Source organism: Cardiocondyla obscurior, linkage group LG01 (genome assembly GCF_019399895.1).
Source record: "Cardiocondyla obscurior isolate alpha-2009 linkage group LG01, Cobs3.1, whole genome shotgun sequence".
In the NCBI taxonomy this organism is placed as follows: Eukaryota; Metazoa; Arthropoda; class Insecta; order Hymenoptera; family Formicidae; genus Cardiocondyla; species Cardiocondyla obscurior.
The window spans coordinates 673,810-1,488,388 of NC_091864.1; the positions used below are offsets into that span (position 1 = coordinate 673,810).

An 814,579-nucleotide genomic window follows, 5' to 3' on the forward strand; every position below is an offset into this window, starting at 1 on the left:
ATATCCGACTGTCGGAAGTGGATGTTTCAGTCGAGCAAGACGCGCCGCGGCGTTTTCGAGCTCAGAATCCTTGCGCCGGAGAGAACTTCGGTTGCAGTACTTCGCAAGGAATTTTCCAATTCGATGGTCCTTCGTCGTCCTATGGTATTTACGCTTCGCTCATAGCGCTCCTTTTGCGGATTTTTCTCGGCTGCTCTCCGCCCCCCCTCCCACCCTCCCTGTTTGCCAAACGCCAAGTGCGAAGTGCACTCATCTTCTCCTCCTCCCTTTCCCTTCGACCGAGTAATGTAACTTCATGTTTTCTGCTGACGTCGGCAGCAATTAATTTTCGCTCGCGCGAGTTAAAAAAGGACGATCCGCCGCGGTCGCGAAAAATCGTACCGAGATACTCGGGGGGTGAGGGGAGGGGGGAGGCGCAATTAGAAGCTGTAAAATCGAAATCTTACTCCGATTATGATTACCACGGCGGAGCGTGTTTGCATTTACGTAATCCCGGTGTGGCGATTTCATAGCGGTTTCCGTGTAGCGTTTAGCCACCGCGAATACGCAAGGCCATAAGGGATGCTCGTGGCCGTTGCATCCTGGCAATTACTGATTATGCGGCCAATTGGCACGAGACAGGCGGCGCGACGCACGGCTGGGATGCAGCTTGAGACGAGAGAATGATCGAGCGAGCGGGTTTGCTCTCGCTGCGCTACGACTCGGATGCGCCGATGCAGCTGCCAACCAACCGTCCGTCACGCCGCGGCTATCCCACAATTTCGGTGAATGCGAATTATGCCGCGTAAACGCCGAGATCGTACTACCGTACCCGGAATCGCTTTTAATTAACAGCAAGAAAAGATTTTAAATATATTTATTACGTCAAGAATTATTCGTAAATAAACACTTGGCTCAAGTCAATTGCTGCGTTCTCTTTTTTTTTTCCTTTCTTTTTTTTTTTTTTCCTTTTTAATAATACATTTTGCGCAATGTGTATCTTGAACCTCATACAAAAATTATAATTTTAATTTACGCGGCTGAAAAAAAATTGTATTGAAAGTAGATCATTGTCTTTAAAAATCTATTTCGCTGGCATTCAAAGTGACCATCGTTATCCTCGCGATTTTTTTCGGTTTATACTTTAATCGTACTGACTAATTGTACTGACGAACGAAGATGGATATTTTTGCGAATAATGCCGAGCGTCTTTTTTGACGCAGCGCGGCAAAGGAAATGCGGACCGATATTCAACGATAATTAATGGCCCTTCCATTTTCATGGGATTGTTCCTTCAAGCCGCCCGCGCAGACCCGCGCGCGCGCACTTAGTAATAATTAACCACTAGCCAAGTTTACCGGTCGCCAGCGGCACAGGTCTCTTATCGTTAATTCGAGTTCATAAATTTCTCGACGGTTTAATCGCCGGCGCTACACGAGGATCGTTTCGCTCGCTCGAGGAACGAGGAGGAAGCTACATGCTTCTCCGAGGCGCCTAACGATTGGAGGCTCTTGCTCGTATTGTGCATCCTCAAATTCGGCGATTCCACCGGCGCAGTAATCACCGCGATTATTTTCCCGTAGTGACCGCAATTACGTCGCGTCATTGATAATTTCCGCAATCGCATTGGTCTTCCCGTCACGATCGATCTACATACAACGTTCTAGCCGCATCGCGATATGCTTTTCGAATAATTAAGCGATTAATGCTCGAAACAGTAGCCGAAATTACATTTCACGACGTTCGTCACTCATATTTAAATGTTCTTGGGCAGACAAAAATAAGGTGGAAGATAACAATACTGTTTCCCTTCATTTGTTCCGTTTTAGAAAATTTGATTTATGTAAATTGCGATTTTAAATTCTAAATTTAATTTGTTTTAATAATTTTCGCGTATCTGTAGCTAGTGAGTATTTTATAAATTAATTCGAACATGTGAGATTATCCATAAATGTTTTCATACGTCGAAAGCAAATATTTTTTTTTTATTTTGAACATGGAGTAATAATTGCGCTTTCTATAAAGTTTATACGTGGACGTTGAATTAATTATATTATTAGTGGCCTTCGCTTGAATCGATTACATAACTGAGCAGCGGGTTAAGGCAGGTGGAGTGGAAGAAAAGATTTTCGCGAAAGATAGAGAAGTAAAGTTCCAGAATGGAGTAAAACATGAATAAGGAAGGGTAATTGAAAGTTTTCCGTGGCCGGTGATGGAAACGAGACGACTCAGGTTGCATTTAATTCACGACACCGAACTTCGCCGAAGCGTTACATTCCCCCGCGATTTCGAGCGCTTTCGAAGAGATCCCGCGATTTATTAATTACTAGCGCATATTTCCGATTTTTATATTTATTAATTTTTTTTTAACGCGACTTACGTACCGACGAAACAAGCTACATAAACGAATTAATTTTGGAAAGAGAAATGATTGCTACTCGTTACGAGATAAAATTTTTCTTTTTTTTTTTTAATCGTTTAATATCGCCAGTAAAATATTAAATATTAAAACTTTTAATCGAAAAGTAAAAGAGGAATATTTAATGGCGATATGAGCCGGTGGGAATCGAATCGTAAAAATGTTGTGGCTTTGTAAGCACCAGCGTGATTTAGATAATCTTTGAGTGAGAAACTTAAAGCCGCAGGTATAACCTCTTTGGAAATTTGCATGAAAGCATATTGAATCTCTGGTCGTTATCCACTACGCTCGTCTGAAACAAGACTTGAATGAAAATGGACTGAATGCTAGGTCTCGCTAATTGGCCAAGCTGTTATCAACGTAGATATACCATTTATTTTAATGGAACTCGACTATTCGGCTTAACGGGCGCGAAACTTGAATTCTTCCCTCCCAATCAGTTCTCTTTCGCTAATGCATATATTCTACCGGATATACGCCCGAAAGAGAAACACGCCGCGAAGAATAAACGTTTCGCGGTTACTGAAGAACAGAATCAACAATGCAGAAAATTACTCAAGCTGAAAAACCTTTACGTTTCCGTTCTGCTTTGTCAAGAAAGTGCTCGTCAGCGAGGTTTAAAAATTTTCAGCGTACCCTTTCCTTATTTCGATGTTTTCATATTCCGTCGGGGCGAAGCCTTTTTATAGCGCTTTATCCCGTTTGAAGAGCTAAGTAAGAGAGCTTTATCCGTTCCATTTTTATGTGATTTTTGCATCTTCGTGCCAACTGTCTTTGCTGATGCAACGTGATACGTTAAAACCGCGAGAGTGCAAAATCCGCTATGTTATTACCTTCGTTTCTCAACATTCTTATCGCCCCGCGTAAGTTTCTTTTGTCGAGCCGTGGCGGAGGGGGAGGGGGGAGGGAAAATGCGGTCACGCAACCGTGGGTGAGAATTATGCCGTATGACGACCGTTCGCGACGCGAGTGGCCGAGCACGGGTCACGGTGAGATATTTAATTGATTTAGGTGCCGAGAGCCAGCCGCGGCCTTTCCCATCGACCGTCGAGAATGCGACCACCCGACGGAATTCCCGGGACACCCAGTGGGATCGCTTGCGGTCGCCGCGAGACGTTTCAAGGGGAATCGGCATGCGGTCATCGAAGGATCACGATCCTTCCGTGTTCTCGGTACCTCGGGTTTGTCTCGAAGCGCGAACGCGTTGCTATTTGCCCGGACGTTACCGCCCGAACATCGATCGTTGCGGATGATTCGAGCACCTTTTCTAAAAAAGAAATCCCTCCCTCCCGGCGACGCCGTCATTCTTTCGCGTTAAATATTTATCTCACGTCGCGGGGGGAAAAAAAAGAGTTCGCGCATTGAAGATTAAAAATTATATTTCGTAAATTACGTCCGCGTCCCTTACGTGGGCGACCGAATAGTTCGGTAACGAATTGATTAATGAAGTCTTCGCGCGAACGGTTCAAGTTTGTGTATCAATTAAAAGCGGAATTCCGAAACCAACTATTACGAGCACGTTGTAGCTGAATTTGTTAGTGATTTCGTACACTCATGGTGAAACTATTAGGGAAGCAATTTTACGGAAGTGAATTATTGATTGCAGTTTTGATTAATTATCGAGGAGTTTTATTGCCGTTTACTAACCGGATATATTTGACGGGAGAGCTAATGAAATTAATGGTTAATTAATGAAAAAATGTTACCTCACGACTGTCAGCGCTTAAATAATGCCGTAAGCGTGATGGATTTCTGTTAGAGCTTGCATGAATAGCAAATAATACTTACCACTTATGCAAGCGGACGCCACATAAATTACAAATGATAATGCAAGGTATCATAATTGCCTATATAATGCACCGCTCTGTGAATCCGCTGTGAGCAACATTAGCTACCCACTAACTTTGTGTCAATAACGGAATGCATATCGTTACTGTGATAGCGCGCGTGACAAACGATTCTTGTTTGCGACACCACGGGAGTGATGTGTGATAAATTGCCGCACATACATGTCCTTACGATAGAATTCAATTCTCACATGGCCGATGCTTTTAAACAGTTATTTGCCGAGTATAAAAAAATAAAAATTTGTTTTTAACCCTCGATAAGCCTGATCGGAAGCAAGGTCCGTTGCCATTTTATTCGATTCAGCCTCTGAATCGTGTCTCGATAATCGCACGCGACGAAATAAAGAATACGTGAACGGTAGACTTGCGTTACGAGGTACACAACTGAGTTTCGAAATAGATATGTTCTCCTAAGCTACGACAACGGTATCCGTCGAGAGAAAGAGAGAGAGAGAGAGAGAGAGAGAGAGAGAGAGAGAGAGAGAGAGAGAGAGAGAGAGAGAGAGAGAGGGAAAGAGAGAGAGAGAAAGACCCCTTTACAGATACGACTGCCCTCAGGGAGAGCAAGGGCCTCATTATTTTCGTGATCCGGGAACGAGTAAATTTCACCCTTGGCAGAAAGCTCGTCACGAGATACGGTCTGCGGCTCATTTTGCCACCGGATATGCCGCGATCCGAGGTGGATTTCGCGTACGAGTAAGGTCATCGCTTTGAGGAGATGATGAGGCAGGTTGCGCGTTCCGACGAACGTGATCGCCCGACCGGTCGAGAGGAAAATGATGACGCAGCCAAATGCCGTTGGTTACCCAGTCGTTGACTTCCCCCAGGGCAGGAGACAGGTGATCTTGTAGCTGCTCTATGCAGCTTCCGACTCGTGCGCAATTTCTCAAAAGTTACAAGCGCTCCCCCCGTTCGTATCACGTCGGAGACGAGGAAACGATTAATTGCGTATATTTATCAAAAAGATCCGGCGCAACGATTAGCACGATTGAAAAGATAATGTTTCGTATTCATTTAATCGCTCCACCTCGCATAAATTACCGGGTAATAATTTATAAATTAACAATACGTTTAATTGTAAAACGATCGTAAATGCGTAATTTAAATGAAATTGTAATCAAATTACGCGGTATATTTCGTCTACTAATAACGCGTAGACATAATGATAGATGAAAAACAGATTGAAAAATGTTAATTGTTATATGGTTGTAGCTGTGTCGAAAAATACAAGTCGCAGCTTCGCGGAAAGTTAAATTGATAGAAATAGACAGATATCGTACGCGCGGAAATGAACGAGTGGAACCTACCGATTTCTTCCAGGAGAAATGATTTTTGCAAGGGACGTGCCTCCATCGCAAGTTAACAAATTCCTGATTGTCAATTTTTCGTAGGAGCGTGCGCGGAATATCGTGGGCATACTTCCGTGTCCAGACGTGGTTTTTTTCGCGTTCTTTCAACCGTTTCCCTTCTTTCTTTCCGCTTTCGCTTCTAACTCTCGTTCCGTACCAAGACGTCGAAAACAATAAAGCGGAGATTGCCATGAGGTTTCGAAGAATAGACCCTTGGCACGTTAGTTCTCTAACATTTGCTCTTTCTGTTTTAAACAACTACTTTTTGCGCTACAACAATTGGCGCGTTTATAGTTACGCATTTTTTTTTAATGCACGCGGTCTAATTTTTTATATTTTGTAATAGTTTATTTTTCAATTATAATTTGAACGAGTTACATATTTACTCTTTTTCTTTATTAGTAATTGTTATACGTTAATCATGTATGTTAATTTTATAATTAAAATTCTTCTCGATAAATTAATTTTGTTGAAGAATCTTTATATATGCAGATTGCTTGCGTGACTTGTTTCTCAATGCATTCCTTTTTGACTCTCTTTTCTTTATGAAAGAACGTCGAAGACGATGAAACGGAAATTGCCGCGACACGTTAAAGAACGGAAAGGCGACACGTATCGGGGATTCGTTTCTGAATTATATCGGTTTCTTTGACCGGTTTTTTTTTTTTTTTTTTTTTTTACCTCGTCGTTAGGACAATGGTTTACATCGGAAAGAGAAATATGCCTGACAAAACGAATACTCAATTAATCGGGATTACATCGCGAATATGAATTCAGCTTTTCGATTACATAATTCCTAGGGTTTCTTCGTACTCGGGAAACATGTCATCGAGACACTGCAAATAGAATTGGGAGGAAACCAACGGATTCGTTCCGCAGGGCGACTCGAGATAATCATCGTAGCAACCCGTAGGTTCTATTAGAAATGTGCATGAGGTACGATGTTGTATTTTAGGAAATGAGATTTATGAAGATACAGGGGAATGCTATCCATAAAGCGGAGTATACGAGGGATTTCGCTTGCAAAAGTCCGCCGTCGGGGTCCGACATTCGGGAAGCGTTTTCGTGCCGTCGCACCGCGGTCACGTAGTTGTGGATTTCAACTGCATCCGGATGCAACGACGCATCCAGCAATATTAGATGAGACACCGTTGCGGGGCAACGGTTGAAAATGAATGTTTCAAACCAGATATTCGTCAAATCGAAAGCCGGGAAAGGTTTAAGAAAATACGACGATTTGGATAACGCCGTGTATCGATAAATTAAGCGATCTCGAGATTGAGAAAATCTGTGAGCCCCGTTTACTTTATCTGCCGGCCGAGCTTAATAGCGCCTATAATTTATATCGAAAGAAAATAGCGGACCGACGTAAAAGAGAAATATGTGCTGCGTGATACGAGTTGAAATATGAAATCGGCGAAAGGATATCCTCTCATTTCGCGTGCACGTCACATCGCGCATACGCCGCTAACTTTCGATCTATCGAAAAAATATTTCCCAAACTTTTAATTCTTTAACGAACTTGGAATCAATTTTCCTCCGGCGAAATTGTCGAGGGAGGTTATTTTGCACAACTTCTCAATTTTCACCGTAAACTTACTTGAGAAGTAAGCGCCGAGTGAAGTTTATGTTGAAATAAAGTCGCGTTAAAATTAATCTAAACAACAAAGTTCCGCTATTTGCTATTTACATTCTTGATGCGTGCCTCATGGATGAGGTTTTCATTTTTATCGCAAAAGTAAATTCTATTTAACATTTTGATAATTTTTAATACTAGAAGAAATTATGCGCGCGCTATTTTTTTTAAGACATCCCACCCGATTGCAAATTATAAATAAAAAAAATGGTGCGACTTACCAATCTGCATGGCAGCGGAGTTGTTGAATTCTGCTGTTGGCTGTAACATAAAAAGAAATATATTATTGTAGACATATAAATTATTTATAAAATCAATTTAAAAAAAAATTAAAGTCTTTATTTAATAAAGATTTTATTTAAAAAGTTTATATTTACCTATAAGTTGCTCCGCTGATACAGGATGCCTCCTTGGCCTGCTCATCCTCTCGGATGGGACGTGACGAGCCATCCTTCCGCGCACAAGTAACTCGCGAACGCGTCCGGGTGAAGCTACAATCGCGAAAATTACTTAAAAAATTTTTCGACACTCCCGAATAAAAAAGAATCGTAAAAAAACGCCCGGTAACTATCGGCAGCCCCGAACGACCGACGAACCGGCTGCTGTTCGTATAAATACTTATATCGGCGATAACGGCGCGGTAATATCTGCAACAGAAAAAAAATACCAAATGGAAATTAGTGACATTGTATAAATTAAATCAGTTAAGAAAAAAAAATTCTTTACACGTTTTATTAATTTTACGTAAAGGCAAAGTGATTCTTACCTTCGAGTTGTTGCGTCGACGCCCGATGCCTTTCCGAGGCCTCCTCCTCCTCTCAGGATGTCGGGGATGTAGAGCACACCAAGATCCTGTAACACAAAAATGAATATTAAATTGTAGGAGCATTCATATTAATATTTATTGAAAAATTATTATCAGAGAAATAATAGAATAGAAATAATTCTTACCGTGGAGCTGCTCCGGCGACGCACGATGTCTTTCCGAGGCCTCCTTTTTCTCTCAGAATATCAGACCTCTTATTGAAGTGGCTTGCTTTCTTTCGGAGACTCTGACCCTTGTCCTCGCGCTGGTCACCTGCAACAAAAGCCCAGATAATTAATAAAAAGTTCCGCGAGACTGTACAACACTTCTGAAATAGAAAGATCACCTCAGAGAGATGAGCGAATAAGTAAGGATGTAGCTTACATTAAAGACAGAAGACGTAGCCTCAAGTGCTCCTCACACGGAGAATGAGAAGATAATTATCGTGCCGGGAGGGTTTTCGTTGAATACTCAATACGCTAATACGTACTACTTTCGGTACGGAAACACGTGCTTACTGTACAGCGCGTAGGTTACGTGTGTGCTCGCGCGACCGCTGGAGAAGGACAAAGCGAGAGTGGGAGTGGTGGGGGAATATACCTAGCGCGCGGCACGTAGGCCCGCGCTCGCTCTCACCCCGTCTCCCCCTGCTCCCCTTCGCTCCCCGCGGTTACCTATCCGTTATTCTCGTTAGTTTTACTTGTAATATTTAATTCGTATGTCCAGACAAAGACGGTACTTCCACCAAGTCGTTCTTGATCTCGAAAATCGCCAAGACCGTCTTTGCCTGGGTATATTAATTAAATATTAAAATTATTAAAACTATAATAATTTAGGCGTCGCATCAATTTTTAATAGATAGGAATAAATGATTTATTTTATCGGAAAGGCTGTCTTTAAAATGATTCTCGCTAAATCAAAGTTAGCTGCGCTGTATATATGAGTAACATGACAGCAAGTTATCTTTATATCCATAATCTGTTATCGCAGTTCTTGCCGGTCGAATCTATATTTCTTTTCAATTACGTTATTGGCAATTTCCGCAGCTTATTGATTACGATGGACAGTACTGATAGTTCGAATCGAGAAGACAAATAGAAGGCATTGAGCGAAAAAAGGTAGACAGCCACAAATCGTAATGCGACGCGGTAGCGAGGAGAAGTGTCTCGATTCGAATTGAAGTTTTCTGCCAATCCAGCCACGTATCCAAAAATGAGATTTCCGATCGACTGGAACGGGAGAGGTGAATGAGGGTGATTCTGAATTAAATTTTTCGAAGCGATTGACAGTCTCGTTCGACAGAAAGAACTCGAAACTGTCTGGCGCCCAAGTTTTGCTACCATTCCTTCGAACGTTAACGATAACTTCTTCTCGTTATTATAACTATCGATTCCGTCTTCCTCTTCTTTTACTTTCGCGATCCCGCAATATCTAAGAGCGCAAAATTTGTTTAATCAACCGTGGAATTACGCGCGGCTCTTTACATTGTGTTTATTTCATTGCCACTCGCAGAAATACTCGGTGCTTCTATTTTTTATTTTTTTTTAATTTTGATTTGATTAATAATTTTCATTAGATTTTTGTGAAAATATATTATTTGTTTTTTTTTTATCTCTAAGAAAATGTCCGCGACTCAACATTATCTTCGTCGTTCGTTTTAGTAACTCTTGCGCTCGATATTTTCTTTTTTATTGCGACAGTTTTTTTTTTTTTTTCTTCCATCGCTCTCGAATAAGGTTTTTATGTCTGCGAAAGTGTCTTCTGCAGTTTTAAAGCGTTCATCAACTTCATCGATTTTTTTTTTAATGTAACACGTCGAAAATGTTTCCAACTTTTGTCTTACCGCACTCGTCAATAGAGTTTGTCGCTGCGAGTGCCTTTCGCCTACCCGATTGTTTCACGAAAGTTTGAAATTGCAACTCGTAAGCCGTGCTTTATGCTGGCCCAAGGGTCAGGGCGGAGGGCGAACTGTAAAGTATTGCCCCGTGTAACACGGTGCATGCATCTTGGATGGCCGGTGCTGTATCCCGGACGCGAGGAATGCCGACAATGCTCGGAAAAATTGGAAGGAACGAAGGAAAAGCGAACAAGAAAGCCATGGACAGGCTGATTTAGCGGATATTCGAAAGAAAACGTGGAAATTAGATTTGGAGGGTAGAAGCTTTACTCGATATTTATTCGCTCGCAGTTTACTTTCAGACTGCTAAATTTTAGTTAATCGATCTTTGGCGATTCCATCGCACGTACCTCGCCGCAAATTTTGTTTTCGCGTGCCTGAAACTCTGCTGCACGCGAAACTGTATCGCGCGCACTCGCGCCACGACCCTTGGCTTTGTTTCGCGGTCGCGTTATTACGTAGGGCAGCGCGAAAGAAAAATGACGAAATTGAATTTCGTGGTCTTAATACTTAAACAGAATTCTCGCGCGTTTTGCACGCGGAGCACGGGGTTCTTTGTCAACGTGCGTAGCGAGAAGGATATTTTACGTCCTTTCTTCTTAGCCGGGCGATCGATAGGGTTCATGAATCTATCCAAACCTTTCGGGGTGGAGATAAATCTTCTCGATCTCCTCTCGATATTTCCTTCTTTTTATTTCTTTTTTTTTTTTCTTTTCTCTTTCTCCCTCTCCCTACCCTTCTCTTGCTGTCCTCAATGCGTGCCGATCGTTTTCTGTCTCACGGACGTGATCTATCGGCGGATCTCCGATGATACGATCGAGTTTGCGCTCGCGGACTGCGCCACGGGGACGACGAACTAGGGCATCAAGATACGGTCGCACGTGATTATCCGCAGTCCAACGTTCGTTTCGGAAATTCGGCGACGTACGCGCGCGCCGTATCGTTTGCGGTTAAAAATTCGTGACCTTTTATTTAGCGCGTGAGATTTTTTTTTTTTTCCACGACGATGGTATCGCAATCGCCTTTTGACATGTGGTATTAATTAAAGGAATAATTAAACGAACCTTCGCACTGCGCTGTTGCGGAGTAATAAATGTGTTGTATCCGAAATGAACGAGGCTTCGCGATGAAAGTCGTGCCGTTTCGGCCGGTCGAAAATTAGCCGAATACACGGTCCCCCAGTCCTCGTGAATAGCTCGAACTTCGCCGTGTCATAAAACTGTCGTGCTATTGCACGCCGCGATTGCATCCGCTCGCAATGAACCGCGTGCGCGCGATCGAAATATGCGCTCAGCCATTCATTATGAACATCGAGTGAGTTTTATTAATCGGCGGTTGTGGCGGCCGGGGGAGGTGGAGGGGAGGGAGGGGTAAAGGGGTTTCAGAGTTTCCTCGTTTGCACATTGGAAACTAAACTATAACGCGCGGCTTGTGCCGTGGAAGCGCTGTCATTGTCGCCGGCGCCGACAGACACCACGCCGACTGTCGCGTCGTTGGTTAGCGGAGACAATGCCCACGGCGAGGCACAATGTGCCGCGACGATATAACAGACCGTGAGATACAAAAGCCGCGGACGCGAACCCACTCGTTTAAAACGCTTACGTCGATCCCCCTGGTTCCCTACTTCGCCCGTCCTCACCTTCGCTTCCTTTCGGAACGCGGCTGATACATGATAGTCGTCCACACGTCACGCTGATATGCAAGATATTTCTGACGTCAGTTACAAATTGAATAAAAAAAAGCGCCGTTATTATACAACTATAATACGCTAAAATTTTTGTTACGCCTGTGTAGCTTTGATTTATACTGAGGGCACGCGGAAACGTTTACGGTCTTCTCGAACGGATCTTAGAGAGGCTATAATTTTGATGAGAGCAAGCAGAGACGTGTGGGTTGTAATGAAAAGTAACAGCCGCAGGAAAATTGAAATTTTTGATGAAGGCCCTGAAGGACTCGGCCGACTTTTGAATGACAGCTTAAATAGATAGCCTTCTTTTTTTAGAAAACGAGCGTTCGTCCCATCTTTTCAGACCAAAAAAAAAAAAGGAGAGCTTTGAAAAATCTCTCTTTTATATGAGTACTTACAAAAGCCTTTTTTATCTGCAGTAAAATAGGCAAGAGAATTTGTAGAATATTAATTACTGCATGTAGTTTATCATGCATTATGTTGGACAATAAAATATTGATAAATCTTTTGACGATTAATGTGTCAATACGTTAAGATTTAAATTATCACGTAATTTATCGTGTCGAATAATACATTCCAAATGAATCGGGCAATTGCCACAGCGAGATCTCTGCTTTCTCTCTCTCTTTATCTCTATTTCTCTTTCTCTCTCTCTTCTTCTCCCAGCTGAATATTTCAGCATTAATCAACAGAGATTCTCATGAAGCGTGCAACCGGTTGACAAAATATTTCGACGTGTTGTACGTACATTCTGTGTTCACGGATCCGAAAATCCCGTCTGGAAATGAGTATCGAAATCTAACGGGTTGCACGCTAGTTCAGTTTTCACATTTTGCATGTTTTTTTTTTTTCTTTTTTTTTTATCGCGCGCGAACGCGGAAATTCGATCCACATGGCGACGTTTCACGTTGCGAATTCCGCAAATATGTCGCGAGCATATTGGTTCGAGGTATAAATTTAAACGTTTATTGAAAATTATAAAGCGTAGTTAGTTGGCGAATTGCCGATATAATTTTTGAAGTAATATTTGAAGTATAATTGTAAGAAGCGCAGTTCGACGATTGTCGATTTCAATTTCTTTGAGTGAAATTTAACATATCAACCAATAAAAAATTTTTTTATAGAAAAATGTTAAGTGTAGAACTGATTTTCTTCGATCGACTGAATAGTTTTGGAAAAAAACAATACTTCTTGGAAGTAACGTCGATATACTTGTATATGCAGGTATTCGCATTACGTACAAGTGTAATATATTCACGCAAATATATGTAAATTATTTCATTATCAATTATGTATTTACGTGCGTATGGAAAACAACGTCTGCGTTATATATCTTTTTTTCTTTTTGGTTCAAGCGTATTTATTAGCATGACGTCGTAACGGCACATATTAACGCAAATTAGCAAACTTTTCAAATATCTAATTAATATCTTATAATCTACAAAATCTTTAAAAAGTTAATACATTCAACCCATTAAAAAGTACATCGCGAAATTTGTTTAACTCAAAGCTAAAAGACTTACAACAAAGTTGTAAAAAGGAAATATTAAATAAACTTAGAACTAGAGCACGGAATGCAAACGTATAATAAGTACATTGCAAAAATCAATTTTAACAACTTGTTAATGTTAAAATTATTATAATTAAACCAAGAAACAAACTGATTATTTCAATAGCAAGTTGAATAAATTATATGAGAAAAGTTATTTTTAAAAATGATGTACGTTTAACACGGCGCAAGTAGCCGTGACACTTATAAATTTTTATGTTAACAAAAAACGATTTAAAAATAACTAAATTTAGTAGCTTCTGTTACTTAACTGTTAGATTTCTTATTTCATGACATTAAACTGATATTAATCCTGTAGTACAAAATGTGTGGAGCAATAAAACAATTAATTCAATTTTATTAAATGATACATTTCTTATACTTTCTTGCGAAATTAATTTCTTTTTTATTGCTGCATTTTATATTAGTAATAATTTTCTACGCACCGGTTCTCCATTAAGTTATTTTTGTTTCGAACTTCATTTATGTAATCATACTTAGTAATCACACTTATTAATTATCCCATCTTCTTAATTATTCTTGTTAATTAGTTGAGAAGATTTCGCAATTAGTTTATACTTTGTTTTATTATCCATTAATTTTATTGCAAAATAGTAAAAAAAAATAGTGCAGAATGATTTTACTGAAATTACATTCAAGCCGGAACTACATTAATTTCTAAGTTCGAAGTTCATCGCTCGTTGGTTTAAATACTAGGGCAGTGATTGTTATATGGCAGAATCGATTTAGCGTTCCGAAGAGAATCATTAAAGCCATAGAATCATAAGTAAAGTAAAGCAAGTTACTATATATATAATAAGTTTAACAAGTTTGATATTCTCTTGTATTGTGATAATACATTTATATATTATTGTGACACTGATTACGTTTTTTCTACAATGGGGATAATAGAACTGTATAATTATTTGTTCGATGAATTGTCGGGTGAGTGATTCTTTTTTTTTCTTGTTAAGTTTATTCATGTTTCTAATATATAATAGTAGCTATTTTTTACTTTAGAAATTTAGTGTAATTATTAAAATAATCAGAAAAAAAAGAATAGTACATTTGTTATTAAAATAGAAAATCGTTATAATATCGTATACTTGAAAGTACTGATCACAAAAAATCTTATTGAAAAGAGATGTGGCAAATAATATTTTATTTCATATGCGATAAGTTATCTTATTTTATATTATATTTTTGCAGTTCCACAAACTCGTGAGTGGTTTTTCGTATCCTCGGTGTTTCCACTAATGTTAATAACTCTCGGATATTTATATTTTGTTCTTTACGCTGGTCCTCGTTACATGAAAAATCGACCGCCATATAACTTGAGAAACTTCGTATTAATTTATGACATAATTCAAATTCTGGTAAACGCATGGTTTGTGAAAGAACATTTTACCGCTGGTTGGAGTGCAGTACTTGCGAAATATCAATTTATATGTGGGAAACGTACAATACTGGATCTGAATGCGATAAGAGTAATACTTTATAGTATTTAATAATGGTATTATCGAATCGAAAGATTTATTGAAAAGCCTTTATAGAACTTTTGCCAATAAGTACAATAATAAATTTAATTTTTAGCTTGTAATACGCGTTTATAATTTCTCCGCGTTTTGTATAATAAGTTTTTCAAAGAACGATTAATCAAGTTCTTTTAATTTTTTTTATATTTAGCTTATTATCGTTAATATTTACGCGGACGGTGCGTATCTATTATCTTATCAATTGCAATACTTTATACATTGTATATAATATTTTTGTTTCAGCTAATAGATATAGTATGGTGGTTGATTTTTCTGAAACTTTTTGATTACGTCGAAACCTGCATATTCGTGTTGAGAAAGAAACAAAATCAGGTTTCCACTTTGCACGTGTATCATCATGTATCTAATGTGGTATTTTTATGGTATTACTTAAAGTACGTTTTGGATGAAAGGGCAACGTTTATCTCGATGTTTAATTGCGCCGTGCATGTAATTATGTACATATACTATTTCATCGCTGCATGGAAGCCGAATCTTCAACCAATGTTGTCTCCGTTTAAACGATTTTTAACTAAATTACAGATGGCAAGTATCAATATAATGAATTATAATAATTATATTCATGTTTGTGGCATTTCAGTTTTTAATACTTTTATTTTTTTTTACATGAAATTAGGGTCAATTTGTCTTGATGATAATATTTCTGTTGCAAACCGCAAATCCTAAGTGTGAAACACCACGGGGGACATCTGTACTACCTTTCTTTATTGGAAATTTATTTGTATTTCTATACTTATTTTATGATTTTTATAAGAAAAATTATACACCTACGCAAAAAAAGACGAATTAATATTGTATTATTTAAACGATATAATTAATTTATCAAATTAATAATTAAGTAATAAATATTTTTTGATAATATTTAATTTTTAATATACCTTTAATTATTATATTCATTTAAAATATTTATCGACGTGTGAATCGTCTATTCACTAAATTGATTAACTTCGCAAAAAAAAAAATTTAAAAAAATAAAAAAAAAATAAAAAAAAGAAAAACTTTAATTTAAAACTAAAAAAATGTTAAAACGTGGAGTTAATCGCTGTAGCTTCTGAACAGCTATTATAATCTATTTTGTAAATACTTTGTTCAAGAATGTTACATATTTTAAATAAAATAAATGCTATTTTTAAGTTATGAATATTTTAATCACTTAATATGTATTTAATAGTACCTATAATATTACATACGTTATTAATATATTACCTTAATAAGTTAATTAAAAATAAATATATAATTATAAGCTTTTATTTTTCACTAATTAATAAAGACTTAAAGTAACAAGAAAGAGAGAAACACTTAAATAGATATATAAAACTATACGCTTTTAAGTTTATGTTTAAATAATTTAAATACACATACACTCTGTACAATTAAATGTGAATGGCTAATAAGTATTGCCCTATTTATACTTAGTATTAATTATTCGGATTTCTTAAGCTTAACGGAAATTCATTTTAATTTTACAAAGTCATTTACTTACGTTAGTGATGACTTTTATTTATCTCCATTCTATGTTTATGTAAAGGTTTGCACTTTGCTGCATACATATATTTGTTGTTGAATATGATAAATTTGTATTTATTAGTTAACATTTAACATCGTATAATTTTAGATTGTTTAACATATTAATAACGAAATTGCGTAAAGTAGAAATTTGCTCTTGTTGCCTCGTACATTTTGAAAAGAGCATTTAACAATGGACGTTGAAATAAAATTGGTCGGACAGAATTTTGAAACGAAACGGGAGTGCTAATGTGAATTGACACGCAAGTACGCGCGTAAAAACAGAATATTAATTAAGAAGAGATTTTTAATAGCAATCAGTTGCATTTGTTGTTTATTGCACGTGGTTAAAAAATTATCTTGATTATTAAAACTTAATTTCAACACGTTTCTCGGACATCTACTTATTATTTCTTACAAATAATAATATAATTGATAAGGAATGCAAGTTACTTTATCTATTCCTTTTTCTTTTTAATATGTATTCGCTTTAAATATCAGAATGTAAAAGTATATCAAGTTAAAATATATTAGGATTTTTTAAGAGAAATTATTAATGTAGTTAAGCGATATTAACAATTAATTTTGTAAACCAAAAATGTCACATACCTGATGCACCAAGTTTGACATTAACTATCAAGTATGTGCTACCGACATATATCACGTTTGTCGGCCGAGAGTTTACCGATCTAGTCGAACTCTACAACTATCCGAACGTCGTGCACATTACCGATTGCGATTAAATCGGGTAATATACTTTGTAAAGAGTTAATATTATATAAACGACAATATAAGGGTCGGATTAAATTGACAGTGAAATTACGATACTGTTTGCCGTAAATAGTAAAAGTAACAGTCGTAGATATCTATACTTTCTGCATTTCTTGTATATTTAAATTTCTTTACCGATTTTTACTTGTTGAAGTTGTAATACTTTTTTAAATTTATTAAAACAAAAAAGTTTTTTTTTTAATAATATTTATAACGATTATTAATAAGTAACTAATACATTTAATAATACAATAAAGATAAAGATTATTTTCTGCTTAGGGAGGTTTCTGCTACAGGAGTAAATTGTGATGAGTTCTTTTATATTGTAAATTATTTATAACATATTTCACGTTTACAACAAAATTTATTTGCATTGAATTTTTTACAGCCATGTTAAATTTTAATATTATTAAATTTCTAAATTATATTATAGTAAATTTTGCAGGAAGCAATTAAGTTTTATGTTAAAACTAATTTATTTTTTGTTAAACAGTGTAAGAGAACAATGAAAAAACAATTTGTAATAAACGAAACTGATATTAACAATTAACAATATTTAGATAGTTCAATATACAGAAATATTTTGTTATTTATTTTTTTTTATTAAGTCTTTTTAAGTTTCGTGTATGTCTTTTTATAAAAATTACGGAACATGAAGAAATTAATTACTACATTTACAACAAACAACAGGACGACCCAGTTACTTACGACAGTGCAATTTGGTATTACAAATTGTTGCGATGCGTACAAGATTAGAATAACGAACTGTATCTGAAATTTACGCAAATTAATTAAATTATTTTCGATTTGATATATATTTCTGTTTATCATTTATGTAATGCATATTGAATTTTAAATAGTTCATACAATTATATTAAAAATATATAGAAATGTATAAAAATGGATTGAACATTAATACAAACTACGAAATATTTTTTTAGTATTGAGAGATTAATTGGTTACAATATATTAAATTTAGTAAAGAGAAATTAAATTATGCGAGATAAAAAAATATGGAAATAAATTTAAAAAATTTACCATTTGTGACTTAGTTATCCATGGTTTCATAGGTAAAACAGCTTTTTGAATATCTGGTCCGCAGGCTGCTAGGAAATAGTACATGTACATTATGGCATGTATGAAACTGTTGATTATAGTTACAACTGTCATGGCAGTCACAGCGTAATATCTTACGCCTAACCATGTTAAAAGTAAAGTAGATACATGATGATACAAATGCAAGGCGGATACTTGATTGTTCTTTTTTCTCAATACAAATATGCCTGTCTCGACGTAATCCAATAATTTCAGCAGAAAGAAATAATACGTGCACTTAGCTAGCTACAATCATATTTAGACATTATTAATTTATGATGTATTATTTTGTAAACGACACTATTTACAGAATAAAAAGCTCTTAAATGCTACTATACGCTATTAACAGAAATTGCTTTTTTCTTTTAATTTTTTTATTTAATTTAATTTTAATTTAATTAATTTTTTTGCTTTCGATAAAATTCAAAAACCTTATTATTGTGAGATTTTAACACACGTGTAATATTATAGAAAATAATTTATTTTTTACGGTATTGCTTAAAAATAAAAACCTGTCGATCGCATATATTTTCTCAAGAAGTGGCTTACGTGTAAATTCTTACCTTTGCTGATGTATTATTCTCGGAATAATCAAAATCAGGGCACACTAATTTGACCGAGAATATACCGTAAGCAATATGCTTGTATACTAACCATGAATTTGCCACAATTTGAACGATATTGTACACTTGTATAAACGTTTTTAATGAGTATGGTGGCCTGTTTTTCATAAATCGAGGTCCACAGCCAAGAACAAAGTACAAGTACGCGAATATTATACATGGAACTTGATAGGAAGAAGAAATGAATGGTAGATTGGCCATTCGAGGATCTAAAAATTGATTAATAGCTAGAAAATATTTTCAAACGCGTATATTATGATTTAAAATACACTTAATTAAATGAAACAAAATACAAACTGTACTATTGTAACAAAATTGATTTTAACGAAACACTATATTTTAATCAGTATTTAATTTCGTAAGTAATTAAATCATAATTGATTCGACACAGACAGTCATGACCAACTTAGCAAGTGAGTTATAACTCTGCAAGATTATTTGTTAATTTATTCTTTAGAACACTAATGTTTCGCGTAATTTTTTTTTTTTTATTAATATTTATCACTGAAACTTATTTTAATTAATTACGTTAAGTCTATTTCACGCGTCGCGCTTGTCTTTGAAGTCCCGCAAATGAAGAGACATTTAATCCCGAAGTATTTTTTTAACGTCTGATTGCATTATAGCTAATAATTTGTCGTGCGTTCATCAAATAATAACATCAAAGATTCTCACCGATCTGTTGCGTCCAGTAATGATATATCCCTTGTGATTCCATAACTGATATATGATATAAATAATTTTCTAATTTATAACTTTTGTTTACTTCAAAATATCACTATTTAACTAGTATTAATCGTTTCGTTATATTGCACGGCGGCCGTGACAGTCGGAACTGATTGTGCCCAATCATCTAGCACGCATCGTCATCTAGTCCTCGCATTGTATTTATATCGTAAATGCTACCTTGTACTTTGCTCTTGATTTGGCCTATAAGAACGTTTCCTGTATAACCTTATGAACTCTATAAGTGCTCATGATTATATACTACAATGACGTATGAGTGTGTTAATTATATCAATTGTAACAATGCAATTTTCATTCCAATTAGCATTGTAATTCATAAAAAGAGAACTTTATAAGAAGTACTCAATGGAGAAATTTTTTTTACAATAAATCAAGATAGTTTGTATACATTTTTATTTATAATACTTTTTTTTTTGTTTTTTTTTTATAAATAAATTTTTTTAGGTACGGGCGGTACATGGTCTTATTCTCTAATAAGAGAATATGTTAAAAGGTTTACTTATTTTATTGGCGACATATTTTATTGGTAATATCTCTATTTTATTGGCGACATATTTCATATAAATTTAATAATAAAAAGTAATAAAATTAATTAAGTCTTAAAAATGTAGATAATAAATAGAATTGATAATTAAATTTAACATTTTTTATTTAACATATACTTCTAAATTATTTAATAAGTATTTGTGCAAACTCACTCGCTTTAGTAAAACTCTTGATCATCATGAAATTCAAGTATACGTTGCAATTAAATCCAGCATTATACTTTCATGAATTATGATACTGAAGCATATTCATGTATTGACGTATAAAATCATTACCTATTAACGTGTTTCTAATGAAAAAAAAAAATACATTAAAAAACTGTAAAAAGAAAACAAGCATTTAGGCTTTTTACGTACGTAATCCCAACTTTTTTAATTTCAACGAGTTAGTAAATGGGCACTTAATTATTTAATACGAGATCGCAGCAATATTTCTATTTAATAATTATTTTAATGAGTGCTGTTACGGCCACTCTCACCATTTATTAACTCTGCTTAACACGCGCGTGTTAATTTTATTAAATAGATTTACGTGATCAGTACTTTTTATTATACGAGTCCGCTTCTTTTTCCGTAGTCAAGAAACGTTCATGCATTCTCCATTAATTCAGTTGTAACGCGTTACGATCTCTATGACCGCCCGAGTATTCGAAGTAACATTCCGGAGTAGGTACATACACTAGACGGTGCATACAACGCGACGTGTGACGACAATACGAGCCTCGCGTGCTCGAATAGCTGTTGTTACTTCGTTACAGCATCATTTCGTGTACTGGACCCTGGCCCGGCCGCCGTGTCGCGGCAGCAATAGTTCAGTTCCGGTCGCGCGTGTGCACGCCGTGTGTGCACATGGCTCTTTGAAACACCGCCGTCGCTTTCCGCGTTCAAATGGCAAATAAATGCGCGAAATAATGACGAGGCTAACCCGGCGTGGATTCGTTGACGCTAAACCCATCGTTCCCGCGTTCCTTTTGCGCGCGCGGGCACCCACGCCAGCCCTTCGTGGATCTTTAATGATACGAGCGCTGCTGAGTATCACGGGGAGCCACACTAATTATGTTAACAATAAATAGTACATAGCGGAACGCTCTTTCTCTCTTACTCCATCGCGCTCTTCTCTCCGGCCCCTACGACGTCGTTATACGCAAGCTTTGTAATAATCCGCTTGGCGGAAGCTCGGAGTTTATACTCGGTATGCGTATGCGCTTTGCCGATGCTCTCCACCAGCCCACTTGCATTTCGCTATTTTATGCGCATATAAGTGGGAGATAACAAACGACGGGTCGAGTCTACCATTATTCTGTATTGCAATTCTGCTATCTATATTATTTACCATTTGCTATTTCCGTTGCTTTTCTATTATGTCGTCACTACCATTTTTCCCTGGCAAAATATCAGAAAGCAGGCGTGGCACTTGAATTTTTCAATCTGTTGCGAAATGGAGGGGGGGGATGTACGAAAGCAATTGAAGTTAATAAGACCGGTGTACGTTGTGCATTAATATAAATTTTATATTCTCATAATCCTCCGTTTCTGATATATTTTATGAAATTCGTTTTGTCACGGCGGTATAAAAATTAAAAATTATTTTCGATCGATGTACTTACGAGGGTGATAAATTAACAAAAATAGGAATACAATTTTGCGTTATCGATATTTATTACTTTTTGATCTTTATCACTAACTCATCTTTTAACTGTCGACGTTTACGTCGAATTTAACCGAGAAAAGTAACTAGAAGTTCTCTCTCTATACATACTTTCGAGATAAGTACCAAGATGATAACGAAAACTTTGCTACTAAGGAGCAACTCAAACTGCGACCGGAAAAGTTGCCACGATGTTGCCGGAAGGATGTATTTAGCATGGCTAATCGAGTTCTTCCGTAATCGATCGCGAGATGAGCAGTTCGGAGCTTCGTCGAAGCAAAATAGCAGATTCGTTCGGCGTCCCCCCGTCTGTGACTCTTTAAAAGCGTTTTCTTTCGTGATTTTATCGCAACGATAAAAGCCTAAGCGCAGTTGTCTAAGTAACTCGTCTCAATTAATTTCTATTAGATATCACGAATAAATATATTTAAAAGAAACAATTTTTTTTGTTACTGCAGACGCTTTTAATGCACTTTTCGAATTCGCAAAAGTACTTGCCGCTAACCCATTTAGATTCCGACAATTTCGGGGACTTTAGACAATTGCCGGGGAGTGAGGGACTCGGAATTCGATTTCCGGTTCAATCGCTCGTATCGGTGAAATCTTTTTTCCTCGTGTGCTTATCGAATTTTGTTTTTTTTAAGCTCGGCGCTGAGAAAAGTAATTAGGGAAAATTCTAAATTAAAATTTCTACGATAGTTTGTTTGTTTTATCGTCCTGCTGCTCTATATCTTTGTAGTCGCGGCGAGAACACCGCTCTCGGACGTAATTTACACCATCGAGGGGTTGATCGGGCGTCGTTGTGTATCGACGGGAAAGGCGGGTTCCAAGGGCTGTCGCCGACAAGTCCGTTTACGTTCTCGAGATTGCACGAGTCGGATTTTCCCCCTCGCAGGTCGTTTTTCGCCGGTGCGCACCGACCTGCTGCTTTTTTTTTTTTTCTTTTTTTTTTTTTTTTTAAGGCGACCCGGTCTCCTTTTTTTCATCCTTTTTGCGAATCGCTAGGTAGAAAAAGAGGTCGTCCGGTAGATTGAGCTTGCCCACGCTTCAACGTTAGCATCCATATTCTTCGCCGGCTCGTACCGCGTCGTTTGTGCCGTGAATCGCGCGCATTTACCGAGCAAGGAGAGCGACTTCCAAAGATTCAAAGTCCCTCGCGTATCGAGGTTTCACCGAACATCAACGTGTTTTTCTCATACAGCAAGAGTTTCGACAAAGTTACATTTATTTTCTACCGAAAATTTTGATAAAGAACGTTGGCGCTGTAAAATTATCAAAAATCGAGAGAAATAAAATCTCTTTTGGTTTCTACCCGATCCGGTCGTTTGCCAAATCATGCAGCTAGCTCCGTGAAACAAAGCGAATAAAAAAAAAAAAAAAAAAAAAAAAAACGGTAAACATTATGCAACAATCGATATTAAAATTTATATAAAAAAAAAAAAGAAAAAAATCTCACAAAGAGCTGATTATCTTCACTTGTAAAGGGGTCATTTGTGGAAGGGCCGGGCAATTTTGTCGATACGTAATCGCCGCAATGAAGTTTGCCTCGCGGGAGATATAGCTACGGGCGCAACATTAACGGGCCGCTTTTCCCGTCACAAAAGGGAGGTCCCGTCGCAGTGCGGCGCGGCATGACAGAACGGCAGAAGCGCGGAAGAAAAGGCGGAATTCCGGTGCGAGCCGGAATCCGGCGATAATTTGTCGCGGGATTACCATCGTCGTCCGACGGCGCGTGAAATAATAGTATGCTCATAGTTTAATATGAAATAAATCCAGGCTCGCGCCACGTGCACACTAACGTGCACTCCCGTTCTTTCTCCTTCTTTCGGCGACGTATCAGGACGGGGGAGATAATTCCAGGACGGCATAACTCGCATAATTACGATTTAATACGTTTTAATATATTTTTGTTAAGCTCGGCCGGATTATGCAGATGACGCAATTTGCGATTGCACCTAGGAATGCGCCAGCGGAATTATTACGCAGATTTTTCTTCTTAAAAGAACGACGGCTGGGTAAAGATTCAGGCGGCGGGTATAAAGTTACGGAAATTCATAGTTGGAAACTCAAATTTGGCAGCGCCCAATTAATATACAATTATATTTCGTGTCGTTAGGGCGTATCTATATAGTAATGGCGTGTTTAATTAATGAGCTCGTGCATATAACTAAATTTTCTCGCGAGTGTGCCGTTTATTCGGAGTACTTCGCGCGGCGGACGTGAATACCTGTAAGAGTTAGCCGTTTATTTTCGCAGAAAAATTATTAATCAGCCCGTAACTCGTTGATAATTAATTAATAAAACACGGGCAATCTCAAGAGAAGGTTTGTTCGAGATTGGGGGTCTGAATTACGAGTCGGGGTCGGGAGTGGAAGTCTTGGTAGAGCCATCAAAAGTGGGAAAAGAGCTCGTAGGTTCGGTTCCTGGCAAAAGGAGGAGTGAAACTGCACCTCGGGCGAGCCGGGAGAACGACCGAAACAGTGGCCTCGAATCCTTCGCGCAAAAGAGGGATGAGCAGGGTTGCGGCGTTTGCGCTGACGGTAGCTGAGGAAAGGGTGCGCCAAGGGTGAGGGGGTGACTTTCAAGTGGTAGGGATGAACGTGTAGGTGGTGTACAGTCAGGGTGGGAGCGAATAGGGAAAGGCGTGGAATCGGTGGAGGCAGTCAGTGGCTCGCCGCGCGCCACAACGACGGCCGGACATCGGCGTTAACTCTTTCCACTTGCCGAACGTGCCGTCCAATCGTTCGTGAGATCAATCTTTCACTTCTTTAAGCTGTGCGCGGATACCGTTTCTATCGGCGTGTAAACAAGCTCTCACGTTCTTCATCTACGCGTACCGAAGTGGTTTCCTACTTTTTTATCTCTTTTTTTTCTTTCTTTCTTTCTAATGTGCTTTGTGACGCGATTCGCCAATTGCATTATGTTGAACAGGAATCTCCGAACGATAGGAACGATAATCTGTGTAATATGAGAGCTCGCTCGAGCACAGATGTCTTATCGAGAACTCCTCGGCGTCGATGAAGCGTGTTCAATGCCCAGTTTTGTTGGCTTGATCGAGCGACGACCTCCAGTCGAGTGTGCTGGAGAGATGCTCTCGGTGTTGCGCCCCGTGATCAGTGAGGATAATCTATCTCGTGCGTGCTGAATTTTGTGCCGATCTCGACGGGCCGGGTATAGAATTCGAAGTGGTACTTTTTTTTTCTTTTTTGCGCGAGCTTGTATTACTTAGAATCGAAATTGATGTATAAAAATTCGGGAAACGAGACTCATTAAAAAAAGAGGAAGTGCTTCACATGCAAAATGATTGATTAATTAACTTTCCACCGGTCAGATATTTTATTGTAATAAAAGCTTGCGCGTAAAAAAAAAAAAAAAAACTATTGCTTCGTTTGTGAGCGCGTGTGCGGGAAATTCTTGGGAGAGTTTTTTTTTCACGATTTTGTTTTACCTGACCATACAGGTCCACAATTTCCAGGAGCAATTTTTTGAATTAAAAGACTTGAATATACAACGAGCCGAATCGACCGCTTTAGTGATAACAGTGTAAAAGTAAGGGAGTGCCCGGCAGGGATTTTTATCCGTATGCGATTAGCCTTGCGCCTGGATAACGAGCGCGAGGGTGTGATTTTCTCGCCGATAATTGGCTCACGTGACACATGTGTGACACGAGAAAGCGCCGAAAGGAAGGTAACGTAAATGAAATCGAAACGCGTTTAGAGGAGAATTTTTCTTTCGCGAAAATTTTTATCCCACCCGATTTTTGCGAAACACCCCAGTTACTGATGCTGTTGGCAACTGCTCCGAAATGAAAAATGATATGTTACAGAGTCTAAAAATTGAAACACGAAATGCCGTAACTGTCCGATTATCATGGACTGTCGCGCTCTTCCAATCGAAGAAAACTCATATCTACTCCCGAAAGTCCTATACAATGTAATTGCTGCAAGAGAGACAGAGGCAAGCTCGTATCGATTAAATTTATATTTTTTTTAGAAAAAAAAAAATTAAAAAACTCCTTATTAAGTATATTTAAAATTATAATAATGAAGGAACAAAACATATAAATAAAAAGCGTAGCAGGCTAAAATGTACGCGAACCGTACGCGAACTAATCGCTTCGCGATCATCGACGCGATTCTTTTGCGAAGTAAATTTAATCGACTTACTTTAATCCGTCCGATAATCGGATTAGAAATAAATCTCAATTAATAAACGCGCGGTGCAACTAGTCGCGGTATTTGCGATCGGCAGTACGTGCATTCCCGTCGCGAATCATTATTCCCACATTGCGTTTTACGTGTCCACCGTTTTATTTAGGGCGCCGTGCATATCCCGTGGAAAAGGGGAGAGAAGTAGAAGAAGAAGTTGTTACTTCCGGACGTAAAACTGTTGCACCGCGGGCGTAATGGAACTGCGGCTGCGCGCGCGGGGGACGTGTCTCGTCTCTCCTTTTCTCTTCGGGAACAAGTCGGGGTCCGCGTCGAAAGTTAAGCGAATTCCCGGAACATCGTAACGAGAAAACAGACGGAGCGTGAGCAAGAAACCGTCGCCCTTTGTTTTCGCGGCTCGTACGAAATGTCGCGCCATTGTCCCGACGGTGGAAAAGCGACGTCGGGCGAAGCTCGAAGTATTTTCATGGGACAACATCGAAAGCGCCGCTCCATAAAAGACGTCACCCCGCTCTTCGTTCTCCACGTTGGAATATTTATTCTCTTGCTCCGCAAGTGTAAATCTGTCCCTACCTCTCTTTCTAGCTCTCCGTTTCCTACGCGGATCGGCCGAGCGAAGTTTTCGACAATTTGCGCGACGCAAGCCGGCGTAAGCGGGAAGAAAAGCGATTTTAGATCTTTATACAATTCAAGACTGCGGGAGGGTAATTGTTTGCAATTCCGGCACTGCGAATAATTACGGATGCGGCGGGTTGTGTCGTCGCAATTCCCGTATTGCATTTGTTACTTCGTTACGGCTCTCTCGTGTAACGTATTAGCGCTGTTTACGGGAATCGTTGCTTAGATGTAAAGTGTAGAAAATGTCGTTTCCTTTCGACGGGAAATCGCCGGGGTATCCGGTAATAAAATGCCCTCAGCGGAATGCACGTGGCGGGCGCGAACCGAGGTGAAGACAAACGAAGCTTTTCCGCGTTCAATAAAACTAAAGTAGCGCGGCGATAAATGTCCAATAATCCCACCCTTCTCAGTCGTAATAAAGTGGACCGTTCGAGGGAAGCGCGGGGCATTTATGAAAAACGCCGTCGTCGGTACCTTTTTGGCGCGGAAGGAGCGAAAAATCGCGGAATAGTAAGGGGGAGAAAAAAAAAAAAATTGAAGGAGAGGACGATTTCTCTTACTTGCCGTCATTTTCTTCGTCTGACACTGTTCGGCAGTTTCGTCACGCGTGCGATCGAACGAACAAAACGTGTTCGACGGACACAATTGGTTGGTGTAACGATTTTTATGGCCAACTCTCGGAAGAACGATCAGCCAAATAAATTGCTGGCATACGCGATAAAAAAAAAAAAAAAAAAAATAGAGCGTCTGCCGTAGGTGGCGGGGAAATGGGAATAGAAAAAACGAGACGACGGGGCAATGGAATAGCGGTGGACCGGCACGGGGCCGACGGGCGAGACGGAGGAAACGGGAGAGATATCGCAGTTCGGGGCGAGTTTGGCAAAGTTGACGGGCGATATTACGGAGCGGGCGTGAAAAACGAGCGGGACATAAAAAAAAAAATCATCCCTGGCCTCTTTGTCCGCCCCTACAATTGGGGTCGGCAGGTCAGCCACTTGATAAAAGGGAAAAGAAAAAAAAAAAAAAAAAGAGAAAGAATGAGAGAGATATCCAGTTAGTCTTCTGCGCTCTTTATCGTTCTAATTACGGTGCCGGGCTAACGCGACAACGGGCGATTGAAGCAAACGGTGATCGCGATAACGGCTTAACGGACGGTCGAGAGATTTGTGAAAATTTAATTGCGCGAAATCCGCTGCCCGAATTTCATGAAACGCATTTGAAGCCGACTTATCGTACCGAATGTTTGCTTACTGATACAATATTCATGATGTTATATCGGTATATATATTTATCCCTCTATAACATGCCGCTTGCCAAATAGCTCACGGTGGAAGAATTTTCAGCGCTGATATGGACGTTTGTACGTATAATTAAACTAATTGGGCGGCACCAGCAGCGCTTTGCTTCATTATAACGTTGGATAATTCCGGTCGGCCATACATCCGCGTTCAATCGAATATTGCTTTTATGACATTTGTTGTGCTAATTCGTCGCGTTTCTCGAATTATCAGTTTATCCTCCGGTCTATATATTTGTAGGCAAATGTACGTACAATTTTATATCGACGCGTGTAAAAGCAGACGTTAAATATCCAATCGTCTGACCAATGCCCCGTCAATATTTCCAAGTATTTCGACAAAATAAAGCCGTAACATAAATGTTGCATTTCGATGGCACTACAAAAAGTTATATATTATAAAAAAAATATATATATGTACTCGCAAAACATTTGTAAAGATTATCTTTGTAAAGATCAGAATTTAAATCACAAATATTAATTGTAGAATAAAGTTTTTTGTCAAACGTTTTTTTTTTTTTTTCCCCCGAATTGATTATTTTATAACGATTTAATTAATATTCATCTGTTATTCAGAAAAGTGACAATTAATTGCATAAATTCAGGTAATCGATACGAGTGCGACCGGTGGAGCCAGTAACGGGAATATTCATTCAATTCTATTCCATCGTCGAATCGGATTAGAGGCATTAGCGGAAAACGTTGTCCGTCTAACAAGCTACGATTAGACCTCCTTTCGCGTCCTGTCGCGGTGACATCCTTCGAATTGGGTCTCGTTATCTGCGCTTCAATATCTTGCGGCCGCTTGATACAAATGCATACGTATTTGCGCGGCGCGAAACTAATTCCGTGTCCATGGGTTTGCCACAAACGCGCAAATTTGTAGGAACTGATATTCGTCGGATATGCAAATCGTTGATCGGTCCCACTGATCTTGCTCGAGAACCGGTAAGCTGCGCGGGTTCGAGCAACAGTTTTTGAATTCCGCTGAATATTCTCTCTTACTCCTATCTTTTTTTTTTGTTTCTCTTCCTCTATTTCTCTTACTTTTTATCGGTACATTGTTAAACGGTTCGAATGCAGTTTCACGAAATGCAATAAATTGTAAGAAACCTCGCTGGTTTTGTAATTCGTCGAACAATATGTCTCTTTCTCCTCTCCCTCGCTTTGCGGATCTTTTTCTCCTTAACGCAACTTGGCTTCGCGTCTTCGAATAACGAGGAAAGAATACGCGTAAAGTAAGCTGAGAAATCTACATCTCTTGCACGTTTTCGCCGCGCGCGATTCAAGAGAACCGGGAGAACGCGCGTAACGGTACCTTTCAGGATTTCTGCTCTTTAATGATATATTGTGAGGCAAATTTGAAGTTTCTCGACCCTTTGAGGAGCGCTTTCTTTACCCGGTCGTCGGATCGTTTTTCCGTTTCTCGGCATCGCGCCGCGCGTATAACACAATAATCCGCCGCGGTGAAGGACCGACCGTCTGCCAGGGAGTCGAGGATGCGCCGGAGATTGAACCGCACCCCGAATGAACTACGGTTCTTGCGCAAGTTTATTCAACAAACAACCAATCAGGATGCCACCCTCTCCTGCGAGCGATTTAAAAAGTTAATCCGTCAAAAGCAATTCCGTTTCTCTGTTCCTGTCACGGTGCGCGATCTCGTCCGCCGCTCTTCGTAAACTTCCAATCGATTCCGCGCACCGGTTCCGGAGTAAGCTAAATATTTATCAACGTAGCGGACGGAAAATGCGTTATTTAAATGCGCCGCTGCCTAAACGAATCGACTACGAGCATCGACGTGTACGCGTGTTCTGGCGCGTAACACGAGAGTGCCGCACGCGGCCCGGAAGCGTTTCGTGTCCGCGAAGTGTCCGTGTCACGTCACGCTGAATTCACCGTAAATTGAAAAACAGGGTCAATCCGGCTCGATCGAATGAGGGGAAAACTTTGCTAAAACCCCGAGCGGCGAAAAATCGTCGAAACTGTTAAAAAAGAAAAAGCGAACGGAACTTTATTTGCAGCTATTTATAAACAGAGGCGCGGGATATTCGTTCTAAGCCGCTTCCGGCGGAAAGCCGGGATCCCCCTTATAATCGACTTTGTCGCTGAAGATATCCCGCGGACTCGAACGAGAGGCGGGCGCGCGGGGGATAAATTTGTAAAGTTAATCCGACAAATTTCACGAGCAACGAGACCGGGATTTGCAAATTTGAACCGCTCGAGTTTCACGAGGATCGTAATTATTCCTGCTGGAGCGTCAAGACTGATTACAATGGCCCCGTGGTGGCTCTAATTCAACTGGATCTCCTTGAAGAGAACGTTGTCCCGAGAACGACAGCCCGGCCGCCGCTAATTTCGCAACATCCCCGTTATATTATTCTATCTCACGTCGTTATATGTCCTACTGCCCCGTGACCGTTTAAGAAAGTAAAAAGCAACGACGATAAAAAAAAAAAAAAAAAAAAAAAAAATAAGAGAAATAAAAAAGATAAGAAAAAGAAAGGAGTTGAAATAAAACTTCGGTTCCTTGCGACGCGTATTTGCGCATTCCCGACATTGTTGACTCCGGGATACGGACGGAATTATTTAAATCGAGTTCGGGCGACGTTTCTCGAGAGAAGCGATCCTTTCCTCGTTGTAAATTTCTGGCGAATAATATATGTGCGCCGTGCCAACGGAATATTCAACGTCACGGAGGCGAGGGAGATCGGAACTTTCGTCATATCCTTCCCGAGCTGTAACTTACGGGGCGGGCGAAACGCGGGCCGGAAAAATCCTGGGAAACGCGAAGAAAGCGGGAACCGCGGCGCGAGGGAAGGGAGAGATATAGGGAACAGCGAGTCGGCGGGGCCAGGGGAATAACGAGAAGTGAGGAAACATGGAATGGAGATGAAAGAGCCGAATGAAAAAGAGTGTCTCGTGCACTCTGGAGACAACCGAGGAAGAAAGATGTCTCCGGCATGCTCGGTCGACGACGGCTAGCTAACCCGGGACTTTTAAATTCCACGAGCTCCCGCGAAATTGCGCCGAATGCTGAAAGGATATGTGAATACTTGGTCATTTTTGGCTTCCCCGGGAAAGTTGGTTTAATTAAATGTTTGCGGTCCGGCTTGGGACGTTGTCGCCGCGAGAATTACTGCGCGCGAGTGCCCTCGTTGCGCCAACGGCGGATGAATATGCGACGGGAATTTTCCCAGTGATATTTGGAAGAGCGCCGCGCTGCGCCAAGGATACACGGGGACGATCCCAGAAGTCATTTGCCTCAGCGGTCGGGACCTCACGACGTATTCAAAGAGAAATTAAGCGCGTCAGCTAAGCAGATCTCGCACCGTGATAGTATCATCCAGAGGATGTCCGAATAATAATGACGTAATTACGGCAAAACGATTCCGCATCGATATTTCAGAACGATGACAATCAACGTCATCTCGAATCCCGCGAGAAATTCGTAAATGGATGGAATTCCCATCGGTTGCCGCGCGCATTCTCCGCGTTACTGTCAGACCGTAAAAAGCAACGTTCGCCGTTCTTGTTGCCCGGATATTTGTTTCTCTGTGAAGGCTCTGTCGCGTAAAATCCTTCGATAGCCCGCTCGATGAATCACGGTGGGATAGAATCGGAATTCGAACGATGGCATTCGCGATTCTTTTTCGACGTTTCTTTTGATTTCGCGCTTCCACCGGGGCAGACGTGAGGCGCAGAAAATCACGGTAACCACACACGCCGCACGAAACGAAGGCGGGTTGAGTTCGAAAGGCAAGAATTTGCCGGCGGATTTGTTCGCGGATCTAATTTGCGATTTAGATCGGGGAAGATATTTATGACTCGCGCGGGTGAGGGAGGAGACGTCGATATTCCTCGGGACACCTCGTTCTCGTATTTGCATGCCGGAATGAATAAATACGCGGATAGATCCTCGAACAGAGGCGACGGCGAGTAACTGGCCGTTCTCCTCCGTCGTCGCCGTGAATCTTGGTACCCAAGGTAAATATAAATATGCGAGGAGCGACGGAGGAAATTAAATTAAATCTACGGAGCGTAAGAATTAAGTTATATATACGTGACGTTCGGCAAAATAATTTTTACCAGAGAAAAACGGAAGTTAAATTCAAACTTATTAATATTACCTTTCGGTAAAAAAAAAAAAAAGATCTTCGTTATTTTTATACATGTTTCTGAAAGTAATCACTACGCGAGTACTATTCACGCGCATTTAAAACAAAATTTGCATCCGGTAATTTGAGATGAACGATTTACTCAGGATTGAATAAAGCAGGCGTGTCAGTGTTGAGCGGAAATATGAAGACGCGAACGAACTCTGATGAAGTTTCCGACATAGGGCCGACTTACACCTTTCTTTATACATTCCTTTTTAAGGAAACTTCCTTCTCTTTAATGTTACAAGCCCCCGCTGCCTTGAGTTTTGAAAGTTCATTCCTCCGCCCGTCTTGTTTCACGTCAGGGCTATCCAAGATCGCGACCAAGACGGGGGCGAGTTGTAAGGCCAAGTGGAAGTTTAATAACATTTCTATAAAACATGCTTTACTCGAGAAAGTTTGTAATAATATTTACCGCGCGTTGCAGCTTAATTTATGTCGTTCGCAAAGCACCGAAGCCCTTTAGGCGTTTTGTCACGTATAACTTCTTAAGAATCTTACTTTTTAATCAATCGCGATAAAAATACAAAATCAGCGAACATTATTTTATTACGAAAACCGTACGCGCGCCGCGACATACTTCAATTAATGATATATTTATTTTTGACCTCGCTGACTTACGACTAGTATATTGCGATGAAATCAATGGCCGGACAGATTCAATCGCGATCGGAGGAACGTTTGTTGTTTTTCTTTTTCGCTTTTTTCTTGTTTGGGAGATTTTTTTTTTTTCTTTTTGTTTATCGGCTAACCGCACGGACCGACGAGAGTTTTATCGTCGCGCGTTATTCCGGTTGAAATGCCGCGCCGTGTTGGATACACCTCGGCTTTTATTGAACGGAATCTGTATCGGCGGTGCGCACCAAGCTGGCGCGACACGTCCCGCGGGGGTCCGCTTTCGGAAACGAGGGCCCCGCATACCGACCTAATAGCCAAGCAGTTTCCGGTGTGTTTTGGCGACAAGTATCAGCCGCGGGCGGCTGTCGGATCGGACGCCTGTGTCGGAACGTGTTCGACAACGGGGCAGTGATCCGGGTCTAATCTCTCTTCGATCCGATACGTCGCGAAACGTGGTGGCGCGACTGCAAGTTTGCGAATTGTTTCACGCTGTAGTCCGTAAGCCGGGCTACGATACAAACACGCATACGCGTCGATACATCGCTAATCCTTCCCGTCTTTTCATCACGCGGAAAATTCGACGCGGCGAAATCTCCTCGCGGGCGATTAGCCCTACTTTGTGCCGCGTAAAAAATAATAACGCTGGCGCTTCGGAGTCGCGACCGAAATGTAATTTCGTTAATCGGGGTCGTTTGATCGAGCCGTCTCGTGTTTATCGAGTGTCGCAATATCTAATATGGATCGCGTCGACGACGAAAGTAGGACGCCTGCGACGGTACTAGGTCCACCCTCGCTGCGTGGATGCACTTTTATTATTTTCCTCTCTCTTCCTTCCTTCCTTTTTTTTTTTTTTTTACTGCTATGGATACGTGAGCCACTGGTGTACCCAGGGTGCTTTATGATGTCGTTAAAAGCGTCGCCCCTATCTGCCGCGAGCGCATCCTGGAAATATCGCGCTCGCACGCTAGTCTCAAATTTACGTGCCGAAGACAACGATACGCGTTCGATAATTTTTCTCATCCATTCGCTCGGATAACATGTTTTTACGTGTCTTCTATCACGATACTTTATCTTGATTGGATACCACGTGTGTTAGATGTATAAAGTTAAAAACAAAAAGAGCGGGGCAAATATGGGTAAAACCAATAACAACTTGGAAGCAGAAGTTATGCATTGACGCAAGCACGTATCGCTTGTTTGTCCGCGGCCGTAAATTTATTTAGAAAACTGTCGCAACACATCGCGATATTCTTTACAAGGAAAATGCATTAGGTCCGCGCGTTTTCAAAGATAAATGGACCTTCGGGCACGAATGTTTTTGAGAATTTGCGTGAGCCGAACTCTACGCAATTTCGTAGATCCGAGATCGACTGTGAAAATACGGCCCCGTGAGCCGGGATTCAGCCCGACGAATAGCGAGTATATTGTGGCGTGCTCGACGCGAGTACGGGAGAACAGAAAGAAACCCGCCCCAAATCCAATAAAAAGCTTATCTCTTGTTTAATTAATGGACAAATGGAAGGGAGATGTGTTTTTTAAACATTTAAATATCTGGTGTAGAGATGTAATAACATCGATACGTGAATTGTTTGTTGAAAAATTTCTTTTTCACTCGGCTCGAGTGATTTTTCAATTGTTTCGAGAAATAATTAATCATTAGTACGGAGCGGTTTATGCCGATTCCCGAGCGAAGCAAACGGGACGAATTACGAATAAACACCGGCGAACAGCGGTTCCCCTCAAATTGACGAATCGGCAAATAAATTGATTAGCGTTTGCACGTAATACCGTTTCGTAAGCTAACCCTTAGCTGGGCTGCAAGTACCGCGGGGGTTTGTACTTATGGGATTTAGATGGGACCGCGACGATGCCATCGCCTCATTGTAATTCGAGCTCCACGTTGGAAGTTACTCCGTGTCGAATATCCAATGAGCCTTAAGCGTCTTAACTTTTCAAAGACCAAGAACTTCTTAGCATCGTCGAAGATCGTTTTACTACATATTCATACGCCCTTTTATAATAATTAAATAATGTACACCTTTCCTCCCTCATATTTACGCGCATTTTTGCGAAATTGGCAGCGATGCAAATTTTTAAAAGAAAACAGAAGAGGATTGACGTTGCTATTAACGCGCCATGAATAATTCAGTTCAATCCTCTTTTATTCGCATTTATTATTAAAGACATCTGCAGGTGTTCTTATTCTTACATTTTAAAAGTTTCAAGCAAGAATTTGTAATATCAGTTAATAATAGAAATTCTTATTATAAATGATTAGTAGAAACTGTTGGAGAACAAAATCAGGATGTAAAAAAAATTTTCTAGGGTAGTAAAAAAAAAAAAAAAATGTCTAGGTACGTTTTGAAAACGTAGGACGTCGTTTCTTAAGTTTGATCATGGTTCCAATTTTTTTTTTTTTTCTGAAAATTTACCGTGCATTCGTAATGGTCAGTAATAAACTTTTATTAATTGAAAAATCCTGATACTATCGGTAGCATTCAGGCAGTCATTAAGGTCGGAATGTCATTATCCGTACGTCAAAAAAGTTAACCCATTAACATCCACCAACGCACAATGCATTTCACAGGAGAACAATCGGAACTGTTTTCGAGATTTCAAAAATATCTATATTCTTTTTGTTGAAAACCTTGTATTTCCGGAACTAAATCGTTTATGATCAAACTTTCCTTCGTAATATCATCTTGCATAAAAAGAATCATATTCTCTATAGAGAAAATGACTCTTTTTTTTTTAATAATAATAAACTGGCAAAATAGTTGACGAGTATTTTACGACAGTTGTTAAAAAATACCGATGCTTCTCTTTTTCCGAACTCAAAGTTTAACAATGGAATCTAGTATAGAATTTCGCTGTTTCTCGAAAAAAAAAAAAAAATTTAACTTGTTCGCCGTCAATCACTCGATTTTTTTGAGTCGTGTACATTGTTCGGAAAGCTATCGGCGAAATCTCATCAGTCTTTCTTTGCTCGCGCGCGTTTCATTCATCATCATCACGCATCCGCGGCATCGTTCGAATCGTTAATTGCACCTGTAAACGCATCCTAATTGGAAACCACCGGTCGTCAGGGGGAAATTCTATTGGGCATGCTACGCGGTTCTGCAACTGGACGCCCGTGTGCGCGTTACCCATATTGACGTCATATGACAATAGCTCGATATCCAGCTCACGTGAAAACAAACATCGCTTTTGCATTCCGCGCGCATCTCCACGGGAAATCTAATATCTCATCCGCAAGAATGTCGCTGTTTGCATCGCATCGCCGGTCATTTGCGGATACCGTTAATAAATTCCACGTCCGAATGATTTTAATAGCGCACCGCGAGAATGAAGCTTTGTCGCTTCTAATTCAGAGGCGGCTCTCGTTCGGGCTCGTACGACGGAATAGCGGCAGCTTTTTAACTCGCGCGCTTTTAAGCCTCGATAACGCACGTAAATTATACCTGCGCGGACATTATTTCTGGATATTTTTTTTGAATTATTTCCGAATAATGTTTTTCTATAACTCAATTTCGCGCACGTGCCTCTCGCGCGCGGCGAATATTAAATGATATTCCACCCAGAAAATCTACCTTCTGCCCGTGGAAGCTCCGACCGCCGCGTTTCACCGTCGTCGTGGATGACGTATGCCGTCTGGCGCGTCGAGAAGGGTCGTTCAGGACACTAAAATAGAGGCGATGCTTCGAGGCCTCTGAGCGAAGAAATATCGCCGAAAGAGTCGGGAAGCCAATTTCGCGTCTCCTACGTACCCGCCCCTTCGAGAAGGATCACGTTTGGGCCGAGGTTAACAGAGAAGTCGAAACGTAAATCATATTATCCTCTTTCTTTGCCCCCCTTTTCCCTCGCTCTATCTCTCTTACCTCCGTTGCCTCTGCGGGTGCTGAAGAGGTACGATAATGGCGGTGTAATGTACTTTGAAGTTTGCAGGCTAAAGTGACCGCGGTTATCTTGCCGGCGCGACACTATTATATTTTGCCATTACCTTCCACGCCTCCTCCCCTCCCCTTTCGCCTTTTCCTCCATCTCTTCCCCCGTCCTCGCGCCGCGGTCTACCTCCCCTTGCGAAAGTCAACTAACTGCGTTAATGTCCAGTATCAAAATTCGGAGCGGGTCAAAGTTCGTCGTCCGGGCAGTTCGGCGTTCGAGCATAACGTGACTCTGACGGTCACGATCACAAGTTTCGAATTTCGAAAGCCGCGAACTCACCGCGAAACCGGGATCGCATTTTTTTTCTTTTTTTTTTTTAATTTTCGGTACGCGCGCGACGGGATGCACTTTTATATTTCTTTGGCACTTTTAACGCAGCTGGGGCACGAAGCGAAACTCCCTTTTGATTAATGCGGGAGAGCAACCGGCCGAGATTTAGATTCGGTTATTACAAAGCCACGGTGGCCGTGCCGTCCGCCACGCGCCACGGGCGTTGTCATCTCGTTACGGGGACTCATATTCCGTCCCCCCGCTACGGCGTTCTTACCGTAATGAAATCCGCGGGCTATTTCGCCGCTGCGTTTCGTCATTCTTAATGCTCCTTTTCCCGTCGTACATCCCAGCCCGCGTATAGAATACCGCCGGTCGTATTTCGTCGTTCTCGAGCCCGCTTACCGCAATACGTATTTCTTCGCGCAAGTAGTAGCCGACACGTACGGTCAGACGCGCCGCCGTCTGGAATTCAGAGGGGTCTGCCCGGAAAGTTTTCCGGAAAAATGGATATTGTGCGAGAAACCGTGGAAATTCGACGATGTGGAGCGGCGCGGCTGCGAAAAAGTTTGTCCCGCGCCCTTCGCTATCGAGCGCTACTTTGCCGTGACTTTATTCGCTTCTTTATTTGCGACTTTATTCGCGAGTAAATACATAAATGCGTATTGGCCAAAAATCGAAGTTTCGCAAATCGGCGAAAACAACCCCGGCCCGATTTCGCAAATAGATATCTACGTTATATGAACACGGAATATAAATGTGTACATCGTATATATCTGTCTATGCGCGAAGCGTAAATATCGGCAATAAAATAAAATTCAGGAGAAAATATTTTTTACCGGACACTCTGTTTATCCCTTCAAGAATCGTTGCGTGGACTATACCATTAAATTGCATGCATCGGTATTCAAAGCGACTGCTTGCGAAAGTAAAATTTAACTGTAATTATTAGTTGATAATATTATTGCCAGAATATTATTATTAGTATTTGCGTTAATGATTATTGTATCAAAGCCACGCTCGGCGACTTGAGAATCGAAAGCACAGCCTCGGGGGAGTTTATGCTGTTGTTACCTACGTGTTTTCGATAAAGTATCATCGTTGCTACGCGGAGGTGTTGAAACAATATCGGAAATGAATTATTATAGTAATTAGCAGCGTCCTTTCGGACCGTATTTTCCTTCTGTAATGTTTTAATTAAGCTCGATTAATGCGCCATAAAAGTTTTTGCCATAATAAATCGAGTTTTACATCGCATTAAATTTACATAACTCGCTGAAACTCGTCCCGCCCGTTTTACGCAAAAATCTTCGCTGCATTCGCATTATTAAATAATAATTTGTAATTACTGCAGCGTTGGCTGACGAAATTCGAATGAAATAGGCGCGACGCGATTTTTCTCTTTCCTAACGCGAGACGGGACGTCGTCGTCGCGCCGGCCATTTCCGTTTCCCCGTACGGAGATACGAAATTAACACGATCCTGGGATCATTAAGCCGTAAAAAGCTGTTCTCGCGACGTCTGCGATCCCTCTATCACGCTCACGGGAGGATGAAAATATTTTCTTTCTAAGATATACGCGCTCTACTTTCTTAGCCAGGTAGACTACGTGCGATCTTTCGAACTCCCATTCCACCGATCAGAGGCGATTTACTCTCTGCCGAGAAGCTCTTTAAAGCGGAGCCTTACTCACGTCCGGCCCCGGCATCGATCCGATATTGCCGGGATGAACCAAAAATTTTATCAAACCTCGCCCGGATTCCGGACAAAATTCCAAGGAGATATTTCCTCTACTTTATGAGTTCCCAACCCTTTCACGCACAAGATCTGCGCAATTTTGATAAGAAAAATACTTTACGTGCAACATCTTGCACGAGAAATCGTACAAAAAGGCCGTCGCGAGAAAATTCCTTTCTTAAATTACATTTACACGCCGCAACATGTTCCGCTTCTTTATTAATATTCATCTCACTTAATTACTGAAATTGTTTTCCATTTATTAACATTTTATGTAAGAAAAAAAAGAGAATAAAAATTGATTAAAAATTAACCCTGTTGTAATTAATTACAAATTTTATCGCTACGTTGGATAAAGCTTCAGAAATATTTTATATGAAATATTGCAGTAAAGTGCCGAATAAACGGTATTATATGGGAGAGTGAATGGTTCGAGATTCGGGATAAGGATAAGAGCCGCGTTTACTTCGGCGCATTGTTGCGCGACGAATAAACTTGTATCGACGTACTCTTCGCGGCGGCGACGTACAAAAGGTCGGATGAAGTCGCGTGCATTTTTCTTGCACGTGCCACGTTCTCTCCGCGATACGGGAACGCAACAATGCGTATCCGGCGCGAAAGCCGCGGCGCGGGCGAGCCGCCGCGGACGGGCCATAAATATCGGGCCGACCGTCATAAAGCTTACTTTATTTGCCTAACTTCTGCTAAAGGGAGAAAGAGGAACAGGGGATTACGGGGCGGCACGTAAAGTCGAATGGTACTCTTCCTGCCGGTTTCCTACGGTGGAAAAGGGACGGTGAAAAGGACGAGGAGGCACCGTGAGGACGCGAACGAAGCTCAGGACATCCGCCGGGATGATGCATCGCCACCCCGGGCGCGTACACAATCTCCGGGGATCCCGCGAAGTTGTTTTGGCACAACGCCATAAGCGGGATACTTTGCCGAAAAAAAAAATCTGGTGACCTGCGAAATGAAAAGACGCGAGAAGACCGGCTACCTGAATTATATATGACAGTATCAGGCTCGCTTCGATCCGTATTGTATATTTTTTAAAGTGAAAAAAGTAAAAAAAAAAAAACAATCGACGTTTTTTAATAACGATTTTTAAATTGATCCTCATCAGTGAGATAAATAGATTTTTTTTTTTTTAATAAAAACGTGTAATGATAATTATTATTTGGTCACCAGATTAAATTTAATTTACGTTGAACGAAGCGTGATTGCAAGCTGATCAATAGTCCGTCTTTCGCGGGAGATATATTTTATTTACAATTAGTAGGTGAGTGTAATGGATAATGTGGTAATTGCGATTAATAGATCGCCCGAGGAGTTTTGGAAAGTGTGTCTTTTGTCGGAAGCACGAAGCGCGATAGGAGTCGAGTAATAAGGCCGGGCAACATTATTAATTGGCGCAATAATGGTCAACGTGTCCCACTCCGGAATGATATAAGAGTTAATCCAGCGGAGTGCAGCCGATGTTCGTGCCGTCGCTATACACGTCCATAGCGACGGTATTACGTCCCCGCGTAAAGTATCTTTCGCTACCCCAATCAGCTTATGAGAAATGATTTCTCTGTGCATTGATTGCCGTTTCTAAATACATCCTACACGCCGGGATCACCGCGAGAATATCGATCAAAACTTTATCCGACACGTAATCAGTTCCTTAATTTAACGACAGTTAAAAAAAAAGAAAGAAAGAAAGAAAAAATAAAATTGAAGGAGTCAGTTCTCGCTTCAAGAAAAATATCAGAAAACTTCAAACGACTTCCGAAAGAAACTCTGAGGAAAATCTCCGTAAGACGGTGAGACTGTAGAAGTCGCCGGATCTGAATTTGACGCGAGCATCTCGAGTCACACATGGAAAATGCGACGTCGCGCTCCGCTGCGCTTTGTCATCCCGACGGCCATCGGCGCGGCCGAGCTTCTAATTAATTGCAGCCCGGCTCTCCTCTTCAGGAACAAGTGGGGCGGCAGAGTTGATAGCTGCTACCGCGGTGGAATTCAAATTAGCTAGCGTTACACGGAGAGGTATCCCTCTCTTTTTCGTTCGCCGTTTCCGCCGGGCGCGATCCTTTCTTTTTTTTTTTTTCTCCCTTTTCGTTCGACCGAACCTCGGTTATTTCGCTTCCAAGATACTCCGGAGTCGTGCCCGGCCCTCCGCGCTTTCGCCGCTACCGTTTCGCCTCTCGCGCCGGTAAATTACACGCGAAACAGCAGAGAAGGGAATTGCTATATTGGACGGCCCATTTACCTTTGCTTCCTACCGCCTGCCCTACTATTTAGGATAGCAGATACGGCCCGTATCGGTTCATTAAGCAGCCGCGCATACGGTTACCGAATTGGGTGCATTTGTTCACTCAATAGGAGGAAGGAGGGTCGCTATTTCCTCACTTGATAAATGAATATTCCGTTTAATCATTAATCCAGGCGCATTAACATCGTTCGCGGCGATCACCGTACCGGCGGGTTAATTCGCACGATTTCGGAATATCGACGGACGGGACGCGGATTGGGTTAGTCGCGCTTAAAAAGACTGCCCCGACGGGCACGTCGCCGCGTAGAAAATAAAAATATTATTTAAACGAAAGGCGAACGTACGCGCCGCGTACCGTGTATCTCGGCTCCATAAATCCCGTGCTCTCCTTCCGCGGCGCCGCGCAACGCGCACCCTTATCACTCATAATATTTCACGCTGGAAATATGAACACGTGCGCCCACATTACGGCGAGCATGATGGCGCGTCACTCCGTTGCGCACTTCGCTGTATTATTTATTTTCGTTTCGGTCGGGGGCGGCAGAAGCAGCACCGTTGACATTAAAACCGCCGACGAGCGCGAGGCCGAAAGATGAAACCCGGCGGAGGTTCGTCGCCAATTTGGCGACGGTTTTTCGCGACGCCCGTCGCCGCCGCGGTTATCATTGTTTTCCGGCAAATAAATTTATTACTTCAATTCGCCGCTCTCTTTGAATACCGGCGAATGTTTAATACGACGCGCGTTGTAAAAAGCACTGATAAATCAACGAGCGCGTAACGCGGAATCGCCGGCGCGTATTATTGAGCTGTTATTAATGCATTTTCGACGCGTAAAAGCGCGATGCATGATTAAACGATTAAAAGCCCGCCAGAACGAGCCTCTCGCGTTTCAAACTGGCGCTCGCAAGCGGTTTATGAAAAATTCGCGTGAAACGTACGGCGGAGCAGGAGCTGATACGTGTTTAAGAATTTTTCATCGAGAATACTCGCGATACGTCGCGAAGTTTCGAAGGCGTCGGCGGGACACGTGTGCGTCGGCAGTAATCTCCCGTACCTCCTTTTGAAAATGTTTCTTTGAAGTCGATCAAAATGTCGTACCTCCGAAAATTTTATATTTTACGTGCTCGTAGTTTGTAACACAAATATGTCTATAAAATACATATTAGAATGTATTTTTATAACGCGAAATATATTATGCTTTCAACGTTGACGTGCATTTTCGGTAATAGAATTCGAAATTTTCGAGTCCGTCACTTTAGCGAAGCACGAAATCGCGTAATTCGATGTATACCGATAATGTCGCAATATGTATTCCGCGATACATCTCTGTCACTGATTTTTCTAGCGCGAGTATTCGTCGGTGCTTGTCCTACGAAACGATACTAGCACCGAGCACGCGTCGAAAAAGGAAAATCTTTCTTATTCTCTACTCTGCGTCCATGCGCATATAATACAGTATAAATTAACGCATATAATTATTCGCGGTACAATACTCAAATAAATTTTATTTAAATGTAACGGCGAAAAAAAAAAATGGCATACAAAGTTGAAATATGATATTAAATTATTCTCGCGAATTTTGATTTATTATCTACGCCGACGGTAGGAATTTCTGTACCTATAATTCATCTCTTTCTCGGTGCTCTCGGAGAATACGTCATTCCCGTACACAATGAGCTCGCGTATATCGAAGCAACAAATTAACTAGCGAATTCGCTTCATTCCCACCGGAGATTAATACAAAAGGCCACCACGCGAAGGCGGAATCTAATTCGATTGGCTGGAAAAGACCAAGACGTCTCGGTCTTCGGTAGTGAGTCGGTACTACGGAGAATGGAAAAGTATCCTCGGGAAAATTCGCGGCAGCCGCGCGAGAGGGGAGAAAGGGGGTAAACGAGAAAAGAAGAGAGAAAAAAAAAGAAAAAAAAAAAAGAGGACATTGGTACGCGATGTAACCGTCGAATTTATCGCCCGCACTCGAACAGCCGCGCTCGCCTCCTTTATCCGCTGGAATCTTGGCCGTGAATCAAATCCGTGATTTACGATCCGCGCGCATGTATATCAATTCCGCAACGACCCGATTATCAGGCGGAGACCCGCGGGCGGTCGTTGCCTCTACTTGGGCTGTCGCCAGCGGTATCACTACATTCGCATCAAAGGAAAGACCTGCCGGGTTCCTCTCACGGACGCTTTCGCCGCGCCTTCCTTTTTCCTACGCGATACCGACGTCAGTCGCGTCTCCGTGCGGATTGCCGCGGGATTTCGAGGAGATAAGCGACCACGGGAGAGCAGCTTCGGTCGCCGCCGGTTAGATTCTCAGATGTGTGCGGAGGCCCTATCCCGCCGCGGGTGGGATTTTGTGTCAATAATGCAAATTAGATCCTTTCACGGAGCAGCTCGGTAGCAAGCGATGTGATGATTCAGGCCGCGCAAATCCGAGAATCGCGCCGCGAGCAGATCGGGAAATGCTACTTATTGATCAGTGTTGAGCGCCTGAATGTTCACCGAAGTTATTTAATTAGAGAACGAGAACGATCCCTCCTCCCTCCCCCTCTCTCTCTCTTCCTTTCCGATCCCGTTTCTGTTCCCTTTCTTTCTTTCTATCCTTCCAATATCGCGAACGAGAAAATTTCTCCTACGTTTGCGTTTCTGCATCCTTTCGTGCGCGCTATTTCCACGTCGTTGCGTGCACGGAGGATTTCGGTCGAATAAAATATTTTAGCGGCTCGCGAGGACGGGGGGAAAAAGGGGAAGACGGTAAGTCCGCGATCCGGATATTTCTTACGTCTGCATTCTCCGCATCAGGAAGGGAGGAGGGGGAAAGGAGGAGGGAAATATAAGGGAGAATATATTGTTGTACATGCGGGATTTTCCTTCGACTTTGTGCGTACGTCTTTTTCCAAATTTCCAGAATATGACTGCATTTTATCGGGAAATCACGGCCGATTACATCCGCAGTAATACGAAAATACATTTCGGCGGGCGCGGCGTTACATTTCCGTTACCGCCGCTATCAAAAGAGAAGAGGATCGTCCACGGGAAGACCGTTCCAACTTTCTTTATCGCGCCCGTCCATCTGTTACATGCTTTACGACTGCAAGATGTCGCGTTTCATAATAGCGCTGTCGCTTTTAGATGCACCTACCTCGTACCGTCGGACTATAATCTTGTAGCGGAGTTTGTAAAGCCGTTACGGCGAGCATGTGGAAATACGTGTTTACGGGAGCAGGGTAAGCTTGGCTTAATGACGGGAAGTTTGCGCGAAAGTAAATAGAGAACGTCGCGTTTTGCAGAATGCTCACCGGATCGTCGGTGCGGGAGGGAACTCGATGTTAATTTTATTCTCCGATACATTTAGAAGCGTCTTTGCGTCATGAAATTGACGCGCGAGCGTTAACTATTGAAACGGTATTGAAAGAAGGAGAAAAAAAAAAAAAAAAAGATTAACAACATAAGTATGTTAAACGAGATTATTTGATACGGAAAAGAGATTATAATTATGATACGCATCCAGTCGTAGCGAATCTCGTTAATAACCATAAGGGGATGAAGCGAGATCGTGCGATTCGTCAATGCGGAGCGATGAAGCGGAAGATGAAGAGATCTTTGCCGACAGATTTTTAACGAGCTGCTCAATATCATCTTCTCTACGTATAAACGCGTGTTTGACTCTTTACATCGATGATTCATTTAGTTAATGAAACTGCAAGAAGTATTTAACTCGCGCCTCTCTTTCTCTGTTTCTCTCTCCTTGCTCTTTTGATAATTGCTACATTTCATTAAAGAAATATTTCGAAACGAAAGGATATAGATGTATTTATCACAGTTATTATTTGCAATTTATTATATTCGTAAATAACTTACGCGTTTATTCAGTATTTGATTTATTATTTTTATTTTATTTTATTAATTTATTTCTTTTTACTTTTCATTTTTTTTTTAAAGGCCCTAATTTGTGCGCGTTATTATAATAGGGACATTAATTAATTATAATAGATTCTATGATAATTTCAATTGAGTAATTAATGGTCGACGACGTGTTAGCGGTTCAAGAGACGCAATTACAAAGTAATAAAAAAATCATGCGACTTACCAATCTGCATAGCAGCGGAGGTGTTGAATTCTGCCGGTGGCTGTAACATAAAAAGAAATATATCAATGTAGACATGTATATTATTTTAAAAAATTAATAAAAAAAAAATTAAAGTCTTTATTTAATAAAGATTTTATAAAAGAAATTTATGCTTACCTAAGAGTTGCTCCGCCGATGCAGGATGCCTATCCGAGGCCTGCTCCTCCTCTCAGATGGGACGTGACGAGCCATCCTTCCGCGCACAGGAAACTCGCGAACGCGACCGGGTGAAGTTACAATCCCGAAAATTACTTAACAAATTTTTCGACACTCCCGCATTAAAAATAATCGTAAAAAAACGCCCGGTAACTGTCGGCAGCCCCGAACGACCGACGAACTGGCTGCAGTTCGTATAATTTCGAATCGGCGTGCGGCACTGAGCGATGCGACGCAGCGGAGTTTCTCTTGACCTGAAACAGAAAAATAAAACAATTATTTAGTAGATATAAAATTTAATTAAATAAAAAAAATTAAAAAACGTTATTAAAAATCCAAAGAAAAAATTAATACATACCCATGGGTTGCTCCGCCGGGGCAGGATACCCTTCCTGGGCCTCCTCCTCCTCTCAGGATGTCTGCGGGATGTCGGGTTGATCCTTCGTCAATGGTTGAATATTATCTGAAACAGAAAAATTGTAGTTAGTATTCTGTTCTGCTCAATGTCTTACTGAGCGCGTATTGTTTATCGCACCGCGCGCGTGGTGCGGGGAAGGTACAGGAAAATCGCGAAGGCCGTCTTTGCCAGGAACATATTAATTAGATGTAAAAATTAAACTATATACATATAGAATAGAATTTTTTTTATTTTAGTTTTGGTTTTAGCCTTTGTTTTATTTCCCGTTTCCGCCAGGAGGACTTTATTTCTCGCGATAATTCTTGAAACAACCGAGGCGATGATTGGTGGCCGTGTTAAATCCCATGAAAGCGTTAAAGCGCAAAAACGCTCTGCTCCGATATTCATGATACGCTGCATAGATACATAAATACGCGCGAAAATAGCGGAAAGAGGCGGAAAAGAAAAATAAGAGACGGTCGTTAGCATTGCCCGTAAATGCACGGTGCAAAAATATGCCGCGTGAAATAGCACACTGTATCTTGTACGTATGACTAATTTCTTATCCCGAGACCGCCGGAAGCATTTCCGGCTTATTCGACGAATCCGCTTTTCTGATTTTATTACATCGTTTGCGGGGTGATATTTCACGAAAGGGGGAGAAGATTATCGTTTCCAGAGGAACTTCGGCTAACACCGTTTTCCGCTTTGCCATTATCAATATTGAACAATGCTGCTTTGCAATTTAATTAGCACGCGAGGTCGAAAATTCGTAAAGATATTTTCAAATATAATAAAATTATTATATTCAACGCGAATAACTTTATTTTATGTACGTGTATATATGATATTTTTATTCTTATATTGATTCTTATAATTCATGGAACGCTACTCCATTCCCAGTGCTCATTTGCGGGCTACTTTACGCACGGTACATACGATGAAAGAGTGTTCCGAGGAGATGAATTTCCCAGGCGATTCAGTGAAGTCGAAAGGAGGAATTCGAGAAGACGAATCGACGCCGCGGGTGGGGTTGGACGCCCGTAAGTTACCGGCTTAATGTGGCTCCGCTGCGAGATCGCGGGGAGAGTTTCTCTCTAACGAAGGGCCTCGGGGCCTAGAATTGTTAATTGGCCGCGGACTTTATTAATGATCGCGCTTGCCGCGTCAACTTTCTTAATCCCGTAATCGCGCGAACTTCCCCGCGTGAACCGCCGTCAGTTTTTTTTTTTTTTTTTTTTTTTTTTAAGAGGATTCTCTGCGAGGGAGGAGGGTAAACATTAAATGTTCTTTGGCCCAGCTAACCCTTTTAATCTCGGGATAAACGAACTTGTTTTATTAATTTTGGAGGCGGTTGTCTGCGCAGAATTTAGACCGAAGGAAAGATACGCTCGACAAAGAAACTACAAATAAAATAAATATTGCACGTATTACAGATGAGCGTAAAGATTAAAGCGCGGAAGATTATTCAACGATTTTCATATCTCGAGATTAATTTCCCGTCTAACAATTAAATAACGTATATCTATATTTTAACTACATCTCTTTAAATACAGAGAATAATGTTCAGTGTTCTCTAATATTATCGAAGCAGCAACGCGTTGTGATATTGTTTATTAATATTCATCCGCCATTAACATTTTATCATTTATTTCGCATTAAAACGCATGCAATTATGATTACTGGCAATAAGAGTTTGAATGTTAGATTTTATTCAATGCTCAACGTCTGATATCCGACGGGGCGGTATCGAATATACGGATTCTTGTAAAAACGTGTTTCTCTATCGCTGCCCCTCAGGCGCTCTTGCTTCAAATTACGAATTTCCTGCGATATCAAAATATCCCGAAGATACGAGCCGCACGTGTTGCTAGTTGTTTCGACCGTTCGATATTTCAGGTAGCTGAATAATAGTACAGTCAGATACGCTCTATCGACAGCGCAGCGATAAGCGAGGGCTCCCGAATGCATTTGCAACTCTATTATGGAGCTGGGATATTGCCCGTCTTGATATATTATTAGTTGCACGTTTTCGCTTCCGAAACATTGTTAATAAAATTTAATAATACATTTATCTTTACATATATTTTAATTTAAAGTTATATATTAAAGAAAAAATATTTATATGTATTTAAATTAAATTTGTCTTATAATTAAAGCGCGAATAATCATCGGAGAAAATTTTTGATTGCTTCTTGTGCTCGCCACATCTATTCGGTATAACAACAGTAGTTTCCAACAATGTTATTGCACATATACGTCCGCGTATATTACGTGATGTATTCGACGGAAGCGGGCGTCGGATATACATATAAATACATCCCGCACATGTAAATGCAAAACGGATCCGAGGGGAGGTAGGTGAAGCTGGGTGGGCAAGAAATCGTATTGGGAATAGATATCGCGTTTTTTCCGCATTTAAATGGCAGCGGCGACTAATCTCGGCATTTCGGACATGGGCAGAACGTGCCGTAAAATATTTTCACGTGCACCGCGACGGCGGAGGCGAACCCGCCGCCCGGGAGATTCCAATTCATTGTAGCGCGATGGCATTTATTATAATGGAGCGCGGCTCCTGAATATTTATGCGCGACGTATTTTAAAATTACAGGAAAACGTGAAGTTGTAGTATTAAATCGCCCGTGATGCATCGGCCAGTGCGCGACGCCCGTGCGACGAATATGGCGTTATATTCGCCGAGCAGGTAAATTTACGGGGATGAATGAATCTGTGTACGACCTTCCCTCCCGCGCTCAACGGGAAACGCAATATCGATTCCGGTGATTCCGCGCGTGTTTCGCGTCGTCGAGGAGATGAGAAAACTGACGAAGGATCCCGTTCTCAAGTATCGAATATCCGCGACGTCTTGAATTCTAATTCGCGTTCGAGTCCGCTGGGCGTCGAAGAATTTATGTTTTTATATTAACAAATTATTCACTCGCCCGGTGAAACGTATATCTTTTTTTTTTTCCTTTTACGCGTATCGAGCTTGATGAGCCTCTTTGATCGCAATTATTAATAATGCGCTTAACCGTGAGCGCTATATTAATTTGCTGAAAAGTGACCTTTTCCATTACGCGAAAATTACATACATATGAAACGTATTTGAGGAATCGAATAAAAGCGTTATTGATCGAGCGGTGTTCAGGGAATAACGTTACATTGACATTTGTTGGAACACGATACTGTGGCTCTTTTGCATCATTCCATACAGAATGTGTGAAATGCAGACGAGAGATAACAAGCAAAAATGTTTTATCTGCTTTATCGCGTTGATCGTATACAAAAGGATTGCCTTTCTAGACGACAGGTTTTATTTCTTAAACAATGTTTTCCTATTTCTCGAATAAACTCGCGCTGCATTAATACCCGAATCCACGGCGCGCGTTATTTTAGTTAATTATACTTTAATGACAAGTGTCGTTAAGATAATTACGAGTAATTAAAGTAATTGAGAGACGGAAAACGGACGGTATTAAATACATTGCACATTAAATTTATTTTTCACTCGCTTATTTCGCCGTGCAAACGGAAAAGCGGGCAATTTATCCGTCGAAGGCCAGGAAGGGCGATTGACATGGGATCGAAATAATTAACGCGTTAAAGTCCTCATAGATCCGGGTAAAAAAAAAAAAAAAAAAGAAAAATACTCACATTTTCCTCGCTCGTGCTGCGGGAACGATTATCGGTTTGCTCGTCGTCGTCGTTGTCGTCATCGTCGAGCAACAAGCTGAGTTTAATACCCCCTTCTCCGGTTAATGGCCGCCGCTTCCGGCACCATTTTCGTCCTGAAAGCAGGAGCGCGGTCGTTCGACCATGCAGGCCTCGTCTCACGGGAGCCACCGACGTTTCAAAACGTCCGTACGTATTTACATCCCTCCAACCCTCGGTACGTATTTACATCCCGCCAGTCTTCCCCGCCTCATCTGCAAAAGTAATACCGCTCTAGCTTTATCTCGAGGTGAATACGGTGAGTGGAGTAGCAAACGCACTAAAAAGAAACCGATGATATCGATCTGTTTTCCCTCCCCACGGTACGAGCTAGTTACTCGAGATGTTTCTTATATGTCAACTTACTGTCGCGTCGCGCGCTCAAATGTTACATGTTAAATCTCCCGTTCTCCTTGCTTTTTCGAGAGGAAAGAAAAAAAAAAAAAAAAGGGCGAAAGTCGCAATGGCAGAATCAATAGGGATGGAATTTTGGACGGCTATATAATGCATCAAATATTATCTCGCGCGGCCGTCGCTCATTTTGTATCGTGCTCTTTTTGTGTGTACTTTAAAAAATTATTGCGCCGGAGCCAGGTCATAATTTTATCACCCTGGTGCCATTTGTAGCTTCGCCATTTCACAGTTAAATACATTCTTAAAATTCTGTTTGACAGAACTTCATGTTTCTGGTTCACGGCGTAAATATTGCTATTTTCTTTTCCCTGGTATATCTTACGCTGCGATGTTTGCATGCTAGAGGAGCTCGACGAAGGTATATTTTATTACTCTTTAGCAAATATTTATGTAACCAAGCGGAGATCCATTTGCATGATAACAGAGAAAATCTTCTGAAATAGCTCGAATAATATCTTGGCCACAAGGACAAAGCCTCGGGCCATCCGGGCGAAGAAAGGGAAGAGAAAGAGCCAGGTATATCTTAGAGAGGATTTACTTGCGATTGTCTGGTCTTTGAAACGGGACTCGTACCTGTGTGACGGCTCGCGTACATTTTTTCTGCTCTTTTTTTTTTTTTTTTTTTTACCGCTTGCATATTTTTACGGCGAATTAAATTTCGGAAATTATTTACGAAGTAATTTTGCCGGAATAGAAACGCGATTTTTATCCGAAAATATTTCGCAATGCTTTTAGCCGGACGTTAAGTATACAAACTTCCGTTTGGCATTTGAACAACGCTCGACGTCATATAAACCGTGAACAAACAGAAAATCGATTTATAACGGGGAAATTGGCTGATACAAAAGAGCTGGATAAAATTCGTTTAATATCGCTGGACGGGAGCGGGGTAAAACTGCGAAACGGTTAATTGCGTGAAATTCGTGGAAATCCACTTTTCTTCTGTCGACGCGATCGGGATGACAAAGACCTCTGGCGTGTTGCCACGACGCGACGGACGACTAAAGCGGAAGTTGTTAAACATTAATTATCATCCGAGAGCCGCCGCTTTATCTCCTTGCGTTAGCGCGCGTTTCTACTCATCGGGCGCGTTTTACCGTCGCGCCGGTCAAAGTACGTGTAAATGAAAATGTCGAGTGCTTGAATACCACCCGGCCAACAATTCGATACGATCGTGCAGATCGTTCTCAGTTTTTTTATCAGCCAATTCGATTCGCAACTATTCAAAAGGAAAAACGATGCGTTACTCCCTTCTATCGTAAAAGCCATTTCAGGCGTTGATAAATTTGATTTCTATTTAATTATAAAAAATTGCCGAACAGAAATCGTTATCTTTTGAACCAATTATTTTGTAGACAGATTACAGAATGTCAAAGAGGAACGACTTTCCTCCGGACTTCCTGAAATATCTGCGAGCTGAATATTAAAAATAAGTAACGAGAATGGCATTCTTATAGTAATTTGTATATTATTTTTATAATTAAATTTTCGCGCAAATTGAATTGCAACTCGCTATTTAATTAACCTGATCCTCAAGTACAGGCGTATCTTGCGGTAATTATCGTACGCTTTTTTTTTTTCACGATGAGCGGCTGATTACTCATCAGAAAAATCGAAGTGCGGGCACTCTTAATCACGATAATTTTATTTGTAAAAACTTTCCAATCTCTGCTCGCGCATCTGAGTTTCGTGACAGCGACACGGTCGCGGGATGGACGGACGGCAAAACGGGATAGATGCCAGGGACGAAAGCAAGAAAAGAAATTATTACGGGAAACTTTCCACTCGATTATCTGCTGTCAAAGGCTTTCTAATTACGGGAGATAATTAGTCCCGAGCGTTCGGGATTTTCTTCGTCGGGGCTCACGATTAGGAAGCGATTATAGAGGTCTTTAAAAGCTATCTCTTTTAAGCCCATCCGCGAATCCTCGTTGTCGTTTCATGTGGGACATAAATCCTATCAGCATTTACACCAGGGCACCGTGGACTCAAAAGACCTTTTCCGCGCAAGAGGGAAAAGGGTTTGTCATCAGGAGGAATATTACCGAGCCCTCGAATAGTCATTTCGAATTTTAACATTTTATCGAAACGCTTGGCGAAACGTAAAGTAAATTTCGAACATCACCCCATCCAATTTTTCGACATTATTAGCGAACAGTCTACCGTCGCGAAATTTTAATTAATCGTAAAATAATCACTTTAAATTAGCCGTGCAATTTGTTTGGTTGATAAAAATGCGCTCATTAGCATAAATGCGATCGCAAACGATGGCTTCAGAGATGCTCTCTATTCGAGGCTAATTAACAGGGAAATACATCGCAAGTGTAATAATTATTTTTAACGTAAATAACACGCGATACGAACAAGTTTTCATCTATATAAAATCCCTACATACTCGTGTATATATATATATATATATATATATATATATATAATTAATTTCAATCATGCGCTCTCTGGAATTACGTTCGTTCTACATCTCTTTGTGGCGAATTATTCGACGTAATCCGACTTAGCGCGACTCGTTACATATTTATCAGCGTTGAACTGGATGGACGTGATGGGCACAGATTTTAATTGTTATTTTAATTGTTTGGCACAAATAATTTAAGGGGCCTATCAGAATGCAAAATTTACTTTACTTACGCCATCATTTTGCCAGTTACATTACTTCCTCTCTGCTAATCAAACGTGCGACGAAGGTAATCGTATTTCGGTAATTTTTAAGGCGTGTCGGTTGAGTAAACGGTGCTCGGAATACAGCGCGAGGGTGTTAACGCTCTCGTGAAGCCTGCTCCGACACTTCTCACGGCTACGTTCAGCTAGGAAATCATAAGCGATAGCGGGATCGTAACAATTAGCGATTCTCTTTGTGTATAGGGACTGGAAATATAATATTTCGGCGGCGTCTTCTAACTTCAAAATTCCGGGGAAGCTGTTTAATTGCGAAGTTCAACGAAACGCGCGCCGGGATCAACATAGTTACGGAAATAGTTACAGATATTCAGACGTCCTTTAAATTTCAACGGAGAAGCAACGTCTCTTATTTACGTTCGTATTTACCGGCATAATCGTATCCTAGCCTTAATTGCCTCCGGAATTTCTGTTTGTCTTAGCAATAAGAATCTGTCATGCGAATACACGAGTGTTTGCTCTCAGTTTACGATGTCCTGTTAATCAAATTTTGCGTATAACAGTTACTTTCGGATGTCGCGGTCCTGACGTATGCAGGGAGCGTTTGCTGTTTGCATATTTTATTGCGCGTTTAATTTTATTCAATCCAATTGTCAAGTTTGGCCAACTTTATTTTATTGCGGCGATGTTATCGCGTACACAATATCTGTTTATCCATTTATTACCGTTCGCGTGTTACTCGCCGGTGTACTTTCCAATGCAAATGCATGCTAAAATCTTGTAGAAACCTTTCATAAAATGCGCGCGGTGTGAATTTGATTGAATCGAGATAATTTCCTAATCTACGCGCGAATATATCGATGGCGTATATCGTGAAATTGCGTTTCCAGCAAAATAATTAAATTCGTGGGAACGTGCAACGGCTATATTTCAGCCGATGCATCTCTCGCTCTGAAATTATTTCGTGCAACATTAAAAGTTGAATTAGATTAACTGGCTTTTTATTCCGGCTAGTTACTTCGACCCGAAATTATTTACGTGAATTTGAAAAGGATTTAAATTATTCTTCTATTTCTGCGCACCATAGAAATAATACCGCTCGTGATTTGCGCGCGTATATCAATCTGCGGCTCGAACCTTTGCGGTCGGGTTGCCGGGGACTCGCGTGTGATGGCCCGCAAGTATGTTTCCTGAGCTTTAAAGCGCGATAGCACGGCGAGATGAAACGCCGGTGACAAACGGAAGGCGGAATGCGCGAAGCAAACAGTCCAAGTTAAATTGGTTGACGAGAGAGATATACGGTTATGGAGCTGGATGATGTGGATGTATAACAAATTGACTGAAAGCATTATTACGAGATTGCAGAAACGATCTTACATTTATATTTCCCTTATTTTTTTCCGAACGATGCACCTGGCTTTTGTGATGCTTCTCGGTTTTTTCTCCATTTTCAACGAAACTTTTCTCTCTCTCTCTCTCTTTTTTTTTTCTTTCCCTTCTTTCAGCCTGTCTCTTTTTATTCCAACTCCACCTCGCAGAGAACGTCGCGGTTCATTTCCATATTACCGCGGCGATATAATGGATTGCTTCTTTAATGAAACTGCGACCCTTTAATGAAACCGCGAGCCTTATCAATGCGGAACACTATCGTGAAATTATGGCGGAATCGTCTGTCAAGAGATTACGCTCGACTTTGAATTTCTTATAAATATTTTTTTATTTTAAGCAGATCGTTTTATCAGCAAATTTATACGTGTGGCGTTACGTTCAGTTAAAATATCTGTGAAATTAAATACGGCACAGTTTGTGCCACAAGGAATTTACAAATTCTTATTATTGTTCCAACTTTTTTTTATCAATTTTACAGTACATTATTATTACGCAACGCGAAATGAACATTTACTCAATAATTGGTGTGGAATTTATATTTTAATGCGTTTCTACTGGCAATTTGTTTCCATTTATTCCTCCTTTTTCCCCTCATTTGCGAGCGTCTTAGCGTTGACAAACGATAAGCTTCGTGGTATTACGATAAACTAATGACTTAGCAATCGCGAACCTCCGCGGTCGTTATGAATATTCAGGAAACAGATAGACGGGCTGCAAAAGGGAGCATCGGGACATCAGGCACCGCGCCAGAGAAAAAAGACGTGCTTATTTCACGGTAGCACAGTCTCCGAAATTATTTCGAGAATATCGCCAAGATCTTTTTTTAATAAACCACCCGAGTGGAAATTGTTTTTCACCGCTTACTAGTCTACTGTTGTTTTCTGACCTTACGCAACGCTCGACTGCCGAATTTATCGGGCTGACCGGTTCCTGCCGCCCGCCGCGGTAGTGTGAGTACGTGCGTGTGTTTACGTCTGGCCGGCACCTTGCGCTCGAAATTTGTAAGGTGGAGGACGCGCGAGCGGCCGGCGGCGAGAACCGGTTTGCCCAGCGGATTCGACAGTCGAGCGTCGCGTAAAATCATCGGCCGGCAGGTCCTCGCATTCCAAGCTCGCATGGTGGAGGACGCGCGGGCGGCCGGCGGCGGGAACCGGTTCGCCCGGCTATTTCGGCAGTCGAGCGTTGCGTAAGGTCAAAACAAAACGCAACAGTAGACTAGTCGCGACGAAAAAAGTTTAGATATCTATTTACAAACATGGTCCGAGCTGGACAGTGATCAGACGACCGATACTAGACAGATTTTTGTTTCTTTATTTTAAAGTACCTCGCGTGATAGAAGTAAATCAAGTTTTCTTTTTATCTCAACATGATGCAGTCGAGAAACATATTTCTTAGATATTTAGAAAAATAAAAATAAGAAAAAAAGAGATTATGTTTTATATATTTAATTTTTGAGGCTACCCCGTTTGCCGTTTTTACTTATATTTTTATACGCATTCTTCGAATAACGTAATCGATTTGCAACAATTAATTTTTTTTTTTCTTAATTCAAGAACTTTTTTTCCCGTGCAATCAGCTACGACGCAACGTGATGCAATTCGACGCGGTTGCTGGACAGTGGTCAAAAGTTTTCGGGCAGATTTCGCCCGGCGACGAATCGGATTTCGTTCTATCACATTGCGCCCGAGTACGAGTTGCAAAATCGGGAATTTATTCGTCGCAATGGAATTTTCGGCGACGACGAATTTTGCGGATTATCCCACGACCGCGAAAGTTTCGCTCGTCGGTGTTGCCTCAGCTCTCTGTGTTTTTCTTTTTTTCCTTTTCATTTTTTATTTTTATGAATCACGCAAAATATAAAATGAGAAAATTCCACGAATATCTTTGACGTGTCGTTCAAAAATTTCCGACAACTTCCGCTACTAAAATCTATATGTACTCGCGATATTTTATTGCGCCAGGCTTCTCGATTTGCGCGAACATCGTGAGGTGTTTAAAAAGATTATTTAAAGTTATGCAGATTAATTTTAATTAGCAGCTCTCTTAGCGTACGTTGAAGATAAGAAAACATTGCCTTTTAACCCCGCCAATAATTAATGTAATTTCTATTCTTCGTTAAAACAGAAAATAATTTCCACGCTAAGAATTCGTCAGAATTCACGTAGTTATATAATACGCTGTTATTTTCCTTTTGGTTGTAGAGAAATCTTTGGCAGTTTGTGAATCACAATTAGATACACGTTCATGGTGCTGCATAAATTATGTTATTCGACAGCGTATTTAGCGCGCATTAATATCAAATGCAATTATATGCGACTATATATTAACGTTGCTAAACATTACATTGTATTAACTAAATAACGTGGAATTATCATGATTACAGAATTACATTCGACTAGCATTTATAGTATGCTTAGTGTCGCGCGATCTGCAGAACCGCTGTTTCCATAAATTCAACTTGAACAGAGTTCAGTTTAAAAATTACAAAATAAACCTATTCCGCGCAAAACCGTCGTGAAATTAAAACGAAAGCTATTCACGACAGTATTAATTTTGCGAATCTTCCGTTCCGATAATTTAATCCGGCCAAACGAAAGGGCGAATAAATGAATTCCGCAAATGGTGAATCACTCGCAGCATCAATCTTTTCGCCGACTAACCCGCGTTATTTTTATTTTATTTGATTTTATTTTACTTTTTTTTTTTTTTAATACTCGATATTTCATAATACAGTCGAACGATGGGTCTCGTCGTGCATACCTTCGCGGTTTTGTGATTTAAATTCATTGCGATGGATTTGGCGGAAGTAATAACGCAATGCCTGCAAGTATACGAGTGTTAAACTATATATTGTATAATATTTGCGTGCCAAACGAATTGCGTAGCGCGGGTGGGATCGCTGATGCGTATGAAACCGTCGAATTCGCAGCGTCATAATTGACGGCCGCCGAGATTACACGGATATCGCGAGATCGTGCCGCCGCGCCCTTTGATTCGCCCCGTAATTTGAAGAATGCGGCTTCGATGGCGGTTATTACGCCGCAAAATAGGCGCCGTTAATTAAAGCTGTGACTCCGGCACGATCGTTTTACTCGCGTGCGCGAACGTTCCACGAGAAACGATCGCACGAGGGATAGCTCCAGGCTCTCTCTATGCGACGTGACGCTTTCGCGCTCGCACCCGACAATAGGGTTGTAATCTCGTTTCACGTATCTCGTATCGTTGATGTAAAAACGCTCGAGCGTTTCAGGCGCGTTAAACGTTCGCCCCGACGCAACTTCGCGTCGTATTTTACGACGACACGGAAGGGAAATGGCCCGGCGAATAGTATCTGAAATAATATCTGAGATGCTGACCCGCGCACGACCCGCATGATCCCACGCACTAAAACCGCGCCTGGCTGACTACTGGCTTTCCGCTGCCAATCGTAACTCACGTAACTCGGGCCATCATCTCTAGCCGGCGCCAAACGACCGCAATTTCCAACATTGCACCTGCAGCAGAGGATACGCGACGGAGGAACAAGTGCAACTATCCGGACATTCCTCATGTACCGTAATAGTTCAAAGGCCCGCGGCAAGCGGCTCGTCAATTATCCCGAACGACCGTGGAAAATAACCGCGCTACAGATGCGCGCACGCGTTTCCGGAAAGTGGCAAACGCTCGGCCGAGTATCGAGCAGCGACCGTTTAACATTATGACGGACACTTTCAGCCGGCGATTTATGCGATCTGAAAATTACTATCTACTATAGATTGCGTCGCGAAACCGCGCGCCTTCGATTTGTTGAACGATTAATTACGCCGACGGCGGCACTACTTTTGCCTTTAAAAGAAGGTGATTATTTATTCGAACAGTTTTACACGGTTTTTATTTTATTTTATTTTTTAATCGCGAAAGCGAATGTGAAATGAAACGAATTTTGCAATTGGAGAAAATCCAAATTACATTTGCGGAGTTTAAAAGAAAGCGCAAAGCGATTTCAGCCCGTTCTTGTTAAGCTACATGCAAATTTAGCGACTGAAGTTCGTGGATTTGAGAGGGTGAAGCGATCGACCTGAAGGGGGGGGGGAAAGAAAGGGGGCGCGAACCTTGCCGGACCAGCCAAGGAGAGCAAAAAGTAACACTAATTACAAGGGTAGTCTCGCAAAAAACTGCAAATTCTGCTCCTTCTATGGAAAAACAAGAGTGAAATTCTACCCGCACGTTTTAAAGCGCAGATCGCCACAGGCAATTGTGGAAATATAATAATTGAGGGATATTCTATTTAGTAATAATTAAACGATAACGTAAACAGTACCGTTGTCAATTTTACCATTATATTAATAGAAGTACAAAGCGCTAAAGATCAAATATTGTAGGGCATTCATGTGATTGTTATACTATACTTTTCAGTCAGCGTTTAATGCGTTTTATTAAAATATTCAATTATATTAATCATACGCTTCATAACTCCGCGATAAAATCATAATATCGCGCGATGTGTAATTACGAAAACATTTATTTTGATATTTTGCCGGATATCAATTACAGAGATTTAATCGAATAAAAATATTAAGTCCTTTCACAGCATTTCCATTTTCCTATTTCGCGATCGACCCCCTTTAAATCCTTTGACAATTTTATTGCGCTGTAAAAAATTATAATGCGACAATATAATAATAAAATTTGATCGTAATCACAGTCTCTTTTGTTGCGTTTATTTTCCTTTCGTTCCTCAGCGCTTGTCCTTTTTTTTTTTTTTTTTTACGATTTGACGATCGAGTAAAATTGTAACGCACCGTCGGAGGAGCGACAATAAACTTGTAAAGAGAGCGAGCGTAACGATAATTTTATCTTCATCCGCCGCGGAAATTCCGGCGCTCACAATCGTGAAATTCATTTGGGGTTTCTCTCTGTTTTCTAAATATCTTCCGGCCTCTCCCTTCTTTAGGGGCGGTTGATTCCTGGGAGTCCAACGGACGGTCGAAAGAGACCAGTCTCGTGGCAGCGTGGCCGCTACGGCCGCAGTTACTTTTCCTACACATCGTTTGCATACTATTTGTATAAGCAGCAATGCATATGCATGCGGCGGTGCATCTATTGCTGGAAAGGCAGCCGTTGCAATTGGGGCTTATTCGATGGGGTCGAGCGGATAAAGCGGTTATAATGGCGAGAAAGAGCGAGAAAGGCAGAGAGAGCGAGCGCGTTGTAATATTCCGTAATTAGCGTTAGCAAGCATCGCACAGACGCTCCCTCGACTCTCCGGCTATATATCGATACCGCGTGCGAGTGATAATGCGGACCTCGATAATAATTCGCTTACGATCTACCGAATTCGGGAATATCGAGAGTTTCGCGAAAGGGAAAAAAATCTACGAGAAGATATAATTAGCTATCGCATAGTGCGCGATGCAGGAGGAAGAAGGAAAGAGAGCGCTGCACGAAATGATCTCTGAATTCTCCTAACATCATCCTCGTTCACTGAACAGCGCATCATCAGATCGCGAGCCTATCATGCGTGAGACGACGACGGAAGCTCGAAGAGCCTTGTGTTATCGAGAGCCGATACCTGAAGGCAGCATCAAATCAGCTTTACGATATCCTACCTACGTACTCGTATGTCGATCGATGGGGATTCCCGGCATGGGTAGATACTCGTGCACGCGCTGTTCAAACCTTTGCCCGATGTGCTCGGCACAGATTCCCTCCGGGAGAACCGGGCCCCGACAACAATCTCCGCCGTCGTTTCACGACATCCGGCAGACCGCTTCTTCATTTGGCGGCTTGCGCATCGCTCGAGTATCTCTCTAATAAAACTCGCGGTAGGGAATTACATCGGAGGATCGGCCCAATTCACTATACCGTTCTGATTTCACGTCTTTGCAATTTACAAAGTACATACGCTTTGCCATTATTTTATTTTTATTTAATTATACGTATATAAAATTATTAAAAAAAATTTTTTTTTGCCAAGACAGCGCGAAATGATGCTCATGGAAACTTTTTTTTTATATTAATTTTTTTTTTTTCGTTAATAATATCTTCTTTGATTCGTGACTACTACCCGGGAATGTCATACATATGTATGAGGATCGATACCGCTGCATTCTCGGCATCGCCGGCTGTACGCAAAAATGACGAAACGCGACGGAATGATACGGCGAGGGCTTAGGCTGTCTCTCGTCGATGCTCTTAGCGTCGCGCGAAGAAGATTAAACGGGCACCGTGATAAAAGGCGAGACACGTACAGAGGTAACGCTACGAACGCAACGATCTATCTCAATAAACCTCACGACGTATCATCGGTCCAGGGGGTTAGAAGTAATTCCGAAGAAAACGAATGAGTGCTATAACGAGAACGCTAGTTTTATTCCGTTTCTTCATCTCTCGTTTCGAAAGATCCACTGCGGGGTGTCTGTGTTCTCGAAGAAACCGATTTCTTTTCGATCAACCGTGAATTGAAAAAAGAAGGTGTAAATACGGAGGCGCGGCGGAGGCTGCAGCGTGAACGAGAAAAGTTAACTAAAATTGAGGATGTATATAGCGTCTCACATATCTCGTAGTGGTAGCGGAGAAATAGAGAAAAAAAGAGAGAATGTATCTACACGTATCTTAGATTTGTATTTTTTTTTTATATTATCCACGCAGATTCAACTTTGTAATTTTATTACGACGATACGTCAATTGTTTAAAGTTTTATTCAATCGGCGGTAACAGTGTTGCGTATACTGTACTTAGGATGTTTTTTTTTTTTTCCCTCCTCAGCGAAAGTTTCCCGAAAAGAGGAGACGTGGAGCTCTCAAACTTGCCTCGCCACTTCTTAAACCTTTAACCGGATCGAGCACTCGCTAGATTATCACGCTTTCACATCTTCCGTCGTCGACTATCCGCGGCAAGAGTAGAGTCTAATTTGAGACAGAGTCTCGAATCGGAACGCGCGCCTGTAACTGTAATAGCTGTGAGAGCACTCGCAGATCGCGAGCGGGCGAGGGAGTGATTTTCCACCGTAAGTCCGCTGGCAGTCACTTTAAAACTCCGCTTTCAAAAGTTTACAAGTTATTTAAGACATTCCGTCTCTCCTCGGCGCGATCGTTATTCTCCCGATATCGCTACGGATGTCGCATTGTCGCCGGCAGCGCGGCGGCTCTATCAGTTCCCGTTATCGCGCACTTCACGCAATCCGGGGCTCTGCAATTTAGAGATTTCCTTTTGAATACCTCGCCCGCGAGTTATACCCGCCGAAGTTCAGCTCCGTACACTTTTCGAGTAACATTACGGACGTGACGAAAGTTCGACAAATACTCGGGAGACGCATCCAGGCATAGCGCGGGTAAGAGAGACGTCTCCTCCTCGAGTTTCCCAACTTTTTAGATATACGATATTCCCCGAATACGCGAGGGGGGAGGGGTCGGAGATAATTGATGAAAATGGTCGGGTGTGATCGCACGTCTTGCATATTAAAAGAGACGAATGTGACGGCTCGGGTCTGCGGAGTTAAAGGCTGCCGCAGCCGCGGCGGGTAAGGTTGAATTACGTGATCCCCGGCTACGTGCACCGCGGCCGAGAGTACACAGCGATAACCGATAGTTTTCGAAGTAATGAAGCGCACTCCCTGCTTTCCTTACGGACCGCACGAGACGATTTTCGCGACAAGGAGAGGCGGAAAGTGGAAGCGAGACAGGACGGGGGGGGGGTGTAAGTTTCGTCAGAAATTTCAGAACGTTCAACTACTTGGCTTCCTACCAACCTCACTCTAATTAATGACGTTAGTTTATCCCGCGGTCGACAGACAGCTCCGATCACGAGTGATCCCTGCTGTCGATGATACTTCCTCAATCTCCGTTTCGCTGTCTCTCTCTCTCTCATTCTCTTTGACAAGTGCACAAACAAAGGCGAATAGATGAGAAAAGAAAATTAATTTACCCAAAAGGACAATTATTTGCATTATTTTTATTATATCGTTAAGAGAATTGATTATTGCTAACTGAAAGGTAAGGAGATATCAGTTCAGGATTTCTCGCAAAGATTTGCCTTTGGAATATCTTTGCTGCGAGGGCAGCGAGAGTAGAAAGTAACAAAGATATATACATGAAACGTTTTCCACGACGACATTATGTCTTCAATATTCTCAGCGCGGCAACGATCAAAGAGCGCAGCGTAATGGCTTTCAAGAATCTTCTTTAAATTCCGAACCGCATCTTGGTAACGGTATGTTAGAGGAAAATTGCAACAAAGAGAAATTCCTCATGAAGCGAATAAAATCCATTTCTTAATATCGAAACGGGAACGAATAAAGCAAACTGTTGCTCGTGAAACTATTATTTCTTACTGGCGATAACGATCGCTGTTGCAATGAAAAGTGTGTTCAACGATAATTAAAATGCAATTGATTTAATACAAAATGAATTAAGTGAATTCGTGATTTATGCGTGTAGAGTTTTTTTCTTTTTTTTTTTAGTGATCCTAGTCAATTCCGATTTCTCCACGCAAAGGAAATTGTATCAGAATTAAAATGGAATGTGTTTAATTAATGAAAATTTGGGCTGAAATTTGAATTTCGCAAAATTTAATGAAAGTGCGTTTCGTTTCCGGCAACGGATGTTATTTAAAGCAGCAGCTGGCTCGGAATGGAATCCATTGCAGCGCGTTTTATGTAGGATTGCTTAATAATTTACAATTCTCGTTTATGTCCGACTTGTTTGACGGCTTAACGTGCTTTTCTGCCTAGCACTATGCCTCGAGGTTTATTAAATTCCACGGATGAAAAATGAAATGACGAATCTTGCATAAATGCATAAGAGTACTTTCTTCTATTACGCTTCTGATTATGAAGTAATATCCTGATAAATGTTCGTTAACGAATCTAATAAAAGCAGCTATAACAAAAATCATTCTTGCATAATTTATTTATTTTTTTTTTAATTAGATTCCTTGATAAACTTCACAAAATAATAATTTTTTTTTTTTCATTAAAAGAAAGACTGACTACTTTTTCTTTTTGTCGTGAGTTATAAACACGTTTAATTACGGTTCACGTTTACCTCCGACGTTGCATCTCGAAGATCAAAGCGAGCTTCAGCTCGATCCTGATTCTTTGAGAAAAAAAATGCATGGCTTCATTTTGCAGAAAGGGAGGAAGGTCGCGCAATTATCGAAGGATAACGCTTGAATTACGACGATTACGTCTCAATATCTTAGATAAGCGGCAAGTATTCAGCGTGAGTTTTACTAAACGATTCGATTGATCTGTGCCGAGCCGCTTTTCCCGTTAGTTAGTCCCAGGTAAACAGCTTACGCTTTGGTGTCAATTCGCGCGCAATAGCCTTAAGGTCGCGAGCTCTCTGAGCGACATAAATCCAGTCAATTTCCTGACCGCTTTCCATCGCCGCCAATGTCAGCATAATCCACTCGAGCCGGCGGCCGATAGTGTCAGGCCGTAACGTGTACGCGGACATTTTGAAAGCGTGCGACGCGCCAGCGAAAGCCGTCGAATGATGTACGAGGAGCGTACCCAAGAACGTCAATCCGCCGTGAATGATATGCCGAACGGTGGCCGGTATTGCATTAACTCGCGCGGTTCGATACCGGAGAGAGAACGCGACGCTGCCACGGCGGCGTGACAACCGGCCGTCGAAAAACAGCGTGCGCGGCCACAAAACGCCGCTCGGAATTAATATTTTTTATTTAACCCCCTCGAAAGCCCTACGGTAACATTCGCGCGTTGTCCGTGACACACAAACGACGAAACGTTAACGGATTTTCTTTTCCGCGGCTTTAATTTTCGATATTCTTTAAATATATTATCGTCGCAACGCTCTACGGCCGTAAAGCGTGTTGCGCTCACAAAATGCTTTTGTGAGGATTACAGTAGTTAAAAGATCAACCGTTCTGCAAACGCTGCGAGTTAATTAATAAGTTTTTAATTTATTACGTCGCGGAGAATTATATTTTATATAGACAACTAATGTCTGCTCAATTCTAATCGTATCTTACAAATTTAAGCGTGAATAATTAATTAAAAAATAATTAGCAAGGCACAGATCAACAGACTTACGTTAGTAAAATTCTTTTACAATACCGTTACATTTCTCGAGTAATTATTAGCGCGTTGACAAATGAGGTGAACTCATTAGGGGACTAAAAGAAAGAAAAAAAATGTAGTACCGTGTAACCAGCATTGATGGACGGAAGACACAGACCGGGAATGTAAACAGCGGTCATACGGCAGAGTAGAAAGAGAGAGAGAAAGAGAAAAAAAAAAGCGAAGAACGAACGAATTCCCTCCTACGCGCGCGATGAAATATGCGCGTTCGAGGGCGACAATGTGCGGTGCGACCGCAACTTTCGGCGCACCGCATTTTCCATCGTTCGGAGAGTTTTGTGCGTACATCCGAGAATATTTACGATCCGCGGCTTTTGTGCGGCATATCGATTCGCGCAAACTAGATGTCGGCGCCGAACTCCCCGAGTTCGCACTAATAACAGATGCTCTCGTTTTGCACGCGAATCTCGAATTCCATACGAACGAAACTTCTGTTAGATACAACTGAAAAAGAACAGGGAGGGAAAAAAAAAGTTCGTAAATGTATAAGTCGTATTAGAGAACGGGCAAGAGACAGTCGGCGAGTTACCTTTGTCTTCGTTAATGAATTGATTTGACGAAGCAAGGAACAAGGGTGATATTTAATGCGCTCTTAGTAACGCTCTTAATATTATCCGATATTCATCGCGCGAGCGCCGCTTGAGAAGACGGACCGAATAGGTTTTAATTAACATCGATGGCCGCATCGGAAAATGGGGAAAAGGGGCGCGTCGCGAGTGGAGAGAGCAACGATTGTTGTCGTCGCATAAACTCTAAAATTATCCGGGCGCGTCCGCCGGCTTCCGGGTCGAACAAAAGAGACAGAGGAAGAAAACGGAGTACGACAAAGGCCGGTCGAGAAGTGGGTCCTTTCGCCGAGGTGGAGAACGGTGGCAATTATAGAGATCGGCTCGCTGCGGGGAACTGTCTTAACGTTCTCCTCCGGTAATTGCGTCGTATCGCCCCCCTCGGAAAAATAAAGAAGGACAGCGCCGAATAACCGGAAAAATAGAGAGAGGACGAGAAGAGACGGAGGTTGGGGAGCGAGGCGAGCCGAGGAAATCATAGAAAAGAAAAAGAAACGCTGAAGAACAAAAGAATAGGCGAGGGGAAGAGGGGGGGGTCGGTGGAACGGGCAAGGGACCCTGCAAATTGTCGGCCATCCTCTTCAGAAGGGGGTGCTTTTCCACCCCGGCGTTCCGTCACTCAGAATGACTTTCCCCGTTTCACCCTATCCCCCCGCGCTCCTGTCCATCTCCGGTGTCGCCGCGATCGTTTGTGAGAATTATGAAAGCCGGTATTTCACCTCCCATTGTACCGCTCGACGACGCCCGGCGTCGTTTATTTCTTATGAAGCCTAAATAAAGCGGCCAATAACAGGGAATCGCAAATCAACGTCGACTGGCGGCGACGGCGGCGCTCGCGATTTTTCATGAACTGACGCTTGTGCATACACCGTTACTATGCAGTCTCGTTGAAATTATTTTTGCACGCTACCTTGTTGAATTTGAACAGAAAAGCAATTTATTTTTTCCCCCCTAAAATTAACCTTTTTGAGTTAATTTTTGCGTTAACGTTAAAATTAAGAGAAAAAAAAAATCGTTACATTTGGACGATAGGTGTGGAGCCTAACTAGATTATTTTGTCGTAATTAGTTGAAAAAAAAAGGAGTACCTACGTGAAAATTTTTAACAGTTGGAATTTTTATGAAATAATACGACGTGATATACGCAGCTCTTTTATTAATATTCCATGCCGCGTTTAAAAGCTTGATTTCATCCGAACAAAAGATTATTATGTTTTACATTGAAATACGGCAAATAAAAAAGAAAAAAAAAATACGATTTTATAATACACTTTGCTTCTCCCATAAATGTAAAATAAATGCGGGTCGGATAGCCGAATACATTTTTGCAGAGTTTAAAAAACTCAGCGTAGCTCATGCATTTCCGGGTACAATGATATTGACTGTATTAAAGAAATAAATCTGAGTTTCCGGTGTCCTACGTGTTGCTCGCTTGTGAATGCCTTTCTTATCCCAGGTGGTGCGCCATGCATTCAAATGAGCTGCAAACAGGATCGGGAGTATCGCGAATGGGACGGAAGACGGAGTCGAGAAGGGGGCGCGATCCGGGGCGAGTAGAATAAAAACAAATGCGAAAAATACGACGAGCGTGACGGGAAGAAAAGCGGGAGCGATACGGACGGGCGTACGGGGCCGTAAAGATGAAGGGGACGATAAAAGATACGAAGGATCGGGACACGTAATAAAAAGGGGAATGGTCGAAATGGAGATGGCGGTCTCCCGGCGTGGTAAAACCGCACCGGAGAAAATTAAGGGCTAACGAACGACGACGGTGGGCTGAAAAACAAGACGGCCGTCCCGTGAAATTGAGGAAAAACCCGCGGATATGCGAACGCATGCGAGCCCGATGATAGAACATGCGAGGCGTGGGAAAGGGAGGAACGGGCGTAGGAGATAAAAAAAAAAAAAAAAAAAAAAAAAAATGGGAATGACGAATGGTGCTCGAAAAAGCGCGCAGGTGGTAATGCAGGGCGCGCCGGCGGACGAGAAATAAAAGTGGAACGAGAATAAACGACTGGCTAAATAAGGGGGAAATATTACGACGGCGGGGGGCGAAGGAAGGGGTAATAGATAAAGGTGGACGCGACGAATAAAGGGAATTGTACTAACTGGGAAATATACGAAACGCGGGAGGCGCGCGGAAAGAGAAGAGTTTACTGGAGAGGATGTCTGAGGAACGAGGGTGGCGAGGAATCTTCAAGCGAATTTGCTGGATAACCCGGCGGGATATTCCTCTGAGGATTTGAAAAGATATAAAATCGTTGAGTTCCCGATCGCGCAATGAAAGATGCTGCATTAAAGTGCAGGAGATTGCAAAGTGTATCCGACGGCGAAGGATCAAATATTTACTTGAAGGGATTGCCGCCAGTAGCAGTTTCATTGGAAAACAACCGTACTCGTTTTGGATTTGTAATTATTACGCTTGTTAATAATTTTCCGCGCGACATGAAACATTCTGGTATCTCTGCGCAAATGAGCCGCACGAAATATGATCGTCTTTTCATAATATTCGCCGGTTTGATAAATCTCATTAAACTTCAATGTTTTACCTCAGTATCCTCCTATTATCGAGTCACTAATTATCACGATGCAATTCGCATTAACGAATTCATTAACGTTCATAAGCGTTCCGCCCCCGTATTAATCCCACAATCGGTAATAACTTCTCTTTGAGGCTATTACCGTTACATTCGCGATGAATAAACTTCTGGTTCCATTTTATACACATTCACATTCATGTATGAATGAAGGATTTAATTGAGAATTTAATTTCGTCGGAAGTGATTTTGATAACGGCGATGTAACTATCGTTAGCGCGGCGGTTTTTCGCTTTTTTCCTCATCGTCGTATCGCGGGTAACAAAGAATTCAGAGGCAGAAAAAAAAAAAAAAAAAAAGAGAAAATGTCTGAGACGACGCACGATGAGATATTGGTATTAAAACGCGAGAAGAGGAGAGAGATAAGGGCTGATAAAGTCCCGGAGAGGGTGTAATTGCGCTCAGTCTGGCTGCCGGCCGACGCCGCGGGCCGCTTCAGCCTCCGATGTCTTCTAATGTAATTTTGTTTGCGAATCCCAGAGGCGAACGCGGATGAGGACAAATTAGGTTAGGGGTGGCTCTGCGGCTTGTGGCATTTCGCTCGTAATTCTTTCCATCCCGCGCCACGGCGTAAATTAGTTCGCATCCTCCTCTGTCTCCCTCCCTCTCCTCCCCCTCGTTTCTTTTTCCCGTGGCGACTAGCCGGAGTCCTCCTTTTTCGTCTTCGGAGCTTAATTGCGCGCGCGCGACGCAATCTACAAAATTCTCCTTTATATCTTTCATTGTCATTTTATTTATTTAACCGAAGTTATAAGTCAGCGCCGCCGCCGAGAGCCCTGGAACGACGCGGGCCGGTTATTTCATCACGGGGTCTCGTCGGACATTACGCAGATAAAGCGGACGGTCTTTTAGCCGCGGCCGAATTGAATTTAATCGCGGGGATTTACCGTATCGTTGCGCCCGCTACTCATTTCCCCTTTCATCCCGTTTCCTTTTGTTGCGCCAAGCCCATCCTTATCGCTGCGCATTGCCCCGTTAATTCGAACTGTTCCGGAGTCAATTTGCGGGCCGGAGTAAACTTGTCGGGCGCAACGGGAAACAAAAGCGCCGCACAAATTAGCTACTTGTATTTTTTTACGAGGCCGCATTTCCTTTTTCTTTACATCGCCGTTACACTCCCTGTCTTTTGTCGTCAGATTTTTCATGACCTTATCAATTTCTCGTTTGTCTCACAAGTTTATTCTTACGTCGCTGCTTTTTAAATCGCTCGCGGTATACTTTTACTTGCTATTATCGTACTGACGTTAGCGTTCGATATCTGTTACAGTTGCATAAGAATGCGTTCTTAATGTAGAAAATATTTTTTAATGTAGAAAAAGAAAAAAAAAAAAATTGTTGACTTCGAAGAAATTACACGATTATAGAAATTTATGTGTATTTTAGAGTCTCGTAGAAATATAGTCTAGTTTTTCTTCTTAATTTAGGAACTAATATGGAAAACGGGAACTGTGAATCATAATGGGATACGTTTTTAAAGTTCTCTCTCGCATGTGAAATTATTTATTCTTTTTTCTCGACACGCGGCTTGCACGGCCAGGTGAACTTTTTCCATTAACGGTTGAATCGAAATGTCGACGTATTGTCGTACCGATGCGCCGTCAATGATAATGACGGCGCGTTCGTTAAGCAATAATTGACCAGCTCGCCATTCGCACGTCGCTTATTATAAACGCGGGAAGCATAACGAGGAGATTGTTTCGCGACGGGCATAAAAACCATTCGGAACCGGAGGAAAAGCTAACATCATAAATTCAAGCTGCCGTAAATATCGATCGCAGCTTTTATTCCTTATGTTTTTTCCGTGCCTCGGTACAGAATAAATTGATGCCGATACAATGTCGAGCTAAAAGGCACGCACGAGGAAACTTATACTCAACTTATTCAGCGCGTTTGTTATCGGAACTTGCCGTCGAGCTCGAAAGATTATAAATTCAGATTTTATAACATTTAATCGAAAAATTATCGTAAATTTTATTCGGAACAGTGCTTGCAGCACTACCTGTTTAAGATAACTGTATAGTTACGTAATTGCTAGGATTGTTTTAGTAACTGTAAATTTTCTGCGAATTGAAGTTGATATCCGATTTGCATTTCCCCGTGACGACCTCATTTTACGACTCGAGTGCTTGAACACTTTCTCAAACTGCTATGAGAATCACCATTTTCATGTAAGCATCACCTGTGCATTTGCCTAAAGAGCGGACGTTTAAAAAAAAAGAAAAAAAAAAGAAAGCAAAAAAATAAAGACCCTTTCTCTCTTTCCTCCCGCCGGACGATGGAGGTATATCGTTGTGCAAGTGCGGCAGGAAAAATCCAAAGGGATTTCGTAGCTGCCGCATATCTTTTGCCCGCGATTACGCTTGCCGCTTGTGAAAAAGGACGGGGAGGGGAAAGAGGGCACTACCGCAGAAACACCGCCGTTCGTTTTTCCTCCCGCGGCGTCCCTAAACTTTTGCGAATTTCTTTCTGCCGTTGCGGCAGGCATTGCGGAACAGGTGTGCTAAAACACTGTTTATACGCCCTTATTTCTACGCTATTTCGCGATTACACCCTCGGTTTGTAACGCCATGTATAATTTAGTTCGGTAATTCTCAACTTTTTCTTTAATAACGTCGCGTCTTATGAAAACGCGGACGATCGGCTTTCTTAATTTTCAAGCGAAAAAAAAATTCATATCCCGAGCTTGAATCAACATTATTAAACGTATAAATCTTTACTGACCGTCGTCAATTAATTTAATAAAATATTTTAAAAATTTACGAGTGGTTATCCAGTTGTCGGTTTAATCAATTCTATTCTGGTTATATATGGTTTTAAACTTCGTCCATTTTGTTGGAATGATTGTTCTATCTGCAGTGGACCGCGCGCTCGTTAATGAAACCGCGGCTTAACATATATCAGGAAAATGAGCTGGGCACAACATAATTATCCTTTTCTCCCGTAAACGAGAGGGAGGGAAAACCGAGCTAGTGACATGTTACTTCCCCGCAAATGTGTACACATTATTATATTACGGCCAGTAATGTCGGCCCTATTTAACACAGTATAAACTAGCCGCAGAGTAGGCACCAGCTAACCATTAAAGACGAGTTTAGTTATACGCCTCTGCTTGCATCATCGCGAAAACTTCCTTAAATGCCTGTATCGATAAAAGAAAAACGTAAAATAACCGTAAGTCGGGCCGTAACTTACGTTATTACATCAACGTGCGTTTCCTCTTTTTATTCCCGTATTTCATTCCGGTCTTTAAAATTTTTCCCGACACCATTATAAACTTCAGAAAAATAAATTTATATAGGTGTCGACATCCGCACCTAACCGCATCGTAACTCGCCTACCTACAAGATATCCCGAAGGGCAAAAGAGAAAAGGGAGAGGCGGGGGCGGAGGGGGGGGGGTTTTGTACGTGGCACACGTGCGGATTCACACGCGTCACAAAGAATATCATTATTGGAGACGGAATGATTAGTTCGCCTTTTTCATCGAGGCCCCCTTTCACCGCACATTTATTTCCGATGTCCCATTTTCCATTTCGCTCGCTTCGACCCCTTTGCCATTACGCTCGCTCGAATTTCTATTCACGGCGCGGCGCTTTTAACTTTGATGAATCGCATTTGAATTCAGCTGTGAATCATTATTCGAACTCATGCAACTAAGGCATGCGAGAGAAAAAAAAAAGAAAGAGAGAGAAGAGAACTGCAAGCAGGACTTTTAATTTCTAAAGCAAAGGACCGATAATCATCCGGTGATTTTATGCGAAACGTGAGAATGATTAGGCAAGACTCGAAAATTTTCTGCGTTACTTTTGCGGACGAACGAGCTACGAGCTTGAGGTGCTACGAGCTCGTCAACGTTGACGCGGCCGAAGTAAAACCTGATTGTCGGCACACCTACAAGGGCGCTGTCAACGCTTCACGAAGAACGGGTTAACCGATGGCAGCCTTAGGCAGGATAGATAATTATAGCGGGGAGTTTACCGAATATACCCAAAGTGTACTACGCAGAAGCCTCCGCAAATTGTCGGCGAGTCAGTTTGCCTGGCTTGCTACCGGCCGATGCCGCCATTAACCAGCAGGCTGACACACATTGCGTACACGTACTTGTTTACCGCGTATGCAACTTTAACACGAATAACACGGCCGGCTAGAGCAATTAATGGAACAACGAAATTTGCGAAAATCTCATTGCCGCGAATTAAAGTCGTCAGCGGGACCATTTTTTTTTTTCTTTTTTTTCATGAGTAGATATATGTAGAAATAAATACGCAAGGAGAGTAACATGTAGTGATAAATGAATAAAATAAGACGAATTAAATATTGCCCGAGAAACTCATTCATTTAATATATTACTAGAAGAAACCATGGGCGCGCTACGCGTGTGCTATTTTTTTAGACATCCCACCCGATTGCAAATTAGAGAAAAAAAATGATGCGACTTACCAGTCTGCATGAGTTTCAGCGGAGTTAATGATCTCTGCCGGTGACTGTAACATAAAAAGAAAATATTAATTTACATATATATCAGTTAATTAATAAGATTAATAAAAGAAATATATTTTTTTTTAATTTATACTTACTTAAAAGTTGCTCCGCCGATGCAGGATGCCCCCCGGGCCTGCTCCTCCTCTCAGATGGGACGTGTCGAGTCATCCTTCCGCGTTGGAAACTCGCGAACACCCCGACCGTGAATTTATAATCGCGGCACTCGCGTTTAGAAGAGAGTCGTGTGTCGAAAAACTACGCCCGAATACTCAGCGGAACACGCGGGACGACCGACGAACCGACCGCGGTTCGTATGATTCTTAATATCGACGGTGACGATTGACGAAAGCGGACTCAACTGCGTCGACCTGTAACAAAAAGAAATATAAAGTTTAATGGTAGTTCTCGTGCCGGGAGGGTTTTCGTTGAATACTCAATACGCTAATACGTACTACTTTCGGTACGGAAACACGTGCTTACTGTACAGCGCGTAGGTTACGTGTGTGCTCGCGCGACCGCTGGAGAAGGACAAAGCGAGAGTGGGAGTGGTGGGGGAATATACCTAGCGCGCGGCACGTAGGCTCGCGCTCGCTCTCACCCCGTCTCCCCCCGCTCCCCTTTGCTCCCCGCGGTTACCTATCCGTTATTCTCGTTCGATTTAATTGTAATATTTAATTCGTATGTCCAGACAAAGACGGTACTTCCACCACGATCTCGAAAATCGCGAAGACCGTCTTTACCTGGACATATTAATTAAATACTACAATTAAATTAAATCTCAAAATCGCCGACTTGACAGCCGACGTTGACTCTCGCTTGGCGTGAAGCAAATTTACGCGTCACACGTCAATTTTTGTAAGATAGGAATACATAATGCAAGTCATTTATACGTATATCTATTTTATTTTATTTTTTCCGTTCGTTACGAAACGCGTAGTAACCGTCACAGTCTTGATATATCTTCCCGAGTATTTTACTGACGGAAAATACTTGTTACTCCAATTACGAGTGCTCCAGCTGTGCGCGGGGATCGAAAATATTTTGTAAGCCGGAAGCACTCAGTTTTTATGAATAACTGTCCGTACGCATTCGGCCGCGGAACAGCCCGTGTTTGCCGATTTTTGTTTTCACGGGGGTGATCATAATATTTCGCGAGATGAACGAAAAAAAAAAGCCGAAGCTTCGCCGAATATCTTTCTCATTTTTTCCATTGTTACAAACGTGTTTCGTTTATATTACGCCGCACATTACGAGAAGGGAGGAAAGCGTATCTCCGTCATTAATTCCGAAACTCGGCAGTGTACCTAATCGACATATCTTCAACATCGCCGAGCTCTCGGGGTCGATAGCCGGAACGTATGCCGGGGCGTCGTGTCTAGTCTCGTGGGTGTGAAGGGCAATTCATAACAGAGTTTAACAAATCGCCCGGAGAGAAAACGCCTACGCCTCCTTCTGCTTCGCGCCGTTCACGTATGAGTGTCATCGCGCCGCGAAATTCGTGACACATCACGTTCCTTCGACTGTCTTCGAAGCAATAGCCCAAGACCGGGAAGGCGTGGGCCGTGCCTTTTTATTTTCTTTTCCTACACGCGCCGCATGTGGAATTTTATATGTAACCGGCGGAGAAACGCCCGACACAACCGACGTCGGGGACTGTCGCCGGGAAAAGAATGGCCGTCTGCCTCGTATTACGTTGACTACTACTGCTGGTATTACTTGCAGCCGCGAACGAAAGGAATAGTCGCCTGTCTCACGTCACATTGACCCCCGTGGCTATCAGTTACGACTATCAGACTGTCTAATCTAAGATGCTTCACAGTTAAATGTGTTGTTAATATTAGTATAACGTAGAGAACACTTTACGAGCAGAACTTGGCGCGCTCATAATTTTTTCCGACTGCGCGATGAATAAAAAGTGAACAAGCATTATTTATAAATTTTTGTTTTTTCTTCTTTTTTTTAAATGTAAAATATAGTTTTGTTTTAAAAAATTATAAAAACGTTAATAATTAATATTTATTCAAACACATACGGCGAGAGCTTGTTCAGTATTACTATATAAAAAATAATTAATATACACGTTAAATTAGCCAGCCGAATGAATTGTTGAGAGAACGTAAGTAATGCGCTTTGGACGCAAAAGCGTCCATTTGCATTTTTGAAAAATTAACAAATTTTCATGCAAAAGACGCTTTCAACCGCATTACACATTTAACTTGTGACATGAATTTAATACTCTATGTATGACGGTAAATCGCGGGTACTTGATTATTTATTTTGCTTTTACACCAGAGCAGATATCGTTGTCCGTCCCGACGTACGAAACTTCTGATTTGGAGGCACTGTCTGAGTGCATATATATTTGCAGAATATTCTTTCCTTTCTCGCGCAGCATCAGCATTCATGAGCGCGTGGCTGTATCGCGGGATGAGCCCCGATGTCAAACGCACACGCGTCTTACGCACGTACGGGTAGAGCACGCGTCTGCATAATGCATACGAGTACGAAAACTGGAGTCGGCCCGGTCGACCGGCACTATTACCAGCGAGGATCGAGAGCCAGGAGAAGACCGCGTTTTTGCTCCGCCGTTCCATTATTCCCCCGCATACGAAAGCCCCTCTGCGCGGCCGAGTCTCCCGTTTTACGATGACTTATGTATAACCACGGGACTTTTTATCGTCGGCCACACGTGACGTTTCTCTCTCTCTCTTTCTCTCTTTCTCGACCCGTCATGAATATTTCTAAGCGGCCGCGATGTGACCGCGAAGTTCGACGCGAGATTAATCGTCTCTCCGCAACGTCTTCGTAGAGTTTTATGGGGGACCGTTACAAAATTATCTTGCTGATGTAAGACTAATTCTGTGAAATTTCCAGACTCGAAAGATGAATCCGTACATTATTAAAAAAAATCGCTGGCAATTTTCTACCGTGATCGAGATCTCTCTCTATTTCTCTCTTTTTATTTTTGTTAATTTTCTAAAATTGTGATATATCTCAACGTCGTCGAGACCGCAGATCGATCGCTCGTGTTTAAGAAGCGCGGACTAAGTCGAGGGTACTCCGTAGATCTCGTCGTCGTCCAATCTTATTTCAGACGGCGCTCTTTTATCTCGCTCGTTCGGGAATCGAACGATCTCGATGAGAGGTGGCACGGGATGGGAATGCTTTGGCTGTATTTGCTTTATCTTCGGGCGTATATCTCCGCGGCGATCGTCAGCCGATCGTGCTAGGCGCCGAAAGGGAAATAGACGTCGTTACTCTTGCCCTGCAGCCTGCTGTCTTCGTACCGTGCTGTGCACGATGTGGCTGGCAATCGACATTTCCGAATTGCACGCCACAGCCAAGAAATATACTTACGGTTTTCTCTCGCACAGTCGCGTAACGTCGTTCGCTTAGAAGTTCCGCGCGGCTCCCAGGAGGAAATCGAACGATGAGGGTATCGCGATGAGCTTAAAATACTCGGCATTAAAGTTTCAGTGATCCTGGAGATGCATTTCCTGCCTTTCATCTCGATTTTTGATATTTATTTTTATTACCGATACGGATTCAATCTCTTTATAATATCGAGACTTTTTTAATGGATTAAAAAAAGAAAAAGATAAAAAAAGAACTTGCGCACCGAGAAAGTGCACGATGGAAATTTCAGTGTTTAAGAACATCGTGAAAATACAGTTTGAGCAGATTCGATCTTTTCACGGTATTGAAAAGATAAACGCAAAAGAGAGATATTTGAACGAAACTTTAAAACATTATTTGCATTATTGAAAATTATGTTTTATATGCGTGCATATATATATATATATTTTTTTTCTTCATGTAGTTTATTTTAAATTATTACGAATATTCCGCATTAATAGATTAATCAGTGGGATAATGGGTATTTCGCTTCTTTTATGCGATTTAATAATTCTGTTATCTTTTAATTAAATCGTTGAGTACGAAAGTTAACAAAGAATTAATTTAGACTAGAACATTTACCTTTCAATCGTCATTAAAAGCACATCAAGCTTTTTGAAAAGAGCTTCGAGGAGCGAATTGTATCATTGTAGCTGCGCCAACTTTTTTTTTTTTTTTTTTTTTTTTTGTGATATAACAGCTTCGCGAGTGAGCGAAACAGTGATGCGCTTTTTTACAAATAATAGAAACTGTATCTGAGAGACTATTAGGAAGAAACGGGCTGCGTAAGAGGAAGAACGTAATGGTCTCCTTACGCGTTCCTCTTTTCAGCAATCCGCCTTAAAGGCAAGAAGAAATTTGCCCATTATCCCTCCGGCTTGGAGATACCCACGTCGAAAATGGCATGTAACACTGCTCGCCGAGTGCTGTTATAAAATTTTATTACACATCTACGATAAGATTTTACGATCGGTTAGCGCTGTAAACTCCTTAGCGATTACAGAAGAATACACAATATTAATATTCGTACCTCGTTAATTATTTGCACATACGTATGTTAATTATTTTCCATAACGACGCTTGCGTTGATAATTTAATATATTATCGCGGAAATATTTGTAACGTTTGATTTTTATCGATTTAAATATATCTCAATTTTCCGATGAAGAAAATCCTCAAACTATTTTTAATAATCGCTCCAGAAACGCGTTGTCAATTCATTCATGGAAACCGTGAGATAACATTACCGGCGTAACTCAAATAATAGATTCTTTTATGCAGCAACAAAGCCAGGTGGCGCAATATCGACGCGTGTCTGTTTCTCTATCGACATTGAAGGAGCCGGTGTTATACAAGAACGGCGGGGGCTCCGCGGTAGAAAGGACGACGAGGGGGTAAAGCATTCACAAGGAGACGATGAAGGGCGGGCACGAGAGAGGTGTGTGAAAGGAGAGGAGTTACAGAATGCAACGATAACGCGAGATTTATGCAGCCGCGCGCGGCCGAAGGAACTTGCAAATGCCGCTCGCAACTTTTTCTCCATCCGGCTACCCCGCCCGCCTCGCCGCCGCGGCCTGCTGTAATGCAGTTGCAGCCGGGCGTAAGCCTCGGCGAAAGGAAACTTCGCGAATTGCATTGCGCGCGCTTGCTCACTCTTTTATGTCGCCGAAGTTTATCCGCGAAGATGCATCGGCGGCCCCCGCGAAAACTTCGGTCTTGTCGTCGTCGCGCTGCGCGAATTGTTGCCGCCGGTGAAAGGCCGAAGGAATCGCGGAGACCGCGAGATAACAAAAGTCGACGGGGAAACAGATAACAGATAGATAACGGAACTTCGCTTGCAATTTATTTCTGCGCGTGCTACACTTTGCCGAAAATTTTTCAGCGCAGTAATCTCGAACGCGTCTAGACCGATGACGACTTTTGACGCGAGTCTCTTTGAAAAGAAAAAAGAAAAAAAAAAAAAACTCACGATGGAAATAGTTGCACGAAATCGTATTAAAAGAAAGGACGTTCTGTCTCATTCTCGTTGCACAGAAGCGTCTCAATTCGCTTGTAAATCGCCGTCACGTGCGAGCACGCTCTCCCCTCGCCGTTATTTATCTCTTTCGATTTTTTTTTTCTTCTACACGAAACGGGTCAATTGCGAAAATGTGCGACGGAATTCTGCAGGTACGCGACGATTCTCGCGCGCGAGAATTTTCGAATTCGTCAAATTGCCCGTATCAGTACCATCGGTTGTGCGACAACAACGAGGAATGCCGGCTTCGGCGGGTGCGAGTATCACGCGGTATTTCCATTTGTAACCTGTTTTCGGAACTTCGTGTCTGTCGCTTTTAAAATGTCGGACAGTTTGGCGGGGCTCCAACTTAATTCAATCTCATTTTTCGCAGATCCGTAAGGAATCGCGGGCGATTATACATGATGTAAATACGTCCACGGTTAATATAGTTTTCATAATCACGTTGGAACGTTTCAATTAAATTGGGAATCGTATTGCGAGCGCCCGACTAATAATCATTGAATTTCACTAATTATTATTACTAAACATTTAACTGCCCGGGATACAAACATCGAAATATTTTGTGTTTGAATAGCATTATTTAAAATATATAATTACGGAATATTGATGATAGCGCTGCAATAATGTTGTGTACTAGATAGTATGACAGTGTATTAATAAATTTAACTTCATTACTAGGTAACATTTTACGAGGTATTTACACAATTACCACAATGTATTTATACAATAAATTTGTTAGAATTCGTTTGTATCAAGTAAAGTGACGATCGTTAATGAGATAAAATAATCTACATCGACCTCATTAGGATGCCTGACGTTTACGAGTCGAGAAAACATTTTTATAGAACTCAGAAATTCTGAACAATTACGTATAATTACAAATTTGATATATATTAAAGTGTATATATATTTTATATAATATATATAATATTAAAAATTAAAATTTTCGTTGCATTGCGTGTCGAGTGGCGTAAGATGAATTGAAAAACATCGCGGCGCGTCAGGATAGAATCGTCGTTTATTCCAGTCGCTTCGCTCGCTGAGAACTCCGACATTCTCTCTTAGGGAACCGAATCAGACGATACGTGCAGTCGCGACGGTACGAGCGAAAGCCAGGAAAACCTTGGAGAAAGGCTTCGCGCACCTCATCTGGCTCGTACGTACTATTTTCTCGCTGACTTGGCGAGATATTCTCAGAGTACCTGGCGAATTTCGCGCACATTCACGTCGTCGTTGATCTCCTAAACGCACCATTGAATTCCTGTCATACATACATATATGCAGGAGCTCTATGCACGACGTTAAAATACCACCGAAATGCTTATATCGCTTTCGAAGTAGTAAATCATCTAAAAATTGAGCCGGCAGTTGTAAGAATAAACTTGGGATAAAATTATCACGGCTACAAGTTGCTTTTCGCGTCGACGAGTTATTCGAAAACAATTTGCCCTCCGCGTGAATATTTAATTCGCCATCGATATCGCGCACGTGCGACCCGCGCCGCGTTCGAAACGCGTTTGCCATTTTTCCGGCGTCTAAGCGGCCGTCATTTCTCCCCGATACGCGGCCCGCGTTTCTTTCACAAAGTGTACGACCTTTCCAACGGAGCAATCCCGTGAAGACCATTACAGAGAAAACGATCTCGCGTGCCAGTACGTTCGCGCCGTCGACGAGAACCTCTATAGGTACCGCTATCAAAATCTGCTCTCTTTTTCTCCGCTAACAAGACCGCGACTCCCGGTCGAGCGCAGCCTCGCTTCTTCGTCTTCTTACTTTTCCGCGCCGAAGATCGGTTTTTTTTTTTTCCTCCCCCCTTCCGTCTCCTTTGAGGAGGCGGTAATTGGCGGGAACCTCGACGATCTACTCTTCGAGAACCACTTTGGTGCACCGTCACCCCCCTTTCGTTTTTCTCCACTTCGCCCGCGGGCGAATAAGGACGGCAGGGCATGAGGCGGGGGGTAAACTAAGGATCGTCGAAGACGGCGGAGCGACTGAGGTGGCGAAACGGGGGGAGGGAGGGAGGAAAAAAAATCAATTTTCAGGCGGTTTCTTTATTGGCACCGATAGCTACCAGCGCAAGGATCGCGATAAAAAAAAAAAAAAAAGAGTACGGAATCAAGACCTGATCGGCGAATAATAAAAGGAATTTTTTGAAAAACTCTCTCAAGCGGTGCAGTTTTGATCGGATCCGCGAAGGGCTTGCGCGAGACGTATTCCCCGAGTCGATGGATTAATCGGAATTTCCATTTCAATATAACGACCACAGGCAGTAAGCGGAGGATGTGCGCGCATACGCGTGCGATGTTTAATTGGAAATAGTTTCCTTTGACTTCAGCGCTTCTGACAATATCGCCGGGGTTTTATTTTATTTGCACGAGGTCGGAGCGACAGCGCGCGTCCTCGTTTTGCGATTATGCGGCGCACGGGAATTAATCTGTAAACCACCTGACGTCCCTTTGGCTCTACGTCCCTTCGCTTTCCCTCTCATTCGTCGTTAATAGCCAGGATTATCGCCACTCGATTAGCTTACGTGACTTTTATTGTTTGCCGCAAATACCGAATTTATCATTACGATGCTCGAACAGAGCTGTTTATTCGCGAGATTTCAGGTGATCATTTATGAAATGTCGCTACTCACGCGATCGAGGTTTCGTGGTTTTGATAAAATATTAAATATCTCTTGTGCATTAAATATTTATTTTGCCAGGCTACGCACCGCCGACGTGTCGCTTATAATCTCCCCGGAACACCGTCCAATATTGCCATGTACGACCCTCCGTTGCTCCTCGCGCGAAATATGATCATCTACGTATTCTACATTGCTGGTTGTTAAGCGCTCATGTAAAAGGCGCAACGAGAAAATGCAAATGCTTTGCGCGCGACTTATAAAAGCAGCGCTCGCCGTCGACGAGACGCTGTAGACGGAAAATTAAACTTTGCCTGAAAAGCACGGAGAGAGAAAGAGGGCAAATGGGGAAAGGAGGGCAACGGAGGGGAGCAAAAATGGAAATTGACAGACACCATTACGACGAAACGAACCGCGTGCGCGCATCCCCCGGGAAACGGGGGTGCCAGGGGGTGTAAAGAGATTCGCGGATGTTGATTGGATGGAATCCATGGCGCGCAAGCTGGCTGCTGGACACCTTTTTTAATCATGCGATCGTAGAAAGAGTACTAGACGTCGGCGGGGGAGGGGGGGACCGGAGTTTTCCTTCGTGCGGCGAGAAAAACCGAGCACAAGAACTGGCTTCGTGTACCCCGCAAATATACTGGCCCTTTGAGCGATCAGTCGTTGAATTCGCGCTCCTGCGGATCTACCTTTTTTTTTTTTTTTTTTTTTCACCAATTTTTCCACCCCACGTGTACTATTCCCTTTTCCGCCGAGACGTCCATCGGAATTGAAAATCCGATAGGCCGCTGTGAAAACACGGGCGACGAGATCGAGCTCTTAATGAAAACTCCGGTTAAATGAGTCGCGAAGATTTCGTTACTGATAACGAATGCTCAAAGAATTTTGTTTAGACGCGACATCGCGAAAATGTCACGTTACTTTTACAGAATTTTTTTTTTTCCCCGACATTTCCTCAGCTAAAATTACATGGGGATCTATATCGGGGTCGCAGTTAGAACTGCACCGAAGGAAGAAGAACACGTACGGGAAAAATAAATGTTAAAAGAAGAACAGACATTCGACCAAAAAGTATCTTCAACCGAGCACAGATCAAACCAAAGATGCTCCCGCGTGGAGGAAAAAAATTGTAAAGATTTATAAAATCTGCGGTAAAAAAAAAAACGAAAAAAAAACGGGAGGGGAAAAAACTTTTGCCTCGTAAAAGTTGCGGTGAGGAAATGAAGTGTCGCCCACGGCAATTTTAGATAAAAGTCAACGTTTTAAAAAGTCGCGATACATTTATCTCGGCCGGGGATACGGAGGACGCGAGCGATAGTGCCGCGCGAATATCAGTCGGGGGCGCAAAGCTGATCGTTTATACAGTCAAACGGTTTCGCGACATCTGTCATTAATCCCGACCTGCAGCCGACGCGACGTTTCCGCCGATGTGCGAGCCTTAATATCGACGCGCGACTGCCGTTCCCTCCGAACGCGACAATTTCGAGGTCGACCGGCTGCATTCGGGCGTGCTAACTAATGCGCGGCTCGTTGCAGCTGCAGTCGCAGGCTGCGCCGCGAGAGAGAATTGGTTGATTCATGCAACGCTAAGCAGTCAAACGAACCTTGTTGCGCGTTGTTTGATCAACTTGACGCCTCGTTGTGTGCGAGCCGAACGATTCCCGTCGTTAGCGAACGCGCATTTTGCTCCACGCGGCGCGACGTGACGCGCATCGTGCAATTATTATCACTACATCGTTCTCCGTTCTGTCTATTTTATTCCACTCCGCCTTTCTCCTTTTCTTTCTCATAATTAGCGCTGCGGTCATTGAAACGGCGCGGAACAGGATAACAAAATAATACTGATAACAATGGGGCTCGGAATCTTGCGCGTTTTATCCTCGCAGTCACAATCGCGCTTAAAAATCGTCCTCATAACGACGCGATGAATAATTTATTGAATTTCACGGCTGCTCATCGCGATACGTACGAGATCGTTGCGTAGTCGCGAAAGTTTCGCTCGTACTATATTAATTTTTATGCCTGAGAAAATTATTATCAGTTACTACGCCTGGAGGACCGTGGAAATCGTAAACTCGCGTTATTGGAATCGCTATTCGATTACAGAATAAAGCACCCACAGCGACGTTGACGTACCTTAGGTCCGGCGGATTTTACGTCGCTTTAATAAATGATCGCTGTCATAAATCGGCGATAACGTCTGGCGAGCCGTTCCGCGGAAAGTCCATCGTTAGATTACCGCGGTACAAATGCCGCGCGGGGAGGGTATTTGCCCCTCCCCCTCGTGACGTCATTATGTGACGATCATAAAGATTTTTATGATCGCACCCACCCAGTTCATTTACGAGCCGTCAAAAGAGTCCGGCGAAGGCATCGCGAAAGATTTGCGGCTACACGTCGCAGCTGCGTACTTTTATCTTTCGCCGTTCTCTTTTTCTTCTTCTTATCGGTGCCCTCCTGCTACGTACGTGATACGCCGAGCTCCGCCGCAAATTCGAAAAGTAATCGTCGTAAAAAAAAATAAAAAAAAGAAGTGAGATACATAAAGTTTTTCCTTGACTGTTTCGCGACTCGTGGAAAATTTTAATTTATATGGATTTTCCTCTTCTATTTGCGGTTATTGCGATTTTCTGCGCGCATCGCGCATTTTATTCCCGCGTGTGTTTAATTACTAACGAGTGTAAACAAATTTTGAACACCCCAGTCGACCGGAAATGGTCAACGATTTCGAACTTCACGTGGATGTTAATTAATCGAGTATCCCGTTTCGCTCGAAAATGATATCGCGGCTTCGGCAGAAAGTTCAGTGGTTTTGTTATTAAGGAGAATAGAAAGGGGAAGGGAGATGCTCAATGAAGAGAGTTAAAAAAAAGTTGATTAGTTTGCTTCGCGCAAACCCGCGCGATATTTCTCAGTAGGCAGTGCGTGGCACAACAATGGCGCAATCACGCGCGACGTGGAATCGGGAAATAGGTAACGTCGAGCGAAACTCTGCGATTAAGAAGTTAATCGAATTCGCGACGGTCGGAATTTCGATGGAGGAACAATTCTGGCGCGATTGCTCTCGCGAGAACGCATCCCTACGAACGGAAGACCGCAAAATGAAGGGGATACACGAGGGAAGAAGAAATAACGAACTTTAAACCGTGATCGAGAAAGAGGGAAAGAAAGATGTTAAAAGGAAAAAAAAATTTAAAAAAAAAAATGAGTGAAAAAGAGAGAGAGAGAGAGAGAAAAAGATTTTGATTCGTCTGATAAAATGCATTCGTCTCGGGATCTATTATCAGTTTCTCATTATCCGATTAGAAGCTATAGATCGAACGGGCAATCGAATCGTTCTCGGGTCTCGGTTTTTCACGGAGAATTAACGAAATGGAGAGACGTATTCGCGCGAATGTGACCATTTCTTGCAGTGGCATTTGTTTAACCAGATTGATCAGTGGTATTATCGAGAGCGATGAATCAGCGTCATGGCAAATGAGCCCGCGGGCTCGGATCGATATAGGGAAAGAGGGAGGTGGTCACGGTCGCATTATTAATCATATTACGCAAAACGTAGGACGCATTCTTCGCGCGACGCGTGCGACAGATGGACGAACGGACGTTAAATAGGATCGAGCTGGGAGACGAACAGCCGCGGCTGAATACATATTCCAAATTGTCGGCGACTGTTTTGACGATAAATATATATCACGCGCAGACTGCGCCCGTGCGAATAAATCACGCTGCACTGTAAACAAGTCCCGGACTCGGCTGCACCGAAGTTGGTCTCGCTCGCCGGAACACCGCGGGCGAGTTTCTCGCGTGACCGGGTGGAAATCTACAATTTTTTACCGCCCGAATTAAAGGCAGCGAGAGACGGTTTTTACCGGCGACCTGTCGAAAAACATAGGCACGGATTTTCGAACAAATGTCCGTCATCTCGCGCCAGCGCGGAGCGCGAAACTGTGTTCTACGTTAAAGGATTTGCCAATACGTTCGATGCGTACAAATGTTGTCCGTTTTTTTCCTCTTTTTTTTCTCTTTCTTTTTCTTTTTTTTTTTTTTTTTTGAGGAAGATCAAATATTGCTTTAAAATAAAGTATCACATGCGCTTGGTCAGTATTAAATATTGAACGTTCGCGTACATATTGTCACCTATATTTATTACAAATAAATTAAACTAAAATGTTATTTCTAGCAACGCTTCGGTGCAAAACTAAATAAATAAGTCCCTACGATGTACAAATTTGCGTTCATTCGCATATGCAGCGGTGCAAATGGAATCGTTATTTTACAGATATTTAATTAGATTTACGCAGAGCTGGTATATAGAAATAATAATGTAGCCGTCGTGTCAACCCCGCTGTCACGGTCGCGTTATTAACTCGCATTGTTCAACGTCCATCGACGCTGCGAACACTCGTCCAGCTGTCCGCGGTGATTTTCCGCAAGCTTTCCTTCGCCCGGGCGATAGTGTCAGCCCGACGACGCGCCATCGTCGTTTTCCACGCCGGGGAAAAAGAGAGCGCCGTAATTATCGTTTTACGGCGGCCACGAGATCTCTAACTGACCACCACGTAGCCTTTGTACGTTCGTTTCCTAGCGGAGCGTAACGGTAAACGAGAGAAAACGCAATTGGCGACGCGATGGACGCGACCTTTGTCAACTGCCGAGAGACCGGATGTTGAATTTTCCGCGGAGATAAGAACGCAACCCCGTTTCATCTTCCCCGCGCCCCTCGTGGGGTGGAGGAGGGTCCCTCACTTTCCGCGCTTTAGTAATTATTTGCTGGGCGTTCCCCGTGCAGCCGATAAAACAAAATCGATACTCGCTTAAACAGAGGTCGTGAAATAGAGTGGATGTATCGACGAGAAATTGGGTTAAAAAATATTATTACTTCGCGGCAATTTGTTCCTTTTGCTAAATTACGCAAACCCTCGCGTTGCATACGTTTTTTATTTTATTTTATTTTATTTTATTTTTATTTTTTTTATGTTAATGAATGTTAATACTAAAATTCTCGAAGACTAATATTCTGCTTTTTAGAAATATATTATGCTGCTCTAAATTAATAATAAATTTAATAATGAAGCGGGAGGTAAATTAAAATTAGAGAGAATTATCTCAAAATAAATGTTTATTTTCATTAAACGTGGTTATATCCGCCGTTGGACCCTTCTGTTTTATTTTCTTAAGTTTTACCTCGCTGCAGAGTCGGATGTTATACGGTTGCGTTGTCGCTAACGGTTTTAAAGTCTTTATAGGATTAGAGAGGCGTCTCGGAGCCGGCCTGCCGTACGGAAGATTAACTGGCCGACGACTTTCTCATTTACCTTCCGCCGTTCTAGATCTCATTTCGTCAAGCAGGAAGTTTCCAAATTGCATCTATTACCCTATTACCCTCTTAAATCACATGATTGGGGCAAGTTGTCCAAAATGAAGCAGATATTTGGCGCATAAGGCGCGCGTCTTTATGTGCACGAATTATTAATTACATTAAGTAACACTTCATTATTAGATTTAATATAAAAACGTTAACAGTTGTTCGTAATAATAATATAGTTGCACATTATGCGACAAAAAAATTAATATCTCTAACATTATAAGAAAAAAAAAAAAAAAAAGATTATTAATGATGAAAATGACGAAGATGTCGAACTCGACGAAAACGAAAACGAAAGCTTTTACTAAGAGAGAACGAAAACGTATGAATATGAAATTACCTATAATAACCAGTGAATCACAACTATCTTCGGTCTCTTGGCGAGAATTTTTATCGATTTCACGTAAATATCCTCGTTCTCTAACTGCCCCCGACGGAGTTCTCGCCCCCTTTTTCACTCGCCTCCGTTTGATACTCTAACGCCGACGCGCTTTTCCGGCAAGATTGCAAATTAACTGAGAGAAGAAAAAAGCGGGACCTCTTAACTTAACCCTCCCCCCTCCGCGGATATTTATTGTTGCAAAAGAAACAATATTACATGCACTTCCGCTGAGACTCGGCGATTGAGAATTATATTATATAAATTATATTTGCTTTGAAAATTATATTGGCACAAACCAAATGCACCTCTCCGAGAGATTGTTTGCGACGAAAGCAATTGTCTCCTTGATTTAAAGGATGCACTATTGCCGTCGCGCGTATACACGATGACAAGTTGTTTACTCTCGCAAATCTTAGTTGCTGCTTTGTGTATTCAATCTACGGTATTCCCTCTGCGCAATATTTGGGAGGGTGGTTTTATTAAATATGAAATGTTTTTCTAAGAAATTTTAATAGCCTACGATGTGGCGTTTCAACGTTTAACTATTAATATCGTAATATCGTAGAAACATATTTAATAAACATGAACAAGTACGAAAAAAAAAAAAAAATTAATAAAAAAAAAATAGATTACAATTTTCTTCTTTACTTAAATTTTTTCCCAAGCAATTTATCATGTAATATAAAAGTAAAACGTTTGTATACTGAACGAAAAGTGCGAAGCGTATATGGAACATGTATTTAAACGAGTGCCCAAACGAGGGAAGGTAATTAATCGCGAAAATCTAGATTTTTAATTTCAAGCAAATAATTAGTTAGGTAATTGCGCTGTATTAAATATTCCATGCGGAAAGGCTCGATAACACGCTGTTTTACCAGCTCTAAAGTTTCCTGTCGCTCAAGATGGATGCCCGAGCAGGTGTTCCGTTCCCGAAGAAATTTTATTTCCTTAGAAATCACCCGGGCGCGAATGATTGAGCCTTATACATAATCCCCCAATTACTGCGTTAAGACGAGAAATTTAGTAAACGAAATATTCCCTTCGATCGCTCTCGCGCTAATAACCGTTCGAAAGTTGGCTCGCCTCTCGGAGTCGAGAGCCACGTGTCCTAACAGCCTGCTCCTTTGTCCTTTCTCTCAAGATTACGATTCGGTCAGGGGGATCCGCTTCAAAGCCCGCTTTAGTCGTCGCCGGGAGAGATGGGGGTCGACATTTGATTCCCAGTTAATTAGACCTCCTCAGGCGAGATAGATCTCGATTTACGTTCCGTAGAGCCGATCTGAGTTACAAGTAACACCCCTGTAAGATGAGAACATGCCGCCTCCCCCTCTCTCCCGGCTTCCTGCCCTCTGCAATTATCTCGCGTGGAACGCGGCACCATTCACTTGCACGCGTCGGTCCCTTAACCACCTGTCATGCATTATGCAACCTGCATAATGCGGACACGGCGAACCATTATGTCGAATCGTTGTTCTTTCACCGAAATTAATATCGAGAAGGAAAAAGCCGAATAAATTGAGAAGATTAAATTAAGATTATTTCAATAACGTGCATTATTGCGAAAAAAAGAAAAGAAAAAAAAAAAAGGAGGAAATTGTTACGCTGTAATTTTTTTTCGTTAATGAATACTATTATTTAAACAAAGGCTTGATGACGGGAGGGCTCGCGTTTGCACAACTCGCGGGATCTTTCAGAAACGACGGCGGCGAGAAGGATGATAAGGCGGAATTGAATGGCTCGCGAATTATTGCGATGTAAGCGATTATTGAATTCCTGGAAATGAAACTTTATACGAGCTCGATATCCGTGCCGTCCTCTTTTCCATGGTTATATGAGATTTGTCCGTATAGGTATATCGAGAATGCTTGCGCCGGGCTCAATCGATTGTTTACCACTGCCGTCCGGAACCAACGCCGTCGTATCCCTTAAAGTTTTTCTAACCATATTGCGGACTCGTGCTCGACGGCGCCGTATTATTATTGCAATAAAATAACGCTATTTGCATAATACGGTTATATGGCCCGATATATGTAATTTGATTTATTTATTATATATTGTAATAAATTAATTCGTATATGTTAATAAACTGTTGCAACAAATTAATAGCGAGGTAAAACATTTTGAGCATCTACGAAATTGATAATTATGCCGCGCTCTATTAATCCTACTGCATTAAATGCATAACGAAATATTTGATTAATCGCTTTTCTTTTTTTTTTTTTTATTTTGCCTGTCGTTCGATATCGAGTTCCTGGTTTTTTAGCGAAGTGTAGGAATACGGAAGAGCCCGCAGTTTCTACAAAGCAATAAAGTATCGCGAAAACTTCCGCGGCGTACGCGCGACTCGCGCGAAGCCGTAAGCTACTCGCTTTCTTTCCTCAACGACGAAACTTTCTTTCGGCTAGTTTCCGCGGCGGACTTTAATGCAGCCGTTGTGCATTGTGCTCACTCCGTACAGAATGCGTGCTATTATCGACGTAATGAAAGCGGGCGCCTTTCCGAGTTTCACTTGGCAAGTTTCGCGTTTAATCATCTAGCAATAAATCGCGAGGCACCGCGCGTCTGTTTTTTTATTTATTTTTTTTTTTTTAATCGCTCACAATCGTCGTATATATATTTCACCGGAACACACGGTCGGTTAACTTTAGCACGCGCTATTACATAATTACGAATCAATTGCCGTGTAATCATTATTGCTACGGTGGGACGATTAATTCGAGAGAGAAACGTCGCATCGACAATGGATTTTTGCCCCGAAATATCCTGAACGTTCGGTTCTCCGTTGTGCGAACGTTGCGGCGTAAACTAATTGGAGAACAGGGAAGAAGGGCGACCTCGGCGGGAGATATCATAAAACGCTCGGCGTGATATCTCGCCGCATAATGTTCCACCCCGAGCGGTGTTAATGCGCGCCGTAACGAACACGCATTGCGTCGGCTTCCGCGAGGGCGAAGGGCGGCGGAAGTATGGGTGCACGGCGAAGCGGCCATGATGTCGCTCGGCAAGTTTTAATGCCCGCGTCGTTTAATGTCCGGACGTCTATTGTGCGCCGCCCGCGCGCGGAATGCGATCCATTATCAATTTAATGAAGCCCGGGGGAAGTTTTCCAGGGCCCGGCTACTTTTTAACTACGCGGGCAAATTGTTTCCCAATGACATACGGCCTAGACGCTGCACGCGCCACGACGAAGTGACCGAATAAAAAGCTACCGCGGGATTAATTGACGAAACGCTTCGCGCGGCGTTGAAAGCGACGCGGGGAACGATCGTATCGGCGGGACGCTTGCTCGACAACGGGCTGCCCTAGCGATCGCGCGTTATTAAACGTTTCTGCGATTTGATTGGACAGTAATTACTAATGCGAACGTTTTATCGTATTATCGGACTAATCAATCGACTCCCTAATGAAACAAGTGCGCATCTAATTCACTAAAATGACTCAATAGATCGGTTATTATACCGCTGTAATTGTCAACGTTATGTTCATTCGTGGTTATTGTTGGGGGAAAAAAAAAACAAGTAGGTATGTCGCTGTATTACGCGAATGTTCACGTATACGGAATATGAAACTTGTCGTTCGGAACGTGCGATAAAATGGAATTGCTTCCTTGTTGGCATGAGTCCATGTGCGTAAGACAATAGCGGGGTCATATATTGCGGTAAAATGTAGTGCAATAAAAAAAAACATTGCGACGCTTAGCTCTTTAAAAGTCCTGACTGCACGTAGCGTTCTAAAGAATTATTCTTATCACGGGTCACTTCGATACTGTGGATCGCGCAACAACCTCGTTTACAGCGTCGCCAAAAATTTAGAGACTTGGACGAGCATCAAGGCAGGAACTGCTTAATGAACCGCCTGGCGAAGAAACTCAAATGGCTAACGAGAAGTACAGTTCTCAAAGGCACCGGAAATAGTTATCGGCCACTGTCTACCGTCGGCTGTACCGGTTTAATTTGTGTCGCGTCTTTCTACGAATATTTTTTTTTTACGGGTAAATAAAATAGAAAACCGGATAATAAGAATTTATAATTTTTTCTGCACATGCTGAATTTATTGACTTATGCGCTCGCATTATTTTTCGAAGAAGTCGTGTTTATTATTATTTAAAATCAAAGTTAAAGAAAAAAATTAATTATTTTTAGCGAAAAATTGTACAAAAAGAAAAAAAGAAGCAAATATTGAATTAAATCTTGAAAAGAAACCTGCTTCTTCGTCTTTTTCTCCGCGAAAATTTTGACTCCATTTGCTTGAAATAGGCTATTACGCCTCGAAATCAATTTTTCCGGAGAAATATCAAATGCAAATTGCACAAAGAACACGACTCCATTAGAGACTCGCTTCTTTTCCTGATCGTGCGGTGTAATCATCAATTTATGCGGAACCGAGAACGAAGAGAGAAAGAGAGGGAACGGAAAATAAACCGCAAAAATGTTGGGAACGATGTTGATGGTCGACTGTCTTCTGCAGATCGATCTTGTAAAAAAGGAAAGTGTACTCCGGGGAAGTAATGCACCCGTGAACGCGAATGTACCGGCGCCGTTCCATTACAGGGGTTAACGAACACGTGTCCGTTCAGTTATTATTACTTCATTGCATTATTAATATGTATCGCATATTAAAACACGAATTACACTCGAAGATCAATACTAACAATTTTCTTGTTATAACTGACATAAAATTAATAACGATTCGATTTACGGTATTAAATCGTTTCGAAGCACACGTGTATTTTTTTGCATTTTCCTTTTTCAATAATTATTTTCCACCGAGAATATTCTTACGGATGTTACGTAAGCGGGTCGAATAAATAAAGATTTGTAGTGATCAGCTCGTACCGTTAATCGGGATAATGATTCTACTGTTGTCGAATAATGGGCTGTGATAAATCTACCCGAGGCCGGGAGAAATTTTAATTGAAATTGATCCGGCATTTACATTTATGATATACGAAATAGAAGAGATTGTTGGCGCGGAGTGATTTAATGAGAATATATAGCGCGTTAATTATCAGCGCACGCTTAATTAAATCGTTTTAGTTGCCTTTATCAACGGTATTAATATCCCGCTAATCAGAAATTCGCAGGTTTTTATTTATCCCAACGAGATTACATAGTTGCGCACGTATATCTTGAAGATAGGATTTTCCGAAAGCGCGCAATGCACGGCGCCCAGTTGTTTGTTATTTACGCAGGTGATAAAGATTTCTCGCGATACCCGATGCTCGTTCCGCAGATGAAATACGACGGAGAAGTCATAAATCGAATAAAACTCTCTCACTCGATTATCATTTGCTTAAAATTCATGGAAACCTCGTGCACGAGCAGCTCTCTCTCTATTCCGAAGGGATTGAAAGCCGATGCGAGTGCCGGAGACCGTCGGATCCGTCAAAACGCGAAAGGGGAAAGACAAAGCGGTGGATCGCGATGAGAAGCGACGAAAGAGATCAAATCTAGTGAGTCCCGCGGGGAATTCTACCGGGGAATTTTATAACGAGGTGAGGTCGGATGGTGGATTCGCGTTTTTCCTAACCGCCAATCTGCGCGTGGAAGCCAAGTGGGAGCACTTTAAGGACGGGAAGCCCTCGGGGAGAAGCGGAGTCGACGTCAATGAGGCGGCCAAAACTTCTTCTTGCGATGGCAGGGTGCCATCGCGCACATCCTTCCCAGCCGCGCTCTCTCACGACTGCAGGCATTCGCTCTTTTTGTTGGCGCGCGCGTTTTTTTTTTCTTTTCCTTTTTTTTTTTTCTTTTTCGTGCCGGACGAAAAATGTAATCGAGCTCACGACAGTGAGTTGCTTAATTTCGCGGAAGCTGCGCGGAGCTGCGCGAAATGGGAGCCGGGCGCCGAGGAACGAACGCTCCGTGAATCGACGCGAAAATTCTCGCGTGAAATATCCTTCCGCTATCGGACTATATAAAAATGCGCGGTGCGCCGTACATCTTGAAGGTACTATTTGCAGCAAGATAAATGGCATCGCACGGACACGTCGCCCCAGAAATCACGTGTTTCTGACTGTGAATTATATGACGATGGATATTTAAGATTGATACTCGAGACGTGCCAATTTTTCTCGGCGAGAATATGCTCGCGTACGAGGTTTTCATTGAATTAAAAACAAATTAAAATCTAACGTTGACTAACTTTATTTTGTACTTTGTTAAAAAGTGAAATTTACCATATGTATTTTTTTCCTCTCTCTTCGTAAAATATTATCTACTTTATCAAAGTTTATATCTAAAACTTAAAGCAATTGTGGTCGCGATTTAGGCATCTACGTAACAACGTAGAAAATGTAGTACAATAATTTACTCTACGCGAAAGTGAGATATCGAGCGCGAAAAATTGCAACATAGGTATAGTAAATTATCTTCGAGCATTAATATTTGATTTCACGGCGATATCGAATTAGCGTTGATATCGGATAAATAATAATTAACATATCAGCGACATAATCTGAAAAGGGTGAACGGGGATTCGGGATATAACACGAAATTCAATCTACGAATAAAATTTCAAATTATAATAATGCGATCCAAAATTGTTTCGAGTACCACGGCGCGCCTAAAACGCGTTCGAATGTAAAATCGAGATTTATCTCAGACGCGGTTTGTCTATTGCGCTCGCGATTAATGCGCAATTATTTTCGAGCGTGCTTTGCGCCCGACGTTGCTCGCGCGCGCTCGTCCGATTTCGAGGAGCGTTTTATCGATCTCGCGACACCGCCGCGCTCCTCGCCGGGGATCAGATCAGACCGGGTGGACGCAATTTCCGGCGAGATGCGACGCCCTAATTCAATGCAGAGGCGGACGCGTTGTCCCGGGGTCGGCGCGAACACAATAGCGGCCGCTGTCCGTGTCCCCGTGGAGCGCACGGATCAGAAATTCTCGCGTGTGCGTGCGGGACGGAGGGAAACGTAATCGTGATGACAATGTCTGAATACGTCTTCGTGGCCGAGGCGAGAGGCAGCGTCTAGAACGCGACTCTCGCCCGCGGACGGAAGCTAATTAGCTTCATTTAAATGCGCGCATTATTTCATGCCCGCCGATAAATAATTGCTGACTCCGCTCTTGCCGGATCCCGGAAACAAAATGTCTCGCATTTCGATTTTCAATTTGGTTTATAACGCTACCGTACGAGACCACGCGACCCCGATCGTATTGTTTAACTTCGTTATCTCTGGAATTTTTATTCGATTTTTTTTTCTTCTTTTTTTTTTTTTTGTTGTTCATTACTACGCGCGTACGTGCGTGAGTGCGTGCGATGCGGTAATGGCCGTAATTCGCGCGGTCGGATGAAACGTGTTCGCGTGAATAAGTTCGTTGCCAGCTGTAAAGCTGATGTCTGCCGTGCGGGCGAGCAACGAAGCAAGAACCTCGCGAGGGGGAGGCTTGTGGAAATTTCGTTAGCGGAGTCTGGTTCTGGCAAGTAAATTTGGCGTCATTTTCCGTCGTCTTTCTACATTTCCGGCGAGGAGAATGCGGCAATTGGTGCTAAAAAACGATCTTTCCGAACATTTCAGTTGGATTTGGTGGGAAATAAATATTGCCCCGTGTGAATCCTATCACGTTGGAAGTTACGCAAAGAAAAAAAAGAAGAAAGAAAGAAAAAAAAATGCGAATCGAATGAAGATGGAAAAGATGATCGATAGCGGAGAACTTTAACACGCGTATTCGTCACGACGATTATATACAAAATTGTCACCGACACAATACGTAATCCTCTTATCTCTCTCCTTTCATCTTTTATAGGAACCGCGGTAAATTCCGCGAAAGAATGGCCTTCATCCCTTTCACGGTCGCAATAGAATTATCATTGTGCTCTCCTTTCCGCGCGGACGTTTCATTTTATTTCACGGAGGACCACATAAACATATCGGACGCTCCCTATTCAAGACGCTGTTGCACGAACTTTTTAATTAATAAAAGAATAATTACTATTACGCGAACGGGCTTTGCGCATTCATTGGTTACTCAACAATGCTCGGATTTCGTTTTCAATTACAAAGTTTGTTAATAATCGCCCTCACTTACGTGATAGTCACATCGGTACGAGGGGGAGGAAGGGGGGAGGAAGATCTTGACAATTAGCTTGTTTGTTGCGAACTTTCGTCGTCGAGTAATTGCGACTGCAGTCGTTCCTACAACTTTCCAATTTTCAACGGCGCGAGAACCCTGATAGAATAATAAGAAGGCTTCTTTTTCGTTGAGAATGTTTTATTAGACGTTTTATGTAACGTGAATTATACTACGCCGTTTCAAGAGCTTTTGAAAGTTTTAAATCAACGTCATAAATCGAATTTCTGTTATCTTTCATAAAACATCGGCAAACAAACGAGAAAAGTATAAGTATCGAAATTCATTCTATTCGTTAATTCTTACTGTTATATCCGAATATCACAGTTTGATAAACTTCTTTACACTGTATTGTAAAAAGAAAAAGAGTAACAGAATAGAATGAAATAAAAACTCGAAAACAATATTACATGCAGTGCTGCAGCTTCACTTAAACAAATCTCTTCGTGCAATTTTGCGTGCGAGAGATTAATCGCGATTATTAACGATTAATACGATTTTTCCGTTTTCATCGAAATATGGCTACATAACAGTATTTGCGAATAATTCCCACTGATATGGATATATCGGTTGGACATAACAATATGGTTTAATACCACAGTTGGTTAAATAAAAAAAATTCTAACAAAAATTTAGTGTCCCGCGGTCTTCCAACACAAAAGGGAGAAGCGGTCAATGGAAAGAAAGGGACGAAAATGTAAGGAAAAGCTAGGGAGAAGCTAAGCTTATTTGTGAGAAACTTTTAGATTTAAACATTGACAGCGACACGAACCGCGACTCGTAAAAAAGAAAAAGGAAATTAATAATTAAAAAATAAAAAAGAAAATAATAATAATAAAAATTCTGTGCAAATGTGAAATAGTTTTCATTTCTGGCGACCGAAATTTAATTCGAACGTTGGGGAGGGAGGAGAGGATGACGATAAACCAATTTTTCACCGAAGCTCGAAGAGGCGAACCTTTTTGACGTTCCTACGCTCTTGCGATTTATCTGCGAACGTTGCGGCCGCGATGTACAATATTTTACGTCCGAGATAACTGCGCTGTCTTTTCAAGAGCAAATATATCGATCATGGAGATTAAGATATAGATTTAAGCAATGAACGTATAAATTTTGCTGCATTAAGACATGCACACTAAACGGAATAAAAGAAATTTTTCAAAGGGTCTAAAAAAATATATACGAGTGTTTACGATTAAAATTGTAATAATGAATTATTAAATATTAATTGTGAAAGCGACGTATTTATAAAAATTGTAGGTAGAGATATGAACAATTGAGATATTATAATTTCTTTTTGATTCTTGCTTTGAGACGCTGAAAGAGTATTGATAATTTAATTTCTGGGGAACAAGCGTGCATTGTCTCATGCGCAGATTTATCTAAGATTGTCTTCATCTTCTCTGCGGCGGTGACTATAAGTTTTTGTTCGCACGGTAAACCAGGGACTTAAATACGAAGGATTAAAGAGCGGCGGCCAAGACACCGGAAAAAATATAAAAGTATAGTCGCGATGCAACGATGCGGATGCACCTGTGTCGTGTTGAAAAGCACACTCTTTCCGCTCATTTTAATCCGAATGCGAGCGGCTTCCCTTCTCATTCGCCTTTTCTCGTCTTTTTCTTTGCTCGTGCAAAGCCTCGAGATGAAGCTACTCGGCCGAGAATTATAACGAACTCGTTCGTAAAGAATGTGTTACTTACAGTTTTTATATCTCTTTTAATATCTTTCTGTACAACGACATCCGAAGTATTCTCGATGTTGGCGTGCCAGAAAAAAACGCAAAGCGATGCGAACATGTTAATGTTCACGATTAATTAAACGTCACGGTTTTATTTATTTAAACTGTATTCCTATCTCAAAAAAGATGTCATATGTCGAATCGAATTTTTAGTTGCCGTTTATTCGCGGTGCTAATTTTAATATTTATTATATTTTTTAATCAATTTTTATTATTATTTTTATATGCGTTGTATATTTTTCCCACCCAAAGTGCGTTTTAGAAAAAAAAAAAGATGCGACTTACCGATCTGCATGAGCTTCAGCGGAGTTGAAGAATTCTGCCGGTGACTGTAACATAAAAAAAAAAATATTAATGTAGACAAACATTAACGACGCGCTCAATCAGTAACCTTCAGTTATAAATAAAATCAATCTAAATTAATAATTTTAAGTATTATTTAATATAATTTAATAACAAAAGTAGTAAAGTGCGCTCTTCCTTTAAACTATTATTAAAAACGTATATCGAAATTTATATTTGACTGCTTTTATACATACTCAGAAACACAATGTAAATCGATTGACGTAGAAAAGGTAACGCTGCGTTTCTTTCTTTAATAATCTACTTTTTTTTTTTTTTTTTTTTTTTCCCTGTAACGGATTCCTCTGTAAAAATCTTTATAGAATTTTGCTCTGCCTTTCGCTTGCTGTGTCCGCTCGTGGTTGTAGCCCTTTGTCGAAAAATTATTAACGTACGAACGATCGTCAAAGGGCGCGGGCAAGTTTCGCGGGTTTGTTTGTACTGCCTGCACAAACCGCTATAATCGCGTGCCGGAATCTGCATTATGCTGCCCGTATGCCATCCCCATCCCTGCGTTTTCGAGTACGCTCGGAACAACGTGGTCCGCCATCAAGTTTGCATCGAGTTCACTTCGCCCTTACGGTTGCTCGTTAGATCTATACGACGGCTCCATGTGGCACCCTCGGCCGCAGCCCGCAAAGGAAATTGGAAACGACAGAGACGTTCGTTCCTATCCAATAAATTTCTTTTTTACGATTCCGAAACGTTTAGGGATTGCAAAGGGATTATAAAATGACACCGGCGACGAAGTTTAATCGAGTTTCGGTGAATAATTAAAGAAGAAACAGACCCCGGAACCTGGATATTTTGCAATTCGCTGCATATTTAAAATTATCGGACATTTGAATATCGGAATGGCATTGATATAAATATTAAATTGAAAAAGAAAAAAAAAGTTTGGCGTTACACATATAGATTTACAACTAATTTTGGATTCGTTATTATTTTAAAATATACGTTTTTACGATTTACTTTAGATTTGTATTTGTATTAATGAAATTGAATTCAATTTACGAGATTAGAATTGTAAATATCCCCGACAAATTGAAATGCAATTGCGTTTTCATCAGATTACATATAATTGCAAATAAAAAATTAATAACGTGTGATCACTGAAAATTAATGAATCCTTCGTGTTGCAAATTTTTCTTTTTTTTTAAATATTTTTTATTATTTGATATTTTTTTATAATTAATTAAAGATGAAACCAACAAAGGGGTAAACAACACAATAATTATACAATAGGTTATAAATTAAAAATTACAAATACGTATTTGAACAATAGTTTGTTAGCAATGTTATATGAATAAATATTCCTTTTATACGCAATGGAGATTACAATTTCCATTATTATCTTGAACAGACATGCATTCTAATGAACGCTCGGTTTATTTTACCTTATACATTTCGGAATCACGTAAAATTGTCGATCGAAATATCTCTATTAGAAGGATCGATTTCGAAATACTTGGTATATTATACTCTACACGTGAAATTTACATTCGCGACTGTCGACTATAAAAGTAATTATACTACTGTTCGAATCCACGTCATTTACATGCGCGCTGGCGCCGCGATTGTCACGCGAAGGTGACAAAAAGAGATAAAATTATTTAACACGCGCGCGAATGGCGCATAACGTTTTTTCGATACGTGTCACGGTTTTGGGGGCGTTAACTTCAAGCTGCTCGTCATTAGCCCAGTCGTCGCATTAATTACCCGTTCGAAATACTCGGTTGTGATCAGCGATAAGACGAAAATCTTCCGCAGATTAATGTCTAGATGGATAATTATTTTAATAATTTTAGCGACTTTGTTTTAATTAAAATCGTAAACTGTTGAATGCGAAATTAAATTAAAAATACAAAAACTAAAAAGTTTTTTTTTTAATATTAAAATAAAAGTTTATATTTTAGCTTTTTATTTTGGCGCAACTATAATGTATACAGTTATTTTATTGTGCTGTTCACAAATAAGCAAATTGAAAATCAGTAAGAGCTTCAGGCTAATTTATAAAAAAATTACACATGTAAAATTATTTTTATTATAAATTAATTTTATAATGGAAATGCGGCATTTTTATTTAAATTGGAATTACGGTCAGATATTTTTCTTTTTCTTTTTTTTTTATCTATCTGTTCTTTATTTGAAATAAATATTAAAATTCAGCATTACTTTAGTGCGTCCTTAAAATTCTCAGATTAACTTATCAAGTATGTATAAAAGCTGGGGAAATTGTCGGAGCTTACGAAGAAAGAGAGTAAAGTTGTCCCCATCTAAAAAGGTTCTTCTGGCGAAACTTTTAAAATATATTCCGCCCCTCCCTTCACCTTCATCAGGTTAGCCTGCTTTTGGTTTTACCAGAGTTTGAACTTTTGCAAGCATAATCCAGATCTCAAAACAAGCCGCGGTAAAAGAGTAATTCTTGCCCAACGTCCATCCACGACAGAATTTTAACGCGATGAAAACCGGCGAAACTGTTAAATATTAATAACGACGGAAACTTCAAACGTGTCAATTAACGAGCGCTTGTTGATTGCGCGATAATGATGTCTCCATATGCGATCTTATTTATCGTAACGCGCAATAATATATTGCATCCGGTACCGACGATTAGATTGCGATAACTAATAACTATATAATATTCGCGCGCAAAGCGTGCAGAAACAAATATTAATCTCCGCCGCCGTTGATCGCCGGCGATCCGTAAACAATAATTCCGCGTTGCAGTGCAAAATTAATTTTTACGGCCGCGTCGATTAAACGCGCCTGCCGCTCGAGAGCGCCGGGGACCCGGCTAATGATTCATCAATTTCAATTTCGATGATTTACACAACTGTGAAATTACGCCCGAACGTTCTACCGCGAAGAAATACGATCGGCCCGCGTAATCATCGCGCCCGCGCAATGTGTCGGGCTTCCTCCCTTTCAATCGACCGATCCCTTTTTTTTTTTTCTATTTTTTTCCGCCCATTTCGGACAAACCCTCTCGTGAGTGCGTTATTGCACCGGGCCGGCGGTCGTGTATCGGGGGCGCGCGGTCATCGAGCCGTCTGCTGCATTATTTCCGACATAATCGCATTCGTCCGCGGTTTATCGGCTTGCCGTCGAATCGATACGTCGGGCGCGCGCGGAAGGATAACCGGCCAAATGAGTTCCTCCGATGAAAATTCGCTCGCCCGCAAAATTCGCCACTTGCTCGTTGCGTTCAAGACGAGCTTATTCTCGCGCGAGAGGCACACACGGGCGGCAGTCGCAAGAGAATAAAGAACCGGGCAGAAAATAGAGTTAAACAAACGAGAAGTTTAAACGGAAAGCGAGAGACTCTCAGAGAAGTGACACGCGAGGGAAAAATAGTGCACAACGTACGCGCAGCACAAAGACTGAAAGTATGCTAAATGACCGTGTTGTATAAAAACGCACGCACCGCTGTGCGTTTACTTTTACACGTCGCGCTTTATTTGATGGCACGGAGGCACTTCAATACGTGGCTCATCGCAATACACTTCGCGCCGGAACCGCGGCGAGCGCGTCGTTTTTAATCACCGCGAGTACCGACGCTAAAAGGAAAACCGACAGTTATTGAGCTATTCAACTCGTCGCGGGTGGTAACGCGAATCCGTGTAAATCCCCATGTAAAATCGAGCGTGCGCCGGCAGCGGCCGTAGGTGTTACGATTTACCATGTTTTTACTTCGCCGGCGGCGATATAACGTGGTGAAATGGATCAACGCATCATGGCCGAACGGCGGCGCATAAAATAAAAGCGCGGCTTTCAGAAACATGCCGCGCACCGTCTCGCGAGACGGAAAAGCTCGTCCTCTGTCTCTCTCTGTTTCTCTCTTACCCGACTTGCTCTCGTCTCGACTAACGAAGGAGCAGCGATAGTTGCCAGCAGCGTCAGTGCACAAAGTGCGCGCAAAGTATTTTCCCTTCGGCTACTCGGTAACCTCGTCGTTGTCGTCCCTTTTCTCCGAGTTGCAATTTATAACCCTCTCGACGCGAGCACTCCCTCAACTTCTCTACCTTCCGCTACCTCCCTCCCTTTCGCAACGAAGTCGATTTCTGAAATTTAGCCGGCGCTCCCTGCTTCATTGGGCGCGATCTGTATTTACGATCGCTCCCACCGAAGATGAACCGTTTTATTCCAGTGCCGTTGCATCGTCGACGCGCAATGAAGTAGGTTATTGGGGTGATCGATGAGGGTTACGGCTTTCGTTCGACTGAATGCGCGCTATTTGTTTCTTCCGTGTTATTTGATGAATTATTTTATCACTGACGTTTTCACGTCGTGCACGGTTATAAATTTATGAGCGCGAGTATTCTGCAAGCTGCCTATTCCCGGACGAGAGGAAGCATTTGTTAATATTACGATAATTGATGACGACCGGATCGCATTTTCGCGACTGTAATCGAAAAACACGGTCTTGCAGATTATCAATCAATACGCGGAAGGATCGATTAGTCCGCTATTCAGAGAGCCGTCGTTGCGAAAGTGGAGCTCATTGAAAAATTCTCCTCGAACGAACATCGAGTTCGCGAAGCGAAATCGACCACGCTTCTCTCGTGTCGGTAACGCTCGAAGGTTCCTGCCACGACTTTTCCAGGGTAAAACGGAGAAGTATCGGCCGGAAATCTAAGGCTGCGGAGCCTCCGCGGGAAGGAGTATCGGGACCGAATCGACGATCCGAAGAAAAGAAACCGGTCACTTATCGGGCCTTCTTCACCAATGGTTTTCACCCGCAAACCTCTCGAAACCCCTTTTCACGTCCGGGAAGCTGCGTTATCGCCGGATATCAACCCCGACTGCATCCCCGGGATAACGCCTCCTCCGTTCATACGTATCGAGTGAAGGACCCGCTTTTCCAGGAAGAAGAGGTACTCGCCGATCCCAGTCTAAAGGATCTCTTTGTCGAGAAGAATCGATCTCGATGTAATATTCAGTGGCAAACATCGTTATTTGGAAAAGTACGAGACGACAGTTCGAACGTTCCTAGCACTAATCGATACCTTGCTCGAGACGGTTCTGAATAAGCTACAGAGACAGAGAAGAAGAATACGGCGGAAACGTATTTTCAAAGAAAATTTCCATCTTCGGATTCTCATCGAGCTGCAAAGCGATCGCGAAGTAAGATCGTTAACAAACGGCGAAATTAATATCGCCTTTCGCTGTCAAAGCGAGATTATTCGCTGAAGTATGGGCCGTTAGAGCCTCCGCGCGTACATCGGCAGTTTGACAGGAGCGAATCCATTCAAGCTCTCGGACTCGACAGGAATTGATAACGAGCCACCGCTTGAATCCAAGCAGTCCACTCCGCGTGAGAGTTCCGTTTTAGCTAAATTCTCCGATCGCAAGAACAAAATCCACTCGCCCGAGTGTTCAATTTCCCGCTATTACTGCCGATTGTCGAACGTATCTCTTTTTTTTTTTCTCTCTCTTTTTTTTTTCTGTGGATTTTAAAGAGCGAGGTACGCGCGATCAAAAAGCTACTTTTTATTCACAAATACCGTGTAATCGTATAATAAAAAGTGGAAAGGAATACGAGGAAAGAGGCGAGTCGGTATATCGAACGAACTCTCTTCCCATCCTCCCCCCCGCATTCTGTCCGGGTTTCCCGTCAATCGGGGATGAACGCCGAGCGAAATTCACTCATGCGTGAGAGGTGAGACAACCGCGCGATCGGAAGTACGTGTCCCGATGGGACGGAATCGCATTTCTAGCGCGGTGCAGTCTGAAAAGAGACCGAGAAGAGGAACGAGGGGGAACGCCAGTATCGCATAGCTCGATGGATCACGAAGAGTCTAACGGAAGAAGGAACGGGGACGGCAGAAATCGCTGGAGACGATATCTGAGAACAGTGCTCGGCTGCTGAAAATCGTAGGAGTGAGGCGTAGCCGCGACTCGGGAACGGGCGATGATCACGGGATAGTTCCTGGAAAATATGGGAGGATCTACGGTCCTCGACTACTCGCGGACGTCTTTTGTACTTTTATAAAAGTATCATCGTCGTCGAAGCGCGCCCGGGACCAATCGCTTAGCTTCCTTCCGTATTAAGGCTGTATCGATCATTCTCGTCTTTCCCGTGGCCGATACACGGATAAACCGGTGCCTTGGTTGATTCGCTCCGACATTCGCGTAATCTCCGAGCTTGAATAATTCACTCCGACGGAAATAACGGCGGATTGTAAATTAGAAAATCGCCGGCTAAATGCTGCCTAATTGACAACGTTTGTTAAGAAAACGAACAAAAATTGTGTTCAATATCGACTGCTTAGTATTTCAATTTGCAGAAGAATTGATTCAGAAAAAGAGGAGCCTTTCAAATTGATTGAATATCGAAGAATTTATAAAATGAAATAGGAGACAAGTTCATACAAAGCTGCAAAATTTCTATTTATAGAAGCTCGCACGAATCAAACGCATCGCTTAGACACTTATCGAACATCTATCAAAAAGAAATTAAAAAAAAAAAAAGGTGCCTTGCCGATTTGCTCATTTCTCGGTTATCGGTTAATCGGGCTTCGTCTAAAAATACGAGAGAAAGGAGATTCTCATAGTTTCTGGCGCGTTTTATTGGATATCCAGAATCCTTAACTGCGGGACATACTCATTCTAACGAATCGTCCGCGAAAAATATGAAATGTCACGCTTACTCCGGCAAGAAAATAAAATTAATAAAATGTGAGCGAGATCGCCCGTTAGTTTCCATTGTTTCATAACGAATAAATGGAGTAAATTAAAATACTTCGCCTGCGGCGTGGCGGCATTGACATCGTGACAGGAATCTTGAAGTTAAATAAAAGAATAGAAGAAAAAAAAAGAGGAAAAAAAAAAAAAACTACGCGAAATATCAAAAGCTGCCAATGTGAACATTGATTTTCTTTCGAAAAACAGCGAAGTCCAATAAACGACAATTGTTATTATTATTCAACGGGACTGTGAAAATAGACGAGCTTCTGATTCAGTTCGACACAATTGTGATTGAAGCAGCCGCTTTATGCAACAGAAGCCTAATGACTCGATATCTCGCGAGATGAAAGAAGAGTAATATCGAGGACACAATTTCAAACGGGCTCGGCACTCATTTTTTTTTTCTTTTTTTTATGTTTGCTTAATCGCAATCTCATATAAAAAGAAGTGTATTAGACGGAAAGAAAGAGAGAGAGGCGGGAGAGACGAAACGGTGCAGAAAGAAAGAACGAGAGGTAGACAAATCCGCACCGAAGTCGGTGATATGTGTCGTGCTGGCTCCCGGAGCCTCGATGACCTCGACCCCGCGAGCATGAAGCACCCATCGAGATCAGCGGGTCTCGAGGTTGCTATGGCGCTCTTCGGCATGGTTTGGCTGCTACGTGTCCGCTCTGAGATGCGTCGTTGCTCGAAATGTCGGCACGAGGAAATGCTCGCTCAGCAGCAGCAGCAGCAACAGCAACTTCAGCAGCAGGTGCAGCAGCAACAGCAGCAGCAGCACCACCATCACCACCAGCATCATCAGCAACGCACTCTGTCGCAGGCTACCAGCCTGCTGCAGACGATGTCCGACGACGTTAGCTCCTCCGCCAATACTCTTTTCACGTTGGACACTCCCGGAGCGGCTGGCCCCGCCGGAAGTTATTGCGAAGTGCACGGATACGTTCAGGCGAAAGAAGGTAGAGTGCCTCTCATGCCATATGTCTCTTTGTTCTCGATTCTTTCTTACCGAACCGTTTCCATAACGCGCCAAATATACTTTGTCGCATTAGAAAATTATTTAATTTAAAATAATATCGCGGTATACAAAGCAGGGAAACTTCTGCGATTTCGATGTATCGGTTGCGTATGCGTTATCGTGCCACCGAGTGTCTCTCCTTCGAAAAACCTTCGTCTTTCAAGCGCACGAACGTAAGCTTTCGCGGAAAAGTTTCGCGCTCTGTGGGGAATAAACGGGAGGCAGCGACACGGAACTTTTGCAGAAATTGCACGAAGCACGGCTGGCAGTGCGTGACTTTTATTGTTCGTATCGCGAAAATACTGGCGCGCGATAATAAGAGAAATTGTCTTCGAAGGAAGGGGCGCAATTCTTTCGCGTTAACGGCGTGATGAAGTACGGCTAAATGTTAAATAATTGACGCGCGGGGAAGCGCGTTAAACGGGGGAAACACGTAGCCCGCGCGACGTACCTATGCATTACGGAAATCATCGGCGCGCGATTGTCGCAACCTGTCGCGTAGTGGAGTTGTTTCGCTTGCTCTTCCACGCGGATTATCTCGCGCGCGACCCACTTCGATTCCAGTCGCCTCTCCGCCATAAATTCAGAAAGTTCTTGCGCACTTCCGTTTTTCGATCTCGCCGCGGTAATGCGGCCCCCGGCATATTGCAAGAGCATAAGAAAACTTTACCGAGTACGTGTCGTGATGCAGCCAAAACGCAGAGCGCTCGCTCGTTAGGAAACATTATCGATGAGACAGTGATGGATGGCGCGCGCCCGTGCATTTTAGAGCGCGTATTGCGCGGATGATAGAAAAAAGATCCGCGAAAAGTGGAGCAGCCCGATCGGCGGGCGTCGCGCGATAATGTCCGTCGGGTGAAAATCGAGTGGAACTTCCGCACCGCGGCGGGAGTCGCGCGTAAAGAGAACGGCCGACGAACCGCTCGTATTGTATTTATCTGCGCCCTTCATCTGCCGGCCGCGACTGCATTATGACGAGTTGCGGAGTTTGTTACGCGCGGCTTTTATGCGGCGCCGTTATTGTCCCCGCGGACGGCGCAAGGCTACGCCGTCGCGTTTCCGCTCGTGCAAATGTTCGCGAGAGCGCGAAGAATCAACCCCGATGTATCGGAAGGATGACAACGTAACGGAATAAAGGAGAGCTAAAAATAATAGCCACTACTGCGAAGTAATTTAATTTTGACAAGTGCCACTCGCGCGTTTAATTAATGTTAAATTAATGGAATTTGTTTATTTGTCTTTTAACTTTTTTTTATTACATCGTAACTGCGACCCTTAACGTAACCCTTAACGATCGCGAAGGGTTCTCGTGTGGTAAAAAGAGCGAGAGATTAGCGCACGCTACGCAAGTTAATTAGGAATCCTACTGAAATCTGAAATCCATTTGTCATATTATAATTATATTTACATTAAATAAATCCGGCATATGTTACTTTATTATAAATACGGGCGAAATAAAATGCATCGAATGATTTTATTTTCTACTCTGTAGTATAATTACTTTCGAAAATATGGTGCGAAAGAATGTGTATCTGAGCCATTTTAATTATCAAGCGAGTTTAAATAGCCATTTCAAGAACATATATTAGTTTTTTAATTATTCGACTTTTTTAAAAAAATTCGCATAGCTATATATTCATTTTATTCCGAATATTAATAAAAATACCGATTTTTTTTCTGTAGCTTAATAATTAATTCGTCATTTACTATACAAGATATTAGTTATTTAATCTCGACAGCTTTCCGGATTTTATCGCTATACAGCGCTTGAATTGCGAGTGCCAAACGTCAACCGGGTTTCTATCACGGCAGTCTTGAACTAGAAAACGCAACAGCATGGCGTGCGAGACGCTAATGCATGTTACCGCACAAAACGGAGATTAACGGATGAGTGAGTCGTTTTCGCTTATTGTAACGGCCCTCCTTAGCGCGCAGCTGAAGCTTAGCGAGCGCAAGTCTTTCAAGTATACACGTAGCAGATGTATGATGGTGACGAGAGTTACTTACTGCCTGTAGCTGAGGTAAAGTCGACTTTAAGTCACGGTAATAGGATTAATTTGCGCCTGTATACATTTAAACTGCTATGAATTATTGCGTGAGCGCCATAAAGCAAGCCCATGACAGTTCCTATATGTACGTATAATTATTAAAGGAGAATAAAGAAAAAAAATAAAAAATAAAAACGTTAATCAAGATTCGTTTCACTGGCTAAAAAAATATATATATCGATATTAGCTGACTACGGCCGCGAGTAAATTTATTCGTCGCGATAGCAACGGAAAGAGGGGGGGAAAAAAAACCGGATGTAAAAATGTTTTATCCTTCGTGAATAATCATCTTGATTAATCTCACTGGCGCGTTGACAAAGCCGCGTTCTCGCGTGTTCTTGTTAAGTTATACCGCGACGCATGTGGCTGAAATCCGCGAAGCTTTTCCCAGATAGGGCCGACAGGGGAGAAAAGGGCCTCTTGCCCGGCGGATTGTCCCTTTTCTCCCTTTATCTCGCATCAGTCGGCGACCGCGCCGACACTAACGCGCATACGTACACGTACGTATCACGTACGACCCAGTTACGAAATAGTTTTCCTCGCGCACGCGGCATAACGGCGACTCAGCGATATCGCTCTTTAAAGCTGAAAGCATGTTCGTGTTGCGTTGCGAACGGCGACCGCCGTATTGTTTCGAGTTTATTATCTTCCATCCAGCCCTGCAGCTGTCCCGCGGGGACACAGCGGGGTTAGATAAAATGGAACGGAAGAACCGGTTGAGAAAGTAGAGAGCACCGAAAGGAAGATCGGTAAAAAGTTTCGGAGGTGGGGGGGGGGACTCTCGCGATAATAACGCCGGACCCGCCACCCTCCGCTTCTGCCCCGGGGCGCAATTTTTTCCGTGGACGCAACGCTCCCTAACTGAAAGTAATTCCTACGACACGTGGAATTAGAATCGATTGCGCACCTTCGGCTTGTCACGTTCTTCCCCTGATCGGGATCGTAACGCGATTGTTCGAAAGAAATTGCGAGAGAAGAGAGAAACTACGGTTTCCTGAATATGTATCTTCCAATAAAATATTTTATCGATCCTCAACGTGATCTTTCTTTTTCTTATTATTCCAGAACACGGAAATAAAACCTCACTTGAAAAAGATTTGAACTGGTTACATGCCATTAAACGATTCTGACGAATAAGAGCAACCTGCTCTTTTATCATTTTGAACATATATATATATATATATGTATATACGGTACGCTCTAATTTTGCGAAAATAAAGGTAGTTAGGCGAACCACTGTCCGTTGCTATGCCGCACTAATGAGTATAATTAAAAAAGTCCGTTCCTGAAGCCGCTCAACGCGCATTCTGCGTACGTGACATGTTGTATTAAAAGGGAATTTCACAATTCTCCGCGAAATAATAATGCTCTCTTTAATATTCATTAACACTATTCATAAAGATATAGAAATTAATTCAATTTTTAACACTACGTTAACGAACTCTATTCGAAATCAATTTATGAAACGAGCAACAACACACAAGTTAAAAAAAAGAAGAAAAAAAAAATTGAAGTGCCGTTAATAAAAGATTAAAAAATAATTAATAATTAAAAAATAGTTAAAAAGTGATTATCGACTTTACTATTCGACGCAAAAGGAGAATCTTGTTAGAAAGATATTCAACAAATGTAATCGAGGCAAAAGCCGGAAAAGCTATTTCAGTATTTTCATAGTCAAAGGACAAAGGCTGCACCGATTTCAAACGTTTGTCTCAGTTTTTAATTTTCACCGCCGTCCACCGTGCATATTCCGACGGGAATGTTTAAAGTAGTACGCGTATTATAATACGTAGAGGGACGAGGATATTCTATTTTGCAACTTATGTAAAATAATCGTCGTTAAGAAAACATTATTTTTTTCCACTTTACAAACGCGCAACAAAATTTTAATACCGCATCTATCGGCGAGCGTAATATACATTTTCATATTTTTTTATTTGTACGTTACACCGAGTAAATTATTTGAATATTATCTACGCGATGTTTGTTACGATATTTCTGCATAATCCGTTCTCCCGTTCGCGCTAACGTTAAATCCGCCGTAATGGCTGTTCCTGATTTCGCGATTGAAGCGGTGCTACTTCTAAAATTGCTCTCTAAAAACTTTTAGAGAACATTAGGCACGACTATTATTCCTTGCCGTTACGATTAAACGTGCGGAAGACGGCGGAAAGAAGCTCATCGAGGGAAGCCATTTTCGAGCTACTCCCGATTGATTATCCGCGGAAGATTTCCGCCGAAAGTTATAATCTTCCGAGAACTTTCGTTAGCTCGGACGGTTCATAAAGTTTGCCGCGAAAATTATGCAGCTGCTCATTACATCTCGTGGATTCCGAAAATGCATTTTGAAAATTGAAACCGTTGTTCACAAACGAGACGCAAAGACGGATTTTACACAACGTAATAACCAAATTGTATTTGTCGAAAGTTGTAAAATTTTCTGTTAGTGCTACTCTTTAATTACATGAAAAGACCGCTCTGTTACTTCTCGAAATTAATTAAATTTTATATGCACATTTAATTACTCTGCGCATAGTGTGGAAATAAATAGTATGCTTTCTTTTTAATGAATCTCATATTATGTTAAAATATGAAAACCTTTACCGTAATGTAACAAAAATATTAATAAATTATATATGTTATAAATTTTGAATTGTTTTAATAAATATTTTTCGTGCGTGGCAAAAGAATATCTTTGCATACTTCCACGTTTAGTTTTCCTCTATATTTTTATTTGCATGTTTTTATTATTTTTCAATCTCTGAACTTTACAATTAACTTTTTTTTTTTTCTTTTTTAAATCTATTTATTCTTTTATAAAAATCGGAAATGCATCGCGATGCATCTCTCGATAGAATTGGAATCAATTGAAAATAAACCGAAGAAGTCGCTTTCGAGTCTATTCCAATTAAGATTTAATTCAAAGTTTACGGAAATTCAAACTTAAGACTTAGAGATACTAAAAAGATATCACGAGTTTATCAGATTTCAGATATGAAATTTTCGTTAGGGGGAGCAGAGAGGGAAAAGAAAAAAAAAATTGATTCCGAGCTACTGAAAGAATCCAATGACCGATGAAAGGCGAGAGAGATACGAGTCCTATATTTCACCGCATCGCGCACGTACAGTGAACTCTATTCATCTCCGAGTTTCGCTCCTTACGAAACTAACTGCGCCAATTAACTTACTCTCTCTCTCCCCTCTTTACAAAGCAATTAGCGGCGCTTGTTCGACGTTGCCGTCACTTTCGCGCAAGCTCGTTCTGTCTTGTCGAACACCGCCAGATCTGAGGACTACCTCTGCGCTCCGTTATAAGGAACGATTTAAATGAAAGTGTTATCGATAATAACTTTAAACGATGTTACGAATCTGTCGAGGAAACTTCAATCAATTTGCCCTCCACTTTTACCATGCGGTGTTGTTATTAAATTGATGTTTGCGATATTGCGTAACGGAGATAACGCGCGCACGTGTAACTGACACGAGCCTCGTAGAAATGATCCACTGGAGATACGCGCAGCAAGAATGCGGCTAATTATCCACATCCGCGTAACAATTTGACATGTTATATTAATACAGGCGGCGTTGTACAATCAGATTTGCCTATCGGTGTCTGCAAATCCCGGGCGATATTACGCTCGCGTGAACGACTGTCGCAGACTGAATGGATAATTAGCGCTAATGAAGATGCCGGCATTTTCGTACGAAGGTCACGAGTATTATAGCTCGAGCAATAATCGTTGGCCGCGGTGCCAAGCAATATCACGCTCGATAATGTACAAACGCATATTATATGAACCTGATGTAGTTTGATAATGATTGCTAGCCTGCAGACGTCGAGTGCGAACGCTTAATCGGATGAGCACGGAAGGATCGTTATACTAATTTCCCGAAAACCAAGCTAGTTATATCGTTTCGATTTATTGCGCGGAAACGAAATGCTCTCCCGTGCGTTTTCTCTCTCAATTTGAAAACTAAATTAATATTTTCGATTTAAAGACATCGTTACTAGAACGCTGAAACGAGGATACGTCATGAAAGACATTTATTTCTCGTCTTCGTTACGCTTTTATTCTTTCCTCGCCGCCGCGCTAGATATTAACAGCGTATATTATGCTGTGAAGAGAATAATGCACGCAATGTGCATAGTAGTGTCGCATCTCGTAATTAACACGACGAGATACCCGGGTAAGAATTGCTTCGCGTATTTTACAAGTATAAATTTTTTTTTTTTTTTTTACGAGAGTTATTAATACATATATTTCCTTCCCCATATTTCGTTTTATCAAGACGTTGAGCGCTATATCGTGCCGTATCTCAAAAGCGCTCCGCTATCTCTGTGCTAAGCGACGCAAGAATGGCTGGATCGCGAATCGCATTCAATGACGAAAGCTGCGAATGCATCCGTGGAGCTCGGCCCGCGAGATTCGAGGAAACGAAGTCGAGCAATCCCACAAATGCTCCCGCTAGGATCGCGTCTACACCCAGCGCGGTGTGCTGGCCTACGACCCGATGCGTTTCCGGCATTCCCTCAAACGCAATAATGCATCCGTCAGCCGCCTGATCGGCACACGCGATGAGTTAGACGACCATTTGATACGTCATAATACATGCATTACCGCGAACGACAAAGACGATTCGTGAAACGAAGGCAAAATAATCGACGCTCTTCGTCGACGTCTCAGATTATTTTCTTCTATCTCTTTCTTTTTTTTTAATTATTATTTTTTTTTTATCTAACCATTTCGTGTTACGAAAAATATGGTTCTTTGAAACCGTGAAAATCTCGGCGGTACAAATTGCCGGAGTCGCTAAGTGAAAAACCTATCGCGCCGAAATCAACGCCCGATAACCGCGGAAATCGCGTTCATACTATTTGCGCGCCAGCCACAATGCTCATAGACAATAGAAGTAGTACGATACGATTCCCTCGCTTCTTCCCCTCTACCTCCCTCCCGCTGTCTCTGACATCGAGGAAAACCTATCTCGGTCGTACAATGAAATTTCTTGCACAATATCTCGACGACACTATGCGTGGCGGGCAACAATAGCGGCGTTTCTGGCGGCGTCGTCTTCAAGGATGCTCGAGCACTAAGCTCAACTTGCGATGTCACGTAGGAAACTCGATTTCTCGCGATTAAGTAGCTATTATTATACGTTATGACTCTCGCGAAATTTCGACTACTCGCTGAACGACTCCCGAGGAACCGTCATGCAATTACGGTCAATCTCAGACGTTGACGAAAGCTTTTCTTTCTATCTTGGTAAAAACTCTTGCAACTTTCCAATCGATCGCGCAGATTGTTTAAGAAATAAACTAACTGATTCAGAGGCTATTCGAAATTAATTAATATTTTAATTTCGTGATTCATATTCCGCGCGTTGACACGCCGCAATAAATAGTCCCTTTTTTCTTTTTAAATATAAATTTAACACATTTACGTATTTTATATTACATTGTTAATTACAAATTTGATTTATGAATCTCTCGTTTCCCTCAAATTATTTCATCAATTCCGCAATATGCTTGCTGAACGTCAATTGTGGGCTCGCCGCGGTTATTATCCACAAAATTATTACACGCCTCTTTATTTCGCTGCAATCGAGATAAAACGACCGGCGGAACAAATTATTCTTACAACTTTGAACCGATTAAAAATTTATTGAGGGAAAAAAAAAAGAGGGATGCGATTATCGGTGCGTGTGTGTGCTTCGAGAGGGAGGGTATTGAATAAGCGAGCTCGTAACCAAAGTATTAAGGAAAAACTCGATGAAATATTAATACCGCGTCGATTCGATCACAGCCGACATAATTCCCGGCGAGTAATTAGAAAGCTGCGTTCGCCACAATGGCGAATTCATCTTCGTGGCGTTAGCTTAAACCGATTATCAGCGTCAGTCGGCGCTGCCGGCCGGCTGGCGCTTTAGCCGGCTCGATAATAAATATATGAAAGGTTTGATAAATTGCACCGGCGCAACCGACCTTCAAACACTACTGCCCTCCATGACGTCCACCATTTATCTTATCCAATGTACTTCGCCGGCTGCGTGAAACTTGATCATTTTCGGAAGGGAACTTTCGAATGGAGGAGCGCTCTCAGAGATTAACCGTTGCATAATTCCGTTGACGTGCCTCAATTTTGCGACCCATTCACGAAGTTCAAAGGCATTAAACGTTAACATATGAGATCTATGAAGAATTACGTGCGTGGGTTCGCATGTACAGCATTTGTAACGTCCAGTCGTTTTCCCAACTGTTTCATCGCGCGATATAATAACCCTAATTTTATTTTTCTCGTTTTTCACGTATTTTGTTTTGTACCGATATTTCACGATACGATCCTCTTTTTTTCTGCGAGCGAATTTATCGCGATTAATTAATTACTCGCGAACGTGCAAAATGCGCTAATCTCGGTGCGTCGTTCAGCAAACTTGACGAATGTTAAAAACAAATAATCGCGCGTGAATCTTGTTTGTCGCACGAAAATGAGCGAAGAATTCGAAATGAATTATCCCATACTATTGTTTCATATGTATGTACAATTGTTAACTGGCGGATAAAAAAGTCTTTAGACGTCATAATTCTTTGTAACAATTACAATCGCGAAATGAATATTGACGTTTACTTCCAGAGATTGACTTGTCTCCCCTTCGGAATATACGCGAGATTTTTTTGAATGGAAACATTTTATCATATTTGCGCGTGTTGCCTCAAGCGTTGGCGTTCGAACTCGTGGCTCGTTTTTTTTTTATATTTTTTATTTATTTAATTTTTTTTTTGTTTTAATTACACGGGCAACTATAGTGACGGCCGGTCGGTTCGTCGGCGAATGAAACGGCACTTCTCCGGAACTTGTTGAGGACCTCGAACGGTCCGATACCAATTCCTGTTCAAGATGCGGATCACGTTTATCGGATTATGCGGACGGAATGGTACACAGGCGAGTGTGCTGGGAAACGGGAAGAGCAGTCGGCGGTCGGTAGCCGGTGGAAAAAGGCGGGACGCGACGAGGGACACTTGAATGCTCCGGCGCTGATAGTTCCACGGTTACGTTTTACAACCGGCGATTTAATTACGTGCGGCGCTTCGTTAGCACGCGACCTACCAGTGCGCGACTTGCAAAAATCTGACATAAAGTCAGCGTCGTCAGCGTGATTGCGTAAACGACGCCCGCCGACGTGCGACGACGTCCGATAAAAATAACGGCGAACGTCTACGGTACTCGGGACGGTATTAGCCTTCGTTTCACAAGTACACTCTGCCGCGCGAGATTATCTCGTAATATTTGACCACGTGAAATTCTTTTGATTATTTTGACGCTATTGGGTCGATTGTCAATCAATTTCGGGAGAACGTAAAAATTTTCAACAACTAATTGCTTGATAACGAAACACCTTTCATATGTTTCTCTCTTCGTTGCATTTTATTCCTACGACGCTTATGATAATACAGCTGCCGTTGTTTTTAAACACGTTATTCTCGATTTGCTTTCTCATTTATTACGAATTGATATTTAAACATAGCTGTATTAATTGAGTGCCACCTGTGTTTATTTTAGTTCGCGTTTCTTTTTTTTTTCGCTTTATTCGCAACTTGATTTTGATAACGAAATTGCCCGTAAATAAATGTATATATTTATATATATTTCAGCAACTATACCGTATCGTTAAATCTGTAATATTCTCTCTCGGAGGATACGATTGTCGTATTTAGTCGCTACGCAGAGCTCGTATCGCTACCTTTTAGCAAAATTTGACTGCGCAGCAAAGCCATTAACCGCCATGTACAGATACGGTGCTCTGCACTTAGACGATGCCCTGCGGTCGATTGGCAATATCAGGTCGCATTATGGCAACCTCTCTATTTTACAATGATTAGGATATAATCGTGCGAACGGGAAAGAATGCCAGATAACAAAAAAAAAAAAAAAAAATTTAATGCTTTTAGGATTCTTAACAGGTTGATTAAAATTGAACAATTAATAAATATGATTATCTCTCAAGTTCCTGGTACGAATATATAATTACGTCCGTAGTTATCTTCGAACCGAATTATATTAATTAGAACTTTTTTTTCTTTTTTAATCGAGGGAAAGAGATTTTTATCAAATTAAAGCAATTTATATCTTTACTCGGTATTGTGCATAATGATTATTTAATAATAGAACAGCCAGCGTATTAACTAAAACATGTTCTCGGTTAGCTATGCTATTCAGTGTCTCATGATATAACATCTTAACTAATCACAAATCTAATCAACGAACAGTCTCGTTACGAACCTCGCGTGCGCAACGGTAAATTCGCGTGAGATCATTATGCATAATGCTACCACGTCTGTGTGCGGACTATATATATAGCCGTATTTGCCTGCGACGTTCCAAGTTCTCCCTCGTGATTGAGACAATCCAAGCTCCGTGTCGAAGCTTCACGCGTAGCAAATAATAAATGTTTATTGCGAAACTATCTTCAACATCGGCCGTGCCTTTTAATTATCGCCGCGCACGTCGAGAGTCGTCCCTTAATTATTTGTCGCGTACGTAAATTTCGCGCTGCTTTAAAATGCAAAACTCCATAGCTATCGAATTAGCGGGAAAATTTATATTTACGAATGGGTTCGCTTGTGTTCAATTAACTTTGGTTACTTAGCGTTCTCATTTATCAGCCTGATTCTTCGAGACAATAAGTGCCGGGTGCGCGAATAATTTTGGCCAGCCACGAAAATAAACGCCCGCTGATCGCTGTAAACGATTTACCGTATACAATAGAATTTTCGTTCTATCCAGTCGCACCGCAGGTGATTTAGCTGTGCGCTACGTGTTGCACGTCGCACCGCGCGCGTGGCTTTACAGTGAACATTTCACACGATATCCCAACGAAGCTATGCGAACTTCACCGCGATTCTCTCGCACGACTTCATCCTATCTAAAACTCGCAGCGCACTGCGAAATTGCATTAGTGATGGATAGTTCGAATGACCCTTTTAACGGGCGTACGGGAGCCTAGGGGTTTCTAAGAGCGCCATTCGGGATGAAATAAGACAGCGATGCATGTAACTCTCTTATCAACGTGTGTGAAATTAAATAAAATTAAATTGAGAAAATTGTAGATTATTTTACCGAAATGCTAATTTAATTTTTATAAACCGTACAAAAAAGACTTTTTTTTTTTAAATCGTTATTTATACCCCTATAGAAAATGCGTTGCTCGAGCGTATTAATTATTGAAATACGTGAAAAATTAATATGGCGTACTAGTAGCGTAAAAAAAATTAATTCCACATTTGCTTCGCGTACATAATTTGTTCAAAACCAAAAATTATAAGATTCATAATTAATACATTATATTTTTATGTATTTTAAAATTAATGATTAATAAATTTATATGAATTGTCAATTTTTAGAATTATTTCTTTTTATATGACGCGGTTTTTTTTTTATTTCCGGATTGCATATGCAAGAGTGTAATTATTGTTAGAAATTTCGCATCGACTCTTACAACCCGAATGCATTATTAAGATTCTTGTAGAAAATCAAGCTTTGTGCTCGCAGGCTCAGTAATTACGAAAGGGTGCACCCTAAAGACGCAGGAGCACATTGCTCGATGAGTGAACGACTCGAGGATAATGTCATCTCACCGTACTTTCCCTCTTCTCTCCCCTAACTTCCCCGTCTCTACAGCGCAAAATATGTTGCGGTTTTAGAATCTGCAGGAGCCAAAGTGACTATTCATGCTTCCGAACTCTAGCTATTAGCAGCGGAGAATAGACAATCTCGATCAGCGTTCCTAACGTTGTTACAAAAGGATACGCAAAATGTAACTAAACAATTTATTTAATAAAGAGAGACGTATATTTTTTGTATTTTCAAATCTCTCATTTTTATTTCTTTTTCGATTTGTCGCAGATTTTATCGCGGTTTCCTGGCAGCCGTTTTATCTCGCGACAATTTTGACACGATTACATTACGACGAACAAAAATACAACTGTGCTATTATGATAATTCGAAACTTTGATCGAAATTGTTTGATTACGTAATCGCGTTAGGCTTCAGAGTTTGGGGCAGACGTAACGACGATGAAGTTAAGGAAATATTGAATTAGGGAAGTAAGTTTGTTCTATTCCAGTTTGATTTTGACCGTCGTCGTCCACCGCGCAGGGTTCGCTTGATTATAAAAAAAAGAAAAAAAAAAATGCATTTCGTGGTGTCGCGTTTTGATTAAAGCCGCGGGCGGCACCGGGCCTGTGAATTCACGCGCGGTAAATACAAGCGTGCGAGAACATCACGAGCCATTTCGCACGCCCGGAGCGTCGCGACACCCGACATTGGTCGGCTTGCACGCGGCGTCGAGGCGTTAACAACTTCTCTCGTACTCCGTCGAAGACGGAAGTTTAGCCCCTGCGACACGTAATTTCCACACCGACGGAACTTTCCCGCTTGTGTGCCGCGTGCGGTACGAGGACGACGATGAAGAGACGGCGAAGAGGGCGAAGAGGACGGAGAGAACGAGGCCGAAGACGAGGAACGAGGACGAGGTCGACGACGACGACGACGACGACGACGACGACGACGACGACAGCGAAATCGACGATAAACTGGAGCTCGTTAACATCAACCGTGGAGACCTGCCCGTACGAGACACGTTACTTCTGTAAATAGCTTTTATCCTTCCTGCTTCACCCGCGAACTTTTCTACTTCCGTTCACGGCTTAAAGAGGAAAGCGAACGCGGAGTGCGAAGGCGGAGTGCGAGCGCAACGAGAGGAGATCAGGAGATAGCCACGGTGCTTTTGTGGAACTGGAAACTGCGGAGAATTAAAAACTATTCGCCGCGTGAACGTTCTACCGAGCCGAGTGAAATCGAGCTAATGATGAAAACGAGGACATTAGATTACGCGTAACGGAGATAAAAAGTAGATAAGGGACACTCTGTTTTATCTTTGATTCGTTAATATTCCTCGCATATGCGGAGTATCGCGCGAATTATATATTCGACCGAAGTGCCACGTTTGTTTCTTACCGAAGGTGGAACGACGTTTTTCGAAATTATCATTTTAACATTCACGCATTTCCGCGACGGTGGTATAATGAATTAAAATACGAGCGATGTTTAACTGATTTTATTATACGTTGTTTCATTATTTAGCCATTACTTCGTTATCCCAAATAGAATACGCGCGGAAAGACTCAAATTAATGCGTACGAATATTTACGCATACGTTAGCGACGTTGTTTCATTTCGTCGGTGTGTTGCAACAGGAATTCCGAGCTCATGCAGCGAGCGCGCTTTGACGTGCCGTCACGTTCATCTGATAAACCAAACAAAATGCGTTCGTTAAGCGCGAGGTGCATTAGTATTCAAAAGTATACCAACTGCCAAAGTACATTAAAAAATGTCCGGCGTCAACCAGCGCCATGCAAATTTAATCTCGCCTTTCTCTCACCCCTTTTTTTTGCTCCCCTCGTTTTGCATTTACGCTATCGTAGGAAACGCAAATTTTTTAATGCACCACCATAATACGTAATAAAGCACTATGCTCGTAATTCCGCGAAAGGGTATGAAAAAAAAAAAAAAGAGGGAATACAAAGGTAACGCTGCGGCCCGGTGGAGGGCGAGACGGCGAAACGGCGGAAAATTAACGAAAAGCCGGACTGGCGATATTTTTTCCTGGATGTGCAGCTGCAACTTTTTTCATCGCACGCACTTTGCGGTCGGCAGCCGCGCGGTAGGAAAAATAGGGAAACGCGGGAGCGTAAAATAAATCGTGAACAGAAGAAAAAAAAAGAAAAAAAGAAGGGTCATTTGTGGTCACGCGTATTCCGGCGAAAAGGTCCTGTCCGGAGAAAAATCTCGAGGAATCCTAAATTATTGTCTTTATTTCAGTCAAGCTAATTGCGTTACTTCGCATCCTTTTTATGACGCCGTCTCTTCCTGCTCTTTTTTTTTTCCCCCGTCGTAATCAAGTTTTGCTATAACGTTCGAAAAGCTCGGGTTGGAAGCGTCGAGTGTTACGTACATACAACAACGATGTGCATGAATGTAGTATAATTAACAAATATATGTGTGATGCAGAGGCTACATGACATAAGTGGAACATCAACATGGCCCAGTTGCAACATCGAGGCAGATCTACGTGGTTATGTATATCGCGAATCGGATTTAAGTACCGGTAATCTAATTATTATTCCATGCCCATGGTATGCATCGATTATCGATATGGCTACGTCTCTAATTGCAATCCCAGTCATTGGCCTAGTAAGAGGACGAACCGCGATGGCATCGGTTACATTGGGCTAATTATAAAGGGATGACGCTACGGGAACGTGTGATTGCCTTGCAATCAATTATCGCTATACGATATGCAATAACTATAGCACTCGATAGAGCACATTTGATCACAGGAACGCATGGAAATTCTATGCGCAGCAAACCGGCAATTTTTCTCACGACTCTTAATTACAAAAGCAATGTTTCGCAGCTATTAAATCGTATGTCATTAAATCCCGTTCATAATCAATAAAGCTTATAAATTTTTTCGAACTCAATATCGTCTCGAGCTTCTTTTCTTTTTTTTTTTTTTCGTGCCTTATTCGAGGAAAATAAAGGTAGTTGCTAGTAAAGATTGATCTTTGGAATTCCGTTATCGCTTATGCTTAGTATTTCGAGATTAAGACATGGAATCTTTTTATAGCGGCAATTTTCGCTCACGGTAGCGCTGGATTCTTTCTCTTTTATGGGGGCGAAATGTCAGATAAGTTTCATCACGGCGGTGCCGGCATTCACCCGAAAGGCGCCACCGCCTACACACAGGATGCCCATCATCGAAAAGAATTCCGCGCGCGTTTCACATACCAACGTCAACGTCTCGCACAGAGTAGGGAGGGAGGGGGGGATTGAAATAAGTCTTCAATATATATTTCTCGCATTCCACGTGAGAAATGCGCCGGGTGATATTTAGACAGGGTACCGTCGTCGTATAGAATGGTGAAAGGGCGCCGCCGCCGCCGCCGAGAGCTCGAACAGGATTGATGTACATTTTTATCACGATGGAGAATCGGAACGCCCTTTGAAAATTTATAATGCAATAACGCCGGTACCGTAAATATCCAACTCCACAACGCGCGAGATGTTTGCAACGCGAAGGTGAAAAGCAACGGCGCTCTTGCAAATCGAGATTTTTTTTCCCCCCCCTTTCTTCCTCCCCCCTCCTTTTTTTTTTACCAATATCTCGAGAAAAACGTGCGATATTGTTCAGGCAACTCTATTTCAGGCGTAAAAGAATATACGCATCCGATGCTGACGGGAGTTCTAAAATTCTCTCGCGTGCAACAAATTATTTTTCACAGCGTTGAGCGCGGGGCGTCAAGAAAAAGAAATAGAAGCACCGGCAGATTTGTACGAGTAAAACCTCCGAATTTCCGCTCGACCGGCGGATAAAACGTTTCCGCAACTTTTTAGAAATTTCCCGCCCATTCACATATACCTCGGGGCGAGAAGGCAAATAAAAGTCCTTTCGTAACTAACACCGGTGACTAAGCGGCAGCTAGGCTACTCGTAGTTTTAAAATTGTCGTTGAAAGTATGGAAATGAAAGAGAGAGCGCGGCAAAGCAAATTTATTTCTTCTTCGCGAAATTAAAAACTGTGAGAATAAAATTAAAAAGTCACATAACCGACTTTCACGGATCTCGCGGCGTTACTTTTAAATCAACAATTTATGTGGGAATTAAACCAAAGTGTTTTTAATACGAGATTACCTCTGGTGCATTTAAAAGATTGCTTTGATAACTGATAAGGTACAGCAGTAGTATTGTTTTTTTTTTATTTTTTTATTTAATAACTATTATCTTAGCGGACAGGAAGAAGAAACTTGGCTTGCTTGACCGACTAACGAGCATAATTACAGAAAGCTCAGTATTGCGCGAAACACACAGGTGCTGTAATGATGTAACTTGGAAATTACCTTTAGGAATTGCTCACTCGGGAGCAATTAATACGCGACACTCTCGGGAGCAATGCTTCAAAGCGCTAACCATAATTTCAATTCATTAACGACTACTAACGCGCAAGACACTCGCTAGTTTAATAAAGAAATTGAGAGTAATGCCACAATAAGCGCGGAAAATTGTGGGTTACGTGTTGGAATTAGTTTAACTTGGAGATATTATACGGTTCGCGGGGATAAAATTAAACCGCACAGTAGTCGGCGTCTTTCTTGAGGGGGAGATTGCATTTTTTTTTTTGTGCTTTTTCCTTCACATCGGTACTGATAAAGAAAATTAAAATATAAGAACTCGTTATATTAGTAATTTCGAAAAAGCACTCGCATATTTTACAGATAAGATATTATTGATATTAAAAAAAAAAAAGAAAAAAAAGCTTTTATATTCTACTTTTTTTTTCTTTTTTTATAAATATTAATTTATCTAACTATTAACTTTTATCTACTATTTCTTTAAAATTTTTCACTATATCTCCGGAACCTGCTTGTGTATTAAATAATATAAAGAGTCTGCTGCAGCGCGAAAAAATCGATCCTTCAAAAATTTAAAGCAGCTCATTCCTAATTCATACAATGTCGCGCGTTGTCCGATTTTCGTGTTGTCACGAGACGGCCTTATCCCATTCCGCAACGTCGCGGCGAGAAGCGAGCGATCCTGGCAAGGAGTTACGGGCTCCTTCGACCCAGACGACCTGCGCCCGACGTATCCTAGTGCCGGTGATATATATTCGGGAACGCGGCGCCGCGACACGCGCCGGCTTGAGAGTCCACTCGAGTTACGCGAGCGGTGTAACTATTGAAAATTATGTGACCGCCTTATCGCGGCAGCTTCGCCTTCACGTTTCGGGGCCGACGTTAAAGTCGTCAGCCTGGCCGAGCCGGGACGCGAGACCCGGCTTCCGACCTTTTGAATTGGCGACGTGCACTTCATCCTAAACATACTGTTCATCGCCGGAGATACCGACTTAAGAGCGCCGAATCTATTATTCCATTATTATACAATACGACTTGCGACCGATTGTCTCTCGGTTAGACCCATTATATCATTCCGACGTTTCCTCTATGCATCCCGATGTGAACGAACGGACTAAATCGAGTCCCCGGTCAATTTATCATGGCGTTTGCACGCGGGAGGGCCAGATAGAAACGAAATGAAATCCCCCCGCCGTCTGGGGGATCGCCGCAGGTCATACGGTCCGCGGAGATTTTGCCCCCTACCGAACGTCGGAACTTCCGAGAGGCAGATTGTAATACCTCTTTCTTTTTTCTTCGAACTGTTGCAGATATCCAGGAGTTTTACGAGCTGACGCTGCTCGACGAGTCGAAATCAGTGCAGCAGAAAACGGCGGAGACGATCCGCATCGCGGATAAATGGGAAGCCAGCGACGGGCCAATCACGCCGACCTTCGCCCAGAACGACGTGAGTACAGTTGTAAGTCTCTTTACATTCTCTTTACGTTCATATGCATGCGCCTCGCGCCCTTTGCGAATTTATCCGAGAGAATGGCACAGGAAGACGCGACGCGATGCATCGGTGCCGCGGCGATAGACAAATCTCTAAGACGCCCGAGAACGTATCCCGCCACCCTTCCGCTCGCTCTCGGCCCCTCCCAACGAAATTGTCGGAATTGAAGCTCCCGACTACGTCGGCGCGACGACAGAAAATTATTCCGAGGGCAATTCCGTCGCGGCGAGTGTTGACCGTACACCTCGCGCAGCGGCGCCGTGGGGTAATTAGCGCTGGTAATTATAATCGACGAGTCGATTGGGCCGCAGGATATCACACAGGCCGGGCCAATCAATCGGCCGGTCCGCCGATTTTAATTGCTAATTGCGGACCGCCCGTCCGCAATCGACATGCGCCGTTGCGACGGCATATCGACACCGATGTCATAATGGCGATCGACGTGTGGCGTTCAGTCGGCGTGACGATTGCGCGCGTACAGACGTTGCATACCGTTCAGGCAATTCCGATTACGCATGCTCTGCTCTTCCGGATTAATTCGATCGTTAGAGTTACGTCGAAACGACCGACGGAAACATTTTCGACGCCGGAGTAAAGAACTGGCACCCGACGGCTTTGAAAATGATTTGAAGAACCGCGCGTTATTTTCTATTCATTTTTCGTTACGTGATTTATAATCTAAAACTATATACCTGCACGAGGGTAGAAGTAACTGTTTCTGACAAAAAATATATTATAAATTTGAATATATAAAATTTAAATGTTGTCAAACTCGTTAATTTTTAATTATTATGATTTATAATTAATATCTGCTTTTTTTTCTCCTCTATTTTCAGTTTTTGCAATTGACAATTATTACATCGTATGTAAATTATAAATTTTAAATTTACTTCCATGAAAGAGGCTGTCACGGTGTACGGCAAAACAAACGCGGCGAAATGTTATTACGTTGTTCGGCCGAGCTTCGATTATTTAATCGACGGTGCTTTTTTAAATAATTTTTCAAAACCAATCAAACGTTAATCAAACATTATATGAATGTAACCAAATGTTGTATTGACGTTGGTGAATTACTTCCGTCGAGTGTGCAGCGATTTTCCGCCGAATTAATTTTTCACCGTGCAAGTAAGAAGTCAGTTCGACTCGAATGATCCGGGCAATCGCTCAATTTTTTTTCGAGCGTATTATCATTTTAAGAAAATTAATAAGCAATCCGCAGCATGATCAATCTTCGGCATAATCTCGTCCGAGCAGCGCTACTATCCGCGCATATAAAAAACACCGATACGACAAGCTGTCGACGGCAGTAATAGAAGCGCAAGGGATGCGTTCGAGGGAGAGTCTCGGTATTTTTATCGTCGTAGATTCCCGTGCATTTTCGGCTTTCTTTGAATTCGCGAAACGTTCACGGGGGGAACGTTTATACAACGCATTCCGGACGTACGTTTCAGCACGAAGGCGGATATCCTATTTTCGCACGCGCGTACAAAAAAAATGTTCCGCGAAATTCCTCGCGTGAGGCGGAACGTGAAAGAGCTCCTCGTGTCTTTCCGCGCGATTCTCGCTGCATAAAGCGACGTTAATCGTCCGAGCTTAACGCCTTTTAGATACTGCGCGAAGGAAGGACGCGCGACGGTCCACAATAGCGGATGCTGTTCTATCGCGTCCTGGGTGGTGTCAAGCGAAATTAAAGGAATACAAACGCGCCGTAAAGAAGCCGTGTTTCCCTCCCGTCAACGTTTTCCAATATTTTAAATAAAAGCATATTCCCCGCGTTTTCTTTACGACGTGCAACTGATGGGGGAGGGAAAGGCGCCGTGGAACAAAGCGAAATATTAATGAGATTTCCCGGGTTTGCACTCGTTTTATAATTGCACTGGCGCGCGCGCACGTTGGGGGCGAAAACGGATTACACCACAGATAACAACGCTTCGTCCTGGGCAAAGTATCGTCCCTCCTCCCGTCCCTCCCCTCGCGCACGTAATAAGCTGCGGAACAGGCGGACTGTCGACACGCGCGCTGCATGTGCATCTATCTACGTCGCGTATGCGCGCGTTCTGATACGTAATACCTGAGCGATCACGTAAACGTTATTACAAATATCGATACCATGGCGGGATTAGTCGCCACACACGGCATTTCCTCGATTTGATCGAGTATGCGCCTCATTTATGGATATTACATCTCATTTATTAATCCAATTAATTTGAAAATGTTTTTAGGTTTTTTTTTTTAATTTGTTTTCCAATAAAAAGATTGTTTTAGTTTAATCTTACGATCGAAATTGACAGTGTTTTAAATCTAGAATTACGTTACTTTTTACAATAATGCTCACGCGGGGGATGGGGATATTTATGTGGCACGAATCAGTGCGAAACGTTGTGGCCACGGGTGAATCAATACATTGAAATTCGTTGCCAGCTCGCGCTACATGTAATTCGCAGAAATTGCCTTGTAATTGAAGTTTAATTATATTATCTAGTATCATAGAATATATCGCCCTGAGTAGCTCGAGTAAAATGAAATATTAAATCAGCCCCAATTATTTTGAATGCAGTATCTTAATAAACCACTCTGTCGCCTGTAATTATTATCGAACGTATAATCTTTTTAGATTTTACTCCTACATTTCTCGATTTATTTGCAAATCGGAATATACACGAAGGGATGCGTAAAACAGCTGCTCTCTATATTCAGTATTACAATATTATTTGAAAAACCAAAAAGAATTATGCATAGCATTTTCATATGCGTATGAACAGTTTTGAAATCAATCGAAATGCGACTTTAACCATGCATTGATGAAAACAATTATTACGCGTGAAACACAAGTGATGTTCTCTCGTTATTTGATTCAAAAATAGTCAGGAGTCAGGTATGCAAATGGAAACGAAAAACGGGAGTTGCGGCTTTATCAACCATTTGATAATTTAATATTTTATTGTTCATATATCGAGCGTTCTATTATTCCGGCGATAATTAAAGCTAACCATCCGGCCAGTTGAAAGTGATTCTCGAAACATCACAAAATATTTCGTCCCAATTGCAATTACTGAATGTACACGCTATTTTTTTTTAGGCATTTAATAACAAACGCGTTTAAAACGTGTCAGATTTTTTATGAAAAATTGAAATATTTAATAAAAGATGCGCAATAATGATTATTAACAAGAAAGTAATACAACAAAAATTTAAAATCTTATTTTACTGCTAATTTCTATTGGACAGATTTTCTTTTCAATTACGATTTCGAAAATTGCAAGAGCGTATCGTCGATTATATTTTAAAAGAGAGAAAATAACTTGCTGTTAACAGCGTCGTTTTCCCGACCGAATTTAACCATAAAAAAAAAATCCGTCGGAAAGGAAAAAGTATTTAATTGCCGACTCTCAAAACCAGAAAACGATAAATCGGCGCAACAATGTCGTGCAACGCGTATCGTCGCGTCGCGCGCTATCGTGTATATGTATGTATATATAACGCGACACTCTCCTGAAACAACAGTTAACAACTTCTAATGGCGCATTAAACGCGGGCCATTACCGTCGCGGAACAACGCTGTTTCGTTGTAGTGGTCGCTTTGCCATTCGCTAGCCGTCAAAACTTCGATACACATTGCTGACCGGTTGCGCGTTCGTTCGGGTTTTACGGGATAGTTTAAATTCAAACAAATAGACGGGGGTTTCGAAATAGTGGCGCTCGGTACTCCTAATTATACGGGAAAACAGAGACATTGCGCGGCAGTGAAACGTAACACGCGTACGAGGTAAATGACTTCGAGCAACATCCGTCCGGAAAACGGAGGCTTCACGTCACGTTGCGAGACCCGGCGAAATTAAACGCGTTCTCGAAAATCATCGGCGAAGTCGCCGGGGGAGATCGGCGTCGGGAAATTGTGTCTTACACGCGCGTCACGTCAATTCGGCTGCGACGTGGAAACGGGGTTCGGGAAGCGTATTTCTTTATCGCCGCTCATTGCCACACCCGCGAATATTCGCGAATCCGGCTCTAAGGAGCGTGCCGGGCGTGGAATATCACCGGCATTGTAAGAGGACGATATTTTCCCTGTTTGTTTTCCATTACTACGCGAGAGGTAGTCGTCGCCCTTCGCCGTCGCCGGAATATGCACCGCTATGATAAGAGCGGGTAACCGCACTCGGTGTAATGGAAAATTCTGCGCCCGCTGTTCCCTGAATATCCCTTCCTTCCACGGTGTCCGCCTTCCCGGTTCTTCCGCGTTGAACGAACACGATTTCCCGCGGGAAACGCTGAAATCGATAAGGACCGCTCGCTTCCGCGCTCCTCTGACCTTTCTTTTTAGCGCGACGCCGGGCGGGGGAGGCCGCGGAGAGATTAAACTGTCGGTGCTCGTCGTGTCGGTCGATTTAAGTATCGGTAAACAATATCGGACAGTAAGTAATTTAATTTCTCGAAGGCCGGGTGCCGAAGGCTGAGTTTTCTGAGAGCGGCAGTTTGCGAACGGTCGTCTCTCCCGCGCCATTAACCCTAAAATCTATCGCGTCAAGTACGCGGCCGCTTCGCTTGTTGTGCTATTCGGTTCCAAGTGCGCTTTCGCGTCTTCACCGTCGCTGCCCTCGTGTTATTAACGTAAGCGGGGTCGAACTATATGATAATACGCATGATAACGAGGGCTCTCAATCCCCGCGAAATCCGCGATAAAATTTACATAGGGGGAAAAAGTTTCCCGGCCCCGTAGAAGTGGTTTCTATTTGAGCTGCGGTTTTCCGAGGTTGCTCGTAGAGTCTGGTTAACAACGCGGGGATTGCTTAGACCTTCGAAGAATGCGGAAACTTTTCTCTGACTTTTGGTACCCCGAGCGCGAAGAATTTTAAGCCGTTTCGCGCACAAAGCCGTTGCCGGACAGACGACGACGGGAGAACAAAGCTTTTTTTTTTTTCGTTTGGCAGACGCGACATTTTACGACGCGCAAACGCCGAGGCATTCGGGACAGATAGGAGAACGTACAGCTTCGCCGGCGGCCAGCATCGCTTCAAACGACGTGCAGTTGCACGGATTTTGCGTCGGCGTGATTATTTTCATCGCGCAGGAAAAGTGTCACCGAGTGAAAAACGGATTACATAATCGTGGGATTACAGTCGTTCTCCTTAAAACGCCGCGCGCTCGATCGCACGTTTTTCTCGCCGGCGACAAAGGAAATTTATAGTCCGAGTCGCCTGTGCAGACCGAAACCCATTTCGTTTCGAGAAAACGCGTCCGCTTCCGACAAATGGAAGAAAAGTCCAAACGAGAGCATTACTCGGACCTTCGATCCGTTTAAAAATGCATGCGTTTGCGGGCGGCGGACTTAATGCATTGCGTGGCGAATGCCGCATTCATTTGCGCAGCCTGGAAAATTCGCCGCCGCACCGCTAAAAGGAAACTGAAAAGAATTCCGCAATCCGTATCGCGTTTCAAGTTTTCAAAAGCCGGGGGACGTCGCGGAAATATATATCGGATAACGATACAAAGTCGCGTCTCGTTTTGCGATTTAAATTTCGCGACGGTAAGCTACTTTACGCAAACTTTTCATCATAAATGGTTCTCGGTGGTGCGCGCCCGGCAATTATTGCGCGCGGCGGAAATTCGTTCGACCGATGAAATAAAATCGCTGGCGCGCGAATAAAAGGAGTTTTACATACACGCTATCTCGAAAAGTAATTTATTTAACGCCGTAACGGCTTTCATATTCGGTTTTATCCGCATCGTGTTTGCTGTTTAATTATTCGCCGAGATATCCCATCGCAAATATGCGGTTTGAAAAGTTACGGCGATTTGTTGTTCCACCGGGTTATTTGTTCCCGCCTGAACAAAAAAAGAACGAACGTCGCGCGGGCGTTTATCACGGCGAAGAGGGGAAAGGAAAAAAAAAAATAAATCGCCGATAGAACAATGCCTCCCCCTCTCAAATATCCCCAATTACGACCGCCGCGCTTATCTGACTTCCGTGTCTCCTCCACCGACCGTCATTCGACTTTATCCTTCCTAACGAGGAGCCCGTTATTTCTTATCATGTCAGACCGAACTGTCGTCCGCGTCCGCATTTCTCTTTCGCTTCTTGTCGACGATGAGATAATAAACCGACAATAATATCAGATCCCAGCGATGCTCGCTGCATTTAATTTCATTTCCGCCTGGGTAATGATACGCGACGAGAAGAATTTTGTACACGGTTTTAATTTCCGCGACTGTGAAACACAGGCTCGAAATTTTCACGCTATCGGCGTTATCGACGAATGAACGGATAAGCGTCGAGGAACGAATTCCTTCCACGGAATCCGGTCGTCCCGTCGCCAGACTATTTAGCGATGGAACCTACGACGGCAGAACTAGACGAAACCGCGGTGACTATTGCGTCTCTCTTCGGAAAGGTTTGGCAAACCACCTCGTTGCCGACGGGACATTCATCACCCGACTATCTCTACGTCTTCCGCCCCCGGGGGCATACACGAGACTGGAAGCTAATATCCGCGGCAGGCACGGCGCAAATATACGCGGTCGGTTGCGTTTACGGCTTTAGGGAGCTGTAAAATATTCGTAAATTACTCCCAGTGAGAGCGACGGTATGCGCGCTCGCTGTTGCCCCGCCATCGGACTCTCATCCAACAAGTATCGTGCCCGACTGCTCTCCAACCTGTTCGTATATCCACGCGCGAATTCATCCAATCTAAACTCTCCCAGCGTGGAGAAACGCTCGGAAGTTACTCAGCACTATACTACTTTTCTTAACTTCGCTCTTGAATATTAATTTTTTCAACAATTTTTCTTTATCAATGTAAGTTAAATTTATTGTAAGCTGGCGGTTATGATTGCGATACAACCCGACGTGTACTTAATTACAACTTTTTTTTTTTTAAGGGACTGCGGGGTGATCCGATTTTTAAAAGGAAATTTAGAGATTTGCGATCGTATAAATTGCGTTTTATGCGTTAAGATTTTATTTATTGGTGCATGTAATTTTATATAAACTAGAATAAATCATGCGCACGCTTCGCGTGCGCTATTTTTCGATTTAATCTCAATTCGAGAGCATTATAATCGAGTAATTTATGATTGACGACATGTTATCGGTTTAATTAACAATAAGAGATCAGATTTCAAACTACGAATAAAAAGTTATGCGACTTACCAATCTGCATGGCAGCGGAGGTGTAGAATTCTGCCGGTGGCTGTAACATAAAAAGAAATATATCAATGTAGACACGTATATTATTTTAAAAAATTAATAAAAAAAAAAATTAAAGTCTTTATTTAATAAAGATTTTATAAAAGAAATTTATGCTCACCTAAGAGTTGCTCCGCCGATGCAGGATGCCTATCCGAGGCCTGCTCCTCCTCTCAGATGGGACGTGACGAGCCATCCTTCCGCGCACAGGAAACTCGCGAACGCGACCGGGTGAAGTTACAATCCCGAAAATTACTTAACAAATTTTTCGACACTCCCGCATTAAAAATAATCGTAAAAAAACGCCCGGTAACTATCGGCAGCCCCGAACGACCGACGAACTGGCTGCAGTTCGTATAATTTCGAATCGGCGTGCGGCACTGAGCGATGCGACGCAGCGGAGTTTCTCTTGACCTGAAACAAAAAAATAAAACAATTATTTAGTAGATATAAAATTTAATTAAATAAAAAAAATTAAAAAACGTTATTAAAAATTCAAAGAAAAAATTGATACATACCCATGGGTTGCTCCGCCGGGGCAGGATACCCTTCCTGGGCCTCCTCCTCCTCTCAGGATGTCTGCGGGATGTCGGGTTGATCCTTCGTCAATGGTTGAATATTATCTGAAACAAAAAAATTGTAGTTAGTATGCTGTTCTGTTTTACTGAGCGCGTATTGTTTATCGTACCGCGCGCGTGTTTGGTGCCGCGTGACCTCGTTGCACATTCCAACGCAAGCACAGGTAATGCGTACCGTTCCCCTTACTCCCCGCGCTCCCCGCGCCTACACCCGTTTTTACGACTAAAATTAAGAAGCGCGACGAACGATCTGGACAAGACTTCGATCGCGAACGGCACAATTCGATGCTCACCGTATCGTCGCCCGACAATTACGCAAAGCTATCACATGGCGGAATAAAGAACGAGATTTCACCTGTAATTAACCAGTCGATTGTCGGTGAATAGACAACGGCGGTGTCCTGTGCCGGACACTGCGGTTCATAGGGCGAGGTACACGATGATAAGACGTGAAAGAATACACGCAGATTCCTCGGCATCTTTGTCTCGAGAACCGCTGATCTGCACGTGGTCGGCGTATCTACTCTATTGCGCGACGGGTCGCGTGGATCGATATCGACTAGGCGATCCACGGAGCGCTGTGATTGGTCGGCGCGCTAGGGTCCCTCATCACCCCCCCCACCCACCTCCCCCCGTATAGTCGCCTAGTGCTTTTTAGCCCGAATATGATCTCTGGTGGTTGCGGGGAGGGCGCGGAAAAAATATCAATGCAACCATTATAACCAAAAGAGTTTTAACTAACTCAGAGCGTCTCACGGATTTTTTTAAATAGGACTTTCGGATGTCATTTGCGCACAGCGATATCCGGAAAAACGATTTTGTCAATCAGCGATATCGCGCTCTCTCATGCGTTCGACGTGCTTCGATCGCGCAGTACGTCGTGCCATCAGTTTCGCTGCCAAACTGAATCGAGCAATGGGTTAAGCCCTCGTAGTACGTGGATAAAGCTCCCAGGCGCTCCGTACCTTCCACTATCCATGATAAAGCGAAATCCATTTGACTTACAGCTTATCGACTTGCTGGAGGGAAGGCGGATTTGTGAGTAATTTTGCGTGACGACGCACGCATGGTTACTTTGAAAAATCCTGAGAGAGAGAGAGAGACGGGGGAAAGGGAGAGAGAGAGAATTTTCCTCGAGCTTTGCGACGAAAGAAGCATTTTTAAGGCACGCTGCATGCGCACACATTTACACGCGATACGATACGACGTGTCCCGGAAATATTTTTCTTCCCGCGGAAGAGTGAACGTTACCTTGTAAAATTCCTACTCTCGTGTAAATTTCTTTTCAAAAAAAGTAGAATACATTTAATTTTCTCGACTCATTCGCACATGAGAAATTGCCTGTCGCATTGTGTAGTCTCAAAAGGCGGTATACGCCATATGTTGTACAGTAATTTTCTTTTCGCTATAATTATTTTATTAATTTTTTTTTTTATTAGACAAAACCGTGATTAATTTTTTTAATAATTGAACATTTTTCTTTATATTAAAATTAACGGCCTTTATTGTTAATTGGATTTCGATGTTTGTATCTAGCGTCTCGCAGATCTTTTACTTAACATTAAATTTCCCGACCACAATAGCAACCGAAGTTGGTCCAGACGACGCGACACGAGTTACGAGATCTCGTTACAGCCCCACGAAATGTATGGGCGACACTCGGAACACCCACTTACGAAGGGTTCTTGAGGCATTCTCTGTCCACGGTCACAATTCACCGTGTCCAGCTAGCTTGTTCTCTACTTGTTTTGCAACGCATCCAGTTTTCCTCACTGTGACTTTTTCGTATTACATACATCTAGATATATCTGTCAACTTTACCCTCCCGTTATGTATTTCAAGAAATTACGTTCAACGTTATTTTATCGCTGATAAAATGTAAGCCTCAAAAAAAGTCTTAGAATAAAAATCTTACATTAATTTGTTCCTAATACAATTATTGACCGATCGATTTATAAATTGCTATAAAAATGTTATAATAATTTTGCCAAGAAGTTACTCTTACATTCACGTTTATATTCTATATTGGTTTCATCGCAAGGTATTTCAGAAAATTATTCTAACATTTTGATATGCAATTATTACGCCGGACAGAGGTCTTTTTTTTTCATATTTGATACGAACTTTGTATCCGTCTGACGAAAGTTTGCCGCGCTCGAAGCATATGTGACGACATAGTATTGACCGACGAGAACTCATTGCATAAATTTCAGCGAGCGGGACAGTACCACCTTCGTCGTCGGCGTTAGGTGGTAGGCGAAAGAGCGTCGGTGGTGGCTCGCCAATTAATCACCTTCTGACAAATTGCCGAACCGGTTGTTTTGCTCGTAACATCGGAAGCGACGGCCGGTCCGTGCCGTGTTCTTGCCGGCCGTCTCCTTCCTTCGCGACCTACCGGCACCACCACCTCCGTGTGGATTACGCAAGAAGGATCCCGCGGGATCTACGAAGGCGGCGGAAGCGCAGAAACCGAGGAAACGGGGGATTACAGTGTTTATTAGAGGCTCTCGTCGACAGAGTTAATGGAACCCTAGCCCATTTCCATTTTCGTTGCCGGAAGGATATCGTGCTCGTTTTCTACTCAAACCAGGAGTTAATATCGAGTGGTTGCAATGAGGGGTTGTATCGCGTAATGTTAAATAAAAAAAAAAAATTTTAATCGTAATTATAATAACCGAGACAAGTATTTTGGACCTGTCTGCTTTTAAATCTTGATATTCGTTATATTTTCGCGCACGAAGGAACACCGTTACGAAGAATGAAGTGCGATTTTCGTCGCGGTCTACTGCGGAAAAACGCGAAGAGATTTCAGCAGAAATATACGGCGAATTTCTCGGCGCGCGTTTACGATCGAACTTTCCTCATTTCGCGCGAGCCGAAGGCTTCACGTGTCGGAGTCGATATTACACCGGGCAGATGTACAGGAAAATTAATGAAGTACGACTGACAACGGCGGGCTTGCACTTAGAAACGCAGATCGGGGGCGAGGGGAAACCGATGACGAGCGAAATTTAATAACGGCAGGCAAAAATTTAGCGCGCGTTCGGAGGAAAAATTACGCCCGCGTTGTAAAAGAGATGCACGTTTCGCTGCAATGAAGTCACTTCCGCATAATAGACGGCGGTTCGTTCTGGCGTGATGCTGAACGTGGCGTGCGTGCGTTGACGTTTCGCAACGTTGAAGGAAACCGGTGAAAAAAATATAACGCTGCGCGCCGTCTTGCGAATTAATTTTTAATGCACTAGCCCGGCGCATATATTACACGCGACATTTTACTTAAAACGCGCCGCGCATATTTCTCCGAGTTATTATAATTATCGCATCTGACCATTCCCGTCTTTTAAAGAAATTTCCGCGAGACGCGTATCTCGTTAACGACTCGTCGGCAGCTTCTTTTTTCCGTCACCCCGGTGAAATTTACGATTGTCTTGTAAGACGCATTTAACCGACACGACGACGCTAACGATAATTGTCCGAGGCGTAGAAAAATATGGCAGTTTATCACAACAGGGGAAGTGCAGTTGGACGACGAAAAAGCGCTTCACATAAAATGTACACTCGCCCGTCGTCGGAAAATGTCCCATCGCACTTTACCGCCGGAAAACGTCGCGAAATGCTGCTATCTGGCTCGTTGCCATTTTCACGCGCAGAATAAACAGTCGTGTATGAATAACGCACCGTGTGAAGCGCTAAGAAAAGTTGAGGATAAATAAGTATAATTCCGCGCGACGGGAGCATGGAAATTACCTGACGGAATCGTTAAGAGTTCATAAATAAGCGAAGCACTCGGAAACGCCACGTCAGGATGTTTTTCGCACGTTCAATAAAAAATGAAAAAAAATAGATAAAATAAAATTTTTTTTTTTTTTTTTTAATAAAAAAAGAAATGGGAACATCTGAACAAGTAGATATCCCCGCGATATATTACGTCGCGCGCGCCGACGTGGACGCGAAAAAAGCTCGTAACTCTTCGGGATATCGCGCAACAAATCGCCGTTTTTGCCGACCGCCGTTTTGGCATCGATTAACTACTCGAGAGCCCGACTTGTCGGATGGTAGGAATCTCGCTCTCCTTTCCCCCGCGTCTCCGCGGACTTTAACTTATAGCGGAATGGACGGACGTTATTCGCGCACGGTTGCGAAGTGTCTGAAAGACGTGTCTGCAATAAAGTGAGTCCGACGAGCGGCGGAAATTGAGCGTATGCCGTTCGCGAAGCGTTCCCGGCTGCCGCATCTCCGCGCGCGGCAGACAACACGTAGGCCATCGTTCTCGCCTCTCGCGTAATTCCCATCCTAGCGTAGTATCGCCTTCGACGGCGAGACGAGGGGTAGCGGTGGCACGGTTGCCTTCGCAGCCGCCGCATCACCCATACACGAAACAACGCCGTTCTCATCCCGCTTGATGGATGTGGCGTGCATCGCCTGCCTGGTCGTGGCTGGCTGCTTCCGGAAGCAGAGAGAGCGCCACTCCGTCTCTTTTCGCCTACCTCTCTCCCCCCGTATCTCTCTCTTTTCTCCTACCCGCGGCGAGGCGCGTGAGAAATCGAGGCGAATGAAATTTCACGGTGGCCGGAATGAGCTCTGACTTCCGCCTCGCTCCGTAATTATCCGTTTTCGAGGAGGAAATTACTGTCCGACAGTTTTCGGCTACTTCCCTCTTCCCCCACGTCGTCTCGTCTTTCGCGAGAAAGAATTTGCGGCGTCCGGCTGGATTGATCCCCCTCCCTTCCCCCCCGGGGATTAATTGCCTCGATCCGACGAGATTTCGACCGTCGAATTGCCGCGTGTTTGCGATCAACAACAGCGATTCGTGCTCGGCATGAAACGCACGTTTGTTTAAATATGTCGGAAATTTCGCGAGCATTTATGTAGACATGAGGTCGAATAAAAGAGATAAAAGATTAATGGTACATTTATGCAAATAAAATCAGGTTTTTCTATCTTCTCTCGGTTTTTTTTTTTCCCTTTTTCTTTTTTCCTCCCCCTTTCAACGAGATATCCGCGCGGTGATTTGCGATGCCGATTGCTCAGCTCGCCGCAAGAAAACTTATTATTAATCAAAGTTAATTAATGGCATCGCATTCGTCCGTTCGCGCGCTCGTATTGAACACCCTCGCGAGAGATAATAACGCCATCAAGCTCGATGTGCACGCGGCCAAAGTTGCGCAACGACGCGCGCCGTGTTAAATGACGCGAAAAATTGCGAGACCGCGTCGAGGAGGATTATATTCCTCGCGCCGACGCCCGATAATCTGAGATAAAGCGGAGGAGGGAAAGTCGCCGGGCGATCGCCGGCACAAATAATTCGTGATTGACGACGTTCCCGCGTATCGGTGTCCCGAATGAATTATGCATTCGGAGACGCACGTCATTGTTTACTGGTCATTGGTAACGATCGGAGAGTTAGAGATTGCAACACTCTCCCTGTTTGCCTCGGGTGCTTATAATTATTACACGGCGTTCTATCAATACTAGTTATTGCCGCGGGTCGAAGGGGAAAGCGGACGTTGTGTACGTGTATACGCGCCGTGCACTCCCGCGGCTTTCGGCATACGTACAAACGGTCGAATAGAATTTGGGGATTCGGCAGCGTTCCGCTTCTGTGCCAATATTGACGCGCGCCGTTCGGGGATGCGATTGCACTCGCCCTACATGCATCCTCCACGGTTTCTCTTCGGACACGAATCCGTGGAATTGAATTTTGGCGAAATAATTATCGAACGCTGCGCAACGATAAGCGATCCGGCGGTAATGCCGACGGAGATTTTTTTTTTTTTTGCCGCCGAACGGTTAAACGGATAAATAATTGCGAGCGCCGTCGAGAGGAAAGATACGAGAAAAGAAATAGGTCTATAAATGTTTTGCGTGCAACGGGGCTTATTATAATTCTTGGCTGTTTGCGCGGATTTTCTCCTTTTATGTGCAAATACTGTGCCCTAAGTTATACACGCTCTTGCGTCATTATTGCGAACCTCTTGGACGGAAGTGTTCTCAGGCGAGCTCACGTGAAGATCACTGTCAGTCGTATAAACTCTTTGCCTTTGCGCTTTACACACGACGGCGCATTTTCTCGTTCTGAGCGCCGCCTGTGCTATGGTCCCTTTGAAAGCACTCGAGGAGGGTTACGACCGCGGCGCGGAAAGCTGCAGGGGACATAAAGAAAAGACGGCATCCGCCCTTACCCGTGCGCGGCCCCATTTCTCACGTCGCGCGGCGACAACGGCGGACGGGCCTCCCTATTGTCGTAGACGGACGTTTTCGAATTTTCTTGCACGCGCGAAATTACGAATACATCCACGTGCTTGGGAAAGTACGACGGCATTCACGGCAGGCCGAACCGTTTGTCACAACCGAGTCGAGATGCCGCCATTCGACTGCGCCGTTTGCCCCACCGGTGTGTGCATGCATCGGATAAATTCGGAAGTATTTACATTCACGCCAGTCGCGGACTGCACGTTCGTAGGAACGCGAACGTTTCCATCTTTGCCGTACCGTTGGAGTGATACCGACGCATACTATAAGGTGTCTACCTACTTTTCAGATCGTCTACATTCCCTCATCGTTCACTTATATTTCTTAATTCTTCGACTATTCGCTCGATCTTAGTTTCCGAAACTTTTCCTTAGCGCGCATGCAAAGTGTAATTATTTATCAGAGCCGAAAAGTCCGTGCGAACTAATTGCGCGCTTTATAATAGAGAATTTCGCCACGCCTGAATTCAAGATACTTTATCCTTTCTGCAGCGACAAAAATATCGATTTCGCTGCCTGTAGACTTCGGGGCAGGAATTCACGGTATCCATTTTACAGGACGAAAGCAAATGCGTTTTATTCGAGCTATTTGAACACGCGAGTGCGAAAAGAAGGGAAGGAGAATACGGAAGCGCACCCGCATTATTCTATTTTGGAAGACGACACGAAAAGAGAGCAGTATTTATCTTCCAGTTCGCTCCCGCGAAGCTTTTATTCGGAGATCAGATCGAACAAACATTCGCCGGAAGCAGACTCGAGAGGAGATTCTGGAGGATAGCTCCCGACCGGTGGGAGGGGGACGGAGTGGGAGGGAGCGGCATATCTTAAATCAACTGGATCGTGAGGTAGAAAGCCGGTTAGCTGATCCTCATCGCCGTTTTCCGTCGTCGCGCCGCCTCCGTTGATTTCGAATCTATATAAATCGACTTTTAGATTACACGTTTTCCAAAAATCGGAACCGGCCGGCATTCTCGTTACGTCTCTCGACGAAAGTACGCGGATTTATTCCGCGTGTGACAAATACTCTTTTTGATTTGGAAATAAGTACGGGCACCGCACGTAACCAGATCGTACGTTCGGTAAATTCGGAGAACGGATCTACATTTGATCGTATTTGACTTGCCATATCGATCGGGAATACCGTTTGTCAAAATTATCCAATGTAAGAGCGAGAGAGTCGAGAAGATAGAAGTACGAACTGTGAACGATTACAGAATGCGTACAAAATTTCGCGCGATATATTTTATGTGTCGACGTATGCGCGACATGTTATTTGATTATCAATTAATTCGTTACTCGATTAAATACGGCAGTTCACTTTCTTGCTATTCAAGACGAATTGTGGATCGCAACCTTAGGCTCTCTTTGCAGCAAAGAGAACACGGGGAAAAGAAGGGAAACATAGAAACTTTCCGTCTCTCCGGAGATTCGGAGGGATAGTAGCAGTGGGAAATTGTTTTTACGATAAAGTTTGCTTTAGTGGAAATCGGTCTTCGCCCTCTTTCTTTGTCTTTTTCTCCCCTTTACGAAACCCTGAATGAACATACGTTTTGTGGGTTTCGGTTTGTATTTCGCGACTTTTTTTTTTTTTTGCTCGCTGCTTTGCGAAGCCCTACGTTTAGTAATTTTTCTAGCTAGTGAGATTATTATCATTTATACCTCTATTATTTTTTTAACACAAATTTGAATATTTTTTCTTGTTTTTTTTTAATCTTTTTTTTTCCTTAAATTGAAACATTTTCTGTCTCTACTCTGCTACGAACAAATTAAGATGTGCATACATCTTTTATGTTTGGTTTTGCGATTGCCACTGTTATTTTTTAAAAGAGGTCAGAAAAATAATGTACTTTTCTCCACCAAGTTAAAGAAAAATAAACGACAAAAATTAAAGTAAGCTTTTATCGAGAAGTTGATATAAATCTGTTGTTTCTACTTAATTTATACCATGTATTTATGAGTTTAGCGCTAAAAAAGACAGTGTAGATTATCCTAAAATGCTTAAAAAATTCCTCTTCCTTTCCCCTTTTTTTTTCTTTGCCTCTTTCTTTTCTTCATTTTTTTAGCTCTCTCTCTCTCCCTCTCTTTCATTTCCCTTCTTTACCCCTTCTTTTTCCTTTTCTTTTCTATTTCGCAAGCAACCTAGCTTCTTAGATCTTTTGCCTCTTACACTCTCTTTATTTCCCGTTAAGCTCCATCTTGGGGATTCATTAAACCGTGAGCAACCTCCGTTCATTACTCGAATCTCCTCCTTCGTCTTTCTCTTTCTTTCTCTTTCTTTTCTCTTTCCTTTCTTTTTTTTTCTACATGTCCTATCACTGCCCCTTCGCGTTGTTTTTACTCACGAAATTCTTTTTTCTCTTATTTTTACCGTCGTCTTTTTCCACGTTTGCCAGCGGACTGAACACAAAAGAAAACCATATTTCAGTCCTTTTCTCTCTCTTTCTCTCTCTCTCTCTCTCTCTTCCTCTTCGATTCAAAGCGAACAGAATCCGTTTTATTCAGTTTACGAGATAGAAATAAAAAAAAAAGAGAAACACCTAGCGCAAGGAAGACAGTGAATAAAATTAAGATACGGACGCAAACGTGACCCGTTATTATCTTTTTTGCGAAGGATGAAAATTTATCAGTATTATTTCGATTATTCCTGATCGACGCTTCAACGTGTAGTCGTGTGTTAAAATTAATTTCTATAACTCTCCGCGTTGCCTCTTCGCGAAATTTTTGCCCACTCCGAACGGGTTGTCAAAAGTTATAACGAAAATGCTCGTAAATACCGGTAGCTTAGTGAAAATCCCTTTGTACTAGAATGCCAGGCTTTAATTTTCATTTCTCCCTTTTCTATCCACGCTAATCGTTTAAATTTTTATTTTCGATGCAATAGCCGGTACTGTAAAACTGCCGTTGGAAGATAACCGGCGAGAGACGGAATGGCATTGTTTAATATCGCCTCATTGCGTGAAACCCGACGCAATTGAAAATTAATTCTGTCCAAACGAACCTACAAATTAATTTAAATAGCCGCATTTGTTTGTTGCAACATGTTCTTTATACGTTGAGAAAATCTCGTAAATTATGTTACGCAATAACACCGGACAATCAATAATTTTCTTACAACAATAGAATGATGACATAATTAAGTTCATTTACGTTATTTATACGGCCGATTTTGAATCGGAACCAACTAATTAATGAATTATTTAAATTTGCGGCTTTGCAGGTATATCGTTTCGAATAAAAGAAAAAGAGTGAATTTATGGTGTATCCCGAGGAATATCACTTTAATGGAAATACAACTTATCACAATTTAATAATTTGGATTAAACTCGGTCTGCTCATACATTTTAAATGGAATATTAATTAAATATGAATTTTCGTTAAGTACATGTGTATCTTGAATTAAATATCTATTGCAGCCAAGCAATTTTTATTCTACTACCCTGTCAAATTCTAATTGAACGCCTGTTTAATTTAACTAAATTTGTATTAAACCTACAAAAGTATTTGTCTGTAGAAAATTAACGTATGGAATGCTTATCAGCCTACCGCTTATATGCCTTTTCGCGGAGGAAACTCTACTTCGACTAAGGAGTGGTACAATCACCCGAGCTTAACTCTGCTTACACCCGCGTTAAAAATTTTTTCCGTTTAGTGGCTTTTTGATGATGATTGCCCCGGGGTTCATCGCCGAATGTGATCGAATTAAACTTTTACTCTGACGAACCAGCAAGATTTTCCGCTCTATTAAGCCGATCCAGCCTGGAAACTTTACCTCTCCCGGGGGAAAGAGCGGTTAACCCCACGTCGCGTTCCTCGTGAAAGTTCCATTTCTCGAAACGTGCCCATCTCGACGTGGGTTATTGCCCGAGTTCGAAACCGTCGCGATTTTCCCATCGCCCGGGTACTTCGGCTAGCCATTTTAAAGCATCGGGCACGGAACGTCAAAACTTCCGCGTCGAATTCTGATAAATAAGTAGACCGGGATCAAAATACCCTTCCGCAAATTGTCCGTCAAAACTCTTATACAAAAAGAGTTCGGCAAACCCGGGATCTTTTGCGAGAGAAGCGAGCTAAGCGAAAAATTACAGTATACATAGCTTTGCCCGGTCGGTTTCAACGGATTTGTTAAATAAAAGTTTTTTGCAGCGTTAACTACCGCGCAGAATAAACTCAAACATATTTTTTTTTTTTTTTTTTTTTTCCTTTCTTTCGGAATGGAAAATTTTTAGTGTATTAGTTCACCGAGCTGCGAGCGATATCGCAAACGCCACGAGTTTCGCACGATCGATTACCCGGAGCTCAACCCAGATTCAATTAATGTGATTATTAAACAAATCAGACTATACACCTATCGCATGTCACGAGTAAACAGCACGTAAGCGTTGCAGCGCACCTGTCCGCTCGTTCTCGCGCGTGTTAAAAACGCGGGGGTGCAAAATAAATAACGTCCGACACGCTGTTTACACATTATGGATAATACGGCGCGCCATCGCGCATCCCATGTCGAACGCAATGGCCGCGTAAATTGTTTATTGACGCGGCCTCTCGTAAATTTATTGCACGATGTGAAAAACACCGAAGCGCGAAAATACGCGCGGCGGGCGCAATTTGATTTGCGACGTCCATAATTTGGGATATCGCTTGTCGGTTTGTCCCGGCAAATCCCGCATTCGCCGACAACCATACACACCGCTATCACACCGCCGTAAATTAGTCGCGACGATCCCCGGCGTAATTTCGCCTATCGACAGGCCGGCGCTTGTGATGCATTAGCGCTGACGACGTAAGACGTTAAATCCGTCAGCGACGCGTTTAACGCTGACACGGTCTGCTTGCGACTTGTCGCAACGCGAAGTGGCGCAAGCCGGCGCATTCGCCGCATAGTTGATTTTGGTTCAATTTAATTGGCTTTTAATTTCAGCAGTCTATTTTTCGCTTAATCACGCCCGATACTTATCGCACCGGTTTCTTTACAAGAAATATTATTAATGTTAAATTAAATAAAAAAAGATCCGAATATGATAATGAAATATAAGTGACGCTCGTACTATTTTGCCCAGCTAATCGTGGTTATGCGCTCTGCGTGATAATGCAATTTAATGGTGGAAAATGACGCACGGACGGCACGTAACTTTTGATTACGCGATAATTGACGTACGGCACCCGGCGTGCGCATCATCGCACGCAGCGAGGCGTACTCCGTTCGCTTGTTAAGTGAAAGATTCATGGATCGATAATGACTTCCGAGCAGGTTAACGTAACGCCCGGTAGCGTTTTCCGAGCGAGTTGAATAATCAACGGGAGGGAAACGATGTCGATCGTCGACGCCGAATGGAATCAGCCGGCGAGTTAAACGAGCAAATTGCGCTTGTCGCGGATATCGAGCATACTCGCCGTTATTCGGATGCTGCTGGAAAACGGGAGACAGCCTGGGAGAACTTCGTTCAGCCCGGGTATATCTGATGTGGGACGCGACATTTTACGCAGACAACTACACGCGCTAAACGAGATTGTTTCTCCTTCGCTTCGTCGAAATTATCGCTACCCGGCAACAAACTACGATGTAATTGCGAATCGTTACGGCGACAGCGGTAATAAATATTTAACGCGTGTTCCGAGAGTAGTTGCCCGATTTTGACGATAATAACGTTCATATTTATGTTGCAATTATTATAAATAAATTTTTTTTTTTTCTGCATAATTCACTTAGCAATGCGGAAAAATATATAGCTTCAGATGCACGGTTATGCGATTTACGAGAAGACGCCTCGCGCTCGACGAACTCTGTTGAAAGGCTAAATTAGAACTAACTTCGAGACCATACAATATTATCTCCGGTTGAATTTCAATCTGATTAGCCGCTCCCTAAGTTAGCCAGTTCGTGCGGAATAGTTTAACAATGACACGCGTTACACCGCTACCGCATTAGTCCCGTAAAGACATTACACCAAGTTCACCGTCCGTTTGGGAAACTTTAGTCGATAGCTAACTCGGAACGCGAAATGATCGTCACTTGGACAGATTTCGAGCATTAAAGCATTAGGATTCAGATAACACGGCGTAATAAGAAACAAACTATTTGCGACAATTTTCAAATTTTGCGACAAGTATTCAATTTAACATGAGTATACATTATTTTATTTTATTTAATTTTATTTTTTTTTTTTTTTTATTAATTATAAAATGCTGAGTTATATTTTTTATCTGCACTATTATTTTTTTTTTTTTTTTTAATGTAAAATTGCGATTACTAAATCAAAAGAGGAGAACAAATGATAAGAGAGAGACAGAGAGAGAAATTTCTTCGGCGGAATGGTGGAAACGTCAATAGCTTCCTTACTGTATGCGGGAGTGTAGTTTCACGACGATGTTTTACACCGACTACCCTCGAGCGTATCTCGAGGACTTCTTCCCGGATGGGTACACGCATCTACTCGAAGTATTCGACTGCGACGGGAGAAACTTCGATAGTGCCTCTCTCCCCTGTTTAGCAACTCCCGTGACAAAAGAAATCACCCTTCGAAATTCAAGCGTTTAGCTCGAGGTGATGAAAGTTTCTCAAGCTAGTTGCTCGCGCTGGAATTTGCCTCGTTGCGCGGGATGATTTATGGCTGTGCGTGATACGGCTGGCAGTAATAATGGTATCGTACATCTCTTTAGGCATGGTTAACTTCGGCAGAATGATACGAAATCCCTCCCCCCTCCCCCTTCTGCGAAAACTAATCCCTAAGAATCTAATTTAATTCGCAACCGCGGCTTAATTAAACTTCGCATTACACGATTTATTGACCGTCTTCCCTTTAAGAAACTGGCGAGATTAACGTCTGACTTCAAGAAATGGCGCAAGTGGATCGTTAGACGTAACGTAGGACGAGATGTCGCGTTAATGATAATCCACGATGTTGGTTTAACGCATAAAGGAGGATAACGTCAAGGAAGGCGAGAGGATCGTATCAAGTCCTTATAAAGGTGTGACACGTTCGTGTAGCTGTAGCAGCATAACGAGACGTCACCCTTATCGTGGATCAAAAGCAAGACTATATCGCGTTTAGTTACCTGCTGATTGATGACCCGACGAGAGGGCGTATCCTAAGCAAAACGCGCGCAGACGACCACTATGCGTTTAAGCCGTTTGAAACCGCGGACTGACGACCCGACTGAACTAATTACCCACTACGGTACACCCTAATCCACCTTGTATCCACAGATCGATAACCACCAGCTGAAGGGCCTACACTTCGAACATAAACTTTGAGCACCGCCGCTCTCTCTCCCCCTCTCGTTACGTTGACGCTTGTTTGGCCAAGTTATTTGCAAAATTGCTTCAAGATTCGCTCTTCAGCGCGGAAACATCTTTACGCGGAGTGTTTTATAACGTAATGTAAAAGAATAGAATTATCGACGTTTATTTTTACGATATCTTTTAACAAATTGCTCAAGATAATTTACGACTCTTCGTAAATTATTTCACGTCTCTCACGCGAGTGATTTCTGGCAGTGTAGCCGTAACTTTTGATAGAACGCCGCTTTATCATTTTACGCAATTTGAAGGGCTGACTTAATCTTGCGTTTAAATATCCAGAACTCGTGAGTGAAGGGGGTTATTTGCGCACGGTATACAAGTTTTGTCAGAATGTACTCTCCCTCAATAACCACGAAATTCAGGAACAACATTTGCGTTCGGTGACCAAACATGACGGAAAAAACAATGGTGACATCGTATGCAAAGTGATCGCTGAATAAAAGATATGTATGTTTCGAATTCGAGCAAAATCTACGCGATGGATGGACGCAATATCGCAATATCGCTTGCACGCAAACCGAAGGCAGGATGCGAGAAATTATTTACGTCATCGTAATTAATGGGTCTTCCCAAACTGAGCCGGATCTAGTTCTCTAATTGTAATGCGCGAAATTTAAGCCTCCCGCGAAATTAATTCTATTGATTTCAAATTTTGCTGCCGCTATTTATTTTAATTACGGTTCACCGCTACATAATTAGAAAGAAAATTGGTAATCGAAATACGTTGCCTTACGTTAACAATTTGCAATATGCGACATTTTTTTCTTTCAATCTCGAAAAGCTATTAGAGATTTTTTTTTTTTTTAATCATGCATAAAAAATCGGAGATGTTTTATCGAGTGCTCGATAAAATGCATTCTTTCAAAATTTATTTAAAGACCTATTTCTTAAATATATATGTATTTGAATAATGTACAAGACTCGTATTATTCTGGGACTTCATTGTCTTGTTTCATTATAATTCGCGCGCATGCTAACGGCTGAATCTTGGGAGTCGTCCTGAACTCTCATGCATAACTACGCTGCAGTTCAGTAGGTTTCTACGAGAACTTCCAAGGGATTTGTTCCGCTTTGAAGTCCGCGCCAATGCTAACCGCCGTTCCGAACTGCGAACATGCCAGCATAGCTGGCCAATCTCGTTATCCGACGTCCGGTGGACTTGGGCCACACAATTTCTACAGAATTCCGTGATTGAAACCGCTTTTGCTTTGATTGTCGTGTGACGGGGGGGGGGGGACCGCGATTCGATAAGACTTTCAGGGAATACGACAAATCTCAATCACCGAATTAATCGAACGCAGTTTATTTTTCTACTTTATTGAAATCGATTAAAATTTTTTTTTTTACTCGTCTAAAAAAGTTTTTCGCACGAATCACGCTACCGAGTACCGATATGAAAAATATAATAAAATAAATCAATGGTAACTTACAGCAAATACCTGTCAATTTATTCATATGTATACCGATATCGATTATATTAAACATATCACACTCCGTGTTTATTTTTTTTTTTCTTTTTTTTTTCCTTTTAACATTTTATACTATTTTACTAGAATGTATGGTATTTTTAACTGTTTGCGAATGCTGCGAACATTTTGACAAAATATTTTCAGTGGCATTCGTCATTCCAGTCGTGCGTTTAATAACCATTTTCCGCTCCGCGGGAGTAATGAATTCATGGTCGGTGATAAAGCGACTCCTCGACTTGGTCGAAACTCACGGAGCAAAACGCCGCGCTTAATATCGAGCTGTCGCGACGGCCGCGTTACGTTTCGCGCGTGGCGGCGTTATTAAATCGCAGGGAAGATATACAGGAGCGGGCTCACACGTCGCCGACTGGACGCACGTGATAAATCGAGATCTCGCGCGATTCAATGACGGTGCCCGCACGCGGCTCGTATCTCACTGTCTTTTCGCGCCAGGCACGCTCAGAAATATTCCGGCCTGTCGTCGCAATGAATGCTGGATATACGCCTCGCGCTTTATTCACCGGCCGCGGTCATCTCTGCGTGATCCACGAGCGCACGCGAGATATAACGCGCGCGCATCCCGATCGTCGATGGCCAGATTTCGTGTTCACCGGTCCGATACATCGTGATAGGCCATTAGCTTTACGACGAGACGACCTATGCTGCATTGACTGACTGTTTATACCCTTGCTCCAAATGCGACTCGACGTTATGGCCGATTTCGGGTATTACGAAGTACCACGCTAGACGGAATATTAGCCAGCGGCTTGTCTCTCGAACGATTTGTCGAAAATATATTTTAACACGATTTTGCGTTTCGCGAGGCAGCCGTGAGAGACCCGTATCGCGAATTATACAATGTTCGGCGAAAGTTGAGCCGTTCTATTTGCCTCGATCGCGCGTCACGTACAATTGCTTCTACTTACAATTTCACCGCGAAATAGTCCCGTGCCGTAAACTTCGCTTATAGTCGACTGTAGTTACTTGCAACTACCGCGATTGCCGGAACTCGGCAGTTCCATTCCGCCGTCGTCTTCTACTCTCGGTGACGACACATAGATTCGAATGGATTTTCAAATTGGACAACGATCAGCACGGTAGCGTTTCTCGAACGCGGTAACTTTACAAAGACTGATAACGGGTGAATGCAGTTGCTCAATTTTCGTATATTTTCGAAGCGAAATAATTGCGCTGAGAGAAATCGTCACGTGAATGGAAAGTTTTATTTTAAAAAAACGAAAGGCGTGTAAAGTACATTGCTTAAAGTTATTAAATGCAAAACTATTTTTTTTAATGTAAAAAATTGCGGGAGTAAATAACGCGCGCTTTGTAATATTTAGTTTACATAAGATACATCGGGATATTGCTAACAGATAATCGTTAAAATGGATGAAGTTCGATCGCTACCAGTGAAAGAACGTCATGCGGTCTTTCAATTTTCAATCCCTGAAGTACATTAATCGGGGAAAAATCCTGAATCGTCAAGAAGTACTTCTCGTTTCTTAAGCGAAGGCAGGACGTTTAAAATTTGTTGGAGACTCCGTTTTTTTTTTTTTTTTTTAAGGCTATTGAGATAAATCTTTTCTTGTATATGTTATTTATATCTTTTTCATAAAACATTTTTAAGTAATTCTTTATCAAAATACATTACCACCCTGTACTTTTCGTGCTCATATTTCGGAAGACAATTTTACTCGGTACCACATTACACGCGGCGAAAGAGAATATTTTGCGCGACAATTTGCCAGGCAAACGGGAACGCACGCGGAATACTATTTCAAAGATAAAAGGATAAAAGCTGAGGACAGGGGGGGGGAGTCAAACGCCATTACAAACCGCGGTGCGGCGAATTGCGATCAACGGGGTATAGTAAAACAGAGTACTCGAAGTTGCAAAACATTTATTGACTCGTTCGGCGGGCTTTTGACGCGGATTGCGTACGGCCGCATAACCGCGACGCGAAAGCGCGCGAATGCGCTCGAATCGAGGGATGAAACTCTAGCCACCACAGCCGAGCAGCAACGGGGATTGCATCCCGCTTTGAGACCGGAAGCTGCGTGACAGGCACGAGCCCGGTGTTAACAATGCACTTCGCCGGGGTCTGGCTATATCCGGTCACGTGCCGGTGCGTGATTTCCTTTCATCAGCTTACAAAGCTTGCGGGGACGGGCGGGATAATACTAGCTGACGAACGTGGTCACGGAACTCGTCACGATAGCTTTACTATGACGTCGCGCCCCGTACTGCAAGTAACGCGCGCACTCTCTTTCTCACTCTCTCAAGAGAGAGAGGACCACTCACTTCTTTGATCACCGTTAGTGGTGGTTAATCTGTGCGTCCACATTGCGGTCAATTTGTCTAACTTATATACGCAAATACTCGGTGCTCTGCTCCGCGACGCTTCTACGTAACGTTTATAGAATTTAATAAATTTATAATTAAATTTATTAAAAATAAATATGGTTGGTCGGGTCGTCAGTTGGGTAAAAAAAACTTTTACGTAAAATACGCGAAAGCCACTCGGAACAGATATTTTACTATATTTCTAATATTTACAAGTTAACTAGACGTATCTGAAATAACTCTTTTTCAGCCTTTGAGAAAATAAATGCTTGTACTTGCACCGAGTATTTTCAGATATACCCTGTACATTGCGCTAGAGGTAGTAAAGGTTGACGTCCTAAATCTCCGGCCTATATTGCGGTCGCCGGGCGGCGGTTGCCTGCTCGATCGATGGACCTATAAACCTATCGTACCCCGACTGCCACTTTGGAAAAAGGTATTGTAATCCGCGTAGCGGGCAACCTCGTGATCGCTAAAATGTATTTCAGCCGCGTCACGGGCGAAATCGTGTTTCCCTTTTTGCTTCCTGCTTCCGCGTTTGCACGATGTAACCCGTTCGCCACGGGAATTATCAATTAAGGGGGCCGCGCGTTATTTCGGCTATAAAATATTTCATCTTTGGCACGCGAACGAGAATATCCATTACGAAAGAGATTCCAACGGATTCCAGTAATAGTGATTCGAGTGCGAGAAATGAAAGCGGGGGGGAGGGAGACCGACCCGTATTATACGGTTGACATCGATATCGCATTAAGCGCAGAAATGGAACACGGAGCATTCCGGATATTCGCAAACGTCGGGGACTGCCGGCATTTCCCCGTAGCGTCCACGGGGTGCTGCTCAAAGTGTCCCTCCCCGTTCTCCCGGCAACGGAGATCGGAGTATCTCCTTATGATCGGCTCGATCGCGGATAAACAGTGCGTCCGGCCGCGGTCGTAAATACGAGATTTACTTCGGTGCTGCCAATCAGCGCGGATTACACCGAGTCGTATGTAATGCCGGCTCGCCGTGAATGAAGCTTAGCGCGCCGACAATTGTAATCTAGATCGATGTCCCGGACGTCGCGAAATTCAGTGCTCGGAGTTAATTGCATGACCCACTCGTGCGGGCGCCCGTGCGTTACGTTGCATCGATCGCGTCTGCTTCGGCTAAGTGACGGAAAGATAAGAGCGCCGCCTTCAATTAAGAAAGCTATCGCGTACCGTTCCGTAAGACACGTTACCCGGACGTAACAGTTACATGCAAATGAAACCGTGAAACGTTCTTACCGCGCGTATCTATATCGTGCTCTTAAACCGATAGGCTTCCTGCACGCGAGTTTTAGAACCGTGGTTCGACAACTGAAAGGTGATATAATTATACCACGTGTTATAATTATACCACACCGCAAAGAAAGTGGGTCTATTTCAGCGGCGTGATGAGTCGAAGGCACGGGAAAGCTTGATTCATAATCGCGGGCGCTTGTAGCAATTTTCGAAGTTCCCGTTGTCCGAGTACCGCGAGGGTCTGGTATAATATACATTCTCGTTTCCTCGCGCAAAGAGCACGGGATTACGTTCTAAGCGCGTAATTAGTGCACGGGGCAAGGAAGTATCATTACGAGGGAAGTCGAACAGCGCGACAAGAGAGTACCTCGTGGTAACCCGGTTTTGCTCGTTAATACTGATCATTAATATTCGTCACTAGTGCTTCTCGTACGACTCCTTATATATAACGTTTCTTGCGACGCGTTTTAATTATCGAAAAATTGTTGTTAACGTGTTGCGTATAGCACGCGAATAAATCTACTAGTTTTCCAATAAAAAAATTATTAAATAATAATAAAATAGATAATGAAAGTAATAAAAATTAATATTCTCGCGGCACGAAATGAATCAAGCGAGAGGGCGAATTAACATCGCGAAAAAGCGGCAATAATAATCTAACACGGCCTTTTTTTTTTAATATGAGATAAGATTCAGTAATTAATATGTCAAGATGAGAAGGTGCTAATAGTCATATATACATATACGGTGCATATATAAACACGTAATTAGAGGCAATGTGATATATTACTGAGAAACTTTTGATGAGCAGTGTGCTTCAAAAGTTCACCGAAGTTCGCTCGTTAACACCACGTAATAATATTCCCGATAATATCGGTTAAGATATTAATGCAACTTCTGTAATGTTTCAGAATATAAGTACTTGAGAATACTCCTGTTATAATTAATTTTTGTTTGAAATATTTTAATTTAAAATGCAAAACTCAATTCCACCCGAGATCTCGTTTTAGTCAGCAAAATGTGGAAAAAGTACAACAGAGATCAAAACTTTCTTGTTTGAGGCAAAGTCCATTGTCTTTGAGAGAAATTCATCCGAGATACAATAAAATTCTCTCCCGAGGGGAAAAAAAAAAAAAAAAAAAAAAAAAAAAAGGGACGGTTCTTTGCATTTTATGTTATCGAGAAAGTTTTGCTAAACAGGTGTTCACGCGATACGTTTTAGCAATTTGCAAATTGTTGCATTCGAGCGTCTCTATTTTTCGGACGTGTATTACATTGCTCTCTCGAGACTCCGCGCGAATAGGGCGAGCTGCAGAGACAACGGCGTGTCCCACGAGGGCGTAATTACGGCATAGTAGCTGTATACATCGTCAAGAACGCCGAGGAGAAACACGGCGCGAAAAGAGACACACTCCATTGCCGGCGGGGAGTTATTACGGCGACTTAGGGCGGAAAACATAGGGTGCGATGTGACGAGAGAAAGAGAGAGAGAGAGTGAGAGAGAAGGAGAGCGTGTATACATATATTTTCACGCGTGCACATAGATAACATATACATATTCCGTAAAATAACGACCTCATTATCAGCCACCGGCTGGGTTGCCAGGCGCGCTGGTATTAGACCTCCCGATATTTATGCATGCTTTTATTAAGCTCCGCATTCAATGGCCCCGGCGCCGCGTTTATTCCCGTTTCTCACTACTTTTCAAAAGTTCACGCGCGCCTTGTTATCGCGTTATCGTTAAACACCGCGGGATAACTTTAGTGGCCAAATTTCTCTATTTTTTTACGGCCTATCAAAGAGGCTCGAATAATGCCACCGGTGAAGAAAATCCGATCTAGTTTCTCTAGTAACGTGACGCGAGAAACTGGGGAATCTTCATATCGCGATTGACTCCGCTGTCGTTCCGCCATTTAATGCTAATTACGTTACGCTAATGAAAATTTCACCTGTCGATACTCGTGGCGTTGTAATTAAAATTTTCCGAACAATTTTCATGTTTAAACGAGTATTTTGAAATATGATTAATCCGCCGTGCGCGTGTACGAGCGAGAAAAATTTTAATTCTCAAATCCTCCGAAGTATTAAAAAAATCACGAACTTGTATAAAATCACGAGTATCTCGCTGAGATTTTATTGAATCGAGGGGGGAGGAAGGGGTGGGGGAGTTTATAATGCCGCGCTTTAAAGAGCAATATTTTCTGCGGGTACTTCGATCGCAAGGTATCGCAGAATTATAACAGCGAACGTAATATTCGCGCCGACGCCGCGGAAAATTTTCTCTGTTCATTTAAACGGGGGGAGCGATCTGCCGCGGGATCGGACGAAGGGTGGATCCGATTGACGGGGAGACGCTTACGGTGTAATTCCGCTTCGCCGTTGTAAGGAAGAGTTAAATAATAGCACCGACGATACGAATGGAGCAATATCGGGAGTATTACGACGCCGTGATGGTCCCGAGGCGCACTTTACGGCAAGGAAACGATATTTCATCTCCCGGTCCAGTTTTTCGAAACATCGCCCTTTCACGTCCCGCGATAAAACTGTTACCGGCGCCCTTCTGAGGCGACGTCATCGAAATCGCGCGATAACCTCCGGTGTTATCCGGACAAAATTAGTTTCAACGGTGCAGTATCCGCGGTGTCCACATCGCCGTACAAAGCCGTGTACTCTCGCCGATACTATCGACGCGTCGTCGCCGGAGACGGGGGGAGGAAGGGGGACGCGAGGGGGTGTGTGTGGTCGTTCGATAGTCGAGTTATGTCCGGGTACACGGGGGTTACACCAAGAATCCCATTCCGACTATCGCTTCTATAAGTATTAGATAACCGAAATGTTCGCGAGTCCATTTACAGCCATTTCGAGCTATTGTCTGCACGCTGTTCGTTCTGAGAACATCGGTGGTTTAAAAGGTTCGAAGCCGCGGCGCTTTTACGGAATGTGCTAAAGCATTCTTTATTATTATGTTACCGCTCGTCTTTCATTTAACGTAACTTTTAACTTTTAATTTCGACGAATATGTTTATAACTATCGTTTATTCTAAACCACGACGGGATGAAGGAAAGTATTTCAGTTTTTCAAGCGTTACCTAAGCGGCTATCATATAATCCGTTCGCTGGAGCTTAATAAAATACTTTCTAGTACTACCACTATAGATATATACACGCACACTTTATATTCTCCGCGCAGACGATAAAATTGAGGTTTTAATTTTATCTTCGCCGTATATCTAAAGAGATATCCGTCTAATAAAAATGAAATGCACAATATGCGTTCTATAAATAAAATAAAATAATAATATAGAGCACGTGAAGGTCTTTTACAAACAATCGAGAGAAGACGAGCAGTTTTCGTGAAAGGGTAGACTGCTATTCTGAAAGCTTTCTCCAATTTGCTTTCCTTTCGCTCCAGATCGACAAATGCAACGAGCGTAAACCTTCTCGCTATCACAATAACGAGACAGAATCTTCAATACGATTAAACGCATACAAATCGTAGCGTTTTTTTTTTCTTTTCTTTTTTTTAAGAGAAAGAAGAATTTCCACTTTCTAATCAATTCTTTAATGAAACATAGTCTAAGTAGATCAAACTCCGGCAAGGAGTTTGAGGACGCTGGATCGACTACTTAATTAAAAGAAATTGTCACGAGAATTTAAGATGGTAATGCTGATAGCATTGATACGGAAGAACTTCCCCTTGTATGTAATTTCATAAAGAGCAAGAGAAGAAAAGTAAGCATATCGTTATACCTTTTCCGGGCGCAGTGGAGAAATATTTTAAAGTAAGCTTTTTGTAAAATTAATGTTTTCGTTTCATTAAGTAAAATTGACAAAAGTTGCGGAATCTCGCGTTGAATTAAATTAGTTTTGTCACATCTGTTTCTTTTTAATAACATTTATAAGATGTTCATTCCGCGCGGGACGCAACAATATTGGGAATTCCTCTTACCGCGCTATCCAAAGAACGGACACATCAGTTATTCTTTTTTTTTTAAACGCAAAAAAATTGATAAAGCTACCGGTCACGAATATTTCCGCTTCAAATAAAAATTAAAAAAAATATTCGCCGTAACTCAACTATTATTTTTGGAGCACGCAATTGGAAACGCATGCGATATAACTTGGACGATTGCTTTTATACACGCATTGTAAATATCTGATGCAATTAAAAACCAGGGAATCTAAAGCTTGTTTATTGCGGCAATCTAAACTCGCGATGGAAAACTGGTTTACGGCGATGAAATCGGCGTTGATATCATTTCTAAAAGTATGTCAATTGGCGAAATGTGATATTTCTAAATCACCAAGCTATTTAAAAAAATTAATTCTCGCGCAATATTGATGGCTTTCGTAAAGTTGCTGATAATATCATTTATGTATTAACAAAATGATAAAGAGAAGAAAGGGAAAAAATGAAAGATATGCGTCGATTATATTTTGCTTTTTTGAAGATACGTTCGCGTTAAAATCCAGACAAACGACGATAATCCACGCGCCAGCGGCGGCGTTGGGAGCGATAAGCGCGCGTGTTATCGGGAACAAATTCTACGTTATTGATATCGAGGATTAAAGGGGTTAGAAAGGAAAGAGAAGGCTAACTCGAGAGAGAGAGAGAGAGACGTCATATAGCTCTGCGACTACCTCCTGCGTAACTGCCGAAAGTCGTTGAGCTAAGTTTTCAAGCTACCGATCACAACATATATATACGTTCATTGCATCGTGGCAATGGAATACGTGCTTCGATCGTATCCGCAATGCGCAGACCGGAAGTATCTATTTTCCTCTCCTTTTTGAGAGGGAGTAAAAGAAAGAGTGACTCTAAGGAAATATGAAGCGAAATAAAACCCTTTTCGACACGAGTCTGCCAATCTCTTTGGCATCTTTCAGATCACTACGTATATCGAAACATGATCGCAAAATGTGTGCAATACAATAAATAAAATTAATGAATATGTACTAATGTATAGATGAATATTTTATTAATTTACTTATTATTATAGAGATTGCTTAGGTTTTTTTTTAAAACTTCTTTTTAATTTAATAAATCTCGTGACTCGTTCGCGTTTAATTAAAAAATTGGACGTCTAAAAGAATACGTTGTAACTGCATCGTGTGAGAATTTCGAGGGTGTTTGTCACGTATTTTAACGGCGTAAACTCAACGACGGATTATTGGAAACGTGGTGTCGCATATTCGTCGTCAAGCTCAGTCTGGCTCTACGACACTGTCTTCAGTTTGGTTAGTATTGGCAAGGCAAATGTGGACCGCCACTTTGTGGTCGGACTCGAGGGTGATCAGATTCGACGGTTAGATGCCAATAATTGTTCTACCACGTTATACCGCGCGATTCTGTACGTAGTTAACATCATTGGTTCGATTACACCGTAAATTTACGAACTACTTTTTTTATACTTGTTAGCCTTAATTGTTTCGCGAGCTATTTTTTAAGACATCCCACCCGATTGCAAATTAGAAAAAAAAAATGCTGCGACTTACCAGTCTGCATGAGCCTCAGCGGAGTTGATGATCTCTGCCGGTGACTGTAACATAAAAAGAAAATATTAATTTACATATATATCAGTTAATTAATGAGATTAATAAAAGAAATATTTTTTTTTTTAATTTATACTTACTTAAAAGTTGCTCCGCCGATGCAGGATGCCCCCCGGGCCTGCTCCTCCACTCAGATGGGATGTGTCGAGTCATCCTTCCGCGTTGGAAACTCGCGAACACCCCGACCGTGAATTTATAATCGCGGCACTCACGTTTAGAAGAGAGTCGTGTGTCGAAAAACTACGCCCGAATACTCAGCGGAACTCGCGGGACGACCGACGAACCGACCGCGGTTCGTATGATTCTTAATATCGGCGGTGACGATTGACGAAAGCGGACTCAACTGCGTCGATCTGTAACAAAAAGAAATACAAAGTTTAATGGTAGTTCTCGTGCCGGAAGGGTTTTCGTTAAATAGAAATGCGAATTACTTTTAGCACGGACACACGTGGCTGCCGTAGAGTGCGTAGGAGTACGTGTGCCTCGCGCGACCGCTGGAGAAGGACAAAGCGGGAGTGGGAATAGTGGGGGAATACACCTAGCGCGCGGCACGTAGGCTTGCGCTCGCTCTCACCCGGTCCCCCCCCGCCTCACCCCGCCTCCCCCCGCGCCTATCTATTCGTTATTCTCGTTCGATTCAAGTGTAATATTTAATTCGTATGTCCAGACAAAGACAGTACTTCCACTACGATCTCGAAAATCGCGAAGACTGTCTTTGCCTCGACATATTAATTAAATATTACAATTAAATTGAATCTTAAAATCGCCGACTTGACTGCCGACGTTGACTCTCGCTTGGCGTGAAGCAAGCCAAGCGAGAGAGAACTATTCAGCGTGTCGGTTTAAAGCGGCAACAATTAAATATAGAGAGGAATACGAGAACATTGCTAATCAATAACTGAACAGACAAACCACTAAGCAATAATGCAGCGCGCGTTACGCGAGATCATAACGATCAATTTTACTGTTTATATGAATAATTAATTTACGACCACTCCCGAATGCTGTTATACCGGTGAATCTAATGTCGTGAATGCTGCGAATTTCAATTTGCATCCGGCTGCACGCCCCCGAATGAAACCAACGTTAAATTTATCAAATTATCCCAAAATTCGTCCGCCTGCTATCTTACGATCACGTTCTTTTCCGTCGTTTTTCTTTCGCGTTTTTCCCGTCCCTTTTCCACCGAAACATTTGTCACGGCGCTTCACGCGCAACGTTTTAATCGCATATCATGTCGTAAACGCACTCGGTCGGCTCGCATCAGCCACTGTCACGCAGTTGTCGCCCGGTCATAACTCGACGTGTCGCGACCGCGAGTAGTTATGTTCGCGTTATGGTTAGACGTGACACACGCTCGCACCATAGCGGTCTATCGGCCAGTCAAACGTCATCTTACGAAACCATACCGGATACGGTATTACGCGCATAGAAGTGCCCGAATCGTGAATAAATTTTTTAAATATATTTTATTATACATATAAATTAGAAGCGATTAAACAAAACGTATCCGTGGAAATTACTAGTCGTCGATTATTTCCTTTATATTTGGTAAAAAAAAAAAAAAAAGAAAGAACATCACGACTGCTTTTCTCTTCAATTTAATTTAGAAACGATGCGTTAAATTCAACAGATCCGTGGTGGGGCTAGTTTAATCAGGATTTACCATGCCGAGGTAAATCGCCGGTCTTCCAAATATTCGTTCGCGTTGGCTATCGCGTATTCTATGCAGCCGAATGCAGTTGGCTTTCGGCAACAAAGCTGGCAGTTTCCAGAACGCGACCAGCGGTAATGATCGACGGTATCAGTATGGATTCTCATCAAATCGGGCGAAGCGCCGATACCATTCAGTCGGCCGTTCGGCCGTGAAACGCACCGCCGTAGGATTACTCTCTATTATCGCAACGACGCATATTGCGTCATCATAAAATCGCCGAGGGAGGGAAAGCGCCCGCAGGTAATCGAAAACGCACTTCGCCGCCCGCTCATGTTCCCGCGCACACCATTATCCTTTACGCGCGTTACAGCCCACTTCGCGAAGTTATAAACAGCTGCGAACACCCGCGGATTAATCTCGACGATTTTCCTTCCGTCGGCGCAAGCTCGAATTTCTGGCGAACGCGCGCGGAAGCGCCCGTGTTTTTCGAAAGTTCACGCGAAACCCTCCCGTTACTGGGCAACAAATTAATCCGGTTACGAGAGGGAGGATCCGGCGATAATCGCGCGAATCTAAATAGAGGAAAAATTTTATTACAACGCGCACAAGGGAGATTATTATATTTCCGTCCCGGAAAACCAATTCCGCGCAATTTTATAACGTTAAAAAACCGCGGCGCATACATTTCGTATACGTTTTACGCGGAATAAAGAGCAACGATATGTTTGCTTCTAAAATTTCACTAGCGTCGCACGCGAGAGAAACGAGATAACTATCAGGGGGGGAAAAAAATAATAATGAAAGCCTAGATGCATCGGATAATGATGGAGCAGCTCGATGGGAAATTCTTATCAATTAACCTTGCTTTCGCTTTTTTTTTTAGACAATTGAAGGGGAAAAATCAGACAAAACATATTATTACTTGAAATATTAATGACTTACCGATTCGATGTGCGGCGTCGAAGATGAACAGCCGTGATTTGCGTCCGGTTGATCTGCTGGAACTCTTGTTGCGGGATGTGGAAAAATGTCGCTCGGGTTTACTCCGTTTCCCTGCTGCTCACCCGATTGAAAGTCACCATCGACGGCCACCTGCTCTCGACGTTCGTAGCGTAGCTCACTCTCGCTGGATTTTCACTCGCGTCGTCCTCGATCTCGGCACAAGGAATTTCCTCCGACGTAAAGCGAGGTCCGAAAAGCACTCTTGATCCTCCGATCCATCCTCGTTGGCGGAACAAACGATGCCGAGAACCCGCGCGAAGCATCGGCGAACGAGACGCGGCCGCGATATTAAAAGTTCCTCGCGCACTTTGTCTTTCTCGAGTTTCTCAAAAATCCCTCGCTCGAAACGGAAATGAGAATCACTGCCGCGACGAAGAAGACGGGCGAGGTGCGGATCTCGCCACACTCAGACGGTGAAAGTTACCGGAACCCGCCGAAGGAAATTTTAATGGAAGCTCGGTCGTCGGAAATGTCCGAGGCGAAGTTGCACCGGCGGGCGCTCCGCGCGCGCTTTGCGCCCGTGACGTCACAGTTTCTCGTCGAGGCACTTTTTTCGAGGCCCGAAACGGAGCACTAAACGACGATTAGAATAACGGTGGAGCGCAGAAAACGATCGCTCGCTGCCGACTCTCCGATGTCAACGTTTATTAGCCCGCGATACTTTCCTATCCGCGGCCGAAAATACGCGAAATTGCGGAGCGATTAACGACGCGTCCGCGCCCCCCGAGTCCCCGCAATTAGACTGACGGTTGGCGACTCTGTCGTTAGAGGGAAAGAGAGATCCGTGTAAAAAGAGTGAGACGGCAATAGACGCTGGCTTTCGCTCGGAATTCTCGGAAGCGCTCAGCTGGCCGAGCTCGAGACGTTCTGCTTTAAAGCAAAATAAAATCGACGACGTCCACGCTTATTTTCACGCGATACTTTTCTATCCGCGGCCGAAAAATACGCGAGATTGCAAAGCGATTAACGACGCGTCCGCGTCCCCCCCGAGTCACCGCAACTAGACTGACGGTTGGCGATTCTGTCGTTGGAGGGAAAGAGAGATCCGTGTAAAAAGAGTGAGACGACAATAGACGCTGGCTTTCGCTCGGAATTCTCGGAAGCGCTGAGCTGTCCGAGCTCGCTGAGCTCGACTCCGAGTTGATTTGTTTACATCTTTTTTTACTCTGCTCGCCGAGCTCGAGACGTTCTGCTTTAAAGTAAAATAAAATCGACGACGTCGACGCTTATTCACTCGCGATACTTTTCTATCCGCGGCCGAAAATACGCGAGATTGCGAAGCGATTAACGACGCGTCCGCGTCCCCCCCGTCTCCGCGACTAGACTGACGGTTGGCGACTCTATCGTTAGAAAGAAAGAGAGAACCGTATAAAAAGAGTGAGACGGCAATAGACGCTGGCCTTCGCTCGGAATTCTCGGAAGCGCCGAGCTGGCCGAGCTCGACTCCGAGTTGATTTGTTTACGTTTTTTTTTACCCTGCTCGCCGAGCTCGAGATGTCCAGCTCTAAAATAAAATAAAACGAAGCGTTCTATCGCGACTTAAAGATCTATCGCACTTTACAGTCCTAAATCGTCGCCGTTCTAAAACTCCTCTTAAAGCCAGCCCAAAAAATAATCTAATTATCCGAATATTTTTCCGTTTCGTAAAAATATATATTTCTTAAAAAATCACGCACAGTAACACTTCCAGTCTCGATGCTCGCGTATCGTCGCCCGACTACGAATACGCGAAGCTATTATGGAATATAGAATGAGATGATTTACTTTTATTTGCCCGATCGAATGTCGGTGGATAAACGACGGCGGTGTCCTGTGTAACACACTGCGGTTTATAGGGCAAGGCGAGACGAGGTACGCGATGATAAGGCGTGAAAGAAGACACGTAGAAGTCTCTTCGTTTCGAAAACCGATGCTCCATGCGTGTCTGCCGTGTTCTCTGGTCCGTAGTGAAATAAGTCATGTAGGCCGTGGCGAGCTCGCTATCAGGCGATCCGTAGAACGCTGTGATTGGTCGACGCGCTAGGGACTTCTAATAAGGCGCGGGGTGAGGCGCGGTGAAGAGATGGGAAGTCGGGAAGACCGTCTTTGCCTGGAAATATTAATTAAATATAAAAAATATATAAATATAAACAGGTATATAAAATTAATAAATATATAAAACATATAAGAGGAATTAAAAAATATTAAAATATTAAAATTCAACCGGATTTCAAAATCGCTTACTTGACTAGAGAATCAATCAGACTCGGTTACAAGCGGCAATAATAAAATCGATCAACAGGTAATTCGGGCGTCACACCGATTTTTTTATTTAAGAAATTTACTGATCGACTATTCGGGAGAGCGATTAAAAATTCTTGATAATCAATGCGTTGCGTACATATTTTGTACACATTATATTCCGTGTACTCGTTTAAACTTTGTTCTCTTGGGAATTCTGTTGCGCGGTTTTTTCTTTTTTAACTTTTTTTTTTTTTAAACTGTATTTCATACTTTACAAAGACTGCACGGTAAAAAAAATATAATAATAATTGCATATAAATTACCAACTAATATAAACATTATAAACTTACACTGTAAAAATTCAGCAATACATACTGAATTTTCGCGGGGCAATTTTACATCGTTTATTATAGTTGGTAATTTACATGTAATTTTTTCACAGCGTGCCCCATTTATTATCTGGACAACGACGTGTATAAAAAAATGCGTAAGTGGTAGGTCATCGTTGAGGGACGTTTCGATGTAGCGAGCGAACTTTAAGGACGATGCCCGGCGATGCATATTTGATAAAAGCGCTTCTCGGCGAAAATAAAAGCGATACCCGGGCGCTAAATTTATCAGCGCGCGTCGAAAGTTTTCTATGAATAATTCGGCTTGTTTAACGCTTTGTCGTCGTATATGCGACGGTCTGTTAGTCAAGCCGGTAATTGATCTTGCATCTCGTAGCTTTATTTCCTTTATACCTCTGCTTCGCCTGTTCACTAGCAGAATCGTTTTGCTTGCGATCGATCGGTGCCGAGCTACCCGGGCTAGCGTTGGGAAACGCGATAGCTTAGATATCACATGCTTGCTGTTTGAGCGCAGTTTGTATCAAAGCCGTTGCAACAGCGGGTATCTGGAGTAGTTCGATACCGGGTTTATAGTCGTTGACGTAATATGAAATAAATCCGCAAATACGCCGGAAAACGAGCGCGCAACTATTCGCTACGGGGACGATCGCGATATTGCCAACTGCTCGGGAAGCGAAACCTATAATCTTGTGTGCCACTTGATTTAATGAAGCATTCCTAAGAGAATTATCGATATTACGACGTTATTAATGTATCGGGCTTCAGCCTTAATATTTAAAGTATTCAATATTTTTGCGAAATATTAAGTGTTATTAAACGTTATTACACGTTATTAAATTTTCAATTTGCAATAATAATTTTTAAAAAAATGAGAGGAAAAAAAAAAGAATCCGTTGAAGTTTGTGAGAATTCGAAATAGAGATTGCCTGTTCGGCAATACGCTTTTTCTCGTCGACACGACGGTATGTTTTTTAAATGATGTGATCGTTTCAGGATGGTCCAGCCTCCGCCTTGCCGTTGACCCAGACTCTGTCGAACATTTATGGTCGCAGATCGGCCAGTCCCGATGTTACAGGCTCCGATCTGGACGAGACTCAGGTTCGTAAACGTATAAATTTTGTGAATGTAAATTGCGGATTCTTAAAACGTGTTCGCTCCCGCGACATCATACTGTCTGTTATCTTTAACTAAAATTTGGTTCTAATAAAACGTGAGGAAAATCTCGTAGTAACCGAACACGATTGAGGAATGCGTTTAACGTTGATCTTTCCCGCCAATAAATTGAGCAATTATTTCGATCGAGATATTCGTTGTGCTCGGAACATTGTTCTTGAGCAAAATTAATTAATAATTGCGAATTAGCTAACAACTCATATGTTGGATGTGGATGTTAATTAATGCACGCGAAGTAAGAAACGGCGCAATTAATTATTGTTCGTATTCAAAGCTCGGAGATAATTATTCGCCCGCTTGCAGCGGTAAGCCCGTTTTCTGTAGTTGAATATGCTTGAGAAGATCCCTGGCTTATCAACTTGTTCGTTCGAAATATTCGCGGCAGCACAGCTCAGGTCAGAAATCCGCTTGTAGTCTAAAGTCATCTGATCGATAACGCGATTTGTAAGAAATATATGGAGAAATAAAATAGAAAAAGGTATCTTTGATCTATTCTTGCAAGAGGCTCGTCGTTTCTTTTTTTAGTACGCAGGACGTTACATTAAAATCATTTGCTCGTTGCAAACGAAGCGTTAAAAAAAAAATGGAACAGCGGCGTGTTTTACGAAAACGTTGAAACGTGATGTATGTATATTTGCGGCGCGAAATGTAACGCGGAATGACAATTTTGAAAAATTTTATTTCCGTAACTTGGCACGTATTTACGTACACGATACCCGACATGGCACTGAAAAATTGTCGCTTGCCGCACTTTATATCGTCACTTAAATCTATTCGGCGCGCTCTCCCTTCTGTACTTGTCCATTTGAGCAGTACCCGGGCGAACAAGCGATATTTTCATGGAAATAAAAGCACCGATTTAATGCATATCTATCGTGTCTCGGCATTTCGAGGGAAATCAGAATGAATATGCACAGCGCGTGCACACGTAAATCTCGATGAACACTCGGCGTATTGCGTTTTCACCGGTGCCATCAACAATTTTCACAACTAGCAAAAATTTATGTCCAACGGCTTCCTTTTTTTTTTTACTGGAAATTTTCCTATGCCGAAACATCGATGTAATGTATTGTTATCGGCGAAAGTTACAAATATCGTTGTCTTATTTCGGGGGAAAAAAAAAATTTAATTACAGTACATTTAGACAGAGCGCAATCGTACACTTGATCTAATTAATATAAAATAGCACGTTAAAATGTATCGTTTAAAATTAAATTTATTTTGCACGTGTACTGCAGAATAAATTGTACAATATTGTGATTTAACTCGTTTATATATTTATGTTAAGCATATACGTTGTCGTCGATTTGTGTAGAGCTAATTTAATATTTATCAATGAATTTTTGAAACGCACTGAATGAGCCCCGGCTTCGAATTTGCTATGAATATTAACTTTAACGGGCTGAAACGATTAGGTTTCACTGAAGTATATTAATTAAGCGACGCAATTAATACTCGGTGTTTTTGTATAATCTAACCGCCCTTTTGTTCCACTCGGTACGGTATACTAATTATATTAATTTAAGCCGTGAGGCATCCCCCGGTTTTAAGCTGCCTTTAAAGAGCTTAGCACGCACTTAAAGTTCAGCATGAAAAGAGTATTCGTTTGCTTGAATTTCTTAACGAAGACGATAAGGAGTTTACCCCGGTTAACTATAAACATAGAAATTAATTCGCTTTAACGTCAGCTGCAGACTGCAATTTTCCGCCGTCTTGCTCCTCATCCTTTCGCCGTCGTTATGGCGGCAAGACCTTGCCGAGCAATTCTTCGCTTCGCTTCAGAACACGATCGCGCGGTTCTCGATTATCTCCTCATGTTCTTCCTATCAAGTCCAAGGTTCCTTGGAGCCGCGAGTCCCTGCATTGTGCCCCGGCATTGTGCTCGTAATGGACATCCGATTCGCAGAATAAAACGAGTCCGCGGGGCCATTTCGTGAAAAGACCGGGCACGATAGACGGCTGTGCGTGACGGTTAATTAACTCCGTGCGAGGATATTTTGTGTATTGTTGCCCCCGCGAGTAATTCCGGGGCCGAATTCCGACGCGCGAGGCGACGAGCTAAATGATAAATCGGACAAACGCAATTACAACTCGCCGGACCGCCTCCGACCCCCGCGAACTCCGCAATCCGCTGTCCCCGAGACTGCGCGCGGTAATTGGCGAGCCAAGTTCGCCGTTATATGGCGCGGCCGATAGTCGAGAACAACGAAACTTGTAAACCGAACCGAAAATCAGCAAGTCGTCATTATTGATACTGTTTTGCGGTACGCGCATTTACGATTCGTATACGACGAGGCGCTTGATACAGAAACGGTGCCCCGAGGACGGTTACATTATGATGCATTCCGTTTGATTTACGTAACTTGATTAACTTCTGAATTGGACGCGGCGCTGAGGTTTGTTTAATTCATTAATGACCGAAACGTCGATACCGCCCCGCTGTTGCGCGATACGAAAATATCCATTAACGGAACTTTATTATTGATCGCCGTTTAACCGGTTTTCTCGAACGTCCATCGTTATTTGTTGTTATTTTTTAATTAACTCGTTAAAAAACGGCGATGCTGCACGCGGCAGGGTGCGCCTCGTCAGAAGAACATCCCGGTACGAATCCGATCGAAAGTATTCGTGTACTTATCAAACATAAATTAGAAATTAAATTTTTATAATATTAATTGGTTTAATAAGCGAGCGACGCATGGGGATTATATGTTTCGAAATAAAATTTGCCATAGAAAGAAAAAGAGAGAAAAAAAAAGAAAAAACACGCGATTCAACTATTGTTCATTTGGGATGCAATTCCAAGAAATTGGTCGGAGATCTTAGCGTCCTCGCAGCGCGCGTGAAGTTTAATTAAGCGGGAGTTTAATCGGACCGAACGTAAATTCGCGTGCGAGCACAATTTCTTCGAGGCATCGGTCTTGAGCCGCTATCGCGTCACTATTGTCCAAGAATTTCATTTCGTGTAATGCCGCGGCCACTCGACACTTAAGCCCGGATTTAATCGCAGTCGAGGGTCGTAAAATAAATGGCACGACCGGTTGAATTTATAAATGACGCTCGATAATGAATTGTGGGAGACTGTGGCCTGGCCGGGCTTGACGGAGGGAAAAAAAAGAAAAATAAAATAATTTCTCTCGTGAATTTTTTGGCTCAATGCCCAATCGCGAAAACGGCTGCAGCGTCAGAATTAGGTGGCAACACCCTCTTCGGAGGCATCGACAAGCTATTGATACCAGCGTGTCAGGTCACTTTCGCGTCAGTACCGATGCCGACGTCTTCCACGTCGAGGTGCAAAGTCTGCTGCTCCAAAAAGCAGCCTCGGACTCGTCGCGTAATTCAAGTGCGATCGTTCGTTAAACGCCGTTAATTAATTCTTAATTGTTCGTCAACATTATATATTTTGTCGAAGCAGTGTTTGAGAAATGATTCGGGCTTTGTTTCGAGAACGTCAGAGATAGTGTTACGAAGCGAAGGAGGTGCATGAATTTCCAACGAAAAATCTTTAACACGTCAAACGCAATATGAGGAGTTTCCTTCTAATTTATAGAACTCTTGATATAAATCTGGGAGAGTCTCCGAGATCTATAACGCTGAAGTGACGTTAACTTGAAAGTTTTTCTGTTTAGATTGATATTAATTTCACGAAGTGTACTGTAAGAATTTTCGCGAAGAGAATCTGTTTGAAACAATCCAGCGTTGAGAATAAAGGAAAAAAAAAAATGAGAAAAAAAAAATGTTAATAGACGCGATCACAAATAATTGATTTCACTTCTAAAAGCAATCACGTTTTTCTTAGAAGACTTAAACTCGCGATTCGATGAGAAATGTAGGATGCAGCGAAGGAAGAGAAATCTTCCTAGAAGACTGTCATAAAAGAGGAGTAAAAATAAAATTCTACGACTCTCGGTTGAACGAATCCGATGATATCTGTTATTGTAAAAACTTTGTCCCCCTTTTTTTTTTTCTTAACATAAAAATGCAAGACCGTGCGTCGGGTATAAAAAGGAAGGGACGTGTATAAAAAATGTTTTCCAAAAGAATACGGCGATATTGAAAAGTAACGCGATGCGGGAAAAATTGAAGAATATGCTGTATGAAATCAAAGGATTTACGATGGGAATTTCATAGAATTGAAACGTTGATGGAGATTGCTCGCCGAAGTACCGAGTTTAAACTATTTCTCTCTCGCACGCGCGGCTCCTCCATAAACAATATGCGGCGGCGTTTGGTATTCTTGGAAGCCCGTAAGCGCTTCAATCACTCTAAAATTTTCCTTTACCCGTGCTGCAAATTATACTCGCGTACATAGCAAGTATGTGATGCTGCTGAACATTATCTATTCTTAGATGAATTTCCGCCGGTGCGAAAATTTCCGCTAAAGATCTCAGTAAGACGAAAAACATAAGCACACTCGCGTGAAAATAGTTAAAGTTGAAATATCTTTTTAAAAATAACCAATGAGGTAAAATATACTATTAATTAGAAGTAACAATTAAAATAAAATTAATTTAACACGTTTTTTAAAAATATTTTTTTGTCCGTCGAGCAACAAATCGTTTGCAATTATTATTTTTTTTTTTTTTACACTTGAGAAAATACGTTTTATTTTATCGTTATAATTATCGTAGAACCGCGATACTGTCTATGCGGTTAATGTTCGCGTGATCGATTGAAAGTTGTTTATTAAGAGTGTGCCAACGCAATTAATGCGTTTTACCGATTAGCATTTTGAATTATTTTCACCATCCCATTGATTCTCGATATAAACGCGCGCTCAATTGCAGCATCCGCTGTCAGCAGTTTTATTCGCGTTCGGATGCACTTGACAATAATGATCGACGCGGCCGTGTCGAAAGAATAAAACGCGTGTAGTGGAGCAAGGAATATAGAGACAGCCCGATACTTATGACGTGCATTTAGAAACGTAAGAAAAGGAGAAAAGAGGATTTTATTCGTGACACATATCCGCGACGTTCTCTTCACCATTGGTTATCGATCCCTAGCGATGGGCACGCCCGCGATACTCGATTGAAAGCTACTTCAAGTAGACCGAGCCAACGAAAGCGGCAACCAGCAATTTAAACGGACCGCAAAAATTTACTTCGATGCCTGAAATGTGCATAAAAGTTAAAACGCTAATTGAAAAGTTCGCCTCGCGTTTGCAAGGATTTTCAGGTCACGTAAAGTGGAAATAACAATTAAATCAGGCATTTGTTGAGATTATCATGGAAGAAAAAACGGAACAATTTTTAATTCAGTAAATTGAACCGAACGAAAATAACTAGAAATTGAAATTGCGAAAACTAACTTTTTTTAAATTTACGACAAACTTGTAATTACATGATAAAAAAAAAAGAAAAAAAGAGCAAGCGCTGCGTATAGAAATATTTAAATTACGTTACAAAAAAAAAAAACATATATTGAAATAAAACGTTATAAATATTAAATAACGCGAATTTGTATTTTATTTTAAAATGCAATTTTCAATGCACGAAGTAATAGTTTTTGTAATAATTTTGTGAAATTAACGAAGCGCGAATGACAACTGTTCAACAGATATTTACCGTGTTTCAATTTGCTTTTCTCTTTCTTTCTCTGGCGTTATGTAGCATTTCTATTTCGTTTGAAATTTGCGTACAACAGCAAATCGAGTGGACTTTGACGGACAACGTATACTAAAAAAAAAATATATATATACATATATATGTACGTACGTATATTCGGAATATCACGCGCGGTCGGACTGTTTTAACACGATGATAGACTGGGTGTCGATCGTACGTCATTCAAGGCGTCGATTCAGTGATTACATGTTCGCCGTACCGGCCAAAATACGAAAACGTCGAAGGGCGAAGCGACACGCCAATTCAACGCCGAGCTCTCTGAATAATCGTGGCGCAAATAATGCGATTTCGCGTAACTTTGAGAACGGCAGGGGTGTTTGCGAATGCTGCTGGAATCACGTAAGTTCTAACAAGAAGCAACGCAAGCGTGAGACAGCATTAGATCGCAGGAACGAAAATTGGCATTAAATGCGGGAAAGGCCTCGCGGCAGTGTCAAAAAATTACTTTACATTATCTCGATGACTTCGAGTGAAATACGTGAATAATTAAATAAATTCTATGTCGTTGCAGAAGACGAGGTTCGATGGTATAATGATGGTGGAGCAATTGCCACCGCCACCATCGCCACCCCAATTAAAAGAGGCTGCCCAGCTGGATGGAGTTCCCAGGCTGAATTCGGCCGACCGTGCCCTTCACCCTGATGGTATCCCGCACGTCGGTCACGAAACGCTCAACAAGGTAAGTGTCGTGACGAAAAAAATTAGCGAAACTTTAACGCACGTTTTCCGAAGAGAAACGAGTACCACGTAAAAATTTCATGTGTGTAATTACGATGAATATATTTAATTATTTATTTTATGTGCCATATTCATTTTTTTTTTTTACGAAAAAACATATGCATACGTTTAACGTTTATTTGATGTTATATCCTCCTATGTAAAAAAATGGAAAAAAAAAATTGGAGTTACGCGTGAATTAACCTTTAATTGCTACCGCTTTTCCGCGATGCTGATTGGTTCTCTCGCTTGGGCTCGCTTCGCACCAAAAGAGAGTAAACGTCAGCTGTTAATATTATTGCGTGTCATTTTTTACGAATTAAATTTTTACGATTAATAGATTACTTTTGAAGCCTGGTCAAACACGAGATTTTTAACGGCGACGATTTCGGAGCTCGCACCTGACGGTCCGGCTCGGACGTTTAAGAAAACATTTTCGAGCGTCGAGCTCGTTTAGTTTTATTTTATTTCGGTGGAGGTTGTCTCGAGCTCGGTGAGCGCATAGAAAAAACGTAAACAGACCAGCTCGGCGCCGAGCTCGGCGAGCTCAGCGTTTCCGAGAATTTCGGACGAGAAGGACAGCGTCCAAACGACGATCGCGTCTATCGCTGTCTCGCTTTTTTTACTCGGTCCTCTCTTTCCCTCTAAGGACCGAAATCGCCAACCGTCAGTCTAGTTGCGGAGGCTCGGTCGCGCGGACGTGTTTGCTAATCGCTCCGCAACTACGCGGATTTTCGGCCACGGATAGGAAAGCGTCGCGTACGAATAAGTGTCGACGTCGTCGACTCGGTGTCGGACGATCATTTTCTGTGCTCCGCCGTCATTCTGATCATCGTCTTGTGCCTTATTTCGTGCCTTGAAAAAAGTACTTGGACAAGAAACGGTTAAGTCGCCGGCGCGCAGCGCGCACCGAGCGCCCGCCGGTGAAACTTCGCCTCGGACATTTCCGACCACCGAGCTTCCATTACGATTTCCTTCGGAAGGTTCCGGCAACTGTCACTGTCGGAGTGTGACGAGAGCACCTCGCCATCTTCTTCGTCGCGGCCGTGATTCTCATTCTCGTTTCGAGCGCAGAACTTTTGGGGAACTCGAGAAAGACAAAGTGCGCGAGGAAGTTTTAATATCGCGGCCGCGTTTCTTTCGCTGCTTCGCGCGGATTCTCGGCATCGTTTATTCCGCCGACGAGGACCGTTCGGAGGATCAAATGTACTTTTTGGACCTGGCTTTGCCTAGCGGACAATTCCTTGTGTGGAGATCGAGAACGACGCGAGTGAAAACCCGGCGGGAGAAGCAACGCTACGAACATCGAGAGCACATATTTATTCAAGAAATGATCGTTCGTCGCGCTTCCTAATTTAAATCGTAATTAATCGCCGCGATAATCCCCCGTCATTCTTACGGTCGTTCGTCTCTCGAGTGAGTGTCAGCGATTAGTGAAAGTGAATACAAAAAAAAAAAAAAGCAGAGCAGTGTAATATAGTGTTAAGTGATTTCGAGTGCCACAGGACGTAAGGATATTTCAGGATACCGCCACGGATGGAAAGAAGGAAGGAAGGAAGGACGGACGGACGGACGAAAAGATGACAAATAACCTAACCCAACCGGAGGATACAAATGTAAGTGTGCCGACAACACGCCGGCCGTAAATTACTCAATTTTAATTATCACAAGAAAATTATTATGTTAATTAATGTTTGAATGTACTATCCTGCGCGAATAAAATATTTAAGATGTTAAAAGGGAAAGGAGGAGCGTGTGTTTTGCGTAAATGGTTTTAATTAATTAAAAAAAAAATAAAAAAGAATAAAAAAAAAATTTAAATTTTTACTTTAAAGTTTTAATTCGATTTGAACGGAGTATGGTAGTGAATAAATAAAATTGCTCGCAAGGGTTGACGTGCAGCGCACGCGTACACGAGCTTGCAATGTTCGCCACCTACGTTTTCATCCCTTGAACTCACTTCCACCCTCACCGCGAGATCAATATACCGAGAACCGTTCTCCCGCGGTTGGTAATTGTCGGAAAACGCACCCTCACGTTACCATGTGCTCCAAGTATTGGCAAACGTTAACAAATTTTAGATACAGCACGCCTTGTGCAGTGCAATTTTTCATTTTACTTGCATCAAAGTAATTAAAATAAAATAACCCACGCCGTAAATTTCAGTAAATTAATTTAATTTAAATTAAAGAGCGATTGAGAAAACGGAATCACCAACTGCATTTGAAAGCGCTTTCTAATTTATAAATCAACCATTAATATTCAAATAAAATTATCTCACGACGGTATCGATATTCAGACCTTAATCGGAATAGTTAGAGATCCTTGTTCGTCAAAACCACCCTCGCAGTGGCTTGCTGCACCCTTCGGCAGAGGGCGGAGGTAGCGCGAGATCGTCTCGGAATTCCCCGGAAGGCCGCGCGGTCTCGCCACGGTCTGTTACGCGGTAAGATCGAGGTCTGCATTACCCTGGCCCCGTTGACTGTCCGCAACACGTGGACAAAACAGTCCTGCCGCGGCTTTGCAGCTCGTCGGCCTCGAGTGCCGAGCATGCGACGGTGCTCGCGAACGGCAGTACGGCCGCGATTGTGCTCGCATCGGTACGTTATCCGGTTTCCCATTAGATCGCGCGGCCGCCGGGTGACGACGCGAGCCCATCGCCCGTCGACGGGCTCTCTCGAGAAAGGGTGTTTCCTCGCGCCGGACCCGACTTCCTAGGACACTCGCGGGTGTGAAAAACCGAAAGACCACTATTGATCCTAACTTCGCTTGGGTACAATGTTTTTACTATCCCGCGATCGATAACGGGTCTGATATAGGGCGGGATATTTCGCGGCCGCGTGATCGCTCGATAATCGACGCGGAATGAAGCTACACATCCGTTGTTACGTTTTTCCGGTGTTTAATCGTAGCTACCCCCGATGCTGACCGGAATGACCACTCGCCTGGACACGTTAAATTCTCTCGTAAATGAACAATTGTAACAACCTGGCTCGCTCGCGTATAAATAATTCAGGAATTAGGTTAATTAATTCGCCGCTATCGAATTGCCGCTTTTAGGTAATTACATGATTTTAACCCCACACAAGTTTGATGGAAAGTCACACGAGCTTGCGCGGTAACGTCTGCCATTTTAAAAAATCGCTTGCAATTAATAACTTGGATAAAATTTTTTTGACAATTTTTAATTAAATATATTTCGCGCATTCGTCAATGTTATATTTTTTTTTTATTATTTTTTTTTTATTTTGTAACTCGAAAAAACTTTTTGACATCGAGGATCTCGAATGTGTCGAAAATATGACAGACTTTTATTCCGTGAACAGACTTTTTAAAGACATTGCAGTATTTGAAATTTTTTTTCTCCCGAGCAGAATATTTAAATTTTATGCAGATACGTATTTCACAAACAGAAGTCTGCAGAACGGAGTATGCATTCGATACGTATTGAATTTGAATTTACTACTTCGAAAAGGAGGATCGTTAAGTATAAATTATGCAGACGTGCGGCACAATGTGTGATAGCATCGCGCGAAAATTCAATGGAAGCACCTGCGTCAGAGAATGTGGGTCATTTTCGCAAAATTAATCGTTAATCGCGAATTACGTGCGAGTTGAAGTTGCGAGGAGGAGAAATGTTCTTATCTCAGTCCCACAAACGGCGGTCATTAAGAGAATGGGACGTGCATTTCGCGGGAATGGGTTGTATCGCTGAATCCCTTTTACGTTATGTTAGTGCAGTATTTAATACGACTTGCGTATAAAAGGAAACCAACGATATGAGAAATATAAATAGCAGTAGAAACTTTTTCATTCTCAACGTCGAATTAATTAATCCTGCATTGGGAATTTATTTTATACGAATTTTCATACGAAAAAAAAAAAGAAAGAGAGAAACATAGCACTTCAAGCTTATTTATCCGAGCAAATAGCAACGAGTTCATTTACGTACAATGTGTGTATAAATTTACGAGTCAGTTCATTAACATGAAGCTGTTAAAATTATTGACGTTTTCTGAAAGCATTTAGCCGATCGATGATAGCCTCTCGTACGAGACCGGAAGCAGTCTAATAATTTCCTACGGAACGATCCTATCCGCGAGAAAATGTTCGCTAAAGACCAAGTTTTAGCTACTTAAGACAACCGGTTATATGAAGGCAGCTACAAACTCGCCGCGCGCCAAGAGGGTCGTTTCAACGTTATACATAATTTATGTCGCGCAATAAATTACCAACCCCATCATCCGGTCTAGCACGATGGATTCGCTGCGCGAACAGCGCGATAATATAATTTCATCCCGACAACGATGACGCATGAATTTCCTCTGACGTTTTCTTTATCTATTTTTTTTTTCCCGCTCTCTCTTTTATCTCTTCGTTGTCTCTCCCGCACGCTCGCTTCGATTTTCCTTCTTTCTAAGTTCGTCATGATTTATTGACGTGCTTTTTGCACGAGCCTTTCCAAATGCCATTACTCGCCAAGCCAAGATCAGATGAAAGAATTTTCAAGATCGATTTTTCGAGGAAAAAAAAAATGCCAGAGAAGGAGGAGGTACCGCGTGCCTTTTTAAAAAGAAAATAATATTACAAAGGCTCGTAATTAATAATTTTCTTGCTTAAAATTCTTTTACGGTTTTTTTTTTTTTTTTTTTTTTTTCTTGTTGCGAGATAATTACTCGTTGAGGAAAAAATATTCGGTTACCATCTGACTTATTTTGTGAGCGAGAATGTTGTTAGTGAAAGTAATATGTTTAATCAAAATGTACGTGCAGAATTCGCCGCCGAAACTACGAATTTCCATTAGGATCTCGCAAAAAGCGTGACACCGACTTAAGGAAACGGACATACGAAAAGATTAAGGTAGATGAGGGTCGGGTACGGTAGAATACGCTTCGCTCGCCTCTTGTCTTTTTTTCACGTATGATACCGTTGGATAATCGACCTCCGTGCAACCTAGAACGACCTAGATACTACCTCTGGTGTTGCCCATTTTCCTGGCGCTTCTCGGTCAGTGAAACGTTCTGCGATAAAAGTTACTTTCGTTGTGCCACGAGACCTGATTTTTAAGTCAGCGAAGCGACGGAGAATTTCGATATCTTTTTAAAATAAAAGAATAAAACTGCGAGAAAAATCATTTTAGGAAAAAAATAAAAAAAGAAAAAAAAAAGAAAGCTTTATAAATGCAAAACGCGGTGATTAATGTATTAATAACTATAAAATTCTGTTAAGATTATGAGAATGTGGATAATGATTTTATTGTGTTTCCACACGTCAATTTATATTACGGGAGAATAGAATTTTCCGCGTTAACGTAATTAGCTGCTCCACTCTGATAACAGATTGATTAAAGATCATGGATTATGACATTTGTCACGAAATTATCTTGATCTAGTTTATATCCATATTGAATAAATCTATTACTGTTATTAAAACCCGTTAATAATATCTACTGGTAATTATATCGAATAATAATAATAAGCTAATTGTATATTAATTATGTCCAATAATAATCATCGAATTACGTCTATTAAACCGTACACCGAAGTATACGAAGAAATATTTTAACGGGACTAAAAATTCTTTTGCTAGAGTGCGAGATTTTGATTCCATGTTTTATTCTTTTATCGTTTCGTGTAAAAGGGAATATATTGTTGAGCACATTCAATTTTTACAGATTGACTGTGTGCGTTGTATAATCGCGAAACTAATCATTAATGTGCACGCGATGCGTGTCGCCTGGCGAGGAAATCGTTGAAATTAGAGTGTAACGAACTCGTTGCATGTACGCGTCTACCATGTCGAGCTCCATTTGACATTTCGCTTCAAAGTACTCGGACGTTGCATACACGCGGCGCGGCCGGGAAAATATCACGGATTAAATAATTATCTAATAATCGCGTGTAGTTATTTTTTATTTTCATATATATTTTTTTTTTATCGCGCGCGCCTTTAATCTCCGCCCGCGCCCTTAATCTCCGCCCGCATTTCTCGCAATTTTTCCCGTGTACGTGCGAAAGTTGTAATTTTCGTTGACGATCTCGCCTTGACATTTAACTCCAATCGATTACATTATACTCCCGATTAAATGTTAATTGAAATCTCCGCCGCTGAGAACTTTGCATTATTTATCCGGAGCACTCGTAATCACCTGATCAGTATGGATGCAATTAAAATTTCTTTACGCGCTCGCCGTAAAATAAAAAAAAAAAATTCGTAGGGACTCGCGGACGAACCCCGAGCGAAGTCAGCTCGCAGACTGGCTCTGCAGACTGCAAATCAGCCCGCTGATCACTTGAGTCGTGATTCAAATGAAATACTTACATCGCAAGAATTAAACTCCACTTGCGTTCGGCCGCGATACGTGTCGCGATCGACTCAACCTGCCGCGTTACGTTTGACTTTTCATTTTAATCGCAATCAGTATTAATACTTCGTGTTCGCGCAGCTTCAAGCAATTGCAGCAAAGCTCGCCGTTTAATGCGCGCGATAATCCATCCGAATTGCATTACAATTTTAAACAAGAGTCTTTTACAAGGCTTCTTTGAATACAATTTAATCGCTGCTCGCGTTAACAAGCAACGTCTGGTATTCTAAGCGCGGACAGCGGAAATTGAACGCGGAATACGAAACATGTCAGCGCCAACGAGAATCGATGTATATGCATATTCGCAAAGGAAAAAAAAAAAAGAGAGAAAAAAATTAGGTTACCGCAGGACCGTATCGTGGAACACCAGCAAAAAGAACGCGAGAGTTCTCCATTCTGAATACGTTTAGCGAAGCGTTCTCGTGATACGGGCGAATCAATCGAGGGACTTCGTGAGATTCGTGACTCTTGACTCCGTCGCGAGCACACGTGCCACGTATTACTTGAGAAACGAACGAAGACGGGAATTTCGCTGCTCGGTACCACGACACGAAAGCGAGAATTGCGAGCCTTAAGATTTGATTCGCGAATGATTCTGGCGTGACTTGAACCCAATCATTATTCTATATCATTTTTTTTTCTTTTTTTTTTTGTAAGACTTCAGTTTTCCTTTCATTACCCACCCGCAATGTTTGTATGTTCTTCGGTGAACGCGAAGACAACGCTGTTAATTAATAGTTTTTTTATCAGCGTTTTAAAATAATTTTTCTTCCTGCTTGTAGTTTTTTATTTTTATTTTATTTTTTTATTTATTTTTCAAGCATGTAAAGAACTCAATACTCGATCGTGAAACATGCTTCGTAAAAATAAAAACTGCCGCAACTGCTCGATATCACGATAGTAAAGTAGAAACTTACACTTTACTGCAAGAGGACTTAGTTTTGTATATTATATTATTTGAAGACGGAAATTCCTGAAAGTCTTGGATGTCTAGAATTCTTGAAAGCTTTGGATACCCAGGAAATCTTTTTAGAAAAGTATTTGAATATCTGAAACGTTCAGACGATTCTAAATATAAAATTGCATGGTATTTATATCCGTATATAAAAGAGCCAAATTGAAATAGATATAAAATAGATTCTAAAAGGAACATACGTATATATCTCTCTAATATAAATTACGTTTAAATTAAAAAGAAATTAAATTCAATAATAAAATATACAAATAAAATTCAATAAAGCGTGAAATATTTTTAAAACTATTTTATAGTAAATCATATTACGCGATATCTGAACTATTTTTAGTAAATTTTAACTATACGCGAATATGTGGATTTTTTGAAAGCAGGAAAAATTAGTCTCTTATTTTATTTCAAAAGAATATAATTCACAATCGTATTTTTGTCAATGCCTTTGTCAGTGAATGCAGCTCTTCCCTTTTTAACTGCCGTAAATGTTTGATAAGAGTGCCAGCGATACTCTCGCGCTTCACGGAACTAAATGAAAGAGTAAACACGCACAATGAACGTTACATCTCGTTGAGCGTTACATCAGTGAAGGAAAAATCTCCATTTAGTAATAACGATCCATGAGCGATCGATGTTTTCATTGAGAATGACTTCTCTTATAATGCAAAAAATATCGCATGCAAAATGGGGCATTCTGGCAACCGACTGTCAAATGGTACACGATACAATGGCCGCATTGTTCGCACTCCACTTGCCGTAGATGCTTTTAATTAAAACCTTTCGCAATAATTTCCCTCTTCACTTTTTTTCTCTTCCCATTTTTTTTTTTATTTTATTTTATTTTAAAAAAATTTTTAATTTTTAATTTTTTTTGTTTTTTGTTATCTGTTACATCTCTCTGGTTTATTTTAATGTCGAGACCATTCTCGGATGCATTGTACGTACACGATCCCACCGGCATATCGATTTGAAACGATTGCGAGTGCTTTTCTGTCTGAACCGCGTCCACGGAACCTATGTGTTTTTCAGCGCAAACGTTTCCGGGCATTTATTGAAAACCGCTGGTAATTCAGTTATTGCCCGCTCGAAATCCGGACCTGTTGTCTTACGGACATGTACCGCGCGAAATCTCATTAAACTGATAAGGTTAACTGCGAATATTTATCTGGCGACTATTCGTCACATGATAAAAAGTTTTCCACGACTCAGGCTATGCAAAAGACAATCGGGAGGGCTACGAGATAACGCCTTAACAGACGAACAGTCAGTTTAATTAAAAATTTTATTTTATTTTATTTTATTTTTTTTTGTATTTATTATTTTAATGAATCTTAAGATCGAAAATTGCAATTAGCGCCTTCGCAATAATATCTTTCGGCTGCACAGAACGAAATCGCTCTCAATACTCTAATCTTTAATGCAAACTAGGACTTCTTTGTGATAATTCACGAAAGTAATATTCGCGACGATACGTTGGAAAGTAATCATCGTCGGCGCGATGGAACGCCGGCCAAGGCGGCTCTCGCCGCGATAACAATGCACTCGTCAGCGTCGAAGTGCCCGGCGAGGGGTCGGCGGAATCCCCGAAAGGAATCCGACGGGATTGTCTCAGGGTTGGATGCGGCCTCGCGGGGGTGGATGCAGTTTTCGCGAGGTGGCGGTATGGTTCGCCCCGCCAGTCACCGCGCAGTCGGCTGCACCGACACCGACGATGTTCTCGTGCATATACATAATACGGAACGCGGAGGCGAATAGATATATACGATACGATACGCTCGCAAAAGGGAGAGAGAGATAGGTACGTGGAGAACGAGGACCACCCACACACGTAGAGACGCACTTACACAGCGCAGCCGGCGTATGCCAGTGTTCCAAGTGCTCTCAGTGACGTAGGTCACTGCTCGCGACTACGGCAAGCTCGCCCAGATTAAAGCTCGCGATCCCGCGGGAGGTGAGGGGGAAAAGCGCCTCATTCCCCGTATGTGCGGTACACGCAGAATCCAGAGTCATGCAGAGGCGCGTACGTAAGATGCTTTTGTGCGAGAACGCGGCCGTACATTACGAGGTATTTAAAGAGTGTGTCCGTCTGGTGTGCACGTGTGTAGCCGTGCTTGCGAGTGCACAATGTCGCGCGTTACTATTCCCTTGCGTCGCAACGACCGAACGAGATTCAACTGCGAAGAAAATCCCACCCTAGCTCGATAATCGCTCCGCGTCTTTTCCTACGCGCGACGGTCAGTTTCTTCGATCGGACGGAATTTAATTCGGGATGTTTAACGCGTCGATGTATTGGCCGCTTACGTAATTTTTTTTTTCTTTTTATTTTGCAAGAGTGAACATTTATTTTATTTTATCTTTTTTTTTTTAATTACTTTATAAATTCAAGTTAAAAATTTTCGCGTTCCTAATTTTCCTCGCTATCGGCAAATAACTCTTGCACGTATCGTCGTAACGATTTCATTATCAAATTAATGTACACCGCAGTACCCTGTGTTGACCCTCCCCCCGCTTGTTTATCATTGCACGTATCATCGTCCAGTTCTGATTACCGTCATAATATTTAACCAATCAATTTGCCATCGTCAAGTCATCGATTAATGCTGCAATGTAAAAGGCACTGTGTGCAAGAAGTACAGAAACGCGCGTGTCGAGACTGCGTAATGATTTGCAAACGTTTATACCGGTTCGGCTACTGAAAACTGTCGATGTTCGTAGCGACGGCACTCTTTAAAAAATCCGTCTTTACATTTTGGAAGCCGCGAACGCGGACGCTTGTGCCCGCGATTAAATATAGCGAAATCAATCACACTTTCAGGAAAAAGTTTACGAAAGACAAGTTAATCTCGAAATACGAGTCGATCTTAAGTGGAGTACGGCAGAGTGCGGCGCACTCTTTTTCCCGTTCTGTGCATTTCAATTTGGTTAATGCAGCTCTAAAGCGAAGCATTTATTTATCTTACCTTCACTTTATCTCGTTTTACGTTGCGTTTCCCGACGGTATCGCCTTACCGGGACCAATCAAATAAATTTCTATTTATTCGCGTAATCTATTTACCCGAGCAAAATTGAGGTTGCGGCGGAATTCAATTAAAACAAAACGCAATTTCCCAAATGCAGCTACTCGCGCGGTACAAAGTAGCATGAAACTGCTTAACGAGGTCGCGCGGACAGAGGTTTAAAACGCATGTGCGTGCACGTGTATGCGTTGGCTGATAATGAATTGTCTCGAGACAGCCCGAGATAACGATGTTAATATCGACGTCAATAGCGTGTCTGGCCATCGTGTTTCGGCCATCGCGATTTATTGAACAATGTGCACGTGGTATTTATTATTGATAAGCTCGCTCGCTCGCGGAAGGCGCAATTTCCTGCGATACTCGCGCAGGTGTTTCGCTAATCACGCGCACGTGCGTGTCGCACGAAGTGATTATGCATTTACATCTCGTACGGGAAACGCATCTCCCTAGCCGAAGTGAAGAACAGCGTGGATATAAATCATTCATTGTTAAGAAACTTAAGCTATAAGTCACTGACTTCTCTCGAGAACAGCCGGCGCTCGGAGGCCAGCAGATAGAAATTAGGTATAGCATATGTTAGTCACGCGTGACTACAACGAGATGTAACGTCAATACTTTTCAAAATTTTTTTTTTTTTAATTAAAGCACTGTTTAAATTTGAAAAGAAAATTCTTTTTTACTTAAAAATTTGCACAACATTTACGACTCGATATTTATAAAACGATTTTAATTTAGGTCCTCTCGGATATTTTTTCCGCGTTCGAAATAGAACTGAAAAAAAAAAGAAAAAAAAATGAACGACTCTACGGACTATTTAGAGAAACACAATGACGAGACGGCGCAAATTTAGTATCGTATCTGTGTGCAAGGCTTCGCGGCATCCATCGAGAACATCTGATTGAATAATTCAAATCGTCTATCGATCCAGTGGTGGGAAACGATCGTCCTCATAACTCTTCCTAGAGAGTTCCTAACGTAGTAGTGGAGGACACCTGTGCGTACCTGCACGCGAAGTGTTCCGGATTTCGTTGTCGTATGCGAAATCGGCGGGTAAAGTATTCGCCGAGGACGCCAAGTTCCCCGCAGCTTTGTTAACATACGGGCGACACAATCGCGATCGCGAGTTTTCAATTGGATCGTTACGTTCGTACTCGTGCGTGATAACATCGACCGACCTCCGTGACTTCGGAGCGAGCTACAGATCTGCGATTTCTATGTGGGAGAGCCCGCTTATCGACTGCTCGAGATAATGACACAACTATAGACGATCTTGGCATTTAGTCCCTTTAAACGGTTATTATTCGTTCATTATGTAACTCAGGAAGTAAATTATCGTTGCATAGAGACCTCTTATTGAATTGTTAAAGAGTTGATTAATAATAAACTTAAGAAGAAAAGAAAAAGAAAGAAAAGACATGAAACTTTTATTTTTACGTTTTTTTTTTTTACGATATACTTAGGTATTTAGTACGTATTATCTTCGGTTGAAACGAGCTCGACTGCGTCTAATCCGGAGAGATACGAATGGCATTAAGGGTCAATAGGTCAATCCATATACTGAAGCTACTGCATTAGGTGGTCAATACTTAGACTTGAACAGACGGATATTTGTCATAAAGGTTGAAAAGAAATTGCGACATATAATCGGACGAATTTTTAATAACGCGCTTCGAGCATTTTGACGCATAAAACGTGCTCGTTAGCTCGGTCTCGAGCGCGAACCTCGTCATGAAATATTTCTTCTTTCAATCGCAGAACGCGTACGCACTTCAATTTTATCGCGAAGGTGGATCGTTTACTATCCGCGCAATAACCGTATTTTATCACTTCAAAGTACGCGAAAAAATGCGCGATAATTAAAGTCACTTCGCGGAAAATACGTTTTTACGCCGCGACGTCCTTGTTGCACTTCCCGTAATTACGGGCGCGCGGAAACTTCGTAATCATCTTAAATTCTCTTTATGACCGTCTCTCGTCGTACATTAGACAAATATCGTGCGAATATATCTCTGAAGTGCGTGTATTTTTTTTAATAATACGCGGAGAAGGGTCTAAAACGTTTTATATGGGAAAGGGGGGGACATTAATCTCCATTATTTTCCGCGCTATCCGGCGTTTGCAAATTGTAAACTCTCGTCGAGCGATTAGAGGAAGAGAAAAGAAAATGGAGCACTCGTGAATTACAATTACCAAATTATTTTAAGAGGGTATAGACGTCGAGCCTTAACTTCCAGATGTTATCCAATTAATATCGCGACAGTCGAGTTCATATTCATGATCCTTCTATGTCCCCGAGTCCGTTCTCGCGTAACCGTGTATAGAAACGGCCGGTATTGATTGCACGTTACATTTATTGCATCCGGAGCCGCGATAATGACCGATAACGAAGTTGAGGCGAGGTTTCGAGCGCGGTGACCTGCTCTCGAAGAGTTGTCGAACTTCTCGCTCGTTTCTCTCGTCCGCCCGTTATTCTTCTTCACGACGCGACGGTAACAAACGAATGCTAATGAGGCGCATTAGTACCGAGCGTCAATTAGCATCGTAAAATAACAGGAAGCGCGCGACTCGCTTTCTCGCGGCCGAGATCTTCTTTTATTCGAACGTCTAGCAGCCGCATTTCCGTTTAATCTGCATTCGTGAAATGCCAGTTTACAATCAGCTGCGATTTATTCAGTATGTATACGTATAGCTGCCGCGGATATCTAGTTCGTATCGGCTGGTTTTAATGTTTTCTAGACCTTGTTGGAACGAATGAAAAAATAAATGTGTCGCCGGCGATAAACTTTGAGAATAAATTATTAATTAACCGTCGGTAATGAATTATTATTGCGAATTAGTTGTTTATTTTATTTAATTTTATTTTTATTATTTTTTTTCCCCCCCCCAAAGGAAGCAGATAAATTAGTTCGAACCGACAAGTACAGATATTTCTCAATTTGTAAAATTCACGCGAACTATTTCAATATCCATGTAACGCTACAAACGTCGGAAGTTACGGCCGAGTAATTAAAACAACCGCGTCGATTAGTCCTCCGTCTACGGTAGACAGGCGCGATCCATTCGCGTTTGAGGGAACATCGATTAGTTTCTCACGCGCACAAAGGTATTTTCGTTTGCAATTAATTTGCAAGTTAATCTAGGCGCGTTTACTTGAAAGATATACGCGTGAGAAATTGTAAAGCAGCTGTTTTTTGATCAATAAAAATTAAATAATTTTTTTTTAATTGTGCATATTTTTTTTTCTTTAGAATTTAAAAAATGATATTTTTACTTGCACGATTATTTGATTAGAGAAGTTTGTATAATTTTCATTCGCTCAGTCTTCATCGGATGGCTTTAGAGAAGGAGATAATAATTGAGTCACTGAAATTGACTTGAATTACGAAATCGTGCTAATGAATTATATTGCAATTTGCGAAGAAACGAGAAGCAATTATGTAACAAATTACGACGGCACGTATAAACTCCCAACTCGAACGGCGCGAAAAAAAAAAAAAAATCAATTAGCGGCGATACGCTAAAGAGAAACTCGCGCGCAAACGAAACAAAGTCCAAATAGACTGTCGTTTAAAAAATCGGGACACAAATAAAAAAAAATAATGGAATGGAGGAATTGTTTTTACGATAGAAGAGAAACATAATATGTTAAAACTATTTGCGCTGCATTCGGGAGGGGAAAAAAAAAGTTTAGCTTAAGTAAATCGCTGCGTGAAAGCGAAATAAAATGTTCTTTGTGTTTGTCAAAAACGATCGCACGTTGCACCCTATGATCGATCTTTGATCGAGCTTCCACATGGTACTGCAGTTTCGCGATTGCATGTATAACGTGCGCTTCTCGCGAATTTCTTCCGTACCGACCTCTGTACTTCGGTAGATACCACCGCTATCAGATGTCGTCCCCAGTTTCATCACAAACTCCGCCGCAAGCTCGTCGCAGGAAATCGATCCGAACATTCGAACGAATCGCCTTATAATATACCGTGAATATTCATAAATCCGCGTGAGTCGCGGGGTTAACTTCGCGCCTACTCAAGGAACGTTCGTGCCGTCTTTGCGAAAAGTTGTAAGTTCGGCTCGTGAACGACTAATTAAATACGCCGAACGGACCGAAGGTGAGGTGAATCGCAATGCCGATAATCATGTGAAATCGCGAGGAGACGTTCTCGAAAAATATGCCCCCGACCACGCCGTCAGATCCAGCCATGTGCTCGCTCTGTCCGCGTTCGAAGAAGGCCCACCATCCGAAAAAGCTCGTGCGCTTCGACTCCATCGTCGACACGTTCTCCATCTCGGACTCCAACGCGGCGACCAGCGAGAGGGTAAGCCCAACGATATTTTATCACGTTCCACGTTCTCAGGATTTAAATACATGTACGCAATACTGTTTCCGCCAATCTTATGTTTTAGATTTTAATACGCGAACGGTCTCTAATAAGAACACGACGAGAAGTCGCAGATTATCGCGTATAATTGCGTTGGACAATTTTTAAAAAGCTCAACCCAAGTTTATTCCGGCGTTAGCGCGGTGCGAAGATGCAAAGAAGATAAATGGAAGAGGCCTTTCAAATTTTCTCATATATTATAAAATTCTGGCGGAACTTCGACGACGTGGCTATCGACACCGCTAACGGTTAATGACGTGTAAATGTTAATGGCAGCGGGATAACAAATCGACCATTACATTAGCTGCGCCTGCTCGGCCCAGATTCGCAACTGACGCGACTAATGCACCTCCGCGGCGGATAAAAATCTGATTTCGCAAAGGTATCCCTGCGGGAGAATTTTATGCACGTTCGACATTTCAGTTTAATATTCAACGACCGCCGACTTTCAGATCAGTCGATTTTTTTTTAGCTTTTCTTATAGCTTCGCAATTTTTTTTTTTTTATTTATTCAGAAATAATCCATTTTCTCCGCGAGTTTCGTACTTCGCGAGCCGAAGATTGAACGACCGAAGGTTTGTCTATTCGTCATATTTCCATGCAGATGCATGATACCATTTGATTATTCGTACGTGCATATAAAAAGTGGCTGTTATCGCCCGCGCCTCGGCCTTTCGGCGGGCTGTGCGTCGCAAGAAATATCCACGAGTGCGCTTCCTCGCCAGCTATCTTTACGACTTTCCTATCGGTAACACGACACGAATGCGGGGCACGTTACGTATACGCCCGCGGCATAAACGACGTCGAAACTGCCCGCTTGACTTTGCAAAAACTTCCCTCGAAAGTAACGCGCCCGAGAAGGATGGAACATCCACGCATCTCGTCGGCTTTCCCGAGCAAAAATTCCAAGATATTTTAATTTTCACTTCAACTTTGAGGGTGCCTACAAGCGCCCGACAAATATTATTCGTCGCGCTGCGAACGTAGCTTATTAAATTCTCACGAAATATGCAAATAAATTAGCTTTTGATTCGATTGTATTTAATCAGGAATGTAATTAGATAATTTTATGTTTGTTATAAAAATACGATACTACTCTTATACTTGGTAATTCAGTTTTGCATTCAGTTTAACGTAATAATATAACTGCTTTGAAGAAACGTTATTTTATACATACGTTGGTAACGTCCAAATAGAATTATTTCTCGAACGGTTATATTTGTATGTTAAATGTATAATTATAAATAATACCGAAGAAAGAGAGAAAAATTGTTCGTATCTTGTATAAAATTTTGCGAAATAAACTGTTAATAGTATGTACATAAATTAACAGAATAATCTTATATTTATTTATTAATCAAGCTGCTATATTATTTTAATGAAATAACAGGAAATTCGTTAAATGAAGAACTCTGTACGTAAAATAATACTTTGATGTGTAAAATATATTACAGATCAAACATTAAAAAATTTTTTTTGTTAATTAAATTTAAATACAAATTTTTTTACATTTTTTTTCAGAAATATAACGTTTTCTTTTTGTCTAAATCTTTCTCTGAAAATTATTTTATTTATTTTTTTTTTATTTCATATATTTTCCTATTCTTCGAGAAGTTCCTTTATTTCTTATAAAAAAAATATTGTAGGTTGCGAATACTTTTTACCACTCCCACGAAATCGAAAGCTCCCCGTATCTTTCGCAAAATGTGTAAAAGGCGTGTTTTTAGAGAACCGACAATAGTCGCTGAAACAGCAGGTGGCTGATAATACTCTGTTCCCCAGTAGCTAAACCCACTGCTGTTTTATGATAAATCTACTCGTACTCTTTTGTCCTGATGTTCCCAAGAGATGTAAATCATTAAGTCCCTTCCGCCTTTACGCATGTTGCATATATCATTACTCGACCATTTATTTTCACTTTTCTAATTCCGTGCGGATCTATATTTATTAATAATTAATATACTCTTTTTCTACGCGTTATTACGTTTTAAAAAAAATATTTATTATATCGCTCGTTTAAATTATTATAAACGAACTTCCGTGCTTTTATCTTTACATTTAATTTGAGATCTCGAGCTGATTATACGTGCACGTAACACGTTGCAGCTCCATGTTTAAAGATTTAGTCAAAGTGTTGGTTGGGAGAATGGATGTGTGCGCAGATCAGGTGTAGTTTCTCCCCGGCACGAAATCAACTAGCATGTAAAGTGGCTTAAAGGGTTCTCAAATGACAAAGGGACCAAACGACGAGCTAAAGGTTTTCTTCGCCTTGCAAGAACCTCGTCTGCCAAGGTTCCGCGACTCGTTCCCTTCTGACCTCCGCGTTTCATGCCCTTCCCCTCCTTATTCCTTGGGCGCGAGCGTTTTCACGGTAATGTTATCGAAAACCAATTTATTTCGTCAATTTATCGAGCGATTGGCCGAGTTACGAGGAGACGGCGGACGATTAGCATAACCGCGTTGTCGGCTATTTATGCGCCAGCGAGTTCAGCGCTCGACTAGCGCCTCGAAGAAAAGATCAGTCTCATCAATTCGCTTTAATTCCCTTCTCTGCCCTCGCGAGATCCACCGAAGGCGTTTTTGTCGCCGCTTAATAGTCCGTGAAGCAGAAACGCGCGGAAGAAGGTGAATTGGTTATATCTCCTCCGCGCGTAGCCTCAGGTCTCGTCATTTTATCGCGGACGCGAATCACAACGGCTACAATTACAAAAAATATTATCGAACGGGGAGATTGTTTGTTGCGGCGAACGGGGCTCGTTTCTGATGAAAAATCGCGTAAATTGCGATTTATTGTCGCGCATTTTGCTGCCGTTCCGAGCGATCGTCAAACTGAATGAGCAACGCCGATGAAATGAGTATTAATCGCTGTTCGCGCGTTTATATATTTTTTATTTTTTATTTTTCTTTTTTTTTTTCTTTTTTGTTGTTGATTCTCTACTTTTATACTGAAATTGCGCGAGCTTATTACAAACGCGCTGATGGACATTGTAAAATAGCGATTTCAATGCGAGAACAGTGACTCTCCTGTGACGCAACCCTTTTATTATTTTAATGTCATGCGTTTTGACAATGTAATGCTTTTGTACATACACAAGCCGCAGCGAGAGCGTAAAACCAGTTTAATTAGACGTCTTATTTCCACGTATGCATATGTATATTTCGACGTTAAAAACGAATTTTTTTAGATTAAAAAAAAATTTATTTAATTTAATTACTCGTTCAGCATAAAAATAATCTCGCTTCGAACAATAAACACGGTGATTGCGTATCTTTGCAATTCATATATTTCTAAGGGCTTCTCCGATAATTGTCTATCTAAATCGGGGACAAATAGCGCAGTCGCAACGTACACGGAAACGGCATACACGTCGGCCGCTTTACAGACACGAAATCTTTCATCGCGAGCCTCTCGGTTGTTTCGGGGAAGCGAGTTTCGCGAGGCACGGGGTACAAAGCGCTCGTTAGAATTAATTCGAAAAGACGCATGCCACTCTGTGCGGGAACAAAGTTAGTTCCCGGTGACAAAGGCGAATGCGACAAAGATGGTGCGGAAAGTCAGTTTCAAAGCCCTTGCCTTGCCGGGTGGCTGTGTCGCGTGGAAAACTAAGGCGAAATAACAAGACGTGGCGCGGAAATTGCGGAGCTTTTGTTGCGAGCGCGAGCTCCCGTGCCGTAGCGCGCGATTACTCGTCATAGTTTGCGGCTCGAAACTCAGGATCTATAAATTCTCGCCTCTCACTGGCGCCGTTACCTATTTTGACGATTTCACTTTCGCGCCGATCATAAGTCCGTTCCCTTTTAGAAATCCTCAAAGCGCCTTGCAGCTTCGATTGTCTTTCTCGCCCACATTTTCTCTCCCCCTGACCGATTCCACGTAACGCGGAAACCACGTTAATCGTAACGCCCGGTCTTAGGAGACCGCGATATTACGGTGAAGTTTCTCGCCGTACGTTTGCTCGTTCGCGTCGCGGCAAATATTGGACCGGGCGAAGGGGGGTTGGCGAGGCTGACGCGGAATCTCCGCGCGCGCCCGGCCTCGTTCCGCCCCCGCTTTTTATTTTATTTAATCTCGCCGTAGAGACGAATAAAGCGCGCCGCCCGACGCGAAGGGTAACCGGAAAAATACCCGGCACGTTCCTTATCGCCGTCGACCTAAATTACGACGTCCGCTTCGGAGTCGGACTTACCCCGGCCCGACCGGCCGCCGCTTCCCGATTCTTCCCTTATAATCAGTTTGATGCGACAGGAATTTTAAGACCGGCTCCCGCGTCTGGTATCGCGCGACGGTAACGTACGTACGTACGTGCCCGGCACGAATCGAGCGAGCTTATCACGTAACGAAACGTACGTGCGCGCCCGTCCCGTGTCGGTCGTCTCTCGGCATTAGCGACGAGCTCTCGAAGTCCGCGGCCGGTTTTGCAGCCCCGCAATCCATTCGCCTTCCCTTGTGCACCTCGGGATTTAGAAATCCGGCCGCGCTAATCGCCGCCGGGATAATCCGATTATCGCCCGTCCGCCGGCGCGTTCTTAATCCTAAACTCATCGATGCGCCGTGTCAAACACGTCTACGTTTGTCGTCGCCCGTGGAAATCTATTTAAGTTACGGGAGCTCTAAACTTCCGGTCGGGACGCGCGAAGAAATTCGAAAAGCTCCTTGACTTTTACGTTTGACGTCGCTAGAAGTGAAAATATCAAGGCGACTCTGCGAAATAATTTCTATTATTGAAAAAAGTTTTGTTCATTAAGACCAAAGTGCCTGACAAAATTCCCGGAGGTAAACTACGTCTTACGACTTGGATAATAAACAGACGCATAAACTTCGTCAACTACGTGCGCGTTTGCGAAATTAAATTCCGCCGGTGTCATCGGAAACAATTTTACCCGACAAATGGGATAATCAACGCGCTACAGTCATCTCCACGTCGTCCAACACTTATTCCGAATTCTCTCGTCACTGTGATACGTCCGTTATTCTCTTTCGTCCAAATTCGTCCCGCAGTGAGTTCTCTAAAGACTCGACAAAAATGGGAGGACTTTAGCTCAAATTAGTCCGTCGTATAAATATATAAACGCGTAATAAGGGAATTAACTTAATTTAAAAAAAATGAAACAGCACAGCAGTGATATTTAAACGTCTTTGCACAGAAGGTAATATAACGATTGCCTTAGCGGCCTGAAAAATGATTCGCGAATAAAAACGTTTATTCTGGATTGGTGTAATTATTATGAGAGAACGTTCGGTAGCTTTCGTTTCGTAACAACGTTTCCGCGGTTATTTCGTGATCTCCTGTAAAGCGTTATAAAAGCGAGGCTGTGCGAGAAGCGAGCAGAGGCAGGGCTGCAAGCCAGTAAATAATTGCAAAAGAGCCGGCCGGTAGAGTGGGCGACTCATTTCAGGTACACGCTCCTCTCTTCAGCGGGTAACGAGCTTTGCGTAGTAACCCTAATGGATATTACCTTGTCCGCAATGCATATTAAATTATAACCGAGTCTATCCGAACCACCGCCCGCTACGTTCGCATCGTGCTTTACGACTCTTGTACCAGTCATGTATTTTACAAACATCATCGGCAAACAGACTCGCCGATGCGGCTGACCGTGGATTTTGAGATTTTAATCTTAAATTTTCTCTCGAAAGCAACAACGATTTAACGTCACGAACGTAACTACCGAAACAACGTGAAATTAATACCGGCTTTCATTTCTCGCGCTCTCTGAAAAGTTTTCTGTCTAAATTTATTTTTTAATACATTGACGTTATTATACAATAATTCTATTTTAGTATTTAGATTTGAGAGCTATTTGTCGACGTTTGCATTTACTTCGTAAGTTAAATAACCAAAAAAGAAAAAAGAAAAATTTCAAGTTTACACTGCGGCTATCCGCGATACTGCGTCAGATAGATCATTCATATCTGCTTTTGTGCGCGCAAATGCATTCTCATCTGCGTCTTCGAGAAATCTTTGATCTTGCATCGGAAATTTTTCATACATCCGAATTGCATCGTTCGCATTCCGTTTCTCACGTTCGTACCTTGTGCAACTAATGCACAATGCACTCTCTCCGTGGAATCGAGCGACGAAACGTTTCCACAGCAATCGACATCAGTCGCGAGATCAAAAGTGCCATTCAAGAACGATGGTAGGTGCATCAGAAAATGGCATGAAACGAGAATCTATTGAAGTTAGGCATGCGGTCGTGAAATATAAAAAAGTTTATGAAATATTGGTACATAAAGTATGTGAAGGATTACTTTCCGCGATAAATGTCGTTGGTTGTGGAAACGTTGTAAATGAAATGGCTATCGTTTCACCTTTGCTTCAATTTATCTGATTTATCTTGTATTTTAATAAACGAAATAATTATCATATATGCTAATGAAATGATTATCGTATGAACAATAATTATTACATATAATTTACGAGGGCTTTACAACTAACAGTCACCGAATATCCATATTATATTAAATCTTTAATTATGCGATTTGAAATACTTCATGTAGTTTCGCGCGTGATTTGTCGGATTTTGCGTAAATATACGCTTCAAATAACTTATTGATTGCAATATCGCATGCATAATCGAGTGCATTAATCGTGTACATCCAGATTCATAAGTGTATTTTATGTCACTTCTTTTCTCTACGTGCATAGATGAATTATAACAGCGTAAACAATTTTTTCCAATATTCTAGACAAATTTAATTTAATTAATTGACTATTTTATGCGCATGTCGATTAACTAACGATTCAATTTCAAGTTTTAATTCCGTTCAGCGATGTTCAGAATTTAAATACGAAATTATTAGTTCTATATTAAAATTATCAAATGTTTCTTGTCTGTTGTTTCGATATTTCTTTTTGCCATTCGCCTTTCGCGCATTACGCGATGTTGGTTCAACGTTATTCAACGAAACCGAGCGAGAAAAGATACTGACCGTAGCGGGAATCCGTAAGAAGGGTAGTAGATAAAGCGTTTCACGCACTACATCACCCCTAATGGAAACAAGAGGGTAACGAAGAATCCTCGGCGCGAGATGGGTTGAAAGTCAGGGCGGAACGGGGCCCGGAGCGTTTGATGGCGCGCAACGTAAGTCACTACGCTTACATACGCGCGGAGTGCAAAGGTCTCGGCAGCAGGCGCTTTCTCTCCTTTACCGCCCGTTCTTCGGCCTTCGTCATCGCGCTTACGCGCTATTCTTTTTTATTTCCGACGCCGCGTATAAATTACAGAGAGCATCGCGAGTTACATCTCGTTGCCGAGATTCTTCTTTACGACTCTTGTTCCGCTCTTGCCCGCCGGAGAATATTAGAGAGATGCCGCGGGCGCATAGAGAGATTACGTGTGCCGATGTTTTTTAATTATGAGAACGACGGACGCGATAACGTTACGCTGTAAGCTGCCATCAACTTTCCCGTCTTCGATATTAATTACAAATATATTTTTATTCTCTTTTTTTTCATCCTTTTTCGTTTTTCGTTTTGCTTATGTTAATTTTGCTATTTAAATTAATATTGTAGATACTTCGGATTTTGCATCGCGTTTTTTGTTTTTATGTGAAAAAAAAATATAATCTCGTCTAAAGGGCAGAAAAGCTACATGTCGAAACGACTCTTCAGTTTGTTCTAACCGGAGAACGGAAACGTCATCCCTTTACTTTGCTCGCTGGCTTGTAAAAAAAAAAGGAGTCTTTTTCAACGCGAAAATTCCGCCTAAGACCCAATGCCTATTCCGCGACTGTTACGTTCGTACAGAAAAGCAAAGAAAACGTTCCGATTCGTATTTATGTCATACCGAAGTATGTTCTAATTTACTTTCTATATAAATTGCACGTTAATCTTTAATTTGCAGTAATAATATTTTTATATCAAATACGTATATTAATTTCTGCATTTATCAAAAAGTATAAATGAAAATTTCAGAACTATAACACATCGAACGCTCTTCGACATTTATCTTCGTGGACTAGTTTATCGTTGATTATCAATTAATCAAGCAAAACTTAATTTCTATAATAAGACGATTAACACAAAGCAGCCGTTATCTCCGTTTAAAGAATCCATCATCTCGCGCTGTCGAACAAACGACGCGCTTGACGGACGGCGAAAACATTTAGACGTCCAGCAAGTCGGCCGTAATATCCGCCGCTTTGCCGTCCCTGCCATTCCTGATAGCTACCGTCGCTTACGCTTCGTCGGGCAAAGCCAAGGGATGATTTTTCCGTTTTCTCGTTGCGGACGGCGCGGCAGATGAGCCCGTCACGGGGAGTTGTTTGAAATCCGCGCGACGGCGGGGATGGAGCTGCGCCGCGAGGATACAACGACGCGACGTCGGTGGATACGAAGGGGTGCAGATCGTAAGCGCGCGCGCGCGCGTTCGTGGGGGGTAGATCTTGCGCCGTCCACTCCAGCTGGCAGCATCCCTTGCAGCGCCCCTCTAGCTTCGCAACCCTTTCCAACACTCGGCAGTCACTCGCGCGGATCGCAACCCGCGGGGTTCGCTCCCTTTTCCGGGACTGCCAGTGCGTCCCTCGGCACGCGGCGCGAACGGTCACGTTGTCGTTCGTTTTCAATCTGTCCGATAAATCCCGTCCTTTACCCACGATCACGTTTTTTGGCAGACCTAACGAATAGTGAATCTACGACATTTCGCACTTTTTTACACGTAACGTAACGCTCGCTCGGGTGAATCTCACGTTTAATCATTTAGAATATATTTCTAGACGAAAAGCGAAACCATTTTCGATCTTCGCGGACGAATAAAATTTATCAGCGAATGGTTTTTATCATTAAAAATTTTGCATTTTGTACTTTTAGTAAAATGTGACCCTCGTTCCGGACGGCTTGCACGAATTTCGAAGTTATTCTTGTTTCTCGTTTATAATTAAATGAAATTATCGGGACATTAAAACGTAACGCGGGAACAACGATCCAGTAGAAAAAAAATTTTTTATCGTGATCCTAAAAATGTTACTATTCCCGTGAAATGTTTTTAACCAAACTCCGACTCTGACTTTTGATTAACTAATGCACACGCTTCAGGTTGGTTACTTAAAAATAGTATTTGCTCGGTTTCTCTATTATTAAGCAACGAGATATTACCGCCGCGCGTACCAATCTCGAGCATCGCCGACTGGTACCCGCACGTACTTTAATCTAATCGCGAGCGGGGAAACTTCGTTGAATAAAGATGCACGGCGCTTGTTTCAGTTGTATCAGTCACGAGATATCGAGCCGATCGTACCAGTCAAAGTGTAATAAAGGCATCGATCGAAGTTGCGTCGTTAAATATAATTAAATATAATTTCATGAATCGTCTTGAAGACTCAATTAATTTATTTTGATCGTGTCGTCAAAAAAAATGCTAAATATATTATTGTTTTGAATATAATGACGGGCGCTATAAAATCATCGCGAGTTTCGCGAATTAATTCACGGTGACAAGTGCAACCGCGAAAGACAATTATGTCCAGCTGTCGCGATTGCGGGCAAACAGCGTTGAAAAATGAACCGTTTGTTCAAGGCCGCGCCAGATTTATTTGGAAGTCGCGTGGTATTTTCCGGCTGCTGCTTTCCTCGCTTAAGCACGAAACTCGAAGAAACTTTTAGATTTCTCTTGAGAAACTTTCTTACATGCAAAACGAAATCGATAAATTACAGATTTACATTTTTATCGCCGTTTACTATTGTTTCGTTTACGTCAAACAAGATAAATTCGATAAATTCCAAGCGCGACACTTCCCAATAATTCTTTCACTCTTCGTTAAAATATTGCGAGACTTAATTCTAATCCCTTTAACTGCTTAACCGCGCTTTAATCCATTTTTGTCTATTTTGATCAGCCGCGATCCTAAAATTAGATCTGCCCATTTACGAGATTGATCGAAACAGAGCTTCCGTGATTAACTTCGTTCACCTTTGGCCGGTAAATTCCATTCGAAGCTGATCCCGCTCGCGTTAAAACTTTTTTTCACGAAGTGATCAGCCGGATTGCGATCGCGGGGCGATCAAATCGCGAAAAAGTGCCGATTACCGTTATATTGTTGAATGAGGGTGATCGTCGTGGTGAGAACTGGAGAACGACTGTCAACCTGGAGTGCCAGTGCGGATCACGTGTGGCGCCCGTTTTCATGGGGATGGGATTTAACGAGAAGAAACTGAGGCGATTACGAAGATTGCGGCTCTTCGGCCGCGCCAAAGTCTACCTCACGGTCCACTGGCCGCAATTGGTGGGTTATTATAATTGCTATCGTAATTCGCATAGTTTTTTTTTGTAATATTTTTTTATCGCAATTTTCGAATCAAATAATAGGGTATTAAAATTTACTTTAACGTCAGAAAAAAAGAAAAGAAAAAGGGAAGACGTCAAACTTAATTTTTTTTTTTTTTTTTTTTAGAAGTGAAATATTCTTTACGTTTAGAAATAACGTGGTAATATTTAGAGCGCGCGAATTCCTAAACATTATTAGCGGCGCGTAATCTGAATCATCAGTATTTCATGCATTTCTCGATGTAGCTTTCGGAACAGTCCGCGCCGTCCGGATGTTCAAATTATCCGAGTTCTTGCAAGTTGCGGTACCATCCTGGAATGGTGCTCCGATTGTCCGCGGATAGTCTCAACCAGTCGAGATTATCGAGTCTCTGCGTAAATGCTTGTCGCACAGACATCGATCGAAAAGCATTCTTCGCGGTCTACGGTTCACGCGTACGTCAATGAACGGAAGCCCTCTAATTCCAAACTGATTTTAATCAATTGAAAATTGAATTGCTAATGACGATAACTACGTATATTTGAGCCCTTGACGCGATAATATAACAGTTGTAATAAAACAATAATTATCGCTGCGCGAATATTTCCCTCGAATATATTAAGTGATGTAATTGCGATTCCGCATTTGATTAAAATTCCAGCAGCATTCTGACGGGCGTTCGCTGTAAATTTCGCGAAAAGTTACAGCCAAGCCGTACCCGGCCGTTTCCGCACCGCGAATAAATCGCGCTTTGACGCCTGATATAGAAAATTATACCGATACTCCTTTTGTGCGCTGTAAAGTATTTATGCGTTTGATTTACGCTCAGATTCCGCGCGATGCGCGCGAATCCCACCTATTCCATCGCGAACTTATTCGCCAGCAACAGCCACGGATAACGATCCTCACGTACAATTCACAAATTTTGATAGATTAGTGATACGCAGATGTGAACCACGCCGGGACTTAGAAATTTACTCGAGACGTTAATCTCTGCTCGGGCATTTCTTAATCGTAACTTCTGTCACTTGCCATTACATTTGTTGCAGTATTTTACATAAGTAAAATTTTTTTTTAATTAATGTCGATTTAGACTTGCTGTACGTATAGTATTTAATTTTAGAACGAAATTTATATCACGAAAAATTAGGTCAACTAATTTATTATATTAATGTAAATCGTACATGCAATATTCTGGTCTATAAATCGTATAATGTTACGCATCAGAGATATAAATATGTAATTATATTTTTAATTAATTAATTGTTCCCTATCTATTTCGATTACGTTTCCGATACGTCAAAGAAATCTCGTCGCGCAGCAGCATCTTGAAGCGCAGCCGAGCAATTTCGGTGGCATCGCAAATGCATACTACACCGTGGAAACGTTAAGGTTCTCCTTGTTACGTTTCCGCTCCGATTCGTTGCAATCAGCGGGTCGCGTCTACGGAAGCGGAAACGAAATATAAAGCACCGCCGCCACGAATCATCACCGACAAAATCGTAGAGTGCTTCGGCATATATCGGTGGGTCTTTTACTTTATTTTTTTTTTGTTTCCTTCATCGAAATTTACGCCTCGAAATATATTTTTCTCGTGGGAAGCGTCTCGAGAGCTTAGTAAATTAAACTTGACAAGATAATCTTCGTAATTTAAAAGAAAGAGCGGCAGGCTTTATACATCTATTACGCGGAATACATTTATTGAACAATATAACTCGAGTTAAACGTTAACGTAATCCCGCGCCCGTAAATTATTCTAACTGAGCTTTCTGCTTCCCGGGCTGTTTTATTTACCGCTGTATTTCAATACCGTGCCATTATTAACAGGGAGATTGCGAGACACTCCGTAATACTCGACTCCATCTCGCTTTCAAGGTACTCGGCATCCAACGGGAAGGCTAATAACACGCATCCGTCTAAGTGCGAAACGTCTTCGAATTTACGTCTGTCACGGCGTTTCCTTCTCGGTCGCATAAATAGTACATTTCCTCGCTGTCTTTCCCTCCCCTCCGCCCACCTTCGTCGATCTTACTTCGATTGCACGTGTTTGATTGTCACGTTTACATGCCACCGTTTTGCCCGGCTCTCTCGACGTCGCGGTATCAAGATCGGCTGCCATTATAGGCTGACCTAGTTTTTCTTCAATTTACCCCGTCCGTCGCGGTATGCGCCACACTTACCTACTTATCTAACGTATACGTGTGTGTACGCTTCGCACACGAACGGTTTCGTCCTCCCGTCCAATTTCTGCGATACGTCTCCGTTGCGTTTTCCCCGGCTGCGTTTCGCCCTCATCCCCCTATTCGCGTGCCCGTTTGCGCGAAAAGCGGATACGTTTCTCCGTACGAAAGGGATTCCCGGTCGTTCGTGCGAATTTCAATTTATTCGGGGACGCCTCCCGCGTCCTCTTGCCGAATGACGATAAAAGAACGCCTTTGACGACCGCGACGACGACGGTGAGATTAATTAAACGATCGACCTGTCCGTGACATTTAAGAGTCGATTACCCTCGACGTCGATCTTTACTAGATTTACTCGGATGTTCCTAATCGGGCTCGTTTTTCAGCATCAGACATCGCACAATGTTACCTTGTGAAACAGCGCGAACAAAGAGGCGGTCAAGTTCTTTTAGATATTTCGTCTCGCTGCCTTTGTAAAGTGGGGAAGTGCATTTTTGCCAGAATAGTGCGGCGCTTGTCGAAAGTAGAGAAAATTTTATGCCAACGGCACAGTTTCGCGAAAAGTGGATCGTCGGACTTTCCTCGCTTCTCGCTGATAGTCAATAAACAAGTCGGCTCGACTTCGTTCGACAGCTTTCGCAATTATTAACAATCGTTTACGTTACATCGCGTAACTCACGGGCGGCACGGCGAGACGGTTACTCCAGAAAATGAGGGGAGACCGAGGATCGTGTAAATCCAGCGGCGTAACGACGCGGGCGTAAGTTCGGCAAACCGGGAAGAGAATAGATACCCCGCCGTACGCGGTCTGGTGCAGCTTACCTCGGTTATAATGGATCTCATTACTTTTATCGCTCGGACATACATCTACCCGAACTCCGAAATTACCTTCTTCCGTCGCTTCCTCTTCCAGCTTCGATCCCGCTCGCGCTTCAATCTACATGCAAAAATTTCGGATGAAGCCGGCCGCGCATCCCTCCATCTCGAACGGCCATCTGCGTCCCCTAATTTTTCGTTAAAATTGCCCGCGATAAGACGTACATATTGGAGACCTTTACGGAGCCATTGACCCTTCACGAAGTTTTTTTTTTCCCCCTTTTTTTGCTTTTTTTTTTCAAGAAGTACATTTCTCGTGATGCCGCTTCAGTTTCTCGGCTTCATCCGCAGTTTTTCTAATCCGCCAATTTCGCGCGAAAAATAAAATACCTCGGTTACAAATCACGCGAGCACGAGAGCGCTCCCGATAAATTAATGGAAGTAATCGTTCGGCTGAAATTTAACATTTATTTACCGATGTTAGAATCACGCCAGATAGATCGACGTTCTAAAATTAGAAGAGAATCGCGGTTCGAGTATATCTGCGTAACAAGAGAACGACGAGATGCTTCAAGTGCCTGGTAGCCCGTTGCGAAATAGTAACGTCCGTCTGCGCTTTAATTGCACGAGAGACTTAACTGCGCACACGGCCCGATTGCACCGGGTTTGTTGGATATTACCGGTATATACCGCGGCCGTATATCGAAATTACACGATTACTCGTGTCGCCGCGAACCGAGGGCGTCTTGATTAAAAGCGTTTTGCATAACAATGCTATTGGCCGCAGCAGCCGGAACGGAGTTGCCTGGCAGGACCGTAAATATGAACGTTTTTAATAAAAGCGACTAATTTAACGCGCCGCTGAACCACCGGTAGATAGAGGGGTACCGCTGATTGCATTATTGTCGGATTTCTCCCATTTTTATCCCTCTCCATCTCTTCCCGTTCTCTCTCGCCTATTTTTAGGACGGCATTTTTCAGTGCGTGCTTATTTTATAAATTGACTCGACAAAGAAATGCCGCGGTCGGCAAACCCGCTCTGGTAATCTCCCAAATAAAGGTACATGCACGAACCTTGCTGTTTACCCTAGAATGGAATCTGCGATCTGCAAGTGAGGGCGGCGAAAGACATTTCAGGCTCGCTATAGAACCATACACGCGAAACACAAATGAACGTACGCGTCTCTAAGTTCACGTTACTTGGATTAAGTTCCACGCAATATCGTTCCCGCTCGTAAGCTAAGCTACCTCCGCTAATACGGACCGAGATTGCGATACGGAAGGAGCAATATCTCTTCACCGCCTCCGATTAGCTCATCTTCCAGCCGCGATATTTCTTTCCGTAATCAATTGACGCAAACAGTCGCGCCGACTGTGTAATACCGAGGAAACACGTGCCTTTGTAGGCGCGCGAGGATTTCCCCGCGAGACTCGCTTTGGGAGTAATTTGCATGCCCGACAGGTACGAAAAGCGTTTAAGGTCGTTCGAAGGGAGGAAGGGGAAAGGGGTTTCCGAAGCTAAGTAGTAGATGCTTTTACATATAACCGCGCGCGCGCGAGATGTACATTATCCATGGATCCGTGCGCGCGAAACGAGGAAGGAAGGATCCCGGAAACAGTATTTAGCCGGAGAAGTACGAAGTTTATCCAGATAAGCCGTTCTACGGCATGTTTCACGGCGCCATTGAAAATCTAGGGTATTCTGCCTATTAATATTTCACGAACCACTCACTCAGCCTTTATTATTGCAATTATATCCCTCTTGTGCTGCAGATTTGCGCGGAAAAAGATTTCGCCATATATTTTGCCCACCCGATCGTCTTTCGTCAAAGAATATTTTCGCCCGCGAAAATTAATTTGTAAATGTCATGTATTTTATTTTCGAATTGCTTTTTAGAAGGGATTTAATTAAATAGAAATTGTTGGACAAACGTCGAGGCGCACGTAACATATCTAAATGCTTTTGCCGTTTCACTTCTCGTCAATTGCGTGCATCTGACATATTTGACGTGGCGTTATCTAGCGATATCATCAATATTTATTATCGCAAAATGTGATGTGTCCGCGGCGCGCATTCTGTTGCCGTCGGAATAAACGACGCGCGGGACGTGCGATGGCACCGATACACTTTTCGAAAAGTGCATTCGATTGCGCAACGTGATTTCCAGCAGTTAGCTCGGCCGGAAAAATTAATTACGGATTGATATATTTCGAGCACAACGATATTTCGCGCTGATCGACTTCGTGTATTTAATTAAAATTGTATCGCGGCGCAAACAGGCTTAGATGAATGGAAGAAGCGACCTATAATATATCGGTAGGCCCGCATGTAAACCGCGAAACAGTCGATATTCATTGGATCATTCACCACAATGACGCTTCGGGCGAAACAAATTTCCGGTCCGGGCGAACCGTGGCTATATGTGCGCCGTCCATCGCGCGCTGGGTGCCGCTAATTGAAATCTCAATCTGTCCAAATAAGACTAATTACAATAGTTACGAGGGAAGAGCGTATTTACATTGAAATTTACTGTTATCCGCATTTTAAATAATTTCGCCGACTGCCTCGTTCCACAATTGATCCATCAATTATTTCTAGCTTTTTATCATCCGTTTAATTACCGCGAACCTTTCCCGTCTCACAGGTGCAAATCTCAAAGTTCATCGCAAGCCATTAAACAATACATCAATAGGATGGAAATGAGCGGCGCGTTACTCGTATCGGAATCGAACTACCGCCGTAGTTCGCCGCGCTTTGCAACGCGATGAACTCTCCCGGCAAACAGTATTTACGTGACCGCAAATTTCGCCGTCGAATGGGAAATGACGTACGGCGATGCGCTCTCTCGCGCGGGTCGTTAGCGGCCTCTTGTTTCCGGGACGGCGCGAAACAATTGCCTCGTCCGTTCCACACGTCGTGTATCGTTCAATTAAAGGTCCATTTCGCTCTTTCGCGTCAAATGCCATCTCGTAGTAACCGAGTTCCGTTCCATCCGACTCGTGTTACGGCATCGCCGGGCGGCCGGCTCGCAAACTTTTGACGTTGAACCTCGAAAGCGCCCGCGCGTCGAATGCAAAACGTCCCACGGCCGGGAGTGAGATTTTTCTAATCGAAGTTCGTCGTCGGCCAAAACTGGGAAATACGTGAAATACGATTCCGCGAAAAAAAAAAAAGAAAAAAAGAACTTTTATTTTTGTTTGCTCAAAACCACACTTTTTCCTTTTATCGTGAAAACTTTCCAAGTAAGGCACTCAATATCAGCTTGAACTGTTAAATTTTATTAACAATTTTATAACTGCAGATTGAAAAAAATAAAAAGAAACTCTCGAATAATTTTATCTGCATATTTGCTTCGCAATATTTATTTGTCGCATTTTCAAAAATTGCAATCATAAAAATGCGTTACTTAGGTATATCGTATAATATTCATCAACTAATGTTCAATCTGAGGTATAGTTTAGGACGTTTGTTTAATTTTATTTGCAATGGGTTTTGAAAGAATTCACAGCATCAAAACGTGAATATACACATACTGTCTCATATTAAAATTTTATAATTACGACTAAAAGTTTTTTTTCTTTTTTTTTGTTTAAGGATATTGACGTTAAATAATGCGCTAATTTTCTGTATTCCGTACACATTTCGAATAAAATTTATGCCCGATTTATCTTGAATAACGAAAGCTGAAAATGCGAGAACGAACTTGGATCGGAATTACACGTAGAGACATACATTTTCATTACTGCGATTGCCTTTATACAGCATCCCGTAAATGACACGCACACGCGTGCGTTATTTGAAATATAACTTGAAAAATATCAATCGCCATTGAATACCACGTTTCAAAGGTTTCACAAATATTCGCTACTTTTTACTGACAATGCTGAGAAGCGCATCAAATGCAACAATACAACATCTCGATTTATTTGCTCCTATTGTCACGTTATGAATAATAGCAGTTTCACGTTATTTATTGTACACTTCGGATATTTTAGATGCAAAAGAAGGCATTCCGATATATTCAGTCTCGCCGTATCAAGCTTCGCAATAAATTGTTCGAGTAATAATTTAAGCACGCATACTTTTGCTTATTACGATGCGATTTTAAATAAAGATTTTTATCTTCGGCCGATCAGATATCTTAGATAAACTTGAAGCAAAATGCTCACGGCGCACCGTCGTTTTACAGCAATCGAGACGGGATTGGATATCAATCGTACAACTTAATCGCTCTTACGCCATTGTCGGGACCGAATGCTCGAATGCCGGTCAACGACACTTCGCTATCGCGGGTAATTCGATCGAGAGCTGGTACGGTTCGTCCGTACGCCGGTCAGTGTCCAAATATATTCGGGTTCGAGTGGTCAACTCATCGAAACCGCCGACTAACTCGGTCGCTCGGCATACCGTTCGCTCGCTGTACTCCGGGACTTCGCCGTACCTGCGATGGTATTTGCATGTTGCACTGTATTCGCGCGTGTATTCCGTTCGACACATCGTTTAATTAGTTTTTAATGTAATAAATGTACGTGAGGGAATAAACACCGACAGAAATATCGGATGAGAAAGTTCGAGCTTGTATCTGGCCGTCAGTAAAGTTATCTGGATCATGCGAGGAATTTTTTTAATATATGAACATTATTTTTTCTTTTCTTTTTTTTTTTCTTTTACGTTATTTGACGGATACTTGGTGTACTTAAAATTTTATTTCTTTAATCATCGAATCGTCGACGAAAATGCAAAGACCACGCGGATTCGTATATCGCTTAAAACGACCCCGTGACGAAATTCTTAAAGCACGGCCGACCGAATCGCCGGTTGACTAGGTTCTCGATGGTCCCCGTCAGTTGAAGATCAAAGATAATCAGCGACTACTACCGCGACGTTTCTCCCAGAAGCCGTTTTTGCCACGACTGCAAAAGGGTCTGTTTGACTTTCGTCTTTCTACACGCTCTCTGGAGTGCCGTGAAGTGGCGAAGAGGTCGAGGGAAAAGTGGAAAAATGAGAGAGAAGACCGCTTGCCTGCCAAGTTTCTGAGTGCACTACTCGCCGCGGCGCGACTTTGCCCCGATAGAGAATTTATCGTTTTCGATGACGCGGCCGATTCGACGGCGCTGCATACATTTTTGTTTTGCCGAGACGCGATCATAATCAATGTAAGGTTACGTTGCAGTAATTTGCATTACGGAAACTTTTGCTCATTCAGTGAAAGCCAATCAATTTCGGTAAATTTCCGCGGAAGTAAAGTTGTCATTAAAAAAAAAAAAGAAATAAAATATGTCTAGTATCGGTCGTATAATTTTTGTCCGGTGTGTACCGTGTATCTAAATGGATATCTAAACTTTTTTCGCCGAGTACTTTGTTTACTGTTGTGGAGCTGACCATACGCAACTCTCGCTCGACTGCCGAAATCGCCGGGCAAACCAGTTCTTGCCGTTCGCCACCCGCGCGTCCACCACCTTGCGAGCTTGGATTCTCGGAACTCGAAGACTGCCGGCTGATGAAAACAAACGCACGTACTAAGACTATCGCAGGAACCGGTTAGCCCGATGAATTCGGCAGTCGAGTGTTGCTGAAGATCAGTTAAGGCAGATAGACTAGTACGCGGCGAAAAACATTTCGATATCTAGCCTTTTTAGTTTTTTTAAAATAATTGTGTGGTACTTGGGCGATTCGAGTGTTATATTTCCACTCGGAAATGCACAAGCAAGAAAAAAAAATTAAAAGTAGTTAAATGAAAGTTAAATTTTTCGGCACAAAAAATAATTTTTTAATCGATTTTTGTAATTGCATTAAATATCAATAAATCAGGAATCATCGAACGTTTTACTTTTTATCCCGGTATCGTCGATATTTCCGACGTTCGGTGGCTCTTCGAAAGTTAATCGAGGCAGCGTCCCGATGGGCTTTACATGCGCCGGCAAGCTTAACGAATTGACGCGGTAATCAAATAGAGACCCGTCCTGGCGGAAATCACCGGGAGATTCGCGGGTGGCCGTATTTTCCGCGTATGTTTCCGCGATGCCTTTCCGCTCGGCGATCGATCGATCGCGGATGGCGCTTTGCAATCGGGTCTACCAAGTCTTATTATCAAGTTAACTGAGAACGGCGAAAAGCGCGGCTATTTCTGATAACGTGAGCGTTTCCCTCTGCGAATTGATTGCACGGTGACACGTATGACATGAATTTCAAAGCAAAATACCGCAATGCGGCCGGCAACAATAATATTATTACGTCTCGGTACTTAGTGCAGTTGCTGTTTGATCGATAGCCAGGCCAGAAAATCATCACGCGAGCTTTCAACCCCCCCTGTACAAACGCGCTCTTGTCATTCCTTCCTATGCAGTCATGCGCCGCCAATTGTAATTAATGAATTGTTAAAATATTATTTAGATATTGGACATATTCGGTGTCTAAAGTGCTCGACGCGCTTGTTTGTCTTTAACCGATAGACGGACCGTTATTTCGTCATTACATTTACTTTATCTTGTACCTCGCAGCCGTCTTTACGGTCCGTAATTCGTTTGAATGACGAATTACGGCTTACATAGCGATCCTTAAATCTCGTTCGCCGGCGGACTACAAAAATCTTTAGCTCTGTCCTCTCGAAAAGGACGCTTCGAGGTGCCGGGCTCCAAACGAATTTCCGCTTGAAGGCCAGCCGTTAATTCGAGGGAGTGTCTTTGACATTTTCCTCCGCTCTTTATCAACACACGGGTGTTTCCAAGAAAGTCTTTTTCTTCCTCTCTCCAATTGCAATTCACTGCAAACTCAGTTTCGGACACAGTCGTCGCAATCTCGACACGCCTTTCAGCGATTCTTTTCACCCGCCAAAGAGCCTCTTCACAAACTCTCGTTTAATGATCTTCACGGTGATTCGTGTGTAAAATGCTAACCGAGCAGAACTTTGTCGTATAATCGATAATTTCAATGGCATTGTTATTCGCAGTTTAAGAGCTAATCGTTTCGCTAATTTTTTTTTCTGAATAAAATAATTCAATGTGATTGTCGTAAAGAAAAAAAGAGAAAGAGAAAAACAGAGCTATTGCTTCCGTTGCTAATTTTTCGCCACGCTTGCATAATCAAATTAAATCGGTTTATTTCCTTAGAAAATACGCAGCTACGCACATGTGTGCGAGATCTTTTGACGTGAATGATATACAAATTAGCTGGCTTTACCAATGGTTTCTTGCTTTGAGATATTCAATCTGAACTGACATACACAGGCCGTTCTCGATGCATTTCCGGGTAATTTGGATCATTCATGGTGTGCGTTTAATTCGTACACATGTACGTAGGTACGTCAGGATACGCTTATACGTGTAGTAATTCATTTTCTTTGCCTATAGAATTTTCGAGCTTTGTACCGCGAGCTTCACAATTTTGCGGATCATCCCTACTTAATGTTAACGCTTTAATATCTCATTAGCGAGTAATTAAATAAAATGTTGATAACAATAGGCGCTCTGATGCGCTTTTCATTCAGTTCCGCGTGCTCCCGTTTATAAACGCGATCGCTCTCGTCATCCGCCATCAGCGTCAGAGAAAATTCGTTCCTAGATGCAACTATCTCCGAAGATAGTCTCTTTAATCGAAATCTTCGTACTTTTCGCTTCTCCTCCCTCGCTCGTTAATTGCCACTTCCAATTTCATCTAATTACTTTTCGACGAGTTTCTCATGTTCCTCCTCGGCACATTCTCTTTTCGATCCGTTATCGTCGCCAATACGAACTTTTGTCAGACGGACGGTAATAGGATACCTCCGAGAAATTAACATCATCGACTTTTCTCAACATGAGTGCATAATTTGAAAATTTAGCGACTTCTTTTTTTCCACAAATCGTTCTAGATTCGAGGACGAGTATTATTTTTCTATTTTTTTTTTATAATAAAAGAATGACCTGCAGACTTTACGCACGCCGACAGTGACAGTGTTATAATTAAATTATAAATAATGATAAAACGAAAGACTTTCCTTTTTTTATTTGAAATAAATTTAATTAATAAATCTCGACCGAATTTTAAATTTACGAATAAACTATGTAATGTCAGATTGCCTGAACGATAATGTATTAAATGTACGAGCGACTTGAAGATCATTTCGCCGTAAAAGACGGTATACAGTCGCGTGAGCTTTCGATTTTCGTCATGCGATTGCGATAAATTCGTCTGGACATGTCTCTCGATGACAAAGTAACTTTGACGCAATATCAACTTAGATTGCGCACTCCCGCATTATTCTCCTTGTCACTACGTATATTCGCGCTCCCGTTAACCGAATATTTGCGATATCATCGAGACGATCTCGAATTTCCTTCCGGCCCGTTAGATCTCTCTAAAAAGACACCTCGGTCCAGAAAACACCGCGTGTTAAACATTCCTTTGTTCAGACATAAAATTCAAACTACACATTTTATTTTAATCAACTAATGAGTTTCTATATTGAAACGTTGCGCTGCATTTCCCGAGCTCTCGCGGCGTTCAAAGGCCGAGTTCGTCGACAGATTAGATGTTCGGTTCGGGAGATCGTGCTCGCGGCGTGTCTTAATCTGCGCCGTACGATAAAGTTTCGCGATGCGGAATTAAAGTAAAATGCGAAGTGTATATCCTCGAGCGTCGTTGCGGGCCGCGACGGGACGCGAGGCAGGACGCGCGCGGATGTATCCATTACCCCCGGCATTTTCTCGGGGAAATTCGTTTTCCTGCACCTGCAAACCGGAATACATGGGTCCCGGTCCGTGACTCGCGCGGGAACGACGCGGGGAACGTCTGAAGAAGGGGTTAGTCGGGCGGAAGACAGGACCGGGGGATGGGGAACGACTCGCAACGGAGCCTCTCTTTAGTGGCTCGTAATTCAACGAGAGCTTTTCTCGAATTCCCCGGTAGCTCGGGGCTTGCGCCGGGGATACAAATTTTGCACGCACATTTCCATGGAAACGACGACTACCGTCGCGGCGGATGAGAAAGGTACTAGGGGGCTGACGAGGTCGTCGAGGCGACGGGCGGCGGATTCTTGAAAAGTATACGGGCGTTAAACTTCCGATCGGACCGCTCGGATCCCTATCTCGTTCGAAAATTACACTTAATATCGCGTCGCGTCGCCGGAAAGGAAGTTTCGCGTAAAAACGCCATTTTCCTTCGCGTTTAAGAAAGACCTCGTATTGCGATCGAACAACTTCGGAATATCTACCGAATATTTATTACGAGCGTACGATGATTCTTTCGGGCGAGCGTCGTGCAGCTTGCAATATATATATAACGTTCAGCTGAAAGTTTTACCGGAAAGGATATTCTTTATTTTTCCTTTAGATATTTTATCACATTCTATTCGATTTATATATTTACTGAGCGAAATGAACCACCGTCATCACCTGTGATCGGATAAATATCTCGTCGTCGACGTAACGGAGCGGAAAGCAGCGAGTATGTGACATTCGCTTTTCTCACTTTTGCTCCCTCGGGAGTTACCGGTCGCCCAAGTACATTTATTCATGAGACCGTCCACTCTCCTGGAATCAGTGTCCGCGGCTAAGAACCGTGTCGGGTTTTTATTAAAACGCGGCATTTACGAGACAGACTTGATTGGAGAAAGCAGAAACTTTTAACGAAACTAAGAAAAGGTTCCGTGAGGAGACGGAAAAAAAACGTCGAAGAAAAATTGCTTTCGGACGTGCAAGGTATTTTATGTCTTGCAAACCTACGTGAATGATAGAGAGGCGAAGTAAAAACGCACGACAGTAAAACTGAAAAATTATTACGCGAAAGAACAACATTTCACAAGCAAAATGTTGCTTGACAGAGGTACGTAAGAAACTTCGCGGGAAGACCGTCTTTGAGCGAAGCGCCGGTGTGTCCATTTTATATATCGCGATTTTCTCTTCAAGTCAATTTTCGAGTAAACACGAGGCAAACAGCTAGACTTGATCTATCTTCGCTCTCGATGTCCGTCGACTCTTGTTTGCTTTGTTAATATTAAATCAACGAAATGTTCTACGTCGGCCGGGCGCGCAGGTATTTTCCGATGGCAGCGTTACCGGAATTTCTATATGTGCGGCACGTTTATTCAAGAGTATGCAGTTTCGCGCACCGTGGTTTTGCCACGGACAAACGTAATTATCGCAACACCACTCGCCAAAGATACCGAGAGTCCGATGCAACGGAAACAGGTTTCGCGGTAGCAGCGGGAAGTTTTGTTATTGCTTTTAATATGCGAGCGAGATGTCGGCGGGGGTGAGAGGAGGGGTTTTTTGCACGGAATTACGTTGGCTCGTGAACTTTCCGATCCAGCTTTCAATTGTTAATTTCATGAAAAGGTTCAGAAATGCGCAAACGGAATTACAGAAGGTACCGAAAGACTATTACTGAACGACACCGAAATCAGAACGGAATAATACAGTACGAGAGTAGAGTTAATGAATGAATTAATTTTTTTTTAAATAACTTTGTATTAATTATTATGTAATATAAATTATAAATGCGTAACGTAAAAATTAATTTTTATAATCTCAGATACAGATCCAACAAGAATTAATTAAAAAAAAAAATCGATTAGAGACTTTTACTTTCTCTCTCACTCTCTCCGACTCTTTGAATATTGTAACTTAGGAGTGCAACTGTTTTTCCATTAGCTACGCGATTCTATGACGATGTCAGGTTGGCGCAACGTTTGTCCCGCGAGAAACTCGGGGACGAAGTAATCTCGGGCTGGCAGGTAATATCGCGTGATAACGAGCCTTTGTGGTCCTTTGCTCGCGTAGTTTTGAGCATTCAGTCCAGAAATTCGATCGACCGTCCGCAGAACTGTTCCTGATTTACATCACGACAACGACAGCAGCTGCGACGACGGCTGTCGCGTCCATGTCGTACGTACAAACTACCTGTATCGCGAACGTGTATCTCAATTGTGCTCCGTCAATATTCCGACCGCCTCGGCGAAGTCTCTTTGTCGAGGAACGTTTGGCCGCGCACACGTACGGGGATTAAGCTCGAATCGAGTCCGGAAACTCGCACGAGCGGTCAAATGAAAACGATTTGCATTAGTAAGCGCGTTTCGGTGTCTTTTAACAGCGCGGCCCATCGCATAATGCCCGAATAAATCAAGCGTAAGTGAGCAGCTCGATGCCCGCGCCGACAGTTTCAGCGGGATGCGAGAGACGCAACGTTTGACGTTCCGATAAAAAGAAATAACGTCGATCTCCGTGAAAGGAAATTAATTAAGAAACTTAATGGAATAGTCAAGTATGAGAATGTATCGAGAAAGAAAGGGTGATCAATTAAAAAAAATAAAATAAAAAATTTATAACTTTGAATGCTGCAGCCGTTTGCATCATAAGCCATGCTGCTTTTCCCAATACGTGCTATTTTGTATGCTGTTATTTAAAATACAACCCAGTGCGCGAGGATTAATCGAGCGGGATGACTAAAACGGGGGGGTGGAAGGCTTTGACGGAAAAGGAAAAAATATTAAAAACAAAAAATTCGAGTTACGACGCGGCAAGCGACGCTAATCGAAGGAAAATCGATTTTGCTTTTCATTTTGCCCGTCGCAAAAATCAATTCGAATTCAATTCTGTATTCCGTACTCGCTAACGATTCGCTCACCGCTCGTCGCTTCCGCCGATAATTGTAACAAAACTCATCAATCGCAGCGCGGTAACGCGGTGCCTTTCAGCGATACGGCGCGCGAATTCCCCGGAGTTTCGCACGCGAACCGCGTACGAGAACCACGTTCGAGTTCTAACGTAAGTGGCAGTTTTCACGTTGCAAAAATAAAAAAAAAAAAATATCGAAAAAAAAAGGGAAAAGAAAGGGTAACTACTAACGTGCGAAGGCGGCCGGAAAAATAATTGGCACGTCCGCGAATAATTGCGCGACCGCCCTTTCGTGCCGCTTTTAATTGGGTTACGAAGATATCGACGATTCAAATCTCGCGGCGCAGAAAGCGACGGGTGCTCGAAAAAAAAAAAAATAATAAAAAAAAGTAAACGTTATCGTTACGATAACGTGTGTGCAAACTGTTCTCCCTCGCGCCACCCCTTTTCTCTCTCGCGTGACGAATTTCGCGTAGCGAACAACGCATGGGAGACGTCTCGCAAACGTTTCCGCGTCGATTACACACAGACCAATGCAGTCCGCGACGAAGCATGAGCACAAAGCTGAAGCGTAAGCGATTACTCCGGCGCAAGCCGGTCGACTGGCGTTTTTTCCCTACTTTTTTTTCCCCCTTTTTTTCTGGTTTTTTTTATTATTTTTAGTTTTTTATTTTTTTTTATTTTTTTTTTTTTTTCGCGAACGCGTTACAAAGACGGGCGAGACGCCGGGCGCGAAACGCGCCGTCGGCGTTATCCACGCACAATTTCATCGGACCAGAGACGCACGCGGACGCGCGAATATTTACAGTGTACACAAAGATGCCGCGCGATGCACGGGCGTCGCACGCCCGCACACGCACACCTACACACGTAATTCTCTCCTCTCTCACCATTTTCGCTCGTTTACTACGGAATGCAATTTCGTGCCGACGTGGCACACGGCACACAACGACACAACATCCCGCGCGACAGATTACCGCTTTGTTTGCGCTTCCCGGTACTTCGAAACGCAATAAAGATCTCGGCGCAAGCTGGTTCCTAGCGGAAAAGAGGGCCAAAAGGTTCAAGGGGGGTACGGGATGCTCGAAACGACCGATATAAAAATGAACTTTTAAGTCAAGGGATTAAATATATCAGTAACCTGCACATAAATCCATTACTTATTCATTATTCTTTTTTTTTTTATGTATTTATATAAATTTTAATTAACGTTACGGGACAATCGGGATGAATTAATTATTTTGCCCCTGCATTTTTGCTATAATAAAATACGAAATGTATATAACACGTGAATTCACAGAATACATTTATGTGGTGACGTGAATTCGAATTATTTCGCAATATGGCCCGGCATAACAAGCACATTTGTACAAGATTTTGTTATTAAAACTGATAAAATCGTCAAAAGTAAAATCGATATTTAATTGTTATTAATTGTTGTGAAAACTAGAGTTGATGGGATTTATCAGTATTATTTCACGCAAAGCTACGCGGATTCTCTGCCTTTATGTTAAATGCACGCGCGAGCGTAATCATAATTAATTGCGACTTGTTCACGCGGCCGGTATTATCCGATAATTTAGCCGCCGCTGGAAATGTTGGGCGGACGGCGAGCAGAGAAATATGAAAATATAAATTCTCCGAGTGTGTATCGTCGTCGCGTAGCGCGATCGCGCGTGGAAACGCATGCAAATCCCCGGGTTAATTAGAGCTGCATTACCGCACGGTTCGGCGCGTCGTCATTGTCGTCCCACGCGATATTACCTGCCTGAAAATGGCCGATTTCTCCGTGTGTATCTGCCTCGAAAAATTCGCGCGTACGAGGCGGCGCGGTGCAGCCGCGTTATTAAAAAATATGCCGGCTGTCCGGCGTGGGAGAAAAGCTTTTATCGCGATATTATCGCATACACAGGCATACAAACATGAATATCGTGCACATTAATGCAACGCTTATTAACACTTGTTTGCGTTAGAAATTCTAAACCCGGAATACGATTCTAAATTACATCTATTCAGAGTTTGTTTCATTACCACTAACGGCCGGCATTAATTTGCGGAAAGACGCGTCTAATATAAAACGGAATTCACTTTGTGCCGCGAATATTTGTAAATTATTACGAATGCTTTTTGCACGTGCTTCTGAATTATTTCAAATTAAATATACGTCCGCGATATCGCATTAATTTTTTTATAATCGTCTGCAGATTTGCGGGTAGTGTGCCGGAATGTTGAATATATGCAAAGAAGGAAAAAAAAAAAGCAGTGCCTCGAGAACTAAGTTTCGCACGCGAGAGATAAGAGGAATGTTTAATCGAGCTCAGAACCTACTGGACGAGAAGTCGATGAATTCTTCGCGGTTTATCAGAAATCGCGAAGCGGTCTTACTTTATATACTATCAGACGACACGTAATGAGCGGAGTGAAGTCCCGTTCATTGGATTAAACGTTGGAAGCCTGTTCCATTTTACTTCGCCATTAACGCCGGCCCGGCAGCAGCTTTATGGCTTCTCGGAGAGCCTGTCGTTGAGACATTAATTAAGATGGGATCTTTTCTTGTCTGATCAATCGTGACGCAATTTTTCGTTACTCGACAATCTGTACCCGCCACTTTAAAAAAGACAATTGACGATTTGCGAGACGAGGCATTATACTTGAAGGCTTCTCTATTAATTTTTTTTTTTTAAATACGCCGATTGTTATCAACATTTTTTTTTGTTCGTGAAAAAAATATAGCCGTTCAAAAATGTTATTTTTTTGTTGTCGTACACTCGCTGGTTATTTGAATTTGATGAAACTCGGCGTGCTTCATCTTATTATTATTATTGCAGAAAATCAGAAACGGAATATAAATACAAATTAACGACAAGTGCAGGAAATAATGAATATATTTAGAATTGCGACTTTTAATTGCCAGATCATTGCGCCCTTTGTCTGTCATATCCCTTTTTCTTTTTTTTTTTTTTTTTAATCGTCAACGTATGTCTTCTGGGGCCACGAGGCGATGTCGATAAATCCTCTTTCCTTGTGTGAGGAATAGCGAGCCGACCTCCCGGTGACGGACGACCGCGCAAAAATTGACTGACGACGACGGCGAAACATCGAGACACGTGTCATTCGTTCAGGGAATATTCAACCGTAAATATTAACGCGATATGCTCCGCGCTACGTACGCAATTCATCGCCAAAGCTCGATACTTTGTCTCATATACATTGATAATATAAATTATGCATCTAGCTTGAAAATTCTTTTTACGATTCAGAATTTAAATTCCCGATTGTAATTTTAATCGGTGATTTGCGTTAGGCACTTTAAATTGTTTTTTTTTTTTTTTTTATTTTGAAAGGCAACATTTCGCAGATTTTCGAACTAAAATTTATTTTTTATTTTTTTATACATTTGTTATTTTATTTAGTATTTTTTTACTCCGGGATCCTTTCCACATATTTCACCGCGGATCATGGTAAACATAGTGCAAAAGTATACCTCCCAATAACACCGCTGTTCCATTTTAATGATCGGACTATACGTTGTAGTATAAAAAATAAGGATCCGAGGACTTTTCTCTTTGCGAATAAAAGAAACACTGTCGGGAACTGCATTTCTGCGAGTTTGCTGGTTTTATGAAGAGTCAGATTATGGAAACGCGGAGACAAAGAGCCGAGATCGCGTCATAAAAAAGAAAAAAAGAAAGAAAGAAAGAAAAAAGAATAAGAGACAAAGGTAATGAAGACATGGTGCGCAAGGAGACGGTTACGCACAGAATGAATTAACGAGCGTGTAATTCTTAAGTCCTTGCGTGTCTTTAACGGCGCTTTTACGTTTTCTTTATAACTGCAGTCTTCCATAATCGTAAAGAGAAACACGAGCCTGATCGTGAATTTTCTGCCCCATATTGAAGGGTGGGCGAACAGTAGCGCGTTATGGTCCGCGATTTTATCGCATTCTAACGGCACATCCTAACACCAGTCAGGTCTAAATGTACGCGAGTTAAAGTCTGATCGTTACATATTGCATGAGTAACGCTTTTGTCTATTACAGATACCATAAGTTTTATATTTGATTAATACTAAGTGAGAAAAGAAATAGCTGTAGATGAAAGGCAATGACGCTGATATATTTTTTTTAAATAAATGGCAGGTCTTTAACTAATAATAACTTTATTTAGAAGTAAACTTTCAATTCTAGATTTAAAAAAGTTTGTATTAAATTCACGTTTAATACAAGTGAAAAGAGAAATTATTTTTTACCTGCTTTATCGAAATTTAAAACATGTCAAAAATGTCGATTTTAAATGCCGCTTGTCGTGGACGAATCACACCGCCATCACACGATAAATTCTATGTTGAAAGCTGATTTCCCACCCTGTTTTATTTTTTGAGATTTTATTTAGCAACAAAATCATTTGAAAATATGTTACAGAAGCGGGCCTCGAATTGCAATATCGGGCAGCTGCATGTTGAAATTTATTGAAATATTTTGACGGAATATTTCCGATGAAAAGTCGATTATTCCAGAAATACTGAAAGTCGCTTATCACGTGCTAGTTTTTTTTTTTTTTTTTTACATCGCGTATCTTTTTTACAAATTAATTATATGTAGCATTAAAAAAAAAGCGCCGCATAAAATAAACGTCCTAAATTTCCTAAACTCCAATTAAGTTTTCTTTGCTGCTGATACTGCATTGAAAGCGTGAGATATATGAGAAATATATAATCTGAAAAATGTTTTTTCTTTTTTCTTTTTTTAAATCCATTCAATTTTTACTAAGCCGAATGGAAGTAATCGAAAAGTGACAGTTATGTCGAACGGTAAGCATACGACTGATGAAAGTTTAATCCGGTTCTTCCGGCTCGCACATCGTCGATCTAATCTCTTTAATCATTAAATCGCTGACTTAGAACTTAGAACGCGTGCTCGTAACTCGAGTTTCCTTAGAAAGCGCGTATCCTCGTATCTCAAGTAATTTAAGCCCCGGTCACCGCAAGCGCGTTGCTCTCCTTTTATTAACGATAAATCATAGCGACTTTTCAGGGATGAAAAGTGTACGGGGGCCGGCAATAAAATGTATCGCGCCACATTCACGGCGTACAGTTACGCGATTTATTTCCCCGCGATTCTTTTGCTACCGCAATGTTTAAGTACAATGTCATCATCGGATTGTTCGTTCCATAAATATTCGGCGGTATCTTTCACGCTTTTCTCGCGGCATTATGAAAAATTCCACTGTTTTTTCATTACCGTTATATTGTAACTTAAAATCGTGCAAAACTGGGGAACAATGGGCGCATTGTCATTTCACAGAGTAACCCGACGCTTTCGGTTAACGAGTTTAGATTTTCACTATTAATTTTTTTCAATAATAATAAAAAGAAAAAAGGAAAAAAGAAAGCAGCCGATGTGGCTCGTTAGAAATATGGAGGTTGTCAAAAAAAAAAAAAAATATATATATATATATTGCTCTATTAAAAATGAATTATCACTCGGGGTTAAACGTGAAATAATGAAAGCGCACTTTATGAATTCCGGTTCGATGCTATCATACTTTAAACACCGCGTCGCTTTCCAGACACATAATTTATTTCATGAAGAAAGTAGTACCCTACTTAAGATTATCCCCTTAAACGGTTGAAGGATCCCTGGCTTGCGTATTTCCACTTTTCCCTCAACAGTCTTAACCACCGCGTCTTTCGTTCTTTCTTCCTCGCCCTCCCTTTTTCCCCATATTCTGTCCGATTCCATAAGCTGGATTTACGAGTCTCGTCGCGCGACGCCATCCGCCCGCGGGACGCCCTCCCGTTTTCACTGTTCAGCGAATTATCCCCAGCGAGATCTTTCTTCTTTTTCCGCGGATTATCGTCACACGGCAAATAGACGGAGAGCCGCTTTCCGTTGCACGTCGCCTGTTCGATATAATCACGTCGCTCTCTGTAAATTTACGCGCAAATAATCGTCGTAATGACCGGATAATTGCGCGTTCGTTCGGTACGCGAGTTAAACGAGCAGTAATTATCGTCCGCTACGAACAGTTAATCGTTAACGATTAATGGCGAATAATTTTGAGCTTATTTTTTAGCGCGTTTAAATCTCGTGACTCTGTTAAAGTCTTATCGCGCCTCTTTAGCTCGTCCCGAGCAACAATTTGTCAAATTGGAATCAACACCCTGCTGGTTTTTTTTCTCTATCTTTTTTTTTTCTAGGACAGGTCGACTGTAAATAATTTTAAACGCGCAACCAAAAGAAATCGAAGTTTGCGAAAGTTGAAAATGATAATAAAACGAGAGCTGCGTTTGGATAAAAAATTTGAAATTTTAATAGCCTGTGATACTTACAAGCCAGGGTTTAATGAGTAGATGTTTGTTTTTATTACTTATGCATTCTTATTTTATACCTTCCACTTACAGTTTGTTAGTTTAATTAATTATCTGGCACAGAATATTAATTTAAAAAAAATTTCATTTTAATTATACGCTTTAACCGAGCAATTTTACTTTGCTTTTAATTTCGTTTAACTTTCGTGTTTCGCAGAAAAAGAGGACTCGTTGAATATTTTATCTTGGGAAATCAAAGCTGCGGAACCTTAAATAAAGATAAAACGTAATGCAAATAAGGGTTGCATTTTACCGAAGCCGAGGCTGCGGGAACTGAAAGTCGATCGGAAACGAGAAAACTTTTTCACCATTGTTAGTCTACATGTTCCACCTCGCCCGATTGTCGAAAGTTACGAATGCGCCGATTTGCCTGGAGTTCGCGATTAAATGCGATTCAGCGAGTGGGTCTATTCGCCGATCCGTTATAAAGAATCGATACGACCGGAAAACCAAACCAGCCTGATTGCATTTGCATGCTCAGACTTGACTCTGGACTCCAATATTAATTGGGGAAGCAATTTTATGCAACGCGATAACATTAAAAAAAACCCACCCATGTTATTGGAATGCGCATTTTATTTCAGCACGGATTTCAGTTTGTCTAAAATAAAAATATCTCGCTTTCGGTCTGTCAAAAATAACATTTTTTTTTGCTTGAAATAGCCTTTAATCTAAATTCAATAATCTGCCTATTTTTCATTTTTATATTTTTTTATAACGTGTACGCTAGATTAACGCTGACTACTTTGAGCTTCCGTGAAAAACAAGCTAAGATAATTCATCGACTTGCATACAAGCCGATCTATTGTACAAACATAAGACTCGGGAGTTAACCACAGATTCCTGCATTCCGCGTTCAGCGTCTTACGTGGATCAGCCTCAACAGAATGCATTTAAAGGGGACCTAACAATATATCGCCGTAATATATAGTTTTCTTCTGTCGTATCATAAGACGAACATAAACTTTAAACGGGCGTAAAAATGGTTCATCTAACTCTCTATCTATAGATACGGATTTTTTTAAGTAGACTTGAAAGAATTATGCTCGCGCTGTTTTTTAAGAAACCCCAATTATAATCTACGAAAAACAAACCATGCGACTCACCAATCTGCATGAGCTTCAGCGGAGTTGAAGAATTCTGCCGGTGACTGTAACATAAAATGAAAAATATCATTATAGACATGCCAGTATATTAGTTAATAAAATTAAAAAAAAAGGGGGTAAAGGTTTTTTTTTTATAAAGATTTTATAAAAGAAATTTATGCTCACCTAAGAGTTGCTCCGCCGATGCAGGATGCCTCCTGAGCCTGCTCATCCTCTCAGATGGGACGTGACGAGCCATCCTTCCGCGCACAAGTAACTCGCGAACGCGTCCGGGTGAAGCTACAATCGCGAAAATTATTTAACAAATTTTTCGACACTCCCGAATAAAAAAGAATCGTAAAAAAACGCCCGGTGACTATCGGCAGCCCCGAACGACCGACGAACTGGCTGCTGTTCGTATTCGTATAATTTCGGCGAGCGATCCTTTTCTCCTTCGGATTTTTATCTAAGCAGAATTCTTGTTTCGCTCAGATAAAAATTCGAAGAAGTGCTGAGCTGAAATAATATCAACGTAAATTCCATACAAGTGTATGCAATTTACATTGATATCTGAAATTGAAATTAAGACAATTTATAATTTATTTAACATTTCTTAATTTACCTATAATGACCTATATCATTTTAAAGTTTTATTTTAGATTACCGGCGCGGTGTATTATTTTATTTAGTACTAATATAAGGGTGCCGCGGATAATATAAAAATGTTTCCCACCCGAAATACTAAATTCTATATAAGTTTTAAAAAATTAAACATGCGACTCACAGATAGATATGTTGGCGGCGGAGTACTGATAAGAACATCTGTAACAAATAAGTGAAAAAAATTAAATTGTAGAGATCTCAATTTTTTAAATTTAATTTAAACAGCAAAGATAAAAAAAAAATTGATTCTTACCAGTGGGTTGCTCCGCCGATGCAGGATGCCTTTCCTAGGCCTCCTCCTCCTCTCAGCACTGGCCACCTCAAGGGGGATGTCAGGCTGGTGCTCCTTCGATGAAAGTGGAGTTTTATCTGAAACAAAAAAATTATATTTGATTAGCGAAATTGACGAAAATTAAACGTGCTGCGTTACAAGTAATTACAACTATTTTATGTGAAGTGTTCACTTCACAGATACCCGACATGTATAAGTTATCAATCGCGAAGGTAAATTTGCATCGTTTAATATTTTTACTTGATTACGCATGCAGCCGACCGGCCGGCACACACCTACGTTTCACGTGATCACCGTGCGAGATGTGTATACGCCACGTGCGCGACCGACCGACCTCTACTCTCAATCACTGTGCAGCCATAAAAATATGTTAACAAAAAGATTTTCAGAGCTTGCATTCCTATACCACGAGCGAATATCTTCCGAATCTATCGCGGACTACTTGATCGAAGCCCTCTTCCCTTGAGACTCTACTCGTGGACACTTCGTTTACGGCAAAAAGACGAGACGAATTTAATGTACACGTGCACGAGGTTTTAACTTACTTGGTATCAAAAAGATGTAGTCGCCGGTACGCACAGTTAATGCAGTTAATGCGACAAGATAGTCCACGCCAAATTACGTGCCCCTGGGCCGTCGATTGTGCGTAAGATTTTTAATACGTACGGAGCACGTGCTGCGTACGTACGCTTCGTTCGACCGTTCGAGAAGGACAGAGCGAGAGTGGGGGTAGTGGAGAATCGCAGCTAGCGCGCGGCACGTACGCCGCTCACCCTCACCTTCCCCCCTTCCCCCCAGCTACCTGTACGTCTCTCTCTCTCTTTCTCACCTCTACACAATTCAACGCGTTATAAAAAAATTAATATGCTGAATATTAATTGCAAATTGAACCGATACCGAGTTTCAAAACTTCTTTAACAACTAACGTTTACTCTCGTCCTTTTTTTTAATTACTTGTTGAAGAAACTATTCAACCGGATTAAAGATTCTTTACTCCATACGAAGAAAATAGAAACCCTACAAAGTATATTTTATCGATAACGTCGCGGAGACTTTCAATAAAATTGTCGTCATGGTGGAAGGGAAAGGAGTCGCTGAGACATTTTCCGCGATATTATCTCATCGATCTGACATGATTCTTTGTTTTCCGGTACATGCATCTTCCTTTTTCCCTCCCGTTATCATTGCGAGATTCGTCTGTCACGCGGAGATAAATATCCGAGCTGAGATGATCAGAATTTTGCCACCGATAAATTCGGTTTTCGCAAAAAAAAAATAAAATAACTATGTATAAAAAGTAGCTGTTTGCAGAATTCGCGTGAATCGATTTTTCATAAATTCTTGTGGCCGGTATCAAATGCGCGTGGCAACAAGCGTAATCCGAAGTGCAAGAGGCACGTTTCAACATTGCCTCCGTGACGCCTATATTGCTGTCATAAATCTGACAAGGCGGCCCGACATTAACTCTCCAACTGGCATCGACTCGACCCCCACGTCCGATAAAATAACCGTTTATGCGCTTTCTCGTATTATTTACACCTATTTAATGAACCGCGTTGAAATTGCAGGCACGGCCGCGAAATATCCCGCAAACTATCGGTTAAAAACCGCAGAAAGTCGCTTCGTAAATTCTTTATTTTTCTCATAAAAAATCGTAACGTGATTTCTGACTAGAAATATGCTTTGCTTTCTATTTGGGAATGTTAAATATGGTACTTATCAGATTTATATTTTTATTGGACAATTATTGTAATTACTAGTAAAATAAAAAAAAAAAATTATTAATGGAACTATTTCGAATCAGAACCATCACCGTTTCTACGTTGCAGAAGACGCTTACTTTAACATCGTGAATAAATATAATTGTATTATTATTTAACGCCCACGAGAGGGTGCCGCGTCAGCGGCGAAGACTTTTATGACGCGATCGAATGTTCGCCGCAATAAAAACGACGCGCGCGAGAAACGCCGGAAATATTGTTCATATCGATTTAATAAAACGCTTGCGTTGTGGCGCGCCGTGGAAATGACGGGGTTCCGTTCGCGAGGAGCAAGAAGAAGGAATATTTTCCGACGAAATTTCCTTCTTCCCTTATTCGCGATCGAGGATACGACGCGAAAAACCGCCGCGACCCGCGGCTCGAGTTTTCTTCTCTTGCGAAAACAAATACTTATATTTAATTGACGAAACGTTCTAGCGAAACGCATTGCCGTCGCGTCGCGCGTTCGACGGAAAAACGGCAGGTACCTCGTTGGGAAAAGCAATCGTTTGCCTGCCGTTTTTCCTCTCGATTTTCCGTCGGCGTGATCGCGCGAGCGAGCGAGCGGGCGGGCGAGCCATCGAGTTTCGAGAAATAAATCTCGATGTTGCCGAGATTCGTCGTGGACCAGTGGAGTGAAAAATTGGACTACGTCACCGTGTTTGGTTCGTGCCAACATTTCTTGCTTTTAATATTCAATAAACAAGGAATTTGTGCGCTGTCGTGGGATATTTTCGTGCGATTCCGCTGCGTTCATTTCGCGGGAGGGCTGTCGGAAATCGGCGAATTTCATTCGACGGGTTTGCATTAGATATAAATATAGCTACAACGTATATTTCTTCTGAAAGTGTTTAAAGCTTTTAAATTATTAATTATACTTATAATTATAGAACAACAATTATCCAATGATCGGTACTAGGTCAGCAAAAAGAGAAAATTGCGCTGCGTAATTCTAAATAAACGGATACCTATATATTTTAAAGAGTTTAATCAACAAAAGAAATACCTCGGTATAAATGAAGCCCCGTATGCCATTTAATTCGAATTATCTAGTATTCCGCGCGCGAGGTGGAGTACACGTATGATCCAGTTGTCGACCTGTTTATTCATCCCGAAGACAATAGCGCGACGTTAAACACATGCTACCACAACAGATTCGAAGTGGTATTATATACCAGGCCGATGCATCTTCGTAATGATGATAATACGCGCGAGTATTATTCGCGAAAGTTGCAGTGTAACGTTACAACAAACCTGCTGTTCATTTCCTACGCATTCGTGAAAAAGCGGAAACTCACGCTGGCGACAAACGCTTGAGCTCAAATGAAAGATAAATATACAAAACAGTTAATACACGCTTAAAAAGATCATTTATAATTTACAAATCGATACGTTATTTCGCAACGCGGCGATGACGGTGCATTTATATGCGTTATTGTTTCGTGAATTTAACGATAATCTTTTAACTAATTTTTTCCATTTCTTTTTATTGTTACAGAGTCATGACAGCTGGCAGGGGCACGATAGTGACCAGGTGAGTGTTTAGAAAATGCATGCAAAAGTGCAATTTGTATTAACACGCGCGCAGACGTTCGCTTTGGCCTTTCCCGAAAACTTTCCTTTCTGTCGCTTCCTCTCTCATATGCTCGCACATTTGGCCCGCGACTTCCGGAAAGGCATGCTGACTCGGTGAGATCCTTTCGCAATTTGCATGTCGATGTGCTAGCTTCGCGCAGAAACGCCACGTTCGTTCGTACGCTCGCCGGGACTCCCGTATGTTGCATGAAATTTTCTGGGCAGCGGCAGAATCAGTGGAATGCAAATTACACGCCCCTATAATATGGCGCCCCTCCTCGATCTTCCCCTATCCGTCGTGATTTTCATGGGATTTTTTTTACGACACGCTTGCGACAAGTGCGTTTTTATCTTTACAAAGTTTTCGATGTTGCAATAATAACGAAATTTTTTTATATTTTTTTTCTTTATTTCTCATCGTCGAACTGTTAGGCAAATAAAGTATATTACGAATAATCGACGCGCGCGAGTAATTTAAACTGCTGTAGCTAAAGATGCGTAGCGAATAAAAGCGATTTGTACGCCGACGATGCGTGCTGCCAGGCTCTGGCATCGCCGTTTGGTAACACAGTTACAACGTGCGCACTGTATCGCGTACCGTTATTGAGGACGCAGATGTTTAATGACGTTTATGCAGACGAGAACGCGGCATGGTAGCGCGGCTTGCGAAAATATTTGTCGGATTGAGAGAGAGAGAACATTATGGCGCTCGGTCTGATGATCGATTCTTGATCGTTCCGCGTGCTACTGCTGCAACTGCTGTTGACACTTCCCCGCTCTTACGGAGTTTCCCGGTACAATGAGCTCGCAGGCGGATGCAGATTAATTAATTCCTTATTCCACGCATATCTGACACGCGATTACTTGATTAAACGCAATAACGGTTTACCGAGGGAATTAAACTCGCGGAAAACAGGAAGATTAATCGTTATCATAATTCCCCATCTTACGATATATCTGCCCAGCTTCCGGGCAAGAATTAAAAAAAAAAAAAAATTTGTTTTTAATTCGCAAAATATATATTAAAAAATATTTTAATATTTTAAATATAGTAAATAGAACCCTATACGTATAAAAATTAAGCGAGAGAAATCTTCGATTCTTTTTTTTTTCTTACGTCACGTATTACGGGCTCCATCATTCAATGATGATAATACTAACGTTCGCAGATTTTTTTTTTTATCGCGACGTAACAGAAACGTCGGTAAATGGGTCGCTGGAGCGTATCGGGCGCAACGCTGTATGAGGTATCCCTCTGATAATCCAATGTAGTCCGCGAAACACTCTCTGAGAGGAATCTGAGGGTAGACGAGAGACGCTTAACAATGGCGCGGCGTTGAATGTGATTTAGTGTAGCGTCTAATCGGATCTCTCTTAGTACCTATGCCGCATCTCGTGCCGCTGTTGCATCCCTCTGACGGCGAGGACACTTAGACTGCCATTGCGATTGTTATGCGTCGAATTTGTTGCTCTACCTCGCAGGGTGCTTTTCGCTCCAATCTCTCGAGCTTTAATAAGCAATTAACGAGTTCGTTATACGGATACGTGGGGGCTAGACACACGACGATTTCCTCCGGATCCCCGATCCCAGCTTCAAACGGCAAAACTCTGTGGTATTTGACAAACAGTCGACGCTAATTTCCTTTAATCCGCGGCAAATTTAATGACGATTTTTAAATGTCCAATTAATATTGAATGTATTTGTAACGGAACTAATTGTGGAAGTTAGATGCTCGAAATGGGGAGAACCGAATAATTATTTTAAAGTCGCGTTTCATGCAAACTTTTCTTTTACGCGTTCGCGACTGTGATCGAATTTTAATATCGCGAATGCGAAATTACTTTACGATGAGCGCGGTGCATAAAGATTGTACGTCCCTTGATAAGTTCTCTTGCTGTGGGTACTCTATCGAATCTTGCGTTGTTTTTCAACGACCTCTTCGGGGCCCCTAAGAAGAGAGATGGTACTTCAGGCGCTTTCTTGTTTCGGATGTCTACAATACGCGTCATTCACCGCGTCACCCGTACTCCCTTTGCGAGATTCTATTCTCCGGAAGCACAAAGCGCATCGCCCTTTGTTGTCGTGCATCGACTTCGCCTCTTCCTCCTCTGCGGCGAATCTCGCTTATCTCTCACTCGCTCGCCCTCTTTCTCTCTCCCTTTTTCTTTCTCTTTCTGTGCTCTTAACACATTCTCCCCGCTTTGTGGAAAGTCTCTCAAAGGGACTGGTCTCTCTCCTTCCGAGTCCTCTTTGTTTTCCCGCGAATGAAGCTTTTTTCCTCTCGGCTCTCTCGAATCTCAATCGCCCTGTCACGGACTACCACCGGCGGACTCCGAGGCTCATTGCTAGACAAGCTTCACCACTGTAGGCGATTTAACGGCGATCGAAATTTTAGATTTATTTATTTACGCGATTGGGCGACGCGACGACTTTTGTTGACGCAAGCTGCAATTTTCTTGGGACGTTTTACGAATCGGTTCTCCCCTCAATCAAGAAACTACTTTCCTCGCGTAGTCGGTGACGTTTCCGCGAAACGCTCGTTAAAAGTTGTACAGGGTTGTACAGTCTAACACTGGGGGCTTGACGACAATTCTTTCTTCTTCTTTTTACGTTCATGTTTTTTTTTCTACCCCCCTCCCCTTTCTTTCCTTCGTTTTTCCGCTTTTTTTTTCATCTTCCTACATTTTTTACGACGAGCATTCAGGTTACAAAAAGGATCGGGCTTCTCGCTTAAGTTCTTGTTCTCGTTCTTTTTTTTTTTTTTTTCTTTTTCATTATCAGGACCGTGAGGAATCCTGCCGGGACCATTGGGACCAGGCGGAGTGCACGAATCTCCACAAAAAACAAAAGAGAACGAGACATCGTCCACAGCACACGTGCTAATTACGACGTCATGCGATCTCTCTGGAAAAACCGCGGCGCTCTTGTTTCAGAAAATAAATGGCAAACAAAGCGAGACTCTGCTTCTCCATATCGACGTCAGTCCCTATTTTTTTTTTTTTTTTGTAGACGATAGTTTTCTCAAATGTACCCGACAAAAATTGTGTGAATTAAAGCAAACTTTGCAATTGACTTGCAATTAAATGTTCAACAGGAAAACGTAAAAATATATCTACACACCAACGTATTAATTAAGAATAGATAAAAATGTCTTCACTAAATTATTCTTTCTCCCCCCTTCTGTTCCTCCCTAATTTTTAGTTTTTATTTTAATATAATATAATAATATATATATAATTTTTTTTAATAGATGAAAATGAGCTTCACGGACGTTTCCATGCAATTTACGTTTCTAATAGTTATTTCGGCTGGAGTAAAGAAAACCCAATGTGCATTATCGCTACAGCGCTTCCGCCCGCGAAATAGTCCTGAACCGTCTTCAGTTGTACGGCGCGTTGTAAGACGCATTAATTAAACGTTAGTGTCACTACGCAGACAAAGGTGTTGTTGCATTTCGAGCCCCGCGCTCGAAACTTCGTGGGTGTATGAATAATGCAGGCGCGTCGTCGCTTGTCAAAGTAAACGTCGCGATTTTAGCCGGCGCGACGCGCTTTGTCAATTTGCGTGAATGCGCGTGTTCCGCGATTAATCACGAATTTCAAATCATCCTCGCGTCGCACGTCGGCGTCACCGTTCAGGCTCTTTGCTACTTCGTACAATTGATCGTCGCATTTTTATCGACCGAGCGCACGCGAATGGATCATAGATCCTTATAGGTGTCACCCGCAGTTTTATTTGACAGGCTCAATCTTTTTTCCCGCCCAACAAATTTGATGAGAAATAAAAAATGAATTAATAATGGATTTTCTTTATACTTCATAATTTTTTTTTTTTTTTTTTAATGAGACAAAATTTAAACTTAATATTATAATAAAATTAATGAAGGGAAAAATAGCGTTCTTAAATGTACCAAGAAGCTCGAGTGTTTGAAAGATAAAATATAGCGTTTAATTTGAGATATTACGTGCCGCGAGCCTTTTTATTTACACACCAAATTGTACATAAATACCAGTCGATATTCTCACGCCATTCTTCCCGAGGGTGTAGCCCCGAGCGCGCAACGTTTCAAATATATTATTTTAACATCGCTGTCGAAAATATTTTTCAATATACGGCGCGCTCCATCATGCTTCTCATTTTTTTTTACTCTCTCCTTTCTTTTTTGCGCGATCGATTGGAAAAAAAAAACAAAAAAGCCGTGGACGTCCCGAAACCTTACGAGAGATTTTCGAAGCAATTTCGCGCAGCTGCGACGTGAAATTCGGTCAGGGATCACAACCCTTTCATCTTAATTGGCCGGACACAACGCAGCGCCCCGTTCTCAATATCACATCGGCCGGTGTGTGACGCGAGGTCTAGTCTTGCTCCCGAATTTCCCGGCGATCGGCGAAATTTCCTGCACCGAGGATCGGCCCTCAAAGGACCGCGCAAACGACCCTTCCGTCGTAACGCGATATGACCCCGTCTCGATGCAACGCCGCTCTGTGATCGACGATGAGTTTCGCCGCCGTATCGGAATGCAAATTACAATTAAGCCCCGTCATTGTTACCGCGATACACCGCCTGTTACAGCCTCTCTCTTCTTCCCTGCCTCCCTAAATTTTGAGTAAATCAACCTAGGCCACGTTATTGCGGATCGCGCGATGCGCGAGAAGTATGATGTAATTGTTTAATAAATTGCGGGCTTGGAATAATTGTTTTCGTTCGTTCTGCGTTCTCGGTTCAGACTAATACCCATTTGTGCAGTTTGAAGATTGACTAATACGATAAAGAAACACCTGACTTCTGTGATTTATTTGTCACGTTTATTTTTATCGCATTAAAAAAAAATCTGTTAAATTATTAACGTGTATTTTTTTTATTTTATTCGCGCGAACGCCGAAAAAAAGATTTGACTGATCGCGGCGAGTGGGAATAAATACAATTGTCACATTTGGACTTTTTTATTCATCCTCGTCATGTCTACGAGGGAGGGGGAGAAAAAAAAAAATACGGCGCTCGCACGCCTCGGCGAGCTCGGTGAATTTGAATGCCCTGTGACCCTGTAAAAAACTGGTTCCCGCTATTGACGGTGTACAGTTGACCGGCCGACTCGAACAACGAGTCGTATTCCGTTTTTATTTCCCCGACGCTCGCGGCGCGTTGGAAGATTCATCTCGCGCGAATGGCGCGTTAACGATAAATTAATACTCGCGGCTCGCGATCTCTCGCCGGCGATTCAGTGGGCAGACCGGCCCGGTTAATACCATGAATTTTGCACGCGTTCATCCACGTTTCACAAGTAAACACACGTCCCGGCGCGGAATATCGAATACGTTTGCTCTCTAAAATCCGCTGAAATCCGTTCCGCTGCGCGACAAGTTGATAAAGCCGACACAAACAGAGAAAGCGGAGCTACCCGATCGGATAAAAGCTCGCGATAAAAGCTCTCCGCCCGACCCTGAACCGGTACCGTGCCCTTGCGATTGTGCAACGCCGTTATCGCCGGCCTGCCTCTGCGCGCCGAGAAGGAAAGAGGACGGAGGAAGGAAAGGGTCCGGACGGACCCGGGTGGAATTTCGCGCCGGCGACGATCGCGCGGAATTCACCCGTTGAGTTTTTCGTGCGAAAAGTCACGTTTCGCAGAGGCGTGCGACAGCCTGACGAAACCGAAGCGTTAAACTGCCCTGTCGTACGGCCCGTTCGCTCGCTCGTTCTCTCACGATCGACCTCGCACGAACCTGAAGTCACGGTCTACGTTTTCAGTATGGTGTGTAACTCTTTCGACTCTTGTCTCGCGCGTGTACTACACACGACCAGCTAGAATCGCCAGGAACGGATCCACGGCCGTGCTCTCCACTTTTAGAATTACTCGTTAAATTATCATAATTATAATATGTCGCGTGTTAAAAAAATTATTTGGGGATCGTGGATCTAAGTGAAACTTTTCGAAACGATAAAATTGACTCGGACCTGTCGAAAATTAATAAGACGGATGATGCGTATCATCGGAGGGAAAAAAAAATAAATTTAAAGATCTGTTTAAAAAGTCACTTAAGTGGCCGCTTTGAAATTGACTTGAAATAATAATAGTGAGCGAAGATATTAAACGTAGTAGGAAATCGTGCTCTGTTTGAATAGAACGAGTAGGAACAGGTAATTTTCTGTGGCAAGGTGTCGGCGAATCAATAAAAATTCGAGGGATAGCGGAGATAAAGAGATAAGAAGCGAGAGAGATTAAAAGAATACTTGAGCTCGTAATTCCCGAGGTACGGCCACCCGCGTACTGTTTGAAAAAGAAGTCTTTCATATAGGTATTCTGACTCATCAAGCATGTTTCCGCCCACAATTATACTTCTCAATAATCCCGTTTAACAGGCCTCTGCCATCTTGCACCAGATGCTGAAGTAAATTATGAATTACGATCGTGAAATGACTTCTTCCTGCGGTGCAAAAATATTTTTTTAATCTCTCCGGCATTCCCGTCTTTCGCCTCCAATATTAATTTGCTTATTTTAAGATTACTATCCGTATTTAGTTTGTAAGAAAATCCACGAAGCAGTTTAACATATTAAACCGTACGATCTCCAAGTTCTCCTCAAATATAGCTAGGTTTTATTTCACGAAACTGCACATTATCGAACTCGCTAATTTACCCGGGAATTAAGAAACGTACCGATAAGAAGATAAAAAAAAAATATAATTAACCACAACGTGGTATAGAAACTTTATGAACAATTCTGTGGAAAATAATTCCTTTGCAATCTCACTTGCGTTTCTCTCTTTCTCGACTTATAATTTTACGGAAAATTAATCGATAACACGAGGGGAATATTGCAAGCAGGGAGTCGACGGCCCTGCGGCGGGATCGCGGTTTCCCAAGCTCGTGCGTCTTCGCCGGTGCTCGGCACGGCCCGTACGTATAACGCGAGGTTCACGCCGGTGTCCGGTCGGCTGGTGACGTCAGCAGTGAAGAGGCCCGTCTCGCCGCGAAGCGGCCGACTCCGAGTACGCGTTCGACGAACGAGCGCACCGCCGCCGTTTGCGTTGTTCCCGCTGCGAGATACCGCCGGCCGTTCTCCGCGCGCGACAGTCCGCGCGTCCGCGATCGTCCGATCTCGTCGACGTTGGATCGACCGGTGTCCCGAAGTTCGCCAGTGCCACGCGCTCGCCGCGCGCTTCTCTCCGCGGTGATCGCGAGAAGACCGCCCGCGATCCGGTCGCCGTGACTCCGCCACGCCAGTGCCGCGGACAAAGACGGTGAGAAAGGACGCAGCGACGAACGGGGAGGAAGGGGGACGACGCAGCGGCGACCAGGAGCGGTCCGACCTAACCTAACTCCGCCAACCGGCAATGATCTACCAGCGCTCGGCGTACGCGACCGTCGCCGTAACGGACGATCTTCACCAGTGCCCGTTTTCCCACGCCGCGTCTTGACCGATGAGTGCGTCGCCTCTGGAGCCGCGTCGAAACGCGATCGCCCGGAAAAGAACGAACGTGGGTGCTTGAGGGAAAGGACCGAAGGTACGTGGCGAAGCAGGGACGCCCGCGTTCCGGCAGTCCGCCTCGCGGCTCGCGCGACGTTTTTGTTTCGTCTCGTCTCGTCTCGTTTCGTCGCGTCGCGTCGCCTCCGAATCGCGCGGATCGCCCGAGTGTAACGCGCCGGAGACTAGGTGCAACCTGTTTACAGTGCCCGCGCGCGCGCCCGCGCGTGTGTGTTACTACGTGCACCTGGTGTTACGTGAGTGTTCCCGTCTGTGTGTGTGCTCGCGCGCTCGCCGCCGTGGAATGCGAGGCTCGCGTGTGCATCAGGGCCGGCTCGACGTTCCGACGGGAGTCCCTCAGGTAAAACACGGAGGATATTACGAAGGGCATGCGGAAAGGTCCGGCTATCGCCGGCTTCCGTCATACTTCTCGGATTATCAGATTTACTTCCCAAAGAAAAGAAAAGAAGCGAAGGCGCACCGCGGTCAAAAGTCGTCTCGCCTCGCCACTTCTCGTGGGAATCGCATTTCTTTTTCTCGACGTGTATGAATTATCGTAAAAGTAGCCCGGATTACGGCGGCGCCTAATGCACGTCGGTAATATTCATAATTGTCGCCGGCCCGGGGCACTTAACGTTCCGCGAAGTCTGTAAATTGGGATGAATTCCCGTGTAATTTTCTTCGCCGCGTATTCCGCGCGCGCGTGCGCTTGGAAAGTTGATTTAATTCGGTGAAATCCCTTTTTTTTTCCTTTTTTTTTTTATTCTTTGGGTGGCTCGCTCCATGCGGACACTTTTATTTTGCGAGGAAATATCGTCGAGAAAGAGAGAGAAAGAGAGACGCTGAAGTTGCATTACGTTACTAATTTAGACAGAAGTCTCCTCGCGCCACTGCCCCTTATTTATTTTTCAAATTACTTTTTAAATTACCTCGAAAATTGTTGCCCCCTTCCTGTTCTCTACGGCACTCGGATTAATTTACAAAGCCCCGTTTAGTATATTTCTCTCCTACGTTCTTGTTCGAAAAGTCGCCGTATTGAAAGATTTAATAAGTTTTAATTATAAAATATGTCTATTGATTTTAAATTAAATTTAAAACATAAACTTTTCTACCCGATAGAAACTAATATAATTATCTATAATATATAAACGTATCTTAATGATATATTTAATAACCTCATGTGACAATATAATACGACATAATGAACGAAATAGCTAAAAAATGACTATCGCGAAAGTGGTCTTGAGGTCCAAGAAATATTACGGAATTTTCTCGGAATTACGCGCGTCGCTTCCTCGAAAATTGGGTGACGATTATTCGGAGTGACACTTTATGTACGTTGTAGCCGCGGAGTCGTGTGTGCACAGACAATAGCGCGGCGCTAATAATAACGAGCCGCGGCGGTCGCCCTCCCGTCCGATCGAACGGAGTCACCTCTCGTGGGAAATACGCGCGCGCGTGGGACGTTCCACGTGGAAATCGAGGCCGTTGCGAAGATCGCGGGGTTTTCCCGGGTGCGCGCGCGAAGCAGTCCACCGCGTGCCGGAGCGAGACGGATGGACAACCTGTTTACGATCCCCGGCGCGCGCACGCACGAGCACGCGCGTACGCTTTTGCACGCGGCCGTGTCACGTCCGCGACGGCGTCCCGAAACCGTTCGAGCGGAGAGAATCGCGGCACCAAGAGGAGACGCGCATGCACACGGGCCGCCCCGAACGCGAGCTGGTTTAACTCCGTGAAATTAAAAGCCGGCACAACTAATGGAGTTATAAACTAATCACGCGCGCCCGGGGCTGAAATTAAAAAAAACTTGCTCGAAGCGAAGTCGATCTGTTTGCCTTCTCGCGAAGCTTGCGTGTACGTTTTTTTTCCCTTCTTTCAATTTTAGACGTTAATTTGTAATTACTGGTTTTTCGTGAATATTTATGTGTTTGTTACTGCGAAGAATACTATTTAGCGTAAGAAATTTTTTTTTCTTTTTTTTTTCTTATATTTAAAATTATTTTTTGTTCCCCAAAGATCGTTGCTAGGATGTGAACGCCGTGTTCAGTCATGTATTTTCGAGGCAACAATGATTTCCGAGAACGTAACTATGGAAAACGCGTTGCGTAATCTAGCTTCGGCCTGCCCTAAAGAATCTAGAGGCGATGATTTAATCGTCAATCGATTGATAACACGCGATACGCTGCGCCGTTCCTCGACGCTCGGTATGCCGGAAACTTTTTCGCGGCATGAAATCACGCTTCAATTGCATCGCGGACAGCGCGGAACGTGACGCGAAAACATGAATACCGCTGTTGTAAAGACCAGTTTAAACAAATGGGTTTCTAGCGCATTTGTTGGCCTCGCCGACTACGTCGCATCTCAATTCGCTGCCACTTGAGATTTGCAGTCATTTTATGCGGACGAAGTATCGTACGCGTTAGCACTTGGGCGAGAATTATCACGAACGAGATAGAAAACGATCGAATTAAAATTACTGAGATGTTTCAAACTATTTAATTAAAATTTTACAATTTACTCGACACATTAACGTACATATATTAATGCACATTAATCGTTTTACATATTTTTTTTTACTTTTCAAATTAATTAACTTAGATGTAAGATATTCATTACTGTATTGAGTAATTAGACGGTCGGTTGTTAGAACAAAAAGGATCTTTCGGCATTTTATTTTTGTCTGAACCTTCCTCCGCTGTCGAGAGACGCGCCGATGACTATTTGCGGGTTCACTTTCACTGATCAATCGTCCCGGGCGTTGCAATTCAACCAGTCTATTCGAAGACAGTGCATATTCTCCTTAACGAGAGAATCGTTCGTTAACCTTTTCCCCGTGCGCCTCGAGAAAATCGGTCGCGTCTCGTTTCCGTACGAAAACCTCTCGCGCGAGAGCGATGCGTTTTATCTGCATTTATATCGCGCGGTAATTATCATTATAAAATGAACGAAAAACGTGTATATTGAAACGACGCAGCTTTGCTCGTGCCGGCTTCAAGCGAATATAATCGATTACGATTGAAATTAGAGTTATTCAATTAATTAATTGCGATCGATATAAGTACGTTCGTGTTTTTTTCTCTTCGGCGCGTGCACTTTATGAAACGCTGATTCGTGCAAGGACGAAAGAAACATTCGCTCCACTTTTTCACTTCTGTAACGCGACATCGTTCCGCGACAATCGAGTTCGCAGAAGAATCGCCGCTAAAACGTTGGGAGCATAATGAAACAATTGCGCTATTCAGATTAATTCTTCGAAGCGATTCGTCGTCCCTGAGATTTATCAATTGGGTCACTCGCCGCGGTGGTGCGATACGCAGGTGCGTAGGGCGTATTTTTTTTTTTTTCTCTCTCTCCGTCTCGCTTATCGCGCGCGCCGAAAAACGCCGCGCGGCAATAAATATTCAGCGCGAAAAGTTACACCTGGGAATTCGTTTTCGCGGCCGAGTTTGCAATTCGTTCTCGCCGACGTAAGCATTAAATTAAAACGAACGGCGATACGCGGCAGAAGTCACGTGAGTTTTTTTTCATCACGTGCGGTACGCAATCGGATAAAATTCGAAGTTTGGGCAGATGCGTTCTATTTTTCACCGTCAGAAACCCGATATCTCGGCTCGCGCACCTGCCAGCCGTGGCAATTAGAACCGTGGATGTGAGTCAGACGCGAGTCTTCCATCTAGGCCGTCGCGCTTCTTTTTCGTCATACGACCCTCGCGATACGACGAGGACTAAAGCCCACTTACGGAACGGCATTTGACGGCTCTCGGGACCAGAAATACGAGTAGATAGTATCGCGTATATCGTTTCGTCATGCCGTTTCGACATCGCCGCTCGCGCGGAGGATCCTCAAATTTTAAAGAATCCGGTAGCGTTCTGTAACGAGAGAAAGTCACGTGTTCTACTAAACCGGGGCAGCGTATAATAGTAAAAAAAACGAGTGACCTGCGAAGCGTGAACGATTTAACGCGGTAAAAAAAAAGTAGAAACTAGCGGAATGTTTTTTTTTTTTTTATAATTTTTAATAATTTGAAAATACACTTTGGAGCTTCGCTGTTAAGAGAACTCTATTCTAGTGAATTGACTAGCTGTTCGGCAAGCTACTTCGTACAATGATTCAACGGATGCAACTTCAGCAAATAAGGGATCTTGTTCTCGGCGCAAATTAGTTTAATCGAATCAAGGTTTACTACGTAATACCAAGATCGTGGTAAATAAAATTAATATGAATTCCGCGTGTCCTTCGCATGTATATCCGTGAAGCCATTAGCATTACCCGTTCGACCGTGCGCCTATCTTGTGTTGTGCAGTTCCATGCGTTTTTGTGAGATCAACGAGAAAAGTATGACGCGCCTTGGTCCGATTTGAGCAACGAAATTAATTGGATTATTAAAACGCCGCTGTCAGTGGAACCGCGATAACACAACAGTAAGATGACTACAAGGAGGAAGAAGAAGTCGCAGATTCTGAAGAAGGTCTCGAGCCTATTCAATCTCGACACGGTGAGTCACCCTAACGTTGAGTCAAGCTCTTATATCTCGGCATTGATTTCAATCGAACGATTGTCGAAGTCAACTGCGCGCTCGAACTGCGTTGATTGACTTAAAAGCATCGTAATTATTTCTTTTCGAATATAACATTAATTTTCTATAAATAATAAATTAAAAAAAAAAAAAAGAAAATATTTTTAAAGATATTTTACTAATACATAAAATACTCTCTAATAAAATTTATTTAGAGATCTTGGTTTCTCTATAATTCAACTCTATATTTTTATAATTTATTCAAAATACTTTTCTCACTGATATAAAACAGTCGTCAAATTTCCTCGTATAATCGGTTCTCTAACTCTGGGGATAGTTTTTAAGTGTCGTGGCCTTGTGTGCCTGCCATTCACGTACCTCGACTTGGGAATTTTTTCGAAAGAGCCTTTAAGGCACGAGTCACTCGTATAAGCGGGAGTTGCGTTAGACATAATTTATTATTTAACCGCACGTAGTTGCATAAGCTCTATAAATTTTATCAAGTGTGCAATCGGGTATTTTCAGATTTTTATCGATCATTCAAGATCTTCTTTCCTTTTTTGGACGACGCACGATAACTTACATAATAATTTATTTTTAATTTACATTTCTCAACTTACAATTTATCGAACACAATTAAAAAAAGAAAAAAAGAAATTCTTCAACAACCGGATAATTAGAATTTCATATTTGTAAACGTCAAAAGTGCGCTGGTAAATTATTCCGCGGGGAATTATAATAGTCACGCATTAATCTACGCGACGCACAAAAAAATGTGTATTATCTTCGCACATATTCCGCCTTTTTCGCTGATTCAATTTATAAGAACAATAGCTCGTAAAGCATTCGCGTACCAATTATATGCGGTATTGGATATTGAGTTAATTAACGGTGGAAATTGAATTGAATAGCGAGATCACTCTCGGCCTATAGCACCGAGTATGGCCGTTGAATAATTTCGCGCCGTGATAGAACGAGATGGATTATGAATACTTAAGAAGGCGTCGTGTTGTTTTCGTATCTGAGAGACGGTACAAATTGTCGAACGCCGGGCCGAGTTTGTCAAAACGACGTGTATTACCGTAAATTAATCGTCATTTGCACGCCATGTTAATATCGCGTGCTACTTCTTCCGATTATAATACAGAAACAATATTTGCGCAAATGTTACGCCGGCATGCGCGAGTTTTGCGTCGGTTTGACGCTGCGGCTGAAGGCTCCGCGAGTCTCCCTCTTTTGCGCGCATTTCCATTTTCTTCGTGTTTATTCGAAAAATATGTTTAGGCGGAAAAAGCGGCCATTTTGCTCGCCTTACGACGGTTAACGAATAGAAGCCATTTATTACATTTTTCCCTATAACGCTCGGTGCGACGCGAAACGAAACGTCGTCGCGGAAAAGCTCTGCGGATGGCGGAAAAACGAAGAGTGGGCGCGCGCGCTAAGAGGAAAAACGATTCGCAAAAAACAACCGGGGGAAGAAAGAAGGAGGCGAGCGCCGTCGCCGACGAAAGTTGGAGGATACGCGAGCGAAGAAAATCGCAGAACCATTTTTCTCGCCGGCTTCACAACCGGCTTCGTGCGATAAGAGTGCGTCGAATGGCTCCGCGAAAGCAAGAGCGAGAATGAAAAGAGAAAACAGAGGAACGGAAAATAAAGTACGAAAAAAGGAAAGAGCGGAGAGAGCTGCAGGACATAAACGAGATCGTGGAAACACCTGTCGACTTTTCCTCCATTTAGGAGGTAGTTTTGACGGAAAAGTCTCTTTATTTAGCACGATTACCTCGTCATCGCGATGAATGATTCGTAGTTAATTATAACCTTCCTAACAACAATCAAAATGTACTCACGGTGTTGAAATAATCTCGCTTTAAAAATAGATAAAAATAATCTCTCGTCAATATTAATAAACAATATCGGAAGTTTAAACGGATTTAGCCTTTCACGACCAGACGATTATTTTAAATGATAATTATTTCAACAGACGATACTGCCTCCATTATCAGCGTTAACATTGCCGTTCATTTAATCTTTCTTCCGTGCACAAAACGCGCCCCTTGTCTATAAACGTACGTTTCTGCGGCCAATTTGTTATACTTAGGAAAAGTTGTGGTACGTTAACCAGCTTTGCCGGGCGCTACGCCGTATAGTTTACATTGGCAGCCCGATCCCGACACGGTCCAAGCCGCTTTGAGAATCCTAAGTCAACCCTAAGTCAGTGCGAACACCCCGAGAGTCTCGCAAAACCGCCGCCGTTAGCCAACAAACGTTCGACGCTCACGCGGTGCTCGCAAGCCCGATACTCGCATACATGCGCACACACACACACATACGCGCGCGCATACGGTACCGATATTTACACGGAGCGACTCCTCGGGACGCTTACGTGACACATCCCTAAGCGGATTATTCGATTTTTTTTTTATCAGCCGCCACGCGACTCGACGTTGCGTCAAGTTAAATGATGAATTACGAATCGAGCAGGCAAGTCAATAAGTCTCGCGTGGAACACAGAGCTGATAACGGGAGATTATTTCCGTGATACCGATACCACTGAATTTCAAACATTTGTCGCCGTAGCGCGAGAATATCTCGTCATTTTTCCTCGTCTAAGCCCCAATTCGTATTAATTAATTCCACAGAGACAGGAGAATTAGTCTGAGATAGAAAATGTAATTCTCACGTATGACCGAAACGGTAACTATACTAATTTGGATATATGAGTTTCAGTCTGAGATGAATTCGCGCGAGATACCGAGAAAGTGGGCCGAAGGTTTCAACCATTTTTTTAAATTTTATTTTTTTTTTTACTTTTTTTATTCTCGTAGTGTAAATGATTATCATAAACAGTTACGTATCTATGTAACTATGTGCTTAGAATCACGCGTTGACCTTTCCCTTGGCGTCCACGTCAAAGAGCTTTTTTTCATTCGCTCTATTTTATTATCGTCAATATTTTCCCTACTATTTATATTTCGTAGGAAATATTTTCACGGGAGAGTCTTCGCGTCTTGTCCAGCCCGAAGCGCGCTTTATCTAATGATAGCGCCGCCAAGGTTATCACGGTCCAGTTAATTCCGCTACGCCCTCCAACGCGCGTGCGAGTGTGGGTTACGAAACGCGCAGCGAGCGAACAGGTTGCCGTTAATTGGCTCGGCGGATTGACGGCCGATCGGGAGGCAGCCGCGGGTCTCCGCCGTTGCTGCCGGATGCGTTCTCCGCGTTTCCTCTCAAACGCGCGTTATTTCTAACTCGCGGCCGCGATAGTTACGTAACGCGCAGATGTAACACGCGCGTGTTTGCGTGCGAGTGCTCGCTGCAGCTGGCAATCGGCGGACGGCGGCAGGAAAACGCGGTGCATCGTAGAAATCGAGAGCGACAGCGCGTCGGCCTTGTCGAGCGCCGCACGCGAGATTAGATGAGCCTCGGCGGCAAGTAAAAAAAAAAAAGTTGCAAATTGCCTCCTATAATAGACGTGAAATTGCGCAGTAAAAAAATTCATCGAGCTTACACGAGCAGCAATTGTACGAACTTTATTCTTAAATATGTATTTAATAATCGCGTAATTTTGTAAAAAAAAAAAATTGTGTGTACAATTACGAGATTTATTCCACGATTAATTTATGATTTTATTCTTTCGCGCAATTAATAATGAAGTTCTCACGATTATTATTGTTTGTATAAAACTTGCTGAATTTTTTTTAGTGCAGTTCTACATTATTGTAGTTGGCAATTTGTACGTAAACTTTTTTTTTACCTGCAGCGTGTGTGACATTTTATTTAAATCGATAATTATACCGAGTACGCTGGTTTATTGATCGTCGCCGTTGTCGGAATAATAAACGTTCGCCAGGCAACTTCCCTCGGATCAGGGAGGACCTTATCGAACGAAGCTCTCGGTGTGTTGCACGCCCGATGTTAAGTCGTGTAACTCGCGCACCCTCGACATCCAAACGCCATTGAATGGAGTGTTTCACGGTAGGCTGCCTGCACCATACATTTTGTGCCAGACAAGATGTTCTTGCCTTCCTCTCGTTCACATCTCTCGCGACGTCGCAAAATGCACTCGGGACCTTTATCTTTGATCGCCGGAACTTCTCGAGTAGGAAAACTTACGGAGAGTAATCTGCACTTCGATCGTCTTTGTTTCTCCCGTTTCCCTCTCTCACGATGATATATTTAAGCCTTTACACTCGAACGCGCGAAGAAAAACTTCTCGCCGCTTTTAAAGACGTTAATACGCTACAACCAAATCGTATCGAGGTGTATTTCGCAAAACGCTACTTTACGCATTAAGATTTAGTAACAAAAATTAAATTCGGTATATATTATTTAATTCGATTTATACGAGCGTCGATTTAAATTTGTCGAACAACGTAATGAGGAGAACGATAAGGTTCGCGCGAATAAAGAAATTAAATTATTTAATATAGTTTTGAGATTGTTGACGTGAAAAAGGCGCAGGTGGCTCAATCGATATCGTGATTAAATCGCGAACGGATGTACAACGTTAATCGTGGTTGTTCCGCGGATTATATCCGGGGCTTAGCCGGTTTCATTGTTGCGAGCGAACGACACTACGCCGATCGAGCCGGGAGCTTTAAGTCCGGAATAATGACGCGAATGAAAAAGACCGGCTAAGCCGCCGCACTTGTCAGTGCTTTCGTTCGCCATCGGAAGCCCGGCATACGCTCCACCGTCCATTTTCAGTCTCCAGCGAATTTCCCGGCCTTAACGCGCGTAATCTAGCCAGAGATATGAACCCATTGCTCGAAAAAATAGCCCCGGCAAAAATCTCCGCTCCCCGGGGAGAAGGTTAGACGGATTTTCCAGACGGGCTCTTTGAAACAGGGTCCATTGTTTCTCTCGGGGAGAAAAAATGGATCCTTTTCGTAACTCCGGCGTTCGTTGAAGAGAGCCTTTTAGGTAGTTGTTTGTCACCTACAGCTTTGACGTCGCATCGCGTACGTATAATGCGCGTAACGAGAAAATAAGCGACGCCTAAAAGTTTTAATATCTAATAATTTTTTTATTCTTTTTTTTTTACTCCGTGTCAGATTTTTTATTTTAACACTTTTTAATTTTTATCTAAGCTGCTGCAACGTGAAAAGCAAAGCTAGGAATTTTCGAGGGTAAAACGTTGAGTTTATTGTGTGTTTCTCGATGGCCATTATGCATTAACAACCGATGCAAGTTTGCAGAAGTTGTTTGAAACTGCTAGGGAGACTACTTGTGACACAAGTACCTGCCGCATGAACTAAGCGCCTTGAAGACAGCTCGGTCAATGCTCGACATGTTCGAAGTTCGCGAACTTCTACTTCTCGTTGTATCTCAAGGCAAATTCGTATTCGTGCGTTTCAAACTATCTTCGACTTTTCCGGCTTATTATATTACATTTGATTAATCGTGACTACTCCCGCTTTTTTTATTTTATTTATTTAAATCAAAGATTTATCGAAATGTAACGGAACAATTTGCGGGAAGATGGGTCTCGTGAAAGGGAACGCGTTTCTCCGGAGAGCAATCTGTATCACGTCGCATTTGGAGGAAATGGGAGCACGGAACTCTTGCGGACAGGTCATACGCACGAGTATCGGGTATCGACAAGTGAGGCAAATCCGGACGAATGGATCGGTGCGTGGCCGCGGCAGGCATTTTCCTTAAATTGAACCGCGCTGAGAAATGGCGAGCGTCCCGTGGCGGCGGCCGGGTCGGCGAAGGGGCCGAAGGGCTTACGAGCGACTCGAAGGGAGGATGGACCGACAGCGGACAAATGGACGACCGTTCGTATCCGCGAACGTATTTCACCGGGGACCTATTTCGCTGACCGTACCTACCCCGCTTCGCTCCGAAAGGCAATAGCCAGAATCGGGAGATTCCCGCCTTTTCATGCCCGTCCTTTGGCATTCATTGTTTCAGAGATTCGCCGGTAAATTTGTCCCGTAATCGTCGGAATCGTGCCACTGTCGTGAATGGAAAACTCGTTTCCGTACATTTCACAAAACGGGCGTTCAGCTCTTTCGACATCGCTAACGTCACGCGTTACGGTCTAGATGCGGAAATGAATGAATATTTCAAACTCGTACGTGCAATATGTTAGTTGAGTAAGTAGTATCTTTTGTTGGATCTTAAGTATTTTCCATCAAATTTTTTTTTTTTTTTAGCCCGCTAATAGAAATAAAAAAAAAAAATTATTGCATCTCGAGTCAGAAATTTTACCGGGAATTTTTTCTCAAAGAAATATCGGCGTGCGTTCGTGTATTACTGCGTGCGTGACATTCCATCTCGACAAGAGTGCAACACTGATAAGACGGCGATGAAAATTTACGTGGAATTCTGTTGTTCTTTTAGCGCCGTTGTAGCCGATAAGCATTATCTAAAGAATCCTGATTCATTGGCGACGCAAGATCAATGCTCTCCTCGAGATAACGCGGTGTTCTTTATATCTGTATCTTTTAACATCATCATGCAGATCATCAGCAAGGTTATCGAATATCGTAGGAACCGGGCATCTCGTTTTCTCAATCGCGGAGTTTTGTTTGTGAAATTAAGAAATAACGTGACGTACAGAAAAAAAAAAATAAAACGGGCGGAGGCTCTCGATCTTTGATTTATCGTGGATATAAGATTTTTAAGTTTGCCATAAAATTGATAAATCGCCGAACGTGATGCAAAATGTAATATATAATAAGTTTGCTAACGTCGCGAAATTGCAAAACCCACCTTTAATCATCAACATTCAAAATTGCTTGTCGCGAACAGACACGGCAACAAATCGATCCTTAATTTATACCGCAGTTACTGCGTCACGCCTCGGAAATATTAATCTCCGCTGTTACCGCGCGGTTGTATATGCAAGTAATTATGTCTGCGCATAACGGCGAAGAAAAAGGGAAGCGGAGGGACTTTTGATCGACGAATCTGCAGTGTCGCTTTTTCGCGCAGATTCAGCCTCGTTAATTACCGCAACGCGTAAGCTCCGAGCTTTTTCTGTCGCGTTTCGTGCCTCCTATCGATCTGCCGTTTCAAGCCTCGTAAGTTTTCCCATCCACCGTGCAGCTTGCCGAAAAGCGCTTGAAAGGGGAGACGAATATTTTCGTCCTGGCAGCGCGGGACGTGTCTGTCGGCTAATTAAATTTCTCAGCTTCGCGACTGGCAGGTTGACAAAAAAAAAGGAAAAAGAAAAAAAAAGAAAAAGGAATATAGGAAAAAGAAAATTCTTTCTTTGACCCTCACGTTGACGGCGTAATCTGTCACGAGATGTCCCACTAATGTACATTTTTACACTCATCACGGATGACACAACAATCTCGAGCGGGAAAAATTTTTCTTGTAATTAACGACATTTATCTCCGCATTGTTTTACGTACTTTTGTCCGACCGCATTCCATATACGTACGATCTTTTGCGTTGATGATCGGCAGGCGCAACTCCGCGGATAGAACTTAAATGCCCGAGTTTCTCAAGCCCGCAAACGAGATTTACTTACGCGAATCTTTCTCGGAAATGAATCATTGTGCAGATTTCTGTATCGCCCTCTTGCCAAGATAAGTCCTCCGCTCTTTTAGGTCACGCGGCGCTTCGGCGCGAAACTCGCGGGTCTCTCCCCCCTTACCGCCAGAATTTATTTCTTTATACCGGCGCATCTTGTAGCTCTTCTTTCGGAAGTTAATATCCTCTTTAATCTTTTCACGTCCGGGAAACTTCCCCGGCGAAGACCTCGGCCCTCGCAACTTCGCGCCGCGAACTTTAACGTCGCGCGAACTTCCGCCGTGTGTCTCGCGCGTCCCGTCTCGCGCCAAAGTTAAAAATTTGCCCGACAACAGGAGAGGTTACTTTCAATTTGTTCCTTTTGCTTACCGCGCCTGTTGTCCGCGGATCGATCCGCCTGGCAGCGGGTACGATCTCCTCGTGCGGCTTTGACGCGGACAACCCTCGGGTATGTCTCGTCGACGGCGAATACATGAATAATTTCCCCGCCGCGGCACGGTCCACCGACGAAAATCGATATTCCATAAATGTGTAAATGTGTAACCGAATCCCGGCGATTCTCTTTGCTTCGAGCAAAGCACGCGGCCTTGTCGTCGACGGGGCACGTGTACCCCAAAATGCATTAACGGCGTCGTCGCACATACCACCCGCGCCGTCGACGTCTTCGACATCCCCGGCAATGAAACTGACGTGCATAGATTTTTACTTCCTAAATTCGCTGTCTTGTGAATTTTCCCTTTTTTCTTTCCTATCTTTTGGCCAAGAATCCCGACGCGAAATTCAGACAACGGGAATTTCTCCGCAACTGTAGCGGAAGAATTTTTCTTCGGGTTTCCCGATTCTCGTCACACTTTGTGTTCGCAAGAGGGGTTTTTTTTTTCTTTCTTTTTCGTGTTTCGGTAGATTTTATTTGTCCTTCGCTTCGCGAAGCCGGAATACAATGGCGAACTTTGGGATTTCGAAACGCACGCGGGAAAAGGCAATTCACGTTGATTTTGAAAAAAATAGAAGAGGGAAGGAGAAATGAAATGTTGTCGCAATATATTAAAAAACAAAAAAAAAAGGAAAAAAAAAGATTCCCCGGCGTTTGTATGTATCGAACTGACTCGCGAGAGACAGATTTATGGGCAATATCCGCCGCGACGGAAAATTCGGGACGCTAAAGGGGCCGCGGATGCACGCGCACGTGTAAATGTGTTTCGGGAACGCGCACAGAATATCGCGATCGACGTCACGTCGCCGGAAATCATGGTGTAATAGGTCCACGAACATTTCCGGCGATCTGTGCATCTCTGGCCGCTTGTCACTTTGTCTTTCCGCGTCTGTTTCCTTCATACGCGTATTGCTCCCGACCTACCGGCAGGTAAAAATTCAATTTTCCCGATTTTCCATGATAAAAGGGCCCAATACTTCAATCACGAAACATTGTTGTCTACGAAACAAAACGAGGAAACTGCGGGAGGAAACCGAACGCTTTTTTCAGTTGCACCGCGATAAAAAGGAAAAAAAAAAAAAATAAACTGCGTTGCGTTTTTATTTTAGTATATCTCTCCTTCGTCCGTTTTCATTTCCGTTTCTTTTTACGCGAACAAAGTTTGTTATCCGTGGCGCGGAAATATTTTACGACGCCGAGCTCAGGGCTGCGGTTAAAGACAATAGACGTTATTCCCGTATAGAAAATGTCAGGTAATTAAATTGAGCTGTCAAAACACCTTCGGCGCCACGTTCTCGATAGCTTCATGAAATATGGATACACAGCGTCGAACAATAGGCCCACCCCTAATTATTTGTTGTAATCCATCTACGCCGGGCAGTTCAACAAACTCGTTATTGATTCTCTAGAGCCCCTTGCCGGAGCAAATTGAAGTGATTGCGCGATAGTGCCGTTTATTTATCGAGAAAAAGCTTTCGGCGCGATTGAGCTAATCGCGATGATTCATCTTCATTAACGCGTTTCTCCTTTCGATTCCACACGGAAATAGAACGAGGGGGATATCGCGGTATCGTGTCGAGGGCAAGAAAGGGAAATTAGGACGCTGATTTCGCTCGAACCTTTTTTTCCCTCCCGTCCGTTCCGACTCGCGAACTGTAACGAGAATAGGCTTGAAGGGCAATTAATTACGAGGGGACGTCGGGGCGACGGTCGAAAGCCCGATTCACCGCGCGCAACGAAATATGAAATTCACTTTGATACACGCAGCTCGTGTATTTCCGCGCCTCGACCCTGGAGAATTAAGGGCCGCTATTTCGCCGGTAAGAAATTTGGCGAAAGACAGCGTGTCGTTAACGATAACAATCGTATTAATAAATAATCCCTACGTCTTTTTTTTCTTTTACTCCCTCTCGAAGGTTCCCGGAATTTGTTACTTAAGTTAATTGATTGTGTAATAGAACCGAGATGACGATTTTTCAATTTTCTTGGTTATAATTTCAACAGCGGTCTTCTTATTTAATTATAAAAAGTCGATATTTTATCTCGCGATTCTCCGAACTGACTGATTCGTTCGAGAGATCTTTTTTTAATAAGGACGCTACCCCGCCGGCAGTTTACTCGGAATAGATCGCAGCTTGAATGTAAATTAATTTGTGGCATTGAATGTAATAACTTGATTTAATGAAACAAACCAGTTATAAATTTTCTTTTTTTTTAATTTACTTTATCGGGTCACATAGCAGAAAATACGTCCATCTAAATTATATGTCGATTATAACGTGACGCATCGTACAAATCAATATATCACTTTAATGGCGAAGTAATAATGTAAAATTACAAGTGCTAGCATTTAATTTATTACCGTCAAGTGCAATCTTAGCCGCATATCAATTGAGCAATAATGAAAAAATATTTCCTACGTACTTCGCGTTGACACGCCTCGCATTTTTCTTTCTTGTCGCAAGCCGCGTCAAGATTTATCAGATTTGCAGAATTATACAACCGCGAACGTCTCGGGATCTTGTACATACACGTAAAAATGATTTAGTCGAGAAATCAAGGACAACGTGTCTTTTTTTTTCTCCTTGAGTTTAATCAAAGGAAAATTGCATCCACGCCCGTTTCCTTTTTCGAGCAACCTCTTTCTTTTCTTTTTTTTTTTTTTTTTTTTCTTTTTCTACTCTATAATGGAGAATGCGTGGGACAGGTATTTTAATCTGATAATATTATAGCAACGTGCTCAGTGATTTTAACAATCGAGATTAGACGCCTCGTGGGACGTAATATTTTATTAACAATTGATGTTGAGCATTAAAAACACCCACCCGTTTATTCCGTTACGTCGCAGTGGCAACGACGCTGCACGGCGAAATTCGTTACATTACGGCACGAAGTTTAGTTATCGTGGGCGTAATAATTATGCGAAGCGGAGAATTTCGTGCTCGCACGCACTGTGTCGTCAACTTCCGTTCTTAATGAGCTCGCCGCGTTTAATAAGCGCGCGGTATGCAAAAGGAGCGAATTTGCATTGCGAGGAAAGTGCACCTAAATGTTTGCGAACTTAACCGAATCAGCAAAAACGACGTCGCTGCCTAAAAAATACCTTATTACTATTATTATTTTTTTTTTTTTAATCCAAGTTTGCATGAATAATCCACCCTCCCGATACAAACACGTGTCGTTGTAGCGCATGCGAGCACAAGTTTCTTTGGAACGACTTGCCGTCTGAAACTTCTAAGCTGCACCGTGATTACTTTCAAAAAGTTGGCCAAGTATTTCTGTCCGCACGCAAAATTGTCGTCATTTTCCGTGTACTTCAACTCGCCTTAATGAATTCGACCGTTACGAAGGAATGCTCGGGTTTTGCCGATCGTAGAAACTCACGTGGTAATAATTAAATTGCATATAAATAAATTCGCGCGTTCGGATGCATTTCACACGGTAAAACATTACGCAAAGTTTACGTTGGACTGCACGAGCGTATCCGCGGTGAATTTAGAAACAATTTATATATTTTTATAGTTTGTTTGGCAAAAGCTGTGAATAAACCGTCGGTTATAATCTGGTCAAAGTGAGAGAAAGAGAGAAATCGAGAGAGAGAGAGAGCTGCAACGCGGCGAGAATAATAACGATTTATTTGTCCTCCTGAAATTTAATCCGCGAAAATTCGGTAATTCACCTTGTTGGATAATTTCATAATCACAATTTTGTCGCGCGCTCGTTAAAATTCATCGAGGAATACGCTCCCGAATGTAAATCTTCCCGGTGTGTACTCCGCGGATGTCAGAGTTTGTATAGTACTCGCGACATTTTCGGATAGAAGCGCGCGGTAATTTGGTCAAATTTTTTGGAATCCGACGCGAGATGAATGGCCTTGCCGGAAGCATGAAGTTCCAAGCTAGCAAAGAGCAAAAAGTCACGCGACTTCTCTTCTAATTCCTTGAATGCTCGGTTGTTGCAGGCACACACTCCTCTTCTCGCGGCCGACACGAGACACGTAAGTAGAAAGTTGGCGGCAAAAAGTAGCCGCGACAAGGAGATTGTTAGCGAGTAGTCGCGACCGAGAGAAGAATCGTCACTTGCGTTCACGTCCTCTTTAATTTACGCGTTTCGCTCGGCTGACAAAGTATGTTAGGCGTTACCGCTAACGTGATATTAATTTCACTATCGCGAAGATGTTATTCGCGTCGTAACAATTTGCAAAAGTCTTTCGTGAGTTTGAAAAAAAAAATATTAATATTCAGAATTTATAAGATGTATAAATATAACGAAGATATTATTCGACTAGCATTAACGTGACCGCTACGAATTTTTCTCTCGGCGTGTAAAGTAAACCCACATCTGTCCGTAATTAAACGCGGGCGGTAATATTGCCGCGGAATTGCGACGTATCAGATTTGTTGCGATTAGGTATTAAATTCTGCGAGAGCACCCATGTGCCGCCGCGCCGGCCAGCTCGACTTATCGTAGCATAAATAATTTCTTACCGAACAGACGGAAATCTTAACTAATCGCGAGAACGAAAGCATACATATGTATTGCTAGAAGCAATCGATCAAATTGAAACGCGACGCTACAACTGTTTTATAAAACACCGTGACGGCTCTCTCGGCTCGTAACGTTCAAGTTTATCATGACGTAATTGCAGTTTCATATCGTGGCTGCGCGATGTCTCCTCGTAAATTACACGCGCAAGAAGACGTAACGGATAATTATTTGCTCCCGGGCCATTAGCGCTAACGATCCCTCTTGCCGTTCCCGATAGCGCGAGAATCTAATCTACGAGCGTAACGATTGCGCTCGCGCGACACGCCGTTCCTTAATCGTCGTTTGATCGGTTAACTTGCGCGATTATTATGCGCGGGACCTTCGATACGCGAGCGACGGCACCGAAAGCGTGCCGGTCCGCGGGAAACTTTTAGAAGTCGATTTGTAACGCGTAGGAAATCGCGTCATCTCGGCCTCTACTCGGTTAGCTCGCACGCTTCCGTTCCATCGGGCGGTCTTATCCAATTTGCCGCGAAACTAATCCAATTGCTCCTCGAGAGTTTGCCAGCACTTCAATGATTCTAAGCGATTAGATAACATATTAGATCTTGTCTCCGTAATCTTTAATTGGTGTTGAAACACAATTGCTTATGATAGCTCTATCGCGTATTATTCCTTTTACGTTCCCTCTCCCGTTTTCTTGAACATAACGCTAAACTAAAGAGCGATAATACGATAAGAGCACGCGTGGTTTTACGATAATTTTTTAAAGAAGAGTTAAAAAAATTATAAAATATTTTTATTTTTTTATTTGTCCCGTGGGAGGTAAGGTAAAGAGTTTAGAATAAATTTCTTATTTACAGCTTTTCGCTAGGGATAATAATTATTTTTATAATATATGTATAACTTTCTCAATTTGTTACGAGCGAAGAAGTGCAGTAAAATTAAACGCCGCTTTATATATGAACTTCAATGACAGTGATGTTAATTTTATAAGATATCCCGAGCGCCTCGCTCATTCTGACATTAAATTCCGATAGACGGGGAGCTTAAAATAATTATCCCGCGGCGTGAAAGTTAAACTTTATGTAGACGCACGGCGCGATACACACTTAGGTACCCTTGCACACACGTACAGGTGTTTCCCCTCGGGCACGCGTGTAAATGTACTAGCGCGGCGTAAAATGTTCACCATGGAAATCCGTACATCGAGGTAATTAATTAACTATCACGTCGCATTTCGCTCCGTTGCTCTCGTCCCATCAGCTGGACGGAAATTAACAGCGGGCGCGATTGTTGATATCTCGATTGGTTCATTATTTAGGAAAGCCGATGAGGCAATTAAATTACAAATTATCGAGCTAAGTTGACACATCGCGGTTAACGTCGATAGAGAAGCTCAGCTAAAAATAAATTACGCGTTCTAAATCCAAAAATGAATCTCGATTAGGGCGGCACAGTTAGTCCGCGTAAGTCTCCCAAAGTGCCGCTATTTCGGGAACGTTATTCATTCAATGGAGTTGATTAGCCCCCCCGTCGGCCACCCCGTCCGCCGGGGCCTTTTAAATCACCCTTGTCTCTCGAGTGTGCAAACACACGCCCGTCGCCGCTTCCTCAAAACTTTGCCGGTTTCGTTCTCCTCGGCTCCGCCGGAAGATTCATCGCGGGCCTGATTCGATTTGCAACGCCGTTTGAAATTCAGGCGAGGGTGTATTTCATCCGTCGACGGTCAAAGAGAGAGAGAGAAAGAGAGAGAGACGGGGGGAATCTGATGGAGAAGGCGGCCCAGTGAATATCGAGCTTGCCAAATGGAGTAAACCGTAGCCTCCGGCTCGTGTAATCTTCCGGAAGTCTCCGTCTGCCGTCAATTACCCTAGTCTCTTTTTTTCTCCCCCTGCCCTCCCTCTTTCTCTTTCCTTTCTTGTCTCGCGCGCCTCCCTTTTCGTCTTTTTGTCACTTCCGCCTTGCATTTTTCGCGTTGTCTTTTATTTCCCGCCGACTCCTCCCCGCAACCCTTTGCCCTTGACGGTAAATCAGAGAAAAGGGGGTGCCGCGTAATCCAGCGAAATGAAGTCGAGTCGTTTTTACGAGACGTCGCGGAATCGTATTTCCATCGCGGGGCTCCGGGTGAACTGTTTGCTCTCGTCGTCGCGTGGGAAAAATCTCGCGCCAACGATAAAAACGACTACTCCCGTGAATAGGAAGATTCACGCGCGAACTCTCGCGCAGCTCGGTGAATTCCGCGAGCGTTCATCAATACGCAGCAGGGTATCGGTCCCCAGTATTCATTTCCTTTGGATTAGCGCGCGCGTTACATGCAAGATATACAGATGTATCCGGGGAAAAATCCGCTCTTTATGTAACCACCGTAAAAAGTAGAGGATATTTGTAGCCGGGTCTTATGCGATACGCGAGCAGAGACAGAGGTATTGCCAGACTGACAAAATTTCATTTTTTTCTTTTTTTTTACTATTTTCGTATATGTGGGACTCGCAATTTTTGGCTTTTGAAAATATTATTTCGGCTTCCCGCAGATTTTTTAAGCAATCTATAGTCATCTGATTTTTAATTTACATTAAATGATTAAATTACCGGCAGCTCTTTCTTTTTTTTTTTTTTTTTAATTTTACGCGTTTTTTCTTTTTGACAGAAATATTTTTTGTTTAATTGAATACTTAATATTTTCTAGTAGTAACATAATTTCGTTTTTTATAATGAGAGTCGCAATATTCTGGAGTGCTTATCTGCATGCAACATTCCGAGATCTATTTTCCGCGCGGGAAGTTGGGACTTCGATCGCCGGCTGAAATTCAGGACTCGAGGTTGCAGGCACCGTTTCCCGCGGGAAAACATTCTATCTCACATTATTCCAAGCCGTCGAAATCCCGGTTTCATCAGGGTCTTCATTTCGTTCCCTCCCTTCAATACGTCGTGTTTTCTCCTCGTAATATTACGCCCTAGTCGTCATGTTTATGAAGTCTGGATTAAAACGCGATTAGACCTTCACTTAACTAAGACGCATCGACAGCGCATTGAAAACGTATCTCCTAAAGCCATTAAATCATCGCGAGGATTCACGGAACTTTTCCAGATCGTACGATCTTCGTCGTTAATCGAAATAAATTATTCTGCGTTAATTCGCCTTTAAGTTTATAATATTATTCAACGGTTCTCGATTACGGATTATTCGGACGTAATTCTAATCAACGATAATTTACGTTACGAGATATTCTGTTTTGCAATTAAATTGCGTTCTATGTTATATTATCGGCTGCGTTCATCGGAATAATCGATATCGCATCTCCTCCTGACACGATCCATTAGTGGTTAGGGATCATCGGCCAGTAGCTCATGTTGATTACCACGTGGTGCACCTCCTGGCACTTCCCGCGTTTCCGGTCCTACAGCGTTGTATTATAGGCTGCCGGTATTATAACGGGACACGTCGTATAAATCACGTCAAATGACGTGCATGCATCGCTCTCTCGGCAGTGTCCCCTGGCGTCGACGCAAATTGCCGGCATTAGTCGTTAGTGACGGATCATGACTGGCCCTTCCGTTCCGAGGAGATCACCGGGTGGCGCTGTCCTTCGTGCTAGTTTCACACGTCTAATAATTCAATTCTATTCATATTGTTTTACCCCCTTGTTTCGATTGCCGAACGGTTATTATCTATGAATGCATCTGCCCCGACGAAAGACGAAGTTATTTATTTTCTAACGCTATGTGTGATTTAATGGACTTTAACGAAACAAAAATGAGTTCCTCACAATCTTTCTACATTTTTTTGACGTACTATTCGCAGTTTTAAAAGATAGGAAATTAAAAAAAAATATATTGTTAATTATGTAAATTTTTACAATTCTTTAGTTATATTATAAATAATTTTTTAAAATTGTTTTATTGTCGTAATTTATTTTTTTCTTTATGCTATCTAGTTTGTTCTGCTTTCTCGGTTCGAGGATTCTTTCCTCTCGTTCGTTTTCTACTCGATTTCGCGATGTATTTCGTAGGACAATGTTCGAATCAACGTAGAGCACGAGCGCAACGTGTTTCTTCGGCCCTTGATGATTTTCCCAATACGCGGAGTATATTGCGTGCCGGCGATCATTTATCTTTATTTCACGGAGGATACTCTGTTGCGGTTCGCACGAGGCGCGGAATTTATATTAATGGTGGTACGCATAAATATTAGGAATAATTACATTTTTCCGTTGGAATGCCGTTCCGTACGCAGGGGAGTCGTGTAAATGTATACATTTATTGCCCGGGAACAGCTGAAATAAATTGCGAGGCGCGCTGCTACGCTAATTCGAACAGTATCATTATGTTCGTTCCACGGATTAGCTACGGCTTGTCGTTCCACTTTGCAGCGTATCCTTTGTAGGTTTAATTTTTATCATTCGCTTCAACTTTTACTGCCCGCGTTTTATTAACAAAACGTTCCCGACAAACGTTGGCGAAACTGACGCTTCATCGGGTCCCGCTGTGCAATTAACGGCGCTACATCTGTCGAAACTCCGGAATTATTATCCGAGAAAGTTTCGCTCGCGACGCCGCAAAAATCTCTGCGTAATAGATATTTTCGTTCATTACTCGCGGAAATAATTTTCAGGGCGGATTTTCAGCTGCGCCGGTAAATATCGAAATAAACGATTAAGCGAAGGCTGGGGCATTCTGTCTGTCGAAAATGTTTACTCCGGAATTGGGACACCCGTGGTCCCAGCTCGGGCGGGGGCTGGCACACGCGGATACCGCGTTCTCCGCAGGTGCATAAACTTTAACTCGCAAATTCTATAATCGCCACGGCGCAACCGGCCTGCCCATTTGCGAATCGGACGGATCGCAAACGCAGATTGGCGCCGCGCGATCGTATATCGCCGGCGCAATCAGTACGATCCGATTCGACGGAAAAATGCGCTCGGTGCAGCCGGGGGTTTCGCGTGCAAATTGCGCGCATTACATTCATTTTCAAATAGCGGATGTACACGTACCTAGTACAAACAGTATTATCGCGGAGCTACGAATTACAGTCGGTTAAACTGTCGGAATCGAAATATTTCTGTCGGCTATGTATTTTTCCATCTTAATAAAGTAATAAAAAATTAATATAATTTAACTGCGAATAAAGTAAGATGCGAGATGTACGAAAGGAATAGCAGACGCCGCTGCGAGGCGAGAGCTTCCTAGTGTGGTAAATATTAATCAGCTCGATGAATATCTCTACTGCGTGAAAATAATTAATGCCTCGGCGGATGCGAGTAATCCACTTTTATAAAACGTTCGTTTTCCCTCTGCGATCGATATACCATCCCCTACCCCCCCCCTCACTTCCCCACCTTCCCCCTCAAGTTTATGAATTGATTTATGAAGCGGGGAAACGTCCGAGCGTCGGTTTCTACCGGAGACGGGCTCGCCCGCATTTGAAAATTGGGGAATATTATCATAATGTATTCCACCTCATCTGCATCGGGATTACCGAGCAGATAAGGACTCGAAGTTCGGTACGACTTCGCTCGGAACCCGGCACGATTCTCCCCCGGGAAAATAAGTGCATGGCGAGTCAGTCATCGTAAAAGAATTTCACGGGGACGCATTTGTCGTCGAAAATGTTCTGTATAATATTTTAGCGTAGATTATGGAATTAATTAACTTCCAACGATATAATTTGTTGAATCAAAAGTTGGAGTAATATATATACTGTAAATTTTACAAGCAATTGCTTTTAATAACGATGCAACGGCGGGATTGAGCGAATCATTATTTCGGCGACATGGCGGTGGATAAATTATTCATGATTCACGCCCTTCGCGGGAAGCCTTTATTTAGCGTTAAGTTAACACTACAAGAGAAGCGAAAGCAACCGTGACAGGGGGACCGCGGAGGTGCCGCGATGAAATCTAAAATCTGAGGAGTGTATTTAGGTCGGCTTCGTTGTCTCTGACAGCTCGTTCGTCCTGACTTTTAAAAACTAGCGGACAATTTCCGCGGGTTTATCTTCGCGAAACTTGTTCGGCGCGCGCGTAAAGCTCCGCCGAGTAATTTGAACGAAAAGTAAACTCCGAGGGTCTTTATTTTGCTTGGCTGCGCGCTAGGAAGAAACTAACTGTGTCTCGACGAATCGACGTGAAATCGAGACAAACTCGGAGTGTTATTTCAAGTTCATTATTTGGGTTTGAATATTGTTAAATCTGCTGCTCTTAATATAATATCGTTAAGCACATATGTCACTGTTTCATGAATTAAATTGTGACAGTGTATTTTTTTTTTAACCTGCTTTTAATTTTTTTTTTCTTTTTTTTTTTTTAATTTATTTCCGAGTCAAATCTATTTAAACTTCGCGATTAATAATTGACTTAGACGTAAATGATAAAAAATTTAAGAAGTTTAACGACCTTACGAGATACTTGAGCGTTTATATGGACCAGCTGACCGTCGCGTCGCGGATCTTGGATACAATTAATCTTCTCGGGGAAGTTATTTACGAACCGTGCGATACAGCGCGTCCTTAACTCGAGACCATTTACCATAATGCCGCTGTCGATATCTCGTTGTCTGCGGGGGAGCGGTAGCTATGGGGCAAACACGGAAAGGGGAAGGAAGGGCCGTTACACCTGCGTGGATTTCGGGACGGCAGGCGCGGAATAAGGTCGTAAACTCCCCGGGCGTAAACCGGTAAATGGTACGTGTAGAAGCGAAATGAAGCTCCCCCGACGTTGAATCGGCGGAAGACGCCCGGGCCGATCGCCTCGATCGAGCGCGCGCGCTGTTACTCGAGCTAGAATCGGCTCGCCCGATCTGCTGCACGAGCCATGAAACACGATGCTGTAAGCGCCGCCAGGATTACTAGTCAAAACTACCCGAGGGAGTTACGCGGCGATATGGAATCGCTTAGGTGATCCCCCCCTTTCTGCCCCCCCCCTGCTGCTCACCGGAAACAATCTCTACTTCTGCCGGACGCGGAAATTCAAGTCGACCGTCGCGCGTTCCGGCCCTCAGGACATTACGATACAGACAACGAACTAACGATTCATCACTTCTCCTCGAACAATCCGAGAATTGATATTTCAGTTCGAGTTGTGTTTATTTTAAATTTAATATCGCGCCGGTAAAGTACCGTTGAAACAATCGTATATTATTTTTATTTTAACTCCTACGAAAATATTATATTTCTAAACGTAATATATCCTATTGCTTTTATATCCTTTCCTAATACAGTTTTTTAATACTTCGTGCAACGTTGAATTATCAATTCTATTAGAAACTTAGACGATCAAATGTCGCCGAGCGGGGAATAAGCCGGCATTAATAAATACGTTAGATATTTAGCATCTTCCCTTCACTTCTCTTTTACAAGGCGCCATAAATAAACTTTGTAATTAAATTTGGACCGCTCCCGCCCGCCCTGGGAGCGTCTACTATCCCGGACTATCCAGAGATAATGACGCTCTAAAATGTCTTAATCTCCGCGGAAATTCTCGAGGGCGCCGGCGGTGAGTGAGCGCGACGAAGGGGAGTTCATACTTTCCGCGTCTCGATAAATTCTCAGGGCGAGAGAATTTATTGCACCGCGAGGGCGCTCTCGAGCATTCCGCGGATTAACTCGTCAAAGTGTCCCAAGAAATTGTCCCGGCCGCCGGTTACTCTGCGGGCTGCGTATCCTCGAGGTTGCATGCAACTATGCGGCTCGGGTTGAAGTTCGTCCCTGCTAAACTTCGAGCTTAACGGTGCGCGCAACCATCTCGAATCTCTCTCCGTCTTTCTCTTTCTCTGTCTCTCTCACTCTCTCGGTCCTCTCCGCGGCAGTAATCGAGAAATTACAGACGGCGCAAGAAAGTAATTGGAAATTTCGATCGCGAGAACCAGCGACTCGATCGGTCGCCGATAGTTTTTAGCAGCAAGTATGAATTTCCCAGACAATAAGAGCCGAGTCGAGCCGTGATTGCGCGAAATGAGAAAGCGGCCCGTCATTTCTTCCGCGATAGCGAAGCACTCGGGGCGCATTCCGAGGCGTAAAAATTGAATCCCCAATCGTGGCGGAATGACAATAGACGGAAATAAAGGCGCGATGGATTTGTATAATTCGCTCGATTGAATCGGCGCTGAGCAAGTTATAGAAAATCGGGCCGCCGAGTTACCGCGACAGATAAAAATTTGCATACCGCGAGGAAAGAAATTATGAACGAGGAATTACGGAAATTCTTTGGAAATCATTAGCATTATACGTGCCGGGCGATAGATTCGATTATTTAAACGGATCGCGCGACGATGGGAAATAAAAGTATTTTACGCCGCTTGTATTTCGATCGAACGGGCAGTGTATGTCTGACGTGAACATAGATTGCGCGATTCTGATTGTACCTACTAAATTCTGCTTTACGATGTTACATTCCAAATTCAAGCGGCGTGTTGTTTTATGGACATTCGTGGAAATTCGTGGTTTCGCTGGCCTGCAGCCTCGCGCTATTATTGCACCGAAATCGCTCGATTTCCTTCCCTTCTTCCCCCCTTCCCCTCCCATCTTCTGTAATCCGATAAAGACGTACGGTGCGGAAGAACGGATTTTTACGAGGGTAAGCAACGTTTGACAACCCCCCTTTTGCGCCCCGTAGAAAAACACCGGGCATCGACAGCGGCCGAGAAAGAACGGGGAAAGAAAAGCAGCCGAACGTGACCGGGATAAGGGTTGCTTCCCTTCTTCCGATTCGTCCAAAAACTCCGGATCCTTTAGCTTGCTGACACGGAATACAGGATTGGAATAAATTTACGGCACTCCGTGCCTCGTATTGAGTACCACGACCTCTTTCGCCGTTCGTATTTGCTAAATTTTGTTTTTTAATTCTCGATGGTATTTCGCTTTAATATATTAATTTGACTTAAGTTATTAGAAAAGTATTATTTGCGGATGGGTAATAGCTCGTTAAAATATTTTTTTAAATAAATATTTAAAAAGGAAATTAATTTAATCGTGAAATAATGTGTCTCTCGAAAAAATACTTGCGTATTGTAATGATGACGTCGCTGTTCGCAATCTGTATTTTTTTTTTTGCGTGAGATAATGCCGGGATATCGTAAGATCGCAATTTGTTTATGTTTGTTTCCGCCACTCGTCCGCTGGATTTTCTCAGCCGTGAGCAGCGTTAATGAATATTTATATCATTATCGCAGCTCGTTTCTTCGTGTAAAGAAAGCTTAACGCGCTGCCGCTTATTCGGCCTTCTCCACCTTCGCTGCATATTTTTCAAACCCGACAAAGAGGCAACCGAGAGAGAGAAAAACAGTAAACGTATAAATCCTGTAGATTTCTCCGTCAAGAAAAACGCGAGCATTGAGCCCCGTGACGTGAACTACGATTAAATCGTCCGAATGAATTAGCACGATTAACGATGAGAATTTAGAGACGCTTTATAAGAGGAAATTAAATTACATTTGAATTTAAATAATTGCATTTTTTTGTTCGTTAAATAGAAAATCGTATTGGAAAGCAACAACAGCCGATTCAATCCATTTTACGAGTTAAGTAAATTGACATTTAACCGTTTCGCTGGAAAACGTGTTTCAGCAAAAAAAAAAAAAAAAGAAAATAAAATTGCAAAAATCATATTACGCCGGAACGTCGTTAATATTGTTTTGAATTCTCATCAACTTGAGCTCGTTACGCGTTAAGCGTGTGTGCCGAAACGATCAATTAACTCAACTGTAATATCCGCCGTGGTCGGTCGAATTTTCCGATATGTCTCGGAAAACTTTGCGGGCTTGCTGTTCGTAAAGATTGGATCGTTAATACGAGCTCATTAATCACACCTTCTCAAGCGGCCTATTATGAAATTAATTTCGCGCGTCGTGACTTTTAACGTCGGCCGACAAATTCGGTGCGAGATTGATTTCGCGACAGACGGATTATTTTGGCTCTCCCGTTCGAGTCGATTACGTTGTTCGTTCGCGTGTTTCGTTTTATTCACAAGCTTTTAAACATTTCAATTTGCATTTGATAGGATTTTGATAGCGTTTATCAAGTCAGTTTCTAAATCTCCGCCGTTCAAAAATTTAAAAGCGCGCAGTTTATTTCTTCGTATTTTTTTTTATATTTTAATTTTTTTTTTAATTTGTTGCCGTTTTGTTCTAACTACTTTTATTATTTCGTTAATCGATTTCACGTCACGTGTACTTAAATTAATGCAACGCGCGCAATTTTATTGTACTTGACGACTATAGTTTCCCCGAGATATTATGTTGGTTACGTTATCGGTCACTTGTGACTATCGGAGCGTTTCGCTCTTTCGAGACACGCGATCGTTCGCGTGGAGGTATCAGTGTAAATTCGCGCGTTTTAGATTCCGCGTTCATATAGTGTCCGTGTTTTATGTGCGTTTTGGGTATCGCGAGTTTACGCCCGGGGTAACATCGAACTCTAGTACCAGAGGGAGGGAGAAACGCGGGGGACAGTCGACCGACGTTAAATCCCGGAGTATGCGAGCTTTGTGAATTAAACCCGTACCTGCAGAGAGCTGAAACGCCGCGGCATGCTAAACGCGATCCGCTGTTATCGTAACGCAATGTCGGGCCCCGCGAATGGAGATGCAGATGAAGCGAGCTCAATGCACCGAATTAGCGTTCCACTCTTAGTGAATCATTAAAAAGCGAAATATGGGAAGATTGTATAATTTATGCTTGAATATTCGAGACGTGTATTTCTGTGTTTTACAAGGCATTAATTTGTACGAGGGGAAATTTTAACAACGCAAAATCAGTATTTTGATTCGTCGGTTAAACAATAAGTTGTTATGATATTTTGCACACAAAGATTATTAATCTCGAGAATAAAATATGATCCATCAGCTTTTTCCCCGTTTTAATATACTACGAACTGTTTTCACGCAGGATTTATTTATACGAATTTGTTTTCGTCAAGTAGAGTACAGAATTAAAATTCGGAGCGCATGGTGATAAGAATTAATATATATTGAATTAGTTTAATTAATTTAAATTACGCAATATTTTTCAGAGCATAAATCAGCTTGTAAATTAATTAATTATTAACTTAAACGTCGAGGCAAATTTTTTTTAAACTAAATAAAAAGAACAACTTGACGCGTTAAATTTTACTAAATTATTTTATATTAAATATCGGTAATTTTATCGAAAAATTATTTTTTACGGAAGCTTGAAAAATTCCTAACTATTATCAGTTTTATTTGCGCATCGGCGCGTGTAACGTTTATTTAAGCCGCGGTTTGAAACTCAGAGGAAAATACTTATCGCGGTTAGTATGACAGAATAACTTTCTTGCTATGCAATTTCCAGGCGGGTCGAGTTTAAAGAGAACAGCGAAAAATTGAGCACGCCTGGGTATGCGGAGTCACGATCGCGAAAAGTTCGCCGGACGCGCAAATTTCCGCGCGATTACTGCGCCGAGGAAGAACGCGAGGAGAGCCGCGCGAAAAGCCGCGGTGTGCAAAAAGCGACCGGGCGGCTGCGATTAAACCACGAAATTAAAATACGCCGGTGGCAAATGCGCACGCTGGCTTGAGGCCGCGCGCTTTAATTGTCGCTTTTTTTCCTCCTTCTCCCGCGATTCTCTCCGCGGCGATTCCGTAAATCCGCGACAATGCACTTCGCAACACGCTCAGCACCTAGACATATAGTGTTATCGCAACATCTCGTTTCGAATCGTTAATTAATCGCTACGCGCGCGCTATTTTTTAAGACCGCAATTACAAACTACGAAACAAAAACCATGCGACTCACCAATCTGCATGAGCTTCAGCGGAGTTGAAGAATTCTGCCGGTGACTGTAACATAAAATGAAAAATATCATTGTAGATATGCCAGTATATTAGTTAATAAAATTAAAAAAAAAGGGTAAAAGTTTTTTTTTTTTTAATAAAGATTTTATAAAAGAAATTTATGCTCACCTAAGAGTTGCTCCGCCGATGCAGGATGCCTCCTGGGCCTGCTCATCCTCTCAGATGGGACGTGACGAGCCATCCTTCCGCGCACAAGTAACTCGCGAACGCGTCCGGGTGAAGCTACAATCGCGAAAATTACTTAACAAATTTTTCGACACTCCCGAATAAAAGAATCGTAAAAACGTCCGGTAACTATCGGCAGCCCCGAACGACCGACGAACCGGCTGCTGTTCGTATTCGTATAATTTCGGCGAGCGATCCTTTTCTCCTTCGGATTTTTATCTAAGCAGAATTCTTGTTTCGCTCAGATAAAAATCCGAAGAAGTGCTGAGCTGAAATAATATCAACGTAAATTCCATACAAGTGTATGCAATTTACATTGATATCTGAAATTGAAATTAAGACAATTTATAATTTATTTAACATTTTTTAATTTACCTATAACGACCTATATTATTTTAAAAGTTTTATTATTTTAGATTACCGGCGCGATGTATTATTTTATTTATTACTAATATAAGGGTGCCGCGGATAATATAAAAATGTTTCCCACCCGAAATACTAAATTCTATATAAGTTTTAAAAAATTAAAGATACGACTCACAGATAGATATGTTGGCGGCGGAGTACTGGTAAGAGGACCTGTAACAAATAAATGAAAAAAATTAAATTGTAGAGATCTCAATTTTTTTAATTTAATTTAAACAGCAAAGATAAAAAAAAAATTGATTCTTACCAGTGGGTTGCTCCGCCGATGCAGGATGCCTTTCCTAGGCCTCCTCCTCCTCTCAGCACTGGCCACCTCAAGGGGGATGTCAGGCTGGTGCTCCTTCGATGAAAGTGGAGTTTTATCTGAAACAAAAAAATTATATTTGATTAGCGAAATTGACGAAAATTAAACGTGCTGCGTTACAAGTAATTACAACTATTTTATGTGAAGTATTCACTTCACAGATACCCGACACGTATAAGTTATCAATCGCGAAGGTGAATTTGCATCATTTAATATTTTTACTTGACTACGCATGCAGCCGACCGGCCGGCACACACCTACGTTTCACGTGATCACCGTGCGAGATGTGTATACGCCACGTGCGCGACCGACCGACCTCTACTCTCGATCACTGTGCAGCCATAAAAATATGTTAACAAAAAGATTTTCAGAGCTCGCATTCCTATACCACGAACGAATATCTTCCGAATCTATCGCGGACTAGTTAATCGAAGCCCTCTTTCCTTGAGACTCTACTCGTGGACACTTCGTTTACGGCAAAGAGACGAGACGAATTTAATGTACACGTGCACGAGGTTTTAACTTACTTGGTATCAAAAAGATGTAGTCGCCGGTACGCACAGTTAATGCAGTTAATGCGACAAGATAGTCCACGCCAAATTACGTGCCCCTGGGCCGTCGATTGTGCGTAAGATCTTTAATACGTACGGAGCACGTGCTGCGTACGTACGCTTCGTTCGACCGTTCGAGAAGGACAGAGCGAGAGTGGGGGTAGTGGAGAATCGCAGCTAGCGCGCGGCACGTACGCCGCTCACCCTCACCTTCCCCCCTTCCCCCCAGCTACCTGTACGTTTCTCTCTCTCTTTCTCACCTCTACACAATTCAACGCTTTATAAAATAATTTTATATGCAAATTAAATCGAATCTCAAGTCTCCGATTTTACAGTCGACGTCGACTCTTGCTTGGTGTGAAGAATTGCTAAGCGAGAGATAACTAATCAGCGTCGGTTTTAATTATTACACGGAATTATTGCACGGAAAAATAAAAATGTTAATATTATAGTTTTATAATAAATATGCGAGGATAGATACAGCGTTCTTTCGACGGTGTATCCGATTTTTATTTGCCATCCGGAGTATTCGAGGTGAATGACCGCGATTCCAAAAAGTCTTAGCTGCAATTCTGTTGCATGAAGAGCACAAAGCGTGAACGGAGAACGAGACTTCCGCCAACCCGGTCTCCTCCCATAATTAAATAAAACAATCGCCGAGAAACGCTCATAGACACGACGACGCCTCATATACGCCGGATCGAGGTACTTTTTCTCGCAACGGAATGGCAATTAGCCATCGCGGTGCGCGCCAATCTCAACGCGAGTTTTGCGAGTCTCGCGCAACACGACATAAACCCCAGCGTCGATCTAGCGCCATGCCGATTGGAGGAGTTCCAATTTTGCTAATGCACTTCGCGCGCAAGTAGTTTCGAGTTTCGACGCTCGGATACACTCTCGGGGAGCTCTCTCACCTTGAGCCACGACATCGTTTAATTTGCGACAAAACTCGCGGAACTTTAGGTCGGTGGCACCTTCGAGGCAGCCGTCTAAGAATCCGTACCCACTGATCATGGGATTTTGTTACGGTTTACTCACGCACAATCGATTGTTTTCCCGTCCCGAAGTTTCAGCTTTAATTAAGCTTGTATAAACGGATTATTATAAATATAATATAATAACATAATTATTAAAGTATATGAATAATAAATAAAATTTTTTATAGTAAATTAATAAAACTATCGTACTAATAAATATTTCCCGACGACATGAGGCTGCATTTAAAACGCAAAGTTCATGTAAATTTGTGCGACCAATCTTGCAAGATGCATCATAATTTCTCGCGCGGAAAGCTTCTTTCCCTCAAAAAAAAAAAAAAAAATTCCGCGCGCTATCTCGGAATTCAAGAATTGAATGAAAGGACGTGCTTTTGTTGCGATTTTCCGGAACAAAACGAGACAGCATAACGACTCCCTTCGCAGCGCTCGGGTTACCTCCGGCGTTAATTCCGCTTAACACGCTCCGGTTCTCGCCTTTTAGCCACGCACGTTACTTACGTTACCTTGGCGGCCATTGTACGCGGATACCACTCGCCAGACGTCCACCGCAACGAGAAGGAAGTATTAAATTTAAAGGATTGCACAAGCCCTCCCCTTTTTTTTTTTTTTTTTCTTTTGGTGTTACGTTCTCGCGTTTGCTTTCTCGCGACTGATTGTGAATGACAAATTTTATTCATTGCGTATTACATAAGAAAAGCACGAACGTTTGTTCGATCTATTAATTTTTTTAATATATACATTTATAATTATATTATAAAGTAATTTATATTTCATTTTTAATACGAATTTGTTATGTTATTCCGCAATATATATTATTTTCGCTAAAAATAAATCTTGAATTACTTTTGCATGATATTAAAAATTTTAGTTTTGGTGTAAATTTTATAATTTGTTTTTAAATATTTATGACACATTATAATTCTCTTATTAATGTATTGTATAACATAGTATGTACATATATTGAAGCTTATAAAGATGAAAAGCTACAAATTAAAATTATCATTCCATTAAAAAATCTTGTATTTTTTTTTTCTTTTTTTGCCATCTACCTTTACTTTTTTTTTTTTAATTTATTCTTCTCTTTCCTTTCACCGTCTGGCGTAAATTACAGACAAGATTGCGGAATTTCGCACGTCAGCTACCTCTTAATAACTATCTCTCTCGGCTGCTACGGCAGTCTTTAGCGTCTCGCGGAATTCGGTGTGTGCTTGCTCTCGCAACGAATGAAAGAAAATGAAAAAGAGAGGCAGATTTAATCGACGGTATTTTCGCACACCGTTAAACTCGCCGCTGTGCCGAATCATCGACGGCCACTGGCACTCCGCGTAAAAACTTTCGCGCTGCGAAGTCAACGCTTGCGAAATCTCGCCGCGCGCGACTTAATTGCCAGTTTCTGTTTTAAGGAAAATTCTCGCTCGCGTTTAATCCCGCCTGCTTCAAAGTGTACAAAATGACGGGAACGGCACACTTCAATTTCTCGATCTCGATAAAGGCCCTCGAACCTTCAGACTTCGCCTAAAGCTTTTGTTCCCCTCGAACGCTCTCAAAGAATAAAGTGGACAATGGACGGCGGTTACCTTCAAGGTCGACGTAGCCTGAAATTCGCTCTACTTGCCGTGGAACGCGGCTATCTTTATCCGCCGCGGAGCCGACAAAGAGACCGACACGAGTACATAGATGGGTTTGGACACGGTGAAATGTTAATTCAAAACACGCGGCCACGATGACGACGTGCCGAGCCAAGTTTCCGAACTATGTGGCCCTTCGCGATCACGTCACTCTCGCGATGGTTAAAAATATCGTTTCACGAACGAAAGGAAGAGAGAAAGAGAACGAGAGAAAGCGATACAAGTGGCGCGTGCTATTTTGGCGAATTTCGCGGGGCAGGGCCTATTTTACCGGCGTTAATCTCGGCAAGCCTAATTATAAAGACGCGCAAAGCCGCGAGCGGTCAACGAACGACGCGCGCAATAAACGTTGGGCCATCGATCAAATTCTGCACCGTGTGCCGGTCGACTGGTTAATTTCGGTAGCGGGCCGTGCGATCCGCGGCGGGCGCGTGCCGGGCGTTTATTTTCACAGGCAGTCGGAAATAGCCGGCAGCAAAGCATGCGCTCCACCCGATATTATAATAGCGATGACTGGCGCGGCTCGCGCGACAGTCCGCGAACGAGTAACGTTCCGCGCGCGCGAGATATGACCGAGAGATGAATTGGTAACGCTACTCCTCGACCGCTATCTATCGCTGCCCCGTTACGACGGGAGGCCGCGGTTTCGCGTTTCCCCGCTGCGGCCGCCGCACCGCTCCCGCAATCGTGAAAACCGAACCGCGTGCTCGCTTACTAGTCCGACTTCGATCGCATCGCGTTGCAAGTGTCGCGGAGTGTCGTCGATCTCGTGTTCGCTCGTTCGTCGATGTCGCTATATAACTACAAGTCTTAATTTGCAATAATAATAAGAGTGATCGTTAATTTACAGTTTTTTTTCCCTCCTTATTATGAACGTAATTATTATTTTTAGAAAATTATTAAATCGCGCGAAAAATGTGCAAGTGTTTCTATCGCGCGACAGGTTTCTCTCTAAAATGGAAATCCTCCGAATTTATTTCTAAAAACGTGACATTCGCGGTATCGACGTCGTCAAGTGTTGTCTATCGGCGCACGTACGTCGCGTAAAATACAGTGTGAATTTATGTAACGCCGCGATAAGACGCAAAAGTCATTGCCGCACGCGATGTACAAACGACGCAGTTAGTGGTCAACGTGAATTACGTAAAATATGTAAATGTATCCGTTGCTAATAGTAAGTCGAACATTAGTGGGGTTCATCCGTGTGTTGCTACAATTATTCGGCGGACATTTGTCGCCTCGTGCTATCAGATTAAACGGCACGGAAGTGCGTCTTGCAAATTATCGCACAGCGTTGACAATTTCTGATGGCATCGAAAAGTTACGTTGTCTCGTAACGCAGATCGATAACTGCTAGCGTGGTCAACCGGTCCCGAAAAATGGTAATTAGCGAAAATGACTCGATCTAAATTACGGCGCGCTTAGCCCGGACGTCCAAATATGATTAATGACGACTGTAAACCCTAATTCCGCATCGCGCTCGTTTATCGTTATCTCAGTTTTCGGCAACGCGGTTACTCGAAAGCGAAGGTGTGATTCTATAATTCAAAACGGAACTGTTTTATTCTTTAATTCTTTTAATTATAGAACAGAATTTATATTAACATTTTTTTTTTTTTAATTAGATCTTAGAGAGCAATGTAAAATAATAAAAGGACGCGCGATTTTATATCATAAAATCCATGAAAACTAAGTCAGTTTTGTATATGTATCATGAATTTTTAACTCACGAGGGAAAGGATTAATGATACCGGATCACAGATAACTATGTTTCAATTGATCTGAATTACTAAATGCAGCAACGTGAAACAAGAGGATCCCGCCAATCGACGGTGGTAACGAGTCATCAAATAGGTCGAATAAGCGCGCAGTGCGATGCACGAAAGTGCAGATCCCCGCGTCCGGTCGTTCTCCTCGCTTTATACGATTAATTAGTGCCGCCGTATAATTTCGTTGCTAATCGCCGGCTAATTCTCGCCGCGGCGCATCGTTGACGAGCCGCCCTTCTCGTACCGGCGATCGTTGACGAATGCACGGTTTGTTGCTGTCGCGGGAGGGTGGGGGATCGTTGCGTAGAGTTTCGACGTGCGCGAAGGTGGAGGGTGGGTTTCACAGAATAGCATAATTCCGAGGCGATTAATTCGCAATCGCCGCAGCATGCATAGGGTATCGCATTGCGTGCGTCAAATTTGTCGATTGTCTCGATACGCGCGGCCGGTGCAAGCGGATCGGAATGTATCCAGAGGTGCATTCCGATTTACGGATGTATGTGCGCGCGTGCGAGGGAGAGAGAGAGAAAGGGGACGGAAGAGAGAAAGGCGGAGAGAGAATGCGGAGGTCTGAATCCTTTCGCCTTCCGCATCATCTCTGCGCTGCAACGATCGGAATGGCATTTACGCGGATGGGTAATTGCAACGATGATCGGCCACCGTGCGTATCAGTCTTCAATCCTATACGTTACGTCAAGCGTGATACAACTTCCAACACCCACCCTAATTAAATATTATTTAATTATTAAAATTTACGACGTGCTTCGCTGGAAGTTCAAGCGCGATCGGCGAAGAGTATTCGCGGCCGAGATAATGCGCGGCTGCGTTTTGAGAGATAAAAGGAGATTAATAATGTCGATCGCGCGGCGATCGATCGCAACGTTCCTCGGTCACGACGTTTAGGATAAACTTATTAATCCGCGTCATTTGGCTCAAAGCGTCTCGCTTAATCGCGCACCCAGATGCGAATGTAACTCACCGATGCATCCGGGGGGATACGCAATGCGTCGTACTGCGGTAACGTGTCTCTAGCATATTATCCTACGGCTTAGCTGGCTTTTGATCCGATTAAAATGGTTTTGCACTCCAACGGATTATGCGTAATTGCATTGCACGATGGCGCACGTAAAGGACCTTTGGCGGGTTGCCCTTCTAAAGGAAATTCACGCGATTTCATTAGGCGTACAATCGTCCGGAAATCACATTAATCGTACAAGTGCGCAAGGTTTTTCTCCGCCGCTGATGCGAGTAGCTTGTGTGTGCGATTTTGTAACGCAGACACTGTAGTATAAAAGTCAACTGTAATTTTCTCTGCGCGAAAGAAAGCGCTTTGAAACGATAATTCCTCGCAAATGAATACAAGCAGGGAGTTCTTTTTTTTTTATTTATCCACGCTTTTCGAACGCGATGTAAAAATGTGACGGCAGTCGATTCTGACGCGAGCGATCTTATTTAATGAATCCCGCCGTTATTGTAGAATATTAAAACGGTGTCGCGCGTCAGCGTTGCCTAAAGTTAATTGGACGATGACGGTCTTTTAGCACGCTCGAGTTACGGCAACGAACTTCTTTGCTAACCGAACGCCACGCCTCTCAGAATTTTCCACGTGCGTCGGAAACTTATAACGAGATAAAATTTGCATGAAATTAATTAATAAATAATTATTATCAAGACCTTGAATTGTCAGACTCCATATCGCTTGTTGAGCTTCAATCACTCAAAGCACTGAGATATTGCGCGTTATTTTTTAAGAGATTTTTTTTTTATACAAACTACGAGAAAAAAGAAAATTATGCGACTTACCAATCTGCATGAAGTCCAGCGGAGTTATAGAGTTCTGCCGATAACTGTAACATAAAATGGAAAATATTAATGTAGACATGCCAGTATATTACTTAATAAAATTAATAAAAAAAAAAAAGGTAAAAGTTTTTTTTTAATAAAGATTTTATTAGTGTTTTATTTTTTTTTTGTCAACGCCTTTTGCATTTATCTGACGTTTCTCATCGCGCTGTGTGCAACGTACGACGCTGCTTTTGTCTCCGTGTAACTGACTGCCATCGATCGAACTACGACCTAATCCGCTCTCACGTGAGGTCTCGAAATCAATTAACCGCTTAACCCTCCTCTGGCATGCGGACCCTTTAAGTCTCTCGCGCAATTAAATTGCGGGTTTTACCTCATCGCGTACAACGCCGTTATTAACCCTTGACTCTCGAAAGAGTTCTGCCCTTTTTCGCGAACCAACGCGGGGTTCCTTCCGAGATCTAAGTTATACAGTTTCCGCGTTACCTCTTTAAGTGACTCTCGGCTCTTTCGCCTTTGCTAATTTTCCACCGTGTTAAAAAAAAAAATTTTTTTAACAGGGTTGAAAACAATTCTTGCTCGAACTAGCATATCGCGTTGATACAGTAATAAAGATAGTTGCAAAAAAAAATAGAGAGTGATACTATGTGTTCGCGCTTGTGCTTTCAGGTGAACGGCGACGATGAGTGGGACTACGAGGATATCATTTTGGAGCGAGGCGGGGCGGGACTGGGCTTCAGCATCGCCGGCGGCACGGACAATCCCCATTACGGCAACGATACCGCCATTTACATCACCAAGCTCATACCGGGTGGTGCCGCGTCCGCGGATGGCCGACTGCGTGTCAACGACACGATACTGCAGGTGAACGACGTGTCCGTTGTCGACGTACCGCATGCGGCTGCCGTAGACGCGCTCAAGCGGGCCGGTAACACCGTCAAACTGGTAAGCTTCACTCTCCGACCTTTTCCTCCCCTCCCTCCCTCCCTTCCTTCCTCCCTTCGACCTCAGTGCACCGATACGGGTGTGCACACAAGTTACTTGTTTCTATCGCGGTGGATCGCTTTGTCGCATCGGCGAACCCTTGCGAGCCCTCACAAGTTCGGTAACGAGAGACAGCTCGACATAAACCGCATGTGCTTGGAAAAGCAATTATAAAAAAAAATAATAACGCGACAATTAATTGTTGAAATTTTTATCCGTCTACGAGCAATGAGGTGTAGATAAAAATATTAAGAGCGATGTAATTAACAATTCAGGGCTAAACGACGCGTTAAAGATGCCGCGCACAGCGCGACGTAAACTGACGTATGCAAATGTCAAATCCGAATTTAATTGAATAGTACGCGACGTGCAGTGGCGCACATTGTTACCGCGATTGCGCGCCATATCATATGCACATCTCAAGTGCGCAGATTTAATTGCGCGACAAATGCGTCGGGAATAATTGAATTGCAAATGCTGTAATGCGTATGCTTTCTACTGTTAAACTTGTCCCGCGTATATTATACATATTCAAGTTCTCGGCCATACCTACTGATAGTGCCTAACCGAGTGCTTAATTAACTACTATCAAGTAATATCGCGCTCTCGGTACATTATTAATATTTCTTGAACGCATGGATTTCGATTCGCCGAATAAAAGAAAGCCACAATATTTCGCGTATCTGTTCAGGCCTTATCAACGTTTATCACGCGCCGTCCATCGTCACGTTGCCCGCACCGAATCTCGGCCTCGTTTTCGGAGTCCCCGCGATTTTTTCAATTTTACGAAGTCATTTCAAGTCCCGGAAAGTTCCGCGGGATTGACGGCTTTTCCTGGATTCTATATCTGTCATAAAAACGCGTCGAATATCGTCGGCTTACGCCTGAGAAAAGTCCCGAAGCGACGATCACTCACGCGGGCCTTTCGAGATTCCTGCAGCCGGCCGGAATCGCCAAGGGACGAGGGAAAGTTTCGATGGGATCGTTTGTTACATGCCTCTCGATATACGTTAATGTCACCCCTCAAAAAAAAAAAAAGGAGCCACGGCAATACGCTTGGGATTCTCTTTTTTTTTCTTTTTTTTTTTCTACGAAAAGAGGCCGAAGGTTCGATGTAAAAATCAGAGATATCGATCGTAAATTATTTTAGAAATGTCTTCTAGCTGTCGAAAATTTTTCAACCACTTGAGAAATCTTGCAACCCGACATTCGCGGTATTATGAACTTCCCTAGGCTAAAAGACGCTGAAACGAAGGCATAAAAGCGTTTACTGCCGGACCATTCTGGATATTATTCCGACATAAAGTCGCAACTACCTCTCGTTGCGCGTAAACGCATCTTTAGGACAGGGATACGACCGTCGTAAGCAAATTTGATTTGCAATCTCGATTCCCGGATGACTCGCAATTAAATTTAATTCGAGATCGAGTAAATTACTGCGTCAAACGTGAATTTTTGCCCGACAAACGGATCGTTATGTTCTGATATAATTACATTTCCCGAATTAACACAATTTAGAAATGTTTGCGTAATCAAAAATTAATTGATGCGCGTATAACAGTTTGTTACAAATTAAATTATTCATATTTTTATATAATTATTTCAAGCGTCATAGAATCAATAATCATAAATAAAACGTAGGCAAAGGTATTTCCTGCATCTTTCAATTACGATAAATATTTTAAATGTTTACGTCATGATAAAACGTATCAATTACCAATCGAAACGTTTGCCAATGTTTTTCCCCCGCGGAGTTTAATTAACAACGTACTACCTTCGCGGCGATATAAACGAGCTTTTAAGAACAACGGCGCCGAACAGGAACAAATCCACTTTATAAATCTCACCGAGCAAACGAGAGTAGTTTGAAAGCGGATATATCTCTCCGATCAGCTATCGAGCGGGCATTTAATTACGTAAAGATTCATTGTTATACCGGAAATGAAATAGCGCGATGGCGCTTCTTTCTTTTTAACATTTTTTTTTTTTCTTTTCGAGACGAGAGCGCAGCTATAGCTTAAAATTCGAATTTCCCTGAATTTACTCATTAACCGACCTGTCTGCCACCCTCCACCCCCTTCCCGGCCTCGACCTACGCTCAATTAACGTCATGTTCGCGCATCGATTTTCAGTATGTACGCCGACGGAAACACACGCAGCTGATGGAGATCGAGCTGATCAAGGGTAACAAGGGTCTTGGCTTCAGCATCGCCGGTGGTATCGGCAATCAACATATACCTGGTGACAATGGGATCTACGTAACCAAAATCATGGACGGTGGGGCCGCGCAGGTGGACGGCCGCCTCGTCGTCGGCGATAAATTGGTGGCCGTCAGAAACGCTTTGGTAAGTAAACGTACCGCTCGCATTTCGCGTGGCGGCTTCGTCAAAATATCGGCCCGATGATCGACGGAGATAATAATTATTTTTTTTTTTCCTCGCTCCTTTCGCGGCATTATAATATATTATACCGTTACTCTAAAGAAATTTTGAATATAGTTTGAAGCAAGAGTAGGAGCGTTCTTCGCTTCGTGAGTGCAAAAAAATGCATATCGCCGTAAAAGAACGAGGTAACAGCCACGCCGGAGGAACTTTCAAGCGGAGAAGAGAATCGTTTCGGAGTTTTATAATTACTCCCGAAAACTTGGGGCTTACGCGCGCCCGAAACTAATTACCGTACGATCGATAATTACTTCGCGGGAGAACAAAACGTAGGCGCAAGAAAGTTCCGAGACACCGTCGCGAACAACTGATTGCAAGTAAATTTCTACGCCGAAAATTTAATTGAGTCTCGATTTGTCGTTTCCCTATTGTATATTTTCATTATACAATAATTAGTTACAGTTACGATAAATTTTCTTTATAAACCCTTGAAGAGAGCAAAAGGCTGATTTGAAAGCAATAAGTCCCTCTTGCCATTTATTCAAGATAAATCCTATTTCTCATATTTATATCGGTACGAAATAAAGAGCTTTAAAGGTTCTCGTCATTTTGAGTAGTACGGGAGCACATTAATTACGTCCCTCTCCCCCTTAACTTGCGAGTTTTTAATTTGTTAATGGCCTATTTTATTTTGTTAATGCTGAGAGGGTGGATGTTGACTTTTAGCGGAGTTATTTTTTTATTTATATACGCACAAAGTCTGGATTTTTACTGATGAGTCTTCTACGGAACTTCCTACCATTTATTCAATTGCTCGTCTATGCTGATGAACAGGTCTCGTTCTTTATTTCTTGTGCGCGCTGCCGCTTTACCAGTGCTAAAAAGACGCTTGGTAAGCCGGTATGTATTCTTAATATTATTGGCCTTTGCAGCCTCTTTCTGCTGTTTCCACTACGCTTTCCTATCATTTTCTTTTCCCATATCCGCCGCCGTATTTTATTTGTTCGTATATTTTTATGCGCCTGCGAGTGAACTTTTTCAGCATTTCCTATTGCGTTGGACGTTAGCTTTTTTCTTAATTTTCTTTCTCTCGGCAATATTTACGTTATATTAAATTATATTAAAATTTTGTGCATTGCTATAATAATATTAAAATAAAGAAAAATAAAATTATAATAATCGCGGCATATTAATATTTTATTTCAATTTCTTATTGCGACACGTTGGATGATTAAACTCTGTTAAATTTAGTATGTATTATAGTCATTGTTTAATTTATTTAAATTAACGCGAATATTCAGGAGCAGATTAAGGAGCCACTGGGATGCTCCGCTATAGTTTCCGCGCCGGTCTTTCAATGCTCGTCTGCTTGATAATAATCGCGACCGATTGCCTCTTAGTGCTTCGAGGAAAACAATCGCGGTAGACCAACAAAGGAGGGAACGGAAGGAGACAGCAGGAAATTCCGCTTGACAGGGGAAATTGAATGGGGAAAATCAATTATCGGAGGCTCGTGACATCGTGATCGGGTCGTTTGTGCGCGCCGAGTGTTTCTATGCCAAGTTCGTGTTTCAGAAATGGCCTCTCGTTTCAAAAGCGATAAATATTGGTTGATAAACAGGAAGGCAAGGGGGAAATCTTCCCCAAAAAGTAATATTTGAGAGATGAATAAAACGTGCAAGAATTTAATGCGAATGCCGAACATAATCGTAAAAATTGTATATCTTTCTTTTCTACCATTTGTATCTTGTTTGAGATATCGCGATACGGGCTTTATGCGAGTTTTCTAAAAGCTCATTTAGCATACATCATTGACGATACGTTAAATTATTGTTTGCGAGGAAAGAGGCACTTTGGCAGTGCTCCAATAATTATCTCCGATCGTCGGCGAGTCGGCGTTAAGTGTGTGATCGAAGAAAGACAAATATTGGTTTCAGCAGGGCGATAAAAATCTGGAGAATGTGACACACGAAGAGGCAGTGGCGACCCTGAAAGCGACCCAAGACCGCGTCGTACTTCTAGTTTCCAAGACGGAAAGTGGAACCATCCCTCCGCCTCCTCCTCCGATAGCGACGAACAATTCTCTCTCGCCTCAACCACGTAAGTCGTCAAACGCCTAGCCGTATTTCTCGCCGGCACTTTTCCACCGCGAGATCTCGATCGATTATAATAATTACGGCGTCCTATTAATTATTCAGAGTCTTCTGCGCGACGTATTGAAATTTAAATCAACTGCTTCTCTCTCTCTCTCTCTTTCTACGCCGCGCCGGCTGGAAATAAATGTGGACGAATCGCGGCGATTTCCGCGCGTCGAGAAGTGCGGAAATGAATTTTTGATCCGCGGATTCTTCCCCACCGGCCGGATTTTTCTCGACGATTGGCCCGTAACTTATTCATCAGTCTCGTAAAACGGAGCTCGTAAAACTCACCCTGGAACGCACACGAGTGGTCTCATCTTCCCGTCCCATTTATCGTGTATGTTACGAATACAGCGCAACGCGCGTCGAAAGTATCCGATTGAGAAGATCTCGAGGGCGCGACGTTAAAATTACATGTTGCAAAATAAAAAAAATAAAAAAAAACGATATAGACGGTCTCTCTTTGGTCTCGTTCGCGAATAAACGAATTTATTTTTAATACTTGCCCGTAAATTCGACGAGAGTAGAGAAAAGTCGATTATTATTACAAAACGGCGATGTTTCCCTTCGCGTGTAAGTTGATAAACCGCTTCTGGGGGTATTCAAAATATATCGAGCTTTGTATTACGATTGTATCCCACCCGCAATACTTTCATATTTATTTTTTTTGCCCAAAAGCAGCGTGAAAAAAGTAACGGCTTAATACTACAAGCGTTTTCGTCCGTCTTCGTACGTGAAAAAGCGGACTCGACCGGCAGCGGTTTCATGCCGACTGAATTCAAATTGCCCCTTTAATGCCACGGCATATCGGTGCCCCGCGGGATTATCCGAATATTTGCTTTAATCTCCAAGCGCAGCCGAGAGTTTCTCGGAGAAGCCACCTCGACGCGAATAAACAAGTCTGCTCCAGATCGAGACCGCTATTTTCTGTTGCGATGTACTATCTCTACTTTTTATGATACGCTATTTTTCGTACGAGAAGATACATGAAAAAAAAAATTGTCGCGCAATTCAATCTCACGTAATAATAAATTTTATTTCTTAGTAAGACTAATAATTATTATTAATAACTCGAGCATTCAGCTTGGACTATAAAACTTTTCCTTCAATTAATATTAAAACTATTGGTACCTAAATAATAAATTTTACACTCACGCAAATGTGTATATGTATAAAAAAAAAAAAGCAGTTGTGATTAGAATTCACGTCCCTAATTTTTTTTATTCGACAGGCAAGCAAAATGGATCCGTATCCGCGATGGAGAACAACACCGTAGCTGCACCATACTCGCAAGAATCGCGTCACGCGTCTTCTCTTGCTCTGCACGGTAGCGGGATACCACGGGCAGTCTCGCAAGAGGACGTCTCACGGTGAGTTTATCTCGTTTCTTATTATTTTTTACGAGGCCGCCCGCGCGATTCGTGCCAGCTTTCGGCCAGCATCCAGTCCTTTTAGGAAAATTGCGGCGCGGCATCACCGACACGGTTCCTCTCCCGCGAACGTAAAACACCGCTCGCCAGCTCACGTCTGAGACTTTCGAGATGCACCGAGCTTACCCCCTTTTTCGCAATTCGTTCGTACACTCGTACGTGATTTCGTTTAATGCCGCGTTATACGAGAGGCATCTCGCTTTATACGCTGGCTCTCTCGGCAACAACAAAGTTCGGGAATTCAGAAAAAAAAAAAAAAGGAAAAAAAAAGAAACGTAAAAGCGCCGAAGAAGCGAGCCGTTTATCTCGCGTTCTCGGCGGTTTATCGACCCGTTGATCACTTGCGCGAGGCGCGGTGTTAATTTCGAAAGTAAACCGAGCGAAACGAATACGCTGTATCGGCCGGGTGTGTTTCCGAAGGGCCGAACGGACAACGCGAATCGGCGAAGGGTGAAGAGCTTGCGGTAGGGACCCGGCGCGCACGAGCTAATTGCCGATGGATTAAGGGCTTATCGAATTGGCCCGACTACGCCACGGAGGTGGGATTGGTCCGGACACATTATGTACCTCTGCTCGAGGCTTACTCACGCCAGTTCGGCTCCTCCTATTGACCTGTCCGTTCGTTGTTAACCCTTCTCGAACGCCAGCGAGGCTCCCGTGTTCCCGGGACTGTTCGGGTTAAGGTCGCCGCTGAACATCGCGCGAGCGGAATGGCGGATTAAACGCAACGGAAGCGAGTTTAGATCGATGTCGAATTATCTCATAAAATCCTCCCTCGCGTTTTAAATATTTTTTTTTTGTTTTCTCTCCGGCGCCGACTTTTTTTTTTAAGTCTTTTTGTTCCGCATATGTTGACGGAGAAAATTTACTTTCAATTAAAGGAACAAGATTTTTAAATGACGCGTGAGGAGCAATTAATCGTGCTCTCGACTACTATCCGGACTGCCGGAAGTCATTCCGCAGTTAAACATTACCATGAATGGAATATTTCATTAAGGCAGCCAGCAGCCGCAAAAGTTTCGCGCACCTGTGCACCGTTCTGTCCATTTATTCAGTTTCCCGAGCCGCATATAGACTCTACTCGCGTTACTCTCTGAATTTGAATCTCATTCAGCACTTCGTTCCTCTCCCTCTTTTTTGCTTATTATCTATTAATGATTATTAAAGAAGGCTTTGCGACGAACCCCGACCGTGGTTCGTTTATTCGATCGCTGACGACGACATTTTAATCTCCTTCGAATAATATCCTAAGAGTACTAAGCCGTAATAAAATTATCAAATGGTACATAGTTGTATAATGCGCAATCAATTGATATATGTATAATCACTACTACTGATAAGCAAATTTTTATTTCTCCCGATATACACGATTATGCAATTTAATAATTGCTTACTAATTAAAATTTGCGGCAAACGCGCTCTGGACCCGCGCGTTAATTGAATTTAATCAATATTCCACCGTCGAAAAGAGAAAAAGAAAAAAAAAAGATCCTACTACCCGAGTCAGTCTGTTATCTCGAGGTAAATTTTACGCGAGAGACATCACACCTCGCGTCATGAAAAAACAATTCGCGTGCCGCACACCGAACAGGGAAATATCACGGGAAAGAAACAAAGCTCGCTCGCGCTCGGCTGACTGTAATTTTTATCTCGTTTGATTGGAACAATTCCGAACGTTGATTGGCGAACTCGTCTTTGTTTTCCGCGGCTTCGTTTGACGTGTACGCGTTGCGGTTCGAAAACTTCTCGCCGAGCGAACTTCTTGTTCGCCTTTTTTTTTTTTTTCGCTCTCGTGACTCGTCGAACACATCTCGTCGATATCCACGCCGACCTCGTCGCAAAACGCAGATGCATTTTTGTTACGCAGCGCTACGTATCGCGACGGATGCTCGCGACACGTCCGCAAATGTGCGTTTTTAATTACTCGAGCATGTCCGAGGACGCCCTGTACATCCTGTCGCACGGGTCATAAATACATCGTGAAAGCTTCAACGTAATTTATCGATAGCCAGAGTTCCGTTATATTCGTCGTGTCGCATATAGTCACGCGTTTCCGAAGACGACGATAGATCCTCGCGGCTTAAAGAACTAATTTTATGAGTCTTTTTTTATTTTTTTATTTTACTTTTAATTTGACTCGGGATACGCTAGATCTCCTAAATTTTTCATTATTTACGACTGAGCCGGCGCGAACGGGATCATAATTAGCGCGATGCCACTCCCTGGTGGCAGTGTAATTCGCCATCGTGTATGCATGCGGGTGGGTACATTCGGGTGTACATGTAGCGCCACGCGCACCGCAGCTGCATCCCCGAAATACGGGCCAAGGTTACAGCTGGCCCGGGTCACGAACGAGCTACCAGATCCGACCAATCTCGCTTACGTGATGCAGCAGCATCCTCTCTGCATCGATCCGAATGCGTCCCGCCGCGTCTTTGCCAAATACCGAGTCCTAGTCGTCGCGAGTGTTCGCTCTTTACGCCACGAAAAAAAAATTTATTGCGGAATTTCGCGTAATTAAGCAGTTAACGAACGAACTATTGTACACAGCAAAAAATCAACTTAAGATAAAATTGATAAACCGCGTAGTTAAAATTATTTGACTTCTTAAAAATTATATGTAGTTTTTTTTTTTGGTTTCTTTTTTTTCCCCACCGTACGTTTAATGTTTTAATGACCGTAAATAGGTTTCCGTAACTTTCTAAATCTGCCCGACTTCCTTTGAAGAGCTTTAAAGAAAGAAAAACCCTTCGTCACTTTACTTTTTAAAATTATCGTAACATTTTTATTTTGTGACACGTCCCGAGTACGCGATGTGCTGTGACTCGTCACGAGCGCTTTGCTCGGTAGCTTTTCATGGTCACCGTAGAATTTCTTTATCCTGCTCATTGTGTCGCATCCGCGTGTGTGACGGGGCAAATTTAATTTCTTCTGCGGCTCTTGTCCCGTCGGACGTCCGGACCGGAGATGTCCGGTCCAGAGCTAGAAAGCCCACCGCGCAACTCGTGAACAATGGTGTTCTAGGTGCGAGAAAGATGTCGCGAAAAATTTGCTCGAGAATTTCATATTCAACCGGAAATATCAACTAGGCGAAAGCTTCGCGAATTAGGTGCGCCTTTTTAATGAAAAAATGAATTATTGTTCTCGGGGATAATTTTAATACGCATTAAACATTAAAGAGATATTTTTTATCTGTAATTCTCTGACACTTGTATAATTTTTATTTAAGTATTTTAAATTTTGGTTAACATAACGCTTTACGGTTTTATTATTTAGAGTAATTTTTATCAATTTTAGTTTTTAAATTTTTATATATACATATATAATTTTTTTTTTTCTGCGTTTTCCATATTTTTCCATCTATTCCTTTGTTTTTATATTTTTCTAATTTTGTAACAGTAGTACTTTGTAAAATTTTTATTCTACTCCGCTTTGTTTGATATGAACCAAGTTTTTTTTTTGTAAGATTTTTTATATGTTTTGCTAAAATATAAATATTATTTTATCGTGTAATATAACGTTGAATTGAAACAATGCGACATGTAAAATCTTCTCTTAACTTTATGGACGTTTTAACATTACAATGGGTTCCCGTAATTTTTGGGAATTAAGGATGCTTTCGCGCACAGTGAACGGTTTCCGGAGATGCGCGGCGGCTTTTGCATCGAAGAATAATGGATTCCCTGGGGTGAGATGATCCCATATTATTTGGCGGGATGGCTGTACTAACCGAGAATTTTTCACGAGCTTCCCGGGAAGTCCCCTCGAATTTTTCCCTTTCTTTTTTACCTGTTCTCCGCTTCTTCGCGGACATGACGTCGTGAATTGTTGCATTGTTCGCGGGACTTCCTGAATTTTTGCAAATTTTCTTGTCGCACTATTTTCGTTCACGACTACCTGCACGTGTTTTCGAAAAACTGAATATTTTCTACTTCTAATTTGTGGAGCCCGACGAAGAGAAATTCTCTGTCTTTTATTTTTATATCTTTGTGTATTTTAATTCGCAGATACTTTAGATTTTTCGTAGTGAAGTTAATACGACATTATTTTTTACGGTCAGATCAGTGGGTCAAAATTTATTTAAGCCTCTTTTGCGGTAAACTGTTCTCATTTGTAAAATAAATCTGTTGCCGTGTTACGCACAATGCCATGAGCCTTTGAATCGTGCCATCTGCAGCGAAATATGCGCCAGCTACCGCATAACGGGTGCATTTACACAGTTTGTTTAATTTACAGTCCACGACCCAATTCCGGACCGTTCTGTATAATGTATCGTTTGTTGTGGCACGATCCCCAGAGAGCCGTTGTCTAGGAAACGTGGCATTACGAGACACATTTAATTCGTAGAAATTTAAACGATAAACGCTCCTCGGAATTAAACGGTTCGCCTAAGAAAACTGAAACTTTTTCCTCCTCCGGCTGCGTTACAAAAGTGGAGCGTCGTACATTTCAATTATATTCCGTTCTCAACTTTTTCATATAAAACGCCCGCGTAAATAGAAGTGATATATTAATGAAGAACAAAAGTCAATTTTGCGAATAAAGTATTAGATGGCCGTGCATTTTAAAAGTTACAAGTATTTTTCACGATACGTGCGGAAAGGAAGTGACGTCTATATCCCGCGCTTGACTTTACAGTCGACGATTTTGGTGGGCGCGATTTTTCGCGAGTTTCGCTGAAGCGATCGTTTCCCGCAATCTGGCTGCTGGGGTGGTTAACGAGCTGCCGCGACCGGGAGCGCCCGTGCAGAAATGACTCGTAACCGGCGGACGTCGGTGCAAACTCGCTGGATCCGCAGACCAATAAGTCTTTCGACGGCGGCGACGGCGAGCGACGCGATAACGCTGGCTCAGCCGTCCCCGACGTCGTCGCGACGCCGGCAGACCACGCCGTCGACAGAGAGGAGAGAAAATTTCTCGATCGCACTGTATGATGTTGGCGTCGTTTAGCGGCGTTCATTTTCGCGGACCGACAAGATCTCGCATATCATCGATATCAACGCCGAGTCAGCGCGGTATCGGCCCTACGTCATTTTTCCACGTTGGAAAATGAAGATTTTCAGTTAAATGATACATATTTCATCTACCACCTGTGCGAGGGAAGGAAAACTTCGGTGAAAGAAGAAATAATGGGATAGAAGCGACGTTTCTTGATTTTTGATTGTCTAATTTACACCCGAGAAACATTTTATATGAGAATGTAAAAACGTAAAAATAAATAAAGATATCGATGCTTTGCGAGAAAAAAAGTCGGAGAGAGCGTATCGCGAGGAAATTCAGTTTCTTTCGACGGATTGAAATTTTTTTTCTCGTTGAAACTCGCGCTGTCGCGCGTCACGGTAAAATTTCCGCATTAATTTCGCAATGCACAAGAGCACGTTTTAGGGAAGTTGCGCGGTAGGATCCCGACGTCCGTCGCTGGCAGCGAAGTCGATCATCAAACTCGATATCAAACGAAGACAGAGCGGAAATAGGGACCGGGGTGGAATTCAAAAGTAAAATGAAATGTGTCATAGCGGAGCTAAAACCGAAGCGAAACGGATTCCGGGAGTCGATTAAACTTGCTGCTCAAACCCGAAAGCTGCACGTTCAACCTTCGTTCGATACTTACAACTTCCGATAAAAAAAAATTTTTTTTTTCACGATTAATAATAAAGTTTGTGCAATTTTTATTTGTAGAAATAAATTTTTTAGTGTATAATATCCTTTCGCCTCACCTCCCCGTTAAAGCCGACCTTCGGTAGGACTAGTATCCTGTCGCATTGTTTCGATATGTTCTTTTTGTTCCCCCTTTCCCGGATGGATGAGATCCCCCCCCCCCGTCAGCTTCGCGAAAAAACTCGTAATTAAATCTTCCGACGAAGCGCACGGGTAAGTCCGCCGTTCTTTTTCCGGAAATTTCGTGCACACGGGGACGTGGGCGCAATTGCGGCGCAAAAGCTTCAAGAGAAAACAAGTGGTCGGCGTTATTAATGGCCGTCCTTTCGTCGCGAAGTGTAGACATTGCGAATTAATCAAAAGCGTCTCGCTGTCACGCCCGCGAGATGAAATTGGGGCGAGATAATCTGGCCCTTGCCCTTCGAGGCCCTTTAAGAAACGTGATTAATGGCTTCTTGAGGTCGAATCGTTACGATATCCGAATCATTTTTTACCGCTGACCGGTCGACCTATTGATCTTATCTCGAAGACACGTGAAATGAACTCTTACTGGACTTCCCTTCCGTAATTTGAGAGAGAGATTTAACCGGGTTTTTTTTCCGTCTACACGAATGTTTTCAATCTTATCCCTTTTTTCCTCCCATCATTACACGATTACCGTGTTAAACACTTTTCACTAGTGTACTTTGTAATATTAATGAAACAGTTCGGTTCTAAATTGAATGAAAGAAAAGGTATCGTTTCAGGGAATTAATTTTTTTTTAATATTTAATTGATAGAACACGATAAAATTATCTCGATTTTTCTTTACTTATTTCATCGTATTTTTATTCAACAATTCCGCGCTGTCGTTCGTACGTTTTTCGCAGTCAGCGTTTACCGCGCCTGCAACCCGCTGTCACGCAAAGTCGACCCCTAACTTCCAGCGCTAGTACACATCCTCGACACGCGAGAAGTTACAGCACATCCGAGCGAGCGCGGAATCGCGTTAGACGAGTTCGTCGCGAATGCTCAAAAGATCCTTTTGAGGACACCGCCGGGGAAACCAGAGCCAAGTTGGCGAAATCTGACGGCGGATTTCGCCCAAAAGCGCGCGTCAAGCCAACGCTTCTCAAGTCGCTCTCTCGGCCGACGAACCTTGTACGTTCATTAAGTAAGTTTACTAACGTTCCTAGTGTCCGTTGGATGCGACAGTCGGAGCCGGCCTATCCCGCGCATGTTGGGGTGTGCTATCCCTCGAGCCGAACTCGAAACTCGCGCCGGATACGCGGTAGTCGCCGAGATTCGGCGAATGCTTGGTGATCCGGTTACCGTTGAATAATATCTGTTGTTAGTTGCCGCCGGCGACTCGGCACGTTGGCGAATTAATCGACTCGGTAAACTCTAAGTCCAGATTTGTCAATCTTGCGGCGGTCGCAGGGACGGTAGGGAAGGCTGCGTTTCGACCGGGACGCGAATGTCGCCGAAGTTTGCCCGGAGATGATGAATCTCCTGGGCGCGCACCGACGTTGTGGAAAACGAGATTGTTAAGTAGCGATGGACAACTGATTGATGGACAGATCAAGCGGCGGGGGTATCGCGTCGATAACGCGCGTTTTGTGCAAAATCCGCCGGTCGAGTCAGCGAAGGCGGATCGATATAAATGAAATTACTTTGCGAGCTTATTACGAAAGACTTCGATGTAAATCGCAATTTATTTTTTATATGAAATATATTTATAAATTTTTTTTTACGTGTTCTTAATTATTTCTCCACAATTCTTCGAAACTTCTTTGCGTCGGTAACTGTAAATTACGACGAGTGCACACGTGCACAATAAACGCACGTGAGCGTATAGATCGGAAAGTGCTTACCCGATTTACCTTTGACGGGCAGAAATTCTCCCCGGGGGTGGATTTCGCGATGCGGAATTACCGCGCGGCATAATGGGAGTACTGCGACGACGTATCAATCGCGTGACGTCGCAAATTTACGTAATGCGCCCGACGAAACGTCATAATTCTCGCGCGCGAGAGCGAGTCATTAGCGTCGCGCGGTAACGAGAGACGGCTGCAGCCGCAGATCGGCAAGGCGGCCGGGATCGTTACGTCAAAGCGATCGCATCTCCCGATGCGGCGCGTCTGCGTTCGTGCGTGCTTACGTGCATACGCGGGTAACAATGTGGTGGGAAGGACGGTTGCGCAACCACGTCGCCAGTTATGCGATTAATGCTCGGCGGCATTGTACCGAACTGTGCCACCAAGTGCATACGGAGATCGGGACGCGCTTCTGGGACGCGCGATACCGCGATAGGCGAGGTGCTCCACCAGCGAACAATAAGCCTCAAAGCGCCGGCCGTCTAACAAACGCTGTCCCGTTGCGTTCCCGTCGACCTGTATTTCGCGCGCGCCGCCGGATACTTTTTAATTACCGCACCGCGATTTTATTCACGATTCTCCTCCGGATTAAGAAATTTTTAATTTCAATATAAATTAAAATTTTAAATACGGTTAAGACGGATCCCGTTCACATACGGACGTTTCACCGAATTAGTATTGGTAAATGACGTACTGCGCGGATAACTAAGGTATTTTATCAGATTATAAATACAGATATTTAAATGCAGAGATCGTATTTGTCGAACTTTATCGGGAGAATTATGACGAGTAATGATTCTCACCGAGCCCACTAATAACTTATGAATGACTCACTCGTTTACTGATTCACCGCTACTTCCGCAAATCCGCGTTACATTCGCGGATGTGTCAGACAAGTAATGACAAACGTAAATCAGATACAATTATATTAACGATTAATCGGTTTTGTTTAAACATGTTTCATTAAGCTAAATGTATTCGATTGACCGATGTAATTAAAATTTATAAGTTAGTTAAAATTCTTAGTTTAAATTTCAGTGCGATAAAAGCTAAATGTTATCAATATAATAATCAGAGGCTGTTTTAATATTGGATTCGTTGAGAATAATCGAAATCCGATAGTATCATAATTCGATGAAAGGACGAGAGTCGAATAATCATTAACAAGGACTAATTCCAAATATCCGGTAATGACTCATTCGATGAAATCACGTATTCTCAATTTGAATGGCATAAATTTTCACATTCCAACGATGGGAAAGGAAACTTCAGTCAAGTAACGAGAAAACCGTGATGTTACGTTCTTCAATGTAAAAAAAAAAAATAAAAAAATAAAAACCTCCACCGAATTTTTGAAGTATAATGCAGTATTATAACGAAAAGTTATCGATAAAGTATTTTCTATTCTTCGAGATTGCGATAAATTCCTTGCGAAAATGTCAATCCAAAAATGCCGCAATGCAAAACATGTATGCGATTTATGAAAAATGAGGAGGAATTCTTGCTGAATATTGATCTTTTTACTTAAAAAAAAAATAAAAAATAAAAAAAATGCAAAGTTTTTATATTTATATTAAAATATATTCCAAAAAAAAATGAGAAGAAAAAAAAGCAGTTATCTAAAATTTTAATAACCTAATTATTTTATTTAATTAATTTTTATTTAACTTTTCTATTATTATCTTCTGCGGTTTTTGGTTTGAGGGTTCGCGAACACGTGTATAAGTAACAATTGTACAGTTGTAGAGGGAAATCAAGCGGGTACGTGCTTTCGTTAGGCGTTTCTCGAGGGACGTGACGGAATGCCATATTATACGTGCTTTACCGTTTGCGTTTCGCGTTAGAAATCGCAGGCTCGCTGTCGTCGTTCTCGTTGTCACCGTCATTTGCGGTTGCCGGCATCCTATCGCTGTCGATATACGTACGCGGACATACATAAGATCGGGACGGTGGCCGGCAGCGTGGCAGAGCACAACGATCCCGTTACGCTATAACGGAAACGGAGTAGAAAGTCTTCAATCCTACGCGGCCGTCGCGCCAGATTGATCCTTTTCTAATTGCTCGACCGTCGTTAACCCTAGCGATTTTCTCTCGATACTACAAAATACAATAAAATCTACGCAAGAAACCGACAAGCGGAACTGTTCTCTCGAGCTCTCGATGAACTCACGCCGTATTTAAACGGTTGTTTCTGTCTAGATTAATTTTACTTTTTTCTCTCTCTCTCTCTCTCTCTTTCTCACGTAATAGAGGTTTATTATTTTTTAATATTATATTATTACCTGGATATTTCTCCGATACCAAAATCGAATTGCTATTAATAGTATAAATTATATAAAAACGTTCCAACGCGGAAATAACGGGTCTTTTAATTATTATTTTTTTAGACATTTCTTTTTATTTTTTTAATTTCTCTTGAAAATCTGGATTCCTCGACGCACGTCGCAATGCGACAAGAATGCGAGCACCCCGATAAAGTTTTTGATAATACCGTTCTCTCTCCCTCTCGTCAAACTAAATTCTTGCCATGAAATCTCGGTGTTTGGATTGCGTTTGAATTATCGACCGGCTGATAATTCAAACGATATCCAAACGAAATCCAAGCTCCTCCGGGATTATCGAGGCGTGCCTGGCCGGAAATGCAATAACCGGTCGCGCGATCTCGGGGAAAGGGAGCCGTCGATGAAGACGAAACGTCGCCGTACCTGCCGCGCGCGTTGCATTCGTAATCGAGCGACTCCTCCTCTCCGCTCTGCGGCGGCTATCGTGTCAGAATCGTGACTCAGAAACCGGCGGCGTGGCTGACGCGGTGGCAAGGAAGGGTCCTCACATCCAACTTCGAGGCCGCCTCGACACTTTTCACGATACGTTCTTACGCGGTGCATCTACGCGCCCGACGTCTTTATTGTTCGTTGCGTTTTTCGCGCCGCCGGTGGGTTTCGAGCTACGCGCGGGCACGTGTGATCGGCAAACGAGTGAACCCGAGCAAGTGACCACCTCCGGTGTGCAGCTGGCGAGGAGTAAGTTATCGCGATAACGATCGCGGACCTATCTCGCGAGAGCCGGTGAGCGAGGCGCGCGCGATAAAGACGCGTATCCCCGAGTGCAGCGTGAACCAGCGAACGACGGATAACAACCGCCACGCTATTGTCAAGACACGTGGTAACAAGGTGCGAGAGTGTGTCGCGTGCTCGACGTGTAGGAGACTGCAAGGAACGCTCAATCGCGTTATCGGCGCCGGCGTATGACAAAATGTGACGATCCGAATGTGGGAGTTCGATCAGGTACGCAAGTAACGAGTGCAAACGGTCGTTATTTCACGCCGCGTGTGCGCCATCACGAATTCCAAATAGACGCATTCGGCAACGCGATTATCCGCGCTCGTTCGATCATCGTGATGAATTAATCGTCGATTAACATATCGAATGCGCGCGCCCCTTGTGTACCTAATTTATATTTCGATCGACTATCAATTTTATCGTTAGCAAGGCGTAATTTGGAATTACGTGGCAAATAATCGGGGAAATAATTCCGACGCGGAGAGGGCAAATCGGTGGTCGGGAGAAGGTCCGCGCAGCTTCCCGCCGTCGATCGCGAGGCAATTATTTGCCTTGGCGGTGTCGTTCCGCATCGGCGATTTTCACGACCCCACTCGCCTCCTCTCGTTCCGCTCGTCCGATTGCCGTATATTTTCCAGCAACCGGTATCCGCGCCGGTTGTGCGTGTTGCATTGTGAATGCACGCGAGCGTCGATACAATCGCCGGTGGAATCGGGAGATGCAGCGGCGCGTACCTGCCTGACTGCCTACCTGTCCGCTTTTCCCGTGCACGACATTGCTAATGCTAAAAATAAACTCCGACAATAATGCAATTTATTCCGATTTCGGGAGAGCATGCGACGACGCACTTGTGCGCTGCGTTTCGAAACTGCGGACGGATTTACTTATTTACGACTGATAAATGCGAGACCTTACGGGCAATTTTAGAGAAAAATTATCATACCCTAGGCGGACTTATTAATATTTCTAACAAGTTATCGATAATTATATTTCCGTATAAATATTTATGCTACATTTAAATTAAAAAATGAAAAAGAAAATGAAGATACGAGAACGAGCTATTGTAGCAAAGTGTAATTTACTAGAATTGCCACATTCCGTGCTCGTTTAAAGTAATGGTTAATGACGATTTGTCGATTCGCTCGCGGCAAACAATTCCACATTCACCGCAAATAGATATGCAGTAGCCTAGCCGAGAAAATTCACGTAATTAACACCAAGTCAGGAGTCAATTATACGGCTGAAAATGACCTTACGAGGTATGCGTTACGTCACTTAGATTCACAGCTCGTTAGTAAGTTTGCAGCGTGCCACGGCCGTTTCCTTCGGATTACGTGTATGGGTATGTCAGCTATCGCATATGAAATATCGCGACGAAATGCCAATCGCGATGATTTAAAATTACGCGTAAATCCGGCTCGTATTCCGTGAAAATTTTCACAAAGCGATCGCACGGCGGCCGTCGATGTTTTTCAACGGCGCGAAAATAATTCGGTAATAAATCAGCCTGAAATATTTTATTAGGAATATAATAACGTCGTGCCTATCAAAATCTGTCGCAGCGACAGCAGAAGCCGGCCGTAACTCGCACAGCCGTTTCGTTATGATTTTCTCGCGCGTTATGCAAATGACAAGCGGAAAAATTTATGAAATTAGAGCACAGGAGTGTACGTCATTTGTTTTTACAGGTCACGTGGATTTTATTAATAGTTTTAGAAGAATAATATAATCCGAGTTTATTACACATTTCTAACGACGTACTCGAACCTGTTCGTCACGCGTGCTCCCAATTTTTATTTTATAATAAATATCTAAAAAAAAAAAGTTAATCTTTTTATTGAAAAATATTGCCGTTTCGAGAGGAAAGTCTTGTTACGAATCCCTTTATTTGAAAGTAAAAAGTAAAGCTGTACGATATTACTTGCGCGATTTAAATTACTAAACATTTGAGTTGTTAAATTATGCCATCCGCACGATGACATTTCCTCATAAAAATATGATGTACAACAAAAATCTCACAGAAAATGGACACTGATGATATTAAATTCAACTTTAATGCGTGTAGTTTGCAAGAGTGAATTTATTATTTCACGACGTTTGCATATTTCACGGAGTTTGCGATGCGCGCACGCGGCAGCTGTATTTTCACGGATAAACAAGAATCTCTTTTTTTTTTAAATGTCACCAGAGACTTGTCCGTTTTGGTGTAAAACGCATAAATTTCTCATTTCGGTCGGCCGTAAAAAACAGCAGCATCGGGACAGTTTGGACAGTCCATTGTGCTTTGGCGACCGACTATCAAAGAAAAAAATCAGTGATAACCCGTGAAAAAAAAAAAAAAAAAAAAGCGATACACTCGTGCTCGCGACATGTACGCTCGATATCGGGATTCCCTTTTTGGGCGCACCGCCAACTCCTTTCTGTATTTTTGGTTTATGCGTCGATATCTGGATACTGTATGACAACTGATTCTTTCAAAATTTTCGAGGCTACTAACAATAACTAGTTGCTAGTGTATTAAAAAAAAATAAATAAAAAAGAGTAGATAAGAATTTCTAAAAACTGAGATTTAGAAATAAAAATCGAATATTCTTTGGCGCTTGGAAATTTTAGATAGATGAATCTTATTCGCATTTATTCGAGTAGTAGAGAATCAATGGGGCATCGCGAGAATGTAATAAATGGTGGCAAAAAGTGGGCAAGTGTCGGCGAATAAATGTATAATATCGGTATATTATCAAATGGGCGACTCGCCGTGCCTGCATTCAAAAGCGTTCGCGGGAGCTGATATCACATGCGGGTGTTATCGACGAGAAACGAAAACGCTGTTTTCCCAAAGGTACACGTATCCGCGGTAGAGAACGTTTTCTTTTTCCCTGCCTTTGTGTGCGCTACCAAACGATCTCCGCGGACGCAGCTGCGGCTCGTTTTGCCCGCGGGGTCCCGATATTTTGCGTTGAATAGTAACCCACCCACCAGGTGAAAGCTTCGGCCAAGCTCCAGAGATCTGGGGAGCCAATGCTCGCGATGCGAGAATTGCACAATGGCTGGGGCTTTTATCTGCAGCAACATTAACGCTATAGTTCGACCATATCGCTAATTGGATGAGCTCTTACACGCGCGTGTATACGAGATTTGCGCGTTTTCATATTCCTTTTTTTTTGTGCCACGAATCTTTCAATAATTAAGCCAGAAACGGATTCTCTCTTTTTCTTCTTAGATTTATGTAAATGTTTTTTCTTATAAAAATAAATGCACCGAAGGGAAGACGATTTTATATTTTTCAAACGTTCAAACAGGATTCGGACGACCGTGCAGCAGACCAACACACTTCGCATCCCTCGCGTAATATTTTTTGCATTGTATGCGGCGCGAAATAAATTTCGCGGGGGGCATCATTTCGTCATTTTCTCGGGTGCTTTTCTCGCGCTTACCGAGGAAAAGTAGTGTACGGTTTTCGCTAGCGCCGCGCCATCCGGCGGTAATCGCCCTCAGATACGATCCAACTGCTGTTTTCTCGACCCAGAAAAGCACCCCGCTCTGTTAATCTCGCTCTCTCTCTCTCTCTCTCTCCCTTCCCTCCCTTCGTCCCTTTCGAGAGATGCTCGGTCCGGTCCCGAGATTTACGTATTTTTCGCCCTTGACCTTAACCCACCGCGCGCGGCGACGTCCCGGCAAAAAGTTCACATCCGCAGCCAAGGATGCTGCAGCGGTTGCACTTGCAAACTGGGTCACTAAAATCGCTTCCCTCCCGCAAGCATGCAACGCCTTGCGATTACATCATAAATATCTTCACGCGTCGCCGATTCAACCTTTCAAGTTACACGCTCTCCACACGCATCGTTGAACCTCGCGGGTATTATCGAGCGGTTCTTTTCTATTATCTATTTTTCCTGCCTTTGCTTTTTTTTTTCCAATTGCTTCAGTACGAAAAAGAAAAATGCGTTCGCTGATATTTTGAGATGTAAAAGCCCACTGGTAAATATATTTGTATTCTAAAGTCAGTAAAAATCCATGTAGAACACGTTCTGAAAAATAGCCGCGTCTCTGAAAACCGTCGCATCGAGGACGCGCTCGAGTGCATTTTCCATTTTTGCGGCAATTTTCGCTAACCGTGTAAAGGCTCGCAAGATAATTTAGTTGAAAGAGTTCTTTCGCTTCTAATAAAAAGGACGCCCCGTGGCTCGTGGAACGAGCCCGTAACCCGCAACGAATTGATGGAAATTTATTGATTCCAAGCGAAAGCAAACGTAAAACAATTAAAAAACGCGGATTTAATGTATTTTATGAAATTTTTTTTTATGCGCGATCGGTAGCATTAAAGCGACAAATATTTGTATCATCGACGATCGGTGGTTCAGTAATGCGTCTCGCAGAAAAACGTGCAAACTTTTCCGACACAACGATATCGAGTCGCTGTTTTTCCTTCAAACGATTGATTTCCGCCGCGATAGAAAATTCAACGGCGTTTCATTCATCGTATTGTTTTGCGTTTTACGAAATAGCTTTGGGTGGGCGAATGTTTGCGGTGAGGCTGGTCCGTTGTTGTTTGTCCGCGGAAAATTGGACGACGCGAAGATTACCCCCTGCGGTTTATCGTTACACGTTCTGTCACAATAATGCCCTATTTCGCGGTAAAGCTTTGACGTATGGCGTCGAAGTTCCCGCAAACATCGCGGAAGAAAACTCGCGAAACGGAGGCCGCGCGAACAACTTCGTTCTCTGAATTTCACGTAATTGTTATTATTCATTTTTTTATTAATTCCTTAATTATAAATTATTAATTTTATTTCGGTTTCTAAATATTATTCGAAATATATGGCAAATTTATTCGCTGCGATTCGAGACGGAATATTCCTTGGCACTTTTCTCAATCCGCGGAGTTTTGGCACAGGGACGCGTTACGGGCGCGAATATAATCACGTCGTTCTCGAGGAGCCGACGCCAGTAACGCAACGGCCTGCGTATTTTACGAGGAATTTGCCGTTGTTCTCGGGAAATGCCTGAGAACGGTCGACTTGAGGGACCGCCTCTCGTGAATTCCATCAGCCAGACAATGTGTGTACACTGAATAATGCCTCGGACAATTTCCTCGACATCGGGACGGACGGAGAAGCGGCCTTGCGCGAAGCGTAAACCCGAAAGCACAGATCGGACTTATGTCTACCGTTTGCGTGGGATCGCTCGCGTGCGCGAATGTTTGCTCGCGGCAATCGCGGTTGATCGAAGCGCACAGTTGGCGTCTCGGCGCGGAATTACATATTTGCCCCGGGATCTCTACCCCTTTCCTTTCAAATAAGCATACGGAATCATAGTCGCGGTCTAATCCTGGTGAGCAAACGAGTCTAATAAATGCGAGAACAGCCGGTATTATCTCATTAACATCGCCCAACGTTATTCCGACTTCTGTCTGTGGCATAATATTATATTACATCAAATATTAATTAATATTTTGTATCGCCACGCGATACCGGTCTCAAGATTAAAATTGCAGCTGAAATACTTGACGTTAAGTGACGTACGATACTAATCGTTGAGGGAACTGACCAATGTTCTACAATCGCGTACAATTTGAAGACGTGCACGAAGAAACTACGAAAAATAAAATATCATAATTTTTATCCGGCTTCGACGAGATATCGTTGCTCGTTATTTCGTGGAAGCCATGTGGAAATTATGTGATCGTGTTTTTTACGAGGAATTCGTAACGAGTGCATTGTCGTAATTGGACGTTCAAGAGATTCGTACTTTTATTAAGCCCCGCGCCCGACCAAGCCAATCGTCAGCAATGCAATTCAATTCGCTGTCGAAGTGCCGATTTCGGCGAGCGCCGATGAAATTGAGCGCTGAAAAATATAGACGCGTTTTATCCGACGCGAATTTTTGCACATCGTATTTTACTCGCATTCGATTAAGTATGGAATATTTAAGATTTAATTAATTGAGAAGAGCAAAAGAACTATTACGGAAGTTCCATTAAAGCAACAAGCTTGTCGTAATCACTACTCTCATTAAATTTAAATAATCCGCGTAAAACTTCAAAATTTGTGATTTCGATCTTTTAATTATACGAGCCAAGAGGAGCTTTTTTTCGCACGAACGCGACAAGAAATCGCGCTGAAAGTTTATGAAGAACGTAATTAACACGTTTCTTTTTTTAATTCTTGAAGATACAATTTCTGAAGCTTACAGACTTCTCTGTTATTAGCAGTTAATGATAAAGGTAACAATGATAAGGCGAAAGGAAACCGATTGATCTTTCCGTTCAGATTTCATCACGTAATTTCCGCGTAAACGCGAACTTAAAGCGTGTCTTATAATCGACGGGAAAAGCAAATCAAAAAGCCTTTCAGTCTTCGATGCCTTCCTTCTTTCAAAGAACTTTTTATTGTCCGATTCGATCCCGGACCGAAGTCGGCGCCCGGTATGTTTCTAATTAAAACAATTATAAAGGCGAAAGCTTGTACGAGCGTTCGCAGTCGGCGGCGGGAAATGCAAACAAAAGATAATTAAGTACAGCGTGGGCAAATTTAATTATAATCGACTGACGCCGGCGAATATCGCATCGAGAAATCCGGGAGGAATCTTATTCGAGCGGAAAGACGAATGTTTGGTAATCAGAACCGCCACTCGCTTTGTAAAATTGTACGATTATCATTGAGAGTTACTACAAGAAAGACTCATAAAGTGCTATCCAGAAAAATTTTTTTTTCTTTTTTTTTTCTCATCCATCCGTTTTATCCCTCACTTATTCGATCTCCATTCGAACGAAATTCCTCATTATTCAGTTCACCGTTATCTAAGGCGAATTCGATCGTTATTTCATTACGATTTAATTTAGGTTGAAAGGAACATCTTATATTAATGTAATAAATATTAATGTTAAAACTGTAGGGAGTTTAAGGGCGGAGTTAAAAAGAAGTTAAAAAGGCCAAGCGTTGCGTTTCTTGTCCTTTTAAACTTTATTCAGCTTTTTCATCCGTCGAATTAATTCTTTAATCAAATCGTTGGTTTGCTTAAGAAATTACATCACGTTTATACGCTTTTACATTCCTTTTGCCGGCGACTTGCGGGATCTGTAAGTAATTAGTCCCTTTATAAGCGAGCTAATTACTTACAGAGTACCCGGTGGCCGCCTCATAGCTCGTTTCATCCTAAAGCTGTTTGTTTCTCGCCGAAACTTTCGAGATTGAATCTTAAATTGGATTGAGAAATCGAAGGAAGAGCCGCCGTCTTTTTGCCATTTGCCGACGTCAATGTCTGTTTTCTAGCTTCTAATCAAAGTTAAACCGATGTGCTCTTACTCTTCTCCCGTAGATGGCAATTTAATTTCACGGGCCGCTATGTACGGTAAACTTTTAAAACAAAATGGCACACTTGAAGCATAATAGAAAATCGCGGAGTAGAAATTTGGAAAATTAACACGTTCAACTGTTGCAAACACACCGAAGCGATAAAAACTGCTGTCCGCGAGACCAGAAAATTTAATTAAATTATTTTAATATGAAACATTATTACTGACTTTTTCGTATTATTACATCCCCGCGTATTTATTCCGCGTGTGTCTAGCTGCGAAGCTTCAAAAAAAGAAACAAATGTTCGATGCACATACGCGGCGCGCCCCGCGCTCCATCATTTCCAAAAACCATTTTGTTCCAACCGTCGGGAAATAAATCTATTTAACGCGCGTGCGTTTTCACGGTAGCCGGATTATCGCAACTAAACTGACCGGACGGGCGATTGTGCTCACGCCGGGAATAAATATCAGGCACATCGAGATCGATTACACCGATACGGGACGCGACGAAACGATGCGTCGGATAGCTGCCGCAGGTCAAGCGCATTCGTGATGTTCGCCACGTACGGTCCGAAATCGGGCGAGCCGCCCGGCGGAGCTTGTAACGCAACGAAATCGCGAGCCTAATTTGCATGCCGGCGACTCCGTGTCCGCGGAGATAGGCGAAATGAATAAAATTATTATTAATTCACCGCGACGTGACGCGAATCCTGCTCGTCCCCGATGTATTAATCGCGCGTCGTCGACGCGTACGGCGGAGGAAAAAAAAAAAATGGGGAGTACACGTGCTTAATTCCGGCGTGTAGCGCGCGTCGTCAATCCGGCGCGGGATGAAACGAAAACGCGAGTTCCGAGCGGCCCGTATCGAATGTTACATGCGCTGAAAAAGAAAATTAAAAAACGAGCGTTGTGTGTAATCGCTTTTTCCGATAGCCTTTGATGTGGCGCGCTCGCGCGCGGCCGGCGATCGCGTTTGCCTTTACCGATGTCCCTCCGCGGCCGTTTTAATTCCATGAAAACCGACGAATGTTGCCGGACCGACGAAACGTTCATTATCCCAGATCCGCGTAATGCGCTCTGCTCCGCGTCGTCCCGCTGGTTTAAAACTGCGTTGTTTCCCGCGTAAAAACGACAGGAAGATGAAAACGGCGGGGGCTTGATAAAACGGTCCCAAATAAAATATGATTTTGCATAAATAAACGGAAAATTGAAATCGCTATTGCGGCGAACCGTTAAAGATTAACGTTTCGGTTGAATTAAACCTTTCTTCCGTGGAAACAAAGCGGAAATAATTCCTGCGAAACGATTGTCCTCTTTGTTTTCGCGAAACGGTTAACGATGAATAACGCAGTACAATAAATAACGTGAGTGATATATATTGTGATCTTTTAATTAATCATGACGTTGCATTTGTTTGTTTCAGGTAAGTGCGCTTCAGCGAGTAGTTTCAATCGCGATTGTAAAACTTTGGTAAGTCGTTCGTCGATTTTTTTATTTTTTAATTGCGACCGTTCGATGTGGGTATACATTTCATTCCTCGGTGAGTTTGCGGGAAAATGTAAAAGCTGCTAAAACGACGCGTTTAGTTGCGTGGCATTTTTCGACGGCGAATGTTTGCTCGGCGCATGCTGTGGCGGCACACGAGAAAGGTGAAATATTTGCCGGTGCCGCCGGACGACATGTGAAAATGCATTCTCGATCGTCGCCGCGAAAGTTTGCGCGGATATCGCCGCGAGAGCCGCGTGGGAAGCCGTCCGGGCGGGATTCGTGGTCGAGAGAAAAACGGGGGCCCTGCCATCGCGCCGGGAGACGCCGAGAAAAAAAATAAAAAAAAAAAGATTCTCCGCTTAACGCCGTCGCCTTCTTATATTTCGCGCGCGTCCTGCGGAACGACCAATATTCCTTCCGCGGGCCATTTCGTCCCGGAAACTTCCTCGAAATCCCTTCCCTGTGCTGGACTTTTTTTTTCTTTCTTTTTTATCTCACTCGTCGCCACCGCCCGTTCGAGTGATCGGGCCAACTTTTCAATCGTCCTCCAAGCATGAATGGCGGTCCAGAGGTGGGAAGGAACGAGTTTCGCGCGGATGAGAAAAGTTTTAAATTGTTGTGTGGAAATCTCCATCGCAATTTTTTTTTTTTTTTGTTTTTTCCAATAACCACGAAATATAACGCGACGGTCTTGTCGACGCGCGGAAAATTTTTACACGTCACGTTTTGCAAAATGCAAGCACGCAGGGGGAGGCTCGATCGAATAAACCATGACGTTGCCTACGTAAATATTCCTCGCGGCCAGTAATAACCATCGCGATCGGCTAACTCGCTCAACTCAAGCGCGATTAAAATCCGCCCGCGATCATGCGAATAAAAATATTTGTGAGAATGCGCTCGCTACCGTTGTGTCGCAAATTGGAAAATATTTGCACCGTCGTCTGCGGTCCGGTCTTCCGCCGGCTTTGTCGAAAAGAGCGCGGTTTAAAAATTAAATGCTTCAAAAATTGAAACTTGCACGTGACGCGGGCAAGAGTAAAATTTATTTTTTTATACAACTGGCGGGAGTCAACCTACGATTTGACATCGTCACACTTGGCCATCGCTCAAGCATCGATTGCGGTTATACCGCACTTAGTCCGCACAGGTTCGAGATTTTATTAGAAAATACAAAGACGTAGCGTTCGGAATTGCAAATTCGGGCAAATTATTTTTTTTCAATTAACACAACTTTATTTTTTTAATCCTACACGGTAACGGAAATATATCTAATTTGCGCGATCTAATCACTAACTGCAAAATCAGAATACCTAAATGAATTTCCACTCGGGTGCTTTTAAATAAAACTCGGTCCCGTGTTACATACCCCCCCGAGGTATTTTTTAGATAAATAAATTTTAAATATCTGAAATAAATATCTGAAGCGATGTAGGCAAAGTGGATAAAGGATGTATAAGCGTAAATAAAACGTATAACCGCGATAAACGGAGAAGCGCGCCTTGACGTGAAAGCTTGGGGAAATTGCTGGCACGGCCCGTTTCGAAAAAGCAATTAAAACCCGTTGTTACAAAAGAGCTTATGTGCTTTCGTCTTTCGAAATTGCGTACTCGGAGACTATTAAAACGCGAGAGCACCTATGGAGAATACTCGGCGGACGCTCCTTGAGGAGAACTTATTCTTATTCAAAAGCGAGCCCGTCCGCGACTCGGCGGATCGTTTGTTCTCGTTATAAACGTTCTCGCGTGATTCGGAATTTTATTACACCGCCTCATAATCGAGATTCCACATTTTCCGAGAGAAATATCCTTTTGTATTATTATCTATCATTAGTTTCTCCTATTTTATTTTAACGATTCTTGATTAAGTCGCAAATCTCGAGAGAAAGAAAAATTTTTTTTGCCCTTTCTTGCTTCGATAAATTCAACTTCGAGCATTTAATATTTATTAATAAAATTCCGTATAATATCCTCAGCACAAAACCCGTCACCTCGTGTTGGAAGAACCTATTGCACTTATAAAAAAAAAAAATTATCTAAAAATGTCCGCGAGATTGAGGTCAACGACTGTGCAGGAACAAGAAAAGAGTACCTGTAAGCCGCTTCGCGAACCTCATTACGAGATTTACGACTGTCGCCCTTTAAAAGTACAACTTTATCCAAGAAAGATCCGCTTTATTAAACTTCGCCGGTGGCAGTCTTTAAATACGATCGAAGGAGCTTGCGGAAAGATATTTTATACTGCATCAATATTAAAGAAGATAATCGTATCAAGGATAATTTTGTGATAAAAATTAACGATCGTATTGCTTATTAATAAAGAACAATATTGTTATTTAAATTATTATCATCCGGTATGGCGGGTCGTTTTTCTTTTTTCTCTCTCTCTGAATAATTTTTAATTAAAAGAAAATCTCTGTTCGAAATTCTTGTGCTTGATATTTCATCTTGGTACGTTCAAGTCATCTGCTCGAGCAGGATGTATTAATATATTATAGTTATTATGCGTAAATGTGATACGAAATACATGAGATTCACGGAAAAATGAGACAGGCGGGGGCGCAGGTGGTTGTCGCGACACTTCCGGCGATACGCCGTGAAAATCGCGTTACATCTTGCATGCATATACATGAAGGGAAGGGCGGGTAGGCGGATAGGTACCAGCGTGGAACTAAGCTGTGAAACTAATAATTAAATTCCTTCGCCGCGGCGTGGACGAGAATGGGTAGCGTGTACAGCGCCGGAAGTTTCAGACTTTCCGACCTAGGATGCCTTCAATCCTTCTCGTCATTTGCATACGTGGGGAACGAAAAGAAAAAGTGTCGCTCACAATGATATTCTAAACCGTTTAATTAGCTCGTATTTATCGGCCGTTACCTAATATATCAGTCGTATTATGTACGTACGACTTAAATTATTTTACGAATTTAGACACGTAACTTAATTGTTACTTCATCGTTTTCAAATATCACGACAATTAATACAGCGATTTCAAATTAAAATTTTAGAACGTAACAAAATAATTTTTTATTAAAGAAAAAATTTATGTTTGTAAAAAAAAATAAAATAATAATTTTTTTTCTGTCTAATTGACCAATTTACGAACGTGATTACGACTAAAGAAGATGTGTGTAAAAAAAAAAGCAATAAAGTGGAAATTAAGTTATTATTCCATATCGTAATAACATGTAATATGGGACTCCGGACCCGCCCTAAATGCGATGCTAAGTTCGTTGGAGTGAATTCCAAAATTTCAATGTTCACCGGCGATTCGAATTGCAAATGTGCGTCGCCCTGGGCCGGCCGCGTCACCAAGCGACGTCCGCATTTAAAAGCGTTCGCCGAAGTTTCGTCATCGGGCTGGAAGATAAAATTTAACGAGCGACAAGAGAAGACGAGTAACTTTCGAAAGTGGCGCGGGAGCCCGAGTTTCCACAATTTGCATCCCAGTACCGAAAAGATGTTTATGATAGAATAATTACCACGTAATACGATCTTTATTTACGCGCGGATAAAAACTTTCGTTTAATCACGTGTACCTATCGCTTATCAAAATGAAAAAGTCCATCCTCTTTAGAGGAGTTTAATTTTATTCCCTCGATATTAAGTAATTTTGCGACGTTACATTTAACATTTTAATTTTGTGGTATAAAATTAATTTTTGTCGATCGAACAAATCTGTTAATAGAATTGTCACGTTTACTTGACTGGTTTAAAATTATATTATTTTGAAGACCATTGTGACACAGTATGAGATCGAAGAACTAGCCCGTCCGTTCTTTGTCCGAGAAACCTTTAAAGAACGAATGTTTGGTATGCCGTGTGGAATGCATGTGTTGGCCACACAGAGCGGCTTAAAAGGCAGTCGGATAAATATATTTTTAGAACACTCATACTGAGCAACGGTAACTATATAATTCTACAAAAAAAAACAAATGTTTTGTAAAATAATTTATAAAAATTAAAATGTTAATTTGTACAATTTTTTTTTTTTTTTAATAAAATATGTAAATACTTTATTTAAAATATAATACGCTTCGAAGTTTTGTTGCGAGGTCTTGTGTACAAACGGATTATATAATTTAAATATTACATAAGAAAAAGATAATACCACGAAAATCTCATTTATAATTAAATTATGGAAATTCCAAAAGAGCGATTATTCGAGGATAAAGGCGTTTCGAAGTTGTAACGGTCTTTCCGCCCCGTTGAAGTGGAACAAATTCTACGTGAAAGAAACGCGAAGAAGCGCGAAGGGTTTCCCGCCAGCAAAGTCATTATTCTACACAATGAAAGAGAGAGGAAGTTACTTATTCTATTGAGAATATTTATGGACAAACAAAATGTCCAAACAGTGACAAAATTAAATCAATAAGCTCTTAAAAAAATTTAAATAACAATAGTAAAATTACAAAAAAAATTTAACGTGTATAAGAAATAGATAATCTTTAAATAAAATATCTAATTAAATTTATTAATAAAATTTCTTACGTTTATAAACGTTAACTTATATGAGGAAAAAATGCAGCTACAGAGAAATCGCTGTATTTCTTGTCGTGTGACCTAATTGCAAAAATTATCAAGCATTTATTAAAGACACTTGATTCACACTCGCTGGCGTTCATTCACAACACGCCTAGCATTTAACAATCGTGACAGGTCAGCCATTAAATTGCTACTCCTCGCGGCAAACGTATGTATTTATAGCGAATTTATACGACACGATATGCCTCCTATTTTTTTTTTTTTTACGCAATTTTTTAACAATTCTCTAATTTCTCGGTCAATTAAAAATTGGTATTCTTTAAATAAATCCGAGATAATCGTTATTTGATAAAAAAAAAAAAACGAGTGGGGTCTCGGTATAGGAACGAGTATATCATGAGATTCGAGGTCGAGCCGACCATGGATCGTTAGAAAGGTCGACCGTGTGTGCCATGTGGGGCTGTAACGAGCCAACCACCGAGGGTAGAGGAGCAAGAATCGGCCTACTGGGGGCTTCGCACAATAACGGAACGAATATTCCCCACCGACTTTGTACGAGGGATGGAAACCCCTCGAGGCAACCCGGTGTTGCGTGCCTCTTTCCAACGGAAAGAACGCTTTAGTACTCAACGATACGCCGGGAACGCTCGTTCGAGCGTCGTTTCGTGTTTCTAAAACGTGTGATTTTCAACATAGCACTCGATTATCGTAGGTACGTTGTCACGCGTGAAAAATTAAATGTAGATCTGTCGAATCGGATACGAAAAGATGGCACAGTGAACCGAATCGTACGAATAAGTTCCCAATTACGGAAATCGATTATTCAAGCATGAGAGAAACGTACCGAGAGCGAAATTTACTCGCGACGGTAATTTGACGATATTTCCAACGATAAATATAATTGACTCAACCATTACAATATTCGGAATGATCGTATCAGCTATAATTATTCATCAGAAATGTCGTAAAATTACAATTACATCGCCCAGAAGTAACTATTTTTATTTTATTTTTTTATTTTTTTTTTTCTCAGTGTAAAAGGAAACTAATCGCGTCGATTTCTCACTCCACTTCTCTTAGTCCTCGATAACGACTAGAATTTCAGTTTTGAATATCTGGTAGGGATCGACTTCGCTAACAAAGAACTTTACGGACGTTTCTATTGCTTGGAAATTCGCTACGTATTAATAGAACAATAGCCGCCCAGTCGGTTTTGTGCGAGCGATCTTAGGAGAGCTCAGAGGCGGTGTCACGAACGGCGCGAAGACTCGGAAGTGCACGAGTTACGTTCCGCTATGTGGAGACGCGACACCGCGGCATAATGTACAATACGCGCCACGTAACGGAGCCCGTTCCTCGTGGGAATTGCGTGGAAACTGCGTTTGCAATTGCGGGACGTACGCGAGCAAATCACGCCCTCGGCTTCCCGTTTCGCATACGTGGCCGGGCAGCGACGTTTCGATATTGACGCAACGTTCTCCGACGAAGAAAACACCTGCGTTTTCGGTGACGGCTTTGCATACGCGGAATTTACCGTGATATACGAGCCCATCGAAGTTCGACGCTCCCCTGTCGCTCCGAAAGAAAAATAGCAAACCGGTAGAAGATTACAGTAAACCGAGCGACTTGCATTCAGATTAATTATTTTTTTTATAACCGAGGTATTTTGTCGCGACAGTAAATTTTATTCGATATACAACATCGATCAATGTCTCTTGAAGATAACTATTTTATTTACATGCTTACGTTAACGAGTAAAAAGAAATTTAATTGACGTTTAATTATAGAAAGGAAAATTGAGCGAGAAAGAAATCGGAAAAATTTTCATTAGCCTTATTTCTGTGATCGGAAAGGGGGGGGGGAGGAAGGGGTGATTTTTTTTTTTCTGACAATCGATTGTTGTCTCAGTCGCCTTGGAGGTAGAAAGTACCGTGAAACGAAACGAAGGTTGCGCGACGTAAAGGCAGACGCCTTGTTTCGATCGCGACCTCCTTCTCCGTTCAATTATTCATTTTCGCAATTGCGACATTACTCCCTCGGGCGTAAACGTTCGGCAAGAGGAGCGCCACTAAATCGATTCCAGGCAGCGTTACAGTAACAGTACAAAAACTATATATATCTCATTTTGCGTTAGATCACTTTGTAACCGATGTAAATTAATTTTTTTTTCCTTTTTTTTTCCCCGAGCAAAATTTATTCGCGTCGACTTTATAATTAAGATACGCTCGCGCAGCCTCGGGTTTTCTTGAAATCTTTTCGTTAAATTTATCAGGCTTATCGAAACACATTGGACAATTTGTTTTGGAGTGATAAATGTGTTATTCTGATTTCTCTATTAATTAAATATATTTATCAATCTGATCTGACGTAAGACGTCGATGCATTTATCTTCAGGGCAATTAGAGTTTCTCCGATTGCAACGACATGCCTCCGAGGAATGCATTCGCTGCAATGCGCATCGCGGACAATAGTGAAAGTGCAAACGACCGGGCGAAAGATGCGGAAAAAAGGCGCATCGGTGGCCTGAAGAGCTTTGTCACGCTTCACGGTTATAAATGATGCGCTACTCAATTTTCTCTCTTTCTCTCTCTCCCTCTTTCTTCTCCTATAATAATTGATAAGACATCGCGGTTTTCACGGTTCGCACGAGGGTGACGTCCGCTCGCTAAATGTATCATTTAAAGTTTCACGAGATCCGCTTACTCATAATCGCACGAAATGCGCCACGAATCGCCGCGTAACGAGACCGTCCCGCCATCCACTAGCGGACTCCTCTCTACCATGAAATAAATAACGTAAAATTATTACGAAATCACGCTCGGACTCTGCGGCTCGTTAAAAAAAAAAATAAAAAAAATAGAAGTGACTTAAACGGCGCTTTATTAAACATCGCGAATACTCGGGAATCGAATGTTTCAAGAGGTCGAGCGGTAAGAAATTGCCGAGATACGGCGATATGCACTGCCCGGAGGCTTGAGGTCTCGAGCTGCGGTTGAACCCGCGATTCCCGGCGTGCTTGTACGTCGCCGGGAATTCCGAACGGTGGACCAAACCCCCCCCGCAGCTCGTTCCCAAACTGAAATCGGTCGATCAAGTTCGGTAGACGCGACTTAGTATCGAGATGGACGATGCCAGTCGATACTAATTGCGTCTACTGCTTAGCTGCACCGCCGCGCGATACCGTTGCCATCGGATTAACAGCGGAACTTCGGCCCGACGTTCGAAACCTAAGTAACGTAATTGGCAATTGTAAGCGGAAGCAAATGGGTAGCGATTAAGTTGGAAGTTTACTCGGGCAGTTGCGTTTACTTTGAATTTCTACGTTCAAGACGTAAAATGTATACACGTACATGGTCTATACGGTGCTTACAGTGATGCAAATATTGAACGTTGGTATTTCGCCGAAGTAATAATATTGAAAATCATCGAGTACATTTATATATCTTTTTAATTGTAACGTTAAGGATTTTTAATTTAATTAGATTTATATTACTATTCCTTTTCTTACGATAAATAATATATATGGATGTTATATATAAATTTTGTTCGACGACATACTTAAGCTTACAAAAGAGAAACTCTCGGGAATGCATCTTGCTGAATATCTTAATATTTCGAAATAAAATGTCATGCCATATAAGCGATTCTTTAAGGAAACCTTCCACGGTCGTGGGTGGATCTGCAGGCGTCTACGCTGACGCATAAGAAAACCGTTTCGCGGCGGCGTGAGGGGCACGGACTAGTGTGCGCTTAGGCTCTCACCGTAGGTGAGCTAAGATCGGCAGCGAGTCTCAAGAGAGAAAGAGAGAGATAGGGAAGGGAGAAAAGTCCGGTAACTGTCATTCGAAGAACGACCGACGTACCGTGAAGATCGTCGAATGATCAGTTTCTTTCGTTTCGGTCGGAATGTCGCAAAAATCACGCGAGAGCGTGATCCACGAGAAAAAGAAACAGCAGTTGCTTCTGCGATCGGGAATCGTAGCGAGTTTCAAAGTGCGCGTGCCGTCGTAAAAATATAAAAAAAGAAAAAAAAAAGAGTTCTATTGTGCCGCGGTGTTCGTCGTTATTTTTCATCGTGAAAGTGAAGTGAAGGTTTGCGAAAACATCTTGGGTCTCAGTGATTTAGGACACCGCTGGTTGACGTTTACTTAGCATTTTTTTTCCGAAAGCTTAAACCTCAAATTATACGCCGCTAATTTTCCTAAATAGTTTCAACGTGCGTTTAAAATTTACGTCGAATTTACGAGAACTAGATGCGCCGGAGCGGAACGCGTTTTTCGATTCGATGCCGGAAGTATCGTCGCATTCGCTTTGCAATTCGAATTTTGCGGTCGCATCGCCGATTTCGCAACACAATCAGTCTCTTTCAATATATAAATGCAATCGACATTTTTTCACGGAATAAAAGAACAGTGAAAAAAAATTATATCTGCTGCGAAGAAATATTTTTAAAATTAATCTTATAATTTTTTAAAATATTCTTTTGATGTATAAATTTTTCTATGGAAGGATATCTCTTTATCACTTAAAAATATTATATCTTACGAAAAGCAGACTGAGTTTCCGTAACTCAGTGTATCGTTTCACAGTTAACGTTTTAGTCAGAATGATTTCGAAAATTTGAAAATTGAACGAGACCGCGTGCGCGAACAAATTCAATATCGACACGTACATCAAATATTTATTCGCTTTCCTGTTTGATCGCTTCGTAGATTTATGTTGCGACTGTTAAAAAATCTGCTTTTGTTAGAGAGAAAAAAATAGGAAAGAAAAAGAGAGAAATCCGAAGCGGTACTAAATAGATAAATAAGCCTTGCAAGTTAACAACGAATTGTAAAAAGCAAAGATTTAACACAAACAATTTCTATATCTCGACTACTATTTTTTACGCGTTTAGAATTAAAATTATAGAATTAAAAATGCCTTTTTTAAATATTTTATTAATTTAAAGAATCAAACGTTATTTGGCTTTTAAAGAAAAAAAAAAAAAAAACAAAAAGCTGTGAGACCTACAGACGAAATTAAATTAAATTAAATAATCATCGGGGATTTTAATTCAGCAGAAAGTCCGGCGCGCGTGTTTTAGTTGCAAATTTTCGAGCTTATCATCTGATATACCAACTGCGCGTTGCACACAGATACAGTGCTTTTGGAAAACATTATACATCTGATTGGATGCACCGAGCTGTGTTTTCCCACGGTCAAAGAGAAACCAATCCAACTGCACGCGCGCTCAAAGTCCAAAATTATAAAGCATTAGTCTTGTATCAACTTCGTGAAAATTTTTACAAACGCCGCGCACAAACTCGGTCTCGGACCAATCAAAATATACACTTTTTGAGCGTGAATTTTAAAACTAAAAAGAAAAAAAAGGGCGCCGAAAATAATTTTCGTTTACATTTCGGCGTAATAAAATGCGAAGTATGCGGTTTTAACAGTAAAAACCTCTATGCAAATGAGCGGCCGGACTTTCGGCTATATAAAGATTTCTGACTTTAATGGTGGCTCGACAGTTCAATTAATTTGATCGTACTTCCGACGGAAACTGGTCGCGCGGTACGGCCGACCGGGCCGTGGAATTCGCGATAGCCCTGAGATTATTCAAACGACAACGGCGACTGGGCGCGACAAGAATTCCTTCAAGAATCCCGACCGTCCCAGACGCAGTTCGTCGCATTCACGGCCGCCTTCCCTTCCCGTGTGATTCGTATTCCTGCACGTGTGCGCGTCTCTCGCCCATGGCGTGCACATGGTGTTGACCCCATAAACAGGCTCGGCGGCTAAAAATACTCGCCACGTCGGGGCGAACCAGTTCGGTGAAAGAAAAACGAACGGTGGATGGAAAAGAAATTCAAAACCGAGGGCGAGAGAGGAGAGAAAGAGAGAGAGAAGGGAGAAGTGCTAGAAAGTTCAATGTCGCGTGACACTTACTTTTGCCGTAGGCTAATTAGACTGCGTGCATTTTGTACGTACGGATCGATGAATTGACGAGTTTAGAAGGAAAATCAGCCGGCGTGGCTCCGATAACACGGACTCGTAGAAAGCCGCGTGTGATTGACGGTAGATCTGACCGCGATCATCGCTAACGGGGTTACCCGTAACGACGTTTTGTACCGTATCAGGATTATCAATCCTGTGGTTACTTGATTATCTGAGAATGACGTGAGCATTGATGGAAAAATGACAACGACCGACTCGTGGGGTGTAAAAACATTAATTCATCGTAGAGTATTACGAATTATTTTTTATCTATAAATTATTTAATTAATTTTGAATTAATCTTTAAATAAAAAATTATTTTATTTTATTAATTAAAATTTGTTTTTCAAAATTTATTTTTTTTACGAGCTGTTCTTCTTTTAAAACTACCTACGGTTTGTCGTCTTTTTTTTTTGTTTTTTTTTTTTTTTTAAACATCAATTTAAAATCCATCAAAAAGCCTGCATGTGATTAATCGCTCAGCAAGTCAGAAGCGTTTTGTATATAGAAAGCATCTGCCGTTGATGACAGTAGATTTATAAGATAAATACAGCGGCAGGGTTAATGACAACGCGACCCATAACAGTTTTCTCCGCAAAACTTGAGTGGATGTCGTTTAATGATCGCTCGAGAAATAATCATTATAACGCGCGCTGTGGTAGAAAGTTGCCGGGCGCTAAAGCGAGCGCGTTGATTTTTAAAGGAGCAGCGTCGATTATCCAATGCGCGGTTGACGGATCCGATCGCGAGGGTAAAGAAGGACAGGTGAAAGTAACGGAGGTGTTACGGCTAATAAGGGATCGGCGCGCAGTGCCGATCGTAATCGCTCAAGAAAAGACATAGACGCCCGTCTGGACGTCGAGAGTTATCAGCCCGCTGTCGGGCCGCCGCCTGATTATTTATCATAGTTCATAAACGGGCGCTTGTGGGCTGCTAGTCGGCCGGAACGCGATGTGACGTGTCTCGAAAGTGGCGCGCTTGTATACGTGACTTCACGCGACGGGAAACCCGAAGAAACATGACGCGGAACCGGCAGCAGATCTTCCCGCTGCGACCCCTCGCAACTCTGGGACGACGGATTCTGCGGGACAAGCTGTACAGAAGGTACGTTCGGGCGACGCGGTCTCATTGTGTAACGGTAACGTTAAAAAAGGGAGCGTGCTACCGAACGCGTTCGTGATATAAAATCAAATTGTCAACCGCGAAAGAAACTTTTACATTCCCCGGTGAAACATTTCCATTCACGTATCAGTTGCAGTTCTCGCGTTAACTTTCTCGGTATTAATTTGATTAATTTAATTACACAGTAGGTGTATCGGAAATTAATTGACAGGAAACCAGTAGGGTTATTTATTTTAAATAAAACAGTTATGCTCGGTGAAATAATTTTAGTCCGCGGCCGTTCGATTGTCTTTTAAATTGCAAATTAGGAAAATTTATTCAAACAAGACCGTTCTTAATAGAGGCACTTAAGGAGTAATTAAATCCAATGAGCTATCTCGGCCTAGAGACCGAACCCTATTTTAATATGCGACTGCCGCGCTTATTGATACTCGGAGAAAATCGACGTCTAATGTGGTCCTCTTACACTTGGAGAACCGTTTAACCCGGATTCTCCGCCGTCGCCGGCGGGTTCATAGCGCAAAATAGCCGCACTAATGCGGACGGCGGGGCTCTTTCACTCGAAATTCCCGGCACGCGTTTCGAATTGACACGCGGACGAAAACCGGACGCAACTAAAATTTTAACCGGCGTCGACGCGACGACACATTCTACGCGGATTTTAAATATATTTTTTTGTACAAATAACATCAATGTGACCAATAGAAATAAATTCTATTCTATCTTAAAAAAAGTCGTATTGGATTGAATATAATTTTTTGTTGCCGCTTTTTCGCGATATTAATTAATTCTCTCGCGTGGTTCATTTTGCGTCGCGAAATAAATGTCTCAATTTAATTTTTATTATTATGTTAATTTTAATCATTGCTATTTTGTCGCAAGTTATATATTTTTCCCACCCAAAATGCATTATTAGAAAAATATGTGACTCACCGATTCGATGCGCAGCAGCGGAGTAAAACAGCTGGGCTCCTGTAACATACAAAATTAAAATTTTATTGTAGAGATGCTAGATATATTTTTGACCGTTCAAAAAAAATTATTTGACTCTCTAACTATTTTTTTTTTAATTTTTTTTTATGAATAATTAAAAATAAAGGTATCAATTATTTAAACCACAAAGCTAGTTATTTATGTGAAAAGAAAAACTGATTCTTACCATGAGGTTGCTCCGCTGAAGCAGGATGCCTTTCCGAGGCCTCCTCCTCCTCTCAGTTGTCGGATCCCTCCTTCGATGCACAGGAAACTCGTTGCACCAGTGTTCCTGTAACAAAAATAAAAATTTAATGTAGAAATGCCGGATATATTTTTGACCGCTTAAAAAAAATTATTCACCTCTCTACTAGTCATTAATGTAAAAAGAAAAGAAAATAAAAAACTGATCCTTACCATGAGGTTCCTCCGACGAAGCAGGATGCCTATCCGAGGCCTCCTCCTCCTCTCAGTTGTCGGATCCCTCCTTCGATGCACAGGAAACTCGCGACACTCCCGGATAAATTAATATCGCGCGACTCAACTATACGGCACTCCCGAAAAAACCGACGAACCGGCTACGGTTCGTTTGTTGAGTACCGGCGACGAGAGTTCTCTAATTCAGCTTCTTCTATCGATTCTTTCTTGAAACGAAGCAACAGATTTGCTTGGTCAAAGTATTCGTCCGTACTCTCCGCGTGAATATTCGGTGCGTATCCAGGCTCTCTATCCGTGTCGTCAGCCATCTTGAGCAAGGTCGGCCCGCGCGCGCGAGTCATGTAGATCATTGACTCCACCGAACTTGCCGTAGGCCGCACGATTGCCATGGGTCACACGCGATACCAACTGCGTGACCGTAACCAGCCATATTGTCGGCCATGTTGCACAAGGCGACGGTACGCCGCTCGCGAGTCTTGTATGTATATCGTCCTTGTCCTCTACACGATAACACGACCGCGCGCGAGTCATGTATACCCCCCTCGCCCCCTGCCCGCTACGCCGTGGAATATTCCACTGAATAGGAGACTTAATATCACACGAATTTATCATTACCGAATATATCGCGATGCCCGTCGGTCAAGTCTCTCTTCGATTAAGCTCCGACTGAGCCGATCGACGAATAACTTACGATGATACGAACGATAATTGTCCACCACGTGCAGGGATTTCTCGCGCAGTTATATCTTACTTTTAAAGGACAAAAGCTGTTCCCACGCACTTTCCGCGGTTCGGAGGATGTATCGAGGAAGGTAGAATAGCGCCGGGAAGCATCCTCGGTCGTCAAATGTGCGTAATACTTTCGTTAAGACCGGACCGTCCTTCCGGCACGTGCTCGTACTCGAACGTTCGCAGTGGAATGAGGAGTTCCGCTTCCCCCACTCCAGCACCCCCGTGCGTATCTCATCTTTACGCAAGCTACCGCGCCGTAAAAGAATTTACTCGCGTTCAGTCAGTCGCTTGAAACTCCGACTGAGCCGATCGACGAATAACTTACGATGATACGAACGATAATTGTCCACCGCGTGCAGGGATTTCTCGCGCAGTTATATCTTACTTTTAAAGGGCAAAAACTGTTCCCAAGCACTTTCCGTGTTCGGAGGATGGATCGAGGAAGGTGGAATAGCGCCGGGATGCATCCTCGGTCGTCAAATATGCGTAATACTTTCGTTAAGAACGGACCATCCTTCCGGCACGTGCTCGCGCTCGAACGTTCGCAGTGGAATGAGGAGCGCCGCTTCCCCCACTCCAGCGCCCCCGTGCGTCTCACCTACACGTAGGTTAGCGCGCTATACGAGAATATACTTTAATGCTGAATTTGAATATTACATGGAATATTATATTGAATATTAATTTAAATGTGTGCTTAAATATCGAGACATTATATCGGGTCGTATTTTTCTTTCTCGCGTAAGATACTCGTGAAAACTGAGACCGAATAAATAATAATTGCGAGAACAAATTATTAATTAAAATCTTTTCCGCGACATTAGACGGCACTCCCGTTTATAAAATTCGTTTAACAAGTTGCCCGATTTTTACAGAATTATTCTTGAAGCGAATTGTATTATATTTAAAGGAACAAAGTGTTTAAAATGTTACATGAGATATATATATTCGTAGTTTAATTATTGTTGTAAATTTATTAAATGTAAAGCAAGTTTTTTTTTTTAAAGTAGACGAAGCAAACGACGCGCGCATTAAATAATTTAGTAAATTATATATTTATGAAAGCAATTTGCAATTATAAATTTTTGTAATACATTTAATTAGGGGAGAAAAAATAGAGATGCAAGGAAGATTAATAGGCTTCGTTCGGCCGGAACGAAATGATAATGTAATTGCAATAGACGAACCAATACTCTATTAATACGAAAAAAAGATGTGAAGACGCATGTGGAGTTGAAATTACAATGCTCGTTCCACCGCCGGAGTTTCACGCTTGTTCTGCTCGATTCTCGGCTTTCGGTGTATGTTGCTTTGCATCTCCGCTCTGGGGATCACACGAGCACTGTATGCCGGCAATACTGTCGACCTACGATCGCTTCATTAAGCGCTAATTGCTTCCGTAACTTCTGCGTGAAGCGCGCGGCCCAATTATCGGCGAATCAACGTTCCCGCGACTAATCGGACTAATTTTTGCTTTGGGTGGTCTCGTAACATATTGATCTCAAAATTGCAATAGGCTAGATTGATTTCACGGAAATAGAACCACTCACGCGTACGCTGCGATCGTATAACATTTTACATATTTATCTTTCATTTATTAATTATTATTAATTAATTTTATATGTTTTACTAATAGAATCGTTTCGTTATTAATGTCGCTTTGGACAACCTGTAATTTGCAAAATAAAGTTTACGGACTAGAAATTAATTTTGTTTAGACGTTTTGTGCATATTATGCAGAAATAATGTGTGGGCGTGCACACAAATTCATATTAGATGTATATCGAAAGAATGTACAAAATAACAATTAAATTTTAATTGACTTTGTCAATTATGAGAATAATTAATAATTATGCAATGTTTGTTGCATTTCAATTTTATGCTGTAAATAAATTTTATACTGTGTAATTAAACGAGCGTATAAACGATTGCAAATAAATAGTACTTAAAAAGAAATTTAATTAACCTTTTTTTTTACGATACTTCTTATCTTTTGAAGCTGTAAGTAAAATAATTTTATTTTAAATTTTTTCTGAAAATATATATATATATTTTTTTTTTATTATATGTATAAAGATGTGTAACGTGGTAGTCAGTGTTTGCTCGAATTAACATCGAGAAAGTTTATGAGGATTCTGATATGGATCGTCGTAATACATACTCATTAATTTCTTCGTCCTCTCAAAGCGTCGTTCCCACGGTGTGGCAAAGCTTTTAGTTCCACGAGCGGAAGATCTAACGTAATTTATGTAACAGACACGAGCAGTTTCTACCGTGGCAACCTTGAGGTCAGAATGATCATGCTCGGAGATATTTCGTTGCGAAAGTTCGATATGCGGCTCAGGGAAATCCCATTAAAGTCTTGAAACTTTGGCATGTTGCTCCGTGCTTTCGTTTTCCGCTTCCGTTACGCGCGTCACGAACGGCGGTCCATCGCACAGAGAGATCATTTTTCTGATCGCTTCCTCCTAGATTCTTTTACAAAACGTGACTTCGGGTTAAAGTGAAAGAGCCTTCGGTAATCTTCGATTTTAAAATCTCAATTTCTAGTGCAACTACCGAGATCTATCGTCATGATAAAAGACAAGTAATTGATCAGATTGATGATTTACACGTGAGATGTTATTACTTCATAATTAACGATATAATTAAAAATCGATAATTATATTAAATAAAATAATAAAATAATATTAAAATTATTTAAATCTTAGAAATTAGATTTCCGCGTGTCGTTAGCTTTACGCATTTCTCGTAAAGCGTACGTGTTACCACGTACTGCTTATCACCGTCTCCCTCATCCCTCTCGTTCGGTGGGTGCACCACCTTTCCGCGTCGGTACAGAAAGGAGCACGTGGTGGCGCCAAACCTTGAAATCACCCAAGCAGGTTCTCGCGGGGCGCAGCCGCTCCAAGGACACCGTGTGCGCGGTCGCGTCCTTTAATAAGGAGCAAGGCCAAACGGCACTCCTTGCTAAACACGACCATGACTCCGGTTTCGCATTACTTCGAGCTTTTCGGGTCAAGATCGTACGAGCTTATCCGCCTCATCGCCACTAGTATTAGATTACGCCCGTGCTATCAAACAACGGTTGACATCCTCTATTGATTCGTCGCGAGTAAAGTGCCCTTTCGAGGGAAAATGCCGTCGTCGATTAAATCATATTTAATTACTTAAAAAGGTCGACACTCATACTGAAACGTATTTTATATGCATAAAAATATTAATATCGTGAATATTGTACCGCGTTAAAAATTATCGCAGGCGGCTCTTTAATAATTTATTTTATCAAGGACTCCTGGACTTAAACGTTTTATCTTGTTTAATATATATTATTTTATTTTATCACGTGTCCTCTGAAAAATAGATACCGGATTTACTACAAATATAGTTGGATCGATTCCGTCCTTATAAGTCTGCCAAAGCATCTCACGGAAGAGAATATCGAGTCGTGAGAGATTCATATCTTCGCGATGCTGATCCTATTGTTCCTCGAGAACGTGCTATTGGCGCAACTCTTGACTGGATCATCCACTTCTATCAGCATATTTCTCGGGGATATATAAGTAAGGCTCCGAGATAAATTGAATACAAGAAGTTTTCAATAAATCCGGGACCACCATTTGTCAAATAAAATAATAATAAAAAAAGAATATTAACATGACTATAAATCGCGAAAGAAAATTTAGCTTGATTTAAACTCGAGAGAAAATCATTTTTCTTTCTCGAATTTAAACCGCGTAAATCTATAGTAGAAAGTATTTTTGACATAAAATTAATAATATTACATTTTTTTACGGAGAAAAATAATACAAATGAAAAAAATAGCGACGAGCAAGATATGACGCGCAAAGGTAGCATTATTTCAAATCAGCGATGCAAACTAAAAGCACAATGACTCCGTCGAGACATTATTCGAGCGCGTTTTGCGAACCGTCTCGCGACTATTCTGCATACTGTGAGATGCGATAAGAGAACACTTATCTGCGACGGGAGATGCAATTCCGTTCCATCTGGGGGAAGCCTTTCGCCTTTATTTTCGCGCTTTGTGACGATCCACGTGTCGCAATGGTTGCCGATAAGTATTCATAAAATCGCGATGTCGGCGGATGCTGCGGGATGCTGCAACGGCGAGCTTGTTCTCCCATCGAAACGCAGAGAGCGCGGAGGATGCTGCCACGCGCGCGCACGTGTGTGTTACGTATGTGTGCACGTGTTCGTGTGGGGGTGCGCGCGCGTTTCTTCGCAAGTAGGTCAATCGAAGAAGCGATACGTCGGCAGTGAGTTTCCATTTTCACGAAGCTGGGCTTCGATTACGCTCGCCGCCACAATTAGCGGCGACACAAATGACGATTTCTACAATTGAAAGGGAAGGAAAAAAAAAAAAAAAAAATCTACGCCCGAACGGTTCATCCCCTCTGCCCACCCTTTTCCTGAAGGGGCAGCTTCGCGATCAAACAGCCGCTAATGGCATCGATGCAAATAATGTACACTGAAGGGTCTTCCTTTTTCACAATATTATTTTTCAAGTTCTTTGATCAATTTGAAGTCACATTTTCATTATCGGAAATGTCAAAGAAAGATATTACCACCGTGGCCTTTCGGTTGTTTGCTTCACCTGAAATTAAAAATTTAATTAGCGGTACATTGTGCTTCCTGAAGTACATGTTAGTTAAGGACCTTCCCTCAATCATTCAATAATTCAAGAACTGCGATCCATCTTTCAGAAAAAGAAAAAAAAAACGGGATTAAAAATGAGTTATAATTACTATCGCCTGAAATGTCGTTAGTTAAAATTAAATTAAAACAGTACACAAAGCTAAATTACATTATATACCTATTTCCTTAGTATACTTTTATTACTTTCGATCTCTCTGTCATTTGAGTGAAAATTAAAGCTTATGCTTCCGATCGTTTATTCTTACGAGATTACCCTCGAGTCTTGAGTATAAGAGGGAGTCGCGAAGCAATGCAATTATTTTGCGAAAACATTGTCCTTAAAAGCCGTGAATTATTTTTGTTTCACCAAGCCGCCTTGTTTCAGCCGCAGAAACGGCGGGTATTAATTGCCGCACCCGGTGAAAAGACGGAGAAGGCCAAAGGGAAAGACGAGATGTAACTCTTTAACCGGGAGACGCGTAATTAAATCGTTCCACGATGCTCCTAGGCTTTAATCGCGAGGTGTAATTTTTCAGCGCTTTCCTCTCACGGAAAATCGAGCCTTTTAATCACCGCGGAGTATTCTTCCTAGGTCCGTTTGCGTGCGGAAATGAAAATTTCGCCGAGCACCTAATTGGTTGCCACACTTCGACGTTTTTACGGCACGCGCCTTCGTGTCCGCGACTTTTTTTTTTCTCCGCTGGAATAATTAGAAATGCCGAGAATTCCTCCATTATCAGACGCTGGAACAATCGAAAGAAAGTTCTCATAACAGAACTATCGTGTTTCCCATCCGTTTAAAACGTTTACTTTGTCTAGCAAGCAGTTTTTTTTTTTTTTTTTTTTTTTAATGCCTTTTCTTGCATTATTTTCTCATTTTTAATTTTCACTTGTACTCTGTTCTCTTATTCCGTCTTGCGTTCCATCCGTATCAAGCGCGCAACGTTCATTTATACCGCCGCGCTGTCTTTTTATATTACATTTCTTTTTAAAGAAAAGTCTTTCCAGGCGCCCTAAGAAATTTTATTAACCGAGTGAGATAAATTTACCTTGCTATCTTTACCCACATCTATTTCTGTAGCGCTCTTTATTTTTTTTTATCGCGCGCACGAGCAACAATTTTTGTCGGTGTGTTCAGGTATCGGCCCTGAGAGTGACCGAGGGCGAAAAAGGGCTGAAAGTTTAGCGGATTGCCCCAGTTTTCCCAAAGAGCGGCGGCGGCGGCGGCGGCGGCGGCGATGGTGATGGTGATGGTGACTATGACGGTGGTGCTACGAGGCGGTGGTGAAAAGAGGGTTGCGACGCGGGGCTGCAGCGCGCGCTAGACAGAGTCAGCTTATTTCTATCGATCCTGACGATAGTTCGCAGCGGCCGCCTCGGCGGCGCGGCGCATGGCGACATGACGCGGCGCGGCGCGACGGCGGCCACCCTATGCTCCGCGGCCTTTAATCTGTCGCGACGTCCCCGACCGACGTCGGAACACCGCCGTCGGTTCGTGGTCGAAAGAGAACGCGGGGTGAGAGAAAGTCAGCTACATCGTCGCGTCAGCTGGTCCGCGAGACCGCGCGTTGTTTCGCCCGCGTCCCTCGTCTCTTCCGCCGCTTATCGTCGGCCGCGCTTCCGCTTCCGAGATCGATCAGCATCCGCGATCGCTATCAACGCCGACGCGCTGCAATCCGGGACGTCCGATCCGCGCTGACCATCGACGAGAGCCCACCGGCGACGAAGGCACCGCTCCCTCGGCGATCATCCCTCCGCAGCAGTGTTACGTCATCGCACCCCGTCGTGCGGCGCTGCGGAGGAACAGGTGTTGCGAGTAGATCGAGGGTGAGCCGTCTTCTCCCGCTCGTCGGGATTAATCGCGCCCCGTTCGTTGTGGCCGGTGGATGAAAACTCGGGCGCAGTGAGGGAGTGAGTCCTGAACCGACGTTGCGCTTGTTTCGCGATACCGAGTGCATTATTGACGTCTAGACACACGTGATACTGGACCGCGCAAGACGTTACCCTCGTTGTTTATTTCGATGATGAAATGGGAAGAATGGAGTGCCCTGGGATCGGGAGACGCGCTTCAAATGGTACGGAGGAGTATAATGCCGTCGGTATACATATTGCATTAGGCGGAATCGTGCGTTACTCTTGTGCCGTGAAACGGGAAAACGAAGAATGATTTAAGGGTTGTCGATTACGTAAACAATAGCTCGCGCGATTAATGCGCAATCTTACGAAAACTAAAACATTGACAAATAGATAAAGAAGATATCCACGCACAGATTATTCAGTTCGTATACGATAAAAATTACGTAAGTGATCCACGAATACTCGTACGAATTTTATAATTAAATGTGCGAATATAAAAGAATCGTGTAATTTTATAAGAATTATGGGCAAAATTACGCCAGCTTTTATATTCGCGCGATTAATTCCTCGCAACTGTTATTTGTGTAAGCTCACGGAATTTTCAGTTAAATTTTTCGCTATCCCTTTCACCTTTATCGATGCACGAGTTTCCCTGCACAAGTATCGCGAGGTGCCGCGATTTCGCAAAGAGCGACTCGCCGCTCTTATTCCACCCTTAACGTGTCGTGCAACATTATTCCCGTGACCCGTTTCCTGCGGCGACGTGCCCGTCCGCGAAAGGGGGTCGACACGCATCCGCGAGTACGCGTAATTAAAGCTTGGAATCGGGAGCGCACGATAATGCACCGCGGGCAGTTAGCAACACGCGTCGACGTCGACGCGCGTGTCCGACTGGCGGAAACGCGTGCTGCAAGCGTCTACGCACATCCGGCGCGCATTCTCTTCCACCACACGGAAATGCAGGTGAATCCCCCGTTTACTCTCCCGTTCAACCCGAACGAATCGCAACGAGGGATTGCGACGATCGCATGCCGATCCGGCGGCACGTACAATCACCGAGCGGTCTCATAAATAATTATTATCAATGGCCAATAAATTGCATACGTAAATGCGACGAATTAAACGCACGGCGAGAAACGCGGGGAAGGGAGATAAAAATTTTTATTGACCCTAGGCGACGCTTATGTGTATTATGAGAACGCGAGCACGTGGATTAGTATCCTGGCGACTCGGTCACCTCGATGCGTAAGCGCTTACGTAAGGACATTTCATTGATCGACGCGCTTTTGCGTCACGCTCGTGCTGTTTATACGAATTCATATACGGCCGCTATTATTGCGCCGCCGGCATTCGTCATTTGTGATATCTAAAAATAATTTCTTTTTCTCTTTTGTTAGTAGATAGATAGCAGTGTACACTGTAGAAAAGTTCCGTGTGATCCATTCACTATGCAGACGTAAAATTGCGATGTAACATACGGTAAATTTGCTCGAATAATAGTCGTATTTTATTATTGACTATGCGAATATTAAGGAAAAAAATTATGTAACTTTATTAAATTTACGTTGCATGATTTTTTTTTTTTTAATTAATACAAATATTAAAGAATTTTGTACAGCTGTTATTCGCGTGAATTTACCAATTCTTTTATTCGTGATTATTCGCACAGGTACTTGCGTCATGCGTCTCGTTACGGCGAAGTGCTTTAAATTCGCGATAACTGTGCGGTGTGATGACACGAATTTCCCGACGAAATCTTGTAATTAACGTGATAATCGCACCTATAAGAATCGTAGAAATTTGCATTTTGATTCGCGATTAAAATGCGAACGCGTTGACATGCAGAACGTACCTGAGCACGCAAACCTTAATTCTGGAATATCCACACGCTCGTCTATGATTTATGAATATTTATAAATCAATTTGTTCTCTTGACGCTCTTGGGATTCAGCGGGAGTCTTTATAGGCAACTTTATTTCAGGATATATTTCTACAGAAGCGCATCAAACGGTCGTTGATAATTTTAGTGGCGATTTTACATTACTGGGAATATTTTTATATTAATTAAAAATAATTTCTGTTTTTCTTCTTTTTTTTTCAGAGAAGTGCGTACTGTCGTATTGAATAAAGGCTCTTCTGGCTTGGGCTTCAATATCGTTGGCGGCGAGGATGGCGAAGGCATCTTCATTTCGTTTATTCTAGCCGGAGGCCCGGCCGATCTCAGCGGTGAATTACGCAGAGGCGATCAAATATTGACCGTTAATGGTATCAATCTCCGAACAGCCACTCACGAGGAAGCCGCCGCGGCTCTCAAGGTGAGATCTTCGACCGATACTAAGTTATTAAAAGGAAAAGCCACCCTTTAGGTTTCAGCAGAAAATTATTATCTGAAGAATCAAATTTAATTTACTTGATAAATAAACTTAATTGAATACTAAAATTACTAAAATTCGAATTAAAAACTAATATATCAAAACGCTAAAACGCGATGGTTTTAACATTTCGATGCTTGCAAAATTATTTTCTTCTGAAACATTTTTTCAAGTTGTTCGATAAATATGTACGATTATTTTTATCCATGCGGTATTCAGGGTACTGGCCAAACAGTGACAATCGTGGTGCAATATAAACCGGAGGATTATAACAGATTCGAGGCAAAGATCCAGGATCTTAAACAACAAATCTCGCAACAGAATGTGATGACAGGCACCCTCATGAGGACCTCCCAGAAGAAATCACTTTACGTGAGGTAATTCCGTGAGCGTTTATTACTTTCGTAATTATCTCTCGACGTTCAACGACCTAACGAGTGGAGTCTCGATTTTTATATCACTTCAACACCAATTAGCTCGCGTATCCCCTTAAAAAAAAAAAAAAATGCAAAAATATTTGTTATATATTACATTTTTAAATATACGCGATATGTCGCATATCTTTTAAAATAAACTTTTTTTTTTCCACGGAGATATACATAAAATACGAAAGTTAACATTACAATATTTTTTCTCCGAAGAGCGTTGTTCGATTACGACCCCAATAAAGACGATGGTCTACCAAGCCGCGGTTTGGCGTTCCGTTACGGTGAGATTTTGCACGTCACGAACGCAAGCGATGACGAATGGTGGCAGGCAAGAAGAGTCACTCCGCAGGGTGAAGAAGAAGGTCTGGGTATAATACCCTCGCGCAAGCGATGGGAACGTAAGCAGCGTGCCAGAGACCGCTCTGTCAAATTCCAGGGGCACATGCCGGTCATTCTTGATAAGGTGAGTATGACGGGAATTTCTCAAAGCGGTCCAATTTCTCCGAAAATAATGACGAGCCATATAATACAATGCGAGTTTGTTCGAGAAAGTTCTATAATTACGGATCTTTTATTGTAAAAAATTCCATCAAAAAGACGTATTTATATAAAAATTATTGCTGTTTAAAAAGTATGGATTTTTTTACGAATATAACACTGTTAATTGTATATTTTCTTTAACAAGACATTTTCTGGATATTTTTCGATATCCAGTTTTACTTCTCTTCTCGAAAATATTTGAGATAAACTACTGATGAATCGCAAAATCTGATTAAAGTGATAAAATGATGGATAACGTCATTTTATCGGATAAAAATTAACTATCGGCCTTGTTTCTAAAATTGCTTTCGTAATTTAAACTGTTTTGCAACTTTTTCATGATGCTGAATAATTTGTAATTGAAAAAACCTGTCAATCTGACAATGTTTCATCCAGACTCATTAACGCTAATGAGAAGAGGTGTCTAATTAAATATTCATCATGAACGATAAACACATGACCGTTTCCATTTGCAAATTTGATACAGCTAAAAGAAAGGAACTAATTTCAATTTCGTGTGATATACTTTGCTTCATTACGTTTTTTTTTTCATAAAATACAAATTATAATAAAACAAATTTATTTTATTTACTTTCTTCAACAGTATTTCCTAAACTTGCTTTTTTGTGAATAAATTTATTGGAACGCGAAATTTCGATATGTATATCATATTTGCCAATCGCATCGAGTAAACTTGTTGATTTCAGCAATCAACCTTAGACCGGAAGAAGAAGAACTTCTCGTTTAGTAGGAAGTTCCCGTTCATGAAGAGCAAAGACGATAAGTCCGAGGACGGCTCCGATCAGGAACGTGAGTGTCTAGAATGTGACTGTCACTCCCTTTTCCCCTCATCCTGCACGTTCTGTGCATGTTCTGGCCCATATTTAATGTGTTTTAAATGTTTTTTCTCGCCTATACTTATACCGTGCGATTTAACCACCGAATTACGAAGTTATTCCTCACCCACAAGACACGGGCGGCAATCTTCGCAATCGATTAGTGTTCAATTTTTATTTATAACGAATGCAATATATTATAACTTAAAGTACCGTCAATATTGCAAAAATATTCTTTATCGTCTAATCATAATATTAATAAAGCCGCTTTATCTAGATTTTTTTATACCAGTTATATAAATATTAAATATGTTTACAATTCCTCAATTCTTTATGTAATTACTGTTTTAAAGGGGAATTATTTAAGATGTTGAACGATCACAAAAAGAGGTGAAAAATGGACGTGTAACATAATTTTCCGTGCGAAGATCGAGGATAATTTTTAATCGAGCAAGTATCGACGAGCCCCGATCAGACATGCCCAAGTCCCGAATGAGCTTTTGTGTTTTACAACGTGAAAACGTGACATGTGTTTTGTTTTTGCCTGCTTGTGTAGGAACGCCCACCACACCCGAGAATGAGAACGATCCCACCCGTAAGTATCTTAATTAGACAAGTAATAAGCTCTGTCAATGTGCTTTCGCCATTTCTCACACGCAATGACGCCAGCAGTGGCCCAAGCTTTATTTAAAAGCCACGCCAAAACACGCGACTTGAAGCATAAAATTTCAGCAATTAATTATTACGTTAAAAAGTATTAAAAAATTTTTTTTACCGAAGTAGGTGAATTCTTAATTGCAATACATGTCGGGATAAAAAATTTTTTAATGTAAAATTTTTATTTATTGTATAATAATGGTTTATGACGGAAACTCCGTCTGAGGTCGAACTCAAGTTTTGGCCGGGATTGAATCTCGCAATGTTGCTTCGCGCGCGACATCGCTTGCGGGCGACCACTGTACATCACTTCGCAGTTTCAACGGACTTTATTTGCGTCCTCCGACTTCGCTTGCGCATGCATCCTGCACTTTGAACTTTTCTACCGTGCGCAGAATCTCTAAAACTAACATGCCGACCGACACGCTCTCATTTACGCTCTCGACTCCGCTTCTAATTTTCAGCTTTTCACTATTAGAAATTCGTAGTAGGTAGTCCGTAGTAACGGTCCAGCACGATAGCGATGTTCCTCTCAGCAGTAGCTCGTATTTTTTTTTTCTCTCTATCTCTCTATCTATCTGTTTATCTATCTATCTATCTCTCTATCTCTCTATCTATCTAGTTTTATCTTTTTCTTTCTCTCTCTCTCTCTTTTTTTTTTACCCTTATTTTTTCTTTCTTTCTTTCTTTCTTTTACGAAAGGATAGCGATGCGATAGAAACGCATCCCCATTCATCTCGAAAAATGTATCACGAAGCATATCATCCTCCATCCAGATGCATTCAGCGGTGTTCCGGTAACATTCGAGAAAAAAAAAATCATTTAAAGCGCTAGATGCATGTACGTTGTATTTTCATTGTGCTAGATTGAGAAGAAAATCTCGCTCCTCGAGCGACATGACGCGCAATTCGGCGGATCAGCACGCACGATTCTCAACGCTTAGCTGACGGCGAAAGGAAGAGTGTTACAGAGTCTTGAGTTGCGCACAGCTGATTCTCTCTCTTTCTCTTTTTTTTTTTTTTATTTAATTTTCCTCGTGCTACAAACGCGATGAACTCACAAGCATGGCAAGCGAGACTTTAACGACTGCCCGGCGGTGTCGCGAAATAAAACACTTCGCGGCTACACACGCGACGAGTCTCACGCGTGAACCGTTTCTGCGACTTTTGGTGCAACGGGCTGGTAGCATCCCCCGCAAGAGAATCTAGTTCCGACAATCAAATCACACGGCTTCGAGGCTTCGAATCCGTACGCGCACCGTTTCCTGAATATCTGCAAGCGCACACTCGCATCTTCATGGCTCATCGAAACCTCATATTTCGTGCGTAGCATCCAGAGTCGCGCACGCCACAGTAGGAGAGTCCTCGAAAGTCTAGTGCTTCTAATTAATTCTAGCGATAATTAACGGCCGCTTACTTAGTACGCAACGTATACTGAAATGTATTCAACTTGTTATGTTCTAGCATTCATGCTGTGCTACACCCAGGACGACACTAACACTGAAGGTAATCATGTCTCTCTCTCTTTCTCTCTCTTCTTTCATCGTTCCCACTCTCTTTATCTCTATCTCGCTATCTTCAGTCTCCTCCTCGCTCCTTCAATCTATTTTATCTATTTTTCTCTTTTTTTTTCTCTCACTTTCTGCATACATGTCTCTCCCATACTCTTCCCACATTAAGAAGATTATATTGCCTGGGTCAATCACGGGAGAGGGGGGGAGGGGATAATGATTTTCGGTCGCAAAGTTGTTTCGCACGCGCTTGAATTAATATAAATGGTGTCTCTGAAAGAATTATATCGGTGTTAATTATCGCGCTTTATTATTCGCTACGTTATTGTTTAATATAAAATGTATACGGTTCGATTCTAACATTTATACGGTAGGGAATTCAAACGCAATGTAGCGAGCGCAAATTTGTTGAAAACGCGTAATAATCGCGTTGTAGAATTTATAATTACGATATTTGCGAAACATACCCAATCGAAAGTCTCATCCTCCCCCTCGCTCGTCCACTGTTTTATCTTCACGAGAAATGATCGATCACGCCTGCATTCATTTAGCAGCAATAATTCAGCAAGCAAATATATACGTATGTTGGCCTTTATTATACGTCGCCATGGGCAGCATAGCACACCTATTGTTTAGTTCCAATAGCAGTATACATATTGGGCTTATTCATACAGATTGAAAGGTCAGCACGAAATCTTCATTAATTAATAACGATTCATTTAGTTAAAGCGTATGTATGAGAAGTTTACTCAGGCCTGAAGAATAGGCAGCCTACGCCCGTGAACATTATTATCGATAGAACGATTAATAAAAAATTATATGGTACATTGATAACGGTTGCTGCATTATTAATTCGTAGAAGAAAAAAAAAAAAAAATAAAGGGGGCGGAAGTTTCACATTTTTCGTGTGAAATACTTCTCCGAATAAAAAACGAAATTGACGCCTTACAAATTTGAAATGAGGAGTTTGATTCGGGACTACGTTTGGCAATGTGATTCCGAGTTAAATTCACGGATTCATCACCGAGAGCTCTCGACAGCCCGTTACGAACGCGTTGTCAAACGAGATCTCGCCCTCCGCTCTCTTAGCGACACATTTTAGGACCTTAATCGTCCGATACTCTTCCTCCGTCGCCGCTGTTTATCACTCGCCTTTCATTCATCACGTATTGCCCTTACATCTCTCTATTTTTTTTTTGTCTATCTCTTTTCTCTTTATCTGTTCTCTCTTTTTCTTATTCATTTATCTTGCGCTGCAGGGAGTAGAGAAATTTTGTATCGCGTTCAGCTGCCGTATATGGAGGAACTCACGTTAGTTTATCTGGAAAAGGAGGGCGACGAGCCCGATGATGACTTTAGTAAGTCGTAGCCGAGAGCAAATGTGTGAATCGTAGTGTGAGCGCGCTACGCGCACACCAAGCAGATGTTGTTCTTAGGAAACTAAACTAACGCAGATCGCAGACGATTGTAACCCTGTCGACGGGCGATTATCCCGAATAAAAGAGCATTCGTGAGGGTGAATAACTGAATAATGTTGTTTGCAGTCCGTATGTCAGCTAATCCTTGATGCCGCTCTTTCGGGCTTTCTATTAACACTCTCGCGACTGTACGAATTCGGACTTTACCGCGACTAAGCCAGATAAATATATCTACATAAAATAAATATTAATTTTGAAAATTATACGTACGACGATTGTATAAAGTGCATTATAATTATATTTAAAAGTATCGGCTTTGAAAATAAATTTAATTTAGCCACGAAGAAAGATACGTCGCTGCCTCATCGTGCTTTCGCTATTATTGATTTCACGGTATCTCGTAACGTCGCGAGTTAAAGTAACAATCCGTGGCTCTTCTTTAAATGTATTTCCCAGCGAGAGAAGCTGCGATCGGGATCGAAGAAGCAATCGAGAGTACAACGCCGGTTTAAAACGCCAATGGAGAAGTGTCCATCTACTTCGACAGCCGTTAACTTCCTCCGTGCTTCTCCCGGCGTTAAATTACTGACGAGACGCGCGCAATTGAGACGACCGCGCATCACGATGCCTTCCTCTTTTCCTTCCTGCCACTCTTCGTTCCCTTCTACCGCCGTGATGCTCGTAGGCATTAACAGCAGCAGAACGCAATTAGGGCGCTTAAATAGACGAAAAAAAAAATCGCGCTGCTTCGGAAATTTCGGAGAGAAGCGACGTACTAATATTGAACTGATAACGCGTGATATTGATCACAAATAGCAACCCTAACTTCCCTCTATCTCTCTTTTTCTCTCTCTCTATTTCTTTTTATTTCTCTTTCTCTTCCTCTCTGCCGAGTTCTGGTTTATAGCTGTACATACTAACGACACTTTTGCAACCCTCCATCCCTCCCTCCTTCCTTTCCCAAACCGCTTAAATTTTCTAAGAGGTATAAGCTTGCCTCCTGCTTTCGATTTCGCTCGAACGCTGAGAGCATGCTCGTGACTCGTCCTATAAAAAGAAAAAAATAATAATAAAAAAAAAAAAAAGGAAAAAATGTGTAATTGTCCGAAACGCCAGCGAAGTCAAGTACTCCAAGGTATGCTTGAGATAGCTGAAAGGCTGGTGCGCGCCAATCCATTGATCTGACGTGCCACCAGCCACGAAGTTATTTCAAGTGAGGACCCTTGGCGAACGCATATCGCTCTGTGTGTAACATTGTCCCGCGTCCGTTTCGTGGAAGTGTCAATTAATCAATGCCACCACCGGGAACCGTCGTCGGGGGAGCCTGTCTTTCGGAAGCGGGGTCGGAGGGAAGGCCGCTCGTGGGTCATGTTTGTCCTCTTGAATGACAGTGCTGTCGCTTTTTCTTCCTCCCCTTTTCCCTTCCCTACACGCTGCCTGAGTGGGCGAACTTATACGCCTTGGAGAAGATCGCTCGCGATGACGAGCGAGCGATGACGACAAGCCCCCCCCTCAATCGAGTCCTCTCGGGGGCACGTCGTGGAATCGTCTGTGTACAATTCGATTAAACGATTGCAGGCAGCGAAGAGAACGTGCTCTCGTACGAAGCCGTGCAGCAGCTGACGATACAGTACACGCGTCCCGTTATCGTCCTCGGACCGCTCAAGGACCGCATCAACGACGACCTCATCTCCGAGTTCCCCGATAAATTCGGCAGCTGTGTTCCACGTGAGTTTCTCGATAATCTAACTACTGGCTAACTGGTAAAAGCGTTTTTATTTTTTTTTTTTATTTTTTTTTTTTCCCGCGGCACTATATTGATCATCTTATTTGCCTGCAGACACTACCAGGAGTAGAAGGGAGTACGAAGTGGACGGACGAGATTATCACTTTGTGGCGTCAAGGGAGCAAATGGAGAGAGATATACAGAATCACTTGTTCATAGAAGCTGGACAATATAACGACAATCTTTACGGAACATCCGTCGCGTCTGTGCGGGAAGTGGCTGAAAAAGTATGGGCGTTATTTTAGTAACACGGTAGATCGATTTTATTTCTAGCTGCATCGTATTATATCGAATGTTTTCAGGGCAAGCACTGTATTCTTGATGTAAGTGGGAATGCGATCAAGAGGTTACAAGTAGCGCAACTCTATCCTATTGCCATCTTCATCAAGCCGAAGTCGATCGAGTCTGTTATGTGAGTTTAATCGTTGATTGATTTCTAATGTGAAAAAAAAAAATTCGTTATTTAATTCTGTAAACCTGTGATTTTATAGGGAGATGAACAAAAGGATGACAGAGGAACAGGCCAAGAAAACATACGAACGCGCTCTCAAAATGGAGCAAGAATTTGGTGAATACTTTACTGGTATGTCTCGTTCACATGCTAAAAAAATTATATATGAATTTTACACAGTTAAATAAAATGCAAACATCACGACGAAAGTAGCAATCACTTTCAATATTTGTATTATTTTTACATGATTAATTATATTGTTATTTAATTTTGTAGCCGTCGTTCAAGGAGACACTCCCGAAGAGATTTACGTGAAAGTGAAGGAGGTCATCTCCGAGCAATCAGGACCTAACATCTGGGTTCCCTGCAGGGATCAGCAGCTGTGACGTCCTGCCCCCCACGCTCAGCACGGGCCCAACGCCTGGACCTTGCCACCGAGGCGACAAACTTAATTATTCAAGATAAATATGATTAAGTAATGCTCTAAAATCCTTTCCTAATCCCTCCCTTCCCTCCCATTTCCGATATCCATGTAGCACAAAGTCCCTACTTAAAAACGCGTAACACGATGTAAATCGCCGCGGAGAATTCAAGCCGAAAGAATACTTAAACGATAGGGCATACGATATCACCGACCACTTACCCCGAAGAGAATTGATAAAGTCAATCAGGACGCGCGATTTATTCTCCTTCAGGTTCAAAATCGAAGACGAGAGAGACCGCCGAGAGGGAAACTAGGAAAACTGAGCACGCTCGCTCATAGTATTGAATTTTATCGCGCGACTCGTGTCTCTGATTAAAAAAAAGAAAAAAAAAAGAAAAAAAGAAAAAAAAAGAAAAAGAGCACAGCGGAAAGAATTCGTAACTTTTATCGCATGATTGTCGATTATTCGTGTGTGATTGTCCCTAATTTTATTCATTAACCTCGCGAAATATTTTAGAAGCGTTGTACAATTGCTCGAGAAGATTAGATCGGCGTAAGTCGAGTTGGCGTGCAACTCGGTAGGGTTCTCTCGAGCTTGACCGAGCTATCAGTTGCGAAATGTAAACGCTTTTTCAGTCACGCTCGAGCGTGGTATTTTTTAATGTACTTAAGCGCAATTAGCGCACCGAGAACGTCGAGCGAATTCGACGAACTCGATGGGAAAGGGGTAATCACGGGATAAGAGGGAAAACCGTAGTCCCAACGACGTTGTGTATGTGTTAATGAACCTTTACAGGATTAAAACAAAAAAAAAAAAAGAAACAGTAAAAAAGAAAAAGCTGAAAAAAAGGGAAAAGAAACCTCACAGGACAAATCTTTAGATGCTAGATACACATAACGATATATAATGTTTTGTACAGCTAGATAACTAAGCCAGTAACTGGGTTATGTGCAACATTATATTTGTGGAATGGGCGATGCGAGTAAAAAAACACGAGAGAGAGAGAGAGAGAGAGAGAGAGAGAGTAAGAGCAAAAAAACGCTATTGTAATTTAAATATCATTACTAAATTATTATAGTAGGTATTATTGTAAATATATATTATATAAATATATATACATACTCGCGTGTATTGAAGCGGAGGAGCGTAGTAGGTAAAGTTGAAGATCGAAAAAAAATATATAGAAGAGCCTGGTGAGGTTTTTCTTATATGTGTCTCGGCCACACGATGTCGCACAGTCTCGTGACGAGATAAAGAATTACCGCGCCGATCGTAGGTGTATGCCGCTCCTTCGTATCTTAAAATATAGTTCTTGGCACCGGATCAGCAGTTGCCGCTGATCGAACGTGAGGTCTAGTTCGCACGGGAATTTTCAGTGCATTCGGCTGAGGAGGAATCACGCTCGACAACGTACTTATGATACTGCGAGCGAGTCGCGGAAGGCGCGAGTAGACAAAACTGTGGCGATTCGAAAAGACAAGATGCAGGCTTCGACGAACAAACGGAAATTCGTCGATGAGCTCACGGTTCAAAACGCGGCTTGCTTGGCCTTTGCTCGTTCCTTAAGCTGCAAGTTTGCAATACCACTGCGCGCAACGCTTTTGTCTGCTTGCACCTTCCGTTTCTGTGGCGTTGATCACGCGCGATTATTGACTCTCCCAGTGTAACACAAGCGAAATATCGAATTGTTGCAAACACGAGGTGTCATGACGATAATTTAATTGTAATATAACCGTGTTGTTGATGTCGTGATATGAATACGCAAGTCGCGACCACGAGAGACAATGATGACGATGATTATAATGATGATGATGATGACGCTGATGATCGTAATGATGTAGCCGACGTATGCGGATGCGACACGCGACGATCACTCTGTCGCCTGAAATAGAGCCGAACGTTTTCTTTTCCTTATTTCGTAGTAACGTTCACTCGCGGGGAATCGCGCGGACACGCTTTCGGGCTATTATTTTCCTACCGCGAGTCCTAGATTATTAATTAAGCGCGATTATCATACGAGATAGAACGAGGTACGAAGCAACGAGCTTCGGCTTGTGCCTGAAAGACAGAGGGCCTGGCTTCGCCGAGTTGAAAGATATCTGTCTCGATGTAAAAGACCGTATATAAAGAGAATAATTATCGCAGACACCTATTATACACCTCTATAGTCTATTTAATAATATTACTTATTAAATTGTCAATCTCATGTTCACCTTGTTTCATCGTTTCTAAATAGTTAATAAACGTTTTACCAATTTTACTACTGGTGGTCTGTACATCCCCTAACCATTTCTCTGGTATTCACCTTCCGCAAAACGTGCAAAATTTTACGATAAAGTTATACTAATACGGCATTAATTAATAAAAATAAAATAACATTTTTTTTTAATTAAAAACAATGTACTTTTACATTTGAATATTTAATGCAGTGTGTAAGATTCAAAATCAACGCTAAATAAAAATCATGTCATAACTTATTTTTCACTTTTAATATTTGCATTTTCTGTTAAATATAAAAGAAGAAATAAAGTTTCAGCAAAAGTAAGATTACAGTTTATTAAATTGAAGTAATCTAGTTAAATTTAATATAGTTTTCAGGATTTTAGCGACTAGGGTTGATGGACAGGAATAAAAATTTCAGTAAAAATACTTGTTTTTATTACATCGATCGGATAACTCGTTATTGTTATTAGCGAAAAAAAATCACAAATATTTTCCCCTTCACTTAGAAAGTTATCGGATCCATCGTGACTCGCTTGTAACGACTACGGTAATGACAATAATAACGATTTCCTCTTTACACGAATCACAGTACGACTCTAATTTGTTCAGCTTCAACGTTGTTTCGAACTAAATCTCTGAAATAAAATATATATTTGTATATATATATATTTATTTATATTTATATATTTGTTCATATCTTTTATATATATATTTATATATATATTCATATTCATATATATATATAATATATATATATTTTTATATATTTATATGTAACTTTTGTTTTTCTTTATTCGCATTAAAGCAGCAGCGTTAACACATTTAGAAGTTTTTTTTTTTTTTTAATATAAATACAAGAAGGGGGGGCGATAGAAGGGATAGGCGTTGTGTGAATGTTACACGACTAAGATAATGTACATCCATCGTTTAACTACTACTATGTATATATGGTACAATAAAAAAGCGCGTAGTCGTAGATGATAGCAGCAGCAGCGGCGGTAGTGATAATAGCTAGTTGCGGTAGTGATAGTAGCAGTAATAATAATAGTAATAGTAAAGAATATTTCTAATAATCGTAACGTGACATATATACATACTTATATTATCTCATATCATGTAACGTGACTATTTCGAGGTCGGTTAATGTTTTATATTATACACAAATAGTATACGCTAATATGAACAAATGTCGTAATCTATATTTTAACTACTTAAGAATAAAAGATACGTAGGTACACCACGGGATCTCCCCATCATTCTATTAGAGAGAAAAGTAAACTCTTCCGCGTTTTCACTCTCCTTTATTTTTATTTCGTTTTACCTTATTGAAAATATGTCGATATATACAATCGGTGTAATGTAATCACGACCTCTATTCGCTTCTCGATATAACGCTAGCTAAATAAAAATTGTAAAGGAGCCGCCCGAGTGCATACGCTGTCACTTGCGCGATATCGTATCGTATTAACATTAATTAATATCACTCAATGTTAATTAGATATTAATTAATTATTTTCGCGAAATAGGAGAAACTTCTTTCTTCTCAACTAGCTACTGTACACACACACGTATTGGCATACGCATCTGTAGTCGGTACACCGTCAAGTGTTATCTCCAAGAATACACGTGGATTTTCCCTGAGACTGATTATAACGATTGAAACCTCTGTGCTACACATGACGTGAAAATAAAACGCGTATTACGGCATCCTAAGCGAAACCGAGCTATCCCGCGCACTTCTTTTTTTCCGTTTCCCTTCGCAAACATCACTATGCAGATTATTAATATCTTTGTCTAAAGCCCAACACAAAAATTATCGCGAGACAATAAGTACAATTGATACATTCTATTCAAATTGATTCGTCCAGGTTCAACTCGCCGGTTCTCGTATAAAATTTTCGTTCTTAAGTTGTTTCGCTAAAGCACGACATCGTTTCGGTAATCAAACCCGCTGATTTATCTCCATTTTATCTCAAAATTTCATGTGCCAAGTTTAAATTAATAACAAAAATTTAATTCTTTCATTAATAAACTTCTTCAGTTTCATAAAAAAAAAAATGTATATAATAAAACTTAAATTTTAATACGCAGTCTGACGCAAGACTTTATTGCGTTATTTTTATTTTTTTTTTGCTTCCTGTTTTTTAACTCTTTAAATTCGCTGATATAAATTTTCGTAAAATTAATCGACGTTAAATGCGACTTAGCTAAGTATATATTTAATACATTCTCTTGCGCTTTACAAAGAGTTTCCTTTTTTATTGAACAGATTATTTTCTCAGCGAGTATTCCGATCACCGATCCGAGGCGTGACCACAAAAACAGAAATAACATTAAAGATAACATGTAAAAAGATATATTATTGCACAGTGAGTGTTTTAAACGGCGTTTCGGCCGCTTTTTCGAAACATAACTGGCTATCTTCTCTACGTTCCTAAAAATAATAATTACATACTAAGACCATGAACGAAACAAAAACGTTATTCCGTGAATTGCACTTCCCACATTACGATTGAGCCATTGACATCTGCCGAGACTTTTGTCCAAATTACAATTGTTTCTATTGGAAGCAATACAAAACGGAGAATTTCTCGCGTTAAAATTATTAGTTAAAAATCGCCCTTTTATGTATGTAAGCATATGTGCGCGTATATATGTGTGTGTATGTACTCACAGTCAGGAATGGCATTCGTGGTGCTGCGACGGCGGCTAGCGTACGTGATCTTGGCGTGGGATGCGTTGAATCTCACACGAAGCACGCGCGTAGATGTGTTGCGGAGCACGGGTCACAGAGGACTGAGAGGGAGCGTGGCCGCCTACACCTCCCCGCACTCGGCGGCCGAGAGAGGGGGAAGTCACGTACGCCAGCCGCCGTCGTTGCTCGCCGCAGCAAATGCCATATCTGCTTTTCAACGTACTATGATACACGCACATGCGTATGCACGCACATTTAGCTCATTATAATACGTACTTGAAAGTACATACATAATATACAATATTAAAAGCAGCGAAATACTATAAATAGAACTAGACAACAGATATGCACCTTTATACGTGTGACGGTGTCTCCTTCAATGGTCAATTGTCGAATATTATTCTGGACTTATAAATCAAAATTCAATTCACCTAATTTTTCAAGCACCTATTCGCAATGATTAATTAACACATGTTAAATACAACTCGCACGACACAATGCACAATTTTTCTAACTTAATAAGAGAAACAAAGACTAACTGTGGTAACATTATCATTCGCAATAGCAATTTCAATTATGTTACACTTCTTTAACGTCGATTCTTGTCTTTCAACGATGTGCTTTGTGGCTCAAAGAGCAAAAATTAATATTAACACGCATAGGCGTTCGTTACAGTTTCACGAAAATCTCGGAATAAAGTTCCTTAAAGTCGGAGAAACTTTTTTGAAGCCACGTGCGAGATAAAAATATATCTAGTATGACAGCTATGTTCTCTCGCACCCTTAAAATAATTATTACTCTCTATTTACGTTATTCTTAATTTTATTTTCTATTCCGAGACTTAGTTCGACAATCGAGGAAAATCTACCGCCAGACTTTTTCATTTTCCTGTTGTCGTGATCGCTCAAATAACACGTCTGTCCCTTTTTCATTCGCCTAAAAGTATTACGTTAACGAACTTCTGATCGTTTACTCAGTCCTTAAGAAAATTAATAAAATATCCTTGTTCTATGGGTATATTACGTATATATCCCAATTAAATACTGCTATATAATGTCACAGGTAGCTGTTTCCCCACTCTTAGCTGCGCATTGAATAGTAGATAGTTTTGTTTAATACTATATCTACACAGCTATGTGCTTCCAAGTTTAATTGCGCGTTACGCTCCCGGCAGAATATCATCATATCACCGACTTTCTTTATTTCGATAATTCACTTGAATGAAGGAACAGAACCGATTATGTGCGTATCTCTTTTATCACTTTAGTCAAGCTCCATTTCCGTTAACTGCACTATAAGAGATCGAGAGAAGAAAATCAATTCGATCAGTTCAATCGGTATCGGTTAATTCGATTTACCTTTGAAGCATAAGATAAATCTAAAAGTCAGTCTTTGGACACATGTAAAAGCACCGATCTTCATTGTTGCATGGATCAGTCTTTCTTTCTTCAAGGACGAGCTTTCCAGGCAAATAGATTTACCTTCAGTCGTTTAATATTCTTTTCTATATATTGCGGAAATTAATTTTATCTTTTTAATTTTTAATCCATCATGAAATTACCAAAACTATCTGATCTAATATAATATTATTTACTTGTCAGCGATATAATTTTTAAATCGCCTAACAATTTTATAATTTTCATTGTTTTAATAGATCATTTTACCTACAGAATAAACTGTTCAGTCCGAATTTTTATTACGTGTCTCTTGTCGCTTTTTTCCCTGTTGTCGCTCGCGTTTCATAGTAGTTTTACCTTCAGCTTTCTTCTGATGTTCCTTGGCCGGAATCGACGTCGATGGTTTTGATGCCTGGGGAGATGATCGCCCCAGAGGCGCCTCTTGTCACCTAAGACTAATCAGCACTTTCTCCACATTTAGCAAGGATTTCACTTTGTCGTTGTATTTGATAAGAGTAACTTTGGAGCCACGTACGTTGATTCGTTCGCCGCCGCTCAGTAAGTGACAACAACGAGTCTGCTCTAAGAAATCCGGTAACTTTAAGTCACGCATGACATCACGGTGTGCTATCGCAGGCGGCCCGGAATGAGTTTTCGGATTAATTTGACGGAGAAGAGCATCGCGACTCTTTATCCTTAAAACTGCCATGAGATCTTGAAGCAGCACCCATTTGTCGGGATCGTTATTCAAGGTGAAAAGAACAGGTAGGTTGATGTCGCTTACTTCCATTTCAATATCATCTAATTCATCTGATTCAGGATTATCCAACGGAACATTATCGAACGGATTGTAACCCGTTTCTTCAGGATCTGAATAAAAGACGGTAAAAGAATTTTTATATACGTTGAAAGATAGATATGACGTTCGCCGCGGCGACGGCGATTAGCGTACGTGAATTTTTCCCGACTGAACTTAAAACTCGATTCACATCACGCTAAAATCGCGTAAACTAGCCGCCGTCGCCGCAGCAAACGTTATATCTGTCTTTCAATGCACATATACTATTCATAAAACACTCAATAATTCCGGATAAAAATTTATGCCAACTATGACGTACCTAAAATAGATGATGGACCGACAAATGACCATGGTACAGTAGTACGGCCTTGGATATCAGCCAGGTGGTGTTCTAGAATAGACTTAGCTTCTGTATCAATAGCTAGCATCAACGGCGTTTGTCCGGAATAAGTAGCCAACAACGGATCAGCACCATATGATAGTAACAATCGCACAAGTTCTGTAGCACCATTTTCTGCCGCTTCATGAAGTGGCCTAAAAATAAAAAAATAAATATTAATAAATATTATTCTCTATTAATTTTCAATAATCTATAATTATCTGTATTTGATAAAAATATTACCTAATACCACCGTTAGCACTTTCACTAACATTAGCCCCGTAAGCCAGCAAAAGTTTCGCGATTTCTAAATGACCTTTGGAGCACGCTTCGTGAAGCGGTGTATAACCTGCATTGTCTTTAGGACTCGGTGCGCTATTGAGCTTTTCCAAACAATAAGCAGTCACGTCCTGCAGCGGAATATGAGCAGATTAAATCGTAATTTGCACGAGTCGCCTCGCTAACTTCACCGCATAATATAGCAACATGATCGTTATCTTACCGTGTAACCAAGACGGGCAGCACGATGTAATATGGTTTCTCCGACGCCCTTCTTGATAACCCACGTTCTGATCTCGGATTGAATATCGGCTACGCATTCTGGACTTGGTTTGTTAGCTTGGCTTTGCTGTAAAAAGTATTACGTTTTAAATTAGTTAATTAATTAAACAAATAACGCGTGCATACATTTTTTTTTTAATCTTAAAAAAATTAAAAAAAACTAAAAAAACGACAATAAAATAAGAACATTAATAAAAATAATTAATTTAATGTATACATACTCTCTTCCTGTCTTTCGGCAATGTCTCGTCTTTCTTCAGAGGTTTTTTCTTTTTACGAATGTAATCAAATCCAGAGCGGAATTTTCGTCTGCCAGGGCGAAGTTTCAATTTCTTTTTGTTACGAATATCCAAATCATTTTTATCATCCTCCATTTCGTTATTTTCCTCTTCTCTGGCATCGTTTGTTTCTTCTTGATCAATATCTGTATTAATACGATGTAATTTCTTATTAGCAAGTGACTTGAGTAAATCCTTTCGCCTCTCGGCAGTTAATAAACGACGTTTCGAGTTTACAATTGCTTTTTGACTTCGTAATATACCGGCATTCCTCAAACGAGATACCACTTTTTGTTTTAACGTTCGTACTTTACCCAATGCATTTTCCGGAGTTTCGTTCTGCGAATCATCATCCTGCGATGTGTCATCATGATTCTGCATTGGTGGAGCTGACGCGGGTCTGTCTTCACCGAATACTTCGCGAATAGTCGTTTCTTTCTTTAAAACTTTTGTCTCCATTCTTGTTCTGCTCTTCAATACTAACGTGGAAAATTTATTAGGCAACGTATGATTATTTTTGAACGCGTCACGGAAATTATTGACCGTCTCTTTACGGAAATAACCGAGAAGGACGGAGTTAGTAACTTTAATGGGATTTCTATTATTTTTCAATGCAATTTTATTTTTAGAGCTCTTCGATGTCTCGGACGACAAAAGTGGTGTGAGGCCTGGCGTTGGTAAAAGCTCCGGCTCGTTCGTGCTCTTATTAATATTACTGTTTTTATTACTTTTTAAATTCTGCTTCTTCTTCAAATCCTTCTGACCGCCACTTCCGACTTTCTGCGCGAGAACGTCGACAATAGAATTGTTCTCCGATCGGGAATGTTTTATCATAGCTTTCGGAGGACAGGAAACTGTTGTCGACGAGGTCGCTTCTTCGTCATCAATCTTACTACCGACTCCCATGATACTGAAACTGTAATTAGACTCCATATCGCTGTCTCTTTTATTTCGACCGAGACACACGTCGGAACTATCCATCGATACGGATAACGCCGGCGAGCCGGGATCTAAATCTGGCAGCGACGTGGACAATCGATGAAATCGCGACGGTTTTGACACAGTTATTAATCTGGGTGGCATTCTCAGAGACTTTTTGTATACATAAACCTCTTCTTCCCAACCAGGTCTGAAATCACTACCGTCGCCGAATAACGGTTTCGGTTTTGATTTTTGGGACATTCCACTTTTTGGAGGCGATAATTTTGATTCCTTTTCCGTTTTTATTTTATGAGGAGTAGTATCCCTCGAACGAAGTTTCATACCTTCAGACACGTTAACCATAGATCGTTTTCTAGCACGAAGTCTATCAGCTACTGAGGAACCATGACCGAACTCTGTACTGGCATCGCTGTCCTCGCTCGAGGAATCGCTACCACTAGAAGATTCGAGCTTAATTCTACCACCGCGACGAATTCGTCTCCTCCGACATATTATTTCCTCATCACAATCACTATCTTCCTTTTTTATTTCTTGCCTTGCTCTTTTAATTAACGGAATTTCATCTGAATCATCGCTTGAATGCTTGTCGTCCTCTTTTCTTTCTAATCCAGGTTCCGTCTTAATTTTAATATCCTTAAAAAGATCCGAATCTTTATCTTCTTTACTAGACGGGTCCGGCATTTCTTTTTTAATATCTTCTGGCTTGATTTGAGAATGTGATGCATTGGCATCCGATTCTTTGTCGCTATCATTAGCTGCGTCTTCTAGCTTCGATGTCGCTATATTATCTACTTTTTTTCTACGTCCTCGTTTCTTCGCGGCATCACCTGTGCGCAATTGCTCCATAAACTTATCACAAGTGTTACTCCAAAATGGATCAATATCGTTAATTTTATCATTTTCCTGCAAACAAAAATTACAACGTTTACAAAAATTCATTTATAAAATAAAATAAAATAAAAAAAAAAAATTAATAATAGTAAAAATTAAATTATTTGATTTCTACCACACGTTACCTTTAACTCTATCTTTACGAGATCCGTCGAAGATGCCATGTTCATGCACACAGCATCATTGAGGGGTATTGGAGGTTGTACTTTCGACAACTGTTTCCTGTCTCTTCTCATCTCTTCCAAAGTTTGTCGCTCGAGAACTGGCATCTCGCCTTCAGAGTCACTCTCCCGGAAGTCAAACACTGACGTTTCGGAAGAGCTCCTGCAACCACTCGCCCTAGCCGGGACCGTAGACGCGACCGTAACGGCGACGGGCACAGCCGCCGCCACCGTCATATTGTCCTCGTCAGTTCTCGAAAACAAGCGTCTTCTGGGTGGCAAACAAACCGTCTTTTCGCGCGTTAATTTCGGTGGGCTACCTGCAGACGAACCAGACTGCGGCGTCGATGTCGATGCTGCACTATCAATCTCTGTTTAAAAAAAAAATTACACACAAATATTAAAATTATAAAATAACAGAATTATCACACAAATTGTAATTAATCGAGACAAACAGATTAAATTAATACAAACATAATTTAATATATTTATATATATAATAATATATAATATGTATTTATATGTATTATAATAATAATTACTAATGCTATTAACGTGACAAATTCAATTTTAAAATTTAAAATTACCTCTCGGCGTCGACGACACATCCTGAGGAGGCACGGAAGATGCTTTCGTTGCAAACTGGCCAGTTCCGACCTAAATAAAACATTATAAATCGTGAGGCTAAAGTAATCTTTGCAATCGTGTAAATTAAAGTTAGTTAGAGATAACTACGTACTTGTTTCAATTCCGCCTTCGTCCTGATCTTCGCAGCTAAAATAGCAGCAAGGCCATCGTCCTTGTCACGATGTATTTGATTTTCGGTGCCACGTGGTCCCGCGAGAGAAGCCTCCTTACCCGGTAACGTGGCGGATGCATTCACTCTTGAGGTGTACATACTGCGTGGCACCTCCTGAGTGATCGAGTCTACTGCTCGTGGAACGTGGAACTTGTAATGCGGTGGCGTGTTGCTGTTACGCTCGAGCAAGCTCGCCGCCGTGAACGGTGACAGATTGTGCCTGCCGATGCTCTTAGGCTCAACTGGAGCGACGGCCTAAGGGAATTTCACGGAAATTATCAGAAACGTCAAGCAGACGTCGAGCGTCCGGAGATCAGACGGAGATAGAAACAACTATAAAGATATAAAACCGCTACGTGCATTCATTTTTTTATTACAATTTAAGCTAGAATTAGAATGAATAATTTTGTATATTAAAACAAATAAATAAAATAAAATAAAATAAAATAAAATAAAATAAAATAAAATAAAACAAAATAAAACAAAATTAAATTAAATTAAATTAAAAAAAAAAACAGACAATAATATTTAAACCTAAGATGTTTTATTTAAAAATTTGAGTCTTTTTTTTTTTAATTAATAGTTTTTTACCTTATTCGGGAAACCCTGCTGGCTATGATTGACCAAAATAGGCTGCTGGCTATTAAGCTGTTCATCTCTTTGTTGCTTAATCTCCAAATTGTGCCTCAGTAAGCCACGCACTGTTATGTTGCTGCCGGTGTTGCTAGGTTGATCAACCGGTTGACCACCGGACATCCCGCTCGGGGGACACGTTGTCTTTTGAACTAGTGGCCGGTAACTCGGGTAAGTCAACTGCTGGGGCAAAGGATGTACACTCGCGGATTTCGAAACCGCCGGGTGGTTGTACGACAGCGGCGAGCTTCGTACAATTTTCGAGTCTGAATAAGTTCTTTTATCACAGTATACCGACTGGTACCTCGACGATTCCGACGTCGAGTAGCCGCTGCTGTCGGTTCTTTGATCGTGGACGCCGGGTGTCGTCAGAATTCCGTTCGGCAAAGCAGCCGATAAATTCATCTCCTGCCGTTTCTGCTGTTCGTTCAACGCACTCGTCGTGGATAATTTCGGTTCGATAATTTGCTTCTCGGCGCCTGGCACTCGCCACGCCACTCTGGTCTGTTTGCTGGGGCTTCCCATGCCAAAGATTGCTTCCCCAGGTCTCTTGACCGTCATCCGCTCGCGTTGAGAAAACTGTTGATCGTATTTGGCTCTATTATCTGCTAAATAGTACTTGCTCGAGTCAGGCGGGTAATCCTGGGCGGGCAGCGTGGAAGGACCGAATCGCGGAGACGGATCCATCATCGAGTGATACTTAGAGAATCTCGAGGACACAGAATCGTTTGCCTGGAGGTACGACGAAGACGCGGACGTTGATGACGAGGATGACGAGGACGGGGGAGGTATCAGGCCGTCGTACAGCGGTGACGTGGGGAGCGGACGCTTTTTGAAAGTAGACATGTGCGGTAGCGGTGAGGCGTTCGAGTGATGAGACGAGGGAGGTTGAGCGGACGAAACGTAAAGCTGCTGCGCGGCACTTCTGCGAAGGGAGTTCTCGTGATGCGATTGATGGCGCAGCGGCGTCGAGGTGAAGTCCGGCAGAAAGTCGACCTTGGGTGCGCACACGGTTTGAGGCGTCGACGCCCGGATGCAAGTCACGGACGTGGAGTTTCTCGAGCTGTTGCTTGAAGGCCGATGATCGTACGACGGATATGACGACTGCGCCAGTGCAGATTGATGCACGGCGGCCGGAGGTGGCATCGACCTGTTCACATTGTTCCTAGATATACTCAGGCTGGAGCTGCTAACGTGCTTGTCGGCGGCGATGGTCTCAAGATCGTCCTGCGCCGTGGAATCCGCCGACGTCTTAACCGTCTTCACTGATAAATCCAGAGGAGATTCTCTTTTGCGTACTGCATTGCTCGGTGAAGGTGAGCTCGCTATGACAGCGACCGAGGTGGCTTGAGTGTTTCCGGACGACGTCGGGTTCTGATAAGAAGAGTATTCTTTGTAAGCGTAGCTTTCGGTCGTCATTCGTATCGACGGCTGGTGATGGTGAGAATAGGCCGACGATCCCGCTGACCGATCCGGCTCGTCGGAAGACTGATACACGTGGACCGTCGAAACGGAAGACCTCGCATTACTCGGGCCGCTGTGATTAATAGTGGTCACCGTCGTGCTGCTGGTGGAGTTATTACCGTGATGACTAGGCGCCATCGTAGTGGCATATGATGGCGATGGATAGCCCTGCTGACCACTGTATCGCGAGCTGTACGTCATGTTTGTCACAGTGGTAGTCCTGCCGTTCACAGGTATCGCGTGGTTCACAGCCGAGACTGGCGTCATCGGATACTCAGCTAACCTCTGAGAAGGCGTCGCGGACGAGACTGTCGGCGGCATTACGACAGATTGACTCTTGCTGGTTGCGTTCGCCGAGTGCATTCGTTGTCGCGCCGCCATCTGCGCCGATTTTCCTAGCGACTCTCGCCGATTGGAATGATAAGACGAGAGGGCGGCAATCGGCGGTAAATTATGCGTGTTGCCGTTCCTCTGCGTGGGCGGCCGATGCGTACCATAAGGCGTTGCTGCGACATCTATCATGCCTCTCTTGGTGACGTCCGCGCCGTTATACGTCGCGTGCTTGCCGGCGTTTTGCTGATAACCGCCTAGACTGTTGCTGCCGGACGTGTTCGGATACGCCGTCTGCGGCGGCGCCAACATTTGCTGCATGCCGTAAGACTGGCCGTGGGACCGACTTGGCTGAGAATAATAGCTGCTCCCTTGAGATTCCGGCTGCGAGCTCTTCTGGAAGGAATGGTACGAAGACTGGGACGGTGGCGGCGGTACGTAAGGCAACCCCATCCCCGCGTCACGAACCGCCGCCACGTAATTCGATTGATAATGCTGCGAGGTGGCCGGTGGCAAATTGTACGAGTGCGGCGTTGATCTCGACGAAGCCGACAGTTGTTGTTGCTGCTGCTGATGCTGCTGTTGATGCGGCTGCTGATGCGGCTGCAACGGCGGAGGCGGGTAGGTCGGCGAATGCGGCTGGAAGCTGTTGTGCGGAGAGGGCGTGTGATGCGGAGACGGAGAGGCGTGAGGATTATGCAGGCTGGATACGTGGGGCGACTGCCGCTGCGGCGACGGGGTCGCGTGATGAGGCGACGGAGTGGCGTGGCGCGGCGATGGTTCGTGGTGCGGCGACGGTGTCGTTCCCGCGTGGTATCCGGCCGACGGTGGCGGCATCTGCTGCTGCTGCTGGGAATGACTCGCTGTCATGGCAGCGGGGGAGGACGAGGGGACGCCATGCTGTGGCAGTGGCACCGCGCGATTTCCGTACGAGGAACCGTGCGAATGTGACGACGCGTTTATACGACTAGGATGCTGCTGTTGCTGCTGCAGGGACGACGGCTGCTGATATTGCTGCTGATAGTGCACCGAAGTGGACGGCAGATGCGGCGAAGGAATGTGACCCGGAAGATTCTGCGACTGCGACTGCGAAGGAATGTGATTCGAGGAGGAGCTCCCTGATCCAGGCTGGCGCGGACTCACCGCCTGCGACGACGAAGTGCAAGCGGCGGTGGAAGAGTGCAACCCGTCCGAGCTGTGCGATCTGTCGTTGACGCTCGAGGCGGCCAGACGGTGGACCTGCTGCTGGTACTGACCGGCGGAACGGAAACTCTGAGACGATGAAGACGAGCTGGACCCGTACACGGTGGACCCGCCGACAGAATTCTGAGCGAGCGGCACGTTCCCGCCGTAAGTACCTTGCATTCGTTGCGGTTCCGGCGGACAGTGGCCTTGAGCGACGACGCTAGACGCCGTGGTATTATTTTGTTCTATAGGCGTCGGTCTCGTGCTCGATTGCTGCACCATGCTCGAGGACTGCGCTACATTGGCAGACTGATAAATGGAGCTTTGCGAATACGGAGCCGGTGCGCACTTAGTGATGTCTGGGTGATGGTAACGCGGATAGTACTGAGTCCTCTGCGCGACGATCGGCTGCGACTGCCTCTCGTTACCGGCAGCTTGATAGGCTGGCACAGAGTGCGGAGAGGAAGAGGCGAGCATCTCCGCCGTACTGAAGGACGTCCTGCTGACATTATTAAGCTGCTGATACACCGGTCCGGGGGAATGTGGCGACTGAGGCGGTTGCATTTGATGCAAATGCAACGACGAATTGTTCGACGTCGGCAGGTGAGATTGGTGATGATTGTGATCGCTGGAGGACGAGGTCAACGACGACGACGACGACGACGTCGGCAGCGCTCGCTGCGAGAAGCCCGACGACGACGCGGCGACAGAGGACGATTGATAATTCGAAGGCTGCATCTCGGTTAAAGTGACTGTGCCGGAGGAAGAGGAACTAGGTTCCATGGCGGAGCCTTCGTCGCCTGGCCTCGTATCTGGAACTTCCACTCTGGTCGGCTGCGGCGCGTACGGATCCACGTGCGGGTTCCAGAAATTAGTCCCGCCAGCCGCATTGCTGCTCTCCACGGACGACGAAGGTCTGACGTCGGCGGGATAACGGCTCGACTCCTGGGTATTACCGCTGCTATTGCTACCGTTGCCGCTATTGCTACTGCTATTCGTGGAAGTCGAGATCGACTGGGTCGATTGAACGGGCTGCGACGACGCGTCATGATCGTGCGTCGCTGCCGACGTGGATGAAGCGGGATTCGCGGAGGATGCCGAGTGAAGATTATGATCCACCGACGTGGCCGCGCCGCTACCTGTACTCGGTACGGGTAGTCCCTGAAAGTACTGGCGAGCCCCCTCTAACACGTTCGTGAAGCTCACATCCATGTCACACCAACTGCTAATCTGCAATGATAAAAAAAAAGGTATTTATTATTTATTATTAATTAAAAAAAAAAAAAGTAGCTATTAATTATTATTAATTAACTATTAAAATAATAATCGAAGTAATTATCAATTATTAAATATTATTAACAACGGATTCAGGGTGATAGCTTGTCGAGGATTTAATCTAATCAATTTTAAAGAGAGTCATTTAAGTCTAATCTAACTGATAACATTCGTTAACAATGACAAGTTTGGGTCAAGGTTACAAAGACCGTAGTTCTCTAAATTCGAGCACGAAGGGATACTCTTCTCCTGGGGATTACTGATATGTTCACTCACACGATTATCATTGACTCGGGGAGCGGTCGGCGGGAAAAGAAAACGAGGCCGGAGCATTAATCTTCATTGTCTTGTATTTGTCTGTTACAAGAGGCAGACGTACTCTCCTCGTAACTTCTTCATTTTCATTCTCGATCTCACATTAATCTCGCGACATCGTGGGAGATAAGATCTTAAGAGTGATAAGGGGCGACGAGAAAGATCCAACGATAATTACAAACGCGCGTGAATGCGTACCCTCAAATTAAACGATCGATAAAGAAGACAACGTAATTAAATCGCGCTCCACCAAATTAACGATCGTAAAAATTAAAATTTGTTTAGCTGCGAAAAATTAATTAAGATAGACAAATAATTAGCAACCGATTTTAATGACAGAAATCAAATTTACAATTTAATTCGTGACGTTACAAATTCTACGTATAACATTCAATATTCCGGTAAATTCAAAGATTAATAAATTAACTTCGCTTGTGACACAAAAAAAAAAGAATAAAAAAAAAACAAAATGTCTTTTCACGTGTAATGAATTAAACGCGGTTAAGTGCCACTATCAAGCTACTGTCGCGCAGGAAAAAAAGAAAGTCTCAACACATTCCCGGCTTTTGCTGATAATCGCTTTTTGTTTGGCGAGGGAGGAACAAGTTTTGACAGAGGCTGGGCTGTATCGCGTTTAGTAGTTCCGACAGGAGTTTCGGTTATCATAATAGAGCCGCGGAACTGTGCGCCGTTATTACCACCGCCATCACCGCGAGGCAAATAGCCTCTTCAGCGATCGGCGAAACGTCGAAGGCTCCCCGTCGTCTTCCACTCGAAGAGGAGCTTGTAATATAGATCGTTATCGATCCGGGCTGATCGGGAGAGAAAGAGAGGCTGCGGATAGCGTACGTGTGCACGGCTGGTGCCGGTGTACGCGATCTCGTTCGCGTCGTGGCTTATTGAGATGTGGAAAAAGGGGCGTAGAAGTTAGATATCGGAAAGCTGTAAACGTATATAACGCGGGGAAGCCGTACGTACTGGGACACGCGCCAACACCACCTAACTTCCACCACCGCGACCGAAATAACCTAACCGGCGACGAGGCTAGACAGCGAATAATCGCGAATATCGATGCGAGATAGGATTCCACTCCGGTATCGCTTAACTGTAACACTGGAGGCAGCCCGCAATCGTGATCTCGCCCGGGACAATCGTTAAACCGTAAGCTACACTGTTGTGCGAATATTCAAGAAATCGTGTGACTTCCTAGAAATTTTAAGTGCAAAATTGCATAATTTTTTTTTTTAATATATTTACGCGGTTAATAATTTTAATGAACGTTATTTGTTTATACAAATAAACTCGCTAGGTTTCTTGCAACGTAATTTTACATCTTTTACAGCAGATTTATTACGGTATACGCGTATGTGATAACGCATCTCGTATCTCTTCACGAAATCAGAACGATAACCGCGCGCGTTTTCGGGGCTTCACGGCAAACGCGCGTCTCGCAATATAATACTTTCAGGCTGCGGCGAGAACGCAAGTAAAATTAATCACCCTCGCGGGCGGCCCGGGAAAGTAGCGGGACTTCCTTGGCACGCCGAAATCGCGTCCATTGACTGGAATCGCGAATGTTGGCGAGACTCCGTGTAAACGCTAGGTGGGAATCAATATCGCGCACCCTTGCCGAAGCAACCTGAAGGGCTGCTGGTCCCCTTCGCGCGCCAGTCAAAGGTTCCCTTCCCCCCGTTCATCTCCTGTCCTGTTTCGTCCCTCCGTCCCCGTTCCATTCCGAGCCGTTCTCCATTACATTCTGTCCCGTTACCAGGGCGCGCACACGAACGTAATCCTGCTCGTGTGCCGCATGTGCGGAGGGCGGAAGAGAGCGGCTGTACGCGTGAAACGTGTGCGTGTCTGTGTGTGTATACGTGTACGCGGGGGTGGCGAGGGGACGGTTCGGCTGGAATTCTCACGATTTCAAGCATGGCGGGGCCACTCGATAAGGCTACACCACGGGATAATAAATATCCGGTGCTAAACCAGCGGCCCCCGGACGCCGCGTTTCGGGGGTTCGACCGAGCCGCATTTACGCTCGAGTCGCTTTAAAACGAAGAGCCCGCCCGCCGATAAGATCCGCGACAAATGGCGACCATCCTTCCTCGTCCTTTTTCTTTCCGCGGGCAAAATTATGTGGCGCGCGAGCGCGGTAAGCAGTCTCTATTAATATCGCGGCGGGTAGTATCGATCATCGGCGATATTCGCGATCTCGCGCTCGAAAACGTCCTCCCTTCGTGGGAGTATCATTCATGGTTGATCTGGCGCGATTCTAGATAATGCGAGGTACAATCATCGTGCATGACCGTGCATGTTAAATACACGCCGCTAAATGATTTAAATAATATTCCATTCGATTGTAATACACGGTAATTCGAGTACTTGCGATTAATAATGCCGTCGGTACAGATAGAATTCATTGCATGTTTATGCATAACGTAATTAGACTAATTTGAGCTAATTACAAGCATATTGCAACGAGCCGGACCGGTCACTTCTTTCGGCAATTTCTCCCGGGCTCTTCCGCGTCAAGGATATTGTGTTCGCGCGGATTTATCCGCTATCGTAGCGTCGATTAATCTCGCGTCAAAGGGGACTCGCTCAGATTGCGAGTTCGTGAAACGGGGCATCCGAGTCGCGCGGATAGAATGACGCACAAAGGTCCAGAGTTTGCCGGTGGTTTGCAGGTTGACCGTAGATTCGATGTCGAGATAATCCACCGGCGCTCGATTAAAAGCCGCGCACCAGGGCGGAACGAGGCGGAAGCGCGAAAAGGAGAGCCGGTGGTCCTCGCAAAAGGAGAGAGGGACAGAGCGCAATGCCTTAAGCCGAGTTAAGCCGCGGCTTAAACGACGGCCACGACACCGCAGGCGCGTCTCTGCTTCTCTCGCTTAGAATCCGGCAAGACCAACGAAATCGTTCACGACGTCGCGAACTTGTCTCAATCGGTGCGATTAGCTCGTAACCCGATCTAAACCGCTTCGCCCGATGCAAATCTTGAATCACGACCGAAAAATCGTAGGTTTCCAGTCGAATCAGTGACCAGCTAAATATTACACACTGTAAATTTAACAAATTCACTTAAATAATGTTGGTCAAATTTTCACTATTAATTTTTTTTCCTTTTTTCTTTTTTTATTTTTTTTTTTTACAGTGTATTACGTCAATCACTTAGCGAACGAATACAAAAAAAAGGAAACGTGAGAAATGTATAAACACTAAAATAGAGAATTAGAATTATACAGTCGATATTTAACTGGCACCGACGATGAAAAGTAAGATTATGCTTTTTACGGTCTTGTATGTTTGATAACGTTTATCGAAACGCCGTGAAAACAAAAAGTATATTCCGCTACCACGCTGCACGCTAACCAATAAAAATTTTACGGGCGTAGTTCAATTCGCCCCAGGTTTACGATTCCGATGTAACGTATACGTATTATCGCGATAACTTCCGATTCCGTTTACGAGAGAGAATTTCCGCGAAATTCCAGGATACGCCAACTCTCGCCATCTCGAGAATTACGACGCCCGGTATAGTTGGCCGTTCCCTCCCGAATAACCGCCCTTCTAAAAATGTAATTGTTAATAAAAAAGTAATACGCGCAGCGAACAGAAATTATGAGAACAATAGTTTCAGAAATGTCGGAATCGTGACCGAGAAAAGTCGCGGTATAAGTACTATCGGCGTTCCCCATTTATTGAGGAACCGAAACTGGGACCAGAATGCTTATTAAATATTTCATTAAAGCAGAACCGAAACCGGAATCGTAATTTCGTTTCGTTCCGGGCCTCCGCCTCGAATACGAGTACACTCTTGGCTCGCCAACAGTTCCCTTTTTTTTTTTTTTCCTTCCCCCCCTTTCCGAGTTATCCCTTGACCTCGTTTTCCGAATCGTACTTTCCGACTTCATTGACCATTAAGCCGATTTAAAACGCTGCACCTTTAACCCCTCGGGGTCCGTATTTCACGTCTTACTCTCGCCTCGCTATCAGCGCCGAGAATTTCATCTCTTTATTTCCCGGTTTCGATGTAAATGGAATAACCGAGTAATTTTATGTCAAGATAGATCGAGTCTTTTCATTAAATAATTCAGAATGTTTCTTTCGCAGTATCGCTATCATTAGTATTTAATCGGACGCCGGCATTTAAATCAACGCGATATACAGCGCACAGAGCCTATCCCCCCAGGTTTCTCAACTATTTAAATTATAATTTCACATCGTGGATGCTCTTGCGTTAGTTACGGAGAAGGAGATTCGTAATGTCACTGATTTTTATGACCCGTGAATCTGTCGACATCTTGTAACTCTTCGCGATTACGTTGCTCCCGGCGCGAGATAAGTAATGTAACAAAGAATGATTATGTTCCGATGTACAGGCGCAGTATCTTGGCCGAGTATTCAAGCAGCAAGACGTAACGAGGTCAAGGAAGCTAAAGGGGAGCTGCGAGGCATACATAACCGGCTGCGTAACTCACGACGGAGCCGCAAAGCGTCATAAGGAACTCCGGGAAGAGGAAGGATTATTTCCTCGTTCTCTTCTGCAATTTCACGACGAAGGCAAAGGTAAGAGACTTTTCGAGAAATTATCGCTAAGTGAATCCAGCTTCTCCGTCTTTCTTCTTCGTTATTCGAACTTATCTTGATAGGCCTTATCAAACTCTTTGTTTTCTCCATTGCGTTATTTGGAGAAGTCGTGGAAAAAAAAATTAAGAAACCGATTAAACGACCACTGGATGAAATACATTCGGCGAAAATTCACCGACTCGCAAAATTTTCAGTCCGCTCGACGCGCCCGTGTATTTGGCGTGCACAAATATGTAATATGTGCATTCTTTTTGAAAGAACTTAGGAATGTTTAACGAAATATCGACCCCTGCCAACCGCCCGAACATGTGAATTCCTCCTGATAAATTAACATCCTGCGGAGAGTATTTAAAGGGTGAGCTTTGTGCTGAAATTTTCTGCGCACAACAAAAAGAACTGTAAAATCTGATCACGGTCCGTTACATATTAATATGACGAAGCACGATTTATTAATAATAATATTTGAACGCTACTTGAACACGAATAATTTTCGGGACAGTATTATGACACATTTTCCGCGTTAAGAAATCGCACCGACCTCGTCTTGCAAAGCGACAGTCCGTGATATACCGTCAAAACAACAGTACGCTTCTCCATAAATCTCTACAGTTAGCAACTCGTTATGTCCGCGTGTTAGCACTTCTCGGGTAATAGCTGGTGGCTTCGATGCAGTCCGGTGCAGTTTGTTTAACGAGCTCCTCGTCCCCTGCCAATCGCGCGAACGTGCCCACGAATTCGCTTCAATAAGGGGAAAACAACGGTGTCCCGTGAAATGGAGTAATTGCAGACGCGGTTCTTAACGAGTCGTGAATTCGTCGAGGCGTAAATTCGCGGCACACGCGTAACGCGAAGAGAAAAAGACGCAAGTCCGCCAAGCGTATATTTTTTCAAATAAAAGACCCGCATGAGATTTTTGTCGATAACCGGAATCGTACGATGTTAAAAAGAAAATCGATGAACTTTAAAAAATTTTGTTATTAGTTACGCGAATATAAAAGTTACGTTTAATATAAATATCATAGCGCAGTTTACGTATATTTTTTTTTACAGTGGAAATTCTTGATCGCGCTTACCAGTTCTTTTTTTTTCTTGATATTAGTTTGCTTACTCATTATTTGCTATTTACTGACAAAATTGATCTTTTAACTCGACACTTTATTGCAAAAGCATCGCGGCACAAAAGCGTAACACGCTTTTGATCGTTGAAATATAACACCTTAACTGCTGACATGAGGATTTAAACACGATCGAGTGCCAACGAGAGCTTTGTCAAAGCTCCAAGTAGCGCAAGGACATTCCGGAAGTTGGAGCGCACGAGCGAACGAGGTAGCACGTGTTGCACGTTCCACTGAAATATTTTTCAGGATATATTCCGAGGTACTCCGCTTTCGGCAGTGAATTCACATGGTTTTCCAGTTTTTCGTAGTTTACCACTGCGGTGATAATATGAATTTTACGTAGCGCCCGTAGCGCAACGGTTGGCCGCAATATCGCTATCTCGAAAAGCTAAAACTTTCTTTGCAATTTTTTTATTCCTTTTTTTTTATTTTAGTAAAGATTTGTTTAAAGTGAGATACTTTCATTACTTTTTATTTGTTATTTTTAAACAAAATCCTCTTAAAGATTACTAAGATATAATAAATTCTAATATAAAAAAAAATTATTAAACATCCTGATCATTATTAATTAAAATTTCAAATTACTTATAATACATAAAACAATATTTTTAAAAATAAAGAACTGCCTCTACTTTGAACAATTCTGTTTCACCGAGACGCGTTTAATTCTCCACGAAAACAGATGAAAGATGGAAAAATTCCTAAACGTTGAATTTATTAAAAAAAAAAAAAAAAAAAATCTCGGACAAAAAAAAATAAAACGACAGTATGTCGATCGTGACGTTACAAAGGGCAGGAGAGGAAAAATCTGCGTGAGTGGCTGAGAGGTACAGCGCGTGCTTTGTTCCTAAAAAAAAAAGCGGCTCGGGGAAAAAAAAAATCGTCCAAAAGCTGAGCGCAGAATTAAACACGCCGCGAAAGTGACGAAAAAACGGCGCTTATGATTTTTTCATTCGTGAAGAGTCCCAACAAAAAGAGAGAAATGGGGAAACGGGAAAGAGGAACGGCGTGGTTCCACTTGGCATTACCGCGTAACAGGACCACCACTCGAGCTTGTGCAAGCTTGTCACATCGAGCAGTGGATGCTGCCACAAAGGTGGCGAGTTACAGACCGATTGTACCGAATTTTCAGTTGTGTTTTTGCGGACGTTTGATAACGCACAAAAGCACGGCCACCGATTCAAAAAATTACCGTCGAGAACGCTACTATTGTCGATCGCACGAAACATAATTTTACATTGTCCGTGCACGGTAAAAAAAAAAAAAAAATTACATTGCCAATTTACATATAACTGTTTTTATACAGTGCATCTGGATCTCGGCACGAAAATAAATTTTCTCTTGAATGGAAACGCAAAGCCCACTTACATAAGCGATTAATCCGCGAGCGGGGATTAAACGAGAAAGCTCCGTAAACAGAAAAAATTCGAACAAGCCGGGGAATATTTTCGGCGACAAGTCGCACGAACGTGTAATTAAGTCCGCAGTTCGCGACCTACTTGGCAAAAATTGGGGAGGAAGAAAGGAGAGCAGTCCGAGAGCGGCGGCGTGGGAGATTCTCAAGAATTCGCGGATTGCCGATTCTCTGCGACGCCGGGCACCGAAGGGACGAAGGAACGATTCAACGTCGACGAAGTACGAAACTGCAGCTGCACAGTTTCTTACCACCGTTCGGAACAACATAACTGTACCGTTATGAATAAAAGAGGTTGAGAGAGCCGGACGCGATCGCCGAGTGTCGGTATTCACGTCGCGTTTTCTCGACCGCGGTGAATTTGTCGATCATTTACTCGTGAGAATAAAGGATAATTCCGGAACCGAGTCTGAAAGCTCGAAGGACCTTCCCGGGAAAATTTTCAGAGAAATTAACTCCACAAATTAAATACAAAAGCATTAATTCTTGTTATTCTTTCTAATTTCGTCAAACTCTTCAATCCTCATTTTGGATCATCAAGATACTCACGATTAAAATTCGTAAATTGCGATGTTTAATTGCAGTTATGTTTTCACGATTCTCGATAAAATATAATATACAGCGCAGTTATGACGTACATAGAATTTTGCATCGCGACGTTGTGCGCCAGCGAATTAATTTAACGAAAACGGGAGAATACGAGGATGAAGGTAACCGCTGCGTGGCAAGCACGATCCAAGTCGCTGCTCCATTCATTTGGCGGCTCTCGTTGGAAAATTGCGGGTAACCAAAGTGAAATAAAACGGTCTCGGAATTTCCGTGCGACGAACGCCAGCGCTTGCAACTTCGGTTCAACGAGCGACTCGGTATACAAATGTCACGGATTACAAATGACCGTGGCTTCGCCAACAAAGAGCGTCGGCCGCGTAACCCCAATAATAACGATCTCGAATCACCTGTCGCAGCTAATGAATTAATACCGCCAATCGCGCGAGCTTGCGGCTATTAAATAATCGCGAGCTGCAACGGAATACGTTATCAAATACGCTGTGAAAAAAAAACTTCAATAAACTCGCACTAGTAACAGCTGCAAGAATTTAAGCTTTAGAGTAATCCGTTTTGTAATTACTAGTCCGCTTGTTGTAAAAAAAAAAAAAAGAAACAAAAAAACTTGCGTTATTATCTTCAACTTGCAAAAAACGTGACAAGTTATTTTTTTTTTTAATCAACGCGCGTTTTTTTCTGAATTACGCATCCGCAAGGGATATTTAGGATTTTTAATATCAACATATTTAACAGCGTAACCGGCGAACGGCACGCGGCGGTGACATTGCCACTTCGAGATCTAGTTTCGCGTTGCGCCAGCTCTCTCGCGCCCGTCCTTCCGTAACGAACGTTCCTTTTCCACGGCCACGACCTCGCCCTCGCAAGAGACTGGGAGTAGTTAAATGGAATTAAGGCGAAATGGAGCAGCGTAAAACTCGGCTGCTGTAACGCACGGGGAAAAGGTAAAGCGGGAGGAGACCGTCGCCCGCGCGACGTTAACAAGCAACGGCGTAAACCGTGTGGCACGTATTGTCCATTTAACTTCTTCGAGGCATTCAATTAGCCAAGCTGTAACCGTGTCCGCACTCGCGGCATCAGATATTCAGAAATTATCGATCCTACACCTCGAAAAAAAAAAAAGATCGGCTTCGGACTCGAGGAAAGCATCTGGCGGTATCTGCCGCGGCGATGAGAAACGGGAAGATCGAAACGTCTTGCTGGCGATGCACCAAAGTGGCCAATTGATGGTGCAATCATCCGAATATTCGCGGGTCAACATTCCATTCGCTGACTGGGCGAACTTCGCGAACGGAGAAGACCCATTATGGAAACGGGAAGAGAAAGAGAGAGAGAGAGAGAAGGAGAGAGATTCGATGTATGAACCACCGAGCGAATTTACGATTATTACTGATCGAAATTGTGGAGCGAATATTAGATTACTCGAAAAATGGCTATATTTGGTGAAAATGCACTTACAGATTTACGATAACAAGAATTTAAAATGTATTGATGTCCTTTTAAACGCTCGAGCCAGCAACAAAGAATAAAACAAATTGGTAAGTTAATCAGCACTTACACACACTAAACTTGAACGTGTTAAAAAAAAAAAACAAAAAAATTTAGCCGACAATTAATGCGCTTTCATTAAACCGGTTTTCTGCCTCGTTTCCCGGCGTTTAGCCACTGTCTTCGCTTTGCGTTTAATAAATCGAGCCAGGCTTCACGCGTTCGAGTCTCAAGTCAACGCATTAATTAGCACGAGGAATCGCATCGCGAAGCATTCTCGGCAATGACTCGCAATATCTACGTTTCGCCGGCAAGGTCTCCAATATAACACACAATTCGTTTGAACAGGCAGGATTGTTGCAGTTGCGACACCGTTATTGCGCGGCGATATTTCTTCCGCGTCCAGCTGACGCGGAATTCGCCCGAGTCGAAAGGCGCGCAACATCTGTCTGAAAAAGAAGGAGCCGTCGGCCGCGAAGCGCTCTTATCTAATTTCCTGCCGCGTGTAACTCCCACGTCGTCGCGTGGAAACGGCGCAGATATCGTCTCGAATAATTAGATCCCAAGGCCGCGTCCCGGCACAATGTCTTCTCCCACTTGACGCCCCGCCGTCGGCTCCGCTTTCCGCCGGCGGTTCATACGTGAATGGGAAGTATCGCGAGATGCACGTGCGTCCGATACGTTAGGCATTCCACTTACGCGCGGCAGATCGCGAGGGAAATAAAAGGCGCCAAGCAGGGCCACGAGCTCCCTCATTCATATAGAGCGCATCACGTGCGAGATCATCTTTCCGCGCGTACGTTTTTATCAAGCGCAATGCGATTGATTATCCTTACGATTGTGACGAGCGAGAGGATATTTAATTCGATGAAACTTGCATCAATTTTTCCGGCCCGACGCCGTCTTTTCCTTCTTCCGCGGAGCTGGTCTACAACGCGTCCAGAGATAAGTCATTAAAGCGGACAGCTTCCGCGAGCGAGTTAATCACGCGGGACGAGGTCGAGATGCGGCCGCGCCGGGAGGAGGGACGCGAAGTAATCTCCCAGTGCTCAGTGTTCTAATATCCATTAGTCCTTCCGATATCCGGCTAATCCATCTCCCGCAAGCCGTTTTCCCGATTTGCATACCTTCCTGGCTTTCTTTCCACGGCGGCGGCGAGCTCGTTTGTCTCGCCGGGTCCGCAAGAAAACCGTAAGGTTCGATCGTATATCACGGAGAAGGAGAGAGCCCGGCAGCATTCTCCGGCAAGCTCCGGGAATATGGAGATGCCGCGATAACCTCGCATACCGAATTACCTTACGAGAAAGGTCTATATATCCAGCGCGCGCTCCGTCGAGAAGCGCGCACCACTTCTCGAATCAATGTCACTCCACCTCGCCCCGTTTTGCAGCGGTTTATTAGCATAAAACGATCGGGCAGCTTGGCACACAACGCGAGATTGAAAAACGAAATTCATTAAGCTCCTTAGTAATTTCCGTGATCTTGAATAATGCTGTCGCGAAGCTAAGCTACCCCCCATCTTTTTTTTTTTTTTTTCAATTCCCAAACCACGCACGAGGTGACAATTTCGATAAATAAAATCACGACAAATCCACCGGGAGAAAAGAATTGAATCCCGAAGAAAGCAGCAATGTTGTACTCTTAACTCGCGGACGATTGCGGCGGTCGATCGTAATACTGTTCTCAAAGTTATTAAAACGAGTGGCCAATCAAAATTACTGCGATTAATCGTACCGCTTTAAAATAATGAAAATTAAATTAATAAAATTCTTTTTAACGAAATGCAAAATAGTTTGCAGTAATGGAATTAATAAACGTGGGCCCGTGGGAATTTTTTCATCGAATAATGAAATTCTTTCGTAACGAAAGTTGCAATCGCGCGGTACATACGTCGCACAATTTTGTGTTTAACGAGGTTTCATAAGTAGGGCAAAGGGTAGAGAAGCGCGCGCGTGTTTCAAGGCTCGCCGTATCCGCGCTGTAACGGTCGGCGAGCACGTAGTCGCAAGTTAATACAGCCGATATACTACGAGTGTACCCGTGGCCGGGGTACCGTATAAAGGAAACCTCGTCGTGTCTGCTCTTTACGACTAATAATAAACTGTACCTATAGAGTAAGTCAGAAGCCCTGCGTTACCGCGGCCATCTCATAATTTTCCGTCAAGTTACTCGAAACAGACAAGAAGCGGCGATCGTTAGACGTGGGATCGTTGCGAAATGCAATAACTTGCGTGGCTCATTGTCGCGCGGGACAACGGTGAGTTTACACGCGGGATTTATATATGCGAAATTATTATCGCGCGAATAAATTCATTGAAACGTACGGCGCGAGCGGCGACGCAAGCTCGGACCAGGCGTTGGTGGTTTAGCTACGCGATAACGTACCGTAACACCAACTTCGCATTTATTCGATCGAATCCTGAGATTTTTTCATGTGAAATCTTTTCCCCCCCCCCCGTTTTTTTTTTCTCTCCATGCCTTAAAGCCGACGAAGAAACGGCGAGCTACGCGAATCGAGTCGATTCGCTTCGCAGAGACCGGCGAATATCGACACGCGGCATTCCGTTCGTGATTTCTCCGCAACTGAACGCGTATTATTCGCTACATGAGCACGAAGTGGCACGACTCGCAGTGCTTACGCGAGCTCCAGAACAATCAACTGTTAATTTAATCTCGTTCGAACAAACCATTAAACTCAATCGGTTACAATTATGTAATATTAGTCGTGAAATACTTTCGCCAACTGATCAGATTTTTGTACGCGATATTCCGATTATAATTAAGCTTTAAATTAAATTTTAATCGGTGTAAAGTTTCGCAGAATTTTCCACCGTCTTTACTTCGCCCGGCGCTATCTCGAGCTCCCGATGTTGCACAAATAATTTCTCGGCCGAACGTTAACTCGCGCTCTCGTGCTAGAAGACACAAAGAGACACGCCGCATCCGTGATTGCTGTCGCATTATTTACGAGACATTTTTCGGCCGCGCGATAAACGTCACGTTAGTCGCGGTCAATCGGAAATTGTCCCCCAAGATTGATTTGAATTAATGACAACCGAATTTCTCCTGTGAAAGTTTAATGGCCGCGTCTTGTTTGTCGAGTACAGTTCGCTATCTCGACCGAATCGCACTCGTCTCTCTCCACCAGCGAAGTTAGTTTTCGAGCTATAGCCGAGTCGAAGAACCCGTTACAAGGTGGATGACCGAATTAAAGTTCGAGCAACTCGTGCCTCTGTATGCCACCGCCGGGAAAACTCGTCGAGAAGCCGTCGAAAGGAACGGAGAAAAAGAAGAACGGAGTCTTGCGTAACGATTTTTGCATGGCCGTAGATTAAATTGCATAATATTGAATTGTGAGCTTCACAAGCATAGAAGTAAAAAAAATAAAAAATAAAAAAAGAGAGGGAGAGAGAAAGAGAGAGACGCTTTTATCGTCAAGAGCGATTATTTTTAATTCGCGCAAGTCATTGAGGAAAGCAAGAATATTCCAAAGAAAATATAGCGGCGGTCGATCGAGCCTAAAAATACCGCCAATCTGCAACGCATATTTTAATTATCAAGCGAAAATATGCAAATTCGTGAAGACTTCATAAAGCAGTAAATAATTGTTATTACCAAGCAGTTTAATGATCTGGATGCGATAAAATAATGTTCGCAAAACTATTAAAGAGAAAAAGTGTTGGAAAGTTTATTCCCGTTTGCTTTTCCCAAGCAAAAAAATTCAAACGTTTATTTCAATATATTATCGAAATTCCTCTTCAAAAGGAGGAGACACTTTAAGATAAATCGGCTAACAAATTTCGTCGTCAACCGAGACGTCAATTTATACGGCGTCGGCTTGCAAAAGTAACTGCGCCGCTCTAAAGATATCGCGAGGAATCAATCGGGAGGGATTAATACTCGGAATAACCGGGAGAAGTTTCTGAATTTCGAAATTAACGCGAGTGAGTAATCACGAACGGACGCGAGGTCTCTCGGCGTCGAAAATGAAAGAGACCGAGTCGGTTTCTGAACGGGGGAGAATTCAAAGAAGCGCCGATGAGACGGCTCAGCAGGTTGCGCGAGATGACAATGAAATTCAGAACGTTCTCGAGGACGCGCCACGCCGGAAGAAGTGCTCGGCGAAACGGACAGATCATAAAGCAGCGGCGAGATGGGCAAAAGCGAAGGAGCACGAAGGGGGGGGCGGAAAGCGCGGAAAAGCAGAGTCGAGAGGTGGAACGAGGACGAAGGGCGGCTGGGAAGGAGGAGCGCCGGAAAACTTCCCTCCGACGTCGCCCAGATTTCGCCCCGCGGCGTTTCCCGACCGTGTCCCGTGAATCGTAAAGCGGGTTACTCGTTTCGCGACGAGGAGAGGAAAGCGGGTTTGTCGACGTTTCCTCTTCTTTATACGGTACAAGGGACTTACATCCCCGAGAAGTCGAACGAAATCGCGCTGTGCCGCAATCCGGTGCCCTTTTTCCCTACCGGTAATAATAAAAAATTTTAATCGCACGGCTTTCAATCGGAACTCCACGGCGAAGGTGTAAAGTCGATTTTTCTTCTTTGATTTAATTATTCTTTGATTAAAGGATTAACGTTGTTGAAATATCCGCGGATTGATTTCGAACGGTTAGACTCGTTTTGCGTGAGCGAAATAAAAGCTCGCTGAATAAAAAGGGGTTGGTAACGAACGGTAAAATTATACGCGACGCGTTTATTCGTAAACACGTTTCCTGCGACGAGTACCTGCACGTGAGAAATCTAAACACTAAGCAATGGACGGAAACGCTCGCGTGCAATCGGTGCATCGCTCTTTCGCATTCTGCACGGCTCTGAACGCACCGAGCCAACGATTACCCGGATTGCATCGTATGCAATTCCCGGGTGCAGTGACCGACCTTGCGATCTTCAACCTGTCTTTCCGGCTTGGCCGTAAGTCGCTGTCTAGAATGTAATCGTCAAACTGTTGGCCCGCGCAAATTGTCAAAATGAATCAGAAAGGTCAGATATGATAAAGGCAGAAAAGTGCAAAAGCAAAGTTTCCATAAAAAATTTAAATGCACTATTTAAATTAATTTAGTAAATATATAAAAATGTAATTTATATAATATAAAAATTCTGCCTATTATTAACGTAATTTTAAATTGTCCTTCGTAATAATTAAAAGAAAAAAAAGTATATCTATATATGAATCGGAATAATATACAGAATTTTTATTTGGTACAAGTATGTCGTTAATACTTCAAACGTCGGAACAGCACAGTTTTAAAGTAATTTTAAGCCCGGTTTAAACAACCCGTGACAACGCGTGACAGAATTAAATGGAAAACGAAAAGTCTATAATATATTCGTACGTCGGAGCGCGCGACATATGAAATTATAACCAGAATTCAATTTCAGATTAAACTCTCGAAAATAAATTCGAGATGAAAATCTTCGCTAAAACCGGAAGGATAAAAGAGTCAGTAACGACGTTCAAAATTATTTAATATCTAATAATATAACGTTAATAGATCCAGATGGACTGGAAAGCTGCGGCTATCAAACGAGTTTCTCAAGATTTATCGCGGATAAGCAATCTCAAATAAAAAAAAAAAAAAAAGCGGAAAAGCGGCCGCTGATATCGCGTCGAGAAATATTTGCTCAGACTACGCACCGACCTGCGTGCACCTGCGTGCACGTGTGGTTGCACGTGTATACAAACAGGATGGCTGGGGGATGACAAACGGCCCGGGGGAGGGTTGGCGTGTCGTTTAATCCCGGCATTCCCCCGTTCGACGACGACCGTCCTGTGGCGCGATCACAAAAGCCGTCGTTAGTAACTTCAACCCTCGGCCCGAAACTTACCCCTCCGCGCCCAGGCGTCTCTCGCTTTTCGCCCGCAGCTCCATCCACCCCTAGCAACTAAAACCCTTCTTCCTGGTCCTCGCAGATAGAAGGATCGCGTCCCGGCAAGACAGGTAACATATTTTCCCGATTAATTGTATGACGAGACAGGATTACATCGGAGAATGTATGGCGCAAAAAGTTTTGAACTGCCGCCGCGAACAATTTCGAATATAAAATTAACGCCCCAACAGTTTCCAGCAGCAAAAGTAGTATTAAAATAATCGCGACGAACTTTACTTCTATTTCCGTTTTATTAAAAGTATTATTTTCCATAATGGAACTGTTAAATTGACTCGGAGATCAAATTAATTTAGCGAATATTATTTAAAAAAAAAAAAAAAAAAAAAAACTGTGGAAGACCGAGAATGATTTCTACGAGACCTCTCGACATAATAAATGAGCGACGTTATTCTCAGTTTGAATTAACAAAACCGCGTTACGCAAAAAAATTGCGTAGATGCGAGCGAACGCGCGATTACTCCAGATTCGATTAAGCGAGAACAGCCACGATTGGAAAGTAATTAAGCCGCAACGATAGAAAATCGTCGTCATAGGTCTCCGATCTTTGGCGAGGTCCTAATGGTCGTTTAATGTCCCGGCACGAACGACCAGAGAAAGGGAGGAACATTAATGTGTTTCTCGCGCTAACGACGACGAGAACCACGAGAACGGCGGAGGAAAAGGCAATGACGACTTCACGAGCATGACTCGGTCTTGCTGATCACGAGCCTATTATGAATCGGCTGACAGAGCCAGATATTCGATCGACAATCAAATGGAAAACAGAATAAAGTCGTAGTCAATATATTTCCGCAAATCGCAGCTCTCCATTAGCTTCATTAAAAATGGAAAAATATTATTGAATAAAATATTTTTATTAAACGAAAATCGAGATATAATAAATTCAAAATGTTAACTCTGTTCCATTGCAAATTTAATGAAGTTTAATGTTACACAAGAAAATATATATATAATAAATCTATGTTAAAATATATAGAAACGCAAATTTATACATTTTAAATTTAAAATAATTAACAATCTAATCAACGTACCTTGTAATCTACAAATAAATACCGTGATGCAAGCCATATATCACTTGAAAGCTCGCGATAAATTAAAACGAATATTCAACATAATATTCAAAATAATACGTGATGTATAGATTCACTTATAACACGTTTTAACTTTAGTGCGAAAGAGTGTCGGTCACGACGTGTAAAGTAAACAAATCTCGAGCGACCGATTGAACGCAAGTAAATTCTTTTACGGCGCGCTAGGCTACGTGAAGGTGGGAGACGCACGGGGGCGCTGGAGTGGGGGAAGCCGCGCTCCTCATTCCACAGCGAACGTTCGAGTACGAGCACGTGCCGGAAGGACGGTCCGGTCTTAACGAAAGTATTACGCACACTTGACGACCGAGGATGCATCCCGGCGTTATTCTACCTTCCTCGATCCATCCCCCGAACACGGAAAGTGCGTGGGAACAGCTTTTATCTTTTAACAGTAAGATATAACTGCGCGAGAAATCCCTGCACGCGGCGGACAATTATCGTTCGTATCATCGAAAGTTATTCGTCCATCGGCTCAGTCGGAGTTTCAAGCGACTGACTGAACGCGAGTAAATTCTTTTACGGCGCGGTAGCTTGCGTAAAGATGAGAGACGCACGGGGACGCTGGAGTGGGGGAAGCGGAACTCCTCATTCCACTGCGAACGTTCGAGCGCGAGCACGTGCCGGAAGGATGGTCCGGTCTTAACGAAAGTATTACGCACATTTTACGACTGAGGATGCTTCCCGGCGCTATTCTACCTTCCTTGATACATCCTCCGAACCGCGGAAAGTGCGTGGGAACAGCTTTTGTCCTTTAAAAGTAAGATATAACTGCGCGAGAAATCCCTGCACGCGGTGGACAATTATCGTTCGTATCATCGTAAGTTATTCGTCGATCGGCTCAGTCGGAGCTTAATCGAAGAGAGACTTGACCGACGGGCATCGCGACATATTCGGTAATGATAAATTCGTGTGATATTAAGTCTCCTATTCAGTGGAATATTCCACAGGCGTAGCGGGCAGGGGGCGAGGGGGGTATACATGACTCGCGCGCGGTCGTGTTATCGTGTAGAGGACAAGGACGATATACATACAAGACTCGCGAGCGGCGTACCGTCGCCTTGCTCAACATGGCCGACAATATGGCTGGTTACGATCACGCAGTTGGTATCGCGTGTGACCCATGGCAATCGTGCGACCTACGGCAAGTTCGGTGGAGTCAATGATCTACGTGACTCGCGCGCGCGGGCCGACCTTGCTCAAGATGGCTGACGACACGGATAGAGAGCCTGGATACGCACCGAATATTCACGCGGAGAGTACGGACGAATACTTTGACCAAGCAAATCTGTTGCTTCGTTTCAAGAAAGAATCGATAGAAGAAGCTGAATTAGAGAACTCTCGTCGCCGGTACTTAACAAACGAACCGTAGCCGGTTCGTCGGTTTTTTCGGGAGTGCCGTATAGTTGAGTCGCGCGATATTAATTTATCCGGGAGTGTCGCGAGTTTCCTGTGCATCGAAGGAGGGATCCGACAACTGAGAGGAGGAGGAGGCCTCGGATAGGCATCCTGCTTCGTCGGAGGAACCTCATGGTAAGGATCAGTTTTTATTTTCTTTTCTTTTACATTAATGACTAGTAGAGAGGTGAATAATTTTTTTTAAGCGGTCAAAAATATATCCGGCATTTCTACATTAAATTTTTATTTTTGTTACAGGAACACTGGTGCAACGAGTTTCCTGTGCATCGAAGGAGGGATCCGACAACTGAGAGGAGGAGGAGGCCTCGGAAAGGCATCCTGCTTCAGCGGAGCAACCTCATGGTAAGAATCAGTTTTTCTTTTTACATAAATAACTAGCTTTGTGGTTTAAATAATTGATACCTTTATTTTTAATTATTCATAAAAAAAAATTAAAAAAAAAATAGTTAGAGAGTCAAATAATTTTTTTTGAACAGTCAAAAATATATCTAGCATCTCTACAATAAAATTTTAATTTTGTATGTTACAGGAGCCCAGCTGTTTTACTCCGCTGCTGCGCATCGAATCGGTGAGTCACATATTTTTCTAATAATGCATTTTGGGTGGGAAAAATATATAACTTGCGACAAAATAGCAATGATTAAAATTAACATAATAATAAAAATTAAATTGAGACATTTATTTCGCGACGCAAAATGAACCACGCGAGAGAATTAATTAATATCGCGAAAAAGCGGCAACAAAAAATTATATTCAATCTAATACGACTTTTTTAAGATAAAATAATTTTTCCTGCAAAATTTCAACTGTCGGACTAATCTCTTTCGTAATAATATGCATATTTATTCATATATTTGCCATCAAAGGACCTAGTATTCGAAACGGTACCTCTTGAACTATCTTAGAAAGTACACAACTTCTCCAATTACGCTTAGAGCAGTATGCTGTCGACGTATTCGGTTTCCGCTTACAAAGGACGTAGAAATCGCAGTGTAGAACACGCGTCACACTCTCTGCCAATTCGGCAATCTTTAATGCGACGGGAGAAAAAAAAAATATAGCTCTAACTGTCTCTCGCGACGACAAAGGTGTACACGAATCGAGAATAAGGGTTAAGTGGCCAGTAACTGTATGGCTTATCCTACATTCGAACCGGACGATCAGCTGACCGAATAGTCGCGACACAATAGAGTCGACCCGATAAACCGAGCGTGGGATTTATCGGCGTCGCGCTCGGCCAGGAAACGGCGGTCCTACGGAAATATATAGGCGCGTATCCATTCCCCGTGTAAGCGAGCATCTCCCTTCGAAGGGTACAACGTAGCAAAGAGGTTCGACGTGACCGTTCGATCAGGGATGAATTAATATCTCTCGGGGGAAAAAAAATAATAATTCAGTCGGGAAAGTTATATTTATTTGGTTAGCTATGTGGTGGCTGTAACATCGGCGACACAGAAATATTCTTTTAAAATGTTCAGCGTTACGTAAATTGTACACGATACATGGGAAAATAATATTAATAATATTATACTATAAAATATTAATACGAAATATTTCACGTAATTTTTGTGTCATATGTCGGTCAGTTATTAATCATTACGGAGATAATATTACAAAAAAAAAACCCCCGACGGTATTTTCTCTGGAGTTTAAGGACGTTAAAAGTGATGCGATTACACGAAGCACGGTTTCGTTCCTTTTCTTTTTTGTTTGCGATTTTTCTGTTGGGATCATTTCCCGTCACATTTCTGTCCTCGCAAGATTGAACCTCGATTCCCTCTTTCACCGTTTCCGCCATCTATCAAATTTTCCGCGATTGGAATCTCAATGAACACCGATCGGAAGAAGCTCTCGCAGATATCCTCGCGTCTCTCATAGACACATTATCATAATCATGTCTTTACTCGAGGAGAAAAAAAAAATAAAAAAAATTACCGTTACCACAATCTTACATATTTCAGCTAATTGGAAGATATCCCTTGTCAAATCTTATTATTTTATTCTCCAATAATTAAAACATAGGTAAAAATGTTACAATCTTTAATTATCCAAATTCCTATTATTATTTTATCTGCAATTAGCATACTTTCTCGGACAAATTTCCCTTTCCCCCTCGAGATATTAATGTTCGTGTCTCAATTACCCGAGCGGAATATAGAAGTATACTTCGATACTGAAACTGGTGCCCTCGCGATTATAGGCGTCCCTCGCGAGGTTCAAATCGTGGCGAACGAAGTGCCATTGAAAGTCACCGTGCCGTTGCGGTGGCAGCTGTAGGTCGCGATGACTGGGTAATACTAAAAATAGTCGGCGGGAACGATGCCGGGGCTATTATTAAATCGCGATCGATGCCGAGGCAGTCGCGGCGAGTTATTTCAGCGCGCGTCCCGCGAATCCACGTGCGAGGGAGTCGAGGGGAAGAGGGCTGGGTGAGGCTGAGGGAGAAATGCCGCGGGACGCGGGAGAGCCCTTCGGAGCCGAGTCCGAGATAAGGACGAGGCTGGCGCGGCAAGTTGTCCTGTAGGGCCGATACGTCACGGCGCCGCGGTATCGTTGAACCTCACTATCGGGCGGAGAACTCGCGCGGATCTCGAGAAGTTAATCCGTCAGACGGAGATAATAGTCCGCGCGAAGCCCCGTCAGACTTGCACAGCGGTTACGGAAGTGGTGACTTCGAGATAATTATACATTCCGCTCTAATAATTTCCTCGCTACGCAACATCAAATTTATTGATACGAGAATTCAACATTTTTATTAAACATTACGTGGGATTCAAAAAAATATCTATCTTTTAATGACGATTTAAATTAAAAAAATAAAGTAAATGGGACGTAAGATAACGTTTTGTAAAAAAAAAAAAAAAAAAAAAAGAAATTATAATATAAACTTTTTATTATAATTGCTTCTTTCTAACATGTTAAAAAAAGGTATTTTTAGTATCGATATGTTAACACGACTATGACTGCACGGCACTTTATCAGTATATACAATGCGGAAAATTGCTGCGTCGATTTACGGCCATTAGCAGCTGATTATTGAAACGTTAATTATCATTAAAAATGCAGATATCTCTGCCCCGATTCGACTAAATTATCTCACGACTTTTTTTTTTTTTTATCGTCCATATTATGACTGCAGCTACGATGCGAAAAAGAAACAACTAAATTATACTTAATCACAGTTACGTCACGCGCTAATAATATCAAGCTGTGTCAATAAATTAACATATGAAAAATGAACCGTCAATAATACGGCAAGTGATATCGTACGATCAATCGCGATATCCCATTAAATTTGCCTGCGATAAGGATCGCGGCTTATTCAATTTTAACGAGGTACGTTACAACGTGCACGGCCGCGACGAAATTATGCGCGAATCCCGCGTTAAAACGTATCGTGGGCGCGTAACACGAGCGAAGTACTTTTTGCGAGAACTTCCCGCAATCGCTCTTTGCCGGCGGGCTTTTATCGGCACTTTTAATTCGCGCAGAATAAAGCCTTGGTGATTTATCGGCAACTCCGGACGGATCGAAGGTCCGTCGGCACGGTATTTATACACATATTCATACGCACACACGCGGCCATCTCTCGATTTAACGCCCCGAGCGACACGCACCTCTCCCGCCTGCACTTCGCGGAATTATATTAGGAACCAGCGTCCGATCATTCATCATATCAGCCCCCGTTCTTTCCCTCCCTTTTTTTTTTTTTTTTTTTTTTTTCCGCAAAAGTAGAATTATTATGGGACGAAAGGATCGACTTCGCATCGCGGGCTCATGCTTCGCTCTTTCTTTTTTCCCCCGCTCGTTCTCCCGCCGAGAACTCCTTCTCTAATGAGAAAATAAATGTCGCGACCCGAGGACCGAATCATCCCGCTATCGTGGTCTCCGCAACTTTTCCATCGCGTGCTGCAATTCCGCACGGGCATTTACGACGTCCCGCGACATTTGCGTCTAGATCCACGCGACGCAATAACAAGTTTTTATTTCACATCTCCGATACATTTCCACAAACGCGTCTCCTGCGAGAGATTAATGTAGCGAGAAAGGCAGGTTTATTCTTTTCGCGTGCTACTCCCTACGATTCACGGTCTCTCTCCGATTATTCCGGCGAGCTCATCGCGGATTAATGACGGATTGATCATTCGGTCCTTCCTGTTATAGCGTATAACGACCGTTCTCGCGATCGGCGGGCTCTCAAACGAGTTCCTCGACGCCCCGCGCGCAACGAGAACTCGGGCGACTCGGGCGGTTCGTGACTCGCTGCAAATTAGCCACGGTGGCGTAGATCGTGAAGAACCGCCGGTATTTCCGGAGGCGGATACCCGGTTGGCGGTTAACCGCCGCGCGTTTCAGAATAGTTACGTCGTCGCGGCCGACGCCGACCCTTCCGAGAAAGCTGTCCCGGCGCGAGGAGACGTTTAATTTTTGGCCCCCGCCAATTTCGGGTCCTTCGATCGGCACAGGCACGAATCTCCCTCTTTCTCTTTCTCCCTCGGCACCCCCGCTGGGTCGATCGTGCTATCCCTCGAATTCCCTCTCGTTCATCCTGACGCATATATCATCCCGCCTCGCCCCTCGTATCTCCGCAGTCTCCGTCATCGGACTACGTGAATGTCCCGCCGTTTTGTTCTGTTGTACGCTCGGTTGATTCGATTAGCTCTCGCTTGTTCAAGTTTTGGCGCGATTTTTAGGCAGTTAAACCGCGATTATCGTCACAAATGCAACGCAAACGGGATACGTTTTTTTTATATATTAGTTTTACGCTGCATGGATGGTACAGCACGTGAGAAAATGTCATTTATTTCGTGCATAAATTTTTTTATTCCATAAAATATTAATTTACGTATACATATATTAGGAAATAAAAAAGCGAATATAATTTTTGCAAAATCGCGCTTTATCTTTTTCTTTATTTGTAAATGAATAATGGAGAATCGTGTATTCATCGTGATTTTGTATCTTTTATTTCGATAAACTCTACCGAAACGAGTCTGGTGAAGCCGGAATCAATTTTCTAAAGTTCTTGAAAAGATTTCGATCACAATTACATAGCGAGACAACCCCTCAATTTTACGTTACGAGTATCGACTTAGGCGTTGAATTAGGTACCCCGAGTTGGAAAAACTCTGAAAGATCGTTCACCCTCGACCTTTGCCGACACCTAGTTGACCTTGAGATCGCCAGTAAAGATCCCGTCTTGGTCCAGACTCGGCGCAGCAACGGTCGAAGGGGCCTATCCCCTTTCTAAGGGCACGTCGTCCCCAGATTACGAATGAGGAATACGAAAGAAAGGCACAGAGAGAGAAAAAGAGAGACGGGAAGACATAGTATTCGAATAAATCCATAATTAAATAAATTACACAAAAATCTGTTATTGGAAGTAAGAACAATAATTGCCAACAACTAAAACAGATAAAGAAAAATTTCTTTTTCAATTCAAAAAGAAACAGACGTCCAAGAAAAATGTTCGATACTTCCAACAATAAATGTAGTCGACTCGATTACGAATAGAACGAGCATGAAAAATACTTTTCTCTCGGCGGCCGTGAGATAGAAAACCCGAAATTTTAGGACGCGGAATGTAAGCGTGTAACGCGCGCGACTCTATTCGAATGCATCGTGGCGCAGTGCGCGCACACGCCACGAGTGCATTGACCGCAATTCCCGACATACCACTGGAGCGCGTTTAGCCACCGCCGCTTGCCGGCGATTCGACAATGTTGCAGTGTGTTGCACTGTGCTACGTGCGCATAAACGATACCGTATCCGGGATCGTAATACACCACCCGGAGAGTAGTGATGCTAGACTGTAGACGGAACAGCGCGCTTGCACATACGTAGAGGGCGGGGGATAGCGATGAACGCGTATTATTCCGGCGTGGGTATGCGTGCAAATTAATTTATTAGCAAATAATGCCACTTTCGAACCTGAGCCGGTACGCGATAAGCCAACGATCCTCCGCGCGAACTCTGAAACATTTTTCTCCAGTCGCGCAAATTATAATATCGGTCATTCGGTCTTAAACGGTCTTCCGTCGGGGCAAAAAAATTCATCTAAGCCGGACGATTTCGTTGTAAACGAATATTACCTATATCATCAGTTAGATAAATTAATTATTGCCGCGTAAATAAAAGTTTCTGCTTCTCGATGAATTTCTTTTCGTATTTAAAGCCGCTGTAAAATAAATTAATGTATTATATACCAATTTCTGTATTTAAAATGCATTCTCGGTTATTAACTTCTTTAATATGCCGCTCGGTTGCCGTCGCGCCCGTAAACGAATCCGTAATTGTTTTTATTTCGCGAATCGGTTTATCGAGCGGGCACTTCACGGGTAACGGGGAGGAAAGAGGGTCCCGGGTGTAAACTGCGTTTCGCTGAATATCGGAAGCACGGTAACTGCACTTCCTCGCTACAACCTCGCTATTTGCAGGAATGCACGCACTCCACGAATGAGAGAGAAAAGCAAATGAAGTGAGAAAATTTATTTCGCTTATTTTATCCCTCGAGATATTCGAGACCGGCGATAACGCGATCGTCATATGTAATCGTCGTATCTGCAATAAATGGTAATAGAAATGTGCGATAATGTCCGTCTGCCAAGTTTGTTTAAAATAAAAATACAAACTTCCTGCTTAGTTATTAATTCTTATTAATTCTTTATTATAAAGTGTCTTTTTTTACATTCCGATTATCGATTGCATCAAGTTTAGTCAGGTTTTAGTTCATTTAAATTGGTAAAAAAATAAATTATTAATTTGCCTGAATGCTCGGGTGTTTTCTCTATTATTAAATTTCCCGCGTATATTTCTGTATCTCATTTAAAGCCCGACCATTAATCAGAATTCTTACGAGGAACCACTCTTCGCGACTTTTACGCGAGCCGCTATCATCCCTCTTTCCGAACCGCGCCGCGAGACGAATTGATCGTAGAAAGACAGGCGCGCCTTCGACACGCTGACTGTGACCTTGTCCCAATTGTTTCCCCGCGCTCGTGCTTTCGCAGCTCTACCTAGTCTAGCTTCGAGAGCCGCTTGCCTCGCCCGCTTCCTCGCCCGCAGTGCATAATGGTGCATATGCAACCAACGAACGGCACCCGAGCTCGTTCATTCGACCGCAACGTGACGTGTTGCAAGATCGAGATAAACGTCGATTACCAACAACGAATACAAATCACGATGCTCGAGTTGCTTCAATTATCGGAAAAACACACGTTGCGGAATAAGAAAAACCGCGCTCCCCTCCAATTAAGATTTTTTTTTTTCTTTTCTCGAACGATTTTTCGTGCAGCGAGACACCTGAGAGAAACTGTTAGTAGGGAAAACTTTCCATCTTTGCGTGTAAAAAAGGAATTAAAAAAAAAAAAGAAATTTTAAACGCACGGTAGAAATAATTGCACGTCAAGTACAAGACAATGTAAAGATAATGAAAGGGTAAAAAAAAAAAAAAAAAGAGAGAATGCGTATCGTCGATGTTAATACGGACGGCAAACAGTGGATTATGTAGCCACGGTCATCGAATGCAATATGATTTTCACCCCAGTGTTCTCGTCCCCCTGCATTCCATAGAATATGCATGATATGCTAATGCGCCGTGTACCTAATCTAATTATACAATTCCGCGGGAGCCTCGCCTCCCTCTAGAGCGCCGATCTATCGCTCCTTTATGCGTGCAGACGCACGTAAACGTAGACCGAGACATTTCCCTTTACACCGCGAGGCTCGCTTCTCGGCCTCTCACCCTAATAACGCGTGCCGTCTAATCGGCGAAGCCTGCGGATCATTGATTATCCTGCGCGGAGGTCCTTGACCCATCTCGAGGGTCGCGCGATTGGAAGTTGCGTCGATTATCGGATTCCCTAATGGGGCGATTCTCTTTTAGCCCCGGAAGTCCGGCGACGGTTCGCCGTTTTTTTTTATTTTCTGGGTTAAATTTGTTTTCTGTAACAGTTTCAATTGACAGGAAAAAAGAAGAAAAAAAAAGCGTGCATACTTTAATCAAGATAGGACATATTTAATTTATTTCGCGTAACGAGTTTCCTGTTTAAATGTAGAACCAAAATTGCTTGATGATATGAAGCATATTTATTTTGCAAAAAACCTTTAGACTTAAAAAGTAAAAAGACTTGAATTTGAAATGCTTAATGTAATGAATTTTAAGTCGATACACGTTACTTTCGACCGCTCGTGGACAAAAAAATGATAGATAATATTCTTAAACATTTTTTTTTTTTATTGTATGACGTAAATAATTTTTTTTCAACATTTTATATACCAATGATTACTTCGTTCGTACAAGTAGTATAACAATTTAAAGTTTCAACGTAAAATAATAGGGAAATGGCACAGTTTATAGCACGCGATTTACGCTCCTATCGTGCGAGAAATATAGAGGGGTTATATTATTTTGCAAATATTATTTTACTGTTGTTGAAAATTTCGCATGAATAGTCCGGCGTGCGGTATACGACGTAATGCCGATGGCGATATCCGGCTTTGGCCGCCGTTACCGTATTTTCGCGCGCACGGAACCGTGCGAGAGCCGTACGACGACGCGGGCCGTTTCCAAGAACGTATTATGGGTTTATCTTCTCCTTCTGCGCGAAGGAAAAAGCGCAGACCACGGTCGGACAGCTACGTCTTTCACGTTTACAAGCGGACGTGCGCGAGTCCCGGTATATTTCGCACAAAGGCGCCGACTCGCCGAGCAACAAAAATTCCGTAACGGAATCGCAAAGTTGGACGTAGAGGACCAACCCGTGACTTCGAAAAATATACATTTTTTTCGAGAGACCAGAAATATTCTGTCAATATTAATCGTTTCGTGCATTTATTATTACGATTATTATTACATTATCATATATTTTTATGTATTATTACAAAACGCACGTTCAAAATTCTAATTAAAATTTTAGGAATTATTAAATAATTCTTCAGCGCAGCATAACGTTAAAATTAAAATGTGCATCGAATATTCGTAATAGCACCAGTTACTAAATATATATTATTTTATGTTAAATAACTCAATCAATCGATATCAATAATTTTGTAGAAAATACTTTCGAACGACCTGTTATTGAATGCAGAACGTTTTGCGTAATCTCGGTTAGGAACTTCTACCGTATCTTTCAACACAGTACAAAGATTTCTATTGTTCAGTGATTGCCCAAGGTTGCATGCTCTCCTCCTCTCTCTCTCTCTCTCTCTCTCTTCCTTCTTTGTGCCACAAAAGTTCGGTAAAACTCACGCTGAGAACTGCTGAGATAACACATTTAAGATACCCCGATATTTTCACGGCGCGGCGCTCGGGCTAGAAAAACGAAAAGATAGAATCGCCAGGAGACCAATGTTTGCACTGCATTTGCTTACAAAGGATAATTAAAAACGCGCCTCACAAAGTTTCGAAAAAATAAAAGTTATTCAACTGCTTAATTAAAATTGCCATTTAAAATACAATGTAAAAATATTTCTCATTAAAATTCATCTCCTTGACATTTTCGGAGACATCTCCGATCGCGAACAGTCGATTCCGAAAATCGCCGAGTCGGCATCACGAGATTAACAGGGGCGGCGAGTTCGAAGAAGCGAGGGATTCTCCGAAATCAGACAGCACGGCAGAATAATACACATTAATACGGATTATGTAATTCCGATTTGCATTTGATTAGTGCACTTCCAGCGCGATGGCGATGAGTGACGCCTATGGGCGAACGCGCGGGGGAGCGCGGCAATTCCCCCGGGACGAGGTGGACTGGTAGACGGCCTTATCCCCGAAACGAGAATGGCAAGGGATCGATCTTGTCCGCCTTCTGCCTCCTCGCGCTGCTGAAACGCTCTTTGTTTCCCAGCATCGCGAAGAAGAAGGCGTTTCCACCGAGTTTCCCACCGACGCGACGTACATCGGCAGACACGTTTAATTACAAATGCAATTGTAATCCCAACGTGGGACGGCGCGGCCGAAATTAATGTTAAACTCCCCAGTCCACCTTTTGTTACGCCGCGTACAAGAAATTATTATTAACGCGAGAAATTAATCAATCATCGGTACGTAAAATAAATTATATCTTGTACGTAACAATTTCATTTCGCATAAAACTTCCTTTTTTTTCTTCTTCTTTTTTTATTACAAAAATTATAGCGCTATAAAAGTTTGCTAAACAGATGTTTTATAGCGCGGTTGTTTATAACGATAAACGTTGATGATTAATCGCGCGATTCCGCGATTATCAGACTTGCAAGATGGAAAATGCAGGCAAAAAAGTTGAGACGAGTTTGATGAATATACAAAATGAGAGACGTTACTGATAACGCGGCGGGTGAAAGAGATCACAGCTGTCGATCGTCAACCGATGATTATTACCGCTCGTGGACGATGAGAACGCGAACAAACGGCGTCGATCGCGTTACCCCGATCGATACTTGCCTAACCGCGCGCGTACCCTTCCGGCAGCTATTGATAACCGTCGCCTGTCGGCTAATTAATTCGCCGAGTAACGTAATTACTCGAGATATGAGCGCGCGCACAGACAGCGACGAGATATAATATACAGGCTGTCCCAGGACACCATCTTCCCTGCATTCTTTCACCGCGGATTTAACGACTCGGCTAATCTCGATCTCACGCTTCTGTTTCTCTCGATATGCCGTACATTGTTACGGCTTCAAAAAACTAATCAATTAAAAAACTTACAATAAATATAATAAATTCGCTAAATTAAATTTATATAACAATGCATTACAAATAAATCGCATCATATAAAAATGTATTCTATATGGCTGAAAAAATGTTGCAGTAACATTATAACTTAATTTACTGAATTATACATAATAAATATATTATCCGTAATTAAAAATAATAATTAGTACCGTGCTCTCCCGACGCGGCGATCGCTCGCTACAGCGAGCAAGTTGCTCTTAAACTACTCGGGCAAATCGTGCGAGAAAGGTTACGGTAATCTGGAACACCCAATGTGCATGGCCGTACATATGTATATGAGTATGCATTATACAGTCGATACGGGGCGTCTCGCGCAACGGGTGCTCACGGATTTACGCCCGAGCGAGGATGATCTTGTTAATTCGCCAGCAGATTAATGCATTCGGCGCAGAGGGTTAAGCACTGCGGTGTGCGACGCGCGACTGATTTATCGGCGACCTAATTGAGGATTAATGACGCATTTTTCGCGCGTTACCGTTCACGGGTGAGTTATGAAACGGCGGACGGACGACGCGTCCTGATCCTCGCGACGTGAACTCCGCGTATTAATGCGTGCATTATCTTTCGGAGTGTAAAGTCCGATTCTAATCGGCCGCGTTAGCATCCGATAATCTGAAATGGGCACGACAGATGAGAAATTAAAAAAAAAAAAAGCGGGATAACGCAAGATGATTCGTACCTACGCGGTTTTTCGAATATCAATAATTGGATTCACATGTCGAGAGTGTAATCCCTCTTAAATTTTCATAGATTGTTCAGACGTAATTATTAAATCGGGAACAACAATTATTTACGGTCATTCAACATATGTAATGTCAGTAGTTTTAAAATATTTATAAATTCCAAACTTAATTAATTAATTGAGCATTTAAATATGTATACGCGCAAATCAAAAATAATTTGTGATAAATTTCGCTCAAAACCCGATGTCAATTAAATTTTGATAATATCTTGCCACTTGCATTAGCGTTGCAGCGAAAAAGCGAATTAATTACGTGAAATTCAAAAGGGAAGAAAATCAATTCTACGCTTTTAAACATTTAACAACGTCGACGGCGCAATAGGAATATTAAAATCATAATTTCGGTATACCTGCAAATACTAATTGCAAGAAATCTACAATTGAGCAGCTTCAAGTTTTGCCAAATGTTTTCGTGAGGTCGATTAAAAATTAATTCCCCATCAATGTGCATATTTAAACAGGTCATTAATTAAATTTGGAATTTCTATTTCGAAACGTTTACCGTAAATAATCATCGCCACGATTTAATAACCGCGTCTATTGTCTCCGATGGAGGAAACAATGCGTCAAAATATAAATAACGCTAGAAAATAAATCAAACTCGCCGCGAGTGAAACTTAACATTTATAATTCTTTGAGGGGGGAAAAAACAACCGTTCTGTCGCGACAAAAATATCTTTGCTTAATAATTGATCGATATAAACGGCACAAAAATCAATTTCGCAAGAAAATTTAATAAAATTCAAAAGAGTGATAAATTATATATGTCATAAAGTATTAGAACTTTTATTATTAATACGTTCCGTGCTATGCAAACGTGCAGTTGACATAAAACGAAGCAGCTACTCGCGAACTCGCGCTTGGATCTTGAGATCGGACGTGCTCGACCTTACTTGGATTATCGAAACTACGTGGCCGTGAGGCTCGTCATGGTAACACGATCGATACACGCCGACGTCGAACACGAACCGCGCGCCGGAGTCGTCGCTGTGATCATCGCCGCTGACGCGGGTACATCGCGTTTATCGAGAGCCTAGATCCGTGATAAACCTGCCCGCGAGAAAATTGAGGCCGATCGAGAAACCGAAGCCGCCGGAGGAGTAAAATCCGTCGCGCGCATTTATACACACGGCGGATATAAAATTAAATCTGGCAATTAGCCATCCCGATCTATCAAACCGCGCAAACGTTAGGATACAGTTAATAAAATTTTTTTATTTTATTAATGCTTAGATTAAATTAATTATTCGTTATTAAATAATTTACTTGGGAGATATTTTGAACGTCCCGATATTATACTTTTGTTGAGATCCACCCCCGTATTAAAAAGACAAACGTGACCGACCTTCGCGTCGGTTTAACCATTGTCCTTTGAAGGATGGCAATCGTGCAGAATTACATTTCCGGATGACATTTCCAGATTTTACAACGGCAAGTGCCCTTTGGCAAATGGACGTGTCCATTTTTATTCATTTCCACGTTTATCTGCATTTTTATTGCATCGTACCGCTGCGCCACACCGATATAAATTTCACTCAATACGACACATTGATATTTACGAAAGAAAGGATAAATATACGAAGCGTGTTCACCACATTTAAATATACATGCACCGTCGAGAGCATTGTGGGCTGCTTTCTACGTCCGAATGACGTTTATTCGTGAAAGAATTATCAGGCACAGAATATGATACAGTAAGAGAGAAAAAGTGAGAAAGAGAGGAAAGCGAGTTTCAGAATTCTTTCAACAAAATTTTGGAATATCGGTCGGCGAATGATATAATCATTTCTTTCTAATCATTTATACGTCATCGCGTACACCTCGCTCTTTTTTTATTCCCTCCTTCTCTCTCTTTAAAGTTTCTATTACTCGATTAAATTAAAACAAATTAAAGCGATCGCGTATACGCGCGCATCAAAGTCATACATGGAATCCGATGTGTTCACTGTGCATTAACTCTGTTGCGTAAGGACAGATAAACACACTAACGCCCGTGCCTTTCAGACCGTCGCTATTAGCATATAATAGCATTACCGCGATAATGACATTACATAAAATTAACACTTTTTTCAGATATTATCACAAAAAAAAGCCTCGCGTTTCGCAATTTTAGTTTTTCAAGCTGTTTTACCGGATTATAGAAAACGTTATTTTTTTTAATCTTTTTTTTTTCACGGTTATGAGTTTCCGATAATCAGCGGCCCTTTATATCGGTACGTAAATCTGTATCAAAAGTTAATTGATTAAAATTCTAAAATGCAATAAAAATGTGAGATAGATTTTCAGGTATATTACTCATTTATATAAAATTTATCATAAATTTATATGAAAGGTAAAAATTAACGCGAAGCGCAGAATTACGTCAAGTGCAAAAGTAAATACGCGAGAATTCCGTTTTATTGCGAAATAAAAAGGGACGAATACTCTTAAAAGATTTAACACATTATGAAAAATAGCGTTCATAAAAGAGCGTGATACATATGTGTCAGCACTCTACGGTGAAGTAGTTGAAGTATCGCGAAGTGATTCGCTGATTTTACGCGCCATCCTACGCTCGTTTCATTACACACTTTTGTGTAATCTACCGTAGTCGGGGAGCGCGTGTAATGTTCCCATTGTCGTAGCAGGACGTTACGGGACGAGATCGTAACACGTTGGCGAATTAACTGTCGCATGAATATTAAAAACAATGGGCGGCAGGTCGCCGCGTATTGCTCGCCGCCGCGAAAGCGGGAGTTCCCGGGGGAACAATGCCCACGACTAGATTAGGCCGACGACTGTTCGGACATAATGTAATCGCTCTCGATCTAAGGCGGGGCGTGAAATTTCAAGACGCGATAAGCGAATATCGTCGGTTGCGTTTCTCGCGAGATCGCCGGTTCAGTTCAAAGCGCGAGCAAAATTTTGTCTCAATTTGTTTTCACACCCGCGAAATCGCGGATTTTTCCCCGTTTATCGAAATAAGCAAATTTTTTTTCCTTCTTTTTTGCGCGCGTACTAACTGAGACGCGCGAAGGAAAAGTGGAAGAAGCAAAATTAATTACGCGAAACTTGGACGAGATGGAACTGCACGGCGCAAGTCACCGCGTACTAAATCGAGCGGCATTAATCAACGTATAACAATAGCAAAAGCACCACGCGATCGCGAAAAGATCATAAAAATGCGCGGATAATCAGCGGAATTAATAAACGAATAGTCGTCGTCGGGCGTAAATTAAACGGTGATCTAAATGCGGAGTTAAGGCGAGTCTAATGCGGATGTTTAAGAAAATATAATAAAGAGAAATAATTCACAGGCAACCGATTTAATTTTTTATCGGCAAAATATCCCGCGCTGCGCGTCGACGTTTCCTGTTTCAGAGGAGTTATTACATCGCGGAAATCTTCTATCTTTATCCGACAAAGTTAGCAAATTCTCTAAAAATACGAAACGGGAGACTGCAAATGCCATATAAAATCCAGATCATTTTAGGCGTTAAAGGAGAAACGCCGCGAAGTAACAAAAGCGTGGGATGCTTTTTCCGCGAGCGGGGTCAAAGAAAAGGAGAATGTCCTCGCGAGTCGCGAAAATAAATCTGAGAAACAGGGTGGGAAAAGAAAGAAAGTAACACGACGGTGAAGGGAGACGGCTTCAAGCTGGCAATTTTGTTACCGACCCACAAACAACTACGGGAAGGCACGAGGGCGCGGAAGTAGACGGAGGACTAGCGATATAAATATTTAAAAGCGGTGTGCACGCAGTGTTTAAATATTAAACACTCGCTTATCCCGCGTTGGCCGTTTCCTCCCTCTGTTTGAGTACCATTTCCTGGCGAAAGAAAACCGCCCCTGTGGAGAAAGCGCTTTAAGATCTGCCCGGCAATATTAACTTCGAAAACGTGCGTTCCGTGTTCGTGGCGTGTCTCGGTTTCACGTAACAGAACGGTCATGTATCTACGAAGCTTACGCTTAAACACACCACGGTACTCGAATGCAATTCGGACCCGGCTGGCCCGGCGGACTCGGCAGTCGAGCAGGCGTTGGCATAGGTCAAGTAAGCGCAGTAAGCTAGTACGCGGCGAAAAATGTTTAGATATTTAGCTTTTCTAACTCGTTATTAGTCAGTAATAATTGTGTAGTATCTAGTACGTTTTAAGCGTTACGTTTCTGGCTCAGTACTGGAAAGTTTTGCTAGACAGCCACGAAATAAAACGCGAGCTAATCGTTAAATAACAGTCGGCTCAATTATCACTCCAGGTAGCAACAGACTTGCTAACAAAAATCACAAATGTTTTTCTTTTTTTTATATACATATATTTTTAAGATGTTTTTGCTTTGCCCCAATTCGACAAAGAGTATATATAAATAATCCCAGTTAAAATTACAGTAGAATTAAAATCATCAAGAGGCGTGAGTTAGAGAGCGAGAGAGAGTCGAGGATTAAATCAGAACTACCTAAAGTGTAAAGCCTTAAACTAGGCCGCGACAAAGTCCCGCGACTACTCCGGTCTTCGTGCGCTTCGGAACTTCGACGCGAGCTTGTAAACATCGTTAGCCGACGATCGCCTCACCTCTGCTTGTATATAATTAGATCTTGCGGAAACTCCGCTGGGAATCGCCTCGCGGCCGTGGCTAATAAGGAACTGCGAGACTTCGGGCGGTCTTTTAATTGTGGGTCTTTTCAACTTCGCCTTTAATTACAGCGGAACATATCGACTTCGTTTATCCGCGCCTCGTGACTTCAAGAATCGCAAAGCGCGGCAAAAATCTTTCTCGAGAAATCAATTAGGAAATCTTTCATCGTATTAAACAGCGGACTTCTTGAACAACAGCAAGAAATCCATTAATTCATAATTTCATTGTCGCTATTGTTAATTTTAATCCTTTAATATCGCTTAATTTTATAACACGGAGGGGGGAGGGGGAGGTGCTTTTTCCCAATAAATTTGCCAACGAGCGCCGGAACAAACGAGGAGAAAATCGTTCACGTACCACGACGACCTTCCAGCTGTAATCTAATCGCTGATCGAACTTCCGATCGATCGAGATAATGAAGGGACGCTCGGCGTTCAAGATTTTTACCGATAACGATTGACTCGCGGGCGATTAACCTCCGTAATTGCAAGGGTTAGCCAGCGATCGATACGATCGATGCTCGCGATTATAAAATAACGAAGCGTTATATATTTATGCAATTGTGTTGTTCCACGTACCGCTCATTAATACTGCACGGCAGAATTTCAAAATGTTTCACAGCATTAAAAGTGAATACTCTGAAATGTACGTACATCAAACCGTTCTACGATCTGCAATATTAATCATTTATTTATTATCTAAACTTCAATATAGCATTTTTTAATATGATTTATTCACATTCGGTAAAAAAGATTAAAGGTAATTTTTTTTTTAATTTTTTTTTTTATGTCTGGCATTATCTTCGTCAAAAATTTAAATTAGAGTTACAGATCGCGAACGAAAAGAATTCCCTCCCATGATCGCGTGTGGCCGCAAAACTTGAGCTCCCGAGTAAGAACGATCCGCTCATAAATTCAACGTCGAGCTGTCGGTTCGATAATTCGGCAGAAGTCACGTTCCGCGAAACGCTACAATGATCCGGCATGATTAAAACGAGAACGTCCGCCTCGTCGAATCCCGGGACAAAGCGTCGGCTCTCGGAATATTTCTTTTCCGTTCGCGGGGCATTCATTAAAAACAGGAACGGAGAGTTTTGACAAGCCCCGAGACTGAGTTTCAGAGAGTTTCTACGCGCGTACTTCGAGGACATTGGCCGCGAGAACCTTCCGCCCTTCGCGTTTGCCTCGCCCCGGGTAGAACAGAACGTCGAAGTGTATTACATGCCGTCAGAGTTTGTGCTCGGATTTCCCGATCAATCGAGCACACGGCGCGCTTTGTCAACCGACCTGCGCTCCCCAAGACCGGCTTTAATGGAAATTAACGCCACGAACCACTAATTGATTTCGATTATTGTCGGCGATCGATCTCGATCGTACGTGTCGTCCACGCGGAAAACCAGTTGGCCTCAAGTAAAGAACGTTATTCTCACATATAAGTCGAACAGTGATCGCGTTTAATTTAAATATATATTTTTATCTAAAATTATTTTTTTCTCACTTAAAAAAATAATAAAAAAAAAAAAAAATAAGAAATTTATCTTCGAGGAGAAAACGACTTGAACAATGATTCGACGAAATATTCGCGATTCTATTCATCTTCTCGCTGTTAACGCGCTCGCAGTAGACAGTTGAAATCGTTATCGTTGCATAAAACGAAGAGCCGTGAAATATTTCTGCCCCGGCCTTTCGGTAACCTCCGTCACGTCGCGAACTTTTGCTCTACAGCGACGATAAAGTCAATTAAAATTAATAAGGTATTTCGTGAAACGGGAAATCTCTGGCGAGTCTGTCTGTCTATTTGCTCGAGTGTATTTTCAAAACTTCGAAAGGGATTCGATCGTTCTCGAAAAGAGCGATTGCGCTCGAAACATTCTCGGAGATGCGATCTCGACGTCGTTAAAAACTTTACGTTACTTCCCCCGTCCCTTCCACTCCAATTGGTTTTCCGATATGTCTGGAAAACGGTTAATAGTGCATTGCCGTTGACGATATCGCATTTCTTATCAATTTTTCTCCGAGTCTCGTTTCTCTACCGATTTGTTGTCCCCTCCCCCACCCCTTCGCCTCTCCGCTTTCGCGGAGCTGCGTGTCTCGCGGAAGCAAAAAGAAGCGGGAAAGGTCGGGAACTATTTTTTTTTTTTCTACATTGCGAGAGAACTCGGTTTTCCACGTCGACGCGACTCTCCGCGGGTTTCCCGCTACCCCCGAAAATGGACCGAAGAAAAGTGCCTCGAGATTTTTAACGCGCTCGCGAGAAGCCGCCGAGAGAACTTTATTTACATACGCTCTCGCGCGGATTCAGCCTCGAAATTCGTTCGGATTTATTGCCGCGATCATTTTGCCCCCGTCGCCGAGTAAATCACTCTCGCGCGCGTCGCGAATATATTTTTCTAAATTCCCACCTTCGTCGCCTGCCGTGGTATGCAAACCTTCCATAAACTCGACGCTTCTCGGGGAGATTTATATAAATGCTATTTCGCAGCGTCTTGTTACTGCATCTGCTATTTAATTCACTAGATAGTACAAAAAAAAACGCGCACCCCCGCGCGCGTTATTTATTCTTAGTTCTTCTGCGTTAAAGAGAACTGTTTTACATTTAGTAACTTTCAGCAATGAACTGCAGATGTACATACATGTCTTATATAGTACTTTAAACGCTTTCCATTATTTTAAAAATAAATTTACTTTTTTAAGCAATAATTTCCATCAGCGATTATTTTATATCGTACGTTACTTTAAATTGTAAATAATTCAAGCGGCAGTATTATTTTCAATATTTAACTATATTAAATTATTTATATGTATTTTCCGAATTATTTATGCCGCGAAATAAACATTAACTTATAACATAAAAATTAAAATTTGCAAAATATTTACTGACGGAGCGATCGACAATCGCTATAATCATCGTTTTAATGTCGCGCTTATGTCGGTCACTAATCTTCCGTAAATTAATAGCGACAATGATAACAGCACGGGCTCGTGACGGGTGGGAAACGCGTGTGCGCGCGCTTATCATAGATGCAAATGAACGTTTGCGAGTGTATGCTCACCGGACGGCGAAACCGGTTTCGCAGCGAAAATAGCGAACGGTACAGTGTGATGATACTGCGACCGATTAGAGCGCGGCGACGATATTAAGACCGATTTGCCGGGCCCCGGTTTACCCTTCGCTCGAACCCAACCACGCAGAGGCATGTAACGCGAGATTAACGCAATTGCATCTTCGAGTCGCGGAGCGATCGATGCGCAGATTTCCATTTCCGTTACGTATTTCTATATACTCATTCTCATATTTTATTTCATGTACAAAGATAGTCTTGCGATAAATGTCATATTATTGTTAATAAGCTTATCGTGACATCTTTGTCTGAACACACATTTTCAAATGTTGTTTAAATAAAATATTACGTGCTCATGTAATATTCAATTTCGCGAGATCAAATCGCAACGCCGATCGTCGTTGCGCGTCCGCAATGATGCCGGAGATCTAGATTAGCGAAGGCGCGATTTAATCCCAAGGATCATAACGCTAAATCCTCTCGGGTCGATGTGGTTTCGCCGCGCAGCCACTTTTCGTTGAGGAACTATGCGAACGCTGATAAATATTTATCAGCAGGGAAGTAACCGGAGAGAAGCGATTCGCCTCGTAATCGCCTTTTGCTGGCCAATAATACGCGATTTGAGCAAACAAATGGAGAAAGAGCACAACACGTTTTAACAGCTATGATAAATGAATTATCGGAAAAATTCACTGAAAAAATAAAAGTCTAGGTCGATATTAAATAAAAAAATAAAAAAAATACTAGAACGTTTTAAAAAAAAAAAAAAAATTGAAATAGTAAAAGAGACACGTGTGATAAAAAATGAACAAGTCGCAGTTTCGTAAATTTTAACAAAACGGAATGAATTTCTCAGGCTCCCTGGGATATCTTCCAAAATATCGCGTGCAAACTTGCGAACCCCAACCAGCGTCGCTTCTCTTGTCTCGTGTACCCGACGCGGTCGCAGACACATGTCCCGTGGGGATGAGGAGTGCAGTAATCCAGGCCGGAGCCGATGAATATTCACACGTCGCTTTACGGTGCAACGAGTCATTTGAATTTATACGTACGGGCCGTCTGCCGGTTATTCTTCGCCGCGATAGCTAGCTGTATCGCCCGCGAGTTTTCGCGCGGAACACCGAATTTCGGTTGCCAGCTTTGTACAATTTCAGGATTCGTCATATCAGACGCGTAGAAAAAGATCGGCACGTTCTTTCGACATTTGTCAGCGGAATTTTTCGCGAAACTTCGCTCGAAATATTTCCTTAAAAAAGAAGCGTAGGAAAGCATCTTTTTTTTTTCTTTTTACTATCTCTGACTTTTATCTATATATCTGTTTATTAATTAATCAACTTCATCAACATCGTTATTCCCGTGGCGTCAAATAAATCCTTGTTCCAGAAAGGCTCTCCGACTTTTATCTCTGTTGTTTTATTTCAAAGCTCTCCTGATTGCTCTTTCGAGTGCAAGGAAATTGAATAAAAGCTATGTATTCATTCGCGAGCCGTATCTTTTTGACGTAATACGATCGAGCGATCGCACGGCGAACGTGTCGAGATAACACGTCGATCGCGAGCCGTCACGCGGCCGAATGAAAACGAAACGGCGATCGATTGCGTCCGGGCAGCGTGCCCATCGGGACAGGGCGAGTCCGAGAGAAGAGCGAACGAGCGGAGAATACGCGAACGAGGACCGGGTCGCCCGCACTCGCTTCGTTATTACCCGACGGGATAGATTTACGGGCCATCGCGCACGCTTCGTCACAATCGGCGCTCGTAAATAAACGTTGCCACCGCACCTTTTTTTTTCTTTTTCCCTTTTTCTTTTTTTTTTTTTTTTTTCAAAACGCAAAGCGTACGAGTGAACCCTTACTCGCATGATCCGAACGAAGTAGAAGTCCTTCGGTTGTCCCCGATTATCTGGATTTACGACGACGACGACGACGACGCCGCCGATGAAAGATTGCGCGAAACAGACGCTCATTTTTACGGCTATGCATAAAATAATAGAAACTCTCACTTTTATCTGAGATCTCACGAGATATATGGCACGCTCGGAGAATATCCCCGTGTACCTTGTGTGCTTTTTAATTTTCCACACGTTACCGTGCCCGCTAGCGTGTACCTCTCGCATGTAAATAAACCGTAAAAAAAAGACCCAGAACAAATAATTAAAAAATTATTTCTAGAAATTCTAGATATAACTTGAGTAGTATAATCAATTTTTTTAAATATTTTTTTTCATTAATTTACTTATTAATTCTTTCTTCTCGCGGCTAACTTAGTCACAAAAACGCATTAATAAGCGCAGGCACAGTATTGCGGGCAACTATCCCACGTCCAATCATTCCATCGCGAGAATAGTGACAATCCGCCAAATAAATCGCGCATCTAGCTTGCATTTCCTGGCGGTGACTTTCGCGTATATTTCTGACCCGTTCCACGAATCCGCGATAAATAAACGAGCGGCGAGCGAGCCATCGGTGTTTCGCGCGCGTGTCATCTTCCGCCGTGAATTTCGAAGCGAGCGAAATAGATTTCACCGGTAAAGAATTCACGAGCAGGACAGCGCGGAGCCTCGCGCTTTTAGTCCGGATTGTCGGCGCGCGACAGCGACGATTTACGGATTCGGTGACGCAAATAATTACGGCCCGTCCCCGGGCCGGTCGATCCGCGTTCGCGCGAATGCATCATCGATACGACGTGGAGGCCGTGGTCGTACCTATGACCGTTGGACCACCTGTGCTCGCGAGTTATCGCTTCCCGTTTATCGATTCGTCACCGAATTACTGCCCGAGCAATCAGTAATTAACCCGCCGTTACCGATAAAACGCGCTCCATAAATATTTCTTCGAATTAGCTACTGATCACGCGATTATTTCTCTCCGACTGTTTGCAGAAGGAGATGAAACTTTGTTTCACGGGAATTAATTAATTCTACGGAAAGATGTAAATTAAAACAATTCGCAAAAGTACACGTCTCACTCGTCGAAACGCGGTAAGTGGTTATCGATAGGGTTCGAAGGGACAAAGCGAATTAGAGGGGAAAAAAAAAAAAGAAGAGTTTGCTCGCGCGTCCCACATTGTTTCATCGAGAGCGCATTTCGTTACGCCGCGTCGACCGCACGTCGTTCAACGGGCACGTTTATCGGCGCGGTTATCGCCGATTGTTGTTGCCAGTATCGGGCCGGCGGGCGCGAGCACACGTGTGGATAAATTCCTGGTCCGGCCACCGCGGGCGGATCGACACCGGGACCCCCGAATGTCCCCGCGAGCGTGCATACAAAAGCAGCGACGGCCGCTGCAGCTGACACGTCCTTCCGCCGCCGACAAACGAGCGCGATTGAAGTTCCAGGGGAATTAAACCGGCCGAATTTTAGGTACCGTGCACGCAGTAGGAAAAGCCCCGGTTTCTCGTCTCGAAAGTAAATAAGCCTCGATAATAGCGACAGCTGCTGCAAATAAAATCTTACACCGCGAATCTGAATTTCCTTCCCTCGGAATTTCTAACGAAATTACAAAAAGTAGGATTCAATTCGTTTTGACCCGATAATTAACTCGCTGACTTTATCATCATTATTATTATTATCTGACAAAATAATATCAACCTGATTATAATTAGAAAATTATTGATTTGACTCGTTATGATTTGGTAATTAACGTGCTAGCTTCATTGTCATTATCGTTATCACGTAATAAAATAATATAATGTTAGCTTGATCACGATCCATTTGTTTAACTTTGTGCGCGCGGTTTATTTTTATACTGGTTGATACGATTTGTTTCGTTTATTTTTTAGTAATGATAATGCAATCTTGAAAGTATGACACGTGGTTATTTCATACGAAAAAAATCGGTAAAAATTTTTTTCCGAAGCTCTCGAAATTCTAGCTATGATGTTGCGCAAGATGTAATAATATTATGCGAACACGTGAGAAGCAAATCAATACCAGCGTTCCACCATCACTTGATGTGCTGATTTGAATTTTTAACGCGCACCGATCGATATAATAGAGACGCGGTAGGTTTTTGAAAAACATCAAAAGAGACAGCTAAAAAAGAAAACGATGAGAAAACTGGCGCGAGTAACGCATAACGAATGATCGCTGACCGTAAAAAATTAATAATTAAATAAGTCATATTTAATGATCAATGCTTTCTACTCCGAAGGAGAATTTAGAAAAATAATTAAAAAAAAAGTAGTTTCTACAAATGAATATTCTGCATGCAACGAGAACTCCGCGGCAATAAAAGAAAAGCGGAGATATTGATTTCACGTATATGGAATTATTAAATGATAGACGACGAGGCGGCCAGCATCAATAAAGAAACGCGAAGTAACAAGCAAATAAGCAATAAGCGATAAAAAGAAGAGTACGAATAAACATATCGGCTTTTCCGAGCGACGCGGCGAGATCGCAGAGAGAGGGAGAAAAAAGGGGAGAATTCCTTTCACGGACGGTTATCGATGACGGTGCCGAGCGACGAGAAAGTTTCGATAAAGAGTAGCGGCTTGCAAAATCACGCCGGCTCTCGATATTGAATATTCATGCGAGGCGGGATCGCCTCGCTCCGCCTCGCAACGCGCGCTCGTTCTCCCTCGCTCGCTCGAGAAATCGTCGCTCTTCCGCGCGAAATCCTAAGGTCCCCGATACCCGATACCGCCGATTCGCGCGCACGGCGAACGTGTTTATCGAGGATTTCTGACGAAATGGGATACATCTCTCCCCCGCGACACTCGCGCGTGATTATCGAACGCGCGGAGAGCGCGAATGCTTTTATGAAATCTGCACGGCGCGCGTCTCCTCTCGATATAAATGGCGATAAAACAAAATTCCTACTTCTTTCCGCGTTACATATCAACGCGATGTCGATATAATATTATTGTTAATAATTGCGAAGTATTGTATTGCCGTCAAGAGATGACATATTACTCCAAAAATCTCTCTCTTTTTTTTTCTTTTTTTTTTAATAAATTGTAAAATATAGTTTTTTTTACATTTGTATCGTTTTCATTTCCGGTAATGATTCATTCGATATTTGGTAATAAATTTCTTTTCTCAAACGGCACGTGCGATGATTTAAGAGGGCGCAATAAAATAGACTGGAATAGAAAAGAGTTCGCCGATTTACAAGCCGTCGACTTATTACCCGAGTTCTCTTGAACAATTTCGCGCGGTAGATTGAGAAAATAAAAAAATAATAAAAAAAACAGACGCGCGCCGTCGTGTAAAAAAACGTACTTTTTCATCAGCGAAATTCCAGAAATCCTGAACGAGATCTTAGCCAACAAAGAAAAGCGTGAAGATAGAAGCTTTTCAGTAGCCCAAATTAGCGAAAAATAACGCGAGAGTCCGCCGCATTTACTCCAGAATTCTTCGTATCGGCGAAAATCGCAACAGTCTCCCGGCAAATTTGCGAAAATCAAATTAATATCGCAAAATGCAATTAATTGAGTATTTAATTCTCTATATGAAAAACATTTTGATCGGCGCTATGGATGACATTCATCGAGAATACACGATCGGATCCGCGGTTTTCATACGCGGCGTTAAACCTGTATATTTATTTTAAATAAAACACGTTCGAAGATTGTGCTCGGCCGCGATATAAATTGGCGTCGAAATAAATTGTGCCGAATTACGGCGAGTTTTGCGCGTGTATTGCCCCCATGACGCGCGTGGCACGTTCATCGATCGGAACCGCGAAGCACCCTCGTATCTGGCTCGCGAGATTCGCTTTAACCGCGGACATCGGCACCCATTTGCGCACGAGCGAAGCAAACACGCGCGATGGGAAGAGCGCGAGAGCACTTACGGCTTCCGCGACAGCGTGTGCCTTGAAGCGCGATGAAGGAGCGGCGACAAAACATGAATAAATGCATCTTCTCCGCGCCGCGACAAGAGAAACGGCATCTCTCACTTTTTCCCTCTCTCTCTCTTGCTCTTTCGCGCGCGCCAACCTGGCGGATAAAACTTTGTCTCCCGTGGAGGATGCTGCCCCGGGTCCATTCGACGCGACGGGAAATACCCGGCGCGGCGATCCGGGATGCGCGGCTCGCTCGAAAAGCACAGCTGGGAAGAAAACGGTCGTTGCGCGCGAGAAAGCTCTATCCGCCGGCGACCATGAATTTTGATGGATCTGCATTCCCCCGCGGAGCTTTCGACCAGAACGACGCCGATTTGCATTATGCAATTTACGCGCGCGCATAGTTTCGAGACGTATACGTGGCCGCGCACGCAAAATAGGACGAACGAGTGTGCGCCTCGTCCCTTTTTCTTTTCCCTTTATGTACCCTTTTATTATTTCCCCGAGTCGCGACCCCTCTTCGCGCGATGCAGTTGTATAATGCAATCGCACGCGTCCCGAACGTTGCCCCGAATAAAAATGACGAAAGCGTTCTTAAACAAATGTATCGGGGGGGGCAATAAAGCTCTTTCGCGAATAATGAATTCCAGAGAAGGGAATCATTTTTTTTGCTAAACGCTAATGTGGCAAAAATCGATTATTTCAATCGCACCTCCGTCTTTGCATTCGCAATTGGCAGCCGGCAATAGGAAACTGTAAAAAGTCCGGAGAAGGTGTTCTCATTGCCAAGTAAACGAAATTCTAATGTAAACGAGCCTATTTGTATTCCCTCCATTATTACGCGATAACGGCAGCCACCCAGCACTTTCGAAATTTCTTTTGTAACGATGCCAGTGATAGTAATGCTCACAATGATTTTAGAGACGCAATTAAGGAAATGCGTCGGAGATCCGAACAGAATGCACGGATAATTTTCCACAAATGTTTAATTAAAAAAAAAAGAAGACTAACATCCGATGAATATCCCACCCGAACGTCTTTGTACCGTATAGCGCTTATAAATAACGATTTAATTGTGCAAGTGCGCGCGTTAGTTAACGAACGTATACACGTAATCTCATATTCACCGACATCTGACGCAAGTTACTACGCTTCGACGAGCGTTCTTTAATCTCTCTTTCTCCCCTCCGAAAGGATTAACGACTAATTACCGCCTCGCGTGTAAGGGCGGTGCGCGCGGCGCGGATATTTTCACGCTCGGAAGAACACGGCGGCGATCCTGATTTTATGCAGTAAAACACGGAGAGGCGGACGGGGCAGACTCCGCGCGACGTATATGCGCGAGGTATGTACAAGGTAAACGAAAGATTTCCTACCTGGTGTGGCTGCAGGGTGTCGGGGACGGGCTCCGAGGCTATTAGCCAGCTGTGCTTACAGGGCGCATAAGCGCAACCTCCACCTCCGAGCTACGCCGGCTTTGTCTTTGTATCCTGGAAGGAGAGAAAAATAGCAGGGATGAGTTTTACATTCGTCAAGTAGCGCCGTATGCGTTGTAACTTACTCAATTAAATACAAAAGGGGATGAACTCGCTCTTAAATCACCGACGGTCGCGTAAGAGTTTAAAAACGTCGGCAGGCAACATTAATCGTATCACAAAACCATTAGCTAATTATTTATTCTTCACTTGCACGTATACTTTAAACTGCGTGAACAAGTGAGGCCTTTGACTTCAGCGTGAGAAAAGAAAATCGGGGCTGCGAAATACATTCCACGGCATCGCGAAGGGCTGAGAAAGAGATCCTTTACTCCTCTTTATGTTTTAATCCATTACTTAATGCTGATAGGGCAGAAAATAATTAAAGAATTAGCGGCGGATTGCGCCATTACGGGATACCGTGGACGCGATGTAAGTGGCCAGGTGATACTTTAGATTTACGTCGTTCGAAAGTTTATATTAGATTTCATATTTAATGCAACGCGCACCGTGGCCGTTGCGTCACACCGCGCGGCACCGCCTCCGAGATAAATTATTTATACCGCCGGGCTTTGTCTTCGTCCGCTCGCTGGAAGGGTGGCGACGAGGCACCGGCGCTCGTTGAGAAAAACGGATGATCGGCGTAGGAACTATGATAAAGCCCCCGCTGTGAGTGAAAATCGCGTCGATCTTTACGAGCGCTCGCGGCCGGGGACACGAAGACGCGCGGAATATTTCTTTGTCGAAGGAGGACGTTGAACCTCGGCTCGCCCTTCTATCGTACCCGTCGCGCTGTACCAGCGATCGCTATATTGCATCAAACGAAATCGCAGCGGCATTACGTCGAACTTAAAAAGCTTTCCTTAAAAATTTCACAATAATATAATCTCGGCCAAGTATTTAAGAATCTAAGAATTAACGTCTCGAAACCGAATAAGGCTCCTTTAATTATTTTATATATTTTATGCTTAAATTATTGCTTTATACCATTTTATACGTTTAACTGTCGCTCATGCGGAAATTTGCTTAAAGCGTGGTCGGAACTGCGGGGCGCGTGGCGAAGAAGCATAATTCGCTCGACATCGGGATGCATACGTGACGGGAATTTCGCTTGCCGGTTACTTATTGACCGAGATGGCGCTTACGAAACCATTAATAACGCACAAGAGGGTAATTTCCCACCGCGAGAGAGGGACATTGGCCCTTATTGCCGCGCTTGCCGGGCACTGCCTCGCGGCGGGGCACAATGAAGGGCCATCAATTACCTTACGGGCCCTTCGCGATCGAATGAAGCTATTAAGACGGACCGGAGAGATACCGGTGTCGAGCTCGTAATCCCCGTTACAGCTTTTCTCGCGGATGCCTGGGCTCCTCGCACACCGACGCGGAACGATTTAATAGCTCCCTTCCCTCCCTCCCGTACCCTCGATAATAAAGATCCCACGCCGCTACTCGGTGACTTTTTGCCACTGATATCCGCCGCACGATAAAAAAATCGACGCGACAATCGCGAAAAGAGCGGCCCCGTGTATTAATTAGGCGATGATTCACGCAGTTATTACCTTAATTAACCTCGCGTCAATCGCCATCGAGGCCGATAAGGAAACATATTTACATAACGAAGCCCCACCGTCGGACGTGAAATTAAATTTTCTCACAACTATCATTTGCATAAATTTACTGAATTTGTCACAGCGGAATATTACACCTCATTAAAGTAAGCAATATTTTTTACGGTGCGGTTGCGCGACGAATTGCCTCGTCCAACTCTATTTACAAGCTGGCAAGCAAAGTCTCATTGCAATTACGCGAATTAACCGACGATCGTGACTCGGATCGCTCGGAGAAAATAGATTATGCCGGGTGATTCAATTAAACCGAGTATGCAAGCTCAAGACGGCGAGCCCGAGTCGCAGCTTCGCAACTTAGCAGCGAAAAGATCGTTTTCCGTTCGCTCGGGCGATGAGAAATGTAGAAATCTTTCTCCACCGCTCGATACGTTTTTCACGCCACTCCCCGCGATTCGCGACGCTATCCCCAAATAAATTTAAATGTCCCTGGAACTCGTTCCCGCTGACTCAGCCTCTCGCGTATATGGACCGCGAAAAGTGTGGGCGAGATCTTTTCCGACCCGACAACGAAGACTTTTCTAAATCCGCGCATTTAAAAATCACTCTTTACGAAGAAAAAAAAAAAGAAGGAAAGTTTTACCATTCAGAAGAAATACTGAGAACATTCTCTTTTACACTTTTCTATTAAAGAAGTTAATAAAATACTATTTTTTTTAAATTAGCTGCTTCCGAAATTTTTCATTGCTATAATTGAGCCTTTCGCGTTTTATTAAACCTTGTTGAGATATGCGAACGCAATTTAATGTGCACGGGAACGCACATGGCGGATAAGCGGAAGTAATGAGAAAGTGAGATGAAATAGTACAAGGGAGAACCTGGAAAAGGGTCGGCGGAGTGAGAAATGAGTGGACGAAGGGAGTTTGTTGGAACGGTTGCGACCGCTTTTAGCCACCTACTTCCAGTTCCCGTTCTTTCGCCGCGCTCGATTAATTACTAAAGTTCAGCGCGAAAACATTGGTCCGTTTATTCGCGAACTTATTAGTAGTCTATTACTTACTTACGACCGTTCCAATATTGGAAATCAAAATCGTCTGAGTTGCAATTAAATTCAATGAAATGAATTTAAGTGTTAGCGCGCCTAAATATTTTTCACGCCTAAATATTTATCACGCCCATACGAGTTTGATTGTCAAACTGATAATAAATGCTGACTACGGAAATTTCTCAACGATAAAGAATGTACCGTAATTCGCTGCATGATTTCGATTGATTGACAATACGTAAAAAAATAAAATATTAATTTACCAATCTTTCGAATGCAATAATAAAGCTTTTCTACGACAAAATCGTCCTCTATATCGCATAGTTATAAGCTGCTAGTTTTTCGTATCAAGTCTTTCGTGCCGAAGGGCGCGCTGATACTCGATGCTTTCTTCAGCTTCCGCAACGGTATCGGATTCGCCACAGCGTTTCTTCCTCCGTGCTAATCCGCTTCTCGCATGCAAATGCGGCAATCCTGTTCGTTAGCGCGTAATATCCTCGGCCGTGGAAAACATGTTACTTTCGAAACGCGCGTCATTAGCGCGCTACGTACGATAAGCCAACGCGTGCTCGTTTGCCCACGAACTTGGAGAACGTCGAACGCATGACATCACTCGACCTCGCATCTGCCCCGCTCGCTCTATTCCCGACTCCCGCACACCCATGCGGTTAGGTAATACTTAATGGGTTATATGCGCGGGTAAATACACGCGCTGACCTCGTTACCGCCATCGCCAGCGCGAGGTATCATGCGAAAAAGATCCAATCCGGAGGGAAATAATTCAATTGTGGCCCCATCCACCGAATCACGACAGTTCGCATCAGGAAAAAAAAAAAAGGGGGTCAACCTCAAATTGAAAACGTTATTTATTCTCACATATACGCGAAACAACGATTGCATTAATTTGAATATTCTGAATTCTAATTACCTTCAAAGCGAGAAAAATTAATTTCAGATTGAAGCCTTGCGTATTTTTAAATTGACGGTGCTAATACTCGAAAATTGCGGACTGTATTTTCCGTCTGCGTGACTTTGCGCAATTAAGTGATTTAAATCCGAAGGTGCTGCGTCAAATAAACGAGAGATTATCCGCGATTTCTTTCCGCGGAAGCCAGATAAAGGTTCTCGAAATCGTTTAAGAGCTACCGCGGCTCGGGAGATAGCGAGGGAAGTAAGTGAACAGTTCTGACAGGATAAATTTGCAAGTCCGTGCCGTATTTGTCGCGGCTGCGAGCGGAGTGATAAAACATCATCGAATTTATCGGCGTCAGGAGAGAACGCCGTATCCGGCGGTCAGCGTTAATTACTTCGCGGCCCGGGCGCAAATTAGTTGCCCGTTACAGCCGTAGCGCGCGCGCCGCGGCTCTACATTTATTTCAGGCGTGAGATTCGTTATCGATTTGTTTCCGCCGCGACTGGAGACTCTCGATTACATCGTCAATACGCAACAATACGTCCGCGCCGTCCTGCCGTAATTCGCAAATTTGCATAAACGTTCGATAAATTTACACGCCAAATTAAATTCAACCCGCGGCGGCCGGCTCTGACGCTGAAAAGACTAAAAAAAAATAATTAAAAAAAAAAAAAAGAAAGTTTATATGTCCTTTATTAATTAGAAAACCAAGCAAAAAGAAAGTCAACGCACTTCTCTCTCGAGCGAGCAAAAAGAATCTTAAAAGTCTAATCCGTCTCGTTTAAATGTTCTCATCTCGATTTAAAAAGCCAGGATGTTTCTCGCGACGACCTAATTCGACGGGCTCGAACGGTGACGACAGCATTCGCAACTTTCGCGAAAATCACTCGACGGCACCGAAGTTCGCATACGTTTTTAATTGTTTTATAATAGCCGTAATACTTCCGCGAAAATGATATACTGTTTGCGCGATAAGTTAAACTGCAACACCAAGCGGCGGCTTTCGCAGCGAGCGTTAACAAACACATGAATTACGAATGTTTGCCCGCGATTACGTATCACGATACCGTTTTCTCCCCTACGCTTTTGTGCTCGGTAAATAAATTCGCCCGCGAAAGGGAGTATTACGGCGGTTTGAATATCTGAATATTCCCGCGAACTTCTCCACTTCGCGCGGAAGATATCCCGCGGCGTCCCCTGTTCTTTTAATTAAAAAGTTTCGCGCTGGAGACGGAGGTCCAGGGGCAAGATTCCTGTTGATCGTCCGTTAAACAAACTTATCGAATGAAATTGCGATGTAATCCCCGGTTACAAAGAGCCGCGGCCTGTTAATCCTGTACATCGGTAACGTTCGCAAGGCGGATTCATTTGTATTCATAATATCCACAGAAAAAGACTGCGCATTTATTATCTACCTTCTGTTACCTCCGCTCGCTCCCGCCCTCTTCTTTTTTACATGGATTAAATTTCCCTTTTAAAGCTTAGAGCTTACTTTATTAGCTTGTTATTTCACGAGAGAAGTTTTTAAAAACAATTAGATTTAAAGCAGTGTGTATAGAGAAAATCGTCTCGAGCGAAGACGTCAGGCGGCTAATTTATGCGGAATCGCGATAATAATGTAATCGTATAAATTATCATCTAGAACCTATAATTGCTTTACCGATACGGGGATCGCGTTTCGTGCTTCAGACTTTCCTGCGGGTTATTTTAGTTAATAAAAAAAAAGAAAAAGAAAAAAAAAAAGCATACGTACATAACTTACGTGGTCGCGCGATTGCGTTTCGATTGTTTCGGCCCCAGCTATAATTATTTCGTACAAATAGGTAGAAAAATAATAAAAGCGTTTTTCTCTCCGAATCTAATTATCGATAGATCGGTTCGACGAAACCGCTCAGGTGCGCACAAAAAGAAAGAAAAAAAAAGAGAGAGAGAACGGAGGAATGGAAGTAAAGTTGAAGATACGGGGCGCGAGAGAGAAGATTGGATCGGTCTCGATCCCCCTTTAACGGCGAAGGAAAGTTAAGTGAGACTACCGGCGAAAAGATGAGAGGGTGGAAAGTAAGTAGGCGAGAGGGGGGCGGGTAGGCGGGGAGAAACTGCAGTGAACCCTCGGGCGAAGTCACGGGATAACGGAGAATATTTTCCCCTCGAAAATCGCGTACGGCGCTCTGCAGCTCGTTATAAGTTGCTCGTCCACCGTCTTATTCGCGCGGCGTCCACGTCACATTGCTGCAAGGTGATTCTTTCAGATTTTCGCGAGCGAATCGCGCGAATGGTCGCGGCGGGAGACGCAGTTTATCGCGTTGTATTCCGTAAGGCTGCGCTCTCGCGTTTTGCATGACGTACCGTTTCGACCCGATCGTACCTCGCTCGGGCGAGGCGGAGACACGCTTCTCGCGCTTTTCGAGCTAACAAGCGAATTCCCCGATTCCGACGGACGCGATCTCGGGAAGTAATGGCTTTAAAGCTTCGCCGTGCATTCGGTCTCGAGGCTCTTCTCGGGCGTCGGTGGGATCGGTGACTTCGCCGCGTCGCGCGTTGCTGGAGAGACAAAACGAGAGACGAGAGGGAGTTTCGTCCCACGATTCCACGTACCTGGCCTGACGTCACCGGTTATTTATGCATCGGCAAGTAACGGCTGGCCGCCGATTTCGCCGTCCACCTAAGAATACCCGCGCTCCTTCTCTTCTTTCCCCTCTCGCCCATCTCGCGCCGCCGCGCCGTTCTCTCTGCCCGCGCGACTGCCAACACGTGAGACAGTGCGGCTGACTCGGCCAGCTCTCGTCTCGTGCTTGTACCACGAGCTACATCGGGAGAAAGCCCACGCAACTTCGGAAGTTCATGAGAACGCGGGGCGGCGCGAAGCCGCCAGAATCGCGATACGTAACAATCGATTCAATCCCGCAATTACACGTAGTTGACGGAGGCAGTTTCTCCCGCGCGGACGAAACAAAAGTGATCCTGAACTTTCACAGGAGTTCCAGTTCGCGAAACGAGAAGACGAAGCGCGGGATTTAATATCTCCGTCGGTTGCCTATTACGAAACGTTACATAATAGTACATTGCATCAACACGAAACTTTTTTTTCATTTTTTCTTTTTTCTTTTTTTTTTTTTTTCCTTAACACCTATTGACCTCGAATTTATTATGCTTTAACGTCCCGTTATATTCTTATGTGCCTCGACTGTAAACGGGTTTCTCACAAACGCACGTGTTTCCGTTCGCGAAACTCCGCTTTCATCAGCGTGACAAACGAATTAAATGGTTAGAGCTAAAGTTTTGTTGATAGTGAAATTAAATTTGATTACGTTAGAATTTCTAATCAGATAAAACGTCAAGTAAAATTCAAATAAAAATTCAGAACTAATTAGCAAATTATGATAAAAAAATTATAAATTAATATAAATTAATAGATATAATTAAACGATGCGGAAACGAGAGAACCAAAATTAACTTGTTTTCACTCGCAATAAGTGGCAGGTTTACGAAAAATGTTTCGAGCATCGCAAGTCGATAAAATATTCGATTGACGCGGGCTATTCAGCCGTGAAATTTGAGCGCTGATATCTCGAGCTGTTCGATCATGTAATTCGTTAAAATCCGTATTGAGTTCTAATTGAAACCGCTATGTGAGAATAGCGTACGTTTAATTGTTCCGTTGTCATCGAATAACCAATGGTTGACTGCAATTAGATATTATCATGAAAATGCTAGAAATGATTGTCCGTAGGGATTAATTTCGGTATAAACGACGAGTTCCATTCTCTAACCAAAGTCAATGCCGCGATGCCGCGATGTCCGCAATGTTTGCACATCGTTTATTTATTCCGCGGCAAACGCCGTAGAAAAATTTATAAATATAAAATTGCACTTGAAAAAAAAAAATTTAATTGATTTGCACGAACGATTGTTCGTGCGATTCTACGCGTGATTTTTATAAAATCATCTCTATGGCCCGCAACGTTTAAAGACGCGATATATCGCTTTCATCTCCAAATTTCGGAACAGTATAAAAATTCCCTCGACACAAATAAATCCATCGGGACGGTTCGCGCGTTGCATACCGGCGCAAGCGCGCAGCGTCACGCGACACGTCAATAACAAGAATTATTAACGCTTACGTGTGCAAAGCGGCACGCGATGCCAGGAAATCGGCGCCCGTTAAATCAACGCAAATTACACTCTTAGCGAGTTCTGGGCGTCGCGGATGCCGAAGCCTTTTCCGCATGTTACCATCGATATCGATATCCGAGTTTCCGTATTTAAAAATACCCGAACCGTAATAGTTTTATTTTCGCCGCTCGCAGCGGCGCACAGCTTAGCAAGAGTGGATTTAAATCACCGCGATTGTTTTCTTTTTCTATTTTCCGAGACGCTGCCCTCCTCTTTTTTTTTTCTTCCCCGGGATGTAATTCCACGTGTAAAATGTAACGAAAAAGTATGGGGGGAGGGAAAAATAAAGTGGCTCGCGGGCGGAGGAGCTCGCGATGAACGGGGAAATCCGCGCGATTTATGCACGTCGGCAGATAAAACTAAATTAATGCGCGCACGGCCACCTGCAGCCCGCCGGATAATAATCAGCCATCAGCCATGTCGGAAAAGATTATCGTAAATTCCATCATTTGCCCGACTCGTCGAACGTCGTTCTCGCTCTCTCTCTCTCTCTCTTCCTTTCTCTCGAGTCTGCCGGTTTCGATTCGCCGCCGATATCGAGTTCCGGGATTTACTCGTGCGAGAATGGACTCCGGAATTTTCGCGTAATGTAAAACGCGCACCCCCTTTCTCCCCCTGAGTTCGTATGAATTCCGCCACTGTCTCCTCCTATTTCCCTTCGACCCTCCCTCCCCGTACTCCCCCCGGCCTCTTTTTCCCTCTTTCTCCAGCCAGTTTTCCAGACCCCGGGCTCGCGACTGCAGCAGCGTTTCCCTTTGTTTCTCCGTCCTTCTTCCGCTCACCGTGTCTCTGCTTTCTCGTTCCGCCGCGCCGGTCGCATTCACGGCGCGTCGCAACGGCACCGTTTTCCCGCGGATAAAAGCGCGTCGGCGATTACGAGGCGCGGGTACCCGCCGCGCGGATCTACGCGACCGCGATTTACGGGCCGTTCCGCGGCCCGTCGAGAATCGAATGCTCCGCTCATCGCGAGCACTCTCATGCCTTTTTAAACGAGCAGTTAACAAAATAAAATAAAATAAAGAAGGAAAAAGAAAAGACCGCTCGCGTTATCAGCCACGCGCGCGAAAGGGGTTTCTTGCGAGGGGGAAAGAAAAAGGCGCGTACAATTTGTCAAGATTAACGTTAAAAAAAAATTCCTTATGCTACGCGCCGCATTCTCATCGAATCAATTTAAATCCACTTACGTGAAACGTTAACTTGACATTTTAATAAAAATTAAATTCAGCGGAGGCGCGCGTAAGACTCGCGGCGTCTTGCGAGGTCATAAAATGCGACGTATCCGGCGGAATAACGAGCGAGGCGGTTTCGTTGTTTCATTGCGGTCGGTTCTGCGGTCGGTTTCGCTACTGCGGAGTCCCGGAGTCGCGAGCCGAGTGCTCGGCGCACGGCGCCCGTTACAAATCGGCATTATTTCGAGAGCTGGCTAGCGGCCAGCGGTCCCGCATTCCCTCAGATTGGTATTTTAATAAGGCCGTCCTGCGGCGCGTTCTCATCTCGCGGGACGGGAACGAGAGAACTCCCATCCGATCGTGAAAGTACTCGGAGGCTGAGAGAGTGGTCGAAACAGCTCCGGCGCGTAATACGATTTGTTTGCATTTAACGTAACATCCGCTACTTGCGATAGTTTGCTCGAATTAAACCTGACATTTTCATAACGAGCGAGGAATAATTATGAACGAGAATTTCCCGTAGTCAGAATTAAATTTAAAAAAAAGAAAAAAAAAAAAACTGCGACGAGTATAGACGTTCTTCTAAAATCGCGGGCGTAACGCAAAAATCACGAATTCAACATCTAATCGCACTCGGATCAGTAACGCAATCGGGAACCGCTCTCGCGGTTTACGTATCTCCGACGTTTCTCATTTAGCATTCAATTACCTCGGAGCCAAGAATATATCGTCGAAATCTCGACGTAATAACTGCGGGATTTAATTTCGACTGACGGAGATGATTTTTCCTTTCGGAGATCATTCATGCAGCTCGCGTGTAAGTCACCGGGAGCTTCAATATCGCGGGGTAAGAATCATAAAGTGCTCTTCAATAACCGTGTTCTCGAGATAACCGCGTGTGCTCAATTGCCTCCGCCGATTCGTCCCGCATCGAGACAAGGAATCTCCGGCGACGCGCGCCGCGTATCACAGATCGATATCGCATTCTCTTCCGACCTCCTGGACCCCTCTCGGGAGTGATATTCTTTCTTGCGCCTCGGCATATTCCGAATCGTCATGTACGCCCCTTCTAATCTCATCGACGTCGATAAATAAATGAAAAAAAAAAAAAATATACGGGAGAGAAAGACAGAGACTCGCCGAGCCGTTCTTCCCTTTGTTCTCAATCGGAGATTAATATTATTCCTTCCGCGTATCTGTGTCGCATCTCGCTAGGATTTTCCCCGCAGGAGCGTCCTCAAGATAACAAGAAGCATAGTTTGGACTCGCGAAGCCCCCCAACATCTCCGGGTCGAGGCAGTCGTCCCGAAGGGATCGCTTAAACCTTGTCCAGAACTCATCCGGCGAGTGACTCGTAAATCCGCCACGTGATGCAGGCGTACGTCGGTAAACGATCCACGGGACGCCGGAATTTTCCCGGTCCGATAAATCGCGGCGAACTTCTCCCTCCTCCCCCCCCCCGGTTCCGCATCGATCAGCGGGCGTAATTTTTCGAGCGCGTCCGGTGTCCGCCCGCCGGGTAAAAGCCCCGATTCGAGTTCGCGCCGGAAAAGTATACGGGACCCGTAATCACTGTCAGAGATAATGGCAGCCCCCGGGCGTAATACCCGCGTCGAAATTTTCGCCGCTCGCCGCGGCTAATAACGTATGAAATGAGCGCTCCATTACCCGGAACACACTTTCTCGACGAGCGTTTATTAATATTGGAAAATCCATATTCCGACGATCGCGCGGCGGCGGCCGATAGTAAATTCCGAAACCGCTCGTTACAACACACAGCGACCCGATACCGGGGGATCGGTCCGCCGCCCTCGCTCCCCGGATGTGGCGAGCTATCGTATTCCGTGCTCCATTTTCTTCTGAGTCGCTGAATAAAGTTAAACGCGCGGGAGCGCGCTATCGATAAAACGTCACAGCGAGATCGCGGGCTCGAACGGAAATATATTTGTGGAATTCAAGAAACGATAAGAGATCTTAATACGATCGAAATAAAGAACTGTCATACAATTTGCAATTTCATTGATAATAATCATAACGGGATTCGATATTAAATTATTCAATTTAATTTGGATTTTTGCGAATTAAAAGAAAAAAAAAGGAAAAAAAAAAATTATCATATAAAGAAAGAAATTTATAATTATTATATCACGATTTTATATCGAAAAGTGTAAAATGCATAAAATATCTTCCGCATGAAACGCAGTTTGACAAATACATTTTATTGAACATTAATTAAAAGTGTAAAAGAGAGAAATTACCACTGTACGAATAATTGTTAACGCGACGCATGCTGTTAAATTATTATGCGATAATAATTTCGCGGAATATTCCCCCGCGATGTTACATAATAGAAAAACAATTTCAAAACAGCTGATATGATTTTATTTATTATCTCAATAAAATAAAAAACAATATGTCACTCTTACTGACGTGATACGTCGCAGCGAAAATGAAATTGCATTAAAAGCTGTTGAACTGCAAAAATGAAAACGTATGCGAGTTTCGTCAACGCACCGAATAATTTATAGAAATAAATTTTAAAAAATAAACGCTATTTACGTGCGAATTAATGAATAACGCAGTAAGCAAAGTGGGATAATGATTTATTTATCTCGTCGCTTTGCCGTCACTCGGTGCTTTCCCGCTATTCCTTTTTCTCAGATTTGGCCGTTGCTTCTGTACAATGCATATACTCGCAGTTAATTACGATCGCATACTAATTACCGGAATAGAATCACACGGTACTTTACGCGTAGCCGGGATCGATAGCACGCAACATACATCATCCTTTGCTGCGGTACATTGCAGTAAAATCGAATCAAAGCCCGATCTCAAAACGTCAAGAAAAATTTAATTATCATTAATTATTATTAATTTATTAATGGTTTAATATAATCGGAACCCGGCAAATAAATTAGCATAAAGAAATCCCTACCGGTGAAGGATCTCAACAACTACAAAGCATCAAAATTTAAGCTACTCGACGAACATTAAACATAAGCTTAGTCACAGCCGTCAATTAAACCGTCACGCCGTCTAATTCAAGATCGTTTCCCACGTGTTGGCGAAATAAAATATACCGTAAAGAAAATATGAGTGTCAAACATGCCGTTTGCTGCCCTCGAACACTTCTCGCGGCCACGTTTCAAGGAACAATAACGCGACACATGTGGAGTGGCTTGAGCCGCTGGCTAGCTCGGGGTCTCACTTAAGAGTGGTAACGCGGCGACCTTGTGTAAACATATGCGCTGCACGCCGCAATAACCGAGCCCAAGGCCACGGCGCCGCTACGAGCGCTGTTATCAGCTCGAAATATGTTTTAACGCTTCGTCGTAAAAGATAATCACGCCAAATATTTTTTTTTCTTTTTTTTGCATTCTGACGAAACGAGCTACGTACATATTATCTCGCGACGTGATTACTGTCCGCTCAATGACGATTGATCTCGATTAAAAGAGCCTCCCCGCGCGAATTAAATTTTTATGAAAAGGATTTTTGGTTCGATCCGGTTGATATGCGCGCGTATTAATACCGCGATATTAAATTTTAATCGCCCGGCGAATCGCTTGATTTTTCTTTCGATGATAAACTTGTGGGCACTTTAAAGAGATTAATTAATTAAAGGCGTGTTATTTAGCATTTATTTAGTGTAAAAAAAAAAATTTCTCCTTTCGAGTTTCTAGAAAAATGTCACGGGACTCGAAAACTGTTTATATAGTATATGCGTGGAGTTACGAATGTACAAAGTTTTCTCAAGAATCGATTATCGAGTTGAAATAACATTCAAGCCATGTTTCAAAGCAAACTTTATCTGCATTTTTCCATCGAATCGCAACTTCAAATCTGACGTAAATAATATTCAATTGATTCTCAAGCTCCATTTATTAAAATATCGCGCCTCAAGATTGGTTTCTTTGGCAGAGAGACGAGTGCCAATACGAGCGTAAAAATTATTGAATTTTTTTTTCTTTCGGGTGGGAAATATTCATCAAAATGACTCGTACGAGTCGTCGTATTTTCCCTCCGCGATCTTCCTTCCCTTCCTCTGATATTACGAGGCATGCAAATATTATTTGCATGCGAAATAATAATTCACGTATTTGGTTTTGTTTCGACATCAATCGGAAGTTACGGTAAATGAAGCCGACTTAAAACGATCACTAGCTCCATTATTCTCGCGTATTTTCGCGCGGATAGATCGCCCGAAGGTAACAGATTTAATTACATTTTCCTAGTAATTACTGAAAATAATACTGCGCTATAAAGCAACGGTGCGCTTTTGTTTGCTCGTGTAAAGCAAAAAGAGATGGCGAGAGATGAGTAAATCGATAGAGCGATGAAGAGAGGGCGAGGAAGTAGAGGGTGGTGAAGAGAGAGCTGAAGAATGAAAACAGAATGTAGCGCGGCGTACAATGAGAGGCTGAAAATTATTATCCCGTTATAATACCCTTGATTACGGTTCGATTAGTGAAACCATTTATACGCTATTCATAAAACTCCGCTGCCGTACGAAGTGTGGAAAACCAAACGGTGGAGAAACGGGGGGGTGAGGAGGGGAAAGGGGGGGCGGAGGGGAATAGGACGCAAAGCAAGGAAACACGTAAAAGGACAGGATCGAATTGACGTGCCGAACGTAATGGAATTGCCTCGGCAATGTCGGCACGATTTTCCGCGCGATTCCACTTCGTGATTCGTATTCTCTCGGCTCCGTAATATTTGCGCGCGCGTGTCCGCGTGCATGTGCGCGCCGGATATTCGTTATCGGTTATTATTCTCGCTTAAAAATGCGAAATACAAATCGAGCAATATTCAGTTTTGTTTCGGCGATATTCCGCGCGAGTTCAACCCGGCAGACGTTAAAACGCAACGGCGATTTCGGCCGCGCTTGGCCGAAAAAAGCCGCGCATTCGGTTATTGCTCGCCGGCGATTTTCAACGCGCGCTCCCGCGCGCGACGTCAAAATTTATCGAGGGCCAGAGTCTTCGTATTATTTCCGATTGTTGGAAACGCGTTTCACCCGCCGCCCGCGTACGCGTTTTATACGTGAAAATGCGATATCCCTCTCCCTCGGTCCGCCGCAGCGCGCACACCCGCTCGTAAACAGACCGTAAGTTTCGGGCGAAATTGACTTTCACGACCGTAAAAGCCGAAACGATAAAACAGAGCCGTAATGGGCGCGTCTGCGTCATCTTTGGACGGTGAATTGCAAGTAAACCGCGCATTTTTGAGCGCGCCAAGTTTTCCTTATTTCGCTTTTATCTCGCGCCGGTTCGGCGATAACGGTATCTTTCTGCGATAATAAAAGATCGCGAGAAACGGCGGGGAACGTAATTTTGTCTCGCGAGAAAACTTTTCACTTCGCGCCGGCGGATGGAGTCGAGAAAGTTTCGCGGTCTCTGTGTCAATGACACCGATGGTGTCTATCGAGACTATAGCAACGGTCCCAGACTAATGCAATCTAAGCCTAAATCCCGACCTAATTAATCCACCGTACATTTGGCAGGATCTCACCCATCAAAAACTACCGTAATTAGATTAAACTTTGTAACGAGCGTTTGAGAAAGCGGCCACTCTTACGTTTCAATTATCGAGATCAATTTATAATTAAACAACCGTTTAGAATAACGCCAGTTTAGAAAATAATAATTTAAACATAATATTCCAAAAAGAACGTAACAAAGTTGCGAGCTACACATATTTATTTTTATTATTTTATTTTTATATAAATAAATCGATTGTCTGAGGCATATTAAATTAATGAAAGACAAAAGAAATAATAAAATTATTTCGAAATTGCGGTATCAGTGAGGCAACAATTACGTCGTTTGTGATCGCATATACCTATCCGCATTTATTTAAAAAAAAAAAAACCAATGCGCACGTAATACAGATCCAGTTTTGGTGAAAATAATAAATCGGTTTATGAAATATCAATATCTGTAATTAAATATTTACATATACGTATCATAGGTACGATCATAAAGCAAATAAAAAATTTAGTTTCACAGCTGAACTTTTCGGAATGATTTAAATGTATGTGGCGTGCAATTGAACGCATATATGTACCAAGATTACTTCCGCAATGCGTTATTCTGAGAATTTATCATGCGAATCTATTCTCTCGTGCCGCGTCACGTTCTTAACCGCAGAATCAGCCGTACGCCGGGCCGCGATCGTCGATGCAGATGACAAACCGTCCGTCAAACCGCATACACTACGCTACCGGAACCAAGTCGGGTCGGCCTGGTGATCTATGCCGGAGTCACTTCTTGCCTCCGGCCGACCGACCAGAATGATCATCCGCTGTATTTCGCCGCTCGGCATCGCGATTAATTACCCCCGCGCCGCCGATGTGACCCGTTCAATATGATTTACAACCGTTTTATCGCCCTGACACTTTTGCATCGATCGTCCGCTACGCGTTTCATTACACGCTCCATCCCCCGGGCGTAATCTCTTTTTGAAATCGAGGGATAAATTGACGTCGACAATTAATCCAGAGTAGTTGATAACCCACATGCATATAATTACAAAATAATAAATAAATATATGCCTATTAATAATTTCATAAATTACAATTTGACGTTTTATAAGCGCGCGTCGTTGTGTTGAAACTATAAAACCCACGTACGGTGTTTTCTCTCTCGTACGTTGGAGTATTCGATCTCGCGATTATCCAGGGCGCTTAAGAGCGATTTATCAGCAAATGTAAACAGAAAATGGCAATCGCCGCGTAATCACCGAATGCACTCACGTCGCGCTCGATTCCATCTAGCCGACCGGTCCCGGTTCTCAGGCGCGCGGGCCTCGTGTCCTCGTTCAAGCCGACCTGCTGCCGCTTGTGGGTCAGTAGGTCAGATCGCCGGTGCACGCTCCTGTCTCGGCAAGGTGAAGATATCGATCGCACGCGCGCGTGCTGACCCAGTAAGAATGCGGAGTCCATTGCGCGACGACGGCGGCACGCAGGTGCACCGAGGAAGAGAGAATCACGACTTATTACGCGCGCACGTTGCGACGATGATCGTAAATCATCTCCTCCGCGTCGCCCGGCGACGGCCCGCTTTCCGCCGCGAATCGGGGAATACGCGATCGATGCCAATCATACCGACCCCGCTTGCACCCCGGGCGACGAGCAAACAAGCTCCGCTTCGCCATTTCATGGGATTTCGTAGTTGCGCAAGATGCAACGTATCCGCAACTTTATTAAAAAGTAATATTTACAATTGCCGTAACAGGCAAATATAAACGCGAAACGAAAGCTTATCTCGAATCGCATCGCGAAACAGGTCAGTGCGGCCGCACCGTGCAAATCGTTCTGCTAATTAAATCCGATATCAGTCCGTAGATAATGGTACTCTCTGTTCGCCAAGTATAATCTTCGAATAAGTTAAATCAAACAATTTAGAAGATAAAAACGGTCTTAATTATTAGCAAAAATCGAAAGCTCAAAGATCAACCTAGAGCACTTAGAATTTTTAAGAGGAAAAAATTGCTAACGATGAACTAACGATAAAGCCTTCTTAAAGTTGCGTCGAACAAATGCGGGATGACGTGTATAAAAAAAATACAGCATTGATTCTGTAAATTAAATGTTAGTTATTCGGGCTTTAACAATTTTATTGGCCGGGGACAAAATTTTTATGTGCGATCAGGCTTTAATAGAGAGTCTTTGAAGAGTCGACACGTGCTTCGAAATAAACGTATAAGTAGGTCAATAGGGCACTGGTTCATGCTGTACCGGGGAAAAAGAGTGTGACGCATGATCGAGAAGACATATACCATTACCGGGCACGTTTATCGAACAAGGTTGCTCGGAAAGCTCGGTGCAAAATTGTTACAGATCAATGCGGGATGTTTTCGGAGAGCTAAATCTCTCGATTAACACGGCTCTGCATAAAACATTTCGGACAACTACGATGAAAACCCTTCCTCGTCGAGTTCAATTATTGAATCGTCGGACGAAGGATTAAAAGTTTGAACAAATAACGTAGGACGGAGCTTTCTTTCTTTCGTACTTTATTCAAGCGAATGTTTGCCCGTGAGATTTCTCGCTCGCGAATCGTCCTTTGCTTCTCGTGTGCCGCGTCATCTCGCGATAAAAAGGAGCCGCGTTCTCGTGCATCCTCGCCTCGTAAGCCGGCGAAATAATGCGAGAGAAAGGCAAGCCCGAGGTGGTTCCGGGTGCGGAATCGAGTGCGAAGTAACGGACGTTAATGAGAGAAGGTTATAGCCGAGGGAGCGGAAGGTGCTGTAAGTGGCAAACTGTTGCGGACCTGTCACGGACGGAAGGCGGGACGAAGATTGGTCGACGAGTCGGAGAGAAACGACCAAGCGGCGAGACTATGCGCGATAACGAGATATAGTATATTGCGGACCCTTGAAAATTCGCGGAGGCTGTTCTAGGTTGATCTTGATTTTTTGCGAACAGAGCGATTAACTACATCGCGCGCGAGATGACAAACGTTCGCGTTCGAAGTAAACGTTTTAGTCATTTTTCTTTAAAAAAGATTAATATCTATTTCTAAAATTAAATTACGTGATAATTCGAGTATACATATATAAACTTTATTAATAAAAATTCTTACGTTCTTTAAAATTGAAAAGATTCTCATTTCACTATTTGACGTAAAAGAAGAAGAAAAAAAAAATTGACGCGAACTGTACGAGAGACGCTTAGTAATTGTCATCGCTTCGTGGAAATCGCGAGCTCGGAGTCACGTTTTCTCAAAGCGCGATACGTTGTTCTGGATCCGAGATTCAAAGTCGTCTCGGTGCTGCAAACCGTTACAGATTTACTATTGACTGCCGAAGGAGAGACAAGAATCGAAGCGATGATGAGTAGTCTCTTTGCGCGCAATAATGACCAGCATTAAATTCAAACGAGTTCCTCCCTCGGCTGCATAACTTACCTCGAAGAGCGGCGGTTACCGGATCCGCGTAGGAAGGAACGTAGAAGGAAGAGAGAAACTGTGGGAACTCGAAAGGATAAGTAGGAGAGATCCCGCGGCGCTTCCTAGGAAACGCGCTCCCTCTTAATTGGTATCCATCCTACCGAGAATTCGTTAGGGAATCAATCGTGGATGTTCCGATCGAGTCCTGACACGTTGAACGATAATTATAGTAACCGTAGACACAAGGAACTATTTCGGCGATACACGATAACATACGATAACAATAACCATTTAATCGTACCTACAAAATTGCCGACAAAAAAAAAAGACTAATTCCCTTCGCGTGATAAAATTAAAAATTGATTGTCCACAAAAGCTTTCATATTTCTTGTAACGTTACTAAAGTAATTTTTTTCTGCTTCGATAATTATAATTTTATAAATTTATATTATTAAATTATAACGTTATAGTACGGTATAAATTTATTATATTAATTTTTTTCCCTCTTTTTAATCATTCGATATATTATATCATTGATTTCTCCGAAAATTAATCAAAATTTATGCAACAATTAACGCGTTAGATTTGACACAGTAGCAGTAACAGCTACAAGAGATTTTCTCTTACACGCGATGAAGCTATACAAACGTATCCAGAGGCGACATATACTTCCGATGGAGATTAGAGAGGCATAATCTCGCGCGACGATAAGTGCTCGTATAAATACACATATTACCTTCCGCTTCACTGTAGCACGTGCCACACAACTGCACGCATCGAGGTAATTCAGTGTAACATAAGGCGACGTCCCCAGGCTAAAATCGCACGAAGTAAGGACGGAACGGGCGACACGAGAGAGAGGGACGCGAGATCAATTTGTGGGAATGTATCCGATCTATATTGTACGACTCTCCAACCAGCGAGATCGTCTTGCCGTATAATCGGATTTCCGATTTCTAGATTTCGGTCACACGACAGTAGGATCGCATTAGGTACCTCGTCGCATTAGAAAATATTTCACTCGGTCGGATAAAAATATTCAAATAGAAAACGTTCAGCGCGGTTTTTATCAAATATGAAAAATGACATACCTATTAAAAATTTACTTTTAAAGATCTCGTCTTTTTATAATCGTGATTAATCTGCACGTGTGAATAATTTATTGTTACCAAAGCTAACAATTAAAAATAAAAAGAACATTTTTTTTAAAGTAATAAAAATAATTACGTCGTAAAAAAAAAAAATTTTCGCTGCGCGGAGAAAAATCGATCTGTCAGAAAATAAAGAAATCGATGAAATAAAGAGAACGCCTAACGACCTCGAGATATCCCACGTATAACATATATAATAAAAAAAAAAAAGGACGAGCGATCTTTTCGTGACAGCACGAAGAAAAAATACACAATGCGAGGTCTTTCGGCGGTGCGGGTCGGGAAATCTCTTCGCGAAAAGGGCCGAGGCTGATTTATAAGCGGTTCGGTTTACAAGTGGCGGCGACTCTTCTATTTCCGCGTCGGGGCTCCGACAAGCGGAATCGCAGCGCGCGCGAAAGCAAGGGAACAGATTTCGTTCGCCTATGCCGCTGTTCAATTTCCGCGCGACGTTTCAATTTCTGCCGGCCGACGCGCGCACCCTTTCACTGCATTCAATTCCGCCCTTCATCTCTCTCGACCCGCCGATACATATCGCCGATGCCGGATTCCACTATTTTCGATTCGGTGATGGATTAACCTCTCCTCCATCCGAAACTATCGCGCGCTGTCTACAATTGTTGTATACATTCTCGTCGGAAGCTTAGACTTCCGGTAGCGATGAAGAATGATTTATAGTATAACCATATCGCCGTGTCTCTCCTTATCTGTCTAAAGAAACGTAAATGGACTCGGTACTAGGGTCTATTGAATTTTCCCGAAGCGACACGTCGGATTTTCGGGCTCTCAAAAAAGCGCAGCGAATTCAAAATAGATTCCCGATAAAAAAAAAAAAAAAGTTACTCGGAAAAAATTGCAAGTCACTCCACGTTGCACGCATTGTGTAATTTAGTCGTAACGAGCGTTTATAAGAATCCACGCTCCCTCCAATTTTAGTAACATCAATGCCAGTAATAATCAGTGAGAAAAAAATAATCTCAAAAATTAAAATTTTATACGTCGGTAATTAATACGATCGCGTTAATTGTTTGTTGACGCATATTAATCTTTTTATACACACAAAGCCTACGTCAAACATCAAATGCATTATAAATTGACTTGATATTATTAACATTCAATAATATAATAGTAATAACATCGGTATACAATTGACACTATCGAAAATTGCGGAAAATTTGTTATACGCCAAAATAATTTGATATTCTCGATATTGATAATCAATGTAAGCGATAAAAAAAAAATAGAAAAAAAATAGACACCCGCGATTCCACCGGAACATAATTAGCGTGCACTTGTCAGCGAATTTCTTTCGGTATTCAATCTCTCCTACTAACGGAGAAGGAAGAGCGCGTGCAGATGCGCCAGACAATGCGTCGAGAAAAACGAGAGAAGAAAAAAAAGAAAAAAAAAAGGAGAGTGAGGTGGAAAGGAGGAAGAAGAGCGGAAGAGAAGCTTTAAAACGCCGTTATGTCGTAACTCGTCGCAACGACGATCGCGCAGTGATAACGCGACGCTCGAGTTAACAAAGGCCTTTTCCCCGTTTTGCCGTTCGTGCCGGCTTCTCTTCGTTAATAATAATGCCGTACGGATGCGAGACATGCAAAAGGCCTTGAACGAACGATACTCGACGACTTCTCGCACTGTATTTAATTACTCGAGCATTTAAGAGTAAATTGTTCAACTGTTAGATAAATGTTTTGTTGCACTTGATAAAAAAATAAAAATCAGTTAATTGAGTCGATCGTACAAATCGTTAGAAATGTCTTAAAATTATAATTTAATTTCGAAACAGAATTTCGTATATTTTTTATTTAGTACACATATATGTTTGGGTGTTGAATAGTATATGTGATTTTTTTTCTCTACTATATGTAGAACACAATGTCCTACAAGATTGAAATGGATCGTGCGTGCAACCGTAAAGGCAATTACGCGCATCGACAATGATAACGCCCGGCCATAATCATACGGGTAACTATATCGCGTGGTCGGGTATATATACGACGATGACAATAGACTACCGCATTTGCTCGTATAACACGTTTATGTCATGCGAGGCGACCGAGAAGCAAACTCTCCAGCGGCGAGAGTAGCACATCGAGACGCTGATTTACGATCGCGATCGTAATTACGACCGTAGAAACGGCTATCCGTAAGGAAAAAAAAGTATTAAAAAAAAAAAAAAATTAAAAAAAACCCATTGCACTCGTTGGCATCTCGTTGAGCCCGATTGTGCGCTTATTAATCGTCGCTCGACGATCGGAATCCACGAGATGATCAACTGCGAAACGCGGAACCTTCCACTGAATCAGGCATTAACAGGAACGTGAAATAAAACGCTGAAATTACACGGGTATTGAAAAATAAGATTTTCGAACGGTCTAAATAGAAACTTTCAGAATTACGGACGTAAAAAAAATTTATATGCAATTTACGCAATATATTATAATATATAAAATAACACTGAAATGTTAGGCGAGCTCACGCAGTAACGATAATCTCGCAAATATTAATTGTACGGTTTATCATATTTTTTATAATCTAAGAAAAATAATTCCGACACTTACTTGCTCATCGCAGGGCCATGCGTCAAACGATCGTTGTGCAGGCTATACCATAACATATGGGGCTGACAGGATTGAATTTAACACCTGCAAACAAAAAGAAAAGTTGATTAGAGGCGATGTCCTACTAGTAATTAAAAAAAAAAAAAAAAGAACGAGAGTAAACGTTAGTTGTTAAAAAAGTTTTGAAACTCGGTATCGGTTCAATTTGCAATTAATATTCAGCATATTATTTTTTTTATAACGCGTTAAATTGTGTAGAGGTGAGAAAGAGAGAGAGAGACGTACAGGTAGCTGGGGGGAAGGGGGGGAGGTGAGGGTGAGCGGCGTACGTGCCGCGCGCTAGCTGCGATTCTCCACTACCCCCACTCTCGCTCTGTCCTTCTCGAACGGTCGAACGAAGCGTACGTACGCAGCACGTGCTCCGTACGTATTAAAGATCTTACGCACAATCGACGGCCCAGGGGCACGTAATTTGGCGTGGACTATCTTGTCGCATTAACTGCATTAACTGTGCGTACCGGCGACTACGTCTCTTTGATACCAAGTAAGTTAAAACCTCGTGCACGTGTACATTAAATTCGTCTCGTCTTTTTACCGTAAACGAAGTGTCCACGAGTAGAGTCTCAAGGGAAGAAGGCTTCGATCGACTAGTCCGCGATAGATTCGGGAGATATTCGTTCGTGGTATAGGAATGCGAGGCCTGAAAATCTTTTCGTTAACATATTTTTATGGCTGCGCAATGATCGAGAGCAGAGGTCGGTCGGTCGTGCACGTGGCGTATACACATCTCGCGCGGTGATCACGTGAAACGTAGGTATGTGCCGGCTGGTCGGCTGCATGCGTAGTCAAGTAAAAATATTAAATGATGCAAATTCACCTTCGCGACTGATAACTTATACGTGTCGGGTATCTGTGAAGTGAATACTTCACATATAATAGTTGTAATTACTTGTAACGCAGCACCTTTAATTTTCGTCATTTTCGCTAATCAAATATAATTTTTTTGTTTCAGATAAAACTCCACTTTCATCGAAGGAGCACCAGCCTGACATCCCCCTTGAGGTGGCCAGTGCTGAGAGGAGGAGGAGGCCTAGGAAAGGCATCCTGCATCGGCGGAGCAACCCACTGGTAAGAATCAATTTTTTTTATCTTTGCTGTTTAAATTAAATTAAAAAAATTGAGATCTCTACAAATTAATTTTTTTCATTTATTTGTTACAGGTCCTCTTACCAGTACTCCGCCGCCAGCATAATCTATCTGTGAGTCGTATCTTTAATTTTTTAAAACTTATATAGAATTTAGTATTTCGGGTGGGAAACATTTTTATATTATCCGCGACACCCTTATATTAGTAATAAATAAAATAATACACCGCGCCGGTAATCTAAAATAATAAAACTTTTAAAATGATATAGGTCGTTATAGGTAAATTAAAAAAATGTTTAATAAATTATAAATTGTATTAATTTCAATTTTAGATATCAATGTAAATTGCATACACTTGTATGGAATTTACGTTGATATTATTACAGCTCATCACTTCTTTGGATTTTTATCTGAGCGAAACAAGAATTCTGCTTAGATAAAAATCCAAAGGAGAAAAGGGTCGCTCGCCAAAATTATACGAATACGAACAGCAGCCGGTTCGTCGGTCGTTCGGGGCTGCCGATAGTTACCGGGCGTTTTTTTACGATTCTTTTTTATTCGGGAGTGTCGAAAAATTTGTTAAGTAATTTTCGCGATTGTAGCTTCACCCGGACGCGTTCGCGAGTTACTTGTGCGCGGAAGGATGGCTCGTCACGTCCCATCTGAGAGGATGAGCAGGCTCAGGAGGCATCCTGCATCGGCGGAGCAACTCTTAGGTGAGCATAAATTTCTTTTATAAAATCTTTATTAAATATCAACTTTTACTTTTTTTTTTTATTAATTTGATTAATTAATATTCATGTCTACATTAATATTTTTTTTTTTATGTTACAGTCACCGGCAGAATTCTTCAACTCCGCTGAAGCTCATGCAGATCGGTGAGTCGCATGGTTTTTGTTTCGTAGTTTATAATTGGGGTCCCTCAAAAAACAGCGCGCGCGTAGCGCGCGTATGACTTCTTCTAGTCTTTCTAAATAAAATAAGAAATAACGCGTTGAGAAACTTTTACTAAAAAACCGGTCACTTTCGCGAAATTGTTTCCCCTCATCGCTTTAAATCGACAGTCTGCGACGCGACGCAAAGCGAACGCGTATATCAGGTGTCGTGCGTACATGGCCACGCAATTTCGAACGTGGCCAAAGTGCACGAGCCGGCAAGAGCCGGAGCGCATGCGAACGTTAAAATAATTGCCGCAACTGCTGAACTTGGCTGATGGATTAAGCGGCAATTTGTAATGCCAGGTGATCCATCAAAACTTCGCGAAAGGTTAATCCCGGTTTAAAGACACGCGAACGGTATCGCGTACCCCGCGCGTTACGAGTAATGTTAATCGGTTGCGCCGATAATTGCAGGCGGGCCTCGAGCGCTCTCATCTTTAGCGCACCAAAACTGCAATTAACGCGTTTTCATCATTGCCGCAAATAATAGCCAGGTATTATCCACCCGATACAAATTCATTAACCAACGGATACGTGATTCTCGGTTCGTTAACAGAATAATTATAACAATTTAATGTTATTCGATCAAAACAATTTGGCGGCGTGTAAGTAGAGAACGGAACCGATCCTCTCGTTCGGTTAAAGCAGGAGCGAATTAAAATCGCATTGCCTTCAACGCGAAGGGCCGCGCGTTTCCCGTGGTGAGCTTTCAAAATTTCGTGGCCGCGTATGAGCAACGGCTGTTCCGGTAAGCAACAATGGCCAACGGAGTTGTCGTAATGAACGGCGGAATATTCATGAAGCAGGGACGCGCCGGAGAGGGACGCAAAAAAAAAAAATTCGACGCGAGGAGTTGCGAGCGCACTTCACGAGTACGTGCGCCGAATCGGGCGACGAATGCATTTAGCGTCGACAATCCGCGAGTGCGTTTATTTTCTTTTTTCCTGCAATTTTGCTTTTTTTTTTTTCTCTCCATATACCGCGGTTTTCCGCGTTCAATATCGAAAAGTTCGTTGCCACAACGAGCGCAGAGAAACAAATCTTTTAACGCATTAAAAAACATGCGCATCTATGTCGAAACAAAGCGATTTGAGACATGCGAGAGAAAGTTTTCATATTTGAAAATAAATATTTCCGTTCGCGGCGAACCAGACTTTTAACTAGTATCAATAAAAAAAACCCGAATTAATTATTAAATATAAAATTCATGCCCTATAATTTTATTTCTTTTTATATTTATAAGTAAAATAAAAAAAAAACCGGTTGCCAAATTAATTCGTTAGCTGATCCGGCGGTACAAAAATAGAGAACTGTCCCCCTTTTTCTCTTTCTCTCTCGAAGGAAAGGTTTAAGAAGTGAAACGGCAATTTTCGTTCTTTCGCGGAAATGCGTAACGGTAAGTCGTGTCGTCGTGCTCGTTCCAGGCATTCCTGTCTCCCCTCGGCTTCTTACTCTCGAATTCCATTCGCGCTTACGCCTCGACGCCCGTGCTTGCCAGCACGCAGCGCAGCATCCGGAAAGGAGCGAATCGCTCGCTCGCTCGCTCTCGTTCGTTCGCGCGCTCTTCGTCTTCGCTCCCATCGAATTCATTACGATCAAGAGAGTCTCGCGCTGCACGTACGCTCCGTATATAATCGGCTCATTATCCTCAAGGCAGACTACTTCGCAGACTATCTTCATTATAATGAATTGTAATGCGTGCCAGCCTGAACAAAGGATAAACGCAGTTAACTAATCGCGGCCCGAGAAGATGCTTCTTGCTGTCGAGATGGATGTTTACACGTCTGCGAGATGGAAAGCGATACCCCTCTCGAAAAGCAACGGTCTTGCGCGCACGACAGAAACGCACGCAATACGGAATTGAATGCGGCGCGATTAAATTAATTACGTTGCAGACGTGTAATTACGTGTAATATTGTTCGGTCGCGTACAAAGAGACAAACACAGAGTTTCATGCAATCGGATGTTCAGTTCGTCGCAATAGCGTGGTTTTCATTTCAATAAATTATATATATATTCATCGTTGCAGCGTGCACTTCATAAATGATTCGGTCTATTAATTTTTGGCAAATATTCAGAAAATTTGGTAGATTTATTTTTTTTTTTTTTAATATATTGTTTCACGGAGAAGGTCTCTTTGTCCGGAAAGAAAGGTACGAGGGCCTCTTTTTTTTTTTTTTCACGATGCGACAAGGTCGCAGTGTCCGAGAGTCGGAAAAACCGCGTGCCGCGCTGCTCTACGTGGGCATACCAGTCCTCTTCTAATCCCTCACGCGGGCATCTCGGTATCTGGCCGCGTTGGTACCTCGCCTGCGAGTGGAAACCGAGGTAAACGAGCGAGACTCTCGAGCCGCGACTTCGAGAACCGGTTTCTCCGGGTTTCAGAACGAGTAATTTCGTTACTAACTCTATTCCTCCATCTTTCCGTCTCTCTCTCTCTCTCTCTTTTGTTCTCCCGCTCTTTCTGCGGCTTTTATTCGGCTAGACAAAAAAGGAAAAAGAAAAAAAAAGAAAAAAAAAAGAAGAAGAAAAAGAAAGAAAGAAAAGGAGATGAAAAGAAGAAAAAGAGAAAGAGAAAGTTCGATGGCATTCTGAGATGATCTCGATAGAAAATCGCCTGAATTATTCGGCGAACGATCGGCCCGGCGCTATTTGACGACCCGCACAGCTTCGTACTGCCGGCACTTATCTTCGCTCGATCGAAAGTCTCAACGATAACGGCAGGAGCCCCACCTTCGCGCAAAGTTATCTTACTTTCAAGACCCGCAAATCACTCAATACTTTTTTCCCCTAAAATTTAAATTAGAACCCTATAAAATCCTTCGGCGACGACCGAACGTGTCGGGGGCCCTTAAAAATCATAATTTCAGAATTCAGCGGCTCGCGTAATGTCCACATTGAATGCGATAATCGCGGCGTGAATGTCAATGGCAGCGTGAATTGCGAGCCGCGTTTCCCCGATAAACGCCAAATTGTCGCGTGGGATAAATCGCTCGGTTAGATAACGGCGCGCTGTCGGGCGCAACATTCGTAACCGGTGCTATACTTAAACGTTATGCATATCGATCCGCCAATCGCCCGTGTCCGACTCGTAATAACCGTCATAGGGCGCGCGGTAATAGACTCCGGTCTATTATTAAATTACCGATACGCGTATAGGCGTGGCGCCTTGAGACGTGGCATTGCTCTCTCGCCGCTACGCGGTCCCGTCTCTCTTTTCTTCGCGGCAGAGCCGGCGAAACGTTACTGCGAGATGGCACGCTAAGGAGAAAGCGAAAGCGAAAGCGAGCGGCCGCGGAGACAGAGCGCGGATATAACTAATGCACGCAGATCGCAGAAGAACTCCTTCATCTCGCGACTCTTGATCAACACGCACGCACGATACACGCGGTACGCAAAGCTACTGTTTTACCTCGAGCTCGCCACGGCACGAATTTTAAATTAATTGTAGTACGTGTACTTGCTGCAGTACTTATTTCGAAGTCTATTACTTAATCAGAAGAATATAAAAGCGCCACGAAGGCATTTAAGGTTAAAATTTAAAAAGTTACGTAAAACAGAATGTTCGAGCGACTTCGTCGAGTAAAAACTGCTATTTTTTTTTTTTTCTTATTTAGTTCGCTAAAGAACAAATCACTTCAAGGCAACTTGTCATCAAGACCGAGAAGTAAATCGTGGTTTGAATTAAAAGTACGCTCGCCGACTCATTTCCACTTGCCGTAACTTTCTACTGACCCTTCTGGTCGCTAGGAAGCGATTACTTTTAATCGAATAATACGCCCGATTACTTTCTCCGCAGCGAGCGAGTTGTTAACTTCGCGTCGACTCATCTTTCGATCTTCTTCAAACGCCGTCGCCGTAATAATTCATTATCTGAAAGATAACGCGACTGGCAAACGCGACGCGTCTTCCTACATACGTCGTGCGTCTCTTATTTCCGGCACAGCTGTGATTACATTATTATAGTAATAGACTTTCCACGTGGTAGTAACGTTTCATCAAATCATAGAACGGTAAAAAAAACTAAATATATTTTATAATTAAACGGTGACGCGAGGAGCGCGTAGTTCTCGCGTAAAAATGCCGTTCGCTGGAATCCGGCGTTACTTTTTGAGGCTTAACGGGTACTCACGCGTCGATTGCGCCCGGCTAATCTCGCGAAATCGCTAAAACCGACGCGCGATAACGTACGAGCTCATAAATTAGGATACTTCGCGGCGTTTCCAGCAATCATTTGTCGGAACGGGCGCATTAACATCGCGCGCGAGCAAATAGGAGCAAAAGAGGCCGTCGCGCGATTAATTACACCGATTAAACGGCGTAATTAAGAGCCGCGGCGTTAATCGAACGAAGGATTATATATGGGTCAGAGGAGAGAGAGTATGTGAACTCCGCCGTGCCGTGTCAAAGGCACGTCGCGCCGCCGTCCAGCATCCGCGTGGAAATTTGTAGCCACCGCCGATTAATCGACCCTTTGTTCGCACGCGAGTTCGCTCTCCGCGCCGCGCGTAAATTTGCGCCGAGGTGAATTCACGCGGCGGGGGATCCCCTCCGCGTCCGAGGATTTATTAAGGTTCTCTCGCAGCCGCGCGCGATCTACATACGGATCTTTGAATACCCGCGCGTTTCCCTTTCGTAAGAAGTTCCAGCAACAAGTTCTTCTCGGCGGTTATTCCCCGACTCACCTAATTAAGAGCGCAAATAATCGAGCGGCCGCTAGAATCTAAATTCAGGTATTTAAATAGCCGGCGGAGCTGTTTATTTCAGGTGGTAGGCGCATCACCGGCGCGTTTCGAATCGGTCGCGTAAACAAGGCTCGCTAAAAATCACGCGAAACGGCCGAGCGAAGGAGCCCCGTTAATCGTGGCAAGTAATTAACGTAATGACCGGCAAATTAAAGATCGATATTTATATTCGCGGAAAAACGCCGTTTATACGCCGGCGATCTTGTTGATCGTGCTGGAAACCGCGACAGAGAATCAACCAGTTTGCTCGCCCGCCAGCCTGCCTTCTCAGGCTTTATCTCGATTGAGGATCGTCCCTGACCTCGGTGTGCAGGTGCGACAGGTTTCCAGCACGATCGAGACACTCCGTCTTCTCCATTCAAACATGACACGAATTTCTTCCGGCGAACGCGCGCCCGAGGTAATTATCGCTTCGAATTTGCCACGAGTGCATCGATCGAGCGTGTGAATGCTCTCAACGTGGCACGCGAGAAATCTGGTCGATCGCATTCGAATAAGAGTCCCTCGAAAATTTTCCAAAAGGGAGCGCTCGTTAGTCTCGTTAATATAATTATTACATATTAATTCTTGACGTTTTCGAAACTGAAACACGTGTCTAAATATTGAATGTTAATATTTAACGATCCAACAAAATTGTTTAGCGGGTTTTATCTCAACTTATTCTCGCGTTGATTTATTAAAAATGCTTAATTATTCGCTTAAGTTTCCTCGGGTCCTTTTAACATAATATTTCGCTCGAATGATAATTGCTTTAACGATGGAATATCCAGATTAGAACAGTTGCTAGTAAGAGATCAAGTCGTTTCCATTCGCGCGACGAGTGTCATCTCAATTCGAAACAAAGACATTGTTCTTAGGAACGAGAAACGGGACAGATTCGTGACGAAAGCCACGCTAATGGCGCGAGTTTTGCGGCGGCGGCGGCGGCGACGGAAATCGGAGTCGAGATTGGCTGCGGAAAAGCAAATGTTTGCCCTTACATTAAATTATACGTCTCTCCTTGTACTTTTGGCGCGCGGGCGCGCACACATACCAGTAAAACGTATATCGTTTGCCGATCCGTTTCGCCGAGAAGTTGACGCGGGCGAAACTTCGCCGGCAAGTTTCTCCAAAGTTTAGAGGAATAGCTACCGGGCGAGACTCCTCGGAATCAAAGGGCGCAGAGAAAATCCAACCTTCCGCGATTTCCAGCGTGACAATTACGCGTTCGAGCGGCTAATTTGTTAGAATTCACCGGTGCACATCGGGGGGGGGGGCTTGGATTATCGCGCGATGTTCGCGCTGGTGCCAATCAGGTTTCATCGTCCGAACGGCGCCGTAACGAAATGAAGGAGAAAAAGGTACGCGTCGATTCCGCTGACGCCGCGAAGAACCGCGACGGGCCATCGCGGTGGAAAGGAGCTAGCGGCCAATTAAACTGGTCACGCGACGACAGTCGGCGAACGTCTTCCCGATACCGTTAACCCTATCGCGAGATCCGCTTCCGGCACCGTATTCTTCTACCTTCCAGCGTTCTACCTTCGCCACGGCTTTCTCTCCAGCCGCGTCTCCTCTTCTCCACCCCCCCGTCCCCCTTCTTCCTCCCGCGTCTCCCTTTCTTCTCTACGTCCCGTACCTCGCGTACCCGGAGTTCATTACCCACCGGCGGGATCGACGGTGGTACACGCCTTTAAATCTACAGTTAGGTACCTGCCTGCCGGGAACGCTAATTAGGGCCTTCGTACGCGAGCCACTCGTTACCGTAAAACGTCGAACAGCTCCCCCCCCTCCCTCTCCCCCGTCCGCTATACGTGTCGATGATTCTCCTCGCGCTCGGTGGCGGTCGCAAACGAGCGAAGCCACTCGAGAGCCGAGCTTCTGCTCGCGGAACAGTTGACGCTGTCGTTTCTCGACAAATTCCGAAAATTCACGAGATCGTTTAAGGGCACATCAAACCGGACGATTCGGCAACTAACGTCGGGGTAACGTACCGGTGAAATTTAGAACTCCGCTCGTAACGTTATTTCCGAACGTTTTACCGAGTGCCTCTGAAGTCTCTTCATTCTCCACGTCGATCGATACGCGAGCGATGCATAAGAAATGCGTAAAAAGGTATTAAAAAGCGTTTCAAAAACGACGAGCGCCCCAATTTTCCGTCCATTTATTTTAATTTCATTGCGAGGATACGATTCCGACGAGTCTAAAATCGGCGCGCATGGGTACCCGTCGTGGCGAACGAGGCAGTGACGTTATGTTGCAAGCGTTTGCAACGTGTATTACTCGATTCGTCAAGCCTTCGAGGTCAAGACTGCAAGAATCTTGCAGTCGGGTAGAGTTTATTTGTTTCGTCGATAACCATTTCGAGCGAATTGTATTTGCTCGATGACGCTCTTCTATCGACGAAACAATCAGAAGTGAACTTCGATCAGAAATAAGCGTTAATAATATGCATACGCGAGATAATGAACATACACGATAAAATTATCTTAGCTATTACATCTCGTAATCACATTTCTTGAAAGGAAAAAAAAAAAGGAAAAAAAAACCCATATCAATTTAAATTACTTCATAAAAAATATATTGGAAAATAAATCATCAATTATGATATAACTCGGATTTTAAATTATAATTTTTATCGCGCAGTAATAAACTCCATTAATATCAAGAAACAGTTTACGGCGAAAATATATACTTTTATTTCGAAGTTGCGTAATAATATTTCTTAACTGATCGACGGGCCGCCCTTACGAGTTTACTCGCCGCGGAAACATTTTTACGAGTTTTATCTGTCGATTCGAGTTTCGAACTTTCACAATCCGGAGGCCAGCGGCGGCAGGACTGGTCAAAGATTAGGAATGAAACGATAAAGGCTCGCGCGACGTCTTTTCCACGGATAACATCCTACAAAGGCGACATTTTCCTCGTAAAATTGACACGCCCTTTACGAGTCCATTTGGTCATTCGTAAATATCTGTGGAGTCGAGCATCATTATACGGCTCGTTTATATCCGATAAGAGAGACACAGATTTTGTCCCAATTCCGACAATCGCCGCGTTGGGAAGCCGACAAAATCGATAAGCGTAACGACGTACTTTACGTCGAACTAATAAAGGAGGGTCGATCAAAGAGGTTGGAGAATAGTAGCCAATAAAAAAAAAAACCCCCCCTCTCTCTTCCTCCCACGCGTCGAGGGAGACTTTTTGCCCGCGGGATAAATTGTGGACGAGGGACTCGTGTACTTCGCGCACATCAAAATTTGCCAAACAACGTCGGATAAAGTAACGAGCATTAGAAAAAGTTCCCTTGAACTTGTGAGAGATAAATCAATTCAGGAACATGGACCCGCATTATGTAATAATATTTCCGACGTTATCAAAACCATATTTTACAAAGGCATTAAATTAATCGAAGGAAAGAGCAACTTCGCATATCGTATATTTACTATATTTTTATAACTTTTACAAATGCAAGGGTTCGTAAGGCAAGAGCGGTTGAAAAAACAATGTAAGCAGACATTTGATAACGGAAATCGAAAAGCTCGGCTGTTATTGGCAATTAGCGATTGTTTGTAATATATCGGCGCTATATTATGCGCACAGGCGGCAACGTGATGTAATTAATTGTTACTTTACGCGCACATGCGGCGTAACGTGCCATTAATTATTGCGTTAACTTCGCGCACATTATAAGCAGAAGCAACCCGAGCGGAGGAGCATTATGGATCCAATTTGGTGCTAATAAGATGAAAATAATGATAATTAAATTTCACGAGGGCTTATTACGCGCGATAACCGTGAGTTAAAAATCTGACGAACTCGATTTTTAGTTTTCCAAACACGTCGGAAGTTCCGCCGTCGAATGCGCAGTACGACGGCAGCGTACAGCGGGAGGGGAAAAAAAAAAGAAAAAAAAGAGAGACCATTTTCAGGAGCGAACGTAACTTCTCGACCGTTAAGCCGACCGGGTTGGAATTTTTATGGCGCTTCTCTCCGCCAGCGACTCTGCCGCGGGAAGAGAAACGATGAAATCACGGAGAGACGAAAGGTAGAAAGTCGAGGAGGGAGAAAGATGAAAAGTGCGCGATCTGGAAGATCGAATTAATCTTTCCATTAGCGGTCTCGATTGCCTCGCTTCCCGCCGTCCTACGTTCCGATACTCTCATTGTTCGACCACGTCTGGTCGGCCGTCCGGCAATTCATCAACGCTTCGCGTCGACGTCACCGACGTAAACGTGAAAAACACCGCTAATTACGGCGAGTTAATTACAGCTGCGATTCCTAACGTGCGGATATAAAATTGTTACGCGTTTTCCGCGAATGCTTCGCGAGTAAAAAAAAATAAAAAAAAGAATTAGACGCTTATTTTCAACCGAACTGAGAGGATCGATCGTGCTTAATATCGCGCGGTTAAAAGAAGAAAAAAGCAAGACAAAAACGATTTAATTGCGCGTTCACAAGTGATAAAGAAATTTGCCCTATCGTAAATTGTTCTTACTGTAAACGCCGTGTAGTTATTCCTATCGCGCGGGAACAGCAATAAATAAGCTGCGCCCAGCTTTTATCCGAGCTGGCCTTGGCTGGTCCATGGTCTTCCTGGCTCGTTCTCGCTTCCTCTCCGTCCCTCCGGTTCTTTTTTTTTTAATTTTTTTATATTTTTTTTCGCGCTCACTGCAAACGACGGAACCAAGTACCTCTCGCAAGCAAATTAACCCTGGCGCACGTAGCGTACGAGATCGATTTCGGCGAAGGGCAAGGATCCCCCCGTGCGCCGAATCCGAATATCGCGGATCTGGTAGAGTCGAACGATCGCGGGCGACGACGACGATAACGACACCGGTAAATAATTCATGGCCCCTAGCAAGCGGTTAAGCAGTCGGCATGAACGCGCCTCGAGTAGTTCTCACTGTTATCGATTTCGCGACTAGGCTTGCAGCAACAATGTCAAGACACGCACACCACGCCCGATGTAAAAAAAAAAAGCCCGCGGGGCCTCACTCTCACCTCCCGAGCGAACGAGAAAATCGTTTCGCACCTGCTTAGGCGGCGAGGTTTTACCGCTCGAACGATAAACTTATCGCCGCGCGCGAGAAACAATTCGCCCCCCGTAATCCGGCGCTTTTCGAAAGTTCTCTCGCAAAGTCAAAAGCTACCCCGCGCGGCGATACCGATCCGGTCGATACTTTCGATTGAAGGCCCCATGACCGAGACGATGCACGCGCGCCAAATTGAACCGACGATTTCGGAAGCGCGCCAAGCCGAAGATATTGGACTGCCGCGGGTTGATAAGGAATTCCTTTCTTTCTTTGGCCCCATTGTGACTGACGTAATACGGCCCGTTCTTTAGCGTAATACTGCCGGATTACGTACTATCGTCGAATGAATAAATAATTCGAAGCCATAAAGGATCGCCAGCGTGAATCATTTGAAGCGGATAAGATAGAAACGAATTGACTCGTTTTCGAAAATATTGAGAACCCGATAGTTTGTGAAAATCCGTCGTGTTTGTCAGAAATGACGCTAAGTGGCGATAAAAAAAAAAAAAAAAAGTGAGAGACACGCAGAAATTATCCCTAACCCGCGGTTGGAAGAATACCGTCGTCGGAGACCCGCCGAGGCACGGGATAGCGAACGCCTGAGAGAACTCGGGTACAGTTTATTGCTATGGCTTCGCAATTTCCCACCGTCTCACCCTTCACGACCCCTTTTCCCATCCTCCGGCTCGCTTCTTTATGCAGCGACGCTTCCTCGCGGAAGCGTTTCTTCTCGGCCTCCCGCGCGTATCCGCTCCGATCGATAACGGCGTACTAGACAATTCACAGGCCACGTAAAGAGACGATCGCCAAGTCTTTCCGCGACGCTCATCGACCGCGAGGGCCAGCTGGCAAAGATAATCCCGCGCGCGTTCTTCGCGCCTGCGGCCGAAGTCCGAAATCTCACGCGCGATCCGCCTGCGTTGAATTCGCTTAGAATTTCGAACACTCCAAAGCGTTTTTTTCTTTTTTTTCAACAACGCATCGCGATATAAATTTCTGCGACTAAAAAAAAACTATCGCGTGACGCGTGCAAAGGAAAAGCTGTTTCGCAGCTGAACGAAAGACGCGAGTCCTTTAAAACCCTTTCCGGAGTCCGAGTTCCCTGGAAGGATCGGGCCAATGCTATCCCCCCGCTGCTTTATTGCGGCTTATTTGTTATTCTCCGTTCGCTAAAAGCACACTATTTCATCGCGCTCTCGCCACGGCACGCCGCGCCGTGGTACATTACGCGCCTCGAGCTCGTAAACCACAAGCGCAACACGATGACGCAATATTGTAATGCTCTCCGGGCCCGGCGCATGTGCAAGTCTACGAGACTGAAGGTTTTCCAAAGCGCAGCCTCCACGCGTCCCACGTATCATTTACCAGCATGTGAACGGCTAATAAAAGCCCGTCGCGCCGTTATTTAATTAACGTCCGTTTAAATCGGCGGAAACGACGCGTGAATGCAAGCGAGGCAAATAAAGAACGGGTTACATTTAGATTAAAGAAAATCAAAGCGCCGAGGTGTCTTTCGGATAGAACCGTCTCTGCAAATATAATTTGCAAGCTTAATTGAAAAACTTAATCGTAATTTTCCACCTCCGTCCAAACTGCGTTCTCGGGGAAAAGATAGAAAATTGATTAAATCGCAGCTCGCTCCACCGAACGCTAATGGAAGCGGTTCCTAATATTGAATTAACAGAGCTCGCAGGTTTTACGAAAACAACTGCCGAGGGAATCCAGCTTTAGCGATTTCCGCAACGCGCGACGAGTGTTAAAACAGCGAATCAACCAGCGCGCTGCGACTCGCGCGCTTTCAGTTCACGCCGAAGTTTCCTTTAATTAGTATTGCCAGAGTGTTCGTCGCTCCGGCGAATCGACGCCGTGATTTTCATATCACCGCGCGTGCCAAGCTTTTCTCCGAGAAAGAGAAAGAGAGAGAAAGAGACGCGTCTTCCGGCGAATTCGCGTGCTATTTAAATCGCTCGCGAGCGCACGCACGAGAAAATTCACGTAGACGACGGGGCGCGTTAATAATTCGCCCGGCGAGCTTCCGCCGTCGTCCGGCCCCACCGGCCGGGCCGTAAAATATGATCCCGCCGAGTTTCACGTTCCACGTGCTTCTTCGAAGGGACGCGTGCACGCGATATCGCAGAGAAACACGAGGCCGCTGCATACAAAACGAAGCGCGGTCGGCGGCGGCGGCAACGGCAACGAACGTGCGTCGCGATTTACAGTATCGGGGAATTATTAATTTATCGCGTGGGGCCTCCCCCCCCTCTCCCCCACCCGCGCGCCCACTATTTCCGTTTATCGTCGGTCCACGTTGTTTTCTCCCTTTCCTTCGTCTGTTATTTTTTAATCTACCCTCAGCTCGGTTTATTCTCGGCTGGCTCGCGATAACCGGCGCTGCCGTTCGATACCTCGGCTGATTATTCCGCGTGACGTTATTTATTGGCCGGCCCGCGAATTCTCCGGCCGTTTTTCCGTTCCGCCGTGCGGGACAACACCTCCGAGTCCCGTCCCGGCGTTATTTCATCGTCGGACCGTAACGCGGAAGAGTTATGTCGTAATGCATAAATACGGCGTAAATCTCGCCGTGCCGGTTTTCACGTTTTCAACACGACCAACGATAAATTGCTCACTCCGCGTATTCAGCTAATAAAAAAAAGGAACCGCAATCGAGATCTCTAAGAGGAAAAGGAAGGAAATAAAGAGACGGCGTATGTGCGCGAGTGGGAAAGAGAGAGGACCCTTCTGGCCCTTTTCTCATTGATCGCGCTCTTTTGAAGCGAAATACAGCTAAATTTAGGGCCGTTTTCCTCCCGTATTCTGAACTCTGATTTATCATCTTAAAACGTCTTTTATCGTCTATTATTAAAACATTATCCACTCCAGGCGTGTAATTAATTTGAAAATTAAGTGAAATTGGCATTAATTGAATGTTAATGATCACAGGAATAATTTTGCAATAAAATTCCTCGAGAATAAGTTTTCCTCTTAAAATTAAGTCCACGATTAGAGACCGAAAACAGAGAGCATTTAGTTCGAGCAGCTTTAATTTAGCGACGTATCGCGTACCAGCACATAGCGCATGTATTCGTACGTACTGGTAAGGAGGATATGCCTCCATAATTTTCAGCTCGTGGATGAAAATGTCGGAAAATTGTTGCGGATTACGAACTCTTTCGCAGACCCTAGGAATCGCGCTTAAAGTACCTAACGGGTAAAACGACCCTGCCCACCGACGTTATTACGTGCTGCGCACGTTGTAACCAGCTTACACAATCTACCGTAGCAGCCGCCGCCGCCGAGCACGATGGCGCTTAGACATCGATTTCCCGTCAGAAACTTACTTACTGCTCGTCGCCGTCGTCGTTCGGGTCGTCGTCGACGGAACCCGCCTTGCAAGAAAATCACCGTAAACAAAGACGCCCGCAATGGATCCGATATTCTTGGCCGGGAAAACGGCGCTCTTGACGAGTTACCGAGTTCTTTCTTTTCCCGAATGCGACGCGATGGAACGTACGTTTGCGCGAAAACGCGGGCGATAGATCAAAGTATCGATAAGGAGCCATCGGTGCTTCATAAACTCTCGGCTGAAAGCGTCCCTGACAAGTAAAACGACGGCCAAAACAGTTTGAAAATGCGTGTTTTTCGATCGATTCAATACGCGCAAGCTCTTGGCAAATTTTCTTGGCAAGCTATTTAAAAAAAAAAAAAAAAAAAAAAGAAGAAGAAGAAGATTTTTCTTTTAGATTTTCGAGAAATTATCAACTATCATGAGAAGTACAAAAATACAGAAACGTAACGTTAATAAAATATTAGTCCAACTATAATTCTTTTAAGTATATTCTGTATTGTTCTTAAAATGCTTAAAATAAGAAAAAGAATGGCGGAATAAAATTCTTAAATAAAATCGAGCCTAACGTTAGTTCCGTCTACTGCTAGTTCTCGATATTGTATTTCGTGCTTAATTGTCGTAGATGCTAATTGGTACAGCCAGCCATACGGAAATCGCTTCTGTCGGCGAACCCGAGAGCATGCGCTATGTTTATGCATTAGTGCATAGCATAGTTCGTTGTGTTAAGCGGAACTCGCTCCGCATTCCGCTCGCCCATGAATCCCCTTCTCTCCATCTCGACTATGATCCAGATGCTGCCGTAGAATTCCGAAAAGCGATTTACAACTTGTGTAAATCATTCGAAACTAATCACAACTTATCTTTTCTGTTAATTATTTATTAAAAAAAAAGAAAAAAAAATTATCAACGAATGTACGAATTCTACGCAGTGTATAATTTTTTCATTAAAAGATATATAAATTACCCTAAAAAAAAGAACAAGTGTACATTTAAGATATGCATTCGAGATTATCCGTAAACACTCGGATTAATTAATTAAAGTCATACATGATGCCCTGCATTATAGCAATTAAATTAAAATAGGGCGTAGGAAAGTGAATGTTCACCTGCGCGGTGATCCGTCTCGTTCGAGATACGTCGCGTAAATGCGATAGATTACATCAATTCGCGCGAAAGCACGCGATCATCGATCAGGGGTGTCTGTTTGCGGCGTTAAGTCGACGGTGACATCGTCATTTTGAGCCCTCGCTCCGAACGCTCTTATTTAATCCCACAATGGATTTTCACCCGCGCGCCAGGCGCCTCTCGGACGAGCATGTCTCCGTTCGGTCTCCCGCGGATATTAATTAGCGTCGCGATCCTATTCTCGGTGGCGCGGCGTGCAACAAAAAGCCTCCCCCCCGATGCTCGTCGGGAACGCGTTAACGAGGAGGGATTGCAAAATAGGTGCCGCGAAAAGCGGAATACGCGCGCGATACACAAAGTGGACGGAAAAATATAACGTGGAGAACCGAATTATCGCCCGTTTATCGCAAGCGTGATTTAAGGGCTCAGCGGGCAACAACAGGATTTAAACCATAGGGAGATTCACGCGAGTGACTTAAGTCTACACCTAACAACGCGAATTCCTCTCCTCGCCCCGTCAGTTTCCGTTTCCCATTCGTGCAATAGTCGCGCTCACTTAGCGAAGTCTAAAGCTCCCGAAGCCCAAATGGCTAATTAGTTACGGTAATTGGTTCGCGTTCGACAGTTCGTAGACTTTACGAGCTCAAAGCTCACGGGCCGCCCGAGTGTACGCCCGCGCAGTGATCAAGCGGATTTAATTATCGTACCGGGTCTCGAACGTCGAGAATCGGCGCGCTGAAAAATCCCCGCCGATCACTTTTGAAAGGAATGTAATACGCGACATTGATTAAAGTCGATACTTCTGCACGCGAAGCAACGCGGCGTCTAATTAAAAAAAAAAATATACTTATATATATATATTTTGCTTCAGCGTTGTGCAACTAATTTGATTCGCAATACTGCCTTTAATGACGTGTCACATCATATTGCGTCTATATAATATATTTATAATAATATAACATAACGTAATTATAATATATGATTGATTTAAATTATTAATTTTATTAATTTTAACATTATATATACATATGTATATATTAAAGCTGCCTCGCAACAGTCGCTAGTTAGAACTGCATTTATAAACTCTGACATTCCCAACAATATCTCGCTTGAGAGTCGTCTTCCGGGGTTATAACGCGGGATTAAAAAAGTAACATTACCCACAAGGTACGAAGTACGCGAAGTAAAGCGCGAACAAATTCGCGGCTTATCATTGCGGGGTTTTATGCGTCTAGTCGGTCCGGAGAGATCCGGCAAGAAAAATATTCAATCGCGGCGATTTATTCCGCGCGGGGGCAACGGCGCTCCCGTACGTGGTGTATCTCAATATTTCCCTTTCAACAAAACCGGGAAATATATCGGAACTTTTTCAATTCGACCCAACGAGCTTAGCAGACAAACTTGCGCGGCGAAGAGAGGACCGAGAGCGGCGCGTATCTCGTGAAATAAATAAAATGCAAACTTCTTCCCTCCCTCCCCGCCCGGCGCGAAATGAATGCAAAAAGTGTATCCAGCACGTTCCCACCATCCGTAAATGCGGCTGTTATCGTTAATCATTGCGCCGTGCACTCTGACCGATCGCCCGTGCTTTATCCCGGCCGTGAATTACGATGCCTCGCACGTATGATACTTCCCATCGGCCCCGATAATATAGTAATCTCGTTTTCATTCCGAGGATCTGGTTTCGATTTCAAGAAGGAGAGAAAGAAAAAAAAAATTTCCAGCAAACACCGACGAGAAAAATGAGAGAAATGCATCTTTGGCGCCCAGTTAAATTCCGTCTCGCTCCCGGTTCTAATTTTATTTTGCCCCCCTCCCACCCCTTCGTCAGGTAATCCACGTGAAAACGTCGATCATTCGTAAATCCCTGAATCCCCGAAGCCCCAGAAATACTCCCTCGGTCCCCTTCTGCGTCCCCTGTTGGCCGATCGCTTCTAAATTCCAATCGACGCGCCGTTCTCTAACTGTGAATAATATCACGGTGAACTTAAAGCGCATTATTGCCTCCCGCGGGAGTCAGAAGTCCCAATCAGCGCCAATACCAATGCCCCGGCCATTGTAAACTCGATCGGCAGTCGGGTAACTGTGCCGTAAATTACGAAACAACTTCTGCATTACGTTATTCTGCGTTAGCGATATTTGTCGATATACTCGTTATCGGACAACGCAGCGGCATTAAGTCGCAGTATGTAATTCCACAATCGCCTTGTCGTGAAACATTTGAGAGGCTGATAAGAAACATATAACTCTCCCATTTCCGTCGATAATCCCTTCGCGCGATTTCGACGATTCGATCTCGCGGGTTACGTATTACGCGACAAAGAAACTCAAGTTCAATTTCTTTATTGTTTATTCCTTATTTATTATTTACAGTTTAGTTATTTATTTTTTTTTTTTATTTAATCGGCTCACTTCCCGCTGTAATCGGAGCCGAGGAGATAAGATAAACGCGGCCGGGTGATACAATGAGAACGAGGAGCCGTTCAACGGCCATACGGTTTCTCTGTTTTGGCGGTTAGGGTGCAGTTCCGGGGAAAGTGCAGTCCCGATCGATGGTCGGTCGTCTCGCTTTTACAATTTCCCGCGCACCCTCGCCCTCTCGCTTCCCCGTCGCGGTCGTTCTCTCTTTCTCGCTCCCCCGTCTTCTATCTCGCGTGCGCACGAGTACGTTCACCCCGCGCCGTGCATCGCCTTCCGCGTGGTACCAGTTTTAACCAAAATGACGCATCGCGCGCTCACGCACACACGTTCCCCCTTTCCCTTTTCATTCGACATCGCCCTACGTAAGTGACGGCCGTTTAACCTTTCCCCCTACCCTTCCCTCTGGGACGGGAATACGCGAGACTTTTCAAAGATAAAACGTGAACGGGCTTGCACGCGGCACCGAAGGGCGCGTGATTCCCTTTCGCGAGGGGGCCGCGTTAACGCGCCCCCGACAAACGCCAATTCCGCCCGTGGATATCGACAGATAAAAACGACGCTGCTCGAGGACGAGATAAAAAGTATCGGCAGTTGAACAATGAAGAGGTCGGAGCACCGCGCGTCGCCCGAGAAATTGCAATCTCACGCGATCGTGATGCCGATAACGCCGAGCGGCAGGAGATAGGCGAGCGCGCGTCACGTTTTCGGTTAAGGACTTAATAACCGAGGGCCGCGCGGGCGAGAGCCTTCTATTTCCGCGGAGCGGAGCTGACTTTTGGACGGCGTTATTGCGGCGCATTGTGCATGTGCGCGGGCAGAACGGAGAATACATGGCGGACAACCCCTCGGTATCGCACAATGAGCAGCGCCGAGAGACGCGTCTCTCGCTCTCCCCGTCGTCGCCCCCGTTCGCCTTCGCCGACGTTCCCAAGCCGTGAAAAGCGAAAAAGAGATAGGGGGATAAAAGGGGGAGACGCGGCGGGACATGCTGGCCCTTTATAAAGCGCGCCCAGCAATTACTATTGCGACAAGCGTAATGCGCGCTCCGGTCCACCTCCGTGCCGTTTAAATCACCGGACGACGCTCAAAAGGCAAACGTACCAGATAGAGAATCGCAGCGAGAGAAATAGAGAAAGAGAGAGAAAGACGGCGAGCTCTTTTAACAAGAGCAAAAGAAAACGGACGAGCGTGATCGACGCGATTTATCGCAATACAGAGTGACGAACAGTTCAATCGTTAGAAGCAGTAGGTATAATGAAGTTCTTCGTTTCAATTATCGGCCAAATGTCAATCCGAAGATAATCATCATCGCGATTCACCTCGTTATACCATTATCGACATGCGTTAACGTAATTTGCGTCGTTAATGAACTCGTTTCCCGAACCGCCAACGCGAAAACGATAAGCCATCGTTCGTACAGCGCCGAAAAAAGTCACGTCTCTTATTATTGACTTCTATTTATTTCTAATTACTTCTTAATAACAAGCGTTGTAATTATTACTCCCGCTGCGCTGGTTTTGAATAATGAATGCAAACCGAAAAAGACAAAGGGAAGAGGGAACTGCGTCGAAGAAAGCGACGGTGGGCGTGAAGTAAATGTCGAAGTTTCTTCGTTAAAGTCGGACGGAATCGTCGAGGCGGGCAGCAGCCAGGTAACTCGCAAAAAGGCACGGGGTAAGACAAACGGGGTCGTAGGACACCGACGGTTGATTTAAACCGATTTTATACGGGTGGCGATTCAACAGTTTATTCGGCGACACCCTCCCTCCCTCCCCCTCCCCCTCGGTCGTTGTTTGATCGTAACATTTGCCGAAACTTCGCCGACTATCCCGGGGATTTGTTAGGGGAATCGAGAACAGCCGAGAGTTTCTCAGCTGCTTGCCAGAAAGAAGGGTAAGAAAGTGCGGGAAGAGATGACCGTGACCCGGGCGATGTTTGCGCGCAAGCATATCAATTTCACGAGCCACGATGATAAAACCCATCGGAAACGAGTATTTCTCTTTCGTACGCGGATCATTCTCCCGAGGTGTCTCAATTTGCTGCACGCGGATACGCGATTTTTGAAAAGCCGAAGAGTTAGTCCCGAAGGTATTACAAAGCCCGGTAGACGGCTCGAGTCTGTAGCGAATAAACGAAGTTATTTTTAGACTTACAAAGAGAAAGAGAAAGAGAGAGAGAAGGGGGAGCTTCAAACATCCGCAGCAGTTTCTGTTACAAACTGAAGCGCTCTTGTTGCAATTGCATTTGAATTTATAACGCGATTCCGTTAGTCTGTAGTCGCAAACGAAATAGAACGACCGTACCGACGACGACGACGACTGCGGATGCTGCGCTTTTAAAAGTGAGTGCGTGCCAATTAGACAGACCGCTCGTAAACGCGCACTATGCGTGTCATTCACTGACTTACCTGCCGTACTCGTTAAGCTCGCAGACGGGCTAATGATTCAACAGGTGTTGAGCGTTGAAACGAGCGAGTTCGGCAGCAGCGCTTTTCTTTTCTTTCTTTCTTTTTTTTCTTTTCTTTTTTTTTTTTCCTTTTTTTGTTTCTTTTTTTTGTTTGTGACGCTGAAAGAACCGCTGATACGAAAACGCTGGTTTCAAAAAGCGTTTGACTAGTCGTGGAATCATTTACAAAACGTGAGCAGACTCTTGAATTTACTAAACTGATTGTTTCTCAGCGAGGACTCGCTGGAAAACTGAAAATTTAGTTATCGATTTGCGATTACGAGAATTGACCAAGAAATAATCAAGTAGCATCGAATACCGATAACGGCGCTAGCCGGAAATTTAGTTAACATTTGAGAAAAGATGAATAATGAATGCAACAGATAATTATACATTTTCTCTTATGCAAAAATAATTGATGATTTGTTTGTCGATTGATTTTATTTTATTTTTTCGAAATTTATATTATTTCATCAACGCATTACATAACTTTATTATAATTTATTACAAACTTATTATATTATTTTTATTATTCGAATGCCGGTCTCACTCGTTCATTATTCCTCTCGATATCTAAAATTCCCTCGGACAATTGTCGACCTTCGTGATAAACGCAACGCGAGATGTAAAACACACGAGTTTAATGAGTCCCATTTAATTTTGGTCAACGCGAGCGCGCTTTTATTAATCGGCCCGTGGTTTGCAATGCGATTAATCGGTTCACCTGTCAATTACGTACAATAACGCGATGCACGTGAACGACGAATGGAAATGCGACGTTAATAAGCGACGCTAACGGGCAGTAAACCGCCGCAACCGGATGAAAAGATTCTTCAGAATTAAATACATAATCGTAAAAGCGGTCTAACTTTCATGAGTTTCAAGTCGAAATAAACGAGACGTATTGCGCGTCACGATTACGCAGCGAAATCACAAGTTTTTCTCGGCAATAGTGGCCCTTTTCCCTATTTACTTCGCGACAAGGTGCGGTGCCGAAAAAAAAAAAAAAAAAAACAACGAGACTCGACTTCTCAAACTTCTGGTAGTATTTTACGATTCGTTACCAAGTCGAATCGATTTCCGTGAGTTATCAATGGGGCTTGCACAAAGATATGTTGAACGGTTGCGCAAAGCGCTAATCATGTCGCTCATACAGCCGTGTAGCCGTTTCAATCGGTAACAAGGTCATTGGCTCTGCCGCGAGACAAGCCTAATTGCGTCGAGAGCTGCACGCCATTTTTTAGCGCCGTTCCGAACACTTAATGACGCACGAGCGGGCGAATATCGCATCGTAAAACCGCGGCGAAACAAATCAACGATGACCGCATTTATCGCCGTTAAATGGGAATTAATCGCGGCGTGTCGGTGCGGCGCAACACGGCGAACAGTTATGCAAATAAGTCGCTTCGCGTTTCAATCTACAGCCGCCGGGACGTTGAGTTAAACGCGCGAAACATGGTTGACTGCCAACGGCATGCGGTATTAAATAATAATAAAAAAAAAAAAAAGAATTTTTATTTAATATCTGAAGGAGTAATTATATTATAATATAAACGCGATACAAAATGTTTATAGTCATCTGTTTAATGTTAAATAGTAACCCTTTCTTCATTCAACGTCGGCATCATTATTTTAACATTAAATGATAAGTTTTACGGGCCGTGTTAAATTGACGACGATCGGCACCGACGTAATATTGTGTGGTTTACTCACGTATAAATTCCCATTCGTTGATCCGTATCCCCGAGCTCCGCTTTCCGGGCGACGTGAAAGATCGTCTCGGTAATTGCCGAGGGGCGGAGGGGAAACCCGCGCACCGTTTCCGCGTTTCCTTTCACTCACGGGGCTCCTCCGAGGGGGCAGAGCTCGCCAGGCTGGAAATAAAGGACACGTATACTTTTAGAGACGAGAGAGAGTTCTCGTTTTCGAGCACGGCCGGATAATCCGGCGCGCTAAAGGCGATCGTTACCTCACCAAACAAAAGTGTCATAAGATACGAAAAAAAAAAAGAAAAAAAAAATGCCGGATATTGTTTCAGAACACTAATAACGATTAGATTTCGCTCGCGTGTCCTTCGTGACACGCGAGAGGTATAAAGCGGAAGTAAATACTAAAGAAAAGGATGATTAAAAAAAAAATTTCTTTTTTAATGTTTAACGCTAAAAATATTAAAGTTACGATATTCTAATAATTTTACAAATTATTATATCCGATTGCCTTGTGAAACGGCTTTGCGCCGTAACTATGCCACCGTACGTTCACTCAGGGATCTTACATGATCGGTTTCGTTTTTGTAATTAGTTTTATAATTTCCGCGACGTCACCGATGCGAGTTGACGGTAAAATCGACACGACCCGCGGCGCATTCTTTATCGGGGGAAGGCAGCGAGGTATGCTCACCAGGAATGCGATCGTTGATCACACTCGGCGAAGCGGTTCATCGATTTATTACGAAGTTACGTGGCGCACGGCCACGGGAGACAAGAAAGAGAATCGTTCGTGCCGCGGCGCGGGAACTAGTTCGACGTCGTCTTCTCGCGAGGAAGGGAAAGTACGGAGCAATAAGGGGCCAATATAAGTGAAAATCCCGGTGTTAATACGCGGCATGTAGCTGAGCAAGAGGAATGCTTAATGACCGGCTAACACGCGATCCCTCCAGGCTTCTTTCCTTTTATTTTCTCCCTTTATTTTCTCTTATCTTCCGATCCTCCCGCTACGCCTGCCTCGCGCTCGCTCTTCTTTCCTTCTCATCCCGTTTTCACCCAGTTACTAGATCACTCGCGTACGAAATTTAGAAGCCCGAAGATACGACCGCGCGAGACTGGCGGAATAAAAGTCGATATACTAATATTCCGTAAGCAGATCTACAGTCCTTTTAATTATATAAATGAATATTAAATATACGGTTGCCATCGCTTTGAAATTTTTAATTTATTAAAAGGGCATTTATATATCTATTTAATTATATATATAAGTATTAATTTAACAATAGCCATTTCCATCGCTGCAAATTTAATTGCCAGAACTCTTTCCGAAATAATTTAGAAACTTTCTCTCTCTCTCTCTCGCTCTCTCTCAACTTCTTAAACGACGCCAAGAACTCTAGTTTTAGATTATTCCGAAAATGGGCCGCTAATTTTGAGACCAACGTCGCCGAAGGCGAGAGGATTAATTAAAGAGTCATGATTCATTTAGCGCATTGTATTTTTGCACACGCCTTCGCGTTCACCCCGGCATCGTTCCGGTCCGCGTGGATTTCACGGGGCGAACGTCCCGCTACACAACAGTTTTAGAGGAAAAGTTCGCGGATCGCTTCTCCTCTCGCCTCCGGCGGCAACTCGTTTATTGCGGGCTCGATTCCCGCGATCGACCGTGCAGCGGCAGCCGGCCGGCCGACAGGAACGACCACGCCTCGATTTCATTCACGGCGGCGGACTCGCCGCTCAATTATTCATGCGGAATCTATGCGCCGCGCCTGCCTCCTCGTCTACCGAACGGATTTAAGTCGCGAAAAAGCGGAAAACGAGCGTGCAACGCGCGAAAATGAATATCTCGCTCGATAACGCCGGCTCGAAGTCGATATCCCCAGCAAGGGAACGAGAAGTCGTGCAGATAAACATTGCATGTTCAGCGTTCGTTGTCTAATCGCCGATAAGCGTGTCAAGTGCAAATGCACAAAGAATCTTAGAAAAGAAAAGTCGGAGAGCTTCGCTTCGAGATCGCTGAGCGTCAAGGGGTTAAATTGTAATAAACCGGATGCTCGGAGAATAATCGCAATGAATATATATGTATATATTCATTTCTTTCGCTCTTCCTCTTCCTCTCTCTTTCTCTCCGAGCCCGCTCGGCAGAAAGGAAAGCCGAGCATGCCGTCGCTGCACCGACATCGTTTCACCGCCGCGAAACTGGGACGGGGTTTTACGGGCGGTTATTTACGATCGAGGTTATGAGAAAGGCGGGGGCCCGCCGCCCCGGCCCCCGCGCGCACCTCCGCAAGATCTGCGAAAGGGTTGCGCCGCCCGCCGAATGCAAATTACGCGAATTACGTTACCTGAGATTCCGGGCGGATAACAATCGACGCGCCCGCGCGCTTTTATCGGTGAAAACGAGCGGTGGAGATGCACGAGACTTCGCTTCAAAGAGACTGAAGCGTTAATTCGTAAATAATTAGATAAATTTGTAAAAAAAAATCTCTTGAGTAAGACACGTTGTATATTTATCGGGTAGAAAAAAAAAAGAAGCAATCGCCGATTCGTTGTCACGCGACAAACGTCAACTGCGCGACAGAGATATCGCGAGATACATCGTTCGATCATCCGCGTCGGTTCCGATTGGCGGAAATGCGGAACCGGCTCGCGATGCATCTCCTCCCGCTGACGGTGTATGCCAAATTTACCGGATTCAAATTGCGAATACCACCGGCCGTGTAATGCACGTAACACGCAGCACAAATAACCAGTTCGAAAATTCCGGCAGCGCCGCTCCAGTGCGCGAATGCGCGGCGTGTATCCGAGAATTACGGGATCGAGATGCTGGACCCCGGGCATCGACAAGGTGCGTCTCACGTGAAAAAATTTCTGATCAAAAACATATTGAAAAATATATAACCCGTATTCCGTTTTTCGCATATTAACGCATACGAGAGATAAAGTTAATTTTTTGATTTTCTTTTTTAATTAAATATCTAAAATAATAAATCAACGAATATATACATTCAAATATAAATTTAACCCATTGCGTATAATTTTTTTAAATCTACATTTCGCGCTAACTTTATCATGGGGGGAGTCTAAAGAGCCTCGATCAAAGCGGGGAGATGAATTGCCAAGCGGCGGGACGCGAGGCGTAATTTCACGGAGAGACGATCGACCGTCTAGCGATTCCGCGACCGGGTCGGCGACCTCGTAATCCTCGGCGGTTCAAGGTCGCGATGGAGATCCACGGTGAAAGAGTATCGTGCTCGGTTGTCGCACAGTTGTGAATCCACGGCGATTCCGACGGAAACGAATGAGCCGACCGAAGGTGAGGGTCGTCCCTCGGCATTGGAAATCGATCTGGCGAGATTGCGCTATCACGCCGAGATTATCCGCCGAATGGCGGTGCGGCCCCGCACGAATTTGCTCGAGGAAACTCATCGGCGATACGTGCCGGGTAATTAAACCGCCTCATTAATATCGCCGTTAAAACCGCGCGATGTCTGCCGATATGTATATCAATAATTACAAAAGACGTAGAGAACGAGCCTCCGTTTTACCGCGGCGATATAATAAGCCGAACGAATTGCACGGGAATCAAGCCGCAAGTACCTAAGTCCTTCAGTCTATAAGCGCGTAATAAATATCTACAACGCGAGTAGATAACGGGCCCCGGAGTCGCCGGTCTACGTAAACAAATCAGATCTCTAATTGAATCGCGTCCGCGGCGATGATAACGCAGCGCGGTGCAATTATCACACCGGGCATCCCGCAACAGGACGCGTTTATTCTCGTGAACAACGGTGACGCGGTGATAATCGCGCGCGGACCGCAAAAACCCGGGGCGCTCGCGCGCGCCGGACGTATTTTCCCCGTTTCGAGATCCGATTGTTTCGAACGGGACGGAGGGAAGCGTTTCGACAACAGAGGCCCGGTTAAAAAGAGCACGGGATGGCGAGGCGCGCCGGCTGCTGTGTAATCCCCGAGGCCAGGCGCTGGCTGGCGCGCAGCCAGCGTCAGCATCCGCTCCACAAATGTCGCTAAATATACACCGAACCGTTCCTAAACAGAACGCGAAACTTGGCCGATAGCGCGCGAATTGCCGCGAATCACGGATCGACAATTCGCGCGGAGGTGAAAGGGTTGGCGGTTCGACGATTAATTAGTACGCTATCGGGCAAATCGTTGTAAAATAAAGTTCAGAGGAATCGAAGTGCGCTGAGAAAAGTGCCGCTCAATGTAAAATCGCACTGAAAACAGTGTAGTAAATTTACGCGAGTAACGGTTGTAAGAGTCTCGTTATTAATTCTGGCAACTATTATTTGTGTAAATTTATTAAACTTTTCCTTTCTTTTCTATTTTTTTTTTTTTTTTTTACGGTACTGTTTCGGATCCAGTATAAAAAGCAATTTACATGTAATGTTTTTACATCGAGCTAAGACATCCCCGCGGTATTTGAGAAATTTAATCTAACACGAGCGGAATAAATGAAGCCGATAAATCGATATCCCGATAATACAATCTGAAAAAAGGACTGGAGGATCAGTAGGTTAGCTATCTGGTTAGAACTGTCAACAATGAGCGAAATGTACGTGCAAAATGGTCGGAATGTTAAAGTTAACGGTCAAGTAAACTCGGTCAGACTGTCGAAAAAGTATATAAAAAATATAACACGAGGCACAAAGGGGACACGTGACGCGCGGGAGAAAAAAAAAAGAGAGAGAGAGAGAGAACGCGAAGTGGCTATAACGTCACGCCTTTGTAAATAACAACTGCGGCAATGTGACGAAAGATAATCGGTCATCGTTATCGTCGGCCGATAACTCCACAGCCGCGACTTTGTCAGCATTTACACACACACGTGGATGTGCACACGCGCAAATTGCACACACAGGTGCGTCGCCCGTGCGCGTCGACCTGCTATTGATTCAAGACTCGCGCGATGCGATTCCGGTTTGCGACGAGTCTCTTTGGTCGCACGAGTCAATTGAACCCTCCATATATCGCGATGACTTCCGAGTAATAATACTAAAGATAATCGGGCGAATTTAATGGACGAATCACCAGGACAGATAACTCGATTTGATAAGAGTGAAAAAAAAAAAAGAAAAAGAAAAAAAAAAGAAAGACGGGTTCATTAAAGAAATTCCCGTCTCTCATTCCCGTTTAATGTAATCTCGACATTTAACAGTAATAACTGGAAAACGCTTTTGAAGTGTTTATCTTGTTTCATCATTTACGTCTGTATAAATCGCAGATAAAAATCTTCGGCGAAAGTCTGAATTTAATTTAAATTCGTATAATTTGATTTGAGTTAACTTAAGTTTACAAATTCTTTTATTTTGACTTGTATCATAATTCTATTTTATTATACAATAATAATAATTATTATTATATTTTTAAAATTATTTTTTGATTTAAAAAAAAAAAGAAAAAACATATATTTCGGAATAGTAATGTACATGAAAATGTTTGTGTAAATACTGAAACGTACCAACAAATTCAGCATTTCACGACGAAATAGCGTCATTAATATCGGCTTTATCGCCGCGCGATAGACGGCGTAAAAAAAAGATTCGTTCCGCGACTCGATCTTAACCGAGGCTCGCCGCAAACTCCTTAACGACGTGACTTTAAAACTAAGTTTAACTGGCACATTGTATGCAAACGGTGAAGAGGATATATGCGACAAGCGGTACTAACTATCGATTACCTAAATAAAAACGAGATGCGAGCAATATGAGATGCAGATGTATCCGAACGAGGAGAAACTTTTTCTCCGCGGCAATTTTCGCGATGCGAAATAAACGGTTAGGACGTCGACGCGAGGTGTGCTCGTCAAAAAAAATATTCATGCAGAAGCTGATCATTAAATTAATAAGAGAATTAAACTAAATTAGCAATCAAGGAGTCTAGAAATTTAATAAAGCGCTCTTGAAGCAAAAATAATATATTGCGCCGATGGAGAACGGTTTCCTTTGTATCCATAAAACAGACTGCTCGAGAACAATTATCCTAATTTAATCAAACAATGCTTTCTGGACGTGGCCGTCGTCTTATCGAACATCGTGCGAAGGGGCCTCGAAGCGAGGAGCTTGGCGCCCGTGCTAAGTGCCGCTAAAGGCCAAGACGCGACGATTTGAGAACGGCGAAACGAGAGCTCGAGAGTTTTTTTTTTTTTTCCTCTCTCTTGAAGCGCGTCGACAAGGATCGTCTTCGTCGACGGACCAGTATCGCGCGCGTTTCCACGCCGTTCAACGAACGGCCGAAAGAAACCGGCGGAACGAAACGCGCGAGAGAGAAGCATGGTAGGAGAGTGGAGGAAGAATGGAGGAGGGATGGAAAAAAAAAAAAAAAAAAGGAACGAAAGAGACGGCGAGCGGATGAGCGAGACAGAGATGACTCATGGATACCTACGCCGGATCTACCTGAAGATTACAGTCGGCGAGGTACTCATGGTCGACCAGAAACCATAGTCATTCCATCTTCCTCTGTTTCTCCCTACCTCTCGCTTTTTCGCGCTCATCGAGTCCCTGCATCTCCGTCCGCGGAGAAAAAAGGAGGAAAAAAAAAAAATATCAAGAGCTGCGTCGAAATCGCGTGGGGAAACGCTGACGGAGCGGAGTATAGAGACGATAGGCTAGATAGCGCGTGGCAGAAAGAGAAAGAAAGATAGGCGACCGCGAGAGAGATAAGGACCGGTCGAGAACAGACAGTACCGAAATATCAACGACCGCGAAACGAACGTCGTCGACCCCGAGAGACCGTCCTCGCTCTCTTTCCCGCGCCCGCCTTTCTCTCGCCGCCGCCGCATCTTTCTGACTCCCGCCGCGAGCGGACGTGCTCGGAGCCGGCCGTTTTTTCCGCCTCGTCCGGGATTTATGCCGGCCGATCGCGGCGAGGGTGCTGACAAAGAGAGCGGAGCCGAGAGTCGCGGCGACATTATGGCGCGCAACGACTTCCACTTCTCTCCCTTTTGTTCCGCGAATAGGCCGAGGAAGAATGTCTCATTTAGGCCGCGTGGCGAGACCCCCGCGGAATCGGTGATCCACCGCGAAATCCCCCGCCCGTGATTACGAGCCCGTCGTCTTTACTCGCCGCGTCGTCGTCGCGAAGTGTCTCTTACGTCAATTGTAACGGGAGACGCTCAAAGGTTAATCGTTCCGAAGTGAAATCTTTCGAGCATTTTATTTTTCATTGATATATTAACGTTGACGACGAGTCGGCGCCTTACGAAGGGCAGTACGTTTCAGTAACTGCCGTTGAGTAATAAAAATCTCCCGAGAAAAGAAAGATTATTTCTGAATTATCGCGGGCAAAAATACATCGCATGGGTTTGTAAAACCATTTTTAACTCGTTAGAAACGAAACACAGGAGGGCTTGGCGAGGCAGTTTATTAATTATTATTTATCATTTATTTAATTTATTCTTATCCGCGATAATTAAAAAAATAATCTCTTCCAGATCTTTTTATTTTTATTTTTTACTAATTTAATCAAATAATTCCACTTTAAAACTCGTCTTAATTAACTTGTGAGGTTTCAAAAATTTCGAATTGAGTTTCTCTGGATGGACCAGATCAGCGATATTATCTTGGACAATTTACTCGACAATGTCAAATCGTTGCGGTTATGGTCGCGTAGTTCTAATCGCGATCGTAAATCATGCCTCTCGCGCGCGCCGACAATCGGGAGTTCGCGCGATTGCGAAATGACGTGACGCGCGAGCGACGAAACGCCAGTAAACGAGAGTGTCACGATACTGCTGAGCGCTGCGCGCCTCGACCGGAGGTGATATCAGGGTCACGTACATACATTTTACGCGGAGATATCTCCGATCGGGCGACGATGCCCCTGAAAAGCGCACCGTTTAAAGAACACCTGAATTAATGACAAGCACCAAAAGCGGAATGCGGAGACGTCGAATACGAACTAATACCTGCATCGCCAACGTCTATCACCTTGATGACGAACCGATAGCATCCGGCTGCGCGGCGTTTGATCAAACATCAAAGTTCGCTTTATCAAAATTGAGCTATTAACATAAAATCATGCTGCTTATTTTTTTATTTTATTTTTTTTTTAGTCTGACCGGGGATCGCAATAATAATTTATATTAAACAAGAGATATCTGTCACGCGCGACTTGCATTTATCGAAACTATAATTTCACCCGCGAGTAAATAAATTCATTGGATTAAAATTAGTCGAAACGATATCGGGGTGACGGTGACGCGGTTCGCTTACGAAATTAAAATACGAATAACTCGGATTAACATTTTTCCCTCGCGCCTTCTTTCCGCGCGCCGTAATGCGTGTAATTTCAGTCGACTGCGTTTCTCGGCGCGTCTCGATTCTCAGAAATTCGATGACGCGAGAAGAATTTAAACGCGGCTCGCGCGTTTCATACGGCGTGAAGTTAACGAGTCGATCCGGTCGTCCTTTGCCCGTCGAAAAAGGAACTGTACGGCGAGTACGCGAGGTGAACGTGCACGTGGAATTCGTTGTGCAACCGCGCGTCGCTACAAGATAACTATCTGTCGAATTGTCGGAATTGTCGAAAAGAAAAACTGGCACATCTCGAGGCGATACGAAACCTTAACAGCACAGATCGTACCGCTGTCTACATTGCGGCGTACATTAAAAAATATCAAAATATATATTTTACAATTTAAAGGACACGATTTATTTTACGAACTTTCAGACATTGCGCAAACATTTTCAATAATTAGTATCTTCAATGAAAACCTTAAGGTTTCGCAATAAAATCTCGTTCCTTTGATTTTGTTTAAAAAAAAAAAAAATTTAAGAGCATATATTATTCGATATCAAACTATCGAATTAGTGATGCGAGAGAACAGTTTACGTAACAGAAATTCCTTGAAGAAAACGCTACGTGGATAACGCGCTTTTAGATAACGCGAACGGGATTATTCCGAAATTAATTTCAGACACGTATCCGTCCAAGGATTTTCAGTTGGCATTTAACGTTAAATCCAGCGACTGATAGAAGCGGACTATCTCGCGAAGCGATCCTCCCTTTTTTTTTTCCTCTTCCACCCCCCTCGAGAGCGCTTAATTCGACGCAAATTTCCGGTGCGCGAACGCAACGAGATTACGGACGCGACAATCGCTCGTATAATTGATTCGGACGCGTTCGCCCGCGGACGATCTCGTTTCTCTCTTAACGAGCATCATTGTCACGCCGGTTCTCGCTCGGCCTGAATGCAGGAGTCGATTCCCAGTTGTCTGTCAGTGTGTCAAGGCCGTCTGTGCGAAGGATGCGCGAAAATTGCAATCGGAACGAATCGCTTGTGATCCGTCGACCGATTTTAGTATTCCTTTCTCCGCATTTGACGAGTGAAAACGTCAAATGGCGTTTCGTTAATGAAGCTCTCCCCTTGCAAATAAAATTTAAATAAACGTCGAAAGAAATTCACGAGAGATTTCAGGCATTGGCGAAAGGTCTTACAAAAAAAAAAAAGAAAAAAAAAATATATAAAACGTGTTTAAAAGCTCATAATTATATTCTCACTTTCCGAACTTTATTTTAAAAAATCGTTTCCCTTTATTCGATGCTTCTAAAGATTCCGACAGGTTGTACTTTCGTACGAGTGATACATATGCTTTCGCGCAGAAACGATTTCAGCGGAGGATTTCTTGACGCTCGGGAAACGCAATCTGGATTCTCATTAAGATAAGCAGGCGGAATGCGCGATTTAGAACCGTGATCGAGCAGAATCGACCGACGCTCTTAATGTTTTAATTGCGGGAATGTGTGTAATCGTCGTCGCAGCATCGTGGCCACTTCACCTCGCGTCGTTTCATTGTTCCGAATAACTCCCACACGCGTTCGCAAGATCGAAAAGCAGATTTCGTAACTGCGTTTTACAAGAAATAAATAACGATTCTGTCAAGAAATAGCAATTCGCGAACGTTGTAAAAATTATTAAACAACGAAAATTTCTGTACAAGAAAATAAATTTAAAAAATAAAAAAGAAAAGGAGATATTAAAGCAAAGGCCACCGACGTTCTCCTCTGTTTATCACGACCTTGAGGCATTTCAACGAGAAAAGCGGTCAAGTGCAGCGAAGACGCAATTAAGTAGGATATACTTTCGTTGGGGCATTAATAAAAGCGTCGCCATAAACGGCGCCCGATGTGCGTGCATTTGTACGCTCGCACGAATTTCATCACTCGATTGTCGCCGAGATAACGAACAACAGCGCCGCATCTGTTAGCGAATTCGGTAAAGAGCGCGCGTGCCGCTCGCGGGGCAGATATAATCTTTTTTACCGCGGCTGCCAAGATATAATTGGCCAGCGGAGGGGTAGTCGACTCTCAACGGGCGAAAAAGGTCAGGGGTGATCTGTTCCAGCGGCCGAGGAGTTCATTAACGATATTAAACGCGCGCGGCGAGCGAGCGCCTGCGTTAAGAGACGTAGCAGATCTCACCTTCGTCATTTCTATCCTTATCGCGTTACGGTATTTTTTTCCTTCCTCCTCTGTTCCAATTTTCTTATTTCTCCGTGCGTCGAAAATTCAGCTCAAACGTTAAATACCTGATAATAAAATGATATAACGACTTAATTAATTATTTCTGCCGGTTATACGTGTTAATGTTTTTAATTTTTATCATTATCATCGTTCAAAAGTAATTCTAACCATATAAAAAGTGCGGATATTAAAATAACGTGCTATGAAAATTTAGATATTAATTAAGTGAAAAGAAAAAAAAATAATTGGTTAGTAAACGATATAAATTAGGCTTCTTGTATTTTCATTTCACGGAGATACGCGTCGTTTCAATGGCACGATATGAACTCCGCGAAGAGACACAGGAATATATCACGAAAAGCCCGTGCCGCTTCGCGGTGTTACAAGATTGCCAGAGAAATCCTCAGCTGCTGGATGTATGCCAAGCAGCCCGGCATACCGACGACTGAAACCAATCTACCAGATTATAAGTCACTATCTTTCCAGACATACGGCAAAATCGCGTCACTGCTTATATCCGAAACCAGAAAGATAAATCCCGCCCACCATAACGTATTAATAAACAAGTCCGATTGCGTGACGTCGCTAAACGGAATGAGAAATAATGTTGTCAACGTGTGTTTCGCGCGTTCTGTTAAATCTATTAAAGAAATTCGTCCACGAAGGGAAAAATTCATTTCGAACCGACGCGAATAAATAATTATTTTGTACAACGTAAAATTTTGCCGTGTTAAATAGTATACCGTCGGGCTTCGTAACAGAACTGACGTGAGCCAACAAAGCGGCAAATCGTCACTTAATCCTTATACCGTTTCACGAGCTGTGCGCTTCCGAGATCAAAGCCAATCACGGAAAACGAAGAAAGGAGGGGGATAATAGGCTGTCAATGGAACGATCGTGTTTCCGGCCGCGTGCCGACCGCTCGATACGTAAACCGGTTTGATGAGGACCGGCTATCGTGAAACGTCGGGTTACAGTCATTGGCGTTCCAGGTGGACGTCACGGCGATGGCATAACTTCCCGCGACAGAAGCCCGTGACGTCCCGTTTCCTCGCTTCCTTCCGGTCGCGTGGGATCGGCCGGTTTGAGGATGCGTCGCCTCGGAAAACAATTCTCCGGGTCCCGCTTTGTCTCATTTTCTACGACAGATCGCATTGCAACAGAGAATCGCGCCTTTACTAAATTATAAATTCTTTAAAATCCCTTTCGATCGTATAAGATATAATAATAATTATTATTGATAATTTATAAGGAAAAATTTTAACTGCAACGCGATTCTTTTTTCTTAATTATTGAGTCAAAATTTTCTTTCAATAGCTAAAGCACCGTTATCGCAACGGTATTATAATTGGTACGTATGCTCCAAATAAACTGCGGCGTTTACTCGCGAAATATCCTAAAGAGTATTAATGCGAGATCGAAATTGGAGATTTACAACTGCTGTTATCGCGATCGACAAGCCAATTCCGAACGAATAAAGTTTGTTTCGACGGTCAATAAACGGCATCGCAATCAATTACCTCTTTCCGCCCGCTGCGCGCCGAATACGCCGAAGGAACGATTAATCCTGCCGAATACTGAAATACCGGAATTATAGGGTCGTTTCGCTACACGTCCGCGCTCGCGGGCGAAATCGATCGGACACAACCGGCCGGCATAACGATCGTCATTATTAACTGCGTTACGCGCGTAACATCGTACAGGCAGCGTGATATAACGGTCGCGATTATTGACCAACCGGCTCAGACGAATATTGATTCACGCGCGGGATAAGGGAAAATCGTTAGACGCGATCGTCCGGTAAACGTTGATTCAACACGCGCGCTCTCGCCTCTTCGTATCGAGTGCATTTTAACGCGCCGCAACCTCGTTCGCAATTAAAAAACATCCGTCGCCGAAAATAATAAGCAGCTTAAAATTTTTTCGTAAAAAAAAAAAATCCTGTTAAGTGTAAAAAAAAAATTTATTATAATTAATATAATTATTTTCAACTAACGTTTAATTATTATCTGGCAATGGACAAATACGTCGAAGAAACCACTCGTCTAATAAATATTTGATTCTCTAATAAAATTAAAAGATTATCCCGTTAAACGTTGAGCACACACCGTAAACGCGTGAGGTCAGAGATTTTTTTTCCCCGCTTATCTCTATATTTATGTAATATTTTACCATCCGTATTTTCTACGTATAAATCCCTCTCCGGCGGGCGTTACTTCATCGTCGCGTTTTACCTAAACGGCGACGCCGGTGCGCGCAGCATCAGGCAGGTGAGAACGTCGAGGTTCAAAGGGCGAGGTACGTCAGACGGTATACATGTGTCGCACACGTGTCGGGACCGTAACAACGGAGGGGCAAGGGGGAAGTGGGCGGGAGGGACTGTCGGCGTCGAAAGGAAAAAGAGATATCGCGCGCTTTTTTCGGCGCGCGGGCTTCGCGTGTCTGTGTCCCCTAGGTGCCTGGCCTGAGCGCTTGTACGCGTATGTGCGCGCTTTCGGTGGGTCGTTCACAGGCTAACGCGCAATATGCAGCAGCATGCGCTCACCGCAGAATAGGTCGCCCGCGTGGCGACGCGACCGCACTCCGACGCTATAATTACCTACGCGCGCTGGCACCAACGGGCATCTCCGCCGCGGTTGTATACGGAAACTAAATTATTCGGGCTCCCGGGTGCGCGCGACGTAAGACCTTCTCCGCTTAATGGCGAGGCCGAGATGGAATTTCGCCGGCAATCCGCGGCTCTTTGCCTATCAACCATGTCGCGACGCCGTGGACTCCCAAACATACCGGCGATTTAATAATTAAAAAAAAAGAAAGAACACTAACGCGTAGATTTTTTTAATTATACATATATTACTTAATTATCGTATTTTATCTTTATTACTTTACTATTATTAAAGAGTTCTTTAATTCCGTTAACTTATTCTCATGACGAGCGATTGGGAGAAAAAAAAAAACAAACGAAAATACCGGACTAGTCATCGCCAAGATAACACACTCGCGAATGGAGCTGTCGGCGCGCGTGACGACGACGAAACACGCGATACGACCGGGGGCTGTGATTTTCGCCCGGCGACGGAGACGCGAGCGAGAACCGTCGAAATCGCGACCGCGGGAAACTTCGTGGCTGCTCCGCGACAACAAAACGCGAGTTGCGACAGCGGCTACGCGGCACGCTACGCGGCCGAGACGTGACGAGGCACGGCGGGAGGGCTCGCCTCTTTTCCGGCGTGTAATTTTCCCCGGGCAAGTTAATATTACCAGCGCGGTAATTGCTCGCTACCGTTAGCGGAACCTCCCCTGACCGGCGTATTGACCGACGAAGATCTTAACGTCCCGAGTGACCGAGCAGCTCCTTTGTCTTCCCTCCGCCGTGGTATTGATCAAGGATGCGCCGTTACTTGAATTGACAGTTACGACACTCGTTCGTAATCGGTGAAATCGCCGCCGCCGATATATCAAGGATATCGAAATCGCAATCTATTTGCACGGTCCGAGGTTGAAATTACCGCCGTTGAATCGTTACGACATTATCAGCGACTTTATCTATCAAATATACATTAGTTTAATACGTATTAATATATATGAAATAAAATATATGGAAATATATCGAACAGATAAGAAAACGATAAGCTGGAAGAAGGATCTACGTATAATAATCGCGAGGAAGCCTCGTAGAAGTGTCGCGAAATCGTTAAACTTAATTTGAGAACGGGCGTAAAGTGCAATTTCAGTCACAATCCGCAAATCTGACTTTCGGCAGTTTCTCGTAACGCGAGGGCTCGAGCGAGCGGATCGGGGATTCGCGGAATAAGGCATGTCGGCTGCCGAGGCGGGAACGAGTCTTTGCGCGCGGTGGCGCAAAGTGCCGAGGAGAAAGCGACCTACTTGCCAGCCAAGTAATTATAAGCCTTGAACCGGAGTAAACGAGTCGTCAAGCGAGCGCGAGCTCAGCGGCCGGCTAACGCTCGGGCTGCCGCCGCGGTTCAGCTCGGGATGTTATTAAAGTCAGAAATGGAAAATGGCACCGAAATCCTAACTTCGAGATGCTGGAAATTCTCGCCTCGTAATTTTTAATTCCAAAAAAAAAAAAAACAAAATTAAATAAACGAAATTAATTAGCCCGATTATTTCGAAAATAATTTACGTAATGCGAGAGAGATCGCGGATGTTCCAAGAACCCGAATGTTAAACAGATTTCGCGGCGAGCGAATAATTAAATATTTTCTATCGTATCTCGTTAAGCGTATATAGTTGCATTTTAATATTTGATTTCACGAAAAGCGTAATAATTATCTCCGACGCTTAACATAACAATAACATTATAAGCGCGCATAATAAATCCCTAATAAAATGTAGCACAAAAATCCAATCAAATATTATTTTGTTCTTCTCGATTTAATACGCCACCGGGGGAAAACGTATCGCGCGTTGCGCCGCAGATTTAATCGAAACGAGCCGCACGAATACTTTAATTAAACACGTAATTCATGAAAATTTAATTCAAAACGTTAACAACAAGGAAAAAAAAAAAGAAAAAAAAAGAGCAGGCGCGTCACGTCCCTCCCGACCCAGCGATTGAAACAGAAATACGAGATTGCAGACGACGAGTCGCACATGCGGATTGTACCGGCTGTCGTCAATTCTCTGAGATACAACACTCCCTCTCCCTCTCTCTCTCTCTTTCTCTCTCATCGGGCCAGATCAAACGCGCAAAGTTCAACGCTCGTACGTGGGTGTTCCTGACCCCGGCGAGGGTACCGGCGTGGCGCAGGGGGCGTCAGGATGCGCGCAACGGACCCGGGAAGGGCGCAACGCGTGTCGGGACCCCGCGCGCGAGTGCACGCCGGAAGTGCGCCGCGCTTCGCGCACCCACGCTTCGCGGCGGGCTTTCCCGCTCTCCGGCGCCGCGACGCTCCGCATCGGGATCGTCGGGCGTCGTGGCCGCCGCCGCCGCTGCATTGATCGGGAGGCCTCATCCACCGCCCGGCGCCCGACGCCCCCCTCGCCGGCCGAGTCGCGGGGGTGGCGATGGCGGCGGCAGCGGTGGCGCACGAATTTTGATTGCAACTGCAACCCGATGTTTCGCGATCGTGCCGAATGACGAGTCAATAGCGTGACAGCCGCGAGCGAATTGAAATCCGATAACACGAGATTCATCGTCCGCGGCGGGCTGCATTCTTTCCCTCCCGGCGATCCGATAGTTTACTGACTTTTCAACACGGGCCCTCCACCCTCCCCCCCCTCCGAGCTCTTTTAAATAATCCGAGGAGATGCATTTTGCCAGAAGTGAGAGATCGCCGAGCGCGTCGCGTGATAAAGAAACGATATGTTTATCAGCCGCGATATGGCCATCCCCGAGGGATCGATAACGTCAATAATATTGTAATCAATAAGATATAAATTGCGTCGCGAAAATGGGCGCTATTTGTTAACGTTGAATTAATTCAACGTTAATCATAAATTCGTGAAGCGAACTAATTATTTTTTGGCTACATTTTAAATGGGAATTTTACACGGAGTGAATAATTCTTTTGCGTTTCCTGCTGTCGTTCGAGTGCGAGCGCATAAATTAAATGTGCCGTTAAACGAGGGATTTCCAACATGATTTGCTAACAAATCAATAGAACGCTTTTGACAGAGATCGATGAGTAGCTAGAGCGAGGTAAATACGCGACGGCGAGATATTCAAGCGCAGTGCTTCACCTTAACATTTCGCTGACAAATCAGTCTATATCAAAATCAAACCACTCGACGCAACTCCACAAAAAAGAAAAAAAAAAACAGATTTAGAAAAATTCTAAGAAACTTGCGAATAGTCGTCGCAATCCATTTCCGATAATACGACCGACCTTCGTTTCCTCGAGTGGCGCACGTGGCATTTAAATAACTACGACTTTTCATATATGCAGAAATAAACTAAATTTACCGGAGAGGAATTTCTCGATCACGGCGCGGAATATTCGAAGAATATTCCCCGGCGCGCACGCGAGGAAATTCGCGGATAGCGGAAGCGTCAAGGAAAATCAGCGAAGCCGCGGAAATGTCCGAGATCGTGGAAATGTCAGGGTTTAAAAGGCGAGGCACCCCGCCGCATCCTCGGAAACCGGGTAGGCGGGGGTTGATCGCGCAATCGGCGCGACTTCGCGCAGCTGCCGCCTCCGCCTGCGGCACGTGGACCCATTAACCTTTCGCCGAAGCTTTGATGTGTACCGAATCAATTTGCCGGCTTACTCGTTAAAGTTCACCAATACCTGCCGTCACGTTGCATCGACGTGAATTTCCGCCGCGTCCGCGCGTTCGCGGGCTCACGCGAAAACAATGGCGGCCGATTTACGAAGGGTGCGTTAAGGGCGGGGAAAGTACCTCGGAACCGGCGTCGAAAATGGAAGCCGCACCGCCGCGGCACACTTGTGAGAGAACGCTCTGAAACAATATTTACGAAACTAAAATATAATAATGAAAGTCCCGCAACTATTATTATACTAGCGTTAATTTGCAGAATCCGTTACAGCGGATAATTTATCGTGCAGTTCTTTCGCTACCGTAAATCGTTCTCTCGGTGAGTTTCTAATCTCCGCGAGCCTCGAAGCACACACGAGGTCAAATGTTTGATAGATAGCCGACTTGTATTATCGTGAACGTGATAACAGTAAAACAATTTCAACCTTGCTTAAAAAGAAAAAAAAAAAAGAAAGAGGAAAAAAAAATTTTTTAAGCGACAAGAGTTAGGTAAACTCGTTCGTGTGGAGAAAAGAACGACGAACGCTTCGCAGCGAGGTCAAAGTTTTTCCGTTCGCCAGTTGCCTAATACCGGCGCTTCTCCATCTGTTTTACGACCGAGGAATTTCACGAAGGCGAAGGCGACGTGAAAACTCGAGCGGAACAAGGAATTGGTGTGTTTCGGATCTTTCTGAGAGAGAAAAAAAAAAAAAAAAGGAACGTAGTCTGAGAAAAGGGGGAAAAAGATGATAAAAAGGAAGCGCCGGCACGGTACGGGAAGAGAAGGAATGTCCGTTTCTCATCGTGAAAGAACGATTTCCCCGTCGTCCTCCCATCGAAACCCTTCCGTTAAAAACAGATGAAGAAATAGCTCATCCCCGATCCGGCTCGAGAAAACGAATATTTAGACACGATCGGCTCTTCTTATTCCGATCCAAGAAAAAGCATATTGCGTTATTTAGCTACAAAATATTTTTCTACCGTACCGAGATCCAAAAAATAACCCCTTTCCCCCCCCCCAAAAAAAAAGCAGATTTTTTTGCCATAACTCTTTAACTTGTCCGTAGTTTCTTATTTATTTCTAATAATTAAAAGTCTATTTACGATCGATTTTCTGACGTTTATCACGCACGCGAACTTCTATAAAATATTTACCATGTATCTTTGTTTTTGTGAAAGATACACCTGTTAAGGACAGTAAAAATTGCAATTCGCGCCGAACGTTGCGTAACAAAAAAATAGAATCGCGCGGGATTATCTGAATACACGTCAATTCGCGAAGCTGGTTAAAACGAATAAAAATGCGCGAAGCGTGTCCATGAATATCAACGAATCACCTCACCGCTAAACAACGTTTACACTGACTGCTACGAGTAAACGATCTATGATTTTCTCTCGTTGATTTTTTATTTCATATATGTATATATGTATATGAATTTTTTTTTCTTTTTCCTTTTTTTTTTTTTTTAACATACTCTCGTCGAAACCGTGAACAATCTATAAAACAATTATTATCATTTATCTCGGTACATGAATGCGTCAGACGCGAAATGGTGAAACTCGTAGCAGCGTGATATTTAAAAATGTCACACGAGATGGAAAGGATTACGCAGATACGCGGGAATTAATCGACGTGCTTAACACTTCGCAGTCTACGCTGATTTGTGTAATCAGCTGTTTCGGCGGCAAGGATTACCTCGGTTGTATAATAATTTGCGTACTTCGCATCTCAATATACGATCGCGTATGGATTTATTTATTGGCGAGCTTGCCCAGAAAAAAAAATCGTAGAGCAGTAAACAACGAAACGCATTTTTAAATATGCAATAAAACCGTCTCGCCGCTCGATCGTGTTTTATAGAGAAAATTTCTGACACTGAAAATCTCCGGCAAACAGCAAAGACGTATATACACGAACGGCACCTCGCATGTACGCGTATTCTCATGCAAATCCCGCTTGGTACGGCGACCTAGAAAGCTGTTAAGTGGCGTGGCAGCGGTGGCCCGTGCAGCTCCCAAGACGCCGTTACGATTCCATCCGCTTTAAGAAAAGCAAGTCGGCCGAATCAAGTTCGGCAAACCGTAAACGACGAGCCGGCGAAGCCTGAGAATTGCGAGACCCGCGGAAGAATTCTCCGGAAGCAGCATTACGTAATCGCGAGGTTTACCAAAAGAAACGAGAAAACATCCGACCGTATTTTTTTTTTCTTTTTCTTTTTTTTTTTTTTCGTCACGCTTGCGTCTGTAATTTATAACCCTTGCGATTGATTGGAAAACGAGAGAGATACGACCCGACGTAGTCTCGATAAATAAAGACGCCGTCTACGAAATATATAATATCACAGATATAATATCTGGTGGCGTTAAAACTCGCGGCGTTATCTTCGCAGATAAGGTAGATATAAATTTTCAAGCGTACTCGAGCTCGCTCCATTTTCGAAAATGGAGCTGTCTCGGCCGTGATCAATTTAACTATTATCACAGCTTCGGGGACTAAGTGGAATTTGTGAGCGCGTGTTCCGGAAGGCCGGCAAGTTATCCCCCCAAAGGACGCCGGGATCCGGGAAATCGACTCGGGCCCGATAATCAGGATCTTGACCTGGAATTGTAATCCGGGAATAGTCGCTCGCGCCGGTCGGAACGAGCTCTCAATTTGCATGTATCGATCCGCCGGCGTGTCAGAGACGGGACGATTCCGACGAGTGTGAAACTTTGACAAGCTGTTTAGAAGAGCGACGAGTCGATTAATGTCGCGGGACTTTGCTGAAGATTTCGCCTTGGGACGTATCTCCCGGCGACGCAACGTCAGAGACAAAACGTCTAGATTCTGATAAACAAGTAAATAATCGAAATGCCTGATAAATCTCTCCTATTCCGCTGGCTGCGTTTCACTTCGATCGTCACAAAAATATACACCGTGAAAAAGATTGCCTGCTACGATAAAATTTATCGTTAACTTTTTCCTATTAATAATGCAAAAGAATCTTATATATATATATATATTTTTTTTTTCTTTCTTCTACATATCTTTTTACGACCGGCATTACGGAATAACTTTTCATTAATTTTTAATAAATCCTGGGCAGAGGGACGATCGAGAGAGCTCACGGTAAATGTCGAATAAATAATCGCGCCGTGCCAGCGTAACCTGCGACGCCACGAGCCACGTGTTTATAAGCGAGAAAATGAAATCATAATTAAAGCCCGGCGTCTACGGTTCGTCAGTGTGTAACGCTATCAAGAACGACGACGAGAAATGGATTGCCTCAATTTGTCCGATTGAAACTATCCCGGCACTATGCTCGGAATTCCTATTAATCCGACGACCCTCTTTCTCGATCCCTTTTGTCTCTCGCTCTCTCTTACTCGTCCTCTCTTCCCTCGTTGTATCTCTCGCCACGGTCTTTCTCTTCGCATTTATCCCACCTCCTCGCCGGGAAACCAGTTCGAGTCCGAGCCGGCGCAACGATATTTCATTCGAGACGCGAAGGCGCGAGAGGCGGCGAGCCGCCTTTTTCTCGGCTTTCTTGTACGCGGCCGCTAGTCACGCCGTGTCTACGCGTGTTAATTTTAATAGCCTATCTAACGATCCGCGCGGATCCGATCTCACGGATACGCGAAGGCCGCTGCCGATTGCGATTCGAGCCCGCGATAAAGTTCCTTCAACAATTCGTTTATCCCGGCGTGATAAAAATGCGAGAAATATTGCCGGAATGCCTTATGCACACAACGGCCTTGCTGGACTTGAATATATTCTCGACACCAGAATGCTAATGCTACAGCAAGAAGCGAGATTGCAAAATTACGTTTAAAGCAAAAGCTGAGCTAGAAAGACTAGCTGTGCTTTAATTACGCCTAGTAAAAATAATTAATTTCCCCGTTAAACGCTCATACGAACGTTGACGATGTTAATCCCTGCTTCTAATTCTGTCTCTGGATTTTCCGCCCGTTCACACTTTCGGCTTGGCAGTTAACGCGCTTCTTTAAGTATCAATACGACACTCATTACCGTATGGCAACGACGCCGGTCGCCGAGCCGCGTAGAACAATTTAACGAGATTCTGAAAGGGCACCCCGCGGTGTCCCGCCGCTCGTCTTCCCGATGAACCTGTTGCTCCCGGCAATTAAAAACGCAACGGAAAAGGAAAAACTACCTACGCATTCGGGATAACCGCGGCGCTTTCGCAGGCTTCGCTCCCCGATTAGATTTGGAAAGCAAAAATAACGGAAAGACCTCGCGGATAATCCTCCGTCTATGCCAACAAATAAAATATCAGCGATCAGCAGCTGAATAATTATGAAATTAAATTAATTAACATTTGATCTAGTATAATTTATGAATCGCTTGTAATTTATCTTATTTATTATTAACAAATGTACAAGTGATAATTTATCGGGATAAGAATTCCTTTGAGACACGTAAAAAAATTTTTTTTACATACTTTGATAAAAAAAAGACAGACTACAGATCAATAAAAAAATTTTTCTTTCTTTTTTTTGAAAGATAGATTAATCCAAACTAAAGCAATTTTTTATGAATCAAGTAATCACTTGCTAGAATCGTTTCGACTGTAGTGTTTTATTAATTGTTTTATTTTTTTTTTTTTTTTGCAAAAATTAAATCAACAGCGATATTGAATTTCAATTGGCATATCACATTCAGCAAGCATTTCGACTGAATAAATCATAATCTCTCCATCGCGCAAAAAGGGAAAACGCTCTTTCCCGTATGTGAACGATATCGACTAGATATTTTCAGCGGCGCAAATACAGGCGGGCGATTGTTGTACTTCGCGCAAAGTGCTTCAAAGTGGCCGTTCAAAGCGAAAAGAGAAAACTTTTCAGTTGTGTTGTTCAATGTCCCAAATCACGCGGCGACTAAAAGACGATTGTTTTCTTAACCGCCTCGAGAGATTTCCTCTCGAGCATAACGTATTGATTTCAAAGTGCAAGCCTTAAACGTCAATCCGGATTTTTCACCCGCGGTGCAAAGCGTTTACGAAACAAAGTTTTCTCAAAACGCGCTCCGCGCCCGATCAAAGAACTCTGTCACTCGACGCGAAATATTTTCTTAATTAATTAATTTAAAATTAATTTTAAGGCCGCCGGCGAAAGCTTTGAAACTGATACGATACTTTAACATTCAGCGGTAAAATATTTTCCACAATCTGTCTCTCAAAGTCCCGAAATAACTCGCCCGAAGGGAAGATAATTGCTCTCCGTTCGCATCAAAACTCGGGTAATTACTCTCGCTCGTGACGTCACTCTGTCCTGCCACGGCGTTCATTAAACAGCAGAGACGGAACGACGTCGCGGATAGGGAATCGTCCGGATTTTGACATGGGTGAGAAAGCGACTGATGACGTTCGCGTCGGCTGGCTTGTTAAACGCGCGAATGAATTATTTTTAGTAAACGTTTCCCATAGCTTCTCTGAGAAAATAGATCAATTACGAAACAAGGGAGTTAAAGGACCCGTCATTTATAGTACCGTTTATCCTCGTTCCTCCTTTCAGTCTGACTCCCCGCGGCGCACGTGGGCGCCGCCTCCTCCCCTCACCTCCCTCCCCTGCTCGCTATCTCTATCTCTTTCTCTATGTGGGTGCAACCCGCGCCCGTATGTACGACTTGCGATGTTCCGCTGTGTGGCACATCCAGCTACACGTTGCCGGGTAATATCGATCCCCTGGTATATCGCGGACATGCCTCGCCAGACATTATCGCGCGCGCGCTCCCGCAACGGTCCGATCGCTCACCCCTTTCTCTCTCCCGTTGCCGCGATAACGTTCGCGCGTGTCGCCCCGCGTATGTATTCGCTTTCGGCGACGGGAATTTAATAGCGCTACGCGCGAACATGACTCGCTCGTTACTCGCGTCAGATTGATTACAAGACAAATCGCACTTCTCGCTTTACGCCGGAGTTTCGGAGAATCATAAAGAAAACCGTGCCCTCGAGTAGCGTACGGTGAATGTGGGAGTTCCAAACCCAATTTATTTCACTCCCGCCGTTTTTATAGGGAACTGAATAGCGCGTATTTCTTATTCGATTTTCCGGGCCTTTCAAAAGTTGTTGGTTGTCTAATAGCTTGAAAATTAAATTTTAAACTTTCCGTCTGTTTTTTTAAACAATGCCTTTCACGTTGGATAAATTGATAAAAAAAATTCACCGCCCAATTTGACGATTATTTTCCTCCCCTTTTTTTTTTTTCCCCCAATATTATATAAAAAATAAACAGTTTCGGAACACAGTTGCCCATCTTGCAACGGAAAAGTGGAGTTGTGATGGGAACAATGAAGTATGAATGAATACACGAGTTTTGATATGTACTGGACAATGGAAAAAAAAATGTTTTAAAAAATACTGCGAACTTTGATGACAGATGCGAAAGGGAAAAAAACAATTTTTGATAAAATACTATTTGCCCATGCGAAAGACAAGCCCTAAAACCATGCGCTCCGATACCGAACTCATTTCCGGCCTACAAAGTGGAATAAACGAGTTTTGATTTCATACAATAAAGTATATGATATTAAAAAAAAAAAATAAAATCCCCCGAAATAAAGCATTAATAATTTACCAATTTAAAAACTTTAGATATACGTGTACAAATAATAATTTTTCTGCGTTCAAAAGAGAAAGAAAAAAATTCTACTCTTCCGTAAAATATTAATATATTGCATTTCTTCTTTAAAGTAAAACGCTCTCAGCCTCGTGGAATTAATTTCCCTGTTAGAAAGTAAAAACTTTTCCCCGCGACGAATTAAAGTAAACATATAAGTTTTAATCTCGCGAGGGAAAGATCGGAAAAATTTATACGATAGCCTGGGTAGAAAAGCGAGCGTTGCAGCCCCGTATGATGGATGCACCTGTCGTATCCTGTACTAGGAGGTATCAACTATAAATAATAAACGCAACTGACGCCGATGAGGAATTTTTCAACGGCAGAATGCCGTCGAGAGAGAATGAGAGTTCGTCGCGATTAATCGCGATGCAGAAGGCAGGCATTTCATCGAAGAAATCCCGCCGTATTACGGTGCCGGGTGAAAACCGCGGTAGACGCTAATTGCTAGCGTCTCGCCGTTAATAACAAGATCCCGTTGTTGGCAACGAAACGACGCGCGTCATCGAGAGCGGTAAAAGCGTTAATGCGCCTTTCCTCGGCATTATTAAAATCCAATTGTCACGCGTAGCGTGTATCGAGCTTGGAATTAAACGAGCTGAACGTGTCGAATGACTACTCGGTAAATTAAAGAAAAAAAAATCTATGATAAATAATCAGTAAAAAGTTCTTATTTAACTCGCTTGCTTCACGCCGAGCGAAAGTCAACGTCGGCTGTCAAATCGGAGATTTGAGGCTCGATTTAATTTGCATATAAAATTATTTTATAAAGCGTTGAATTGCGTAGAGGTGAGAAAGAGAGAGAGAGAGACGTACAGGTAGCCGGGGGAGAGGAAAGGGGAGGTAAGGGTGAGCGGCGTACGTGCCGCGCGCTAGCTGCGATCCCCCACTACCCCCACTCTCGCTCTGTCCTTCGCTAGCAGTCGAGCAAGACGTACGTACGCAGCACGTGCTCCGTACGTATTAAAGATCCTACGCACAATCGACGGGCCAGGGACATATAATCTGGCGTGGATTATCTTTCTGCATTAACTGTGCGTACCGGCGGATACATCTTTTCGATCTAAAGTGAGTTAAAACCACGTGCATACGCGTACATTAAATTCGCGTGTCTTTGTGTCGACAAGTACAGTAGGGCTCGAGGGAAGAGGGCTTCGATCGACTAGTTCGCGATAGATTCGGGGGATATTCGTGCGTGGTATTGAAATGCGAGGGTTGGAAAATTATATTAAAGTATTTTTATAGTTGCGTGGTGACCGAGAGTAGAGGTCGGTCACGCGCACGGCGTATACATCTCGCGCGGTGATCACATGAAACATTAGGTATGTGCCGGCCGGTCGGCTGTACATGCGTAAGTAAATATATTAGCTGATGCGAACTGACCTTCGCGATCAATAACGTGTACGTGTAGGGTAACCGTGAAGCGAATACTTCGCACGAAATAGTTGTAATTAGTTGTAACGCAACATTCAGTGTTCGTCATTTTTACTAACCAAATAAAACTTTTTTCTGTTTCAGATAAAAATGCAGAGAAAGACTTTTGTCGAAGGAGCACCATCCTGACATTCCCCTTGAGGTGGCCAGTACTGAGAGGAGGAGGAGGCCTAGGAAAGGCATCCTGCATCGGCGGAGCAACCCATTGGTAAGGATCAATTTTTAATTTATCTTTGCCGTTTGTGAAACTTAATTTTGTATTATTAAATTGAAAAAATCAGAGGCGCGTTTAATCTTTTCTTTTTTATAATTATTGAGATCTCTACAATTTAATTTTTTTCATTTATTTGTTACAGATCACCGTACCAAAACTCCGCCACCTGCATATCCGTGAGTCGCACGTTTTCTTTTTGTAGCTTTTAATTATTAGAACTTCGGGAGGGCAAACATTTTTATGTTATCCGCGGCACCCTTATATTAGTACGTGATAATAAATAAATGTTAAATAAAATAAAATATAATACTCCGCGCCGGTAATCTAATATAATAAAACTTTTAAAATGATATTAATAAATTAAAAAAATGTTTAATAAATTATAAATTGTCCTAATTCCAATTTCAGATATCAATGTAAATTGCATACACTTGTATGGAATTTACGTCGATATTATTTCAGCTCAGCACTTCTTTGGATTTTTATCTGAGCGAAACAAGAATTCTGCTTAGATAAAAATCCAAAGGAGAAAAGGGTCGCTCGCCAAAATTATACGAATACGAACAGCAGCCGGTTCGTCGGTCGTTCGGGGCTGCCGATAGTTACCGGGCGTTTTTTTACGATTCTTTTTTATTCGGGAGTGTCGAAAAATTTGTTAAGTAATTTTCGCGATTGTAGCTTCACCCGGACGCGTTCGCGAGTTACTTGTGCGCGGAAGGATGGCTCGTCACGTCCCATCCGAGAGGATGAGCAGGCCCAGGAGGCATCCTGCTTCGGCGGAGCAACTTTTAGGTGAGCATAAATTTCTTTTATAAAATCTTTATCAAAGATTAACTTCTACTTTTTTTTTTATTAATTTGATTAACTAATATTCATGTCTACATTAATATTTTCTTTTATGTTACAGTCACCGGCAGAATTCTTCAACTCCGCTGAAGCTCATGCAGATCGGTGAGTCGCATGGTTTTTTTTTCGTAGTTTGTTATTATGGTCTCAATAAATTGCATATGAGCAATTCGACGATGTACCGAAAAATATGCAAAGAAAATATCACAAAATCTTGGGAGCTACTAAGAATCCCTTGAATTGTGAAAACATTCAAACGCGAATTAAAGGCTTAAGTGAGAGAACGTCGCGGGTACATTAGCGCGCAGGCTACATTATCACCGTCGCAAACAAGCGAGAGAAGCATGCGAGCGATCGTAAAACTAAAAACTGGTGTTCCACCCGCGGGAAAGGTTACCGCCAACGTAGCGCGTGGAGCTTTACGACTACGCTTCTTCTTCCCACAATATCTCGTAAGAGCAATGATAAAAGCCAGGCAAGAAATACAAGCGATCGCGAATTTCTATCAAATCTCCCGTCGTGAAAGTGCTTTGAAAAAGCACATCCGAGCTCCGGCCAGCAAACTTGTAATTGTCTCATCAAACGTACGCGAGATTCTTTTTTTTTCCCCACGAATAAGCGTTTTAAAACAGTAGTTTCTCCTCTCGTATAAATTAAATTATTTTGCAGCTAATGAATTTTTTGACACAATTATTCCAATCTTCATCTAATGATGCAATTAACATCTACGTTTAAATTCAAAGTGAAGGAACGAACGTTCTAACGTTCAAAATGGCACGGCAAAAAAAAAAAAATGTGATAGTCGTAATTAATATGTCGCGAAGTACTTCTCCGGCGCGAGGTGCGTTTAATATTAATCGAAAGCCGAGCTTCGTCACATTGAGAAATAAAATTGTCACGGGGCGACAAAAATCGCTACGTTTTTCGATCGATATCGCCGAGACGCAAACTCCTCTTCCGCTAAGATTTCCAAAAAGGCGCGAAACAAAGCTCGCGGTAAACGATCTTGTCAAGAGCCGGGTGCGCGATGCAACGCGACGCGATGCAAGGTGCTTTATTGATTCATCCCGCCCGTTGCCGCGATGTCGGTTTATCCCGTCGTCGACGTATTTGCGGCGTAGGCATCTCGTGATTTGCGTTTTACGGTTTAATCGGTATCCGCGAGGCTCGGCGCCGCTTGTCTCTATACTCCGCCTGTTCACCGAGTCACTGGCGTAGTTGGCATTTCGGATTTCACTTGCATGAGAAGCCGGGAGAGAATCCGGCCGATTAATTCCCCAGCGGCCGCGTCAAAATTTTATATACAAAAGCGTGTACGCCATAAATAATAAGCTAATTTTATAATATTTTCCTTTACCTTACTTTATAAATTGTATAAAAAATTAGATCTTCAATTTTAATGTTACTCGAGAAAAAGAAACTTTTATAAAATGAGAAAAGTTTGAGATGCAAAATACATCACGTAAGACTAATGAATTAATTTAAAATAAAAAGAAAAAGAAACGCCGACACGTTATTGTTCGATGCAGTTATATTTCACAAATCTCTTCGGACGGGCGTTTCTCTCTTTTACGTATAGGCGCCTACGCCCTTGGCTCGAGTCCTTCGCACGCGCGCGAGTAACGCACGCTCGGTAACGTATTTATAGGAAGATATCACCGATAATTGAAAAACAGTGCGCGAGGCGCGGAATCGCAAATTGCTGTCATCTTTTATCGAACAGAACGGCGCGCCGCGCGTTTCCGCTTTCGAGCCGCTGGCTATCTCGCGAAATAAAAACCTATTTTTTTTACGCGTACCAAGGTGACAATCTCGTTTCGCCGGATTGCGATACGCGCGAATTCTACTTTTGTCTTTATACGATTCCGCAAATCTGGATAGAAAACCTTGATGTAAATATTGAGACTTTTTTTTCCTCTCTGTCTCTCTTTTTTTTTTTATTCCCTGAAACAGAATTGTTTTTCAAATCCGTTTTGCAATGAGGCGCGTTAATATTTTAGAGAAGCGATCGTTTTCGCGGAAATGTGAAAGAGCGAACTTTTTTCCGAGAAAATATATTTAAGTTGAAATAAACGAAGTAAAATATTTAATAAATGTTTTATTGCAAACAATAATATACGCATAATAAATAAAATATTGATAAAATAATATACAACGAATAAAAATTGTCGCTTAATTCTTTTTAAATGTAAGCTATCCCCGGCTCTTCGTTGAAATAAATTGTGTCGCTGCATTTTTTGTAATTAATGCCATTTGCTTAAACATAATATTTACGTTCCATCTCTGCATGCATATTTATTTTTATTCGAATGTATGTTCGTGACAGTTCTGCAGGCTTTGTGTAAAAAAAACGCAATAAATAAATTCCACTATGCGCGACGCGTTATTAATGATTAAAAGAAAAAAGAAAAAAAATTTTTTTTGTCGTAAATTTCACAATCGAGATTATCCCATTATAGAGCGTATCTGATGCAATTCACGTATTGTGCGTTATATTCATATATTTTCACTTTGCAATCCGCGATTTATCGAACTTGCACAATGAACGTTTTCAAGTCGAACGTTTTTATTTATCTTTCTCAGTTTTAGTTCGACAGATTTAATTACTCGATAAGCTGCACATATTCTGATGTAATTTATTAAATCTTTTCATTCAACAACGGCGAGAGAAAGATATATATATATATATAGAGAGAGAGAAAAAGAGAGAATTTTAAGTTAATAAACTGATCGATTTTCTAAATTAACTCGTCACAAACTTACATTGTTTCGCGTAAACAATTTCTAAAATGTCGTATCTTCGATAACGAGCGCAAATACTTGGTGCCCGCGGCTGTTATGAGATCCAAATGCACTTCGTTATAAAATAAAAGAGAATGAGTCGGATAAAATTGGCGCGTTCTTTTTCATGCGCGCATTGGGAACGAAAAAATACCCAGCCGCTGTGTAAATATTTGCGTGGAATATACGTAAACGGGGTACAGCGCAATAAAGTCGTACAATGCATTAAAAGAATATCGCCGGGCGACGCGCGGAGGAGCGGAAAATTCAGAGAAGGAAATTCAAAAGACGGGTGCCCGATCGGAAGAGGGTAAATGTTTAATAGCTTCGAATCGAGAGGGAGAGAAGCCGTCTCTCGCTCTCCCACCGCGTGATTCCGCGAAGCGGATCCACGCTGTGTCGGCGCAATCGTTCGATAAAAGAGCGATTTCCCGCGGGGGAAGAAATCCGCGATTGATCGGCGCAGCTCGGCAACGTGGTTGTAACTCGTGCGCGGGCGAGTTTCGTTAGGGAAAAAAGGGGTCGCGGGTCGCAGATCGCGCGGCGGCATCGAGGTCACGATTGAACGTGCACGGTTAACGTACACGTGTGCGTCCGCCGTACGCCGGTGCCGGTAACGGACGTCCGTTATCTCGCCGGAATTTCGGCGAGGCCACCGTCACGCCGCGAAGTGACCCCATCGATCGGCGAGCGAAATCGATTTCCCAACCCCAAGCTCTCTCGGCGGTTAATTTCGAGGGCCGACGTAAAGATCGAAAATCGCGCCCAGGAAGAGCACTCGTCCCGTCCACTCGTTCACGTCGGCTTATTATTTTCGCGCGCGATAATTCAATTTCTCTTTCCGAATTAGTTTCACCCGGCGAATCTCCGTCTCACTCGGCGCGATATCGAGAACCTCGTTACGGGGATCCTTTCTACATAAGATATAATCTTCGTATTAATATCGCGACCTACCGACGCAAATTGACGCAAATTCGATAGATCGCGATGGAGGAAGCGAGGCGTACCTCGCGGCAAATATGGCACAGACAACCTACGTCACCGCCGTACACTGCAGATCGATCGCACTACGCTCGGCCTGGCGCAGCGTGCGCTTTATATTTCTAGCCTTACGTGGGGCCGTACATAATGCAAATGCTTGCCATCTCGAAAGTCGCGTCATCTCGCCGCGAGGCAAAATTTGACAACGCTAGCCGTAATAAAAATAATAACGCAACGTAAACGAAATAAAAGAAGCGGAAGTAAAATAAATTTTCCCGCGTTTCTCAAGTCATTGAACTTGGAATTATACGATACAGCCACGTTTTATGACGAAATGCCAAATCAGCTGCCTGATTTTTATCGAGGGCTTCTGCAAAATATCGCCGCGAATTTTTACTGATATCCCGGGCTTGACGCTGATAAGAGCGGCTCGTGATACTCCTCGCGAGAAACTTGGCCATTCGCAAAAATTAGACGGCGCTGAAGACGACCGCGCCGAGAAATAAATAGCGCGCGCGATAATTGACATAGACGACGGTAATGGGAGCGCGATTTTTATCGGACGTTCAACGAAGGGAGGCGCTTTTTATCGGCTAGAAAACGCGAGAAGAACTGGCAAGTGTCCAAGAGTCTCTTCCCCTCCCATTTGCGCGCGCGAACGAAGGCACTTTAATTTGTTAATGCACGTCTTCATTGGGTATTTCCTGGTCCGGAGAATTCCGTGATTCAATTTAATTAGGGTACCGTGGAGAGAAGGATCGTTATCTCGTCGACCGCCTCGTCAGGCGCCACGACAACGTCGAGCCCGGGCCCTCCTCCGCTTTCTCTCTCTCTTTCCCGCCGCGCGCTCTCGGCACTCCCCCGTCCCTCCGAGTATTCGTCGATAATTCTTCGCGTTAACGACTTCCAGCAATAATAGCTCTTAACCAGCGAAGTAATCGTTGCGTCACGAAATACCGAAATACGCGAAGTATAATGTCGAAAACGATGACCGAGCGATTTATAGATACGCCGAGCACGTAATCGAAGAGATATCCCGTGATTCCGCATACAACATCGAATTGCAGAATCGTCATTTCTCTTATCTACATATTTTATTATTTTTATTACTTGTCATTGTACGTATATGTATGAAATATATTAAAAAAAATTTTAAGTTATTTTTTGTATAAGTTGTACATACGTATATCTTGTCACGTAAATGAACTCGCGGAGGAAAAGGAGAAATGACTCGCGTAAAATTGGCTCATTAAATTTATTAATATCGGCGCGTTTTACTCGCGAGTGTTATCGCGCCGTTGCGAAAACAATGGCTCTAATCGGCGCGCCGACCGCCGATTATCGTCGAACGGTTTTCCTGCTTTCATGATGTGCGAAAAATCGACCCGCCTGCTATTATGCAATAAATTGCAATAAATAATCGAGCCCACCGTGCTATTACCTGCCCGACAAATGCGCACGTCGCGAGCGACAGCTGTTAACCGTATTATCGCGGCATAAAATATACGTCGGACGACGCACCGTCCGATAATTGGGCGAAGCGCAAATAAATTAAGAGGTTCGATTAGGCAAGAGAGATAGGGAGAATTGGGATGAGCCTTGTGGAGAATCGTGGCCGCGTTTAAACTATCGATTTACTCGTGGACAAGGCTAACGACGAGTTAATGCCTTCCTCTACGAGTTGCCGCTTATTTTTAGTCGTGCCAAGCCGACGATTGCCTCAAAAACTCGTTCCAAGCCTCGGCGAGCCGAGCCTCGACTCCTACACGAGCATTGCTTTTTTTTCTTTTTTTTTTTGCCCATCGCAAAAATGCACCCTGATAACACACGGAAAATATCACACGCGCGGACTTCAACTATTTTCAATGTAAAAGTTTAATATGCGTTACTCAGATAATACCTAGTTATAAAAATTTTATTCTAATATAAAAAAAAAAAATTAAATGTTGATTTATACAAACGTTACACGGACCTTTGTATTCACGCGATCAAAAATGAATTTTTAACGGCTGTCGTGCGTGTAAACGAACCGGATTCCTACGGCGTTACTTTACATTAATTCAACCAGCAATTTTTCGTTTCACTGAATGAGATTGTCTCTCTCTTTTTTTTTCTTTTCTGACTTTCTTTTTTAATTGTACAAAATCGCAAGTATAAAAATTTGCCGCAGGCTATTCGCGATGCCTTCGTGACGGTCTCGAAACGCGCTTTTGAATTCTCTCCGTAAGCACGGTGCTGCAAAAGCGACCGCTGATCGCAGTTAATGATGCTCGCGTGCGGCACGAGGTGTGTCCCATCGTGTTACGCGCTCAATGCGTTACAGATAGCACGGTCTGCGACACGTTGCGTATTATCGCGCTTATGGCGCATCCTCATTTTCCCCTTTCCTCCCCCCCGCCCCAACCTTTTCCTTCCGTATCGCCGACGATCGAAGCATTCCTGAATAAATTTTCCAAGGAGGTGAACAAACATCAATCCTCGCGGTGATTTCGCTTTCGTTGAGAGAAACGTGATATTTGCGTGCGCGAATATGACAAGGATCACCGATCGGCGCTTACGATAACCGACACGAGTAGCCGCGATGCGCGCGGACGCCGCCTTCGCGACGAGCTATCCGAAACCGTGCGCGAAGCGTAAGGCAATCAAAAAGAGGGCGAACGGTCTCTTTGTCTCGTAACGAGATACCCGGCTAATTGTCGCAGCGCCGGTTAATTAATTGAAATTGTAACCCTCGTTGACTGTGCGTTAACCCGTCGAAATACGTATTTCGCGCCGTCCGACGCGCGGACCCGTCGGTGCGCGAGCCGCGTTCTTGCTTTCTAATTGTAATATAATTACGACGCGCGCCCGCGTATAGTGAATTACCTTGCAAATGCCGCTAGTCTATACTTGTCGCTCGAGCTACGACCGCCCTGCACCCAAAATTTGCACTCTTACATTTCGGTATTCCTCGCCAGATCCGGTATCCGATCATGCCAGGCTAAAAAAAGAGAAAAAAGAAAAAAGAACACTTTACTACGTGATGCTTTAAATTCTTCCACTTTACAACGATATAACTTCGATCTAATAATCGAAAACTCGATAAAGCGAGCTATTAAATTTTATTTCTTTTAATAAACCTTTTACGTAATATTTCCACGCGGTAATTCTTTTTTTATTTTATATTTTTTTTTTCTCATCGAGCGCGGTAATTTTTATACAGAGATTAATTAATTCGCCTTTTCCACTGATATACCCTCCGTTCGCCGAAGCCGTGAAAAGCCGTTTTGCGCACTCGAGAAAAATACGATACGCCGACGAACGTGCGGCGCGATATGACACGTGATACTTTAATAATCTCGTTCCGTATCAGATTTGTACAATTTTATCCCCGATCTGAAAACACTGTCGAGATAAGTGGCAACAGATAAGTGGTTACAGGTGGTTTTCTTTATTTTCCGTGAGCCTCTTTCTCTATCCCTTTCTTTTCGCCGTTCGAGATCCCCCCATTAATGCGCCGTCCGTCTTATTATAGCTCTTGTTTATGACTCCTTGCTGACGGTAAATATTAGATACGTCAGGACTTTGCGTATCTAGAGCGTCATCGTTACGCGGACGTAACGATATTACGCTGTTGCAACTCGAAGCAACGTTAACTCTAACATATTAATAATTTAATTATCCCCGGGATAAAAAAACGCCTTGAAAATTTAATAACAATGAAAACTGTAACAGGAAACGGTTATAGAACTGTAAAACAAAAACAAAAAAATAATATATATCCTAAGCTTTTACATTTAGCATTAAAAATTGTTCCCTCTAAACTTTTCCTCAAAGGGGCTTAAATTATTTTTATAGCGCTGTTTCATGGGATTAAAAATATATTTTAATATTTATGTTAGAGATTAAAATAAAACTGTTTTGCATAGTTAAAATGCTATCCGCTTGTGCTTGAATTAGTGAATAAAAAAAAAAAAAGAAATTTTTCCGACGGAAAGCAAAGGAAAAGCCGTATATACGTCCTTGTTGTTTCGCCGTATGGCGGTACCGGGGAGATGTTCGGTCTAAGATTCGATTGTGTGGACTTTTTCGTAAGCTTTTAGTTAGTTTAGTTAGTTTAGTAGTAACTGTCCTGAGAGCTAGTGAGTCCTAGTCCGAAATGTCATCGAAGCTCGGAGCCGCGTAAAGGCATTTTTCTTTCCCGATTCGCGCGAGGAAAGGAAAATCCCGTCGAGAATTTAACGACGTGGAAGGATATTTTATTCTTTAAGAAGATCCGCCAGTCACGAACGTCCCCGGACCTTCCTTCCTCATTGTATCGTACACGGCGTTGTATTTGTTCTGTAATCTGACCCTCCACCTCGACAATCGATACCGCGAACGATTTCGATAAGATAACAGCTACGATCCGGCCGGAGACGGGGCTGTTGATATTACCTCCGTAATTGACTCGCAAACGACATTCAAAGTCTACTCACGAGCGCTCGATCGAACAATTAAGCCTTCGGTAATAATAAGGAATATTGAAATTGCGACGCACCGTTATTCACCGTGCACGATAAAATCTATAACCGCAAGAGTCTCCTCCCGACTCATTAATCAACCGAGTAAAGAGACATTTGTTAACAACCGCGTTGTAACTGTGGCGTGAAAAAAAAAATTTATCGCGGCACGAAGAAGAAGAAGGAGGGGGAGGAAAAAAAAAAAAAAAAGAAAAAAGAATACGGAAACTTCTTCGCGTGGCTCATAGCTGCGAGCGCTAAAAAATTCATAATTCGCAGCGGAAAAAGAAAATCTTTATAAAGTCGCAGAATTACTTTACACTCGCGCAACAAATACATAATTAAAATTCTCACGACTGTTACTCGCGTAAAATTGAATTTGTCGTACGACTTTACATCTGTCGCAGATATCTACGCGTGTTATTTTCTTTTCCTCGGACGAAAACGCTTCGTTCAGCAAATTTTTTTTTTTTTTTTCGCTGCCGACCGCGCCGAGAAATCGGCCCCCGCGCGCGTGTCGATACACCGACGTGCCGGCTACGATAATGGTCGCGGTGGTGATGGTAGCGCGCTACTTTAGGGTCAACGCATTGCCAAGGTGGCGGCCATGTGGCACGCTCGGGCGCATGGCGGAGCGCCTGCGTGCACTCGGCGTCGAGGTATGCCGCGTTCCCTTGTCTCGAGCGTGCACGCATACGTGGATGCACACGGGTACGCGCACACGCGTGGGCGTACCGTCGAGTAATCGCGGCCGATTCCCAGCCCCCGCGAGGGTAAAACAAGGCCGGAAAGGGCGCTTAACACTTTGGCCGCCGGCGCGTCACACATCGCGGATGACGCCTCTATTTTCTATCTTCCCGAACGCGGCATCTGCATACCGTGACACAAGGATCTCGTTACCCGTCCCCGATTCGAGCTTACGCGCCGCCGCTCACACGCCCGAGCGAAGCGACGAAAACTTACGATCCGACTTCGCGCGCGGCACTCGTGAAAACGCAAAACGTTGAACCGTAAAATGCAATTATCGCGAGAGACGGAGGTCTTGGTTCTGCGTCTCGTGATACGTTATCTACCTCGCGTCATCTATAAGAAATACGTGTAAGAACGAGACAGAGGTAATTATTTAGCGGAGGATAAATTTTCAGTGAATATCCCGAAGTAAGAGACTCCAACCGACGGTGAGGAGCAGGCGAGATAGAGCCGAGGTGCAGTTTAAGCTCTTGATAAATCTTCCTATTGTTCTTGAATCAAACGCGCGCGATTAAAATAACGATGTAAAAATCTACGCGGCGAAGATTAAATCCGTCGAATTAAGAGCCGCCGCGAATGGGGTCTCTCGAAAATGCGAAAGGTATTACACGGTAATTGTTTCGTAACGCGATAACTCTGAAATAATTCCGCGGAAAATTGTCGGGGTATCTGAGCGGTGTCGCGTGACAATGAAGAGAACAGCTTAAGACACATGCGAACCGCGTTAACCTCATTACCGCGGCCCCCCTCTCCCCCTCCCCATGGGCGGTATAATGATTCGCACAAAGGTGAACGAAAGCGGAAGAAAAGGCGGGAAGGCACGGCGGAGCTTCCGCGTGAAAGAATTTAAGCCGCCGGCTGTGTTGGGACTGCATGTTTACATTTGCATTCACGCCGGCTTGTCTAAATCATCGGAGCGGATGGCGGCCGATAAAAGGATCAAAAGACCAGAGGGACGGCGAGATCGTGTGAAAGGCAAAAGCCCTTTTTGTTTATAAGCCGCGAACATAAGCCGGAGGATCTGGCGCGTCCACCCCTTTACCGCGAGCGACTGATCGATTGTTTTTAATCGCAGATTGTACGCGATTATTACCGCGGCTCGAGCCGGGATAATCAAGTCCCCGCCGTTCGATCGCGTTCACTTTTAACCCGAATATTATTAGTCGAAGCCGAGCAGCGATACTTCGTCTTCGCGCCGCTTAGGTTCCCTCGGGAGCAAATAACGCGGACATTTCTGGCGTTTAGTAGGAACACCCGTAGAAAAAAACGCGATGCGTGGTATAATTACGTAAAAGAGAAAATTGATTATTTCGACGGGATCCGAATACGAGAGAATTGAAAGTGCAAGTCGAAAGAGATCGTGAGCGATATCCGATTCCGCCGTCTACCTGCTCGGACCGGGACCGAGGCATCGCGCCGGACACTTGACGTAGCAATTGCATCTCGCGTCGCAGGCCGAAAGCCGCAACGGGTCCTTGCCACAGGAACGGAAAGAACAGAAAAGCGAGAAAGAGAGAGGACGATCGAAGATCCCTCGGCGAGAAGGCCCGTTGTGGTGGAGGAGGGCAACGGCGGCGACGGAAGACGAGGTAGGGGTCGATCGCAAGGCAGAGAAGAGAAAAAGAGAGAGAGAGACAGAGACAGAGAAAGAGAGACAGGGGGGGGGAAGGGGGAGGAAGAGAAAGAGAGCGAGTCCGGGACCGTAACTGTGACTATGCCGGGACGGCATGATGGCGGGTGGTATGGGTCGTCACGGCAACCGGAGTCGAGGCTAGCAGAAGCAGACTGCCTCTCCATAGCGCCTCCGCTCTCTTCTTCTTCTCCCCTACCGCCTCTCTTTCTCTATCTCTCGCTTTCTCTCTCTTTCTCCCGCTTCTTTCGCCTTTTCCAACGTCTCCTGCCGTCGGCCGTTAACCGTTACACGGCTATCTCCGCCTCTTGTTCCTCAACACGGACCCGCGCGTTCCGATGTATCCTCTTTTCGTGCTCCCTTTTTCGTCAGATTTCTCTCATCCGTCTCTATCTCCTTTCTCTAACCCACCCTCTTACTCGCGACATTAATAATCGCTTGTTTGGCCCATCATTATTTACCGCTTCTGCCGCACAACGCCACGTTTTATCGATTCAGGGGCGATTTATATTGTTTCATGCGGTACATTTATATCGCCCGTCAGTTTAGTTAGTAAATTGTCGTCGTTTTGCATTTCGCGGCTTAATTCGTCATCTTTAACAGCGTCCCTTCTCGCCGTCGACCGTAAATGCATAGAAAAGATTAGTGTCGAGTTGAGAGTAATGAGAGATGTAAAACTTTTTTCCCCCTTTCTTTTTTTTTCCCCCAATTTAAAATAGAACTTATATATTTCGATTAACGCAATCGTTGTTTCGCTTATAGATACATATAGGAAAATAATATTCTTAATAAAAAATTTTTCTCTCGTGTTAGAAGAGGTGGCGAAGAATTCTATTTGCTGGACGATACAAATCGCAAGTAACTAAAGCCGGGTTTAATGACGCGTCTTTGTCTCGTTACATCCGACAAATGCATCCGATTAATAACGAGAGCCCGTTCACGCATGATTAACCCGTTGTCGTTTTACATGCACGCGTAAATGGCACGTGTCTTCAGAAATTACGATCGAGTGTGAGCGACAACTCGATTTTCTGTTTAATTCGCATCTGCGACCGCCGTTCGCACATAAATAACACGAATTAAAACTCTGACCTACATACGAGCGGAAACAACAAGGTGCACCTAACTTTGAATCATATATATGTTATAAATATTAAACAGGAACGAGCTTGGAAACGCGTACAAGGAATATCTGGTAGTTAAAATTCGAAAATAATTTCTATCTAATAAAATAACATTAAACACAAGAAATTTCATTAAACACAAAAAATTTTATTAACGTAAATAAAAAAAAAATTACATCTTCAAAAAATATAAGTCGATAAAACTTGCGCAAAAAAAAAAGAAAATAAAACTGCCATGCGCTGAATAAAATTTAATTTTTTTATTCGCCAGAATACTAATTAATAAAATTAATGACAAATTAAAATTATAATATTGGCATCTGTCGTTCAGATTGATTAAGCGCAAAACGTACGCCGTATCGCAATAATTAATTATCCACCCGAGTTAATGTTTCACACTCGGGCAAGTTTTTGCTGCAGTTACAAGATCACTCATTTGACACGTGACATCGGGATATGAACTTGCCTCTCTTCTCGTCGTATAAACAGTAAATATCGGATGATAAGAAACCCACTTTAAATCCCTGTGCATTCCCGAGGCGCGACTTGACGTCCGTAGGGTGAAGGGACTTTTCCTGTCGGATGGTCCGTCGGGAACAGAACGGTTTATGTATATGTATATGTAGGTACGAACGGGGGGGCGCAGCCTCAAGAATAGCGGCGGAAAGACGGGGCACGGGATGCCTTCTCAAGATTGAACCCGTCCAATTTCGTGGAAAACGCACACGATCTCACGCGCGCGGCCGCTGGCGTTCGCAAATGGCTAGGACGATCGATCCTTTGATCGGAATAGCCGGAAGACAAACCCGAATAGAGTTCTCTCGCGTGCGACAAAGTTCCCCTCCCCCACCTCCCGGTGTAATATTCGGTCGCGAAAGACAAGGGAACGAAAAGGAGAAAAGGGAACATCGCGATTCAGCGCCGTTTACTGAAAAATCCGTGGCTCAGAAACGCGGAATAACGCGATGCGACAAAGGCGGCAAAAAAAAAAAAAAAAAAAAAAAAAAGAAGAAAAAAGAAAAAAAAACGAAAAACACTGATTAATAATAATGAGACTTGAATCCTTAAAATGCCACGCAAGGTTAATAGACGTGGTAACGAAACGTTCGGCGTTAGTAATCGCAGCTATCCCGAATTGAGAGCGATAGCGAGGTGAAGTACGGTAAGTTAATCGCCTGCCGGGAATAATGAGGAGCAACGACGTTGATTCCCCTCGTTGTAAACTTCCCGTCGGGATCCCGTGTGCTTTCGCGCGCCACGTGAACGTAATCGCGAACGAACTTCGTAACTTCCCGCGTAACAACCGGGAAAACGTTTCGCCGATTGCCGCGAACGACTCTCCCGGCGTGCTCGTTGCTAATTCTCGGGCTCGTAAATCGTCAATCGGCCGCAATCGATAATTAACGGCGCAACACCAGTCGCCGCGTAAGGCATTGATGCCGCGAGAATCGCGTTTAAAAATTACATGACAAATTACTCCGCACCGACGGATATGAAATCGCTCTGTAATAAATTCAATAAATTTTGCAGAAATAATTGTAAAAGTTTCACGCGATTATCAATTGCGGGATTAAAAAGAATTCGTGTAATTTTACACGCAGTTTAGAAAATTATACAATTTTTCTTTTTCTTTTGTATCTACACATTTAATAATGGAATTCTTATAGCTATATTCTTTGTGAAAATTGACCGGATCTTTTTACAGCGCGATTTTACATTTACTGCGGCGAATAATATTTTTCACATCGCACGTGAACGCGCCTGCGTGCGTGAGATATAGACTCAGAGTCTCGGGGATTCCTCGGTATTTCCTTCCCGCTGTTCTTCTCTCTCTTTTTTCATCCCACGCCTTTGTCCGTCTCTGTCGGCTTTATTGCCTCTTTTCCCCCTCCCTGTTCTCCCCCCCTTTCCAAGGTCCTCCGCGTACCGCCACGCTGCGAGTCAGCGACTAAAATTCTCTTGACTTCGGTCGGGATATCTCGACGACCTGTGCACTTTAGCCGAACGATTTCGTCGGAGGGAAACAAACACGCGCTGACAGATATACCCGCGTGTGCATCTTCTCGCGAGAGTTTTCACCGCTCATTAAAACACTCGAATCCAAATCGTACAAATAAACCATTTCAATTAACAAGAATTATATTCTATTTCTTTTTTTCTTTTCTTTTTTTATTCACATACAAATTTTATAAGACTTATTTTTTATCGTAAATATTTTATTCCTCACAAATCAAACGTAAAAAAAAAACACACAGTTTGATAAATATTTTTAATAAAATTAAATTAAATCTTCCCAGCGTTTTTATTTTATTAAATTACGCGACGATAATTCCAGGGCGTTTTTTTTTATTTTCCAACGCGTTACTTCTATCGTCGTCTGCGATACGTCAACGTGCGTAAATGGGACTAATATGCGTCGAGATAACACGATTAAAGAAATGGGAAATAATGTCGAGTAAATAATCTGCTCTGTTATATGCTGAACGGAGTTATGCAGAAATCGTGACATTGAAAGTGTAGCAACACGCGTGTATACATGCGACTATTTATATACGACCACGATCGCTAATGGACCAAGCGGATTTCGAATAAATCCTCAGATTATTATTTTTAAATTTCTCCGTAAAAATTTTCTAGTAAAAATATCTCGAGATTGCTTAAAAAATTTATTAAACTGCATAGTTCAAACAAGTAAAAAAAAAAAAAAAAGTTGTCAACTAATTTATTAGCTTCGTTAAAGCAAGATATTTAAAGCGATGAAAGCAACGCGATATTTCACGTATAATAGCGAGCGACACAATAAAATCTGATTTAAACTCTTTCCAATCGCCACACGAACTTTTGTACGCAGTTTACGGAGAGCAATTACAAAAATGAATTATTTAGCGCTTCATTCTTTTCTCTGAGAAAATCGCGTGTCGAGCATGTGTGGCTCGCGATCGATACTACCTGAAAGAAATTAATCCAAACAGCGCGTTCGTGAAAGAAAAAGAAAAAAGAAAAAAAAACGACTGATTAAAATTTTTATCGCGTCGCGTTGTAATTTCTCGTGAAGTTTCAGCGCCGGCTGGCGACAAAAGATACCGCGGGTCGAAGCGGGAAATCGGAACGCCGACAGAAGGGGTGAGGAGAAAAAAGAGTTAATGCAAATGAATACGGCGAAGTTACGACGCTAATTAAAGCGCGCCGGCTCTGCCATTATGTATTACATGGCGCGGGAGTACGGCCGAATACCAATAATACGAAAAACGCCGCCGAAAAACTGCACCCGATTATCCGAGCCGTAGTTAACGGGCCCCGATTGACGATTCGCGAATTCTTAAACAGCGATCCGGATTAACGTCGTCGTCCTTTTCTGGGGAGGGTGAATCAAACTGCAAGGTGCGTTTTTACAAGCGGGGGGAGGGGGGATAAATTGTGTCAACAGGTGTCCAGCCAAAAGATTCCCCAAAGTCTTTTTCTCAACAGAAATACCAAATTTCGTAGAAGTGAAAGCGAGTTAATTAATCCGTTAATCTGCCTTCGAACGCGCTCGCACGCGGGCATTTTTACTGGACATTTCAATATTTTACGGCGCTCGGAACGTTGTGTAAACAGTGGTACCCGGTCGTGGCTTTCCTTCGGGAAGGACCACTCGTAGGGAATACGTCAAACATCGGTAATCCATAAAGTAATTGCGGCGTAAGTGGAGAAAGCGTGCGCGAAGGCAAAGGAGGAGAATTAAGAGAGAGAGGAAACTCGAGGAACGCGATCGTGCGACGGGGACTGGTCGTTAAACCGGAAAACAAACTATGGGCGAGCAAGGACAACGAGGTTCACGCCGCGAGATGCGGCGATGCCGCGCGACCGCGCAATCCCCCATGTATTGCGCGTGTATATTCGAGAAGATATCACCTCGCGCGCGCATATATTTACTCGAAATATTTCATTTAGCCGGGACGTCATTAGCGAGATAAAATTACGACACGCCGCTCGGTTCCATTTGGCAGTATATTTAGCCGCGCGATGTCGCACCGTGGAGATATTTCGCTATCGGCGCTGCAGATTAGAGATACGACAAACAAAGCGATTGTGATAACACGGCGGATAAATCGATTTTTAATGCACTTTGTTACGCTTCGCTCACTGAAACAATATTACCAGCTCTCTAAAAGTTTGCCGGATTTGTCGAATTGTTATTTTACTGCGAGATGTTCCAAAATCACTGTTTTTTTATTTTTTTTTTTTATTTAACTCTTTTATAAATAAGCAGACTTATTTCGTCCTTTTCGCTTTTCCCCATTTCCGGCGAAAATTTCTGTATACCGCATAATAATGTGATCTATAAACAATCGCGATGAAAATTTGCCAGACACTTTGATCGATCGGTATTAGGGCCGCGGGAAGGAAAAATCGTGAGGGGCTTTCGCTGCGGACAACTTGTCGATACTTGTCAAAGGTGACGTTCCCGGCTGCCTAGACCGCATGAGAATCCGTGTTACAAAATTCGTAAAGCGGTCACGACGCCGCAGGCCGCTGAAGAGAACGCGTTCCGCGTCACCGTACGACTAGAAATAACTCGAAGCCAAAGGCGTCGCCATGCGTGACCAAGAATAGTCGGCATTCATATTCACGGCGACGCGTGGCGCTAATATTGCCTTCACGTATAGTCGTGAGAAGCACAATAACCTGCCCACTGTAATTAGCAACTCTTTTCCCAGATATCGCGCATTACATTCGTATGTAATAATTCCCGAGGGTAAATAACACCGTTGAAATTCGAAGCGTTACAGTATTCAATTATCTCGAACGAGCGAAACCCGTCATTTAAGTGCCTCGGACCTTTCAAGCGCCGACAATTACTAAGCCGAATATATCGCCCGAACGTTTTCGGGAGAGCCACGCGAGTAATTATTTTAAACTGAAAACAAATTAAATATCCCTTGCGTTAGAAATTCCAGACGTATTATATTTTCAGGCTTCGAGCGGGCTGCCTTAAAACAAAAAGTAATAAAATAATTCTAATGTTTGAAAACTCCCGTGAAATATCATTGGAATTGCAAAGTGGCTACGATTAATCGTGCGTTTTTCTCGAAGCTTTCGGGCTAAGAATGCCAGCGCTACACCTCCGCTGAGCGCGAGATCCTTTTTCGGCGCGACGGGGAGGCTGTTCGGGGTCATCGGATCCTTTATTACGACGGCAATCCCCTACTTTCTGTCCTCGGCATCGACCTGCACGCTAACGTTCAATCCGACAACACAGCCGGGTCTCGTCCAGCATGTAAGATTACGCGGACCGGAAATACCTCCAAAAAAAAAAAAAGAAAAAAAACCTGCTTTTCTATTTCTAACCATCTGCATTTCTGGCTCCCGATAACGATACCGCGAACTTGATAAAGGCACATCCTCTCTTTCTCGCTCGCAGAAACTGTTCGCCTTGAAGCGAACGTCGCCTACTTTCCAATCTTGGCGTTTCTTCAAAAGACACCGTCGTCGAGTGCGAAAGTCGCCGAGTACTGCGCGCCGTGAAATTCGCGTTTGGAATAATCCGGCGAAAAAAAAAAAAAAAAAAAAAACGCGCTCGGTGAATTGCATTAACATTTATAAACCCGTATTTTACGTGAGAAATTTCCAATGCGTAGAAGCGCTTTAAATTCTAGACGTGCAACGAAAAATCAACGAATTTAACACGTGCGCTCAATCTCGCGTACACAGTTTCGCAATTCGATTTTGTTATGTGGAGCGTACCCTACGTCGCGTGGAAACAATGATGATACATTGTGCCGTAAAGTAAAAGAGCGTGGAAAATATATTCGTAATAAACGACACGGGGAACTGCAAAATGTCCTGTACGAAACTTTTATATGAAAAAGAAATCGATGCATGACATAACGCACGCGTAATTTATATATCACGAAACAAGAACGGCATTCAAACATGTAAACGCCGGGATACGTTCTAAGCCGATAGCGGTATACAAATCTATACACCGATAAATTTATTTTTAAAAGAGTAGATTAAAAAAAAAAATTTTTAATACTTAAAAATCTGCAGATAACGCGATATACACGCATGAAACGTCAGGTTACGCGGTTTTTTATTTTTTTTTCTTTTTTTTTTTTATTACCTTTCCGTCGTCTCATCCTTCGCTCGCGATAGAACGGAGAGATTCTTCAGTGTCATCCTAGCGACGATAGACTACGAATATATCATGGTGGCTTCTAACCGAGAGCATTGTTCAACGTCAAGCATCCAGACGGGTCCGGGAAGCGAAGGATATGCACACGTTAAATTCGTACTGCGTATATACGTGGCACGCGCGCCGATAAATCTCGCGCTTCGACATCTCCATCTCGAATCGCTCGGATTCCCGCGTTTTATTCCGCCATTATCTCGGCATCATCCCGAAACTGCCGTTCCGATCTGCGTTGCGCTTTCCACGTCGATGCACGAGCACGACAGGACGCGGCGGAATAAGCTTCTCGAAAACCGGAAATATCTCCCCGGCGTTATTGATTGCTTTCCTTTTGTCTTTTTATCAGTCATCACATCGTTACGTTAATACACGCGGAACTATTAAATCAAAGCAACGTAAAAAAGCATGATTCTTTCAATTAAATAAAATATTCTAAAATGCTTTTGTAAAGTTAAACGGCGTAATTAATATCGCGGTAAAAATTTAATATATACAAAAAGTCAGAATACCGCTTAATTTTGTAAGTAAAAAAAAAGAAAAAAATTAATTCGAATCGATTGGAACACATACGTAATTATACGCGAGGAAGAAAATTATTAATAATAATAGAAAAGCTAGTTACAAAATGAATATAATATAAACTGTAATTAATAAAAACGAATTGAAACTTATAGGACAGATTTTATTATCTTATAACATGGAATCGTTACGTTGTCACGTTATATCGATATCTCCGCTGCTCGAGTATTTATATTTGCCAGCTTCGCGCACGAAAAGCCGGAAAATGTCGCGCAACGTCAATATATCCCACCGTCATACGCCGCATGTGAATTCGATATTGCCCGGATTCACCGGCGAGCCCCGTTGCGTTTGTATCCAATTAATCGCGCGCCACTTCGTAAAATATTCCTCGGCCACGCCGCAAAAACACTTTGAAGAATGCTGCCGCGACAAAGCCGCGGTATTTTAGGAGCGTACGGAGTGCGCCGGTTCTACTGCTCGCAACTTGGATCGCGTTTCACGCGATATAACCGAGCGGTAATCCGAACTTCCATTGCTTCGAGCAACGTGAAATTGAACTGCAACGTATCCGCCTGTCAACTCATAAATTATCACGCGTTTTATGTCGGAAAGAAAAAAGGAAAAAAAAAAAAAGAAAGAACAAGCGTAGGTGCGCGTTTAGGCGGACGGAATCTAGATTTAAAAGCGGTGTTCAACATTAATTTTATAATATTTCCTTTAATACTAAGTGCAACACGGTATTATATATTATTATTTAACTTTCGTTCTTTTCTTTTTTTTTTTTCTTTTTATCCCCAAGTGTAAAAAGACAATATAAATGCCACGTGCACGCCCGGATGCATGTACCGTAAAAAAAAAAATTGTCCAGGGTACAATAACACTGCGAAAATTATTCACAATTTATCACAAACATTTGCACGATTTTTATTAGTAGTATTATCAATTGTGTGAGCGTGAAAAAAGCGTTGTTATAAAAATTGCGACGTGAGGACGGCACGACTCTTTTAAATTCGCGTAATTGATAATGAACTTTTTTTTTTCCGCAACGTAATTTTACATCCGTTGCGGCGGGCGATTTACATGTAATTTTTTTTTCTTTTTTTCTTTACAAGAAACCCCGCGATCGTCCGCTCGAGGACGAGATCGATCGGCGGCGGCCGCCGGCTGATGTGCCGTGCCAGAAATAATATCGTTCGCGGCGAAGAGAGCGCGAGCTATACCGTGACCGAGCGACATCCGAGTCTCGAATCGCTTTCTCCTCGGACGCGTCTGAGATATTTCCATTTCCGCGACACACGGCCGATATGATTCCACGAATCGTCTCGTTTTTCCCGCCCGGTGAAATACGCTACTCTCGACCGCGTCAGATTGCGCCCGTCGTCGATTTGCCAGTTTTTTTTTACCGATCAGCTGGCTCGTGCACGTTATTCAGATATCCACGGATAATGCTCGAGACTTGCGATTATCGATAATTAAAACAAAAAAAATTACTCCCGCCCGATTCACGTTACACGTATTTCCGCGTTTCGGGAAAAAAGCGAAGTTTGCGTAATCGAAAATGTATCCGCGTCTCTTCATTTTTAATTAAACCGAAAAGCACTACGCGCACTTGGGTTTTAATTTATCTGAATGTAAAAAGCGCCGCACTTCCTGTCGATTAATTTCCATAGTTGCGTATAAAGTAATCGGTTCAACGACGATAAAACAATAACGTTCCAATTCCAATCGTCGGCATTTTTCACGCATTCGGAATGCAAGCATATTAATTTTTTGCAGGACGATTTTTTTGGCAGCCGAGCGAAAATGATTTTCTTCAACGCGATACGATTAGCGGGTCTAAATAAATGGAATATAATTACCAAGTCTGAATAAAGTCGGAATACAGCTAGCGAACCGAAATAATACGTGCGATTTTATTCGAAGAAATTTATAGTGTCACTTATCGAATTAAGAAAATCGATTTTCAATGCTGGTTCTCGACAGATCGGTCGCACTTCAGCCGAACTTATTTCGCACACCACGCAAGTGCTGCGATACGAGAATAGAAATAAACGGCGTTTAACTTATCAATCGTTCTCCAGTAAGATCTAACTCGACAACCGCGGATTTATGGCGCTTTGCAGCGCGAGATCTCTGCTCGGGGTATTTTTTTTTTTTTAAAGATAATTCGATTTAGATGCAGCGTCGAAAGAAACGAGATAATAAAAGGTGTGAGAATACAGACTTTCGTCACCGAAACGACTTGTCGCGTGCGGATAAGGGGAAAACTGTGACTGCGGTGAGAATTCGCGTAATTAAGCGCGGTATTTATGCGAGCTGCGACTGTTGTCGAGCTAAATTACAAACGACGAAGTAAGATTCATTGTAGCGTTACCAATCGCGAGGGTAATGATACGCAATTTCACGCGAGGCATCACTCGTCCGTATTCCGGCGATCTCGCGAGCGAAAATCGAAAGACCGGAGAGAACTTTTCCCGCGTGTCGAGTCTCCGTTGGCGAACGAGACGTCACATCCGCCCGCCGATAGCGTTAGGGCTTATCGCTTCCCCCAAGACGGCTTATCAGGTTCCCGATTTTCACTCGATCGACACCGGCCGTCGGCTCGCGACGGCAAAACGCCCGCGAGAGGAACAGTTTCCGAATCGCGGTTTCCGATATCGCTCCTTCGCGCGCGATCGATCCCCGACGGACTTTCAACCGGTCGCGACGCGCGATTCCGCGGCCGCGGACACGACGGCCGCAAAATAACAAGATGGCAGCCGATCGAGAGCGATAAGCGCGACCAACGTTGGTCCGTTGCGCGCTTCAGAGATCACGCGTCGATTCCGCGAAACGAGAGAAAGAGAAGCGAACGCGATGAACGTGCGGCAAAGAGACTCACCGGGGCGACGATCCAGCTCAGTTTGCCGACGGCTAACGCGGTGACACCGGCGATCGGGGTATCCAGTACGATAGTACCGAGCGTATCCAAATAATCCACAGACGCACACATACACACACAGGGCCGAGAGAAACTGTCGTGCACTGATAGGAAACTCACTTAACGTGAATTCGCGGCGGGGCGAAGGATACGCGCGCGAGCCCGGCGCCGCGATTCACTGATCGCCGACGACGAGGGGGCAACACACTGCCCACCGCGCCGTTATCGCCACCGAGGGACGCGAAGTGAGCGGCGAGACGGTGAGAGCGCGAGCGCGGCACTTTCTCGCGACGCGCACCACTAATAATACATCGCTACGTCAACGGTAATGCCCGGCACGGCCATCATTGGGCAGTGCCGCGTCGCCGTTGCCCGTCCATGCGTGCATGTGTGACCGTATCCGAGAGGCGCGCACACTACTGACGCGGGAGAGCCACGGTAAACTTCGGACAGACGAGCGCCGTCGAGCGGCGAGCACGCGGTGTGCAAGTTTCACGCGCCGGAAGGACGCGGAACTGCCGTCGCGGGTAGAACGACCGACTAGCGTTAGCAAACGGGCCCTGCCGTCCGGTTTTCACGCTACCACTGCCGGATTCCGTAGTCGCGGAGCAGGCCGAGGTCGAAGCGGAGCGTAAATCCGTGCCGCGCGCGAGCTGGTGCGAGACTGGCGGCCGCCGACGGCGGTGGACGGAGGTGACCGAGCGCCTCCGCGCCGCACCGACACCGCACGAAAACGCACGAGGCCGGCCGGTAATGCCGATGATCGAAGAGCTTCCCTACCATTTTCCTCGCTGCCAACCGACACCCCTCCAATCCCTCCACCCGAACGCGCCAGCGACGCAGGGCTCGACGGCAGATAGATTACGTGTGCGCACGCGCGCACGACCGACCGACCGACCGACCGACCGACCGAACGAACGAACGAACGAGCGAGCAAGCGAGCAAGTGCGCTCGATCTCCCCTGATGCGAACGCGGTTTCATTACGTAAAACAAGTGTGCGTCGGCTCGAACCCCGCGCGCGCACTCCCGATCCGCCCGTCGGCGAGGAAAACAAAACACGTCGCATCCGTGAAATCTGTTTCAATCTGTATCCCGTAAGTAAATCGGACGATCATCTGGGAACCGACCTCGTCGGGGAAAAAAAAAAATCGTCGACGATCACGACAAAACGCGCCTCTCGAATTCACGCCGAGCGGGCCCTCAATACGATCGCGACGCGTCAGTCGACGTATTGACAAACGCGTCGGACACTCGACGACGGGATCTCGAGCCGCTGGTGATTCACCGAGATAACACCGCGACGTTTCGCATTCAGTCTCGACACGTGGAATAGTTTCTTTCACGTTGAAACTTGGCTAATTCCTTGCTTGTGACGTCACTCTACCTTCGTCACTTATGAAACAGCGAGGGCCGAATGACGTCACGAGTGAGAATGATCCAAGTCTTGATAAGGATGAAAAACGACCGATATCTCGAAGACGCGTTCAACCTAACCTAACCTAACATGTATGGAGAAAAAAGTTCCCAAACGGAGAATGGTATTCTCCCATGCTTGGGCAAAGCGATCGCGTTAATTTGAATATAAGCTCTAATTTGGAATAAATTCTGTTCAAACTTAGGAAAACTTGGTCGCGGGTTAAGACTTGCATATTCAAATTAGCACCTCGTCCCGCTTACGTGTGGGAATAACATTCCCAATTCGAGACCGGCCCTTTTTCCGCTCGCCGCGCGCGTGCTGTTCGCTTCCGACGGATTCGACGGATCGTCCCTACGTTTTACGCTTATCTTTGCGCCAATTAGCTCGCGCGTTTCCGCAATTAATTCCCGAAGTAGCGCGTGTCGCAATAACGCATCTTTCACGCTCGGATAAAAACGACGTCGGGAAAACACCAAGCCGCCTTCCTCTCACGCTCGCGTCCCTCTCGGCGTGGCGACGAGACGTTAGTACGTCGTGTACGCGTTTCATCTCGCGAAAAGTAGACGGGCATCTTACGAGATTCTTCCGCGTTTTCACCTTTCTATCTACGGAGTTGCGTTTAACCCGCGCAAAACGGAGCGCGAGCGACGAGCGCGGAAATCGAGCGACGCGCTTGGCCCGAGGAAAATCGCGGCTGCTTCCCGCTGGGGCGGAACTCGGTGTCGTCGGGATAGGAGGGCAGGGACACGGGGATGACGAGGGCGAGCGGTTCGCGGAGCGAGGGGAAGGGTGATACTACCGGGGGAGAAACGTAGGGAGAGAAAGAGAAGGAGAGAACGAAAACGGAGAGCAGCGTGACGGAAATTGTATTTCGAAACAACCGCGACGGAGATCCGACACAAACTGAGAGTCGCCGAGCTGCTGATTGCGGCCGATAGCACATTCTTCCCCCACTGTCCCTCCACTCGGCGCGCAGCTTCGCCCCCGCTTCGCCCCGCGCGTTCTCGACCACGCAACGTTCGACCTCCCGTCGCGTTCCACGTCCATCCCCGCTCGCGTCGCAAATTTACCCGCCGTCCCGTTTTCCCCTGGCCGCTCTACGGCCGCAGCCGCGAGAAAGTTTCTGGTGTATCGCTGGATGTTTACTCGTTTACGGCCAAATCTGCGCGCGACCTTGCTGTAACGGAGGGAACGCCACCAAAAACGGGCCGTGCGAAAGTGAAAAATTCATTCCGATGATCTTCGCTTCGTCGGAAGGATGCATGCGAGTTCGAAAAACGTGTACGCTTGGTATTTCGGGAAAGCGAGGAAAAAAAGAAAGAAAAAGAGCAATCGGTTCGTCACGGAGATTCACACGTAAAAATATGTGAAGTATATAAAACGTATTAATATCTCTAAGAAATAAAAAAAATTTTTTTTTTTTTTTTAATTATCGTATAATTAAACTGCATTTAGTTTGATACGTATTGAAGCTATGTCACGTAAGTGTTATACGTACTTACATGACGCATACAAAATTATATGTAATAAAGTTACGCGCTTATCAAAATACATTTTCCATCGGTTCAACGTATCGACGCCGATCTAAATGGGATACCCGCTCACGCGCCTGTTTATTTCGCCCGCAATTTTCGAGCGATTTAAATATTCAGCCTACAAAGCATCTCTCTCGCTACCTCGGCGCTTGAATATTAAGTTATCGGCGGGAGTATCGAATTTGTTGCCCCAATTTTATCTCCCGATCAATCGCGTGATCATCAACGCGTCCCACGCGGTCTTTAACGTGCAGCGATAACGTTATCAAAAGTGACCGGGCTGAATCTCGTGATATCGTCGTGGGTTGAACGTTGAACGAGCCCAGCGTCACTCGTCACTTTCGTCTCGCAATCTAACGCGACGTTGGCGGAGTCGATCATCCGCCCGAGCGGAAAACTCGCGGCGCTTTGCAGCTTCGAAGCAGCGCGACGAGAAGCGGGCGATCTCGTGATTTTCACGACGCCGTTTCCGAGCTGCACCGACCTCGCCAAGGCGGGTGACGTGATTTAAAAGAGGAATAAAATATCGGTGCCGTCGTCAATTACGTGTTTCCCGCTCGCGCGATAACGTGCGGTTCTTCGCGCGCGGCGAACACATCTCTACGCGCCGAAATTGATTTTCCGCGAGGATGACGAGCGTCCGCGAACCGCGGCGGCGAAAAGCGCAATTTGCCGGCGCGCACGCGATAAAACAATCCCCGGGTAAGTCCGACGCGACGAAGAACAGGAGGGTACACGCGTCTCCGAGTACGTAACGCGACGTGCGCTCGACGCGGCTATTTCTTGACGGAAATTTTCTTTAAGATTTAAAGGGACAAGCTTTTCGCGATAAAAGCGTCGTGTAACTCATTGAAGCTTGAAAGCAACAAAATACTTGTTCTTTCTCCTTCGACTTTTTATATCGTAAAAAAAAAAAAAAAAAAAAAAAATAAGTAGTTTTACACCCACGTTTGTCGAAAACTTTCTCATCCGCCTGCGTAATAAAATAAATGTAAAGGAGGACACGTGTGGTTACTTTAAAGCGTCGAGGAAACTGTAACTCCAAAGCGATATCGCCGTGAGATCTTGCGCGAGATATTACGAGAGAATACTTAATTCAGCTGCAAGTTGATAACGGCTACAGATAAACGTTGTAAATCGAATTAATGATCATTTACATTCTAGTACGTGTGGCGGTCGTTAAGCACGGAACGTAAAGATATTCGTGCGCGATCACTACGACATATGATGTCAGATTAACATGAACGGGCATTATAAATGAAGAGTCTAACGCAGACAGGTGAATCGAGGTACGGGTGAGAGAAAGAGCAAGAGAAAGGAGGCAGGGAAGCAAAACGACGAGATAGCTAGAGGAGGAGGTACATAATGTAGGTCGTGACCCAAATCGCATTCCCCGACCTCTATTCGAATCTTTCGCAATTCGCGAAGATGTTCAATGAATTTCAAAGAGTGCTTTCAGTTAAAGAACTTTTCCACGTAGCGAACAAACAGATTCTTCTGCCGCTAGCCGTACAATCGTGACAGAAACGCGACAAAGCGCAACTTGATGCGCATTGCGTTTTGAAAGAAATAAATAATAAAAAAAAAGGAAATTCGTAAATTTGTAACAAAAAAATTTATCAGAGAAATATCACGCAAGAATCAATCATTAAATTATTTTATCAGCGATATCGTGCGCGTCATCGATTGCTAATTCGCGTACGGCATATTACGGATCGTTGTACGTCGCTGAGATAAAGCCGCGTTGGCGATGAAAAGGAGAAAAAAACCGGTGACGCGGGGCGCGGCTAATTGGATCGGGAGCACGTGCGGCGAGTTTCCCGGCTCGAAAGCGCCGCGAGGAGTTTCTCAGCGGCCGGGTAGCCTTGACGGCGCGAGAGCACCTGATTCGCAACCGGCGGCCCACCCGAACGACGCGGGGCAAGGAAGGCGAAGTTGTCCTTTCATCCCTGCGAGCGATCGTCGAGCATAAGGATCCAGCATCCAGCTCGTTCCGCTACGCGCGCTCGCAGACGTTTTCCCCTTTACCCCTCCGACCGACCTTCCCCCCTCGATTGCCCACCGTTGCCCTCCGCGTTCTCTTCCCCCCCCCGCGCACGCGGCCCCACTCTCGACCTCGCCGCGCTCTTTCCTCCACCCTGCCGGTCCACGGAGTTCTGTAACGGCGCGACGACACGTTCACGTTCGCTAACACGCGTAAGCGACGATCCACGCGTGCACCGTTCGCAACGAACGGGCCTTCATCGCGTCGCCTGGCCGCGGGACGTGATCGCGAAACGCGTTGTTGCTAAGTTACACGATCCCCCGTCACTGTTCTTCCGTACCCATCCTTCGCACGTGTACGTTTCTCGCGTGACCGTCACCGAAACCCAAGTGTCCGCTTCGCGTATCTGGCCTCTCTCTTACTTTCGTCTCGGAAACGCGGATCGGAGCTGGGAATCGTCTAAACGCCGGCAGTCTGATAAACGCCTCCGGGGGTTCGCTTCGCAAACAATGTCGAGCAAGAAACGGGAACGAAAGGCGGCGGCGGCGGCGCGGACGACATTGCGTTAGATAACGCAGCCTTGCGACGTCATCGTGCGCGTGGGAACGGTGGCTGGATGCCAAATCGAGTGTATCGCCGACGGCCTGGGTTGCGCCAGTTGGCCGCGCTAAATATACGAAGAGCGAGAACGAGAGCGCGAGGTGGAGGGCAGCGAGAGGGGAGGTATAATAACTTCCTATAACGGCGCGCCGCGCTTTGTTTCTTCCATTAAGCCGTTCCCCTCCTCGTCTCTCGGCGCGCAACGATGCGGTTACTCCATAATAGTGCGTGCGTCCCGGCGTATCGGTTTCGAATCGCGATGGACGTTTATCGTTCTCGCAATAAAGCCCGCATCAGGCGCGGAAGCACCTTCTCCCGTGCCGCGCGTTCTGCTTTTCAGAGTTTACAACCGTCGGCAACCGATTGCCCGAATTCCGTGGTCCGTCTTCCGCCGAGCGGAAACGGTAGGTCGCGATTTTGCGCGCGGCGTACTTTCCACGCGGGATAGAAAAATTTCGCCATCGACCGAATCGGACAATTAACCGAAAAAAAAGAGGAAAAAAAAAAAAAAATTATTAAGCTAATGGGATATCGGAGATAAACGCGCAACAAGTAGCCCATACGTCATGCTGAAAAAATACCACGCCGCGGCCGACTTTCTATTAACGGATGAACGAAATGAAAATTCGCGCATGCTAATTGACGTGCCGGATTACTCTCCGTCGAACATTCGCGTCAATATTCCGGACGATCGTGATACCTTCGCTGAATCTTTTATGAGATCATCGCGAAAACCACGTGACATTACGCGGTCCACCGGCTGTAATTATTCCGAGAGGATTAACTTTCGTGCAACTAGGTATTTAAAAAAACATTAGCGAGTAAACGATATTCATGCAATAGCGGAAACGTATTATTAAATGATTTTAATAACGTACGTTATTAAATTTTTATCACGAGTATATTTAACAGTTTTTACAAATATATTTTTAACAATATTACTCCGTTTTATTTTTTTTATATTTTTTTTTTTCCGAGGGAATTGGTTCGGCAATTAATAACCCGTGCTAATTACGGAAGCGCTCGGGCCTGCTTAAATCGTTTTCTCATAACGAGATCCGCGACACCGCACGTGACCACCGCAAATGAACCCTACTTGTGCCGCACTCGGGGAGGATAGGTCAAGTAACGCGTCGGCAATGCATTCGTGCCCCATCAAACCGGCATCACGATCAACGCTCCGTGCACACCTGGCTCATATACAGGGTGTCGTCAAACCCGCGTTTAACGAAATCCTTTAATTGCCGTCCCGTAGTTTACACGGAACTTAAATATCCCCCAATATTCATCGATATTCACCATCTCGGTTTAATTACGTGTCTTAAATAAAAGTCCGCATTCAGCGGGATTCCTTAATTAATCGCTCGCCAACTCGTTCAAGAGCCAGATAATATTCTTTTCTTTTTCCACAATTTTTTTTCTCTTTCAATATTTTGATCTTGATAATTATATTGAATTGAAACTGCTTGAATAAAGTAAAACACTTCGCGCTTAACAGAGCGTGACATCTTATTGTACAAAATATCGAAAGGAGACTTATTTTAAATATTTTAAATAATTAAAAACACGCTTAAGTAATTCGGTATCTTTTGCCCTTATATTCCGTCAAGAATTTATTCGTATTTTTTATCTTGTACATTTACGATTTGATAAACAAAATTATTGCAAAAATTACTGCCACTCTTAATCATCTGCGATCGAAGCGGGCCGGTTTTCTTGTTCCGAGTAAAAGAAATTCATCGCGTAGTAATTAATCTGCAGAAAATTTGTGTGAAATAATCGCGAAAGGTCAACGACCTACGCATGCAATCGCCGATTGACCGCGTCACTCTCGTGTATACGGAGAGGATCGCTTGTGCGATGGACTGAGGACTACAGATATCTCGAATTTCCCTGCGCGCGACTCAACTCCGGTGGCTTTATCTGACCGGATTCGCCTACCTGCTATTCCCGGTTGCCCGAAATTCGTCGGTCTACCGAGAAACGTTACAAAATTCCATCGAGATTCTTGAACTCGCCTGACTCGACAGAAGGATGTTACGAAGCTACACCAGTTGTTGTCCGGCGGTCTTTTGTGCAGCGAATGTCGCGCGCGCGTTTTAAAGAAAAATCACGTAAAATATCTCAGCCCAATAATCTATCTGGAAATATGCGCTCCTTGAAGACACTCCGTAAATCTAAATATTCTAATAACGTATGTATAAGAAACACAATTCCTGTCACTTTTTTTAACGATCCGTTTGAAAATCCAACCTATGAGATTTTTTTTTTGTCTAGTAAGAAAGTAAAATCTTTGAGAAGATCTCACAATGGATGCTCTTGCTTAAGTGTACCTTTTATGATAATAACTTCCAAAGTCTTGTTTGGGTTTCTCTAGATAGTTGTTTTACTGGTACGTTACGAAGGACGATTATTTATCGTCTTGTCAAGATAAAAATCATAGATTGGCATTTTTTTTAGGAAGAAAGATAAAATTATTAAAGTAAAAAGAAGAAAAAGAAGTCATAAAAAAGTTTTCCAACGGCTCGGAGTCCTCGCGTTAGCTTTTATTTATGACAAAGTTACGAGGGTTTGATTACTTTGGTTCCTTTTGCGAAAAGAAGTTAAATTTTATTGAAAAGTGAACAAACTACCGGTTTACCGACGTCACATAGAACTGGAATCGACTTCGAAAAAAAAGAAAAAAAAAAAAAATTTAATCACCACGGTAAATATTTTCATCGCGATAAACGCACAGGTTCTCTAATGTATGAACAAATATACGAATGCACGACGTATGTACGTCACGATTATCCACATGATCGACGACGAAACAATCGGCGCGTCTGTCTACGCGAAATGTTAATCGATATCTCTTGAAATGGGACGCCTACTACATCGTAATTATGATCCTGCAATGGCAGTTTAATCTATAATCGCATAATATATTCAGATGCTCCATTTCATTAATGACTGGACGTACACTATAATTGAATTGCAATAATTACGCCAATGCCGCGCTGATTTCCCGACCGACAAAACTAAAACAAACGCGAGAGCACGTATATCTGCGTAAATTTAAACACGTAAGCGACTCTCTCTTTCTCTCTCTCTTTCTCACTTTGGGTTTTAATTTCAAATCCGGTATGTATATTTCCGCTAAATTTACTTTCAAGGAAAAAAAGAAAAAAAAATCTTCTCGAAAGTGGAATTAAATAACTCGGTCACACGTTTATGGATTTTTTTTTTTTCGCCGACGATGGAAGAAAGATCCTCGTAATTGCGCGATAAATTTGAAACACACGCCTGGCTAAACGCGAACGCGGCTCATGGTTTGTCAAAATATTACGGGCGCAAATATCGATCCTTTGGTCGTTGACGTGTGGAACAGCTCGGCGAGTCTCGATATGCTAAAACACGAGGAGACGAATGCAAACGAGCAGCTTGTCTATTTTCCGTAGGATTTGACCTCGATAACGACACACTTTTACCTGCGCCTCCTTTCTTTTTTTTCTCTCTCTCTCTCTCTTTTCTCTCTTTCTCAGCAGGTTGCCCCTTTTCATCGTACCTACGAAAAGCCTTTAAGTATTTTACATAAATAAATCTACTCATTCGTGCGTCATGTAAAAAACGTTCACTTTTCCCATTTATAAACTCCCAACGAATCGTTCACCATTTATTTTTACTTCTGAACTTTTCTATTTATAATAACTAATTATTGTACAATATATTTTGCATGCTTTGCTACGCAAATAAATCGGAGCTTAACCACATTACGTAAAAATTGTCCGGAAAAATCATTATTCAGAAAAAGAAGAAAAAAAAAAAATAGACTGAATAATCTTGAATGAACTAAATAATCAATGCGATAAAAATATAATCGAAAGCATCTGGTTTTGGAATAAAATATCCATCTCATTAGTGCGTTAATAAGAGGTATAATAAATAGTGGTGTATACATGAATGGAATGAGAATAGAATTAAGCATATTATAATGACAATACGCGTTTATTTTCAAGAGATCGGAATTATAAACGAGGTTCAAATATGCATTCAATCCTTCACCAATCTTCTTTTTCTTCTACGCGAGTTTAGAATCGCGATTGGAAACGTGTAAGCTTAAAGTTTCAGCTGGCCATAACTCTTCGGTCACTTATTCACGGCTGTCACAACAAAAATCTCTCTTTTTCTTATCTCTATTCAAAACGCTCTCGTAAATTATGTTTGCGTACGTACACCAATAAAGTGCCATTAAACGACATTACTTATTAAAATCCCGAAAATGAATCTATGATGTCAACATTATACAAATTTAATTGACATGCAGGAAATTACCGTTAATAGTAATCGATTAAAAAAAGAAACAAGAAAAGCTATTATTTTATTTACAGATAATGCAATTATTAAAGCAAGCTCGATTCCCATTTTACTTCCAAATAATATTAATTCACTTGCTACCTTCATTTTCTCCGCGAATTTTATTGAATGAGAATTCTCGATTCCTCTGACTTTTAAACTGGATACATTATTTTACAGAGTAAAGATTAATTTTTTTTGAAATATATTATTTGAAATTTCTTGAATAAATACGTGTCATATAAATGCATAATAAATATCATTTCGCTTTTTTCTTTTTCTTTTTTTTTTTTTTACGTTCCACCTTCTCACTTTTATTTTGATTCTCGCGACTCCGAGGTCTAACCACTTTCTCATCTAACCAGCATCGTATCCCTGTCCTTCCTTTCCCTGTCATCATTCTTACGATGTGAGAATCGCGTCGTAGCGGACATACTACACGAGGGATAACGTACGACGCGCAATAAGCTCGCGACTTGCGATTTTTCGCCCGTCACGTTGTGCGTGTCGTAAGACGCCGGTTATCAGGCATTTTGCGACAGCGAAACTGAGATGGAAGAAAGAAAAAATAGAGAAAGAGAAAGAAAGAGAGAGAGAGCCAGCCTATTAATAATCTCGCCTGAAATTCTTATGAATTTAGAATGAACTTTAATGCCTTCTTTCCTTTCCCAAAGCCACGTCAATTAAGCAACAAATTATAAGCGATGATAAATCAACAGATACATTCGTTCGCATAGATTACTTTGACGAGAAATATTTTTAAAACATAGATGCATCGCAATAATTATTTATTTTCCGATCCGCAGGGACGTTTAAAATTAATCTACCCACGCGAATAAATTTAAAAAAAATTTCCTTTTTCCCTTCGCCGCAATAATTCTCACGGTGAAGTAAATTGTAACTTCGATACTTCAAATTTCTTCCCGTTCGACGGTTATTCAAAGAACATCGAAACCGATAGCGAAACAGAGAACCGGAAAGGGAGAGAAAGTCGGACGGAAAAAGCGGGAAGAAAACGGGCGTGCGCTTAGCACTGACTAACCCCGTTTGGCAGCAAAGCGAGAGAAATCCATTCCAAGGCGCGTTGAAACATTACCCAAACCATCTCACCGGCGCGGAGCTCTGAAGCCCAGCCATGGTTGCCATAGTGACCGCGTCCATCCACCCCTCGTGCGCAATCCCCCACGATCCTCCCTTCTCACCTCTCGCCCTCTTCTCGCTGTGGCCATCCCTCCCGCTCTCTCGTCCACCTTCGCCATCCTCGCCATTCCTCACCCTCCACCCTTCGAGCCCGCTATCCGCCACCGACGTCTCCCTGCACGTCTCCCTACCCTCCCTCCCCCCGTCAGTTCTCGTCGTTTTCTCTCTTCTCACCCCAGCTTCTATTTCATACCGAGCCCTCCCCTTTCGCCCTTTTCCCCCATCGGCCCTTCTCCTCCTCTTTTCCGACACAACGTCAGCCGATATCAAACTGCGATATCAATTACCACGACAGCAAACTACCGCACGAAACTCGACGATGAATTTACGGGTCGGAGCACGTGTTTTATGCAGTTTATCGGCCGGCGGAGTGAATATTGGGACGAGGCAGGTAAACGCTCGCATTCACGCGCGCCGACTTACCCGTGACAATCGTCGCGCCGTAATTCGGCACGCCGAAAAAAAACCTCTCCCGCGTTTATTTCGCGTTTAATAGGATCCTTCTCGTTCGGAAATAATTTCCCCGCGCGCGCAAATCTTGAGGAATAAAAGGGCTGCGTTAAAAAAAAAAATAAAATTAAAAAAAAAACGATCCGCTTACTCGCGTTCTTTTACTTTTTACCGTCGGACTTGTTTGAATCGGACGCGTAAACGTAGAGCGTGTCGCGGACGTGTTCGATAAGCCTTAAAATATTAGATTTAATTACGATCACGCGTACCAATTAAACGCACGGCGACGCTGGCCGACTCGGTCTCGTTCCGCAATCGCGACATTTGCGCTAATGGGCGAAAAATTTGGAAATGACAGCCTCCCCCCCGTTCGGATAGCCGAGTTAATGGCTAATTAAAACGCAACGAACCGTTCTGGAATTATACAATCGGAATTCAAATGTATTGCACTACCGTAATTCACTTCGAGTGCGCTAATCCCACGAAATACGCGGCATTATTTGTAACAACTGAATCATATTACGGCGTTCCATTAAATCGTTACTTAAATCGCTCGTCCCGGCGGTTCGTGCGTCACTCTTGGTTTACAATCCGAAATTGATAAGTAATTTGGATGCAAAATTAAAAGTTTAATCTACGAATGCGATATGAATCTCGAAAAATGGGCTATTATTATCCCACGTAAAATCTGACGTTTACTTAAACAGTAAAAGCCAAAGTTTACATCCGTGTACCTTTTTTTACTCTCGCGTTGACTCTTTTTCTTTTTTCCTTTTTTTTCTTTTTCTTTTTTTTTCTTTCTACTTTTTCGTTAGTACGTTCAACGACGTGGCATTTTAGAGAAAAATTGCGTCGTTAATCTAGGTCAATGTAGCGACGAGACGCGACGTTAACTGCGTTCGCGAGGAAAGATCAGAGCGGAAAGTATGTGCATGCTTATACATATGTACATCTATCTGATGACGGACGTCGCGAAAGGTACAGCTTGACTCACTATTTCTTTCTCGGTAAAAGCCTTATTGAAACAGAATGGGTCTCGCGTTTCTCCTAGACACGCAACATCACTTTATCGCGCCAGCCCAGCACTCGCGAGTCGTCTTAATGACGTGAAAAAAAAAAAAGAAAAAATTATAATAGATGTAAATAGCTGTAGCAGGTAGTTTGCCGGTTATTTTATAAATTACGACGACCAGAAAGCAAAGTTGACTGAAATACTACGGCTTAGAGACGACGATATGTTTATACGAACTGCAAGGTGTTTGGTTAAACTGCATCGGGAAAACCGGACGCTACGGTCAAACCAGTTTTTGTCAAACGAATTTCCACACGGGACGTCTACATCGTTATGAAACTCGCTTTCCGAGCGATTCGCAAGGCGCGCGCGGTTCGCATTTGAAAAGTTTGATTGGATAGACGACGTGAATGATGAATATCGCTTGAAGCAAGGCATAATGTTGGAGGAAAAAAGTTTCCACGTTCTTTCGACCGAAATTTATCGTTAATTTTGTATTCGCTAATTTACGTGAAATTTGTAGCAGCGTGAATGGAAATTATAAGACACGGATAATATTCGCCAATTATTTCCTTACCTAACTCGTATTTCATTATTCGTACAATTTTTGCTCTAATCACAAAATTATTTTTTCCGAGTGTTTTTTTTTCTTTTTTTTTAATTTTAATTAATCCTCTTTTTTTTTCTTCTTCCCGAGATCGTATTATCGTGCTCGCGATGCAAGATCGACGAAGTGGTTTAAGGTGGGTGTGTGTATATCCATCAGCGCGCCATTAAAATGTCTAGCATGGTTGAATTTCGAATGTGCATACGCGAACAGTACGGTTGACGATACGGGATTGACTACCGGCTGGCGTCATATATACCTCGTTATACGGTTACGCTGAAACTTGGCGAAGCTGGCATCAGCCTTCGGCAAGCCCGCGAAAGCTGCCGGAAAAGGGAGACACGATGATACAGAGGCAGGAGGCGTAGCCATAGGAAAACACGAGAAATCGAGAGAGAGAAAGTGCACGCGAACTTCGAACACATAATTACGAACTCGGCCCAACAGCCAGGAGATTTAATTAGCGAATAGAGCGGCGAATTTTTAATTGCGTTATCAGTTCCGTGATTGCATCTCGGCCGAAGTCGGGACACGCCAATTTTCAAAAGGAGAAGGGGGGGTCAAAATTTCGTCCGCTAAGTCGCAATAAACGAGACACTAATTCCATGCTCAAAATACGACGGCAGTAGCGAGAGGTGCTTCAACTTTAAAGTATCGCGAAGAACGCGCGCGAACGTGGAGCGCCCATTTCACCCTCGGCTGAAATCCGGCGAGAGACCAGTCCTCCTCCCCCTTTCCCTCCCGCGAATTTCGTTCCTCGCGAGCGAAAGATAACGCCGGGGGAATTCGAGCTTCATATCCGCGATCTGAATCTTTTAGCCGCGCTGATCGAGAGATCTCTCCGATTGCCGGCTGGTCAGAGGATCGGTTGGAAAATTTTGCGCGGTCGGATCCGGCGAAAGGGGGGGGTCCGGCTTGGTTCCGGCTCGTTTTTTCGCGTTGCCCGCTTCCAGGCGGATCGCGGCGCGGATTCTAACGGTACCCGGCTCGATTCGCGCGGCGGGATGGAGACGGGGACGAGACGGTGGTTACAGGAGGCGGCGGTTCAGTGACCGACCCACCGATCGACTGTACCACTATAGGCACAGAGCCGGAGAAAGAGCACGCGTAGACGACGACATAGGGGAAGAGGAGAGAAGAAGAACGACGTGTGTGCACAAAGAAATTTCCCTTTTCTCGACAAGATTCTCTGCATCGAGCCACCGTGCCATTATTGTCGCCGAGCGTATCGGTGGTAGACGGCTTATTTTTGCGCGTGTAGAATCGCGAGAGAACACAACCGGCTTAAGCGAAAGTATTTTTTTTCTTTTTCTTTTCTTTCTTTTTTTTTCCTTTTTTTTTCGAATTAAGAAAGCTTTGCATTTGTATACCGACGTCTCTTGTTTTCGTTGCATTCTGATTTGGGAGATGCCTCCGTATTTTCTCTCCGACGTACACTTCACGCGAAGTTGCCTCCGGGACGCGTTGCTCCTCCCGTTGAATAAATTGCACGATTTCCTCCCCCGTTTTATCCCGACACCTGCTTCCGAGTATCGCGTTTCGTTCTCGAGGGATCAGCGAGGCGACGCAGTCGATCCCGGACCTTCTTTAATTCCCTTTGACGACGCGGCACAACGGCGGCGAAAATATTGCCGGCGCGCGAAGATCGTCTGCAAAAAATCGTCCCTTTCGCCGGTCGACGCGCCGGAAAATGTTTCCTCGCGAGCGGGACGTAGACGGAAAAATGTTGAAAGCCAAACACATTTTAAATGCAGGTGCACTTATCGCGTTAAAGACGTCGGAGAGGACGGCGCCTCGGCGCGAAACGAGTAATGAATGCCGCGGTCCATTTGCCGCAGTCAATTAAAACCAAAGATGAACGGATACGTCTTAGGTACGAAGCCGCTAAAAACTGGATTAACCCGCGATTGTTACTAAATTACGTGTAGCTTTAAACTCATTTGCTTCCCTGCTACCGAAGTACTTTTCGTCGAAAATTGTTTTATCACGCTTCTGCAGTTTATCGCTATTTACGATCACGTGCGCCCGCGCTCCCGCCCGCCTTTTTATCGGCTCAGCCGAATAATTCAATCCTTTCCATCCGATCGTGCGGCTGAGGGAAATGTTACCGCGGAGTATTTTAAGAGTAGCTTTCCATACAAAATCTAGAAACGAATCGATCACCTATATTTAGGAATTTAAGTATACAGCAAATATTTGAATCTGGAAATTTCACGGAGAAAAGCGGTTGAAGGGAGAAGGAAAAAAGAAAAAAAAAAAGTTTAATACGATCGCGTGCACGCTCGCGTCTCGTTGGCGGAGTAGGGAAATTTTTATTTCGCCGGGATAATAAATTCGAAATAGCAATATAAAAAAGGAAATATATATATATATCACCGGGCTACATCGGCGTTATCGGGTTCTCGCCGTGAAAAAATTTCCTCGGCGAGTACGGCCGGGAGAAGAAACCGAGCGGCTACATTTCTATTTTGAATGAACCGAGATGTCGCGGGGAGTATTTCGCAGGCGTCTACGAATTTAGTAAAAAGCCCCTGCGACGGGGGGGCCGAGCCCTCTTCCGCGAAAACGTAGAAAAATGATCGCCCGTCGCATTTTTCATCGAGGCAGCGAGAAGCTCTTTAAATTAAATTCAATCCTCCCGGTATTATCCGAGGCTCGCGATTTCTACTCGTACAACATATTCAAATTTGCTTTGCTAATAATTCTTCATTTGCAAATCGATAGCTGTTAATGTTTCGACGTTCTCGTTTAAAAAGAATCGACTTCCCAGGACCGGCCTGAAAAATTTAAACCGCGAAACGTCCTGTAGCCGCGAGTTCTACGATAAGTAGGTTATTGGGACGAGCCAAGTGCTGGCGTTCGGAGGTAGAAAGGAACGCAGAAGGAAAGACCTTCGGACTCACGGAAGGATCTGTTCGTAGCGTCACGTAAGATAACCGCGTGTCCGTAGTAACCCATTATCTGTCCACCATGCGTTTCCATTATTCCGGTTATCTGCTTCCTCTTACTTATGCAACCCGCGCATTCCCGCGAGCTTTTACATTTTTATTTTGCGGAGACAGGCAAAAATAAACGAGGCCTCGTCCTTGAATCGAGGACTAACGGAGTGAAAGTTATATTTTCTTATTATTAAGAAATATTCCCGCTAGTTATTACGTACGTTATTATATTTATATTAATTTTTATTCGTATTTAAAAAAAAAAAAAAATTCTTATTACTTTACTTTGATTATATGTCGTTTATTTTATTATATTTAATTTTTGTATTAATCAGAAGAGATTATAGACCGCGCGCGTCATTGCATTCGGATGTTAATTAGTATTATATTAATTATTTTAGAACAATTACGAAAATTACAATTAGAAACATACAATGATCTACGATTGACGGTGTGTTACTTACATTTGTATTTTCCGGTCATTGTTTTGCATTTTTCCATCTTTTTAGCCTTGCATCCTTCCTTCCTTCCTTCCTTCCTTCCTTCTCTCCTTGCCTCCTTCCCTCCTTGCCTCCTTCCCTCTGCTTCCGTGGCTGTATTCCGGATTATCCTAACGTGTTGTAGCACTTTAAATCACTTGGCACTATATTACACTGCTCTGCTTTTTTTTTATGATCACAATCACAATCACTATCACTCGAGATACGAACGACCGAAAGAATTACGGTATTTTATCGCGGCGATTTATTACGGTTGAAATTAAGAAGCGCGCCGAACGATCGTCCGTCGTACGAACTTGCACTCTCGATGTTCGCGGCGATGCTTGTTTCCGACGTGTCCTCACTCCGGTCGTCCTCGACCTCGAAACCAGAAGCTGGCCGCGATGTGAAACGGGGTCCAATAGCCTTTTGATTCTTCGATCGATTCTCGCGCGGCGGAATGAATGCCAAGAATCTGCGTCAAGCAGGCGAATAGAACGGGCCTCCGCGCGCTTTATCTTCCTCGAGTTCCTTAAAGATCATTTCCTCGAACCTGGATGAGTACCCCCGACCGCAGCGAAGAAGACGGGCGAGTCGCGAATCTCACGCCTTGACAATGGCGGTCGCCGGAACTCGCTGAACGTCGCTGAAGGAGATGGCGGGTGAAGCGAGTCGGAAGCGCCGAACGCAGCGCGGTTCATGTTAGACGCTGTGCGCGCGCTCGCGACATAACCCTTTCCTCGCCGGAGCACTTTTTTCGGAGCCGGAAATGAAGCGCGAAACGACGAGTGGAATGACAAAAGAATGCGGAATACGATCGTTCGTTCCCGAGTCGACAACTTCGACACTGATTCGTATGCGGCGCTTTCCTATCCGCGGCCGAAAATACGCGTAATTGCGGAGCGATTAGCAACACGTCCTCGCGACCCGGCCCCCGCAACTGAACTAAGATGGCCGTTAGAGATTTCGGCCCTTGGAGGAAAAGAGAGGACCGAGTAAAAAGAGTGAGACGGACGATAGACTCGATCGTCAATTGTACGCTGTCCTTCTCGCACGGAGTTCTCGGAAACGTTGAGCTCAAGTCCGAGCTTGTCCGTTTACATCTTTTTTTTACGCGTTAGCCGAGCTCGATGCGTCCTCCTCCAAAACAAAATATCGTCGTGCTCGACGCTCGATCGTCTTTTTCTCGCGATTCCGAGACCAAGCCGTCGGTTGCGAGCTCTCAGATTGCTCGTCTTAAAACTTCTATTCCAGCAAAATTATGCGGAAGAAATATGTGAAGTTCGATCGCATACACATCGTCATCTTAACAGGAATTAATAGCGATTCACGCGCAACGTCAATTTTTTTTAGATAGGACTTATAAATATGTTTGAATATAATTATTCTTCAACAAATTAAATATTATATTAAAATCAGATTAAAATAATTTTAATTTCTATGAGGCGGTATTCGGTTAAAAAAATATCTGTACGATTTCACGAACAGGTACAATTTGGTATGCACATTCAATACGCCTCTTGAATATTTTTTTCTGTGTTATTAATTAATATTTTATTAATAATTCAGGGGGAATAGAACTTTATGATTATTAAATTAAATAATATGGAAAAATTCAAACGACAGGTAAAGTTTGTAAAAGTGCAATTTTATTGTTTATTAATTTCAACTACATCGGCATCAATACATAAATTTTTTTTACATAAGAAAAAAGAAGTTAAAAAAATACAAGATGCATTTCTAATTTGCTTTCTGATCAGATTAAATAAGAATAGATTTTAATATGCAAACTATAGTATTAAATATATACTGGATGATAAATTATCGCTTGACGTAACAGTCTTTTTTTTATAACGCTTATAAAAAATGACAAACAAATTAAATTATTTAATTGACCATCCAGCTGCATCTAGCGGCGAAAAAATTAGTTCAAATCGTTTGACGGGAATCGTATCGCCATCTCGCGTCGCCGGATTGTAAACCGACCAGCTGAAAGCGATGAAAATTATCAGAAGTTTCTCGTTTATCAGCGTCTCGCGTAGCTCGCGGCTTTTTCGTCTCCTTATCAGTCGAGTGTTATCAACCGAAAGCTCGTCCACACGTCGGGATATCGAGATGTTGTCGTCTCCGGGTGGCGTCAGCGGCGGTGGAAAATATTTACTGCGTGCCGGGAGGATGCGTGGCGGTGCACGCGTCTTGCCGAGATCTGTGTAACCAGGTGGCCCAGCGATTTTCTTTTACGAGTCGAGGTGAGCGAGTCCGCGGCGAAGTCCGGGTTTGTGCCGACGTCAAAGCGTGCCTCGCTAATCTACGTAGCAGCTGCTGTAATCTGGATGCTGTCGCGTGCAGCGACGGCCGTGTGAGACCCCTCGCGACGACGAGCTCGCCGGGGCGAGTTCGCACCTAGAGCAAAGTTATTTCCTCCCTCACTCTCCCTCCCGCGAGCATAAATGGCACTGCTGTTCACCAGCATGTGGGACTCGACGCTGCTCCTAAACACCCTGACTCCCAAGTTCTACGTCGCCCTGACCGGCACGTCGTCCCTCATCTCCGGATTAATCCTCATCTTCGAGTGGTGGTACTTCCGCAAGTATGGCACCTCGTTCATCGAGCAAGTCTCGCTGAACCACATTTCGCCGTGGATCAGCGGCGGCGACAATACCGGCGAAAGCAATGGGGCGAACTCCCTTGGCAGCTCCGGAAGCACTTCGTCGAACCATCAGAACGTACCCGAGTGCAAGGTCTGGCGCAACCCGATCAATCTGTTCAGAGGTGCGGAGTACCAGAGGTTTTACTGGGCTACGAACAAGGAGCCTCTTACGTACTACGATATGAATCTGTCTGCTCAGGACCATCAGACATTCTTCACTTGCGAAGGTGACACTGGTATGATCCGGACTTGATATATTTCGTCGATATTTAATAAAAATTTTCTTATGCTTTGCTTGTAGTACGTTACTACACGAAGAATTAAATATCGCAGTTAATAAATTAGAAACATTTGATTTCCTGAGGGTGCCCGACTAACCAATTCTTTTTTTAGGTAAAGCGGAATATGAGATCATGCAAACAGCTTGGAGAGAGCGTAACCCAGTGGTAAGAATACAAGCGGCGCACAGTGCTCTCGACCGCAATCCAGATTGCGCGCCAGCTTATATTCTTCTCGCGGAAGAAGAAGCCACTACCATCGTCGACGCGGAGAAAATCTTGAAGCAGGCTTTGAAAGTGGCCGAAAATAATTACAGAAAATCACAGAATACTCAGCACCAGGGATCCATAGCCGAAGCGATACACAGGAGGGACACAAATGTGTTGATTTATATCAAGAGACGGCTTGCGATGTGCGCGAGAAAATTAGGGAAGCTCAAAGAGGCAGTAAAGATGTTTCGTGATCTCACAAAGGAGGTGCCACCGATTATGAACATCTTGAATATCCACGAGAACCTGATCGAGGCCTTGCTAGAGATGCAGGCATACGCGGACGTGCAGGCCGTTCTGGCCAAGTACGACGATATCAGTCTACCGAAGTCGGCGACCATTTGTTATACAGCGGCACTGCTGAAAGCACGGCTGGTGGCCGACAAATTCTCGCCCGATATTGCCAGCAAACGCGGCCTGACGCCCGCCGAGATGTCGGCAGTCGAAGCGATCCATCGAGCTGTAGAGTTTAATCCTCACGTGCCCAAGTACCTCTTGGAAATGAAGCCGCTGATTCTTCCTCCCGAGCACGTGCTGAAACGCGGCGACTCTGAGGCGATCGCGTACGCGTTCTTCCACCTGGCCCACTGGAAGCAGATCGAGGGCGCTCTGAACTTACTCCACTGTACCTGGGAGGGCACGTTTAGGATGTTGCCCTATCCACTTGAGCGCGGACATCTGTTTTACCCGTACCCGACATGTACCGAGTGCGCCGACCGGGAACTCTTGCCGTCGTTTCACGACGTAAGTGTCTACCCGAAGAAAGAGCTGCCCTTTTTCATCCTCTTCACCGCCGGTCTGTGCTCGGTCACTGCGCTGTTAGCTTTGTTGACTCACCAGTATCCGGAAAATATGGGCGTAGTGGCACGTTCGATGATTACTTGGTTCTCCCATCCGTTTTATTACCTTCTCGACAAACTGGCCATTTTGCCATCTAACTTATTGCAGCAGCTCTCTAGAATATAAGGCTGTATTAACACACGATCTCCGTTAATTGAAAACTTATTGTGATATTTACTGATATACTTATTATTTTATTTCTACTATTGCATCTCTGTAGGTGTCTGTATCATATGTGTACGTAAACGTGTAAAAGCAACAGTTTGCAACTTTGTCGCGACTGAGTATCTTAGCACCTTGTAGTAATGATTGTGTTAATGTAACGTTACGTTCGAATCAAAACTTTGGTGATTATAGCAATAAGAGTAAAGTTCATCTCCATCGCATATTTTATACATATAAATATTTTAACGTATAATAATATTATACGCTACTTATTATATATAATTAATATATATATATATCGTATAATATATTGTACATTGTAATATAATATGATGTGTTGACCCATAGCTACGTCGTGAATACTAATTTGCGATTAAATTCACGTAAAAAGATGGGTGCTAATTAAATTCCTTTTGTTTTATAGCATTTGTATTTATTCAATGATGGATATTATCAGTAGCTTGCAATGAGGTGAAAGACCAAGGCAAATCAGAGATCTCGAAGTTATCCCGTCGACAGAACAGGAAGTTAACGGGCACGTTCAGTCGACCGGAATGGAAAGGGTTGGCATTCCCTTCGCATATCCTTCCACAATTATTTTTATACAGCATAACAATGAGAATGTTAAAATTCCTCGCACTAATCACACGTGTAATATACAATTTTTGTGAAAGCCCGCAAACCGAAATTAAAACGCAACCAACGTGCCGATAAATAGGTAAGCATTTTCTCAATCATCTCATAATCTCGTCTGATTTCTGGTCTGCCTGTCTGTCATGAGACGGTTATGATAAGAGAAGAAGAGACAGGAGGAGCGAGAGAGAAAGATATAAGACACTTGGAAGTCAGAGGGCCCAGGTCTCTCTCCGGGCTGGCTCCAGCCGTAACTTTGATTTTGCTTCAAACATTCATCCTCAATTAAACTTCTTAACTGATACATATAATAAGGTGATAAAATTTGTTATTTTATATATATGTACAATCTCTTTATATAGTTTATCTATATATATCTATATAATTTATTTAAACGGACATACGTACGTCACGCGAGGAATTACGATTAAATAATTATCTTCCATACGCAACTACAACTCTCCTCGTATTCGCTATGAGTGGAAGGAAAGGGGGAGGGACCAGGACGGGGAAATAAATGTTTACGTAATATAAGAACATGTAAAAACTTTCAAATGTGATCCTTAAGATTCGCTATAGTATAATATAAGTAGACCTTAACTCATACCGCGTTACAATTAGATGTATTTATCGAAGAGTACTAATCTACGAAATAGGAAATATTTTGAGTATTCGCCTCCCATTAATATCAGAGTCTTGATTTTTGTACGTAGCCTTTTCACGCACTCGCCGGAATTGCGTTTGAATCCCCCGGAGATGGGGATCCGTCGATTTTGTCCTACCGTTTAGTAGGCTCCCACTTTTTTTATTGCCGCGAATTATCTACGAAAGTTCACGCAAATGTTTCCTCTTTTTTTTTTTTTTTTTTCCCTATATATACATACAAATTACAGATTGTCCGTTTCATGTCCAATCAGCTTTACGCTTAGATTGCCATATTAACACGTCACTTCACTGTGTCTAAGTTTGATCGTCTCCACCACATTTCTCTACACAAATAAGGCACCTTTAACAAATTACGCTGCTTATATAAGTTACACTCGACTTAGCAGTTCAACGCGCTCACCCACGTCTGCGCTGCGGTGATAACTAGTTCGCAATTTGTCAATCGAGGCATACGTAAACAACAGCAGTCTTAATGTATCGAACAAAAAACGTTGTATATAGTGGATATATGTAATCAACTGGATACCAAAATTTTCATAGAGCATTTCCTCCTTTCATCTAATTTCTCAAACGACGATAAATATTTTTAACTTTCAACGAAGCGCTCACATTCTTCAACTAAACCAGTGTTCTCTTAAGATATTCATATTTCACTCATCTATCGAAGTTTCTTAATTTATCAAACACCGAGATCGCTTTGAATTCTGCTAAAAATATTTCGTATCGTTCTTACTTGCGAAAGCAAGAAATAATGTCAAACTCAAAGAATAGCAATCTATCGGATTTCGGTATGTTCAGCCTAATCGAGGCTATCTACAGATTCAAGAAGCGGTTTTCCATTCTAAAACGTCATTTGTGCTTGTGGAATGCTAGAAAACAGCGCAGTCCAATCGAAATTAACTCGCCAGAAAGAACTTTTCTTTTTTTCTTCCCTGCTATCGTGCAATTGTTATACACAATTACAATTTTTTATTTACAATGAAGCTAATAGAGATCGTCTCAAAATATAGTATAGTATTAGTTTAACGAAGAATTGAAGAAATAGTTTTAACGCCAATTATAATAAATAATGATAATTATATATACATATATGTGTATATATATATATAATTAAATTATGTCATTTTAGTTTACAGTACGGAATAGATTTTTCGACGTGGCAGATTGAATATATAATTTTTAATACACGATTGCCGATCGATGAACAAAGTTATTAAATAAGTTTACGAAAATTGTGGAAGTGCCACAACACACATAAATTGATGTCTTCATTATTAACTTTACGAAAGTTTTAGTCAAAACGCAATAGACAGAAAAAAATCGTTAATCTTGATATTAAAGAGTACCGTTTGCGAAGTATTGATATCGATCATAGAGTTTAGTGGACCACGAGTGAATGCTACCTTCGACTAAATCCTCAACGTGTCGACGTAATTGATCCTCCGTTAACGTGAGGTGGAACCTATTCTTGAGACCTTGAACAGTCGCCGCCCCACCACTGCGGAAGCACGGAAGCTGAGAACCTATAGTAAAAAATCGATAAAGCCCATCGAGGTACTCAGGTTGTGCACGCGACAAACGAACTTAACACGAATTTTACTACTTACCCGACAACATAATCTCAACAAGGTTGACTATCTTCTCCATGTGCTTCCGTGCTGCAATTAAGCCTTGAAGAATAAGGCTTTTAAATTCCTCGAAAAGCTTGGACTGATTGCCACCCATTACCTCGACAAATTCGGGCGTGAGTTTAAACGGGCTGGTCTCAAAGCCAAGATTTCGTGGCGAGGTTGATAGAATAAATCCGAAATCTATGTGGATTAGATGGCCATCGCTGTGCAGCAGAATATTGCCATTGTGACGATCTTTCACTTGAATCAGATAACTGACCAGACAATACGCGGCACAGCTCTGAATAAAATTCCTCTGCGCCACTTGAAACCCCTCTGAGGTAGTAGGGCCGAACTCTCGTTCGAAATATTGAAAAAGTGTTAATTGGCACTGCTTCTTCACTTGATGAAGCGAAACGGTATTCAAAATAGGTTCGATCAGACCACTGTCGTTAGACAGACACAGTATTCTGCGGCACAAAAATATAAAATATTAAAATCCAAAAGACAAGTTAATGAATATTAATATATTTCATATATTAATATTAATATATTAATATATTTCATAAATTTTATATTCCACGACATATATGATTATTTTTCTCGAGGCAAACATTCTCGAGAGTAATTTGCACTTACTTGTATGGTCGCACCCAAAGGGGTACTTGTTCATCTTGCCAAATCTTTTGTAACATTGAGAGTAGTTGCGATGCGAGAAGTTCTTGTCTGAGATCGTCGCCACATTTTACGATTACCGCGAGTAATCTCCAAGATGCCAAGTGCCCGTACGGGCTGGAAGCTCTTATTCGCCGTTGCTTCTGTTCCCACGGCTCTTTAAGAACCGCCGCCGATGGATCTTCGGGATCGTGACTGAAAGTCGCACTCGGCGTAGCTGCCATCTCACTTAATCTTCTCTTGATATCGCCCGGTACAAATATCGGTTCCCTACTATCGGACGAGTCTTGACTCAATTGCGATATGGTGTCTCGATCTTTTGGTTTACGAAGCTGTAAATACTGAATAAAACAATTAAACAGAATATCATTTAAAATCAAAGAGATAATAATAGCAGTTTCGAGTAAAATACACACCTGCTGTGTGATCTCATCATCCTCTTGACTCCAACAATCATTAGGATCGTCATCGGGGAAGTTAAACGCCACATCAGTATTTCTAACAGAATAGGGCGAAATATTTTTTACAGGAGTTTGTCGTATCGTCGAATTCTGTTGATTTTCCGAAGTGGACATATTAGATTGTTCACCGCCCGTTAAATTTTCCTCGGACTTGGTATGCCTCAACGAACTGCCCATTATTTTTGTTGGCACGGGCGATGTGTATAAATCTTCCACTTCTAATACTTCCACGTATATTATATAAGGTGCCTAGAATAGTGGTAACGTAAAAGTCGATATTCAAATGACGAATTTTTACAGAAGGAAGCAAAATCGGTACCTTATCTTTGCTATTAAGAACGGCGGCGTATTGTGGTGGGACTCGCACGATATGATGCGGTATCGTGCTATGTAGAGGAAGCCACACCCTCGCAGGGAGATTCAAATTAAGCGTATTGAGCTCCGCTACTAATTGAACGGTTTTACTTTCCTTTGTTGGGATAGTCCCGAGCAATTTACCAATTGATATTAAAGCTTGAATAAATTCGAGTTCTGGCGCGAGTCGAGGTGCCTGCAAGCATATAAGAAATCCATATTAAAGCTTTGAGTCACAATACCTGTTTTTTTTTTTGTACGAGATAATAACTTACATTGCAAAAACAATCGGTTTTTTGGCCTCGCAAATCGTTCACTACACCTTGGCAGGAATAGAAGCAGGTACAGCCATTGTCAAATGCTCGACCAGAGCTCAGGTCCCCAAGACTTACTTTATTTATTATACCTTTTAAAGAATAAAATAATTATTAAAGAAAGCATTGCAAGATAAAAGAAAAATTATTTTAAGAAGTACATATTAATTTGAAATACCGGAATGACTACGGCGTATAGTCTGAAATAATCCAGTAGCGTCGGACTGAGATCTTTGGTGGGTTTTCTTGTTCGGCGACGTAAGAGTTTGCGCCGAGGGCAACGGTGAAGACGCAGGAACTTGCAATCCAGCGATGCGGTGCTTTCGGCCTTCATTTCCCTTTGGCCTGAAACATCACAGGTATTTAAAAATAAATTTATAATTTTGTATATATATATATATGTATCTAAAAATGTATAATTATTTTTAAGATATTATCTGCTAAAAATTATCTCTCATTGTTTTTCATATTGTGCATACCTGAGTTCATCTGACAAGATAAGATTCTTTAATTTGGTCCCATGAGACTTCTTCTTTGACGGCAAATGAGCATCAGAGCTGTACGCGTCTAGCAGCCAGGCACATTTTAATGAGAAATCTGCCGACTGTCTACATCTGTAAAATACTTGACTTTAGTTTTAATTCTTCAAATTATTAAGCGTAATGAATGAAATGCGCAATCAAGCAGCCTTCGACGTAATGCGCGAGACCTATATTTACCTATGAATAAGATATGGATAAAGGACTTCTGTTACATCGTGAAGTTGTATATACATCACAACTAACTGCGGTAAGTAAAAGTCGACATCATTATCCGGAAAACTGAACATCTTGTTACCTACAATATATTACATTTATTTTTATCATATTTATCGTGAAATGTACAGAGTGCATTCCTGTGTTTAATTGTGCTCTCACTAAAAAAACTTTTAAAAAATTTGTATCGCAATAGGAATCTATATTTAGAAACCACATTTCATAAAAAAAACAGAGCATGTATTTTTTCGAGTGAGATTTGTAAAGAAATAATTTTTTTCCTAATGTTTACTGTACCTAGATAACTCTGAACGCCAGGTTCTTTGGAATTGAACAGATAGGATATAGCCATGGACATGTCAAATATTTGACTTTCGAAGAGCCGCAGCAAGCAGCCTTCCGAAGGTTTTGGTTGCTTCGTTTCTTGCTTCGGCCGACGGACAATGTCCGATTGCTTCTTCACCGTCTCGACTTCTTGTTGCTGCGACGCAGTTGTACCGCAACAAAGGGTCATGGCCGCTCCCGCCAACTCGCTCTGGCTCGTCTCGGCCACGGACGGCGTTGGTGACACTTGTATGTCATCTTGATACATATCAATGCATTCCTCGTTTTGATAGTCATGTTGACTGTCGCTACTGAGTTCCCGCACGTTCGCGTTTGATCGCGGCTCCTGCGAGCAACATTCGTCATCGTCATTTGCATTGTTGCACTGGGAACGATCGCCGTTGATTTCGTTCTCGGGGGAGACGGGGGACGCCGGACTGTCACTAAGACGCGTAGACAGTTCTACAGGCGACACCGGCACCGACATCGACACTGACACCACACCGGCACTGTTCTCCATACCGTCCACCGCATCGACCGAATATACGTCGCCCGTCTGCGACATGGACGAATCGAGGCTCTCGCGGCTGTGCAGATGATCCACGCTGGATTCGCGGGTGGCGGGCGCATTCGTCGCGTCGCTCGAGCCGCTGTCGGAGCCGCACAGAATCCCGGAATCGTCGGATCCGAGACTGGCCAGGTCCTCGCGTTCCCGGGCGGTGCGCGCACTTTTGCCGCATGACCCCGAGGACGACGACGACGATACCGTCGCTGTTTTAGATACCGACGAGGGCGCGGGGTTCTCGCATTCCGGACTTGGCGTAACGTCCACCTCGGGGATTCGTTGCAGCGCGGAATCCAGACTGCGGTTTCTGTGATGATGCGTCAGCGTTGTGGCGGTCGCCTGAGGCACCGGCGGTAGTAGGATACCCATTGATCTTAAAAAAGAGAAAAAAAAAAATTAATAACGCTGTGATTAGTAAGTAAAAGTCTTATAAATATATTTTTAATTCCTTGATAATAATAATATTAAAAAATCCAATTTTAATTCTTTTTACAGAAATGTTTCATATGTGGTAATCTACATCTCTGTGACTCTAACATTTAATTTCTTCTATAAATATATACTTGGTAATAACTTAATAACACACATGTAGTATCCATGCATCGCAGACAATTATCGCGATAAATCATTTTTTTTTTTTTAATATAATTATCATTTAAACCATCCTTATTAAAATTTATCCGTCAGTGAATCGCCCGGTTTCCCGAAGGAAATCACGTGTACGTACAAGATATCAGTTTGCAGTAGACGGCTGCAAAAGCGCGGCCAATGAAGGAAATAAATACGGCCGCGGAATTACTCGTTGCGGCGATTATTAATACTGATGACGCCGCCGCCGCCAATTTAAATATCACGGCCTGTGTTCCTCTGATTTACGCACGACGTGCGGTTTCCCCATTTGTACCGTCGGTTCCGACGTCGTCGTTGCCGTGGCGCCGTGCGCGAGGCGAAATCAACGCTTTTATTCAACAAGTGCCAGGAAACGCCAGGACGCAAATAGCTCGCGGCCTCGCCGAGCGTTCTACCTGAAGTCCAAGCTGTGGTTCCGCTGATGCGTGGTCAGTCTGCTGCGTGGACTGATCGACGGATTCGGCCGGCCGTGCACGAGGGGAACATTACAGCTGGCCAGCTTGTGCCGTTTGACGTGTGTCACGCTTTCCTGGCGCGTAGGTCCACCAGTCGGCGTCACTGCCACCACTTCGCTCATATTAGAGTCGAGTACGAGCACCGGCTCGGCTAACAGTCATCTGCTGGCCATGCTGAAGCTTCACCTGTGAAACAGGAATCTAAATCAGTAAATGTCTCTCGTTTCTCGAATACCGAAGGCACGTGCCGCGTCTCCGCATTAAAGAGAGAAAGAAAAACGCTAGGCGAAAGTAGTAAAAATTGACTCGCGAAACGAATTCTACTTCCGGTATCTTCATTGTTTTTGGACGCTGATAACGGTAGGCGATATCGCTTTTCGCGCGGTAATCTCGCGGCCTCGTGACACGAAATCCACGCGCATAACTAGAATAACGTACACCAGCGATTTGCTCGACACGAGTCGAACACGTTCGGATAACGCGCGTCTGACGCAGTTATCAAGCCGCGTCTGTCAAATATCGCGATAAGGAAATCGGTATCTCGGATCGGAGAGATCGTGTGTTGTATCTTTTAATTAATGCACGCACGACGGGAGCGTTTTGCGCGCAATACTGCAGCCGGTTATGTAACGTATCGTGGCAAAAATTACATGTAAATCACACGCTATATAAAATTACGCTATAATAAATTCAAAATATTCACGCAAATAATAGGTATGAAAATTTCATTATTATTTGCGTGAAACCATCTTGTAATAATTTTATTAAAATAGATAATACTTTGTTTTTCAGTCTACCACATGTAATATTATAATTTTTCATTAAAAGCAATTTTTTTTTCTTTTTTTTTTTTGTAGCGAATAAAATTAGTTTTCGATCGAAATGCGTATTCACGTTAACGCGATAGTTGTTTTGCTCGAGTATGGCATTAGCGAGATCTCGATTTAAACTTTTCTCTCCGCAGAGCCGGAAATCGCGGATCTGTCTGGAAGGTCAGTCGCTTTAATGCCTGCGTAAAACTGCGAAATTGGAACTTCCTTTTGCGAAATAAGAATTCTCGATATATGAATTTCGTTCCCGCAAACGTCGCTTCGAGCACGACGGTGCTTGTTTAAGCCGCACTGAAACCAGAGATTTTTCTGAAAGGAGAAAAGCGGAGGAGAGAAAGAACTCTGAAACCCTAGATTCTTGAAAGCTTTACAGATCTACGATACGCAGTCCCATTTCTTTGAATATGGATGTTAGGCAGTTGGAAAACGAGTCTCTTTTTTCTAGAGGCTATTAAATAATCATTAACACATTAACAGGCAAGGTGATTTAGTTCGCCTCGGAAACCAATATATATTTATCTTATTACGCCGTTCTTTCATCAATTTGTATTTTTACTCATCTCGACTTTCGACGGTATAATAAAACGTTATTTTATAATTATTCCGGACACAAGTACGTAAAAAAAAAAAAACTTTTTTAATGCTACCTCACGGTTGACAGTTAATACATATTAATTTGCGTTCTGCACGTGGGTTGGACTGGAATGAAAGGTCGGCGAAAGGTCGGCCAGATTAAACTAAATATCCGCGCTGACTGCGGTAACGAATTGAAAAAGTCATACGCCACGATACCGCGGCGGTAGACGTGTAGAAAGCGCGGCTTTTTATCAATTCGAACACTTTCTAGGATCCTCCCGGCGCGCTCGATTCTACGCACAATCATCCCGCGGGTAAATAAACGCGAGCACAAGAGACGATGCAATATTCCCGGCTCGTCACATGGCAGTTGCATAGGAGAACGACCGGCTCGATGAGAAAATAAACTGTCGCGTTCTTCGGGCTTTTCTACGTCGAACGCGAACACGACGCTGTCGTTGGCCGTGTTAAAGCCCTCCGATCAACGACTCCTAAACAATTCTCTATTCTTAGGACTTTATCTAACGATCTTTAATTTTTTTTTCAGGTGGATATAATCGTCCGAAGGAAAACGCACCAAAGCTCGCCCGGCAGATATCTTAATTCAATACGGAACGGATTTGGGAGACGCCAACAGAGCTCGAAGTGGTTAAGACGTTAAAATACCGGAGTCTGATACTTTAAAAGAATTATTCCAATTACACGTGCCGCTGACAAAGGTAATCCGCCCGTTTATTAACCGAGCTGTTAATAGATACTTCCGTCACGGAAGAATCCGGCTCGTCGTCGAAGACGTGCGACGCGCGACTTGCTTCTTTAATACACGCGACGAAGAAAAATCCGCGCGTGGTATTTTAAAAAACTGCGGCACGGGCGTCGCGGTGCGGAACCGCGGTTTCTATCTCGACACGCGGATCGGTTGCGCGTTGCAAAATCCGCCGACTTGAAACCCGCGACATGCGTGGTACCCATGTGCTTTCACCGATCTGCTTCGGTGCCGGCGCGTACTCGAAACGTTACGAACGCGTACAACTCGCTTTAAGTCCCGAATTTGCGAAGCAAGTAATCGTCCGGTCCCAATAATAGAAAGTGTCTACCTTGGCCGCGCTTGCAAAAAAAAAAAAAGAAAAAAGAAAAAATACGTGCAATTTACTACAATAAATGCGAAACTTCACAGTAAAAAAATAAAATAAAAAAAAAGATCAATATTCTATGGTGTAATTTTACATCCGCTACAGTGAGCAATATTTTCTCAAGTTTACAAATGTATTAGAACCGTCAAACGCAAGTACGAACATCGACGAATAATGAAACAGTGAGAAAAATGCTTTGAAATTATATCAAGAAGTGTAACGTAAGTTTCTACTGTTTTTCGCTGCTGATATTTCTAACTTTTCCGGTTGATATTTGAACTGCCCATTCGACCGTTCACTCGCTGACACCGGATGTCGATACTCTATATCGTAGCGAGCCGTACGTATCTTAATGGACCACTGGTATCTATAATTATTACATATTATTACATTAGATTTTATAATTACCCTCGTTATAAGATCACGGATATTTTGTGACGCGGTATCAAAGATTAAATTCTGCGTTATGTCAACCTACATGAAACTAACTTGAACGATACGTTATAATTACACCACGATTTTGTTTGTCTCTTAGCACTATCAGAAGAGAAACTTAATGTCTCGCGGTGGAAAGATTAATTTCCTGAATTGTAATTACTCAGTGTTTTTTTATCACTTCATTGATAACTGCGGGATCAACACGCCCATCCCATAATTCTCGGTGGGCAGCAGATATAAAATTATCCCGCGAAGAATTCAATGAATTTGCACAATCGGCAGCCTCGAGAATTTTATTATTACTCGCGTGAATATGTAAAGAATCGTGCAATTTTAAACGTAATTTTTATAAAATTGCACGACTGTTTACACGCACAAATTTAATAGCATTATTAGATTATTATTTGCGTTAACGTACTGAATTCTTTACTGAACTTCTCCATTTAATCTCACATTTCTTTCAGCGATTAATTAATTAACAACTTTTGCTGTGCCGCGAGTGTAGAGGCGGACATGTATACATATACGGCGCGCGAATCACGATGATCTAATCTCTTCGATGATCTAATAATCGGCGTGAATGACCGAGTGTCTCTGGCGACTTTTGGAAATCCAATTACGCACGCGGGCGTTTCCACGTGGGCGCGAAATTCACGATAGAAAGTTAAATCGCACATATCAAAATTTCACGGAACGGCGACTCGAGGATTTCCCTTTTACGGGTAAAAGGTTTTTTTTTCTTTTTCTTCTTTTTGCGAAGGACGCCCGGTCGACGAAATAACATTCTACGATTTTGCGTAAAACGGAGTGCGAGCGCGTAACGATACGATAAAAGATAGTTCCGAGCAAACGAAAGATCTGGCGCAATTCGGGCGGTAACCGGGGAAAGAGTTTTTGATCCGTAGCCTCCGATCGGGAACGGCTTCGAGATGATAACGAAACTTTCGACGCTTCTTTAAGCAAAGTTTTTAAATTACAACTTTGAATCGATACGGGCAAGAGTTGGATTTTTAATATTCAAAGCTCAAGATTATCGAACGCATTGTTTCGAATGCATGCAGATCGCGGGAAAATTTTTAATTAAACATCTTACAACTGATAACTGTCCAATAATTCGAAATCTAACACGCAAATTTATTGCCGATCGCTGTTAGATCATTTATCGTTAATTGGCATTAGTTAATTCGCTATTAATTAGTATCAGTCAAGCGTCTTCAAGTGATACGCGGGTCTTCGCCGGTCTGTTTAAGCTTCGCGAACATCTCCCTGACGTTTCTCGCGAAATCACGCGGCACGCTGAACTTCCCTTAATTGTTTGCGACGAGCTTTCAGCGAAGGGGATGGGCCGCCTCCTCAAAATTCCCTAATTTCTCATTTACGATGCGGCGCGCGTCAAAATCAAACGCGTCGGAAATACAAATTATCTGCCTGGACGTTTTCAATTATCGCAACCGTTGTCATTCATCGTACACGTGACGCTGGGCTATTTATCAAGCAGAAGCTACTATTCTCATTAAGGCCAGTCCGAGCGTAATTGTAGACCAAAACAGCGCGGAGTCAGCACCGGAAAATTCTTAACAGCTATCTATCGTCGTTCTCATTATACGTAAAATATATCATGTATATATGTAGTCTTGATAAGTTCGAATTTTGCACCGATAATCGTAAAAGTATCGCGGCGGGGTAAGGGGGCAGAGGGGGAGGAAGGTGGAGGATTATTTTCAGTAAACAAAATTCGAGCCGAATGAAAACGAGCCGAGCGATTCGTCAAACATTGACGTTGTACGTACATATATGTGTCTCCCACCTAGCGTTTCTAAGAAATGTTATAAGTACCCGCGCAACATGTCGTGTAAAACAAAAGCTAACTTTAGCAACGGCGGCGCTTATCAAGTGCTTTATCAGTTTTTTAAGACTTTAAATTTTGTTAAGAAGCTCTCGAGTGCTCCCGACGTTTTCGTCGGCTCGAACTGAATTAAGTGTTGGACGTGAAAATTGTCGCCGCGTTCGAGAAAACTTCGACAAAGCGAGTGTTAAAGTCGGAGGTCCCCGAAGTCGAGTCACGCGGAAGTGACAGCGGTGCAATGCTCGAACGACGACTCGGACGGGTCTTCGTAAATGAGCACGAGCCAGACCAATGTAACACGCGTCGTCCGGCGATATTTTTTCTTCGAGCGCGCCGATTGGCCGTAGGCTAGAAAGTTCGTAGACTCGCGGACTTTTCTATTTTTTTAGTCAATCAAGGTGTTAAAAAAAAAGGAAAAAAAAATATATATCGCGCGAATCGCCGCGGTTCTCAGAAGTTAAAAGCGACACGTCGAGCTCGGGATTTGCTGCCGCCACTTCCGATCGACGATCGCGTCGATCTCTTTTTCCCCGCTACGCAGAATCCCGGTGATCTCTCGCGATTTCGATCTACGAGCCGCGGCTCCTTCGCCTCTCCGTCTCGCCGCGCCGCGCGAGAATCTCCTGGCACCGCATCGCTCCGCTCCGCTCGCGAGGCTCGCGGGACGAGATGGGTGTGCCATGCACGCTCCCGCGAGCTTCCTGTCAGTCCCGCGCGTGTTGACAGAACGCTGGAAGGTCCACACCCCCGTCGCCGGTCGCCGGTCGCCGTCGCGCCGTCCTTCGTGACGGTATCAACCGCCCCCGCCGCGCCGCGTCGCGTCACGACAGTCGACGCTGCGTAAGCGTCGACGTCGACTCGCTTGGCACTCACCTCGCGCTAAAATCCGGGATCTCGAGCTACGATGCCGCCGACGACATGCCTCAGGCCGCCGTCGCGTTCGATCTTGGCCGTCTAGGCGGACCGAGTTTCACGGCGACGACGCGTGGGGGACTGAGCGTGCGAGAAAGAGAGATATATACGTATATACGTGCAGAGAGAGAAAGGAAGAACGGACGGAAGAGAAGAGAAACGCCGTCCCGTAGTCGCATTCAGCGTATATCCCCTTCGAGTAGGCGAGCACCGGGTACGAGGCACTAGGTATTCCTGCGAGCGCACACGCGGGTAATAAACGGAGCGATGGAGAGCCGTCGTTTTTCTCACTCGCACTTCGCAATGGCAGCGACGGTCGGGACAGCACCGAAGTTGTCGCACGCAGGCAAGCGGGCGGGCTGGCCAACCTGGCTGGCAGGCACGCACGCACGCATGGACGTGCCGCACGCACGCTCCCGCGTAACTCCTCGCCGGCTACGCCCAACAACGCGCGTCGATCGGGGGCTCCGTCGCGGGCGCGATGCGCACGATGCACCGCGGCGGACAAACGGCGACGACGCTGCACTCGGGAAATCGGACCCCCTCCGGATCCGGGACCTGAGCGGTCGAATAAAAAGGAGAGCGGGTTCGCTCGAAGGGATCGTTATCACCGTACCGAGACGACGACGCTGCGGACGACGGATGCGAGACGACGAGCTGGTGGTGGCCGCTCTTGTCCACGCCAGATTCCCGGACGTTGTTATCCGTTGCACGACGCATTGAGCACTGACTCGGCGGCGCCACTGCTGCCAACGCGGTGGACGTGAACTCTGGCCGGCCTGAATCACGGTGGAAGCGCGCCGCGGATCAGAGCCGTGCCTAGCGGCTGAATCGCGAACTCTTCGCTACCCTGCGCGTGCACGTACTGTACAGCTCGCCGGACTGTAGACGAAGAAGAAGAAGCGCGCCGGACGTCTCTTTCTGGATCCTTCCGTTTTGCATGCACGAGAAACGCCTAGTACGAACGGAGACGCGCTCGCTCGACCGGCCGCCCTCTCGATCCGGATTTACGCGCACGTTACAAAACAATAACGTCGCCGAGGTAAAAACGAAGCGATAAGGCGATGATTTAGGAATTATCTCCTCCGATAAACGCTGATAATTTAGATTTATCGCGGCGTTATTGAATTTTTTTTTCTTTTTTTTTTTTAATAAAAAAAACAATCAACGTAAGCTCTTTCGTGGTTAGGTTTTCGTGGTCACTTCCTCTCTCGCGCGTTTTCAAAGTGACAAAGATCGATTCCACATCCGCCTAGTCGACTTCTGACTTCTTCTAACTTCTAGTCACGGCTCAAGTATGATTGTTGTAATTTACAGCGGATACGAGCCACTTACGACGTCGCGTGAAAATTCTATATCCTCGAATCAATTGTATCGCTGGCGCGTACGCGTTCAGAAAGCAGACCCCAATCGTGGTAGATTTAAACGATTGTACTTGTCGAGAGAGCGAGAGAAAAAGAGAAAGAGAGAGAGAAACGCGGATGGGGAGACAACGATTCTATTGAAGCTTCTCTTACGTAATAACGAGTGATTTTATCGCCTTCTCAGGCAGGCGTGCATAATTCCGCGACGACGCGGCCGTTATGTCGTAGCGTTGGTAATACTCATTGGCGTATTGACAGCGCTTCACTTCGTTGTCACTCTCGCACTGCTCGACGTTCGAGAAACACCCCGTCGACGACGCTGAAATGCAGGCCGAACGGATGACAACGTTGAAGATAAGAGATCGTAATTATCTACGATTGCAATTAAACAAAATCGTACTCCTCGCTTTGATTAGTTTACGACCGATCGAAGTGAGAAGTACGATTTTTTAACGCCGGTTTGTGACAGACACGATAACATTGTTTTATTTTCGTTAACTGCTTGAAAATTAGCTTATCTTGCGAAAGAACGCGATCGGCGATCTAGATCTTTATCGCAGATAAGAGAGAAACATTTTTTTTTTAATTGTAACCATTGTTACGTGGATTTTGTAACGTTAATTTTAATCGACGGCAGATTTTTCGATGCGCACGAGTTTACTTTTAAGGAAGGATTTTTGAGAGAAGGTTTTCTTTGATATTGAGCGTTATTTGCATATCTTATTTAAGGAAGCTTTTTTTCTTTTTGTTAGCTGGAATAATTTTCAACTGAGGCCAGGCTGTAATTTATTTAGACCCCGAGCTCAAAGAAGCCTTGCCTCGACTTTGTTCCGCTGTCCAGCTGTTTTAAAGAATTTTACCTGTTACCCTTAAAATCATCCATCGAGCACAGGATTTAAAAAAAAAATACCGTAAACGCAAGCTCGTTCGCTGCGGGAAGAACTTCTCGTTTCCGCTTCCTTTTTTTCCCTCTAATCAAATTCGTTTCGCTTGAAATACAGGGAGACAATAGTTGCTTTCAATCCGCCTCGAGCCTCGGACAATTCTCACTTGCGTCGTCACTCTCTCTTTCAACATTTATCAAGCAGGAAGAATAGTCTCGTCACGAGTCAAAATTATCTGAATCTCAGGTAAACTCTCCGGAGAGAGCAGGTGATAAGAATTGGAATTTTATTATTTCATTTGTTCTTTTTTTTTGTTTCAGGAATTGGTGGCGGTGATCGTATTGTCGAGCCTGCGTGATCTCGCGAGCTCCCCCCCCTTTCGTCTCCCAGCGGTGAAACGTCAAGCGGCTTAGGTTGGCAGCGTGTGGACGGGCTCGGTGGGAGAGGGAAAGGTCGCGCGGCCGCAAGTGCAGCTGCACCCGTGCGACGTACGGGCGAACGTAACATCGGGACCCGGGGGAGACCGGGGAGAGGTAAGGCATTAGGGTACCAAGCTACCGAGCGCGATGCCGAGCGTAGCCGCGCGTTGCGACGCGCTCGCACATATCCGCATGCTACTTTGCTTTCGAACAACAGCGGCCTTTTGCTTTCTTCGCTCCGATCCCCTCTTCCCTCCCGCCATCCCCTGGCCACCGTGAGCCCGGGGCAAAGACGTTTCGCTGGTGCAGGGCGGCTCCGACGAGGCTTCCCGTTTCGATGCCCCGAATCATCGTAGATTCATCGACACCTCCCCCCTTCCCTCGTACGTGAGAATGCCCGAATGGACGCGGTAAACGTCCCGTATTTTTAGCACACGTTTGTTGCACGATTTTTACCTCGAGTTCGGTTTCTCCCCTCTCGAAAAATACCGGGGCATATTTCATGGGTAATTAAACGCGCTCACCACGTTGAAATTGGCCAGCTTCCTTCCGGGGGTCGGGCATTTCTCTCCTGTCAAAAAGAGAAAGAAAGAAATATAAAATAAAATAAAATTAAACTCGAGGTGTTCGCGAATGCAGGACGCGCCAGCTGCTTTCCATCGCCTTTGTGCGTACAAACTCGTGGCTGATTAAGTAAGCGTTACATATGCTTTCGTTTACGTCGATCCGAGAATGGATTCCGCATTTTGCGACCCGCTCAAAAAAAAAAAAAAAAATACACCGCGAATATACATAAATTAATGCGTGTAAGCGGATCGCTTAATGACTCATCGACGAATATAGCCTGCTCGATTACGCGCGGCATACACAGAATCTCATATGTTACATTCGCACGATATTTATTATAATTGCAAACGATCGTGGCTCGTAGCGAGCAACGTGTTTCTCTTCTTCCTATTTTTTTTTTTTTTTTTTCTTTACCAACGTTTAAGTGGATTTAAATGGATTTCGAATCGCAGCCGCGAGTTTCGGCGAAGCTTATGACGCGGATTGTGACGCCGTTTGGTACACTCATGCATGCCTATGCGACGACGTAAACATTCTATCGCTCGCGATATCGCGCTCACGGCTAATGGACGTCGTTCCATACGCGAAATTAATGGCTTTTCGATCGCGGGGACCTCGCTGACTCACTTCGGCCGCGATTGCGCTAAAAATCGATATGCGCTGCTGCCTCCGCGCTGTTAAATAAAATATATTACCGCAGAATTACGTTGTAAACAGGTCGGTAAATTTATGCAGATAGCAGCCGTAAGAGTTTCGTCCTAGACTGTGAAAAGAAAATCGTTTAGCTTTGCGGGAATATTTTTTTTTTTTTACAGCCGCATAATTCTCGCGAAGCGGAGAAGGATCAAGAAGCTGTTAATTGCATTATTAATATCGCATTTATCGCGTTACTGCTTCTATTCATCGCTTCCGATTACCCCACAGGTATTCTATTACCCGCTTAACTACTTTCTATCGCCAGAGCGCACGTCGCGTAATTATATTCGCGATTGTTTTCTTGCCTGCTGCTTATGCATATTTACGACGGCTACTTATCTGTCTTTCATTCTCTATCTCTCTTCTGACTCGCGGGCTATTAAATTAAATCCGCGGCTCGTACTATACATCCGCTACAAAAATACCGTCGTACATGCGTCTCACGATATTAAGGTCTCCGGAATAAAAAAGAAAAAGAAGAAGAAAAAAAACAATAAGAAAGAAAGAAGACGAGAAGAGAAGAATCACGCACCTGCGTTCGTTATAAATCTGCCGTACAACGAGCAGACGAATGAAGATTTCGCTACATGGAACAGACATTCGGCTGAAGTTAAAAGGAAGAAAACATCTTTGGCCGAACTGTCCGATCGGAAATACTCGATTTTTTTTTTTTTTTTTTTTCTCTCTCTTTTCTCTCTTCTCCCTTTCTCAAAGTAACGGCACCCAGGTGGACGTCGTCGGCGAAGTTTTCGAAACGACGTGTTTATGCGAGAGGCCGCGTAACTCCGCTTTCCGTCCGGTGGCATAACCCAGCAGCCGCGAATCCCGCAGCGGAGAGGCGCGCGGGCTCCGGCGACTTCCTGGAATGCTCCACGCTTTCTACCTGCGACGGGCACAAATATCTCCCGGCGGACGTGGCGATACGTCATCGACCGGCGCGGCACGCGAAAGAGCGCCGAACGTAACGAGCCGCCCCTTTCACGGCCGCCTTGTCCCCTTTCTAGGACGCGGCGGCTGCTTTCGCGACGTCGATCAAAACGATCTGGCCGGTCTGCGATCGCAAAAGTGGTCCCTTGCGAAGCGCACCGAGCCTTTCGCACGCGTTCCCTAATTCTTCCTTTGATCACGTCGCTCGCGTCAATCGGTCCTTAATTGATCGTCGAGCGGCCGCGACGCAAAATCCGGGGTTGACCATGCGCCAAGTGTAACGACGAAGTAATGAACCGAACGCAAGGGCGGTCTGTGAACCACGAGTTCTTTGGCTCGCATTGTTTTTTGCTCGCATCTCGAATGTAGTTGCTACAAGGAGACTCATCTCGAGCAACATCGTCGGATCGGGGATTTTTTACTTCCCGTTTAATTAATGCTTCTTTTTTTTAATTCTGCTTTGCGCGAAACTTGCCTACAATCTTGCCATATTATTTATTTCTTTTTGTTGTAATAATGTATGAAGAAATAATTATGGTTTGCGTTTATAATAATCGCCGTTCGTTTTTTTTTAGTGACGAATGAAAGGCGCTTGGCTTGCTCGCTTCAAAAGATCGCAGATAACGAGCTATCGCGTCAACGAGATTCCTCGATTCGGGACGAGAGTTCAGGGACATTTGGGCGCATTCCGGAGTGCAAAGGGTCTATTATTATCACGACACGTCATTACTCTGACTCAAGCGGAAGGTAGTAAAAAGCGAATAACATATATATACATATATATATATTAAAATGGAACGAAATCAGTGGCTGGAGTTCTCCCTCCGTCTGCTTCCTTCTCCCACTCTCGGCAATGAGATTGAATACATTGAAATCTGCTCTCGTTAGAGACGAAGCCGACTCGTGAATTGCAGAGGATATTATCTCCCAGCAGCGTAATAACCAGTCGTAGGCCCTCGGATGAAGTAAAAAAAACAAGGGCGAGAGATCAACGCGAGGAAAAAAAAAAAAACGGAAAGAAGTGTGAGGTATAAAAAAAAATAGAAAATTTATTTTTATGCTTCATTGTACATTTTATTATACAAGTTTCGAAAGTAATCGCGAGTTTAAACGTTTCAGTATAACAATTTAAATACAATATGACACGAAATGTTGAGCCCCGAGGTCTCTGGACTCCGCTGGACCCAGCGCGGCGGATCGCTGCGTCTCGCCCACTTTCTTTGTTGTGTCGCCGTTCCCGTTCTTCCTCCCGCCGCCACCCCGACGATTGTTTTCGTCGACGACGTCGTCGCCGACCGAGTAAGAATGCCGTAAGAATGGGAACACGTCTGTGCCATGCGCGAGCATGAATTAACGTCGCGGCATTCCAATGCCGGGGGAGAGAGGGTGGTCGGAGGACGGCACGTGATTCCCTTCCCCCGCGCTAATATCAACGTGTGATAACGTGACCGTCGGCGGCATGTATGTTTATTCCTCCGCTGTCGTCTTGATTGCGAGCGAACGAGCGTGAGAGGATCGCAAATGTGATGGACGAGGATCGGCCGTCGCGGACGATGATTCGTTCGATGAGATCTCGATGTAAATGCAAGTAATGGATCTCTCAACAAGTCCTAACTTTTTAGACGTGAAGTTCAATAGAGAACGTTGCGTTCACCGCGCGTTTCTTCCAGCAGTTTTTTTTTTTTTTTTTTTTTTTATCGTGCATATAACGCGCGAGGAGTTTTCGTTACATAAATGCCCGGGGGCACTCCCGCACGGCAGAGGATCCCGTCGCGATCCGCTTTAATACCCGTAATTCGCAAATGATGCACCGAGTAATTGAGGCGGAGGCAGAGATTCGCCGTGAACGCTCGACTGCTTCCCAAGATCGAACAATACGACGAGAAAGGGAAGAAGAGGAAAAGAAGAGCGAAGGTCCAGGAAAAGACCTTGTGCCAATTTCCACGAAGATTTCGGACAGAACGCATAATCCGCGCGATGACCGCGTTCCATGCGGCGGAGACTTTGAAGAAGCGCGTCCGAAAATACTTCTCGGTCAACGAATTAGCCCGCCTTGCGCGCGCGAAGTACTTTCTTTTTTTTTCTTTTCTCTTATTTTTTTATTCTCTTTCTCTCGACACTTCTGGGTCCCTTCTCTCCCAGCATGCGAGAGCGCGTCGCAGATGCTCTCTATCGTAATAATCGCTATTTCGGGCCGGAGGGTCGGCAGATGTTCCCCTTGTATCGAAGAGCCGTGTAGGGGAAAGTCGAGCTCGGACGCTACATTCGATAGAGACAAATGGGTAAATAGGCGAGCTAGACATGTCTAAAAGCCTAGGAATGTCACACACTGGACGAGAAGAGAGACAAAAAAAAGAAAAGAAAAAAAACAAGGCGAGAGAGTGATGAAGGGAAGATGGAGCGAGAGAAAAGAGAGAACTAGTGACTCACGCGGAGAGATTGTCGACGTGAGTACATCCGAGTCACTCTTCTTTCTGATAACACCTAGAATGACAATTCAATGGCATTTAGGCGGCGAAAAGAAATCTACGGGCTCTCTGTTGTCAAAAAGAAAAAGAGAGAGAGCGACCATTTAATAATCTCAAAAACTTGAGATCAAAGAGACTTGAATCTGCCGCAGATTCTTGGCTCTAGTTCGCTTTATTAATTTCAACGCTCGTCGTGCATCGTGTTATTATTTTCTAGATCACAAACGGGGCGTACGTACGCGAGCAAAAGAAGAGAAGAGGGCTTTGCTGTGACACAGATGGGATGGCCGATCGACCGTACGCGCTAATAAACTGTTAATAATAGTCAGCGCGATCGACCATCAGAGATCGATACCTCAATTACTTGCATTGTATAATTTTTTTTTTTTTTTTTTCCTATATATAATCTCCGCTAGAACATAACGCGCAGCTTCTTTACACTACAAGTGTTCCGTATCGCTTATTGAAATCTTTAATTATCGAGAAAACATCGCGCGATAGACACGCTAGAAAAATTAATCGCGATAACGCAGATAATCGGAGGATATAATCGGCTTGTTATCATTAATATACTGCATGTGTAAGATAATACAAGCACATGGCTCCATTCTTATTTTATCGCTGCTTCGCAGAATATCTCTTGCGGAGCGCGACTTTCGCATTCAGAAAACTTCCTAAGATATTCTCGAGAGAAGACGAAAACGCCGCTCTCGCGGAAGTCGCTTATGCACGCAGATATTCCGCCTCGTCACGCGGCGGTCTCGTGATTCTCGCGGCAGCTCGAAGATAAATTTCAGCCGACGATCCGCTCTCGACGAAATTTATGATCGTATCCAGATTTTATTTTTCTTCGCTGCCGCTCGTATCGGCAAGCAAGAATGTGCGCGCTACTTCGATGACGTGGTAGTTTCTTAAGGTTTCAAGACTCACCGCAGTCTTCGTAATACCTCGCCTTACAGCAGGCTCCGAGGAGACCTTATTCATGCCACAGTGCAGCCGCTATGTAGTTATGACGTTGATGACGATGATGATGCAAGGCCGAATGTCCCAAATTGCATAGCACCTGTTTTAAGGTCACTGCGCTCTCGAGAGATATCATCGAACTGTTTGTAAGTATTTTTAGTTGATCGCATCAGTATCGTGCGTGATATATTAAAATTTATACCGGGCGCACTCCAAATACCATTCCCTACGAAATTAAATTACAATTCACGTATTGCTAATTGGAAACATAGCTGGTTACATTGGTAACATTTAAAGATATTCACTCTGATATAAAGTATACTCTTGATTCTTAACTGATAACTATTTGTACTATGTTTTTCTGTGCATAAGATTTTGGTCTTTTACTTGTTTCTTAATTTCAACGCGGTAGTACTAATTGCATGAATAATGGAAATAATGAAAGAAGGAAATCGGTAATTAGTAAAAGATATATATATAATATTAACAATATTGATAATAATGTAATTTGGAGATCGAAAGGGGCTCGATATTTCCTTGTTCCTTAATGTTTTTTACGATTCTTTTGGCCTTTTCGTCTACCGCTCTTCTGACGTTTCTTTTCCAGCAACTGGCGTGCCTTTAAAACTTGTTCAGGTCTCTTCAGTTCATTCCTTATTTTAACTTTGTCCTTGAGTTTCTGGTTGTGTCGAGCCCAATGCGTATTTGCTGTCGTTCGTACTGAAATGCAAATACAAGTATACCAGTTATTTTTATAAATAACACTTGGAACAAATCAGTATATATAATACGAAATGATAGTGCCTTCGCAATTTTTTTTTTCTTTTATTTTATATTTTAAAATACTTTTAAATATATTGATTAAAGATGTCACTCAACTAAATTTAATTTTAATTTACTTAATTAAATAAATTTAAATAAAATATGCAAAGTTAATCACAAATGTAATGCTTTATGTTAACTTACAATTTTTTATTTGTGAAGGTTCTTCTTCACTATCATCCTCGCTGTTATTCTCATCGATCTTGCTCTTCTCTTTCCACACGTTGTAGCGATTTGTTTTATACGTAGCAGGTATCCACACACCCGACTCAGTGCGTATTTTTTTAGCCTTTGGATCCTGTTGATGTAATGTAAAAAAATAAAATCCACACTTCATATTAAAATTTATCATACATGTAAGTTAATGAACGTACTCTTTCGACGGTGACCATTTTCTTCTTTTTTCTATCCCACTTTTTCAATTGAGTTTGTAGATGTCGAGCCTCTTCATTATCCGCCGTTAAGTCCATTTGGGCTTTATCAGCTTCAGTGGCAAATGTATTAACCGCTAGGCTGAAAAAACATCAATTAATACTTTTGTAACAATTAAAAAATTGAGATATAGAATAATAACGATTCTTACCCTTCTTCTGTATGTTTGTCTGGTGCAGAATAAGGAATATAATATTCTTCATCTCGTTTTGTTAGACGTTTTTTCTTTTTCGAAATTTTATATAAACTATCACTACTTCTTTTCTTAGGAACTACCACTGTGCTAAACGCAGCATTAATTTCTTCTGCGTTACTAGACGGCAGATCGACTTTTTGAGATAATTCTATAAAAATAAAAAAATTTAACGTTAATATCGTCACACACGTATAATACGATTTGCTATTACATTACCTGACGCTGTATTGATTTTATCGGTTTTACGTTCCTCCATTTTTTTGTGAAAATTATGAATATTCTCTTTGTGAAACGTTCGTTTCACTTTCATTACTTTATAATCTGTCGAGTTTGTCTTCGTACCAATTTCAAATATCGTCTATTATACGTAAAATATTTTAATATTAAAATTTATAATATTATGATGGCATATTAAGTGCTTTCATGGCGTATAAAGTACTCACTCCCTGTGGTCTATAATTTTTCATCCTTGCTATTATATCCGCAGCTGCATGAGGAATATCAGCATACTGGGGTAAAATTCCGGCTTCATTGATGCGAAGTTCTTTAATTCTTTTAACACTTTCTGCCGATGCACCTGGCCGTGATCTGATGTATTGTTGATAAGCATTATTAGATACTTTTTGCATATTTATCTGAAAATACATTATTTTATTTTTTTTAAAAAGTATTAATATTGTTTATATATTAAAATTTTTCAGTACGCTTACCAAATCAGTAGAAGTATTGTGCCAATTAATTAATTCCGTCAATTCTTCTTCTATCATAGCTTGTGGTAATTTTCCTACGGCGGATTCCATATTTTCAGCAGTTCCTGCGGTCGGCACTATTGTTAAAGGCCGGCCGAGGAAAAGATGCAGATCTAAGAGATAAGGATATTCATCCGTGCTAACGATATTATACGCTGTTCCAGCACGACCAGCTCGAGCACATCGTCCTGCAAAGCAAACAATCATAATCGATATCAAGTCAACTAGCTTTCCTTACTAAGCGTGTTTTAATAATAATAATTAAAAATAATTACAAAAGAACATACCCACTCTGTGTATAAAAAGTTTCGATTTTGCAGGAAAATTAAAATTAATCACACAGTCCAAATGTGGTATATCTATTCCTCTAGCAGCAACATCCGTTACTATGAGAACTTTTACCTTACCAATTTGAAATTTAGCTGCATTGATTTTACGCGCGGAGGGATCCAAATTCGAGTATATAAAAGTGTTAGATATACCAGCTTTGTCCAATATCTGTAAAAATTAATTTATATATTTAATATTAATTTGCCAAAATATTTATAAAATATATTTAAAAGCCCTACATATCGATAACTACCTGATGAATATATTCCACGTGATGCATAGTTTCCGCAAATACAATTGTTTGCGACTCGGGCTTGATAATTTTTTTTAATAAACTCAAAAGTACTGCTAATTTTTCTTCAGGACGACATGTAATAAAAGATAACGTTAATCCTTCAGGTATTTTACTCTCAACATCCAAACGAACTAGAACTGGATCACTAAGACCAGCTTTTGCAAAATCTACTAGGACTTTAGGTAAAGTGGCAGAAAATAATAACGTCTGGCGTGATTCGGGTAATCTGTTCACAATTTCTTGTATCTGTTCTCCAAAACCCATTTCAAATAATCTGAAATATAATTTCGTAATTATCACTTTATACAATTTTATATATAGCAAAAAAAAAAAAAATAACTATTACCTATCAGCTTCATCAAAAACAATGTACTCAATATTTTTTAATTGCAGATCCATTTCTACACATATGTGTAAAAATCGGCCAGGAGTTGCTACAATAATATCAGGATTTCCATGAATTGCACTAAATTGATTATCCATACTATCTCCACCTAATATCACTGCTGCTTTTAATCCTGTAAATTTTCCCAACTCCTTTATGAATTTTAAAGTCTGCAATGCCAATTCACGTGTAGGTGATAATATCAAGCCACGTGCACCCGTTTTTGCCTGTCTCACTTTGAGTTTTTCAAACAGAGGAATTAAAAAGCAAGCAGTCTTTCCACTACCAGTCCTAGCCATTGCTACTACATCTCTACCTTCAAGAAGTAATGGTATAGTCTGAAAAAATATATTTTATTTTAATATAGTTTAAGATCTATTAAAAAAGTTAAAATCTAAAAATAAATATCTATTTATAAAATACATTTTTGAATCACCTTTCTTTGTATTGGTGTGGGTATTTTGTAACCACGTTTGAGGACTCCCTTTAATACTGGAAAACTTAGAGCCATGGACTGAAACCCTCCAGATTTCTTAGAAACCTTTTTTTTAATATTAGCGATTTCATCGTCCTCGCCATCGTCACTGACCGCATTCGGGTCAGCAAATCCTACAAGATCACTGTTCTTCATCTCCCTATAGATCTAGAAAATAAATAGTGTCAATTTCAAGTAATTTTATTTAATATATACATATAAAGACATATTCTATTTTTTTAATTAATCAATACTTTATTATTAATTTATTAGCTCGTTCTTTTTATGATATATCTTACATTGAATATTTAATTCTTTGATGATCCACTTTGTTAAATATCACATGGGACAGACTTAACCTTAAATAATTTCAAGCCTAGCGAAATCATGGCGGATTTGCATGGGAAGCATAGGAAACGAACTCCAATCCATCATGTTTCTAATCGCCCACTCGTAAACAATAAAATACTGACGCAGCCAATCAAGATAAAATTTTGTGTTGAATTGGCCAATCAGTAACCTTGCAGTTCCATATTATTCATTCTAAAGCTCTAAAAACGCGACCAAATTTAAGTCTTTCGTTCTCTTCTCTTTCTGCATTGAAATTTGTTTCAGTTTGTTTGTGGCAGGTGTGAGTGCGGAAGATTTCTTTCGCGCTTTTTGTAATTGAAAATATATTTTTCCTTGATAAAGCGGCACGAATAAAAATACAAGATGCCGCGAATTATGATAAAGGGTGGTGTCTGGCGAAATACAGAAGTAAGTGATACGTATCAACGATTTCTAACCTAAAGCGTGTGAATGTATGTCTGTGTAAATAATTTTGCTAAATAAAAAAATTTTTTTTTCAGGATGAAATCTTGAAAGCGGCTGTGATGAAATATGGGAAAAATCAATGGAGCCGTATTGCATCCTTGTTGCACAGAAAATCAGCCAAGCAGTGTAAGGCTCGTTGGTTTGAATGGCTAGATCCAAGCATAAAAAAGACCGAATGGAGCCGAGAGGAAGATGAAAAGTTGCTTCATCTTGCAAAGCTAATGCCCACCCAATGGCGAACAATTGCACCTATCATTGGGCGAACGGCTGCACAATGCTTAGAACGATATGAATTTCTACTGTTAGTAGCTTTAAATTTTATTTAAATAAAATGGTTTAGTCTAATTAATTTTTTTTTATCATTATACTGCATTATTTTAGCGATCAAGCGCAAAAAAAGGAAGAAGGAGATGATGCTGTTGATGATCCCCGTAAACTTAAACCTGGCGAAATTGATCCAAATCCCGAAACAAAGCCAGCAAGACCAGATCCTAAAGATATGGATGAGGATGGTACATATTAAAATATATTATATATGGTCGTTAGATATTAATATAAAAAATTCTAATAATATTGTTTTTTTATAGAATTGGAGATGCTTTCCGAGGCGCGAGCTAGATTGGCAAATACTCAAGGAAAGAAGGCTAAACGTAAGGCGCGTGAAAAGCAATTGGAAGAGGCGCGCAGGCTGGCTGCTTTACAGAAACGTAGAGAATTGAGAGCTGCCGGTATCACAGTTTCTCAAAAGAATAAACGAAAACGTGGTGTAAACTATAATACGGAAATACCATTTGAAAAACGGCCCGCATCCGGCTTTTACGATACCTCCAACGAGCATGTCGATCCTTTGGCGATTGACTTTTCTAGAATGAGACAGCAACATCTGGATGGTGAATTACGGCAGGAAAAGGAAGAAATGGAGCGCAGGAAAGACAAGCAGAAATTGAAACAGCGAAAGGAAAACGATATACCTATGGGTATGCTCAATAATGAAGAGCCTGTGAAAAAGAGGAGTAAATTAGTCTTACCGGAACCACAGATTTCCGATCAAGAATTGCAGCAAGTTGTAAAACTTGGCAGAGCTTCAGAAGTATGATTTTTAATTAATTCTTTTTTTATTGCTTAGAAATTATATTTTATGTACTTATCGTTATTTTATACTTATTGCACTTATTGCATTATATAGGTCGCACGAGAAGTTGCCACTGAGAGCGGTATTACACTTTCGGATAGCTTATTGGCTGATTATTCCTTACCTACAAATGCATCGGTAACACCTCGTACACCAGCCGCCACAGACAGAATATTGCAAGAAGCTCAAAATGTCATGGCTCTTACGCACGTGGACACGCCGCTAAAAGGTTAAAAATATAATAGTATATATATTGTTATCGTCACATTTGTGTTTAATTATAAAATAAACAGTTTACAGAATTAAAAAATTAAATAATTAAATAAATATATTTTTTTAGGTGGATTAAATACTCCATTAAATAATCCCGATTTTACCGGAGCTGTACCCCCTACCAATGTCGTCGCAACACCAAATACAATTTTGGCAACTCCGTTTAGATCGCAACGTAGCGATGGGACGCCCATAAACTCGTTTAACACGCCAGGCGCGGCATCAGTACGAACGCAAAATGGAGTTTTAGCGGCTACACCCGTTCGCGATAAGCTTAATATAAATCCCGATGAAAATATGGATGGCTCAGAAACTCCTCTGATACAAACGCAATCAAAGAATTCGTTGCGCACGGTATTGAGTTCCTTACCAGCGCCATGTAATGATTACGAAATAGATATTTATGACGGAGAGATGAACGAAGAAAGTACTAATACGCCTGCAACTGAGATAATTGAGGATCAAGCAGATATTGATGCGAGACAACAGCAAGAATTGTTAGAAGAAAGTAAGTTTTTTAAAATAATTAAACACAGCATTATATTACTTTCTGATTATTTATAAATTTTTTGCATTTTTATTTAAATATGTAATTTATTTTTAACATTTTTCTTATAGAAAAAAGAGAATTGGCTCGTAGGTCGCAAGTAATTCAAAGAGAATTACCACGACCTGCGGATATAAATACGAATATTTTGAGACCGTATATGGATACACCGTTGACTGATCTACAGAGAGTACGTAAATTTTTTTAATATAAATATATTAAATCTTATTAATTTTTACAAATTATATTTTAAGATTATTTTAATTTAAGATATTAATATTGTTTTCTTAACCAGTTTATAACTACAATTTGTACTTGAGACAATCTTAATTATAACGATGTATTAAGATTATCGATTATAATTTCTTACATTATTTCTAGGCGGAAGAATTGATAAAAAGAGAAATGATTACAATGATGTACTACGACGCGCTGCACAATCCAACACAGTCAAATCGAAAGAGCGCCGCGCAATCACTAGCCCAGTCTCAAAATTATTTAGAACAGCATCCATACGATATTTTTGATGAAAATGACTTAGTTAATGTACGTGTAAAACATAAAAAATTATTTTTAATTTAAATTAATTATTAATATTGCATTAACATTTAAATCTAGGCAAAGAAAATGTTGACCGACGAAATGGGAGTTGTAAAAGAAGGAATGGCACACGGAGAATTGAGTTTAGATGCCTATACTACTGTATGGGAGGAATGCCTGTCTCAGATTTTGTATCTCGAAACGCAAAAACGGTACACGCGTGCAACACTCGCTTCAAAGAAAGATAGAGTGGAGGCGTGCGAAAGAAAATTAGAGGAGAATCGTATGCATATGACAGGTGAAGCTAAACGCGCCGCGAGGATGGAAAAGAAGTTGAAAGTACTGACCGGAGGCTATCAAGTAAGTAACACCCTCGATGTCATTTAGAATTGAATATCGCGATGAGAGTAATTGAATTAAATAAAAAATATATCTAGGATTTCTGAAGGCATAAATAATAATTATAATTATTTTGTATAATTAATAGACCAGAGCGCAAGTATTGACGAAGCAGCTCCACGATGTGTGGGAGCAAATAGAACAGGCGCATCTTGAACAATCGACGTTCAAGTTTTTGCAAACGCAGGAAGAAGCGGCAATTCCGAGAAGAATAAATGCGCTCATGGAAGATGTGAACAGGCAAACGGAGCGGGAACGTTCGCTACAAATGCGATATGCTCAATTGCAAGACCAGTTGCAGCAGTGTCGAATAAACGATAAGTCATCTTAGGGACTCAGTTTACTAAATACGCGCAGCAAAATGTAATATGTATTGCTTTACCTTGTAAGCCTGACGTCACGCACATTACTTGAGATATAAAATTTATACACCCGTAAAAGTATTACGTGCTATTAGAATAATCTATTCTTCCTTATCAGAGGTAAAATTAGAATTCAATATTAAAAACCCATTGTTCCTATGGTAGTTGCCATCATTAAAACTTGTTTTATTTAAAATATTAAAATTATTTGACGAGGGTGATTAAATATAGCAAATAGCTTTGACATTAAATTTTTTTTTTAGTATGTGCATTTAAACATTTATATTTTATAAAATGATTACAACAGAAACCTTAATTTTCTCTTAATATGTTGTAAAATATAATAAAACTTCTGATATAAAGTTATTAAGTAACAATGCGTATTAGAAATTTGTATATAAAAAGAAGATAGTATTTTACATAAGAAATAAACCGAATATGTCTAAAAATAAATATAAAATTGTAGACATTTCAGAAGTAACATTCGCTTAGCGAGGATCAGGATCGAGACACGATTACCGACTGGTTCGCAAAGTCAAAGGAGTAACTCAGTCGCTAGATGGCTGTCGTAACATAACGCCGACAAAATGGCTTATAATCAATATATTACTCGTGTACGCTCTCGGAAAAGAAGCCCGCATTAGAAATATATCAATTCTTCCTGAGAAATCCAGGTATACGCATTTACAAATTATTACTTACAAATATAAATAAGCACTTCAATTTGGTTGAATGATTAGTAAGAAATTATGTTGTAATAATATTTTAGAAATTCATAGGTTATTTTTAATTTTTAAGAAAATTGTTAAATAATTTGTTTTTTGATTTTGTGTATGCAATTAAGAAAGCGTAGTTAATTTGATATCGTATTTGCTTCGAGGCGCCTAATTGGGCACGTTCAGGAAAAAAATAAATCACTGAACGTTCCGGGTGATTCTTTAGGTAGATAATTAGGTCTCGGATCTGGTGCTTCTCAGGACCCAAGCGTAGAAATCAATTCTTTAACTCAATTAATAAAGAATCACCGAACGTTCGGCGATTAGTTGCGAGCGAACGCGGCCATTAAGTTCTTAGCGTATCATTTTCCACCTTCGCGTTCACCTATACTTCCACCTATACCGTAAAAAAAAAAGGAGAAAAAAAAAAAAGTAACGCCGCCACTAGCGTGTAACTGGTAAATAGCGTTGGCTGCCGGAAGGCAGATGTTAACGTCGTCGTCAGCTAACCTAATCCCGTATTGTCGATTGGTCGGGGCGACGAGACTGGCGAACCTGCGTCGAATCAGCATCGTCGGCACCGCCTACCACCCTTAAGCGCACTTACCCCCGTAATCTCACCCTGCCGTGGGTGGAGTCGACCAATGACACGGTGGTAACGGCCGTCTGACAACGTGGCATTCGGGGAGCCGCCCCCGTAGTTGCCGGTGGCTAACTAACGCTACCCCGCTATAGTCGAGTCAGCCACTCGGCCAGCAAGTCCCCGGGCCGAGTCTAGTCGCAAGCTCGCCGGAATTCCCCACCCTGTCACCCCCGCCGCTTCTGCGCCCCTTTGCCTCCCACCGCCCTCGGCCCCCGAAACGTGTAGGCCAACGTGCCAACTGGGGTGGCGGCGGCAGCGGTGAAGAAGAGGTGTTACGCCGCGGATTCGCGTGACGTAACCCCGGTATACGCCATCGCCGTGGCCTCTTCGCCGCGACTCGCGGTCGTTTAGGGATCGGGAGTCGGTGGTGTTGGTTCGCGTTCGGCAACCATCTATCTACCCCGTCGCTTTTGCAACCCTCCCTTCCCCCTTTACCCCCCTTCGCGCTTTTCCTCCCCGAGGAACGTCCCGTTCCGCCGGCCCCTCGCGGATATCTACCATCGGACCGTGTTGGCCGTATCGGGGAATGACCCATGATTCTCCGTGATGTGGCTACGGACAGGAGAGATAGCTGCTCCGGCAGCCAGTCGGGCAACAACCCCTATATGCGCACACACGGACGAGTGGACGCAATCGCGCGCCCGCGCGAGTAGATGTAGTACACATAGACATGGGCACGAGTACGCCCTTCTCGGCGGGAGAGAGAAAGCGAGCGAGAGAGACCGCGGGGACGAGAGAGAGAGATGAGTATTGAGTAGGTACGTCGAGGCTCGAAGCCACCCCGTCACGGAGAATGCTTCGGGACTTCGCGCGACCTCCTCGGCGCCGCGTCGGGATCACGACCTCGGCTATACGTCGTTCTCTGGCGATGTTCGACTTTTGAACAGCTGCGGAGGAGATGGGCACAGGTCAGTCTTTAAAGACTCTCGCGGGTTTTTTTTTTTTTTTTGTCTATCTTTCTCGCTTTCTATCTCTCTCTTCCTCTCTTCATTTCGATCTCTATCTCTATATCTCTCTCTTTTTCTTTCTTTCTTTCTCTGTTTCTCTCTCTCTCAAACTCTCTCTCCTGTTTTTCTCGCGCTTGATTTCAACACGCGGCAAAAGGTTTAGCTAGTGCGATCACCGGTCGTAGCGAAAATACAGAAGGTGCGAAACGTGAAAGTGACTTGACGCGGCTGTTTCCCGCGGTTCGGTGGTAAATTGCAATTTGTCGCGTCTCAGGAAACCACGTGGAAGGAATTCTCTAGCCAGTGCCACGAACTTTTCCCAATTTCGTCTTTAATTGTCCGCCAAACGTCGTTCTCCAGTTTAAAGATGTGTCACTGCGATCTGGAGACGATTACGGTAGTGCCGGAAAAATAGCTTCCGCAGCAAGTTAAATTGCGGAATTTTAAAATTTGCAGAATTGTGTAGCATGTTCATGCGATTAATAGTGTTTGAATTTTCGACGTCTGTTTATAATTAACAGGTAAACTAATTGTTTCAAAGTACACACACATACGTGGTGGAAATAATTAAAGACATTCAGTAAATTGGAGTTTTTCAAGTGAAAAAAATTAAGTTTCCCGCAAAGGAGTTTGAAATATTCACAAATTTAGATTTTTTTAACATATGAAATATTAATAAGTAATTATATTAATGTGAAATACGATACGAACACTTAAACAGTAACTTCATTATATTGTAAAAGATGTAGAAATTTCTTAAAAAAGTAGTGAATTTACGAATCAACTCGCGGGACTTTAATGCGCAAAGCTTATACTTACACCTCGTTAACGTATGAAATATCATACTTTTTATGTAAAGTTTATATCGTACCTTCAAAGTATCCAAAAGAATTTGATAGCAACTTACATAAAAAAAAGATTTTTATTCTATAACTTGGAAACATTACATAAATTTTTAATAACCAATCGTGTTTACGAAACTTGCGACATTACAAAAAATTTCAAAAATAAAAGTAATAAAACAGAAGTCTTTCGAAATGATAAGAGTACAAAAATTATTAATTAATTAAATTATAAAATCCAATCGGCGGATTTTACTTTTCTCATCTCCTTTATTATCTCGCTTGAGAACCAATTTGCCTCGAGATTAATTAACATATATTATAAACAGATAATATGATGCAACATAGAAGTGTGAAAGAAGAAGACGTTGTACACGACGAAGAAGGTAATCCGTTGGGGTTGAAGTAACTCAGGTTGATCGGGTTAGGTTGGCTGGGTGTGAGACGCGAAGGCGGTTGATACCCCAGAACGGGGAAGGAAGGCTTTGGTTGGCTTAGGCATGGCCGTGTTTTTCTTGCCGCGGATCATTAGGACGATTAGGGTTCCTACGAAAAGGGGGAAACAGATTAGTACCAGTGATCTTCTTGCGGCCCGCTCACTTTTCTTAAACGGGATTTCGCAGGAGCTCTTTAACCGTCGGTCTTCTCTTACCCGATTACTTGATCGTAATATTTAATAAATAGCGTATAAATCTGATAATATTGATAATAGAAATAGCAGCTAAACATACGGCTGCAGCTTTGAATTTCTCTAATACTTGTTATAATAATTCTTTAAGAGATTATTTCTATTATTTCTATTATTTCTATCGCGATGTTTGAACTCTAATTCATGATGCATTTCTGTTTCAGGAGACAGATTACTCGACATACTGTGTGATGTATGCGGCGACCGTAGTTCCGGAAAACACTACGGCATCTACAGCTGCGACGGTAATTTATTTTTCTACAATTATATATTAATAAATCAATACTGTAAAAAAAAAGGGAAGGTTTTTTCTTAGAAATTTCTGTCGAGGCAATACTTGAAACGTATGAATATAAAAGTTTTAAAGAAACAAGCCACTGGTTAGCAGTTGCTGTTACGATTGACGATAAATTTATATGTAAATTCTTTGTTCTTTTTTTTATCAGGTTGTTCGGGATTTTTCAAGCGAAGCATACACAGCAATCGGGAATACATCTGCAAAGCTCAGGGTGCCAAGAAAGGACGCTGTCCGATCGACAAGACCCACAGGAATCAATGTCGTGCTTGTCGTCTCGCTAAGTGCTTCGAAGCTAACATGAACAAAGACGGTAAGTCCCACAAATAATATTATACCGATATCTTTAAAATAATAACGAATTGATCAACGCAAATAATTATTTCCACGTTATTTTATAAGATATGCTCGACTATAAAATTTGCATTCGTAATTTACGATTCGTCTTCAAGAACACACGTTCACGTATTACCGTATTTGCCAAGTCTGTTTGTGAACGACCGCGAGAATCGTTTCCTCATCAATTTCCTCGCATTTTCCCAAAAGACCGCAAATAAACCGCGAAGAAATCGTCTGTAACTATCGGTCAGCCAGACTCTCCTAAATAAACCTCCGTCAACAAAGCGTTGACCACGACTAAACAGTTTGCGTATTATTAGCCCTCGCGGAACAGTTTATTCGCAAAAATATATTTAAACGACCGCAAGAAATAAAATAACCTTTGCTATTAATATAATAAAGCTCGTACATTTCCGCAGCTCGTGCAGATACGCATAATTTTAGGTATAAAATTTTCTAGGGAGTATTTTAAAGTTTGGCGCGACAAAAAATCGATATCGATAAATAAATCCCGCTTTTGATAAAAATTTCCAGCGTTAATAATTCGGCTCGAATAATTCCATCTATATTACGCGATATTATATACGAGAAGATCGAACGTTCGGCGAAGGCGTCATAAATGGATACGCAACGTCATGCGACGTTTCGGTTTCTCGGTGACGTCTTACTTGATCGACGTCGTGCTTTTTAAGGCAAGCACTTTTTGACATTTACTAGTGCTAACTTGCACTTGTCCGAGTACAAATAATAAATTTTTTTTTAATACAATCTATGCGCAAGAAAATATGAATTATTTCAAATATCGAATTCAATTCGAGAGCGTCGAGATAATTTAGCTTTTATCAAAATACTTTTCAATGCTCTCATAATTACGAAACTTTAATTTACAATTTTCTAAACGTTACTCTCGAAATAGAGAAATTTACGTCGCGACCGCTCGATATTCTTTCCCCACCGATTAAATCGTGCTTTTACATTTACAAAAACGGTCCTAATCCAGAAAACTCTCAACAGCTGCAAAATAAACGTTCTACGGACCGCGGCCGATCATTTTATAAGCGAATTATGCCAATATATCCGAGTCATTTCTCGCTTCAGCGACGATATTCAAAAGCTCGGTCTTCCGCACGGAAGTTGTACAGACGGACTAGGTGTACACGGGTCGATGTTCCTCGCCATCGACGGCGAGTATAACAGTGGTGGAGGTTCGTTTTCTGGGACGCTTAGCGGGGGCTGGATTCTGTGCGAAGGTGGTGAGAGATGGCGGCGAGGTGGAAAGAGAAAAAGCGGAATGGGATGAGACTCCCAGTGGAGGGGCTGCCGGGGTGGCAGCGGGCGAGGGAAAAGCGGGGGGAGGGTGCAGAGGGAAAGGGGATGATACGAGACCGCTTGGCAGGGATGAGGGCGCTCAGGGTGTCGGGGGTGTTTAATGCAGGACGGGTGCTCCGGTTCCCAGCGGTTGTCGAGGCTCTAGACGCGAGTAAGAGAGGAGATTCAATTAGTGGCAGAGCTTCCTAACGTTAAGGACACTCCACACGAGGGTTGGAACCGGCTCCTCCCCCGCATCCCGCCGTCACCTTTCGCAGCCTCATCCGCGAGTCCGCGCTTCGCACCTCTAGCGTTCTCTCCCGCGTCGTTCTCCGCCGCCGTTGCCTCGAAATTACTCGCACTTTGTTGGAGGAGTTAATTAGACACCGTGATTAATTGCTGACGCGTAGCCAGGATAGCGGAATGGCGGCCTGGTGCATTCATCGTTTCGCAGATAGCTTTCCCGCGGAATGCAAAGGCGACCGCGATATTTCTCGAAACGTGTCGGTAAATTTATTAAAACATTAGCGTTATAAAATTAGCATCGCGGTGAATATTATTAAGTATTATGGAATAGTTGCAATTATTTCACTTTACATATCTATAACTTTGTGGAAGTTAATTTATTCAGGATAAAAGTCTGCCCGCGGCTGACCAATTTATGACCGTTCTACTTACTTTTCTCAAATGACTGACGCAATGTAGCGCTTTACTTAAAAAACGAGAACTCGGGAACCGAATTAATTTTCTTTTCGTCCGAAACTTACAATTTTGATAAGAATATAAAAAAAAATTATATTAAAAAATATATGTAGGTAATACGACACTAAACATTTTTTTTATTCGTCATCTTTATCCGCGGAAATTCATAAATGTGTCTAGCAAGCGCATAATTAAAAACCACAATTAAACTCGTTTGGAAGCCAGGGTTGAAATTACAAGGCGGGCTTTGAAAAACGTTGTGAAATGCCCATAAGACGTAGGTGACCACTCGGGATACGCGTTATACATTATGTACGTAGTACTCGGCGCATCGCGGAGCCCGTGACGCCGCAGGCGCGCAATCATCCGCTCGCTGACAAGCCCTGGAACCCCCCCTCACCCTCCCCACCCTCTTTTTCACTCACACCCGCGCGACGTAATCGACGCTTTCCTCTTTCTACGAAAATTCGTTTCCCGCCCGCGAATATTATCCGTCTGTGTTGGCGCACCGTGTCGCGCCAGCAAAATGCCACCCTCTCACCCCTCGTCAGAGCGATTTCGCGCGGGTATACACCTATACAGGTGCACGCATACGTGTCACCGCGAAATATGGCGTTAAACGACGTCGCAAGATTACCAAGCGGCTTACCACGGTGGATTTATAATTCTTGGTGGCCGTCGGGGCGAAAGGAAGAAGCGGGCTGCCAATTGGCGCCGTTCTAGAGTTAACTTTCAAACGGTACACCATTCTATTCACTCTTAATTCCTTTCCGTATGTATCTCGGACGTCTCAATTTTAAAGTTTTCCTTTTTTTTTTGTAAATGACCCGCCGGACGCTAAAGAAAAAAAATACGTCAGGGATATTTATTTGCCTCTTTTTTTTTTTTTTTCTTTTATTGTTCAAATTTCTTATTAAGTTTTATTTAAATCACGCCGTGAGGTTTGTCCACCCAGACGACATTTCTCCGATTACGTACCCTGTTAAAAAGTTAAACGAAAAGCGAGAGACCAGAAGATGACGACTGACCCGTTGTAATTCTACACTCCGCGACTTTTCCTGAAACCTGCACGGTCAACATCATTTCTAGTGTACACACATCTAGATCCACCAACACACTTGGATCCGCAAACTTTGCCTCGTTTCATGCCCAATCGATCGCGGCCCGCTACTTCGAACTTTAAATCTCTTTGTTTCCGTTCATAATTCGGAAGAACCCTTCCTAAAAGTATCAAGCACGCTGAGCCGGAATTAAATCGAAAGCATTTTGCCCCTTTCGACAATTATAGATTGAAGTTGCTCAAGCATTTTCGAAGTGCGAAATTCAACGCGTAACGAATAAATTAAAAAAAATAAAAACGTGTAATTAGTTTAGCAATTCAAGTAATATTTTTTTATAATATTTCTCGTCGAGTTCATCTTCACGTTTGTTCCTATAAAATGTTATACCGCCTTTAATCGACGTTAAAGACTGTAACTATTTGAGGCTCTGTTAAAGCTCTTTTCTAAAGCCGCTTTTATATCCATGTTCAATCGCGCAAGGTATAATGTCGCAACATGTTCTACAAAAATCCGAAGGTCTCGCGAGTTGCACGCGAAAGCATTTTATGCTGGCGAATAACACTTGAGCACGATTCGAGAAAAGTAGAAAAAGAACGGAATAAAAGCGCAATACACTCTGAAGAGCAATAGAGAAAAGCGTCGAATATCTTGATCCTTCGATCAAAAATTTGAGATTCTTTTAAAAAGACTTTTTTAAATTTTAAATAATTTTTACTGAAAAAAAAAGAAAAAAAATTAATTAACTTCAATACTTTAATAAAACACCAATATAAAGTAGCGAGGAAACAAACCAATGTCCCTTCGTCTATTGAGCAAAAAGGGTTTCCCTTCTTGTACCATGCATATTTCTAAATATATTGTAATGTTTAACAAGAACGAGACGATGAAAAGACAAAAGGGATCCGTTTCGGAAGGACCGGGTTTCTCCTCGAGACATTCATTACGTTAATTTTTTACTTCTCGAATTCAGAAGCTCTCGCGTCTCACGCTATTTAACAAACACGCGAGGAGACGTTCCCTAAAAATTGTTCCGGGACCTCGTAATATTTTCGACCGACCCTGGCCGAGGTCGAGGGTAGTGACAGCACACAGGGGGAGTTGGCGTGGGAGTGGACGGCTGGTAACGCAACGAAGCGAGGCGTGCCGTACACGCGACGGGCAGCATCAATCCATCCACATAAACGGTAAACGGTAAAGCGGCCCTGAAACAGAGCGAGGGGGGTACAGTGGACGTCGTAAATGCCTTCTCGCCACGGACACCCCTCGAAAGAACCCCGCGCGTTCTCACGAATTAAGAACCGTCCACGAAATAGACGGCGAGCGAGACGCGAAGCCGAGCTGTAGTTAACGTGTTATCTTTGAGAAACGAGATCTCTAAAATTCATCGACCGACGACCGAGAAAATCAGTAATAAATTCCTATGTTTCCATTCCAAACAGTCTTCGAAATTAAAGCGGCTCGAAGTGCGCGGCGTCACTTCCGGAAGACGTTTTAAGTGGTCAGTTTTAGATTTGATCAAGCGCGCGTGAGGCCGCACGATTAAAATAGTATCTTTATTTTTAATATTTAATTACCAGTAATAAATGTGAATAGCTTTGATATTTTTTTTCCGCATAGAATTATCTTTATTAAAATAATAATGCCAACGGAGAATGTTCTCGTATTTCGCCCACGAGAGATTTTACCCGCGCGGCTTGTAATAATCGCGATTACAGAAGCCTGCTGGGGCATGCCGCGTTTTATCAACGCTGATAATGAAACGATGCGTTTATGATGCTCACTGTACGCGAGGAGAGAGCGGAAAGAGATGGCGGAGGGTGGCAGGGTGCGCGTTCTCCCCCTGCGCGATACGAGCGCGATGTGTGCGGACGAGACGGGTCGTTGCGCTAAGCCGGGCTTTGATCGTCACCTGTCATCATACCAACGCGTCCCGGAGAAACTGCAACGACCCGGCCGCCTCTAGCCTCGGCATAAACGCGAGAATTACATCCGCGAGTTATCACGGGGGTCCTCTCGCCTTTCGTGCCGCGCCACGGTTTCCGAGGCGAATACGCGTCTGGACCACTCCTCCGTCGGACTCTTGCGAATGAACGTGAAATGTCAGGCTGCTTTGTCACCCTTAATCCTTTTTCCACCTTTGACCGCGCGATTAACATCGGCGTATATAAAACGCGATTTCTCACGGCGATATAATCGCGTATGCGTTCGCGTTTCCGTCGGGTACCTCGAATGTCTCTTATCAGAGCCGATCAGATTAGTCTCGCAATAAATTAGGCGATAAACTCGCGATACGATGGAAATATAAAATTGTAATTACTAATGTAAACTTGCATACTTTTTTTTTCACTAATTTTACGTCTGTTACAGCGGGTATTTTTTTTTTTTTTTTTTTTACTATTCTGGGAAATCGAAGGGATGTTTAATTAAACGCTTACGTAAACGTACGCGAGGTCCGAACCCTGATCTTTATGCATATGTATTTTAAACTCGACACGGGCTGATCTGATTTCACGGAATTTTGATTTACGAGATTGGTCGAGGGAAGGCGACGTTAACAATGATCGTTACATACGGATTGTATACGATTTGTAACGTATGCAGATACACGTGTGACGGCATGCATATGATTTTCCGAACGATGTGAGCGATGCAAGTGGAAACAGATCCTGTCCGTCCGACCAATAATTCGAGTACATAGAGCGGTTTCCTTCGTCTTTGTTTGATAAATCTGCAAGTGAATTTTCCTCCGCTGCAACAAGTATTATTAAAAATCAAATAATTGATATTTTTAAAGAACCCAGACTGCAGATTTCATTTTTTACACGATGCTCGAATTATTGAGCTCTGACATTTATTAACGATATTTAAATCGTAAATTCAATCGAAGCAGCTGTCGCTACCCAGTGAAGGGAAATTTCTGCAAGTTTCTTTACAGCGTAGTCCATCGTTCCACCCTCTTAACATCCCGCGAATCAATGCGAGAATCCTCCTGCAGCTTGAACACGTGTACCGCACGCGTGTCAAACGCGCGCGATTCGTGGACCTGCGACCCGGTGATGGTTGCCGACGGTGGTGGAGACGATGACGGTGGTGCGCCATCCGTGTGTATCAACCCCCGCTCGTTCGGGGATTAGCCTTCGAGATCGCTGACTGCTGAAATGTTCACAGATCGGTTTACCGTTTAGCAGGATAGCGAGTGTGAGCCCCCGTGATCCGTGGCCCGTGTGAGCACCCTACTCGCACACGCGCGCGTGTTATAGTACAATGTTAAAGCGGGGAGGCTGTCCCGTGTATCGCGCTTCACCACGCGCTCGTATCTCCACGTGTGCGTGCGCGCGTGTGTTCAAGCGCGCGGAGAAGGCGCCTACGCCTACGCTGTGGGAACTCGCATTGTGGACCACACGTGCCGACCGGAGTATTACGATGGTACTGTGTGTTTATAGGTGCACGGTAAGATGACGCGCGTGTGTGTGTGTGTGTGCACGAGTATTACGTGCACGGCGAAAGAGAGAGAGAGAAAGAAACACAGGAATCACGAGATGAAAAGCGAACAGGGCGCGGTCCATTCCAGCGCATGCGATTCTAATCCTCGTCGTGTCGTATCCGTTCGCCGTCGAATACGCGGGTACTCTCGAAAATCGCTCGTCTAAGCCGGCGAGGAAGTCCCGAAAGGGTTGCTGCGACGACACCCTATTTCTTTAAAGACTCGGGCAGACTCTGGTCGCAATTCTTCCCCGATAAATTTCAATTTACACCGGCGGTAAGAAATAATTAATTTTTAATAATCGAACGAATTATTTCCCTGTTCTTTTTTTTTTTTTTTCTTTTTTTTCTTTGCACAGAGAAAATTGCGGAGAAAGGACTCGATTCCGAAAGTTAGGAAATAAATTAGGAAAGTATATAATTGCAGCGGATCGGCAATCGATCTTCCTGCGGGGCTAAGAGATCAATTTGTCCCATTCGCGTCTCTACGCCGGGGAGCTTTTCCCTTGACGCGCGCATTCGTTTCCGCTTCGCAGAAGCTTAAGCCGCTCTCGGCTATAAACCTCTGTATTTGAGCAGCAATGCGTGCGGCGCGACAAAATGTTCCTCCTTGATCGCAGGACGCTTTGCTCGGTGAGGCGCCTTTGTCTGAAAAAGGCGAGCTTAATGGGCGGCTGCGAAAAAACAGATCGTACCTTCGTCTTTGATTCGCCACAGATTCAACGAAAACTGATCAAATTAAGACCTGAATGTAAATGTAAAAAAAACATATTTAATTTCTTATCGCCAACTATATTAAGAAATGCATGTATGTAAACGGTTTTTAAAATTGTCATGGATATGCATTGACGATACGCGGGTCTTGAAGGGTGATGCCGTCGCTGCATTGTGTAATAGGAGATCACTGTTTGTAAAGTAAACAGGTCTCTTCATTCTACGCGTTTTTCCGACAAGGGAGCTCACCGTCGAAAGAACAATTACTCCTGGAAAATAATAATATTTGTACCTGTTACGATGTACACGGCCAATTTGGTCGATAAAGCAAACAACCCCGAAGCGGATTTTCCCGTTGCTTCTTTTTACCACCGTGTACGCGTGCCCACGCGTACAAAACCACCACTTCCGCTTTGAAAAAGATTCTAGAGTTCCTTCAAAGAATCGAGAAAAAGTAGTCGTAATAAAGAAACGTGATAAATAAATCTAATAAAAAAAAAAAATTATTAATCAACCAGTCAACCGTGGTTGACTTGCTAAATTTAAGAGAAACATTAACATATCAGTTTTCGAAGAAATTGAGTTCCGGGCTGAAACGGAAATTGTCCCGGTGGAAGAAGAAATTTTCGTTGCGCCAGTGGCGAGAGGTATCTCTCGACAGGGCGATGCGTGATAAAGGGGAGATATTGCGACGCCAGTGCGAACGTGGGAATCCGCGGCTGCTATCCGCTCAGCCTCATTAATGATGATGTGCTTGCCACCCAGTTGCAGCTCTCGTTTCGCCATCTCGCTCTGTCTTCCTTCTCTACAGCGTTCTCTGCTCTCTTTCTCTCTCCCTCCCTCCCCTTCCTTCCTTCCTCTCTCTTTCTGTCTCTCTCTCTCTCTAGATTTGCAGCCACGCTCGAAAGATCGAGCTCTGTGGAAGCTGACGCCCGGCCAGCCACCACATCCGATCTACACCACCCTCTTTCATCCGCGACTCACCCCCTCGGCCCTCCCGACCTCTTGTTCGCCTCACTCCCCCTCCCCCCTCTCTCACCCTCTCATCGGGTCACGGGATATACAGCTCTCGTACATCTCGAACGACCTACAACGCGCGTTACACCCCGAATTCAATTCCGCGCAACCTGCGCCCACTTTTTCGCTCCCACCGTTAAGTCCATCGCCAATATTATTGATAGGCGTCCTCTGGATACGGACCTTCGATCGGTGAGGGATATTTTTCATTGAGCTCCGGGAAGGGTTGAGGGTGCTATTCGCATTACCAGCTCTGAAAAAAAAAATCTTTATTTTTTTTTATCTTCTTTTATATTGATAATTTAAAAAAACTCTTTTTGGCAAGCTTCGATAAAATGTCGCGAAACGTACACAAGTAAAATTTTCGAAGTCTTTGAAAGACTTCGTGATAGACTTGCGAAACAGTGTCAGGCGTCATAAATAATATAATTATGTCGTGACTGGTGTTTAGCAGTACAACATGAGCGCGGACCGAGGAAACCGAAACCCCACGCGATTATTTCGTCGGAGAAGCAGCATCAGCAACAGTCACCGATTGTCACGCAGTTGTCTCCTCATTCCGCTGCCCCGGTGCATAATGATCGACTAAGACCAGCACTCGCTCCCCCTTACGTCCTCTCGCCACACAGGTGTGTAGTTCTTTTATTAAATTAATCTTAGTAAAATATTAAGATATTTTATTTTAATTAAGTATTGTACTAAAAACGATTTATTATCGACGAGTGAAATTATAAAAAATTATAAAAATTATAAGAACTAATTATACGCCTCGCACAGGATGTTCACCACCACATTAACAGTAGATTCTACAATTTAATATTAATCCTCTTTAAAAAAAAAAAAAAAGAATTTTTTTTAACCCATCTAAACAGCAGTAATTTTCATATAATTAATTAATAAATTAAATGTACATTTTCTACATATACAATAAATCTATGCATAAGTATAGATAAAAAAAAAACTTGTGACTAATCGTCCTCTCCTCGCCGGCAAGAAATTTAAGTTGGTCGAGGAACTCGACCGGCGAGGTGTTAATGAAGTGGGAAACACCCTGCGCGGGGAAGTGATAAAATTTTATGAAGCGACGCCGACACTTCGTGAAGTAGTTAAGGGTTGTTGCTGTAGAAGGTTAAGGTGCGACCAAAGATTCACGCCTTATCCACGACCGATGGCGCTGGTACAGAAACCGCCGGAGGAATCGCCATCCCCCGTGCCGCTGATCCTGCCGCACCCTCGCACGACCACGACCCTCTACCAAGCGGCCACGACCGTCTCCCTAGCGCCGCAGCCTCCCCTTCTGCAGATACTAATGTCCGCGGAGGAATGTCAGGTAAGTAATTCAGCTTAATTTCGCGCCCGTCTCCCTGCCTCGTTCCTGCAAACTTAATAAGGGCGGCCTGCTTCCGCCTCGGCTTCTGCCTCGCGTTATCTAAACGGCGGGGGAAATTACAAGTAGGGATTATTATCGACATCAGTCCACTCGCCGCGAACGCGCCAATTCTTGGTTTCATTGAGGGAGTGAATGCGCTGTTTGCGTCAGAATAATAAAATCAGCCGAACGGCGATTAAAAATAATAATTATCTTAATTTGTGGCTGGGAAACTTTCCTTTGCGTCCCTGTAATTCTTTTCTTATCTAATATACACTTCGCTGCTTGTTACATGTTCATTTTGCCTTCTTCTCTTTTCTCACGAGAAAAGTTTCGTGCTCTCGTTGTACAAATTACCGCCTCGCTTTGCCGTAAGGAACTGGTTTGGAACGCGCGATTGCAACCCGCGGCGGAGTACCCGATGGAGCAGATCGAGACGGAGACGAGTCGGAGCCCGACGGGCAACATACAGAGCTTCAGCCCGACCTGGGAGATGCTGCAGGTACTTTTCAATACGCTCCCGTCTGCGTGTCCCTTTTTAATCGTTCGCGCCGCGCGATGCGTTGCTGAAATTGAAACGATTCTCACCGGTAACGTCGCTCTATCGTTGCCGCCCCGTAAATGCTAAAGAAATAGTAAAGCGACGTCGCGAGTGGGAATTGCCCGAGTCTCGGATAAATGTAAAACGACTGTTAACGCAGGAAACGACGGCACGGCTGCTGTTTATGGCCGTCAGGTGGGTGCGTTGCCTACCTCCCTTCCAAACGATATCAAAGGACGATCAGTTGCTACTGCTGGAACGATCCTGGACGCAGCTGTTCCTCCTTCACCTGGCGCAATGGTCCGTCTCCTGGGACATTACCGCTCTCCTCGAGGACGAGCAAGTTCGCAGTCGATTACCCACGGACGACAATCTGACGAACCAAGAACTGGTCCTCATTCAGGTTTTTATCCTTGAAAAAGAAAAGTGTTTTTGGACTTCTTTTTCGATCTTCAACTTTCATTAAACGTTCTCAATAACGAAGAGCGATTACGCTACGACGTATCGATTTAATTTTCTCGTTGTTCAATTAATTTTTTTCATGCCTCTACTTTTGCCTTTTATTTTCTCAGCAGACTTGCAGGATTAGTTTTAATTCTTTCGCGTTCCAGGCTATAATATGCCGATTCAGGCAACTGTCGCCCGACTTCGGCGAGTGCGGCTGCATGAAAGCGGTGGCTTTATTTACGCCAGGTAAAGAGCGAAACACGGATAATTGTCATACCGCCGTAAATGCGGCACGTATGTTATTCACAATTGTCGATCTTTAAATCACAGAAACGGTAGGCCTGCACGCGGTCCAGCCGATCGAAATATTGCAAGACCAAGCGCAGCGGATTTTGGTAGATTACACGAGATCGCGGTATCCGCAGCAGCCCGGCAGAATCGGTAGGTTAATGATTCTGGTCGGATATCTGAGGTGCATCTCCTCCAAGACCGTGGAGCGTCTATTTTTCCACGAAACCATCGGGGAGATACCGATCTCGCGCCTGCTAGTCGACATGTATCAAATGGAGAAGTATATCAATTAAAATAAACGTCGCGCATCGTACGCAGAAAAAAAAAAAAAAAAAAAAAAAAAAAGAAGTTAGAGCCGCAAATTGGGTGTAACATGAAAATAATTAACATATGTTTCTGACGACTGGGCATTCTACTTGCAAAAGCCGTTAAACTACTATCCGCTATACTATCGCATTTCTAAGTAAAATTTATGTCATTGCTTAAATATATATATGTATATCAAATAGTAATTTCTTTCTGCATGACTCAAATATAAAAAGACGACGGAATGAAATCTGCATACCCAAGCAGACTCAATTACTTCAATTCATATATCCTAATGGTCGATGTAGAAAGAAATAGTAAAATTACATTCGCTTTTTTTTTAATTGCAAGCCCGAGCTTCGGCTCAACGTACATTGCAAAATCGTTTTAACAATCAGAATAATTTTTCTACCGAACCATTTCAACCATTCGTTTAAACAATCTCGATTTTTGTAAAATAACAAATAATTTATTTATTAATATAATAATACAGTAATCTATTATTATTATTATTAGGTACGTATTATTTAAGATTGTAACTATTTTTTAATCATATTTAGAGTGTATACTAGACGGAGTGCAATTGATTGTAAAACCGTAGTCGAAGAAGTAATCAAGAATCTATAATGTATTACCTGTCCCTTTCTGTGATCTTTAAGTGAAGAAATATTACGCCAGTTCAATTTGTTAAATAATGATACGCGAAATAAATATCGTATACGTGTCGCGTAAGCATGAAGCTAAGTTATACGATAAAGATATCACGTAGGTACCGAAAGTACCACGATATAACGATGTAAAAAGTGTGGTATAATAATGGTGCTCTAATTTTTCATTTTGTATCGCTGCTTTAGTGAAACAAATTTATTTGTAGGATTTGCTCGCGCGCAGAATTATTAATTTTATTATTACGAATAACGTCCGGTAAAATAAAATGAAAGAACTGTATCATAAAATAAACCTGTGCTCCATTCTACGATTGTAAATGTTAGCAATTTCGAATTTTATGTTAAATAAAATTATTAAATTTATAGTACACTTACGTAAAAAGTATTACGGCAAACGAAACAAGCTCTCTATTCTGCATTAATAAATGTCTCATACGAATATTAAACTTTGTCGATAATATATTAAAAGATCTTTCATTATCATAATCTAAAGTGTATCGTCAATATAATATACGTAATATGTTTAAGATTAAATATTCTTTACTGAAATAATTAATAATAAAACTTTTTCTTCTTTCCAATACATCATATGAATTAAAATACGTGATTTTCTATTTATTCTAAATTTTTATTTTTAAATTGTAGAAATTGAAAAAGAATTTCTTTAATATATATCTAAATAATAATGTCTAAATTCTAAATAAAAAAATATAACTTGTACAGTTATGAGTATTAATATAAATTTTTTATATAAAAGTTTTTATATTAAATTTTAAACAATGTTAAGATTTATGGCTTGAAGAATTCTGCTGTATCAACGCAATCATTTTATCTGCGTTCAGTCCTTATCTGAAATACATCCCGCAACTTTCGTAGAGGGCATCACTTGCTTGCAATAATTGAAGACTTCAAGAATCGGAATACACACACGACGTAAGCCGTAGAGGTAGGTAGCGCAGACTAAATATACCGTCGTATTTACGAGATAGTTGGTACGCTATCTACGTGCACGCCTCACGTTCCACGTGTTCTAATATTTTTAACGATGACACCACAGCAGGCAAAGTACCGAAACCCGTTTTATACTGCTTGGCCGTAGAGAGTAAAGTGGAGAAGACTATTTTATAAAATATAAAAATTGCACCCGCAACAAGAAATTTTGTATATCTTTAAACGTAAAAATCCTCAACTGTGAGATCTTTATATATTTTTTATGTACGCTGGAAGGCAGATATGGGTGTTTGCTGCGCCGGCGGCAGCTAGCGAACGTGACTCTAGCGTCGTGTGCGTCGAGTTTCACATGTGCCGCATGTATGTACCGCGCCGGCCGGTTGCCGATGACCGATTTCTTTCCGTTTTCTTATTCTCTGCCTCCGTAGCATAGGATTACTTTACGCTATCCGCTGTCGCCGCAGAAAATATATCTGCTCTTCAATGTACAAAAAAAAATGTATAAATTATACTGTACGACGTAATATAATCGATCCACTGATTAAGATATCAAGTGATAGTCTATAATTAATTTTCAGACTTTAAAATTTATTATTTAATTATTTGATAACCACTCAGAAAACCCTACTTCCCCATACCTTCGTCACTAAGTGAGGAAGGCGAACGATCATCGATGACAGCCACCCTAACATAAAGCCGGGCGACATGTCGTTCTCACGCTCAGAGAAGAGGGCTGCGTCTCCTCATCGTGGTTACATCAACTCCCATGTTAGGGAGGGTGAATGAGATCAACTCCTACAGAACTGATCCTGTGAAGTATGATCTTAAAGTTAAAGTCGCCACGGCCCTCCATTTATAGTATCGAGAACTGAATTTTAACACTGAGTAACACTTAGCCGAGATTGCCCTCTGGTAATACAATTGAGAATTAACAAAGCCGTCTACGTAGAATGCAATAGAATTTAAAACTGCTTCTTTCGCGCGGGTGTTGCTTTATTACGTAAATAATTAATATAGAAGAAATAAGAGAAATAATACAATCATTTGATTAATAAAAATTAATCTATTTGATCAGTGAGTTTCTAAGATTTAAATGTATTCTATGTATCGCGCAAGTAATAATTATTATAAGATAGTCTACTCCGTTTATAATACAAATGAAGATCGTTCACGCAGTCATAAAAGCATTAAAGTCATAAATCATATAAAAAAATTAATAAAAAGTTTTGATTATTTTTTTTTTTTTTTGTGAGAGAGCTGTCTACACTAATTGACTTGTGATGAAATCTAGAAAAGACGTAACTCTCGAATATACGCCTGGAAAACCTGGCTCAGCGCATTTGAAACCATACGAGACAACTCCAATAATGTAATACATTCGTTGATTTTGAGGATTGGGAGACATTAACGGCCCACCACTGTCACCCTGAAAATCATTTCCCATAAATTCATAAATGAAACATATTAATAAGATATTCTTAGTAAATTTTTCGTAATTAATTTATGTTTGTCGAAGTATTTAAGAAATCGACAAGAAAAAAAAGAGAGAGACAGCGATTCCTTTTCCTTTACCTGACAGGCATCTTTTCCACCTCGTGCATAACCCGCACATAAAACGCGATCGTCGATCACTGTTGAAGGGAAATTTCGAAAAGCATGTTTGCACGTTTCTTGCGGTTGTACGGGAAGTTGCGTTTGCAAAAGTCGGGCGCTCGATGGTCCATCTGAAAAAGAAAAGTATTTTTTAATAAATAAAAAATTATTTTAATCATTTTTTTTAACTACATAAACGTAAAAATAAATTTGTAATTTATCTCGTGTGTTACTTACGGAAATAAACCGATCCCCATCCAGCGATGAAAGGATATGTATTATCTAAGTTTCTGTTTCTCATAAAATCGTCTACCGGAAGACAAATAGGATGAACCAGTGCTAAAAATTTAAGAAGTACATTGATTTATCTTGTGACAAAAATTTAAATTTAAATACCTTTTATTTCTTTAAAGAACAATTATATAATTACGAAATATCAAAAGAAAAAAAAATTAAAATTAAAGGAGCTTACCCGTGAACGGTACTTCTTGGCTCGTTTTCAGAATCGCCACGTCGTTTGTGTAGGTCTTAGGATTGTACCCAGGATGAACCGTTTTCTTTTCAATAAAGTCCTCAAAGGGATACGCGCCGTCATAATCATTACTGAGATCCAAATCGCCAATGCGGACTTTGTACAAATCCGATCGTCCGTAAACGCAATGCGCGGCGGTGAGCACGTGTCGGCTGGAAATCAAAGCGCCGCCGCAAAGCCATTTCGGGACATTTGGGTTTCTCGAATTCGTGTAACCGAGAGCGGTGACCCAAGGCCAAGCACCTGCACAATTAATCGACAGTCATTGTCGGCAACTTACGATAATTAAACGCCGGTTCAACACCGATTCGAGTCGTCTAATATAATTTCTTTTTCCCGTAAACGAGCGTCGTCGATATTTTAATTATTAATTATTCGAAAAAAAAAATGTTTGCATTTTTTCATAATTAAAAAATCATTCGCACCTAATGCAGCCGGCTCGCCGCCAACGACTCTACGTAGAGTCACATTACTGTATCCGCAATTGGGTGGGTATAAAGGTCCATACGGGGTGTTGGTGATTTCCTTGCGGCCTCGATCGTCATCCACGCCGTTATCTGTACCACCTGTGTTACCGCCGTCAATGTTCGTCGGACAGCAGACCCAAGGATCATTTCCTAGGTACCCGCAAACGGAAGCGCGGAGAAAATTGGCCACCTGCGGATTTCCCTGATTCGATTTCAAAAGATTCAGCAGCATCCCGCACGATCTGATACTGATGCACGTGCCGGCCTGTCCCTGCGGCGTCTGGCATGCATTGCCTGCAAAATTCATATTAAAAATCATACACATGTATGTATATATAGCAAACATTTTCGAGATACGTTTAATTAAAAATTGTACAATTGCATCGCAATTGTAAAAAAAAAAAAAAAAGAGCTACATTTAATTATTAAAAATAAATTATACTACGCAATGTACATAACGCATGTGAATGATTTCTAATCATTGGAATGCCGATCGACGTTCTACGAAAAGATAATAATACCCGCCGCAAACGCGTCTTCGAATCTAATAACTTGTTAATGACGAGTTTAAGGTATTCCGATGATGATTTATCTCGTGTATGTACGTACTTAGCATTTACAAAATTGACGTACACATGACAATACTAAATAAATTATTAAACAGAGAAATAGATATTTCTCAGAAGGCGTTAGGCTGCGAGGAAGATATTATTTGAAATGCAATGTCGCAATGGTCAACCTTCACCAGTGGCTTGACCGCATACTTGAAACTCTCGTTCTCTCGATTTGAAGGTTTCGGCCTTGGTTGTATTCGGACAGTTTTACGTCAGTATAATTATAATTTCTCGGTGTACAGTGTATGTAACGGGAAGTAATGTAAAGCGTTTCATTACGTGGTAAATTACTATTATATGACAAAATTAATCTGTCGCGATCAAAAAGATATCTTTTTATAACAATGCAAGCACTATTATATAAAAATAATATCCATATATAACTGTAATTCGCGGGGAAAGATGTATCTTTTTTTATTGTGATACATTTTTTTAATATTAAAAGAAATACAATTATTTTATTATATTAATTAATTATTAATATTATCGAGTTAACGTTCCAACGAAAGATAAGTGTACAAAAAAAAAATACAACAGTATATATTTATAAATCTAAACATATTTTTTTAATTGTCAAAATAATAGTTTAACACGTTGAAGTCTTCTATTTTTTCTTTAGAAAAAAAAACGAAGCTTCTGACGAGATTATAATGGAATCCATAGTTTCAAAATGATGATAAAAAGCATACCTTGAGAATGCGTCGACGGTATTAATGAATACAGTAAACCGATGAGCACCAATGCGACAGCCTGCATTTTTAAAGTCTTCCTAAAAGCACAATATCACATGTTATTTTATTATTCATTCAAACTTAGAAGTAAATTATTTCTATCCCGAAAATATTTAATTCTAATATCTAATATCTAAAGGAAGCCTTAGAACGTAAAATTCTCAATGATGTCATCGCGATAACGTCATTGAGACTTTAATTATCACCTCAATGCTACTTCGATGTTACTTTGACGTCACGTTTTTATCTATCTTTTAGTTTTTAAAACTTAAAAAAAATAGAAAGTAAATTAATCCGGGATTAAATATCCGGGATTAGTATTTAATAATGGAAACGGACAATAACAAGTCCTCTTCTATCAGGAAATTTCCACAAATTTCAAATTGATTAACATTATGCTCAGACGAAGATACAATTTATTGCACGATGATATAAGTTGCTGAACAAGATGTATAATCGAAAAAGTATCATCCATATATTAATGTAAACGTAAAAAACGCGGCATTACCACTTAATTTATGATAATAATAATTAAACGATAGGCTTTTTTGTACTTCTTTACAATGCTTAGCACATTGTTATCGCGTATAATTTCGCAATTATTTATTCGTATGATGGTAATACGCAAGAGTAACTTACGTACGTTCGCAATATTGCTGAGTTTACATAAATCTTGTTTTGATAAAATATATGTTGCATGTCAATGTGTAAAAGACACGTGGGAACTGTGTGATTCATATAAACTTTCGATAAGGTTGTTTACTATTTTTTTTTCTTTTTTAGAAGTAGGATTGATTTTACGCTTCTCAAGTATATATTACAACGTACGTAAATTATGTTTCATTATTTCTCTAATATTTATGATTGCGTGTAATTATAATCAGAGGTAAGTTTTGTTCGTTCACAAAGCAGACGAAATAAAGTTTATAAATATAAATCATTCGAAATAAAATATTAAAGATAAAAATAAAAATTAAAAGGTACAAGGATAATTAGTAAACTGTCATGTTCGAGGAGGTTTCAATGCTCCAACGTTATAATTGGTGTAAAAATAAATTTTGTTCGGGTTACCGCAACATTGAATAAATTCACAATTTAATCGTAACGAATGAGTGTAATATTTTAAGGATTTGCATTCTTGCATGGCGACATTGCCAGAGGATTCCCCGGCGATTTCACCTCATGGTCAAAGTTAATTACAAGAATTATATTCTGAGTACTTCGCATCGATACAATCGGTCTGAATTCAGTAAAAAAAAAATTATATTATATCAAAGACACTGTAAAAAATGCGTAGCACAACGAAGATTACCATAAGATATTAATTAATAAACACCATAAAGATATTAATTAATAACTTAAACTCCGACTATAATCGCAAAAAAAAAAAGGAAAAAATATTATTCTCGTAAAAATTCTAAAAGCTAAATATTCTACGATCTTTCTAAACCAATTTTTCTTAAATTATTTTCAATACTCCAAGTTAAAGACAATAATTGTACACACAATTTTTACAGCACTTCTATATGCGACACTGGTACAACTGAATTTAAAGAGAAACAGAAACTAAAAGAAATTTCAATATCCTTTACACACACACATACGCACTAGATAATAATTATTTCTATTATCTGCTTACTATAATTGTCGATATAATCTAGAAATTGGAGTGGATCAACGAGAGTCCTAACGACGAATACCGCACGCGGACTACTGAATTGCTCCTCTCCGATGCATTCATTTTATAACGGACAGTCAGTGAACAATCTTTCTAGACTGTGATATAATTGTATGCGCGTTAAAACGAGACGTTCTTCCGCGTATTCATACTGATGTAATTAACGCGGATTACCCAAAAAATTAGAAATACGTTTATATACGAATTTATATACATTTTACAAAAAAAGAATGCATTAAATCTGATTGATAAAGAATTAAAAAAATAGCGTTTCACGTTCCAATATAAAATAATCGTCATAACTTGATAGCCTTCGCTTTAAATATCTGCACTTAATCTTTTTTCTTTTATTAACGTAACAATAACCGTAAGATATCGTTTAATAAATGATGCAGTTTAAAAATATTACTTTGTAAAAAAAATATATATAAATAATTTCCAATCGATTATTATTCCAATATCGCAAGCGATTGTTATTGCGGTAGACGTTCGCTTTTTTAAAATCAGAACTTGAACTTTTCTTATTGTTAGACTATCAATTCTGGCGGACAAATGAATAGTCGATCGTTATCGCGAATAATCTGAAAAAATTTATGACTTTTAAACAAGGCTCTTAATTTATAATTACATTCCGTTTCTTTTCAAGAAAGATCCGACAAAAGGAGAATCTAGTACAGGATATCGACGAGAAAAAAAAAAAGAAAAACAATTTAATTTCGGATGAGTCACTGGGAAAAATCGCCTCGCTGCTAAACTAGATTAATTAAAAAAATCTTTTTCAATGCCCCGCGCCGTTTACTTTCTCGATACCGGTTCCAGGCAACTCGAGTTCGTTTGAGATTTCTGGATTTTACGCTTCGTAGGCGACCTCGTAACGCGGTTCGTGCAATCGTAGTACGTACCCATATGACGCATAATCGTATCATAATAATTTCGCGCGTCCTCTTGTAACGCCGTGATTCCGCGTATGCGGTAATTCACCGGCGGTACAAGAACGGCGATCGATCCAGCAACTCGATAGACGCGGGAATAATAATACATATAAGGCGTTATTTAATTTCAAGGCCGCCTCGCGCCGCGAGTTTTTTATCTTTCTTTTTATTAATTCGCGTCGTTAATTCCGCCAGATTGATTAGCGTCGAGATCGCGAACAGATTTTCTATGGTTTTAATTAAACAAGGTGGTAACTCTCTTTTTTTTTTTTTTTTTTTTACGGGTCGTGTATTTTGTATAACGTTTAGTCTAGTTGCAACAGTAAATCGGTATTTTGCATTATCATCCTATTTTATTATATACACAGTATAAACTCCTATTATTTATACGAAAGTATATATAAAATTATTATTTTTAAGTTTTTCCAATATATATATACATATCTTATAACTATAATTAATATAGAGGTACATACACATGTATATATGTCCACCTGCTCTTATTTCGCAAAATAAGAAGCCGAATTACGTCTAACTACTTGATTGTATATGGCAAATATATCTTTTTTCTTTTTGTTCTTACGTTCCTTGAAACAGGAAACGCATTACATATCACCTCCGAAACACGAATTCAATATTTAAAATTTGCTAACGTACCCGATTAAACAACCGTTAAAATTTGTTATATAAAGTAAAACGGTCGTTGAGATGCTTCCCTCTGTCCCCTAATAAATCAATCTTGATAGATATTATCGGTATATGGCAGTGTATAAAAATGTTTCTGCGATAACAATCGGTTTGTTAATAATAAAATAATCGTGAGATCGTCGTTATACATATTCGGACGATAAAAATTTATAATCCAGCAGAGATATATAAATCTTCGTTAAAACTTAGACTGCAAACCTTCGACAATGATAAATACAATACTTCCCTCATCTCAATTCAATTCTTTTAATGTCAAACCAGCAACGGTTAATTCTGCAAGTATGTTATACGTGGTACATTTTTACGTGTTACCTATTATATATTATATATTTTTTATCGCACATTAACAAAATAAAATTATTCACGTCACAGTATTAACTTGAACGCTGTGTATATATACGTGGGTGTGTGTATGCATGTTATGTATGTGTGTCAACGTGTGAAGGTACTAATGTGGCAAGAACAATCTTTACCACAAATCGTTATAATTATAGAACAGTAATATTATTTTGATTCTATTATGTAACAGAACATATATATACAAGAGTGACAATATATATAAGGCCTGACGATAGAGTGACTTTTTTTTTCGTAGTTTTCATAGGTGCATTGGCGATTATCTTTAATGTAAAATCGTTTTATAGATCAGATATTCGTTTACGCTTATAACTTAAGCTAAGTCTTTGGCTTAGCGTCGATAGTAGTATTCGAAGAAATTTAGTATAAATTCTTAATTGAATACAAGCCTGTTGTATCATTTTCAATATTATTTCAATTGACGCTGCTTTTAAAATTCAATTAAAATAACGTCTGTTAAGAAAAAGAAATTATAAAATACACTAGCGATATTTTTAAATAAAGAATCGATACCAACTTGTAATAAATATAAATAAAATTTCGGATATTCAGATCTATGCTAATAAATGTCCAGAATTAAATTAAGATCTAATAATATAAATATATTAATATGAAAGACAAAATTAGAACAGAGTTACCGTTTGAATTATCGCTAGTATAACGTGAATACTTGAATTTTGTTAAGATCACAAATTTAATATAAGCATTACAAAAATTTACACAGTCAATGAAATATTTACAGGAGTTCATTCATAAGTTGAAATACACTGAATGTATATAATTTATATGTATATATATATATATCTTGTATACCCGAAGTTATATCGATATAGAATCAAATCGAGTTGCTCTTTGTATATATATATTTTTAATTCTACATCCTTTTAAAATATGCATATATCCCCATAAAATCATATAAAGAATGTCGAATATTTTTATAATATTAATTTTGTTTTATATATTTATAGATAAAAAGATAAAAATTAAATATTAATAAACCATTAGAGGTTGCTAAATCAATTTATCATTATCAAGACATAAAAATTATAGATGTCAAATGTGCAATTAAACAGTGACAACTCTTCTTGTCTTCTTTGAGGAACTTCGGCTGATGCTTTGTTATTTTGATTATCAATAACATTTTTACATTATTTCATAATAGTAATGGTAACCCAGTGCAATTTTTTTTTCCTGGACCATCTTGAAATGTATGATATCATATATATGTTACCTGATTACATTTCAGAAAGAGGCAGATATGGGAAACCTTAAACTATTGCTCCGAAGTTGTGAAATCTTTATGGAGAAATATTTCAATATCCACTCGACATATAGGACAACGTTTATTGGTGCATAACCATCGATCAACGCAGTCAATATGAAATAAATGCATACATGGAAGCCTCCTAAAAAATATATAAAGATATTAGAATTTAAATTTTATTAAAACATAAAAGTTGAAACTAAATTTTTTACCTAACACGTTCACAATCTTCAAATTCAGATAAACATATTGTACATTTCTCAATGGCATCTTCCCCATTTTCTACCTTTTTCACCTAGAAATAAACATAACGTACTGTAACGCAACTTTAATAATATTAAAAGATTTTTAATGTTAATTCTTACCCGTTTATATTTATGAGGGAATGTGTGGCTTTCAATGGACTCTTGTGTAGCCCCACAGCTTATATGTGCCATACGTCGCAAGTCGACAATGCGCATGTAATTATCTAGTCGAGATATATGACGTGTTCCTTGTAATACCGAGCCTTGTAGTACAAATTCCGACATACCCGGTGTAAATGGTCCTATCTGATGCGTTCCAGATCCTTGCTATATATGTATTAAAGTTATACCATTTAAAATATTATTATATATTAAAGTTTATAACGTGTAAAAAAAAAAAAAGACAAACCATATGGGGATGAAAACTAATGTGAACGTGATGCATGCGCTGAGACGGTCGTTGATGTGGATCATAATGATACATATGATGGTGCACGTGCTGATGTATCGGTTGATGTATCGATGGTAACATAAGCGAAGACATCGAGTCTGGTGGCGGATTATTCAATGGATTTACCTGTAAGTATAAAAAACATTAAATAAAATTAATTCTAATATAAAATATATTAAAATATTTTACATAAATCATTAAATTACGATTATAGGCAGCACAGGGCATGGTCCCCTATAGAAACTCGATGGCCCTCGGGCTTCGGGATGGCTGTAAACGGTAGGCTGTTGCGGTGCCGGTAAAAGAGAAGGTGCGAAATAATTTTCTGCATACGTTGCGTTATCCGTTCCATTATTGCACCGAGTATTCGGGGGACTATTGTTTTCTCCTTCTCCACAAGTATGTTGCGTCGATGGATGCACGTGAGCATTACATGGTCCCGCACTAATAAAAGTCGATTTAGAAATAAAAAATTTGTAAATGCACTTTTGCCTAAATAAAATTAACCGAAATACTAACGTATGATGTAATGAAGATCTGTGATAAAGTCTTCGTCTTTGTAATTCCTGCATACGTTGCTGATTCACCCATAATCTTTCTTGCCACGGATGCATTCGTGGTCTTACTTGTACAACTTCCGTAGCTGCAGCTGTTTATAGCAATAACAAATTTTATTATTATTTCCATTATTTTATAGAAAATTACATTAATCTTTCACATTTCGACTGTACTATTTTTTAATTGTTAATAAATAAAATTCTAAATATAAGATCGTACCTCCTGCAGATGAAAAACCTGAATGAGGCAATCTGTGATTATGGTACGTGCCTCCTCTATTATTATGTAAGTTATGCAAATGATTCCAATAATCTGGTGCTCCATGCACACAATGGGTATTATTTCTAAACAAAATATTAACACGTGCAAAATATTAAAAATAAAAACGATCGTAATTTAATAAAAAGAACTGTATTTCAGAATACTTACCTATGATTATAATCTGTTGACCATGGATTAACTACAGGATTTGTCGGCGTAGTTGATGTATGCTCTTCGTCCGATTCTACAGTTAAGTCAACTACAGTGACTGTACGATTATCCTCACTTGTACTTTCTAATGAACTCTAAAATATTAGGTAATTATGTTACAGTATTACTTGTGCATTATTAAATTTTTTACGAAAAGACCGTAGTATAAAGTTCTTATTATAATAAATGGTATTTTAACACTTTTTATATTTAAAAAAATCTACATAGCTAAAAACTGTATCAACATTAATATTTTTTTAATGCAAAAATAATTCTAATACCTTCGTATTATGATTGACAGTTCCAAGTACTTCAACCGAGCCATCCTCATCGTCGCTATCACTATCGCTACTAGAAGACCAATCTAGTTGCAAATCTGGTGCTGATGGTGTATCATCATTTGCTATTAAAATCATAAAATTAACAGATTATTAATAATGGATTTGTGTGTGTATGTATGTGTGTAATGTATTATAAATTTTAACAACGTACGAGATGAATGCATTTCTGGAGGAGATATCACATTTGATATAACTGTATGATATAAACTACTAGACTCATTGGCATTATCATTTCCTAAATTTTGTAAAACGTTTGCATTTTCTGGCGATCTCGGTATACTGAAAATAATTATTTATTTATAAAATATTATTAAATAATTATATATTAAATAATTATACAAATTTTAATAAATCACAAATAGGTACTTGTTAGAAATAGAATGATCCGACAGTCTAGATGGGCCAGCTATACTCAAACTATCAGGTTGTTGACCGCTTAATAATTTTTGTTCGTCACTCTTTTTAGTTTTATGCTTGACTGTTAAATCGCGATCGTGTAAAATTCTCTTTCTTCTATAATTATCACATACTCTCTCTTCACAAGGATTATTCAATTGTCGATTTGGAGGATCTTTTTTTACATTTCTCTCTTGTCTATTTTGGCACATATTGCAATTCAAGACTTCAGGCTGCCAATACTCTTGTGAGTTGCTAGTTGCATCTTGCTGGGCCAAATAATTTCCATAAACAAAATTGTTTTCGGAAGCAGTGGGGTGAGTTGAATTTGTATAAGAACCTATAGCTGTTACATCTGATTCTTCAATATCGCTTTCTGCAAATAAATGCTCATACTCCATTTCATTACCTGAAAACGAGACGCGCGTTTGAATAATATTATTTATATTTTTGCAAAAAAAAAATTTTTTTTGCAAATTATTGAGGAAGCTGCCAAGTTCCTCTCTTATACCTGAAGGAAACCGAGGTTGAGGAGACGGATCAACTGTCGACGTGAACGCTGTATCAAATATATCAGCCAACGACGTTGAGTTGGCCTCTACAGACGCGGCTGCGGACTCTCCTTGAAAGAGCTCACTCTGCTGTTCGGGCTTGCCCTTGTGCCAAACATTTTCTGAGCTTGTGCTCTCCTCCATTCTACTTCTACATTAACAGTACAATACAATACAAAGTTAGAGCCGATGCAACGCGATCAGTTGCATAACGTTGAAGCCAGATTCTCGGGGGAGAATAGCGATAGCGAATTCCGCACGAGAATGTAGACTGGCGCGCGTAAAATTAGAGGCAATAAAAGTCAATTTCTTTTCGGACGTGCGGAACTAAACGAGGACAATCGGTGAGTAAGAGCGCGGCCGAGTCATCAAAATGCTTCGTCGTTCTACGCTGTTTTACGCAGCGACGTTCCGATGCGTCACGCACGGCATTTCCGAGATACCGTATCGGGTTACAGGGAGGAAAGGCGTACAAGCTCGGGCCGCGGGTCGGGCACGGATAAACTTTTTCGGCGTACTTCCGGGGGCCGTTATCTCGACGCGTGCCGACGCGATAAAAATCACAGGATCGATCGCGGGGCCGGGAAATGATTTGCGGAATGCGCCGGAAGGAGCGTTTTACCTTGTGATTCCTCGGACGCTCCCGTGAAGCGATAAGCGTGTCCCCTCAACACGTCATTTTTATCAGATTTATTTTCCACGGCACCGCCGTCGCCCCCGCACCATGCCTCGTCCGCGCTCCGAAATATTACCTGCGTGACCGGGTCGCCGCGTGTCTGCCCGAGCTGCGATCCATGTAAAACGTGGACGTGTAATTAAATTCCCGTGTCAGTAATAACGAACAACGAAATCGAAAAGAACTTGCGGAGACTGGCGCAGACCGTCCCTTTCCTGCCAGCGACGAACATTCGGCAACGGCGGTACCATCAATCGTCCCCCTCGTCAACTACGCTCGTACCCGGAAGTTCTCGCTGATCGTGCAGCTGGTTATCTTACCAACATCCTCCCTCACGTCGTGCTCTGCGTTTCAAAACTTCGCCGTTGCGCGCGGTCAAGATGGTTTAAACTTTTTCTTTTTTTTTCTTTTTTTTCTTTCTTTTATGGCTTTTATGCTTTTGCGCTTGGTGAGGTAATAATTAAATACACATATTATATATTTATAATATTTTATTATTATTATCGTACATGTATATTTGTAATGCATCTTATATAATAAATTCACGAAATGTTAAATCGTCCGGACGTCTTCGATAAAAGAAGCGCGACACGCGCGCGAGCCAATGGGAGAAGCAGGATTCAAGCCGGAGCCGCAGTTCTCTACTCCGAACAAGTTCGTGACTCAACCGGCCAAGTTTTGTGGACTATCTTCCGTCTGCATCATCTTCTGGACTTGACCTTTTCGTCAGACCGTAGTCGTTAGTACTTTATCAATGGTGCTCCGGTGTTAACTCAATTTTAATTATCGCCCTATCAGCGGAAAGGACTAACTGGAAGGATGGCTGTCGCTGCCAGGTCGCTTTCGAAATTAGCTGGTAGGTTCCCGACATGTTTCGCGATACCTCGCGCCTCCCTCGTCGATTTTTCTTTTTGGCCTTTTCACGTATCAACGGCGATGCTCTCAAGGATTTTTTGTCCGCCGCTGATTACGCCACACGCCAGTCTGCGAACGGACTAAAAATAATCCTGACAGCCCGCGCATTTCATGATAATATGAACATTATGTAAGGGAGGACATGACCACGATTAGGTCGCACCTTGGGAAATGCGTGCTCTATTAATTGGCACCTATTCATGAGCGTATACGCAATGCAATCGAATAATTTGTTCTCACAGTAATTCCGTGACCCTTCCCCTATAACGATAACGCTCGTGTATCAGGGGTGGCGAAACTCCGTTTTCTTTTCTGCACTTTAATCTCCTGTTTTTTTTTTTCAGTTTTACATGTTTGAGTTACACAAATATGTTTTTTGCTTGTTACTTGTGACATGTACAAATTGGTTGCACTCCTTGGATAATCTGCAAGTAAATGAACCTTGACCTGGAAATCTTGGAATTTGCTCCTAAAAAAAAAAAAAGAACAAACTTTTATTGTTAATATATTTATATTGAAACAGATTTTTTTTATGTGACAATTTTTTATTAATTTTAATTTTTATATTATTAATTTTATTATTGACCTGTGTACATACCTATCACATTTTTCAGCAAAAAATATATCTTGGGCAGTCCTTTTATTTTTTATTTAGCAAAATATTTTATAATATATGTTTTATGCAGCTGTTTTATAATTTTTCAGTCAGAAACTGTGGGAGTTTATTACGCTCTCAAGTCAGATTCAATTACACCGAAACTAGGAAGAATTTAAAAATTGATGCAAATACCAAAGTGATATGTCAAGGTTTTACTGGAAAGCAGGGAACTTTTCATTGCCAGCAAGCGCTTGATTATGGTACAAAGATAGTAGGTGGAGTCAGCCCCAAGAAAGCTGGAACAGAGCATCTTGGTAAACCAGTGTATAAATCTGTTAAAGAGGTAATGTTATTTTTTTATTTTATTTTACATTAATTAATTTATTTATCAGCCATGAAATTTAAATTGTTATTTATACCTTACAGGCAAAAGAAGCGACTGGAGCTACTGCAACAGTAATTTATGTTCCTCCTCCAGCTGCAGCCTCAGCTATTATAGAAGCGATTGACGCAGAAATGCCATTAATTGTTTGTATTACGGAAGGTATTCCTCAACATGATATGGTCAAGGTAAAAAGGAGATTACTTGAACAAAATAAGTCACGTTTGATCGGTCCAAACTGCCCTGGAATAATAGCACCTGAACAGGTACAGAAATAATTTTTAGTATATTATAATATATTTATAATTATATAAATTTATAAATTTATTAATAAGACAGTATAATTTATCATTTTACAGTGCAAAATCGGCATTATGCCTGGTCATATACATCAAAAAGGAAAGATTGGAATTGTTTCGAGATCGGGAACTTTAACTTACGAGGCTGTGAATCAAACTACACTTGTAAGCTTAATTAAATAATTAAAAAAAAAATTTTAATTACATGCTCATTATTAAATTTGGAAATAATATTTTATTTAAAGGCGGGACTTGGGCAAACATTATGTGTCGGAATTGGTGGTGATCCGTTCAATGGTACCGATTTTATCGATTGTTTGGATGTATTTCTTACTGACCCGGATTGCGATGGTATTATAATGATAGGAGAAATTGGTGGAAGTGCAGAGGAATTTGCAGCAGAATATCTCATCGAAAAGAATACTGTTAGTTGCTGTTTAAAATTATTCGTACCTAAATTTTAATCCGTCCTAACTAAATCCTGTCTCAACCCGAGAATCTATTTTAAAATTCGTATATCATATCATTTATCTTTTTTATGTACATTATAGGGTGGAAAAGCTAAACCAGTGGTATCGTTTATTGCTGGTATTACTGCACCACCTGGGCGAAGAATGGGACATGCTGGTGCTATAATCTCAGGAGGAAAAGGCGGTGCGCAAGATAAGATTAATGCGCTGGAAAAAGTGAGTAAAAAATTTTCATTTAAATGCTATTAATATTATATTTAAAATAATTATTCAAATCAAGCAATGTATATAAATTTTGTTATTAGGCTGGTGTAATAGTAACGAGAAGTCCCGCACAAATGGGTAACGAGCTCCTAAAGGAAATGACACGTCTTGGCTTGATTTCTAATTAAAGCATACACTACTATAATTCTGTGTAGTTTTCTTCATTATCCGTGTAAAATGTCTTCGTAAATAATAAATTGAAAGTATGTCATACAGCAATAACTCACAGAATATAGTAATGCATTGGAGCATAAAAATTATTTCACTCTGCTAACATTATATCAATTGTTCTTATTATAATAAGAACAATTAAAGATTATATAGAAAATAACGAAAGATATGATATTTTTTAAAGAACTGGAATTATTTTAACAGCAAGCCTTTATAATACTTTTACAGAATTAATTATGTTTAATAGTGACAAATGTCTAAGAATAATTTAGAATTTATCCAAGGGAACGTTAAAACTGCCATTGATCTGTCACGATTTAACTATTAGAGAGTTATAAATTTTTCTATTATATGTGAACAAAGTTTTGAGGAATGGTTGTTTAAGTGTATACTATTATTGTAAATTACATCAAGCATATAATATATTACAGTAATGAATTTAATTTTATGAAATATGTAATAGCCTATTGTATAAAACATGTTACGAATTCAAATATATATATAAATATTGCTGCTTGTTCCCACAGCTATATCTTTTTTTAAAACATCGATACAGTTTTCCCAAACTCGGTAAAAGAAAAAAATTATATTGTTACCTGAATCCCATTGCCTCATCAATAAAATTAGCTATACTGATACTTTTGTCATTGGTAAACAATTTTAACTTCGCCAAGTCCATCGTTTGTATAAGATATGATAAATGTTGACAAGTACAATAATACAAATATTCATCTTTGTATAATTGCTCAGCCAATTCAATCTGATGATTGTCCATAAGTAGATCATTAGTTACTACAATTAAATGCTTGTGCTTTTCTAAAGCTTCCAGTACACTCCCAGCGCCTGCATGACTTATTACAAGGTCTGCTAGTTGCATATATTCCCCAATGGATGGACTTAAACCAAATGATTCTATTTTATGAAAACCACAACGGGCTGTGCAATCTGGTTTCAAGTTGCTGTTACCAATTTGCAAAATTAAATGTTTATAATCACGTGCAGATAAAGCCTGAAATCAGAGAATCAATTGTAAACCTCTTTCAACATATGTAATATAATAAAAATAGATAATTGAATATTATAAAATACCTCCAGAACTGTGTTACTCAACACTGTAGTTATTAGTTCATCAAATTTTGTCGTGCCAACCGTAACGAACACCGTTTTATCCGACATCGCTTTATATTTCAATTTAATAAATTATTACAAATCTATAAAAATTATAAATAATAATTATAAAAATAAATTATTAAAAAATAAATTAATAAAAATTATAAAACAAATTTATAATCATTATTACTAATTATTCTTATTTCATGAGTCGAAATAACAGTTCATTATTTTTTACAATTATTATTTATTGCAAGTACGCTGAAAGGCAGATGTGGCAACGGCAGCTAGCGAACGTGACTTTGGCGTCGTGTGCATCGAGTTTCACATGTGCTGCATGTATGTACCGCGCCGGCCGGATTGCCGATGACGAATTTCTTTTCGTTCTCTCATCCCTTGCCTCTGCCGCTTAGGGTCACGTATGCTAGCCGCTCATCGCCGCAGAAAATGTTATATCTGCCCTTCGATATACATACATATAAACTTGACAAAATTCTCGTAGTGGTTGATGTAACGATTGGTGAGAACGCGGTCTGAGAATGGAAACGGACAACGAGGCTGGGTCTGCATCGAAATTCGAAGAGAATAATCGAACGTGGTTGATTAATTTCTTAAATTTAATGCACTTTAATGCCTAATACGCCATTAGAAATTTGGGCTAAACGATCTCAGGCCCGATGCCATCGTACGTATACGCGACACGTGTTGCGTTCACAAACATGATCGACGTGCATGCGCGCACGGAGGCGCGTGGGGGACACGGTGGCCACAACAGAGGAATGAAATCGCGTTGATCGTACGGTCTGTCACCGACCGTTTTTTTTTTTTCCGACAGATGTTTCGCGCGATTAATCCGCTTTGTTAATTCGCGGCCGCGCGGTCAGTGTTATTACGGGTTACGGAAGTATAATCCGGAGCGTGCCCCTGCTCTCCGCACGTCGCCAGCCACGCGTCACCGCCCGTTCGCGAGGTTGCCTGGTGCTGTCATCGTCATCCGCGAAGAGCCGAACGAGCCGAGAAGACCGACCGAGAGAGCTCGGAGCGGACGGGGAACGAAAGACGGAAAGAGACCGAGCTAGCACCAAAGGAAGGAGAAGGCGCCTCGTCAAATGTCTCTCGGACGAGGCGGTTAGATATCTCCTCTGTGGCAAGCGGAGGGACTGCAAGTGAGAGCGAGAGAGACAGAGACACGGCCAGCTGGTCCTGCGAGTTTACGGGAACTCGTCACGAGCGCGGTTAGGAAGCATTGCCCGGGGATAATTGTCGCTCGACGGAGGCTCGGCTGCGCGACGTGTGCCCGTGCCATCGTCCGCCGACGACAATGGCAAAGACCTACGATTATTTATTCAAGCTGCTGCTGATCGGCGACTCCGGCGTCGGCAAGACTTGCGTCCTGTTCCGCTTCTCCGAGGACGCGTTCAACACCACGTTCATCTCGACCATCGGTACGTTTTGCCTAAGGGTCCCTCCACCCCCCCCCCCCACCTTTTCCCCGGCCGCCACTTGTGCGTTTCATTAATTGCGCTGACCTCGCGGTGCCGGGGTGTGTCTCGAGAAAAACGTGCCTGCCCGCGCGCTCGGGCCATCGTCAGTTGTCACTCGATAATGGACAAAGAGCGCATTATGTCTTGCCGTCTTACAATTATGTGATTCATTCCGCGCTACGTTTCCCGCGTTCTCCAGAGAATGTCCCTGAATCTTGATTCACCGTTTTATTTTCAGGTATCGACTTCAAGATCCGTACCATCGAACTAGACGGAAAGAAAATTAAGCTGCAAATATGGTAAATATTTTTTTATATTCTCTCTGTTCTTTTTTTTCCCCTTCTTTTTTAAAGTTTCTGTTTGCTAAATTCGTATCAGATGCCATTTAGATTCGGACAGTTGACTCTGAGTGGCAATGATGCAACGGAGTGCATACTCGTTTTGCATTTTTGCAGGGACACCGCCGGGCAAGAAAGGTTTCGCACGATAACCACAGCTTACTATCGTGGCGCGATGGGCATCATGTTGGTGTACGACGTTACAAATGATAAAAGTTTCGAAAATATTAAAAACTGGATTCGTAATATAGAGGAAAACGCATCGGCAGACGTAGAGAAAATGTTATTAGGCAATAAGTGCGAGCTTACAGACAAGAGGCAAGTGACTAAGGAAAGGGGTGAACAGCTGGCTGTAGAATACGGCATTAAGTTTATGGAAACCTCGGCAAAATCTAGCATCAATGTGGAAGAGGCTTTTTATACTCTGGCGCGCGACATCAAAGCAAAAATGGAGAAGAAACTGGTGAGAAAGCAAATGAATCATATCGTATACATTTCAACGAGATTACAGATTAATTGTTTAAACATAGATTATTCTACTATCGGTATTCGTATTTTTCTTTAAATAATATTTTATAACCAGTATTTCAACATTTTTAATCTACTCGATTTAAAAACCCGATAGCTGTTAATAATTAGAATAATGTAAATTAGGAAAAGATATGCTTAATCATTAGTTTTCACTTATAAATATTTTTTTTCTTATGTGTACTGTGAAATAACCACAATTTCTCTGTTTCCTGTCTCTGTTTCTCTGTGTTTGGTGCTGGTCTATCTTGGCAGAAGGTAACTTTATTCGTACACCGTTCTTAGTTATCTACATATCTTGAATTCTATATTTATGAAGTATAACACAACTAACAGTGCATTTTGTGATGCTATATTACTGCACCTTTTTTGTTCGTATATGTATATCGTCTGCAGTCACCGTTTATTAATTTAAGCAAACGTGCACGCAATTTCGTACCACTCGACAAATAACATCCATTGCTTCTAATATGCTTCATACTTGAAATATTAATTTTAATCTATATATCTTACTTAAGGAATTCAAATATGTCGTTTTTGCATTAAGTTACACTAAACTTATTTAATTTTTGGGCTTATGTTATGTCATTAATAATTCATCATAATCAATATTAAACATTTCTAATCATTAAGCAAATACAAATTACAATCTAATATGCATGCTATATTATGTTTGCATTTATTACACATTATTTTAACTGCTGAACTCAATAACATTTTATTTGGTTGTGAAAAAAAGTATATAAAAAATAATGTAAGATTGTGCTGAAATGTTGTGGACTAAATACTTAAATCGTGTCGTGTATTCTGTTAACAAGTGCGTTTTATTTTATACAGGAGGCATCGAATCCACCGAAAGGCGGCGGTCATCAGTTAAAAGCTTTAGAACCACAGAGGAAGCCACCTAGTTGGCTCGCCCGTTGTACTATACTCTGACCCCTCAAATACTTTCAACTGTTCGAGGAAGCGCATCTATTTTATATCATTATTTACTTATGTTCATTTCGTCGAACAAAACCGATGTTATATGGAACTTTAAATATCCCAAATATCGGGTATAGTGGGTTTATTCCTTGACAATGAAACGTTATTGCATCGTATTAAAACTCGGAAATTATTTGCATGATTAGTATTCCCTTTTTTTTTTTCTTTTTTTTGCCGAAGAAACCCTCAGAGGAGAAAGTATTAAAACTTTTTATTGTAGGCGGGAGAGTGCGTATCGTTTTAGTTAATACTACAGTTTGTTATGCTTGTTAATCAATATAATTAAATGGATTTAGGTGAGATAGTTCCACGGTAACTTAAGTTGACCGGGATGTAACGATGTGATCTATATCTTATCTTTCTTAAGAAATTTACGATGTAATTTATTAAATCAGGTAAGAGCATCGTGTTACATGTGATATATTAAACACACAATGAATTTCTCCTCTGGTTTTCTTATATCAAGGGTTATGGTTGATTTTTTAAATTGAAAATTCGCTATTAAGTGTCAATACGCACTTAATTAGTTACTTAATTTTTATGGCAACGGGATAAAGTATCAAATTTCTTATGCACGAAATTTTGCAATTCATAATTGATTTACATCGTGTATGTTTCTCTTATCCAAGGATAAGAATGTGTGTGTATATATATGTGTGCACACATAGAAATATACATAACACACCGTACAACATTACATACAATGATTAAAAGTAAGAAAAGAAATAAGATTAAGCAGTATAGGTATCACAATCGTTTTTATACTGTTACTAAGCAAGTATAGCTTTTTCACAAAATTAACGAAAAAACGTAAAATGTACTAAAGCATTAACTGATGTAATTAAAATGCCTTGTGACGAATTGAACAAGAATTTTATAGAAACAATTTTGTTATATCACGGATAGTCAAATAGTTTTTATTAGATTTAAAAAAGAAAGAGGAACAAACACGAGTACGTTCTTCCTCTAAGAAGCTTATCTTCCAGCGGATACTTTACTTTGCATATAGAAATAGATTCGTTTACAGGGATATGCAGTAAAAAAAAAAAAAGGAACAAATCTCTTTCATTCGCTGGTTGTCATGATGTGCATCTTACAAAAAAAGTTGCATCTTTACCATCAGAACTTGTTCAACTTATACTTAAATATACAAACGATTATTATAATACATTTTTTATTAATCCTGTAAATAACACGTGTCAGTATATTTATTGATAAGATCCTATCCTGTTGTTCTTTTTATGGGTGATTGAGATAATTTCTCTATCTTAGGATATGCGTCATGACAGATCCTTCGGAACCTGCAATTCAGACCGTCGAGCTAGTTTTATATTACTTTATTCTTTTGATAAAAACTCATTGCTGAATTATTGAGCTGTAAGATTAAATTTTCATTTTATTGATGTTCGACAAAAAAAAAAATTTTAATCATAATACTAAGTTTTTGTATGTAAATTAGCATTACATGAGATTAAATGCTTCATTTAATTATTATATAAGAGTCAAGATTCAACAGGCTTATTTATGACGAGGTCAAATGTACTGATCGATAACTGTAATAATGCGCAAACTGTCACGTTCGAGCTTCTTTAACTCTTGCTCCATTATCTTATTGCTCGTAGCCTTTTGATGCATGTTCTCTAAGTTTTTAAGAATTTCGATTTTACTTTCAGTCTCCTGTACTTTTGTGGCTGTACTCTCATTAATTTTTTTTCTTGCGTTATACAATAAAAAAAATTAATTATTTTATTTGTATTGCATATAAATTATCAATTAAATTAATCGGAATTTGGTTGAATAAAGTCGTTCTTAAAAATACGCTATAAATGTCGATATAACTAGTTAACTTGAACTTATACATATTCATTGATATTACTTCGTAAATTGATTTAACAACTATATAGGTAGACGTTGGGCGCAAAGGGTTCCGCACATTTCGAGTGTTAATCAATATAGCTACACAGTTGTGTTATTCGCTGCGTTGCTTTGCAACTCGTGAAATTTTTTACTGAATTGCCACTCCAATTGGTAGACATCTTACATGCTCGACATGTTTCTATCATTCATAATTCGCAACGTACTCTCGCCTTGGAATATAATTGCTAATTAAGGCGAAACGCGCCTGAAATGTTAAAGTTTGTAATTGTCTTAAAGTGGGAAAGACAGTCGGACTTTTAAATAAGATCTTCTATTTGAATAATTAATGACTATGTGAGCCGGCTTGCATATTTATACTATAATTTGAGATACGTATTTTCAATTTGCAACGTGATTATTAATTAACATAAAACACGTCTCAAGAAGTTTTTGCCTTTGCGATTATCTTTAGATAGAACGCCAAGCCATGAGTTTTTAAATCAGACATTTAACTAATAACTTATTAATGTTATATTTGTTATATGCAACATAAATGGAATTTAATATTAATGATAAATTTATGAATTTTTTTGTAAATATAATATTTGTCTATTTCATTAAATTTATCTTTTTTATTATTTATTATAGTTAAAAATTAAGTTATATATAAAAATAATAAAAGATAAGACCAAATATATATTAACATATTAATAAATTTAGTGTACCATATATGTAATAAATATATATCTGGTTTGTTCTATTCTCCATTTGTTAATATACTTAAACTTACCTTGTTTTATATGTAGCGTTCTTTTTAATCATTGTAAATTTCTATTTTCATACTCTGATTCACGTACTTCGCTTTCATTTTTCTCTCTTAAAACACCTGAGAAATGCCTTAGCTGCTCTATATTTGTCATTTTCGTTGTACCACTGTAATCCTCCTAAAAAAAAAAAAAAAAAAGATAGGTCATACATGCTTAAAACGAGAACAAAGTGGTTCAAAGATCTCTTGCAATAACACCTTTATATAAAATTTCTCTACAGGGTGCCTCGTTTCATTTCTTGTGCGTTTAATTAGCATTTACGAACAAGAAAGAAATCGAAACGGTCCCTAATAAAACTTAATATTAAAAAAAATAGATCTCTTTAATTGTTAACATGTAATTGCATGTGGTTTATAATTTTTAATTGAATATTACGGAATATTTCTGTTACTTCAATATAAATGAAAGAATATTGTTAAAGAATATTGCCAGAATCTGTTTAACATTGGTCATTTAATAGGCCACTTATAAATTTTTTAATGTATCGAGTTTTACGAAATCGAATAAATGTTATCACCCAGTATATATCCCGCAGCCAGAATTACAGATCTGGCACATGGACCAAATGGAGTTCTGGGTTGAAAGTAGCGACGAGACCAAGGGGAGAGAGGAAGATGAAGAACAGGGGGTGGCCGCATGCGCATCCCTCGGAATAGCGGGTCTTGGGCCACCCCCGCCGATTATGGATGTTTAGTATCGACGTTGTTGCCAGCGTATCGTTGCACGTTCCCGCATCCGTTTGCAGGGTGTGATAACTCCAGGACGACGAGAGAGAAAGAGTGTCCTTCTGTTCTCGCGCGAGATAATGAACGGAATCGCGAAATGGGAACCGGAGCCGATCGGCGATGCGCTATCACGCGTCCGCCTCGCTACCACGCTGCGTTAGCATTTCTCGTTGCCGTTAATCATGGTCCTGCGTGACCAGGATCTGTCAGGACATCAGCAGTATGCCGTGCGATCGTTCAGGAAAGACGCAGACACGTGTCGTCGCGTTAGCGACCATAACGTTGCTTCTCCTTACGTTGAATATCAAGTGCATAGGTGCGTGAACACAATTCGCAAGACGCTCCAGCGTGAACTCCCTAATTAAAATTAATTTATAAAGCACAGCAGATTGATAAGATATTCGTTAAAAAAAAAAAAGAAAACAGAACTTTGAATATTTTTCATTTTATAAGGATTTAGTAGCAATGGTTATATCAAGATAAAAAAAGCATAGAAAGTTTTTAATTTAAAAAAAAATATAGATTATTCTTTAAAGAATTAATATTTTTATTTTAATTAATCAATTAATTTTTATTCGAAATTTTCAATAATTGAGACTTACTTTTGGAAAATATTCAAAGGAAAGCACGTGCATCTTCTTGCAACACGACTCGATTATTCATGACGACAATGTAATCGGTTTTCTCGTGTATCATACGATTGAATTGAATCGCTCTCTATATTAGTTTTTATCTCGCAAATTGTTATAAAATGTGATCAATCATTAAATGCTGTTGCGAGAGTGTGAACGAGCGTACGCGATCTGAAAGATACAATTTTAAATTTTCCGAACATGATATATCTATTATCTATACTTACAGATACCGAGAATTTGGGACTTGAAGGGATTTGCATATTGAAAGGCCTTCATCCTCTTCTCATCGTCACTTATAAACATCTCACTATATCCGTGAGTATCATGATCCATCACATAAAAGTACTATAAAGACAAAGACCACAAAAGGCTTTCCCTCAATTAATATTTAATCTTGTTCCATATTTAAAATGCTCCTTATTAATTATCCTGATACTGCCTGCTTTGGCAGTGTGATCTGTTAACATCAAAACTTGTCAGTGATAAGAAAGCAAATTTGAAAACATAATGCAAGAAGTGAAACAAAGTGAATAAAGTACAGACATAAAAAAAAGTTGAAAGATATATAATTAAAAATTGAAGCTCTCTTAATTCTCTTCGGGTTTTTAAGACATTTTACAGAATAGATATACATTACAGGTGGACACGATTGGTGTACCTCATAATGAACGGCTCATGGTGAGATGTCGAGAGATAGGTAAATACAAGTTCGTCGGAGATTCCTTGTTACATTGCCGTGACGGCGCCTGGGATGGGAAGACACCTGACTGCGTGCCTACTACAGCAATTTCGAACTACACCGGTAATATACGTCATCGTACTTACACGATTAAAATTAATTAGGCAACGCAAGTTAAATGTATTTATAATTTATTGTTTAAAATTCTACCTAGAGGTTATGCCGCAATCACGGACGCCCGCGGAATAAAAATCAGGGGGCGGGGACAATATTTCGTGGCTTTATTCACATTGCAATTTTTTTTATTTCCAGGGGGGGCAACTTCCCCGTTTTGTTTCCCCCTCCCACTGAGCGCTTATGGTAGTCATGGTTCCTACATTCATTTACGTTCGCAAATAACTGTCAACGCGCAAATTTAGTATTGCAGAAACGTGCGTGACAAACGATTTCTATTTTAACAATCGATTTTAATTATGTGTTATATTAATTACGTAAAGATCACTTCGTTTTTTTTCTTGGCACTTCCAATTTTTTCGCGTCGCGAGGAATATTGTTGAGAAACTTATTTCTAATAATTCTACTTTTTACCTTTGTTTTGTAACGAGCAGAAGATGTGCCACCGACTATCATCTTTGGCCTACCGGTCGGCTCGGCCGTAGTCGAGCCAACTGGCGCGCTTGCCGTTTATCCCGGAAGTATCCTGCACTTGGAGTGTCTCTTCACCAGGAAGCTAGGGAGTCCCGAGTGGACGTGGACCTCAACGTCTCGCCGATATCTCACAGGTTAGTCGCCGGATGTTACACACTTAAGCTCTCGAAAATTTATATTCAAAGAATCTCTCCAAGCCTTGAAATAATTTTTAAGACCCTTAAGCGATTTGTACATCTTATTTATTAATCCTAGGTTGGGCAATTGCCGCACAGGAAAGAGACTGGAAGTATCGCCTGTCGATATATTATGCCAAGCCTCAAGATTCCGGGGTGTACACATGCACCACACCGAAAGGATTTAACAATTCCATAAGAGTCCGTGTCATAGGTACGGTTACTGAGTCGCGTTTTATAGCATATTTATTCGGTAAAATATCGGCAGCATGCCGGTAGATTAAGTCGTGTATTTGCAAGAGATTCCGCTCACCCGCGTCCTCATTTCGCTATGTTTTTGCCATCGCGATGTGCCATGTGACGGCAGAAATTTAATTCACCCGAATATTAGAGTTGTTACAATAATTTGCCACTAAATAATATTATTTTTACAGATGTTCAATGTCCAGTGCTGACAGTTCCGGAGCTGCCGTTAACAAGTCGTGTCGAAGGTAGCCGAATGGGACATAGCGCCACATTCGAGTGCCCTGTGGGATATAGATTAGAAGGTGCTCCCAGGATCACATGCCAATATAATGGTATGAAGCACCGCTTGCTTCTTGGTACAAATAAATATCGTTATAAGAAATATATATAATTAAAAAATTGGCGTCCTTACAGGCAAATGGTCGACGGAGATGCCACATTGCGAGAAGATTAAATGTCCGGAGATAGATATTCAAAACAACGCATTACTGGAATTGAACGAGCATAATAACACTTTTGGCGAGGAAGCTATTTTCACTTGCATGTGGGGATATAAGCTTTTAGGCTCACAGAGTATGACATGCGGGGGGGACGGCAAGTGGAATGGATCTATGCCAACTTGCCAGAGTAAAGCATCGAATAAATCATAATTAAAAAAAAAAATACTTATGGATTAAATCATTATTTTGATAAAAATTATTCGTTTAACGTGTAAAATTATAATCTTAGCAGAAATAATTTTATAATTAACAAAAGATAACGTTTGCAGAGATTACTTGTCCCGTGCCGGAAACACCACAAAGTGGACGCATCGTCGAGCAACCACGATATTCTAAAAAACAATATCACGGTCGGACATATAAAGTTGGCGCTTTAGTGAGGTTTGCCTGTCAACCAGGTCACCAATTAATAGGGGAAGCCGCCACTATATGCACCGAGAATGGTACTTGGTCTCACGATCCGCCCGTATGTGAGTATTGTTATCTCTATTTAAAAAGGAGATGTAGACATTTTATTTTTGCCCGATTATTACTGTTTTTAAAACGTTTGAAACACCATGTAAGACATGTACATACGTATACATCTGTAATTTATCGGTAAAAATTATTAAATGTAAATTTTTCTTAACATAGAAAAAGCAAGAGAAATTGACGCGCGCTGTATAATGTCCGATATAACTAAATTTTACAATATTTTAGCTTATGTATACTTCTTAAAAAAAATTTGTTTAAGAGATTACGCGTTTTAAGATCTTCAAATAAATTATTAAATTATTCTAGGTAAAGTAAGATGTCCTTACCCAGGTGATCCTCCTCACGGACGAATCGCGCCTCTCAAGTTTTGGTACAAACCAGGAGATAACATACAGGTCAGTAGATTTAGCGCATAGTAATAGGTCAATTAAAACGTTAATAATGATTAAATCGATTTTTTAATTGTCGAAATGCAATTTCAAAATTAATTAAACAGGTAACGTGTTCGCCTGGCTACGTCACTCCTCTAGAACCAGTGAAAAAACCGTCGTGTCGAGAAAATGGCATTTGGAGCGCACCGCCGCCACCCTGTCGATCTTACAAAGAGGTGTGAGAAAATAGAGCATCGGGTACTCTCGAGAATCACTCACGGATTATGCTATTTTATCTTACGTGACAAAGAACATTAGATATTTATTATACGGGTAGCAAACGTGCATCAGTATTAAGAGAAACGGGAAAACCTGCGTGAAGCACTCAGTTTGTTTCAAAGAATAGACACGCCGACGTAACGTTAATGATATTATCAGGCTAATATAGTTACGATTTACCGAATCGACAAATAATCACGAGTAGATGATAATGGAAGGAGCATTTTGCGTTAAACGTAGATCGTGGAATGACCATTATATTATTTATAATTCACTTCCAAGCATACAACGATTTTAATAAAAGCGAATCTCTTTTTCTTAATAAAATTTCTCTCACGATTATTTCCATTTATTTTTGGAGTAAAATCGCGATGCTGTTTTCTTCCGCTACTGAGTAGACGAAGCATTAAAATGTTAGTGGCATAGTTACCACTCTCGTTGTCATAATAACTGGAATGCAGCGCGCAATTAATCGGATAATGACAATTTCCTCTCGCGTGTGATGTGATGTTTAATACTCGATGCTGCAATCCATTAAGGATCAAGAAACGTTAGGAAAATGGGTCGCCCGAGAGCTCTCAATGAAACACAAGTGAAAACGTGGCTCATTAGAGACAAAATAAACCGATATCGTGGAGTTTTAAAATTACACGGTTAAGCATTATTTAAAGTTAAAGAAGGAGTTATCTGTTCTTCACAAGAATAAATATATCTGCTCCGGCTTAGATAGACGATTAGTTCTTTAAAACTGAAGTTATTTTAATATTAATTAACATTAAAATAACCACACGTTACTTTTAAAATAGATGATAGAATATTGGATTATACGTACAATGTTAGGGAACGTTTTTACAGATCAAATTATATTTATGATGATACTATTTCTATATCAATAGCTAGAACGGAATTACTTTAGGCACTAATGAGATAGAATATTGTGCAAGAATTTCTTTTCGACATTTTTGAGATAAAATACTTTTCAGAGAATAGTTTAGTGAAAAATATAATATCTAAATAATTATACTTGATTGTTTTAAATATATTCAGCACGCGAGAAGAAGTTAAAGCTGTCGCAAGCAACAAAATTGAAATTATTAGTATCGAGAAAGATTGCGTCTCTAGAAGTAGATGTTAAGAGACATCGTGAAATTGTCAATGATCTCCGCAATGACAGTAAACAACATGTTCTCAGATTGCTGGACAATTACAGAAGATTTTATTTAGCATTTAATCACCTGAAACCACATGTAAGATAAACCAACACTGCCTTCCATTAAAAAAAATAATTTGAATAAGGATAATATACAAATCTTGTATCTTAGGAAATTTATACGGCGATATATCAAGATTGCGATTTAAAACGTCGATTCTTGGATAAGCTCTATTATGAAAAAAAGAAAAAGTTGAAACTAGGCATCGAATTACAGGTAGAACGATTATTATGCGACATAATATTAAATAACTGCTATAATTTAAATAATAATTAGCCAAGTCTTACATTTTTATGTGCGAGATTAAATTAGATACCTACTAGAGAATTCATGTATTAATATATTGTAATATTACAATTCTTATGTACTCGGTATGTAATGTTAAAATTCGTATATATATTTTGCGCTAACTTTGAGCCATAAAGATTTGCCTGTTCGCCGAATGATAAGCTGGAACACAACATTCTATCAACTAAACTCGAGGAGCAAGGAGAGTGTCTACCGAATTGCGAGCAGCAGCGACTGGTAGCGGAATTACAGCGATCCATCGCGAAATATAACATAGCAAAAGACATATATTCAACGTATTGGTCGATGCTGAATATCCTAAGAAAAGTAAATCTATTAAATACAAGTAACACATTTAAAAAAAAAATTATTTGTATCTCAAAAACATAAGAAATTCAATAATTTAAGAATCTATCTCATGCCCACATTTTTATTTTTGCGAAATCTTTAGGATGCACTATTCTTCGATACTCTGTTAAACATTTTAAAAGAGGATCAATCTTCCCAATGCAAAGTGATGTTAAAAGTGACAGTGATGGGTCAACTGGCGACGGAAAATCTGGACGATATTAGACAAAAATATAAACAAATGTCTCGAAACGTGTTACATAATATGAAAATTAGAGAAAAAATGTTAACCACTGTACGTTGTGAGGTGAAAGATCTGTGGGCTTACGCGCAATCATTAGTGCGAGTCGAAGTAAGTAATCACAATGGTTTTGTCAAATTTTATGGGTTGATCAGCGACAAATTGCGGTAGTAATGAGAGTCAATCGATGTTAGAAAATTACTAAATGTTAAACCTAAATTAGTGACGACTTATAATGAAGAGATTCATAAATGTATTCTTTTACTTATAGAGCGTTCACATTTTTGCAAAAAAAAAAGACGCCGATGTAATCGCGAACAAAACATTAGAAAGTCAGTTAGTATATTTGGAAAATATCTGTACTGAAGTCAAAGATGCTTTCCTCGTACGCTCACATCATGATTTGCTATTAAGGTATTCAATTTCTTTTATATTTGTCTCGATTTTAAGTTTCTTTTATTTTTTTTCATAGGATTTATTTATATGTAATTTTTATATTTTTATAAAATTTGTTTTCTTCCTGTAATCAGACTTGAAAATCAATCCGAGCAGAGGAAAATTTTGCTGGGACGATTAGATGTTAATTTAAAGAATCGCGACGTTTTATGGAGCAAAAAATATCAAGCTGTACAAGTCCTCGAGAATCTTAAGCATTCTACAAAAACTGCAGACCAGTAAATAATTGCAAAACAAGTTTATCTCACCAAATATAATAATTCGAAAATTTCAGGTCTAAAATAAACGGTATATGTGATATGTTGGAACAAATCAGAATCGAAAAAAATCATGAAAAAAATTTTAAGGAACAGATTAAAAGTCATGGCGAATTGCTCATAAATATTAGAGCAGCCTTACAAAGTATTAACGCAATGTTGCTTTGCGTCAAAGACGGTAAAGGAGCGACGAAAAAAGTAGGGAACAAGAAAGAATTAGTGATCAATGATAAAGAAAACGTGGAGGAGCAAGACGTGCTAGCAGAAATTAATGGAATGGACACTGATGGTACAAAAGTTATATTTAATTATGATTTAAATATGAAATTAAATCTTTCTCTTTAAAATATTAAATTATTAATAAGAATAGCAATTTATTGATTTATCGATTTCACAGTTCTGGCCCTGCTAGCAAAGATCAGTCGAAAAGTAATTAATCTTTTCAATATTAGCAACATCAATCTCGAGGGAAAAGAAGACGATGCTCGAGATTTGTATCAGATCTACGTATCAAACTATAATTCTGATTTATTCGAACGGATGAGAATATTCGAAATCGGCGAAGAAGAGCAAATTGGTAAATTACTTTTTTTTTAATTTTACTGAAATAAACTTTGCGCGCACTGTTCTTTAAAAAATTCTACTTACAAATTGAATTTAATCTCAAAATCTCTTCTCCTCTTTTTCCTCCCGACGTTTACTCTCGTTCGGTACGTACAAAATGAGCCAAGCGAGAGAATCAGTGTCGCGGAAAAGAGGCAACAATATTTCGAGAGAGTGATTTTATTTTTTAACACCAATGTTTTTTTAGATAGGATAATATAAAATATTAATTTTTTTTACGTACAAGCCGTATGGTTTCACAGGTTTATTGGTTGAGCACGAAATAATCGACGCCACTGTTCCTGCGCGCGTGGACATCAAGCACCGTAGCAGGCAAATTCTCGAGGCACGCCTGAAACCGGAATAGCTTATCGCGTTAGGAATTATTACAATAAAATGTAACATTTGAAAACAAATTTAATTTATTACATAATATGCTGCAATTTAATAATCGTCAAGCTCGTTGACGCGACCGTAGCTAAGTCTCTTTTTTATCATCTCGAATTTTAGCCAAGAAGGTATATAGTGTTTATTTGAATGGGCTAATGGGTATTTCTTTGGTGGTTCTGGCCCATTGAACGGATGAATCTTCTTCAGTTTCCTTAATAAAAACTCCTTGTTTATCTGCTTAGGATCGCGGTATTTGTCCAGATACAAATTGAAAGGTTGCCTCAAGGGGAACCATACTTGTTTTTTTATATATGGCTCAGGGAAATCGTATCGAAATACTGGTATTCTCATGTTTAATGTATTGTAATAAAATTCTTTTAACGAAGGTTCCCAGTCTGATTGAAAAAATGCCAAACCAGCAGGTGTTAGGTAATCTTGATACTTCCTGTAAAAGTCCACAGTTTTCCAGTTGCGCTCTTCCAGATTTAAGCAGGGCTTAGCTCTTTTGTATTCTGAAAAATCTATGCTACTCTTTTGCTTGTAAAGCACAAAGATGTATCTGCAATATCCAATACCATATGGTGCTATTGGTTGCAAGTAGTTAATTAATTCCTCTCCTTTTTTCAGCTGATTACCAGGGATGTTGCCAATAAACCAGTGACAATATTCATTGTCCACATTGGTCATATTACCATCTGGGGTGCTCATTATTAAGGTCCATAGTGATCCATCCTTTGCATTGTATGTGACATCAGGTGCCTTGGAAGCTTCACTAGGCTTGATCACATTGCCATAGTAAACTCTTGTCAGTTTGTCATCTTCTAAATCATAACTTATATTCAGTGGGAGTACTGGCTTGAAGTAGGCGTCTCCATATAGATCACTGTAGATGCCATAGTGCTTTGCTAATCTGTACACGTGAGAACAGCTATCAGTTTGCAACCAGTCGTTCTTCACCTTCTCCAGATCCACCAGCAGCTTTCTGGTGCGTGACGCTTTCTCCAACTCGGGGTCATTTTTGCGTGCCACAATCTCACTTTGCCAAGTGCTGATAATTGAACGTCTATTGAGTTTAGGTGCTTTGTAGCCGATGTCTACCTTGAAATCCAAAGTCGGGTCGGTTGCATTTAGAGACTCGAGACGTTCGAGCAACGTGCGAGCCAAATGCGGCGGTACTCCTCGTATCCGATGAGCGTGACGAACATGCTGACCCCTTGGAACGAGGTCAGCGGCGAGGTAGCGCAAGAGTTTCACCGACATATGTACACTCGTGTCGAAACAAAACTTTTAATTATACATCGTGTTATTCATTAGCACCGACGAGAATCTAACCTAAGTATTTTTGTTGAGAGAGAGATTAGGTGCAGTTGGACATCCTGCAATCGGACACGAATATGGCCGATGGCGCACAAATAAAAATGTGCAAACGCATCGTGTTCGTCAGTGATTTACACACTTACAGATATAGAGATACACATATGTAGATAGATTATAAAACATTTTCTTTCCGCTTTATATACTTTTTCTTTAATATATTTAGGTACTGAGAATACTGACACTACAGCACGTATCTCTTGATTGAACACGAAGTTTGGCAGCAGTCCGGTAATGCGCGAACAAGAATTAACCATCACGTGGAGATGATGAAACATACACATATAGCGAGACACTGATGCAATAACGCATAATATTCTTTCGTTCGTGGCCGTTTTCTTTACAAATAAATTATTTATTATCTATTTCGGTAAGTGGTTTTTGTATTATTAAAACATCGTTAAAACTTTTATGATATAATTAAGAGGAAGGTTCACGTGTGTCTTGCATAATTATTATTTGCATACATTTTCAGAAATGTCTCGATCAAAGGTCTCTGATCTGCTTGGCGTACTTAAAGGAGTACAAAATGTTACGGATGCTCTGTTAAAACATCAAGGAGATACAATTAGGTATAAAATAATGCACTCCAGCTTAAAAAACTTACCAGAAAAATGTCTACAATCTGCAAAAGAAACATTGACTAACACACAGCCAAGTAAGGTTCCTGTAAGTCCTATAATTAACATACATAGAATATATTGTATATATTGCTTCTTACAAGCATATCTATTACAGGAACAAGTGATAAAGAACTTAAAAGAAATAGGTGAACGTATAATTGTTGTTGAAGAAGGCATTAAACAGTACATTAAGGTAACAGCTAATCAAACTTTGGATGTAAAAAGTAACAGTTATGTTCCCAAAAAGAAAACAATATTATATGTCTATGATACTGCAAAAGATCCGAAAGAATTGCCTATTGATGAAATCACATCACCAAAATATGATTTAAACCAATCTAAGAGCAAGAAGCCTTTAAAAAAAATGCAGAATAGCACGAAAAAAAAATATATGAGTGTGAAGGAAAAGATTGAAACTATTACTGTTCTGGATGATGAGGTACCTGACATAGAGTTTTCTGACAAGGATAAAGAAATCTTGAGGAGATTGGAACTGGAACATGAGAAAAATATTAAAAATAATACCTCAAGCTCTACTGATTCTTCTGTGATTAAATCACATGAAGAAAAACACATTTCTACACAAATAAATTCTATCGAAAAACCAAAAATTAAATTATCAGTTAAACCAAAGCAATCTGTAAGTATTAAAAAGTAATTTTTCATTTGTGGAATTTTTATGTATTACAAGAAAGCTTTTTTTTTTAATTAAATTAATATGTATATTATTTTATTTGCATTACAGTTATCACCTACTGCCAGAGAAAGAAAAGTTCCTTCCACAAGATTGCAGAGAATGGTTAGCTTTGGTACCTTAGGTATTGGCCTTGGTCTTGGCACTGCTGCAGAATATACACGGAGGACATTAGGATTAAAAGAACAGAGTGTTGGGGATACTCTTGACAGTATGTTTCTTACTAAAGCCAATGCCGAAAGAATAGTTTCGACATTATGTAAAGTGCGAGGTAAAACATGTGTATAATTACGTTATACATACGTTATATGTATTGTATGTGAATGAGAGTTATATTAATGCATTTTGTAATATAGGTGCAGCTTTAAAAATTGGTCAAATATTAAGCATCCAAGATAATACCATTATAAGTCCAGAATTGCAAAAAGTTTTCGAGAGAGTCAGACAGAGCGCCGATTTTATGCCGTTATGGCAAGTGGAGGTAAATAATAGAAATGTAAGAAAGGAAATTAAAACAAGTTTTGTAACTTCTGAAATTCTTTTTAGAAAGTGTTGGTTAACGAACTTGGACACAATTGGAGAGATAAATTGGCGCATTTTGAGGAAAAACCGTTTGCCGCAGCGTCCATAGGTATATATTGTTCTTTTTCTATTTATACATATATCACGTACTGTAATAAGCGATTGTTCAATTGTATAAAAGTATTAATATGATTCAGGGCAAGTGCATCATGGTGTATTATTAAATAAGCAAAATGTGGCGATAAAAATTCAATATCCAGGTGTGGCTATGGGTATTCAAAGCGATATCGAAAACTTAGTGGGCATAATGAAGGTAATAAATATCGATAATTACGAATTAACATTATGTGCAATCTGCCTTGTATAATAAACTTTATAATAAATATTATATGCTTCTGTTGCAGGTGTGGAATATGTTTCCAGAAGGAATGTTTATAGATAATGTGGTAGATGTTGCAAAACGCGAACTCGCGTGGGAGGTGGATTATATCAGAGAAGCCGAATGCACGAAAAAATACAGAGAATTAGTAATGCCGTATTCAGATTATTACGTTCCCGCAGTAATAGGTGGGTAAAAAGATTATTAAAATCAATATTTAATACTTGATATTATTAACTTTACAAGCATATAAATTTCTTCCAGACGATCTTTCTGCAAAGCAAGTATTTACATCAGAGATGATAGAAGGTATACCCGTTGACAAATGTGTAGATATGGACGTTAAAACCAGGGAACGAATAAGCGAACTCGTTATGCGTCTGAGCTTAAAGGAATTGTTCGAATTTCGATATATGCAGACTGATCCGAATTGGTCCAACTTCTTTTACAATCTCGATAAAAAACAGGTATAGTAGTTATATTATATAATTTATAATTTAATTACGCGTGAAAGTACAAATGGTTCGTCTTTGCAGTTAATTTTGTTGGATTTTGGAGCATGCAGAGCTTACAACAAATCATTTATGGACAAATACATAGAAGTTATTAATGCAGCAAGTGAAGGAAATCGCAACAAGGTTCTACAGTTATCTCAAGAGATGAAATTTCTTACGGGATATGAGTCCAAGGTATCCTATTAAATAATTTTCAATGTTAAAACCTTACTATTTTAACTATAATTGACAAATTTTTTATGTTATTAGATTATGGAAGATGCTCACGTAGATGCGGTCATGATTCTCGGCCAAGTGTTTAACAATAAACACGAGTATTACGATTTTGGTGGGCAGGATGTAACAAAACGGTATGTTTAATTAAATATATAATTAATTATTATAATATAATTATGTGATAAATTAAAAATCTATTTATTAATTTATATCCTAATACGTAATTTCGTGTTGCAGAATCCAAGCATTAGTACCAACTATAATAAATCACCGATTGTGTCCACCACCCGAGGAAATATACAGCTTGCACAGAAAGTTGTCTGGAATATTTCTGTTGTGTGCAAAACTGCGAGCTAAAATTAACTGCCGCGACATGTTTCGCGAGATTTATGCCAGTTATAAATTTGATTAATATTTGTATTAATATTGGCCTAGCAAAATATACATTTTAATTGTAATGCATTGTTCATTTGTGAAAATAAATAGGTATTTTTTTAATTCTAATAATACTGTATTATATAAGAATGTTTTATCAGCGTAGCAAAGTTTGTGATTTATAGTGCGTACGTGTCGGCATAGATGACTCTATTCGAGCAAGTGTGGGGGAGCCTTATAGCTGTGAATACGCGCCTAAGATCAGCCGCGTAGTGTGGGATCTCCGAACTAGATCCTCACACTGCAAAATTGAGCAAGTAGTACGAGTCAACCGGAATGCAAAAGGATGGAGTTATAACGTGATCGGGACGTGTGTCATTGCACGACGTGTGACGTTCTGTCGTCGTCGCCGTCGCTGCCGTTGTCGGCTCGGCTCGGCTACGCTCAACTGCCGAGCAGCGTGATCGGTACCATTTGATTCTTGGACGAGGCTGCGCCGGTGACTTGCCGTGTGCGCCGGACTCGGCCATCAACGGCTACCGACCCGCGAGAACCGGAGTAAGTCTGAAACCGTACGATCATCACCGATTCAACGTTCAGAAAAGGGAAAATGGCTGCCGCGGCGAACGTTGCGCCGGAAAACCAGTATTTTTACGAAGATGTCGTCTACCGCATTGACAAACGGGGCAATATCGTTTTCGGCATCGTCATGGAGAACGATGACCTGGACTTATCCGAGGACAGCAGCGACAACGAGGAGAATCTACCGAAACGCAAGAAGGGCGAGATCCGCATGATCTGGCACCCGTCCGGCGTCGAGGAGTTAGTTAACTGCAAAAAGGTACCTATAAGTCTTTTTCTAGCAATATGACTCTCACTGCAATTTGACAGTTTAATCCTCATGTTACAATTAACTTTTCAGGTTCACCTAGCCGATCGGACACTCATGCCTGGAGATGTAGTGCGTAGAATGATTAAGGGAAAAGATACACAAAGGGGCTACTGCAGAGATGTAGAACTAACAGCCTGTGTACAAGTCATTGGTACCAAGCAAGTTCTCACAGATATTAAAAGTGAAGACCTGATTCCATTGCAGGTACAGTAATAATTTTTAAATATTAAAAAATATATTGTTTAAATTTTAATACTGACAGCTATTGTTCATAGGAATTTGCAACAGATATGGCAGTGTGCATGGACTCCTGGGTAGGTGGTATTAGAATGACACATTTCAAATTGTGGCTAGTTACACCAGATGGGTCTCACTGTGTCATAAATGAGATGGATTCCTGTGTACTGGGACAACTAGAAGAAGCAAGAGATAGTGTAAGATTGAATACATTTATTATTTGTATGGTTAACATGTTTTTCCATCTAAAAAATAAATATATTTTTAGGATAATGATTTTCCACATCCAACTGAGTTCTATCCTGGCCAGAGTTTGTGGGGACCTATTCACTGCTTGGAAGATGCACAGTGGATTCAATGCACAAAAGAAATGAAGGCAAAGAGAAAATTAAAACCTCAAAAAATAACCAAAGTGATTGTGGAAAAAGTAGAAACTGATTGGATAGGTGTACATTGGCAATGTCGAGCGTACTCGAAAGATGGTGCTTGGTCCGATCAGACGCAACCAAAATTTGTGGTTGAAGGTGAAGATTTAAAAAAGATAAAACTTTTAAACGTATTTGAACCCTCGACAGTACAAGTCGGCAATCGTAATTTTTACATAATTAAAGGCAACGAAAACGTTATTACTCGCGAACAGTGGCGAAAACAGCAAAAGGATATTTATCATGTTCCTAAACAAAGCCCAAAGAAAACGCGTCCAAATATTATTGTAACGAAGTTGCCAGAGGATAAGAAAAAAGAACCGAAAAAAGATAAAACGTGTAGTCAACAATCCACAGAGGAAAATGATCAAAATAACGACGTTCCTTCTCAAGATACTATAAGCAGCAACAATTTATTGCCTCCACCTCAAAATCAACATGCTGAAAGTTCGGATGAGTGGGATACAGAAGATACGGGTTCGCAAAGTGACTCTGCTTCGGTAATTAGTCTTTTCAATATTTTTTCTTGATTTAAAAACTAAAAAAAAAAGAAAAAATAAAAAAAAAAATAAGAAAAATGACATAGAAATGATATAGAAATATATACGCTTTGTAGGTCTCTAGCTGTTGTTCAAGCATGTCATCAATGGGAAAGAAAAAGAAGGGTCCTGCATTGATGACGAAAATGCTGAAGAAAAAGAAATTGCGGAAAGCAAAAAAGAAATTACCGCCGGTTCCGTTAGTTCCTGGAACTAAAATAGTCGTAGAAACGTTGTCGACTAATACGAAAGCGAACGTGGTGTGGCAAGACGGCTCAGTAGAATTTGGTATTAATAATAATTATATAAATAAATTTTTCAGGAAAATAGAAAACGTGGCATGTTACAGTTATATATGTGCGAAATATTTTTATATTTAACTATATTTTAATAACATAAATTGCTTACAATTATTTTTAATTTAACAAAATTCCGTAATACTAAACAATTACTCTTTTTCAGGTATACCATCGACACAATTATATCCAATTCATCATCTGGATGACAAGGAATTTTTCCCAGGTGACTTTGTTGTAGACCAGAAAGAAGAATCTCGAATGTATGGAGTCGTACAAAGTGTTGATCATCAAGGCCGTACTGCCAAAATAAAATGGTTTCGTACATATACTTCTAGTCAAAACCCAGAGTAAGTGATTGTTACTATAGTAAAAATTTTCAAGTATTTTTTCTACTTTACGCGTTTGCAATAATAAAATTTATTTAGATTTGCATATTAATATGTATTTTACACGATTACGAAGTGGTGTATTTAAAAAAAAAAAATATTTGTGTAGACCGATTTTTCTGGAGGAACGTGAAGTGAGCGTTTACGATTTGAAGGATCATCCAGACTTTCAGTACAGACCGGGAACTTTAGTGATCCGAATAGCGAATTTCGAAGGTGAAGATGCCGGATGCACTGCTGGTCAAGTATTGGACAATTATCCAGAAGGACGAGTGAAAGTATGGTGGATCGACGATCACATCAGTATGTGTTGGCCACAAGATTTGTACAAAGTTGGCGAGTACGATAGTGACGAAGGAGAACTGTGGGATGAAGTATCGTCTGATTCATCGTGGGAAACGGAATTGGAAGATTGTGTTATTGCTGATAATGATGGTACCGAACAGATGGAGTTAGATAATATAAAACCAAAATTAGCCGCTCATATCGAGAAAGCCAGAATCGCGATGTCGAGATTAGAAGAAATTTTCACACAAAATCCATCTCTACAGACAACAGAAGTGATGAGGAAGTTACTCGAGGTTTATAAAGATTGCCGTTATATGGATAAACTGATGGGTACCACATTTTTTCACGAATGTCACTTCCAAGGGCTTCTTGAGCGAGTGAGAGAACGCGGTAGAGCAAATGTTGCGCAGCGCATGGCGGATCAAGTCACCAGACTTTTTACGCCTAAATCTGAATATCCGGAAGAACCTATAGATAAAGATGATTCGAAAAAATCGAGCAATGACGACGATTCATGTGCAATTAATGCAACGGAGAAACAATTTGCCACAGTTATCAACGAATCTGAGAATGAAAATGCTCCAAGTGTCGAAAGTAATGTTAAAAAACAGAATAGTGAGGAGAATGTTAATCGATTATTTATATGCCCCAATCCCAATCCCGAAGATTCGGGATTATATTCAGCGGAAAATTCAAAGAAAGAATCGGGCTCAAGCGAATCCAGCGGGGAATTCCTTATAAGCGAAGATGTTAATAATATACCGGAATGTTCGTCCATGATAAATGGTATAACTTTGCCTGAGAAAACTGAAGCAAACAAAGTAAAAAAAGTGCCGACGACTTTATTGACTACTCAGAATATCGGAACGTCACAAGTATGCGTCAAACTTTGTAATTTAATAAAGGCGCAACTCGTTTTAGCGCATGCCGAGGTATCGAAGAGATTCGGCTTGGGAAAGATGTCATTGTCGGATGCAGAAAAAACTTCGTCTCCGCGAAAAAAGCAAAAAGGAGAAGAGGAAGAACGTCCTGAAACAGTGACAGATCCGTCCTGTTCTATCGAGATTCCACCGACAGTTTATACCGAAGGAGAAGGTTTCTCTATCGAAGAGACTGCGCCTGACAGCCACAAATTTAAGCTAACTATGTTCCAGCCCACTGATCTGCCCAACTTCTTCCGTACAGTCTCCAAAGAATTAAAGTTATTGAAGAGTTCGCTCCCGCCGGGTGTCTGGGTAAAGGGATTTGAGGACCGTATAGATTTATATTCCGTAATGTTTCGTGGTCCCGAGAAAACGCCTTACGAAGATGGCCTTTTTCTTTTTGATTTTCAATTGTCCGCCGACTATCCGGCCGCACCACCTCTTTGCCATTATATCTCTTACTGCAGTGATCGGTTAAATCCTAATCTTTATGAGGATGGAAAAGTGTGTGTGAGTCTACTAGGTACTTGGTCTGGTCGTGGCACAGAAGTGTGGACAAGCTCGTCAACTTTATTACAAGTGATAGTCTCGATACAGGGCTTGATTCTCGTAAGCGAGCCATATTTTAATGAAGCCGGATTTGAAAAACAGAAAGGTTCACAGCAAGGATGCGAGAACTCAAGAATGTATAACGAGATGGTAGTACTAAAACTCGTACAAGCGCAGACTAAGTTATTGCAACATCCGCCGCCTGTATTCAAGGATATAATCATCGCGCATTTCAAGAATCATGCCGAGAAATTGCTGCAGAGGCTAGAGTTATGGATGGAGATATCTGAACAACATAACAAGCAGCATCCACTATCTCCGGTCACTCCCACCACTTTTAAAGAATTTGCAGATATTGGTATGTGTATATACATTTATTTAAATTTTTTATATAAAAAAAAAAAATATTTTATTTAAATTTTTATTTCATTTACAGATGAAAAAGTATTGCCCGAATTTCCGCTCATTCCGGCGTCTCGAGGCTTTTGCATAACTCTCCGCAAGACTCTAGCAACATTCAAAACTGTGCTCATTAAAAAGAATATAATACAGAGGTTGGAAGGATGGCAGGATAATGAAAACGCAGAGTTAATGAACAATATCACAAATCAGTGCCAAGAAATGTCTGAATCTGTTGACAATAAAGCAGCAGAATGTAACGAAAGTTGTAGTAACAGCAATAGCAGCAGCAATATGCAAGAAACTAGCAAAAAATCGACCGTAAGTGGCAATCAATCCAAGGAAGGGATATTATCTTCCGCGACAAGTAATTTCACCGCGGTTCCGAGTGAAACGAAGAAGAATATTTCGAGCCAAAACACCAGCTAGCCACAAGGTAAAAGTAAGCATAAGTCGAAATGCTTAGTTCGTTTAAATTATATGGCTATTCGGTAATAAAAGAGATATAATTATATTTATAAGAATGTGTATATACGTACATTAAATACATATGAATGTATGTATGTATGTATGCACACACTCTTTAATTACTTATTGCATACGGGAATTTCAAATCACACACATACATATACACACACACACACAGATACACGCGAGCGTGCGATATGTAATAACGATATGATAATTCTTAACAGAAGCTCCACGACAGTTGCTCCACAGTTAGAAAAATGTTTTGAGAATAATGCAATTATAGTTGTAAAAAATGCAACATGCGCACACGCACACAATACACGCACACACACGATTTCGTATACTATTTAGACGAACTGTAAAATTCACATTAATATTGGCATCGACATAGAAAGGAAAAGACATACCCACGTAGTACGTTCATTTTGCATTTGTTTCTGTACTTTGAAAACGAAGATATGCATTATCTGTGACAAATAAGATAAATGGCATAGTATATGCATATACATATGTGCGAATGTAGTACGAAAATGTGGGTAAAATTTACATTTCTGTAAAGAAAAAAGAAAAAGAAAAATGAAAAGATATAGAGGATAAAGAACAGTAATAATACGCTAATGAGAAAATGCAATAGGATTTTAAAAGATAATAAATACGTTAATTCTACTCAGCGTATTTTCACCAACGATTAATTATCAGAATCATAAATAGGTCAGCTAATTCTTCAAATTATTATTATGCCATCCAAGTATTATAAATAATCTCAAGTGAAATTATAAGATTACTTTAACTACAGAAGCGTAAGGTATAACTTAGAAAAAGAAGTCATATCTAGATGAGATCTCTGCGATGGCTATGTCCGGTATAATAAATTTTTCTTAGCATAGCTTGTAAAAGATAAATATTTAGAATGAAATGCATTAAATTTACTGTCAACCTTCCTTTGCTGAAATTTTCCATACGTTCGTCGGAGATTAATTCTCCTTCCATTCCTAATTTTTTTAAGTACATCGCAAGGAAGAACTAATTTTAATGTTTTATTTGAAATATCTCGGTTAAATAATAATTATTATTATATTAATTACTTAGTATGTTAATAAGTGCACTATAAGCGATATGATGTATAAAGTATTATTTATTTATTTATTTCTTTTAATGATTCATGACGTATTCTAAGCAAGATAATTGTTTCTTGCAAAGCTACGTTTGTCATAATGCACATACAAAACATAGTAAGATCAAAAGAGTAGGAAAAAAAAAGTTTCCTGATTCAATTTAGAATCATAGTGCAAGACACTAATGTGATATTCAAACATTCGTCAGAAATTATTTTCCCTCGTTGTCTTTTTCCAGTTAGTTTTTCTTTTACAAAATCTTTTAGATGTGTAAAGAAGCGTATAAATTTTCACTATCGTTTAATTGACTAGCAAACTTTTAAAATATTGAATTTTCTAGCGTCTTTTGCTGAATGTAAAGAAACGTTATTCGAGAAGTTTACAGCGCTGACGAATAAAATTATGAAAAAAAAAAGTAGAGAAAGACGTCTTCGGTCCTTGTTACGATTATAAACGAGTATATGCTCAGAGAGGCAGGAATAAACAATACGTTGAAGTATCGAAACGTGAAACGGAATTTAGAATGCCTTGTCTATGTGCCAGTTATATTTAAATTAATTACAATAATTATATACTCATGAGTCGCGTTTGAAGTTATCTTTCACGTCTCACTTCTTCGAAGGATAAAGGAAAAAGTGAAATTTGCAAGTGAAAAAGCCGTCTGAATGTGTGAATTGCTACAATCGCATCGATGGTGATTTACAAGCGTAAAACGCGTGGTGAAAAAAAAAAAATATTCTAGTCTAACACGAAGTGTGTGTGGCGGATTTTTATTTAGTTCTTAATTTATTCGAGAACCGTGCTCTTTTCGCTTCTCCTCGTCGCTTTTTCATTCATTGCCATTAGTTAAACGCTGCCGCAGCATATATTAAATTGATATATTTTAGTTATTCTCGTTAACGAAGTTAAATTGTTTTATATTTTGCGAAATTGTCTGTGAAAGGCACACACACGTACTCACAATTCGTTACTCATCTCATTATTTCACTAACTACTGCATTGGCATAGATCTAATCAGTTGCAATAATTCTGTAATAATTTGCTATGTATGTAATTCAGTTTCCTTTAATTTGGATCAATAAAAGATCACAAAAGAATGAGAATAGAATTGTAGGTATCCCGTATCCTTTGTCAGATATCAACCGACACATTACGAATCCTTGATTTCCTACATTACATCTCAATTTTATTTCGATACAGTATTTCAATAAAGAATATATATTTTATTCATATTGTATGATGCTAACTTAGAATCTTAACATAATGCAATACTTGTGTAATTATTAGAAAATTTTATTCTTTTACGAGTTATTAATATAAAGATTGTTGATTAAAAATCTTTTATAATACGTGATTAATTTTGGAACGATCTTTTAGAGAAGTTAATAAATAATGTAAAGATTATCGATTAAAAGTTTAATATTAATGATCGGTTAACAATGGATTTTAACGTATGCGATGATTAATTGATTCCCCATGTTCCACAGTTAGTTAACGATAGGTATTATAAGAATGGGAATATCCGTAAACGAAAGTGTATCACGTTATCTTAAAATAGATAAGCTGTATGCTCGGTTTATCTCTTATCAAGTGTATGATTCAGTACGTTGGGTAGGTATCGTGCAGTTAACTACGATAGTGATTCGGTTCTGTTCTCTAATTATTTCCATTTATCGACTTTTTTGGGACGAAAAATGTATTCAAAAAAGTTTGTGTGCTATTTGACTATAGCTTTACGTAAGTAAGACTTAATTTTTTTTAGTAAACTCGTCTGCAATTACTGTTAGAAGGCGTTTCACTTTCACGTGTTGCACCATAGAAGCAATTGCTGGTCGATTAGTAATAATTATTGAATTTTATCAGGACGATAATGTACAACTGATAATAGCCAATTATTATTTTCACAATTTTGTTTATAAATTTTAACATAATATTGCATGTACGTTATAGCAAAACGTTATACAGATTTCACGAAAATAAATTAATCTTCCTTTCAATTTTGTAACGATACTGAACAGTTGTAATGGGCATATTTCTGGAGGAAGTCGAGGCAAGGCGCAAAATTCTGAGAGGCCGCAAAACAATAACGAGACGTTACTACAGTAAGTCTAACCGTAATAAAGTCAGAATGTGGGCGCGTAATAAAAATCATGAGTTTCAATATTCGTTAAATCATTTTTAGAGGGTACAGCCATACCAGCTTGGGCTATAGTACTTTTAACGGGTATTGGCATGCTGTTGCTCGGCGGTGGACTTTACGGGATATTGCAGAAATTCGTGGTGGACGCTGCGGACACTGCGGAAACTCATTCTTATCAACCAGCTTTACAGCTCGAAAGTTGAATCAGTCTTCCACAGAGTCCCTTCAATATGATCATCTCATTATACTGAATAATTATCATCGCAAATTATACATGTAAACTTTTAGAAAAACATTTTTTTGCAGAAACAATCATGTGTTCTTGTTTTAATCTTGATTGAAGTTTTATTTTATTTTTGCAAGATCGTCTATCTAAAACTGACTATACACGCATTCGCTACTTATAATTCGTGTATATTTTAGTAGTACGAAAAGAAAGTTCATTAAATCAAATTTACTTTCGTGGTTTTATTTTTCTTGCTTAAGTAGAACGAATTTCGATTACAAAGTTTGCATTGATAAATAATACATTTTTTTTTAATAATTATTATGAATTGTGAATCATGAATAGCGAATAGCGCATATTTTAACGTCAATAATTATCTTTTTAGTTTTCTAATACATAATATCAAATTATTGATTACTGCAGTTTCTTATCTAATCTTATATTAACGTCCAAATGTATTTATTATTATTACATATGTTCATATCGTGTTTTAAAGCACAAAATCGCGGTTTAGTTATGTAGTTATGAATCGGAGTTTCCGTCTGTTACGATATACTTACAATTCTAATTGTTTATCGCTAAGCGCGCAATTTTTACCGTTATTATCGATTATTCATTGGTAAATATATAATTCTCGTGTGGAATACATTGAGATTATTCAAATTCACATGTACATTGTATTAATTATATATATAATTAAATGGTATGAAAAGAGAATATTTTAGAATTCTCTACGGTGATACTTATCGGGGTCAAAGTACGATGTAACTACAACGCGATTATTAAACTTTCGACCCGTGAGAGTCTGTTGTGCCTTTTGGCAATCAATCACGCTATTGAATTCTACGAACACCTGTAATAAAATAAAAAGTGATAAGTAATATAAAGTAATATATAGGAGATTTATAATATATAATATAATGTCAAGTGTACCTTGCCGCATCCAGGAACATCAACCCCTTCGATGGGTCTAGGAATTTCCACGGATCGTACCACTCCATATTTGTTACACTCTTCTTTAATATCCTCAAGAATGTCCTCATATTCTTCTTCCTCCATTAATTCTTCCGGTGTAACCATATTGAGCAAACAAAGCACCTGAAAAATATTGTATAATTAATAATCTGATCGCAAAATTATTATTCCTTAAAAACAATTTCATTTAAAGTAATTTTTACTTCAGTCGCAGGTCCGCTTGTGCCAACCATTGACAAACCAGGCACTTGAATTTGTACTGGAGCTTGTGCGCCGATCATAGGATTCTTAGCACCCACGCTGGCACGTTGAACAATTAGTTTTTTGTCTCCAAGCTGCATCCCATTCAATCCGGCGATTGCCTGGTCGGTCATTGAAACATCTACGTATTCGCAGAATGCATATCCTTTAGAAAGACCAGTTGCAGAGTCCTTTACTAGATTAAATGCCCTCAATTGTCCAAAGCTCATCAACAGCTCCTTCACCTGAATTGTTGTAAAAAAAATGTTACTTTTTTATTCGCACAACATATTCTTTGAATCTAAAGAATTATAGACTATGCAACTTTCTGATATTAACCAACAGTTAGAATTTAATATCATTAATAAACGATATAGTACTTCGAAAATTGATTTTATAAATTATAAAATTAAATGTAATCAAATTTTACATATATAAAATTGAATAAAATTAAGTTTTATTATATTAAATCACGTTACTAAAATAATAAAAAGATAAAAAAAAATTTATATCAGCTTTTTAAGAACGAGCAAAATAGATATTGCGCCAGTTGATAAAATTTAACTAACTCTTCAGTTTTCAAAAGAATTTAAAAAGAAAAGTTGCATCGTCTCTATGAGAAAATGAAATATGAATGCATAGATATGTTTGCGTATTTTAATCACTCTTTCCTTGATGATAACTTCTTACACACCAATCTTGTGTCGGAAACCCTTCGAATTTCCGCTTAATTGTGATCCAGTCTCATTCCTTACATCGCTCTTACACCTTCGTCTTTAATATTAGTTATAATGTATATATATTAAATTTACTTACGTTTCCACGGGCTGAGAAACTGAAAACTCAAAACTTTAGATAACAGCATGTTGCTTTCGTTAAAAAATTTCTTTCTGCGAATTCGAGTTCTGACAGTTACTGATAACTCGATATGATTTAGTAGATTAAGCAACATACTTTTATTAATATGAAACTATTGAATCAGAGAACGCACCATTGGCACAGGAGAACCGAAAACTCATCGAGGAAGGGGAGCTACAAAATTGTCGCATAAACCCAATGTACGAAGGCAATGAGAATGGTATAAGTACTTGCCTCGAGGGACTGGGCTTAGCCTCTCTCCAGGCAGTGTGGTATTTTGTCATGTTCGGTAGTAGTAGTAGTGGTAGAAGTAGTGGTAGAAGTAGTGGTAGTGGTAAGCGAATGCTTTTGATCGGCACAACCCTAAGCTAAGAAATGGGGAGAAAGGGTACTGGTATCAGTCCACAATTTACTACATAATTAACGAGACGTTCATATCTTTTTTTTTCTTTTTTTTTTTTAACTCTCTTACGAATTTAAATATAATTCACTTGTAAGAGTACCGTAAAATATTTAACTTCTTAATATCCAATGAAATTGTCATTTCGTTTATCTAATATTTTCTGTCTTTTTATTTTTCATTGTTTTTTTTTTTAAAGTTTTCAGTGCACTAATATATTCGAAGATTCATTCGCGGTATCCTGTAAACGTAATAAGGCACAAGACGAGACGTGCAGTAAAGCCTGAAAAGCCTGTAAAAAGAACAGCTGCAAAAAGGAAAAGGTATTCCTGAAAAGAATATATACCGGAGAACTTGGAGCTGTTACCAGATGCACATAAAATTATGTGTTGACCCTGTAATCCCAAAAAAAAGAAAGAAAAGGAAAAAAAAACTTCTGCTACATATAAAAACGATGATCTTATGCTTTTCTTGCTGACCTAAAAAGGATCCTTCTTTGCAACATATCATTGCTGCACGAGAGTAGACGGCTCTGTAAAAGCATTTCAAATCGGAAATAGAAGTCATAAATAGCTTTAAGCTTTATTTAAGACGTTGCTTGTATCTATTTTATTTATTTTTCAGGCAAAAAAACGCGAATAATTGCTTATTTCCTTTGAGTTATTTCTGAATATAATTGGAATAAATTTTCTCCCCCCCCCTCCCCTCATCCCTGTTGGTTTTCCTAAAAAAAGTCTAAATTTGAGAGACTCGTATCTCCTCATGTTGGACTGGGTCCGCGATGTGCCTAGAAAGGCTGTAAGAGAGAAGGATAACCGTTGATGCAACTGCATATCCCACCTAAATGCTGTAACGTCACTAATATTCCCTAAACTAAATGTGCCACATTGGAGAGACGGCAAGATGCGATAAATGATAAGGATATTCCACAAGGAAACGAGGAGCGAATCGTTCGAAGATAAGCGCAAAACGAGAATGAAACCACACGATCCGGATAACGTATTCCTACCTAATGAGGAACCTAATCAACGCTGAAATCTTGATGGAAACCCATACATACCTCTGTTGAGCTTGAGTAAGACTTGGGAGTTCTCGGTCGTTTGTATTTATGTGAGTGCACTCACTGCTAAATAGCTAAATACCTAATATCATAATTTAAGTCCTTTGAAGGTAATATGCAACGCAACAGGATTAGTATGCGCGCGTCACCATGCTAATCCTATTACTTTGCTACATCGCAATGCAATTTTTCATCTATTATTGAAGCCAATTCTTTCGATTAATAAAAAATTGTACTACAGCAATGCTAATTACGTTAATGCAATCGATTGAAATAGGCATCAACGAAGAAGAATTGCATTCAAAGGTGTGCAGTAAATAAAATTGTTTAAGAATTTTTCAGCATACCTGTTCCTCATTCAAATAATTTGGTAAACCACCAATGAAGATCTTGTGCGGTGAATCTAAAAAAAAAAATTACACGTGGAATTAATATGTGCAAGTTGTTGTTAAGCATAAAAATTTATGTAATATTATTGCAGTTATTAAATGTAAAAAAATGTATGTTTAAAAACATACCAGGAACCGTACCTGGCACGTTCATGCTTGGATTATCGGTCATTCCTGGCATTGGCTGGTAGTCATGCGGCCTTCTTATCTTCAGACTCTGCCCTTTGAAATTTATGCCATCAAATGCCATAGCCTGTGTGGTTTCGTCTATTGATCGGAACTATATAAAAAAAAAATAAAAATAATTAAAAAAGTGTATTTAAATTACTAATTGGCAATTTAAATTCATATTTGTACACTACATTTTTTTAAATAACATACAGAAGTGATATATCTGAAAACGTGATAAATTATACCTCCAAAAATGCGAAATTTTTGTCTAAATTAATTTGACACGCCAATACTGGATTTCCAGCAGCCTGTGCAAGTCCAGAGAGATGCATCTGCTGATTGAAGAACTCCATCATCTCTTCCTCAGTGACACCAAATGGAATGTTCCCTACATAAAGTCTTCTTGCCTGTCTTGTGATTGTGCTACCAACTACAGGTACTGCTGCTTGAGGAGTATCTGCCACTATGTTTGCAGGTATTTGGCCAGCTGCTTGCATAGCCTTGTACTACATATATATAATACATGTTAGACAAATAATACTGAGACTCATTTCAAGATAGAATCCAAAATATTAACAAATAATGTTACCTGCAAAGGAGTAATATGTTCAAATCCAGGTGGAGGCACATCCCAATACAAAGAAGGTTTTCTTCTCCTCGAGCTGCGACTTTTCTTTGGGGAACTACTTCTCTTTCTATCTCTGCGATCTTTAGAGCGAGAACGAGAGCGCTTTCTGCGATCTCGACTTCGCGATCGGTGCCGCCTGTCGCGATCTCTATCCCGATCTCTATCTTTATCTCGATCTTGTCTATCACGATCTAGGTAAAAAGATAAAAAAAATCAGAACATAGCACCACATTGTCAAATTACATAACACTAATTATGGTGTGCCAAAATTATTTATAAATTATTTATTTATAAATGTGTGCACGTATAATTTTTTGTATCGAATAAAAACAATATTTAAATAGAATTAAATAGAATTAAATAAAATTTAATAAAATTAATGTAAAAAATATGGTCAATAAATATTAATATACATGTCCAAAATACGGATATGTCATGTCGCGTGAATGTATCGCGACGTAAAAAATTAAATAACGTCGTTGATTTAATATCGAAAACTCGTATTTAAAAATCAATCAGAGAAGCTGTTTACCAGCTCGTGTCCAGCCATTACGTTTCGCAAACAGATCGTCTGACCAGCTAACGAGACGCGCGAAGTCGCGTCGAGGCGACGCGTCTAACGGCGGAATGCGCCAGTCCATTAAATAGCTTACCTCCGTTAAAATCCTCGCCCATCTTCGATGCAATACTTCACTAAAAAGAACACGCGGCACTTATTAAATATAACAAAATCCAAAAACGTTAACTACTCCTAGATGAGTTTCTTCTTCCAAAATGGCGTGCGGAGCAAGTATACGATCATCGAGCATAGAATAACGACTCTGAGATGGTAAACGCCATCGTGAAAACGCTTTATCTTGGCTGGCGATGTTTTCCGGTTGGGCTTAAATTAAGAACGTACGCCAATCACGTTCGTGGGTTCCATTATTGCATAATAATGGCAACCAGCAACTTTTCTATATGCCATTTTGTAAAAACTTCGTAGGAAAAATAAACAAAAATACAACAAAACGTTTAATTAAAAAAAAAAAAAAAATTTCTTAAATTATTATTAATATCAAAATATAAATATGATTCTACACGAATAAATGTTTAATTTTCCTACTTCTAACATCTGTGTATTTTCTATAAACATTTAAATGATCCATTTTATTTAAAATTAATTCATATAATTAATCATACATTTAATTTTATAAAAAAATATATGTACACAAGTTTTTTTTTTTACCTTAAATTAAATTAACTATACAGCTTAATACATTTTCAATCCTCTTACGCCACAAAATCATTAAAAAAACGTTGCTTACAACAATCAGATTATTTTCACGAAAAGAAACTTCATATTTTTATGATCTTCAAACATTGCCAGCAGCTTGATTCTCTTGTGTGGCTGAAAATATATAATACGCAATATATTGCACACATCTCGTTACATGAAAAGGTACGTACGCTGAAAGGCAGATACGGCGATGGCAGCTAGCGAACGTGACTTTGGCGTCGTGTGCGTCAAATTCCACATGCACCGCATGTACGTACCGCGCCGGCCGGATTGCCGATGACTGATTTCTTCCCGTTCTCTCATCCCCTGTCTCTATCGCTTAAAATTGCGTACGCTAGCCGCTGTCGCCGCAGAAAACGCTATATCTGCAATTCGGTGTACAATAGACACATTACAGAAAGTTTATACTTTACCTTTATACGAATATTCCAAAGCTGTTGCTATTGTTCTCATGTCCCCTTCTATACTTCGCGCCCAATTTTCCGCATCTCCAATTTCCTTTAAAGAGCTGGAGAAAGATTCCACCAAGTTCAACCACATCTGTGTTTGCTTGGCAAAATTGGTCGCGCTATGCTGCAGCTGCTTAGCTTCCGCGTCTAATTTCTTTTGATTCAAGTACGCCTGAGCTACGCTGTAACAATTGTACCATTGTATTGAAAGAGTTAAAACTCGTGTGAATTAAAAAAAAAAAAATAATTGACACTTACCCAACATTTAAATGATCAACGAGAGCTTGCGTCAAGTTGCTCGCAGCCTGAACAGCATCCTTACGTTTTTGCTCTGTCAAATTAATTTGCAGGTTTATTCGAAAGATAAAATCGAACGGTAATATTAAATCGAGTTAAACCGACATTAAACTTAGCTCACATTGGATCTAGAAATAGACATATGCATATAATTAATTAATTTACGTATTTCACCTTGTCTTTCTTTTCTTATTGCTTGCTTGCTCTGGTGCTCCTTCACGATCGCAGATAACATTTTTAGTGATCTTTAGCGTTTATCAGCTGAAATCATATTAATTATCTCGTCGATTACTTTAAATATTAAAAATATAAGAATCTTATACGGTTAAAAAAAAGAGAGAGAGAGAGAGAGAGAGAGAGAAAGGGAAGATGGGCGAGCTCATTACTTACAGAAAGCTGCGAAAAATTCAATCACTATGAAATCAGAACAAGAAACAAGCACTTCTACTCTCAAACGACTTGGATATGTAGGAATTTACGTAACCGAAATAAATCGTGAATACTTCTGCGACGACTGAACGTCGGGTACTCGAAAATTTCCTTAGTATTTCGCACAGCTGTTCGCGAGATTAATTATCTACCATTAACTATTCGCTGTTGAATTTCAGGTTATGTTTTCGTCGTCAGTGGGAAGGTTAGATGCCAGTGGCATGCCGCGAGACTCGCGAGGCGAACGATGAACAAATTATTGTCCGCACCGATTAAAGAAGTCAGCCAGAAGATTTACGATAACGCGGTGCGGCCGTCCGAGATCTGTAAGGCGTCTGTTAAATTGGCTTCGGTTGTCAAGCCTTTGAACGCATACATCACCGTGACGAGTGATGCTGCGAGAGAGCAGGCCGTCGCCGCCGACGAGAGGCAGCAGAAGAACTCGTTACTGGGACGGCTCGATGGCATCCCCGTCGCTATCAAGGATAACTATTGCGTCAAAGGTGAGCCTACGACGTGTGCTTCTCGAATGCTGGCCAATTTCTCCCCAGGTTACAACGCCACGGTTTACGAGAGGCTGAGGACGCAGGGAGCCGTCCTGATCGGCAAGACCAACCTCGACGAGTTTGCCATGGGATCTGGCACTGTAGACTCGCTCTACGGGCCAACGAAAAATCTCTGGGGCTCGGAAGTAATGTCGCAATTTTATTCAAACGGATCTGAGAGTTCACGGGCTACCACGAGAAAACTACGTAGTAAAAATGCATGGCGCATAGCAGGTATTATCGTCACAGGCGTTACTACGTTTGTTTTATGCTGTTTAATTGGCTTATTTTTAAAAATATATTGGCTATTATTTTTTTTTGACACGATAAATATATTTTAGGAGGCAGCAGTGGAGGCTCGGCAGTTGCAGTAGCCACAGGTACCTGTTACGCGGCTTTGGGGTCTGACACCGGTGGATCAACTCGCAATCCTGCATCTTATTGCGGTCTAGTCGGTTTAAAGCCAACTTATGGTTTGGTATCGCGTTACGGTCTTATTCCTCTTCTAAATTCAATGGACGTGCCTGGTATTCTTACAAGAACAGTGGACGATGCTGTATTAATTTTAAACGCTATAGCTGGTCCTGATCAAGCAGATTCCACTACCGTGCGAAGAGAATACGCTCCGATTACTTTGCCCGAAACAATAGACGTAAGAAATCTCAGGATTGGAATACCAAAGGAATATGGCATTGAAGGCATAAGTAAAGAAACTGAGGAATGCTGGGAAAAGGTTTCTCGACTTTTAGAAGAAGCAGGAGCTAATATCGTCCCTGTGTCGTTACCTCACACCGATTACTCTATAGTATGTTATTCCGTTTTAAATCGATGCGACGTAGCTAGCAACCTGGCTTGTTACGACGGTATAGAATATGGTCATAGAGCCGACGAATGGAGTTCAGCTCACGAGTTGTATAAGAAGACGAGATCGGAGGGCTTCAACGACGTGGTTAAAGGACGTATATTGGTCGGAAATTATTTTCTGCTGGCGGAAAATTACGAGAAGTATTTTGTAAAGGCGATGAAAATGCGTAGATTAATCGCGCAAGACTTTGACGTTCTGTGGGATAGCGATGTAGATTTATTGTTAACTCCGACTACGTTGACTGAAGCCCCGAGTTACGACGAATTTGTACAGCTGGATAATCAGACCCAGTGCTTAATTCAGGATCACTGTACGCAGCCTGCGAATATGGCTGGTTTGCCAGCGATCAATGTGCCGATCAACCTCTCTCGCGAGGGATTGCCTTTGTCCTTGCAATTAATGGCACCGCTCTTTCACGAACAAAGGCTACTTACCGTAGCAAAGTGGATTGAGCAAGCGGTGCAATTTCCGAGACTCAAATTAAAAAATTCATGTTTGCTTGAATAAAGAGACTTTTTCTTACAGATATTAACTTTTTTATTAATCTAGCTGATATTTTTCGAATTTATAATCAGGTACAATTTAATGCAGATTGTTTTATACAGATTGTTAATTTTTACAGCAACTTTTTACACATCTTCGAATATTAATTGCGTGTATGTATGTATAATTAGAAAAAAAAAAAAATTAATTCTCTATGGTACAATGTATAGCTTCTAAAATTCGAGAGCCAAGAATATCTTTGAAATATTTTGCGACATAAATAACGAGCTGAAACTGACAGATTATATGTTAAATCGCGTAACAGTTTGCAAGAGAGGATTTTTAGTCGAGAGTCATCGAGGTAATTTCGCATTTGATACAGTCAGCTTCGCGAGCCATCGAACAGAACAAGATACCGACGAAGGGAAAAAGGCAAAGCGGCCGGACTCGCCACAAGGGGGTGCGAGGGGTTGTCGCCACTATGAAAACAAGGTTGGGCATTAGGTGGAGGCGCATGCGTCGGTCCCGGTTCGCGCAGGATGTATCGTGCACTGCCGTCCATCGCGTCAGTCGTCGCAACGACGTCGCGCTGTTGTCCTCGGGAACGTTTTAAGTCGGCCGCGAGTGCTTCCCTCCGCCAGACATTGCCGAATTTCCCTCCGCGTTTCCCTCTTCGCGCCTCCACGTTTCCCGGGCCGTGCTCGACCGCTATTATTTCTTCCGTTTCGCTCGCTTGGCGCGTTCGCGCACGCGCGAGTGCCGTGATGCCGTGGCGTGCTTCAAATCGCCGGGAAGCTCGCGGATCGTGCGGTCAGCCGCGATCGCCGTCGCCGTTGCGGACGAGCGTCGTTTCCGCGCGCGTCCTCGCCCGATGAGGGATCGTCCGCAGGTGATCGCGAGCGCTTCGCGAGGTGCTGGTGCGACGGAGTGAAGCCCCGAGCCGGGGGCTCGCCGAGATCGCGGACTTGGACAGGTGTGTGTGTGTGTGTGAGTGATCCTCTCCACCGTGTGATCGCCGCCGGCTGCGAGCAACCGTCCAGCAGAGGTGCTTCCTGACCGCATCCCACGTCGCGACGGGTGGACAGGGGCCTTGCGGATCACCCGACAGAGAAGGATTCGAAGGTAAGTGTCGACGGGACGAGGGCAAAGGGTTCTCGAATCCCTCTTTTGGTTGTGGTATTTGTATGGTTGTGGTAGTAGGTAAAAATTAACAGTGGTTCGGCTCTCACGATCGAATCGCGCGACTTGATCGATCGTGCACGATAGCGTTAAATGTTCATTTCGAGCGAGTTAATTACGAATGAGTATTTATCGCGGCTTGTCTATCGCGTTAATCGTCGTCGGGAATATTTGGAATCTGTCGCGCGCGCTTCTCTTCACCCGGCATTGCCGAATTTTTGTTCGAGTTTTTTTTTCTCTTCGCGTTTTCATGTTCTTGGGCCGTGCTCGATCGTCATTTTTTCGTCCGTTTCGCTTGTTTGGCGTGTGCGCGCTTTTTTTCACCCGGCATTGCCGAGTATCTGTTCGAGTTTTTTTTTTTTTTTTTCTCTTCGCGTTTTCACGTTCCTGGACCATGCTCGATCGTCATATTTTCGTCCGTTTCGCTTGTTTGGCGTGTGCACGCACGCTCGAGTGTCTTGATGCCGCGTCGTGCTTCAAATTACCGGGAAGCTCGCGGATCGTGCGGTGAACCGCGATCACCGTCGGCGATGTGGACGTACGTCGTTTCCTCGCGCGTTCTCGCCCAATGAGGGATCGTTCGCAGATGATCGCGAGCACTTCGCGAGGTGCTGGCGCGACGAAGTGAGATACCCCGAACCGGGGGCTCGCCGAAATCGCGAACTTAGGCGCGCGTGAGTGATTCTTTTTTACCACCGCGTTATCGCCGCCGGCTGCGTGCAACTGTCCAGCAGAGGTACTCCCTGACCTCGTACCATGTCGCGACGAGTGGACAGGGTGTCGCGGATCACCCGACATTGAAGGGTTAGGATTCGATGGTGAGTGCCGACGGAACGAGGACAAAGAGTTCTCGATCCCATAATATCGCTTTTGGTTGTGGTAGTAGGTAAAAATTAACAATGGTTCCAGCTCTCACGATCGAACCGCGCGACTTGATCGATCGTGCATGATAGCGTTAGATGTTCACTTCGGGCGAGTTAATTACGAAAGAGTATTTATCGCGGCTTGTCTATCGCGTCAGTCGTCGTCGGGAATATTTGGAATCCGTCGCGCGCGCTTCTCTTCACCCGGCATTGCCGAATTTCTGTTCGAATTTTTTTTTTTTTCTCTTCGCGTTTTCATGTTCTTGGGCCGTGCTCGATCGTCATTTTTTCGTCCGTTTCGCTTGTTTGGCGTGTGTGCGCTGTCCTGTCCTTCACCCGGTATTGCCGAATTTCTCTTCGCGTTTTTTTTGTCCGAGTTCTCAATACGCTATGAATAAGCGGTCGCGGGTAACGCACGGCGCCGCGATATATCGGAAAAGATGCTAAAAGGGGGTGGGGGAGGGAGATTGCTTCGGGGTGTTACGATTAAAGTACGCGTGGCCCGGTGACACCTGCGTTTTGTCGCGCTCTCGACGGATTAAAAATGTTCCCGACGACGACTGGCACGATAGACAGCCGCGATAAATACTCTTTCGTAATTAATCCGCCCGAAATAAACATCTTAATTTTTATATAATAAAACGAACAACTTAATTTTTACACGCGGATATCCCGCGCGCTTTTGTTTCCTCCGCTTCTTTTTCCGAGGGACGTCTTCTCCTCGCTTTACTTTTGTTTTCCCTCGCGCAAAGCGTATTTAAATTCTAATTCGTATAATTTACTATCTCCCTCGATCTTTCTTTTTTTTTTTTCGGTTATTATCGTGCTCACGCACTTACCGCGAAATACGGCAGAGATCACGATCGATCAAGTCGCTTAATTCGATCGTCAGTGCCGAGCAATTGTTAATTTTTTTTTCTTTTGTCGCACCCTCCGCGCATCCGCCGCTTTAGCGTCGGATTACGTTCTGTTAGTTTGCCGCGGTCGGCTCTTCCCAAATAAACCGCGTGTTTTCCTTGACACTGCGGCGAACTAATAGATACTTCATTGATCATTTGGTCTATCCTCATTGATTTCTTCGGGTGGGTTATGCTAATTAGTTTACTCGGTCGCGAGCTGTCGCGTGTTACAACGCCCTTATCGCGCTGGAAAGTTTCTTTCTCTCTCTTTCTCTTCCCTCATTTATCTTTTTCTCCCAATAACTTTTTCTTCCTCCGAAACGTCGATTCGCGCGGGATGTACGGGCCATGACATTTCGAGGAAAAGTTTCCTGCGCGACCGATTTAATATCTTCGACGAGCGCCCGAGACTTACTCCCGATTTATCATTTTTATCTATCGTTATTGATCGTCGAGGTTTTTTTTTTTTTTTAAATTGTTTTTACTTGCTCGGACGATGGTGGCATCGCTCACGAATGCATGACGTCGATTGTAATAATTTCAATTGAAAGAAGTCTTAGATTCAAGCGTACATACAAGTGCCGCGTGTTACCGCCGGGTTGCGTTAAATGTAACACACGGAGCTGAAAAATATTCTGAAATTTTTTTTATTCCGTGGTAATCAATACTTATGATCCTTCGTGCCGTATTCGAAGGTTTCGTATTATACAGGGTGTCTCGGACTAAGCTCCCATACCATTTTGCAATATTTGCGCTACTACCCGATATATAAATTAAACAAAAATTTAAGAATCGCGAGTCCCTTCAAAGAAGAGACGTTGAAACAAACGTCTCGCCCGTCATAAACCATTTCTTTACCGCTTCGCAAACGGAGCTCTATCGAGCATCGCTTTATCAACGCCGAACGCTATAAAGGGGCTCCTGTTTCGCATTAGCCGGCCGTACCCGGCCTCGATAGTTCCGAGTCGGTGTAAAAGCTCATAAAGAATCTCGCTTCCGACACGCGGGCGGCGCATAATGTTAGCTCGCGCCGTATATCAGCGCGATCCCGCAAACTCCCCCGCTGCGCCGAGGCAAACGACGGAGGCGTATCTACTTCTCTCCGTGTTTGCAGTAGACCTACATATTCCCCGACCTAGAAGGTGCCATTCCGGTGCCACATGAGACCGTGCTCTCCGACGTACAAAATCCCCAAGGGTGTAGGTGCGACCGACGTGTCATCGTCGTATCGACATCGCGCGAAATATTTCAGCGACGGCCGCCTACTTTCGCGAGAGCAACACCCGTATACACTATATATTTTTTATACAGAATATATGTACTAAGCATATTAATATTCAATGGCCCGACTTTATTCTTAAATTAAATTAAATTCGGTTTTGGGTTAAGAATTTTTTTTTTTTTTCTTAAATTAAATAAAAATAATTTTTAACGCTTCACACGCTCGCTGGATCATTTGTCGCCGCACGGTCGTGCGTGACGATCGTATCGTGCCGGGCATTTTAAAACCGGAAGGGTCACGTACGAAATAAAAAGTTGACATTATTTTTTTTTTCTTTTTTTTTTAATCCAACGGGTGTCCGCCGGACTAGCCCGCGAGAAGGGTTGACTTCTAATGTCGTGACGCGACAGAGGACGTGCACGGATAGATCTCCCTATCGCCGACGCGCCAACGTCACAGTGCATAAATCAATGGGAAACGCGGTCGGGACACGGCGTGGATTTATCGGTCGCGTCTTTTCCCCGTGCCTAATGATAAATTATGACGATCGAATCGGACGGTGAGTCCACGAGGCGACGAGGGGGTGAACGATGTGCGCGCGTGTGTACACAGGGTGACGTGTAATAGGGGGTGCCGCGTCATTTTCGGGGAGAGTATCGACGGCGAGTGGTGCACGCTATTATTATATGCTCGTCGTCGTTTGCTCGTCAGCCACCAATACGGACGTTTTGTATAATGGCGTCATCCCCGAGGCGAGTAACGAGGGTCTTTCATGCGTACGGTGCTGCGCAAACATAAACTCGCGCGGACGGTGCTTTTATGATAATGTCGTCTCTTGGAACGGAATATCGAATAAACGTACTAGTTTTTTAAAATTTTCCCTTTCAAAGTCGGCCGAATTAAGGTGGATCCGCGGAAGCTTTATTTTACTTTATTTTATTTTTTTTTGTTGAGATCGAACGTCGGTTTTAATTGTACACTGAAAAGCAGATATGGCAGAAAAAGTACAATTAAAGAAAAAAAAAAAGAAAGAAATTGAACCAAATTTAAAAAAGTTACAAATTTAACATATATTCACGGTTTGCGTAATATTACCGGGCGCCTTAACTCTACGTTCGGTTCATCCCACAGCGCTAGTTCTGTATACCAAAAATGTAAAAGCGCGCGACGGGGAGGCGCTTTTAAACCAGGCGCATCGGGAAAAGTCGCGCTTTGAATCACGTCCCCGTTTCCAAAAGATGATCAATCGACCGCCGAGCAATATCCGGCGGAAGGGAAATTTCGACTCGACGTTTCAAGGCGAAATCGCCTTCCCATTATGCCCCCCGTTTGAATTTTCGATCTGCTGCTCGTATTCTACGCTGGGCAAAAGGGCTACGGGTAACACGGTTTGCGTAATATTCCTGGGCGCCTTAACTCTGCACTTAGTTCATCCCACAGCGCCAGTTTTGTTTACCAAAAATGGCCCACTGAAAATTGGCACTCTGATCCGAGATGCTCGCGGCTTACAAGTTGCACCGCGTATTATCGAACCGTGCCGCGATCGAATGTTCTTAATTTTGTCAAGAATATATTTCTCTCTATAATTCACACGCTTTTAGCTTTATCCGGCATCGTTCTCCGGGGTCTTACCCGTTTGTAAGGCTCTGTCCCGATCGGTTTAAGTCTATTGCGGTCTCACTCGACAGAAGCCTCGATAACGTCCGTTCTCCGTACCTCCGCGCGCTCTCCGTACTTTTATTCGGCCTTGCTCGGGATTTAATCGAATCGGAGACGGAGAGGTCTTAAACGCGCCTCTTCTCCCGTCGTTTATTCACCCGAATACCTTTAAGCCGGCTGCGCTGTGCTCGCATTCTCTCTTTCTTTGCCCCGCTCGTCGAAAACTCCCTTTGAAACTCGTGACTGCACCTAGCAAACTATATTGCATATAAATATAATAATACTAACTCGAGAAATAACCATTTGCCGTATGTTATCTTAAAAAAATTTTTTCTTAATTGATTTATTATGCCCATACTCGAGGTGATGTTGGCACCCTCAAATTAAAATTTTCCAATAATTTAAGTTGCATCGTTTGTCCACGTAGGTCCAACTAAAAATTTTATTTGTTCAAATTTTAAAAAGAAGTTATATATATCTAAGTTAAAAAATTAAAACCATATACAGAGTGTTCCAAACAATGTGTCGCTCCTAAAGATTATGGGTAGGAAATTGGAATTGAAGACTTAATATAACTTCTTTTTAAAAGTTAAATAAAATTTTTAGTTGGACATACGTGGACAAACGAATGCAACTTAATTAAAAAAAAATCTTAATTTGGGGGTGCCAGCATCACACACCTCCATACTCGGGGGGACTTCTGATGATCCCCCTTATTTCCTATCTTGGCATCCCTTTTTAGCCACCAAGTGCAAAGGGACGTGCCGCCAGGTACCATTTATTTGTCCGCGCTGTTCGCAACGTCATAACTCAAATCCGCACCAGGATCGGATTATCTTTATCATAAAAAAAATCCTACGTGTCTGGATTTCACGATAGAACATAAAAATAAAATAAAAAAATAAAAAGGGAGCGCGGAGTTCGTCGAGCGACGGCATCTTCCCGGCAAATTGCGCGGAATAAATACGACGGAAGCGAATGATTCACCGATTTAATATCCGGCTGACCCTTTATTTTACTTCTTCAGAGCCGTCGTATTCTCATTAAATTTTTTTTTTTTCAACGACTAAGCGCATTACTTTCTTACGTTGGACGCTCATTAACGCGCGCCGGAACGCTGCCGAGCGTTGCGGACCGTTTTGCTTCTGCTCTTTCACATTTCGTTCTTATGATGGTTTCATAGTTCATTAAAAACGCGTCTTCCAAACGTAGTACAAAAATTGTGTGCAACGTATTTAAAGAATTACTCCGCCGAGTAAATAATTGTCGCACCGGTTAGTCCGACGAGCTTACATGACGTTAGTGAAACGAGATCGAAAACCACTGTGACGATTCCGAACTTGACTGTCTTAAGAGGATAAGAAGGCGATCAAACTTTTCGTTAATTACAAGCGGTTTGGATTGTCGAGAGTGCTCGCGGATAAAGCGCGACCGAATAAAGGCAGGAACTTCGACATAAGTAGTTACGTAAGTCGCATAAGCACCGTGTAATGCGAGCTTACGACGTTACCCGGGTTTGTTACACGTAAAATTAGTCGCGTTAACTCAATGCAGCAGTAACTGATGAGATATCGCCTCGAACCGCGGCTGTAGTACAATTTGTTGTATCCGTTTATTATCCGCGCGGTGATTACGCGTTACTGATTGCGAGTGCAACGTAACGTTATTAAGTTACATGGCATTCGGAGCGCGAAGTGGCGTTGGATCGCTATATTTACGGTTCTCAAAACATTTTCTATTTATAACGCGGATTTCGAGCGGCGCCAGCGCTGAATTGAATTAAATTTACCTTGATAGCGTAATTTTACTTTATTAATTAAATATCGCGGTATCGTGATTCGCCGTGTTTCTCGCAGATGCGCTCGACGTCGATCCCAAGAAAGTATTCCTTTCGCGGATGGACGGTTTTAAACTCGCCGAGGCAGATAAACGTGTCACAACTTCTGCCTTAACTTTTGACGCGTGTCCCGACACATATATCTCGCACCGGATACGTGTATACCATATTGTCGGTACATTTGATCCATTAAATTCGGTATTAAATGTTCGCAAGATGAAAAAGTTCTAACTAGCGCACATCGTTCGGAATAAAAAAAATAAGAGGAAAATTAAGATAAAGCGATCGCGTCGGATTGATCGAAGCGCGTTGCCTCGCGAACGATCGATAGCTCCTGGAAGCTAAATTGGAACGGCTAGTAACGTACGTTCGCCCTGGTTTTGACCGTGGACGAAGACTAACGGTTGTCCTGTCGATAATAAATCGTCTGCTCGTCTCCGAGGAACTTCGAGAGCAGTCAGAAAGCAAAAGCCTCCTTCGGAGAACCCTCTTATCTCTCACGCCGCGAGATGAATTATCGCTTACGATTGGACTCTAGTCCTTACGAGGACTTTCGGCGTTATCGGTTTCGGAAATCGTTCCGAAACGGCGGTTCTTAACAGAAAGGCCGCGCGCGTATTTCGAAGCGCTCTAAAAGCTCAGCGGCGCGGTTCAAAAGGGCTGTGTCGGTATCTCGGCGGTCGACTCGCTACAATACGGTATCTCGGTACAATGCGTACGTCCGCACACGTAACTCGTTACATTACGAAACTGAATGGAAAGGGTTAAGTTGCAGAATAAGAAAATAACGAACTCGTTTCTCTTACGTTAAGTAAACTCGCGCTCGATCTCACCCCGTCTCCCCCGCCTCCCCCCGCGGCTATCTATTTGTTACTCTCGTTTGAATTAATTGTAATATTTAATTAGTATGTCCAGACAAAGACGGTACTTCCATCAGGTCGTTCTCGATCTCAAAAATCTCGAAGACCGTCTTTGCCTGAACATATTAATTAAATATTAAAATTAAATCAAACCTCAAAATCGCCGACTTGACAGCCGACGTTGAATCTCGCTTGGCGTGAAGCGATCCAAGCGAGAGAGAACTGATCAGCGTCGGTTTTAAGCGGCAACAATTAAAAAACTAATTAATGCGTAACGCACCAATTTTTATAGAGAGAAATAATTTCAAAAGTGAATTATGTAGCTCTTTCGGAAATCGCTGAATTAAGAACAAAACTTTGCGCTTAGTAAAAATAATAATTTAATTAATTTCGTACTTGTAAAAGTCGCGGATGATTCTCTACGCGAGCGTGAATAGGTTGCATCCCCCGGCTTCGTTTTTATGCAAGCGTGCAAACGTGCTGTAACAGTAACCGTAATGGATTAACCCTCTTCAACCCGCGTGTTTCTCACTCCAGCCATTTTCGTTTCCACTCCAATTCTCTTTGGCCAACGGAGGGACGAAAGAAAATGTCGCCCGTCACCTTTATTTTCGAAACGGCTTGTCATTCATATCTGTTTTGCCGTTCTATATTTTTTTTTCTTTTTTTACCTTTCCCTAAAAATTCGTAAACCGATTTTTGACGACACGCTATTCCTATCTAGCGGCATTCGAGACTGCAGTCGCAGGGTTATGTGTTCCGATATACTATTTCGAATCTGGACCGTACTGCAATTAACTTTGCATTCTAACGCGTAGTTGAAAAATTTCAACGTCGCGCAAATATGTGACAGATACTAGAAAAAAATATTTAATCGCTCTGAACGAAATGCTTATTCGTGAATAAAAAAAGAAACGTTGAACATTTCTGTAAAAGTAAAATAGTAAAAAATAATATAATGCTAAATTGAAAATAGCACCGGTTGCCTGTAATATTTGTGTAACGCAATATCACAAATGTAGTTTGAAAATAGAAAGAATTTCATGTCACAAGTTCTCGGTGAAATAATTCTATTTTTAAGGAACGCGGAGATTTAATTGTTGCTGCTTTCCCGCGACGCTGATTGCTTCTCTTACTTGGCGAGCGTCGTGCCGCAAGAGTAAATGTCAGCTGTCCAAAAGTTAGTTTGACAGTTCGCAACGACATGGTTATCGTAATACCTCGATAACATTTTCGAAATATTATTCCGAGCATTATTCAGAGTATTAGATTTTATCGTATATAAATTTATATTTTTAAAACTAGATGTCGACTAATGATTTTAAAACGCACGCATTTATTGTCCGCTCGTTTAAAAAAAAATATATATCTTTGGACGTTATAATCGCTGAAATAACCGCGTGTATTGTGTAGATATTTCATTCTGTCGCGCGTGGAGTATAAATTTCCGTATATCAATTAGAGTGAAATAATATTATCTTAATTAAAACGAAAATATTTTTTAAATATTAAAATACCGTTTATGCCGGAAAATTCGTTATGTAATCCACGCACAGAGGCTCTTAAAACAATGTTTGATGAATTCATTAAAGTATGAATCAATAATAGATTTTATAATGTCCCAGGTGATTGGGAAATACATGTAAAATCAGTGGGGTCTTATCATCATGTCGTCATTTTATCCCTCTTCGTCATTTCGCGGCCGTGTTTGTTCAGCCACTAAATGGCATCCACCTTCTCTCTTGATGAATCCTCTCCGCTTTTGCCTTTGCTTTTCGTCTACTATACGGCAGCGCGCTCTCATTTGCGGTTGTTATCTGTGTGCGCGATATCCGTGATTATTTGACGGCTCTTAATGCAAGCGTTTTAGCTTTCAGCAAAACGTTCAGCATTAATTGCCAGATACGATAATATTCATAACGAATAACGTGCGCTCCCATTACATACAATATTTAAATATTAAAAACGCTTTTATTAACAACTTTGAATTTCTCTGATAGTAACACTTTAAAAATAATACATGATTCCGCGTTTCTGCCACGACATACCATTTTTTATCCCGATAAATATACGAGAGGCTCTACAAGCAATTTTCCGTTAATTATTGTCGCTTGAATAAGGCCGCGAAACAAGAAGTTCATGAATAAATACGACGGTCAGGTTCTTTAGAAATACCGCCGTCCATTTTCCACTACTTTTCGTTATTATATCAAATTACTTAACGTCACACTAGGATGCTTAAGAAAAGCGCAGAATAAATAAAAGAAATTAAATTTTGTGCGAAAAAGAAACAGAATTGTCATTTGAAATATCTGATGATTAAGTATTAATCATAAAATTAAAAATTATGAGTTCCACGTTTGTTCAATATTCATTCAATATATTATTATCTTTTGTTCAGACGCTCCAATTAAAAAAAATGTTCTAAATCAATTTATATATTTACTCTCATCTTAACGATGTTAAGTTTAATCTTCATATATAATTTTCGTGCAAAGTTTGAATTTCACAATTACGAAATTCATGTCGGGACGCCACGATTTCGGCTAGACGGTAAACAGAACAAGCCTCAGTTTCGATCAAAGGGTTCTTGTTGTAGCTAATAAGCAATTTTCACTGGGGAAATCTCGTGGCGCATCAAGAGGGATCGCGAGAGACAAAAAAAAAAATTAAAATAAAACCCGCGAACATGTACAATCGGCCACCTCGATTCGCATGCCGACATCCTCTCATTTTCGTCCGACCGCTTTTCAGCCACTGAATAAAAAAAAAAGAGAAAAAAAAGGAAGAGAAGGAGGAAGGGATAGAGGGATAGGAACTCTGCCAACTCGAGTGAACTACCGTTGTCATCCTTTTATCGCGTGGTCGAATTCTCGGCAATCCTCTCTTTCCAGTCAACCACCCCAAAACCATCTCCCCGATACCGCCCCCGCACCCTCGCCCCCTCCGTCGCATCAGGGTAAACAATACTCTGAACCTTTGTGCTCCGCGAAGTGCTCGCTTTCTCTCCAAGTGGATTCACGATGAATTTCTTTTTCGGGGGTTAAACGCACGCGGGTCGCGCGCTCCTCCACGATTTTCCCTTTCGCTCGCGCTCCGTCACCCCTTGCCTTCGCCGCCCCCGACCACCGGCGGCCGCCCTTTCTCATTTTCTCGTCAGTCGGTGGGACACGCAGCCATGTTGAATGTCACGGTACAAGCGAGTACGAGCGAGGTCGATTGGATTTTCAAAATGTAAAAGAGAGAACGCGGCGAAACAACGCGGCGGCAATCTAAATTCCCTATTACGATCTTAAACACTTTTGCCTCTGGAATAACAAAAAAAATTTTGTTATGTAAAATATTTTCGCGAAATACAAAACCCCCGCGGGCGATTACTCCGGGGAAGCTAAAACGCCGGCGCTTTTTCGCCCGGCGCGTCAAAAACTGGTCGGTAAAAATCATAAATTGTGCAGACTTCCGGAAGCGGGCAAAAGTTGTTTCGCACTCGTACGAAATGACATTTTACTTTAACTACATTTTCAAGGCCCAGTATACACCTCTTTCATAATGGATTGCTCGCGCAACGTTGGGTACCGCGGACTTTTTTTTTCTCCCCCGTCCCTCACTTGGTTTTCCATTTTTTTTTCTTTTTTCTTTTACATTCTCAGTCATCCCAATTTCATAAGCATCGCGTACTCCACGCATTTCGGTTATATTTAGCGCATTTTCATATAGAGAGCTCACGCATACAGATGCATATGTTCACGTATGCACTTGTACCATTCCGTACGATCACGCGGGATTTTCAGTCCACCCTCCTACAGGTTATTCCAAACCCCATCGAGCGAGCTCTTCGTCTCTACGCGTCATTTTCCTTTCACTCTTAATTCCTTTCACTCTTAAAAAATTTATCTCGCTCGTGCACGAGGAATACTTGAGTAATACATATGATAACGAACTATCGCTAATAAAAGTAGCACGATAGGGAAGCTTTAAGTTTTTTAAGTGTGCTATATTTTTTTTTTTTTTTTTATCAAAAGGCACTGTAGTGCCTCGCGCCAAGTATAGGCGCAGCGCATTATCAAGCCTCTTATTACGCGAGACGCCGTATTGAGAAAATTCGTAATGTTTGGATCTCAATAACGGCTAAAACGATCGCTTTCTACATAGGTTCGTCGTGTAGATTAGAGTCGAATTATATTATAATTATATGATTACGTTAAATCTTTCCCGATGCGTATTTCTTTTCCATGGTATGGGGTTGCATCTTTTACAATTAGTGCCCACGCTGGGGGATAAATTCTTGAGGAATTTCCGGCTCATATACGCAAATGCAAAGCGCGTAAATGTGCGTTAAAATATTACTTGCGTTGGATTATACATACGGACCGAAAATGCAACAGTCTCGCGTTTTAACGAGTGCCGATTAAACGCGCCGCGCTGTCTCACTCGGCAGACGAGCCGCCGTAATTCACGGTACCTCGGCAATATTTCACCGCACATCTCCAAATCGGCAAAACTCTTCCTGCACTCGACTACATTTTTAATAAATCAACCGTACTGCTCGCTCACTCCCGCCCTGACCTTCCGTTCCCTTCGCCCCTTTTTTCTTTATTCTCTTTGCCCTTTTTCGCCCACGCGCGACGCCGGATTTAGGTACACGCTCGGGTTTTGCACCGCAAAAATTTCTCACTATCTTTTTATTTTTTTCTTTCTTTCTTTCAATCCTACGATTCTGTAAGATTAATAACATTATAATTCCCGGGGTCCCTTTCAATTTTTTAACAAAAAAATGTAAATTAATACCATTTAACTTTCTTCAGAACGTTCAAGAGGCATTCTCGCTTTACGTTACTTGATTTATGAATACAATAAAAATAGAACTATTCTATACATATAATGTAAACGCTTTGTGGTAGTAACACTGTTAATACTTTTTTTTTCCTTTAATTTTTAAAATAATATGATTATTTTATTTATTATAATGCCTCCAAGGAGAGGAAGAAGTGCGACGCAGAGTCGTTGACAGGGTGACGGGAATAAATTGGTGTAGGGAGTCCTTGTCCTTAAATCCACCCCTGCCTGACGCGGCGTATGCGCGTGCCACGGTCGTTCGTGCACCCCCTCGGCCTTCTATAGTATTGATCCGCGACCATCCCTCACGCCGCACTCCACCGCTATGCCGCGTATGGGGGTTGGTAGCAGCAGCAGCAGCAGCGAACCGACGGGGGACGCGGGGGAGTGTCGGGGACAGAAGGGGAGGCTGCTGGGGAACCCAAACCGAAACCCCAACCCCGCAAACTGAACCGAGCCTTTCCCGCCCGGCTCGCTCTTTGCCCTTCTCGGCCACACCGTCCCGTTTCATCTCTCGCACTAACACCCGCGCGGCAAGCGACAATACGTGAGCATCGGTTGCATCAGACCGGAAGATTTCGCAGTCCTATAGCAGCTTAAATCTCCCTGTAGCACGAAAGTGTAACCGATACCCGTGCAATTTTCTCAATTGCACGGCCCCACCCTGTTCTCGTTATCAATACGCATTTCTCCGCGCCGGTACAAGCGGCGTGTGTTTGAATTCTTGTATAATAGGTTGGCAAAACCGATTCTTTAATAAATGGTCCCAATTTTTTTTTTTTCCAATTCTTATACATATATTATACATATACATATACGCGATAAACGCATCCACGTGATTAATTCGCATCTTTATTTAATTGGCATACGCCATTTGACGTATAATTTGACGTATAATTTGACGTATATAATTGTTTAGCGCATCTAGCGAATCCCGGCTATTTATTCGACTATTAGCCCGGCAATAATAATAACCGCGAGCGACTCGAAACAACGACGTTGATTTACTGCCGCCTCGTGACCGCGAATTTACGCTCGCACCGCTATCGCCAATTATCAAAGTGGAGCTTTATTCAGTTAGCTTGTTTAGCTACGCGAACCCGCTATAAATCCGTATAATTTGATCGGCCGCTCGCGCGGCAGGTTCGAGTGAAAAAATAAAGAGGCGGTAGGAAGATATCTTTAAGGACGAAATCGTCAGCTCGCGCCCTTGTCTTTGATAAACGTTCTCGGCCCTCGGTCTCTCCTCTCGAAAATGCCAATAAAAGTAGACGCCGCGAGATCGGCCGTTCGCGTGACTCGTGGGATTTAGTTACTCATTTAAGTTTCATTTATGTTTCGTGCAACGACGCAACTGTGCACGGTGCACGCTCTCTCTCCCGCTTCTCTTTCGTTCTTCATTTCTCTCTTTCTCCCCGTGAGAGCTGATACATCGTGTGCTATTCTAAAGCACGCGAGCGAGGACGGGCCGACGTGTCATGTCAAGCTCGATAAATCGGCCGGAAGGATATCTGCTGGCCATCACGACAGCTCCTTTTACGTAAGAATTCCGCCGGACGTCGCGCAGGTGAAATTCCTCGAGCCTGCAATTTTCGAGCAAACGACGCGAATCGAAACCTCGGTTGCCAGACTCGGTCTCAGATTTTTCAACGACGCCTTGAATTATTAGACGTCGCCGGCTCCCAGGTTCTTTTTCCTATAATCTCCTATCTCGCGCTATTCCGAATTCTTACGCCGACATTCACCTTTTTCAAACGTAATAATTTTGGTCTTTTTTTTTTTTTATTTTATTTTTCTTTTATTTTTTTTTTTTACCGTCAATCTCGATGCGACTCGTGCGCGTTTGTTAAAAGAAAGAACCCGTGAAAGAGCGTTTGATTGACGGCTGTAAAATGATACGGGGATGGTTTCAGCCGAGCATGAACGCACGATGCGCCCGACAGCAAAAAAGTAATTAATTTCTTGCCCGCGCGTTTCGGTCGATGGCTCTCTCGTAGAAGCTACACGTGCCCGCGAGATTCACCGTATGTGCAAACAAAACAAGCCCAGTTAGTGAAGAGCTCGCACCTGAAACTTTTTTTCGTATTTCCGCTGGCTGCATGGAAATTCCGAGACATTGTAAAGAACTTAATTAAAGATCTGCTTTTTATTTCCTTTGCCCTGATAATCTTGTTTGTTTCCCGCGTGCAATCTCCTCCCGTATATGAAAAATGAGATGCAAGCGAGGAATGGGTGATTTTTGAAAACACTTGCATACATTCGCGCTGAACAAATTGGTTTTATTTACCTATAGCGCGAAAAAAAAGCACATTACAGCGGAATATATTTTATTCGCAGCTATTCCGGTTTTTTTTTTTTTTTTATTCGACGCTTCATTATCGATGCGCATTTACGTACGCCGAGAATTTGCCGGTTCGTAGGAAATACCCCATCCTACCTACCCCGGGCCTTTCTAGCCGCGCGATATCTGTTATCAGATCGCGTTAATTTTCACCGCGCTGCAATTTAAGCAGCGTCACTTCATAATTTATGATTAAAGCTTTATTCGCGCGACGCGTGATATATTACACCGTGCAATGGAGGTGCCAACGTGTATTTAGAGATACCGCTTGATGGAATATCCCCGTTTTCGATGCGAGGCCGTTCAATTGTTTCCACGTACATCGGAACTTCCGTTTCCCTCAAAATCCGCTCCCTCCTCGAAATTGATCGATTGCTTGTCAAATATTTTCGCGATCCGAGAGTAAAGGGACCGCGATCGACCTTACTGCCGGCGTGTAATTTCGAGCACGGGATACGAGTCGGATTTCTATATAAATATAAAGTCGCCCCTTCTCCGCGTAAAGAATATATATCACTATTTTACGGGGTCTTTTGCCTTTTTACGCGACGTGTTGTAAAATTTATACGTTCACCGCGTTAAGTTTTTGTACGACAGTTTGGCTTCTACTTTTGCCGACCGACTACACCCACCGGGACCGAGTTATTTTCCCAGTGAGATCCTTAATATGCACAATTTATAACGATTCCATTGCATTTTGCGTGCCGTAATTGTTGCTGCGTTTGTAATTTGTATCGCGATTATATTCGCTTATTAACGTATATCATCGCATTTCGGGAGAAATTTCAAGATGAGCTTTTCAGACATAACCGTGACATTGTTCGCCATTCCGGGAACGTTTCGACGCAAAGACGGCGTGAAACTTTATGAAAAAAAAGGAAAAAAAAAATCATTACGTCGCAATGCCTGCCACGCAAGAATTTCGTTTTAATTAAGCTCTCGCAGCGTTATGTGTATATCTCGCGATACTTTCATAAATTTGTTGTCGTTCCCGGCATTCTGAAGGCTGCTTGAAATTACTTGTTATATCGTTCCGCATAACGGGCAAAACTGTAATGTTATTAGAGCGAAATACGATCTCGTCATCGGCGACGTGTTAAACCGAATGCGTTTTAAAATCGATGCAAGGGTCGGGCGCAAGGTATCGGACTCTATCGAAATTCCACGAACCATCTTTTCGCCAGCAAATATTATTTTCCGCGAATCGTTTTTTACGTTCGATTTGTAGAAATGATAGCGGCATTCACTTCTCGTCGATCGTCCGTATCTACGTTCCGCTACGCGGTGCTTCCGCGAAAACGCGCCGGCGAGAGCGCCGGATATTGGCGACGATGTTACAGATAGCCTCAAGAATAAAATATCCGCCGGCATATAAATATTTCGAGACACGTTTGTCGATAGTAATAACTCGCATTGTATACCGAGATGTGCTTTTTCGGGCGTGTCTGTGAAGCTAGTACGATATTTTACAAATATTTAAAAAAAAAATTAAAAGTTCTAATAGCACTTTGCATAGTTTTACAATTCCTGATAAAAATTAAAAAGAGTTCTGCTATTTTTGTATTAAAAATAAAATTTGAACAAATGCCGCGCTAACTTTGAATTTTGAATTAAATTTTGTTTGATACTAAATTCATCTCTTACAGTGCCGATTGAAAGCTCGGTGGGAACATGCTTATCCGGCTATATGCCCTTTGTTAAAAAAAATTAATAATGACCAGAACTTTGCTTAAAACTAATTAAAACAATTGCATAAAACTCTTGCAGCACTACTGTTAAAAATACCGAAAAGCATCAGCACGTCACATTTTTACTTTACTTTTATTTTTATTTTATATGTAATTAGAAAAGAAGTTATTTAAAAGTTGTATTTGATGGAATATTAATTTTAAAAATGTACGTACATATAAATCTTAATTAGAATTATCTAAAATTAAAAAAAAAAATAAATATTTTCATTGCGTTTTAGTATCTTAGAGGTTTTCTAATTTTTATCAGGAATTGTGGAACTACGCAAAGCGCTATTAGAATTTTTAGTTTTTTTCTTTTACATTTGTAGAATGTCATGCCAGTTTCACAGACACGTGTTATTGTCAGATTCGGAATTACGGGAGTTTGCTCGCCACACGACCCCCTGGTGCCCAATTTAAGATGGACATCGCCGGTGCTTTGACGATCCCTTTAATCCTGCTCATTTGGGAAATGACGAAGTTTCGCCTACTTTTCTTCATAAACTCTAGTTTGCGAACTGTCGCGTCGAGAATCTAATTGGAAGTTGAGTTTAATTTGGTAAAGCGAACCTTTAGTTAGATAATAATAACGTTTCAGACGTCTTTAATCAAATGGATGTTTTAAGCACGGATGGGGAGAGTAAATATTCGCGCAAAATTATGATAAAGGTCGTACAATTGTTTAATATAGAAATACATAATTGTGATGACTAAGGGTACCGTGCACGGTGATTCATTCTGGTTATCGAATTTGCCGAAGTAAAATAAATGGTAAAGGTCGCGACGGTAGTCGATATGTCGGTGGAAAACGACCGAGTCACCGACATTCTCCGCTTTTCTTCTGCGTACCTACGCCACGATCGATCGCGCTCCTCTTGAAGGGTCCCACCAGCTCCAACATCGTAAATACGAATTACGGCGCGACCTGTTGTAGTATCTCCGCGTTTTCGCGTAACGAGGTACATGAATTAAATATAACGCCGGCCGGAGAGAGAAAGATAGGAGCGCCGTGGAAGCCTGGTGTTTCTCCTAATTTTTTTATTGTCCACCGAAAGTATTTATTTCTATCCGCGGCCATCCCTTCGCCCGCATCCCGTGTCTCGCATCTGATTTGCAATTTCTACCGAACGTTTTCTCTCTTTCCCGACCGGGGAATTCTCGCTGGCTTTATATCGCATCTAATTTAACCTTACCCGAGTGCGCGCAAGTCTCCTCAGGAGCTCGAGCAAGTGGTTGTCTCGCGGAACTAATTACCGAGAAACCCATTTCGAAATTTTGTTTCACCACCAAGCCCAACGCCAAAACGACGCGCGCTCTGGCTCCGGGCGACCTCGCATTTGCGGGGTGGAGTGCCGCTTCTCTCCCTTTCGCGCGGAAGGAAATTGCGAAATGCCAGCCGTATCGTGCGTTCTACTCGGCTCCCTGTCAGGAATTCCGCGCAGACGAATGATAGTTCTTGCGGAGAACAAGCTGAGAGAGAACGAGGGCCCTTTTCCTCGCGCGGCAAAGGAAATCTCGCGAGATGCAACGCGGCACGGTGTCGTCGAATGATTTCGCGGGCGCTTTCCGGATTACCTGTTTGCCCGGGCGCAACGTCGGGATTTATGACATAGACGTAAATGCATACGGGGAGGGTGGGGAAGGAGCCTGTCCTGTTGTCACGAGACTCGAATTGCGGCGAAACCACCGGGAAACTTTGCTGCACCCCGAGCGACGCGTCACGTCAGCAATCCGACCGCTTAACGAAATTTATATACGAACAACTGCGTCCCTTTCGTTAGAAAACTCTCAAGCTCTCGGCGAAATTTTCGTCCGCAGATTTCCCTTTAATTCGATTTTCAACTTTGCGTTTTGTATGTTCAGTTTAAAAGTAACTACAATTAATTTTCACCTTTTAAAAATGTAAAGATAAAATTATTCACTTAACGGATTTTTTTTTATTCACGAAAGAAAATTAATAATTATTATATCGTGGCATAATCTGACGGTATCATATTATAAATCGTGTCATTTAATTAATGTTGTCGGCAACCGGCCTAAGGAACACCTTCAGTCTTGCGTGATTTTACTCTTAAAACAAACAATAGAAAAAATGAAGTTGTCCTTCGCGGAAAGGGGGAGACCGAAAGCTCGAGGGAGTGCAAGGGGAGCTCGAGCAAGCAGGTGAGCTTGAAACTAAGCGACACCGCCAAAGCTAAACGCCCTTTATTTTTTTCGTCTACGTTAATTAGTGCGCTTTCAGCCGCATAATTATTGCGTTACGGTTGCATTAGGCGGCAAGGCGAGTATCTCGGTACGCCCAACAGTTTTCAGCCCCTCTCGAGCCCTCCTTCCTTTTTCTCTCGCGCTAATTTCCTTTTTAGACGCGTTTAACAATGTTGGTGCAGTACGCGTCGCGAATGCGCGTGACATTTTCGCACGAATTTCGGAACACAATTAAAGCTAATTGCACTAAAAATACGGTATATTTATAACATTAGGTAAAACCTCCGACTGTTCTCAAACTCGGAAAGGTTAAGTTTGAATTAATTGAAAGGCTCGCTCGAAGATTTTACATCTCGCTGTTCTCTCTTCTTTCCGAAAACAGCGATCGTCGTTTACTTCGAGATTACTCGCCGTAATCGTAAAACAGTGCGTTGCGCGCGACAATTAGGACGAAATATATTTCATTAAGTATGATCGCAAGTGGTACGGATATAAAAATCTTTGACGGAAACTTTTCACGATAAATTCGTACTTAAACGTTTCAGATATTTTCTTTTATTTGGTTATTTATCTTTCGATTCACAAGACTGCCATTAATTCCTTTGGGACGAGAACGTCTATCTCCACGTGGCTTTTTCACCGTAATATGAAAAGACCATCCGTCAGGAATTTTCCCCGAGTATGCACACGTACGCGACGAGAATAAAAATAACGTGAAAAACGATTGGGTGCATCGGGCTCGATACATTCAGAACGGCGATTTGACCCGCTTGCATATCAATTTCGTTAAATAAAATATGTTGAATCTCGCGAATCGAAGAGTGCGCTCAGTGAATTTCACTTGAATTTTCGCAACGTGGAATCGTTAAATCGTTAAAACTTTCCTTTTTAAGAAAGGACAACGGTTGATGGGTTATTGGAATCGGGAGATCGGCCAACGAAGTTTCGGGGTACTCGGCTAATATAATATTACTGTTAAGTTTTCCATCTTCTTGACGAAAGAATGTTCGAAGAGTAATGGACTTACAAACGAGCGCTTTAATTCCAAACGATTTCAACTTGCAATCAATTCATCATTTTTTTTTTCTTTTTTTTTTTCCTCCCCCCTTTGTTACGGTCGAACGAGCACGAAACTCTCGATCATTGTTTCAACAATTCCTGCATCTAGCTGAAGAAGAAATATCGCTGCACCCGTATGGATGCACAGGGCATGGTAACGTGGAATAATTGGAAATGTGAAATCCGTATCTGAAAGATATGAATACCTGCGAAACTTGTTTGCAAATCAATTCTTCCTTCCTTTGTAGGCGGAAATATATTTCCGAATATATCACACGATTCGCTTGTCAGGAAAGAGATATTTTTACAACGTGTCAATTTTTTTTTTTTTATTTAGCAAGGTCTAAAATTAAATTCGCGAAATTTATCGGTCCGGCCGTCCTCTATCGTATATTTTTCGTATATTTATTCGCCGTGCTGGTGGTTTAAATTAACTTTTAAATAATAAGCCCCTAATTTTTTGGAGATCCTTAAATTTGTCGCGAGCATCATTGAAATTCATTGCGCCGGATAGAGCCGCGTTATCATCAGCCGAATATATGATCGATATTCACGATAATGTCGAAAATTTTATTACATCTCCGATAATAGTAATGAGATTAACACGCGTTATTTTCCGTAATATGAGTGGACATTGGATATTTTCAAAACTGACGGAAACAGCGCCGGTGAAATCTGTTTTCTGCACGTTAGTCTCGCGTTTAATCATGTTACTCTGTATCATTCGCAGCTGCTAACAGCGGCGAAACGTGCATTCGTCGCAAATGAAGCGGATTACCGTACGGTTTAGCGAGTGATCTCGATAGAACGTTGAGTCTCGCCGGCGTTAAAAGCCACACGACCGCAGTGATATCTCCTAATTATTCCTAGGTAATTAGAATATCAATAATTTATCGCCGTGCGCGACGATGCGTATTCGCGTGGCTATTGTTCCCGAGGAGACACAGAGAGACGTAACGATCTGAAACGCGCCGTCACGAATCGCGGGGCTTGATTTGGCGTTTCGGTGCGCGTGATATATTCATTAACGCTTAAGGCTTGAGCGAGGAAATCGGAAACTCTCTAACGATAAATTATACAATAAAACGGTCCGCACGGTTAATGCACCTCGCGCATTTGCACGCGGTCGACAAAGTGGAAGATAAATTAGCCCCCTAAGTTCACGAAGTGTTTCTGGACGAGAGAGAACGGCAACCCCGGGCCGCCTTTAAAACAAAATTGTATAAGCTCACTTCGGGAATTTTTTTTTTTTTTTTTTTTTTGAGCAGCCGACGTCGTATTTGAAATTCTAAAAAAGGCTACGCTGTCGCAGAGGCTGCGTGTCGCGAATATTACGTCGCGGCATATATTTAAAACGTAGCACTCGAAAGTGACATCTTCTCTGATTTAGCGATATTTTTAGTCACGCTAGCGTAACACGAATGGCACGAAATATATGCATGTAAATCTTCGCCCTGGCGTTTCTCTCACGTGCGACGCTGCCGGGCTGTTACACTTAAATTACAACGCGTGAAATGGGTCCGCGGGAGTGACGTGTGAAACGAAACAGGTCAGCGAGCCCCGCGCGTGTCGATGAAAAAAACCTCGGCCGGATTCTCAGGGTGCCGGGGAGTTAACGGCACAAATTAATAACTCCCGTTGTAAATCCGACCTGTCAACCGACGAATTGTCTGAATTGTCCGCAATGAAAGATTTCCGGCGTAAACGCTACGCGATGTAATAGTAGTTACGTAGCGACAATATACATTAATAATATCTCGGTTTTGTCGTAAATACGGCGCACCTTTTTTTTTTTTTTTTAACGTGAGGAAATGCCTTTACGCATATCCTCGGTTTGGGAACTCCGGGGGTTATGTGGGACTCAGGTCTTACGCAAGACATGCTGCCTACTACCCACTAAAACCACGGGAGGGATAAAAACATTTTAAACACTGCGTCGCCGCCCACCGCTAAAACTCCTTTTTTACGGGGGGTCTCTGCCTGGCCGGGGTTACCTCCTTAAAGGCTAAGAAGGCCCCCCGCGCCCTGTATTAAATTTTCTATAAAGATTAAATTGGTTGGTATGCGTCATTCTTTTTGTAAGAATCATTGCCGTTCTACGTCTGGTCCAATAATATGACAATATTCGATTTATTAATTAAAGCGAGACCTCCCTTTCGCAAGGGGAGAATCGAGAACGAAATTAGGGTCTCGTCCCTCGGCGGAAAGAGAAAACATTTTCCCGGGTCGAGACCGGTAAACATGCGGGTTCGCGTCGAAGATTAACCGGTCAGTGTATGAGGGTGGACCGAGCTTAGGTCGGCTCGATCGGGATACCAACTGCGAATCAATGGTGCCTGATTGGCCGCGCTTTCCGCACTGAGGGGATGCTGATTACGCGGGGCCGCCGTATAACTATAGACTACAATGACACTCGTGATTTTCGTGCCACACCCTTGCCGGCTCTCCTCTCACATTGCCGACCTTGATGCGATCCCGGTCCACGTGGTCGCCCGTTTCGCGGTGAGCTCGTTAGCAGCCAGCTAGCCCGAAACGCGATAAAATTAGCCGGTGCCGCCCGGCGAACAATGACCGACGGCCATTTTCACCCCGGGAGGAGCAATGGTGACTCGGGGAAATTGCGGCGGAAATTTTGCGGAACGCTTATCAATCGTAAAACGTGTTGAAATTACGAGCCGTGCGTGCCTCTAAAGGCCTCGAATCTATTTCCGTTTCCATTTCAAACGCGACATATTGTCCACGTCGTAACGTCGCGTCGAGGGTATCTTCAGCAAACTGCATTAAGCAGCGTCGCCTTCTGAGGCAGCCTCAAGAGGCATGCGGAAGCGTGTTTGAACACGAAGGGAAGTGGCGGCCTAGTTTCTATACGCGGGCGAGGAAGGAGACATATGGCTAGCTTCAATCGCGCCGTGGCTTCGTGTAAGTTTAAGTCTTCCTTGCGTTAACTACAACGAAATGATATAATCGCGTGACCGTTTTATTTTCCTCATTAAACTCATCGTGCAATTTAATATCGGTGACACGCCTTTACTTTAACATTTTAATAAAAAGTATGCGAAAGAAATTTTCCACGTATCTACCTTAAATTTTGCTTTAAAAAAAAAAAAAAAAAAAAAAAAAGGGAACGAAAAACCGAGATATAAAAATTCTATTTTAATTAAAGTTTTAATGAATGTGTCGTGGAAACTTTTATCTTTGAACGTGTTCTAGCCGAGTCATTCCAAGAGAACGTCAGATATCTTTTTAAACGGAATATAATATCTCTTTCATAGATTTTTCTTCGCGTTATTGTTCCCGCGATGTTTCAACGCAATTTTGATCCGCGAAGTCAATCGTCGCGTGTAGTTTTCTTGTAGCATCAGATGGCCACATTCTAGATTCAATTGAATGACAAAAGGCACGTTTACGGACAATACGTGTCACTGAGCTTCAGAATGGTTCCCCCCTTTGATATGCCACTGGCGATTAAGTACCCTAATCTCCCTGGCATCGTTCACTATTGACAATGCTCATGTGGCGTCATCAGGATTGGATCGAAGCCTTTACAAGTCCTAAGACACTTTTGATTAAAGGGACAATAACACACGAGCGAAGTGAAGCGATTTCTTTCTCGCGTGCAAGACTAGCGAAATGAAATTATTACGCGCGAGTATAATCAATTTCAGAATTATTTTTTATTAATTTTTAATACGGAAACGCTATCGTTTCCGCCCGCTGTCTATCGCGCTCTCGCTCAAACCCGCGCTTCCTTGTTGTATGTATAGGTACTTGTAAACTACTCTCGAAACGCGATCGCGAGAGGTGCTCGGGGCACTTCAAACACGATAATTCTCTTGACGAATATCAGCGCAATTCACTTTTACCATTGATTATTCACATACTACTACGCGTACCGCGATATTCATATACTACGATAAATTGACGGCTTATCGAAACGGTTATTTCGCGAAATATTTATTTTAGTCGCAGCGGTAGAGATAAAAAAAAAATTTGCGGATTATTGTTTTCTCGCGATATTTGTTGGACGGTAATTACTCCTCGATAATTTACGACGTGTCTCCGTAGATTTACGTTCCCGTATGTCTGTTTTCGTACATATTTTGCCATTTCTCATTGTTGCGCGTGGGCGTTACGCGCCGTTCTATCCATTTATTACCACGAGCCACGTGCATTTCGTTCAACGTTCCGCGATGCGCTCGCTCTTTATATCGCATGTGGGTCAAGTGTAAGTTGTCAATATTTCGCTTTCCGCGTTTCAGCTGCAATGTGTTGGCTCTCCACCTCGCCGGTATTTTTCTTTCTCATTCCCGTGCATTTCGAATATATGGAGATTTTTTTACCGTAAATCTTATTTTCACTCTCTCTTCCGCGAAGCCGTACTTTGCGTCGAAATTTCCGGATAATATTCCGATTATTATTTTGCTATATTAAAAAATTTCGATCGTCGCTGATTGAAAGAGTTATAGATTTAAATTTGATAAAAACGGCGTTTTTTCTACCTCTTTTGCTACTGCTGCTGGTCTCGCTTGTGATCCGGCAATTTTTCGTCAGCCTCGCGATAATTCGCCGCGATGGGTGTGATAGAATATGCAATTTGGGAGGCATGATGACGTTTTAACTGCCACATAACGGAAACAATAAGCGCAGCATTTCTTGCGCTAAGTGTACATACGTATACATATACCGGGTGGGAACGTAACTCCACCGTTACACTGCTGGTACGGTAAACTAACTTCCACGTCAACAGGGCACAATGAGTGCTCGCGCGACGTGCTATGGGGTGAATTTAATAATTGCGCGAATCCCTCTATCTTTGTCCGTGCGCCGCGTAGCACGACGAGGCGTTAATTACTTCCACCATTACCATTTCAGATTGAATCGCGGGCCGAATGCGCTAGGACTCATTTTACGCGCGCAATCTTTCTTATGAATAATTTTGCATTTGTTGTTATTAGAGTCCGATGAGCTTTTTCGCCGCATGACTTTTAATGGCCGGTGCGCGACGGGCGGAATAAGGGGGAGACGGAAATGGGATTTGAACCGGGATGACAATTTAAATAATACAAAAAGTCGAATGTAAAATAAGCCCTGGTGTCATATTAATAGCAAATTTTGTATAGACTCGCTTTATATTAATTTATCCGATATTTTTATAGATTAAAAGAAAGGAAAAGAAATATTTTAGATTATTAGAGTAGCTAATGTAAATCTGCTGGTAACGCCAAGGGCAGCGAGAGATCCAGCATCCGGATCTTTATCCTAATTATGAATGGCGTCATTCGTTCAGACTTTAGTAGGGGAGACGCTAGCACGAAACGTATCATTCTTTCTCATTCGCTCTCGCTTCCGTTCTCCTTTTCTCGCTGGATGATCCCCACATATTATGCAGCAGTACGCGATATGCCGGGCGTTTATAAAATGTGGGCCACTTCAGTACGCGGTTCGTCGATGTGCGGATCGCATTACTCTAAGCCGAAGCCGATCGTCGACCTAACGTCTACGCGACGATGATCGAGCTCGTCATCTTTCAGCGTACGGCTGTTAAACTGTTTCGATGGTGCCGTTGGCTGTTTTATTACCTATATACGCGAACGTATCGAGTTTCGGTGAGTGCGTGTAATTTCAGTTCATCAGTTTTTTAAAGTTCAGACAGAGAGAGGGAGAGAGAAAAGTAACATCTCGTCTTTATCCTACTTGTCTATACTGAAAGAATTTCGTGAAGTCGAGAGTCATTCCGGAATATTAATCAATATTTTAGCGGCAATAGTTTTAGTGCCGCACACACGCGCGGCAATAATTATGGTTGCACTATCGTCGTTTGATAACACCGTTTCGCGGTCACTGTCAAAGCTGATAAGAAACGGTACCGTATTCAACATTGACATTAAAAACGTCTTCGTGTTACGCGGGCATTTGCGCGGATATCATTCAGCCGGCAAATTAATAAATCGAACATCCCACGGAATAAATGTAAAAAAAAAAAAGTCCCGTCTTTCACGGGATGCTAAATGTTTCCCCGAGACCGGGAATCCGGATCGGTGAATTAAGATCCCTGGGTGTCTCTTTAAGGCCGTATATCAAATAGATCGTCCAGCAATTTATATTCGGCGAAACGGGACCGAGACTCGTGAGCCGTCGATTAGGATTATCCGCGGATTATCTTCCGGCGCCGTCTGTTTCTCCAGCTTTGCCCGGGGAACGTCGGCAGATAGCATTTCTCCCCTTTATTTTGAGCCGTCACCTTTCTCTGCCCCGCTCTCCCGGTCGTCCCGCAAATTTTCCCACCCTCACCTGGGGAAACCTCGTAAATTTGCGGGGATGATGTCTACTCGCTGCACGCTGGATGCTACCGCGTGTTTCTCGCATTATCCGTTACTGACGCCGGAGCGAAATTAACTTTTTTTTTTTGCGCGACTTTTAAATTATTGCCGACCCTGAAATTGTCTAGTTTGCGCCGGGGCTGATTAAAGTATCTTTATCGCGGCTGCCTCGTGACGGGAGATACGTGGCCTCGCGGATTCCTATAGCCTGAAATTCGTCTCAAAGTGCATCGCTTTGAAATCCCGCTGCCATTCATTTATTTAATTAAAACAGATATATTAGTTTTGATTTCTCTTTATCAATTAATAATTAGACTGTAACGCGTTAACGTGAGGACGCGTGTAACGCGTTGAACAATTTAATTATCTCCGTTCGAGCGTTTAATTCAATGTTTCTTTAGATTGGCCACTTTCTTTTTATCGCCGTCTAAGTCTCTGGGCTTGCCGAAATTGCCGTGGCGACGTTCTAATTTAATTTTCCCGAAGAGGAGAATCTTGTTTTATTTGCGTTTACTTTAGATACTTCTTCGTATGCGCGGAGGGGGAGGAGGAGAGAGAGAAAAAGAGAGCCTTGTCTTTCTCCACTTGCTTCCTCTTCGTCGCACAAAGCCACATTGTAGGAAATTGGAAAGTCTGCCGCTGACAGTAGAACTATCTTCCTCTTTTATGATCGCGCCAACGCGTGCCGACCTACATCCCCGTAGTCTTATTTTTGTTTTCTTGGATTGATCTGGATCGCGAGAGGATATAAGTCTCGGCGCCGCATTTCGCGCACGAGATAATACGCTACCGTCTTCTCTCTAGATCTCATGTCCGCCTCCAATTCAATCCCTCCTCGAGTTCTCCCCGCGCTGCTCTTGTGCAAAAGCGACTACGCTTGCTTAACCGCGCCCGTTCGCGAGGTCGTATTCTTCTTTCCGGCCTCCCGTCGTTTCTCGAAAATAGGACGGGAGATATCCCAATCTCGCTGTCAATATTTCATCTACCACCGAGATTTCCGCCGGAAAGGTTTACGCGTACCTCACGTTCGTTCCCCGCTACCGAAGATATTCTCTGATATTTAATTTGCTTATTTATGAAAGTTATGTGCACTTTATTGAAAATCAAAGAATTAAATGTATCAGCGGAGCCGGGAAACTTTTTAAATCAATTTTGAAACTGAAAGCGTCGTATTTGTGTTAACTAAAGTAAATACCCCAAGGTGGGAAAAAAGGATTTAAAAAAAAAAAAGAAAAAGAAAGTTTTATCGCATAAAGTGAACTTGGAACAAATCGAGGGAGTCGGTATTCGTAATCATCGTTTGCGCTTATTAAAACAGGTTGTTCTTTTACATTTGTTTGCGTTCGTTTCTTTAATCTTAACACCAATATTATTTTACTACAAAAACTATCAGGTATTAATGTCGCGTGCGACGAAACGCGGCACGAACGTTCGACGTGCACGCGGAAGTCGTGAAATTTCTGCCGATTACAGAATTATTATACGGCCGCGAAACGCACGGCGAAATCGTTCGTTTGATCCGGGCAATTTCGAGACGAACTGCGATCCGTGAAAACCCGACATTTGTCATGGCGCGAGCCAACATCATTAGCCCCTCTAATGGCAATCTATAAATTGATTTTACAGACAGCGCCGATAGACAGGTGCATTTATCTTTACCATACGGAATTGATTCCGAACCCTGCGATCCGCCCGGGAACTTCTATGAGTCACTCGGAAAAAAAAAAAACTGCTGTAAAATTGTAGAATTACGAGATTCAATATACCGACAGTCAGTCGACCGATACTGTGGCGGATATCCCGAAACGCGAAGCCATTTTCCTCAAGTCAAAAGGATCGATTCGTGGATTTAATTTTTGCGACTATTTTAATTATAACTAATTTCTTTTCGGTTCTATCTCGTATATTTTTTTTAATCTGAAACTGTGGTGTTTAATCTCCTAGCGACAATATTTAAAAAAGTCATGTCTGTCGTTAGCTCGTTTTTATATAAGTTTTCAAGTTAGACTGTCGATTTAATTTTTAACGACTATTCTAATTATAATTGGTTTTTTTCTTTCTTCGGTTTTGCCCTCGTATATTTCTGATTCAGAACTGTGGTTTTCAATTTCTCCCGCAAATAAGCTGTTCGTATTCGGCACTGTCCACAGTAATCGTCAGGATAAATATTACAATATCCGATCTCTCTCTATTGTTAATCCCAGAAATTCGGCCCTCTGCAAACGTAAACTACAAATATCTCGTACACGACCCTACATCTTTCCACGTGCGTTATTTGCACGAATATCATATAGAAAATCCACGCGATCATAACGGAATAATGATATTGTATGTCGTTCTGTTTTCGAAATTATTTACTGGCTCGGAGCGAGAATAACCATCAATGGAAAATCAATAGTCGGCCCTAGCGGCGACGGGTACCTTCGAAACACCCTGTACACGAGTTACCCCACCGCCAGATATTGATTTAGTATTACGAGCGAGAGTCCTCCACTCTACAACAGAGCTATTCTGTCGGCCTTATTTCTCACATTCGTCCAACGCATTTGACTGCTTTTTCGAATTCGACAAAACGCAGCCACAGATATATGCATGCGCGCATATGTGCGCGTGTATAGCTTTTTAACAGATAAATTTATCTATTTTTCCTGCCGTCTCCTCGTCTCTCATTTCCATAAATCTCAAACTGACTTGAATCAATTTAATTATAAAAATATTTAATTATTCTATTATAATTTATTAAAAAAGAATATACGACGTATACGTATTATTCCCCGCGTTACGGGTGAATTTGCAGCCTCGAAGTGAGATATAAGCAAACGAGCTTTGGGAAACGATACATCCCCTTTTTATTTTCCCCATCACGTTCGTTCTTTCATCATCGAGTTAAGCGTATCCGACTTCTACAAGCCGCACGAAAGACAGACGCGGCGCGATACGACGTTGACTGCGGCACGAATGAATTAATAAATGCATGCGGAGAACCGAGACGCGCGCACGACGGCTGAAAAACGCATGCCGCATTCGCGGACGCGTCTCCTGCCGTTTTCAAAGTGACGCGCCGTTGTTTGTTCATAAAATTTAATGGATCGTCATGCAAACAATATCGCCGGTATTGCCCGAGCTAGTTCTCTACCTTCCTTTCTCTTTTCCATCCCATCAGCCTTATTAAAGCCGCTATTAAAGTCGTCGTAGTCCGCGGAATACGAAGAAAAGATATTCCCCGGAAAGTTTCTAAGTTAAAGCCTTCGTCGAGAATTCTCTTCCTTCCTTTTCGTCCCTCCGTTCCGTCGACGAGACGAAAGGGCAAGGCATTGCGGAAGTTAAGGGGACGATGACGGTAACAGTCGCGTGCAAGGGTTTTATGTAGCGCGACTCATTCATCGGCGGGCATTGCATACGCCCTTTAAAGATCGCGAAAAGCATATTGTACGCCGACTGACGTCCCCGTTAAAAATGTCTTAAATTATTGTGAAAATACACACCGCGCGGAAAAATCGTGGGCGGATACGACCGTCGAAGTTGCAAGTACGAGCATCGATTCCTGCTTATACCCGTGTGCCCTATTTTGCCAGACATCCCATACGACACCGTGTATTATAGTAGCTCGTATTCCGCACTCACCCTCCTCATGCTTGCGCAGTTAGTCACTCCGTTCTCAACCCTCGATTTTTCGTCCCTCCCTCGTCTAATACAGAGTGATCCGAAAGCGCTCGCTCGGTTGCGTTTTTTTTTTCTTTTTTCGTGAATCGAAACCGCGTCGGTCTGACGGAAATTTGACAGTGATTGTGACGCGATTGAAAGCGGATTGATCCGGCAAACCTTTCCTCTTTGCCATCTCTAACAAAAAAAAAAAAAAAAAAAAGTCGAGCCGGATTTAAAGCGTAATGGTCGGCGCTGATTCAAAATCGCCGCGACATTTATTGGACAGATTCAATCTCTTTTTTTTTTTATTTTTCTTAATTTAATCGCTTGAAAATTAATCGCTCGTTAAAATGCAACTGGTATCTCGAGAACTAGCTTCCAGATATCGCGAAATAATACGACGAAATGGCCTGCGAATTTACGGTCTTAGGAATTCCCGGGACATTGACTCTTCCGCGTCAGACCCTCCCGCCTCGTGTAAGACATCGTTCCCTTAATTGTCGCTTTCTTTTTTTTCTCTCCCTTTCGACGACCGAATACATGTAAGTGTTTGTACGCGCGCGTGTGTGCGCCAGCTAGGGATATCCCGAAGGAAGTTAAACGAGTCTTAGGGAAATTTCAGGAAAGAGCCCGATTTCCACCCCGCTATCGTCTCCACCCGCAACGGCGAAGGCTCACCCTCCCCGGTGCACTTAGTCATCCTCCCCTAACCTCGTTTTTCCGCCCCCTGTTGATGGTACAGGGTCGTACAGGACGGTCCAAAGGGTATCGTCCTCCTCGGAGAGTAGACAACGTAGATAATAAACGACAGGTAATAGAATAAAGCGAAATAATTTTTCGTTGTATGGGATTTTCCGGGATAACGAGTATCGAAATTACAGTGCGAGCCGTGTTATAATTTAGAAATTGCACGAGGACCGGAATTTACTACATTATTAAGTCATTTTTAGCACGTGCAGGTGTTCGAAGACTCGAACGGAGGGTTCGGGATAGCTTTTTTTTTTTTCAGTCTCTCGCGAAGAACCCACATGGCTTTTGCTGACCGAGCTCTGCGTTGCCCCGTGGGCGGCAGGTGGTACTCGCGTTGGAGGTTCACCTGGACCTTCGAAGATTTAGGGCCCCTTTCGACTTCATAAATAACTATTTCCCCTATGGCCGTCGCGGAAGCACGAAGCTTTCCTTCTATACCAATTTTCTTCTTTTCTCTATGGGAATTCCGACTGTTGTATCGATATTAATCAATTTGCTACTGTGACCCCTGGATTTATTGGCGTCATTAATCTCGAAAAGAATGAGAGAAAAATCGCGCGATGAAAAGTTGTAACGACACGCGAAATCATTTTCAGCAAAAATCGCTCTTTGAGTGCTTAGTTTTTTTTTCTATAATCTTCTATAATTTTTTTTTTTTATTTTTATAAAATATACATAGAAATGTCAGGCAAAATATAATAACAATCACGATATTTATTGTTAAAATATGCATTTGTGCATTTTGATACCTGATCTATAGTTCCGCTGTCAGAAAATGTCACGTTGACTGACTAAGGGCACATGAGAGTACCGGGCTAAACTGACCGATGTATTCATAAGCATCGAGATTCTAGTCGTTCTCGTAGCAATATATGCTCTATGGGGCATACATAGGCATGAGCTTTTTCGCGTGTATGCGCCCGCACGGGAGGAGTAAGGCTGGTGTGAGTTGGCGGCCTGAGCGCGAGGCGACAGCTGCATCTCGAAACCTTCTTACGGCATCTGCCACAAAGGGACCAGGTTGCCTACTCCGCGTCGACGTGTCCTAACGATCCCATCTGGATATCGCAGAGTTTTTTTAAAAAAGGAAACTAAATGCTAGGTCGCCGTTTTACAGTAGTCCCGGAAATCTAATCTTCATCGACATCTTTTCGCAGTAGATTTTTCGATCGCAAAACCGATAAATAAATAAAATTTCATCCGCGGAAATATCTTCCATCGATTTTATATTAGAATTTACTGCAATTTATTTTATTTTACATTTTATTTTACATTTATTTATTATCACGTACTAATATAAGGGTGCCGCGGATAACATAAAAATGTTTGCCTTCCCGAAGTTCTAATAATTAAAAGCTACAAAAAGAAAACGTGCGACTCACGGATATGCAGGCGGCGGAGTTTTGGTACGGTGATCTGTAACAAGTTTCGCGCGAAGTTGGTCGATTCCACCGCGGGAAAAAAAAAAAAAATAATAAAATGGGGAGAGAACGAGTATTCTTTTCGCGCGCCTAACAGTTACGGCGCGGAACTGTTAGATGCGGCAGTAACGCGGTGAAACATCCGGATTAAAACTGCTTGTTCAGCCACATTACCGATGCAACGAGACGACGTGTGCAGCGATGCTGCACCGCTGCACTGGCGAAATGCAACGGCGGATAGGCAGTAGCTTGGTAGAACAACCGGCACCGCTATTCCATGTAGCGGTGCATCAGTTAGTACACGCTGTTGCGTTTCGCAGAGATTGTTGTCTCGACGAGACGCGAATTTGGGTGAGACGGTGCGAGAAGAGAAACGCATTACCCTACTATTGCGTTCGCACGGTGCACGGATAAATTCCTCGTCGAGCTCTCTCGCCACGACAAAGACAAATAAAAATTGATCTTTACCAATGGGTGCTCCGCCGATGCTTGATGCCTTTCCTAGGTCTCCTTTTCCTCCTCTCAGCACTGCCCACTTTAACGGGGATGTCTGGCTGGTGCTCCTTCAACGAGTCTGCCTCTGGATTTTTATCTGAAACAGAAAAAAGTTTTCTTTGATTAGTAAAAATGACGAAAATTAAATGCTGCGTTTACAAGTAATTACAATTATTTCGTGCGAAGTATTCGCTTCACGGATACCCTACACGTACACGTTATCGATCGCGAAGGTCAGTTTGCATCAGGTAATATATTTCTTACGCATGTACAGCCGACCGGCCGGCACATACGTACGTTTCACGTGATAACCGCGCGAGATGTGTATGCCGCGCACGCGACCGACCGACTTCTACTCTCGATCACTGCGCAACTATAAAAATAGTTTGAAAGAATTTTCCAGGCTTCGTATTTCTACACCACGAATAAATATCTGTCGAATCTATCGCGGACTGGTCGATCGAAACCCTTTTCCCTCGAGCCCGACTGCGGGTATGCGCATAAATATGTAAAACTTGCGTTGACAGAGTAATATAACTCGATTAAATATTTTATGTAAATTTTTGCGTGCGGTAATTAAGTTTATTCTACTTGTCCATTAATTTTCTTTAAAATACATGGCGCTTTCGTCTGCTTAACGCAATGCTGTTAGTCTTCCGTTCCAGTGCGTGATGAAAATTCTTCTGTATCTTGCGTTACTCGCAAATTCGAACAATTGTGCGCTTTGAGAGAATTGAAGCACAGTCGGGCAACCCTTAAAAGTGTTTGTAGATCACTGATTAACTTTTATACCGCGAGCGTCGCCGAACAACGTTTCTCACGGGTCGTTATAAATTAATGAAGTTTTGAGAATGGGTCAATTACTGATTAACTGCCCGCAACGGTACCGATTGGTGTACATCCGCGGGTCTGGGAATCGCCGTATCGCGAAGTGCTTATGTCCCTCTCGAGCTTTTTTTCCCTGCCGATATTTCCTCGTCGGTTTCATAAAGACGCATTAGAGGTAAAATTAAAACTCGCCGCGAAGCGTGGTTTCGTTAGTCGCTCGTTCCGCGTTGTTCTCAATTTACGTTAGCTGGTCGGTTCGGTCAACAAAAAAAAAAAGAAAAAAAACTTTATTACGCTTTAATAGTTAAGCCGCTTGCTGTCGAAGTCACAAGTCATTACGTTTTATCGAATCACCGCAGTTATGACTCGGAATCAATTATCCCTTTCTTTTTCCATAAAATTAACTTTCATTATTAAACATGGCAAGGCGCCTTAATTTTCGTCAAATTCGTATGATATTTCAATGTCATTTGATATTAAGCAAGTTCCTGCCGATATATCCGGGTGCACGTCTATCACTTTCGCAGGCTATCTTTTTCAGTGCCTGCCTTTGTTCAATTTTGTGAGCGACGTGTTTCCCGGCCCTTCCTGTTTATCATCCGACGTCATGGCTCGGCAATGCGCTTATGAAACGCTGATGGAATTACTCTCTCTCCCTTTTCCCCCCTTTGCCGAAGCTTCGAAACTGCTTAGGTTTTTCCTTTGCATCGCGCTGCCACGGAAAATTGTAGACATTATCCGCACATTTATGTACAGTAGCCCGCCCCTAAGGAATTTAATATACTTGAATGCTTTATAAATGTTTATGAATAATGGGGATCTCGCTTAAATATAATAGAGGACCATAATGAGTGTACTCGAAGTAGCGATAAAAGAAAGAAATTCTCGAAACTTTTCTTAATTTCTGTAAAACTTATAAAAATATCTTGACACTGAAACTCGAATATTAAATTCAAGCTTAAGAGAATCCTTCGATCAAGCTAGTGATCGCGGTAGCTGCGGCGCGGACAGCGGTCTTGTACGTTTCTATAAAGAATCTTTTTAAATTAAAAACCTATTTTCACCTATTTCCACAATGTTTTGCTTTATATTAATTATGTCTTCATATAATCGTGCGCTTGTTTCATCGAGGAATAATCTTCCATTTATTTTGCTCCCATTTGATTTTGCGAAAGTTGGAATTTCACTAAGTTTATTTACCTGAAAAGTGACTTCATTACTCCGACGAAAGTTCCCGATGGAAATATCGGACTAAGTATCGCCGACAGCAACGGCACACGCATCGTCGCAAGCTCTTTCCACGTCGTCTTTATCATCCCGAAAGAATACACGCGTTTTACGGCGGTTTTCCGCCCATAAAGTGCGCCATCAATTTTCCTTCGCTTTTATCTCTCTTCTCTTTACGCTCGCGTGTTCTCTCTCGCTTTCTGCATAATCCACTTCATCTCCCGGCGAGTACCGACGTATTACCGCGCTTCGTACACGGTCTTATGATTTTCTTGCGTCTTGCGCCGGTCTTCAATTTTCTCTTTACAAGACTGCGATTGTACACACGAACGAGCAGGAAAAGAAGCACCTCAGAATAATATATACGTCCACCCTATGGTTCGCAATAAGTTCTAAAATAACTCGCGACAAGTTCTTCTAATTCGGTTTTTGCCGTCTGACTTGCATCGGAACTTCTTGCCCTTCAAATTGCCTTTTCTATGAGACGAGACAAGGCAATCTTAACAAAAGCTTTTATTTAACGCACGTGCTATTAAGGTAAATTTTATTTTCGCTCCCTTTTAATAAGATTGATTCAATAAGACCCCTTTTAAAGTTAGAAATTATTGATGGCGCCGCTAACATTATAAATCTTAACGACCCTTTTTTTTCCCGCAAAGTTGTTCCTCTTTTTGTGCCAGTGGCAATTAATATGTCGTCTTAAAAAAAGGTGACTGCTCTCTTTTCAGAGATGTTATTTTAAGCAGAACTGTGATCGTAAAGCTTATAAGAGTAGACCGATTTAAAGTAACCGACTCAAAAATTCAGCCAAATATCTCTTATTTCGTTCGTCGCCTGCTCTAAATGCTGTTTAAGCGATCTTTCCATAACGCTGTTAGCAAATATACCGCGGATTTTGTTTTCTCGCAGATATTTTTACGCCGGTAACAAAAAGGCAAAGCAAAGGAAGAGTTATGGCGGCAAGGTGGCAATTTCGAAAGTTGAAACGTTCATAAATATCGAGCGTGGAAAAACACTTCTCTCAGTTTCCACCCTTCACCTTTCTTAATTCGTCGCCGTGGTTGCTATCGAAAACCGATCGTTTCTCATAATTAATCTGGGATGGTAATTTACTCCGGATTATGTGCCCTGGTCCGCCGATTGTGCGTGGATTTTTAATACGTACGGAGCACGTGCTGCGTACTTTTTCTCCCCCCCGGCTACCTGACCGTCTCTCATTTTCTCTCTTTCTCGCCTCTACACAATTCAACGCTTTATAAAATAATTTAATATGCTGAATATTAATTGTAAATTGAACCGATACCGAATTTTATAATCTCGACAACTACTCTCGTCCCTTTTTTTTTTAATTATTGGTCTACTTTTTTAAATTTGGTCTACTTTTGTGGATGAAATACTTTCACGCTTATCATGATTGATATCGCGGTGCAAGACGATCGAGCGATCGCACTCCGCGGGTTTACTGCTTAAGGGCTGAACGCTGTCACTTCCTCGATTTATGAATGAAAAGGGCGTAGGGACCTTCGGATAATTTGTAGGTACATAAATATCAGGGCACTTAAATGCAACTCGTAGACAAACCCGGCGTTGCGTCGTACGCTGCTAGAGTATCGATATTTATCGCGCTGTTAAATGCACCTCGTAAACTTTATCACCCAGAATCGCGATGAGAGTAGAAACGCGAACGGGATGACCGACGACGAACAGCTCGCCTTCAGGCAACCCAGTCGCGGCTTTGAAAAAAGAAGTCTCGGGGGGAAAACGCCCAAGATAGTATCGTTTAACTGCCGCGAAGATCTCGCCAATTCTTTCGCGCGTGAACGCGAAAGAAGCGCGATAAATATAGCGCTCGTTGCACCACGGATGGTAAATTAATTCCATTTGTCTCTTTAACAGTGGGGACTCGCGATAAACTTAATTGTCTCTTTCAATTAGCGGCGGTCGTTAAATCGCGGGACAATTCGACGGGGAAGTAGCTCATCAAAAATTTCATTAACTCCGCGATCCATTCTCGCTTAAGTCGCGCTTCCCAAAGCAAGGAGACGAAATAGGCGAGGAATAAAGAATGTAAGAAGGTTGATTCAGAGTCGGAAGTCCGAGGACGCGCCGTTAGCTCGAGAATGTATACGCGCTTTGCATTATTCAGCGCAAGTCGCGTCGCCCGTACCTCTTTTCGATCTCGGCCTCTCCGGCCACGTCCATCTCCGCGTCCTCGATCTTTTTTCCCCTCCGCGCCTCTCGCCCTTTTCTCGCGCGAGGTGAATTTTCGCGAGCTTATTGGAAAGGCATCGGCACGGAAGGCCAGAAAGTTTGGCAGCGCGCCCTTAACTTTTCCACTCGAGATAAGAGCGTAAGATAAGGGTGAATTGACTAGCAGCTCCCAACGAGCTTGCGAATTAGCGCCCGCGATAAGACGAAGTAAATTGCGTATACTTCCATTAACGAGTCAATCGCCAAACAATTTACGCGATATGCATTTTGTAAAGAATTCACTTAAGCTGGTGAATTCAAAACTGATTGATATTATCATCGATATTCTTAAACATCAGTTAATGCGTCGCAAATACACGTGGGAAAGGTCTGCACCTGTCTCTCTGGGTGGGATTTTAATTGAAATAAATATATATCACGCTCAGGCGCGTTTCGATCGCATATCAATTAAATTTTGCGTTTGGCGCCTGACCAGTTTATTTATTTGCTCGATACATAAATACTTTTAATCGACGCGTTTGATCCTAAATTAATTCGTAAATAGCAGTATGAATTCCCGATTTTATTGCAGCCGCGATACCTCTTTTTGTTAGAAAAAAATTAAAAAAAAAAAATGAAAAATAATAAAAAAAACGCTGTACGCGCGTTAAATATTGATGCTGCGTAAGTCTCTCGCGCTCAATCGGAAAAATAAAAGCCTCTGTTACGCTACGATGTGTGCTCACCCTGGAATTCATATATTTCCGCGAACGCATTGTTCGGTGTCAGGTAGTGAATATTGTGCACCGGGTCGGCTCAGGTGTTTCGTCGCGCGGCGATACCATGCTACTTTTCCGATTCAGGCCCGGTTAGGTAGTTTTAATACCGAGCATCTGCTCCTAAAACGGGTAAATGGGCTTCGTTCTTTTATTAAAATTTATCATTGCCCGGTGTAATAGAGATTCTTTCGGTCCCCGCGCTTGAAAGCTTTTCGCGATTATTTCCGAGGCCTCTGAGCTCGCCACGTAAATTGCAACGCTTTCCCAGACTGTCATTTATGACGTGCGTGAAACTTTGCGAAATAATGAGCGCCGAGGGGAGAAGCCGCAATTAATAAAAGACATAAAGAAATAAATTAGGAAAAAAATTCGGTTCTCTACATATTTACGTACGCGAGTGTCTTGCATATTTTAAAATGTAAAAGTTTCTTTAAACGAAAAGTCGAAGACAAACGGGTGTCCGATGCTAGTATATTATCGGCACGGTTACATATGCATTGCTCGCGGAAAGATTGCCGCAGTTATCCATAACAGTTAGAAAAGTTCGCTCTCGCTGTTGTTCCGCTCCCATTGCCGGAACTTATCTCATTATTCTCTCGCCGAACGATTCTATCTCCCGCCCCCTTGAATATTCAACGTCGCCCTCGCATCACGCGCGGGGCCGCGTCTGCAAAAATAAATCGGACGACTCGCCGTCGCGGGGACTCCTCGCCGTTACGGTCGGTCGGACTAAACGCCGCGGCGCAGGATGCGCATAATAACGATAATAACGGCAAACAATAATGGGCTCGTGGGCAGAAGTCGTTCTTCCTGTTCGGACGGCAGACGCTCGATCAAGCCGCGAGCCGCCGCGGCTGCTCCGCTACCTTGAGGGCCCCTGAAACGAGAGGGCACCGTTCCCTACTACGGGGGCCTCGTCGAGGGCCCGTTGCAGGTCGGCCGGACCTCGTCGTCGGTCCGGCACGGCCTATTCCCTCCATCCTCAGTCGGTTGCGAACCGGTGTCACGGCCGCGCTAGCTAGTCTTGACCGCGTCGGCTTCGCGCCTATCTCGTATCTGACACTCGCTTTCGGGAGTGGACGGTACCGACGACCCTGTTTCAGTGAAACCGGTATACGCGAGATTACTCTCTACGACCGAATGATCGGCGCGTCCTCGACGTCGCTTTCACATTCGCTTCTATCATCTTCAGCGTTCAGCTTCCTCTAACTTCTTCTCGCGGTACGATCGAGAGAAGCTGAACTCCGAGGTGGCAGCTTCTCTCCGCAATAAGAACGCGCGCGGCTGACTGCGAGTTTCTTTCTTTACCTTCTCGCGGCAGTTTTGCTGGGAATTTCGCCGCGAAAAATGGTTCAAACGAATGACGAGGGACGCGTTTTGATCCGTGCGACATTTGAAGTTTTTTGTAGTGCACAGTGCGCCGAAGTGCGGTTTATTATTTGAGTATTTTATTAAAAAAAAAAAAAAAAAAACCATTAGTATATTTAGCGCGTAAACTCTCTGAAAATATTCAGACATTGATTTCAATTACCAGAAGTTTGTACGTGGCTGGAACAAGCGAGCTATAACGAGAAAAAGACGAAAAGAATAAATAAAAATACCTCGAACGTAAAATATAATCTCTAAAAAAAAAGGACTCGTAAAAGGATTTCATTTCCAATTGAATTTTTAAGCTTTTAAAACACGTTCCATTAAGCGTTTTTCTATTTCATTAATCGATTGGCCCCGCTCGTCGTTTAACTGTAGGACGTTATATCGGCATCGTGCTTATCGCGGTTTTCGCTACTTCGTTTGACACTGCACAGTGTCTCGCGGTATTTTGCTCAACATTACCGCACATTACGAGTTGCATCGACGAGAGCATCGGCGGCGATGTTGTTTTTAACCACGGGAGCTCGTTCGCCGGTCTTTAAACTCGTTGCCCATGAAGATATTTCTCTCGCGACTGCGACGAAATTCCCGTCCGCGACGTTTTTAATTCTGCATTATAAAATCCTCTTCAAAACTCATTGTAAGTACAAAAATATGCCGCGCCGCGAGCACGGTCTGATGCATTTTACAATACCGCGAGCGTTCTCTGTAATGCACCGCTCGTAGTATAATCAGAATTTCTTCCGAACTTGTTTAATACTTTAAAGCTTTTAAAATCGACGGAATCACATTATTCTCTCGCTATTATATCTTTAAACGATTTGCATAAAATTTATGATTTACAGCTTTATTAACAAAGCATGTAATATCATAATTAAAATTATAGTAAAAGCCTATTTCTTCATTCCGTTTCAATCCGTGCAATGCAAATAAAAATATATATATAAAAAAAAAAGATATTTAGCAAACCGTAATGTGGGATCACGATAATTTTTTTCTCGTTACGTGTTCAATGCCGATGCGTCATTAATCACGGTCGTTCACTGGCTGCACCTTTACATTCTTCCCGTTAAAAAGCAATGGGCGCGCGTCGAGGTTTTCGGAATATATATTTTTTTTTTAAATCTCGCAGTAACTCGATTTCACGAGACGCGTTAACTCCGCCAGCATCCGGATGACGCAGCCGCGATACAACATCAGCACCATACTTTCTCCGGTTTTTATTCCGCGGCGAGAGTTCGAGACCTCGCTTAATTAACGCCGTCCATCATCCCACTTCGCGGCACCGAAATCATCGTCCCGCCGTTTAGATATCTACAAGTTTGTCTTCGTCAATAATTAATTTGAAACGTGAATATTCATTGATCCTTTTTTTTCCCCCCTTTCGCTAATGGATAATTAATTATTTAGCGAATGTCGGCGTACGCGATAGGCCAAATTTACGAAAGTCAGTCGCATCAAGCGTTTCGGAACACCCACCGATAAGATATCTTTCGAACCAACCTCTTTTGTTACTTTTTACGCTCACCTTCTCCCCCGCAAGAAAAAGAAATCCAGTCACGTCTGGCTGTAGGGAAAGAAACTTTACTCGGCGGTTTTGCACGGCTTAAAGGTAATAATCTTTTGGATCGCGGCCAGTGGACTCGCGAAAATAAATACCGACAGTTCTAATAACGACGCCTCGGACGTAAATCGATTAATCGGGATAATTGAGCCGGTTAATCCGTAAGATCAACCGAGTTCGCTCGATGCTCCGTTAATGCCGTTTCTCGTCTAAGCCGTGGCACGAAAGCGCGAGAGAATGCGCGGCCGAGGAAAGTTCGCCGGTAATCCTCCGCGGCCGGATAACTTAACGCGACGGAGTGCTTCTTTGCGAAGCTGGCGATTTACTTACGGCTGCATAATAACGTTACACGTATTTCCGCCGCGACAAAGCGCGCAACGAAGTTACGCCGCGGAAATATTGTTTCCCCGTCGGATCTAAGTTCGTATTATTAATCCATTTGTTATATACACTTCTCCATGTATATGTATACTGAAATAAACTCGAGTCTCTCCGCTCGCAGTTCGATGACACACGGATACCCGAGCTACGGTGCTCGTGTCCCGCATCAATTTACGCGCGAAATCGAATCAACCCGGCACAAAGATATCCCACGCTGCACTCGGCGCGGCCCGATCCCGTTAATATTATTTGTCGACATCCGGCCTCGGTTCGTGCCTGATTATTCGCTCGAACGGAACCGGCGATGCGGGGAACGCGATTTAGTGTCGCGACTTGTTACCGCGGCCTTTTCAGGTGGGAACGGGCGCGGAACAAACGAGGAAAACGCACGTATCGTAATGCACTTATCGGAGGAAATATGCTTACGACGTCCGCGAAAGCTGGAAACTCGATAGCGCACGGCAAGGCTCGTTTAGAGCGAAAAGTCCGACCCTTCTGCGAATGCATTTTATCGAGCCTGGGTATAAACTCGACGGTATTAAAAAAAAAAAAAAAAAAAAAAAATAATCCGCCGACTGGTACTTGTGAAAAGTTTTTCGAGCCTGATATATTAATTAAAATCATTTCGTAGTCTCCTTACGATATTCCATCCACCATTTTCACCCTATCTTTTTTTAACGTCTCGCACCTCTCCATTCTCGCTCTCCGTTTCATTTCTCTCTTTCACACCGTGTTCCTTCGTACTTTTCGCCTCGCCTACGCATGCTACTTTCGTCGTTCAAGGAAGAAACTTGATAATTACTACACCGTCATTGTTCCTACTTGGATAAATCGTGGAAATTTTCCCGAGCGCGTCTAGCTCTTATTTTTTTTTTTTTTTTCATTTTCCTATGTCACTTTTATTCTTGCACGGGACTCTCCCTCGAGTTTTCGCTGAGAAAGTTGACGCGCTTTTCTCGACGCGCTGATGTACGCAGCTACGAAGGGAACACTTAGACGGTATTAAACTTCCCCCTTTTCCCGTTCCGTAAATTTACAGCCGATGTAAGAGTTATGAAAATTTTCACGGCGGCAGAACATTTTCCGCTTTTCGTCAACGAGTGGGAGCTTTTTAAAAATTTCCTTCGCAAACCAATGTCGGTGGAATTAATAATCGCGAATGTAGAGCGCTCGTCCGTTGAAATTTTATTTCTCTCTTTCTCTCTCCAGCGCAAACTCCCTAGTCGGTGTCCACTTTAATTTCTCTATCGTCCTTTTCCTTTCTCCGACATCTGCATACCTCTGGAGAGCGAAAGAAAAAGGGTCACTCGACGACCTCTGCCGAGACCCGCCTTTCTCGCCTCTCCTTTGCCTTTGCCATTTACTTTTCCACGATAAATTCATTCCGCAACGTCCCTTGCGAGTGACAGCCTTCATCTTGTCGCTTGCACACTATATTTTTCATATATATATAAGTGCACGTCAGCTGCGACCATGTCGCGAAGGCTTCGGATGATGGTTCGCGTGAAAACTCTAATCGGTACGATATAAATTCAGAGTATTAATATTTGAACATACTTGCGCGCTTAGTATTACCTTATTTTTAATTATAATAAAAATACTACGAAACGATTTGGCGCCTGTGCAAGTAAATATATTTTCGTAACTGATTAATTATCTCAAAATGAGAAGAAGATAAAATAAGTATCGAAGAAAGTAAGATCTTGCAACGTAAAAGCTCGTTTGTACGACGGAAAGATACTCGGACTGTTCACGGTATCTCTTGGCGGCCGCGAAAGATCTCTTTTACTTTTTTTTTATCTTGGTTTCGTTTTTAAAAATTCACTTCTTTATTTAAAAATGATAACTGACTTCGCGTCGCATCTAAGAGTTCTCTCTTATATCTATGAGATATTTTATATGTCTATGATATATAAAAATTTATCTATGAGAAACTTTTGTTCCTCATGGGACGGAATAAATCCTCCTCCTCCTCTTTTCAGTACTGGCCACTCTAACGGGGATGTCTGGCTGGTGCTCCTTCACCAAAAGTCTTCCTCTGGATTAATCTGGAACAAAAAAGTTATCTTTTATTAGCAAAGAGACGCGAATTTAATGTACGCGTATACGACGTTTCCACTTAATTTGTACCAAAAAAACGTAGTCTCCGGTACGCACGATTAATCCAGGAAGATAATTCACGCCAGATTATGAGCCTCTGGCCCGTCGATTGTGCGTAGATCTTTAATTCGTATGGAACGTAGCTAGCGCGCGGCACGTACGCCCGTTTCTATCTCCCTATCCACCCCAGCTACCTGCCCGTCTCTTTCTTTCTTACCTTTATACAATTCAACGCGTTACAAGAAATATTTTTCAGGTGACTACATTAACTTTCCGCATAATCGGATTTTTATTTTTATACCACCGCTCAATAATACCTCCCCGTAAACTTAATCCAAGTAATTTAAGAATTTTGCTGAAATCACAGGGAGATCTCGGCGAGTTCGCCGTCTCCTTAATTACAAGAGCGAAGCTCAGCTCCCCGGCGCTTGTCCGACGACGTTAATGTAGCCGGTGCGACGAAGACAGCAGAGCGAGATTTTCATTTCATCGTGAAGTAGCGCATGAAATATGCATCGCTCGATGCATCCGCGATTTTTCACCGGAAAACCCTTCCGCCCTTCGTCGATGGATGCTACTCGCTCTCAGCCTTATATGCGCACGCATTTCGTATGCTACGTAAATTTACGATGCATAATGGATACGTGATCGAAAGAGAGATTTTTCATATTCGAATTCGAAAATTTCACCTTAATAATTTCACCGCGATGATTCAGGAAGAGATGATTCGTTATTAAAATACCGCGAGATTTCAGTAAAGTGTCGCGGTTACGGGCGAGCGACCTCAGAGTAAGCATCAATTTTTATTCGAATTATTAAATATAATATTCGGCGTTTGTAATATTTTATAACGCGTTCGATATCTGTTTAATTTGCAATTAATATTCAGATTTTCGTTGGCGTAAACTTACTTTTGAAACTCGTTTTAATTCGCCTTAACTTAAAACCGGGCATTCACGCAAGAATAACGCTTGTGTGGAGGGAATTCACTTCCGTCGTTTTTTTTTTTTTTTTTTTCCTTTTACAATTTGCAATGTGTTGTAACCGGGTCGTTGATTTCATTGGTACGCCGCAATCGGTATTTACCGTTCAATATTCGGCATTAAAAGGCAAATCTTCGCTATTAGGGAAAATTTTACCATTTGCAACGGTGGAAGGGAATAATTCGAGGCTCGCCGGGTCGTTTGTATTCTTACTAGGTCGGTGGATTTTCCGATTGGGAAAGCAGCCTGGTGCTGGCAAATCTCGAGGCTGAGATTCTTTTTCTCTTCTATTTCCCAGCGGCCACGGCAATAGCGGGTATCACTTTTTACCTTCTGCCAGCGCGTTTCGCTGGCTCTTTCGTTCATTCTCACCGCGTGCGAAAGCGTATCGATTTCCGCAGGGAAAAAAATTCTATTCCTTAAGGCAACCTACGTGAATTTCTTTGATGAAACGCTCTTCTAATCTGCCATTTCGCACGTAAATGTGTTTCAAAGGACTAATATTACTGGCAAATAAAAACGCTGTGAAAGTGCCGTTTGTGGCCGCAGCTCCACATGGTTGTTTGATGACGGCCCTTAATTCTAATTCGACGCGGAAAGATTTGCTCGTTCAATTACCGGTATCTTCCGGGCGCGTTACGGCAAGCAAACAGAGAATTGCGCAGGGTTTCGTACGACAAATTGTTCGGCTAATAACACGATCGTTCATTTAATTGTTCCGGGCTGGTACACTCGCCGCGATTGTACGCGAAATCGTTTCTCGCGTGTCCGCAATTGAACGATCCGCCGCGAAACATAGGAGAAACATAATATTGGGGAGGCCTTTCGACAAACGACCGACGCGATAGTCCGCAGTTAGCATTTACACCGGCGTTTGCGACTTTGGTCGAATAATCCCGGAAACCATTGTAGTCAGACACAGCCCGGAATAGCCAGATAACCGGTTGAACTGAACTCAAAACTGCCGACCGATATCCGGTCAATTCAACCGTAATATCTCGATTGTGTTTCGATTAAATAATTCACATTACAGAAAATTTGAAAGTCCGCTCTTTCGCGTGTTGGATAATTTAGTTATCGAAATTAGTTATTTACTTGAATAATTAATTAATCTGCCTTTATTTTAGTGATACTCCGCGAACACCTGACGCGAGATTGTATTGCATTTTTGTCGAAGACATCTTGACTAAGAAGAAATGACGAGAGAAATAACATACATATTTATTTGAATTTCTTATCGGAAATTCAGCTGAGGAAGAAGAATGTTATTTTTACGTTTAGCGCTATTGATTTTCCTCTGGAAATGCCTCGTATGGATCCACCGAAGAGTTTCAGCGGTTTAAATGTACATTGCGGTGAAATGCACATTTTATGAAAGAAAAGACAGAGAGAGAGAGAAAGCAATAGCGTTTAAACACCGAGTACTAAAGGCGAAATTGTTCTTTGGTGAAGCGTCTGGTAGTTTTCGTACATCGCTCGTTTCCATTCGGTGGAAATTTATCGTCGCGGTTTCGACGGCTCACAACCATGAAAAGGGCGTGAACGCGATCGTTGTCGAAGCGTTCGCTCCAAAGGGAAAGGGATGAGATGCCTCTGGGAATGCAACAAGTCTGCCTTCTTCTTCCTCTTCCTCTTCTTCTCCTCGTTATCCTTTTGTCGTTGGAACTCGGCCAATGATGACCCCCTGGACGACTACTCTCGTTTCGTCTTCTTTAGCTCCTCAATGTATTCTTGTCTCTGAGGTTTTCCTGATTACCAGCTTGATGATCGCGATAATTGATTGCGCCTCCCGCGAGATCTATTACGTGCAAAATTCTACATAGAGCGAGGATGTTCTTTACCTAATAGCAGCTGAAGATAGAAAATAGCGTATGGCAATTTTCTATCTGTTTAAAAAAAAAAGATCTTTAAAAAAATAATAAGACAAATATTTCGAATGTCTTTGGTATTGATTGCACAAATTTGAAATGTACAAAAGAGGATTTATCATTATGCTCTTCTTTAAAAAAAATAAAAAATAATAAAATAAAAATTTTTTAATTCAGAGTATACTTTTAATATTCTCTGTGGTCATTTTTTAGAATCTATGAAACAATCTTCAGCGTGCTAATAGCAATTAGAAATTTCCGCGTTTGACAACGCGTCATTAAGTAGCGCGGCTTACTGGAAGCCGCTTACATACGTGGGAGCGGCTTTGAAAAGGTGCTTGCTTCGCTGCTTTCGACCGCATTCGAGACTGCAGATTTAGAGAGCTTTGTCTGCGCTTTTGCGCGGTGCACCATAATGATCAGCCATCTAAATTCGCGAGGCGTTCGGCTTCGATCAAGACACCTTCGGCGCTTCCTTTACGATGCAGCCTGCGTTCGTGAAGAAATGGGCTTGCGAAATTCTAAATTATTTATTGCAAAGCAATTTCAATTTAACTTCATCGCGTCAGTGCCTCCCGAAAGTTTTCCTAAATAATTTTTGTATCTTTTTATATCGCCGAATGAATATTTACCAAATGTAACAATAATTTCAAGTTGTACATCGCGTTACGATGTGCAGATGATAAATCTCAGCGCATTCTATTTTTTTTCTCTCTTAATAATTCACTGCTAGCAGATGTTTGCTCGACATTTATTACTTATATCAAATTTTAATTATCACAGGAATAATACTTTAAATGGGTTCGAGTTACTCGAATCGTGCACTTGATACGTCTAAAGTTACGTCAAGTTTCTCGTCGGACTTGCCGATGGAGTTAAATTAACAACTCACGGCGAGGACCATCAATTTCATTCGAGATCGAGGATTAAGAGTCACGTTTGACCCGGGTTCGGTTACTGCGGCCGCTTTCGCCGGATGCATCATCGACACTTGTAATCGCGAGAGCCGTATTATATCATTGACCTATCCAACCCTGCGGAACCACGTGTCAGTCTGAACACGAGGGAGTCATCTATTATTCCGCACGAAGGATTCCGCAGTCATTTGTGCGAATTAACGTTCCCGAGAATTACACGAACATTTCGCGTTTTATTGATCGCCATTAGAAAGTACCGTTATCAATTTTGTATAACGACGTAGCTGTAATTTCGACTTGATGCTTCTTCGATATCTTTTTTTTTTTCTTCCTTTTTTTAAACGAAATATTAATAATAAATATTAATGCAAAAGGCGCTTAAAGTGTCGCTCGTGCCTATCAGCTTCTCGACAGCGAACGAAATTCAATTGAAAGTGTTACAAATAAATCCTGCAAAATATGCGGCGCTGAGATTTTATAAACGTGTCTCTCCTCGCTTCCGCTTCGCTTCCCTGATTTCGTAGTCCGGAGAAATAGCATTTTACTTATCCCCGAGGTTACTTCTAATGCGATGCTACGAAAGAAATACGACTCTACGTGTCTCAGGCGTTTCCCTGTTTCGCAATTTCAGTGATTCGTGCCGCGACTCCGAAGACGACGTCGGGGCTCGCGAAACTTCTGAATAGCAGAAAAGCGACGTCAGTCGATATCACTGTAGCGTATAAAGAACTTGTGACACTTTTGCTACCTAATAACAAACGTACAGCGAAACTCGCGCGTGCTAACTGTCGCGAGCTTTGCCGCGGCAAAGTTTATTAACGTCGCACGTCTCGCGTCGAAACTTATTTATTCCGCTAGAATGCGTAGGAGTTTAATCAACTGCCGCCGGAAAACTAAAAATATATTCGTGATGAATGCTCTCGCCCAGTTACCGTTATTGTTCGTAGGCAAAATTTCGCGTGATGGTGGAGGAGAACGCAGCGACCGGCGCCCGGCTGGACGGCGAGCTGGAACGCGCGACTCTTCGGGGCGAATTACGTGACGTACGTGGCGCTTTGCCGATCGTGCTGAATAATTACAATGCCAGCAACGGCGGCGCCAACAGCAACAACAATTCCGGCGCAGCGACCAATGCATCCGGTAACGCGAACCCTGGCCAGGAAACCGAAGTCCAGCAACAGGCGCAACAGGAAGATGCCAAGCGGCTCAGCGCCGGCAGCAGCCCCATCGAGAAGAGAAGCTCGGCCAGCGATAAATCCGCCAGTCCTATCGACAAGCGGACCAGCCCGGTGGACAGAAAGGATAGAACGAGCCCCGTCGATCGGCGATCCCCCATAGGTACGCGACAGCCCTTATCCTTTTGATATTTACTGACTTCCTAGCCATTAATCTTTATCATGCATATCCGGTTGAAACATTATGAATAACTCGAAACGCGCAAATCTAAGCGTAAATTTACCGAAAATGAACGGCCGACCCCGAGACGCGATTAGCACCGTAAGAAGCTGCTTGTTCGAAATAGAAAATGATATCCTCGCGCAAATGCTTCTCTGCGAAATGAAGAACACGCTCGGCGGGGTAACTCCGCGAGTTAAATGCCGAAAGTTTATTTCGCAAAAGTATTTTTATAAAGACAGCCCCCGCAACGGAAATGCGCTCAAGCCGGGCGGGAAGTTATCGACCTCGCGCGAAGCGGCTTCCGCGGATAAGAGTTTTTAAGAAGTTCGCGGGAATGAAATTTTAAGACGCATGGCGCAAATGTTTTTCGCATTTCCACGTTTATCTTAACTTCCCTCGCGAGTTATCCTGTATATTTCAGTTATGCGCTGTTACTTTTATTGCCGGCCCCATGATTCATCATAGTTCCCGCGGCTCGAAGCCAGAATTGCCGTCTTTAAACTACTTATTGCAACTCGTAAGAGGCGAGTTTTTAACGCCGCTGTCTATGGAATACAAGAGTCTGTGTGTCGTTTCCTACAGTAGTTCCTATTCATACGCGATTTTTCGCAGTCGCTGCAAGAGTGTATCATATAACATTGCTTTAACTTTTCAAAGGGTTACATTAAAAAAAAAAAAAAACTTTTTCTTAGTCTATACATATTTTTACGTCCGAACGTCGCGCGCTCACCGAAATCGCGCCTGTTTCAAAGTGAGCAGCTTTTAAATAAATGCAATTAAAATACGTGGTGTTAAATTTGCCGTTTTGCTAAACGTAATTGGCTTACGGTTTTAATTATGTGCCGATGCTAAACAGGGTGTCTATGCTACCATAAATCCATCGAGTGGCTAATTGAATAAAACACGCCGAGCCGAATGTAGCGACGCTGATTCAAATGATCATAATACGGCGTTACTGGGATACATTCGGTGTATTTCAATGGACGCTGTTAAATTCTACCTGGATGAGTTCTAACCGGATTAAATCTTTTGTAGCCGCAATTATTAATTAAAAAATAGAAACTCGTCTCTATACGGCTAAATATTAAATATTCGTTTTCGTGAATTTATATTTAAATGTTGACTTATTTGTTTTTTTTTTTTTTTAAATATTTTAATATGCCTTCTCTTTTTTTTTCTTTCTCTTTCTCGCACTATGTCAGTCATTTATTCGAAGAAGCTCGAAGAATTGTTCTATCGATATATTTTTAACGTTAGAACGAAGAAATGGCTCGCCCTGCCGAAGTCCGAGCGAGAAAGCTCGCCGACCCTGTGCTCCGGCTCTGGAAAAAACGCGGCTGGGTGGATCTGGGGGCAGTGTCGATTCCCGATCAGGTAGCGCCAGCCCAGATCGGGGATCGACAAACCGTAGCTTCCTACATCGCGGTAGCAGCGACCGTTCCAGCGTGGAGCGGCTGCGAATATCGACTAACCGTGACTCTATGCGATCCAGCAAGGAGATGAACGATCATGATCAGAAGGACGCCGACAAAGATCTGGTAGACGGTGACGCGCGTGGGGACGAGGATAACGAACCTCCTGGACCAGCACCCGGCAGCAGACCATCATCCCCAGCCCTCGGTACGTTAAAAAAAATCTGCCAATTAATTCAGATAAATTATAATAAATAAATTCAGATAATAAATATATTATAAATTTTTTTGGGGGGGAATTGCAGGTATTGGCGATCCAGTGGTGGCGTCCAGGCTATCGAATCTCCACGGTGGTGGACACGCGGAGCTGGCCAGCGCCAGAAGATTACGACTGGAGAACGAACGATTAGTTGCCGAGGTCGCAAGGCTGAGGAGGCTGTTGCTGAGCGGCGCGGCACGTGGCGAGGTCGGTGCCGAAGACGCCGCGATGGAAGAAGAAGCGCGCTTTGTCGCTCTCGAAATGGAATTGCAGCACGCAAAAGAGACCCTTCAAGCGTTAAAAGCTGACCGGAAGCGGCTCAAGGCGGAGAAGTTCGATCTTCTCAATCAGATGAAGGCGCTCTACGGCACGCTCGAGGACAAAGAACGCGAGCTCCGCGATTTTATCCGGAATTATGAACAGGTGAGTTAGCGAATAGTTAAAATTTTCTACAGTATTTTTGTTTCATAAAGTATATAGTTATGCATGTGGCTTCGAACAATCTTATTAAAAGATAAAAAAATGCAGTAAATGAGTGGCGATTGAAAACAAGATCGAGGAATAGTTTTTCAATAAAAATCTATCTGCCGAATTTTAATTCTATCTCTTTAAAGATATTACTTTGGAAAATTCCTTTAATAAAGGAACATTTATTTTGAAAGAGCCAAGAAATCTCTTTCATATGTGACATGCGCGACTGGATTTATACGAGAGAATGGCATTATTAGAACCGTAGATATTGGAAAGAATCCGCAATTCTTTCGAGCTTCGACAAAAATGTCGTAGACGAGATTTTTATCATTTGTAACAATTGGCGTCGTTATAAAAAAAACGTATCTTAAGGATTTGAAGCGATGAAAACAAAGGGCTTTGCTCGAATTCTTCTTTTGTATCTCGTGTTCTCGAAATACGTCGCGTAACTCGTGTAAAAATCATCTACGAAAAATTTAATCACGGTTATTGCAGACTTTGCGGATCAGGCGAGCGTCCTTGTTAATACATTGTAGTTATATTTTCAAAAATTGTTTCAAAATTTCGCGCCCGCTTGACGCGTAAGATGGCGGTTGTAGAGGCGGAGTCACTGCCTGGACATGGTCCTTTTGACCGTTGATTGCAGCGGATGCGGGAGAACGAGGCGACCCTGGGACGTCTTCAGCAGCAAGGAGCCGGCATACCATCGGAGGAACGCGAACGGGAAAGGGAGCGGGAACGCTGGAGTCTTTTAAGGGCGGCGAGGGATGAGGCTGATCGAAGTCTGAGCCTCGCGGCTAGTTTGGCCGACAAAGAAGCCGCCCTTTCGCACGCACACGCGACCATAAAAGAGGTGAGTTTGTCGCTTTAATGCAAAATTGTCTTGAATTTTTCGCGTACGAACACTGTGGTGATTATAACCTACATCTCTCGCGATTATTGCAGCTACAACGTCAACTAACGGAGCGCGGTGGCGGCGGAATTTGCCTGAGCGATCAGGAGTCTTTGGTGTCGTTTCCGAGGAGCAGCGTTAACGGTGCTGCGACTCCTGATGCCGGGAGCAGCAGCGGCGGAGGCGGAGGCGGCGGCGGAGGCGGTGGCGGCGGCGGTGGAAGCGGAGGCTGCGGCATCATTCCCCATGTAAATTCTCAGCCGCCCTTGGGCACCACCGAGCTCGGTATGTCCGTGGGCAACGTAGGCGGCGGCCCGGGTGCAGGAGGGTCCTTCGGTCAAGCTGGTGATCGCGGTAGCTGCAGCGCGGACAGCGGCGTCCGCGGGTCCAGCGATCGCGAGAGCGGCGGGGCGACCAGCGTCGGGGGAAATCTCTCGGACTCCACCACAGATGGTGAGCATCACTTGACTCGATGCGCGTGCATGATTTTCTGCGCGAGAGATGAAATTTTGAGATGCATTACCCGTGTTCCAATTACCCGTGCAAAAAGTCGAGCGTCAAGTTACTTTGCGCTTTCCGACGTCGCGACGTTCCACTTTTGGTGGCCGAAGGACGGGCATTATTCCCGTCGTCGTTGCAAAGGCGCCGCGACATAAAGAACACAAGCTCAGCAGTAGCGGCGACCTCGAGGGAAAGCTCGTTCTTGACAGCCCCAGCACAATGTGTGTGACGCGAGGACCCGGGTCCCGCCGACAACCTACTCTCGCACTTCCTCCCTCTACTGCAAAATTGATGTCCTTTATATATATTTCCGCGCAGGCACGCCAACAATTACGGTCGAGGGCAGCGGTCTCGACATGGACAGCATCTCCGTGGTATCCTCCGTAGCACCACCCCACATATACCAATGTAAGTGTCCAAGAGCATAAATCACTGATCGTCGTCACCTCCCGGCGTCACTCATCGCTCTCTCCATCCAAGCCATCTTCCAAGGATGCCCTCGATACAAGTCCTGCCTGCTATATGGCCTGAATGCATGCGCATGCACATACCGTAAGCCTGACGGAGATGACAAGAACGAGCTGTGCCCACGAAAAGGACTTTTTGCACGCGAGCTGGATCGCTGCACGACGCGCTGTGTGTTCTTTATGTGACTTGCATCGATCACTATATGCTGTGGGTCAAACGCTTGACAAAAAAAAAAAAAAGGGAAAAAAAATAGTGATATCCAATGAAACGTAACTAACAATTCGCTTCGGTAACCCGGTTTGACGTTATTTACAACCCGCTGTATTTAGCTATCGACAAATCATTATTTGTTTCCTATCTTTGTTAATTTGAACGTTTATTTTAACGCAACAGAAATATTTTTTTATCTAACCGACAGCCATCACATTCGCGCGACATGCGATCGTTATCACAGCTTATTATTTATCGATGGTTTTCTATTTAAAGCGCAGGGCTCGCGTTCCTCGCGCATATTTCATTGCATTAGATTTTTATGAACCAGTTTTCCATCGGTCCCTCCCCCCCATTCTCGTTCTTCAAGTACTCGAAGGCGTTTCGTTATGGAAATCGACGATACACTGACACAAGCGTTTTCTATTTGCAGCCGCGACCACACCGAAAGACTGCAGCCCCACACTGTCGCCGCTGAATGCATTTTCAAGGTCCATGGACAATTCCTCGCTATCGCGATCGGTCGAGCAGCTATCCAGCCCGCTGGAATCCGAGCCGAGGAGAAACAAGCAGCCACCACCTGTCGTCGCACCTGCCGCGCATTCGCGATCGTCCGCAACTCGTGGCGGTACATGGGGATCCATTTCAAGGTAAAAGAGCTCCGTCCCGTTACGGAAGGGCATTTTATTGCGCAACACGAGCCGCAAATTGTACGGCGGTGCGAATGCCAACGCGCAAATTCGGTTCCCAAGGGAACAATTATTTCTTATGTAATTATTTTCGCTCCGGCCTCCCGCGTTGTCCCCGATGATGCTAATTACGCATTAATCGAGTGAAATATCGATTAATTAGACCGCCGCGCGCAAATATTTAGCTGCAATTATCGCCACGAGCCGATACATTTTGTCGGTAAATGTGTATTGAATTGTTTTTCTCGCGGCGAATGATTTCTCGTAATACAAAGCGTGCGGCTGCAAATAATAACTTCGGCATGGCAAAAAGCGTTGAATAGTCGTGAACCACTCCGTGCAAGTACAGGCTCGTGTCGCGAGCAATTCATTCACACGAGGACGAATAGTTTTTACGAAGGGCACGGCTTAAGTTTACATTGATTTTACAATCTCGTGCATTTGCTCGTAAGTACGTCGGCATACATCGCCGACATTTTTGTACCCCGACGACTCTTAGCACTACTTTGGCGAAGTGCGCGATTACCACGCAAGTCTTACTTCGTAACAATGTACAAACGAGCGAAATGAGTTCATAACACGGTAGAGGGAAAATTGCAACTTCACGACAACGGTTATTTAGCAGACATGGACTTCCGTGCCGTGCAGAAATAAACTTGTAAAAGAAACTGTCATGTAAAGTAACAATCTTCTTTAGCAAAACGACCTTTTTATCGCGTACAAAAAGGTACGTTGATTTTTATATATTTTTATTCGACTCATTGTTAGCAAGACTTTAAATCCGCAAGGTTTTACTCCATCAATTTTTCACTCCTGATTGCATTTACAGAATCAATCAGATTTTATATAAAAATATATGTTTTATTTATATTCCACCGCAGTGAAATATCATAATTGTTAATGTAAGTGGTTCAATGTTTTTTTCCTTTTGCAGAGTATTTGCCCGTTCGCGGCATCGGAAAACGGCAAACAGTTCCAGCGGCGGCGGCGGCGGCGGCGGCGGTAACGAAGGTTCAGATAGCTTTGATCCATATCGATCATGGTCGCCACTTACCGAAGAGGGTTACGCCGAGAAACTTCGTTTGCTTCGAGAAGCAGCTTCCGTGCCCATGGAGCGATGGCGAGCCCCGACAGTTTTAGCCTGGTTAGAAGTAGCTCTTGGAATGCCGCAGTACGGTCCGCGATGTGCCGAAAACGTGAAATCGGGCAAGGTAAAAGATTTATTGTCTGTTGCATTAAATTTTAAAATTATTTAACCTGTTGATATGAGCACTAAGGTTCTTTAATTTGTTTCAGTTTCAAGTGGTCTTCACCAAATAAAAAAATTACGAAAATAATTTACGATTAATATCTGTTTCGATCAGCTAAGTTTTTATTGCGACATTATTTTCAGGTTCTGCTGGAACTTAATGACGCCGAATTAGAGACCGGTTTAGGCGTAACTCATCCGCTTCATCGAAAGAAGCTGCGTCTGGCCATTGAAGAACATCGACATCCGAGTCACGTTCGGTATCCCTGTATCGCTCAACTCGGTCACACCTGGGTAAGCTCAGAGTGGCTGCCGGATCTCGGCTTGGCTCAGTACTCGGAGAGTTTTGCTACCAATATGGTGGATGCGCGTATGCTGGACCACTTGAGTAAGAAGGAGCTTGAGAAACTGCTCGGAGTTACGAGAAAGTTTCATCAAGCTAGTATCGTACACGGCATTCACTTGCTGCGGATGCTAAATTATGATCGACAGGTGAGTGAATTTGCATCAGCGATTAAAATAACTTGCAAGATCTCGCTGATAAGTTTGTAACGAGAAAATGAGTTTATCAAAAGCATATAAAAATAAAATTTGATCAATCAATCTTCATTACAATTAATTATATCACGTAATTGCGATTGAATAATAATATTAAAGAGATTAAATAATGCTTTTGTGGTAGGCTCTTGCTGTTAGGAGACATCAATGCGAACAGGTTGACACAGACCCTTTGGTTTGGACAAATCAAAGGTTTATTCGGTGGGCGAGGAATATCGATCTCACGGAATACGCTGAAAACTTGAAAGGTGAATTGTATTTCAGCGACATCAATTAAATCGAATATTTTACGAGCCATAATTTACTATTATTTACATGTGACTGCGGTTTATAAAATTTTAATATTTAATTTTAATATATAAATATATAATTTTGTGTTTTAATCTGATAAAACTTATACGACTCTTGATATAATTTATTTTTAACAATAATAAAAAAATCTCCACAGATTCGGGTGTGCACGGTGCTCTGGTTGTGTTGGAACCGTCGTTCACTGGCGACACCATGGCCACTGCCTTGGGTATACCACCGGCGAAGCACATGATTAGACGACACCTCACCGCCGAATTAGAAGCGCTCGTTCTACCAGCAAGGTATTCAGTCTACTGTCATCCAGAGGCAACCCTGGACAACGCTCACTAATCGGCATGACGTCGTTGTTCTCGCCATCATCGAGATACGGGACGACGTCCCCGAAACACTAATTGGCATCTACGAAACCGCGTTCGGACATACCTTGCTTCGAAGGAATCTCCTTAGTGTGCCTCAGGAATTCGATCGTCAATTTCAAGATCCTCTCAAAGTCACTCAAACACGGGCGATACGTGCTTTCTCTGCGCTCTATACGTCGAAGAAGGCGTACGCTTTGAACAACTTTTGTCGAGTCACGCGATAGAACGAACATTTCTTTTAAACTCATAGATATATCACCACTGTATGAAGTACCGTTCGTTTACAAAATTAAAGGGACTTATTGGGCCAATATTCTTATCGCTTAGCGTTAAAATTTATGGGGAGGAAAAATTTATTCTTTGTAACATTATTCACTACCTTTTACCATAATATGCATTCATTGATTGAGAGGAAGATAAGAAAAAGATGCTCAATTTTTCGATCAAACGCGAAACGATCTCTATAAAGAACGAAAGACAATAAAACGAAATTGAGTTTTTTTACGTCAGTTGTGCAAAGACGCTCTGAGGTGATTCCTTTTGGAGGCTAAAATGTAACTTAGCAAGGGATAAAATCGCGCACGGTTCGTTTTATTCCTTCTTCCTCTTTGACTTGTGTCATATGTCGACCGAAATCGATGTTTTCTCAAAATTACAACAGTAGGTGCAAGTTGTAAAGCAACGAACAACACGTCATACTGGACTTTGCGTCTAGTTCACGTGCGATGACCAAAAATCGTCGAATCGTAAAGTAGAGATCGTACTCGATCGCGATTTTCAGTCTTGATCAAGGCGGTAGAGATTTACGCTAGAATATTAAAAAGCATCAGTCAATTATTTATTTACAGGAATATTTCGCGTGCGAGTAAGTAGTCGGAAGTGCTTTTTCCACATTTTCTCGGCAGTGTTTTCGAAAAATTTTCTCACGGAGACAAATCGCCGAAAAATTTCGACGACTCTCGCTTCGCTTCGTCGCGAGTGATCGATATTCGCATTTCGCGTCATAAAATAGCATTAGTTCGGAAGAAAAGAGAAAAAGAATTGTTACTGTATAGTCACCGTTAATCGATAGGCAGTTACTTTTCCAGAATTTCTACGAGTAAAGTTAGCTACATCGTATAAGAGACATATCCGTGAACTTCCGCAAAAAGCTTTCGTAATCGACAGAACGTAATTTAACATATCGCTAAGGAATCTCGAGAGGAAGTTGTAAATATTCCGGGGAATCGACTCGGAAATAAAGGAGATATAAAGGGAGTACACGATTTTTATTCGAATTTTATGATACTTCAATGAAGAAGCGCATGGATAATTAATCGCGAATTTAACTCGCCCAGACTCGTTTAAACTTTTTACAATTGCAATAAAAGTTCCCGTCGATATTAAGTTCACATCAAGCAGCACTACTAATTACTGGTAATCTCGTATGAATTGCTCTTATTAAAGTATACTATGCGATTAAAATTGAATTGAAATGTGAACTCCCTTAATATGTCTGGAATTATAAATAGAGAACAAGCGCGCTCGCTCGACGGCCGTCGAACGTTGCCGGACGCGCTCCCCGCAAAAAATACCCGTAGTCTTAATACACATGCCATACCTGGATAATATCGGGCGTACACACACGTAAATACAATATACAGTTACAATTGACATATATTAAAAATGTACATATACAATCATACGCGATTACCACCCAGTGAAACGTGCCGGAGTGCTTTATCGGAGTACTCGGTACAGTTGCAGCGCGCGATTCGCTGGGTCTGCAGTCCACCCGATCGCGGATCCACCGGTAATGTTTCTCATAGCTGAGCCGTAGCCCACAGCTGCCGCCTGCACTGCACTGCGCTATGTACAGCACATGTTAATCTTAGTGATCGTGGTGTAATCCTTGGTCAGACACCTTACCCCGCACAACCTTTTATCTGTACCTCCGAAAGATTCCGAGAGGAGAAAGCGCCTCTTGTTAAAGCAACCCTTTTAAATCAAGTTCGATATTCTTCCGAATATTAAATGAAAATTAATTGCATTGTCCCCCCTTGTAAGTATATGGAAGAATTCTTTTGTTCGTTCCCTTTCTTGCTGTCTCATGACTGAAGCTCTCCGAACGTTTCTCTGACCAGGCATCACACCACAGTTGCATTATGATTCCTTTATCTTTTTCTAATTTGCCAACTTTGATATTTACTTACATATATCTTTTGACTGTTCGATGTTTACTCTCGTTGACTGGTTAGCGTGGCTGGAAATGCGTCTCGGTTGGTCCGTCTCTAGGAGACCATCCTCGGCGTATCGGCAGCCCAGTTATATACATTACTCTATATCGGTGGTGCACAAAATGCTTGTGTATGTATATTTATGTTGTAACTAGATATTTATTATATAAGATAGATATCATTCTATCCTTTAGACACCTACAGCGAGCCACTATATCAATTATTAAGTACTAAAAGCTGCATTTAAAGCAAAAATTTATAAAGATTGAATAGAAATCATGCTTAAAAAAAAAAAAGAAATCATATTTAGAAAGTGGTTCTCTGTGTGTGTCCCACGTGCGTGTGTGTGTGTCCGAGGTATGTGCATATCAGGCGATTAAGGACGCCAAGGTGTACGCAAGACAGCGTGCATGAAAAAGGGTGGTGTGCGTGTGTGTAGAAGTCAACTGGAGGTGGTCCCGAGGAACAGCACCGGCGGAGGTGGCCGTCCGATAAGCACCGCGAGCGCGGGTGGTAGTCTTGGCCGTGGGAGCAGGGCACTGCATCTACAACATCATCAGAGCTCGCTGTCGGCCCTCCACATGACGGCGAACCATACCGGCACCGTCGACAGACGCAGATCCAGCCTCAGGGTAATGTATTGTTTAGATTCAACGAGAATCTGGTTCGCGTTCAAGCGCACCAGGAACTCGATGCCACTCCCCGCTTCGCCATCGCACTTCCCTTAGCTCTTTCGAACGAGAGGTACCATTATTTTCGGTTTAATCGATGTCAAGGTAATCATTTTTCAACGTAAGTGCTTTTTTTTTTCGCAAAATTACATAAAGTATATCGTATGACTATTTAATTATCTCGTGCAATTTAATTAAAATTATAACTGATTGGCACGAATCATTTATTTTACTTTGAAAGAGATAAGGTTAGTGCGAGATATATTTTTTAAACAATTATCTCATGGCGAATTGCTTTTTGAGGCCTATGCTTGTTTTTTATCATAATTATTGCGTATCGTAGAAAAATTGATATTTAGAGAAATAATATTTATGTAATAATCTTAATATTCCTCTATTATAATTATATAAATTAATAGATCTCTTTTAGTTATTCGGTGTTTAAAGAAAACTTAAGAAACGTATTGCTCGATATCATAATTTTATAGTTCTCTACCTATTTGCTTTGTGATAAAATTAGTTAATTTAATTTTATTCTCTCATTGTGTTGAGCTAAAAATCTATATTATTTGCTATAGCATCAATTTTTCAATCAGCAATCGAGTTAATTGTAATTAATACGAATCGATAATCGGTTATATAATCCAGACAAACACGTTGAAAAATGTTAAACTTCGGAATTGATTCATTATTCCATTTTCATAACGCTCAGTTTACTGTCATTTATTCCTATTTCCATATTTCATGCATTTCATCTGTGACTAAATAGCTCTTTATTTTTATTAATTATTGGCACGATTGCATGGCATCGCTTAATTAAGGACGCTCGCATAATAAAAAATATTTCCCTTTTAATAATCGTAATTGATCTTCGTCGAGAGGAAAAAGCAACTGATCGTTTTAAATTATTGACGACATATAAAATTGTCTTAAAGTCCCGCAAGTTTATTAGAAAATAATTAAGATAAAATATATCTTGCAGTAAAAAATTTATATAAAATTATTAATATAATATTTTATTTTAGCATATTAAGTAAAAAATATTTTTACCTTTATCAATATAAAGTTTTCGTAGAGTCTCAAAATGTAGCACTGTCTAATTGTAAAAGTTAGTAATTACTTTGCTGAATGAAGACAGTTTGTGATTATATAATTCGTTAGAGTTCGAGATAAATTTCTAATCGTGCGTTTATTCAAATGTTCCACCCGACGAGGGTCAATAACACAATCTTACGCTGTGAGCTATGAGCTCGACCTAATGTTAATCATTGTCCCTGCATCCTGTGGATCGTCGCAGACCTGCAGTCTTCTTTACTTGAAAAAGGTTCGGTATTTATTACATATATGTCCATTGTTTCTTTAAAATTCTTTATACAATTTTCTATATCATAGAGCATATCCTTGTCATCGGTTCGCTGCATCGCTGCGGATCGATCAGCTGCTACACGTTTTTGCAAAATCTTCCTCGATCGGCGATCTACGAATGAAAATTAATTCTCGTAATTTAATTAATTATTAGCACCTAGATAATATTTCAACGTCAGTTCTATTAATATTTTCTCCTCTATTTTTTTTCGTGAAGATTTTGCAAAAACGTGGTTTGCGAGGGCACTTGAGTAAGCAATTGATCGTGACGAGTCTACTTTGAGTTTTCGAAAGAATCGATTGAAATTAATGCATTACATTACGCCAACGAATTCAGTTTCCAAATGATTTTTTATCATTTTTGTACAAACGTATCTAGCCGCGACAATCATATTAATTGTCTCAATCTATCGCGAACTCGTGCCCGTGTATTCATGACTAGAAAAGTAAAATAGGGAGCCATCAGTGTAGCAAATGCGTCGGCATCGTAGAACGACGAAATGTTTTTTTTATTATATTTTATTTTTTCTTTTCTCGTACGAACGCTTCCTCGTTTAAGAAAGATAGTTGTCGATCTCGTCGAAGCCGGGACACTTTCGATTAACTGCGGTAACTTCTGGTTTAATTGATCGTTCGAGACAACGCTTCGTGATTGAGATCCAGGCGGTTCCTATGGATCTCGATCGTACAGACCTTAATATGCGAGCGAAGGAATAATTCTACGTAAGATCTGATTGTACAACTGATTACGGAATAATCGGGTAATTATATCGCTACGATTGAATCAGCGCCGGAAAGCCGTTCGCAAGGTAAAAGAGAAAAAGACTGACGGAGTATGAGCCTAAGCCTTGCAGTCGTATCGCCCGTAATTATAAAAAAAAAATCTGGAACAGATCGCGGAAACATCTCCCTCTTGTATTTAATCGTCTACTTGTACACCTTGTCTCCATCTTCGCAGCTTTATCAGATTGCCAGACAATCTGTCGCGCTGAGAAAAGGATATACACTTTCGTAAGAGAAACAGAGTTGATTCGTACTTATTCGTCATAGTGAATGTTTGATATTTAATCAATTAATATAAAGAAAAGAAAAAAGAAAAAAAAGAAAAAAAAAAAATTGCGAATTAAAATCTTTAAAAAAATTCTTAATGGAGAGAATTCATTAGACTAATCATTATTTCAATAGTTAAATAAATTACACTTCGCCTACCGCAGATGTAGAAGCTAAGCCGCGGGCCGTTCTTCCGCGGATACGCGACGTAATGTGCATATTGGCGATGTCGGGGAGCAATTAGCTGACGGAATATTCAAGATGCTATCCAGTATTAGAGTATTATATTCGATGCAACCCGCTGCGAAACTGCACATCCCTTAAACCCGCGATTATACCCTATTCTCAGCGCTGAAGGTACACCGACATACGCCACTCTGTAAACACTGTATATAACGAGCATATACGTTAGAGCCAAACGCGTGTCCTCCCCATGTATGTTAAGCAGAGTGTCTTCAGGTACACCTTTATAGCGACTAGCGATTAAAATTGTGCATTATGCAACACGAATTACGTAGCGGACGTACGTACTTATAGCGGGCCATTATTTATGACTGCAAAAGGGCCGCCGCGGCGACCCACGGTTGCTCGTCATAATCGATTGTGTAAATATAAACTGACGATATCAATGTGGAAATTCAACGTGTGGATTCTTAATCGACCTTTATTTAATCCTTTTTGCTAGTTGTCTTGGAGGAGCTCACAGGTATGCGCCACTTGGTCTACATTTAACTCTCTCTTTCTGTCTGTTCAGCACCCCTTACACGTTCCCGTCAATCCTACCGGCACCCACGTATCACACTCGGACCGCTGCGAATTAACGAGCCCGTCCCGTCACACATCCGCTGAAATGGCACAATCAAAACGGCGGGCTCTTTTATTTTGTCCTAGCACGCCGCACTCTGTGTCTATCGCTTTTAATCACTCTGCTACCCAGCGAATCCTAAATCTCTGTCTCATACTCGTTAATCCTCTTCATTTTGGAAATACAGCGAGTTTCATCAATTACCGTTTGAAATTTAATGATTTACTATGTTAAATGTTAATACTTTCAAGCTTCAGCAAAAACAAAAAAATCTAGCCGGACGATTCAAGCTCTTATCTAAATTTCTTTATTTTAATTTTTCTTTACTTAGCCCAGCATAAATTCAAGTAACTCGTAAGAAATATTTAAGAAAGATAGTTTTTCGGGCGTTTTTTTGAAACTTTTTTTTTTTTTTTAATGCTATTTTCTTTTTTGTTATCTGAATTAATACGTACCTTGCGGTCGTTCGTAGCTCTGATCTCTCCGATCGAGATTCACCGCATAGACAGATTTTGTAAGCCGCAGTTTTTCTAATCAAGGTGTTTCTTCACAGGGATCCCTGAGCAGAGCCTTCGGTCTCCGGCCTAGAAGCGAGAAGGCATCACCGTCGTCATCTTCAGACACCGGGAGCCTGGCCAGTCAATGCCAATACATGAGCAGTAGTGTCCGAAGCAACTCGCCGCCACCACCGCAGCTTCCGCCGCGCCCGATGTCAACCGGTAGCGGCAAACGGCACCGGCGGGTAAAAAGCATTGGAGACATCGAATACATAAGCTCGGCCGCAGTCAGCACCCCGGTCTGACAGGAGGGTAGGCCCCAACATTCGGGGCCTTACCGCAGTCTAAGCGAGCGCGGTTATTCTTCCTCCTCGTACTCTTCTTCCCAGTATGGCTCGTACTCCGGCTACAGCAACGTCCTGCTAACCGGCGACCAGTATCAGCAGTATCACCAGCCATCCGGCGGTAATTATTATCAGCAACTGCAGGGCGGCTACTACTCACCGCAGAGCTCTGGCCCTCCTTTCCCAGGTGTCCAGAGATACGGCAGCCTAGCCGAAGAAGCATGGTCGTCGTGTTCTACCAAGGGAGACGGCCCCGGAGTTTCTAAGACTAATCCCAGGACTTATTTAGCTTAACTTATCGTCGCGTTGAAAGCTCGTCGAGCAGACATTCATTCGAGAATATGACTGCGTAAATAGTAGAGTAACATCACTGCGTACAATGTAGTATTCTCAGAAAAAATGTACATCACCGTCTTTAGATTTACTTTATCTTACGCCTTTCGATCTCGTTACACGTGAACATTCAGACACGAGCAGCTTGAAAATCACAAAATTCATCATATCGCGCGCTTGCCAAACCCAAATATTAATCGGTGTGATTTTGAATATTTCAAATGTGGCTCGCTGTATCAGACGCTGTATCTGTATGATTCAAAGAGATAATTATGAACAAGCTACTAAGGATATATTAGTAAATCTAAGATTCTGAGCTTCTGATATTTCGTGTTGGCGAAGGAATTGACGTAATCCTCGGATAATCACGATTCTTACTTAATATATGACTACGCAAACTTGTTACATATTAACAGTAATAGACAATACGTTAGTCGGACAATGGACTACTAAAATACGAGTTTCAGGCACTTTACGATACAGATATATTTAAAGTTCTCCTGTGCGAGTAAGCGTTGATGTCAGTTATCACAGAGTTATTCTCAAATACAAAGTAATTATACGTACAAATACTGGGCAGCATATCGTGATGTTAAGAGACATAAATGAGTCTGACCAAATTTTATGAAACACATCGAGCTACCGATCGATATATACATACATAAAAAAATATATATATATACACATTTGATAGATATAAGTAATATAAAAGAGTATATAATTATGATCACAAGTAAGATTATAAATAAGAGAACTAATGAGTTTTTTAGTTTAATCGATATATATAACGATGACAATATTTGACGCGAACGATTTGCCGGTATAATTTTTTATCACTATCATTGACGACGGCACTCCTCGATCGAGATATAATTATAATTTAGGTAATAAATTCATTCCTGTATGTGAACTATATATAGCGCGAAAGAATCTTGTCGTGAATATTGCTAAAGAATATTTTCGCTTATGAATCAATCTCTAAACGAATGAATGACTTCGAAAGCTTTAACATGGCGTCAGCTAGTTAAAAAAGTATGACAATGGTGCATTCAGTATCCCTCGTGTACGTATGCGTATAATACGTACGTTTATCTGTACTTTTGCGTTATTTTCTATCAATGTGTACGTATGTATGTGAGTTTCCTACAACCATGTAACTGGAAGCTTTATCGAATAAGGTTGAAACTACACGTTCACTCGAGCTAAATGTGTTAAATACCGTGAAGTTACAATGGACGTTGAACAAAATCACCTCACGAAGACACTCGTCTTCCATTATATTTCATGCTCAGCAACACGGTAAAATTAAATGCAGGCTCGTTCTTCGTTATTCTCAAACTAAAGGATGAAATCGGAAAGTTTATTTGTCGATGCGACGAACCGCATTGGTATACGAGAATTCTCCAAGTCTCGGATAATTGCAATTAACAAATAATTTTGTTTTATTGCGTACAGTTATTTTGTAATATAATTAATTATTCGACCACCGCGACACACGCTACGACAGAAAGGAAACTCAAGGCGAGCCGTATGATTTAAATATTTAATCTAAGTGCCAGAAAAAATTGCGTACCGCTAATTTCGCGCACTGCCGAAATATACTGTTCGTTTGGGTCGTATCATTATATTAAAACGTACAATCCCCGGTGTTCATTGAGCTCACGTGGTCGCAATGAAAAAAAGAATACTTTTGCAGATATTTAACGTGATATTTATATTCGTAGATTATAATTTCTTGATATTTATACGGCACACGCGTGTTGAGCCGTGTCGAATCTTTTGATTTTTCTACGTCAGTCGGAAAATTATCAGGATTACACGATATGTATTATTGTTAAATTAGTATTATCGTCGTTTTGCGTGACGAAAATGGCGAATTAATACGCTAGCTATCGTGACATTTGTGTACCTAAGTCATTTATTTATATAAATTAATTTAGGTCTCTAATTTATTTGTATACAACATTATTGTGTAACGCGCGGTCAATATCTCGCTTGGACGCGACAGAAACAACGTGTTTGCCGATGTACATTAGTCAATGTAGACATTGTACGATGACACGTTAGAATACAAACCGTTGTAAATGTGCTCAGTATCATCTGTATATATTTGTGTGAACTGTGTAACTGTATTAATTAATTAAACAATTGCCTTTATTTCTGCGCGACAAATCCTTTGCGAAATTATTGACTCGACATTTTTAATATATTTAATTAATTTTTTTTATTTATACATTTATTATATATTTATTAAATATTACAAAATTTATTACGTATAACATTGTAAGCGATGCAGATAAAACGTATTTTTTAACAGAGCCCTAATGAAATCATGATGTAAGATATAAACTAGCAAAATGCTCTTAATATTAAAGATATCACAGTATTAGTTTTGTTTTCAAATATAATTTTAGAGTCTTTTAAATGTTAAAATGTAAATAGGAATCAGAATATTATTTTAAACATATATCTAATATTCTACTACGTCTAAAATGTTACATACAAATAATAATGTCGATATAATAAAAAGAAAATGATACATTTTTAATATAAATCCTATGATAAAAGTAAGAGATAAAAATTACGATGAAGACAGGTAAGTAGATAGAAAAAAAAATGAAGAAAAGGAGTTCTATATTAAATTACACTGCCACTTTGATTATTTCGTTGATGTTTAGGCGTATATAAAAATGAACAAGACTTATCTGAAGTTTTTTTTGTACTTGAATCGCACTTCTTCGATACTTGATCTATAATCGGAGTCATTTTGCAACTGACATTTCTTATTGTTATATATGTTTCATCAACCTTAGTTAACGAATCATTGTAATGTATACGTGAAATATTTGTAATTGGCATCGTTGGAGACTTTATAACAATTTTATTTACTACGAGTGGTTGTTTCAAATGATTCACGTCATCGTCAAATGATTCAAACTTATTTGATGACAATTCTTTAATAGATTTTTCGCTTTCTGTTGGAATTTTAATTGAATTAATATCAGTCGAAAGTGAAATTATTGACGTTCTTTGTCCATTGTTGATTACTGTTTCAACGGAATTATTAAAACCAGAGCTAGATTTTTCTGTAGCGCAAGTATTCTCATTTGAATCTGTCTCATCAAAATTGTTTTTTTTCTGTAACAAACTTATTGAAGCTTCAATGTTATTCAATTGCTCACTTGATTTTATTATAATGGAATCTTCATTAAAGTCACTTGTAGAAACCAAATTTCTTTTAAAATTATTTTCCGTATTTTTACATTTCTTCCCAGATGTTCGTTCAGGAGTTTTCAATGCCAATTTTGTATTATACTGACTTACTTTCATTAATATAAGCGAAGCATTAACTTTACTTGATTTATTTGACGAATTAGGAAATGGTGTTGATGTATATATATTTTTAGGTGTTTCAAAAAATTGTTCATCATTTAACATCTTAGATTTTCTACAATTATTTAAAGATCTTTTATTACTTTTAAAAGGTGTGACATAGTCACCGTTAATTATATTTATTTCTGATATATTATTTTTATTATCTTGCATTTTTACCAGTTCTTTCTTTTCGTCAGATGCAATAAATGATTCTAATGAGGTTTTATCTGCCATCTCCTTTTCAGTAACTATTTTTTTCTCAAATATAATAGATGTAACAAATGATTGATCTTGCCAATAATTACAAAGTTTCTCCAATTTTGCAAATCGCGAATTACAATCTTTTATTTCTATATACATCATGTCCCAAAATCCAAGCAAATCCTTATAAGTTACGCCATACTTTTTGTAGTTATATTTTTTGCAACTTATTAAACGAGCAAATTGTTTAAGCTTCCCTTTAATTAACATATGTGTTTGTCCCACCGCTTGATTAATCTGATCTCGAATATCCTCAGCAACTTTACCTTGCAATTTAATTTTCGTCCACTCCTTGCACATTTTCTGAAGCCTATCTTTTTCTGTATCTAACATGTCTTCAAATTGCTCAATAGTATACTTGTTATCTTCGGGATCCTCCATTACATTTGATGCACTAGGCACGCTTAACAAGCTTGAAGTCTGAGAAGCAGGATCGAGTTGCTTATTTTGTTCAACATCTTGTTTAACATTATTTTTAATATTGTTTAAAGATTTTAAAGAAAACATCGGTTTTTTTGACTTCTCTATTTTCTTTACTCCATTAAGTGTGGAACACCGAGATTTTTTTTTACCCTCGATCGTTCCTGGTTTTACTTTCGAATCTATTGACTTTTTCAACAAAAAGTCTCTTCCAGATCTTCTTCTGGCGAAAGACGTAAGCACTTTTTTTTTTCCTTCTGGATTTGGACCTTTAAGTAGTTGACACTTTTGTACGGCTTTTGTTAGATTCTTTTGAGCAATTTTTGTGGAATTGGTAGAGTTTATGCGTATCTCAGGAATTGTTTTCTTTTTTTTATTTAAAGAAACTGAGGCGTCAAAGATTGATATTGGAGAGGATATTTTATGACGGACAATTCCAACTACAAACGGAGGCCTTTTCTTTAATTTATCCATCTCTTTTTTTCTTTTTTGCTCAGCTCTCCATTCTAATAATTTTGATGTACATTTATCTGCAACATTAAGAGTTTGTTAGTGGAATATGAAATGTCTTACTTACATAATTCATATTTGTTAAATTAATTTTAATTTGCAAAATAAATATATTAAAATAAAATTAATCTTTTATGAACATTTTATAATTTATATTGTGTCTTTGGATATTTTTTGATTCACGAACGATACGTATTGTCTCATATACCCTTCATATCTACCGAATAAATACAAATAATATATCATGTACATCATGTGTGAAAGGAAAAGTTCTCAAATAGTTAAAACATATATTAAAATCTTTAACGAGCGAGATACATTCTTTTTCTTTATTGAAAAATCGACAGCCTGCGGAGTAATAAATCTCCAAGCGTGTTACGTGGACAATTACATCTTAACACATTACCTTTCGGCGATGTGCTGTATAACAGCTCTTGCGACCGGTTTTTTTCAAGTTCTCGTGACCTCTGTTCTTTGCGGCTTGTTGTTTGAATCGTAGTAACGCTGAGTTTGATATGTTCCGTCTCACCGGAACTTGTGGAAGGCTTTTTATATTTATTACTAAACGTCGGGGTCTCCATTTGACTGTCAACGGAGGCAACTCAATTTAATTAAACGTTTTCGAGTCGCGTTTGATAAATTTCGTTTGCAACTAACAATCAAATTCTACCCTGCATGCATACTTACGCATTTCGTTTGAAAACTACTCAGCAAAGTTGTACATTGACGCAAGTAAATCCAGCAATATTCAATTGAATAAACAAGTGGAAGAGAACTACGGAATCACAAATAAAACGACTGACTTAGCTGTGCTTAGCTGAACTAGTATGAAGACTATGAAGAGTATGAAGTACGAACCAGAGAGTCCAACTCGGAATCGCGACTTCCACACGTTCACATGCAAAGGCTCGTCCGTGTGAAGCCTGTGCTTCGGCTGCTGTCGGATAGAGGAAAAGGACAGAGCTATACACTGCCTGTCCTACTCTTTCACGGCATCGCCGGCTTCGGACGAGCCTCTGCATGTAGGCACGTAGAAGCCGCGATTGCGAGTTGGGCTCTCTGGATAAAATCTATTATTTTATTGGCCCTCCGAGAAAATCCGCCACAAGCCGCCACCGTCGCGCGTGCAAATCGAACGAATAATCAGGCAGGTCAGACGTCTCATGATTTCGGCTGTATATTTGAAGTCTGATCGGGCAAGTATTTTAATTCTTATAAAATTCGCTTTTTATCTACAAGTTATTAACACAGTATGGGCAAAAAAATGTACAAAAATATAAATTAAAAATGCAGAACTATTTTATCATTGTCCACCGAAGTAGAGAGAAGAACTTAGAAGGGTAAAAGGTATAGCAGTGGTTCATCTCCGTCCTGCTCATCGTCAGCAATCTGCCCCTCTCCAGGTATTGATGAACAGAGGTGGAGTAGCCCGGCAAAAGCGTTCTGTCGCTCTCTAATCTTTGCACGTCCGTTCAGCCAAGTACGCAGTTTATTCTAGTCTATTCAACGTCTATGCTCGCGGCTTACATCACGAGGAGGGTCGTCCTCGTCAGTTAGGTCAAGCCTTACTCTTCGTCAAACGTTCGGAGCGGACTGCCGCGCGTGTCACATTAGGTGAGCATATCTCAACGTCCGGCGTATTCGATACCGAAAGAAAATTGACAGCTTTTATTCGCAAAATCGGAGCTGCGTTCCTGATTAATCTGCCTAGGTGCATCGCCTTTTCTCGCTCGTCCCGAGGAAATGCTGACGCTACGTGCCGGTTGTGTCGTCTTGTATCGGAACTCTATTACCTTAAGGTCGTTAACAATAATTTCGTTAACAGCAAGATTGCCTGACGTTTAACGTTGCTTTTAACGTCACCGAAGTTTCTTGCCGGGTATTGATTTTATTATCTACAGATCGCTAATTGTGCAGTGACCTTGCCAAGGTCGATTTGCGACACGACGAACGTCCGCTGCAATTTATCTGATAATTTTTATCTACATGCATTAATTATATTTCTCTGTCATGGCAGTCAAATATTTGAACAAGTTGTTATGGTGTTATTTAATAACTAGCTTTACTTTCGATTTTTTATACCGGTCTGTTACAGTTCTCTAATCACAGCAAAGCGCTTTACGTCGACAAGCAACTGTCTCAAAATGCCTATTAAAAGCATCAAAGCCCGCCAGATCTATGACTCCCGTGGAAATCCTACAGTAGAGGTAAATAATTAAATCTCGAGGAAAAATAATTTTTTTATATCGATAAATATTCCCTAACTAACATTATTTGCTCTTCTAGGTTGATCTTGTCACAGATCTTGGGCTCTTTCGTGCAGCAGTTCCATCTGGAGCCTCAACTGGTGTTCATGAAGCATTAGAATTGAGGGACAATGATAAATCGAAGTATCATGGAAAGTCTGTTTTTAAAGCCATAGATAATGTAAACTCTATCATTGCTCCTGAATTGTTGAAAGTAATTTTATGTGATAAATAATTAATATTTAATGCATAATGTCATAATTAATAGAAATAAATTAACAAATTATTTTTCGTTTTTTTAAGGCTAATTTAGACGAGACGCAACAAACGGATATTGATAATTTCATGCTGAAGCTGGACGGTACACCAAATAAATCTAAACTTGGAGCAAATGCAATTTTGGGTGTTTCTTTAGCAGTTTGCAAAGCTGGTGCCCAGAAAAAGGGCGTACCTCTATACAAGTAAATATATCAAATATAAGTGTAATTTAAAAGTAATTTTAAACGAATTAATAAAACAATATTTCAAAGTAAAATAAAGAAATATATGTAAGTATATAATTTTTTTTATGTTACAGATATATCGCTGAATTGGCTGGTAATAACGATATCGTTTTGCCGGTACCAGCATTCAACGTTATTAATGGTGGTTCTCATGCTGGCAACAAGCTGGCTATGCAAGAGTTCATGATTCTACCTACTGGCGCATCTAATTTTACAGAAGCAATGAAAATGGGCAGTGAAGTATACCACCACTTGAAAGCAGGTATCAAGAAGAAGTTCGGTCTTGATGCCACTGCGGTCGGTGACGAAGGAGGTTTTGCACCTAACATTTTGGAAAACAAGGAAGCTCTTAACTTGATTATCAATGCTATTAAGGTAAATTGAAAGACTTCCCCCTGAATATATCTGTTATTTTGCAATAATTGTTAACTCACGCGCATAATACTTTTATTTTGAATTTTTAGACCGCTGGTTATGAAGGAAAAATTAAGATCGGCATGGACGTTGCTGCCTCTGAATTCCACAAAAATGGAAAGTACGACTTAGATTTCAAGAACGAGAACTCTGATCCAAGCACATATTTGGAACCCGAAGCGCTTAAGAATTTGTACTTGGAATTTGTCAAAGATTTTCCAATTGTATCGATCGAAGATCCCTTTGATCAAGATGGCTGGGATTCTTGGACAGCTTTAACCGCGGCTACTCCCATTCAAATCGTCGGTGACGATCTTACCGTTACAAATCCCGAAAGGTAATTGATGAAATAAAAGCTTTTATAGTTTTACTACTGGTTTTTATATTAATTTAATTATTTATCTGCCATTTTTTAATTAATTTATATATTTATATTATAATTAAATAAAAATTTTTAACGAAACTTTAATGTACATTATATTATTATGTTATTTTACAGAATTAAGACAGCTATTGAGAAGAAAGCTTGCAACTGTCTGCTATTAAAAGTTAATCAGATTGGTAGTGTAACCGAATCTATCAACGCTCATAAGCTCGCCAAAAGTAATGGCTGGGGTACCATGGTCTCTCACCGTTCTGGAGAGACAGAGGATACATTTATCGCCGATCTAGTCGTTGGTCTTTCAACTGGGCAAATTAAAACAGGCGCGCCTTGCCGCTCCGAACGTTTGGCCAAATACAATCAGATCTTACGTATCGAAGAGGAACTTGGCGCAGCTGCAAAATACGCTGGAGAAAAATTCCGCAACCCTCATGCTTAAATGACATTACAGCTGATACAACTCATTATCGCAAAAATATAGCAACTATATTAATAATTTAGCAGCGAATCAATTATCCATTTTTGTGAACATTTTAGATTCAATATAATTCGAAGACATTTTTAGTTCGAGCCAAACAGTTATTTATAATAAAAAAATAATTGATAACATGCACAATAGTTGAGATTATGCCAAATATCATGCAGCTGTCATTGTAGGAATTCATCGAAGAAGACTACAAGAAGATTAAGGAGTAAAAATGTTAACTTTAGAATGCTACAACTTTTTCTTGTTCTATTAATTTATTAGGCCAATTTTTATTTTTCATGAAGTCAATATAAAGAATTAATGATCTTATCATATATAAATTTAGGACGCTATTTAAGTAATATATTGAAAAAATGTATATCGAAAAAAATGAATATATCAAAGAAATAGAAATTAAAAAATGTTACATAGCAATTATAGATGTCTGTATGTAACAAGTATAAGAGAAAGAGAATCGAAAAGATAATAAAGTTTTATTCCAGTATCAACGTGTGTTGAAAGTATCACATAAAAGAATAATAAATTTAAGTCAATTTTATGCTTAAAATTATATCTATAAAAATCCTGTTTCTACCGAATAATATGTAACTCGAACGCGACGCAATCGTTTTCGTATAGATGAATATTAATCTATCATCTTCACCGAAAGGTAGATAAGAAGTTTTCTGCGGCGACAGAGGCTAACCGTACGTAACTCTAGGCAGCAGACACAAGAAATGAGAGAACGGGTAGAAATCGGTCTTCGGCAACCGGCCGGCGCGGTACATACATGCGGCACATGTGAAACTCGACGCACACGACTTTAAAGTCACATTCGCTAGCTCCCGTCGGCGCAGCAAAAACCATATCTGCTTTCCAGCGTGCTCGATAGATTTTTATATTTCTTTAATACTTGATACGAGAAGTATCAGCTGTTTAAGAAGAGTAAGTCTGTGGCATGAGTACACGTAGTGACATAGTGTGTTCTCGGCTCGGTTTCCGCCAATTCTGTAACCACACCCCTTTCGCAATGGTTACTACCCTCCACCACCAAAGTCGTGAAATTGACGGGAAAGGCCAATTAATTACTCGGGAATTAATTACGATAAAATTTATAAGCCGCTACCAGCTATACTATGTGTAGCGGAATTCGAGAAAATAGTACGAGTTCTCGTGCCAATAATCAGACAGTGAAACATCATTAACAAATCTAACATAAGTGATAAATTAGGCACATTTTTAAAATAAAATAAAGTTGAATAAATTAAAATAAAATAAAATATGGTAAGGTAAAAGAAAAATAATCAAATAAATAGAAAATTCATATAATTAAATAATTAACAATACAATACATTGCGGCACAAACGTTATGCGAAATAATTATTAATTTTTGGGGGATATAAAATAATTTATTTTTCAATTCTCATGCGTTCAAACATTCTTACGCTAACACAGTTAAATTTCGTCGCGCCATAAATATTATACGAAATATAGTTTACTTAAAACGAAAACGGACTAATAATCAAGATAATCAAAGAGTTAAAGAGACATGCAAATACAAAATTTAATGCAAAAAAATGCGCTTTCGTCAGACGTAAATTTTTTTATACTCTCGCACGGAAATATGTATCTATAATAAATAATAAAAAGAAGCGAGAAAGATTGATTACCTCATGGTAAAACCTCTGCTTTACCATTTCTATTACCATGGCATCGTGTAATATGCAGCTCGAGCTTCTCGCTGTGGATCAGAGATAATGCTAGCAGCAAGAATAGCACCCTGGCACCTTGATTTTAGTCACCAACTCGCTTATTCTGTACTCCTATGAGTTCTCGAGTGTTTTCGGAGCCTCGGCACCAAGATATACCTCGTAGCTCAGCTGATCGCACGTTCTCGTTTGGCGACGTGGACGCTTTCTAATAAATATAATTTATAAACTTACGAATAAAAGTATAAAATATACTGCACGCTACGCAATGTAAGCCCTTAAGGTAATCCTTTTAAAGTTTTATGTAGTCATAATTCATCTTTAACGCTCTTATATAGTTTAATAATAATACTTCTGCGTGGGATCTGTAACGTTTTCAAAGCCCCGCGTCGATTATCCATTCAGCGAGTGTAAAATATAGATTTCCATTGGAACGGTGAATCTACGTAATTAAATCAGCAATCGTCTCGCTAGAAATCTCACTTAAACTGCTGTAAAGAATTCGCCGCAAAAAAAGATAGAAAGAAAGAAAAAAAAAAAAACATATCAATTAAGGGTCCGGAAATTAATAAGAACCTCGCGGTAATTTCCTTCGCATTTTTCCTCGCAAACATATCGCTATCTACGACCAGTTATCTCCCGCGTAATTATATGTCCGCGCGTATAGATGAGAATGACGTCGCCGGTACACGCGTTATTTCCCATGGCGAAAGAGAAAATCCCTGATATAGACCACCTGTCCGTCTGTTGCCCAAACAGACAGACGAAATTAATACGATCGGCCATTTTCCCGGAGCCGATATATAATATGAAAAAGCGGGGATGCAGCCCTCCCCCTTTCACCCACCCCCGCCCCGTTATCCGTTAACGGCTCTATCGATCTCATTAACTGCCTGGGCACTCGCGATTTATTTTTATCGAAGGATGCCCGAGTATATATCTCGCGGTCGCCGTTTTCGTCCGGGCAAAAGTGGTACAAATCGGGGAGGCATCGCGAACGGGGCGGAAAAACTGGGCCAATCCCTGGAGGGAAAAGGAAGCCGGGATGAACGTCCCGAGGGGATCTCGACCGGGAGCACGAGGACCGGCAGTATGACAAAAGACGCGAGGACGAGGGAAGGATTTAATAAATTTCTCCCAAGGAGTCCACTAAGTGGGGTAAATCATACGGTTATTGGCCACTTAAAGGATATCTCTTTGTTTTTTCTTGTTGCGCAATTATTGGACGATGCCTGGGCGCTCCGTATAATCCGCGATTATTACGTTTCATTATTAATATTTGATATTGCGGGGGAGAGGGAAAAAAGGGAGGGCGAAATCAGCCGCGGGTGCAATCAGTTCGAGCTGATATTAAAAGTACGCGAAAGCAGATCGCTCGCGAATTCTAAATTGTCAACGCAGACGTCTCCTCTCCGAGGGACGTTCCTCAAATTTGTTTAACGCTCGACTGTAACTTCTTTCTTTTTTTTTTTTTAATAATTTGCATTAAGTAGAAACGTTGAAAAGTGACTCATAATAATTCATTTGACTTTTTGGAAAACGGTTTACTTTTATATGAAAATAAATTACAGAACTTCTCCCGCAGGTAAATTGACAATAATTCGGGGATTCTTTATCGTTGTATCTCCACGGTGAGAGATCTCTCTCGATGAAGAGAAAAACATGGAATAAAAAAAAGAAAAAAAAAAAAGAAAAAAATTTACGCTGCACTTGAAGAGAAACCCTCAATAACTCGTCGACAATAGGCCGCCGTTGCTCAAAATAAAGCGCGCTCCCCTAAATAAAAAAACGCTGAAGCCATGATTTCATTTATTTAACGGTATCACCGGGTCCGGTATAAAAAAAGAAGGGTCTGCAAGAAATCACAGTCGAGGTCGAGGCCTAAAGGGGGTGATCGAGGATCGGCCGATCACTCGTTGCCGCAATCCGATCACCTACGCGAACGGAATTCCGCAAATATCGGCGTCGGCCAGACAAAAACGACGCGCCAATCAATCTGTCGCGTGGCGTGCTGCGTGTCCCGAATAAGAAGCAGGTGATTTGTGCAAATTACACGGAAACCGAGCGTCTCGAAATGGGGGCGACACACCTGTCGATAATCCTGATAACCCCCTTTTTTTTTCCCCCGCCGGCGAGCTCATTACGGCGCCCGTTTATAATCGCGACACCTGGAACGACTGATGAACTTTCGACGTCTTTTTATCGGAGCTACCGTCTCGGTCAAAGAAGACGTCGTTAAGGAATAATGCAATAAAAGCGAAATGCCTATACGTCTATAAATAATTTACCGGCACTCTCCCCGTCGCTTTTCTCGCCGAAGATTCCACCCCGATTAAAACTACCAAGTTTAATTATCAACCGTCGCGCTTTAAAACTCAACGCCGCGCGACTTCGATCGCCCGCTGTTCTCCACTTATTTTCTCATTTCGCCTCTCCTCGATTTTATGAATTTTTTAAAATTTTAGACCGATACCCGCTGCCTTTTTTTCGGAGTGGAAAGCTAGTTAAAATATTTGCACGGCTCACGAGAGTGCGCCGACTGATCGTAAAAAGTATTAAAATTTTACTACAAAAGTCACGCTGTATTTCAGCCCCAATTGTTCGTCCGTCTGCGTAACGCAATCGCGCCGGTTTATCACCGGCCGGGGCACATTTTTCGCGTCCGAGCAAGCGCGGCGATTGCATCGCCGAGAGGAGAGACGACGGCGATCCTCGACCCGTTGCTCGAGGATCCTTCAGCGTTCCCCGGTGTCCCTTATAAAGAATTTAACTCGGAGGGGGTTATTCGTCCCGGGCAGTGCGGAGCGCGTATATCCCTAGTCACTTTACGCCCCGGCGGATCGTTAATACGCCTCGCGAGAAAATGTAACGCCGTCAAGGAGATTCAGGAAAAGTCGCCGGAGTTTTCGCCGCTCGATTGATATCGACGAGGTAGCCCGTCCCTTTGTGATTCCTATCTTTTCCGTTTCCTCGATAATAGAACGATTAATTCCACTCTCCTCGAACGATCGTTATTATCGGAGAAATATATCGCGCCGATAGAATAGAAACGTATTAGACGGAAAAGCCCCGGGCTTTCGTCCGCCCGGGTCTCACCGGCGTACAGTTTGAATGCCGAAGCAACACGTTGAGCGACAAATGTAGCCGCGTGCAATTTATACGCAGACCAAAAAGAAAAAGAAAAAAAAAAAAAGAAAAAAAGATGGCAATAATTTATTTAGGCGACGATTTATCGGGAATGATTACCGGCGAGCGTCGGAAAGTTACGCCCGGTGCCGGCCGGCGCCTCGGCACGGATTTGAAATTTATTAGCGCCACCGCGTCACGATAGCCATCAGTTATTTTTCCAATAACTATCGGTCGTAGTCAACTTGCGCTGGTATGACGTTGCGCAATGTTTTCCCGGTCCCCCCGCGCGCGCGCATATCGACGAAACTTCAATAAAGACCGAGCTTGCTTTTATTGTTTTCGCATATTGACCGAATCCTCAATATTCGCGCAATACGAATTACTACACAATAACATTGGCCGCGGCGGGGAGGTTCTCGCTGAAAATACACCCGGAGTGGAGTGAAAATACCTCTCCCTCGGCGGAAGGGAAAAAGTTCGGGGCTAGTTCGCGCTCTTTCGCAGAACTTCCGGGCGGTTCGAGGGAACGACTACCCGGCACCGCATCATTCCACGATTTGCATAATGTTACGATATATTCTTTCCTACCGTTATTTAGCGCACGCTGTTTGCTAAAGAAATCGCGCGCTCATAATGATCGCCGGGGATTATCCACCGTTTCGCGAGAGGACCCGCCGACGCCGGCACTCGATTTTGCCTTCCGAGCCGGCGATTGACGGCGATAATTACACCGCGGTGTTTGCGTGGCTGCGAACCGTGTCAATTTCCCGCGGTGGTCCTCGGGTCCACTCAACGTGCCCGATCCGCGCGCCGAAACACGGCTGTCGAGTTTTCAATCAATAATGTCACCGGCAAGCTCTGGAGAAAAAGCTGCGAGCGCAGCATCCGCGCCGGAGGTTCCCCGTCGCTCAGCTTTTACCCCGCGAGCATAGTACGTCTTGCTTTGCCCCGAAAAGGACGGCCCCACCTTCGCGACAGTGCACTCGAGGCTCGTGCAAAATTAACGTGGCCTCGGTTGTGCAGCTGCAGAAAAGATCGATTTTGCAAATGGAAGTATATTTTTCATCGGGCTGCTCGAAAGAACGCTCCTTTCATATTCGCGAAATAAAATCTGGCATTAAGGCGCACGAGACGGGCATGTATACGCAGGTAGATTTCTATCCGCCGTAGTCTTTATTATCCGGGTTCAACGTCCAAGATATATCCGGGAAATGTTGGCGTCCGTCTATTCAGCGACGACGACAACGACGACAGGCCGAGCCGACTTTTCCCACTTTCTCTCGTTAGCCGAGCGAGCGAGCGGCGTGTCGCGCGAGGGACCCACCTTTGGTCCCCCTTCTCTCCCGTTCCCATGAACTTTCACCTTGGGATTTCTTTCTCCGGACCCGTAATCAGGCGACTCATTCACAGCGCATTACGCGCGGCCGTGGGTGAAAACACGGCGTTCGCCCGAATGAGCGGCCACGCGCGCGTGTTCCTCATCAGCGAGCCGTTAATTACGCCCCCGTTGTTTGCGCGTTGTTTGTACCCGCGGCAAAAATTAACCCGCCATTAAACCGCGCGCTGCTCCCGCGCTCGATAGAGACCGGCGTCGTTCCTTCGGAAAAGAAATTTCGCCCGACGTAACGCGCGCGGTTCTGCATTTTCAGTGATCGAGATAGAATGCACACATCGGGCACTCGGAAACGAGATCGTTTCCGTATCAGATCGCGCGTTAAAATGGAAAGAAGAACCAAATCTGCCGGAGATCTCTTTTATCTATTCCTTTTTTTCCCTCCGACACTTCGGCCTGCTCAAAATCGGATAGTCTACGGGGAAATCATAGCTGAATTTATTAAACCGACGTGGGTAATTTCCCGCGAATAAATATTTGAATAACGCGAGCGGTTTATTCAATCCGGCCGATATCGAGCGCGGGGGGAGGGTTTCAAAGCGGGATGGGTCTGTCGATAAATTTAATGTGCGGCGATTAATTTCGCGTAACTCAACCTAACCGTCCACGTCGCCGCCTCGGCGACGTTAAAAGCGCAACGTTTTTCGCCGATTCGCGGCATTTTCCGGGCGGCGAGGAGCGACAACGCCCGCGAAATTCGTTTAAAATTAACATAATTAAACCGCGGTTAACGTCGCGACGGTGAAACTCTCGGCGGCAGAGCGTGATTAAAACTTGTTTATCTAAATTTATATTCTCCACGGGAAATCCCTCTTGTTGAGCCACGGGGGCCCCGGTTATACGATTTCCCCGGGAGTAGATTAACCCTCTCGCGGAAGGGTTAAAACAAGCGTCATCCTTTTCCCCGTTCCTAATCTGCCGGTTTAACGCTCGCTGATCCACCTTGCACCTAAGTTCTCTCGGCAGTCGAGGATTTACGACTCGCGACCGATCGTCGAGGTGCGCGCGTAACAACGACGAGGGGCATCCCTTCGGCTGCGAATTGAAACGCGAAACGCCGTTTATTTATGCGGCTGTACAGGACTGTTCACGCGTGTTATAGCCGTTACACGCGCCGTGCAGCCGCGAAAAAAAAAAAAGAAAAAAAAAACCATTTGCGCGAAGCCCGGGGAAAAAGGTGGAGCCGTTGAATTTCCCGATAGCTTGGTAAATAACGAGAAACGACGGCGACGAGAGGGAACAAAAAAACAGTGAAATTAACACGACCACATTCGCGCGATATCTCAAATTTACGCACGGCACGGGTTCCCGTTAAAGTCGACTTAATCACCGGGTGCAGTTTCCTAATTTTCCCTCATACTTCCCGGACTTAAAAGTATTATTTTCCCGGCGAGCGTTTCGCAACGCTCGTGTTACCTGACTGCGTCGCTCGATTGAGGGGGAGGACGAGAGTTGCGAGTATAATTAAATCAGCAAAATCGATCCGCCAAATTGAGCAACAAGACATACTTAAACGATCGTTCTAATAAATTAAAGTTGTAATTAAAGTCAATTAAATTCACCCGTAAACGAGCATGTTTTACGTACGCTGTTCGCGGTGTAAAGGGCGACGGGAAAAGGGCGGGGGCGCACATAAAGCTATTAAATTATTACCAAATTAATAACGATACTTGTCACGCGGGCTAGAATGCTTTAGTATGCACGGGACGCGGTGCTGCTAAAGGGATATAAAACCAATTGGGCTGTTAAGCGGCTGCAAATGTTAAATAAACTCAACGCGAGGTGAATCAAGCCGCCTCTTCCGTACCCTCTCGCCCCTCATTCCCGTCGGAAGAGTCGCGCGACGTGACTAACAGCACAATAAGCCATCGATCTCCCCTTTCCCCATCGGGCTCACTTTTTTTTCGGGGTAAACTCGTTCCGTTGGAACAATCGGATCGCCTCGAAACGATCGCCCATTCAAACAGCCCCCGACAACGAAAAAAAAAAAAAAAAAAGAAAAAAATAGAAGAGGTGTCGATGACGGAGAGGCGGCGCGTGAGGGAGGAAAAAAAATCGAGGCACGAAAGCGTGAGAGGGGCAGGACATCGCGCCAACATGCCGACTTTGTCGGGACGCTGGGATCCGCTCTCTTTTCGGGCGCCGCCGTCGGCGCCGGTGTGAAAATCTCCCCGGGACAAAAATACACTTCTCGCCGTGCCTGGGAAATTAACCCCCGTCCCCTACCTGCTGCAGGAACTGGCGAACAAATCAACGGGATCGACAGGGCCCGAAATCTCACCCTCTCTGTTGAAACACGAGCGAAATGCCGCGCGAAATTTTTGGGTTAATGCCACGTAGTGCACGTCGTCGGCGTGCAAAATGTAAACGACGCGGGCGCTTTTTCCGCACGCAGCCTGAATTTGAAGAAATTTCTATGAGAGGCTATCGAAATATTTCGCGGCGCACGAGTAATTTGAGTTATTTTTAAATTATTCGTCCGCGGGTCTTCTCACGGGCGAAGTTTCGGCAAGTGTAAATGGATGTGAAATGAAATTCGCCTCCCGTTCCTTCGCGTAACTTTCATATTTCGGTGAAATTTCGATTCCAAGTTTCGATATTAAAATATTCAATACGGGAAATTAAAAGGGCGCGGTAAATAACAAGTGCTCGAGTTTCACGTAAGAATTTTTATCTCTCGTCCGTGTGGAACGTTACTAAATATTTCTTACTATTAGCACCAAGTTTTTCGTTTGCATATAATTAATAAACGCAAGATCTACAAAAGCGTTACCGTCGATTTCTTTTTCTCAGCTCTCGTTTAATTCTTCAAATCGATCGTCATCTAAAATGTAACCACTCTGCGACTGATTGGCGATTTAATCATTTAAATTTATACTAGAAGAAACCATGCGTGCGCTACGCGCGCGCTATTTTTTTTAAAAGACCCCAATTAATAATAAATCGAGCTGATTACGATTTCGATTCAGACATTTCGCGCAGCAATTTTTCGGCTCGAAAGTGCACGACCGAGAGAGGCGCGAAGCACGATTTTTCTCCGCGGATGGTCCATCGATACGGATGCTAGCATCTCGTTCGGCGTGTCCGCTCTCCGGCCGTGGCGGCTACATTTTTCGTGCCTCCCTTCCGCCTTCTCCGCCGCTCTTTCATCGCAGCCCGCTTTCGAAACCCGTTATCGTCGAATATGCGAACGCGGCGGCGATCGGTCCCATTAAACCGGCCGATTTTATCGGAAGCTCCAGGTTGCAGCGTCGTGGTACAAGAAAAAAAAAAAAAAAAAATTGGAAGAAAGAGGTCAACGGGACAGAACGAGAGAGCGATGCCGGTGAGCCGAGACGGTGTCGAAAAATACGCTCGTTAGCTGGTCATTCGTTCTGCGCGCGCAAAAGAGAGACAGGCCAAGCGATTTTATCGGGATTGCTTTTATAACGATGCAACTTTGCGGATCGGACGTATCCGGCGGAGGAAATAGCGGCGGAATTTGCGATGCAAATGCCACATTAAACGGCGCGCGGAGTCGGCGTAAAAAGCCGAGGACCTGTGCCTGAACGTGCGACGAGATAAATGCGTATTTTTACATGCCGGCGAATATATTTCACTTCGCGGGGCGACGATTAATTCTGTCGGCGGAATATGGGAATATTCACCGGGCGACTCCGCTTGTTATCATTATGCAACGTCATCCAACAAGTAGCTCCATAAACAGAAAAGAAGAACACGGAGAGAAAAAGAGAGGAGGAGGGAAAGTGTCTTGAACGAACAAAAAGGCTTTAAAAAATTACGCTAAATAAAAGAAGAGAAAAAAAAAATTGCTTAATATAAAATAGTTTAACGCAACCCACGAAGTTTCAAAAATTCCTGCGATTATGTATCGATACCGACAGCCGTCCGCTGCAAATTAACGTTAAACATATCTCTGTGTTTGAATATAAAATCACTTGAGACAAGATTAATTACGAATTTAAATAAAAATAGACAAAGCGAAGTCGCGGTAATTTTATTTCGGGTCTCCGTCCAAGTTAAAGATAAGTATTAATTGCCGTCGATGTTTCGCACGTTGAAATATTTAATTGCGGCCGGATCGTGCTATTCTAATCGCGCGGCGAGTAAAAGATTGATGAATTTGCGACAGCGACTTTTCCACCTGTGACGTAACACATAAAATCCATTTCGCCGGCGAGAAGGAAGACAAAGCGAGAGCAGTAGTCGGCGGATTTCTTCAATGGGTGAAATCGATCGTTAGACGGCTTGCCTAACGAGCCCCAGGCTTTTCCGCGGCTCGTGAGGCAAATATCCGTCACGTCTCGCGCACGTCGACGCAACCGCTGAGCGAGAACTCGGCGACACGCTTGTAACAAAACGCTTGATTACGCCGGAAGTATAAATTTGTCGGCGAATACCCACCGCATGAAAGTTGGAAAAAGAGTCGCACGACGGTCTTCGCCGTGCCACGGCACCGCGACTGACGTTGACGACTTTCTAATTCGTCCGCTAGAATCCGTACGAATTGCTTTTTAACGCGCCGGTTATTCTCCGCAAGTTTTGATCTACAAGCATCCGTAATTATTACCTTCTTTGTCCGTATTTTCCGAGAGAGCTCGCGAAAACGGCTAATGGTCCAATTTTTCCCCCCTGCCCTCCCCTCTTTTTTTTTTTAATATATCTTTCGCGAAGGAAACGGCGGCCTGACGAAAGTCACGTAAAGTGGCGGCATCCGGTCGCATGTTCGTCGCGCGTACATTCGTCGAGGAAAAAACCGTGACACCTCTCGCTAACACGCGTCGCGCACCTTTCCCCTTCTGTCTGGCGATCTCATGCGAGAGGCACCTCACGGAATGCCGGTATATATCACGTGTCGCGCGACTTGGGTACTCCAGTGCTTATCCAGAGAAAGAGGTGAAAGAAAGTCCGGCGAGTGTGTCTTTTAAACCCAGTGCGTGGCGCGATTTCACGGCGAGAGAACTGCGATTCGGACCGAAGAGCGAAAAGCTAGCAAGGACCTCTGCCCCAGGTCGTTGCCGATTAATCGTAGCCCCGGCTCTTTCGTTTTCGCGACCCCCCGAGATCAAACGGCGCGATCCCAAAGGCCGACCGACCTCCAGGTTTCGGCATGGCTCCGGCAATCAAGGTGAGTGACGAACGTGCGCAACAGGTTGATGCACTCTCTCTCCGTGCGCGCGGCACGCACCGCTATATAATACGTGTATATATAAATATATGTGTACGGGTGCACACGTACGCGCGGTGATTTAAAGTTTTGGGGGAGAACACCCTCCGGGGGGAAAGAGCGAGTTGCCCTCCGCGCAATGTCGGGCGTTTAGAAAAGCGGTTGTCTCGGTATGCGAGGAAAATTTTCACCCGGACGGAATCCTCTCTCTTTCAACTCTCCTCCCTGCGCGACGCAAGCCTCCTTCGGAGGAGCTTACTCATCGGACGCCCGGAATACGACACGAGCTACTTAGAATCCTCCTCGCGGCCTCTCGCTCGGCGTCGTACATTTACGGCGAGGGGGTGGGCTCGAGGACCAAGGGAGGGCCGCTTCCGGACGATTTATTTTTATTGTAATGCGTTTTGCCTCGCAACGAAGGGCCACTCGGAGGCGTATAAATTCCCGTCAAAAAATGCGCCGCTTTGCATAATTGTGTATTTGCTCGAAGCGTCCCGGGAGCCGCGCCGCTTTCGCGAAACGTAGGTATCTACATAGTTGAAAAAGAAAAAAAAATATAATAATAATCTCGGAACCGACGGTTTCGACGATACCCGCATGCTAAAGTCGAAGATATAAATTATAAAATTACGAGAGAAAAATAAAGGAAACGCGCGTCATAATTGAAGCTCGTTAAGTATGAAAAATAATATGCGCCAGCGAAAAGAGGTAAATACGAAATAATGAGGTAACATAAATCGCATTTTATTATTAATAATAATTTATTTAATTTACCCTGAAAATCCGGCTGGCTCGCATAACTTTTGCCGACCGAGAGCTGAATAAATTTTTCATCATCCTTGTTTCGCGCGCGTTGATATTCTGTTTAGGCGTGGGAAAATATTGGAAGCCGATAAAGATGTATTTTCCACGGCTACATCGCCGAGTTTGGAATGGAGCACACTGTTTGCCGGACGTGTATGCAAAGGTCCGGATTAATGCGCCATTAGATTAAACCAATAACGTACCATTGTTACGTGCCTTTGTACAGCTAAACGATCGTACGGAGCAAAATAATTGCATCTTTCGCGAGAAAACATTGTAACGCTCGTTTTGAAATTTCGTCGTTTTAAAGCGTAACAGCTGTTTGCGTGTGAACAATACGAAAATAGACGATTAACAAAAAATACAAGAACCAAATCGTAACATCAAAGTAATTATATTAATAAATTTAACGAAATATTTTTATTGCTTAATAAAAAAAATAATTAATAATTAAACTTGCAAAAAAAAAAATTTAATATAATAAAGATAAACTGTTTAAATATATTCTTTACATACGAAATGTAAAACAGAATGCGATATACGACCAGTGGGAGCTCGGAAATTTGATAATCTCTAGATTAAATCGCATAAAGATTGAATAATCGATAACGTACAGAGAAATGCAATGCGTTGCTCGCGCAAGAAAACGGCCGGTGCCAAGTCTTACGGAAAAGAAACGGCGATCCCTGTAATAAAATCGAATTATCGAATTTCCGCACGTAGAGAGACGGCTCTATGTGCGACGCGATCGGCAACGGCTTATCGGCGATGGCGATAACATTATAATTCATACGTATCGCAATCGTATACTTATGCAAAAGGTGTCGAAACAACGCTCGACCAGAATGACAATCGCGGAAAAGATAGCCCGACGATTTTGTAATCCCCGGTGCAATCACGTCGTGGTTCAAAGGCGCGTTAAAGCGACGACTTAAAGGTATAAGCGAAATTTCGAGGCGCCGGGGGAGGAACATCGGTCTATTCGCGATATTAAAACGTACAAAACGGAATAATCACACTTGTTTTAATTTCCTGCGTTTCGCGAAAAGCTGCGGGACGTGAAATAAAAATTCACAGAAAATAAGCGGGTACTAAATTAGCACGACGTAAATTTTTTTTTTTTTTTTTTTTCCACGGTTTAAATTAAAGCGCGACTCTGCGATCTTGTTTTCCGCTTAAATATACGTCATATACATTTAGCGTTATAAATAAATTAAAAAAAAAAAAAAAATAGAAGTCGTACGCGTTTATTAATAACGCCGCGCTAACCTGCGGTTTCGCCAAACAGGATCCTCGATGCGGAGCGCGCCGAAATTTCGCCCGGGGCAATCGCTAATCTACAATCTATTAATTTTCCCCACAATTCATTCGTCCCGCGCGAATATTGTACCCCGAAAGAGCACGAGCGGCGTTTATTTATTGGCGGTACCCGTTCGCCGATATCGGACGAAGTGGCGCGGGCCGCCCGGCGACAATCTCGCCGGCGTATCTCGATTACCGCCAAGCAACTGTAAATTAGTTTGATAACCGTAAATTAACGTGGCCGCAAATAATGCCTTGCGTCGTTGAATTGTTATTTATCGGGCGCTACCGACGCCGATATCGGTCGTGCAACTTGCGGAACAGCTTCCGGCGATGCATCACCGGCGGTCCAGCGTCCGCTCTTTCCTTCTCCTCTCTCTCTCTCTCTCCGCCGCGAATTATTAATTTTACTGTCGCGACGTGAACGTGACGTAGCGTGGATCGTCTCGTAATCGGTGCAGGGTGAAGGTGCCGATAGCTGTGGGTAATTATTGCCGGCTCACGAGCGCGGGCGATGAGCGTAATTAATGCTGTATCAACGGCGCGCGCGGCCTCGCGACGCCCCGCGTCGTATGCTTACGGCGCATTATCACCCGTTGCATTCAATGCGAGCGTAATTAACGGCCCGTATGTGGATCCTCGCCGGAGGCGGTGAGAGAAGAGAGAGAGAGAGGGACACTCGAAACATTCCGGCATGCTGCAGAAGGAGGAACGGTATTACAGCGCGACGTGCCGACGATAAAATCTATATATATATATATATCGGTGCCAATTTGCCTTTCAACGCGGGCAATAATTCTTATAATTCACCCCGGTTTGCGGAAGTAAGCGGTTTTGCGCGGGCGCACCCGCATCGGGAGAATCCACAAATCATTCCCGCATAGATATATATACGTCTGCGTGGCGCGCGCCGTGATTTACTGAGCCGTCACGATTATTAGAATCCCGCCACAAAAGTCGAAATTCGAGATCCCGCCGGGAAATCAGAAGGCGGCCGCGCCACGCCAAGGACTTGAGGCGCGAGATGTAATTACGCCGAGATTAAGCCGCAGCCGGATCGTGAGACGCGCCACTAATAAACACGCAACGTTTTTAATTAATGTAAAATTTCACAGCTATTTTTTAGTAATCAATTACTCCGCGCGTATTTTTTTTTTAATTTTTTTTTTTTTTATTAAAATAAAACCAAATGCGCAACTAGTTTTGTTCAACCGTTCGATTTACCTCGATTTCGGTATTCAATCGTCCCGCATATATTATTCAAATACTCAGTTGTTCTAACGGAAAAAAAAAAAATCGTAAAATTTTATCGTAATCATAAAAAGTTCACCGACCGTGCGCAGAAAAAGCGGTCGCGACGCCTGAGGTTGTTCGAAATCCAGGCCGGAGAAAGCAGTGAAAGGGCGACGAGATTAAAAATTACAAACGCCGCGCGTGTGGAGGAAGGAAAAAGGGAACAAGACAAAGGCGAGTAATCACGCGTAGCTCGGTCGGATATACATCGGGCCTCGCAACAAGCCGCGAGACGATATGCAAAAGAGGGCCTCGATCAGCGCGGCTATGCTCGCGCAAAGGATGTCAAAGGAATCCAATAAACAGGGCGCGAAGGAATTCGATTGCCCGCGGAGTTCAGTATATTACGGGCCCCGTAATAATCTGGAAATACGCTGCCGCGTCGGTGCCGTCACGTCGGATAATCAACGCCCGTCTCCATAAACCCGTCCGAAATGAGCTTACGGAGGCTGTGCGGAGCGACGTGCTACGCACACACGTTCGCCGCGCCGCACACTTTCGATTGGCGTGCAAATCTAAAGTGTCAATCGACCCACATATCCCATTTCCGGCGCGAAGACCATCACCAAGGCTCGTTATCGAGGAGTCGATACATTCAGACGCGCGAATCGAATCAGGATCTCTTTTATCAGACGCCCATACCGCGCATCGCATACTTGATAGGTTTTAAAAACGTTAGCAGAGTGCCCGGGCTCCGTGCAGGTCCGATAAGTCGCCTCAGACCCGGACGCGGCTCGCGTAAGGTATTCAAGCGGTTTCCGACCGCGATTGTTTGCGCGAGTCTTTGCTTAATCTAAGCAGCGCAAAATAACTGTATTGTTCCGCGTGAGAACGCAAATACCCGGCGGGGAAATTAGCGGGCACTCGTTAGCGCGCTCGCTCTTGAATCTTTCAAGAAACACCCTTAATGAGCGAGCCCGCGGTCACCGGAGAGAACTCACTTCTCGAATTAGAGTAGCCGCGGGTTTATGAAAAAAAATAGACGCCCCCGTCCACCGTCGTTACGGGGCGAGGAGGGTAATTTAAAAGCGGCGACCTTAGTTAAGATCTGGCGACGACAATATACGACGAAGCACATGGAGAGAAATAAGAAAGATAGAGAGAGAAAATGGAGAGAAGGAAGGGTAAACAGAGATTGGAAGCTACTTGCATACCTGCCGCCGTACTGCAGCGGCACGACGGCGGGTTGCTGCTTGTTTAGCCGTGTTAGCTTTGGCGTGTTTCGCCGAGGCGCGCCACCCCGCCTGCGGGCCAACCCTACCTTATCCGCTTTCGTTACCGCATGACAGACGTGCTTCCGCCCTTATTGTCGGACGGCCACGCGGCTAATTTCGCCCCCATGCAGGGTGCACCTGTGCGCGCGCGCGGACACCGTTCTGTGTCTCCTGTGTGTCCCCTCGAAAGCCGGAACCCATTTACCATAATACTTGCAGATGATGTAATCACGTTAAGCACCGTCGTCCGGGTATCGCTCGCCACCACTGCGCCAAGGGGTTAATAAGTTTAACGTCGCTCGCGCAAAATAACAATCCGCCGCCCACTTTTTCGCGCCCCGCGGCGCGCAATCCGGGATTACCCCCGGCTACTGTGCAACACGCGGGAAAATCCGGGCGCGCGACAATGCTCGTCCGATCGCACTCGGAGCACCTCATTTTAGATTATATGTATTATTCGCAATTAATATAGTAATAATAATTAATATTAATTCGCAACTATACGAATTGCAGATTCTCATTCTGGGCTGCGCTCTACTCGCCGCAGCGGCGGCCGCAGAGTCGGATACCGAGGACCAGCAAACCGGCAGATCGCGGGTCTCCGACGAGCAACTAAACATGGCCCTAAGCGACAAGCGTTACCTGAACCGACAGCTTAAGTGCGCCCTAGGAGAGGCACCCTGCGACCCCGTCGGACGGCGTTTGAAAAGTAAGGGGTAGTCCCATCGCGGAGAGTCTCGCGCCCCGCGACCATCCCGAGGCGAGGTTTCATATGGCATCTTTTCGACCTTTTCCTTTTTTTTTTTTTTTTCTTTTACACCGCCGCGCACGACGCCCTAAAAAAGCTAAGTTATTTTCTCGTCACTTAAAGAAAAAAGACGCGACGAGCGGACGCACGTTGTCCCGGTATTTTCCGAGTAAAACCGCGGGTATCTGTCGCATCGGAGTTGCAAGGGAGTCGCGAAGTTCACGACCGTTGTAATTTCCATGTAATTTCGAGCGAGTTCAATTTTCATCGTGCAAGAGAGAGAGAGAGAGAGAAAGAGAGAGAGAGAAACTCGTAGAACAAGAACGTCACCGCTAATTGTCGCGTTCCCGTAGTCGCAGAGTAAACATGGGGGCCGAACCTCGAACGTTTTCGCATGTCTGCGGAACTTGGAGCTCGGGATCATCCGCGCTTCCGGGGTTCTTTATCGGTAGCACTAAATATTGAGCGTCGCCGCTCACTATTCAAATTTGTATCGTAAATGTTTGTACGCTCGCGGAGGCGGATTGGATTATCCATTTTTCCGGACGGTCCTTATTTTCCGTGCCGCGGCGCTCTCGCCTCATAAAAGGTTAAAATTAGCGTCGGAGATCCCGGGAAGCCTGCATACGGAAATGTTAAACATCAAATACCATTATATCCTGCGATAACGTTGTGCACACACACGCGAGTCTCGAGAGGCGCCCTGCGTACACAAGCTCGCGCGCGAGATAAAACCGGGCCGAAAGCTCTGTTGAAATCCTACGTCGTTATTTTATCCAGGTTTAGTGCCGCTGGTACTGAGAGGCGCCTGCCCGCAGTGCACCCCCGAGGAGACGCGTCAGATCAAGAAGGTCCTTTCTCACATCCAACGATCCTTCCCGAAGGAGTGGACCAGGATAGTGCAACAATACGCCGGAGTTTCATAAGCGAGACGCGACATGAGCTACCACGATGAAGCCAGATGTACAAAACGTAGTAATGGAATACGAAAAGATGCAGCGGAGCCGTAGGATAGTCGATCGCGTTCGTTCATCAAGTATCATTGTCGAAAATGGTGCGAGAGAAAAAAGAAAAAAAAAAAATTATATATATCGCATTATCAAACGCACGTAGAACTTAGTTTCGATGACGCAAAGCCTTCGTCTGCATTTTATTAATTATTTATAAAATCTTATATGTGTATAAAGTTTATTTGATATGTTTAAATAAAGTTTCTCAATTTAAAAAAAACCGTGTATTATTCGAAGCGTCGCCCAGCACGTCTTGTCGCCGTCGCTGCCTCCGCGTACCACCCTTGTCACTTTATTTCGCGTTTCAAGCCTCGCCTTCTGTTCCGGCTCACACGAGGCGCAACGCGCCGCGACGGCGGTGCACGTTTGCACGCGCGTTCGTTACACCGGAGCGTGATTCGCATTCGCGATGTATAACAGCGATTAGGGATATTCGCATTAAACCCATGCGTGATCCGCGGGAACGAGGCGCATTACGCGCGCCGTTATTGAGGGCTTATAAGTGCACGGAGAAATCCTCACAAGGACCGCGGAATGTTTGACCGGGTTTATCGAATATTAATGACGATCAACAAGTTGCTAATTTATTTGGCACATAATTAACACTATATGCCCCGCCCGGCCTGCTATTCAGCCGCCGTGATTGCGGCCTGATTCGGATTTCGCCGGCCCCGCTGTGAATATTAATTCCACTGTGTCTCGGTGTCAAAGCCCTCGTATGCATGCTAATTTAAGTTTGCCTCGTGCGCCGGTGCTGGCTGCGAGAACAGGCGAGTAATTAAACTTCGTAAATCCCGATAAAAGTAGGCGCGCGGCGCGAACAACACCGTTGCCTTAAAGACGCACCGAAAAGGCGCGTCTAGATATTTGCCGCGGAAACACTACTCGGTGAGGTAAAACTTTTCAGCATGCTGGAAGCGGAGACACCTCGCGCGGCGTCTAGCGATAATCTCGAGAACGGAACGAGGACAAAACGCCAATTTGTCAGCGACTGGTTAGGTATTGCTTAAACCGAACGGCGAGGTAATATTCCGTCGTCTCATTGTTAGACGGTGACATTTCGAAACAAATTGGCGTTAAAGCGCGGACGAGAAAAATACTTCGGAATTCTGGAATCATGTCGCTCCCGCGATAGACACGGACAAACTATTATCAATCGTTTACTTACGATATCGTGAATATCCGACTGGACTGCCAATATTTTCCGCGAGCCGGCGATCGCTCGGCGACGATCGTTACAATTTTTTTTTTTTTTTTCCTTTTTATGCATTCGAAACACGTCTCTCACGCTTTGCAGAAATCGCGCGCGGGTCGAGAGACGTGAGGGCGACGTACAAAACTGCGCGTTGTCCTAAAACGGCAACTGCAAACGGTGGCAGGCAAATCTATTGCGTCACCTCGCGAGCTACGAAATCCTTCAACGACACTCGCACGTCCCCGGCTGACTATTTATCGACCACGCGTTACCCCAGCCGTTCAAACTGGTTTTCGATGATGCTTCCACGGGAGAAGCGGAGATCTCGACAATTCAGGAAATCCGATTTGCCACTCCGTCTATCCTCGCAAAATTCAAAATTGAAGTCTACGTTGAAATGGGCGAAGAAAGACGCTGACAATTCCCGCGTGTGCGCCGCTCGTGTACAGCGCGCTTCTAAAACGCTCGGGCAAACTTCGTAAATGTAATCTTCAAACAATTTGCGGCGTATTTCCGACGATCAAAAATACCGATGCGTTTTGAACCGCCCGGAAACGTAAAAGTTTACGTTGGACCCCCCCGAACGTGATACACCATCCTCGAAGAGCCCGTATCTGGTTTCGAGTTTATTTTAACAGATATCCGATTCGAGTCGAATATCGATCGCGACCGCTAGTCGCCGGCCGCGTTTAATATTTTAAGTTAAAAAAAAGAGACGGCGAATCAAATTTCCGCCAAGGGAAAATCGGGGGCCGCAAAACCTGATCGCGAGCCATCATCGGCTCTCGCTCCTTCGAGCATTTCAGCGGCGCCCTGTACCGAACGCGGCGCGACAAGGATTCGACTCACGTAGCGCTTCTGTATTTTGCATCGGCGCGACGCGATACAATTTAAACATCTCGCGTCTCGGCCGCGAGCATAAACCGGGCGGCGCCGATTAAATCGACCCCCGCGACAATTGCGCGACCCGACGTCGTCGACTTTCGACCGGCAGATATTTAATCGTTGGATAATTAATCCCAGAGTCGATCGGCGATCTTCTACGCGAAGCGTCGAACTTGCCAGCGACTGGTCGGCGAATCGGGACCACCCCCGCCTACCTCGGCAAACATTTGTTCTCCCTGATTGATACGCGATAATACACTTTCATTCGGCAGAAACAAATATTGAATCCCCGTCGAAGAAACGTGGAAACGACGTGTTTGCGCACCTCGCGCACGTGTCCTACCGGACGATATTGTACGTACGTGTGTCTTATGTGTTTGCACAATCGTCTACGATTTTATTGCTCATCCGCGATCGGGCTGTATTTACATCCGGACAATTTTTAAAATCTCCTGTCCCGGACGAGAGAGAAAAGGCCGAGGGAAAAATTGCTCGCCACGCCCGAGCGCAGCGAGCCGTGTGTACGAGCTTTGCGCGAGAAACAGAAAAAAAAAAAAAAAAAAGAAGGATCCATCTGCACTTTAATTACTTTTAATTGCGCTGCAACAATGTTCGTGTTCTAATTAAAATTAAACCGGGCAGGCGTGCGGCAATAAAAATCATTGAACATGGGACTCGACGAAAGTCGAGCTCCGTATACCGGAGGCAAAACAATGACGTTCGGATTCTCACGAGCGCTCCCTCTTAATTAGGCATTAATTAATCAGCGCGTAGTTACGGCCGATACAATTTGCATGCGCGCAAACGTCGCGGTGACTCCGCGCCACGTCTCGCCCCGTTTTCTCTCGACACACACGGCGAACCGAGGGCAATATGTAATCTCAACGAGGCGCAGGGGGAGAGTAGCTCGTGCCGCACAAGCGATTTTCCGAAACGACGGTATCACGGTTTCAGAAGAGCGGTGTTACACAGTCGTAAGATTATTCCTCGCCGGGCAGATTCCCGCGGTCGTTTGATCGCGGGACTTCCGCTTTATAATTCGTTATACGAGCGCAGTAAAACGGCCGGTCCCCTTCGCCCTTTCCCGCGGCCGCCGCAACCGCCGCCGCAAATCCACGACGTCGTTAAAACGACCGGCCTTCAGCGTCGCCGGGAAAGTTCCCTCGGCGCGCGGCTCATCCTAGGGGATCATCATTTCCTCCCTTTATCGACCGCCGTACAAAAGGCAACTCGTTTTGCCCGATGGAAAACAGATAAAAAGGTCCCTCCTCCCTTATAGTATATATAGATGTACACGTCGAAGGGGTAGAAAGGAAAGGGGAGGAGGCGCGCAGTCTACGTACGAAGTGCTGAGAGTCTACCGAAGGAGAACTCGACGGGGATGGGGGAAAAAAACTTCCCGAAGGAAAGTTTTCAACGAGAAGGGGGACTTCCTTGAACGACACGAGAGCCGGGCGAGAGTGATTTCTTTGGTCGAACTTCACATTTTTGCAGCGGCAGTCCGTTGCGCGGTACCACTCGAGATTCTCGTTCTTCGCGTGGTGTTCAAGCGCGCGATTAATATTTTAATGCGACTCCTCGCCGAGGTGGAGATCGCTACCCGCTTAAAGGAATTATCTGCGAAACGTTTACCTTATTTCGCCTCGCGCGTTTTTCCTCTCGCTCCAAGCCCTCGCTCGGCGACGTTAAGTATCTTGACACTCAAACAAAGCGTTAAATTAAATTTCCGACAAGGCGGCGCCGAATTAAACTTACGAAGGATGCCGCGAAAAACGAGGGATTTTTCCCATCTATTTACACCTCCCGATTAAATCCGTTCAAACGAATTTTACTAATTATCGATGTTAATTAGCCTCGTAGCCGTCGTTATAAAATAAGCTTCCGCCGTCGACGATTACTTTTTGTTTCGACGGAGGCTAATCCCGCGTTCTCAAAAGCCGTTTGCTAAAGAGGCGCGAGATTGACTGCCAGTTCTCTCGCGGGGCAGCCTCCCGAGGGGGGCGGCGGCGGGCGCTCCGTCGCTTTAATTACGTTTGAGAACACAAGGGGCGGCCGACGCGAACGCGAAAACGCGAAACGGGATTACGGCCGTGCGACGTCGGCGGCGCTTAAACACACAGCTGGAATCTCCGTCGCCCGCGTATCTAATATGCCGCCGGCAATTCTTGCCGCGGTACAATGCATGAATGTGAGAGCGAACGAGAAACTCGTGAATGACCTGGACCGGGATCCCTCCCCCCCACCCCCTACGTCGACGTACACGCACGCACGCACGCCGATGCATTTTGCATAGACGGTCCACGCAAACACGTGGACCCGGTGAGAGCCGGTGGTAAAGAGTAAAGGGATACAGCGCGGAATTACTGCGGCTCGAAAAGGCTTTAATGAAAGTTGCCTGTTGCTCGCGCAAATCGCCGCCGCGTCGACGGAGAAAATCTCTCTCTCGTCGTGCCGTGCCTATCCCGCCTCATCTTCTTTCCCGAGCGGGTGCGCGCTCTTTCACGCGGTGACTGGCGCTAATGGCGGCCGCCGCGGGTTCATCCGCTCCTATTAGAGGTGAAGAGTTCGCCGTGGAAAGAGCGCGTGATTAATGGTGCCGTTCCGCGGGAGAAAACGGGTATGGAAATTTAAATCCCGCGCCGAGGAGAGAAATGCGCGCCGAGCGCGAAACGCGTATTTAAGCGAAATCTAAAAACATAATTCGAGAGTCGAGAGGAAGACGCAACGTAGTGATTAACGCCCGCGTTTGTGTTCTTTCTCCGGGCGGGCGCCGGCAATTATGCCGCGTCTACATGGCTGGGACGCGTGTCTCCCTGGGTCGCGGCAAAAACCCCGAATTGCTACGTTTTTTTTTATCTGGGTCGCCGAACACGGCGCGCACGCATTATCAATCAAACGCATATTAATTAAGAGGGCGTGGAGAAGTCGCGGCGCCGAGCGTGCGTGTGAAATATGACACTCGGTGCGACAATCTCCCGGTAATTGCGATTAAGCGTCGAAATTATTCCGCTTTTTGACGCGGTGTCAAAAAGCGATGCATAATTCAATGATGCGGACAGGTCTCGCTCGTACGAGCGAACGAACGGCCGATTACGGTGGATGATGGAATGCTCAATTTTTCAATGAGCCCATTACGCGACAGTGTTTTACGCGCTCTCTGTCAAAAGCATTGTATTTTCCGCCGACGAAAACGAACGCGGTGGTTAGCCACCGCGTCGCTTTATTATCATCATCGTGTTTGTCATTGTCGTTTCCCATCGAGTACTTTAACGGCTTTCGAGTTATTTAGACTTTTCCGCGATAGAGTCGCGAAAGATCGCGGCGAATAAAAGCCGGGCGCGATGCGGGAAATAAAGTGGAGTGTGCTCGCACAAAGCCACGGTACACTCGATCCGCTTTAAGGGCGACTAGGGACGCGTAGATCTCGCAATGCCACTCGAATTCTTTCTTCGGCGATGCTTGATGTTAAGCAACGGCGCCGCGGGGGCAACTTCACCGACGCTTCCTACGTGACTATCGTTTAAGCCAGTTTCTACGGGGCCGGGGATATCCGTACTTCGAGTTCCCGACAGCGCGCTCGCCGGGATTTAATGGACTTCCGGAAGTGGGTCATACTTCTAAATAATGCAGTAAACAGAAAGGTGGCTTTGTAAGTACGAGTCGTTCGCCGATAAAAAGCCCACGCCCGGCCACAAATCTTGCGCGCGACAGTGGTCACGCGATTGATAAATAATGCCGACGTATTAATGGGCAATTACGCGCGTAATAATCCCTCCTTGCAAATCGAGACCGCTTCGAAAGCGGGATCCGCTCTTTGTACCTCCCGCTCCTTCGCGTGGACACCAATTATTTTATTCGATTTCGTTTACCTATATTTTTGCGCTTCATTTAATTACGTCGGAAATTAATCGGCTCGCAGGGAAGCGCAGAAACGGCCGGAGAAACCATTTAATATTATTTAACTTTCAAATCTGCCAATTTTGCTGATGTAATGAACTAAAACCGTACATCTGACTCGATCAATATAATTCGCACGCAACCGTTTAACTATTAATTGAGTTTACGTGCACAAACTCTCAGTTTCGAATTTAAACGCGTGCGCAAATAATAAAAGGATCGGTTTTTTATATAATTTCTAGATGCGATTGACAACGCGCGAGATTAGCGTGCATGGATTTATATTGTCGCGATAGGAAAAGGTAATTCTTTCGTCTCTCTGCAGAAAAATTATTTGACATCTCGGAAAAAATAGCTTAATAATACGACGTAATAAAATAATAACTAAAATATTCAACTGGAAGTTAATTAACGGGTTATTAGTGTAATATCGTGTCCGGATTTATATTTGTCACAAAGAAGTTATTGAGATAATTAATTGAGCTATAACACGCGTTTTTAAAACATTTCCATGCAATTAATGTAAATGGCAAGATAATTGTTAGGACGACTTTTATAATCTTCTGCAATCGAATTATCGGACTCGAGCGCCAAAGGGATTGAAATAATAATGCGATATTTTCCGTAATGTTACAACGGAATCAGAGCAGATATTGAAATAACGATTTTCCTTTTTTTTATTCGATCATATAAAAAAACAAAACAGTTAAATTTTTGCGTTCTCAAACAAATAAATAAGCGTAAAAATTTTCTACATTAAATTGTTTCTCACGTAAATAGAGAAAGTATTTTTTAACATTTTTTTAACATCACTATATTATTTTACGAATATTTATTAATTTGTAAAATAATACAAGTAGTTATATCTGTTTCTGCAGAATTTTAATTATTTGCAAATAATCCCGTCTGCGTAAAAGTAATGCATACTTGCCGGGATTATGAATTAGGTTTTCTGTACTTTATATGCAAAACGAAACGACACTGCATCGATGCCCGGCTCTGCATAGCAACGAAAAGTCCGAAGAAAGAGGACAAAAGCGAGGCGCGGGTACCCGGTGTACTTCGAAGGAAAAGGGAAAAAGAGGAAAATGAATAAAAATAAAACCGACGAGGTCGCAACGGAGCGCGGTCGAATATTTATCGATGTCGGTACACGGAAAGAGTAATATGGAAATCGCCGGATTTTACCACTTACTCGAATACACGATGTGCACGAGGAGAGCGACACGGTCCCAATTTTGTTCCGTGTCGCGCTCACGTCGGTTGACCAATGTGGAAAAAAAAAAAAAGTTTTCGCAAACGCGGAGATATAGCGCGACTCTTATTTAGAGACTCGAATCCTGAAAGGATTGACGTAAAAAGAGAGAAACCTGACGAGCGTATATTCGATAACGAAACCTCGCAGCAATTGAAGAGACGGTATTCCTCATTTCTACTCCCATAATTTACTCGCCCTGCAATTCATTCCCCGTTACATTGTCCGATATCGAACGGCACGGGAAATCGGCGCCGGACAACGGTCGGCGAGACTTCAGACTTTTGTTCTACGCCGGTGGGAAATACCCTCGCTCATTTTGACGTAGCGCATTCGATCGCAGAGTACATACGCGCGCTAATAATCCCACATGCCTGCGCTTCGCTCTGTCATCACTTAGTCTGCAGCACGGGGTTGCGTGTGCCAGCGGTGAAATTTCGCGATGACATTCGGGGTTTGATGGACCTGCGGGTAACTCGGGCGGGGGGTCGCGCCTCTCGATAATGCGGCAACACAAAGGGAACAGGGCCCGTCCCGTACGCGCACACGCCGCTTATGTGCATCTAACACATTCTTTAGCGGTAAGCGCGGCTATGCGCGGTCTCCCCCGCAGACACGTACCACCAACACACAGGGGGACGCGATGAGGGTTGGGGTGGCGGCGCGCCGACGGTGGCGGTCGGGGGTGGCGCAACACAAACACGAGTACAAACTTCGGGCTTCTGTATGCGTGTTGGGAACTCGCCGGACCTGAGAGAAAGCGAGAAAGGGGGTCGGTCGCGAACGGATAGACGAGAGCGAGACAGCGAGGATCGCGGAGCGCGCGATAGACAGGGAGAGACCGGGGAGAGAAAGGAGAGAGAAGACGAAGGCGAAACGGAGAAAACAGATCCAAGAGAAAGAGAGAGAGAGAGGCGGTGTATGTATATATGGCAGATACATAGCACGGCTTGCGGAGGGCACAAGTTAGTGTCTATATACGCGGGAGATCGATAGAGGACAGAATCCCGGGACATCCCCAGCGATCCTGTTCTCTTATTCTTGCAAGAAGCATCCTCGGGGTGGTCCACGACGGGGTCGTGCCGTCGTCGCCGCATGTCCTCGCTTTGCATTAATGTCGTAGACCGAAAGGAGGTAAGGGCTCCGCAGGGGTCGGAGGAGAAGACCGGGCCGACGAAAGATGTAACGCGCCCGCCGCATGCATTATCGTCCTCTCCGAAGGATCAGAGTTACGCATCGCGCCCTACCAGTCGACCTGCCCGCACGCGTGAAGATCCGGCGATCCGCCGCGCATCTCGCGCACGCGAAACTTGGACTTCGGGGCAAGGATTGATGTGATCCCGGCGCTCAGCGAGTCTACAAATTACTTAGGGAATTCCCGGAGAATCTTGAGATCAGCCCGCCGAACTCGAAGCCGCATCACCGGAGGTGTGATATTAAACTACCCCGATGTTTGCCGCGAATCAGAACCGCGTACCCTGGCAACGTAGATATTCCCGTGGATAATCACGAATATTCACTTTCTATACATATACTTGCAACGTACGAGTTGCTGTATCCTCATTAATATTACTGTAATTGTAACTGTTGGATAGGAACGCGTATTGTATTGTATATGGAAACGTAATAAATTGTTAAAGTTTATAAATAATAATAACGGTAACAATATCATACAAGAAAAAAAAAATAAATAAATAAATAAAATTAATTGACCGTAGATTTATAAGTAGATAAAAAAGAAAAAAAAACTGTATCATTCATTTTCTCACATAAGTTTTATAAATAAAATAAAAATATCAAAAATTATTTATATTGAAATAAAAAAATTAAAAAAAAAAAAAACAATTCTGTCTCGCAAAATTTTTTCCTACTCCTAATCATCCAGCAACAGAACTCTGTTTCGGAAGCGCTATTATATTATTAATTACTCCGCCGTTTAGCCGTAAATAGCGCTTGATCAAATTGTCTTCCTCAGAGAGGAGAGTTATATCGTCCCGAATATGCCAAATGCACTCGACGCTGTAACGAAGTTGCTGCAACTTTATCAAAGTTCTGCTTAATTCTAAGCAGCGACGCGAGCAACAAAAAGCCGCGCGGTGAAACTCGGCGCGTAAGTCGGCGGTGAGTTTGCATCAAATCGTCGATTAAAATAAGTCCGAGGGGAGAGAAGCGCTTCGAGCGAACGTTTTAGGACAGCGGGCGGAGAAATGCGCTCTATCCGTCAAGATTTCTCCCGTCTTATATCAAATTACGTAGGGCACCGATCGTGTTACGTCATTGCGACGCATCGCTCTCGCCAAACGGTGAACGCGCCGTAATTAGCGCAGAGCGAAGATAAGAGCCGCGAGAGCGTGTTGGATAAAGTGCGTGCACGCCACCCGCCGAACTTGCGTTACATTAGCGCGTCCTTAAAACGAGGGGGGGTCTCCCTTACGCTCCCCCTTTTCCCCTTCCCCTCGCGCTGTCTTCGCGCCAACTGCTAACGAAGATGTAATTATCGGAAAGAGCGACATACGCCGGCACGTATCAGCCTCTCGACGCGTCACGCTTAGCGGCATCCATCTCTCGTCTTCGGGGAGTTCTCGGGTAACGACGTTACACGGGGATCGAGCTGCAGAGCGACGCGAGCGGCGGATACTCCGGGGTTGAACGTTCGAGAACGGAGCCGCGGTAGCGGTTTGACGCCCTGCCTCATCGCGCTCCCGCGAACGAAAGGATCGCGTTATCCCGGCGCGATTCGCTGGAGGATGAGATCTCTCGCCGTCTACTCTCCTCACCAGCATCGGCATGCAGCTCCTCCGCGACGTCGGCATTCACGGCTAATAATCGTCGCGCGGTGTACGTTTCGTCGTACTCTCGTCGCTTTTCACACGCGAGAGATTCGCGGAAGAGAAAACCTAACGTCGAACTCAATTCCGAGCGCAATGTAAATTTACCACCGACGGCTAAGAACTAGCTTCGTCTGCGAAGCGATTGGTAACGCAATCGCGCGGTGCATTCACGTACAATATAATTGTTTTTCTAGCTCCAGCGGAAAAGCGCAAGATACCGCAGGATTTTTGTTGCCCAAAATTAGGAAGATTTTAATTTGAGATTGGGAAAATTATTTCACGGTTAAGTAACGCAATTTATATCGATTTAATTATTTAATTAATTTAATTATTTCTTTATTAGAAAAAATCATGCGCGCACTATTTTTTAAAAGATTCTAATTACAAAGTATGAAAAAAAATCATGCGACTTACCAATCTGCATGAGCGTCAGCGGAGTTGATGAATTCTGCCGGTGGCTGTAACATAAAAAGAAATATATTAATGTAGACATGTATTATAATTTTAAAAATTAATAAAAAAAAAGTTAAAGTTTTTATTTAATAAATATTTTATTTAAAACATTTTCTCTCACCTAAAAGTTGCTCCGCCGATGCAGGATGCCCGTCCCGGGCCTGCTCCTCCTCTCAGATGGAACGTGACGAGTCATCCTTCCGCGCACTGGACACTCGCGTGAGCCGCGACCGTGAATCTACAATCGCGAGACTAAATTATTACACACTGCCGTTCGCGCGAAACTATACGACACTCCCGTTTTAATAAAATTGCATAATAAATTCGCTCGCCCGATTACTTTTCGATTTTCGCGAAAAAACGACCGACGAACCGGCCGCGGTTCGTTTAATTACTAATGTCGGCGGTAACGGCACTATAATTTCTGTAACAGAAAAAAGATACAAAATGGAGATTAGTGACATGCTATAAATCAAGTCAGTCTTAAAAAAAGAATTCTTTTAACGTTCCGCGTTACTTTTCACGCGCATTGCTGTAATAACGACGTTTGATTTTATTGAGACGCTCGTAATGGCCAATTGCACCGGCAACGTATTGCGCGGAACATTGATAAGTCAGTTCCTGACATGTCTGCCCGATATGTGAGAAAAACAAACACGCTGCGTCGTCAACGCTGCTGAGGCAAGAAAAGGCACACGAGTCGCTGTAAATTACGAGTTCCGCACGATAAAGAATGTTACGGTTATCAAATAAAAAAAAAAAAAAAAAAAAAAAAAATTAGAAATAAAACTACGGCAACTCAGTGTTTGTAGCAGCGGTCCAGATTGCCGGGATCGACGAAATGTGATAAAGTGGCGCGGTAACAACGTGATACGCTCTGTCCGAATTGTAATTTCGCCCAGTGGCAAAAGAACGGCCGCTATTAATCTAAAAACACATCGTTTCGCGTCATCGCGTCCCTTTTGATTCATCGCACTTCAGACGAGCAATGTAACACGGCACCGCGTTCGCATCGCGAGCCCTTCATGACGTCGTCAGAGCTGCGGCAAAAATTCGCGTTGCGATTTTTATTTAGGGGCACGGCGCGTCCTGCAATTTTCCTCACAATTAATCGTGACAATAATTCACATCGCGCTCCCTTTTTCCTTTTCTTATACATTTCTTATATCCTGTCATATGTATATTAAATCAATACCATTAAAAATGTATCTCTCTATCGTCTACAGGGAATACGGTCACGTTACGGCAATATACCTCGCTCCTGCTCGCAGTATCTTACGTAATGTTGCCACGGGAGTCGGAATCGTTGCATCGCTATGCGCAGCGCGACGCTATTTTACGCTATTCCTCACAGAAGTGCCTTCTGCAAAAATCGATCTGAGAGTATCGACAACGCCGTGCTCGTCGAGCGAGGAGAAAAAGGTATATATATCGGTAGCGCCATTGCCACGCGAGGGTTCTAAGAAATTCGACAGTTACTTCATGCATTTTTATGCTCTCAATCGGCGTAATTGTCTCTTCTCCTTGACGCTCTCGGTGTCGCATCCGTCGAGCGCGGTCACATCGCGACGCGTTCGGGCGTAACGACGATTCGAGGTGGCGGCGGGAGACGAAATGGAAATTCACGGGGCTTTCAAATCCGCCGTTGCGCATCGACACGATGTCGGAGTGATTTTCCTTCGGGCCCGCTCTCCCGATCCCTCTCTCTATAAACTATAATCCCTTAACGCCCCGGAGCCGCGGGTGAAACGCTTCCGCCGGCGCGCACCGAAATTTACATCCGCGTCGAACGCGTGTTTTCGATTGCCGACTCGTGTGCGCCGAAAGATTTCTCCCCTGCACAAATGTAAAATGGAAAAGGCGTACGCATTTCGATACACCGGAATATTCCGCCGTCTACCCAACTTTTTAAGCTCGCGACAAATTTTTATTCCTTACGTCTCCGCGTTTCTAATTCACGATCCTTGATGAGTGAAAAAAAAAGATGTACAATTTAAAAATGACTTCCTACTGCTCTCTCTCTAGATGAGAATTTTTATTTGCTATAATACTTTTGTGTTTTAATTTTTACAAAATAGATATGTACAAAAATAGGAATGTCGACGTGTTTTACGCTACCATTTATTTTTGTATTTCTTTCCCTTTTGGTTTTTATACTTCCATTGGCCCATTGAAGAATTTTAGACTCGTCGACGACTTGATCAGTTCGATACTCGAAGGGACAAGCGTTTCTCAAGTGGATTTCGTGGATCGATATGAGCGTTCGTGCGTGCCTGCCGATCGAAGGCGTCCGTCGGAGAAAAGAACGCGCCCTCCGTCGAGGATAGTCTACGTGGCCGGAATGTTAACGCTTTTCTGCGAGCGAGAACTCTGAATAATTTCGTAAATAGCTGCGATTCACGCGTTTCCGGCGACCCTCGGCGGTCCTCCTTCCTTAATTTCTGTGCCCGGAGCCGAGTTCCACCGTTTGTTTTAACTTTGTTTTAGCTTTAAATGAACTTTCACGGCCGACGCGACGCGAGGAGATGTTAGTCCGCGCTGTAATTTTGTTTCGCCGCGCACGGATGCGTCCCCGCGTTTCCACCGGCGTAATGATTCATAATAGACTCATATTTAGGTCAGTCGAGTCGATAGCTAACTTTATTACGGACCGCGAAGCTTGTAATTATTCCGTAATTGTTTATTTATCACTTAACTTGTAATATATACTGGTCAGCGTCGTTCAAATCGGTTTATTAACCCGTCCAATTAACTTTATTATATTTGTTATAACTTTAAGTAATTACTTTTTTCAACGTATCTGTTAAAATATCTTCAGCATTCGCAGTTTTCGGCGAAATGAGAAAGGGTGAAAGTCCGAAGTAGTGGACTTTCGAGCCGAGTTGGAGCTTTTTAATCAAGAAACCGCTACCCCGGCTACAGCGTTTCTCGCTCCGCGGATAGGGACCAGAAAAGTTATTCGCAAACGTGTATCGGGAAACATCCTTTTTCGCGTTCACGGCGGAATGCAGGTATCGCGAGACGTCGCCTCGGCGTTCGAGGGGAGAAACTCGCGGTGCGGAGGAAGAGCGGCTTGGCGCATTGAATGGCGGCGGCGTTGCTTTGACGGAACAGCCAGCGGGGGGAACTTTCTCAGTTAGATATCCGGAGATATCGCGAATTGCATCCGAACCGGAACACTCGCCCCGACCGCCGACTTCTCGCCGTTCATCCCCAGCCGTCCGCGAACGTCGTCTCAAATATCTTCGCGCGTGTTCGCTCGAGGGTGACCCGAAGCCGTGACGTTTCAAACTTACGCGTCCAAAGTGATTACGCGAGAGAGAAAGAGAGAGAGAGAGAGAGTCCGGTCGGTTTCCGGTCACTAGGTGGTAAGACGACGGCGGGGGGAGGGAGCGACACGTTCGTTTGTGCCGTTCACGGTGCCTGCGCCGCTTCGCTACGACGTCGAGGCGTTAATTCCCGCGTTGCCTCGCTCTCGTGCAACTGAATTTCATAGATTGTACGCCGGGCGGGCCCTGGCGATTGCCGAGCGACACACAATAAAGCCGCGCGCGGCAATTACGGCGTCGGAACTTTCACGGTAAAGCGAGCCCGCTTATTGAGAGGCTAACGTAGTTAGCTTCATTCGCGGACGGCCGTTAAGGTATGATAACGACGTTATTACTCTGTCGCGAAGAGAAAGAAAGAGAGAGAGGCGAGAGGGGAAAAGAAAACCGTCGCGATTTCTCCGGCGCGGCACGTCGTCGGGCAGATTTCTTAATTAATTAACGTAATTAAAGTATTCAATTATTACGAAAGACAATTATCGCGTTTCCTGCCGAAAGGCGAAGGAGATGAAGGAGGGGGGGGGGAAAAGAGGGGAACCGAGCGTGACAAGCTAAAACCCCCGGAGGACCCATAACTTCGCCGTACGCGCCCGTATCCAAAGCCCGCTCTCCGAGATTCCACCGCGAGGATAGAGCCCTTTTATCTACGAGAGTTATGAGCGCCGATAATTTTACGACCCCGTTGTAAAACAGCGCGTAAATACGCGGCACCCGCCGCGGCGATGAGAGAGGGATGACAGAGGGGGCGAGCAGGGTAAGCGAGAGTTAAAAAAAAAAAAAAAACACCCCCAGAAAAGAGGAAGAGCCCGAATGTGGCTCCCTATTCACGCGGGAACGCGTTGTCTCGAACGTGACGCGTTAACATATCGATCCCGAGCGTGCAGATTTCATCGGGCAGAGGCGCACGAGGAAGAGTCGCCGATCCAATTTCGTTATTCGCGCGAATACGAGACCGTAAATGAAATACAGGCTGCGAAATCCCCCGGTGGACCGACACGGTACATCCGCATATTCAAATCAGACGGCCGCCTACCTCAAGAGAACGTCGGCCTTTTCCAGCCGACGCGTCCGAGAGGCTGCCGCGCCATCATCGCGTTAGCGACGCAAATTCCATCGTCAATAACGAACGGAGGGGGGAAGGGAGACTGATGAAACACATTAGCTAATCCAATTTGCACGACTTCCTTACCGCAAAGAGAAGCACGCAAGTCGTTCGCGTAAATGTACCAATTTTCGTGGAATCGATAATCCCAATAATTCGATCCTGATTCGGATCGCGTATCGAAATCGCTTTCCCCTTCAATGCGAAGCGAGATTCGCGAGGCCGGATGGAAATCTCTCGCGAAACGAATGGCTCGGCGAGATCGGGTTCGTTGCTAGAAAACTCGGTCTGGACGGTCGCAAACGATGCGTCCGGGGGTGGAAATACGTGGACACGACCCCGCGGGGTGAAGTCGCCGCATATTAATCCCGGTACAAACGGCCGCGAGTGTTTCTCTCCCCCTTGCACGCCTCCTCCCGCTTGTCTCGCTCTTTTCGCCAGCGAACCGCGAAACGCGCGGGCGCGCGTTATTTTTTTCCTTTTTTTTTTCCCCCTATTTTTTTATTTTAAAAATGAACGCCCCGAGAAGAGGGTTACTCCGCGAAAGCGCGGGCGACGTAGTTCCGCCGGGGGAGACACTCTCTTGATTAAAACCATCGATCTCTCACCGGGATTACGGATGCATTTAGAAATCAACACGCGCGGTAGCGCGCGCGCGTTTCCCGATTATCATCTCGCCTGATACTTGACGCTCGTGCTGAATCTGCCAGTCTTCAGCAATCGCGGAAGACGCGTCCGGCGCCTTAAAACAAAGTCCTTCGAAGTTCCGTTATTCCTCACTGCCGTTTGCTACTTTGTATCATTATCTATTCAAGAGCTTTTCGTTCAGTTTAGTCGCTTGAAAGGGGGAACGTGTCTAGTTTTATTTTTCGCAAAAAAGTTAGCAATAAACCGGTTGTTAAAAACTTCCGCGCGGGAAGGAAAGAGAAAGTTCCGAACTTTTCGCGCTGAGAAAAATTAATAATGTAACAATATATGTATATAAGAGCGTATTACATTCTCGCGACTGTTTCGCAACGTTGCTGGAAAATACGATAAGTTTTTTTTTTCTTTTCTTGTTTTTTTTTTTCTTTTTTCTTTTTACGCTGAATAGTAGATATTAATATTATCACAGAGTAATAAAGTGGCAATTTAAAAATTGATTTTAACAATTCCGCGCCGGCTACACGTTCCGCAAAATGAAATATATGGAGAATGTAACGAGGATAAAATAATATTCATCAATATTAATGTGCAGCGTTCTATCAGCATTCACGCAACTTTTAATGGGTTAAAACCTATTTGCGTCTCGATGTAATGCGAACAAGGACCGTCAGCAATTATAGATATTCCAAAGAAAATTTAATTTTGCCATTTTGGCGAGAATCTGCAGTTCATTTATCAAACAAGGTCGGTTTTATACGAACTAACGACGGAAATATCCGATTTTACGACTCTTGAAAAACATATATTTGTTTTAATTAAACGCGACTAATCGTGGCTCGATAATTGTGGAGAAAAAAAAAATAAAAAATTATTCATCGCGGAGAGTACGATCCGATACACGCTTGATTGCTCGATGACACGGAGGACACGCTGTCGTGTCGGGGCGATTAATATTCCGTTCGGATCTTTCCACCCCTCTCGGAAAACCGCGGGATCCTCGTCTCTGCTGTTACTAAGGTAACCGGTACGCGAAATCACTCGTAAAATCGTCGTGGGCGGGCGCGAAAATGTTACGGTCGCTTTACGGTCTCCCAGAAAATCGCCTTGCGGCATCCGAGCTTCTCTCCCGCGGCTGAATTGTCTTTTTATCGCGGTTTACTCGTCACCGCCGCTAAATTTCGGTGCCGGCACCCGGTACATTTAACGTCGCCGATGCACGTCGATGCACATGTCGTTGCACGATACGGGCATCGACGTATCGACTTGCGGCCCGCACATACTCGCCCACATAAATGCACACGCTACCGCGGCATCGGCTCGGATACGTGTACACGATCAGGCGCACGTCATTCGTGCGTATTCACGTGCGCGCGCGTATGCATGCCGTCATTCAGAATTTCCACGATAAGACCGCGAACGCGCATTAAACGTAGAAAAGAAAATTGTCTACCTCGAAGCGAGATTCGTACTCAGCAAGCGAGTGTACAATTCGCTTCATCGAATTCGAGCGTCACGAAATATTGGTAATTTACTTCGGTGTTAATTACTGGAGCGAGATGTTTGTTCGCGCCCGTTAAATTTCCAAGTTATCGTTTTACGATCTTCATAATTAATTAAAAAAAAAAAAAGGTGATGGGATGTTTTTCAGCTTTATTTAGCAGCCCAAGTGCGCGATTGAAGTCATGCGGAGGGAGAGTCCAATGTAAACGCGGCGGATTAACTTTTATCTTAAGATTTCCGGGCTCGAGAGATAGAACTGTGGCTGTGGACGTTTGTACGTGTACGCGACGTGTGCGGTGGCGAAGATAAGCTGGCGAAAATACGCCAAGTCACGTATTTTATGAAATATATACTACAGACGTACACGCCTACGTGCATACACGGATACGTATCCGCGTAGGTTTCCGAGAGCGCGGAATTTCGGCGGCATTAGTAGGTTGCGAAAAGGTAAACGCATTTTCCGGATGGGCTCGCGCGGGGAACGACGCGTGTACAATCCTTCCTTTCCTCCGCACGGGAATCCCGCGGGCGACAGACTTACGCGCCAGGGTGTGTGTGCAAACTTGCACGTAAGTACAGTTTAAACATGTGCAAATAAAAATTAAAAGTATCGCTACAAAGAATGTTGCAAACTAACTACACAACTTTCTCGTCCTGAGAAGTCGGTCTTAAAAAAGGAAAAAAAACAAACAAACAGCGAATAACTTATTTTTTTGAGCTTCCCACCCGAGTAGAAATTCATTCAGCTATTCTAATTTTGCAGCTAATAATTAAATCGGGTAAATTAGATATATTCCTTAGCTACTAATTAGCTCCGGCAATCGTCTTCGAAAAAATGTCGCCCAGTTAATTTGTAAATGTCTTCCGTGAATGTTAAGAATGATATTCGCTAATTGCCATTGAATACGAGCTGTCGATATCTCTCGTGTTGAAATGTGCAACGACGCCGTCAAAATATTATCAGAGAATCATCGATGTGCTTTTGCAGTATCGGCAGTGTCTATTGCGGGATTGGCTGGGAGAAGTCGGCGGCGAACGGACGTGACGAAATCCGATATTAAACGCAGTAGATAAATCACCTCCAGATTTATGCGGAGGCGGATGAAAGGGAGGGCCCGGGAAAATATTTTCAGACCGTGCTATATTTGCGAGCGAGCGTTTCCGCGCGGGCGTTTTATTTTCCAAACGTGATCGAGCAGACGTTGTTATCGAGTCCGGCCGATGTACTCGAGTAATGAGCGCGCGGTATCGGCTCTCGTTTCGCGCGGCGTCGAAATCAATTCGGGCTACGCGGCATCGACGAATATTATCTCGGCGCAGTTTCAGCTAGATACTTCGATAATGCGCCCCACGGGATCGCGAAGAGATTGAGAGAGAGGTACGCGGCGAAGATGGGGACACTAACAAGCCGCGGCAGCAGCGAAACAAATTAAGAGGGATCCTGGGAACGTCCCGCCGAAAGGCAATCCCGCCTTTGTTTTCAATTTTCATTAGGAATATAACAATACGCCTCGGACTTAATTAGCGTTTATAAAGTAGGTTAAGGCATTTTACCGCTAGGAAGCTTTTTGCCGCTACGGATCGCGAAAGTCCGCCGGGATGTTATGCCCTTTAAACAAAGTTACAAAAGAAGACATCTAGCTGCCACCGTTTTACATCGTCCCGCGGCTTTATAATGAACTTTTTGAGCAACCTCTGACCTCACAGCTATACGTACCCGGCGCGCTCCCGTCACTATTCGAACATTTCTAAGGACCATTATTTCTTAAGTTCCCTCAGCAGCGACGGTAACTCAACGTAATTCCAATCTAAATGTAACGCGATTCTCGATATAGTGCGGTCGACAATACTATTAGATACGTAATCGTAGTTATATATAACCGTGATATATATTTGCCAACTGGTAAAACTATACTACCGACCATATACTTAAATATCGTGATTTTATAACGAAATATAACATAAAACCTTCAAATGCTCGTTTCTTTTATTACTTATTCCTCCCGTATTTCCTCCAAAGCAATTTTATTCTTACGTTTTTCTCAAAAGTTTTTATTACATTACTTTCTTTTCATACGTTTCTTTTTTTTTTTTATTATTTTATTAATCCATTCTACGATATATATCACTCAAATGTAATTGAAATTGTTTGTAGTATTTTTAAATATTTTAAAACAATACCTAAAATTATAACGTTTAATTTTATTTTGTTATCGTATTATTATTACTATTACAATGATGCGATATGTTTCATCGTTTTGCCAACCTGCGTGTGCAAAAGAGAACTTTGAGTAATGCAGCTCTCAACTTTGTGATAATTGCTTCCGATACATTACAGGCGGTAAAATCGAAATGTACTTTAATTTAGCTGTAATCAAAATCGGTTACGCTCGTAATGTAATGCGTTTGCAGCTTCACACGACAGCAGCGTTCACGTGTCATTTTATTAATTGAATATTATTTAATTGGCTGGTTTACGAGTACAATAAACTCTCTAAACCTTCCAGCTGGTTTCATATTTTTTTTTGTCCCCCCTCACAATCACGAAAACAAAATTCGAAATATTACTGATAAAACAGGCAGAATTTCATGCGTGCGATAAAACTATCGATGGTCAGCGAAATAACTCTGAATACCGTATTTGTTAATTATTAACGTGCGCGAACGAAATTTTATTCACCGACCGCAGTTATGAAATCGTGATAAGAACAAAGGACTGTTTAAAAAAATATACAGCGAAAGCTAAATCCCTGTGCACACATTGCTAAATTAATAATCAACTCTTTGCTTTTGTTATCGCTCGGACAGAGACGGTGTTACCAGATTATTGTTTGTAAATGATTAAACCACCATGCTCTAAAGATTAATACGAATGCGGCGCGCAAAATACTAACGATTGATAACGTGAAAAAAAGAAAAAAAAAATGGGAAAAAAAAGAAAAAAAAAAACAACGGTGTTAAATAAAAATAAAGTCCGTGCTTTCGCATTGGCGATGCCGGTATAAACCAGCATACCTACTCCGAACGTCACTGTACTATTTCACTAACTCTATTGGACTCCGACAAAAGTTCGTCTGCGAGGTAGAAGAGCTCGATGTCGCGCCGTCGTCTCCGTGCTCGTACGGGATAATCAACTTTACTTAATACGTACAACGTTTGTGCAGGCGTGTCACGTGCGAATTTAGATCACGGATCAAAATGAAAAAAAAAAAACAAAAGGAGGGCACATTTGCGGAAGATTCCTCTGTACGGCGATAACGCGCGAGATTTTCGAACAATGCGCTTGTAAATGCCTGTTGTTTGTCACAGTCGCCGCAAACAAACATCATTAATCAGGGAGGATTTATAATATATATTTTATTACAACGAGCGTGTTGCATCCGTAAATAAATGTTGTTTTATACCGCGCGTTTTACGGCGCGCAAATAATATTTTATACATCATTGTACCTCTATTGTTCGCCCCGCGCAACGGTAAATATCTCTTTTTCCGATCATACATTTATATAATATGCAACTTCTTTAGTCGCAAAGAAATACTTTGCTTCCAAGAAATAAGCATACGCTCCAATATCTTCATTCGTATTTCCCGGAGCATTTCCTTCGATGAATAAAGGCGCGGGCATTTACTGCAGTTTATTCATACGATCCAATATCTTCATTCGCGTTCGCCAAAGCGTTTCTTCGATAAATAAAAGACAAGCCGGAACTTCGCTTCTCTTTATTCGCGTTATCCATTAACGTATTGGCAATTTGCAAAACATCCGCGCAAAGGTAGATAATTACATACCGCGTTTCTGTAGTTGAAAGGCAGAAGGAAGTAACCGGGCATTTATTAATCTTAACGTTCTATTATTTATATTGTTCCGCTCGATAACAAGCCGCGGAGGGCGTAAAACAAGTCGCGTTAAATTGCAAAGCAAGATGAATTAACCCAAAAGCTTTCAAGCAGGGCAATAAAAAATGATATCTTTGAAACCGGCACGAATGAAAGAAGAACTTGCTTCAACGACTTCATAAAATATATACAATATATAATATAAATGAAATTAATCCACGTCTGATTAATTAATTATCGGGAGCGCAGTTCTGGAGCTTGACAGGCTTTTGCGGGGAAAAACATTTCTCTTTAGACTTAAATCTCTCCGCGCTTGTCAGACACAGAGGAGTGAATCGTCGTTGCATAACGCGGTGGCCGCATCGTTCATATACTTCCGGATCTCGCGCGGGGGTTCCGGAGCGTCGTTTCCGAAGTAACGAGCTATTACTCTCGGTCAGATTGAGGCTGAGGTTGCAGTATGTTTTTTCGATAATTACCAATGCCGCCCCGACCCCCCTCCCCCCCCTCCTCCTTTCCGCCTTCATCCTCCGCGCACGAGAAACGTCCACCGCTAATATTAAATCAGTCGGCGAAAAAGTTACCCGTTACTCCTGATATCGAGCGTCCAATTATCGCCGACGTTAAATCAGTGCGGAGCATTGTTTCCGCCTGCGGAGAGGGCCCCTATTAAAAGTTAATGCATTTGTCACACGAGCTACGCCGCCACACGGATTTACTCGCACAGATGTACCCGCGCGCTCCCTGGTTGTTAGGTTTTTAATGGATTTATGATTGAGGAGCGCGACCTAAAAAATTCTCAACCTCCACTGGACGACGGAAATGAGCATCGCAAATGAATACGGTTAATCTCGTTGCGTCCCTTCATCACGGAACAACCGCCGCGTAGGGAGGAGGCGCGGGATCAAGAGCGACAGCAAACGAGAGGCAAAGAGAAAAAGAGAGGTCTACGATGGGGGCTGCTGGGGTTGCACTTCATCAACTCGCCTTTCTTTTAATAAGCACATCGAGCTTTCGCGGTGAGCCCGCTTTCTTTCTCCTATTTCTTATTTTCTTTGTCCCACCCCTCCCTTTTTTTTTTCCCTCCGCGTCAAAACGTGCTTCTAACCTTTCTACATTTATCACCGCCCACTGCAGCTTAAGCGGCAATTTTGTAGCACGCTATGCATGTGCTTGCTTCAGCCGCCCTCGGGCAATCCCCTTAATGTGTACTTTTTCTCACTGTCATAATTGAGGAGCCGCCCGAGAAGGAGGCCGCGGCGCCATCCCCGGGAATGTTCTTCTCTCATAAATTCCGGCCTTACGCCTCGCAAGTGCGCGCCTTTGTACCTCGGCGCGCCTCGTGTTACGAGATATTAGAAAAAATTTTCGCGATTTTTCATGCACCCCTGAACGCCTTGTACTACACCGACAAGCAGCACCCAACCTCCCCCGAGGGATTCTTGACTAATCCGTTATCGTAATTTCATCATCGAGAGGGATCTATTTCAATTGGCTTAATTCCCACATCACGACGTTACTAATTAAAACTTGATTAAGGGCTCTTAGAAGTTAAACGGATATTTAATACATTTAGTATTAATGTATTAAAGTCTTAATATATTAAAAAATACACTTAAAATAATTTACCACGAGCTAAAAAATGTATAAAATTTGAAATACGTTGAAAATTTTATTAATTAAACTAAGATTTTGTTTAATAATTAAGTAAAATCGACTGGAATAGCATTCGCATCAAGCACATTATTAATCTTGAATAAAAAATAATAAGTCATTAATGAACGAAAATTGATTAATTATTAAAAGTGGCGATACTTATTAAATTCTTTGTTTTATAGTGAGATCTAACAAAAAATCTTAAAAAAAGGACCGCTTTGCGAAATATATAACTTGAGACAGAAAGAAATAATTATTTTACTCCGACCGCTAATTAATTTTGTATAAGGTCGTTCAGGAAATACGTTTGTATCTGCGAAGAAATATGCGAGTTCAATATCTCAAAAGTAAAACATTTATTCCCATTTCTAAAATATTTCGACTGAAAACAATCTTCTCGGCGAGCGGTGGCTGTCATGAATTAAAAGTAAGTATCTTGCGATATCTTGGCAGCTTCTTAAAGCAACTTTTAATAAGCTGGGCGAGTAGCTAATTATATTATCTTTACCTTTAGCCCGACTCCTATTTGGCATATCTTCATAGCGGCGTTTAATTCCCGCTAAACAAATTTCCAATTCGACGGACTTGCAATAAAATTTTCATTACGATAAAAGATAGAACAAAAGTTCGCGATACGCGAAGCTACCTCGCCTTATGCGCCGAGATGGTATATCTCAAAGTTTATTACAGATATAACATTACGCGATTATGTCATCCTTTTAAAAGGGCAGTTTTTTCTTACGATACGATTCGTTCTCTGCTATCTTTCAAACTCTTAAAGCTATTTTAGAGTTTTTTTTTTTCATAAAAACTGATATAAAAGCTTCAATTTTTATTAAAATAATACCAATATTTTACATAATATCCAAGTTATTCTTTTTCGTTAACATTGCGATTGATTAACCGCAGGATTAATTATTAAAATGACATATTTCTTTCATTTTCTCGTTTCTGACTTTTCCTTAATTACAGAATGTGTAAAAGAAAAAAAAAAAGTTTTATTTCTCACCATCTTAATTTATCTAGATTAAATGCGAACGAATAATATTAATATAATTCTTATTATTTTTATTCTCAATTTTTTTTTTAAATTTCTACCTCTGTTATTCGAAAAATATGTACATACTGATGCAAATAATGCATACAAGGATTCGCGACGCCGTGGGTTCGCCAAACCTAAATGACTGAACGCCATCAGTCATCCCTGCGGGAGCCTAGACAAATCAATCGGTGGAGTCGCCGTGGTTATCTCGCGGGATTAAATTCGCATTCTAACGATGACTCGTTCGTCGGCAATTAACGAAAAAGCGAACACGCGGATCCGCACAATCGCGTCCAATTCCCTGAGCGCGACGTCGTCAACGTCGCGCTTTTTCCTCGCTCCCTCGTCTTTGACATAGCGATCGGCACTTCAGTCCCGGGCACCCTTTTTTCCCCCCCTTCCCCCTCTCTCGCTCATCAGCCGGTCGAGCACCAAAAAGGAGGACGTTTTGACCGAAGCGCTTTATCGAGGGGCGAGCCGGCTCGATCGACAATATCTCGACAATTCACCCTCGAGCGGAACGCGCTGCCGATTCCGTTCGTTCTTCTCCTCATCACGTCCCGCCGCGACTCCGTTTCTCCCCCGTCTCTCATATTTTCCTCGTTTTACTTCTCTCCGGAAGGAGAGCCGGCAGCCTGTGGCTGCCTGCATTCGCGCCTCCTACTTTTCCGGCGCGGCGGTCTGCATGTATCAAAGGTACATAATAAATTGAATATTATATCCAACGGTGCGAACGATAGCACGAGAAAGCGAAAAGAAGATAAGGAGAGACGAGGGAGAGAAAGAGAGAGAGAAATAGAAAGACGAAGAGACACACAGAGAGACGAGAAAGGGAGGAAAGCGGGGACGAGGGGGAAGGACAGAGAGCTAGGAGAATCGGTGGGAAAGAAGAAAAGCGACATACCGTATAGTCCTGCGGGCCTGCGCCATGCGAGTGAAGCGCGTCCCGTCGCGACGAGCGTCCCGACGCCGCTCTCTCGACTCGCTCGACGGCGCGGCCAGCTCGGCGCAGTCAGTACACGCGTCCCGACGCCCGGGAATGCGTCCGTCGACGGAGGTGTAATCTCGCCGCGCGAGGCTCACGATCGCGCGGTCGACGCTCTATTGTGAAAACGTGCGAAACTCGCGGGGGGTCTATCGAGGGAGGCAGAGATAACAAGTGCACGGACGGAGAACCAAAGAAGAAGAAAAAAAAAAAATACGGATTTACGCGCGTATATGGCGCGTTGTGTCAAACTCTCGCCAGTATAATGCTACACTTCCTCCGCGAGGTAATAGTCCTCGACGAAATTGTTAATTACCCTTTTTCCCTCTCGTCAGAAGGATCGCCGGTAAAATTGTCTTTCATTTTCACGCGCCTTCCGCCAAGCGGTTACGCGTCCGTGGGTTTGAATCCTTTCGGCGCAACCGGAGTGAGTTTGACACGCAGATAACGGCCCATTGTCAGATGCGAAGTGCGGAGTGATCGTCGTAATTTGGACGGCGCGTTGTGTAAGATTAAAATTAAACGTGGGCGATTTAAGGAGGAATACACTCCCCCTGACAGCTCACCGCGGTGCAATTGTAGTGCAGCCGCGTTATTTTTATTTCTTTTTATTTTATTTTTTTTTTTCTGCGTGATAAGTTACCTCGACGCTGAACATGGCAGCCGGGATCTCAAATAAAAATCGACGCGAGTACGCGTAAAACCGGTGTTACGGCAACGTTAACGTGAATGATACTGTTAAAAAGACGTTTCAAAGCATTTTACGCAGGCAGTGAGTTATCGCGCTATATTTTACGTTATGCGTGGATGCTGCAGAGAGGAAGAATTTAAATTCTCTTTTCTTTTTATTTTTTTTTATTGTACGAATCGCGCACTGAACATATTTCTCATACAATACGACGAAAGAAGAAAGTGCGCGCGAGAGGAAAAATGCGCCTGTATGATGCAGCTTCGCGAAGAAAAATCTACAAGCCAACAGATCTGATGACTTTAATTTGTATTTGAGAAACAAAGCACAAAATGCTGGCTTAAAAAAAAATTAGGTAGAATAACGCTTCTGAATAATTAGCAATTAATTAATTCAGTTTCTTTGCATACAAAGCTTGTTATCATAACTTTATTTTTATTTTATTCTTTTGTTTTATAATGTCTAACAAATTAATCTTTAAAAGTATTATTAATTACGTGTACATATATGTTTATAAATTATTTAACACTCTGCTAGCTTGCGAATTATAATTGATTTACACTCAAATAAATTTCAAATTATTTAAATAATGTAAAATTTTAGCATATTAATCGGGGAGATCTCTGTATTTTTCCAAAATAAATATCCTACTACTTTTATTAAGAAGAAATCAGTTATCGACGATGACACTGCGCATTGCACGAAATATATCCATTATCGAACTCCCCATATATGGACATTAAAAATGCATTCGTTCGTATCTCTTCAGTGTCTTGGATAGAAAAATATATGGCATTTATCTAGATAAATCGAAAGAAGTTGGAAGAAATATATTTCGCGAAAGTAAGATTAATTATTAAAATTTATCTAGAAAACTAAAATGTATTAGGATTTTTGTCATAAAGAGAGGCATTAAATACAGAAACTTTTAAAATCGCTCGAAAAGCCATCGTTGTCGGACATGCATTCTCGCACTCGGTATAAATATAGTATCAAACGCATCTCTAATATTTCCGCCTCCTTCACGTTATATGAAATGCCAATTTAATGCCTCCCCGGGAGGAAACTAAATGTCGCATGGCGACGCAATTATGCGAATTTACCGTCGTAGAACGTTTAGAGCAATTCTATTCGGACGAAATGATGTTTATGCACGATTTGCGTGATATCCGAATTAATCCATTTCCGCACAATGCCGGTCACTCATAACGCAGACACATGTCCGTCCACGGTATTATGTGCTGAAATTATTCTTCGCGTTTATGGAGGAGAACCGGCAGGAGAGAGAGGGCGATTTGGCGTGATACGATAGCCGGAATAAATCATTCAGAGTGATATAACGTCGTCGGGCGCGGGGAGGGGGATCGCGGATTGCGGAGATTTCTGGCGCGGGGCGGAATCAAATCTGCCCCATTTGGCGTGCGGAGGGGAAACGGAGAATGTATTATCATAAGAAAAAGGATTATTGGGAAACGGCGGTGAGATAAAGTCTGTCCGTAAATTGATCGGCCGCCAGGGAGGTTTTTTTTTTTTTTTTTTCCTTTTCCGCCACGTCGTTTTGAACGCGATTAACTCGGCTTGGATGCGATTTTTAGCCGGCATGATCGATTCGTCGAGCGGGAACCGACGAGGCGGGCTGAAGAGAACGACTATTAGGGAACGACAGTTTAAGCCCGCCGAATATACCAGTAAATTCTTTCGTCGTATATCACTTTTTATATTTTCTATTCGCGCGATAGGGATCAATGTCGCTTCGGGTTAGCATTTCCCGCGTGTTTCGCGTATACGTTGCCGCTTCATCATATTTTATAACGATCGTTATGTATTCTGCCAATCTTGGCATCGATCACGTGGCCGCTCGCGCGAGAACGCGAGATACTGGTATTTTAAGTTAAAGTTTAGTCAAAGAGAGAGAAATGCATACAAGTGAAAAAATACAGATACCGAATAAGTTTCCCTATCGCGCATTCTTTATATAACCACGAGAAACCGACATTATGTAACTGCCATTTTATTTTCGAAGAATTAATGATGCTGGGAATAAAAAGGGTTTTTATTTTACCTCCGATAAAATTCTGGTGAACCATAAATAAAATAAATTGGTACAGTACTCTGGCTTAAATTACATGAAAGATTAAAAAGTATTATTAAATTTTGTTATATGGTAGCTGAATCCCAAATACGGTTGTGAGCATGATAATTTTATTTCATTACAAATAATCAGAAAAATATATGATACAACGAAATGAATGTAACATTACAAAAAAAAAAAAAAAAAAAAAAAAGAAATAAATAAAAAGTGGCAATATTTAATTTCTAGGCGAAAATGAAAATTTCAGGGATGAGTTCGTAATATTATTTTACAAATTAAATTTTTTTTTTCTCAATTATTATTTTAATTTATTTATAAACATTTCTCTCCTTTACTTTTTTTTTCTTTTGTTTTAACTTTCAAACTTTTTTTCAACGCGTTGAATAAAAAACTTAGAAGAAACGTATGTAGCGTGCTTCTCGTTTGCGCTAATCCTTTTTTCGAAAAATCCTGAAATTCCTGCAGTGAAACGAGAACAGGAAACTTTCACAGTCATTATTCTACAGCGAGGAGTGAATTTACGTTCGCGGGAGGAAAATTTGGTCGCATATAAATCTCCGCGGACTCGTGTTTTTCGCTTAGCGTTTCTAGGATTTTAACATTTTCTCGAACGCGGTTTCTATCGCGACGATGCATAGCCGGACCGATTGGTATTCCGGTTTAACACGCGGGTAACACGGTGGGTCCGATTCACTTCTTCCCGCGGCGATTGCTTGCGGGCAAACATTCGAAGCAGCGACAAACGCGACCAAGAGTGCGCGGTGTGAAATTTTACCCGCGCAAGATGGTCTTTACGAGTGTTGATACTATCAATCGCTTACGACGGGTGACACACGATAACGGCGGAAATCAGATTTGTAAGAGAGCGCCCGCGCCGAGCTTTTACTTTACACCTCTTGGAAAATTATCCCCGTCGGTGGATGGCCCGATATTCCGACGTCGGAAATAAGCAGACGAGAAAAAGGGAGAAAGCTGCTCGGGATTAAAAGGCGGGAGCGATTTCCCGGTAATGCAACGAGTAATGATGAGCCGGGATAATAAATTCAATAACGGCGTGTGAGAATAATGCATCCGATCGAAGAGACACGCGGCATCTATACCCGGAGGATAGATAGGAAAAATATTTTCAGTGAATCGAGGAGGGGAGATGGACCGAGAGAGCGAGAGAGCGAGAGAAAGAGAAGCGAAGAGAAATCGAGCCGTGGAAATTACAGCAGCGGAAATGGAGCGAGAGCTTAACTCCGTGAGGCGGATTAAAATATTTTCACGCGACGATAATTGAGGAATAAAAGATTTTCGCCGTGCGCGAATAAATCAAGTGCCGCTCCGGGACGCGCGGCACCGGATTTCTCTTTCTCGTATCTTATCGAATCGAGATGCCGCGAAGATGTATGTGCGATCCACCCGGATGGAACGCAAAAGTACTTCGTCCGTACCGTCGGATTCATAAAATAAAAAAGGTGGGGAAGCAAAAAATAAAAAAAAAAAATAAAAAAAAATAAAAAAAAAAGAACATGCAGACACCGGGTCCGACAAGACTGCATACAAAGCGCCTGAATTTATCACGGAAGATCGATCGCGATCGATACGTCATGGTTTTACTTGACGACGCCCTTATCGGGGATTAAAGTCGAGTGGCGCGAGCCAGGCGCGAGGAATCTCCCCGTCAGTCGGATGGAAATAAAATCTCGATTCGAAATATTTTTTAAGGGCAGATAACCGAACGCCGGCGAGATCTTTGCCCGGCTGGCGAACTAAACTCGAGCTCAACAGCTTGGCTCTGGGTTTTTCCCTTGGCTTCCATCAGATAAAATTGCAAGAGGAGAAGCTGCTTCTAAAGATTCGAGAGGTAAAAGAACCCCGGGGAGGTCGACAAGTAAGGCCGAAATTAAGAGCCGGAGGGAAAGGCGACGATGACGGAAATATCCCGCGGTGATACTTGAAAACGAGAGTATTTTCGCGCGATAAAAAGCGACAGAAGTAATCAGCGGGTGTATAATGTTTCGAGTGTCTCATCTTGACCCGAATCTCTCGAAAAATCACGGCGCTCCCGCCGGGAAATCCATCCCTCCCCCGATCCGCGAAGCCATCGATCACACGTAAGCGTGATGGGACAAAGAGCTGCTCATAATCTGACATTGGCGTATCAGGACAGAAACGGTGGAGTGACGGCGACCAAGAGGGAAAAAAAAAAAAGTGGAAGGCACCACTATGCGCGAAAGAGCGAAGGGGGTGATGAGCGTCGGCGTGAGACAGGGTCAAGAGGGGTTTTCATTTGGCCCTGTCGTAAATAAGAATGAGTAGTTGCGCGGCAAATAAGCACGGCGGAGAGGAGCGTTAAATTCCGCCTTGTGGACCAAAATCTCCGCCGCTAAACGACCAAGATAGTTATTTACGAGATAGCGTAAGGGACGGGCTGTCCCGCGCGTGTTTCCCTCCGAAGGGCGACGTCCCCGAGCGAGCAACCGCGTCCCGACATCCGGGATGTACGAGCCAAGTCCGGCAAAACACTTTGACGGTCGATTCTCCCCGTACGTTAGGTGGAATTGCCGTAAACTTGGCGGCGTTTATACGTCGCTTGACAAATGTATCGATCGAGACGGAGGACGGGGAGAACCGACGGAAGAAGGAAAAAAAAAAAAGGAAAAAAAAAAACCAGGAGACACGAACGGAAGAGGGAGAGACGCGCGAACGAGAGGAAAGTTTTCGCAACACGTTAACCGGTTCGTTCACTGGCGCCTTCGGCGGTTCGAGGGTGGCTTCACCCCCGGAAAGCTTCGTTTTCTCGCGATAGGCACGACCGATTAAGACAGCCGTTTTATTTTAATTTATAGTAAGCAATTTTTAGTTTACGCTTTGTGTACTTTGTTATAAACCACCTTACTCCTTTGATCCTACGAGTATTTCATTACTTTGATTACTCCCCTTTTTCTCTTTCATCATTATTACATCGCAATACAATCGAGTTATTTATTAAAAATATTACGTATATTTTCTTAAGAGATTTTATCATAAAATGCGAACGGGGAAAATATTTTATAATTATATATTAAACACGTAAATAAATGTTAAAATTAATATCTAACTATCGATGTCCTTTCAAATTTCATTTTTATGTATTTTATGTGGAAAAATTGCCGAGAAATTACAGCTGTAATCTATTATAGAATTCGACATGTAGATATAAAAAGACATAGAGAGATACAATGAGATATGGCGCGACACACGAGATCCACTGTATCCATTTCAGTGAGATTTTCAAAACTGGGCTTTTTCAAGTATCATCATCAATAAAATGTTTTGTTTTTTTTTCAAAATTGGCTTTTTGACGTATAAATCGATATACAGCGGATAAAATATTTTTCAAGTTTTGCGCGGAAGTACGAAAGCCCCCTCGGCATCTCCAATAATTTATATAAACGTTCACGCATCCTTCACTCGCAAACGAAACGGACTTTACCTTTAATAATTGTAATGAAACTTTCAATGCTCCGAAAACATGGTACGCGTAATATAAAATACCGAGTTGTTTTTTTGTTTCAAATATATTTTTAAATAACTTCCTCTCATTCTAATACATACGTTCAAACATTTCGTAATAATTCCCACGTGCACTTTGTGAAGCACGCAATTGCTCCGCTGACTCAATTCATTTTGTACATTTGTGATTAATTAATTAATTAATTAATTATCGTGTATTTGAAGTATTAATCGAAACGTATCAAGGTAACCTCATGCCGCCGTAAAACGCAACAATAATCGCGCGTTAATCGCGTATACGAATTCAGCGCGGGCGTCGAGAAATTTTCCCGTATTTCACCGCGGCAAAATCTAAGACGCGGCGAGAAAGAGGCAAGCGAGGGAGGGCCGAACGCGAGCTGACAAAGAACGCAGGGTTTGCTATTCCCGTTCAGCTTTTCTTTCGTTCTTTCAGAATGAGGGTGGCACGGCTATTACTGTGCTGCGTACTTCTCGAAGACTACAGCACCAATCTCGGCGGAACGGCAATTACCAGTGACGCCATGCGCCAAGACGGCTCCTCGTCCGCGACGAATCCAACGCTATCAGGTATATACCCGTATATATACTCATCTGCATATTGCCGGCTGGGTTTTTCCCGGCGCTGCCTTCCCTCGCGCGAAGACGCGCGGAATTTCCTGTCGGCGTTAATGGCACGTGCCGTGGAATGCGCGCGAGCAAATATCCCCCGCCGTATTACCGTCGGTAAAATAAAGGACACTCGTCGCATCAAGTATCTTTTACTTTCAGCCCCTCTCCAATAAACATCAGCGAATGTACCGGAGGGTCGGCTCCCTCGTTCGACCTAACTCGCAGCAGAGATATCGCGAGATTATTCCTTATATCAGACCTCCCTCCCACCATAAATTGCGGCTGGCGTTCGACGCGAGTGTAAATTATTTCACTCGGCGTAATATAATAATTGTAATTAATTTGTGGTGTAAAAGAACAGAGTAAAACGTCAGTTTTAGATAAACAAGTAGTTGTTTCAGCGCGTTTCGCTCTTGTAAATACAGATTATTAAATTATTGTAAGCAAAATTTATATATTTGATTTATATTTAACGTTTCTATAAATTAACATTTATGTTTGCCCATACGAATTATTGCAACAAACGCCTCCACCGCATTTTAATTGATTGAAACTCTCGATAATGAAGGTAATTGAAAATCTTTTTACGCGTTAATTAATTTTTCTCAATGGCTTGTCGAGTCAAATAATTCTCTTATCACCGCTAATTCATGTAAAACAAGGTAATTTAACGGGTTTATTTTACGTAAGAATATCAAGTCCGGAGGGTATAAAAGGAGGGGGGGAGGGGAGGGGGCAGTCTATTTCCTGAAGTTAAACGCGTCGGCCATAATTTCATTTCTTCGGAATCATCAATTCGATCACGATAGAGGACTACGGTCTTTCCGCGCAGCTTTTCAATTATTTGATAAGATCGCGTGTTTCTCTGTGTCGATGATCCGGGATACTTGACCGGCAATAATCAGAGTGAAAGGAATCACTTCGCGTTTGCGTGCCGACTCGTAAATAAATGCCGTAACGTGCTTCCTACACGAGCCCCGGCATCCGCTCCGCGACGTCTGAAGGGCTTTCCACCGTAGCGCATAAAGCTTTGTGAAAAATCTGAATAATGCATTGTGAAATATTATCTATACGCGGTAGATTTATACGGCGTTGCGCCTGCGATACGTTGTCTGCCTTTATCACAGTGCTCGATAATGTTTGGCGAAGAAAGGGAGAAAAATTCCCCTCGCGCGAATCCGCGATCCGATATACGCGAAAGCGCGTGACTTAAACAGTTTAAAACGGCTTTTCGTGCGCGCGAACAAGCAAAAAGCCCCGTCGAGATCAATTTAATTTTCATCGCGGATTGTGCCCACGAAGAGTTCTTCTATTTATCCGACGGGGAGGAAAGTCTATTTTTTTTTTTTCAAAGCTCTAGTAAAATTTTACGCGAGTATCAACAGTTGGAGGAAATTACTTTCGTGCATTACTGCAAATATAATGCACGAAAATGCAGTCGCGGTTTTCACGAACAGTCGGGTAACGGCAAACAAGTTTTTCATGTATTTCCCAGAGGTTCCGCCGTTTTATTTTCAATCGCGCATCGATCGCTCAAATAATTCTTAAAAGCCGTAATCACCAGCGTAAACTCGAATACTTTTAATTTGATGAAAAATGCACAACGCGAGCTCGCAAAACCCTTAAAATATTTCGGCGAGCACGAACGGTGTCGGATATGCCGGGGTACTCGCAGAATAAACTTGACGCATGCAGATTTCACGCACGTTTATTTTTGCGGATTGTTCAGAAGTCGCGGCATGCAAGCTCGCCCGGATCACCTATATTTTTTCGCGGCTTTCGCCGCCGGAAGCGCATTAACGCCGACACGATATTTTATAAAGTTAATCGTCGGTGCATTTAAAAATACGCGAAACATCCCGCGTGTTAAAGCAAGCGTATACGATATACCCGCATCATTTCTGACCGTTATATCATATTATTATATTATAACAAAAATAGTGTAAAACTATTTATTAATTTTTCGATCGATATATATTTCCCGCAGGAAAGATTTGATCACAAAGATTTCCGGCGTATCTCCCGCGTATCTCTCAGAGTTTGATAACGATAATGCGCAATCCCTCCCTATAACGTGAAATAAAAGAAAAGTATACGGAACTTTATCAGAGTGATCGCGGGACGGGAGACGTAAACGGGAGCGGGAGAAGAATGGAGTCGCGGCGAGCGCGTCCTAGTTCGCGGGGGGATTGTCGACGTCGTCGTTGCGTCCGAAGTTGAAGTGGTTCCGGTACGGACCGGCATTGCGACCGGGTCCATGCCGGTTAGTTCGCCAAGTTTTTCCTTTGAGGATGAAAGATATTAATTAAACTGTCACAGACACGGTAGCGTGCGCGCGCGGTACCCCCGGTCCCAACTTTATTTCGCCACTTACAAGTTTACTACTTAGGCGCCGGTGGACGCGAACGAGCGGGAGGACGGCAAGTCATCCTTTTGCGAATCTAACGCGAGATATTTATGCGCACGAATAAACGGGTCACGCGAAAACCTGGCTGGCGCACGCTAAAAGATTGGCCAATTATGCGTCAGCAAACGTAAGGCCTGGCGCACGCCAGGAACAGACAAGCCCTCCTTTTCTTTTATTCTCTATTTATTAATATTTTATAATATATTCGTCTCCCGGCGGCCAGGGCGTTTCAATTTCAACCGCGTGCAATAAATGGGATGCAAATTTTCGAAATTGCGAAAGGCGCGGCGTGAAATAAAATTTTTGGAGATGGTAACGCTTCTCTAAAAAGAAGCGCCCGGTCAGGTCATCGAAATGACTGGTCAACGGGTACTTCAAAGTTCCTAGCTGTACCCTCGGTGAAATGTTCAGAGAAGAAACGTCAGTAGCCAATTATTTCTTTGTTCCGGCTTTCTTTTTATTTAACTTTACATACTTATTCAACATATTCCGACAACTGACAGGAGCTCCGTTTAACATTTCGATAGCCGATAACCGATAGATAAAACTGGAGCGCTGTGTAAAAAGATGAGAACAAAATGCGAGCTGAAGCAAAATTCGCCAATGGGAAACCTTTGTACGAATTCTGCATGGACTAAGTAAAATTTGCTTTTAAATATAGAGAAAAGTACCAGCATTGATATTTGCCAACACTTGTGTCGCGTTAATAATAATAAAGCAGAAATTAACATTCGACTCAATAGAATTAAAAATTAAGAATTAAGCGCGAAGGAATTTCGAAGCGATATAAAACGCAATAAAATACAATTCGAATTCGTTAGTTATTAAATTCTCGGTGAAAAAATGTAAAGAGAAAAAAAAAATATAATCTTTGCGAGAATCGATTAATCCCCGTGTTGTTAATATATCTCTCTTTTTGTTCTCGTATTATCAGCGCAAAAGAAGATATGTTGAATAAATAATTAGCACGAAAGAAATAATAATTTAATAATTTCTTGCACAGGAAGAATTTTTCAAGCGTATTAATTAGTGCTTCATTTAAAAGCACTCAAAGTACCTCGTATTTATCTTTCCTTCCATGTTTTATAAATTATATTATATGTTATATTATTTACGTAATGTACTTTCAAAATATACATATATATATATATATATATATATATATATATATATATATAACTTAAAAAATTAATTAAGTATTTTAATTATATTAATTACTTCGCTAAGTTAAACAAAAAGTTTGCCAGAAGCGGTTCAGAAAATATTACGACGGCGCGCGGCGATGCGTTTATAGTGAGGCGAGGCGATAAGAGCAGTCGATACATCGGATGTGTTGATTTCATTCATGCAATGATTAAGAGATAATATCATGCAAGTTGCGCAGCGTTGCTATCATTTGCTCCGGATGGTGTAACGATCTTATCTATCAAATGCCACGGAACGCGCGTGATGTCAGACTCCCGTGTGCAATATACTCGTACGTGTCTATCTGCGTAATACGTGACGTCGCAATACGTCTGCCTATTCGCGCCGTGATACGTCATTCCAGATAGTTCGTAATACGGATACATTGCAGGCAAGTAGAAACAGAGATTTGCTTTAAAAGCTTCGGATGCGATTGCTTTAACCTGTCGACGCGCAGACAAATATACACGTGTCTCCCGTTGAAATTTTGAGACGGACAAATAGGAAGTCGCGGTCGTTAATTCTGCAGCTCGAAAAAATAAAAAGTGTATGGCTAGTCTCGATCATCAGAAATATAAACGTGAACTATATGTGACTGGTAAATATATTGCGGTAGCTCTCGATTAGATCAACGTGCTCAGATGAAACTTAAAGAGACGAAACGTGTTTGAAAGTGAAATACGTGCATCCGTAGGTCACTTTTTAAATAAATTACGTGTGAAAGAAAATGTTCTTTATCGTAAAGACGTGAAAGAAGAAGGTGGAAATAACGCATAATGATAAAACAGCCGAATAACAGCTCGCTAAATAGATGATTGTCGAACGCGCTTGCAAATAACTCGACGAATAATTAATCGGGTCCATAATTAATCGCGCTTTCATCCAGAGATCGAAAATAATCCGTGATTAAAATATCGAACAAAACCGGCTTTACATTCGGAGTAAGCAAGCGGTAAAATTTCAGAAATATTGCTCCGATCGTCAGAAGCGCGATTAAGACGCGAGATTAAAGTTTCGCATTTAGCGTCACAGGTGCAACACAGACGCTATTCGCCGATAGTATTCCACGGGGAAGCCCTTTAGACGTTAAGGTATACCGTGCAACTACGGTCTGCGTGTGCATGTAACCTACATGTAAGCAATATATAATATATAAACATATATATATATATATATAATATATATATATATATATATATATGTATATATGTAGACGCGTGTCCACGGTATAGTGAGCAAAACGTGTTTCGTTACCGTAGTTAACTGCGTTTACACAACACATCCCGTACGGTTTCGACCGTCGTCTCGAAGCCGCGCGGCCACTCGCATCTGAGCACCGCTGTTAGCGCGCCGAGGAAGCTTCTATGTAACGGTAAGGACGTTGGTCCATGTATAGAACCAATTACATTTGTGATTATATAGGTTTACAGCGGCACGGGGACATATGCGATTGCGAATACACGGGGACACTTGTGCGCCTCCTCATCGAGAATTCAATTGTCGCGAACAAATTCGAGACCGACCGCGCCGTCTCCTAAAACTCCTTTGAGGATTACCACCCTTTAACCGTTTGATTTTACCGCGACAAACGCGCATTGGAACGAGGGTTAATACGGGCGATTTAGGGAGAGGATAATTCCCGCGGCGTTTTATTTTACGGCGTAATTCACTGTGTTTAGACGTGGCGCTAATTAGCGCGCTAATTAGAAACCCGCTGCCGCGCAAGGTAGGCGAGTCCTTATTAGTTATTAAAAAACAAACACCCCGAGGTGAGACGCCCGGAAGTATACTTAAAATTACGCGGGCGGGGCAAGATTTGTTGTTCGCGCCCGGAGTTTAATTTTACGGCGGACCCTCGGCTGTCGACGCCGGGTAACTCGAAAGTTATCGATGACATTGAAACAATCGCTCCTGCCGGAGCTTAACTTCGCCGGAGGAAGTGCGTAACTCCCGAGACACGCTGTATCGCAGTCAGGTAACATGAGCACGTGTTCGCACGGCATGTACTTAATATTAATATGTGCCTCGCACACCTACACGCCCGAATGAGGAATAGTTTCAAGCGGAGTTTCTCGCTCGCGCTCACGTGCCAGTAGTAATCTTCTTACGCGCCCCGGCCGGCATACGTGCCGCGAGATGGTATTAAAGGAACGGGAAAGCGTGAAGCGAATCGCGAGCGTGTAATATACACGCGGACTATTTCACATGCACGCACACGTAGGCCATTGTCCGTAGCCGAAGTTGAGAATACAATTTTGTTGCATTCCTACGCGATAAAAAACGCCGTATTTTTTTTTTCCCTATTTTTTATTTTTTATTTTTTTGCAGCCCTACGTCTTCCGCGTGCGAAATTCTCGCGCGCGAAAATATCGCCCCTGTTAATGCTGAAATATTTATTTCCCTGCTCGCGAATGACGACGCTTTGCGTTTATTGCAACAAGTTGAATCCCTTTTGTAAGGGAGACCGCTGTTCTAAATTCGCGTCCACGCGCGGCCGTAATGGGTCCTTTGTTGATAAAAACACCGGGGCAGCCTAATAACTTTTTCGCGCCCCGCGAAATGAAGCGGCTCGCGCGAGTTACGACGTCCAACGACGCCGAGCACATAATACGCGATGCTCGCGTAACACAATATGCGCCGTGTAGTTAATCTCAGGCAGTTTGCGAACTGAACTCCTAAACTACTAATACATATGTATAGCGACCCCTTGATTTTCAGTCAATTTCAAGGGGAATTTGTCTGAGAAGAATTTTGATTGGAATATCATTACACGCGGAGGGTTAAGAAATGATGTAAAGAAACTGCTTCGGCGGCTTCATCTCGGCGCGGCGGGGTGTTTATATTAATTTTCCTTATCGCGCGCTTTTGCCCTGGAGAATAATGGATTCAGTTACGTCATCCCGGCATCGCTCAACGTCGATCGCGTTTCCGCGCGAGAAACGGGAAAGAAAAGCCATCGAAACGGCTGTTCGGGGTGCTCGATCGAGCGCGCTGAACGCCTGTAAATTTCTCGTTGATTCCGGCAAACTTTTCACCGGCGTCTCAGAACGCGCTTCCGCGGCGCATTATCCGATCGACCGTGCGACGCGACGCAACGCTACGTGCATTGTGTTACGCGATCACCGTGCATCGACTTGCACGCGATCGCATCGGCGTGTATCGGTATGCGCGTTACGTTTAAGGCCACGAGCGTGCACACGTGCGTCCTTTAACAGGCGACAAACCTCCGTGTTCCGCATGTACGATCTTACTAATTTCCGGGATCGAAGTCCCGTTCCCCCCGAGGAAGGGTGGACCGAAGATGGGAATCGCGGCGAGCGAGAGATGCCAACGAGGAAAGAACGGGATAGCAAGATGGGCAGAGAGAGGAAGAACGGCTCGCACAAGCGAGGATAACGCGAATTCGATTAATTAAACTTCGGATTCGCAGCGCTTTCGCGGAAATGGAATTATCGCGGCGTAGTCAACGGCGGCAAATGCATCGGTTTGGGGGTAGCGAGCCGCTGATACCGCCATCAACCACTACCAAGTGGTGGCGTTTAAAACAGGGGTGCGACGGCGGTGTTCAGAAGATGTAAATATTCGGCAGCGAAAAATTATTCGGCTTTTATAAGCACGGAGTATTTTTTTAATCGCATCACGTGTAAGAGTGTAATACCGCGAGCTATGAAGCAGTTGACGTAACGATAATTAGCTAATGTATCTCACATATTACATTTCGTATATCACTGGACAGCCTCCGTCATATTTTATAAAATTTGCTACGCGCGCAAAAGCGCAGCGGGATCGCAGTAATAATACAAGTTCAACAAAAAGAGAAATGTCTCTCTTTTTTTTTTTTTTTTAACCTGAGAAAAACGGCTAGTTTGCCGTAGTTCTTTGTTGCAGAAAAATAATTACGCATACGAGTATCGTGTTAAAATATTTTTAGGAATGAAAGACCAAAGCCCTAAAGAAATATTATATCGAGGATATTTTGTTGTATTTTAACACATTAAATAAAAATCGTTAAATTTATTAAAAATTGTATGTAGCGTTAAAATATTTTAAATTATCAGACTTGTCATTTTCTCAAAAGGAAATATAACACGTTACTCGTTGCCAATGTTCGGATTGATGTTCTACATGCGATGAACAATTTTATAAAATGCAGATCATTCAAAAATCAGACTCACCATTACGATGCGCGGCGGCAGAGATCAGCAATGATGACGCTGTAACAGAAAAAAATAAGATATAAATTGTAGAGCGAATCAAAATGTCCACAGATAAATTTTTTTAACGTGAAAAAAGCAAAAGTATTGTATATTTGCATCGTCAATATTTAGCTATTCATTATTATTAAATTATTTCAATAATAAATTGCACAATTTTAAGATGAGATTTGACGTTTAATTAAGCGTTCGCACCGCGACGAGAAGACTGCGAGATGGCAAACCAACGCGTCAAGTCCTGTATATTTCCGAACGATGCGATGGAGGAAAGTTTCGGCAAGGATTCGAGCCGTGAGAATTTAAAATCCCGCGAATCTGGCTAAGACCGACGGTCTTTTCTCTCCCTCCACTCGACTTCGAGTGGCGTTTCAATAATCCGCTTTGGTATCGCGCCGCTTAGCGTCCGCCGAAGCGAGGAAGAGCCGAGCGGAGCGTTTATTAGGTTCTCAAGTCGAGTTCTCTCACTGCTCACTGATCGATTGCCGACATCCGCCACGAGTTGTGAGAAATACCGATTTCTCTCGCCCGTTACACGTGTATACCAAAATCACTCGGAAAATTGCCGGCGTCACGCCTTGCGATCGCCCGCGACACATTCTCGTCGGAAATATAAGAGAGTTCTGGTTATAAAATACGCGAAACGTGGAATAAAGTGCGATCGAAGCGTATGTTCTCTCGCAATGTCTCTTTGCTCGATGTGACAAAGCTATTGATATAATTCGCTTAAGTTTTATTTAATTTAATTAGATTTATTATCAACATTTTTTTTGGCTACACCTTAACGAATTTATTTTTCAAGTTTCGAAATTTTAATTTCTTTGATATTTAATTAAAAAAAAAATTTATACAGTAAATACTTAATGCTATAATAGAAATAATTATAAAATATCAATAATTAACCATAGTTTAAGTATGTAAAAGTAAGCAGCCAAGATAATGACTGACTAATAAAGTTGAAGAACTTATAAAACCTTTCAACTTAGGGAGTGATGGTTCGATAATCCGCTTATATCATCGCTTTGGTTACAAAAAAAGTTTATGAAAAGTCCACGTCTGGTGGGTGAAAATGAAATTTCTATGAGGAATGAAAATAAAGAATACTTTTGTCGAGAGATACTTAACTTAGACGCCAAATCTCATCTTAAAATTGTGCAAATTATTATTGAAATAATTTAATAATGACGAATGACTAAATATTGACAATGCAAATATACAAAATCGGTGAGAAACCGAACTGAAATAACATACAATTAAATATCGCGATAAAAAGTAACGCAATTCAAAGCAATAACTTATTTAATTTTACATAAAAATCGAGCTTTTGTATGAAAATGGAAAAATCGACAAAAAGTCAAAATATTGTTCCCATTATTTCTTTTTTTTTTTTTTTTTTTTTTTTTTCTACGGTGTCTACTGTAGGCGAAAACTTATCAAGGATCAACGGGAGAAAGAAATAGAGTTTGACAGATTTATACCGTCTAATCCGCCGCGGGTGCTGCAAACGCGATGAAAAAAAGCAACGCGAAAGAACAAGGAAGCGTATGTCACAGCTTGTTCCGCCTTTTCCCCTATGTGGCGTAGACAGCGGTGATGATAAAAATCCTTTTGCGGCCGCATAATATCATAATAACTATGTAAATCAGACCACCGTAGCAACCCACAAACAGAGATTCTGATATTCGTATGCTAAGCCTCAACCCGTTCCGCACATCGTACGGCTGCCATTCTGCTTTGACATGCACTATATCCGCTGTTACCTCGACAACGAGCCGAGCCCTCGTAAAAAAGCATTATTTAACTATCTACTCTTTCAGTATTAACGGTTGCCAGCGATGGTGACATCAAACAAATCCTCTCTTGCAAAAACGCCGGGGCGTGCGAAGAGTGCGCGTGGAGAGGTAATACGAAAATGTACGCGCGCGTCGCGTATCGAAAAATCATTTAACTTTAATAAATAATCCGGCTGCCAAACAAATTGCAGTGTAAATTAAAAAAAAAAAAAAAGATTTTATATCGCGGCGAAATGCGAGCGCGCTTAATATCTCGCAACGCGTTTCTGGCAAATGATCTCTATCGAATTACAAAAAAAAAAAAAAAAACAAGTTAAACATTTATCGGTCTTTACGACGAGTTCGTGAGAAGTTTAAAAAGCGACCTTCTCAGGATCATATTTACATTGAGAGAAGTTCGAGATAAGTAGAGAACGAAGAGCTCGGGCGAATAGGAATTTTTAAGAAAACTTGAAACAAGACGCGGACAAAAGCTTTAAAAATATCGATAAAAACGTTTTGAAGGAAACAATATTTAGTCCTGCAGAAGTCTATGACGAAAGTAACGAAATATCAGAAAACTTTATCTTGACATAAAGAATAATAATTTAATAACTTTTCATCGGTTTCCCACGTATTGTTTTACATTCTATTACACATATAAAAATTATTTTTTAATTTATTACTTTATAATTTGTACTTAATTCTTACGAGCTTCATTAATAATAAAAGTGTAGAAATTTGATGTGCATCAGAAAACGTTTTGATCGCAATGAAACTTTTACAGTCGTATAGAATTAAAAAAGAAATTTTAAGGCGATTATACATCTCCCGAGACAATCGTAATCATGTATAAACGTGCCGTTTTGATAATAAGCCGAGTGCGGCTGTGGATTTAATAAGCAGTTGTAAACGCATTATAACCGGTCGACGGTTGAATGGGATTTTAAATGTTTTAATATCGTGTATGCAGATGGTGCCTTCTTCTGTAAAGCGCGGCATTCGTTAATCGTAAGCTTCATACAATTATCTTTTGCACATCAATCATTGTGCGTTGCGTTAATACGGACATTTCGCGTTTATAATTACTCGTTACGTCGATTATCAGATAACGTAAACTCACGGTTTTATTACACTCGCAGAAAAAATATTTAAGCAATTTAAATAAGCTATTAATTTTATTTAAAAATGTTACTTACCACAACGTTGCTCTGCCGAAGCCAGATGCCTTTCCGAGGCCTCCTCCTCCTCTCAGTGGTAATGACCCTGTAACATAAAATACAAATATAAATTGTAGAAATGCTTGAAAAAAAAATTAATCATTAAAAAAAAAGTTTATCCGTGCCTCTAATTAATCTTTTAATTAAATAATTAAAAATGAAATATGATCCTTACCTCGGGGTTGATCCGACGAAGTATGATGCCTTTCCGAGGCCTCCTCCTCCTCTCAGTGGCGATGTCGAGTCGAGTCGTCCTTCCGCGCACCGGACACTCGCGACAATCGCGCCCGGGTGAATTTAATCGCGAAAGCTACATAATTAAAGAAACACTGTCAATTAAAATTTTTCGCACGGCACTACTTAGACGGAATTCCCGAAAAACGGACCGACGAACCGAGTGCGGTTCGTTCTTTTACTGATACCGGCGACGGAAACGCATACGCTTTTCTCGATCATGATCTGCAACAGAAAAAGGTTTGCTTGATTAGTATTATATTTAAGAACTATGGATCTACGCTAAGAATTATATAAGTAGTACTCTGCACGTATAAATCATACATCGCAGAAGTTAATTCACGTCCGCGATATCGTCGTTTATCAAATGTGACCTACCCTTCGATCAGCATAGAGCAACGCTGTTTACGAACTCTACGTGCAGATTACCGAGCTTCGACTACAGTATGTAGCATAGGAGAGATTAGGAAAGTCGCGTGAGCCGTGGCCGGCCGACCTTTGTTTGTATATGTTCGCTGCGTCCTCTAACATTCCAACGCGTTGTAAAACTTAATACACTGAATATTTTTTACTGTGAATATTGAGTCGAATATAATTGTGAATATTATGCCGAATATTTTAATGTAACGCAAACTTGTAACCAATAAATATATCATCATGTTCGTCAATTAGATTAATTATTATTAGCTTCCGTATAGCTACCGTCGTGGTATTTTACGCACACATTTATCCGTCCGAGCGTACAAAAAGAACTTACCACTTGCCCGGTCGAATGTCGGTGGATGGCCAAAGGCGGTGTCCTCTGCAAGACACAGCGGTTCATAGGGCTCCCGGGACGAGGCGAGACATAGGTACGCGATGATAAGCTGCGAGAGGACACGCAGAAGCCTCGACATCTTCGCCTCGAGAATCGTGGTCTCCACGTGGCCGACGTATCTTTTCGACTGCGCAGGGGATCACGTAGGCCGGAAGCGATCAGGCGATCGAGGTAGCGCTGTGATTGGTCGGCGCGCTAGGGTCCCCCGTCATACCCCCCGGACGGCCGCTGGTGCTTGCGGGTGGGACGCGGGAAGCTCGAGTAGACCGTTTTTACCTGAAATATGAATTATATGTTAAAATTAAGAAAAAAAATAATTTTTTTAACGAAATATAAAGACACGAATAATTACGTCAGTCGACATAATTATTAGATAGACGCAACATTTTGAATTCAAAGACAGAATCATATTCGCGGTGTAATTACCACATGTGGCGGGGAAATCTTACACGAGGCACGTTAATTAATCTAACGCAGATACACGCAGGAATATATTGCCTCGCATTAGCCTCTTACGGAACTTCGTGCTTTAGTTTGACTGTGGAGTATTACGAGACGCCTTCTTGTGCGAATGACACAAGATGTAACGAAGACGTCGGCTACATAATTTGTTCAAACTTTAAAATATATACGCCCGTAAATATTTTGTCAAAAGCACGGGTTTATTACACGCTTCGAGTTTGGTATTTGAGAAGTGTCTCGCGTCGCTTAAAAATGTATGCCCGCCCAAACGGAGTTGGTTGCCGGTTATCATGGAATCGAGGTTTCCGCGGCGTTTCTGTCAGACTTAACATTAATTACAGGCGAAACTGCGGCGGGCGCTGTTTTACTTTTACGACCGTCAAATATCGCGTAATCGCGCAAACATTAATAAGATCGTTCGGGTAAATTTATCGAGAGAATTGTTTATATTTTACCGCGGCAGCGCGGATACGACATTGACATAGCGATACCGAGGAATATTCGCCAAATACGCTGGAGGGTTTAATAAATGCAAGATGATACCAAAGTTTCGCGATGAAAGTTAAGCGATCTACCGGAGAACGACGCGAGGAGCGGCAACGAGCACGGAAGCGAAGAAGCGAAGCCCCGTCGTTCGCCAAGCGTGGCGGCCGAACTTTCGGTGTCGTCGCTACTTTCCTTCTTCTTTTTTTTTCTTTCTTTTTTTTTCGCAAATTAATGCTTTCGCTTGAGATAAAAATTTGCTGAGCCTCGCGCGAAAAAGAAAAAGAGAAATATTTACCCTTCCGGGCGAGCGAGAAGTTACCTCGCCCCTCTATCGTCCTCCTTATCACGGAAGTTGGCTATTCTGTCGTAATAACCAGGAACTTTGTTAAACTCTCGTTTAAGGAAAATCTCACTTTCCTGGATCTCCTCTTCGGAGCATTAATGGCCCGATTCATCCCGCCTATCCACGGCTGTCCTTATTAACTTGGCGCGATACGTACCTCGCGCGTCAACAACGATGTAATACGAGTGTTTGGGCCTCGGAGACGGAACGAGTGGTTGATGCCAGATCGGTGATCGCGGGCCGATTTAAGGAAGACGTTAGCATGCCAAGTGCGATAAAATTTGCATAAAACGCGCCGACAGACTCCGCCACTCGACCTGTACCGGCGCGTTATATCGAGATAAAGATTCAAATTTCGCATACCCCACGCCGAATTAGTAACTCCCTCGCAACGGGGATTTACGTTATACGAAGCCGTTATATAATATCTGGAAACGCATCAGAGCTTTTGGACACGGATATTTCATTAAGCAATTGACTCCATTAAGTTCTAAAAACGTAGAATTTTTTTCTGTATAAAAATATCAACAGCCACGATATAGACCGGTATTTTTTGTATAAAAAAAAAAAATTGTTAAGTGACTAATCTGTCTGCAAAATATTTTTAATTTGTCAGCGCGTCATTAAAGGCTTAATTACGTTATCGCAGAGCAGATTTCTAAAATTTTATCCATGCTTTTTATATGACTGTGCCTCGAAAAAACCAATTTCACGGGGCGATTATTTTTACTCTGTTCCTATCAATAATCTCGGCATGAATTTTCTGTTATAACACGGTAAACGGGTGAAATCAATTTTACACGGCGTGCACTCATCGCTGTTATCGTGTTGTCAATTTCTCATTCTATCGTGACTGCGAATAGTATTTCTTACCGCCCCGCTGACGTGTTAAGAACGTGTTAAGAGGATCTAAGTTTCCAGTATATTGTTGCGGATTTGCGGTCATTTAAACCTAAATCTTCTTACTCCTCAACACCCTGACAATGCGTGATGTACATACAGTCGTGAGATACGCATACAAATAAAATGTCTAAAACATTTACGCAAATTAGTTTAATTTTTTTAACCTAACCTTTATTAATTTCTAATATTTTAAAATAATAATAATAATAAAAAAAAACTCTACTGCATATTTTATTTCATGCACAAAGATTAAAGAATAGTATTCGCTTTCTACAAACTCCTTTCCCGCAGGGGTCTATCCCGAACGTCTCGATAGCGATTGATTTCAGTGCATTGCGATGCATGTTGCGTATCGTCGGAACATGCGATCGAAATAAGAGGGTCATTTGTCGAATGCCCTATCTGCAGCGCGCATCGTACCTGGAACACTTCGGTTTCTCTCGTGCGTAACAGCCCCGTCTCTATACAACTCTGTGATTTCCTATTCGAAATAACTCCCTAGCGGAAACACCGTGTAACCGTATCGACACGCAGAAACATTCCTCCCTCTTTCAGCCCGCGATCTCTCAGTCGGATCTGTACGTATCGCTGGCGGATGGTGTCTGCCGAGATCTTTGAAATGCGTCGAGCGATATTTCGTTCTGTCGGACGTCGCGGCTCCTCCTCCTCGTCGTCGTCTCCGGCAGCTGCGCGCCGATTTCGATCTTACGGCGGTCCATTTCCCTTCGCGTGCGCTCTCACTTCCCCCCCGTTTCGTTTTCGCCCGGGGCTCAAAACCCCCGTGGCAAGGCGCCCGAGATTTATGTTTTAGCGCGCGGAAAACTGAGTTAGATCGCGACGTTACTGCCGAAATCGGACGTTGCACGCGAACGAATTGGGTCCCTTTATTTGCGAATATTGCCAATCGGCCCGAATCACCCTTGGATCTCCCCCGACCCCCTCCACATTTTATTTCGAAAATTCCATTCGTGTAGCACGATGCCCCAGTATTTACGATCGATACGAAAGCTACGATAACTCGGCAAAGTTATTACACGCGCGCATACGCTACACAGATATCGCCCCCTTCTTCTTTAGCAATTTTTAACTATCGGGCAAATCGTTCGCCGAACGAAAATTTCGGGTATCACATTATTTATCGTATAATTCAAACTTTACTCGCATCACGACGTTCTTCGTTTATTTATTAGATCGATAAAATTATCGATAAAATTAATAAATCACGACAGAAAGAATATTTGTTGAATAAAATGGTACAATTATGCAGAATGGCAGGGTACAATTATCATTTGCGGTAACTTCTTTCATTTCTGTAACGTTTAAAATCGTATTCATGAAGTTTCATGAATCGCATTGACCTCTTCCTCTCCACTTTTAAATTGTGTCCCGTACCTTTCTCACTTTCCGAGCCGACTCCGTTTCCATTATTCCGAAAACGCCGATCCTATCGAAAGCGAGTAATTCCGCGAAAATGTTATAACAATTGTTGAGATTTACTAGGTAACTTTCGCAGTTATTTATTATATTACGCCACAGGGGTTTTTTACCCCCGTGAAAAAAAAAATGCACCCAATTTGACGGATTTATTGTTCGATTGGGATACGTAATGCCCGCATTTATCACGGGCGCAATATTGTTTGGTTTAACATCGTCGTATACGCCCGAATTCTCTCAGATTCTTTACAGCGTCTCGATATGGTACAGCCATTTATTTTGATATCAAGTTTCTCACCCCGGAGGCTTCCCGCAGAGAAACTGCTGCAGAAACGACGCAGCCGTTCTATCGCGTTCGAATCTCGATTGCTTAAAGCCGCTAACGTAGTTACGTATTTTACGGCGCGGAAGGAAATAACAGCGTCGCGTCAGTCTCATGCTTTACTTTTACTACTGACCGCCACGATTTTTATTCACCGCCGCACTCGCGACGCCGTACAAACGCTCGTGACCGCGGGAGGAAAAAAAAAAAAAAAAATGCAAAATTAGAAAAAACAAACATTTTAAAAACCACTTAGCGCAATTTGCGACATTATTTATCTTTACAATTAAATATAATATAATTTCTCCTTGACCTCGCGAGATTTTTAAGTTCTTTTAACAAACGGCAGTTTAAAATGAAAACGATAACAACTTCGGACGCGACTATGAAACCTGACACCTGATTTTTGACGTTTAGTTATTCGATTGCTGCACAGGGTTTTCGCGATTCCATCGCGCTGCACGTTCCATCAAACTTTTGCTTGAAAATTTGAAACGATTTTTTGATATTTCAAATAGTTTCGATATTCTCCCATTACAGTTATTCGTGTCTAAAAAAATTGTATCTCGGATTGCACATGGTAAATGTAAACATTTTCCAGGAAAATGCAGTACACCGACAGGTTAACATATTTCTGCAACAACCATCCTTTACGTGAAATCGAATATTTGAAGGAGTTCTTTCCCTCGAGCTAAAAATTCATATTTCGATTGCATCGCGTTCCGAGCGATCTTTAAAAAAATATCGAGCTCTAAAAATGTATACGCCCCGCTTCTTGCGGCCCGTAGTTCTCTAGAAAGTGACCACGCAAAAATAATTTGGCTCGTCTCGTAAACTGATCGAAACCGCGGCAAAACAACGACTGGGAGGATCGGTTTCTCGGACGAGAGGCAGGCGCCTTTTATTTTTCACACGATTATCGGCGCGGGCCGTCAAGGGTCAAAAGCGAAAGCCGATCCCCGCTCTTCGATTGGCATTCCGGGGTCCACGGAAGCGAGAGTAGCTCTCGAGTGCCGAGGCGCGGATGCCAAGTGCCGTAACTTGTACCGCGCGGAGATTGAATTATTTTTCTCCCGGAATAATTTCGCCATAAAATAAGGCCGTTACGAGTGTGCATGCGCTGCCACACGTACAACCGTGCACACGCCTGCCGCTCGCGGCATCATCCCTCTCGAGAGAAGCAAAATCTCTCCAGTTCCTCTCCCTGTCTCCCGGCCTCCTTGCCCATGCGCCCGTCTCTTATCCTCGTAGACGAGGCCACTCGAAGCGAGTAACGTCGCTATTTTCCCCCGCGTCTCCTTATATTACATTCTAGATGCGGCCGCGGGGACGACGGCGCTGGGAGCTGAAAATTCCGTTCCTCTCCTGTTTCTGTCGGTGAATATCTTATCATAATACCGTCCGGATGTACCGCTTCCTCGCGATCAGACCACGCGAACTAGCGCCGATACTTCCGAGACGACTCCGCGATCCGCTCGTCCGGCATCGTCGTGCGAGAAACGTTCAAGTTTTGACATACCTCCCCCCCCTCGGAGGATATCACACGTTTTCGGAGTGGCCGGCGCAGTTTGCGGCCGTGACTTCTTCCGCCCGATGTAACCGCGGATGCTGCGCGCCCCATGCACCGGTACAGAAGCATGACTCGGCGATGAGGCGGTATTTGCAAACTTTGACTTCGCGCATGTTTCAATATTGCGCCACGTGCCGTACTCGCGATGCAGCTGAATGCAGCTCGCTTAAACTTCTCGTCCTACCCCCTCCCCCTTCGTTTTTCTCGCCTTCTCTTCCGCATCACCGGCGCAACGCGGCAAAAGACAGAGAGAGAAAGAGAGAGAAAAAGAGAGCCTCGAGTTTCTTGCTTATAAAAGTGTGCTGCGCCGCGTAATATTTTCCGCTTCGATCTGCGCTTTTTCCTTTTCCCGGGCGTTCACGCCGGCCCGCAGAGCGAAAAGAATCGCCGGTACTTTCGTAAAATAAAGCCGGCGCATTGTTCTCGAGAGCGAGCGGAATGAATCAAGAGGAACGCGAATCTGGACTCTTTTATTGTAGGAAAATTGGACAACTCGGGAGATCAATTACGTAATTTTCTTCTAGAAGTGAAGGGATGATAAGCGCGAATCTCCACGCGAATTTGCCGAGATTCGCGTAAGTTCTTTCGACGTTAAGCAATGAGATCCCGTCGCGGCCGAAAGAGAAAGGGGGGGAACAAGTTCACTAACAATTATATAATTACCCGGCAGGTGTGACGGCTGAACTTCTCAGATCTTAACGGCGTAATCGGAAATTAAGGGACGCTTTTACAACGCGTAACGCGCGCGTAAACTTTCGGCACGGCACTTGATAAACGTGTAATTTCTCCCGTTATCTTAACGTTCAGGTTTCCGTGCAATATGCGTTATAAACTACAGCAATGTTCGAACGCTCTGCACGAGGAATTTGCATTAAATACATACATAAGCGCGCGCGCGTACGTATTTGAGCTTATTGTAAGCTGTGGTATATTCACGAGAGCCACGAACGAGGTATTCACAATATATTTTAGATTAACGCCATTGTGATGAAGAATACATCAACGCCTCTCTCATAGTTGGCGTTTTGATGAATATTCATTATTATATTCCTCATTTATATCAGTCTTGTAACGCGTCCCCCTGCGATTCTTATGCATAGGAACAACTCGGCGGCGCGCGGCACCATCTACGTCAACAAGCTGCAATTTGGGGCTTGACAGGAAATTAAAACTATACCTCACCGTTCGAGATACGGTATTATATGCGTCAACAAGCCGTTAATCGCCGCTATTGCGCCGTCACGTGCGCTTTAACGAGAGCCAACGAATCATGAACATCGAACGCGCACCGCGTCCGCCTCGAGTGGCATAAAATATTTGTCAAAGCAACGCGCGCGCTAAGCTCCACATAAAATAACGATTTATCGGTCAGAGATGGGAGGAATGGGGAGGGGGGGAGAGGGGGACAAGAGGGCGACAGGAGAGCCGAATATTTATAACATTATTTCACCGTTGCGGAAATGGAAAGTTGAATGAACGATATTAGTTTCATAATCTCGCTGTGACGTGATATATCGGTTTGCGCACGACGTATCGCCGAGGCCGCCAATAACGCATTGCGATATATTTATTTTAATCATCGCGAGATGTAATTGCGAAACGCGTTCGAGTTTCACGTATACACACAATAAGCACGGCAATTGCAATTTCGATATTCGTAATGCGAAGCCCCACAAAAAAAAACCTGAATATTTCGCGGATATTTTATTTCCTCCGGCATCCCTTTCTGTTTTTTTTATTTTTTATTTTTTTTTTTTTTTGCTGAGAAAATTCAAAAACCGTTTGTAAAACTGTATAGTTACGTCGACAATTTCCGCGCCCTCGAACGCCGCGGCTGACTATGGGCAACCATTAGAAGCTTTATGTGTTTTTAATTACCCCACTTGAGGGAGCTCGTCCCCAATCGTTGTTTTAAGTCGTCCATTGTGCCACGGTTATAAATTATTTAAGTTTACGCGCAGCCTAGCCACCTGAATTATAATCGTACCCGGGAGGAAATGGTCCTCTCGGGAACACTGATTGATCTATAAAGGTGTTTAATCTATCGTAGTTAAACCATTACTATATTCCGCTTACTTTACGGCCAACTTAATTCAGTATTCAGCGAACAAACAACAGTAACCTCGCAGTGCCTCGCGGTATCATTTTTAACGCTTACTGCTTAATTCCACGGCTTTTAATAATTGTTAAACTTGACGTTTTATTATCAGGTAACATGATAACAAAACTGTTCTGTATCCGTCAGAAGAAAACCATCAAAACTACAATTACTTTTCCGAAAGCGCTTCGCGTAATTTAACTTTTCTCTAACCAACTTGTCTTCCAAATATAAATGCCCGCGTTTCCTTCTCTCTTACAGACTTTTATCTAAAAAGGTCTATCGACTGGAATTTTATAAGGTATCGCGTTGCTTGCGCAAGGGTTTCAGCGTGCCCGAGCTTAATTAGAAACATAACGCGAAGCTTCTTTTGGTTCGCAGATGTGCCGAGCTTCTCCGAGCCGATCGGCAACGTGACCGCCGCCATTGGCAAGGAGGTCGCTCTTTCCTGTACCATCAGGAAAGTGGGAAATTACAAGGTAAGCAGCCGGCGAATTCTTGCAAGAAACGCGGACGCGGCGGCGTGTAGAGCTCTGGTACAACTCGCGGCGTAGCAAGCACCGAGCGCTAATTAGCTGACTTGGAAACGCATAAGCGCGCGTTGTTAGAGCGATAACGGAATCTGAAATTCGGGTAATCCCGCGGAAATAAATGGGTGGCCCCGGGGCTGCTTCTGGCAGATGTCAGCGTACCAATGTCTTTTTGCGCCGCCCTTACCCGCGATTCCTTATATTTTTCCGCGAGAACATTTTCCACCCGAAATAAGCGAACATGACGACACAAACGATTAAGAAAATAACCACCCATGCCGATTTTTATTAGAGAAATCGCGGGCTAAAGTGCCCGTTCCGTCGCGTTGCACCGAAACGTTCGTACCGTCCATGCGCAAATATATAAAAGTGTATTACCAGGTAACAAAAAGAACTGAACTTTGAGAGTCGAACGCAGTTACTTTATAAAAAATCGTACGTTTTGTCTTTACTTTAAATGGTTATTCAGCAATGTAATATAATAATAAATAGATAAAATAATATCAACTCCTTTTTGAACCCCGAGCATACAAAGAAGCTTAATTTAAAAATAGAACATCAGAAAAATTCAACTAATATTTATAACCCACGTAATATTTAAATCAGAAATGAATTTAACCGACAAAGAGAGGAGCAAAATTCACCCGAGGCTAAATCCAGAGAACGTAAGACTAATAAACTAAAACCTGGGGAACATCAAAAATTCTCGAATTTGCAGAACCAATATTATAACTTTGTTACACATATATAACTGCATGGTGAATTTTTACTGTATAATTTTACGTTATTACACTTGGCACAATGCGCATAGAATTTTTTTTATAGTAAAATAAACCGTTAGTACAGAACATCGAGATTATTTTTGTGCTTCGCGTTGAACCTCCGTGGAAACGGTGGAAAAATAAAGAGAGCAACAAAGCAGTGCAGCTGTAATATATTGACAGTAATTTGCAGCTCTAATATGCAAAGTGTATTCAATAAGCCATGCGTGAAACGCCTGCCGCTGGCACGTGCAAATGTTCATATTTAGGACGCAACATCGAAGCTGTCATTTCGTTCGCGACTTTCGTCATCGTGCCTATAACGCGCCGTACGCATTGATTAATTAGAGTTTAAAGTCGCGCCATAAGCGCACGAATAAACGCGGGGTATGGTTTAAACATTGCGCGTGGGATTCACTCCCTTCCCCCGGGAGTAAAGCTTTTACGTGCGATTAAATGCGTTAAAACTGACGCATTGTATCATTTCGCGTTACTACAGTCGTGGTTTTTAACCCCGCACGATCGTCCGCGAAACAAAATTCGATAACCGCAAATTTGTATGCGGACCGATCTTGCTATGTAATTTCGACGAGTGTAGTCTTTATCAACTGATCGCTAATTATAGCAACGTGGTATTACGCGAGATCGAACAAATTTTGCATAAATCGTTGTACTGTCTGACAAATAAAAATGAAAGACTCAATAAAGCTGAAAAATAATTTAAAATTAAATTTCGTTCGATGTCACGCAATATTAATTCAGAACACACATCGGTGATTTTTGCAAAACGCATTGCAACCATTAAGTGCGCAGAGACGGGAAACAATACGTAACAAAAAAAAAAAAAAATTAAATTACTTACTTGTTAGAACAATTCCACAAAACAATTAATACGTATCAAAAAAACAAATAATCGTGAAAGGATACGGTGAATATGGCAAATTTTTAAATGAAACTGATGAAATAAACGCAGAGCGTTTTTCCCGCAGTTGTAGTGCGGCGCGCAAATATAGAAAACGTTAAATAAAGCGAGAAAAAGGTTAATAATCACGGGCGTTTAAATTTCATTAAAAAAAAAGCCATGTCGATGCTATTATGTTTCGCGATTAAAGAGAAAAGTTAACAAGTCTCGACGGGCCCGTACATTTTAAGGACTTCTCGCGTTAAATAACGCTTCCGAGATGCTGAGTAATGTCTAAGCAGCTTAATTAAACGTTTGGATGATATAATACCCCCTCCCGATATTCGCAATACTGCCGCGGCGTTAATGTTCAGCCAGCGTAATTATCCTGTTTAATTTATTCTATAGCGTCTTGTAGTTTACGATTCAGTAATTCATTTGAAGCGCGAGATACGCGCCCGGATAACAACAATGCGCCTTCAACAATGCGAATCGCGAGCTTTCATGCGCGGATTATACACTATACTTCTACTCCACCCACGGTTCCTCTCTTTCCCTCTTTTTTTTTTTTTTTTACCGGGTCGTACGTAGTTTTACACAGGCGCAACAAAATCGAATACACTTCGCGGCTCGCCCAAAAACATACCGGGCCCTAGTTGTTTGCCGTACGCGTACGTTTGATAATTTTTTTTCTACGCGTACATCGCGTGTGTACACTACTTCTACGCAGCTCCATATCTTTCTAACACTATGCCCTATCGGCAAACACGATTCGCATATTTGAGCACCGTGGATAGATAGTAATAAGAGCGTTTTATGTAGAAAGAGTCGCACAAAAGTGTTGCAATAACATCACGCCTCTTAGCGAACAAATTGCGACGCCAGGCATTAAAGATAACTTCTTCCACATGCAAATGTCGCGAGATAATTCGAGTCGTTTCTAGTAAAATTTTTGCGTAATTTAAAATTTAAAACAAGCTTTAAACGAATTATATCCATAAGTAAAGAATATCATCATCGACACGTGCGGATATTTCCTTACATAAATAACGTGTTAAAAGAAAAATTATTAAAAACAACCGCGAGAGGGAAGAAACGAGCTTTAAATTCACTTAATTTCGCTTCATAACTTTAACTGTGCGGCTTTATCTAAATATAAATCGCGCTGAAACATTGCTTTCTCCGAGGCAGCGCGAAAAGTGGATAAGCAAAGGTTTACTCATCGCGTACGTGTTTGTATATAAAACATTAATGAAACACATGCACACACATGCAACTCGGGATTTAGTCTTTGTTGTAAAACGAAGCTGCAGGTATATAATTCATGCCGGTACATCCGACTTCGTCAATACATACTTAAAACTTCGCGATACTTTACTTCTTAGGCATTTAACAATTTATGGTTCGAAGCTTATATATGCATATATTGCTGTTTTCTTAAACATATTACCTAATTTTTAAAAAATTAACTTTATTTCAAATATTTTCAGTAATATAAATTAATAATTATTTTTTCTTTTCTTTTTTTCTTTTTTAATTTATATGCATATGTAAAGATATCGTATTTAATATGTATGTTTAAATATATCGTTAAAGAAAATCTAGTCAAGATTTGTTACTATTTGCATCAGACTTAAGTAAATATACATTCAGCTTGAAATGGCAAAGTTCAGTAGTTAAGACTGAAAACGATCAGACGGAATACGTAATTCTTGACTTGGCAAATTCTCTATGCCCTTCAGTCAAAGTTTCGGTTTTAGTGCATACGTAAATCCCAAAAATTCCTATTTATTTTATTGCCGAAAAATCCCGAGAAGCATATATAATAATAAAAGTGTGTAGAATAATTGATATTAATACAATATAATACTTCGCTATAATAAAGTCGCTTTTAAGAAGAAGAAAAAAATCCAAATTACTTACAGAATATACTCTTATCAGCATCTGATCCTTCTCTGATCCTTCCCTGATCCAGATCCTCGTCGCAAGCTCGTTTCGACGATTCCATTTACACAATACTGACTCTCACAGTTATCGCCTGCAACAATAAAATTTCGATCGTTACAAATCTTTAAAATATCATATCGGGTAAAATAATATATTCAGTAAAACAGGTAACGTTTCGCGAAAACGAATGTCGGGGAATCCTGATTAAATCACATGTACGTACGTACGTTCATGATACGTTATTAAATTCCGCGATAAGGAGCTCACCGCAGTCGTGGTACTAAATAATCGAGTGGCGACGGTGGTAGATTTGGAATTAATTCGTTTCCCGTGTTTCGCTATCGACAATTGCGAAACGATACTGTGACAGGGGTTGGAAAAGTAATATTAAAAAGGAACGTTGGATGCTAATCAATTTGTTGTACTCCAAAAATCTTTTATATGTTACAAAATATTATACATTCACCTGAAATGCTTTAGTTCATTGAGCTTTAACGAATGATTAATACAATTGATTGTTGATTCGTAATCTCTTACTACTCGACTTCGACGTTTCGAAAATTAATGCAATGACGAAAGATTTCGACGTGCCGCTGTATGCGCGAAATCCTTATCAGGTGGACGATAATTAACGAAATGCGGGATTAATCACGATTATACCTACTAATTAAAAACACGTCGCTCCGATTCGACCCGTTCCACGTTCGCGAGTGTAGGTCTCATTAATGATCGAAAAATTTGAACGCGATGCTAGTAATTTTATCTCGATATCGCGCAATACGACGTGGTTAATGAAATCGAGTTGAAGACTAATTAAGACGTGATAAACTGTTCGAAAATGCATGATCAGACTACGAATATACGTGCGATGCATTAAAATATTAAATATATATTGCGAAAAATTTGCCGTTCGCATTATTCGATCCGACGTTACATTGCGCTTTTAATTAAAAAATAATAGATAAATGATATTTAAATAAAAAAAAAAGCAGCGCGATGCATGTTCGAAGTATCGTTGGAGAAATGATCGTAGGTAAATTTCATAACGAGATAATAATTTGCATCCTTCGTACAATCTCCACTTCGATCGATCAAACTGCACGAATAAATTTACTTTGATAAATAGATTAATTTGTCTGTAATGTAAAATAATACGTATCAAAATCATTTTATATGACTTATGGCAAAATAAGTTTAAATTCAATTTTCAATATTATATAAAACGTAATAGAATATTTAAAAATTCAGAGAATAAATGTATATAAAATGTACGTAAAATTATAAAACAAATATATCTAATAAGTGGCTTAAAATTACAAAAATTATATTAATATACTTGGATATAACAAAATTCTGTATTGCGAAATTTGACACAAATTTTAAATCATTCAAGTGCTTCATAAAATGTTGTATAAAAATTTTTAATAAAAAATGTCTAAAAGTTCCATTATTAAATATTAATTTTAATTCTTTTTTTTTCAATAAATTTGTATGTATGTAATAACTTATGTATGTATGAACTTTAGTTCTTTTTTTTAACTAAAAAAGTAATTATATCTTATTTTAAAAGATTAAATTAATTATATGTAATAAAAAGAGAAATGGTATTAATATTTTCTTGTAACAAATATCGAATAAAACACAAATATCACATACAACAATCGCGAGACTGATAATGTTATCATAATTAATACAATAGTTGCAATAAATTATATTTAATATTTTCTTTTCAATTCACAAATTAATAAATAACTATAAGTCTTGAATAATTATCATAAAATTCATTTTCATCATTGAAATTGTAAAATATATTAAAATATATAATTACAAATGGAATTGTATATAAATTTACTAATGCAAGAGTTCTATGCAAAACGATCGTTTACTCAGTAACTACCACACGACTGTATAACCGGATCTGAATAACCGAAACCATTATACGTTTAATTTGGTGTTAATCGAGTATCCCGCCGTAAAAGTTTTATTCATCGAGTATTGTCAATTAGTAGGAAAGCCGATTGTAAAAAACGATTATAACGGAGCAAAAGGAAATGGAGGCAGCTACCGGCACAAAAGTGGGATCCTAAAAGCGTGCAATTTTCAAGAGATTATAAAACGCCTTTCGCGACAAGTAGATAAAAATTCGCGCGCGCGCGCACACAGCCTCACATGCACGCAACACACCGATCTGCGCTTTAACAGCGGCTCTTTCTCTCAGCGCTTTATCTTCGCGGAGTTCCTCAGTGTTTTCTTACTATTCTTGTGCTCGTCTCGACCGATCTTTCTAAAGCCTTCCACCTAAACGAAAAAAAGGCACCGACAAGCTTGAAGCTTTTAGTATCCGCGGCACCTTTTCAAGGAAGTAAAACGAGGCAAATCGCCGAGATGCAGGGCGGCTGAGACTCGCGTCTATCTCTTTTTTCCTCCCCCTTCCCCCCCTCGTTCTCCTACCTCCTTCCGCCACCCTTCCGTCGACGCGAAAGACGGATCAAGAAAAAAATGAACGGTGATACCTTCTGTGAGGTGTACGTGACGGCTCTGATCCCTTAAACGTTCTCATTTGCGCCATCGCGAAAGTCGAAACGCGCGCTCGAAAGAAATCAAAGCGATTCCGTCGTATTTCAATGCGAAGAGAGACGAAGCGGGATATTTGCGCCGTTTTCTCTCACCTTCTCGCTGCAATTTTGTATCTGAGATGCAACCAAGATTCTTATTAATTTTCTTTTTTTTTTTTTTTTCTTTTTATTGCGGACGTATCTAACAAACATACCGCGAATTTTCAAAGGCGCCTTCGCGTTTGATGGTGATGAATTTTAATTAACGGATTTATTTAATCGTCCGCCCGTAATTACGGATGCTGATTGGCTCGAGGCGGATTAAATCAATTCACCTAAGATCTATTATCGCGCAAGGGAAATAGGACGGACGAGCACACTTGGACCGAAACACAATGGCACATATCCGATAAACATAAATCCACGAAAGCTTCTCGATACCCGCGCATAATCCAATTACACTTGGGACGATCCATGCAAAATGAGGGAAGATCGGGATCGCAAATGAATGCGAGTACAGTAATATGAATAGCGACGTTTTGAGGAGCGTGTCGGGACGAATTTAGTTGCTTATGACGATTCATTTATCACCGTCAACCTTCTCCCTCGCGCGAGATATCGTCCTTTATAGTTGAGCGAAGTTGCAAGTTTACTAAGTCATATCTCACTGCCCGCTCAGGAGAATGTTCACTTCCTTATTGTTCAGTGAACTTAACGCGGGTTATGTAACGCAGTCGCGACAGAAACACTTCTTTCTTCCATCGTCGCGAAATGCAATCGCAATCGCGAAACGGAATCGCAATCGTAATCGCGAGACGTTTTATTGCTCATAATTTTGGTTCTAGCCCCGAGATATCGTTACCTACAATACAGTTTAATATGCGAAATCTTAATTCAGTTGAAAGGAACGAATTACACGCCATAATTAGTTAATTCTAGTTTAGCTGAAATTTACAAGCTTGTATAATACCGCCACAATTAAGGTCGCTACAATAACCGGGGATCGTTTTTGTCGAAGGGGAGTTATATACACTGTCCTCCTGTTTGCCAAGGAGGACCGGCAAGAACGATCTCGTCGCTCATCCCCTTGCCTTTTCTCCTTGGTACCAGCTACGTCATCGACAACGCGCGAGAAGAAGCCTTCGGTAACGACTATCTTTTTTTCGTTCCCGCAACCCCCGCTTCGTCCTGCAGCCTATTACTATATTCCGTCGGTTCCTGCCGGCGTTTCCATCAGCCATCGATGAATGAGAGCATTTTCGGGGATGCCGAAAACGGCGCGATCGGGGTGTGCTGGTGATGCAACCGTTGGCGCGGCAAAGGGAAATGTGAACGAGCACAACCGGACAGGCGGAAGGGAGGAGGAGTGCGAGTTGGCCGAAGTGGTGTTTCCCCAGGGTAAGCATGAGCATATACTTGCCCGGGGCTTATTCAGACAAATCGGTGATTGCTGCGGAGGCGAGCGAAAGGGTAGCTCGCCACCGCCGTCACCACCACCAGCGCCTCCACTAACACTAGCAGCATCAGTCGCGCATTACCTTCGCCATCAGCACGCCACACCGAGGTACTCTGGGCCGCAAATACGGCGCCGCTTGCCTTCGGCGCGACGATAGATACACCGAAATCCGCTGCGCTCGGCAGAGAGAGAGAAAGAGAGTGAGAGAGAAAGAGAGAGAGAGCGAGAGACCGAAAGAGACGAAGGGCTACATAGAAGAGGAACAGAGGCGGAAATGCCGGAGTAGAGAACGAGAAACACCGACATGCGGCGTAGGGATTGTCCGTGAGGTGGTGGACGAGAGAGAGGTGGGGGGGTGAGAAAGAGAGAAGACGAAAAGCGGAGAGAGCGCAGCCGGCTGAAGAGGAACTAGGGAGAGAGAAGAATGATTGTTTCCATGATTACAATGGAGAGAGGAGGGGAAAGGAGAAACGGCGAGATGGCCGGGCCGAGGGTGGCGGCCGCGGGTGAAGGGGTATGAGGGAGCAATCTCTTAGCGCTAACGTAGACTAGTGAGACAGGGTCTTTCGAAATATTACACTGTGGGGGGGGGGGAATACCGAGGGGTACCGCCACGCTGACGTGGACGTGCCTACCGGGGAATTTCGTAACCGCTCGAGTGGTGTGTGTCAACTATCGAGCCTCGAGTCCGGCGAGGTGTTTTTCCAGGAAAAATACTTTGCGCCTCGTTTGGACGGGCCAGGAAACGCGAGCAGGAGAGACTTTCAGCACTGAAGTGCTATGTAGCCGCCGGCACCGGTTCCGGACGATTCACAGAGGTAGATTTATACGCCGGCGACCGAGAAACGTAAGCCTTTAGATTCAAGGTGCTAATGCTCTTACAAAGGATAGCGGTGGAAATGGCGGTCGAGTCGGCCCCCGTCCAAGTAAGTATAGAACTCGTTTTTAATTTATCAGCCAGAGAGAGGAAGTCTTTCTCTACGTCTCTTCTTGTTGCAGCGAGCGCTTCTTGTTGTAACGAGACCGTGGAAAATCCCCGGATAAAAGCGCACCCTGAAACGAGGGTAACGCGAGCACGAACGTACGTACGTACGTACGAATAACTAGAGAAATAGTATTTCAGTTATTAAATTAAGGCGCACAATGAGACTGTGCACTCGGGAGAAGTAACTCTCGAACTGCGATGAAAAGAAGAAATCGTGTACGACGATTGGCGTGTAACATTCTATCAGGACAATCGGTTATCTCGCTAAAAGGACTCGAGCAGATTACGCATCGAATATCCTAGTTAATCTCGTTAAATTCAGCTTCGCGCGTAATCGCGATCTGCTGAGACAGATCAATCAAGCAATTACGTAGGTATTTGATAATTGTCGCGCGGATACAAATTATTTCATGCGTATCATCTGTTACATGGTATGTATGTACGAGCGTGAGTGTGGAAGTAGATACGTGCGCGCGCGTCCGTACATATTTCATTAGTTAATTCTAATTAGATTTTTTATAATTAATTAGTTTCGTACCTTTCATAAGTTGTATCTAAGTATTACTTGTTATTTATCTACATATTTAATTAAGGAAAACTTTCAAAACCGAAATGCTTTATGTACCAGGGGAAGATTTGCATCTCTAATTAATACTAAAGTCTCTTTGATGCAAAGGATTAACACTAAGCATATTGAACATCCATAACGAAAGCCGTCTTGACACGAATGCAATTTGCCGCGTTCATCTTTGAGTCGATAAAGTGCACGCTATAATGACCGACAATTTAAAATTTAAAACAAATAAAACATTAAAACAAGATACTCGTACAAAAGCATAAAAAAAGCGCCCATTGTGGAGTCTAAAAAATTTCCAGTTTACTGAAGAAATATTAAATATTGATTAATTTTAAACTGTTGATTTATCATATCGCGCATAATATGTAAATGTATAAATATTACAATAAAATCCTTAAAATAACATTCCGCTATGTGAATAAATATTAAATAACCGCAGAGAAAAATCGAATCAAAAGTATGAATTAAAAGATTAACAACCGAACGATGCTTCCTATTATTCGAATTATAATGAAGACGAAAGGTCGGAAGTAATGCAATTCTAAACGTGCAGCGAAATAGAAACCTCAGATTTATGTTTCATTAATTATCCTTCCGGATCGCGGATTACTTACTAGGAATAACCGTCGGTTTTCAGAATCGTGACCATGCAAAATGCCAAACTAAGCCGCCGTTTAAGTTCTCAAGAGCTTTTTATACGATAAGCATGCCGTCCCCGCAGAGAAGGCGAACGGCATTATTCCGGGATAGAATCGAACGAATCGTTATCTTCTTCGTAGAGATAATGACCCCACAGTCGGCGCCGATAATGCCCCTCCTTTCATAGAGAACAAACTGTTATTCCTCCGTGACAATGTACTTAAAGCGCCGTCGATTGTACTCGGATAAAGAAAGAAAGAATTCAAACGGCGACTTCCGTCATCGTTCAGTTTTCTCTCGTTTAACCCCTTTCCGCTTCTTCGATAGCTGAAGGCATTCCGTTTTTCGCGTAAATGCTCGCTCTTACCGGAAACTCGATTTATATTGAACTACTTGTACATCGATCCGATTAAACTATGCGGCACACGGCTTGCCTCTTTCCCATTACGACGATCACAAATAGCGCTGTTATTACACGAAGAAAGAACTTCTCTTTCCGTAGAAAATCATAACCAGCTTTTTAAAAAAATGAAAAAAATAATAATAATAAAATTAAAAATTTAATATTAAAAGAATAATTCATACCGAATTAATATAAAAATTAATATTGCTCGTATTTATTAATTTATGTCTATTACGTTTTATTGCCGATAAGGTTTGCGTCTTAATTTCATAATCGCCGTTCTGTACTAACGAATATTAAGTGGACGGTGCATCGGTCTCGACACATTAATGCGCGTCCTCAAGGCCAATTAACCCCGTTTTCACCGATCAACCCGCCGTCTGAGCTCGTCGCAGAGGTTGCGGGCAAGGTACCGCGCGTATCGCACAGGTGTATGAATAACACACGATCCCGGGCTGCGCCGCAGCACGTCATGTTACCGGCCGCACGCGTATGCCCGGAGGCGGTTATATGGGTCGCACAACAGTCACTTGAGATTAATTACCAAGTGCATCGTTAGAGATAATGCGACGAAGGCTGGCGGCGGTTAAGTGAAGCGATGGTACCCAGATACGACGTTAAATTGAACCTTTCGTCGCCGGTGATTCCTGCAATGCCGCCGCTAACCGCACACCGGCCCCGGCCTAACCCGGGGTGCAAGCCCGGCACAATATGCGTACTTGCCTAAAAGCAATTACTGCCGACGTGTACACGTGCACCCACACGCGCGCGAGGGGACCGCATACGTGTACACTTGACGATGGCGCGCGATATAATATTGTTCGGAGAGCATCTCGTTCATATTGGCTTCGTCAAGCCCGTAGCGGGACACGAGCGAAAGACGATGTCTGATGTTAATCTCCGTGTGCGGTTGCTGAATATCATTACCGGTTATTCGCTGCACTGTCCCGAGTTAATGGCCCGACTCGTCGGAAAGAAGCAAACGTATCCGACTATCCGCATTCTTTATGAGAGAGAGAGAGAGATAGAAATTTTCGTACCTCGTTGGAAAAATAGTTAACGTAGACTTTAATCCAAGTATTTGTCAGAGGAAACGGTTATTCGGTCGCGACTTCGATGTTTTTCTTTCATTTCTAATAGGGATGATCTTTGAGAAGCATTTGTAGCATTTAACAATATTCCTTAAGCGGATATTCCTGTTTCTCCGGTGCATCTACTTCACTAACCTTTCGAAAATAAAACAGACGTTCGCGCAATTCCATTAAAGTCACGTAAAAATAACATTCCACGACGGGGAAGATAACTTAAGCGACGTAACGCCATTTCTTCAATAGTGATCTCTCTTCTGTTACTTTAAAGCGGACAGATTATTTTCAAGTGTTGCAAAAAGCTTATGACCGATGATTCTTGTTGATTTCTATAGCAGAAGACTATTATTACTGTCTTCGCCACCGTACCTTTCTCCACAAAGAACACAATCGATATCAAATTGCGAAATTGTTATTAATTTAAACGATGACAAAAATGCTAGCGAAATATTTTGTACATCTGCACCGGTATTTGCGCGTCGTTACGGTAAAATAATTGATGAAATTGTTGCTGAAAATTTTCCGACGTTAAATTCTTAATGAAAATTTAATGGGAGAAATCAATATTCATTTGGCGACTCGCTAAAAAAAAAAAGGTATCAATCCGCCAGTAAATTTTTAACAAAAAAAAAAAAATTCATACATCTGCTATAAATACTTCTCGCGGATACTTCACAGGTGGGATGGTTACGCGCCGAGGATCAGACGATACTGTCAATGGGCGACCGCAAAGTCATTCAGTCGACGCGGTTCTTCGTCACCCTGGAGAACGCAAAGACAAAGAATCAGACGCAGTCGCGGGAGGACGAGGAGGCCACCTGGCAGCTGCATATTCGAGGGCTGAAGGAGGCCGATCGTGGCTGCTACATGTGCCAACTCAACACCAAGCCCATGTTAAGCCAGCTGGGATGCGTGGACGTCCTAGGTATGCCTAATTGCACGCGTTACGCCGCATTCCGGCCGACCAGGCCAGGTTTGTGGCCGTTAGCCGGAGACGTTCACGTACGCACGCACGCACGCACCGCGTTTCGATTAGGCCAGGCCGGGGCGTTAGGGCCGGAAAATATGCATGCCTCGCCGCCGGAGCGGCGCGTTTGAATAGGCCGCCGCATACATGCACGCGGATGCCGCCCAATAGCAGAACCCTCGTTACACGTGCTCGGGTGATAATGACGACGCGGGCACAATGCGTAAAGTGCAATCACGGTATTATATATCACGGCACGCAGCGCGCCAGCTCTGCGGGAAAGAGATTCCGTGAGCGCGACATTGACCGACTCGAAAAGCCCCGAAAATCCCGGCCCTCCGAAGTACCTTTTAATTCCAGGGACTTCCGCCCTCGACTCGCCCACGTTGAGTGAATTATTCGGGCGAACTTAATTTGCAACACGTGTTCCCGCCGGCGAAAGGATGTAATATCGATTCGGGGGAGTTAGTTTACAAGGAACATTATCGGTCATATAAGAAACGCCAACGGCCGTGCTTTAATTTATAGTTTAATTAAACGCGATAACGAAGTTCGAAAGTCTACCTGGCAGAAAGTCCGTCGGTGCGCGCTCGTCGACGTGTCAGCTGATGGATGCTCATACTTTGTGGCTCGCACGCAGACGTCGGGCGAAATTGTTTCCATCAAATTTGCATTATTTTCTTTAGCGTTAATTATATCGACGTAACGCCGCGCAACTTTAACACGGTTACTCCGCTCGGCTCGTGTCTCGGTAATGCGCTGGATGAAACATCCTCGGGGTCCCTTTGAATTCGATAGGTGCGTGCAGCTCGTCGTGCGCCGCTACGGCGTTATCGCGGAATATACGACTTTACTTTTATATCGAACCGCCCAGCTGGCTTGCGAATAATATCATATGCTTTGTACGCGAAGGGTGCATCGGGGGACGACCCGGGAATGCGTTCTATCGCGTGTACGCGCGCTCGTCGGACACCAAAAAGCGGTCTCTCGCTGCCGCCGAATGGAATGAAATTCCTTTACGTAGAAACACGAGAAAATGCCATCCTCCTTTTTTTTATTTTATTTTATTTTATTTTCCTCTCCCGTTGTTTCCCCTCGGTTCGTCTGCGCCTGGTGTACGTTACACCGCGACATACTTGTTCAACTTCGGATCATTGTAATTGAAACGAATCGAAACGGCTCTTCGAATTGGATGGAATTCCATTAGAAGAGCCATTCCCTGAGGAGGGACGTCCCGCCGATATTTCATTTCCGTCGAGTGTGACGGGAATGATTTCGAGATGACTTTTCGGTCGTCTTCGCCGGCTGCGTCCAGGCTAAATTGCGTTAGAACGAATGGCAATACCGATTCTTCACAGTGCACGTAACCTACGCTCGCGAAGATCCATCTCGGCCGACGGTGAGTCTCCTCCGAAGAGATCCGCATCTTCACGCGGAAGACACGGGACCGACCGCTTCATGCGACGCGCGATTTCGATCCCATTCGCGAATTGTTTCTGAGACAATGGCGCGTGATATCGGACGGAATTACGTCATAATCCTCGGACACGTGTTGAATTTGCGATAGATAGACGTGCGGTATCGAAAAATTCGTTTTATCCCGAGCGTAAAGCTGCCGCGCGGATGTAACGATCGGTGTACTTTACATCTCGCGTGCACACAATGCAGTTTAGAAACACGTGCTTGTTACCCAACTGTTTCATTTCATTTTTTTGCGTTATCGAGCTTTACACGCGCGCCCGACGTCCGATATAGTCGCCAAACGAAATGAGTTATGATACAAAATATTAATTTAAGAGTTTCGCGATTGCTTTTTTTTTTTTATCAAACGCAATTGAAATGTATGCGAAATTAATTTCCCGTGTTGCATTTTGCGAAACACGATCCCGCTGTACAGGGTACTTCAAAACACGCAGCGGTAAACGGGAGATTAATCTCGCGGAGGACACGCATAAGGAACCGGCGTTGGTAGAAGTATTCTTATTCTACAGTCGTAAATTTTTGACAACGTATTCTTTGCAGTCTCTATAATTCACCGTGATGTATGTGTTGCGTGGATTAGATAGCGCAACTATTCGCGAAATAATTCTTCCTTATCGTGGATACCTTTTGCCCAGCTTATCTTATTTTATTACGTATTTCCTCTTAGCTTTATTTTAACGTATTTGCATAGACACAACGTTCATACCTTCATATCTTATTCAACGATATGAGGACGATCGTATCGCGATGTATATTTTTTTTTCTTTTTTTTCTTTCAAATAAAAAATAAAATATGTACCAATAAAAACATTAAATAATTGTTAAAACAGAACAAGATTAATAAAGCTTTTGTAAATTAAAAATTCTGTACACGCGCGTAAACGAGTAACAATGAAAATTTAATTAAATAATAATTAAAAATGTAAGTTTGTATTATTTAAAAGTACCGCTGAAATGCGATTTTAAAGCTGTTGTTTTATCTGATAAAATGTTATTCGATCGCTTTGTCTCAGTCCCACCCGATATTCTGAGTTCTGGCACTTCGGACGGGGAGGTTTCCGTTCTCGAGGGTGAGAACGCCACGTTGTCGTGCAAGGCGTCCGGTCGGCCGCCGCCTCGCGTGTTCTGGCGACGCGAGAAAAGCGATTTCATACTCGTGAGAGGTGTCCACGATCCACTGATACAAGGTAAGACGCGACCTCTCAGAGGTCCGCGGGACTTTTCGATTTCCGTAATCATCATTCTCGTAACAATGACGCGGCAACGACACGCGAGACACGCATTTGTCCCGGAACGAAATTGTCTCCGCGAGGAAAACCGCAACGTGAATTAATTATTCCCGTACCTATTTACATTGTGCAACACTATTGTGTGCTTAATTGGGTATTTACCGCAGGTTTATGTTCGACAAAGGAAAGAAATACATTCATGTGGAATTTTGAATCGATCAAACATTTAAAATCTAAAATATATATAACGCAGATATCAAAAGAAATCCCTTTTAATATCTCGCAAACGCTTTAATACCTCCGCTCTTACATATTAGAATAATCCCGGCGAACCAGCGTGTCTCAATCAAATAGTCGAGCGTTTTAAGGGGATATGAAGACATCGTAAATTCGCACACGTAGGTGATTCCGATCGAAAGCAATTACGGCGGAACACGTTCCATCGAATAGAGATTAGTTTGTCCGCAATGACTTTCAATATCCTTCGGCCGCGTCTCGTTCCGCAGTATCTCGGGGAAGAGACCCCGCACTCCAGGAATTTTGTGAAGCCAACGGTCGGATCCCCCGAACAGATCGAACGGCAGAAAGAAATACTTGCAGCATCACGCGGGCGATTCGGCGCGGAATTAAACGAGTGCGCTTGTGCGACCATCGGCGTTTAATTGAAATGATTGACGTCACGCGCCGAAGAGACAAAATTTTTAGCAATTAATCGATTTTCGATGCAGCTCGATGCGCCCCGAAGAGCTGACAAAACATAATACACACTTTTACAACGCTTTCAAATGAAAGGCTTTTATAAATTTATTGTGTATTTCGGTTAAAGCTACAACAGTTATTTTCGGAGCCCCGCGACATTGTTCGGTGTTTAGATTAACCGAGATGTGAAAAAAACTTGACGCGCAATTTATTCTTACTCGTGAGCTTTTACGGAATATCAACGATCGTGCAATCTTGTATCTTTTATATTAATAGCGTTTTAATATACGCATGTTATTATTAATTGTAATATTAATTTATTATTATTAATGGAATGAAAAGTATTTTTGAAGCTGTAATTTGCTTTTCCAAAATGACACGTTATATAATTAACAATTAATGAAAATGCGCTGCGCAATAATTAAATTCTGAAGTAGAAAGATGTTATCTCCGCGCTCGATAACGCGATCAAATATGCGACAATTATAAATTTAACACAAACGAATATAATATACTATGCGAATTTGACTGTCCAAACAAATCAACGCGTCTTGCATTTTTGATCGATCTTATTAAACCTATGACACGTTTTATCGCGAACGCGGAGCGACACATTCCACGTGTGATTTACGCCGGATGATCGTTCGATAATAATACGATTCATTATCTTTCAGTTATTTTCAAAGTGTCTGCTACACGCGCACGCTAATGCAATTCCTCATCGGAATAATGGAAATCATAAACCTGCGGTAAAAGTACAGATTTCCAAGTTTTTTTTTCGATCGCTTCTTATTTCTAATGATAAACGACGTTTCCGCGTGATATAACGCAAAATCTGCGAGGTTAAAAATTCTTCTAATTAACTAAATTAATTTATCGTTGTCATTTACGGACTGTAATCCTTAAACACTCCTACTCGCCTCGCATAATCATCAATCATCGTTTTCATCAATCATGCTAAAGCGCAAATATTGGGGCAAGTTTTATCAACGCGACAGCGATAAATTAGGAAAAAAAAAAAAAAAAAAGTGTTATATCCTCGCGTTGAAATTTGATTAAAGCGTGACGTAAGGGGGTAATTAAATTTTAAATCGAGCCGCCTTCGCGGGTCTCCTAAAGCGGAAATATTAACGGAAGCTGCGCCAATGATAGTAAATTCCAACGGCAAATTTCGCTACAAATTCATATTCTGCTTATCGTTGCACGCCCCGAAGGCGTATTTCGTGAATAATTACTCAGGCCACGTTAACACGTCGGCTTATATGGTCGGCAAGGGAGCAGCTTTCAACGAGATATTCATACAACATACGATTTTCTAGTGGACAACCTGTCCGGCGAGAGGCTAGAATTAACCAGGGTGGACAGGAGGCAAATGGGGGCTTATCTTTGCATAGCTAGAAACGAAGTGCCTCCGGCGGTTAGCAAGAGGGTTAATCTAAAAGTAAATTGTGAGTACTCGAAAACGATTTACAGTGTTTCATAACCGGCGCTGCTACATCGAGATTAAACCCAACTGGTACATACACGCTCTCTCAATTCGATTCAATTTAATAATTACTTTTTTTTTAATAGAAAACGCTTAATGGCATTACCATGTCATCGCACATAGAAGATAAAATTGTTAAAAAAAAAAAAGAATTACAAAAAAAAAAAGTATGAAGTTATTTACACGAGCGGTAAAAAATCAACAGAAATTAAATAAAACCCAGACTGCATATAAATGCCAGTCAAATATAATTCTCGGTTCTTTTCTCGTTGAATTTTCAGTCCCTCCGAGCGCGAAAGCGCCCAATCAGCTGCTCAGCTCGCCCTTGGATACGAACGTGTCGCTAATCTGCTTAATCGAGGCTTATCCCAAGACGATTAACTTGTGGATGCGGAAGGAGCAAGTTATCATGAGCGGGTATGTACAGAGGCAATATTGACAGTTCGGTCTACCGATTCCCGGGCGTAACTCGGGACCGTTGTTCGACAATCTCTTCGGCGATAAGAGACAAAACGTACCCGTGTTGCTTTTTGCTAAATCGCACCTGACCTCGACCACCGCGATTTCGCATATCGATCCCCGGCGACGATTCGGTTATTCCATCGCGACGTCGGGTTACGGAATCTATTCTCCCTATCGCGAACGTTAAACGTAAGTGATATGTCAATGTAGAGGCAGATACGAAATCGACGAGCGAGGGGACCCCGACGAGGAATGGAAGACGACGATCGTGTTGAAGATAAGGCGCTTGGAGAAAGCGGATTTGGGTGAATACACGTGCTCGGCCTCCTCAAGCATGGGAAAGGCCGAGGCGACTCTCAGGGTGTACGGTAAGCTGTCATTACCTGCGTAAGAAAGCTAAAGAAAGCGCACAATGGTCCTTAAAAACAAATAATTTAATATAGCATATGTAAAATTTCAGTAAAGACTTTAGTGTGCTCACACGACTAATAGCTGTAAGAATTTCATTATTAACTGTGTAAATATTAAAAAAGAATTTAATTTTGATCAAAGTGGCGCTTTTTTTATCTTTCAAAGGTAATTTGATATAAATGATTACACTTACTTGTAAGGTTGGTCCGCTGTCGCCCATTGTGTTCCAGGCCGTTTCTCCTTTCTCCATTGTTCGTTGGTTCTCTGTTGAAACAATCACAATTAGTGGGGTATTAATTAAAATTATCAGTACAAATTCAAAGTTTTTGAAAGAATGTTGTACCTTTTTTTTAATTTTTTTGTACAATTTTGTAAGTAGAAATTTTATCATTTGTCTTTATTTCTGAGTTATTTTAATAAATGACAAAAAAATTGACTAATATTTAATTGACGAATATTTAATAAATAATTATTTATAATCTTACTTACCGGATGATTCCACCGTCACCTGCTGCCTCCCAAGCTGCTTTCCCTTTTCCGCTGCTGATCTTCTGTTGAAAAGACCACAATCATATATTGTATCATGCATATATAATTTCAACATCATTAGATATCTAAATTAAGTTAAACTTACATCCGGGTTACTTCGCAAGCGCCTCTCGAATTATCTCCTCTCGAGCATCCTTGCACACGCACTCGCGAATTCACGATCAACTACGCATTACTCGTCACGAAAATCACGCGATTTGCCGACGTCTTCGAATTTTCCGTGCGCGACCGCGATCCCGCAAAGAGACGAGGGAGAAGAGGACGTCGACGATATCGAACTACGCGTCCCGTTCACGAACGACTCGGTATCGCGCAACGACTGACTACTGCAATCTCGATCTGCGAGCATACCTCAAACCGACGAAAAAGTTACAGCCCGGCCGAAAATTATGCCTAGCCCCGTCGTAAATTACCTCGAAATAGACATCGCGCCGCGACGCAGCTCTTCTCGTTCGCCAACCGCCATATTTGCTTCGGATAGCGTCTCTCGTGAAGTTGCCGCACTAGGTATCGTCTCTTCCAAAACGCTCGCGAGTACTTGACCGGGCGAGAAAGGTTAAACGATGCGACTTTGAGAGCTCGATAGCCCATAATCGTAAAAGAATTCTTAGAGAATCGCGAAAAATGAACGCGGATCGCGTGCTGTGTTCGCCGCCGCAGCTGCCGGGAGAAGAATGAGGGGCAAAGAACGACGGTGGGTGCGCGACTGGCCGGTCGACTGTTTTTAAGCCGCGACCGTGTTTATCGTCTTTGAACTATAACAAACGCCCGCAGCGAGCCGTGACGTATTTCCCTGCGACTTTGACAATAATATACGCAAATATTTTAATACCCAAACCCTTTCAATACCTTTCGAAGCGAAGAAGACCTGTCCCGACGCCTCCGACACCGGTGCTCGCTCGCGCGTATTTCATTGTGCCGAAGCTAGTCACGATGACGTAGAAGTCGCTAGGTGTCGCGAAACTGCAGCGAATATCGCTGCTAATCATGCGTACGGTACAAGTAACGACATCTCAACGCAGCACGGCGATCTTAATTAACTTTAGCGAGAATGGCGCCGAGCTCGTCGAAATATTTCACGCTTTTTGTTTACATTTCTAATTTACATTACATGGTGAGTTTATCGCATTGTTCTCGATTTCTAACATTGTTTAAAGAAAGACGTATTTCAGAAATATTCACATTTTTTACCTGTCACTATTTAGTTACCAAAAAAAATGAAAGGTTTATAACAAGATACAGGTTTCCGTTTACCGTGGTTAAAACGTAAATAAAAAATAGAATAAAAAAACTCCGGATGGTTTCTGAAAAAGAGGTATGTCCGAAAAGCGAGGCATCCCGCTGGCTTTGTCTACGATAAATATGAATATTTTCAGAAATCGAGCGCGCGACCGTGCCCACCCGCGTCACCTCAACCAACTGGAAGCGGCTGAACCGAGGCAAGTCAAAGCCCGGCCAGAGGACGATGGTCAATCAGGTTTTCCATCAGCAGGTGAGCACGCCGGCGATGCAGAAGAGCACAGCGCGATTGATTTACAACAAGTACGCGAGCACGTCGACCACTGTGGATCCACGTGCTTCCTTAGTCAAAGACCAGAGCAACATCTTCAAGCACAACAGCCGCAATGACAACCATCAAAATCTCAAGGAGCGCAGCGACGCGTCCGCGATCGCCGCCAGCAAGCGGGTCGTCTTACCGCTCTGCCTCGTATTGTTCTCGACGGTGCGATAAGGCGCCGGAGTGATGAGAATGGCAAGAACGACGACGACGACGGCGGCGATAGCTATCCCTTCGCAAAAGGAATTACTCCGCGAGCCGGCATGGAACTGTGTTCATCGATCCGACAAGCAGTGAAGATAGACGAAAGAAGCTCGCAGGAGGATTCGCAAATGAAAAACACGGAGGGGGGAAAACGACTCTCAGACAACGACGACCCGGGGTCGAAGGGCCAATGAAAGAACTAACTCTTTCGTTTAATTAGCCAGATCAACGTTCTTACTAACGCGAGGAAAGATCGAAAGGGAGGCGAACACTTGGACGCTTTTACAGGGTAGGGTCGTAAGGAAAGCGAACACTTGGGCGCGTGGCATGGTAGATACGAAAGGGAAGTAAAGGGACGTCTGATCCGTTAATGCGAGTGAATGTTGCCCGAGATAACCGCTGCGGATTTTTACGGAAAGACGCTTACGAATGTATTTTTTATGACCCTTTTATCCGTTGCTAGCGTGCGAGAAGTTCGGGTGTGAAACGTACTCTTTGGTTGGATTAAATCTAGAGCATTATCCGGATAATTTTAACTCTCAAACAGGAAAACACTTAGTAGCGGTTTATTCCAAGCTATGTTAAAGCTGCATTTACTTTTATTATAAAGGAAAAAGAATTTTATCGTGCATGCAATTTTAATTTTTTTTTTTATCCATAATAAATCTTTGTTTTATTGGAAAAAAATATGGAAATTAACGAATAATAAGTAAAATAAGTATAAAATAATAATTTCCAAAATTAACTAATTTAACACTCAAACAAAAAGAAAAAACGTTTTGCAATTTGAGAGTTAAAAATATAAAGAATTTGTATTATTCGACCTAAGTGACTATTTCTTTTCTTTTTTTACAAAATTATTAAATAACTTGTGGTAATTTTATAACGTTAGCGTCAAAAGCCTTATACATATATGCAGGGTGTATCTGTAATGAGTTGTCACTGTCGTTGACGGCGGGTAAAGCCCGCAGAGTTTAATCACTTACATTCAAATCGTAATCTTGACGTGCATATATATCTCGTAATGACAGTGACGACTCAGTTAAAGTGAACATCCGTTACGTTGCCATTGTAATACGTCTTTATCAGTAACTCACACGAACTTTCCGAGCAACTGTGCGATCGTACCCAAACGCAGACAAATAATTAGCATACTAATTTGTATGTAAGAAATAAGACGATAATATCTTTGTTTATTGTGATGTAAGAGAGCGAATCGATATTATACTTGGCATCATAGCGAGCGTTATCACATCATATCCGAAATAAGATCCATATCTGTAGCACATATAATAGCATACCAACACCTTAGGAAGATATTATAAGTCACCTCGGTTATTTTATGTATTTTTTTAAAATTACTTGTAGACAAATACTGTACTTTGTATGTCGGCAATGAAGCAAGACCACGTTATAGGTATAGCATAAGTGGTTAAATGCGAGAAATGACCGATGTATCGCTTTTTAAATAAAACGCGTTAAATTTAACTCGACTTCGCCACCTCTTGTGTAAGATATGCTCAGCTATCATCTCGAGAATTGCATTTCCCTTGCATCTCATACTGATGATACATAATGTATATGACGAAGTAGGTATATGTGTATGTTACGTATAAAAGAATATAAGAAATTGACGGCAAATGATCTTATAATTTCTAGCAATATTACGAAGATCATTCAGTTGATGTTCCTCGCAAAACTATGAACCATATCTTGCTCTGTAACTAAGACATTTATAAAAAGCAACGTATTTCAGAGATGTTAATCTCGGAGAGTATTAAAGTGATTCAACGATCTTAATGCTATCATGTCCATCAATATGGAGTACAAGTCTTAGTTATATCGCCGTGGTTTACTATCGCGGACAAAGTAGCATATCCCATACAGAGCAAAAATATGTTAAATGTACCTATCTAACAAACCCTGTATATCACGAAATGCTCAATATATTAACTTTACAATAACTGTATTAAAAGAATGTTGTTGTTTATAGAACGAAAAAAATATATTATGAGAATACGATGAGAAAATGTGCTCAAATTGGATGGTATAGCTTTGGGGAAAAAGAAAATGTGTTGACAAATAAGATGAAAAAGAAACTATCGTGCATTTAGCAGTGACGTTCGTTTTGACATTAAGTCTAGCTTAAACGAGTGTATTTTTTAATGTATTAAAACGGCAAATATAGCTGTTTGTCAACAAACGGATATCAAAACTGCTTTATTCTTTTCTCACATTTTGGGACCTTAGATAGATAAATAACTTAAGATATAATTTTAGAGTACATAAATACATTGGCCAACGTGACTTGTGTAGGAATGTTTATGACCAAAATAAAATACTAAAAGCCATACAGACACAACAAAAAGCCACATATGGGCTTTTTCTTTCCCCAATCCTAGCGCATTTCCAAAAGGTACCCTGAAAACTAAAATTAAAAGTTAATAAAATATGTATACATATTATCACATATAAATAAGGATACATTTTGATAATACTGAATGACAGCATTTACATACCCAACTTTTCCTAGTTGCTTGTCAAATAAACTTGGTGCCAATGATCTCACATAGGTACAAGTGCATATTAATAATAATATTACAGTAAGGAGACTCTGAAAATTAAATATGGCAGACTGCCAAAAAAAATACAATTAATATAATATAAAAAAACCTTTGTCAGCATCTTGTAAATTTCATAATTTAGTTAGAGTTACATATTTATATAATTATTAATCTAATTGCTAAATTATTAAGAATAAAGTATTAATAACTGTATAATTTACAAAAAAAAAATACATTTTCTGAAAATAAAAACTGTGTTATACAAAATATACTGGTCAATTGTTGAAAAATTATCATCACATGTTTATAGGTTATGGAATCTATCTCACAAGCAAATTACAATTCGACAGCACATATAATTACCATAATGTTGAATTGCACTCTCTTCAAAAAGCTGCAGGTGAATCAAATAAGAAAAATAGCAATTTGATCGTAAAAAATTTCGTAAATCGAACAATGTATCGTGATAGATGTTGGTTAACTTTTTCGTGCGTAGCCGTACGGTGGCGGCATGTAACGAATTTTTTCGAAACTATCGCGACGGATCACAGCCTGTGTCTCGTAAATACACGTTTATCCGTCATCAACAAATTTCAACGCATTTGCCGAACCGTATGTGAATGTTCGCAAAAGTGAAATTAGTTTAAGCATGATTGCATTATGCCGCAAAAATTGATGAGCTCGGTTTTCGAAGAGCAAAAAGCTGTTAGGTAATTTTTGAGGTTACGTGTTTGTAATTTTGTCGCATCATTCATATTATCTTTTTATGTAAAATTATTAACAAATAATTGCATTACATGTGCAATAAATTTGCAAACATAATCGACAAATAACTTTTCTTACGACAAGTTGCTATTTTTTTAGAAATAAACTCGATAGATATTTTATTGTATAAAATAATGTAGAAGAGCTCTTTTGATGATCAAATTAAATTTTTAGGCAGACGACTTATCTACGTGGAAGGGAAAGTTCCCCGCATTATGTGTTCCTACATTCTGATGACGAAAGTAGCACAGAGGAGGATATTTCCTTACAAACTATTAAACGATCTACGCCGTCGCGCAAAATTCAGGTGATCAATGTACAAATAAAACCGGAAGACACTTTGCAGGCATTGGCACTGCGATATCGATGTACTGTGAGTAAAAAAATGTGAAAAACACACGGCATAAAGATATGCGTCCATATCTTTATGCTTACCCTTGTTCATAATTTGCAATAATTTTAGATATCTGAATTGAAACGAATTAATAAAATTGACAAAGAGAACGAAATATATGCTAAACCTTATATTAAGGTTCCCGTGCAACCATTCTCTATTTTAACCGAGGCGTCACCTGAAAGTCAGGACAGTAATGCTATCGTCGCGAATGATGAACATCAGGAAGAAATCCCGATAAAAGCGGACGAGCAGTTAATAGACTTTGGCTCTGTATCGGCAAGTACAGAATCCTCAAACTCAGAAATTAACACCATCATACTGAACTCGATGTGCGAACCTTTATCATCGTATAATAATGCAAATACTCCAGAAATTTCGCATACTGAAAACGATGCGTTACTTCAGAATACCGAAAATTCAGAGACCGTTGAATCCTGTGAAACAGACATGTTTAAATGTTCTGGCGATAACTGGGGACTCTCCTGGATGCAATTGCTTATATTCTCATTACTATTAAGTTTTGCAGGGCCTATTATGTACATACTTTACATAGCAGAATATTCAATTAAAACAAATATAACTGTAAGTAATTGATATTTTATGTAACGATGTATTAACGTTGAAAATCATAGGATAAAAACATATATTTTGCATATGCATGTATATACATAATTTTTTAAATTGAATAGTGAATTAAAATTGTATAAATTATAAAATTTTTTGTTTATACTTATTTTATAATTATTGTTCCCCGAAAATTCCCAATGTTTTATCTGCTTTTCAGTGTACATATAAACGTATATTACGAAAGTATATTTAGAGATATACAATTACTTGCAAGGTATAATATGTGCAACTTTTTAAGAGTGTGCAAAATTGTACGTAAAAATATCTTTATTTACATTTAAATTAAGATTATTTATAATTGTATAAATTGCGAGATATTCTAATATTACGAGTAAATTCTAGATATGGCGAGGAAAATAAGTTATTCATCTTAATTATTCTCGCACTGGTTAAGTTAAAAACAGGAAAATCCGACACTAATATTTTACTGCCTTCTAACTTTAACGCTATTAACGTATTGTGGTATTTGAGCTGACAGAATAAGATTGTGAATAAATATTAACCAACATTATTGCTTGTTATTTGAGATGTCGATGCATTTGCTGGCAGAGTCGTAATAGATTCTGAAAGGAACCGTTTACGATTTTTTACGCATTGTGATGGTGCAGTACGTATCTCTATATGACATACGGTGTTCGGGCTCTCGTCGATGTTATTTTGCTTTTTCAACGGTACCACGGCATCGGAAGGTATGCAGTATTTTCGTTTGAGATTATTACCTGCGTCTTGCTTCATTGGCGCGACTGACGAACGCGTTTTGCGTGGTTGATAATCAGGCGTGGCCTGCATCTTTTCCAAAGCGGTTCGTAAGGGTAACAAGCCAACGGCGAAGGGAATCTCAGTGTTGGACGGATACGCTAGCAGATCCATTTCGTTCTCCCAATAATCCAACGTGTCGGACATATCTCCCCACAAAGCGCGACTTATGCACTTACATACATTAGATTTTACTGAGTGACAAGCAGTTGGTTGGTCTCCAGTCACTGATCTCTCCGTACTTTCGATTTTAAATCTATTGTTTGCTTTCGACTTCGATTCCTCTTTCAATTTTAAGTCTTCTCTTTCTTTAACGGCAACTGTACATGCAGACTTGTTACTTTTTCTTACTATCAATTTCGAATTAGTTTTCTTGTTGCTTTTCTTGGATTGCACTACGTTATGATCCGGTACTTTACGATCCTCCTTTCTTTTACGTTTCGCTTTTGCGTAAGACTCCGATCGATTCGGAGAATTACCTTTTTTAAATGATTTTTCAGTTCCCGAAGAACTTCCAGAAGAAAGACTTGCAGCTTCATCACTCTCTTGTTGACTCAGTCGTGTGCTGCGTCTTAAAACCGGTTTTGTGCAATCCGTGTCATTTGTAGAATTTAGCCGCTCTTTACCGGTGTTTCGTTCCATATTAATTTCTCTATATCCAATCACCGTGTGCTGATTGCTTATAGTACCACCTACTATCGATTGTATGCTTTCTGCGCTCAAGCTTAAGATATATTCGGCGCTTTCCATATCTAAGGAGGTTAACAAAGAAACTGGTACATCATTAACGGACGGTTCGTCTAATAAATCTATAGAATCCGTAGAGTGCGGCGGCGTTGGCACTAAATTGCATTGCGTATGTACAAGCTTATTGCGAACCTCGTCAATGGATTTACGTCGTTTCGACGTATACACCTTGACACATTTTCCTACCGTGCTAGGAACATCTGTGCTACTCTCGGAACAGTGCTCCAAGTCATTTTCGACTTGTGGAAGGCAAGATTGCGACAGTGCAGAAGTGGTTTGATCGTTTTCGTTTATGTCGCAAGAAAAATCACAGCATTGTTCATACAAGATAGGTTTTAAATCGAGACTATGACAATATCCATCGTCTTTATTGCTGTTTATGCACCTGGTTTGTACTTCGTTTGCCGTACCTACATTTGTAAGTACGGTATTAGTAGTAGTATCATTTTGAATATTTATATTTACATCAGACATTGAGAACGACATATCTATTGCATCTTTCTTGCTGGCATCAGCGTCCGATTCTTCGTACAAAGTGTGTTCCAAATCGTGCTCGGTGCTCTCAACCATTTCGTTCTCTAAAGATTGATTATTACTTGAGGTTATATCGTTATTATTGCTATTTGCACAGACCGCTGTATCCTCCTCCGTGCTTAATTTATCACATCTAACACAGACGTAATCATCCTCTGTGAGTGAACTGTTTGCAACTTTTAAACTACAATCTCTTCTTTGCTGTTTTAGGCAACTTTCAAAATCGCTCAAAATATTTTTGGAATCAACAATAGTATCGATTACAGATACCAGTTCTTTTACCTAGAAATAACAAGGAATATATTAATTTTATGTACAATAAAATTGTGAATAATTTTTTTTATTAATTAAAACAGTCAATTACCTTAAAAATTTGTGCCGCAGTGTGTAACGATGCTAAATGCTGATGAGATATCGTAGTTTCGCCGCAATACATGAATTCGACCATGGCCTTCAAAATTTCAAAGTCCAAGTCTTTTAAAAGTATAATTGGTTCTTGCCCCAAATCTTGTTGTAGTATTTCCTATGGTACAAAAAGAACACATAAAAATAGCAGAAACAAAATCGAGAGTTGAAAAGTAGAGACAAAATTGAAAGTTAAAGAAAAGAGACTAAATTGAGTTAAAGAATAGAGATACGTAGAATGTCTATGTAGAATGCCCATACAGAATGTCTAATATTTCTTAATATTTATTTCAATATTTTCTTAGTACGCTTCTAAAACTTGTTTCTCAAGCTGTCGGATATCATTTTGTGCAATGACTTATCAAGTTGCATACAGAAAGATAGTGAAATCATGCAGACAAGATATACCTTGTAAAGTAATAAATATATTTTCGGGAAATGGAAACACTTGAGCGTATAATTTTTATTATCTTTAGATCATATAAATTAGTTATTTAATACCTTTCTAAGTTCTTCAAAAGTTGTGAAAATGTATGCCCCGCTACTTGGTTTCTTCAAATGTATTTGTTAAGAACTACTGAAATTCCGATATACAAGGCTTTCTTTAGTTTATATAAATTTTATATTATCCCTGCAAAATTTTTCTACTATAAGTACACTATATTTCCCAATTTTGAAGTAAATACAGTAAAAATACCTTTCTTATCTTTCTACATCACTGTTCATATAACATAAAATTTAAAAATCCTGTTTTCTTTTCTATAAACGTAAAATAATGTTTGGTAGACATTCTAGTGAAAAATGGGTTAGTAAAATATTTGTTTCGTTTTGAACTAGCACTATTGATAGAAATCCTGAAGAAATCTACAGTATATTTGTAGTTATAAATTTAATAATCCTATTTTGCATTGCAGTAAAGAATTTTTTCTTTGATGTATAATAATAGTATGTATAGCACTTTCTTTGTACTTTTAAAAATAATGTGCAAACTTTGCTCATTAAATAATAAAACAATGAATATATGATCATAAAGGTACAATTCTAAATAACCATTATCTTATTTTAATGATTAAATGATTAAATGTTTTTTTACGTAATTTTTAAGTAATAAATTATATAAAGTAATTAAAAAAGAACAAGATCTTTAAAAATGTATTCAATAAAACGTTAACAACACTGCTCAGTCATCAGTAGATCTGGAAGGAAAGAGATGCACATCCAAAAATTAATTAACATACACATCTTGCTAAACTTAATTCCAAATTATTTTCTATAATAAAAGAATGAGTAATAAATTATAATTTTAAATAAAGAGAATATTTTGTTACTTTTTGTATAAATTTAATGATATATTTAGAAAATGGCAAAGCATGACCATTAATTTGAACATTTAAATATTGTAAAATATTGTGAAATTTTGACACGTTACATTCGACGAATATCCACGTGTTTTTATGTACCTATTATATAGATGTTACATCTAGAGCCACAGCAACGCGTGGCGGGATACAGCTAGTATTTATAATATTCACAGACACATACTATATGTAAAAGAACAAATATATTTATCATATTAATTAATGCAGTATATACAGGGTATCCGCGATCAAATAGAAATAATTTTGGGGATAGATAGGGCTTTCGGAGATAAGTACGAAAATCCCATATTATTTTGTAAAATTGTTAACCGTTATTAAAAAAAAAAAATTAAAATGTCTAGAGTGAGAGCGACAAGAAAGTTGCGCACCTTCGCTAACTCCGCCTATTTCCTTTGAATAATACTCGTTGCTGCCTATCGTGCGCTCATTCACTCGCAGTTTCTTTACCGCTCTTACGCTAGACATTTTATTTTTTTTTTTTAATAACAATTGAGAATTTTATAAATTATATACGACTTTTCTATTTATTTCTAAAAGACCTGTTTACCCCTAATTTATATATGATGGGATATTCTATATATACATATATATAAAATACACACAATGTTAACGAGCACTAAGTTAAACGTTCAAATAATTAAAAGAATATAAAAAATGTATATAGTCTTTGTAAAACATACATATTTAATATAGAATGATAAAGAATGTATGAGGAATAAGTTATTAATTTTTGCATACTTACTTCAAAGTAAATACTATTCGAGGCTAAAACCAGCTTGTGAACACGTAGCTTTTGTTCATCGCAGATCAGCGTGACATCGACTAAAGCTTGACGTGCCAAAAGACCACTGAATCTTTCTGTAATATATCCCGCATGACCAGCCCACTGCAGGACACAATCCCTTGGCGTTTCAACCATGGCTACTGCAAAAAAAAAATTAATATTAGCATTAAATCCATAACGAAATAAATAATAAATTTTTAATAAAGAATTTAGAAGTTTGTTTATCCGATAAAATTTTTTTTACGAATAACGCTCGGAATACAATTTTCGTGCAAATTCACGAAGCAACTTGTGGCACTGGAATCTATTATATAACATATAAAATAGGACAAATAATAAGTTCATTTCTGATAAATTCAGATACAGGCATGATGCGAGACGACACGCACGAAAGATCCAAGTCAGCTAGTCTTCCGCCAGTTTTTCCGAGTTCGATCAAAGTCGGAAGACGTCTTGTGTTAAGCGAAATAAATAAATTGATCGGGCCGAGCTTTCCCTTCTCACCTCTATCGCAGTTGGAACGTACGCAAGATTTTTCATGGAACATACACGAAAGTCTAAATTAAATTTTCTAGGTAACCAACTATCTTAGGCAATATAAATTAAAAAAAAAAAAAATATATATATATATATATAAATATAAAAAAAAATCTGGGTGACTGTTTCCGTGATGGAGTCAAGAGTGAGTGTCTAAGAGTGGATTCCTTTTGACGGGATGACAATGAAAATTCGTGAAAGGCTCTTTCTTTTTCTCGCGGTCGGGAGGTCGAAATGCAAATCGGAGGTCGTGGACCTCGGTGTCTGGGTGGCTCGAGTACTCACCGGTGCGGACGAGATCGTCGTCGACGTGCGCATCTGCGATCGGGCAACGGCGTCCTTCCCGCGGTCGGACATAGATCGTAGAAGCGAGACGCGTTCGTCGTGGAGTCGTCGATGCATACGCATACGGTCACAGGTCGCCGATCGCCGGCAGTGGTGTTGCGCGTTCGCACGTGTCCCGTCGACGTTCATGAAATGCCGGTGAGATCGTAGGTCAGCGAAATCGACGGTCGTACACGACATTGGCTTCACGGATTTGACTTGCAGCCCCCGATGATCGCGTCTGCCAAGAACACAGTGTAAATGAGAAGCTGTAGATAGGTAGACGCACTCGCGTATCGCCAGCAAGGTGCGCGTGCGTGAGTTTTATCGTTGTATATGTATGTATGTAACACTGAAAAGCAAATATGGCATTTGCTGTAGATGTGAGAGAAGAGAATAGAAAGTAAAATGTGAACCATACTTCGATGTACCAAGATGAAACGTTTAGCTCTGCAGCGTGTAATTTTTCTACTCTTTTAATATAAAAGAAGTAAGTCTGATTCGTCCGATAAAACTTCCGCAGAGCGGTACTATTAAAAGAATGGGAACAGATGGGAACATTGAGGACGTCTAATTTGGTTTGGCGTCGGTGACGCACACAACGATTTGCAGAAGCGACAGTGGCGGCTTGTAGCAAACTTTCTCGAAACTAAAATGAAAATTTTAGTCGGTAATAGGGTTGATAAAATAGTATATCCAAACAATATTTAATCGGATAAATTTTTATATGAAAGGGTTAAAGGAAGGTAGCTGTGATCAACCTCTGTTCTACTTCAGATAATCGACCTTAATCCAGGTATTTTAAAAGTGGAGAAACTCCTCAAAGCATGTCGTTGCTTTCTAATTTTGTACTCTTATTCAGTCGATTACGCAGCCTATCTCTATCACTGCTATACACGAAACCACACGACACGTGTGCGGCGATTAAGTGAATGTGCATCGTGCAATCATATTCGCGAATGCGGCTTTTCAGGCGCTGTTTGCATCAGATCACGCGTAGGGTTGCCGTGCACCGCGTGTCCAACGGCACTCCGCTTAGAAAACAACCTGTTCGAGGCATCGTAGTCACTGCTAATCTCCACGATTTTACCCGGTGGGGTACTAAGAAGGCGAACAGGAACGTGAAAGTTGCTCTTTTGCTCGACATGACAGATCCTAAGGTCGAGGAAGTCCTAGCGCCGCTCCGGGCGAGCGTCAAGGAACAAGTGAGTGCCATATGGATGCAAAGCAAGGATTGTATACCTTTATATAGCTTTTTAATATTGTTAACATTAATTCCTACTCATATTTTAATTAGGATAATGCTTTAACAATCATTGATTTTTGTATTGTAAATTTAGTTTGATTAATAGACAATTATTTTTTGTGACAATCATTAATAAGTTACTTTTTACAGGGTGACTATGTAAGGAAACTGAAATCTGATGGTGCTCCAGAATTAGATATTAAAAAGGCTGTGGCAGAACTAAAGCTACGGAAAAAGGTGCTAGAAGATAAAGAGCTGTCTTTAGTTTCCAGTAGTATAACATTTGACAGAGCAAGGATGGAGGATCTTTTAAAACGTAGATTCTTCTTAGATCAATCTTTTGCAATTTATGGTGGTATCACCGGTCAATATGACTTCGGACCTATGGGTTGTTCATTGAAAACAAATTTAATAAATGCCTGGAGAAATTTCTTTGTATTGGAGGAACAAATGTTAGAAGTTGATTGTTCTATTTTAACACCTGAGCCAGTGCTGAAGGCATCTGGCCATGTAGAACGTTTTGCTGATTTGATGGTAAAAGATCTGAAGACTGGCGAGTGTTTCCGGCTAGATCACTTAATTAAAGCACACTTGGAAAAGTTAATTTGTGACAAGAAAACGAATGAGAAGACACGCGAGGAATGTAGAGATATCATTATCAAGCTAGATGGTATGACGAAGAACGAAATGGCTGCAGTATTATTGAAATATAATATGAAATCGCCAGTTTCTGGTAATGACCTGACGGAACCGATAGAATTCAACTTAATGTTTGGCACTCAAATTGGACCAACGGGGCTCGTCAAGGGATTTTTGAGACCAGAAACGGCTCAAGGTATCTTTGTAAACTTTAAACGATTGCTGGCATTTAATCAAGAAAGGTTGCCGTTTGCCGCAGCACAAATCGGCAACGCCTTCAGAAACGAGATCTCGCCGCGATCTGGACTTATACGCGTGCGAGAGTTTACCATGGCGGAAATTGAGCATTTCTGCGATCCGAATAATAAAAGTCATCAAAAATTCGAAACTGTTAAAGACGTAAATATGTTATTATACTCGGCATGCAATCAGATGGATGGTAAGAGCGCACAACGCTTAACTATAGGCGAAGCTGTTGCATCTGGCCTAGTGGCGAATGAAACGCTAGGTTATTTCATGGCCAGAATTCATCAGTTTTTACTGAAAGTCGGCGTCGATCCGAATCGTATGCGTTTCCGTCAGCACATGAGTAACGAAATGGCACATTATGCCTGCGACTGTTGGGATGCCGAGTGTCTAACGTCTTATGGATGGATTGAATGTGTAGGATGTGCTGACCGGTCCGCCTATGACTTGACGCAACATACCAAGGCCACCGGCGTGAAACTGGTGGCTGAGAAGAAACTACCTGCTCCGAAAACTGTGGACGTTTGCGAGATTGTACCGAACAAGGTGCTGATCGGTAAAACATTTAAAAAGGACAGCAAAGTTGTGCAAGACGCATTAGCAGCATTAAATGAGAAAGAAATTGTTTCCTTAGAGCAAGCTCTGAACGAGAATGGAGAATACGAGCTGACACTGCCTAAAAATATCAGCGTGAAGATCATGAAAAACATGATAGAAGTAAAGCGTTATCAAAAAACTGTTCATGTAGAAGAGATTATACCCTCGGTAATTGAGCCTTCTTTCGGTATCGGTCGTATCATGTATGCCTTATTTGAACATAATTTCAAGACGAGAGAAGGTGACGAGAAGAGAACGTACTTTGCCCTTCCACCAGTAGTAGCACCATTAAAATGTTCAGTTCTACCACTCAGTGGTAACGACGAATTTATACCATTTGTAAAGAAATTATGTAAGTAATATATGAGTCTTATTGTTACATTATTGATATCTGCAAACTAAAAATTTTTACTCTTTTAATCTATAATTTTCATAGTTAAAAGAGAAAATAAATAGAGATTATATAAAATGTATGAAATTTAACGTATTAATATTTTGCAGCGCAAGATCTTACAAGGGCGGATGTCTCGCATAAAGTAGATGATTCTTCTGGTAGTATCGGACGTAGATATGCTCGCACCGACGAAATAGCAATACCATTTGGTATTACGATCGATTTCGATACTTTAAAGACACCGCACAGTGCAACACTTAGAGATAGAGACAGTATGGGGCAAGTTCGGATAAACGTATGTATATTCTTTTACTATCTACAAAAATTTACCTCTGCATTCGTATTATGTGGTGTTAAATTTTTAATTGCAGTTGGACGAGTTGCCTGGTGTAGTGAGAGATCTTTCCTATGGAAGAACTACTTGGGCAGAAGTAGAGACAAAATATCCTAAATTTGAACAACAAGAATCAACGGAACCATAAAGAATTTAGATAGACTTGAAAATAATTTATTTGTACTATAGAGCTGTATTTTGAATGGCGTCTATTCAAACATTATATATTCAGCTAATCGTGGTGCCTACCAGAGAATATACAGTGCATTTTTAGTAAATGAGCATAAGAATTAATTAGAAAATGTAATATTACGATTTTCTACAGATTCTAAAAACAAATATATATGTAATTGTTTAGAAAGCAACGTAAACTTCCGTATTTCTTAACATTTTAGTTCATCTTTCTGATTTATTGATGTATATCTAGTTATTAGCATTTTTTGAAAGTATTTAATTTTTTTGTAAACGCTGTGTAAAAAATATAGATCAGTTCCTCCATAATTTTATCTTATTTTAATATCTCGTAATTTTTAATGAAATAATTATTAATGAGAAAAGATAACAATAAAGAAGCAATCGACAAAACGTTAAATGTAATATTAAGATGCATTTTATATTTAATTAATATCTTTAACTATTTAAAATGAAGTATTATGCGTTTAATATTTTATAGATGTATAACTAATTTAAATTTATAAAAGTAGCAATAAAAAATAATTGAGTAGAACAAATTAATAATCATAGAATGCAAGTTGAGTAATTTTTACATAAGAAATATTAAAATAGAGAAAATCACGATAAAAAATAAATATATTTTATTATTTAAATTTTATCGTGCAGCAGTTGGCAACAGATGCGTCAGCCAATTGCAAAACTCGAGCCATGTCCGGTAGGCTACACATCCGTTTTCGCATTGATGCGGCTAACATGGCTATGGACGAGACGAACACGAAATTGCTTGTGGAATACCTACGCAGAAATTGAAGTATTATATGTAATCGAGCGGATTGGGCGTTAAAATCATGATGTATGGTGAGTTACGAACGAAAGCGCATAAGCATTATTCAAACAACGATGGTAATATACGCTCAGAGAGAATACTTTCGTACGCGCGAATTCTAACGGTACGGTAAAGCGTCATTATGCGATCGCGAATATCTAGAGACGTAACAATTAAGAAGTAATCGAGACAGTCGGATAATTGTATGCACCGCAAATGAACAGCATATGGCAATAGCGTTATTACTGCAACATTGTTTCAGCGTAATTATGGCGGAAATAAGTACGAGCTGCTTTGTCGCGCGAGGTTTGCAGTGTAGCCGAGACACGATAGAGCTGATCGCAGCGTTCGAGCCATATTCAATTAATCCAGGCTTCCGGAATTAACACGGACAACATGGTGGCGGACGAAGCGAGCGCAAAATTCTTCGTGAAATATATCTGTCCAGAAACTGCAGCTAGGTATGCTATCGAATGATTTTTATATTGAAATAATGTATGGCCTGTTGCAAATAAAAGTACGTAAATATTTTTTGGATCGCGTGAATAATATATGTTCAGTCAGCAATTATTTCACCTGCATGAATTTTTGCAGTCAACTTGACGCAATTATGCGATCAATGTGAGAATTTTGATGTAAGAATAAATAAAAAGTAATCGAAACTGCGAAGTTTCGACGCAAACAGAACATCGCGAATAAAAGTGCATTAATAATTACTGATTAATGCTTGTAATTTATTTGTAGGAAGATGCTTGTGTGCAGATCAGTGCAGATTAGCAATTGGCGTCATCAGCATCTTTCGATAACCGAAGAATTGCAGTGAGTTGATTAATTCGACATTCATCAAAAATCTACTCAAGGTATTTATATTATTCTTGCATACAAACCCGCCGATGATAGAAATTAAATATCGTGACTCAAAAGTAATTTTGAATGATTTCATATGATAATTTATAAAAATTATATGTAGTGAAAAACCAGTCGAGTATATTTCTATTTAGATAAAATTATATGTATCTTGCACGATGAATGAAATGCGTTTTGCATTCTCGTGTATATTATATAACTTGGAAGACCGTGTTACGCATTGTTATGCGTGTCGGATTAAAAAATTTCGTGGAAGCGTGAAGACGGAGGAAAGAGGAAACGAAGGAGTGACATAGAGAGAGAGAAAAAGCTCTTCGTGGGTGCAGGCCCAATTATCTACAGTGGCTCTCGAGAACGAGAAAGAAGGACGTGTCCCTAGGCGGTAGGAAGGACCGAGCACTGAGAATTTTTCTTCTCTTCCTCTTTCTCGGCGCGCAAACAGCCCTTCGCCCGCGAGGACGTGTCGAATCGATTCTCCGCGACTCGTTTACAAGTTGTTCTGCGAATGGCACTTCGCAAACTGCCGTGCGTTATCCAGCTTATTCGTGAATTCGCGTAGGCGGGACGCAAATGCACCTTACTTTATAGAGCGATATTTTTAAAGCGGTGAGAAGACCGCATATTTACAAAAATCAAGACGTAACGTCTTTTTATTTTTAACACTTATTATTTTTAACGATGAAACACTGCTTCGTGATTGTTTAATAAGTGAAATGCCAGCGCGAATAAATTTTATCCAAACCATGAAAAAATGTTAACGAAAGCACAAGTATTTGCCTTGTAATTTATTTGTAATTTGTTAAGTTTTATAAAATTATATCGGTTCTAGATTATTTTATAAAATTTAGCTGCAGAAATTTATATTTGCTTGACGATTAAATTTCTAATAATATAATTCAATACTTAGATAAGTATTGAATTTTGCAAGAGATAAAGTAATATGACAGTTTTGATTTGATTAATTAAAAGCTGACTTAATTATTTTATTAATAATTTCAAACTAGTTTATCATCTAGAAAGAGATATAATTACATCTTTTTAAATACTGAATATAAATGAAGTAAAAAAATTAGTTCAAACTTTCCGTGGTTTCTGGCAATTAGCTCTTTTTAGAAAATAAATGATTGATCAGTTGAGTTTGGCAATTATCGTAATAATTTTGACCGGTGCAGTCATCGACTGAATCAGCTTGCAGCTCGTATTCTTGGTACTAGGTTATAAAAACATTTTTGTTTTGTTGTTTCATCTGAAACAGTTCCGGCGCGGGATCCATTCGGCACGTCCATTGGGAATTCAAACGTTTTTTTCCTGTCACCCTCTTCGTGGACTCTTTCCATTCCGTTTCTATCCGCTATCTTTTTTTTACCCCCGCTTTCATTCAGTCGCAAGTCGTTGATGCAATCCGTTGAATTACGACTTTCGTAATTCAACGCCGGTCCCAAAAATAGATTCCACCAGGAAGAACTTCTATTTACGTCGTGGCAGGTCGAGCCGGGCATTATTACTTTTACACAAATGTCTGTAGACAGTCTCAAGACAATTGCGATTCTAAGAGCGAAGAATAGTTACGAGACTTTTTAGATTTCGCGTTAATTAATTTACGAAATATTCCAGAAACTAAAAAAAGCTTCAAGTTAAATTTACAATGTGATAATTATACCGTGCTACAAAATTTATTACACGTTTAATTACACGTCACTTTCGCGAAAAAGTTATGTTTGACTTTAACTAAAATCGCGTTTAAACCGTAAAATCCTACACGTGGCGTAATGACGAATCATTAAGCCGCACCGTAGCCGTTTTACGCTACGAATTTGCATAAATATCTCTCACTCTGGCGACTCCGCGAATTGTAACGTCGGTTATACCCGGACCGCGACTTTCTCGACAATCTATTTGTCGCGTTTAGTTAGCGTCTTCCTTACCAGCCTCTTTTTTTTTCCCTTCCCTCCCTTTCGATGAAGGCAAAAGAGTTGCGTCATCGCATGCAGAACTTTGTGTAGGATTTTATGACCGGTAAAGGTGCTCCGAAGTCCCTCATACTATCCGGTTTGCACAGCGTAAAAAGGTATTAATCGCCCCGGCTTATTAAGTGCGCGCGCTCTTGCGGGACGTTATCGGATAAATTATTACCAAGACATCGGGATTAATTAACAGAGGCGTATCGTCGCGCTGATGGAAGCGGATTTAATGCCACCTTCGGTAGGTAGAGCAAATAAAGACTTAACGTTCTGTACGTGCGTGTGCACGGACTCCCGATTTTTGTTATTTTAAGTGGATGGAAGAGGCCGCGCGACTTTCAGATTTTATAGTCGCCTATAGCATATACAATTTTAATAAATCAAAGTTATTTAGCGCGCGGCTGATACCACAGTTAAGAAAACCCGACCTCCCTAAATATCCCAGCCTGTTTTGATCAGGCTTGTCGATTTGTCATCGGCCAAAGTTAATCGCTTTAACACTCGCGATCCCGCCTTTTATTTCTGTATCGCTCGGACGGTCTTGATTTTACATGGTCGTTCGATGTCGAGACCGTCCGCGCGCATTCCGAAGATTTCATCGTTCGGTCGCGAGCGCATCGCCGGCATCCCGACAGCTTTTCGATCACCCGGTTGTTTTACTTGTGCACCGGTATACCAAACAGATACACGGGCGGCCGAGGGTAGGGATTTATAGGCGTTAATTAATGTTATTCATTAGAGCTGGTCGCGCGCGCGTCTCGGTAGCCGAATTCGAACTGGCGAGGACCGCCGATTAGATTGCTGGGTCTCCGATGGACCACACAGGACGAACACATACTCGCGTCCCGCGATACTAAAAAATGTCGCCCGCACGCTGAGAGACGTGAAAATACCATGTGAAAATCGATTGGGACTTTCACGGTTGTGACATTCCGTTCCGTGCGAGTCGCGGTCTTGAAATGTTTCGGAATAAAATGCAGGGTGAAATAAAATAAATTCGGGTCTTATTATACAGATTTTTGAAATATTGCTACGGGGAGGATCGATTTTCGCTAATTTTTCGCGAGAAAGAATTTTAAAGTTGGCTTTCGGCCTCTACCTCCCTCGTAATTTATCGAAAAGTAGGCCTGATGAAGCGGTCTGATTAGCAGGCTTGATTTATCGCTTCTTTATACATATATCTGGCGCTCGCAGCAACGGGTGTCTTCTCCCTCTCTTCGGGCCCGCGGTCTCGTTAAAATTTATTCATGATTCGGCAGCGAGGCACCCTTACTTCTTTCAAGAGACTGGTTCGACTGGTCGCGGTCCAAATATTCATCGAGGCCCCGGCCTATTTTCCGCGTAACGCGATAGGGGCTTAATACCATTCGTGGACCGGTCGCGAGACTCTGATTTATCGTACGGCGGTATCGACTTTGTTCGGCTAATCCCCCGCGTTTCTCTTCGAGTCGTTATCGCGACGCTCTTTCATTGACCCGCCGACGTGCTGGTACTTTGCATGTTAAAGAGTACAGTAATGAGCAATCAAATTGGCCTTACCGATAACTTTCAGAGAATCGAGCCTTTTGATTAATGACACGCGATGCCTCGCCTCGTTCACACGATATGATTTTAGCAAAGACAATTCCGCCAGCTTGCGAATAACTGACTGAATATTTAAACGGAGTATACGCGTCTTTAGATTTAGATACATTTGAAATCGGGTGGGCTTTTAACCGAGGCGAATTCCGTGCAGTTCCGAGGAGTGATGCGTCGACACCACTCGACTTTGTAGGCGGTACGTCCGTCTTCCTTCGTGTCTTTAGCTTGTATTGTGCAATGGGTTACACGGCATCTGCAGGCTGCAGAAAAAAGGGGAAGAGACCGAATCGCCCACCTTTGAAACTAATAAGTATTGTCCAGCAGGCGCGCATTGTTTCGGTGCCCACGTGCGGGGCGTACGACGTGTTCGAGATACGAGTTACACTTTAAATTGCCTAACGTCGTTAAACTATCGGATCGGTCTCATTAGCGTGTCTTCCGTAAAAGTTCGATAATGCTCTCACTCGTCCGTTCGTTCGTCAGTGTTAGGTGTCTCGAGACGTTCACGAGGGCCAAGGCCCGTGTGAACTGTTCGTTAGTGGTTAGTCATACCTTTGGTCAGAACCTATACATCTCTAGGGCTTTCGTTGTTCGCCCGTTGCTGCTATTTACATAACACTCGTAAGCATCACGTTTCGGGTTTAGCCATCACTTCGGGAAATCGTATTAACTAAATAACTGCGGTCGTTATGCGCGCGGGAAATATATTACCGCGAGACCCCCTCGGGATTCGTTCAATGGAACGTAGAAAGGGAGGAAATGGTCCTCTTCCTTTTCTACCTCCCGCTTCATCTCCTCCGTTCTTTACGAAGCCCCGTCGCATCTCCGAATTCTTTACGATTCCTATTCAATCTTTTTATCGCCCTCTTGACTCGAGAATTCCATTCTCGGATTTTGTGTGTACATCCGTACGACGCACGGGAGCTCCGAGACGCTGCGAAAGAATGCATCTGCACGCATCTCCTTTTCTTCAAAGTTTTTCGAAAAAGAAAAAAATAAAAAAAGAACAAAAAAAAATGAAATGTGTGCAATTGAATATTTTAATGCGAACGACTTGATTTATTTGACGTACGAAAATGTTAGAAATTTAGAAATCGTTTTTAAGTCCGAAGAAATTATTTATTTAATTTTTTTTTCGTCGCATTTTAGAAAAAAGAACAAAATTGCCTTTAATGCACTTAAAGATTTTAATCTAATTGTAAAAGTGTTAGAACACTAACTCCGAACTTGCATATAAATTATGGGAAGCTGAATAAATAATTACATTTGCTCTTTTGTACATGTCGCATCTCAGGGGGAAGGAGGGGGAGGGAGAGACAGTGGTTGAATATGAATCAAACGATGTTCAGCATTGTTTTCGCGATAAATTACGAAGTTATCCCGCATAAATTGCATTTTGGTGTCCAGCTCGAAACAAGTGGGCCGGCGGGGGCCGGAGGGGGAAAACGTTGCTTCCCCCTCTCGTGCCGTCTCCTTTCGGGCGCGAAATAAATTGGCCTTTATATTAGCGCGAGCCGCGACATAAATCCCGAGTGCTCATTGTATCGGCCCCCGTGGGTGTACAACGCTGTGCACACGTGGGCAAAATCCGCTTCCCTCCGCCGCAAAAGTGGCGCGCGTTCGCGCGCGGAAGGAAGAAACGCGGAAGAAAGGGAGGAGAACTTTACCTGCACGCCGCAGATTGCTGTAACACGCACCGTACCGTCGAACCCGGTGACATATGGGTGAGCCGGTGTCGCCACGTGCGACGTAGGAGACCGGAACTGCAGAAACAACTTGGAATTACGCGTGTGAAATAAAAGTTAGACTCCCCCGTAAAATTTCCGTCGAAAGAAACAACGGCATTAAATCGAAGCGCAGTAAAGAACTTTTGGATAAACAGAATCGGCAAGTTCTTAAGTTTCTGGCAAATCTTTACGCGTTCGACACTTGTGTATTTTATAGCGTTTTTAAATTTAGAGAAGATTTATTAATTATTAAAAAAAGAAATAGAATTTTGTGGGCTAAAGGGTTGACGTGTATCTCCTTAAGTTTACTCGAATCAGAAGATAAAAGAAAGATCTTGTAATATGTTAAACGTCTACGAAAGTAACCGTTGCGTCATTCTGGCTTGTATGTCAGTTTACATTGTTGAGTCGGCAATTTAACATATGACACGTACTATTTGTAGGAGTTGAGTGTACTACGTCGCGAGTTCGTAGATAGGGAGACCCATCTTCGTCCCACGTGTCAGCTCGCAAACGAAAGTCGCCAGGGTAAGACACGCGCACGTGTGACCGATAAAGTAAATCCATTCGCGAGCTGATCTAGGGATGTTAAGTGACTTCCGCGCAGAAGTCCGCAGCCGCCTTTGGCTCGATTTTATGCGATCCCGTGCAGCAGTAAACTTTACAGCGCCTACGTTTTAAACCGCGTTTAAGTTCAACCAGAACTGGCGTAGGAAGATTGTAAAACTGGAGCCAGCCGACGATTGGCAGGTGCCAGTTTCTAGATCGGACAGCAGATCGACAGGTTTCGATTTTTATAAAAATTATCACGCAGGAAAAAAATAATGGCCTCTTATTCCTTTGTCTTTCAATAACTACGTTATGCAACTTTATCGTATAAACCGCAAAAAATAATTCGCTATTTTACAAAAAAAAAAAAAAGAACTTACAACCTGTTTGTCATATGTAGAAAACAGACACGATATATTTTTAAGTACACTTTATCGATTTGTTGCGATCGCGGGTGTAAAAATTACTTATTGTTGAGAGCAAGTTAAGCATATGCGGATTGCAGTAGGCGGCTTGCACGCGCACGATACGTCAGGGAGATGCCGATTTATATCCATCGATAAATCGCGGTTACCGGCGTGGCCACGAGTGAGGCGAGGTAATTTGCCGAAGAAACGATTCTGGGGGATTATCCTCGTTATTTATTATTTATTAAGATACACTAGAGAGATAAACGGCAATAAATAATTCTCCAGCCGCGGCGAAATCTTTAAATGTTGTCATTACGCATTGTACACCGGATTTTTTTTAAAGCGCGCACCCACATACATATGCAGATATAAAAAGCATATAATGCAATTAATAAAAATACCCATAATATCGCGATAATATTTTTAAAACGTTAAATTACCTTTTTGCGCTAGAGAAATTTTTATTTTTTATTTTGCTCTTTACTCTTCTAGATTTATTTAAATTACCAGCGGAAATAATAATACATTTTACGATCAGATGAATGGATAATGCCGGCTAAAAATATTTAAGCTACCCTTTCGCAGGAAGTAGGGCACATGTAGCGTCGGCGGTCATTGCGAGACGTTTATCGCTCTACGGGTTAATACAAGAGGCTAACGTTAACGAATCGACAGGATTTACGAAACATATGTGGCTTCGCCGAGCCCGATCGTATTTCTTTCCTCGTGCGACCGAGAGACGCGCACGCGGCCGAAAGTACCTTCGTACTTCGTGATAAATCGCGAGCGTGTAGGACGATAAATCCCGCTATATCCCGACCACTCCGTATTTGTCTCCAGCTTTTTAGTATATATTAATAAGCGATAATACATTAGCTCGCGATCGTGGAGAAAGAAATCGCTTGCGAATATCACGTTCACTTAATTCAAACTTGGGTGCATCCTTCTTTTTTTCTGCACGTATGAAATTATAAGGGTCAATAAAGTTCCCTTTTCCCCAGGGGCGTTAAACATTTTTTTTTATAACTGTATTACGCGCTGTTATTATGACGCGGAGTATTTTTTTTTTGCGCCTCGAAATTGCGCCGTTTAAAGTTAATCAAGGATCGCGCTAGGGATGTTTTGGCACAAAATAGAAATTGACCGTTAGTCGCGGATGAGTATTTACGACAAAGTAATTACGAGTTTCCTCGTCACTCCCTTGCGGTCGGTGTTGTGACTGTTTCTTCGCCGCAGACGATGTGAGCGATGACAAGGAGTCGCAGACCCAGTGGGAGGTCTCAACAATAGCCATCCGCCTCCGACTCGAGTGCGCCGCTACCTGGAGATTCTCGGCTCGTGGCGAAGCCAGCGATGGCTTGCGAACGCGATTGAAACTTAAATTAATCAGAGAGTGATTAAAAAAACACGAGGGATAAAAGAAGAAAGATCGAAAGAAAGCCTGAATTTTTCCTTTACAATTTAAATAATTTAAAAAAATCCCTTTTAATCATTCGTATTTTATTCAAAATAATTGTTTCAATTATATATAAAAACGTGGCTTTAAAGCCGAGAATCTCCAGCGCGAATCTTTTAAAGGGGTTGAGCCGTTGATTAAGTAAAATAGGAGTAATTAAATGAAGTTTCTAATTGTTCGGCTCGATATTGGCTCGGGCCCTTTCGTCGGGCTTGAACGAAATCCGACTGAATCGTACGCCGTTCGGGCAGCTGAGCCTCTCCTCTGGAAGTGAGACAGCCCTCCTTACTGATCGTAGGTGGTCCCCGCCGTCGGACGCAACGATTTTAAATTAAAATTAAAGTCAAGCGTTCTTATGGTCCTTACGCTCGACATCGCCGCCACCCGCGTTACAATGTTAATGGCTCCGCGTCGCCGAAATTGCAAGTCCTGTAAGCGGCACACGTACCGTAAGATCCTCCGCAGGAGCGCGGAAATACAGCGTTTATACCGTTGCGTGGTTTTCATCAACACTTATTTTAACATTGAATATGTTAGGGCTCGTAAAAAGAATATTCTATAAAAAGAGAAAGCGCCTAAAACGCACCGTATATCAAGGTTGATGATTCAACTTCCAGCTGCAGCGTTATATTGTATTTCGAAACAGGAAGTTATAAAACAAAAAATTATATATTTTTTTAATTTATATGAGAAACGTAACCCTCTTTCTCTTCGTCTCTTTTAGTTGTATCAAAGAATAAATATTCTATAAACTTTAAATTAATTTTTTAAATCAAGCTAAAGAATTGATTACGAGATATTTCATTAATTAAACGCTATCTAAAGATATCGCACAAATAATTAAAAGAAAAAATAAAAGGAACGAGTATTTTTTTTTCCTGCATTTACCATTATATTAAAAAATTCCCGGATATTTCATTCCTGGCACAGAGCGAATATCATCGTAATTTGGTCGCGTCGTAAAGCTGGACTCCGCCGTCCTTGCACCCGGAAAATACATTTTTCACATCTTGATTCCGCGTAATTCCGCGCCGTGTTTATAACACTGCTGTTTGCGAATGCGCGCCGTTCCGTAACTCAACTTACGCGATTACAGCTCTTGCATAATTTCGCATAGAAGCCCGTGTGTCGGGGCGTCGATTTTTGCTCATTGTTCCCCGGCGCACACGCCGCAAGGCGAGAGTGCTTTACGAGAGGGCCGCTCGTCCTTCCTCACTGGACCGGTGCATAATTGGCTTCGTGTTTTTCGGAGTGTTACGATGTTTGTATGCGCGCCGTGTAGTCGTATCACTATTTCATAATTAGCAAGAAAGTTATTGTGCGTACCCCGCGCGGTCCCCGCGACCCGTGAAAAACGAGCGGCGCAATGTCATTATTATTTCATTAGCTGCAACGGTTGCGACACGCCTCGCCGTGTGACAGTTTTTTGATTGTCTTATGTCTCGTTACTGTCACGTATATCATTTGCGTGTGTATTATGGCGTGCGCCGGAGTTGCAAATTGCGACGCGAAAGAATTCGAATTCGCGAGCATAAAGTCGAGAATTGAGGGCTGAGAAAAATTTACAGTGAAATAATTGCGAGTGAAATTTACGGTCCAGCGAGACAAATATAAAGAAGCATAATTTGATACCGCGAGATTAAACTTACCATTGTCGGTTTTATTTAATTAATTAATTGACGTAGGATTCAGAGGCCGTTCTCGGCGGTTGTTTCGTCCTTAAGTAATATACCCCTCTTACGTTTCACGCGAACGCGATGTTACGTTATTTGCGTCCACTATGATTTCATAAGCCGTAAACACCTTTGATAGGAGCATCGAACCTTTGGTTTATCGTCGACATCGAACCTTAGCCACGAATACTTGGCGCGGAGGGATCCGAGGGACTCCTAATTGGCAATTAATTTAAGCTCGGGTAATCGTCGGTTCGAGTTTAACGACAACGAATACCTCTCGATGAAACAGACGACAGAAAAATTATTAGCGTGGTGCATCCTCGGATATGTTTGAAAGCCGATTGTTTGTTAATACAAACTTTGAATTACACTTACTCCGATATACGGATATCCGTGCTAGAAATTTAATTTCGCGTCAAGATTAACATTTTTCCTGTTATACATTCGTGAGCGAAGTGAAAGAAATGGAAAGCATAAGCAGGTGTTTAATTAATTTCGCAAGGTTGTCTAGACCCACGTCATGCATCTCGTGCACGCATTTTACGTATCCAGTGCGGTTCCTAATTTTCGTGCCACCCTTATGCCGCGCGTTCGATGCTGTAAAAATTCCGGTCTAGCTGGCCGAGTCTGAAAGAGACTCGAGCGGCCGATGAATTATCTCCTCGGTGGTCTACTGATTTTATTTTGATGAATTTCGAAAGGGAGAGAGGTGCCCGCGGCCACGGGGCATTAGTCACGGTGTAATTGGCGATGGGAGGGCGGCGTACAGCACGCCAACCTGCCGTCAAAGAATTCCTTACGCGGGAATTCCCTCCGACAAGACGCCGTCCCACGTTCCTCACGATTAATTGATAAATCGATCAAGTCGCATACTTAATCGCGTCACATTACGAGCTCGAATTTTACGATCTCTTTCCTTATTACCGAAGATTTATGAAGATCGAGAGATCTTTCTTTTACCAAACATTTAATAAAATCTTGTTGCTTTAGTTTCTTTTTTTTTTTTTAATTTGTACACGCGATAAATACACGAGAGTATTTGTAAAGGCATATCCGCTGCAATGTTAGAAGATTTTACGATGTGTAGTGTCGAGGGAACAATTCATAAATTTAATCAGCACGAGCTCGCGAGATAACGATAATTTCGGCGACGCTCTTTGAAGATCGCAAAAAAAAGTCCTTGCGCGGATGATTTGCAACGTGAAACTAACCCTCGGCAGAGAACGTCGACAAACTATACCGTTGTCCGAGTCCTGGTGCGTTCCTCGTAAAAACTGTGCGCGATAAAGATCCAGATCCCGTCTCAGATCCGGTACCGCGGGTTCCAGCCAATGCTGGAATGGTTTTCAGAAGCGTATAGCCTTTCCTGGTCGTAATCGCGTATGCGGGGCGGTAAATTTCGTCGTTTTTAACGATCGGACGAATTTGAAGAAGACATTACAAAGCGCGAGCCGTTTACTTTTGCCTCTCCCGCGTGAAAAAAAGCCATTTTACATGTGTAATAATTTTTAGCAATCGACCACAGACGTGTGTAACTTACATGGCACTTCAAACACTTACCGTTCATTTAAATGTGATTTATATGTACATTTATATTTTAATTATATTAATTTCTTTAAGTTGGTTACGTGCAGTAAAAAAGACTGATAACGACAAGTACCGTAATGTAATCGTCGATCACAAATATTTTGCGTAGAGTGCGTAATTAGATATTACGGAGTGATTTTCATTTCTCGCGATTTATCTATATATGCATTTGTCTCCCCTTCTTTTTATCTAATCAAAATTTTGTTTTTCTTTTTGGTTCAGATAACAATCCGAAGAAACCAGTGAGTATCTAGTGCGCGGAAGGACGGCGTCGCGTCCCATCTGAGAGGAGGAGCAGGCCCAGGATGGGCATCCTGCTTCGGCGGAGCTACGTTGAGGTGAGTGTCATCTCTTTATTTATACAAAATTATAATATTTTTTATATTCCTTTGCCGTTTGAATAATAATCAAAAATAAAATAAAAGTTTAATAATTAGTAGAGAAAACATTTTTTTAATTTTTAAACGATTTAATTTCTTAGAAATTTTGTGCGGATTATAAATGATTTTTATTTTAATTGTTTAATCAAAAAATTAATTAAAAGTTAACTATGTTTAAAGCCTCTACAATTTAAATTTTATATTTGTTACAGAGTCATCGTACGTACAAGCTCCGCCGTTGAGCATCAAATCGGTGAGTAAAAAATTCTTTTATTAGAGTCTGCGTTATGGAAAATTATACATCGCACGCGTAAAAATAATATAATGATATTACGATACGGAAAATTTAGTATTAAATACAGTGTATAAATTTAATCTCTACGTCTCACCTTTTGATAAAAATAACTTTTGGCTTTATGCGAAATATTTAATTCTAATCTATTAGACAAGCATATAAACATATGCGTCGTCAAAACTGAACATGTCGAAAGAGAGACGTTATCCCGTGAATCGAAGTATAATTTACCATTACGGCGCGACACGACGCTGGTGTGAGATGCATGTGAATTTAATTAGCATATAATTATTAAATGTCGAAGGCATAAGCATTCACGTGAACGCAGATCCTGGCAGAAATACGATTCCCGACGGCAATAATCCGTCCTGTAAATCACGTCTTATGAATATCGCGGATTATTCGATCCGCATGCGAGGATAATGCGGAGTAGGTATATGATAATGCGTGTGCGTTACTGTCTCGCGAGATAATCGGGTGGGATGTTAGGATGCTGAACAAAAGTAATCTTCAAATATTCCGCTGACCCTTGACTTAATTGACAATTAGATTAAACACATATACGTTCCACATATAATACTAAAAAAAAAAAAAATAGTTATGTGAATACGTCGCGATATTAGTCGAATAGATTTTTCAATTGTAATTTCCGTAATTTATCTAAAAGAAATTAATATAATTAATTAATGTCCGAACGTAATAACGCGCGCGTGGCGCGCGTACTGTAATCTCTAGTAAATATTAAATAGCTCGTGTTACAACAATTTCGATACGACTTTATGTGCGTTCTCTCTCTTCCTCTTAATTTTTTCTCATTGACTCTCCTCTGATATCTCTCGCTCATTTTACTTATCTCAGTGAAATAATATAGAGTAGCGATTTAAAAGATTATTATTCGAAAGACGTCGTGCTCTCTGCATTAAGCCGTACTTACAGCCTTAAAGACACCGTTTATATTCCTTTATATGTCGCTTGCGTTTTCCCTCCCGTTTCCTTACGTCCCGTTCCGTGTCTTTCCTCTGCACGGCGTAATTCATGCCGTCGCAACATTATATGCAAATCTGCGTTAATTTCGCGTACGAAGAGGGGGATTTCTCGGCCGAAGGGACACGTCGAAGTGGCGCCACGGCATTCCGCGGCCGTCAATTTCGTGCGGCCGCCTGGCGTTCGTCCCACGCGTTTCCACGGTTTTCAGCTTGCTCGTGTGTGGCGGTCCCTACTGCATCCTTTTTTTTTATTTTATTTTTTTTCTCTCCTCCGAGCCCTTTCTCATCCGGATCCTATCCGCCAATTCTCCCCCTCGTCCTGCCTCTCGTCGCGGGCCTTCGTTGTCGCTCCTCGCCTTATCCGAGGCTCTTTAATTCGCGCGCGTGGGCGCGCACACCGTCCCGTCCTTCTTCATCTCGTTAAACTCGCGTTAAACGCGCGTCGGTCCTCCTTTTCTCTTTCCCTTCTCCCGCCCGCCTCGCACGCCAAAAAGGCACGCGCTTGGCTTTTTAAATCGCGTGGCCTCTTGGAAGCCGATGCATTTCGATCGTTGATTTATGCACTATCTGCGCCGAGCGCATCGGGACTCTCCCCGAGTATGAAATTAATTTCGTACATGCCTCGATGGCCTCGTGCCCGTGTAACTATCAATAATCGAAGGTGGGTCTTACTCGTCCTTTCTATGCGGCCTTTCCGATCTCGCACACCCCCTTCAACGTTGTTACTTCATCCCTTCATTGTCCGCGTTCCTTCGTGGTATTTTCCCATCCGCGGGCCTCACTTAATCGGCTAATAAACGGTTATCTATCTTACCGCGCATTCGATATTCATTAAATTCGCGGGGGGAAAGGAATGAGTCGAGTGGTATTATAATTTGAAGACGCGGCGCGCTTGAAACAAGAGTGATTCACGAGTATTGTAGCTATCGAACTTCGGCGCAGTCCTCGTTAATTGACACGCGCACCGCAATTAATCGGCGCGGACTTGCGCGCGCTTAGTTATCAACACCGCTGCCGCGACTTCGCGCGCTAAATTACGATGGTACCGTTAATTAAATTTTTAAGTGATTCGTCGCGCTTCTCTTACTGCCGTCGCGAACGAACGAAGAAATCGCCTTTCTCCTTCGCGCTTATGGGCATAATAAAATGCATTCGTGTCAGGCGGGAAGAGAAAGGCGGTGGATGCTGCGCGCGGAAGCGTCCAACTTCCAGAATTCTGATACACATGTCGCGTTATTAATATCAGCCGCGCCGCGGCCCACGATCCCGTCTCCTCGCTCTCTCGCTCTCGTTTTCTCGTCGTCTCCCGTTCAATCCTTCTTTTTTATGTCCCGGAATCTCGTTCTGAAGTGTATAATCTGGCGCGCGAAGTTTGGGGACACGCTACTCGGCAATCTGCATACGCTTACACCCCGATGGTCAAAGTCGGGCATTTGTGAAAAGAGAAAGGTAAAAATTACGTGCCGGCTCACGTGGAAGGGAGATTTCGTATTACTCGAGCTGTCGTCGAAAGCCTGAATTTTTGTAAATTGTTTAATACAGAGGGAACATTGAATTCATTGTGGATTATCACTCCCGAGTCGCGATAAAAATAAATTTTAATTGTAATTAAATACACCGTAATGTATGTATGTAATCGGTCGCAATCTGTTTCTAAAAGTTGGCGAAGATTTTCTAAAAGTTTCACGAGATTAAATATAATAGGAAAACGGTTCCTGACAGAAGGTAGCCGGCGTGTCTTCTCCTCGATGAAGCCAAGCGTGCGCGGTATGTTACTCCGCAAGTCTTTTTACCCGTCGTATAGATTACGAGGTATCGATCGCCCTGTAACTAATGGTTGTGTCTGATGTCTCGCGATTCGATCTTGCCCGACAGATTCGCGAGCGTTGAAGATGATCGTTCGATCACGTAAACGCGCCGTATCTAGTGCTTCTCCTCGCGGGGTCGAGCGCTTCTCTCACGAGTATCAAGTACCGATCGCTTTGTAACGTACGTTATACAAAGAATTCGCAGGCTCGCGCGCCTATCGTGAATCACCCGAGTTTTAAAGCCACAGTGAGGTTAAAAAAAAAAAACAGCCCGCGACGAAGGAAGAGTTATTAGCCGTCCGGAGCTTTTAATTCGGCTACCTTAAACGGCACGTTGCTCGGTGGTGAAATTTCAAACGATGAAACGAATTGCAGAAACAATATCGCAATGAAAAATTTAAGTATTTAATTTTATTGTACATGCAAAAATTAGAATTCGAAAATTAGTTTCTTTTGCACCGATAATAGAATCGGTTGTAATTTCAGTGATTTAATTAACTTGGCAGGAATTAAATCGCGCGTCATATTATTAAATAATGTACCAGGGAGAAGTGGGTCATTTGAAATCGATTGTGTAAACGTTGCATTATTTCTCGGGGTTATTTTCGCGACCAAGTTCTGGAGAATTATTTCTCCTGCGGAGCCAGGCATGCTAGAATGTTTTTCTCATGATCTCATGACGACGCATCGTGGAGACTCGTTTGGGTCGTGTTTGGGGGGTAGACCATACCTCCACCTTCCATATATGTAATGACCGAGGTCTGCGAAAGACGAAGGAGAAAAAGAACGAGAGAGAAAGAGAGGTAGAATATGAAAACGAAGGTGGGAGCAGATGTTGGAAGCGAGAGAAAGAGAGATGGGATGGAGAGAGAAAGAGAAAGAGAGAACGTGAGCGCGGATCTCGGGGTCCGGGAGTACCGGGCCCCACCTAGACGCGTGGGACCGACACCCACGATTCCCTGGCATCGGCGTACCGACTCTCATCGCGTACACGTAGCACTTACATACATACGGCCGGCTTTTACGATGGGGAGACAGCCTGTCGGAGTAATAAGAGGGGTCCTGGCCACGCGCGCCCAGGCCCCGCCAACCACTTGCGTACGAGAATCGTTTCTCCCGACTTTCTGCGAGGTCGCACGCAGACGTTACTCTTTCGCCTCTGATCTTGCCGATAAGCGATACGATCAAGGGCTCAACGATGATGAAACCGCAATCTAAGCTCGATCACACTTACGAGACTAGTATAGATAGGAGTCACGAAGCACGCGTAATTAGTTACATAATTTTACTATCGTTCGTCTATTAAAATTAAACTCGACTTCGTCGAATAATCGTGGTTTAAAAATACTTTTCATTTTATTTTATTTTATTTTATTTTATTTTTTTTAATGATACTAGAAGAAACCATGCGCGCACTATGCACGCGTTATTTTCAAGAGCCCCCAATTTCACATAAAGAAAAATAAATTATGCGACTTACCAATCTGCATGAGCTTCAGCGGAGTTGTTGAGTTCTGCCGGTGACTGCAACATAAAATGCAAAATATTAATGTAGAGATGCTGGTATATCAATTAATAAATTTAATAAAAAAAGTAAATTTTTTTTTAATTAAAGATTTTATTTAAAGAATTAATTCTCACCTAAGAGTTGCTCCGCCGAAGCAGGATGCCCGTCCCGGGCCTGCTCCTCCTCTCAGATGGGACGTGTCGAGTCATCCTTCCGCGAACAGGTCACTCGCGAACACCCCGACCGTGATTTTATAATCGCGAAAATTAATCTCTGATCACTTACGCGCGTCCCATGTTCGGCACTCGCGTTTAGAAGAAAGTCGTGTGTCGAAAAACTACGCCCGAATACTCAGCGGAACTCGCGGGACGACCGACGAACCGGCTGCGGTTCGTATGATTCTTAATATCGGCGGTGACGACACTTTGACGATTGACGACAGCGGCCGCAACTGCGTCGATTTGTAACAAAAAGAAATATAAAGTTTAATGGTAGTTTTCGTGCCGGAAGGGTTTTCGTTAAACAGAAGTGCGAATTACTTTTAGCACGGACACACGTGGCTGCTGTACAGTGCGTAATGATTATGTGTGCATCGCGCGACCGCTGGAGAAGGACAAAGCGAGAGTGGGAGTAGTGGGGGAATATGCCTAGCGCGCGGCACGTAGGCTCGCGCTCGCTATCACTCTGTCCCCCCCGTCTCACCCCGCCGCCCCCCGCGCCTACCTATTCGTTACTCTAGTTTGATTTAATTGTAATATTTAATTCCAGACAAAGACAGTACTTCCACCAGGTCGTTCTCGATCTCGAAAATCGGGAAGATCGTCTTTGCCTGGACATATTAATTAAATATTAAAATTAAATCAAACTTTAAAATCGCCGACTTAACAGCCGACGTTGACTCTAGCTTGGCGTGAAGCAAGCCAAGCGAGTGAGACCTAATCAGCGTCGGTTTTAAGCGGTAACAATTAACAGCTAATTTACGCGTGACGCGAATTTTTTAAGATAGAAATAGGAAACTCGTCGAAATAATTTTACGAGGGATTATTTTATTATTTGCTGCCAAGGGGTTTAATAAATTCTAACCGTACTGCGCGTTGCGACAGCACGTATTATACACGGAGAAATAATTGTTCTCCAACGCAGGGAGTAGTCTATTCGTGATGAGATTATTCTTGATTCGTGGACGATTTATTATTCCGAATCGAAAGCTGATCTCCGGCGTTCTACACGTGTTGCCTGTTGGCTCGGCAAGCTTTCTGATAGGGAAGACAGATCGCCTGGCTGGAATTGGACGCGGATCCGCAGGAAGCGAGTAGGAGGGCAAGCGATGTTGTACTCGCTCGTCGGAACGTAATAAGTGCGCAAAGTGACGTCTCTTCCGCGAAAGGTGTAGTGAATAATTGCTCGAAAGGCGCGGCGTTTAATTTTGGAAACGGCTCGTTATGCGTTCGGGCTACGTGGGCGCGATGTTACAAACAATTGTTAGTTATTTTGTAATATTCCGTCAAACGTATATTGAACAAATAATCAAATAGTACAAAAAAAGAAAGAAAAAATAGAACGTGTAGCGCAACGTTCTTCAAAGAATGTCTTCATAATGATGTTGCTCCGATGTGAACACAATGTAGGCCGTCGCAAAGCACACTTATTCATTCGATGAACGCGTCGATAAAAACGCAACATTAATCATCGGTTGTTCTACGCGTTCAGTCGCACGCCCGTAAAGTTCTCCCTGTAGGATTTTGTCCCTAAACGCGTCAAAGCGATTGATCTTAATTCCATACTCTACCGTTCGGTCCTTATCGAGTATCTCAGAGGCGGTAAGGGGAGTGTCTCGTAATCATCTGAACAACTAAATCCTTGTAAGACTAAATTTTATCGTCTGTCTTCACCGGGACTTATCCCTTTCGAAATAATAAATGAGCATGAAAAACGAATTACACGAACAGTTTTGGAAACGCAGCTTGGAGAATTATTTAATGGCTGACACTAATTAATTACATTACGAGAAAATTAGATACAAACATTTAGCATCGACCCGTTCGAGAGAAAGTATGCATCGGGATATTTTAGTCTAATATTTTTTTTTATCGTAAAATGACGTTGCTTGTTTCAATTTTATGTTACAAAAAAAAAAAAAAATAAAAATAAATATAAAAAATAAAAAAGAAAGTTAAAAGTATTATTGCGACAGCGTGAAAATATGACCAGCGAAAATATTTTGTGAGTTGCCCGGTGTGAGTGTAAGTCGGGAGCCCGGCGGCATACCGATTCGACGTTGCACGGGAAAAGAAAGCAAGAAAGTCCTGTCATCGAACCGACCATAAATCATAATTAAACGTCAAGGAAGTGTCCTGTGGCCGGAGCCTATAACTCGTCCGGGTGACTCCAAAAAGCAGTTGACCTGCTCGCCACACCTCCGCAGTCATGTTTATACTTCATTACTATTCTAACGTTGCCTCTAAATCACAACCTCTGCCTTTAACCGCCTCACTTCTTGATTCGCGACTGCGCCGCGATTAGATATTTTGATTTTATTCTTTGTTAGTCGTGACGGCATGTCTTGCACACTTACAATCTGAATAGAATGCATAATGATATACGAGAAAATGTTACGGCAATATTGACCTGTCGATCTCCGAAATGATAATAAAATATTATCAGAAAGCTAAAATGAAGAAAAATAATTAAGTGTTGCATATATTTGCAACCGTGTATGATACGGCAGACAATATTCAGCTGATTATTAATTATTATTCTTAATCAGACATTTATATATACTTTATTCATTCTTTTCGATATATGTCTTTATCGGAATCTTTATATAGAAACCTTAAATTCAATTTTAATAATGATTAATTCAGAGTCAGAGTAATCTTCATTAATTAAGATCTTTAAAACGCAATGAAAAATGAGGCTTGATATTGATGAACATAATAAGCCAATTTCCTTCTCGTATAAGTTCTTAACTGATTCGCCTTGAATAATCGAGCAGTTAGAAATACATTGCTGCAATAAATGTGCGGCCGACGTTTTTCAAGGTCGATTGCGGACCCAACAATCGTATGGTCCATCGATAGATGAGCCTGATTCACGTCAGTAGATTCCGCGACTAGATTATTCGGTCAATTCGCTTCAAACCCGAAAAAGCATCTCGATAGCATATCAATAAATTAATAAGAAACGAGGCAAATCAAGGTATCTTTCACAATTACCGTATCTCGAAAAAGCATATATCGTACATTTAACATACCAATTTAAAGTGTGCTTTGTAAATTATTCTTGATTCAATATATTTTTAAATGTTTGGGGACCGGTGCGAAATTTAGAATAAAGTTAATTAAATATTCATATATCGCTAAATTGATTAGATGCTACATATAGTCACTTTACTTTATATTTTATGTAAGTTGTATAACAATTTTAAATATAGGCTACTATTTCTTCACGGGTCAATTTATTTATTCCGATAGGTCTTCTGCTTCTAAGATCTCTTACTAAAATTATATTGCATTTATCGGATTTTACTAATTGCTCAGTTTGTAAGTAAGTAAAGTATTGGCAATAAACAAGCTCGATGAGATTTACCGTTATAGAAATACCGCGAATCTCTTATAGTATCATCGATTATCCTTTCTTTCTCTCTCTCTAGCGTTCACTTTTCTTTATCATATCCTTTCCTGGCGTCGTAAAGCTGTCAGCTGGACAAGATCTCGCCGCGTCTCGTTGCCGAAGATGCGCCTCACGGTGCATCGGCTCGAATTTCTGGTTCTCCATTGTGCACGCTCTCTCGCGCCCATCTCGCCTTTGTCTTTGTCTCGGTCCTCCTTCGGCCCTCTGCCTTGTCTCGCTTTCGAAGGATTCTATAAAGGCTAGATTGTAAGCGAGATGGTTCCTCTTGTATCAAGTTGTTCTTCCGAGCGTGGGAGAGCAGCCGCCACTGCCGCGTTTCGTTTGCTTTTATCCTAGAACAGTTTTCCAAAGTGCAAAGCCGGGCTGGTGGCCTTTTGAGGTCGTGTCTTCGTTATGCCGTTCCTCTACCCCCAAAAAAAAAAAAAAAAAGAAGAAAAAAAACGACGTTGATCAAGTTTAGTAGACATGATGCCATGCGCGAATAATCAGACACGAGTGGACAGATAGAAATTACTTTCCAATTTTATAAATTTAGTTTGCGTTAAATGTAGATACGTTAGTAATTTTTAAAGAAATAATATTTACGCGGCGTGTATATACGCGTGCATATGAATCAGTGGAGTTATATTTTTAATTTTTTTTTTTTTTTTTCGACAATTTGAACTCACTCAAGAATCATCTCGATTACTTCTCGTTACTTCTCGCGGTGGCTCCTTTAACGCTTCCAGTTGGAGTTGCTTTAGGCTACCGCTTTTCTCGCTCTTCTCTTTTTCGCCATCCCGATTTATTGGCGGACTTTAAAGGATCTCGCTTGATACTTAAACGTTACTTACCTACATTCCCGAAATGTCCCAAGGCGCAACGTATTTTTAAAAAATCAATTTCGCAGTCGCTCCCGGGCAACGCGGTCGTTTACGCGTATGATTTCTTCTTCTTCGCGACGGTAGAACGGAGCGAGTTGCTTTTCGGCTTCGGCTTTCGTTCCCGCGAGCGCCAACAGCCTGTAATCTGCGCGCTCAAAGACGGGTAGGTTTCTCGCACGATGGCCAATAAATATCGCGCCCACTCCTCTTATTAGCGCGATCCACCATTCCCGGGTTCTTCGCGTCTCGGAGCGAGATAACTACGTAGCCGTCTTAACGCCGCGGACCGCGAAAGCCACGGCGTGGTATCGGAAAGTGTTGGAATTCTCCAGCACGTCGCCCGCTCGAACGGAATGTAAGTTGTGATTATTACCGCGTAATTACTTTTCAGTCGGTTCACCGCGCATATATTTTAGGCCGCGTGTGGGTGTGTGTAATTATAACGCGACGCACACCTAAATTCTCTCTTAATTGAAGGAATATTTAACAAGGACGCTTTGAGAATGTGTTTCGCGTTTTGTTTTGCGGCGATCGTATTTATCGGGCGATTGTTTAATAAAAGAAAAAAAAAAAAAAGGTTTAACTTCGCGGTTAATATTTTTCTTTTATTTTACGTAAAGAGATGTATGTACACCGAAAGACAGATATTGCGTTTTCTGCGGCGATAGCGGCTATCGTAAGTATTCTTAAGTGGCAGAGGCAAAGGATGAGAGAACGAGGAAAAATCGGTCATCGGCAATCCGGCCGGCGCGGTATATAATACATGCGGTACGTGTGAAACTCGACGCACACGACGCTAAAGTCACGCTCGCTAGCTGCCGTCGCAATTATCTGCCTTTCAGCGTACATACGTACTCGGCTCGATGCTGAAGCATTCTTGTTTTAATTTTCTGTTTTTAATTATTTCTATCTCAAAGATGCTTTGTTATTCTTTTGCGAGCATTAAAGAGACGACTTTTCATATTTTCCAGTCCTTCGAATTTAATGATATTCAGGCTGTCTCTCGCGTGCCTTTGCATTTTGAATTACTCGTTCTCAAGGCTTGCGCATCCATTTATTTGCAATTACCGCAATTATCGATGTCGAAGTCCCGTCTTACATACGTTGTTTATCGCTGTACGCTGCGCTGGGGTAAGATAAGCGTGATTTTGTTAGCGCGTCGGAGCGGGTAAATGGTGCTCGTGCGACGAATATCGAACAACTCGGAACAGCGTGACGCCGCTGCGAGGAGGCTGCGGGATCGAAGAGGTGAGGCCGTAAGAGAAGGAAAAAGAGAGATAGAGAGAAGAGAGATAGAGAGAGAGAGAGAGCGATAAGAAGCGAGAAGAGAGAGAGAGGGAGAAAGTGAATAAATAAAGAGAAGCACAACGTCGTTCGCAATATGATTAATGTGGCCGATCGAGAGAGGAACAGAACCAGTCGGTCCGGAACGAAAGCCGCCTTCGGGTTAACTCTTCAAGGATCGGTGGCTCCACTTCCCCATGGGAGAAGACGGAGGGAGCAATCGATCGGGCGCCATCCACTCAGCCTCTCGATTCTGCTCGGGAGAAGAGTATCCTGCGCGTATCGCGATACACATCTCGCGGCACTAATAAGCTATTTCAATAAAGATGCGTCCGTCACGCGGCATAGAAGTCAGATAAATTGAATCTTTATTCTGAAATAAGATCCCTCTTTGATCGAAGAAAAAAGCGAGATCTTCGTTAAACCAATCGCGCAGTAAATATCTCATCCGATTATGCGTTTATTAATGTTAAAATATTTGACGTCGGGTTTTGCTCATTCGAGATCATTATCCCCGCGTTATTCATTACTGACGTAATAACATTTGTGTAACAAACAAATGTGAAACGCAACCCTTTTTTTTTTTTTTTTTTCTGAAAGTCAAATTGCTTAGTGTCGTTACCGTTTTGTATATGCTTCGGAGTTCGATAAAAGTATCGAGATTACATTCCTGTGAACGGCTTTAATTTATCTTTTTGTCTATTAAATGGCTCTCTCAATTTTGTCCCATCTTCACCTCGACTAACAGCCTGCAACCGGTTTTTTTTTTTTTTTCTTTCGTTTCGGGTTTTGTCGAAGAAGTTAAGTTTTACGGAGCTTCCATATTTCACGGCAGACGCGTTTCGCCCTACCGGTTGGCCTCTATTTTTTCACACCGTCCTTTCATTCTCGTCTCCCTGATCTTGACCATCCTGGATGCTGCGATCGTTTGTTCGCGTCATTAGAGGTTCGCGTGCGGCAATTTGCCACGCCCAGATACAAGAATTCGCACCTCCGGAACGTGCTCGACCAACAAAAAAGGAGGAACGTGCACGAGACTTCTTATCAACGCTCGAAGAGCACGTATTCCATTCCATTTTCGTCCTGCTCGAATTCTTTGATGACTTTTGAATTAAGCCGACCCATGTCGCTTGTAAAAAATAAATTAAAACATTTTTTTTTTAAGGTTACACGTTCTTAGGTATTTTATCACTTTGAATGCTTAAATAAATTTGCGAAAGTAACTCCAACTTTTGGATTGTTCCAAATAAATAATAACGAAATTAAAGAACTCCGAGAAACGTAATTTTATTTTGTCAATTTATCTGTTCATTATTTACGTAGGAAATTAGTATGAAAGTCGCGGAGCTGTTGCTTTAAGCGGCGCAAAAGTGGCTGATTTATTTAGTCAATTTCGCTTAAGTACGCTCGAGTAAGCTCTCACGGTCTCTGATTGTGCGAGCTTCGATCGCGGGACGATCATGAATATAATTGAAGTGAAAGTTCCAGTCATTACGTAACTCCGTGGTTGATAACGTTCCGGTAATCAGAAACGATATTCTTCACGGTGCGGCAGACGGCGATTTTTATCAGCCGCTTTTCCCTTATTCGGATATACGCGGAGATTTATACGTCAGTTTACCCGTACTTTAATGTCATCGCCGATCGCACGGCGTTACACTGTATCTCCAGCAACTCGCTGAAATGCCGTCGCGTACCGAATAATTTTCCGCGATTTAATTACATGACGAAAATGCGCGATCGCAATCGCGAGCTGCTCGCTCGAGGACGCGGTAATTGAACGTAATGCGGAACGACAGGCATGGTGAATTTCGCATTTCACGGCGAGCCCCGGCACCGGCGCGGCGTGTCGGAACGCGTCGCGTTATTATCAATCAGCCTATGTTGTCTTGTTTATCGGCGGGGATAAAATGTCGAAAGGCTTATTCAAATGCCGGCACTTTAGCACGCGGGTGAGATCGACGGCGGGCGGATTCGCGCGGAACGCTGCACTCAGCGTACCTGTCGCTCCGCATTAGCGTACCGATCGCGCCCGCGCGTTCCCGGACCCGCGAGTTTTCGCCCCGCGATCCCAGCCGCGACCGGACAGGCGGTTAATTCGCCGCGAGCGAGCTGATAGAGATGTTTGACGGGTCCGCATAATAAATCAGCATCGGGCGCGGCTGATAACGGAGCACTGCGCGGTCGTCCCGTCCGTCCCTTGTCGCCCTGTAAAACATGCGTCCGTTCGCGCGAAACGGGTTCCGACACACGCGAAAAATAGGGAAGAATCCTTCTTTTTTTTTTTTTTTTTTCTTGTACATCGAGACGTGAGTCGAGCAACGAAACCGTGAAAGTCGGGAATAGTAGCCTTCTGTTTAATTAATCTGCGAGCAATATCTGTCGCAGTTGCGTATCGCATGTGCCGTCTAGATCGAAATATCGGCTTATCGGCCTGTGAGATTGAGTACCGATGTAACGCCTGTGGTGATTTCTTGGAAATCTTTTTCCGAATCGGGAGATAAAAAGTAATCTGTCCGCTCGCGCAGTGTAAAGAGAGAGAAAGAAAGAACGGAGTTAGGGATTTACGAGGCATCCGGCTGTTACATAACCGTTCCTCTTTTTATTCGCACTTTACATATTCAGCTACTGTAGAGAGGATCGACTTAACTCTGGGTTTTCCTTCGTGAGAAGTCGCTTGACAGGGTAGACGATAGTGACGGGGAAACACCGATATCAGTCTCGCAAAAATCCGACACGAAGAAGTCGTAAAAGTCGCCGATAAAACGCGGGGAGAGCAAAAGCGCTCCCGGCATACCAATAAGCGAATATTTGTCGAGGACAAATTTGTGGTGATCCCGAATTTCGCGAGGGTGTCCCATCTCAGCTTCGTCTCTGAATGTTTAAAGGTGTATCGGTAAATATTTGCGCGCGAGAGCGCCAAGATATTCCAAGTAAACCAAACACAGCACCGCGGAATCGATAGGCGTGGAGAAAGAAAAAGGTAGAAAAAGACAGGAACACGAACGGTCGCATTGTTTGTGCATACGATTTGACTATTGCCAATAAATCCAGTAAAAAAAAAAAAAACAACTTTAAAGTATCCGCGTTTCTTTGAGCAAGGTGAAGGAGTCGAAATGGCATGTTCGTTAGCTTTCAGCAGTCTGCGCGCAAAGTTTCTCCTCGCTCTGCTTACACTACTCATTTACGAACTTCCTGTACTCAGAGAAATTTTTTTTCACCGTAAATCTATCGTATTCTAATGAGTTTCTACAAACCACTGCTCCATGCCGAGGTCAATTGCCGTGAAGTAATAATTATCTGAATAATTATATTCTGGAGAAATATAAAGAGGTTTTCTTTTCTTTTATTTTTTACAATATACGAATGTCGTGGCATCCCGCTGGCCTAGACGAACCTCTCTTTTTCGACAGAAAATTATTTTCCGGAAATATATGGCTCTTACGCGGGCGGGGGAGAAGGGTGCTCTTCCGCGTCAGCTCTTTATTTATTAGCGGCGTTATCGTGTTTCGTACCCGTGCCCCGGCGCACTTGTTGCACGCGGAAGCGATTCGGGCGCGATTGAAATATCACGCTCGGGTTATAGTGGTGTTAAAATCACGGCCGGCCGCGGGTAATTGCACTTAATTGCGCGTCGCCGGATAAATTCCACGCGCCGGATCAGCGCTCGCGATCGGGGAACACCTGCGGGGAGATGTCTATAAAGCCGCGTTACCTCGGAGGAAAAATATGACCGCGGAGTCTTAGGTAGTCGTCGACCGTGTGCATCCTCATCTTTCGGGGCGAGAATTTTTTGCTATCGTTACGCCACTTTTCCGCGTTCCCGGGAGCCATCCCGTAGGAAGAACGATCGTTCTGCTCGTAACGCTCGCGATTGAAACCGACGGCAGAATCGCGAATGGTGTCACTCGATATTCAATCTCGGACGGCCTCACGCTCGGCCGTGGGTGTCGCAGCACGGCATTGATAATCAAATCGAAGCGACGCGGTTGTGTTCCGTTAGAAATGATAAAGCGTTCGGTCGAACGATCCCCTTATCCGCGAACATGGCCTTCTCTCGGGAGAAAATACTTTTGCATCGTGTATCTTAAATCATAGCATATTTTATATTTAAATATAATAATTAATTAAAAGTTGAAATGTGCAACGAGTTAAATTTTTTTAATACCAGTAGATAAAATGTTCTATAGAAAATGTTTTATCTACTGGTATTAAATATATTTTTTATTCTTTTATTTTTTTTTTCTATTTTTAAATAACCTCTGGAAAAAAATTGAATTTAAATGTAACTATTAATTATGTTTGAAATAATTATATTTCAATATGCTATGCATTTTAAAAATTGTTATTGTCATTCGATGAGAATTTTTCTTTTTTTTTTCTTTTACGAAAATCGCCGGAGTAACTGATGTATTTTTAATATTGTTTTATCCGCGGTAGGTCCATGGCAGCCTTTATCCCACCATGGACTATTCTGACTTTAGCTCGTACATAGTCGTAAATTTTTGAGTATAGGCGACCGTGGGTTGCTAGATGACTCATTTACGGTCATCACAAACGCGCGGTTTATGCGGCCATATCTCTCCAATCCGGCGTACACCACAAATACGCGTAACCATAAAGCTTTAACCAGGCGGCTGTAATCTTGTTTCTTTTTTTTTTTTCTTTTTCCACGCAGTGCTCATGTCGAAACACTAATCGTCTCCAGATTTCGGTGCTCGTGAATCCGTTATAGCGACCGGAAATCATTACTTAACATTTTATCTGCGACAAATCGCAGCTCAGAGATTCCGCGATCTACCTAGCCGTCTTTAGGAAAACCACGTTCGAAAATTAGGCCGGCGCGTCGAAAAGAACCTTCTCCTTAAGACACCCTGTAGGTGAACGTCGTGCCATCGCGGAGGCATCGCTGTGCGTGGAAGCCCCGAAGAGGTGAGGGGTCTCGAGAGGAGTAGACGAAGAAACCCGTTCGGTCGCGTGGCTCACGCCTACGCGTCGAGCGTGTGCACGTTGCCCTATGTCGCCTCTCTCACGTGAACAGTCCTCATACTCTTTCCTACATCTCGAGTTCTTACTCCAACAGGTCCGTTTTATTTTTGAAAAATTATTTAAAGCGTATTAAAATCGAAGATGCATTTAAATTTCTTGTCTATCACCGGGATTTTTTCTTAAAAAAAAAGAAAAAAAAATAGTTTTATCTGAAAGTGGTAATTGTCTAATAATAATAACTGCTTGGTGATGTATCGACACCATTCGTTCTCCGTTGACTTCGCGATATCGTTTTATCGCGTCTAGATGACGGCTCTTATTATTCTCTCCGACTCGGCTAATGTATTGACAGATTGCATTTTGTGGACGCTTGCTCGCTGAGGCGTGACAATGAAGTGGGCGATGGCTTGCTCGCGTGCGCGGCGTGGACATCTTCATTTTATCCCTCAATGCAATTCGATCTGATACGAGAATAATAAATATAATAGGGCGAGGATGCGTGCTAATATATCAGAAAGTATCAGAAATTCTCTGCCGGAGTCCGGACGTATTGATACGTTTTGCGGATTAGATCTCCGCTCCGTGCTCCATATAGACCGACAACAGACGACGATTATTGCTACGGTAATAAAATCGGGTGATATGCGCCGCGTACGGTACACCGGGACGATCATTTTCGCGGTGCTGATATATACCAGTACGCTTTACTACCATGGTAGCGATATTATAGCTTATAAATTCCTGCATGTCCCGTCACTGTGCTCCACGGGATATAAATGGGGCAGTTAACCGAGATGTCGTTCGCACGTAATGACGCCTTCAAAGCTTACCTACCGGAACACAGTCTCTCGGATGTGTCACTTAAGGGCCGGCGCTGATTTTCCCACAGTCGAGTCCGTGCCGAATCGAAAGATAGTCCGTCCGCAAACCCTTAGGCCCCGTACGGTCTATGGGGTCACGACGCGAGGCCGAACAGTCGATCCTCTTTGGAATACCCTCCACGGCGTTATCGTCTACCGGAGAACAAACCGCGGCACTGAGATAATTACGAAACTCAAAATATATAATTTTTTTTATGCGTCAATTTATTTGTAAGTGTCGTAAAAAATTGTAGGAGCACTCTCCTGCGGGTAATATTTTATGAAAGTCACCTCGATGAGTTAAAACCGGCGCGGCGCGTGCAAGTGCATGTCGATTTTACGACAGCCAGGAAAACGAGGCGCGCTTTTGTCGAGCACACGCGTTCGGATTATAATTTCCGGAAGCGATGAATTTTTTAGACGGCAACGACGGTATCGATGGATGACGGCGCGGCGGAGACGGCGTACGCGAGGAAGAAAACGAGATGCGACTTGCGTGGTCCGTTATCTGAGTTCACCGCGGAGAACAGCAGGAGTTACGGCGTTCAGCTATACGCTCACGTCCAGCGCCTAGGTTCCCATCGGAAAATTTTCTTCTACGACTTTCCCCCGCGTTGTCGGTCCCGCCATGCGCCCACCGCGGCCGGTCTTTTATGTCCCTTTATTCTCCCTTTCCCCTCGAGTCTCTCCTCCACCCACGAGCGATTTACGAGCCGGGTGAAAGACACGCGCCCGCTCGTTTTATACCGCGACCGGTCGAGTGGGCACGACGCCGCTTTACGTATGGAATTTCGTGATAGCCGCGCTTCAATTCTGATCCGGTGAGGATTAGGGACGCTTATGACACCTCGACACTACCGGAGAAGACACAATCCGGCAGGGAAAATTGGCTGATCTCGCACGAAACACATGTACGATGATAAGCTTAAGTATCTGCATGCGTCGGTATTCCCTTGAGCACGAAACGTACAAGAAATTCCCTCTTATCAAGGTGTTATTTTTGAAATATGCCTCTGGCTATCAAGACAGTTATTTCCATGATTCTAACATTTACATCGCTGATTACACTCCAATACATAAATTAGGATTCTGTTAAAATTATCTAACGTTCGTGGAAGAATAGGCATTTATTTTCTGTTTTGCACGCCCGGCGAAGTTTATAGTTTAGCGAAATCACTCATCAAGCTGCTCCATTTTATTCGAGTGACAGAGCGCGTAATTTGTATGGACAAAAAGAGAGAAACAGAGGAAGAAGTAATAAACTGTATGTCGTTCTTCAAACGTCAGGACTTTGTACTTAAATGTGACCTGAAAGGATATGAATTTATAGATTTACGGATTTATAGATCCAGCAACCGTGGCGCATCTACGGACGTAGCAATCTATGAACCCATAAATCATCTGTAAAACGAGCAATCTACAGATTTATGTATCCGTAAATCTGGTAGTCTATGGATCCACGGATTTATATATTTATAGGGATATGCGTGGATCGAACAAGCAACCTGTTGCTCCACCGAGGCCAGTAAATTTCATAATTCACGCTTTTCAGACATACATTAAAATATTAACAAAAAAAAAATTTCTTTTTTTATTAGATTAACTCGGTTTTCTTAAATTAAATTCTCTCGCGAATTTTTATTTCTTTATACCGGCAAGTCGCATCAATGAACGAGTGCAAAAGGAAGGCATCGATTAGTTAATAAGTCGTAAAAATGATCCTTTCTTGCCTTTCGTGTCCTATCTCTTGTTCGCCACGCCTTAGCGCGATTCATCTCTATAAGTTTCTTCGGTACAGACCGACGCCGAATCCCAAGGATTCATGACCTATCCAGAAATTATTCGCGGATGCGATCGTATCTGCCGCTCCCGGGAAATTTACGGGGCGATCACGAGCGCGCTCGAGCTTGAACGTCTTCATCACGCGGCAAGCTACTCGCTGGTCCATAGAATCGTACTCGATCCTTCTAACGTGACGATACCTATTCTTATGCATTTACTTCGTTACTTGCTGGAACCATAAATCATTCAGTTCGATCAAACATAGTTTCGAGACGATTTAAATTATAGAATTAATTTAAAAATAATTTATTATCGTTTTTTAATCGTTTAAAAGTAATAAAAAATTCCATTTTATTTTTATCTGTTACAGATCTACGTAGCAGATTTATAATTCCGCTCTCGTGCATCGATCGGTAAGTCAAATACTTTTTTTTAAATATCAGCGGTATAAAGAACCGCTGACTGTGCGTAAAAGAATTATAAAAAACAGAAAAAGAAAAATTGTGTAAACTGTATGGAGAACTGTAGGTGAATCGCGTAAATCAGATATTTTGCATCAGTCGCATAATCGCGTAAAACAACTTTGCTTTTAGATGTAGTAATAATCTTACTCTTATTATAAAAATTAAATATTAATAACTAAATATTAATAACTAATAATTAAAATTTACAAAATAATAAAAATAAAGCATCGGAAAAAAGCGGTAATAATCAAGCAACAATGCAATCTAGGTTTTTTTTTTTAAATAGGGACATATTCGATACATATTTACACGTATTAATTATACTCGTTTTTAATGAGAACACCGGCACTTTATGTTCGAGCGTGGGAATAAGCTCTCCGAGTTGCGAGAAGCTGTTTACCTTGTCCGACCGTTTAATTTTATGCTCTCGTACCGCGAGAGGAATTAAGGGTTCCGAGATATCTTCTATATGCTTTCTGCGCGCCGCAACGATTGCAATAAATTCCGACGCAGAAGGGCGACTTTCTCCACGGGGGTACGCGTAGGTGGTTGTCGAATATTGCTTCGATACTGGTACCGAACGGGTAGGAAGCGTTCGTTTCGAACGCGCGAAGTCTTGATTTAAATTCTCTCGTACAATGGCATCGCGGCTCCACAATACCACTCTCCCACACCTTGTATTTATGAACGCATGGACACTTGTATCAAGACGGGGAGGTATTTTGCATACGCGCGTCCCACAGATGCGCGTTGCTTATGGAAAGTTTTAGGGCGGACCGCGAAGGGAGAAACATAAGACTTGGCCAAACGTTTAACATTTATTCGCTATGAAATGTCGTTTCTATTTAAAACCGCGTTAAGTTTGATAAAGTGGACTCGCAGAAGTGACGAACAGAATTTCGTACATCGCCACGCGGGGAAATAAATATAAAGAGACTCGAAATGATAAAATCGCAATGGATTAACATCGCGAGAAGGGATCGGACGATAAGAGTACCGATAATTAAGCTTTACATTTTAAGATTATTGCGTGAAAATTATTCCAGCAACGTTTTCTCGCCCATTCTCGGTGATCGGTGGAGAGAGGCGGAAACGTCGCAGCCTCCACTTACGTATCCTTTATCCCGCCGTAATGTACTTCCATAATATCTTTATCGCGCGTATCACTTTAGCCCGAATTGAACGTGCGGTTATTCACGTATCGGTATCGGTCGTTTCTTCGTATGCCACGCGATACAAATTGCTCGTGTCCGAGAAGTCTCCGCGGCCGAGTTCGCCGGGAGTGAAACCCCGACCCGTCTTCCGGGGCGCCGTGAGCCGCAAATCAGATAATTTCGCGGTCCAATTACGTTATCGCGCGGCGCGCCGTGAAACGAGAGACGAGGCGAGCTGATACGGAGCGAAAAAAAGGGTCCGGAGGGTCAGGTAGGGCCCTGAAAACTTCATCGGGCGGCGCGCGATGAAGCGTCGGTGCGCGCAGCGGATAGTCCCGGGCGTAATAGAGCCGCGCGTATACTCGAGAGGGACATTATCTGATGGGAGGATTTGCATCCTTCTTGCCCTGACTCTTCGCTATAAATACTTTAGCGGCCGGAGTCGAGCGGACTCGTCGCCACTCAGACGCGCTCGGCATTGTACCCGTTTTTCCACGGTCTCGGCCGGCAGCGCGCGCAAACGACAAATTATGCACTCGCATTTGCATATTTGATACGTGGCTACAACGTCCTGGAAGAAGTGTTCCGGCACTAAGTTACGTTACGGTCCCGGCCGCGCTCTCCGCTTTCGGCTTTCGCGGTCTTCCTCTCTCCTCCCGATTCCGCCGCGATTTCTTTCCGCGCCTCTCTCTGCGACTGCGGCGTCTTCTCTTTTTGTGCGCGATATTAATTTTCCATTTTACTACACCGCCTTGTACCGTGTGAAATTTGTACGTTACTCCGAAATAGTTTTTATTGAAAAGAAAGAAAAAAAAAAGGGGGATAAAAAAAAAATAAAAGAAAAGTTGATCGGAGGACTTCCTTCGAGTTCAGATCCGGAAAGTTTTAGAGAATATTTTGCGCGTTTATTGTCCTTATTATATTTTATGCGTGTTTCGCGCGCAGCTGCGTGCTCATTTCGACGTGGCTCGCTCCCTGGAATAATAAATAGGCCTATCTTTATCTCTAATAACTGATAATCTTCTTTTATTACTTTACTTTTTTTTTCTGTATTTCCTAATTGCCATACCTAAAGAGGCAATGTTCTCCGGTACGAATGAACCGCCCCTGTCTCTTTCTCATCATTCTTTTCTCTTATTTCTGTCTCTCTACCTCGGTTTCGTTCTCTTTCTAAAGAGCCGAAGTTCCATACACGGGTTTTCGAAGAACCAGCTCGTTACTCGGTGGACGAAAAAAATTTGCATCTGCAACACGCTCGACTCGCGTTTGAAAAAGAAGAGCAATGGAAATGCGCGTACGATTGGATCAATCGCCGCGCAAAGATGATGGAAGCAATGTGCCCGGCCACTTAACGTCTTCCGGTGTACCGATGATAGCGGTGCCGGCTCGCACACGACACTATAATGATTTCTCGCACATTTTCTATTATATCTCCTTAAGATAATTTATCCCGCGATTAGACAGCGCTTTCGCATTAACGTTTTTCCTCGCTGCGATACCATCCCGGCGTATCCCTAACGCTCGTAAACCGATAGCGAACGATCCCCGATCGATTCGCAATTGCGTGTCGCGCGAAATTTGTTGCAGTAACGGACAGAATTATCGACTGTAAATATCCCGTGGGTTCTTTACGCCGACCAAAAACAGAGACGCGATGCCTATCAAACTCGTGTAAATTTTATAGATTAATTAAGCCGATTTGCTTGGAGTATCGTAAAGTTTACACCCAGTAATCTTTTTCACTCCGCTCGTAAATTGAAAGGAAAATAATTGCTTTTACGTCCGAATATCAGCGGCTACTCAGGAATTATTTGTCGAAGGGAGATACGTTCCCACATTTCCACCGGGAGCGGTTTATATGAAGCTAATGACATCGTCAGCAAATGCTTTTCGAAAAATAGACGCGCGTTCTCGGGGCGACGTCGCGCGAGTACACGCCGGGCTTTAGTTAGTTAGCTAGTTTTGCTCTGCCGCTCTGTCAAGATGGCGATCAATTAGCGCCGTTCTCCATTTCCTAGCACCTAAGGCTACGTAATCGCGCTCGGTAACGAGCCGCCGGGACGTTGCGCCTCGCCACTTCTTAATCCTTACCATTTACGAGCGGTGATCGAGCAGTAAAATTAGAATATCGATACGAAATGAGACCCGTAATTCAGCCGGCGATACGCGGTTACTGCCTCAAGTCGCGCGGTATCTTTAAGGCGATCGGTGCTATTTCACGCGGCATTTGCAAATGAACTGTCTTACCATTAAGATTGGATATCGCTATATTTGGAATTTATCTACATATCCATATTCATTTTTATATATGAATGGCTTTCTCTATGAATTATTTATGCATCTCAGTCCGGAATTAGATCTCAACATTTTTTGAGAATTATTAAAATAAATGTAAATTCTTATTTAAAAGAAAACAAACTGGCCAATTTTTGTTACATTCCTGGCTAATTTTTAAATCCATTGAGAAAATCCCGAACCGCGGAACGAATAACGCGCGTAATATTCGACACGTAGGACGTCGCACTGACAATGAGATACGTGCGATTCACGTAGCCATTGTGCTCCGGCTTTCTGCGCGTGGCAAGAATACGAGATGGTAAAAAGGAACGACTCGTGTACTCGCATTATCGTAATTCACGCGCCGGTTATGATGAGACGGGCGGGATTGCGATGCGGGATATTACGTTCGATCGCCGGCCGACACACTCCGGGTGGTTCCCAGGCAACGGTCACTGCGCGGAATGAATAGATAACTTTCAAAAAAACTTGCTTTGTCCCTGACACACGTTTAAAAAAGCGTTCTGGCTGTAAAATCGTTCATATTTTATATTTTAAAATAAAAAGAAAGAAGAAAGAAGAAGAAACAAATATAAATAATAATTAATTCTATAATATTCTACAATATATTTTGCTTCTTTCGTTTTTTTTTTCTAGCCTCCATTTTCCGTTCTTACTTTGTAACTTTCAACATTTGATTGCGATTTGATTTACTGCCGCATAAGATTGATAGCGTTATCATCGGTGTCGTAAGAAGCCGCAAATATCGTCACCCGCGGCACCTGCCGGGGCTAAAAGCGACCCGATTATCGCCAATATGAATACGTACGTCGTGCGTATCCTGCGTTACGTTCAATTAACCGTAAGATCGCTTTGCCGCGTCGTGTTATCGCCGGCAACGCGATCGATCTTCATTACTTCTAACGAACCGCCGTCGTCGCTCGGACACGTTCGCAGCATCCCGTGCCGATGCCGCCGGCGCCGTTATTACGACGATCGCTCGCACAACGGATTGACGTTATTAATATCGAACGATACCGCGCGCCGATATTCGTACTCATTAACCGCGGGATTAGGCCGCGCGTTAGGCGTATCTCGCGAGAACGCCCGGGATAAATTCAATCTCGAGAATCCATTAAGTGCAACGCACTCCTTCTCATCGGGCCCGCGCTACCCCGCGCTGTGCGTGGGTGCCCGGTAATGGGAAGTGCACATAGAAACCGTCCTGCCCATATTTGTCTACCATTCGTCTTTTTCAGTCCCTCGGTTTCTCTCCTCCACTTCGCGCACCGCGTCTGAGAGGAGACCCCGAGCGTCAGGAATGCACGCGCCCGCGTACCCACGGGAACGGGTCGCCTATACACAAAGAGACGAGCGAGGATGTGAGAATCGGCGATAGGGATCTTCCGACGAGTATCCTCGAACGAAATCTGAAGTCGATCTTGTCTCGACGACAGTTTGCGTCGTTGTTTAAATTTATGTTAAAATTTCTGTCCGGATAAGAGGCATTTTTGGGATCGAATAAGAATGGAAAACATTACGGCATCTCGTACGATTCGTTGATTTTTTTTTTTTTTTTTTTATTTTAATTTTACTCTCGCGTCCGGTATGTCTCTCGGACTCCTTTCCCGTTCGCGTCGGGCGCTTATTGTCTGAATGTCCTTCTAAAGGCGACGGCATTAGTCTTACGGATTCCCGACGTGCACCACGCACTCATCGCACTGTCCGGACGTGACGAATGGACGCCGGCGATCACTGGCGTCGATAAAGATATTAAGCCGAGAGTTAAGCCTGCCTACGAACAAACGGAACAGATCCCGAATCGATTTCACCGCGGTCCCGTCACCATCGAGGTGGACGGGATTTATTTGGATTTTTCAGCTTTTATCTGTCCGGATACACCGGTATAACTTACTCTTCGCTCTCGGCCACTCTGTCGTCGAGCTGATCGTACCTGTCAAATTAATGCTCTCGTAGTACGCTATAAATATCCGCCGCAACGATACGCCATCGAGAGCCCCGAGAATTCGACGGACACCGTCCTTTCAGCCGCGTTATTGAGTCATTAAGCTTGTACAGGGCGATCTTTGTCACGGTTTCTCATTATCGGACGAGCTTCGAGCCAAACGAAATTACTTGACAAAAGACTACTTCGCTGTTGCATACTTTATTTTATAGACAGATTATTTTGAATTTTATTGCGAACTACCTTAACAAATTTCGCTATTACTGCTAAAATTATTGGAGATCAGATAATTTTTAATGAGTTCCTGAGCGGTATACGCCGGCCGGGGTGAAAGCTGATTCGCGTGATGAACGAGGATTTAAGATCGTCCGAAGTGTCGTATGGGAGCCACGGCAAATGTTCGGGGCGGCAAACTCCGCTCGTACGTAAACGTTTGCATTTCGAACGTGCCCAGACGCGGTTTGTACGACGTGGCAGTAAATTTCGCGCTAAGCCGAAGTCACCCCGAGTGATTTACGCGACTGCCGAGGGCGCGAGGGGTAGTTTTCGGTTTCGGATCGTCGACTTTCGCCGCTAGGTGCCTTTATCGGCGACAGATGAATCGAAAGGACAAGGCTGTGAAATGAATCTCGAGAATATGTTATAAAAAAAAAAAAATTACGCGTCTACATCTTATATTATATTTAAAAAAAATTACGGGAATGTTACTCGTACGTTTGGCATCGTGAAATATAAATTCTCCGATAACCTTTGCCCGAAAATTTTTTCGCGAAATAAATTGCTCACAAATATAATCTAAATTAGCAAATTACAATTTATTAAAAGGCGATCTGCGGACTCTGTGCTTTTCGATGTCGTTTAATTCGAGTTTTACCGATATCGAGGTAGCCAAAGGTAAAATAATCGCTGATAAGAAACAAAAGTCAATGTGAGAGACCCGCGAGGCGCGGACATACACTTGTCCCACGCCATGAGGCTGTAAACAACGGATTTCGTGCTGTCTCCGCGAAATAAACGCACGTGGTGCACCCACGCGTCTCGCGTCGAGGGTCCCATTGTTACAGAGGCGTTTCGCGCGTGGCAAATACGCTAAGACCTTTATTCCCTTTCATTACTCATCGGGGCTCTTTTAAACGTTGCGCCAAATTTTTTTCTCCACGATACACCTAATGGAACTTTTGGATAACTAGAGGAAACCATACGCGCGCTAAGCGCGCGCTATTTTTTGAGAAACCCCAATTACACACTACAATAAAAAAAATCATGCGACTCACCAATCTGCATGAGCTTCAGCGGAGTTGAAGAATTCTGCCGATGACTGTAACATAAAATAAAAAATATCAATGTAGACATGCCAGTATATTAGTTAATAAAATTAAAAAAAAAAAAAGGATAAAAGTTTTTTTTTTTTTAATAAAGACTTTATAAAAGAAATTTATGCTCACCTAAGAGTTGCTCCGCCGATGCAGGATGCCCTTCCCGAGCCTGCTCCTCCTCTCAGATGGGACGTGTCGAGTCATCCTTCCGCGCACTGGACACTCGCGAACGCGACCGATAAATTACTATCACCAAAATTAATATTTTAATTTAACACTTTCGCACGATAGTCCACGACACTCCCGTTAAGAGATTTTTATATGTAAAAGAGCGACGCCCGTTAACTTTGCGGAACTCCCGAGGTGACCGACGAACCGGCTACGGTTCGTATTCGTATATAGTTTCGGCGTGCGACACTTTTCAGCGGAGTGTTGGTAAAATTATCTGTAACAAATAAATGAAAAAAAATGAAATTGTAGAGATCTCAATAATTATTTAGAAAAAAAAGATTATACGCGTCTCTAATTTTTTAATTAAATACCACAAAATTAAGTTAAAACGGTAAAAATAAATATGTTTCTTTGCAAATGCCGTCTTCAATTCGAAGGATAACATCCCGGGAGTAATAAACGTTATCCAAATTTAACCGCGGTGGTCGGGGGTTAATGCAAGAGGCGTACACAGGTCGTTCTCGACAGATTGCTTTTCTCTCACGGACTCCTCACAGGTCGCGGAATGCAGGCCCGGGATTTCTTCTCGAGACCCGATTGTTATACGACTTGCCCTCGCGGCTGACATTTTTATGCGTACCCAATGGACTGACAGTGAATATGCTACGATGTTTGGCCATGTCGCTCGTCAATCGACATCAATTTACGATGATTTCTCGCGCGGTCCGATTGATTTCACTCTGTGCAACGAAATTAGACACGGCTTTCGTGAATAAGCTACGGTAAACATTTTGAGAACCATGCTATAAATGTAAAGGCTGTTAAAAGTTAACTTTACTCAGCGATCTACATTCGGCGATGTCGCATATATCTAAAATATACAATATTCATTAACTTATCATGACAAATATTTTATTCATTAACTTACCAATCAATCCAACGATCCTATTATCAATTAATACGGTTCCTACCTGCTTTCGCAACTTAATATTTAAAATTAATAAATTAAATACATTTGAAAAATTGCCCTCGCGGGATAAGATTTAGTCGAACATTTTAATCGGATTTACAATTAGCGGCGAGAGTGTCGGCGGGTTAGATGCGCGTCTGTTAGACGCATTTGATAATTGACGCGTCTGCGTCGGCGACGCCTTATCGCCCGAACTTTAGAAGTGGCCCAAGAACGCCCGCGTGTTCTTTACTTCTTATGAAGGCGGCTCATTGTTCCTGACAAGTGCACCGATCAGCGTAAGCTAAAAAAAAAAAAAAGAAAAGAAACGGAGTCACGATCGACGAATCAGTCGCGGTCACGGTTTTCGATCGGATCCGCGGACACGCCCGGATTCGTCATCGTCTGAGCATACCGATCCGAATGTCGTTTTAGCATATGAATGGCAGGTCACGCGAGTAAAACCGCATCCCTATTTAATCTCGCAACGCATTTGCGCGATCCTTTCCGTTGCATGATGTACAATGCGCTGCTCCTACATGTATCATGAGTTCTCGTGTAGATTGAGGATTTTACTCGCAACCTGCATGGTTCAGTAAAGCATGGTCGAACGTCTTAAATATATATACAATATATATATATATGAAGAGCTGATGCATACGTGTATTTGCATTTGCGGTCCCTTGTAAAACATATTTCATTGAATAATTTTGTTAAGCTAAAGCTCTTGAAGCTAAAGAGAAAAATTGAGGGATACGTATGTATTATTTAAGGATATGTAAATTTAGGAAAGAAACGCGAAATACTGATGCAAAATATTTTGCCAAACTTGTTAAAATTCCTTTTCATTGCTCACGTATAATAAAGATTTCATTCGAAAGATCTAAGGAAGCTTCATACCGCGCCGCGCTGCTTCTGCGTTGGCGATATCTGGTATGCAATTTCATCTTGAAGTAGCGGCTTTACTCGTGTCTCTTAGAGCTCCAGTTCTCCACACAGCAGCCGCATTTTTTCGCGGCACTCGACGGTGTCGTCGTAATTTGCGCGCGAACGAGGCAGTTCAGCCGGAAACGGTGCCGATAAGTTCGTCCGAAGCGAAATGTCGGTGTCTCGGCTCGTGTTATGACACTTTTATTCCATGTTTATTCAATCGCTGTGCTAAAACGCGCCTGGAATCGACAAGTCGGTGTTATTACTTGTCGCGAGCGTTTTCCTGCAAATGTTCCTCTTGAAACATTTTTGAGGCAATAACAATATTGAACGAAAATAACGACATTGACTTTCTCGACCGGGCTGCGCGAGGCTCATAATTTTATCGGCTACCCACCGCGTGCTGCTTAATAGTCTCGCTATTTCGTGCAAATTAGGCAGTTAAACTCTTCTGCTCGACATTGCGATATTAAAATTTTTTTTTATTCTCCCCCTCCTCCCTATTACACCGAGAACGATTTTTTACAGCTAGATCCTCCAAAAATCATTTAAAAAAAAAAAAACTTGTCTCCACTTTATTTTTTAATGACATTTGTAAATATATTATAGACGGTTCACTATAAGCAAGCCGGATTGATAATTTACTTCTGCGCTACTTACCTCGCGGAAACCTCCAATTAAATGCGAAATAATTATGCTAATCTCCGTATTCAGACATCGTTTGAAGACACCATTTCAAGACGCAGATTAGATATCGATAAGATTACGTATAATCAGGTTTGATTTTATATTGGAAGCCGAGTGTCTTTTAAAGTGATGGTTTCTTCATCTACCCGATCGTAATCGATCAAATCCGCTCTTTATCCTATTGATACAGCCGACCCTAAAATTATAGACGCCCATTGATTTAACCGCTCGGATATCAGCCGTTACAATCCCGCTGGGAAGAAGCCGTCTGTCTTGGCGTCTGAAAACCGGTCGCATTCCACTAATTGGCTAAATAGTGTAACTATCCCGACTTATAGACTGATTTACATCGCCCATAAGAAATTTGTTGCGGCCCCATCGCAGCGGCCGACTATTAATATCGCCGCCGCGCTCTCGATCTCGAGAGATATATCCTCTCCGCGCTCTTCATCCGCGCAACGTCTTCGATATTCGCTCAATCGTTAAGAACATGTGCGTTTCCGATTCGTTAACGATCAGATATCGGTGCCTTTGAGGTATGCTGCGCCACCAGCGCGTCAATTACATCCGCTTATTAAGAAACCGAGTCACTTTTCGCTCAGACAGCGATCTAATAATACATCTGCGGTAATAAAATTAAACCCTAACGATCCTGGCCTAATAATGTCGTTAAGGTTTTACGTATAATGAATTGCGCGTTATGTCCTCCTTGAGTGTCGCGGCTGCTCGCTCCCGCGGAATGTAATGCATTCGTCTTTCTCAACTCCGCTAAGGTGCACCGATTGGAGATAAATTAATGGGGCGGGAGTTAAAACAACCGAGAATAAGATATTCTTTCTACAAAGTTATAAATGTAACTATCGCGGCATAAAATTTTCGATCCTGCCCTCCGTAGGAAATTATATATCCTAAAATATAATGTAAAATTAATTCCGATTCTATTTTTTCTGATTGATAAATTATTCCATATTTCAGAACAAAAAAAATTTGCTAACAATGAATGTGGGTAATAATGTTAAAGATGGAGCGTAGATTGTAATAATGCATGGGGACACGATTCCTGACATTAATGTAAGAAGGAGGAATAAATTTTCGGTACGTGACGATATGATGAAGTCGCATTAACATAGACAGAAGATCAGGGAGGGTTTACGAAGGCGGATCCGGTTCCAGTCGTCGCAATGCGAGGTACATTTTCGAATCCTTTGATCCGAAGACGTACCTATGCGGCCACGGCTTTTATCGCGCCTCGATCACAATAAATTAATAAACACTTCCTTCTTTTTTAATCCCGGACCACAGGCGAGATCGGCCGGCCACGATATTAGAGGCTTATTAATTTATTTTCTCTTTATTAGACGGCCGTGGTCGCGCCCGTCGGTAATCAGGGATCTGTAATTAGTCGAACATGCTGTCTGTCCATGACGATTTATGCCGTGCCCCCAGGGGTGATGCCCCCCCATCTTCCTTTACCTCCTCCTCTCATCTTCGGCTCATTCCACCGACGCTTCTTCGATTCTTTTGCTGGACAATAGCCCCGGCACTGCCATTTCTCCCGTCATCCTCGGACCTTCCTTCGAGGAAGGACGAATTCCTTGCCTACCTATCGGCATCCTTCAAACCCGTAATTGTCGGCGAGAACCGCGAGGCATAAACACCGCGTTCGCAACTGATCAATCACTCCGTTGCAGCAGCGCTCGCGACGCGCTACGTGGAATATTCTCAACTAATATCTAAATGCGTACGCGAACTCGGAGCGCTAATTGTAGGTTCCGTGCAAAAATCATACGAGCGCGGGGTATTATACTCTTGGAATAACATACCGCGTCGTGAAACGTACGCGGACGATCGAATTTTTTCCTTTCGCGTATCCTTAAACGCGCGCCACCAAGAATAAAATGAAGACTTCGGCGGGTCAATATTCTCCTAAACTGACACGCGCGATAAGAAAATTATAGGTACCTTGTGTACATATTGACTCCCAAAGTGCATCAGCGGTTTAACGAGCGACGCGTTCTGGCAAACACCAGATAAGAATCTTCCCGCGGCAGCACGTTCTTTCGTTGACTAAGTGGTCCGCAGGACGTGAAGGATCTGGGCTCTGTTCGCCGCCTGGCTTTGGATTTAAGACCAACGCCTGGCTGTCTGTCAGGGACCACACCTTCGGACCGGCCCTCCGGTTCCTTATAAAGTATCTCGCCGAAGTTTCATTATTTCCGTCAAGATTGAAGCACGTAAGAGAGAAGTGCGATGAACGTAAAGATAGCGCGGTGGCGATACTCGGCTTGATACGCAGAGAATCGTTTTACTTTGAAGAGCTGATTAATTTTTATCTTATAGAACGGCTAGATTCTTTCGTAAAGTTCCTTGAATTTTTCTCGAACAGCGGATGAAGATTATTTTAAGATTCATACGCATCCAAGAACGTTTTAATAATTTATAAGCCAAGTCGAACGCATCGCGAGTTAAAAACATCTGAGCTTGCTACTTGCGGCAATAATATTTCCGGCAGAGCACTCGACGGCGCAGCTTGCTATAAAAATGAAATCCCGTGTTCTCCGGCCGCGAAATTCTTTTCCTTCCGGCGGTAACGGTCGCGTAGCCGCACATTTTTCTTCGTGAAACCTTAATTCGGACTTGTCCGCGGACAACTGCACCTCCGCCGTTTTGCGTCCCGCCGCCACGGGGCGGCTTATCGTCGGAATGACTTATCGCCCGAGAGCAACCAGCGCGCTTTTGGCGAGCGTGAGTACGGTGGGCATGGCCGTAACAACCTAAATTAAGTTCGTGCCTTGGTCTCTCATCCGTATTTCATTTCCGTCGGCCGGCAGCGGCGGCATTCGTGCCCGGGGACGCTCGTTTTCTCGGTTTAAAGTTACCGCACCACCGAGGTGGCAGAGAAACGAGCCTCGCGCGCGGCGGACCCGGAGACGTCGTGGTCTGTAATCGTCGCCGATCGCGAAATCACCGTCTTCCGCGCGCATATCGCGGGGCTGCGGATGGAATCGACCGTAGCGAAATATCGCGGCCGTAACGCAAGAATGATACGGCCGCGGCAAGTGCAGCCCGTGCAAATTAATAGCGGTTACTTCGACTAATCAGAGATCTGGTTTCGCAACCGGGAATTCAATCGCATTCAGAAGACAGTAAATTATCTCGCGACCGTTGTGAAATTGATCGGTCGTATCTGCAAATGCATGGTACGATCGGTACCGCGACATGCTAAAAATCCTGGCAATGGGTTATATTTTGCGATACTTGCGCTCGTCGCGTTTTTATTTACAGTAATTATCGGCTCAAGCCTATATTTCTCGACGACTCGAATTCGCGGCGTTAGCAGTCCGGTGTCCGCGTAAAAGTCAGGTGTATCCTCATCGAGATAAAATCGTCCTCTTTGTGGTGTAAGATGACTTTTTATCGCGGCGAGGCCTCGTTCCGCGAATTGAATTGAATGCGTTTGATTGAACGGTTCTCTTGCGGTACACAAGTCGCAACGGCTTTCCGCCGATCGGGCGCGTGTTTCTCCGTCGTATTTACGATTGCCTCCACTCGTAAAATGAGGATCCAGCTGCGATAAGACACGCGGGTACGGCTGTCCCCGTCCTCCGGGGCCCGATAAGGACGCCGCGGACGTTTAGCGGTTAAGTGAATGTAGATTGAATCGTCAAGCGAACAATTTTGGTGCGGATCGGAGATCGGGACTGATAAATGATTCATGCGGCCGCGAAGGATGGGCAATGGGACAGCCTGGCGAATGCTTTTGTATCGATTTGTCTTCCTACACGCCAGCCCCCATTCAATACAACATTCAATTGTATCGCGCCATGTGATTTACACACGTCCAATCGCGGCAGTAGTACAATGTGAGCACGTCTCTTGGCGCATAATATTGATGCAACCGGGAATTTAGACAATTCCTCAGGGATTCTACATTGGATCGCACGCAAATTCGTGTATCAATGAAGTCACAGTGTAATATATGGTTGAAGCGATCTGGATAGATTTACTGATCTATAAATTCAATAGTTACGCGGGCTGATGGACCCCTGCAACTTACGCACGTACAAATTTATCGTTTTATTGAGTCATCAATCCGTAGATGTATAAATTCGTGGAATCCATAAACGTAAGGATTGATGGTCCTGTAAATTTATAAATACGTGAATTTATGAACGGGTGCAACCAACGCGATCCGAGTTACGTATCGGTGATATTTAGTAATCTGTTACAAAATCTACAAAGTCGACGTCGGAATGTGAAGCCAGATACTTCCAGCGTGAGCTCTGGGCCGTGTTTCTTTTTTTCTTTTTTTTTTTTTTTTGGGAGAGAGAGAAAGTTACTCAAGTTACTTTGTAACAAGAGCGCGATGCATGCTACGTGCAAGATAATTCTTATCAATCGCGTTATCTTCACACTCTCGCGGTTCAGACTTCGGCGAAGGGAGGATCAAAGCGTATCTGCCGAAATCCTGGCCGACCACGCGGTTAGTTCGCGTCGCGTTTGCGTCACATCCGCGAGATAGTTGTGCGGAAAGTCTCGAGGACCGCACACGTTCGAGGAAGACGTCAAGGGGGCACATGTGTGTGTCCTTCGCCGTCTTTTTACGTTCTCTTTCTTCTCTCGCGCCGCGGGAGAGCCGTTATTATCTCCCCGATAACGGTGAACCCGCGGGAACGACTCGCGAAGCGACTCTGGAAATCTCAAGCTTAATTTAGATTATTACCTTCTCGGATCGGCGCATCGCGACGCGCCGCAAGTCATTTCCGACGCGATATCACCCGCGGCCTATCACGGGGTTCTCCTTTTTTCCTCCCATCAGTCCCGGTTAAGAAAGTTTTAAGACGCGCATAAATTTTTTTCAAGGGCTCGTTAACCCGCGCACGCCGGCTCTCTCGCTGTAAATAACTTTTAACCACGAGACTTTAATCCGCGTGTCCAGCGCTCTTCGCACTTAAACCGGCGCGGTGCTCCTCGCGAAGATCGCGCTCGAGAAGTCACGCTGCCGTCGACCTGATCTGCAAATTATCTTACAAACGCGCTGCGTTAGGGCTTCGAAAGGGCTAAATCTTGATTTATACGCGCTGGTAAGTGAGTATCTCAAGGAGATAGCCGTATAGAATATTTGGACATATCTCGTGTCAAAGTATCGCGTCCCCGGTTTTACTGCGAGCACGCGGTTACCTTACGCTATTTCGTTATCGCGAAACCTATAACGCCAGAGTGACGATCGTTTCAGCTGACGTCTATCGTGCGTTTGGGTAAATTCCGACAATCGGAGCCTCGCGTGACCACTGTTGCAAGTAGTAGTCTCTCGCGGTTACCCTCCGCAAAGTCTCTGCCGACGCCACAATATCACGTCGTTCCCGCGACGTCTCTATCGTGTTTGATAATTCGCGAATGCCCGACGATCGTAAGCGGCTCGTTAAATCCACGCTGCCGTGCAATCCGAGTATCGTTATAACCCTCGTAATGTTTTCACCGATCGCCTCGCGTCGCCGATAAGCTCTCTCATCCGCGCGTTTCTGTCTCCGTCCAGATCGACGAAGTGAATATTTAAATACGGTATTTAATTTACATCGCACTTTGGTCCGTCGTGCTTAACTTAAAAAAAAAAAAAATACCGCACTTCTACGCGCGCGTGTCTGCAGGTTATTTCCTCTTCGGGGCGAATTGAACGGTCTTAGTCGCGTGAAAAATCGCTCGTGCCGGCTTCCGTCGTCGGTTCGACGAACCGAATCCGAGCCTCCGTGGAAGTAACGTCGTTACGCGCTTGGTATTGCGGGATCGCGTTCGGTTACCAGCGGCGATTCCTATCCTCGTGTACAGGCCACGAGGAGAAAGAAGAAGGAACGGACGGTTATTCGCGGCGAGCGACGCGAGCGTATATAAGCATAGCCGGCATGAAATACGATGAGAGAGTGCCTCGGGTGCGAGACTTATGCTAAGTGCACGCACACACGCGTCTCGTTGCGCGTTTTATGCCCGCGCTCGTCCGGCCCTTCGTTTCTCCGTCTCGTCGAGAGTACCGGGCGCGCTCACGGCTCCCGGGTCCGCGCGTGTTCTTTATATGGGGCCCGTGCCGGGTCCCCATCAACGGCAGCCGCGGTAGTGCCCGGCGGCATTCGCAACGACACGTCGCCGATGTCGTCGCGCCGGTTAGGAATGTCCCGACGTCCGCCGCTCGCCACGCATCGCTGGCCCTTTGCGCGATTTATCGTGCACGCGCGCCGATTAACGACGAATCACACTGTCAGATTGTTATATGGACTGTGCCTCTACAAGCGGAGAAAATGACGAGATCATTTTCGCTTTCCATTACCCTCCGGTGGCGGAAAAACGCGCCTCGCCGCGAAAAAGCCCTTTGTGCGTGAGCTTTTTATATATGAGACATTAGTCTTTAATTTATTTTTTTCTTTCCCCTTTTTTTTTCTTTTTTTTTTTTTTAATCGTTTGAATGAAACCTACGATGTCCTCGCGAGAATAAGAGAAAAAGAGATGACTTTTACGGCCGCATAACATCGCCGAGACGGCATTCCTTTCATTCCGCGTATGATTAAGCGGGAGAGAAAAAGTGAAAGGTCTCAAGACAGATCGTAATATTGCCCGCGATAATTAATATAAACAGTCACAATATTTTGCGCGGCTCTTTTTTATTTTTCCGAAAAAACTCACGGCTAATTCGGTCGACGTGATCCATCTTGGAGAGAAGTGGCGGCTTGGTATCGGTCGACAATGATATTACTCAAACGGGCCTGACAAACGTATAAAGAGTTAACGACGCCGGCATTACGGCGTATGTGCACGCGAGCGTTTGTAAGATCCCGTGGACCGTTGGCGGAGAAGAGATCCGGGGAGGGTTCCGAAGACCCGGAGGCAAACGTCACTGTAACTTATCTTCATCCCGCCGTCAACAGATCTCGGTTTCCCGGGCGATTTTCGCGTATTCTGATAGAAAAAAAAAATAAAAAAAAAAAATAAAATAAAACTACCGCGTTCTATTTCTAAAAAAAATTTCAGATAAAAAATAAAAGCCATTACGAGATCAGTCGATTAGCTTCGCGAGCGCCGTGCAATCAAGACGATCGTCTCGGTCTCGGTGTACTCGACGAGAATATAGTTATGCGCGAAGGGACGAGAAACGGTTCTCGAGGAATGGACCCGGAGACCAGCGACGGTCCGCTCGCCTTTTTATTCCTCTCGGATTGCCGCGGCAAGGTCGGACTCTGAAACAAAGTGGCGGCGTTAACGCGGCTTATGCGTGTATTGTTAACGAGCCACACAAACCGATTCATCCGTTATCGTTGGCGGAGATCACTCGGTAGCTCCCCCGGTCTCCTCATCTCCATGCTTCATTCCGTTCGACCGGCGATTTGTCTAGTTGCGTATGCAAACATCGCACGCTGGGTGAAGGCGATTTGTTTAATGACGCTCTAGTCAACGATGTCGTGTCGTGCACGAATACGCCGTCTTCTCGGTAATGGTTAATTGCGCCGGGACAGCATCGATCATTTCCGGACGCATCGTCGTGTTACGTCAAAATATTTTTAGACAGCCGGAGCACTTCAAATGGCGAGAGCTCTATTATGAAAGAAACGATTAATCTTCCCCGGTGGAAATGTTACTTAAAATAATTTTTATCTTTCACGTTATTGGTACGTGATGTATTAATGTAAATGATAAAGCACTGAGATATTTATAACGTTCTCGTTCTTATAAATATTCCCGAAAACACATTCGTTACGTACAAGAGATACGTGTAAAAAAAAAATACGCGGAAGGCCGTGGTCCCACTTGGTTTATTTCGCACGTGACGCTTCACGCCTCGCGAATCTCGTTGACGAACGGCGCGAGAAACAAGGAACATCGGTGACGACGCCGATACTTCTCTCCTAGGGGATACGTCTTGAGAATGCGATAAGAACGACGCAAGGACATGCGATTGTCGAGCGAGAGAGCGTGGGCACCGATTCGTCTCGGGTTCGTCGTCCGGACCGCGCGCCGCAGATTCATTGCGTCGTGGAGGTGCTTTTCTTG

At 42.4% G+C, this 814,579-nt stretch overlaps 34 protein-coding genes, 3 long non-coding RNA genes and 1 other non-coding gene across 71 annotated transcripts; 22 read left to right on the forward strand and 16 right to left on the reverse strand.

Moving 5' to 3' along the window:
* Positions 1 to 11,299: 11,299 nt before the first annotated feature.
* On the forward strand, positions 11,300 to 15,873 carry LOC139101409 (very long chain fatty acid elongase AAEL008004-like). The gene is made up of 4 exons (XM_070654539.1): positions 11,300 to 14,113; positions 14,378 to 14,655; positions 14,947 to 15,249; positions 15,341 to 15,873. Exons 1-4 carry the CDS (start codon positions 14,068 to 14,070, stop codon positions 15,512 to 15,514), a joined length of 801 nt encoding a protein of 266 aa, XP_070510640.1. The 5' UTR covers positions 11,300 to 14,067; the 3' UTR covers positions 15,515 to 15,873.
* Positions 15,874 to 17,458: 1,585 nt separating this feature from the next.
* LOC139101415 (very long chain fatty acid elongase 1-like) lies at positions 17,459 to 19,912 on the reverse strand. The gene is made up of 4 exons (XM_070654552.1): positions 19,395 to 19,912; positions 18,660 to 18,928; positions 18,040 to 18,342; positions 17,459 to 17,772 (listed from the first exon to the last, which is right to left on the reverse strand). The coding sequence occupies exons 1-4, from the start codon at positions 19,435 to 19,437 to the stop codon at positions 17,605 to 17,607; spliced, it is 783 nt and encodes a 260-aa protein (XP_070510653.1). The 5' UTR covers positions 19,438 to 19,912; the 3' UTR covers positions 17,459 to 17,604.
* A 912-nt stretch (positions 19,913 to 20,824) lies between these two features.
* On the forward strand, positions 20,825 to 319,505 carry Dlg1 (discs large 1). 11 transcript variants are annotated; one of them, XM_070654178.1, is made up of 24 exons: positions 20,825 to 24,985; positions 25,120 to 25,346; positions 99,841 to 102,883; positions 120,270 to 120,418; positions 158,619 to 158,723; positions 164,937 to 165,104; positions 216,374 to 216,409; positions 240,317 to 240,352; positions 260,967 to 261,242; positions 263,414 to 263,626; positions 265,600 to 265,762; positions 267,032 to 267,170; positions 308,924 to 309,137; positions 309,414 to 309,571; positions 309,836 to 310,085; positions 310,870 to 310,972; positions 311,555 to 311,593; positions 313,119 to 313,160; positions 314,425 to 314,523; positions 316,162 to 316,311; positions 316,424 to 316,596; positions 316,672 to 316,781; positions 316,861 to 316,952; positions 317,097 to 319,505. In XM_070654178.1, exons 3-24 carry the CDS (start codon positions 102,469 to 102,471, stop codon positions 317,204 to 317,206), a joined length of 3,240 nt encoding a protein of 1,079 aa, XP_070510279.1. In that variant the 5' UTR covers positions 20,825 to 24,985; positions 25,120 to 25,346; positions 99,841 to 102,468; the 3' UTR covers positions 317,207 to 319,505. The 11 variants fall into 11 exon arrangements, with proteins under 11 accessions (XP_070510279.1, XP_070510296.1, XP_070510304.1 ...); XM_070654195.1 differs by having other exon boundaries at positions 20,825 to 25,346; positions 265,603 to 265,762; XM_070654203.1 differs by having other exon boundaries at positions 20,825 to 25,346; positions 120,270 to 120,406.
* On the reverse strand, positions 153,869 to 300,495 carry LOC139101431 (uncharacterized). 2 transcript variants are annotated; one of them, XM_070654576.1, is made up of 8 exons: positions 299,560 to 300,495; positions 299,330 to 299,434; positions 299,104 to 299,142; positions 253,489 to 253,604; positions 253,357 to 253,394; positions 213,077 to 213,192; positions 212,945 to 212,982; positions 153,869 to 157,141 (listed from the first exon to the last, which is right to left on the reverse strand). In XM_070654576.1, the coding sequence occupies exons 1-8, from the start codon at positions 299,560 to 299,562 to the stop codon at positions 157,072 to 157,074; spliced, it is 525 nt and encodes a 174-aa protein (XP_070510677.1). In that variant the 5' UTR covers positions 299,563 to 300,495; the 3' UTR covers positions 153,869 to 157,071. The 2 variants fall into 2 exon arrangements, 1 of the variants encoding a protein (XP_070510677.1); XR_011545548.1 differs by lacking the exons at positions 153,869 to 157,141; positions 212,945 to 212,982; positions 213,077 to 213,192; positions 253,357 to 253,394; positions 299,560 to 300,495 and adding an exon at positions 260,295 to 260,338 and having other exon boundaries at positions 253,401 to 253,604; positions 299,330 to 299,371.
* Positions 319,506 to 319,880: 375 nt separating the features above from the next.
* Positions 319,881 to 486,025, reverse strand: LOC139101155 (uncharacterized). Of its 5 annotated transcripts, none has more exons than XM_070654106.1 (14): positions 485,632 to 486,025; positions 454,351 to 454,465; positions 421,912 to 422,072; positions 399,021 to 399,104; positions 377,445 to 377,558; positions 328,962 to 333,212; positions 328,311 to 328,625; positions 328,159 to 328,228; positions 327,536 to 327,942; positions 325,521 to 327,422; positions 325,241 to 325,366; positions 324,982 to 325,148; positions 324,679 to 324,893; positions 319,881 to 324,430 (listed from the first exon to the last, which is right to left on the reverse strand). In XM_070654106.1, the coding sequence occupies exons 6-14, from the start codon at positions 333,192 to 333,194 to the stop codon at positions 324,006 to 324,008; spliced, it is 7,860 nt and encodes a 2,619-aa protein (XP_070510207.1). In that variant the 5' UTR covers positions 333,195 to 333,212; positions 377,445 to 377,558; positions 399,021 to 399,104; positions 421,912 to 422,072; positions 454,351 to 454,465; positions 485,632 to 486,025; the 3' UTR covers positions 319,881 to 324,005. The 5 variants fall into 5 exon arrangements, with proteins under 5 accessions (XP_070510207.1, XP_070510179.1, XP_070510197.1 ...); XM_070654078.1 differs by lacking the exons at positions 454,351 to 454,465; positions 485,632 to 486,025 and adding exons at positions 469,049 to 469,191; positions 471,082 to 471,427; XM_070654096.1 differs by lacking the exon at positions 485,632 to 486,025 and adding an exon at positions 469,049 to 469,903 and having other exon boundaries at positions 454,423 to 454,465.
* On the forward strand, positions 348,859 to 402,753 carry LOC139101479 (uncharacterized). The gene is made up of 5 exons (XM_070654639.1): positions 348,859 to 351,256; positions 351,380 to 351,484; positions 351,672 to 351,710; positions 400,033 to 400,148; positions 400,241 to 402,753. Exons 1-5 carry the CDS (start codon positions 351,254 to 351,256, stop codon positions 400,281 to 400,283), a joined length of 306 nt encoding a protein of 101 aa, XP_070510740.1. The 5' UTR covers positions 348,859 to 351,253; the 3' UTR covers positions 400,284 to 402,753.
* A 1,407-nt stretch (positions 486,026 to 487,432) lies between the features above and the next one.
* On the forward strand, positions 487,433 to 490,270 carry LOC139101298 (protein ST7 homolog). Its single transcript, XM_070654335.1, has 2 exons — positions 487,433 to 488,532; positions 488,690 to 490,270. The coding sequence occupies exons 1-2, from the start codon at positions 488,097 to 488,099 to the stop codon at positions 489,808 to 489,810; spliced, it is 1,557 nt and encodes a 518-aa protein (XP_070510436.1). The 5' UTR covers positions 487,433 to 488,096; the 3' UTR covers positions 489,811 to 490,270.
* A 757-nt stretch (positions 490,271 to 491,027) lies between these two features.
* Positions 491,028 to 503,794, reverse strand: Fwd (phosphatidylinositol 4-kinase beta fwd). Of its 2 annotated transcripts, none has more exons than XM_070654153.1 (12): positions 503,643 to 503,794; positions 497,232 to 497,477; positions 495,615 to 496,579; positions 495,282 to 495,399; positions 495,042 to 495,176; positions 494,741 to 494,907; positions 494,524 to 494,654; positions 494,214 to 494,444; positions 493,850 to 494,143; positions 493,398 to 493,774; positions 492,756 to 493,228; positions 491,028 to 492,671 (listed from the first exon to the last, which is right to left on the reverse strand). In XM_070654153.1, exons 2-12 carry the CDS (start codon positions 497,411 to 497,413, stop codon positions 492,484 to 492,486), a joined length of 3,261 nt encoding a protein of 1,086 aa, XP_070510254.1. In that variant the 5' UTR covers positions 497,414 to 497,477; positions 503,643 to 503,794; the 3' UTR covers positions 491,028 to 492,483. The 2 variants fall into 2 exon arrangements, with proteins under 2 accessions (XP_070510254.1, XP_070510265.1); XM_070654164.1 differs by lacking the exon at positions 503,643 to 503,794 and adding an exon at positions 502,988 to 503,566.
* A 1,592-nt stretch (positions 503,795 to 505,386) lies between these two features.
* Positions 505,387 to 509,736, forward strand: LOC139101506 (uncharacterized). The gene is made up of 3 exons (XR_011545558.1): positions 505,387 to 505,520; positions 505,595 to 505,807; positions 508,459 to 509,736. It is a non-coding gene; the product is annotated as an uncharacterized lncRNA (long non-coding RNA).
* A 2,037-nt stretch (positions 509,737 to 511,773) lies between these two features.
* LOC139101249 (ATP-dependent RNA helicase DDX54) lies at positions 511,774 to 515,412 on the reverse strand. The gene is made up of 12 exons (XM_070654288.1): positions 515,298 to 515,412; positions 514,960 to 515,166; positions 514,485 to 514,861; positions 514,097 to 514,412; positions 513,801 to 514,011; positions 513,475 to 513,701; positions 513,208 to 513,399; positions 512,981 to 513,122; positions 512,720 to 512,912; positions 512,511 to 512,649; positions 512,281 to 512,434; positions 511,774 to 512,034 (listed from the first exon to the last, which is right to left on the reverse strand). The coding sequence occupies exons 2-12, from the start codon at positions 515,152 to 515,154 to the stop codon at positions 511,859 to 511,861; spliced, it is 2,322 nt and encodes a 773-aa protein (XP_070510389.1). The 5' UTR covers positions 515,155 to 515,166; positions 515,298 to 515,412; the 3' UTR covers positions 511,774 to 511,858.
* A 174-nt stretch (positions 515,413 to 515,586) lies between these two features.
* On the forward strand, positions 515,587 to 519,527 carry Cdc5 (cell division cycle protein 21). Its single transcript, XM_070654278.1, has 10 exons — positions 515,587 to 515,757; positions 515,850 to 516,115; positions 516,196 to 516,326; positions 516,402 to 516,904; positions 517,001 to 517,175; positions 517,287 to 517,727; positions 517,838 to 517,956; positions 518,148 to 518,312; positions 518,385 to 518,666; positions 518,794 to 519,527. Exons 1-10 carry the CDS (start codon positions 515,713 to 515,715, stop codon positions 519,034 to 519,036), a joined length of 2,370 nt encoding a protein of 789 aa, XP_070510379.1. The 5' UTR covers positions 515,587 to 515,712; the 3' UTR covers positions 519,037 to 519,527.
* Positions 519,528 to 520,996: 1,469 nt separating this feature from the next.
* Positions 520,997 to 536,044, forward strand: LOC139101335 (protein dissatisfaction). 2 transcript variants are annotated; one of them, XM_070654382.1, is made up of 9 exons: positions 520,997 to 521,334; positions 523,068 to 523,148; positions 523,350 to 523,511; positions 532,274 to 532,451; positions 532,948 to 533,152; positions 533,523 to 533,693; positions 533,893 to 534,135; positions 534,344 to 534,425; positions 534,510 to 536,044. In XM_070654382.1, the coding sequence occupies exons 1-9, from the start codon at positions 521,325 to 521,327 to the stop codon at positions 534,761 to 534,763; spliced, it is 1,386 nt and encodes a 461-aa protein (XP_070510483.1). In that variant the 5' UTR covers positions 520,997 to 521,324; the 3' UTR covers positions 534,764 to 536,044. The 2 variants fall into 2 exon arrangements, with proteins under 2 accessions (XP_070510483.1, XP_070510491.1); XM_070654390.1 differs by having other exon boundaries at positions 520,998 to 521,334; positions 533,568 to 533,693.
* A 960-nt stretch (positions 536,045 to 537,004) lies between these two features.
* Positions 537,005 to 537,221, reverse strand: LOC139108655 (small nucleolar RNA U3). Its single transcript, XR_011546693.1, has one exon. It is a non-coding gene; the product is annotated as a small nucleolar RNA U3 (small nucleolar RNA).
* A 146-nt stretch (positions 537,222 to 537,367) lies between these two features.
* LOC139101362 (venom protease) lies at positions 537,368 to 543,732 on the reverse strand. 2 transcript variants are annotated; one of them, XM_070654439.1, is made up of 7 exons: positions 541,972 to 543,732; positions 540,291 to 540,370; positions 538,946 to 539,281; positions 538,461 to 538,763; positions 538,226 to 538,327; positions 537,968 to 538,119; positions 537,368 to 537,821 (listed from the first exon to the last, which is right to left on the reverse strand). In XM_070654439.1, exons 2-7 carry the CDS (start codon positions 540,355 to 540,357, stop codon positions 537,657 to 537,659), a joined length of 1,125 nt encoding a protein of 374 aa, XP_070510540.1. In that variant the 5' UTR covers positions 540,358 to 540,370; positions 541,972 to 543,732; the 3' UTR covers positions 537,368 to 537,656. The 2 variants fall into 2 exon arrangements, with proteins under 2 accessions (XP_070510540.1, XP_070510550.1); XM_070654449.1 differs by having other exon boundaries at positions 541,839 to 543,732.
* A 150-nt stretch (positions 543,733 to 543,882) lies between these two features.
* Positions 543,883 to 549,233, reverse strand: LOC139101260 (uncharacterized). Of its 2 annotated transcripts, none has more exons than XM_070654295.1 (13): positions 549,037 to 549,233; positions 548,245 to 548,435; positions 547,704 to 548,142; positions 547,489 to 547,616; positions 547,278 to 547,399; positions 546,955 to 547,091; positions 546,745 to 546,869; positions 546,487 to 546,616; positions 546,174 to 546,411; positions 545,926 to 546,093; positions 545,637 to 545,843; positions 545,484 to 545,566; positions 543,883 to 545,413 (listed from the first exon to the last, which is right to left on the reverse strand). In XM_070654295.1, the coding sequence occupies exons 1-13, from the start codon at positions 549,078 to 549,080 to the stop codon at positions 545,281 to 545,283; spliced, it is 2,145 nt and encodes a 714-aa protein (XP_070510396.1). In that variant the 5' UTR covers positions 549,081 to 549,233; the 3' UTR covers positions 543,883 to 545,280. The 2 variants fall into 2 exon arrangements, with proteins under 2 accessions (XP_070510396.1, XP_070510398.1); XM_070654297.1 differs by having other exon boundaries at positions 548,907 to 549,047.
* Positions 549,234 to 549,616: 383 nt separating this feature from the next.
* Scsalpha1 (Succinyl-coenzyme A synthetase alpha subunit 1) lies at positions 549,617 to 552,585 on the forward strand. The gene is made up of 7 exons (XM_070654476.1): positions 549,617 to 549,816; positions 550,581 to 550,816; positions 550,900 to 551,121; positions 551,215 to 551,319; positions 551,400 to 551,579; positions 551,706 to 551,840; positions 551,930 to 552,585. Exons 1-7 carry the CDS (start codon positions 549,780 to 549,782, stop codon positions 552,014 to 552,016), a joined length of 1,002 nt encoding a protein of 333 aa, XP_070510577.1. The 5' UTR covers positions 549,617 to 549,779; the 3' UTR covers positions 552,017 to 552,585.
* Positions 552,435 to 553,878, reverse strand: Alg13 (Alg13 UDP-N-acetylglucosaminyltransferase subunit). Of its 3 annotated transcripts, none has more exons than XM_070654594.1 (3): positions 553,646 to 553,878; positions 553,149 to 553,270; positions 552,435 to 553,068 (listed from the first exon to the last, which is right to left on the reverse strand). In XM_070654594.1, exons 2-3 carry the CDS (start codon positions 553,233 to 553,235, stop codon positions 552,652 to 552,654), a joined length of 504 nt encoding a protein of 167 aa, XP_070510695.1. In that variant the 5' UTR covers positions 553,236 to 553,270; positions 553,646 to 553,878; the 3' UTR covers positions 552,435 to 552,651. The 3 variants fall into 3 exon arrangements, with proteins under 3 accessions (XP_070510695.1, XP_070510706.1, XP_070510700.1); XM_070654605.1 differs by lacking the exon at positions 553,646 to 553,878 and adding an exon at positions 553,408 to 553,624; XM_070654599.1 differs by lacking the exon at positions 553,646 to 553,878 and adding an exon at positions 553,360 to 553,624.
* A 433-nt stretch (positions 553,879 to 554,311) lies between these two features.
* Rab8 (RAS oncogene family member Rab8) lies at positions 554,312 to 557,562 on the forward strand. The gene is made up of 4 exons (XM_070654563.1): positions 554,312 to 554,614; positions 554,892 to 554,952; positions 555,109 to 555,454; positions 556,357 to 557,562. Exons 1-4 carry the CDS (start codon positions 554,491 to 554,493, stop codon positions 556,453 to 556,455), a joined length of 630 nt encoding a protein of 209 aa, XP_070510664.1. The 5' UTR covers positions 554,312 to 554,490; the 3' UTR covers positions 556,456 to 557,562.
* A 90-nt stretch (positions 557,563 to 557,652) lies between these two features.
* On the reverse strand, positions 557,653 to 561,342 carry LOC139101508 (uncharacterized). Its single transcript, XR_011545559.1, has 6 exons — positions 561,206 to 561,342; positions 560,772 to 561,004; positions 560,515 to 560,715; positions 559,705 to 560,269; positions 559,151 to 559,304; positions 557,653 to 558,625 (listed from the first exon to the last, which is right to left on the reverse strand). It is a non-coding gene; the product is annotated as an uncharacterized lncRNA (long non-coding RNA).
* Hig (hikaru genki) lies at positions 560,086 to 565,077 on the forward strand. The gene is made up of 10 exons (XM_070654357.1): positions 560,086 to 560,228; positions 560,774 to 560,862; positions 561,187 to 561,349; positions 561,835 to 562,008; positions 562,130 to 562,264; positions 562,485 to 562,628; positions 562,711 to 562,923; positions 563,066 to 563,266; positions 563,577 to 563,665; positions 563,767 to 565,077. The coding sequence occupies exons 1-10, from the start codon at positions 560,135 to 560,137 to the stop codon at positions 563,881 to 563,883; spliced, it is 1,419 nt and encodes a 472-aa protein (XP_070510458.1). The 5' UTR covers positions 560,086 to 560,134; the 3' UTR covers positions 563,884 to 565,077.
* Positions 564,480 to 567,318, forward strand: LOC139101501 (uncharacterized). The gene is made up of 9 exons (XM_070654684.1): positions 564,480 to 564,573; positions 564,968 to 565,167; positions 565,243 to 565,347; positions 565,582 to 565,746; positions 565,871 to 566,119; positions 566,280 to 566,422; positions 566,539 to 566,682; positions 566,739 to 567,010; positions 567,119 to 567,318. The coding sequence occupies exons 1-9, from the start codon at positions 564,480 to 564,482 to the stop codon at positions 567,316 to 567,318; spliced, it is 1,572 nt and encodes a 523-aa protein (XP_070510785.1).
* Positions 567,319 to 567,574: 256 nt separating this feature from the next.
* Mrpl38 (mitochondrial ribosomal protein L38) lies at positions 567,575 to 568,974 on the reverse strand. The gene is made up of 2 exons (XM_070654428.1): positions 567,754 to 568,974; positions 567,575 to 567,676 (listed from the first exon to the last, which is right to left on the reverse strand). The coding sequence occupies exon 1, from the start codon at positions 568,972 to 568,974 to the stop codon at positions 567,769 to 567,771; it is 1,206 nt and encodes a 401-aa protein (XP_070510529.1). The 3' UTR covers positions 567,575 to 567,676; positions 567,754 to 567,768.
* A 343-nt stretch (positions 568,975 to 569,317) lies between these two features.
* Positions 569,318 to 572,544, forward strand: Coq8 (ubiquinone biosynthesis protein COQ8, mitochondrial). The gene is made up of 12 exons (XM_070654314.1): positions 569,318 to 569,458; positions 569,564 to 569,757; positions 569,827 to 570,351; positions 570,457 to 570,676; positions 570,762 to 570,886; positions 570,952 to 571,036; positions 571,125 to 571,240; positions 571,332 to 571,494; positions 571,571 to 571,773; positions 571,843 to 571,995; positions 572,071 to 572,171; positions 572,275 to 572,544. Exons 2-12 carry the CDS (start codon positions 569,566 to 569,568, stop codon positions 572,447 to 572,449), a joined length of 2,058 nt encoding a protein of 685 aa, XP_070510415.1. The 5' UTR covers positions 569,318 to 569,458; positions 569,564 to 569,565; the 3' UTR covers positions 572,450 to 572,544.
* A 139-nt stretch (positions 572,545 to 572,683) lies between these two features.
* LOC139101174 ((E3-independent) E2 ubiquitin-conjugating enzyme UBE2O) lies at positions 572,684 to 580,032 on the forward strand. Its single transcript, XM_070654118.1, has 8 exons — positions 572,684 to 573,253; positions 573,335 to 573,508; positions 573,580 to 573,738; positions 573,810 to 574,466; positions 574,583 to 574,793; positions 574,968 to 575,151; positions 575,300 to 577,308; positions 577,387 to 580,032. Exons 1-8 carry the CDS (start codon positions 573,023 to 573,025, stop codon positions 577,776 to 577,778), a joined length of 4,017 nt encoding a protein of 1,338 aa, XP_070510219.1. The 5' UTR covers positions 572,684 to 573,022; the 3' UTR covers positions 577,779 to 580,032.
* Positions 580,033 to 580,478: 446 nt separating this feature from the next.
* On the forward strand, positions 580,479 to 581,387 carry Hoka (hoka). The gene is made up of 3 exons (XM_070654654.1): positions 580,479 to 580,672; positions 580,954 to 581,037; positions 581,118 to 581,387. Exons 1-3 carry the CDS (start codon positions 580,630 to 580,632, stop codon positions 581,276 to 581,278), a joined length of 288 nt encoding a protein of 95 aa, XP_070510755.1. The 5' UTR covers positions 580,479 to 580,629; the 3' UTR covers positions 581,279 to 581,387.
* A 7-nt stretch (positions 581,388 to 581,394) lies between these two features.
* On the reverse strand, positions 581,395 to 586,824 carry U2af50 (U2 small nuclear riboprotein auxiliary factor 50). 2 transcript variants are annotated; one of them, XM_070654415.1, is made up of 8 exons: positions 586,676 to 586,824; positions 585,984 to 586,213; positions 585,640 to 585,900; positions 585,365 to 585,503; positions 585,182 to 585,237; positions 582,480 to 582,761; positions 582,235 to 582,399; positions 581,395 to 582,154 (listed from the first exon to the last, which is right to left on the reverse strand). In XM_070654415.1, the coding sequence occupies exons 1-8, from the start codon at positions 586,695 to 586,697 to the stop codon at positions 582,023 to 582,025; spliced, it is 1,287 nt and encodes a 428-aa protein (XP_070510516.1). In that variant the 5' UTR covers positions 586,698 to 586,824; the 3' UTR covers positions 581,395 to 582,022. The 2 variants fall into 2 exon arrangements, with proteins under 2 accessions (XP_070510516.1, XP_070510506.1); XM_070654405.1 differs by having other exon boundaries at positions 585,353 to 585,503.
* Positions 586,825 to 587,189: 365 nt separating this feature from the next.
* Blos1 (biogenesis of lysosome-related organelles complex 1 subunit 1) lies at positions 587,190 to 588,579 on the reverse strand. Its single transcript, XM_070654627.1, has 5 exons — positions 588,438 to 588,579; positions 588,222 to 588,308; positions 588,009 to 588,081; positions 587,715 to 587,932; positions 587,190 to 587,412 (listed from the first exon to the last, which is right to left on the reverse strand). The coding sequence occupies exons 2-5, from the start codon at positions 588,280 to 588,282 to the stop codon at positions 587,378 to 587,380; spliced, it is 387 nt and encodes a 128-aa protein (XP_070510728.1). The 5' UTR covers positions 588,283 to 588,308; positions 588,438 to 588,579; the 3' UTR covers positions 587,190 to 587,377.
* A 144-nt stretch (positions 588,580 to 588,723) lies between these two features.
* On the forward strand, positions 588,724 to 590,412 carry Gata (glutamyl-tRNA(Gln) amidotransferase subunit A, mitochondrial). Its single transcript, XM_070654323.1, has 2 exons — positions 588,724 to 589,255; positions 589,363 to 590,412. The coding sequence occupies exons 1-2, from the start codon at positions 588,724 to 588,726 to the stop codon at positions 590,391 to 590,393; spliced, it is 1,563 nt and encodes a 520-aa protein (XP_070510424.1). The 3' UTR covers positions 590,394 to 590,412.
* Positions 590,413 to 590,928: 516 nt separating this feature from the next.
* Liprin-gamma lies at positions 590,929 to 653,738 on the forward strand. 2 transcript variants are annotated; one of them, XM_070654131.1, is made up of 14 exons: positions 590,929 to 591,491; positions 638,846 to 639,236; positions 640,554 to 640,916; positions 641,014 to 641,390; positions 642,085 to 642,291; positions 642,384 to 642,783; positions 643,150 to 643,239; positions 643,943 to 644,159; positions 645,133 to 645,409; positions 645,592 to 645,939; positions 646,130 to 646,253; positions 646,454 to 646,598; positions 649,332 to 649,524; positions 653,337 to 653,738. In XM_070654131.1, exons 2-14 carry the CDS (start codon positions 638,861 to 638,863, stop codon positions 653,583 to 653,585), a joined length of 3,366 nt encoding a protein of 1,121 aa, XP_070510232.1. In that variant the 5' UTR covers positions 590,929 to 591,491; positions 638,846 to 638,860; the 3' UTR covers positions 653,586 to 653,738. The 2 variants fall into 2 exon arrangements, with proteins under 2 accessions (XP_070510232.1, XP_070510238.1); XM_070654137.1 differs by lacking the exon at positions 643,150 to 643,239 and having other exon boundaries at positions 590,930 to 591,491.
* Positions 653,739 to 656,093: 2,355 nt separating this feature from the next.
* On the reverse strand, positions 656,094 to 659,487 carry LOC139101268 (disks large-associated protein 5-like). Of its 2 annotated transcripts, XM_070654308.1 has the most exons (4): positions 659,382 to 659,487; positions 659,211 to 659,298; positions 658,930 to 659,108; positions 656,094 to 658,543 (listed from the first exon to the last, which is right to left on the reverse strand). In XM_070654308.1, the coding sequence occupies exons 3-4, from the start codon at positions 659,102 to 659,104 to the stop codon at positions 656,595 to 656,597; spliced, it is 2,124 nt and encodes a 707-aa protein (XP_070510409.1). In that variant the 5' UTR covers positions 659,105 to 659,108; positions 659,211 to 659,298; positions 659,382 to 659,487; the 3' UTR covers positions 656,094 to 656,594. The 2 variants fall into 2 exon arrangements, with proteins under 2 accessions (XP_070510409.1, XP_070510405.1); XM_070654304.1 differs by having other exon boundaries at positions 659,211 to 659,476.
* Positions 659,488 to 659,867: 380 nt separating this feature from the next.
* Positions 659,868 to 663,039, forward strand: Eno (alpha-enolase). The gene is made up of 7 exons (XM_070674140.1): positions 659,868 to 660,137; positions 660,619 to 660,730; positions 660,810 to 660,983; positions 661,073 to 661,230; positions 661,347 to 661,647; positions 661,737 to 662,023; positions 662,186 to 663,039. Exons 2-7 carry the CDS (start codon positions 660,668 to 660,670, stop codon positions 662,505 to 662,507), a joined length of 1,305 nt encoding a protein of 434 aa, XP_070530241.1. The 5' UTR covers positions 659,868 to 660,137; positions 660,619 to 660,667; the 3' UTR covers positions 662,508 to 663,039.
* Positions 663,040 to 673,875: 10,836 nt separating this feature from the next.
* Positions 673,876 to 681,102, forward strand: LOC139103349 (chemosensory protein 2). The gene is made up of 3 exons (XM_070657917.1): positions 673,876 to 673,893; positions 679,059 to 679,254; positions 680,074 to 681,102. Exons 1-3 carry the CDS (start codon positions 673,876 to 673,878, stop codon positions 680,217 to 680,219), a joined length of 360 nt encoding a protein of 119 aa, XP_070514018.1. The 3' UTR covers positions 680,220 to 681,102.
* A 23,595-nt stretch (positions 681,103 to 704,697) lies between these two features.
* Positions 704,698 to 754,359, forward strand: LOC139108133 (lachesin). 2 transcript variants are annotated; one of them, XM_070666208.1, is made up of 9 exons: positions 704,698 to 705,198; positions 711,627 to 711,760; positions 731,648 to 731,745; positions 743,787 to 744,033; positions 746,571 to 746,744; positions 748,805 to 748,933; positions 749,253 to 749,388; positions 749,644 to 749,801; positions 751,770 to 754,359. In XM_070666208.1, the coding sequence occupies exons 2-9, from the start codon at positions 711,628 to 711,630 to the stop codon at positions 752,123 to 752,125; spliced, it is 1,431 nt and encodes a 476-aa protein (XP_070522309.1). In that variant the 5' UTR covers positions 704,698 to 705,198; position 711,627; the 3' UTR covers positions 752,126 to 754,359. The 2 variants fall into 2 exon arrangements, with proteins under 2 accessions (XP_070522309.1, XP_070522316.1); XM_070666215.1 differs by lacking the exon at positions 704,698 to 705,198 and having other exon boundaries at positions 709,923 to 711,760.
* Ksh (transmembrane protein 167A-like protein ksh) lies at positions 754,341 to 755,243 on the reverse strand. The gene is made up of 3 exons (XM_070666259.1): positions 755,083 to 755,243; positions 754,675 to 754,790; positions 754,341 to 754,583 (listed from the first exon to the last, which is right to left on the reverse strand). Exons 1-3 carry the CDS (start codon positions 755,083 to 755,085, stop codon positions 754,478 to 754,480), a joined length of 225 nt encoding a protein of 74 aa, XP_070522360.1. The 5' UTR covers positions 755,086 to 755,243; the 3' UTR covers positions 754,341 to 754,477.
* A 44-nt stretch (positions 755,244 to 755,287) lies between these two features.
* LOC139108146 (lysM and putative peptidoglycan-binding domain-containing protein 3) lies at positions 755,288 to 756,600 on the forward strand. 3 transcript variants are annotated; one of them, XM_070666247.1, is made up of 4 exons: positions 755,288 to 755,429; positions 755,659 to 755,857; positions 755,948 to 756,210; positions 756,287 to 756,586. In XM_070666247.1, exons 1-4 carry the CDS (start codon positions 755,380 to 755,382, stop codon positions 756,396 to 756,398), a joined length of 624 nt encoding a protein of 207 aa, XP_070522348.1. In that variant the 5' UTR covers positions 755,288 to 755,379; the 3' UTR covers positions 756,399 to 756,586. The 3 variants fall into 3 exon arrangements, with proteins under 3 accessions (XP_070522348.1, XP_070522338.1, XP_070522329.1); XM_070666237.1 differs by having other exon boundaries at positions 756,017 to 756,600; XM_070666228.1 differs by having other exon boundaries at positions 755,948 to 756,598.
* Positions 756,601 to 756,757: 157 nt separating this feature from the next.
* On the reverse strand, positions 756,758 to 762,075 carry LOC139108111 (uncharacterized). Of its 6 annotated transcripts, XM_070666155.1 has the most exons (5): positions 761,936 to 762,053; positions 761,618 to 761,670; positions 761,072 to 761,253; positions 758,910 to 759,068; positions 756,758 to 758,827 (listed from the first exon to the last, which is right to left on the reverse strand). In XM_070666155.1, the coding sequence occupies exons 2-5, from the start codon at positions 761,658 to 761,660 to the stop codon at positions 757,007 to 757,009; spliced, it is 2,205 nt and encodes a 734-aa protein (XP_070522256.1). In that variant the 5' UTR covers positions 761,661 to 761,670; positions 761,936 to 762,053; the 3' UTR covers positions 756,758 to 757,006. The 6 variants fall into 6 exon arrangements, with proteins under 6 accessions (XP_070522256.1, XP_070522266.1, XP_070522274.1 ...); XM_070666165.1 differs by lacking the exon at positions 761,618 to 761,670 and having other exon boundaries at positions 761,936 to 762,075; XM_070666173.1 differs by lacking the exon at positions 761,936 to 762,053 and having other exon boundaries at positions 761,478 to 761,634.
* Positions 762,076 to 762,406: 331 nt separating this feature from the next.
* Glyrs (glycine--tRNA ligase) lies at positions 762,407 to 765,931 on the forward strand. Of its 2 annotated transcripts, none has more exons than XM_070666132.1 (5): positions 762,407 to 762,770; positions 762,837 to 763,179; positions 763,371 to 765,054; positions 765,204 to 765,391; positions 765,468 to 765,931. In XM_070666132.1, the coding sequence occupies exons 2-5, from the start codon at positions 762,907 to 762,909 to the stop codon at positions 765,576 to 765,578; spliced, it is 2,256 nt and encodes a 751-aa protein (XP_070522233.1). In that variant the 5' UTR covers positions 762,407 to 762,770; positions 762,837 to 762,906; the 3' UTR covers positions 765,579 to 765,931. The 2 variants fall into 2 exon arrangements, with proteins under 2 accessions (XP_070522233.1, XP_070522243.1); XM_070666142.1 differs by having other exon boundaries at positions 762,948 to 763,179.
* Positions 765,932 to 778,372: 12,441 nt separating this feature from the next.
* Positions 778,373 to 797,108, forward strand: LOC139104449 (uncharacterized). The gene is made up of 3 exons (XR_011546034.1): positions 778,373 to 778,582; positions 778,837 to 778,877; positions 797,002 to 797,108. It is a non-coding gene; the product is annotated as an uncharacterized lncRNA (long non-coding RNA).
* Positions 797,109 to 814,579: the final 17,471 nt, after the last annotated feature.

Bases quoted from the DNA above. Each gene is read 5' to 3' on its own strand.
- Coq8 (XM_070654314.1), top strand. From the start codon at position 569,566: ATGTCTCGATCAAAGGTCTCTGATCTGCTTGGCGTACTTAAAGGAGTA. The intron at 570,887-570,951 runs GTAAATAATAGA...AATTCTTTTTAG, and splicing joins TGCCGTTATGGCAAGTGGAG to AAAGTGTTGGTTAACGAACT. The intron at 571,037-571,124 runs GTATATATTGTT...AATATGATTCAG, and splicing joins GTTTGCCGCAGCGTCCATAG to GGCAAGTGCATCATGGTGTA.
- LOC139101249 (XM_070654288.1), bottom strand. From the start codon at position 515,154: ATGAAGAACAGTGATCTTGTAGGATTTGCTGACCCGAATGCGGTCAGT. The intron at 514,862-514,959 runs GTGATTCAAAAA...ATATTTTTTCAG, and splicing joins CCACACCAATACAAAGAAAG to ACTATACCATTACTTCTTGA. The intron at 513,702-513,800 runs GTATGTTCTTTT...TTTGCTTTGCAG, and splicing joins ACTTTTTATACACAGAGTGG to GACGATGTGCTCGAGCTGGT.
- LOC139101260 (XM_070654295.1), bottom strand. From the start codon at position 549,080: ATGGATCGCAGCTCGGGCAGACACGCGGCGACCCGGTCACGCAG. The intron at 546,094-546,173 runs GTAATTTAATGA...TTATACTTACAG, and splicing joins GCCCTGTGCTGCCTATAATC to GTAAATCCATTGAATAATCC. The intron at 545,567-545,636 runs GTAAGAATTAAC...GTTTATTTCTAG, and splicing joins TCCCTCATAAATATAAACGG to GTGAAAAAGGTAGAAAATGG.
- LOC139101362 (XM_070654439.1), bottom strand. From the start codon at position 540,357: ATGCAGGCTGTCGCATTGGTGCTCATCGGTTTACTGTATTCATTAATA. The intron at 538,764-538,945 runs GTGCGAATGATT...TTAATTGTGCAG, and splicing joins CGGCGAGCCGGCTGCATTAG to GTGCTTGGCCTTGGGTCACC. The intron at 537,822-537,967 runs GTAAAGGAAAAG...AATGATTTTCAG, and splicing joins GTGGAAAAGATGCCTGTCAG to GGTGACAGTGGTGGGCCGTT.
- LOC139101415 (XM_070654552.1), bottom strand. From the start codon at position 19,437: ATGGAATCACAAGGGATATATCATTACTGGACGCAACAGATCG. The intron at 18,929-19,394 runs GTGAGAATCTTT...ATCAATTTTTAG, and splicing joins TTACTGGACGCAACAGATCG to ATCCTCGAATGGCCAATCTA. The intron at 18,343-18,659 runs GTAAGAATTTAC...ATATGATTGTAG, and splicing joins AGAATAATACATCAGCAAAG to CTAGCTAAGTGCACGTATTA.
- LOC139103349 (XM_070657917.1), top strand. The intron at 679,255-680,073 runs GTAAGGGGTAGT...TATTTTATCCAG, and splicing joins CGTCGGACGGCGTTTGAAAA to GTTTAGTGCCGCTGGTACTG.
- Rab8 (XM_070654563.1), top strand. From the start codon at position 554,491: ATGGCAAAGACCTACGATTATTTATTCAAGCTGCTGCTGATCGGCGAC. The intron at 554,953-555,108 runs GTAAATATTTTT...GCATTTTTGCAG, and splicing joins AAAATTAAGCTGCAAATATG to GGACACCGCCGGGCAAGAAA. The intron at 555,455-556,356 runs GTGAGAAAGCAA...TATTTTATACAG, and splicing joins CAAAAATGGAGAAGAAACTG to GAGGCATCGAATCCACCGAA.
- Alg13 (XM_070654594.1), bottom strand. From the start codon at position 553,235: ATGTCGGATAAAACGGTGTTCGTTACGGTTGGCACGACAAAATTTGAT. The intron at 553,069-553,148 runs GTATTTTATAAT...CTCTGATTTCAG, and splicing joins TGAGTAACACAGTTCTGGAG to GCTTTATCTGCACGTGATTA.
- LOC139101409 (XM_070654539.1), top strand. From the start codon at position 14,068: ATGGGGATAATAGAACTGTATAATTATTTGTTCGATGAATTGTCGG. The intron at 14,114-14,377 runs GTGAGTGATTCT...ATATTTTTGCAG, and splicing joins TTTGTTCGATGAATTGTCGG to TTCCACAAACTCGTGAGTGG. The intron at 14,656-14,946 runs GTAATACTTTAT...TTTTTGTTTCAG, and splicing joins TGGATCTGAATGCGATAAGA to CTAATAGATATAGTATGGTG.
- LOC139101479 (XM_070654639.1), top strand. The intron at 351,485-351,671 runs GTAAGAATCAGT...TGTATGTTACAG, and splicing joins TTCAGCGGAGCAACCTCATG to GAGCCCAGCTGTTTTACTCC. The intron at 400,149-400,240 runs GTAAGAATCAAT...TATTTGTTACAG, and splicing joins ATCGGCGGAGCAACCCACTG to GTCCTCTTACCAGTACTCCG.
- Ksh (XM_070666259.1), bottom strand. The intron at 754,584-754,674 runs GTATGTAAATGC...TTTTAATTTTAG, and splicing joins AAGCAACTAGGAAAAGTTGG to TTTTCAGGGTACCTTTTGGA.
- Mrpl38 (XM_070654428.1), bottom strand. From the start codon at position 568,974: ATGTCGGTGAAACTCTTGCGCTACCTCGCCGCTGACCTCGTTCCAAGG.
- LOC139108146 (XM_070666228.1), top strand. From the start codon at position 755,380: ATGCCGCAAAAATTGATGAGCTCGGTTTTCGAAGAGCAAAAAGCTGTT. The intron at 755,430-755,658 runs GTAATTTTTGAG...TTAAATTTTTAG, and splicing joins GAAGAGCAAAAAGCTGTTAG to GCAGACGACTTATCTACGTG. The intron at 755,858-755,947 runs GTGAGTAAAAAA...CAATAATTTTAG, and splicing joins CACTGCGATATCGATGTACT to ATATCTGAATTGAAACGAAT.
- LOC139101298 (XM_070654335.1), top strand. From the start codon at position 488,097: ATGGCACTGCTGTTCACCAGCATGTGGGACTCGACGCTGCTCCTAAAC. The intron at 488,533-488,689 runs GTATGATCCGGA...TTCTTTTTTTAG, and splicing joins CACTTGCGAAGGTGACACTG to GTAAAGCGGAATATGAGATC.
- LOC139108133 (XM_070666208.1), top strand. From the start codon at position 711,628: ATGAGGGTGGCACGGCTATTACTGTGCTGCGTACTTCTCGAAGACTAC. The intron at 711,761-731,647 runs GTATATACCCGT...TTTGGTTCGCAG, and splicing joins GACGAATCCAACGCTATCAG to ATGTGCCGAGCTTCTCCGAG. The intron at 748,934-749,252 runs GTGAGTACTCGA...TTGAATTTTCAG, and splicing joins GGTTAATCTAAAAGTAAATT to TCCCTCCGAGCGCGAAAGCG.
- LOC139101268 (XM_070654308.1), bottom strand. From the start codon at position 659,104: ATGGAGACCCCGACGTTTAGTAATAAATATAAAAAGCCTTCCACAAGT. The intron at 658,544-658,929 runs GTAATGTGTTAA...TTAATGTTGCAG, and splicing joins ATACAGCACATCGCCGAAAG to ATAAATGTACATCAAAATTA.
- Hoka (XM_070654654.1), top strand. From the start codon at position 580,630: ATGTATTCAAAAAAGTTTGTGTGCTATTTGACTATAGCTTTAC. The intron at 580,673-580,953 runs GTAAGTAAGACT...GATACTGAACAG, and splicing joins CTATTTGACTATAGCTTTAC to TTGTAATGGGCATATTTCTG. The intron at 581,038-581,117 runs GTAAGTCTAACC...AATCATTTTTAG, and splicing joins AATAACGAGACGTTACTACA to AGGGTACAGCCATACCAGCT.
- Scsalpha1 (XM_070654476.1), top strand. From the start codon at position 549,780: ATGGCTGTCGCTGCCAGGTCGCTTTCGAAATTAGCTG. The intron at 551,320-551,399 runs GTAAGCTTAATT...TTTTATTTAAAG, and splicing joins CTGTGAATCAAACTACACTT to GCGGGACTTGGGCAAACATT. The intron at 551,841-551,929 runs GTGAGTAAAAAA...TTTTGTTATTAG, and splicing joins AGATTAATGCGCTGGAAAAA to GCTGGTGTAATAGTAACGAG.
- Dlg1 (XM_070654178.1), top strand. From the start codon at position 102,469: ATGTGTCGTGCTGGCTCCCGGAGCCTCGATGACCTCGACCCCGCGAGC. The intron at 158,724-164,936 runs GTTCGTAAACGT...ATGTCGTTGCAG, and splicing joins CCGATCTGGACGAGACTCAG to AAGACGAGGTTCGATGGTAT. The intron at 240,353-260,966 runs GTAAGTAGAAAG...TTGTGCTTTCAG, and splicing joins TCGCGGCCGACACGAGACAC to GTGAACGGCGACGATGAGTG.
- LOC139101501 (XM_070654684.1), top strand. From the start codon at position 564,480: ATGGGTCGCCCGAGAGCTCTCAATGAAACACAAGTGAAAACGTGGCTC. The intron at 564,574-564,967 runs GTTAAGCATTAT...AAATATATTCAG, and splicing joins TGGAGTTTTAAAATTACACG to CACGCGAGAAGAAGTTAAAG. The intron at 565,348-565,581 runs GTAGAACGATTA...CCGAATGATAAG, and splicing joins AACTAGGCATCGAATTACAG to CTGGAACACAACATTCTATC.
- Blos1 (XM_070654627.1), bottom strand. From the start codon at position 588,282: ATGTTATCTGCGATCGTGAAGGAGCACCAGAGCAAGCAAGCAATAAGA. The intron at 587,933-588,008 runs GTAAGTGTCAAT...CAATTGTTACAG, and splicing joins GTTGATCATTTAAATGTTGG to CGTAGCTCAGGCGTACTTGA. The intron at 587,413-587,714 runs GTAAAGTATAAA...ATATATTTTCAG, and splicing joins TTTGGAATATTCGTATAAAG to CCACACAAGAGAATCAAGCT.
- Hig (XM_070654357.1), top strand. From the start codon at position 560,135: ATGCCGTGCGATCGTTCAGGAAAGACGCAGACACGTGTCGTCGCGTTA. The intron at 560,863-561,186 runs GTGAGTATCATG...TATACATTACAG, and splicing joins ATAAACATCTCACTATATCC to GTGGACACGATTGGTGTACC. The intron at 561,350-561,834 runs GTAATATACGTC...TGTAACGAGCAG, and splicing joins AGCAATTTCGAACTACACCG to AAGATGTGCCACCGACTATC.
- Gata (XM_070654323.1), top strand. From the start codon at position 588,724: ATGAACAAATTATTGTCCGCACCGATTAAAGAAGTCAGCCAGAAGATT. The intron at 589,256-589,362 runs GTATTATCGTCA...AATATATTTTAG, and splicing joins AAATGCATGGCGCATAGCAG to GAGGCAGCAGTGGAGGCTCG.
- Liprin-gamma (XM_070654131.1), top strand. From the start codon at position 638,861: ATGGTGGAGGAGAACGCAGCGACCGGCGCCCGGCTGGACGGCGAGCTG. The intron at 640,917-641,013 runs GTACGTTAAAAA...GGGGAATTGCAG, and splicing joins ACCATCATCCCCAGCCCTCG to GTATTGGCGATCCAGTGGTG. The intron at 642,292-642,383 runs GTGAGTTTGTCG...CGATTATTGCAG, and splicing joins CACACGCGACCATAAAAGAG to CTACAACGTCAACTAACGGA.
- Fwd (XM_070654153.1), bottom strand. From the start codon at position 497,413: ATGAGCGAAGTGGTGGCAGTGACGCCGACTGGTGGACCTACGCGCCAG. The intron at 495,400-495,614 runs GTACAGTAAACA...AATATATTGTAG, and splicing joins TGGCGTTCAGAGTTATCTAG to GTAACAAGATGTTCAGTTTT. The intron at 494,908-495,041 runs GTATGCACAATA...GTGATGTTTCAG, and splicing joins ATCTTGTCAGATGAACTCAG to GCCAAAGGGAAATGAAGGCC.
- Cdc5 (XM_070654278.1), top strand. From the start codon at position 515,713: ATGCCGCGAATTATGATAAAGGGTGGTGTCTGGCGAAATACAGAA. The intron at 516,116-516,195 runs GTTAGTAGCTTT...GCATTATTTTAG, and splicing joins GAACGATATGAATTTCTACT to CGATCAAGCGCAAAAAAAGG. The intron at 516,327-516,401 runs GTACATATTAAA...GTTTTTTTATAG, and splicing joins TAAAGATATGGATGAGGATG to AATTGGAGATGCTTTCCGAG.
- LOC139101155 (XM_070654106.1), bottom strand. From the start codon at position 333,194: ATGGATGTGAGCTTCACGAACGTGTTAGAGGGGGCTCGCCAGTACTTT. The intron at 325,149-325,240 runs GTAAGATAACGA...ATTCCGCTGCAG, and splicing joins CTGCCCGTCTTGGTTACACG to GACGTGACTGCTTATTGTTT. The intron at 324,431-324,678 runs GTACGTCATAGT...TCTTTTATTCAG, and splicing joins CGGTCCATCATCTATTTTAG to ATCCTGAAGAAACGGGTTAC.
- LOC139108111 (XM_070666155.1), bottom strand. From the start codon at position 761,660: ATGTTCCATGAAAAATCTTGCGTACGTTCCAACTGCGATAGAG. The intron at 761,254-761,617 runs GTGAGAAGGGAA...TTTTTTTTGCAG, and splicing joins ACGTTCCAACTGCGATAGAG to TAGCCATGGTTGAAACGCCA. The intron at 758,828-758,909 runs GTAATTGACTGT...TGTTATTTCTAG, and splicing joins CTGCGGCACAAATTTTTAAG to GTAAAAGAACTGGTATCTGT.
- LOC139101335 (XM_070654382.1), top strand. The intron at 534,136-534,343 runs GTTTTTATCCTT...TTCGCGTTCCAG, and splicing joins AAGAACTGGTCCTCATTCAG to GCTATAATATGCCGATTCAG. The intron at 534,426-534,509 runs GTAAAGAGCGAA...TTTAAATCACAG, and splicing joins GGTGGCTTTATTTACGCCAG to AAACGGTAGGCCTGCACGCG.
- LOC139101174 (XM_070654118.1), top strand. From the start codon at position 573,023: ATGGCTGCCGCGGCGAACGTTGCGCCGGAAAACCAGTATTTTTACGAA. The intron at 575,152-575,299 runs GTAAGTGATTGT...ATATTTGTGTAG, and splicing joins ACTTCTAGTCAAAACCCAGA to ACCGATTTTTCTGGAGGAAC. The intron at 577,309-577,386 runs GTATGTGTATAT...TTTCATTTACAG, and splicing joins TAAAGAATTTGCAGATATTG to ATGAAAAAGTATTGCCCGAA.
- Eno (XM_070674140.1), top strand. From the start codon at position 660,668: ATGCCTATTAAAAGCATCAAAGCCCGCCAGATCTATGACTCCCGTGGA. The intron at 660,731-660,809 runs GTAAATAATTAA...TTGCTCTTCTAG, and splicing joins GTGGAAATCCTACAGTAGAG to GTTGATCTTGTCACAGATCT. The intron at 660,984-661,072 runs GTAATTTTATGT...CGTTTTTTTAAG, and splicing joins TTGCTCCTGAATTGTTGAAA to GCTAATTTAGACGAGACGCA.
- LOC139101431 (XM_070654576.1), bottom strand. The intron at 299,143-299,329 runs GTAAGAATCAGT...TGTATGTTACAG, and splicing joins TTCAGCGGAGCAACCTCATG to GAGCCCAGCTGTTTTACTCC. The intron at 253,605-299,103 runs GTGAGTCACATA...TTTTTGTTTCAG, and splicing joins CGCTGCTGCGCATCGAATCG to ATAAAACTCCACTTTCATCG.
- U2af50 (XM_070654405.1), bottom strand. From the start codon at position 586,697: ATGGGCGAGGATTTTAACGGAG. The intron at 586,214-586,675 runs GTAAGCTATTTA...CTTTTTACCTAG, and splicing joins GGGCGAGGATTTTAACGGAG to ATCGTGATAGACAAGATCGA. The intron at 585,238-585,352 runs GTATGTTTTTAA...TTTTTTTTTTAG, and splicing joins CGTGCCAGGTACGGTTCCTG to ATTCACCGCACAAGATCTTC.
- Glyrs (XM_070666132.1), top strand. From the start codon at position 762,907: ATGTGCATCGTGCAATCATATTCGCGAATGCGGCTTTTCAGGCGCTGT. The intron at 763,180-763,370 runs GTGAGTGCCATA...TACTTTTTACAG, and splicing joins GGGCGAGCGTCAAGGAACAA to GGTGACTATGTAAGGAAACT. The intron at 765,392-765,467 runs GTATGTATATTC...TTTTAATTGCAG, and splicing joins TGGGGCAAGTTCGGATAAAC to TTGGACGAGTTGCCTGGTGT.